We start from the raw sequence: 1,153,433 nt of genomic DNA, 5'->3' as shown, positions 1-1,153,433 counted from the left end.
AGGCAATCACCACATGTTTTTTTTGGGTGTCTTAACAGCCGCAAAACATGCAGAGTGGGTACTCGAGCATGTCACTCGAGCACCTGCAATACTTGGTGCATACCCGAGCACCCGATGTAAACTCAAGTAGCGAGCACTTGCGCTCAACACTAATGATGACGTATTCAATATGACGACCTAATGTTATCAAATTCTGTGTCGTACCTATGGCTTCAAAATGCTCACTATTCCCCTGAATAAAATAATATAAAATAAACTTCTTGAATGTGGTTTTGAGCACCTTGAGGGGTGCAGTTTTTCGAATGGTGTCACTTTTGGATATTTTCTGTTATATAGACCCCCCAAAGTCACTTCAAATGTGATGCGGTCCCTAAAAAAATGGTTTTATAAATTTTGCTGGAAAAATGAGAAATTGCTGATAAACTGATTAAAAAATGATGCTGATTTAAAGTACACAACTTTTAACCCTTCTAACTTCCTAACAAAAAAAAATGATGTTTCAAAAATTGTGCTGGGGTAAAGTAGACATGTAGTAAATTTTACTTAATTACCACTATCATGAAGTACAATATGTCACGAAAAAACATTCTCAGAATCAGGAGGATCTGTTCAAGCGTTCCAGAGTAATTACCTCATAAAGTGACACTAGTTGGAATTGTAAAATTTGGCTTGGTCATTAAGGTCAAAATTGGCTCCCTCACTAAGGGGTTAAAACTAAATCCTAGGCTGTATATACAACACACTGACATCCAGTGCAAATATAATTAACCTTCAACTGAGGCATGCACACATTGCACAAAATATACACATGGATCACATGCTGAAGTGGACAACAGTAGAGAAATGTTTATAAATGTACTTATATTGTTTATTTTCTTTAATTTGTGAACTTTTTAGCTCACAACAACAATACAAGAACAAATAAAACACCAATCCTTGGTTTCCAGTGTTCATGGGTTGGACTATGATGTTGTGTTAAATTATGCACTTATCTTCTGGATCACGCTTCACTGCAGAAAACCTAACTCCACTCAGCAAACCTCACTTGAAGTCTCTGGAAACCTGTAGTGCAGACATCAGCACATATCTGTGTGGCAGGAGCTTTGTGATACAGATTTCCATGGTCAAGCAGCTTGCACTGAGGCCTAGAGCCCCCGTCTCATATAGCGAGATCACTAGCGAGATCGCTGCTGTGTCACAGTTTTGGTGACGCAACAGCGACCTCACCAGCGATGTCGCTATGTGTGACACTTTGCAGCGATCAGGCCCCTGCTGTGAGGTCGCTGATCGCTGCAAAGTGTCCTGGACCATTTTTTGGTCTTTGCCCTCCCGCTGGTCAGCACACATCGCTGTGTGTGACCAGCGGGAGCAGCGATCAGGCTGGTAACCATGATAAACATCGGGTTACTAGGGGCACACGCGCACCTAGTAACCCGTTGTTTATCATGGTTACGAGCCTGCTAAAGTGAGCGGTAACCGCTCACCATAGCAGAGTGGTAACCATGGTAAACATCGGGTTACTAGGGGCACACGCGCACCTAGTAACCCGATGTTTATCATGGTTACCAGCCTGCTAAAGTGAGCGGTAACCTCCCGCTCAACGGGTTACTAGGTGCACGTGTGCCCCTAGTAACCCGATGTTTACCATGGTTACCAGCCTGCTCCTGCTTCAGCAGGCTGGTAACCAGGAGCAGGACATCGTGAAAAGATTCTTTCCACAATGTCGCTGCTCCCCTGATCGTTGGTGAGCCTGCCTGTTTGACAGCTCACCAGCGACCACATAGCGACGCAGAAACGATCCCTGACAGGTCGTATCGTTGTCGGGATCGTTGCAGCGTCGCTAAGTGTGACGGGGCCCTAAGATTACCATGCACAGTGCCAAGCTTCCGCCGGAGCCGCATAATGTATATCGCCACCACTAGTCTCTGAAGCAAAATGTGTTATTTGGAATAGTGCAAGACAGATCCTGGTTTTTCAGATGTCCAGAGAAAACTATTTACCTGCTATAAAAATGAGTGTAAAGAATGGGAGGTGATGTCATGGAGCTGGTTTTGTGTTTGGGCTAGATTGCGATTTCTAGTCAGGGGTAATGTTAATACAACAGCATACAAAGACATTTTAGACTTCCAAATGTGTTATATATTTTACTCACTTAAATAGCACCATTCATTTCACAGCAATTTACAGACTTCATCATCACTACCCCCACTTCCTGATCAGTATGTCTTTGGAGTGTGGGAGGAAACTGGAGAACCCAGGGGAAACCCACGCAAATGTAGCACCCTGAGGATTCGGCTGCTACAGGGGTATTGCACCTCAACCCAGAGGTGCGATATTCCACTCCCGGGTAAGGATGGAGTGTGGACCTGAGCTCGGTAGGCTGCATGCACTACACACATCCCATTTCCGAGGAGCAGACCGACGGTACTCCCACTTAGAAATGTGCAGGTACGACCGAGTCTGTTCCTGGCTGGAGTGGGAGGGGGGTGGTACATCCCAAGTAGTGTAGGGGCAGATAGGGGGAGCAGCCTGGGTAAAGATAGGAGCTCATTGGGTGCTGGTCGCCTGAGCTCACACATAGAGGGTGAATATAAGGTGGGCACCATCAGAGAACAGGGTCAGTCTGTCAGAGTCAGGAAGAGGAGCAGAGAAGTCCCAGAGAGAGAGAGAGGAGAAAGCAAGAAAGACCCAGAGGGGGAAACAGAAAAGGAACTCTGAGAACCCAAAGTCCATCAGCGGGTGAAGAGTTGGCATTAGGGTACCGGAACCCAAGCTGGTGGGGGCAAAAACACACCCTAGCCAGAGACCGGAGGCCGTGGGCAGCGTCTGCCACGGCCACCCACCACATCCACCCCGAAGGCATACCACGTGGAGGGTCAGGGAACCCAAGGCCAAGGGTCTCCCAACAGAAGGCCCGAGGGAGCTGGACCTGGGTGGATCACTAGTGGGGACGGCCAGAGAAAGGACAGAAGGAGAGCTCAGGGTCACGCTCCGGACTCGCTTGGGGGTTGGCTGGATCCAGGACCTGGTGGATGCAGCACGGCTCGGGAGGTCACTTGAAGCTGGAGTGACCGGAACATCAGCAGTGAGTAAATACCCTAAACTGCACAACCCGACTCTGTCTTCCTTTAACATCTATGCGGCACCACCACAACCCCCATCCTCTGCACCTGACCCCCTGAGGCTATACCCCACCCGTTGGGGGTTATACCACCAAAAGCTGCACCTACACCATCAGCCTCAGCGGACCCTGCTGCAGCGGCGGCCATAGTGACCGCAATACAACGGGTGGCGTAGTCGACAATAAAGAACTTAATAACATCTGTAGGACTGCCACATACAACTGAGTTTGACACCCTGGGCACGGACCGGGTCACAGCCACTCGGAAGACTACAACTCCCATCTGATCCGGCTCCGGATATTCCCCCTAAAGAATATGGCCCAGGGGGCGCGTCAACTTTGGCGTAGTCGGCAGGATTACGTGCCCGCAACACCAGGGTACTGCGTGCCTGAAGAAAAGAACGAGTTTACCTCAAAAAGAAGTCTCCTGCCGGTTCCGGAGGGTCCCCGCCATCGGACTCCATCACAGGTCGATTCCCGCCGGTTGTCCGCCATTAACAGCTTTTTCCCGCCATCTGCAGAGTTTCCCGCCACTGGGAAGCGATTCCCGCCATTTCCGAAGATTTCCCGCCTTGCCAGAGCGGACGCCATTATAGGCGTGCCAGAGGGTGGCGAGAGGCCACCTCCCATCGTGGGCCAGGACCGAAAATGGCGCCAAAAGTGGAAACCGCCCCCACCAACAGAGACTGTGATGCTGGAGGTGTCTGTCAGCGTGAAAGAACAGCCCCTGGAGCTGACAGTCACCAAGTGGTCCCGGGACCGCCCTCGAGGTGGGAGGAGACGAAAGGAGAGAGCAAAGATGGGTGTCGCTTGGAGCAGTCTGGAGCGAGCACACCCGGAGGCAAGAAGCCTGGAGAAGAGTTTCGGAGGAGCTTACCCGGAGATGGCGAGAAAGCAGAGCAGCACCGGCCCGTTGGCCAGGAGCCTGCTAGAAACAGAGGAGGGAGAGCAGAGCAGCACCGGCCCGCTGGCCAGGAGCCTGCTGGAGACAACTGAAGGAGAGCAGAGCAGCACCGACCCGCTGGTCAGGAGCCTGCTGGAAACAACGACCCCACTAGGCCTAGTGGAGGTCCTAGCACAGCTCCCCCGAGACCGGGAGTGTGCACAGACCGCTCTGGAGGGCCTCGCAAGGAGGATGGCCCGGGTGCAGCGAGAGACGTTGGCGGAGTGGAGCCGTGAGATGGCCCAGCAGACCGAGACCTGTCAGCGGAGCACGCCACCCAAGACGAGGAGACAGACCGCCTCTGAGGATGGCGCGGGAGGACTGAAGGCCGGAGACGGCGCCGAGAAGGGAGCCGAACGAGTGGAGGCAGGTAAAGGGGACGTCTATACCCCAAACCGGGAAACCGCGTACCTGCCCCAGCTCCCCGTCGCAGAGCCCGAAGTCTATCCTGCCGTGCCCGTCGCTGCAACGTCACCGCCGCAGACTAGGCCTCAAACGGGAGCCGCGACCCCTGTGACGTCACACGCCTCGACCCCGAGCGTGACCAAGCAGGAAGTACCACCAGCCTGGTCGCAAGGCCTAGTACCCCCGGGCGCCGCAATACCAACAGCGCCCCCTACCTCCGCGGAGCCCCCGGCCTGGTCGCAGGGCCAAGTAGCCCAGGGCGCCGCCGTCCTTACGGTGCCCTTCACCTTCCAGATACCCCAGGCCTGGCCGCAAGGCCCGGGCAACCCGGGCGCTAACACCACCGCGCCCATAAGACCAAGAGTGCCGCATCTGGGAGAGGACCTGTACGCCCAGCATACGTGCCCGGATGGGCAGCCATTTATATGGCCACCGGAGTTCCACCATCCCCGACTCCGGAGAGAGAGACCCCTGGATGAACCCCTGATCCCGGCTCCAAAGCCCGTAAAGAGGATCTCGCCCCCGCTAGCAGAAGCGCAGTTCGAGTGGGACCCCACCGGAGAAGATCTCATGGGGTTCACTCAAGAGACTCGGGCAGCTGCAGCGGAGCGTGCTGAGTGCTGCCGCCAACAGCTCGAGGACTTTGAGAGGGAGCGGAGAGAGAGGCGGGTCCGGGAACAGCAAGCTCAAATAAGGAGCGCGGAGCAGAAGAGCCGGGCCAGGAGAGACCCCCGTGCAGCGCATAGTCCCCGCACCACCGGGACTGTGATAAAGTTTAACATGCAGCATGGGTGGGGCTTCATCCGAGACCACCGCACCCTAGGCGACGTCTTCGTGACCAGGAGAGACGTTGAGTCCCACCTACCGGAGGGACACAGAGGTCGTGACCTTTACATCGGGGACGAGGTCACCTTCACCCGGCACAAGTGTGCCAAAGGACCCTACGCCCTCCATGTGCATCGTCTGACGGAGGAAGAGCTGCGGTGTGAGGAGGAAGAGCAAGAGGACCCGGACGGGTCTGAAACTAGAGTTAGAGGTAACCATAAAGAAAGAGCAGGAGGACGCCGTCGCTAAATACAGCGAAGCAGAAGCTGTATATAGTTGCCCGTCGGGGCACAGTGAACTGAAACTGAAACTGTTACTGTTGCTAAATATAGTCCCCGTTGGGACCAGCAAGTGTGAACTGTTACCCGTAATTCCCTAAATCCCACTGACCGAGGACTGAGAGCGGTCATTCCTCCCTAATATCTGGCCAAGGACTGAGAGCGGCCACTACCCCTGTAAATAGTTGCGCGTCCTAAAGCGCCCCCTACCGGTTTTATAGGAAAGCCACGAGTTCCAAAGACTGTCGCACTTTACCCGGTCACACGTTGTACAGTGACCGGAGGAGGAGCCAGAGGCGACGAGAATGTTTTATATGAAAAATGTTTTTGCTAATATATGTTGTTTTATATGTTTTATATGTTTATGCAAAAATTTGTATGTTTTTGGTGTTATGTCTTACAGCCCGAGGACGTGCTGTGATTTACCAGGGGGGAATGTAGCACCCTGAGGATTCGGCTGCTACAGGGGTATTGCACCTCAAAACAGAGGTGCGATATTCCACTCCCGGGTAAGGATGGAGTGTGGACCTGAGCTCGGTAGGCTGCATGCACTACACACATCCCATTTCCGAGGAGCAGACCGACGGTACTCCCACTTAGAAATGTGCAGGTACGACCGAGTCTGTTCCTGGCTGGAGTGGGAGGGGGGTGGTACATCCCAAGTAGTGTAGGGGCAGATAGGGGGAGCAGCCTGGGTAAAGATAGGAGCTCATTGGGTGCTGGTCGCCTGAGCTCACACATAGAGGGTGAATATAAGGTGGGCACCATCAGAGAACAGGGTCAGTCTGTCAGAGTCAGGAAGAGGAGCAGAGAAGTCCCAGAGAGAGAGAGAGGAGAAAGCAAGAAAGACCCAGAGGGGGAAACAGAAAAGGAACTCTGAGAACCCAAAGTCCATCAGCGGGTGAAGAGTTGGCATTAGGGTACCGGAACCCAAGCTGGTGGGGGCAAAAACACACCCTAGCCAGAGACCGGAGGCCGTGGGCAGCGTCTGCCACGGCCACCCACCACATCCACCCCGAAGGCATACCACGTGGAGGGTCAGGGAACCCAAGGCCAAGGGTCTCCCAACAGAAGGCCCGAGGGAGCTGGACCTGGGTGGATCACTAGTGGGGACGGCCAGAGAAAGGACAGAAGGAGAGCTCAGGGTCACGCTCCGGACTCGCTTGGGGGTTGGCTGGATCCAGGACCTGGTGGATGCAGCACGGCTCGGGAGGTCACTTGAAGCTGGAGTGACCGGAACATCAGCAGTGAGTAAATACCCTAAACTGCACAACCCGACTCTGTCTTCCTTTAACATCTATGCGGCACCACCACAACCCCCATCCTCTGCACCTGACCCCCTGAGGCTATACCCCACCCGTTGGGGGTTATACCACCAAAAGCTGCACCTACACCATCAGCCTCAGCGGACCCTGCTGCAGCGGCGGCCATAGTGACCGCAATACAACGGGTGGCGTAGTCGACAATAAAGAACTTAATAACATCTGTAGGACTGCCACATACAACTGAGTTTGACACCCTGGGCACGGACCGGGTCACAGCCACTCGGAAGACTACAACTCCCATCTGATCCGGCTCCGGATATTCCCCCTAAAGAATATGGCCCAGGGGGCGCGTCACAAACACAGGGAGAACATACAAACTCCTTGCAGATGTTGTACTTGGTGGGATTTGAACACAGGACCCACTGTGCTGCCCATTTTTATTGAAACAGAAAAAAACTCACAGGCACTCTATGTGTGACTCAGCTTGGAGGTGCAGAAACCCCAGAGGGATGGAATTGCTGACCTGGAATAGTTGTGATAATCATGCACAACACTGGATCAAATTTGGACTGGAAGCACCCAACGCTGCTGCACCGACTCCCTGTCCCATTTGCAAGGCAAGGAACCAAAAGATAATCCAAGGAGGAGAAAAAATGCGGTTTCTCCGGGCGAATACCTGATGAAGGGGACGGATCGTCTCAGAAACGTGTATTCTTGTTACCATTAGAAAATAATCAAAAAATCTTACTTACCATCTGGCTCGTCATCCTTTGTGGCAGCGCCCGGAGAAACCTCATTATTTCCTCTTTCTTGGATTGCCCATTTTTATTGGTAAGAGTTGAAGAAGTTCTAGTCCCATACATGCAAAGCGAGGTCCATAAAGACATGTAGAGGAATTTGAATGGTATGAATAACCTTGATTTCCTGACTAAACGGGCATAGTTTCCTAAAGACAAACTCCAAGATCTTGAAGAAAACCATTCCCAAAGATTGAAGGTTGATAATGCCAACACGGGTCCAATTCCATGCTCATGGTTTTAAAATGGAATAGCTGCCAAGCTGTTGTGGGTGTGACAATCAGTGTCCACATACTTTAGGCCATATAGTGGACAGATTTCTTGAGGTGCATTTACACTTAAAGATTATGGTGACCGACCGTTTCTAGGAATAGTTAGTTCACGATAATCCAGCAGTGTAAACAGTCTGCCCAATGAATGAGAAGAACACTCGTTTCATCTGGTGAAATGATTTTTAAACTCCTTAAAAATCATTGTTCTTGCTGTATAATCAGGACTCTTACTGTCGAGAACAATGGCAGCTTATGTGCACTGAACGATTTATTACCGATCATTCAGTGCACATTGTTTAGTGCGTTCTAAATGTGTAACAAGCTTCTAAACTACTGCCAGTCGGTCAATATTTAGTGCCACTGGTTGGTTCATGTAAACAGACCTTAATGTAACTCAGTTCGGCAGATGGTTCCATTATGGACTTCTCGGAGTTGCTTTGCGTGTTCCTATCATTGTTGTTACCACTCGGTCTTCTTGTCATGTTTTACTGCCGCAGCAGTCAGCAATTTTGTAGGAAGCACCTTTTTCCTGCACATATCAGCAGATCAGACTGGGTCTTCCTGGCAGTCGCATTATGTCTTTTGAGTTCTCCACACAAGATTGTTTCCTCTGGTCCTTCCAGTCTCCAGACCAATTAATGATCCAAAACTCACATCTTACCTCTAAAGAATACAAATTATGAAATCACAAAGAAAATAAATTGTGGTCTAAATATAGTTCCTGACAGTCAGCTGTCCGTGTAAGGAAATAAAATGCATGCACTGGATTATTTGGTGATTCAAGCGGACTTTAAGGAAAGCACAGGAAGTGTGTCACTCATCAGGAAGTGGCTGCCATCGTCATTGTGAGAGCGTTGTATTACCGGGTGCAGGGGGTGAATCACTGCTTGTGTCTCAGATAGTGAGGACAAATATAAGTACACTGTGTGCAGAATTATTAGGCAAGTGAGTATTTTGACCATATCATCATTTTTATGCAGATTTTCCAACTCCAAGCTGTATAACCTTGACTGCTTATTGGATGAAGCAGATCATGTGATGTGTATTTGTGTAATGAGTGAGTGTGCAGCCTTTACCAAGATGTGCAGAATTATTCGGCAGATTATTTTCCCCAAATAATGCTGCACACATAGTTATTCTCCTAAGAAAAAAGACAAATCCTCTCTTTTACTTTCTTAAATATTAAGATTTAGTAACTTTTTGGATTGGCCGACAGCACTGGAGTTGTTTCATAATAAAATGAATGATCACAAATAAAAATTGCATTGCCTAATAATTAAGCAAACAGTGTAGAGCATAAATGTCAGTAGTCAAACTGGGAAATGGGCAAATGCCTGTTTTAGGAAGAAGTTTTACATATGTACTGTGCTTTTCTCCCATTTAAAGATGACCTGTTACTTGCTTAATTTAATTTTGTTAAATGCCTTGTAAAAGTCCCAGAGCTCCCCTGATTCTGTTGCTCTTTACTTTTTTTGCACTATGTCACTCCATTGCAGAGATATTCACATTTATTGCTTCTGGAGCACAGTATGTGAAATCTCTGCTTAGAGAACAAGTGGGCGTTTCCTCAGAAGCTTCACTGGACAGGGTGGGCTTTACTCTCTCCCTTCCAAAAGCAGTTAATCACGGCTCAGAAGAGTCTAAGGCTATGTGCGCACGATGCATACTTGATGCAAAAATTTTCTGTGCGTTTCTGCTTCTCCTTGGCAGGGAAAACGCGTGCATTTTTACATGCATTTTTTATGCGTCTTTTGATGCATTTTTTATGCGTTTTTTTAAGCATTTTTGTACATCAATGAATGATTTTTGGAGTTAAAAATAAAGTTATTTGGTGGGACATTGTTTAAACCTTGGATTACCATCAGGACTGGGGTGAGTATATTGGTTAATTTGAATGATTAAAGAATGTGTCTGTTGTAATTCAAATAAAGTGCTTGCTCTGTGTGTGTGTTTATTTAACTCTTTACTTTACTTTAATTAAGTTTAGTCATGAAAAGGTCTGATTGACACCTTGTCATAACGAAACAAAAGAGCTAGGTGTCAGCTAGTCCCATTCACCCAATCTTCATTAGCATTTCTATTCACGTAATTTATGCGGCTGCTGTGAGCTGCTATTTTTAGCCTGGGACGTTGCCATTTGCAAACATGCTCCCTAGCCATTAATAACATCTCACAGCTGGTTCATTAGCCGCTAAGTCCCCCCGATCAGCACTCAGTAGTGCTTTGGACACAGCTTATTTTTTCTGCGTTAAAAATGCGGTGTTCTAATGCCGCACTTTTGTTGTCGGTAAAGGTGAATCCACCGCATATAATGACACTTCAATCGGTCAAAATCTGCAGTGGAGACTCGGTTGTCTGCTACAAAAATTGACATGCTGCCGGTGAGCTTGGGTACGTGGCCACGGTCGGGAGCCACTGCAGGTCTGACCCTGTGTGTTTATACAGCATCAAATCCCAGATGTTACAGCATAGTGGATGGGATCTCTAGAAATCTCATGTCCACTATGCGTGCATCAGAGGCTGCGAATCACCCATGGACACTGATATGCGGCGCATATTTCAGGACCACAGCATGTCAAATTCTCTTACGGAGTCGCTAGTGTCCGCAACAGAAATTTGACCACTAGAAAGTATTGAATGTTGTAAATCTGCATGGTTCCGTGAACACATGTAAATTTACCTGCATTCAATAGAATGCAACGTTTTGGATGCAGCAAAAATATGCGTCCAAAGCGCTGCTACGTCCGGATCGTGGGCACAGAGTTGAAAATTTTTTTAAAAAAAGGGCATGGCCTCCTACGTCATTTTTATAACCAGCAGGGGGAAAGCCGACTGCTGGAGGCTGATATTAGTAGTCTGGGAAGGGGCCATTAGCCAACAGTGTTCCCTGGCTATTAATAGCAGCCCACAGCTGTTTGTTTAGCCTTTACTTGTTAGATTCCAGGGGGACCCCAGAAAAAATTTGATATGGGGTCCCCTTATAAAAATCTAACCAGCAAAGGCTAAACTAGACAGCTGCGGGCTGATATTAATAGCCAGGGAAGGGGCCATGGATACTAACCCCCTCCACGGCTATTAATATCACCCCTCAGCAGTCCCAGAAATGGTGCATCCATAAGATGCGCCAAATCTGGCGCTTAGCCTTGCTCTTCCCACTGCCCTGTAGAGGTGGCAGTGGTGTAATGGGGTTGGGGTTCACATCAGCCTTGTATTGGCGGCTGACGTGAAGCCCAGGTTAGTAATGGAGGGCGTCTATAAGACACCCCCATTACTAACCGCATGATAACATAGTCGCTGCCTTTTCAATAAAAACATGGCCAGAATAAAGTATTTTAATGAAATAAAACACACACAGTTCTATATTTTTTTTTTATTAGCCCTCGATCTCCTGAAAAAACTTAAAAATATATATATATATATTCCTCACCTGTCCGCTGTCAACGACGTAGTCCACGATTATGCCGAGTGTCCGGCGACGATCTGGGTCATTTCTACAGCAGTGACATCAGCCATCACTGATGTCACTGCTGTGGAAGACAGCAATGTATGCTGATGGGTGTAAAATCACCCCCTATCAGTGTACATTGCTGCAGGAGATCACTGGGGTTGATCAGCTGAAAATCAGCTGATCAGCCCCAGTGAGCTCACGATCAGTTGATGGTCACCTGTGACCATCAGCTGAGCGGTGATGTCAGTATCAGCTTATGGTCACGTTACCGCTCAGCTGAGCGGTGACGTCAGTCTCAGCTGAGTGGTGACGTCAGTCTCAGCTGATGGTCAGGTGACCGCTCAGGTGGTGGTCAGGTGATACTGACGTCACCGCAGGTCCGATAAGTACAGTATACTACTGGGAGCGAGTCCGCTCCCAGTAGTATACCGCCGGCCACCGGGAGGAGAAGATTGCCGCCGGGGGCCGCCGGACAGGTGAGTATAGTGGTTTATATTTTGATTTTTACTCTTTTTTCTTTCTTTTTTTTACACCGGGTGGTAGACGGCTTGGATGGGAAGACTACGACTCCTTCCATCCACGCTGCTCCCGCTGCTATCAGCGGAAAGCGGTCGGGAGGAGAGGAGTTGTAGTCTCCTCTTCATCCCGGGTACCACAAGCAGCGCGTTTTCGCCACGAATTAACGACCATTGAATTTAATTGAAATGCAGCAAATCCACATTTACCTGCGGGTTTGCTGTTTTTCAATGTAACTCAATGGCCAAGAATTTGCGGCGTGATCACTCTAGAAATGGCCATGCTGCATTTTGCAACGTAATGTGCATTTGGCGCATTACACATCATATGCACAGCACATCTGAATTCACATTGCTATGCATGGCAGACCGATTAACAAGCGTTTTCACAGCTAGAAAAAAGCAGCAAAAACGCTTCAAAAACGCTACATGTGAACTTAAAATAAGACTGCTAGATCCGCTCCCGAGGTGTAATTGACAGCACCTAGGAGGGGTGAAAGTGTATACCCCCCCCAAAAAAACCATGAAGGTTATGTTGGTGCTCTGCCAATGACGTTAGTGAGGATGTGGTAGTTTAAAATTAAATACTTTTTATTAAAGATTCAAAATCACAAACTGGTTTTTGGCTTCAGATCAGAGCCTTCATTAACCCCAGAGAAGACTGAAGAAACGCCCAGGTGGTGTGCATGTACTGTGCTCCAAAAGCAACAAATGTGACTATCTCTGCAATGGAGCGACTCAGAGCAACAAGGAAAAGAGCAGCAAAATTAAGGGTACTAAGAGATAAGGTGTCAGGGATTCCAACACACACAGAGGGACGATACCAGGGAGATCACGCGATATCTCACCGTGCCGTCACGCTATCAGTATTTCGTCCGGAATCGTGAGCACGAGATCCAGACTACTCTCTACGTAGATATCGGCAAGCGACCAGTGAGTATATGGCAGAACACCCCTGGGTTCCAAAGCCTGGAATCCGTGGTTAACCCCCTCCGTACGGTCACTGTCAGCTTCACGATAGCCTAATTATTAATATTCTCTGCCACCACCGGCCGAGTTTGAATTATAATACAGGCCTGGCCGGACGCCTGCGTTTTGGTAGCTTCGGGGAAGGGAACGATTATAGAACAAGAGAAACAGGACTACTAAATTTTATATTTAATCCAAAAGGGGGCAGTGTTTAAGAAAAATATATTCAAGAGTGTTACAAAGGTGACATTAAAATACATAAGCAGTTACATAAAAACAGGATAAAAGAAGATAACTTACACTATACGATCGCGGAGACGATTCATTATAGGTGGAGGAGAGGCTCTCCAGTTGGATTATGCTGTTATCAAACAGGACCCGTTGCTTATAATTCTTATTTTCCCCTGGCAATGAGTGCTTCGGTTCTGTCCATGGGATCACTTATACCCAGGGTCGGACTGGGGTGTCTGGGGCCCACAGGGGGAATTGACTCTAGGGGCCCACCTACAGCAATATGCAAATATCAGTTATCCGCTATCCCTGTTATAGTGGAGCATTGACTGTCAGCTCCTGCATGTCTACTGTGCCCCATTATAACTGAGATGTACAATTGCTGTAGTTTGCATGAAAGAGCTTCTTCGGTTAAAACAAGTTATCACTGATTCATGGGCTTTACAGGATAAGTGATCACTTATTGATCGTTTGGGTCCAAACATTGGAAACCGTACCGATTGGAAGAATGGGGAAGTTTTATCCCTATCAGGACACTTATCCCCATTTTAAAATGCAGCGACAGGTGGGACATCTGACCCCAGCCTCATTCATTCTCTTGGGGACTTCCAAAAAAGAGCAGCGCTCGCAGTCACTGAGGGAATGAATGGATCAGTGGTTGAGTCGCACATGAGCTCCAGTCTAATGGGGAGAAAAGCTCCACATTCTGCTTATCGGTGCAGGTACCAGCAGTCAGACCCCCACCAATCAATAAGTTATCACTTATCCTGTGGAGAGGCAATTACTTGTTTTCACCGGAGAACCCCTGCAAGTGCATCTCTAACGCTCTGGTCCAAGTATTTAATCTCTAAGGCCACGGCCCCACTATCAGTATTTGGTCAGTATTCGGTCAGTATTTTTTCTCAGGAGTGGGAGCCAAAACCAGTTGCGGAACAATCAGAGAAAAGGTATAATAGAAACAAGTCACCAATTCTGTATTTATCACCACTCCTGGTTTTGGCTCCCACTCCTGAGGAAAAAATACTGACCAAATACTGATAGTGGGGCCGTGGCCTTATGGAAAAAAATCTTTTCCTAGTTAATATCAGCGAGAACAAATGACCGCCATACACAACATAATCCACTATACCAACACCAATAATACCACATACAAAATCGACAAATATCGCCACACCATGACCAGACCACATATTATTACCACATAGTGACCAAATAATACAATACTGATCATGAATACAAACCACAATACTAACAACACTGTCACTATACACATGAGCTCTGTATATATTGTCAGTATACAGGTAATACAGTGATCACCACTGACATTATAAACAGGAGCTCTGTATATAATGTCAGTGTACAGGTAATACAGTGATCACCGGTGACATTATACACAGGAGCTCTGCATATAGTGTACAGGTAATACAGTTATCACGGGTGACAATATACACAGGAGCTCTGTATATATTGTATAGGTAATACACTGGTCACCAGTGACATACACAGGAGCTCTGTATATACTATATAGTGTAAGTGTACATGTAATACACTGACTCACCAGTGATGTCTCTAGGTGAAGTTCTTCATCTTCACTTTTCTTCTTCATCTGGCACACTCCGCCATCTCTTCTTCCAGCCAGGAATCATCTCTGCAGAAAATGACACACAGTTATCAATAACTGATCTCTGTTAGAGCACATTCCCACTTTTCCCCGGGCTTCTACACTACACCAGTTGAAGAAATAAAGTGACATAGTGGCGCCCTGCACAGTAACAGGACCCCCCTTTTGTCCCCTCCCATGGAAAACACTTTCCTAAAAAGTAAATTATATTACAGAAGTAATAATGTCCCTAATTGGACTCTAAAGTAATAATGTTCCCCTCTTGCCACCATAAACTAAAAAAGATACTCAATCTGGCCCCCAAACAGTAATAAAGTCCCTTGTCCAGCATGTCCCCCCTCACCCCATGTATCCATCCTAGGCCCCATGTGTCCACCCTGCCCCCCTCACCACCATGTGTCCATTCAGGTCCCCATGTGTCCAACCTGCCCCCCTCACCCCCATGTATCCAGCCTGCACCCCCTCACCCCCATGTGTCTATCCAGGTCCCCATGTGTCCAGCCTGCCCCTCCTCACCCCTATGTATCCATCCAGGTCCCCATGTGTCCAGCCTGCCCCCCCTCACCCTCATGTGTCTATCCGGGTTCCCATGTGTCCAGCCTGTCCCCTCTCACCCCCATGTGTGATTCCAGGTCCCCATGTGTCCAGCCTGCTCCCCCTCACGCCCATGTGTCCATCCATGTCACCATGTGTCCAGCCTGCCCCCTCTCACCCCCATGTGTCCATCCAGGTCCCCATATGTCCAGCCTGCCTCCCCTCATCCCCATGTATCCATCCAGGTCCCCATGTGTCCAGCCTACCCCCCTCAACCCCATGTGTCCATCCAGGTCCCCATGTATACAGCCTGCCCCCCATCGCTCCCATGTGTCCATTCAGGTCCCCATGTGTCCAACCTGCCCCCCTCACCCACATGTATCCATCCACGTCTCCATGTGTCCAGTCTGCCCCCCTCACACCCATGTGTCCATCCAGGTCCCCATGTGTCCAGCCTGCCCCCCATCACCCCCATGTGTCCAACCTTCCCCCCTCACCCCCATGTATCCATCCAGGTCCCCCCATGTGTCCAGCCTGCCCCCCCTCACCCCCATGTATCCATCCAGGTCCCCATGTATCCTTCCAGGTCCCCATGTATCCAGCCTGCCCCCCTCACCCTCATGTGTCCATCCAGTTCCCCATGTGTCCAGCCTGCCCCCCCTCACCCTCATATGTCCATCCAGGTTGCCATGTGTCCAGCCTGCCCCTCATCACCCCCATGTGTCCAACCTGCCCCCTCACCCCCATGTATCCATCCAGGTCCCCATGTGTCCAGTCTGGCCCCCCTCACCCCCATGTATCCATCCAGGTCCCCATGTATCCAGCCTGCCCCCCTCACCCTCATGTATCCATCCAGGTCCTCATGTGTCCAGCCTGCCCCCTCACCCTCATGTGTCCATCCAGGGCCCTATGTGTCCAGCCTGCCCCCCATCACCCCCATGTTTCCAACCTTCCCCCTCACCCCCAGCCTGCCCCCCTCACCCTCATGTGAACATCCAGGACCCCATGTGTCCAGCCTGCCCCCCATCAACCCCATGTGTCCATCCAGGTCCCCATGTGTCCAGCCTGTCCCCCTCACCCCCATGTATCCTTCCAGGTCCCCATGTATCCAGCCTGCCCCCCTCACCCTCATGTGAACATCCAGGACCCCATGTGTCCAGCCTGCCCCCCATCAACCCCATGTGTCCATCCAGGTCCCCATGTGTCCAGCCTGTCCCCCTCACCCCCATGTATCCTTCCAGGTCCCCATGTGTCCAGCCTGCCCCCCATCACCCCCATGTTTCCAACCTTCCCCCTCACCCCCATGTATCCATCCAGGTCCCCATGTGTCGATCCTGCCCCCCCCTCCCCCCATGTATTCATCCAGGTCCCCATGTGTCCAGCCTGCCCCCATCACCCTCATGTGTTCATCCAGGTCCCCATGTGTCCAGCCTGCCCCCCTTACCCTCATGTGTCCATCCAGGTCCCCATGTGTCCAGCATGCGCCCCTCACCCTCATGTGTCTATCCAGGTCCCCATGTGTCCAGCCTGCCCCCCTCATCCTCATGTGTCCAGCCTGCCCCCCTCACCCTTATGTGTCCATCCAGGGTCCTATGTGTCCAGCCTGCCCCCCCCATATATGCATGATGGCCAATGCTGGGAACACTCACCCAGAAAAACGTGGATATTGCAATTGACTTGAAGTTGAAGCTGGGAGAGCTGTAGGCCTGCAGCCTTGTTTCGAGGGTGACAGAGCAGAGTGCAGGTCACCACATACTCAGCCCAGGAGCCGACGTTAAAAGGCCAAGAGAGCAGGAGAGAAGAGGGCGGTGCTCGGTGCTGGTGTGGTGTTACATACCCGGAGGGGAGCTGATGTTACAAGGCCAATTCCAAGGGAGCAGGAGGCGGGACTGGAGAGGAGAGCGCGTCGTCGTCGTGTCACCTGACACCACACCATTGCCAGCCACCAGCAGGAAAGCAGAGCGCGGTGCGTGTCACCGCCCACCAAGAACACGTCCTCTTGTCATGTGAGTATGCGCGTCACCCGCTGTCACCACTGAATAGTATGTGCGTCGCACGCAACACTGCATTTGCTTCTGCTGCACTTTTAAAGGGCCCCCGCTACCAATTCTCTCTCTCTTTGGGGCCCATCCGGAATTTTCCCGCTATCCCGCCAGGCCAGTCCGACCCTGCTTATACCTAAGGGGAGATCTGGCCACACGCCCCTTGTGTGTGACATCATGGGGGCCGGTCTCCAGCCTGTACATTTTTATTACATACGCTAACTTCTGCAATAAATCATAGCGCGTCTTTCTGTGCCTTAAAAATATCCCTATCATTCCGTTGCTGATTTTACCTCTAAAAATATGGGTCCCGTTATCGCCTGACGTATGGAACTCCCAATATTTCAAATTTCATATCGGAGTCGACCTGGCTATGCCTGGCTGTGGTCAGGAATTGTTTGTGAGTGCCTTTGAACTTAACAAACCATTTCTTCTTTCCTCCAAACTCTGTCCTGGGAGAAGGTGTCAATCTATCTCAGGTCTGTGTTAAGAGGAAATACATTTACATTTTAGTTAGCTTGTACCAGTTCTTGGCTGGCCTTTGTTTGTGTAAGGCCTCCCTCATGACTGTGCTAATTGGGGCTTTTGTGCTGAGCAGAAGGGGAATAAGGGAGGGGGGTGAACATCTATGTTAATTTTCCTGACATTAATATTTCCCTGACATAAGGTATTTAAAGTAATTTTTTAAAAGCAAGTGACAGGTTCTCTTTAAAGGGGTTGTCCGGAACTTTAACATTGACGGCCTTTCCTTTTGATAGATCTTCAATGTTTGATCAGTGGGGGTGCAACAGCAGGCACCCCTGTCGATCAGCTGTTCCTGGTGTCGGCGGTGGCTGGAACTGCTCAGTTACGGAGCTGTACAGCACAGTTACTTCATCTGTATAGCGGCAATGGACGAGTACTGCACATTTGCCACCTATTCAAATGAATAGGGGTGGATGTGCACTACCCGGCCACGGCCACCATTCCATTGACGGAGCAGTGCTGTGCAGTTCCGTAATTCAGCAGATCCAGCCACCGCCGATACCTGGAACCGCTGATCGGTGGGGGGGCCAGGTGTCGCACCTCCTTCCCTCCCCTGATCAGACGTTGATGACTTATTCTAAGGATAAACCATCAGTGTTAAAGTCCTGGACAACCCCTTTAAGCTATTGTAGGAGTCAGTTTCTTGTTAAATTTGGTGGTCTATCATTGTCGTAGTATTGAAGGAGTTATTCAATGTTAGATAATCATGGCTGCTGTCTACCAGACACAGTTCCACCTTTGTCTTTGGGTAGAGTCTGTAACTTCAGCTCACTTTCATTGATGTGAATACTGCTAAACTGCATTACCACATGCAACCTGTGTAACATAAAAAGTAGAATTAGATTATGTAAGAAGTAGTCCAAAATAAAAATTCAGGTAAAAGAACATCTCCTCTGAGATGCAATGTCATTGAAGCAGGGCCGGCGTCAGCACCCGGCGCACCCGGGCAAGTGCCGGGGCCCTGATCAGGCGGGAGAGCCCACTCGCCGTCGGGCACGCCGCCGCGCTATGGGACCTGTGAGCGGAGGAGAGCGGTGCCAGTGCCCGCTCCCCCCGCTTGCTCAGGGCCCCGGCACCCGGCGCAATACTAACCTCTCCCCGTGCCTCCGCAGCAGCTCCGGACTCTTCCGCGGCTGCTGCACTGTGACATCTCAGGTCAGAGGGCAAGGGACGTTTTTCCACCTCGCTCTCTCCTGAGCTGTCACAGCGCAGAGCGGGAAGACGCCGGTGCGTGTGAGGAGTCCTGAGCAGCGGCAGCAAATGAGGAGAAGAGAGGTAAGTATTTGATTTTTTTTATTTATTATTGTATGGGGTCATGGGGCATTATAAGGGAGGGAGGGGGGTGTGACATCCTGCATGGGGCATTATAAGGGAGGGGGGGTGTGACATTCTGCATGGGGCATTATAAGGGGGGGACATCCTACATGGGGCATTATATGGGGGGAACAGACTGCATGGGGCATTATATGGGGGGAACAGTCTGCATGGGGCATTATGGGGGGGGGGAACAGCCTGTGTGGGGCATTATGTGGGGTGGACAGCCTGCGTGGGGCACTATATGGGGGGGAACAGCCTGCATGGAGCGTTATATGGGGGCCAGTATTCTGTATGGAGCATTATATGGGGGCCAGTATCCTGTATGGAGCGTTATATGGGGGCCATTATCCTGTATGGAGCGTTATATGGGGGCCAGTATCCTGTATGGAGCGTTATATGGTGACCAGTATCATGTATGGAGCGTTATATGGGGGCTAGTATCCTGTATGGAGCATTTTATGGTGGCCAGTATACTGTATGGAGCAATTCGCCGTTATTGTGGAATTTACAATAGATATCACTCATGTAATGTAAGAAGTGAAATCTTTGCACTGTACTATATATATATTTTTCTGCGGTATCTGTGCATCATGAATCGTGGGGCATTATAGGGGGGGAGAACAGCCTGCATGAGGCATTATAGGGGGGAGAACAGCCTGCAATGGGGCATTATAGTGGGGAGAACAGCCTGCAATGTGGCATTATGAAGGGGGGAGAACAGCCTGCAATGGGGCATTATGTGGTGGGGGAAAGCAGCCTGCAATGGGGCGTTATAGGGTGTTATATGGGGGCCATCATTCTATATGGAGCGTTTTCTGGGGGCCAGTATTCTGTATGGAGCGTTTTATGGGGGCCAGTATTCTGTATGGAGCGTTATATGGGGGCCAGTATCCTGTATGGAGCGTTATATGGTGACCAGTATCATGTATTGAGCGTTATATGGGGGCTAGTATCCTGTATGGAGCATTTTATGGTGGCCAGTATACTGTATGGAGCAATTCGCCGTTATTGTGGAATTTACAATAGATATCACTCATGTAATGTAAGAAGTGAAATATTTGCACTGTACTATATATATATTTTTCTGCGGTATCTGTGCATCATGAATCGTGGTGTGTGTTAAAGGGGCCCACTGAGACTCTATCGCCCAGGGCCCACAAAAACCTGGAGCCGGCCCTGCATTGAAGAGGTTTATTGTTTAGATAAATAAAACGTATTTACTCTTCGCTTTCAGGAACATTTTTATTTACATTCAGCAAACTAATAAAGATCTGTTCCTGATCTCAGCTGAGAAATGGATACAATTGTATATAGTCTACTCCATGAGCCAAATACATAGTAGCAGTTATACAAGTCTTTCTGATGCTTTCATTGCTACAATGTCAAGCTTTTTGTCGGTTAAAGAGGTTGTCCAAGTTGAAATGAAAAGTCAGCAGTCACTCCAGGAGACTTCAGACTGGCGAATCCCTTGTATTCCCTGTGCTGGAGTGCGGTCACGGGACATCATGTATGTGACTTTGGTAATTGTCATGTGCTGATTAATCTAAACCAGCTTCTCCCACTTCTCTTATATTGGGAGAAACCGAGTGAGACTGGAAAACAAGTGCAAGCGCAAGCCGCAAACGTGCATTCATGTAACTGCCCACCCGCAAGGAGACTCATGGAAATACATTGTCACAATTCAGCTGTGTGCAGTCACATAGAGTCATTTCAGTCTGGACAACCCCTTTAAGCAAGGCACCTCAAGTCTTTAAAGGGGTTTTCCACTTTTGGCGAAGTGGTCCCCAAACGCTTGCAGGCATGTGTGGCGCCCCTGAGGGTTCAGTCGCCACAGGGGTACTGCACCTCAGTTGAGGTGTGGTATTTCCTCTTCCACATAAGAATGGAGCATCTCTCAGGACACCACTTCACCATTCAACACTACACCACTCCTGTCCTGAAGGGGGCCTAAATGCACCAGGGTGCTGCCCCGGCCCGCGATATAGGAGATGGGGGGAACCAAAGATAGGGGGAACCATGTAGTGGTTGAGGGTGGAGGACACACTTTTAGGGTACACTTTTTCTTTCATATTTAATCAACGGCCATCTTGGGTTCAAGGCCTTTGATTGTGATCTTCATCAGTGATTGTGGTCTCTGTCTCTGATTGTGGTCACCCATCAGAGTTCAGTAATAGGCCTCATCCGACTGAAGATACACGATCCTCGTTCTCTGGCCTTGAGGCGAGGAGCGGGTCAGAGTTAACCACTGTCTCTACCCGGTCAAGGTCCCTACCTAAGAAGGCCTGGAGGGGAGCAGAGGAGACTAGCTCCACAGGCAAAAGGATCCCAGGGGGATACGGACGGAGCGGCATACGCCACCTGTAACTCTCTACCTGCGTTCATCCAGTGGGACCCGGCCTTACACCTAGTTCTAACCACACATACGGTCAGAAGACTTAGTGGGAGAACTCACCAAGGAGAGGAACACACACCAGAGGGGTCTCGACAGGTGCTCCTGATCTACCTGGAAAGTGCTGGACCCCCTTCCCGGTGGCCGCAGTACGCCGCGAGGAGCTGAGGGAAGCTTTGCGGCTAAAGTCCATCTTAATGTGAGTAAAAATCCTGGATGACTTCACACCCCGCTTCAGCCTGTTATTTCCTGCGTGGCACTGCACCCACCATTCCTCATCACACTTGCCTGAGGCCTGCTCCGCTTGCGGGGAGCCGTCCCATCTAAGCTGCCCATAACACCGGCATCAGTGGACTGAAGCAGCGCTGGTGTTTATCACCGGAAACCGTATGTGGCGTAGTCGGAAAATACCACTCAACCCTGAAAGCCCATTAAATCTTTTATGTGACCGCACTAGGCACGGACCGGGTCCGGGCCATGACTGCAACCCCGAGACACCTACACTGACCCGGCTCCGAGTAACCCCATTTCCCAGGGAGGGCTGTGAGCATCACAAACTTGGCGTAGTCGGCAGGATTGCGTACCCGCAGCAACGGAAAAGAAAATCCCCATAGCCGCCGGGTACTGTGCGCCTTTCCACTAAAAGACTGTCGTTTTACACTTAGCGTGGCGCCGCCCAAGAAGAACGGACGCCGTTATGTGCCAAAACAACAGCGACCAAAGTCCTCCCATCGTGGGCCTGGCTGCCCAATGGCGCCAAAAGTGCAGACCGCCCCCTCCAGCAGAGACAATCCGCGTAGTGGTGTCCGTCAAAACGGATGGGACGTCCCTGGGAGTGCCCGTCAGCCAGCCGCCCTAAAAGAAGGAGAAGAAAGAGAACACACCTTGCAGCCAAGATGGACGCAGCAGAAGAGAAGTCCTCTGAGGCCTCCAACGCTGTTCCACGAGCTGCCACCTTCCTCGGCATGAAGGGAATACACCTGACCCCAGAGGAGGCCGAGTTCCTCCGAGGAGAAACCCAGGACCTGACCCGGAGGGTCGAAGAGGCCCAGCGATTGGTCGCCGTGGAGTGGAGAGAGGCGGTGCTACAAAGGATCCAGGCCTGCCGCCAGAGCTTGTCATGTTGGTCCATGGAGGTCGCAGCCCAGGCGGAGGAAGCCCAGGAGGCCGTGCACAACACAGGAGCGGGTAAGGCGGAAACCCTTATCCCGGGCGCGGGACGCACTGTACCGCTCCTAAGTATCCTGCCGGCACCCCTGTCCCCGGGCGCCATCATATGGGAGCAGCTATCGGGTCTGGAGGCCGAGGCCCAAGCCACTGCCGTCACCGGAGACCTGATATGCCTCCTGGCTCCTGGCCCAGAAAGTCCTGCGTTTCATGGGGAATCCACCTGCCCCAACACAGACTGGTCCGCATTAGTGGGGGGTCCGCAGCAGCTTCCGCTTTTGCCGCTCCCTGCACCTCCAGTCACCTGCCTGCCGGCAGACAAGTATGTCTGGGACAACCAGGGGGGCGACCTGATGGGCTTCCCCCAGGAGACCCGGGCTGAAGTGCGGAGGAGGGAGGAGATGCGCCGAAAGCAACTCCTCCAATTTGACAAGGAGCGACGCCAGAGGGAGGTCCGCTGCGAGCGCCTGGAGGTGCGTACCAAGGCCGCAAAATCGCGGGCCCGTCAGGCAGTGGTCACCCATCCAAGCCCCCGGGAGGAAGGTGTAATTGTGCAATTCCACCAGGAGGCCGGATGCGGCTTCATTCGCAGCCCACAGTTCCACCGAGATGTTTTTGTAAACCGTCGGGACGTCGAGCCGCGGCTGGAGCAAGGCCGCCCAGACCGGAACCTCTACCCGGATGACTTGGTGTCCTACACCCGCCACCACGGGGAGCGTGGGTGGTACGCCCTGGATGTCCACAGGGTGTTTAAGGAGGATACCCCCACTCACCTGCCCACAGAGGACCGGTCAGGCTCCACCAGCAAAAATGAGCATTTTCCCCGGTGGGGATACTGCTTCTAAGCAGCCCCGGGAGATGCATCTCCCTGTTGAGTGAACTGTTTTGGGTTTTCTTTTCTACACCCGGATTTCAGTTTGAAGAGACATTTGTCCCTGCGGACACTAGCAGTAGACAGACTCCCAATTGTACATAGTTTTGCATCTATTTAGGTGCTCCCTATTGGTTTTATGCAAAAACTGCTTCTACTTCTACCTCAGGCCTCAGAAGTAAAACCTGTCTGGAGTGGCTCTCCTGGAGGTCCAACCCAGGATCTCCATGCCCTGCAGCCACATGGCCTACGTTGAGGGTTTGGGACAGGTCCCTCATGCTGCTGAACTGACACTTTTCTACTGATCTGTCTACATGCATAATGTCTCTTTACTGTTTTTCTACATTTATACATATTATATATATATCATGCAACATTAAAGTGTCCTTACCTCCCATAAAGGGAAGATTGTTATTGTTATACAAAAATTTGAAATGTCTGTACCACTTTGTACTCTTTTGCAGCCCGCGGACGTGCTGTGTTTCACCAGGGGGGAATGTGGCGCCCCTGAGGGTTCAGTCGCCACAGGGGTACTGCACCTCAGTTGAGGTGCGGTATCTCCTCTTCCAGGTAAGGATGGAGCATCTCTCAGGACACCACTTCACCATTCAACACTACACCACTCCTGTCCTGAAGGGGGCCTAAATGCACCAGGGTGCTGCCCCGGCCCGGGATATAGGAGATGGGGGGAACCAAAGATAGGGGGAACCATGTAGTGGGTGAGGGTGGAGGACACACTTTTAGGGTACACTTATTCTTTCATATTTAATCAACGGCCATCTTGAGTTCAAGGTCTTTGATAGTTATCTTCATCAGTGATTGTGGTCTCCGTCTCTGATTGTGGTCACCCACCAGAGTTCAGTAATAGGCCTCATCCGACTGAAGATGCACGATCCTCGTTCTTTGGCCTTGAGGCGAGGAGCGGGTCAGAGTTAACCACTGTCTCTACCTAAGGTCTCTACCTAAGAAGGCCTGAAGGGGAGCAGAGGGGACAAGCTCCACAGGCAAAAGGATCCCAGGGGGATAAGGACGGAGCGGCATACGCCACCTGTATTTCTTACTCTGGCCTAGTCAGAGGGACTCCTGCTGCAAGAGGGGTGACAGCCCCCGATATCTGACTTTGTTACTTCATGTCCCAGTCAGAAAAGCCCAGAGGCTTAGTGGATCCCAGGAGGGATACGGACGGAGCGGCATACGCCAACTGTAACTCTCTACCTGCGTTCATCCAGTGGGACCCGGGATTACACCTAGTTCTAACCACACATACGGTCAGGAGAAGACTTAGTGGGAGAACTCACCAAGGAGAGGAACACGCACCAGAGGGGTCTCAACAGGTGCTCCTGATCTACCTGGAAAGTGCTGGACCCCCTTCCCGGTGGCTGCAGTACGCCGCGAGGAGCAGAGGGAAGCTTTGCGGCTAAAGTTCATCTTATTGTGAGTAAAAACCCTGGATGACTTCACACCCCGCTTCAGCCTGTTATTTCCTGCGTGGCACTGCACCCACCATTCCTCATCACACTGCCCTAAGGCCTGCTCCACCTGCGGAGGCAGTGTGGTGAGGCCTCAGTGGACTGAAGCAGCACTGGTGTCTATCACCGGAAACCGTAGGTGGCGTAGTCAGAAAATACCACTCAACCCTGAAAGCCCATTAAATCTTTTATGTGACCGCCCTTGGCACGGACCGTGTCTGGGCCACGACTGCAACCCCGAGACACCTACACTGACCCGGCTCTGAGTAACCCACTTCCCAGGGAGGGCTGTGAGCGTCACACATGTCAAAAAACAAATCCAGATGGTACTCACCCTCCTCTCTACAGCCCCAGATCACTGAGGCTGATCTGGTCTGTAGAAATTGGCTGCAGCAGTGATGCGTTCTGTCGAATTGATATCACCACTGCAGCCAAAATATGGAGCTGGAGCCGGGGAAGAGTAAGTACAATCTGAGTTTGTTATTTTATATGCCTGCAAGCATTTGAGGTCTACTTTGCTGAAAATAGGGAACCCCTTTAAGTAAATGGGCTTCAGCAGCAGAAGACCATACCAGGTTGGACTTCTGTCAGCTACTCTCTTATTCTTTTTACTTCTTGAAACAGTCTCCAGATCATTATTTGCTTTTTACTGTCTGCTCCTTCTGTCAGTTGTCTTTTCTACTGTGTGAACTCTAACTTGTTCTATCCTTACATGTATATATTTTGCCAATAAAGATATATTTTTTATGTACTACTTGGATACCTGCCACTTTTTCTGTAGCATTCGTGTCAGCTAAGAACAGGATGTTGGGGGCTGCAGTCGGCACATGCTCTACAAAGCATTGTTTGGTTTGAAAAGTCATCTGCATCAAAGCAGATAGCTGGGTCAGAATTTGTTATAAACTACATTAATCCACCCATCATAGACTCTCCTGGTACAGGTTGTTGGTGGAGTAATGGTGAGGATATTTTCTTGGCACATATTGGACCAAATTAACACCTTTTAAATTCCTATTGTCCACTTTAAGCATGACAACATAACACTCATGCCATCTCAAGCTGGTTCCATGAACGTTGAAACGGAATCTATGGCTATGTGCCCACGTAGCGAATTTCAAGCGGATATGCTGCGGAATTTCCGCAGAGTATATATGGCACCCCAGGGGTCTGGTTGCCACAGTGATAGAAATATTACGTCTGAGAGCAAGTGGGAGGTTCCCTGGTCAGGTGTTAGAACTCTCCTGTTAGTTTTTTTTTAGTTTGCTGGTCACATGACCATTTTTGCCTATTTAATCCGGCTCCGCCCTCCTGGCCTTGCTGGACTTCATGGTATTTACTACTCTTGAGCTAGCTTGGTGCTCTGTTGCCGTTCTCTGTTAGTTTTGCTAGGTCTTCTGACCTCTATGCTTGTTGTTGTGTGTTTGTCTTTGACTGCTACTATTTCTGCTAGGAGGTGTCCAACTTATCCCAGTCCCTAGTTCTTGTAGGGATCCCTCCCTCACATCTATAGGTCTTCGTACAGACTAGCCGAGGACTTTAGCGGGTCTGATCGCAGGATCAGGTTCCCCGTTACATCGTAGGGATCTAGTTTAGTTCTATTGTAGGGACAGATCTCCTGTCTTTCCTTAGTCCCTGTAGCAGATCATAACATCAGGAGCCTTGGAACATTCAACACCTCCTGTCCCAGACCAGATAGGGGAGGAACCTGCCCTATATAAACTGGATCTTGGGCGGGGTTAGAGCAGTGAGTCAGAGCCTGGAGTTTGTTCCAGACACAGGGAAAGTAACAGCGAGGAGCTCTGTAGGAGCAGGAGCTGAAGACCAGGGACTTGAGCTAAGCGGAGTTCGTCCTGGCAGATGACGCCAAGAACCAGACACAGGAGTCCGAGGTTGTGGGGACTTATATATACCCAGCAGCAGAAACCCGCCGGCAGGGGATTTCAGGTCCTCTGGCCATAGAAGCACGGAGGCTCAGTCACGAGCAAGGGACCAGCACCGCCATCGAGGAGCGGGGGCTATCAGAAGGCCCCAAGTCACCAGCCATACGGGTGAGCACCACACGGTACACTCAGGGACGTGGGCTACTTCCACTCGCTTACAGCAAGGTAGCCAGGAAGAGTGCAGATAGACGGGGAGGCCTACAACTCCACCTGGCCAGAGGAACTCCAGTTTGCTCACAGACTGACCAGGCCTCTTATGCTAGCCAGTACTCTCGGGAGGGTCTGCCTTATCATCATCAGTAAAGACCCTGAACTGCACTGCAAAGCCTTTGAGTCGTTCCTGCTGCGCCCGTACACCATTACTCCCATCATCCACACTCACTACCCTGAGGCTAAACTCCTCCCACGGGGAGTTATACTACACTCTGCTGCCCTCACAACATCAGCCTCAAAGGTCGGTCCAGCAGCGGCGGTTCTTATTGACCGCAATCCACGGGTGGCGTAGTCGGACATTGCATTATACTGATACAGAGGCTGCCAAAGCATTTAGTCTGACCACCCTGAGCCACGGGACCGGGTTGCCACTACTGCCCCCCAGCATCGTACAGAAGCCCGGTTCCGGGTGCCCCTCGACCCAGGGGGCGAGTCAAATACACCTCCCGAACTAACACAGTGGATTTGGCTTTATGTTACTCTGCTGTCATTTGGTGGTGATGAGAAGTCTGGCCCAATCCAACCCTTGTTCATTTTGATAAGGGTCAGCTTGTCAGCATTGTCAGTTGACAGGCGAGTGCGCTTATCAGTTAAAATTCCCCCAGAGGCACTAAAAACACGCTCCGATAACACGCTAGCGGCAGGGCAGGCCAGGACCTCCAGGGCGTACAAAGCAAGTTCATTCCAAGTGTCCAGCTTGGATACCCAATAATTAAAAGGCACAGAGGAATCACGGAGGACGCTGGTACGGTCGGCAAGGTACTCCCTCACCATCTTTTGAAACTTTCCACTCCTTGTGAGAGTACCCCGCACCTCAGGGCCTGTAAGCTGGGCGGGTCTCAGAAAACTGTCCCAGAATGATGACAGTGTTCCCCTGCCTCTGCTGGATTGGAGTTGTGTCTCTCTCGCCTGTACGCCTTGGTTGGGCAACGAACTGTGACCTCTGCTGCTAGCGTGCTCAGATGGTAATTTTTTTTAACAGTTCTGCAGCAAGCGCCTTCTGGTACTGCCCCATTTTTGTAGACCTCTCCACCTCAGGAATAAGAGAGTGAAAGTTCTCCTTGTAGCGGGGGTCTAAAAGTGTCACCAACCAGTAATGACTGTCACCCAACATTTTGACAATGCGAGGGTGACGGTTAAGGCAGCGTAACATAAAGTCAGCCATGCGTGCCAGACTGGTAACGGGCAAGACTTCCGTGTCCTCACCAAGATGACGACTGACCATGCTCTCCTCCTCCTCCTCCCCCTGTCCTCAGGCCACCCACACTGAACTGACGGTATGACAGTTGTACAGGTACTACCGTCTACAGCGCATGATACCAGCTGCTGTTCTTACTCCTCCTCTTCCTCTCCCTCATTCTCCCCCAATGCACGTTGGGATGAGATGAGGCTGGGCTGTGTGTAATCGCCCGCTACGGCTTCTTAATCCATCTCATCATACTCTGGCTGCAATGCCTCCTCTTTAATTCTCTGCAGAGAGCGTTGCAAATGACAGATAAGAGGGATGCTGACACTAATGATGGCGTCATTGCCACTCACCATCTTGGTGGACTCCTCAAAGTTTGTCAAGATGGTACATATGTCAGACATCCAGGTCCACTCCTGAGGTCTTATGTGTGGAGTCTGACCTGAATATCGACGGCCTTGTTGCAGCTGGTACTCCACAACTGCTCTCTTCTGCTCACAAATCCTTTGCAACATGTGGAGGGTAGAGTTTCAATGTGTGGGGACATCACACACCAGTCGGTGTGCCGGAAGCTGAAAACGCTGTTGCAACACAGCAAGGGCGGCAGAAGCTGTAGCAGGCTTCCGAAAATGAGCTGACAGGCGGCGTACTTTGACAAGCAGATCTGGCAACACGGGGTACGATTTAAGAAACCGTTGAACCACGAGGTTAAGCACATGAGCCAGGCATGGTATGTGTTTGATCTTGCCTAGCCTCAAAGCCGCCACCAGGTTTCGACCATTGTCACACACGACCATGCCTGGATGTAGGTTCAGCGGTCTCAGCCACAGATCTGTCTGCTCTTTCACAGCTGTCCACAACTCACAAGCAGTGTGAGGTTTATCACCTAAGCTTATGAGTTTCAGCACAGCCTGTTGCCGCTTGGCGGAGCCAGGACTGCAGTGCTTCCAGCTTGTACATGATGTGGTGATATCTGAGATGAAGGCTGAACATGAGGAGGAGGAGGATAATGCGCAGGAGCTGTACACTGTGGGGGCAACTCTGACTGACATAGGGCCCGCAATCCTCGGTGTGGGGAGGATGTGTTCCTTCCCAAGGTCCGACTGGGTCCCGGCTTCCACTATGTTTACCCAGTGTGCCATCAAGGAGATGTACCGTCCCTGACCACAAGCACTTGTCCACCTGTCCATTGTCAGGTGGACTCTCCCAGTAACTGCGTTGTTGAGGGCACGGCAGATGTTTTGGGACACGTGCTTGTGTAGTGCGGGGATGGCACACCGGGCAAAATAGTGTCGGCTGGGGACCGAGTACCGAGGGACGTACACCGACATAAGGTTGCGGAAGGATTCCGTCTCCACCAGCCTAAAAGGCAGCATTTCCAACGCAAGCAGTTGGGAAATGTGCGAATTTAGGACTGTGGCCTGTTGGCTGCGAATTTGCGCTTTCGTTCAAAGGTCTGGGATAAGGACAATTGAACGCTGCCATGGGACGTGGATGCTGGTTCTTGAGAAACTGCCATAACAAGTGAAGAGGAGGGGGCATCTTTGCATGCAGTATGGACAGGGGATTGCCTTGCACGCACAACAGGGGGTTCTCTTACACACAGAGCAGCGGAAAAAGCAGCGGTGACACCCGCTGACACTGGTCATGGACCCTGGGGTTCGCCCCACAAAGTCGGGTGCTTTGCTGACATGTGACTGATCATACTGGTAGTTTTGTCACCCCTGCTGATGCTGGCATGGCAGGTGGTACAAATGGCCTTTTTGGGGTTATCAGCAGAGTCTTTAAAAAAATTTCAGACTCTGGAAGACCTACCGGTTGTACTGGCAACATCCCTCGTGTTGGTGTTACAGGGAACGGTTGCCCGCCTTCTGTGTGCGGCCACCACACTGCTTCTTTCTGCCTGTTGGGGTACTCTGCCTCCCTCCCCCTGTGTGCTGCTGGCCTCGCTCTGCGTGTCCTCCTGATAAGTTGGGTCAGTTACTAGATCATCCACCACCTCCTCCTCTTTCACTTCCGCACCACGATCCTCCTCCTCACTTTGTGGCAATTGTGTCTCGTCATCGTCCACCTCTTGTGACAAATTGCCAGCATCGACTTCCTGTGGCCATGGCTGTTTAAATATTTGGGCATTGCTACATGGGATCTCCTCTTCCACCACTTCAAGCGGAGCAGGCGAGGGGCACAAATATGGAAATGGACCAGTGAACAGCTCTTCAGAGTGTCTAACTGTGGGATCAGTTGCTGTCTGACGACACTCGGCATGGTGGGAGGAAGGAGCTTCAGGGTGAGGAGGAGTATGCGGTCGAGACTCACGGCTACTAAAACTTGACCGCGTGGAAGACAGACCGGAGGTGGTGGTGCCCAGGTAACTGGAAGTATTATCTGCTATCCAATTAATAACCTGTTCACACTGATCAATTCGCAATACTGGTGTTGTTGTGTGCTTCTCTAGTAATTCGGTCAAGAAGTGGGAGCGAGAAGATGTGGCTGTTGGTTGTGGCACATTTTCACCTTGGCCACGGCCCCGTCCTCTGCACGCACCATCACCAGAACGTTCAGTTCCACGTCCCTTGCCACGCGCCTTGCCCATTGTAAATGAAGTAAAATAGCTTACACTCGCACTATCAATGGAAAAAGGGTAATAAAAAGATTAGAACCATGGAAGAGGAAAACCACAGTTCTATTTCTCTGGCCTACACAAGAATCGTTTAAACAGATATATTTATGTCTGAACAGACAGGGAGACACTATTACTATTTTTCTTTACGGAAAAAAGGCCAAAAGCTGGATAATACAGAGATTGAACCGTGGAACTGCAAAACGACAGTTATAGTTATGTGGCCTACACCAGAATCTTTTAAACAGATATATTTGTGTCTGAACACTCACAGACACACTCTTTTTTTTTGGGGGGGGAGGAGCGGGGGGGGACACCAAAAGATTAATAAGACTGGTATTTGTACAGTCTGAAGGAGGGGAAAAAATAAATAAATAAATAAAAAAAAGGATTTAGATGAGAAAAAAAAAAAAGGATTTTTCCTGGCCCCCGAGACCTTGAGCAGCAGGAGCACACAGGACTGTAATGCAGCGTTGGCTGGTATAACCACTGCGTTTCCTATACAGCCTGCCTGATATCTGGGATGGATATTAGTCCTGAGAAGGACTGTTTGTTTGATTTGGCAGGGTTTATTTATTTCTCCCTAAATCAGCAGCACTTTCCCTACATGGTCTGATCCCGGGCATCTGTGTCCAAGATGGCGGCGCCCGGTTTTAAATACTCGAGGTGACGCTGTGCGGCCAGCCAATCAATGTAATGCCCTCAACCAACATGGCTGCGGGATTACAGTGACTGGCTGGCAATCCCTGCATGTTCATTGGCTCTGTAAAGAGCCCCAAACATGCAGGGCAGAGACCCGAGCTCCCGCCCGAGTAACCCTGAAATGCTCGGTGCTCGCCGAACATCCCGAGTAGCGTGATGCTCGGGCGAGTACTGAGAAGTGTCGAGCATGCTCGCTCAACACTAATTCAGACCCCTTTAAATTTTTCACTCTGTTTTATTGCAGCCATTTGGTAAATTCTAAAAAGTTCATTTTTTTCTCATTAACCCCTTTAAAGCCCAAGACGTACTAATACGTATCTGCACCCTGGGCTTTAAGAACCTGATACGTATTAGTACGTCTTTGCGATCGCGCCCGCACACAGGCTGTGCGGGCTGCGATCGTTGCCGGGTGTCAGCTGATTGTCACAGCTGACACCCGGTGCTGTGTGCTGGGAGCGGTACCGCACCGCTCCCGGCACATTAACCCCCGCAATGCTTCGATCGAAGTCGATCGTAGCAATACGAGGGCAAGGGGAGGTGATCGGGATACTCACCTCTCCTGCTGGCGTCCAGCTATGTCTGCCGCGGCTTCCCGGATGTTGCCATGACTACCCGATGTCATCATGACAACATCCGGGTCACCAAACAGCAGGAAGTATCTTCTGCATCTGCAGCGCTGACAACCTGTATAGCACAGGGATGGTGCTCCATCCCTATGCTATACAGGTGATAACAGTAAAAAAAGTGAAAGTCCCATAGTGGGACAAACCATAAAAGTAAAAAAAGTGTCAGAAAGTGAAAAAAAAATAAAAAAATAATCCATTAAAAATAAAAATCTAAATGTACCAATAAATAAATATTATTATGAAAAAAACAAACAAACAAACAATAAAAGTACACATATTTGGTATCGCCGTGTCCGGAACGACCTGACCTATAAAACTGTCCTGCTAGTTAGCCCCTTCAGTGAACACGGTAAAAAAATAACTAAACGAAGCAAAAAACAATGCTTTATTATCATACCGCCAAACAAAAAATGGAACAACACGCGATCAAAAAGACGAATATAAATAAAAATGGTACCGCTGAAAACGTCATCTTGTTCCGCAAAAAACAAGCTGCCATACAGCTCCATCAGCCGAAAAATAAAAAAGTTATAGCTCTCAGAATAAAGTGATGCAAAAAAAAATTTTTTCTATAAAATAGCTTTTACTGTGTAAAAGCGCCAAAACATAGAAAAAAGATCTAAATGTGGTACCGCTGTAAACGTACTGACCCAAAGAATAAAGCTACCTTATCAATTTTACCACATACGGAACAGCATTAAAAAAAAACAAAAAAAAACACAATTCCTGAATTGTTGGTTTTTGTTTATTCTGTCTCCCAAAAATCGGAATAGAAAGCGATCAAAAAATGTCATGTGCCTGAAAATGGCACCAATAAAAACGTCAGCTCATCCCGCAAAAAACAAGCTGTCACATGACTGTCGGCCAAAATATGGAAAAATTATAGCTCTCAAAATATGGCGATGCAAAAACTAGATTTTACAAAAAAAATGTATCTTTTTGTGTGTGACAACTGTCAATCATAAAAACCTGATATGATTCTGGTATCACTGTAATTGCACCGACCTGAAGAATAAAGTCGTCTAGTCACATATACCGCACGAGGAAAGGCATAAAAAATAAACTCTCGGGCTAGGGTTGGGGATTAGAATTTTTTTAAAAAGTAAAAAAAAATAAAAATAGATGACGACATGGCGACTAGTGTTGATAGCAAGTGCTCGCTACTTGAGTTTGCATCGGGTATGCACTGAGTATCACGGGTGCTCGAGTGACATGCTCGAGTCCTCGCCCCATATGCTTCGCGGGGATTGCCTGCCATGCACGAGCGATCCCCGCATGTTTTTTTTTGGTGTCTAATAACCGTGAAACATGCGGGCGGGGACTCGAGCATGTCACTCGAGCACCCGTGATACATGGTACATACCCGAGTACCCGATGCAAACTCAAGTGCCGAGCACTTGCGCTCAAGACTAATGTCAACTTATTCAATATGATGACCTAATGTTATCAAATTCTGTGTAGTACCTCTGGGTTCAAAATGTTCACTATACCCCTTGATAAAATCCTTGAGGGGTGTAGTTTCCAAAATGTGGTCACCTGTGGGGGGTTTCCACTATTTAGGCACATCAGGGGCTCTCCAAACACGACATGGCATCCGCTCTCGATTCTAGCCAATTTTGCGCTCAAAAAGTCACACAGTGCTCCTTCCCTTCTGAACTTTGCTGTGCGCCCAAACACTGTATTTTCCCCACATATGGGGTGTTGGCGTACTCAGGAGAAATTACACAAAAGTTTTTGGGTCCATTTTCTCCTCTTACCCTTGTGAAAATTAAAAAAATGGGGCTAAAGTAACATTTTTGTGAAAAAAGTTAAATATTAATTTTTTTCTTCCACATTACAAAAATTCCTGTGAAGCACCTGAAGGGTTAATAAAGTTCTTGAATGTAGTTTTGAGCACCTTGAGGGGTGCAGTTTTTAGAATGGTGTCACTTTTGGGTATTATCTGTCATAAAGACCCCTTAAAGTAACTTCAAATGTGATGTAGTCCCTAAAAAAATGGTTTTGTAAATTTTGTTGGAAAAATTAGATATTGCTGGTCAACTTTTATCCGTTAGCGCCCTAATAAAAAACTTTTTGGTTCCAAAATTGTACTGATATAAAGTAGACATGTGGGAAATGTAATTTATTAACTATTTTGTGTGACATATCTCTCTGATTTAAGGGCATAAAAATTCAAATTTTGAAAATTGCAAAATTTTCGCCAAATTTCCGTTTTTTTTACAAATAAACGCAAGTGATATTGAAAATTTTTTACCACAATCATGAAGTACAATATGTCACGAAAAAACAGTCTCAGAATCAGGGGGGTCCGTTGAAGCATTCCAGAGTAATTACATCATAAAGTGACAGTGGTCAGAATTGTAAAAATTGGCCTGGTCATTAACATACAAACCACCTTGGGTTGTAGAGGGGTTAAAGTACACTCTGCACCCCATCTTGACTGCAAAAATTTTTACATTTCTGTTTTTTTTTTTTTCAAATTTATTAAAAAAGAAAAACTGAAATATCACATGGTCATAAGTATTCAGACCCTTTGCTCAGACACTCATATTTAAGTCACATGCTGTCCATTTCCTTGTGATCCTCCTTGAGATGGTTCTACTCCTTCATTGGAGTCCAGCTGTGTTTAATTAAACTGATAGGACTTGATTTGGAAAGGCACACACCTGGCTATATAAGACCTCACAGCTCACAGTGCATGTCAGACCAAATGATAATCATGAGCTCAAAGGAACTGCCCAAGGAGCTCAGAGACAGAATTGTGGCAAGGCACAGATCTGGCCAAGGTTACAAAAGAATTTCTGCATTACTCAAGGTTCCTAAGAGCACAGTGGCCTCCATAATCCTTAAATGGAAGAAGTTTGGGACCACCAGAAGTCTTCCTAGACCTGGCCGTCCAGCAAAACTGAGCAATCATGGGAGAAGAGCCTTGGTGAGAGAGGTAAAGAAGAACCCCAAGATCACTGTGGCTGAGCTCCAGAGATGCAGTAGGGAGATGGGAGAAAGTTCCACAAAGTCAACTATCACTGCAGCCCTCCACCAGTCAGGCCTTTATGGCAGAGTGGCCCGACGGAAGACTCCTTAGTGCAAAACATATGAAAGCCCGCATAGAGTTTGCACAAAAACACATGAAGTACTCCCAGACTATGAGAAATAAGATTATCTGGTTTGATGAGACGAAGATAGAACTTTTTGGTGATAATTCTAAGCGGTATGTGTGGAGAAAACCAGGTACTGCTCATCACCTGCCCAATAAAATCCCAACAGTGAAACATGGTGGTGGCAGCATCATGCTATGGGGGTGTTTTTCAGCTGCAGGGACAGGACGACTGGTTGCAATAGAAGGAAATATGAATGCGGCCAAGTACAGAGATATCCTGGATAAACACCTCTTCCAGAGTGCTCTGGACCTCAGACTTGGCCGAAGGTTCACCTTCCAACAAGACAATCAAGACCCTAAGCACACAGCTAAAATAACAAAGGAGTGGCTTCAGAACAACTCTGTGACCATTCTTGACTGGCCCAGTCAGAGCCCTGACCTAAACCCAATTGAGCATCTCTGGAGACCTGAAAATGGCTGTCCACCAACGTTCACCATCCAACCTGACGGAACTGGAGAGGATCTGCAAGTTAGAATGGCAGAAGATCCCCAAATCCAGGTGTGAAAAACTTGTTGCATCATTCCCAAGAAGACTCATGGCTGTACTAGCTCAAAAGGGTGCTTCTACTCAATACTGAGCAAAGAGTCTGAATACTTATAACCATGTGATATTTCAGTTTTTCTTTTTTAATAAATTTGCAAAAATTTCTACATTTCTTTTTTTTTTTAATCAAGATGGGGTGCAGAGTGTACTTTAATGAGAAAAAAAATGAACTTTTTAGAATTTACCAAATGGCTGCAATGAAACAGAGTGAAAAATTTAAAGGGGTCTGAATACTTTCCGTACCCACTGTAAAAAGACACATATGAATGTTTTTCTCAATATCTGACATGAAATCAGAATAAACCTTTCCAATTTTAGGTCAATTAGGATTACCATAATTTAAAATATTTGCAAAATGCCAGAATAATAAGAGAGAGAGAATGTTAAGGCATTTTTATTACTTACTGCAAAGTCAAAAGTTTACATACATTTCATTAGTATTTGGTATCATTGCTCTTAAACTGAATGACTTGGGTCAAATGTTTGGGATATCCTTCCACAAGCTTCTCACTATAGTTGGTAGGAATTTGGGCCCATTCCTCCAGACAAAACTGGTGTAACTGATCCAGGTTTGTAGGACGCCTTGCTCCTTCCTGCCTTTTCAGCTTTGCCCATAAATTTTCGATAGGCTTGAGATCAGGGCTTTGTGATGGCCAATCCAAAACATTGACTTTGTTATCCTTAAGCCACTTTGTTACCATTTTGGCAGTATGCTTCAGGTCATTGTCCATTTGGAAGATCCATTGCCACCCAAGCTTTAACTTCCTGGCTGATATCTTGAGATGTTGCTTCAGTATTGCCACATAATCTTCTTATCTCATGATGCCATCTATATTGTCAAGTGCACCTGTCCCTTCTGCAACAAAACAATCCCACAACATGATGCTGCCACCCCGGTGTTTCACAGTTGGGATGGTGTTCCAAGCTTCTCCCTTTTTCTTCCAAATGCAAAGATGATCATTATGTCCAAAAAGTTACATTTTAGTTTCATCATACCACAGCACATCTCCAAAAATTAAGGTCTTTGTTCCTCTGTGCATTTGCAAACATTAATCTGCCTTTTTTATGTTTCTTTTGGAGTAATGGCTTCTTTTTGGCAGAGTGGCCTTTCAGCACATGTTGATACAGTACTAGTTTCACTGTGGATATTGACACAATCTTACCAGATTCCGCCATCATCTTCACAAGGTCTTTTGCTTTTGTCCTTGGGTTGATATGCACATGTCGGACCAAAGCACGTTCATCTCCGGGACACAGAACCCGTCTCCTTCCTGAGCAGTATGATGGCTGGACATTCCCATCTTGTTTGTACTTGCGTATAATTGTTTGTACAGATGAACGATGCACCTTGAGGTATCTTGAAATTGTACCCAAGGATGAGCCAGACTTGTGGAAGTCCACAATTCTCTTCCTGATATCTTGGCTGATTTCTATAGATTTTCCCATGATGCTACACAAAGAAGCAGTGTGTTTCAGGTATGCATTAAAATACATCCATAGGTGTGTCTCTAATTAACTCAGATGTTGCCAAAAAACAAACAAACAGAAGCTTCCAAACACATGACATCATCATATGGGCAGTCCAGAATTGTTTAAAGGCATAGTAATCTTAGTGTATGTAAACTTTTGACTTTGCAGTAAGTAATAAAAATGCCTTAACACATTCTCTCTCTCTCATTATTCTGGCATTTGGCAAATATTAAACATTATGGTAATTCTAATTGACCTAAAACGAGATTTATTCTGATTTCATGTCAGATATTGAGAAAAACATGCATATGTGTCTTTTTATATAGTGTATGTAAATTTCCGGTTTCAACTGGTTTCAACTGTACATACAACATAATGGGGAAGGCTTTGTGATGTAATAAATGGAATGGAACCTGATGCCATGCTCGACTTCTCCATCATTGCACAGCGTGAACTTATGGCGTTGAGCACAACTGACGCCATTCAGGTACCGTCCACAAATGCTGTTTTTTGCTCATTGGGGGTCGTAGCGGGTCTCCTACACTGACTATACAAATACAGAACTAATAGCAAAAAGAAGCATTTTAAAAATGAAGTCTACAATACATGATTACGTAGAATCCCCCGCTTTCCATATAGACACTGCTGGACTCATTATATTTCTATCCATAAAGACCCATTAATTCACAAAGAACATTTGAAAGACCCATTGTAGTACAGTAGACCCCTGTATATGGCCTATACGAATAAATGTGCACTTACAGGATGCTGTATTGGGTCTTGCAGCCCACTGGGGTTAGCTTAGCCCTATACTCTTGACCTCATGATCATTTAAGAGGACCACTTAGTTAGTTAGTCATGTGGAAGACTGGCGGGTTCTGGAGCGTGTAGTAGTGCACACGTAGCTCTTCACAACAGTACAGAAAGTCCAATAATCTGGCAACCCTGACAGTAATGAAGAAGCCACATTATCAGAATTTTACTGTTTTTTTTTAGTCTACAATATGGCAACAACCACTTATACTGACGTGACCAACACAATGTGCATTCTGAAGAATACTCCTACATTGTCCGCATTCTCTATAATTGACTTCTTATGTATCATCATCTAAAGGGAATCTGTCAGCAGATTTTTGCTATGTAATCTGAAGACAGCAGGAGGTAGAGGCTGAAACACAGAATTCAGGGATGTGTCACTTGTCAGTGTGTGCTGTTTACTAACTGTGAAGGATTTATCTATAAAGCCCCCGTCACACTAAACGAGATCGCTAGCGAGATCGCTGCTGAGGCACAAGTTTTGTGACACAACAGCGACCTCAGCAGCGATCTCGCTACGTTTGACACGTAGCAGCGACCAGGCCCCTGCTGTGAGATCGCTGCTCGTGTCGGAATGCCCTGGACCTTTCTTTGATCGTTGAGGTCCCGCTGGGCAGCATGCATCGGTGAGTTTGACACCTTACCAACGACCTCGTTGACGACTCAGACACAGAGACACATAGGATTGCATTCTTATACAGGTCGCTACGGGTCGCCGCATCGCTGCTGCGTCGTTGGGAAGATCTGACTGTTTGACAGCTCACCAGCGACCACATAACGACGCAGCAACGATCCCTGACAGGTCGTATCGTTGTCGGGATCGCTGTAGCGTCGCTAAGTGTGACGGTATCTTAACAGATTAACAGTGCTGGACTAGTCCAGCAATACCCCCTTGTGTGATAAGCACCTCACTGTCTATAGACTTTATACATGGAGAGTCTGGCGTGGGCGGGGTTAGCTTTCTCAGCTCTGCTTCATTCTAAATCAAAAAGCTCTGATTGTGTGAGAACGGCGGCACCCAGTAATCTGAGTGATACATCGTTGGATTCAGCTTCTCTTTGCCTACATCAGGCTGCTTTCAGATGAGGCAGCAAAAACCTGCTGACAGATTCCCTTTAAGGTTAACCTGACACCGATAAAAACAGTATATTCAGTACACTAGGAGCACGGCTGTAATAACCTCAGCACTTAGTGACAGTCTGCCTGCAGTGTGTATAATGGGTGCTCTGCTTTAAGCCCACCCCGGCACTTTGAGTGACAGCACATGCCAAGCGAGCTGTCACTCAAAGTGCCAGAGTGGGCTTACAGCAGAGCACCCATTATACAGAGTGGTGACGTAATCACTCCCCTGCACTAATGACTTAGGGGGGGGGGGGGGAGCCATTACACGAAATTTACACTGCGATTAAAAATTCATTTTTGCCTGTAGCTGCACTTCAGGTCAACCGGATACACAGGGTTTAAAGGCAATTTACCAGCAGATTAACCCTATATCTACAGGTAAATAGAATCGCTAGTGATGACAGCTTCCCTTTAAAGCCTCGTCACAAATATTGCTATACATATTGCAATCATAACAGAACTAAAGGCCGACCTGCTGCTGGGAGACTCCATAATGCCCAACATTTTGCCTTTGATTTTCTTCTTCTGCTTCCTGATGGCAGATTTCATACCACACAACAAAAGACTGGGGATCCTCTCACCATTCAGCAGCTCCCTATGTAGCAAAAAGCAAAGGAAATCTGTTATCAGGAGACCAAAGTGCAACCTTCTAAAATATCTCTTCATATGGATGAAGCAAGTGCCAAACCAAGGATCGTTTCATGATGGCACACATTTGTACTGCACTCTCATTATCTGCATAACATGGCCACCTATTAACCCCTCAGCAACATCTGCAAAATATTTACAAACACATGTGCGCACTTACTGAATGGAGCTGACTCGGGATCTGAACTTGATCCTCACAGTGCAAGAGCCACTTATGTCACACAGCCAGAATCCCAAGAGAAACTGCTGCGATTGGAGTTCGCTCTAAACACAAGTTTAAAAGGAATCTGTCACTAGGATTTTGCCAGCTAATGTAGCATAATGTAGAGACAGAGACCCTGATTCCAGCGACATGTCACTTACTGGGCTCCTAGCTGTAGTTATATCAGCAGGAGATTATCAGATGATTAGTAAACCAGCTGCCATGTAGTCCTCCATATTCATGAAATATGTATAACCCCGCCCCCGACCACTGATTGGCAGCTTTCTGCCTATGCACAGTGAACATAAAGAGCTGCCAATCAGTGGTTATACAGAGGTCCGTATTCAGAGAACTTGCATATTAGCAGCAGCAGATAAAACAGTGATTTTTAAAAAAAACTACAAAAAACAGCCCAGTAAGTGACACATCGCAGGAATCAGGATCTCTGTATCTACATCATCCTGCTCTCTGATGGGGTAGCAAAACCTGGTGACAGATTCCCTTTAACCTCTTAGCTTCCGCTGTCAATAGCAGCAATTAAGATGTCAGGAATGGAAGGAGTTACTTCCAAAGTCCATCACCCGCTCTGCAAATATATTAAATATACACACACACATACAATCAAGTCAGAGAATCAGGTTCCCTAAGGGGACTAACTAAACGTGTAGAAAACATGAAAAAAGTCTAAACGCCCCCCCCCTTTCCTGAAATGTAAATTGTGAAATCTTTGAATAAAAGAAATTACCAAAAAATGCAAATACAATCAGTGGGCAATAGCAATAATGTCCATTTGGCACTTGCTACAACTGCAGCAATAAATGGGCAGCAGCAGACACAGTATGTTCACATACAGCCATAGCAAGAAGTCTGGTCACTTTTCTGCAATATTCTTTTTTTAAACATAAACATATTCTGGTGTCCTGTAATGAGAATGTTGCTATTCCCAGTAGTTCATTCAGCTTAATACGTTTCTTTTATAGTGACTATTGCAGGGAAATGTATTACTGTATATGCCGGACGTTCAGATAAATGGCCAACCACGTAACACATAAATAGGCTGGCACTCAGCGTCCCTCTAATATAGCGATACAGTACGGTGAATTCTCTACGGCTATGATATTAGCCATGGATCCCGAGAACATGGCTCCGTTCATTCTCCATTCTCCAGAGATAATCAAGTACAGCGCTGGGCCATCTCTGGCATTCCCATAGAGAATGAATGGAGAGCAGATTTATTATACAGGTGCAGGAATAAGTTACCTGTGGTAATACTGCAACTCCTCATTTACCAAGAACAGGTTTGTCTTCAGCTCATTCCTCTCCTGTACAATATGCTTCACATCTTCCTTGGTGAAAAACAGTTGGTTTGATGCTTTGTCCTTTCCATCTTCTTCTAGAGACTTACATTCAGGTGTGTTCTGAAAAAGTCACAATGTAAATATGAACTGTGATAAACGACCTATGAGCAGAGAACAGAGGCAGGAATATGCTTTTTCTTAACTTTTGTATGTTTTTTTTCTGACCAGTAGATGGCAATGGAGATTCATTCATATATAATGAGTCCTCACCTCAACGCTAACAGTACATGAGGCCACGGTATCCAGGACTGACATCCTCACCGCTAGACCACGGTATCCAGGACTGACATCCTCACCGCTAGACCACGGTATCCAGGAATGGCATCCTCACCGCTAGACCACGGTATCCAGGAATGGCATCCTCACCGCTAGACCACGATAGCCAGGAATGGCATCCTCATCGCTAGACCACGATAGCCAGGAATGGCATCCTCACCGCTAGACCCCGGTAGCCAGGAATGGCATCCTCACCGCTAGACCATGGTAGCCAGGAATGGCATCCTCACCGCTAGCCCACGGTATCTATGAATGGCATTCTTACCGATAGGCCTGAGGTATCCAGGACTCTCAGCCACACCGCTAGGCCACGGTATCCAGGGCTCTCAGCCTCACCGCTAGGCCACGGTATCCAGGGCTCTCAGCCTCACCGCTAGGCCACGGTATCCAGGGCTCTCAGCCTCACCGCTAGGCCACGGTATCCAGGGCTCTCAGCCTCACCACTAGGCCACGGTATCCAGGATTCTTAGCCTCACCGCTAGGCCACGGTATCCAGGATTCTCAGCCTCACCGCTAGACCACGGTATCCAGGACTAACATCATCACCGCTAGACCATGGTATCCAGGACTCTCAGCCTCACCACTAGACCACGGTATCCAGGAATGGCATCCTCACCGCTAGACCACGGTATCTATGAATGGCATCCTTACCGATAGGCCTGAGGTATCCAGGACTCTCAGCCACACCGCTAGGCCACGGTATCCAGGGCTCTCAGCCTCACCGCTAGGCCACGGTATCCAGGGCTCTCAGCCTCACCGCTAGGCCACGATATCCAGGGCTCTCAGCCTCACCGCTAGGCCACGGTATCCAGGGCTCTCAGCCTCACCACTAGGCCACGGTATCCAGGATTCTTAGCCTCACCGCTAGGCCACGGTATCCAGGATTCTCAGCCTCACCGCTAGACCACGGTATCCAGGACTAACATCATCACCGCTAGACCATGGTATCCAGGACTCTCAGCCTCACCACTAGACCACGGTATCCAGGAATGGCATCCTCACCGCTAGACCACAGTATCCAGGAATGGCATCCTCACCGCTAGACCATGGATTCCAGGACTGACATCCTCACCGCTAGACCACGGGTATCGAGGACTGACAGCCTCACAACTAGACCAGGTGTGTTATGAAAAAGTCACAATGTAAATATGAACAGAGGCAGGAATATGTTTTTTTCTCAACTTTTGTATGTTTTCTTCTGACCAGTAGATGGCAATGGAGATTTATTCATATATAATGAGTCCTCACCTCAACGCCAGCAGTACATGATATCCAGGACCGACATCCTCACCGCTAGACCACGGTATCCAGGACTCTCAGCCTCACCGCTAGACCACGGTATCCAGGAATGGCATCCTCACCGCTAGACCACGGTATCCAGGACTGACATCCTCGCCGCTAGACCACGGTATCCAGGACTGACATCCTCGCCGCTAGGCCACGGTATCCAGGACTGACATCCTCGCCGCTAGGCCACGGTATCCAGGACTGACATCCTCGCCGCTAGGCCACGGTATCCAGGACTGACATCCTCGCCGCTAGGCCACGGTATCCAGGACTGACATCCTCGCCGCTAGGCCACGGTATCCAGGACTGACATCCACGCCGCTAGGCCACAGTAGCCAGGACTGACATCCTCGCCGCTAGGCCACGGTATCCAGGACTGACATCCTCGCCGCTGGGCCACGGTATCCAGGACTGACATCCTCGCCGCTGGGCCACGGTATCCAGGACTGACAACCTCGCCGCTAGGCCACGGTATCCAGGACTGACAGCCTCGCCGCTAGGCCACGGTATCTAGGTCTGACAGCCTCGCCGCTAGGCCACGGTATCCAGGACTGACAGCCTCGCTGCTAGGCCACGGTATCCAGGGACTCGCATCCTCGCCGCTAGGCCACGGTATCCAGGGACTCGCATCCTCACCGCTAGACTATGGTGTCCGGGACTCGCATCCTCGCCGCTAGACTATGGTGTCCGGGAATCGCATCCTCGCCGCTAGACTATGGTGTCCGGGACTCGCATCCTCGCCGCTAGACTATGGTGTCCGGGACTCGCATCCTCGCCGCTAGACTATGGTGTCCGGGACTCGCATCCTCGCCGCTAGACTATGGTGTCCGGGACTCGCATCCTCGCCGCTAGACTATGGTGTCCGGGACTCGCATCCTCGCCGCTAGACTATGGTGTCCGGGACTCGCATCCTCGCCGCTAGACTATGGTGTCCGGGACTCGCATCCTCGCCGCTAGATTATGGTGTCCGGGACTCGCATCTTCGCCGCTAGACTATGGTGTCCGGGACTCGCATCCTCGCCGCTAGACTATGGTGTCCGGGACTCGCATCCTCGCCGCTAGACTATGGTGTCCGGGACTCGCATCCTCGCCACTAGACTATGGTGTCCGGGACTCGCATCCTCGCCGCTAGACTATGGTGTCCGGGACTCGCATCCTCGCCGCTAGACTATGGTGTCCGGGACTCGCATCCTCGCCGCTAGACTATGGTGTCCGGGACTCGCATCCTCGCCGCTAGACTATGGTGTCCGGGACTCGCATCCTCGTCGCTAGACTATGGTGTCGGGGACTCGCATCCTCGTCGCTAGACTATGGTGTCGGGGACTCGCATCCTCGCCGCTAGACTATGGTGTCCGGGACTCGCATCCTCGCCGCTAGACTATGGTGTCCGGGACTCGCATCCTCGCCGCTAGATTATGGTGTCCGGGACTCGCATCCTCGCCGCTAGACTATGGTGTCCGGGACTCGCATCCTCGCCGCTAGACTATGGTGTCCGGGACTCGCATCCTCGCCGCTAGACTGTGGTGTCCGGGACTCGCATCCTCGCCGCTAGACTATGGTGTCCGGGACTCGCATCCTCGCCGCTAGACTATGGTGTCCGGGACTCGCATCCTCGCCGCTAGACTATGGTGTCCGGGACTCGCATCCTCGCCGCTAGACTATGGTGTCCGGGACTCGCATCCTCACCGCTAGACTATGGTGTCCGGGACTCGCATCCTCTCCGCTAGACTATGGTGTCCGGGACTCGCATCCTCGCCGCTAGATTATGGTGTCCGGGACTCGCATCCTCGCCGCTAGGCTATGGTGTCCGGGACTCGCATCCTCGCCGCTAGACTATGGTGTCCGGGACTCGGATCCTCGCCGCTAGACTATGGTGTCCGGGACTCGCATCCTCGCCGCTAGACTATGGTGTCCGGGACTCGCATCCTCGCCGCTAGACTATGGTGTCCGGGACTCGCATCCTCGCCGCTAGACTATGGTGTCCGGGACTCGCATCCTCGCCGCTAGACTATGGTGTCCGGGACTCGCATCCTCGCCGCTAGACTATGGTGTTCGGGACTCGCATTCTCGCCGCTAGACTATGGTGTCCGGGACTCGCATCCTCGCCGCTAGACTATGGTGTCCGGGACTCGCATCCTCGCCGCTAGACTATGGTGTCCGGGACTCGCATCCTCGCCGCTAGACTATGGTGTCCGGTACTCGCATCCTCGCCGCTAGACTATGGTGTCCGGGACTCGCATCCTCGCCGCTAGACTATGGTGTCCGGGACTCGCATCCTCGCCGCTAGACTATGGTGTCCGGGACTCGCATCCTCGCCGCTAGACTATGGTGTCCGGGACTCGCATCCTCGCCGCTAGATTATGGTGTCCGGGACTCGCATCCTCGCCGCTAGACTATGGTGTCCGGGACTCGCATCCTCGCCGCTAGACTATGGTGTCCGGGACTCGCATCCTCGCCGCTAGACTATGGTGTCCGGGACTCGCATCCTCGCCGCTAGACTATGGTGTTCGGGACTCGCATTCTCGCCGCTAGACTATGGTGTCCGGGACTCGCATCCTCGCCGCTAGACTATGGTGTCCGGGACTCGCATCCTCGCCGCTAGACTATGGTGTCCGGGACTCGCATCCTCGCCGCTAGACTATGGTGTCCGGTACTCGCATCCTCGCCGCTAGACTATGGTGTCCGGGACTCGCATCCTCGCCGCTAGACTATGGTGTCCGGGACTCGCATCCTCGCCGCTAGACTATGGTGTCCGGGACTCGCATCCTCGCCGCTAGACTATGGTGTCCGGGACTCGCATCCTCGCCGCTAGATTATGGTGTCCGGGACTCGCATCCTCGCCGCTAGACTATGGTGTCCGGGACTCGCATCCTCGCCGCTAGACTATGGTGTCCGGGACTCGCATCCTCGCCGCTAGACTATGGTGTCCGGGACTCGCATCCTCGCCGCTAGACTATGGTGTCCGGGACTCGCATCCTCACCGCTAGACTATGGTGTCCGGGACTCTCAGCCTCACCACGGTATCCAGGACTCTCAGCCTCACCACGGTATCCGGTACTCTCAGCCTCACCACGGTATCTGGGACTCTCAGCCTCACCACGGTATCCTCACCGCTAGACTATGGTGTCCGGCACTCGCATCCTCACCGCTATACTATGGTGTCCGGCACTCGCATCCTCACCGCTAGAATATGGTGTCTGGGACTCGCATCCTCACTGCTAGACTATGGTGTCCGGCACTCGCATCCTCACCGCTAGACTATGGTGTCCGGCACTCGCATCCTCACCGCTAGACTATGGTGTCCGGGACTCGCATCCTCACCACTAGACTATGGTGTCCGGGACTCGCATCCTCACCGCTAGACTATGGTGTCCGGGACTCTCAGCCTCACCACGGTATCCAGGACTCTCAGCCTCACCACGGTATCGAGTACTCTCAGCCTCACCACGGTATCTGGGACTCTCAGCCTCACCACGGTATCCGGGACTCTCAGCCTCACCACGGTATCCAGGACTCTCAGCCTCACCACGGTATCCGGGACTCTAAGCCTCACCACGGTATCCGGGACTCTCAGCCTCACCACTAGACCACGGTATCCAGTACTCACAGCCTCGTTACTACACCACGGTATCCAGGACTCACAGCCTCATTACGTGTATTATATGTATCATAATAAAAACTATTTAAAAAAGAATTAAAACCGCGTAGAACTTAATTGCTGTCACAATGCTGGAATGATGTTGTAGCTTGGTATCTGGATCAGCTAATTATGCACGCAGTCAGCATAACGTAGATTTATTGGTAGGGAAGATAAACAAGACATGAGCTGTAAGTAGCAAGTGCTCACCTTAACTTCATTACTGCCCGAATCCTGAGGTGTGAGGGATATGGGCACGTAATCAGCTGTTCTGCCCAGATCTGGGGATATTCATCTACAGTACAGACCAAAACTTTGGACACACCTTCTCATTTAAAGATTTTTCTGTATTTTCATGACTATGAAAATTGTACATTCACACTGAAGGCATCAAAACTATGAATTAACACATGTGGAATTATATACTTAACAAAAAAGTATGAAACAACTGAAAATATGTTTTATATTCTAGGTTCTTCAAAGTAGCCACCTTTTGCTTTGATGACTGCTTTGCACACTCTTGGCATTCTCTTGATGAGCTTCAAGAGGTAGTCACTGGAAATGGTTTTCACTTCACAGGTGTGCCCTGTCAGGTTTAATAAGTGGGATTTCTTGCCTTATAAATGGGGTTGGGACCATCAGTTGTGTTGTGCACAAGTCTGGTGGATACACTGCTGATAATCCTACTGAATAGACTGTTAGAATTTGTATTATGGCAAGAAAAACGAGTGGCCATCATTACTTTAAGAAATGAAGGTCAGTCAGTCCGAAAAATTGGGAAAACTTTGAAAGTGTCCCCAAGTGCAGTTGCAAAAACCATCAAGCGCTTTAAAGAAACTGGCTCACATGAGGACCACCCGAGGAAAGGAAGACCAAGAGTCACCTCTGCTTCTGAGGATAAGTTTATCCGAGTCACCAGCCTCAGAAATCACAGGTTAACAGCAGCTCAGATTAGAGACCAGGTCAATGCCACACAGAGTTCTAGCAACAGAAACATCTCTTCAACAACTGTTAAGAGGAGACTTTGTGCAGCAGGCATTCATGGTAAAATAGCTGCTAGGAAACCACTGCTAAGGACAGGCAACAAGCAGAAGAGACTTGTTTGGGCTAAAGAGCACAAGGAATGGACATTAGACCAGAGGAAATCTGTACTTTGGTCTGATGAGTCCAAATTTGAGATCTTTGGTTCCAACCACCGTGTCTTTGTGCGACGCAGAAAAGGTGGACGGATGGACTCTACATGCCTGGTTCCCACCGTGAAGCATTGAGGAGGAGGTGTGATGGTGTGTGGGAGCTTTGCTGGTGACACTGTTGGGGATTTATTCAAAATTGAAGGCATACTGAACCAGCATGGCTACCACAGCATCTTGCAGCGGCATGCTATTCCATCCGGTTTGCGTTCAGTTGGACCATCATTTATTTTTCAACAGGACAATGACCCCAAACATACCTCCAGGCTGTGTAAGGGCTATTTGACCAAGATGTAGAGTGATGGGGTGCTACGCCAGATGAACTGGCCTCCACAGTCACCAGACCTGAACCCAATCGAGATGGTTTGGGGTGAGCTGGACCACAGAGTGAAGGCAAAAGGGCCAACAAGTGCTAAACATCTCTGGGAACTCCTTCAAGATTGTTGGAAGACCATTTCCGGTGACTACCACTTGAAGCTCATCAAGAAAATGCCAACAGTGTGCAAAGCAGTCATCAAAGCAAAAGGTGGCTACTTTGAAGAACTTAGAATATAAGACATATTTTCAGTTGTTTCACACTTTTTTGTTAAGTATATAATTCCACATGTGTTAATTCATAGTTTTGATGCCTTCAGTGTGAATGTACAATTTTCATAGTCATGAAAATACAGAAAAATCTTTAAATGAGAAGGTGTGTCCAAACTTTTGGTCTGTACTGTATATATTACTGTACTGTATATATAAAATGGGTGTTTCAACAAGATAACGACCCTAAACACACCAGTAAACGAGCAAAATATTGGTTCCAGTCCAAAAAATTAAGGTTATAGAGTGACCAGCCCAATCCCCGGACCTTAATCCGATAAAACACTTGTGGGGCAACTTCAAAAATGCAGTTTCTAAGGCAAAGCCAACAAATGCCAACAAAATTGAGAGATGTAGCCAAAGCATCCTGGGCTGGAATAACAGCTGACAGAAGTTGGTTGACTCTATGCAACATACATGGAAGCAGTTCTAAAAAACTGTGGGTATACAACTAAATATTAGGTTAGTGATTCACAGGAATGCTAAATTCTAGAAAAAAAAAGTACATATTGTGAGTTTGTAAAGACAACTGCAAACACTGCTATTTTTTAGAACAGCCCAATCGTCATTTTTTTAATTTTCTGTAAAATAGTTAAAAACTATATACATTTCTCTTCGTATTTTGAATTAGAAAACAGTGTGCAATGTTCCTTATGCATGGAAATAAAAACTAGTATAAAGATTTTGTGCTTAACTCATGTTTTTGAACACACTGCTATTATATTGAACATTACTGCTCATGTTACGATACGGCTTATTGTAATATGAATTCTTACCTGTAGCGGCTAATCAAGCCCATAAAATGTACTGCTTTTTAAATCATATTGCTCTTGTTATTCAGCTTTTGTACCTTGAAAAACTGCTCCCCCCACACAGTATGATGGGCATCACAGCTCCCCAAATACACACATTGTATGATGGACCCCACAGCCCCTCCGCACACAAACTAACTGCATAATGGACCTTACAACTCCTCCTCCCACACACATACACACTGTATGATGGATCCCACAGCCCCTTACACACACACACACACACACACACCATGAAGGCCCCCTTAGTAACCCTCCCCGCACACACAGTATAGTGGTCCACACAGCTTCCCTCTCTCCACACACAATATGATGGTCCCAGCAGCTCCCCTCCCCACACAGTATGATGGTCTTTATAAAGTGTCCACACGAACACACATACACACTATATGATGGATCCCACAGCCCCTTACACACACACACACACACACACACACACACACACACACACACACACCATGAAGGCCCCCTTAGTAACCTTCCCCGCACACACAGTATAGTGGTCCACACAGCTCCCCTCTCTCCACACACAATATGATGGTCCCAGCAGCTCCCCTCCCCACACAGTATGATGGTCTTTATAAAGTGTCCACACGAACACACATACACAGTAAGATGGCCCCCTCATGCCTTCCCCACACAGCATGAAGGCCCCATCAGCCCCACCCACACATACACAATATGATGGCCCCCTTAGCACGCTTCTCCCCCAGTATGGTGAACCAGTTTCCCTCTCTCCTCCAAAGAACTGACTTGTCAATTCAAAATATAAATAAAAAAAAAGAAATCTACTCACCTAACCGGTCTCCCCGATGCACTGTTGAGTGCAATGTGTGAATTGAGGCTCAGCACAGCAAGGGAAATCTTGTGACATCATTATGCCTGCTGCGCTGACACTCCGTCACACAGCACACAGGCTGAACAGTGGGGTCGAGAACTGATGGCTCCCTCCTCCACCACTGTAGTCACTAGTATCTGCATCCTGGCAGGTGGAGGGGCAGCTGATTGGTGTGGTATGCCACTATTTGCAGCTCCAGGCAGGAATGTCCAAAGAGCCAGATGTGGCCAGCGGGTCACACCTTGCCCAAGTTTGCTATAGCTAAAAGAGGAGGGAACACGTCAGCGCCAGTGAAAAGAAAATTTTTAAGAGATAATTCATTCCATATCTTGCATTCTGGCAATCATTGGCCAGTGGGTCACACCTTGATTTCCATACACTTGTGGCAATTTTTATATGTTGCCCAAGTGAGCTGCAAGTGCTGGCGGCAGGTATTACTAAGTGCAGCCACTCAGGCTGCTGCCGCCTTATGCTATTTATTTTTGGAAAATAAATACTTTATGTACTTTCTAAATACATCCACTTCTCTGGGCTGCCAGGCATATTATCATGTGAACACCCTTAATAAACAATATTTAATGCTGAAAGGCTCTTTATACCAAAGGCATCCATGAAATAGAATTGAATAGAAATGATAGTGGAATAATAATGCTAAGTGCTCAATAATATGTGGGTACTGTCATTTCTATGTCCTGCCCTGTGCACCTAATCTCCAGAGCTATTGGTTCTACAGTAGATCTTCCCATCTTGATAACATATGGAAGAAAAAAACTGGTATACTGGGCAACAATCCTGCCCTGCCAGGTGCCAGTCTGAGGACAGTACATGATTTGAGGAGTATAAAAAAGATCACACAATGCTAAGTATATAGTTTTGTTTTCCTCAGACTACCCCAAAGTGTGAGAATTCTAATCAGAGCAGGACACCAAGTGTATGATCACAGAGATATTATTCTGTGGACTTTCCAATGGATTCTAATCATTTTTGTGACAATGTATCAGTATAGACAGCAGACAACTCTTCTGCCCAACCTCCAGATCATTACATCTCTCAGACATAAGAAGTGTTGGTAGTTTGTTCAGCTTCTGTTTGTAAACAACATTGTTTCCACTGACTGGATTCAGTAAACATTGAGTAACTTTCTATTATACAATGATTAAGCTTTATTTTCATAAGGCTAAATAGAAACATACACATTGTTAATAGCAGCTTACTGACAGTTTCCAGGTAGTAGTTTTTCAGTGTGCTCACACTACAAAAAATGTGAAGGCAGCACAGACATGATAACTAGGGTCTTCCCTACCTATTTGGATGCCATACGTATACACTGCTCAAAAAAATAAAGGGAACACTCAAATAACACATCCTAGATCTGAATGAATGAAATATTCTCATTGAATACTTTGTTCTGTACAAACTTGAATGTGCTGACAACAAAATCACACAAAAATCATCAATGGAAATCAAATTTATCAACCATTGGAGGCCTGGATTTGGAGTCACCCCCAAAATTAAAGTGGAAAAACACACTACAGGCTGATCCAACTTTGATGTAATGTCCTTAAAACAAGTCAAAATGAGGCTCCGTATCGTGTGTGGCCTCCACGTGCCTGTATGACCTCCCTACAACGCCTGGGCATGCTCCTGATGAGGTTGCGGATGGTCTCCTGTGGGATCTCCTCCCAGACCTGGACTAAAGCATCCGCCAACTCCTGGACAGTCTTTGGTGCAACGTGACGTTGGTGGATGGAACGAGACATGATGTCCCAGATGTGCTCAATCAGATTCAGGACAGGGGAACGGGTGGGCCAGTCCATAGCTTCAATGCCTTCATCTTGCAGGAACTGCTGACACACTCCAGCCACATGAGGTCTGGCATTGTCCTGCATTAGGAGGAACCCAGGGCCAACCGCACCAGCATATGGTCTCACAAGGGGTTTGAGGATCTCATCTCGGTACCTAATGGCAGTCAAGCTACCTCTGACAAGCACATGGAGGGCTGTGCGGCCCTCCAAAGAAATGCCACCCCACACCATTACTGACCCACTGCCAAACCGGTCATGCTGAAGGATGCTGCAGCCAGCAGATCGCTCTCCATGGCGTCTCCAGATTGTCACGTCTGTCACATGTGCTCAGTGTGAACCTGCTTTCATCTGTGAAGAGCACAGGGCGCCAGTGGCGACTTTGCCAGTCCTGTTGTTCTGTGGCAAATGCCACGTGTCCTGCACGGTGTTGGGCTGTGAGCACAACCCCCATCTGTGGACGTTGGGCCCTCATACCACCCTCATGGAGTCGGTTTCTAACAGTTTGTGCAGACACATGCACATTTGTGGCCTGCTGGAGGTCATTTTGCAGGACTCTGGCAGTGCTCCTCCTGTTCCTCCTTGCACAAAGGTGGAGGTAGCGGTCCTGCTGCTTAGTTGGTGCCCATTTACGGCCCCCTCCACGTCTCCTGGTGTACTGGCCTGTCTCCTGGTAGCACCTCCAGCCTCTGGACACTAAGCTGACAGACACAGCAAACCTTCTTGCCACAGCTCGCATTGATGTGCCATCCTGGATGAGCTGCACTAACTGAGCAACTTCTGTGAGTTGAAGAGTCTGTCTCATGCTACCACGAGTGTTGCTTCCTAAGTGGACAGTTTGATTTCACAGAAGTTTGATTTACTTGGAGTTATATTCTGTTGTTTAAGTGTTCCCTTTATTTTTTTGAACCGTGTACAATGATCCAAAGTAGGGGACTTTCTGCGGTTCTAACTCTGATAGACTTGAAAAGTTGTCTATTTATTTTAAAGGGTGCCATGGAATAGAAACTACCAAATTTTTGCCCAGCAACTGTGGCAAGAAACTGGAGGTGTCAGCATTCGGGCCTGGGATGAGTAGCTGATAGCCATTGTGGCGATCCAATGGGTTGGATTTTAGACAGAAATTTCCCAATGAATTAGACAACGTGATTCTTGACAAAATGACTACTTGGAATGTGTCTTAAGCCCCGTCACACTAAGCGAGATCACTAGAAGTTTTGTGACGCAACAGCGACCTCAGCACCGAATCTTGCTACATTTGATAAGTAGCAGCGACCAGGCCCCTGCTGTGAGATCGCTGGTTGTGTCGAATGGCCTGGACCATTTTTTGATCGTTGAGGTCCCGCTGGGTAGCATGCATCGGTGTGTTTGACACCTAACCAACGACCTCGTTGGCGACTCAGAACTGAGACACATAGGCGTGCATTTGCGTTGCATCGTTATACAGGTCGCTACGGGTCGCCGTATCATTGCTGCGTCGTTGGGAAGATCTGACTGTTTGACATATTACCAGCGACCACATAGCGACGCATCAACGATCCCTGCCAGGTCGTATCGTTGTCGGGATCGCTGTAGCGTCGCTAAGTGTGACGGTACCTTTACATACTATACGAGATCAATGAAGTCTCTCACATTATTTGTTCATCTTTGGCCAGCTTGAGACAACCCTCACAAACCGTAGGGCAGACCTGGGCAAAGTGCGGCTCGCAAACCAAGAGAGCCAAAGGGCTGGATACAGTGGCGTCCCACACCAAGCAGTCGCCCCCTGCTCGGTGTCTGACTTTCCCCAGTATTTATATCTGGAGGAGAAAATGATGAAACAGGAAGCCACCGGCTCCTTGTTCAATCATGCAGTCTGTGCAACTTAGTCTCTGCTCAGTGGGTGCAATGACATCACCAGACCGCCATGACCCCAAAGATAAGAAGCACCCAGAAACTCCGACACCACAGCACTGCCTCACTACTGAGACTGTACATAAAGTGCAGCACATATTCATCTCAACTAAAAGCCTGAATGCTTAGATCAGGCATAAAACAGACAATTACAGCACATCCTGCATTGAACTACTGTACCCAATTTACTATATATTTTAGGAGTCTGAGCCGGTCCATTTTATACCGACTCCACCAAAATGGACACCGACTCCAACTCAACAACCCTGAATACAGCTTTCATTGCAAAATCTTCAGTTTTACTTAAATTAGTGGATGCAAATATGAATTTTAAAAGGACATGATTTTTAAGCACAGCACCAAGTCTTCTATGCATGGAATGAACATGTTGGCGACATATTGCAAAATATACAATTTTCCTTTCTACATGAACAATCTCTTTGAGAGCCTGGATGCTGAATGGAGAGTGATGCTCAGCTTGTCTCTCAGAATTCCCCATTGGTGCTCAATTTGTTTCAGATCAGGAGACATACAGAGGTGCCCAAAAGTGTCTTTTTTTAAAAGTGTGATTTCTTCTGTCTGGTTGCTGTGGTGCCATTTTCCTGGTGATTTTAGTAAACTAGAAGCAAATGGGTGTCAGCTATAAGGGTGAAAATTGTGTTTAACATTGTTTTATCCTTTTATGTCTTAGTTTTCAACATTTGTTGGGCCAAATGTTTTGTATATTTTATCATAGGTATTCGAATTTTGCCTATTTTTTTTTTATTTTTTGTGTGTGTGTGTGTGTGTGTGTCTTAGGTTAAAACATGGCAAAGACAAAGCCAAATTTATCACCAGATGTCAGAAAGCTTATTATTCTTAAGAGTGAAGTCAGGCAAAAGTCCAAGAACAATTGAGAACCAGATTACAAGAGCCACCAGAATATCAAGGAATCATCTCCTACATTACAAAACTAAACAAGAAAGCAACCGGGTGCCTCTAGTAGTCACCTACAATCCAAATCTGGTGGCGCTAAGAGGAGCTGCACGGAAACTACAACCCTTGCTACAAAAAGATGCCCGATTACAATCCATATTTCCAGACCCCCCACTTCTGTGTTTCAGGCAGCCCCCAAATCTAAGAAGCATCATTGTCAGAAGCTCCCTGTCATCTCCACCAGCTACAGGTACCTTTCCTTGCAACCAGAAAAAATGTAAAACCTGTCCATTTATAACGACCACAGACAAGATAAAGATCCCCAACTCACATCAGGACTATAAGATCCCAGGTACATTCAGCTGTATCACATCTAATGTAGTGTACTTAATTATATGTACCAAATGTCCAGCTGGGGGTCTTTATGTAGGGGAGACAGGGCAAAAACTTAGAACAAGGATGAATCATCATCGCCACACAACAAAAGAAAAAAGAATAGATCTGCCTGTAGACAAGCATTTTTGTTCCCCTGATCACAGCATAAAAGATATGAAATTACTAGTATTAAAAGGTAACTTCAAATCTCAGAGAGAAAGGAGAGTCTCAGAATATAAACTGATGATGACCTTTAACACTTTCAGAGCAGGAATGAATGTGTCGCATGGATTTATGTCATTCTACATCAACTAAGGAATGTGCTCCTCAGACCTGTGAGGCCATCACAACACTGGACACAGGACAATAAAACCTTCACACTCCTTATCTATTAACTGCTAAAATATTTATAGCCAGAACTGTTTTTCTCTTCCATAATAACTCTGCTTTTCGTCACCTGTCTTACCTATTGCATTTTTTTTCTTGTGTGTCTTATTGTGTATAAATATGTGACTCTTCAGATTTTGTGTTATACTATGCCTGATGAAGAGACCTGAGTAGTCTCGAAAGCTTGCAATTTGTTACCATCTTTTCAGTTAGCCATTAAAAGGTATAAACCACTGAGGACTCTCAAATCTAAATATTTTTCTGTCTACTGGCTAACACGGTACAAGAATATATATTTTCCCTAAGTCTAAAGTCAAAAAGAGATAAGTATGGAAGTCAGCTGCTCTCAGAGTCAAGTGTCACGTATATTAAGGAAAGAAAAAGAAGGTTATGGAACAGCTGACAACCCTAGAAGTGGACGACCACAACTTCATGCACTTTCAATTCATCACCAGGGAAATGGCATCACAACAACCAGACAGAAGAAATCACACTTTTAAAAAAAAAAATGCAAAACTTTTGGTCACCACTGTACTTGGCCACTGAATCACTTTCACCATATTCTTCAGAAATGCAACAGTGGCCTTAGATGGGGATCATGGTCATGTTGGAAAAGTGTACGTCTACCAAGGGCACGGCGTCATTGTAGCATCTTTCCTTTCAATATAGAGCAGTACATTGTCAATTCATGATATCATCAATGAATTGTAACTACCCATGCATTTCTCTAAATGCATAGTGACTACAGTGAAACATGGTGGTGGCAGTGTCCTTATCTGCGGCTGCATAAGTGCTGCTGGTAACTGGGAGCTACATTTCATTGATGGTATCATGTAGTCACAGATGTACTACTCTATATTGAAAGAGAAAATGTCACCATCACTCTGTGCCCTTGCTAGACATGCACTTTTCCAACATGAAAATGATCCAAAACACACATCTGTTGCGTTTCTGAAGAACAAGATGAAAGTGATTCAATGGTGGGAAATTCTGTATAGACAATTTGAGCGTCGATAATTTGAATAAAACTGATGATTTTTAAATGAATGTTATATTATTAATCTTACTTTCATGTTATATTTTTTAAAAATTCAATGAAACTCAGACTTGTCAAAATTGTTCATGTATTCACTGAGATATTGATTAAAAGTTACTTTTCATTTATACAGAGCACTGTATATACATGCACACAGATATGCTCGCAGCACCTCCAGTGTTTGAATGCCTGGGCAGCAGAGCGTCTCCTAACCACAACCATGGGAAGGTGTAAGTAGGTTTAACTATATAATCTACTACCTTCCACCCATTTTTATGCCTACACCTATGCCTAATGGCGGCTGCAGACGAAGACGAGCAAAGATAGGATGCCACTCAGATGGTCCATGTGGGTTTGTTGTTTTTTTTTTACGCACCCATAAACTTAACTGGGTGAGCCTCATCCGAGACTTGGAAGAAAGTAGTGCAAACTGCAAACTTTTTTCTCAAGGACAGTCGGACCTGTTTATCTGAACAGCCCTACTGCATAACATGGGTCAGTGTGCTGTTCATGGGATATTTGATTAAAAATCTGACAGTACACATCCTATATGTTTATGCTCGTCTGCATGAGCCCTAAATGTTATCAATTCACCTGCTCACATAAAAAGAGAGCTTCCAACAATACCATTATACGATTTGTGAAATTCCCTAATATAGCTGATAGAGTAGCACGGGAGCAGAACATCAGTACACTATAGTGTGGAAAACAATACTCCGACTGATGAAGTGAATTCAATAGTTATTTAACAATGAAGATCTCGCATACAGATTGGCAGAAAATAAAGGTGGGTTACAGTTTCATTTCCCACCTGTTCTCCAGCGAGTGGGAGCAGATCCCATGTACTGTACGTCACCATATTCAATGCCTCTGGCAGCATACTTCAGTTGGAAACAATCATGAAATAGTGAAAGGCATTTTTTTTCTTAGTATTAGTTATAGGACATTATTCCAAAAAATATACGGGCTGATGGGATAATGGTGCTGAAACAGAAGTCTTGCGTGCGATGTTTACTTCCTTTTACTTTCGGTCACAAAGCCTATTTTTGTCTGTGACCTCCCCTCCTCGTGTGACACTTCTATGATTTATTATATACTCAAATATAGCAGAGTAATGCCTGCCTATGGCGTTATAATTAAAGGGGATCTCCACACAGGAATAAAGGTTTACAAATCCACCGAAAATGCTAAAAAATGACAAAAGAACATATACTAATCTTCTTGGTCCGATATTTCCTGGGTTTCCCACCAAACTCCACTTCCTGCTCCCTCTCTACATGGACATGTTACTGCTGCCACCGATCACTGGCACCAGCAGTTACATGTCCGTTTAAAAAGGTCATCACTAGAGCAAGGAGTAAAGACAGGCAGTGGACCCAGGGATAAGAGGAGTAGAAGTTTATTTTTTATTTTCAAAATATTATATTTTCGCTTGACAACTCCTTGAAACTTTTCCTGAATCCATTACATAGTTTTTTGTTTGTTTTTTTAAAGCATATAGTTTTTTTATTATTATTATTTTTTTTTTAAACAAATACAAAATAATACAAAACAATAAATTTAACAACACTCTACGGTTTCCTCTACAGCACTGAAAGTGCGGCACCTGGGAGAAAAAAAAACAAAACTTCATTTCCCCCAGGAGCCGCCGGCTTTCAGTCAGGCAGGCGAGCCTGAAGCAATTACAGTCACGGCTCACAGCATCAATAGCATCGGCTGTAAGAAAGCCCAGGGGCACTAATGCACTGCACCACAAACTGTCAGTGCCGGGGTGTGCCAACAGCTGGCACTCTCAGTGCTGTGAGCGGTGACTGTGCCCACTATGCATTTTTTAAGTCATTTCCGCAGCATCAATTCCACTGCAGAAACGCTTAAAAAACGCTTGGTAGAAGGTCTGCCAAGTTCCCCAATGATAATCCGCATGTGCTGTGCAAATGCAGCGGAGATTTCCGCTGCGGATTATCATTGCGGAAAAATCCGCAGCACTATCAGTTATTTTGCGGAAGCGCAGCGTTTTCACCACCATTGACTTGCATTGGAACGCATGGAATCCGCATCACTGCATCTGTACATGCGGATTCCATGCTTTTCAATGTGCAGATGGTACCCGGGTTTGGAGAAGAGGAGACTCTCCTACAGACCCAGGTACCATAGAACCTGTGAAAAAAAAGAATAAAATAAAAAAAATACATTATACTTACCTTCTGATGGCCCCCGGTGTCTTTATACGATGCGTCCTGGCTTGCCGGCAGCTCGCGGTGGACTCAAGGACCTGCCATGACATCATTTAGTCATGTGACGGGTCACGCGACCGCTGACGTCGGCAGGTCCTTTAGTCTACCGCGAGCTGCCGGCAAGCCAGGACGCATCGTATAAAGACACCGGGGGCCATCATAAGGTGAGTATATATTTATTTTTTACCATTCTTTTGGTCACACTATATAAATCCATGCTGTTTGCATGGATTTATATAGTATGACCAAGTTGTCAAGCACTTTCCAAGTGATGCTAAAATTGCTTGGAAAGCGCTTGTCAACCCGCATGTGGAAATGCATGTGAAGAACGCTTCACATCCGCTTGTCCCTGGCAGGAAAAACGCATGTACAATCCGCATGTATAATCCGCATGTACAATCCGCATGCGTTTTTTCTGCCAGGGAGATGCAGAAATGCTCAGGAAAAAATCCGGAGCATTTCTGCATCATGGGCACATAGCCTAATTGCTCCTTGTACGCTTGTGACGCGCCCCTGGGCCTGTGTCGCGCTGCGTTGCGCACGCGGGAGCTTACCCGGAGCCGGATCTGTTGAGGGTTGTAGTCTCGTGGCGGTGACCCGGTCCGTGCCCAGGGAGTCAAACTGAGCGGCGATGTATCAGCGGTAGATGTTGGACGACTACGCCACCCGTTGAGTACAGCTAAGGAGCTGCTGCTGCAGGGCAGACCGCTGAGGCCGGTGGTAGGATTGTGCAGCGTGATAGTATAACCCCCAACGGGAGGGGTATGGCCTCAGGGCAGCCGACGTGGATGATGGGGGTAGCAGGAACCACTCGGAGACGGTACGGTGTAGTTCAGGGTCTTTACTGGTGACAAAGATAGACCCTCCCGGAGTACTGGCTAGCGATTGGGGCCTGGTCAGTCCTTGAGCAGATGGGATCTCCCCTGGCCAGGCGGAGTTGTAGGCCTCCCAAACTAACTGTACTCTTCTGGCTACCTTGCTAGAGGCGGGTATAAGTAGCCCACGTCCCTGAGTGTACCGTGTGGTGCTCACCCGTATGGCCGGTGACTCGGGGCCTTCTCGTAGCTTCCGCTCCACGACGGCGGTGCTGGTCCCATGCGTGTGACCGTGCCTTCGGGTTTCTTGGCCAGAGGACCTGGAATCCCCTGCCTGACGGATTCTGCTGCTGGGTAGGAGTTAGTCCCCACAGCCTCGGACTCCGGGTCCGGTAAGAAATCTTCTCAGTCAGGGCGAGCTCTACAGCTGCCAGCCCCTGACTCCTTGTAACACTGCTCCCACAGAGCTCCTGATGTTCTGTTCCTATATTTGCTTCTTTTCTCTGTCTCTACTTCTTCTCTACTCACTAACCCTGCCTCAGCCCTAGGTTTATATAGGGGAAGTTCTTCCCCTCCCAGGACTGGGCAGGAGGTGTGGCATGCATAGGATTCCTGACCAAGAGACCTCCCACCTGCTCTCAGACGTAATATCTCTATCACTGTGGCAACCAGACCCCTGGAGTGTCACATTCCCCCCTAGTGAAATGTAGTACTCCGGGACTAAACATATTTTAGAAAAACATAACAAGATATAACAATAACAATACAATAAAGAAACACATAAAGGTGGTCACGGCATGTCCGTAACCGGGTGCAGTCTTTGAAGAAAGCAAGGTGTCCATTTCACCAAAACAGGGAGACGTAACCAGGTAGGGGTCTGTCCTGCCCCGAGTCCTTAACAGTCTTTAGTCCGTCCTGGGTTACGCTCCAACTATGTACACAGGATTCCCGGTAAATCCACCAGAGACTCCTATAAACAACTAGAAACACATAATTATACACAAGCAACAAGAAAAACAGGTAACCACAAATAAAACAATTTATACACTTCAAATCCTGCAACGTGCGGGTAGCTGGCCTCTAGTGGCCCTAGTGGACCTACGGAGCTGACTGTCTGGCCCTGAACTACAGGGTGTAGGAGCTGTTAAGGGTAAACTGGGCAGCGGTCTATGGGCCCTTTGGCTCACTAGGGATATGGCAGGCTCACTGCAAGCAGAGGGTTGATCCTCCTGGTCTGCTGGTGTGGGGTCTGCTGCCTCCTGGACCGGCTGTTCTTCCAGCTCTACCTGTTGCTCCGTAGGTGCTTGGGATGCTGGTTGGAGGAAGGTGAGTACGGGTACCACAACTGCACCATTGACTTGAGTCCAAGACCGAGGGAAGTCTCCGAGCACAGTACTAACCATATCTTCCCTTTCCTCTACGGGTCGATGGTCTTCTTGTTCCTCTTCAGGGTTCCGTAGCTGTTCAGGACACTTCTTCAGGTGATCCCGGGATACAATGGCTGTGGTCTCCCCTCCGTCTTTACTGATGGTACAGACCTTCGGGTTCTCGTGGCTTGAGGGCAGTACGGTGTACGGGTCCTTCTCCCACTGGTCGTCCAACTTGTGGAGCCGTCTTTTCCTCTTCAAGACCTGCTCTCCGGGCACCAGGGGAACAGCGGGAGCATACTGGTTGTAAGTTTTCTCTTGTCTCTCCCTAGCCTGACAGAGACTTCGCTCCACGCTCTCCTGTACTTTCCGGTACTGCTGCTGCCTCTCTGTGTCCCAGTCTGCTTCTGGTGAAGTGTCCTCGGGTGTCAGGACTCCCATTTCCAGGTCAACAGGTAACTTACCAGGTCTCGCCCTCATTAGGTAAGCCGGGGTACAGTTGGTGGAACCTACCGGGATGTGGTTGTATAGGTCCACCAGATCGGGCAGCTTCTCAGGCCACAGACTGCGTTCTTCCAGGGGCAACGTTTTCAGAAGATCCATTACCACCTGGTTCATTTTCTCACAAAGTCCATTAGTTTGCGGATGATAGGGTGTCGTCCTTATCTTCCGGCAGCCATACAGATTGCAGAATTCCTGGAAGACCTCCGCTTCAAAGGCAGGTCCCTGGTCCGTCAGCACTTGGTCCGGGTACCCGTGTGGACGGCAGAAGTGCTGCTGGAAGGCTCTAGCTGCTGTTTGAGCCGTTAAGTCCTTGACGGGGACGACAACCAAGAACCGGGAGTAATGATCCACGATGGTTAACGCGTAGACGTAGCCACTTCTGCTTGGGGTCAGTTTTACATGATCCAAGGCTACCAGTTCCAACGGCTGCCGGGTGACGATGGACTGCAGGGGAGTCTTCTGGCTGGCACGGTCCTTCCTCCTCAGGTTGCACGGGCCACAGTCTCTGCACCACCTCTCGATGGTTCCCCTCATGCCTACCCAATGGAACCGCCCGCGCAGCAGGAACTCCAGCTTCTTCCATCCGAAATGCCCAGCTCCATCGTGGTATGCCTCCATCACCATGGCTGCGTCTCGTCGTGGCACCACTACTTGCCAGATTAGTTCATGCGTCCGGGAGTTAACCATCCTGCGGCACAACTTCCCCTTGTAAAGGAACAGTCTACTCTTTTCTGCCCACAGTTGCTTGGCTTCCTCCGGAGCGTCTGGGTCAAGGCGAGCCTCTGGCCGAGTCAGCATCTCCTTCACCAGCCGGACGGCAGGGTCACTGTCTTGCGTTTCCGCCCAGTTGTAGTGAGGTAAGGGGTTAAGCGTAGCGTCTTGCTTACTCCTTACCCGATGGGAATACTGGATAGTCCCATGACGGTGAAACGCGGGGAGTTCGACTTCTTCCAGTCCCTCTGGATCTTCTCCTACGTCCGGTAGGTTTGGCATCCTGGACAGGGCGTCCGCGTTGGTATTGGAGCGTCCTGCCCGGTATTTGATGGTGAACTCGTAGTTGGACAGGCGGGCCATCCATCTCTGCTCTAGGGCACCGAGTCTTGCCGTGTCCAGGTGTGTCAACGGGTTGTTATCCGTGTACACGACGAACCGGGAAGAAGCGAGGTAGTGCTTAAAGCGTTCGGTGACTGCCCACACCACTGCCAGGAACTCTAGCTTAAATGAGCTGTAATTCTCAGGGTTTCTTTCGGTGGGTCGCAGTTTTCGGCTGGCGTAAGCGATTACTCGCTCTTTCCCCTGCTGGATCTGGGACAGCACGGCTCCTAGCCCGATGTTACTTGCGTCGGTGTAGAGGATAAAGGGCTGGCTGTAATCCGGGTACACCAGGATTTCATCCCCCGTGAGGGCCATCTTCAGCTGGCGGAAGGACTCTTCTTCCAACTTCTCCCATCTGAAGGGCGGCTTCTGGTTCTTGGCCTTCCGGGACTGGCCTATCAGGAGGTCCTGCATAGGAGCTGCCTTTTTGGTGAAACCGGGGATGAACCTGCGGTAGTAGCCTACCAACCCGAGGAACTGCCGCACTTCCTTTACACTGGAGGGACTTGGCCATTCCTTAATTGCGGTGATCTTATCAGGGTCGGGAGTCACTCCGTCAGCGCTCACCACGTGTCCCAGGTACTGCACCTTTGGTTTCAGGAGGTGACACTTGGAGGGTTTCACCTTTAGGCCGTAGCTTGCCAGAGCTTCGAACACTTCCGCCAGGTGTTTCAGGTGGTCCTCATAAGTCTTAGAATATACGATGACATCGTCCAGGTACAACAGGACCGTCTCGAAATTTCTGTGGCCCAGACAGCACTCCATTAATCGTTGGAAGGTTCCTGGTGCGTTGCAGAGTCCGAACGGCATACAGGTAAACTCGCTAAGTCCCATCGGGGTGGTGAATGCGGTCTTCTCCCGGTCCGCCTCTGCTACAGGAACCTGCCAGTACCCACTAGTGAGATCCAAGGTAGAGAAGAAGTTAGCAGATCTTAAAGCAGCCAAAGACTCCTCTATCCTTGGTAAGGGGTACGCATCCTTGTGTGTGATACGGTTGATTTTCCGGTAATCTACACACATCCTCATGGTGTTGTCTTTCTTTTTGACTAAGACTAGTGGAGCTGCCCAGGGGCTACAGCTATCCCTGATCACCCCAGCCTCCTTCATGTCTCTAAGCATCCCCTTGGCGTGTTGGTAGTGTGCAGGGGGTACGGGTCGATACCTCTCTTTTATGGGAGGATGGTCTCCCGTGGGGATGTGGTGTTCTACCCCCTTGACTCGCCCGAAGTCTAACGGGTGTTTACTAAACACTCTCTCGTACTCTTGAACCACCCGATAGACTCCCTGTTTCTGATGTGAGGGAGTGGAGTCAGTACCCAAATGTAGTTGCTGACACCAGTCCTCCATTGTTGTCTTAGAGCCGTTACCTTCCTCCGGGTGAGATGGAGGCAAGGGTTCCACAGATTGTATAGCATTTTGGTTAATGGTATATAATTTGGCTAGCGTGGCATACCGGGGCAGGTACACTTCCCTCTTCCCGATATTGATTATGCGAACGGGCACCCTCCCATGGCGTACATTAACCACCCCCCGTGCTGTCAAGATGGTGGGCCTACTGTCTGAGTAAACTGGTTCTACCATTGCCTGGTAATCTCTACCTCTCAGACCAATAGCTGCCCGGCACCAAATCATCATTTCACTTTTTGGGGGCATGGCAATAGGGAAAGGGTCACACATTCTCACGCTACCAATCTCACCGCCGGAGAGTTCCACCTGTTGCCGTCGCATCAGTGCCCGGATCTCTTTTTGGAGCACTCGCTGCTCGCCGGAGCTGGCGTTCTTGGCAACCTGCTGTAAAAGGAAAATCACCTCTGCAAGACAATTTTCAATTACATTAGTTCCTAGAGTTATCTTTGGGTGACTCTCGTGTTTGTCAATGTCTACAATGATCAGTCCCTGTGCTGCCAGTTCAACTCTACCAATTTTAATGGTCACCTCTTTAAATCCGATCTGTGGCACGGGCTGACCATTGCTGGCGATGATACTCAAGTCGTCGTCAGGGTAGCGGGTAATATCCGAGTCATTCCAGTACTGCCTGAAGAGCACGTACTGGATGGTGGTGACCTGTGACCCGGTGTCCAGTAGGGCACTCATAGGAATGCCATCCAGTACCACAGGCAAGACTGGACGTCCTCCCACATATTTGTCGCGCCAGTTCGATGGGCCTGATGATCTTTTTCCTAGGGGTTGGCCCTCTACCCTAGGTTGTGCCAGTTTAAAGGACAGTACCTTGCCATATGTCCGGGTTGATTACAGCGGCGGCAGATGGGTCGTCCGTCCTCGTTGTATCAGTCGCTGGGTCTTCCTCTGGCCGGTGGGGTCCTCCTTGGTCGACGCCACGGGATGTCCTCCGGTCCGGATGCCAGCTGGATCTTCCCTGGAGTAGAAACCTGTAAAGACTGCACAGTTCGGGTTAGCGCAGCAACGCTTTTAGCTAGCTCTTGGACCTGATGGTGCAGGTCTGGAGCCGGGTCATTGCTCAAAGCCTGCGCATCAGCTCCCACAGGCCCTGCCGACAAGGGTGCCGCCTCCTGGTGGTAAGTGGTAGTGGGGCGTCTGTGGGTCACAACGCCACCTGGTGCCGGTTCTCGGAGCACCCGGATGGCTCTGTCCTTGAACTGTGCAAATCCCAGATGAGGGTCCTGTAAGGCCATTGCCCGCAACTGGGTTCGGTGGGCATTGCAATATAAACCCTCTATAAATTGTTCAGTCAACAGCCTGTCCTCGTCTCCCACGCCGTCAGGGTCGGTCTGCTTAATGGCTCTCAGGGCCTCTTGTAGGTTCAGGGCATAGTCCCTTATACTCTCGTGTGCTCGCTGCTTGCACCCGTAGAATCTAAGCTTGATCTCGGCTGAGGTGCGGGTATCAAAGGTGTCCCTCAGCCGGGTTAGTATCCCTGCGACAGTCCTCCCCCCAGGTGGCCAGGACTTTACCTCCCTTCGGGCTGCCCCAGTTAATTGGGCCACCAGGATGCTCACTTTTTGCTCTTCTGTGAGGGGGTACACCTGGAAGAGGCTATCCAGCTTTTCTCTAAAGTCATGCAGGGTATGTGACTCCCCTGAGTACTGGGGTAGCCAGGCCGCTCCCGGGATATAGGGCATGGTGAAAGGCATGACTGCAGCAGCGGTGGCGCTGGCGGGGGTTGAGGCAGTGAAGCTCTCCTCCGTATCCGACATCCTCCTCCCCCCTAGTGGACCGTGGCCTACCTTGCGATGATCCTCTTCCGTAGGCCGCGGCTCCGCAGTAGATCGTCAGGGTTGAGGACCTTCCGTCGCGCTCCTGTGACGTCGGCGTCTGCTGGGCTCCTTCCAGGACCTTACGCGACGTCCGGACGTGAGGCGGGGCTTCAGTTCTCGCGCGCTTTCGGAGTCCACGCCCCTCTTCTTCCCGCGCGACGTCTTCAAGATGGCGTCCAACGGCGGGAAAACTCCACGGAAGGCGGGAAGAAGGCTGAAGATGGCGCCGGATGGCGGGAATCTTCACCACAGGTAAGTTTGAACAGTCTTTTTCAGGCACGCAGTACCCGGTGGTTGCGGGCATGAAATCCTGCCGACTACGCCAAAAGTTGACGCGCCCCTGGGCCTGTGTCGCACTGCGTTGCGCACGCGGGAGCTTACCCGGAGCCGGATCTGTTGAGGGTTGTAGTCTCGTGGCGGTGACCCGGTCCGTGCCCAGGGAGTCAAACTGAGCGGCGATGTATCAGCGGTAGATGTTGGACGACTACGCCACCCGTTGAGTACAGCTAAGGAGCTGCTGCTGCAGGGCAGACCGCTGAGGCCGGTGGTAGGATTGTGCAGCGTGATAGTATAACCCCCAACGGGAGGGGTATGGCCTCAGGGCAGCCGACGTGGATGATGGGGGTAGCAGGAACCACTCGGAGACGGTACGGTGTAGTTCAGGGTCTTTACTGGTGACAAAGATAGACCCTCCCGGAGTACTGGCTAGCGATTGGGGCCTGGTCAGTCCTTGAGCAGATGGGATCTCCCCTGGCCAGGCGGAGTTGTAGGCCTCCCAAACTAACTGTACTCTTCTGGCTACCTTGCTAGAGGCGGGTATAAGTAGCCCACGTCCCTGAGTGTACCGTGTGGTGCTCACCCGTATGGCCGGTGACTCGGGGCCTTCTAGTAGCTTCCGCTCCACGATGGCGGTGCTGGTCCCATGCGTGTGACCGTGCCTTCGGGTTTCTTGGCCAGAGGACCTGGAATCCCCTGCCTGACGGATTCTGCTGCTGGGTAGGAGTTAGTCCCCACAGCCTCGGACTCCGGGTCCGGTAAGAAATCTTCTCAGTCAGGGCGAGCTCTACAGCTGCCAGCCCCTGACTCCTTGTAACACTGCTCCCACAGAGCTCCTGATGTTCTGTTCCTATATTTGCTTCTTTTCTCTGTCTCTACTTCTTCTCTACTCACTAACCCTGCCTCAGCCCTAGGTTTATATAGGGGAAGTTCTTCCCCTCCCAGGACTGGGCAGGAGGTGTGGCATGCATAGGATTCCTGACCAAGAGACCTCCCACCTGCTCTCAGACGTAATATCTCTATCACTGTGGCAACCAGACCCCTGGGGTGTCACACTTGCATGACTGAAAGCTGGCGGCTCCCGGGAGAAATAAAGTTCATTCTCTCAGGTGCCACACTTTCAATACGGCAGCGGGGCACCTTCATAACACTATTAACCTGCAGACTAACCTTACATCTGCAGGTTTATAGCGTTATTGGACCTGACAGGTTCCCTTTAAACACTCCGTCTAGCTGCACCTGAGACAGAAGATGAATACCTACCGAATCCTATGGCTAGAAGCCCTCCAATCTGAAGAACTGTGAGAGCTTCAGACTAAGTTAAAGAGGAGTGAATGGAGTGAAGCTCGAAACCCCCATAAGCTGTTTGCTTTTTCACCCCCACACTTTGACCATTAGGCCACGTTCACACGTTGAGTATTTGGTTAGTATTTTACATCAGTATTTGCAAGTCAAAACCAGGAGTGGGTGATAAATACAAAAGTGGTGACGTGTTTCTATTATACTTTTCCTCTGATTGTTCCACTCCTGGTTTTGGCTTACAAATACTGATGTAAAATACTGACCAAATACTGAATGTGTGAGCATGGCCTTAAGGAAACGGTAGGATGTTTTGCAGTGGAATTCTGTCTCCAGGGATAGCAATAGAGCCATACTATCCGTGTGTGCCAAAAGTAAGGGTTGGAAGCAGCTAATCCCCCTCTTCCCCAAAAATCAATAGGTGGTCCTTATATAAAGCCACTTTCTCCACCACTGACCCATAAATCAAACCCTTTATCCTTGGGTTAGTCCTTATGGCCTGCACAAGGGGTTCCACTGTCAATGCAAAAAGCAACGCACTGCAGTATTTTTAGATCACTTGTTTGCACGCAGGCAACAAATCCATTACATGGATCACTTAACATGTATAACATTTGCATAGAATGTAGAAAAGAGTATGAAATAAACATAAATATACTCAATACTTCAATCCCTGCCCCTGCAGTACAGGCTACTGCAGTGATCTGCCCTGGACTGTAGATGATGAGGTCTTATTGTCTTCTGACCTGTGAGGCCAGTAATTTGCTGCAGCAAACTAGGTGTCTGTGACGGGATGTGGTTGATTTTCGTCCAATTCCAGTCACCTGACCACTGCAGGCAATGACTGACCTCAGTCGGACAACCCCTTTAATGGTGTTGCACAGTACTGAAATGGGAAACCGTTTCACATGCACTTTCTTAAGTGTATCTGAGTGCTTTATGAAGTACTATTTGCAGACTCCTTGGAGAGGTTAAAGAGATGAAGAGTACAAGGACGTTGGGAAAGACAACAGAGAAATCTGCTGCCTCATAGACAACTTGTTCATCCAACCCTTCCAAGACCATCAGGGTTTAAATGTTTTTTTTTGTGGGGGGGCATCTACATTGCATGGGGGCCTTCTGACTGTCCCCAAACAGATTATGTCACGAGATATTAGGATCGACAACAGGAATTCAGTCACACAAACCTTTTGTTTGGCGGGAAATAAGACGCTACCAGATGATACTTGCAGTAAGTGTCTAATAGAGAACACAGGATTGCTTGGCCGAGTATGGGACTACTTAAAAAGGTTGTCCACTACTTTTACATTGATGGACTGTCCTTAGGATAGGTCACCAATGTCTGATCGAATGGGTTTCGACACCCGGCACCCCCGCCGATCAGCTGTTATCGGTGTCAGCGGCCGCCAGCCGGAAGTACTCGCTTGCAGAGCTAGCTGTCTACTTGTAATGGCCGAGGCTTGGTACTGCACATCCACCTCCTATTCAAATCAATACTTCAGGCCGGCGGCAGTCGTCATCGATAACAGCTAATCGGCGGGGGTGACGAGTGTCGGACCCTGGACGATCAGACATTGATGACCTATCGTAAAGACAGGCCATCAGTGAAAAAGTAGTGGACAATCTCAATAAAATATTTACCGATCGCCATCTTCCTTGGTTTCCAGCACCTCTCAGGTCCTCTTCCGGATCACAACTTTTCCGGCTCACACAGGAATCATTAACATCATGCTACTTCCTTCATTGTAAGCCTATGCAGCCTTAGAACAAGCCTCCATGGACTTACATTATGAAAAAGGCTTCTGGTCCATATAAACTCCTGTGTGATCAAGCTAGTCTGATTTGAAGTCACATAACAGAGAAGAGGACCAGCGCCTCGCTGCAAACCAGGGAAGACGGCGAAAGGTGAATATATTAATGCACCTACACTACATCACATACTTACTTAGAAAGGAGTAGGGGATACAATTTTTGCCTGGAGTGCTTCTTTAATAAATAAGCGCTGATGTGACCAGACCGTAATAATATCACCTACACTGACAATCCAATGCTTTCCAACTGACCTGTTCCAGCAGTAAATTTAAATGCCCTGTATTCACAATTGGCCACTTTATATCTGTGTGCATTTAATAGGGAGCGCGGCGTATGAACCGCTGACTGACATCCCTGGCAGCAGCTTCTCCCCAGCACAAACAGTTCATCCACAAGGAACAAAATCCACAACACTTGGTCCGGATTTTACTGTGGAAATGCCACAGATTTCACTCTCTTCTTCACTCAGGTTTTTGCTCACGTAAGTTCACACACAACAAATTTGTTATAGAATTTCTACAACGTTAAAACACACAAAATTATGCAGATAGCGAGCAAGTTATTATGTGTAAATAATGTGCGTACATTGCCGACTTCACCGTCTGCATAGTATCGGCTGATGCTCCGAGTGTCAGATCCACAGCGCTGGTGAAATTACTCTGCAAGTTTTTTCTGTAGCGCTAGGGTCCACTACGCTGTTAATGTAAAATGCAGCGGATCTGTCACCTGAACGTTGCAGAAGGTGAATCCGGTACTAATACGTCTGACGCGAACAGTCTATGCACGGCACTGAGGATCTCACGGGTCCCCTACTGCCCCCTACTACTAATGGCTCGTTGTCCCGTTCTGAATCAGTCACTGTGGAAGTGGATGGGGGCGTCACTGCATCCTGCGGGCAGCAGTTTGTAATTAGATGTCAGTTTGTGGGGACAGAGAAACCCTTTAATCTCTGACACATGGTCTGGGAAATAAATATGAAGCCTTTAGTTGCTGCAGTCCGATCCTCTGGTACCATTGATGTAATACTGGGATGGGAGTATTTTATGGGTCTCCCACTCCTTGGCCACCCTGTTCTTAACTGCCCGAGTCCCCTGAGTAAAATAAGAAGAGCTTATACTCACCTCACACAGCATCGCCGCCCCATCTATATCGATGGCTTTTCTCCCATTGCTCACGTGACATTTTTGTGGCCGCTATTATTTCCTCAGAGTGGACGTCCGCGCTAATGGAACATCGATGAGCAGCAGCCGCTGATTGGTTGCAGCGGTCACTTGACACAACAATGTCATGTGACTCATATGGCACTGCTATCGCTGGAATGGCACTACCGCATGCAAGTGTGACTTGTTTCATTTTCTAAGGGATCCTGGTTTGATAGAGCAGCGGTGGTCCTGTGGTGGACAACTCCTTTAGGCCACAGCTCCGCTATCAGTATTTGGTCAGTATTTTTTCTCAGGAGTGGGAGCCAAAACCAGGAGTGGTGATAAATGCAGAATTGGTGACTGGTTTCTATTATACCTTTACTCTGATTGTTCCTCACCTGGTTTTGGCTCCCACTCCTGAGAAAAAATTCTGACCGAACACTGACCAAATACTGATAGTGGGGCCATAGGGCACCACGGTGGCTCAGTGGTTAGCACTGCAGCCTTGCAGCACTGGGGTCCTGGGCTCAAATCCCACCAAGGACAACATCTGCAAGGATGTCCTACTTGTCTTTTCATGGGTTTCCTTCCACACTCCAAAGACATACTGATAGGGAATGTAGATTGTGAGCCCCATAATGTCTGTAAAGCGCTGTGGAACTAATGGTGCTATGTAAGTGAGTAAAAATAAATAAATGGCCTTAGGCTACGTTCCCACAATCAGTGTTTTTTGAGTTTTTGACGCAGCACAATTTCCGCACCTTAGCTTAATTGCGTTTTTTTCATTGCACCTTTTGATGATGCGCTTTCCGTCTCTGTTTGGTGTCATGCTTACATAAAGCTGCTTTGTTTTTGAAAACTTCCTGCTATTGACATTCTTAGGGTATGTGCCAAGGAGCCGCTGCGTGTTTGATGATGCGTGTTATGCAGCGTCAAACCCGCAGCGGCCAGATGTTACAGCATAGTGGATAGATTTCTAGAAATCCCCAGTCCACTATGAGTCTCTGTACATCTGCGGAAACTGACATGCGGCACATCTTTCAGATCCGCAGCATGTCAATCTCTCTTACGGGTCCGCTGGTGGACTTTCCCCATAGACTAACATCAATGAGGAAATTCTGCATGTGAAAAAGAAAATTGCGGCCGCTCATTAGCATAAAATGAGGGCGGAAGCCGTGCGGCTATTCTGCAGCGCGGAGGCCGCAGCAGCTCCTGTGCGCACATACCCTTAGGTGCGGAACTCATGCATTTTTATGCATTTACGCTGTGTAATCGCACGTGTGCTTTTTACCTGTGGATTTTCCGCATCTAATAGAAGTCTATGGGGAATTTCCGCACAGAAAACTCTCTAGTTACAAGAGAGATTGCCATCATGCGAACTGGAAAGTCGCACCGCAGGTGAATTTACGCAGCGTAAATAACAAGCACAGCGCCGGAGATTACTATAAATTCCATCCACTTGGCGTGAACTGTAAGATGCTGCAAAAACAACACAGCGTAAAAAACACCATAAAATCTCATGGTGCACACACAGCCCTAATGTCGCCTCACACCGATCTGTATTGTCGCAGGAGCTGTCAGACAGGCTGCAGTCACTGATCAGTCTGTCAGAAGATAGCGAGGACAACAACTCCCACAGGACAACACACAGCTGCCTGCTGCTTCTTGTAGTTCCACGTGTTACATAACACTATAAATGTCCAATGAACTCAGCTCACCTCATGCACGTCACTGACAACGTGGGAGAATTCTCCTGCCCATGCGGTGCCGGCAAATGACATCACCGCGTGAGCAGGAGAATTCTCCCACGCTGGGATGGCATTGAGATGGCAGGCTGGATGGTAGCAGAATGCTGCCATCCAGCTTATCATCCTTCAGAGACACTTTGGAGCGCGGGCATTGAGATGGCAGGCTGGATGGTAGCAGAATGCTGTCATCCAGCTTATCATCCTTCAGAGACACTGTGGAGAGCAGGCATTGAGATGACAGGCTGGATGGTAGCAGAACGCTGCCATCCAGCTTGTCATCCTTCAGAGACACTGAGGAGAGCAGGCATTGCGCTCCGCAGTGTCTCTGAAGGATGGCATGCTGGATGGCAGCGTTATGCTACCATCCAGCCTGCCATCTCAATGCCATCCCAGTGTGAGAGAATTCTCCTGCTCACGCGGTGACGTTATTTGCCGGCACCGCATGCGCAGGAGAATTCTCTCACGCTGTCAGTGATGTGCATGAGTTGAGCTGAGTTCATTGGTCACAGCCAGACACTGAGGAGCTTCTCAGTGTCTGCGAAATGGCAAGCTGGATGGAAGTGTTCTGCTGCGATCCAGCCTGTCATGTCAATGTAGCAGAGCTGAAGCCATCCTGGGAACCATGGAAAGGTAAGGATGAGGTTGGTTCATTATTTTACTTTTATTGCAAGAGATCGTTGGCTTCAGCTGGAATGGGCGATACGGTAAGTAGAGTTTAATTTAGAATATTAAAGTATTGTGTCTTTATTTCAATTAAAGGACTTTATTCTGGGTGTTTGTGTTTTTTTAACTTTCACTATGGAGTTATTAATGGGGGTGTCTTATAGACGCCTCTCCATTACTAACCTGGGCTTGATGTCAGCTAGCTGACATCAACCCCATGGCAGTGGGAAGAGCGAGGCTAAGTGCCAGAATTGCCACATCCTATGGATGCGCCATTTCTGGGGCGGCTGACGGCTGGTGTTTCTAGCCTGGGAGGGGGCCAATATTCATGGCACCCTTCCTGGGCTATTAATATCAGCCCCCAGCTGTTTGCCTAGCCTTTGCTAGCTATTAAAATAGGAGGGACCTCACGTCATTTTTTTGGGGGTCCTCCATTTTAATAGCTAGTAAAGGCTAGGTGTTCAGCTGGGGGCTGATATTAGTAGCCTAGGAGGATCCGTGGGTATTACCCCCTTCCCAGGCTTCAAACATCTGCCCCAGCCGTCTGCTTAACCTCCGCTAGAGACTAAAATTACGGGGGATCCCACGCCAATTTTTTTTTAAATAAATCCTTTATTTTAACACTAAATGACAAGTCCAGTAACCAACACTGTCACTGTACTTATTATATATGTGACTGACATGTTTCTATCTATCTAATCTATGTGTGATGCTCTTTTCTTTCTGCTCTAAATTGTGGGGTACCGATGTATGCCACTGATGAATTGCCGGCCGGCTTTTTTAAAGAGATGGGTGCATGAAAATCGGAGGGCATTAGTGTGTTCCAAGTGCCCTGCTATGTTTTTCATGCACCCTCCTATATACCCTGCCTGCCTGTTTGCCTATATATTCTGCCTGCCTGACGTTTAATTGAGCACTGTTCCCATCGATTTGGGCAATTTCTGACCTTCTGCAGACCGCTGGGGGGGACCGCCAGAAAAATGCTCGAGTTTCCCATAGACTTACATTGGGCTCGTTGCTTGGGTCGAGCACCCGAGTATTCCAGTGTGCTCGACCCGAGCAACGAGTACCTGAGCATTTTAGTGCTCGCTCATCACTACTAATAAGCCCTCTATTTCTATCAGTATGTAACTTCATATCACTGGGAGGCTCTTTTCCATCTCAGGCCTTATCTGCCCACATCACCGCTCCCCAAACCTGGAAAAGATTTATCATCATGCAGTAGTTATCGCCCCATTTCCCTGATAAACCTAGACATCAAAATGTATGCAAAAATGATTGCAAAAAGATTGTGTACTCTTCTCCCAAGACTGATAAATCAGGGCCAGGTGAGATTCATCCCGGGACGTGTGGAGAGAGACAACACCATAAGGACTATTTCGTTGCTAGATGGAGCGTAAAAGGGGGGATCCCATGTGTATCCTGTCAATTAACGCAGAAAAAGCGTTCGACAGGGTACACTGGGAACTCATATTTCAAGCTTTTGAGGGAATTGGACTGCGGGAGAATATGCGCCGTAGAATAACCGCACTATACACCTCTCCTATTGCACAAGTTAAAGTTAATGGTTCCAATATGGAATGGCACGAGGCAAGGTTGCTCCCAGGGCCGGCTCCAGGTTTTTCTGGGCCCCGGGCGAAAGATTCTCAGTGGCCCCTTTAACACATACACGATTCATGATGCACAGATACCGCAGAGAAATATATATATATAATATAGTACAATGCAAAGATTTCACTTCTTACATTACATGAGCGATATCTATTGTAAATTCCACAATAGCTCAGAAACCGGTGAATCGCTCCACACAGAATACTGGCCCCCATATAAGGCTCCATACGGAATACTGGCCCCCATATAAGGCTCCATACGGAATACTGGCCCCCATATAAGGCTCCATACGGAATACTGGCCCCCATATAAGGCTCCATACGGAATACTGGCCCCCATATAAGGCTCCATACGGAATACTGGCCCCCATATAAGGCTCCATACGGAATACTGGCCCCCATATAAGGCTCCATACGGAATACTGGCCCCCATATAAGGCTCCATACCGAATACTGGCCCCCATATAAGGCTCCATACCGAATACTGGCCCCCATATAACGCTTCATACGGAATACTGGCCCCCATATAAGGCTCCATATGGAATACTGGCCCCCATATAAGGCTCCATACGGAATACTGGCCCCCATATAACGCTTCATACGGAATACTGGCCCCCATATAAGGCCCCATACGGAATACTGGCCCCCATATAAGGCCCCATAAGGAATACTGGCCCCCATATAAGGCCCCATACGGAATACTGGCCCCCATATAAGGCCCCATACGGAATACTGGCCCCCATATAAGGCTCCATACGGAATACTGGCCCCCATATAACGCTTCATACGGAATACTGGCCCCCATATAAGGCCCCATACGGAATACTGGCCCCCATATAAGGCCCCATAAGGAATACTGGCCCCCATATAAGGCCCCATATGGAATACTGGCCCCCATATAAGGCCCCATACGGTATACTGGCCCCCATATAAGGCTCCATGTGGAATACTGGCCCCCATATAAGGCTCCATACGGAATACTGGCCCCCATATAAGGCTCCATACGGAATACTGCCCCCCATATAAGGCTCCATACAGAATACTGGCCCCCATATAACGCTCCATACAGGATACTGGTCCCCTTATAAAACTCCATACAGGATACTGGTCCCCTTATAACGCTGCATACAGGATACCGGTCCCCTTATAATGCTGCATGCAGGCTGTTACCCCCCACATAATGCCCCATACAGGCTGTCCCCCCCTTATAATGCTCCATGCAGGCTGTTACCCCCCACATAATGCCCCATACAGGCTGCCCCCCCTCCTTATAATGCTCCATACAGGCTGCCCCCCCTCCTTTATAATGCCCCATGCAGGCTGTTCCCCACCTTATAATGCCCCATGCAGGATGCCCCCCCTCTTTATAATGCCCCATGCAGGATGCCCCCCCCCTTCTCTACTGCCTCATGCCTCCATACATTAAAAAAAAAAATCAAATACTCACCTCCCTTCTCCTCACCTGCTACCTGCTGCCCGCTGCCCATTGCCCGGGTCCGAACTCCAGTGTTGTCGGCGTCTTCCCGCTCAGCGCTCCCTGTGACGGCTCAGGGGAGGGCGCGGTGTAAAGACATCACCGCACCCTCTGACCTGACACGTCACAGGAAGCGCAGAGCAGGAAGACAGCTGATCTGCGAAGGCACGGGGAGAGGTAAGTATCCTGCTGCCGGGGCCCTGAGCAAGCGGCGGAGAAAGGCGGGCGCTGACACCGCTCTCCTCCGCCCATAGCCCAGCGGGGTGCGCGACCGCCAGGGGGCCCCTCTGCCTGCTCAGGGCCCCGGCATTTGCCCGGGTGTGCCGGGTGCTGACGCTGGCCCTGGTTGCTCCTATACATACTAACCATGGAATACCTTGCAACTGCAATACGTGGTAACTCCTCGATCAAGGGAGTGAAGCTCCAATCGGAGGAACATAAATTAGCATTATTCGCGGATGATATCCTTTTGTATATTACATCCCCGATTATAGGTATACCAAATATCATTTTGGAATTACACAAATTTGGCTCCCTAAGTATTTTTAAAATGAACTCTCACAAATCTGAGATAATGAACATATCATTACAACCATCATTAGTGACCCAATTAGGTGCCGCCTTTCCCTTCAAATGGCTCTCTAATTCGATTACCTATTTAGGAATTAAAATAACATCCCAATTGTATGACGCTAACTTCAAGAATGCCTTATATAAAGCGGAGCTTGATCTAGAGAAATGGCACAAACTACAGCTGTCTTGGTTTGGCAGGGTGAATATAATAAAAATGGACCTTCTACCGTGCCTTCTATACTTCTTCCAAACAATCCCGCTGTATTTACCCGCTTCCTTTTTCTCCCGACTTAAGAAAGCGATCACCAGATTCATATGGTCCCATAACCGACCACGCCACTCTCTTACTTACCTATAAAGTAAATCCAAATTAGCCGGGGGAATTGTACTACCCAATTTCACTCTTTATAGCTATGCCTCACTCGGAACATGAGTATAGATCTATCCATAATAAAACAACAAAAAATGGGTTAACTTTGAAAAGGACCTCTCCTGCCGTGACCCGCGGGCGGTCCTGTGGTCTACAAGAGCTGTGGAGGGAAGAGGCGAGCCCCTCCCCTTCCTTACCAAAAATCTCACACTATTCTTTAGACAAAGGAATAGGTCTCTTCATATATCGCCCACACCCGGTCCATTAACTCCAGTTTATGATAACCCATCATTCCCAGCAGGCATCAACAAAATAATCTTCTTAAACAAACATAAAAACTCACAACCTATTATTTATGATTACATAAATCAAACCGGAATGAGATCATTACAAGAAATTTTTCTTGGTGAAGAACCTCCTGCAGGTACCTGGCTTCATGAACAACTAAAAAGCTTCATTAACGCAATGGCCAAACAAACCAATATCTTTAGACCACTTACTCCTTTCGAAACACTTTGCATAATAAAGAGCCCTCCAGATCACACCATCTCTTTAACCACTTCGCGCCAGAGCCTGTTTTTGCCTTCGTGACCGGGCCAATTTTTTCAATTCTGACCACTGTCACTTTATGAAGTAATTACTCTGGAACGCTTCAACGTATTCCCCTGATTCTGAGACTGTTTTTTCGTGACATATTGTACTTCATGATAGTGGTAAAATTTCTTCGATATAACTTGTGTTTATTTGTGAAAAAATCGGAAATTTAGCGAAAATTTTGAAAATTTTGCAATTTTCAAACTTTGAATTTTCATGCCCTTAAATCAGAGAGATATGTCACACAAAATAGTTAATACATAACATTTCCCACATGTTAGGGAGCTATAAGGGTTAAAAGTTGACCAGCGATTTCTCATTTTTCCAACAAAATTTACAAAAACATTTTTTTAGGGACCACATCATATTTGAAGTCACTTTGAGGGGTCTTTATGACAGAAAATACCCAAAAGTGACACCATTCTAAAAACTGCACCCCTCAAGGTGCTCAAAACCACATTCAAGAACTTTATTAACCCTTCAGGTGCTTCACAGGAATTTTTGGAATGTGGAAGAAACAAGAACTTTATTAACCCTTCAGGTGCTTCACAGGAATTTTTGGAATGTGGAAGAAAAAAATTAACATTTAACTTTTTTCACAAAAATGTTACTTTAGACCCAATTTTTTTATTTTCACAGGGGTAACATGAAAAAATGGACCCCAAATTTTTTTGTGCAATTTCTCTTGAGCGTGCTGATACCCCACATGTGAGGGAAAACCACTGTTTGGGCGCACGGCAGGGTTCGGAAGGGAAGGAGCGCCATTAGACTTTTTGAATGTAAAATTTGAATAATTAGCAGACGCTATGTTGCGTTTGGAGAGCTCCTGATGTGTGGTGAGCACCTTGAACCCCAAGGTGCTTCACAGAAGTTTATAATATTGAGCTGTAAAAATAAAATTTTCACATTTTTTCCACAAAACCGTTTTTCATCCCTTAATTTTGCATTATCATAAGGGTAATAGGATAAATTGCACCATGAAATTTGTTATGCAATTTCTCCTGAACACGCTGATACCCCATATGTGGAGGCAAATTACTGTTTGGGCACATGGCAGGGTTTGAAAGGGAAGGAGCGCCATTTGACTTTTTGAATGTAAAATTTGTTTGAATAATTAGCGGACGCCATGTCACATTTGGGGAGCCCCTAATGTGCCTAAACAGTGGAAACCCCCCACAAGTGCCACCATTTTGGAAACTAGACCCCTTAGGGAACTTATCTAGATGTGTGGTGAGCACCTTGCACCCCCAGCTGCTTCACAGAAGTTTATAATATTGAGCCGTAAAAATAAAATTTTCACATTTTTCCCTCAAAAAATGTTTTTCATTCCCTAATTTTGTATTATCATAAGGGTAACAGGATAAATTGCACCATGAAATTTGTTGTGCAATTTCTCCTGAACACGCCGATACCCCATATGTGGAGGCAAATTACTGTTTGGGCACATGGCAGGGTTTGAAAGGGAAGGAGCGCCATTTGACTTTTTGAATGTAAAATTTGTTTGAATAATTAGCGGACGCCATGTCACATTTGGGGAGCCCCTAATGTGCCTAAACAGTGGAAACCCCCCACAAGTGCCACCAATTTGGAAACTAGACCCCTTAGGGAACTTATCTAGATGTGTGGTGAGCACCTTGCACCCCCAGCTGCTTCACAGAAGTTTATAATATTGAGCCGTAAAAATAAAATTTTCACATTTTTCCCATAAAAAATGTTTTTCATTCCCTAATTTTGTATTATCATAAGGGTAACAGGATAAATTGCACCATGAAATTTGTTGTGCAATTTCTCCTGAACACGCCGATACCCCATATGTGGAGGCAAATTACTGTTTGGGCACATGGCAGGGTTTGAAAGGGAAGGAGCGCCATTTGACTTTTTGAATGTAAAATTTGTTTGAATAATTAGCGGACGCCATGTCACATTTGGGGAGCCCCTAATGTGCCTAAACAGTGGTAACCCCCCACAAGTGCCACCATTTTGGAAACTAGACCCCTTAGGGAACTTATCTAGATGTGTGGTGAGCACCTTGCACCCCCAGCTGCTTCACAGAAGTTTATAATATTGAGCCGTAAAAATAAAATTTTCACATTTTTCCCATAAAAAATGTTTTTCATTCCCTAATTTTGCATTATCATAAGGGTAACAGGATAAACTGCACCATGAAATTTGTTGTACAATTTCTCCTGAGTACGCCGATACCCCATATGTGGGGGAAAACCACTGCTTTGGTGTACGGCAGGGTTCGGAAGAGAAAGAAGCGCTATGTTGGCTGGGATAGGCAGCAGACACCATGTCACATTTGAAGAGTCGCTGACATGCCAAAACAGCAGAAACCCCCACAAGTGACCCCATTTTCTAAACTACACCTCTCAAGGAATTCATCTAGGGAAGTAGTGAGCATTTTTTAATTTTTAAATTTATACCATTGGGCAGTGAAAAAAGCATAATTATATTTTTACCACAAAAAAATGTTTTACCCTCAGATTTTACATTTTCACACAGGGCAATGGGTAAAAATGGTGCCGAAATGTGTCACACAATTTCTTCTAAAAGTGTCAATACCCCATATGTGGCTGTATCGTACCGCTTAGCCATACGGTGAGATCTGGGGGGGACGGAGTGCTATTTGACAATTGGAGAACAAATTATTGTAGAATAGGCATTTCTATTTGGGAGCACAAAATTTTCTGAATTTCTTTTGGGGGGCAAGGACCATTTTGCTTTTCCAGAGCCTTTCTGCTACCAGTAAGTTGGAAGTCCCTTATATTTTTAACAGATGATGGACCTGAGTGGGGACTTGCTTTTTTTGAGGACTGAGTTGAAGCTTTTATTGGGAACATTTTACGTAACATTTATCCGGCGCTCTAGGCTGAGCACTTACATCGGGGTTTCCATCTAAATTTCCAAGTGATGTAATTCAGATGAAACCCCTGCAGGATCCATTCACTATAATGAGGCAGCAGAGTTACTCTGGACTCCGTCTGGCCTCTGTTTAGTGGTGTCCTTTTTTTCAGAAGTGCACAAAACTGTGGCCAACCGCACTTTTATGCACGCCTAAAACAAATGACACCGTGGGATCCCAGGCTAGACGGCGTCCACAGTGGCCTATATCTGCCTCATTACAGGGAATCTTCCATCATGGGTTCTGGCTGAATCACGTATTTCAGAGATTTACACGGAAACTCTGGTGTAAGTGCTCAGCGCAGAATACAGGATAAATGTGAGCAGAGCCTTACTGGGATCTTTGGGAGACATAATAAACAAATCAGTAGCAGGTGAATAATATTTGTTTTATTTATTTTTTATGCCGTTCCTAGTGTGATATAACTGATTAGATTACTTTATTCTTCGGGTCGGTGCGATTACAGAGATACCAGATTTATATAGGGTTTTTATGAGTGACAGCTGTCACACACTAAAATACGCTTTTTTTGCAAAATCTAGTTTTTGCATCACCATATTTTGAGAGCTATAATTTTTCCATATTTTGGCCGATAGAGTCATGTGATGGCTTGTTTTTTGCGGGACGAGTTGACATTTTTATTGGAACCATTTTTGGGTACGTGACATTTTTTGATCGCTTTCTATTCCGTTTTTTGGGAGGTAAAGTTAACAAAAACAAACACTTCAGGAATTGTTTTTTGAGTTTTTTTTTATGCCGTTCTGCGTGTGGTAAAAGTGATCAGGCAGCGTTATTCTTCGGGTCAGTACGTTTACAGCGATACTACACTTACTGTATTTTTTTTATGTTTTGGCGCTTTTACACAATAAAACAATTTTATAGAAAAAAAAATATTTTTTTTGCATTGCTTTATTGTGAGCGCTATAACTTTTTTATTTTTCGGCTGATGGAGCTGTATGGCGGCTTTTTTTTGCGGAACAAGATGAAGTTTTCAGTGGTACCATTTTTATTTCTATTCTGCTTTTTGATCGCATTTTTTTCCACTTTTTGTTTGGCGATATGATGAAAAAGCATATTTTTTTGCTCCGTTTTTTATTTATTTTTATTACGGTGTGCACAGAAGGAGTTAATTAGTGTGACAGTTTTATAGCTCGGGTTGTTTCAGACGCGGCGATACCAAATATGTGTACTTTTTTTGGTTTTGTAATAATATACGGATTTATTGGTTTAATATTTTATTTATTTATTTTTATTTATTTTGTGATTTTTTTTTTAATAGTTTAAAAACTTTTTTTTTACTTTTTTTTTCATTTTTACTTAGTCCCTGTATGGGACATTAATTTTTATTTTTCTGATCACTGATCTCATGTAATGTAATAGACATATATTACATTACATGAGATCTTCACTGACTGTTTCAGTCAGTTTCCTGTCTGGCATCAGCTACATACAGGCTGAAGCCAGACAGGAAGGACACCATATATGGCAGAGCTGGAGGCGGTCATGTGACCTCCAGCTGCCATAGCAACCCCAGGTCCTCAAACGAAACGGAGGTCTTCGGAGGTAAGTAAGACGACCCCCTCTCTTCCTGCTGTCTCCTATATGCCGCGATCACTATAGATCGCAGCATATAGAAGACAGCAAAGGGTTAACATCACTGGGACCTGATCTAATCAGGTCCCGATGATGTACCCTGTCAGAGCTAACGCTCTGCACCGGAATCGCAGTGCTTGCAGGACCCTGGGGGTCCTCAGCACTGCGAGACCACCCACCGTTTTTAAACGTCGGCGCTGCACAGAGCCCAGGCAGCGCGGACGTTTATCTACAGTGGGCGGTCGGGAACCGGGAACCGGTTAATATATAAATTATACCAAGAAGATCAAACAACCACACATGATTTTCCTTTGTTCTTCTCAAAATGGGAGAATGAACTGGGAAGACCCCTATCATCCGAGGATCGATCGAAAATCCTCCTATTCACATTCAGGTCTTCGCTATGCTCGGTGTCACAAGAGAGGAGCTATAAGGTCCTATCACAGTGTCCCTCTGCCATCCACTCTATGTTCCCCACAACTTCAGACTCCTGGTGGAGATGTTTGGAAGACAAAGGCTCGTACATACATATATGGTGGGCATGCCCACCTATTAAGAAATTGTGCGTGGCAATATTTGAACTCTACAACAAACTCTCTATACACAATATCCAACCCTCAATGGAGTTAGCCTTATTATCTTTAAGTGACATTTCGATATCTAGATTTAAGAAGGGACTGCTCAGACACTTTCATATGGCTACCAGGAATCTGATCCCCCAGTACTGGAATCAAGAAAAATCGCCACCACGTTCTGAATTCATATCTGAACACAATAACATCTATAGAATGGAGCAATTGATAGGCCAAGTTGCCGGAAATTCTGACAAGATTTATAATACTTGGGCCCCCTGGATTGCGTTCAGGGAAACATCAGACTTGGATGCCTGGTTAACAGAACACTAATTCATACCTCAAAGGAGAATGCTCAACACCATTTTCCTGATATATTGAGCATCATAAATTGGTTACATCCTGCTCCAATCGACCTTGTCTTCTCACTAGGCTGAGGGCCCGGACTTGTCCGGAGGAGAGATCCAAGACCTAACTCCCTTCCCTTCTTCCCCCTCGCCTATGCTTTCTTCCTCTCTCCCTTAACCCATTCCTTTTTATTCACTCCGTTTCTTCTACATATCACTATACTTACATTATCATATTCTATTATGGAATATACTTGTTATCAATGATTACAATGTTCTACAATCTTTAAGTGTTATCTAATTACAAATGGCATTCTCTAAACAAGCCAATAAATTGCTATATTGCGATATGTCATATTCTACTTAATTCTCAAAGTTTGTATTTCTTGTAATGCATTATATTAATAAACCTGATTTACGAAAGATTTAAAATGAAAAATGAGAAAGTCCAAATAAACATATAAAATATTACATACAAGGGCGATGGTTTCACCATTTACTCTAATACAAGCAAAAGTCACAATATTTTTATTTTAAAGATTACACTACTGATGTAACAGTTGATAAGGTGATTTTGATATATCAACATTTAGGAAAATGAAATAAGCTTTGTATCATGTATTTATAGAATTGTTATATAATAGGTTGATTTCTGGAGGTTTTATATTTTATTAACACGTGCAGGGATTGTAGAGGTAATAACTATAATGTGCATATACATGGTCCAGTGAAATTATAGTCTATTGTAATTATGCTATTTTACTGTGCTGATTATATTATCTTGTAACTAGCCTCATTATGCTGTAATTTCCCTAATGTTACCTATATAAGCCCTTGAATGGATGCAACCCACATTATTGAAAAAAGCCCAGGAGGGGCTGAAATGTCTGACTTGTGTGTTGAGACCAGGGCCGGCTCCAGGTTTTCCTGGGCCCTGGGTGAAAGAATCTCAGTGGCCTCTTTAACACATACCACGATTCATGATGCACAGATAATGCAGAGAAATATACACTGCACAAAAAAATAAAGGGAACACTTAAACTACAGAATATAACTCCAAGTAATTCAAACTTCTGCGAAATCAAACTGTCCACTTAGGAAGAAACACTGATTGACAATCAATTTCACATGCTGTTGGGCAAATGGAATAGACAATTGATGTAAATTATTGGCAATTATCAAGACACCCTCAATAAAAGAGTGGTTCTGCAGGTGGGGACCACATACCACATCTCAGTACCAAAGCTTTCTGGCTGATGTTTTGGTCACTTTTGAATGTTGGTTGTGGTTTCACACTCGTAGTAGCATGAGATGGACTCTACAACCCACAGCAGTTGCTCAGGTAGTACAGCTCATCCATGATGGCACACCATTGTGAGCAGTGACAAGAAGGTTTGCTGTGTCTGTCAGCGAAGTGTCAAGAGGCTGGAGGCGCTACCAGGAGACAGGCCAGTACACCAGGAGACGTGGAGGGGGACGTAGGAGGGCAACAACCCAGCAGCAGGACCACTACCACCGCCTTTGTGCAAGGAGAAACAGGAGGAGCACAGACAGAGCCCTGCAAAATGACCTCCAGCAGGCCACAAATGTGCATGTGTCTGCACAAACGGTTAGAAACTGACTCCATGAGGGTGGTATGAGGGCCCGACGTCCACAGATGGGGATTGTGGTCACAGCCCAACACCGTGCATTTCGCTTGGCATTTGCCACAGAACACCGGGATTGGGAAAGTCGCCACTGGCGCCCTGTGCTCTTCACAGATTAAAGAAGGGCTCACACTGAGCACATGTGACAGACGTGACAGAGTCTGGAGACGCCGTGGAGAGCGATTTGCTGTTTGCTGTGTCTGTCAGTGTAGTGTCCAGAGGCTAAAGACGCTACCAGGAGACAGGCTAGTACACCAGGAGACGTGGAGGGGGCCGTAGGAGGGCAAAAACCCAGCAGCAGGACCGCTACCTCCACATTTGTGCAAGGAGGAACAGGAGCAGCCCTGCAAAATGACCTCTAGCAGGCCATAAATGTGCATGTGTCTGCACAAACTGTCAGGAACCGACTCCATGAGGGTGTTATGAGGGCCCGACATCCACAGATGGGGGTTGTGCTCACAGCCCAAAACTGTGCAGGACGCTTGGCATTTGCCACAGAACACCAGGATTGGCAAAGTCGCCACTGGCGCCCTGTGCTCTTCACAGATGAAAGCTGGTTCACACTGAGCACATGTGACAGACATAACAGTCTGGATACGCCGTGGAGAGCGATCTGCTGCCTGCAACATCCTTCAGCATGACCGGTTTGGCAGTGGGTCAGTAATGGTGTGGGGTGGCATTTCTTTTGACGGCCGCACAGCCCTCCATGTGCTCGCCAGAGGTAGCCTGACTGCCATTAGGTACCGAGATGAGATCCTCAGACCCCTTGCGAGACCATATGCTGGTGTGGTTGGCCCTGGGTTCCTCCTAATGCAGGACAATGCCAGACCTCATGTGGCTGGAGTGTGTGTGTCAGCAGTTCCTGCAAGATGAAGGCATTAAAGCTATGGACTAGCCCGCCCGTTCCTCAGACCTGAATCCGATTGAGCACATCTGGGACATCATGTCTCGCTCCATCCACCAACGTCACGTTGCACCACAGTCTGTCCAGGAGTTAGCGGATGCTTTAGTCCAGGTCTGGGAGGAGATCCCACAGGAGACTATCCGCAACCTCATCAAGAGCATGCCCAGGCATTGTAGGGAGGTCATACAGGCACGTGGAGGCCACATACAATGCTGAGCATCATTTTGACTTGTTTTAAGGACATTACATCAAAGTTGGATCAGCCTGTAATGTGTTTTTCCACTTTAATTTTGGGGGTGACTCCAAATCCAGGCCTCCATTGGTTAATAAATTTGATTTCCATTGATGATTTTTGTGTTATTTTATTGTCAGCACATTCAACTTTGTACAGAACAAAGTATTCAATGAGAATATTTCATTCATTCAGATCTAGGATGTGTTATTTGAGTGTTCCCTTTATTTTTTTGAGCAGTGTATATATAGTACAATGCCAAAAATTTCACTTCTTACATTACATGAGCGATATCTATTGTAAATTCGACAATTGCTCAGAAACCGGTGAATCCTCGCAGCGCACAGTGCGGACCGGACAGTATAATCCACCATACAGTATTATGGGCACCACATAGTCCTCCATACAGTATTATGGGCTCTACATAGTCCTCCATACAGAATAATGGACCCCAGAAAATTCTCCATGCAGAATAATGGACCCCATAAAACGCTCCATGCAGAATACTGGCCCCCATATAACGATCCATACAGGATACTGGCCCCCATATAACACTCCATACAGGATACTGGCCCCCATATAACGCTCCATACAGGATACTGGCCCCCATATAATGCTCCATACAGGATACTGGCCCCCATACAATGCTCCATACAGGATACTGGCCTCCATATAATGCTCCATGCAGGCTGTGCCCCCACATATTGCTCCATGCAGGCTGTTCCCCCCACATAATGCCCCATGCAGGCTGTTCCCCCCACATAATGCCCCATGCAGGCTGTCCACCCCCATACATAATGCCCCAAGCAGGCTGTCCCCTCCCCCACTTGATGTACCATGCAGGATGTCTCCCCCATATAATGCTCCATGCATAAAAAAAAAAAAGAAAATCAAAAACTCACCTCACTTCTCCTCACCGGCTGCCACTGCTCACGACTCCTCATCCGTGTCGCAGTCTTCCCTCTCTGTGCTGTGACTGCTTAGACGAGGGCATGGTGGAAAGACGTCATCACGCCCTCTGACTTGAGATGTCACAGTGCAGCAGCCGCGGAGGATACAGGATCTGCTGCAGAGGCACGGGGAGAGGTAAGTATTGTGCCAGAGCCCTGAGCAAGCAGGGGGTCGGGAGCTGGCACCACTCTCCTCCGTTCACGGGTCCAATAGCGTGCCGGAATGCCCGACAGCTAGTGGGCCCCCTGCCTGCTCAGGGCCCCGGCACTTGCCCGGGTGCTGACGCCGGACCTGGTTGAGACAACAATAAACGGCTAATTATTTCACATGTGAGTCCCAGGATCCTACTTGGTTGAGTCTAGAAGGGTGACCAAGCAGTAATTAGAGTTGGCCAAAAGGCATACAACATGAGGGGCACAAGAAAGGCAGCGGAATATAAACTCAGCTATGTGTGCCAGACTGCTAACAGACAAGACTTCCCTGTCACCACCAAAAGGACACCTGTCCATCTTCTCCACCTCATCTTCCTTCTCCTCCTCCTCTTCAGGCCATCCTTGCTGAACAAATGGGATGAAGGTGGTGTGGGTAGTACCATCTGTAGCGCAGGAAACCAGCTTCTGTTCCTCCTCCTCCTCATTATGTATTTGTCCCTCAATCCTGGTATACATGTCCCCCCCATCCTGGTGTATATGTCCCCCCCATCCTGGTATATATATCCCCCCAAATGGTATATATGTGCCCCCCATCTTGGTATATATGTTCCCCCATCCTGGTATATATGTCCCTCCCATCCTAGTATATATGTCCCCCCATCCTAGCATATATGGCTCCATATCCTGGTATATATGTCCCTCCATCCTGATATACATATTCCCCCTATCCTGATATATATCCCCCCACCCTGATATATATGTCCCCCCCATCCTGGTATATATGTGCCCCCATCCTGGAATATATGGCTCCCCCATCCTGGCATATATGTCCTCCCATCCTGGTATATATGCTCCCCCATTCTGGTATATATGATTTCAAATCCTGGTATATGTGGCCCTCCATCCTGGTATATATGCCCCCCCATCCTGGTATTTATGTTCCCCCCATCGTGGTATATATGGCCCTCCCATCCTGGTGTATATGGTCCTCCCGTCCTGGTGTATATGGTTCTCCCATCCTGGTATATATAATCTCCATCCTTGTATATGTGAACCTGAACTCCATTGAATCTCCCGCTGTCCCTCCCCCTTTGCATTTAGGCCGGCTGTCAGTCAGTGCCGGGGGCGCGGTTACAACCACCGCTCTGTATGGTTAGAGCGATGATTGAACCAGCGCCGACACCGTCCCCGTGATTGAAATCAAATGCTGCCGGGGAGAATAAAGTTAATTTTCTCCCCTCAGCGGGCGCTGGGCAGGTTAGTAATGCTATTATCCTATAGATTAACCCCATATCTGCAGGTTAATAGTGTTTTTCTAGTGAGAGGTTCCATTTAAAGTTAATTTTCTCCCAAGTGTTTTCTGTACAGCAGCCAGGCACTTTCATAACACTATTATCCTGTAAGATTAACCATCTATCTGCTCAACCTCTCATGTCTCTTTTAAGAGCTTCCCTGCCTCCTGCTCTCTCACTAGATAAGAACTGTTACCTCTGCAAACAATCTGACTAATCCACATGGCTTGGCCTTTTTTTGACTCACTCAGAGACATTCACTGAACTTGCACTTTTTGGACCTTTTAGGCTCCAGAGCCCGCGTGCGATTGTAACCCCTGCACCCATTGTAGTTACGCCCCTACCTATAACTGCTGGACCCTTTTCCAATAAGCCCACCCTCCTGACAGCGCTGGTCTTTGGCAGAAATCACATAGGCCCTGATTCATCATTGCTGTTTCTCCATTTTTCTGGAGTAATTTGCTCTTTATTAGTGGCTTTAGTATTTGTGCCTTATTTGCTATATGTTTTGTGCCACTTTTTAAGTTGTCTTTCTTTTTCAAGTCTTTTTTCATTTTCTTGGCAACTTTGCTTATCCAGATGTTTTAGATTAATAAATTGCGACTTTTACCAAATATCACATTTTTGGGGGCATTTCTCTCCAGTCCTAACTGGAGAAAGATTTCTGGAGGAATTTTCAATGTAGCACATTTCTGAGACTTTTTAAAAGATTTGCGAGTTTTGGTGCTGAAAAAGGGAAAAAACAATAAAAAGGATTTTTGCTTTTCCCCAAATTAATGGACTGCGTGTATCCGCATTGTCGTCACTGCATTCTTGGTCTTCTATCCTTTGGATTACGATATCGGAGAGAATGAAGACACAGGACAGGATGTTTGTGTCTAAACATACTCTAAACTTTATTACAAAACACAGGGCTAATATACACCCTGAAGGCAGGAAACGGATTTGCCATATATGGTTCGATTATACAGTTTAGCTGAACAAGCGAAAAAAGCTAGTTTCTGTATGCTTTAAAATATTTAATTAGACGTATCTGGTTAGCAAGGCCATTTTATCTTCTTGCAAGAACACACTATTGCTACAAGAAGAAACATCTGGCCAGGGAGGACACTTTATCTTCTTAGCAAGGACACGCTATTGATACAAGAAGGAACATTTCAGCTTGCTGTTATTTTGACCTAAAATAACTGTCCGACTTATATAGCATAGATGGGGCCTTTAAACTTGAGGGACTCCATCTTCTGCTATAACAGCATCATGAATGCCGATACAGTTGAAAACAATGATGGGAAAGGGAGCCGTCAGGTGTTGTTCCCTCTCCCATCAATTCCCTCTGCGTCTGAGCTCTGTGACGTGGCGTAGAAGGCACGAAGACATTACTACAGCGCACCGTCTGTGCTGAGCAGTGCAGGGGCTGGAGCTGCGAGGGATTAGGGAGAGGTGAGTATTTGTTTATTTATTTTAGATGTATGGAGGACTACATGATGCCCATACTACTGTATGGAGCACTATATGGGCTCATTATACCTTATGAAGGACTATATGGTGCCCACAAAACTATATGAAGGACTTTATGGGGCCTATAATTCTGTATGGAGGACTATATGTGGCCCATAACTGTATGAAGCACTATATGGTGCCCATTATACTGTATGAAGAACTATATGGGGCCCATTATGCTGTACCGATGACTATGTGGTGCCCATAATACTGTATGGAGTCCATTATACTGTATGAGGGACAATGTGGGGCCCATAAAATTGCATGGAAGACTATGTGGTGCCCATAACAGTGTATGGAGAACAGTATGAGGAGCATTATACTGTATGGAGCACTCTGTAGTGCCCATTATACTGTATGGAGCACTATATGGGGAACATTATACTGTATGGAGGACTATGTGGTGCCCATAATACTGTATGGAACACTATATGGGGAACAGTATACTGTATGGAGCACTATGTGATGCCCATAATCCTGTATGGAAAACTATATGGGGAACATTATTCTGTATGGAGGGCTATGTGGGGCCCATTATTCTGTATGAAGGACTTTGTAGTGCCCATAATACTGTATGGAATACTATATGGGGAACAGTATACTGTATAGAGCACTATGTGATGCCCATAATACTGTATGGAACACTATATGGGGAACATTATTCTGTATGGAGGGCTATGTGGGGCCCATTATTCTGTATGGAGGACTTTGTAGTGCCCATAATACTGTATGGAATACTATATGGGGAACATTGTACTGTGTGGAGGACTATGTGGTGCCCCTTATACTGTATAGAGCACTATAAGGGGCTCATTATACTTTATGAAGGACTATATGGTGCCAACAAAACTATATGAGGGACTTTATGGGGCCCATAATTCTGTATGGAGGACTATATGGGGCTCATAACTGTATGAAGCACTATATGGTGCCCTTTATACTGTATGAAGAAGTATATGGGGCCCATTATACTGTACTGAGGACTATATGGTGCCCATAATACTGTATGGAGGACTGTATAAGTCCATTATACTTTATGGAGGACTATGTGTTGCCCATAATACTGTATGGAGGACTGTATGGAGTCCATTATAATTGTATGGAGGACTATATGGAGTCCATTATACTTTATGGAGGACTATGTGTTGCCCATAATACTGTATGGAGCACTATATGAGGAACATTATACTGGATAGAGGACTATGTGGTGCCCATAATACTGTATGGAAAACTATGTGGTGCCCATAATACTGTATGGAGCACTATATGAGGAACATTATACTGTATGGAAGACTCTGTTGTGCCCATAATACTGTTTGGAGCACTATATGGGGAACATAATACTGTATGGAAGACTATGTGGTGCCCATAATACTGTATGGAGCACTATATGAGGAACATTATACTGTATGGAAGACTCTGTTGTGCCCATAATACTGTATGGAGCACTATATGGGGAACATAATACTGTATGGAGCAATATGTGATGCCCATAATACTGTATGGAATACTATATGGGGAACATTATTCTGTATGGAGGGCTATGTGGGGCCCATTATTCTGTATGGAGGACTTTGTAGTGCCCATAATACTGTATGGAATACTATATGGGGAACAGTATACTGTATGGAGCACTATGTGATGCCCATAATACTGTATGGAACACTATATAGGGAACATTATTCTGTATGGAGGGCTATGTGGGGCCCATTATTCTGTATGGAGGACTTTGTAGTGCCCATAATACTGTATGGAATACTATATGGGGAATATTGTACTGTGTGGAGGACTATGTGGTGTCCATTATACTGTATGGAGCACTATATGGAGAACATTATACTTGTATGGAGGACTATCTGGTACCCATAAAACTGAATGAGGAACCAGGAAGATCCAGCTGAACAATTCTTCTAAAATCCATACTTTATTGGGTCATGCAAAAAATATTAAAAGTCCACCTTGGAGAGGAACAGCAAACAGCATAGCCTATGCAATGATTAAGAACTTATAGTTCGAAACGCATTTGCTGTTCCTCTCCATGGTGGACTTTTAATATTTTTTGCATGACCCAATAAAGTATGGATTTTAGAAGATTTGTTCAGCTGGATCTTCCTGGTTCCTCATTGTTCGTCTGGTAGCACTCCTGGCTCCGTGCTGTTGATCTTCTAGGTGGGTGAGCTGATTTTTCCCTTTCTTTTTCTGCCATAAAACTGAATGTCCCAAAAAAAGACTCAGAAGCTCATGCAGGCAGAGTGTTTAGAAAATAAATCTCAGACTAAGGGCCCAGAAAGCAGCACACCGACATGAGAACGGCCAGTATTGATGAATTGGGGCTAAATCTTTACTTGAAAGTTTCAAATGTAATGGAGATGTGCTGGCTGCAGTGAGGAGGTCATGTGACTGCAGGTGATTGGCTGCAGTGAGGAGGTCATGTGACTGCAGGTGATTGGCTGCAGTGAGGAGGTCATGTGACTGCAGGTGATTGGCTGCAGTGAGGAGGTCATGTGACTGCAGGTGATTGGCAGTTACTGGTCATTCCTGGCTCCTGCAATGTTATTTGAATCTCAGGTGACAGTTGGGAGAGAGCGACGCAGCGACTTGTATACAAGGAGCATCTGGAGAGTTTTTAGCTTCAAAAGCACCGTGTTTTGGCATTTTTCCTTCCCTTCCCATTTGTACCCTCCCCCATTTCCCCTTTTTTCATTTTTGCAGGATTTACAGGATTCCATCATCCTTTACTGGTCATCGTGTGGCAAGTATCATTCTCTGTACCCCATATACAGTTCACAGAGCACAATACATTCACATTACACAATGTATACACAGAGGGAGGAACGGAGCTGTTCACATTATTTGGTTGGGAAGGAGCTGTATAACAGATTTATAGTTTTAGAGTTGTAAAATAAACATTAAAAGTGTGCATCATCCGTCAGAGGTATCTGTTTAGCTTATATGTCCCAGCGTATACATTAAATGGATGCCAAAATGTGATGTAAAAATAGTCTAACACTGGCCATAGAAAGAAAGGGGACAAGGGAGCAGGAGAACTCTATATGTGTATACACACAACAAGCTTTATAGGAAAGTAATGTGGAGTACTGAAATTACCTGTATAATAAGTGTGTGTTCTTATATCTCAGACATTAGCGCCAACAGACTAATTGGTAACAAAACTGGTATAAGGGACAAGAAAATAATAATTAAGTCAATATAGCGAGTCATGAATAAATGTCATAAAGGATGAACTTTATTGATGAAGTAATAAGGTGCAGTGGACATACAAAAAATAGGAAGACAGCGCAGATCACACATATAAATAGCAGAATGTAAAGGAGGCTCACTGCTTAGTATAAACTCACAAATATAGTATATTAGATATAACCCTCATCAGAAATATATATAAGCAAATATGTGTAAAAATACATATCTAATAATGATGATGCAATGAGAATATCTGGGGGTATGGTGACTAAATAATGGTCAAGTATACAAGATTGGGGTAAAAGGTAAATATATTCTCATACATGGCACGGTCAAATAGTCGACGTACACTCAGGATGGATGGGAAAAAATGAGTTTAGTACATACTTGGTTCACAGCAGGAGCTGCCTTACGATGTGCCCACCCCGACACATCACAGGAAGAGGGAGAATAAAAATGCAGCACTAGCCAAAAGGAGAGGGACGCAGAGCGTAATGACGCATGCGTGCACTGGTGAAGTCCGGGAACTTGCCTCGACCCGCGTCACATGACCGACCGTGACGCAAACTGGGTTGCGGCGCCGAAGGGCACAAAAGATACAGGAAGAGGAGAGCTGGCCGGACACCAGACAAGCCAATGTGCAAAAGAAGTCTAGCATTCATAGTTGAGAAACATCAACAACGTGCATAGTTGGAGAGTAATACTCACAAAAGGCCACAAGATGGTGCAAAAGAGCATAGAATTAACTGTATACAGCACAATGGAGAGAACACATTATGTCAGGGGTCTCAAACTCAGCTGGGTATATGGGCCGCATGCGTAAAAACATTTATTTTCGTGGGCTGCACTATTTGCATGACAAAGTGACATTTTTAGTGATACCATTTTATTTTCTATACACCTTTTTAACTGGTCCTCATCTTGCAGACATGGTCTCCCTTCCAGGTCCCCCATCTTGCAGACATGGTCCCCCATCCAGGTCTCCCATATTGCAGACATGGTCTCCCATCCAGGTCCCCCGTATTGCAGACATGGTCCCCCATCCAGGTCCCCCATATTGCAGACATGATCCCCCATCCAGGTCCCCCATATTGCAGACATGTTCCCCCATCCAGGTCCTCCATATTGCAGACATGGTCCCCCATCCAGGTCCCCCATATTGAAGACATGGTCTCCCATCCAGGTCCCCCATATTGCAGACATGGTCCCCATATTGCAGACATGGTCCCCCATCCAAGTCCCCAATATTGCAGACATGGTCCCCCATCCAGGTCCCCCATATTGCAGACATGGTCTCCCATCCAGGTCCCCCGTATTGCAGACATGGTCCCCCATCCAGGTCCCCCATATTGCAGACATGATCCCCCATCCAGGTCCCCCATATTGCAGACATGTTCCCCCATCCATGTCCTCCATATTGCAGACATGGTCCCCCATCCAGGTCCCCCATATTGAAGACATGGTCTCCCATCCAGGTCCCCCATATTGCAGACATGGTCCCCATATTGCAGACATGGTCCCCCATCCAAGTCCCCAATATTGCAGACATGGTCCCTCATCCAGGTCCCCCATATTGCAGACATGGTCCCCCATCCAGGTCCCCCATATTGCAGACATGGTCTCCCATCCAGGTCCACCATATTGCAGACATGGTCCCCCATCCAGGTCCCCCATATTGCAGACATGGTCCCCCATCCAGGTCCCCCATATTGCAAACATGGTACCCCATCCAGGTCCCCCATATTGCAGACATGGTCCCCCATCCAGGTCCCCCATATTGCAGACATGGTCCCTCATCCAGGTCCCCCATATTGCAGACATGGTCCCCCATCCAGGTTCCCCATATTGCAGACATGGTCCCCCATCCAGGTCCCCCATATTGCAGACAAGGACCGCCATCCAGGTCCCCCATATTGCAGACAAGGACCGCCATCCAGGTCCCCCATATTGCAGACATGGTCCGCCATCCAGGTCCCCCATATTGCAGACATGGTCCCCCACCCAGGTCCCCCATATTGCAGACATGGTCCCCCACCCAGGTCCCCCATATTGCAGACATGGTCCCCCACATTGCAGACATGGTCTCCCATCCAGTTCCCCCATATTGCAGACATGGTCCCCCATCCAGGTCCCCCATATTGCAGACATGGTCCCCCATCTAGGTCCCCCATATTGCAGATATGGTCTCCCATCCAGGTCCCCCATATTGCAGACATGGTCTCCCATCCAGGTCCCCCATATTGCAGACATGTCCCCCATCCAGGTCCCTCCCCATACTGCGCACAGGGCCCCCCCCCATACTGTGCACAGGGTCCCCTCCCCCCCCATACTGCGCACAGGGTCCCTTTCCCTCCATACTGCACACAGGGTCCCCGTCCCCCCATACTGCACACAGGGTCCCTGTGCTGTATTTCACATAGACAAGACAAAGAAAAAAGATTATTCTCACCTGTCCTCCGTTCCCTCGGCGTCCTTTCTGCACCTGTGGCACGCAGGCACATAGACCCCGTAACGATCTTGGCTTTCTCCAGCAGCCGCGGACATCAGCGCTGTAGTGCAGTGTATTGCTGCGCAGAGACCGGCTCTCTGCACAGCAATATCAGTGCCAGCCGCCGGCCTATCAGAGGCCAGCAGCTGACCTCTGCGCATGGCAGTGACATCATACGCCGCTGTGCTGGGACGCAGATATCAGCAGCTGACCTCTGCGCATGGCAGTGACATCATACGCCGCTGTGCTGGGACGCAGATATCAGCAGCTGACCTCTGCACATGGCAGTGACATCATACGCCGCTGTGCTGGGACGCAGATATCAGCAGCTGACCTCTGCACATGGCAGTGACATCATACACCGCTAAGCTGGGACGCAGATATCAGCTGCTGGCCTCTGATAGGCCGGCTGCTGGCACGGATATTGCTCTGCAGAGAGCCGGTCTCTGCGCGGCAATACACAGCACTACAGCGCTGATGTCTGCGGCTGCTGGAGAAAGCCAAGATCGTTACGGAGCCTATGTGCCTTCGGGCCGCAAGAAGCAGCCGGAGGGGCTGCATGCGGCCCGCGGGCCGCGTGTTTGAGACCCCTGCATTATGTGATGATATGACCAACATATTAATAATGCCATAAATAAGATACATATTATTGAAAATATTTATAGAGACCAATACAAAAAAACAATATGAAATGGAAAATAATGTAATTAAATATAATAAAAATATAATGTAACGTAATAAAAAAGTGTGTCATTTATAAATGCGTGTGATGACAGGTGAAGAGAGAAAAAGAATATATATAATATTTATATAGCCAAACAATCAATGATGGGTGAATGTGAATAAGGGAACACATAGATCAATGTTTATACCACTCAAAGTGACATGATTTCATTACATTAGATAAGAGTAAATACATGTATGTGAATCCACAATGTAAAATGTATACGGAAATAAAGGGGAGTAAGGGGGGTGGAAAGACGGGGGAATGGGAAAAAGGGAAGAAGGGATCGATAGATGGGGGAGAGGGGGAAAAGAACGTCTAAGTACCATATTTTGTGGACTATAAGATGCATCGGACCATTAGAGGCACCTAGGTTTTAGACGAGGTAAATAGAAAATAAAATTTGAAGCAAAAAATGTGGTCATGATGCACTTATGGGGGTTCTGCTGCTGCCACTGTTATGGAGATAATGTCCCCCAATTCTATATTTATGACCTCCATCTTGGTGTATATGTGGGCCATCCTTGTCCCATCTTGGTATATATGATCCCCATCCTGATATACAGTATATGATCCCCATCCTGGTATATATGATTCCCATACAGGTATACAGTATATGGCCCCAATCTTGGTATATATGGCCCCCATTCTGGTATATATGATCCACATCATGGTATATATTGCCCTTCTTCCTGTTATATATGGCCCTCCAGCCTGGTATATATGTCCCCCCATCCTGCTATACAGTGGGAAAAAGTAGTATTTGATACACTGCTGATTTTGCAAGTTTTCCCACCTACAAAGAATGGAGAGGTCTGTAATTTTTATCGTAGGTACACTTCAACTGTGAGAGACAGAATCTTAAAAAAAATACAGAAAATCACATTGTATGATTTTTAAATAATTAATCGGCATTTTATTTCATGAAATAAGTATTTGATACAATAGAAAAACAGAACTTAATATTTGGTACAGAAACCTTTGTTTGTAATTACAGAGGTCAAACTTTTACTGCAGCAGGGATTTTGGCCCACTCCTCCATACAGATCTTTCAGGTTTTGGGGCTGGCTCTGGGCAACATTGAGTTTCAGCTCCCTCCAAAGATTTTCTATTGGGTTCAGGTTTGGAGACTGGCTAGGCCACTCCAGGACGGTGACATTTCTTACGGAGCCACTCCTTAGTTGCCCTGGCAGTGTGTTTCAGGTCATTGTCATGCTGGAAGACCCAGCCACAACCCATCTTCAATGCTCTTACTGAGGAAAGAGGTTGTTGGTCAAAATCTCGCGATACATGACCCCATCCATCCTTACATAGTTACATAGTACATAGTTTATACCCCATCCATCCTCCCTCCCTTCAATACGGTGCAGTCGTCCAGTCCCCTTTGCAGAAAAGCACTCCAAAAATATGACATTTACCCCACCATGCTTCACAGTTGGGATGGTGTTCTTGGGGTTGTACTCATTCTTCTTCCTCCAAACACGGCGAGTGGAGTTGATGCCAAAAAGTTCTATTTTGGTCTCATCTGACCACATGACCTTTTCCCGTGCTTCCTCTGGATCATCCAGATGGTCATTGGCGAACTTAAAACGGGCCTGGAAATGTGCTGAAGTGAGCAGGGGGACCTTGCGTGCCCTGCAGGATTTTAATCCATGATGGCGTAGTGTGTTACTAATGGTAATGTTTGATACTCTGGTCCCAGCTCCCTTCAGGTCATTGACCAGGTCCTCCTCTGTAGTTCTGAGTTGATTCCTGACCTTTCTAAGAATCATCCTTACCCCATGAGGCGAGATCATACAATGTGATTTACAGGTTTTTATGTTTTGATTCTGTCTCTCACAGTTGCAGTGTACCTACGAAAAAATTACAGACCTCTCCATTCATTGTAGTGGGAGAACTTTCAATACCGGCAGTGTATCAAATACTTATTTTCCCCACTGTATATGTCTCCCCCCCCCATCCTGGTATATATGTCCCCACCCATCCTGGTATATCTCTATCCTGGTATACAGTGCTTACAAGTAGTATTCAACCCCCTGCAGATTTAGCTGGTTTGATAAGATGCAAATAAGTTAGAGCCTTCAAATTGCAAACGAGAGTAGGTTTTATGAACAGAAGCATAAATCTTACAAACCAAAAAGTTATGTTGCTCAGTTGAATTTTATTAAATTTTAAACATAAAAGTGTGGGTCATTTGTTATACAACCCCTATGTTTAATATTTTGTGGAATAACCCTTGTTTGCAATTACAGCTAATAATTGTCTTTTATAAGACCTGATCAGGCCGGCACAGGTCTGTGGAGTTATCTTGGCCCACTCCTCCATGCAGATCTTCTCCAAGTTATCTAGGTTCTTTGGGTGTCTCATGTGGACTTTATTATTAAGGTCAGGAGACTGACTAGGCCACTCCAACACCTTGACTTTTTCCCTCTTGAACCAGGCCTTGGTTTTCTTGGCTGTGTGCTTTGGGTCGTTGTCTTGTTGGAAGATGAAATTACGACCCATCTTAAGATCCTTGATGGAGGAGCGGAGGTTCTTGGCCAAAATCTCCAGGTAGGCCGTGCTATCCATCTTCCCATGGATGCGGACCAGATGGCCAGGCCCCTTGGCAGAGAAACAGCCCCACAGCATGATGCTGCCACCACCATGCTTGACTGTAGGGATGGTATTCTTGGGGTCGTATGCAGTGCCATCCAGTCTCCAAACGTCACGTGTGTGGTTGGCACCAAAGATCTCGATCTTGGTCTCATCAGACCATAGAACCTTGAACCAGTCTGTCTCAGAGTCCTCCAAGTGATCATGAGCAAACTGTAGACGAGCCTTGACATGATGCTTTGAAAGTAAAGGTACCTTACGGGCTCGTCTGGAACGGAGACCATTGCGGTGGAGTACGTTACTTATGGTATTGACTGAAACCAATGTCCCCACTGCCATGAGATCTTCCCGGAGCTCCTTCCTTGTTGTCCTTGGGTTAGCCTTGACTCTTCGGACAAGCCTGGCCTCGGCACGGGAGGACACTTTCAAAGGCTGTCCTGGCCGTGGAAGGCTAACAGTAGTTCCATAAGCCTTCCACTTACGGATGATGCTCCCAACAGTGGAGACAGGTAGGCCCAACTCCTTGGAAAGGGTTTTGTACCCCTTGCCAGCCTTGTGACCTTCCACGATCTTGTCTCTGATGGCCTTGGAATGCTCCTTTGTCTTTCCCATGTTGACCATGTCTGAGTGCTGTTCACAAGTTTGGGGAGGGTCTTAAATAGTCAGAAAAGGCTGGCAAAAGAGATCTTTAATCCACACATGTGAAGCTCATTATTCTTGGTGCCTGAACTACTTCTTAATACTTTTGGGGGACCAAACAGAATTCTTGTGGTTTGAGGGGTTGAATAATAAATGACACTCTGAATTAACTTTTAACGTTTTAAAAACAAAAACAAAAAAAAAACAAAAAACAAAATTTGCTGCAGTGCATTTCCCACTTCCAGGCTGATCTACAGTACAAATGTCACAATGCCAAGTTAATTCCGCATGTGTCAACCAGCTAAATCTGCAGGGGGTTGAATACTACTTGTAGGCACTGTATATGGCCCTCCATCCAGGTACATGTGTCGCCCATCCTGGTAGATATGCCCCCCCACCATCCTGGTATACATGTCCCGTCATCCTGGTATATGATCCCCATCAAGCTGCAACATAAAAAAAATAAACCATTCTACTCACCTTCCCTTCGCTTCCTCGCATAGCGGCGTCCTCTTCTGATGCTGGCAACTGACTTCAGCGTGTAAGCGGCGCAGCTCATGATGTCAATGCCATGTGCCCCCACATACCAACGTCACTGCCAGAATATTCACTGCTCCCCACCCCCGGGATTATAGGCATGGGGAGCAGTGAATATTAATTTTCCTTAATAGCGAACAGACGTGATCGCTCAGCCACAGCTGGAAGCCGGCGTCTGCGGCTAACACGTGCACCCCATATTGAAAAAAAAAAATGAATATGCACTGCTCCCCACTCCCACAGTCCCACCCACCTCTACGTCCTGGCTTCAGTGCAGAGAGGTGGGCGGTATTATTGGCGTGGGGAGCGATGCATATTCATTTTCTTTAATAGCAGGCACAGGTGGTAGCCCCAGCGCCGGCTCCTGCCTCCCGTGACTCGCTTCTTCGCCGCTGTCCACCCCCCAATTCCACAGCCAGGTACATCATGACTATAAGATGCACCCTCCTCCACTTTCCTCCAATTTTTTTGGGGGGAAAGAGCGTCTTTTAGTCTGCAAAATATGGTATAGGTAAAAAACCTATATGAAAATAAGTTAGTATAGAGGTCTCACATAAAGTGAAAGTAGAATAAATGGTGGAAGGTATAAAAACCAAAGAGGACACAGTAAAGCAACATTGTGCAGTAATATATAGAAATTGTATATCTACATAGATAGTAAAATTGCACACATCAGATGGTTCAGAGGGACAGTGAATGACGATGAAAATAATGTGGCGATACATCGCAGTCACTCCCAGAAACTAAGGGCACAGTCACAGTTGGCCAAAGTAATCATGAGGAAGTGAGCGGCCGCAGCTCTGACTTCCTCTTGATTACATGTACATTCAAGGAGGGGACGGTGACACCAGCGGTGTCATAACCTCACGTGGGCGAGTGCTGACACCGCTGGAATGGGAGCCAACACGAGAGGTGAGTATGGGAGTTTTTATTTTCATGGTGGTAAACATTCAGAATGAGAAGGGGTTGTCCTAATAATGGACACCCCCTTTAAGCTAATGATTAGTGAAAGCCACGCATATTTTTGAATAGCGGTATGTGGCATAATAAACGGCTTTTGTGGTACAAAATATTTGATTATTTATGTTAAAATGTTTCAGTGCGTTCAATATTAGGACAGGAAATGCATCTGCCAAAGGTGCACAACCCCGACGAGGGCGGACATTATACAAAAAGATGATTGGATCACTGTGGTAGTGACTTTCACCACATGATAACGGAGGTTTTTACTTTTTACTTCTCCGAAAGGTGATACTAGGTCTATTAGGTAAGTATTTGGAGTAAAATCCGCAGAAAAGGATGGGCCACGACTTTTCTAAATATTTCCTTTTCAAGGAGGCTTGGGAAAACTCTCGATTTTAGTTGTATTACAGTATTAACTATGGGCAATCAGACAGTCCCAGGTCCAAATCCCCCAAAAGGAGTAAAGAAAAAAGTAAAAAAAAAAGTTTAAAAAAAAAAAAAAATTATAAAAAGTCTAAAAAAGTCAATCACACTCCCTTACTTCCATTAAAAATAAAGATATTTAAAAAAATAGATAAACATATTTGATATCTCCACATTTGTAAAAGTACAATCTATCAAAAAATTAATTAACTGTAGAGCAATGGCCCCCAACATTTCTTACATTGAGAACCACATTCAGCTCTGAGAGAGGGTCACAAGCCACATCTAGACCCCAACCTGTCCCCTGAGAAGTGACATCTCGCTCCCGTTCCCCCTCGCAGTAGTGACACCTAGAGCTCCCATGACCAGTATGACGGCCAAGCTTTCACACAGAAATCACACTGAGGCCTCCTTCACACATCCTGGTAATTCCTGTATAGGAAAAAACATTACTGGCGAGATCCGTGGTCTGTGTCCGCATGACATCCATGTGCCATCTGTGTGTCCGTATGCAGCATCCATTTTTTCTCCAGGAAAAAAACGGATGCTATTTAAACTATTTATTTTTAAAGTTTAATTGCAAGAAATGTAACAACACAGGACTTGCAGGAGGGTGAACAGATGATAGATAGATAGATAGATAGATAGATAGATAGATAGATAGATAGATAAATGTGAGTGAGATAGATATTCAGTGCTTTGGAGTTGTAGCTTACTGTATATGTAATTTATTCATAAATTTACATTTAAAAAAAAATTGCTTGGGATCCCCCTACATTTTATTAACCAGCAGAGGGAAAGCGGAAAGCTGGGACTGATGTTTATAGCCTGGGAAGAGGGTACTACCCATGTAGCTTCCCAGGCTATTAATATCAGCTCACAGCTGTATACTTATTCTTTACAGGTTACTAAAATGGGGGACTCCCTAAAAATGATGTGGGGTCCCCCCTATTTTATCAACCGGCAAAGGCTAGGCACACAGCTGCAGGCTGATATTAATAACCTGGGAAGGGGCCATGGATTTTGGTCCCCTCCCTTATTAAAACATCAGCTCTCATCCGCCCCAGAAATTGCGCATTCATAAGATTCTGGCGCCTAGCCTCTGCTCTTCCCGCTTGCTCTGGTGCAGTGGCAAGTGGGGTAATAGGGTTGGGGTTGATGACAGCTTTGTATTGGCAACTGATATCAAGCCCAGTGGTTAGTAATGGAGAGGCGTCTATAAGACGCCTCCATTATTAACCCCAAAGTCAAATAGTTTAATAAAATACAAATACCCAGAATAAAGTGCTTTATTTGAAATAAAAGTGCACACTGTTTTATACATTTATTTAAAAATAAAAAACACATTTATACTCACCTTATGCCCATTCCTCTGAAGCCCCCCAAAAAATAAAAAAAAAATAAAAAGTAAAAACCAACCATATCCCTCATATTGTCCTTCACCGTAATCATCTCTGTGATATTTGGTTTAGAACTTGAATGATGCCAAGATGCGACCGTCCAGGCTGTAAATCAGGACACAATGAGCTGCTGCGATCGGCGTCATAGAGGTTACCGCCTGTCACTGAAGGTGCGTTCCCACGGGCAGTTCAGTGCAAGCCGGGACAATGAACTGCCGTGACCTCAGTGAGATCACCGTGAGCACCATGAGAAATTTCTCACAGTGTTGCGCTGAACTCACCGAGTTCACCGCTGTCAACTCAGTTCACAGTGAATTACGCTGAATTAAGTGAGCTCAGCGCAACAACGTGAAAAATGTCTCACGGTGCTAGCGGTGATCTCACTGAGGACACGGCAGTTTCTCGTCCCAGCTTGCAGTGAACTACCCGTGGGAATGCACCTTCAGTGACCGGCGGTAACCTCTAAGATGTCACCGTTTGTCACTGAAGCTGCGCTAACTGCAGCTCATTGTGTCCTGGCTTACAGCCTGGACGGTCACATCTTAGCACCGTTCATGTTGTAAACCAGTGATCATATACATTGATTACAGTTTGGGACAGTATGTCGGACAGGTGAGTATTATGGTTGTTTTTTATTTTAGTTTTTCTACCGGTGACACGGGCTTTGTTGCATTATGTGTAAGTTGAGTATGAGGTTTTTTTATTTTATTCTTTATTTTAAACCCGTTGTTGACAGCGGGGGCTGCCTACAACTCCTAACATTGTCTGTTGCTCGTGCTGATCTCAGAACGAGCAGGGGACAATGATGAGAGATGCTTCCAGCAGCGGCCGCCGCTGGGGATCAGCGCGAACTGTACCGCTGATTCCTAGGTGCCGATGTGTGCCACACTGATGACACATGGTTGTCATCTGTGTGTCATCAGTGTGCAGGATCTATTTAGTGCGTGCTGCGCAAAAAAAACCTGACATGTCTGCGGAATTTTTTATACGGACACAAGGTCAGCGTGAAAAACCTAACGTGTGCACACCCATTGAATACAATTGGTGTGCGTATGTCCGTATTTGTGGTCCTTTAAAAACGGGCTGCATAGAAAATGGGCGTGTGAAGGGGACCAGAAGCAGTATACCTAGACCCACCTTACCCCCATTCAGTATTGTCTCCTCAACCACCCCCACAACACTGTTACGTCCAGCTTCAAGCATCCCCTCTGACCATAAGTATCCTATCTCCAGCTTACAATACTTAAATTATCACTAAAGCCCCAAGGCCAGTATATGAGCATCCAGATCTGCTCTTCTGTACTGGGCTAATCACAGTAGTCACCATCTGGAAATGTACTGTTCATAGCAGTTTGCTAGGCTTGGTGCTAATGCACCATATTGGCAGACAGTCGTGAGCCACAGTTCATGGGTCCGCAAGCCACATGTGTGGCACCGAGCCACAGGTTGGGACACCTGCTGTAAAGAGAAAAAATCCAAAAGCCAGAACTGTGATTTTTTGGCTACAGCAACTCTGTAAAAAAAAATGCAATAAGCGATCAAAACTTGATATCTACCCCAAAAGGCATCAATAAACACGTCAGCTCGCCATGCAAAAATAAAGCCCTCACACAGCAATATCGATGGAAAAATGAAACTGTAACAAGGTCTTGGAAAATTAGGACACAATCACATTCTTTTTACAAATTTCCAATTTTTTTTTCTTTGAATAAAAAAATGCTCAGGTTTGGTTTTGCTGTAAAGTATACATATACAAATAGGGCATCACAAAAAAATCAAGACACCAGATGTGGACTTCTTATAAGGCTGGTTATTAGTGATGAGCGAGCGTGCTCGTATAACCCTTTAATCGAGCACGCTTGCCGAGTATTTGCGGCATGATTGGCATCTATTTTTATCCGCTGCGGCATTAAAAAAAAGGGGGGGGGGGAGACATCCTGCATGGGGCATCAAAGGGGGGGGGGAGGTGACATACTGAATGGGGCATTATAAGGGGGGTGACATACTACATGGGGTATTATAAGGGAGGTGACATAATGCATGGGGCATTATAAGGGGGTGACATCCTGCATGGGGCATTATATGGGGGGAAAAGTGACATCCTGCATGGGGCATTATAAGGGAGGGGGGGTGACATCCTGCATGGGGTATTATAAGGGAGGTGGCATAATGCATGGGGCATTATAAGGGGGGTGACATCCTGAATGGGGCATTATATGGGGGGAGGGACAGCCTGCATGGGGCATTATGTGGGGGGCACAGCCTGCATGGAGCATTATGTAGGGGGCACAGCCTGCATGGAGCATTATGTGGGGGGCACAGCCTGCATGGAGCATTATGTGGGGGGCACAGCCTGTATGGAGAGTTATATGGGGGCCAGTATTCTGTATGGAGCGTTATATGGGGGCCAGTATCCTGTATGGAGCGTTAGATATAGATATACATATCTCTATCTATCTGCGGTATCTGTGCATCATGAATCGTGTTATGTGTTAAAGGGGCCCACTGAGACTCTTTCGCCCAGGGCCCACAAAAACCTGGAGGCGGCCCTGCACACCGGCGCTGGGCCGCCCTGCCTCATGATGTCAGGCAGAGCAGGAATGGCCCGGCCTCCAGGATGTGTGAGCCGGGAGCGGGCGGTGTGCAGGGGGGAGACCCGCCAGAGGCTGGCGCCGTACAGTGCCCTGAGAGGTAGGTGTGCACTGTGATGTCAGCATGCTGCGGCTTGTAGTGCGCCCTGTCTTGAGATTTACACCTTCACTTCTTGTTTTTACTATGGTGTCACGTGACCTGAGGTGTCTGGGTCTCTTGTTGTGGGAAGGTAATGGAAGCAGTCATTAGTTGCACCTGAGTGCAGGTGGTGTCTATTCACTGGCAGCAGCAGAGGTCTCACACAATGGACGTGGCTGACACTGACAGGGGTGTACTTTATTATCTCTGCTCAATAAGAGAAAGTGTCATTTTTGCAATATTCTCACAATCCAATTTTTTTATCCTATTTTCGGTGCCGATTTCTTTGTCATTTGCAATGAAAATACAAAACTATTCCCACCTGTGTGCTGTGCCAGGAAGTGTTGTCATAGGGTCTGTACAGTGTATTGTATGGCCCGTGTGTGTATCTATCAGATCCAGCCTGCGCAGAGCAGCAGAGCGCACACACAGCCGCCGTGCACTGCCGGCGCCAGGAGATAGGAGAAGCAATCAGGCATTCTGGGGAGCGACATGTCCGAGCGATGGCTGTGTGTGTTCACTAAGGCTGGAGCTACACAGGGATGTGTAAGGTGTAGGTGCGACCCCAATCTCTCTCATCGCCCCCAGATCAGTCTCATGATCACAATTTTATTTATTTTATTTGCATGTTTTTAAAACACAAACAATTATTGTGCTACAGAATTAAAGGGATCCTGTCATCAGAAATAACGCTATTAACCTGCATATATAACGGTTACATGGCAGGTTAACAGCATTATTATGCTGCCCAGCAGCTGAATGCAGCAGGGAGAGAATTAACTTTCTTTTCCTCGCCAGTATTCAGTTTCAGTCATGGGGGCGGGGCGGTGCCGGTCCGGTCATCACTCTGAGTATACAGAGCGGCTGCTGTAACCGCGCCCCAGCACTGACTGACACTGGCTCTATATTGAGACCGGCTGTCAGTCAGGGCCGGGGTTACATCGGCTGCTCTGTATTCTCAAAGCAATGCCTTACCCGGCGCCGGATCAGACCCCATGACTGAAACCAAATGCTCCCCCATCCTGGTACATGCTCCCCCAAATTTGCACACAGTGTCTTCAACAAAATGGCGCCAGAGATATGCTGTCAGCTCTTACACATACCGCATCACAATCCTTTATCCTCGTCCTCCTCCCTCTCACCTGTAATGGCTGATGTGTTCTTCTGTCTCTGGCCAGACTGCGCAGGCACATTGCGTGCACAGTTTATAGAGGCTTCGGACAGACGGACGCATCTCTCATTATATTATAGATACCAGTCATGTATTCTCATATAGACTATACAGGGCCGTACCTAGGGGAAGAGGAGGGGCATGTAACCGGGGTACAGCCATCAGGGGGTGCCTTCGGGCCCCCTCATCTTGTGGTCAGAGGTGTCTCCCAGGCAGCTGCATGTTGCCGCCCCCAGAGTGGGATTCAACCAACCATTCTCTGAGCTGGCTGTGGAACCGACAGTCCATCAGAGAAGGGAGCTATGTGCGGGCTCATACTGTATATAGGGAGCTATGTGCGGGCTCATACTGTGTGTGTATATAGGAGGCTATGTGGGGGCTCATACTGTATGTAGGTGGCTATGTGGGGGCTCATACTGTATGTAGGTGGCAGAGTGTGGGCTCATACTGTATATAGGGAGCTATGCAGGGGCTCATACTGTATCTAGGGAGCTATATGGGGCTCATACTGTATATAGGGAGCTATGTGTGGGCTCATACTGTATATAGGGAGCTATGTGCGGGCTCATACTGTGTGTGTATATAGGAGGCTATGTGGGGGCTCATACTGTATGTAGGTGGCTATGTGGGGGCTCATACTGTATGTAGGTGGCAGAGTGTGGGCTCATACTGTATATAGGGAGCTATGCAGGGGCTCATACTGTATCTAGGGAGCTATATGGGGCTCATACTGTATATAGGGAGCTATGTGCGGGCTCATACTGTGTGTATATAGGAGGCTATGTAGGGGCTCATATTGTATGTACGTGGCAGTGTGTGGGCTCATACTGTATATAGGAGGCTATTTAGGGGCTCATACTGTATATAGGAGGCTAGTTAGGGGCTCATACTGTATATAGGAGGCTAGTTTGGGGCTGATACTGTATATACAGAGCTATGTGGGGCTCATACTGTATATAGGAGGCTATTTGGGGGCTCTTACTGTATATAGGAGGCTATGAAGGATTAAACTGCATAGGGAGCTATGTGGGGCTCATACTGTATATAGGAGGCTAGTTAGGGGCTCATACTGTATATAGGAGGCTATTTAGGGGCTCATACTGTATATAGGAGGCTATTTAGGGGCTCATACTGTATATACGGAGCTATGTGGGGCTCATACTTTATATACGGAGCTGTGTGGGGCTCATACTGTATATAGGAGGCTTAGGGGGCTCTTACTGTATATAGGAGGCTATGAAGGCTTATACTGTGCATAGGGAGATACAGTACAGACCAAAAGTTTGGACACACCTTCTCATTTAAAGAATTTTCTGTATTTTCATGACTATGAAAATTGTACATTCACACTGAAGGCATCAAAACTATGAATTAACACATGTGGAATTATATACTTAACAAAAAAGTGTGAAACAGCTGAAAATATGTCTTATATTCTAGGTTCTTCAAAGTAGCCACCTTTTGCTTTGATGACTGCTTTGCACACTCATGGCATTCTCTTGATGAGCTTCAAGAGGTAGTCACCGGAAATGGTCTTCCAACAATCTTGAAGGAGTTCCCAGAGATGCTTAGCACTTGTTGGTCCTTTTGCCTTCACTCTGCAGTCCAGCTCACCCCAAACCATCTCGATTGGGTTCAGGTCTGGTGACTGTGGAGGCCAGGTCATCTGGCGAAGCACCCCATCACTCTCCCTCTTGGTCAAATAGCCCTTACACAGCCTGGAGGCGTGTTTGGGGTCATTGTCCTGTTGAAAAATAAATGATGGTCCAACTAAACGCAAACCGGATGGAATAGCATGCTGCTGCAAGATGCTGTGGTAGCCATGCTGGTTCAGTATGCCTTCAATTTTGAATAAATCCCCAACAGTGTCACCAGCAAAGCACCCCCACACCATCACACCTCCTCCTCCATGCTTCGCGGTGGGAACCAGGCATGTAGAGTCCATCTGTTCACCTTTTCTGCGTCGCACAAAGACACGGTGGTTGGAACCAAAGATCTCAAATTTGGACTCATCAGACCAAAGCACAGATTTCCACTGGTCTAATGTCCATTCCTTGTGTTCTTTAGCCCAAACAAGTCTCTTCTGCTTGTTGCCTGTCCTTAGCAGTGGTTTCCTAGCAGCTATTTTACCATGAAGGCCTGCTGCACAAAGTCTCCTCTTAACAGTTGTTGAAGAGATGTGTCTGCTGCTAGAACTCTGTGTGGCATTGACCTGGTCTCTAATCTGAGCTGCTGTTAACCTGCGATTTCTGAGGCTGGTGACTCGGATAAGTTTATCCTCAGAAGCAGAGGTGACTTGGTCTTCCTTTCCTGGGGTGGCCTCATGTGAGCCAGTTTCTTTGTAGCGCTTGACGGTTTTTGCAACTGCACTTGGGGACACTTTCAAAGTTTTCCAAATTTTTCGGACTGACTGACCTTCATTTCTTAAAGTAATGATGGCCACTCATTTTTCTTTACTTAGAATTTGTATTATGGCAAGAAAAAAGCAGCTAACAGTCTATTTAGTAGGACTATCAGCTGTGTATCCACCAGACTTCTGCACAACACAACTCATGGTCCCAACCCCATTTATAAGGCAAAAAATACCACTTATTAAACCTGACAGGGCACAACTGTGAAGTGAAAACCATTTCCGGTGACTACCTCTTGAAGCTCATCAAGAGAATGCCAAGAGTGTGCAAAGCAGTCATCAAAGCAAAAGGTGGCTACTTTGAAGAATCTAGAATATAATAAATAATTTCAGTTGTTTCACACTTTTTTGTTAAGTATATAATTCCACATGTGTTAATTCATAGTTTTGATGCCTTCAGTGTGAATGTACAATTTTCATAGTCATGAAAATACAGAAAAATCTTTAAATGAGAAGGTGTGTCCAAACTTTTGGTCTGTACTGTATGTGGGGCTCATACTGTATATAGGAGGCTATTTGGGGGCTCTTACTGTATATAGGAGGCTATGAAGGCTTATACTGTGCATAGGGAGATATGTGGGGCTCATACTGTATATAGGAGGCTATTTGGGGGCTCATACTGTATATAGGAGGCTATGAAGGCTTATACTGTGCATAGGGAGATATGTGGGGCTCATACTGTATATAGGAGGCTATGTGGGGCTCATACTGTGCATAGGGAGTTATGTGGGGGCTCATACTGTATATAGGGGGATGTCAATATACTTAATTCTGCTCAATATTAAGTCATACAATTAATATAATTTTTTTTATTATTTTGTTAATATTAATATTGAGCAGAATTAATTTCAGCCTATTGGTTCGGCCTCCACAACAAGCATGGTCTCTCATGTGGCCCCTCGGGAAAATAATCTCCCACCCTGCTCTACTATATATAATGCTATGATAATAGATTTCCTAAAGGAGAAAAAACATGGCGCTATCTAAGCGTAGTAAGATTTGATCAATTAAAAGGGTGAGTATCTATAGGAAATTGCTCACCTGATGCGGTTGTGCAAGCAGAGGCACAGCTCCCTCTTGTAGTATGGATGAATTTGCAAAAGACTGCGGCCGACCTGGTGAGGTGGGATTGATTCCTGAGACAGGAGTATCCAACAACGAGGATAGCACAAGGGAGAACCAGGTGATGGCGCTGTTTTTGCCACTTGGTGGCAAAGACAGCGACATCACCTGGTTCTCCCTTTTGGCATATATAGTGCTATGTTATGTATAGGCTTGTACATAATGGAAAAAAAATTCCGTCATTTTCGGTCTATAGATGTGATTAGAACATCTATGTGTTACTCACATGACCTATCACGTGATCAATCAATGAGGATCATGTGACGTGACATGTCATGTGATACATCGGGTACCTGGGAAGGGGGGGGCCCACACCTTCTAAACTGCCCGGGGCCCTGGCTACTCTTAATCCACCCCTGCCTATGCTCATTTGCTTATTCTGTTTGGTATCTTGATTTTTTGTTTTGCCCTATTTGTGTACTTTCCCTGATTACTCCTGATCATTTCTGCATATACTTATAGGGGTCAGGGACTTAATAATTGATGCACACTTTGATGTATAACATCTTTGTCTTTTCAAACACAGACAGTGCATTGCTGTTTATTTACTGTATTTTTCAGACTATAAGACGCACCGGACCATAAGACGCACCTAGGCTTTAGAGGAGGAAAATAAAAAAAGAAATTTAAGCAAAAAATGTGGTCATGATGCACTTTTAAGGGGGTCTTCTGATGACACTGGTATAGGGGTAATGTCACCCAATTCTGACAATATCCCCCATCCTGGTATATATGCCCCCCCCCACTTCCTTTAATATGTGGTCACCATCCCCATCCTGGTATGCCTGGCACCCCTCCATCCTGGTATGCATGGCACCCCTCATCCCCAATCCTGGTGACGCGCCCCTGGGCCTGTGTCGCGCTGCGTTGCGCACGCGGGAGCTTACCCGGAGCCGGATCTGTTTAGGGTTGTAGTCTCGTGGCGGTGACCCGGTCCGTGCCCAGGGAGTCAAACTGGACGGCAGTCTGTTAGCGGTAGAAAATGGTTGATGACTACGCCACCCGTTGAATGCAGCCAGGGGGCTGCTGCTGCAGGGCAGACCGCTGAGGCCGGTGGAAGGATGGTGCAGCGTGATAGTATAACCCCCAACGGGAGGGGTATGGCCTCAGGGCAGCCGACGTGGATGATGGGGGTAGCAGGAACCACTCAGAGACGGTATGGTAGCGTTCAGGGTCTTTACTGGTAACAACGATAGACCCTCCCGGAGTACTTGCTAGCGAACGGGGCCTGGTCAGTCCTTGAGCAGATGGGATCTCCCCTGGCCAGGCGTAGTTGTAGGCCTCCCAAGCTGACTGTACTCTTCTGGCTACCTTGCTAGAAGCTGATGTAAGTAGCCCACGTCCCTGAGTGTACCGTGTGGTGCTCACCCGTATGGCCGGTGACTCGGGGCCTTCTAATGGCTTCCGCTCCACGATGGCGGTGCTGGTCCCACGCGTGTGACCGGGCCTTCGGGCTTCTGGGCCAGGGGACCTGAAATCCCCTGCCTGACGGATTCTGCTGCTGGGTAGAAGTTAGTCCCCACAGCCTCGGACTCCGGGTCCGGTAAAGAATCTTCTTAGTCAGGGCGAGCTCTTTAGCTGCCAGCCCCTGACTCCTTGTGACTCTGCTGCTTCCTATGCTGCTCTTGTCTCTACTCTTCCTGGACTCACTAACCCTGCCTCAGCCCCGGGTTTATACAGGGGAAGTTCTTCCCCTCCCAAGGCTGGGCAGGAGGTGTGGCATGCACAGGATCCCTGACCAAAGGACCTCCCACCTGCTCTCAGACGTAATATCTCTATCACTGTGACAACCAGACCCCTGGGGTGTCACACTCCCCCCTAGTGAAATTTAGTACTCCGGGACTAAACACTTTTTAGAAAAATATAACAAGGTATATCAAAGAACAATAAAATACAATAAGGAAACACAATAAGATGGTCACGGATGTCCGCAACCGGGTGCAGTCTTTGAAGAAAAGCAAAGGTGTCCATTTCACCAACACAGGGAGACGTAACCAGGTAGGGGTCTGTCCTACCCCGAGTCCTTAACAGTCTCTAGTCCATCCTGGGTTACGCTCCAACTATATACAAAGGATTCCCGGTAAATCCACCGAAGACTCCTAAAAACAACTAGAAACACAAAATTACACACAAGCAACAATAAACAGGTAAACATTGTAAAACAACTTAAACATTTAGATCCTCCAACGTGCGGGTAACTGGCCTCTAGTGGCCCTAGTGGACCTACGGAGCTGACTGTCTGGCCCTGAACTACAGGGTGTAGGAGCTGTCAAGGGTAAACTGGGCAGCTGTCTACCGGCTCTTTGTCTCACTAGGGGTACGGCAGGCTCACTATAAGCAGAGGGTGGATTCTCCTGTTCCGCTTGGGTGGAGTCTTCTGCCTCCTGGACCGGCTGCTCTTCCAGCTCTACCCGTTGCTCCGTAGGTTCTTGGGATGATGGTTGGAGGAAGGTGAGTACGGGTACCACAACTGCACCATTGACTTGAGTCCAAGACCGAGGGAAGTCCCCGAGCACGGTACTAACCATATCTTCCCTTTCTTCCACGGGTCGATGGTCTTCCTGTTCCTCCTCAGGGTTCCTCAGTTGTTCGGGGCACTTCTTCAGGTGGTCCCGGGATACAATGGCTGTGGTTTCCCCTCCGTCTTTACTGATGGTACAGACCTTCGGGTTCTCGTGGCTTGAGGGCAGTACGGTGTACGGGTCCTTCTCCCACTGGTCGTCCAACTTGTGGAGCCGTCTCTTCCTCTTCAAGACCTGCTCTCCGGGTACCAGGGGAACAGCGGGAGCATACTGGTTGTAAGTCTTCTCTTGTCTTTCCCTAGCCTGACAGAGACTTCGCTCCACGCTCTCCTGTACTTTCCGGTACTGCTGCTGCCTCTCTGTGTCCCAGTCCGTTTCTGGTGAAGTGTCCTCGGGCGTCAGGACTCCCATTTCCAGGTCAACAGGTAACTTACCAGGTCTTGCCCTCATTAGGTAAGCCGGGGTACAGTTGGTGGAACCTACCGGGATGTGGTTGTATAGGTCCACCAGATCGGGCAACTTCTCAGGCCACAGACTGCGTTCTTCCAGGGGCAACGTTTTTAGAAGATCCATTACCACCTGGTTCATTTTCTCACAAAGTCCATTAGTTTGCGGATGGTAGGGTGTCGTCCTTATCTTCCGGCAGCCATACAGATTGCAGAATTCCTGGAAGACCTCCGCTTCAAAGGCAGGTCCCTGGTCCGTCAGCACTTGGTCCGGGTACCCGTGTGGACGGCAAAAGTGCTGCTGGAAGGCTCTAGCTGCTGTTCGAGCCGTTAAGTCCTTGACGGGGACGACAACCAGAAACCGGGAGTAATGATCCACGATGGTTAACGCGTAGACGTAGCCACTTCTGCTGGGGGTCAGTTTTACATGATCCAAGGCTACCAGTTCCAACGGTTGCCGGGTGACGATGGACTGCAGGGGAGTCTTCTGGCTGGCCCGGTCCTTCCTTCTCAGATTGCACGGGCCACAGTCTCTGCACCACTTCTCGATGGTTCCCCTCATGCCTACCCAGTGGAACCGCTCGCGCAGCAGGAACTCCAGCTTTTTCCACCCGAAGTGTCCAGCTCCGTCGTGGTATGCCTCCATCACCATGGCTGCGTCTCTTCGTGGCACCACTACTTGCCAGAGTAGTTCATGCGTCCTGGAGTTAACCATTCTGCGGCACAACTTCCCCTTGTAAAGGAACAGTCGACTCTTCTCTGCCCATAGTTGTTTGGCTTCCTCTGGAGCGTCTGATTCCAGGCTAGCCTCCGGGCGAGTCAGCATCTCCTTCACCAGTCGGACGGCAGGGTCGCTGTCTTGCGTTTCCGCCCAGTTGTAGTGAGGTAAGGGGTTCAACGTAGCAGCCTGCTTACTCCTTACCCGGTGGGAATACTGGATAGTCCCATGACGGTGGAACGCAGGGAGTTCAACTTCTTCCAGTCCCTCCGGATCTTCTCCTCCGTCCGGCAGGTTGGGCATCCTGGACAGGGCGTCCGCGTTGGTATTGGAGCGCCCTGCCCGGTATTTAATTGTGAACTCGTAGTTGGACAGACGGGCCATCCACCTCTGCTCCAGGGCACCGAGTCTTGCCGTGTCCAGGTGTGTCAGCGGGTTGTTATCCGTGTATACGGTGAACCGGGAAGAAGCGAGGTAATGCCTAAAGCGCTCGGTGACTGCCCATACCACGGCCAGGAACTCTAGCTTAAATGAGCTGTAATTTTCGGGGTTCCTTTCGGTGGGTCGCAGTTTTCGGCTGGCATAGGAGATTACTCGTTCTCTCCCCTGCTGAATCTGGGACAGTACGGCTCCTAGCCCGATGTTACTGGCGTCGGTGTAGAGGATGAAGGGCTGGCTATAGTCCGGGTACGCCAAGATTTCATCCCCCGTGAGGGCCATCTTCAGCTGGCGGAAGGACTCTTCTTCTAGCTTTTCCCATTTGAAGGGCGGCTTCTGGTTCTTGGCCTTCCGGGACTGGCCTATCAGGAGGTCCTGCATAGGTGCTGCCTTTTTGGTGAAACCGGGAATAAACCTTCGGTAGTAGCCTACCAACCCTAGGAACTGCCGCACTTCTTTTACGCTGGAGGGGCTTGGCCATGCCTTAATTGCGGTGATCTTATCGGGGTCGGGAGCCACTCCGTCAGCGCTCACCACGTGTCCCAGGTATTGCACCTTTGGTTTCAGGAGGTGACACTTGGAGGGTTTCACCTTTAGGCCGTAACTCGCCAGAGCTTCGAACACCTCCGCCAGGTGTTTCAGGTGGTCCTCATAAGTTTTGGAGTATACGATGACATCGTCCAGGTACAACAGGACCGTCTCGAAGTTTCTGTGGCCCAGACAGCACTCCATTAATCGTTGGAAGGTTCCTGGGGCGTTGCAGAGTCCGAACGGCATGCAGGTGAACTCGCTAAGTCCCATCGGGGTGGTGAATGCGGTCTTCTCCCGGTCCGCCTCTGTTACAGGAACCTGCCAGTACCCGCTAGTGAGATCCAAGGTAGAGAAGAAGTTAGCAGATCTTAAAGCAGCCAATGACTCCTCTATCCTTGGTAAGGGGTACGCATCCTTGTGTGTGATACGGTTGATTTTCCGGTAATCTACACACATCCTCATGGTGTTGTCTTTCTTTTTGACTAAAACTAGTGGGGCTGCCCAGGGGCTACAGCTATCCCGGATTACCCCAGCCTCCTTCATGTCTCTAAGCATCCCCTTGGCGTGTTGGTAATGTGCAGGGGGTACGGGTCGATACCTCTCTTTTATGGGAGGATGATCTCCCGTGGGGATGCGGTGTTCTACCCCCTTGACTCGCCCGAAGTCTAACGGGTGTTTACTAAACACTCTCTCATACTCTTGAACCACCCGATAGACTCCTTGTTTCTGGTGTGAGGGAGTGGAGTCAGTACCCAGATGTAGTTGCTGACACCAGTCCTCCATGTCTTTCTTAGAGCCGTTACCTTCCTCCGGGTGAGATGGAGGCAAGGGTTCCACAGATTGTATAGAATTTTGATTAGTGGTATATAATTTGGCTAGCGTGGCATACCGGGGCAGGTACACTTCCCTCTCCCCGATATTTATTATGCGAACGGGCACCCTCCCATGGCGTACATTGACCACCCCCCGTGCTGTCAAAATGGTGGGCCTACTGTCTGAGTAAACTGGTTCTACCATTGCCTGGTAATCTCTACCTCTCAGACCAATAGCTGCCCGGCACCAAATCATCATTTCACTTTTTGGGGGCATGGCAATAGGAAAAGGGTCACACATTCTTACGCTACCAATCTCACCGCCGGAGAGTTCCACTTGTTGCCGTTGCATCAGTGCCCGGATCTCTTTCTGGAGCACCCGCTGCTCGCCGGAGCTGGCATTCTTGGCAACCTGCTGTAAAAGGAAAATCACCTCTGCAAGACAATTTTCAATTACATTAGTTCCTAGAGTTATTTTTGGGTGACTCTCATGTTTGTCAATATCTACAATGATCAGTCCCTGTGCGGCCAGTTCGACTCTACCAATTTTGATGGTCACCTCTTTAAATCCGATCTGTGGCACGGGCTGACCATTGCTGGCGATGATACTCAAGTCGTCGTCAGGGTAGCGGGTAATATCCGAGTCATTCCAGTACTGCTTGAAGAGCACGTACGGGATGGTGGTGACCTGTGACCCGGTGTCCAGTAGGGCACTCATGGAAATGCCATCCAGTACCACAGGCAAGACTGGACGTCCTCCCACATATCTGTCGCGCCAGTTCGATGGGCCTGGTGATCTTTTTCCTGGGGGTTGGCCCTCTACCCCAGGTTGTGCCCGTTTAAAGAACAGTACCTTTCCATATGTCCGGGTTGATTGCAGCGGCGGCAGATGGGTCGTCCGTCCTCGCTGTATCGGTCACTGGGTCTTCCTCTGGCCGGTGGGGTCCTCCTTGGTCGACGCCACGGGATGTCCTCCGGTCCGGATGCCAGCTGGATCTTCCCTGGAGTGGAAACCTGTAAAGACTGCACAGTTCGGGTTAGCGCAGCAACGCTTTTAGCTAGCTCTTGGACCTGATGGTGTAGGTCTGGAGCCGGGTCATTGTCCAAAGCCTGCGCATCAGCTCCCACAGGCCCTGCTGACAAGGGCGCCGCCTCCTGGTAGTAAGTGGTAGTGGGGCGTCTGTGGGTCACAACGCCACCTGGTGCCGGTTCTCGGAGCACCCGGATGGCTCTGTCCTTGAACTGTGCAAATTCTAGATGAGGGTCCTGTAAGGCCATTGCCCGCAACTGGGTGCGGTGGGCATTGCAATATAAACCCTCTATAAATTGTTCGGTCAACAGCCTGTCCTCGTTTCCCACTCCATTAGGGTCGGTCTGCTTAATGGCCCTCAGGGCCTCTTGTAGGTTGAGTGCATAGTCCCTTATACTCTCATGCGCTCGCTGCTTGCACCCGTAGAATCTAAGTTTAATCTCGGCTGAGGTGCGGGTATCAAAGGTGTCCTTCAGCCGGGTTAGTATCCCTGCGACAGTCTTCCTCCCAGGTGGCCAGGATTTTACTTCCCTTTTGGCTGCCCCAGTTAGTTGGGCCACCAGGATGCTCACTTTTTGCTCTTCTGTGAGGGGGTACACTTGGAAGAGGCTATCCAGCTTTTCTCTAAAGTCATGCAGGGTATGTGACTCCCCTGAGTACTGGGGTAGCCAAGCTGCTCCCGGGATATAGGGCATGGTGAAGGGCATAACTGCAACAGCGGTAGCGCTGGCGGGGGTTGAGGCAGTGGAGCTCTCCTCTGTATCCGACATCTTCCTCCCCCCTAGTGGACCGTGGCCTACCTTGCGATGATCCTGTTCCGTAGGCCGCGGCTCCGCAGTGGATCGTCAGGGTTGAGGACCTTCCGTCGCGCTCCTGTGACGTCGGCGTCTGCTGGGCTCCTTCCAGGACCTTACGCAACGTCCGGACGTGAGGCGGGGCTTCAGTTCTCGCGCGCTTTCGGAGTCCACGCCCCTCTTCTTCCCGCGCGGCGTCCTCAAGATGGCGTCCAATGGCGGGAAAACTCCACGGATGGCGGGAAGAAGGCTGAAGATGGCGCCGGATGGCGGGAATCTTCACCGATGGCGGGAAGAAGGCTGAAGATGGCGCCGGATGGCGGGAATCTTCACCGATGGCGGGAATCTTCACCACTGGTAAGTTTGAACAGTCTTTGCTTTTCAGGCACGCAGTACCCGGTGGTTGCGGGCACGTGATCCTGCCGACTACGCCAAAGTTGACGCGCCCCTGGGCCTGTGTCGCGCTGCGTTGCGCACGCGGGAGCTTACCCGGAGCCGGATCTGTTTAGGGTTGTAGTCTCGTGGCGGTGACCCGGTCCGTGCCCAGGGAGTCAAACTGGACGGCAGTCTGTTAGCGGTAGAAAATGGTTGATGACTACGCCACCCGTTGAATGCAGCCAGGGGGCTGCTGCTGCAGGGCAGACCGCTGAGGCCGGTGGAAGGATGGTGCAGCGTGATAGTATAACCCCCAACGGGAGGGGTATGGCCTCAGGGCAGCCGACGTGGATGATGGGGGTAGCAGGAACCACTCAGAGACGGTATGGTAGCGTTCAGGGTCTTTACTGGTAACAACGATAGACCCTCCCGGAGTACTTGCTAGCGAACGGGGCCTGGTCAGTCCTTGAGCAGATGGGATCTCCCCTGGCCAGGCGTAGTTGTAGGCCTCCCAAGCTGACTGTACTCTTCTGGCTACCTTGCTAGAAGCTGATGTAAGTAGCCCACGTCCCTGAGTGTACCGTGTGGTGCTCACCCGTATGGCCGGTGACTCGGGGCCTTCTAATGGCTTCCGCTCCACGATGGCGGTGCTGGTCCCACGCGTGTGACCGGGCCTTCGGGCTTCTGGGCCAGGGGACCTGAAATCCCCTGCCTGACGGATTCTGCTGCTGGGTAGAAGTTAGTCCCCACAGCCTCGGACTCCGGGTCCGGTAAAGAATCTTCTTAGTCAGGGCGAGCTCTTTAGCTGCCAGCCCCTGACTCCTTGTGACTCTGCTGCTTCCTATGCTGCTCTTGTCTCTACTCTTCCTGGACTCACTAACCCTGCCTCAGCCTCGGGTTTATACAGGGGAAGTTCTTCCCCTCCCAAGGCTGGGCAGGAGGTGTGGCATGCACAGGATCCCTGACCAAAGGACCTCCCACCTGCTCTCAGACGTAATATCTCTATCACTGTGACAACCAGACCCCTGGGGTGTCACACTGGTATGCATGGCACCCCTTATCCCTAATCCTGGTATGCATGGCTCCCTCATCCCCAATCATGGTATGCATGGCTCCCTCATCCCCAATCATGGTATGCATGGTACTCCTCATCCCAAATCCTGGTATGCATGGCACCCCTCACCCCAAATCATGGTATGCATGGCTCCCTCATCCCCAATCCTGGTATGCATGGCACCCCTCATCCCAAATCCTGGTATGCATGGCACCCCTCATCCCAAATCCTGGTATGCATGGCACCCCTCATCCCCATCCTGGTATGCAAGGCACCCATCATCCCCAATCCTGGTATGCATGGCACCCCTCATCCCCAATCCTGGTATGCATGGCACCCCTCATCCCCAATCCTGATATGCATGGCACCCCTCATCCCCAATCCTGGTATTCATGGCACCCCTCATCCCCATCCTGGTATGCATGGCACACCTCATCCCTATCCTGGTATGCATGGCACCCCTAATCCCTGTCCTGGTATGCATGGCACCCCTAATCCCTGTCCTGGTATGCATGGCACCCCTAATCCCTGTCCTGGTATGCATGGCACCCCTCATCCCTGTCCTGGTATGCATGGCACCCCTATTCCCTGTCCTGGTATGCATGGCCCCATCATCTTTATCCTGTTATGCATGGCACCCCTAATCCCTGTCATGGTATGCATGGCACCCCTAATCCCTGTCCTAGTATGCATGGCACCAATAATCCCTGTCCTGGTATTCATGGCCCCCTCATCTTTATCCTGTTATGCATGGCACCCCTCATCCCTGTCCTGGTATGCATGGCACCCCTAATCCCTGTCCTGGTATGCATGGCCCCCTCATCTTTATCCTGGTATGCATGGCACCCCTAATCCCTGTCCTGGTATGCATGGCACCCCTAATCCCTGTCCTAGTATGCATGGCACCAATAATCCCTGTCCTGGTATTCATGGCCCCCTCATCTTTATCCTGTTATGCATGGCACCCCTCATCCCTGTCCTGGTATGCATGGCACCCCTAATCCCTGTCCTGGTATACATGGCCCCCTCATCTTTATCCTGTTATGCATGGCACCCCTAATCCCTGTCCTGGTATGCATGGCCCCCTCAGCTTTATCCTAGTATGCATGGTCCCCCTAATCCCCATCAAGCTGCACATAAAAAAAAATAAACACTCATACTCACCTTTCTTCTCTCTCCTCCAGCGCTGCGTCCTGTCTGCATGCACTGATCTCTCCATGTGAGCAGCGCATGACATCACTGCCATGCATGGCTCACAATGAGAGAGATCAGCTGCCGGAAGTCACTGCTCCCCACGCTGGGACTGTGTGCGCGGGGAGCAGTGACCTCACTCTCCTTCATAGCCGGCACACAGCGGAGCCGCGCTGCGGCTCCTGCTGCTGCCGGCTATAGCGTGTGCCCGCTTATTAAAGGGCATGAATATTCACCTCTCTCCACTTCCATGGGCGTGGAGAGAGGTTGAATATTCATGCCCTTTAAGGCTGTGTGCCCACGTAGCGTTTTTCAAGCGTATATGCTGCGGAATTTCCGCAGCGTAAACGCTTGAAAAACGCATGTATATCCGCACCCCATGGTCCCCAATGGCATTCCGCAATGTCAATGCCCATGCTGCGGATTTTTCCGCAGCGTATATGCTGCGGTCAAAAATCCGCAGCATGTTCATTAATTTTGCGGAAGCGCAGCGGAATCAATGTGCGGATGGTACCCAAGTCTGGATGAGAGGAGACTCTCATCCAGACCTGGGTACCAAAGAACCTGTAAAAAAAAGAATAAAATAAAGTTTATACTTATCTTCTGATGTTTTCCCTCCGTCGCGCTGTTGTCTGAAGGACCTGCCACGTCATTGAGTCATGTGACCCACCACATGACTCAATGACGTCACCGCAGGTCCTGCACACAACAGCGTGAGCCGCTCAAGCCTCCGGACGGGGCAGAGAATGCATCAGAAGGTGAGTATAAACTTTATTTTTTTATTTTTTACCATTCTGAACAAGTTGTCAAGCACTTTTCCAAGTGATGCTTGGAGAAGTGCTTGATAACCGGCATGCGGAAATGCATGCAAAGACGCCTCACAAACGCTTCTACCTGGCGGGAAAACCGCATGTAATATCCGCATGCGATTTTCCCGCCAGGGAGAAGCGTAAAAAATATGCTTCAGGTCCGCAACGTGGGCACATAGCCTAACAGCGGGCACAGGCGATTCCGGCAACAGCAGGAGCTGCGCCGCGCTCCGCTGTGTGCCGCTATTAAGGAGCATGAATATTCAGTGCTCCTCACAGCCAATGGGTGTGGGGAGCAGTGAATATTAATTTTCTTTGGCAGCGGGGACAGTGTAGGCGGCAGCTGATAGCTGCTGCCTCCTGTGCCCCGCTCCTCCACCGCTACCGCTCCCCCCACACCCCGTATATATATACACCTCCCCAACATTCGGACTATAAGAAGCACCCCCCATTTTACTCCAAAATTTGAGGAAAAAAGTGCGTCTTATAGTCTGAAAAATACGGTAGTTACATTGACACACATCCAGGATTTTGTGATTACTACTACTTGTGCTGCACTTTAGATTAGGGGTGTAATAGGGTCCTATATATCATATCCTGTCAATATATTATAAATTTTTTGTGCACCCTTATATATGTTGGATGTTAAATGTGTAATTGGGTACACACCTTATAATATATATTTTTGAGAGTTTTTAGGTTATATTTTAGGGGTCTACTTTTTGGTGGTCAATGAATAAACATCATAAGTGGTGTAAAATGCTGGGATCAGATGAGTAATAAATACGTCATGTTCAGAAAGTGAACTAAGTCTGCACCTCTGACTGCATGGCGCAGGGGAATACAGATTTGTGCATTGATCCTGTATATTGTACTTATATGGTCGGGCTCTCATATTGTATTCTCTGTTATATATATTTACTCAGCACATTTCTAGTCTTATACAGTGGGGGAAAAAAGGATTTAGTCAGCCACCAATTGTGCAAGTTCTCCCACTTGAAAAGATGAGAGAGGCCTGTAATTGACATCATAGGTAGACCTGAACTATGAGAGACAAAATGAGAAAAAAAAATCCTGAAAATCACATTGTCTGATTTGGAAAGAATTTTTCTCAAAATTTTGGTGGAAAATAAGTATTTTGTCAATTAGAAAAATTCATCTCAATACTTTGTTATATATCCTTTGTTGGCAATGACAGAGGTCAAACGTTTTCTGTAAGTCTTCACAAGGTTGGCACACACTGTTGCTGGTATGTTGGCCCATTCCTCCATGCAGATCTCCTCTAGAGCAGTGATGTTTTGGGGCTGTAGCTGGGCAACACGGACTTTCAACTCCCTCCAAAGGTTTTCTATAGGGTTTAGATCTGGAGACTGGCTAGGCCACTCCAGGACCTTGAAATGATTCTTACGAAGCCACTCCTTCGTCGCCCTGGCAGTGTGCTTGTGATCATTGTCATGCTGAAAGACCCAGCCTTGTTTCATCTTCAATGCCCTAGCTGATGGAAGGAGGTTTGCACTCAAAATCTCACGATACATGGCCCCAATTATTCTTTCATGTACACGGATCACTCATCCTGGTCCCTTGGCAGAGAAACAGCCCCAAAAAATGATGTTGCCACCCCCATGCTTCACAGTAGGTATGGTGTTCTTTGGATGCAACTCAGCATTCTTTCTCCTCCAAACACGCCGAGTTGTGTTTCTACCAAACTGTTCTACTTTGGTTTCATCTGACCATATGACATTCTTTCAATACTCCTCTGGATAATCCAAATGCTGTCTAGCAAACTTCAAATGAGTCTGGACATTTAATGGCTTAAGCAGGGGGACACGTCTGGCACTTCAGGATCCGAATCCCTGGCGGCGTAGTGTGTTACTGATGGTAGCATGTGTAAAATTGGTCCCAGATCTCTGCAGGTCATTCACTAGGTCCCCCCATGTGGTTCTGGAATTTTTGCTCACCGTTCTGGAGATCATTTTGACCCCAAGGGGTGAGATCTTGTGTGGAGCCCCAGATAGAGAGAGATTATCAGTGAGCGGTCTTGTATATCTTCAATTTTCTAATTATTGCTCCCACAGTTGATTTCTTCACACCAAGCTTCTGGCCTATTGCAGATTCAGTCTTCCCAGCCTCGTGCAGGGCTACAATTTTGTTTCTGGTGTTCTTCGACAGCTCTTTGGTCTTCACCAAAGTGGAATTTGGAGGGGGACTGTTTGAGGTTGCGGATAGGTGTCTTTTATACTGATAACAAGTTCAAACATGTGCCAGTACTACAGGTAATGAGTGGAGGACAGAGGAGCCTCTTAAAGACGAAGTTACAGGTCTGTGAGAGCCAGAAATCTTGCTTGTTTGTTATTGACCAAATATTTATTTTCCACCAAAATTTGAAAAAAATTTCTTTCCAAATCAAACAATGTGATTTTCAGGATTTGTTTTCTCATTTTGTCTCTCATAGTTCAGGTCTAACTATAATGTCAATTACAGGCCTCTCTCATCTTTGTAAGTGGGAGAACTTGCACAATTGGTGACTGACTATATACTTTTTTTCCCCACTGTATTCTGGTCTCACTTTGTAACTTTATACTGGTGACTCTGGAATATGACATTCTTCCATGTTTAAACATATATTTCTAATATCTGCCCAGGAACCAGCGATGTCCGGATCTACATCCTCTGATAGCGAGATGGACGATGCCAAGAGCTACCTATCGATGATTTCTGACCTGCTGGACAGCTTTATAGACAGTGTCAGTGCCAGGCTCCTTCATCTATTAGATTGGCTGTGTACTGTATATGTTTGATTTCATTCAGAAAAACAGATGATTTTCATCTCCATTTTCATCCATATGGCATTTATATGACCAAATACAATTTCCTATGTTAAAGAATTGTTTGTATTCATAAAAATCTTACACTATGTAGTATTGTAAGATATATAGTACATACATAGTATGTATATAGATCCGTATTGGATCCAATTTTTTTGCCCTCTCATAGACTTAAATAGGCAGGTCTCATCTGACCTACAGAAGAAACTAATGCATGATAAGATGTGCTTTTGCAAACAGACTTGGTCCATTAACCCCTTCATGACTGAGCATTTTCCGTTTTTGCATTTTTGTTTTTTGCTTCCCTTGTTCCCAGAGCCATAACTATTTTTCAGTCAATATGGCCATATGAGGGATTATTTTTTGCGGGACGATTTGCACTTTTCAACAACATCATTGGTTTTACCATATCGTGTACTGAAAAATGGGAAAAAAATTCCAAGTGCGGTGAAATTTTTTTAAAAAAACTGTGGAATTGCACTTTTTTTGCACCATGTTCACTGAATGCTAAAACTGACCTGCCTATTGTTATTCTCCAAGTCATTACGAGTTCATAGACACCTAACATGTACAGGTTCTTTTTTATTTAATTGGTGAAAAAAAAATCCAAAGTTTGCAAAAAAAAAAAAAAAATGGCTCCATTTTCCGAGACCCATCGCGTCTGCATTTTTCATGATTTTCCACGCGGAGCTGACATTTTTATTGATACGAGTTTGGACCTAGATCCAATGGTTTTGTTGCCCGTTATAGCAATGTTGGGCGACCAAAAAAAAATAATTCTGGCATTTACATTTTTTTTCTCATTACGCCATTTGCCGATTGGATTAATTCTCTTTTTATATTGGTAGATTGGGCGATTCTGAACGCGGCGATACCAAATATGTGTTTGTGTGTTTTTTTTTTTATTGTTTTATTTTGAATGGGGCGAAAAGGGGGTGATTTAAAGGGAATCTGTCACCGCCCTGGGACCTATCAGACCTCTCATGTGGTTATACAGGTGATAGAAATGTGAATCTATACTTACCTGTATGGCCCATAGTAGAGGTTTGCTTGCTTTGAAATACATTTTAGTTTTGATAAGCTTCGCGTCCTGGGGACACAAAGAAATCCCCGCCTGTCAACTTAATTTCCATATTTCCCCCCTCCCCTCCACAGGGCCCTGTGACGTGCAGTTCCCGGCCGGATCCCGCGCCTGTGTAATTTACCTTGTATGGAAGGCGCAGTAATACCTCCAGTCTGTGTGTCCTTGTGGAGCAGGAAACTTGTGCGCAGGCGCCGGGAAGGCAGGGTGACTCACCGGCGCCTGCGCACACGTTTTCTGCTCCACAAGGACACACAGACTGCAGGGATTACTGCGCCTTTCGTACAAGGTAAATTGCACAGGCGCGGGATCCGGACGGGAACTGCACGTCACAGGGCCCTGTGTAGGGGAGTGGAGGGGGGAATATGGAGATTAAGTAGGTAGGGATTTCTTAGCGTCCCCTGGACGTGAAGCTTGTCAAAACTAAGTTAATAAAAATGTATTTCAAGGCAAGCAAACCGCTAATATGGAACATACAGGTAAGTATAGATTCACATTTCTATCACCTGTATGCCCATATTAGAGGTCTGATAGGTCCCAGAGGGGTGACAGATTCCCTTTAAAATTTTATACATATTTTTAAAAACATTTTTTTATTACTTTTTGCTTGCTTCAATTGTCTCCATGAGAGACTAGAAGCAGCACTTACCTGATCAGCTCTGCTACATACAGGTGATGAACAGATCGCCTGTATGTAGCAGAATTGCTTACTTGCTATGAGCGCTGACCACTGGGTGGCGCTCATAGCAATCTGGACATGACAACCACAGGGGTCTTCTGGCAACCCATCGGTGACCTGCGATCATGTGACGGAGTCGCAGATGGGCGGGGTAAGTGACTCGCTTCCGGCGTGGAGATGTTAAATGCCACTGTCAAAGATTGACAGCGGCATTTAACTAATTAACAGCTGCAGATGGATCGCGATTCCACCCGTGGCTGTTGCGGGCACATGTCAGTTGTATAGATCAGCTGACATGTGCCCAGTTTAGTGCGGGCTCAGCGTCGGAGGCCGCGCTGAACATGCGGTGATGACGTGGTGCATACTATTATGTACATAATGAAGGGGTTAAAAAAAATAAACACGCTCCTATCAACTAATCGAATTGCATTGGTCTTAGCGCCGTCCGTGTGATTCATGTTGTTTCATGCACAGACCAAAAATAAAATTGTGTGAACTTGGCCTTACGATCAGAGGCTGAGTCTGTTTTGCCAGAGTGCTCTGCTAGTTTTGCTATCAAAATGGCAGAAACTCTGCAGATCGGAACAAATCCTTAACCTGAATAAGAAAAGCAGTAATTTTCCAGATCCCACTGAGATTGTTTAGGAATTCAGCACAGATTATATTTGATAACGTGTGATGTGCATTGGGAAGGCAGATACATACAGCTCTGGCAAAAATTAAGAGACCACTGCACAGTTTTCTAAAAATCACCATCTCTACATGTCTGACAGCCATTCCATTCCAGTGTCAGTTGAATTCCAACCAAAGTACACCTCATTCTACTTAATGTGCTTCTAATTAGGTGATCACCTGAACCAAATCTTATGTAAAGAGGGAAAGTATAAAAAACACTGCTGTCGTCTTCACAATCCTCTTGCAACAGGACAAGCTGAATGGCAAAACAAGTGCTAGGAATAGCCCAAAAGTAATTTGAATGAAAAACTAACTTTTAACCATGCCAAAGGAGATGAAAAGAAAAGTCTTGAGTGAGGAAAAGAAGGGCTCAATTCTGGCTTTACTAGCAGAGGGATACAGTGAGCGTCATGTTGCCTCCATCCTTAAAATTTCGAAGACGGCAGTCCATTACAACAAGGTCAAGGAGCAGACATTGGGGACAACAAAGCTACAGACCGGCAGAGGGCGAAAGCGACTCTCCACTGACCGGAATGACCGTCATCTTATTCAAATGTCACTCAGCAACCGCAGGATGACATCAAGTGACCTACAAAAGGAATGGCAAATGGCAGCTGGGGTGAAGTAAATGGCAAGAACAGTTCGTAACGGGCTCCTAGAGACAGGCCTCAAGTCATGTAAAGCTAGAAAAAAGCCTTTCATCAATGAGAAGCAAAGAAGAGCCATGCTGAAGTTTGCCAGAGACCATAACGATTGGACCATAGAGGACTGGAGTAAGGTAATCTTCTCTGATGAGTCTAATTTTCAGCTTTGCCCAACACCTGGTAGTCTAATGGTTAGATGGAGAACTGGAGAGGCATATAAGCCATAGTGTCTTGCACCCACTGTGAAATTTGGTGGACATCGGTGATGATCTGGGGATGCTTCAGCATGACTGGAATTGGGCAGGTTAATCTTTGCGAAGGATGTATAAATCAAGCCGCATACAAGGTTATCCTTGAAAAACACTTGCTTCCTTCTGCTCAGATAATGTTCCCCAACTCTGAGGACTGTTTTTTTCCAGCAGCACAATACCCCATGCCACACAGCTAGGTCAATCAATGTGTGGATGAAGGAGCACCACATCAAGACCCTGTCATGGCCAGCCCAATCTCCAGACCTGAACCCCATTGAAAACCTCTGGAATGTAATCAAGAGGAAGATCAAAGAATAACTGCTTAAATTTTTGTGCCAGGAGTGGCATAAGGAAACCCAAAAGCAGTGTGAAAGACTGGTGGAAAGCATGCCAAGACGCATGAAAGCTGTGATTAAAAATCATGGTTATTCCACCAAATATTGATTTCTGAACGCTTCCTGAGTTAAACATGAGTATTGTTGTTTCTAAATGGTATTATTTGAGGTCTGAAAGCACGGTTTCTTTTTTATTATTTTGACGATTTCTCATTTGCTGCAAATAAATACAAAATTTTTAGCTTTGAATTTTGGAGACATGTTGTCAGTAGTTTATAGAATAAAACAACAATGTACATTTTACTCAAAAATATACCAATAAAGAGAAAAATCAGAGAAAATGAAAATTTTGCAGTGGTCTCTTAATTTTTGCCAGAGCTGTATAAAGGATGATCCGATTTGGCTATTGATAAAAATGTTTGTAACAGAAGCCACGTAAGTCGAGTTTTTAGATCTGTTACTAGAATACAGATAAGATAGTAATAATGTTTTTTTCTCTCATTGCAACAGATGAGAGACTCTGTGCTACAGATGACGGAATACTACGTAAGCAATACGAGCAGATCATATTATTAAAGTGTATTCCAACTGCACCATAGAAACTTTCACTAGCGCGTTTCACACAAACAAATTGTCCTTAGTCAAAGTTCACAGTAATTGAAGTCATAGTGTAATATATACTAATTGCTACCAATCACACACAAGGAGAAAAAACACACAAAATCACAGGAGAATAAGTGTGATGGCCGCGAGTAGAGTCAGATCTGCTGTGTTCAAGTCAGTCAGCGGAAATATTGTATATTTGGACAGTTAATGAGAGTTAAATCATTATAGTTCACCGAGGTCACTCCGCTCCGTGAGACATGTACACAAAGTAATATTCAGAAAAAAGCAAAATTGTAAGACTAGCAGTGTATTAAGCAACTGATTAAAAGGGCACAAAATTATATATATTTGTGTGTCTACAATTTTTGTTATATGAAGCATAAAACAACTGCATCAAAACTAGAATATAGAAAAAACACGAATACACAGAAAAACACCAATAATATCATAGTGCCGATCTGAGAGCACCCAAACATTTTCCCAATACAATTTGTAATTTTCCTCTTTTTTTCTATAAGGATCAGGATGTGGATGGTTATGACGACGATGACGGGGTAAGAGACTCATTGCCACCATGGTTTATATAAGTGCTCCCTTACCTATGGCCCTGCAGGCATCTCTAAGCTACAAATCCTAGTATGCAATAATATGAGGAATGTATAAAATGACTGAAATCAAAGGGGTTGTTCAGCCCTGGTGTAATTTACGACAGAATGCAAGCAGGATGTAATGTTCTACTGACATGACCACTTGTATGCAAATTGCATTCTTTTGGTCATACGACAACTGCTGACACCGACAGGCGAAGCAGAATCCTGACAGTGTGTTAGGGTACAATTCTTTATGAAAATTCCAGCAGGGCTACACAACTCCTTTATAATATTAAAAAAATAAATACTAACTAATTCTTACCTGTTGTATTGCAGCCCATCTACATGAAGCTGGATGATGGCATTAGGATCCCAGAGGATGAGGTAAGTGATGGTGGTGATGATCCAGGGTTTATCTTCATACTGAACTGAAAGGACATGATTTACATTAGCATCATGTAGAGGAAAAAAACTGGAATTGTCAATCTCTTTGGTTATAGTAGTTGTATACAGATCCCCATCACTATGCACAGCATTTATTCAGATACACAGTTGATTATATATATCAGTATCACCCCCATCTCTCAACCGATGCACTTTTTAGCTTCTCTGATTATTACACATAGGGAGCGGCTCCGGGTCACAGGCCCTGATTCATCATTGCCTTTGCGCCAGATTTTTTTCTAGTTTTGTGTGTTTAGCGCCTTTTTTTTTTACACCTATTTCATTATTTTATTTCCGCCTTTTTTAAGTCTAAACTATACGTGCTTGCCTGTTTTTTTTATTTTGTTTTCTGCTTTGTGGGTGGAGTCTAGTAATTCCAGATATTTTATCCTGATTCATCAATTGAAACCTTTTCAAAATGTAAAAATTTGACAAAGTTTACTCCAGTCCAACCCAGCTGCATTTTTCAGTAAGCCAGTATTAGGGGCAATTTTTGCAACTTTTGGTGCCAAAATTTACAAAAAATAGTTCAAGACAGAGAGATCATTTTTTACTTAATGCCAAATTCATAAATCTGGTGCACCAATTTGATAAATTTGACACCCAAAAACGCAACTAATACCACAAGACAAAAAAAGGAAAGGAACTTAAAAATGCATATGATGAATCAGGGCCACAATATTTAGCTTTACTTAATTGTGTTTATAGGAACCAGAGACTGAGAATATTCCAGAAGAAGACATCACTTCTACAGAGGAAGAACAACCTGTCCAAGAAAAAGGCAGCCAAAGAACAGAGGAGGAAACCACTTGCTGCGCCTGGCCCCGCATTAATGCAAGAAGGATGATGAGAAGAGGAAGGGCCAGGATTGCCTCCTTCATAAGTACTTTATTCCGATAAGTATAAATAAGAAAGGATAAGGATAAGTATAGGTAAGAAACGATAATTATATGTAAAAAAAAACAAAAAACAACAAAAAAAGGATAAATATAAGTAGGAAAGGTTAAGTATTGATAAAAAAGCATAATTATAGATAAATATAGGTAAAAAACAATAAATATATTTAAAATAAAAAAAAAATCTATAAGTAGGTAAAAACAATAAGAATACGAAATAAAGGATAAATATATTTCAATTCAATAAAAATAAGAAAAAAGGGTACGTATAGGTAGGTAAGGATAACTGTAAGTACGAGAGGATAAGTATAGGAAAAAAGAAGAAGTATAGGTAAGTACACTGCTCAAAAACATAAAGGGAACACTTAAACAACAGAATATAACTCCAAGTAAATCAAACTTCTGTGAAATCAAACTGTCCACTTAGGAAGCAACACTGATTGACAATCAATTTCACACGCTGCTGTGCAAATGGAATAGAGAGTAGATGGAAATTATTGGCAATGATCGAGACACCCTCAAGAAAGGAGTGATTCTGCAGGTGGGGGACACAGACCATATCTCAGTACCTATGCTTTCTGGCTGATGTTTTGGTCACTTTTGAATGTTGGTTGTGCTTTGACACTTGTGGTAGCATGAGACGGACTCTACAACCCACAGAAGTTGCTCAGGTAGTGTAGCTCATCCAGGATGGCACATCAATGCGAGCTGTGGCAAGAAGGTTTGCTGTGTCTGTCAGCGTAGTGTTCAGAGACTGGAGACGCTACCAGGAGACAGGCCAGTACACCAGGAGACGTGGAGGGGGCCGTAGGAGGGCAACAACCAAGCAGCAGGACCGCTACCTCCGCCTTTGTGCAAGGAGGAACAGGAGGAGCACTGCCAGAGCCCTGCAAAATGACCTCCAGCAGTGGTATGACGTCCACAGATGGGGGTTGTGCTCACAGCCCAACACCGTGCAGGACACTTGGCATTTGCCACAGAACACCAGAATTGGCAAAGTCGCCACTGGCGCCCTGTGCTCTTCGCAGATGAATGCAGGTTCACACTGAGCACATGTGACAGACGTGACAGAGTCTGGATACGCCATGGAGAGCGATCTGCTGCCTGCAACATCCTTCAGCATGACCGGTTTGGCAGTTGGTCAGTAATGGTGTGGGGTGGCATTTCTTTGGAGGGCCGCACAGCCCTCCATGTGCTCGCCAGAGATAGCCTGACTGCCATTAGGTACCGAGATGAGATTCTCAGACCCCTTGTGAGACCATATGCTGGTGCGGTTGGCCCTTGGATCCTCCTAATGCAGGACAATGCCAGACCTCATGTGGCTGGAGTGTGTCAGCAGTTCCTGCACGATGAAGGCATTGAAGCTATGGACTGGCCCGCCCATTCTTCAGACCTGAATCCGATTGAGCACATCTGGGACATCATGTCTCTCTCCATCCACCAACGTCACGCTGCACCACAGACTGTCCAGGAGTTGGCGGATGCTTTAGTCCAGGTCTGGGAGGAGATCCCACAGGAGACCATCCGCAACCTCATCAGGAGCAAGTCCAGGCATTGTAGGGAATTCATACAGGCACGTGGAGGCCACACACAATGCTGAGCCTCATTTTGACTTGTTTTAAGGACATTACATCAAAGCTGGATCAGCCTGTAGTGTGTTTTTCCACTTTAATTTTGGGGGTGACTCCAAATCCAGGCCTCCATTGGTTAATAAATGTGATTTCCATTGATGATTTGTGTGTGATTTTGTTGTCAGCACATTCAGCTTTGTACAGAACAAAGTATTCAATGAGAATATTTCCTTCATTCAGATCTAGGATGTGTTATTTGTGTGTTCCCTTTATTTTTTTGAGCAGTGTATTAGTAAGAAAAAATAAGTATGTTAAAAATTCAATTAAATTAAGAAAAAAAGGATAGGTATAGGTAAGGAAGGATATACACTGCTCAAAAAAATAAAGGGAACACTCAAATAACACATCCTAGATCTGAATGAATTAAATATTCTCAAGGAATACTTTGTTCTGTACAAAGTTGAATGTGCTGACAACAAAATCACATAAAAATAATCAATGGAAATCAAATTTAATAATCAATGGAGGCCTGGATTTGGAGTCACCCCCAAAATTAAAGTGGAAAAACACACTACAGGCTGATCCAACTTTGATGTAATGTCCTTAAAACAAGTCAAAATGAGGCTCAGCATTGTGTGTGTGTGTGGCCTCCACGTGTCTGTATGACCTCCCTACAACACCTGGGCATGCTCCTGACGAGGTTGCGGATGGTCTCCTTTGGGATCTCCTCTCAGACCAGGACTAAAGCATTCGCCAACTCCTGGACAATCTGTGGTGCAACGTGACGTTGGTGGATGGAGCGAGACATGATGTGCTCAATCGGATTCAGGTCTGGGGAACGGGCGAGCCAGTCTATAGATGCAGTGCCTTCATCTTGCAAGAACTGTTGACACACTCCAGCCACATGAGGTCTGGCATTGTCCTGCATTAGGAGGAACCCAGGGCCAACCGCACCAGCATATGGTCTCACAAGGGGTCTGAGAATCTCATCTCGGTACCTAATGGCAGTCAGGCTACCTCTGGCGAGCACATGGAGGGCTGCGCAACCCTCCAAAGAAATGCCACCCCACACCATTACTGACCTACTGCCAAACCGGTCATGCTGAAAGATGTTGCAGGCAGCAGATCGCTCTCCATGGCATATCCAGACTCTGTCACGTCTGTCACATGTGCTCAGTGTGAACCTGCTTTCATCTGTGAAGAGCACAGGGCGCCAGTGGCGACTTTGCCAATCCTGGTGTTCTGTAGCAAATGCCAAGCGTCCTGCACAGTGTTGGGCTGTGAGCACAACCCCCATCTGTGGATGTCGGGCCCTCATACCACCCTCATGGAGTCGGTTTCTAACAGTTTGTGCAGACACATGCACATTTATGGCCTGCTAGAGGTCATTTTGCAGGGCTGCTCCTGTTCCTCCTTGCAGAAAGGTGGAGGTAGCGGTTCTGCTGCTGGGTTGTTGCCCTCCTACGGCCCCCTCCACGTCTCCTAGTGTACTAGCCTGTCTCCTGGTAGCGTCTCCAGCCTATGGACACTACGCTGACAGACACAGCAAACCTTCTCGCTACAGCTCGCATTGATGTACCATCCTGGATGAGCTGTAGTACCTGAGCAACTTCTGTGGGTAGTAGCGTCCGTCTCATGCTACGACGAGTGTGAAAGCACAACCAACATTCAAAGTGACCAAAACATCAGCCAGAAAGCATTGGTACCGAGATGTGGTCTGTGGTCGCCACCTGCAGAACCACTCCTCTATTGAGGGTGTCTTGATAATTGCCAATAATTTCCATCTATTGTCTATTCCATTTGCACAACAGCATGTGAAATTGATTTTCAATCAGTGTTGCTTCCTAAGTGGAACATTTGATTTTATAGAAGTTTGATTTACTTGGAGTTATATTCTGTTTAAGTGTTCCCTTTATGTTTTTGAGCAGTGTATATAGGTGGGAAAGGATAAGTACAGATAAATAAAGATAAGTATATTTAAAATAAAAAAAATAAAAATAATACTTATAGATAAGGATAAGTATGTTTAGCATTCAATAAACATTTTTTTTTTAAAAAAGGGTAAGCATATGTAAGAAATTATACGTATAGGTAGCAAAGAATAAATAAAAGTAAGAAGGGATAAATGTAGTTACAAGAGGATAAGTATCGGTCAATATAGGAAAGGAAGAATCATTATAGGCAAGTAGTGATAAGTATAGGAAATAAAAGAAGTATGGGTAAGCTAGAATAAGTATAGGTAAGTATTGGTAAGAAAGTATAAGTAAAAGTAAAAATAAGTGTTGGTAAAAAAGAATAAATATAGGTATGAAAGATTAAGTATAGGTAAGTAAGGATAAGTAAAAAAGATAGGTATAGGTACAAAAATGATAAGTAGAAGTATATGTAAAAAAGGTAAGTTATCTAAGAAACATATACACATAGGATTTGGCATATATGAGTACACCCCCTTTGAAAAGTTAGATTTTAATCAATGTCTCACTGAATACAAGACTAATTTTCAACATTTTTACAAGACTGACTTTGATAGCATAAAAGTAAGGTTAATAATACAAATTTCATTACAAAATCTTCAGTTCTACTCAAATTAGTTGTTGCAAAAATGAATACACCCCACACAAAAAACTGCTACATCTAATATTTGTATGACCATGATTTTTAAGAATCGCAACAAGTCTTCAAGTCATGGAATGAAGAAGATGGCGACGTACTCCACCATCTATCTTTTTTCATTCTTCAACAATGACCTCTTTTTATAGCCTGGATGCCTGTAATGTTCAACTTGTCTCTTCAGAATTCCCCATAGGTCTTCGGTTGGGTTCAGATCAGGAGACATACTTGGCCTCTGAATCACGTTCACCCTGTTCTTCTACAAAAATGCAACAATAACCTTAAATGTGTGTTTTTGATTATTATCATGTTGCTAAATTACACATCTACCAAAGACACGGGGTGATGGTAGCATATTCTCTATCAATATAGAGCAGTATATCTGTAAATTTAGGATACCCTCAATGAATTGTAGCTCACCGACACCAGCAGCACTCAAATAACACCACATAAGGACACTGCTCCCACTATGTTTCACTGTAGACACCATGCATTTGGAAAAAAGTATTTATAAAAATGGCTGGAGACTAAAGTGAAACATGGTGGTGGAAGTGTCCTTATGTGGGGTTACATGGGTTCTGATGGTGTAGGGGAATCACAGTTCATGCAGGGTATTATAAATTCACAGATGTACTGCCACTATACAGCAGATGTACTATCTATATTGAAAGAGAAGATGCTACCCTCACTCCGTGCCTTTGATAGATGCGCTCTTTTCCAACATGACAATCCAAAACACACATCTGTTGCATTTCTGAAAAAGAACAGGGTGAACGTGATTCAGTGGCCAAGTGTCTCCCGATATGAACCCAATCAAACATCTATGGGGAATTCTGAAGAGACAAGTTGAGCATCACTCTCCATCCAGTGTCCAGGCTATAAAAGAGGTAAATTTTGAAGAATAAAAGTTAGAAGTTACACTATGTCGCCAACTTGTTCATTTCATGCCTAGAAGACTTGGTGTTGTTCTTAAAAAATCATAGAGGTCATACAAAATACTAGATGTAGCATTTTGATGTGGGTGTATTCATTTTTGCGTCAACTAATTTGAATAAAACTGAAGATTTTGTAATGAAGGTTATATTATTAACCTTACTTTCATGCTATGGGTTAATAAAATGTTATATGAAAATCAGCCTTGTAAAAATTGGAGACTGTTCTTGTATTAAGTGAGACATTGATTAAAATCTTATTTTTCAAAGCTTGTGTACTCATTTACGTGTGTGTATGTATGTATATTACGCCGAGCACTGTATATGTGTGTGCGTATGTATATTACGCCGAGCACTGTATATGTGTGTGTATATGTATTTTATGCCGAGCACTGTATGTGTGTGTACGTGTGTGTGTGTGTGTGTGTATAGACATATATATCAACACTAACAAAACGTCAGGGTGCCAGGCTTCCCAGGTAAAGATCAAGGCTTAAATAGAACAAGAAAAATGGAGGCAGCACACCAAATGAAAAAGTGAAAAAAGAGCTATTAGCCCATAATGGCGACGTTTCGGTTCTAAGTGAGAACCTTTCTCAAGCAGTACAGAAGTGCATGTGCATACCTTATGGAGAACATCAATTACAAAAAGTGTTTAACAATAATTACACAAGAAAGAGCATATCCCATCATATATAGTAAGATATACATACAGTGAATGACAATTCATAATGATGACATGGGACTAAAGTGCATTATGATGGCCAGAAAAGAAAAACAATAAAAATAATACATGAAAAAGATTAAATATAAATTAAGAAACAGCTGTATATGCCGTGACTCACCCTATTGTATTTTGAAAACCGCGCTCTTTCTTGTGTAATTATTGTTAAACACTTTTTGTAATTGACGTTCTCCATAAGGTATGCACATGCACTTCTGTACTGCTTGAGAAAGGTTCTCACTTAGAACCGAAACGTCGCCATTATGTGCTAATAGCTCTTTTTTCACTTTTTCATTTGGTGTGCTGTCTCCATTTTTCTTGTTTTATATATACATATGTAAATATATATATGTATTTACATGAATATGAAACAAACACATGTCCGTTTGTATCAATCTATGTTAATGTGTGTAAATCAGTCACTATGTGTATATATGAGCTACATAGTCTACATGTATGTATTTTGTGGGTGTGAATAAATGTATATGCATGTATGAATTTAAGTATGTATGGTGTCTCAGTGTAAGATATGTGAATGTATGTTTGTGAATGTCGCCGTGTGTATCTGCAGATATGTAAGCGTATATGTGTATGTGTCACAGCGTGTATATGTGTGAATGTATGTGTGACTGTGTGTTAATCATTTTTAAGCAGCCGACCTTTTGTTTGTTGGGTGATCGCCCGCCTGTTTACACTACACAATTATCGGAAAATGACGGTTCCTAAAAACACCAATTCCCGATAATTGACCAGTGTAAGTGCGCCCTTTGTTAGACATAAGCTATAAATAGTCTAGATATAAAGATAAGATAGAAATATATGTATTAGATATAAATATTCCATGTAGAGTTGTGATAGGGGCATCCAGAGCTGACACTGCAGTGAACCAGGGATTAGCCGATCGCCAGGACTTGGGGTCAGGAAGGAATTTTTCCCCACACATGGGGTTGTTTTGCCTTCCTCTGGTTCACATCCGTTTTATGCAGTAAATCTATAAATGGCACTGGATGATTAAATTATACTAAATTTCATAATAGATAAGAATAAAGATTAATAAACTCCATTCATTGTGTCTGTGTCTTCTTTATATGCTGTTCTCTCTGCTGAGACAATTATTTTAATTTTGGACTGCTGTAGTGAATGTTACAAATGGCCAAGGAATTAATAGTTAATCTGATTTTTTGTTTTTGCGGGTAGTTGGGTCATGTGATCTCGCTGCCGATTCTTTCCCACCATGACAGTGATGTACTGTCCATCTGTCATATGGCTTTCCCAGACTAATGTCACTGCCCCAATATGCAGCAGATCATCAATCACATGTTGTACATGGGATAGGGCTAACATCATCAGCGACTGCTCTTTACCCCAGTGTAGTCTCTCCACTAGTGTCCCCACATATCACAGATCATGTAGAGATCGGCCATATTCCATAGTCACTGTACTTACTCCGCAGTAGCTCCACACCGTGCACCATGTCAGGAGCCTCCAGTCCATCACATATGGAAAGGTGAACCTGGAGCAAGGGGATGTAATGGGAATAGCATATATTAGTGCAGCACAAGATGCATTGGGTGGATACAGATGGAGAAAGGTCTTACATAACACAGAGGTATAGTAGCAGGATAAAGATGGTGGGAACAGGATGCCACAATGTAAAGTTATAATTTTAGTAAGTTGAACTGGCACCACGACCATAAACCTGAAAGCAAACGAGTGGCATGTGCCCAGGATAATGGACCAGAAAAAAAAACACCAAAAGCAAGAAAAAATACATGGATATAATTTTCAACACAAAAACTTAATTTTCAAAGTCTAAGACAATGTATTCAGATTGTAATCTTGAATATTGGTGGTAGATCCACTTTAACTACTTTTATTTACTCCTTTTTCAAATATATTTATGTGAAATCTGATGCCAACACTTCCAAAAAAAAGTTATAAAAGCAACTACAAAAAAGCCCCATAAAACAAAATATTGTAGAATCACTTTTTGTGGATGCCAGAACAGGAGAGACGGAAAGTTTTATTTTTGCAAACCATTATGTATCCTACCCCCTGAAGAATATCACATCTGCTGTGAAATGAAGAAATAAAACAAGGACTTACCTTACTAAGGCTCGCTATGGACACGTTCCTGAAAGTTTTGCAGCTGAATATATTATTTATTCTGGTGTTCAGTGGTATCTGGAGGTTTGGTCCATGGTGGGTGGTAGATTTATGATGGGAACATAGAAGAAATGATAGAAATGTCTTATGAAAACAGTGAACAGATCACTTGTAAAATAAAAAAAAAACTGAAAAAAATACACTTCTTAACATTGAAATTACTACACCAATAAGGAAAAGTCCTAAAAGGTTATGGAAATCACAGGATGGATAGAAACAAAATTTCCATACATCGTGATTTATCCAGTACCGAGTATCAGCGTGAAGCGCAGAAATCTCCACACTTGGCCACTGTCAATGAGGTTATTAAAGAAGTTGTCCACTACTTTCACATTGATACCCTATCTATAGCATAACCGAGCAGCATAACCTGTGTGATTTTCCTTTGTGAAGACCTCTTCATTGACCTCACGCCACCACTCTCATAGTCTATGATGTGAAGAGTTCTGCCTTTTACTTGGATGCAGTGGTAGCCAGAGATTGCCATGTGGGCAATATCATGAAGCGGCTTGGTCTCTGCATTCTAGATTTTTTTTTTCATTTTTAAAAATCCACCATACAAAGGAGAACTAGAATAAAATGCAAGCAAACACTAGCCAATTAGGTCATTTTCTGATGACACATTCCCTTTTACTGCCATAATGAAATCTAACAGCTTATAAGTGTGCAGGAGAAAATATTCATGCAGATCATTGTCTGAAAGAATTTCCTTTTGGAAAGATGAATCTCAAGATACATATACCAGAGGAGAAGGGGATTTCGGGAGAGATTCTTTTTTTACTTTCTCTTACTTTTCCGGCTCTCAACATGCAACTCATATCTGTAGGCAGATAAAAGTAGAATTAAACTTACCGGTAATTCAGTTTCTAATAACCCACCACAACAGCACACTGGAGGATGTAACTGCACCCTAATAGGGACAGGAAACACAAAGAGTCAAATAGTGCCTCCCACATCCTCCCTCCAGTTTTATTACAAAGGACCACAAGAGTATGAATGCTTCAAATTATATTTATTATCACTTGATTCGAAAATATAAGAAATAATTGAGCAAAGGGAGGGAATTACCCATGCTGTGGTGGTGCGTTATTAGAAACCGGATTACGGAGTAAGTCTAATTCTATTTCTTCTAATAACCCCCCATGACAGCACACCGGAGGAATACCAAAGAGTAATGTCTAGGGAGGGACGATAGCCTGGAGAACTTTTCTCCCAAAGGACAAATCTCTAACAAGACGCTAAGTTAAGTCTGTAATGTTTGGAGAAGATATGGATCAAGGACCAGGTAGCAGCTCTGCAGACCTGCTCGATGGAAGCGCTGGCTTTCTCATCCCAGTAGACCGATACCGCTCTAGCGGAGTGAGCCGTGAGTTTCTTTGGAAGCAAGAGGTTCTGAATCTGATATGCTCCAGTAATTGCTCTTTTGATCCATATGACAATCGTAGCTTTGGAAGTCTTCTTCCCCTTATTTTGGCCATAAAGTTGGATAAACAGATTTTGGTCTTTCCTCCACATCTGTGTTTCTTAGAGGTAATGAAGGACCACTCTTCTTACGTCCAGAGTGTGGAATTCTTCCTTCCTCTTGTTTGCTGGATTTTGGCACAATGAGGGAAGAATTCTCTTGAGATTTGTGGAACTCTGAGACTACCTTAGGTAGAAATGATGGGTCGAGACGAAAAATAAGTCGGTCTTCCAGGATTTTCAAGTATGGCTTATTAATTAGGAGAGCCTGCAGTTCACTAACCCTTCTGGCTGTAGTGATTGCTACAACTAAGGCTTTCTTCCACAACAGTGTGTCTGGTTTTATTGATGATAAGGGCTCAAATGGTGAAAGTTTCAGCCTCTTATGCACGATATTAAGGTCCCACGAGGTGATTAGATTGAGCATTCTAGGATGAAAGTGGGAGGCTGCTGTAATGAATCTCTGCACCCATGATATTCAGCCAGGCTCTGATCAAAATAAGAACTTAATGCTGCCACCTTGACCTTGAGGGTACTGTGTTTGAGACCTTTTTCCAGGCCATCCTGCAAAAAAACAAGGATTTGGGCAATGTTTGGTTGCATCTGGATGTTCAGGCGCACACCATATATATAATATCTCTCCTGCTCAGGAAATCGGCCTGGATGTTGACAAAACCTTTTATATAGAGGGCTGATAAGGAGAGAAGATGCTCTTTGGCCCAGGAGAATATTCTTGCCGAGATAGTGTTCAGGCCTTCGTGTTCTTCCTTGATGACCTAGGTGTGTGACCGTAGTTTTGATGTCTGAGTAGATTTTTACATGGACATTCTGGATGAGAGATGTTGCTGATCTGAGTACTGCCTTCAGCTCCATGGAATTGGAAGACTGCTGACTGACCTTTTTTGACCAGAGTCCCTGGAAGGAGTTTTGGGAGATGATGGCTACCCATCCTCTTTTGCTGGCATCTACCTTTGTCATCAGAGGGTCCTGGATCCAGGGGACTTGCCTGTGTAGGTTCCTTGGGCTGAGCCACCAGGATAGAGAGGCTTTTACCAGGGCAGGTATTGGAATTTTCTTGTCCAGGGATTCTGGGGATCAATTCCAGTTTTCAAGAATATGGGTCTGGAGGGTTCTGGTGTGTGCTTCGGCCCAAGCTACCGTCTGGATGCAAGATGTCATGGAGCCGAGGACTGACATAGCAAACCTCACAGACATCAATATTTTGCTCCATAGTACACCAAGCCTTGATCTTAATTGATTCTGCTTTTGCTTGGGCAAAAAGGATGTCTGACTGGGAGAATCCAGTAGAACACCTAGGAATGTCTTTGCCGTGGATGGAACCTTGCTGGACTGTTGGTAGTTCACTAGCCATCCCAGAGATGTTAGGATATGGGTTGTTGTCTGTAAATGTTCCTGGAGTAACGGTATCGAGGGGACCACAAACAAGAAGTCATTGAGGTATGGTATTATGCAAATATTCTGACCTCTGATGTAAGCAATGTCTTCTGCCATAATCTTCGTGAAGATACATGGCGCCGATGTTATCCTGAACGGGAGGATATTGAATTGAAGTGCATTATCTGTTTTGCCTGGACCACCGCAAACCTTCCGACAAGTTGAGTGAATAGGAATGTGATAGTATGCGTCTATTCAGAGGCATAGCTAGGTGTTCAACTCGAGGGGGGGGGGATGTAAACATCTGAGTGGCCCACTAACCAGGTAACTGTGGGTACAACTACAGTGGTGAACCCTGACCTTGGGTATGGAGGAACCTCAGCAGATAATTTTCAGTAAACAGCGTGTTTAATTTCTATACAAAGACCAACACTGATCTTACCGCCATATGGTGACCATATAGTGGTAGATACCAGACCTGCAGACCATACAAGTAATTACAGTACAGGTATATATAGTAGCTTACAGCTGATGATCTTTCTGGTGGAGTAGTTCATTTTCCCATCTTTTCCATTTGACCCAGACCAACATGACAACTTCTTCCGGCCATGACTCATCTGCAGAGAATACAATGAAAACACATTTGACTTTTCAAATTTTCAGCCCCATCTCCATCTATTCCCAATCTATACAAACTCCTCATCCTGCTGATACCTCAATACTGTGCCTCTGCCGTGAATGTGTCTTTATTACAGCACCTGCTGTGTGGTAGAAAAACAGAGCTCCTCACATAATAGTGCCCACCACTGTGTCCCTTACAGAATAATAATGCCTCCTTTGTGCCCTTTAGATGGTAAAATTGCTTCTTGTGCAAATGCCCTAGATAAGTGTCCACATTTTGCCCTTTTGGTACCCTTATAACAATAATGCTTCTTAAGTGCCCACTTATTTATTTATTTTACTCACTTACATAGCACCATTAATTCCACAGCGCTTCACAGACAATATTGGCACTGTCCCCATCGGGGCTCACAATCTAAATTCCTTATCAGTATGTCTTTGGAATGTGGGAGGAAACCGGAGAAAACCCACGCAAACACTAGGAGAACATTCCAGCTCCTTGCAGATGTTGTCCTTGGTGGGATTTGAACCCAGAGCTGCAAGGCTGCAGTGCTAACTACTGAGCCACCATGCTGCCCACTTGAAATTTAATAACATCCACTGGGTCCCCCAATATATAGCTCCTCTATATACAGTATGGTGGACCCATAGCTCCCTTATACAGAGTATGATGTCCCCACAGCTCCCCTATTTACAGTATGATTAGCCCATAGCTCCCCTATACACAATATAATGCCCCACCGCTTTCCTATACACAGTATGGTGGGCCCACAACTCCCATATACACAGAACCACTGTCAGTACATGAATGTAGCACCAGAACCACTATACTGTAGGTAAATGAATGCAGTGCCAGAACTACCATCAATAGATGAATACAGCACTAGAACCACACTTTTCCTCCTCTGCATACTGCCCACAAGATACTGTGCCTTCCCATTAACATCCCTCATATACAATAAAAGTCCCTATAACCTTCTGCTCTTTAAGGCGCTTACCTTTCTCACTTCGTAGGGTGATGGCAGCAGCAGGCTGAAAGCCACTGTAGGGAACCAGAGGCAGAAAGGTGACAGCCTCAGCCAGGTGACGACCTCTGATCAGTTATGGATTGGTACATTTGTACACGATCAGTACCACGGTCAGTACATGAATCCATTACCAGATCCACTGTCAGTGCCTGAATCCATACTCCACCCTCACTTCTCCATATTGACCCCAAAGCTCTCACCTTTCCATACGGTCCCATCTCTACATATTGTGTCCCCAAAGCTCTCACCTTTCCATACTGTACCGCCGCGCTGCCATCTTTTCATACTGTTCCTCCACTTCTCCATACTGTGCCTGCACTTCTCCATATTTTCCCCCACGCTCTCAGCTGTCCATACTGTCCCCCCATGCTCCCATCTCCACATACTGTTCCCCTACTTCTCCATACAATCCCCTCACACTGCCACTTCTCCATATGGACCCCACACGCTTCCAATTCTCTATCCTGTAACCCTATTTCTCAATATTGTCCCCTGAGCTCCCACCTCTTCATATTGTACACCCATTTCTGCATACGTCCATCCACGCTCCCATTTCTCCATACGGTCGCCCCACACTCCCATCTCTCCATAGTGTCCACCACTTATCCGTATTGTCCCCAACTTCTCCATACAATCCCACCACACTCCCACTTCTCCATCCTGTTCCCCCATATTGTCCCTCATGCCCCCACCTCTACATACTGTCTCTCCACTTCTTCATATTGAAAACCCATTTCTCCATACGCCCCCCCCCACATCTCAATAATGTCCCCCACTTCTCCAAATGGTCCCCCCACTCCTCCTTATTGTCCCCCATGCTATCTCCTCTACATACTGTCCCAACACTTCTCAATATTGTCCACCCACCCCCACGCTGATCCCTCTCACAATTTTCCTCACTGCTCCAAAATATGCAAGTAATGACTCCATGCTTTGCTGTTCTGCGGCTCAATGATCTGACAGCAGCAGAGTGATGAGGTCCACTGCACATCGGGCTGGGGAGATGAGGAGCGCTCCCCTCCTCCCAGCGCTGCAGTGTTGCTCAGACTTATTCACGTCTAAGAGACGTGAATACATCTGAGCACAGGGAAAAGGGAGCCAGCAGCGAGCAACATGCTGTGCAGCCCTGGCTTAACCATATCGGAGCACTGTGCACTCCGATATAGTTAAGGGTAGCGTAGCTCCGGGTGGTTGCCATGGTGGGCCCCCTGAGCACGGGGTCTGGGGCGACCATACCCTCTGCCCCCCAGTAGTTACGCTACTGCGTCTTGTAGATCGATCGTAGCCCTGGAGAACGTTTGTCCTATCAGGGGAACTGTTGATTTAATAGACTCCATTTTGAACCTCCTGTATATAATGTGCTGGTTCAAGGGTTTCAGGTTTATTATAATTTGGTGGGGTCCACTTGGTTTCTTTATCAGAAAAACACAGGAATAATGTCCCCTGTTTTTTCCCTTTTCGGAACTAAGGAGAATACCCCCAAGGATAGTAGGTTTTTCAGACCGGATATTAGGGTGTGTTGAAGTTTTGGAGAGGAGAGTTGTGTTATTTTCATTCTCTGTGGGGGATAGGAGGCAAACTCTATTTTTACTCCTTCTTGGACTGATTTTAGGGTCCATGAGTTCGTATATAACCTGCACCGTTGGGGAAGGAATCCTGAGATGCGACTCCCTACGTTTGTCTTGGCGTCATGGTTTAATTTGACGCTGACCTTGGGAGAGAAATTTCTGCCTCGTCCACCTTTTGGATAGCTCCATATGCCTGACTTTCCTTTTCCTCTGTACTGAGGAGGCTCTGTCTTGGGAAGGCTGAAAGGATCTCTTTCTAGAGCTTTTAGGCTCAGGCAGGGATTTCTTCTTGTCTGAAGCCTTCTGTAGTTAGTCGTCAAGAGCTGGTCAGAACATGCATTTTCCCTTAAAGAGAATAGAGCACAACTTTATTTTTGAAGTCCGGGTCTTACTGAATTCGATAAGGCTGACGATCTTGCCGCCACTCTTACCGCCAATACGTCTGACAGAAATTCCATAGCTTTTTGGAGGAGAGGTAAAGACTCTAGAATGTCTTCTCTGGGAGTAACTGCAGAAAGATGTTCTAGTTGTATAAGCCGTACGGGTAGTCTTCTCCTCTTCTACCTCCATGGTTCTCCTTATTGACATAAGGAGCTCTTCCATGTTTTTAGACGAGAAATAATATTTCCTTTCTTGGAGAGCTTCCGGGCCTGGGCTTAGTTCACCTTCCTCTAGAAGTCCCTCCAGTATGGACATCTACTCTTGAGAGTCCAAGTCTCCCTCTTCTTCCTGGCTAATGTTCCTCATTTTAGCTGCTGAAGGTATACTGGGAGTGGCAGTGGGTGTAGACTGGGACAAAGAGGCCACCGAAGACTGGATTTCCTGGCAGACTATCCCTTTAATTTCCTCTATTAAGGAGGGTTGCTCCTCTTTGAGGATTTTCTCAGTGCAATCCTGACATAGGGATTTCCTATGGGTGGATGTCAACTTTTTTGCACAAATTGCACATTTGCAGCTTGATGCCTTAAATTTGCTTTTTGGTGCAGGTTCCTTGTCTTCCTGAAAGAGAGAGAAAAGGAATAAAGCTATCATACACCATACCAGCACCATGGAGAGTACTGCCAATGCCAGACTACTTACTGGGACTATAACAGCGCTGTGCTCTGCAGATGCGGAGCGGGAAGAACCTAAACCTTCCATGTTAACCACACAGGATTAGTCCTACCTTTAGGATGTTTTCTGTCCAGGGCTTTTATATGGGTGACTGGACCCAGCACCTTCCTCTTCATTACAGGGACTCCCACGCCCCCATCGTCTAGGTGTGAGAGAAGGAGATCCAGCCATCATATGCGGTCATTCCAGCCGCCATTATCCTTTCCCCGGTATTCTACGCCATTGCGTTCCAGCGTGGGACGCAAAAAACGAAAGTGAGATCATCAAATGACGCCCGGCGTCTGACGTCACTTCTGGCGAACGGCCTGCGTCACATGCGCTCCAGCGCGGGACAAGCCGGAAGTATCACAGCCCTGCATCCCACGCTTCCCAGGTCTGGCACGCAAGGATGGGGGAGGAGATGGGCTGGAGAGCTCAAGGAGGCCTCCAGCTTAGAGAACCCACAGACCTTACCCGAAGGCACAATTGGAGGGGAAGTCCTGAGTCCACATAGGAGACAGGAGCAGCGTTTGGAGAGGAGAGGTAAGCCCAATCTATACCCTGTTGCCCGGCTACTAATCTTCCCCAGTGCCTGCCACCAGCACAGAGCACCGTAGGATGATCTCTTCATCCCAATAGGGATAGGAAAAAACACTGGAGGGAGGATTTGGGAGGGACTATTTGACCTCTTTGTGTTTCCTGTCCCTATTAGGTGGGGTTACAACCTCTGGTGTGCTGCCATGGGGGTTATTGGAGAAAATATAGTTAAAATAATGACTGGAAAAAAGCATCAAAACCTTGTGAGTTAGACAAAGAAGAGATTTAGTGGAGCAAACTTTTGCAATGTTGATAAAAACACAACAGAGGGTATAAAATATAGATTTATACAACCAGAATATGTAGCCAGAAATAAGCAAAAGCACCCGCACACAAATACCTACAGAATAGGCGTATATAACACTTGTGATACTAAGCCCCATAATGACCAGAAGAGGGCAGTATATATAGTGAGGCTAATGCACAATGATGTGAGATCAGCAGAAGGCAGCAGCTTACAGTGAGCTTCATACACTACAGCTCTGTACAGGATCTCCCATACCTTACTGGCAGAGCAGTACAGTGTTCTGGCAGAGCTCACTGCCAGCATCTATAAACAGGGATTACTGACGTAGCAGTGTACCAGAGCTGAGAACCAGCACGCCACAACTGAATAGAACATGGCCTTAGGACAATTTGCAGATTGCTACCTTACCTGCTGTATAAAAAAAACATCAGGAGCAGGAGACGTAGGACGGGGTCACACTAGCATATTGCATTCGATGTGATATGCTAATGTCACTCTGCTCAAACCCTGCTGCAAGCGTGAGCCGAGTGTCAGTGCTCTGTGCTCTGATCCTCTTGCGTAAAAGAATCACAGCACAGGTAAGGAGGAGACGGAGAAAGTAATTTCTCCATTGCCTGCATCCACGGTAATCACACTGCACTTGATTGACATTGATGTTTCGCACACACCCATAGACTTGTATGGTAAAGTGTAAACCGATTCTCGGTCCGAATGTTATGGGATGTTTTATCACATAGCACTCGGCCATGTTATACGCTTGTGTGACCCCGGCCATAGGCTGTGCGCACATGTTAAGTATTTACAGCAGAAATTTCAGCCCCATTTCTGCCTCTCTTGGCAGAAAATAAGCTGCTGATAAAAAGCAAGTTTTGGTGCCTTTTTGCTACTTTTTTTTTTATTTACATGTGTCATTTGTCTACGGTACATGTTCAATAAAGTTATTTTTATTCACCAAAAATGCAACAAATGCGCAGGGTTGTGTTTTTTTCTCAGCTTTTTGCACTTTCTCATTACAGCACGGTGGCTCAGTGGTTAGCACTGCAGCCTTGCAGCGCTGGGGTCCTGTGTTCAAATCCCACCAATGATAACATCTGCAAGGAGTTTGTATGTTCTCCCCGTGTTTGTGTGGGTTTCCTCCAGGTTTCCTCCCACACTCCAAAGACATACTGATAGGGAATGTAGATTCTGAGCCCCAATGGGCACAGTGCCGATAATGTCTGTAAATTGTCTGAATTGTAAAGTAAATAGAAAAAAAAACTATGATTAAGAACCCCTGTTTGGTTCGAAACGCATAAGGTAGGCCTTGCATATGGTGCTTTTTTAATGCAACTAATAAAATGGACGTTTTAACTTTATATCTCATGTGATGGATATGGAGAAGGTGCTGGAGTTTTTCTAATTTACTTCTTACTGAATTGTAAAGCGCTGCGGAATTTGTTAATTTGTTGGTGCTGTAAAAAAAAAGAATATTATTTCTATGGTGAAAAAGCGCAGAATGAAGTGAAATGCTGCAGATTTCAAAACAGCAGCAGTTTTCCAATTCAGTCAGAAAAAAAGCAAGTATGTGCATGACATTTCTGATATCTCATAGCTTTTGCTTGTACTGTAAAAAACAGCTTTTAATTTGCATTAAAAAAAATACAGCAAAAACGCACCATGTGAACATTGCCTTAAAAGAGTTTTCTGAAGTTGTATCTTCAGGAGTGCACCACTCCCCTGACTCCCAGCTTCCTGGTGCGAGCAGGCCTTCAAGTATACAGCCTCCTTACCTAAGTAACTGGTCACTCTTAGGGCGCAGTCAGACGGCCGTATAAATGGAACAGAGATCATAACGCAATGCACAGACTGGCCGGAGGTTCTCCTGATCCGAAAGTGACAGCTTCATACAAATACATACAGCTATCATGGTTAGGTCGGGCAATTGCTGGCCAGTCCGTGCACTGCGGTCTGATCTCAGTCTGTTTGACTGTTACCCCGGTGGCAGGTAACCTAGGCAACAAGCTGTAAAGTGTAAAAGTAAAAATTCATTAATTCTTGAGAATATAAAGGATATTAAAAAAGGGTTAGGTGTCTAGCTGCTGAAGGAGAAGGACATCAAGCTGGGAGCTCCCTGAGTCTAACTCTCAATTTCAGGAATTAAAACAAGTTTCTCGGGTCCATCCACCATTCTAACATCTCAGGTGACAACCCAAGATCGGAAGGCATCCCGCGGAGAGCCTCCAAGAGTAGCGGTACCGATTTCTGAGGTCGGGCCTACCTGGATCCCTGAAGCCGCGGTCTTTCCTGCTAGGTAGTCCCAGGGCACGCCCAGGAGAGTGCCGGTGGTCCTGAGTGGGGAGGTCACACGGAGGCTCTGAGGATCGCTTAGGGCTCGGCTCCCTCCTGCAGCAAAGGACAAGACACGTTGACCGGAGAGAAGTCCTGCGACTGCTGAGTCGCTGTCCGGTAAGATCCGGAGCGGAGTTAGGGGAAGACCCTGACGCCGTGCGTCACAGAGTCCCGGACTCACGCTCATACAGGGGCCCGTGATGGCGATGTGATGGCCACATAGAGGAGAGGACACCGGAGCTGCTGACAGCCGCGGAGGCTTGCCCTCTGAGCTGTATCTGCCGCCTGAGGGGGTTTCCCACCACAGAAGCGCCCGCCATCTTGGGGAGAGTGGGACCCGAGGAGAAGCTGGTTATTAGCAGCACAGACTCTGAGGGAGAGTGAGACCCGAGGAGAAGCTGGTTATTAGCAGCATAGACTCTGAGGGAGAGTGAGACCCGAGGAGAAGCTGGTTATTAGCAGCACAGACTCTGACAGAGGCCACTCTGTGCAATCCAACAGAAGCGGGTTCTATATATGGCATCACTCTTCCACTATAAAACCTCTAAAAACACATAGATACTGCTCTGTAGGTGGAAATAAAAAAAAGCCTGTGCACATGAAAATCCTGCAGTGGGCTCCAATTCTCCATTTCCTAATATACAGAAGCACTCTAATATCATCGCAGAGTCTCTGGCGGCATCTTGTGGATATATGCAAAATAACACCATAACCAGTCTTAACCCGGTACTGCATCCAAGATTGATTACTGCTACCTTCTAATACCCAGCCACGGTGTGGCATAAAATCTATAAATGGACAATAGGTAGTTTACTCTGATGACCATGAAATAAGAACAACCTGCAAAATATGAATCTGTAAGTCTTCCGGTTCAGGCGCCGACCATGTGAATTCTAATTAACTGCTTATTTCCCATCTGATCCACACATTCAGAACCCTCAAGGTCTTTGTTGTCATCACCTAGCTGAAGGCTATCTTAAATACCAACTTGTGCTTATGGACCGCTACCTCCTTCGTAGTGGGCAAAAGCAGCCAACCTCTTCTCGCCATATTGACATTTCTAATCATAGAAAGATGGCCTCAACTCTTGATCGAGAGAAACAACTCTCCCAAATAGATGGTGACAAGGAGGCATGCCACTCCCTTAGACCACCCCGCACCTCTTCGGTAAGGAGAGGGGACACACAAATGGACCCATCGGAACTGGCAGCTGAGGTCACGGCTAAATTGCTACCCGGAAATTAAATCTATAAATCTACACTTAATTCTGCCCTGATGGACTTACAGGTTAGGCAAGATGAACAAGCCGAACAGCTGACTGATTTAGAATCGCGGGTATCGACCATTGAGGATGACTCAAAGGAGGACCAAGCAAAAGTGACAGCTAGTGCTCGTGAAAACATGATCCTGAGAGACCGTATTGATGACCTGGAGAATCGTTCCCGGCAGAGCAACTTGCGTCTGGTGGGACTACCGGAATCATATCCCCAAAGTGTAATGAAACCACTATGTGAAAATAGGAATTATTCCTACCGTTAATTACGTCTCCAGGAGTCCATCATAGCGGCATGACAGGAGTTAAGTCCTCTGTTCCTCTAGGGACAGGAAACACATGAGAGGTTAAAAGCCCCCCCTCCCCCCCCCCATCATACCCTCAGTGTTTGTACTAATCACCAAACCAGGATGGATGCAACTCTATTTTATTATATACATATACCAATGTTACATTCACATTGGTGTCAAGAGCAAGGGAGGGAAATATGGTGCCGTTATGATGGACTCCTGGAAACGTAATTAACGGTAGGAATAATTCCTATTTTACCAGTACGTCCATCATAACGGCACGACAGGAGACATACCAAATCAAAACAGGAACATTTAGGGCGCGACTACTGCCTGAAGGACTTTACGGCCATAGTCTAATTGTTGACTGGACAATACATCTAATTTATAATATTTAGTAAATGTGGATATATTAGACCAGGTTGCTGCCTGGCAAATTTGGCCCACTGATGCTCCCGCTTTCTCCGCCCAGGAAGCAGAGATTTCTCGAGTGGAATGAGCTTTAAGGGAAATTGGTGGATCCTTCCCCTCTGATTCATATGCGAGGGCGATAGTCCTTGTTAACCACCTCACTAGAGTCAGCTTAGAAGCTTTCTTGCCTTTATTCACACCCGAGAATTGCAGAAACAGGTTTGAGTCCTTCCTCCATGGGGCTGTGAATTCTGTATACCGAATAACTGCCCTCCTGACATCCAAGGTATGGAAGGATTTTTCCTTTTCATTTTTGGGAAACTGGCAGAAAGATGGCAGTATTATTTCTTGATTCAGGTTAGTATTGGACACCACCTTAGGATGACAGGAGGGATCCAGTTTAAGAACCAATCTGTCCTCCAGGATCTTAAGCTATGGGTCCAGAATTGAGAGAGCCTGGATCTCACCTACCCGCTTTGCTGTAGTAACTGCCACAAGAAAGGCTGATTTCATAGAAAGCAGGTCTACCGATGTTTCTTCCAGGGGTTCGAAGGGAGACTTACATAAAGCTCTCAACACAAGGTTGCAGATCCCACGGCGGTACCAGACTCCTTATCGTAGGTCTCAAACGAGAAGTTGCTTTTATGAACCTTGATATCCATGGGTGGTCTATCAAGGAGCAGTCCAAGAAAGTACTTAGGGCCGATATATGAACCTTTAACATATTTGGTCTCAGACCCTTATCAAACCCCTGTTGGAGGAAATCCAGTATCTTTGGAATATCGGGGCGAGAAGAATTTCCCACAGACTCACCTGCAAAGCTACAGAACTGTCTCCAGATTCTAGAATAGATGGCTGACGTTACTGGTTTCTTACAGGTTTGGAGAGTTGTAATCACTCGATGAGAAAGGCCCTTAGAGGCTAGGATCCGCCTCTCAGGTTCCATGCTCTCAGTTGGAGGAATTGGATGTTCGGATGTAATAGGGGACCCTGCGATAGAAGATCTTCCCTGGCTGGGAGTCTGAATGGGAGATCCACCGACATCCGGTGTTGCAGAGGAAACCAGCTCTTTTTGGGCCATTAAGGCGCTATCAGGATAAGTGCTCCCCTCTCCTGTTGGATTTTCCTTAGTACTCTTGAAATGAGAGGGACTGGAGGAAAGACGTACACCAGTTTTGTTCCCCATGATTGAGAAAGGGCATGTATTCCTTCTGGGCTGTCGGCCGGGTCCAAGGAGAAAAAGCGCTGTAGCTTCCTGTTTTTTTCTGGCCGCGAACAGGTCTATGGATGGGGTGCCCCATCGTTGAATGATCTGATGAAAAACATCCGGATTTAGTTCCCAGTCTGAGGGACCAACTCTTGCTCTGCTGAGAAAATCTGCTACCACGTTTTCGGACCCCTTTAGATGAGTGGCCGATATTGAAAGAACATTTCTCTCCGCCCAGTGGAAAATTTTTGCCGCCAAGGATTGTAACCATTTTCCTCTTGGACCTCCTTATCGATGAAGAAAAGAGATGGAGGTACCGTTGTCTGAGAAAACTTTTACGTGATTTCCTCTGAGCAAAAGTTGACATCTTTGAAGAGTTTCCCAGACTGCCATCAGCTCCCTGAAATTTGACGACCTGTGTTGTATCTCTTTGGGCCATATCCCTTGTAGATATCTGTTTCCTATGCTTGCTACCCAGCCTTTTTGGCTGGCATCTGTATGGATTTGGATCGAAGGAAGAAGGATCCAGTCTATTGAATTTTCTAAGTTCGAAGGGTCTGTCCACCAGGAAAGGGAGTTTTTTAGCTCCCTTGACAGTCTCATTTTTTTGTCTAATCCTGACGGTCGTCTGTTCCAAACTGACAGGATCGATTTCTGCAACGGTGTTGAACGGGCCTGTGCCTATTTCACGCTGGGAATGCATGAAGTCATTAAGCCTAAGATCCGCATGGTGTATCTGATTGAGGTGGTCTTTCGCTTCTCGAAGTTGTGAATTTCTAGTTTTATTTTTTCCCGTTTCTCCTGAGGCAAGGAGGACTGCTGAAGACTGGAATCTAAAAGTACCCCTAAGAATACCTTTATGGTACTTGGTTGGAGACTTGACTTTTCCCAATTGATGTTCAACCCCAGATATTCCAGGGTTTTGATCGTGTGATCTTGTTGACTGAGAAGAAGATACTCTGACTCGGCCACCAACAGTATATCGTCCAGGTAAGGAATGATTATAATCCCTTATGCTCTTAAGAAGGCCGCTACTTCTGTCATAACCTTTGTAAATATTCGGGGGGCCGAGGACAGACCGAATGGTAGGCAAGTGAATTGAAAGTGGTGTACTGTGTACTCTTGTTCTAGAGCGAACCTTAGGTATTGCTGGTGACTTGGGTGAATTGGAACATGGTAATATGCATCCTTGAGGTCTAGAGTGCACATTACCGATCCCTTCTCTATCAATGGAATGCTGGTTTTTATAGTCTCCATTTTGAATCTTTTGTATTCCACCCACTGGTTCAGGGGCTTGAGGTTTATAACCGTACGGCGTTTGCCTGAGGGTTTTAACACCGAGAAGAGGGAGGAATAATGGCCTAAGCCCTGCTCAGAAGGGGGGACCTATTTTACCACATGTAGGGATTGAAGGATTAATATATCCTGCCATAAACTTCTGAGATCTACGTGGGAGCAAGGACGAGTGATTTGGAAACGACGAGGGGGAGTATGGGAAAAGTCTATTTTGTAACCTTCCCCTAAGGAACGCAGGATCCATTGATTTTTTTGTTATGGACACCCACTTGTCCTGAAAGAAACGAAGCCTGCCCCCCACTCCAATGGCATCATGGTCTAGCTGGGGCCCCATAGGAGAACTGATCTGCTCTGTTCTTTCCTCCCTTCCTGCAAGACCATCTCCCTGTCTTACCCTTACCCCTGTAGTCATGTTTAGGGGAGTGACGGGTTCCACGAAAGGGACGGTATTTCTTAACCCTATCCTCGGGAAACTCTTTTTTCTTGTTGAACGCTCTCTCTAGGATCTCGTCCAACACTGGACCAAAGACCCGGCTACTCGAAAAGGGAATTGAGCACAGCTTATTTTTTGAGTGGCTATCACCTGACCATGTTTTTAGCCATATTGCCCTTCTAGCGGTATTAGTACACTACATCTAGCTGCGAATCTGACCGATTCGGCCGAGGCATCAGCCATGAATTGCGTTGTCAGCTTTAACACAGGAAGAGAGTCTGATAGCATTTCTACAGGGGAGTCGGACCTAATTTGATCTGACAGCTTGTCCAACTAAAGGCAGATGGACCTTGCCACTGAAGTGGCAGCGATATTAGATTTAATTATGGCTGCTGAGGCTTCCCAACTCCTCTTGAGCATGCTCTCTGCCTTCCTATCCATTGCGTCTTTGAGGCAAGACGAATCTTCAAAGGGGATGGACATTTTTTTAGCCACCTTCGCTATTGGGACATCTGCCTTAGGGATTTCCTCCCAAAGCTTGATGTCCTCTGGATTGAAAGGAAGACGGGATTTAAAGTCTCTTGGCACAATGAGTCTTTTCTCCACTTCCTCCCATTCTTCCATAATCATTGCTTTCAGATGCTCGTTTACTGGGAACACTCTATTTCTCTGAGTTCTTAGACCTGCGAACATCTCATCTTGTCTGGAGTGGGAGACCTGAGTGTTCTCCAAGTTCATAGTATGCCTAACGGATTTTAACAGCTCATCCGTATGTTCTGCAGAGACAATATATTTTTTCCTCTCTTGTGAGGGTAACTGAGAGAAGCGATCCTTGTCTTCTTCCAGACTGTGCTCTGATGCGGAGTCTAAATATTCTCCTTCCTCAGACAACTCTTCCATCTCCCACCTGGGTCTTTTCTGGCGAGGAGAGGGTTGAACAATTTAGTGTGACGGCTGTGTGTGGGAAGGTATGAGACTTGAGACTCTATTCTGGACCTCCTCACGGATCCGGACCTCTGGGCTCCCCTATCCTAATCCAGAAAAAAAAGGACACAGGAGATTTGCTAATGAAAGACCTGTCCTGGATTACAGGGTTCAAGACAAGGGTCTAAGACTGTACTCACACTGCCCAGGGACTCTGAAGGGGCTTCTGACCATGTAGGATTGGATTCCATGGTGTCAGAGTGTGTGTGCCTGCGGTGTACCCTTTTATAGGGTCTTACCTGATCCAGGTGGGTAGGCCACGCCCCCAACGACGACCACCATTCAGAATGTTACCTGGAGGCTCACCACTGCCTCCGGGCACCTGTGTGGTCTAGCCGCCGGAAGTTCCGCCTCCCTGCGTCGGATATGCATATGGCGCTCCATTAAGAATGTGCCCTGGAGGCTCACCACTGCCTCCGGGCACCTGTGCGGTCTGGCCGCTGGAAGATTTTGGCCGTTGGAGCTGAAAGGAGGACATTGGTGAACCAGGGGAGGAGTCCTGAGGAGATAATTTGCATATTCTCACTGCATATTGGGATAAGTGAAGAGTCTCCGCGAGCTCAAATAACACTTGATTTTGGCCGCTGGAGCTGAAAGGAGGACATCGGTGAACCAGGGGAGGAGTCCTGAGGAAACAATTTGCATATTCTCACTGCATTTTGGGACATTTGCATATTATTACTGCATTTTGGGTGAATTTGGGAGCGTTTTTCACTGTTTTCATAACATATCAACAATAAGAATGTGTCACCCTGGTCTGGATGCCACAAATATAATAAAGCTGTGTCTGAGAGCAAGGGGGAGGTTCTCTAGTCAAGGACCATTAGCATTCAGCACCTCCTGTCCCAGACCAGTAGGGGGAGCAGGTTGCCCCTATAAAAGCTGGAGCTGGGGGCAGGGTTAGGGAGAACTGGACAACCTGTCTCTGGATTGAGAGGTGTCCCAGAGCAGGGACAGACAGTTGTGTTGCAGCCTAAGAGGACGTGTGGCAGTAGGAGAGCCACGAGCCAGGGACAAGAGGCAAAGTGAGAGTGTCCTGGCAGATAAAGAAACTGATCTACCAGACTTTGGTGTCTGAGGCTGGGAGGATTCCAAGTCCTACAGCAGATAACCAGTCCGCAGGGGACGGTATGTTCCTTGGCCTAAGAAGCCTGGAGGCTCCGCCACAGCAGAAGGGACCAGAAAAGCCGTACCAGGCCGGGAGTAGAAAGGGACCCAAGCTGCAACCCATACGGGCGAGAGGACACGGTGAGCTTGGGAACGTGGGCTGTTACACTACAAGGAGGGAAATAGCCAGAAGGAGCACAGAGAGCACGGTAGGCCTACACCACCACCTTGACCAGGGCCAGCTTCCCACTTGTTCTCAGACATCCAGGCCCCCTCCTAGCCGGGCCTGTTTCCGGGTCATTTTACCTATTCTAATAAAGATCCTGAACTGTTTAAGAGGCCTCCGTTTCCTGGCTATCGCCGTCGGAATCATCCCCTCCATCATCCATTATATACTGCCCTGGGGCCATACTCCTCCCATGGGGAGTTGTACTATTCAGTGCTGCACATTTATATCAGCCCCAGCGGTCTGCACTGCAGCGGCGGTTAGCCCTGACCGCAATCCACAGGTGGCGTAGTCGGACATTACTTAAAACTTATAAAGGACTGCTACTGGTCTGACCACCCTGAGCCACGGACCGGGTTGCCACTACTACCCCCATCGTTTCCCTGTTGCCCGGCTCCGAGTGCCCCACAGCCCAGGGGGCGAGTCAGCTTTGGCGTAGTCGGCAGGATTGTGACCAATCCGCCACAAACGGGTATTGCGTGCCTGAAAAAGACTGTACACGTACCTGAAGAAGAGGTTTCCCGCCATCCGGAGCCGTTTCCCACCATTTTCAGCCGTCTACCGCCATCTTCAGCCGTTTTCCCGCCATCGGACGCCATCTTCAGGACGCCACGTGGGAAGAAGAGGGGCATGGACGTCCAAACCGCGTGAGACCTGAAGCTCCGCCCCACGCACCGACGCTGTGCAAGGTCCTGGAAGGGAGAGAGAACAACGCTGACGTCACCAGGACGCGACGCAAGGTCCTCGTCCGGAGCAGCACCAGCGGAGCCGCGGCCTACAGAAGAGGATCTTCGGAAAGTAGGCCACGCTTAACTAGGGGGGAGGGAGATGTCGGACACGGAGGCGCCCACTACCACCAACGCAGCTGCAGCAGCGGTGATGCCATTTTCCCTGCCCTACATCCCTGGAGCGGCCTGGCTGCCTAAGTATTCAGGGGAGCCCCATGCCCTAACTGACTTTAAGGAAAGGCTGTACAGTTTGTTCCAAGTTTACCCCCTGACAGAGGAACAGAGGATTAGCATACTGACAGGGCAGTTAACTGGCGCGGCCCAGTGGGAGGTAAAGTCATGGCCCGCTGAGGAGAAAAGGACCGTAAAGGACATTCTGGCCTGGCTGCGGGGTACCTTTGATACACGTACCTCCGCTGAAATTAAAATGCGGTTCTACGGATGTAAGCAGCGGGCACAGGACAGCATCAGGGACTATGCCCTAAATTTGCAGGAAGCCTTGAGAGCCATCAAACAAGCTGACCCTGGCAGCGTGCAGGATATGGATAAGCTACTAACAGAACAGTTCATAGAAGGTCTGCTGTCTAGCGCCCACAGGACCCAGCTGCGCCTCATGTTCTTTCAGAACCCTGATCTGACTTTTGCCCAGTTTAAGGACAGGGCCATAAGGGTGCTCTGCGAACCCGCAACAAGTGGCGCTATAAACCCCCGGCGCCCTACTCTCACCTATCACCAGGAGGCAGCGCCCTCCTCTATAGACTCTGTGGGGGCTGATGCACAGGCCCTGAACCAGGCCCCATCGAAAGATCTGCACCACCAAGTCCAGGAGCTGACCAGGAGCGTCACGGCGTTGACCAGGACCGTCCAGGCGTTGCAAGTGGACCCGTCAAGACCCATCGAGTTGGCCTCAAGTCCGGAGGATGTCCCGTGGCGTCAACAGAGGAGGATCCCGTCGTTCCGAGGGAGGCCCACAGACCGCTACGCAGAGGATGGACAGCCCATTTGCCGTTGATGCAACCAGCCCGGACACATCTCCAGGTACTGTAATTTAAACGGGTCCAACCTGGGGCAGAGGGCCAACCCCCAGGCATAAGATCACCAGGCCCTTATAATTGGCGTGATAAGTACGTTGGGGGGCGCCCGGTTTTACCCGTGGTGCTGGACGGTATCCTCATGAGCGCCTTGCTGGATACCGGGTCGCAAGTAACTACTATCCCTTATGTACTTTTTAAGCAGTATTGGACTTATGCTGATATAACACGGTATCCAGACACTGACTTGAGCATCATTGCCAGTAATGGCTTGCCCGTGCCACAGATGGGGTTCAAGGAGATGACCATTAAAATTGGTAAAGTTGAACTACCGGCACAGGGAGCGATTATTGTGGACATTGACCGTCGTGAAAGTCACCCTAAAATAACTGTGGGTACTAGCGTGATTGAAAATTGTCTTTCAGAGGTAATTGTAATTCTGCAACAGGTGGCGGTGAATGCTAGTTCCAGCCAACAGAGAGTCCTCAACAAGGAGATAAAAGCCCTGATGAGACGGCAGCAGGTAGAACTGTCTGGTGGTGAGATCGGTAGCGTAAGACTGAGTGACCCATTCCCCATTTCCATGCCTCCCAAAAGTGAAATGATGATCTGGTGTCGGACTGCAATCGGGTTGAGAGGTAGAGACTACCAAGCCATGGTAGAACCCGTGTACTCAGACAGCAGGCCCACCATTTTGACAGCCCGGGGGGTGGTTGATGTCCGTCATGGGAGGGTGCCCGTTCGCATTCTCAACATTGGGAAGAGGGAGGTACACTTACCCAGGTACGCTACAGTTGCCAAACTGTTTGCCGTCGAACACTAAGCTATAAGAGCCGTGGAGCCGTTGCCTCCATCTCCACAGGCAGAGCGTAATGGCTCCCAGAAACAAAAGGAGGACTGGTGCCAGAAAATCCATGTGGGTGCTGACTCCACTCCCCTGCACCAAAAACAAGGAGTCTACCGGGTGCTCCAGGAGTACGAGAGAATTTTTAGTAAGCACCCGCTAGACTTCGGCAGAGTAAAAGGGATAGAACACCATATCCCCACAAGGAGCTACCCACCAATAAAAGAGAGACACAGGCCTGTACCCCCTGCACATTATCAGAATTGGGAAATTTTTAAAAATGAGATTCTCAAAGCACAATCGTTAACAATCCCGAAAAGTAGGAAGAATGGGAAGCATTTAAGGAAACCAGGATGGATGAACACAGAACTTAAACACATGCTAAAAAGAAAGAAAGAAATGTTTATTAAATGGAAAGAGGGAGGCATATCTAAAGAAGATTATAATGGAGTCTGCAGATCCTGCAGGGCACGTATCAGGTTAGCTAAAGCTGACAATGAATTAAGGCTTGCAAGAGATGTCAAAAGCAATAAAAAAGGATTTTGGGGGTATGTCAAAAGTAAAAGAAAAGTCAAAGATGCTATAGGATTTTTACAGGATGAAAATGGAGAAATGGTAAGAGAGGATGTTGAGAAGGCCGAACTTTTTAATTCCTATTTTGCATCTGTTTTCTCTCAGAAAGAAAATGTAACATCAACTGATCTTCACTGTCCTTTTAAAGGAATAGAGGAATCCAAGTTATCTGTAAACAGAAAGATTGTGAGGGAATATTTAGCTAACATAAATGAGTTCAAGTCTCCAGGTCCAGATGAAATACACCCCAGAGTACTGAAGGAGATCGTAGAAGAAATTTTAGAACCACTCTCCATAATCTTTGAAAATTCTTGGAGAACAGGAGAAGTCCCAGAAGACTGGAGAAGAGCAAATGTTGTTCCTATCTTCAAAAAGGGGAAGAAGGTGGACCCAGGGAACTATAGGCCGGTGAGTCTGACTTCTATACCAGGAAAGATCTTTGAACAAATTATTAAACAACATGTATGTAAGTACATGGATAAGAATGAAGTGATTAACCAGAGTCAGCATGGGTTTGTAACTAACAAGTCATGTCAGACTAACTTAATTTCCTTCTATGACAGAATCACTGACTGGGTGGATCAGGGAAATGCTGTAGATATAGTATATCTTGACTTCAGCAAAGCATTTGACAAAGTATCTCACACCATCCTTATTGAAAAAATGACCAAGTATGCAATGGACCAGGCAACTGTTAGGTGTATTCATAACTGGCTTAGTGATCGGACTCAAAGGGTGGTTGTAAATGGCTTCACATCCAGCTGGATGAATGTCTCAAGTGGGGTACCACAGGGCTCCGTCCTGGGACCTGTATTGTTCAACATCTTTATCAATGATTTAGATGAAGGAATTTAGGGTAAACTGATTAAATTTGCTGATGACACAAAGCTAGGAGGGATAGCTAATACTAGAGAAGAGAGAGAGAGGATTCAAAAAGACCTAAATAAACTGGAGCAGTGGGCAGCAACCAACAGAATGGTTTTTAACAGGGAAAAATGCAAAGTACCATATCTGGGCAATAAAAATGAAAAAAGCATATACAGAATGGGAGGAATAGAGCTAAGCAACAGTACATGTGAAAAAGACTTAGGTATACTAATAGATCATAGACTGAACATGAGTCAACAGTGTGATGCAGCAGCAAAAAAGGCAAATACAATTCTGGGATGTATTAACAGAAGCATACAGTCTAGATCACGTGAAGTCATTATCGGTCTTTACTCCTCTTTGGTCAGACCTCATCTGGAATACTGTGTACAGTTTTGGGCACCACATTTTAAAAAAGACATAGACAAACTGGAGCAAGTTCAGAGAAGAGCGATCAGAATGGTGACTGGTCTGCAAACCATGTCCTATGAGGAACGGTTGCAGGATTTGGGAATGTTTAGCTTGCAAAAAAGAAGACTGAGAGGAGACTTAATAGCTGTCTACAAATATGTCAAGGGCTGTCACATTGTAGAAGGATCATCTTTATTCTCATTTGCACAAGGAAAGACTAGAAGCAATGGGATGAAACTAAATGGGAGGAGACACAGATTAGATATTAGAAAAAACTTTTTGACAGTTAGGGTGATTAATGAGTGGAACAGGCTGCCACGAGAGGTGGTGAGTTCCCCTTCAATGGACGTCTTCAAACAGAGGCTGGACAGACATCTGTCTGAGATGATCTAGTGAATCCTGCTTTGAGCAGGGGGTTGGACCAGATGACCCAGGAGGTCCCTTCCAACTCTACCATTCTATGATTCTATGATTCTATGAACGCCAAGGGTATGCTGAGGGAAATGAAAGAAGCTGGGGTCATTAGAGATAGCTGTAGCCCCTGGGCAGCCCCCTTGGTTCTGGTAAAAAAGAAAGACGGCACCATGAGAATGTGCGTGGACTATAGACAAATCAACCGTATCACCCACAAAGACGCATATCCGTAGCCTAGGATAGAGGAGTCTTTAGCCGCGCTAAAATCAGCTAACTTCTTTTCTACTTTGGACCTTACTAGCGGGTAATGGCAGGTTCCTGTGGCAGAGGCTGACAAGGAAAAGACCGCCTTCACCACCTCGATGGGACCGAGCGAGTTCAACGGTATGCCCTTCGGGCTCTGCGACGCACCAGGGACCTTCCAGAGGCTGATGGAATGCTGTCTAGGGCACCGAAACTTCGAGACGGTCCTCCTTTACCTGGACGACGTGATCGTCTATTCAAAGACTTACGAGGACCATCTAAAGCACCTGGCCGAGGTGTTCGAAGCCCTGGCAGGCTATGGCCTGAAGGTGAAACCATCAAAGTGTCACCTGTTGAAACCGAAGGTCCAGTACCTAGGGCACGTGGTAAGTGCGGAAGGAGTAGCCCCCGATCCTGACAAGGTCACAGCAATCAAGAGCTGGCCAAGCCCTTCAAACATCAAGGAAGTGAGGCAATTCCTCGGGTTGGTAGGCTACTACCGAAGGTTCATCCCCGGGTTCACTAAGATGGCAGCTCCTATGCAGGACCTCCTGATAGGACAGTCTAAGTCCAGAAGCCAAAAGCCACCCTTCAAGTGGGATAAACCGGAAGAGGAGTTCTTCCGCCAGTTGAAGATGGCCCTCACCGGGGATGAGATCCTGGCCTACCCTGTTTATGGCCAGCCTTTTATTCTCCACACAGACGCCAGTAATGTGGGACTGGGAGCCGTACTGTCACAAAACCAACAGGGCAGAGAGAGGGTGATCACATACGCCAGCCGGAAGCTGAGGCCCACCGAGAGGAACCCGGAGAATTACAGCTCCTTCAAGCTAGAATTCTTGGCGGTGGTGTGGGCCGTAACGGAACGCTTCAAGCATTACCTGGCCTCCGCAAAGTTCACTGTGTACACGGACAACAACCCATTAACACACCTAGACAGTGCAAGACTTGGTGCCCTGGAACAGCGGTGGATGGCCCGTCTTTCCAATTATGACTTCTTGATCATGTACCTGGCAGGCAAAACCAATGCCAACGCTGACGCCCTGTCGAGAATGCCTCACTTACCGGAAGGTGACGAAGACCCAGAAGAGCTGGAGGAGGTAGAACTTCCCGCGTTTCACCGGTATGGAGCCGCTCAATACTCCCACCGCGTGAAGGAGGAAGATTTAACAACCGTTATGATCAATCCCCTACCTCACCACAGCTGGGCCGAGACCCAAGATAGTGACCCTGCAATCCGCATGGTGAAAGATCTGCTGACCCAGGAAGACGCCCGCTTAGATCCGGATGCTCCAGAGGAAGCCAAGCAGCTATGGAAAGAAAAGAGCAAGCTGTTCCTCTACGATGGCAAGCTGTGCAGAAGACTTGTCAACCACCGGACACACGAGCTGACCTGGCAAGTCGTGGTGGTCCCAAGGCGGGATGCAGCTATGGTCCTGGGGGCTTACCATGACAGAGCGGGGCACTTCGGCTGGAAGAAACTGGAGTTCCTGCTAAGAGGACGGTTCTTTTGGGTCGGCATGAGAGGGGCTGTAGAGAAGTGGTGCAGGGACTGTGGCCCTTGTAACTTAAGGAGAAAAGACCGCACCAGCCAGAAGACACCCTTGAAGCCCATCGTCACCCAGCTCTGGACCACGTCAAATTGGCTCCAAGCCGGTCAGGATACATCTACGCCCTGACAATCGTGGACCACTATTCCCGTTTTCTAGTGGTGGTCCCGGTAAAAGACTTGACAGCCCAAACGGCGGCCAGAGCCTTCCAGCAATACTTCTGCCGTCCACACGGGTATCCGGAACAGGTTCTGACAGACCAGGGTCCAGCGTTCGAGGCCGAACTCTTCCAAGAGTTCTGCAACCTCTATGGCTGTAAGAAGATTCGGGCAACGCCTTACCACCCACAAACCAGTGGGATGTGTGAGAAAATGAACAATATAGTCATTGATCTCCTGAAGACGTTGCCCCTGGAGGAACGCAGCCTGTGGCCAGAAAAACTGCCGGACCTGATAGACTTATACAACCATATACCGTTGAATGCTACAAACTGCACCCCGGCTTACCTGATGCGAGCCAGACCAGGTAAGCTGCCCATAGACCTGGAGATGGGAGTCCTAACACCTGAGGACACCTCCCCGGATGCGGACTGGGATACGGAAAGGCGACTGCAGTACAAGAAGGTACAGGAGAGTGTGGAGAAGAGCCTGGCCCAGGTAAGAGGAAGGGAAGAAAGACTCTTCAACCAACACGCCCCTGCTGGTCCCCTAGAACCTGGCGAGCAGGTCCTGAAGTGAAAGAGAAGGCTACATAAGTTGGACGACCAGTGGGAAAGGGAACCCTACACCGTACTGCAGTCTGATCACGACAACCCGAAGGTGTGCGTGATCACCAAGGATGGAGGAGAAAACACTATTACTGTCTCCAGAGACCACCTAAAAAGGTGCCCCGAGCAACTCCGTAGTGCAGAAGAGGATCAAAGTGACCTTGAACCCGCAGAGGACAAGGAAGAAATGATCAGCACCATTCTCGGAGAGTTCCCTCAGTCCTGGACTAGAATAAACGATGCCATAGTGGTACCCGTCCTGCATTTCCTGCAACCGGCTCAGCAACAACCTACACCAGAGCCGGAAGGTGAAGAAGAGCAAGCAGGTCCAGAGGCAGAAGAGCCGGTACCAGCAGCCCAGGATAGTCAACCGTCTGCTGACAGTGAGCCTGCCATACCTGCGGTAAGCCAGAGGACCCGCAGACAGCTGCCTGCCCTGCCTGTAAGTTTAGCCAGTGACTGTACCCTAAATGGTAGTGAAGAAAGCCAGGTTAGACCACCACCAGACAGTGGGTTACGCAGGTCAACCAGGAGCACAAAGGGGCAGATACCGGCTTGCTGGAGAATATAGGGTGCACTAAAACTGTAAATAACCCTGTTGCCAAGTGTTGAAATGTTTGCAAAGTTACATGCATGATTGGTAATTGTGTATTTCAGTTTCTTACAGTTGCCGTACGGATTCAAAGGTTATGAACTTTTAATAACCGGAACTTTGTACGGACTGCGTTCGGAGCCTAACCCAGGAATGAACTAAGACTGTATAGGACTTGGGGCTAGAGCAGACCCCCACCTGGTTAAAGCTCCCCGTTGTGTTGGTGATATGGACACCCGGTCACAGATCACACTGTGACCTTAAGAACTCAACCTGTGCGTCGTTTGTCTACTAATGTTTTATGGTCATGCATATTATTCTTGCTTCTTGTTTAGTCCCGGAGTACTAAATTTTACTAGGGGGTAATGTGTCACCCTGGCCTGGATGCCACAAATATAATAAAGCTGTGTCTGAGAGCAAGGGGGAGGTTCTCTAGTCAAGGACCATTAGCATGCAGCACCTCCTGTCCCAGACCAGTAGGGGGAGCAGGCTGCCCCTATAAAAGCTGGAGCTGGGGGCAGGGTTAGGGAGAACTGGACAACCTGTCTCTGGATTGAGAGGTGTCCCAGAGCAGGGACAGACAGTTGTGTTACAGCCTAAGAGGACATGTGGCAGTAGGAGAGCCACGAGCCAGGGACAAGAGGCGAAGTGAGCCTGTCCTGGCAGATAAAGAAACTGATCTACCAGACTTTGGTGTCTGAGGCTGGAAGGATTCCAAGTCCTACAGCAGATAACCAGTCCGCAGGGGACTGTATGTTCCTTGGCCTAAGAAGCCTGGAGGCTCCGCCACAGCAGAAGGGACCAGCAAAGCCTTACCAGGCCGGGAGTAGAAAGGGACCCAAGTTGCAACCCATACGGGCGAGAGGACACGGTGAGCTCGGGAACGTGGGCTGTTACACTACAAGGATGGAAATAGCCAGAAGGAGCACAGAGAGTACGGTAGGCCTACACCCTCACCTTGACCAGGGCCAGCTTCCCACTTGTTCTCAGAAATCCAGGCCCCCTCCTAGCCGGGCCTTTTTCCGGGTCATTTTACCTGTTCTAATAAAGACCCTGAACTGTTTAAGAGGCCTCCATTTCCTGGCTATCGCGGTCGGAATCATCCCCTCCATCATCCATTATATACTGCCCTGGGGCCATACTCCTCCCGTGGGGAGTTGTACTATTCAGTGCTGCACATTTATATCAGCCCCAGCGGTCTGCACTGCAGCGGCGGTTAGCCCTGACCGCAATCCACGGGTGGCGTAGTCGGACATTACTTAAAACTTATAAAGGACTGCCACTGGTCTGACCACCCTGAGCCACGGACCGGGTTGCCACTACTACCCCCATCGTTTCCCTGTTGCCCGGCTCCGAGTGCCCCACGGCCCAGGAGTCAAGAACATGGAAGAATCCAGGAGCCATTTGGTCAGCTGCATATCCTGCTACATGTTCACAGACTTGCCAGTGGAAAAAGCCAAACTTCACATGCCAGAAATGCAAGCTTGTGTCCCTGTTGGAGGAAAAGTTGCGAAATCTAGAAGAGAGGTTAACTACCTTGAAAATCATTAAGGAAGGTGAAGAGTTCTTAGACAGAGCAGAAATATCTCTTCATGATACAGAAAGAGAAGAAATTCGAACTGCACCTGACGAAACAGAGGAATGGAAGCATGTGACCCAGAGAAGCAGGAGGATCGAGAGGCAGTCAGCACCTATACTGCTCAGGAACCAGTATCAGGCTCTCACGCAGGAGAACCACGAAGAAATACAGCAAGATAAGACTTTGCCCACAATGAAGAACCTTGTAAGCCCTCAAAATCCTCCTGGATGGAGAAATAAAAATGTTGTGAAGAAAAAACGGAGAGTGGTGGTCATGGGGGATTCCCTGTTGAAAGGAACAGAGGCCACTATCTGCAGACCAGACATAACCTCAAGAGAAATGTGCTGTCTTCCAGGAGCAAAAATTAAAGATGTGTCTGACAGGATATCAAGACTCTTCAGACCTACAGATCACTACCCATTCCTGCTAATACATGTAGGGACAAATGACACCGCAAGAAAGGACCTGGAAACTATCTGCAGTGACTTTGAAGACTTAGGCAATAAAGTGAAAGAATTGGGAGTGCAGGTGGTCTTCTCATCCATCCTCCCAGTGGATGGCCATGGAACAATGAGGTGGAATAAGATTCTACAGGTGAACAACTGGCTACGTCGATGGTGCCGTCAACAAGGATTTGGATTTCTGGATCACGGAATGAATTACCTATATGATGAACTACTTGCTAGAGATGGGGTGCACCTTACGAAGACTGGAAAACATGTATTTGGAAGTCGCCTTGCTACACTCATCAGGAGAGCTTTAAACTAGAACAATGTGGGAAGGGAAGCAAAAGGCCAGAAAAAGATATACAGCTGACAAATACTATTGAGATCTCTGCTACTGGAAGTGGAAAGGAAGAACAAAGGCAAAAAAAAATAAATAATAAAAATATGGGAGGAAGAGAAACCAATCACAAACTAAAATGTTTTTATACAAATGCACAAAGCATGGGCAACAAACAAGGAGAATTGGAACTACTAACGCAGGAAAAGGAATATGATGTCATTAGAATCACTGAAACTTGGTGGGACGATACACATGATTGGAATACAAGGCTAAAAGGATACAACTTATTTGAAAGAAACAGACTTGATAAACGAGGAGGAGGTGTCGCATTGTATGTTAGAAAAGCGTATATTTGCACAGAGATTGAAGCAGAGACTGGGAGTTCTGTGGAAACTGTTTGGGTAAGAATACAAGGAGAGAACAACGGAAAGGACACCATTGTAGGCATTTACTACAGGCCACCTGGGCAAGCTGAAGATATGGATGAACTCTTTCTGCATCAAATGACCAAGTTCTCCAAAAAATATGACGTAGTGGTCATGGGAGATTTCAACTATCCAGACATTTGTTGGGAATCTCTCTCAAGTAAAACTAACAGGTCAAGCAAATTCTTATCCTCTCTTGCTGACAACTTTATCTTCCAAAAGGTAGGGGAGAAAACAAGGGGATCTGCTACTTTGGATCTAATCCTAATAAACAGGGATGAAATGGTTGAGGAGGTTAAAGTGGCTGGGACCCTAGGAGGCAGCGATCATGCTATTATAGAATTTTGGATAACTAGATGTTAGCAGAGGATTAATCCGCGTGACATCCAGAGTTTAGAACACAGAATGTAGGTTTATTCATATCCAGCATAGGCACAGCATGGAGTCTGGTGTTACTGCAGCATGAGGAAATAAAAGACATATAACAACAATACAGGAAGAGAAGGAGGGGGCATCCTGTCTGTGTGAGTTTTTTTTATTTTTTAAACAACTTTGTTAACAACCTCACAATATGCACAACATATGAAACAGCACAGTAGTTGTTGCAATACACATACAGATTAATATGTATTATTCCAACACCCTCACTCAACAACTACTTATCCTCTTAGTCCCATTGTGGTTCTCAATTCTTGGAATCTAGCTCGTGGCAATGGCTTTGTCATAATGTCAGCTACCATCTTATCAGTTTCACAATAGACAAACTGAATTATGCCACTATCTATCAAATCACGTAGATGATGATGTCTGACGTCAATGTGCTTGGTTCTAGCACTGATCTTTTCACTGCATGCAAGATTAATGCATCCTTGGTTGTCCTCATAAATCACCGTCGGCTGAGTTGTCGGTTTGCCAAGATCGTCCATCAATTGTCTTAGCCAAACAACCTCCTGGCTTGCATAGGCTGTGGACACATACTCCGCTTCTGTAGATGACAAGGCAACAGACACTTGTTTCCTACTAGACCAGGAGATTGAACTTTCTCCAACTTTAAACAAGTATCCACTTGTGGATTTACGATCACGCGAATCACCCGCCCAATCCGCATCTACATAGCCGGTAAGTTCTATATCTCCTGCTGCAGATAGTTTTAAATTTACATCTTGCGTTTCTTTCAAATATCGGAGAAGTCTCTTAACAGCATTCCAGTCTCTTTGGCGCGGTTTTTCCACATATCTGCAAAGGATTCCAACTGTTGTTGTGATATCCGGTCGAGTCATAGTTGATATGTATAGAAGTGCCCCCACTGCCTGACGATATTTCTCATTGTTAGGCAACAGGTCATCTTCTCCTTCCAGCTTCAGGTAGGATGGTTCCATTGGGGTTGATATACCTTTGGCCTCTGACATTTTAAACTGATTCAGAATCAAATTAATTTTTGCACTTTGGTTTAGAAGAAAACTTCCATCTTCCTCTCTCTGGATTTAGATTCCTAGATAATATGTCACACTTCCAAGGTCTTTTGTTTCAAAGTGCTGATTCAGAATTTCAGTCATTTTTCCAATTTCTGCGTCGTCTTGATGAACAACAATCACGTCGTCCACATATAAGAGAATATACATCCACTTTCCATCTGTATATTTTGTATATACAGTGCCTACAAGTAGTATTCAACCCCCTGCAGATTTAGCTGGTTTGATAAGATGCAAATAAGTTAGAGCCTTCAAACTGCAAACGAGAGTAGGTTTTATGAACAGAAGCATAAATCTTACAAACCAAAAAGTTATGTTGCTCAGTTGAATTTTATTAAATTTTAAACATTGAAGTGTGGGTCAATTATTATACAACCCCTATGTTTAATATTTTGTGGAATAACCCTTGTTTGCAATTACAGCTAATAATCGTCTTTTATAAGACCTGATCAGGCCGGCACAGGTCTGTGGAGTTATCTTGGCCCACTCCTCCATGCAGATCTTCTCCAAGTTATCTAGGTTCTTTGGGTGTCTCATGTGGACTTTATTCTTGAGCTCCTTCCACAAGTTTTCAATTGGATTAAGGTCAGGAGACTGACTAGGCCACTCCAACACCTTGACTTTTTCCCTCTTGAACCAGGCCTTGGTTTTCTTGGCTGTGTGCTTTGGGTCGTTGTCTTGTTGGAAGATGAAATTACGACCCATCTTAAGATCCTTGATGGAGGAGCGGAGGTTCTTGGCCAAAATCTCCAGGTAGGCCGTGCTATCCATCTTCCCATGGATGCGGACCAGATGGCCAGGCCCCTTGGCTGAGAAACAGCCCCACAGCATGATGCTGCCACCACCATGCTTGACTGTAGGTATGGTATTCTTGGGGTCGTATGCAGTGCCATCCAGTCTCCAAACGTCACGTGTGTGGTTGGCACCAAAGATCTCGATCTTGGTCTCATCAGACCATAGAACCTTGAACCAGTCTGTCTCAGAGTCCTCCAAGTGATCATGAGCAAACTGTAGACGAGCCTTGACATGACGCTTTGAAAGTAAAGGTACCATACAGGCTCGTCTGGAACGGAGACGATTGCGGTGGAGTTCCTTACTTATGGTATTGACTGAAACCAATGTCCCCACTGCCATGAGATCTTCCCGGAGCTCCTTCCTTGTTGTCCTTGGGTTAGCCTTGACTCTTCGGACAAGCCTAGCCTCGGCACGGGAGGACACTTTCAAAGGCTGTCCAGGCCGTGGAAGGCTAACAGTAGTTCCATAAGCCTTCCACTTACGGATGATGCTCCCAACAGTGGAGACAGGTAGGCCCAACTCCTTGGAAAGGGTTTTGTACCCCTTGCCAGCCTTGTGACCCTCCACGATCTTGTCTCTGATGGCCTTGGAATGCTCTTTTGTCTTTCCCATGTTGACCATGTCTGAGTGCTGTTCACAAGTTTGGGGAGGGTCTTAAATAGTCAGAAAAGGCTGGCAAAAGAGATCTTTAATCCACACATGTGAAGCTCATTATTCTTGGTGCCTGAACTACTTCTTAATACTTTAGGGGGACCAAACAGAATTCTTGTGGTTTGAGGGGTGGAATAATAAATGACACTCTGAATTAACTTTTAACGTTTTTAAAAAAAAAAAACAAAAACAAAATTTGCTGCAGTGCATTTCCCACTTCCAGGCTGATCTACAGTACAAATGTCACAATGCCAAGTTAATTCCGCATGTGTCAACCAGCTAAATCTGCAGGGGGTTGAATACTACTTGTAGGCACTGTAAGCACGGATCTGCTTGACCTCTTTTAAATCCTTCTTCCAACAATACTTTATTCATTTTGGTGTTCCATGTTCTTGCTGATTGCTTAAGACCATAGAGAGATTTTTGTAGTTTGCAAACAAGATTCTCTTCACCTCTTTTTACATAACCTTCAGGTTGAGTCATGTATAAGTCCTCCTCAATGTCACCATTTAGAAAGGCAGTTTTTATATCCAAATGCCTGACATACATCTTTTGTACAGCAGCTACAGCTAACAAAGCTCTGAACGTGGTCTGTTTAGCGACTGGAGCAAATGTAGCATCGTAATCTTCGCCATACTTTTGAGAATATCCTTTTGCGACCAACCTGGCTTTGAATCTGTGGACTTTACCTTCAGAGTCATATTTGGTTTTGAAGACCCACTTGCACTTGATTGCCTTTTTGCCCTGTGGTAGCTTGGTGAGTTTCCAAGTTTGGAGTTGATGAAGCGATTTGATTTCCTCATTAGCGGCATCGATCCACTTTGTTCTTTCATGGACAGGTAGTGCTTGCATTTCATCCCGTGACTGCGGCTCTGATTCAGGTAGTGTCTTGACAATGTAGGATAGACGTTTAGCTGGTATACCTTTGTTTGATCTTGACGATCTCCTGATTTCAGATTCACCTGATTTTTCTATTGTTCCTTCATTAGTTGAAGAATCCAGCCAGACCTCTACATCCTCCTTGTTGCTTGTCTTGTCTGTATTGTGACTTCAGCTGGACTACTGGCGTGATGTCACAAAACTTGGGTGATACAAAAGTTCTCATCAATCACTACATCTCTACTTATTGTGATCTTGTTTGTTTCTGGGTGTAGAATCCTATAACCTTTCTGGGTTTCGCTGTAGCCTACCAGGATACCTTCCTTAGCGTGAGATTCCCACTTAGTTCGCTTTTCTTTGGGAACATGTACAAATGCTTTACTTCCGAATATTCTTATGTGATGTAGTTTTGGCTTTCTGCTATTCCATTGCTCAAATGGAGTTTTCTCTGTAGCTTTACCTGGTAGTCTGTTCTGAAGATAGCAAGCTGTCATGATTGCTTCACCCCAATATGCTGTGGGCAGATTTGCATTAAATAACATGCTTCTCCAACTTTCACATAGTGTTCGGTTCCTTCTTTCCGCGACACCGTTTTGCTCTGGGTTGTACGGTACAGTGGTCTGAAATATGATTCCATTTTTCTTTAAAATGCTCTGTGTCTCATTACTTGTATATTCAGTCCCATTATCTGCGCGTAGAATCTTTGGCATTCTTCCAAATTTATTATATACTTCAGCTAGGTATATTTCAAGTTTCTCTGGAACTTCCTTCTTGCTGTGAAGCAGGTGGACAACTGTATATCTTGAATGATCATCAATAAATGTGAGAAAATATCTCTTCTTCCCTGGAGTCAGAGTGCTCATTGGACCACAGACATCTGTGTGTATTAAATCTAGTGGCTGTTCTGTTGTTGTACTAATTCTCTTAGGAAAAGCTTTCCTAGACATTTTCCCTTTGATGCAGCTAGTACACTTCATTGTCTGGTTACATAGATCAATTGTAATATCCTCAGCTAGTTGCTTTTGGACTAACTTTCTCATTGCTTCTGGGTCTCTGTGTGCCAGACGCCTATGCCACACATGAATACAGTTTTTATGCTCTTCTTGTTGCGCTGTATACACACACTCTTTGCATCTCAGCTGATAAAGTTCATCTGTGATGTTTCCCTCTGCTAGTGTGTGACCTTCCTTTGAAATGATGCAGCTATCATGCTTAAATGTAACTTCATTTCCTTGTTTTGCGAGTTTCTTCACAGATAGTAGATTACATTCAAGACTAGGCACATACAGCACATCCTTTACTGGGATCTTCCTGCTTTGTTTTGGTGAGATTTGACAATCAATATAACCATCTCCTATGCCTTCTGAAGTCATGTACTGACCATTAGCCATAATCACTTTCTCTGATTTACTTTGGTCAAGCTTAGAAAAGAAGTCTCTGTTATTAGTCATGTGACTAGTTGCTCCAGAGTCTATACACCATGCATGCTTTGATGTATTTGCACTGACAGTAAATGCAGTTTCAGTATTCACAGAATCATTTTCTTCAGATACAGCACTTTTAACCAGACTCTGCAGTCAGCTTTCAAATGTCCTGATTTCTTGCAAACAAAACATTCACGTGTTTCTTTTATGTGCTTCCTGTTATCAGTTAGGTTTTGTGTCTGTAAAGCACATTCTGTGTTGCATGTCCTACTGTTCACACCTTCTGCCTTTCGCTTATATTCATCTATGAGCTTCCCCCTGACATACTCCAGTGTAAGCTCATCATCTGGACGCGCATCTAGTGCGGTTACAAGCATATCATAGCTCTCTGGAAGGCCACTAAGCAGTAATGCGGCCACATGAAAGTCCTTTAGATCTTCCCCAATGCCTCTCAGGCGTTCTACAACTTCCAGAACACTTCTTATGTAATCCTGCATATCCTGACCTTTCTGTAGCTTAGACTGGTACAGCTTTCTCATGAGATAGAGCTTATTGCTTAAATTTATCCTCTCATGTACCTTTTGCAACTGCTCCCACATTTCCTTTGCAGTATTACATTTACACGCATGCACAATCTGGTCATCATCTATACTGAGTGATATGGTACTTTGTGCTTTCTAATCCATCTCTGTCCACTCCTGTGGCACTGGGTCAGGTTTAAACTCCTGTGTGTATTTCCACGTACCTTCTCTTATCAGCAGCATTTTCACTTTGAATTTCCAGGATTGATAATTCTGGTTAGTGAGACTTGGCACTGTAAATTTCATGGAGCTGCTGGTGGTGGCCATCTTTGCTTCTTCTCAGTTTGCTGTCTTTCTTTCTTTTCTTTCCTCTGTGTTCTGGGGATCTGTGACTCTGGGACTCTGGGGACTCTGGTACATCTGGGACATCTGGGCCCATAACCTGTTAGCAGAGGATTAATCCGCGTGACATCCAGAGTTTAGAACACAGAATGTAGGTTTATTCATATCCAGCATAGGCACAGCATGGAGTCTGGTGTTACTGCAGCATGAGGAAATAAAAGACATATAACAACAATACAGGAAGAGAAGGAGGGGGCATCCTGTCTGTGTGAGTTTTTTTTTTTTAAAACAACTTTGTTAAAAACCTCACAATATGCACAACATATGAAACAGCACAGTAGTTGTTGCAATACACATACAGATTAATATGTATTATTCCAACACTAGAGGAGGAAGACATGTGAAGACTCAAACTTCAAGGTTAGATTTCAGAAAGGCTGATTTTAAGCGATTCAGAAAGAGAATAGGAGGGATCCAATGGCTGGATGTCCTTAAGGACAAAAATGTCCAGGAAGGATGGGAAATTTTTAAAAATGAGATTCTCAAAGCGCAATCGTTAACAATCTCGAAAAGTAGGAAGAATGGGAAGCATTAAGGAAACCAGGATGGATGAACACAGAACTTAAACACATGCTAAAAAGAAAGAAAGAAATGTTTATCAAATGGAAAGAGGGAGGCATATCTAAAGAAGATTATAATGCAGTCTGTAGATCCTGCAGGGCACGTATCAGGTTAGCTAAAGCTGACAATGAATTAAGGCTTGCAAGAGATGTCAAAAGCAATAAAAAAGGATTTTGGGGGTATGTCAAAAGTAAAAGAAAAGTCAAAGATGCTATAGGATTTTTACAGGATGAAAATGGTGAAATGGTAAGAAAGGATGTTGAGAAGGCCAAACTTTTTAATTCCTATTTTGCATCTGTTTTCTCTCAGAAAGAAAATGTAACATCAACTGATCTTCACTGTCCTATTAAAGGAATAGAAGAATCCAAGTTATCTGTAAACAGAGAGATTGTGAGTTAATATTTAGCTAACATAAATGAGTTCAAGTCTCCAGGTCCAGATGAATTACACCCCAGAGTACTGAAGGAGATCGTAGAAGAAATTTTAGAACCACTCTCCAATCTTTGAAAATTCATGGAGAACAGGAGAAGTCCTAGAAGACTGAAGAAGAGCAAATGTTGTTCCTATCTTCAAAAAGGGGAAGAAGGTGGACCCAGGGAACTATAGGCCGGTGAGTCTGACTTCTATACCAGGAAAGATCTTTGAACAAATTATTAAACAACATGTATGTAAGTACCTGGATAAGAATGAAGTGATTAACCAGAGTCAGCATGGGTTTGTAACTAACAAGTCATGTCAGACTAACTTAATTTCCTTCTATGACAGAATAACTGACTGGGTGGATCAGGGAAATGCTGTAGATATAGTATATCTTGACTTTAGCAAAGCATTTGACAAAGTATCTCACACCATCCTTATTGAAAAAATGGCCAAGTATGGAATAGACAAGGCAACTGTTAGGTGGATTCATAACTGGCTTAGTGATCGGACTCAAAGAGTGGTCGTAAATGGCTTCACATCCAGTTGGATGAATGTCTCAAGTGGGGTACCACAGGGCTCTGTCCTGGGACCTGTATTGTTCAACATCTTTATCAATGATTTAGATGAATGAATTGAGGGTAAACTGATTAAATTTGCTGATGACACAAAGCTAGGAGGGATAGCTAACACTAGAGAAGAGAGAGAGAGGATTCAAAAAGACCTAAATAAACTGGAGCAGTGGGCAGTAACTAACAGAATGGTTTTTAACAGGGTAAAAAGCAAAGTACTACATCTAGGCAATAAAAATGAAAAAAGCATATACAAAATGGGAGGAATAGAGCTAAGCAACAGTACATGTGAAAAAGACTTAGGTATACTAATAGATCATAGACTGAACATGAGTCAACAGTGTGATGCAGCAGCAAAAAAGGCAAATACAATTCTGGGATGTATTAACAGAAGCATACAGTCTAGATCACGTGAAGTCATTATCGGACTTTACTCCTCTTTGGTCAGACCTCATCTGGAATACTGCGTCCAGTTTTGGGCACCACATTTTAAAAAAGACATCGACAAACTGGAGCAAGTTCAGAGAAGATCGACCAGAATGGTGACCGGTCTGCAAACCATGTGCTATGAGGAACGGTTAAAGGATTTGGGAATGTTTAGCTTGCAAAAAAGAAGACTGAGAGGAGACGTAATAGCTGTCTACAAATATCTCAAGGGCTGTCACATTGAAGAAGGATCATCTTTATTGTCATTTGCACAAGGAAAGACTAGAAGCAATGGGATGAAACTGAATGGGAGGAGACACAGATTAGATATTAGAAAAAACTTTTTGACAGTTACGGTGATCAATGAGTGGAACAGGCTGCCACGAGAGGTGGTGAGTTCCCCTTCAATGGACGTCTTCAAACAGAGGCTGGACAGACATCTGTCTGAGATGATTTAGTGAATCCTGCTTGGAGCAGGGGGTTGGACCAGATGACCAAGGAGGTCCCCTCCAACTCTACCATTCTATGATTCTATGATTAAGGATTAGACCACGTGGAGTGCGTTCCACCCTGGAACGCACGCCGGCCCAAAGCGGATGTCCGCTTTCCTGGCTCCGCCCCCGGCCGGAAGTCCTTCTGTATACACTGCTCCTCCGTGGCGGGCAGCGCAACGCTCAGAACCCCCTGTCCGGCGGATACAGCGGTTGACTGTGGTCTTTTCCTGAGGGACCCCCGCCCAGTGGGGTATCAGCATGGAGCCTCTGGACCGAAGGAAGGGGAGAGTTTCAGACCCCCCCCGATCCCCCTGGCTCACAGGTATTCTTTAATCTTCTGAGAGAACCTCTCCACAGCGCCCTTTCTTGCTAGGGATAGGAAAAACACTGAGGGTGTGATGAGGGGGAAGGGGGGGGGCTTTTAACCTCATGTGTTTCCTGTCCCTATAGGAAAAGAGGACTTAACTCCTGTCGTGCCGTTATGATGGACGTACTGGTAAAACGATATCCCAAAGGCTCTAAAATTACCTGAGGGCAGAAAGGAGGAAAGAGTACACAGGATTGGCTCCCCACCCTCAACATCCACGAACCGGGACACATCCAGACCTAGACAGGTCATCATGAAATGCCTGGATTTTAATGATAAAGCAGAGATTATACGAGCCTATAAACAACTCAATCACCCGTTGGTCATTCAGGGTAATAAAATTTTGCTCTTTGAGGATTACTGCATTGAGGTGACCAGAAAATGCAAAGCATTTAGCTCCATCTGCACTAGACTCCATAAAGAAAAGGTCCACTTTCAACTCCGCTACCCAGCTACTCTACGATTGAAAGGCTCAAATTACTCTTATCGTGAATTCATATCTCTGGACAAAACCAAAACTTTTGTCAATAACCTGCTGTGCCAAGGGGTTAGCCCGGATCGGACCCCTCAAGAGGACAACGAGGCTTCATGTCCAAGAACCTCAGAGAGATTCGGAAGCCGAACAGGTAAAGGAGAACGGAGACCTAACAAACACGTGACAGAAAAAAGTTAATTATTCAGGAAATTATCCTCTCTTCAAATGGGAAGCCTCGATCTGAGTGGCCAATTGGAAATTGCTGCTCCCGCCCTTCCCTCTCTTTCTTTGGACTCCTAATACAGTAAATGACAAGTTTTACTAATTGGGGGAGGAGGGATAGAGCTGGGAGCAAATGAGGGGAAAAAGCAAAAAAAAAATGAAACAAGACAGCAGATTTTACTTGAAAATCTTATACACATGGTTGAACAGAAGTGAAGCCCAGGGGAAAGGTTCTCCTAGCGAGCTGGGACAAAATGCCTCAGCTCATGCTAGGACTAATATGTTCTACTGTTTTGAATGTCTGTTGTTCAATTTTAGTATATAATGTTGAGAATGATTTCCGCTTCTTTATTCCAGTTGAATGCCATCACTTCCATCATTATTTTACAAATACCAGACCAAGTCGATTTAACCATATTACTTCTATTTATGTATATTGTGTCATGGAACGTTAAGGGTTTGAGATCACCCCAAAAACGTATAAAAATCCTCAGACATCTAAAACGCTTAAAACCCGACATATCCCTCCTTCAGGAAACACATCTTCCAGAGACAGATTTCCCTTGGATGAAGAAGTTATGGGTGGGCGCCGTTTATGGTTCCTCCTCAGTGAATAGAAAGGCTGGGGTCCTAATTCTTATCAACAAACACTTCTCACACCAGATTATCAGCCAACAAATAGATAGTGAGGGTAGATTGGTTCACTTAACAATATCTTCGCCCTGCGGGGTTTTATCCATTTATAATGTATATGCACCTAATGTAGGAAATAAATCCTTTTTCAAACAGTTGGAAACTAGACTTTTGCTAGACCCCAACTCCAATAAAATAGTAGGGGGTGACTTCAATTCAGTCGTGTCGGTACATGAAGACAGGAAAAATACTACAGGCATCAGTCAACAACTACACAAGATAGGATGCTATCACCTCTCATGTCCACATGTCACTTACTCGACTCGTGGAGATTCCTTAAATAAAAACCACTGGTCGCAAAAACAAGTGGAATTCAATCAATACACAGACTTGAGGGAAAAATTTCACCTATCCAAATCTGAAGCTTATTTTTATAGATTCGGAAATAAATCAAGGCGGATGTTGGCTAATTTAGCTAAGGGGATGAGAAAACCAGAGGGAATTTTTCAATTAAAAAGCACCAACGGGGAAATCCACACCAACCCTAAAACAATAAACGAGATATTAGGTTCTTTTTATTAAGACCTATGCAAAAATTCAAATCAAACCCCTTCTTCCTCAATTACACTTTTAGATAAAGTTAAGCTACCCATCTTCTCAGAGGAACAAAAAGCAATTAAGAACCTAAAACCAAATAAAGCACCTGGCCCAGACGGTTACACATATTAATTTTTCAAATCTCTGAGAGAGGAAATTTCCCCATTATTAGGATCAATTTTTATTAAACTATTTCAAGGCAACCCCATTTTTCCTTCTGCAAACACAGCGTATATTAAATTACTAGTAAAACCAGATAAAGACCCACTATTCCCTAGCTCATACAGACCAATCTCTCTCATTAATACCGATATTAAGATCATATCTAAAATAATGGCCGACAGACAGGCCTCCATCTTACCCCATCTCATTTCTCCTGCCCAGGCGGGATTTGTAAGAGGTCGCTCGGCCACTCTAAATATCAGAAAAGTACTACTGGTACTAAATAAAATTCACTCCTTATCAGATTTAAAGGGCTCCCCAGCGATTGTTTCCTTGGATGTGGAAAAAGCTTTTGATAATATAAATTGGGAGTGGCTATATATGGTCTTAACAAAAATGTCACTAGCAGGCCCCTTCTTTAACTACATTCGTAATCTATAGTAATCTCCAAGGGCTCAGGTTTACACTCCGGGTTTCTTGTCCACTCCATTCCCCCTTGAGAAAGGAACGAGGCAAGGTTGTCCGTTGTCCCCCCTCCTCTTCAACTTAGCTCTGGAGCCCTTAGTCCGCATTTTGTCTGATCCAAGCACTTTCAGGCATTCAGTTTACTGGGAAATCAAATCAGGCGGCTTTCTTTGCTGACAATGTCATTTTATTTATGTCTGACCCCACCCAACATCTACCTATAGTATTAGACTTACTTAAAAATTTTGGCTCTTACTCAGGGTTTAAAATCAATGTTAAAAAATGTGAAATACTCCCATTAACCGAATAGGGAACAAAACTTTGCCCAGATGGGTCTTTAAATGGTATATCCCTAGCACCCTCACATATCACCTACCTGGGAATTAAAATAGGCCATTTGCCTTCATCTATATACACCTTAAACTACCCTCCTCTTATAAAAAAAATCGTCGATCAATTAAAGTCATGGCAAGATTTGCCTCTATCTTTTAGGAGTAGGGCCCATCTAGTAAAAATGATCAGTACAGCCAGGATTATGTATCAACTACAAACCTTATCATTACTCCTGAAACACACGGACGTAACTATACTTAATAGAGCCTTCAGTCACTTTATTTGGAAAGGAAAACGTCCCAGGATTAGTATGAGCAAACTTATGGCTTCCAAAGACGATGGAGGCATTAATTTCCCAAGCATCAGAAATTACAATTTTGCTTGCCTTTTCCGGTATATAATAGACTGGTTCCCTAAGAGACGTACATATTCTGACTACAGGTTGGAAGCAGATTATGCATACCCCCTTGACCTGGTTGCCCTCCTTCATTCTCCATTTACCTCCCTTCCCTTGTCAGTTAAAAAGTCAACAATCCTTAGGGACACTATTTCCGCATGGAAGGCAGTCAGAAAAAAATACGGTCTTTCTTTCAGGATTTCAAAGTACCTCCCCATATGGCAAAACCCAGAATTCCCCCAGGGTAATGAAAATAAACTATTTCTGAAATGGTGACAAGCAGGTGTAGACAACGCATCCCATCTTCTCCACTCAAGTGAGTAAAGATGGATGATATGTACCGAGTGTTTAGGCAGATGCAATCTACCTCCCCAACATTATTTCCAATATGAACAAATCAAACTATCCATTATGGCTAATTTAAAAGATGTGACCTTTGAGGTCTCCCAAAACGTCTTGGATGTCATTCTGTTGTCTCCAATGGGTACCCCTTCAATTTCTGTCCTTTATTCTGTAATGAGATCCAATCTACTAGCAGTTCATCCAGATACTTTCTTCCAATATTGGAGACAACAGTTGGAGGATGTGGAAATCTGACAAGATCAGGTCAGGCTGGAATTTAATAAGAAAACACATAAACGAAGCTTGGAGAGAAACACAACATAAAATCATGCATAGCACCATTTATGCATTTAACATACCTAAAAAAGATCCGCTTTCAAACAGGCTAACAGCTTGCCCTAAATACCACCTTCCACTCTCCGACCTCATGCACGACCTATGGACATGTCCGGCTTCAGTTTTTTTTTATATTGGGGACAAGTATCAGCTATGAGCAACACATTATGGGGTCTAGGTTATACGCTTTCCCCTTATCTAACCTTGTTACATTTTTGGAACACAGAAAACCCTGAAGGGAAACCCTCCGAAATTGCTCCACACCCTTCTTATCCTGGCAAAAAACAACTACTTAAATATTGGCTAGAACCCAACACCCCCCCATTGAAGAGTTAACAGCTCAAATGAAACATTTTGTGGGAATAGAGCAAGATGACACCCTTAGCAATAAGGAAACACAAGCTGGCAAATTTCTTCCACAATGGAAACAGTTTATTGTAAATTGCTGCTCATTAACAACTTCGTGCCAGAGCCTGTTTTTGCCTTCGTGACCGGGCCAATTTTTTCCATTCTGACTGTCACTTTATGAAGTAATTACTCTGGAATGCTTCAACGAATTCCCCTGATTCTGAGATTGTTTTTTCGTGACATATTGTACTTCATGATAGTGGTAAAATTTCTTCAATATCACTTGCGTTTATTTGTGAAAAAATCGGAAATTTGGTGGAAATTTTGAAAATTTTGCAATTTTCAAACTTTGAATTTTCATGTCCTTAAATCAGAGAGATATGTCACACAAAATAGTTAATAAATAACATTTCCCACATGTCTACTTTAAATCAGCACAATTTTGGAACCAACATTTTTTTTTGTTAGGGAGCTATAAGGGTTAAAAGTTGACCAGCGATTTCTCATTTTTACAACAAAATTTACAAAAACATTTTTTTAGGGACCACATCATATTTGAAGTCACTTTGAGGGGTCTTTATGACAGAAAATACCCAAAAGTGACACCATTCTAAAAACTGCACCCCTCAAGGTGCTCAAAACCACATTCAATAACTTTATTAACCCTTCAGGTGCTTCACAGGAATTTTTGGAATGTGGAAGAAAAAAATTAACATTTAACTTTTTTCACAAAAATGTTACTTTAGACCCAATTTTTTTTATTTTTGCAGGGGTAGCAGGAAAAAATGGACCCCAAAATTTTTTGTGCAATTTCTCTTGAGCGCGCTGATACCCCATATGTGAGGGAAAACCACTGTTTGGGCGCACTGCAGGGTTCGGAAGGGAAGGAGCGCCATTAGACTTTTTGAATGTAAAATTTGTTTGAATAATTAGCAGACGCCATGTTGCGTTTGGAGAGCCCCTGATGTGCCTAAACACTGGAAACCCCCCACAAGTGACACCATTTTGGAAACTAGACCCCTTAGGGAACTTATCTAGACGTGTTGTGAGCACCTTGAACCCCAAGGTGCTTCACAGAAGTTTATAATATTGAGCTGTAAAAATAAAATTTTCACATTTTTCCCACAAAAATGTTTTTCATCCCCTAATTTTGCATTATCATAAGGGTAATAGGATAAATTGCACCATGTAATTTGTTGTGCAATTTCTCCTGAACACGCCGATACCCCATATGTGGGGGAAAATCACTGTTTGGGCGCACAGCAGGGTTTGGAAGGGAAGGAGCGCCATTTGACTTTTTGAATGTAAAACTTGTTTGAATAATTAGCGGACGCCATGTCGCATTTGGGGAGCCCCTAATGTTCCTAAACAGTGGAAACCCCCCACAAGTGACACCATTTTGTAAACTAGACCCCTTAGGGAACTTATCTAGATGTGTGGTGAGCACATTGGGAGACATAATAAACAAATCAGTAGCAGGTGAAGAATTGGTTTTATTTATTTTTTACGCCGTTCCTCGTGCGGTATAAGTGATGAGATTACTTTATTCTTCGGGTCGGTCCGATTACAGAGATACCAGATTTATATCGGGTTTTTATGATTGACATCTATCACACACTAAAAGACGCTTTTTTTGTAAAATCTAGTTTTTGCGTCGCCATATTTTGAGAGCTATAATTTTTCCATATATCGGCTGACAGAGTCATGTGATGGTTTGTTTTTTGCGGGACGAGATGACATTTTTATTCGTACCATTTTTGGGTACGTGACATTTTTTGATCGGTTTCTATTCCATTTTTTGGGAGGTAAAATTAACAAAAACCAACAAGGAATTGTTTTTTGAGGTTTTTTTTTATGCCGTTCTGCGTGTGGTAAAAGTGATAAGGCAGCATTATTCTTCGGGTCAGTACGTTTACAGCGATACTACACTTACTCTATATTTTTTTATGTTTTGGCGCTTTTACACAATAAAACAATTTTATAGAAAAAATATGTTTTTTGCATTGCTTTATTCTGAGAGGTATAACTTTTTTATTTTTTGGCTGATGGAGCTGTATGGCGGCTTGTTTTTTGTGGAACAAGATGATGTTTTCAGCGGTACCATTTTTATTTCCATTTTGCTTTTTGATCGCATTTTTTTCCACTTTTTGTTTGGCAATATGAGGAAAAAGCATAGTTTTTTGCTCCGTTTTTTATTTATTTTTATTACGGTGTGCACAGAAGGAGTTAATTAGTGTGACAGTTTTATAGCTCGGGTTGTTTCGGACGCGGCGATACCAAATATGTGTACTTTTTTTGTTTTTGCATAAATATACGGATTTATCGGTTTAATATTTTATTTATTTATTTTTATTTATTTAGTGATTTTTTTAACAGTTTCAAAACATTTTTTTTTACTTTTTTTTACATTTTTACTTAGTCCCTGTATGGGACATTAATTTTTATTTTTCTGATCACTGATCTCATGTAATGTAATAGACATATATGACATTACATGAGATCTTTGCTGACTGTTTCACAGTCAGTGTCTCCTGCCAGGCTTCAGCTGCAGGCTGAGCCTGGCAGGACACCATATATGGCAGATCTGGACCTCCAGCTGCCATAGCAACGCCAGGTCCTGGAAGCTATCAGGGGGCCGTCGGAGAGGTAAGTTGACGACCCCCTCTCCTCCTGCTGTCTTCTATATGCCGCGATCACTATAGATTGCGGCATATAGAAGACAGCAAAGGGTTAATATCACTGGGACAGCTATCGCTCTGCACCGCACCCGCAGCACTTCCAGGACCCTGGGGGTCCTGAGCGCTGCGGGACCACCCACCGTTTTTAAACGTCCGCGCTGCACAGAGCCCAGGCAGCGTGGACGTTTATCTACAGTGGGCGGTCGCGAAGCGGTTAAATGAAAAAAAGAAAATGGTGGACCCCTTCACTTCCACAGCGTGGTACATTCTGGAGGATCTTGGGGATAAAAAACCTAGGTCCATTATGCCTGGATTTTTATGTATTAAAAAAAGGGTTAAATCGCAAAGTAGCTTATTTTTACAAACATTTTGCAGTAATATAATAAAGTTTGTAGATGCAGCTCGCACCATCCTATATACAGTTATATGAAAAAGTTTGGGCACCCCTATTAATCTTAAGCTTAATGTTTTATAAAAATTTGTGTTTTTTCAACAGCTATTTCAGTTTGATATATGTAATAACTGTTGGACACAGTAATGTTTCTGCCTTGAAATGAGGTTTATTGTACTAACAGAAAATGTGCAATCTGCATTCAAACAAAATTTGACAGGTGCATAAGTATGGGCACCCTTATCATTTTCTTGTTTTAAATACTCCTACCTACTTTTACTGACTTACTAAAGCACTTTTTTTGGTTTTGTAACCTCATTGAGCTTTTAGTTCCCTTGCTTTTGTATTGGACTTTGGACTACGTAACAAGTCCTCTTGTTATATATCATTTATATACATTTATGTTCCTTCTTTCTCCGCCGCCTGCTTATTTAATTGTTGCTTCTCTCCGCTCCGCTTTTGCTGTTGCGCACCTGCAAATCGGCGATCTCTGTTCTTTTTTGCCACGAGTCGGCTCGCTCATGCGTCGTAGCACATCTCACACCGGCTTCTATGTCACCGGATGTAAGCACCCCCACCCCTTCCTGGAGCACATATAGCACAGCGCGGACGCTGTCCAGCACGGTGGCATCTATCTTCACCGCACTAGTAGACGACGGGACCCTGCAACCACCAGGTAACTTCTTATTTCTTCACTCCCCCTTTTTTTTGTTTTCTGCTTTTCCGATACTTGGGCACACTGTTCTAGGACATAACTTCCCCTCTTTTCCGGACATCTGACTGGATTATACCACCATTTGCTCTATCCTGTTTATCTCGCCTTCATCTTTTTAGAGTAAAGTGTGGAGACACTAATATTATCTAGGACCACATTTTTGACATGAACCCCAATCCTATTTTATCCAGTATGTGAAATATATATCGAAAATGTACAATATACAGTATACAAAGAACATACAGTGGGTACGGAAAGTATTCAGACCTCTTTAAATTTTTCACTCTGTTTCATTGCAGCCATTTGGTAAATTCTAAAAAGTTAATTTTTTTCTCATTAAAGTACACTCTGCACCCCATCTTGGCTGAAAAAAAACAGAAATGTAGACATTTTTGCAAATTTATTATAAAAGAAAAACTGAAATATCACATGTCATAAGTATTCAGACCCTTTGCTCAATATTGAGTAGAAGCACCCTTTTGAGCTAGTACAGCCATGAGTCTACTTGGGAATGATGCAACAAGTTTTTCACACCTAGATTTTGGGATCCTCTGCCATTCTTCCTTGCAGATCCTCTCCAGTTCCGTCAGGTTGGATGGCGAACGTTGGTGGACAGCCAGTTTTCAGGTCTCTCCAGAGATTCTTAATTGGGTTTAGGTCAGGGCTCTGGCTAGGCCAGTCAAGAATGGTCACAGAGTTGTTCTGAAGCCACTCCTTTGTTATTTTAGCTGTGTGCTTAGGGTCATTGTCTTGTTGGAAGGTGAACCTTTGGCCAAGTCTGAGATAAAGAGCACTCTGGAAGAGGTTTTCATCCAGGATATCTCTGTACTTGGCCACATTCATGTTTCCCTCTATTGCAACCAGTCGTCCTGTCCCTGCTGCTGAAAAACACCCCCACAGCATGATGCTGCCACCACCACGTTTCACTGTTGGGATTGTATTGGGCAGGTGATGAGCAGTGCCTGGTTTTCTCCAGACATACCGCTTAGAATTATCACCAAAAAGTTCTATCTCCGTTTTATCAGACCAGAGAATCTTATTTCTCATAGTCTGGGAGTCCTTCATGTGTTTTTGAGCAAACTATGCAGGCTTTCATATGTCTTGCACTGAGGAGAGGCTTCCGTCGGGCCACTCTACCATAAAGGCCTGACTGGTGGAGGGCTGCAGTGATAGTTGACTTTGTGGAACTTTCCCCCATCTCCCTACTGCATCTCTGGAGCTCAGCCACAGTGATATTGGGGTTCTTCTTTACCTCTCTCACCAAGGCCCTTCTCCCATGATTGCTCAGTTTGGCTGGACAGCCAGGACTAAGAAGACTTCTGGTGGTCCCAAACTTCTTCCATTTAAGGATTATGGAGACAACTGTGCTCTTAGGAACCTTGAGTACTGCAGAAATTCTTTTGTAACTTTGGCGAGATCTGTGCCTTGCCACAATTCTGTCTCTGAGCTCCTTGGGCAGTTCCTTTGTGCTCATGATTCTCATTTGGTCTGACATGCACTGTAAGCTGTGAGGTCTTATTTAGACAGGTGTGTGCCTTTCCAAATCAAGTCCTATCAGTTTAATTAAACACAGCTGGACTCCGATGAAGGAGTAGAACCATCTCAAGGAGGATCACAAGGAAATGGACAGCATGTGACTTAAATATGAGTGTCTGATCAAGTATGTTATACCTTATGCATTTCCTGTGTCTAGAATTTTATGTACATTATGTTCACATACTGTATGGTCATCCATACCCTTATGGGGGGAGGTCTAAAAGACATATTTGGATACGAATAGTGATGAGCGAGCATGCTCGCTACTGCTCGGTGGTCGCCCGAGCATCTCACTGCTCTAGATGCTCGCCGAGTATTTCCGGGTTGCTCGGGCGGGAACTCGGGTCCCCTCCCTGCATGTTTGGCGCTCTTTAGAGAGCCAATGAATATGCAGGGATTGCCTGCCATGCACTGTAATGCCGTAGCCATGTTGGTTGTGGGCATTACAGTGATTGGCTGGCCGCGCAGCGTCATCAGGTCTATATCAGACCTGGCGTCGCCATGCTCGTCACAGTCACTCCGGAGCAGACAGTGTACGGAGAGCTACTGCTGTGTCAGGGAGAGATTTGATCGTGTATTAGGTAGTGTAGGGAGAAAAAAAGTACATTACACATATCCATCTTAACAAACAGTCCTTCTGAGGACTAATCCATCTGTAGAGATATCAGGCAGGCAGGGTGTATAGGCAGGCAGTGTATATAGCAGACTGCAGTGCATATAGCACAAGAGGCTCCATTCCAATTCTGCCTTCTGCTGCTGTTAGATATTTCTATACAAAGGCCCAGGTCTCAGGGGCCACTAATACTTTTCTTTGGATCTTAATCCTCATTATTTGCTTAAAAAGCAATCCAGAGAACACCATTTTTTCTGCGCCATTTGCTTGTTGGCACTCCAGAATACAGCCAGGTCCTTTCCATATTAGAGCACTAGAAATCCAGCTATTTAAAATTGTGTTTTCTCCATCAAACGGATCACATATACGTTGTCAGAAAATACTGCCATTTCTGGCCTCCATTAAAAATTTCCTTTAGTGTGTCATTGAAGCAATTCACCGCAGTTTGCTGTTCAAACTACTTACCTACAGGCCAGCTATTTAAAACTCTGTTTTCTCTATCACATGGATCACATATAAGTTCGCTCCAAACTCAATCATTTGTAGTGAGTGTGGAAGATACTGTCCTCCATTTAAAATGGGCAAGGCTCGTGGCAAGGGACGGGGAACTGGACGTGATGGTAATGGTGCAAGCAGAGGCCGAGGACAAGGCCGTGGGCAAGCCGAAATTGTGCCACAACAAACACCCACATCTTCTCGCCTGACCATCCTGTCCCAATTTCTAGGGGACCGCAGCACACCACTATTGAACCCAGAGCAGTGTCAAAAGGTTGTTGGTTGGATAGCGGATAATCCTTCCAGTCACTCAGCCACCACCACCACCCTGTCTTCCACATGGTCAAGTCTCAGTAGCCATGAGTCTGGACCACATATTCCTCACTCTGATCCTCCTTCCTCCCACCATGCCGACTATCCAGAGACAACTGATTCCACACTTGGACACTCCCAAGAGCTGTTCACTTTTCCATTTATAGATTCGGGCCTCTCGCCCAGTCCACTTGAAGCGAGGCAAGAGGAGATCGCGTGTAGAAATGCCCAAATATTTGAGCAGCCACGGTCATACGAAGGCGACAGTGGGAAAGTGTCACAAGAGGTGGACGATGATGAGACACAATTGCCAGAAAGTCAGGAGGAGGACCAGGGTGTGGAAGTGGAAGACGAGGTGGTGGATGATATAGTAACTGACCCAACTTGGCAGGAGGACATGAAGAGCGAGGACAGCAGCACACAGGGTGAGGGAGGCAGAGCACCCCAACAGACAGGATGAAGCCGTGTCGTGGCTGCAGACAGAAATCCGGCAACAGTTCCCCGTAACACCAACAGGAAGGAAGTTGCCAGTACAACTGTTAGGTCTTCCCGAGTCTGGTTGTTTTTTAAATACTCTGCCGATAACCCCAAAAAGGCCATTTGCAACACCAGCCAGGCCAGCATCAGCAGGGGTGGCAAAACGACCAGCCTGATCACCACCAGCATGATCAGGCACATGGCAGCAAAGCACCAGACTTTGTGGGCCGAACCCCAGGGTGCAGGAAAAAGTCTGCGGGTTGCACCATTGCTTCTTCCGCTGTTGTGCATGCAACCCAATCCCCTGTCAATGGTGCATGCGAAGACTCCTCCTGCCCTGCACCTGTCGTTGCACACTCTCAAGGAGCAGCATCAGGAAGCACGTTCATGTCCTTGTCCTAGCGCAGCGTTCAGTTGTCCGTACCCCAGTCCTTGGAACACAAGCGAAAATACGCAGCCAACGCCCCACAGGCCACACTACTAAATTCTCACATTTCACGACTGCTTGCGCTCAAAATGTTGCCTTTTAGGCTCGTGGAGACGGAAGTATTCCACAACTTGATGGCGGCGGCCATCCCTCGGTACTCGGTCCCCAGCCGCCACTATTTCTCCCGGTGTGCCATCCCCTCATTACACAAGCATGTGTCCCAAAACATTAGCCGTGCTCTCAACAACGCTGTTACCGGTAAAGTCCACCTAACCACGGACACATGGACAAGTGCTTGTGTGCAGGGACGGTACATCTCGCTGACAGCACACTGGGTTAACATAGTGGAAGTCGGGACCTGGTCGGACCTTGGGACGGAACACGTCCTCCCGACGCCAAGGATTGCAGGCCCTAGGTCAATCAGGGTTGCCCCCATGATCTACAGCTCCTGCACCTCCTCCTCCTCAGCCTCCTCCTCCTCTTCAGCCTCCATCTCCAAAATGACCACATCAGTCACAACCTGGAAGCACTGCCTCGGCCAAGCGGAATCTGGCTGTGCTGAAGCTAATATGCTTTGGTGAAAAACCGCACAATGCTGAAGAGTTGTGGACAGCTCTGAAAGAGCAGGCAGATCTGTGGCTCACACCTCTTAACCTACAGCCAGGCATGGTCGTGTGTGACAATGGCCGGAACCTGGTGGCGGCTCTGAGGCGAGGCGAGCTCACACACGTACCATGCCTGGCCCATGTGGTTAACCTCCTGGTTCAGAGGTTTCTCAAATCCTACCCAGAGCTGCCGGATCTGCTTGTTAAAGTACACCGCCTGTGTGCCCATTTTAGAAAGTCAGCTACAGCTTCCGCCGCCCTTGCAGTGTTTCAGCAGCGTTTGCAGCTTCCGGCTCACAGACTGGTCTGTGATGTCCCCACACATTGGAACTCTACACTGCAGATGTTGGGAAGGATTTGTGAGCAGAAGAGGGTAGTTGTTGAGTACCAGCATCAACAAGGCCGTCGGTATTCAGTTCAGACTCCACACATAAGACCTCAGGAGTGAACATGGATGTCAGATATATGTACCATCCTCCAAAACTTTGAGGACTCCACTAAGCGGATGGCCTCTGTTCAGCGTGGATGGCCAGAGGACAGAGAGGAGGAGTAGGAGAGCATGGTCAGTCATCCTCTTGGTGAGGACATGGTAGTCTTGCCTGTTAGTAGTCTGGCACGCATGGCTGATTTTGTGTTACGCTGCCTTTCCCATGACCCTTACGTTCTCAAAATTTTGGGTGACAGTCATTACTGGTTGGTGACACTTCTAGACCCACGCTACAAGGACAACTTTATATCTCTTATTCCTGAGGCGGGCAGGTGTACAAAAATGGGGCTGTACCAGAAGGCCCTTGTTGCGGAACTATTCAAAATATTCCCATCTGAAAACGCTGGCGGCAGAGGGCACACTTTGTTGGACAACCAAGGAGTACAGGCGAGAGAGACAACTTCAATCCAGCAGGGGCAGGGGAACACTGTCAAAGTTCTGGGAGAGTTTTCCAGACCCTCCCATTGCACAGGCCCTGAGGCGCGGGGTACTCTCACAAGGAGTGCAAAGTTTGGGAAGACGTTGAGAGAGTACCTTGCCGACCGTACCAATGTCCTCCGTGATTCCTCTGTGCCTTGTAATTATCGGGTATCCAAGCTGGATACGTGGAATGAACTGGCTCTCTATGCCTTGGAGGTCCTGGCCTGCCCTGCCGCCAGCGTTTTTCAGAGCGGGTTTTTAGTGCCGCTGGTGGAATTATAACTGATAAGCACATCCGCCTGTCAATTGAAAATGCTGACAGGCTGACTCTTATAAAAATGAACAAGGGCTGGATTGGGCTAGACTTATCAACACCACCGAATGATAGCAGTGTAACAAACTCAAATCCAGTGTCTTTTCTTGGGCGGTGTATTCCCATGCACCTTTTCACACCCACACATGGGTATACACTTCCTGATTTTGGCTATTTGCTCTTGTTCTCCTCATCCTCCACCACGTCACCTGGGTGACCGTGGTCCGTGATGCAACACCCACATAATTTTTTTAAAGGGTGTTTATGATGCCCATAAAAAAAATGTATGCAGTATGTTCATGTATACCCCCAGGGGTAAATGTTTGTCAGCCCATACACTTAGTGCATGGGCATTACAAGTATAGGAGGCCCACTCCTTTCTAATGGGAACATTTTTTTATGAGGCCCTCCTCTACGTCTCTTCCAAGGGTCATTGAAGTGCCTCCATATTTTTGGCAGCCCTTGCATTCACTGCATAGGCCACAACTATGGGAGACTCTCTCCTTTCTAATGGGAATTTGTCGTTACTGTGGCCCTGCTCTATGTGTCTTTAAATTCTTAGTGGGGTTTTTCCTAAAATTGGTCAGCCGTTGGACTCACTGCATACCTTATAACTGTATAGCAGACTCTCTCCTTTCTAATGGGAAGATGTCGTACCTTGTTACTGTGGCCCTGCTCCGTGTGTCTTTAAATTCTTAGTGGGGTTTTTCACAAATTTTGGCAGCCCTTGCAGTCACAGCATGGGCATTACCACTATAGGAGACCCACAACCTTTATAATGGGAACATTTTTTTTTACTCAGACCCTCCTCTATGTTTCTTCAAAGGGGTATTGGGTTGCGTCCAAAATTTTGGCAGCCCTTGCAGTCACTGGATACGCAATAACAGTATAGGAGACCCACTTGTTAATAATGGGAACAACAAAGCATAGCCGGCTGATGGCTCTCTAACAATAGCTAGGGCCGACTGCTGGCCTTTTAAGAATAGTAAGGGCCGTCTGATGTCTCTATAAAAATGGGCTTTATCACTTTCAGAGTCCCTCCATCATAAATAAAAAAGGATGTGTCTGATGATGTGTCACACACCACATTGCCAGATAAGGTTGTAAAATGTTAAAATGACATTTCCCTGTGGATGCATTTGTCTTAAAAAATAACGTAAAAAAACAAAAAACAATAGGATCTTTCTTTAGTATAAAAAACAGCATCACCAATTTAACCTCAATGTAATCACATTATTCAGCTCATGCACCTCCTCCTCCATCTCCGAAATGACCACATCAGTCACAAGCTGACAGCACTGCAGCACTGCCTTGGCCAAGCGGCAACAGGCTGTGCTGAATATAACATGCTTAATGCTTAATTGACAAACCGCCCAGCGCTGCAGAGCTGTTGAAAGCTGTAACACAGCAGCCTGATCTGTTGCTCTCACCGCTGAACATGCAGCGGGGCATGGTCGTGTGTGACAATGGGCGGAACCTGGTGACGGAGAAATGACAGCCGGGGTAGATACGGTTTCCCTCTATGCCAGTCCTTTCACCGAGCTAAAGAATATGGCTGTGGTGAAATACAACTCCCACTGAAAAGCTGTTTCAGATTGAAAAACATTGTGCCCACCAGAGGATTTGATTCTGAGGGCTAACCTTTCTCACCCACTCAAGAGCCCCATAGCAGCTGCAAAGTTAGCGCTATCATGAACTCTCCTGAGGTAGAAGCCAAGGCACACCAGAGGATTCTCTGGTTGGACCGTCCAACCCTTCCGAGAAGCAGTCCTGGCTAAGAAAAGTGTGTGATAAGGTTCCTGGACACTCTATAACTGCTTTTTTACTGAGGAGGAAACACACGCAAACACGGGGAGAACATACAAAGTCCTTGCTGGGATTTGAACCCAGGATCACAGAGCTGCAAAGCTTCAGTGCTAACCACTGATCCAATGTGCTGCCGTTCACCCTCTAATATCTAACAGGCTGGAGAAACTTGCACCTACTGCCACTCTATCTTTAGCTCCTTTGTGAGAAAATGTATTTGGGCAGCCACTCATTCTACCAAATAAAATTCCTGAGAAGGAAATTGGGGATGGCTTCGCTACTGGTACTGGGGCCAGTGCTAATACCATGGCATCGTACCATAGTTTGCTGTAAATATTCCAGGCCGGTAGGAGGCAAGCAAATTCCCACAAAAAAGTACCAGCAGCAATGTTCAGGCCACATTTCAAGTGCAAGCAGCTTTAGAGGACTTCCTGGGAGAAATGGCACGCATGGTACATACAGTTTCCCTCTATGCCAGTCCTTTAACCAAGCTAAATACAACTCTTAGCAAAAAAAGTTGTGGACTGGCTCCGTACCGCCCCTGGCCACATTCACCTGTCCACGTGTTTGTGGTTAGGCGGTCCTTCCCAGTAAGTGCACTGGGGAGGACACGGGTAATGTTGTGGGACCCGTGCTTGTGGAAGGCGGAGGCGATACCGGGAAATATAGTGGCAGGTAGGGACCGAATATGGACACCCGGCCGCCGCCGGCATGAGGTTGTGAAAAGCTTCCGCCTCCATGAGCTTAAAAGTCCATATATCAAGTGCAAAGAGCTGCCCAGAAATCTGACAGTTTAGTGTTGTGACCTGTGGATGGGTGGGTGGCTGACTGCATACTTGCACTTGCATTCCAAGTAACACAAAACTATCATCATCATGGCCTCACCTTGGCACTATGAACTCTCCTGAAGGAGAAGCCAGGACCTGCCGGAGGAGTCTCCAGTAGAGATGAGCGTTGTTCGACTCGAACTGTTCGCCAATCTCAAATTCGAGCTGTTTTGGGCGGTGTTCGAGCCGTTCGGCGAACACGAACGATTTGAGAAAAATTCGGCTGTTCGAGGTTATGTTCGATAACTGTTCGTGCACCAAAATCATAACTGGATTTTTTCTCAGTAATGATGAAAATTAATGTTAATACGCAGTTTGAGTGTACAGCGGGGTGGGGGGAGGGGCAGGGGATGGATCTCTGCAGGAATAATGAAGATCTCCATTTTTTTTTCTCTTTCCCGCATTTACAGTGGGGAGGTGCAATCTGTCAGCCTATCAGCAGCGCACACACGGAGCGAAGTGCTTTTTTTCACACAAGCAAGGGCATGTGTCATTGGCAGTGTATGTCACATGTCCTTGCCCTATAAGACCAAGCCATTTTCCCCGTCGCCACCATTTTCTCACTGCTGCAGCTGCGTGTTAGACGGCACCGCTGTTGCTGTGTGCGCTATACCTTGTTAATTTCAAGCCAATTTTCGCACAAATCTACAGATAGCTTGGGAGTAGGGAATAGTTGTGATTGCAGTCCTTTTAAGGACTAGGTTACAGCATTTCCTACGACTTTTATCAGGCAGGTCTGTGCTCTTAAATAGATAGATTGAGGGAGTAAAGACGAATTGTAATTGCAGTCCTTTTCAGGACTAGGTTACATCAGTTCCTATCAGTTTTTGCCAGGCAGGTCTGTGCCAGTGCTGTGCAAGTTTTTTTCACAGCATTTGGCTGAATCTAGCAAAGCTAATCCTTTTTGGCCTATTGCAGAGTGTGTTAGTCAGTGGAGTAGCCTATCTGTGTTGCAAGATATACCACCTGTGTATAGAATACCAATTTTTTTACTGCACCTAGTGAAGTAAAATCTTTTGGGCATAGCATCATTCTATTAGTCCATCTATACTGACCTCCATCAGGTTGCAAATTGAATATAATTTTTTTCTGCATCTAGCTCTGAAAAAATATTTGGGCTTCTAGCAGTGTGTGGGACTTGTTCTATTAGTCCATCTATACTGACCTCCATCAGGTTGCAAACTGAATATAATTTTTTTCTGCATCTAGCTCTGAAAAAATATTTGGCCTTCTAGCAGTGTGTGGGACTTGTTCTATTAGTCCATCTATACTGACCTCCATCACGCTGCAAATTCAAAATAATTTTTTGTCTGCATCTAGCTCTGAAAAAATATTTGGCCTTCTAGCAGTGTGTGGGACTTTCTCTATTAGTCCATCTATACTGACCTCCATCAGGTTGCAAATTAAAAATAATTTTTATCTGCATCTACCTCTGAAAAAATATTTGGGCTTCTAGCTGTGTGTGGGACTTGTTCTATTAGTCCATCTATACTGACCTCCATCAGGTTGCAAACTGAATATAATTTTTTTCTGCATCTAGCTCTGAAAAAATATTTGGCCTTTTAGCAGTGTGTGGGACTTTCTCTATTAGTCCATCTATACTGACCTCCATCAGGTTGCAAATTAAAAATAATTTTTATCTGCATCTAGCTCTGAAAAAATATTTGGCCTTCTAGCAGTGTGTGGGACTTTCTCTATTAGTCCATCTATACTGACCTCCATCAGGTTGCAAATTAAAAATAAATTTTTGTCTGCATCTAGCTCTGAAAAAATATTTGGCCTTCTAGCAGTGTGTGGGACTTTCTCTATTAGTCCATCTATACTGACCTCCATCAGGCTGCAAATTAAAAATAATTTTTATCTGCATCTACCTCTGAAAAATATTTGGGCTTCTAGCTGTGTGTGGGACTTGTTCTATTAGTCCATCTATACTGACCTCCATCAGGTTGCAAACTGAATATAATTTTTTTCTGCATCTAGCTCTGAAAAAATATTTGGCCTTCTAGCAGTGTGTGGGACTTTCTCTATTAGTCCATCTATACTGACCTCCATCAGGTTGCAAATTCAAAATAATTTATATCTGCATCTAGCTCTGAAAAAATATTTGGCCTTCTAGCAGTGTGTGGGACTTTCTCTATTAGTCCATCTATACTGACCTCCATCAGGTTGCAAATTAAAAATAATTTTTTGTCTGCATCTAGCTCTGAAAAAATATTTGGCCTTCTAGCAGTGTGTGGGACTTTCTCTATTAGTTCATCTATACTGACCTCCATCAGGTTGCAAATTCAAAATAATTTTTTGTCTGCATCTACCTCTGAAAAAATATTTGGCCTTCTAGCAGTGTGTGGGACTTTCTCTATTAGTCCATCTATACTGACCTCCATCAGGTTGCAAATTCAAAATATTTTTTTGTGTGCATCTAGCTCTGAAAAAATATTTGGCCTTCTAGCAGTGTGTGGGACTTTCTCTATTACTCCATCTATACTGACCTCCATCAGGTTGCAAATTAAAAATAATTTTTATCTGCATCTAGCTCTGAAAAAATATTTGGCCTTCTAGCTGTGTGTGGGACTTGTTCTATTAGTCCATCTATACTGACCTCCATCAGGTTGCAAATTGAATATAATTTTTTTCTGCATCTAGCTCTGAAAAAATATTTGGGCTTCTAGCAGTGTGTGGGACTTGGTCTATTAGTCCATCTATACTGACCTCCATCAGGTTGCAAATTAAAAATATTTTTTTTCTGCATCTACCTCTGAAAAAATATTTGGGCTTCTAGCTGTGTGTGGGACTTGTTCTATTAGTCCATCTATACTGACCTCCATCAGGTTGCAAACTGAATATAATTTTTTTCTGCATCTAGCTCTGAAAAAATATTTGGCCTTCTAGCAGTGTGTGGGACTTTCTCTATTAGTCCATCTATACTGACCTCCATCAGGTTGCAAACTGAATATATTTTTTTTCTGCATCTACCTCTGAAAAAATATTTGGGCTTCTAGCTGTGTGTAGGACTTGTTCTATTAGTCCATCTATACTGACCTCCATCAGGTTGCAAACTGAATACAATTTTTTTCTGCATCTACCTCTGAAAAAATATTTGGGCTTCTAGCTGTGTGTGGGACTTGTTCTATTAGCCCATCTATACTGACCTCCATCAGGTTGCAAATTGAATATAATTTTTTTCTGCATCTAACCCAGCCAATAGTTTTGGCCTAATACCACAGTTTGGCCACTCAGCTCTGCTCGGTTCCCATCCATTGTTTTTTTGTGCAAACAACTCCAGAGTTGTGAATTAGTTAACCACCAAAATGAGTGGAAAAAGGCCTGCTGCTGGTGGAAAGGGGAATAGGCGTGTTGGGAAGGGGAAAAAAGGTTGTGTCCATGGGGTAGGTGTTAAAGCAACAGTAACATCTGCAGAAGAAAGACCATCTTCCAGCCAAACTAAAATGTCTACTTCTTTTAGCGGACAATGTGATAAGATCCCTTTCTTACGGCCACGCCAATCGCTACAAATTCCAGATGAGGCACAAAAACAGCAGGTGCTTCAACGGATATCAAGTGCTCCTTTAAGTGGGCTCTCCTCCACATCAACTTCAACATCACAAATACTCCAGTCCTCAAAGGTGTCACCCCAATCGCACTTGCTTCCTCACAGCTCCCAAATCTCCAGCTGCCCGTCTGAGTATGAGGTAGAACAGATGGTTGAGTCTGCAGAGCTGTTTACTCATATTATAGCCTGGGAATCAGAGGTCGACTCCAGCGCTTCTGTGAATCCAGACGAGGAAATGATCTGCACTGATGCCCAGAATCTTTATGAGTCGGATCCAGGACCAGACGCAGAAGGTTCTGACCATAATGTAGACCCTCATTCCCAAACTGTAACTCCTGTTGGTGGAGACAATGAGGAAGACGATGATGAGACTCAAATACCTGATTGGAGCGACAACTTTAGTTTTTTGTCAGGGCAGGAACAGGTTGGCTCTGAGGACGACGGGTGTGATAACGCACAGGGTGATGATGATGAGGTTGGAGATCCCACTTACTGTCAACTAGAGATGAGCGTTGTTCTACTCGAACTGTTCGCCAATCTCAAATTCGAGCTGTTTTGGGCGGTGTTCGAGCCGTTCGGCGAACATGAACAATTTGAGAAAAATTCGGCTGTTCGAGGTTATGTTCGATAACTGTTCGTGCACCAAAATCATAACTGGATTTTTTCTCAGTAATGATGAAAATTAATGTTAATACGCAGTTTGAGTGTACAGCGGGGTGGGGGGAGGGGCAGGGGATGGATCTCTGCAGGAACAATGAAGATCTCCATTTTTTTTTTCTCTTTCCCGCATTTACAGTGGGGAGGTGCAATCTGTCAGCCTATCAGCAGCGCACACACGGAGCTGTAGCACCCCGAGGACTCGGCTGCTACAGGGGTATTGCACCTCGAACCAGAGGTGTGGTATTCCACTCCCGGGTAAGGATGGGGCGTGGAACTGAGCTCAGTTAGCTGCATGCACTACACTCGCCCCATTTCCGGGGGACAGACCAACGGTACTCCCACCAGATAGATGTGCAGGTACGACAGCTTCTGTCCCTGGCTGGAGTGGGGAGGGGGGAGGAACATCCCAGTGGTGTAGGAGCAGAGAGGGGAGGGACTCTGGGCATAGGCAGGAGCCCATTGGGTGCTAGTCACCTGGGCTCGGGTGTTAGAAGGAGGTATATAAGGTGGGCACCATCTTAGGACAGCGGTCAGTCTAGAGAGGAGCTCAGCCAGAGAGGGCTGACAGGGAGCGGTGGCTCAGTCTGGGCCCAGCTCCAGAGCCAGGCCTGAAGAGGAGGCCTGAGAGAGAGAGAGAGAGAGAAAGAAGAAGAAGGAGAAACAGGAACACCAAGAAAGGCCCAGAGACGCAAGAAGAGAGGGAACCCTGAGATCCCACGAGTTAACGGGTGAAGGGTTGGCAGAACAGGGTACCGGATCCCAAACTGGTGGAGGCCAATTATCCTTAGCCAGGAACCGGAGGTCGTGGTCAAGTTTTGGCGCGACCCCTCGCCACATCCACCAGGAAGGCAAACCATGTATAGGGTCAGGGAAGCCGGGAAAGGTTTCACCACCAGAAGGCCCGAGGGAGCCGGACAAAGGTGGATCCCTGGTGGGGACGGCCAGTAGGAAGGAGGAGAGGGGAGCTCAGGACCACGCTCTGGAACTGCCTGGGAGTTGGCCGAGTCCCGCACCTGGTGGACGCAGCACGGCTCGGGTGGTCACTCTTGGCCGAAGTGATCTGAACACCAACTGTGAGTAAAGCTTTAAACCTGCACTACAAGTCTCTGCGATTCCTTGTCACACCACCACTACCACTATCATCATTCCCTGCTTCACCAGCTGCCCTGAGGCTATACCCCTCCCGTTGGGGGTTATACCATCCACGCTGCACAACCATACCACCGGCCTCAGCGGTCTGCCCTGCAGCGGCGGTTTCATAGCCGCATTCAACGGGTGGCGTAGTCGGACACTAATACCATCATACCAATAACCGCCATTTGGTTTGACCACCCTGGGCACGCACCGGGTCCCCGCCACTCGGAGACTACAACCCCCATCGGATCCGGCTCCGGGTATTCCCCCGCGCACACGTGCGCCGCACTGCAACATGGCCCAGGGGGTGAGTCAGAGCGAAGTGCTTTTTTTCACACAAGCAAGGGCATGTGTCATTGGCAGTGTATGTCACATGTCCTTGACCTATAAGACCAAGCCATTTTCCCCGTCGCCACCATTTTCTCACTGCTGCAGCTGCGTGTTAGACGGCACCGCTGTTGCTGTGTGCGCTATACCTTGTTAATTTCAAGCCAATTTTCGCACAAATCTACAGATAGCTTGGGAGTAGGGAATAGTTGTGATTGCAGTCCTTTTAAGGACTAGGTTACAGCATTTCCTACGACTTTTATCAGGCAGGTCTGTGCTCTTAAATAGATAGATTGTGGGAGTAAAGACTAATTGTAATTGGAGTCCTTTTCAGGACTAGGTTACATCAGTTCCTATCAGTTTTTGCCAGGCAGGTCTGTGCCAGTGCTGTGCAAGTTTTTTTCACAGCATTTGGCTGAATCTAGCAAAGCTAATCCTTTTTGGCCTATTGCAGAGTGTGTTAGTCAGTGGAGTAGCCTATCTGTGTTGCAAGATATACCACCTGTGTATAGAATACCAATTTTTTTACTGCACCTAGTGAAGTAAAATCTTTTGGGCATAGCATCATTCTATTAGTCCATCTATACTGACCTCCATCAGGTTGCAAATTGAATATAATTTTTTTCTGCATCTAGCTCTGAAAAAATATTGGGCTTCTAGCTGTGTGTGGGACTTGTATTAGTCCATCTATACTGACCTCCATCAGGTTGCAAACTGAATATATTTTTTTCTGCATCTACCTCTGAAAAAATATTGGGCTTCTAGCTGTGTGTGGGACTTGTTCTATTAATCCATCTATACAGACCTCCATCAGGTTGCAAACTGAATATATTTTTTTCTGCATCTACCTCTGAAAAAATATTGGGCTTCTAGCTGTGTGTGGGACTTGTTGTATTAGTCCATCTATACTGACCTCCATCAGGTCGCAAACTGAATATATTTTTTTCTGCATCTACCTCTGAAAAAATATTGGGCTTCTAGCTGTGTGTGGGACTTGTTCTATTAATCCATCTATACAGACCTCCATCAGGTTGCAAACTGAATATATTTTTTTCTGCATCTACCTCTGAAAAAATATTGGGCTTCTAGCTGTGTGTGGGACTTGTTGTATTAGTCCATCTATACTGACCTCCATCAGGTTGCAAACTGAATATATTTTTTTCTGCATCTACCTCTGAAAAAATATTGGGCTTCTAGCTGTGTGTGGGACTTGTTGTATTAATCCATCTATACAGACCTCCATCAGGTTGCAAACTGAATATATTTTTTTCTGCATCTACCTCTGAAAAAATATGTGGCCTTCTAGCAGTGTGTGGGACTTTCTCTATTAGTCCATCTATACTGACCTCCATCAGGTTGCAAACTGAATATAATTTTTTTCTGCATCTAGCTCTGAAAAAATATTTGGCCTTCTAGCAGTGTGTGGGACTTTCTCTATTAGTCCATCTATACTGACCTCCATCAGGTTGCAAATTAAAAATAATTTTTATCTGCATCTACAGTACCTCTGAAAAAATATTTGGGCTTCTAGCTGTGTGTGGGACTTGTTCTATTAGTCCATCTATACTGACCTCCATCAGGTTGCAAATTGAATATAATTTTTATCTGCATCTAGCTCTGAAAAAATATTTGGCCTTCTAGCAGTGTGTGGGACTTTCTCTATTAGTCCATCTATACTGACCTCCATCAGGTTGCAAATTGAATATAATTTTTATCTGCATCTAGCTCTGAAAAAATATTTGGCCTTCTAGCAGTGTGTGGGACTTTCTCTATTAGTCCATCTATACTGACCTCCATCAGGTTGCAAATTAAAAATAATTTTTATCTGCATCTACCTCTGAAAAAATATTTGGGCTTCTAGCTGTGTGTGGGACTTGTTCTATTACTCCATCTATACTGACCTCCATCAGGTTGCAAACTGAATATATTTTTTTCTGCATCTACCTCTGAAAAAATATTGGGCTTCTAGCTGTGTGTGGGACTTGTTGTATTACTCCATCTATACTGACCTCCATCAGGTTGCAAATTAAAAATAATTTTTATCTGCATCTACAGTACCTCTGAAAAAATATTTGGGCTTCTAGCTGTGTGTGGGACTTGTTCTATTAGTCCATCTATACTGACCTCCATCAGGTTGCAAATTGAATATAATTTTTATCTGCATCTAGCTCTGAAAAAATATTTGGCCTTCTAGCAGTGTGTGGGACTTTCTCTATTAGTCCATCTATACTGACCTCCATCAGGTTGCAAACTGAATATATTTTTTTCTGCATCTACCTCTGAAAAAATATTGGGCTTCTAGCTGTGTGTGGGACTTGTTCTATTAATCCATCTATACAGACCTCCATCAGGTTGCAAACTGAATATAATTTTTTTCTGCATCTACCTCTGAAAAAATATTTGGGCTTCTAGCTGTGTGTGGGACTTGTTCTATTAATCCATCTATACAGACCTCCATCATTTTGCAAACTGAATATAATTTTTTTCTGCATCTACCTCTGAAAAAATATTTGGGCTTCTAGCTGTGTGTGGGACATGTTCTATTAGTCCATCTATACTGACCTCCATCAGGTTGCAAACTGAATATAATTTTTTTCTGCATCTAGCTCTGAAAAAATATTTGGCCTTCTAGCAGTGTGTGGGACTTTCTCTATTAGTCCATCTATACTGACCTCCATCAGGTTGCAAACTGAATATATTTTTTTTCTGCATCTACCTCTGAAAAAATATTTGGGCTTCTAGCTGTGTGTAGGACTTGTTCTATTAGTCCATCTATACTGACCTCCATCAGGTTGCAAACTGAATACAATTTTTTTCTGCATCTACCTCTGAAAAAATATTTGGGCTTCTAGCTGTGTGTGGGACTTGTTCTATTAGTCCATCTATACTGACCTCCATCAGGTTGCAAATTGAATATAATTTTTTTCTGCATCTAGCCCAGCCAATAGTTTTGGCCTAATACCACAGTTTGGCCACTCAGCTCTGCTCGGTTCCCATCCATTGTTTTTTTGTGCAAACAACTCCAGAGTTGTGAATTAGTTAACCACCAAAATGAGTGGAAAAAGGCCTGCTGCTGGTGGAAAGGGGAATAGGCGTGTTGGGAAGGGGAAAAAAGGTTGTGTCCGTGGGGTAGGTGTTAAAGCAACAGTAACATCTGCAGAAGAAAGACCATCTTCCAGCCAAACTAAAATGTCTACTTCTTTTAGCGGACAATGTGATAAGATCCCTTCCTTACGGCCACGCCAATCGCTACAAATTCCAGATGAGGCACAAAAACAGCAGGTGCTTCAACGGATATCAAGTGCTCCTTTAAGTGGGCTCTCCTCCACATCAACTTCAACATCACAAATACTCCAGTCCTCAAAGGTGTCACCCCAATCGCACTTGCTTCCTCACAGCTCCCAAATCTCCAGCTGCCCGTCTGAGTATGAGGTAGAACAGATGGTTGAGTCTGCAGAGCTGTTTACTCATATTATAGCCTGGGAATCAGAGGTCGACTCCAGCGCTTCTGTGAATCCAGACGAGGAAATGATCTGCACTGATGCCCAGAATCTTTATGAGTCGGATCCAGGACCAGACGCAGAAGGTTCTGACCATAATGTAGACCCTCATTCCCAAACTGTAACTCCTGTTGGTGGAGACAATGAGGAAGACGATGATGAGACTCAAATACCTGATTGGAGCGACAACTTTAGTTTTTTGTCAGGGCAGGAACAGGTTGGCTCTGAGGACGACGGGTGTGATAACGCACAGGGTGATGATGATGAGGTTGGAGATCCCACTTACTGTCAACTAGAGATGAGCATTGTTCTACTCGAACTGTTCGCCAATCTCAAATTCGAGCTGTTTTGGGCGGTGTTCGAGCCGTTCGGCGAACACGAACAATTTGAGAAAAATTCGGCTGTTCGAGGTTATGTTCGATAACTGTTCGTGCACCAAAATCATAACTGGATTTTTTCTCAGTAATGATGAAAATTAATGTTAATACGCAGTTTGAGTGTACAGCGGGGTGGGGGGAGGGGCAGGGGATGGATCTCTGCAGGAACAATGAAGATCTCCATTTTTTTTTTCTCTTTCCCGCATTTACAGTGGGGAGGTGCAATCTGTCAGCCTATCAGCAGCGCACACACGGAGCGAAGTGCTTTTTTTCACACAAGCAAGGGCATGTGTCATTGGCAGTGTATGTCACATGTCCTTGCCCTATAAGACCAAGCCATTTTCCCCGTCGCTACCATTTTCTCACTGCTGCAGCTGCGTGTTAGACGGCACCGCTGTTGCTGTGTGCGCTATACCTTGTTAATTTCAAGCCAATTTTCGCACAAATCTACAGATAGCTTGGGAGTAGGGAATAGTTGTGATTGCAGTCCTTTTAAGGACTAGGTTACAGCATTTCCTACGACTTTTATCAGGCAGGTCTGTGCTCTTAAATAGATAGATTGTGGGAGTAAAGACTAATTGTAATTGGAGTCCTTTTCAGGACTAGGTTACATCAGTTCCTATCAGTTTTTGCCAGGCAGGTCTGTGCCAGTGCTGTGCAAGTTTTTTTCACAGCATTTGGCTGAATCTAGCAAAGCTAATCCTTTTTGGCCTATTGCAGAGTGTGTTAGTCAGTGGAGTAGCCTATCTGTGTTGCAAGATATACCACCTGTGTATAGAATACCAATTTTTTTACTGCACCTAGTGAAGTAAAATCTTTTGGGCATAGCATCATTCTATTAGTCCATCTATACTGACCTCCATCAGGTTGCAAATTGAATATAATTTTTTTCTGCATCTAGCTCTGAAAAAATATTGGGCTTCTAGCTGTGTGTGGGACTTGTTGTATTAGTCCATCTATACTGACCTCCATCAGGTTGCAAACTGAATATATTTTTTTCTGCATCTACCTCTGAAAAAATATTGGGCTTCCAGCTGTGTGTGGGACTTGTTCTATTAATCCATCTATACAGACCTCCATCAGGTTGCAAACTGAATATATTTTTTTCTGCATCTACCTCTGAAAAAATATTGGGCTTCTAGCTGTGTGTGGGACTTGTTGTATTAGTCCATCTATACTGACCTCCATCAGGTTGAAAACTGAATATATTTTTTTCTGCATCTACCTCTGAAAAAATATTGGGCTTCTAGCTGTGTGTGGGACTTGTTCTATTAATCCATCTATACAGACCTCCATCAGGTTGCAAACTGAATATATTTTTTTCTGCATCTACCTCTGAAAAAATATGTGGCCTTCTAGCAGTGTGTGGGACTTTCTCTATTAGTCCATCTATACTGACCTCCATCAGGTTGCAAACTGAATATAATTTTTTTCTGCATCTAGCTCTGAAAAAATATTTGGCCTTCTAGCAGTGTGTGGGACTTTCTCTATTAGTCCATCTATACTGACCTCCATCAGGTTGCAAATTAAAAATAATTTTTATCTGCATCTACAGTACCTCTGAAAAAATATTTGGGCTTCTAGCTGTGTGTGGGACTTGTTCTATTAGTCCATCTATACTGACCTCCATCAGGTTGCAAATTGAATATAATTTTTATCTGCATCTAGCTCTGAAAAAATATTTGGCCTTCTAGCAGTGTGTGGGACTTTCTCTATTAGTCCATCTATACTGACCTCCATCAGGTTGCAAATTGAATATAATTTTTATCTGCATCTAGCTCTGAAAAAATATTTGGCCTTCTAGCAGTGTGTGGGACTTTCTCTATTAGTCCATCTATACTGACCTCCATCAGGTTGCAAATTAAAAATAATTTTTATCTGCATCTACCTCTGAAAAAATATTTGGGCTTCTAGCTGTTTGTGGGACTTGTTCTATTACTCCATCTATACTGACCTCCATCAGGTTGCAAACTGAATATATTTTTTTCTGCATCTACCTCTGAAAAAATATTGGGCTTCTAGCTGTGTGTGGGACTTGTTGTATTAGTCCATCTATACTGACCTCCATCAGGTTGCAAATTAAAAATAATTTTTATCTGTATCTACAGTACCTCTGAAAAAATATTTGGGCTTCTAGCTGTGTGTGGGACTTGTTCTATTAGTCCATCTATACTGACCTCCATCAGGTTGCAAATTGAATATAATTTTTATCTGCATCTAGCTCTGAAAAAATATTTGGCCTTCTAGCAGTGTGTGGGACTTTCTCTATTAGTCCATCTATACTGACCTCCATCAGGTTGCAAATTAAAAATAATTTTTATCTGCATCTAGCTCTGAAAAAATATTTGGCCTTCTAGCAGTGTGTGGGACTTTCTATATTAGTCCATCTATACTGACCTCCATCAGGTTGCAAATTAAAAATAATTTTTATCTGCATCTACAGTACCTCTGAAAAAATATTTGGGCTTCTAGCTGTGTGTGGGACTTGTTCTATTAGTCCATCTATACTGACCTCCATCAGGTTGCAAATTGAATATAATTTTTATCTGCATCTAGCTCTGAAAAAATATTTGGCCTTCTAGCAGTGTGTGGGACTTTCTCTATTAGTCCATCTATACTGACCTCCATCAGGTTGCAAATTGAATATAATTTTTATCTGCATCTAGCTCTGAAAAACTATTTGGCCTTCTAGCAGTGTGTGGGACTTTCTCTATTAGTCCATCTATACTGACCTCCATCAGGTTGCAAATTAAAAATAATTTTTATCTGCATCTACAGTACCTCTGAAAAAATATTTGGGCTTCTAGCTGTGTGTGGGACTTGTTCTATTAGTCCATCTATACTGACCTCCATCAGGTTGCAAATTAAAAATAATTTTTATCTGCATCTACCTCTGAAAAAATATTTGGGCTTCTAGCTGTGTGTGGGACTTGTTCTATTAATCCATCTATACAGACCTCCATCAGGTTGCAAACTGAATATAATTTTTTTCTGCATCTAGCTCTGAAAAAATATTTGGCCTTCTAGCAGTGTGTGGGACTTGTTCTATTAGTTCACCTATACTGACCTCCATCAGGTTGCAAATTCAAAATAATTTTTTGTCTGCATCTAGCTCTGAAAAAATATTTGGCCTTCTAGCAGTGTGTGGGACTTTCTCTATTAGTCCATCTATACTGACCTCCATCAGGTTGCAAACGGAATATATTTTTTTTCTGCATCTACCTCTGAAAAAATATTGGGCTTCTAGCTGTGTGTGGGACTTGTTCTATTAATCCATCTATACAGACCTCCATCAGGTTGCAAACTGAATAAAATTTTTTTCTGCATCTACCTCTGAAAAAATATTTGGGCTTCTAGCTGTGTGTGGGACTTGTTCTATTAGTCCATCTATACTGACCTCCATCAGGTTGCAAATTGAATATAATTTTTTTCTGCATCTAACCCAGCCAATAGTTTTGGCCTAATACCACAGTTTGGCCACTCAGCTCTGCTCAGTTCCCATCCATTGTTTTTTTGTGCAAACAACTCCAGAGTTGTGAATTAGTTAACCACCAAAATGAGTGGAAAAAGGCCTGCTGCTGGTGGAAAGGGGAATAGGCGTGTTGGGAAGGGGAAAAAAGGTTGTGTCCGTGGGGTAGGTGTTAAAGCAACAGTAACATCTGCAGACGAAAGACCATCTTCCAGCCAAACTAAAATGTCTACTTTTAGCGGACAATGTGATAAGATCCCTTTCTTACGGCCACGCCAATCGCTACAAATTCCAGATGAGGCACAAAAACAGCAGGTGCTTCAACGGATATCAAGTGCTCCTTTAAGTGGGCTCTCCTCCACATCAACTTCAACATCACAAATACTCCAGTCCTCAAAGGTGTCACCCCAATCGCACTTGCTTCCTCACAGCTCCCAAATCTCCAGCTGCCCGTCTGAGTATGAGGTAGAACAGATGGTTGAGTCTGCAGAGCTGTTTACTCATACTATAGCCTGGGAATCAGAGGTCGACTCCAGCGCTTCTGTGAATCCAGACGAGGAAATGATCTGCACTGATGCCCAGAATCTTTATGAGTCGGATCCAGGACCAGACGCAGAAGGTTCTGACCATAATGTAGACCCTCATTCCCAAACTGTAACTCCTGTTGGTGGAGACAATGAGGAAGACGATGATAAGACTCAAATACCTGATTGGAGTGACAACTTTAGTTTTTTGTCAGGGCAGGAACAGGTTGGCTCTGAGGACGACGGGTGTGATAACGCACAGGGTGATGATGATGAGGTTGGAGATCCCACTTACTGTCAATCCACAGTCAGCCAAGAGATGAGGTCAGCAGAGGAGGTGGAGGAAGATGCTAGTGACGACGAGGTCAGGATGCGCCTTCCTGGACAGAGACGTAGTACTGGAAGCACGTCAACAACTGCATCCTCAAACACAACTCTGCCTCTCACCACAAGTCGTGGTGGCTCTTCAGGTCGCATGGGTGCTAAGCCTTGCATAGCCTGGGCATTTTTTCAGATCGATAAAGATGACCCAACTCGTGTCATCTGTAACATTTGTCAGCAAAAGCTAAGTAGAGGCCAAAAAATACATAGTTTGAGTACTTCATGCATGAACCGGCACATGGACATGAAGCATAAGTTGCAGTGGGAAGCTCAGTGTGCTACAATGCGGCCTAGCCGGCCGGGCCAACCACCGTCTGCCATATCTTGTGCATCCGCGGCCTCTTCATCCTCTGTGACTGGGGGGACAGCAGTCACACCTGTTTTGGGGCGCAGACCTGCCACCTCTTTACCCGCAACAGCCAGCGTGATTGGCAGGTCATCATTTTCTTTGGAGGTGGTAACACCAGCTGGTGTTGAGCGCTGTCCGACATCGATAGCACCACCTTTGGATCAAGGCAACCTAACATGTCCGCCTGCATCTTCCTCACAGACCGGCAGTTTGCCGGGGACACCCTTATCAACCCCGTCTAAGCACAATAGCCAGTCCTCGGTCCCTCAGATGTGGACAAGTAGAAGACCATTTCCTCCTAGCCATGAGAAAGCTAAGAGGTTGAATTTCACCATCTGCAAGCTCTTGGCTACAGAAATGCTGCCTTTCCGCCTGGTGGACACAGAGGATTTTCGAGACCTTATGTCCGTCGCAGTGCCCCAGTACCAGATGCCCAGTCGGCACTGTAGCGTCGGCGTCCCTGCCCTCTGCTAGGCAGGGACGCTGTTCCCCTCACCTCTCTGCTCCGAGCCCGGCGTCCTCCTCCCGCTCTGCTGGCAGCGCGCGCTCCTTCCCGGCCACTGTGCTTAGGGCGCGCGCGCTCCCTCCCTCTTAAAGGGGCCGCGCGCGCCGTCCTAAGGAGTCCCCGGCCAATGGCTGGAGGACTTCACCATATATAAGGAAAATGGAGGTGCCCGAGCAATGTTGTTGCACTGTTCACTACTCTGCTTCAGCCCTCAGGTCCCGTTGCCAGTTACCTGCTAGATACCTGCCAGATTCCTGCTAGCCTGCTGTCTTATTCCTGCCTGATATTCTGCTACCTGCCTGCTAGCCTGAGGTCCGACAGTCTGCCTTACTACTCCTGTCAGTCTGTCTAAGGACCAGCTTGCCCGCTCACCTGGGAGCGCACATCAACTACCTGCCTGATTGCCTGAGGTCCGACGGTCTGCCTTCCAACTCTTGTCAGTCTGTCTATGGACCAGCTTGCCCGCTCACCTGGGAGCGCACATCTGCTACCTGCCTGCTAGCCTACCTGGAGGCTCTGCCGTCACGTGCTGTGACCACCTGCCTGTCCAGTGACTCCTGCCCGCTCACCTGGGAGCGCTCATCTGCTGCCTGCCTGCTAGCCTACCTGGAGGCTCTGCCGTCACGTGCTGTGACCACCCGCCTGTCCAGAGACTTCTGCCCGCTCACCTGGGAGCGCTCATCTGCCGCCTGTCTGTTGGTCTTCCTGGAGGCTCCGCCGTCACATGCTGTGACCACCTGTTTATCCAGAGACTCTCGCCTGCTCACCTGGGAGCTCACGTCTACCATCAGCCGCCACAGGTCGTACCAACCCTTTACCCAGAGACTGCCCCGGTCACTTGCCGTGACCATCTGCCCGTTCACCCAGAGACTGCCCCGGTCACTTGCCGTGACCATCTGCCCGTTCACCCAGAGACTGCCCCGGTCACTTGCCGTAACCATCTGCCCGTTCACCCAGAGACTGCCCCGGTCACTTGCCGTGACCATCTGCCCGTTCACCCAGAGACTGCCCCGGTCACTTGCCGTGACCATCTGCCCGTTCATCCAGAGACTGCCCCGGTCACTTGCCGTGACCTCCTACCCGTTCTTCCAGAGACTGTCCCGGTCACCTGCTGTGACTGCCTGCCTGGTCGCCACCCGCTCCCTTACAAGGACCGCCCCCTTGTATAGTAGCCCAGAGGTTCCGCCTCCCAGACCCGTTACAGTTTGCTCGGGCCATGGAACCCGGTGGCACCCAAGCTCCCTCGCTCTCGGACCTCTGTCATGAACTGTCCCGTCAGAGGTCCCAACAGGAGTCCATCCTGGGTCACCTGCGGAATGTCAATTCTCGCCTGGACACTCTGACTGCTCCACCAGCAACCACCGCCAGTGCCATGACTCGCAACCCGGCAGCTCCGCTGCCCACCAATATCATGGTATCCTACCCCGGACCCCGGCTTTCTGCACCTCCTCGCTTCGGAGGCGACTCCGCCCAGGCTCGGGGCTTCATAAATCAGTGCACCCTGCACTTTGAACTCCTGTCCCACCAGTTTAACTCCGACCGGGCCAAAATTGCCTTCATCATGTCCCATCTCACCGGGGAGGCCCTGGCCTGGCTAAATCCTCTATGGGAGAGAGGAGACCCCCTGGTGTCCGACTTGCCCGCCTTTCTCATGGCTTTCCGGAAAGTCTTCGACGAACCCGGACGGAAGACCTCATCCGCATCATCTCTGCTACGCCTCCGTCAGGGAAGTCTCACCGTGGGTCAATATGCCATACGGTTCCGTACCCTTGCCTCGGAGCTGGCCTGGGATAACGACGCTCTGGTATCCGTCTTCTGGGAGGGTCTGTCCGGCCGTATTAAAGATGAACTTGCCGGTCGGGACATTCCTACCACTCTCGATGACCTAATAACTCTTGCCACCCGGATTGACCTACGGTTCCAGGAGCGTGCCAAAGAGGTCACCCGTGAGAGGAGGTTTCCACGTCTAGCTCCTACTTTTCAGAAATCCGTCTCTCCCCAGGTACACTCTCCTGAGCCTATGCAGGTCGACCAGACCAAGATGGTCAAAACCCGTCAGGACTTACGCCGTGCTGAAGGGAGCTGCTTCTACTGTGGCAGTAAGGAGCACCGGATCCGTACCTGCCCGGAGAGGTCGGGAAACGCCTGTGTCTAGGTTCGCTCAGAGAGGTCAACCTAGACAAGAATAAATCCTCTCCATCTCTGCTACTGTCAGTCTCTATTATCTGCGGGGAGAATCGTTATTTCGAACTAGCCCAACTTGACTCTGGAGCGGCCGGGAATCTTATCTCACAGTCCCTGGTAGAAAAATACCGCATTCCCACCAAACCTCTGGCTGTACCAATATCTGTCGCTGCTGTGGATGGGGGCCTCTTACCACGTCCCATCCAACTCATCACCGAATCCGTAACTCTGCAGGTGGGAATGCTGCATTCTGAGAGCATCTCTTTTCATGTTCTGCCTGGACTCTCTCACGCCCTCTTACTAGCTCTACCTCGGCTCCAGAGACATGCACCCGTGCTTGACTGGCAGACCGGAGAAGTCCTTCGCTGGGGACAGGACTGTCATAAGACTTGTTTGGTTCCTGTTCATCCCGTCCGTCCTTCTCCTACCCCAACTAATCTACCTGGACTTCCGATTCCCTATTGGTCATTTGCTGATGTCTTTAATAAAAAGGAGGCAGAGACATTACCCCCTCATAGACCATACGACTGTCCTATCGACCTGTTACCCGGTACTACTCCTCCCCGTGGGCGTATTTACCCATTGTCCGCTGCTGAGACCCGGTCGATGTCCGAATATATTGAGGAGAATTTGGCCAGGGGATTCATCCGGAAATCTACCTCCCCGGCGGGAGCAGGCTTCTTCTTCGTAAAAAAGAAGGACGGCTCTCTCCGTCCCTGTATAGACTATAGAGGCCTTAACCAGATCACGGTGAAGAATAAGTACCCCCTTCCGCTCATTCCAGAATTATTTGATCGCCTGAGGGGGGCTAGAGTCTTCACCAAACTGGACCTCCGTGGGGCGTACAACCTGGTCCGTATCCGTCAAGGGGATGAATGGAAGACTGCATTCAACACCCGGGACGGCCACTATGAATATCTGGTAATGCCCTTTGGTCTCTGTAACGCTCCTGCCGTCTTTCAAGAGTTGGTCAATGACATCTTCCGGGACCTTCTCTACTCCTGCGCTGTGGTGTACCTGGACGACATCTTGGTCTTCTCTCCGGATCTCCAGACTCACCGGAGGGACGTTCGTCAGGTCCTGCTCAGGCTCAGGCAGAACCACCTCTTCGCTAAATATGAGAAGTGCCTCTTTGAGCAGACCTCGCTTCCGTTTTTGGGCTACATTATTTCTCAGACCGGCCTACGAATGGATCCAGAGAAACTGTCTGCCATCGAGAAATGGCCCCGACCGGAGGGGTTGAAGGCCATTCAGCGGTTCCTGGGCTTCGCCAACTACTACCGCCTCTTCATACCGCACTTCTCTTCCCGGACTGCCCCAATTTCCGCGCTCACCCATAAGGGTACTAATCCCAAAGAGTGGCCGCCCGAAGCAGAGGAGGCCTTTCTTTCCTTAAAACAGGCCTTCTCTTCCGCCCCGGTGCTGCATCGTCCGGACGGCAACAAGCAGTTCTTTCTGGAGGTTGACGCCTCCTCCTCTGGAGCCGGAGCTGTACTTACTCAAAAATCTTCTTCCGGGAGGATGGTAACTTGCGGCTTCTTCTCTAAACTCTTCTCCTCCTCAGAGCGCAATTATTCCATAGGAGACCGAGAGTTATTGGCCATGAAGCTGGCATTGGAGGAGTGGCGTTACCTACTCGAGGGGGCTCTTCATCCGGTAATAATTTACACTGACCACAAGAACTTGGCTTATCTCCAGCATGCCCAGAGACTTAATCCACGCCAAGCCCGGTGGTCCTTGTTTTTTGCTCGCTTTGATTTTGTTCTACATTTTCGCCCGGCTGACAAGAACATTAAAGCAGACGCCTTGTCCCGATCCTTTCTGGTATCTGATCTCGAGGAAGAACCTAAACATATCATCGATCCCACCAGAGTAATGCAGGTGGCTCCCGTGAGTCTAAATCGTCTCCCTCCCGGTAAGACGTTCGTATCGGTACCTGATCGGGAGAAGATCCTACACTGGGGTCATTCGTCTAAACTAGCTGGCCACGCCGGTCAGAAAAAGACCCTCCAGCTTATTTCCCGGCACTACTGGTGGCCTAACCTGCGCAAGGATGTAATAGACTTTGTTTCTGCCTGTGTGTCCTGTGCCCGCAACAAAGTTCCGAGACACCTGCCAGCCGGTCGCCTTCTTCCTCTGCCAGTACCTGCTGCCCCCTGGCAGCATATAGCGATGGACTTCATAACTGATCTTCCCGTCTCTGCCGGTTGTACGGTCATTTGGGTGGTCGCTGACCGCTTTTCCAAGATGGCTCACTTCATTCCCCTGCCAGGCCTCCCGTCTGCACCCGAGCTGGCTAAAGACTTTATCCGCCACATCTTCCGTCTTCATGGCCTGCCCCGTCACATCGTGTCGGATCGTGGGGTACAGTTCACTTCTCGTTTCTGGAGAGCCACTTGTAAATTGCTAGACGTCACCCTGGACTTCTCCTCCGCTTACCACCCACAGTCTAATGGTCAAGTGGAGCGGATCAATCAGATCCTGACCAGTTACCTCCGGCACTTCGTTAATGCCCACCATTCTGACTGGGTGGATCTCCTGCCATGGGCCGAATTCTCGTACAACAATCACGAGAGCGAATCTTCCTCCAAATCCCCGTTTTTTGTAGTCTTCGGTCAGCATCCTCGGATCCCGTTTCCCGTCTCCACCTCGGTGGACAATCCGGCTGCGGAATCTCTTGTTAACAAATTTTCTTCCACATGGGAGAGTACCCGGTCCGCACTCCTTCTGTCATCCGAGCGTATGAAAAGACATGCTGACAAAAAACGTCTGGATCCTCCTCAATTCCGTCCAGGAGATAAGGTCTGGCTCTCGTCCAAGTATGTCCGGCTCAAGATTCCTTCCTATAAGTTAGGGCCTCGGTTCATCGGTCCTCTGGAGGTCATCAGTCAGATCAACCCGGTGGCCTATAAATTGAAACTCCCGGCCAACTTGTGGATCCCTAACTCCTTCCATGTATCTCTCCTCAAACCTGTGGTACTTAACTCTTTTTCCAAGTCTACAGGCACGCCTCCTGCTCCGGTTTCCGCTGAAAACGAATTTGAGGTAGAGAACATTCTGGCCACAAAAAGGGTAAGAGGGAAGACCTTTTTTCTAGTAGATTGGAAGGGGTTTGGTCCTGAAGAGAGAACGTGGGAGCCCCGGGAGAACATCCATGCCCCTCTCATCCTTGCTAAATTTCTGTCTGGCCTAAAAAAGGGGGGGCCTAAAGGGGGGGGTACTGTAGCGTCGGCGTCCCTGCCCTCTGCTAGGCAGGGACGCTGTTCCCCTCACCTCTCTGCTCCGAGCCCGGCGTCCTCCTCCCGCTCTGCTGGCAGCGCGCGCTCCTTCCCGGCCACTGTGCTTAGGGCGCACGCGCGCGCGCTCCCTCCCTCTTAAAGGGGCCGCGCGTGCCGTCCTAAGGAGTCCCCGGTCAATGGCCGGAGGACTTCACCATATATAAGGCACCTCCTGCAAAATGGAGGTGCCCGAGCAATGTTGTTGCACTGTTCACTACTCTGCTTCAGCCCTCAGGTCCCGTTGCCAGTTACCTGCCAGATACCTGCCAGATTCCTGCCAGCCTGCTGTCTTATTCCTGCCTGATATTCTGCTACCTGCCTGCTAGCCTGAGGTCCGACGGTCTGCCTTACTACTCCTGTCAGTCTGTCTAAGGACCAGCTTGCCCGCTCACCTGGGAGCGCACATCAACTACCTGCCTGATTGCCTGAGGTCCGACGGTCTGCCTTCCAACTCTTGTCAGTCTGTCTATGGACCAGCTTGCCCGCTCACCTGGGAGCGCACATCTGCTACCTGCCTGCTAGCCTACCTGGAGGCTCTGCCGTCACGCGCTGTTACCACCTGCCTGTCCAGTGACTCCTGCCCGATCACCTGGGAGCGCTCATCTGCTGCCTGCCTGCTAGCCTACCTGGAGGCTCTGCCGTCACGTGCTGTGACCACCCGCCTGTCCAGAGACTTCTGCCCGCTCACCTGGGAGCGCTCATCTGCCGCCTGTCTGTTGGTCTTCCTGGAGGCTCCGCCGTCACATGCTGTGACCACCCGTTTATCCAGAGACTCTCGCCTGCTCACCTGGGAGCTCACGTCTACCATCAGCCGCCACAGGTCGTACCAACCCTTTACCCAGAGACTGCCCCGGTCACTTGCCGTGACCATTTGCCCGTTCACCCAGAGACTGCCCCGGTCACTTGCCGTGACCATCTGCCCGTTCACCCAGAGACTGCCCCGGTCACTTGCCGTGACCATCTGCCCGTTCACCCAGAGACTGCCCCGGTCACTTGCCGTGACCATCTGCCCGTTCACCCAGAGACTTCCCCGGTCACTTGCCGTGACCATCTGCCCGTTCATCCAGAGACTGCCCCGGTCACTTGCCGTGACCTCCTACCCGTTCTTCCAGAGACTGTCCCGGTCACCTGCTGTGACTGCCTGCCTGGTCGCCACCCGCTCCCTTACAAGGACCGCCCCCTTGTATAGTAGCCCAGAGGTTCCGCCTCCCAGACCCGTTACAGTTTGCTCGGGCCATGGAACCCGGTGGCACCCAAGCTCCCTCGCTCTCGGACCTCTGTCATGAACTGTCCCGTCAGAGGTCCCAACAGGAGTCCATCCTGGGTCACCTGCGGAATGTCAATTCTCGCCTGGACACTCTGACTGCTCCACCAGCAACCACCGCCAGTGCCATGACTCGCAACCCGGCAGCTCCGCTGCCCACCAATATCATGGTATCCTACCCCGGACCCCGGCTTTCTGCACCTCCTCGCTTCGGAGGCGACTCCGCCCAGGCTCGGGGCTTCATAAATCAGTGCACCCTGCACTTTGAACTCCTGTCCCACCAGTTTAACTCCGACCGGGCCAAAATTGCCTTCATCATGTCCCATCTCACCGGGGAGGCCCTGGCCTGGCTAAATCCTCTATGGGAGAGAGGAGACCCCCTGGTGTCCGACTTGCCCGCCTTTCTCATGGCTTTCCGGAAAGTCTTCGACGAACCCGGACGGAAGACCTCATCCGCATCATCTCTGCTATGCCTCCGTCAGGGAAGTCTCACCGTGGGTCAATATGCCATACGGTTCCGTACCCTTGCCTCGGAGCTGGCCTGGGATAACGACGCTCTGGTATCCGTCTTCTGGGAGGGTCTGTCCGGCCGTATTAAAGATGAACTTGCCGGTCGGGACATTCCTACCACTCTTGATGACCTAATAACTCTTGCCACCCGGATTGACCTACGGTTCCAGGAGCGTGCCAAAGAGGTCACCCGTGAGAGGAGGTTTCCACGTCTAGCTCCTACTTTTCAGAAATCCGTCTCTCCCCAGGTACACTCTCCTGAGCCTATGCAGGTCGACCAGACCAAGATGGTCAAAACCCGTCAGGACTTACGCCGTGCTGAAGGGAGCTGCTTCTACTGTGGCAGTAAGGAGCACCGGATCCGTACCTGCCCGGAGAGGTCGGGAAACGCCTGTGTCTAGGTTCGCTCAGAGAGGTCAACCTAGACAAGAATAAATCCTCTCCATCTCTGCTACTGTCAGTCTCTATTATCTGCGGGGAGAATCGTTATTTCGAACTAGCCCAACTTGACTCTGGAGCGGCCGGGAATCTTATCTCACAGTCCCTGGTAGAAAAATACCGCATTCCCACCAAACCTCTGGCTGTACCAATATCTGTCGCTGCTGTGGATGGGGGCCTCTTACCACGTCCCATCCAACTCATCACCGAATCCGTAACTCTGCAGGTGGGAATGCTGCATTCTGAGAGCATCTCTTTTCATGTTCTGCCTGGACTCTCTCACGCCCTCTTACTAGCTCTACCTCGGCTCCAGAGACATGCACCCGTGCTTGACTGGCAGACCGGAGAAGTCCTTCGCTGGGGACAGGACTGTCATAAGACTTGTTTGGTTCCTGTTCATCCCGTCCGTCCTTCTCCTACCCCAACTAATCTACCTGGACTTCCGATTCCCTATTGGTCATTTGCTGATGTCTTTAATAAAAAGGAGGCAGAGACATTACCCCCTCATAGACCATACGACTGTCCTATCGACCTGTTACCCGGTACTACTCCTCCCCGTGGGCGTATTTACCCATTGTCCGCTGCTGAGACCGGGTCGATGTCCGAATATATTGAGGAGAATTTGGCCAGGGGATTCATCCGGAAATCTACCTCCCCGGCGGGAGCAGGCTTCTTCTTCGTAAAAAAGAAGGACGGCTCTCTCCGTCCCTGTATAGACTATAGAGGCCTTAACCAGATCACGGTGAAGAATAAGTACCCCCTTCCGCTCATTCCAGAATTATTTGATCGCCTGAGGGGGGCTAGAGTCTTCACCAAACTGGACCTCCGTGGGGCGTACAACCTGGTCCGTATCCGTCAAGGGGATGAATGGAAGACTGCATTCAACACCCGGGACGGCCACTATGAATATCTGGTAATGCCCTTTGGTCTCTGTAACGCTCCTGCCGTCTTTCAAGAGTTGGTCAATGACATCTTCCGGGACCTTCTCTACTCCTGCGCTGTGGTGTACCTGGACGACATCTTGGTCTTCTCTCCGGATCTCCAGACTCACCGGAGGGACGTTCGTCAGGTCCTGCTCAGGCTCAGGCAGAACCACCTCTTCGCTAAATATGAGAAGTGCCTCTTTGAGCAGACCTCGCTTCCGTTTTTGGGCTACATTATTTCTCAGACCGGCCTACGAATGGATCCAGAGAAACTGTCTGCCATCGAGAAATGGCCCCGACCGGAGGGGTTGAAGGCCATTCAGCGGTTCCTGGGCTTCGCCAACTACTACCGCCTCTTCATACCGCACTTCTCTTCCCGGACTGCCCCAATTTCCGCGCTCACCCGTAAGGGTACTAATCCCAAAGAGTGGCCGCCCGAAGCAGAGGAGGCCTTTCTTTCCTTAAAACAGGCCTTCTCTTCCGCCCCGGTGCTGCATCGTCCGGACGGCAACAAGCAGTTCTTTCTGGAGGTTGACGCCTCCTGCTCTGGAGCCGGAGCTGTACTTACTCAAAAATCTTCTTCCGGGAGGATGGTAACTTGCGGCTTCTTCTCTAAACTCTTCTCCTCCTCAGAGCGCAATTATTCCATAGGAGACCGAGAGTTATTGGCCATGAAGCTGGCATTGGAGGAGTGGCGTTACCTACTCGAGGGGGCTCTTCATCCGGTAATAATTTACACTGACCACAAGAACTTGGCTTATCTCCAGCATGCCCAGAGACTTAATCCACGCCAAGCCCGGTGGTCCTTGTTTTTTGCTCGCTTTGATTTTGTTCTACATTTTCGCCCGGCTGACAAGAACATTAAAGCAGACGCCTTGTCCCGATCCTTTCTGGTATCTGATCTCGAGGAAGAACCTAAACATATCATCGATCCCACCAGAGTAATGCAGGTGGCTCCCGTGAGTCTAAATCGTCTCCCTCCCGGTAAGACGTTCGTATCGGTACCTGATCGGGAGAAGATCCTACACTGGGGTCATTCGTCTAAACTAGCTGGCCACGCCGGTCAGAAAAAGACCCTCCAGCTTATTTCCCGGCACTACTGGTGGCCTAACCTGCGCAAGGATGTAATAGACTTTGTTTCTGCCTGTGTGTCCTGTGCCCGCAACAAAGTTCCGAGACACCTGCCAGCCGGTCGCCTTCTTCCTCTGCCAGTACCTGCTGCCCCCTGGCAGCATATAGCGATGGACTTCATAACTGATCTTCCCGTCTCTGCCGGTTGTACGGTCATTTGGGTGGTCGCTGACCGCTTTTCCAAGATGGCTCACTTCATTCCCCTGCCAGGCCTCCCGTCTGCACCCGAGCTGGCTAAAGACTTTATCCGCCACATCTTCCGTCTTCATGGCCTGCCCCGTCACATCGTGTCGGATCGTGGGGTACAGTTCACTTCTCGTTTCTGGAGAGCCACTTGTAAATTGCTAGACGTCACCCTGGACTTCTCCTCCGCTTACCACCCACAGTCTAATGGTCAAGTGGAGCGGATCAATCAGATCCTGACCAGTTACCTCCGGCACTTCGTTAATGCCCACCATTCTGACTGGGTGGATCTCCTGCCATGGGCCGAATTCTCGTACAACAATCACGAGAGCGAATCTTCCTCCAAATCCCCGTTTTTTGTAGTCTTCGGTCAGCATCCTCGGATCCCGTTTCCCGTCTCCACCTCGGTGGACAATCCGGCTGCGGAATCTCTTGTTAACAAATTTTCTTCCACATGGGAGAGTACCCGGTCCGCACTCCTTCTGTCATCCGAGCGTATGAAAAGACATGCTGACAAAAAACGTCTGGATCCTCCTCAATTCCGTCCAGGAGATAAGGTCTGGCTCTCGTCCAAGTATGTCCGGCTCAAGATTCCTTCCTATAAGTTAGGGCCTCGGTTCATCGGTCCTCTGGAGGTCATCAGTCAGATCAACCCGGTGGCCTATAAATTGAAACTCCCGGCCAACTTGTGGATCCCTAACTCCTTCCATGTATCTCTCCTCAAACCTGTGGTACTTAACTCTTTTTCCAAGTCTACAGGCACGCCTCCTGCTCCGGTTTCCGCTGAAAACGAATTTGAGGTAGAGAACATTCTGGCCACAAAAAGGGTAAGAGGGAAGACCTTTTTTCTAGTAGATTGGAAGGGGTTTGGTCCTGAAGAGAGAACGTGGGAGCCCCGGGAGAACATCCATGCCCCTCTCATCCTTGCTAAATTTCTGTCTGGCCTAAAAAAGGGGGGGCCTAAAGGGGGGGGTACTGTAGCGTCGGCGTCCCTGCCCTCTGCTAGGCAGGGACGCTGTTCCCCTCACCTCTCTGCTCCGAGCCCGGCGTCCTCCTCCCGCTCTGCTGGCAGCGCGAGCTCCTTCCCGGCCACTGTGCTTAGGGCGCACGCGCGCGCGCTCCCTCCCTCTTAAAGGGGCCGCGCGTGCCGTCCTAAGGAGTCCCCGGTCAATGGCCGGAGGACTTCACCATATATAAGGCACCTCCTGCAAAATGGAGGTGCCCGAGCAATGTTGTTGCACTGTTCACTACTCTGCTTCAGCCCTCAGGTCCCGTTGCCAGTTACCTGCCAGATACCTGCCAGATTCCTGACAGCCTGCTGTCTTATTCCTGCCTGATATTCTGCTACCTGCCTGCTAGCCTGAGGTCCGACGGTCTGCCTTACTACTCCTGTCAGTCTGTCTAAGGACCAGCTTGCCCGCTCACCTGGGAGCGCACATCAACTACCTGCCTGATTGCCTGAGGTCCGACGGTCTGCCTTCCAACTCTTGTCAGTCTGTCTATGGACCAGCTTGCCCGCTCACCTGGGAGCGCACATCTGCTACCTGCCTGCTAGCCTACCTGGAGGCTCTGCCGTCACGCGCTGTTACCACCTGCCTGTCCAGTGACTCCTGCCCGATCACCTGGGAGCTCTCATCTGCTGCCTGCCTGCTAGCCTACCTGGAGGCTCTGCCGTCACGTGCTGTGACCACCCGCCTGTCCAGAGACTTCTGCCCGCTCACCTGGGAGCGCTCATCTGCCGCCTGTCTGTTGGTCTTCCTGGAGGCTCCGCCGTCACATGCTGTGACCACCCGTTTATCCAGAGACTCTCGCCTGCTCACCTGGGAGCTCACGTCTACCATCAGCCGCCACAGGTCGTACCAACCCTTTACCCAGAGACTGCCCCGGTCACTTGCCGTGACCATTTGCCCGTTCACCCAGAGACTGCCCCGGTCACTTGCCGTGACCATCTGCCCGTTCACCCAGAGACTGCCCCGGTCACTTGCCGTGACCATCTGCCCGTTCACCCAGAGACTGCCCCGGTCACTTGCCGTGACCATCTGCCCGTTCACCCAGAGACTGCCCCGGTCACTTGCCGTGACCATCTGCCCATTCATCCAGAGACTGCCCCGGTCACTTGCCGTGACCTCCTACCCGTTCTTCCAGAGACTGTCCCGGTCACCTGCTGTGACTGCCTGCCTGGTCGCCACCCGCTCCCTTACAAGGACCGCCCCCTTGTATAGTAGCCCAGAGGTTCCGCCTCCCAGACCCGTTACAGGCACTACTTCTCAAAGAAAGGTGTGCCTGCGCTCCACCAGCATGTCGCACACAACATCACCGCTTCTTTGAGAAACTCTGTGTGTGACAGGGTGCATTTCACCACAGACACTTGGACGAGTAGGCATGGACAGGGGCGTTACATGTCGCTGACTGGGCACTGGGTAACTATGGTGACAGCAGGACAAGGGGCTGCTGTCCAAGTCTTGCCGTCCCCACGAGTTGTGCGTCAATCCTCTTTATGTCAAAGTTCCTCCACTGCTTCTGCCTCCTCAACCTCCTCTCGGTCTTCCACCTGCACCCAAAGCCTGTCTGGTCATGCCACAAGCTTTCTAACTGCGCAGAAGGGATCCTGCACACCTCCTTACTATGCTGGCAGTAGGGCTCAATGTCATCAGGCGGTTTTTACTTTGAAATGTCTGGGAAATGTGAGTCACACAGCTGAGGAGTTGTGGTCAGCTCTGGAGAACCAATTTCATGAATGGTTGTCTCCACTGGACCTGAAACCAGGGAAGGCCGTGTGCGACAATGCTGCAAACCTGGGTGCGGCCCTTCGCCGGGGCAATGTCACACACGTGCCTTGTATGGCTCACGTGTTGAACCTGGTTGTCCAGCAATTTTTAGCCCACTATCCCAGACTAGATGGCCTTCTGCAGAGGGCACGGTCGCTGTGTGCTCACTTCCGCCGTTCGCATCCCACAGCTCAGCCAATTACATCTCTACAGAAGTCGTTGGGCCTGCCACTTCACCGGCTAAAATGCGATGTGCCTACCCGGTGGAATTCAACTCTGCACATGTTGCAGCGACTGTGGCAGCACCGACAAGCCCTGGTGCAATACGTTCTGATGTATAGCCTGGGCCAACGAGATCCAGAGGTGGGGCAAATCACGCTGGAGGAGTGGTCTCAGATCAGGGACCTATGCACCCTTCTGCACAGTTTTGAAATGGCGACGAAGATGTTTAGTGCTGACGATGCCATTATCAGCATGACTATTCCGGTGATTTACATGCTGGAGCACATGTTAAACAGAATTCGGAGTCAGGTGGTGGCACAAGAGGAGGTGGATGAAGTAGAGGAGGAGGAGTTGTATGCGGAAGGGCTAACATCTGCAAGGTCCAGACGGTCGGCAGCACCAAGGCGGCAGGCATGTGAGGGTGGGGGAGATGGTTTTACCAGGGCGCATGGTAGCAGCCAAACTAGTGAGGAAGGTGCAGGAGCCCAGGAAGAAGTGGAGGACGAACTGATGGAAGACTCATCAGATGAGGGAGACCTTGATCACATTTCTGTTGTGCGAGGTTGGGGGGAGAGGACAGAGGAAGGAAGCATGATTGTTACCTCGCCACCAACACAACAGGGACTTGGTGCTCCTGGATGCGCAACACACATGAGTGCCTTCTTGCTGCACTACCTGCAACATGACCCTCGAATTGTGAGAATTAGAAATAATCCTGACTACTGGGTTGCCACACTGTTAGATCCCCGGTACAAAAGTAAATTTGCAGAAATTATTCCTGCCATAGAAAGGGATGCACGCATGCAGGAGTATCAGCAGAGACTGTTGCAGAATCTTACATGTGCTTTTCCACAAAACACCAGTGGTGCACGTAGTGAATCTCACAGTTCCAACTTGCCAACCGTGGGACCGTCAAGTGTTCAGCACTCAAACCGTAACAGAACCACAGTATCTGCTGGTAACATCAATTTTGCGGAATCATTTCACCACTTTTTTAGCCCATCCTTTGCAAGGCCACAGGAGACAAGAAGTCTGACACATAGTCAACGCCTAGAGACGATGGTACAGGAGTATCTCCAAGTAAACACTGAAGCCATGACTGTGTCACTGGACCCTTGCTCTTTTTGGGCTTCCAATCTGGATAAATGGCCGGAGCTAGCCACTTACGCCTTGGAGATCTTGTCATGCCCCGCAGCCAGCGTTCTGTCTGAACGTGTGTTCAGCGCTGCTGGTGGTGTGCTGACAGATAAGCGCACGCGGCTCTCCACTGATAATGTAGACAGACTCACGTTCATAAAGATGAACAAATCATGGATCCGAAACGACTTTTCTACCCCTGTGTCATCCTGGGGAGAGTAAAAGCTTGATGATTGGTTAAAATCACCTCACCAACCGTTTTAAGCTTTCAAATTACTAATCATGTTTATCTGTATCTTGGCTGGAAAATAATTTGGGCTTTGTAGCAGTGTGCAGCACTGATTCTATTAGGCCATCTATAATAAGCTCCACCAGATTTAAAATTACTAATCATGTTTATCTGTATCTTGGCTGGAAAATAATTTGGGCTTTGTAGCAGTGTGCAGCACTGATCCTATTAGGCCATCTATACTAAGCTCCACCAGATTTAAAATTAATAATAATTTTTAGCTGCATCTAGCCCGGAAAATAATTTTGGGGCTCCGAGATGCGCAAGACACATAAGTGCCTTCTTGCTGCACTACCTGCAACATGACCCTCATATTGTCAGAATTCGAAGTAATCATGACTACTGGGTTGCCACACTCTTAGATCCCCCAAACTTTTCGATCAACCTTTTCATTTTAATAAAGACCAAAAAAATGGTCATTTTTGAAATTATAAGCATTAGCAGGTTATTAGAAACTGAAATCAAACAGTTTTCAACTCAAAACTTTATTCTAGGTGATGTTACATTTTCACATAGGACCCCTTGTTCGAAAGGAGCTTCTGAACTCTCTCGTCCATTGAATTTGTCAGGTTTTGGATGGTTTCTGCTTCAATTGTTTTGCATGAGGACAGAATACCCTCCCAGAGCTGTTGCTTAGATGTGAACTGCCTCCCGCCATCATAGACACTCCTTTTGATGATGCTCCAGAGGTTCTGAATGGGGTAGAGGTCAGGGGAGCATGGGGGTCACACCATAAGTTTGTCCCCTTTTATGCCCATATCAGCCAGAGATGCAGATGTTTTATGTGCAGCATGAGATGGTGCATTATCATGCATAAAAATGATCTTGCTGTGGAATACACGGTTCTTCTTTTTGAACCATGGCAGGAAGTGGTGTTTGAGAAAATCCACATACATTATGGAGTTCATCTTTACCCCTTCAGGAAACCTAAAGGGCCCGACAATCTCTCTCCCCATGATTCCAGCCCAAAACATTACTCCACCTCCTCCTTGTTGGCGCTGTAGCCGTGTTTGCGTGGGGTGTCCATCAACCAGCCATCCTCCACTCCATCCATCTGGACCATCGAGCGCTGCACGGCACTCATCCGTGAACAAAACAGTTTTGAAATCAGTCTTCATGTAATGTTTGGCCCACTGGAGCCGTTTCTGCTTGTGTGAAGTGGATAGAGGAGGTCGACAGGATGGCGTATGCACAGCTGCAAACCTCTGAAGGACCCTGCATCTTGTTGTTCAGGGGACGTTGGAGGCACCAGCAGCTTCAAAAACTTGTCTGCTGCTATGACAAGGCTTTTTTGCCGCTGCTTTTTTAACCTGACGTAATTGCCTGTAGGAAAGAGTCCTCAATTTGCCCTTATCACCACGCACACGTGTGTACTGTGAATCAGCTACATACTTCTTGATTGCCAAGACACTTCATCCTGATCATCGCACAATGTTGATTGTAGTCATGCCTTGACCTAAACACTCCACAATTTGTTGCTTCTCAGCAGCCGACACATCCTTTTTCTTTCCCATTTTGGCAGAAAATGTAGGCTGCTTAATAATGTGAGACAGCCTTCTTAAGTAGTCTTGCCTTTCATTGGACACACCTGCCAAACTAATTAGCACAGGTGTCTGCAATTGCTTACAGTGATATAAAGAGCCCTGACACACATCACCATCAATGAGTTTAACTGACAAACAAACAAATTCTTCCCTTATCACTCCTAAACACTTTTTGCATAATAATTTGGAACACAGTGTACATGTGCTTTTCCACAAAACACCAGTGGTTCACGTAGGGAATCTTACAGTTCTAACTTGCCAACCGTGGTCTGTATGGAGTTGTTCAATAAAGGGCCCACAATTAAGATAACATAGATGGGAGAGGTCTCTATGAATAGGAATTCCTAAGTATTTGATACCCTGTGAGGGCCAGGCAAAGGGAAAGTTGGACTGGATGGAATCCTGTATGGATTTGGGGAGGGAGACATCGAGGGCCTCAGACTTCGCTGCATTGATTTTAAAATTTGACCATGTAACAAAGTGATCTATTTCAGCCATAACAGCATGGATGGATATATGTGATTGAGTGATATATACTAGGACATCATCAGCAAATAGAGAGCACTTGTACTCGGTGCCTCCCACCTCAATCCACCTAATATTGGGGTTATGGCGAATTGATGAGAGCAGGTGCTCCGTCACTAGGATGTATAAGAGAGGGGACAGAGGACATCCCTGCCTTGTCCCATTGGTGATTGTGAAAGGTGATGAAAATGTTCTGATGCACCCCCTGGGCCTTGGGACACCCGGAGCCGGACCCTTTTTGGTGGATGCTGGTGGTTGTAGTCTCCGTGGCGGTGACCCGGTTCCGTGGCTCAGGGCGGTCAAACCAGTGGCGGAACTATTTATGTGGTTTTGATGTTTAAATGTCCGACTACGCCACCCGTGGATTGCGGTCAGAGTGAACCGCCGCTGCAGGGCAGACCGCTGAGGCTGGTGTTGTGGGTGCAGCAGAGCGTAGCATAACTCCCCACGGGAGGAGTATAGCCTCAGGGCAGTGTATGCGGAGGATGGGGGTGATGGTGCAGGGCAGCAGCAGTAACGACACGGAGTCAGTGATGCAGTCCAGGGCCTTTACTCACAGTTCTTATTATCCAGACCACGTCTGCAGGTAACGGCTGCCCACTTCATACTGTGCTCACCAGGTGAGGGGCTCAGACAACTCCCAGATAACTTTGGAGCGCTTCACAGGACCCCCTTTGTGTGTCCTTTGTCTGGCCTTTCTTACCAACCCTTCTGTCCGGCTGCCTCGGGCCTCCTCTTGGTAAACTTGGCGCCAGTTTCCCTGACCCTATGTGGTGCCTTCCTAGCGGGTGTAGCGAGGGGCTGCGCCACATAAAATGTCACAGCCTCCGGTTTCTAGCTGAGGGTCGTTTCCTGCCTCCACTAGTTTCGGGGACCGGTCTCCCCCTTTGGCCTGACCCCTCCACGCAGGTGGATTCGGGCGTGCGGTGGCGACTCGCCCGTCCGCACCCCTGGGATCCCTTCGCTCCTCGAGCCTTCTCCGCTCCTCTTCCTTCCTTCTCCCTCTTCCAGGCCTGGGCCTCTGTTACTAGGCCCGCCTCCGGAGCAGAGCTCATGCAGAGCCCCTGCTCCCTGCCACTTCTGCTCAGACTTCTCTGCACTGAACTAAGATGGTGCCCACCTTTTATACTCCCTTCTCAATGCACCCAGGAACTGCTTCCTCCCTGCTCCTGCACTACAGGGTTCCCCTTCCTCAGTGTTCCCTCCCCTCACTCCAGCCAGGGACAGGGACTGTCGTGCCCATCTTAGGGGCATATTGGTCGCCCTGCCCCACGGCAATGTGGTGTAATGCATGCAGGTGTCGGGTCCTGATCCACACTCCATCCTTACCTGAGAGTGAGATATCACACCTCTGGGTGAGGTGCAATACCTCTGTAGCAACCGAGCCCTCAGGGTGCTACAGTTCCATTTATCTTCAGCCTAGGTGACGTATTGCGATACAGGGCCGTGATTTTGGCTATAAAAGGGTCCCCTAGATCCCTATCCCAAGCTTTTTAAGAGAATCATATATGGCGTGCCAGGAGACTCTATGGAATGCTTTCTCAGCATCCAACGAGAGTATCTAATTACAAATTTTTAACTGCATCTAGCCCAGGAAATACTTTGCGCCTAGTAGCAGTGTCTGCTAGTCAGCGGATTATCCCGGCTGTTAAGCAAGCTACACCACCTGTAGTTTGGACACTTAATTTTTTCAAAGGAAATGCTTCGGGACCACGGGATACTCAGTGAAGAGCATCAGGAGGCACCCCAAGGCATAGGGGCTGGGACTGGCAGTAGGATGCCTTGCGGTGGACAGCCGAGCTCGATCCTTATAAAAACTTTTTAACTGCAGCAGCTTTAGTGGACGCTACTGGAGCTGGAATTACGCGGCTGCTGGCATGAGACTTGCCCTCCAATAGATCCTTGTAAATGGATTTAAAGTGTATTCATTCAAATTAGAGAGACAATTTAAATTAAAAAGCTTAGAGCTGCCTCCACCACAGGGGGGTTCGCTCGACCCACCAGCGGACAGGCACCAGTATTGGGAGAGGGGGGCTGGCCGTCAGGGTTCACCGTGGCTCTGGCACAAACCCGGCGACACGGAGGTGGCACGGGCAGGAGCGGACTGAACGTGTCGGCTTCTCACTTTTTGGATTTTAGAAGGGCATGACATGCCTATATCTGTGTCTCTCCCTCCTTTTACTCCTCCACCTCTTTTCTTTTCGCATGACTATATGTACTTGTCACTTTTCCATGTGTTAGTTGTGTCTTCTGAGCAGTTTGTCAGCTTTTGGACACCTTTGAAGGTGTTTTCTATGTGTTTCTATGTGTTTTTGTTTGCCTGCCATTGGTTTTAACGGTGTTCGAAGGTGTTCGACGAACAGTTCGGCGAACACACGGGTGTTCGACGAACCGAACCGAACTCGAACACTACGGGGGTGGCTCAACACTAGTCTCCAGTTCTCTGGTGAGCCCGTCCAACCCTGCTGAAAAGCAGCCCTGGCTAAGAAAAGTGTGGGGGAAGGTTCCCGGACACTCTATGGCTGCTTTTTTTAATGTGGATCGGCCATGCTTATGCATGTTATTTCTCAAAACGCATTACAGATCAGGCCATTGTCCAACTCTGTATTCAAGAAATTAAATGCGCAAAGATAGATGTGTGTGTCAAAGCACCACCGACAAGTACGAGTTGATGTTGGATGGGCTGCCATTGCTTCTGCAACAAGCTCAATTACAGGACTTCCTGGGAGAAATGACACGCAGGGTACATACAGTTTCCCTCTATGCCAGTTCTTTCACCAAGCTAAATACAACTCTTAGCAAAAAAAGTTGTGGACTGGCTCCGTACCGCCCCTGGCCACATTCACCTGTTCACGTGTTTGTGGTTAGGCGGTCCTTGCCAGTAAGTGCACTGGGGAGAGCACGGGTAATGTTGTGGGACCCGTGCTTGTGGAACGCGAAGGCGATACCGGGAAATATAGTGGCGGCTGGGGATTGAGTATGGACACCTGGCCGCCGCCGGCATGAGGTTGTGACAAGCTTGGGCCTCCATGAGCCTAAAAGGCCACATTTCAAGTGCAAGCAGCTGTCAAAAATTTGGCAGTATAGTATTGCAGCCTGTGGGTGGGTGGCTGCCTGCATACTTGTGTGGCGCCCCTGACGGTTCGGTCGCCACAGAGTTATTGCATCTCATCCAGAGATGTGGTACCTCACTCTCAGGTAAAGAAGGAGTATGGCTCAGGACCCTAACACTACATCCACTACACCACATTTCCGGGGAACAGGGCGAGATTGCTCCTACGGGAGAGCACAGTCCCTGATCCCTGGCTGGAGTGGGGATGAGCCACTTAGAGAGGGGGATCTATGTAGTGGATGAGTGGAGGACGTAGATACTGGGAGCACATGAGTAGGAGATATAAAAACAAGGAACCATCTTGAAAGTACAGATCAGTCTGAGGAGGAAGGTGACAGGAGCAGGGGCTCTGCATGAGCTCTGCTCCAGAGGCAGGCCTAGCACTGAGGCCCAAGTCTGAGAGGAGAGAAGAGAGGAGCAGGAAGGCTCCAGGAACCGAAGGGACCCTAGGGGTACGGGCCGTGCAGCAAGCCACACGTACGCCCGCCGCTACCAGAAAGTAGGGGCGTCAGGCCAGAACAAGGGAACCGGTCCCTCAACTAGCGCGGAGCTAAAAGGCCCAACTAGGAAACCGGAGGCTGCAGCACTTCAAGTACCGCAGGCCACAAGTCTACACCAGTACACTAAGAAGGTAGCCGCATAGGACCCAGGGGACGGAACACACGTCGCCTGCCAAGGCCCGAGGATACCGGATAGAAGTGCCACTGGGTGTGAGGTGCAGGGAGCAGGCCAGAGAGAGGACACACAGAAGGGGGTCCTGTAAAATGCTCTGGAGTTACCTGAGGGTCGGCAGAACCCCTCACTGCGTGAACACAGGACGCCGTGGGCCTTGCACTGGCGCCTGTAGCTGGAACTGCTATAACCGTGAGTAAAGGCCCTGGGACTGCACTATCTAACTCCGTGTTATTACTGACTATCTGCACCATAACCACCATCATCTACACACGCTGCCTTGGAGCTACACTCTTCCTGTGGGGAGTTACGCTACCTTAGCTGCTATACCACCGGCTTCAGAGGACTGTTCCGCAGCGGCAGTTCCTATTGACCGCATTCCACAGGTGGCGTAGTCGGACATTAAAACACCTTTACACATAGACTACCCCTGGATTGACCGCCCTGGGTCACGGACCGGGTCACCGCCACAGTGACTACAACCCCCAGCATCTACCGGCCCGGCTCCAGGTACCCCACGGCCCAGGGGGCGCGTCACTTGTGCTTGCATTCCAAGGAATGGGGTAGGGACAACTGAACGCTGCAGTGGGACAAGGATGTGGACGGTGATTGTTGCAATTCTGCAACGACAGGTGCATGGCGGGAGGCATCTTCGCATGCGCCAAGGATCACTTATGATGGGCACACTTTTAGGCAGTGACCTGGGAATCAGATGCTTCCAGAGGTCTTCCCCATGCTGTTCCCATGTCTTGTCAGCACTGTATGCATGTGTTAAAATGACATTTTCTGGTGAATGCATTTGTCTTGGTTGAAAGCAATTCAAAAGTGCAAAAACACTACATGTGAACATAGCCCAAGTTGTGGAGGAGTATTTTTGTTTTTGGTTATTTATTTTTCCTTATATACAAGTCATTACCCTGGAAAGGATGTTCCTTAACAGGAAAATCCATTTTGGTTTCGTTTTTGTATGTTTTATTGAGAGTCCGTAAAAGTGGCGTAATACTCTGACCACGTTGCTGACAGCAGTGATCTGGGAGTCAGATGCTTCCAGGGGTCTTCCCCATGCTGTTCCCATGTCATTTGAGCACTGTTCCCATCAATTTGGGCAATTTTTAGGCCCTCTGCAAACAGCCGGGGGGAGCCACCTGAAAAATGCTTGAGTTTCCCATAGACTTACATTGGGCTCGTTGCTCGGTTCGAGCACTCGAGTAATCCAATTTGCTTGACCCGAGCAACGAGTACCTGAGCATTTTAGTGCTCGCCCATCACTAGATGAATTGATTCATATGAATTGTTATACTGTAAATATTTATGCTTGGTTAGATATTGATTTTGTTCATTTATACATACTGATACCTTGAAAAAGGCCAGTTCAGGCCGAAACGTTGCGTTTATGTATCTGCTTCCACTTGGGTCTGGCTAATAAACTTTTGAATTTTCCAGAAATTTTGAGTGCCGGAGTTATTATCAGTTTTTGTATTCTCTGTATTTACTCCTGAGCACCACCTAAACAGTGAGCACCCAATCTTTCATACCGTAAAAAATATACTGTCGCGTTTCAAGTCTAGCCGACTCTTAATCGTAGATATAGTTCAAAAAGGACAAAACTAGTAGTATAAAAACATATAAAGTCACTAATTAGAACACATCACACATTGACAGCACCAAATAGCAAAGTATTAACCCTACAATGGGATGTTGTGGACATGCATATGTACCATAGACAACCATGTAACAACAAAAAGACCCTTACAATGTAATTAAGTCTTATACAAGCTGATAGAAGCGAACTCCTGTGATGCCACATCCATAGGAATCTATAGCTCAATATAATTATTAACTCCAGCTATTGAAAAGAAATTGTATTGTGTCAGTACAAACTGACATCCACCATCTTTTATAAATACTTTGTATTGTCATTAGCTTGTTGTGCATTAAGATTATTTATTAACGCTATTGCTGATTAAATATATGTGTTAGCATAAACTGAAATCAACCATCCCTTGTTAATACTTTGTATCAGTGTGAAGCCGTTACACATTACATTAGTTAATTGTAGCTAATGTACTAAAAAAAATGAATTGTGTCAGTATAAACTGACAAAATATATTCCTGCGAACTTTCCTCTTCAATACAGAAACACATTAATGCACCAAAACTGTCAACCATATCCCCTGCATCGTGTCAGTATAAACTGACATCATTAGTGATAGTTGGTCAGGTGATGTATCGTCCGTTCCAGCATTTACCTCTTACCTCAATTAGAACAATCTTAATCTTCGTTTTACAAGCAATGTACAATCACTTTCCATAAATGTCTTGGATATTACACTGACGGTTAATAGTGTGAGCCGCTCTGTAGATCCAGAATTGTATAGGAAAGACACAGCGGGTAACACATTGCTGCACGCCACCCCCTGTCACCCACCACCTACCATCAAATCCATTCCTGGGGGGGAACTCATCCGCACCAAAGAGCCTTCTCCAACACCTACCAATACAATAAACCTGCTGTAGATACAAGCCAGAGACTTAGAGGGACCCAAAATGGACTATAGAACGGGCTGCAGTCATAGCAGGGACTAGACCCACAGAGGCATTATTACTAAGTGAGGAGAAAAACCCATACAGCATGTTACCAACAGATTCACCTTTTCCATTGAATATAGTTGAGAATACAAGCAAGTCATCAACATCATTCAATCAAATTTGTTTATTCAAATGGAGATTGGCAAGAACAGAAAAAAGGATCAATAGGGTCAGGATTAAGGTGACCAGGGCCATATCAGCTTTAATGGTGCTTAATGTGGGAATTTATGTTAGACATCACGAGTTGGAATCTGGTGAGGGGAATTTCTGTTTGAATGATGTGAATGATGGCAGCACTTGAATGCAGTTGGGATAGATTTATGGACGCTCGCACTTCAGTAAGGGATAGGGCGAGCTTTGGTCTTGTTGGGTGGTCACAGCCCGGGTCTGAGGTTTCAGGACCGTTCGTTGTGGCTGGAGGCTGGGTCCTTCTAGTAGGTTATAGAATTTTTGGTGGGGGAATCATATGGATGGTTCCCTTCATTATCAAGTTGAATAGGGGCTCATCTGGCACCTGGCTTGGATGGGGTCTGACACTGGTAGCTTGTGGTGTGATTAATCTACCATGTACAATGGTAGTGTGGTGCCGTCAAGCTGAGGTTTGATAGCTGATGATAAAATGGTCAATGGAGAATTAAGTAATGTGGTGCCAGATCTGGTAGCTCCCAGAACCCCTCTCTTCACGGTATTATTATTGACTATTGGTTATTTGTTGTGTAATAAATATGTCCGTATTACACATAACCTAATTTATGGACATCTATAGTTTGATATCTTTGCCTGTTGATTGGGTGGCTTGTTCTCAACATCTGGTGACAATTTCATGTCAATAACACCTTTAGAAATATATTTACTTTGAAAATTGGTGACTTGTTCAATACTTATTTCACCCTCTGTATATCCTGGTTTACAGTAGTGTTCAAAATAATAGCAGTGTGGAGTTCCATTAGCGAGGTCAATCATTCTGTGAAGAAACAGCTGTGAATCAGGTGGCCCTTATTTAAGGGTGAAGCCAGCACATGTTGCATATGCATTTCTCGTTGAAAACCTGAGAAATATAGGTCGTTCGAGACATTGTTCAGAAGAACAGCATACTTTGATTAAAAAGTTGGTTGGAGAGGGTAAAACTTATAAAGAAGTGCAGACAATGACAGGCTGTTCAGCTAAAATGATCTCCAGTGCTTTAAAATGGAAAGCAAAACCAGACAGATGTAGAAGAAAATGGAAGACTACTATTCAAATGGATCAAAGAATAGCTAGAAAGGCTCAGCCAATGATCAGCTCCAGGATGATCAAAGACCGTGTCAAGTTACCTGTGAGTACTGTGACAGTTAGAAGACGCCTGTGTGAGGCTAATCTCTTAGCAAGAATTTCCCGCAAAGTCCCACTGTTAAAAAGAAGACATGTACTGGAGCAGATACAATTTGCCAAATAACACATCAACTGGCCTAAAGAGAAATTGAGAAACATTTTGTGGACTGATGAAAGTAAAATTGTTTTTTGGGGTCCAAGGGCCGCAGACAGTTTGTCAGACGAGCCCAAAACTCTGCATAGGCATAGTACACTCTAAATACAGTGGAGCATGGTGCAAGCATCATGATATGGACATGTTTCTCTTACTATGGTGCCGGACCTATTTACCGCATACCAGGGATCATGGACCAGTTTGCATATATTAAAATACTCAAAGAGGTCATGTTGCCTTACGCTGAAGAGGATATGCCCTTGAAATGGAAGTCTCAAGGGTATATCACCAGTAAATGAGCAAAATCTTGGTGACATCAAAAATGCAGTTTGAGGCAAAGCTAACAAGTGGCAAAAAATTGTGGGATGTAGTCAATAACAGTTGACAGATGCCAGAAGTTGGCTGACTCTATGCAACATAGATGTGAAGCAGTTCTAAAAACTGTGGTTATACAACTAAATATTGGGTTAGTGATTCACAGGAATGCTAAATCTTAAAAAAGAGAAGTACATATTGTGAGTTTGTAAAGACAAATGCAAACACTGCTATTTTTTTTGAACAGCCCAATGTTCATTTTTTGCTATTTTCTGTAAAGTCGTTAACAATTATATACATTCCTCTTCATGCTTTCAATTAGAAAACAGTGTGCAATGTTCCCAATGCATGGAAATAAAAACTAGCATTACGATGTTGTGCTTAACTCATGTTTTTGAACACACTGCTATTATTTTGAACACTACTGTATGAGGGATTCCAAAGTAAAATTTTTTGGCAATTGGAGAATTTCGTCCTTGAAACAAAATAAAAAGATTTACCAGATCCTCTTAGATTGATTCCCTACCTACAGCCTAGCTAACAATGCAGTCAGTCTGGATATAGTAGTCCGACACATGCCTTTCGCCACACAATAGCAAAATTAATGGGACCAACCAGGCTCTCATCAAGGCCCCCATATCACCTACATGAACTCATCTACCTATCTGTCTCTATGACATGTATGGCTTTTCAATGCGTATAACTCTGGTTTGGCCAATAACTATATCTCTCCACCCCCCTATACCCACTAACACTTTGTTTGGCCACTTTGGTGGCAGGTTATTTGCAGGGAACAATAAAGGGAATTGGAGTTCGAAATCAAACTACTTGAATTGGTGCATTTCCCAACCTTAATGAGCGTCTGGGCCTATATTCATGGACAGGTTTGTGCCACCACCTGGTGAACCCTGATAAGTGCCTGAGCCCTAGTGATCCCATTCAGCTCTGGGCACACTGCATGTATGGAACGGGCTCAGGAGGTGTTGCATCGCCAGCACATGAGTCTAACTGGTGCGATAAGGTATAGCAGTTTAAACCCTTAGATGCCGCTTTAATTGTGACAGAAGCATTAATAGGTTGGCAATTGAATGGAGATGGTGTTACAATGGGAGCCATGGACTAACTGAATGCCCCCCTACTTGCACATTTATATGTGGCGCCCCTGAGGGTTCAGTCACCACAGAGGTACTGCGTCTCACTCAGAGGTGTGGTGTCTCCTTCTCAGGTAAGGATGGAGTGCAGCCCGGGACCCTAACACCTGCATCCAACACCACAATACTCCAGACCGGCTGGAAGGGCAAGATGCACTGCTTTTATGCTGAGCCCTATCCCTGGCTGGAGTGGGGGAAACCAGAGTGAGGGGGAACCGTGTAGTGGGTGTGAGTGGAGGACATAGTTTAGGGGAGCACTTGTTAGGAGTATATAAAGGGAGGCCATCTTGGTAGGAGTAGGCAGTCAGTGAGTGAGAGTGCTGAGGAGCAGCCTGGGGAGCAGAGTCTCTTCAGGAACTCTGCTCCAGATTGGGGCCTAGTAAGAGAGGACAAGGAGAGAGAGGGGAGCGGAGGAGAAAGGCTCCAGGAACTAGAAGGGATCCCAGGGGTACGGACCGAGCTGGAGGCCACCCGTACGCCTGAATCTGCCAGGCGGTGGAGGGATCAGGCCACAAGAAGGGAAACGGTCCCTGGGCTAGTCGTGTTACTTCAGGTCTCGGCTAGAAACCGGAGACTTCTGTACTTTCAAGGTGCAGCTGCCACATCCGCACTCAAGTAGCCAAGAAAGGTAGCCATATAGGATCAGGGAACTCCAGGTTGCCCTGAAGGATCCGAGGATACCATCTAGGGACTTTGTTTGGCGAGGCGCAGGGCAGGAGGGAGAGACCCAGCACGGGAAGACGGCTGAGGAAGGAACATATAGAAAGGGGTCCCGTTAAGTACTCTTGAATTGCTTGAGGGATTGCTGAACCCCTGCTTGATGAACGCAGCGTGACATGGGAGGCTGTAACCTGTACAGTGTAACCTGAAGAACTTAAGAACTGTGAGTAAACTCGGAAGACTGCACCTCACTGTCTGTCAGTTATTGCTGCTGTGCTGTCACTCCTGCACTACAATGCCCAGCATCACTTCATACAACCCCTTCACTGCCCTGGAGCTAAGCTCTACCTGTGGAGAGACACACCAACACTGCTGCACTAATGTAGCACCCTGAGGATTCGGCTGCTACAGGAGTATTGCACCTCAACCCAGAGGTGTGATATTCCACTCCCGGGCAAGGATGGAGTGTGGATCTGAGCTCAGTCAGCTGCATGCACTACACACATCCCATTTCCGAGGAACAGGCCGACGGTACTCCCACTTAGAAATGTGCAGGTACGACCGAGTCTGTTCCTGGCTGGAGTGGGAGGGGGGTGGTACATCCCAAGTAGTGTAGGGGCAGATAGGGGGAGCAGCCTGGGTAAAGATAGGAGCTCATTGGGTGCTGGTCACCTGAGCTCACACATAGAGGGTGTATATAAGGTGGGCACCAACTAAGATCAGGGTCAGATGCAGAGAACAAGTCAGTTGGAGACAGCAAGACAGCTGCAGAGGAGCAGACAGCAAGCAGAGAGGAAGTCAGCCTGCAGCAAGAGAGAGACCCTGAGTGAGAGAGGAGCAAAGAAGGAGTACCCAGAGGGGAAAACAGAGAGGACCCAAGAACCCAAATTAAAGCACTGGGTGAGGAGTCGGCACAGGGTACCGGAACCCAAGCTGGCGGGGGCAGAAAACACACCCTAGCCAGAGACCGGAGACCGTGGGCAGCGTTTGTCACGGTCACCCATTACATCCACCCCGAAGGCACACCACATGAAGGGTCAGGGAACCCAAGGCCAAGGGTGTCCCAACAGAAGGCCCGAGGGAGCTGGACCTAGGTGGATCCCTGGTGGGGACGGCCAGAGAACGGGACAGAAGGAGAGCTCAGGGCCACGCTCCGGACTTGTTTGGGGGTTGGCTGGATCCAGGACCTGGTGGACGCAGCACGGCTCGGGTGGTCACTCGGAGCTGGAGTGACCAGTACAACATCTGCAGTAAGTAAACACCCTTAACTGCACAACCCGACTCTGTCTTCATTGCCGTCTGCACTGCACCACCACAACCCCCATCCTCTGCACCTGTCCTCCCTGAGGCTATACCCCTCCCGTTGGGGGTTATCCCACCAAGCTGCGCACCCACCATCAGCCTCAGCGGACCCTGCTGCAGCGGCGGCCACAGTGACCGCATCACAACGGGTGGCGTAGTCGACACAAAAGAACTCTTAATAACATCTGTAGGACTGCCACATAACACTGAGCTTGACGCCCTGGGCACGGGGCCGGGTCACAGCCGCTCGGAGACTACAAACCCCCATCTGATCCGGTGCCGGGTATTCCCCTCAAAAAGGAATATGTCCCAGGGGGCGCGTCACTAACATCAGCTCCAGAGGACCTGCTCCGCAGCGGCGGCTCCCTTTAGCCGCATACCACAGGTGACGTCACGAACTCTAAATAACAAAACCCATATAAATATCCCCTTTTTATTGACCACCCTGGGTCACGGACTGGGTCACCACCACTGTGACATCTCCCTTAACAGCGACCGGCCCGGCTACCGAGAACCCCACGGCCCAGGGGACGCGTCATATACACCTATGAAGCCCACATTGTGTCTGGGCTTCATAGAAAAATGCTAATTTTACAATACAGTGCAATATTGCTATATTGCATTGTATTGTGCAGGCAATTTCAGTAGAGATGAGCAAGCATGCTCGTCATTACTCGCCCGAGCATCACTGTGCTCGGGATGTTTGTTTCTCGAAGAGTATTTTCTTAAAAAGCTCGGGCGGGAGCTCGAGTCCCCGCCCTGCATGTTTGGTGCTTTTTAGACAGTCAATAAACAAGCTGGGATTGCCTGCCAGTCACTAATGCCGTAGCCATGTTGGTTGTGGCATTACTGTGATTGGCTGGCCGGATAGCGTCATCGGGTCTGTATAAGACCTGTGACCCTATGCTCGTCACAGTCTACCCCGGAATCAGGCAGAGTAGGGAGAGGTGAAATACAAGTCCCATAGGCATATTGAGATACAAATAATTAGATCATTAATGCATGTAAAGAAATCTAGAACACTCCTAAATGAATACTTGAAAAGAGGAGGAGCAAAGGGAGTGTGTATAAAATATACATTTATATTAAATTCTGGTTAAAAACATTCTTACAACTAACCAGGACAGGAAAAATAGCAACAATCAAAAACCCTGGGGTAGGGAAAACACATGCAAGCCCCCCAGGGAATGCACTAGCAGAAAGTGCAGAGCCCTACGTACACACGTTTCGCATGTTAACCACACGCTTTCTCAAGGGTAAGTAGAGGAATCCCATCTGTAGGACCTTTATACCATGTGATTTGGTCACATGGTCCTATCTCACCAACGAGAGTGGGTGGGCAGTGCATGCACAGATCACCGCACTCGCAGAACGCCCGCCCCCAGCTGTCAAGCTGAACCCCAGCATACCAGGAGGCACAAAGACTCCCAGTATGCCCAGACCACCATAAAGACACCGGGGCACAGCGCCCACGAGGCAGAGAAGAGGGCACGCGCTCACGATCCAGTGGTGAGTATAGGTAGAGATTAAAATAAAATGAGACTAATCTCCAAAAGGACACCATCATAATAGGAATGCAGAAGAATAGAAGGAAATAGAAAAAAAGAAGAAAGAAGACAAAACGCATTGTGTGTTTACATTATATATGCAATAAATATGTCATAAATGCAGCAACCACACAAAAATCATGATTATATAATTAATAAAATTACATTTTGACTAGATAAAAGTACAAGGAAATTGTTTTATGTCGATCCTTCACTCAAGCTGATCATTCCTAGAGCTGTATGATGGTATGCAGAAAGCACGGTAAGCATCTGTAGATATTATCCGCTTCCTCAGATTGCCGGAGGAATGTACATAGAATCAGTCTCAGGTAAAGGGAACCAGAAACTGCCGATGGATTCACAAAAGAAAATTAAATTAGCATAAAATTAAAAATAAAATTAAAAACAAGACACAAACTGCTTAGTGACAGTGGTGGTGTGGCACCCCAGGGGTCCGGTTGCCACAGTGGCATTGCCTCCCTCACAAGAGGTGATGCCATGCCTAGAAGCAAGCAGGGGTCCCCTAATCAGGTTTTGCTAAACATGCAACCCTTTCCTGGCTCCAGACCAGCAAAGGGAGCTCCTCCCCTTGGCAACTGGGATCTGGAGGCGGGGTTAGTTAGACTTAGTGTGAGGAGTTGAAGTGAGGAAGACGACGAGAGAGGAGCTGGGTACTGGAGCTGCGCGGCAGTTCACCCCAGAAGAAATCAGCACAGAGAACCGGACACTGGAGTCCGAGGCTGTGGGGCACTGAAGGCCCAGCTGTTAGAACCTTGCTGTTAGGTTTTTTTTCCTTTGCTGGTCACATGACCTTGTTGGCCTATTTAATCCTGCTCCGCCCTTCTGGCTTTGCTGGACTTCATTGTATATCTACTTTCTAGCTAGCCTGTGCTCTGTATCTAACTCTGTTAGTTTGCTTGGTCTACGGACCTCTAGGTTCTATCTATTTTGTTTGTTCGTCTGTCTGCTGCTATTTCTGTTAGGAGGTGTCCCATATTCCTCCCAGTCCTTAGTACTTGTAGGGATTCCCTCCCCAAATCTATAGGTCTCCGTACAGACTAGATTAGGACTTTAGCAGGTCTGATCGCAGGATCAGGTTCCCTGTTACATCGTAGGGATTCAGCTGAGTCTTATAGTAGGGACAGATCTCCTCTCTTTCCTTAGCTTTGGTAGCAGAACATAACAGTAAGTCCAGCCTGTAAATTCTCTAAGGAAAGATTTTTTTTTGTTCCATCATGGTGTCGGTTCAGGATTTGGCTAAACACCTGCAGGGACTCTCTCTGGAAGTGGCCGAGCTCCGTCAGCACGTGAGTAACTGTCCTGGAGCATATTTCTTGGAGCCTAAGGTATGTTTGCCGGATTTATTTTTTGGTGAACATCGAGAATTTTTTTCATTTAAAAATGCTTGCTTATTGTATTTTCGTTTGAGACCCAAGTCCTCTGGGGATGAATCCCAGCGCGTAGGGTTCATAATGTCACTTTTGCGCAAAGAGCCTCAGGAGTGGGCCTTTTCTTTGCAACCTAGTGATACATGCTTCAGATCAGTGGATAGTTTTTTTTCTGCTTTAGGACTATTATATGATGATCCTGACCGTGTGGCATCAGCTGAGACTGAGTTGAGACGTTTAAAACAAGGATCAGGTAATATGGAAAAATATTGTACACATTTTCGTCGTTGGTCCACTCAAACAGGGTGGAACGATTCTGCTCTGAAAAGTCTATTTCTTGCTGGGCTCAGTGAAAAGGTTAAAGACCTGCTAATTGCTTATCCTACACCTGAGGATTTGCAACAGGCTATGCAATTAGCTATACGGGTGGACAGAAGACTGCGTGCTAGGGTTAATGAGAGCAAATCCTCTGCTATGTCAGTTTCTGGTTATGATAATGTGTGTACTAACAGTGGTGAACCGATGGAGATTGGATCGGTGGCACCTCGCTCTCAAGAAAAACACCGTCGTTTTTCAGAAGGCTTGTGTTTCTATTGTGGAAAATCTGGTCATTTGATTAAAGGCTGTGAGCTTCGTATGAAGAAAGAAAAAAAAATGGTCAGTCACGCCCGTATTGCCTGTTTAAATTCCAAGGGTATATTTTTAGCTGCTTCCACGATTGCTCAGGAAAAATTAATGGAATTTCGGGTGTTTGTTGATTGCGGGTCTACACTGAATGTTATTGATGGGGGATTCGTGGAAAAACTCAATTTAAAACCTGAACCTTTATCATCCCCCATTGCTGTGGTTTCTGTGGATGGCTCCCCTTTGAAGAATATTACTCTCAAGGTCAGTGAATTTCCTCTCACTATTAATGGTGTTCACCATGAGAAATTGGATTTGGTAGTGTTGAATAACTTGCCTTCTCCAGTAATATTGGGTTTGCCCTGGTTAAAATTTCACAATCCTGTACTGGATTGGTCTACCAGTGAAATTAAATCCTGGAGCCATAAATGTTATGACAAGTGTTGTAACGGGCGTATTGCAGCTTTGGATAGGGGAGAATTGCCTGTTCCTATTCAGGATTTTTGGAGAGTTTTTTCTGAGAAAGAATCGCAGGTTTTGCCTCCCCATAGAGACTATGATTGTTCTATTGAATTTGTCCCTGGAGCGACTCTTCCTAAAAGTCGTTTATTTAACCTTACTATTCCTGAGAGGAAGGCTTTGGAGGAATACATACAGACAAGTTTGGCCGCCGGTCACATTAGGCCCTCTAAGTCTCCTGTGGCGGTTGGATTTTTTTTTGTAAAAAAAAAGGACGGCGGTTTACGTCCTTGTCTGGATTTTCGTGAGATTAACAAAATTACGGTACGCAATCCTTACCCACTGCCATTGATTCCTGATCTGTTTAACCAGTTATTGGGGGCCAAGTGGTTCTCTAAAATTGACCTTAAGGGGGCATACAATCTGTTGCGCATGAAGGAGGGTGATGAATGGAAGACTGCTTTTAACACTCCTGTGGGTCATTTTGAGAATCTGGTTATGCCTTTTGGTCTTACTAATGCTCCTGCATTTTTTCAGAATCTGATTAATGACATCCTTAGACCTTTGATCGGTAAAAATGTGGTTGTGTATTTGGATGACATTTTGATTTATTCGCCAGATCTGGAGTCTCATTGGCGGAGCGTGCGTGAGGTATTACAGTTATTAATGGACAATTCGCTTTTTGCTAAGCTGGAGAAATGTGAGTTCGCTGTACAGAGAATTAGTTTTTTGGGCTACATTATCTCCAGCAAAGGTTTTGAGATGGATCCGGTTAAGGTTCAGGCTGTGCAGGAATGGCCTAGGCCTATTGGTTTGAAATCAATACAGAGGTTTTTGGGTTTCGCCAATTACTATAGAAAATTCATAAAAAATTTTTCTAGTATTGTCAAACCTCTGACTGATCTCACCAGGAAAGGTGCTGATGCGGTTCAGTGGTCTTCTGAGGCCATTGAAGCTTTTGTGTATCTCAAGGAGAGGTTCACCTCTGCTCCCATCCTTATGCAGCCTGATGTTACTAGGCCGTTTTTGGTTGAGGTTGATGCTTCCTCTGTGGGGGTTGGCGCAGTATTGTCTCAGGATAACGGGGATGGATTACATCCCTGTGCATTTTTTTCAAAAAAATTTTCGGAGACTGAATTGAATTACGATATTGGTAATCGGGAATTATTGGCTATTAAACTCGCATTTGAACACTGGCGCCACTTCTTGGAAGGTGCGGAATTTCCCGTTCAGGTTCTTACGGATCATAAAAATCTGATATATCTTGACGCTGCCAAGCGCCTGAATGCCCGTCAGGCTAGGTGGGCACTGTTTTTCTCGCGGTTTAATTTCTCCGTTACTTACATCCCTGGTACTAAGAATGTTAAGGCGGATGCCTTGTCTCGCAGTTTTTCTCCCATAGTCGGTGCTGAGAAAGAGGAAAACATTTTACAAGAAGGTGTTGTGATAGCTGCTTTAGACTCCGTTTTGGAAGATGAGATTCTTAAAGCTCAGGAGAATGCCCCATCTAACACTCCTCATGGGAGGTTGTTTGTGCCTGGGACCTTTAGGAGAGATTTGTTTGTTGAGTGTCACGAATCTCGGTTGGCAGGTCATCCCGGAATCTCTGAGACCAAGAGACTGGTGGGTCGCAGTTTTTGGTGGCCTGGATGGCAGAAGGAAGTCATTAAGTGGGTGCGCCAATGTACTATATGTGCTAGATCTAAGTCCTCACATACTCCTGCTGCGGGGTTGCTTTGTCCTTTGGAGGTCCCCAGTGCTCCTTGGACACATTTGGCTATGGACTTTATAACTGACCTTCCCCCCTCTGAGGGTTTTACTGTCATCTGGGTGGTCGTGGACCGTTTTAGCAAGATGTGTCACTTGGTTCCCTTCGTCAAACTGCCCTGCGCTAAAACTCTCGCTAAGGCCTTTGTCAAGGAAATTGTCAGACTTCATGGCGTTCCTACTGACATTGTTTCTGATAGGGGTCCTCAGTTCGTGGCTCGTTTTTGGCGTGCCTTTTGTGACAGGTTGGGAATTCATTTGTCGTTTTCGTCCGGATATCATCCTGAATCTAATGGCCAGACAGAAAGGAAAAACCAGGATGTTGAGCAGTTCTTGCGTTGTTTTGTGGCAGACAATCAAGAGGGGTGGTCTGAGTTTCTGCCACTTGCCGAATTTGCTCTGAACAATCATACATCTTCTTCTGCTGGTTGTTCGCCTTTTTTTTGTTGTTCTGGGAGACATCCGTCGTTTGGGTCGTTCTCCAAGTTGGGATCTGCCGTGCCTGAGGAGGAGAATTTTTCCGGTGATTTGGAAAGAGTTTGGACGGATGTGCGTGGTAATCTTCAGGAGGCCAACAGAAAATCTAAAGACTACTTTGATAGGAAACGACAGGAGGTTTTGTTCGCTGTTGGTGACATGGTTTGGTTGTCCTCTAGGAATCTGCGGTTGAGGATTCCTTCTAAGAAATTGGGTCCCAAGTTTGTAGGGCCCTTTAAGGTGCTTCAGGTTGTCAACCAATCTGCTGTTAGGTTGGAGGTTCCTACCTCCTGGAGAATTAATCCGGTCTTTCATGTCTCTCTGTTAAAAAAAGCTGTTGTGTCGGATGGTGACGCCTCTGCCTCTGTTCCTCCGGTGGTGGAGGACGGGGAATATGAAATTTCTCGCATCCTTGACTCTAGACGGTATAGAGGTAGTTTGCAGTATCTTGTGGCCTGGAAAGGTTTCGGACCCGAGGATAACTCTTGGGTGAGGTCAGATGATGTTTCCGCGTCCAGACTTATCAGAGCGTTTCACAGGAGATTTCCTGATAAGCCTGGTCCTAGGGGATCCGGAGGATCCTCTTAGAAGGGGGGGTACTGTTAGAACCTTGCTGTTAGGTTTTTTTTCCTTTGCTGGTCACATGACCTTGTTGGCCTATTTAATCCTGCTCCGCCCTTCTGGCTTTGCTGGACTTCATTGTATATCTACTTTCTAGCTAGCCTGTGCTCTGTATCTAACTCTGTTAGTTTGCTTGGTCTACGGACCTCTAGGTTCTATCTATTTTGTTTGTTCGTCTGTCTGCTGCTATTTCTGTTAGGAGGTGTCCCATATTCCTCCCAGTCCTTAGTACTTGTAGGGATTCCCTCCCCAAATCTATAGGTCTCCGTACAGACTAGATTAGGACTTTAGCAGGTCTGATCGCAGGATCAGGTTCCCTGTTACATCGTAGGGATTCAGCTGAGTCTTATAGTAGGGACAGATCTCCTCTCTTTCCTTAGCTTTGGTAGCAGAACATAACACCAGCAGCAGAAACCGGAGGGCAGGAGACTGCAGGTCTCCTGGCCCAATCAGACGCCCGGAGGCTCAGCAGCACCGCAGGGACCAGCACCACCACGTGGGAGCAATGCACCAGCAAGGCCCGAGCTGCCTGCCATACGGGTGAGCACAAAGACATTGCACTCAGGGACGAGGGCTACCGCACCGCTACAAGCAGCAGGGCCAAAGAGTTTAGTGGAAAGGGAAGGCCTCCAACTTCACCTGGCAAGGAGGATTCTTTACTTGCTTCCAGGCTGCCCGGACTTCCACTTGTAGTCAGTACCCTAGTCCCGGCTTGTCTAATCACCACCAGTAAAGATAAGGGGAAACCGCCATTAAGTTGTGGACTGATTATTACTGCGCCATCACCCCCTGCACTACACTGCACAGCAACGTCTGTTACAGCACTACTTCCTGCCCTGGAGCTCAGCTCTACCTGTGGAGAGCCAAACCACCTCGGCTGCAGTAACACCAGCTCCAGAGGACCTGCACCGCAGCGGTGGCCCCACATAGCCGCATACCACAGGTGGCGTCACAAACTTTATACATTAAACTTTAGAAACGATAAAATTCCCTTTTATTGACCGCCCTGGCACACGGACCGGGTCACCACCACTGTGACATCTCCCCCAGCATCTACCGGCCCGGCACCGAGTACCCCACGGAGAGGGGGCGCGTCAGTGGCAAGTGTCAATAAAGTCATAACTTATAAAAAGGACGAGAAGCTGAGTGCTTCATTAAGACCACATGGAACTAGGGTCCCCATGGGTACAATCCATTTGGTCTCGCACTGCGCCAAACGTTTCCCTATATCTCCTCCTCGTATGCCAGAATGGATAAGGTCAATCCCCCACACTCTGAAGGACTTGGAGCTACAGTCATGGTGCATCTTAAAATGTTGGGGGGTAGTTTTAAATTGGGTAATATCAGCTGCTGTCCTGGCCGCAGCAATGTCTCTCACATGTTCCCGTACGCGTACCCGCAATTCTCGGGTTGGAAGTCCAATGTATATCTTTGAACATCCGCAAGTAGCATAATATACTACATTTGTACTAGTACAAGTGATATGATGTTTGATTGTAAATTAGCGTAGTCCATCAGCCGACGTGAAGGAAGAACTGCAAAGGACATTGCTGCAGGCGAGACAGCGGCCGCACCGAAAAAAATCCCAAATTAGGACCCCTATTTCCAAACAAATTTACCACAGATGATGTGTAGTGGCTTTTAACTAACAAATCTTTTCAATTTCTACAATGTCTAGATGTCATTAGAGGAGCGATTGGTAGACTTGATTGCAAAGACGATTCTGTCTTAAGAATAGGCCAATGTTTCTGACGCGCCCCCTGGGCCTGTGTTGTGGATGCACGTGTGCGGGAGTACCCGGAGCCGGATCGCTGGGGGTTGTAGTCTCCGTGGCGCTGACCCGGTCCGTGCCCAGGGTGGTCAAACCAGAGGCAGTCTTAGTGTAATAACAAATGTCCGACTACGCCACCCGTGGATTGCGGTCAGTGGGGACCGCCGCTGCGCTGCAGACCGCTGAGGCTGATGTTGCATGCGCAGCCAAGTATGGGATAACTCCCCATGGGAGAAGTATTGCCTCAGGGCAGCTAGTGTGGATGATGGGAGTGATGGTGTGAGCGTCCCAGTACTAATGGTGCTGGTGCGGCGATGAAACACAGAGACGCGTGGTTGCAGTTTCCAATGCTTTACTCACAGTTCTTTACTGGTCCTAGTCACCTCGGTACCGGCGGTGACTGCCCAAGCCGTGCTGCGTCCACCAGGCAAGGGGCTCGACCAACTCCCAGGCAATTCCAGAGCGTGGCACAGGGCTCCCTTCTCTTCCTTTCTCTGGCTGTCCCCACCAGTGACCCACCTTTGTCCAGCTTCCTCGGGCCTTCTCTTGGCGAAACCTATCTCCGGTTTCCCTGACCCTATGTGGTATGCTTTCCTGGTGGATGTAGTGAGGGGTCGCACCAAGATGTGGTCACAACCTCCGGTCTTTGGCTGAGGAATTTGTTGCCTCCACCAATTTGGGTTCCGGTACCCTGTTCTGCCAACCCGTCACCCGCAATCTCCTGGGCCTATGGGGTTCCTTCTTCTCTCGTGTCTCTGGGCCTTTCTTAATGTTCTGTTCCTTGTTTTTTCTGTTCCTCTCCTCTGGCTCTGGCCTCCTCTCCAGGCCTGCCTCGTGGAGCTGGGCCCAGACTGAGCCACAGCTCCCTGTCAGCCCTCTCTGTCTGAACTCCTCTCTGAACAGACTCCCCGGACTGAACACTGTTCTAAGATGGTGCCCACCTTATATACCTCCCTCTATGTGTGAGCCCAGGTGACTAGCAACCAATGGGCTCCTACCTATGCCCAGAGACCCACCCCTATCTGCTCCTACACCACTGGGTTTTCCTCCCCCTCCCCACTCCAGCCAGTGACAGAAGCTGTCGTGCCTGCACTTCTGTGGGAGCACCGTTGAGCTGTCCCTCGGAAATGGGGTGTGTGTGGTGCATGCAGCTAAACGAGCCCTAGTCCACACTCCATCCTTACCCGGGAGTGGAATATCACACCTCTGGTTTGAGGTGCAATACCCCTGTAGCAGCCGAGCCCTCGGGGTGCTACATTTCTTTAAAATTTTTCTCATATTATGCCATTCATGATTGAAAGTAGAGATGAATCGAATTCTCCCATCGCACCTCTGTCATTTAGAAGGAGTTTAAAGAAGTGAATTCCGTGAGGTATTCTTGGCCCGTCTATAGCCCGCCTTGATGCATCTCTGACTATAGCCCCTGTCCTCAAAGCGAGATCTCAAGTCCCTCACCTGCATATCAAACTTAGCCTCAGATGAACAAATCCATCTCATCCTGAGGAACTGACCAACTGGGACAGCACGAATAGTTGCTGCACTATGTGCGGATGACGCATGTAGCAGGGCGTTAACAGAGGTGGACTTTCTGAACACATCTGTCTGCATAAATGCATCATCATCTGCTTCCAGATTAATGTCCAAGAAGTCCAACCTCTTCTTATCTGCCCTGTATGTAAGTTTGATATTAAATGAATTTTTATTTAAACGACCCATGAACCACTCAAGCTCTCCACCGTCCCTTTCCAAAGAAAAAATAAATTATCTATATATCTATACCAGCACTGGATGGGTTCCATGGCATGTGCACCCTGCCTGCCAAATAGGGTCCTCTCCAAAAATCAAAGGAAAAGAGGTTAGCATACGAAGGCACACATGACGCGCCCATCGCAGTGCCGCGCATCTGTAAATAAAATGTATTTTTGAAAACAAAAAAGTTATGAGTAAGGATGGAATGGAGCAGCTCAAGTATCAGATCACAGGTCGTGCTGTCCGAGTTGCTGCCCCCCAGGAAGAAGCGGACCACCTCAAGTCCATCCTCGTGTCCGATGTGTAACATACCTGGCGGCGTCCTTGCATGGTGGTCCATCTCCCACTGTGCAAGAGGGCGCACTTGATCTCCTGTCCAGAATGTCTCTCTGGCTTCCCTCCATGCTGTCTGTTTGTGTCTGTTTCTGCTGCTTAAGGGCGGCGCCCGATCACTTCCTGCCTTTTGTACCTGCTGTGGGTCACACCCCTTGTGCGTCCTCAGCCTATTGCTGTCTGTCACTTGGTATATAGCTCAGCAGCTCCCTTCTATCCCTGCCTGAGCATAGTGTTTCCTTCAGTGTGTGCTTGCACTCTGAAGGTGCCAGGTCCCGTCTCTTGTCTCCTGCTTTTTGTATCAGTTCCCGTGTCTGAACTGAGTCCTGTATGTCTCCTGCTTTGCGGTATCAGCTCCCGTGTCTGAACTGAGTCCTGTATGTCTCCTGCTTTGCGGTATCAGCTCCCGTGTCTGAACTGACTCCTTTCTGTGTTCTCTTGTCTGTCCTGTCTGAACACGCTCCTAGCCTGTTCCTCTCGCCTTCTAGTGGCCGATTTCCTAGACCCGCTCCTGTGTCTGGTCTGTCCTGTCTGAACACGCTCCTTGCCTGTTCGTTCCGCCTCTCTGGGGGCCGTATTCCCAGACCCGCTCCTGTATCCCTCTGCAGTGTCGGTCTCCTCCGTACACTCAGTTCCAGTCTGAACTCTCTCCTGTCCTTTACCTGTTTTGCCTCTATGTCCGTTCCCTTCCTTTTTCTGCAGAGTCTGAACTCGTACCTAACTCCTGCTTGTTGTCTCTGCAAGTACTGTGTGAGTATCTGGCTCTGTCTTTCCCTTCCTGTCTGTTCCGTGTGAACAGAGCCCTGTCCTCCCTGCTCAGCCTTGTCTGCACTCTAGCTGTGCTTGCCTGTAACCCTCTGCCTGTATTGTTCCTGAGTCCCGGTGTGTACTGGGTCCTATCCCGCCTGTGTTCCTACCTGCTAGTGCCTCCCTGTCTGCACTCTAGCTGTGCTTGCCTTTACCCCCCTGCCTGCATACCCGCCTGCCTGCATACCAGTCGTGCCTGCCTATACCCTCCAGTCTGTGTGCCAGCCTACCAGCCTGTTCCTGTATTTCCCTGTGTGGGTCAACAGCCGTGTCCGGGGTCTGTCCTGGAGTAGCACCTGGTCCCTCTGCTCGGTTCCTCCTTGGTGCACTGGCGTCGTATGCCGTCGTGCGACCCTGGTCGGATCGGGCGAATACTTAGTCACGCCCCTCCAGGCATTCACTCTCCGGCACGGTCCAGTGGAATCACTACCAATCACACGCACACGCCGCTTAGCCCGGGCGTGTGCATAACAGCATGCTCAGGCCATGGTTCCCGTTGAGCCCCACGGCCTTCGCTCTTTGAGAAGTTTTTCCAGCGAATACATGCATTAAAATAAAATAAATAAATTTTTTTCCCCCTTTAGCTGAGTTCCAGGCGAGTTACGCACCCGTCCAGATGGATCTATCAGCCCTCATTCCTGCGGATCCGCCACGTTACTATGGGGATCCAAGACAGTGTCGTGCATTTGTGGAGCAATGCATGCTACACTTTAAGGCCTACCCTCTCTATTTTCCTTCCGATTGGGCTAAAGTGGCCTTTATGATTGACTACCTAGCGGGTGATGCCTTGAAATGGGTCACCCCCCTATGGGAAGCATGGGATCCTGTCATCCTTGACCTGCAGGCCTTCCTGGTGGCCTTTCGTATGGTCTTCGAGGACCCTAACTCTGAAGCCCCTGCTGAAGCTTCACTTCCCAATATCCCGGAGCAGCCCCGACGGGTAATGTGTGTGGGTAGCGCAATAGTCCTCCAGCCCAATGAGACTACTGCCCACCCAGAATCCTCACAGGGTGACTACGCTTTCCGGAATACTTCTCTCAACCTCAAGAGGCAGTCCAGACGTGCTAGACTTAGAGGCAAGCCGTCACGCCAGGGTCTGTCCTCCCTGAGACCTCCTGACCCCAGCCTTGGAGTCCCTACTGAAGCTTCATCTCCCTGTATCCCGGAGAAACCCCAATGGGTAATGTGCGTGGGTAGTGCACCAGTTCTCCTGGCCGAAGAGACTTCTGCCCATCCAGACTCCACACAGGAGAACTTCCTGCACCCGGCATCAGATGCTTCTTTCTCTTTAACCGGTGTGCATGTCCAAGGATGCTCCAAAGCTGTGGTTACCTCAGAGTCTGTGCACCTCTACTACCTGGCGGAGGATCCCCTGTTGCCTCCTGAACCCTCCGGGATACCACTCGATGACAAATGGAGAGAGACTTCTCTACACCCGGTACTCAATACTTTGTCCGCTTCGTCCTGTGAGCCTGACAATGGGTACCCCAAAGTGGTAGTTACCTCCGAGTCTCTACACCCCTCCGACCAGGCGGAGGATCTCCAGTTGTCTCCTGAACCCTTCGGGGTGCTACCTGGTAGCGAAAGGACAGAGACTCTCCTATACTCTGTACCTGATACCTCGCTCGCTTCGTCCAGTGAGTCCAACTTAGTGTACTCCGAAGCAGAGGTTACTCCTGAGTCTCTACACCCCTCCGACCAGGCGGAGGACCTCCAGTTGTGTTCAGAATCCTTCGGGGTGCCACCTGGTGGTGAATGGACAGAGACTTTCCTATATCCTGGATCTGATACCTCGCTTGCTTCGTCCAGTGAGTCCGACCTAGTGTACTCTGAAGCAGAGGTTACCCGTGAGTCTCTACACCCCTCTGACCAGGCGGAGGACCGCCAGCTGTCTCCAGAACCCTTCGGGGTGCCACCTGGTGGTGAATGGACAGAGACTTTCCTATACTCGGTACCCGATACCTCGCCTGCTTCCTCCAGTGAGTCCGACCTAGTGTACTCTGAAGCAGAGGTTACCCGTGAGTCTCTACACCCCTCTGACCAGGCGGAGGACCGCCAGCTGTCTCCAGAACCCTTCGGGGTGCCACCTGGTGGTGAATGGACAGAGACTTTCCTATACTCGGTACCCGATACCTCGCCTGCTTCCTCCAGTGAGTCCGACCTAGTGTACTCTGAAGCAGTTGTTTTCTCTGAGCCTCTGCACTCTTCTGACCCGGCGGAGGACCTCCAGTTGTTTCCTGAATCCTCCGGGATACCACCAGATAACAAAGAGACAGTGACTTTTCCTCATTATGTACGTGATAACCCGTCTATTTCTTCCTGTGAGCTTGACAAGATGTACCTCGAAGCAGAGATTACCCTTAAGTCTCTGTCCCCCTCCAACCCAGTGAACGACTGGCCCTCGAATTCCCTGCGGAAGATTCTGGCAGGCCTGAAGAAGAGGGGGCGTAAGGGGGGAGGTACTGTAACATACCTGGCGGCGTCCTTGCATGGTGGTCCATCTCCCACTGTGCAAGAGGGCGCACTTGATCTCCTGTCCAGAATGTCTCTCTGGCTTCCCTCCATGCTGTCTGTTTGTGTCTGTTTCTGCTGCTTAAGGGCGGCGCCCGATCACTTCCTGCCTTTTGTACCTGCTGTGGGTCACACCCCTTGTGCGTCCTCAGCCTATTGCTGTCTGTCACTTGGTATATAGCTCAGCAGCTCCCTTCTATCCCTGCCTGAGCATAGTGTTTCCTTCAGTGTGTGCTTGCACTCTGAAGGTGCCAGGTCCCGTCTCTTGTCTCCTGCTTTTTGTATCAGTTCCCGTGTCTGAACTGAGTCCTGTATGTCTCCTGCTTTGCGGTATCAGCTCCCGTGTCTGAACTGAGTCCTGTATGTCTCCTGCTTTGCGGTATCAGCTCCCGTGTCTGAACTGACTCCTTTCTGTGTTCTCTTGTCTGTCCTGTCTGAACACGCTCCTAGCCTGTTCCTCTCGCCTTCTAGTGGCCGATTTCCTAGACCCGCTCCTGTGTCTGGTCTGTCCTGTCTGAACACGCTCCTTGCCTGTTCGTTCCGCCTCTCTGGGGGCCGTATTCCCAGACCCGCTCCTGTATCCCTCTGCAGTGTCGGTCTCCTCCGTACACTCAGTTCCAGTCTGAACTCTCTCCTGTCCTTTACCTGTTTTGCCTCTATGTCCGTTCCCTTCCTTTTTCTGCAGAGTCTGAACTCGTACCTAACTCCTGCTTGTTGTCTCTGCAAGTACTGTGTGAGTATCTGGCTCTGTCTTTCCCTTCCTGTCTGTTCCGTGTGAACAGAGCCCTGTCCTCCCTGCTCAGCCTTGTCTGCACTCTAGCTGTGCTTGCCTGTAACCCTCTGCCTGTATTGTTCCTGAGTCCCGGTGTGTACTGGGTCCTATCCCGCCTGTGTTCCTACCTGCTAGTGCCTCCCTGTCTGCACTCTAGCTGTGCTTGCCTTTACCCCCCTGCCTGCATACCCGCCTGCCTGCATACCAGTCGTGCCTGCCTATACCCTCCAGTCTGTGTGCCAGCCTACCAGCCTGTTCCTGTATTTCCCTGTGTGGGTCAACAGCCGTGTCCGGGGTCTGTCCTGGAGTAGCACCTGGTCCCTCTGCTCGGTTCCTCCTTGGTGCACTGGCGTCGTATGCCGTCGTGCGACCCTGGTCGGATCGGGCGAATACTTAGTCACGCCCCTCCAGGCATTCACTCTCCGGCACGGTCCAGTGGAATCACTACCAATCACACGCACACGCCGCTTAGCCCGGGCGTGTGCATAACACGATGCAGGTATAAAGGGACCTTACATCTGCAGTTACAAGTAGAAAATCTGGCTCCACAAAAATCCCGTCAACCCTCCTCAACATATCGGTCGTGTCTCGTATATAAGACGGAAGGGTCTCGACCAAAGGCTTAAGGTAAAAGTCTGTAAATAAACAGACAGGATGGCATAATCCTTCAAGACCAGACACGATTGGGCGTCCAGGAGGGTTGTCGAGATACTTGTGGATTTTGGGGAGGAGATATAGGGTGTGAACTCTTGGAAAAGTAACTGTGAGACCCTTCAGAATTTTTTTGGTAATAATGGCCCTCATTCCCCCCCAGTCCAAAGTGAGCCCATCCCCCCTCAGTTTCATATCCCCCCCCAATCTATAGTGAGCCCCCCACCCCCCCAGTCTATAGAGAACCCCCCATACCCACCCAGTCCCTGTCCCCGGTCCCTGGGCTCGGCCTGCCGTGTAGTCCCCTTCGGGCAGCAGTGATGGCCGCACACATACGCGGCTCTTCTCCACGATGATCTCACTTCTCACTGCCCAGACAGGGGGTAACCGGCCACCAGCTCCTCACATAACGAAACCCCCTCCGGAGGGGAACTCTTGTCTGGCGCGGTCTCCACCTCCCTCCCTCCACTTCCATAGGTTCCGATTTATTAACGCCTCCAGCTCCCAATTTCACTGACACCCGCAGTCCCCGGACCGCCGCCATCTCCTCGGCTAGACCGACAAACGCAGACCGGCTCTCAGTGTTCTGCCCGGTGGTCATAGAGTGCTAGGTGCCCTGGCTAGACGTTACGCAGCACATGACCCTCAGGTGAAGGGGCGGCAGCCATCTTGGTTTTGGAACGTCGCCGGGATGTGGCTGCATGCGTGTCACGTGATGTCTGTCCGTCTGTGCCGGTGGGGAGTTTGCTGTCATCGCTGTTAACCCCTTGGAGTCAACCTTTCCTCTCAGAGCAGAGCAGCAGTGCTCCGGTGTGAGCAGATAAAGCTTCTTGTGTAATCATCAGAAATCTGTCGTGGGCAGGTGATGACATGACTGACGTGCAGGGACCTAAATAATGCCCCATACATCGCCAGCATAGAATGGGTTACTGATAGGATTCTGTAGAGGGGAGGAGCTAGAAGTAGAGCTCCTCCTCCTCCTATTGACATAGAATCTTATCAGCACCAACTGCCATCTCCTATCTCAGTAATGAAATAATCTGTCTTCACTGAATACAGATTTTATCAGAGAATTGAGAATTTTAAGAAGGAAAGATCAGTCCAGGAGGAGAAAGAAGCAGATTTCTCTCATAAGATATTACATAGTTCCTTATTTTCATGTGAACTATTGATTTATGAAATACAAATTACTATGACTCCATCAATTCATGTATTTGGAGCTACGATTCATTTTTGCAATTGTATTTCATTACAAATTTTTCACCGTTGTGCTTTTCCAGGCTCTCTTTCTCCCTGCACATTCAACATTGATGTGGTCTGATGTCAAAAATCAGCTGAAAGGAGCTCAAAAAGAGACGGATAAGAGTCACAAACTCTGCTGTTACACTGTCAGAAGAGCTCGCTGACATATTCTCAGTTAACTCATCCTGCAGCCAGCAGCAGACAGAGCAACAAAAAAGTTATAGAATTCTCAAAGTGAAACTGTTTTACTGAAACCCAACTGCAAAAATTATTTTTAGCCCAAATACTTGCATTTGATGGGAAGCTGTCAGCCGATTAATGCTACCCACACCCCGGGCACCAGGAAGCAAAGCCTGGGGGCATGATTGCAGTCAGGTATATTTTCTATTGCTATGAGACAGACCTGTCAATCACCTGCAATGGCGCTGGGAGAATCCACAAGGGGGCGGTGTTGGACTAGTTTCATATCTCCCTATAGGCTTCAGCTAGCTATTCTAACTCAATCCACCCGGGGGCGGTGTTGGACTAGTTTCATGTCTCCCTATAGGATCCGGCTAGCTCTTCTAACAGAATCCACCAGGGGGCGGTGTTGGACTAGTTTCATGTCTCCCTATAGGCTCCGGCTAGCTCTTCTAACAAAATCCACCAGGGGGCGGTGTTGGACTAGTTTCATATCTCCCTATAGGCTCCGGCTAGCTCTTCTAATAGAATCCACCAGGGGGCGGTGTTGGACTAGTTTCATATCTCCCTATAGGCTCCAGCTAGCTATTCTAACTGAATCCACCAGGGGGCGGTGTTGGACTAATTTCATGTCTCCCTATAGGCTCTGGCTAGCTCTTCTAACGGAATCCACCAGGGGGCGGTGTGGGACTAGTTTCATCTCTAACTATAGGCTCCGGCGAGCTCTTCTAATGGAATCCACCAGGGAGCAGTGTTGGACTAGTTTCATCTTTCTCTATAGGCTCCGGCTAGCTCTCATAACAGAATCCACCAGGCGGCGGTGTTGAACTAGTTTCATGTCTCCCTATAGGCTCCAGCTAGCTCTTCTAATGGAATCCACCAGGGGGCGGTGTTGGACTAGTTTCATGTCTCCCTATAGGCTCCGGCTAGCTCTTCTAACTGAATCCACTAGGGGGCGGTGTTGGACTAATTTCATGTCTCCCTATAGGCTCCGGCTAGCTCTTCTAATGGAATCCACCAGGGGGCGGTGTTGGACTAGTTTCATGTCTCCCTATAGGCTCCGGCTAGCTCTTCTAATATATACAGGGCAATTATAAAAGATTCATCGGGTTTCAAAGATTAGATTTCACAATGTATTACATGCAGGGGTGGATTAAGAGCAGCCAGGGCACTGGGCAGTTTAGAAGGTCTGGGGCCCCCCTCCCCCCGGTACCTGATGTATCACGTGACATGTCACATGATCCCTTTGATAAATCATGTGATAGTTTATGTGAGTAACACACAGGCGCTTTGTTGCATTTCTGTAAACAGAAAAAGATAGAGATAGCGGCGCGCAAATTTATCCCTTGTGTACAGCGCTATGCATAACATAGTGCTAAACAAAATAGAGCAGGATGGGAGATGAATTTTCCAAAGGGGCCATGTGAGAGATCGTGACTGTTGTGGAGGCCGAACCAATAGGCTGAAATTAATTCTGCTCAATATTAATATTAATTATAATTATTTTTTTACATTAATTGTCTGATTTAATATTGAGCACAATAAAATATGCTGATGACGCGCCCCCTGGGACTGTGTTGTGGGTGCACGTGTGTGCGGGGAATACCCGGAGCCGGATCGCTGGGGGTTGTAGTCTCCGTGGCGATGACCCGGTCCGTGCCCAGGGTGGTCAAATCAGTGGCAGCCTTATTAGTATGATAATAGTCCGACTACGCCACCCGTGGATTGCGGTCAGTGGGGACCGCCGCTGCAAGGCAGACCGCTGAGGCCGGTGTTGTGTGTGCAGCTAAGAATGGGATGACTCCCCAAGGGAGAAGTATAGCCTCAGGGCAGTTAGTGTGGATGATGGGAGTGATGGTGCATGAGCGCAGCAGGAATAACTCAGAGTCCGTGCAGTGCAGTTCAGGGTCTTTACTGGTGTTATAAAGCAGACCCTCCCGGGAGTACTGGTTAGCAGTAGAGGCCTGGTCAGTCTGCGAGCAAGCAGGATCTCCCCTGGCCAGGTGGAGTTGTAGGCCTCCCCGGCTATCTGTACTCTTCCTGGCTACCTTGCTGTATGCGGGTAGAAGTAGCCCACGTCCCTGAGTATACCGTGTGGTGCTCACCCATATGGCCGGTGACTTGGGGCCTTCTGTTAGCCTCCGCTCCACGATGGCGGTGCTGGTCCCTTGCTTGTGACCGTGCCTCCGGGCTTCTATGGCCAGAGGACCTGGAATCCCCTGCCGGTTGGATTCTGCTGCTGGACCTGGATGTCCCCACAGCCTCGGACTCCGTGTCCGGACTTAATGTCTTCAGCCAGGGCGAGCTATCTGGCTTCCAGCCCCTGGCACTCACTCCTGCTCCTACAGAGTTCCTGCTGTCACTTTCCCTCTCCAGGCTCTGACTGACCTAATCCCGCCCCAGACCCAGTTTATAAGGGCAGATTCCTCCCCTCCCAGGTCTGGGCGGGCTGTGTTGCATACTTAGGGCTCCTGACCAGAGAAACCCCCCACTTGCTCTCAGACGTAATATTTCTATTACTGTGGTAACCAGACCCCTGGGGTGCCACATTCCCCCCTAGTAAAATTTAGTACTCCGGGAATAAACATATTTTTAAAGAAACATAAATGCAGGGTATAACAATAATACAATAGCATATATACAAGTAGCTTTAGTCTGTAGAGGTCACGGCGTGTCCGTGACCGGGTGTCCATGTCACCCAACAAGGTGAAGTCTTGGCACAGAATAGGGGACCTGTCCAAAGCAAACCCCATGCGTTGGCCCTGGGCGTGGCTGCAAGGCTGAAGCTAGCTACTTTGGGCCGCAAGGAGGCCACGCCAGACAGGTTTTCTCTTCCGTGGCCGTCTTCGCAAGAGGCACAATGTGCAACTATCTACAAGAATTGTTCCGGTTATCCAGCGTCCATAACCTGTTAGTCCATAGAAATCTGCAGGGTAGCTGAGAAACATAATTAATAACGGGCAACAGCAAAAACCATAAACATTTTCAAGAAACAGGTAAATTTACAGTGCATTACTTTATATTCTCCAACGAGCGGGCATCAGGCCTCTAGTGACTCTAGTGGACCTACGGAGCTCACTAACTGGTCCTGCACTACAGGGTGTAGGAGGTGTTATGGGTAAGCTGGGCAGCTGTCTGCGTACTCTTTGGCTCACTAGGGGCACGGCAGGCTCACTACTAGCAGAGGGTTGATCCTCCTGCGCTGCTGGTGTGGACTCTTCTGCCTCCTGGGCCGGCTGCTCTTCTAGCTCTACCTGGTCTTCTGTAGGCACTTGAGGGGCTGGCTGGAGAAAGGTGAGGACGGGCACCACGATAGCGTTGTTTACTTCTGTCCAGGACCGGGGAAAGTCTCCGAGTACGGTGCTGATCATTTCCTCCTTTTCCTCTATGGGTTGAAGGTCTTCCTGATCTTCATCCGTGCTTTGCAACTTCTCGGGGCACTTTTTCAGGTGGTCTCTGGAGACAGTGGCTGTGGTCTCTCCTCCATCCTTGCTGATGACGTACACCTTTGGATTATTGTGGCTTGAGGGCAGTACGGTGTACGGGTCCTTTTCCCACTGGTCGTCCAACTTATGGAGCCGCCTTTTTCTTTTCAAGACCTGCTCTCCAGGTACCAGGGGAACAGCGGGAGCATGTTGGTTATAAGTCCTCTCCTGCCTTTCTCTTGATTGACAGAGACTTCGCTCGACGCTCTCCTGTACTTTCCGGTACTGCTGCTGCCGTTCTGTATCCCAGTCTGCCTCTGGCGAGGTGTCCTCGGGTGTCAGGACTCCCATATCCAGGTCAACAGGCAGCTTACCAGGTCTTGCTCGCATTAGGTAAGCCGGGGTACAGTTGGTGGAACCTACCAGGATGTGGTTATTCAAGTCCACCAGATCAGGCAGTTTTTCAGGCCACAGACTGCGTTCTTCCAGGGGCAATGTTTTTAGTAGATCTATCACCACCTGGTTCATTTTCTCGCAGAGTCCATTGGTTTGGGGGTGATAGGGCGTTGTTCTTATCTTCCAGCAGCCATACAGGTTGCAGAACTCCTGGAAGACCTCCGCTTCGAAGGCTGGTCCTTGGTCTGTCAACACCTGTTCCGGATACCCGTGTGGACGGCAGAAGTGCAGCTGGAAGGCTCTGGCTGCTGTCTGAGCTGTTAAGTCTTTGACAGGGACCACCACCAGGAATCGGGAGTAGTGATCCACGATGGTTAGGGCGTAGACATACCCGCTTCTGCTTGGGGCCAGTTTAACATGGTCCAGAGCGACCAGTTCCAGCGGCTGCCTGGTGATGATGGGCTGCAGGGGAGTCCTCTGGCTGGCACGGTCCCTTCTTGTTAGATTGCAAGGGCCACAGTCTCTACACCATCTCTCAATGGCTCCTCTCATGCCTATCCAGTAGAACCGTTCACGCAACAGGAACTCCAGCTTCTTCCATCCGAAGTGCCCTGCCCCATTGTGGTGGGCCTCCAACACCATAGCTGCATCCCGTCTCGGTACCACAACCTGCCAGATCAGTTCATGCGTCCGGGAATTGACCATTCTGCAGCACAACTTCTCCTTGTAGAGAAACAGTCTGCTTTTTTCCGTCCACAGTTGCTTGGTCTCTTCCGGAGCATCTGGGTCCAGGCAGGCGTCAGGCTGGGTCAGCATCTCCTTCACCCGACGGACTGCGGGGTCACTGTCTTGTGTCTCCGCCCAGTTGTAGTGGGGTAAGGGATTGAACGTAGCGGAACACTGGCCCCTCACACGGTGGGAATACTGGGTAATCCCATGACGGTGGAACGCAGGGAGTTCGACCTCTTCCAGTTCTTCTGGATCTTCCCCTCCGTCCGGTAGGTTTTTCATCCTGGACAGGGCGTCCGCGTTGGTATTGGAGCGTCCTGCCCGGTATTTGATCGTGAACTCATAATTGGACAGGCGGGCCATCCATCTCTGCTCCAGGGCACCCAGTCTTGCAGTGTCCAGGTGTGTCAATGGGTTGTTGTCCGTGTACACGGTGAACCTGGAAGAGGCAAGGTAATGCTTGAAACGTTCGGTTACTGCCCACACCACTGCCAGGAACTCGAGCTTAAATGAGCTGTAATTCTCAGGGTTCCTTTCCGTGGGTCGCAGTTTTCGGCTGGCGTAAGCAATTACTCGTTCTCTCCCCTGCTGGATCTTGGACAGTACGGCTCCTAGCCCGATGTTGCTTGCGTCCGTGTGGAGGACAAAGGGCTGGCTGTAATCAGGGTACACCAGGATTTCATCCCCCGTGAGGGCCATCTTCAGCTGGCGGAAGGACTCCTCTTCCAGCTTTTCCCATTTGAAGGGTGGCTTCTGGTTTTTGGCCTTCCTGGACTGGCCTATCAGGAGGTCCTGCATAGGAGCTGCCTTCTTGGTAAAACCGGGAATGAATCTTTCGGTAGTAGCCTACCAACCCGAGGAACTGCCGCACTTCCTTTATGCTGGATGGTCTTGGCCAGTCCTTAATCACAAATGATCTTGTCAGGGTCGGGAGCCACTCCGTCAGCACTCACCACGTGTCCCAGGTACTGTACCTTCGGCTTCAGTAGATGACACTTGGAGGGTTTTATCTTTAGGCCATAGTTTGCCAGGGCTTCAAACACTTCTGCCAGGTGTTCCAGATGGTCCTCATAGGTCTTGGAATAGACGATGACATCGTCCAGGTATAATAGGACCGTCTCGAAGTTCCGGTGTCCCAGACAGCATGCCATCAACCGTTGGAAGGTTCCTGGTGCGTTGCAGAGCCCGAACGGCATACAGTTAAATTTGCTGAGACCCATCGGGGTGGTGAATGCGGTCTTCTCCCGGTCCGCCTCTGCTACAGGAACCTGCCAGTACCCGCTAGTGAGATCCAAAGTAGAGAAGAAGTTAGCAGATTTTAATGCGGCTAAGGACTCTTCTATCCTTGGTAACGGGTACGCATCTTTGTGTGTGATACGGTTGACCTTCCTGTAGTCTACACACATTCTCATGGTGTTGTCTTTCTTTTTCACTAGGACTAGTGGAGCTGCCCAGGGGCTACAGCTGTCCCTAATTACCCCAGCCTCCTTCATGTCTTTTAGCATCCCCTTGGCGTGTTGATAGTGTGCAGGGGGTACGGGTCGGTATCTCTCCTTTATGGGAGGATGGTCTCCCGTGGGGATGTGATGTTCTACCCCCTTTACTCGCCTAAAGTCCACTAAACACTCTCTCGTACTCTTGAACCACCCTATAGACTCCCTGTTTTTGGTGTGAGGGAGTGGAGTCAGTACCCAAATGCAGTTGCTGACACCAGTCCTCCATTGGTTTCTTAGAGCCGTTACCTTCCTCTGGTTGAGATGGAGGCAAGGGTTCCACGGCCTGTACAGAGTTCTGGTTGATGGTGAACAATTTGGCTAGCGTGGCATACCGGGGCAGGTATACTTCTCTCTCCCCGATATTTATGATGCGGACGGGCACCCTCCCATGGCGTACATCGACCACCCCCCGTGCTGTCAAAATGGTGGGCCTACTGTCTGAGTAGACGGGTTCTACCATTGCTTGGTAGTCTCTACCTCTTAGACCAATAGCTGCCCGGCACCAAATCATCATCTCACTTTTCGGGGGAAGGCAATAGGGAACGGGTCACACATTCTCACGCTACCTATCTCACCACCAGATAGTTCCACTTGTTGCCGCTTCATCAGTGCCCGGATCTCTTTTTGGAGAACACGCTGCTGGCTGGAACTGGCGTTCTTGGCAACCTGTTGCAAAATAAGAATCACCTCTGCAAGACAGTTTTCGATTACGTTAGTACCTAGGGTTATTTTTGGGTGACTCTCGCGACGGTCAATGTCCACAATGATCAGTCCTTGTGCCGGCAGTTCAACTTTACCAACCTTGATGGTCACGTCTTTAAATCCTATCTGTGGCATGGGCTGACCATTGCTGGCGATAATGCTCAGGTCGTCATCTGGGTAGCGGGTTATGTCCGAGTCATTCCAGTACCGCTTGAAGAGCACGTACGGGATGGTAGTCACCTGTGACCCAGTGTCTAGTAGGGCACTCATAGGAATGCCATCCAGTACCACAGGCAAGACCGGACGTCCCCCTACGTATTTATTATGCCAGTTCGATGGGCCTGATGATCTTATGCCTGGGGGTTGGCCCTCTACCCCAGGTTGTGCCCGTTTAAATGACAGTACCTTGCCATATGTCCGGGTTGATTGCAGCGGCGGCAGATGGGTTGTCCGTCCTCGTTGTATCGGTCGCTGGGTCTTCCTCTGGCCGGTGGGGTCCTCCTCAGTCGGCACCACGGGACGTCCTCCGGTCCGGATGCCAGCTGGATCTTTCCTGGAGAAGAGACCTGTAAAGACTGCACAGTTCTGGTTAGCGCAGCAACGCTCTTAGTCAGCTCTTGGACCTGATGGTGCAGGTCTGTAGCCGGGTTATTGTTCAAAGCCTGCGCATCAGCTCCCACAGGCCCTGCAGACAAGGGCGCCGCGTCCTGGTGATAAGTGATAGCAGGGAGCCTGTGGGTCACAGCACCACCTGGTGCCGGTTCTCGGAGCACCCGGATGGCTCTGTCCTTGAACTGTGCAAAGTCCAGGTCAGTGTCCTGTAAGGCCATTGCCCGCAACTGGGTTCGGTGGGCATTGCACAGTAGACCCTCAATAAATTGTTCGGTCAACAGCTTGTCTTCATTCCCCATGCTGTCAGGGTCTGCCTGCTTAATGGCTCTCAGGGCCTCTTGTAGGTTTAGAGCATAATCTCTTATACTTTCGTGTGCCCGTTGTTTGCACCCGTAAAATCTGAGTTTTATTTCGGCTGAGGCTCGGGTGTCAAATGTGTCTTTCAGCCGGGCTAGTATTTCTCTGACAGTCCTCTTCTTCCTAGGTGGCCAGGACTTTACCTCCTTTTGGGCTGCCCCGATTAACTGGGCCACCAGGATGCTCACTTTTTGCTCTTCCGTGAGGGGGTATACCTGGAAGAGGCTATCCAGTCTTTCCCTAAAGTCACTTAGGGTATGTGACTCCCCTGAGTACTGGGGTAGCCAGGTTGCCCCCGGGATATAGGGCATGGTGAACGGCATGACCGCAGCAGCGGTTGCACTGGCGGTGGCTGTGGCGGTGGAGCTCCCCTCTGTATCCGACATCCTCCTTCCACCCTAGTGGACCGTGGCCTACCTTGCGATGATCTTCCTCCGTAGGCCGCAGCTCTGCAGTCGATCGTCGGGGTTGAGGACCTTGCGTCGCGCTCCTGTGACGTCAGCGTCGCTCCCTCTCCCTTCCAGGACCTTACGCAGCGTCAGTGCGTGGGGCGGAGCTTCGGATCTCGCGCGCTTTCGGCGTCCACGCCCCTCTTCTTCCCGCGCGGCGTCCCGAAGATGGCGTCCGATGGCGGGAAGCGGCTGCGGATGGCGGGAAGACGGCAGAAGATGGCGGGAAACGACCCAAGATGGCGTCCGATGGCGGGAAACGACTCCGGACGGCGGGAAACTTCTCTCAGGTAAGTGCAAAAGTCTTTTTTCAGGCACGCAATACCCGTTGGTGGCGGGTTGGTTTGAATCCTGCCGACTACGCCAAAGGTTGACGCGCCCCCTGGGCCTGTGTTGTGGGTGCACGTGTGTGCGGGGAATACCCGGAGCCGGATCGCTGGGGGTTGTAGTCTCCGTGGCGATGACCCAGTCCGTGCCCAGGATGGTCAAATCAGTGGCAGCCTTATTAGTATGATAATAGTCCGAGTACGCCACCCGTGGTTTGCGGTCAGTGGGGACCGCCGCTGCAAGGCAGACCGCTGAGGCCGGTGTTGTGTGTGCAGCTAAGAATGGGATGACTCCCCACGGGAGAAGTATAGCCTCAGGGCAGTTAGTGTGGATGATGGGAGTGATGGTGCACGAGCGCAGCAGGAATAACTCAGAGTCCGTGCAGTGCAGTTCAGGGTCTTTACTGGTGTTATAAAGCAGACCCTCCCGGGAGTACTGGTTAGCAGTAGAGGCCTGGTCAGTCTGCGAGCAAGCAGGATCTCCCCTGGCCAGGTGGAGTTGTAGGCCTCCCCGTCTATCTGTACTCTTCCTGACTACCTTGCTGTATGCGGGTAGAAGTAGCCCACGTCCCTGAGTATACCGTGTGGTGCTCACCCGTATGGCTGGTGACTTGGGGCCTTCTGTTAGCCTCCGCTCCACGATGGCGGTGCTGGTCCCTTGCTTGTGACCGTGCCTCCGGGCTTCTATGGCCAGAGGACCTGGAATCCCCTGCCGGTTGGATTCTGCTGCTGGACCTGGATGTCCCCACAGCCTCGGACTCTGTGTCCGGTCTTAATGTCTTCAGCCAGGGCGAGCTATCTGGCTTCCAGCCCCTGACACTCACTCCTGCTCCTACAGAGTTCCTGCTGTCACTTTCCCTCTCCAGGCTCTGACTGACCTAATCCCGCCCCAGACCCAGTTTATAAGGGCAGATTCCTCCCCTCCCAGGTCTGGGCAGGCGGTGTTGCATGCTTAGGGCTCCTGACCAGAGAAACCTCCCACTTGCTCTCAGATGTAATATTTCTATTACTGTGGTAACTAGACCCCTGGGGTGCCACACTGACATCCCCCTATATATAGTATGATACCTTACATACAATATGAGCTTTCACATAATCCCCCTATATAAAGTATAAGCCCCATATAGCTTCCTATATACAGCATGAGGCCGCATGTAGCCATCTATATACAGCATGAGGCCGCACATAGCCATCTATATACAGCATGAGGCCACACGTAGCCATCTATACACAGCATAAGGCCGCACGTAGCCATTTATATAGAGCATGAGGCCACACGTAGCTCCCCGTATCCAGCATGAGGCCACATGGCACTCCCCATGTCCAGCATGGGGCCGCACGGCGCTCCCCAGATACTGCATGAGGCCGCACAGTGCTCCCCATGTCCAGCATGGGGCTGCACGGCGCTCCCCAGATACTGCATGGAGCCGCACGGTGCTCACCAGATACTGTATGAGGCCGCACCGTGCCCCCGCAGATACAAAATGAGGCCGCACCGCGCCCCCAAAGATACAGCATGAGGCCGTACCGCGCCCCCACAGATACAGCATGAGGCCGCACGGTGCCCCCACAGATACAGCATGAGGCCGCACGGCGCCCCCCAGATACAGCATGAGGCCGCATGGCGCCCCCCAGATACAGCATGAGGCCGCACGACGCCCCCCAGATACAGCATGAGGCCGCACGGCTCTCCCCAGATACAGCATGAGGCCGCATGGCGCTCCCCAGATACAGCATGAGGCCGCACGGCGCTCCCCAGATACAGCATGAGGCCGCACCGCGCCCCCACAGATACAGCATGAGGCCGCACCGCGCCCCCACAGATACAGCATGAGGCCGCACGGCGCTCCCCAGATACAGCATGAGGCCGCACGGCGCTCCCCAGATACTGCATGAGGCTGCACAGTGCTCCCCATGTCCAGCATGGGGCCGCACGGCGCTCCCCAGATACTGCATGGGGCCGCACGGCGCTCCCCAGATACTGCATGAGGCCGCACCACGCCCCCACAGATACAAAATGAGGCCGCACCGCACCCCCACAGATACAGCATGAGGCCGCACCGCGCCCCCACAGATACAGCATGAGGCCGCACCGCGCCCCCACAGATACAGCATGAGGCCACACCGCGCCCCCACAGATACAGCATGAGGCCGCACCGCGCCCCCACAGATACAGCATGAGGCCGCACCGCGCCCCCACAGATACAGCATGAGGCCGCACCGCGCCCCCACAGATACAGCATGAGGCCGCACGGTGCCCCCACAGATACAGCATGAGGCCGCACGGCGCCCCCCAGATACAGCATGAGGCCGCATGGCGCCCCCCAGATACAGCATGAGGCCGCACGGCGCCCCCCAGATACAGCATGAGGCCGCACGGCTCTCCCCAGATACAGCATGAGGCCGCATGGCGCTCCCCAGATACAGCATGAGGCCGCACCACGCCCCCACAGATACAAAATGAGGCCGCACCGCACCCCCACAGATACAGCATGAGGCCGCACCGCGCCCCCACAGATACAGCATGAGGCCGCACCGCGCCCCCACAGATACAGCATGAGGCCACACCGCGCCCCCACAGATACAGCATGAGGCCGCACCGCGCCCCCACAGATACAGCATGAGGCCGCACCGCGCCCCCACAGATACAGCATGAGGCCGCACCGCGCCCCCACAGATACAGCATGAGGCCGCACCGCGCCCCCCAGATACAGTATGAGGCCGCACCGCTCCCCCCAGATACAGCATGAGGCTGCACCGCGCCCCCCAGATACAGCATGAGGCCGCACGGCGCCCCCCAGATACAGCATGAGGCCGCACGGCGCTCCCCAGATACAGCATGAGGCCGAACGGCGCTCCCCAGATACAGCATGAGGCCGCACGTAGCACCCTATATACAGTACGTACACACACACACACACACAGTCATTCACATGCAGATACGCACATGCACTCAAGTATACACATGCAGACTTGCACGTATACGGGTCGCAGAAATGTGTACACACACAAACATATGCAGACATATACAAGCAAACAACAACAAAAAATATGATCACAGGCCACAATACATATTAATTGAATTAATCTTTATTTATTAAAAAAAATAACAAGCCTACAACCTGCAGTAACCCTCGCTCCACGACATTGCTGCACGACCAGCTCTACCCTCACCTACTGTATCCTCACCCATCCCTTGTAGATTGTGAGCCCTCACGGGCATGGTCCTCTCTCCTCCTGTACTCGTTTTGCTAAGATTATTGTAAGTGTTTTTGCTATGTATAGCCCTTTCTCACATGTAAAGCACCATGGAATAAATGGCGCTATAATAATAAATAATAATAATAATAAACAGGAAATGGAAGAAAAAATGCACAGTGCAAATGGCTATGTGAATAAAGGATGCGCAGCCGTGGAGACAAAATTCAAGCTAATATCAATATAACAATATATACATATATGTGTTTGTCCCCTCCATATCATGAAATCATGCTAATACACAATAATGCAGCACATGTATACATATATCTGCATGTCACCACTATCAAAAATATAATGGCATTCCCTGATATAACCCTAGCCCTATGGGCATGGTGATGGGGAATACTATCTTACAATATTAATTACTCATTAGTATAAACAGCACATCAGTGCTTATGTCTTACTGATCGATAGATTAGGGGTAATCCAGAACTGTTCTGGACCCGCGAGTTATAAACTCTGAGATGTGACCTTTCTATACATTATTTTTACAACCGGTGAAATTAATATCTTTGCAGTAATATGAATGCAAAACCCGATGAATCTTTTATAATCACCCTGTACAGTGGGGAAAAAAAGTATTTAGTCAGCCACCAATTGTGTAAGTTCTCCCACTTAAAAAGATGAGAAAGGCCTGTAATTGACATCATAGAGACAAAATGAGAAAACAAATCCTGAAAATCACATTGTCTGATTTGGAAAGAAATTTTTTTCAAATTCTGATTTGTAACTTCTTCTTTAAGAGGCTCCTCTGTCCTCCACTCATTACCTGTAGTACTGGCACTTTTTTGAACTTGTTATCAGTATAAAAGACACCTGTCCGCAACCTCAAACAGCCACACTCCAAACTGCACTATAGTGAAGACCAAAGAGCTGTCGAAGGACATCAGAAACAAAATTGTAGCCCTGCACCAGGCTGGGAAGACTGAATCTGCAATAGGCAAGCAGCTTGGTGTGAAGAAATCAACTGAGGGAGCAATAATTAGAAAATGGAAGACTTACAAGACAACTGATAATCTCCCTCGATCTGGGGCTCCACAGAAGATCTCACCCCGTGGGGTCAAAATTATCTCAAGAACGTTGAGCAAAAATCCTAGAACCACACGAGGGGACCTAGTGAATGACCTGCAGAGAGCTGGGACCAACTTTACACAGTTTACCGTCAGTAACACACTACACCACCAGGGACTCAGATCCTGCAGTGCCAGACGTGTCACCTTGCTTAAGCCATTACATGTCCAGGCCCGTCTGAAGTTTGCTAGAGAGCATTTGGATGATCCAGAAGAGTATTGGGAGAATGTCATATAGTCAGATGAAACCAAAGTTGAACTGTTTGGTAGAAAACACAACTCGGCGTGTTTGGAGGAGAAAGAATGCTGAGTTGCATCCAAAGAACACCATACCTACTGTGAAGCATGGGGGTGGCAACATCATGCTCTGGGGCTGTTTCTCTGCCAAGGGACAAGGACGACTGATCCATGTACATGAAAGAATGAATGGGGCCATGTATCGTGAGATTTTGAGTGCAAACCTCCTTCCATCAGCAAGGGCATTGAAGATGAAACGTGGCTGGGTCTTTCAGCATGACAATGATCCCAAGCACACCACCAAGGCAACGAAGGAGTGGCTTCGTAAGAAGCATTTCAAGGTCCTGGAGTGGCCTAGCTAGTCTCCAGATCTAAACCCTATAGAAAACCTTTGAAGGGAGCTGAAAGTCCGTGTTGCCCAGCGAGAGCCCCAAAACATTACTGCTCTAGAGGAGATCTGCATGGAGGAATGGGCCAACATACTAGCAACAGTGTGTGCCAACCTTGTGAAGACTTACAGAAAACGTTTGACCTCTGACATTGCCAACAAAGGATATATACAGTCGGTACGGAAAGTATTCAGACCCCTTTAAATTTTTCCCTCTTTGTTTCATGCAGCCATTTGGTAAATTTTAAAAAGTAAATTTTTTTTTCATTAAAGTACACTCTGCACCCCATTTTGACTGAAAAAAAAACAGAAATGTAGAATTTTGTGCAAATTTATTAAAAAAGAAAAACTGAAATATCACATGGTCATAAGTATTCAGACCCTTTGCTCAGACACTCATATTTAAGTCACATGCTGTCCATTTCCATGTGATTCTCCTTGAGATGATTCTACTCCTTCATTGGAGTCCAGCTGTGTTTAATTAAACTGATAGGACTTGATTTGGAAAGGCCTCACAGCTCACAGTTCATGTCACACCAAATGAGAATCATGAGCTCAAAAGGAACTGCCTAAGGAGCTCAGAGGCAGAATTGTGGCAAGGCACAGATCTGGCCAAGGTTACAAAAGAATTTTTGCATTACTTAAGGTTCCTAAGAGCACAGTGGCTTCCATAATCCTTAAATGGAAGAAGTTTGGGACCACCATAAGTCTTCCTAGACCTGGCCGTCCAGCCAAACTGAACAATCGTGGGAGAAGAGCCTTGGTGAGGGAGGTAAAGAAAAACCCAAAGATCACTGTGGCTGAGCTCCAGAGATGCAGTAGGGAGATGGGAGAAAGTTCCACAAAGTCAACTATTACTGCAGCCCTCCATCAGTCGGGCAGAGTGGCCCGACGGAAGCCTCTCCTCAGTGCAAGACTATGTGTGGCACCCAAGGGGGTCTGGTTTCCACAGTGGTAGAAATACCTTGTCTGAGAGCGAGCATGGGTTTTCCTGGTCACGAGCACTATTGCGTGCAATGCCTCCTGCCCTAGTCCAGGGAGGGGAGGAACCTGCCCTTTATAAACTGGATCTGGGGTGGGGTTAGAGAGTCGAGTCGAGCAGTTCCAGAGAGAGGGACAGAGCAGCAAGGAGCTCTGTAGGAGACAGGAGCTGAAGGCCAGGGACTGGAGCTAGCAGAGCTCGTCCTGGCCGAAGACGCAGAGAACCGGACACCGGAGTCCGAGGCTGTGAGGATATCCACATCCAGCAGCAGAAACCACCTGGCAGGGGATTTCAGGTCTTCTGGCCATAGAAAGCCCAGAGGCTCAGTCACGCGCAAGGGACCGGCACCGCCATCGAGGAGCAGAAGGTACCAAAGGCCCCAAGTCACCAGCCATACGAGTGAGCAGCACACGGTACACTCAGGGACGTGGGCTACTACATGACTACAGCAGGGTAGCCAGGAAGAGTGCAGTCAGACGGGAAGGCCTACACCTCCACCTGGCCAGGGGGACTCTTTTACGCTCACAGACTGACCAGGCCTCTAATGTTAGCCAGTACTCCCGGCAGGGCCTTCTTCATTACCAACAGTAAAGACCCTGAACTGCACTGCACGGACTCTGAGTCATTTCTGCTGCGCCCATGCACCACAACCCTCACCATCTACATACGCTGCCCTGAGGCTATACTCCTCCTGTGGGGAGTTATACTACCCTCTGCTGCGCACCCAACATCAGCCTCAGCGGTCTGCCCCTCAGCGGCGGTTCTCAGTGACCGCAATGCACGGGTGGTGTAGTCGGACATTTAAACATTAAAAACCAAATAAACAGTTTCCCGCCATCCGCAGCCATTTTCCCGCCATTGGGCGCCATTTTTGGGACGCCGCGCGGGAAGAAGAGGGGCGTGGATGCCAAAAGCGCGCGAGAGCTGAAGCCCCGCCTTACGCACTACGCTGCGCATGGTCCTGGAAGGAGCCCAGCGGACGCCGACGTCACCAGCACGCGACGCAAGGTCCTCGACCCTGACGATCGCCTGCGGAGCCGCGGCCTACGGAGAAGAAGCAACGGAAGGTAGGCCACGGTTAACTAGGGGGGAGACAGACACCAGGAATGGAGGGAGCTCCCACCGCCAGCGCGGCTGCTGCCGTAGTGATGTCGTTCACGATGCTGTATATCCCCGGAGCGGCATGGTTACCCCAGTACTCAGGGGAGTCGCATACCCTGAGCGACTTTAAAGAAAGACTGTATAGCCTATTCAAAGTATACCCCCTGTCCGAGGAACAAAAAGTGAGCATGAAAGGCCAGTTAATTGGAGCAGCCCAAAGAGAAGTGAAGTCCTGGTCAGCCAGGGAAAAGGGCACTGTAAAGGAAATACTGGCCCGTCTAAAGGACACTTTTGATACCCGCACCTCAGCAGAGATTAAACTAAAATTCTATGGATGCAAACAGCGGGCACAAGACAGTATACGGGACTATGCTTTGAATTTGCAGGAGGCCCTGAGAGCCATTAAACAGGCAGACCCTGACAGCGTGCGGAATGAGGATAAGCTGTTGACTGAACAGTTCATTGAGGGTCTACAGTCCAGCGCCCACCGAACCCAGTTGCGTGTAATGGCCTTACAGAAACCTGATTTGGACTTTGCGCAGTTTAAAGACAGGGCCATCCGGGTGCTCCGAGAACCGGCACCAGGTGGCGCTGTAACCCACAGGCGCCCTGCTATCACCTATCACCAGGAGGCGGCGCCCTTGTCTGCAGAGCCTGTGGGAGCTGATGCACAGGCTTTGGACAAAGCCCCGGCTGCAGACATGCACCATCAGGTCCAAGAGCTGACCAAAAGCGTTGCCGCGCTAACCAGAACTGTGCAGTCTTTACAGGTGTCCCCTCCAGGAAAGATCCAGCTGGCTTCCAGTCCGGAGGACGTCCCTTGGTGCCGACAGAGGAGGATCCCATCGTCCAGAGGAAGGCCCAGCGACCGCTACGACCAGGACGGACAACCCATCTGCCGCCGCTGCAACCAACCAGGACATATGGCAAGGTACTGTCATTTAAACGGGCCCAACCTGGGGCAGAGGGCCGACCCCCAGGCATAAGACCATCAGGCCCATCGAGCTGGCGTGATAAGTACGTAGGGGGACGACCGGTCTTGCCTGTGGTGCTGGATGGCATTCCTATGAGTGCACTACTGGACACCAGGTCACAGGTTTCCACCATCCCCTATGTGCTCTATAAGCGGTACTGGAATGACTCAGATATTACCCGCTACCCAGATGGCGATTTGAGCATCATCGCAAGCAATGGTCAGCCTGTGCCGCAGGTGGGATTCAAGGAGGTGACCATAAAAATTGTTAAAGTTGAACTGCCAGCGCAAGGACTGATTATAGTGGACATTGACCGTCATGAAAGCCACCCTAAGATAACCTTGGGTACTAATGTTATTGAAAATTGTCTTGCAGAGATAATTGTAATATTACAGCAGGTTGCGGTGAACGCCAGCTTCAGCCAGCAGCGTGTCCTACAAAAAGAGATCAGAGCCCTGATGAAAAGGCAACAGGTAGAACTGTCTGGTGGTGAGATTGGTAGTGTTAGGATGAGTGACCCGTTCCCTATCGCCATGCCCCCAAAAAGTGAGATGATGATCTGGTGCCGGACTGCAATCGGGTTAAGAGGAAGGGACTACCAAGCCATGTTAGAACCCGTCTACTCAGACAGTAGGCCCACCATTTTGACAGCACGGGGGGTGGTTGATGTACACCATGGGAGGGTACCCGTCCGCATCCTAAACATTGGGGAAAGAGAAGTATACTTGCCCCGGTATGCCACTCTAGCCAAATTGTTCACTGTTAACCAAAACTCTGTAAAGGCCGTGGAACCCTTGCCTCCATCTCAACCAGAGGAAGGTAACGGCTCCAAGAAACAAATGGAGGACTGGTGTCAGAAGCTGCATGTGGGCACTGACTCCACTCCCTCACACCAAAAACAGGGAGTCTACCGGGTGGTGCAGGAGTACGAAAGAGTCTTTAGCAAACACCCGCTAGACTTTGGGCAACTAAAGGGGGTAGAACACCACATCACCACAGGAGACCATCCACCCATAAAGGAAAGATACTGACCTGTACGCTCTGCACACTATCAGAATGCCAAGGGAATGTTGCGAGAAATGAAGGAGGCTGGGGTAATCAGGGACAGCTCCACTAGTTCTTGTGAAAAAGAATGATGGCACCATGAGAATGTGTTTAGATTACAGAAAGGTCAACCGTGTCACACACAAAGATGCGTACCCATTACCTAGGATAGAGGAATCTTTAGCTGCATTAAAGTCTGCTAACTTCTTCTCCACTTTGGATCTTGCTAGCGGGTACTGGCAGGTTCCTGTAGCAGAGGCAGACAAGGAGAAGACCGCGTTCACCACCCCGATGGGTCTCAGCGAATACAACTGTATGCCGTTCGGGCTCTGCAACGCACCAGGAACCTTCCAGCGGTTGATGGAGTGCTGCCTGGGGCACAGGAATTTCGAGACGGTCCTGCTATACCTAGACGATGTCATTGTGTATTCCAAAACATATGAGGACCATCTGAAACACCTGGCAGAGGTGTTTGACGCCCTGGCAGGCTACGGCCTAAAGGTGAAACCCTCCAAGTGTCATCTACTGAAACCAAAGGTACAGTACCTGGGACACGTGGGGAGTGCTGACGGAGTAGCTCCAGACTCTGATAAGATCACAGTGATTAAAGACTGGCCAAGACCCTCCAGCATAAAGGAAGTGCGGCAGTTCCTCGGGTTGGTAGGCTACTACCGAAGATTCATCTCTGGGTTCACCAAAATGGCAGCCCCTATGCAAGACCTCCTGTTAGGTCAGTCGAAGACCAAGAATCAGAAGCCGACCTTCAGGTGGGACAAGCTGGAAGAGGAGTCACGGGGGATGAGGTCCTGGCTTACCCTGATTACGGCCAGCCTTTCATCCTCCACACAGACGCCAGTAACGTGGGGCTGGGAGCCGTACTATCCCAGATCCAGCAGGGCAGAGAGCGGGTAATTGCTTACGCCAGCCGAAAACTACGGCCCACAGAGAGAAACCCTGAGAATTATAGCTCCTTCAAGCTAGAGTTCCAGGCAGTGATGTGGGCAGTGACGGAACGTTTCAAACATTACCTTGCCTCTGCCAAGTTCACTGTGTACACGGACAACAACCCGTTGACACACCTGGACACTGCAAGACTTGGTGCCCTGGAGCAAAGATGGATGGCCCGGCTGTCCAACTATGAGTTTACCATCAAATACCGGGCGGGACGCACAAATGCCAATGCAGACGCCCTGTCCAGGATGCCGAACTTGCCGGATGGAGGGGAAGATCCAGAAGAACTGGAAGAGATTGAACTCCCTGCGTTCCACCGTCATGGGATTACCCAGTGTTCCCACTGTGTAAGGGACAAGCACTCTGCCACGTTCAATCCCTTACCCCACTACAGCTGGGCGGAGACGCACGACAGTGACCCTGCCATCTGCCTGGTAAAAGAGATGCTGACACAGGCTGATGCCCGCCTTGACCCAGATGCTCCGGAAGAGACAAAACAGCTGTGGAAGGAGAAGAGTAAACTGTTTCTCTACAAGGGGAAGCTGTGCCGGAGAATTGTCAACTCCCGGACACATGAGCTGACCTGGCAGGTAGTGGTCCCGAGACGAGATGCGGCTATGGTCCTGGAGGCATACCACGACGGAGCAGGGCACTTTGGATGGAAGAAGTTGGAGTTCCTGTTGTGTGAACGGTTCTTCTGGGTAGGCATGAGAGGGGCCATTGAGAGATGGTGCAGAAACTGCGGCCCGTGCAACCTGAGAAGAAAGGATCGTGCCAGTCAGAAGACTACCCTGCAGCCCATCATCACCAAGCAGCCACTAGAACTGGTAGCCCTGGACCACGTGAAGCTGGCTCCAAGTAGGTCCGGGTACGTCTACGCCATCACCATCGTAGACCACTACTCCCGGGTTCCTGGTGGTGGTCCGTGTCAAGGACTTAACAGCTCAGACAGCAGCTAGAGCCTTCCAGCAGCACTTCTGCCATCCACACGGGTATCCGGAGCAAGTGTTGACTGACCAAGGCCCAGCCTTCGAAGCGGAGGTCTTCCAGGAGTTCTGCAATCTGTATGGCTGCAAGAAGATAAGGACAATGCCCTATCACCCCCAAACCAACGGATTGTGCGAGAAGATGAACCAGGTGGTGATAGACTTGCTGAAAACGTTGCCCCTGGAAGAACGCAGTCTGTGGCCTGAAAAACTGCCTGATCTGGTGAACTTGTATAACCACATCCCAGTAAATTCCACCAACTGCACCCCGGCTTACCTAATGAGAGCAAGACCTGGTAAGCTGCCTATTGACCTGGATATGGGAGTCCTGACACCCGAGGACACCTCGCCAGAGGCAGACTGGGATACAGAACGGCAGCAGCAGTACCGGAATGTGCAGGAGAGTGTTGAGAGAAGTCTGTCTCAAGCAAGAGAAAGGCAAGAGAGGACTTACAACCAGCATGCTCCCGCTGTTCCCCTGGCACCTGGAGAGCAGGTCTTGAAGAGGAAGAGGCGGCTCCATAAGTTGGATGACCAGTGGGAGAAAGACCCGTACACAGTACTGCCCTCAAGTCATGAAAATCCGAAGGTATGCATTATCAGTAAGGATGGAGGAGAGACCACAGCCACTGTCTCCAGAGACCATCTGAAGAAGTGTCCCAAGTAGCTGCAAAGCACTGATGAAGACCAAGATAGCCCTCAACCCGCAGAGGAAAGGGAAGAAATGGTCAGTACAGTACTCGGAGAATTTCCCCGGTCCTGGACACAAATTAACAACGCTATTGTGGTACCCGTCCTTACCTTTCTCCAGCCAGCCCCTCAAGGGCCTACAGAAGAGCAAGTAGTGTTGGGAGAGCAACCGGCCCCGGAGGCAGAAGATTCCATACCAGCAGCCCAGGAGAATCAACCCTCTGCTAGTAGTGAGCCTGCCGTGCCCGTGGTAAGCCAAAGAGTATGCAGAAAGCTGCTCAACCTACCCATAACATCTCCAAACACCTGTAGTGCAGACACTAGCGAGCCCACTACACAAGGGGTGGAAACAGGGGACCCAGAAAGAACACCACCAGATAGTGTGTTACATAGGTCCACCAGGAGCACTAGAGGTCAGAAGCCCGCTCGCTGGAGAATCTAGAAAAAAAAAAAAAATTGATATACAGTGGTGGCCAAAAGTATTGGCACCCCTGCAATTCTGTCAGATAATACTCAGTTTCTTCCTGAAAATGATTGCAATCACAAATTCTTTGGTATTATGAAAAAACACAAAAGAGAATGAAGCAAAAATCAAATCATTGATCATTTCACACAAAACTCCAAAAAAGGGCCGGACAAAAGTATTGGCACCCTCAGCCTAATACTTGATTGCACAACCTTTAGCCAAAATAACTGCGAACAACTGCTTCCGGTAACCATCAATGAGTTTCTTACAATGCTCTGCTGGAATTGTAGACCATTCTTCTTTGGCAAACTGCTCCAGGTCCCTGATATTTGAAGGGCGCCTTCTCCAAACTGCCAATTTGAGATCTCTCCACAGGTGTTCTATGGGATTCAGGTCTGGACTCATTGCTGGCCACCTTAGAAGTCTCCAGTGCTTTCTCTCAAACCATTTTATAGTGCTTTTGGAAGTGTGTTTTGGGTCATTGTCCTGCTGGAAGACCCATGACCTCTGAGGGAGACCCAGCTTTCTCACACTGGGCCCTACATTATGCTGCAAAATTTGTTGGTAGTCTTCAGACTTCATAATGCCATGCACACTGTCAAGCAGTCCAGTGCCAGAGGCAGCAAAGCAACCCCAAAACATCAGGGAACCTCCGCCATGTTTGACTGTAGGGACCGTGTTCTTTGCTTTGAATGCCTCTTTTTTTTTCCTGTACACTCTATGTTGATGCTTTTTCCCAAAAAGCTCTACTTTTTTCTCATCTGACCAGAGAACATTCTTCCTAAACGTTTTAGGCTTTCTCAGGTAAGTTTTGGCAAACTCCAGCCTGGCTTTTTTATGTCTCGGGGTAAGAAGTGGGGTCTTCCTGGGTATCCTACCATACAGTCCCTTTTCATTCAGACGCCGACGGATAGTACGGGTTGACACTGTTGTACCCTCGGACTGCAGGGCAGCTTGAACTTGTTTGGATGTTAGTCGAGGTTCTTTATCCACCATCCGCACAATCTTGCGTTGAAATCTCTCGTCAATTTTTCTTTTCCATCCACATCTAGGGAGGTTAGCCACAGTGCCATGGGCTTTAAACTTCTTGATGACACTGCGCACGGAAGACACAGGAACATTCAGGTCTTTGGAGATGGACTTGTAGCCTTGAGATTGCTCATGCTTCCTCACAATTTGGTTTCTCAAGTCCTCAGACAGTTCTTTGGTCTTCTTTCTTTTCTCCATGCTCAATGTGGTACACACAAGGACACAGGACAGAGGTTGAGTCAACTTTAATCCATGTTAAGTGGCTGCAAGTGTGATTTAGTTATTGCCAACACCTGTTAGGTGCCATAGGTAAGTTACAGGTGCTGTTAATTACACGAATTAGAGAAGCATCACATGATTTTTCAAACAGTGACAATACTTTTGTCCACCCCCTTTTTAGGTTTGGTGTGGAAGTATATCCAATTTGGCTTTAGGACAATTCTTTTTGTGTTTTTTCATTGAAGACAAATTAAATGAAGAGAATAATACCAAAGAATTTGTGATTGCAATCATTTTCAGGAAGAAACTGAGTATTATCTGACAGAATTTCAGGGGTGCCAATACTTTTGGCCAGCACTGTAGGGGGGCTGTGTGCAGATGAGGCTATATAGAGGGACTGTGTGCAGATGGGGGCTATATAGAGTGACTACAGATGGGGGCTATATAGAGGGACTGTGTGTGCAGATGGGGCTATATAGGGGGACTGTGTGCAGATGGAGATATATAGAGGGACTGTGTGCAGATTGGGCTATATAGGGTGACTGTGTACAGATGGGGTTATACAGGGGGACTGTGTAAAAATGGGGCTATATAGGGGACTGTGTGCAGATGGGGGCTATATAGAGGTACTGTGTGCAGATGGGGGCTATATAGGGGACTGTGTGCAGATGGAGGCTATATAGAGGGACTGTGTGCAGATGGAGGCTATATAGAGGGACTGTGTGCAGAAGGGGGGCTATATAGGGTTACTGTGTGTAGATGGGGATATACAGGGGGACTGTGTAAAGATGGGGGCTATATAGGGGGACTGTGTGCAGATGGGGGCTATATAGAGGGACTGTGTGCAGATGGGGGCTATATAGGGGGACTGAGTGCAGATGGAGGCTATATAGAGGGACTGTGTGCAGATGTGGGCTATATAGGGGGACTGTGTGCAGAAGGGGCTATGTAGGGGGACTGTGTGCAGGTGGGGGCTATATAGAGGGACTGTGTGCAGATGGAGGCTATATAGGGGGACTGTGTGCAGATGGAGGCTATATAGGGGGACTGTGTGCAGATGGAGGCTATATAGGGGGACTGTGTGCAGATGGGGATATATAGGGGGACTGTGTGCAGATGGGGATATATAGGGGGACTGTGTGCAGATGGGGGATATATAGGGGGACTGTGTGCAGATGGGGCTATATAGGGGGACTGTGTGCAGATGGGGGCTATATAGAGGGACTGTGTGCAGATGGGGCTATATAGGGGGACTGTGTGCAGGTGGGGGCTATATAGAGGGACTTTGTGCAGATGGGGTCATATAGAGGGACTGTGTGCAGAAGGGGGGTTATATAGGGTTACCGTGTGTAGATGGGGATATATAGGGGAGTGTGTGAAGTTGGGGGATATATAGGGGGACTGTGCAGATGGGGGATATATAGAGGGACTGTGTGCAGATGGGGGCTACATAGGAAACTGTGTGCAGATGTGGGCTATATAGGGGGACTGTGTGCAGATGTGGGCTATATAGGGGGACTGTGTGCAGATGGAGGCTATATAGGGGGACTGTGTGTAGATGGGGATATATAGGGGGACTGTGTGCAGATGGCGGATATATAGGGGGACTGTGCAGATGCAGCAATAGTAGGGGGTCTCTATGGAGATGGGGCAGTATGGAGGGGCTCTATGGAAATGATCGCTATATTGGGAGATGGGGCAGTATAAGGGATCTCTGTATGGAGTGGGGTCAGCATAGAGGGGGCTCTATATGGAGATGGGGAAATGTTGAGATCTGTGTGTGGAGATGGGCCAGTATGGAGGGGCTCTCTATGGAGATGGGTCTGTAAATGGAGAAGGGCAGTATGGGGGATGTCTATGAATAAATGGCAGAATGGGAAAGACAGTGTGAAGAGGGAGCTCAATATGGAGTGGCGACACAGTTTGAAAAGGGGGCTCAATATGAAGTAGAGACATAGTGGGGGGTCAGCATGGGAATAACTATGTGGAGATCATAGCTCATAAAGGAGGAAGGTGTGGTGGGTATAACTCATATGGGAGGACAGTGTGGCAGTTGTATTTCGCCGGGGCATATAGTATGTTAGTGGTAACAGTATAAAAGGGGGACGGTGTGGTGGGAATATTTTATAGGAGAAGACAGTGTGGATACTATGTAACATAAGAGAAATAATGTAAGGGTTATTATTTGTGCAGGGAGCACAGTGATGGGCAATTATTTTTTTCTGGGGTTTCAATGTAGGGATTATTTAGAGCACAGCATGGGTGGTTATTTTTATTCAGGAGCATTATAAAGACACTGTTATTTTTAAGGCCACCGTGTTAGGATGTGCTGCAGAAGACTAGAGAAGAGGGTGTCAGGACCAGATGAAGAAAGAATGAGAAGAACCCCAATCAGAGAAGATGTCACCTATAAAGTACCTAGATTCATTGACCAATTTCTGCCTTTATATAATATAATAATAAAAATTATTATTTTTATAGCGCCAACATATTCCGCAGCACTTTACAATTTTTGGACTGGCCGTTAAACAACTGCTGATCTGCCATATGAATGTAAGCACCAGCGAGGTAGTGGTGGGCGAGCTGTAGACCATGCACGCTTTGACACCCTACAGACAAAGTGTGTCTTCCCTCTGATGTGCTGCGGTGTATGTGGTGTTTTCCACTTACTTCTGATCAGCCAGTCTCTTCTGTCTCCCGGGTCTTCTCTTCTGGAACCAGGGCAGCAATAAATTCAGGACACAAAGTTCATAACAATAACTGGGACTTTACTGTGTAACTTGGAATATTTACAATATTTACAGGTAGGTATAAAGGATAAGGCCCAACGGGTTGTTATCTTTCCCACAGGTACTTGATACAACTTCAGCCCTGGATCCCAATTTAGGTGAAGCATCTCTGTTGCTCTGTTCTCTAACCCTAGAGAATCTTCCTCACCAGTGACAGTATATCCAGATCTGAGTTCTCTTCACGCACTAGCCTTGAGTCCTAACTTCTTCTGGAGTCCTGCAGACAGAATACACCCCTAGATCCCAGATGACTCTTTTGAGGTCCTACTATGCTACTGGCAAACTTCACCTTTCCCCTACATTCTAGACAGTGGCATCTTGTGGCCGTTTGTTAATACTACAGCCCACAAGGAAACTTATCAGGAACAAAACATTATTCACATTCTATACCACAGCAGCATTGATATCTTCAGGGGGAACATGGCACCTGGTCATCCCCTTACATGAAGCCGACCAGCAGTTGTTTAATAGCCTGTTCAGACAGGCGGGCTATTAGACAGAACGATTGGTAACATGATTGTCCTGTGTGCATAAGAACAACATTGTTCTCGGCCCCATATGTTTATTTATGGATGATGTGCTGCAAAGAATGATGATGTTTAAGCAAGTGTAAAAATCATTTCACCCAACAAATAAATGTTTTGCTTGTGCATTGATGAATTGACAGCCTGTTTAGCGAGGCAGATGATCAGTTTCCGATTATCGGTCACAGTGTAAATGTGCCTAAGAGTAACTATATATATATTTTTTTTTAGGCTCTAGGCACATTAATTCTGAGCAGAATGGTGGGGGATGTAGTCCTGGGACCCCCACCAATCGCTCCAATGACCAGTTTGAAATGTGCACCTTGGGAGACATAAGAGCACACAACACAGAGAGGATGCAGTAGAAACTCTTAGTCCTTTCTCCTGAGATTCGTATTTCTAAGAGGTCTGTTGAGCAATTGATGAGCTACTCCGACCCGCACCAATTTGCTCAAAATTAATGGGCTTAAAACAAAAATAATCTCCCAAAAGTTAACTTTCTCTTGAATAATGTTTAATACCTCTGCTGCCTTCGTCTAATTAGTACTGTGGTTCCTGTATGTTCCGCAGTTTGATAATGGCTGGTAACAACTCCCAGTCTCTCCTTACCACTGTTAAGGGGATACTCGGTGTTGCAGTTTCATGCAATACAATTGTATATATGACATGACATTGCAGTGGATTACTGTGCTAAGTTTGGTACTCTATTTGTGTACTGATGATAGTTCTGTTGCTGAATTCAAGTACTGATTGTGTTTCTGGTGTAATCATGCACTGACGGTGGTTCTAGAGATGTAGTCATATACTGATGGTGGTTCTGGTGATGTAGTCATGTATTGTCGGTGGTTCTAGTGATGTAGTCATGTGCTGACGTGTTGTCGGTGGGTCTGGTGATGTAGTCATGTAGATGTTGTAATCTTTAAAGAGGTTGTCCACTACTTAAACATTGATGACCGAACCTTGGGATAGGTTATCAATGTCTGATCGGCCAGGGTCCGACACCTGGCACCCTGACCAAGCAGCTGTTTTCGGCGTCGGCAGCCTGAACTGCTCAGTTGCAGAGCTGCTCAGTCTACTGAAAGTGGCCGCGGCCAGGTACTGCACATCCGCCACCTATTCATATCAATAAGAGTCAGATGTGCAGTACCCAGCTGCAGCTATTATCACTGGACGGAGCAGCTCCAGAACTGAGCAGTTCAGGCCGCTTGCTGCCGGCACCGAGAACAACTGATGGGCGGGGTTGCCAGGTGTTGGACCCCCAGTGATGAGTAAGTATTATAATACACTACACACATACGGTATTTAGAAGGAAATAGCTACTTTAACATAAGATTGTCAGCAGATCCTGCTTAAACCAGCTGATTTGGTGATTGCTGTATCTATAGTGTATTGCCAGTTTAAAGGGTTATTCCCACAATCATATTATTTTTCACAAAGAAGAGTATAATGCTTATTTATTGTTAATATACACACTAAGACCATCATAATGTTTCTTTCTTGTACCCGTGTCTTTTTTTCATCTCTATCTGACCGTTATTATTAAGCTAATCTAAGTGGAGAATTCACCTTATGCTCATGTGCACTCTTTGCTCCTGTACAGTAACCTGCCTAATTTTATCCTCTGCCATCTACATTGGTAGAGCTGCAGTGTGGTTTTACATCATTACCTGCTTTTAGAAGAGCTCACCTGTCCTGCATGCCTCCACAACAGCAGTGCAGAGCTGTGTTTGCTGCCTGCTGTTCATAGATCAGTGATAAGTAATTGCAAATGCCACTCAACTGATGCATATAGAACAATATAATACTCAGCAATGTGCGTCAATAGAGCAGCATTTGCAGATTCACATCACTAATCTCTTAGCAGCAGGCAACAAACACAAGTTGACTCATCTCAGCCTCCCTACACAAAGCCCCGTGAAGCAATATATCTCACTTCTCAGCCCCTCTACACAGAGCACCACCCTGCAGTTTCTCTCTCCTCTCAGATCCTCCACCCCACCCTGGAGTGTATGCTACATTGGAAAATGTGGTATAATGCGCATATAGTCCCGGGTTTTGGCACCAAATTTCTGTGAGTAAAATGCACTCTCTTATATGCCTTATTTATTCCAAATATTAAGTATGTTTTGAGATCTCGAGGAAAGCAATAAAGAACAGCCTTGTACTAGATAGGATTTCGGATTTATTAGCACATGTAGACACTGAAAAAAAACAAAAAAGACAAAGACAAAAAAAAAAGTTCCCTCCGAAATATGAGCCAATAGGAACTTTTGAGACATGAATAGAAATGTGAAACTTTCCCGCACAGCAGTGTTAGTTGATCACCATGAAATAGAAGTTATAAGACAGGCTGGATACCACAGACACAAATGGAGTTTGTTTTCTCACACAAACAACCAAGCCAGAAACTCCTCAAAAGGAAAGATACTCATCTGTACCCCCTAAGCTGTATAGGAGGCATCTAATTCACCCAATCACCTTGCTGTGTTCTATTGAGAGGCAAGCACACCAACAGAATGCGGTCTGTGGATTCATTTATTTTCGTTCTGGAGGAGTTTCTGGCTCAGCATTGACTTTAGAACATAATTTACATTGAAATACAAAACATTTTGACTTGATTTTCCCTAGGGCTCATTTACAGGTCTGATTTTCCACGTACGAGAAAACGGCCCGATTATTCTGATCAGACTTTAATTAGAGTGTGGTCCAAGTCTCATCCGTTTTTCTAGTACACAAAGAAATAAAAAAAAAAGTTTCTCAGTTCTAACAGTCCATGAAAGATCGTACTCCGATGTCGTCATTTGAGAGAGGTCCGATTTTGTTTCACAGATCCATTGATTTGCATTGTCGATTTTGATCAAACACTGAGATCCAAATCGGTCATATCTTTGTCATTTTCTGCGGACCTCTTGCTCAGAGAAAAATCGAACATGTAAATGGCCCCATAGACTATCACAGGTACCAGTGCTATAAGCGAAAACATGGATAGCACTCATATGTGAAAATTGGACGTCTGAATGAGCCCTTAAACAGACATCTAAAAAAAACTGAATTGCATTCTGAGACATATGCAAATGGAAGCATTGACCTCCTTTATTATTTTTAAAGAGGCTTTTCGAAATGGATGTGAAAAATTAAAAACCTTGAAAATGGCATATATAAACTTATTCATAAAAGTGACCATTGTTTTGGAAGAAAAAAAATTCCAACAATCCTGATGCGCTTGTAAATAAACAAAGTTTATCAGTAGAGCTATGCTAGAATGAAAGAACCCCTTTAAAAGAGAATCATGGACCTTGATTCCAACGAGGTATCACTGGACTGCTGGCTGTAGTTTTAATAAAATCACTGCATGAGATTACTAGAGGACTAGTAAACTTGCTGCCATGTAGTCCTCCATATTCATGAGCTCTGTTTAACCCCGCCCCCACCACTGAATGGCAGCTTTCTGCCTATGCACAGTATACACAGAAAGCTGACAATCAGTGGTGTGGGCGGGGTTATACAAGCTCAGCATTCAGAAAAATGAAGGATCTTCAGCAGATAAATCAGCAACCCATTTAGTGACACATCAATTAAATCAGGGTCTGTGCCCCTACATGATGCAGCTTTCAGATGGGATAGCGAAAAAATGGTGACAGATTCCCTTTAAACAAATTACTTCAGTGCTTGTGAGGAGGACTATCATAATCAGCGCTCAGTTAGCAAACAATCGACCTCTTTTCTTCCTACCTTCTATCAGGGTTAACCTGGATATAAGGTTTCTTTTGATTTCCACATGTACACAGCAGTCATTGCTTTAGAATAAAATTGCTGGTTTGTTATACTAATCCACTAAAACCAAGGACCTCTAAATATTCCTAGCAGATTAAATGCTGATTATAGGTCCATTGTCTGTAAGGAAACATCAATATTATTGTAAGGCTCATATGAGCGTATAAAAAATCCTTCAGAGTTTCATCCAGAAAAGTGGGATGATCTTTATCTCACTTGTCATTTTTATCACCCTGTGCAGTCCATATGCATTGTTTTTTCACAGCAGCAGCTAATCATTTACATGACCATTACAGTTTCCTATGTTACAGAATTGCAATGTATCCATTAGGCTACGTTCACACACGTTGTGTTTTGCTGCATGTTTTGCAGCAGATTTTTAGGCAAATTTTAAGCTGCGTCTAGCAGTATCAGCAAAGTCTAAGAGAAACCAGAATTCTCTGTTCACACATGTCATGGAGATATTAAGAAAATATTAACAATTTCTCCCTGAAGTCCCTCTCACACCTCCCCTATAGTATTTGTCACAAGAGAAGAGCTGACAATCTAAAGAGCGATCTCTCTGCAAATTATCACCCACAGCAGAAGGGGCTTGTAAACAAATGTTGGCAAAAAAGAGGTGCTACCAACCCAATCAAAATGCAAGTGTATTTCCCCCTGGCAGAGGCAGGGGATAATTAGACAAAGACCCGCGACAATTTACATCCAGCTGTTGAGGCTTGATTCCTAGGACGTCAAAGAGAATTTTACCGAAACCTTGGTCTGGCCAGCACTGATACGAAATATCTCAAGTTCCATAATTCTGATAATAATAGGGCCCATATTTTTAGTGACAGGGTCGGCTAGGGAACAATATGCTTATTTTCCCAAAGCTGAAAGCCGCTCCGGGGGGGGCTATGGCGCAAAAGTACCAGAATAACGGATCGTAACTATGCATGTGTAGTCTCTACGGAAAGGTAAATTCATAATAAAAAATATGGCATCACTTTTGGGCTTCTGCGATAAACCAGAGAGGAGTTATCAAAGAAGTTAGAGTTTTTAATAAAAATATGAAGGGTGGAGCCCAGACCAAATGATGTCAGCACAAGGGGCAGGTGGGCAGGTCCCCCCTTCGGCATAAAAGATCCAACTGAAGATTGATCCATATTCATTGCCAGGGGGGTATAGAGACTATAGCAACGGATCCTGTTCGATAACAGTCAAATCAATAAGTGGGGAGCCCCCCTCCTGCTAAACGGAATAGTCTCTGCGATCTGTCTAGTACATAAGTCTTCTTTTATCCTGTTTATTTTGTGTAACTGTATATTCTGTATTGTAATGTCCCCTTTTGTAAAATTTTGTATATTTTTCATAACACTGCCTCCCTTTTGGATTAAATATAAAATTGAATAGTCTTGTTTCTTTTGCTCTGTAATGTTCCCTCCCCCGAATGCCATATACGTTACCAGAACGCGGGCATCCGGCCAGGCCTGTATTATATTTCAAACTTGGCCGGTAGTGGCAGCGAATAATAATAATTGGGCTATCGTGGAGTTGACCATGATCATACGGACCTATACACATGTTCCATGCGTTGGAACCCGGAGGTGTGACGCCATATGCTCACCGATACCTACATAGTGAGTAGTTGGGATCGTGTGCTCGCGCATCCCTGAAGAAATCCTGACAGAGTGACGGCAGCGGTGGGATATTGTGTGATCTCCCCAGTGTCGTCCCTGTGGAACCCTGACAAACAGGTAGCAAGCTGTGGGATATTACAGAACATCAGTGGCTGGATTGAGCAATCATTCCTGTCACGGAAAACTTGCACGGTTCTTGCGAGAATTCTGTGCAAAGTTTTAAGAAATCAGACTCAGTGTTTTAATATTTTTTTTATCTGGGACATTACTGTATGTGTAGCAGTTGCATCCCCTCCCTTCTCTTGTTTTTCTGTCCTCTTTTATTTGGCAATAATGGCTACACGTGGAGAGCCCTGGTATACCCAGCAGTCGAAGGTCACTCTCACTGCCCTCTGTGAGCTGAGACAGATTGACCCCACGGGCAAAAACAAGGCCCAAATGATTGCTGAACTGTTGCAATGTGGCGCAGAGCCAGTCCGACAGCAGAGCCGTAACAAACAGGTATTCCTCACATGTATTAAAACTGCCAGTCGCAAATCATGTACACGGAATGACTTAAACATAACATTCAAGCACACCGAAGATACTCGGAAAACACCCGAGCATGCTTGTAAATCTCGAGTAACGAGCATGCTCGCTCTTCACTAGTATGTATGTATGTATACCAGCATGGGGGACATATATACTGGGATGGGGGGGGGCGACTTGCGTGTCCTTATAGGATTTAAAATGCAATAAGGGCCCATACATACATCTGACCAACGTGTGTGTGTTTGTGTGTGTGTGTGTGTGTGTGTGTATGTGTGTGTGTGTGTGTGTGTGTGTGTGTCACGTCCAAATTTTGCATCTGGGCCCATCGGACTCTACTGACGCCACTGTCAGCCACATAGCATTGCAAACAGTATAATGGCCCCCACATAGCCCTGCACACAGTATTATGGCCCTCCATATAGTATAATGCGTCCCCTCCCCCCCAACATAGCCATCCAAGCAGCCCACACAATGTACTTAAGAAGAAGAAGAAGAAGAAGATGAAGATGAAGATGAAGAAGAAGAAGAAGAAGAAGAATTAATGGAATGGCACTGCATGCAGATTCAATCAGTGAAAAAAATCTCTTATCTGCACTGCCACGTTAAATAATAGTGGTCCGAGAGCTGTCCATTATTTTTCATGGACAGCACTCGGACTGAAAATACGGTTGTGTGAACGAGCCCCAAGCATGTCTTAGGCCGGGATCACATAGCCGTACTTAAACTTAGGCCAGTCACTTCCGCAGTCCCATGTGCTCGTCTGCATAGCATGAAGGAGCTGCCTGCTATTGACCTGCACTAGCCTGGCCTGGTCCGTAAATTGGACCAGATTAGTGCATGCTGTGATTTTTTTTTCTTTTGTGTGCACAGGCACACCGGTTATTATCGAGTTCAGATCAACATCCGTCTGAACGAGCCCTTAAACTCATGTTTCAGCTACCTTAGCACAATGTGTACATGAATTAATAGAAAAAAAAATAATAATATTTCACTGCTTTGAAATCTGAGACATATAGTAAAAAAATTACCATGAAAAATTTATTTTCCATTGCTTTAAGATTAATAAACGCAAAAATATCCAGATATACATTACAAAGAACTTACAGCTGAATAAAAACAAACACTCTGTATACAGACATATATTTAAAATTGCAATATATTATAAAAAGGATTTCCAATAAAATAGCGTTAGAAAAATAGATTGTGTTCCCTTTCATGGGATAATTAATATACATTTTGCCCAGGTTGTAGCCTGCTATGCTGCTCGGATACGCCTGCACCATCCCCTGACATCAGCCATTGGCATCAGGCGGTACAATGTGGTAGTGAACCAGATTTTTTCACAAGACATTTGTACATTATTTCAGACATTGTCTGCACTGCCATCTTCTTTCTCGCTGGTGTTGATTTCTTTCACATTGATGATTTCCCAGGGGCCTGGTTCAGCCTCCTGTTTCCCATACCACATCCCAAACCTGTGGAAGAAAAACTCTGTGACATTAGTCAGTTTGTGTCTAGTCATCTGGTACTTAACAACGAATGACCATTAAAATGAGACTGGTGGGATTCGGACTCCCAGCCCCGACACCGATCAGCTTAGATCTGCTCTGGCAGCAGCTGATATAAGCGATGTACGGGGTGAAGCATGGAGTCCCTGTACATTGCTTAATGACTGCTGCCAAGAACTGCACTTTATCTACCATTCACTTGACATGGATATAAACAGTAGCACCCATCACCGGGCCCTAAGCAATGTGCAGGACTGCCGTGCTCCACCCCACATATATAGCTTAGAGCAGATATCTTCTTAACAGTTGGGTTGCCTGAAGTCACAACCCCACCAATCTCATTTTCATAATCCTACCTAGAGTCATAGGACAAAAAGCAAAAGCCCACAGAGGCGTTGTGTGGTATATGCCCAGCTGGCTGCAGGGAAAATACGCAACTTTATTACTGGTGGGCATTACTTTGGCACACAAGGGGACAGAAAAAAATAAAGAAAAACTGTTCCAGAATTACATGGAGCAGCAGCAACGTCATAAGGCATTCAGTTTAAATTAAAGGATCCAATGAAAGGTTCTCTGTAAAGGGGCTATCCAGGACTTTAAATATTTTTACCTGCCTGTTAGTTCTTAGCCCCATACGCAAAAAATATTATAAGTCCCAGATAACCCCTTTAAGGCCAAATTCTTAGATAGCAGTTGTCGCACATGGCACCTCCTTATAAGCTTGGGAACAGATAAAAGTATAATATTTCTTTGCCCTTAACTTTTAAATCTGATCTCGGTGTGAAAACTAATCCATCCTACAATATCCCACGATCAATCACACTACAACTGACTACTCAAACGCCTCTCTGTCAATAGTAGCCTATATTCGGTCATCTGACTGTATATAGACACCATAAACTTGTAATCAGCTGAGAGCATTGGGAAGCACAGAGCAGGAAACTGTATATCCCTGCGAGTGCTCCCCCATATCATCCACATTCAGCCTGGGAAAGAACAGAATAAAGAATAAATCAGGAGCGGCACTGTTGGCTATTCTAGGAGCCTTGTGCAGCAAAGTCCAAATGAGCTGTGTAAGCATTTGTCCCATTATGTGGCTCGATATCTTCCTTCAAGATTTATCTTTTATTATAGATACAACAAACGATCAACCATATTGTATTTTTAATGGTCACATTTTAGAACCAGTGATGCATTGTACTTGGGTACTTCCAGACTTTGCATGGATGAAGCTTCAGCTTGAAGGGATATTGCCATCGAGGAAAAAAATGGCATAAAACTAAAGAAGTACCCTGTATTGTTTCATTAGTCCCCTGCTAGCTTCAGTGCCACCACTCCTCTGGCTCCTGTTGATCTGCTTACTTCCTGCACGTGACCGCTGCAGTCAAACACTGGTCTCAGTGGTTATATGGCAACCATCCTACAATCACCACTGAGGCCAGTGATTGGTGGGGAGCACTGGAGCAGTGGTGCTGAAGCTTGAAGGTGGATGAAAAAGGATTAAACATTAATCACCCTATTTTATACAATTTTTCCCCGTGGACAATTTTCTTCTCAGATTGGAAATACACATCATAAGGAATTATCTAGTTCTTTTTAATTGATTCAAGATTTGATTAGTAGGAGAGTCAACTCGCTTTCATTTAAATGGGACAAAGCTGCAATACACAGCTCAGCCGCCACAAACAGCAATGAGTAGACATGTATAAGTGATAAAATACTGAAAAGTGAAATGCAGTAGACCTGCTCCCAGCTGTACTGAATGGAGAGGATAGCAGCAATCCTGCTATTATCTCTGTATGCAAGTGTGAATCCAGCCTGGACTCGGACCACTCTCTTCTCAGTACTTGACTATTCCATGGGTGGAAGAACAAATAGAAGAAATTACTAAAAGAAGGAAACTTACAAACTCTTGATTTTAGAGTCTGGAGTCTTGGCGTCCACACAGTCTGTCGCTGTTGTCTGTGTCCATGTGCTCTCATCACCACTGCAACAATTAGAAACATACAAAGACAGTATTACTATTATATAGGGAAAAACCAGCAGGACAAATTTACCAGAGAAAGAAGACGAGAAAATCACCAGATTCCATTTCTTTTTTTCCTTCACAAGTAGCATATACACAGTTGAAACCAGAAGTTTACATACACTATATAAAAAGACACATATGATGTTTTTCTCTGTATCTGACATGAAATCAGAATAAACCTTTCCCGTTTTAGGTAAATTAGGATTACCATAATTTTTAATGTTTACAAAATGTGAGAATAATGAGAGATAGAATATTTTAAGGCATTTTTATTACTTACTGCAAAGTCAAAAGTTTACATACATTTCATTAGTATTTGGTACCATTGCCCTTAAACTGAACGACTTGGGTGAAACATTTGGGATATCCTTCCACAAGCTTCTCACAATAGTTGGTCGGAATTTGGGTCCATTCCTCCAGACAAAACTGGTGTAACTGATCCAGGTTTGTAGGTCGCCTTGCTCGCACCTGCCTTTTCAGCTTTGCCTATAAATTTTCAATAGGATTGAGATCAGGGCTTTGTGATGGCCACTCCAAAACATTGACTTTGTTATCCTCAAGCCAATTTGTTACCATTTTGGCAGTATGCTTCGGGTCACTGTCCATTTGGAAGACCCATTTCTGCCCAAGCTTTAACTTCCTGGCTGATGTCTTGAGATATTGCTTCAGTATTGCCACATAATCTTCTTTTCTCATGATGCCATCTATTTTGTCAAGTGCACCAGTCCCTCCTGCAGCAAAACAACCCCACAACATGATGCTGCCACCCCCGTGTTTCACAGTTGGGATGGTGTTATTAGGCTTCCAAGCTTCTCCTTTTTTCCCTCCAAATGTAATGATGGTCATTATGCCCAAAAAGTTCAATTTTAGTTTCATCAGACCACAGAACATGTCTCCAAAAATTAAGGTCTTTGTTCCTGTGTGCATTTGCAAACATTAATCTGGATTTTTTAAGTTTCGTTTGGAGTAATGGCTTCTTCCTGGCAGAGTGGCCTTTCAGCCCATGTTGATACAGTATCCGTTTCACTGTGGATATTGACACAATCTTACCAGATTCCGCCATCATCTTCACAAGGTCTTTTGCTTTTGTCCTTGGGTTGATATGCACATGTCGGACCAAAGCACGTTCATCTCTCGGACACAGAACCCGACTCCTTCCTGAACGATGGCTGGACATTCCCATCTTGTTTGTACTTGCGTATAATTGTTTGTATAGATGAACGATGCACCTTGAGGTATCTTGAAATTGTACCCAAGGATGAGCCAGACTTGTGGAAGTCCACAATTCTCTTCCTGATATCTTGGCTGATTTCTATAGATTTTCCCATGATGCTACACAAAGAAGCAGTGTGTTTCAGTTGTGCATTAAAATACATCCATAGGTGTGTCTCTAATTAACTCAGATGTTGCCAAAAAACAAACAAACAGAAGCTTCCAAACACATGACATCATCATATGGGCAGTCCAGAATTGTTTAAAGGCATAGTAATCTAAGTGTATGTAAACTTTGCAGTAAGTAATAAAAATGCCTTAACACATTCTCTCTCTCTCATTATTCTGCCACTTGGGAAATATTAAACATTATGGTAATTCTAATTGACCTAAAACAGGAATGGTTTATTCTGATTTCATGTCAGATATTGAGAAAAACATGCATATGTGTCTTTTTATACAGTGTATGTAAATTTCCGGTTTCAACTGGTTTCAACTGTACATACAACATAATGGGGAAGGCTTTGTGATGTAATAAACGGAATGGAACCTGATGCCATGCTCGACTTCTCCATCATTGCACAGCGTGAACTTATGGCGTTGAGCACAACTGACGCCATTCAGGTACCGTCCACAAATGCTGTTTTTTGCTCATTGGGGGTCGTAGCGGGTCTCCTACACTGACTATACAAATAAAGAACTAATAGCAAAAAGAAGCATTTTAAAAATGAAGTCTACAATACATGATTACGTAGAATCCCCCGCTTTCCATATAGACACTGCTGGACTCATTATATTTCTATCCATAAAGACCCATTAATTCACAAAGAACATTTGAAAGACCCATTGTAGTACAGTAGACCCCTGTATATGGCCTATACGAATAAATGTGCACTTACAGGATGCTGTATTGGGTCTTGCAGCCCACTGGGGTTAGCTTAGCCCTATACTCTTGACCTCATGATCATTTAAGAGGACCACTTAGTTAGTTAGTCATGTGGAAGACTGGCGGGTTCTGGAGCGTGTAGTAGTGCACACGTAGCTCTTCACAACAGTACAGAAAGTCCAATAATCTGGCAACCCTGACAGTAAAGAAGATGCCACATTATCAGAATTTTACTATTTTGTTTTAGTCCACAATATGGCAACAACCACTTATACTGAAGTGACCAACAATGTGCATTCTGAAGAATACTCCTACATTGTCCGCATTCTCTATAATTGATTTGTTATGTCATCCTCTAAAGGGAAACTGTCAGCAGATTTTTGCTATGTAATCTGAAGACAGCAGGAGAGAGAGGCTGAAACACAGAATTCAGGGATGTGTCACTTGTCAGTGTGTGCTGTTTACTAACTGTGAAGGATTTATCTATAAGAGATTAACATTGCGGGACTAGTCCAGCAATTCCCCCTCCTGTGATAAGCACCTCACTGTCTATAGACTTTACACATGGAGAGCCTGGTGTGGGCGAGGTTAGCTGTGGTGTGGGCGGGGTTAGCTTCCTCAGCTCTGCTTCATTCTAAATGTAAAAGGTCTGATTCTGTGAGAACCACTGCACCCAGTAATCTAAGTGATACATCGTTGGATTCAGCTTCTCTTTGCCTACATCAGGCTGCTTTCACATGAGGCAGCAAAAACCTGCTGACAGATTCCCTTTAAGGTTAACCTGACACCGATAAAAACAGTATATTCAGTACACTAGGAGCACGGCTGTAATAACAACCTCAGCACTTAGAGTGACAGTCTGCCTGCAACGTGTATGTGCCAAGCGAGCTGTCACTCAAAGTGCCATGGTGGGCTTTCAGCAGAGCACCCATTATACAGAGTGGTGACGTAATCACTCCCCTGCACTAATGACTTAGGGGGGGGGGGAGCCATTACACGAAATTTACACTGCGATTAAAAATTCATTTTTGCTTGTAGCTGCACTTCAAGTCAACCGGATACACAGGGTTTAAAGGCAATTTAACTCCTGCAGATTAACCCTATATCTACAGGTAAATAGAATCGCTAGTGATGACAGCTTCCCTTTAAAGCCTCGTCACAAATATTGCTATACATATTGCAATCATAACAGAACTAAAGGCCGACCTGCTGCTGGGAGACTCCATAATGCCCAACATTTTGGCTTTGATTTTCTTCTTCTGCTTCCTGATGGCAGATTTCATACCACACAACAAAAGACTGGGGATCCTCTCACCATTCAGCAGCTCCCTATGTAGCAAAAAGCAAAGGAAATCTGTTATCAGGAGACCAAAGTGCAACCTTCTAAAATATCTCTTCATATGGATGAAGCAAGTGCCAAACCAAGGATCGTTTCATGATGGCACACATTTGTACCGCACTCTCATTATCTGCATAACTTGGCCACCTATTAACCCCTCAGCAACATCTGCAAAATATTTACAAACACATGTGCGCACTTACTGAATGGAGCTGACTCGGGATCTGAACTTGATCCTCACAGTGCAAGAGCCACTTATGTCACACAGCCAGAATCCCAAGAGAAACTGCTGCGATTGGAGTTCGCTCTAAACACAAGTTTAAAAGGAATCTGTCACTAGGATTTTGCCAGCTAATGTAGCATAATGTAGAGACAGAGACCCTGATTCCAGCGACATGTCACTTACTGGGCTGCTTGCTGTAGTTATATCAGCAGGAGATTATCAGATGATTAGTAAACCTGCAGCCATGTAGTCCTCCATATTCATGAAATATGTATAACCCCGCCCCCGACCACTGATTGGCAGCTTTCTGCCTATGCACAGTGAACATAAAGAGCTGCCAATCAGTGGTTATACAGAGGTCCGTATTCAGAGAACTTGCATATTAGCAGCAGCAGATAAAACAGTGATTTTTTTAAAAAACTACAAAAAACAGCCCAGTAAGTGACACATCGCAGGAATCAGGGTCTCTGTATCTACATCATCCTGCTCTCTGATGGGGTAGCAAAAACCTGGTGACAGATTCCCTTTAACCTCTTAGCTTCCGCTGTCAATAGCAGCAATTAAGATGTCAGGAATGGAAGGAGTTACTTCTAAAGTCCATCACCCGCTCTGCAAATATATTAAATATACACACACACATACAATCGAGTCAGAGAATCAGGTTCCCTAAGGGGATTAATTAAAAGTGTAAAAAACATGAAAAAAGTCTAAACGCCCCCCCCCCTTTCCTGAAATGTAAATCGTGAAATCTTTGAATAGAAGAAATTACCAAAAAATACAAATACAATCAGTGGGCAATAGCAATAATGTCCATTTGGCACTTGCTACAACTGCAGCAATAAATGGGCAGCAGCAGACACAGTATGTTCACATACAGCCATAGCAAGAAGTCTGGTCACTTTTCTGCAATATTCTTTTTTTAAACATAAACATATTCTGGTGTCCTGTAATGAGAATGTTGCTATTCCCAGTAGTTCATTCAGCTTAATACGTTTCTTTTATAGTGACTATTGCAGGGAAATGTATTACTGTATATGCCGGACGTTCAGATAAATGGCCAACCACGTAACACATAAATAGGCTGGCACTCAGCGTCCCTCTAATATAGCGATACAATACGGTGAATTCTCTACGGCTATGATATTAGCCATGGATCCCGAGAACATGGCTCCGTTCATTCTCCATTCTCCAGAGATAATCAAGTACAGCGCTGGGCCATCTCTGGCATTCCCATAGAGAATGAATGGAGAGCAGATTTATTATACAGGTGCAGGAATAAGTTACCTGTGGTAATACTGCAACTCCTCATTTACCAAGAACAGGTTTGTCTTCAGCTCATTCCTCTCCTGTACAATATGCTTCACATCTTCCTTGGTGAAAAACAGTTGGTTTGATGCTTTGTCCTTTCCATCTTCTTCTAGAGACTTACATTCAGGTGTGTTCTGAAAAAGACAGAATGTAAATATGAACTGTGATAAACGACCTATGAGCAGAGAACAGAGGCAGGAATATGTTTTTTCTTAACTTTTGTATGTTTTTTTTCTGACCAGTACATGGCAATGGAGATTCATTCATATATAATGAGTCCTCACCTCAACGCTAACAGTACATGAGGCCACGGTATCCAGGACTGACATCCTCACCGCTAGACCACGGTATCCAGGACTGACATCCTCACCGGTAGACCACGGTATCCAGGAATGGCATCCTCACCGCTAGACCACGGTATCCAGGAATGGCATCCTCACCGCTAGACCACGGTATCCAGGAATGGCATCCTCACCGCTAGACCACGGTAGCCAGGAATGGCATCCTCACCGCTAGACCACGGTAGCCAGGAATGGCATCCTCACCGCTAGACCACGGTATCCAGGAATGGCATCCTCACCGCTAGACCACGGTAGCCAGGAATGGCATCCTCACCGCTAGACCACGGTATCCAGGAATGGCATCCTCACCGCTAGACCACGGTAGCCAGGAATGGCATCCTCACCGCTAGACCACGGTAGCCAGGGCTCTCAGCCTCACCGCTAGGCCACGGTAGCCAGGGCTCTCAGCCTCACCGCTAGGCCACGGTATCCAGGGCTCTCAGCCTCACCGCTAGGCCACGGTATCCAGGGCTCTCAGCCTCACCGCTAGGCCACGGTATCCAGGGCTCTCAGCCTCACCGCTAGGCCACGGTATCCAGGGCTCTCAGCCTCACAGCTAGGCCACGGTATCCAGGGCTCTCAGCCTCACCGCTAGGCCACGGTATCCAGGGCTCTCAGCCTCACCGCTAGGCCACGGTATCCAGGGCTCTCAGCCTCACCGCTAGGCCACGGTATCCAGGGCTCTCAGCCTCACCGCTAGGCCACGGTATCCAGGGCTCTCAGCCTCACCGCTAGGCCACGGTATCCAGGGCTCTCAGCCTCACCGCTAGGCCACGGTATCCAGGGCTCTCAGCCTCACAGCTAGGCCACGGTATCCAGGGCTCTCAGCCTCACCGCTAGGCCACGGTATCCAGGGCTCTCAGCCTCACCGCTAGGCCACGGTATCCAGGGCTCTCAGCCTCACCGCTAGGCCACGGTATCCAGGGCTCTCAGCCTCACCGCTAGGCCACGGTATCCAGGGCTCTCAGCCTCACCGCTAGGCCACGGTATCCAGGGCTCTCAGCCTCACCGCTAGGCCACGGTATCCAGGGCTCTCAGCCTCACCGCTAGGCCATGGTATCCGGGACTGACATCCTCACCGCTAGACCATGGTATGGAGAACTGACAGCCTCACAACTAGACCAGGTGTGTTATAAATCACAATATAAATATGAACTGTGATAAATGACATATGAGCAGAGAACAGAGGCAGGAATATGTTTTTTCTCAACTTTTGTATGTTTTTTTTCTGACCAGTAGATGGCAATGGAGATTCATTCATATATAATGAGTCCTCACCTCAATGCCAGCAGAACATGAGGCCACGGCATCCGGGCCTCTCAGCCTCACCGCTAGACCACGGCATCCGGGCCTCTCAGCCTCACCACGGCATCCGGGCCTCTCAGCCTCACCACGGCATCCGGGCCTCTCAGCCTCACCACGGCATCCGGGCCTCTCAGCCTCACCACGGCATCCGGGCCTCTCAGCCTCACCACTAGATCACAGTATCCAGTACTCACAGCCTCATTACTACACCACGGTATCCAGGACTCACAGCCTCATTACTACACCACGGTATCCAGGACTCACAGCCTCATTACGTGTACTATATGTATCATAATAAAAACTATTTAAAAAGAAATTAAAACCGCGCAGGACTTAATTGCTGTCACAATGCTGGAATGATGTTGTAGCTTGGTATCTGGATCAGTTTATTATGCACGCAGTCAGCATAATGTAGATTTATTGGTAGGGAAGATAAACAAGACATGAGCTGTAAGTAGAGAGTGCTCACCTTAACTTCATTACTGCCCGACTCCTGAGGTGTGAGGGATACGGGCACGTAATCAGCAGTGCTGCCCAGATCTGGGGATATTCATCTACAGTGCAGACCAAAAGTTTGGACACACCTTCTCATTTAAAGAAATTTCTGTATTTTCATGACTATGAAAATTGTACATTCACACTGAAGGCATCAAAACTATGCCCCCATCAGTCAGGGATAAAGGTGCAATGCTTTATCACCATTTTTATTTTAAGGCTTGGGCACATTTTCGACCAGATGTACGTGGCCTCGCTCAATTTATTTGAATTCACGAGAGGATTCGCACGTCTGCAGTCATATAGAGTGACTGCCGCAGTAGAGTAGGTGTCACAACGAGATCCCACTCACTTCTATAGCAAAGAGTTGTAGCAATGGCACCGAGCAAACTGTGCGCAACGGCTTTCGTGGCCAAAGTCACTGTATAGCCCTAGCCTTACTTTGTACCACTGTGTTCAATAAAAGCGCTGTCCAATATACTAAACTTTGGAGATCCTAACATGTTTTAGAGGTAAGTGGAAAGATAACGCGGTAAGTGGGGCAGATTTGGGTACTGTTCCACATTGAAGAGACCCAAATGGTTTTAGAGGCAATGTTGTATAGGAAAAAGTACGCAAGTCAGATCTGATCCAGAAGGAAGAAACCAGTCTCTTCAGGACCAACTATTAGAGGTAGCTATCCTGAGAACCTGTCCAGTCCACTGACTGTCCCCAACCGCTACTATAGAGGTGTGCAAGCAGATTTCTTTACTGTAAGAAAGTGTAGTATGTAACATGCTAATATTGCAATGTGTGAAGCTTTATTTTACAGCGTCGTATGCTACTAAGGCAGGACTAATCAGGTAGACATGAATGACGGTCTGCATACAATCCCCATTGGTAGGATCATTATGCAGGTGTCAATCATGCCGAGGGAGGAGTAATTAGAAACCCGGGTCAGGACTAGTCCAGGGGACAAGACAGCTAACCAGACTTGTCCTGCTTTATTAGCATATGCAACGCTTCAGGAAAAAACTACGTTCTTCAAAGATTACTCACTATATCAGACTCCGTATTCTAACAAGGAAATCTGCTCCCATACCGCTACTGTAGTGGTTGAGGACTGTCAGGAGACCTGACAGGTTCTCATTAATGTATGGCCCAAACAAAGATAAAGACGAGTAGTCTTTTTAAAGGGGTATTTCCCATCTCCAAGATCCTATCCCAATATATAGTAGATGTAATAATAATAATATTAGCAAATACCTCCAATTAGAAATGTAGTATAGTTCTTCTGATTTGTTATGTCTCTTCCCTCATGTGCCGGCATTGCAGGACCTTAGGTATCCATGGTTACGACCACTAGATGATTGGTCATACCAATGCAATGCCCTGCACTTGAAGAAAGACATAGTGAATCAAAAGTACTATACTACAATGCTTCGGCATTTCAGAAAAAAAACAAAGCTCAGCTGGGGCACAAGGCGACTAGTCCCGGAGGTGTGTCCCCCGTTGGCTTCTTCCCTCCTGCTCAGCCAGACTGACAGGTATCTCCCTGTGTGTATAATGAGTCTGGCTAAGCGGGTGGAAGAAGCCAGTGGGGGACACACCTCTTGGACTAGTCGCCTTGTCCCCAGCCGCACTTTTAACTATGTTTTTTCTCTGAAATGCTATGTATATGGTGACTGCAGATGCCGGTCTCTGATTCTCACGAGCCATGGTCTGGGAATAACTGCTTAAAGGGATCCTATCATAAGAAGAATAAGTAGAAGTAGTCTGTCTAGTCTACTCAGCACTGGATTTTTTTTTTATGAAATATACAGAACTTTCATTGTACTGATCAGACATGGTATTCGCTCCACCAAAAAAAAAAAAAAAAAAAATTAAAGAACAATGGTCAATGAATAGACCTCATGTCAGTATCTTGGCCACAGGCAGACAGATATGGAAGGGATTGGGGCATTAAGGTAATCAGGTCATAACCTCCCGAACCTTGGGAAAGGAAGATTTCGTTTGCGTAACAAATTTTTTTGTGCATTTCTGAAATAGTGAATTGCATTCTGGGAAATGTCTGCAGCGTGTGACGTATAGGAGACTGGAATCTGCACAGTTGAGGAGAGATTTCCTGTTTGCACTGTTTATCTCCTTCCAGCAATGAACATGACTTGGACGTGATCCAGTCTACCTTACTGTCTCCAGCAATATTGACTTTCTGCTTTTTGCTGTTTGGTAGCGTGATTTGTATTTCTGCATATGAAAGCAGATCAACACAAAGATTTACGTAAATTCCCTTTTTATCAAAGGGAATTTTTCATTGTGGCTTCACTATCAGCAGACGATATCTTATATCTGCCGCTCTACAGAAATAGTATAAAAAGTGGCAAACTCTCACTTTGGCTGATATGATCAGTATCTTCACAGTTGAAGATTGTAGTCTTCTTTTTCCCTGTAGCCACTGATGCTAAGGCCACATGGTGAGACACACATTTAAAGGGTTTGTCAACTGCTCGAACAACCCCTTCTAAATCTGTATGTTTCCCCAAGTAAAATAATAACACTTATACTCAACTCTGGTGCCGGGGCACTTCCAGAGCTGGCTCTCCTGGGAATCACGTGACATTATTATGTTACATGATCCCTGTGGCCAAACAGCGCTGGCTTCGCCCTCCCCTCCTCCGGATGGATCACATACATCTTCTCATCAATATCATGTATGCAATTTATCTGTAGGAGAAGAGAGTGAAGCCAGTGCAGATTAGCTGCAGAGATTGTGTGACAATTCACACAATCTCTGGGACATCCAGTGCTGACATCGCTGGAACAGAAGCGGCTTCGGAGATGAGTATAGGTGTTATTATTTTACAAGGAGCAACCATAGGCTGGAGGACACTTGGTCGTACACATGTCGCAATAAGATTGTGGAATTACTTCAAACCTAACGCAACCTTCAGACTCTACAACCCACAGAAGTTGCTCAGGTAGTGCAGCTCATCCAGGATGGCACATCAATGTGAGCTGTGGCAGGAAGGTTTGCTGTGTCTGTCAGCGTAGTGTCCAGAAGCTGGTGGCGCTATCAGGAGACGTGGAGGGGGCCGTAGGAGGGCAACAACCCAGCAGCAGGACCGCTACCTCCACCTTTGTGCAAGGAGGAACAGGAGGAGCGCTGCCAGAGTCCTGCAAAATGACCTCCAGCAGGCCACAAATGTGCATGTGTCTGCACAAGCGGTTAGAAACTGACTCCATGAGGGTGGTATGAGGGCCCGACGTTCACAGATGGGGGTTGTGCTCACAGCCCAACACCGTGCAGGACGCGTGGCATTTGCCACAGAACAACAGGACTGGCAAAGTCGCCACTGGCGCCCTGTGCTCTTCACAGATGAAAGCAGGTTCACACTGAGCACATGTGACAGACGTGACCGTCTGGAGACGCCGTGGAGAGCGATCTGCTGCCTGCAACATCCTTCAGCATGACTGGTTTGGCAGTGCGTCAGTAATGGTGTGGGGTGGCATTTCTTTGGAGGGCCGCACAGCCCTCCATGTGGTAGCCTGACTGCCATTAGGTACCGAGATGAGATAATCAGGCCCCTTGTGAGACCATATACTGGTGCGGTTGGTTCCTCCTAATGCAGGACAATGCCAGACCTCATGTGGCTGGAGTGTGTCAGCAGTTCCTGCAAGATGAAGGCATTGAAGCTATGGACTGGCCTGCCCATTCTCCAGACCTGAATCTGATTGAGCACATCTGGGACATCATGTCTCGCTCCATCCACCAACGTCACGTTGCACCACAGACTGTCCAGGAGTTGGCGGATGCTTTAGTCCATGTCTGGGAGGAGATCCCACAGGAGACCATCCGCAACCTCATCAGGAGCATGCCCAGGCATTGTAGGGAGGTCATACAGGCACGTGGAGGCCACACACAATACTGAGCCTTATTTTGACTTGTTTTAAGGACATTACATCAAAGTTGGATCAGCCTGTAGTGTGTTTTTCCACGTTAATTTTGTGGGTGACTCCAAATCCAGGCCTCCATTGGTTAATAAATTTGATTTTCACTGATGATTTTTGTGTGATTTTGTTGTCAGCACATTCAACTTTGTACAGAACAAAGTATTCAATGAGAATATTTCATTCATTCAGATCTAGGATGTGTTATTTGAGTGTTCCCTTTATTTTTTTGAGCAGTGTATGTTGAGACCATCGCAAAGAATCCAACTTGGATTAGAGGACAACCTCTTCAATCCAAACTGGATTCTTTGCCATTGTCTCACAACCTAGGGTGCAGTAACATCTTGGAGTTGATGTCATTTTTGGTAAAGATCATTCAACACCAAATCATTTCAATGATCCTTTAATGATTTAGTTATCCTAATCCTGAGGTAATCTTTACAGATCAATCCTGCATCTCAGCGCTGATACTCTATACAGGGGCAAGATCAGGTCTGCTAATTCCTTGTCCCTCTAACATTATCCTACTGGCCTTAGATGCAGCTCACTGGCACTGTATGCTCTAGCTTAGTCTATGATCTACAATAACACTCAGATTCTTCTCCATTAATGATTTTCTCAGCTTTACCCTATTCCGAAACATGTACAGCATGTCTAAAGCCGGCCATACACATTAGATAACCATCAGCAGAACGATCATTTGGCTGACAGCTCTCTGCCAACAACGCCATACACAGGAATGCTTAGCTGAGCGGTCCTGTGATCTCTAATGGGATATTCCATGGCCTGTATTACACTATATAGCTGAAATTAAAAATGGCTAACATTGAAAAAAAATTCAAAAAACATCACAGAATTAACAACACCAGGTCAGATTACCAATGCAAATTGAGGCATCTGTCTTGTGGGGTGCACTTCTATGGTGCTGGACAGCCCGCCTAATCTAATAGTATGGGTGGTATCAATAGGCTGTAAGCCAGACACTATGCATCACTCGTATCTGTGTGACTGTCGTCCTATGCAAGCCCCATCTGTGTGCATGTTTAATAGTAGACAGCCTCCCTCCATGAATAGGCATTTTGCACCTGTGCTGCTCCCGCCTTTATCATGGGGGGTCTTACACTATATAGCTGCTGTCATTTCTAAAGACAGAAACTAATTGTAAAATGCTTCAGAATATGTTATCGCTATATAAATAATATTTTTTTTATTAATCTGTTCTACTAATCCTATGATCCATATTATGTACAGACTACAGATTCGCTATGTCCTTCCATCAGAACCCCTCTGATCTTAGTCAACCTATAAGTTTGTCACTGCAATTAACCTGACTCTAAATATCACAGCACGTTATGATCTGTATAAGCAAGCACAGTATACACTATGACAAACGTGTGTGTGCTTATTAGCAAGAAATGTGCAGGATGACGGCTGTCACTGATTCACCGTGTGGGAAGGTCACTACAAAGCTAATTGAAAATAATTAGCCATAGTGTTCGCTCTCCCATAATGGAGCACACCCACAAAATGGTCACTCATGGGAAGATGAAAGAACTGCTTCTTGGCTCTTACCGCTTCGCTGTCCCTGTTCTTCTGCTGGATCTCATGTGTCAATGATCGGATTTCGTCCCTCTGTCTGTCGACAACTACCTTTAACTTCAGCATCAGATCTTGCTCTTCCCTTGCTGCACATTCTTAGTAAGGAAACACTATAAGTCAATCTAGACAGAATGCCTAATATTTATAGACAATAAAATGTGCAGATGCATATAGATCCTAGACATGGTGGTCATATATACAGTTAGGTCCATATATATTTGGACAGAGACAACATTTTTCTAATTTTGGTTCTAGACATTACCACAATTAATTTTAAACAAAACAATTCAGATGCAGTTGAAGTTCAGACTTTCAGCTTTCATTTGAGGGTATCCACATTAAAATTGGATTAAGGGTTTAGGAGTTTCAGCTCCTTAACATGTGCCACCCTGTTTTTAAAGGGACCAAAAGTAATTGGACAATTGACTCCAAGGCTATTTCATGAACAGGTGTGGGCAATCCCTTCATTATGTCATTCTCAATTAAGCAGATAAAAGGCCTGGAGTTGATGTGAGGTGTGGTGCTTGCATTTGGAAGTTTTTGCTGTGAAGTAAACATGCGGTCAAAGGAGCTCTCCATGCAGGTGAAACAAGCCATCCTTAAGCTGCAAAAACAGAAAAAACCCATCCGAGAAATTGCTACAATATTAGGAGTGCCAAAATCTACAGTTTGGTACATCCTGAGAAAGAAAGCACTGGTGAACTCATCAATGCAAAAAGACCTGGGCACCCACGGAAGACAACAGTGGTGGATGATCTAGAACCAAAATTAGAAAAATGTTGTTTCTGTCCAAATATATATGGATCTAACTGTATGTATGGTGAAGGTACAAATGTGGTCACAGGTGCGCTAGCTACATATGCTTCTATCACTATTATAGATGCAGTGGTGATTCTGAAAGAGGGGCTGGCAAACATTCTGCAGTGCTCATATGTGCTGACCCTTGGTCCCCTAGTACAGAGGTCCCCAACCGCCGGTCCGCGGACCAGGACCGGGCCGTTGGGGTTTTTCAGCCGGTCCGCGGCGCCGCTGACAGTTGTAGAGGATCAGCAGGGAGAAAGCCAGCATGTGATCAGTAGCCTATAAGAAAAGAGGAGGAGGGACTGGCAGTGAATAGATAATTAGCCATGCGGCCCTACTCACAGAATGTGCTCAGGCAGGAGCAGGGACAAGCAGGTCATGTGTGTCCAGCGCTCCTTCCCCTCCTGCTAGCTGCGAGTTGGAGGGGGAGGGGCTCTGGATGCTAATGGGCAGCTAGATATGACGTCAGGTGTCCCACCCTTATGACTCCTGTAGCTGTGTTCTGGTGTCGTGCGGCCCAGCAGCAGATTTTCTGGTTAAAGTGAAAAAAGCAAATAACAGTGAAAATTTATAGCAGCAGTGGCTGTGTCCAGTAGCAGCAGTAGTGGTCATCATCATCAGATGGGACCTAGATGGCACCGTCTTGTTGCAGGAAAACAAGCCCAGTGCTCCCACTGATCCAGGGAAACAAGCCTGGAGCTCCCACTCATTCTGAACCTATGGTAAGTTGAATCACATTCTCATTATAAATGTCATAATTATATGATAAGTATGCACTAAGCTCCACCCCTCCATAACCCCACCCACATATGGCCAAAGCCCCGCCCCCACCCCCACCGGGCCATTGAAAACTGGTCTTGCTTAAAGCCGGTCCCTGGTGCAAAAAAGTTTGCCGACCACTGCCCTAGTAGATCACCATATTCAGGTTTAATATAAAGTAGATCTGAGACTGATCATACTGATTAAGTTTGATCACTCCTAGCTTACAGCAAAACTTTAATGGAGTTTTCTGGGCTCAAAAGAAAAGTCTGTAGTTATTCTGTCACAGCAGACTGCAGAATCATAACAGTGTGCAATGTGTGCACAGTCACGATTTCCCAGTATTCATAGCACAAGTATGTGGCCATGTGACCACATATGTTATTTGCATGATCTGATCAAATGCCAAATGGATTCTCATTCACACCTCTCTCTACTCTATTGAGATTAGTGGATGAGAATCTAGTTGGCATGTGACCACAAACATGCTAATGGCATACATGTGCTCACATGACCACGCACTCGTGCTGCGAATATGGTGAAATTGTCACTGTGCGCGAATGGCACACTGTCATGATTCTGCAGTCTGCTGTGACAGAGTGACTGCAGACTTTTCTTTTCAGTTTGGAAAACCATTTAAATAAGTCAAATTTCTAGAGAATATTGTCTGATTGCTCCAGAACTATGATTAGCCTTTATAGTCAATTATAAAAATGCAATGTCAATGCATTCAGTAGAATTGTGAGAACAGATAAAAATATCCTACACAACAAAGAAAAGAACCTCCTGGCCAGGGCTGGGGAGTTGGTAAGCCAATCCTCAGACTCCTCAATTTCCACGACACAGACTCCACGACTCTGACTCCCTCATACATGGCTCATGTTTAAGTGAAATATTTACTGTAGGACATTTCATAACTTTCCCAAATTCTTATGAAAAGAAAATATTCCCCATAAACTGCATTCAACTACTGTACCCAATCTATTATATATTTTAGGAATTGGAGTCGGTCCATTTTATACCGACTCCACCAAAATGGACACCGACCCCACGACTCCGAAGCCCTGCTCCTGGCAGGAGACTGTCAATGTGTCACTGTCAACAGAACTGGGTTTCTTTAATAGGTGTAAGGGTATGTTCACACGTGGCATAATTGTAGCAAGTTTTTCTACACCAAAACACAAGGTTGTTGGCAGGAAAAAAAATGCTGCGTACAATACACACGTTTTACTAGTGTTTTTCCTCCCATTCATTTGAATGGGTGAAAAAACGCTGCAAAAACGCTAAAAGAATTGATATGCTGCAGAACTGAAAAAAAATAAAATAAAATGCTGCATATTTTATGCACCAAAAAACAGCAGCAATTATGCCATATTTGAACATGCCCTAACCTGGAATGGCAATGATTCGTGGATGTTACACTATGCCCTACATCCAAACTCATATACATGGGGATATATAAATGCATCAATCCTCCTTTTCTCCCCACCGGAATACCTAATACTCAGGACTACATTTCAATTTTCTGTTTTTTTTGGTCTACCCATCTTTCACCTTATTCTGATCCACAATTAACACTGTGCGCTTATGTATCGCCTTCTATTTTCATGAATTGGATTACACATTGTGACATACCTCCTATTGGTATCAACCTTTGTCATTGTCTTGCAATAAACATTTTAAATACCGAATATATTGTAAATGGCGTTTAACTGTAGAATATTAACTCCGATATTGCCTAATCTGCTCTCACCTCCTGGGACTTTGTCTCGGTCAGTTGTCCCAATAGTTTCTGGTTCTCTTCGGTAAGCTGGGAAAGCTGGTTCTGGAGGTCATGTTCTTTTCTTTGAGCATCAAGCAGCTTCTGCTCTAGATCCTGTGTAAAAATACAGAGGAACAAAATCAAAAGTTTATAGAAGACGTCTTATCATTTATTGTCAGGATTCGGCAGTGTATCCACATATGCAGCAAATTCTACAGCAAAGATAGCAATGTGTAAGAAAATTCTGAAACTATTATTAAAACCACTACCTAGTGAAGCATATAACATTCTCTGAATTAATTATTACATCTATTAAAGGAGAGAACATATGCAGCAAGTAATATTAGGCGGACAAATATCCTGTATAGCCAAGTGCAAAAATATACAGTAATATTTATATATTAAATTCTATATATTTTTTCATAAATATATTACCACAGCAGCTGAGTAATACTCTATGTAGCAAAATAAAGTTTTTAACTATTTTTACCTGTAGTAACTGATCCTTTAATTTTAATAAGCTATAAAATGTAAGATTTTTTTCGAATGAATGACACAAGGTGAATCTCAAGTAAAAGCTATAGAGAAGTTATGGAACAGTATCTCTATAACAGAATGCACAATTCAATGCTGGGTACATGCTGCTCTGTGAATAAACCGGGCTCCACAATTCTTCTAGGTATATTTGCACAAGGTTTTTGAAGGAACTCAGCAAAGAGGTTGTTCCTAAAATCTTGAAAAACTAACCACAGATCTTCTGCAGATGTAGGTATGTGCAAATATTTCCATCTCTTCTTTACAATGCCACACAAACTTGATGAGATCAGGGCTCTGGGGGCCATATCATCACTTCTGGGACTTCTTTACACTGAGGATAGTTCTTAATTACACTGTTTCTAAATCTATACTGCAGCAAGACAACAACCCAAACACACAACCAATCAGACGCCTCCCTGTTGGTACTGCATGATGGAAAAGTATCTGCCTGTATTTCTTTGCATTGAGGACAGCAAGAAATAGGCAACATTGAGGATCGTGGAAGCAGTGGTCAGCCATAGAAACTTTCATCTTTTGCAGTAAGACATCAACTGGAAATCACAAGATGTCCAGCAGTGCCATCAACCAGTGGGACCCAGCTAGATCCATCTACTGTTCACAGAAGTCTGGCCAGAAATGGTCTTCAAGGAAAAATTGTGACAAAAAGCCCATTCTTTCGACATGAAAACAAGGCCAAGGAACTCCACTATACACAAAAACATAAGACCTAAACTTCAGAAAAATGGCAGCAGGTGCTCTAGACTGATGAGTTAAAACTGGAAGTAATTGACTGTAACAGAAGGAAACAGTTTGTTTGACGAAGGGCTGAAGAGCGGTACAATAATAAGTGTCTATAGGCAACAGTGAAGCATGGTGGAGGGTCCTTGCAAGTTTGAGGCTGAATTTCAGCAAATGGAGTTGATCCTTTGTTGGGTGAAGAGAATGGGGCATCAGACTGCGCTGCTCGCCTGTCAGAATAATGTACCAGAGGAATCCAAGTCGATGTAATGATAAAATAGACTTTATTTCTACGTGTTTCGTGGTGATCACACCACTTCCTCAGGACAGTCTGGTACATAATTCTGACAGGCGAGCAGCGCAGTCTGATGCCCCATTCTCTTCACCCAACAAAGGATCATTGCTTCAGGGTTTGCAGCAGCCGCCAATGCTAAGTACAGTGGTTGTGTCTTACACAACCCTAATAGGTGAGTGAATTTGATTTATCTTTCACATATATTCCTTTTATCTCGGATAAGACCCTATGTGTGCTCTATATTCCTTCTAGTTACCTAGCAAATGGAGTTGGGGATTTGTTCAGGATTAGTGGTGTCTTCTATGTTGAGAAATACAGGAAGATACTTATCCATCATACAATCCCATCAGAGAGGTGTCAGATTGGTTCCTAATTTATTCTGCTGCAGGACGATGACCCCAAACATACAGTCAATGTTCTTTGAAACAATCTTCAGTGTAAAAGAACAAAGAGTCCTGGAAGTAATGATATGGAACCTATAGAGCCCTGAGCTTAACATTATCAAGTCTTTCTGGGATTTCATGAAGAGAAAGTACAAGCCTACATCCACAGATCTGTGGTTAGTATTCCAAGATGTTTGGAACTATCTCTTTGCAGAGTTCCTTCAAAAAACTAATGTACAAGTCTAACTAGAGGCAGTGTTGCTGTTTTAAAAGGCAAAAGAATGGTCACACCCAATATTGATGTGATTTAGATTTCTCTTTGGCATTTTGTTAAATGAAAAAGTAGTAAGTCTACTATTTTTTTAATCATTCTTACTTTTGCAGCATATTTTTCACATCTGTGTTAATCTTTTGCAAAGTACTCGGTATATATCCTGTATATATTATGTATATGTTTCTATTTATCTAATGATGGGGAAGAATGATTGAACAATCTTTGCTCATGTAAAAGGCCCTTAAACATTGAACTTTCATGCTGCCACGTTATATATATTTGTTCACTTGACTGCATATGAAGAAAAAGGAAAGTGAAACTGATAAAGGAAGAAGGAAAATTAGGAACAGTAAAATGTGACGATTGCTGTACACTGTGGGATATGAGGGGGAGGGGGACACTAAATATTTCCAACCAGACGCCCATTAGTAGAGCCAAAGATAGAACTACAATTCTGATGAATACTGCAAGAAGCTACTTGTGAGATATGCTTTACAGTGGAAAGCCAGACCAAAATATTTTTATATAATTTTACTAGAAGATCTAGAGACATTGACAAGTGGAAACCACAAATAAGGAAAACTTAAAAGTTCTAAGGTAGAATTCACATGTCCACGTTTGTAACAAGACAGCACACAGACTGCATCCATGTGCTGTGCATTCACGTCACGTGGACATTCATAGCGATCAATTGTAAGTCGTGTACCGGGAGTGTTCTTCAGGACACGGCGGAGCCAAGGGCGAGAAAACCAACTCTTACAAAGTTTGATCTCAAAAGAACTATTTTACTTATTTAAGTGTATATTTTCACCCAGACAATACAAAAACATTTAAATATTATGCAAACTTTAGTCAACAGCTGGAATCTGTGCAGTACAGCGTGGCACCTAAGCAATCTGTATTTACTATTTTTTTTATAGATTTGCCTGCTGGCATACCTGTCTAAACTGGCCGCCTATTACCGTTTTACACCTTAAAAATTGGATTAATTATATGCATGTAACGTACAGGTTAGCCTGCGGTACAACACTGAGGTTTTACAAATATTTCCTGTATTTCCCCAACCAAATTTCCCTTTCCCTTCCCGTAGTGTTTACAGAGGAACAGTCCGTCCTCAACTGTATCGTAAATACCCAAAACAAACTACGGAGACAGACGTTTAGCCGTAAATATAGTGGTACGCAGGTGAATAACTGACCAGTACTAAAATGCTGTGCAGAAACTTTCTCCTATAATAAAATGGAGATCTAGTATGGCCCGGAGTTCGTTGTGTGCCGTGTCGGCACCTCAAAGTGGATTGGGATTTTCTTAGTTATTAAACCAGAATAAAGCGTGGCAGTGAATCCGAAAGTTCTGGACGCAGATATTATCAACAAACGTTGTGTGAAGCAGTTAATATACCTAACTAACTACAGGCTATATCTTAGTCTTGAATATTTTGGCACCAAAATGTTATATTATGTGTGAACAGTTACTCACTGCGGGGCCCCTTCAACAGATGAGCAGTACCATTGAGTCCAACACCTCATCACTGTAGGTCACGTCCTTTATCATCTCTGGACCGCGTTTCGGACAGGAATCTCCTCAAACTTGGACAAGTTCCAGTTGTGAGCAAGCTTAGCTCCAATATGCTGTTTCTCTGGTGTTAATGGGGTGTTCTCAAAAGCAGATTCTGCTGAATTCCCTTCCAGCGCGTCATCTTCTGTTCAGGATATATTCCAGACTACCCCCAAGATGGCCGCTCCACTTATTCCGGTCACGTACTTTTCAACTGTTCACTGGGAATTCCCCTGAGCACAGTAACTAAGCCCCTCCCACACTGCAGCTAGACCAATCACCAACTGTCTCCATTATTTGCTGGGTAAACTTCACCTCTCTACTGCAGTCACTACCCCCTTAACAATGTGCACTGAACTTCTTATCATCAATACATTAACTGCTAATTCTCCTTATATAATCATGTAATACAATGCATATTAAATCATTCACAGAGTTAAAACCTTACATCAAAATATATATACAGTCTTTCAACAAGTACAATTATACTGGTGTGGATACAGATTTATACAATCATATCACTCTGGTGAACCGACACACATCTCACACAATAAATGCAAAGTGGACCAAACTCTGACATAGGTACACTTTTTTCTGAAAAAAAAATAAATAAAAGTGCGAAAATAGTCACAGGCTATGTTGTGTCTGTGTACAATTCGTTAAAAGTACTGATGGCACATGTACGAGAAAAACGGATGTGTGAATGGGGCCTTATAAAGAGATAGCTTAGAATTTTCATTTTAAGATTATTAGAGTATGTGCACATTAAGTATTTGCAGCAGAAAAATATTTGTGTTGGAAGGAGAACTGCTGAGCAAAAATACACACTTTTTGGGCTCATTTTCTTACTTCCTTTCCACCCCACGCAATTAAATATGTGACTAATGCTGTCAAAACTCTAAAAGAATTGAATTGCTGCAGATCTGAAACGGCTTCAAATCTGCAAGGAAAAAATAGGCAATGTGTGCATGAGACTTCAGGAATCTCATTCACTTTGCCGGCACTAGAAAAGCGACAAAACTGCACAAAAAAAACACAACAAAAATGCATCACATACTTAACGTGTGAATTGAACGCAAGTGTCATCAGATAAATCTTATCCAATGTATACAAATTTGTAATCTATTCTCTGTAATCAATGATTCGGCTTCCTTTCATCTTGTAGAAACCTTTATTGTTTACATCCAGCAGATAAATAGAGAAAAGTCATGTGATGGACACACGGGCTTGTAACATGACAGCGCTCAGACAACTAACACGCCATTGCTACCAGTCACTGTTCAGATCCCGATAACGAAGAAATAAAAAAGTCACTCTTGATTGATACTTAGTGATGTATTATTTTATCTACAATACAGGATTCAGTTACTGTAATGTTTCAATCTTTATGGGAACCTGTCATGGTAAAAGTGGTATCAGATCTCCAAGTCGAATCTTATGAAGACGAGCAGATCGATATACATTTTTAATTCAGGAAAAGTTTCATGACTGTGCAAGCAGAGATAGATGTCAATCACTGAGTAGGACCATCCACTGGACTCATATATATACATATTTCAATGAATAAAATGCAAGATATGAATCTTTTCCAAAAAACCTATATCATTATATTTATCTTTACTTCTCTATACCATGCTGTCCACAGGTCTGACTACATGGATAACATGACGGGTTCCTTTAAGTGCACCTTCATCAGAAAGGGCTCGTGTGCAAATAAGAGGCTATATTATGCTAAGCTCTTATCTGTTCAGGTCCCCCTCCCCCAACAAGTATGTTATTTTTGATTGGGGGTAAGAAACCATGAAAGTACACAAACAAGCAATCTCCATGACGTCTATGGCATATGCCATCATGCTGGCAGCAGACGCCCTTCTGATCTTAGGACCACGATCTGCCAGCAGGACAATCACTTGTAATAATGCAGCATAACAGGTGAATTTGCTTTCATGCTATCTCATTTTGAGGAACTTCTTACAATCATATCACGATTCTTTTCAGGAAAATCCCTAGTGGAAATCTTCAAGTAAATAAGGGAGGGGAGGAGGGTGGGGTTTCCCCGACATTTCTCTTATTCAGATGCAGGTTTCAGAAATACACTTTTTATTCTGCCTTTTTTCCTCCGCTCTTCACTATAGATCAAGGGGGAGCAATGTGGCGCCCCGGAGGGTTCAGTAGTCACAGAGGAACTGAACCTCACCCAGAGGTGAGTTATCTCCTCTTAGGTAAGGATGGAGTACTGCTCAGGACCCCAACACCTGCACTCAACACTACTTCAGGCCGGCTGGAAGGGCAAGATGCACTGTGATTTGCTGCCCCATCCCTGGCTGGAGAAGAGGGAACCAAAGATAGGGGGAACCATGTAGTGGGTGTGGGTGGAGGACGTAGTTCAGGGAAGCACTATAGCAAGATATATAAAAAGGGAGGCCATCTTGATAAGGAGGTCTTTTTGGTCTGTTGTCGGTGAGATGAGGAGAGGAGTAGTCGGGGAGCAGAGGCTCTTCAGGAGCTCTGCTCCAGAGCGGGGCCAAGCAAGGAAGGCCCAGGAGGGGAGCAGAGGAGAAAGGCTTCAGTAAGGAAAGGGATCCCAGGGGTACAGAAGGAGCAAGAAGCCACCTGTACACCCGAATCTGCCAAGTGTCAGAGGGATCAGGCCGCAAGAAGGGAACCGGTCCCTGGACTGGCGGAGTACTTCCATACTGCCATACTCTCACCTCAGTCACTGGAAAGGGCACCAAGTAGGTCCGGGAATTCCAAGTTACCCAGAGGGATCTCAGAGTACCCATTCGGGACTTTGCTGCGAGGCGCAGGGCAGGAGGGAGAAGACCCAGCGCGGGAAGTCGGTCAAGAAAGGAACATACAAAAGTGGGGTCCCGTTAAGTGCCTCTGATATACTGGAGAGAGTGCTGAACCCCTGTCTGGCAGATGCAGTGCGACGTGGGAGGCTGACACCCATACAGTGTATCTGAGGAACCTAAAAAGAACTGTGAGTAAACTCGGATGACTGCACTACACTGCCTCTGTCCGTTATTTCCGCTGCGCCATCTCTCCTGCACCACAAGCCCCAGCATCCCCATCCATCCTACATTGCCCTGGGGCCCGCTCCATCTGTGGGCAGCCGTTCCAACCCAGCTGCCCTATTAACTGCCCCAGAGGTCTGTAGCAGCGCTGGTACCTATTACCAGAAACCACTGGTGGTGTCACGAGACAAAACTGCTATTCGTCCCATCAAGTGACGAGCCCCCCTTTTCAAGAGAGACCCCAGAGTACCGGCCCGGGAGCCGACTGCCGTGACAACCTACAACGAAGGTAAAGGCCCGGGTACCGAGTCCCCCATATCTCCCCTGGGGCGACACAAGCAACTCATTTTCCACATGAGACACAGTGACTGTTGTGGATGGCCTAAGCAACAAGCCGTACTTAATTCTGCTCCATTATCATTACTATATTCATTTGTATCACCTAATATTGAGCAAAATTGAGTACAGTGACTAGTTGCTACTGATAATACAGTAGTGTTCTAAATAATAGCAGTCCAATATGACTAACCGGATTAATCACTGTTTTTGGCATCTATAATATAACCAGGGATGTGTCCGTCTGTCCAAAGCCTCTATAGGCTGCCTGCGCAGTCTGGCCAGAGACAGAACACCACATCAAACGCTACAGGTGAGAGGGAGGAGGACGAGTATGAAGGACTGTGGTGCCGTAGATCGCGGTATGCGTAAGCGCTGACCGCATACCGCCATCTCATAAGGACACATATCTCAATCTCTGGCAAGGCTGGGCTGGAGGAGTGTGGTGCAGGAGATCGCGCTATGCGGAGATGCGAACTCCGGCGCAATACTTCTCTTCCAGCCTTGTCAGAGATCGAGGATGCGCTGCAAGAGAGAGGGAAAAGGTGAGTAGGAGAGGTTTTTTTTTTGTTGTTTTTTTTGTATGGATGGAAGAAAAGCAGAGCAGCCAGGATGGAGGACCAGGATGGAGGAGCATATACCAGGATGGGGGCTTATATGCCAGGATGGGGGACCTGGATGGGAGAGCATTCACCAGGAAGGGGGACCCATATGGGGAAGCATTCACCAGGATGGGGGAGCATATACCAGGATGGGGGAAAAGGATGGGGGAGCCGGATAAGGGCACCATATACCAGGTTAGGGGTGAGCATATACCTGAATGTGGAACCAGGATGGCGCAGCATATGCCAGGATGGCAGACTTGGATAGGGGAGCATATACAAAATAAAGTTAATTTTCTCCCTGCTGCATTCGGCTGCGTGCAGGCACTGGGCAGCATAATAACTCTATTAACCACATATATGCAGGTTAATAGCGTTATTTTTGAGGACAGGATCCCTTTAATTTTGTAGCACAATACTTTAATAAAATGGCACTGGAGTCAGCGCATGCGCACGCTCTGGCGCCATTGTTTTTTTTTTTTTAAGATACTGTGTATGCAAATTCGCATATACAGTGTCTTCAATAAAATGGCTCCAGATAGCATGGCACGCGATGGCTCGGCGCCATTTTATTTAAGTAATGTGCTACAATGTCAACATAGCAGTGCATATACACCGCCCATCTCCATTACCCCTATGGCAGCCGCGTGCGTACTTCTGTGTTGACATTGTAGTACATTACTTAAATAAAATGGTGCCAGAGTCCCCACTTGTGCATACTACGCTACCCGGTGACACAGTGTCTTAAAAAAAAAATGGAGCCAGAAATGTACCAACAAAAATGCTCGCCACTTGGGCGTAGAACGGGTTCAATAGCTAGTAAATTATACTACCACATGTCAAACGATTTACCAGTTGGTGCAGTAGATTCTAAGAAAACCAAGAAACAAAATAATAGCAGTGTGAAGTTCAATTAGTGAGGTCAATCATTCTGTGAAGAAACAGGTGTGAATCAGGTGGCCCTTATTTAAGGGTGAAGCCAGCACATGTTGTACATGCATTTCTCCTTGAAAGCCTGAGAAATATGGGTCGTTCGAGACATTGTTCAGAAGAACAGCGTACTTTGATTAAAAAGTCGATAGGAGAAGGTAAAACTTATAAAGAAGTGCAGACAATGATAGGCTGTTCAGCTAAAATGATCTCCAATGCTTTAAAATGGAAACCAGAGAAATGTGGAAGAAAATGGAAGACTACCATTCGAATGGATCAAAGAATAGCCAAAAGGGCAAAGGCTCAGCCAATGATCAGCTCCAGGATGATCAAAGACAGTCTCAAGTTACCTGCGAGTACTGTGACAGTTAGAAAACACCTGTATGAAGCTAATCTCTTACCAAGAAGTTCCGCAAAGTCTCACTTTTAAAAAAAGACATGTACTGAAGCGGAAAACAATTTGCCAAAGAACACATCAACTGGCTTAAAGAGAAATGGAGAAACATTTTGTGGACTGATGAAAGTAAAATTGTTCTTTTTGGGTCCAAGGGTCGCAGACAGTTCAGATGACCCCCAAACTCTGCATTCAAGCCACAATACACTCTGAAGACAGTGAAGCATGGTGGTGCAAGCATCATGATATGGACATGTTTCTCTTACTATGGTGCCGGACCTATTTACCACATACATATATAATTTTATATCTATGTGTATGTATATATATATATATATATATATATATATATATATATATATATACATATATATATACACACACACACAGTTATATGAAAAAGTTTGGGCACCCCTATTAATCTTAAGCTTAATGTTTTATAAAAATTGGTGTTTTTGCAACAGCTATTTCAGTTTTATATATGTAATAACTGTTGGACACAGTAATGTTTCTGCCTTGAAATGAGATTTATTGTACTAACAGAAAATGTGCAATCTGCATTCAAACAAAATTTGACAGGTGCATAAGTATGGGCACCCTTATCATTTTCTTGTTTTAAATACTCCTACCTACTTTTTACTGACTTACTAAAGCACTTTTTTTGGTTTTGTAACCTCATTGAGCTTTGAACTTCATAGCCAGGTGTATGGAATCATGAGAAAAGCTACTTAAAGTGGCCACTTGCAAGTTGTTCTCCTGTTTGAATCTCCTCTGAAGAGTGGCATCGTGGGCTCCTCAAAACAACTGCCAAATGATCTGAAAACAAAGATTATTCAACATAGTTGTTCAGGGGAAGGATACAAAAAGCTGTCTCAGAGATTTAACCTGTCAGTTTCCACTGTGAGGAACATAGTACGGAAATGGAAGAACACAGGGACAGTTCTTGTTAAGGCCAGAAGTGGCAGGCCAAGAAAAACATCAGAAAGGCAGAGAAGAAGAATGGTGAGATCAGTCAAGGACAATCCTCAGACCACCTCCAGAGAGCTGCAGCATCAACTTGCTGCAGATGGTGTCACTGTGCATCGGTCAACTATACAACGCACTTTGCACAAGGAGAAGCTGTATGGGAGAGTGATGCGAAAGAAGCCGTTTCTGCAAGCACGCCACAAACAGAGTCGGCTGAGGCATGCAAAAGGACATTTGGAGAAGCCAATTTCTTTTTGGAAGAAGGTCCTGTGGACTGATGAAACCAAGATTGAGTTGTTTGGTCATACAAAAAGGCGTTATGCATGGCGGCAAAAAAACACAGCATTCCAAGAAAAACACTTGCTACCCACAGTAAAATTTGGTGGAGGTTCCATCATGCTTTGGGGCTGTGTGGCCAATGCCGGCACCGGGAATCTTGTTAAAGTTGAGGGACGCATGGATTCCACTCAGTATCAGCAGATTCTTGACAATAATGTTCAAGAATCAGTGATAAAGTTGAAGTTACGCAGGGGATGGATCTTTCAGCAAGACAATGATCCAAAACACCGCTCCAAATCTACTCAGGCATTCATGCAGAGGAACAATTACAATATTCTAGAATGGCCATCCCAGTCCCCAGACCTGCATATCATTGAACATCTGTGGGATCATTTGAAGAGGGCTGTCCATGCTCGGCGACCATCAAACTTAACTGAACTGGAATTGTTTTGTAAAGAGGAATGGTCAAAAATACCTTCATCCAGGAATTCATTAAAAGCTACAGGAAGCGACTAGAGGCTGTTATTTTTGCAAAAGGAGGATCTACTAAATATTAATGTCACTTTTCTGGTGAGGTGCCCATACTTATGCACCTGTCAAATTTTGTTTGAATGCAGATTGCACATTTTCTGTTAGTACAATAAACCTCATTTCAAGGCAGAAACATTACTGTGTCCAACAGTTATTACATATATCAAACTGAAATAGCTGTTGCAAAAACACCAATTTTTATAAAACATTAAGCGTAAGATTAATAGGGGTACCCAAACTTTTTCATATAACTGTATATATATATATATATATATATATATATATATATATATATATATATATATATATATTGTAATGCAGTGACTTGCGGCATTATGGTAATGGTTCAGGATGTGTTTTGGCTGACCATGTACCTCCCCCTCAGGTGACTGGTCACATGACTGACATAGCACAGGTCCTGTGCGCATTGGAAGATATATAATCCCTGGTAGTTTTGAGACAGGGTGTGTAAGGCGTGAGGCCTGTTCCCATGTGGGACACCGCTGGAGTGTGAGGCCTAGTGATGCCTATTGAAGCCTGGTGAAGCCTGAAAGGCGGAGGCTGGATCCTTAGGCGTAAGCGATACCAGTAGCCTTGGAGGGCCAGAGGCTTGGAAGATAAGAGTCCTGGAGGGCAAAAGGCTGGATCCTTGTGTGTAAGAGATGCCAGCAGCCTTGACCGACAAAAGGGCTGGAGACCACGATTGGTAAGCCTTAGAGCCACAGTGGTGGCAGAACAAAGTGGACTGAAGCAGCTACGACCCGGCAAAGGTAAAAACACTGCGTTGATGTGGACATTGATATAAGTGACTTTGCTGAGGGATGTAACTGGAGCCAAGAGGGCCTGTCTGCCATTTGAAAGGCTCCCGAATGTTATGTGTGTAATATGCCCGTGAGCCACTAAGATGGACTGTGTGATAAGCAGTTATGGAGTGCAATAAACTGCTGGATGGTGAAAACTGGAAAAAAGTGGCTGGCATGCTTTAATTGACATGGTGCAGCGAGTGTCCCCCAACATGATGACTAGTGGTGCCTTACAAATAAATAAATAAATATATATATATATATATATATATATATATATATATACACACAGTACAGAACAAAAGTTTGGACACACCTTCTAGTTTAAAGAAATTTCTGTATTTTCATGACTATGAAAATTGTACATTCACACTGAAGGCATCAAAACTATGAATTAACACATGTGGAATTATATACTTAACAAAAAAGTGTGAAACAACTGAAAATATGTCTTATATTCTAGGTTCTTCAAAGTAGCCACCTTTTGCTTTGATGACTGCTTTGCACACTCTTGGCATTCTCTTGATGAGCTTCAAGGGGTAGTTATCGGAAATGGTTTTCACTTCACAGGTGTGCCCTGACAGGTTTAATAAGTGGGATTTCTTGCCTTATAAATGGGGTTGGGACCATCAGTTGTGTTGTGCAGATGTCTGGTGGATACACAGCTGATAGTCCTACTGAATAGACTGTTAAAAATTGTATTATGGGAAGAAAAAATCAGCTAAGTAAAGAAAAACGAGTGGCCATCATTGCTTTAAGAAATGAAAGTCAGCCAGTGCGAAAAATTGGGAAAACTTTGAAAGCGTCCCCAAGCGCAGTTGCAAAAACCAACAAGCGCTACAAAGAAACTGGCTCACATGAGGACCGCCCCAGGAAAGGAAGACCAAGAGTCACCTCTGCTTCTGAGGATAAGTTTATCCAAGTCACCAGCCTCAGAAATCGCAGGTTAACAGCAGCTGAGATTAGAGACCAGGTCAATGCCGCACAGAGTTCTAGCAGCAGACATATCTCTTCAAGAACTGTTAAGAAGAGACTTTGTGCAGCAGGCCTTCATGGTAAAATAGCAGCTAGGAAACCACTGCTAAGGACAGGCAACAAGCAGAAGAGACTTGTTTGGGCTAAAGAGCACAAGGAATGGACATCAGACCAGTGGAAATCTGTGCTTTGGTCTGATGAGTCCAAATTTGAGATCTTTGGTTCCAACCACCGTGTCTTTGTGCGACACAGAAAAGGTAAACGGATGGACTCTACATACCTGGTTCCCACCGTGAAGCATGGAGGAGGAGGTGTGATGGTGTGGGAGTGCTTTGCTGGTGACACTGTTGGGGATTTATTCAAAATTGAAGGCATATTGAACCAGCATGGCTACCACAGCATCTTGCAGCGGCATGCTATTCCATCCGGTTTGCATTTAGTTGGACCATCATTTATTTTTCAACAGGACAATGACCCCAAACACACCTCCAGGCTGTGTAAGGGCTCTTTGACCAAGAGGGAGAGTGATGGGGTGCTACGCCAGATGACCTGGCCTCCACAGTAACCAGACCTGAACCCAATCGAGATGGTTTGGGGTGAGCTGGACCGCAGAGTGAAGGCAAAAGGGCCATCAAGTGCTAATCATCTCTGGGAACTCCTTCAAGATTGTTGGAAGACCATTTCCGGTGACTACCTCTTGAAGCTCATCAAGAGAATGCCAAGAGTGTGCAAAGCAGTCATCAAAGCAAAAAGGTGGCTACTTTGAAGAACCTAGAATATAAGACATATTTTCAGTTGTTTCACACTTTTTTGTTAAGTATATAATTCCACATGTGTTAATTCATAGTTTTGATGCCTTCAGTGTGAATGTACAATTTTCATAGTCATGAAAATACAGAAGAATCTTTAAATGAGAAGGTGTGTCCAAACTTTTGGTCTGTACTGTATATATTACTGTACTGTATATATAAAATGGGTGTTTCAACAGGATAACGACCCTAAATACACCAGTAAATGAGCAAAATATTGGTTCCAGTCCAAAAAATTAAGGTTATGGAGTGACCAGCCCAATCCCCGGACCTTAATCCGATAAAACACTTGTGGGGCGACTTCAAAAATGCAGCTTCTAAGGCAAAGCCAACAAATGCCAAAAAAATTGAGGGATGTAGCCAAAGCATCCTGGGCTGGAATAACAGCTGACAGAAGTTGGTTGACTCTATGCAACATATATGGAAGCAGTTCTAAAAAACTGTGGGTATACAACTAAATATTAGGTTAGTGATTCACAGGAATGCTAAATTCTAGAAAAAAAAGTACATATTGTGAGTTTGTAAAGACAACTGCAAACACTGCTGTTTTTTAGAACAGCCCAATCGTCATTTTTTTAATTTTCTGTAAAATAGTTAAAAACTATATACATTTCTCTTCGTATTTTGAATTAGAAAACAGTGTGCAATGCTCCCAATGCATGGAAATAACAACTAGTATAAAGATTTTGTGCTTAACTCATGTTTTTGAGCACACTGCTATTATATTGAACATTACTGCTCATGTTACGATACGGCTTATTGTAATATGAATTCTTACCTGTAGCGGGTAATCAGGCCCATAAAATTTACTGCTTTTTAAATCATACTGCTCTTGTTATTCAGCTTTTGTACCTTGAAAAACTGCTCCCCCCACACAGTATGATGGGCATCACAGCTCCCCAAATACACACATTGTATGATGGACCCCACAGCCCCTCCGCACACAAACTGACTGCATAATGGACCTTACAACTCCTCCCCCCACACACATACACACTGTATGATGGATCCCACAGCCCCTTACACACACACACACACACACCATGAAGGCCCCCTTAGTAACCTTCCCCGCACACACAGTATAGTGGTCCACACAGCTCCCCTCTCTCCACACACAATATGATGGTCCCAGCAGCTCCCCTCCCCACACAGTATGATGGTCTTTATAAAGTGTCCACACGAACACACATACACAGTAAGCTGGCCCCCTCATGCCTTCCCCACACAGCATGAAGGCCCCATCAGCCCCACCCACACATACACAATATGATGGCCCCCTTAGCACGCTTCTCCCCCAGTATGGTGAACCAGTTTCCCTCTCCCCTCCAAAGAACTGACTTGTCAATTCAAAATAAAAATAAAAAAAAGAAATCTACTCACCTAACCGGTCTCCCCGATGCACTGTTGAGTGCAATGTGTGAATTGAGGCTCTGCACAGCAAGGGAAATTTTGTGACATCATTATGCCTGCTGCGCTGACACTCCGTCACACAGCACACAGGCTGAACAGTGGGGCCGAGAACTGATGGCTCCCTCCTCCACCACTGTAGTCACTAGTATCTGCATCCTGGCAGGTGGAGGGGCAGCTGATTGGTGTGGTATGCCACTATTTGCAGCTCGAGGCAGGAATGTCCAAAGAGCCAGATGTGGCCAGCGGGTCACACCTTGCCCAAGTTTGCTATAGCTAAAAGAGGAGGGAACACGTCAGCTCCAGTGAAAATAAAATTTTTAAGAGTTAATTCATTCCATATCTTGCATTCTGGCAATCATTGGCCAGTGGGTCACACCTTGATTTGCACACACTTGTGGCGATTTTTATATGTTGCCCATGTGAGCTGCAAGTGCTGGCGGCAGGTATTACTAAGTGCAGCCACTCAGGCTGCTGCCGCCTTATGCTATTTATTTTTGGAAAATAAATACTTTATGTACTTTCTAAGTACATCCACTTCTCTGGGCTGCCAGGCATATTATCATGTGAACACCCTTAATAAACAATATTTAATGCTGAAAGGCTCTTTATACCAGAGGCATCCATGAAATAGAATTGAATAGAAATGATTGTGGAATAATAATGCTAAGTGCTCAATAATATGTGGGTGCTGTCATTTCTATGTCATGCCCTGTGCACCTAATCTCCATAGCTATTGGTACAGTAGATCTTCCCATCTTGATAACATATGGAAGAAAAAAACTGGTATACTGGGCAACAATCCTGCCCTGCCAGGTGCCAGTCTGAGGACAGTACATGATTTGAGGAGTATAAAAAAGATCACACAATACTAAGTATATAGTTTTGTTTTCCTCAGACTACCCCAAAGTGTGAGAATTCTAATCAGAGCAGGACACCAAGTGTATGATCACAGAGATATTATTCTGTGGACTTTCCAATGGATTCTAATCATTTTTTGTGACAATGTATCAGTATAGACTGCAGACAACTCTTCTGTCGGACCTCCAGATCATTACATCTCTCAGACATAAGAAGTGTTGGTAGTTTGTTCAGCTTCCGTTTGTAAACATTGTTTCCACTGACTGGATTCAGTAAACATTGAGTAACTTTCTATTATACAATGATTAAGCTTCCCGGGCACTGTGCTTAGGGCGCGCGCGCTCCCTCTCTCTTAAGGGGGCCGCGCGCGCCTTCCTAAGGAGTCCCCGGCCAATTGCCGGTGGAGCTCCCATATATAAGGCACCTCCTCCAAAATGGAGGTGCCCGAGCAAAGTCGTTGCAAAGCCTTTCACCTCTGCTTCAGCCCTCAGGTCCCGTTGCCAGTCTGTTCTCCAGCTCTGTCTACCTGCTTGCAGTCCCTGCGGTCCGACAGCCTGTCTACCAGCATCCGCCAGTCTGTGTATGGACCAGTCCGCCTGCGGATCAGAAAGCACCTGCCTGACACCTGCCCGATACCTGCCTGATACCCGCCTGATACCCGCCTGATACCTGCCTGAGACCACCTGACAGCTCACCTGGGAGCGCTCACCTGCTTCCCGCCAGCTAGCCTACCTGGAGGCTCCGCCGTCACTTGCCGTGACCACCTGCCAGCCAGCCGAGAGACTCTTACCCACTCACCTGGGAGCGCTTGCCTGCTGCCTGCCTGCTAGCCTACCTGGAGGTCCTGCCGTCACTTGCCGTGACCACCTGCCTGTCTAGAGACTCTTACCCTGCTGTCACTTGCCGTGACCACCTGCCTGTCTAGAGACTCTTACCCTGCTGTCACTTGCCGTGACCACCCGCCTGTCAAGAGACTGTCCCCGTCACTTGCCGTGACCTCCTACCCTTCTACCCAGAGACTGTTCCTGTCACTTGCCGTGTCTACCGGCCCGCCTTCCCTGGGAGCCACCCGCTTCCTTACAAGGACTGCCCCTTTGTATAGTAGCTCAGAGGTTCCACCTCGCAGACCCGTTACAGTTTGCTCGGGCCATGGAACCCGGTGGCACCCAAGCTCCCTCGCTCTCGGACCTATGCCATGAACTATCCCGTCAGAGGTCCCAACAGGAGTCCATCCTGAGCCACCTGCGTAATGTTAACTCCCGCCTGGACACACTGACTACCTCATCGGGACCTGCTTCCAGTCGCACGACTCCTACCCTGGCAGCGTCGCTGCCCATCAATACCATGGCATCCCTTCCCGGTCCCCGCCTTTCCGCCCCGCCTCATTTTAGTGGAGATCTACTGTGGCAGTAAGGAGCACCGGATCCGTTCCTGCCCGGAGAGGTCGGGAAATGCCTGTGTCTAGGATCGCTCAGAGAGGTCGTTCTAGACAAGAATAAACCCTCTCCATCTCTGATGCTGTCGGTCTCTATCATCTGCGGGGAGAACCGTTACTTTGAACTAGCTCAACTTGATTCTGGAGCTGCCGGAAATCTCATTTCTCAGTCCCTGGTAGAGAAATACCGCATTCCCACCAAACCTCTGGCTGAACCCTTATCTGTCACCTCCGTGGATGGGGGTCTCTTACCGCATCCCATCCAACTTATCACCGAACCCATAACTCTGCAGGTGGGAATGCTGCATTCTGAGAGCATCTCCTTTCATGTTCTGCCTGGACTCTCTCACGCCCTCTTACTAGGCCTACCTTGGCTTCAGAAACATGCACCCGTGCTTGATTGGCAGACCGGAGAAGTCCTTCGCTGGGGACAGGACTGCCATAAGACTTGTTTAGTTCCCGTTCGTCCTGCCCGTCCTTCTCCTCCCCCAGCCAATCTACCCGGCCTGCCAGTACCCTATTGGTCTTATGCTGATGTCTTTAATAAAAAGGAAGCAGAGACATTACCTCCTCATAGACCATACGATTGCCCTATCGACTTGGTACCTGGCGCTACTCCGCCCCGAGGGCGTATCTACCCTTTGCCCGCTGCTGAGACCCGGTCCATGTCTGAATATATCGAGGAGAACCTGGCCCGGGGATTTATCCGGAAATCTACCTCCCCGGCGGGAGCAGGCTTCTTCTTCGTTAAAAAGAAGGACGGCTCACTCCGTCCCTGCATAGACTATAGAGGCCTTAACCAGATCACGGTGAAGAATAAATACCCCCTTCCGCTCATTCCTGAATTATTTGATCGTCTGAGGGGTGCTAGAATCTTCACCAAGCTGGATCTCCGTGGGGCGTATAACCTGGTTCGTATCCGTCACGGGGATGAATGGAAGACTGCATTCAACACCCGGGACGGCCACTATGAATACCTCGTAATGCCCTTCGGTCTCTGTAATGATCCCGCCGTCTTTCAAGAGTTGGTCAATGATATCTTCCGTGACCTTCTCTACTCCTGCGTGGTGGTATACCTGGACGACATCTTGGTCTTCTCTGCGGATCTCCCCACACACCGGAGGGACGTTCGTCAGGTCCTGCTCAGGCTCAGGCAGAACCACCTCTACGCAAAATTTGAGAAGTGCCTCTATGAACAGACCTCGCTTCCATTTCTGGGCTACATCATCTCTCAGACCGGTGTACGAATGGATCCTGAGAAACTTTCTGCCATCCAGAAGTGGCCCCGACCGGAGGGGTTGAAGGCTATCCAGCGGTTCCTGGGCTTCGCCAACTACTACCGCCTCTTCATTCCGCACTTCTCTTCCCGGACTGCCCCTATCTCTGCACTCACCCATAAGGGCGCTAATCCCAAAGAATGGCCGCCCGAGGCAGAGGAGGCCTTCCTGTCTTTGAAACAAGCTTTCTCTTCCGCTCCTGTGCTGCACCGTCTGGACAGCAACAAACAATTCTTCTTAGAAGTAGACGCTTCCTCCTCCGAAGCCAGAGCGGTGCTCACCCAAAAGTCGTCTTCCGGAAGAATGGTAACCTGCGGCTTCTTCTCCAAACTCTTCTCCTCATCTGAGCGCAATTATTCTATAGGAGACCGAGAATTGTTAGCCATTAAGTTGGCACTGGAGGAGTGGCGTTACCTGCTCGAGGGGGCTCTTCACCCGGTAATAATCTACACGGATCACAAAAACTTGGCTTATCTCCAGAGTGCCCAAAGACTTAACCCGCGCCAAGCCCGGTGGTCCTTGTTCTTCGCCCGCTTTGATTTCATTCTTCATTTTCGCCCGGCAGACAAAAATATCAAAGCTGATGCCTTGTCCCGATCCTTTTTGTTCTCCGATCTAGAGAAGGAGCCAAAGCACATCATTGACCCCGCCAAGGTAATGCAGATGGCTCCCGTGGATCTAAATCGTCTTCCACCCAGTAAGACGTTTGTAGCAGTACCTGATCGTGAGAAGGTCCTACACTGGGGACATTTGTCTAAGCTAGCTGGCCATGCTGGCCAGAAAAAGACCCTCCTGCTTATTACCCGGCATTACTGGTGGCCTACACTGCACAAGGACGTAATAAACTTTGTCTCAGCCTGTGCGTCCTGCGCCCGCAACAAGGTTCCTAGACATCTGCCAGCCGGCCGCCTTCTGCCTCTTCCCATACCTGCTGCCCCGTGGCAGCATATAGCCATGGACTTTATAATGGATCTCCCTGTCTCTGCTGGTTGTACGGTCATTTGGGTGGTCGCTGACCGCTTCTCTAAGATGGCTCACTTCATTCCCCTGCCGGGTCTTCCGTCTGCATCTGAGTTGGCTAAAGACTTTATCCATCATATTTTCCGTCTCCATGGTCTCCCTCTCCACATCGTATCCGACCGAGGAGTTCAGTTCACCTCTCGCTTCTGGAGAGCCATGTGTAAACTGCTGGGGGTCACCTTGGACTTCTCCTCTGCTTATCAACCACAGTCCAATGGTCAAGTAGAGCGGATTAACCAAATTTAAAAAAAAAAAAAAAGGTACACATATTTGGTATCGCCGCATCCGGAACGACTTGACCTATAGAAACTGTCCCACTAGTTAACCCCTTTAGTGAACATGGTAAAAAAAAAAAAATGAAGCAAAAAACAATGCTTTATCATCATACCGCCAAACAAAAAATGGAATAACACGCAATCAAAAAGACGAATATAAATAAAAATTGTACCGCTGAAAACGTCATCTTGTTCCGCAAAAAACAAGCCGCCATACAGTAGCATCAGCCCCCCCCCCCAAAAAAAGTTAAAGCTCTCAGAATAAAGCGAGGCAAAAAAAATATAAATATAAATGTGGTACTGCTTTAAACGTACTGACCCGAAGAATAAAACTTCCTTATCAATCTTACCACACGCGGAACAGCATAAAAAAAAAGCAATTCCTGAATTGTTGGTTTTTGTTTCTTCTGCCTCCCAAAAATCGGAATAGAAAGCGATCAAAAAATGTCACGTGCCTGAAAGTGGCACCAATAAAAACGTCAACTCATCTCGTAAAAAACAAGCTGTCACATGACTGTCGGCCAAAATCTGGAAAAATTATAGCTCTCAAAATATGGCAATGCAATAACTAGATTTTACAAAGAAATGAGTCTTTTAGTGTGTGACTGCTGTCAATCATAAAAACCCGATATGATTCTGGTATCGCTGTAATCGCACTGACCCGAAGAATAAAGTCGTCTAATCACTTATACCGCACGAGGAACGGTGTAAAAACTAATCTCTAGGGTTAGGGTTAGGGTTGGGGTTAGGGTTGGGCTAGGTTTAGGGTTGGGGTTGGGGTTAGGGCTAGGATTAGGGCTAGGATTAGGGTTGGGGTTAGGGTTGGGATTAGGGTTGGGATTTAAAAAAAAAAAAAAAGATGACGATGTGGCGACTAGTGTTGAGCGCAAGTGCTCGCTACTTGAGTTTGCATCGGGTGCTCTGGTATGCACTGAGTATCGTGGGTGCTCAAGTGACATGCTCGAGTCTCCACCCCATATGCTTCGCGGTCAAAAAAAACCTCTCGGGGATTGCTTGCCATGCACGAGCGATCCCCGCATTTTTTTTGGGTGTCTAATAACCGTGAAACATGTGGGAGGAGACTCGAGCATTTCACTCGAGCACCCATGATACATGGTGCATACCTGAGTAGCGAGCACTTGCGCTCAAGACTAATGACAACTTATTCAATATGATGACCTAATGTTATCAAATTCTGTGTCATACCTCTGGGTTCAAAATGTTCACTATACCCCTTGATAAAATTCTGAAGGGGTGTAGTTTCCAAAATGGGGTCACTTGTGGGGTGGTTTCCACTATTTAGGCACATCAGCGGCTCTCCAAATGTGACATGGCATCCACTCTCAATTCCAACCAATTTTGCATTCAAAAAGTCAAACAGTGCTCTTTCACCTTCTGAACTCTGTTGTGCGCCCAAACACTGTATTTTGCCAAAATATGGGGTATTGGCGTACTCAGGAGAAATTGCTTAAAAGTTTTTGGGGACCATTTTCTCCTCTTACCCTTATGAAAATAAAAAAATTGGGGCTAAAACATCATTTTTGTGGAAAAAGTTTGATTTTTTTTATTTTCACGGCTCCATGCTATAAACTTCTGTAAAACACTTGGGGGTTCAGGATGCTCAACACACATCTAGGTAAGTTCCCTGAGGGGTCTAGTTTCCAAAATGTTGTCACTTGTGGGGGATTTCCACTGTTTAGGCACATCAGGGGCACATCCGCTAATTATTCAAGCAAATTTTACATTCAAAAAGTCAAATGGTGCTCCTTCCCTTCCGAACCCTGCCGTGCGCCCAAACAGTGGTTTTCCCCCACATATGGGGTATCTGCTTACTCAGGAGGAATTGCACAACAAACTGCATGGTACAATTTCTCCTGTTACCTTTTTGAAAATGCAAAATTCGGGATTGAAAAACATTTTTTGTGGAAATAATGTTAACATTTTATTTGCATGGCTCAATGTTATAAACTTCTGTGAAGCACCTGGGAGTTCAAGGTGCTCATTACACATCTAGATAAGTTCCCTGAGGGATCTAGTTTCCAAGATGTTGTCAATTGTGGGGGGTTTCCACTGTTTAGGCACATCAAGGGCTCCCCAAACGCAACATGGCATCCGCTAATTATTCAAGCAAATTTTACATTCAAAAAGTCAAATGGCTCTCCTTCCCTTCCGGACCCTGCCATGCGCCCAAACAATGTTTTTCCCCCACATATAGGGTATCTGCGTGCTAAGGGGAAATTGCACAACAAATTTTGTGGTCTATTTTTTCCTGTTACCCCTGCAAAAATAAAAAAAATTGGGTCTAAAGTAACATTTTTGTGAAAAAAAGTTAAATGTTAATTTTTTTCTTCCACATTCCAAAAAATCCTGTGAAGCACCTGAAGGGTTAATAAAGTTCTTGAATGTGGTTTTGAGCACCTTGAGGGATGCAGTTTTTAGAATGGTGTCACTTTTGGGTATTTTCTGTCATAAAGACCCCTCAAAGTGACTTCAAATGTGATGTGGTCTCTAAAAAAATGGTTTTGTAAATTTTGTTGGAAAAATGAGAAATCGCTGGTCAACTTTTAAGGCTGCGTGCCCACTATACGCTTTTCAAGCGTTTTTGCCGCGGAATTTCCGCAGCGAAAATGCTTAAAAAATGCTTGGTAATACGTGCCCCATGGTCCCCAATGATAATCTGCATGTGCTGTGCACATGCTGCAAAAAGTTCCGCTGCAGATTATTTGCGGAAAAATATGCAGCATGTTCATTAATTTTGGGGACACGCAGCGTAATTGCCGCCATTGACTTGCATTGAATCGCTTAATATCCGCATGACTACATGTGCACATGCGGATATTAAGCGATTCAATGTGCGGATGGTACCCGGGTCTGGAGAAGAGGAGACTCTCCTCCAGACCCGGGTACCATAGTACCTGTTAAAAAAAGAATTTAAAATAAAAAATAAACATTATACTCACCTTCCGATGGCCCCCGGACTCCTGTACGATGCGTCTGGTCTCTTGTATGGCTCGCGATGGTCTAAAAGGACCTGCTGTGACATCATTTAGTCATGTGACAGGTCACGCGACTACTGACGTCGGCGGTCGAGTGACCTGTCACATGACTAAATGACATCACAGCCTGTCCTTTTAGACCATCGCGAGCCATACAAGAGACCAGATGCATCGTACAGGAGACCGGGGGCCATCGGAAGGCAAGTATAATATTTATTTTTTACCATTTTTATTCTTTTTTTTAACTATTACTTGGTCACACTATATAAATTCATGCCGGTTGCATGGATTTATATAGTGTGACCAAGTTGTCAAGCACTTTTCCAAGTGATGCTAAAATCGCTTGGAAAAGCGCTTGATAACCCACATGCAGAAATGCATGCAAAAACGCTTGACAAACGCTTCTACCTGGCGGGAAAAATGCATATAAAATCCGCATGCGTTTTTCCTGCCAGGGAGATGCGGAAAAAATCTGCAGCATTTCTGCATCGTGGGCACTTAGTCTAACCCTTATAGCTCCCTAATAAAAAAAAATGTTGGTTCTAAAATTGTGCTGATGTAAAGTAGACATGTGGGAAATGTTATTTATTAACTATTTTGTGTGACATATCTCTCTGATTTAAGGGCATAAAAATTGAAATTTTTAAAATTGCCACCAAATTTCCATTTTTTTCACAAATAAAACGCAAGTGTTATTGAAGAAATGTTACCACAATCATGAAGTACAATATGTCACGAAAAAACAAACTCAGAATCAGGGGGATCTGTTGAAGCGTTCCAGAGTAATTACCTCATAAAGTGAAAGTGGTCAGAATTGTAAAAATTGGCCTGGTCATTAACGTGCAAACCACCTTGAGCTGTAAAGGGGTTAAGCAAATAACCAGGATGAAGATAAAAAAAAATTGCCTATGTTTAGAATTATCTGTAATTATTACAGCATCAGCAGACAGGATGTTCAATGGACCCTATTGTGCTGTATCATACACTGCAGTCTTCTACATACACTGCCTGCCTGCCTAACACTGATTATATGCAGCTGCATTAGTCCTCAGAAGGACTGTTAGTGCAGATGGATATAGATATATGTTGTGGAATACGTATACTAACTGTAAACAAGCAAATATCTCCCTGACGCAGGAGCAGCTCTCCCTACTCTGCCTGATTCCGGGGTAGACTGTGATGAGCATGGCGGCTCCTGGTCTTATATACACCTGATGATGCTGTGCGGCCAGTCAATCACTGTAATGCCCACAACCAACATGGCTACGGCATTACAGTCCGTGGCAGGCAATCCCTGCATGTTCAATGGCTCTCTAAAGAGCACCAAACATGCAGGGAGGGGACCCCAGTTCCCGCCCGAGCAACCCGGAAATACTCGCCAAGCGCCTAGCTCGTCGAGCACAGTGATGCTTGGGCGAGTATCGAGCAATGGCGAGCACGTTCGCTCATCACTAGCTGGCATGACAACCGGGGTTTTGCATAAGACCCCCGTACTTGTTGTTGCCGATCTGCTAACTGCCCAGTGGCCGGCATTCATAGCAGATCTATCCATCTATCATCAGATCGCAGCTTCAAGTCTCCCAAGGAGAATCGCCCGATCTATCAAAATATAAAAAATATTAATCCAATTGCGTAACGAGAAAAGAAAACAAAATGCAGGAATTACGTTTTTTTGGTGGCCGCAGCACAGCAATAAAATGCAATAACAGGAAATCAAAACAGCGTATCTACCCCAAAATGGTATAAATAAAAACATCAGCTCAGGGCACACAAAATAAGCCCTCACTCGGCTGAAGATCCTGAAGAATGGAGGCACTATGGGTCTTGGAAAATGGCACCATTTTTTTTTTTACAGATTTTGGATTTTTTTTTCACCACTTAAATAAAAAAGAACATATACATGTTTGGAATCTGCTAACTCGTAATAACCTGGATAATCATAATGGCCGGTCAGTTTTAGCAATTAGTGAACATAACTAAAAAAAAAAAGCAATTGTGGAATTGCACTTTTTTGCAATTTCACCGCACTTGGAATTTTTGTCCTGTTTTCCAATACACAATATGGGAAAAATCAATGGTGTTGTTCAAAAATACAACTCATCCCGAAAAAAAACAAGTGCTCACATAGCCATATCGATGGAAAAATAAAAAAGTTATAGGTCCGTGAAGCTATAGCAAAACACAAAAGCTGAAAATCTCGAGGTCTTGAAGGGGTTAAAAAGATCTATAATTTTAAGTTTTTCAGATACCATCCATAAGTTGCATCAATTTTTCAAATGTTGAAGGTTTAAAACTTAGTGAAGACAGATATTTTGCTTAACCCCTTTATGAACTTGGACGTATATGTAAGTCCAAGGTCGTCATCGCTTGGCAGGCAAAAAATGAGCCCTCAGTCAGCCCCAGATCCCGAAAAATGGAGACGATACTGGGAGAGATTCCAACAAACAAATTAGATAAAACATATAATTTTTATTGATTACAATTAAAACCAAGGACAAAAAACCCTCCAAAAACATACCATTAGCCTATTAGTATATAGCACAGAAATAAACTATTAGAATAATGAAATATTGTAAGAAAAAGTAGTCCAGACCTAAAGTTATAGGCAGTGTAGAAACTGAATTTGCTGATATAATAAATGTGCCAATATTGTGCAAGAGAGACAGTGATAAGGCTGCTATCACAGTAATATGCAAGTGCAATAGTATTGATGCCACCAAACACTATGCTCTATGGGGCTAATCCTAGGACATAATCGACACTATGAATAAGGATCACAAAATATAAGGTACATTACCTGGTAATTCGGTCGATCAAAGAGCCCTAGGAAGGCTGTGTATCTCCCCACACCCTAAAATGAGCCCTCACCCAGCCCCAGATCCCAAAAAATGGAGATAATACAGGTCTTGGAAAATGGCAACTTTTTCAAACTGGATTTTTTTTCACTACTTAACCGGTTCAGGACCGCCCACTGTACATAAACGTCGGCGCTGCCTGGGCTCTGTGCAGCGCCGACGTTTAAAAACGGTGGGTGGTCCCGCAGCGCTCAGGACCCCCAGGGTCCTGCTAGCGCTGCGGTACCGGTTCAGAGCGATAGCTCTGACATGTGGCATCATGGGGACCTGATTGGATCAGGTCCCCATGATGTTAACCTGTTCCTATCTTCTAGATGCCGCGATCCATAGCGATCGCGGCATTTAAAAGATAGGGACAGCCGGTGGTCAGCGATCAGGACCCCCCACATACCTGTCAGCGGCGGGGATCCCGGTGCTGTGACCTCTGACATCATCGAGACCTGATTGGCTCAGGTCTCGATGATGTCAGCGTCACACCAGCCAATCAGAGAGATCACCAGGGAAGTTTGTTTTAGCAACAAACTTTCCCGGGCGATCTGCCTGATAAATGCAGTTTCTCCTCCGATCTCAGTGAGAGAGCAGAGGAGAAACAGTGTGACAAGAGCTGTCAGCCTTGCCACTGTGAAAGTAAAAAAAAATAAAAAAAAAGAACTTCGGCACTCCATACATGAAAATATAAGAAATATTGTATCTAGACTAATGTCATTTTGGAGTGCCGAAGTTCTTTTTGCTATTGAGATTACTCTTTTCTTCAGAGCACCCGAATAGACCAGTGAGCGACCCCTCTCTTTTTTCTATTAATCATTTTTGGGATCCCGCTCCTGGAGCATTGCAGCAGGTACGTGTTCACACTATTAGAAGTTTGACAGCCTTTTTTCTGACCATGTGTCCCTCCCATTCAGTCACAGGTGGTTTTAACTAGCTCTACCAGCCCATACATTGTAGGTTAAAAGCCCAAGCAGAGACATATTGTCCATACAGGCTTACAGCCCAAGAGTGGCATATCCAGTGGTAGCATAGCGTAGTTTCCCATCATACGAAGGTGACCTTGTCGTGGTTGATGGGCACACATAAATTGGCCAAATTATGCGCAAAAAACCTTCATTTTTCAAAATGACATTAGTCTAGATACAATATTTCTTATATTTTCATGTATGGAGTGCCGAAGTTCTTTTTGCTATTGAGATTACTCTTTTCTTCAGAGCACCCGAATAGACCAGTGAGCGACCCCTCTCTTTTTTCTATTAATCATTTTTGGGATCCCGCTCCTGGAGCATTGCAGCAGGTACGTGTTCACACTATTAGAAGTTTGACAGCCTTTTTTCTGACCATGTGTCCCTCCCATTCAGTCACAGGTGGTTTTAACTAGCTCTACCAGCCCATACATTGTAGGTTAAAAGCCCAAGCAGAGACATATTGTCCATACAGGCTTACAGCCCAAGAGTGGCATATCCAGTGGTAGCATAGCGTAGTTTCCCATCATACGAAGGTGACCTTGTCGTGGTTGATGGGCACACATAAATTGGCCAAATTATGCGCAAAAAACCTTCATTTTTCAAAATGACATTAGTCTAGATACAATATTTCTTATATTTTCATGTATGGAGTGCCGAAGTTCTTTTTGCTATTGAGATTACTCTTTTCTTCAGAGCACCCGAATAGACCAGTGAGCGACCCCTCTCTTTTTTCTATTAATCATTTTTGGGATCCCGCTCCTGGAGCATTGCAGCAGGTACGTGTTCACACTATTAGAAGTTTGACAGCCTTTTTTCTGACCATGTGTCCCTCCCATTCAGTCACAGGTGGTTTTAACTAGCTCTACCAGCCCATACATTGTAGGTTAAAAGCCCAAGCAGAGACATATTGTCCATACAGGCTTACAGCCCAAGAGTGGCATATCCAGTGGTAGCATAGCGTAGTTTCCCATCATACGAAGGTGACCTTGTCGTGGTTGATGGGCACACATAAATTGGCCAAATTATGCGCAAAAAACCTTCATTTTTCAAAGTGATATTAGTCTAGATACAATATTTCTTATATTTTCATGTATGGAGTGCCGAAGTTCTTTTTGCTATTGAGATTACTCTTTTCTTCAGAGCACCCGAATAGACCAGTGAGCGACCCCTCTCTTTTTTCTATTAATCATTTTTGGGATCCCGCTCCTGGAGCATTGCAGCAGGTACGTGTTCACACTATTAGAAGTTTGACAGCCTTTTTTCTGACCATGTGTCCCTCCCATTCAGTCACAGGTGGTTTTAACTAGCTCTACCAGCCCATACATTGTAGGTTAAAAGCCCAAGCAGAGACATATTGTCCATACAGGCTTACAGCCCAAGAGTGGCATATCCAGTGGTAGCATAGCGTAGTTTCCCATCATACGAAGGTGACCTTGTCGTGGTTGATGGGCACACATAAATTGGCCAAATTATGCGCAAAAAACCTTCATTTTTCAAAGTGATATTAGTCTAGATACAATATTTCTTATATTTTCATGTATGGAGTGCCGAAGTTCTTTTTGCTATTGAGATTACTCTTTTCTTCAGAGCACCCGAATAGACCAGTGAGCGACCCCTCTCTTTTTTCTATTAATCATTTTTGGGATCCCGCTCCTGGAGCATTGCAGCAGGTACGTGTTCACACTATTAGAAGTTTGACAGCCTTTTTTCTGACCATGTGTCCCTCCAGGGGCGGACACAGACTGTAGTGGGCCCCTGTGCAAGAAATTTTTTGGGCCCCCCCCCCCTGCGCTTCATAAGGCAACAAAGTTATCTAAACATAACCCCCCCCATGTGCATCTCTCGCCCCCCCATGTGCAGCTCTCATCCCCCCCATGTGCAGCTCTCATCCGCCCCATGTGCAGCTCTTATCCCCCCCATGTGCAGCTCTCATCCCCCCCGTGCATCTCCCATCCCCCCCGTGCATCTCTCATCCCCCCATGTGCATCTCTCATCCCCCCCCATGTGCATCTCTCACCCCCCCATGTGCATCTCTCATCCCCCCCCATGTGCATCTCTCATCCCCCCCATGTGCATCTCTCATCCCCCCCATGTGCATCTCTCATCCCCCCCATGTGCATCTCTCATCCCCCCCATGTGCATCTCTCATCCCCCCCCATGTGCATCTCTCACCCCCCCATGTGCATCTCTCATCCCCCCCCATGTGCATCTCTCATCCCCCCCACTCCTAGTTAACTACTTGTATTTAAAACAAATAAAACTTGTTATACTTACCCCCATGCGATCCCTGCAGAATCCTGGCGCTCGTCCACGTCGCTGCCACCAGACGGTGCCACATACATAGCCATCAGCTTTTGTTTTGGCCAAAAGATTTTTAAAGCCGCCACCACGATAAGGTAGACTCTTCTGGCAGGGCCCTACTCTAACCTATTAAAATTTTCTTAAAATATCCAATACTCTTTTTAGATATATTTTTATTTAGTTTTCTTTAAGGGAATGTGTCATATACATTTTTTTTTAAAATGACCAATAATACCACATACAGGGAATACCGCCACACCATGACCAGACCACATATTACCACAACATAGTGACCGAATAATACCACACAGAAGGGGGAAAAACTGCCACACCATGACCAGACCACATATTACCACCACATTACTAATATTACCACCACATTACTAATATTACCATAAGTGTCATTATGCACGGGAGCTCTATACATGGTATGTATAATGTAAGTGTCCAGGTAATCTAGTGATCACCAGTGACATTATACACAGGAGCTCTGTATATAGTGTCAGTGTACAGGTAATACAGTGATCACCAGTGACATTATACACAGGAGCCCGGTACATAGTATATAGTGTAAGTGTACATGTAATACACTGACTCACTGGTGACGTCTCTAGGTGAAGTCCTTCAGCTACGCTTTTCTCCTTCATCCAGCACAGACCGCCATCACGTCTTCCAGCCAGGACTCGTCTCTGCATAAAATAACACAGTTATCTAGAGCACATTCCCCAACTTCTACATTACGCAGCTGAATACAGACGTGTATCCACCATCAATATATGGTTAGTTATTATACAACCTACCATTCCAAATATAAATTGTAATCCACCACGGTGCCCCCATTAACTGTAAATAGGCACTTAATATATAATTTAATTAGAACCTCTACTCTTTCCGCCAATTTGTTACCAGTTACACTCCTGCATCCGCAACGCCCCCTACTCTATACTTCCTGCTCCCCGCATTCATTATTTACATGCACCCCCTGCCCCAATTCATTATATCATGTCCTGCTCTCCCCACCCCATCCACCCCATCATCATTTATCATTTACTGTCCCCCACCCCACATTCATTATGTGCAGCTCATTATCCCCCTACTCCCAATTCCCCCATGTGCAGCTCATTTTCTCCCAATTCCCCCATGTGCAGCTCTCACCCCTCCCCCACATGTGCCCCTCTCTCATCCCCCTCCCCCACATGTGCACCTCTCTCATCCCCCTCCCCCACATGTGCACCTCTCTCATCCCCCTCCCCCACATGTGCACCTCTCTCATCCCCCTCCCCCACATGTTCACCTCTCTCATCCCCCTCCCCCACATGTGCACCTCTCTCATCCCCCTCCCCCACATGTGCACCTCTCTCATCCCCCTCCCCCACATGTGCACCTCTCTCATTCCCCCCATGTGCACATCTCTCATCCCCCTCCCCCACATGTGCACATCTCTCATCCCCCTCCCCCACATGTGCCCCTCTCTCATCCCCCTCCCCCACATGTGCACCTCTCTCATCCCCCTCCCCCACATGTGCACCTCTCTCATTCCCCTCCCCCACATGTGCACCTCTCTCATCCCCCTCCCCCACATGTGCACTTCTCTCATCCCCCTCCCCCACATGTGCACCTCTCTCATTCCCCTCCCCCACATGTGCACCTCTCTCATCCCCCTCCCCCACATGTGCACCTCTCTCATCCCCCTCCCCCACATGTGCACTTCTCTCATTCCCCTCCCCCACATGTGCACCTCTCTCATCCCCCTCCCCCACATGTGCACCTCTCTCATCCCCCTCCCCCACATGTGCACCTCTCTCATCCCCCTCCCCCACATGTGCACTTCTCTCATTCCCCTCCCCCACATGTGCACCTCTCTCATTCCCCTCCCCCACATGTGCACCTCTCTCATCCCCCTCCCCCACATGTGCACCTCTCTCATCCCCCTCCACCACATGTGCATCTCCCATTCCCCCCACTCCTAGTAAATTGTATTTAAAAAAAAAAAAAAAACTTGTTATACTTACCCCCATGCGATCCCTGCAGAATCCTGGCGCTCGTCCAAATCGCTGACACCAGGTTCTCCTGACTTCCGGTCATGTGACGGTGCCGTCACATGACCGGAAGTCAGGGGAATCATGAAAGCGCTGCCGCAGCAGCGCAGCGCTGAGATGTCCCGGACCCGGCGCTTAGCATGGGGCCGGGGGCCCCATGAGGAGAGAGACACACAAGAGGGGGGCCCCCAAGGGGGCCCCTACCGGCTGGGCCCCATACTGGAGTCAGGGCAGTCATGCCCTGATGGCGGCCCTGCTGGAGGCTGAAGGGGCCCCCTCTCCCTCGGGGCCCCCGTTCAATGAACCGGCTGCACGGGCGGTAGTTCCGCCCCTGTGTCCCTCCCATTCAGTCACAGGTGGTTTTAACTAGCTCTACCAGCCCATACATTGTAGGTTAAAAGCCCAAGCAGAGACATATTGTCCATACAGGCTTACAGCCCAAGAGTGGCATATCCAGTGGTAGCATAGCGTAGTTTCCCATCATACGAAGGTGACCTTGTCGTGGTTGATGGGCACACATAAATTGGCCAAATTATGCGCAAAAAACCTTCATTTTTCAAAATGACATTAGTCTAGATACAATATTTCTTATATTTTCATGTATGGAGTGCCGAAGTTCTTTTTGCTATTGAGATTACTCTTTTCTTCAGAGCACCCGAATAGACCAGTGAGCGACCCCTCTCTTTTTTCTATTAGTCCTGTCAGATCTGTCAGTCAGTCAGTCCTGTCAGATCTGTCAGTCCTGTCAGATCTGTCAGTCCTGTCAGATCTGTCAGTCCTGTCAGATCTGTCAGTCAGTCAGTCCTGTCAGATCTGTCAGTCAGTCAGTCCTGTCAGATCTGTCAGTCAGCCAGATCTGTCACATCAGTCAGTCAGTCCTGTCAGATCAGTCCGGTCAGTCCAGTCCGGTCCCGTCCTTTCAGTCCGGTCCGTTCAGTCCAGTCAAAAAATTTAAAAATAAAATGGCCTGTCAGACTTATACCGCAGAGGAGGTGTATGCCCTGCTGTGTTCTGACACTGATGACAGCGCAATCTCAGATGGCGATGTGGATTTTGAGGACTTTAGTAGCGGCGACACTGAGAGCCCAGAAATGAGCAGTGATTCTGGTCCATCCTCAAGCCCAAGGACCAGTACAACAATAGGGGCAAATAGCGCTACTGGAGAAACGTCTCCAAATCAGGGAACACTGCCCAGTACAAGCGCTGTCCCTGCTACTAGTGAATTGGCGCAAGCCAGTGTACAAGGGGCTTTGCCACATGATCTAGCATTTCCCAGATGGGAGGCTTCAGATTCGGCTGCTCCATTCAGCCCTGATTTCAACGCCATTCCTGGTATAAATGTGGAGGTGGAAGATTTTGGACCAATTCATTTTTTTTATTTGTTTTTTACAGACAGCTTGCTAGAGCATATTGTCGTGCAAACAAATTTATATGCATCCCAATTCCTAAGCCAGAATCCCCGATCTTACTATGCTAGGGCAAATTTATGGACACCAACTAATGTCCCGGAAATAAAAAAATTTTTAGGACTTACATTTGCCATGGGGCTTGTTAAAAAACCGAGCATTCGATCCTACTGGTCCAACCACCCTGTTCAAGCCACCCCTATGTTTTCAGTCATTCTGCCTAGGACCCGTTATGAAATGCTCATGCGGTTTTGGCATTTTAACGACAATAGTCAATGCCTGCCCAGAAATGCCCCAGAACATGACAGGTTATATAAAATTAGACCCATCATTGAAAATTTGTCAGAAAAATTCTTAAGCCTCTACACCCCAACACAAAATATTTCTATAGACGAGTCCCTTGTAAAATTCAAAGGAAGACTGCACCTCAAGCAATTTATCCCATCTAAAAGGGCAAGGTTTGGAATAAAGCTCTATAAAATGTGCAAAAGTTCAACCGGATACACATCCGCTTTTCGCATATATGAGGGGAAAGATAGCCAACTAAACCCACCAGGATGCCCTACTTATCTGGGGACATCTGGAAAAATTGTTTGGGAGCTGATAAGTCCATTTTTTCAAAAAGGCTACAATCTATATGTGGACAATTATTACACCAGCATACCCCTATTTAAAAGTCTGGTTGAACACAACATCGGGGCTTGTGGGACCATCCGTAAAAACCGTCAGGGGTTTCCACAACCATTGGTCAACCAAAAGTTTCAAAAGGGGCAGTCAGGGGCTGTACGCAACGGAGAGCTGCTTGCCCTGAAATATAGGGATAAGAGGGATATTTTTGTCCTCAGCTCGATCCACACAGATGCCACAAGGGCCACTGTAGAACTAGGATCCACCACTCCGAAGCAAAAACCTGTGTCAGTCATTGACTACAACAAACACATGGGGGGTGTGGACCTTGCAGACCAGGTTCTACAGCCATACCAGGTATCAAGAAAGTCCTATACCTGGTATAAAAAGTTGGTTATTTATTTGTTTCAGGTGGCCACATACAATTCTTTTGTGTTGTACAAAAAAGCAGGAAATTCAGATCCTTTTCTTGATTATCAAGAAAAGGTAATTGAAAATCTTGTCTTTCAAAGTGTTAGCCCCGCTCATCCATTAGAATCTGAGGATGTGAAAAGACTCACTGAGCGACATTTTATTGCACTTATTCCAGCAACGGAAACAAGAAGGAACCCCCAGAAAAGATGTCGTGTATGTACTAAGAGAGGAATGAGGCGTGATACCCGCTACTATTGCCCACAATGCCCATCATTGCCAGCCTTATGCGTCACTGACTGCTTTAAAGTCTTCCACACAGAACCACGTTTTTAAACTGTAAAAATGTATCCCAATTTGTCATTCAAACATTTGGTTCATTTAGTGAATGACACATTCGAGTAGAGCTCACTTAATTTCCAGGGGGGGTTCTCCAGAATCTAAACCTTCCATTGCGTGCTTGTTTCTGGAAATCATCCATTGAGTTAAAATGGTCACTAAACCCATAGATGAATTCCCAGAGGGGTTTCATTTCCAAAATGGGGTCACTTCAGGGGGGATTCTTTAGCTCTGGTACTCTGAAAAGTGCCAGAACAGCATAATCCCCCCTGAAGTGACCGCATTATAGAAATGACACCTCTGTGGGAATTCATCTATGGGTTTAGTGACCATTTACCTATCTACTTATTTTCCCACCACTAGATTAATTTATACAGAGGAGTAGATTGTAAAATTCGGTCACTTGTTGTGGGTTTCCTCTGTTTAGGCACCTCAGGGGCTCTCCAAATGCAACATGGCGTCCGCTATCCATTCCAGTCAAATTTCCATTCCAAAAGTCAAATGGAGCTCCTTACCTCCAAGCCATGCCGTGCGCCCAAACAGTGGCTTTGCACCACATATGGGGTATCAGCGTGCTCAGGAGAAATTGCTCAACACATTTTGGGGTCCATTTTTTCTGGCTGCCCTTTTGAAAATTAAAAATTTGAGGCTAAAGTAGCAGTTTTGTGTTAAAAATGTGTTTTTTTATTTTCACACTTCAACATTATAAAATTCTGTGAAGCCCCTGGGGGTTCAAGGTGCTCACCACACATCTAGATAAGTTCCTTGAGGGGTCTAGTTTCCAAAATGGGGTCACTTGTTGGGGGTTTCCTCTGTTTAGGCACCTCAGGGGCTCTCCAAATGCAACATGGCGTCCGCTATCCATTCCAGTCAAATTTCCATTCCAAAAGTCAAATGGCGCTCCTTACCTTCCAAGCCATGCCGTGCGCCCAAACAGTGGCTTTGCACCACATATGGGGTATCAGCGTGCTCAGGAGAAATTGCACAACACATTTTGGGGTCCATTTTTTTCTGGCTGCCCTTGTGAAAATTAAAAATTTGAGGCTAAAGTAGCAGTTTTGTGTTAAAAATGTGTTTTTTTATTTTCACACTTCAACATTATAAAATTCTGTGAAGCCCCTGGGGGTTCAAGGTGCTCACCACACATCTAGATAAGTTCCTTGAGGGGTCTAGTTTCCAAAATGGGGTCACTTGTTGGGGGTTTCCTCTGTTTAGACACCTCTGGGGCTCTCCAAATGCAACATGGCGTCCGCTATCCATTCCAGTCAAATTTCCATTCCAAAAGTCAAATGGCGCTCCTTACCTTCCAAGCCATGCCGTGCGCCCAAACAGTGGCTTTGCACCACATATGGGGTATCAGCGTGCTCAGGAGAAATTGCACAACACATTTTGGGGTCCATTTTTTCTGGCTGCCCTTGTGAAAATTAAAAATTTGAGGTTAAAGTAGCAGTTTTGTGAAAAAAAGTTAAATGTTCATTGTTTTCTTCCACATTCCAAAAATTCCTGTGAAGCACCTGAAGGGTTAATAAACTTCTTGAATGTGGTTTTGAGCACCTTGAGGGGTGCAGTTTTTAGAATGGTATCACTTTTGGGTATTTTCTGTCATAAAGGCTCCTCAAAGTCACTTCAAATAAGATGTGGTCCCTAAAAAAAATGTTTTTGTAAATTTTGTTGTAAAAATGAGAAATCGCTGGTCAACTTTTAACCCTTATAGCTTCCTAACAAAAAAAAATTTTGGTTCCAAAATTATGCTGATGTGAAGTAGACATGTGGGCAATGTTATTTATTAACTATTTTGTGTGATATATCTCTCTGATTAAAGGGCATGAAAATTCAAAGTTTGAAAATTGCAAAATTTTCAAAATTTTCGCCAAATTTCCGATTTTTTTCACAATCAAACGCAAGTGATATCAAAGAAATTTTACCACTATCATGAAGTACAATATGTCACAAAAAAACAATCTCAGAATCAGGGGGATCCGTTGAAGCGTTCCAGAGTAATTACCTCATAAAGTGACAGTGGTCAGAATTGAAAAAATTGGCCCGGTCACGAAGGCAAAAACAGGCTCTGGCGCGAAGTGGTTAAATAAAAAAGAACCTGTACATGTTTGGTATCTGTAGACTTGTATTGACCTGAGGAATGACACTGGCAGGTCAGTTTTAGCATTTAGTGAACATAGTAAATAAATGAAAAAAAAAAAAAACGATTGTGGAATTACACTTTAATTGCAATTTCACCGCACTTGGAATTTTCTTTCCTATTTTCCAGTACACTATCAATGGTGTCATTCAAAAGTACAATTGGTCCCGCAAAAAATAAGCCTTCATATGGCTATATCGATGGAAAAAATAAAAAAAGTTATGGCTCTGGGAAGAAGGGGAGCAAAAAACAAAAGCGCAAAAATGAAAAATCGCAAGGTGGTGAAGGAATTTAAAAGCAGATTTCCATATTGGCTGATGGAGAAGCGGGATTATCCAGCAGCCTCAGTTCCTTTGGTAAAGTAACCCAAACAGGAGGATCTCCAGGATGGACGTAAGTGGCCACAGGTGAGATGTTTTACCAGTCTCTCCTTTCTTTCTCCTATGTGGGTCTTGCTTTGGGGAATTTGGCTACGAGAGGTATTGCTGATCTCTCTTACAGGTGACTCTTAACTATCTTTTAATGAGTAACCATCTTTTAAAGAGTACACTGCCTGCCTGCAACAGACACAGTGTGTGAGGATTGTTCTATCTCCACACTTTGCAACCAGTTAGTAGAACACAAACACATACAATTGTACAAAAACTTAAAGTGTAACCAACATTTTAATTTTTATTTCATAAATCTACGTAAAAAATGGCAGTTGCTACTAATAAGAGTCTGTCTCAATAATGTAATAATTAGAGATGAGCGAATCTTTCAAGGTTCGGTACGCTTTTGATCGGTGAACTTCCCGATGTTTGCCGAACGGTACGGCGAATGGCTCGTCGAAAATATCCGAATCCTATTGAATTCAATGGGAGGCAAAACCAAATGCATAGAAAATACTTTCAAAGGGGCCCAAAAGCTGCCAAAGCAGCTCAAATTAGGGGCAGACACCAGTAAAAGTGGTATCAATTGACCCAGAGTACAAATAGTATAATTATTATTATTTATTATTATTATAGCACCACTTATTCCATGGAGCTTTACATGTGAAAAGGGGTATACATCGCAAACAACAAGTACAATAATCTTGAACAAAAACGAGTCAGCGACTGGTACAGGAGGAGAGAGGACCATGCCCGTGAGGGCTCACAATCTACGAGAGATGGGTGAGGATACACTAGGTGAGGGTAGAGCTGGTTATGCAGCGTTATTGTGGAGCAAGGATTACTGCAGATTGTATGCTTGTCGGAAGAGGTGGGTCTTCAGGTTCCTTTTGAAGGTTTCAAATGTAGATGAGAGTCTGATATGTTGGGGTACAGCGTTCCAGAGTAGGGGAGATGCACGGGAGAAATCTTGTATGTGATTGTGGGAAGAGGAGATAAGAGGGGAGTAGAGAAGAAGATCTCGTGAGGATTGGAGCTTGCGTGCAGGTAAGTACCGGGAGACTAGGTCACAGATGTATGGAGGAGACAGGTTTTGGATGGCTTTGTATGCTAAAGTTAGGGTTTTGAACTGGTGTCCCTGGCAATAGGGAGCCAGTGCAGGGATTGACAGAAGAGAGAAGCCGGAGAATAGTGGGGTGGATTAGTCGGGCACATAGGCGGATTATAATGAGGGCAATCCGGGCGACCGCCCGGGGCCCCGAGCCTGCAGGGGGCCCGCGGCTCCGGGCGGGGTGTCTAATGCCGGATTGCCCTCATTATATGTGCGGGCCGCCGCAGCACATACCGGTAGCAGTGGCGGGAGGGGGGGTCCCGGACCGCTCCCCCAGCAGCGGCCGCCGCTACTTCTTCATCGGCGGGGCCAGCACTGCAGCAGTTAACTTCCCTGTGCTGGCCCGGCCGCGTCACTGCTAGGAGACACGGCCCTGTGCGCGGCCGTGTCTCCTAGCTCTGACGTCACGCAGTGCGCGCCCGGCCTGCAGTGCTGCACCAGAGAAGAGAGAGAGCAGGCAGGAGGAATGGAGCCGGGGGATGGTGAGTGTGTGTGTGTGGGCAGATGTGTGTGTGTCTGTGTGGGCAGGTGTGTGTGTGGGCAGATGTGTGCGTGTGTGTGGGCAGATGTGTGTGTGGGCAGATGTTTGTGTGGGCAGGTGTGTGTGTGTGTGGGCAGGTGTGTGTGTGTGTGGGCAGGTGTGTGTGTGTGGGCAGGTGTGTGGGCAGGTGTTTCTGTGTGTCTGTGTGGGCAGGTGTGTGTGTGGGCAGGTGTGTGTGTGTGTGGGCAGGTGTGTGGGCAGGTGTGTTTGTGTGTGTGTCTGTGTGGGCAGGTGTGTGTGTGTGTGTGTGGGCAGGTGTGTGTGTGTCTGTGTGGGCAGGTGTGTGTGTGTGTCTGTGTGGGCAGGGGTGTGTATGTGTGTGTGTGTGTGTGGGGGCAGGTGTGTGTGGGCAGGTGTGTGTGTCTGTGTGGGCAGGTGTGTGTGTGTGTGTGGGCAGGTTAGAAAGTCTTGCCCTGTTGAACACTACACCTGACTTGAGGCCACCACCTCTTGGTTGTCCAATGTTCTTGTTTCTCTAGGGCTCTTCTCAGATATTCATTATACCAGCTCCCCAGAATACCAAAGCTAGGGTGGGTGACCGCGAGCCCTGGTGGTGGTCATAACTGCAGCCACCCAGGGGCAATACTCCATAACAACAATCCCCCGAGGTGGTGTAGGATGTAAGGACCTATTCACACTACATTCAGCGCTGCATTCAGGTCTTTACACAAGGCTTACAACTGAATCCCTGAAATTCAGGATTGTGCTGTCTGAAATGAGACATCTGAAAGCAGAGCAAATGGAGCCTAAGGCTATGTGCCCACGTTGCGGAACTGAAGCATATTTTTTACGCTTCTCCCTGGCGGGAAAATCGCATACGGATTTTACATGCGGTTTTCCCGCCAGGTGGAAGCGTTTGTGAGGTGTCTTTGCAGCGTCTTTGCATGCATTTCCGCATGCGGGTTATCAAGCACTTCTCCAAGTGATTTAAGCATCACTTGGAAAAGTGCTTGACAACTTGTTCACACTATATAAATCCATGCAACCGGCATGGATTTATATAGTGTGACCAAGTAATACTTAAAAAAAAATAATCAGAATGGTAAAAAATAAAAAAATAAAGTTTATACTCACCTTCTGATGCATTCTCTGCCCCGTCCGGAGTCTTGAGCTGCTCACGCTGTTGTGTGCAGGACCTGCGGTGACGTCATTGAGTCATGTGATGGGTCACATGACTCAATGACGTGGCAGGTCCTTCACACAACAGCGCGACAGAGGGAAAACATCAGAAGATAAGTATAAACTTTATTTTATTCTTTTTTTTACAGGTTCTTTGGTACCCAGGTCTGGATGAGAGTCTCCTCTCCTCCGACTTGGGTACCATCCGCACATTGATTCCGCATGCGGAAACGCAAAATTAATGAACATGCTGCGGATTTTTGACCGCAGCATATACGCTGCGGAAAAATCCGCAGCATGGGCATTGACATTGCGGAATGCCATTTGGGACCATGGGGTGCGGATATACATGCGTTTTACAAGCGTTTACGCTGCGGAAATTCCGCAGCATATACGCTTGTAATACACAACGTGGGCATGCAGCCTCAAGATTCAGACTTTAGCCTCGGTTTGCCTTTGTTCAAATCAATGGCTATGTCAAGGCACATCTGAATGCCATTTTTCAGGGATTTAGATAGAAGCCTGGAAAGAGGAGATGAATGCATTGCAAAATTCAGTGTGAATAGGCCCTTATATCTGGAGTCTTGATATTGATGCCACATGCATTTTACTTGTTTTTAACTTAAAAAAATATACACACACACAAATTATACACACACACACACACACTATACATACACACACACACACACTATACATACACACACACTATACATACACACACACAGATGTGTGTGTGTGCGCATGTGTGTGTGGGCAGGTGTGTGTGTGATGTCTGTCTGTCTGTTTGTGTGTGTGTGTGTGTGTGTGTGTGGGCAGATGTCATTGTGTGATTTCTGTTTGTATGTATTTTTGTGTTTCAAATGTGTTTATGCGTGTCTGTATATGTTCGTGTGTGTGCATGACTGCATGCGGCCACCTGCTGAGTATAGTTGGCGCCATGCGGCCTCCTGATGTCTCTGGGGGGGCGCCGTGCGGCCCCCCGCTGTGTATAGATGGCTATGTGCGGCCCCCCGCTGTGTATAGATGGCTACGTGCGGCCCCCCGCTGTGTATAGACGGTGCCGTGCGGCCCCCCGCTGTGTATAGATGGCTACGTGCGCCCCCCGCTGTGTATAGATGGCTACGTGCGGCCCCCCGCTGAGTATAGATGTTGCCGTGCGGCCTCCTGCTGTGTATAGATGGCTACGTGCGGCCTCCCACTGAGTATAGATGGCACTGTACGGCCTCCCACTGAGTATAGATGGCACTGTGCAGCCTCCTGCTGTCTCTGGGGGGAGCGCCGTGCGGCATCTATACTCAGCAGGAGGCCGCACGTAGCCATCTATACACGTATACTCTGCAGGAGGCCGCACGTAGCCATCTATACGGTGCCATCTATACACAGCGGGAGGGCGCACGGCGCCATCTATACACAGCGGGAGGCCGCACGGCGCCATCTATACACAGCGGGAGTCTCAGTGCTTTGCAAGAGCAGTCAATAAATTCTGCTTGACTAATTCTGAGCACCATAAAGTCTGGTTCGCTTCTAACCTTCTGCTTTCATTTTCAGCTTGCTGAATTCTAACTCATTTACTGTCATTCGAGACGATGCCTTTGCTGGTCTCGTTCACCTTGAATACCTGTAAGTGCTCCACTTAATGTCATATTTTTGATTCTGTTCTTCTTCATCTTTTGGCATGTGCAATTGTATGAGCAAGTATTCATATGAATTTATGACCTACTTAAACCTTCGAGGACCTTAAATTTTATTCAATCAAATTTTTTTCCAGTTTAAAACTATGGGATATATATGTGCCTTGGTCCTCAAAGGGTTTTTAAAGGGGCTGCAAACATAAATACGAAAAAAATAATTCAATTAGTGCTTTTTGTGTTCATTTAATTTTTATTTGAAGTCCGTTTTTTGTTATATACCTTGAAATTAAGCCCTACCCCATGGAATGAAGCCCTACCTACATGACATCTGAGAGCTACATGGATGCCGCTTGTGAGGTGCCTGTCCGTCACTACTATTCAGTTTTAGGGTCCACTCACTAAGCCATATATTCTCTCATGCAAGAGAATAGGGCCAATTATGCTAATGACACTCGGCTCAAACTCTGTCAGAGCTTCAACTGAGTGTGATCCGATTCTCTCGCAGCACAGATATGGAGAAGATGGAGAACTTAATTTCTCCATCTTCTCCATAGTCTCTGTGAGTGTTCATCAGACTGCACTTGGATGACATCCGAGTGCAGTCCAATGTTTTACGTGCACCCATAGACTTGTATGGGTGCACATGGTCCGAATATCGAAAGAGATTATTTTCTCATGCCAATAATCGCAGATCTGCACTGTCCCATAGTATAACATAGGGCCGAGTCCTATCCGATAAAACATCACATAGCATTCGGCCGTGTTATACGACAGTGTGAGCGAGCCCTTAGAGTCAAGGAATATTTACATGCAGATGATGATATTACTCTCCAAGTGTATATTTTTTTAGGCGAGTTCATAGTAAACGCTTTGCCTTTTTGACATGTGATCAACTAAAGAACAAGAAATATTTAGGACCTCCCCTATAGAGAAACGGAAAATAGTTTGGAGGACTTGCATGTCCTTTTTTATTTATTATGAGAAAATCATAAAAGATCCCGTTTTTTAACCATGCTTCTTCTGAGGGAGAGGGAGAGAGCTGCCCTATTCAGAGTCTGTAATAAGACCTGCTGACAAAAATGTTGAAGATACAGTCTAATGTGAATTAACAATGAAAAAAAGTTAATTTCACAAATGGCTTGTATTTTTTTAATACAAACTTTTTTGTGTTTACAGCTCCTTTAAAGGGAATCTGTCATCAGGTTTTTGCCACCTAATCTGAGAGCAGCATAATGTAGGGTTAGAGGCACTGATTCCAGTAATGTGTCACTTACTAGGCTGCTTAGTGTTGTTTTGATAAAATCATTGATTTGTCAGAAGGTAATTATCACTAGATGACTAGTAAGTTCTGTAGGACCCCACCCCCATCACTGATCAGTAGATTTCTGTGTACACTGAGCATGGGCAGAGAGCTGCCAATCAGTGGTGTGGGTGGGGCTATACAGAGCTCAGCATTCAGAGAGCTGCTAGATCTGCAGCAGATAAAACGGTGATTTTCTCAAAATGACAACAAGCAGCTGAAAAAGTGACACATCGCTGGAATCAGGGTATCTGCCCCAATATTGTGCTGCTCTCAGATGAGGCAGCACAATTAATATTGTGCCAAATTAATTTCCCGTGAACTATCACATGATCTATCACAGGGGATCATGTGACATGTCACGTGATAAATCAGGTGTGTGGGGGGGGGGGCCGCACCTTCTAAACTGCCCGGGGCCCTTGCTACTCTTAATCCACCCCTGGTCGGGCAGCAGAGTTTAGGATAAATTAGAGGGGTGCAGGAGTGTTAGAAGGGAGGCCAAAGAGCAGGTGGGAGATGATGAGGGCATGCACTAGTGTTTTTGCAGGTTCATGGTTAAGGAATGTGGGGACCCGGGAAATATTTTTGAGTTTGAGTCGGCAGGAAGTGGAAAGGGCTTGGATCTCTGGTTTGAAGGAGAGATCAGAGTCAACATGCATTGAGCCCAAAAAAAAAGAGAATGGACAGCACCTCCAAAAACATACGTTGATCTAATGCCTCTCGGCAAAAATATATAAAACTGAACATGAGGTTCTTAGTTTAACATTCTGATCAGACTGTATGAGGCCCACTGCCACGTCACGGCAAACCTCGTAGTGGGTCCTAACATTTCCTGCCTGAACGGGAGCGGAGCCGTGCGCCAACCACTGCCGCCGCGACGATGCTCCAGCAGGGCGGGCGGCCTGGTACCTCACAGCACCCGTGCTGCAAGACCGAGTCCCCATGACTCCAGGCCGCGCCGCCCCACGAGCACAAAGCCACAGCAACAATGGACGACACACTACACCAGCACCACATAAAAAGAGCATTGTGACTCACCTTACACAAGCTATCAAGTGAAAGCAAAAATAGGCTAGACCCTCTTTGCAGTCTCCTGCTAATTAAAATCGCCTGTGCCAAATGGGAGGAGTGCACATCTGAAAAAAAGGACAGATCATGCATTGAGCCCAAAAAAAAAGAGAATAAACAGCACCTCCAAAAACATACGTTAATCTAATGCCTCTCGGCAAAAATATATAAAACTGAACATGAGGTTCTTAGTTTAACATTCTGATCAGATAGGGCCAAGGCTTTGATGGCAAGAGATGAGAGAGTCTGTAGTAAGATGGAATGAGCCGCTGTGTCAAAGTCAGATGACATTATCAGGAGGAGGAGGACAAAGTAGTGTCGCTTGGATTTGGTGGTTAGTAGGTCATTGTTGACTCTAGTCAGTGCAGTTTCAGTGGAATAGTGCGGTCGGAAGCCCGATTGTAAAGGGTCAAAGAGGGAGCAGGAGGAGAGGTGGGAGGACAGTTCAAAATGGACGTGCTGTTTGAGGCATAGGAAAGAAGTGACATGGGCTGATAGCTAGCTACAGAGCACGGGTCAAGGGAGGGCTTTTGGAGGATGGGTGTGATCGAGGTATGCTTGAAGCATGAGGGGAAGACACCAGTTGTTAGTGACAGGTTGAAGAGGTGGGTTAGGGTTAGGATGAAGACTGTGGTAAGATTTGGAATGAGGTGGGATGGGATTGGGTCAAGTTCACAGGTAGTGAGATGTGATTTGGATAGTAAACAGGAGACTTGATCTTCTGTTATGGTGGAGAAGCTGGTTTTGTAGGAGGAGAGTTTAATTAGAAGGAGGGGTTGTGGGGACTGTAGGCAAAAGCTGTGCCTTATGTTGTCAATCTTCTGCTTGAAGAATGAGGCAAAGTCTTCAGGTGAGATGAGAGGAGAGGGAGGGGGAGCTGGAAGATGGATTCTTCAGAAATGGCAGCCCAATTACCCTTGTTTCACTCCGCGTCACAACTCTCCAACTGCCTAACTGACTGTGGAAAACCACAGATGTGGCGAGTCTGCAGAGCTGTTCACATATTCTATTTCATGGGCATCAGTGGTATGCTCCAAATAGGAGGAAAGCATCTGCCCCAATGCCCAATTTTTTTTTCAGTTGGATCCAGGGCCGGACGAAGTAGGGTCCAAGCAGAATCCAGACCCTAGTCACCAAACGTTAAACCCTGGGGGTGGAGGTGATCGTGATGAGACTCAGATACCTGAGGCGCACGCGGACAGTACTGTGCTGTCAGGGCAGAAAGAGGATGAGGGTGATTTTTAGTACGATGAGTTGGAGAACAGAGAGAATGACGACAAAGTTGTAGATCCCACTTGGTGTGAACCCAAAAGCACGTGTGGCACCCCAGAGGTCTGGTTGCCACAGTGGTAGAAATACCATGTCTGGGAGCGAGCATGGGTTTTCCTGGTCAGGAGCAAAATTGCCTGCCACATCTCCTGCCCCAGTCCAGGGAGGGGAGGAACCTGCCCTTTATAAACTGGATCTGGGGCGGGGTTAGCCAGTTAGTTCCAGAGAAGGGACAGAGCAGCAGCAAGAAGCTCTGTAGGAGCCAGGAGCTGAAGACCAGGGACTGGAGCAGAGCTCGTCCTGGCAGAAAGACGCAGAGAACCGGACACCGGAGTCCGAGGCTGTGGGGATATCTACATCCAGCAGCAGAAACCACCTGGCAGGGGATTTCTGGTCCTCTGGCCATAGAAAGCCCGGAGGCTCAGTCACAAGCAAGGGACCGGCACCGCCATTGAGGAGCGGAAGGAACCAAAGGCCCCAAGTCACCAGCCATACGGGTGAGCACCACACGGTACACTCAGGAACGTGGGCTACTACACGACTACAGCAGGGTAGCCAGGAAGAGTGCAGTCAGACGGGAAGGTCTATACCTCCACCTGGCCAGGGGGACTCTTGTTCGCTCACAGACTGACCAGGCCTCTAATGTTAGCCAGTACTCCTGGCAGGGTCTCCTTCATTACCAACAGTAAAGACCCTGAACTGCACTGCACGGACTTTGAGTCATTTCTGCTGCGCCTATGCACCACAACCCTCACCATCTACACACACAGCCCTGAAGCTATACTCCTCCCGTGGGGCGTTATACTACCCTCTACTGCGCACATAACATCAGCCTCAGCGGTCTGCCCTGCAGCGGCGGTTGTCAGTGACCGCAATCCACGAGTGGCGTAGTCGGACATTTAAACATTGCCAAACCAAATAAACAGATCCGCCACTGGTTTGACAACCCTGAGCCACGGAACCGGTTGACTACAACCCCCAGCATCACACAGAGACCCGGCTCCGGGTATTCCCCCACACACGGCCCAGGGGGCGCGTCACACGCAGCTGAGTAGCTCAGCAGAGTAGATGGAGGAGGAAGAAGACAAGGAGGTTATGTTGCAGCTTCCCACACAGACACGGAGTGATGCAACCATGACAAGCACTGCATCCTCAGCCAAAACTCTGGCTATGTTCAGCAGCGGTCGCGGTTCTGCAGTTCGCAGGGTCGGCAATCGTTATCTGCCAACTTTGTAAAAAACGACTCAGTAGAGGCAAAAAAATCCAATAATTTGACTACTACATGCATAAACCAGCACATGCGCTATCAACATGCAATGGTGCACCGGCCGAAAGGTATCCCCCTGGAACCAAGGCTCTGGCAGGTGGGTTCAGCACCTGATTCGGGGTCACTGGCAATAGGGGATTGTTTCCCTCCATGTTCCTGTCCATGGCGATAGCTGTATCCTGCCGACTACGCCGAGTTGTAGACAGTGTACCAGAGTGGTCTCTCCCAGAATACAGCGGGCCGAGGACAAAGAACACAACCAGGCAATTTGTTAAGAAACTACTTTTTACTAACAACGAAAACTGAGTTACCCCGACAATGCACGATAGAAACACAGTTAAGTTTCACACACACCTAGCCCAGGCTGGCTAGGACCCCTGCGGTGCACAACCAATAGGCCCAGTATGTTCTATAGCATACACCATAATTTGCCTAACCTGTGGTTCCGCCTAATGCGGTAACCGAGAGTTACTCAGAGCAAGGATGTAATTAGATGGGTGCAAGAGGCGCCCCTGCAGTGGTGCAGCGCAGAGATTCACAAACTTAACAATTCTCTAAGATTACAATTCTGTTATGCTATCTGTACACAAGCTCACCTACTGAGGGGAGTATCTAGCTAAGGTTTACACAGCCCTATTAGCAAACAATGTCTCTAACTAAGAATTTATGTTTGGCAGAAAACTCTCTCTAAAGTATGCGTGCATGCTCCCACTGGGAACCCTGTGGTGGGGCCTGAGCTCAGGACTTACCGGCCGTGACCTGATCGCTGAAGTGGCTGTCTGATCGGATGCTGCCTGATCAGCTGTTTAGCTGGGAGGGCGAGTGTTATGGATCTGGGTGGTGGAACCTCTGTGCTGCGGTGCAAGGAGGGGCTAGAGGGGCGTGACTAAGTATCAACTCGGTCTGACCAAGGTCGTATGGCGGCTCAGTCGACTCCATGAACCAGGGAGGAACCGAGCAGAGGGCCAGGTGCCACTCTGAGACCGACCTTGTATGAGAGCAGGTGACTCCCACGGGTCAGAAGGTAGGAACTGACCGATACAGCGAATGAGCTTCGGCTGGCAGGCTGAAGGGTGGTCTGGGTAGACAAGCAGGCTGATTAGGCAGATAGTCAGGCGGGTGTTCCGGATAGGCAAGCTGGCGGCACAACAGGTAGCTGGCAGGTGCCTCCAGGTAAGTGGGCAGGCACGGCAGGTAACAGGCAGGTGCTTGCAGGTAAGCGGGCTGGCAGGCACGGCAGGTAACAGGCAGGTGCTTCCAGGTTAGCAGGCAGGCACGGCAGTGTAACGGGTCTGGGAGGCGGAACCTCTGGGCTACTATACAAGGGAGCGGTCCTTGTAAGGGAGCGGGTGGCGACCAGGCAGGCAGTCACAGCAGGTGACCGGGACAGTCTCTGGGTGTACGGGCAGGAGGTCACAGCAAGTGATCAGGGCAGTCTCTGGAAGAACGGGCTGGAGGTCACGGCAAGTGACCGGGGCAGTCTCTGGAAGAACGGGCTGGAGGTCACGGCAAGTGACCGGGGCAGTCTCTAGGTAAAGGGTAGGTATGACCTGTGATGGCTGAACCTCCAGGTAGGCTAGCAAGGCAGATGGAGGATGTGTGCTCCCAGGTGAGCAAGCGAGAGTCTCTGGAATAGCAGGTGGTCACAGCACGTGACGGCGGAGCCTCCAGGTAGGCAAGCAGGCAGGTAGCGGAGAAGCGCTCCCAGGTGAGCGGGCAAGAGTCTGGAATAGCTGGTGGTCACAGCACGTGACAGCGGAGCCTCCGGGCTGGCAAGCAGGCAGGTAGCGGAGAAGCGCTCCCAGGTGAGCGGGCAAGAGTCTGGAATAGCTGGTGGTCACAGCACGTGACAGCGGAGCCTCCGGGCAGGCAAGCAGGCAGGTAGCGGAGAAGCGCTCCCAGGTGAGCGGGCAAGCTGGTCCATAGACAGACTGACCGGAGTTGTAAGGCAGACCGTCGGACCTCAGGCAAGCAGGCAGGTAGCTGATGTGCGCTCCCAGGTGAGCGGGCAAGTTGGTCCTTAGACAGACTGACCGGAGTTGTAAGGCAGACCGTCGGACCTCAGGCAGGCAGGCAGGTAACAGGAAATCAGGCAGGATTAGGACAGCAAGCTGGCAGGAATCTGGCAGGTAACTGGCAGGTAACTGGCAAGGGACCTGAGGGCTGAAGCAGAGGAGAACGGTGCAACAACATTGCTCGGGCACCTCCATTTTGGAGGAGGTGCCTTATATATGGTAAAGTCCTCCGGCCATTGGCCGGGGACTCCTTAGGATGGCGCGCGCGGCCCCTTTAAGAGGGAGGGAGGGCGCGCGCGCGCGCCCTAAGCAGAGTGGCCGGGAAGGAGCGCGCGCTGCCAGCAGAGCGGAAGAGGGACGCCGGGCACGGAGCAGAGCGGTGAGGGGAACAGCGTCCCTGCCTAGCAGAGGGCAGGGACGCCGGCACTACAGTACCCCCCCCTTTAGGCCCCCCCTTTTTTAGGCCAGATAGAAATTTAGCTAGGATGAGAGGGGCATGGATGTTCTCCCGGGGCTCCCACGTTCTCTCCTCAGGACCAAACCCCTTCCAATCTACCAGAAAAAAGGTCTTTCCTCTTACCCTTTTGGTGGCAAGAATGTTCTCTACCTCAAACTCGTCCTCAGCAGAAACCAGAGCAGGAGGCGTACCTGTAGACTTGGAAAAAGAGTTAAGCACCACGGGTTTGAGGAGAGATACATGAAAGGAGTTAGGGATCCGTAAGTTGGCCGGGAGTTTCAATTTATAGGCCACCGGGTTGATCTGACTGATGACCTCCAGAGGGCCGATGAACCGAGGTCCTAACTTGTAAGAAGGTATCTTGAGTCGAACATATTTAGATGAGAGCCAGACTTTATCTCCTGGACGAAATTGTGGAGGATCCAGGCATTTTTTGTCAGCGTGTCTTTTCATACGCTCGGATGACAGAAGGAGTGCGGACCGGGTACTCTCTCATATGGAGGAAAATTTGCTAACGAGAGATTCCGCAGCCGGGTTGTCCACAGAGGTGGAGACAGGAAAAGGAATCCGAGGATGCTGACCAAAGACTACAAAAAACGGGGATTTGGAGGAGGATTCGCTCTCGTGATTATTATAAGAGAACTCGGCCCATGGTAGGAGATCCACCCAGTCAGAATGGTGGGCATTAACGAAGTGCCGGAGGTAACTGGTCAGGTTCTGATTGATCCGCTCCACTTGACCATTGGACTGTGGGTGGTAAGCGGAAGAGAAGTCCAGGGTGACGTCTAGTAGTTTACAAGTGGCTCTCCAGAAACGTGAGGTGAACTGTACCCCACGATCCGACACGATGTGGAGGGGCAGGCCATGAAGACGGAAGATGTGGCGGATAAAGTCTTTAGCCAGCTCGGGTGCAGACGGAAGGCCTGGCAGGGGAATAAAGTGAGCCATCTTGGAAAAGCGGTCAGCGACCACCCAAATGACCGTACAACCGGCAGAGACGGGGAGATCAGTTATAAAGTCCATTGCTATATGCTGCCAGGGGGCAGCAGGTACAGGAAGCGGAAGGAGGCGTCCGGCTGGCAGATGTCTCGGGACTTTGCTGCGGGCGCAGGACACACAGGCAGAAACAAAGTCTATTATGTCCTTGTGCAGGGTAGGCCACCAATAGTGCCGGACAATAAGCTGGAGGGTCTTTTTCTGACCGGCGTGGCCAGCTAGTTTAGACGAATGGCCCCAGTGTAGGATCTTCTCCCGATCAGGTACTGAAATAAACGTCTTACCGGGAGGGAGACGATTTAGACTCACGGGAGCCACCTACATTACTCTGGCGGGATCGATGATATGTTTAGGTTCTTCCTCGAGATCGGACACCAGAAAGGATCGGGACAAGGCGTCTGCTTTGACGTTTTTGTCAGCCGGGCGAAAATGAAGAACAAAATCAAAGCGAGCAAAAAACAAGGACCACCGGGCTTGGCGCGGGTTAAGTCTCTGGGCATGCTGGAGGTAAGCCAAGTTCTTGTGGTCAGTGTAAATTATTACCGGATGAAGAGCCCCCTCGAGTAGGTAACGCCACTCCTCCAACGCCAGCTTGATGGCCAATAACTCTCGGTCTCCTATGGAATAGTTGCGCTCAGAAGAGGAGAAGAGTTTGGAGAAGAAGCCACAAGTTACCATTCTCCCGGAAGATGATTTTTGAGTAAGTACCGCTCCGGCTCCAGAGGAGGAGGCGTCAACTTCCAGGAAGAACTGCTTGTTGCCATCCGGGCGATGCAGCACCGGGGCGGAAGAGAAGGCCTGTTTTAGGGAAAGAAAGGCCTCCTCTGCTTCGGGCGGCCACTCTTTGGGATTAGTACCCTTACGGGTGAGCGCGGAAATTGGGGCAGTCCGGGAAGAGAAGTGCGGGATGAAGAGGCGGTAATAGTTGGCGAAGCCCAGGAACCGTTGAATAGCCTTCAACCCCTCTGGTCGGGGCCATTTCTCGATGGCAGACAGTTTCTCAGGATCCATTTGTAGGCCGGTCTGAGAGATAATGTAGCCCAGAAACGGAAGCGAGGTCTGCTCAAAGAGGCACTTCTCATATTTAGCGTAGAGATGGTTCTGCCTGAGCCTGAGCAGGACCTGACGAACATCCCTCTGGTGAGTCTGGAGATCCGGAGAGAAGACCAAGATGTCGTCCAGGTACACCACTACGCAGGAGTAGAGAAGGTCCCGGAAGATGTCATTGACCAACTCTTGAAAGACGGCAGGAGCGTTACAGAGGCCAAAGGGCATTACCAGATATTCATAGTGGCCGTCCCGGGTGTTGAATGCCGTCTTCCATTCATCCCCCTGACGGATACGAACCAGGTTGTACGCCCCACGGAGGTCCAGTTTGGTGAAGATTCTAGCCCCCCTCAGACGATCAAATAACTCCGGAATGAGCGGAAGGGGGTACTTATTCTTCACCGTGATCTGGTTAAGGCCTCTATAGTCTATACAGGGACGGAGAGAGCCGTCCTTCTTTTTGACGAAAAAGAAGCCTGCTCCCGCCGGGGAGGTAGATTTCCGGATGAATCCCCTGGCCAGATTCTCCTCAATATATTCGGACATCGACCGGGTCTCAGCAGCGGATAATGGATAAATACGCCCACGGGGAGGAGAAGTACCAGGTAACAGGTCGATAGGGCAGTCGTATGGTCTATGAGGGGGTAGTGTCTCTGCCTCCTTTTTATTAAAGACATCAGCATAAGACCAATAAGGAATCGGAAGTCCAGGTAGATTAGCTGGGGTAGGAGAAGGACGGACGGGATGAATGGGAACCAGACAGGTCTTATGGCAGCCCTGTCCCCAGCGAAGGACTTCTCCGGTCTGCCAGTCAAGAACGGGTGCATGTTTCTGGAGCCAAGGTAGGCCTAGCAAGAGGGCGTGAGAGAGTCCAGGCAGAACATGGAAGGAGATACTTTCAGAATGCAGCATTCCCACCTGCAGAGTAATGGATTCGGTGATGAGTTGGATGGGGCGTGGTAAGAGCCCCCCATCCACGGCAGCAACAGACAAGGGTACACCCAGAGGTTTGGTGGGGATGCGGTATTTCTCTACCAGGGACTGTGAAATAAGATTCCCGGCTGCTCCAGAGTCCAGTTGGGCTAGTTCGAAATAACGGTTCTCCCCGTAGACGATTGAAACTGACAACAGCAGGGATGGAGAGGATTTATTCTTGTCTAGGTGGACCTCTCTGAGCGAACCTAGACACAGGCGTTTCCCGACCTCTCCGGGCAGGCACGGATCCGGTGCTCCTTACTGCCACAGTAGAAGCAGGTCCCCTCGGCACGGCGTAAGTCCTGACGGGTCTTGACCATCTTGGTCTGGTCGACCTGCATAGGCTCAGGAGGGTGTACCTGGTTAGAGACAGAAGGAGTGACGGGTTTCTGAAAAGTAGGAGCTAGACGTGGTAACCTCCTCTCACGGGTGACCTCTCTGGCACGCTCCTGGAACCGTAGGTCAATCCGGGTGGCAAGAGTTATTAAGTCGTCGAGAGTGGTAGGAATGTCCCGACCGGCAAGTTCATCTTTAATACGGCCGGACAGACCCTCCCAGAAGACGGAAACCAGAGCGTCGTTATCCCAGGCCAGCTCCGAGGCAAGGGTACGGAACCGTATGGCATATTGGCCCACGGTGAGATTTTCCTGACGGAGGCGTAGCAACGATGATGCGGATGAGGTCTTCCGTCCGGGTTCGTCGAAGACTTTCCGGAAAGCCGTGAGAAAAGCAGGCAAGTTGGACACCAGGGGGTCTCCTCTCTCCCATAGAGGATTTAGGCAGGCCAGGGCCTCCCCGGTGAGATGGGACATGATGAATGCAATTTTGGCTCGGTCGGAGTTAAACTGGTGGGACAATAGTTCAAAGTGCAGGGTGCACTGATTTATGAAGCCCCGAGCCTGGGCTGAGTCGCCTCCGAAGCGAGGAGGTGCAGAAAGCCGAGGTCCGGGGTAGGATATCATGGTGTTAGTGGACAGCGGAGCTGCCGGATTGCGAGACATGGCACTGGCGGAGGTTGTTGGTGGAGCAGTCAGAGTGTCCAGGCGAGTATTGACATTCCGCAGGTGACCCAGGATGGACTCCTGTTGGGACCTCTGACGGGACAGTTCATGACACAGGTCCGAGAGCGAGGGAGCTTGGGTGCCACCGGGTTCCATGGCCCGAGCAAACTGTAACGGGTCTGGGAGGCGGAACCTCTGGGCTACTATACAAGGGAGCGGTCCTTGTAAGGGAGCGGGTGGCGACCAGGCAGGCAGTCACAGCAGGTGACCGGGACAGTCTCTGGGTGTACGGGCAGGAGGTCACGGCAAGTGATCAGGGCAGTCTCTGGAAGAACGGGCTGGAGGTCACGGCAAGTGACCTGGGCAGTCTCTGGAAGTACGGGCTGGAGGTCACGGCAAGTGACCGGGGCAGTCTCTAGGTAAAGGGTAGGTACGACCTGTGATGGCTGAACCTCCAGGTAGGCTAGCAAGGCAGATGGAGGATGTGTGCTCCCAGGTGAGCAAGCGAGAGTCTCTGGAATAGCAGGTGGTCACAGCACGTGACGGCGGAGCCTCCAGGTAGGCAAGCAGGCAGGTAGCAGAGAAGCGCTCCCAGGTGAGCGGGCAAGAGTCTGGAATAGCTGGTGGTCACAGCACGTGACAGCGGAGCCTCCGGGCTGGCAAGCAGGCAGGTAGCGGAGAAGCGCTCCCAGGTGAGCGGGCAAGAGTCTGGAATAGCTGGTGGTCACAGCACGTGACAGCGGAGCCTCCGGGCAGGCAAGCAGGCAGGTAGCGGAGAAGCGCTCCCAGGTGAGCGGGCAAGCTGGTCCATAGACAGACTGACCGGAGTTGTAAGGCAGACCGTCGGACCTCAGGCAAGCAGGCAGGTAGCTGATGTGCGCTCCCAGGTGAGCGGGCAAGTTGGTCCTTAGACAGACTGACCGGAGTTGTAAGGCAGACCGTCGGACCTCAGGCAGGCAGGCAGGTAACAGGAAATCAGGCAGGATTAGGACAGCAAGCTGGCAGGAATCTGGCAGGTAACTGGCAGGTAACTGGCAAGGGACCTGAGGGCTGAAGCAGAGGAGAACGGTGCAACAACATTGCTCGGGCACCTCCATTTTGGAGGAGGTGCCTTATATATGGTAAAGTCCTCCGGCCATTGGCCGGGGACTCCTTAGGACGGCGCGCGCGGCCCCCTTAAGAGGGAGGGGACGCGCGCGCGCCCTAAGCACAGTGGCCGGGAAGGAGCGCGCGCTGCCAGCAGAGCGGGAGAGGGACGCCGGGCACGGAGCAGAGCGGTGAGGGGAACAGCGTCCCTGCCTAGCAGAGGGCAGGGACGCCGGCACTACAGGCAGGTAACAGGCAGGTGCTTCCAGGTAAGCTGGCTGGCAGGCACAGCAGGTAACAGGCAGGTGCTTCCAGGTAAGCAGGCTGGCAGATACTACAGGTAACAGGCAGGTGCTTCCAGGTAAGCAGGCGGGCAGCGACCATAGACAGTCTGGTGGAGTGAAGCGTAGACAGACTGTCGGGCAGGAAAGTAGTCAGACTGGTGGGCTGGACTGAAGAACAGACTGGCGGACAGGACTGACTTGCAGAGGACCTGAGGGCTGAAGCAAAGTAAGAATCACAAAGGAACAACCTTGCACGGGCACCTCCATATTGGAGGAGGTGCCTTTTATAGGGGAAGTCCTCCGGCCATTGGCTGGGGACTTTTTGGAACAGCGCGCGCGGCCCCTTTAAGAGGGAGGGAGCGCGCGCACCCTAAGCACAGAGCAGGGGAAGCTGCGTATACCAGCAGCAGCTGCAAGGAGGCCGGAAGACGCCGGAGCAGGACCGCGGTGGCAAGGGGGACGGCGTCTCTGCCGGACAGGAGGCAGAGACGCCTATGCTACAACGAGGAGTGAATCCTGGACTTGTCACCTGGAGAGCAGTTTTAGCCTGATAGGCTAGCAGAAGGCCATTCATGTCACAGCAGATGCCTTGGGGGAAATCTAAGTCTGCATACAACCGTAGTCGTCCTCCCAAAGTAATTCTTCCTCTCTGACAGGAGTCACAAAAACAGTTACACCTTGCCTCCGTAATCTGATCAGCTCCTAGAACATTGCACACACTGAGCTTACAGGATGTCACAAGAGTGTCCTGCTCAGTCAGCTTTCAGTTCCAAGTAACTAAAACACTGTGAGATCTGCCATAAAGTCTGTTCCAGACGCAACAAAGTCCTCTTGTGGCTGGAGTCATAGAATCATAGAATCATAGAATCATAGAATGGTAGAGTTGGAAGGGACCTCCTGGGTCATCTGGTCCAACCCCCTGCTCAAAGCAGGATTCACTAGATCATCTCAGACAGATGTCTGTCCAGCCTCTGTTTGAAGACGTCCATTGAAGGGGAACTCACCACCTCTCGTGGCAGCCTGTTCCACTCATTAATCACCCTAACTGTCAAAAAGTTTTTTCTAATATCTAATCTGTGTCTCCTCCCATTTAGTTTCATCCCATTGCTTCTAGTCTTTCCTTGTGCAAATGAGAATAAAGATGATCCTTCTACAATGTGACAGCCCTTGACATATTTGTAGACAGCTATTAAGTCTCCTCTCAGTCTTCTTTTTTGCAAGCTAAACATTCCCAAATCCTGCAACCGTTCCTCATAGGACATGGTTTGCAGACCAGTCACCATTCTGGTCGCTCTTCTCTGAACTTGCTCCAGTTTGTCTATGTCTTTTTTAAAATGTGGTGCCCAAAACTGTACACAGTATTCCAGATGAGGTCTGACCACAGAGGAGTAAAGACCGATAATGACTTCACGTGATCTAGACTGTATGCTTCTGTTAATACATCCCAGAATTGTATTTGCCTTTTTTGCTGCTGCATCACACTGTTGACTCATGTTCAGTCTATGATCTATTAGTATACCTAAGTCTTTTTCACATGTACTGTTGCTTAGCTCTATTCCTCCCATTCTGTATATGCTTTTTTCATTTTTATTGCCCAGATGTAGTACTTTGCATTTTTCCCTGTTAAAAACCATTCTGTTGGTTGCTGCCCACTGCTCCAGTTTATTTAGGTCTTTTTGAATCCTCTCTCTCTCTTCTCTAGTATTAGCTATCCCTCCTAGCTTTGTGTCATCAGCAAATTTAATCAGTTTACCCTCAATTCCTTCATCTAAATCATTGATAAAGATGTTGAACAATACAGGTCCCAGGACGGAGCCCTGTGGTACCCCACTTGAGACATTCATCCAGCTGGATGTGAAGCCATTTACAACCACCCTTTGAGTCCGATCACTAAGCCAGTTATGAATGCACCTAACAGTTGCCTGGTCCATTGCATACTTGGTCATTTTTTCAATAAGGATGATGTGAGATACTTTGTCAAATGCTTTGCTGAAGTCAAGATATACTATATCTACAGCATTTCCCTGATCCACCCAGTCAGTGATTCTGTCATAGAAGGAAATTAAGTTAGTCTGACATGACTTGTTAGTTACAAACCCATGCTGACTCTGGTTAATCACTTCATTCTTATCCATGTACTTACATACAGTCCAATACTGCAACAATGTCTAATCATCCCCATCACACACGCTGACACTTAACCACCTCCCAAGCTAAAATGACAGAAGAGACTACAATGCCCCTGAGAAGAATTAAATCAGGTTCCGTAATTTCAGACTCACTGGGACAAAGACTCTGAGAGACAGCATCTGCCCGAACATTCTTGGTCAGGGACGAGTGGGAGAAGGGACTGATTACGTACAGCTATGCGATTGAGCTCACAAAAGTCAATACACGGTCGCAAACCACCATCTTTTTTGGCCACAAAAAAAGAACCCTGCTCCAACCGGGTTTGGAATATTTAGAAAGGCAAATAAACAAGTTCTTCAAATTTTCCTGAATATATTCACTCATGGCTTGCCTCTCGGGTTCTGACAGGTTAAAAATTGTGCCCTTAGGTAACTTTGCCCACTCAATGAGCTGGATGGAGCAGTCATAAGTTCTATGTGGAGGTAATTTCTGCGAGGCCTCTTCAGAGAACACGTGTGAGAACTCTGCCTCATTCCACGGGACCTGGGAGGTGGAACCTATTACGTTAGGAGTCTTGATAATACAAAGGGATTGGCAGTTGGAGGATCACTTAACAATATCCCCCTTTTGCCAGTCAATAATAGTGTTATGAGTGTGTAGCCAAGGGAGACCTAGCACCGCAGCAGTAGGAAGATCCTGTAAAATAAAAAAGCATGCCTCTTCCTAATGCAGATATCCTGTGGTGATAGATACTGTTTCGGAGGTGCGATACCCAATACTCTGGGCAAGGGGAGAATTATCAAGAGAAGATAATGTTATGACGCATCCAAGGAGATAAGCGGAAGCTCCAACTCCTTGGCCACAGCCACAGCGGCATTCAAAATACTTATCTCAGCCCCGCAATCAACAAAAGCATAACCCTTTACATGCTTACCGCTAATTGTGATAGCAATAGGTAAAAGTAATTTCTGTGCTAGGGGTACCTGAGCACCTAACTGGGGATCCACGAACCTAGTTAGGCGTGCTCGTTTCCTACCGGCTCCAGACGTGGACATTTACGAAACAGATGGCGCAAGGAACCACATAAAAGACACTGTCGCGGACGCCATCTTTGCTGCATTGACTCCCGAGAGGTACCAACTTCCGATCAAGTCATACAGCTAAAGTCTCGGCCAGTCTATGGCCAATCTTCGAAACTGAGAGCAATAGTCCTCCACAGTGAGGTCCCGCTGACACAATGCCTTAAGAAGGGATTCAGCTAAGGCGACCTGGTTCATCATAAATCTGCCCCATAGCCTTAAAAAACCCATCCACTGATGAGAGTATAGGTGAAACTGAGGGTAATGAAAATGCCCAAGACTGGGGATCCCCTCTAAGAAGGGAAATAACAAGACCCACCTGAGTACCTTCATTCTCAGAGGAAACAGGGCAAAGTTGGAAATATAATTTGCACCCCTCCTTAAGCTTATTAAATAGTTTCCGATCTCCCCCACAAAAATCTTAGGTTTTATGGGAATGGCCCCCACTGCAGGACTAGGGTTAGAACTTGCCTGTGTCTGGGGGACCCCCTAAGCCAGGGTCTGGCTGTGCTGGTCTACAGTGTCCGCCAAATCCTGGAACATTCCCAGAAAACCCTGCATCTGGTCAGTAAGCTGCCTGACTGGATCCATTTTTTAAAAATATATATATATATTGTGGTAGAGTAGCTAGCTCTGCTGCACTCGGAGGTAGATACAGGACACTGACTTGGTGGTTTTGTAGCACCCTGAGGATTCGGCTGCTACAGGGGTATTGCACCTCGACCCAGAGGTGTGATATTCCACTCCCGGGTAAGGATGGAGTGTGGAACTGAGCTCAGTTAGCTGCATGCACTACACACATCCCATTTCCGGGGAACAGACCGACGGTACTCCCACTAGAGAAATGTGCAGGTACAACAGAGTCTGTTCCTGGCTGGAGTGGGAGGGGGGTGGAACATCCCAGCAGTGTAGGGGCAGATAGGGGGAGCAGCCTGGGTAAAGCTAGGAGCTCATTGGGTGCTGGTCACCTGAGCTCACACATAGAGGGAGTATATAAGGTGGGCACCATCTTAGATCAGGGTCAGTCAGTGAGAGGTCAGTCTTTTGCAGAGTGAGGTCAGTCTGTCAGAGCAGAGGAGAAGAGCAGCTCCAAGGCCAAGAGAGAGAGAGAGGGGAAAGAAAGACCCAGAGGGGGAGAAAGAAGGAACTCCAAGAGCCCAAATTAGACCAGAGGGTGAAGAGTTGGCAACAGGGTACCGGATCCCAAGCTGGCAGAGGCTACAGCACACCTTAGCCAGGAACCGGAGGTCGTGGGCAGGATCGATCTGCCACGATCACCCACTAAATCCACCCAGAAGGCAGACCAGGAATAGGGTCAGGGAACCCAGAGACAAGGGTTTACCACCAAGAGGCCCGAGGGAGCCGGACATAGGTGGATCCCTGGTGGGGAAGGCCAGAGAAGAGGACAGGACAGAAAGGGAGCTCAGGACCACGCTCCAGAATTGCCTGGGGGTTGGCCGAGTCCAGGACCTGGTGGACGCAGCACGGCTCGGGTGGTCACTTAAGGCCGGAGTGACCAGAACAACTGCAGTAAGTAAACAAACCCTGAACTGCACAGCCCGACTCTGAGTCTCATTTCCATCCTCGCTGCACCACCCCAACCCCCATCCTCTGCAACTGACCCCCTGAGGCTATACCCCTCCCGTTGGGGGTTATACTACCTAAGCTGCACACACATCACCAGCCTCAGTGGACCCTGCTGCAGCGGCGGCCGTACTGACCGCAATTCAACGGGTGGCGTAGTCGACACAAAAGAACATCTAGTAACATCATAAGGACTGCCACACACTGAGCTTGACACCCTGGGCACGGACCGGGTCACAGCCACTCGGAGACTACAACCCCCATCTGATCCGGCTCCGGGTATCCCTAACAGCACTGGCCCAGGGGGCGCGTCAACTTTGGCGTAGTCGGCAGGATAACGTGTCCGCAACAACCGGGTACTGCGTGCCTGAAGAGAAGTTCACCGTTACCTTAAAAAGAAGTCTCCCGCCGGTTCCGGAGGGTCCCCGTCATCGGGCCCCATCACAGGTCGTTTCCCACCGGTTGCCCGCCATCTGCAGCTTTTTCCCGCCATCCATGGAGTTTCCCGCCACTGGGAGACGATTCCCGCCATTTCCGAAGATTTCCCGCCTTGGAAGAGCGGACGCCATTATGGGCGTGCCAGAGGGTGGCAAGAGGCCACCTCCCATCGTGGGCCAGGTCGAAGAATGGCGCCAAAAGCGGAAACCGCGCCCACCAACAGAGACTGTGATGCTGGAAGTGTCCATCAGCGTAAAAGAACTGCCCCTGGAACTGAAGTTGCCCCGGGACCACCCTCGATGTGGGCGGAGACAGAACAAGAGAACAAAGATGGGTGCAGCCTGGAGCAGTCTGGAGAGAGCGCACCCGGAGACAAGACGTCTGGAGGGAGAGTCAGGCAGCACCGACCCAGTGGTCAGGAGCCTGTTGCAGGTCGCCACTCCAGAAGGCCTGCTGGAGATCCTAGCACAGCTCCCCCGAGACCGGGAGTGTGCACAGACCGCGCTGGAGGGCCTCGCACGGAGGATGGCCCGGGTACAGCGAGAGACGTTGGCGGAGTGGAGCCGAGAGATGGCCCAGCAGACCGAAATCCGTCAGCGGAGCACGCCACCCGAGACGAGGAGACAGACCGCCTATGAGGATGGTGCAGGAGGAGTGAAGGCCGGAGACGGCGCCGAGAAGGGAGCTGAACGGACGGAGGCAGGTAAAGGGGACGTCTCTACCCCGAACCGGGAAACCGCGTGCCTGCCCCAGCTCCCCGTCGCAGAGCCCGAAATTCCCCCTGCCGTGCCCGTCGCTGCATCGTCACCGCCGCCAACTAGGCCTCAACCGGAAACCGCGGCCGCGACCCCTGTGACGTCACACGCCTCGACCTCGAGCGTGGCCAAGCAGGAAATACCACCGGCCTGGTCGCAAGGCCTAGTACCTCCGGGCGCCGCAATACCAACAGCGCCCCCTACCTCCGCGGAGCCACCGGCCTGGCCGCAGGGCCGATTAACCACGGGCACCGCCGTTCTTACGGTGCCCTTTTCCTTTAGGGTGCCCCAAGCCTGGTCGCAAGGCCTGGTTAACCCGGGCGCCGCTACCATCAACGCGCCCTCAGCATCTAGAGTGCCGCACCTGGGTGAAGATCTATTCGCCCAGCATACGTGCCCGGATGGGCAGCCCTTTGTATGGCCCCAGGAGTACATTCAGCTGGAACCCCAGAGAGCAAGGCCCATGTGCGAGCCCCTGATTCCGGCTCCGAAGCCTGTAAAGAGGACCTCACCCCCGCTGGAGGAGGCACAGTTTGAGTGGGACCCCACCGGAGAAGACTTCATGGGGTTCACTCAGGAGACTCGGGCGGCCGCAGCAGAGCGTGCAGAGTGCTGCCGGCAGCAGCTCGAGGTCTTCGAGAGGGAGCGGAGAGAGAGGCGGGTCCGGGAACAACAAGCGCAGATAAGGAGCGCGGAGCAGAAGAGCCGGACCAGGAGGAATCCCCGTGCAGCTCATGGTCCCCCTTCCACCGGGACTGTGATAAAATTCAACATGCAGCACGGATGGGGCTTTATTAGAGACTATCATACCCCCGGCGACGTCTTTGTGACCCGCAGAGACGTAGAAAGCCATCTGCCGGAGGGACACAGAGGTCGTGACCTGTACGTAGGGGACGAGGTCACCTTCACCCGGCACAAGTGTGCCAAAGGACCCTACGCCCTCCATGTGCATCGCCTGACGGAGGAGGAGCTGCGGTGTGAGGAGGAGCAAGAGGACCCGGACGGGTCTGAAACTGAAACTGTCTACAAAGAAAGAGCAGGAGGACGCCGTCGTTGAAGTACGGTAGTGAAGAGACTGTATAAAGTTACCCGTCGGGGTATAAGAACTGTTCTAGTTAAAATATAGTCCCCGTTGGGACCAGCCAAGAGTGAACTGTTAATCCCGTGTGTCCCTATTCCCATTACCTGGCCGAGGACTGAGAGCGGCCATATTCCCCTTGTATATAGTTGCGCTTCCTAAAGCGCCCCCTACCGGTTTTATAGGAAACTGTTTTCTTAAAGAGACTGTAGCACTTTACCCGGTCACAAGTTGCACCGTGACCGGAGGAACCAGAAACAAGAATGTTTATATGAAAAGTTTATTGCTGCTGATGATGTTTTATATGTTTATGTTTTATGAAAAAAAAATGTATGTTTGTGGATGTTTATATCTTACAGCCCGAGGACGTGCTGTGATTTACCAGGGGGGAATGTAGCACCCTGAGGATTTGGCTGCTACAGGGGTATTGCACCTCGACCCAGAGGTGTGATATTCCACTCCCGGGTAAGGATGGAGTGTGGAACTGAGCTCAGTTAGCTGCATGCACTACACACATCCCATTTCCGGGGAACAGACCGACGGTACTCCCACTAGAGAAATGTGCAGGTACAACAGAGTCTGTTCCTGGCTGGAGTGGGAGGGGGGTGGAACATCCCAGCAGTGTAGGGGCAGATAGGGGGAGCAGCCTGGGTAAAGCTAGGAGCTCATTGGGTGCTGGTCACCTGAGCTCACACATAGAGGGAGTATATAAGGTGGGCACCATCTTAGATCAGGGTCAGTCAGTGAGAGGTCAGTCTTTTGCAGAGTGAGGTCAGTCTGTCAGAGCAGAGGAGAAGAGCAGCTCCAAGGCCAAGAGAGAGAGAGAGGCGAAAGAAAGACCCAGAGGGGGAGAAAGAAGGAACTCCAAGAGCCCAAATTAGACCAGAGGGTGAAGAGTTGGCAACAGGGTACCGGATCCCAAGCTGGCAGAGGCTACAGCACACCTTAGCCAGGAACCGGAGGTCGTGGGCAGGATCGATCTGCCACGATCACCCACTAAATCCACCCAGAAGGCAGACCAGGAATAGGGTCAGGGAACCCAGAGACAAGGGTTTACCACCAAGAGGCCCGAGGGAGCCGGACATAGGTGGATCCCTGGTGGGGAAGGCCAGAGAAGAGGACATGACAGAAAGGGAGCTCAGGACCACGCTCCAGAATTGCCTGGGGGTTGGCCGAGTCCAGGACCTGGTGGACGCAGCACGGCTCGGGTGGTCACTTAAGGCCGGAGTGACCAGAACAACTGCAGTAAGTAAACAAACCCTGAACTGCACAGCCCGACTCTGAGTCTCATTTCCATCCTCGCTGCACCACCCCAACCCCCATCCTCTGCAACTGACCCCCTGAGGCTATACCCCTCCCGTTGGGGGTTATACTACCTAAGCTGCACACACATCACCAGCCTCAGTGGACCCTGCTGCAGCGGCGGCCGTACTGACCGCAATTCAACGGGTGGCGTAGTCGACACAAAAGAACATCTAGTAACATCATAAGGACTGCCACACACTGAGCTTGACACCCTGGGCACGGACCGGGTCACAGCCACTCGGAGACTACAACCCCCATCTGATCCGGCTCCGGGTATCCCTAACAGCACTGGCCCAGGGGGCGCGTCAGTTTATTATAAGAAACAGCATAAACCACGGCCAAGTGCATAACATAAACATGGCCTTTCTGGCATAACAGGAAACAAAAAGAAAAAAAATACAGAACAGTGCTTACTTCGGCCAAGGTCCGGCCACTCACAGTTAACAACAGCACACGTCCCAGTTTAGCACATAAACACAAGCTCCTCTCTCTCAGTAGCTAGCTTCCATGCACTGAACAACACCTGAGTGAAAATGCTGACTATTTGAAGCCCAGACTACACCCTGGGGTCTAGATATGGTGAATGACCTCCCGCCTGCATTATGGTCATTCACCTATAAAACATGCTCTTTTTAAATGGCTGATTAACCCTCTCTGCACCTACTATGCAGGAGAAGACTTCCACGTTCCACATCACTGAAGCTAACAGCCTCAGTGAAACATATCTCCCTTCCAGTATTCTACCAGTGACTTTGTCACATACACATATCCCCCCACTCTGCCCAAAGCCGGGGTTTTTATCATCTTCACTTGCTACACATGGAAGTCTGGACAGGGCATCTGCGTTACCATGTAGTTTTCCAAGCCTGTGCTCCACCGAAAAACCAAAGTCCTGGAGTACTAGAAACTGTTAGAACCCTCCTGTTAGTTTTTTTCTATTTTGTTGGTCACATGACTTTCTGCCTATATTATCCAGCTCTGCCCTTCTGGCCTTGCTGGACTTCAGTGTTACATTTACTCTTAAGCTAGCCAGGTGCCTTGTACCTTACTCTGTAGTTTGCTTGGTCTTTTGACCACTAGTACTTTTTGTTTGTTTGTCTTTGCTCTGCTACAATTTCTGCTAGGAGGTATCCAACTATATCCCAGTCCTTAGTTCTTGTAGGGATCCCTTCCTTATATCTATAGGTCTGCGTTCAGACTAGCCGAGGACTTAGGTGGGTCTGTTCACAAGGAACAGGTCCCCCGCTGCATCGTAGGGAATCAGCTTAGTCCTATTGTAGGGACAGTTTTCCTATCTTTCCTTAGTGCTTGTAGCAGTTCCTAACAGTAAGTCCAGCCCAAAATAAATAAAACACTCTAAGGAAAGAAATCCAGATATCAGCATGGTGTCGGTTCAGGAGTTGGCTCAACGCCTGCAGGGACTGTCTTTGGAGGTGGCTGAGCTCCAGCAACACGTGAGTAGCTGTCCTGGAGCGCATTTTGTCGAACCGAAGGTAGGACTGCCAGATGTTTTTATGGTAAACAGCAAGATTTTTTTTCCTTTAAAAATGCTTGTTTATTATATTTTCATTTAAGACCCAGATCCTCGGGGACTGAATCACAGTGCATTGGTTTATAATGTCACTTTTGCGCAAAGAACCACAAGGATGGGCATTTTCTCTACAACCTAATGATCCGTGTTTTAGATCTGTGGAAGATTTTTTTTCTGCTATGGGGTTGTTGTATGATTATCCTGATCGAGTCTCATCTGCTGAAACTGAATTAAGACGTTTGAAGCAGGGATCAGGTGATGTGGAAAATTATTGTACATACTTCAGAAGATGGTCGGCTGAAGTGGAATGGAATGACTCGGCATTAAAATGTCTGTTTCTTGCTGGTCTAGGTGAAAGGGTTAAGGATCTGCTGATTGCCTTCCCAAAACCTGGAACCTTGCAGGAGGCAATGCAATTAGCTATACGTGTGGACAGGAGACTGCGTGCTAGGATTAATGAAGAGAAATCTACTGCTATGGCAGCTCCTAGTTTTCAGAGGGTCTGCTCGGAAGGTGGAGAACCGATGGAGATTGGGGCGATGTCACCCCACTCTCAGGAAAAAGACCGCAGGTTTGCTAAGGGATTATGTTTTTATTGCAGTAAATCTGACCACTTTATTAAGAACTGTGTGCTTCGTTTGAACAAAGAAAAAAAAAAGGTCAGTTACGCCCGTATAGCTTGTTTAAACTCAAAAAGAGTATTTCTTTCTGGAAGCACCTCATTCCAGGAGGAGTTGATTGAATTTCGGGTATTTGTGGATTGTGGTTCTACACTCAATGTGATTGATGAGGGAGTTTTGGAAAAATTTAAATTAGAATCCAAACTTTTGTCATTTCCTATTTCTGTGGTTGCTGTTGATGGCTCTCCCTTGAAATGTATTACTCACAAGGGTTTTAAATTTCCCCTCACCATTAATGGTATTCACCAAGAGAATTTGGATTTGGCGGTATTAAATAATTTGCCTTCTCCAGTGGTTTTGGGGTTACCTTGGTTAAAATTGCAAAATCCTGTACTGGACTGGTCTACCAATGAAATTAAGTCTTGGAGTCCTAAGTGTTATGATAAATGTTGTAACGGTCGCATTGCTGCTGTGGAAAGAGGGGAATTACCTGTACCTATTCAGGATTTTTGGAAGGTTTTTTCTGAGGAGGAGTCGCAAGTTTTGCCTCCTCATAGGGACTATGATTGTACTATTGAGTTTGTTCCTGGAGCTACTCTTCCCAAGAGTCGCTTATTTAATCTTACTATCCCTGAGAGAAAGGCCTTGGAGGAATACATACAGACAAGCTTGGCCGCCGGTCACATTAGACCTTCTAAGTCACCTGTGGCTGTTGGATTTTTTTTTGTACAAAAAAAAGGACGGTGGTTTACGTCCATGTCTGGACGTTCGCAAAATTAATAAAATTACAGTACGCAATTCCTACCCACTGCCATTAATTCCTGACTTGTTCAACCAGTTAGTGGGGGCCAAGTGGTTCTCTAAAATTGATCTCCGGGAGGCATACAATTTGTTACGTATGAAGGAAGGTGATGAGTGGAAAACTGCTTTTAACACTCCGGTGGGTCATTTTGAGAATCTGGTTATGCCTTTTGGTCTTACCAACGCACCAGCGTTTTTTCAGAACCTTATTAATGACATCCTAAGACCGTTGATCGGTAAGAATGTGATGGTGTATTTGGATGACATTTTGATTTATTCGCTGGATCTGGAGTCTCATTGGCAGAGCGTACGTGAGGTATTGCAGTTGTTAAGTGACAATTCACTTTTTGCTAAGTTGGAGAAATGTGAGTTCGCTGTGCAGAGAATTAGTTTTTGGGCTACATTATCTCCAGCGAGGGCTTTGAGATGGACCCGGTGAAGATTCAGGCGGTGCAGGAATGGCCTAGGCCTATTGGTTTTTGGGTTTCGCCAATTATTACAGAAAATTCATTAAGAATTTTTCTATAATTGTTAAGCCGCCGACCGATCTCACCAGGAAAGGTGCGAATACTGTTAGAACCTTGCTCTTAGGTTTTTTCCTTTGCTGGTCACATGACCTTGTTGGCCTATTTAATCCTGCTCCGCCCTTCTGGCTTTGCTGGACTTCATTGTATAACTACTTTCTAGCTAGCCTGTGCTCTGTATCTAACTCTGTTAGTTTGCTTGGTCTACGGACCTCTATGTTCTATATATTTTGTTTGTTCGTCTGTCTGCTACTATTTCTGTTAGGAGGTGTCCCATTTTCCTCCCAGTCCTTAGTACTTGTAGGGATTCCTTCCCCACATCTATAGGTCTCCGTACAGACTAGCTTAGGACTTTAGCAGGTCTGATCGCAGGATCAGGTCCCCTGTTACATCGTAGGGATAAAGCTGAGTTCTATCGTAGGGACAGATCTCCTCTCTTTCCTTAACTCTAGACGGTATAGAGGTAGTTTGCAGTATCTTGTGGCCTGGAAAGGTTTCGGACCCGAGGATAACTCTTGGGTGAGGTCAGATGATGTTTCCGCGTCCAGACTTATCAGAGCGTTTCACAGGAGATTTCCTGATAAGCCTGGTCCTAGGGGATCCGGAGGATCCTCTTAGAAGGGGGGGTACTGTTAGAACCTTGCTCTTAGGTTTTTTCCTTTGCTGGTCACATGACCTTGTTGGCCTATTTAATCCTGCTCCGCCCTTATGGCTTTGCTGGACTTCATTGTATAACTACTTTCTAGCTAGCCTGTGCTCTGTATCTAACTCTGTTAGTTTGCTTGGTCTACGGACCTCTATGTTCTATATATTTTGTTTGTTCGTCTGTCTGCTACTATTTCTGTTAGGAGGTGTCCCATTTTCCTCCCAGTCCTTAGTACTTGTAGGGATTCCTTCCCCACATCTATAGGTCTCCGTACAGACTAGCTTAGGACTTTAGCAGGTCTGATCGCAGGATCAGGTCCCCTGTTACATCGTAGGGATAAAGCTGAGTTCTATCGTAGGGACAGATCTCCTCTCTTTCCTTAGCTCTGGTAGCAGAACATAACAAATACGGTCCAGTGGACTACTGAGGCCATTGAAGCTTTTGTGTATCTCAAGGAGAGGTTCAGTTCTGCCCCCATCCTTATGCAGCCTGATGAGACCAAGCCTTTTTTGGTCGAGGTTGATGCTTCTTCGGTGGGGGTCGATGCTGTTTTGTCTCAGGAAAACAAGAATGGAGTACATCCCTGTGCTTTTTTTTCAAAAAAATTTTCTGAGACTGAACTTAATTATGATGTCGGTAATTGGGAATTGCTGGCGATTAAACTCGCATTTAAACATTGGCGTCATCTCTTCGAAGGTGCTAAATTTCCCATTCAGGTTTTCAATGATCATAAGAATCTGATCTATCTTGATTCTGCAAGCGCTTGAATGCCCGTCAGGCTAGGTGGGCACTTTTTTTTTCGCGGTTTAATTTTTCTGTTACTTACATCCCAGGTACCAAGAATGTAAAAGCTGATGCTTTATCTCGCAATTTTTCTCCTATGGTTGGTACCGAGGAGGAGGAGAGCATTTTACAGGAAGGTGTTGTGATAGCAGCATTGGACTCCGTTTTGGAAGATGGGATTCTGAAAGCCCAGGAGGATGCCCCATCTAACACTCCCCATGGGAGGTTGTTTGTGCCTAGAAACTTTAGGAGAGATTTGTTTGTGGAGTGTCATGAGTCTCGGTTGGCAGGTCATCCAGGAATTTCAGAGACTAAGAGACTTGTAGCTTACAGTTTTTGGTGGCCTGGGTGGCAGAAGGAAGTCATTAAGTGGGTGCGTCAATGTACTGTGTGTGCTAGATCTAAGTCTTCACATGCTCCTGCTGCGGGGTTGCTTTGCCCTTTGGAGGTTCCTAGTGCACCTTGGACGCATCTTGCTATGGATTTTATTACTGACCTTCCTGCCTCTGAGGGTTTCACTGTCATCTGGGTGGTCGTGGACCGTTTTAGCAAGATGTGTCACTTGGTTCCTTTCATCAAACTGCCCTGCGCTAAGACACTCCTTAAGGCTTTTGTTAAGGAAATTGTCAGGCTCCATGGCGTTCCTACCGACATTGTTTCCGATAGGGGACCTCAGTTCGTGGCTCGTTTTTGGCGTGCCTTTTGTGACAAGTTGGGAGTTCATTTGTCATTTTCATCTGGATATCATCCTGAGTCTAATGGACAGACAGAAAGAAAGAACCAGGATGTTGAACAGTTTTTGCGTTGTTTTGTGGCTGACAATCAAGAGGGGTGGTCTGAGTTTCTGCCACTGGCTGAATTTGCTCTTAACAACCATACATCCTCTTCTGCTGGGTGTTCTCCTTTTTTTTGTTGTACTGGGAGACATATGTCGTTTGGGTCATTCTCTAAATTGGTATCGGCTGTGCCGGAGGAGGAGAATTTTTCTGGTGATTTGGAGAGAGTTTGGACTGATGTACTGTACGTTGTAACCTTCAAGAGGCTAACAAAAAATCCAAGAGATACTTTGACAGGAAACATCAAGAGGTTTTGTTTACGGTTGGTGACATGGTTTGGTTGTCCTCTAAGAATCTGCGGTTGAGGATTCCTTCTAAGAAATTGGGCCCGAAGTTTGTAGGGCCGTTTAAGGTGCTTCAGGTAGTTAACCAATCTGCTGTTAAGTTGGAGGTTCCTACCTCCTGGAAGATTAATCCGGTGTTTCATGTTTCCTTATTGAAAAAAGCTGATGTTTCTGATAGGGATGCCACTGTCTCTGTTCCTCCGGTGGTGGAAGACGGTGAATATGAAATTTCTAGCATTCTTAATTCTAGATTGCAGTATCTCGTCGCTTGGAAAGGTTTCGGTCCCGAGGATAACTCCTGGGTAGGGGCGGATGATGTCTCTGCTCCTAGACTTGTCGGAGCTTTTCACAGTAGGTTTCCTGATAGACCTGGGCCTGGAGGATCCGAAGGATCCTCCTAGAAGAGCTGGTACTGTTAGAACCTCCTGTTAGTTTTTTTCTATTTTGTTGGTCACATGACTTTCTGCCTATATAATCCAGCTCTGCCCTTCTGGCCTTGCTGAACTTCAGTGTTACATTTACTCTTAAGCTAGCCAGGTGCCTTGTACCTTACTCTGTAATTTGCTTGGTCTTTTGACCACTAGTACTTTTTGTTTGTTTGTCTTTGCTCTGCTACAATTTCTGCTAGGAGGTGTCCAACTCTATCCCAGTCCTTAGTTCTTGTAGGGACCCCTTCCTTATATCTATAGATCTGCGTTCAGACTAGCCGAGGACTTAGGCGGGTCTGTTCACAAGGAACAGGTCCCCCGCTGCATCGTAGGGAATCAACTTAGTCCTATTGTAGGGACAGTTTTCCTATCTTTCCTTAGTGCTTGTAGCAGTTCCTAACAGAAACCACCTAGTCTGGGCATTCTTCCCCATCCTCTCCCTCATCGATCTTAGGGGAGCATGATCTGACATTAGTCTGAACTTCTGGCCTAATAAGTAGTATCTCAGGGTGTCAATTGCCCACTTGATGGCCAGGCACTCTTTTTCCACAATAGCATAGTTCTTTTCGCACGCCTAGAGTTTTCTGCTTAGATAAAGAATCCTTCGTACCTTTATGCAGGTCGGTCAGGGGTGCCGCTATCATGGCAAAATTCGGGATAAATCACCGATAGTATTCTACTAGTGTTGAGCGAACATGCTCGACACTGCTCGGTACTCGCCCGAGCATCACGCTACTCGGGATGTTCGGCGAGCACCGAGCATTTCCGGGTTACTCGGGCGGGAGCTCGGGTTTCCGCCCTGCATGTTTGGCGCTCTTTACAGAGCCAATGAACATGCAGGGATTGCCAGCCAGTCACTGTAATGCCGCAGCCATGTTGTTTGTGGGCATTACAGTGATTGGCTGGCCGCACAGCGTCACCTCGAGTATTTAAAACGGGGCGCCGCCATCTTGGACACAGTCGCTCCGGATTAGACAGTGTAGGGACAGCGCTGCTGATTTAGGGAGAGATATAAACTGCGAAATAGTTAGTGTAGGGTCTGTAAAGGCTGCCAGAACAAACAAACAGTGCTTTTCAGGACTAATATCCATCCCAGATACCAGGCAGGCAGGCTGTATAGGAGACACATTGGTTATACCAGCAAACGCTGCATTACAGTCCTGTGTGCTCCTGTTGCTGAAATTGCTGGACTTAGCACCAGGTGTCGGGGGCCAGGAAAAATCCTTTTTTTTTCCATCTAAATCCTCCTTTTTTTTCCCTCCTTCACACTGTACAAATACCCGTCTTATTAACCTTTTGGTGTGTCCCCCCTCCCCCCCCCCAAAAAAAAGCATGTCTCTGATTTTTCAGACACAAATATAACTGTTGAAAATAGTCTGGTGTAGGCTAGAGAAACAGAAGTGTTGTTTTGCACTTCCACGGTTCAAACCTCTGTATTATCCATTTTGGGCCATTTGTATCTAAAAAAAAAAACTGTTTGAGTGTGTCGCTCACTGTTCAGCCGCAAATATCTCTATTTAAAAAAGTGTGGTATACCCCAGTAAACAATAACTGTGGTTTTGCCATCCCACGGTAAAAAATCTCTATTATTCAGGTTTTGGTAGTTTTTTCCGTAAAGAAAAACAGTAGTGTCTCCTGACTGTTGTGACACAAAAATATATCTGTTGAAAATAGTCTTGTGTAGGCCCGACATCCCAGTGTGGTTTCGCAGTTCCACGGGTCAAATCGCTGTACTATCCAGTTTTGGGCCTTTGGTATCTAAAAAAAAAGCAGTTTGAGTGTGTCGCTCACTGTTCAGCCGCAAATATCTCTATTTAAAAAAGTGTGGTATACCCCAGTAAACAATAACTGTGGTTTTCCTCTTCCACTGTTCTAATCTACTCTTTATTACCCTTTTTCCATTGATAGTGCAAGTGTAAGCTATTTTACTTCATTTACAATGGGCAAGGCGCGTGGCAAGGGACGTGGAAGTGGACGTTCTGGTGATGGTTCGTGCAGAGGACGGGGCCGTGGCCAAGGTGAAAATGTGCCACAACCAGCAGCCACATCTTCTCGCTCCCACTTCTTGACCGAATTACTAGGGAAGCACAGAACAACACCAGTATTGAGAACTAATCAGTGTGAACAGGTTATTAATTGGATAGCAGACAATACTTCCAGTTACCTGGGCACCACCACCTCCGGTCTGTCTTCCACACGGTCAACTCTTAGTAGCCGTGAGTCTCGACCGCATACTCCTCCTCACCCTGATGCTCCTTCCTCCCACCATGCCGAGTGTCGTCAGACAGCAAGTGATCCCACACTTGGACACTCTGAAGAGCTGTTGACTGGTCCATTTCCATATTTGGGCCCCTCGCCTGATACGCTTGAAGTGGTGGAAGAGAAGATCCCATGTTGCGATGCCCAAATATTTGAACAGCCACGGCCACAGGAATTCGACGTTGGCAATCTGTCACAAGAGGTGGACGATGACGAGACACAATTGCCAGGAAGTGAGGAGGAGGATCGTGGTGCGCAAGTGGAAGAGGAGGAGGTGGTGGATGATCTAGTAACTGACCCAACGTGGAAGGAGGACATGCAGAGTGAGGCCAGCAGCACACAGGGGGAGGGAGGCAGAGTACCCCAACAGGCAGGAAGAAGCAGTGTGGTGGCCGCAGACAGAAGGCAGGCAACCGTTCCCCGTAACACCAACACGAGGGACGTTGCCAGTACAAGTGGTAGGTCTTCCAGAGTCTGGAATTTTTTTAAAGACTCTGCTGATAACCCCAAAAAGGCCATATGTTCCACCTGCCATGCCAGCATCAGCAGGGGTGACAAAACTACCAGCCTGACCACCACCAGCATGATCAGGCACATGGCAGCAAAGCACCCGACCTTGTGGGGTGAAACCCAGGGTCCACGACCAGTGTCAGCGGGTGTCACCACTGCTTCTTCCACTGTTGTGCGTGCAATAGAACCCGCTGTTGTGTGTGCAAGGCAATCCCCTGTCCATACTGCATGTAAAGATGCCCCCTCCTCTCAGTCTTCACTTGTTATGGCAGTTTCTCAAGAAACAGCATCAACGTCCACGTCCACGTCCCACCGCAGCGTTCAATTGTCCATATCCCAGACCTTTGAACGAAAGCGGAAATTCGCAGCTAACGCCCCACAGGCCACAGTCCTAAATTCGCACATTTCACGACTGCTTGCATTGGAAATGCTGCCTTTTAGGCTGGTGGAGACGGAATCCTTCCGCAATCTTATGGCGGTGGCCGTCCCTCGGTACTCGGTCCCCAGCCGACACTATTTTGCCCGGTGTGCCATCCCCGCACTACACAAGCACGTGTCCCAAAGCATCTGCTGTGCCCTCAACAACGCAGTTACTGGGAGAGTCCACCTGACAACGGACACGTGGACAAGTGCTTGTGGCCAGGGACGGTACATCTCTCTGACGGCACACTGGGTAAACATAGTGGAAGCCGGGACCCAGTCGGACCTTGGGACGGAACACATCCTCCCCACACCGAGGAATGCGGGCCCTATGTCAGTCAGAGTTGCCCCCACAGTGTACAGCTCCTGCGCATCCTCCTACTCCTCCTTCTCCTCATGTTCAGCCTCCATCTCAAATATCACCACATCAGTTACAAGCTGGAAGCATTGCAGTACTGCCTCCGCCAAGCGGCAACAGGCTGTGCTGAAACTGATAAGCTTAGGTGATAAACCTCACACTGCTTGTGAGTTGTGGACAGCTGTGAAAGAGCAGGCAGATCTGTAGCTGAGACCGCTGAACCTACATCCCGGCATGGTCGTGTGTGACAATGGCAGTAACCTGGTGGCGGTTCTGAGGCGAGGTGAGATCACACACGTACCATGCCTGGCTCATGTGCTTAACCTTGTGGTTCAGCGGTTTCTTAAATCGTACCCCGAGTTGCCAGATCTGCTCGTGAAAGTACGCCGCCTGTCAGCTCATTTTCGCAAATCGGCTACAGCTTCCACCGCCCTTGCTGTGTTGCAGCAGTGTTTGCAGCTTTTGGCACACCGACTGGTGTGTGATGTACCCACACGTTGGAACTCTACCCTCCACATATTGCAAAGGATTTGTGAGCAGAAGAGAGCAGTTGTGGAGTACCAGCTGCAACAAGGCCGTCGATATTCAGGTCAGACTCCACACATAAGACCTCAGGAGTGGACCTGGATGTCTGACATATGTACCATCCTGACAAACTTTGAGGAGGCCACCAAGATGGTGAGTGGCGATGACGCCATCATTAGTGTCAGCATCCCACTTGTCTGTCTTTTGCAACGCTCTCTGCAGAGAATTAAAGAGGAGGCATTGCAGCCAGAGTATGATGAGATGGATCAAGAAGCCGTAGTGGGCGATTACACACAGCCCAGCCTCATCTCATCCCAACGTGCATTGGGGGACAATGAGGGAGAGGAGGAGGAGGAGGAGGAGGAGGAAGAACAGGAGCTGCTATCAGGCGTTTAGACGGTAGTACATGTACAAGTGTCATACCGTCGGTTCAGCGTGGGTGGCCTGAGGACAGGGGGGAGGAGGAAGAGGAGGAGGAGGAGGAGAGCATGGTCAGTCGTCATCTTGGTGAGGACACGCAAATCTTGCCCGTTACCAGTCTGGCATGCATGGCTGACTTTATGTTACGCTGACTTAACCGTGACCCTCGCGTTGTCAAAATGTTGGGTGACAGTCATTACTGGTTGGTGACACTTGTAGACCCCCGCTACAAGGAGAACTTTCACTCTCTTATTCCTGAGGTGGAGAGGTCTACAAAAATGGGGCAATACCAGAAGGCCCTTGCTGCAGAACTCTTAAAAAAATTCCCATCTGAACACGCTAGTGGCAGAGGTCACAGTTCGTTGCCCAACCAAGGTGTACAGGCGAGAGAGATGCAACTCCAATCCAGCAGAGGCAGGGGAACACTGTCAACGTTCTGGGACAGTTTTCTGACACCCGCCCAGCTTACAGGCCCTGAGGCGCGGGGTACTCTCACAAGGAGTGGAAAGTTTCAAAAGATGGTGAGGGAGTACCTTGCCGATCGTACCAGCGTCCTCCGTGATACCTCTGTGCCTTTTAATTATTGGGTATCCAAGCTGGACACTTAGAATAAACTCGCTCTGTACGCCTTGGAGGTCCTGGCCTGCCCTGCCGCTAGCGTGTTTTTAGTGCCGCTGGGGGAATTATAACTGATAAGCGCACTCGCCTGTCAACTGACAATGCTGACAAGCTGACCCTTATCAAAATGAACAAGGGCTGGATTGGGCCAGACTTCTCATCACCACCAAATGACAGCAGAGTAACATAAAGTCAAATCCACTGTGTTATTTCGGGAGGTGTATTCACATGCACCGCTTCACACCCACACATGGGTATACGCTTCCTCGTTTCGGCTGTTTAATCTTCTTCTCCTTATCCTCAGCCTCCACCACCACTATACAACCAGGGTGCCAGCATTGCAAGTTCCTCCGTCCTTATTTTTGGCAGCTTTTGCTTGCAAGGCATAAGCAAAAACTATGGGACACCCACTCCCCAATAATGGGACTTATGTTTGTAATATGCTGTACTGCATGGCTCTTGTAAGGGGCATTGCAAGTTGCTCCGTCCTAATTTTTGGCAGCTTTTGCTTGGAAAGCATAAGCAAATACTATGGGACACCCACTCCCCAATAATGGGACTTATGTTTGTAATATGCTGTACTGCATGGCTCTTGTAAGGGGCATTGCAAGTTGCTCCGTCCTAATTTTCGGCAGCTTTTGCTTGGAAAGCCTAAGCAAATACTATGGGACACCCACTCCCCAATAATGGGACTTATGTTTGGAATATGCTGTACTGCATGGCTCTTGTAAGGGGCATTGCAAGTTGCTCCGTCCTAATTTTTGGCAGCTTTTGCTGCGAAAGCATAAGCAAATACTATGGGACACCCACTCCCCAATAATGGGACTTATGTTTGTAATATGCTGTACTGCATGGCTCTTGTAAGGGGCATTGCAAGTTGCTCCGTCCTAATTTTTGGCAACTTTTGCTTGGAAAGCATAAGCAAATACCATGGGACACCCACTCCCCAATAATGGGACTTATGTTTGTAATATGCTGTACTGCATGTGACGCGCCCCCTGGGCCGTGTGTACACGTGTGTGGGATACCCGGTGCCGGGTCTCTGGGGTCTGTAGTCTCCGTGGCGGTGACCCGGTCCCGTGGCTCAGGCTGGTCAAACCAGTGGCAGTCTTTCTTAGGTTTTGAGGTTAATTGTCCGACTGCGCCACCCGTGGATTGCGGTCAGGGAGTACCACCGCTGCGAGGCAGACCGCTGAGGCTGGTGATGTGTGCGCAGCATAGAATGGGATAACTCCCCTGGGGAGGAGTATAGCCTCAGGGCAGTGAGTGTGGATGATGGGGGTGATGGTGCAAGAGCGCAGCAGGAATGACTCAGAGTCTTTGCAGTGCAGTTCAGGGTCTTTACTGATGATTATAAGGTAGACCCTCCCGGGAGTACTGGCTAGCATAAGAGGCCTGGTCAGTCTGTGAGCAAGCAGGAGTTCCCCTGGCCAGGTGGAGTTGTAGGCCTCCCCGTCTGTCTGCACTCTTCCTGGCTACCTTGCTGTAAGCGGGTAGAAGTAGTCCACGTCCCTGAGTGTACCGTGTAGTGCTCACCCGTATGGCTGGTGACTTGGGGCCTTCTGTTAGCCTCCGCTCCACGACGGCGGTGCTGGTCCCTTGCTTGTGACTGAGCCTCCAGGCTTCTATGGCCAGAGGACCTGAAGTCCCCTGCCGGCTGGTTTCTGCTGCTGGATATATAAGTCCTCACAGCTTCGGACTCCTGTGTCCGGTTCCTATTGTCTTCTGCCAGGGCGAGCTCTGCTCAGCTTCCAGCCCCTGGTCTTTAGCTCCTAGCTCCTACAGAGCTCCTTGCTGTTACTTTCCCTTGCTCTCACTCTGACTCTGACTGTTCTCTGACTCACTCAACCCCGCCCCAGATCCAGTTTATAAGGGCAGAATTCTCCCCTCCCAGGATGTTGCATGTTTAAGAGATCCTGACCAGGAAACCTCCCACTTGCTCTCCGACGTAATATCTCTATTACTGTGGTGACCAGACCCCTGGGGTGCCACACATGGCTCTTGTAAGGGGCATTGCAGTTCCTCATAATTTTTGGAAAGCCTTCCATTCACTGCTTAGGCCAACAGTGCACGGGAGACCCAGTTGCTATAAATGGAAAAAAAGGTTTCGTTAACGCTCTCTGACCTCCATGTCATTTCCAAGGGGCATTGGAGTGGCTCGAAATTTTTGGTAGGCATTGCACTCACTGTATGCCCTATAACTGTGTAGCCGAACCGCTCCTTTTGTTACAGAAACATATCCTACAAGACATATCTGGTTGACTGGCCTGATATTGATGTGAATGGTCCCTGTTCCTCCTGCTCTTTCTCCTTTGCCACTACCTCATCCATCATTTATCACCTGAAGCTTTGTTTTAACGGGAGTCATAGAACTTGGATAGTAGCAGGAAAACATCCAGCAATCCTCGGAGGAGGTAGGATATGCGCCAAAACGCTGACCACCTCAGGCCTAGCCGCTACTACATACATGCGCTTGCATTACAACAAAACAAAGCAGATGCTAACTTCTATCATCCTCATCATGCTCCTCACCTTGGCACTCTCAACTCCCCTGATGGAGAAGCCAGGGCCGACCGGAGCAGTCTGATAGTCCGGTGGGCTCGGCCAATGCTGCCCTAAAGCAGGCCAGGCTAAGAAAAGTGTGGGAAAGGTTACCGGGACAAATAGGGGTGGCTGGGGACCGAGTATGGACACCCGGCCACCCCCTGGAGGCTGGGGAGCAAGCGGGGACACCCGGCCACCAGGCGGCTGGGGACTGAGTATGGATACCAGGCCGCCGACACAGCCATGGCGTGGTGGCCAGATTCCGCCTCCACATGCCTAAAGGCCCAATTTCAAGTTCAAGCAAGCAAGCAGTATGGTATTGCAGCCTGGGGGTGGGTGGGTGGCAGGCTGCATACTTGAGCTTGTATTGCAAGGAATGGGGGAGGTACAAGTGAACACTGCCCTGGGACTAGAACTTGCATGGGGATAGTTGCAAGTCTGCATCTTCTGATGCGGTAAGGATCACTTATGATGGGCACACTTTTAGACAGCGACCTGGGAGTCAGGGATGCTTCCAGGGGTCTTCCCCATGCTGTTCCCTTGTCTTTTCAGCACTTTATGCATGTGTCACACAGCACATGGCCAGATAAGGTTGTAAAATGTTAAAATGACATTTCACGGTGAATGCATTTGTCATAGTTGAAAGCAATACAAAAGTGCAAAAACGCATAAAAAATGCTACTTGTGAACATAGCCGAAGGTGTGGAGGAGTATTTTTGTTTTTGGTCATTTATTTTAACTTATACACAAGTCTTTACCCTGGAAAGGATGTTCCTTAACATATTTCACAGGAAAAAAGTTTCACTTTCGTTTTTGAACGTTTTATTGTGAGCCTGTAAAAGTGGCTTAATACCTCTGACCACGTTGTTGACAGCAGTGACCTGGGGGTCAGAAATGCTTCCTGGGGCGATCCCCATGCTGTCCCCATGTCATTTGAGCACTGTCACTATCGTTTTGGGCACTTGTTAGGCTTTTAAAAGACTGTCGGGGGTGCCACCGCAAAAATGCTCGAGTCTCCCATAGACTAACATTGGGCTCATTGCTTTGGTCGAGCACTCGAGTATCACGGCGAGCTCGGCCCGAGCTTCGAGCACCCGAGCATTTTAGTGCTCGCTCAACACTATATTCTACGAGTACCAGAAACGCCCGAACCTGTTTCTTGGAGACCAGTTGCGGGCAATTCTGGATGGCTTCCACCTTGTTCACTTGCGGCTTTATTTCTCCCTTTCCAACGACATAGCCCAGGTATTTTGCCTCTTCTTTTCCTATGGTGCATTATTTGGGGTTTATGGTAAACTCGGCCTTTCTCAGTGCCCCAAGTACCACCTGGAGCTTCTGCAAGTGACTTCTCCAATCTGGGCTGAAGATCACGATGTTGTCCAGGTAAGCAGCGGTGTACTGCTTGTGCGAGGGTAGGATCCTGTCCATGGCCCTCTGGAAGGTAGCTGGGGCTCCCTGCAGACCAAACGACATCCTGGTGTACTAAAAATACCTGTCGGGTGTAGAGAAGACAGTTTTCTCCTTGGCACCTGGGGACAAGAGAATTGGCCAGTACCCCTATGTAAGTTCATCGACCAGCGGCATCGGATAGACGTCAAACTTAGACACTTTGTTTAGTTTTCTATAATCGCTACAGAATCGCCATTCTCCATCCGGCTTCGGTACAAGAACAATTTGGCTGGACCAGCTGCTCTTAGACTCCTCGATGACGTCCAGGCTCAACATTCTCGGCACCTCCTTGGAGATCACTTTGCTGCGGGCTTCAGGGATTCTCTATGGCCTCTGGTTCACCTGTACATGCGGTTCCGTCAAGAACTCATGCTCCACAACCTGCGTACATCCGGGCAACTCTGAGAACAGGTCTTGGATTCTCAGCAGCAGTTCTCCGCACTGTTGTTTTTGGGCCGGTAATAGTGTTTCTGCCACTGTGATATCCTCGACCCTGGCTTCAGAATTGGCCCCCAGACACGTAGTTTCCACCGGTTCCCTGTCCCGCCACGGCTTAAGCAAGTTGATGTGGTAGATTTGGTGCGGCTTTCTTCTTCCTGGCTGGTGGATTTTGTAATTGACTTCACTCAACTTCTCGACCACCTCATACGGCCCTTGATACTTGGCCAGAAATTTACTTTTAACCCTGGGTACTAATACTAATACCCGGTCTCCAGTGTTGAATTGTCTCAGCCTTGCCGCTGATTGTAGATCGTCGCCTGGGCTTCTTGTGCCTGTAGGGGGCTCTCCTTCACAATTGGCATCACCCTGCTGATCCGGTTCTGCATTTGGGCCACATGCTCGATGACGCTCCGGTGGGGTGTAATCTCTGCTTCCCAGGTCTCCTTCGCTATGTCCAGAAGTCCCTGAGGATGCCGTCTGTATAACAGCTCAAACAGTTAGAAGCTCGTAGAGCTCTGGGGAACTTCACTAATGGAGAACAGCAGGCATGGCAGTAGTCAATCCCAGTCTCGCCTATCCTTCTCCACGACCTTCTTCAGCATAGACTTCAAGTTTTTGTTGAATCTCTCCACCAGGCCGTCTGTCTGCGGATGGTATACAGACGTCCGGAGTTGTGTAATCTGGAGAGCCTTTCACAACTCCCTCATCAACTTAGACATAAACAGAGTTCCATGGTCCATCAGGATCTTTTTTGGCAAGTCCATCCGGAAGAAAATATGCATAGGCTCTCTGGCGATGCTCCTGGCGGAGGAGTTTCTCAATGGTACCTCCTCCGGATACCGAGTTGCATAGTCCAACACTACCAGGATGTATTTGTGCCCCTTGGTGGACTTGACCAGGGGCCTAAACAAGTTCAAGGTAATCTGGTCAAATGGGACCTCTATAGTGGGCAAGGGTGCTAGGGGGCTGTGGAAGTGGAATATAGGAGCAGTTACTCGACAGGTGGGGCAGGACCGGCAGTAATTCACAATCTCTCGGTGACATCCAGGCCAGTAGAACCTCTGCAGGACCCGCTCCCAAGTTTTGTCTACCCCTAGATGCCCACCCAAGATATGAGAATAGGCCAGGTCTAATACCTTACACTTATAGGACCCAGCACCGCCAACTGCTCTATCATTTCCCCTCTTGGCATAGTGACCCAATAAAGAAGTTCCTCAACCTGGAAACCTGGTGTCAGTCACCGGCTCTTGAGCAACCCCATGGATTACACACACATTATTAAATGCATTCTTCAAGGTAAGATCCTGCATTTGAGCAGTACCAAAATTCCCCCCAGAAACTCCCAATTCAGGAATCTCGGCCTCTTGGGTCACCGTCTCGTCCTCACCACCGGCAAAGGCACACAGGGGGAATTCATCTGGCACTGGCTGCATTGGGAATTCACCATGGTGTAAACGACTCCTTCCTGAGTCACATGGTATGTCTGCTTTCCGCCATAAGTCCCAGAACAGGCTAAAGTCCCACCCTATTATTACTGGATTTATCAGGTCCTTAACCACCTGACCTCATGGGACTCATCCCCACAGTTAGTTTGTATGGTCACTCTGGCTACAGGGTAATCTTTGGCATCCCCATGAATACATTGTACCCCCACGTGTTTCCCGGGGATTAACTGGTGGGGAAGTGTGGCCCTAACCAGAGTCACAAAACTCCCCGAGTCCAAGAGTACTGTTACCAACACCCCATTTATCGTCACAGGACATGACTGTGGCCCCTCAAAGGGCTGATCGTCCACACTGCAGGCGGGATAAGCATAGTAGGAACAGTGGCGTCCCAGGCTACAGTGAATTTGCTTGGAAGATAGGAGGCAGTGGGCAGTTATATGGCCTGGACTATGACACTTCCAAAATATAATCTCTCCCGCAGGGACCTTGGGCATTACCTCTCCCGCCGCTTTGGACCTTGGACTTCCTACCTCCTTTTGGGCCTCCGCCCCCAGGTTGGGACCTCCAATATGGAGTGGGCCGCTTTCCCAAGGAGCCCTCGACCTCCTGATACGCTTGACCAGTCCGACTTGTTCATCCGCATTCCGGGGATCACTCTGGGCAACCTAAGTCTGTATCAGCCTCGGCAGGTAATACACAAATCAGTCCATCACCACTCACTCTACGATCAGCGCCAGGGTAGAGGACTCTGGCTGCAGCCATTTTTGGACCAAATGAAACAGTTCAAACATTTGGGACCAACGGAGTTTCTAGCGGTAATAAGCTCAGCGGTGAATCCGCTGTGCCCTAGCAGTCATTGTTACCCCCAAGCGTGCTAAAATTTCAGTTTTTAACTTTCCATTCCTTGGCATCTTGCAAGGCCAAGTCATAATATGCCTTTTAGGGTTCCCCCATCAGGTATGGTGCTAGCACCTCTGCCCATTGTTCTGGTGGAAGTTTCTCCCTCTCGGCGACCCTTTCATAAACGGTCAGAAAGGCCTCTAAATCGTCACCACCTTCCGAACATGGGAGTCATCAGCCAGACCTGGCGGTGGGGTGGTCTGTTGGCCCTGGATGACGGTCGCCAAAAGCTGCATCTGCTGCTGCTGATCCTGCTGCTGTTGATGTATCTGCTGTAGCAGCAGCTTGTTTGTCTCCTGCTGCTGCTGTTGCATCAGAACCAGGTGTTTTATTTCGTCCTCCATGCTGCCAGACTTCACTTGCTGGCTGATGGCCTCTACCCAGGACATACAACATAGCGGCTACACGAATTCCTGGATCGTCGCCCGCACCCAAGACACCACTTGTGGTAGAGTTGCTCGCTCTGCTGCACTCGGAGGTAGATACAGGACACTGTCTCTTTAAATGGTTTAAATGGTGGTTTATTATAAGAAGCAGCATAAACCACGGCCAAGTGCATAACATAATCATGGTCTTTCTGTCATAACAGGAAGCAAAAAGGAAAAAGATACAGAACAGTCCTTAGTTCGGCCGAGGTCCGGCCACTCAGGGTTAGCAACAGCACAACGTCCAGTTTAGCACATAAACACAAGCTCCTCTCTCTCAGGAGCTAGCTTCCACACACTGAACAACAACTGAGCGAAAAAGGCTGGCTATATAAAGCCCAGACCACACCCTGGTTGGAGATATGTTAAATGACCTACCGCTCGCACTATGGTCATTCACCTCTAAAATATGCCCTTTTCAAATAGCTGAATAACCCTCTAAGCGCCTACTATGCAGGAGAAGACTTCCACGTTTCACATTACTGAAGCTAACAGCCTCAGTGAAAAATATCTCCCATCCAGAATTCTGCCAGTGACTTTGTCACTATATATATATACACAGTGCATTGTGAAAGTATTTGGCCCCTTGAACTTTTCTATCTTTTGTCACATTTCTGGCTTCAAACATAAAGATATAAAATTCTATTTTTTGGGGAAGAATCAACAACAAGTGGGACACAATTGTGAAGTGGAATATTTTAAACTTTTTTAACAGATTAAAAACTGAAAAGTGGGGCATGCATTATTATTCAGCCCCTTTACTTTCAGTGCAGCAAACTCACTCCAGAAGTTCAGTGAGGATCTCTGAATGATCCAATGTTGTCCTAAATGACTGGTAATGATAAATAGAATCCACCTGTGTTTAATCAAGTCTCCTTATAAATGCATCTGCTTTGTGATAGTCTCAGGGTTCTGTTTTAAGTGCAGAGAGCATCATGAAGACCAAGGAACACACCAGGCAGGTCCGAGATACTGTTGTGGCGAAGTTTAAAGCCGGATTTGGATATAAAAACATTTCCCAAGTTTTAAACATCTCAAGGAGCACTGTGCAAGCGATCATATTGAAATGGAAGGAGTATCAGACCACTGCAAATCTACCAAGACCCGGCCGTCCCTCTAAACTTTCATCTAAACTTTTCATCTCGAACAAGGAGAAGACTGATCAGAGATGCAGCCAAAAGGCCCATGATCACTCTGGATGAACTGCAGAGATCTACAGCTGAGGTGGGAGAGTCTTTCCATATGACAACAATCAGTCATTCACTTCACAAATCTGGCCTTTATGGAAGAGTGGCAAGAAGAAAGCCATTTCTCAAAGATATCCATAAAAAGTCTCGTTTGAAGTTTGCCACAAGCCACCTGGAAGATATACTAAACATGTGGAATAAGGTGCTCTAGTCAGATGAAACCAAAATCGAACTTTTTGGCCACAATGTAAAACTATATATTTGGTGTGACGCCTCTACTCGAATGCCCTTTTCTTTACCCTGGGAGATGGGGTACTCGGAGTCGGGTCCTGAGATGGAGAGATGGGTTGCAGCCGTGGCCCGGACCCGACCCGTGCTCAGGGCCGTCACATTAAAAGGATGGTGTGGGCTTATCCGGGTTGAGTGGCTGATTACGACTACGCCACCTGTGGTACCTGGTGAAGGACCACCAGCGCCGCTGCAGTCCGCTGAGGCATGGTTGTATGGCGGCCGACATTGTTACTACTCCCCACAGGCGGAGCAGGGCCTCAGGGCAGAGAGACAGGATGGAGGGGGTAGTAATAGAGGAGAACTGGTGCCGCGTAGTGCGGTGTAGCGCAGAATAAACAGTCTGGAGGCCATAGGGGTGAACTTCCAAGGCTTTACTCACATTAGAGATGGCAGAAGGAAGGCGACTCCCTGCTCCCCGTGGAGTCCTGCAGTCACCGGGGACGGGGATTCGACTACCTCCGAGCAAGTCCAGCGTTCAATCGGGACCCCGCACCAGAGTGTTCCTGAACTACAGACCGTATCCTTTCCTGTCTGTACGTGTAGATAGGCCAGGTCTCCTTCTGAACTCCTCTCAGAACAAGGGCACGGGTGGCAGCTCCGCTCCTTCCGATACCCGGTGGGATCCTCAGGGCCTACCGGGCTTTCCCGACCAGGACATGGAGTAGCAAGGTCGGGTGTCGGGGGCCGGTACCCCTCTTGCAGCCGGATTCCCTCTGAATATATCAGGTGGTGAGGACAGGTGGCTGCTCCATCTGCATCCTCCCTGGGATCCATTTGCTGTGGAGCTACACTCCTAAGCTCCGGGCCTTCTTGGTCCTGGTCCTCGACCGGGTTGAGACATTCCTTGTCTACAACCTGCCCCTCGTCCCTAGGACAAGGTACGAGGGCTGTGTCTCCATCCGCTGCACGCCCACACAGGATCCACTATCAGGGTGGGAGATCACAGTACTTGACCGCCAACAGTCTTGACTAACAAGGCTCGGCTCAAAAAAGGACCAAAAACCAAGATGGCTTTTTATTAAATATGAAATTTAAAGTGTCACTAAATTGTGAGTCCTCCACCCTCACCCACTAACTGGTTCCCCTAACTCTCGGTTCCCCAGTCTCCCTGTAACCAGGAGGGCAGCAACTAGTGCATTCTAGCCCCCTCTGGTGGAGAAATGTGGTGTTGTATGTAAGGGTTGGGTCCTGACCATCACGCTGTTCTTACCTCAGAGCAGAAACACTACACTCCATTAGAGAAGTGCAGCATCCCTGTGGCGGTCGAACCCTCATGGGCGCCACAAATCTACAGCTGAGGTGGGAGAGTCTGTCCATATGACAACAATCAGTCGTTCACTGCACAAATCTGCCCTTTATGGAAGAGTGGCAAGAAGAAAGCCATTTCTCAAAGATATCCATAAAAAGTCTCATTTGAAGTTTGCCACAAGCCACCTGGGAGACACACCAAACATGTGGTATAAGGTGCTCTAGTCAGATTAAACCAAAATCGAACTTTTTGGCCACAATGTAAAACGATATGTTTGGCGTAAAAGCAACACAGCTCATCACCCTCAAAACACCATCCCCACTGTCAAACATGGTGGTGGTAGCATGAAGGTTTGGGCCTGCTTTTCTTCAGCAGGGACAGGGAAGATGGTTAAAATTGATGGGAAGATGGATGGAGCCAAATACAGGACCATTCTGGAAGAATACCTGTTGGAGTCTGCAAAAGACCTGAGACTGGGACAGAGATTTATCTTCCAACAAAAAAATGATCCCAAACATAAAGCAAAATCTACAATGGAATTGTTCAAAATTAAATGTATCCAGATGTTAGAATGGCCAAGTCAAAGTCCAGACCTGAATCCAATCGAGAATCTGTGGAAAGAGCTGAAAACTGCTGTTCACAAACGCCCTCCATCCAACTTCAATGAGCTTGAGCTTTTTTGCAAGGAAGAATGGGCAAGAATTTCAACCTGTCGATGTGCAAAACTGATAGAGACATACCCCAAGCGACTTGCAGCTGTAATCGCAGCAAAAGGTGGCGCTACAAAGTATTAACTCAAGGGGGTCGAATAATATTGCACGTCCCACATTTCAGTTTTTAATTTGTTAAAAAAGTTTAAAATATCCAATAAATTTCGTTCCACTTCACAATTGTGTCCCACTTGTTGTTGATTCTTCCCAAAAAAATTAGAATTTTATATCTTTATGTTTGAAGCCAGAAATGTTGCAAAAGGTAGAAAAGTTCAAGGGGGCCAAATACTTTCACAATGCACTGTATATATAACCCTTCCCAGGCCCACTGTCACCGGACAGCTGGTGTCTGGTGACGTGTCTGGTGCCTAGTCAAGAACCAGGTGAGTACCTCTGCAAAAACCCCAGGAAGTAAAACCAGAAGAGGAAATGAGAAAACCCCTGAAAAGATAGCAAGCCTAATGCTACCACCACTCATTACCACAGCACATGGAACTGCAATAAACAGCAAAGCACTGAGCAGGGAGCAGGATTAAATAGCCTGCCTAATTATCATGCGTTGACTACCTCCCAATCATCCCCAGACAGCCACTCTCTGCTAGCCGGCACAGTAGAATGAACACAGGGCAGCACGGTGGCTCAGTGGTTAGCACTGCAGCATTGGTCCTCGGTTCAAATCCCACCAAGGAAAACATCTGCAAGGAGTTTGGATGTTCTCCACGTGTTTGCGTAAGTTTCCTTTAGGTTCTCCGGTTTCATTCCACACTCCGAAGACATACTGATAGGGAATATAGATTGTGAGCCCCAATAGGGACAGTGGCAAGATTGTCTGTGAAGTGCTGTGGAATTAATGGCGCTATATAAGTGAGTAAAATAAATAAAAATAAATAATTTCCAGACCTGCTCAGTACCAGACAAAGCAGCATCCTGCGTTGCCTGGCAAGCGGGGAAATCAGTGTCGTTACACATCCTAAAACACCAGAATGTGATGCTCCAAAAGATTGGCACTGTCTCCATGCACGCATAGTAGCTTCACCTCCAGGGTCAGGACAATGGCGGTGTCTGTGACCGGAGTAGCGTATCACCGAACCTGCTCCATTCCCAGGTGGGAGCACAGAAGCACGATTCCTAACAGCATCCCCATGAATGAAGCGAATGCCAATCTTCTTCCTAGGGATCAGCTGGAGAGGAAATGTGGCCCTCAGGAGGGTCATCAACCTGCTTGAGTCTAGCAGACCAGTCACAGGCCAACCATTTATCTTTACGGGACAAGCTTGTGGCACCTAACTGGGTGAATAGTTCACATGCGCATAGTATGAACAGCGGCTCGGAGCTTATATGGCCTGGGCCGTGACATTTCCAGCATATAATATCGCAGGCAGGGACTTTCAGCATTACCTCCCCCGTCCCTTTGGAGCCCCAGTATGGAGTGGGCTGCTTTCCCAGGGAACCCTCGACCCTCTGATAAACCTCGACCTGTCTGACCAGTTCATTGGCTCTCTGAGGATCACCCTGGGCAACCCAAATCTGTATTGGCTTCAGAAAGAAATGCAAGAACAGGTTAATCACCACTTGCTCTACCATCTGCGCAGGGGTAGAGGACTCTGGCTACAACCATTTTTGGAACAGGTGCAGTAGGTCAAACATGTGGGAGCGAGGGGGTTTGTCATGGTGATACTGATGCGCCCCCTGGGCCATGGAGTGCATGGTACCCGGGCCGGTCGTTGCTAGGGGAGATGTCACAATGGCGGTGACCCGGTCCGTGACACAGGGCGGTCAATAAAAGGGGTTTTAAAGAAAAGGGAATAGAATTTCTATATATAATGCAGCAGAGTTGGTTCAGCTCTCCACAGGTAGAGCTAAGCTCCAGGGCGGTGCGGTGATGGTAGATGATGAAGTAACTGTGGTTGTGCAGTGTGGTGCAGGGGATGATGGCGCAGCAATAATTCACAGAGACAGTGGGGTGCAGTCTTCAGGGTTTTACTCACGATTATCACGTTGCTCCTGGTTACAACTACAGTTCATAACCACCCATGTTGTCCGGTGTTTACTCAGGGAGGGGTTCAGTATACCCTCAGGTAATTCCAGAGCACTTAGCGGGACCCCTTTCTGTGTGTTCCTGCTGGCCGTCTTCCTGTGCTGGTTCTCACCCTCCTGCCCTGCGCCTCGCAAACTGTTTCCCAAGCCGGTAACCGAAGATCTTGGCGGGCAACCTGAAGTTCCCTGGATTTTGTGTGGCTACTTTTTTGGCGATTAATTGCAGCTGTGGCAACTACACCCTGGAAATGTAGAAGCCTCCGGTTTCTTGTTGAATATTGCAATTCTCACTAGTTAGGGGCTGGTCCCCTTTGCAGCCTGATCCTTCCACTCCTGGTAGATTCGGGCATACGGGTGGCCTCCAGCACTCCCCGCACCCCTAGGATCCACTCTTCCCTTCTGGAGCCTTTCTCCCTCCTGAGCAGAGCTCCTGCAGAGCTCCTGCTCCTTTCACTCTCCTCCCCTGACTGGACACCACTCCCAAGATGGCTTCCCCTTTTCACATCCTCCTTCTCAAGTGCTCCCCTGATATTCTTCCTCCACCCACACCCACTACATGGTTCCCCCTCTCTTAGTTCCCCCCACTCCAGCCAGGGACAGGGCTCAGCAGAGGAGCAGTGCATCTTGCCCCTCCTGCCGGTCTGGAGTAGTGTAGTGATGTATGCAGGTGTTTGGGTCCCGAACAGTACTCCATCCTTACCTGAGAGTGGGGTACCACACCTCTGGGTGAGATGCAGGACCGCTGTGGCGACTGAACCGTCAGGGGCGCCACAATTGTACTGTATGTATATATGTTAATGTAGAATACATAAAGTTCATAGGTATATACTGTATGACTGTAGAAAATTTATAGTATTAGTATAGTATATTTAAAGTGTAAGTGTATATGTTTGTGGCCTGTATATATAGTGAATGTGTAAATACATGAGTAGCATATATATGGTTTATGCTAGTGTCTAGCAGGTATGTAATGTACATAATGAGTGTTAGGCATATATATATATATATATATATATATATGTATATGTGCGCAGCATATATAAAGTGATTGTATTCATGCAGGCTGTAAAGTAAGTGTATTTGTGTATACACCGCGTGCAGAATTATTAGGCAAATGAGTATTTTGATCACTTCGATGCTTTTTATACAGTACAGACCAAAAGTTTGGACACACCTTCTCATTTAAAGATTTTTCTGTATTTTCATAACTATGAAAATTGTACATTCACACTGAAGGCATCAAAACTATGAATTAACACATGTGGAATTATATACTTAACAAAAAAGTGTGAAACATCTGAAAATATGTCTTATATTCTAGGTTCTTCAAAGTAGCCACCTTTTGCTTTGATGACTGCTTTGCACACTCTTGGCATTCTCTTGATGAGCTTCAAGAGGTAGTCACCGGAAATGGTCTTCCAACAATCTTGAAGGAGTTCCCAGAGATGCTTAGCACTTGTTGGCCCTTTTGCCTTCACTCTGCAGTCCAGCTCACCCCAAACCATCTCGATTGGGTTCAGGTCTGGTGACTGTGGAGGCCAGGTCATCTGGTGTAGCCCCCCATCACTCTCCTTCTTGGTCAAATAGCCCTTACACAGCCTGGAGGTGTGTTTGGGGTCATTGTCCAGTTGAAAAATAAATGATGGTCCAACTAAACGCAAACCGGATGAAATAGCATGCCGCTGCAAGATGCTGTGGTAGCCATGCTGGTTCAGTGTGCCTTCAATTTTGAATAAATCCCCAACAGTGTCACCAGCAAAGCACCCCCACACCATCACACCTCCTCCTCCATGCTTCACGGTGGGAACCAGGCATGTAGAGTCCATCCGTTCACCTTTTCTGCGTCACACAAAGACACGGTGGTTGTAACCAAAGATCTCAAATTTGGACTCATCAGACCAAAGCACAGATTTCCACTGGTTTAATGTCCATTCCTTGTGTTCTTTAGCCCAAACAAGTCTCTTCTGCTTGTTGCCTGTCCTTAGCAGTGGTTTCCTAGCAGCTATTTTACCATGAAGGCCTGCTGCACAAAGTCTCCTCTCAACAGTTGTTGAAGAGATGGGTCTGCTGCTAGAACTCTGTGTGGCATTGACCTGGTCTCTAATCTGAGCTGCTGTTAACCTGCGATTTCTGAGGCTGGTGACTCGGATAAACTTATCCTCAGAAGCAGAGGTGACTCTTGGTCTTCCTTTCCTGGGGCGGTCCTCCTGTGAGCCAGTTTCTTTGTAGCGCTTGATGGTTTTTTCAACTGCACTTGGGGGCACTTTCTAAGTTTTCCCAATTTTTCGGACTGACTGACCTTCATTTCTTAAAGTAATGATGGCCACTCGTTTTTCTTTACTTAGCAGTTTTTTTCTTGCCATAATACAAATTCTAACAGTCTATTCAGTAGGACTATCAGCTGTGTATCCACCTGACTTCTGCACAACACAACTGATGGTCCCAACCCCATTTATAAGGCAAGAAATCCCACATATTAAACCTGACAGGGCACACCTGTGAAGTGAAAACCATTTCCGGTGACTACCTCTTGAAGCTCATCAAGGGAATGCCAAGAGTGTGCAAAGCAGTCATCAAAGCAAAAGGTGGCTACTTTGAAGAACCTAGAATATAAGACATATTTTCAGTGGTTTCACACTTTTTTGTTAAGTATATAATTCCACATGTGATAATTCATAGTTTTGATGCCTTCAGTGTGAATGTACAATTTTCATAGTCATGAAAATACAGAAAAATCTTTAAATGAGAAGGTGTGTCCAAACTTTTGGTCTGTACTGTACATGTTGTCCTACTCCAAGCTGCATAGGCTTGAGAGCCAACTACCAATTAAGTAAATCTGGTGATGTGCATCTCTGTAATGAGGAGGGGTGTTGTCTAATGACATCAACACCCTATATAAGGTGTGCTTAATTATTAGGCAACTTCCTTTCCTTTGGCAAAATGGGTCAGAAGAGAGATTTGACAGGCTCTGAAAAGTCCAAAATTGTGAGATGTCTTGCAGAGGGATGCAGCAGTCTTGAAATTTCCAAACTTTTGAAGCGTGATCACCGAACAATCAAGCGTTTCATGGCAAATAGCCAAAGGGTCGCAAGAAGCGTGTTGGCCAAAAAAGGCGCAAAATAACTGCCGATGAATTGAGGAATATCAAGCGTGAAGCTACCAAGATGCCATTCGCCACCAGTTTTGCCATATATCAGAGCTGCAACGTTACTGGCGTATCAAAAAGCACAAGGTGTGCAATACTCAGGGACATGGCCAAGGTAAGGAAGGCTGAAAAACGACCACCTTTGAACAAGAAACATAAGATAAAATGTCAAGAATGGGCCAAGAAATATCTTAAGACTGATTTTTCAAAGGTTTTATGGACTGATGAAATGAGGGTGACTCTTGATGGGCCAGATGGATGGGCCAGAGGCTGGACCAATAAAGGGCAGAGAGCTCCACTCCAACTCAGACGCCAGCAAGGTGGAGGTGGGGTACTGGTATGGGCTGGTATCATCAAAGATGAACTTGTGGGACCTTTTCGGGTTGAAGATGGAGTGAAGCTCAACTCCCAGACCTACTGTCAGTTTCTGGAAGACAACTTCTTCAAGCAGTGGTACAGGAAGAAGTCGGTATCGTTCAAGAAAAACATGATTTTCATGCAGGACAATGCCCCATCACATGCATCCAACTACTCCACAGCGTGGCTGGCCAGTAAAGGTCTAAAAGAAGAAAAAATAATGATATGGCCCCCTTGTTCACCTGATCTGAACCCCATAGAGAACCTGTGGTCCATCATAAAATGTGAGATCTACAGGGAGGGAAAACAGTACACCTCTCCGAACAGTGTCAGGGAGGCTGTGGTGGCTGCTGTGTAAGGTGCCCCAGCGAGGTAGTCGTGGGTGAGCTGTAGCCCCTGCTCGCTCTGGCACCCTACAGACAATATGTGTCCTCTCTCTGATGTGTGGCTGTGTATGTGGTGCTCTCCACTTACTTCAAACCATCCGCTCATGGCTGTCTCCAGGCATTTCTCTTCTGGGACCAGGGCAGAAATAACTTCAGAGGACACGAGGTTCTTAACCAGAACTTGGACTTTACTTGGGGAAGAGGAATATGTACAATATTTACAGGCAGATATAATGGATAAGGCCCGACAGGTTATTATCTCCCTCACAGGCGCTGGCAACATCTTCAGCCCTGGTTCCGTCTTTAAGTGAAGCATCTCTGTGACTCTAATCTCTAGCCCAAGAGACTCTTCTGCAATACCAACAGTGTTCCGGATCCGATATCTCCCCCACGTCTTAGCCTGGAGTCCTATTTATCTTCCTCTGCTTCCTGCAGACTAGAAATGCCCCGGGTCCTCAATACCTCTGTTGAGTTTCTCCGGCCGGCTAACAGGACTCTTGCATAGGGAGACTTTTACACTGGTGATCCCACTGTCTGAGGGTATGGAGGTCCCGTCTTCCCTAGCAGCCACCATATAGTCAGGCTGCCTGCACAGTTCACTGTCCTATCTCTTACTACCCATCACTTCCTGCTTCTGGAAACTAAGCAGAGATTTTCCTAATGTGCCCACCCTCTGTGGACTGTCATCACATAGCATTAACCCCATCACTGTCTGTAACACTGCTAACAGACTCAACCTAACATCTGCACCCAGGACAGTGGCGTCTTGTGGCTGATTACAGGCACTGCAGCCCACAAGGCATTATGCCAGAACCAAGCTCTATAACACTCAAGGCTTGGACAGGGCACTAAGTTCCTCCTCTACTCTACTGACTGGACCACTGATGCTAACCTCTTAGCTTGGCCTACCAACAGTTCTGAGAGGTTTAACTACAGGAACACTCCCTTTAACTACTTCAGTGCCAAAAGGAAGGCTACGTCCTTCCCCACTATTACAGCTGCACGCAATGTTGATCGAAAACAAATCAAGCAACTGACAGAATCTATGCATGGAAGGCTGTTGAGTGTCATCATAAAGAAAGGTGGCTATACTGATCACTAATTTTTTTGGTTTTTGTTTTTGCATGTCAGAAATGTTTATTTCTAAATTTTGTGCACTGATATTGGTTTACCTGGTGAAAATAAACAAGTGAGATGGGATTATATTTGGTTTCTATTAAGTTGCCTAATAATTCTGCACGGTAATAGTTACCTGCACAAACAGATATCCTCCTAAGATAGCCAAATTTAAAAAGAAACCCACTCCAACTTCCAAAAATATTAAGCTTGGATATTTATGAGTCTTTTGGGTTGATTGATAACATAGTTGTTGATCAATAATAAAAACAATCCTCTAAAATACAACTTGCCTAATAATTCTGCACACAGTGTATCTGCAAGAATACATATATACGTATAGCGATTGTGTGATGTCTCTGCATATCTGCAAAAATCTACCAGATGAGGCCTGGAAATAAAACTCAGCTTCAATTACAATGCAAATCTAACTATAAGGTAAATGTTGCATTTCCAGGGATCTGATCTGCCCATTGTAGTTCTAGTTACTCTATATTATAGTTTTACGATTTCTATGTATTTAACGTGTGAATTGTGTTATCCTTCTGATAACTTATGTGTTTCTGGAAGTTATTTCTATATGTAATGTGGGCTAATTATTTTTTCCTCTTGACTTTCTAAAAGCTCACGTGTCACTGAGCATTATTTGCATATTTATTATGACATCATGGGCCTTTGTCACATAGTGATGTCATAAAGACACATTCCTTTAAGACAGTGTGTGAGGTTCTAAACTGTATCAGTGCTGTTGTCTTATTTCTGGGACATAGTTCTGTTTTCTCTGCGACCTTAGCGACTTGTGGCTACTGGAAGCGATTTGATTGATTTCGTTCAATATTTCTGGCTTTAACCAGACCAAAATGTGGCTTTTCCTGCTGATAACATCTTTCTTCGTTGGACCGTCTCTCTGCTGCATTGAATGTGACTCCAGAGGGGAAAAGGCTATGGAAAAGTTTAAGATCTTTATCAATAGCCAAGTCAATGAAGACTTAGATGACTTTGTGACCATCAAGCGGTTTGCCAAAACTGCTGAACAAGCAGTAGTGAAATATCTGGAAGATGAAGTTCTGATGCTGGGTAAGTCTCTCACTACTATTCGCTATATTTTCCTAAATCTCTCAATGCTAGATAGATATATATATATAAATAGATAGGTAGATAGATAGATACTGTACATACATGCATAGATAATAGATAATAAATAGAGGATGGATAATAGATAGATAGATAATAAATATATAATAGATAATAGACAGATAGATAATAAATAGATAGATAATAGAGAGAGAAATAGATAGATAATGGAAAATAGATAGATATGACACCGATAATGATTGTATTTATTTCATTCCAGATAATTTCGCAATATCAGAAATAGCGTCAGAATATAAGAAATGTATTGATCTGATTGAGGAATCTGACTTTACAGGTAAATTCAACATTTTCATGTAGATAAAAATTCAGTTTCTCCTACTAATGCAAAATTGATCGTAATGTTTTTGGGGGCTGGGGTGGGGGGCAAACACTAATAGATGAGTCGATTGTAATATCTGTCATTGTTTCTTCTCTTTGTATATTGCAGCCATCCAACTCCTTCAAACAGTTGGACTTCATTTCCAACGGCTGAAAGACAAAGTCCGGACTATTGTGGAGCAATCTAACACCAGTAAGTGAGATATTTCTTCTTGTGGAGCCGGCTGTGCATGGAATAGAAGCATTCCCCATGCTCCATGTACATATACACCTTCCAATATTGATGTGTTGGAGGTAATAGGATACATACAAAGACTTAGTATCCGGATATTTCTGTAGTCCAAGAAAGGAATACTTTTTATTTATACCTATTATATACTGTATTTCACTGCTCTGTTGCTTTTTAATTAATAATTCTGCTTTTCTTGAATTCTCTTTTTAAGGGAGATGCCCCAATAAACGAGGTAAGTTCTTCTACAATACTACAATCCTTTCACAGCCTCATGTAGAAATACTAGTACAGACACAAACTCTAGGTTCCCCCATAGCCCCCTGTAAGATCGTTCCTCTTATTTCCTCCCCTCACTACAAGTCTGTAATGTCGTCCAGTCCAGGACATTCCTGTTACTGTATGAGTCTGACAACCAAAACTTTCACTAATTTGTCATTTCTCATTTTTCAGGTGTGAACAGCTGTGGTAAGTACATTTTATACTTTATTTCAGCCTCTTCATTGATTTTATTATTGTCTATATTATTAGAAGGTTTTAATACTGTACTTGCATTTCCCCAGGTTTAATGGTGCAAACCTATACTCACTGTGATACCTGCCTCAAGGAGAATATCATCTGTGCCGGCGGTCCTCCAGAAAATCAAGGTACTTTAAAAGATTTATTTTCTTTGCTAGAGAAAACATATAGGACACAATTCATGATAGAAATCTTACCAGAGCTCTGGCAGCAATGGTTTAAAAAATTCACAACATTTTTGGGCAAGTCAAAGTTGCGCAAGAGTTTTGCGAATTTTGGCTTTTTAAACCCCAGTTCCTCACAGCTCTGCCAAAATAAATGGAGCTGGGGTGGGACCGGTGTGTGATCCCACAGCTCATCTAATTGATGACGAACTGTGGTGGTGTTCCTTACATCAGACATCTAACTCCAGTCAGGGACTGGAGTAAGATTTTTGGCAAGGCGCACAGAGGCATACACCATTCGTCACACGCTGCTCATTCATTAGGAGATATGCACCTCTTAATGTATTAGGAGCGTCCGACTCCTACAAGCACCCACCTTGATGAGTCGGAACCATTGTCATTTATTAAAATTATATTTGTAAAATATTTTCATTGTGATCTGCCAAGAGAAAGCTGTGACCGCTGACTGGTTGCTCACATATAAAGAGTATTACGTGTATGTTGGACACACATTGTGGTTGGCACTTTCTGGGGTCTCTGCGACTAGCACTGTAACACAGAGAGGCATATACATATATATACTGTGTATATATATATATTAGTGTAACACACCACATATAATGCCTGAGCTAATTAGAGTTTCTAATAATTATTATCTGGAGAGCTGATTAGATCCAGTAGCAGGATGGAGAGAATACTCCAATATATGACTCCCAGTAAAGCTCAGGTCATTGCCTATAAGCACAATCTTTCAGGGGAGGTTTGATATTATAATAATGTACTTATGAGAAGAAGAAATGACGACTTTCCTCTGACTGGATGATGGGATTTATTGTATGATGTCTCTTCTCTTCACAGAGTACTTTGATAGATGCAGCTGTTTGTGCATTGAAAACAAATGTACCGGTAAGTATCATCCTATGTTCCTATATATACATTAATAGACCGTCTGTGCACAAGTGTTAGGCAATTTTATTGTTAGAAATGTACAAAAATACATTTCTGACATTTAAAAAAAAATATCAGTGACCAATATAGCCCCTCTTCATTACAGTAACTGTCATAAGCCTTCCATCCAAGGAGTCTGTCAGTTTCTTAATCTGTTGATGATCAATTTTTGGGAAACATTAACCACAGCTCCTCAGATGCTATTCACAGAGGGTGTACTGTTTTCCTTTACCGTAAAAATCCGTAAATAATGTCCTCTATTCTGACCCCTTTATTCATCAATGTTTCAATGTTTTTTATTCTGAGCACCATCATATAACAATGTCCTCCATCCTGAGCCCCTTCCTGGTATAATGTTCCCATTCTGGGCCCTTTTAGTAACAATGTCCTGGATCCTGGGGCCCATCTTGGTCTAATATTCCCAATCTTGGGCCCCACCTAGTAATAATGTCTTCTCCTTTTCTCCTCTGCTCTTCTTTAATTTTTTTAAAAATAAACAATTCTCCTTACCTTCCTTTCACTTCACGACTTGCGTCATCCTCTTCTATGGCCAGCTCCGGCGTGTCTGCTCCGAGAGACGCATGACATCACTGCTAGGTGCTGCCCGTGACAGTGACACCGGCGTCTGCTGTCAGTCTCTGATTGGCCTGGATGTGTATTGCGGTGCAGGCAAGTCTTTATGCCATAATACATTTCAGTTGAATATGCATCTGAGGATGCACATCCAGATTAAGTAGAACATGGTGTCGGCAGACCCCCACGGTTGTGCCCCTGTTCAGACTATTCAAGTTTATACAACATGAGCTGGAAAATATTCAGAAAAAATGATGATATGATCAAAATACTCACTTGCCTAATAATTGTGCACACAGTGTAGTAACACACAAGACCCACAGTGCTCACTATATATTATAGTTTCTGAAGACTTCCAATAGGCCAGAGTTCATGGCTGAAAATCATGAAATGTATGAATATTATTCCGAATAATGAGATTCCTACAGGTTCTATAGGCAGAATATAAGGGACACTGGCAGTCGGTCTGTTGTCCATGTGCTGGTTACTGGGGGGAATATTACACATCCGGACATTATTATACTTATTTTAATATAATAAAACATGTTTAATGCTAAGTTCATATTTAATTTCTTTCTTTTTTTTTTCAGATTTGAAAACCGGATCTTCTTGTTCTCCCTGCAGAAACAATGAAGTCCATGTTTCTGAGACTTTACAGTGTGGAGGTGAGGAGATACTATAATGTGACCAGTTACTTTTAGCTATAGGCCCCGATTCATACAAGTATTTACGTCAGAAATCTAGTGTAAAACACTTTGAAAAGTCACAATTTGTTTGCACCACATGAGACTGTACAACAATTTTGCAGCTTTTGTCAGTTTCTTGCCAGTTTTGCCCAGCTCCTCCAAAGTAGACATACCTGGGTGGGATGGAGGCAGGACGGGGCATGAGATGCTTGATCATCCAATTCATGACAAGCTGTGGCGTACATTACACCACAAATCTTACTGAAGTCACTGACTAGAGTAAGATTTATGGCAAGACGCACGAAGGCGCACCCCACTTTTCAGATGCACCTGATACATTAAGATGCATGTGCCTCCTAATGAATTAGGCACCTCTTACTCCTTTACGCACTCTCATCAAAACTGATGGGAAGAACTCCGGTCTTGATGATTCGGAGTCATAGTGTAAAAGATTCATCTGCATATTCTCACTGAGCAGCAAACACCTGTGACACCAATATTCCCCAATGTTACATATGGTAGAAGTTGTGTTATTGAGATAATACCTTTAACCCCTTCACCTCCTTGGGTTTTTCCGTTTTCGTTTTTTGCTCCCCTTATTCTCAGAGCCATAACCTTTATATTTTTTCCGTCAATATGGCCATGTGAGGGCTTGTCTTTTGCGGGACACGTTGTACTTTGGAAAGACACCATTAGTTTTGCCATATCGTGTACTGGAAAACGAGAAAAAAATTCCAAGTGCGGTGAAATTGCAAAAAAGTGCAATTCGACAATTGTGTTTTTTGTTTTTTTTTACCATGTTCACTAATTGCTAAAACTGACCTGCCATTATGATTATCCAGGTATTAAGGGTTTGTAGATACCAAACATGTATAGGTTCTTTTTTATTTAAGTGGTGAAAAGAAAATCCAAAATTTGTAAAGAAAATAAAAATGGCACCATTTTCCAGGACCCGTAGCGTCTCCATTTTTTGTAATCTGGGGCTAGGTAAGGGCTAATTTTTTGCGTGCTGAGTGAATGTATTTATTGGTATTATTTTGGGGTAGATACAATGTTTTGGTCACCGGTTATTGCATTTTAAAGCAATGTTGCGGCAACCAAAAAAAGGTAATTCAGATTTTTTTTCTCGTTACGGCGTTTACCGATCGGATTAATTCTTTTTATTGGTAGATCAGGTGATTCTGAACGTGGCGATGACAACCGCAGGAGTCTCCTGCAGACGCCAGGTTGTCATGCCAGTCCATCGGCGACCTACAGTCATGTGACACGGTGCTGATGGGCGGGTCTTATGACACGCTTCCGGTGCGTGCATGTTAAATGCTGCTGTCAAAATTTGACAGTGGCGTTTAAAATGTTAACAGCCGCGGATGCATCGCGATTCCACCCCTGGCTGTTAGGGGCACATGACAGCTGATTAGATTAGCTGTAATGTCCCCAGATTGTTGTGGGCTCATCGCCGGAGACCTCACCAAAGAGGAGAATGTGACCTTGGACGTACTCCTACGTCCAAGGTTGGAAAGGGGTTAAACATGGAACTATACTTTCAACACAGTTTGTATAAATCAATAGTATAGGCAATTCTATGGAACATTGTAATATATCTTATCAGGGAAATCTGCTTCTTTCCTCTCCTATCAGACACTTCTTCATCTCCCAACTGCCCCCTAAACTTGTCATGCACTTTGGAAAAAACAGTTCAAATCCTTCTTGCGCAGACAAGACAGAGCACATGATCCCATACCATTATACTTTATGTAGATGGGAGGCGAAGGAAGAGTGAGGAGCAGGGAGAGAAAACGGGCAAAGGTAGACCCAGAACTATCGTGCTGAGCTTGATATCAAGTCTTTTACCTCACATCAGAGCTTGATTCTCATCTAGACAGTTCAGTATTGCAGTATACTTTCCTACATGCCCCTCTTGCTTCCTTCTGTGTGCTCAATAAAAAAGGAAGAACAGGAATCCATGTGTCTGTCTCTGTGTGCTTTGCTGTATACAGGAGAAATCACATCAACAAGTCTCCTCCCACCAGCTCAGAGTGGATAGCAGATTAAAAGAGAGCATGTAAAGGGGAAAATATGTGAAAATGTAGTTTACAAGTCATATAGTATCCAGGTACAATGTTATTCTTCATGTACACATGACAGCTTATTCTGAAAAGCTACTTGAAAGTATGGTTACCTTTTAAATGTTTTAAATGTAAGGAAATTATTTCTGTAAAAGTATTAATTACTTTTTTATCTAGAGAGAAACATAGAAGTTCCAGAGGATGAAGATCTAATCCTGGACTGTAGCTTTGAATGGCATGCCAGGCTGGAGCAGTCCTATCAAAACAAATTCACTAGGGTAAGTACAAGGCAGCTTATCTAAAGGATATGGTTAAATATCGTAGATGAGATAATAATAATTATCATTACTATAATTAACATTGTACATACGACCATAACATTTTGGTATTAATTGCCTCAGTGATAATGACAATGCTAGAAATAATCCCGATTATAAATCATTATGACATATAACGCTCTGACATTTATCTTTCCAGCTTATGACCGGCGGTTATCCATTTCCCCCATTGATTGAACTGGAAACAAAAGTCATCGAGGAGCCCTATCTAGAGATCAAGGGCATACAGATGATCGACTCCGGCATGTACATGTGTTCCACCACACTGAAGTCTGCAGTGCCAGTCAGTAAAATCATGTATCATGTGAAAGGTGAGGACATATTATCACTGACACTATGCTGAATGTTAATATTTAGATATATGGGATTTTGGTGCAACTTGAAGTTTCACTAAAATTTTGGGCCTTTTAATGTCTTCACATTAGTTTTCCTAGCTCTACCAAAATGGGTGGAGCTGGGGTGGGATGTGGGCAGGATGCCACAGCTTGTCTAATTCATGACCAGTTCCTGACTGGAGTAAGATTTCTGGGGTGGAGTATGGAAGCGCACACCACTGATCAGGCGCCCCAGATTTATGAAGAGGCGTGCACCTCTTCATGAATCAGGGCTCTCTGACTACACCACGATCTTCATCAAGACCAGAGAGAAAATCACCGGCCTTGATGAATCCGGGCCCTGGTATCTATTAGAAACTTGACAATATATTGGATTAATACTGGAGCCACCTATGGTATAAGACAAATTTTACCTATAGGCTCCAGCGGTGCAGTTATGTGGACTGCAATATGGATACATGGCTTCTGGTGATATGAGGCTGATTTGTTTCTGCGGTGTTTATTGTGCAGTAAAAATTACTCAGCAACATGATTTTTCAGGTTGGTATGATTATGGTGATACCAAACTTGAATTGTTTTTTTACTTAGGTGGTGAAAAGAAATGTGAAAGTTTGTAGAAATAAATTTTGGTTTGTGTTGTCGTTTTCTGAGACCCATAACATTATAATTTTTCAGTTGATGGAGCTGTGTCAGGGCTTTTTTGTGTGGCAAGCTGACATTTTTATTGATACTTATTTGTGGGCATCTCCCGGGGACGGTGCGGGTTCAGCTCCTGAACCCGCTACATACAGGGAGACCCAAAGTAGGAGGTGCAATTGCATCCTATGTCGGGAAAGGGTTAATGTCCTATAAGATATCATTCTTTTGATAGAATAAACTAATACAGATTTTTGTTATCTTAGTTCTCAGAGGATCTGGAAGGACGACTGAAAAATTCAAGCCTCGTCCTACACTGCCTAATGTACTTGACATCGCTGAGCCTGAGCCGACATTTATGAAGGAGATAACAACTAAGAAAAAATCCTTCAAAATATTATTGGCGGTCAGCGTCATCATCATCATACTGATTGCTGCAATATGGTATTTATCCTTTATAATCAACAAATAATTATGTACTTGTAGATGAGAATTTAGAGCTACATGTAAATAGCAGATATAACATAACGTATGTACTGTTTTTTTTCCAGCATTTTCATCTGCATAAAGCGCTGTAAAAAATGGAAACGGCAAAAGCCTCTGGAAGAAAACCCAGGACAGAAGGCAAAAGGTCAGGCACGACCTTATCAAACTGTCTGATCTGACAACAAATGACAAAAATATTCCCAAAACTCTTCATTCCATAACTACCCTAAAAAAACCTCCCCAATCCCTAAAAAAGAACTTCTCCCAATCCTGTCCTAGAAAAGCCCCAGTCTTTCCTCTCCCTATTCCTTTCATCCAAAATAAATTGATAATTGAACATATAATGACTGCGGCATGTCTTTTCCATTTGTTTCTGGACTATTTACACAGGCAGAAAAACAACGATGGGGATAGTACGATCTCTAATACAATTGTTCTGTCTCATATACAGTACATGCTAGCGGTAACACATGACCTGTTTACACGGGGCGATGTGCAGCAGATAATCATTTTTATGTACAGTACAGACCAAAAGTTTGGACACATCTTCTCATTAAAAGATTTTTCTGTATTTTCATGACTATGAAAATTGTACATTCACACTGAAGGCATCAAAACTATGAATTAACACATGTGGAATTATATACTTAACGAAAAAGTGTGAAACAACTGAAAATATGTCTTATATTCTAGGTTCTTCAAAGTAGCCACCTTTTTCTTTGATGACTGCTTTGCACACTCTTGGCATTCTCTTGATGAGCTTCAAGAGGTAGTCACCGGAAATGGTCTTCCAACAATCTTGAAGGAGTTCTTAGAGATGCTTAGCACTTGTTGGCCCTTTTGCTTTCACTCTGTGGTCCAGCTCACCCCAAACCATCTCAATTGGGTTCAGGTCTGGTGACTGTGGAGTCCAGGTCATCTGGCGTAGCACCCCATCACTCTCCTTCTTGGTCAAATAGCCCTTACACAGCCTGGAGGTGTGTTTGAGGTCATTGTCCTGTTGAAAAATAAATGATGGTCCAACTAAACGCAAACCGGATGGAATAGCATGCCTCTGCAAGATGCTGTGGTAGCCATGCTGGTTCAGTATGCCTTCAATTTTGAATAAATCCCCAACAGGGTCAACAGCAAAGCACCCCCACACAATCACACCTCCTCCTCCGTGCTTCATGGTGGGAACCAGGCATGTAGAGTCCATCCATTCACCTTTTCTGCGTCGCACGAAGACACGGTGGTTGGAACCAAAGATCTCAAATTTGGACTCCTCAGACCAAAGCACAGATTTCCACTGGTCTAATGTCCATTCCTTGTGTTCTTTAGCCCAAACAAGTCTCTTCTGCTTGTTGCCTGTCCTTAGCAGTGGTTTCATAGCAGCTATTTTACCACGTAGGAATGCTGCACAAAGTCTCCTCTTAACAGTTGTTGAAGAGTTGTATCTGCTGCTAGAACTCTGTGTGGCATTGACCTGGTCTCTAATTTGAGCTGCTGTTAACCTGCGATTTCTGAGGCTGGTGACTCGGATAAACTTATCCTCAGAAGCAGAGGTGACTCTTGGTCTTCCTTTCCTGGGGCGGTCCTCATGTGAGCCAGTTTCTTTGTAGTGCTTGATGGTTTTTGCAACTGCACTTGGGGACACTTTCAAAGTTTTCCCAATTTTTCGGACTGACTGGCTTTCATTTCTTAAAGTAATGATGGCTACTCATTTTTCTTTACTTAGAATTTGTATTACAGCAAAAAAGCAGCTAACAGTCTATTCACTAGGACTATCAGCTGTGTATCCACTTGACTTCTGCACAACACAACTGATGGTCCCAACCCCATTTATAAGGCAAGAAATCCCACTTATTAAACCTGACAGGGCACACCTGTGAAGTGAAAACCATTTCCGGTGACTACCTCTTGAAGCTCAACAAGAGAATGCCAGGAGTGTGCAAAGCAGTCATCAAAGCAAAAGGTGGCTACTTTGAAGAACCTAGATTATAAGACATATTTTCAGTTGTTTCACACTTTTTTGTTAAGTATATAATTCCACATGTGTTAATTCATAATTTTGATGCCTTCAGTGTGAATGTACAATTTTCATAGTCATAAAAATACAGAAAAATCTTTAAATGAGAAGGTGTGTCCAAACTTTTGGTCTGTACTGTATGCACAGAAATCCAATTAGTTGATGAACGAACATTGTGCTCATTTGTTTGGAGATTGCCGGCATGTTTGCATTGGCGATAATCGGGAATGAGTTTTCCCATGATCATATTCAAGGGCCTTTATAATGTTGAAAGCAAATAAGCGTAAAACAAATGTATGGAAGTTAGATTAACCCTTTCACGACCTATAGGTACGTCATAGGTCGCCTCCATTTTCAGGCGGGCTCTGGTTCTGAGCCCGCATCTTTTCAGGCACATGACAGCTCATCTGATCATCTGTAATGTGCCCCTAACAGCTACAGGTGGAATCGCGATCCACCTATGGATGTTAACATGTTAAATTCTCTGACAGCGGCATTTAGCATGTGTGCGCCAGAAGCGTGTCACTAACTCCACCCATTGGCGCCCTTGTCACATGATCGGTTCGCATGGTGGGTTGGCATGACAACCGGCATTTTGCAGAAGACCCCCGTACTTGTTGCTGCCGATCTGCTATCTGCCCAGAGGCCGGCATTCATAGCAGGTCTATCTATCTATCATCAGATCGCAACTTCAAGTCTCCCAAGGAGAAACGCACCATCTATGAAAATATAAAAATAGTTAATCCGATTGGTAAACTGTGGAACGAGAAAAAAAAAACAAAATGCAGGAATTACGTTTTTTTGGTCGCCGCAACTCAGCAATAAAATGCAATATTAGGTGATCAAAACATCATATCTACCCCAAAATGGTATAACTAAAAATATGACCTCATGGCACACAAAATAAGCCCTCACCCGACCGAAGATCCCGAAGAAAAAAGGCGCTACGGTCTTGGAAAATGGCGCCATTTTTTTTTTACACACTTTGCATTCTTTTTTTCACCACTTAAATAAAAAAGAGCATATACATATTTGGAATCTGCTAACTCGTAATGACCTGAGTAATCATAATGGCCGGTCAGTTTTAGCAATTAGTGAACATGATTAAAAAAAAAATTGTGGAATTGCACTTTTTTGCAATTTAACAAAGTTTGGAATTTTTGTCCTGTTTTCCAATACACAATATGGTAAAATCAATGGTGTTGTTCAAAAGTACAACTCATCGCAAAAAACAAGTCCTCACATGGCCATATTGACGGAAAAATAAAAAAGTTATAGCTTTGTGGCGCTATAGCAAAAAAGGAAAACGCAAAAACTGAAAATCTCGAGGTCCTGCTTGAAGGGGTTAAAAAGATCTAAAATTTTAAGTAACCACTTTTTCAGATACCATCCATAAGTTGCATCAATTTTTCAAATGTTGAAGGTTTAAAACTTAATGAAGACGAACTTGAAGTATATGTACGTCCAAGGTCGTCACCGTTTGGCACGCAAAAAATGAGCCCTCACCCAGCCCCAGATCCCGAAAAATGGAGACAATACAGGGAGAGATTCCAACAAACAAATGAGATAAAACATATAATTTTTATTGATTACAATTAAAACCAGGGACAAAAAAACAGGGCAAAAAAACCCTCCAAAAAACATAACATTAGCCCATTAGTATATAGCACAGAAATAAACTATTAGAATAATGAAATATTGTAAGAAAAAGTAGTCCAGACCTAAAGTTATAGGCAGTGTAGAACCTGAATTTGCTGATATAATAAATGTGCCAATATTGTGCAAGAGAGACAGTGATAAGGCTGCTATCACAGTAATATGCAAGTGCAATAGTATTGATGCCACCAAACACTATGCTCTATGGGGCTAATCCTAGGACATAATCGACACTATGAATAAGGATCACAAAATATAAGGTACATTACCTGGTAATTCGGTCGATCAAAGAGCCCTAGGAAGGCTGTGTATCTCCCCACACCCTAAAATGAGCCCTCACCCAGCCCCAGATCCCAAAAAATGGAGATAATACAGGTCTTGGAAAATGGCAACTTTTTGAAACTGGATTTTTTTCACTACTTAAATAAAAAAGAACCTGTACATGTTTGGTATCTGTAGACTTGTACTGACCTGAGGAATGACACTGGCAGGTCAGTTTTAGCATTTAGTGAACATAGTAAATAAATGAAAAAAAAAAAAAAAAACGATTGTGGAATTACACTTTAATTGCAATTTCACTGCACTTGGAATTTTCTTTCCTATTTTCCCGTACACTATATAGTAAAATCAATGGTGTCATTCAAAAGTACAATTCGTCCCGCAAAAAAATAAGCCTTCATACGGCTATATCGATGGAAAAAATAAAAAAGTTATGGCTCTGGGAAGAAGGGGAGCAAAAAACAAAAACGAAAAATCGCAAGGTGGTGAAGGGGTTAAAAACAGATTTCCATATTGGCTGACGGAGAAGCGGGATTATCCAGCCGCTTCAGTTCCTTTGGTAAAGTAACCCAAACAGGAGGATCTCCAGGATGGACGTAAGTGGCCACAGGTGAGATGTTTTACCAGTCTCTCCTTTCCTTCTCCTCTGTGGGTCTTGCTGTGGGGAATTTGGCTTCGAGAGGTATTGCTGATCTCTCTTACAGGTGACTCTTAACTATCTTTTAATGAGTAACCATCTTTTAAAGAGTACACTGCCTGCCTGCAACAGACACAGTGTGTGAGGATTGTTCTATCTCCACACTTTGCAACCAGTTAGTAGAACACAAACACATACAATTGTACAAAAACTTAAAGTGTAACCAACATTTTAATTTTTATTTCATAAATCTATGTAAAAAATGGCAGTTGCTACTGATAAGAGTCTGTCTCAATAATGTAATAATTAGAGATGAGCGAATCTTTCAAGGTTCGGTTCGCTTTTCATCGGTGAACTTCCCGATGTTTGCCGAATGGTACAGCGAATGGTTCGTCGAAAATATCCGAATCCCATTGAAATCAATGGGAGGCAAAACCTAATGCATAGAAAATATCTTCAAAAAGGCCCAAAAGCTGCCAAAACAGCTCAAATTAGGGGCAGACACCAGGAAAAGTGGTATCAATTGACCCAGAGTACAAATAGTATAATTATTATTATAGTGCCACTTATTCCATGGAGCTTTACATGTGAAAAGGGGTATACATCGCAACAACAAGTACAATAATCTTGAACAAAAACGAGTCACCCACTGGTACAGGAGGAGAGAGGACCATGCCCGTGAGGGCTCACAATCTACAAGAGATGGGTGAGGACACACTAGGTGAGGGTAGAGCTGGTTATGCAGCGTTATTGTGGAGCAAGGGTTACTGCAGTGTAATGGAGGCAAGAGAGCCTTTAAGAGAATTCTTACAGGATGCTTCAAAGATGAAGAGAGATTACCATCTGCTTGTCAGGCACAGTAAAGCGGAACCAAGATGTACAAGGGAAGTTGAAGGGGGTGCAGATTTAGATGCTCGACCCAGTCAGGTGACTTTCAGGAAGGAGTTCCTGGATATAAGAGGCCAGCGCGCCAATCCTGAGTGGGTTTTGGCGCCAAGCAGCAGAGAGGAGCAGACATGCTCCCTACGTGCTAAGAAGCACCGCGTGGCAGGCCTAAGCCAGAGGCCTGCGAGGAAGAAGCTAAACGTGATTTAATTGACCTTGTCCGGAAAAGACTTTCGGTGACCGCCGCTAGGGCCAAATACAGAGTTAAAGAACTGACGTGGTGACTCCCATGATTGGGTGCATCACACTACTTTGAGAGACTTCGTATTTTGTTAATATTTCAAATTACCGTTCATTACTCCTGTTGCCATTCCCTTGTTCAAAATACCTGTTATATCTATATATAAACTGTTTATATTCATCTCTGACTGTCCTCACCTTGTGTCTCTGTGTGTTGCATTCCGGCACCTGCATTACAGCAGACTGTATGCTTGTCGGAAGAGGTGGGTCTTCAGGTTCCTTTTGAAGGTTTCAACTGTAGGCGAGAGTCTGATATGTTAGGGTAGCGAGTAGTGTTGAGCGAGCATGCTCGACACTGCTCGGTACTCGCCCGAGCATCTCACTACTCGGGATGTTCGGCGAGCACCGAGCATTTCCGTGTTACTCGGGCGGGAGCTCGGGTCTCCGCCCTGCACGTTTGGCGCTCTTTACAGAGCCAATGAACATACAGGGATTGCCAGCCAGTCACTGTAATGCCGCAGCCATGTTGTTTGTGAGCATTCCAGTGATTTGCTGGCCGCACAGCGTCACCTCGAGTATTTAAAACCGGGCGGCGCCATCTTGGACACAGACGCTCTGGATCAGACAGTGTAGGGTCAGTGCTGCTGAGTTAGGGAGAGATATATATATAGTGCGAAATAGGTAATGTAAGGTCTCTAAAGCCTGTCAAATCAAACAAACAGTCCTTCTCAGGACTAATATCCATCCCAGATATCAGGCAGGCAGGCAGGCTGTATAGGAGACGTAGTGGTTATACCAACAAACACGGCATTACAGTCCTGTGTGCTGCTGCTGGTAAAATTGCTAGGCTTAGCTTCAGGTCTCAGGGGCCAGGAAAAATCCTTTTTTTTCATCTAAATCCTCTTTTTTTCTTTCCTCAGTGAGACTGTAGAAATACCCGACTTATTAACCTTTTGGTATTTTGTCCCCGAAAAAAAAAAAATTGAGTGTCTGTGAGTGTTCAGACACAAATATATCTGTTTAAAATGTCTGGTTTCGGCCAGATAACTAGAACTGTCGTTTTGCAGTTCCACGGTTTAAATCTCTGCATTATCCACCATTTTTGCCTTTTTTACATAAAAAAAAAACAGTTTGAGTGTCTCGCTGACTGTTTAGACACAAATATATCTATTTTGAAAAGTCTATTATACGCCAGGAAATAGAACTGTGGTTTTGCAGTTCCACGGTTCAAATCTCTGTATTATCCACTTTTTGGCCTTTTTTACATAAAAAAAAACAGTTTGAGTGTCTCGCTAACTGTTCATACACAAATATATCTATTTTAAGAAGTCTTTCATACGCCAGGAAATTAGAACTGTGATTTTCCTCTTCCACTGTTCAAATCTCTGTATTATCCACTTTTTGGCATTTTTTACATAAAAAAAAAACAGTTTGAGTGTCTCGCTGACTGTTCAGACACAAATATACAACCCCTGGCAAAAATTATGGAATAACCGGGCTCGGAGGATGTTCATTCAATTGTTTAATGTTGTTGAAAAAAAGCAGATCACAGACATGGCACAAAACTAAAGTCATTTCAAATGGCAACTTTAGTGCTTTAAGAAACACTAAAAGAAATCAAGATTAAAAATGTGGTACTCCGTAAGAGTAATTTTTTTCAGACCAAGCAGAGGGAAAAAAATATGGAATCACTCAATTCTGAGGAAAAAATGATGGAATCACTCTGTAAATGTTAATTTCCAAAACTAACACCTGCAACAAATTAGATCTGCTCGTTAGTCTGCATCTAAAAAGGAATGATCACACCTTGGAGAGCTGTTGCACCAAGTGGACTGACATGAATCAAGAAGGTAAATCATCACGCAATGTTGCAAAAGATGTTGGTTGTTCACAGTCAGCTGTGTCTAAAATCTGGACCAAATACAAACAACATGGGAAGGTTGTTAAATGCAAACATACTGGTAGACCAAGGAAGACATCAAAGCGTCAAGACCGGAAACTTAAAGCAATATCTCTCCTAAACAGGAAATGCACGACTAAACAAATGAGGAACGAATGGGAGGAAATTGGAGTCAATGTCTGTGATCGAACTGTAAGAAACCACCTAAAGGAAATGGGATTTACATACAGAAAAGATAAACATAAGCCATCATTAACACCTAAACAGAAAAAAAACAAGGTTACATTGGGCTAAGGAAAAGTAATCGTGGACTGTGGATGACTGGATGAAAGGCATATTCAGTGATGAATCGCGAATATGCATTGGGCAAGGTAATGATGCTAGAACTTTTGTTTGGTGCCGTTTCAATGAGATTTATAAAGATGACTGCATGAAGAGAACATGAAAATTTCCACAGTCATGATATGGGGCTACATGTCAGGTAAAGGCACTGAGGAGATGGCTGTCATTACATCTTCAATAAATGCCCAAGTTTACATTGATATTTTGGACAGTTTTCTTATCCCATCAATTGAAAGGATGTTTGGGGATGATGATATCATTTTTCAAGATGATAATGCATCCTGCCATAGAGCAAAAACTGTGAAAACATTCATTGAAAGAAGACACATAAGGTCAATGTCATGGCCTGAAAATAGTCCAGATCTCAATCCAATTGAAAATATTTGGTGGAAGTTGAATAAAATGGTCCATGACAAGGTTCCAACCTGCAAAGCTGATCTGGCAACAGCAATCAGAGAAAGTTGGAGCCAGATTGATGAAGAGTACTATTTGTCACTCATTAAGTCCATGCCTCAGAGACTGCAAGCTATTATTAAAGCCAGAGGTGGTGCAACAAAATACTAGTGATGTATTGAAGTATTCTTTTGTGTGTTTGTTTTTCATGATTCCATAATTTTTTCCCTCTGCTTGGTCTGAAAAAAATGACCCTTACTGAGTACCACATTTTTATCTTGATATCTTTTAGTGTTTCTTAAAGCCCAAAAGTTGCCATTTGAAATGACTTTAGTTTTGTGCCATGTCTGTGATCTGCTTTTTTTCAACAACATTAAACAACTGAATGAACATCCTCCGAGCCCGGTGATTCCATAATTTTTGCCAGGGGTTGTATCTATTTAAAAAGTCTGATGTACACCAGGAAATTAGAACTGTGGTTTTGCAGTTCCACGGTTCAAATCTCTGTATTATCCACCTTTTTGCCTTTTTTACATAAAAAAAAACAGTTTGAGTGTCTCGCTGACTGTTCAGACACAAATATATCTGTTTAAAAGATTCTGGTGTAGGCCAGAGAAATAGAACTGTGGTTTTCCTCTTCCACGGTTCAAATCTGGGTGTTATCCACCTTTTTGCCTTTTTTCCATAAAAAAAAACAGTTTGAGTGTCTCGCTGACAGTTCAGACACAAATATATCTATTTTAAAAAGTCTGGTATACACCAGGAAATTAAAACTGTGGTTTTGCAGTTCCACGGTTCTAATTTCTGTATTATCCACCTTTTTGACTTTTTTACATAAAAAAAAAACAGTTTGAGTGTCTCGCTGACTGTTCAGACACAAATATATCTGTTTAAAAGATTCTGGTGTAAGCCAGAGAAATAGAACTGTGGTTTTCCTCCTCCATGGTTCTAATCTTCTTTTTATTACCCTTTTGCCATTGATAGTACGAGTGTAAGTTATTTTACTTCATTTACAATGGGCAAGGCACGTGGCAAGGGACGTGGAACTGGACGTTCTGGTGATGGTGCGTGCAGAGGAAGGGGCCGTGGCCAAGGTGAAAATGTGCCACAACCAACAGCCACAACTTCTCACTCCCAGTTCTTGCCCGAATTAGTAGGGAAGCACACAACAACACCAGTATTGCAAACTGATCGGTGTGAACAGGTTATTAATTGGATAGCAGATAATACTTCCAGCCACTTGGGCACCACCACCTCCAGTCTGTCTTCCACACGGTCAAGTTTTAGTAGCCGTGAGTCTCGACTGCATACTCCTCCTCACCCTGATGCTCCTTCCTCCCACCATGCCGAGTGTCATCAGACAGCAACTGATCCCACAGTTGGACACTCTGAAGAGCTATTCACTGGTCCATTTCCATATTTGTGCCCCTCGCCTGCTCGGCTTGAAGTGGTGGAAGAGGAGATCCCATGTAGCGATGGCCAAATATTTAAAAAGCCACGGTGACAGGAAGACGACGTTGGGAATTTGTCACAAGAGGTGGACGATGACAAGACACAATTGCCAGGAAGTGAGGAGGAGGATCGAAGTGCAGAAGTGGAAGAGGAGGAGGTGGTGGATGATCTAGTAACTGACCCAACGTGGCAGGAGGACATGCAGAGCGAGGCCAGCAGCACACAGGGGGAGGGAGGCAGAGTACCCCAACAGGCAGGAAGAAGCAGTGTGGTGGCCGCAAACAGAAGGCGGGCAACCGTTCACCGTAACACCAGTACAACCGGTAGGTCTTCCAGAGTCTGGAATTTTTTTAAAGACTCTGCTGATAACCACAAAAAGGCCATTTGTACCACCTGCCAGGCCAGTATCAGCAAGGGTGACAAAACTACCAGCCTGACCACCACCAGCATGATCAGGCACATGTCAGCGGGTGTCACCACTGCTTCTTCGGCTGTTGTGCGTGTAAGAGAATCACCTGTTGTGCGTGCAAGGCAATCCCCTGTCCATACTGCATGCAAAGATGCCCCCTCCTCTCAATCTTCACTTGTTATGCCAGTTTCTCAAGAAACAGCATCAACGTCCACGTCCGCGTTCCAACGCAGCATTCAATTATCCATATCCCAGACCTTTGAACGAAAGCGCAAATTCGCAGCCCACGCCCCACAGGCCACCGTCCTAAATTTGCATATTTCACGACTGCTTGCATTGGAAATGCTGTCTTTTAGGCTGGTGGAGACCGAATCCTTCCTCAACCTTATGGTGGTGGCCGTCCCTCGGTACTCGGTCCCCAGCCGACACTATTTTGCCCGGTGTGCCATCCCCGCACTACACAAGCACGTGTCCCAAAACATCTGCAGTGCCCTCAACAACGCAGTTACTGGGAGAGTCCACCTGACAACGGACACGTGGACAAGTGCTTGTGGCCAGGGACGGTACATCGCCCTGACGGCACACTGGGTAAACATAGTGGAAGCCGGGACCCAGTCGGACCTTGAGACAGAACATATCCTCCCCACACCGAGGATTGTGGGCCCTATGTCAGTGAGAGTTGCCCCCACAGTGTACAGCTCCTGCGCATCATCCTCCTCCTCCTCATGTTCAGCCTCCATCTCAGATATCACCACATCAGTTACAAGCTGGAAGCACTGCAGTACTGCCTCAGCCAAGCGGCAACAAGCTGTGCTGAAACTCATAAGCTTAGGTGATAAACCTCACACTGCTTGTGAGTTGTGGACAGCTGTGAAAGAGCAGGCAGATCTGTGGCTGAGACCGCTGAACCTACATCCAGGCATGGTCGTGTGTGACAACGGCCGTAACCTGGTGGCGGCTCTGAGGCGAGGCGAGATCACACACGTACCATGCCTGGCTCATGTGCTTAACTTCGTGGTTCAGCGGTTTATTAAATCGTACCCCGAGTTGCCAGATCTGCTCGTCAAAGTACGCCGCCTGTCAGCTCATTTTCGGAAGTCGGCTACAGCTTCCGCCGCCCTTGCTGTGTTGCAGCAGCGTTTGCAGCTTCCGGCACACCGACTGGTGTGTGATGTCCCCACACATTGGAACTCTACCCTCCACATGTTGCAAAGGATTTGTGAGCAGAAGAGAGCAGTTGTGGAGTACTAGCTGCAACAAGGCCGTCGATATTCAGGTCAGACTCCACACATAAGACCTCATGAGTGGACCTGGATGTCTGACATATGTACCATCCTGACAAACTTTGAGGAGTCCACCAAGATGGTGAGTGGCAATGACGCCATCATTAGCATCAGCATCCCACTTGTCTGTCTTTTGCAATGCTCTCTGCAGAGAATTAAAGAGGAGGCATTGCAGCCAGAGTATGATGAGATGGATCAAGAAGCTGTAGCGGGCGATTACACACAGCCCTGTCTCATCTCATCCCAACGTACATTGGGGGACAATGAGGGAGAGGAGGAGGAAGAACAGGAGTTGGTATCATGCGCTGTAGACGGTAGTACCTGTACAACTGTCATACCGTCGGTTCAGCGTGGGTGGCCTGAGGACAGAGGGGAGGAGGAGGAGGAGAGCATGGTCAGTCGTCATCTTGGTGAGGATATGGAAGTCTTGCCCGTTACCAGTCTGGCACGCATGGCTGACTTTATGTTACGCTGCCTTAAACGTGACCCTCGCGTTGTCAAAATGTTGGGTGACAGTCATTACTGGTTGATGACACTTTTAGACCCCCGCTACAAGGAGAACTTTCACGCTTTTATTCCTGAGGTGGAGAGGTCTACAAAAATGGGGCAGTACCAGAAGGCCCTTGCTGCAGAACTGTTAAAAAAATTCCCATCTGAACACGCTAGCGGCAGAGGTCACAGTTCGTTGCCCAACCAAGGCATACAGGCGAGAGAAACACAACTCCAATCCAGCAGAGGCAGGGGAACACTGTCAACGTTCTGGGACAGTTTTCTGAGACCCGCCCAGCTTACAGGCCCTGAGGCGTGGGGTACTCTCACAAGGAGTGGAAAGTTTCAAAAGATGGTGAGGGAATACCTTGCCGACCGTACCAGCGTCCTCCGTGATTCCTCTGTACCTTTTAATTACTGGGTATCCAAGCTGGACACTTGGAATGAACTCGCTCTGTACGCCTTGGAGGTCCTGGCCTGCCCTGCCGCTAGCGGGCTATCGGAGCGTGTTTTTAATGCTGCTGGGGGAATTATAACTGATAAGCGCACTCGCCTGTCAACTGACAATGCTGACAAGCTGACCCTTATCAAAAAGGATTGGGCCAGACTTCTCATCACCACCAAATGACAGCAGAGTAACATAAAGTCAAATCCACTGTGTTATTTCGGGAGGTGTATTCCCATGCACAGCTTCACACCAACACATGGGTATACGCTTCCTTATTTCGGCTGTTTTTTGCTCTTCTCCTTATCCTGAGCCTCCACCACCACTATACCACCAGGGTGACCGTGGTCCATATTGCCAGCATTGCAAGTTCCTCCGTCCTAATTTTTGGCAGCTTTTGCTTGGAAGGCATAGGAAAAGACTATGGTAGACCCACTCCCCAATAATGGGAATAATGTTTTTAATATGCTGAACTGCATGGCTCTTGGAAGGGGCAATAAAACCGTCTTGTTAAGCTAATGTGACCTCCACGTCTCTTCCAAAGGGCATTAAAACCTTTTTGTTAAACCACTCTGAACTCCACAGCTCTTCCAAGGGGCATTAAAACCATCTTCTTAAACTACTGTGACCTCCACGTCTCTTCCAAGAGGCATGGATATTGTCTTTTTATTCAACTGCGACCTCCACCACTCTTCCAATGGGCATTAAAACCGTCTTGTTAAGTTACTGTGACCTCCACGTCTCTTCCACGGGGCATTGATATTGTGTTTTTATTCCACTGCGACCACCACCACTCTTCCAAGGGGCATTAAAACCGTCTTATTAAGCTACTGTGACCTCCACGTCTCTTCCACGGGGCATTGATATTGTGTTTTTATACCACTGCGACCTCCACCACTCTTCCAAGGAGCATTAAAACCATCTTGTTAAGCTACTGTGACCTCCACGTCTCTTCCACGGGGCATTGATATTGTCTTTTTATTCCACTGCGATCTCAACGTCTCTTCCAAGGGGCATTAAAACCGTCTTCTTAAGCTACTGTGACCTCCACGTCTCTTTCAAGATGCATTAAAACCATTTTGTTAAACCACTCTGAACTCCACAGCTCTTCCAAGGGGCATTAAAACCGTCTTGTTAAGCTACTATGACCTCCACTTCTCTTCCAAGGGGCATTGATATTGTCTTTTTATTCCACTGCGACCTCCACCACTCTTCCAAGGGGCTTTAAAACCGTCTTGTTAAGCTACTGTGAACTCCACGTCTCTTCCACTGGGCATTGATATTGTGTTTTTATTCCACTGTGACCTTCACCACTCTTCCAAGGGGCATGAAAACCATCTTGTTAAGCAACTGTGACCTCCACGTCTCTTTCAAGGGGCATTGATATTGTGTTTTTATTCCACTGCGACCTCCATCACTCTTCCAAGGGGCATTAAAACCGTCTTTTTAAGCTACTGTGACCTCCACGTCTCTTCCACGGGGCATTGATGTTGTTTTTTTATTCCACTGCGACCTCCACGTCTCTTCCAAGGGGCATTAAAACAGTCTTGGTAAGCTACTGTGACCTCCACGTCTCTTTCAAGACGCATTAAAACCATCTTGTTAAACCACTCTGAACTCCACAGCTCTTCCAAGGGACATTTAAACCGTCTTGTTAAGCTACTGTGACTTCCACATCTCTTCCAAGGGGCATTAAAACCGTCTTGTTAAGCTACTGTGACCTCCACGTCTCTTTCACGGGGCATTGATATTGTCTTTTTATTCCACTGCGACCTCCACCACTCTTCCAAGGGGCATTAAAACCATCTTGTTAAGCTACTGTGACCTCCACGTCTCTTCCAAAGGGCATTAAAGCCGTCTTGTTAAACCACTCTGAACTACACAGCTCTTCCAAGGGGAATTAAAAACGTCTTGTTAAGCTACTGTGACTTCCACATCTCTTCCAAGGGGCAATAAAACCGTCTTATTAAGCTACTGTGACCTCCATGTCTCTTCCAAGGGGCATTGATATTGTCTTTTTATTCCACTGCGACCTCCAGCACTCTTCCAAGGGGCATTAAAACCGTCTTGTTAAGCTACTGTGACCTCCACGTCTCTTTCACGGGGCATTGATATTGTCTTTTTATTCCACTGCGACCTCCACCACTCTTCCAAGGGGCATTAAAACCATCTTGTTAAGCTACTGTGACCTCCATGTCTCTTCCAAAGGGCATTAAAACCGTCTTGTTAAACCACTCTGAACTACACAGCTCTTCCAAGGGGAATTAAAAACGTCTTGTTAAGCTACTGTGACTTCCACATCTCTTCCAAGGGGCAATAAAACCGTCTTATTAAGCTACTGTGACCTCCATGTCTCTTCCAAGGGGCATTGATATTGTCTTTGTATTCCACTGCGACCTCCAGCACTCTTCCAAGGGGCATTAAAACCGTCTTGTTAAGCTACTGTGACCTTCACGTCTCTTTCACGGGGCATTGATATTGTCTTTTTATTCCACTGCGACCTCCACCACTCTTCCAAGGGGCATTAAAACCATCTTGTTAAGCTACTGTGACCTCCACGTCTCTTCCAAAGGGCATTAAAACCGTCTTGTTAAACCACTCTGAACTACACAGCTCTTCCAAGGGGAATTAAAAACGTCTTGTTAAGCTACTGTGACCTCCACGTCTCTTCCACGGGGCATTGATATTGTGTTTTTAGTCCACTGCGACCTCCATCACTCTTCCAAGGGGCATTAAAACCGTCTTTTTAAACCACTCTGAACTCCACAGCTCTTCCAAGGGGCATTGAAATGTTGTTTTTAATTACCTCTAACCTACAAGACTCTTCCAACGGGCATTGCATTTCCTCCTAATTTTAGTCAGTTTTGCTTTTCAATACATAGGCGAAAACTAAGGGAGACCCACTTCCCAATAATGGGTAGAAGGTTTTTAGAAAGCTGTAATCCACGTCTGTTTCAAGGGGCATTGCAGTTCCTCATAATTTTTGGAAAGCCTTCCATTCACTGCTTAGGCCAACAGTGTACAGGAGACCCAGTTGCTATAAATGGAAAAAACGGTTTCGTTAAGGTCCTCTGACCTCCATGTCACTTCCAAGGGGCATTGGAGTGCCTCGAAATTTTTGGTAGGGATTAGTGTTGAGCCACCCCCGTAGTGTTCGAGTTCGGTTCGGTTCGTCGAACACCCGTGTGTTCGCCGAACTGTTCGTCGAACTGTTCGTCGAACACCTTCGAACACCGTTAAAACCAATGGCAGGCAAACAAAAACACATAGAAACACATAGAAAACACCTTCAAAGGTGTCCAAAAGCTGACAAACTGCTCAGAAGACACAACTAACACATGGAAAAGTGACAAGTACATATAGTCATGCGAAAAGAAAAGAGGTGGAGGAGTAAAAGGAGGGGGAGACACAGATATAGGCATGTCATGCCCTTCTAAAATCCAAAAAGTGAGAAGCCGACACGTTCAGTCCGCTCCTGCCCGTGCCACCTCCGTGTCGCCGGGTTTGTGCCAGAGCCGCGGTGAACCCTGACGGCCAGCCCCCCTCTCCCAATACTGGTGCCTGTCCGCTGGTGGGTCGAGCGAGCCCCCCTGTGGTGGAGGCAGCTCTAAGCTTTTTAATTTAAATTGTCTCTCTAATTTGAATGAATACACTTTAAATCCATTTACAAGGATCTATTGGAGGGCAAGTCTCATGCCAGCAGCCGCGTAATTCCAGCTCCAGTAGCGTCCACTAAAGCTGCTGCAGTTAAAAAGCTTTTATAATGATCGAGCTCGGCTGTCCACCGCAAGGCATCCTACTGCCAGTCCCAGCCCCTATGCCTTGGGGTGCCTCCTGATGCTCTTCACTGAGTATCCCGTGGTCCCGAAGCATTTCCTTTGAAAAAATTAAGTGTCCAAACTACAGGTGGTGTAGCTTGCTTAACAGCCGGGATAATCCGCTGACTAGCAGACACTGCTACTAGGCACAAAGTATTTCCTGGGCTAGATGCAGTTAAAAATTTGTAATTAGATACTCTCGTTGGATGCTGAGAAAGCATTCCATAGAGTCTCCTGGCACGCCATATATGATTCTCTTAAAAAGCTTGGGGTAGGGGTCTAGGGGACCCTTTTATAGCCAAAATCACGGCCCTGTATCACAATACGTCACCTAGGCTGAAGATAAATGGAACTGTAGCACCCTGAGGGCTCGGTTGCTACAGAGGTATTGCACCTCACCCAGAGGTGTGATATCTCACTCTCAGGTAAGGATGGAGTGTGGATCAGGACCCGACACCTGCATGCATTACACCACATTGCCGTGGGGCAGGGCGACCAATATGCCTCTGAGATGGGCACGACAGTCCCTGTCCCTGGCTGGAGTGGGGGGAGGGAACACTGAGGAAGGGGAACCCTGTAGTGCAGGAGCAGGGAGGAAGCAGTTCCTGGGTGCATTGAGAAGGGAGTATAAAAGGTGGGCACCATCTTAGTTCAGTGCAGAGAAGTCTGAGCAGAAGTGGCAGGGAGCAGGGGCTCTGCATGAGCTCTGCTCCGGAGGCGGGCCTAGTAACAGAGGCCCAGGCCTGGAAGAGGGAGAAGGAAGGAAGAGGAGCGGAGAAGGCTCCAGGAACGATGAATGAAGGGATCCCAGGGGTGCGGACGGGCGAGTCGCCACCGCACGCCCGAATCCACCTGCGTGGAGGAGTCAGGCCAAAGGGGGAGACCGGTCCCCGAAACTAGTGGAGGCAGGAAACGACCCTCCGCTAGAAACCGGAGGCTGTGACATTTTATGTGGCGCAGCCCCTCGCTACACCCGCTAGGAAGGCACCACATAGGGTCAGGGAAACTGGCGCCAAGTTTACCAAGAGGAGGCCCGAGGCAGCCGGACAGAAGGGTTGGTAAGAAAGGCCAGACAAAGGACACACAAAGGGGGTCCTGTGAAGCGCACCAAAGTTATCTGGGAGTTGTCTGAGCCCCTCACCTGGTGAGCACAGTACGACGTGGGCAGCCGTTACCTGCAGACGTGGTCTGGATAATAAGAACTGTGAGTAAAGGCCCTGGACTGCATCACTGACTCCGTGTCGTTACTGCTGCTGCCCTGCACCATCACCCCCATCCTCCGCATACACTGCCCTGAGGCTATACTCCTACCGTGGGGAGTTATGCTACGCTCTGCTGCACCCACAACACCAGCCTCAGCGGTCTGCCCTGCAGCGGCGGTTCACTCTGACCGCAATCCACGGGTGGCGTAGTCGGACATTTAAACATCAAAACCACATAAATAGTTCCGCCACTGGTTTGACCACCCTGAGCCACGGAACCGGGTCGCCGCCACGAAGACTACAACCACCAGCATCCACCAAAAAGGGTCCGGCTCCGGGTGTCCCAAGGCCCAAGGGGTGCATCAGAACATTTTCATCACCTTTCACAATCACCAATGGGACAAGGCAGGGATGTCCTCTGTCCCCTCTCTTATACATCCTAGTGACGGAGCACCTGCTCTCATCAATTCGCCATAACCCCAATATTAGGTGGATTGAGGTGGGAGGCACCGAGTACAAGTGCTCTCTATTTGCTGATGATGTCCTAGTATATATCACTCAATCACATATATCCATCCATGCTGTTATGGCTGAAATAGATCACTTTGTTACATGGTCAAATTTTAAAATCAATGCAGCGAAGTCTGAGGCACTCGATGTCTCCCTCCCCAAATCCATATAGGATTCCATGCAGTCCAACTTTCCCTTTGCCTGGCCCTCACAGGGTATCAAATACTTAGGAATTCCTATTCATAGAGACCTCTCCCATCTATGTTATCCTAATTTTGGGCCCTTTATTGAACAACTCCATACAGACCACGGTTGGCAAGTTAGAACTGTAAGATTCACTACGTGAACCACTGGTGTTTTGTGGAAAAGCACATGTACACTGTGTTCCAAATTATTATGCAAAAAGTGTTTAGGAGTGATAAGGGAAGAATTTGTTTGTTTGTCAGTTAAACTCATTGATGGTGATGTGTGTCAGGGCTCTTTATATCACTGTAAGCAATTGCAGACACCTGTGCTAATTAGTTTGGCAGGTGTGTCCAATGAAAGGCAAGACTACTTAAGAAGGCTGTCCCACATTATTAAGCAGCCTACATTTTCTGCCAAAATGGGAAAGAAAAAGGATGTGTCGGCTGCTGAGAAGCAACAAATTGTGGAGTGTTTAGGTCAAGGCATGACTACAATCAACATTGTGCGATGATCAGGATGAAGTGTCTTGGCAATCAAGAAGTATGTAGCTGATTCACAGTACACACTTGTGCATGCTGATAAGGGCAAATTGAGGACTCTTTCCTACAGGCAATTACGTCAGGTTAAAAGAGCAGCGGCAAAAAAGCCTTGTCATAGCAGCAGACAAGTTTTTGAAGTTGCTGGTGCCTCCAACGTCCCCCGAACAACAAGATGCAGGGTCCTTCAGAGGTTTGCAGCTGTGCATACGCCATCCTGTCGACCTCCTCTATCCACTTCACACAAGCAGAAACGGCTCCAGTGGGCCAAACATTACATGAAGACTGATTTCAAAACTGTTTTGTTCACGGATGAGTGCCGTGCAGCGCTCGATGGTCCAGATGGATGGAGTGGAGGATGGCTGGTTGATGGACACCCCACGCAAACACGGCTACAGCGCCAACAAGGAGGAGGTGGAGTAATGTTTTGGGCTGGAATCATGGGGAGAGAGATTGTCGGCCCCTTTAGGATCGCTGAAGGCGCTAAAGATGAACTCCATAATGTATGTGGATTTTCTCAAACAGCACTTCCTGCCATGGTTCAAGAAGAAGAACCGTGTATTTCACAGCAAGATCATTTTTTTGCATGATAATGCACCATCTCATGCTGCACATAAAACATCTGCATCTCTGGCTGATATGGGCATAAAAGGGGACAAACTTATGGTGTGACCCCCATGCTCCCCTGACCTCTACCCCATTCAGAACCTCTGGAGCATCATCAAAAGGAGTGTCTATGATGGCGGGAGGCAGTTCACATCTAAGCAACAGATCTGGGAGGGTATTCTGTCCTCATGCAAAACAATTGAAGCAGAAACCATCCAAAACCTGACAAATTCAATGGACGAGAGAGTTCAGAAGCTCCTTTCGAACAAGGGGTCCTATGTGAAAATGTAACATCACCTAGAATAAAGTTTTGAGTTGAAAACTGTTTGATTTTAGTTTCTAATAACCTGCTAATGCTTATAATTTCAAAAATGACAATTTTTTTGGTCTTTATTAAAATGAAAAGGTTGATCGAAAAGTTTGGGGGATCTAAGAGTGTGGCAACCCAGTAGTCATGATTACTTCGAATTCTGACAATATGAGGGTCATGTTGCAGGTAGTGCAGCAAGAAGGCACTTATGTGTCTTGCGCATTTCGGAGCCCCAAAATTATTTTCCGGGCTAGATGCAGCTAAAAATTATTATTAATTTTAAATCTGGTGGAGCTTAGTATAGATGGCCTAATAGGATCAGTGCTGCACACGGCTACAAAGCCCAAATTATTTTCCAGTCAAGATACAGATAAACATGATTAGTAATTTTAAATCTGGTGGAGCTTATTATAGATGGCCTAATAGAATCAGTGCTGCACACTGCTACAAAGCCCAAATTATTTTCCAGCCAAGATACAGATAAACATGATTAGTAATTTGAAAGCTTAAAACGGTTGGTAGGGTGATTTTAACCAATCATCAAGCTTTTACTCTTCCCAGGATGACACAGGGGTAGAAAAGTCGTTTCGGATCCATGATTTGTTCATCTTTATGAACGTGAGTCTGTCTACATTATCAGTGGAGAGCCGCGTGCGCTTATCTGTCAGCACACCACCAGCAGCGCTGAACACACGTTCAGACAGAACGCTGGCTGCGGGGCATGACAAGATCTCCAAGGCGTAAGTGGCTAGCTCCGGCCATTTATCCAGATTGGAAGCCCAAAAAGAGCAAGGGTCCAGTGACACAGTCATGGCTTCATTGTTTACTTGGAGATACTCCTGTACCATCGTCTCTAGGCGTTGACTATGTGTCAGACTTCTTGTCTCCTGTGGCCTTGAAAAGGATGGGCTAAAAAAGTGGTGAAATGATTCCGCAAAATTGATGTTACCAGCAGATACTGTGGTTCTGTTACGGTTTGAGTGCTGAACACTTGACGGTCCCACGGTTGGCAAGTTGGAACTGTGAGATTCACTACGTGCACCACTGGTGTTTTGTGGAAAAGCACATGTAAGATTCTGCAACAGTCTCTGCTGATACTCCTGTATGCGTGCATCCCTTTCTATGGCAGGAATAATTTCTGCAAATTTACTTTTGTACCGGGGATCTAACAGTGTGGCAACCCAGTAGTCAGGATTATTTCTAATTCTCACAATTCGAGGGTTATGTTGCAGGTAGTGCAGCAAGAAGGCACTCATGTGTGTTGTGCATCCAGGAGCACCAAGTCCCTGTTGTGTTGGTGGCGAGGTAACAATCATGCTTCCTTCCTCTGTCCTCTCCCCCCAACCTCGCACAACAGAAATGTGATCAAGGTCTCCCTCATCTGATGAGTCTTCCATCAGTTCGTCCTCCACTTCTTCCTGGGCTCCTGCACCTTCCTCACTAGTTTGGCTGCTACCATGCGCCCTGGTAAAACCATCTCCCCCACCCTCACATGCCTGCCGCCTTGGTGCTGCCGACCGTCTGGACCTTGCAGATGTTAGCCCTTCTGCATACAACTCCTCCTCCTCTACTTCCTCCACCTCCTCTTGTGCCACCACCTGACTCCGAATTCTGTTTAACATGTGCTCCAGCATGTAAATCACCGGAATAGTCATGCTGATAATGGCATCGTCAGCACTAAACATCTTCGTCGCCATTTCAAAACTGTGCAGAAGGGTGCATAGGTCCCTTATCTGAGACCACTCCTCCAGCGTGATTTGCCCCACCTCTGGATCTCGTTGGCCCAGGCTATACGTCAGAACGTATTGCACCAGGGCTTGTCGGTGCTGCCACAGTCGCTGCAACATGTGCAGAGTTGAATTCCACCGGGTAGGCACATCGCATTTTAGCCGGTGAAATGGCAGGCCCAACGACTTCTGTAGAGATGTAAGTCGCTGAGCTGCGGGATGCGAACGGCAGAAGCGAGCACACAGCGACCGCGCCCTCTGCAGAAGGCCATCTAGTCTGGGATAGTGTCCTAAAAATTGCTGGACAACCAGGTTCAACACGTGAGCCATACAAGGCACGTGTGTGACATTGCCCCGGCGAAGGGCCGCACCCAGGTTTGCAGCATTGTCGCACACGGCCTTCCCTGGTTTCAGGTCCAGTGGAGACAACGATTCATGAAATTGGTTTTCCAGAGCTGACCACAACTCCTTAGCTGTGTGACTCACATTTCCCAGACATTTCAAAGTAAAAACCGCCTGATGACGTTGAGCCCTACTGCCAGCATAGTAAGGAGGTGTGCAGGATCCCTTCTGCGCAGTTAGAAAGCTTGTGGCATGACCAGACAGGCTTTGGGTGCAGGTGGAAGACCGAGAGGAGGTTGAGGAGGCAGAAGCAGTGGAGGAACTTTGACATAAAGAGGATTGACGCACAACTCGTGGGGACGGCAAGACTTGGACAGCAGCCCCTTGTCCTGCTGTCACCATAGTTACCCAGTGCCCAGTCAGTGACATGTAACGCCCCTGTCCATGCCTACTCGTCCAAGTGTCCGTGGTGAAATGCACCCTGTCACACACAGAGTTTCTCAAAGAAGCGGTGATGTTGTGTGCGACATGCTGGTGGAGCGCAGACACACCTTTCTTTGAGAAGTAGTGCCGACTGGGCATCTGGTACTGGGGCACTGCGACGGACATAAGGTCTCGAAAATCCTCTGTGTCCACCAGGTGGAAAGGCAGCATTTCTGTAGCCAAGAGCTTGCAGATGGTGAAATTCAACCTCTTAGCTTTCTCATGGCTAGGAGGAAATGGTCTTTTACTTGTCCACATCTGAGGGACCGAGGGCTGGCTATTGTGCTTAGACGGGGTTGATAAGGGTGTCCCCGGCAAACTGCCGGTCTGTGAGGAAGATGCAGGCGGACATGTTAGGTTGCCTTGATCCAAAGGTGGTGCTATCGATGTCGGACAGCGCTCAACACCAGCTGGTGTTACCACCTCCAAAGAAAATGATGACCTGCCAATCACGCTGGCTGTTGCGGGTAAAGAGGTGGCAGGTCTGCGCCCCAAAACAGGTGTGACTGCTGTCCCCCCAGTCACAGAGGATGAAGAGGCCGCGGATGCACAAGATATGGCAGACGGTGGTTGGCCCGGCCGGCTAGGCCGCATTGTAGCACACTGAGCTTCCCACTGCAACTTATGCTTCATGTCCATGTGCCGGTTCATGCATGAAGTACTCAAACTATGTATTTTTTTGCCTCTACTTAGCTTTTGCTGACAAATGTTACAGATAACACGAGTTGGGTCATCTTTATCGATCTGAAAAAATGCCCAGGCTATGCAAGGCTTAGCACCCATGCGACCTGAAGAGCCACCACGACTTGTGGTGAGAGGCAGAGTTGTGTTTGAGGATGCAGTTGTTGACGTGCTTCCAGTACTACGTCTCTGTCCAGGAAGGCGCAACCTGACCTCGTCGTCACTAGCATCTTCCTCCACCTCCTCTGCTGACCTCATCTCTTGGCTGACTGTGGGTTGACAGTAAGTGGGATCTCCAACCTCATCATCATCACCCTGTGCGTTATCACACCCGTCGTCCTCAGAGCCAACCTGTTCCTGCCCTGACAAAAAACTAAAGTTGTCGCTCCAATCAGGTATTTGAGTCTCATCATCGTCTTCCTCATTGTCTTCACCAACAGGAGTTACAGTTTGGGAATGAGGGTCTACATTATGGTCAGAACCTTCTGCGTCTGGTCCTGGATCCGACTCATAAAGATTCTGGGCATCAGTGCAGATCATTTCCTCGTCTGGATTCACAGAAGCGCTGGAGTCGACCTCTGATTCCCAGGCTATAGTATGAGTAAACAGCTCTGCAGACTCAACCATCTGTTCTACCTCATACTCAGACGGGCAGCTGGAGATTTGGGAGCTGTGAGGAAGCAAGTGCGATTGGGGTGACACCTTTGAGGACTGGAGTATTTGTGATGTTGAAGTTGATGTGGAGGAGAGCCCACTTAAAGGAGCACTTGATATCCGTTGAAGCACCTGCTGTTTTTGTGCCTCATCTGGAATTTGTAGCGATTGGCGTGGCCATAAGAAAGGGATCTTATCACATTGTCCGCTAAAAGAAGTAGACATTTTAGTTTGGCTGGAAGATGGTCTTTCTTCTGCAGATGTTACTGTTGCTTTAACACCTACCCCACGGACACAACCTTTTTTCCCCTTCCCAACACGCCTATTCCCCTTTCCACCAGCAGCAGGCCTTTTTCCACTCATTTTGGTGGTTAACTAATTCACAACTCTGGAGTTGTTTGCACAAAAAAACAATGGATGGGAACCGAGCAGAGCTGAGTGGCCAAACTGTGGTATTAGGCCAAAACTATTGGCTGGGTTAGATGCAGAAAAAAAGTATATTCAATTTGCAACCTGATGGAGGTCAGTATAGATGGACTAATAGAACAAGTCCCCCTCACAGCTAGAAGCCCAAATATTTTTTCAGAGGTAGATGCAGAAAAAAATTGTATTCAGTTTGCAACCTGATGGAGGTCAGTATAGATGGACTAATAGAACAAGTCCTACACACAGCTAGAAGCCCAAATATTTTTTCAGAGGTAGATGCAGAAAAAAAATATATTCAGTTTGCAACCTGATGGAGGTCAGTATAGATGGACTAATAGAGAAAGTCCCACACACTGCTAGAAGGCCAAATATTTTTTCAGAGCTAGATGCAGACAAAAAATTATTTTTAATTTGCAACCTGATGGAGGTCAGTATAGATGGACTAATAGAGAAAGTCCCACACACTGCTAGAAGGCCAAATATTTTTTCAGAGCTAGATGCAGACAAAAAATTATTTTTAATTTGCAACCTGATGGAGGTCAGTATAGATGGACTAATATAGAAAGTCCCACACACTGCTAGAAGGCCAAATATTTTTTCAGAGCTAGGTGCAGATAAAAATTATTTTTAATTTGCAACCTGATGGAGGTCAGTATAGATGGACTAATAGAGAAAGTCCCACACACTGCTAGAAGGCCAAATATTTTTTCAGAGCTAGATGCAGAAAAAAATTATATTCAGTTTGCAACCTGATGGAGGTCAGTATAGATGGACTAAAAGAACAAGTCCCACACACAGCTAGAAGCCCAAATATTTTTTCAGAGGTAGATGCAGAAAAAAATTATATTCAGTTTGCAACCTGATGGAGGTCTGTATAGATGGATTAATAGAACAAGTCCCACACACAGCTAGAAGCCCAAATATTTTTTCAGAGGTAGATGCAGAAAAAAATTATATTCAGTTTGCAACCTGATGGAGGTCTGTATAGATGGATTAATAGAACAAGTCCCACACACAGCTAGAAGCCCAATATTTTTTCAGAGGTAGATGCAGAAAAAAAATATATTCAGTTTGCAACCTGATGGAGGTCAGTATAGATGGACTAATAGAGAAAGTCCCACACACTGCTAGAAGGCCAAATATTTTTTCAGAGCTAGATGCAGACAAAAAATTATTTTTAATTTGCAACCTGATGGAGGTCAGTATAGATGGACTAATAGAACAAGTCCTACACACAGCTAGAAGCCCAAATATTTTTTCAGAGCTAGATGCAGAAAAAAAATATATTCAATTTGCAACCTGATGGAGGTTAGTATAGATGGACTAATAGAACAAGTCCCACACACTGCTAGAAGCCCAAATATTTTTTCAGAGCTAGATGCAGAAAAAAAATATTTTTAATTTGCAACCTGATGGAGGTCAGTATAGATGGACTAATAGACCAAGTCCCACACACAGCTAGAAGCCCAAATATTTTTTCAGAGGTAGATGCAGAAAAAAATTATATTCAGTTTGCAACCTGGTGGAGGTCTGTATAGATGGATTAATAGAACAAGTCCCACACACAGCTAGAAGCCCAATATTTTTTCAGAGGTAGATGCAGAAAAAAATATATTCAGTTTGCAACCTGATGGAGGTCAGTATAGATGGACTAATAGAGAAAGTCCCACACACTGCTAGAAGGCCAAATATTTTTTCAGAGCTAGATGCAGACAAAAAATTATTTTTAATTTGCAACCTGATGGAGGTCAGTATAGATGGACTAATAGAGAAAGTCCCACACACTGCTAGAAGGCCAAATATTTTTTCAGAGCTAGATGCAGATATAAATTATTTTTAATTTGCAACCTGATGGAGGTCAGTATAGATGGACTAATAGAGAAAGTCCCACACACTGCTAGAAGGCCAAATATTTTTTCAGAGCTAGATGCAGAAAAAAATTATATTCAGTTTGCAACCTGATGGAGGTCAATATAGATGGACTAATAGAACAAGTCCCACACACAGCTAGAAGCCCAAATATTTTTTCAGAGGTAGATGCAGATAAAAATTATTTTTAATTTGCAGCCTGATGGAGGTCAGTATAGATGGACTAATAGAGAAAGTCCCACACACTGCTAGAAGGCCAAATATTTTTTCAGAGCTAGATGCAGACAAAAAATTATTTTGAATTTGCAACCTGATGGAGGTCAGTATAGATGGACTAATAGAGAAAGTCCCACACACTGCTAGAAGGCCAAATATTTTTTCAGAGCTAGATGCAGACAAAAAATTATTTTTAATTTGCAACCTGATGGAGGTCAGTATAGATGGACTAATAGAGAAAGTCCCACACACTGCTAGAAGGCCAAATATTTTTTCAGAGCTAGATGCAGATAAAAATTATTTTTAATTTGCAACCTGATGGAGGTCAGTATAGATGGACTAATAGAGAAAGTCCCACACACTGCTAGAAGGCCAAATATTTTTTCAGAGCTAGATGCAGAAAAAAATTATATTCAGTTTGCAACCTGATGGAGGTCAGTATAGATGAACTAATAGAACAAGTCCCACACACAGCTAGAATCCCAAATATTTTTTAAGAGGTAGATGCAGATAAAAATTATTTTTAATTTGCAACCTGATGGAGGTCAGTATAGATGGACTAATAGAGAAAGTCCCACACACTGCTAGAAGGCCAAATATTTTTTCAGAGCTAGATGCAGACAAAAAATTATTTTGAATTTGCAGCGTGATGGAGGTCTGTATAGATGGACTAATAGAACAAGTCCCACACACTGCTAGAAGGCCAAATATTTTTTCAGAGCTAGATGCAGAAAAAATTTTTATTCAGTTTGCAACCTCATGGAGGTCAGTATAGATGGACTAATAGAACAAGTCCCACACACTGCTAGAAGCCCAAATATTTTTTCAGAGCTAGATGCAGAAAAAAATTATATTCAATTTGCAACCTGATGGAGGTCAGTATAGATGGACTAATAGAATGATGCTATGCCCAAAAGATTTTACTTCACTAGGTGCAGTAAAAAAAATGGTATTCTATACACAGGTGGTATATCTTGCAACACAGATAGGCTACTCCACTGACTAACACACTCTGCAATAGGCCAAAAAGGATTAGCTTTGCTAGATTCAGCCAAATGCTGTGAAAAAAACTTGCACAGCACTGGCACAGACCTGCCTGGCAAAAACTGATAGGAACTGATGTAACCTAGTCCTGAAAAGGACTGCAATTACAATTAGTCTTTACTCCCACAATCTATCTATTTAAGAGCACAGACCTGCCTGATAAAAGTCGTAGGAAATGCTGTAACCTAGTCCTTAAAAGGACTGCAATCACAACTATTCCCTACTCCCAAACTATCTGTAGATTTGTGCGAAAATTGGCTTGAAATTAACAAGGTATAGCGCACACAGCAACAGCGGTGCCGTCTAACACGCAGCTGCAGCAGTGAGAAAATGGTGGCGACGGGGAAAATGGCTTGGTCTTATAGGGCAAGGACATGTGACATACACTGCCAATGACACATGCCCTTGCTTGTGTGAAAAAAAGCACTTCGCTCCGTGTGTGCGCTGCTGATAGGCTGACAGATTGCACCTCCCCACTGTAAATGCGGGAAAGAGAAAAAAAATGGAGATCTTCATTATTCCTGCAGAGATCCATCCCCTGCCCCTCCCCCCACCCCGCTGTACACTCAAACTGCGTATTAACATTAATTTTCATCATTACTGAGAAAAAATCCAGTTATGATTTTGGTGCACGAACAGCCGAATTTTTCTCAAATCGTTCGTGTTCGCCGAACGGCTCGAACACCGCCCAAAACAGATCGAATTTGAGATTGGCGAACAGTTCGAGTCGAACAACGCTCATCTCTAGTAGGGATTGCACTCACTGTATGCCCTATAACTGTGTAGCCGAACTGCTCCTTTTGGTACAGAAACATATCCTACAAGACATGTGTGGTTGACTGGCCTGATATTGATGTGAATGGTCCCTGTTCCTCCTGCTCTTTCTCCTTTGCCACCACCTCATCCATCATTCATCACCTGAAGCTTTGTTTTAACGGGAGTCATAGAACTGGGATAGTAGCAGGAAAACATCCAGCAATCCTCGGAGGAGGAAGGATATGCGCCAAAATGCAGACCACCTCAGGCCTAGCCGCTACTACATACATGTGCTTACATTCCAAGGAACAGAAAGTTAAGGAGAAGGATGGCCTCATGAATGATCATGAATAATTTACTCGTTGTGTAGGAGGCCAAACACTGCTGCTGGCTACCTTCTGAAATTTGTGTTGAAGCCTGATTGACCCAGGACCCGCAATCCTCTATGTCTAGTGTTGCATCCCAGTGTCCAACTGTGTACCGGCTTCCACAATATTAACCCAGTGTGAAGGCGTCAGTGAGATGGACCATCCCTGGCCATATTCACTTGTCCATGTGTTTGTGGTTAGGCTGTCCTTTCCACTAAATGCACTGGGGAGGGCACATGTAATGTTTTGGTATGCGCGCTTGTGTATAAGGCGCACCGGGACAAATAGGGGCGGCTGGTGACCGAGTATGGCCTGGTGGCTGGGGACCAAGCGTGGACACCCGGCCACTGGGCGGCTGGGGACTGAGTATGGATGCCAGGCCGCCGACGCAGCCATGACGTGGTGGCCAGATTCCGCCTCCAGATGCCTAAAAGGCCCAATTTCTAGTGCAAGCAAGCAGTATGGTATTGCAGCCTGGGGGTGGGTGGGTGGCAGGCTGCATATTTGCGCTTGCATTGCACGGAATGGGGAGGTACAATTGAACACTGCCCTGGGACAAGGACTTGCACGGGGATAGTTGCAAGTCTGCATCTTCTGATGCGGCAAGGATCACTTCTGATGGGCACACTTTTAGGCAGTGACCTGGGTGTCAGAGATGCTTCCAGGGGTCTTTCCCATGCTGTTCCCATGTCGTTTCAGCACTGTATGCATGTGTCACACTGCGCATGGCCAGATAAGGTTGTAAAATGATAAAATGACATTTCCCGGTGAGTGCATTTGTCACGGTTGAAAGCAATACAAAAGTGCAAAAACGCATAAAAATTTTTACTTGTGAACATAGCCCAAGGTGTGGAGGAGTATTTTAGACTCTCCCAGAGGGATGGGGATGACTCGGTACCCGGGCCTTTGCCTGGCCTTTGGGGATGTCGCAGTGGTCGGCTCCCGGGCCCGTACCCTGGGGTCAGCTTTAAAAAGGGGATTATTTGTTAACTCTATGAAAGTTCGTTACGCCACCTGTGGTTTCTGGTGAGAATCACCAGCGATGCGGCAGTCCACAGAGGATGGTGAAAATACAGCTCGATGGTATAGCTCCCCACAGGTGGAGCTAGGCCTCAGGGCAGCGTACGGAGAGGGGGGATGCAGGACAGGCGAGACCCAGCTGGGTCAGAGCAAGAACGGGGACGGACACGGTAGTCACTTCAGTACCTTTTACTGGTGGTAGTTCAGGCACATCCCGGAGCACTGTAGGGTGAAGGGTGCATATCAGGATCCTCCCCAATGAGCGGGTGTAGGGCCTCCGGTTTCTTGCCTCTGCATAGTAAGTTTCTGACCTGCCTGAAGCTAGGCCTAACTTTATCTCTGTCCTGCAGCGGCTGACGTTGTGGTAGGGCCTTCTCTTGGAGTGCACACTCCCAGCTTACGGGGCCTATGTGTCTCCTGGCTCTGTTACGTATCAGCTCTCTGGTGAACCTGGGACCTGTAGTTCTCCAGGGATTCCGGCTATGCCTTACTGGGTCGTAGAGATCCCAGTAAGCTCGGACCCGGTGTCCGATATATGTTTCGGGGTGAGCTGGGTAAGCTCCCCTGCCCCCACTGCTACTCACTTTCCACTCGCCTTCGGCCACGCTCGGGCCCTCACTAGGCTACTCACACTAACGGCAGCTTGCCGCTCTTCACCGCTCTTACAGGCATCGGCACACCTTGAGCTCTAACTGAGCTACTACTGGGTCTGGACTGTGCTCCACTGCAGCTGACTCCTCTCAGGCACATCAACTGCAGGAACTCTCTCAACAGACTTGACTCTCTGTAGACTCCAGACTAGACTGAGCTCGACTCTGTATTCAGGTCTGTACTTGCTGAACTCTCCAGAGGAACTGCTGAATCACTCTCCTGCCTAGCTCCACCTTCCCTATTTATATCCCTAATGGGCTCCCTCGGCTGGTCTGAGGTGGAACGTGGAGATGTGTGAATGTTTATGGGGGCCTCTTGTGGAGGATTCCATCAATGCACTCCCCTAGGATCTGTGGCTCCAAGCACAGCTGGGCACCACATTTTTGTTTTTGGTTATTTATTTTAACTTATAAAAAAGTCTTTACCCTGGAAAGGATGTTCCTTAACATATTTCACAGGAAAACCATTTCAGTTTCGTTTTTGAACGTTTTATTGTGAGCCTGTAAAAGTGGCTTAATACCTCTGACCACGTTGTTGACAGCAGTGACCTGGGGGTCAGAAATGTTTCCTGGGGCGATCCCCATGCTGTCCCCATGTCATTTGAGCACTGTCACTATCGTTTTGGGCACTTTTCTACAGACTGCCGGGGGTGCCGCCGCAAAAATGCTCGGGTCTCCCATAGACTAACATTGGGCTCGTTGCTCGGGTCGAGCACCCGAGTATCACGGTGAGCTCGGCCCGAGCTTCGAGCACCCGAGCATTTTAGTGCTCGCTCAACACTAGTAGCGAGTTCAAGAGTAGGAGAGATGCACGGGAGAAATCTTGTATGTGATTGTGGGAAGAGGAGATAAGAGGGGAGTAGAGAAGGATATCTTGTGAGGATTGGAGGTTGCGTGCAGGTAAGTACCGGGAGACTAGGTCACAGATGTACGGAGGAGACAGGTTTTGGATGACTTTGTATGCCAAACTTACGATTTTGAACTGGAGTCCCTGGCCAAAGGGGAGCAAAGGGGAGCCAGTGCAGGGATTGACAGAGGGGAAAAGCCGGAGAATAGTGGGGTGACAGGTGGATTAGTCGGCCAGCAGAGTTTAGGATAAATTAGAGAGGTGCAGGAGTATTAGAAGGGAGGCCACAGAGCAGTAGACTGCAGTAGTCGAAGTGGGAGATGATGAGGGCATGCACTAGTGTTTTTGCAGGTTCATGGTTGAGGAATATGGGAGTTTGAGTCGGCAGGAAGTGGAAAGGGCTTGGATCTCTGGTTTATAGGAGAGATCAGAGTCAAGCTTATGGGATTGGGGAGAGTGGACAGCCATTCTCTTTGATGGATAGGTCAGATGGCAGGGTTGAATGAGATGATGATTTTATTCCTGTTAAGTTTTAGAAATTTAACAGTGAAGAAAGATGAAATAGTGGACAGGCATTGTAGTATTCTGTTTAGTAAGGAGGTGATATCAGGTCCAGAAAGGTAGATCTGTGTGTCATCAGTGTAGAGTTGTCTATGAGTTGTCTCAGGCCGAAGGTGTAGATGGAGAAGAGCAAGGGTCCTAGAACTAAACCTTGGGGGACACCGACAGATAGGGGGCAAGATGAGGAGGTGGTCTGTGAGTGGGAGACACTGAATGTCCTGTCTGTTAGGTTTGAGGAGATCCAAGATAAGGCCAAGGCTTTGATGCCAATAGATGAGAGAGTCCGTAGTAAGATGGAATGAGCCACTGTGTCGAAGTCAGATGACATTATCAGGAGGAGGAGGACAAAGTAGTGTCGCTTGGATATGGTGGTTAGTAGGTCGTTGTTGACTGTAATCAGGGCAGTTTCAGTGGAATAGTGCGGTAAGGGGTCAAAGAGGGAGCAGGAGGCGAGGTGGGAGGACAGTACAAAATGGACGTGCTGTTTAAGGCATAGGAAAGAAGTGATATGGGCTGATAGCTAGCTACAGAGCACGGGTCAAGGGAGGGCTTTTGGAGGATGGGTGTGATCGAGGTATGCTTGAAGCATGAGGGGAAGACACCAGTTGTTAGTGACAGGTTGAAAAGGTGGGTTAGGGTTAGGATGAAGACTGTGGTAAGATTTGGAATGAGGTGGGACGGGATTGGGTCAAGTTCACAGGTAGTGAAATGTGATTTGGATAGTAAACAGGAGACTTGATCTTCTGTTATGGCGGAGAAGCTGGTTTTGGAGGAGGAGAGTTTAATTAGGAGGGGCTGTGGGGACTGTAGGCAAAAGCTGTGCCTTATGTTGTCAATCTTCTGCTTGAACAATGAGGCAAAGTCTTCAGCTGAGATGAGAGGAGAGGGAGGGGGAGCTGGATGATGGATTCTTCAGAGATGGCACCCCAATTACCCTTGTTTCCCTCCGTGTCACAAGTCTCCAACTGCCTAACTGACTGTGGAAAACCATAGATGCAGAGCTGTTCACACATTTTATTTCATGGGCATCAGAGGTATGCTCCAAATAGGAGGAAAGCATCTGCCCTATGCCCGATTTTTTTTCAGTTGGACCCGGGGCCGGATGAAGTAGGGTCCGAGAAGAATCTAGACCCTAGTCACCAGACGTTAAACCCCGGGGGTGGAGGTGATCGTGATGAGACTCAGATACCTGAGGCACACGTGGACATTACTTTGCTCTCAGGGCAGAAAGAGGATGAGGGTGACTCTTAGTGCGATGAGTTAAAGAACAGAGAGGATGACGACAAAGTTGTAGATCCCACTGGTGTGAACCCAGAAGCACGCTGCTGAGTAGCTAGGACCCCTGCGGTGCACAACCAATAGGTCCAGTATGTTCTATAGCATACACTATAATTTGTCTAACCTGTGGTTCCGCCTAATGCGGTTACAGGTCGTGACCAGAAGAGGCTGTATGATCGGGCGCAGCCTGATTGGCCATTTTGCTGGGAGGACGAGGAGTGAATCCTGGACTTTTTAGCTTGATAGGCTAACAGAAGACCATTCATGTCACAGCAGATGCCTTGGGGGAAATCCAAGTCTGCATCCAACCGTAGTCATCCTCCCAAAGTAATTCTTCCTCTCTGACAGGAGTCACAAAAACAGTTACACCTTTCCTCCGTAATCTGATCAGCTCCTAGAACACTGAACACTCTGAGCTTCCAGGATGTCACAATATTGTCCTGCTCAGTTAGCTTCCTATTCCAACTAATTAAAACACTATGAAATCTGCCATAGAGTCTGTTCCAGATGCAACAATGTCCTCTTGTGGCTGGAGTCCGATACTGCAACAATGTCTAATCATCCCCATCTCACACGCCTACCCTTAACAACCTACTAAGCTAAATTGAAAGAAGAGACTACAATGCCCCTAGTAAGAATGAAATCAGGTTCCGTAATTTCAGACTCAGTGGGACAAAGACTCTGAGAGACAGCATCTTCCCGAACATTCTTGGTCAGGGACGAGTGGGAGAGGGGACTGATTACATACAGCTATGCGATTGAGCTCACAAAAGTCAATACACGGTCTCAAACCACCATCCTTTTGGCCACAAAAAAGAACCCTGCTCCAACCGGGTATTTAGAAGGGAGGATAAACCCATTCTTCAAATTTTCCTGAATATATACACTCATGTCTTGCCTCTCGGGCTCTGACAGGTTAAAAATTCTGCCCTTAGGTAACTTTGATCCCTCAATGAGCTGGATGGAACAGTCATAAGTTCTATGTGGAGGTAATTTCTGTGAGGTCTCTTCGCAGAACACCTGTAGGAAATCTGCCTCATACCACGGGACCTGGGAGGTGGAACCTATTACGTTAGGAGGCTTGATAATACAAAGGGATTGGCAGTTGGAGGATCACTTAACAATATCCCCCTTTTGCCAGTCAATAATAGGTTTATGAGTGCGAAGCCAAGGGAGACATAGCACCGCAGCATTAGGAAGATCCTGTAAAATAAAAAAGCATGCCTTTTCCTAATGCAGATTTCCTGTTGTGATAGCTACTGGTTTAGCGGAGCGATACCCAATACTCTGGGCAAGGGGAGAATTATCAAGAGAAGATAATGTTATGACGCATCCAAGGAGATAAGAGGAACCTCTAACTCCTTGGCCACAGCAACATTAAAAATACTTATCTCAGCCCCGCAATCAACAAAAGCATTACCCTCTACATGCTTACTGCTAATTGTGATAGCAAAAAGTAAAAGTAATTTCTGTGCTAGGGGTACCTGAGCACCTAACTGGGGATCCACGAACCTAGTTAGGCGTGATCGTTTCCTGCTGGCTCCAGACGTGGACATTTATGAAACAGATGGCGCGAGGAACCACATAAAAGACACTGTTGCCGACGCCATCTTTGCTGCCTTGACTCCCGAGAGATACCAACCTCCATCAAGTCATACAGCTAAAGTCTCGGCGGCCTCCAACAACCAGGGAGGAGAATGATGCACTAGCATATTTTAATATGTTTATTAATTCCAGACAGGAAAGTACTACGAAGAGCAGTATCATTCCACCCAGTCTATGGCCAGTCTATGGCCAATCTACAAAACTGAGAGCAATAGTCCTCCGCAGTGAGGTCCCGCTGACACAATGCCTTAAGATGGTATTCAGCTAAGGCCACCTGGCTCATCATAAATCTGCCCCAAAGCCTTAAAAAACTAATCCACTGATGAGAGTATGGGTGAACCTGAGGGTAATAAAAGAAGGGAAAGACCCACCCGAGTACCTTCATTCCCAGAGGAAGCAGGGCAAAGTTGGAAATATAATTTTTACCCCTCCTTAAACTTACTAAATAATTTCCGATCTCCCCCCCAAGAATCTTAGGTTCTATGGGAATGACCCCCGCTGCAGGACTAGGGTTAGAACTTGCCTGTGTCTGGGGGACCCCCTGAGCCAGGGTCTGGCTGTGCTGGTCCACGGTGTCTGCCAAATCCTGGAACATTCCCAGAAGACCCTGTGTCTGGTCAGTAAGCTGCTTGACCGGATCCATTTTTTAAAAAAAAAATATATATATTGTGGTAGAGTAGTTTGCTCTGCTGCACTCGGAGGTAGATACAGGATACTGTCTCTTTAAATGACTTGGTGGTTTATTATAAAAAACAGCATAAACTACAGCCAAGTGCATAACATAAACATGGCCTTTCTGGCATAACAGGATTCAAACAGGAAAAAAATACAGAACAGTCCTTACTTCGGCCAAGGTACGGCCACTCAGGGTTAGCAACAGCACACAGTCCTGTCTAGCACATAAACACAAGCTCCTCTCTCTCAGGAGCTAGCTTCCATACACTGAACAACACCTGAGTGAAAAGGCTGACTATTTAAAGCCCAGACCACACCCTGGCGTCTAGATATGGTGAATGACCTCCCGCCCGCACTATGGTCATTCACCTATAAAACATGCTTTTTTTAAAATGGCTGATTAACCCTCTCTGCGCCTACTATGCAGGAGAAGACTTCCACGTTTCACATCACTGAAGCTAACAGCCTCAGTGAAATATATCTCCCCTTCAGTATTCTGCCAGTATTTTTGTCACATATCCCCCCTCTCTGCCCAAAGCCGGGGGGGTTTTATCATCTTCACTTGCTAAACATGGAAGTCTGGACAAGGCATTTGCGTTACCATGTAGTTTTCCCGGCCTGTGCTCCACCGAAAAACCAAAGTCCTTGAGTGCCAGAAACCACCTAGTCACCTGGGCATTCGTCCCCATCCTCTCCCACATCCATTTTAGTAGCGCATGATCTGACATTAGCCTGAATTTCTGGCCTAATAAGTAGTATCTCAGGGTGTCAATTGCCCACTTGATGGCCAGGCACTCTTTTTCCACAATAGCATAGTTCTTTTTGCAGGCTAAGAGTTTTCTGCTTAGATAAAGAATGGGATGTTCCTCGCTGTCTTCGTACCTGCAGGTCGGTCAGGGGTGCCGCTATCATGGCAAAATTCGGGATAAATCACTGATAGTATCCCACGAGTCCCAGAAACGCCCAAAAATGTTTCTTGGAGACCAGTTGCGGGAAATTCTGGATGGCTTCCACCTTGTTCACTTGTGGCTTCATTTCTCCCTTTCTAATGACATAGCTCAGGTATTGTGCCTCGTCTTTTCCTATGGTGCATTATTTGGGGTTTATCGTAAACCCGGCCTTATTCCATACCCCCAGTACTGCCTGGAGCTTCTGTAGGTGACTTCTCCAGTCTGGGCTGAAGATCACAATGTTGTCCAGGTAAGCAGCGGTATACTGCTTGTATGAGGCTAGGATCCTGTCCATGGCCCTCTGGAAGGTAGCTGGGGCTCCCTGCAGACCGAACAGCATCCTGGTGTACTGAAAATACCCCTTGGATGTAGAGAAGACAGTTTTCTCCTTGGCACCTGGGGACAAGAGAATTGGCCAGTACCCCTTTATTAGGTCCAAGGTAGTGATGTACCTGGCAGGCCCCAGTCTATCAATAAGTTCATCGACCCTCGGCATCAAACATAGACACTTTGTTTAGTTTTCTGTAATCGTTACAGAATCGCCATTCTCCGTATTGCTTCGGTACAACAACAATTTGGCTGGACCAGCTACTCTTAAACTCCTCGATGACGCCCAGGCTCAACATTCTCCACACCTCCTTGGAGATCACCTTGCGGCGGGCTTCAGGGATTTTATACGGCCTCTGGTTCAGCCGTACATGCGGTTCTGTCAAGAACTCATGCTCTACAACCTTCGTACATCCGGTCAACTCTGAGAACAGGTCTCGGTTTCTCTTCAGCAGTTCTCCACACTGTTGTTTTTGGGCCGGTGATAGTGTCTCTGCCACTGTGATATCCTCGACCCTGGCTTCAGAATTGGCCCCCAGACACGTAGTTTCCACCGGTTCTCTGTCCCACCACGGCTTAAGCAAGTTGATGTGGTAGATTTGGTGAAGCTTTCTTCTTCCTGGCTGATGGATTTTGTAATTGACTTCACTCAACTTCTCGACCACCTCGTACGGCCCTTGACACTTGGCCAGAAATTTACTTTTAACCGTGGGTATTAATACTAATACCCGGTCTCCAGTGCTGAATTGTCTCAGCCTTGCCGTCGATTGTAGATCGTCACCGGGGCTTCTTGTGCCTGTAGGAGGCTCTCCTTCACAACTGGCATCACCCTCCTGATCTGGTTCTGCATTTGGGCCACATGCTTGATGACGCTCCGGTGGAGTGTAATCTCTGCTTCTCAGGTTTCCTTCGCTATGTCCAGAAGTCCCTGAGGATGCTGTCTGTATAGCAGCTCAAACAGTTAGAAGCTCGTAGAGCTCTGGGGAACTTCCCTAATGGAGAACAGCAGGCATGGCAGTAGGCAATCCCAGTCTCACCTATCATTCTACACGACCTTCAGCATTGACTTCAAGGTTTTGTTGAATCTCTCCACCAGGCCGTCTGTCTGTGGATGGCATACAGACATCCGGAGTTGTGTAATCTGGAATGCCTTACACAACTCCCTCATCATCTGAGACATAAAAGGAGTTCCCTGGTTCATCAGGATCTCCTTTGGCAGGTCCGTCCGGAAGAAAATATGCAAAAACTGTGGCGATACTCCTGGCGGAGAATTTTCTCAATGGTACCGCCTCCGGATACCGAGTTGCAACACTACCAGGATGTATTGGTGCCCCCTGGCGGACTTGATCAGGGGCCCGACAAGGTCCATGGCAATCTGGTCAAATGGGACCTCTATAGTAGGCAACAGTACTAGGGGACTGCGGAAGTGAGATATGGGAGCAGTTAGCAGACAGGTGGGGTAGGACCGGCAGTAATTCACAATCTCTCGGTGACATCCAGGCCAGTAGAACCTCTGCAGGACCCACTTCCAACTTTGGTCTACCCCTAGATGCCCACCGAACAAATATGAAAATGGGCAGAGTCTAAAACCTTACACCTATAGGGACCCGACACCACCAACTGCTCTATCATTTCCCCTCTTGGCTTAGTGACCCGATAAAGAAGTTCCTCAACCTGGGAACCTGGTGTCAGTCCCCGGCTCTTGAGCAACCCCATTGATTACACACACATTATGAAATGCATTCTTCAAGGTAAGATCCTGCATTTGAGCAGTACCAAAATTTCCCCCAGAAAGTCCCGATTCAGGAATCGTGGCCTCTTGGGTCACCGTCTCGTCCTCATCACCGGCAAAGACACACAGGGGGAATTCATCTGGCACTGACTGCATTGGGAGTTCACCATGGTGTAAACGGCTCCTTCCTGAGTCACATGGTATGTCTGCTTTCCGCCATAACTCCCAGAACAGGATAAAGTCCCGCCCTATTATTACTGGATGTAGCAAGTCCTTAACCACCTGACCTCATGGGACTCATCCTCACAGTTAGTTTGTATGGTCACTCTGGCCACAAGGTAATCCTTGGCATCCCCGTGAATACATCGTACCCACACGCGTTTCCTGGGGATCAACTGGTGGGGAAGTGTGGCCCTAACCAGAGTCACAAAACTCCCCGAGTCCAAGAGTCCTGTTACCAACACCCCATTTATGGTCACGAGACATGACTGCAGGCGGGATAAGCATAGAAGAAACAGCGGCATCCCAGGCTACAATGCATTTGCTTGGAGGATAAGGGGCAGTGGGCAGCTATCTGGCCTGGGCCGTGACAGCTCCAAAATATAATCTCTCCCGCAGAGACCTTGGGCATTATCTCTCCCGCCCTTTTGGACCTTGGACTCCCTACCTCCTTTTGGTCCTCCGCCCCCAGGTTGGGACCCCCAATATAGAGAGGCCTGCTTTCCCAAAGAACCCTTGACCCCCTGATACCATTTGACCAGCCTGACCAGTTCATCCGCATTCCGGGGATCACCCTGGGCAACCCAAGTCTATATCGGCCTCGGCAGGTAATGCACACATAGGTCCATCACCACTCACTCTACCATCTGCGCTGGGGTAGAGTACTCCGGCTGCAGCCATTTGTGGACCAAATGCAACAGGTCAACCATTTGGGACCAACGGAGTTTCTAGCGGTGATAAGCTCAGCAGTGAACTCGCTGTGCCCTAACAGTCATTGTTAGCCCCAAGCGTGCTAAAATTTCAGATTTTAACTTTCCATATTCCTTGGCATCTTGCAAAGCCAAGTCATAATATGCATTTTGGGGTGTGAATGTACAATTTCAGGTATGGTGCCAGCACCTCTGCCCATTGTTCTGGCGGGAGTTTCTCCCTCTCGGCGACCCTTTCATTAACTGTCAGAAAGGCCTCGTCACCCGGGGTCATTTTTTGCATCACACGTCTTACCGCCTTCTGGACATCGAAGTCATCAGCCGGACCTGACGGTGGAGTGGTCTGTTGGCCTTGGATGACGGTCGCCAAAAGCTGCATCTGCTGCTGCTGATCCTGCTGCTGTTGATGTATCTGCTGTAGCAGCAGCTTGTTTGTCTCCTGCTGCTGCTGTTGCATCAGAACCAGGTGTTTTATTACGTCCTCCATTCTGCCAGACATCACTTGCTGGCTGGTGTCCTCTACCCAGGACATACAACATAGCAGCTACACAAATTCCTGGATCGTTGCACGCATCCGAGACACCACTTGTGGTAGAGTAGCTCGCTCTGCTGCACTCAGAGGTAGATACAGGACAGTCTCTTTAAATGGTGTTTTTTTATAAGAAGCAGCATAAACCACGGCCAAGTGCATAACATAAACATGGCCTTTCTGGCATAACAACAAAACGGAAAAAGGTACAGAACAGTCCTTACTTCGGCCGAGGTCCGGCCACTCAGGGTTAGCAAAAGCACAACGTCCAGTTTAGTACATAAACACAAGCTCCTCTCTCTCAGGAGCTAGCTTCCACACACTGAACAACAACTGAGCAAAAAAGGTGGCTATTTAAAGCCCAGACCACACCCTGGTTGGAGATATGGTAAATGACCTACCACTCGGGCTATGATCATTCACCTATAAAACATGCCCTTTTTAAATAGCTGATTAACCCTCTCTGCACCTACTATGCATGAGAATACTTCCACGTTTCACATCACTGAAGCTAACAGCCTCAGTGAAAAATATCTCCCATCCAGTATTCTGCCAGTGACTTTGTCACTATATATACAGTACAGACCAAAAGTTTGGACACACCTTCTCATTTAAAGATTTTTCTGTATTTTCATGACTATGAAAATTTTACATTCACACTGAAGGCATCAAAACTATGAATTAACACATATGGAATTATATACTTAACAAAAAAGTGTGAAACAACTGAAAATATGTCTTATATTCTACGTTCTTTAAAGTAGCCACCTTTTGCTTTGATGACTGCTTTGCACACTCTTGGCATTCTCTTGATGAGCTTCAAGAGGTAGTCATCGGAAATGGTCTTCCAACAATCTTGAAGGAGTTCCCAGAGATGCTTAGCACTTGTTGACCCTTTTGCCTTCACTCTGCGGTCCAGCTCATCCAAAACCATCTCGATTGGGTTCAGGTCTGGTGACTGTGGAGGCCAGGTCATCTGGCGTAGCACCCCATCACTCTCCTTCTTGGTCAAATAGCCCTTACACAGCCTGGAGGTGTGTTTGGGGTCATTGTCCTGTTGAAAAATAAATGATGGTCCAACTAAACGCAAACCGGATGGAATAGCATGCCTCCGCAAGATGCTGTGGTAGCCATGCTGGTTCAGTATGCCTTCAACTTTGAATAAATCTCCAACAGTGTCACCAGCAAAGCACCCCCACACCATCACACCTCCTCCTCCAAGCTTCACGGTGGGAACCAGTCATGTAGAGTCCATCCGTTCACCTCTTCTGCGTCGCACAAAGATACTGTGATTGGAACCAAAGATCTCAAATTTGGACTCATCAGACCAAAGCACAGATTTCCACTGGTCTAATGTCCATTCCTTGTGTTCTTTAGCCCAAAAAAAGTCTCTTCTGCTTGTTGCCTGTCCTTAGCAGTGGTCTCCTAGCAGCTATTTTACCATAAAGGCCTGCTCCACAAAGTCTCCTCTTAACAGTTGTTGAAGAGATGTGTCTGCTGCTAAAACTCTGTGTGGCATTGACCTGGTCTCTAATCTGAGCTGCTGTTAACCTGCGATTTCTGAGGCTGGTGACTCGGATAAACTTATCCTCAGAAGCAGAGGTGACTCTTGGTCTTCCTTTCCTGGGGCGGTCCTCATGTGAGTCAGTTTCTTTGTAGCGCTTAATGGTTTTTGCAACTGCACTTGTGGACACTTTCAAAGTTTTCCCAATTTTTTGGACTGAATGACCTTCATTTCTTAAAGTAATGATGGTCAATCATTTTTCTTTACTTAGCTGCTTTTTTCTTGCCATAATACAAATTCTAACAGTCTATTCAGTAGGACTATCAGCTGTGTATCCACCAGACTTCTGCACAACACAACTGATGGTCCCAACCCCATTTATAAGGCAAGAAATCCCACTTACTAAACCGGACAGGGCACACCTGTGAAGTGAAAACCATTTCCGGTGACTACCTCTTGAAGCTCATCAAGAGAATGCCAAGAGTGTGCAAAGCAGTCATCAAAACAAAAGGTGGCTACTTTGAAGAACCTAGAATATAAGACATATTTTCAGTTGTTTCACACTTTTTTGTTAAGTGTATAATTCCACGTGTGTTAATTCATAGTTTTGATGCCTTCAGTGTGAATGTACAATTTTCATAGTCAAGAAAATACAGAAAAATCTTTAAATGAGAAGGTGTGTCCAAACTTTTGGTCTGTACTGTACATATAGCGTATGTGTGATGTTTCCACATATCTGCAAAAATCTACCAGATGAGGCCTGGAAATAAAACTCAGCTTCAATTACAATGCAAATCTAACTATAAGGTAAATGTTGCATTTCCAGGGATCTGATCTGCCCATTGTAGTTCTAGTTACTCTATATTATAGTTTTACGATTTCTATGTATTTAACGTGTGAATTGTGTTATCCTTCTGATAACTTATGTGTTTCTGGAAGTTATTTCTATATGTAATGTGGGCTAATTATTTTTTCCTCTTGACTTTCTAAAAGCTCACGTGTCACTGAGCATTATTTGCATATTTATTATGACATCATGGGCCTTTGTCACATAGTGATGTCATAAAGACACATTCCTTTAAGACAGTGTGTGAGGTTCTAAACTGTATCAGTGCTGTTGTCTTATTTCTGGGACATAGTTCTGTTTTCTCTGCGACCTTAGCGACTTGTGGCTACTGGAAGCGATTTGATTGATTTCGTTCAATATTTCTGGTTTTAACCAGACCAAAATGTGGCTTTTCCTGCTGATAACATCTTTCTTCGTTGGACCGTCTCTCTGCTGCATTGAATGTGACTCCAGAGGGGAAAAGGCTATGGAAAAGTTTAAGATCTTTATCAATAGCCAAGTCAATGAAGACTTAGATGACTTTGTGACCATCAAGCGGTTTGCCAAAACTGCTGAACAAGCAGTAGTGAAATATCTGGAAGATGAAGTTCTGATGCTGGGTAAGTCTCTCACTACTATTCGCTATATTTTCCTAAATCTCTCAATGCTAGATAGATATATATATATAAATAGATAGGTAGATAGATAGATACTGTACATACATGCATAGATAATAGATAATAAATAGAGGATGGATAATAGATAGATAGATAATAAATATATAATAGATAGATAATAGACAGATAGATAATAAATAGATAGATAATAGACAGATAGATAATAAATAAATAGATAATAGAGAAATAGATATATAATAGATAGATAATAAATAGAGGGTGCATAATAGATAGATACATAATAGACAGATAGATAATAAATAGATAGATAATGGAAAATAGATAGATATGACACCGATAATTATTGTATTTATTTCATTCCAGATAATTTCGCAATATCAGAAATAGCGTCAGAATATAAGAAATGTATTGATCTGATTGAGGAATCTGACTTTACAGGTAAATTCAACATTTTCATGTAGATAAAAATTCAGTTTCTCCTACTAATGCAAAATTGATCATAATGTTTTTGGGGGCTGGGGTGGGGGGCAAACACTAATAGATGAGTCGATTGTAATATCTGTCATTGTTCCTTCTCTTTGTATATTGCAGCCATCCAACTCCTTCAAACAGTTGGACTTCATTTCCAACGGCTGAAAGACAAAGTCCGGACTATTGTGGAGCAATCTAACACCAGTAAGTGAGATATTTCTTCTTGTGGAGCCGGCTGTGCATGGAATAGAAGCATTCCCCATGCTCCATGTACATATACACCTTCCAATATTGATGTATTGGAGGTAATAGGATACATACAAAGACTTAGTATCCAGATATTTCTGTAGTCCAAGAAAGGAATACTTTTTATTTATACCTATTATATACTGTATTTCACTGCTCTGTTGCTTTTTAATTAATAATTCTGCTTTTCTTGAATTCTCTTTTTAAGGGAGATGCCCCAATAAACGAGGTAAGTTCTTCTACAATACTACAATCCTTTCACAGCCTCATGTAGAAATACTAGTACAGACACAAACTCTAGGTTCCCCCATAGCCCCCTGTAAGATCGTTCCTCTTATTTCCTCCCCTCACTACAAGTCTGTAATGTCGTCCAGTCCAGGACATTCCTGTTACTGTATGAGTCTGACAACCAAAACTTTCACTAATTTGTCATTTCTCATTTTTCAGGTGTGAACAGCTGTGGTAAGTACATTTTATACTTTATTTCAGCCTCTTCATTGATTTTATTATTGTCTATATTATTAGAAGGTTTTAATACTGTACTTGCATTTCCCCAGGTTTAATGGTGCAAACCTATACTCACTGTGATACCTGCCTCAAGGAGAATATCATCTGTGCCGGCGGTCCTCCAGAAAATCAAGGTACTTTAAAAGATTTATTTTCTTAGCTAGAGAAAACATATAGGACACAATTCATGATAGAAATCTTTCCAGAGCTCTGGCAGCAATGGTTTAAAAAATTCACAAAATTTTTGGGCAAGTCGAAGTTGCGCAAGAGTTTTGCGAATTTTGGCTTTTTAAACCCCAGTTCCTCACAGCTCTGCCAAAATAAATGGAGCTGGGGTGGGACCGGTGTGTGATCCCACAGCTCATCTAATTGATGACGAAATGTGGTGGTGTTCCTTACATCAGACATCTAACTCCAGTCAGGGACTGGAGTAAGATTTTTGGCAAGGCGCACAGAGGCATACACCACTTGTCACACGCTCCTCATTCATTAGGAGATATGCACCTCTTAATGTATTAGGAGCGTCCGACTCCTACAAGCACCCACCTTGATGAGTCGGAACCATTGTCATTTATGTAAATTATATTTGTAAAATATTTTCATTGTGATCTGCCAAGAGAAATCTGTGACCGCTGACTGGTTGCTCACATATAAAGAGTATTACGTGTATGTTGGACACACATTGTGGTTGGCACTTTCTGGGGTCTCTGCGACTAGCACTGTAACACAGAGAGGCATATACATATATATACTGCGTATATATATATATATTAGTGTAACACACCACATATAATGCCTGAGCTAATTAGAGTTTCTAATAATTATTATCTGGAGAGCTGATTAGATCCAGTAGCAGGATGGAGAGAATACTCCAATATATGACTCCCAGTAAAGCTCAGGTCATTGCCTATAAGCACAATCTTTCAGGGGAGGTTTGATATTATAATAATGTACTTATGAGAAGAAGAAATGACGACTTTCCTCTGACTGGATGATGGGATTTATTGTATGATGTCTCTTCTCTTCACAGAGTACTTTGATAGATGCAGCTGTTTGTGCATTGAAAACAAATGTACCGGTAAGTATCATCCTATGTTCCTATATATACATTAATAGACCGTCTGTGCACAAGTGTTAGGCAATTTTATTGTTTGAAATGTACAAAAATACATTTCTGACATTTAAAAAAATATATCAGTGACCAATATAGCCCCTCTTCATTACAGTAACTGTCATAAGCCTTCCATCCAAGGAGTCTGTCAGTTTCTTAATCTGTTGGTGATCAATTTTTGGGAAACATTAACTACAGCTCCTCAGATGCTATTCACAGAGGGTGTACTGTTTTCCTTTACCGTAAAAATCCGTAAATAATGTCCTCTATTCTGACCCCTTTATTTATCAATGTTTTTTATTCTGAGCACCATCATATAACAATATCCTCCATCCTGAGACCCTTCCTGGTATAATGTTCCTCCAATCTGAGCCCCTTCCTGGTATAATGTTCCCATTCTAGGCCCCTTCCTGGTATAATGTTCCCCATTCTGAGCCCTTTCCTGGTATAATGTTCCCCATTCTGAGCCCCTTCCTGGTATAATGTTCCCCATTCTGAGCCCCTTCCTGGTATAATGTTCCCCATTCTGGGTCCCTTCCTGGTATAATGTTCCCCATTCTGGGTCCCTTCCTGGTATAATGTTCCCAATTCTGGGCCCTTTTAGTAACAATGTCCTGGATCCTGGGGCCCATCTTGGTCTAATATTCCCAATCTTGGGCCCCATCTAGTAATAATGTCTTCTCCTTTTCTCCTCTGCTCTTCTTTAATTTTTTTTAAAATAAACAATTCTCCTTACCTTCCTTTCACTTCACGACTTGCGTCATCCTCTTCTATGGCCAGCTCCGGCATGTCTGCTCCGAGAGACGCATGACATCACTGCTAGGTGCTGCCCGTGACAGTGACACCGGCGTCTGCTGTCAGTCTCTAATTGGCCTGGATGTGTATTGCGGTGCAGAGAGCCGGCAAGTCTTTATGCCGTAATACATTTCATCCGAGGATGCACATCCAGATTAAGTAGAACATGGTGTCGGCAGACCCCCACGGTCGTGCCCCTGTTCAGACTATTCAAGTTTATACAACATGAGTTGGAAAATACTCAGAAAAATGATGATATGATCAAAATACTCACTTGCCTAATAATTGTGCACACAGTGTAGTAACACACAAGACCCACAGTGCTCACTATATATTATAGTTTCTGAAGACTTCCAATAGGCCAGAGTTCATGGCTGACAATCTTGAAATGTATGAATATTATTCCGAATAATGAGATTCCTACAGGTTCTATAGGCAGAATATAAGGGACACTGGCAGTCGGTCTGTTGTCCATGTGCTGGTTACTGGGGGGAATATTACACATCCGGACATTATTATACTTATTTTAATATAATAAAACATGTTTAATGCTAAGTTAATATTTCATTATTTTTTTTTTTTCAGATTTGAAAACCGGATCTTCTTGTTCTCCCTGCAGAAACAATGAAGTCCATGTTTCTGAGACTTTACAGTGTGGAGGTGAGGAGATACTATAATGTGACCAGTTACTTTTAGCTATAGGCCCCGATTCATACAAGTATTTACGTCAGAAATCTAGTGTGAAACACTTTGAAAAGTCACAATTTTTTGCACCACATGAGACTGTACAACAATTTTGCAACTTTTGTCAGTTTTTTGCCAGTTTTGCCCAGCTCCTCCAAAGTAGACATACCTGGGTGGGATGGAGGCAGGACGGGGCATGAGATGCTTGATCGTCCAATTTATGACAAGCTGTGGCGTACATTACACCACAAATCTTACTGAAGTCACTGACTAGAGTAAGATTTATGGCAAGACGCACGAAGGCGCACCCCACTTTTCAGATGCACCTGATACATTAAGATGCATGTGCCTCCTAATGAATTAGGCACCTCTTACTCCTTTACGCACTCTCATCAAAACTGATGGGAAGAACTCCGGTCTTGATGATTCGGAGTCATAGTGTAAAAGATTCATCTGCATATTCTCACTGAGCAGCAAACACCTGTGACACCAATATTCCCCAATGTTACATATGGTATGAGTTGTGTTATTGTGATAATACCTTTAACCCCTTCACCTCCTTGGGTTTTTCTGTTTTCGTTTTTTGCTCCCCTTATTCTCAGAGCCATAACATTTATATTTTTCCGTCAATATGGCCATGTGAGGGCTTGTCTTTTGCGGGATAAGTTGTTCTTTGGAACGACACCATTAGTTTTGCCATATCGTGTACTGGAAAACGGGAAAAAAATTCCAAGTGCTGTTAAATTGCAAAAAAAGTGCAATTCGACAATTGTTTTTTTTTTTTACCTTGTTCAATAATTACTTAAACTGACCTGCCATTATGATTATCAGGGTCAATAAGGGTTTGCAGATACCAAACATGTATAGGTTCTTTTTTATTTAAGTGGTGAAAAGAAAATCCAAAATTTGGAAAGAAAAAAAATTGGTGCCATTTTCAGAGACCCGTAGCGTCTCCATTTTTTGTAATCTGGGGCTGGGTAAGGGCTTATATTTTGCGTGCTAAGTGAATTTATTTATTTGTACCATTTTGGGGTAGATATAATGTTTTGGTCGCCCGTTATTGCACTTTAAAGCAATGTTGCAGCGACCAAAAAATCGTAATTCAGATTTTTTTCTTGTTACGGCATTTAACGATCGGATTAATTATTTTTATTGATAAGTCGGGTGATTCTGAATGTGGCGATACCAAAACGTGTATTTTTTATTTTTTTTATTTGATTTTGAATGGGGCGAAGGTGGGGGGGGTGATTTGAACTTTTATGTTTTTAAAAATATTAAAATAAAAAATATATATTTTTTTCACTGTACACTTCCTTCAATAGTAACTATGGGAGACTACAAGCTGCGATCATCTGATCGCCTGTGTTCGCCAGGGCCTCAGTGCTGCTATGTGTAACCAAACCGCTCATCTGCTATGAGCGCCGAGCGCTGAGCGGTGCTCATAGCCTACCGGTAATGACAACCGCAGGGTTCTCCTGCAGACGCCGGGTTGTCATGCCAGTCCATCGGCGACCCACAGTTATGTGACACCGGTGCTGATGGGCGGGTCTTATGACACGCTTCCGGTGCGTGCATGTTAAATGCTGCTGTCAAAGTTTGACAGCGGCTTTTAAAATGTTAACAGCCGCGGATGCATCGCGATTCCACCCATGGCTGTTAGGGGCACATGACAGCTGATCAGATCAGCTGTAATGTCCACAGAAAGGTGTGGGCTCATCGCCGGAGACCTCACCAAAGAGGAGAATTTGACCTTGGATGTACTCATACTTCCAAGGTTGAAAAGGGGTTAAACATGGAACTATACTTTCAACACAGTTTGTATAAATCAATAGTATAGGCAATTATATGGAACATTGTAATATATCTTATCAGGGAAATCTGCTTCTCTCCTCTCCTATCAGACACTTCATCTCCCAACTGCCCCCTAAACTTGTCATGCACTTTAAAAAAAAACAGTTCAAATCCTTCTTGCGCAGACAAGACAGAGCACATGATCCCATACCATTATACTTTATGCAGATGGGAGGCGAAGGAAAAGTGAGAAGCAGGGAGAGAAAGCGGGCAAAGGTAGACTCAGAACTATCGTGCTGAGCTTGATATCAAGTCTTTTACCTCACATCAGAGCTTGATTCTCATCTATACAGTTCAGTATTGCAGTATACTTTCCTACATGCCCCTCCTGCTTCCTTCTGTGTGCTCAATAAAAAAGGAAGAACAGGAATCCATGTGTCTGTCTCTGTGTGCTTTGCTGTATACAGGAGAAATCACATCAACAAGTCTCCTCCCACCAGCTCAGAGTGGATAGCAGATTAAAAGATAGAGCATGTAAAGGGGAAAATATGTGAAAATGTAGTTTACAAGTCTTATAATATCCAGATACAATGTTATTCTTCATGTACACATGACAGCTTATTCTGAAAAGCTACTTGAAAGTATGGTTACCTTTTAAATGTTTTAAATGCAGGGAAATTATTTCTGTAAAAGTTTTTATTACTTTTTTATCTAGAGAGAAACATAGAAGTTCCAGAGGATGAAGATCTAATCCTGGACTGTAGCTTTGAATGGCATGCCAGGCTGGAGCAGTCCTATCAAAACAAATTCACTAGGGTAAGTACAAGGCAGCTTATCTAAAGGATATGGTTAAATATTGTAGATGAGATAATAATAATTATCATTATTATAATTAACATTGTACATACGACCATAACATTTTGGTATTAATTGCCAAAGTGATAATGACAATGCTAGAAATAATCCCGATTATAAATCATTATGACATATAACGCTCTGACATTTATCTTTCCAGCTTATGACCGGCGGTTATCCATTTCCCCCATTGATTGAACTGGAAACAAAAGTCATCGAGGAGCCCTATCTAGAGATCAAGGGCATACAGATGATCGACTCCGGCATGTACATGTGTTCCACCACACTGAAGTCTGCAGTGCCAGTCAGTAAAATCATGTATCATGTGAAAGGTGAGGACATATTATCACTGACACTATGCTGAATGTTAATATTTAGATATATGGGATTTTGGTGCAACTCAAAGTTTCACCAAAATTTTGGGCCTTTTAATGTCTTCACATCAGTTTTCCTAGCTCTACCAAAATGGGTGGAGCTGGGGTGGGATGTGGGCAGGATGCCACAGCTTGTCTAATTCATGACCAGTTCCTGACTGGAGTAAGATTTCTGGGGTGGAGTATGGAAGCGCACACCACTGATCAGGCGCCCCAGATTTATGAAGAGGCGTGCACCTCTTCATGAATCAGGGCTCTCTGACTACACCACGATCTTCATCAAGACCAGAGAGAAAATCACTGGCCTTGATGAATCCGGGTCCTGGTATCTATTAGAAACTTGACAATATATTGGATTAATACTGGAGTCACCTATGGTATAAATCAAATTTTACCTATAGGCTCCAGCGGTGCAGTTATGTGGACTGCAATATGGATACATGGCTTCTGGTGATATGAGGCTGATTTGTTTTTGCGGTGTTTATTGTGCAGTAAAAATTACTCAGCAACATAATTTTTCAGGTTGGTATGATTATGGTGATACCAAACTTACATTGTTTTTTTATTGAGGTGGTAAAAATTTTTTGAAAGTTTGCAGAAATAAATTTTGGTTTGTGTTGTCGTTTTCTGAGACCCATAACATTATAATTTTTCAGTTGATGGAGCTGTGTCAGGGCTTTTTTGTGTGGCAAGCTGACATTTTTATTGATACTTATTTGTGGGCATCTCCCGGGGACGGTGCGGGTTCAGCTCCTGAACCCGCTACATACAGGGAGACCCAAAGTAGGAGGTGCAATTGCATCCTATGTCGGGAAAGGGTTAATGTCCTATAAGATAACATTCTTTTGATAGAATAAACTAATACAGATTTTTGTTATCTTAGTTCTCAGAGGATCTGGAAGGACGACTGAAAAATTCAAGCCTCGTCCTACACTGCCTAATGTACTTGACATCGCTGAGCCGGAGCCGACATTTATGAAGGAGATAACAACTAAGAAAAAATCCTTCAAAATATTATTGGCAGTCAGCGTCATCATCATCATACTGATTGCTGCAATATGGTATTTATCCTTTATAATCAACAAATAATTATGTACTTGTAGATGAGAATTTAGAGCTACATGTAAATAGCAGATATAACATAACGTATGTACTGTTTTTTTTCAGCATTTTCATCTGCATAAAGCGCTGTAAAAAATGGAAACGGCAAAAGCCTCTGGAAGAAAACCCAGGACAGAAGGCAAAAGGTCAGGCACGACCTTATCAAACTGTCTGATCTGACAACAAATGACAAAAATATTCCCAAAACTCTGCATTCCATAACTACCCTAAAAAAACCTCCCCAATCCCTAAAAAAGAACTTCTCCCAATCCTATCCTAGAAAAGCCCCAGTCTTTCCTCTCCCTATTCCTTTCTTCCAAAATAAATTGATAATTGAACATATAATGACTGCAGCATTTCTTTTTCATTAGTTTCTGGACTATTTACACAGGCAGAAAAACAACGATAGGGATAGTACGATCTCTAATACAATTGTTCTGTCTCATATACAGCACATGTTAGCGGTAACACATGACCTGTTTACACGGGGAGATGTGCAGCTGATAACAATCATTTTTATGTATGCACAGAAATCCAATTAGTTCATGTTAGAACCCTCCTGTTTGTTTGTTTTTCTTTCCTGTGTTTTGCGGTCATGTGACCATTTGTCTTTATATTCTAGCTCCGCCCTTTTGGCTGTGCTGTACTTCAGTTTTTGACTGCTTCTCTAGCCAGGTGCTTCTGTGCCTATCTGGCAGCTCGCTTTGTCCTTCTGGGACCTTTAGTACCTTTTTGTCAGTTTGTATTTTTGTGTTCTGCAACTACTTCTCTGTTTAGGAGGTGTCCCATTTTTGTCCCAGTCCTTAGTTCTTTTAGGGACCCCTTCCCTAATACTATAGGTCTCCGTTCAGACTAGCCGAGGACTAAGGCGGGTCTGTTTGCTAGGAACAGGCAGACCGCTACATCGTAGGGATTCAGCTTAGTCTTATTGTAGGGACAGCGTTCCCCTATCTTTCCTTAGTTCATGTTACAGATCATAACAGTAAGTCCAGCCCAAAAAACTAAAAGGAAAGCAATCCGGGGATCAGTATGGTTTCCGTCCAAGATTTGGCTCAACGCCTGCAGGGATTATCTCTGGAGGTGGCCAAACTCCAGCAACACGTGAGTGGCTCTTCTGGAGCGCATTTTGTGGAACCAAAGGTAGGAGTGCCTGATGTTTTTTATGGTAAACAGCAAGATTATTTTTCCTTTATAAATGCTTGTTTGTTATATTTTCGTTTGAGACCAAGGTCCTCTCGGAATGAATCACAGCGCATTGGTTTTATTATGTCACTTTTTGCGCAAGGAACCACAAGGGTGGGCCTTTTCTCTCCAACCTAATGATCCGTGTTTTAGGTTGGTAGAAGAATTTTTTTCTGCTATGGGGCTATTATATGACGATCCTGATCGAATCTCATCTGCTGAGACAGAACTCAGGCGTTTGAATCAGGGGTCAGGTGATGTTGAAAATTATTGCACACACTTCAGAAGGTGGTCCTCAGAAGTTAAATGGAATGATGCGGCGCTTAAATGTTTATTTCTTGCTGGTCTAAGTGAAAGGGTTAAGGATCTGCTAATTGCATTCCCTGCACCTGAGACCTTGCAGGATGCCATGCAATTAGCTATACGTGTGGACAGGAGACTGAGGTCCAGGGTGAAGGATGTAAAAACTCCTGTAACGTCAGGTCCTAGTCCCCAGGAAATCTGCTCGGACGGCGGAAAACCGATGGAGGTTGGGGCGATGTCACTCTGCTCTCAGGAAAGAGACCGGAGGTTTGCCAAGGGATTGTGTCTTTATTGTGGTAAAGCTGACCATTTGATTAAGAATAGTGTTGAGCGAGCATGCTCGACACTGCTTGGTACTCACCCGAGCATCACGCTACTCGGGATGTTCGGCGAGCACTGAGCATTTCCGAGTTACTCGGGCGGGAGCTCGGGTCTCCGCCCTGCATGTTTGGCGCTCTTTACAGAGCCAATGAACATGCAGCGATTGCCAGCCAGTCACTGTAATCCTGCAGCCATGTTGTTTGTGGGCATTACAGTGATTGGCTGGCCACACAGCGTCACCTCGAGTGTTTAAAACCGGGCGCCGCCATCTTGGACACAGTCGCTCCGGATTAGACAGTGTAGGGACAGCGCTGCTGAGCTAGGGAGAGATTTTTCCTGCGAAATAGTTAGTGTAGGGTCTGTAAAGGCTGCCAGAACAAACAAACAGTCCTTCTCAGGACTAATATCCATCCCAGATATCAGGCAGGCAGGCTGTATAGGAGACGCAGTGGTTATACCAGCAAACGCTGCATTACAGTCCTGTGTGCTCCTGTTTCTGAAATTGCTGGACTTAGCTCCAGGTCTCGGGGGCCAGTAAAAATCCTTTTTTTTTCATCTAAATCCTCTTTTTTTTTTTCCTCCTTCACACTGTACAAATACCCGTCTTATTAACCTATTGGTGTCCGCCCCCCCCCCCCCCCAAAAAAAGTGTGTCTCTGATTATATCTGTTGAAAAGAGTCTGGTATAGGCCACAGAAACAGAAGTGTGGTTTTGCAGTTCCACGGGTCAAATCTCTGTAGTATCCAGCTTTGGGCCTTTTGTATATAAAAGAAAAACAGTTTGAGTGTGTCGCTCACTGTTCAGCCGCAAATCTATATATTTAAAAAAGTCTGGTATACACCAGTAAATTAAAACTGTGGTTTTGCTGTTCCACTGTAAAAAATCTCTATTATCCTGCTTTTCGCATTTTTTGCAGTAAAAAAAAAAAAAAATGTAATCGTGTCTCCCTGATTGTCCAGACACAAAAATATATCTGTTGAAAATAGTCTGTTGTAGGCCCGACAAATCCCAGTGTTGTTTTGCAGTTCCACGGGTCAAATCTCTGTAGTATCCAGTTTTGGGCCTTTTGTATGTAAAAAAAACAGTTTGAGTGTGTCGCTCACTGTTCAGCCGCAAATATATATATTTAAAATTTTATGGTATACCCCAGTAAACAATAACTGTGGTTTTGCCATTCCACTGTAAAAAATCTCTGTTATTCAGGTTTTGGTATTTTTTCCGTAAAGAAAAACAGTAATAGTTTATCCCTGATTGTTCTGATTGTTTAAAAGAGTCCGGTGTAGGCCAGAGAAATAGAACTGTGGTTTTCCTTTCCACGGTTCTAATCTCCTTTTTATTACCCTTTTTCCATTGATAGAGTGAGTGTAAACTATTTTACTTCCTTTACAATGGGCAAGGCGCGTGGCAAGGGACGTGGAAGTGGACGTTCTGGTGATGGTGCGTGCAGAGGACGGGGCCGTGGCCAAGGTGAAAATGTGCCACAACCAACAGCCACATCTTCTCGCTCCCACTTCTTGACCGAATTACTAGGGAAGCACAGAACAACACCAGTATTGCGAACTGATCCGCTTGAAGTGGTGGAAGAGGAGATCCCATGTAGCGATGCTCAAATATTTGAACAGCCACGGCCACAGGAAGTTGACGCTGGCAATTTGTCACAAGACGTGGACGATGACGAGACACAATTGCCAGGAAGTGAGGAGGAGGATCGTGGTGCGCAAGTGGAAGAGGAGGAGGTGGTGGATGATCTAGTAACTGACCCAACGTGGCAGGAGAACATGCAGAGTGAGGCCAGCAGCACACAGGGGGAGGGAGGCAGAGTACCCCAACAGGCATGAAGAAGCAGTGTGGTGGCCGCAGACAGAAGACGGTCTACCGTTCCCTGTAACACCAACACGAGGGACGTTGCCAGTACAAGCGGTAGGTCTTCCAGAGCCTGGAATTTTTTTAAAGACTCTGCTGATAACACCAAAAAGGCCAGTTGTACCACCTGCCATGCCAGCATCAGCAGGGGTGACAAAACTACCAGCCTGACCACCACCAGCATGATCAGGCACATGGCAGCAAAGCACCCGACTGTGTGGGGCGAACCCCAGGGTCCACTACCAGTGTCAGCGGGTGGCACCACTGCTTCTTCCGCTGTTGTGCATGCAATAGAACCCCCTGTTGTGTGCGCAAGGCAATCCCCTGTCCATACTGCATGTAAAGATGCCCCCTCCTCTCAGTCTTCACTTGTTATGGCAGTTTCTCAAGAAACAGCATCAACGTCCACATCCACGTCCCACCGCAGTGTTCATTTGTCCATATCCCAGACCTTTGAACAAAAGCGGAAATTCGCAGCTAACGCCCCACAGGCCACAGTCCTAAATTCGCACATTTCACGACTGCTTGCGTTGGAAATGCTGCCTTTTAGGCTGGTGGAGACGGAATCCTTCCGCAACCTTATGGAGGTGGCCGTCCCTTGGTACTCGGTCCCCATCTGACACTATTTTGCCCGGTGTGCCATCCCCGCACTACACAAGCACGTGTCCCAAAACATCTGCCGTGCCCTCAACAACGCAGTTACTGGGAGAGTCCACCTGACAACGGATGCGTGGACAAGTGCTTGTGGCCAGGGACGGTACATCTCCCTGACAGCACACTGGGTAAACATAGTGGAAGCCGGGACCCAGTCGGACTTTGGGACGGAACACATACTCCCCACACCGAGGATTGCGGGCCCTATGTCAGTCAGAGTTGCCCCCACAGTGTACAGCTCCTGCGCATCATCCTCCTCCTCCTCATGCTCAGCCTCCATCTCAGATATCATCACATCAGTTACAAGCTGGAAGCACTGCAGTACTGCCTCCGCCAAGCGGCAACAGGCTGTGCTCATAAGCTTAGGTGATAAACCTCACACTGCTTGTGAGTTGTGGACAGCTGTGAAAGAGCAGGCAGATCTGCGGCTGAGACCGCTGAACCTACATCCAGGCATGATCGTGTATGCCAATGGCCGTAACCTAGTGGCGGCTCTGAGGCGAGGCGAGATCACACACGTACCATGCCTGGCTCATGTGCTTAACCTCGTGGTTCAGCGGTTTCTTAAATCGTACCCCGAGTTGCCAGATCTGCTCGTGAAAGTACGCCGCCTGTGAGCTCATTTTCGGGAGTCGGTTACAGCTTCTGCCGCCCTTGCTGTGTTGCAGCAGCATTTGCAGCTTCCGGCACACCGACTGGTGTGTGATGTCCCCACACGTTGGAGCTCTACCCTCCACATGTTGCTAAGGATTTGTGAGCAGAAGAGAGCAGTTGTGGAGTACCAGCTGCAACAAGGCCATCGATATTCAGGTCAGACTTCACACATAAGACCTCAGGAGTGGACCTGGATGTCTGACATATATACAATCCTGACAAACTTTGAGGAGGCCACCAAGATGGTGAGTGGCGATGACGCCATCATTAGTGTCAACATCCCACTTGTCTGTTTTTTGCAACGCTCTCTGCAGAGAATTACAGAGGAGGCATTGCAGCACGTAGCGGGCGATTACACACAGCCCAGCCTCATCTCATCACAACGTGCATTGGGGGACAATGAGGGAGAGGAGGAGGAGGAGGAGGAGGAAGAACAGGAGCTGGTATCCTGCGTTGTAGACGGTAGTACCTCTACAACTGTCATACCGTCGGTTCAGCGTGGGTGGCCTGAGGACGGGGGGGGGATAGGAGGAGGAGGAGGAGAGCATGGTCAGTCGTCATCTTGGTGAGGACAAGGAAATCTTGCCCGTTACCAGTCTGGCACGCATGGCTGACTTTATGTTACGCTGCCTTAACCGTGACCCTCGTGTCGTCAAAATGTTGGGTGACAGTCATTACTGGTTGGTGACACTTGTAGACCCCCGCTACAAGGAGAACTTTCACTCTCTTATTCCTGACGTGGAGAGGTCTACAAAAATGGGGCAGTACCAGAAGGCCCTTGCTGCAGAACTGTTAAAAAAATTCCCATCTGAACACGCTAGCGGCAGAGGTCACAGTTAGTTGTTGCCCAACCAAGGCGTACATGCAAGAGAGACGCAACTCCAATCCGGCAGAGGCAGGGGAACACTGTCAATGTTCTGGGACAGTTTTCTCAGACCCTTCATTCGGACAGACCCTGATGCGCGGGGTACTCTCACAAGGAGTGGTAAATTTCCAAAAGATGGTGAGTGAGTACCTTGCCGACCGTACCAGCGTCCTCCGAGATTCCTCTGTGCCTTTTAATTATTGGGTATCCAAGCTAGACACTTAGAATGAACTCGCTCTGTACGCCTTGGAGGTCCTGGCCTGCCCTGCCGCTAGCGTGTTATCGGAGCATGTTTTTAGTGCCGCTGGGGGAATTATAACTGATAAGCGCACTCGCCTGTCAACTGACAATGCTGACAAGCTGACCCTTATCAAAATGAACAAGGGCTGGATTGGGCCAGACTTCTCATCACCACCAAATGACAGCAGAGTAACATAAAGTCAAATCCACTGTGTTATTTCGGGAGGTGTATTCACATGCACCGCTTCACACCCACACATGGGTATACGCTTCCTCATTTCGGCTGTTTTTGTTCTTCTCCTTATCCTCAGCCTCCACCACCACTATACCACCAGGGTGACCGTGGTCTGTGTTGCCATTATTGAAAGTTCCTCCATCCTGACTTTTGTCAGGTTTTGCTTGGAAGGCATAAGCAAAGACTGAGGGAGACCCACTCCCCAATAATGGGAATAATATTTTTAAGATGCTGTACTGTATGGCTCTTCCAAGGGGCATTAAAACTGTCTTGTTATACCACTCTGACCTCCACGTCTCTTCTGAGGGGCATTAAAAGCGTCTTGTTATACCACTCTGACCTCCACGTCTCTTCTGAGGGGCATTAAAAGCGTCTTGTTATACCACTCTGACCTCCACGTCTCTTGTAAGGGGCATTAAAACCGTCTTGATATACCACTCTGGCCTCCGCATCTCTTGTAAAGGACATTAAAACCATCTTGTTATACCACTCTGACCTCCACGTCTCTTGTAAGGGGCATTAAAAGCGTCTTGTTATACCACTCTGACCTCCACGTCTCTTCTGAGGGGCATTAAAATCATCTTGTTATACCACTCTGACCTCCACGTCTCTTCTGAGGGGCATTTAAAGCGTCTTAAGCTACTGGGACCTCCACGACTCTTCAAACGGGCATTGCATTTCCTCATAATTTTTGGAAGCTTTTGCTTGAAAGGCATAAGCAAATACTATGGGAGACCCACTCCCCAATAATGGGACTAATGTTTGTAATATGCTGTACTGCATGGCTCTTGTAAGAGGCATTGCAAGTTGCTCCATCCTAATTTTTGGAAGCTTTTGCTTGGAAGGCATAAGCAAATACTATGGGAGACCCACTCCCCAATAATGGGACTAATGTTTGTAATATTCTGTACTGCATGGTTCTTGTAAGAGGCATTGCAAGTTGCTACATCCTAATTTTTGGAAGCTTTTGCTTGGAAGGCATAAGCAAATACTATGGGAGACCCACTCCCCATTAATGGGACTAATGTTTGTAATATGCTGTACTGCATGGCTATTGTAAGAGGCATTGCAAGTTGCTCCGTCCTAATTTTTGGAAGCTTTTGCTTGGGAGGCATAAGCAAATACTATGGGAGACCCACTCCCCAATAATGTGACTTATTTTTGTAATATGCTGTACTGCATGGCTCTTGTAAGGGGCATTGCAAGTTGCTCCGTCCTAATTTTTGTAAGCTTTTGCTTGGAAGACATAAGCAAATACTATGGGAGACCCACTGCCCAATAATGGGACTAATGTTTGTAATATGCTGTACTGCATGGCTCTTGTAAGGGGCATTAAAACTGTCTTGTTAAGCTACTGTGACCTCAACGTCTCTTCCACGGTGTTAGAACCTTGCTGTTAGGTTTTTTTTCCTTTGCTGGTCACATGACCTTGTTGGCCTATTTAATCCTGCTCCGCCCTTCTGGCTTTGCTGGACTTCATTGTATATCTACTTTCTAGCTAGCCTGTGCTCTGTATCTAACTCTGTTAGTTTGCTTGGTCTACGGACCTCTAGGTTCTATCTATTTTGTTTGTTCGTCTGTCTGCTACTATTTCTGTTAGGAGGTGTCCCATATTCCTCCCAGTCCTTAGTACTTGTAGGGATTCCCTCCCCAAATCTATAGGTCTCCGTACAGACTAGATTAGGACTTTAGCAGGTCTGATCGCAGGATCAGGTTCCCTGTTACATCGTAGGGATTTAGCTGAGTCTTATAGTAGGGACAGATCTCCTCTCTTTCCTTAGCTTTGGTAGCAGAACATAACAGTAAGTCCAGCCTGTAAATTCTCTAAGGAAAGATTTTTTTTTGTTCCATCATGGTGTCGGTTCAGGATTTGGCTAAACACCTGCAGGGACTCTCTCTGGAAGTGGCCGAGCTCCGTCAGCACGTGAGTAACTGTCCTGGAGCATATTTCTTGGAGCCTAAGGTATGTTTGCCGGATTTATTTTTTGGTGAATATCGAGAATTTTTTTCATTTAAAAATGCTTGCTTATTGTATTTTCGTTTGAGACCCAAGTCCTCTGGGGATGAATCCCAGCGCGTAGGGTTCATAATGTCACTTTTGCGCAAAGAGCCTCAGGAGTGGGCCTTTTCTTTGCAACCTAGTGATACATGCTTCAGATCAGTGGATAGTTTTTTTTCTGCTTTAGGACTATTATATGATGATCCTGACCGTGTGGCATCAGCTGAGACTGAGTTGAGACGTTTAAAACAAGGATCAGGTAATATGGAAAAATATTGTACACATTTTCGTCGTTGGTCCACTCAAACAGGGTGGAACGATTCTGCTCTGAAAAGTCTATTTCTTGCTGGGCTCAGTGAAAAGGTTAAAGACCTGCTAATTGCTTATCCTACACCTGAGGATTTGCAACAGGCTATGCAATTAGCTATACGGGTGGACAGAAGACTGCGTGCTAGGGTTAATGAGAGCAAATCCTCTGCTATGTCAGTTTCTGGTTATGATAATGTGTGTACTAACAGTGGTGAACCGATGGAGATTGGATCGGTGGCACCTCGCTCTCAAGAAAAACACCGTCGTTTTTCAGAAGGCTTGTGTTTCTATTGCGGGAAATCTGGTCATTTGATTAAAGGCTGTGAGCTTCGCATGAAGAAAGAAAAAAAAATGGTCAGTCACGCCCGTATTGCCTGTTTAAATTCCAAGGGTATATTTTTAGATGCTTCCACGATTGCTCAGGAAAAATTAATGGAATTTCGGGTGTTTGTTGATTGCGGGTCTACACTGAATGTTATTGATGGGGGATTCGTGGAAAAACTCAATTTAAAACCTGAACCTTTATCATCCCCCATTGCTGTGGTTTCTGTGGATGGCTCCCTTTGAAGAATATTACTCTCAAGGTCAGTGAATTTCCTCTCACTATTAATGGTGTTCACCATGAGAAATTGGATTTGGTAGTGTTGAATAACTTGCCTTCTCCAGTAATATTGGGTTTGCCCTGGTTAAAATTTCACAATCCTGTACTGGATTGGTCTACCAGTGAAATTAAATCCTGGAGCCATAAATGTTATGACAAGTGTTGTAACGGGCGTATTGCAGCTTTGGATAGGGGAGAATTGCCTGTTCCTATTCAGGATTTTTGGAGAGTTTTTTCTGAGAAAGAATCGCAGGTTTTGCCTCCCCATAGAGACTATGATTGTTCTATTGAATTTGTCCCTGGAGCGACTCTTCCTAAAAGTCGTTTATTTAACCTTACTATTCCTGAGAGGAAGGCTTTGGAGGAATACATACAGACAAGTTTGGCCGCCGGTCACATTAGGCCCTCTAAGTCTCCTGTGGCGGTTGGATTTTTTTTTGTAAAAAAAAAGGACGGCGGTTTACGTCCTTGTCTGGATTTTCGTGAGATTAACAAAATTACGGTACGCAATCCTTACCCACTGCCATTGATTCCTGATCTGTTTAACCAGTTATTGGGGGCCAAGTGGTTCTCTAAAATTGACCTTAAGGGGGCATACAATCTGTTGCGCATGAAGGAGGGTGATGAATGGAAGACTGCTTTTAACACTCCTGTGGGTCATTTTGAGAATCTGGTTATGCCTTTTGGTCTTACTAATGCTCCTGCATTTTTTCAGAATCTGATTAATGACATCCTTAGACCTTTGATCGGTAAAAATGTGGTTGTGTATTTGGATGACATTTTGATTTATTCGCCAGATCTGGAGTCTCATTGGCGGAGCGTGCGTGAGGTATTACAGTTATTAATGGACAATTCGCTTTTTGCTAAGCTGGAGAAATGTGAGTTCGCTGTACAGAGAATTAGTTTTTTGGGCTACATTATCTCCAGCAAAGGTTTTGAGATGGATCCGGTTAAGGTTCAGGCTGTGCAGGAATGGCCTAGGCCTATTGGTTTGAAATCGATACAGAGGTTTTTGGGTTTCGCCAATTACTATAGAAAATTCATAAAAATTTTTTCTAGTATTGTCAAACCTCTGACTGATCTCACCAGGAAAGGTGCTGATGCGGTTCAGTGGTCTTCTGAGGCCATTGAAGCTTTTGTGTATCTCAAGGAGAGCTTCACCTCTGCTCCCATCCTTATGCAGCCTGATGTTACTAGGCCGTTTTTGGTTGAGGTTGATGCTTCCTCTGTGGGGGTTGACGCAGTATTGTCTCAGGATAACGGGGATGGATTACATCCCTGTGCATTTTTTTCAAAAAAATTTTCGGAGACTGAATTGAATTACGATATTGGTAATCGGGAATTATTGGCTATTAAACTCGCATTTGAACACTGGCGCCACTTCTTGGAAGGTGCGGAATTTCCCGTTCAGGTTCTTACGGATCATAAAAATCTGATATATCTTGACGCTGCCAAGCGCCTGAATGCCCGTCAGGCTAGGTGGGCACTGTTTTTCTCGCGGTTTAATTTCTCCGTTACTTACATCCCTGGTACTAAGAATGTTAAGGCGGATGCCTTGTCTCGCAGTTTTTCTCCCATAGTCGGTGCTGAGAAAGAGGAAAACATTTTACAAGAAGGTGTTGTGATAGCTGCTTTAGACTCCGTTTTGGAAGATGAGATTCTTAAAGCTCAGGAGAATGCCCCATCTAACACTCCTCATGGGAGGTTGTTTGTGCCTGGGACCTTTAGGAGAGATTTGTTTGTTGAGTGTCACGAATCTCGGTTGGCAGGTCATCCCGGAATCTCTGAGACCAAGAGACTGGTGGGTCGCAGTTTTTGGTGGCTTGGATGGCAGAAGGAAGTCATTAAGTGGGTGCGCCAATGTACTATATGTGCTAGATCTAAGTCCTCACATACTCCTGCTGCGGGGTTGCTTTGTCCTTTGGAGGTCCCCAGTGCTCCTTGGACACATTTGGCTATGGACTTTATAACTGACCTTCCCCCCTCTGAGGGTTTTACTGTCATCTGGGTGGTCGTGGACCGTTTTAGCAAGATGTGTCACTTGGTTCCCTTCGTCAAACTGCCCTGCGCTAAAACTCTCGCTAAGGCCTTTGTCAAGGAAATTGTCAGACTTCATGGCGTTCCTACTGACATTGTTTCTGATAGGGGTCCTCAGTTCGTGGCTCGTTTTTGGCGTGCCTTTTGTGACAGGTTGGGAATTCATTTGTCGTTTTCGTCCGGATATCATCCTGAATCTAATGGCCAGACAGAAAGGAAAAACCAGGATGTTGAGCAGTTCTTGCGTTGTTTTGTGGCAGACAATCAAGAGGGGTGGTCTGAGTTTCTGCCACTTGCCGAATTTGCTCTGAACAATCATACATCTTCTTCTGCTGGTTGTTCGCCTTTTTTTTGTTGTTCTGGGAGACATCCGTCGTTTGGGTCGTTCTCCAAGTTGGGATCTGCCGTGCCTGAGGAGGAGAATTTTTCCGGTGATTTGGAAAGAGTTTGGACGGATGTGCGTGGTAATCTTCAGGAGGCCAACAGAAAATCTAAAGACTACTTTGATAGGAAACGACAGGAGGTTTTGTTCGCTGTTGGTGACATGGTTTGGTTGTCCTCTAGGAATCTGCGGTTGAGGATTCCTTCTAAGAAATTGGGTCCCAAGTTTGTAGGGCCCTTTAAGGTGCTTCAGGTTGTCAACCAATCTGCTGTTAGGTTGGAGGTTCCTACCTCCTGGAGAATTAATCCGGTCTTTCATGTCTCTCTGTTAAAAAAAGCTGTTGTGTCGGATGGTGACGCCTCTGCCTCTGTTCCTCCGGTGGTGGAGGACGGGGAATATGAAATTTCTCGCATCCTTGACTCTAGACGGTATAGAGGTAGTTTGCAGTATCTTGTGGCCTGGAAAGGTTTCGGACCCGAGGATAACTCTTGGGTGAGGTCAGATGATGTTTCCGCGTCCAGACTTATCAGAGCGTTTCACAGGAGATTTCCTGATAAGCCTGGTCCTAGGGGATCCGGAGGATCCTCTTAGAAGGGGGGGTACTGTTAGAACCTTGCTGTTAGGTTTTTTTTCCTTTGCTGGTCACATGACCTTGTTGGCCTATTTAATCCTGCTCCGCCCTTCTGGCTTTGCTGGACTTCATTGTATATCTACTTTCTAGCTAGCCTGTGCTCTGTATCTAACTCTGTTAGTTTGCTTGGTCTACGGACCTCTAGGTTCTATCTATTTTGTTTGTTCGTCTGTCTGCTACTATTTCTGTTAGGAGGTGTCCCATATTCCTCCCAGTCCTTAGTACTTGTAGGGATTCCCTCCCCAAATCTATAGGTCTCCGTACAGACTAGATTAGGACTTTAGCAGGTCTGATCGCAGGATCAGGTTCCCTGTTACATCGTAGGGATTTAGCTGAGTCTTATAGTAGGGACAGATCTCCTCTCTTTCCTTAGCTTTGGTAGCAGAACATAACACACGGGGCATTAAAACCGTCTTATTAAGCTACTGTGACCTCCACGTCTCTTCCACGGGGCATTGATATTGTGTTTTTATTCCACTGCGACCTCCACCACTCTTCCAAGGAGCATAAAAACCATCTTGTTAAGCTACTGTGACCTCCACGTCTCTTCCACAGGGCATTGATATTGTCTTTTTATTCCACTGCGACCTCCACCACTCTTCCAAGGGGCATTAAAACCATCTTGTTAAGCTACTGTGAACTCCACGTCTCTTCCACGGGGTATTGATATTGTGTTTTTATTCCACTGCGACCTTCACCACTCTTCCAAGGGGCATGAAAACCATCTTGTTAAGCAACTGTGACTTCCACGTCTCTTTCAAGGGGCAATGATATTGTGTTTTTATTCCACTGCGACCTCCATCACTCTTCCAAGGGGCATTAAAACCGTCTTTTTAAGCTACTGTGACCTCCACGTCTCTTCCATGGGGCATTGATATTGTTTTTTTATTCCACTGCGACCTCCACGTCTCTTCCAAGGGGCATTAAAACAGTCTTGGTAAGCTACTGTGACCTCCACGTCTCTTTCAAGACGCATTAAAACCATCTTGTTAAACCACTCTGAACTCCACAGCTCTTCCAAGGGACATTTAAACCGTCTTGTTAAGCTACCATGACTTCCACATCTCTTCCAAGGGGCAATAAAACCGTCTTATTAAGCTACTGTGACCTCCATGTCTCTTCCAAAGGGCATTGATATTGTCTTTTTATTCCACTGCGACCTCCATCACTCTTCCAAGGGGCATTAAACCGTCTTGTTAAGCTACTGTGACCTCCACGTCTCTTCCACGGGGCATTGATATTGTCTTTTTATTCCACTGCGACCTCCACCACTCTTCCAAGGGGCATTAAAACCATCTTGTTAAGCTACTGTGACCTCCACGTCTCTTCCAAAGGGCATTAAAACAGTCTTGTTAAACCACTCTGAACTACACAGCTCTTCCAAGGGGAATTAAAAACGTCTTGTTAAGCTACTGTGATTTCAACATCTCTTCCAAGGGGCAATAAAACCGTCTTATTAAGCTACTGTGACCTCCATGTCTCTTCCAAGGCACATTGATATTGTCTTTTTATTCCACTGCGACCTCCAGCACTCTTCCAATGGGCATTAAAACCATCTTGTTAAGCTACTGTGACCTCCACGTCTCTTCCACGGGGCATTGATATTGTCTTTTTATTCCACTGCGACCTCCATCACTCTTCCAAGGGGCATTAAAACCATCTTGTTAAGCTACTGTGACCTCCACGTCTCTTCCACGGGGCATTAAAACCGTCTTGTTAAACCACTCTGAACTACACAGCTCTTCCAAGGGGAATTAAAAACGTCTTGTTAAGCTACTGTGACCTCCACGTCTCTTCCACGGGGCATTGATATTGTGTTTTTAGTCCACTGCGACCTCCATCAGTCTTCCAAGGGGCATTAAAACCGTCTTGTTAAGCTAATGTGACCTCCACGTCTCTTCCAAGGGGCATTAAAACCGTCTTTTTAAACCACTCTGAACTCCACAGCTCTTCCAAGGGGCATTGAAATGTTGTTTTTAATTACCTCTAACCTCCACGACTCTTCCAACGGGCATTGCATTTCCTCCTAATTTTAGTCTGTTTTGCTTTTCAATGCATAGGCGAAAACTAAGGGAGACCCACTCCCCAATAATGGGTAGAAGGTTTTTAGAAAGCTGTAATCCACGTCTGTTTCAAGGGGCATTGCAGTTCCTCATAATTTTTGGAAAGCCTTCCATTCACTGCTTAGGCCAACAGTGTACAGGAGACCCAGTTGCTATAAATGGAAAAAATGGTTTCGTTAAGGTCCTCTGACCTCCATGTCACTTCCAAGGGGCATTGGAGTGCCTCGAAATTTTTGGTAGGGATTGCACTCACTGTATGCCCTATAACTGTGTAGCTGAACTGCTCCTTTTGGTACAGAAACATATCCTACAAGAGATGTGTGGTTGACTGGCCTGATATTGATGTGAATGGTCCCTGTTCCTCCTGCTCTTTCTCCTTTGCCACCACCTCATCCATCATTCATCACCTGAAGCTTTGTTTTAACGGGAGTCATAGAACTGGGATAGTAGCAGGAAAACATCCAGCAATTCTCGGAGGAGGAAGGATATGCGCCAAAATGCAGACCACCTCAGGCCTAGCCGCTACTACATACATGTGCTTACATTCCAAGGAACAGAAAGTTAAGGAGATGGATGGCCTCATGAATGATCATGAATAATTTACTCGTTGTGTAGGAGGCCAAACACTGCTGCTGGCTACCTTCTGAAATTTGTGTTGAAGCCTGATTGACCCAGGACCCGCAATCCTCTATGTCTAGTGTTGCATCCCAGTGTCCAACTGTGTACCGGCTTCCACAATATTAACCCAGTGTGAAGGCGTCAGTGAGATGGACCATCCCTGGCCATATTCACTTGTCCATGTGTTTGTGGTTAGGCTGTCCTTTCCACTAAATGCACTGGGGAGGGCACATGTAATGTTTTGGTATGCGCGCTTGTGTATAAGGCGCACCGGGACAAATAGGGGCGGCTGGTGACCGAGTATGGACACCTGGCCGCCCCCTGGTGGCTGGGGACCAAGCGTGGACACCCAGCCACTGGGCGGCTGGGGACTGAGTATGGATGCCAGGCCGCCGACGCAGCCATGACGTGGTGGCCAGATTCCGCCTCCAGATGCCTAAAAGGCCCAATTTCTAGTGCAAGCAAGCAGTATGGTATTGCAGCCTGGGGGTGGGTGGGTGGCAGGCTGCATACTTGCGCTTGCATTGCAAGGAATGGGGAGGTACAATTGAACACTGCCCTGGGACAAGGACTTGCACGGGGATAGTTGCAAGTCTGCATCTTCTGATGCGGCAAGGATCACTTCTGATGGGCACACTTTTAGGCAGTGACCTGGGTGTCAGAGATGCTTCCAGGGGTCTTTCCCAAGCTGTTCCCATGTCTTTTCAGCACTGTATGCATGTGTCACACTGCGCATGGCCAGATAAGGTTGTAAAATGATAAAATGACATTTCACGGTGAATGCATTTGTCACGGTTGAAAGCAATACAAAAGTGCAAAAACGCATAAAAAATTTTACTTGTGAACATAGCCCAAGGTGTGGAGGAGTATTTTAGACTCTCCCAGAGGGATGGGGACGACTCGGTACCCGGGCCTTTGCCTGGCCTTTGGGGATGTCGCTGTGGTCGGCTCCCGGGCCCGTACCCTGGGGTCAGCTTTAAAAAGGGGATTATTTGTTAACTCTATGAAAGTTCGTTACGCCACCTGTGGTTTCTGGTGAGAATCACCAGCGATGCGGCAGTCCACTGAGGATGGTGAAAAGACAGCTCGATGGTATAGCTCCCCACAGGTGGAGCTAGGCCTCAGGGCAGCGTACGGAGAGGGGGGATGCAGGACAGGTGAGACCCAGCTGGGTCAGAGCAAGAACGGGGACGGACACGGTAGTCACTTCAGTACCTTTTACTGGTGGTAGTTCAGGCGCATCCCGGAGCACTGTAGGGTGAAGGGTGCATATCAGGATCCTCCCCAATGAGCGGGTGTAGGGCCTCCGGTTTCTTGCCTCTGCGTAGTAAGTTTCTGACCTGCCTGAAGCTAGGCCTAACTTTATCTCTGTCCTGCACCGGCTGACGTTGTGGTAGGGCCTTCTCTTGGAGTGCACACTCCCAGCTTACGGGGCCTATGTGTCTCCTGGCTCTGTTACGTATCAGCTCTCTGGTGAACCTGGGACCTGTAGTTCTCCAGGGATTCCGGTTATGACTTACTGGGTCGTAGAGATCCCAGTAAGCTCGGACCCAGTGTCCGATATATGTTTCGGGGTGAGCTGGGTAAGCTCCTCTGCCCCCACTGCTACTCACTTTCCACTCGCCTTCGGCCACGCTCGGGCCCTCACTAGGCTACTCACACTAACAGCAGCTTGCCGCTCTTCACCGCTCTTACAGGCGTCGGCACACCTTGAGCTCTAACTGAGCTACTACTGGGTCTGGACTGTGCTCCACTGCAGCTGACTCCTCTCAGGCACATCTACTGCAGGAACTCTCTCAACAGACTTGACTCTCTGTAGACTCCAGACTAGACTGAGCTTGACTCTGTATTCAGGTCTGTACTTGCTGAACTCTCCAGAGGAACTGCTGAATCACTCTCCTGCCTAGCTCCACCTTCCCTATTTATATCCCTAATGGGCTCCCTCGGCTGGTCTGAGGTGGAACGTGGAGATGTGTGAATGTTTATGGGGGCCTCTTGTGGAGGATTCCATCAATGCACTCCCCTAGGATCTGTGGCTCCAAGCACAGCTGGGCACCACATTTTTGTTTTTGGTTATTTATTTTACCTTATAAAAAAGTCTTTACCCTGGAAAGGATGTTCCTTAACATATTTCACAGGAAAACCATTTCAGTTTCGTTTTTGAACGTTTTATTGTGAGCCTGTAAAAGTGGCTTAATACCTCTGACCACGTTGTTGACAGCAGTGACCTGGGGGTCAGAAATGTTTCCTGGGGCGATCCCCATGCTGTCCCCATGTCATTTGAGCACTGTCACTATCGTTTTGGGCACTTTTCTACAGACTGCCGGGGGTGCCGCCGCAAAAATGCTCGGGTCTCCCATAGACTAACATTGGGCTCGTTGCTCGGGTCGAGCACCCGAGTATCACGGTGAGCTCGGCCCGAGCTTCGAGCACCCGAGTATTTTAGTGCTCGCTCAACACTAGTAGCGAGTTCAAGAGTAGGAGAGATGCACGGGAGAAATCTTGTATGTGATTGTGGGAAGAGGAGATAAGAGGGGAGTAGAGAAGGATATCTTGTGAGGATTGGAGGTTGCGTGCAGGTAAGTACCGGGAGACTAGGTCACAGATGTACGGAGGAGACAGGTTTTGGATGACTTTGTATGCCAAACTTACGATTTTGAACTGGAGTCCCTGGCCAAAGGGGAGCAAAGGGGAGCCAGTGCAGGGATTGACAGAGGGGAAAAGCCGGAGAATAGTGGGGTGACAGGTGGATTAGTCGGCCAGCAGAGTTTAGGATAAATTAGAGAGGTGCAGGTGTATTAGAAGGGAGGCCACAGAGCAGGAGACTGCAGTAGTCGAAGTGGGAGATGATGAGGGCATGCAATAGTGTTTTTGCAGGTTCATGGTTGAGGAATATGGGAGTTTGAGTCGGCAGGAAGTGGAAAGGGCTTGGATCTCTGGTTTATAGGAGAGATCAGAGTCAAGCTTATGGGATTGGGGAGAGTGGACAGCCATTCTCTTTGATGGATAGGTCAGATGGCAGGGTTGAATGAGATGATGATTTTATTCATGTTAAGTTTTAGAAATTTAACAGTGAAGAAAGATGAAATAGTGGACAGGCATTGTAGTATTCTGTTTAGTAAGGAGGTGATATCAGGTCCAGAAAGGTAGATCTGTTTGTCATCAGTATAGAGGTGATACTGAAAGCAGTGAGACTCTATGAGTTGTCTCAGGCCGAAGGTGTAGATGGAGAAGAGCAAGGGTCCTAGAACTAAACCTTGGGGGACACCGACAGATAGGGGGCAAGATGAGGAGGTGGTGTGTGAGTGGGAGACACTGAATGTCCTGTCTGTTAGGTTTGAGGAGATCCAAGATAAGGCCAAGGCTTTGATGCCAATAGATGAGAGAGTCCGTAGTAAGATGGAATGAGCCACTGTGTCGAAGTCAGATGACATTATCAGGAGGAGGAGGACAAAGTAGTGTCGCTTGGATTTGGTGGTTAGTAGGTCGTTGTTGACTCTAGTCAGGGCAGTTTCAGTGGAATAGTGCAGTAAGGGGTCAAAGAGGGAGCAGGAGGCGAGGTGGGAGGACAGTTCAAAATGGACGTGCTGTTTAAGGCATAGGAAAGAAGTGATATGGGCTGATAGCTAGCTACAGAGCACGGGTCAAGGGAGGGCTTTTGGAGGATGGGTGTGATCGAGGTATGCTTGAAGCATGATGGGAAGACACCAGTTGTTAGTGACAGGTTGAAAAGGTGGGTTAGGGTTAGGATGAAGACTGTGGTAAGATTTGGAATGAGGTGGGACGGGATTGGGTCAAGTTCACAGGTAGTGAAATGTGATTTGGATAGTAAACAGGAGACTTGATCTTCTGTTATGGCGGAGAAGCTGGTTTTGGAGGAGGAGAGTTTAATTAGGAGGGGCTGTGGGGACTATAGGCAAAAATTGTGCCTTATGTGGTCAATCTTCTGCTTGAACAATGAGGCAAAGTCTTCAGCTGAGATGAGAGGAGAGGGAGGGGGAGCTGGATGACGGATTCTTCAGAGATGGCACCCCAATTACCCTTGTTTCCGTCCGCGTCACAACTCTCCAACTGCCTAACTGACTGTGGAAAACCATAGATGCAGAGCTGTTCACACATTTTATTTCATGGGCATCAGAGGTATGCTCCAAATAGGACGAAAGCATCTGCCCCTATGCCCGATTTTTTTTCAGTTGGACCCGGGGCCGGATGAAGTAGGGTCCGAGAAGAATCTAGACCCTAGTCACCAGACGTTAAACCCCGGGGGTGGAGGTGATCGTGATGAGACTCAGATACCTGAGGCGCACGCGAACAGTACTGTGCTGTCAGGGCAGAAAGAGGATGAGGGTGACTCTTAGTGCGATGAGTTAAAGAACAGAGAGGATGACGACAAAGTTGTAGATCCCACTGGTGTGAACCCAGAAGCACGCTGCTGAGTAGCTAGGACCCCTGCGGTGCACAACCAATAGGTCCAGTATGTTCTATAGCATACACTATAATTTGTCTAACCTGTGGTTCCGCCTAATGTGGTTACAGGTCATGACCAGAAGAGGCTGTATGATCGGGTGCAGCCTGATTGGCCGTTTTGCTGGGAGGACGAGGAGTGAATCCTGGACTTTTTAGCTTGATAGGCTAGCAGAAGACCATTCATGTCACAGCAGATGCCTTGGGGGAAATCCAAGTCTGCATCCAACCATAGTCATCCTCCCAAAGTAATTCTTCCTCTCTGACAGGAGTCACAAAAACAGTTACACCTTTCCTCCGTAATCTGATCAGCTCCTAGAACACTGAACACTCTGAGCTTCCAGGATGTCACAATATTGTCCTGCTCAGTTAGCTTCCTATTCCAACTAATTAAAACACTATGAAATCTGCCATAGAGTCTGTTCCAGATGCAACAATGTCCTCTTGTGGCTGGAGTCCGATACTGCAACAATGTCTAATCATCCCCATCTCACACGCCTACCCTTAACAACCTCCTAAGCTAAATTGAAAGAATAGACTACAATGCCCCTAGGAAGAATGAAATCAGGTTCCGTAATTTCAGACTCAGTGGGACAAAGACTCTGAGAGACAGCATCTTCCCGAACATTCTTGGTCAGGGACGAGTGGGAGAGGGGACTGATTACATACAGCTATGCGATTGAGCTCACAAAAGTCAAAACACGGTCTCAAACCACCATCCTTTTGGCCACAAAAAAGAACCCTGCTCCAACCGGGTATTTAGAAGGGAGGATAAACCCATTCTTCAAATTTTCCTGAATATATACACTCATGTCTTGCCTCTCGGGCTCTGACAGGTTAAAAATTCTGCCCTGAGGTAACTTTGATCCCTCAATGAGCTGGATGGAACAGTCATAAGTTCTATGTGGAGGTAATTTCTGTGAGGTCTCTTCGGAGAACACCTGTAGGAAATCTGCCTCATACCACGGGACCTGGGAGGTGGAACCTATTACGTTAGGAGGCTTGATAATACAAAGGGATTGGCAGTTGGAGGATCACTTAACAATATCCCCCTTTTGCCAGTCAATAATAGGTTTATGAGTGCGAAGCCAAGGGAGACATAGCACCGCAGCATTAGGAAGATCCTGTAAAATAAAAAAGCATGCCTCTTCCTAATGCAGATATCCTGTTGTGATAGCTACTGGTTTAGCGGTGCGATACCGAATACTCTGGGCAAGGGGAGAATTATCAAGAGAAGATAATGTTATGACGCATCCAAGGAGATAAGAGGAACCTCTAACTCCTTGGCCACAGCAACATTAAAAATACTTATCTCAGCCCCGCAATCAACAAAAGCATTACCCTCTACATGCTTACTGCTAATTGTGATAGCAAAAAGTAAAAGTAATTTCTGTGCTAGGGGTACCTGAGCACCTAACTGGGGATCCACGAACCTAGTTAGGCGCAATCGTTTCCTGCCGGCTCCAGACGTGGACATTTATGAAACAGATGGCGCGAGGAACCACATAAAAGACACTGTTGCCGATGCCATCTTTGCTGCCTTGACTCCTGAGAGGTACCAACCTCCATCAAGTCATACAGCTAAAGTCTCGGCGGCCTCCAACAACCAGGGAGGAGAATGATGCACTAGCATATTTTAATATGTTTATTAATTCCAGACAGGAAAGTACTACGAAGAGCAGTATCATTCCACCCAGTCTATGGCCAGTCTATGGCCAATCTACAAAACTGAGAGCAATAGTCCTCCGCAGTGAGGTCCCGCTGACACAATGCCTTAAGATGGTATTCAGCTAAGGCCACCTGGCTCATCATAAATCTGCCCCATAGCCTTAAAAAACTAATCCACTGATGAGAGTATGGGTGAACCTGAGGGTAATAAAAATGCCCAAGACTGGGGATCCCCTCTAAGAAGTGAAAGACCCACCCGAGTACCTTCATTCCCAGAGGAAGCAGGGCAAAGTTGGAAATATAATTTTTACCCCTCCTTAAACTTACTAAATAATTTCCGATCTCCCCCCCAAGAATCTTAGGTTCTATGGGAATGACCCCCGCTGCAGGACTAGGGTTAGAACTTGCCTGTGTCTGGGGGACCCCCTGAGCCAGGGTCTGGCTGTGCTGGTCCACGGTGTCTGCCAAATCCTGGAACATTCCCAGAAGACCCTGTGTCTGGTCAGTAAGCTGCTTGACCGGATCCATTTTTTAAAAAAATATATATATATTGTGGTAGAGTAGTTTGCTCTGCTGCACTCGGAGGTAGATACAGGACACTGTCTCTTTAAATGACTTGGTGGTTTATTATAAAAAACAGCATAAACTACGGCCAAGTGCATAACATAAACATGGCCTTTCTGGCATAACAGGATTCAAACAGGAAAAAAATACAGAACAGTCCTTACTTCGGCCAAGGTCCGGCCACTCAGGGTTAGCAACAGCACACAGTCCTGTCTAGCACATAAACACAAGCTCCTCTCTCTCAGGAGCTAGCTTCCATACACTGAACAACACCTGAGTGAAAAGGCTGACTATTTAAAGCCCAGACCACACCCTGGGGTCTAGATATGGTGAATGACCTCCCGCCCGCACTATGGTCATTCACCTATAAAACATGCTTTTTTTTAAATGGCTGATTAACCCTCTCTGCGCCTACTATGCAGGAGAAGACTTCCACGTTTCACATCACTGAAGCTAACAGCCTCAGTGAAACATATCTCCCCTTCAGTATTCTGCCAGTGTTTTTGTCACATATCCCCCCTCTCTGCCCAAAGCCGGGGGGTTTTATCATCTTCACTTGCTAAACATGGAAGTCTGGACAAGGCATTTGCGTTACCATGTAGTTTTCCCGGCCTGTGCTCCACCGAAAAACCAAAGTCCTTGAGTGCTAGAAACCACCTAGTCACCTGGGCATTCGTCCCCATCCTCTCCCTCATCCATTTTAGTAGCGCATATTCTGACATTAGCCTGAATTTCTGGCCTAATAAGTAGTATCTCAGGGTGTCAATTGCCCACTTGATGGCCAGGCACTCTTTTTCCACAATAGCATAGTTCTTTTCGCAGGCCAAGAGTTTTCTGCTTAGATAAAGAATGGGATGTTCCTCGCTGTCTTCGTACCTGCAGGTCGGTCAGGGGTGCCGTATCATGGCAAAATTCGGGATAAATCACCGATAGTATCCCACGAGTCCCAGAAACGCCCGAATCTGTTTCTTGGAGACCAGTTGCGGGAAATTCTGGATGGCTTCCACCTTGTTCACTTGTGGCTTTATTTCTCCCTTTCTAATGACATAGCTCAGGTATTGTGCCTCGTCTTTTCCTATGGTGCATTATTTGGGGTTTATCGTAAACCCGGCCTTATTCCATACCCCCAGTACTGCCTGGAGCTTCTGTAGGTGACTTCTCCAGTCTGGGCTGAAGATCACAATGTTGTCCAGGTAAGCAGCGGTATACTGCTTGTATGAGGCTAGGATCCTGTCCATGGCCCTCTGGAAGGTAGCTGGGGCTCCCTGCAGACCGAACGGCATCCTGGTGTACTGAAAATACCCGTTGGATGTAGAGAAGACAGTTTTCTCCTTGGCACCTGGGGACAAGAGAATTGGCCAGTACCCCTTCATTAGGTCCAAGGTAGTGATGTACCTGGCAGGCCCCAGTCTATCAATAAGTTCATCGACCCTCGGCATCAAACATAGACACTTTGTTTAGTTTTCTGTAATCGTTACAGAATCGCCATTCTCCGTATTGCTTCGGTAAAACAACAATTTGGCTGGACCAGCTACTCTTAAACTCCTCGATGACGCCCAGGCTCAACATTCTCCACACCTCCTTGGAGATCACCTTGCGGCGGGCTTCAGGGAGTTTATACGGCCTCTGGTTCAGCCGTACATGCGGTTCTGTCAAGAACTCATGCTCCACAACCTTCGTACATCCGGGGAACTCTGAGAACAGGTCTCGGTTTCTCTTCAGCAGTTCTCCACACTGTTGTTTTTGGGCCGGTGATAGTGTCTCTGCCACTGTGATATCCTCGACCCTGGCTTCAGAATTGGCCCCCAGACACGTAGTTTCCACCGGTTCTCTGTCCCACCACGGCTTAAGCAAGTTGATGTGGTAGATTTGGTGAAGCTTTCTTCTTCCTGGCTGATGGATTTTGTAATTGACTTCACTCAACTTCTCGACCACCTCGTACGGCCCTTGACACTTGGCCAGAAATTTACTTTTAACCGTGGGTATTAATACTAATACCCGGTCTCCAGTGCTGAATTGTCTCAGCCTTGCCGCCGATTGTAGATCGTCGCCAGGGCTTCTTGTGCCTGTAGGAGGCTCTCCTTCACAACTGGCATCACCCTCCTGATCTGGTTCTGCATTTGGGCCACATGCTTGATGACGCTCTGGTGGAGTGTAATCTCTGCTTCTCAGGTTTCTTTCGCTATGTCCAGAAGTCCCTGAGGATGCTGTCTGTATAGCAGCTCAAACAGTTAGAAGCTTGTAGAGCTCTGGGGAACTTCCCTAATGGAGAACAGCAGGCATGGCAGTAGGCAATCCCAGTCTCACCTATCATTCTACACGACCTTCAGCATTGACTTCAAGGTTTTGTTGAATCTCTCCACCAGGCCGTCTGTCTGCGGATGGCATACAGACATCCGGAGTTGTGTAATCTGGAATGCCTTACACAACTCCCTCATCATCTGAGACATAAAAGGAGTTCCCTGGTTCATCAGGATCTCCTTTGGCAGGTCCGTCCGGAAGAAAATATGCAAAAACTCTGGCGATACTCCTGGCGGAGAATTTTCTCAATGGTACCGCCTCCGGATACCGAGTTGCAACACTACCAGGATGTATTGGTGCCCCCTGGTGGACTTGATCAGGGGCCCGACAAGGTCCATGGCAATCTGGTCAAATGGGACCTCTATAGTAGGCAACAGTACTAGGGGACTGCGGAAGTGAGATATGGGAGCAGTTAGCAGACAGGTGGGGTAGGACCGGCAGTAATTCACAATTTCTCGGTGACATCCAGGCCAGTAGAACCTCTGCAGGACCCACTCCCAACTTTGGTCTACCCCTAGATGCCCACCGAACAAATATGAAAATGGGCAGAGTCTAAAACCTTACACCTATAGGGACCCGACACCACCAACTGCTCTATCATTTCCCCTCTTGGCTTAGTGACCCGATAAAGAAGTTCCTCAACCTGGGAACCTGGTGTCAGTCCCCGGCTCTTGAGCAACCCCATTGATTACACACACATTATGAAATGCATTCTTCAAGGTAAGATCCTGCATTTGAGCAGTACCAAAATTTCCCCCAGAAACTCCCGATTCAGGAATCTTGGCCTCTTGGGTCACCGTCTCGTCCTCATCACCGGCAAAGACACACAGGGGGAATTCATCTGGCACTGACTGCATTGGGACTTCACCATGGTGTAAACGGCTCCTTCCTGAGTCACATGGTATGTCTGCTTTCCGCCATAACTCCCAGAACAGGCTAAAGTCCCGCCCTATTATTACTGGATGTAGCAAGTCCTTAACCACCTGACCTCATGGGACTCATCCTCACAGTTAGTTTGTATGGTCACTCTGGCCACAAGGTGATCCTTGGCATCCCCGTGAATACATCGTACTCACACGCGTTTCCTGGGGATCAACTGGTGGGGAAGTGTGGCCCTAACCAGAGTCACAAAACTCCACGAGTCCAAGAGTCCTGTTACCAACACCCCATTTATGGTCACGAGACATGACTGCAGGCGGGATAAGCATAGAAGAAACAGCGGTATCCCAGGCTACAATGCATTTGCTTGGAGGATAAGGGGTAGTGGGCAGCTATCTGGCCTGGGCCCTGACAGCTCCAAAATATAATCTCTCCCGCAGAGACCTTGGGCATTATCTCTCCCGCCCTTTTGGACCTTGGACTCCCTACCTCCTTTTGGTCCTCCGCCCCCAGGTTGGGACCCCCAATATGGAGAGGCCTGCTTTCCCAAGGAACCCTTGACCCCCTGATACCATTTGACCAGCCTGACCAGTTCATCCGCATTCCGGGGGTTAACCTGGGCAACCCAAGTCTATATCGGCCTCGGCAGGTAATGCACACATAGGTCCATCACCACTCACTCTACCATCTGCGCCGGGGTAGAGTACTCCGGCTGCAGCCATTTTTGGACCAAATGCAACAGGTCAACCATTTGGGACCAACGGAGTTTCTAGCGGTGATAAGCTCAGCAGTGAACTCGCTGTGCCCTAACAGTCATTGTTAGCCCCAAGCGTGCTAAAATTTCAGATTTTAACTTTCCATATTCCTTGGCATCTTGCAAGGCCATGTCATAATATGCATTTTGGGGTGTGAATGTACAATTTCAGGTAAGGTGCCAGCACCTCTGCCCATTGTTCTGGCGGGAGTTTCTCCCTCTCGGCGACCCTTTCATTAACTGTCAGAAAGGCCTCGTCACCCGGGGTCATTTTTTGCATCACACGTCTTACCGCCTTCTGGACATCGAAGTCATCAGCCGGACCTGACGGTGGAGTGGTCTGTTGGCCCTGGATGACGGTCGCCAAAAGCTGCATCTGCTGCTGCTGATCCTGCTGCTGTTGATGTATCTGCTGTAGCAGCAGCTTGTTTGTCTCCTGCTGCTGCTGTTGCATCAGAACCAGGTGTTTTATTACATCCTCCATGCTGCCAGACATCACTTGCTGGCTGGTGTCCTCTACCCAGGACATACAACATAGCAGCTACACAAATTCCTGGATCGTTGCACGCATCCGAGACACCACTTGTGGTAGAGTAGCTCGCTCTGCTGCACTCAGAGGTAGATACAGGACAGTCTCTTTAAATGGTTTAAATGGTGTTTTTTTATAAGAAGCAGCATAAACCACGGCCAAGTGCATAACATAAACATGGCCTTTCTGGCATAACAACAAAATGGAAAAAGGTACAGAACAGTCCTTACTTCGGCCGAGGTCCGGCCACTCAGGGTTAGCAAAAGCACAACGTCCAGTTTAGTACATAAACACAAGCTCCTCTCTCTCAGGAGCTAGCTTCCACACACTGAACAACAACTGAGCAAAAAAGGTGGCTATTTAAAGCCCAGACCACACCCTGGTTGGAGATATGGTAAATGACCTACCACTCGGGCTATGATCATTCACCTATAAAACATGCCCTTTTTAAATAGCTGATTAACCCTCTCTGCACCTACTATGCATGAGAATACTTCCACGTTTCACATCACTGAAGCTAACAGCCTCAGTGAAAAATATCTCCCATCCAGTATTCTGCCAGTGACTTTGTCACTATATATACAGTACAGACCAAAAGTTTGGACACACCTTCTCATTTAAAGATTTTTCTGTATTTTCATGACTATGAAAATTTTACATTCACACTGAAGGCATCAAAACTATGAATTAACACATATGGAATTATATACTTAACAAAAAAGTGTGAAACAACTGAAAATATGTCTTATATTCTACGTTCTTCAAAGTAGCCACCTTTTGCTTTGATGACTGCTTTGCACACTCTTGGCATTCTCTTGATGAGCTTCAAGAGGTAGTCATTGGAAATGGTCTTCTAACAATCTTGAAGGAGTTCCCAGAGATGCTTAGCACTTGTTGACCCTTTTGCCTTCACTCTGCGGTCCAGCTCATCCAAAACCATCTCGATTGGGTTCAGGTCTGGTGACTGTGGAGGCCAGGTCATCTGGCGTAGCACCCCATCACTCTCCTTCTTGGTCAAATAGCCCTTACACAGCCTGGAGGTGTGTTTGGGGTCATTGTCCTGTTGAAAAATAAATGATGGTCCAACTAAACGCAAACCGGATGGAATAGCATGCCTCTGCAAGATGCTGTGGTAGCCATGCTGGTTCAGTATGCCTTCAACTTTGAATAAATCTCCAACAGTGTCACCAGCAAAGCACCCCCACACCATCACACCTCCTCCTCCAAGCTTCACGGTGGGAACCAGTCATGTAGAGTCCATCCGTTCACCTTTTCTGCGTCGCACAAAGATACTGTGATTGGAACCAAAGATCTCAAATTTGGACTCATCAGACCAAAGCACAGATTTCCACTGGTCTAATGTCCATTCCTTGTGTTCTTTAGCCCAAACAAGTCTCTTCTGCTTGTTTCCTGTCCTTAGCAGTGGTTTCCTAGCAGCTATTTTACCATAAAGGCCTGCTCCACAAAGTCTCCTCTTAACAGTTGTTGAAGAGATGTGTCTGCTGCTAAAACTCTGTGTGGCATTGACCTGGTCTCTAATCTGAGCTGCTGTTAACCTGCGATTTCTGAGGCTGGTGACTCGGATAAACTTATCCTCAGAGGCAGAGGTGACTCTTGGTCTTCCTTTCCTGGGGCGGTCCTCATGTGAGTCAGTTTCTTTGTAGCGCTTAATGGTTTTTGCAACTGCACTTGGGGACACTTTCAAAGTTTTCCCAATTTTTCGGACTGACTGACCTTCATTTCTTAAAGTAATGATGGTCAATCATTTTTCTTTAGTTAGCTGCTTTTTTCTTGCCATAATACAAATTCTAACAGTCTATTCAGTAGAACTATCAGCTGTGTATCCACCAGACTTCTGCACAACACAACTGATGGTCCCAACCCCATTTATAAGGCTAGAAATCCCACTTACTAAACCGGACAGGTCACAGAGTGTGCAAAGCAGTCATCAAAACAAAAGGTGGCTACTTTGAAGAACCTAGAATATAAGACATATTTTCAGTTGTTTTACACTTTTTTGTTAAGTGTATAATTCCACGTGTGTTAATTCATAGTTTTGATGCCTTCAGTGTGAATGTACAATTTTCATAGTCAAGAAAATACAGAAAAATCTTTAAATGAGAAGGTGTGTCCAAACTTTTGGTCTGTACTGTACATATAGCGTATGTGTGATGTTTCCACATATCTGCAAAAATCTACCAGATGAGGCCTGGAAATAAAACTCAGCTTCAATTACAATGCAAATCTAACTATAAGGTAAATGTTGCATTTCCAGGGATCTGATCTGCCCATTGTAGTTCTAGTTACTCTATATTATAGTTTTACGATTTCTATGTATTTAATGTGTGAATTGTGTTATCCTTCTGATAACTTATGTGTTTCTGGAAGTTATTTCTATATGTAATGTGGGCTAATTATTTTTTCCTCTTGACTTTCTAAAAGCTCACGTGTCACTGAGCATTATTTGCATATTTATTATGACATCATGGGCCTTTGTCACATAGTGATGTCATAAAGACACATTCCTTTAAGACAGTGTGTGAGGTTCTAAACTGTATCAGTGCTGTTGTCTTATTTCTGGGACATAGTTCTGTTTTCTCTGTGACCTTAGCGACTTGTGGCTACTGGAAGCGATTTGATTGATTTCGTTCAATATTTCTGGCTTTAACCAGACCAAAATGTGGCTTTTCCTGCTGATAACATCTTTCTTCGTTGGACCGTCTCTCTGCTGCATTGAATGTGACTCCAGAGGGGAAAAGGCTATGGAAAAGTTTAAGATCTTTATCAATAGCCAAGTCAATGAAGACTTAGATGACTTTGTGACCATCAAGCGGTTTGCCAAAACTGCTGAACAAGCAGTAGTGAAATATCTGGAAGATGAAGTTCTGATGCTGGGTAAGTCTCTCACTACTATTCGCTATATTTTCCTAAATCTCTCAATGCTAGATAGATATATATATAAATAATAGATAGGTAGATAGATAGATACTGTACATACATGCATAGATAATAGATAATAAATAGAGGATGGATAATAGATAGATAAATAATAGAGAGATAGATAATAAATATATAATAGATAGATAATAGACAGATAGATAATAAATATATAATAGATACATAATAGACAGATAGATAATAAATAGATAGATAATAGAGAGAGAAATAGATAGATAATAAATAGATAGATAATAGAGAAATAGATATATAATAGATAGATAATAAATAGAGGATGGATAATTGATAGATACATAATAGACAGATAGATAATAAATAGATAGATAATGGAAAATAGATAGATATGACACCGATAATTATTGTATTTATTTCATTCCAGATAATTTCGCAATATCAGAAATAGCGTCAGAATATAAGAAATGTATTGATCTGATTGAGGAATCTGACTTTACAGGTAAATTCAACATTTTCATGTAGATAAAAATTCAGTTTCTCCTACTAATGCAAAATTGATCATAATGTTTTTGGGGGCTGGGGTGGGGGGCAAACACTAATAGATGAGTCGATTGTAATATCTGTCATTGTTCCTTCTCTTTGTATATTGCAGCCATCCAACTCCTTCAAACAGTTGGACTTCATTTCCAACGGCTCAAAGACAAAGTCCGGACTATTGTGGAGCAATCTAACACCAGTAAGTGAGATATTTCTTCTTGTGGAGCCGGCTGTGCATGGAATAGAAGCATTCCCCATGCTCCATGTACATATGCACCTTCCAATATTGATGTATTGGAGGTAATAGGATACATACAAAGACTTATTATCCAGATATTTCTGTAGTCCAAGAAAGGAATACTTTTTATTTATACCTATTATATACTGTATTTCACTGCTCTGTTGCTTTTTAATTAATAATTTTGCTTTTCTTGAATTCTCTTTTTAAGGGAGATGCCCCAATAAACGAGGTAAGTTCTTCTACAATACTACAATCCTTTCACAGCCTCATGTAGAAATACTAGTACAGACACAAACTCTAGGTTCCCCCATAGCCCCCTGTAAGATCGTTCCTCTTATTTCCTCCCCTCACTACAAGTCTGTAATGTCGTCCAGTCCAGGACATTCCTGTTACTGTATGAGTCTGACAACCAAAACTTTCACTAATTTGTCATTTCTCATTTTTCAGGTGTGAACAGCTGTGGTAAGTACATTTTATACTTTATTTCAGCCTCTTCATTGATTTTATTATTGTCTATATTATTAGAAGGTTTTAATACTGTACTTGCATTTCCCCAGGTTTAATGGTGCAAACCTATACTCACTGTGATACCTGCCTCAAGGAGAATATCATCTGTGCCGGCGGTCCTCCAGAAAATCAAGGTACTTTAAAAGATTTATTTTCTTAGCTAGAGAAAACATATAGGACACAATTCATGATAGAAATCTTACCAGAGCTCTGGCAGCAATGGTTTAAAAAATTCACAACATTTTTGGGCAAGTCGAAGTTGCGCAAAAGTTTTGCGAATTTTGGCTTTTTAAACCCCAGTTCCTCACAGCTCTGCCAAAATAAATGGAGCTGGGGTGGGACCGGTGTGTGATCCCACAGCTCATCTAATTGATGACGAACTGTGGTGGTGTTCCTTACATCAGACATCTAACTCCAGTCAGGGACTGGAGTAAGATTTTTGGCAAGGCGCACAGAGGCATACACCACTTGTCACACGCTCCTCATTCATTAGGAGATATGCACCTCTTAATGTATTAGGAGCGTCCGACTCCTACAAGCACCCACCTTGATAAGTCGGAACCATTGTCATTTATGTAAATTATATTTGTAAAATATTTTCATTGTGATCTGCCAAGAGAAAGCTGTGACCGCTGACTCGTTGCTCACATATAAAGAGTATTACGTGTATGTTGGACACACATTGTGGTTGGCACTTTCTGGGGTCTCTGCGACTAGCACTGTAACACAGAGAGGCATATACATATATATACTGCGTATATATATATATATATTAGTGTAACACACAACATATAATGCCTGAGCTAATTAGAGTTTCTAATAATTATTATCTGGAGAGCTGATTAGATCCAGTAGCAGGATGGAGAGAATACTCCAATATATGACTCCCAGTAAAGCTCAGGTCATTGCCTATAAGCACAATCTTCCAGGGGAGGTTTGATATTACAATAATGTACTTATGAGAAGAAGAAATGATGACTTTCCTCTGACTGGATGATGGGATTTATTGTATGATGTCTCTTCTCTTCACAGAGTACTTTGATAGATGCAGCTGTTTGTGCATTGAAAACAAATGTACCGGTAAGTATCATCCTATGTTCCTATATATACATTAATAGACCGTCTGTGCACAAGTGTTAGGCAATTTTATTGTTTGAAATGTACAAAAATACATTTCTGACATTTAGAAAAAAATATCAGTGACCAATATAGCCCCTCTTCATTACAGTAACTGTCATAAGCCTTCCATCCAAGGAGTCTGTCAGTTTCTTAATCTGTTGGTGATCAATTTTTGGGAAACATTAACTACAGCTCCTCAGATGCTATTCACAGAGGGTGTACTGTTTTCCTTTACCGTAAAAATCCGTAAATAATGTCCTCTATTCTGACCCCTTTATTTATCAATGTTTTTTATTCTGAGCACCATCATATAACAATATCCTCCATCCTGAGACCCTTCCTGGTATAATGTTCCTCCAATCTGAGCCCCTTCCTGGTATAATGTTCCCATTCTAGGCCCCTTCCTCGTATAATGTTCCCCATTCTGAGCCCTTTCCTGGTATAATGTTCCCCATTCTGAGCCCCTTCCTGATATAATGTTCCCCATTCTGAGCCCCTTCCTGGTATAATGTTCCCCATTCTGGGTCCCTTCCTGGAATAATGTTCCCCATTCTGGGTCCCTTCCTGGTATAATGTTCCCAATTCTGGGCCCTTTTAGTAAAAATGTCCTGGATCCTGGGGCCCATGTTGGTCTAATATTCCCAATCTTGGGCCCCACCTAGTAATAATGTCTTCTCCTTTTCTCCTCTGCTCTTCTTTAATTTTTTTTAAAATAAACAATTCTCCTTACCTTCCTTTCACTTCACGACTTGCGTCATCCTCTTCTATTGCCAGCTCCGGCATGTCTGCTCCGAGAGACGCATGACATCACTGCTAGGTGCTGCCCGTGACAGTGACACCGGCGTCTGCTGTCAGTCTATGATTGGCCTGGATGTGTATTGCGGTGCAGGGAGCCGGCAAGTCTTTATGCCGTAATACATTTCATCCGGGGATGCACATCCAGATTAAGTAGAACATGGTGTCGGCAGACCCCCACGGTCGTGCCCCTGTTCAGACTATTCAAGTTTATACAACATGAGTTGGAAAATACTCAGAAAAATGATGATATGATCAAAATACTCACTTGCCTAATAATTGTGCACACAGTGTAGTAACACACAAGACCCACAGTGCTCACTATATATTATAGTTTCTGAAGACTTCCAATAGGCCAGAGTTCATGGCTGACAATCTTGAAATGTATGAATATTATTCCGAATAATGAGATTCCTACAGGTTCTATAGGCAGAATATAAGGGACACTGGCAGTCGGTCTGTTGTCCATGTGCTGGTTACTGGGGGGAATATTACACATCCGGACATTATTATACTTATTTTAATATAATAAAACATGTTTAATGCTAAGTTAATATTTCATTATTTATTTATTTTTTCAGATTTGAAAACCGGATCTTCTTGTTCTCCCTGCAGAAACAATGAAGTCCATGTTTCTGAGACTTTACAGTGTGGAGGTGAGGAGATACTATAATGTGACCAGTTACTTTTAGCTATAGGCCCCGATTCATACAAGTATTTACGTCAGAAATCTAGTGTAAAACACTTTGAAAAGTCACAATTTTTTGCACCACATGAGACTGTACAACAATTTTGCAACTTTTGTCAGTTTTTTGCCAGTTTTGCCCAGCTCCTCCAAAGTAGACATACCTGGGTGGGATGGAGGCAGGACGGGGCATGAGATGCTTGATCGTCCAATTTATGACAAGCTGTGGCGTACATTACACCACAAATCTTACTGAAGTCACTGACTAGAGTAAGATTTATGGCAAGACGCACGAAGGCGCACCCCACTTTTCAGATGCACCTGATACATTAAGATGCATGTGCCTCCTAATGAATTAGGCACCTCTTACTCCTTTACGCACTCTCATCAAAACTGATGGGAAGAACTCCGGTCTTGATGATTCGGAGTTATAGTGTAAAAGATTCATCTGCATATTCTCACTGAGCAGCAAACACCTGTGACACCAATATTCCCCAATGTTACATATGGTATGAGTTGTGTTATTGAGATAATACCTTTAACCCCTTCACCTCCTTGGGTTTTTCTGTTTTCGTTTTTTGCTCCCCTTATTCTCAGAGCCATAACCTTTATATTTTTCCGTCAATATGGCCATGTGAGGGCTTGTCTTTTGCGGGACAAGTTGTTCTTTGGAACGACACCATTAGTTTTGCCATATCGTGTACTGGAAAACGGGAAAAAAATTCCAAGTGCTGTTAAATTGCAAAAAAAGTGCAGTTTGACAATTGTTTTTTTTTTTTACCTTGTTCAATAATTACTTAAACTGACCTGCCATTATGATTATCCAGGTCATTAAGGGTTTGCAGATACCAAACATGTATAGGTTCTTTTTTATTTAAGTGGTGAAAAGAAAATCCAAAATTTGGAAAGAAAAAAAATTGGTGCCATTTTCAGAGACCCGTAGCGTCTCCATTTTTTGTAATCTGGGGCTGGGTAAGGGCTTATATTTTGCGTGCTAAGTGAATTTATTTATTTGTACCATTTTGGGGTAGATATAATGTTTTGGTCGCCCGTTATTGCACTTTAAAGCAATGTTGCAGCGACCAAAAAATCGTAATTCAGATTTTTTTCTTGTTACGGCATTTAACGATCGGATTAATTATTTTTATTGATAAGTCGGGTGATTCTGAATGTGGCGATACCAAAACGTGTATTTTTTATTTTTTTTATTTGATTTTGAATGGGGCGAAGGTGGGGGGGGGTGATTTGAACTTTTATGTTTTTAAAAATATTAAAATAAAAAATATATATTTTTTTCACTGTACACTTCCTTCAATAGTAACTATGGGAGACTACAAGCTGCGATCATCTGATCGCCTGTGTTCGCCAGGGCCTCAGTGCTGCTATGTGTAACCAAACCGCTCATCTGCTATGAGCGCCGAGCGCTGAGCGGTGCTCATAGCCTACCGGTAATGACAACCGCAGGGTTCTCCTGCAGACGCCGGGTTGTCATGCCAGTCCATCGGCGACCCACAGTTATGTGACACCGGTGCTGATGGGCGGGTCTTATGACACGCTTCCGGTGCGTGCATGTTAAATGCTGCTGTCAAAGTTTAACAGCGGCTTTTAAAATGTTAACAGCCGCGGATGCATCGCGATTCCACCCATGGCTGTTAGGGGCACATGACAGCTGATCAGATCAGCTGTAATGTCCACAGAAAGGTGTGGGCTCATCGCCGGAGACCTCACCAAAGAGGAGAATTTGACCTTGGATGTACTCATACTTCCAAGGTTGAAAAGGGGTTAAACATGGAACTATACTTTCAACACAGTTTGTATAAATCAATAGTATAGGCAATTATATGGAACATTGTAATATATCTTATCAGGGAAATCTGCTTCTCTCCTCTCCTATCAGACACTTCATCTCCCAACTGCCCCCTAAACTTGTCATGCACTTTAAAAAAAAACAGTTCAAATCCTTCTTGCGCAGACAAGACAGAGCACATGATCCCATACCATTATACTTTATGCAGATGGGAGGCGAAGGAAAAGTGAGAAGCAGGGAGAGAAAGCGGGCAAAGGTAGACTCAGAACTATCGTGCTGAGCTTGATATCAAGTCTTTTACCTCACATCAGAGCTTGATTCTCATCTATACAGTTCAGTATTGCAGTATACTTTCCTACATGCCCCTCCTGCTTCCTTCTGTGTGCTCAATAAAAAAGGAAGAACAGGAATCCATGTGTCTGTCTCTGTGTGCTTTGCTGTATACAGGAGAAATCACATCAACAAGTCTCCTCCCACCAGCTCAGAGTGGATAGCAGATTAAAAGATAGAGCATGTAAAGGGGAAAATATGTGAAAATGTAGTTTACAAGTCTTATAATATCCAGATACAATGTTATTCTTCATGTACACATGACAGCTTATTCTGAAAAGCTACTTGAAAGTATGGTTACCTTTTAAATGTTTTAAATGCAGGGAAATTATTTCTGTAAAAGTTTTTATTACTTTTTTATCTAGAGAGAAACATAGAAGTTCCAGAGGATGAAGATCTAATCCTGGACTGTAGCTTTGAATGGCATGCCAGGCTGGAGCAGTCCTATCAAAACAAATTCACTAGGGTAAGTACAAGGCAGCTTATCTAAAGGATATGGTTAAATATTGTAGATGAGATAATAATAATTATCATTATTATAATTAACATTGTACATACGACCATAACATTTTGGTATTAATTGCCAAAGTGATAATGACAATGCTAGAAATAATCCCGATTATAAATCATTATGACATATAACGCTCTGACATTCATATTTCCAGCTTATGACCGGCGGTTATCCATTTCCCCCATTGATTGAACTGGAAACAAAAGTCATCGAGGAGCCCTATCTAGAGATCAAGGGCATACAGATGATCGACTCTGGCATGTACATGTGTTCCACCACACTGAAGTCTGCAGTGCCAGTCAGTAAAATCATGTATCATGTGAAAGGTGAGGACATATTATCACTGACACTATGCTGAATGTTAATATTTAGATATATGGGATTTTGGTGCAACTCAAAGTTTCACCAAAATTTTGGGCCTTTTAATGTCTTCACATCAGTTTTCCTAGCTCTACCAAAATGGGTGGAGCTGGGGTGGGATGTGGGCAGGATGCCACAGCTTGTCTAATTCATGACCAGTTCCTGACTGGAGTAAGATTTCTGGGGTGGAGTATGGAAGCGCACACCACTGATCAGGCGCCCCAGATGTATGAAGAGGCGTGCACCTCTTCATGAATCAGGGCTCTCTGACTACACCACGATCTTCATCAAGACCAGAGAGAAAATCACTGGCCTTGATGAATCCGGGTCCTGGTATCTATTAGAAACTTGACAATATATTGGATTAATACTGGAGTCACCTATGGTATAAATCAAATTTTACCTATAGGCTCCAGCGGTGCAGTTATGTGGACTGCAATATGGATACATGGCTTCTGGTGATATGAGGCTGATTTGTTTTTGCGGTGTTTATTGTGCAGTAAAAATTACTCAGCAACATAATTTTTCAGGTTGATATGATTATGGTGATACCAAACTTACATTGTTTTTTTATTTAGGTGGTAAAAATTTTTTGAAAGTTTGTAGAAATAAATTTTGGTTTGTGTTGTCGTTTTCTGAGACCCATAACATTATAATTTTTCAGTTGATGGAGCTGTGTCAGGGCTTTTTTGTGTGGCAAGCTGACATTTTTATTGATACTTATTTGTGGGCATCTCCCGGGGACGGTGCGGGTTCAGCTCCTGAACCCGCTACATACAGGGAGACCCAAAGTAGGAGGTGCAATTGCATCCTATGTCGGGAAAGGGTTAATGTCCTATAAGATAACATTCTTTTGATAGAATAAACTAATACAGATTTTTGTTATCATAGTTCTCAGAGGATCTGGAAGGACGACTGAAAAATTCAAGCCTCGTCCTACACTGCCTAATGTACTTGACATCGCTGAGCCGGAGCCGACATTTATGAAGGAGATAACAACTAAGAAAAAATCCTTCAAAATATTATTGGCAGTCAGCGTCATCATCATCATACTGATTGCTGCAATATGGTATTTATCCTTTATAATCAACAAATAATTATGTACTTGTAGATGAGAATTTAGAGCTACATGTAAATAGCAGATATAACATAACGTATGTACTGTTTTTTTTCAGCATTTTCATCTGCATAAAGCGCTGTAAAAAATGGAAACGGCAAAAGCCTCTGGAAGAAAACCCAGGACAGAAGGCAAAAGGTCAGGCACGACCTTATCAAACTGTCTGATCTGACAACAAATGACAAAAATATTCCCAAAACTCTGCATTCCATAACTACCCTAAAAAACCTCCCCAATCCCTAAAAAAGAACTTCTCCCAATCCTATCCTAGAAAAGCCCCAGTCTTTCCTCTCCCTATTCCTTTCTTCCAAAATAAATTGATAATTGAACATATAATGACTGCAGCATTTCTTTTTCATTAGTTTCTGGACTATTTACACAGGCAGAAAAACAACGATAGGGATAGTACGATCTCTAATACAATTGTTCTGTCTCATATACAGCACATGTTAGCGGTAACACATGACCTGTTTACACGGGGAGATGTGCAGCTGATAACAATCATTTTTATGTATGCACAGAAATCCAATTAGTTCATGTTAGAACCCTCCTGTTTGTTTGTTTTTCTTTCCTGTGTTTTGCGGTCATGTGACCATTTGTCTTTATATTCTAGCTCCGCCCTTTTGGCTGTGCTGTACTTCAGTTTTTGACTGCTTCTCTAGCCAGGTGCTTCTGTGCCTATCTGGCAGCTCGCTTTGTCCTTCTGGGACCTTTAGTACCTTTTTGTCAGTTTGTATTTTTGTGTTCTGCAACTACTTCTCTGTTTAGGAGGTGTCCCATTTTTGTCCCAGTCCTTAGTTCTTTTAGGGACCCCTTCCCTAATACTATAGGTCTCCGTTCAGACTAGCCGAGGACTAAGGCGGGTCTGTTCGCTAGGAACAGGCAGCCCGCTACATCGTAGGGATTCAGCTTAGTCTTATTGTAGGGACAGCGTTCCCCTATCTTTCCTTAGTTCATGTTACAGATCATAACAGTAAGTCCAGCCCAAAAAACTAAAAGGAAAGCAATCCGGGGATCAGTATGGTTTCCGTCCAAGATTTGGCTCAACGCCTGCAGGGATTATCTCTGGAGGTGGCCAAACTCCAGCAACACGTGAGTGGCTCTTCTGGAGCGCATTTTGTGGAACCAAAGGTAGGAGTGCCTGATGTTTTTTATGGTAAACAGCAAGATTATTTTTCCTTTATAAATGCTTGTTTGTTATATTTTCGTTTGAGACCAAGGTCCTCTCGGAATGAATCACAGCGCATTGGTTTTATTATGTCACTTTTTGCGCAAGGAACCACAAGGGTGGGCCTTTTCTCTCCAACCTAATGATCCGTGTTTTAGGTTGGTAGAAGAATTTTTTTCTGCTATGGGGCTATTATATGACGATCCTGATCGAATCTCATCTGCTGAGACAGAACTCAGGCGTTTGAATCAGGGGTCAGGTGATGTTGAAAATTATTGCACACACTTCAGAAGGTGGTCCTCAGAAGTTAAATGGAATGATGCGGCGCTTAAATGTTTATTTCTTGCTGGTCTAAGTGAAAGGGTTAAGGATCTGCTAATTGCATTCCCTGCACCTGAGACCTTGCAGGATGCCATGCAATTAGCTATACGTGTGGACAGGAGACTGAGGTCCAGGGTGAAGGATGTAAAAACTCCTGTAACGTCAGGTCCTAGTCCCCAGGAAATCTGCTGGGACGGCGGAAAACCGATGGAGGTTGGGGCGATGTCACTCTGCTCTCAGGAAAGAGACCGGAGGTTTGCCAAGGGATTGTGTCTTTATTGTGGTAAAGCTGACCATTTGATTAAGAATAGTGTTGAGCGAGCATGCTCGACACTGCTTGGTACTCACCCGAGCATCACGCTACTCGGGATGTTCGGCGAGCACTGAGCATTTCCGAGTTACTCGGGCGGGAGCTCGGGTCTCCGCCCTGCATGTTTGGCGCTCTTTACAGAGCCAATGAACATGCAGTGATTGCCAGCCAGTCACTGTAATCCTGCAGCCATGTTGGTTGTGGGCATTACAGTGATTGGCTGGCCACACAGCGTCACCTCGAGTGTTTAAAACCGGGCGCCGCCATCTTGGACACAGTCGCTCCGGATTAGACAGTGTAGGGACAGCGCTGCTGAGCTAGGGAGAGATTTTTCCTGCGAAATAGTTAGTGTAGGGTCTGTAAAGGCTGCCAGAACAAACAAACAGTCCTTCTCAGGACTAATATCCATCCCAGATATCAGGCAGGCAGGCTGTATAGGAGACGCAGTGGTTATACCAGCAAACGCTGCATTACAGTCCTGTGTGCTCCTGTTTCTGAAATTGCTGGACTTAGCTCCAGGTCTCGGGGGCCAGTAAAAATCCTTTTTTTTTCATCTAAATCCTCTTTTTTTTTTTCCTCCTTCACACTGTACAAATACCCGTCTTATTAACCTATTGGTGTCCGCCCCCCCCCCCAAAAAAAAAAAGTGTGTCTCTGATTATATCTGTTGAAAAGAGTCTGGTATAGGCCACAGAAACAGAAGTGTGGTTTTGCAGTTCCACGGGTCAAATCTCTGTAGTATCCAGCTTTGGGCCTTTTGTATATAAAAGAAAAACAGTTTGAGTGTGTCGCTCACTGTTCAGCCGCAAATCTATATATATAAAAAAGTCTGGTATACACCAGTAAATTAAAACTGTGGTTTTGCTGTTCCACTGTAAAAAATCTCTATTATCCTGCTTTTCGCATTTTTTGCAGTAAAAAAAAAAAAAAAAAATGTAATCGTGTCTCCCTGATTGTCCAGACACAAAAATATATCTGTTGAAAATAGTCTGTTGTAGGCCCGACAAATCCCAGTGTGGTTTTGCAGTTCCACGGGTCAAATCTCTGTAGTATCCAGTTTTGGGCCTTTTGTATGTAAAAAAAACAGTTTGAGTGTGTCGCTCACTGTTCAGCCGCAAATATATATATTTAAAATTTTATGGTATACCCCAGTAAACAATAACTGTGGTTTTGCCATTCCACTGTAAAAAATCTCTGTTATTCAGGTTTTGGTATTTTTTCCGTAAAGAAAAACAGTAATAGTTTATCCCTGATTGTTCTGATTGTTTAAAAGAGTCCGGTGTAGGCCAGAGAAATAGAACTGTGGTTTTCCTTTCCACGGTTCTAATCTCCTTTTTATTACCCTTTTTCCATTGATAGAGTGAGTGTAAACTATTTTACTTCCTTTACAATGGGCAAGGCGCGTGGCAAGGGACGTGGAAGTGGACGTTCTGGTGATGGTGCGTGCAGAGGACGGGGCCGTGGCCAAGGTGAAAATGTGCCACAACCAACAGCCACATCTTCTCGCTCCCACTTCTTGACCGAATTACTAGGGAAGCACAGAACAACACCAGTATTGCGAACTGATCCGCTTGAAGTGGTGGAAGAGGAGATCCCATGTAGCGATGCTCAAATATTTGAACAGCCACGGCCACAGGAAGTTGACGCTGGCAATTTGTCACAAGACGTGGACGATGACGAGACACAATTGCCAGGAAGTGAGGAGGAGGATCGTGGTGCGCAAGTGGAAGAGGAGGAGGTGGTGGATGATCTAGTAACTGACCCAACGTGGCAGGAGAACATGCAGAGTGAGGCCAGCAGCACACAGGGGGAGGGAGGCAGAGTACCCCAACAGGCATGAAGAAGCAGTGTGGTGGCCGCAGACAGAAGACGGTCTACCGTTCCCTGTAACACCAACACGAGGGACGTTGCCAGTACAAGCGGTAGGTCTTCCAGAGCCTGGAATTTTTTTAAAGACTCTGCTGATAACACCAAAAAGGCCAGTTGTACCACCTGCCATGCCAGCATCAGCAGGGGTGACAAAACTACCAGCCTGACCACCACCAGCATGATCAGGCACATGGCAGCAAAGCACCCGACTGTGTGGGGCGAACCCCAGGGTCCACGACCAGTGTCAGCGGGTGGCACCACTGCTTCTTCCGCTGTTGTGCATGCAATAGAACCCCCTGTTGTGTGCGCAAGGCAATCCCCTGTCCATACTGCATGTAAAGATGCCCCCTCCTCTCAGTCTTCACTTGTTATGGCAGTTTCTCAAGAAACAGCATCAACGTCCACATCCACGTCCCACCGCAGCGTTCATTTGTCCATATCCCAGACCTTTGAACGAAAGCGGAAATTCGCAGCTAACGCCCCACAGGCCACAGTCCTAAATTCGCACATTTCACGACTGCTTGCGTTGGAAATGCTGCCTTTTAGGCTGGTGGAGACGGAATCCTTCCGCAACCTTATGGAGGTGGCCGTCCCTTGGTACTCGGTCCCCATCCGACACTATTTTGCCCGGTGTGCCATCCCCGCACTACACAAGCACGTGTCCCAAAACATCTGCCGTGCCCTCAACAACGCAGTTACTGGGAGAGTCCACCTGACAACGGATGCGTGGACAAGTGCTTGTGGCCAGGGACGGTACATCTCCCTGACAGCACACTGGGTAAACATAGTGGAAGCCGGGACCCAGTCGGACCTTGGGACGGAACACATACTCCCCACACCGAGGATTGCGGGCCCTATGTCAGTCAGAGTTGCTCCCACAGTGTACAGCTCCTGCGCATCATCCTCCTCCTCCTCATGCTCAGCCTCCATCTCAGATATCATCACATCAGTTACAAGCTGGAAGCACTGCAGTACTGCCTCCGCCAAGCGGCAACAGGCTGTGCTCATAAGCTTAGGTGATAAACCTCACACTGCTTGTGAGTTGTGGACAGCTGTGAAAGAGCAGGCAGATCTGCGGCTGAGACCGCTGAACCTACATCCAGGCATGATCGTGTATGCCAATGGCCGTAACCTAGTGACGGCTCTGAGGCGAGGCGAGATCACACACGTACCATGCCTGGCTCATGTGCTTAACCTCGTGGTTCAGCGGTTTCTTAAATCGTACCCCGAGTTGCCAGATCTGCTCGTGAAAGTACGCCGCCTGTGAGCTCATTTTCGGAAGTCGGTTACAGCTTCTGCCGCCCTTGCTGTGTTGCAGCAGCATTTGCAGCTTCAGGCACACCGACTGGTGTGTGATGTCCCCACACGTTGGAGCTCTGCCCTCCACATGTTGCTAAGGATTTGTGAGCAGAAGAGAGCAGTTGTGGAGTACCAGCTGCAACAAGGCCATCGATATTCAGGTCAGACTTCACACATAAGACCTCAGGAGTGGACCTGGATGTCTGACATATATACAATCCTGACAAACTTTGAGGAGGCCACCAAGATGGTGAGTGGCGATGACGCCATCATTAGTGTCAACATCCCACTTGTCTGTTTTTTGCAACGCTCTCTGCAGAGAATTAAAGAGGAGGCATTGCAGCACGTAGCGGGCGATTACACACAGCCCAGCCTCATCTCATCACAACGTGCATTGGGGGACAATGAGGGAGAGGAGGAGGAGGAGGAGGAGGAAGAACAGGAGCTGGTATCATGCGTTGTAGACGGTAGTACCTCTACAACTGTCATACCGTTGGTTCAGCGTGGGTGGCCTGAGGACGGGGGGGGGGATAGGAGGAGGAGGAGGAGAGCATGGTCAGTCGTCATCTTGGTGAGGACAAGGAAATCTTGCCCGTTACCAGTCTGGCACGCATGGCTGACTTTATGTTACGCTGCCTTAACCGTGACCCTCGTGTCGTCAAAATGTTGGGTGACAGTCATTACTGGTTGGTGACACTTGTAGACCCCCGCTACAAGGAGAACTTTCACTCTCTTATTCCTGACGTGGAGAGGTCTACAAAAATGGGGCAGTACCAGAAGGCCCTTGCTGCAGAACTGTTAAAAAAATTCCCATCTGAACACGCTAGCGGCAGAGGTCACAGTTAGTTGTTGCCCAACCAAGGCGTACATGCAAGAGAGACGCAACTCCAATCCGGCAGAGGCAGGGGAACACTGTCAATGTTCTGGGACAGTTTTCTCAGACCCTTCATTCGGACAGACCCTGATGCGCGGGGTACTCTCACAAGGAGTGGTAAATTTCCAAAAGATGGTGAGTGAGTACCTTGCCGACCGTACCAGCGTCCTCCGAGATTCCTCTGTGCCTTTTAATTATTGGGTATCCAAGCTAGACACTGAGAATGAACTCGCTCTGTACGCCTTGGAGGTCCTGGCCTGCCTGCCACTAGCGTGTTATCGGAGCATGTTTTTAGTGCCGCTGGGGGAATTATAACTGATAAGCGCACTCGCCTGTCAACTGACAATGCTGACAAGCTGACCCTTATCAAAATGAACAAGGGCTGGATTGGGCCAGACTTCTCATCACCACCAAATGACAGCAGAGTAACATAAAGTCAAATCCACTGTGTTATTTCGGGAGGTGTATTCACATGCACCGCTTCACACCCACACATGGGTATACGCTTCCTCATTTCGGCTGTTTTTGTTCTTCTCCTTATCCTCAGCCTCCACCACCACTATACCACCAGGGTGACCGTGGTCCGTGTTGCCATTATTGAAAGTTCCTCCATCCTGACTTTTGTCAGGTTTTGCTTGGAAGGCATAAGCAAAGACTGAGGGAGACCCACTCCCCAATAATGGGAATAATATTTTTAAGATGCTGTACTGTATGGCTCTTCCAAGGGGCATTAAAACTGTCTTGTTATACCACTCTGACCTCCACGTCTCTTCTGAGGGGCATTAAAAGCGTCTTGTTATACCACTCTGACCTCCACGTCTCTTCTGAGGGGCATTAAAAGCGTCTTGTTATACCACTCTGACCTCCACGTCTCTTGTAAGGGGCATTAAAACCGTCTGGATATACCACTCTGGCCTCCGCATCTCTTGTAAAGGACATTAAAACCATCTTGTTATACCACTCTGACCTCCACGTCTCTTGTAAGGGGCATTAAAAGCGTCTTGTTATACCACTCTGACCTCCACGTCTCTTCTGAGGGGCATTAAAATCATCTTGTTATACCACTCTGACCTCCACGTCTCTTCTGAGGGGCATTTAAAGCGTCTTAAGCTACTGGGACCTCCACGACTCTTCAAACGGGCATTGCATTTCCTCATAATTTTTGGAAGCTTTTGCTTGAAAGGCATAAGCAAATACTATGGGAGACCCACTCCCCAATAATGGGACTAATGTTTGTAATATGCTGTACTGCATGGCTCTTGTAAGAGGCATTGCAAGTTGCTCCATCCTAATTTTTGGAAGCTTTTGCTTGGAAGGCATAAGCAAATACTATGGGAGACCCACTCCCCAATAATGGGACTAATGTTTGTAATATGCTGTACTGCATGGTTCTTGTAAGAGGCATTGCAAGTTGCTACATCCTAATTTTTGGAAGCTTTTGCTTGGAAGGCATAAGCAAATACTATGGGAGACCCACTCCCCATTAATGGGACTAATGTTTGTAATATGCTGTACTGCATGGCTATTGTAAGAGGCATTGCAAGTTGCTCCGTCCTAATTTTTGGAAGCTTTTGCTTGGGAGGCATAAGCAAATACTATGGGAGACCCACTCCCCAATAATGTGACTTATTTTTGTAATATGCTGTACTGCATGGCTCTTGTAAGGGGCATTGCAAGTTGCTCCGTCCTAATTTTTGTAAGCTTTTGCTTGGAAGACATAAGCAAATACTATGGGAGACCCACTGCCCAATAATGGGACTAATGTTTGTAATATGCTGTACTGCATGGCTCTTGTAAGGGGCATTAAAACTGTCTTGTTAAGCTACTGTGACCTCAACGTCTCTTCCACGGGGCATTAAAACCGTCTTATTAAGCTACTGTGACCTCCACGTCTCTTCCACGGGGCATTGATATTGTGTTTTTATTCCACTGCGACCTCCACCACTCTTCCAAGGAGCATAAAAACCATCTTGTTAAGCTACTGTGACCTCCACGTCTCTTCCACGGGGCATTGATATTGTCTTTTTATTCCACTGTGATCTCAACGTCCCTTCCAAGGGGCATTAAAACCGTCTTGTTAAGCTACTGTGACCTCCACGTCTCTTCCAAGGGGCATTGATATTGTCTTTTTATTCCACTGCGACCTCCACCACTCTTCCAAGGGGCATTAAAACCATCTTGTTAAGCTACTGTGAACTCCACGTCTCTTCCACGGGGCATTGATATTGTGTTTTTATTCCACTGCGACCTTCACCACTCTTCCAAGGGGCATGAAAACCATCTTGTTAAGCAACTGTGACTTCCATGTCTCTTTCAAGGGGCAATGATATTGTGTTTTTATTCCACTGCGACCTCCATCACTCTTCCAAGGGGCATTAAAACCGTCTTTTTAAGCTACTGTGACCTCCACGTCTCTTCCATGGGGCATTGATATTGTTTTTTTATTCCACTGCGACCTCCACGTCTCTTCCAAGGGGCATTAAAACAGTCTTGGTAAGCTACTGTGACCTCCACGTCTCTTTCAAGACGCATTAAAACCATCTTGTTAAACCACTCTGAACTCCACAGCTCTTCCAAGGGACATTTAAACCGTCTTGTTAAGCTACCATGACTTCCACATCTCTTCCAAGGGGCAATAAAACCGTCTTATTAAGCTACTGTGACCTCCATGTCTCTTCCAAAGGGCATTGATATTGTCTTTTTATTCCACTGCGACCTCCAGCACTCTTCCAAGGGGCATTAAAACCGTCTTGTTAAGCTACTGTGACCTCCACGTCTCTTCCACGGGGCATTGATATTGTCTTTTTATTCCACTGCGACCTCCACCACTCTTCCAAAGGGCATTAAAACCATCTTGTTAAGCTACTGTGACCTCCACGTCTCTTCCAAAGGGCATTAAAACAGTCTTGTTAAACCACTCTGAACTACACAGCTCTTCCAAGGGGAATTAAAAACGTCTTGTTAAGCTACTGTGATTTCAACATCTCTTCCAAGGGGCAATAAAACCGTCTTATTAAGCTACTGTGACCTCCATGTCTCTTCAAAGGCACATTGATATTGTCTTTTTATTCCACTGCGACCTCCAGCACTCTTCCAAGGGGCATTAAAACCATCTTGTTAAGCTACTGTGACCTCCACGTCTCTTCCACGGGGCATTGATATTGTCTTTTTATTCCACTGCGACCTCCATCACTCTTCCAAGGGGCATTAAAACCATCTTGTTAAGCTACTGTGACCTCCACGTCTCTTCCACGGGGCATTAAAACCGTCTTGTTAAACCACTCTGAACTACACAGCTCTTCCAAGGGGAATTAAAAACGTCTTGTTAAGCTACTGTGACCTCCACGTCTCTTCCACGGGGCATTGATATTGTCTTTTTATTCCACTGCGACCTCCATCACTCTTCCAAGGGGCATTAAAACCATCTTGTTAAGCTACTGTGACCTCCACGTCTCTTCCACGGGGCATTAAAACCGTCTTGTTAAACCACTCTGAACTACACAGCTCTTCCAAGGGGAATTAAAAACGTCTTGTTAAGCTACTGTGACCTCCACGTCTCTTCCACGGGGCATTGATATTGTGTTTTTAGTCCACTGCGACCTCCATCAGTCTTCCAAGGGGCATTAAAACCGTCTTGTTAAGCTAATGTGACCTCCACGTCTCTTCCAAGGGGCATTAAAACAGTCTTGTTAAACCACTCTGAACTCCACAGCTCTTCCAAGGGGCATTGAAATGTTGTTTTTAATTACCTCTAACCTCCACGACTCTTCCAACGGGCATTGCATTTCCTCCTAATTTTAGTCAGTTTTGCTTTTCAATGCATAGGCGAAAACTAAGGGAGACCCACTCCCCAATAATGGGTAGAAGGTTTTTAGAAAGCTGTAATCCACGTCTGTTTCAAGGGGCATTGCAGTTCCTCATAATTTTTGGAAAGCCTTCCATTCACTGCTTAGGCCAACAGTGTACAGGAGACCCAGTTGCTATAAATGGAAAAAACGGTTTCGTTAAGGTCCTCTGACCTCCATGTCACTTCCAAGGGGCATTGGAGTGCCTCGAAATTTTTGGTAGGGATTGCACTCACTGTATGCCCTATAACTGTGTAGCTGAACTGCTCCTTTTGGTACAGAAACATATCCTACAAGAGATGTGTGGTTGACTGGCCTGATATTGATGTGAATGGTCCCTGTTCCTCCTGCTCTTTCTCCTTTGCCACCACCTCATCCATCATTCATCACCTGAAGCTTTGTTTTAACGGGAGTCATAGAACTGGGATAGTAGCAGGAAAACATCCAGCAATCCTCGGAGGAGGAAGGATATGCGCCAAAATGCAGACCACCTCAGGCCTAGCCGCTACTACATACATGTGCTTACATTCCAAGGAACAGAAAGTTAAGGAGATGGATGGCCTCATGAATGATCATGAATAATTTACTCGTTGTGTAGGAGGCCAAACACTGCTGCTGGCTACCTTCTGAAATTTGTGTTGAAGCCTGATTGACCCAGGACCCGCAATCCTCTATGTCTAGTGTTGCATCCCAGTGTCCAACTGTGTACCGGCTTCCACAATATTAACCCAGTGTGATGGCCATATTCACTTGTCCATGTGTTTGTGGTTAGGCTGTCCTTTCCACTAAATGCACTGGGGAGGGCACATGTAATGTTTTGGTATGCGCGCTTGTGTATAAGGCGCACCGGGACAAATAGGGGCGGCTGGTGACCGAGTATGGACACCTGGCCGCCCCCTGGTGGCTGGGGACCAAGCGTGGACACCCAGCCACTGGGCGGCTGGGGACTGAGTATGGATGCCAGGCCGCCGACGCAGCCATGACGTGGTGGCCAGATTCCGCCTCAGATGCCTAAAAGGCCCAATTTCTAGTGCAAGCAAGCAGTATGGTATTGCAGCCTGGGGGTGGGTGGGTGGCAGGCTGCATACTTGCGCTTGCATTGCAAGGAATGGGGAGGTACAATTGAACACTGCCCTGGGACAAGGACTTGCACGGGGATAGTTGCAAGTCTGCATCTTCTGATGCGGCAAGGATCACTTCTGATGGGCACACTTTTAGGCAGTGACCTGGGTGTCAGAGATGCTTCCAGGGGTCTTTCCCAAGCTGCTCCCATGTCTTTTCAGCACTGTATGCATGTGTCACACTGCGCATGGCCAGATAAGGTTGTAAAATGATAAAATGACATTTCACGGTGAATGCATTTGTCACGGTTGAAAGCAATACAAAAGTGCAAAAACGCATAAAAAATTTTACTTGTGAACATAGCCCAAGGTGTGGAGGAGTATTTTAGACTCTCCCAGAGGGATGGGGACGACTCGGTACCCGGGCCTTTGCCTGGCCTTTGGGGATGTCGCTGTGGTCGGCTCCCGGGCCCGTACCCTGGGGTCAGCTTTAAAAAGGGGATTATTTGTTAACTCTATGAAAGTTCGTTACGTCACCTGTGGTTTCTGGTGAGAATCACCAGCGATGCGGCAGTCCACTGAGGATGGTGAAAAGACAGCTCGATGGTATAGCTCCCCACAGGTGGAGCTAGGCCTCAGGGCAGCGTACGGAGAGGGGGGATGCAGGAGAGGCGAGACCCAGCTGGGTCAGAGCAAGAACGGGGACGGACACGGTAGTCACTTCAGTACCTTTTACTGGTGGTAGTTCAGGCGCATCCCGGAGCACTGTAGGGTGAAGGGTGCATATCAGGATCCTCCCCAATGAGCGGGTGTAGGGCCTCCGGTTTCTTGTCTCTGCGTAGTAAGTTTCTGACCTGCCTGAAGCTAGGCCTAACTTTATCTCTGTCCTGCACCGGCTGACGTTGTGGTAGGGCCTTCTCTTGGAGTGCACACTCCCAGCTTACGGGGCCTATGTGTCTCCTGGCTCTGTTACGTATCAGCTCTCTGGTGAACCTGGGACCTGTAGTTCTCCAGGGATTCCGGTTATGACTTACTGGGTCGTAGAGATCCCAGTAAGCTTGGACCCAGTGTCCGATATATGTTTCGGGGTGAGCTGGGTAAGCTCCTCTGCCCCCACTGCTACTCACTTTCCACTCGCCTTCGGCCACGCTCGGGCCCTCACTAGGCTACTCACACTAACAGCAGCTTGCCGCTCTTCACCGCTCTTACAGGCGTCGGCACACCTTGAGCTCTAACTGAGCTACTACTGGGTCTGGACTGTGCTCCACTGCAGCTGACTCCTCTCAGGCACATCTACTGCAGGAACTCTCTCAACAGACTTGACTCTCTGTAGACTCCAGACTAGACTGAGCTTGACTCTGTATTCAGGTCTGTACTTGCTGAACTCTCCAGAGGAACTGCTGAATCACTCTCCTGCCTAGCTCCACCTTCCCTATTTATATCCCTAATGGGCTCCCTCGGCTGGTCTGAGGTGGAACGTGGAGATGTGTGAATGTTTATGGGGGCCTCTTGTGGAGGATTCCATCAATGCACTCCCCTGGGATCTGTGGCTCCAAGCACAGCTGGGCACCACATTTTTGTTTTTGGTTATTTATTTTACCTTATAAAAAAGTCTTTACCCTGGAAAGGATGTTCCTTAACATATTTCACAGGAAAACCATTTCAGTTTCGTTTTTGAACGTTTTATTGTGAGCCTGTAAAAGTGGCTTAATACCTCTGACCACGTTGTTGACAGCAGTGACCTGGGGGTCAGAAATGTTTCCTGGGGCGATCCCCATGCTGTCCCCATGTCATTTGAGCACTGTCACTATCGTTTTGGGCACTTTTCTACAGACTGCCGGGGGTGCCGCCGCAAAAATGCTCGGGTCTCCCATAGACTAACATTGGGCTCGTTGCTCGGGTCGAGCACTCGAGTATCACGGTGAGCTCGGCCCGAGCTTCGAGCACCCGAGTATTTTAGTGCTCGCTCAACACTAGTAGCGAGTTCAAGAGTAGGAGAGATGCACGGGAGAAATCTTGTATGTGATTGTGGGAAGAGGAGATAAGAGGGGAGTAGAGAAGGATATCTTGTGAGGATTGGAGGTTGCGTGCAGGTAAGTACCGGGAGACTAGGTCACAGATGTACGGAGGAGACAGGTTTTGGATGACTTTGTATGCCAAACTTACGATTTTGAACTGGAGTCCCTGGCCAAAGGGGAGCAAAGGGGAGCCAGTGCAGGGATTGACAGAGGGGAAAAGCCGGAGAATAGTGGGGTGACAGGTGGATTAGTCGGCCAGCAGAGTTTAGGATAAATTAGAGAGGTGCAGGTGTATTAGAAGGGAGGCCACAGAGCAGGAGACTGCAGTAGTCGAAGTGGGAGATGATGAGGGCATGCAATAGTGTTTTTGCAGGTTCATGGTTGAGGAATATGGGAGTTTGAGTCGGCAGGAAGTGGAAAGGGCTTGGATCTCTGGTTTATAGGAGAGATCAGAGTCAAGCTTATGGGATTGGGGAGAGTGGACAGCCATTCTCTTTGATGGATAGGTCAGATGGCAGGGTTGAATGAAATGATGATTTTATTCATGTTAAGTTTTAGAAATTTAACAGTGAAGAAAGATGAAATAGTGGACAGGCATTGTAGTATTCTGTTTAGTAAGGAGGTGATATCAGGTCCAGAAAGGTAGATCTGTTTGTCATCAGTATAGAGGTGATACTGAAAGCAGTGAGACTCTATGAGTTGTCTCAGGCCGAAGGTGTAGATGGAGAAGAGCAAGGGTCCTAGAACTAAACCTTGGGGGACACCGACAGATAGGGGGCAAGATGAGGAGGTGGTGTGTGAGTGGGAGACACTGAATGTCCTGTCTGTTAGGTTTGAGGAGATCCAAGATAAGGCCAAGGCTTTGATGCCAATAGATGAGAGAGTCCGTAGTAAGATGGAATGAGCCACTGTGTCGAAGTCAGATGACATTATCAGGAGGAGGAGGACAAAGTAGTGTCGCTTGGATTTGGTGGTTAGTAGGTCGTTGTTGACTCTAGTCAGGGCAGTTTCAGTGGAATAGTGCAGTAAGGGGTCAAAGAGGGAGCAGGAGGCGAGGTGGGAGGACAGTTCAAAATGGACGTGCTGTTTAAGGCATAGGAAAGAAGTGATATGGGCTGATAGCTAGCTACAGAGCACGGGTCAAGGGAGGGCTTTTGGAGGATGGGTGTGATCGAGGTATGCTTGAAGCATGAGGGGAAGACACCAGTTGTTAGTGACAGGTTGAAAAGGTGGGTTAGGGTTAGGATGAAGACTGTGGTAAGATTTGGAATGAGGTGGGACGGGATTGGGTCAAGTTCACAGGTAGTGAAATGTGATTTGGATAGTAAACAGGAGACTTGATCTTCTGTTATGGCGGAGAAGCTGGTTTTGGAGGAGGAGAGTTTAATTAGGAGGGGCTGTGGGGACTATAGGCAAAAATTGTGCCTTATGTGGTCAATCTTCTGCTTGAACAATGAGGCAAAGTCTTCAGCTGAGATGAGAGGAGAGGGAGGGGGAGCTGGATGACGGATTCTTCAGAGATGGCACCCCAATTACCCTTGTTTCCGTCCGCGTCACAACTCTCCAACTGCCTAACTGACTGTGGAAAACCATAGATGCAGAGCTGTTCACACATTTTATTTCATGGGCATCAGAGGTATGCTCCAAATAGGACGAAAGCATCTGCCCCTATGCCCGATTTTTTTTCAGTTGGACCCGGGGCCGGATGAAGTAGGGTCCGAGAAGAATCTAGACCCTAGTCACCAGACGTTAAACCCCGGGGGTGGAGGTGATCGTGATGAGACTCAGATACCTGAGGCGCACGCGAACAGTACTGTGCTGTCAGGGCAGAAAGAGGATGAGGGTGACTCTTAGTGCGATGAGTTAAAGAACAGAGAGGATGACGACAAAGTTGTAGATCCCACTGGTGTGAACCCAGAAGCACGCTGCTGAGTAGCTAGGACCCCTGCGGTGCACAACCAATAGGTCCAGTATGTTCTATAGCATACACTATAATTTGTCTAACCTGTGGTTCCGCCTAATGTGGTTACAGGTCATGACCAGAAGAGGCTGTATGATCGGGTGCAGCCTGATTGGCCGTTTTGCTGGGAGGACGAGGAGTGAATCCTGGACTTTTTAGCTTGATAGGCTAGCAGAAGACCATTCATGTCACAGCAGATGCCTTGGGGGAAATCCAAGTCTGCATCCAACCATAGTCATCCTCCCAAAGTAATTCTTCCTCTCTGACAGGAGTCACAAAAACAGTTACACCTTTCCTCCGTAATCTGATCAACTCCTAGAACACTGAACACTCTGAGCTTCCAGGATGTCACAATATTGTCCTGCTCAGTTAGCTTCCTATTCCAACTAATTAAAACACTATGAAATCTGCCATAGAGTCTGTTCCAGATGCAACAATTTCCTCTTGTGGCTGGAGTCCGATACTGCAACAATGTCTAATCATCCCCATCTCACACGCCTACCCTTAACAACCTCCTAAGCTAAATTGAAAGAATAGACTACAATGCCCCTAGGAAGAATGAAATCAGGTTCCGTAATTTCAGACTCAGTGGGACAAAGACTCTGAGAGACAGCATCTTCCCGAACATTCTTGGTCAGGGACGAGTGGGAGAGGGGACTGATTACATACAGCTATGCGATTGAGCTCACAAAAGTCAATACACGGTCTCAAACCACCATCCTTTTGGCCACAAAAAAGAACCCTGCTCCAACCGGGTATTTAGAAGGGAGGATAAACCCATTCTTCAAATTTTCCTGAATATATACACTCATGTCTTGCCTCTCGGGCTCTGACAGGTTAAAAATTCTGCCCTGAGGTAACTTTGATCCCTCAATGAGCTGGATGGAACAGTCATAAGTTCTATGTGGAGGTAATTTCTGTGAGGTCTCTTCGGAGAACACCTGTAGGAAATCTGCCTCATACCACGGGACCTGGGAGGTGGAACCTATTACGTTAGGAGGCTTGATAATACAAAGGGATTGGCAGTTGGAGGATCACTTAACAATATCCCCCTTTTGCCAGTCAATAATAGGTTTATGAGTGCGAAGCCAAGGGAGACATAGCACCGCAGCATTAGGAAGATCCTGTAAAATAAAAAAGCATGCCTCTTCCTAATGCAGATATCCTGTTGTGATAGCTACTGGTTTAGCGGTGCGATACCGAATACTCTGGGCAAGGGGAGAATTATCAAGAGAAGATAATGTTATGACGCATCCAAGGAGATAAGAGGAACCTCTAACTCCTTGGCCACAGCAACATTAAAAATACTTATCTCAGCCCCGCAATCAACAAAAGCATTACCCTCTACATGCTTACTGCTAATTGTGATAGCAAAAAGTAAAAGTAATTTCTGTGCTAGGGGTACCTGAGCACCTAACTGGGGATCCACGAACCTAGTTAGGCGCAATCGTTTCCTGCCGGCTCCAGACGTGGACATTTATGAAACAGATGGCGCGAGGAACCACATAAAAGACACTGTTGCCGATGCCATCTTTGCTGCCTTGACTCCTGAGAGGTACCAACCTCCATCAAGTCATACAGCTAAAGTCTCGGCGGCCTCCAACAACCAGGGAGGAGAATGATGCACTAGCATATTTTAATATGTTTATTAATTCCAGACAGGAAAGTACTACGAAGAGCAGTATCATTCCACCCAGTCTATGGCCAGTCTATGGCCAATCTACAAAACTGCGAGCAATAGTCCTCCGCAGTGAGGTCCCGCTGACACAATGCCTTAAGATGGTATTCAGCTAAGGCCACCTGGCTCATCATAAATCTGCCCCATAGCCTTAAAAAACTAATCCACTGATGAGAGTATGGGTGAACCTGAGGGTAATAAAAATGCCCAAGACTGGGGATCCCCTCTAAGAAGGGAAAGACCCACCCGAGTACCTTCATTCCCAGAGGAAGCAGGGCAAAGTTGGAAATATAATTTTTACCCCTCCTTAAACTTACTAAATAATTTCCGATCTCCCCCCCAAGAATCTTAGGTTCTATGGGAATGACCCCCGCTGCAGGACTAGGGTTAGAACTTGCCTGTGTCTGGGGGACCCCCTGAGCCAGGGTCTGGCTGTGCTGGTCCACGGTGTCTGCCAAATCCTGGAACATTCCCAGAAGACCCTGTGTCTGGTCAGTAAGCTGCTTGACCGGATCCATTTTTTAAAAAAATATATATATATTGTGGTAGAGTAGTTTGCTCTGCTGCACTCGGAGGTAGATACAGGACACTGTCTCTTTAAATGACTTGGTGGTTTATTATAAAAAACAGCATAAACTACGGCCAAGTGCATAACATAAACATGGCCTTTCTGGCATAACAGGATTCAAACAGGAAAAAAATACAGAACAGTCCTTACTTCGGCCAAGGTCCGGCCACTCAGGGTTAGCAACAGCACACAGTCCTGTCTAGCACATAAACACAAGCTCCTCTCTCTCAGGAGCTAGCTTCCATACACTGAACAACACCTGAGTGAAAAGGCTGACTATTTAAAGCCCAGACCACACCCTGGGGTCTAGATATGGTGAATGACCTCCCGCCCGCACTATGGTCATTCACCTATAAAACATGCTTTTTTTTAAATGGCTGATTAACCCTCTCTGCGCCTACTATGCAGGAGAAGACTTCCACGTTTCACATCACTGAAGCTAACAGCCTCAGTGAAACATATCTCCCCTTCAGTATTCTGCCAGTGTTTTTGTCACATATCCCCCCTCTCTGCCCAAAGCCGGGGGGTTTTATCATCTTCACTTGCTAAACATGGAAGTCTGGACAAGGCATTTGCGTTACCATGTAGTTTTCCCGGCCTGTGCTCCACCGAAAAACCAAAGTCCTTGAGTGCTAGAAACCACCTAGTCACCTGGGCATTCGTCCCCATCCTCTCCCTCATCCATTTTAGTAGCGCATATTCTGACATTAGCCTGAATTTCTGGCCTAATAAGTAGTATCTCAGGGTGTCAATTGCCCACTTGATGGCCAGGCACTCTTTTTCCACAATAGCATAGTTCTTTTCGCAGGCCAAGAGTTTTCTGCTTAGATAAAGAATGGGATGTTCCTCGCTGTCTTCGTACCTGCAGGTCGGTCAGGGGTGCCGTATCATGGCAAAATTCGGGATAAATCACCGATAGTATCCCACGAGTCCCAGAAACGCCCGAATCTGTTTCTTGGAGACCAGTTGCGGGAAATTCTGGATGGCTTCCACCTTGTTCACTTGTGGCTTTATTTCTCCCTTTCTAATGACATAGCTCAGGTATTGTGCCTCGTCTTTTCCTATGGTGCATTATTTGGGGTTTATCGTAAACCCGGCCTTATTCCATACCCCCAGTACTGCCTGGAGCTTCTGTAGGTGACTTCTCCAGTCTGGGCTGAAGATCACAATGTTGTCCAGGTAAGCAGCGGTATACTGCTTGTATGAGGCTAGGATCCTGTCCATGGCCCTCTGGAAGGTAGCTGGGGCTCCCTGCAGACCGAACGGCATCCTGGTGTACTGAAAATACCCGTTGGATGTAGAGAAGACAGTTTTCTCCTTGGCACCTGGGGACAAGAGAATTGGCCAGTACCCCTTCATTAGGTCCAAGGTAGTGATGTACCTGGCAGGCCCCAGTCTATCAATAAGTTCATCGACCCTCGGCATCAAACATAGACACTTTGTTTAGTTTTCTGTAATCGTTACAGAATCGCCATTCTCCGTATTGCTTCGGTAAAACAACAATTTGGCTGGACCAGCTACTCTTAAACTCCTCGATGACGCCCAGGCTCAACATTCTCCACACCTCCTTGGAGATCACCTTGCGGCGGGCTTCAGGGAGTTTATACGGCCTCTGGTTCAGCCGTACATGCGGTTCTGTCAAGAACTCATGCTCCACAACCTTCGTACATCCGGGGAACTCTGAGAACAGGTCTCGGTTTCTCTTCAGCAGTTCTCCACACTGTTGTTTTTGGGCCGGTGATAGTGTCTCTGCCACTGTGATATCCTCGACCCTGGCTTCAGAATTGGCCCCCAGACACGTAGTTTCCACCGGTTCTCTGTCCCACCACGGCTTAAGCAAGTTGATGTGGTAGATTTGGTGAAGCTTTCTTCTTCCTGGCTGATGGATTTTGTAATTGACTTCACTCAACTTCTCGACCACCTCGTACGGCCCTTGACACTTGGCCAGAAATTTACTTTTAACCGTGGGTATTAATACTAATACCCGGTCTCCAGTGCTGAATTGTCTCAGCCTTGCCGCCGATTGTAGATCGTCGCCAGGGCTTCTTGTGCCTGTAGGAGGCTCTCCTTCACAACTGGCATCACCCTCCTGATCTGGTTCTGCATTTGGGCCACATGCTTGATGACCAGGGGCGGACACAGACTGTAGTGGGCCCCTGTGCAAGAAATTTTTGGGGGCCCCCCCCCTGCGCTTCATAAGGCAACAAAGTTATGTAAACATAACCCCCCCATGTGCAGCTCTCATCCCCCCCATGTGCAGCTCACCCCCCCGATGCATCTCTCATCCCCCCCCGTGCATCTCTCATCCCCCATGTGCATCTCTCACCCCCCCATGTGCATCTCTCACCCCCCCATGTGCATCTCTCACCCCCCCATGTGCATCTCTCACCCCCCCATGTGCATCTCTCATCCCCCCCATGTGCATCTCTCATCCCCCCCATGTGCATCTCTCACCCCCCCCCATGTGCATCTCTCACCCCCCCCATGTGCATCTCTCACCCCCCCCCCATGTGCATCTCTCACCCCCCCCCATGTGCATCTCTCACCCCCCCCATGTGCATCTCTCACCCCCCCCATGTGCATCTCTCACCCCCCCCCCCATGTGCATCTCTCATCCCCCCCACTCCTAGTTAATTAATTGTATTTAAGAAAAATAAAACTTGTTATACTTACCCCCATGCGATCCCTGCAGAATCCTGGCGCTCGTCCACGTCGCTGCCACCAGGCTCTCCTGACGTTCGGCCATGTGACGGTGCCACATACATAGCCAACAGCTTTTGTTTTGGCCAAAAGATTTTTAAAGCTGCCACTACGATAAGGTAGCCTCTTCTGGCCGGGCCCTATTCTAACCTATTAAAATTTTCTTAAAATATCCAATACTCTTTTTAGATATATTTTTATTTAGTTTTCTTTAAGGGAATGTGTCATATACATTTTTTTTTAAATGACCAATAATACCACATACAGGGAATACCGCCACACCATGACCAGACCACATATTACCACAACATAGTGACCGAATAATACCACACAGAAGGGAGAAAAACTGCCACACCATGACCAGACCACATATTACCACCACATTACTAATATTACCACCACATTACTAATATTACCATAAGTGTCATTATACACAGGAGCTCTATACATGGTATGTATAATGTAAGTGTCCAGGTAATCTAGTGATCACCAGTGACATTATACACAGGAGCTCTGTATATAGTGTCAGTGTACAGGTAATACAGTGATCACCAGTGACATTATACACAGGAGCTCTGTATATAGTGTACAGGTAATACAGGGATCACCAGTGACATTATACACAGGAGCTCTGTATATAGTGTACAGGTAATACATGGATCACCAGTGACATTATACACAGGAGCTCTGTATATATTGTCAGTGTACAGGTAATACAGTGATCACCAGTGACATTATACACAGGAGCTCTGTATATAGTGTCAGTGTACAGGTAATACAGTGATCACCAGTGACATTATACACAGGAGCTCTGTATATAGTGTACAGGTAATACAGTGATCACCAGTGACATTATACACAGGAGCTCTGTATATAGTGTACAGGTAATACAGGGATCACCAGTGACATTATACACAGGAGCTCTGTATATAGTGTACAGGTAATACATGGATCACCAGTGACATTATACACAGGAGCTCTGTATATATTGTCAGTGTACAGGTAATACAGTGATCACCAGTGACATTATACACAGGAGCTCTGTATATAGTGTCAGTGTACAGGTAATACAGTGATCACCAGTGACATTATACACAGGAGCTCTGTATATAGTGTACAGGTAATACAGTGATCACCAGTGACATTATACACAGGAGCCCGGTACATAGTATATAGTGTAAGTGTACATGTAATGCACTGACTCACTGGTGACGTCTCTAGGTGAAGTCCTTCAGCTACGCTTTCCTCCTTCATCCAGCACAGACCGCCATCACGTCTTCCAGCCAGGACTCGTCTCTGCATAAAATAACACAGTTATCTAGAGCACATTCCCCAACTTCTACATTACGCAGCTGAATACAGACGTGCATCCACCATCAATATATGGTTAGTTATTATGCAACCTACCATTCCAAATATAAATTGTAATCCACCACGGTGCCCCCATTAACTGTAAATAGGCACTTAATATATAATTTAATTAGAACCTCTACTCTATACTTCCTGCTCCCCGCATTCATTATTTACATGCACCCCCTGCCCCAATTCATTATATCATGTCCGTGCTCTCCCCACCCCATCGTCATTTATCATTTACTCTCCCCCACCCCACATTCATTATGTGCAGCTCATTATCCCCCTACTCCTAATTCCCCCATGTGCAGCTCATTTTCTCCCAATTCCCCCATGTGCAGCTCTCACCCCCCCATGTGCACATCTCTCATCCCCCTCCCCCACATGTGCCCCTCTCTTATCCCCCCCATGTGCATCTCTTATCTCCCCCCCATGTGCATCTCTTATCTCCCCCCCATGTGCATCTCTTATCTCCCCCCCATGTGCATCTCTTATCTCCCCCCCATGTGCATCTCTTATCTCCCCCCCATGTGCATCTCTTATCTCCCCCCCATGTGCATCTCTTATCCCCCCCCCACATGTGCACCTCTCTCATCCCCCCCACCCCATGTGCATCTTTTATCATCTCCCCCCCCACGTGCACCTCTCTCATCCCCCTCCCCCCACATGTGCACCTCTCTCATCCCCCCCACCCCATGTGCATCTTTTATCATCTCCCCCCACCCCATGTGCATCTTTTATCATCCCCCCCCCATGTGCATCTCTTATCTCACACACACTCACACACACACACACACACACACACACACACACACACACACACACACCTCCCATTCCCCCCACTCCTAGTAAATTGTATTTTGAAAAAAACAAAACTTGTTATACTTACCCCCATGCGATCCCTGCAGAATCCTGGCGCTCGTCCAAATCGCTGACACTAGGTTCTCCTGACTTCCGGCCATGTGACGGCGCCGTCACATGACCGGAAATCAGGGGAATCATGAAGGCGCTGCCGCAGGAGCGCAGCGCAGCGCTGAGATGTCCCGGACCCGGCGCTTAGCATGGGGCCGGGGGCCCCATGAGGAGAGAGACTCACAAGAGGGGGCCCCCAACGGGGCTCCAAGGGGGCCCCTACCGGCTGGGCCCCACACTGGAGTCAGGGCAGACATGCCCTGATGGCGGCCCTGCTGGAGGCTGGAGGGGCCCCCTCTCCCTCGGGGCCCCCGTTCAATGAACCGGCTGCACGGGCGGTAGTTCCGCCCCTGTTGATGACGCTCTGGTGGAGTGTAATCTCTGCTTCTCAGGTTTCTTTCGCTATGTCCAGAAGTCCCTGAGGATGCTGTCTGTATAGCAGCTCAAACAGTTAGAAGCTTGTAGAGCTCTGGGGAACTTCCCTAATGGAGAACAGCAGGCATGGCAGTAGGCAATCCCAGTCTCACCTATCATTCTACACGACCTTCAGCATTGACTTCAAGGTTTTGTTGAATCTCTCCACCAGGCCGTCTGTCTGCGGATGGCATACAGACATCCGGAGTTGTGTAATCTGGAATGCCTTACACAACTCCCTCATCATCTGAGACATAAAAGGAGTTCCCTGGTTCATCAGGATCTCCTTTGGCAGGTCCGTCCGGAAGAAAATATGCAAAAACTCTGGCGATACTCCTGGCGGAGAATTTTCTCAATGGTACCGCCTCCGGATACCGAGTTGCAACACTACCAGGATGTATTGGTGCCCCCTGGTGGACTTGATCAGGGGCCCGACAAGGTCCATGGCAATCTGGTCAAATGGGACCTCTATAGTAGGCAACAGTACTAGGGGACTGCGGAAGTGAGATATGGGAGCAGTTAGCAGACAGGTGGGGTAGGACCGGCAGTAATTCACAATTTCTCGGTGACATCCAGGCCAGTAGAACCTCTGCAGGACCCACTCCCAACTTTGGTCTACCCCTAGATGCCCACCGAACAAATATGAAAATAGGCAGAGTCTAAAACCTTACACCTATAGGGACCCGACACCACCAACTGCTCTATCATTTCCCCTCTTGGCTTAGTGATCCGATAAAGAAGTTCCTCAACCTGGGAACCTGGTGTCAGTCCCCGGCTCTTGAACAACCCCATTGATTACACACACATTATGAAATGCATTCTTCAAGGTAAGATCCTGCATTTGAGCAGTACCAAAATTTCCCCCAGAAACTCCCGATTCAGGAATCTTGGCCTCTTGGGTCACCGTCTCGTCCTCATCACCGGCAAAGACACACAGGGGGAATTCATCTGGCACTGACTGCATTGGGACTTCACCATGGTGTAAACGGCTCCTTCCTGAGTCACATGGTATGTCTGCTTTCCGCCATAACTCCCAGAACAGGCTAAAGTCCCGCCCTATTATTACTGGATGTAGCAAGTCCTTAACCACCTGACCTCATGGGACTCATCCTCACAGTTAGTTTGTATGGTCACTCTGGCCACAAGGTGATCCTTGGCATCCCCGTGAATACATCGTACCCACACGCGTTTCCTGGGGATCAACTGGTGGGGAAGTGTGGCCCTAACCAGAGTCACAAAACTCCACGAGTCCAAGAGTCCTGTTACCAACACCCCATTTATGGTCACGAGACATGACTGCAGGCGGGATAAGCATAGAAGAAACAGCGGTATCCCAGGCTACAATGCATTTGCTTGGAGGATAAGGGGTAGTGGGCAGCTATCTGGCCTGGGCCCTGACAGCTCCAAAATATAATCTCTCCCGCAGAGACCTTGGGCATTATCTCTCCCGCCCTTTTGGACCTTGGACTCCCTACCTCCTTTTGGTCCTCCGCCCCCAGGTTGGGACCCCCAATATGGAGAGGCCTGCTTTCCCAAGGAACCCTTGACCCCCTGATACCATTTGACCAGCCTGACCAGTTCATCCGCATTCCGGGGGTTAACCTGGGCAACCCAAGTCTATATCGGCCTCGGCAGGTAATGCACACATAGGTCCATCACCACTCACTCTACCATCTGCGCCGGGGTAGAGTACTCCGGCTGCAGCCATTTTTGGACCAAATGCAACAGGTCAACCATTTGGGACCAACGGAGTTTCTAGCGGTGATAAGCTCAGCAGTGAACTCGCTGTGCCCTAACAGTCATTGTTAGCCCCAAGCGTGCTAAAATTTCAGATTTTAACTTTCCATATTCCTTGGCATCTTGCAAGGCCATGTCATAATATGCATTTTGGGGTGTGAATGTACAATTTCAGGTATGGTGCCAGCACCTCTGCCCATTGTTCTGGCGGGAGTTTCTCCCTCTCGGCGACCCTTTCATTAACTGTCAGAAAGGCCTCGTCACCCGGGGTCATTTTTTGCATCACACGTCTTACCGCCTTCTGGACATCGAAGTCATCAGCCGGACCTGACGGTGGAGTGGTCTGTTGGCCCTGGATGACGGTCGCCAAAAGCTGCATCTGCTGCTGCTGATCCTGCTGCTGTTGATGTATCTGCTGTAGCAGCAGCTTGTTTGTCTCCTGCTGCTGCTGTTGCATCAGAACCAGGTGTTTTATTACATCCTCCATGCTGCCAGACATCACTTGCTGGCTGGTGTCCTCTACCCAGGACATACAACATAGCAGCTACACAAATTCCTGGATCGTTGCACGCATCCGAGACACCACTTGTGGTAGAGTAGCTCGCTCTGCTGCACTCAGAGGTAGATACAGGACAGTCTCTTTAAATGGTTTAAATGGTGTTTTTTTATAAGAAGCAGCATAAACCACGGCCAAGTGCATAACATAAACATGGCCTTTCTGGCATAACAACAAAATGGAAAAAGGTACAGAACAGTCCTTACTTCGGCCGAGGTCCGGCCACTCAGGATTAGCAAAAGCACAACGTCCAGTTTAGTACATAAACACAAGCTCCTCTCTCTCAGGAGCTAGCTTCCACACACTGAACAACAACTGAGCAAAAAAGGTGGCTATTTAAAGCCCAGACCACACCCTGGTTGGAGATATGGTAAATACCTACCACTCGGGCTATGATCATTCACCTATAAAACATGCCCTTTTTAAATAGCTGATTAACCCTCTCTGCACCTACTATGCATGAGAATACTTCCACGTTTCACATCACTGAAGCTAACAGCCTCAGTGAAAAATATCTCCCATCCAGTATTCTGCCAGTGACTTTGTCACTATATATACAGTACAGACCAAAAGTTTGGACACACCTTCTCATTTAAAGATTTTTCTGTATTTTCATGACTATGAAAATTGTACATTCACACTGAAGGCATCAAAACTATGAATTAACACATATGGAATTATATACTTAACAAAAAAGTGTGAAACAACTGAAAATATGTCTTATATTCTACGTTCTTCAAAGTAGCCACCTTTTGCTTTGATGACTGCTTTGCACACTCTTGGCATTCTCTTGATGAGCTTCAAGAGGTAGTCATTGGAAATGGTCTTCTAACAATCTTGAAGGAGTTCCCAGAGATGCTTAGCACTTGTTGACCCTTTTGCCTTCACTCTGCGGTCCAGCTCATCCAAAACCATCTCGATTGGGTTCAGGTCTGGTGACTGTGGAGGCCAGGTCATCTGGCGTAGCACCCCATCACTCTCCTTCTTGGTCAAATAGCCCTTACACAGCCTGGAGGTGTGTTTGGGGTCATTGTCCTGTTGAAAAATAAATGATGGTCCAACTAAACGCAAACCGGATGGAATAGCATGCCTCTGCAAGATGCTGTGGTAGCCATGCTGGTTCAGTATGCCTTCAACTTTGAATAAATCTCCAACAGTGTCACCAGCAAAGCACCCCCACACCATCACACCTCCTCCTCCAAGCTTCACGGTGGGAACCAGTCATGTAGAGTCCATCCGTTCACCTTTTCTGCGTCGCACAAAGATACTGTGATTGGAACCAAAGATCTCAAATTTGGACTCATCAGACCAAAGCACAGATTTCCACTGGTCTAATGTCCATTCCTTGTGTTCTTTAGCCCAAACAAGTCTCTTCTGCTTGTTGCCTGTCCTTAGCAGTGGTCTCCTAGCAGCTATTTTACCATAAAGGCCTGCTCCACAAAGTCTCCTCTTAACAGTTGTTGAAGAGATGTGTCTGCTGCTAAAACTCTGTGTGGCATTGACCTGGTCTCTAATCTGAGCTGCTGTTAACCTGCGATTTCTGAGGCTGGTGACTCGGATAAACTTATCCTCAGAGGCAGAGGTGACTCTTGGTCTTCCTTTCCTGGGGCGGTCCTCATGTGAGTCAGTTTCTTTGTAGCGCTTAATGGTTTTTGCAACTGCACTTGGGGACACTTTCAAAGTTTTCCCAATTTTTCGGACTGACTGACCTTCATTTCTTAAAGTAATGATGGTCAATCATTTTTCTTTAGTTAGCTGCTTTTTTCTTGCCATAATACAAATTCTAACAGTCTATTCAGTAGAACTATCAGCTGTGTATCCACCAGACTTCTGCACAACACAACTGATGGTCCCAACCCCATTTATAAGGCTAGAAATCCCACTTACTAAACCGGACAGGTCACAGAGTGTGCAAAGCAGTCATCAAAACAAAAGGTGGCTACTTTGAAGAACCTAGAATATAAGACATATTTTCAGTTGTTTCACACTTTTTTATTAAGTGTATAATTCCACATGTGTTAATTCATAGTTTTGATGCCTTCAGTGTGAATGTACAATTTTCATAGTCAAGAAAATACAGAAAAATCTTTAAATGAGAAGGTGTGTCCAAACTTTTGGTCTGTACTGTACATATAGCGTATGTGTGATGTTTCCACATATCTGCAAAAATCTACCAGATGAGGCCTGGAAATAAAACTCAGCTTCAATTACAATGCAAATCTAACTATAAGGTAAATGTTGCATTTCCAGGGATCTGATCTGCCCATTGTAGTTCTAGTTACTCTATATTATAGTTTTACGATTTCTATGTATTTAATGTGTGAATTGTGTTATCCTTCTGATAACTTATGTGTTTCTGGAAGTTATTTCTATATGTAATGTGGGCTAATTATTTTTTCCTCTTGACTTTCTAAAAGCTCACGTGTCACTGAGCATTATTTGCATATTTATTATGACATCATGGGCCTTTGTCACATAGTGATGTCATAAAGACACATTCCTTTAAGACAGTGTGTGAGGTTCTAAACTGTATCAGTGCTGTTGTCTTATTTCTGGGACATAGTTCTGTTTTCTCTGCGACCTTAGCGACTTGTGGCTACTGGAAGCGATTTGATTGATTTCGTTCAATATTTCTGGCTTTAACCAGACCAAAATGTGGCTTTTCCTGCTGATAACATCTTTCTTCGTTGGACCGTCTCTCTGCTGCATTGAATGTGACTCCAGAGGGGAAAAGGCTATGGAAAAGTTTAAGATCTTTATCAATAGCCAAGTCAATGAAGACTTAGATGACTTTGTGACCATCAAGCGGTTTGCCAAAACTGCTGAACAAGCAGTAGTGAAATATCTGGAAGATGAAGTTCTGATGCTGGGTAAGTCTCTCACTACTATTCGCTATATTTTCCTAAATCTCTCAATGCTAGATAGATATATATATAAATAATAGATAGGTAGATAGATAGATACTGTACATACATGCATAGATAATAGATAATAAATAGAGGATGGATAATAGATAGATAAATAATAGACAGATAGATAATAAATATATAATAGATACATAATAGACAGATAGATAATAAATAGATAGATAATAGAGAGAGAAATAGATAGATAATAAATAGATAGATAATAGAGAAATAGATATATAATAGATAGATAATAAATAGAGGATGGATAATTGATAGATACATAATAGACAGATAGATAATAAATAGATAGATAATGGAAAATAGATAGATATGACACCGATAATTATTGTATTTATTTCATTCCAGATAATTTCGCAATATCAGAAATAGCGTCAGAATATAAGAAATGTATTGATCTGATTGAGGAATCTGACTTTACAGGTAAATTCAACATTTTCATGTAGATAAAAATTCAGTTTCTCCTACTAATGCAAAATTGATCATAATGTTTTTGGGGGCTGGGGTGGGGGGCAAACACTAATAGATGAGTCGATTGTAATATCTGTCATTGTTCCTTCTCTTTGTATATTGCAGCCATCCAACTCCTTCAAACAGTTGGACTTCATTTCCAACGGCTCAAAGACAAAGTCCGGACTATTGTGGAGCAATCTAACACCAGTAAGTGAGATATTTCTTCTTGTGGAGCCGGCTGCGCATGGAATAGAAGCATTCCCCATGCTCCATGTACATATACACCTTCCAATATTGATGTATTGGAGGTAATAGGATACATACAAAGACTTAGTATCCAGATATTTCTGTAGTCCAAGAAAGGAATACTTTTTATTTATACCTATTATATACTGTATTTCACTGCTCTGTTGCTTTTTAATTAATAATTTTGCTTTTCTTGAATTCTCTTTTTAAGGGAGATGCCCCAATAAACGAGGTAAGTTCTTCTACAATACTACAATCCTTTCACAGCCTCATGTAGAAATACTAGTACAGACACAAACTCTAGGTTCCCCCATAGCCCCCTGTAAGATCGTTCCTCTTATTTCCTCCCCTCACTACAAGTCTGTAATGTCGTCCAGTCCAGGACATTCCTGTTACTGTATGAGTCTGACAACCAAAACTTTCACTAATTTGTCATTTCTCATTTTTCAGGTGTGAACAGCTGTGGTAAGTACATTTTATACTTTATTTCAGCCTCTTCATTGATTTTATTATTGTCTATATTATTAGAAGGTTTTAATACTGTACTTGCATTTCCCCAGGTTTAATGGTGCAAACCTATACTCACTGTGATACCTGCCTCAAGGAGAATATCATCTGTGCCGGCGGTCCTCCAGAAAATCAAGGTACTTTAAAAGATTTATTTTCTTAGCTAGAGAAAACATATAGGACACAATTCATGATAGAAATCTTACCAGAGCTCTGGCAGCAATGGTTTAAAAAATTCACAACATTTTTGGGCAAGTCGAAGTTGCGCAAAAGTTTTGCGAATTTTGGCTTTTTAAACCCCAGTTCCTCACAGCTCTGCCAAAATAAATGGAGCTGGGGTGGGACCGGTGTGTGATTCCACAGCTCATCTAATTGATGACGAACTGTGGTGGTGTTCCTTACATCAGACATCTAACTCCAGTCAGGGACTGGAGTAAGATTTTTGGCAAGGCGCACAGAGGCATACACCACTTGTCACACGCTCCTCATTCATTAGGAGATATGCACCTCTTAATGTATTAGGAGCGTCCGACTCCTACAAGCACCCACCTTGATAAGTCGGAACCATTGTCATTTATGTAAATTATATTTGTAAAATATTTTCATTGTGATCTGCCAAGAGAAATCTGTGACCGCTGACTGGTTGCTCACATATAAAGAGTATTACGTGTATGTTGGACACACATTGTGGTTGGCACTTTCTGGGGTCTCTGCGACTAGCACTGTAACACAGAGAGGCATATACATATATATACTGCGTATATATATATATATTAGTGTAACACACAACATATAATGCCTGAGCTAATTAGAGTTTCTAATAATTATTATCTGGAGAGCTGATTAGATCCAGTAGCAGGATGGAGAGAATACTCCAATATATGACTCCCAGTAAAGCTCAGGTCATTGCCTATAAGCACAATCTTTCAGGGGAGGTTTGATATTATAATAATGTACTTATGAGAAGAAGAAATGACGACTTTCCTCTGACTGGATGATGGGATTTATTGTATGATGTCTCTTCTCTTCACAGAGTACTTTGATAGATGCAGCTGTTTGTGCATTGAAAACAAATGTACCGGTAAGTATCATCCTATGTTCCTATATATACATTAATAGACTGTGTGTGCACAAGTGTTAGGCAATTTTATTGTTTGAAATGTACAAAAATACATTTCTGACATTTAGAAAAAAATATCAGTGACCAATATAGCCCCTCTTCATTACAGTAACTGTCATAAGCCTTCCATCCAAGGAGTCTGTCAGTTTCTTAATCTGTTGGTGATCAATTTTTGGGAAACATTAACTACAGCTCCTCAGATGCTATTCACAGAGGGTGTACTGTTTTCCTTTACCGTAAAAATCCGTAAATAATGTCCTCTATTCTGACCCCTTTATTTATCAATGTTTTTTATTCTGAGCACCATCATATAACAATATCCTCCATCCTGAGACCCTTCCTGGTATAATGTTCCTCCAATCTGAGCCCCTTCCTGGTATAATGTTCCCATTCTAGGCCCCTTCCTCGTATAATGTTCCCCATTCTGAGCCCTTTCCTGGTATAATGTTCCCCATTCTGAGCCCCTTCCTGATATAATGTTCCCCATTCTGAGCCCCTTCCTGGTATAATGTTCCCCATTCTGGGTCCCTTCCTGGTATAATGTTCCCCATTCTGGGTCCCTTCCTGGTATAATGTTCCCAATTCTGGGCCCTTTTAGTAAAAATGTCCTGGATCCTGGGGCCCATGTTGGTCTAATATTCCCAATCTTGGGCCCCACCTAGTAATAATGTCTTCTCCTTTTCTCCTCTGCTCTTCTTTAATTTTTTTTAAAATAAACAATTCTCCTTACCTTCCTTTCACTTCACGACTTGCGTCATCCTCTTCTATTGCCAGCTCCGGCATGTCTGCTCCGAGAGACGCATGACATCACTGCTAGGTGCTGCCCGTGACAGTGACACCGGCGTCTGCTGTCAGTCTATGATTGGCCTGGATGTGTATTGCGGTGCAGGGAGCCGGCAAGTCTTTATGCCGTAATACATTTCATCCGGGGATGCACATCCAGATTAAGTAGAACATGGTGTCGGCAGACCCCCACGGTCGTGCCCCTGTTCAGACTATTCAAGTTTATACAACATGAGTTGGAAAATACTCAGAAAAATGATGATATGATCAAAATACTCACTTGCCTAATAATTGTGCACACAGTGTAGTAACACACAAAACCCACAGTGCTCACTATATATTATAGTTTCTGAAGACTTCCAATAGGCCAGAGTTCATGGCTGACAATCTTGAAATGTATGAATATTATTCCGAATAATGAGATTCCTACAGGTTCTATAGGCAGAATATAAGGGACACTGGCAGTCGGTCTGTTGTCCATGTGCTGGTTACTGGGGGGAATATTACACATCCGGACATTATTATACTTATTTTAATATAATAAAACATGTTTAATGCTAAGTTAATATTTCATTATTTATTTTTTTTTTCAGATTTGAAAACCGGATCTTCTTGTTCTCCCTGCAGAAACAATGAAGTCCATGTTTCTGAGACTTTACAGTGTGGAGGTGAGGAGATACTATAATGTGACCAGTTACTTTTAGCTATAGGCCCCGATTCATACAAGTATTTACGTCAGAAATCTAGTGTAAAACACTTTGAAAAGTCACAATTTTTTGCACCACATGAGACTGTACAACAATTTTGCAACTTTTGTCAGTTTTTTGCCAGTTTTGCCCAGCTCCTCCAAAGTAGACATACCTGGGTGGGATGGAGGCAGGACGGGGCATGAGATGCTTGATCGTCCAATTTATGACAAGCTGTGGCGTACATTACACCACAAATCTTACTGAAGTCACTGACTAGAGTAAGATTTATGGCAAGACGCACGAAGGCGCACCCCACTTTTCAGATGCACCTGATACATTAAGATGCATGTGCCTCCTAATGAATTAGGCACCTCTTACTCCTTTACGCACTCTCATCAAAACTGATGGGAAGAACTCCGGTCTTGATGATTCGGAGTTATAGTGTAAAAGATTCATCTGCATATTCTCACTGAGCAGCAAACACCTGTGACACCAATATTCCCCAATGTTACATATGGTATGAGTTGTGTTATTGAGATAATACCTTTAACCCCTTCACCTCCTTGGGTTTTTCTGTTTTCGTTTTTTGCTCCCCTTATTCTCAGAGCCATAACCTTTATATTTTTCCGTCAATATGGCCATGTGAGGGCTTGTCTTTTGCGGGACAAGTTGTTCTTTGGAACGACACCATTAGTTTTGCCATATCGTGTACTGGAAAACGGGAAAAAAATTCCAAGTGCTGTTAAATTGCAAAAAAAGTGCAATTCGACAATTGTTTTTTTTTTTTACCTTGTTCAATAATTACTTAAACTGACCTGCCATTATGATTATCCAGGTCATTAAGGGTTTGCAGATACCAAACATGTATAGGTTCTTTTTTATTTAAGTGGTGAAAAGAAAATCCAAAATTTGGAAAGAAAAAAAATTGGTGCCATTTTCAGAGACCCGTAGCGTCTCCATTTTTTGTAATCTGGGGCTGGGTAAGGGCTTATATTTTGCGTGCTAAGTGAATTTATTTATTTGTACCATTTTGGGGTAGATATAATGTTTTGGTCGCCCGTTATTGCACTTTAAAGCAATGTTGCAGCGACCAAAAAATCGTAATTCAGATTTTTTTCTTGTTACGGCATTTAACGATCGGATTAATTATTTTTATTGATAAGTCGGGTGATTCTGAATGTGGCGATACCAAAACGTGTATTTTTTATTTTTTTTATTTGATTTTGAATGGGGCGAAGGTGGGGGGGGTGATTTGAACTTTTATGTTTTTAAAAATATTAAAATAAAAAATATATATTTTTTTCACTGTACACTTCCTTCAATAGTAACTATGGGAGACTACAAGCTGCGATCATCTGATCGCCTGTGTTCGCCAGGGCCTCAGTGCTGCTATGTGTAACCAAACCGCTCATCTGCTATGAGCGCCGAGCGCTGAGCGGTGCTCATAGCCTACCGGTAATGACAACCGCAGGGTTCTCCTGCAGACGCCGGGTTGTCATGCCAGTCCATCGGCGACCCACAGTTATGTGACACCGGTGCTGATGGGCGGGTCTTATGACACGCTTCCGGTGCGTGCATGTTAAATGCTGCTGTCAAAGTTTAACAGCGGCTTTTAAAATGTTAACAGCCGCGGATGCATCGCGATTCCACCCATGGCTGTTAGGGGCACATGACAGCTGATCAGATCAGCTGTAATGTCCACAGAAAGGTGTGGGCTCATCGCCGGAGACCTCACCAAAGAGGAGAATTTGACCTTGGATGTACTCATACTTCCAAGGTTGAAAAGGGGTTAAACATGGAACTATACTTTCAACACAGTTTGTATAAATCAATAGTATAGGCAATTATATGGAACATTGTAATATATCTTATCAGGGAAATCTGCTTCTCTCCTCTCCTATCAGACACTTCATCTCCCAACTGCCCCCTAAACTTGTCATGCACTTTAAAAAAAAAACAGTTCAAATCCTTCTTGCGCAGACAAGACAGAGCACATGATCCCATACCATTATACTTTATGCAGATGGGAGGCGAAGGAAAAGTGAGAAGCAGGGAGAGAAAGCGGGCAAAGGTAGACTCAGAACTATCGTGCTGAGCTTGATATCAAGTCTTTTACCTCACATCAGAGCTTGATTCTCATCTATACAGTTCAGTATTGCAGTATACTTTCCTACATGCCCCTCCTGCTTCCTTCTGTGTGCTCAATAAAAAAGGAAGAACAGGAATCCATGTGTCTGTCTCTGTGTGCTTTGCTGTATACAGGAGAAATCACATCAACAAGTCTCCTCCCACCAGCTCAGAGTGGATAGCAGATTAAAAGATAGAGCATGTAAAGGGGAAAATATGTGAAAATGTAGTTTACAAGTCTTATAATATCCAGATACAATGTTATTCTTCATGTACACATGACAGCTTATTCTGAAAAGCTACTTGAAAGTATGGTTACCTTTTAAATGTTTTAAATGCAGGGAAATTATTTCTGTAAAAGTTTTTATTACTTTTTTATCTAGAGAGAAACATAGAAGTTCCAGAGGATGAAGATCTAATCCTGGACTGTAGCTTTGAATGGCATGCCAGGCTGGAGCAGTCCTATCAAAACAAATTCACTAGGGTAAGTACAAGGCAGCTTATCTAAAGGATATGGTTAAATATTGTAGATGAGATAATAATAATTATCATTATTATAATTAACATTGTACATACGACCATAACATTTTGGTATTAATTGCCAAAGTGATAATGACAATGCTAGAAATAATCCCGATTATAAATCATTATGACATATAACGCTCTGACATTCATATTTCCAGCTTATGACCGGCGGTTATCCATTTCCCCCATTGATTGAACTGGAAACAAAAGTCATCGAGGAGCCCTATCTAGAGATCAAGGGCATACAGATGATCGACTCCGGCATGTACATGTGTTCCACCACACTGAAGTCTGCAGTGCCAGTCAGTAAAATCATGTATCATGTGAAAGGTGAGGACATATTATCACTGACACTATGCTGAATGTTAATATTTAGATATATGGGATTTTGGTGCAACTCAAAGTTTCACCAAAATTTTGGGCCTTTTAATGTCTTCACATCAGTTTTCCTAGCTCTACCAAAATGGGTGGAGCTGGGGTGGGATGTGGGCAGGATGCCACAGCTTGTCTAATTCATGACCAGTTCCTGACTGGAGTAAGATTTCTGGGGTGGAGTATGGAAGCGCACACCACTGATCAGGCGCCCCAGATTTATGAAGAGGCGTGCACCTCTTCATGAATCAGGGCTCTCTGACTACACCACGATCTTCATCAAGACCAGAGAGAAAATCACTGGCCTTGATGAATCCGGGTCCTGGTATCTATTAGAAACTTGACAATATATTGGATTAATACTGGAGTCACCTATGGTATAAATCAAATTTTACCTATAGGCTCCAGCGGTGCAGTTATGTGGACTGCAATATGGATACATGGCTTCTGGTGATATGAGGCTGATTTGTTTTTGCGGTGTTTATTGTGCAGTAAAAATTACTCAGCAACATAATTTTTCAGGTTGATATGATTATGGTGATACCAAACTTACATTGTTTTTTTATTTAGGTGGTAAAAATTTTTTGAAAGTTTGTAGAAATAAATTTTGGTTTGTGTTGTCGTTTTCTGAGACCCATAACATTATAATTTTTCAGTTGATGGAGCTGTGTCAGGGCTTTTTTGTGTGGCAAGCTGACATTTTTATTGATACTTATTTGTGGGCATCTCCCGGGGACGGTGCGGGTTCAGCTCCTGAACCCGCTACATACAGGGAGACCCAAAGTAGGAGGTGCAATTGCATCCTATGTCGGGAAAGGGTTAATGTCCTATAAGATAACATTCTTTTGATAGAATAAACTAATACAGATTTTTGTTATCATAGTTCTCAGAGGATCTGGAAGGACGACTGAAAAATTCAAGCCTCGTCCTACACTGCCTAATGTACTTGACATCGCTGAGCCGGAGCCGACATTTATGAAGGAGATAACAACTAAGAAAAAATCCTTCAAAATATTATTGGCGGTCAGCGTCATCATCATCATACTGATTGCTGCAATATGGTATTTATCCTTTATAATCAACAAATAATTATGTACTTGTAGATGAGAATTTAGAGCTACATGTAAATAGCAGATATAACATAACGTATGTACTGTTTTTTTTCAGCATTTTCATCTGCATAAAGCGCTGTAAAAAATGGAAACGGCAAAAGCCTCTGGAAGAAAACCCAGGACAGAAGGCAAAAGGTCCGGCACGACCTTATCAAACTGTCTGATCTGACAACAAATGACAAAAATATTCCCAAAACTCTGCATTCCATAACTACCCTAAAAAACCTCCCCAATCCCTAAAAAAGAACTTCTCCCAATCCTATCCTAGAAAAGCCCCAGTCTTTCCTCTCCCTATTCCTTTCTTCCAAAATAAATTGATAATTGAACATATAATGACTGCAGCATTTCTTTTTCATTAGTTTCTGGACTATTTACACAGGCAGAAAAACAACGATAGGGATAGTACGATCTCTAATACAATTGTTCTGTCTCATATACAGCACATGTTAGCGGTAACACATGACCTGTTTACACGGGGAGATGTGCAGCTGATAACAATCATTTTTATGTATGCACAGAAATCCAATTAGTTCATGTTAGAACCCTCCTGTTTGTTTGTTTTTCTTTCCTGTGTTTTGCGGTCATGTGACCATTTGTCTTTATATTCTAGCTCCGCCCTTTTGGCTGTGCTGTACTTCAGTTTTTGACTGCTTCTCTAGCCAGGTGCTTCTGTGCCTATCTGGCAGCTCGCTTTGTCCTTCTGGGACCTTTAGTACCTTTTTGTCAGTTTGTATTTTTGTGTTCTGCAACTACTTCTCTGTTTAGGAGGTGTCCCATTTTTGTCCCAGTCCTTAGTTCTTTTAGGGACCCCTTCCCTAATACTATAGGTCTCCGTTCAGACTAGCCGAGGACTAAGGCGGGTCTGTTCGCTAGGAACAGGCAGCCCGCTACATCGTAGGGATTCAGCTTAGTCTTATTGTAGGGACAGCGTTCCCCTATCTTTCCTTAGTTCATGTTACAGATCATAACAGTAAGTCCAGCCCAAAAAACTAAAAGGAAAGCAATCCGGGGATCAGTATGGTTTCCGTCCAAGATTTGGCTCAACGCCTGCAGGGATTATCTCTGGAGGTGGCCAAACTCCAGCAACACGTGAGTGGCTCTTCTGGAGCGCATTTTGTGGAACCAAAGGTAGGAGTGCCTGATGTTTTTTATGGTAAACAGCAAGATTATTTTTCCTTTATAAATGCTTGTTTGTTATATTTTCGTTTGAGACCAAGGTCCTCTCGGAATGAATCACAGCGCATTGGTTTTATTATGTCACTTTTTGCGCAAGGAACCACAAGGGTGGGCCTTTTCTCTCCAACCTAATGATCCGTGTTTTAGGTTGGTAGAAGAATTTTTTTCTGCTATGGGGCTATTATATGACGATCCTGATCGAATCTCATCTGCTGAGACAGAACTCAGGCGTTTGAATCAGGGGTCAGGTGATGTTGAAAATTATTGCACACACTTCAGAAGGTGGTCCTCAGAAGTTAAATGGAATGATGCGGCGCTTAAATGTTTATTTCTTGCTGGTCTAAGTGAAAGGGTTAAGGATCTGCTAATTGCATTCCCTGCACCTGAGACCTTGCAGGATGCCATGCAATTAGCTATACGTGTGGACAGGAGACTGAGGTCCAGGGTGAAGGATGTAAAAACTCCTGTAACGTCAGGTCCTAGTCCCCAGGAAATCTGCTGGGACGGCGGAAAACCGATGGAGGTTGGGGCGATGTCACTCTGCTCTCAGGAAAGAGACCGGAGGTTTGCCAAGGGATTGTGTCTTTATTGTGGTAAAGCTGACCATTTGATTAAGAATAGTGTTGAGCGAGCATGCTCGACACTGCTTGGTACTCACCCGAGCATCACGCTACTCGGGATGTTCGGCGAGCACTGAGCATTTCCGAGTTACTCGGGCGGGAGCTCGGGTCTCCGCCCTGCATGTTTGGCGCTCTTTACAGAGCCAATGAACATGCAGTGATTGCCAGCCAGTCACTGTAATCCTGCAGCCATGTTGGTTGTGGGCATTACAGTGATTGGCTGGCCACACAGCGTCACCTCGAGTGTTTAAAACCGGGCGCCGCCATCTTGGACACAGTCGCTCCGGATTAGACAGTGTAGGGACAGCGCTGCTGAGCTAGGGAGAGATTTTTCCTGCGAAATAGTTAGTGTAGGGTCTGTAAAGGCTGCCAGAACAAACAAACAGTCCTTCTCAGGACTAATATCCATCCCAGATATCAGGCAGGCAGGCTGTATAGGAGACGCAGTGGTTATACCAGCAAACGCTGCATTACAGTCCTGTGTGCTCCTGTTTCTGAAATTGCTGGACTTAGCTCCAGGTCTCGGGGGCCAGTAAAAATCCTTTTTTTTTCATCTAAATCCTCTTTTTTTTTTTCCTCCTTCACACTGTACAAATACCCGTCTTATTAACCTATTGGTGTCCGCCCCCCCCCCCCAAAAAAAAAGTGTGTCTCTGATTATATCTGTTGAAAAGAGTCTGGTATAGGCCACAGAAACAGAAGTGTGGTTTTGCAGTTCCACGGGTCAAATCTCTGTAGTATCCAGCTTTGGGCCTTTTGTATATAAAAGAAAAACAGTTTGAGTGTGTCGCTCACTGTTCAGCCGCAAATCTATATATATAAAAAAGTCTGGTATACACCAGTAAATTAAAACTGTGGTTTTGCTGTTCCACTGTAAAAAATCTCTATTATCCTGCTTTTCGCATTTTTTGCAGTAAAAAAAAAAAAAAAATGTAATCGTGTCTCCCTGATTGTCCAGACACAAAAATATATCTGTTGAAAATAGTCTGTTGTAGGCCCGACAAATCCCAGTGTGGTTTTGCAGTTCCACGGGTCAAATCTCTGTAGTATCCAGTTTTGGGCCTTTTGTATGTAAAAAAAACAGTTTGAGTGTGTCGCTCACTGTTCAGCCGCAAATATATATATTTAAAATTTTATGGTATACCCCAGTAAACAATAACTGTGGTTTTGCCATTCCACTGTAAAAAATCTCTGTTATTCAGGTTTTGGTATTTTTTCCGTAAAGAAAAACAGTAATAGTTTATCCCTGATTGTTCTGATTGTTTAAAAGAGTCCGGTGTAGGCCAGAGAAATAGAACTGTGGTTTTCCTTTCCACGGTTCTAATCTCCTTTTTATTACCCTTTTTCCATTGATAGAGTGAGTGTAAACTATTTTACTTCCTTTACAATGGGCAAGGCGCGTGGCAAGGGACGTGGAAGTGGACGTTCTGGTGATGGTGCGTGCAGAGGACGGGGCCGTGGCCAAGGTGAAAATGTGCCACAACCAACAGCCACATCTTCTCGCTCCCACTTCTTGACCGAATTACTAGGGAAGCACAGAACAACACCAGTATTGCGAACTGATCCGCTTGAAGTGGTGGAAGAGGAGATCCCATGTAGCGATGCTCAAATATTTGAACAGCCACGGCCACAGGAAGTTGACGCTGGCAATTTGTCACAAGACGTGGACGATGACGAGACACAATTGCCAGGAAGTGAGGAGGAGGATCGTGGTGCGCAAGTGGAAGAGGAGGAGGTGGTGGATGATCTAGTAACTGACCCAACGTGGCAGGAGAACATGCAGAGTGAGGCCAGCAGCACACAGGGGGAGGGAGGCAGAGTACCCCAACAGGCATGAAGAAGCAGTGTGGTGGCCGCAGACAGAAGACGGTCTACCGTTCCCTGTAACACCAACACGAGGGACGTTGCCAGTACAAGCGGTAGGTCTTCCAGAGCCTGGAATTTTTTTAAAGACTCTGCTGATAACACCAAAAAGGCCAGTTGTACCACCTGCCATGCCAGCATCAGCAGGGGTGACAAAACTACCAGCCTGACCACCACCAGCATGATCAGGCACATGGCAGCAAAGCACCCGACTGTGTGGGGCGAACCCCAGGGTCCACGACCAGTGTCAGCGGGTGGCACCACTGCTTCTTCCGCTGTTGTGCATGCAATAGAACCCCCTGTTGTGTGCGCAAGGCAATCCCCTGTCCATACTGCATGTAAAGATGCCCCCTCCTCTCAGTCTTCACTTGTTATGGCAGTTTCTCAAGAAACAGCATCAACGTCCACATCCACGTCCCACCGCAGCGTTCATTTGTCCATATCCCAGACCTTTGAACGAAAGCGGAAATTCGCAGCTAACGCCCCACAGGCCACAGTCCTAAATTCGCACATTTCACGACTGCTTGCGTTGGAAATGCTGCCTTTTAGGCTGGTGGAGACGGAATCCTTCCGCAACCTTATGGAGGTGGCCGTCCCTTGGTACTCGGTCCCCATCCGACACTATTTTGCCCGGTGTGCCATCCCCGCACTACACAAGCACGTGTCCCAAAACATCTGCCGTGCCCTCAACAACGCAGTTACTGGGAGAGTCCACCTGACAACGGATGCGTGGACAAGTGCTTGTGGCCAGGGACGGTACATCTCCCTGACAGCACACTGGGTAAACATAGTGGAAGCCGGGACCCAGTCGGACCTTGGGACGGAACACATACTCCCCACACCGAGGATTGCGGGCCCTATGTCAGTCAGAGTTGCCCCCACAGTGTACAGCTCCTGCGCATCATCCTCCTCCTCCTCATGCTCAGCCTCCATCTCAGATATCATCACATCAGTTACAAGCTGGAAGCACTGCAGTACTGCCTCCGCCAAGCGGCAACAGGCTGTGCTCATAAGCTTAGGTGATAAACCTCACACTGCTTGTGAGTTGTGGACAGCTGTGAAAGAGCAGGCAGATCTGCGGCTGAGACCGCTGAACCTACATCCAGGCATGATCGTGTATGCCAATGGCCGTAACCTAGTGACGGCTCTGAGGCGAGGCGAGATCACACACGTACCATGCCTGGCTCATGTGCTTAACCTCGTGGTTCAGCGGTTTCTTAAATCGTACCCCGAGTTGCCAGATCTGCTCGTGAAAGTACGCCGCCTGTGAGCTCATTTTCGGAAGTCGGTTACAGCTTCTGCCGCCCTTGCTGTGTTGCAGCAGCATTTGCAGCTTCAGGCACACCGACTGGTGTGTGATGTCCCCACACGTTGGAGCTCTACCCTCCACATGTTGCTAAGGATTTGTGAGCAGAAGAGAGCAGTTGTGGAGTACCAGCTGCAACAAGGCCATCGATATTCAGGTCAGACTTCACACATAAGACCTCAGGAGTGGACCTGGATGTCTGACATATATACAATCCTGACAAACTTTGAGGAGGCCACCAAGATGGTGAGTGGCGATGACGCCATCATTAGTGTCAACATCCCACTTGTCTGTTTTTTGCAACGCTCTCTGCAGAGAATTAAAGAGGAGGCATTGCAGCACGTAGCGGGCGATTACACACAGCCCAGCCTCATCTCATCACAACGTGCATTGGGGGACAATGAGGGAGAGGAGGAGGAGGAGGAGGAGGAAGAACAGGAGCTGGTATCATGCGTTGTAGACGGTAGTACCTCTACAACTGTCATACCGTTGGTTCAGCGTGGGTGGCCTGAGGACGGGGGGGGGGGGATAGGAGGAGGAGGAGGAGAGCATGGTCAGTCGTCATCTTGGTGAGGACAAGGAAATCTTGCCCGTTACAAGTCTGGCACGCATGGCTGACTTTATGTTACGCTGCCTTAACCGTGACCCTCGTGTCGTCAAAATGTTGGGTGACAGTCATTACTGGTTGGTGACACTTGTAGACCCCCGCTACAAGGAGAACTTTCACTCTCTTATTCCTGACGTGGAGAGGTCTACAAAAATGGGGCAGTACCAGAAGGCCCTTGCTGCAGAACTGTTAAAAAAATTCCCATCTGAACACGCTAGCGGCAGAGGTCACAGTTAGTTGTTGCCCAACCAAGGCGTACATGCAAGAGAGACGCAACTCCAATCCGGCAGAGGCAGGGGAACACTGTCAATGTTCTGGGACAGTTTTCTCAGACCCTTCATTCGGACAGACCCTGATGCGCGGGGTACTCTCACAAGGAGTGGTAAATTTCCAAAAGATGGTGAGTGAGTACCTTGCCGACCGTACCAGCGTCCTCCGAGATTCCTCTGTGCCTTTTAATTATTGGGTATCCAAGCTAGACACTTAGAATGAACTCGCTCTGTACGCCTTGGAGGTCCTGGCCTGCCCTGCCGCTAGCGTGTTATCGGAGCATGTTTTTAGTGCCGCTGGGGGAATTATAACTGATAAGCGCACTCGCCTGTCAACTGACAATGCTGACAAGCTGACCCTTATCAAAATGAACAAGGGCTGGATTGGGCCAGACTTCTCATCACCACCAAATGACAGCAGAGTAACATAAAGTCAAATCCACTGTGTTATTTCGGGAGGTGTATTCACATGCACCGCTTCACACCCACACATGGGTATACGCTTCCTCATTTCGGCTGTTTTTGTTCTTCTCCTTATCCTCAGCCTCCACCACCACTATACCACCAGGGTGACCGTGGTCCGTGTTGCCATTATTGAAAGTTCCTCCATCCTGACTTTTGTCAGGTTTTGCTTGGAAGGCATAAGCAAAGACTGAGGGAGACCCACTCCCCAATAATGGGAATAATATTTTTAAGATGCTGTACTGTATGGCTCTTCCAAGGGGCATTAAAACTGTCTTGTTATACCACTCTGACCTCCACGTCTCTTCTGAGGGGCATTAAAAGCGTCTTGTTATACCACTCTGACCTCCACGTCTCTTCTGAGGGGCATTAAAAGCGTCTTGTTATACCACTCTGACCTCCACGTCTCTTGTAAGGGGCATTAAAACCGTCTGGATATACCACTCTGGCCTCCGCATCTCTTGTAAAGGACATTAAAACCATCTTGTTATACCACTCTGACCTCCACGTCTCTTGTAAGGGGCATTAAAAGCGTCTTGTTATACCACTCTGACCTCCACGTCTCTTCTGAGGGGCATTAAAATCATCTTGTTATACCACTCTGACCTCCACGTCTCTTCTGAGGGGCATTTAAAGCGTCTTAAGCTACTGGGACCTCCACGACTCTTCAAACGGGCATTGCATTTCCTCATAATTTTTGGAAGCTTTTGCTTGAAAGGCATAAGCAAATACTATGGGAGACCCACTCCCCAATAATGGGACTAATGTTTGTAATATGCTGTACTGCATGGCTCTTGTAAGAGGCATTGCAAGTTGCTCCATCCTAATTTTTGGAAGCTTTTGCTTGGAAGGCATAAGCAAATACTATGGGAGACCCACTCCCCAATAATGGGACTAATGTTTGTAATATGCTGTACTGCATGGTTCTTGTAAGAGGCATTGCAAGTTGCTACATCCTAATTTTTGGAAGCTTTTGCTTGGAAGGCATAAGCAAATACTATGGGAGACCCACTCCCCATTAATGGGACTAATGTTTGTAATATGCTGTACTGCATGGCTATTGTAAGAGGCATTGCAAGTTGCTCCGTCCTAATTTTTGGAAGCTTTTGCTTGGGAGGCATAAGCAAATACTATGGGAGACCCACTCCCCAATAATGTGACTTATTTTTGTAATATGCTGTACTGCATGGCTCTTGTAAGGGGCATTGCAAGTTGCTCCGTCCTAATTTTTGTAAGCTTTTGCTTGGAAGACATAAGCAAATACTATGGGAGACCCACTGCCCAATAATGGGACTAATGTTTGTAATATGCTGTACTGCATGGCTCTTGTAAGGGGCATTAAAACTGTCTTGTTAAGCTACTGTGACCTCAACGTCTCTTCCACGGGGCATTAAAACCGTCTTATTAAGCTACTGTGACCTCCACGTCTCTTCCACGGGGCATTGATATTGTGTTTTTATTCCACTGCGACCTCCACCACTCTTCCAAGGAGCATAAAAACCATCTTGTTAAGCTACTGTGACCTCCACGTCTCTTCCACGGGGCATTGATATTGTCTTTTTATTCCACTGTGATCTCAACGTCCCTTCCAAGGGGCATTAAAACCGTCTTGTTAAGCTACTGTGACCTCCACGTCTCTTCCAAGGGGCATTGATATTGTCTTTTTATTCCACTGCGACCTCCACCACTCTTCCAAGGGGCATTAAAACCATCTTGTTAAGCTACTGTGAACTCCACGTCTCTTCCACGGGGCATTGATATTGTGTTTTTATTCCACTGCGACCTTCACCACTCTTCCAAGGGGCATGAAAACCATCTTGTTAAGCAACTGTGACTTCCACGTCTCTTTCAAGGGGCAATGATATTGTGTTTTTATTCCACTGCGACCTCCATCACTCTTCCAAGGGGCATTAAAACCGTCTTTTTAAGCTACTGTGACCTCCACGTCTCTTCCATGGGGCATTGATATTGTTTTTTTATTCCACTGCGACCTCCACGTCTCTTCCAAGGGGCATTAAAACAGTCTTGGTAAGCTACTGTGACCTCCACGTCTCTTTCAAGACGCATTAAAACCATCTTGTTAAACCACTCTGAACTCCACAGCTCTTCCAAGGGACATTTAAACCGTCTTGTTAAGCTACCATGACTTCCACATCTCTTCCAAGGGGCAATAAAACCGTCTTATTAAGCTACTGTGACCTCCATGTCTCTTCCAAAGGGCATTGATATTGTCTTTTTATTCCACTGCGACCTCCAGCACTCTTCCAAGGGGCATTAAAACCGTCTTGTTAAGCTACTGTGACCTCCACGTCTCTTCCATGGGGCATTGATATTGTCTTTTTATTCCACTGCGACCTCCACCACTCTTCCAAGGGGCATTAAAACCATCTTGTTAAGCTACTGTGACCTCCACGTCTCTTCCAAAGGGCATTAAAACAGTCTTGTTAAACCACTCTGAACTACACAGCTCTTCCAAGGGGAATTAAAAACGTCTTGTTAAGCTACTGTGATTTCAACATCTCTTCCAAGGGGCAATAAAACCGTCTTATTAAGCTACTGTGACCTCCATGTCTCTTCAAAGGCACATTGATATTGTCTTTTTATTCCACTGCGACCTCCAGCACTCTTCCAAGGGGCATTAAAACCATCTTGTTAAGCTACTGTGACCTCCACGTCTCTTCCACGGGGCATTGATATTGTCTTTTTATTCCACTGCGACCTCCATCACTCTTCCAAGGGGCATTAAAACCATCTTGTTAAGCTACTGTGACCTCCACGTCTCTTCCACGGGGCATTAAAACCGTCTTGTTAAACCACTCTGAACTACACAGCTCTTCCAAGGGGAATTAAAAACGTCTTGTTAAGCTACTGTGACCTCCACGTCTCTTCCACGGGGCATTGATATTGTGTTTTTAGTCCACTGCGACCTCCATCAGTCTTCCAAGGGGCATTAAAACCGTCTTGTTAAGCTAATGTGACCTCCACGTCTCTTCCAAGGGGCATTAAAACCGTCTTTTTAAACCACTCTGAACTCCACAGCTCTTCCAAGGGGCATTGAAATGTTGTTTTAAATTACCTCTAACCTCCACGACTCTTCCAACGGGCATTGCATTTCCTCCTAATTTTAGTCAGTTTTGCTTTTCAATGCATAGGCGAAAACTAAGGGAGACCCACTCCCCAATAATGGGTAGAAGGTTTTTAGAAAGCTGTAATCCACGTCTGTTTCAAGGGGCATTGCAGTTCCTCATAATTTTTGGAAAGCCTTCCATTCACTGCTTAGGCCAACAGTGTACAGGAGACCCAGTTGCTATAAATGGAAAAAACGGTTTCGTTAAGGTCCTCTGACCTCCATGTCACTTCCAAGGGGCATTGGAGTGCCTCGAAATTTTTGGTAGGGATTGCACTCACTGTATGCCCTATAACTGTGTAGCTGAACTGCTCCTTTTGGTACAGAAACATATCCTACAAGAGATGTGTGGTTGACTGGCCTGATATTGATGTGAATGGTCCCTGTTCCTCCTGCTCTTTCTCCTTTGCCACCACCTCATCCATCATTCATCACCTGAAGCTTTGTTTTAACGGGAGTCATAGAACTGGGATAGTAGCAGGAAAACATCCAGCAATCCTCGGAGGAGGAAGGATATGCGCCAAAATGCAGACCACCTCAGGCCTAGCCGCTACTACATACATGTGCTTACATTCCAAGGAACAGAAAGTTAAGGAGATGGATGGCCTCATGAATGATCATGAATAATTTACTCGTTGTGTAGGAGGCCAAACACTGCTGCTGGCTACCTTCTGAAATTTGTGTTGAAGCCTGATTGACCCAGGACCCGCAATCCTCTATGTCTAGTGTTGCATCCCAGTGTCCAACTGTGTACCGGCTTCCACAATATTAACCCAGTGTGATGGCCATATTCACTTGTCCATGTGTTTGTGGTTAGGCTGTCCTTTCCACTAAATGCACTGGGGAGGGCACATGTAATGTTTTGGTATGCGCGCTTGTGTATAAGGCGCACCGGGACAAATAGGGGCGGCTGGTGACCGAGTATGGACACCTGGCCGCCCCCTGGTGGCTGGGGACCAAGCGTGGACACCCAGCCACTGGGCGGCTGGGGACTGAGTATGGATGCCAGGCCGCCGACGCAGCCATGACGTGGTGGCCAGATTCCGCCTCCAGATGCCTAAAAGGCCCAATTTCTAGTGCAAGCAAGCAGTATGGTATTGCAGCCTGGGGGTGGGTGGGTGGCAGGCTGCATACTTGCGCTTGCATTGCAAGGAATGGGGAGGTACAATTGAACACTGCCCTGGGACAAGGACTTGCACGGGGATAGTTGCAAGTCTGCATCTTCTGATGCGGCAAGGATCACTTCTGATGGGCACACTTTTAGGCAGTGACCTGGGTGTCAGAGATGCTTCCAGGGGTCTTTCCCAAGCTGCTCCCATGTCTTTTCAGCACTGTATGCATGTGTCACACTGCGCATGGCCAGATAAGGTTGTAAAATGATAAAATGACATTTCACGGTGAATGCATTTGTCACGGTTGAAAGCAATACAAAAGTGCAAAAACGCATAAAAAATTTTACTTGTGAACATAGCCCAAGGTGTGGAGGAGTATTTTAGACTCTCCCAGAGGGATGGGGACGACTCGATACCCGGGCCTTTGCCTGGCCTTTGGGGATGTCGCTGTGGTCGGCTCCCGGGCCCGTACCCTGGGGTCAGCTTTAAAAAGGGGATTATTTGTTAACTCTATGAAAGTTCGTTACGCCACCTGTGGTTTCTGGTGAGAATCACCAGCGATGCGGCAGTCCACTGAGGATGGTGAAAAGACAGCTCGATGGTATAGCTCCCCACAGGTGGAGCTAGGCCTCAGGGCAGCGTACGGAGAGGGGGGATGCAGGAGAGGCGAGACCCAGCTGGGTCAGAGCAAGAACGGGGACGGACACGGTAGTCACTTCAGTACCTTTTACTGGTGGTAGTTCAGGCGCATCCCGGAGCACTGTAGGGTGAAGGGTGCATATCAGGATCCTCCCCAATGAGCGGGTGTAGGGCCTCCGGTTTCTTGTCTCTGCGTAGTAAGTTTCTGACCTGCCTGAAGCTAGGCCTAACTTTATCTCTGTCCTGCACCGGCTGACGTTGTGGTAGGGCCTTCTCTTGGAGTGCACACTCCCAGCTTACGGGGCCTATGTGTCTCCTGGCTCTGTTACGTATCAGCTCTCTGGTGAACCTGGGACCTGTAGTTCTCCAGGGATTCCGGTTATGACTTACTGGGTCGTAGAGATCCCAGTAAGCTTGGACCCAGTGTCCGATATATGTTTCGGGGTGAGCTGGGTAAGCTCCTCTGCCCCCACTGCTACTCACTTTCCACTCGCCTTCGGCCACGCTCGGGCCCTCACTAGGCTACTCACACTAACAGCAGCTTGCCGCTCTTCACCGCTCTTACAGGCGTCGGCACACCTTGAGCTCTAACTGAGCTACTACTGGGTCTGGACTGTGCTCCACTGCAGCTGACTCCTCTCAGGCACATCTACTGCAGGAACTCTCTCAACAGACTTGACTCTCTGTAGACTCCAGACTAGACTGAGCTTGACTCTGTATTCAGGTCTGTACTTGCTGAACTCTCCAGAGGAACTGCTGAATCACTCTCCTGCCTAGCTCCACCTTCCCTATTTATATCCCTAATGGGCTCCCTCGGCTGGTCTGAGGTGGAACGTGGAGATGTGTGAATGTTTATGGGGGCCTCTTGTGGAGGATTCCATCAATGCACTCCCCTGGGATCTGTGGCTCCAAGCACAGCTGGGCACCACATTTTTGTTTTTGGTTATTTATTTTACCTTATAAAAAAGTCTTTACCCTGGAAAGGATGTTCCTTAACATATTTCACAGGAAAACCATTTCAGTTTCGTTTTTGAACGTTTTATTGTGAGCCTGTAAAAGTGGCTTAATACCTCTGACCACGTTGTTGACAGCAGTGACCTGGGGGTCAGAAATGTTTCCTGGGGCGATCCCCATGCTGTCCCCATGTCATTTGAGCACTGTCACTATCGTTTTGGGCACTTTTCTACAGACTGCCGGGGGTGCCGCCGCAAAAATGCTCGGGTCTCCCATAGACTAACATTGGGCTCGTTGCTCGGGTCGAGCACTCGAGTATCACGGTGAGCTCGGCCCGAGCTTCGAGCACCCGAGTATTTTAGTGCTCGCTCAACACTAGTAGCGAGTTCAAGAGTAGGAGAGATGCACGGGAGAAATCTTGTATGTGATTGTGGGAAGAGGAGATAAGAGGGGAGTAGAGAAGGATATCTTGTGAGGATTGGAGGTTGCGTGCAGGTAAGTACCGGGAGACTAGGTCACAGATGTACGGAGGAGACAGGTTTTGGATGACTTTGTATGCCAAACTTACGATTTTGAACTGGAGTCCCTGGCCAAAGGGGAGCAAAGGGGAGCCAGTGCAGGGATTGACAGAGGGGAAAAGCCGGAGAATAGTGGGGTGACAGGTGGATTAGTCGGCCAGCAGAGTTTAGGATAAATTAGAGAGGTGCAGGTGTATTAGAAGGGAGGCCACAGAGCAGGAGACTGCAGTAGTCGAAGTGGGAGATGATGAGGGCATGCAATAGTGTTTTTGCAGGTTCATGGTTGAGGAATATGGGAGTTTGAGTCGGCAGGAAGTGGAAAGGGCTTGGATCTCTGGTTTATAGGAGAGATCAGAGTCAAGCTTATGGGATTGGGGAGAGTGGACAGCCATTCTCTTTGATGGATAGGTCAGATGGCAGGGTTGAATGAGATGATGATTTTATTCATGTTAAGTTTTAGAAATTTAACAGTGAAGAAAGATGAAATAGTGGACAGGCATTGTAGTATTCTGTTTAGTAAGGAGGTGATATCAGGTCCAGAAAGGTAGATCTGTTTGTCATCAGTATAGAGGTGATACTGAAAGCAGTGAGACTCTATGAGTTGTCTCAGGCCGAAGGTGTAGATGGAGAAGAGCAAGGGTCCTAGAACTAAACCTTGGGGGACACCGACAGATAGGGGGCAAGATGAGGAGGTGGTGTGTGAGTGGGAGACACTGAATGTCCTGTCTGTTAGGTTTGAGGAGATCCAAGATAAGGCCAAGGCTTTGATGCCAATAGATGAGAGAGTCCGTAGTAAGATGGAATGAGCCACTGTGTCGAAGTCAGATGACATTATCAGGAGGAGGAGGACAAAGTAGTGTCGCTTGGATTTGGTGGTTAGTAGGTCGTTGTTGACTCTAGTCAGGGCAGTTTCAGTGGAATAGTGCAGTAAGGGGTCAAAGAGGGAGCAGGAGGCGAGGTGGGAGGACAGTTCAAAATGGACGTGCTGTTTAAGGCATAGGAAAGAAGTGATATGGGCTGATAGCTAGCTACAGAGCACGGGTCAAGGGAGGGCTTTTGGAGGATGGGTGTGATCGAGGTATGCTTGAAGCATGAGGGGAAGACACCAGTTGTTAGTGACAGGTTGAAAAGGTGGGTTAGGGTTAGGATGAAGACTGTGGTAAGATTTGGAATGAGGTGGGACGGGATTGGGTCAAGTTCACAGGTAGTGAAATGTGATTTGGATAGTAAACAGGAGACTTGATCTTCTGTTATGGCGGAGAAGCTGGTTTTGGAGGAGGAGAGTTTAATTAGGAGGGGCTGTGGGGACTATAGGCAAAAATTGTGCCTTATGTGGTCAATCTTCTGCTTGAACAATGAGGCAAAGTCTTCAGCTGAGATGAGAGGAGAGGGAGGGGGAGCTGGATGACGGATTCTTCAGAGATGGCACCCCAATTACCCTTGTTTCCGTCCGCGTCACAACTCTCCAACTGCCTAACTGACTGTGGAAAACCATAGATGCAGAGCTGTTCACACATTTTATTTCATGGGCATCAGAGGTATGCTCCAAATAGGACGAAAGCATCTGCCCCTATGCCCGATTTTTTTTCAGTTGGACCCGGGGCCGGATGAAGTAGGGTCCGAGAAGAATCTAGACCCTAGTCACCAGACGTTAAACCCCGGGGGTGGAGGTGATCGTGATGAGACTCAGATACCTGAGGCGCACGCGAACAGTACTGTGCTGTCAGGGCAGAAAGAGGATGAGGGTGACTCTTAGTGCGATGAGTTAAAGAACAGAGAGGATGACGACAAAGTTGTAGATCCCACTGGTGTGAACCCAGAAGCACGCTGCTGAGTAGCTAGGACCCCTGCGGTGCACAACCAATAGGTCCAGTATGTTCTATAGCATACACTATAATTTGTCTAACCTGTGGTTCCGCCTAATGTGGTTACAGGTCATGACCAGAAGAGGCTGTATGATCGGGTGCAGCCTGATTGGCCGTTTTGCTGGGAGGACGAGGAGTGAATCCTGGACTTTTTAGCTTGATAGGCTAGCAGAAGACCATTCATGTCACAGCAGATGCCTTGGGGGAAATCCAAGTCTGCATCCAACCATAGTCATCCTCCCAAAGTAATTCTTCCTCTCTGACAGGAGTCACAAAAACAGTTACACCTTTCCTCCGTAATCTGATCAACTCCTAGAACACTGAACACTCTGAGCTTCCAGGATGTCACAATATTGTCCTGCTCAGTTAGCTTCCTATTCCAACTAATTAAAACACTATGAAATCTGCCATAGAGTCTGTTCCAGATGCAACAATGTCCTCTTGTGGCTGGAGTCCGATACTGCAACAATGTCTAATCATCCCCATCTCACACGCCTACCCTTAACAACCTCCTAAGCTAAATTGAAAGAATAGACTACAATGCCCCTAGGAAGAATGAAATCAGGTTCCGTAATTTCAGACTCAGTGGGACAAAGACTCTGAGAGACAGCATCTTCCCGAACATTCTTGGTCAGGGACGAGTGGGAGAGGGGACTGATTACATACAGCTATGCGATTGAGCTCACAAAAGTCAATACACGGTCTCAAACCACCATCCTTTTGGCCACAAAAAAGAACCCTGCTCCAACCGGGTATTTAGAAGGGAGGATAAACCCATTCTTCAAATTTTCCTGAATATATACACTCATGTCTTGCCTCTCGGGCTCTGACAGGTTAAAAATTCTGCCCTGAGGTAACTTTGATCCCTCAATGAGCTGGATGGAACAGTCATAAGTTCTATGTGGAGGTAATTTCTGTGAGGTCTCTTCGGAGAACACCTGTAGGAAATCTGCCTCATACCACGGGACCTGGGAGGTGGAACCTATTACGTTAGGAGGCTTGATAATACAAAGGGATTGGCAGTTGGAGGATCACTTAACAATATCCTCCTTTTGCCAGTCAATAATAGGTTTATGAGTGCGAAGCCAAGGGAGACATAGCACCGCAGCATTAGGAAGATCCTGTAAAATAAAAAAGCATGCCTCTTCCTAATGCAGATATCCTGTTGTGATAGCTACTGGTTTAGCGGTGCGATACCGAATACTCTGGGCAAGGGGAGAATTATCAAGAGAAGATAATGTTATGACGCATCCAAGGAGATAAGAGGAACCTCTAACTCCTTGGCCACAGCAACATTAAAAATACTTATCTCAGCCCCGCAATCAACAAAAGCATTACCCTCTACATGCTTACTGCTAATTGTGATAGCAAAAAGTAAAAGTAATTTCTGTGCTAGGGGTACCTGAGCACCTAACTGGGGATCCACGAACCTAGTTAGGCGCAATCGTTTCCTGCCGGCTCCAGACGTGGACATTTATGAAACAGATGGCGCGAGGAACCACATAAAAGACACTGTTGCCGATGCCATCTTTGCTGCCTTGACTCCTGAGAGGTACCAACCTCCATCAAGTCATACAGCTAAAGTCTCGGCGGCCTCCAACAACCAGGGAGGAGAATGATGCACTAGCATATTTTAATATGTTTATTAATTCCAGACAGGAAAGTACTACGAAGAGCAGTATCATTCCACCCAGTCTATGGCCAGTCTATGGCCAATCTACAAAACTGCGAGCAATAGTCCTCCGCAGTGAGGTCCCGCTGACACAATGCCTTAAGATGGTATTCAGCTAAGGCCACCTGGCTCATCATAAATCTGCCCCATAGCCTTAAAAAACTAATCCACTGATGAGAGTATGGGTGAACCTGAGGGTAATAAAAATGCCCAAGACTGGGGATCCCCTCTAAGAAGGGAAAGACCCACCCGAGTACCTTCATTCCCAGAGGAAGCAGGGCAAAGTTGGAAATATAATTTTTACCCCTCCTTAAACTTACTAAATAATTTCCGATCTCCCCCCCAAGAATCTTAGGTTCTATGGGAATGACCCCCGCTGCAGGACTAGGGTTAGAACTTGCCTGTGTCTGGGGGACCCCCTGAGCCAGGGTCTGGCTGTGCTGGTCCACGGTGTCTGCCAAATCCTGGAACATTCCCAGAAGACCCTGTGTCTGGTCAGTAAGCTGCTTGACCGGATCCATTTTTTAAAAAAATATATATATATTGTGGTAGAGTAGTTTGCTCTGCTGCACTCGGAGGTAGATACAGGACACTGTCTCTTTAAATGACTTGGTGGTTTATTATAAAAAACAGCATAAACTACGGCCAAGTGCATAACATAAACATGGCCTTTCTGGCATAACAGGATTCAAACAGGAAAAAAATACAGAACAGTCCTTACTTCGGCCAAGGTCCGGCCACTCAGGGTTAGCAACAGCACACAGTCCTGTCTAGCACATAAACACAAGCTCCTCTCTCTCAGGAGCTAGCTTCCATACACTGAACAACACCTGAGTGAAAAGGCTGACTATTTAAAGCCCAGACCACACCCTGGGGTCTAGATATGGTGAATGACCTCCCGCCCGCACTATGGTCATTCACCTATAAAACATGCTTTTTTTTAAATGGCTGATTAACCCTCTCTGCGCCTACTATGCAGGAGAAGACTTCCACGTTTCACATCACTGAAGCTAACAGCCTCAGTGAAACATATCTCCCCTTCAGTATTCTGCCAGTGTTTTTGTCACATATCCCCCATCTCTGCCCAAAGCCGGGGGGTTTTATCATCTTCACTTGCTAAACATGGAAGTCTGGACAAGGCATTTGCGTTACCATGTAGTTTTCCCGGCCTGTGCTCCACCGAAAAACCAAAGTCCTTGAGTGCTAGAAACCACCTAGTCACCTGGGCATTCGTCCCCATCCTCTCCCTCATCCATTTTAGTAGCGCATATTCTGACATTAGCCTGAATTTCTGGCCTAATAAGTAGTATCTCAGGGTGTCAATTGCCCACTTGATGGCCAGGCACTCTTTTTCCACAATAGCATAGTTCTTTTCGCAGGCCAAGAGTTTTCTGCTTAGATAAAGAATGGGATGTTCCTCGCTGTCTTCGTACCTGCAGGTCGGTCAGGGGTGCCGTATCATGGCAAAATTCGGGATAAATCACCGATAGTATCCCACGAGTCCCAGAAACGCCCGAATCTGTTTCTTGGAGACCAGTTGCGGGAAATTCTGGATGGCTTCCACCTTGTTCACTTGTGGCTTTATTTCTCCCTTTCTAATGACATAGCTCAGGTATTGTGCCTCGTCTTTTCCTATGGTGCATTATTTGGGGTTTATCGTAAACCCGGCCTTATTCCATACCCCCAGTACTGCCTGGAGCTTCTGTAGGTGACTTCTCCAGTCTGGGCTGAAGATCACAATGTTGTCCAGGTAAGCAGCGGTATACTGCTTGTATGAGGCTAGGATCCTGTCCATGGCCCTCTGGAAGGTAGCTGGGGCTCCCTGCAGACCGAACGGCATCCTGGTGTACTGAAAATACCCGTTGGATGTAGAGAAGACAGTTTTCTCCTTGGCACCTGGGGACAAGAGAATTGGCCAGTACCCCTTCATTAGGTCCAAGGTAGTGATGTACCTGGCAGGCCCCAGTCTATCAATAAGTTCATCGACCCTCGGCATCAAACATAGACACTTTGTTTAGTTTTCTGTAATCGTTACAGAATCGCCATTCTCCGTATTGCTTCGGTAAAACAACAATTTGGCTGGACCAGCTACTCTTAAACTCCTCGATGACGCCCAGGCTCAACATTCTCCACACCTCCTTGGAGATCACCTTGCGGCGGGCTTCAGGGAGTTTATACGGCCTCTGGTTCAGCCGTACATGCGGTTCTGTCAAGAACTCATGCTCCACAACCTTCGTACATCCGGGGAACTCTGAGAACAGGTCTCGGTTTCTCTTCAGCAGTTCTCCACACTGTTGTTTTTGGGCCGGTGATAGTGTCTCTGCCACTGTGATATCCTCGACCCTGGCTTCAGAATTGGCCCCCAGACACGTAGTTTCCACCGGTTCTCTGTCCCACCACGGCTTAAGCAAGTTGATGTGGTAGATTTGGTGAAGCTTTCTTCTTCCTGGCTGATGGATTTTGTAATTGACTTCACTCAACTTCTCGACCACCTCGTACGGCCCTTGACACTTGGCCAGAAATTTACTTTTAACCGTGGGTATTAATACTAATACCCGGTCTCCAGTGCTGAATTGTCTCAGCCTTGCCGCCGATTGTAGATCGTCGCCAGGGCTTCTTGTGCCTGTAGGAGGCTCTCCTTCACAACTGGCATCACCCTCCTGATCTGGTTCTGCATTTGGGCCACATGCTTGATGACGCTCTGGTGGAGTGTAATCTCTGCTTCTCAGGTTTCTTTCGCTATGTCCAGAAGTCCCTGAGGATGCTGTCTGTATAGCAGCTCAAACAGTTAGAAGCTTGTAGAGCTCTGGGGAACTTCCCTAATGGAGAACAGCAGGCATGGCAGTAGGCAATCCCAGTCTCACCTATCATTCTACACGACCTTCAGCATTGAATTCAAGGTTTTGTTGAATCTCTCCACCAGGCCGTCTGTCTGCGGATGGCATACAGACATCCGGAGTTGTGTAATCTGGAATGCCTTACACAACTCCCTCATCATCTGAGACATAAAAGGAGTTCCCTGGTTCATCAGGATCTCCTTTGGCAGGTCCGTCCGGAAGAAAATATGCAAAAACTCTGGCGATACTCCTGGCGGAGAATTTTCTCAATGGTACCGCCTCCGGATACCGAGTTGCAACACTACCAGGATGTATTGGTGCCCCCTGGTGGACTTGATCAGGGGCCCGACAAGGTCCATGGCAATCTGGTCAAATGGGACCTCTATAGTAGGCAACAGTACTAGGGGACTGCGGAAGTGAGATATGGGAGCAGTTAGCAGACAGGTGGGGTAGGACCGGCAGTAATTCACAATTTCTCGGTGACATCCAGGCCAGTATAACCTCTGCAGGACCCACTCCCAACTTTGGTCTACCCCTAGATGCCCACCGAACAAATATGAAAATGGGCAGAGTCTAAAACCTTACACCTATAGGGACCCGACACCACCAACTGCTCTATCATTTCCCCTCTTGGCTTAGTGACCCGATAAAGAAGTTCCTCAACCTGGGAACCTGGTGTCAGTCCCCGGCTCTTGAGCAACCCCATTGATTACACACACATTATGAAATGCATTCTTCAAGGTAAGATCCTGCATTTGAGCAGTACCAAAATTTCCCCCAGAAACTCCCGATTCAGGAATCTTGGCCTCTTGGGTCACCGTCTCGTCCTCATCACCGGCAAAGACACACAGGGGGAATTCATCTGGCACTGACTGCATTGGGACTTCACCATGGTGTAAACGGCTCCTTCCTGAGTCACATGGTATGTCTGCTTTCCGCCATAACTCCCAGAACAGGCTAAAGTCCCGCCCTATTATTACTGGATGTAGCAAGTCCTTAACCACCTGACCTCATGGGATTCATCCTCACAGTTAGTTTGTATGGTCACTCTGGCCACAAGGTGATCCTTGGCATCCCCGTGAATACATCGTACCCACACGCGTTTCCTGGGGATCAACTGGTGGGGAAGTGTGGCCCTAACCAGAGTCACAAAACTCCACGAGTCCAAGAGTCCTGTTACCAACACCCCATTTATGGTCACGAGACATGACTGCAGGCGGGATAAGCATAGAAGAAACAGCGGCATCCCAGGCTACAATGCATTTGCTTGGAGGATAAGGGGCAGTGGGCAGCTATCTGGCCTGGGCCCTGACAGCTCCAAAATATAATCTCTCCCGCAGAGACCTTGGGCATTATCTCTCCCGCCCTTTTGGACCTTGGACTCCCTACCTCCTTTTGGTCCTCCGCCCCCAGGTTGGGACCACCAATATGGAGAGGCCTGCTTTCCCAAGGAACCCTTGACCCCCTGATACCATTTGACCAGCCTGACCAGTTCATCCGCATTCCGGGGGTTAACCTGGGCAACCCAAGTCTATATCGGCCTCGGCAGGTAATGCACACATAGGTCCATCACCACTCACTCTACCATCTGCGCCGGGGTAGAGTACTCCGGCTGCAGCCATTTTTGGACCAAATGCAACAGGTCAACCATTTGGGACCAACGGAGTTTCTAGCGGTGATAAGCTCAGCAGTGAACTCGCTGTGCCCTAACAGTCATTGTTAGCCCCAAGCGTGCTAAAATTTCAGATTTTAACTTTCCATATTCCTTGGCATCTTGCAAGGCCATGTCATAATATGCATTTTGGGGTGTGAATGTACAATTTCAGGTATGGTGCCAGCACCTCTGCCCATTGTTCTGGCGGGAGTTTCTCCCTCTCGGCGACCCTTTCATTAACTGTCAGAAAGGCCTCGTCACCCGGGGTCATTTTTTGCATCACACGTCTTACCGCCTTCTGGACATCGAAGTCATCAGCCGGACCTGACGGTGGAGTGGTCTGTTGGCCCTGGATGACGGTCGCCAAAAGCTGCATCTGCTGCTGCTGATCCTGCTGCTGTTGATGTATCTGCTGTAGCAGCAGCTTGTTTGTCTCCTGCTGCTGCTGTTGCATCAGGACCAGGTGTTTTATTACGTCCTCCATGCTGCCAGACATCACTTGCTGGCTGGTGTCCTCTACCCAGGACATACAACATAGCAGCTACACAAATTCCTGGATCGTTGCACGCATCCGAGACACCACTTGTGGTAGAGTAGCTCGCTCTGCTGCACTCAGAGGTAGATACAGGACAGTCTCTTTAAATGGTTTAAATGGTGTTTTTTTATAAGAAGCAGCATAAACCACGGCCAAGTGCATAACATAAACATGGCCTTTCTGGCATAACAACAAAATGGAAAAAGGTACAGAACAGTCCTTACTTCGGCCGAGGTCCGGCCACTCAGGGTTAGCAAAAGCACAACGTCCAGTTTAGTACATAAACACAAGCTCCTCTCTCTCAGGAGCTAGCTTCCACACACTGAACAACAACTGAGCAAAAAAGGTGGCTATTTAAAGCCCAGACCACACCCTGGTTGGAGATATGGTAAATGACCTACCACTCGGGCTATGATCATTCACCTATAAAACATGCCCTTTTTAAATAGCTGATTAACCCTCTCTGCACCTACTATGCATGAGAATACTTCCACGTTTCACATCACTGAAGCTAACAGCCTCAGTGAAAAATATCTCCCATCCAGTATTCTGCCAGTGACTTTGTCACTATATATACAGTACAGACCAAAAGTTTGGACACACCTTCTCATTTAAAGATTTTTCTGTATTTTCATGACTATGAAAATTTTACATTCACACTGAAGGCATCAAAACTATGAATTAACACATATGGAATTATATACTTAACAAAAAAGTGTGAAACAACTGAAAATATGTCTTATATTCTACGTTCTTCAAAGTAGCCACCTTTTGCTTTGATGACTGCTTTGCACACTCTTGGCATTCTCTTGATGAGCTTCAAGAGGTAGTCATTGGAAATGGTCTTCTAACAATCTTGAAGGAGTTCCCAGAGATGCTTAGCACTTGTTGACCCTTTTGCCTTCACTCTGCGGTCCAGCTCATCCAAAACCATCTCGATTGGGTTCAGGTCTGGTGACTGTGGAGGCCAGGTCATCTTGCGTAGCACCCCATCACTCTCCTTCTTGGTCAAATAGCCCTTACACAGCCTGGAGGTGTGTTTGGGGTCATTGTCCTGTTGAAAAATAAATGATGGTCCAACTAAACGCAAACCGGATGGAATAGCATGCCTCTGCAAGATGCTGTGGTAGCCATGCTGGTTCAGTATGCCTTCAACTTTGAATAAATCCCCAACAGTGTCACCAGCAAAGCACCCCCACTCCATCACACCTCCTCCTCCATGCTTCACGGTGGGAACCAGTCATGTAGAGTCCATCCGTTCACCTTTTCTGCGTCGCACAAAGATACTGTGATTGGAACCAAAGATCTCAAATTTGGACTCATCAGACCAAAGCACAGATTTCCACTGGTCTAATGTCCATTCCTTGTGTTGTTTAGCCCAAACAAGTCTCTTCTGCTTGTTGCCTGTCCTTAGCAGTGGTCTCCTAGCAGCTATTTTACCATAAAGGCCTGCTCCACAAAGTCTCCTCTTAACAGTTGTTGAAGAGATGTGTCTGCTGCTAAAACTCTGTGTGGCATTGACCTGGTCTCTAATCTGAGCTGCTGTTAACCTGCGATTTCTGAGGCTGGTGACTCGGATAAACTTATCCTCAGAGGCAGAGGTGACTCTTGGTCTTCCTTTCCTGGGGCGGTCCTCATGTGAGTCAGTTTCTTTGTAGCGCTTAATGGTTTTTGCAACTGCACTTGGGGACACTTTCAAAGTTTTCCCAATTTTTCGGACTGACTGACCTTCATTTCTTAAAGTAATGATGGTCAATCATTTTTCTTTAGTTAGCTGCTTTTTTCTTGCCATAATACAAATTCTAACAGTCTATTCAGTAGAACTATCAGCTGTGTATCCACCAGACTTCTGCACAACACAACTGATGGTCCCAACCCCATTTATAAGGCTAGAAATCCCACTTACTAAACCGGACAGGTCACAGAGTGTGCAAAGCAGTCATCAAAACAAAAGGTGGCTACTTTGAAGAACCTAGAATATAAGACATATTTTCAGTTGCTTCACACTTTTTTATTAAGTGTATAATTCCACATGTGTTAATTCATAGTTTTGATGCCTTCAGTGTGAATGTACAATTTTCATAGTCAAGAAAATACAGAAAAATCTTTAAATGAGAAGGTGTGTCCAAACTTTTGGTCTGTACTGTACATATAGCGTATGTGTGATGTTTCCACATATCTGCAAAAATCTACCAGATGAGGCCTGGAAATAAAACTCAGCTTCAATTACAATGCAAATCTAACTATAAGGTAAATGTTGCATTTCCAGGGATCTGATCTGCCCATTGTAGTTCTAGTTACTCTATATTATAGTTTTACGATTTCTATGTATTTAATGTGTGAATTGTGTTATCCTTCTGATAACTTATGTGTTTCTGGAAGTTATTTCTATATGTAATGTGGGCTAATTATTTTTTCCTCTTGACTTTCTAAAAGCTCACGTGTCACTGAGCATTATTTGCATATTTATTATGACATCATGGGCCTTTGTCACATAGTGATGTCATAAAGACACATTCCTTTAAGACAGTGTGTGAGGTTCTAAACTGTATCAGTGCTGTTGTCTTATTTCTGGGACATAGTTCTGTTTTCTCTGCGACCTTAGCGACTTGTGGCTACTGGAAGCGATTTGATTGATTTCGTTCAATATTTCTGGTTTTAACCAGACCAAAATGTGGCTTTTCCTGCTGATAACATCTTTCTTCGTTGGACCGTCTCTCTGCTGCATTGAATGTGACTCCAGAGGGGAAAAGGCTATGGAAAAGTTTAAGATCTTTATCAATAGCCAAGTCAATGAAGACTTAGATGACTTTGTGACCATCAAGCGGTTTGCCAAAACTGCTGAACAAGCAGTAGTGAAATATCTGGAAGATGAAGTTCTGATGCTGGGTAAGTCTCTCACTACTATTCGCTATATTTTCCTAAATCTCTCAATGCTAGATAGATATATATATATAAATAGATAGGTAGATAGATAGATACTGTACATACATGCATAGATAATAGATAATAAATAGAGGATGGATAATAGATAGATAAATAATAGACAGATAGATAATAAATATATAATAGATAGATAATAGACAGATAGATAATAAATAGATAGATAATGGAAAATAGATAGATATGACACCGATAATTATTGTATTTATTTCATTCCAGATAATTTCGCAATATCAGAAATAGCGTCAGAATATAAGAAATGTATTGATCTGATTGAGGAATCTGACTTTACAGGTAAATTCAACATTTTCATGTAGATAAAAATTCAGTTTCTCCTACTAATGCAAAATTGATCATAATGTTTTTGGGGGCTGGGGTGGGGGGCAAACACTAATAGATGAGTCGATTGTAATATCTGTCATTGTTCCTTCTCTTTGTATATTGCAGCCATCCAACTCCTTCAAACAGTTGGACTTCATTTCCAACGGCTGAAAGACAAAGTCCGGACTATTGTGGAGCAATCTAACACCAGTAAGTGAGATATTTCTTCTTGTGGAGCCGGCTGTCCATGGAATAGAAGCATTCCCCATGCTCCATGTACATATACACCTTCCAATATTGATGTATTGGAGGTAATAGGATACATACAAAGACTTAGTATCCAGATATTTCTGTAGTCCAAGAAAGGAATACTTTTTATTTATACCTATTATATACTGTATTTCACTGCTCTGTTGCTTTTTAATTAATAATTTTGCTTTTCTTGAATTCTCTTTTTAAGGGAGATGCCCCAATAAACGAGGTAAGTTCTTCTACAATACTACAATCCTTTCACAGCCTCATGTAGAAATACTAGTACAGACACAAACTCTAGGTTCCCCCATAGCCCCCTGTAAGATCGTTCCTCTTATTTCCTCCCCTCACTACAAGTCTGTAATGTCGTCCAGTCCAGGACATTCCTGTTACTGTATGAGTCTGACAACCAAAACTTTCACTAATTTGTCATTTCTCATTTTTCAGGTGTGAACAGCTGTGGTAAGTACATTTTATACTTTATTTCAGCCTCTTCATTGATTTTATTATTGTCTATATTATTAGAAGGTTTTAATACTGTACTTGCATTTCCCCAGGTTTAATGGTGCAAACCTATACTCACTGTGATACCTGCCTCAAGGAGAATATCATCTGTGCCGGCGGTCCTCCAGAAAATCAAGGTACTTTAAAAGATTTATTTTCTTAGCTAGAGAAAACATATAGGACACAATTCATGATAGAAATCTTACCAGAGCTCTGGCAGCAATGGTTTAAAAAATTCACAACATTTTTGGGCAAGTCGAAGTTGCGCAAATGTTTTGCGAATTTTGGCTTTTTAAACCCCAGTTCCTCACAGCTCTGCCAAAATAAATGGAGCTGGGGTGGGACCGGTGTGTGATCCCACAGCTCATCTAATTGATGACGAACTGTGGTGGTGTTCCTTACATCAGACATCTAACTCCAGTCAGGGACTGGAGTAAGATTTTTGGCAAGGCGCACAGAGGCATACACCACTTGTCACACGCTCCTCATTCATTAGGAGATATGCACCTCTTAATGTATTAGGAGCGTCCGACTCCTACAAGCACCCACCTTGATAAGTCGGAACCATTGTCATTTATGTAAATTATATTTGTAAAATATTTTCATTGTGATCTGCCAAGAGAAAGCTGTGACCGCTGACTGGTTGCTCACATATAAAGAGTATTACGTGTATGTTGGACACACATTGTGGTTGGCACTTTCTGGGGTCTCTGCGACTAGCACTGTAACACAGAGAGGCATATACATATATTTACTGCGTATATATATATATATATTAGTGTAACACACAACATATAATGCCTGAGCTAATTAGAGTTTCTAATAATTATTATCTGGAGAGCTGATTAGATCCAGTAGCAGGATGGAGAGAATACTCCAATATATGACTCCCAGTAAAGCTCAGGTCATTGCCTATAAGCACAATCTTTCAGGGGAGGTTTGATATTATAATAATGTACTTATGAGAAGAAGAAATGACGACTTTCCTCTGACTGGATGATGGGATTTATTGTATGATGTCTCTTCTCTTCACAGAGTACTTTGATAGATGCAGCTGTTTGTGCATTGAAAACAAATGTACCGGTAAGTATCATCCTATGTTCCTATATATACATTAATAGACTGTGTGTGCACAAGTGTTAGGCAATTTTATTGTTTGAAATGTACAAAAATACATTTCTGACATTTAAAAAAAAATATCAGTGACCAATATAGCCCCTCTTCATTACAGTAACTGTCATAAGCCTTCCATCCAAGGAGTCTGTCAGTTTCTTAATCTGTTGGTGATCAATTTTTGGGAAACATTAACTACAGCTCCTCAGATGCTATTCACAGAGGGTGTACTGTTTTCCTTTACCGTAAAAATCCGTAAATAATGTCCTCTATTCTGACCCCTTTATTTATCAATGTTTTTTATTCTGAGCACCATCATATAACAATATCCTCCATCCTGAGACCCTTCCTGGTATAATGTTCCTCCAATCTGAGCCCCTTCCTGGTATAATGTTCCCATTCTAGGCCCCTTCCTCGTATAATGTTCCCCATTCTGAGCCCTTTCCTGGTATAATGTTCCCCATTCTGAGCCCCTTCCTGATATAATGTTCCCCATTCTGAGCCCCTTCCTGGTATAATGTTCCCCATTCTGGTTCCCTTCCTGGTATAATGTTCCCCATTCTGGGTCCCTTCCTGGTATAATGTTCCCAATTCTGGGCCCTTTTAGTAAAAATGTCCTGAATCCTGGGGCCCATGTTGGTCTAATATTCCCAATCTTGGGCCCCACCTAGTAATAATGTCTTCTCCTTTTCTCCTCTGCTCTTCTTTAATTTTTTTTAAAATAAACAATTCTCCTTACCTTCCTTTCATTTCACGACTTGCGTCATCCTCTTCTATGGCCAGCTCCGGCATGTCTGCTCCGAGAGACGCATGACATCACTGCTAGGTGCTGCCCGTGACAGTGACACCGGCGTCTGCTGTCAGTCTCTAATTGGCCTGGATGTGTATTGCGGTGCAGGGAGCCGGCAAGTCTTTATGCCGTAATACATTTCATCCGAGGATGCACATCCAGATTAAGTAGAACATGGTGTCGGCAGACCCCCACGGTCGTGCCCCTGTTCAGACTATTCAAGTTTATACAACATGAGTTGGAAAATACTCAGAAAAATGATGATATGATCAAAATACTCACTTGCCTAATAATTGTGCACACAGTGTAGTAACACACAAGACCCACAGTGCTCACTATATATTATAGTTTCTGAAGACTTCCAATAGGCCAGAGTTCATGGCTGACAATCTTGAAATGTATGAATATTATTCCGAATAATGAGATTCCTACAGGTTCTATAGGCAGAATATAAGGGACACTGGCAGTCGGTCTGTTGTCCATGTGCTGGTTACTGGGGGGAATATTACACATCCGGACATTATTATACTTATTTTAATATAATAAAACATGTTTAATGCTAAGTTAATATTTCATTATTTTTTTTTTTTTTCAGATTTGAAAACCGGATCTTCTTGTTCTCCCTGCAGAAACAATGAAGTCCATGTTTCTGAGACTTTACAGTGTGGAGGTGAGGAGATACTATAATGTGACCAGTTACTTTTAGCTATAGGCCCCGATTCATACAAGTATTTACGTCAGAAATCTAGTGTGAAACACTTTGAAAAGTCACAATTTTTTGCACCACATGAGACTGTACAACAATTTTGCAACTTTTGTCAGTTTTTTGCCAGTTTTGCCCAGCTCCTCCAAAGTAGACATACCTGGGTGGGATGGAGGCAGGACGGGGCATGAGATGCTTGATCGTCCAATTTATGACAAGCTGTGGCGTACATTACACCACAAATCTTACTGAAGTCACTGACTAGAGTAAGATTTATGGCAAGACGCACGAAGGCGCACCCCACTTTTCAGATGCACCTGATACATTAAGATGCATGTGCCTCCTATGAATTAGGCACCTCTTACTCCTTTACGCACTCTCATCAAAACTGATGGGAAGAACTCCGGTCTTGATGATTCGGAGTCATAGTGTAAAAGATTCATCTGCATATTCTCACTGAGCAGCAAACACCTGTGACACCAATATTCCCCAATGTTACATATGGTATGAGTTGTGTTATTGAGATAATACCTTTAACCCCTTCACCTCCTTGGGTTTTTCTGTTTTCGTTTTTTGCTCCCCTTATTCTCAGAGCCATAACCTTTATATTTTTCCGTCAATATGGCCATGTGAGGGCTTGTCTTTTGCGGGACAAGTTGTTCTTTGGAACGACACCATTAGTTTTGCCATATCGTGTACTGGAAAACGGGAAAAAAATTCCAAGTGCTGTTAAATTGCAAAAAAAGTGCAATTCGACAATTGTTTTTTTTTTTAACTTGTTCAATAATTACTTAAACTGACCTGCCATTATGATTATCCAGGTCATTAAGGGTTTGCAGATACCAAACATGTATAGGTTCTTTTTTATTTAAGTGGTGAAAAGAAAATCCAAAATTTGGAAAGAAAAAAAATTGGTGCCATTTTCAGAGACCCGTAGCGTCTCCATTTTTTGTAATCTGGGGCTGGGTAAGGGCTTATATTTTGCGTGCTAAGTGAATTTATTTATTTGTACCATTTTGGGGTAGATATAATGTTTTGGTCGCCCGTTATTGCACTTTAAAGCAATGTTGCAGCGACCAAAAAAATCGTAATTCAGATTTTTTTCTTGTTACGACATTTACCGATCGGATTAATTATTTTTATTGATAAGTCGGGTGATTCTGAATGTGGCGATACCAAAACATGTGTATTTTTTATTTTTTTTATTTGATTTTGAATGGGGCGAAGGTGGGGTGGGGGTGATTTGAACTTTTATGTTTTTAAAAATATTAAAATAAAAAATATATATTTTTTTCACTGTACACTTCCTTCAATAGTAACTATGGGAGACTACAAGCTGCGATCATCTGATCGCCTGTGTTCGCCAGGGCCTCAGTGCTGCTATGTGTAACCAAACCGCTCATCTGCTATGAGCGCCGAGCGCTGAGCGGTGCTCATAGCCTACCGGTAATGACAACCGCAGGGGTCTCCTGCAGACGCCGGGTTGTCATGCCAGTCCATCGGCGACCCACAGTTATGTGACACCGGTGCTGATGGGCGGGTCTTATGACACGCTTCTGGTGCGTGCATGTTAAATGCTGCTGTCAAAGTTTGACAGCGGCTTTTAAAATGTTAACAGCCGCGGATGCATCGCGATTCCACCCATGGCTGTTAGGGGCACATGACAGCTGATCAGATCAGCTGTAATGTCCACAGAAAGGTGTGGGCTCATCGCCGGAGACCTCACCAAAGAGGAGAATCTGACCTTGGATGTACTCATACTTCCAAGGTTGAAAAGGGGTTAAACATGGAACTATACTTTCAACACAGTTTGTATAAATCAATAGTATAGGCAATTATATGGAACATTGTAATATATCTTATCAGGGAAATCTGCTTCTTTCCTCTCCTATCAGACACTTCATCTCCCAACTGCCCCCTAAACTTGTCATGCACTTTAAAAAAAAACAGTTCAAATCCTTCTTGCGCAGACAAGACAGAGCACATGATCCCATACCATTATACTTTATGCAGATGGGAGGCGAAGGAAGAGTGAGAAGCAGGGAGAGAAAGCGGGCAAAGGTAGACTCAGAACTATCGTGCTGAGCTTGATATCAAGTCTTTTACCTCACATCAGAGCTTGATTCTCATCTATACAGTTCAGTATTGCAGTATACTTTCCTACATGCCCCTCCTGCTTCCTTCTGTGTGCTCAATAAAAAAGGAAGAACAGGAATCCATGTGTCTGTCTCTGTGTGCTTTGCTGTATACAGGAGAAATCACATCAACAAGTCTCCTCCCACCAGCTCAGAGTGGATAGCAGATTAAAAGATAGAGCATGTAAAGGGGAAAATATGTGAAAATGTAGTTTACAAGTCTTATAATATCCAGATACAATGTTATTCTTCATGTACACATGACAGCTTATTCTGAAAAGCTACTTGAAAGTATGGTTACCTTTTAAATGTTTTAAATGCAGGGAAATTATTTCTGTAAAAGTTTTTATTACTTTTTTTATCTAGAGAGAAACATAGAAGTTCCAGAGGATGAAGATCTAATCCTGGACTGTAGCTTTGAATGGCATGCCAGGCTGGAGCAGTCCTATCAAAACAAATTCACTAGGGTAAGTACAAGGCAGCTTATCTAAAGGATATGGTTAAATATTGTAGATGAGATAATAATAATTATCATTATTATAATTAACATTGTACATACGACCATAACATTTTGGTATTAATTGCCAAAGTGATTGTTATGTTCTGCTACCAAAGCTAAGGAAAGAGAGGAGATCTGTCCCTACTATAGGACTCAGCTGAATCCCTACGATGTTACAGGGAACCTGATCCTGCGATCAGACCTGCTAAAGTCCTAATCTAGTCTGTACGGAGACCTATAGATGTGGGGAGGGAATCCCTACAAGTACTAAGGACTGGGAGGAATATGGGACACCTCCTAACAGAAATAGTAGCAGACAGACGAACAAACAAAATAGATAGAACATAGAGGTCCGTAGACCAAGCAAACTAACAGAGATAGATACAGAGCACAGGCTAGCTAGAAAGTAGATATACAATGAAGTCCAGCAAAGCCAGAAGGGCGGAGCAGGATTAAATAGGCCAACAAGGTCATGTGACCAGCAAAGGAAAAAAAAACTAACAGCAAGGTTCTAACAGTACCCCCCCTTCTAAGAGGATCCTCTGGATCCCCTAGGACCAGGCTTATCAGGAAATCTCCTGTGAAATGCTCTGATAAGTCTGGACGCGGAAACATCATCTGACCTCACCCAAGAGTTATCCTCGGGTCCGAAACCTTTCCAGGCCACAAGATACTGCAAACTACCTCTATACCGTCTAGAGTCAAGGATGCGAGAAATTTCATATTCCCCGTCCTCCACCACCGGAGGAACAGAGGCAGAGGCGTCACCATCCGACACAACAGCTTTTTTTAACAGAGAGACATGAAAGACCGGATTAATTCTCCAGGAGGTAGGAACCTCCAACCTAACAGCAGATTGGTTGACAACCTGAAGCACCTTAAAGGGCCCTACAAACTTGGGACCCAATTTCTTAGAAGGAATCCTCAACCGCAGATTCCTAGAGGACAACCAAACCATGTCACCAACAGCGAACAAAACCTCCTGTCGTTTCCTATCAAAGTAGTCTTTAGATTTTCTGTTGGCCTCCTGAAGATTACCACGCACATCCGTCCAAACTCTTTCCAAATCACCGGAAAAATTCTCCTCCTCAGGCACGGCAGATCCCAACTTGGAGAACGACCCAAACGACGGATGTCTCCCAGAACAACAAAAAAAAGGCGAACAACCAGCAGAAGAAGATGTATGATTGTTCAGAGCAAATTCGGCAAGTGGCAGAAACTCAGACCACCCCTCTTGATTGTCTGCCACAAAACAACGCAAGAACTGCTCAACATCCTGGTTTTTCCTTTCTGTCTGGCCATTAGATTCAGGATGATATCCGGACGAAAACGACAAATGAATTCCCAACCTGTCACAAAAGGCACGCCAAAAACGAGCCACGAACTGAGGACCCCTATCAGAAACAATGTCAGTAGGAACGCCATGAAGTCTGACAATTTCCTTGACAAAGGCCTTAGCGAGAGTTTTAGCGCAGGGCAGTTTGACGAAGGGAACCAAGTGACACATCTTGCTAAAACGGTCCACGACCACCCAGATGACAGTAAAACCCTCAGAGGGGGGAAGGTCAGTTATAAAGTCCATAGCCAAATATGTCCAAGGAGCACTGGGGACCTCCAAAGGACAAAGCAACCCCGCAGCAGGAGTATGTGAGGACTTAGATCTAGCACATATAGTACATTGGCGCACCCACTTAATGACTTCCTTCTGCCATCCAAGCCACCAAAAACTGCGACCCACCAGTCTCTTGGTCTCAGAGATTCCGGGATGACCTGCCAACCGAGATTCGTGACACTCAACAAACAAATCTCTCCTAAAGGTCCCAGGCACAAACAACCTCCCATGAGGAGTGTTAGATGGGGCATTCTCCTGAGCTTTAAGAATCTCATCTTCCAAAACGGAGTCTAAAGCAGCTATCACAACACCTTCTTGTAAAATGTTTTCCTCTTTCTCAGCACCGACTATGGGAGAAAAACTGCGAGACAAGGCATCCGCCTTAACATTCTTAGTACCAGGGATGTAAGTAACGGAGAAATTAAACCGCGAGAAAAACAGTGCCCACCTAGCCTGACGGGCATTCAGGCGCTTGGCAGCATCAAGATATATCAGATTTTTATGATCCGTAAGAACCTGAACGGGAAATTCCGCACCTTCCAAGAAGTGGCGCCAGTGTTCAAATGCGAGTTTAATAGCCAATAATTCCCGATTACCAATATCGTAATTCAGTTCAGTCTCCGAAAATTTTTTTGAAAAAAAGGCACAGGGATGTAATCCATCCCCGTTATCCTGAGACAATACTGCGCCAACCCCCACAGAGGAAGCATCAACCTCAACCAAAAACGGCCTAGTAACATCAGGCTGCATAAGGATGGGAGCAGAGGTGAACCTCTCCTTGAGATACACAAAAGCTTCAATGGCCTCAGAAGACCACTGAACCGCATCAGCACCTTTCCTGGTGAGATCAGTCAGAGGTTTGACAATACTAGAAAAAATTTTTATGAATTTTCTGTAGTAATTGGCGAAACCCAAAAACCTCTGTATCGATTTCAAACCAATAGGCCTAGGCCATTCCTGCACAGCCTGAACCTTAACCGGATCCATCTCAAAACCTTTGCTGGAGATAATGTAGCCCAAAAAACTAATTCTCTGTACAGCGAACTCACATTTCTCCAGCTTAGCAAAAAGCGAATTGTCCATTAATAACTGTAATACCTCACGCACGCTCCGCCAATGAGACTCCAGATCTGGCGAATAAATCAAAATGTCATCCAAATACACAACCACATTTTTACCGATCAAAGGTCTAAAGATGTCATTAATCAGATTCTGAAAAAATGCAGGAGCATTAGTAAGACCAAAAGGCATAACCAGATTCTCAAAATGACCCACAGGAGTGTTAAAAGCAGTCTTCCATTCATCACCCTCCTTCATGCGCAACAGATTGTATGCCCCCTTAAGGTCAATTTTAGAGAACCACTTGGCCCCCAATAACTGGTTAAACAGATCAGGAATCAATGGCAGTGGGTAAGGATTGCGTACCGTAATTTTGTTAATCTCACGAAAATCCAGACAAGGACGTAAACCGCCGTCCTTTTTTTTTACAAAAAAAAATCCAACCGCCACAGGAGACTTAGAGGGCCTAATGTGACCGGCGGCCAAACTTGTCTGTATGTATTCCTCCAAAGCCTTCCTCTCAGGAATAGTAAGGTTAAATAAACGACTTTTAGGAAGAGTCGCTCCAGGGACAAATTCAATAGAACAATCATAGTCTCTATGGGGAGGCAAAACCTGCGATTCCTTCTCAGAAAAAACTCTCCAAAAATCCTGAATAGGAACAGGCAATTCTCCCCTATCCAAAGCTGCAATACGCCCGTTACAACACTTGTCATAACATTTATGGCTCCAGGATTTAATTTCACTGGTAGACCAATCCAGTACAGGATTGTGAAATTTTAACCAGGGCAAACCCAATATTACTGGAGAAGGCAAGTTATTCAACACTACCAAATCCAATTTCTCATGGTGAACACCATTAATAGTGAGAGGAAATTCACTGACCTTGAGAGTAATATTCTTCAAAGGGGAGCCATCCACAGAAACCACAGCAATGGGGGATGATAAAGGTTCAGGTTTTAAATTGAGTTTTTCCACGAATCCCCCATCAATTACATTCAGTGTAGACCCGCAATCAACAAACACCCGAAATTCCATTAATTTTTCCTGAGCAATCGTGGAAGCAGCTAAAAATATACCCTTGGAATTTAAACAGGCAATACGGGCGTGACTGACCATTTTTTTTTCTTTCTTCATACGAAGCTCACAGCCTTTAATCAAATGACCAGATTTTCCGCAATAGAAACACAAGCCTTCCGAAAAACGACGGTCTTTTTCTTGAGAGCGAGGTGCCACCGATCCAATCTCCATCGGTTCACCACTGTTAGTACACACATTATCATAACCAGAAACTGACATAGCAGAGGATTTGCTCTCATTAACCCTAGCACGCAGTCTTCTATCCACCCGTATAGCTAATTGCATAGCCTGTTGCAAATCCTCAGGTGTAGGATAAGCAATTAGCAGGTCTTTAACCCTTTCACTGAGCCCAGCAAGAAATAGACTTTTCAGAGCAGAATCGTTCCACCCTGTTTGAGTGGACCAACGACGAAAATGAGTACAATATTTTTCGACATTACCTGATCCTTGTTTTAAACGTCTCAACTCAGTCTCAGCTGATGCCACACGGTCAGGATCATCATATAATAGTCCTAAAGCAGAAAAAAAACTATCCACTGATCTGAAGCATGTATCACTAGGTTGCAAAGAAAAGGCCCACTCCTGAGGCTCTTTGCGCAAAAGTGACATTATGAACCCTACGCGCTGGGATTCATCCCCAGAGGACTTGGGTCTCAAACGAAAATACAATAAGCAAGCATTTTTAAATGAAAAAAATTCTCGATGTTCACCAAAAAATAAATCCGGCAAACATACCTTAGGCTCCAAGAAATATGCTCCAGGACAGTTACTCACGTGCTGACGGAGCTCGGCCACTTCCAGAGAGAGTCCCTGCAGGTGTTTAGCCAAATCCTGAACCGACACCATGATGGAACAAAAAAAAAAGTCCTAATCTAGTCTGTACGGAGACCTATAGATGTGGGGAGGGAATCCCTACAAGTACTAAGGACTGGGAGGAATATGGGACACCTCCTAACAGAAATAGTAGCAGACAGACGAACAAACAAAATAGATAGAACATAGAGGTCCGTAGACCAAGCAAACTAACAGAGATAGATACAGAGCACAGGCTAGCTAGAAAGTAGATATACAATGAAGTCCAGCAAAGCCAGAAGGGCGGAGCAGGATTAAATAGGCCAACAAGGTCATGTGACCAGCAAAGGAAAAAAAAACTAACAGCAAGGTTCTAACAGTGATAATGACAATGCTAGAAATAATCCCGATTATAAATCATTCTGACATATAACGCTCTGACATTTATCTTTCCAGCTTATGACCGGCGGTTATCCATTTCCCCCATTGATTGAACTGGAAACAAAAGTCATCGAGGAGCCCTATCTAGAGATCAAGGGCATACAGATGATCGACTCCGGCATGTACATGTGTTCCACCACACTGAAGTCTGCAGTGCCAGTCAGTAAAATCATGTATCATGTGAAAGGTGAGGACATATTATCACTGACACTATGCTGAATGTTAATATTTAGATATATGGGATTTTGGTGCAACTCAAAGTTTCACCAAAATTTTGGGCCTTTTAATGTCTTCACATCAGTTTTCCTAGCTCTACCAAAATGGGTGGAGCTGGGGTGGGATGTGGGCAGGATGCCACAGCTTGTCTAATTCATGACCAGTTCCTGACTGGAGTAAGATTTCTGGGGTGGAGTATGGAAGCGCACACCACTGATCAGGCGCCCCAGATTTATGAAGAGGCGTGCACCTCTTCATGAATCAGGGCTCTCTGACTACACCACGATCTTCATCAAGACCAGAGAGAAAATCACCGGCCTTGATGAATCCGGGCCCTGGTATCTATTAGAAACTTAACAATATATTGGATTAATACTGGAGTCACCTATGGTATAAATCAAATTTTACCTATAGGCTCCAGCGGTGCAGTTATGTGGACTGCAATATGGATACATGGCTTCTGGTGATATGAGGCTGATTTGTTTTTGCGGTGTTTATTGTGCAGTAAAAATTACTCAGCAACATAATTTTTCAGGTTGGTATGATTATGGTGATACCAAACTTGCATTGTTTTTTTATTTAGGTGGTAAAAATTTTTTGAAAGTTTGTAGAAATAAATTTTGGTTTGTGTTGTCGTTTTCTGAGACCCATAACATTATAGTTTTTCAGTTGATGGAGCTGTGTCAGGGCTTTTTTGTGTGGCAAGCTGACATTTTTATTGATACTTATTTGTGGGCATCTCCCGGGGACGGTGCGGGTTCAGCTCCTGAACCCGCTACATACAGGGAGACCCAAAGTAGGAGGTGCAATTGCATCCTATGTCGGGAAAGGGTTAATGTCCTATAAGATATCATTCTTTTGATAGAATAAACTAATACAGATTTTTGTTATCTTAGTTCTCAGAGGATCTGGAAGGACGACTGAAAAATTCAAGCCTCGTCCTACACTGCCTAATGTACTTGACATCGCTGAGCCTGAGCCGACATTTATGAAGGAGATAACAACTAAGAAAAAATCCTTCAAAATATTATTGGCGGTCAGCGTCATCATCATCATACTGATTGCTGCAATATGGTATTTATCCTTTATAATCAACAAATAATTATGTACTTGTAGATGAGAATTTAGAGCTACATGTAAATAGCAGATATAACATAACGTATGTACTGTTTTTTTTCAGCATTTTCATCTGCATAAAGCGCTGTAAAAAATGGAAACATCAAAAGCCTCTGGAAGAAAACCCAGGACAGAAGGCAAAAGGTCAGGCACGACCTTATCAAACTGTCTGATCTGACAACAAATGACAAAAATATTCCCAAAACTCTGCATTCCATAACTACCCTAAATAACCTCCCCAATCCCTAAAAAAGAACTTCTCCCAATCCTATCCTAGAAAAGCCCCAGTCTTTCCTCTCCCTATTCCTTTCTTCCAAAATAAATTGATAATTGAACATATAATGACTGCAGCATTTCTTTTTCATTAGTTTCTGGACTATTTACACAGGCAGAAAAACAACGATAGGGATAGTACGATCTCTAATACAATTGTTCTGTCTCATATACAGCACATGTTAGCGGTAACACATGACCTGTTTACACGGGGAGATGTGCAGCTGATAACAATCATTTTTATGTATGCACAGAAATCCAATTAGTTCATGTTAGAACCCTCCTGTTTGTTTGTTTTTCTTTCCTGTGTTTTGCGGTCATGTGACCATTTGTCTTTATATTCTAGCTCCGCCCTTTTGGCTGTGCTGTACTTCAGTTTTTGACTGCTTCTCTAGCCAGGTGCTTCTGTGCCTATCTGGCAGCTCGCTTTGTCCTTCTGGGACCTTTAGTACCTTTTTGTCAGTTTGTATTTTTGTGTTCTGCAACTACTTCTCTGTTTAGGAGGTGTCCCATTTTTGTCCCAGTTCTTAGTTCTTTTAGGGACCCCTTCCCTAATACTATAGGTCTCCGTTCAGACTAACCGAGGACTAAGGCGGGTCTGTTCGCTAGGAACAGGCAGCCCGCTACATCGTAGGGATTCAGCTTAGTCTTATTGTAGGGACAGCCTTCCCCTATCTTTCCTTAGTTCATGTTACAGATCATAACAGTAAGTCCAGCCCAAAAAACTAAAAGGAAAGCAATCCGGGGATCAGTATGGTTTCCGTCCAAGATTTGGCTCAACGCCTGCAGGGATTATCTCTGGAGGTGGCCAAACTCCAGCAACACGTGAGTGGCTCTTCTGGAGCGCATTTTGTGGAACCAAAGGTAGGAGTGCCTGATGTTTTTTATGGTAAACAGCAAGATTATTTTTCCTTTATAAATGCTTGTTTGTTATATTTTCGTTTGAGACCAAGGTCCTCTCGGAATGAATCACAGCGCATTGGTTTTATTATGTCACTTTTTGCGCAAGGAACCACAAGGGTGGGCCTTTTCTCTCCAACCTAATGATCCGTGTTTTAGGTCGGTAGAAGAATTTTTTTCTGCTATGGGGCTATTATATGACGATCCTGATCGAATCTCATCTGCTGAGACAGAACTCAGGCGTTTGAATCAGGGGTCAGGTGATGTTGAAAATTATTGCACACACTTCAGAAGGTGGTCCTCAGAAGTTAAATGGAATGATGCGGCGCTTAAATGTTTATTTCTTGCTGGTCTAAGTGAAAGGGTTAAGGATCTGCTAATTGCATTCCCTGCACCTGAGACCTTGCAGGATGCCATGCAATTAGCTATACGTGTGGACAGGAGACTGAGGTCCAGGGTGAAGGATGTAAAAACTCCTGTAACGTCAGGTCCTAGTCCCCAGGAAATCTGATCGGACGGCGGAAAACCGATGGAGGTTGGGGCGATGTCACTCTGCTCTCAGGAAAGAGACCGGAGGTTTGCCAAGGGATTGTGTCTTTATTGTGGTAAAGCTGACCATTTGATTAAGAATAGTGTTGAGCGAGCATGCTCGACACTGCTTGGTACTCACCCGAGCATCACGCTACTCGGGATGTTCGGCGAGCACTGAGCATTTCCGAGTTACTCGGGCGGGAGCTCGGGTCTCCGCCCTGCATGTTTGGCGCTCTTTACAGAGCCAATGAACATGCAGCGATTGCCAGCCAGTCACTGTAATCCTGCAGCCATGTTGTTTGTGGGCATTACAGTGATTGGCTGGCCACACAGCGTCACCTCGAGTGTTTAAAACCGGGCGCCGCCATCTTGGACACAGTCGCTCCGGATTAGACAGTGTAGGGACAGCGCTGCTGAGCTAGGGAGAGATTTTTCCTGCGAAATAGTTAGTGTAGGGTCTGTAAAGGCTGCCAGAACAAACAAACAGTCCTTCTCAGGACTAATATCCATCCCAGATATAAGGCAGGTAGGCTGTATAGGAGACGCAGTGGTTATACCAGCAAACGCTGCATTACAGTCCTATGTGCTCCTGTTTCTGAAATTGCTGGACTTAGCTCCAGGTCTCGGGGGCCAGTAAAAATCCTTTTTTTTTCATCTAAATCCTCTTTTTTTTTTTCCTCCTTCACACTGTACAAATACCCGTCTTATTAACCTATTGGTGTCCGTCCCCCCCCCCCCCCAAAAAAAAGTGTGTCTCTGATTATATCTGTTAAAAAGAGTCTGGTATAGGCCACAGAAACAGAAGTGTGGTTTTACAGTTCCACGGGTCAAATCTCTGTAGTATCCAGCTTTGGGCCTTTTGTATATAAAAGAAAAACAGTTTGAGTGTGTCGCTCACTGTTCAGCCGCAAATCTATATATTTAAAAAAGTCTGGTATACACCAGTAAATTAAAACTGTGGTTTTGCTGTTCCACTGTAAAAAATCTCTATTATCCTGCTTTTCGCATTTTTTGCAGTAAAAAAAAAAAAAATGTAATCGTGTCTCCCTGATTGTCCAGACACAAAAATATATCTGTTGAAAATAGTCTGTTGTAGGCCCGACAAATCCCAGTGTGGTTTTGCAGTTCCACGGGTCAAATCTCTGTAGTATCCAGTTTTGGGCCTTTTGTATGTAAAAAAAACAGCTTGAGTGTGTCGCTCACTGTTCAGCCGCAAATATATATATTTAAAATTTTATGGTATACCCCAGTAAACAATAACTGTGGTTTTGCCATTCCACGGTAAAAAATCTCTGTTATTCAGGTTTTGGTATTTTTTCCGTAAAGAAAAACAGTAATAGTTTATCCCTGATTGTTCTGATTGTTTAAAAGAGTCCGGTGTAGGCCAGAGAAATAGAACTGTGGTTTTCCTTTCCACGGTTCTAATCTCCTTTTTATTACGATTTTTCCATTGATAGAGTGAGTGTAAACTATTTTACTTCCTTTACAATGGGCAAGGCGCGTGGCAAGGGACGTGGAAGTGGACGTTCTGGTGATGGTGCGTGCAGAGGACGGGGCCGTGGCCAAGGTGAAAATGTGCCACAACCAACAGCCACATCTTCTCGCTCCCACTTCTTGACCGAATTACTAGGGAAGCACAGAACAACACCAGTATTGCGAACTGATCCGCTTGAAGTGGTGGAAGAGGAGATCCCATGTAGCGATGCTCAAATATTTGAACAGCCACGGCCACAGGAAGTTGACGCTGGCAATTTGTCACAAGACGTGGATGATGACGAGACACAATTGCCAGGAAGTGAGGAGGAGGATCGTGGTGCGCAAGTGGAAGAGGAGGAGGTGGTGGATGATCTAGTAACTGACCCAACGTGGCAGGAGAACATGCAGAGTGAGGCCAGCAGCACACAGGGGGAGGGAGGCAGAGTACCCCAACAGGCATGAAGAAGCAGTGTGGTGGCCGCAGACAGAAGACGGTCTACCGTTCCCTGTAACACCAACACGAGGGACGTTGCCAGTACAAGCGGTAGGTCTTCCAGAGCCTGGAATTTTTTTAAAGACTCTGCTGATAACACCAAAAAGGCCATTTGTACCACCTACCATGCCAGCATCAGCAGGGGTGACAAAATTACCAGCCTGACCACCACCAGCATGATCAGGCACATGGCAGCAAAGCACCCGACTGTGTGGGGCGAACCCCAGGGTCCACGACCAGTGTCAGCGGGTGGCACCACTGCTTCTTCCGCTGTTGTGCATGCAATAGAACCCCCTGTTGTGTGCGCAAGGCAATCCCCTGTCCATACTGCATGTAAAGATGCCCCCTCCTCTCAGTCTTCACTTGTTATGGCAGTTTCTCAAGAAACAGCATCAACGTCCACATCCACGTCCCACCGCAGCGTTCATTTGTCCATATCCCAGACCTTTGAACGAAAGCGGAAATTCGCAGCTAACGCCCCACAGGCCACAGTCCTAAATTCGCACATTTCACGACTGCTTGCGTTGGAAATGCTGCCTTTTAGGCTGGTGGAGACGGAATCCTTCCGCAACCTTATGGAGGTGGCCGTCCCTTGGTACTCGGTCCCCATCCGACACTATTTTGCCCGGTGTGCCATCCCCGCACTACACAATCACGTGTCCCAAAACATCTGCCGTGCCCTCAACAACGCAGTTACTGGGAGAGTCCACCTGACAACGGATGCGTGGACAAGTGCTTGTGGCCAGGGACGGTACATCTCCCTGACAGCACACTGGGTAAACATAGTGGAAGCCGGGACCCAGTCGGACCTTGGGACGGAACACATACTCCCCACACCGAGGATTGCGGGCCCTATGTCAGTCAGAGTTGCCCCCACAGTGTACAGCTCCTGCGCATCATCCTCCTCCTCCTCATGCTCAGCCTCCATCTCAGATATCATCACATCAGTTACAAGCTGGAAGCACTGCAGTACTGCCTCCGCCAAGTGGCAACAGGCTGTGCTCATAAGCTTAGGTGATAAACCTCACACTGCTTGTGAGTTGTGGACAGCTGTGAAAGAGCAGGCAGATCTGCGGCTGAGACCGCTGAACCTACATCCAGGCATGATCGTGTGTGCCAATGGCCGTAACCTAGTGGCGGCTCTGAGGCGAGGCGAGATCACACACGTACCATGCCTGGCTCATGTGCTTAACCTCGTGGTTCAGCGGTTTCTTAAATCGTACCCCGAGTTGCCAGATCTGCTCGTGAAAGTACGCCGCCTGTGAGCTCATTTTCGGAAGTCGGTTACAGCTTCTGCCGCCCTTGCTGTGTTGCAGCAGCATTTGCAGCTTCCGGCACACCGACTGGTGTGTGATGTCCCCACACGTTGGAGCTCTACCCTCCACATGTTGCTAAGGTTTTGTGAGCAGAAGAGAGCAGTTGTGGAGTACCAGCTGCAACAAGGCCATCGATATTCAGGTCAGACTTCACACATAAGACCTCAGGAGTGGACCTGGATGTCTGACATATATACAATCCTGACAAACTTTGAGGAGGCCACCAAGATGGTGAGTGGCGATGACGCCATCATTAGTGTCAACATCCCACTTGTCTGTTTTTTGCAACGCTCTCTGCAGAGAATTAAAGAGGAGGCATTGCAGCACGTAGCGGGCGATTAAACACAGCCCAGCCTCATCTCATCACAACGTGCATTGGGGGACAATGAGGGAGAGGAGGAGGAGGAGGAGGAGGAAGAACAGGAGCTGGTATCATGCGCTGTAGACGGTAGTACCTCTACAACTGTCATACCGTCGGTTCAGCGTGGGTGGCCTGAGGACGGGGGGGGGGATAGGAGGAGGAGGAGGAGAGCATGGTCAGTCGTCATCTTGGTGAGGACAAGGAAATCTTGCCCGTTACCAGTCTGGCACGCATGGCTGACTTTATGTTACGCTGCCTTAACCGTGACCCTCGTGTCGTCAAAATGTTGGGTGACAGTCATTACTGGTTGGTGACACTTGTAGACCCCCGCTACAAGGAGAACTTTCACTCTCTTATTCCTGACGTGGAGAGGTCTACAAAAATGGGGCAGTACCAGAAGGCCCTTGCTGCAGAACTGTTAAAAAAATTCCCATCTGAACACGCTAGCGGCAGAGGTCACAGTTAGTTGTTGCCCAACCAAGGCGTACATGCAAGAGAGACGCAACTCCAATCCGGCAGAGGCAGGGGAACACTGTCAATGTTCTGGGACAGTTTTCTCAGACCCTCCATTCGGACAGACCCTGATGCGCGGGGTACTCTCACAAGGAGTGGTAAATTTCCAAAAGATGGTGAGTGAGTACCTTGCCGACCGTACCAGCGTCCTCCGAGATTCCTCTGTGCCTTTTAATTATTGGGTATCCAAGCTAGACACTTAGAATGAACTCGCTCTGTACGCCTTGGAGGTCCTGGCCTGCCCTGCCACTAGCGTGTTATCGGAGCATGTTTTTAGTGCCGCTGGGGGAATTATAACTGATAAGCGCACTCGCCTGTCAACTGACAATGCTGACAAGCTGACCCTTATCAAAATGAACAAGGGCTGGATTGGGCCAGACTTCTCATCACCACCAAATGACAGCAGAGTAACATAAAGTCAAATCCACTGTGTTATTTCGGGATGTGTATTCACATGCACCGCTTCACACCCACACATGGGTATACGCTGTAGCGCCGGCGTCCCTGCCCTCTGCTAGGCAGGGACGCTGTTCCCCTCACCTCCCTGCTCCGTGCCCGGCGTCCTCCTCCCGCTCTGCTGGCAGCGCGCGCTCCTTCCCGGCCACTGTGCTTAGGGCGCGCGCGCTCTCCCTCCCTCTTAAAGGGGCCGCGCGCGCCGTCCTAAGGAGTCCCCGGCCAATGGCCGGAGGACTTCACCATATATAAGGCACCTCCTCCAAAATGGAGGTGCCCGAGCAATGTTGTTGCACTGTTCACTACTCTGCTTCAGCCCTCAGGTCCCGTTGCCAGTTACCTGCCAGTTACCTACCAGTTACCTGCCAGATTCCTGCCTGATTATCTGCTACCTGCCTGCTAGTCTGAGGTCCGACGGTCTGCCTTACTACTCCTGTCAGTCTGTCTAAGGACCAGCCTGCCCACTCACCTGGGAGCGCACATCAGCCACCTGCCTGCTTGCCCAAGGTCCGACGGTCTGCCTTCCAACTCCTGTCAGTCTGTCTATGGACCAGCTTGCCCGCTCACCTGGGAGCACACACCTGCTACTTGCCTGCTAGTCTACCTGGAGGCTCCGCCGTCACGTGCTGTGACCACCTGCCTGTCCAGTGACTCCTGCTCGCTCACCTGGGAGCGCTCATCTGCCGCCTGTCTGTTGGTCTTCCTGGAGGCTCCGCCGTCACATGCTGTGACCACCCGTTCATCCAGAGACTCTCGCCTGCTCACCTGGGAGCTCACGTCTATCATCAGCCGCCACAGGTCGTACCAACCCTTTTCCTAGAGACTGCCCCGGTCACTTGCCGTGACCATCTGCCCGTTCATCCAGAGACTGCCCCGGTCACTTGCCGTGACCATCTGCCCGTTCATCCAGAGACTGCCCCGGTCACTTGCCGTGACCATCTGCCCGTTCATCCAGAGACTGCCCCAGTCACTTGCCGTGACCTCCAGCCCGTTCACCCAGAGACTGTCCCGGTCACCTGCTGTGACCTCCTGCCCGTCTTCCCTGGTCGCCACCCGCTCCCTTACAAGGACTGCCCCCTTGTATAGTAGCTCAGAGGTTCCGCCTCCCAAACCCGTTACAGTTTGCTCGGGCCATGGAACCCGGTGGCACCCAAGCTCCCTCGCTCTCGGACCTGTGTCATGAACTGTCCCGTCAAAGGTCCCAACAGGAGTCCATCCTGGGTCACCTGCGGAATGTCAATACTCGCCTGGACACTCTGACTGCTCCACCAGCAACCTCCGCCAGTGCCATGTCTCGCAATCCGGCAGCTCCGCTGCCCACTAATACCATGGTATCCTACCCCGGACCCCGGCTTTCTGCACCTCCTCGCTTCGGAGGCGACTCCGCCCAGGCTCGGGGCTTCATAAATCAGTGCACCCTGCACTTTGAACTATTGTCCCACCAGTTTAACTCCGACCGGGCCAAAATTGCCTTCATCATGTCCCATCTCACCGGGGAGGCCCTGGCCTGGCTAAATCCTCTATGGGAGAGAGGAGACCCCCTGGTGTCCAACTTGCCTGCTTTTCTCACGGCTTTCCGGAAAGTCTTCGACGAACCCGGACGGAAGACCTCATCCGCATCATCACTGCTACGCCTCCGTCAGGGAAGTCTCACCGTGGGCCAATATGCCATACGGTTCCGTACCCTTGCCTCGGAGCTGGCCTGGGATAACGACGCTCTGGTATCCGTCTTCTGGGAGGGTCTGTCCGGCCGTATTAAAGATGAACTTGCCGGATGGGACGTTCCTACCACTCTCGATGACCTAATAACTCTTGCCACCTGGATTGACCTACGGTTCCAGGAGCGTGCCAAAGAGGTCACCCGTGAGAGGAGGTTTCCACGTCTAGCTCCTACTTTTCAGAAACCCGTCACTCCCTCCGTCTCTCCCCAGGTACACTCTCCTGAGCCTATGCAGGTCGACCAGACCAAGATGGTCAAAACCCGTCAGGACTTACGCCGTGCCGAGGGGAGCTGCTTCTACTGTGGCAGTAAGGAGCACCGGATCCGTGCCTGCCCAGAGAGGTCGGGAAACGCCTGTGTCTAGGTTCGCTCAGAGAGGTCGACCTAGACAAGAATAAATCCTCTCCATCTCTGCTGCTGTCAGTTTCAATCGTCTGCGGGGAGAACCGTTATTTCCAACTAGCCCAACTGGACTCTGGAGCAGCCGGGAATCTTATTTCACAGTCCCTGGTAGAGAAATACCGCATCCCCACCAAACCTCTGGCTGTACCCTTGTCTGTTGCTGCCGTGGATGGGGGTCTCTTACCACGCCCGATCCAACTCATCACCGAATCCATTACTCTGCAGGTGGGAATGCTGCATTCTGAGAGTATCTCCTTTCATGTTCTGCCTGGACTCTCTCACGCCCTCCTGCTAGGTCTACCTTGGCTCCAGAGACATGCACCCGTGCTTGACTGGCAGACCGGAGAAGTCCTTCGCTGGGGACAGGACTGCCATAAGACCTGTCTGGTTCCCGTCCATCCCGTCCGTCCTTCTCCTACCCCAGCTAATCTACCTGGACTTCCGATTCCTTATTGGTCTTATGCTGATGTCTTTAATAAAAAGGAAGCAGAGACACTACCCCCTCATAGACCATACGACTGCCCTATCGACTTGTTACCCGGTACTACTCCTCCCCGTGGGCGTATTTATCCATTATCCGCTGCTGAGACCCGGTCGATGTCCGAATATATTGAGGAGAATCTGGCCAGGGGATTCATCCGGAAATCTACCTCCCCGGCGGGAGCAGGCTTCTTCTTCGTAAAAAAGAAGGACGGCTCTCTCCGTCCCTGTATAGACTATAGAGGCCTTAACCAGATCACGGTGAAGAATAAGTACCCCCTTCCGCTCATTCCGGAGTTATTTGATCGTCTGAGAGGGGCTAGAATCTTCACCAAACTGGACCTCCGTGGGGCGTACAACCTGGTTCGTATCCGTCAGGGGGATGAATGGAAGACGGCATTCAACACCCGGGACGGCCACTATGAATATCTGGTAATGCCCTTTGGTCTCTGTAACCCTCCTGCCGTCTTTCAAGAGTTGGTCAATGACATCTTCCGGGACCTTCTCTACTCCTGCGTAGTGGTGTACCTGGACGACATCTTGGTCTTCTCTCCGGATCTCCAGACTCACCGGAGGGACGTTCGTCAGGTCCTGCTCAGGCTCAGGCAGAATCACCTCTTCGCTAAATACGAGAAGTGCCTCTTTGAGCAGACCTCGCTTCCGTTTTTGGGCTACATTATTTCTCAGACCGGCCTACGAATGGATCCAGAGAAACTGTCTGCCATAGAGAAATGGCCTCGACCGGAGGGGTTGAAGGCCATTCAGCGGTTCCTGGGCTTCGCCAACTACTACCGCCTCTTCATACCACACTTCTCTTCCCGGACTGCCCCAATTTCCGCGCTCACCCGTAAGGGTACTAATCCCAAAGAGTGGCCACCCGAAGCAGAGGAGGCCTTTCTTTCCTTAAAACAGGCCTTCTCTTCCGCCCCGGTGCTGCATCGCCCGGACGGCAACAAGCAGTTCTTCCTGGAAGTTGACGCCTCCTCCTCTGGAGCCGGAGCGGTACTTACTCAAAAATCATCTTCCGGGAGGATGGTAACTTGCGGCTTCTTCTCTAAACTCTTCTCCTCCTCAGAGCGCAATTATTCCATAGGAGACCGAGAGTTATTGGCCATCAAACTGGCATTGGAGGAGTGGCGTTACCTGCTCGAGGGGGCTCTTCACCCGGTAATAATTTACACTGACCACAAGAACTTGGCTTACCTCCAGCATGCCCAGAGACTTAACCCGCGCCAAGCCCGGTGGTCCTTGTTTTTTGCTCGCTTTGATTTTGTTCTTCATTTTCGCCCGGCTGACAAAAACGTCAAGGCGGACGCCTTGTGTCGATCCTTTCTGGTGTCTGATCTCGAGGAAGATCCGAAACACATCATCGATCCCGCCAGAGTAATGCAGGTGGCTCCCGTGAGTCTAAATCGTCTCCCTCCCGGAAAGACGTTCATATCAGTACCTGATCGGGAGAAGATCCTTCACTGGGGTCACTCGTCTAAACTAGCTGGCCATGCCGGTCAGAAAAAGACCCTCCAGCTTATTACCCGGCACTACTGGTGGCCTACCCTGCACAAGGACGTAATAGACTTTGTTTCTGCCTGTGTGTCCTGCGCCCGCAACAAGGTTCCGAGACATCTGCCAGCCGGTCGCCTCCTTCCGCTCCCAGTACCTGCTGCCCCCTGGCAGCATATAGCAATGGACTTTATAACAGACCTCCCAGTCTCTGCCGGTTGTACGGTCATTTGGGTGGTCGCTGACCGCTTCTCCAAGATGGCTCATTTCGTTCCCCTGCCAGGCCTCCCGTCTGCACCCGAGCTAGCTAAAGACTTTATTCATCACATCTTTCGTCTTCATGGCCTGCCCCTCCACATCGTGTCGGATCATGGGGTACAGTTCACCTCACGCTTCTGGAGAGCCACTTGTAAACTGCTAGATGTCACCCTGGACTTCTCTTCCGCTTACCACCCACAGTCCAATGGTCAAGTGGAGCGGATCAATCAGAACCTGACCAGTTACCTCCGGCACTTCGTTAATGCCCATCATTCTGACTGGGTGGATCTCCTACCATGGGCCGAGTTCTCTTATAACAATCACGAGAGCGAATCCTCCTCCAAATCCCCGTTTTTTGTAGTCTTCGGTCAGCATCCTCGGATTCCTTTTCCTGTCTCCACCTCTGTGGACAACCCGGCTGCGGAATCTCTCGTTAGCAAATTTTCCTCCATTTGGGAGAGTACCCGATCCGCACTCCTTCAGTCGTCCGAACGGATGAAAAGACACGCTGACAAAAAACGCCTGGATCCTCCACAATTTCGTCCCGGAGATAAAGTCTGGCTCTCCTCTAAATATGTCCGACTCAAGATACCTTCTTACAAGTTAGGGCCTCGGTTCATCGGCCCCCTGGAGGTCATCAGTCAGATCAACCCGGTGGCCTATAAATTGAAACTCCCGGCCAACTTACGGATCCCTAACTCCTTCCATGTATCTCTCCTCAAACCTGTGGTACTTAACTTTTTTTCCAAGTCTACAGGTACGCCTCCTGCTCCGGTTTCTGCTGAGGACGAGTTTGAGGTAGAGAACATTCTTGCCACCAAAAGGGTAAGAGGAAAGACCTTTTTTCTAGTAGATTGGAAGGGGTTTGGTCCTGAGGAGAGAACGTGGGAGCCCCGGGAGAACATCCATGCCCCTCTTATCCTTGCTAAATTTCTGTCTAGCCTAAAAAAGGGGGGGCCTAAAGGGGGGGTACTGTAGCGCCGGCATCCCTGCCCTCTGCTAGGCAGGGACGCTGTTCCCCTCACCTCCCTGCTCCGTGCCCGGCGTCCTCCTCCCGCTCTGCTGGCAGCGCGCGCTCCTTCCCGGCCACTGTGCTTAGGGCGCGCGCGCTCTCCCTCCCTCTTAAAGGGGCCGCGCGCGCCGTCCTAAGGAGTCCCCGGCCAATGGCCGGAGGACCTCACCATATATAAGGCACCTCCTCCAAAATGGAGGTGCCCGGAGCAATGTTGTTGCACTGTTCACTACTCTGCTTCAGCCCTCAGGTCCCGTTGCCAGTTACCTGCCAGTTACCTACCAGTTACCTGCCAGATTCCTGCCTGATTATCTGCTACCTGCCTGCTAGTCTGAGGTCCGACGGTCTGCCTTACTACTCCTGTCAGTCTGTCTAAGGACCAGCCTGCCCGCTCACCTGGGAGCGCACATCAGCCACCTGCCTGTTTGCCCGAGGTCCGACGGTCTGCCTTCCAACTCCTGTCAGTCTGTCTATGGACCAGCTTGCCCGCTCACCTGGGAGCACACACCTGCTACTTGCCTGCTAGTCTACCTGGAGGCTCCGCCGTCACGTGCTGTGACCACCTGCCTGTCCAGTGACTCCTGCTCGCTCACCTGGGAGCGCTCATCTGCCGCCTGTCTGTTGGTCTTCCTGGAGGCTCCGCCGTCACATGCTGTGACCACCCGTTCATCCAGAGACTCTCGCCTGCTCACCTGGGAGCTCACGTCTATCATCAGCCGCCACAGGTCGTACCAACCCTTTTCCTAGAGACTGCCCCGGTCACTTGCCGTGACCATCTGCCCGTTCATCCAGAGACTGCCCCGGTCACTTGCCGTGACCATCTGCCCGTTCATCCAGAGACTGCCCCGGTCACTTGCCGTGACCATCTGCCCGTTCATCCAGAGACTGCCCCGGTCACTTGCCGTGACCTCCAGCCCGTTCACCCAGAGATTGTCCCGGTCACCTGCTGTGACCTCCTGCCTGTCTTCCCTGGTCGCCACCCGCTCCCTTACAAGGACTGCCCCCTTGTATAGTAGCTCAGAGGTTCCGCCTTCCAGACCCGTTACATACGCTTCCTCATTTCGGCTGTTTTTGTTCTTCTCCTTATCCTCAGCCTCCACCACCACTATACCACCAGGGTGACCGTGGTCCGTGTTGCCATTATTGAAAGTTCCTCCATCCTGACTTTTGTCAGGTTTTGCTTGGAAGGCATAAGCAAAGACTGAGGGAGACCCACTCCCCAATAATGGGAATAATATTTTTAAGATGCTGTACTGTATGGCTCTTCCAAGGGGCATTAAAACTGTCTTGTTATACCACTCTGACCTCCACGTCTCTTCTGAGGGGCATTAAAAGCGTCTTGTTATACCACTCTGACCTCCACGTCTCTTCTGAGGGGCATTAAAAGCGTCTTGTTATACCACTCTGACCTCCACGTCTCTTGTAAGGGGCATTAAAACCGTCTTGATATACCACTCTGGCCTCCGCATCTCTTGTAAAGGACATTAAAACCATCTTGTTATACCACTCTGACCTCCACGTCTCTTGTAAGGGGCATTAAAAGCGTCTTGTTATACCACTCTGACCTCCACGTCTCTTCTGAGGGGCTTTAAAATCGTCTTGTTATACCACTCTGACCTCCACGTCTCTTCTGAGGGGTATTTAAAGCGTCTTAAGCTACTGGGACCTCCACGACTCTTCAAACGGGCATTGCATTTCCTCATAATTTTTGGAAGCTTTTGCTTGGAAGGCATAAGCAAATACTATGGGAGACCCACTCCCCAATAATGGGACTAATGTTTGTAATATGCTGTACTGCATGGCTCTTGTAAGAGGCATTGCAAGTTGCTCCATCCTAATTTTTGGAAGCTTTTGCTTGGAAGGCATAAGCAAATACTATGGGAGACCCACTCCCCAATAATGGGACTAATGTTTGTAATATGCTGTACTGCATGGCTCTTGTAAGAGGCATTGCAAGTTGCTCCATCCTAATTTTTGGAAGCTTTTGCTTGGAAGGCATAAGCAAATACTATGGGAGACCCACTCCCCAATAATGGGACTAATGTTTGTAATATGCTGTACTGCATGGTTCTTGTAAGAGGCATTGCAAGTTGCTACATCCTAATTTTTGGAAGCTTTTGCTTGGAAGGCATAAGCAAATACTATGGGAGACCCACTCCCCATTAATGGGACTAATGTTTGTAATATGCTGTACTGCATGGCTCATGTAAGAGGCATTGCAAGTTGCTCCGTCCTAATTTTTGGAAGCTTTTGCTTGGGAGGCATAAGCAAATACTATGGGAGACCCACTCCCCAATAATGTGACTTATTTTTGTAATATGCTGTACTGCATGGCTCTTGTAAGGGGCATTGCAAGTTGCTCCGTCCTAATTTTTGTAAGCTTTTGCTTGGAAGACATAAGCAAATACTATGGGAGACCCACTGCCCAATAATGGGACTAATGTTTGTAATATGCTGTACTGCATGGCTCTTGTAAGGGGCATTAAAACTGTCTTGTTAAGCTACTGTGACCTCAACGTCTCTTCCACGGGGCATTAAAACCGTCTTATTAAGCTACTGTGACCTCCACGTCTCTTCCACGGGGCATTGATATTGTGTCTTTATTCCACTGCGACCTCCACCACTCTTCCAAGGAGCATAAAAACCATCTTGTTAAGCTACTGTGACCTCCACGTCTCTTCCACGGGGCATTGATATTGTCTTTTTATTCCACTGTGATCTCAACGTCCCTTCCAAGGGGCATTAAAACCGTCTTCTTAAGCTACTGTGACCTCCACGTCTCTTTCAAGACGCATTAAAACCATTTTGTTAAACCACTCTGAACTCCACAGCTCTTCCAAGGGCAATAAAACCGTCTTGTTAAGCTACTGTGACCTCCACGTCTCTTCCAAGGGGCATTGATATTGTCTTTTTATTCCACTGCGACCTTCACCACTCTTCCAAGGGGCATGAAAACCATCTTGTTAAGCAACTGTGACTTCCACATCTCTTTCAAGGGGCATTGATATTGTGTTTTTATTCCACTGCGACCTCCATCACTCTTCCAAGGGGCATTAAAACCGTCTTTTTAAGCTACTGTGACCTCCACGTCTCTTCCACGGGGCATTGATATTGTTTTTTTATTCCACTCCGACCTCCACGTCTCTTCCAAGGGGCATTAAAACAGTCTTGGTAAGCTACTGTGACCTCCACGTCTCTTTCAAGACGCATTAAAACCATCTTGTTAAACCACTCTGAACTCCACAGCTCTTCCAAGGGACATTTAAACCGTCTTGTTAAGCTACCGTGACTTCCACATCTCTTCCAAGGGGCAATAAAACCGTCTTATTAAGCTACTCTGACCTCCATGTCTCTTCCAAAGGGCATTGGTATTGTCTTTTTATTCCATTGCGACCTCCAGCACTCTTCCAAGGGGCATTAAAACCATCTTGTTAAGCTACTGTGACCTCCACGTCTCTTCCACGGGGCATTGATATTGTCTTTTTATTCCACTGCGACCTCCACCACTCTTCCAAGGGGCATTAAAACCATCTTGTTAAGCTACTGTGACCTCCACGTCTCTTCCAAAGGGCATTAAAACAGTCTTGTTAAACCACTCTGAACTACACAGCTCTTCCAAGGGGAATTAAAAACGTCTTGTTAAGCTACTGTGATTTCCACATCTCTTCCAAGGCGCAATAAAACCGTCTTATTAAGCTACTGTGACCTCCATGTCTCTTCCAAGGCACATTGATATTGTCTTTTTATTCCACTGCGACCTCCAGCACTCTTCCAAGGGGCATTAAAACCATCTTGTTAAGCTACTGTGACCTCCACGTCTCTTCCACGGGGCATTGATATTGTCTTTTTATTCCACTGCGACCTCCATCACTCTTCCAAGGGGCATTAAAACCATCATGTTAAGCTACTGTGACCTCCACGTCTCTTCCACGGGGCATTAAAACCGTCTTGTTAAACCACTCTGAACTACACAGCTCTTCCAAGGGGAATTAAAAACGTCTTGTTAAGCTACTGTGACCTCCACTTCTCTTCCACGGGGCATTGATATTGTGTTTTTAGTCCACTGCGACCTCCATCAGTCTTCCAAGGGGCATTAAAACCGTCTTGTTAAGCTAATGTGACCTCCACGTCTCTTCCAAGGGGCATTAAAACCGTCTTTTTAAACCACTCTGAACTCCACAGCTCTTCCAAGGGGCATTGAAATGTTGTTTTTAATTACCTCTAACCTCCACGACTCTTCCAACGGGCATTGCATTTCCTCCTAATTTTAGTCAGTTTTGCTTTTCAATGCATAGGCGAAAACTAAGGGAGACCCACTCCCCAATAATGGGTAGAAGGTTTTTAGAAAGCTGTAATCCACGTCTGTTTCAAGGGGCATTGCAGTTCCTCATAATTTTTGGAAAGCCTTCCATTCACTGCTTAGGCCAACAGTGTACAGGAGACCCAGTTGCTATAAATGGAAAAAACGGTTTCGTTAAGGTCCTCTGACCTCCATGTCACTTCCAAGGGGCATTGGAGTGCCTCGAAATTTTTGGTAGGGATTGCACTCACTGTATGCCCTATAACTGTGTAGCTGAACTGCTCCTTTTGGTACAGAAACATATCCTACAAGAGATGTGTGGTTGACTGGCCTGATATTGATGTGAATGGTCCCTGTTCCTCCTGCTCTTTCTCCTTTGCCACCACCTCATCCATCATTCATCACCTGAAGCTTTGTTTTAACGGGAGTCATAGAACTGGGATAGTAGCAGGAAAACATCCAGCAATCCTCGGAGGAGGAAGGATATGCGCCAAAATGCAGACCACCTCAGGCCTAGCCGCTACTACATACATGTGCTTACATTCCAAGGAACAGAAAGTTAAGGAGATGGATGGCCTCATGAATGATCATGAATAATTTACTCGTTGTGTAGGAGGCCAAACACTGCTGCTGGCTACCTTCTGAAATTTGTGTTGAAGCCTGATTGACCCAGGACCCGCAATCCTCTATGTCTAGTGTTGCATCCCAGTGTCCAACTGTGTACCGGCTTCCACAATATTAACCCAGTGTGAAGGCGTCAGTGAGATGGACCATCCCTGGCCACATTCACTTGTCCATGTGTTTGTGGTTAGGCTGTCCTTTCCACTAAATGCACTGGGGAGGGCACATGTAATGTTTTGGTATGCGCGCTTGTGTATAAGGCGCACCGGGACAAATAGGGGCGGCTGGTGACCGAGTATGGACACCTGGCCGCCCCCTGGTGGCTGGGGACCAAGCGTGGACACCCGGCCACTGGGCGGCTGGGGACTGAGTATGGATGCCAGGCCGCCGACGCAGCCATGACGTGGTGGCCAGATTCCGCCTCCAGATGCCTAAAAGGCCCAATTTCTAGTGCAAGCAAGCAGTATGGTATTGCAGCCTGGGGGTGGGTGGGTGGCAGGCTGCATACTTGCGCTTGCATTGCAAGGAATGGGGAGGTACAATTGAACACTGCCCTGGGACAAGGACTTGCACGGGGATAGTTGCAAGTCTGCATCTTCAGATGCGGCAAGGATCACTTCTGATGGGCACACTTTTAGGCAGTGACCTGGGTGTCAGAGATGCTTCCAGGGGTCTTTCCCAAGCTGTTCCCATGTCTTTTCAGCACTGTATGCATGTGTCACACTGCGCATGGCCAGATAAGGTTGTAAAATGATAAAATGACATTTCCCGGTGAATGCATTTGTCACGGTTGAAAGCAATACAAAAGTGCAAAAACGCATAAAAAATTTTACTTGTGAACATAGCCCAAGGTGTGGAGGAGTATTTTAGACTCTCCCAGAGGGATGGGGACGACTCGGTACCCGGGCCTTTGCCTGGCCTTTGGGGATGTCGCGGTGGTCGGCTCCCGGGCCCGTACCCTGGGGTCAGCTTTAAAAAGGGGATTATTTGTTAACTCTATGAAAGTTCGTTATGCCACCTGTGGTTTCTGGTGAGAATCACCAGCGATGCGGCAGTCCACTGAGGATGGTGAAAAGACAGTTTGATGGTATAGCTCCCCACAGGTGGAGCTAGGCCTCAGGGCAGCGTACGGAGAGGGGAAATGCAGGACAGGCGAGACCCAGCTGGGTCAGAGCAAGAACGGGAACGGACACGGTAGTCACTTCAGTACCTTTTACTGGTGGTAGTTCAGGCGCATCCCGGAGCACTGTAGGGTGAAGGGTGCATATCAGGATCCTCCCCAATGAGCGGGTGTAGGGCCTCCGGTTTCTTGCCTCTGCGTAGTAAGTTTCTGACCTGCCTGAAGCTAGGCCTAACTTTATCTCTGTCCTGCACCGGCTGACGTTGTGGTAGGGCCTTCTCTTGGAGTGCACACTCCCAGCTTACGGGGCCTATGTGTCTCCTGGCTCTGTTACGTATCAGCTCTCTGGTGAACCTGGGACCTGTAGTTCTCCAGGGATTCCGGTTATGCCTTACTGGGTCGTAGAGATCCCAGTAAGCTCGGACCCAGTGTCCGATATATGTTTCGGGGTGAGCTGGGTAAGCTCCTCTGCCCCCACTGCTACTCACTTTCCACTCGCCTTCGGCCACGCTCGGGCCCTCACTAGGCTACTCACACTAACGGCAGCTTGCCGCTCTTCACCGCTCTTACAGGCGTCGGCACACCTTGAGCTCTAACTGAGCTACTACTGGGTCTGGACTGTGCTCCACTGCAGCTGACTCCTCTCAGGCACATCTACTGCAGGAACTCTCTCAACAGACTTGACTCTCTGTAGACTCCAAACTAGACTGAGCTTGACTCTGTATTCAGGTCTGTACTTGCTGAACTCTCCAGAGGAACTGCTGAATCACTCTCCTGCCTAGCTCCACCTTCCCTATTTATATCCCTAATGGGCTCCCTCGGCTGGTCTGAGGTGGAACGTGGAGATGTGTGAATGTTTATGGGGGCCTCTTGTGGAGGATTCCATCAATGCACTCCCCTAGGATCTGTGGCTCCAAGCACAGCTGGGCACCACATTTTTGTTTTTGGTTATTTATTTTACCTTATAAAAAAGTCTTTACCCTGGAAAGGATGTTCCTTAACATATTTCACAGGAAAACCATTTCAGTTTCGTTTTTGAACGTTTTATTGTGAGCCTGTAAAAGTGGCTTAATACCTCTGACCACGTTGTTGACAGCAGTGACCTGGGGGTCAGAAATGTTTCCTGGGGTGATCCCCATGCTGTCCCCATGTCATTTGAGCACTGTCACTATCGTTTTGGGCACTTTTCTACAGACTGCCGGGGGTGCCGCCGCAAAAATGCTCGGGTCTCCCATAGACTAACATTGGGCTCGTTGCTCGGGTCGAGCACCCGAGTATCACGGTAAGCTCGGCCCGAGCTTCGAGCACCCGAGTATTTTAGTGCTCGCTCACCACTAGTAGCGAGTTCAAGAGTAGGAGATGCACGGGAGAAATCTTGTATGTGATTGTGGGAAGAGGAGATAAGAGGGGAGTAGAGAAGGATATCTTGTGAGGATTGGAGGTTGCGTGCAGGTAAGTACCGGGAGACTAGGTCACAGATGTACGGAGGAGACAGGTTTTGGATGACTTTGTATGCCAAACTTACGATTTTGAACTGGAGTCCCTGGCCAAAGGGGAGCAAAGGGGAGCCAGTGCAGGGATTGACAGAGGGGAAAAGCCGGAGAATAGTGGGGTGACAGGTGGATTAGTCGGCCAGCAGAGTTTAGGATAAATTAGAGAGGTGCAGGTGTATTAGAAGGGAGGCCACAGAGCAGGAGACTGCAGTAGTCGAAGTGGGAGATGATGAGGGCATGCAATAGTGTTTTTGCAGGTTCATGGTTGAGGAATATGGGAGTTTGAGTCGGCAGGAAGTGGAAAGGGCTTGGATCTCTGGTTTATAGGAGAGATCAGAGTCAAGCTTATGGGATTGGGGAGAGTGGACAGCCATTCTCTTTGATGGATAGGTCAGATGGCAGGGTTGAATGAGATGATGATTTTATTCATGTTAAGTTTTAGAAATTTAACAGTGAAGAAAGATGAAATAGTGGACAGGCATTGTAGTATTCTGTTTAGTAAGGAGGTGATATCAGGTCCAGAAAGGTAGATCTGTGTGTCATCAGTATAGAGGTGATACTGAAAGCAGTGAGACTCTATGAGTTGTCTCAGGCCGAAGGTGTAGATGGAGAAGAGCAAGGGTCCTAGAACTAAACCTTGGGGGACACCGACAGATAGGGGGCAAGATGAGGAGGTGGTGTGTGAGTGGGAGACACTGAATGTCCTGTCTGTTAGGTTTGAGGAGATCCAAGATAAGGCCAAGGCTTTGATGCCAATAGATGAGAGAGTCCATAGTAAGATGGAATGAGCCACTGTGTCGAAGTCAGATGACATTATCAGGAGGAGGAGGACAAAGTAGTGTCGCTTGGATTTGGTGGTTAGTAGGTCGTTGTTGACTCTAGTCAGGGCAGTTTCAGTGGAATAGTGCAGTAAGGGGTCAAAGAGGGAGCAGGAGGCGAGGTGGGAGGACAGTTCAAAATGGACGTGCTGTTTAAGGCATAGGAAAGAAGTGATATGGGCTGATAGCTAGCTACAGAGCACGGGTCAAGGGAGGGCTTTTGGAGGATGGGTGTGATCGAGGTATGCTTGAAGCATGAGGGGAAGACACCAGTTGTTAGTGACAGGTTGAAAAGGTGGGTTAGGGTTAGGATGAAGACTGTGGTAAGATTTGGAATGAGGTGGGACGGAATTGGGTCAAGTTCACAGGTAGTGAAATGTGATTTGGATAGTAAACAGGAGACTTGATCTTCTGTTATGGCGGAGAAGCTGGTTTTGGAGGAGGAGAGTTTAATTAGGAGGGGCTGTGGGGACTGTAGGCAAAAATTGTGCCTTATGTTGTCAATCTTCTGCTTGAACAATGAGGCAAAGTCTTCAGCTGAGATGAGAGGAGAGGGAGGGGGAGCTGGATGACGGATTCTTCAGAGATGGCACCCCAATTACCCTTGTTTCCGTCCGCGTCACAACTCTCCAACTGCCTAACTGACTGTGGAAAACCATAGATGCAGAGCTGTTCACACATTTTATTTCATGGGCATCAGAGGTATGCTCCAAATAGGACGAAAGCATCTGCCCCTATGCCCGATTTTTTTTCAGTTGGACCCGGGGCCGGATGAAGTAGGGTCCGAGAAGAATCTAGACCCTAGTCACCAGACGTTAAACCCCGGGGGTGGAGGTGATCGTGATGAGACTCAGATACCTGAGGCGCACGCGAACAGTACTGTGCTGTCAGGGCAGAAAGAGGATGAGGGTGCGATGAGTTAAAGAACAGAGAGGATGACGACAAAGTTGTAGATCCCACTGGTGTGAACCCAGAAGCACGCTGCTGAGTAGCTAGGACCCCTGCGGTGCACAACCAATAGGTCCAGTATGTTCTATAGCATACACTATAATTTGTCTAACCTGTGGTTCCGCCTAATGTGGTTACAGGTCATGACCAGAAGAGGCTGTATGATCGGTCGCAGCCTGATTGGCCGTTTTGCTGGGAGGACGAGGAGTGAATCCTGGACTTTTTAGCTTGATAGGCTAGCAGAAGACCATTCATGTCACAGCAGATGGCTTGGGGGAAATCCAAGTCTGCATCCAACCATAGTCATCCTCCCAAAGTAATTCTTCCTCTCTGACAGGAGTCACAAAAACAGTTACACCTTTCCTCCGTAATCTGATCAGCTCCTAGAACACTGAACACTCTGAGCTTCCAGGATGTCACAATATTGTCCTGTTCAGTTAGCTTCCTATTCCAACTAATTAAAACACTATGAAATCTGCCATAGAGTCTGTTCCAGATGCAACAATGTCCTCTTGTGGCTGGAGTCCGATACTGCAACAATGTCTAATCATCCCCATCTCACACGCCTACCCTTAACAACCTCCTAAGCTAAATTGAAAGAATAGACTACAATGCCCCTAGGAAGAATGAAATCAGGTTCCGTAATTTCAGACTCAGTGGGACAAAGACTCTGAGAGACAGCATCTTCCCGAACATTCTTGGTCAGGGACGAGTGGGAGAGGGGACTGATTACATACAGCTATGCGATTGAGCTCACAAAAGTCAATACACGGTCTCAAACCACCATCCTTTTGGCCACAAAAAAGAACCCTGCTCCAACCGGGTATTTAGAAGGGAGGATAAACCCATTCTTCAAATTTTCCTGAATATATACACTCATGTCTTGCCTCTCGGGCTCTGACAGGTTAAAAATTCTGCCCTGAGGTAACTTTGATCCCTCAATGAGCTGGATGGAACAGTCATAAGTTCTATGTGGAGGTAATTTCTGTGAGGTCTCTTCGGAGAACACCTGTAGGAAATCTGCCTCATACCACGGGACCTGGGAGGTGGAACCTATTACGTTAGGAGGCTTGATAATACAAAGGGATTGGCAGTTGGAGGATCACTTAACAATATCCCCCTTTTGCCAGTCAATAATAGGTTTATGAGTGCGAAGCCAAGGGAGACATAGCACCGCAGCATTAGGAAGATCCTGTAAAATAAAAAAGCATGCCTCTTCCTAATGCAGATATCCTGTTGTGATAGCTACTGGTTTAGCGGTGCGATACCGAATACTCTGGGCAAGGGGAGAATTATCAAGAGAAGATAATGTTATGACGCATCCAAGGAGATAAGAGGAACCTCTAACTCCTTGGCCACAGCAACATTAAAAATACTTATCTCAGCCCCGCAATCAACAAAAGCATTACCCTCTACATGCTTACTGCTAATTGTGATAGCAAAAAGTAAAAGTAATTTCTGTGCTAGGGGTACCTGAGCACCTAACTGGGGATCCACGAACCTAGTTAGGCGCAATCGTTTCCTGCCGGCTCCAGACGTGGACATTTATGAAACAGATGGCGCGAGGAACCACATAAAAGACACTGTTGCCGACGCCATCTTTGCTGCCTTGACTCCTGAGAGGTACCAACCTCCATCAAGTCATACAGCTAAAGTCTCGGCGGCCTCCAACAACCAGGGAGGAGAATGATGCACTAGCATATTTTAATATGTTTATTAATTCCAGACAGGAAAGTACTACGAAGAGCAGTATCATTCCACCCAGTCTATGGCCAGTCTATGGCCAATCTACAAAACTGAGAGCAATAGTCCTCCGCAGTGAGGTCCCGCTGACACAATGCCTTAAGATGGTATTCAGCTAAGGCCACCTGGCTCATCATAAATCTGCCCCATAGCCTTAAAAAACTAATCCACTGATGAGAGTATGGGTGAACCTGAGGGTAATAAAAATGCCCAAGACTGGGGATCCCCTCTAAGAAGGGAAAGACCCACCCGAGTACCTTCATTCCCAGAGGAAGCAGGGCAAAGTTGGAAATATAATTTTTACCCCTCCTTAAACTTACTAAATAATTTCCGATCTCCCCCCCAAGAATCTTAGGTTCTATGGGAATGACCCCCGCTGCAGGACTAGGGTTAGAACTTGCCTGTGTCTGGGGGACCCCCTGAGCCAGGGTCTGGCTGTGCTGGTCCACGGTGTCTGCCAAATCCTGGAACATTCCCAGAAGACCCTGTGTCTGGTCAGTAAGCTGCTTGACCGGATCCATTTTTTTAAAAAAAATATATATATATTGTGGTAGAGTAGTTTGCTCTGCTGCACTCGGAGGTAGATACAGGACACTGTCTCTTTAAATGACTTGGTGGTTTATTATAAAAAACAGCATAAACTACGGCCAAGTGCATAACATAAACATGGCCTTTCTGGCATAACAGGATTCAAACAGGAAAAAAATACAGAACAGTCCTTACTTCGGCCAAGGTCCGGCCACTCAGGGTTAGCAACAGCACACAGTCCTGTCTAGCACATAAACACAAGCTCCTCTCTCTCAGGAGCTAGCTTCCATACACTGAACAACACCTGAGTGAAAAGGCTGACTATTTAAAGCCCAGACCACACCCTGGGGTCTAGATATGGTGAATGACCTCCCGCCCGCACTATGGTCATTCACCTATAAAACATGCTTTTTTTTAAATGGCTGATTAACCCTCTCTGCGCCTACTATGCAGGAGAAGACTTCCACGTTTCACATCACTGAAGCTAACAGCCTCAGTGAAACATATCTCCCCTTCAGTATTCTGCCAGTGTTTTTGTCACATATCCCCCCTCTCTGCCCAAAGCCGGGGGGTTTTATCATCTTCACTTGCTAAACATGGAAGTCTGGACAAGGCATTTGCGTTACCATGTAGGTTTCCCGGCCTGTGCTCCACCGAAAAACCAAAGTCCTTGAGTGCTAGAAACCACCTAGTCACCTGGGCATTCGTCCCCATCCTCTCCCTCGTCCATTTTAGTAGCGCATATTCTGACATTAGCCTGAATTTCTGGCCTAATAAGTAGTATCTCAGGGTGTCAATTGCCCACTTGATGGCCAGGCACTCTTTTTCCACAATAGCATAGTTCTTTTCGCAGGCCAAGAGTTTTCTGCTTAGATAAAGAATGGGATGTTCCTCGCTGTCTTCGTACCTGCAGGTCGGTCAGGGGTGCCGTATCATGGCAAAATTCGGGATAAATCACCGATAGTATCCCACGAGTCCCAGAAACGCCTGAATCTGTTTCTTGGAGACCAGTTGCGGGAAATTCTGGATGGCTTCCACCTTGTTCACTTGTGGCTTTATTTCTCCCTTTCTAATGACATAGCTCAGGTATTGTGCCTCGTCTTTTCCTATGGTGCATTATTTGGGGTTTATCGTAAACCCGGCCTTATTCCATACCCCCAGTACTGCCTGGAGCTTCTGTAGGTGACTTCTCCAGTCTGGGCTGAAGATCACAATGTTGTCCAGGTAAGCAGCGGTATACTGCTTGTATGAGGCTAGGATCCTGTCCATGGCCCTCTGGAAGGTAGCTGGGGCTCCCTGCAGACCGAACGGCATCCTGGTGTACTGAAAATACCCGTTGGATGTAGAGAAGACAGTTTTCTCCTTGGCACCTGGGGACAAGAGAATTGGCCAGTACCCCTTCATTAGGTCCAAGGTAGTGATGTACCTGGCAGGCCCCAGTCTATCAATAAGTTCATCGACCCTCGGCATCAAACATAGACACTTTGTTTAGTTTTCTGTAATCGTTACAGAATCGCCATTCTCCGTATTGCTTCGGTAAAACAACAATTTGGCTGGACCAGCTACTCTTAAACTCCTCGATGACGCCCAGGCTCAACATTCTCCACACCTCCTTGGAGATCACCTTGCGGCGGGCTTCAGGGAGTTTATACGGCCTCTGGTTCAGCCGTACATGCGGTTCTGTCAAGAACTCATGCTCCACAACCTTCGTACATCTGGGGAACTCTGAGAAAGGTCTCGGTTTCTCTTCAGCAGTTCTCCACACTGTTGTTTTTGGGCCGGTGATAGTGTCTCTGCCACTGTGATATCCTCGACCCTGGCTTCAGAATTGGCCCCCAGACACGTAGTTTCCACCGGTTCTCTGTCCCACCACGGCTTAAGCAAGTTGATGTGGTAGATTTGGTGAAGCTTTCTTCTTCCTGGCTGATGGATTTTGTAATTGACTTCACTCAACTTCTCGACCACCTCGTACGGCCCTTGACACTTGGCCAGAAATTTACTTTTAACCGTGGGTATTAATACTAATACCCGGTCTCCAGTGCTGAATTGTCTCAGCCTTGCCGCCGATTGTAGATCGTCGCCAGGGCTTCTTGTGCCTGTAGGAGGCTCTCCTTCACAACTGGCATCACCCTCCTGATCTGGTTCTGCATTTGGGCCACATGCTTGATGACGCTCTGGTGGAGTGTAATCTCTGCTTCTCAGGTTTCTTTCGCTATGTCCAGAAGTCCCTGAGGATGCTGTCTGTATAGCAGCTCAAATAGTTAGAAGCTTGTAGAGCTCTGGGGAACTTCCCTAATGGAGAACAGCAGGCATGGCAGTAGGCAATCCCAGTCTCACCTATCATTCTACACGACCTTCAGCATTGACTTCAAGGTTTTGTTGAATCTCTCCACCAGGCCGTCTGTCTGCGGATGGCATACAGACATCCGGAGTTGTGTAATCTGGAATGCCTTACACAACTCCCTCATCATCTGAGACATAAAAGGAGTTCCCTGGTTCATCAGGATCTCCTTTGGCAGGTCCGTCCGGAAGAAAATATGCAAAAACTCTGGCGATACTCCTGGCGGAGAATTTTCTCAATGGTACCGCCTCCGGATACCGAGTTGCAACACTACCAGGATGTATTGGTGCCCCCTGGTGGACTTGATCAGGGGCCCGACAAGGTCCATGGCAATCTGGTCAAATGGGACCTCTATAGTAGGCAACAGTACTAGGGGACTGCGGAAGTGAGATATGGGAGCAGTTAGCAGACAGGTGGGGTAGGACCGGCAGTAATTCACAATCTCTCGGTGACATCCAGGCCAGTAGAACCTCTGCAGGACCCACTCCCAACTTTGGTCTACCCCTAGATGCCCACCGAACAAATATGAAAATGGGCAGAGTCTAAAACCTTACACCTATAGGGACCCGACACCACCAACTGCTCTATCATTTCCCCTCTTGGCTTAGTGACCCGATAAAGAAGTTCCTCAACCTGGGAACCTGGTGTCAGTCCCCGGCTCTTGAGCAACCCCATTGATTACACACACATTATGAAATGCATTCTTCAAGGTAAGATCCTGCATTTGAGCAGTACCAAAATTTCCCCCAGAAACTCCCGATTCAGGAATCTTGGCCTCTTGAGTCACCGTCTCGTCCTCATCACCGGCAAAGACACACAGGGGGAATTCATCTGGCACTGACTGCATTGGGACTTCACCATGGTGTAAACCGCTCCTTCCTGAGTCACATGGTATGTCTGCTTTCCGCCATAACTCCCAGAACAGGCTAAAGTCCCACCCTATTATTACTGGATGTAGCAAGTCCTTAACCACCTGACCTCATGGGACTCATCCTCACAGTTAGTTTGTATGGTCACTCTGGCCACAAGGTGATCCTTGGCATCCCCGTGAATACATCGTACCCACACGCGTTTCCTGGGGATCAACTGGTGGGGAAGTGTGGCCCTAACCAGAGTCACAAAACTCCACGAGTCCAAGAGTCCTGTTACCAACACCCCATTTATGGTCACGAGACATGACTGCAGGCGGGATAAGCATAGAAGAAACAGCGGCATCCCAGGCTACAATGCATTTGCTTGGAGGATAAGGGGCAGTGGGCAGCTATCTGGCCTGGGCCCTGACAGCTCCAAAATATAATCTCTCCCGCAGAGACCTTGGGCATTATCTCTCCCGCCCTTTTGGACCTTGGACTCCATACCTCCTTTTGGTCCTCCGCCCCAGGTTGGGACCCCCAATATGGAGAGGCCTGCTTTCCCAAGGAACCCTTGACCCCCTGATACCATTTGACCAGCCTGACCAGTTCATCCGCATTCCGGGGGTTAACCTGGGCAACCCAAGTCTATATCGGCCTCGGCAGGTAATGCACACATAGGTCCATCACCACTCACTCTACCATCTGCGCCGGGGTAGAGTACTCCGGCTGCAGCCATTTTTGGACCAAATGCAACAGGTCAACCATTTGGGACCAACGGAGTTTCTAGCGGTGATAAGCTCAGCAGTGAACTCGCTGTGCCCTAATAGTCATTGTTAGCCCCAAGCGTGCTAAAATTTCAGATTTTAACTTTCCATATTCCTTGGCATCTTGCAAGGCCATGTCATAATATGCATTTTGGGGTGTGAATGTACAATTTCAGTTATGGTGCCAGCACCTCTGCCCATTGTTCTGGCGGGAGTTTCTCCCTCTCGGCGACCCTTTCATTAACTGTCAGAAAGGCCTCGTCACCCGGGGTCATTTTTTGCATCACACGTCTTACCGCCTTCTGGACATCGAAGTCATCAGCCGGACCTGACGGTGGAGTGGTCTGTTGGCCCTGGATGACGGTCGCCAAAAGCTGCATCTGCTGCTGCTGATCCTGCTGCTGTTGATGCATCTGCTGTAGCAGCAGCTTGTTTGTCTCCTGCTGCTGCTGTTGCATCAGAACCAGGTGTTTTATTACATCCTCCATGCTGCCAGACATCACTTGCTGGCTGGTGTCCTCTACCCAGGACATACAACATAGCAGCTACACAAATTCCTGGATCGTTGCACGCATCCGAGACACCACTTGTGGTAGAGTAGCTCGCTCTGCTGCACTCAGAGGTAGATACAGGACAGTCTCTTTAAATAGTTTAAATGGTGTTTTTTTATAAGAAGCAGCATAAACCATGGCCAAGTGCATAACATAAACATGGCCTTTCTGGCATAACAACAAAATGGAAAAAGGTACAGAACAGTCCTTACTTCGGCCGAGGTCCGGCCACTCAGGGTTAGCAAAAGCACAACGTCCAGTTTAGTACATAAACACAAGCTCCTCTCTCTCAGGAGCTAGCTTCCACACACTGAACAACAACTGAGCAAAAAAGGTGGCTATTTAAAGCCCAGACCACACCCTGGTTGGAGATATGGTAAATGACCTACCACTCGGGCTATGATCATTCACCTATAAAACATGCCCTTTTTAAATAGCTGATTAACCCTCTCTGCACCTACTATGCATGAGAATACTTCCACGTTTCACATCACTGAAGCTAACAGCCTCAGTGAAAAATATCTCCCATCCAGTATTCTGCCAGTGACTTTGTCACTATATATACAGTACAGACCAAAAGTTTGGACACACCTTCTCATTTAAAGATTTTTCTGTATTTTCATGACTATGAAAATTTTACATTCACACTGAAGGCATCAAAACTATGAATTAACACATATGGAATTATATACTTAACAAAAAAGTGTGAAACAACTGAAAATATGTCTTATATTCTACGTTCTTCAAAGTAGCCACCTTTTGCTTTGATGACTGCTTTGCACACTCTTGGCATTCTCTTGATGAGCTTCAAGAGGTAGTCATCGGAAATGGTCTTCTAACAATCTTGAAGGAGTTCCCAGAGATGCTTAGCACTTGTTGACCCTTTTGCCTTCACTCTGCGGTCCACCTCATCCAAAACCATCTCGATTGGGTTCAGGTCTGGTGACTGTGGAGGCCAGGTCATCTGGCGTAGCACCCCATCACTCTCCTTCTTGGTCAAATAGCCCTTACACAGCCTGGAGGTGTGTTTGGGGTCATTGTCCTGTTGAAAAATAAATGATGGTCCAACTAAACGCAAACCGGATGGAATAGCATGCCTCTGCAAGATGCTGTGGTAGCCATGCTGGTTCAGTATGCCTTCAACTTTGAATAAATCTCCAACAGTGTCACCAGCAAAGCACCCCCACACCATCACACCTCCTCCTCCAAGCTTCACGGTGGAACCAGTCATGTAGAGTCCATCCGTTCACCTTTTCTGCGTCGCACAAAGATACTGTGATTGGAACCAAAGATCTCAAATTTGGACTCATCAGACCAAAGCACAGATTTCCACTGGTCTAATGTCCATTCCTTGTGTTCTTTAGCCCAAACAAGTCTCTTCTGCTTGTTGCCTGTCCTTAGCAGTGGTCTCCTAGCAGCTATTTTACCATAAAGGCCTGCTCCACAAAGTCTCCTCTTAACAGTTGTTGAAGAGATGTGTCTGCTGCTAAAACTCTGTGTGGCATTGACCTGGTCTCTAATCTGAGCTGCTGTTAACCTGCGATTTCTGAGGCTGGTGACTCGGATAAACTTATCCTCAGAGGCAGAGGTGACTCTTGGTCTTCCTTTCCTGGGGCGGTCCTCATGTGAGTCAGTTTCTTTGTAGCGCTTAATGGTTTTTGCAACTGCACTTGGGGACACTTTCAAAGTTTTCCCAATTTTTCGGACTGACTGACCTTCATTTCTTAAAGTAATGTTGGTCAATCATTTTTCTTTACTTAGCTGCTTTTTTCTTGCCATAATACAAATTCTAACAGTCTATTCAGTAGAACTATCAGCTGTGTATCCACCAGACTTCTGCACAACACAACTGATGGTCCCAACCCCATTTATAAGGCTAGAAATCCCACTTACTAAACTGGACAGGGCACAGAGTGTGCAAAGCAGTCATCAAAACAAAAGGTGGCTACTTTGAAGAACCTAGAATATAAGACATATTTTCAGTTGTTTTACACTTTTTTATTAAGTGTATACTTCCACATGTGTTAATTCATAGTTTTGATGCCTTCAGTGTGAATGTACAATTTTCATAGTCAAGAAAATACAGAAAAATCTTTAAATGAGAAGGTGTGTCCAAACTTTTGGTCTGTACTGTACATATAGCGTATGTGTGATGTTTCCACATATCTGCAAAAATCTACCAGATGAGGCCTGGAAATAAAACTCAGCTTCAATTACAATGCAAATCTAACTATAAGGTAAATGTTGCATTTCCAGGGATCTGATCTGCCCATTGTAGTTCTAGTTACTCTATATTATAGTTTTACGATTTCTATGTATTTAACGTGTGAATTGTGTTATCCTTCTGATAACTTATGTGTTTCTGGAAGTTATTTCTATATGTAATGTGGGCTAATTATTTTTTCCTCTTGACTTTCTAAAAGCTCATGTGTCACTGAGCATTATTTGCATATTTATTATGACATCATGGGCCTTTGTCACATAGTGATGTCATAAAGACACATTCCTTTAAGACAGTGTGTGAGGTTCTAAACTGTATCAGTGCTGTTGTCTTATTTCTGGGACATAGTTCTGTTTTCTCTGCGACCTTAGCGACTTGTGGCTACTGGAAGCGATTTGATTGATTTCGTTCAATATTTCTGGCTTTAACCAGACCAAAATGTGGCTTTTCCTGCTGATAACATCTTTCTTCGTTGGACCGTCTCTCTGCTGCATTGAATGTGACTCCAGAGGGGAAAAGGCTATGGAAAAGTTTAAGATCTTTATCAATAGCCAAGTCAATGAAGACTTAGATGACTTTGTGACCATCAAGCGGTTTGCCAAAACTGCTGAACAAGCAGTAGTGAAATATCTGGAAGATGAAGTTCTGATGCTGGGTAAGTCTCTCACTACTATTCGCTATATTTTCCTAAATCTCTCAATGCTAGATAGATATATATATAAATAATAGATAGGTAGATAGATAGATACTGTACATACATGCATAGATAATAGATAATAAATAGAGGATGGATAATAGATAGATAGATAATAGACAGATAGATAATAAATATATAATAGATAGATAATAGACAGATAGATAATAAATAGATAGATAATAGAGAGAGAAATAGATAGATAATAAATAGATAGATAATAGAGAAATAGATATTTAATAGATAGATAATAAATAGAGGATGGATAATTGATAGATACATAATAGACAGATAGATAATAAATAGATAGATAATGGAAAATAGATAGATATGACACCGATAATTATTGTATTTATTTCATTCCAGATAATTTCGCAATATCAGAAATAGCGTCAGAATATAAGAAATGTATTGATCTGATTGAGGAATCTGACTTTACAGGTAAATTCAACATTTTCATGTAGATAAAAATTCAGTTTCTCCTACTAATGCAAAATTGATCATAATGTTTTTGGGGGCTGGGGTGGGGGGCAAACACTAATAGATGAGTCGATTGTAATATCTGTCATTGTTCCTTCTCTTTGTATATTGCAGCCATCCAACTCCTTCAAACAGTTGGACTTCATTTCCAACGGCTGAAAGACAAAGTCCGGACTATTGTGGAGCAATCTAACACCAGTAAGTGAGATATTTCTTCTTGTGGAGCCGGCTGTGCATGGAATAGAAGCATTCCCCATGCTCCATGTACATATACACCTTCCAATATTGATGTATTGGAGGTAATAGGATACATACAAAGACTTAGTATCCAGATATTTCTGTAGTCCAAGAAAGGAATACTTTTTATTTATACCTATTATATACTGTATTTCACTGCTCTGTTGCTTTTTAATTAATAATTTTGCTTTTCTTGAATTCTCTTTTTAAGGGAGATGCCCCAATAAACGAGGTAAGTTCTTCTACAATACTACAATCCTTTCACAGCCTCATGTAGAAATACTAGTACAGACACAAACTCTAGGTTCCCCCATAGCCCCCTGTAAGATCGTTCCTCTTATTTCCTCCCCTCACTACAAGTCTGTAATGTCGTCCAGTCCAGGACATTCCTGTTACTGTATGAGTCTGACAACCAAAACTTTCACTAATTTGTCATTTCTCATTTTTCAGGTGTGAACAGCTGTGGTAAGTACATTTTATACTTTATTTCAGCCTCTTCATTGATTTTATTATTGTCTATATTATTAGAAGGTTTTAATACTGTACTTGCATTTCCCCAGGTTTAATGGTGCAAACCTATACTCACTGTGATACCTGCCTCAAGGAGAATATCATCTGTGCCGGCGGTCCTCCAGAAAATCAAGGTACTTTAAAAGATTTATTTTCTTAGCTAGAGAAAACATATAGGCCCCAATTCATGATAGAAATCTTACCAGAGCTCTGGCAGCAATGGTTTAAAAAATTCACAACATTTTTGGGCAAGTCGAAGTTGCGCAAAAGTTTTGCGAATTTTGGCTTTTTAAACCCCAGTTCCTCACAGCTCTGCCAAAATAAATGGAGCTGGGGTGGGACCGGTGTGTGATCCCACAGCTCATCTAATTGATGACAAACTGTGGTGGTGTTCCTTACATCAGACATCTAACTCCAGTCAGGGACTGGAGTAAGATTTTTGGCAAGGCGCACAGAGGCATACACCACTTGTCACACGCTCCTCATTCATTAGGAGATATGCACCTCTTAATGTATTAGGAGCGTCCGACTCCTACAAGCTCCCACCTTGATGAGTCGGAACCATTGTCATTTATGTAAATTATATTTGTAAAATATTTTCATTGTGATCTGCCAAGAGAAATCTGTGACCGCTGACTGGTTACTCACATATAAAGAGTATTACGTGTATGTTGGACACACATTGTGGTTGGCACTTTCTGGGGTCTCTGCGACTAGCACTGTAACACAGAGAGGCATATACATATATATACTGCGTATATATATATATATTAGTGTAACACACAACATATAATGCCTGAGCTAATTAGAGTTTCTAATAATTATTATCTGGAGAGCTGATTAGATCCAGTAGCAGGATGGAGAGAATACTCCAATATATGACTCCCAGTAAAGCTCAGGTCATTGCCTATAAGAACAATCTTTCAGGGGAGGTTTGATATTATAATAATGTACTTATGAGAAGAAGAAATGACGACTTTCCTCTGACTGGATGATGGGATTTATTGTATGATGTCTCTTCTCTTCACAGAGTACTTTGATAGATGCAGCTGTTTGTGCATTGAAAACAAATGTACCGGTAAGTATCATCCTATGTTCCTATATATACATTAATAGACCGTCTGTGCACAAGTGTTAGGCAATTTTATTGTTTGAAATGTACAAAAATACATTTCTGACATTTAGAAAAAAATATCAGTGACCAATATAGCCCCTCTTCATTACAGTAACTGTCATAAGCCTTCCATCCAAGGAGTCTGTCAGTTTCTTAATCTGTTGGTGATCAATTTTTGGGAAACATTAACTACAGCTCCTCAGATGCTATTCACAGAGGGTGTACTGTTTTCCTTTACCGTAAAAATCCGTAAATAATGTCCTCTATTCTGACCCCTTTATTTATCAATGTTTTTTATTCTGAGCACCATCATATAACAATATCCTCCATCCTGAGACCCTTCCTGGTATAATGTTCCTCCAATCTGAGCCCCTTCCTGGTATAATGTTCCCATTCTAGGCCCCTTCCTCGTATAATGTTCCCCATTCTGAGCCCTTTCCTGGTATAATGTTCCCCATTCTGAGCCCCTTCCTGATATAATGTTCCCCATTCTGAGCCCCTTCCTGGTATAATGTTCCCCATTCTGGGTCCCTTCCTGGTATAATGTTCCCCATTCTGGGTCCCTTCCTGGTATAATGTTCCCAATTCTGGGCCCTTTTAGTAACAATGTCCTGGATCCTGGGGCCGATCTTGGTCTAATATTCCCAATCTTGGGCCCCATCTAGTAATAATATCGTCTCCTTTTCTCCTCTGCTCTTCTTTAATTTTTTTTAAAATAAACAATTCTCCTTACCTTCCTTTCACTTCACGACTTGCGTCATCCTCTTCTATGGCCAGCTCCGGCGTGTCTGCTCCGAGAGACGCATGACATCACTGCTAGGTGCTGCCCGTGACAGTGACACCGGCGTCTGCTGTCAGTCTCTAATTGGCCTGGATGTGTATTGCGGTGCAGGGAGCCGGCAAGTCTTTATGCCGTAATACATTTCATCCGAGGATGCACATCCAGATTAAGTAGAACACGGTCGTGCCCCTGTTCAGACTATTCAAGTTTATACAACATGAGTTGGAAAATACTCAGAAAAATGATGATATGATCAAAATACTCACTTGCCTAATAATTGTGCACACAGTGTAGTAACACACAAGACCCACAGTGCTCACTATATATTATAGTTTCTGAAGACTTCCAATAGGCCAGAGTTCATGGCTGACAATCTTGAAATGTATGAATATTATTCCGAATAATGAGATTCCTACAGGTTCTATAGGCAGAATATAAGGGACACTGGCAGTCGGTCTGTTGTCCATGTGCTGGTTACTGGGGGGAATATTACACATCCGGACATTATTATACTTATTTTAATATAATAAAACATGTTTAATGCTAAGTTAATATTTCATTATTTATTTTTTTTTTCAGATTTGAAAACCGGATCTTCTTGTTCTCCCTGCAGAAACAATGAAGTCCATGTTTCTGAGACTTTACAGTGTGGAGGTGAGGAGATACTATAATGTGACCAGTTACTTTTAGCTATAGGCCCCGATTCATACAAGTATTTACGTCAGAAATCTAGTGTAAAACACTTTGAAAAGTCACAATTTTTTGCACCACATTAGACTGTACAAAAATTTTGCAACTTTTGTCAGTTTTTTGCCAGTTTTGCCCAGCTCCTCCAAAGTAGACATACCTGGGTGGGATGGAGGCAGGACGGGGCATGAGATGCTTGATCGTCCAATTTATGACAAGCTGTGGCGTACATTACACCACAAATCTTACTGAAGTCACTGACTAGAGTAAGATTTATGGCAAGACGCACGAAGGCGCACCCCACTTTTCAGGTGCACCTGATACATTAAGATGCATGTGCCTCCTATGAATTAGGCACCTCTTACTCCTTTACGCACTCTCATCAAAACTGATGGGAAGAACTCCGGTCTTGATGATTCGGAGTTATAGTGTAAAAGATTCATCTGCATATTCTCACTGAGCAGCAAACACCTGTGACACCAATATTCCCCAATGTTACATATGGTATGAGTTGTGTTATTGTGATAATACCTTTAACCCCTTCACCTCCTTGGGTTTTTCTGTTTTCGTTTTTTGCTCCCCTTATTCTCAGAGCCATAACCTTTATATTTTTCCGTCAATATGGCCATGTGAGGGCTTGTCTTTTGCGGGACAAGTTGTTCTTTGGAACAACACCATTAGTTTTGCCATATCGTGTACTGGAAAACGGGAAAAAAATTCCAAGTGCTGTTAAATTGCAAAAAAAGTGCAGTTTGACAATTGTTTTTTTTTTTTACCTTGTTCAATAATTACTTAAACTGACCTGCCATTATGATTATCCAGGTCATTAAGGGTTTGCAGATACCAAACATGTATAGGTTCTTTTTTATTTAAGTGGTGAAAAGAAAATCCAAAATTTGGAAAGAAAAAAAATTGGTGCCATTTTCAGAGACCCGTAGCGTCTCCATTTTTTGTAATCTGGGGCTGGGTAAGGGCTTATATTTTGCGTGCTAAGTGAATTTATTTATTTGTACCATTTTGGGGTAGATATAATGTTTTGGTCGCCCGTTATTGCACTTTAAAGCAATGTTGCAGCGACCAAAAAAATCGTAATTCAGATTTTTTTCTTGTTACGGCATTTACCGATCGGATTAATTATTTTTATTGATAAATAGGGTGATTCTGAATGTGGCGATACCAAAACATGTGTATTTTTTATTTTTTTTATTTGATTTTGAATGGGGCGAAGGTGGGGTGGGGGTGATTTGAACTTTTATGTTTTTAAAAATATTAAAATAAAAAATATATTTTTTTTTCACTGTACACTTCCTTCAATAGTAACTATGGGAGACTACAAGCTGCGATCATCTGATCGCCTGTGTTCGTCAGGGCCTCAGTGCTGCTATGTGTAACCAAACCGCTCATCTGCTATGAGCGCCGACCGCTGAGCGGTGCTCATAGCCTACCGGTAATGACAACCGCAGGGGTCTCCTGCAGATGCCTGGTTGTCATGCCAGTCCATCGGCGACCCACAGTTATGTGACACCGGTGCTGATGGGCGGGTCTTATGACACGCTTCCGGTGCGTGCATGTTAAATGCTGCTGTCAAAGTTTGACAGCGGCGTTTAAAATGTTAACAGCCGCGGATGCATCGCGATTCCACCCGTGGCTGTTAGTGGCACATGACAGCTGATCAGATCAGCTGTAATGTCCACAGAAAGGTGTGGGCTCATCGCCGGAGACCTCACCAAAGAGGAGAATCTGACCTTGGATGTACTCATACTTCCAAGGTTGAAAAGGGGTTAAACATGGAACTATACTTTCAACACAGTTTGTATAAATCAATAGTATAGGCAATTCTATGGAACATTGTAATATATCTTATCAGGGAAATCTGCTTCTTTCCTCTCCTATCAGACACTTAATCTCCCAACTGCCCCCTAAACTTGTCATGCACTTTAAAAAAAACAGTTCAAATCCTTCTTGCGCAGACAAGACAGAGCACATGATCCCATACCATTATACTTTATGCACATGGGACGCGAAGGAAGAGTGAGAAGCAGGGAGAGAAAACGGGCAAAGGTAGACCCAGAACTATCGTGCTGAGCTTGATATCAAGTCTTTTACCTCACATCAGAGCTTGATTCTCATCTATACAGTTCAGTATTGCAGTATACTTTCCTACATGCCCCTCCTGCTTCCTTCTGTGTGCGCAATAAAAAAGGAAGAACAGGAATCCATGTGTCTGTCTCTGTGTGCTTTGCTGTATACAGGAGAAATCACATCAACAAGTCTCCAGATTTAAAGAGAGCATGTAAAGGGGAAAATATGTGAAAATGTAGTTTACAAGTCATATAATATCCAGATACAATGTTATTCTTCATGTACACATGACAGCTTATTCTGAAAAGCTACTTGAAAGTATGGTTACCTTTTAAATGTTTTAAATGCAGGGAAATTATTTCTGTAAAAGTTTTTATTACTTTTTTATCTAGAGAGAAACATAGAAGTTCCAGAGGATGAAGATCTAATCCTGGACTGTAGCTTTGAATGGCATGCCAGGCTGGAGCAGTCCTATCAAAACAAATTCACTAGGGTAAGTACAAGGCAGCTTATCTAAAGGATATGGTTAAATATAGTAGATGAGATAATAATAATTATCATTATTATAATTAACATTGTACATACGACCATAACATTTTGGTATTAATTGCCACAGTGATAATGACAATGCTAGAAATAATCCCGATTATAAATCATTATGACATATAACGCTCTGACATTTATATTTCCAGCTTATGACCGGCGGTTATCCATTTCCCCCATTGATTGAACTGGAAACAAAAGTCATCGAGGAGCCCTATCTAGAGATCAAGGGCATACAGATGATCGACTCCGGCATGTACATGTGTTCCACCACACTGAAGTCTGCAGTGCCAGTCAGTAAAATCATGTATCATGTGAAAGGTGAGGACATATTATCACTGACACTATGCTGAATGTTAATATTTAGATATATGGGATTTTGGTGCAACTCAAAGTTTCACCAAAATTTTGGGCCTTTTAATGTCTTCACATCAGTTTTCCTAGCTCTACCAAAATGGGTGGAGCTGGGGTGGGATGTGGGCAGGATGCCACAGCTTGTCTAATTCATGACCAGTTCCTGACTGGAGTAAGATTTCTGGGGTGGAGTATGGAAGCGCACACCACTGATCAGGCGCCCCAGATTTATGAAGAGGCGTGCACCTCTTCATGAATCAGGGCTCTCTGACTACACCACGATCTTCATCAAGACCAGAGAGAAAATCACTGGCCTTGATGAATCCGGGCCCTGGTATCTATTACAAACTTGACAATATATTGGATTAATACTGGAGCCACCTATGGTATAAATCAAATTTTACCTATAGGCTCCAGCGGTGCAGTTATGTGGACTGCAATATGGATACATGGCTTCTGGTGATATGAGGCTGATTTGTTTTTGCGGTGTTTATTGTGCAGTAAAAATTACTCAGCAACATAATTTTTCAGGTTGGTATGATTATGGTGATACCAAACTTGCATTGTTTTTTTATTTAGGTGGTAAAAATTTTTTGAAAGTTTGTAGAAATAAATTTTGGTTTGTGTTGTCGTTTTCTGAGACCCATAACATTATAATTTTTCAGTTGATGGAGCTGTGTCAGGGCTTTTTTGTGTGGCAAGCTGACATTTTTATTGATACTTATTTGTGGGCATCTCCCGGGGACGGTGCGGGTTCAGCTCCTGAACCCGCTACATACAGGGAGACCCAAAGTAGGAGGTGCAATTGCATCCTATGTCGGGAAAGGGTTAATGTCCTATAAGATATCATTCTTTTGATAGAATAAACTAATACAGATTTTTGTTATCTTAGTTCTCAGAGGATCTGGAAGGACGACTGAAAAATTCAAGCCTCGTCCTACACTGCCTAATGTACTTGACATCGCTGAGCCTGAGCCGACATTTATGAAGGAGATAACAACTAAGAAAAAATCCTTCAAAATATTATTGGCAGTCAGCGTCATCATCATCATACTGATTGCTGCAATATGGTATTTATCCTTTATAATCAACAAATAATTATGTACTTGTAGATGAGAATTTAGAGCTACATGTAAATAGCAGATATAACATAACGTATGTACTGTTTTTTTTCAGCATTTTCATCTGCATAAAGCGCTGTAAAAAATGGAAACGGCAAAAGCCTCTGGAAGAAAACCCAGGACAGAAGGCAAAAGGTCAGGCACGACCTTATCAAACTGTCTGATCTGACAACAAATGACAAAAATATTCCCAAAACTCTTCATTCCATAACTACCCTAAAAAAACCTCCCCAATCCCTAAAAAAGAACTTCTCCCAATCCTATCCTAGAAAAGCCCCAGTCTTTCCTCTCCCTATTCCTTTCTTCCAAAATAAATTGATAATTGAACATATAATGACTGCAGCATTTCTTTTTCATTAGTTTCTGGACTATTTACACAGGCAGAAAAACAACGATGGGGACAGTACGATCTCTAATACAATTGTTCTGTCTCATATACAGCACATGTTAGCGGTAACACATGACCTGTTTACACGGGGCGATATGCAGCTGATAACAATCATTTTTATGTATGCACAGAAATCCAATTAGTTCATGTTAGAACCCTCCTGTTTGTTTGTTTTTCTTTCCTGTGTTTTGCGGTCATGTGACCATTTGCCTTTATATTCTAGCTCCGCCCTTTTGGCTGTGCTGGACTTCAGTTTTTGACTGCTTCTCTAGCCAGGTGCTTCTGTGCCTATCTGGCAGCTCGCTTTGTCCTTCTGGGCCCTTTAGTACCTTTTTGTCAGTTTGTATTTTTGTGTTCTGCAACTACTTCTCTGTTTAGGAGGTGTCCCATTTTTGTCCCAGTCCTTAGTTCTTTTAGGGACCCCTTCCCTAATGCTATAGGTCTCCGTTTAGACTAGCCGAGGACTAAGGCGGGTCTGTTCGCTAGGAACAGGCAGCCCGCTACATCGTAGGGATTCAGCTTAGTCTTATTGTAGGAACAGCCTTCCCCTATCTTTCCTTAGTTCATGTTACAGATCATAACAGTAAGTCCAGCCCAAAAAACTAAAAGGAAAGCAATCCGGGGATCAGTATGGTTTCCGTCCAAGATTTGGCTCAACGCCTGCAGGGATTATCTCTGGAGGTGGCCAAACTCCAGCAACACATGAGTGGCTCTTCTGGAGCGCATTTTGTGGAACCAAAGGTAGGACTGCCTGATGTTTTTTATGGTAAACAGCAAGATTATTTTTCCTTTATAAATGCTTGTTTGTTATATTTTCGTTTGAGACCAAGGTCCTCTGGGAATGAATCACAGCGCATTGGTTTTATTATGTCACTTTTTGCGCAAGGAACCACAAGGGTGGGCCTTTTCTCTCCAACCTAATGATCCGTGTTTTAGGTTGGTAGAAGAATTTTTTTCTGCTATGGGGCTATTATATGATGATCCTGATCGAATCTCATCTGCTGAGACAGAACTCAGGCGTTTGAATCAGGGGTCAGGTGATGTTGAAAATTATTGCACACACTTCAGAAGGTGGTCCTCAGAAGTTAAATGGAATGATGCGGCGCTTAAATGTTTATTTCTTGCTGGTCTAAGTGAAAGGGTTAAGGATCTGCTAATTGCATTCCCTGCACCTGAGACCTTGCAGGATGCCATGCAATTAGCTATACGTGTGGACAGGAGACTGAGGTCCAGGGTGAAGGATGTAAAAACTCCTGTAACGTCAGGTCCTAGTCCCCAGGAAATCTGCTCGGACGGCGGAAAACCAATGGAGGTTGGGGCGATGTCACTCTGCTCTCAGGAAAGAGACCGGAGGTTTGCCAAGGGATTGTGTCTTTATTGTGGTAAAGCTGACCATTTGATTAAGAATAGTGTTGAGCGAGCATGCTCGACACTGCTTGGTACTCACCCGAGCATCACGCTACTCGGGTTGTTCAGCGAGCACTGAGCATTTCCGAGTTACTCGGGCGGGAGCTCGGGTCTCCGCCCTGCATGTTTGGCGCTCTTTACAGAGCCAATGAACATGCAGCGATTGCCCGCCAGTCACTGTAATGCCGCAGCCATGTTGTTTGTGGGAATTACAGTGATTGGCTGGCCACACAGCGTCACATCGAGTGTTTAAAACCGGGCGCCGCCATCTTGGACACAGTCGCTCCGGATTAGACAGTGTAGGGACAGCGCTGCTGAGCTAGGGAGAGATTTTTCCTGCGAAATAGTTAGTGTAGGGTCTGTAAAGGCTGCCAGAACAAACAAACAGTCCTTCTCAGGACTAATATCCATCCCAGATATCAGGCAGGCAGGCTGTATAGGAGACGCAGTGGTTATACCAGCAAACGCTGCATTACAGTCCTGTGTGCTCCTGTTTCTGAAATTGCTGGACTTAGCTCCAGGTCTCGGGGGCCAGTAAAAATCCTTTTTTTTTCATCTAAATCCTCTTTTTTTTTTTCCTCCTTCACACTGTACAAATACCCGTCTTATTAACCTATTGGTGTCCGTCCCCCCCCCCCCCCAAAAAAAAGTGTGTCTCTGTTTATATCTGTTGAAAAGAGTCTGGTATAGGCCACAGAAACAGAAGTGTGGTTTTGCAGTTCCACGGGTCAAATCTCTGTAGTATCCAGCTTTGGGCCTTTTGTATATAAAAGAAAAACTGTTTGAGTGTGTCGCTCACTGTTGAGCCGCAAATCTATATATTTAAAAAAGTCTGGTATACACCAGTAAATTAAAACTGTGGTTTTGCTGTTCCACTGTAAAAAATCTCTATTATCCTGCTTTTCGCATTTTTTGCAGTAAAAAAAAAAAAAAATTGCAATCGTGTCTCCCTGATTGTCCAGACACAAAAATATATCTGTTGAAAATAGTCTGTTGTAGGCCCGACAAATCCCAGTGTGGTTTTGCAGTTCCACGGGTCAAATCTCTGTAGTATCCAGTTTTGGGCCTTTTGTATGTAAAAAAAACAGTTTGAGTGTGTCGCTCACTGTTCAGCCGCAAATATATATATTTAAAATTTTATGGTATACCCCAGTAAACAATAACTGTGGTTTTGCCATTCCACGGTAAAAAATCTCTGTTATTCAGATTTTGGTATTTTTTCCGTAAAGAAAAACAGTAATAGTTTATCCCTGATTGTTCTGATTGTTTAAAAGAGTCCGGTGTAGGCCAGAGAAATAGACCTGTGGTTTTCCTCTTCCACGGTTCTAATCTCCTTTTTATTACCCTTTTTCCATTGATAGAGTGAGTGTAACCTATTTTACTTCCTTTACAATGGGCAAGGCGCGTGGCAAGGGACGTGGAAGTGGACGTTCTGGTGATGGTGCGTGCAGAGGACGGGGCCGTGGCCAAGGTGAAAATGTGCCACAACCAACAGCCACATCTTCTCGCTCCCACTTCTTGACCGAATTACTAGGGAAGCACAGAACAACACCAGTATTGCGAACTGATCCACTTGAAGTGGTGGAAGAGGAGATCCCATGTAGCCATGCTCAAATATTTGAACAGCCACGGCCACAGGAAGTCGACGCTGGCAATTTGTCACAAGACGTGGACGATGACGAGACACAATTGCCAGGAAGTGAGGAGGAGGACCGTGGTGCGCAAGTGGAAGAGGAGGAGGTGGTGGATGATCTAGTAACTGACCCAACGTGGCAGGAGAACATGCAGAGTGAGGCCAGCAGCACACAGGGGGAGGGAGTCAGAGTACCCCAACAGGCAGGAAGAAGCAGTGTGGTGGCCGCAGACAGAAGACGGCCTACCGTTCCCTGTAACACCAACACGAGGGACATTGCCAGTACAAGCGGTAGGTCTTCCAGAGTCTGGAATTTTTTTAAAGACTCTGCTGATAACACCAAAAAGGCCATTTGTACCACCTGCCATGCCAGCATCAGCAGGGGTGACAAAACTACCAGCCTGACCACCACCAGCATGATCAGGCACATGGCAGCAAAGCACCCGACTGTGTGGGGTGAACCCCAGGGTCCACGACCAGTGTCAGCGGGTGGCACCACTGCTTCTTCCGCTGTTGTGCATGCAATAGAAACCCCTGTTGTGTGCGCAAGGCAATCCCCTGTCCATACTGCATGTAAAGATGCCCCCTCCTCTCAGTCTTCACTTGTTATGGCAGTTTCTCAAGAAACAGCATCAACGTCCACATCCACGTCCCACCGCAGCGTTCATTTGTCCATATCCCAGACCTTTGAACGAAAGCGGAAATTCGCAGCTAACGCCCCACAGGCCACAGTCCTAAATTCGCACATTTCACGACTGCTTGCGTTGGAAATGCTGCCTTTTAGGCTGGTGGAGACGGAATCCTTCCGCAACCTTATGGAGGTGGCCGTCCCTTGGTACTCGGTCCCCATCCGACACTATTTTGCCCGGTGTGCCATCCCCGCACTACACAAGCACGTGACCCCAAACATCTGCCGTGCCCTCAACAACGCAGTTACTGGGAGAGTCCACCTGACAACGGATGCGTGGACAAGTGCTTGTGGCCAGGGACGGTACATCTCCCTGACGGCACACTGGGTAAAGATAGTGGAAGCCGGGACCCAGTCGGACCTTGGGACGGAACACATACTCCCCACACCGAGGATTGCGGGCCCTATGTCAGTCAGCGTTGCCCCCACAGTGTACAGCTCCTGCGCATCATCCTCCTCATGCTCAGCCTCCATCTCAGATATCATCACATCAGTTACAAGCTGGAAGCACTGCAGTACTGCCTCCGCCAAGCGGCAACAGGCTGTGCTCATAAGCTTAGGTGATAAACCTCACACTGCTTGTGAGTTGTGGACAGCTGTGAAAGAGCAGGCAGATCTGTGGCTGAGACCGCTGAACCTACATCCAGGCATGATCGTGTGTGCCAAGGGCCGTAACCTAGTGGCGGCTCTGAGGCGAGGCGAGATCACACACGTACCATGCCTAGCTCATGTGCTTAACCTCGTGGTTCAGCGGTTTATTAAATCGTACACCGAGTTGCCAGATCTGCTCGTGAAAGTACGCCGCCTGTAAGCTCATTTTCGCAAGTCGGTTACAGCTTCCGCCGCCCTTGCTGTGTTGCAGCAGCATTTGCAGCTTCCGGCACACCGACTGGTGTGTGATGTCCCCACACGTTGGAACTCTACCCTCCACATGTTGCTAAGGATTTGTGAGCAGAAGAGAGCAGTTGTGGAGTACCAGTTGCAACTAGGCCATTGATATTCAGGTCAGACTTCACACATAAGACCTCAGGAGTGGACCTGGATGTCTGACATATATACAATCCTGACAAACTTTGAGGAGGCCACCAAGATGGTGAGTGGCGATGACGCCATCATTAGTGTCAGCATCCCACTTGTCTGTTTTTTGCAACGCTCTCTGCAGAGAATTAAAGAGGAGGCATTGCAGCACGTAGCGGCGATTACACACAGCCCAGCCTCATCTCATCACAACGTGCATTGGGGGACAATGAGGGAGAGGAGGAGGAGGAGGAAGAACAGGAGCTGGTATCATGCGCTGTAGACGGTAGTACCTCTGCAACTGTCATACCGTCGGTTCAGCGTGGGTGGCCTGAGGACAGGGGGGGGTAGGAGGAGGAGGAGGAGAGCATGGTCAGTCGTCATCTTGGTGAGGACAAGGAAATCTTGCCCGTTACCAGTCTGGCACGCATGGCTGACTTTATGTTACGCTGCCTTAACCGTGACCCTCGCGTCGTCAAAATGTTGGTTGACAGTCATTACTGGTTGGTGACACTTGTAGACCCCCCCTACAAGGAGAACTTTCACTCTCTTATTCCTGACGTGGAGAGGTCTACAAAAATGGGGCAGTACCAGAAGGCCCTTGCTGCAGAACTGTTAAATAAATTCCCATCTGAACACGCTAGCGGCAGAGGTCACAGTTAGTTGTTGCCCAACCAAGGCGTACATGCAAGAGAGACGCAACTCCAATCCAGCAGAGGCAGGGGAACACTGTCAATGTTCTGGGACAGTTTGCTCAGACCCTCCATTCGGACAGACCCTGATGCGCGGGGTACTCTCACAAGGAGTGGTAAATTTCCAAAAGATGGTGAGTGAGTACCTTGCCGACCGTACCGGCGTCCTCCGAGATTCCTCTGTGCCTTTTAATTATTGGGTATCCAAGCTGGACACTTGGAATGAACTCGCTCTGTACGCCTTGGAGGTCCTGGCCTGCCCTGCCGCTGGCGTGTTATCGGAGCATGTTTTTAGTGCCGCTGGGGGAATTATAACTGATAAGCGCACTCGCCTGTCAACTGACAATGCTGACAAGCTGACCCTTATCAAAATGAACAAGGGCTGGATTGGGCCAGACTTCTCATCACCACCAAATGACAGCAGAGTAACATAAAGTCAAATCCACTGTGTTATTTCGGGAGGTGTATTCACATGCACCGCTTCACACCCACACATGGGTATACGCTTCCTCATTTCGGCTGTTTTTTGTTCTTCTCCTTATCCTCAGTCTCCACCACCACTATACCACCAGGGTGACCGTGGTCCGTGTTGCCATTATTGAAAGTTCCTCCATCCTGGCTTTTGTCAGGTTTTGCTTGGAAGGCATAAGCAAAGACTGAGGGAGACCCACTCCCCAATAATGGGAATAATATTTTTAAGATGCTGTACTGTATGGCTCTTCCAAGGGGCATTAAAACTGTCTTGTTATACCACTCTGACCTCCACGTCTCTTCTGAGGGGCATTAAAAGCGTCTTGTTATACCACTCTGACCTCCACGTCTCTTCTGAGGGGCATTAAAAGCGTCTTGTTATACCACTCTGACCTCCACGTCTCTTGTAAGGGGCATTAAAACCGTCTTGATATACCACTCTGGCCTCCACATCTCTTGTAAAGGACATTAAAACCATCTTGTTATACCACTCTGACCTCCACGTCTCTTGTAAGGGGCATTAAAAGCGTCTTGTTATACCACTCTGACCTCCACGTCTCTTCTGAGGGGCATTAAAAGCGTCTTGTTATACACTTTGACCTCCACGTCTCTTCTGAGGGGCATTAAAAGCGTCTTAAGCTACAGGGACCTCCACGACTCTTCAAACGGGCATTGCATTTCCTCATAATTTTTGGAAGCTTTTGCTTGGAAGGCATAAGCAAATACTATGGGAGACCCACTCCCCAATAATGGGACTAATGTTTGTAATATGCTGTACTGCATGGCTCTTGTAAGAGGCATTGCAAGTTGCTCCATCCTAATTTTTGGAAGCTTTTGCTTGGAAGGCATAAGCAAATACTATGGGAGACCCACTCCCCAATAATGGGACTAATGTTTGTAATATGCTGCACTGCATGGCTCTTGTAAGAGGCATTGCAAGTTTCTACATCCTAATTTTTGGAAGCTTTTGCTTGGAAGGCATAAGCAAATACTATGGGAGACCCACTCCCCATTAATGAGACTAATGTTTGTAATATGCTGTACTGCATGGCTCTTGTAAGAGGCATTGCAAGTTGCTCCGTCTTAATTTTTGGAAGCTTTTGCTTGTAAGGCATAAGCAAATACTATGGGAGACCCACTCCCCAATAATGTGACTTATTTTTGTAATATGCTGTACTGCATGGCTCTTGTAAGGGGCATTGCAAGTTGCTCCGTCCTAATTTTTGTAAGCTTTTGCTTGGAAGACATAAGCAAATACTATGGGAGACCCACTGCCCAATAATGGGACTAATGTTTGTAATATGCTGTACTGCATGGCTCTTGTAAGGGGCATTAAAACTGTCTTGTTAAGCTACTGTGACCTCAACGTCTCTTCCACGGGGCATTAAAACCGTCTTATTAAGCTACTGTGACCTCCACGTCTCTTCCACGGGGCATTGATATTGTGTTTTTATTCCACTGCGACCTCCACCACTCTTCCAAGGAGCATTAAAACCATCTTGTTAAGCTACTGTGACCTCCACGTCTCTTCCACGGGGCATTGATATTGTCTTTTTATTCCACTGCGATCTCAACGTCTCTTCCAAGGGGCATTAAAACCGTCTTCTTAAGCTACTGTGACCTCCACGTCTCTTTCAAGACGCATTAAAACCATTTTGTTAAACCACTCTGAACTCCACAGCTCTTCCAAGGGGCATTAAAACCGTCTTGTTAAGCTACTGTGAACTCCACGTCTCTTCCACGGGGCATTGATATTGTGTTTTTATTCCACTGCGACCTTCACCACTCTTCCAAGTGGCATGAAAACCATCTTGTTAAGCAACTGTGACCTCCACGTCTCTTTCACGGGGCATTGATATTGTGTTTTTAGTCCACTGCGACCTCCATCACTCTTCCAAGGGGCATTAAAACCGTCTTTTTAAGCTACTGTGACCTCCACGTCACTTCCACGGGGCATTGATATTGTTTTTTTATTCCACTGCGACCTCCACATCTCTTCCAAGGGGCATTAAAACAGTCTTGGTAAGCTACTGTAGGAAAAGAAAATCCCGGCACTCACGTGTTGATAATCAGTTGATTTATTCCACAACTCATACAAGACGTTTCAGCCTGTCCAAGGCTTTTTTCAATTGTGGTTAAATACATTCAGTCAAGACATTTATATACAGATCCACGGAAATGACATAATTCTCATTAACATAAAAAAGAGTAGACCAACAAGACAAAATATATACTGTATAACAAAACTTTACAACAACATACAAAAATTAAGCAATAATACACTTGAATTCCACAATAAAAAAGAACAAGTGAATTCATATATTTAAATAATCCCCAACTAAGTATAAGAACATATAGATCGCAGATTATAAAATTTATTGCATGAATGTACCACATTTCAATATCTATATTTCTCCATATTCTTTTTGCTAAATATATGTAACATTTCATAGTTTTTCCAGAAAAAAATTCCTTAATATTTTAAGATTTTTTAGTATTTCCCATAGAATCCAATATATCAATAACAAATAAATACATATATCTAAATAGTCTCCAACTAAATATAAGAATATACATCCTGAGATATGGATTCCATTTCATAAATATATCATAAATGTTCTAATCTAAATTTCTCAATGTTCTTTTTGTTAAACATATCCAACATTATATAATTTTTTTGGAAAAAATTCTTTCATATTTTAAGATTTTTTCAAAATATTTATTAGAACAAAACTGCTTGTTACATTAATATATACAACTGATTCCTCATGAACAGCCTGCATCAAGTGACTGAATCTATCCTTTATTTTCTTCTCCCTTGTAATCATATTAGTAAATACCTTATAAAGAGATCAATATACTGCCATATTCCCATAAATCCTAATTTACATCATAGAAAAAATTCATCATATTATTCCTATATCACTCCATATCTCATTATAAATTATAACTACATATAAAGCTACTGCTAAAGGAATAATCACAGACTTACGGGAATAGAGAACATCTGTATTGTAAGTGATTCTCACCTCCCCCAGATCGTTATCTGAGATAAGAGAGACTTTTTAAATTCATCCTTTGTTATCATCTATCCCCTAAACAAGACTTTATTTATTTCGTTAAAGGTGACAGTATAATTCATTGTCTCTCCATCATTCCTAGAGTTATCGTAACTACATAGGGAAACCGTCCATCTTACATCATGTCTTATCTCAGTTCTCAATCTCATTTAACCCAACAAAATATGGCAAGTATAATATGCATCCCATTTGTTCCCATGCAGATACTTCAGAAATTCATCGCATCTGGAATGTCTAAAAAGAGAAATAGGATGCATATATTACTCATTATCCTGGTCACATAATACCACTAACATCATATTCTCGATTCAGGCCATTTGGATATAAAGTTCCCAAAGTATATATCCAAAAGGCTTCTCTACGTAAAAGGATTTTTTTGATACTACCTCCTCTTCTCGGTTTATCTATTTGTTCTAAAACCTGATATTTCAATTGGGCTATTGAATGCCCTTTTTCCTTAAAATGTAATGGAAGGGGAAGCGAAGTATCACCACACCTGATAGTAGATTTATGTTTATTGACCCGTGTTCCCACTGACTGCATGGTTTCTCCAATATATGAAAAGCCGCACGGACATTTTATCTGGTAGAACTGAGATAAGACATGATGTAAGATGGACGGTTTCCCTATGTATTTACGATAACTCTAGGAATGATGGAGAGACAATGAATTATACTGTCACCTTTAACGAAATAAATAAAGTCTTGTTTAGGGGATAGATGATAACAAAGGATGAATTTAAAAAGTCTCTCTTATCTCAGATAACGATCTGGGGGAGGTGAGAATCACTTACAATACAGATGTTCTCTATTCCCATAAGTCTGTGATTATTCCTTTAGCAGTAACTTTATATGTAGTTATAATTTATAATGAGATATGGAGTGATATAGGAATAATATGATGAATTTTTTCTATGATGTAAATTAGGATTTATGGGAATATGGCAGTATATTGATCTCTTTATAAGGTATTTACTAATATGATTACAAGGGAGAAGAAAATAAAGGATAGATTCAGTCACTTGATGCAGGCTGTTCATGAGGAATCAGTTGTATATATTAATGTAACAAGCAGTTTTGTTCTAATAAATATTTTGAAAAAATCTTAAAATATGAAAGAATTTTTTCCAAAAAAATTATATAATGTTGGATATGTTTAACAAAAAGAACATTGAGAAATTTAGATTAGAACATTTATGATATATTTATGAAATGGAATCCATATCTCAGGATGTATATTCTTATATTTAGTTGGAGACTATTTAGATATATGTATTTATTTGTTATTGATATATTGGATTCTATGGGAAATATTAAAAAATCTTAAAATATTAAGGAATTTTTTTCTGGAAAAACTATGAAATGTTACATATATTTAGCAAAAAGAATATGGAGAAATATAGATATTGAAATGTGGTACATTCATGCAATAAATTTTATAATCTGCGATCTATATGTTCTTATACTTAGTTGGGGATTATTTAAATATATGAATTCACTTGTTCTTTTTTATTTTGGAATTCAAGTGTATTATTGCTTAATTTTTGTATGTTGTAAAGTTTTGTTATATATATTTTGTCTTGTTGGTCTACTCTTTTTTTATGTTAATGAGAATTATGTCATTTCCGTGGATCTGTATATAAATGTCTTGACTGAATGTATGTAACAACAATTGAAAAAAGCCTTGGACAGGCTGAAACGTCTTGTATGAGTTGTGGAATAAATCAACTGATTATCAACACGTGAGTGCCGGGATTTTCTTTTCCTACAGACATTGTCTTCCACGTGCACCACCCTAGCTATACGGAGTGCCGACTATTCCTTTTTGACATTGGTAAGCTACTGTGACCTCCACGTCTCTTTCAAGATGCATTAAAAACATCTTGTTAAACCACTCTGAACTCCACAGCTCTTCCAAGGGATATTTAAACCGTCTTGTTAAGCTACTGTGACTTCCACATCTCTTCCAAGGGGCAATAAAACCGTCTTATTAAGCTACTGTGACCTCCATGTCTCTTCCAAGGGGCATTGATATTGTCTTTTTATTCCACTGCGACCTCCAGCACTCTTCCAAGGGGCATTAAAACCATCTTGTTAAGCTACTGTGACCTCCACGTCTCTTCCACGGGGCATTGATATTGTCTTTTTATTCCACTGAGACCTCCATCACTCTTCCAAGGGGCATTAAAACCATCTTGTTAAGCTACTGTGACCTCCACGTCTCTTCCAAGGGGCATTAAAACCGTCTTGTTAAACCACTCTGAACTACACAGCTCTTCCGAGGGGAATTTAAAACGTCTTGTTAAGCTACTGTGACCTCCACGTCTCTTCCACGGGGCATTGATATTGTGTTTTTAGTCCACTGCGACCTCCATCACTCTTCCAAGGGGCATTAAAACCGTCTTGTTAAGCTAATGTGACCTCCACGTCTCTTCCAATGGGCAATAAAACCGTCTTTTTAAACCACTCTGAACTCCACAGCTCTTCCAAGGGGCATTGAAATGTTGTTTTTAATTACCTCTAACCTCCACGACTCTTCCAACGGGCATTGCATTTCCTCCTAATTTTAGTCAGTTTTGCTTTTCAATGCATAGGCGAAAACTAAGGGAGATCCACTCCCCAATAATGGGTAGAAGGTTTTTAGAAAGCTGTAATCCAAGTCTGTTTCAAGGGGCATTGCAGTTCCTCATAATTTTTGGAAAGCCTTCCATTCACTGCTTAGGCCAACAGTGTACAGGAGACCCAGTTGCTATAAATGGAAAAAACGGTTTCGTTAAGGTCCTCTGACCTCCATGTCACTTCCAAGGGGCATTGGAGTGCCTCGAAATTTTTGGTAGGGATTGCACTCACTGTATGCCCTATAACTGTGTAGCCGAACTGCTCCTTTTGGTACAGAAACATATCCTACAAGACATGTGTGGTTGACTGGCCTGATATTGATGTGAATGGTCCCTGTTCCTCCTGCTCTTTCTCCTTTGCCACCACCTCATCCATCATTCATCACCTGAAGCTTTGTTTTAACGGGAGTCATAGAACTGGGATAGTAGCAGGAAAACATCCAGCAATCCTCGGAGGAGGAAGGATATGCGCCAAAATGCAGACCACCTCAGGCCTAGCCGCTACTACATACATGTGCTTACATTCCAAGGAACAGAAAGTTAAGGAGATGGATGGCCTCATGAATGATCATGAATAATTTACTCGTTGTGTAGGAGGCCAAACACTGCTGCTGGCTACCTTCTGAAATTTGTGTTGAAGCCTGATTGACCCAGGACCCGCAATCCTCTATGTCTAGTGTTGCATCCCAGTGTCCAACTGTGTACCGGCTTCCACAATATTAACCCAGTGTGAAGGCGTCAGTGAGATGGACCATCCCTGGCCACATTCACTTGTCCACATGTTTGTGGTTAGGCTATCCTTTCCACTAAATGCACTGGGGAGGGCACATGTAATGTTTCGGCATGCGCGCTTGTGTATAAGGCGCACCGGGACAAATAGGGGCGGCTGGTGACCGAGTATGGACACCTGGCCGCCCCCTGGTGGCTGGGAACCAAGCGTGGACACCCGGCCACTGGGCGGCTGGGGACTGAGTATGGATGCCAGGCCGCCGACGCAGCCATGACGTGGTGGCCAGATTCCGCCTCCAGATGCCTAAAAGGCCCAATTTCTAGTGCAAGCAAGCAGTATGGTATTGCAGCCTGGGGGTGGGTGGGTGGCAGGCTGCATACTTGCGCTTGCATTGCAAGGAATGGGGAGGTACAATTGAACACTGCCCTGGGACAAGGACTTGCACGGGGATAGTTGCAAGTCTGCATCTTCTGATGCGGCAAGGATCACTTCTGATGGGAACACTTTTAGGCAGTGACCTGGGTGTCAGAGATGCTTCCAGGGGTCTTTCCCATGCTGTTCCCATGTCTTTTCAGCACTGTATGCATGTGTCACACTGCGCATGGCCAGACAAGGTTGTAAAATGATAAAATGACATTTCCCGGTGAATGCATTTGTCACGGTTGAAAGCAATACAAAAGTGCAAAAACGCATTAAAAATGTTACTTGTGAACATAGCCCAAGGTGTGGAGGAGTATTTTAGACTCTCCCAGAGGGATGGGGACGACTCAGTACCCGGGCCTTTGCCTGGCCTTTGGGGATGTCGCGGTGGTCGGCTCCCGGGCCCGTACCCTGGGGTCAGCTTTAAAAAGTGGATTATTTGTTAACTCTATGAAAGTTCGTTATGCCACCTGTGGTTTCTGGTGAGAATCACCAGCGATGTGGCAGTCCACTGAGGATGGTGAAAAGACAGCTCGATGGTATAGCTCCCCACAGGTGGAGCTAGGCCTCAGGGCAGCGTACGGAGAGGGGGGATGCAGGACAGGCGAGACCCAGCTGGGTCAGAGCAAGAACGGGGACGGACACGGTAGTCACTTCAGTATCTTTTACTGCTGGTAGTTCAGGCGCATCCCGGAGCACTGTAGGGTGAAGGGTGCATATCAGGATCCTCCCCAATGAGCGGGTGTAGGGCCTCCAGTTTCTTGCCTCTGCGTAGTAAGTTTCTGACCTGCCTGAAGCTAGGCCTAACTTTATCTCTGTCCTGCACCGGCTGACGTTGTGGTAGGGCCTTCTCTTGGAGTGCACACTCCCAGCTTACGGGGCCTATGTGTCTCCTGGCTCTGTTACGTATCAGCTCTCTGGTGAACCTGGGACCTGTAGTTCTCCAGGGATTCCGGTTATGCCTTACTGGGTCGTAGAGATCCCAGTAAGCTCGGACCCGGTGTCCGATATATGTTTCGGGGTGAGCTGGGTAAGCTCCTCTGCCCCCACTGCTACTCACTTTCCACTCGCCTTCGGCCACGCTCGGGCCCTCACTAGGCTACTCACACTAACGGCAGCTTGCCGCTCTTCACCGCTCTTACAGGCGTCGGCACAACTTGAGCTCTAACTGAGCTACTACTGGGTCTGGACTGTGCTCCACTGCAGCTGACTCCTCTCAGGCACATCTACTGCAGGAACTCTCTCAACAGACTTGACTCTCTGTAGACTCCAGACTAGACTGAGCTCGACTCTGTATTCAGGTCTGTACTTGCTGAACTCTCCAGAGGAACTTCTGAATCACTCTCTTGCCTAGCTCCACCTTCCCTATTTATATCCCTAATGGGCTCCCTCGGCTGGTCTGAGGTGGAACGTGGAGATGTGTGAATGTTTATGGGGGCCTCTTGTGGAGGATTCCATCAATGCACTCCCCTAGGATCTATGGCTCCAAGCACAGCTGGGCACCACATTTTTGTTTTTGGTTATTTATTTTACCTTATAAAAAAGTCTTTACCCTGGAAAGGATGTTCCTTAACATATTTCACAGGAAAACCATTTCAGTTTCATTTTTGAACGTTTTATTGTGAGCCTGTAAAAGTGGCTTAATACCTCTGACCACGTTGTTGACAGCAGTGACCTGGGGATCAGAAATGTTTCCTGGGGCAATCCCCATGCTGTCCCCATGTCATTTGAGCACTGTCACTATCGTTTTGGGCACTTTTCTACAGACTGCCGGGGGTGCCGCCGCAAAAATGCTCGGGTCTCCCATAGACTAACATTGGGCTCGTTGCTCGGGTCGAGCACCCGAGTATCACAGTGAGCTCGGCCTGAGCTTCGAGCACCCGAGCATTTTAGTGCTCACTCAACACTAGTAGCGAGTTCAAGAGTAGGAGAGATGCACGGGAGAAATCTTGTATGTGATTGTGGGAAGAGGAGATAAGAGGGGAGTAGAGAAGGATATCTTGTGAGGATTGGAGGTTGCGTGCAGGTAAGTACTGGGAGACTAGGTCACAGATGTACGGAGGAGACAGGTTTTGGATGACTTTGTATGCCAAACTTACGATTTTGAACTGGAGTCCGTGGCCAAAGGGGAGCAAAGGGGAGCCAGTGCAGGGATTGACAGAGGGGAAAAGCCGGAGAATAGTGGGGTGACAGGTGGATTAGTCGGCCAGCAGAGTTTAGGATAAATTAGAGAGGTGCAGGTGTATTAGAAGGGAGGCCACAGAGCAGGAGACTGCAGTAGTCGAAGTGGGAGATGATGAGGGCATGCACTAGTGTTTTTGCAGGTTCATGGTTGAGGAATATGGGAGTTTGAGTCAGCAGGAAGTGGAAAGGGCTTGGATCTCTGGTTTATAGGAGAGATCAGAGTCAAGCTTATGGGATTGGAGAGAGTGGACAGCCATTCTCTTTGATGGATAGGTCAGATGGCAGGGTTGAATGAGATGATGATTTTATTCATGTTAAGTTTTAGAAATTTAACAGTGAAGAAAGATGAAATAGTGGACAGGCATTGTAGTATTCTGTTTAGTAAGGAGGTGATATCAGGTCCAGAAAGGTAGATCTGTGTGTCATCAGTGTAGAGGTGATACTGAAAGCAGTGAGACTCTATGAGTTGTCTCAGGCCGAAGGTGTAGATGGAGAAGAGCAAGGGTCCTAGAACTAAACCTTGGGGGACACCGACAGATAGGGGGCAAGATGAGGAGGTGGTGTGTGAGTGGGAGACACTGAATGTCCTGTCTGTTAGGTTTGAGGAGATCCAAGATAAGGCCAAGGCTTTGATGCCAATAGATGAGAGAGTCCGTAGTAAGATGGAATGAGCCACTGTGTCGAAGTCAGATGACATTATCAGGAGGAGGAGGACAAAGTAGTGTCGTTTGGATTTGGTGGTTAGTAGGTCGTTGTTGACTCTAGTCAGGGCAGTTTCAGTGGAATAGTGCGGTAAGGGGTCAAAGAGGGAGCAGGAGGCGAGGTGGGAGGACAGTTCAAAATGGACGTGCTGTTTAAGGCATAGGAAAGAAGTGATATGGGCTGATAGCTAGCTACAGAGCACGGGTCAAGGGATGGCTTTTGGAGGATGGGTGTGATCGAAATATGCTTGAAGCATGAGGGGAAGACACCAGTTGTTAGTGACAGGTTGAAAAGGTGGGTTAGGGTTAGGATGAAGACTGTGGTAAGATTTGGAATGAGGTGGGACGGGATTGGGTCAAGTTCACAGGTAGTGAAATGTGATTTGGATAGTAAACAGGAGACTTGATCTTCTGTTATGGCGGAGAAGCTGGTTTTGGAGGAGGAGAGTTTAATTAGGAGGGGCTGTGGGGACTGTAGGCAAAAGCTGTGCCTTATGTTGTCAATCTTCTGCTTGAACAATGAGGCAAAGTCTTCAGCTGAGATGAGAGGAGAGGGAGGGGGAGCTGGATGACGGATTCTTCAGAGATGGCACCCCAATTACCCTTGTTTCCGTCCGCGTCACAACACTCCAACTGCCTAACTGACTGTGGAAAACCATAGATGCAGAGCTGTTCACACATTTTATTTCATGGGCATCAGAGGTATGCTCCAAATAGGAGGAAAGCATCTGCCCCATGCCCGATTTTTTTTCAGTTGGACCCGGGGCCGGATGAAGTAGGGTCCGAGAAGAATCTAGACCCTAGTCACCAGACGTTAAACCCCGGGGGTGGAGGTGATCGTGATGAGACTCAGATACCTGAGGCGCACGCAGACATTACTGTGCTGTCAGGGCAGAAAGAGGATGAGGGTGACTCTTAGTGCGATGAGTTAAAGAACAGAGAGGATGACGACAAAGTTGTAGATCCCACTGGTGTGAACCCAGAAGCACGCTGCTGAGTAGCTAGGACCCCTGCGGTGCACAACCAATAGGTCCAGTATGTTCTATAGCATACACTATAATTTGTCTAACCTGTGGTTCCGCCTAATGCGGTTACAGGTCGTGACCAGAAGAGGCTGTATGATCAGGCACAGCCTGATTGGCCGTTTTGCTGGGAGGACGAGGAGTGAATCCTGGACTTTTTAGCTTGATAGGCTAGCAGAAGACAATTCATGTCACAGCAGATGCCTTGGGGGAAATCCAAGTCTGCATCCAACCGTAGTCATCCTCCCAAAGTAATTCTTCCTCTCTGACAGGAGTCACAAAAACAGTTACACCTTTCCTCCGTAATCTGATCAGCTCCAAGAACACTGAACACTCTGAGCTTCCAGGATGTCACAATATTGTCCTGCTCAGTTAGCTTCCTATTCCAACTAATTAAAACACTATGAAATCTGCCATAGAGTCTGTTCCAGATGCAACAATGTCCTCTTGTGGCTGGAGTCCGATACTGCAACAATGTCTAATCATCCCCATCTCACACGCCTACCCTTAACAACCTCCTAAGCTAAATTGAAAGAAGAGACTACAATGCCCCTAGGAAGAATGAAATCAGGTTCCGTAATTTCAGACTCAGTGGGACAAAGACTCTGAGAGACAGCATCTTCCCGAACATTCTTGGTCAGGGACGAGTGGGAGAGGGGATTACATACAGCTATGCGATTGAGCTCACAAAAGTCAATACACGGTCTCAAACCACCATCCTTTTGGCCACAAAAAAGAACCCTGCTCCAACCGGGTATTTACAAGGGAGGATAAACCCATTCTTCAAATTTTCCTGAATATATACACTCATGTCTTGACTCTTGGGCTCTGACAGGTTAAAAATTCTGCCCTTAGGTAACTTTGATCCCTCAATGAGCTGGATGGAACAGTCATAAGTTCTATGTGGAGGTAATTTCTGTGAGGTCTCTTCGGAGAACACATGTAGGAAATCTGCCTCATACCACGGGACCTGGGAGGTGGAACCTATTACGTTAGGAGGCTTGATAATACAAAGTGATTGGCAGTTGGAGGATCACTTAACAATATCCCCCTTTTGCCAGTCAATAATAGGTTTATGAGTGCGAAGCCAAGGGAGACCTAGCACCGCAGCATTAGGAAGATCCTGTAAAATAAAAAAGCATGCCTCTTCCTAATGCAGCTATCCTGTTGTGATAGCTACTGGTTTAGCGGTGCGATACCCAATACTCTGGGCAAGGGGAGAATTTTCAAGAGAAGATAATGTTATGACGCATCCAAGGAGATAAGAGGAACCTCTAACTCCTTGGCCACAGCAACATTAAAAATACTTATCTCAGCCAAGAAATCAACAAAAGCATTACCCTCTACATGCTTACTGCTAATTGTGATAGCAAAAAGTAAAAGTAATTTCTGTGCTAGGGGTACCTGAGCACCTAACTGGGGATCCACGAACCTAGTTAGGCGCGATCGTTTCCTGCCGGCTCCAGACGTGGACATTTATGAAACAGATGGCGCGAAGAACCACATAAAAGACACTGTTGCCGACGCCATCTTTGCTGCCTTGACTCCCGAGAGGTACCAACCTCCATCAAGTCATACAGCTAAAGTCTCGGCGGCCTCCAACAACCAGGGAGGAGAATGATGCACTAGCATATTTTAATATGTTTATTAATTCCAGACAGGAAAGTACTACGAAGAGCAGTATCATTCCACTCAGTCTATGGCCAGTCTATGGCCAATCTACAAAACTGAGTGCAATAGTCCTCCGCAGTGAGGTCCCGCTGACACAATGCCTTAAGATGGTATTCAGCTAAGGCCACCTGGCTCATCATAAATCTGCCCCATAGCCTTAAAAAACTAATCCACTGATGAGAGTATGGGTGATCCTGAGGGTAATAAAAATGCCCAAGACTGGGGATGCCCTCTAAGAAGGGAAAGACCCACCCGAGTACCTTCATTCCCAGAGGAAGCAGGGCAAAGTTGGAAATATAATTTTTACCCCTCCTTAAACTTACTAAATAATTTCCGATCTCCCCCCCAAGAATCTTAGGTTCTATGGGAATGACCCCCGCTGCAGGACTAGGGTTAGAGCTTGCCTGTGTCTGGGGGACCCCCTGAGCCAGGGTCTGGCTGTGCTGGTCCACGGTGTCTGCCAAATCCTGGAACATTCCCAGAAGACCCTGTGCCTGGTCAGTAAGCTGTGACCGGATCCATTTTTTTAAAAAAATATATATATATTGTGGTAGAGTAGTTTGCTCTGCTGCACTCGGAGGTAGATACAGGACACTGTCTCTTTAAATGACTTGGTGGTTTATTATAAAAAACAGCATAAACTACGGCCAAGTGCATAACATAAACATGGCCTTTCTGGCATAACAGGATTCAAACAGGAAAAAAATACAGAACAGTCCTTACTTCGGCCAAGGTCCGGCCACTCAGGGTTAGCAACAGCACACAGTCCTGTCTAGCACATAAACACAAGCTCCTCTCTCTCAGGAGCTAGCTTCCATACACTGAACAACACCTGAGTGAAAAGGCTGACTATTTAAAGCCCAGACCACACCCTGGGGTCTAGATATGGTGAATGACCTCCCGCCCGCACTATGGTCATTCACCTATAAAACATGCTTTTTTTTAAATGGCTGATTAACCCTCTCTGCGCCTACTATGCAGGAGAAGACTTCCACGTTTCACATTACTGAAGCTAACAGCCTCAGTGAAACATATCTCCCCTTCAGTATTCTGCCAGTGTTTTTGTCACATATCCCCCCTCTCTGCCCAAAGTCGGGGGGTTTTATCATCTTCACTTGCTAAACATGGAAGTCTGGACAAGGCATTTGCGTTACCATGTAGTTTTCCCGGCCTGTGCTCCACCGAAAAATCAAAGTCCTTGAATGCTAGAAACCACCTAGTCACCTGGGCATTCGTCCCCATCCTCTCCCTCATCCATTTTAGAAGCGCATGATCTGACATTAGCCTGAATTTCTGGCCTAATAAGTAGTATCTCAGGGTGTCAATTGCCCACTTGATGGCCAGGCACTCTTTTTCCACAAAAGCATAGTTCTTTTCGCAGGCCAAGAGTTTTCTGCTTAGATAAAGAATGGGATGTTCCTCGCTGTCTTTGTACCTGCAGGTCGGTCAGGGGTGCCGCTATCATGGCAAAATTCGGGATAAATCACCGATAGTATCCCACGAGTCCCAGAAACGCCCGAACCTGTTTCTTGGAGACCAGTTGCGGGAAATTCTGGATGGCTTCCACCTTGTTCACTTGCGGCTTTATTTCTCCCTATCTAATGACATAGCTCAGGTATTGTGCCTCGTCTTTTCCTATGGTGCATTATTTGGGGTTTATGGTAAACCCGGCCTTATTCCATACCCCCAGTACTGCCTGGAGCTTCTGTAGGTGACTTCTCCAGTCTGGGCTGAAGATCACAATGTTGTCCAGGTAAGCAGCGGTATACTGCTTGTATGAGGCTAGGATCCTGTCCATGGCCCTCTGGAAGGTAGCTGGGGCTCCCTGCAGACCGAATGGCATCCTGGTGTACTGAAAATACCCGTTGGATGTAGAGAAGACAGTTTTCTCCTTGGCACCTGGGGACAAGAGAATTGGCCAGTACCCCTTTATTAGGTCCAAGGTAGTGATGTACCTGGCAGGCCCCAGTCTATCAATAAGTTCATCGACCCTCGGCATCAAATATAGACACTTTGTTTAGTTTTCTGTAATTGTTACAGAATCGCCATTCTCCGTATTGCTTCGGTACAACAACAATTTGGCTGGACCAGCTACTCTTAAACTCCTCGATGACGCCCAGGCTCAACATTCTCCACACCTCCTTGGAGATTACCTTGCGGCGGGCTTCAGGGATTTTATATGGCCTCTGGCTCAGCCGTACATGCGGTTCTGTCAAGAACTCATGCTCCACAACCTTCGTACATCCGGGCAACTCTGAGAACAGGTCTCGGTTTCTCTTCAGCAGTTCTTCACACTGTTGTTTTTGGGCCGGTGATAGTGTCTCTGCCACTGTGATATCCTCGACCCTGGCTTCAGAATTGGCCCCCAGACACGTAGTTTCCACCGGTTCTCTGTCCCACCACGGCTTAAGCAAGTTGATGTGGTAGATTTGGTGAAGCTTTCTTCTTCCTGGCTGATGGATTTTGTAATTGACTTCACTCAACTTCTCGACCACCTCGTACGGCCCTTGACACTTGGCCAGAAATTTACTTTTAACCGTGGGTATTAATACTAATACCCGGTCTCCAGTGCTGAATTGTCTCAGCCTTGCCGCCGATTGTAGATCGTCGCCGGGGCTTCTTGTGCCTGTAGGAGGCTCTCCTTCACAACTGGCATCACCGTCCTGATCTGGTTCTGCATTTGGGCCACATGCTTGATGACGCTCCGGTGGAGTGTAATCTCTGCTTCTCAGGTTTCCTTCGCTATGTCCAGAAGTCCCTGAGGATGCTGTCTGTATAGCAGCTCAAACAGTTAGAAGCTCGTAGAGCTCTGGGGAACTTCCCTAATGGAGAACAGCAGGCATGGCAGTAGGCAATCCCAGTCTCACCTATCATTCTACACGACCTTCAGCATTGACTTCAAGGTTTTGTTGAATCTCTCCACCAGGCCTTCTGTCTGCGGATGGCATACAGACATCCGGAGTTGTGTAATCTGGAATGCCTTACACAACTCCCTCATCATCTGAGACATAAAAGGAGTTCCCTGGTTCATCAGGATCTCCTTTGGCAGGTCCGTCCGGAAGAAAATATGCAAAAACTCTGGCGATACTCCTGGCGGAGAATTTTCTCAATGGTACCGCCTCCGGATACCGAGTTGCAACACTACCAGGATGTATTGGTGTCCCCTGGCGGACTTGATCAGGGGCCCGACAAGGTCCATGTCAATCTGGTCAAATGGGACCTCTATAGTAGGCAACAGTACTAGGGGACTGCGGAAGTGAGATATGGGAGCAGTTAGCAGACAGGTGGGGTAGGACCGGCAGTAATTCACAATCTCTCGGTGACATCCAGGCCAGTAGAACCTGTGCAGGACCCATTCCCAACTTTGGTCTACCCCTAGATGCCCACCGAACAAATATGAAAATGGGCAGAGTCTAAAACCTTACACCTATAGGGACCCGACACCACCAACTGCTCTATCATTTCCCCTCTTGGCTTAGTGACACGATAAAGAAGTTTCTCAACCTGGGAACCTGGTGTCAGTCCCCGGCTCTTGAGCAACCCAATTGATTACACACACATTATGAAATGCATTCTTCAAGGTAAGATCCTGCATTTGAGCAGTACCAAAATTTCCCCCAGAAACTCCCGATTCAGGAATCTTGGCCTCTTGGGTCACCGTCTCGTCCTCATCACCGGCAAAGACACAAAGGGGGAATTCATCTGGCACTGACTGCATTGGGACTTCACCATGGTGTAAACGGCTCCTTCCTGAGTCACATGGTATGTCTGCTTTCCGCCATAACTCCCAGAACAGGCTAAAGTCCCGCCCTATTATTACTGGATGTAGCAAGTCCTTAACCACCTGACCTCATGGGACTCATCCTCACAGTTAGTTTGTATGGTCACTCTGGCCACAAGGTAATCCTTGGCATCCCCGTGAATACATCGTACCCACACGCGTTTCCTGGGGATCAACTGGTGGGGAAGTGTGGCCCTAACCAGAGTCACAAAACTCCCCGAGTCCAAGAGTCCTGTTACCAACACCCCATTTATGGTCACGAGACATGACTGCAGGCGGGATAAGCATAGAAGAAACAGCGGCATCCCAGGCTACAATGCATTTGCTTGGAGGATAAGGGGCAGTGGGCAGCTATCTGGCCTGGGCCGTGACAGCTCCAAAATATAGGAGAGGCCTGCTTTCCCAAGGAACCCTTGACCCCCTGATACCATTTGACCAGCCTGACCAGTTCATCCGCATTCCGGGGATCACCCTGGGCAACCCAAGTCTATATCGGCCTCGGCAGGTAATGCACACATAGGTCCATCACCACTCACTCTACCATCTGCGCCGGGGTAGAGTACTCCGGCTGCAGCCATTTTTGGACCAAATGCAACAGGTCAACCATTTGGGACCAACGGAGTTATTAGCGGTGATAAGCTCAGCAGTGAACTCGCTGTGCCCTAACAGTCATTGTTAGCCCCAAGCGTGCTAAAATTTTAGATTTTAACTTTCCATATTCCTTGGCATCTTGCAAGGCCATGTCATAATATGCATTTTGGGGTGTGAATGTACAATTTCAGGTATGGTGCCAGCACCTCAGCCCATTGTTCTGGCGGGAGTTTCTCCCTCTCGGCGACCCTTTCATTAACTGTCAGAAAGGCCTCGTCACCCGGGGTCATTTTTTGCATCACACGTCTTACTGTCTTCTGGACATCGAAGTCATCAGCCGGACCTGACGGTGGAGTGGTCTGTTGGCCCTGGATGACGGTCGCCAAAAGCTGCATCTGCTGCTGCTGATCCTGCTGCTGTTGATGCATCTGCTGTAGCAGCAGCTTGTTTGTCTCTTGCTGCTGCTGTTGCATCAGAACCAGGTGTTTTATTACGTCCTCCATGCTGCCAGACATCACTTGCTGGCTGGTGTCCTCTACCCAGGACATACAACATAGCAGCTACACAAATTCCTGGATCGTTGCACGCATCCGAGACACCACTTGTGGTAGAGTAGCTCGCTCTGCTGCACTCAGAGGTAGATACAGGACAGTCTATTTAAATGGTTTAAATGGTGTTTTTTTATAAGAAGCAGCATAAACGACGGCCAAGTGCATAACATAAACATGGCCTTTCTGGCATAACAACAAAACGGAAAAAGGTACAGAACAGTCCTTACTTCGGCCGAGGTCCGGCCACTCAGGGTTAGCAAAAGCACAACGTCCAGTTTAGTACATAAACACAAGCTCCTCTCTCTCAGGAGCTAGCTTCCACACACTGAACAACAACTGAGCAAAAAAGGTGGCTATTTAAAGCCCAGACCACACCCTGGTTGGAGATATGGCAAATGACCTACCACTCGGGCTATGATCATTCACCTATAAAACATGCCCTTTTTAAATAGCTGATTAACCCTCTCTGCACCTACTATGCATGAGAATACTTCCACGTTTCACATCACTGAAGCTAACAGCCTCAGTGAAAAATATCTCCCATCCAGTATTCTGCCAGTGACTTTGTCACTATATATACAGTACAGACCAAAAGTTTGGACACACCTTCTCATTTAAAGATTATTCTGTATTTTCATGACTATGAAAATTGTACATTCACACTGAAGGCATCAAAACTATGAATTAACACATATGGAATTATATACTTAACAAAAAAGTGTGAAACAACTGAAAATATGTCTTATATTCTACGTTCTTCAACGTAGCCACCTTTTGCTTTGATGACTGCTTTGCACACTCTTGGCATTATCTTGATGAGCTTCAAGAGGTAGTCATCGGAAATGGTCTTCCAACAATCTTGAAGGAGTTCCCAGAGATGCTTAGCACTTGTTGACCCTTTTGCCTTCACTCTGCGGTCCAGCTCATCCAAAACCATCTCGATTGGGTTCAGGTCTGGTGACTGTGGAGGCCAGGTCATCTGGGGTAGCACCCCATCACTCTCCTTCTTGGTCAAATAGCCCTTACACAGCCTGGAGGTGTGTTTGGGGTCATTGTCCTGTTGAAAAATAAATGATGGTCCAACTAAACGCAAACCGGATGGAATAGCATGCCTCTGCAAGATGCTGTGGTAGCCATGCTGGTTCAGTATGCCTTCAACTTTGAATAAATCTCCAACAGTGTCACCAGCAAAGCACCCCCACACCATCACACCTCCTCCTCCAAGCTTCACGGTGGGAACCAGTCATGTAGAGTCCATCCGTTCACCTTTTCTGCGTCGCACAAAGATACGTGATTGGAACCAAAGATCTCAAATTTGAACTCATCAGACCAAAGCACAAATTTCCACTGGTCTAATGTCCATTCCTTGTGTTCTTTAGCCCAAACAAGTCTCTTCTGCTTGTTGCCTGTCCTTAGCAGTGGTCTCCTAGCAGCTATTTTACCATGAAGGCCTGCTCCACAAAGTCTCCTCTTAACAGTTGTTGAAGAGATGTGTCTGCTGCTAAAACTCTGTGTGGCATTGACCTGGTCTCTAATCTGAGCTGCTGTTAACCTGCGATTTCTGAGGCTGGTGACTCGGATAAACTTATCCTCAGAAGCAGAGGTGACTCTTGGTCTTCCTTTCCTGGGGCGGTCCTCATGTGAGTCAGTTTCTTTGTAGCGCTTAATGGTTTTTGCAACTGCACTTGGGGACACTTTCAAAGTTTTCCCAATTTTTCGGACTCACTGACCTTCATTTCTTAAAGTAATGATGGTCAATCATTTTTCTTTACTTAGCTGCTTTTTTCTTGCCATAATACAAATTCTAACAGTCTATTCAGTAGGACTATCAGCTGTGTATCCACCAGACTTCTGTACAACACAACTGATGGTCCCAACCCCATTTATAAGGCAAGAAATCCCACTTACTAAACCGGACAGGGCACACCTGTGAAGTGAAAACCATTTCCGGTGACTACCTCTTGAAGCTCATCAAGAGAATGCCAAGAGTGTGCAAAGCAGTCATCAAAACAAAAGGTGGCTACTTTGAAGAACCTAGAATATAAGACATATTTTCAGTTGTTTTACACTTTTTTATTAAGTGTATAATTCCACATGTGTTAATTCATAGTTTTGATGCCTTCAGTGTGAATGTACAATTTTCATAGTCAAGAAAATACAGAAAAATCTTTAAATGAGAAGGTGTGTCCAAACTTTTGGTCTGTACTGTACATATAGCGTATGTGTGATGTTTCCACATATCTGCAAAAATCTACCAGATGAGGCCTGGAAATAAAACTCAGCTTCAATTACAATGCAAATCTAACTATAAGGTAAATGTTGCATTTCCAGGGATCTGATCTGCCCATTGTAGTTCTAGTTACTCTATATTATAGTTTTACGATTTCTATGTATTTAACGTGTGAATTGTGTTATCCTTCTGATAACTTATGTGTTTCTGGAAGTTATTTCTATATGTAATGTGGGCTAATTATTTTTTCCTTTTGACTTTCTAAAAGCTCACGTGTCACTGAGCATTATTTGCATATTTATTATGACATCATGGGCCTTTGTCACATAGTGATGTCATAAAGACACATTCCTTTAAGACAGTGTGTGAGGTTCTAAACTGTATCAGTGCTGTTGTCTTATTTCTGCGACATAGTTCTGTTTTCTCTGCGACCTTAGCGACTTGTGGCTACTGGAAGCGATTTGATTGATTTCGTTCAATATTTCTGGTTTTAACCAGACCAAAATGTGGCTTTTCCTGCTGATAACATCTTTCTTCGTTGGACCGTCTCTCTGCTGCATTGAATGTGACTCCAGAGGGGAAAAGGCTATGGAAAAGTTTAAGATCTTTATCAATAGCCAAGTCAATGAAGACTTAGATGACTTTGTGACCATCAAGCGGTTTGCCAAAACTGCTGAACAAGCAGTAGTGAAATATCTGGAAGATGAAGTTCTGATGCTGGGTAAGTCTCTCACTACTATTCGCTATATTTTCCTAAATCTCTCAATGCTAGATAGATATATATATATAAATAGATAGGTAGATAGATAGATACTGTACATACATGCATAGATAATAGATAATAAATAGAGGATGGATAATAGATAGATAGATAATAGACAGATAGATAATAAATATATAATAGATAGATAATAGACAGATAGATAATAAATAGATAGATAATAGAGAGAGAAATAGATAGATAATAAATAGATAGATAATAGAGAAATAGATATATAATAGATAGATAATAAATAGAGGATGGATAATTGATAGATACATAATAGACAGATAGATAATAAATAGATAGATAATGGAAAATAGATAGATATGACACCGATAATTATTGTATTTATTTCATTCCAGATAATTTCGCAATATCAGAAATAGCGTCAGAATATAAGAAATGTATTGATCTGATTGAGGAATCTGACTTTACAGGTAAATTCAACATTTTCATGTAGATAAAAATTCAGTTTCTCCTACTAATGCAAAATTGATCATAATGTTTTTGGGGGCTGGGGTGGGGGGCAAACACTAATAGATGAGTCGATTGTAATATCTGTCATTGTTCCTTCTCTTTGTATATTGCAGCCATCCAACTCCTTCAAACAGTTGGACTTCATTTCCAACGGCTGAAAGACAAAGTCCGGACTATTGTGGAGCAATCTAACACCAGTAAGTGAGATATTTCTTCTTGTGGAGCCGGCTGTGCATGGAATAGAAGCATTCCCCATGCTCCATGTACATATACACCTTCCAATATTGATGTATTGGAGGTAATAGGATACATACAAAGACTTAGTATCCAGATATTTCTGTAGTCCAAGAAAGGAATACTTTTTATTTATACCTATTATATACTGTATTTCACTGCTCTGTTGCTTTTTAATTAATAATTCTGCTTTTCTTGAATTCTCTTTTTAAGGGAGATGCCCCAATAAACGAGGTAAGTTCTTCTACAATACTACAATCCTTTCACAGCCTCATGTAGAAATACTAGTACAGACACAAACTCTAGGTTCCCCCATAGCCCCCTGTAAGATCGTTCCTCTTATTTCCTCCCCTCACTACAAGTCTGTAATGTCGTCCAGTCCAGGACATTCCTGTTACTGTATGAGTCTGACAACCAAAACTTTCACTAATTTGTCATTTCTCATTTTTCAGGTGTGAACAGCTGTGGTAAGTACATTTTATACTTTATTTCAGCCTCTTCATTGATTTTATTATTGTCTATATTATTAGAAGGTTTTAATACTGTACTTGCATTTCCCCAGGTTTAATGGTGCAAACCTATACTCACTGTGATACCTGCCTCAAGGAGAATATCATCTGTGCCGGCGGTCCTCCAGAAAATCAAGGTACTTTAAAAGATTTATTTTCTTAGCTAGAGAAAACATATAGGCCCCAATTCATGATTGAAATCTTACCAGAGCTCTGGCAGCAATGGTTTAAAAAATTCACAACATTTTTGGGCAAGTCGAAGTTGCGCAAGAGTTTTGCGAATTTTGGCTTTTTAAACCCCAGTTCCTCACAGCTCTGCCAAAATAAATGGAGCTGGGGTGGGACCGGTGTGTGATCCCACAGCTCATCTAATTGATGTCGAACTGTGGTGGTGTTCCTTACATCAGACATCTAACTCCAGTCAGGGACTGGAGTAAGATTTTTGGCAAGGCGCACAGAGGCATACACCACTTGTCACACGCTCCTCATTCATTAGGAGATATGCACCTCTTAATGTATTAGGAGCGTCCGACTCCTACAAGCACCCACCTTGATGAGTCGGAACCATTGTCATTTATGTAAATTATATTTGTAAAATATTTTCATTGTGATCTGCCAAGAGAAAGCTGTGACCGCTGACTGGTTGCTCACATATAAAGAGTATTACGTGTATGTTGGACACACATTGTGGTTGGCACTTTCTGGGGTCTCTGCGACTAGCACTGTAACACAGAGAGGCATATACATATATATACTGCGTATATATATATATTAGTGTAACACACAACATATAATGCCTGAGCTAATTAGAGTTTCTAATAATTATTATCTGGAGAGCTGATTAGATCCAGTAGCAGGATGGAGAGAATACTCCAATATATGACTCCCAGTAAAGCTCAGGTCATTGCCTATAAGCACAATCTTTCAGGGGAGGTTTGATATTACAATAATGTACTTATGAGAAGACGAAATGACGACTTTCCTCTGACTGGATGATGGGATTTATTGTATGATGTCTCTTCTCTTCACAGAGTACTTTGATAGATGCAGCTGTTTGTGCATTGAAAACAAATGTACCGGTAAGTATCATCCTATGTTCCTATATATACATTAATAGACTGTGTGTGCACAAGTGTTAGGCAATTTTATTGTTTGAAATGTACAAAAATACATTTCTGACATTTAAAAATATATATCAGTGACCAATATAGCCCCTCTTCATTACAGTAACTGTCATAAGCCTTCCATCCAAGGAGTCTGTCAGTTTCTTAATCTGTTGATGATCAATTTTTGGGAAACATTAACCACAGCTCCTCAGATGCTATTCACAGAGGGTGTACTGTTTTCCTTTACCGTAAAAATCCGTAAATAATGTCCTCTATTCTGACCCCTTTATTTATCAATGTTTTTTATTCTGAGCACCATCATATAACAATATCCTCCATCCTGAGCCCCTTCCTGGTATAATGTTCCTCCAATCTGAGCCCCTTCCTGGTATAATGTTCCCATTCTAGGCCCCTTCCTGGTATAATGTTCCCCATTCTGAGCCCTTTCCTGGTATAATGTTCCCCATTCTGAGCCCCTTCCTGGTATAATGTTCCCCATTCTGAGTCCCTTCCTGGTATAATATTCCCTATTCTGGGTCCCTTCCTGGTATAATGTTCCCCATTCTGGGTCCCTTCCTGGTATAATGTTCCCAATTCTGGGCCCTTTTAGTAACAATGTCCTGGATCCTGGGGCCCATCTTGGTCTAATATTCCCAATCTTGGGCCCCATCTAGTAATAATGTCTTCTCCTTTTCTCCTCTGCCTTTCTTTAATTTTTTTTTAAATAAACAATTCTCCTTACCTTCCTTTCACTTCACGACTTGCGTCATCCTCTTCTATGGCCAGCTCCGGCATGTCTGCTCCGAGAGACGCATGACATCACTGCTAGGTGCTGCCCGTGACAGTGACACCGGCGTCTGCTGTCAGTCTCTAATTGGCCTGGATGTGTATTGCGGTGCAGGGAGCCGGCAAGTCTTTATGCCGTAATACATTTCATCCGAGGATGCACATCCAGATTAAGTAGAACATGGTGTCGGCAGACCCCCACGGTCGTGCCCCTGTTCAGACTATTCAAGTTTATACAACATGAGTTGGAAAATACTCAGAAAAATGATGATATGATCAAAATACTCACTTGCCTAATAATTGTGCACACAGTGTAGTAACACACAAGACCCACAGTGCTCACTATATATTATAGTTTCTGAAGACTTCCAATAGGCCAGAGTTCATGGCTGACAATCTTGAAATGTATGAACATTATTCCGAATAATGAGATTCCTACAGGTTCTATAGGCAGAATATAAGGGACACTGGCAGTCGGTCTGTTGTCCATGTGCTGGTTACTGGGGGGAATATTACACATCCCGACATTATTATACTTATTTTAATATAATAAAACATGTTTAATGCTAAGTTAATATTTCATTATTTTTTTTTTTTTTCAGATTTGAAAACCGGATCTTCTTGTTCTCCCTGCAGAAACAATGAAGTCCATGTTTCTGAGACTTTACAGTGTGGAGGTGAGGAGATACTATAATGTGACCAGTTACTTTTAGCTATAGGCCCTGTTAGGATCATTCAGCCATGGAGGGTCCTTGTTGGAGTCGGGGTATCCCCGTAACAAGAAATACACAGACACATAGTGTATAATCAAGTACTGGGAAGCCCCTGAGCGCGTCTGCCTCTATAGGTGCTGTCCCTTTATTTATACTAATAATCATAGTTTTTTTGTCACACATGCGCAGTAAAATGCCTTTGTTTCACAAGCAGTGAAGTGATGATTCATAACAGTGGAATGTTGATAAGAAAGTTTCATAAGCAGAAAAGTGATAATTCATAGCAGTAGAAGGTTGCTGAGACAGCTAAAAACAAGTTACAATCTAATTTCTGGGCGTCAGTCCAAATGTCCAGATAAGGGAAGAATAACTTCATCTGTGTCTTACATCGTAGTCTTGGGTGAAGTATAACTCCTATCATCCTCTCAGTCCCCCCTTTGATTCTTCCTTATGGACTTTTGGTAGAAAACCTGGTCCGGGAGTTCTTTTCTTTCATATTCTTGAGTCCGTATTACAAAGCTTATTTATGCATATTAAAATAATTTTTAATCCTATTTTAAACACTACATATATGACTACTATAATTAGCACAATCTGTAATATACCTTGCAGAATTCCAGCCACCCAACCTCCAATACCCTTAAACCAGTTCTTTGGGTTGAGAAAGGAGAAGGTGTCTGACCACCAGCTATCTTTATTTTGGTCATTGTGTCTGTCATATTCATCCCGTAATCGTTGTATATCTGCCAGCTTGAACCTCATACTCATTGTACTGTTTGGATCTATGTAATGACAACAGGTTGGACCAATAATTTGACACATTCCTCCCTGGGCCGCAGTTAGGTAGTCTAACACTACAGTATGTTGATTAGTAACAATTATAAGTTGATTTTGGACAGCTATACTAGTATTAAGTATATCCATAATATCCCATATCTGATCATCTAGATAGTCGGTGGCCTGAACTAATTTATCCCACATCTGCATCAACATTGGATACACAAAGAAAGTGCTGAATATTTTATTAGGAATTCCCATTTGGACCACATGTGGCCTACCTGAAGGTCTAGGCGAGTTGTCGGCTGCTCTTTTGTATAGTGTGTGTTTAGGTACTGCTTGCATATCTACCTGCTGATTCTGAACTATAAATGTGGCCGGTGTTAAGCGTCCTAGAGTACATGCACCTTTTATTCCTACTGGGAGCCATTTGTATGCTCCATTTCCACAAATCCAGAAGGTTCCTTCAGGCAGATCCCATATTGCAGAGTGTTGGAGCACCAACCTATGTACCAAATCTAAAAATTTAGATACATTCTGAAGTATACACCAAGGGGGTTTTTGACCTAATGGACTACAGTATCCTGCATCTGGATTTTCACAAGTCGGTGTACCTGGGTCATATGCACTTGACTCATTACATAATATATTACCTGGTATCTTTGAACATGTATCATTGTTTCCATCGGGGAATAATTGTGAATATTTCCAACCATTATTGTGTATGTATTTTTCTACTATATCAGGTTTAAAAGGTTGAGAAGAAGATACTGTGCTACTAAAACTGAGTTGTATATTTTCTGTAGGAATTAACCCTAAGTCTGTTAGTCCCGTCTTATTTCTAGGAACCCATACACCTCCTTTAAACGCTAAATATTGTAAGTTGTTTATTTTTCCGGTCATATTACCTTGCCACCAGGGAAATCCCACCCACCCCACAACTGGGATGGCAACAGTGGTGTTCCATAATCTAGAATTAACGGTTTGGTTATTTGCTAATTTGTCTGAGCAATTAGTCCATGTAAACACTTCCTCAGGGGTCATGGGTACGGCCAGGAAGGGTATGCTCGTGGCTGATATTGGAGAATGCGTACAAATCCAACAGTCTGCTATTTTCTGTCCGCCATCGAGCAGCCCGTTTACCAATGTCTCATGATGTTTTATAAATTTATTATCTGCAGGTTTTGGGGAACTTAGTTTATCCCACAGGTCTCCCTGATCTATCGTTATAGCTAACACAAGTACAATCACCACTATTTCTTTTTGCAATGGCTTGCATGTACCCATGCTGATTTTCCTTCCAATTTTACTGCAGTTGGAGTTGTCAATAACACCTGATATGGACCCTCAAATCTGGGTTCTAGCGTTCTTCTGTTATGTCTTTTTACGTAAACTTCGTCTCCTGGTTGCAGCTTGTGCGTTCCCTCAATGGAATCAGGATCTGGAATGGAAGAGAACACTAAAGAGTGTATTTTAGACACATGCTTACATAAATTTTGTACATAAGCAGTTAAGCTTTCAGTTTCTAACATTAAAGTCTGTAGGAAATACAATCCTGTATTGGCAACTCTACCAAACAATATTTCATGGGGGGTGAGTTTGCTCTTTCCCTGGGGGGTGTTTCTGACTGAATACAATGCTATTGGGAGACACTCAGTCCATGGTTTCTGTGTTTCTGCCATGGCTTTCTGTATTTTTAACTTAAGTGTTCCATTCATTCTCTCAACCTTACCAGAACTCTGTGGGTGGTAAGGGGTGTGTAGTTCACTTTTTATACACAACATTTTCATTACATTCTGAAAGATCTCTCCAGTAAAATGTGTACCTCTATCTGACTCGATCACTTCTGGGATACCATAACGGGGTACCAGTTCATGTGCTATTTTTACTGCAGTGACTTTAGCCGTGGCTGTATGAACTGGATAAGCCTCTGGCCACCCCGAAAACATGTCCACACATACCAGTACATACTCATAGTGTCCATGCTTAGGCATCTGGATGTAATCGATCTGAAGTCTCTGGAACGGATATAGTGGTCTTACATGGTGCTTCTGGGGGGTCTTAACAGTCTGTCCTGGATTGTGGGCTAAACAGATTTCACAAGAACCACATTTTGCTCGAGCTACCTGGCCGAACCCTGGGGCTAACCACTTCTGTCTGACCCTCTGTATCATACCGTTTGCAGACACATGTGTAGGTCCGTGGGCTTCACTGACCACAACAGGGTACCACGCTCGGGGGAGACAAAGCTCATCTCCTTTTCTCCATAGTCCTTCTTTTTCTTCTGCCCCCTGTTTCTGCCACTCTTCTTTTTCTTCTCTACTCACCTGCTGGTGGGCTTCTTTGAGCCGTGTAATTAAGTCAAATTCTGATACTGCACTAATAGTGTGGTCAGTTGTCAGAGGTTTTACTGCAGCTCGCTTAGCAGCCTTGTCGGCTCGGTCATTACCCCTAGCTATCTCGGTGTCGAGTCTTACATGTGCAGGTACTTTTATTACTGCTACTTGTTTGGTTGAGGCAGCTGATTCTAGGATTTGTCTAATCATTTGTCCATGTTTTACTGGTTGACCTGAAGCTGTCATGTAACCTCTAGCTCTCCATATACATCCAAAATCATGTACAATACCATATGCATATCTAGAATCAGTAAAAATATTAGCGGTTTTTTCTTTTGCTAACTGTAATGCTCGTATTAGAGCTAATAGTTCAGCTTCCTGGGCTGAACAGCTGGCCTGCATTGGCTCAGCTTCAATAACATCATGATCTGATACAATGGCATAACCTGTGTGAAAGTTACCAGTTTCATCTGCATACCTACTACCATCTATATACATATGTAGGTCTGGATTGTCAAGAGGGGTGTCCTGTACATTAGGTAGCCCTTGTGTTTCTTGTTCTATACACTGTAAGCAATCATGTATTATATTGTCTTGTTCGTGGTATTGTAAAAAATTTTCATCTTCGTCTTCCTGACCTCCTTCCACTCCCCCCTTTGTCTCTAGTGGTAACAGAGTGGCTAAATTTAGAGACAATATGCGGCGAAAAGTGAGGTTTGGTGGCATTAGTAAGGAGCATTGTAATCTAAGATGTCTAGCCATTGAAATGTGTTTTGGCAATACCTGATTCAGTATGCCATGTACATCATGTGTAGTTTGTACTATTAAGGCATGGTCTAGTACTATTTCTGAGGCTTTTTCTACCAAAAGAGAGACAGCTGCTACTACTCTGACACATGATGGTGCAGCTTTGGTAACATTATCTAATTGAGCAGAATAGTATGCGACAGGTCTTTGTTTATTTTCATGTTTCTGTGTTAGTACTCCTGTAGCATGATTAGACATTTCCGCAGCCATTAATTGGAATGGTTTGGCGTAGTCTGGGATTCCCAAGGCCGGGGCTGACATGAGACCTTTCTTGAGGTCTTGAAAGGCTATGAGCGCTGATTCAGTTAACTGAAAAGGCTCGATTTTTAAACAATCATATAGAGGTTGCATAAGCTGACTAGCATGTATAACCCATTGTCTGCAGTGTGATACTATTCCCAAAAATGCTCTTAATGTTTTGTAGTTCTTGGGAGGAACAAGATCTCTAATGATTTTTAGTCTGTCGGCGGTGAGGTGCCGAATACCTTGTGAAATGCAGTGTCCTAGAAATACTACCGTAGTCATACAAAGTTGTACTTTTTTCTTGTTAACTTTACAGCCCATGTCTGCTAGAAATATTAACAATCTTATTGTGTTGCTGTTTGCGGACTCTTGAGCAGGGGCACATAATAATAGGTCATCAACATATTGAAAAATTACAACCTCATCCGTAGGTTTGAAATTTTGAAGAACTGATCTCATAGCTTCTGAGTACAAGGTAGGTGAATGTATCATACCCTGTGGTAATCTTGTCCATGCTAATTGTCTATTCTTAAATGTAAATGCAAACAGTTTGTAACAGTCTGGGTGTAATGGTACTGAAAAAAATGCATTTGATAAGTCTATGACAGAAAATACTCGTGCTGTTGCTGGGATCTGTGATAGCAACGTGTGTGGATTTGGCACAACAGGAGTAATAGGTTCCAAAATTTTATTTATCTCTCTTAAATCATGTACCATCCGGTATCTAGCAGCTGACCCCTCAGTAGATTTCTTTTTTAACGGGGTACAACGGTGTATTGGCTGGTGACTTTACTTCTATCAGTACTCCAGTTTTTAGATAATCTTTTATCTGTTCTCCTATGGCGTGTTCTTGTTGGGCACTAATAGGATACTGTCTCAATTGGGGTAGTGTCACACCTGGAACAGGAGTGACTTTTACTGGAGCTATTGGCATTAGTCCTACATCGGTGTCATGTTGTGCCCATAATTTTTCTGGTACCTCAGAAAGATCTAAAATAATTTGGGTAGGGGCAGGATCTTTCTCATCCTCTAAGGCTTGGACTTTTACAATGTTTTCTAGAGACTCTTGGTCATCAGGCACCAAAATTTGGACTCTACCATCCTCCAAAAATTGGATATTCATTTCTGTCTGCTTTAATAGGTCTGTACCTAGAAGACAAGTAGGTGCCCCTTTGACAAAAAGAAATTTAGATAAAAATATTTTAGATCCTATCTTTGTTTCAAGGGGAATACTATATGGGAGTGGCCTGATTCCTCCATCATACCCTTCGGTATAGGTTACATCATCTGATAAACAATCAGCATTTGGTAAGGCGTCTTCATTGAGGACGGAGGAAGTTGCTCCGGTATCTATTAGAAAAGGGCATTGTTTTCCTGCTACTTTTACCTGAATTATTGGGCGCCTTCCAGTCAAAGTGGTTTGCATCACGTCTAGTCACTCGCTTGCTGCAGGAGCAGAAGCCTGTACTGTCTTTTCTTGTGATTCTCTTGGGACATAGGTACCATCTTCTATATCCCTGGCTTTTTTCCTGCATTCTCTAATCCAATGTCCTGGTTTCTTACAGTAGTGACATGGATTAGTTTTCTTATCCAAGTTCCCTTTGTCATAGGTCTGATTTGATCTGTTGTTTTTATTGACCAGACTATTATTTGCTGCTACTCTGACGGGTTTGGATGCTGCCTCACGCATATCCATTTCTATCCCTAATAGTTTTTGTCTGACTATCTGGGGATCATCTAAGGTTCTCCAATCAGGAGTTGCAGCCTTGAACTTTTCCCTAAGTTTTGGGTTAAGATTCTCTATAAAAGTTTTTGTCATCAGTCGAATGACTCCTTCATTGGTAAGGTCCATTCCCTCGTCTCTGTAACTGTTTTCTACCGCTAAGTAGTATTCATCTACAGGCTGTCCTGACTTCTGGGAGACAGTTCCTGAAGTCCCTCTCATTCGTTGTTTAGTTCTCATAAACTCCATAAGTCTGATCATAAAATTCTGTCCTGACAGTGCGGTATTTGGATCCTCACCATCTACTGGTTGAGGTCTATGAGGTTCTATAACTGTCATCAATTCCTGATACAACCCTGGTGTCATTTTCATTCTACATAATTCTGTCCCATCTGACCATGTTCCATTATGGGTGTGTATTATCTGCTGTATGTACGTAGCAAATCTTAGTGGGCATTGTATTGGATCTGGTGCATTCTGAAGTAGGGACATTCCCTCAGCGGGGGTCCATGGAAAATATTGTCTAGTCTGATGGTATCTAGTTACTCTACGCGGTGGATTGCCACCATCTTCTTCTCTGTATGGTCGACTGAGGATACGCACTGGTGCCAACATATCATGTGGTCGTGGTGCTCCACATCCTGCACATGTGTCTCTCCAGTCTGGATTCTGGAGTCCACAGTTTGTACATGTCCATCCACCCGGACCCCGAAAATCAGGATACAGTGTGGGTTCTGACCTGGGCTGATATGGTGGTGCCAATGGGTTCATTTGTTTACTGTTTTCTGTTTGTACAATGGGACCCTGTCTGACTGGAGTTCTCCATAATCCATTGTCTTTATTAAAAGTCCAATGGTCTGTCTCTGCTGTTTTTGATAGTTCGACCATGGCCTCTACTTGTTCCTGCCATCCTTTGTCTCTTATCACTCCTGCTTTTCTAACCCGAATGTCCTCCCATAGTTTCCTGTTAAACCTGTCATGCCTTGCTACCTGAAAAGTTTTGCAAACTTTCCCTAAATTCTTAGTTGCTTCTACACCACACCTTTCTTTCACGATTGTATAGACATCTTGTTCATCATTTGTGGTCTTAGTCTGTTTGTTGCCCATTTTTCCTGACTATTCCTACCTTAGGAGGCTTTTTGGGTTAGATAAAATATATTCTATATTTTACCTTTCCTCGTTACCTATTCTGTCCTAAGGAGCCAGTATCTGAAACGGTTTCTCTGGACCGTTTTGTCTGAAGTGTAGAGTAATTCTAACACATATATATGGCAACAAGGGCAAGACCAACAATACATAAAATGAACCATACAGTCTCCATTATATATCGTGTCCCTGGAGTATTATCATTACTTCCATGGGCTCATTCTGTCAATCTCTTATCCGTCAAAAAGGAGGACAAAGGTTCGGGAGTTAAGCGTGAGCGAAGGTTTCCCCGAAAGGACACAACCTTATGACTCAGTTAGGCAATCTCCGTAATACTTATGTCATCTACCTTAGTGCGGCTTATGAGGCTATTCCCGACATCCACATCTCTTTCATACCATCCGTTTCATAACCTTCTCTGACCTCTCCTTCGGCAGATCCTACAGTATATACATGAATGACCCGAGCTATAGGTATCCTTCTCTACTAGTTCCTCAATCCCAACACAAGATATGCATGAAATTTACGGACTATCGCAGAGCAGATGTAAGAGAACTAACAGTGTCTCTTACCTGGCCAGGTTTGTCATCTGCTGTTCCGATGTCCCAATCTCAGCGGTTACTCGTGCCGGTCGATGAACTTGAAGGAATACGCAGACCTCGGGTCCCTGTTCGGGCGCCAGGAATTGTTAGGATCATTCAGCCATGGAGGGTCCTTGTTGGAGTCGGGGTATCCCCGTAACAAGAAATACACAGACACGTAGTGTATAATCAAGTACTGGGAAGCCCCTGAGCGCGTCTGCCTCTATAGGTGCTGTCCCTTTATTTATACTAATAATCATAGTTTTTTTGTCACACATGCGCAGTAAAATGCCTTTGTTTCACAAGCAGTGAAGTGATGATTCATAACAGTGGAATGTTGATAAGAAAGTTTCATAAGCAGAAAAGTGATAATTCATAGCAGTAGGAGGTTGCTGAGACAGCTAAAAACAAGTTACAATCTAATTTCTGGGCGTCAGTCCAAATGTCCAGATAAGGGAAGAATAACTTCATCTGTGTCTTACATCGTAGTCTTGGGTGAAGTATAACTCCTATCATCCTCTCAGCCCCGATTCATACAAGTATTTACGTCAGAAATCTAGTGTAAAACACTTTGAAAAGTCACAATTTTTTGCACCACATGAGACTGTACAACAATTTTGCAACTTTTGTCAGTTTTTTGCCAGTTTTGCCCAGCTCCTCCAAAGTAGACATACCTGGGTGGGATGGAGGCAGGACGGGGCATGAGATGCTTGATCGTCCAATTTATGACAAGCTGTGGCGTACATTACACCACAAATCTTACTGAAGTCACTGACTAGAGTAAGATTTATGGCAAGACGCACGAAGGCGCACCCCACTTTTCAGATGCACCTGATACATTAAGATGCATGTGCCTCCTATGAATTAGGCACCTCTTACTCCTTTACGCACTCTCATCAAAACTGATGGGAAGAACTCCGGTCTTGATAATTCGGAGTTATAGTGTAAAAGATTCATCTGCATATTCTCACTGAGCAGCAAACACCTGTGACACCAATATTCCCCAATGTTACATATGGTATGAGTTGTGTTATTGAGATAATACCTTTAACCCCTTCACCTCCTTGGGTTTTTCTGTTTTCGTTTTTTGCTCCCCTTATTCTCAGAGCCATAACCTTTATATTTTTCCGTCAATATGGCCATGTGAGGGCTTGTCTTTTGCGGGACAAGTTGTTCTTTGGAACGACACCATTAGTTTTGCCATATCGTGTACTGGAAAACGGGAAAAAAATTCCAAGTGCTGTTAAATTGCAAAAAAAGTGCAATTCGACAATTGTTTTTTTTTTTTTACCTTGTTCAATAATTACTTAAACTGACCTGCCATTATGATTATCCAGGTCATTAAGGGTTTGCAGATACCAAACATGTATAGGTTCTTTTTTATTTAAGTGGTGAAAAGAAAATCCAAAATTTGTAAAGAAAAAAAATTGGTGCCATTTTCAGAGACCCGTAGCGTATCCATTTTTTGTAATCTGGGGCTGGGTAAGGGCTTATATTTTGCGTGCTAAGTGAATTTATTTATTTGTACCATTTTGGGGTAGATATAATGTTTTGGTCGCCCGTTATTGCACTTTAAAGCAATGTTGCAGCGACCAAAAAATCGTAATTCAGATTTTTTTCTTGTTACGGCATTTACCGATCGGATTAATTATTTTTATTGATAAGTCGGGTGATTCTGAATGTGGCGATACCAAAACATGTGTATTTTTTATTTTTTTTATTTGATTTTGAATGGGGCGAAGGTGGGGGGGTGATTTGAACTTTTATGTTTTTAAAAATATTAAAATAAAAAATATATTTTTTTTTCACTGTACACTTCCTTCAATAGTAACTATGGGAGACTACAAGCTGCGATCATCTGATCGCCTGTGTTCGCCAGGGCCTCAGTGCTGCTATGTGTAACCAAACCGCTCATCTGCTATGAGCGCCGAGCGCTGAGCGGTGCTCATAGCCTACCGGTAATGACAACCGCAGGGGTCTCCTGCAGACGCCGGGTTGTCATGCCAGTCCATCGGCGACCCTCAGTTATGTGACACCGGTGCTGATGGGCGGGTCTTATGACACGCTTCTGGTGCGTGCATGTTAAATGCTGCTGTCAAAGTTTGACAGCGGCTTTTAAAATGTTAACAGCCGCGGATGCATCGCGATTCCACCCATGGCTGTTAGGGGCACATGACAGCTGATCAGATCAGCTGTAATGTCCACAGAAAGGTGTGGGCTCATCGCCGGAGACCTCACCAAAGAGGAGAATCTGACCTTGGATGTACTCATACTTCCAAGGTTGAAAAGGGGTTAAACATGGAACTATACTTTCAACACAGTTTGTATAAATCAATAGTATAGGCAATTATATGGAACATTGTAATATATCTTATCAGGGAAATCTGCTTCTTTCCTCTCCTATCAGACACTTCATCTCCCAACTGCCCCCTAAAGTTGTCATGCACTTTAAAAAAAAACAGTTCAAATCCTTCTTGCGCAGACAAGACAGAGCACATGATCCCATACCATTATACTTTATGCAGATGGGAGGCGAAGGAAGAGTGAGAAGCAGGGAGAGAAAGCGGGCAAAGGTAGACTCAGAACTATCGTGCTGAGCTTGATATCAAGTCTTTTACCTCACATCAGAGCTTGATTCTCATCTATACAGTTCAGTATTGCAGTATACTTTCCTACATGCCCCTCCTGCTTCCTTCTGTGTGCTCAATAAAAAAGGAAGAACAGGAATCCATGTGTCTGTCTCTGTGTGCTTTGCTGTATACAGGAGAAATCACATCAACAAGTCTCCTCCCACCAGCTCAGAGTGGATAGCAGATTAAAAGATAGAGCATGTAAAGGGGAAAATATGTGAAAATGTAGTTTACAAGTCTTATAATATCCAGATACAATGTTATTCTTCATGTACACATGACAGCTTATTCTGAAAAGCTACTTGAAAGTATGGTTACCTTTTAAATGTTTTAAATGCAGGGAAATTATTTCTGTAAAAGTTTTTATTACTTTTTTATCTAGAGAGAAACATAGAAGTTCCAGAGGATGAAGATCTAATCCTGGACTGTAGCTTTGAATGGCATGCCAGGCTGGAGCAGTCCTATCAAAACAAATTCACTAGGGTAAGTACAAGGCAGCTTATCTAAAGGATATGGTTAAATATTGTAGATGAGATAATAATAATTATCATTATTATAATTAACATTGTACATACGACCATAACATTTTGGTATTAATTGCCAAAGTGATAATGACAATGCTAGAAATAATCCCGATTATAAATCATTATGACATATAACGCTCTGACATTTATCTTTCCAGCTTATGACCGGCGGTTATCCATTTCCCCCATTGATTGAACTGGAAACAAAAGTCATCGAGGAGCCCTATCTAGAGATCAAGGGCATACAGATGATCGACTCCGGCATGTACATGTGTTCCACCACACTGAAGTCTGCAGTGCCAGTCAGTAAAATCATGTATCATGTGAAAGGTGAGGACATATTATCACTGACACTATGCTGAATGTTAATATTTAGATATATGGGATTTTGGTGCAACTCAAAGTTTCACCAAAATTTTGGGCCTTTTAATGTCTTCACATCAGTTTTCCTAGCTCTACCAAAATGGGTGGAGCTGGGGTGGGATGTGGGCAGGATGCCACAGCTTGTCTAATTCATGACCAGTTCCTGACTGGAGTAAGATTTCTGGGGTGGAGTATGGAAGCGCACACCACTGATCAGGCGCCCCAGATTTATGAAGAGGCGTGCACCTCTTCATGAATCAGGGCTCTCTGACTACACCACGATCTTCATCAAGACCAGAGAGAAAATCACCGGCCTTGATGAATCCGGGCCCTGGTATCTATTAGAAACTTGACAATATATTGGATTAATACTGGAGTCACCTATGGTATAAATCAAATTTTACCTATAGGCTCCAGCGGTGCAGTTATGTGGACTGCAATATGGATACATGGCTTCTGGTGATATGAGGCTGATTTGTTTTTGCGGTGTTTATTGTGCAGTAAAAATTACTCAGCAACATAATTTTTCAGGTTGGTATGATTATGGTGATACCAAACTTGCATTGTTTTTTTATTTAGGTGGTAAAAATTTTTTGAAAGTTTGTAGAAATAAATTTTGGTTTGTGTTGTCGTTTTCTGAGACCCATAACATTATAGTTTTTCAGTTGATGGAGCTGTGTCAGGGCTTTTTTGTGTGGCAAGCTGACATTTTTATTGATACTTATTTGTGGGCATCTCCCGGGGACGGTGCGGGTTCAGCTCCTGAACCCGCTACATACAGGGAGACCCAAAGTAGGAGGTGCAATTGCATCCTATGTTGGGAAAGGGTTAATGTCCTATAAGATATCATTCTTTTGATAGAATAAACTAATACAGATTTTTGTTATCTTAGTTCTCAGAGGATCTGGAAGGACGACTGAAAAATTCAAGCCTCGTCCTACACTGCCTAATGTACTTGACATCGCTGAGCCTGAGCCGACATTTATGAAGGAGATAACAACTAAGAAAAAATCCTTCAAAATATTATTGGAGGTCAGTGTCATCATCATCATACTGATTGCTGCAATATGGTATTTATCCTTTATAATCAACAAATAATTATGTACTTGTAGATGAGAATTTAGAGCTACATGTAAATAGCAGATATAACATAACGTATGTACTGTTTTTTTTCAGCATTTTCATCTGCATAAAGCGCTGTAAAAAATGGAAACGGCAAAAGCCTCTGGAAGAAAACCCAGGACAGAAGGCAAAAGGTCAGGCACGACCTTATCAAACTGTCTGATCTGACAACAAATGACAAAAATATTCCCAAAACTCTGCATTCCATAACTACCCTAAAAAACCTCCCCAATCCCTAAAAAAGAACTTCTCCCAATCCTATCCTAGAAAAGCCCCAGTCTTTCCTCTCCCTATTCCTTTCTTCCAAAATAAATTGATAATTGAACATATAATGACTGCAGCATTTCTTTTTCATTAGTTTCTGGACTATTTACACAGGCAGAAAAACAACGATAGGGATAGTACGATCTCTAATACAATTGTTCTGTCTCATATACAGCACATGTTAGCGGTAACACATGACCTGTTTACACGGGGAGATGTGCAGCTGATAACAATCATTTTTATGTATGCACAGAAATCCAATTAGTTCATGTTAGAACCCTCCTGTTTGTTTGTTTTTCTTTCCTGTGTTTTGCGGTCATGTGACCATTTGTCTTTATATTCTAGCTCCGCCCTTTTGGCTGTGCTGTACTTCAGTTTTTGACTGCTTCTCTAGCCAGGTGCTTCTGTGCCTATCTGGCAGCTCGCTTTGTCCTTCTGGGACCTTTAGTACCTTTTTGTCAGTTTGTATTTTTGTGTTCTGCAACTACTTCTCTGTTTAGGAGGTGTCCCATTTTTGTCCCAGTCCTTAGTTCTTTTAGGGACCCCTTCCCTAATACTATAGGTCTCCGTTCAGACTAGCCGAGGACTAAGGCGGGTCTGTTCGCTAGGAACAGGCAGCCCGCTACATCGTAGGGATTCAGCTTAGTCTTATTGTAGGGACAGCCTTCCCCTATCTTTCCTTAGTTCATGTTACAGATCATAACAGTAAGTCCAGCCCAAAAAACTAAAAGGAAAGCAATCCGGGGATCAGTATGGTTTCCGTCCAAGATTTGGCTCAACGCCTGCAGGGATTATCTCTGGAGGTGGCCAAACTCCAGAAACACGTGAGTGGCTCTTCTGGAGCGCATTTTGTGGAACCAAAGGTAGGAGTGCCTGATGTTTTTTATGGTAAACAGCAAGATTATTTTTCCTTTATAAATGCTTGTTTGTTATATTTTCGTTTGAGACCAAGGTCCTCTCGGAATGAATCACAGCGCATTGGTTTTATTATGTCACTTTTTGCGCAAGGAACCACAAGGGTGGGCCTTTTCTCTCCAACCTAATGATCCGTGTTTTAGGTCGGTAGAAGAATTTTTTTCTGCTATGGGGCTATTATATGACGATCCTGATCGAATCTCATCTGCTGAGACAGAACTCAGGCGTTTGAATCAGGGGTCAGGTGATGTTGAAAATTATTGCACACACTTCAGAAGGTGGTCCTCAGAAGTTAAATGGAATGATGCGGCGCTTAAATGTTTATTTCTTGCTGGTCTAAGTGAAAGGGTTAAGGATCTGCTAATTGCATTCCCTGCACCTGAGACCTTGCAGGATGCCATGCAATTAGCTATACGTGTGGACAGGAGACTGAGGTCCAGGGTGAAGGATGTAAAAACTCCTGTAACGTCAGGTCCTAGTCCCCAGGAAATCTGCTCGGACGGCGGAAAACCGATGGAGGTTGGGGCGATGTCACTCTGCTCTCAGGAAAGAGACCGGAGGTTTGCCAAGGGATTGTGTCTTTATTGTGGTAAAGATGACCATTTGATTAAGAATAGTGTTGAGCGAGCATGCTCGACACTGCTTGGTACTCACCCGAGCATCACGCTACTCGGGATGTTCGGCGAGCACTGAGCATTTCCGAGTTACTCGGGCGGGAGCTCGGGTCTCCGCCCTGCATGTTTGGCGCTCTTTACAGAGCCAATGAACATGCAGCGATTGCCAGCCAGTCACTGTAATCCTGCAGCCATGTTGTTTGTGGGCATTACAGTGATTGGCTGGCCACACAGCGTCACCTCGAGTGTTTAAAACAGGGCGCCGCCATCTTGGACACAGTCGCTCCGGATTAGACAGTGTAGGGACAGCGCTGCTGAGCTAGGGAGAGATTTTTCCTGCGAAATAGTTAGTGTAGGGTCTGTAAAGGCTGCCAGAACAAACAAACAGTCCTTCTCAGGACTAATATCCATCCCAGATATCAGGCAGGTAGGCTGTATAGGAGACGCAGTGGTTATACCAGCAAACACTGCATTACAGTCCTGTGTGCTCCTGTTTCTGAAATTGCTGGACTTAGCTCCAGGTCTCGGGGGCCAGTAAAAATCCTTTTTTTTTCATCTAAATCCTCTTTTTTTTTTTCCTCCTTCACACTGTACAAATACCCGTCTTATTAACCTATTGGTGTCCGTCCCCCCCCCCCACAAAAAAAAGTGTGTCTCTGATTATATCTGTTAAAAAGAGTCTGGTATAGGCCACAGAAACAGAAGTGTGGTTTTGCAGTTCCACGGGTCAAATCTCTGTAGTATCCAGCTTTGGGCCTTTTGTATATAAAAGAAAAACAGTTTGAGTGTGTCGCTCACTGTTCAGCCGCAAATCTATATATTTAAAAAAGTCTGGTATACACCAGTAAATTAAAACTGTGGTTTTGCTGTTCCACTGTAAAAAATCTCTATTATCCTGCTTTTCGCATTTTTTGCAGTAAAAAAAAAAAAAAAAAATGTAATCGTGTCTCCCTGATTGTCCAGACACAAAAATATATCTGTTGAAAATAGTCTGTTGTAGGCCCGACAAATCCCAGTGTGGTTTTGCAGTTCCACGGGTCAAATCTCTGTAGTATCCAGTTTTGGGCCTTTTGTATGTAAAAAAAACAGTTTGAGTGTGTCGCTCACTGTTCAGCCGCAAATATATATATTTAAAATTTTATGGTATACCCCAGTAAACAATAACTGTGGTTTTGCCATTCCACGGTAAAAAATCTCTGTTATTCAGGTTTTGGTATTTTTTCCGTAAAGAAAAACAGTAATAGTTTATCCCTGATTGTTCTGATTGTTTAAAAGAGTCCGGTGTAGGCCAGAGAAATAGAACTGTGGTTTTCCTTTCCACGGTTCTAATCTCCTTTTTATTACGATTTTTCCATTGATAGAGTGAGTGTAAACTATTTTACTTCCTTTACAATGGGCAAGGCGCGTGGCAAGGGACGTGGAAGTGGACGTTCTGGTGATGGTGCGTGCAGAGGACGGGGCCGTGGCCAAGGTGAAAATGTGCCACAACCAACAGCCACATCTTCTCGCTCCCACTTCTTGACCGAATTACTAGGGAAGCACAGAACAACACCAGTATTGCGAACTGATCCGCTTGAAGTGGTGGAAGAGGAGATCCCATGTAGCGATGCTCAAATATTTGAACAGCCACGGCCACAGGAAGTTGACGCTGGCAATTTGTCACAAGACGTGGATGATGACGAGACACAATTGCCAGGAAGTGAGGAGGAGGATCGTGGTGCGCAAGTGGAAGAGGAGGAGGTGGTGGATGATCTAGTAACTGACCAAACGTGGCAGGAGAACATGCAGAGTGAGGCCAGCAGCACACAGGGGGAGGGAGGCAGAGTACCCCAACAGGCATGAAGAAGCAGTGTGGTGGCCGCAGACAGAAGACGGTCTACCGTTCCCTGTAACACCAACACGAGGGACGTTGCCAGTACAAGCGGTAGGTCTTCCAGAGCCTGGAATTTTTTTAAAGACTCTGCTGATAACACCAAAAAGGCCATTTGTACCACCTGCCATGCCAGCATCAGCAGGGGTGACAAAACTACCAGCCTGACCACCACCAGCATGATCAGGCACATGGCAGCAAAGCACCCGACTGTGTGGGGCGAACCCCAGGGTCCACGACCAGTGTCAGTGGGTGGCACCACTGCTTCTTCCGCTGTTGTGCATGCAATAGAACCCCCTGTTGTGTGCGCAAGGCAATCCCCTGTCCATACTGCATGTAAAGATGCCCCCTCCTCTCAGTCTTCACTTGTTATGGCAGTTTCTCAAGAAACAGCATCAACGTCCACATCCACGTCCCACCGCAGCGTTTATTTGTCCATATCCCAGACCTTTGAACGAAAGCGGAAATTCGCAGCTAACGCCCCACAGGCCACAGTCCTAAATTCGCACATTTCACGACTGCTTGCGTTGGAAATGCTGCCTTTTAGGCTGGTGGAGACGGAATCCTTCCGCAACCTTATGGAGGTGGCCGTCCCTTGGTACTCGGTCCCCATCCGACACTATTTTGCCCGGTGTGCCATCCCCGCACTACACAATCACGTGTCCCAAAACATCTGCCGTGCCCTCAACAACGCAGTTACTGGGAGAGTCCACCTGACAACGGATGCGTGGACAAGTGCTTGTGGCCAGGGACGGTACATCTCCCTGACAGCACACTGGGTAAACATAGTGGAAGCCGGGACCCAGTCGGACCTTGGGACGGAACACATACTCCCCACACCGAGGATTGCGGGCCCTATGTCAGTCAGAGTTGCCCCCACAGTGTACAGCTCCTGCGCATCATCCTCCTCCTCCTCATGCTCAGCCTCCATCTCAGATATCATCACATCAGTTACAAGCTGGAAGCACTGCAGTACTGCCTCCGCCAAGTGGCAACAGGCTGTGCTCATAAGCTTAGGTGATAAACCTCACACTGCTTGTGAGTTGTGGACAGCTGTGAAAGAGCAGACAGATCTGCGGCTGAGACCGCTGAACCTACATCCAGGCATGATCGTGTGTGCCAATGGCCGTAACCTAGTGGCGGCTCTGAGGCGAGGCGAGATCACACACGTACCATGCCTGGCTCATGTGCTTAACCTCGTGGTTCAGCGGTTTCTTAAATCGTACCCCGAGTTGCCAGATCTGCTCGTGAAAGTACGCCGCCTGTGAGCTCATTTTCGGAAGTCGGTTACAGCTTCTGCCGCCCTTGCTGTGTTGCAGCAGCATTTGCAGCTTCCGGCACACCGACTGGTGTGTGATGTCCCCACACGTTGGAGCTCTACCCTCCACATGTTGCTAAGGTTTTGTGAGCAGAAGAGAGCAGTTGTGGAGTACCAGCTGCAACAAGGCCATCGATATTCAGGTCAGACTTCACACATAAGACCTCAGGAGTGGACCTGGATGTCTGACATATATACAATCCTGACAAACTTTGAGGAGGCCACCAAGATGGTGAGTGGCGATGACGCCATCATTAGTGTCAACATCCCACTTGTCTGTTTTTTGCAACGCTCTCTGCAGAGAATTAAAGAGGAGGCATTGCAGCACGTAGCGGGCGATTAAACACAGCCCAGCCTCATCTCATCACAACGTGCATTGGGGGACAATGAGGGAGAGGAGGAGGAGGAGGAGGAGGAAGAACAGGAGCTGGTATCATGCGCTGTAGACGGTAGTACCTCTACAACTGTCATACCGTCGGTTCAGCGTGGGTGGCCTGAGGACGGGGGGGGGGGGGGATAGGAGGAGGAGGAGAAGAGCATGGTCAGTCGTCATCTTGATGAGGACAAGGAAATCTTGCCCGTTACCAGTCTGGCACGCATGGCTGACTTTATGTTACGCTGCCTTAACCGTGACCCTCGTGTCGTCAAAATGTTGGGTGACAGTCATTACTGGTTGGTGACACTTGTAGACCCCCGCTACAAGGAGAACTTTCACTCTCTTATTCCTGACGTGGAGAGGTCTACAAAAATGGGGCAGTACCAGAAGGCCCTTGCTGCAGAACTGTTAAAAAAATTCCCATCTGAACACGCTAGCGGCAGAGGTCACAGTTAGTTGTTGCCCAACCAAGGCGTACATGCAAGAGAGACGCAACTCCAATCCGGCAGAGGCAGGGGAACACTGTCAATGTTCTGGGACAGTTTTCTCAGACCCTCCATTCGGACAGACCCTGATGCGCGGGGTACTCTCACAAGGAGTGGTAAATTTCCAAAAGATGGTGAGTGAGTACCTTGCCGACCGTACCAGCGTCCTCCGAGATTCCTCTGTGCCTTTTAATTATTGGGTATCCAAGCTAGACACTTAGAATGAACTCGCTCTGTACGCCTTGGAGGTCCTGGCCTGCCCTGCCACTAGCGTGTTATCGGAGCATGTTTTTAGTGCCGCTGGGGGAATTATAACTGATAAGCGCACTCGCCTGTCAACTGACAATGCTGACAAGCTGACCCTTATCAAAATGAACAAGGGCTGGATTGGGCCAGACTTCTCATCACCACCATATGACAGCAGAGTAACATAAAGTCAAATCCACTGTGTTATTTCGGGATGTGTATTCACATGCACCGCTTCACACCCACACATGGGTATACGCTGTAGCGCCGGCGTCCCTGCCCTCTGCTAGGCAGGGACGCTGTTCCCCTCACCTCCCTGCTCCGTGCCCGGCGTCCTCCTCCCGCTCTGCTGGCAGCGCGCGCTCCTTCCCGGCCACTGTGCTTAGGGCGCGCGCGCTCTCCCTCCCTCTTAAAGGGGCCGCGCGCGCCGTCCTAAGGAGTCCCCGGCCAATGGCCGGAGGACTTCACCATATATAAGGCACCTCCTCCAAAATGGAGGTGCCCGAGCAATGTTGTTGCACTGTTCACTACTCTGCTTCAGCCCTCAGGTCCCGTTGCCAGTTACCTGCCAGTTACCTACCAGTTACCTGCCAGATTCCTGCCTGATTATCTGCTACCTGCCTGCTAGTCTGAGGTCCGACGGTCTGCCTTACTACTCCTGTCAGTCTGTCTAAGGACCAGCCTGCCCACTCACCTGGGAGCGCACATCAGCCACCTGCCTGCTTGCCCAAGGTCCGACGGTCTGCCTTCCAACTCCTGTCAGTCTGTCTATGGACCAGCTTGCCCGCTCACCTGGGAGCACACACCTGCTACTTGCCTGCTAGTCTACCTGGAGGCTCCGCCGTCACGTGCTGTGACCACCTGCCTGTCCAGTGACTCCTGCTCGCTCACCTGGGAGCGCTCATCTGCCGCCTGTCTGTTGGTCTTCCTGGAGGCTCCGCCGTCACATGCTGTGACCACCCGTTCATCCAGAGACTCTCGCCTGCTCACCTGGGAGCTCACGTCTATCATCAGCCGCCACAGGTCGTACCAACCCTTTTCCTAGAGACTGCCCCGGTCACTTGCCGTGACCATCTGCCCGTTCATCCAGAGACTGCCCCGGTCACTTGCCGTGACCATCTGCCCGTTCATCCAGAGACTGCCCCGGTCACTTGCCGTGACCATCTGCCCGTTCATCCAGAGACTGCCCCGGTCACTTGCCGTGACCTCCAGCCCGTTCACCCAGAGACTGTCCCGGTCACCTGCTGTGACCTCCTGCCCGTCTTCCCTGGTCGCCACCCGCTCCCTTACAAGGACTGCCCCCTTGTATAGTAGCTCAGAGGTTCCGCCTCCCAGACCCGTTACAGTTTGTTCGGGCCATGGAACCCGGTGGCACCCAAGCTCCCTCGCTCTCGGACCTGTGTCATGAACTGTCCCGTCAAAGGTCCCAACAGGAGTCCATCCTGGGTCACCTGCGGAATGTCAATACTCGCCTGGACACTCTGACTGCTCCACCAGCAACCTCCGCCAGTGCCATGTCTCGCAATCCGGCAGCTCCGCTGCCCACTAATACCATGGTATCCTACCCCGGACCCCGGCTTTCTGCACCTCCTCGCTTCGGAGGCGACTCCGCCCAGGCTCGGGGCTTCATAAATCAGTGCACCCTGCACTTTGAACTATTGTCCCACCAGTTTAACTCCGACCGGGCCAAAATTGCCTTCATCATGTCCCATCTCACCGGGGAGGCCCTGGCCTGGCTAAATCCTCTATGGGAGAGAGGAGACCCCCTGGTGTCCAACTTGCCTGCTTTTCTCACGGCTTTCCGGAAAGTCTTCGACGAACCCGGACGGAAGACCTCATCCGCATCATCACTGCTACGCCTCCGTCAGGGAAGTCTCACCGTGGGCCAATATGCCATACGGTTCCGTACCCTTGCCTCGGAGCTGGCCTGGGATAACGACGCTCTGGTATCCGTCTTCTGGGAGGGTCTGTCCGGCCGTATTAAAGATGAACTTGCCGGATGGGACGTTCCTACCACTCTCGATGACCTAATAACTCTTGCCACCTGGATTGACCTACGGTTCCAGGAGCGTGCCAAAGAGGTCACCCGTGAGAGGAGGTTTCCACGTCTAGCTCCTACTTTTCAGAAACCCGTCACTCCCTCCGTCTCTCCCCAGGTACACTCTCCTGAGCCTATGCAGGTCGACCAGACCAAGATGGTCAAAACCCGTCAGGACTTACGCCGTGCCGAGGGGAGCTGCTTCTACTGTGGCAGTAAGGAGCACCGGATCCGTGCCTGCCCAGAGAGGTCGGGAAACGCCTGTGTCTAGGTTTGCTCAGAGAGGTCGACCTAGACAAGAATAAATCCTCTCCATCTCTGCTGCTGTCAGTTTCAATCGTCTGCGGGGAGAACCGTTATTTCCAACTAGCCCAACTGGACTCTGGAGCAGCCGGGAATCTTATTTCACAGTCCCTGGTAGAGAAATACCGCATCCCCACCAAACCTCTGGCTGTACCCTTGTCTGTTGCTGCCGTGGATGGGGGTCTCTTACCACGCCCGATCCAACTCATCACCGAATCCATTACTCTGCAGGTGGGAATGCTGCATTCTGAGAGTATCTCCTTTCATGTTCTGCCTGGACTCTCTCACGCCCTCCTGCTAGGTCTACCTTGGCTCCAGAGACATGCACCCGTGCTTGACTGGCAGACCGGAGAAGTCCTTCGCTGGGGACAGGACTGCCATAAGACCTGTCTGGTTCCCGTCCATCCCGTCCGTCCTTCTCCTACCCCAGCTAATCTACCTGGACTTCCGATTCCTTATTGGTCTTATGCTGATGTCTTTAATAAAAAGGAAGCAGAGACACTACCCCCTCATAGACCATACGACTGCCCTATCGACTTGTTACCCGGTACTACTCCTCCCCGTGGGCGTATTTATCCATTATCCGCTGCTGAGACCCGGTCGATGTCCGAATATATTGAGGAGAATCTGGCCAGGGGATTCATCCGGAAATCTACCTCCCCGGCGGGAGCAGGCTTCTTCTTCGTAAAAAAGAAGGACGGCTCTCTCCGTCCCTGTATAGACTATAGAGGCCTTAACCAGATCACGGTGAAGAATAAGTACCCCCTTCCGCTCATTCCGGAGTTATTTGATCGTCTGAGAGGGGCTAGAATCTTCACCAAACTGGACCTCCGTGGGGCGTACAACCTGGTTCGTATCCGTCAGGGGGATGAATGGAAGACGGCATTCAACACCCGGGACGGCCACTATGAATATCTGGTAATGCCCTTTGGTCTCTGTAACGCTCCTGCCGTCTTTCAAGAGTTGGTCAATGACATCTTCCAGGACCTTCTCTACTCCTGCGTAGTGGTGTACCTGGACGACATCTTGGTCTTCTCTCCGGATCTCCAGACTCACCGGAGGGACGTTCGTCAGGTCCTGCTCAGGCTCAGGCAGAATCACCTCTTCGCTAAATACGAGAAGTGCCTCTTTGAGCAGACCTCGCTTCCGTTTTTGGGCTACATTATTTCTCAGACCGGCCTACGAATGGATCCAGAGAAACTGTCTGCCATCGAGAAATGGCCTCGACCGGAGGGGTTGAAGGCCATTCAGCGGTTCCTGGGCTTCGCCAACTACTACCGCCTCTTCATACCACACTTCTCTTCCCGGACTGCCCCAATTTCCGCGCTCACCCGTAAGGGTACTAATCCCAAAGAGTGGCCACCCGAAGCAGAGGAGGCCTTTCTTTCCTTAAAACAGGCCTTCTCTTCCGCCCCGGTGCTGCATCGCCCGGACGGCAACAAGCAGTTCTTCCTGGAAGTTGACGCCTCCTCCTCTGGAGCCGGAGCGGTACTTACTCAAAAATCATCTTCCGGGAGGATGGTAACTTGCGGCTTCTTCTCTAAACTCTTCTCCTCCTCAGAGCGCAATTATTCCATAGGAGACCGAGAGTTATTGGCCATAAAACTGGCATTGGAGGAGTGGCGTTACCTGCTCGAGGGGGCTCTTCACCCGGTAATAATTTACACTGACCACAAGAACTTGGCTTACCTCCAGCATGCCCAGAGACTTAACCCGCGCCAAGCCCGGTGGTCCTTGTTTTTTGCTCGCTTTGATTTTGTTCTTCATTTTCGCCCGGCTGACAAAAACGTCAAGGCGGACGCCTTGTCTCGATCCTTTCTGGTGTCTGATCTCGAGGAAGATCCGAAACACATCATCGATCCCGCCAGAGTAATGCAGGTGGCTCCCGTGAGTCTAAATCGTCTCCCTCCCGGAAAGACGTTCATATCAGTACCTGATCGGGAGAAGATCCTTCACTGGGGTCACTCGTCTAAACTAGCTGGCCATGCCGGTCAGAAAAAGACCCTCCAGCTTATTACCCGGCACTACTGGTGGCCTACCCTGCACAAGGACGTAATAGACTTTGTTTCTGCCTGTGTGTCCTGCGCCCGCAACAAGGTTCCGAGACATCTGCCAGCCGGTCGCCTCCTTCCGCTCCCAGTACCTGCTGCCCCCTGGCAGCATATAGCAATGGACTTTATAACAGACCTCCCAGTCTCTGCCGGTTGTACGGTCATTTGGGTGGTCGCTGACCGCTTCTCCAAGATGGCTCATTTCGTTCCCCTGCCAGGCCTCCCGTCTGCACCCGAGCTAGCTAAAGACTTTATTCATCACATCTTTCGTCTTCATGGCCTGCCCCTCCACATCGTGTCGGATCGTGGGGTACAGTTCACCTCACGCTTCTGGAGAGCCACTTGTAAACTGCTAGATGTCACCCTGGACTTCTCTTCCGCTTACCACCCACAGTCCAATGGTCAAGTGGAGCGGATCAATCAGAACCTGACCAGTTACCTCCGGCACTTCGTTAATGCCCATCATTCTGACTGGGTGGATCTCCTACCATGGGCCGAGTTCTCTTATAACAATCACGAGAGCGAATCCTCCTCCAAATCCCCGTTTTTTGCAGTCTTCGGTCAGCATCCTCGGATTCCTTTTCCTGTCTCCACCTCTGTGGACAACCCGGCTGCGGAATCTCTCGTTAGCAAATTTTCCTCCATTTGGGAGAGTACCCGATCCGCACTCCTTCAGTCGTCCGAACGGATGAAAAGACACGCTGACAAAAAACGCCTGGATCCTCCACAATTTCGTCCCGGAGATAAAGTCTGGCTCTCCTCTAAATATGTCCGACTCAAGATACCTTCTTACAAGTTAGGGCCTCGGTTCATCGGCCCCCTGGAGGTCATCAGTCAGATCAACCCTGTGGCCTATAAATTGAAACTCCCGGCCAACTTACGGATCCCTAACTCCTTCCATGTATCTCTCCTCAAACCTGTGGTACTTAACTCTTTTTCCAAGTCTACAGGTACGCCTCCTGCTCCGGTTTCTGCTGAGGACGAGTTTGAGGTAGAGAACATTCTTGCCACCAAAAGGGTAAGAGGAAAGACCTTTTTTCTAGTAGATTGGAAGGGGTTTGGTCCTGAGGAGAGAACGTGGGAGCCCCGGGAGAACATCCATGCCCCTCTTATCCTTGCTAAATTTCTGTCTAGCCTAAAAAAGGGGGGGCCTAAAGGGGGGGGCACTGTAGCGCCGGCATCCCTGCCCTCTGCTAGGCAGGGACGCTGTTCCCCTCACCTCCCTGCTCCGTGCCCGGCGTCCTCCTCCCGCTCTGCTGGCAGCGCGCGCTCCTTCCCGGCCACTGTGCTTAGGGCGCGCGCGCGCGCTCTCCCTCCCTCTTAAAGGGGCCGCGCGCGCCGTCCTAAGGAGTCCCCGGCCAATGGCCGGAGGACTTCACCATATATAAGGCACCTCCTCCAAAATGGAGGTGCCCGAGCAATGTTGTTGCACTGTTCACTACTCTGCTTCAGCCCTCAGGTCCCGTTGCCAGTTACCTGCCAGTTACCTACCAGTTACCTGCCAGATTCCTGCCTGATTATCTGCTACCTGCCTGCTAGTCTGAGGTCCGACGGTCTGCCTTACTACTCCTGTCAGTCTGTCTAAGGACCAGCCTGCCCGCTCACCTGGGAGCGCACATCAGCCACCTGCCTGTTTGCCCGAGGTCCGACGGTCTGCCTTCCAACTCCTGTCAGTCTGTCTATGGACCAGCTTGCCCGCTCACCTGGGAGCACACACCTGCTACTTGCCTGCTAGTCTACCTGGAGGCTCCGCCGTCACGTGCTGTGACCACCTGCCTGTCCAGTGACTCCTGCTCGCTCACCTGGGAGCGCTCATCTGCCGCCTGTCTGTTGGTCTTCCTGGAGGCTCCGCCGTCACATGCTGTGACCACCCGTTCATCCAGAGACTCTCGCCTGCTCACCTGGGAGCTCATGTCTATCATCAGCCGCCACAGGTCGTACCAACCCTTTTCCTAGAGACTGCCCCGGTCACTTGCCGTGACCATCTGCCCGTTCATCCAGAGACTGCCCCGGTCACTTGCCGTGACCATCTGCCCGTTCATCCAGAGACTGCCCCGGTCACTTGCCGTGACCATCTGCCCGTTCATCCAGAGACTGCCCCGGTCACTTGCCGTGACCTCCAGCCCGTTCACCCAGAGATTGTCCCGGTCACCTGCTGTGACCTCCTGCCCGTCTTCCCTGGTCGCCACCCGCTCCCTTACAAGGACTGCCCCCTTGTATAGTAGCTCAGAGGTTCCGCCTTCCAGACCCGTTACATACGCTTCCTTATTTCGGCTGTTTTTGTTCTTCTCCTTATCCTCAGCCTCCACCACCACTATACCACCAGGGTGACCGTGGTCCGTGTTGCCATTATTGAAAGTTCCTCCATCCTGACTTTTGTCAGGTTTTGCTTGGAAGGCATAAGCAAAGACTGAGGGAGACCCACTCCCCAATAATGGGAATAATATTTTTAAGATGCTGTACTGTATGGCTCTTCCAAGGGGCATTAAAACTGTCTTGTTATACCACTCTGACCTCCACGTCTCTTCTGAGGGGCATTAAAAGCGTCTTGTTATACCACTCTGACCTCCACGTCTCTTCTGAGGGGCATTAAAAGCGTCTTGTTATACCACTCTGACCTCCACGTCTCTTGTAAGGGGCATTAAAACCGTCTTGATATACCACTCTGGCCTCCGCATCTCTTGTAAAGGACATTAAAACCATCTTGTTATACCACTCTGACCTCCACGTCTCTTGTAAGGGGCATTAAAAGCGTCTTGTTATACCACTCTGACCTCCACGTCTCTTCTGAGGGGCTTTAAAATCGTCTTGTTATACCACTCTGACCTCCACGTCTCTTCTGAGGGGCATTAAAAGCGTCTTAAGCTACTGGGACCTCCACGACTCTTCAAACGGGCATTGCATTTCCTCATAATTTTTGGAAGCTTTTGCTTGGAAGGCATAAGCAAATACTATGGGAGACCCACTCCCCAATAATGGGACTAATGTTTGTAATATGCTGTACTGCATGGCTCTTGTAAGAGGCATTGCAAGTTGCTCCATCCTAATTTTTGGAAGCTTTTGCTTGGAAGGCATAAGCAAATACTATGGGAGACCCACTCCCCAATAATGGGACTAATGTTTGTAATATGCTGTACTGCATGGTTCTTGTAAGAGGCATTGCAAGTTGCTACATCCTAATTTTTGGAAGCTTTTGCTTGGAAGGCATAAGCAAATACTATGGGAGACCCACTCCCCATTAATGGGACTAATGTTTGTAATATGCTGCACTGCATGGCTCTTGTAAGAGGCATTGCAAGTTGCTCCGTCCTAATTTTTGGAAGCTTTTGCTTGGGAGGCATAAGCAAATACTATGGGAGACCCACTCCCCAATAATGTGACTTATTTTTGTAATATGCTGTACTGCATGGCTCTTGTAAGGGGCATTGCAAGTTGCTCCGTCCTAATTTTTGTAAGCTTTTGCTTGGAAGACATAAGCAAATACTATGGGAGACCCACTGCCCAATAATGGGACTAATGTTTGTAATATGCTGTACTGCATGGCTCTTGTAAGGGGCATTAAAACTGTCTTGTTAAGCTACTGTGACCTCAACGTCTCTTCCACGGGGCATTAAAACCGTCTTATTAAGCTACTGTGACCTCCACGTCTCTTCCACGGGGCATTGATATTGTGTTTTTATTCCACTGCGACCTCCACCACTCTTCCAAGGAGCATAAAAACCATCTTGTTAAGCTACTGTGACCTCCACGTCTCTTCCACGGGGCATTGATATTGTCTTTTTATTCCACTGTGATCTCAACGTCCCTTCCAAGGGGTATTAAAACCGTCTTCTTAAGCTACTGTGACCTCCACGTCTCTTTCAAGACGCATTAAAACCATTTTGTTAAACCACTCTGAACTCCACAGCTCTTCCAAGGGCAATAAAACCGTCTTGTTAAGCTACTGTGACCTCCACGTCTCTTCCAAGGGGCATTGATATTGTCTTTTTATTCCACTGCGACCTCCACCACTCTTCCAAGGGGCATTAAAACCATCTTGTTAAGCTACTGTGAACTCCACGTCTCTTCCACGGGGCATTGATATTGTGTTTTTATTCCACTGCGACCTTCACCACTCTTCCAAGGGGCATGAAAACCATCTTGTTAAGCAACTGTGACTTCCACGTCTCTTTCAAGGGGCATTGATATTGTGTTTTTATTCCACTGCGACCTCCATCACTCTTCCAAGGGGCATTAAAACCGTCTTTTTAAGCTACTGTGACCTCCACGTCTCTTCCACGGGGCATTGATATTGTTTTTTTATTCCACTGCGACCTCCACGTCTCTTCCAAGGGGCATTAAAACAGTCTTGGTAAGCTACTGTGCCCTACACGTCTCTTTCAAGACGCATTAAAACCATCTTGTTAAACCACTCTGAACTCCACAGCTCTTCCAAGGGACATTTAAACCGTCTTGTTAAGCTACCGTGACTTCCACATCTCTTCCAAGGGGCAATAAAACCGTCTTATTAAGCTACTCTGACCTCCATGTCTCTTCCAAAGGGCATTGATATTGTCTTTTTATTCCATTGCGACCTCCAGCACTTTTCCAAGGGGCATTAAAACCATCTTGTTAAGCTACTGTGACCTCCACGTCTCTTCCACGGGGCATTGATATTGTCTTTTTATTCCACTGCGACCTCCACCACTCTTCCAAGGGGCATTAAAACCATCTTGTTAAGCTACTGTGACCTCCACGTCTCTTCCAAAGGGCATTAAAACAGTCTTGTTAAACCACTCTGAACTACACAGCTCTTCCAAGGGGAATTAAAAACGTCTTGTTAAGCTACTGTGATTTCCACATCTCTTCCAAGGGGCAATAAAACCGTCTTATTAAGCTACTGTGACCTCCATGTCTCTTCCAAGGCACATTGATATTGTCTTTTTATTCCACTGCGACCTCCAGCACTCTTCCAAGGGGCATTAAAACCATCTTGTTAAGCTACTGTGACCTCCACGTCTCTTCCACGGGGCATTGATATTGTCTTTTTATTCCACTGCGACCTCCATCACTCTTCCAAGGGGCATTAAAACCATCATGTTAAGCTACTGTGACCTCCACGTCTCTTCCACGGGGCATTAAAACCGTCTTGTTAAACCACTCTGAACTACACAGCTCTTCCAAGGGGAATTAAAAACGTCTTGTTAAGCTACTGTGACCTCCACGTCTCTTCCACGGGGCATTGATATTGTGTTTTTAGTCCACTGCGACCTCCATCAGTCTTCCAAGGGGCATTAAAACCGTCTTGTTAAGCTAATGTGACCTCCACGTCTCTTCCAAGGGGCATTAAAACCGTCTTTTTAAACCACTCTGAACTCCACAGCTCTTCCAAGGGGCATTGAAATGTTGTTTTTAATTACCTCTAACCTCCACGACTCTTCCAACGGGCATTGCATTTCCTCCTAATTTTAGTCAGTTTTGCTTTTCAATGCATAGGCGAAAACTAAGGGAGACCCACTCCCCAATAATGGGTAGAAGTTTTTTAGAAAGCTGTAATCCACGTCTGTTTCAAGGGGCATTGCAGTTCCTCATAATTTTTGGAAAGCCTTCCATTCACTGCTTAGGCCAACAGTGTACAGGAGACCCAGTTGCTATAAATGGAAAAAACGGTTTCGTTAAGGTCCTCTGACCTCCATGTCACTTCCAAGGGGCATTGGAGTGCCTCGAAATTTTTGGTAGGGATTGCACTCACTGTATGCCCTATAACTGTGTAGCTGAACTGCTCCTTTTGGTACAGAAACATATCCTACAAGAGATGTGTGGTTGACTGGCCTGATATTGATGTGAATGGTCCCTGTTCCTCCTGCTCTTTCTCCTTTGCCACCACCTCATCCATCATTCATCACCTGAAGCTTTGTTTTAACGGGAGTCATAGAACTGGGATAGTAGCAGGAAAACATCCAGCAATCCTCGGAGGAGGAAGGATATGCGCCAAAATGCAGACCACCTCAGGCCTAGCCGCTACTACATACATGTGCTTACATTCCAAGGAACAGAAAGTTAAGGAGATGGATGGCCTCATGAATGATCATGAATAATTTACTCGTTGTGTAGGAGGCCAAACACTGCTGCTGGCTACCTTCTGAAATTTGTGTTGAAGCCTGATTGACCCAGGACCCGCAATCCTCTATGTCTAGTGTTGCATCCCAGTGTCCAACTGTGTACCGGCTTCCACAATATTAACCCAGTGTGAAGGCGTCAGTGAGATGGACCATCCCTGGCCACATTCACTTGTCCATGTGTTTGTGGTTAGGCTGTCCTTTCCACTAAATGCACTGGGGAGGGCACATGTAATGTTTTGGTATGCGCGCTTGTGTATAAGGCGCACCGGGACAAATAGGGGCGGCTGGTGACCGAGTATGGACACCTGGCCGCCCCCTGGTGGCTGGGGACCAAGCGTGGACACCCGGCCACTGGGCGGCTGGGGACTGAGTATGGATGCCAGGCCGCCGACGCAGCCATGACGTGGTGGCCAGATTCCGCCTCCAGATGCCTAAAAGGCCCAATTTCTAGTGCAAGCAAGCAGTATGGTATTGCAGCCTGGGGTGGGTGGGTGGCAGGCTGCATACTTGCGCTTGCATTGCAAGGAATGGGGAGGTACAATTGAACACTGCCCTGGGACAAGGACTTGCACGGGGATAGTTGCAAGTCTGCATCTTCTGATGCGGCAAGGATCACTTCTGATGGGCACACTTTTAGGCAGTGACCTGGGTGTCAGAGATGCTTCCAGGGGTCTTTCCCAAGCTGTTCCCATGTCTTTTCAGCACTGTATGCATGTGTCACACTGCGCATGGCCAGATAAGGTTGTAAAATGATAAAATGACATTTCCCGGTGAATGCATTTGTCACGGTTGAAAGCAATACAAAAGTGCAAAAACGCATAAAAAATTTTACTTGTGAACATAGCCCAAGGTGTGGAGGAGTATTTTAGACTCTCCCAGAGGGATGGGGACGACTCGGTACCCGGGCCTTTGCCTGGCCTTTGGGGATGTCGCGGTGGTCGGCTCCCGGGCCCGTACCCTGGGGTCAGCTTTAAAAAGGGGATTATTTGTTAACTCTATGAAAGTTCGTTATGCCACCTGTGGTTTCTGGTGAGAATCACCAGCGATGCGGCAGTCCACTGAGGATGGTGAAAAGACAGTTTGATGGTATAGCTACACACAGGTGGAGCTAGGCCTCAGGGCAGCGTACGGAGAGGGGGGATGCAGGACAAGCGAGACCCAGCTGGGTCAGAGCAAGAACGGGGACGGACACGGTAGTCACTTCAGTACCTTTTACTGGTGGTAGTTCAGGCGCATCCCGGAGCACTGTAGGGTGAAGGGTGCATATCAGGATCCTCCCCAATGAGCGGGTGTAGGGCCTCCGGTTTCTTGCCTCTGCGTAGTAAGTTTCTGACCTGCCTGAAGCTAGGCCTAACTTTATCTCTGTCCTGCACCGGCTGACGTTGTGGTAGGGCCTTCTCTTGGAGTGCACACTCCCAGCTTACGGGGCCTATGTGTCTCCTGGCTCTGTTACGTATCAGCTCTCTGGTGAACCTGGGACCTGTAGTTCTCCAGGGATTCCGGTTATGCCTTACTGGGTCGTAGAGATCCCAGTAAGCTCGGACCCAGTGTCCGATATATGTTTCGGGGTGAGCTGGGTAAGCTCATCTGCCCCCACTGCTACTCACTTTCCACTCGCCTTCGGCCACGCTCGGGCCCTCACTAGGCTACTCACACTAACAGCAGCTTGCCGCTCTTCACCGCTCTTACAGGCGTCGGCACACCTTGAGCTCTAACTGAGCTACTACTGGGTCTGGACTGTGCTCCACTGCAGCTGACTCCTCTCAGGCACATCTACTGCAGGAACTCTCTCAACAGACTTGACTCTCTGTAGACTCCAGACTAGACTGAGCTTGACTCTGTATTCAGGTCTGTACTTGCTGAACTCTCCAGAGGAACTGCTGAATCACTCTCCTGCCTAGCTCCACCTTCCCTATTTATATCCCTAATGGGCTCCCTCGGCTGGTCTGAGGTGGAACGTGGAGATGTGTGAATGTTTATGGGGGCCTCTTGTGGAGGATTCCATCAATGCACTCCCCTAGGATCTGTGGCTCCAAGCACAGCTGGGCACCACATTTTTGTTTTTGGTTATTTATTTTACCTTATAAAAAAGTCTTTACCCTGGAAAGGATGTTCCTTAACATATTTCACAGGAAAACCATTTCAGTTTCGTTTTTGAACGTTTTATTGTGAGCCTGTAAAAGTGGCTTAATACCTCTGACCACGTTGTTGACAGCAGTGACCTGGGGGTCAGAAATGTTTCCTGGGGTGATCCCCATGCTGTCCCCATGTCATTTGAGCACTGTCACTATCGTTTTGGGCACTTTTCTACAGACTGCCGGGGGTGCCGCCGCAAAAATGCTCGGGTCTCCCATAGACTAACATTGGGCTCGTAACCTAGCGGCGGCTCTGAGGCGAGGCGAGATCACACACGTACCATGCCTGGCTCATGTGCTTAACCTCGTGGTTCAGCGGTTTCTTAAATCGTACCCCGAGTTGCCAGATCTGCTCGTGAAAGTACGCCGCCTGTGAGCTCATTTTCGGAAGTCGGTTACAGCTTCTGCCGCCCTTGCTGTGTTGCAGCAGCATTTGCAGCTTCCGGCACACCGACTGGTGTGTGATGTCCCCACACGTTGGAGCTCTACCCTCCACATGTTGCTAAGGTTTTGTGAGCAGAAGAGAGCAGTTGTGGAGTACCAGCTGCAACAAGGCCATCGATATTCAGGTCAGACTTCACACATAAGACCTCAGGAGTGGACCTGGATGTCTGACATATATACAATCCTGACAAACTTTGAGGAGGCCACCAAGATGGTGAGTGGCGATGACGCCATCATTAGTGTCAACATCCCACTTGTCTGTTTTTTGCAACGCTCTCTGCAGAGAATTAAAGAGGAGGCATTGCAGCACGTAGCGGGCGATTAAACACAGCCCAGCCTCATCTCATCACAACGTGCATTGGGGGACAATGAGGGAGAGGAGGAGGAGGAGGAGGAGGAAGAACAGGAGCTGGTATCATGCGCTGTAGACGGTAGTACCTCTACAACTGTCATACCGTCGGTTCAGCGTGGGTGGCCTGAGGACGGGGGGGGGGGGAATAGGAGGAGGAAGAGAAGAGCATGGTCAGTCGTCATCTTGATGAGGACAAGGAAATCTTGCCCGTTACCAGTCTGGCACGCATGGCTGACTTTATGTTACGCTGCCTTAACCGTGACCCTCGTGTCGTCAAAATGTTGGGTGACAGTCATTACTGGTTGGTGACACTTGTAGACCCCCGCTACAAGGAGAACTTTCACTCTCTTATTCCTGACGTGGAGAGGTCTACAAAAATGGGGCAGTACCAGAAGGCCCTTGCTGCAGAACTGTTAAAAAAATTCCCATCTGAACACGCTAGCGGCAGAGGTCACAGTTAGTTGTTGCCCAACCAAGGCGTACATGCAAGAGAGACGCAACTCCAATCCGGCAGAGGCAGGGGAACACTGTCAATGTTCTGGGACAGTTTTCTCAGACCCTCCATTCGGACAGACCCTGATGCGCGGGGTACTCTCACAAGGAGTGGTAAATTTCCAAAAGATGGTGAGTGAGTACCTTGCCGACCGTACCAGCGTCCTCCGAGATTCCTCTGTGCCTTTTAATTATTGGGTATCCAAGCTAGACACTTAGAATGAACTCGCTCTGTACGCCTTGGAGGTCCTGGCCTGCCTGCCACTAGCGTGTTATCGGAACATGTTTTTAGTGCCGCTGGGGGAATTATAACTGATAAGCGCACTCGCCTGTCAACTGACAATGCTGACAAGCTGACCCTTATCAAAATGAACAAGGGCTGGATTGGGCCAGACTTCTCATCACCACCAAATGACAGCAGAGTAACATAAAGTCAAATCCACTGTGTTATTTCGGGATGTGTATTCACATGCACCGCTTCACACCCACACATGGGTATACGCTGTAGCGCCGGCGTCCCTGCCCTCTGCTAGGCAGGGACGCTGTTCCCCTCACCTCCCTGCTCCGTGCCCGGCGTCCTCCTCCCGCTCTGCTGGCAGCGCGCGCTCCTTCCCGGCCACTGTGCTTAGGGCGCGCGCACTCTCCCTCCCTCTTAAAGGGGCCGCGCGCGCCGTCCTAAGGAGTCCCCGGCCAATGGCCGGAGGACTTCACCATATATAAGGCACCTCCTCCAAAATGGAGGTGCCCGAGCAATGTTGTTGCACTGTTCACTACTCTGCTTCAGCCCTCAGGTCCCGTTGCCAGTTACTTGCCAGTTACCTACCAGTTACCTGCCAGATTCCTGCCTGATTATCTGCTACCTGCCTGCTAGTCTGAGGTCCGACGGTCTGCCTTACTACTCCTGTCAGTCTGTCTAAGGACCAGCCTGCCCACTCACCTGGGAGCGCACATCAGCCACCTGCCTGCTTGCCCAAGGTCCGACGGTCTGCCTTCCAACTCCTGTCAGTCTGTCTATGGACCAGCTTGCCCGCTCACCTGGGAGCACACACCTGCTACTTGCCTGCTAGTCTACCTGGAGGCTCCGCCGTCACGTGCTGTGACCACCTGCCTGTCCAGTGACTCCTGCTCGCTCACCTGGGAGCGCTCATCTGCCGCCTGTCTGTTGGTCTTCCTGGAGGCTCCGCCGTCACATGCTGTGACCACCCGTTCATCCAGAGACTCTCGCCTGCTCACCTGGGAGCTCACGTCTATCATCAGCCGCCACAGGTCGTACCAACCCTTTTCCTAGAGACTGCCCCGGTCACTTGCCGTGACCATCTGCCCGTTCATCCAGAGACTGCCCCGGTCACTTGCCGTGACCATCTGCCCGTTCATCCAGAGACTGCCCCGGTCACTTGCCGTGACCATCTGCCCGTTCATCCAGAGACTGCCCCGGTCACTTGCCGTGACCTCCAGCCCGTTCACCCAGAGACTGTCCCGGTCACCTGCTGTGACCTCCTGCCCGTCTTCCCTGGTCGCCACCCGCTCCCTTACAAGGACTGCCCCCTTGTATAGTAGCTCAGAGGTTCCGCCTCCCAGACCCGTTACAGTTTGTTCGGGCCATGGAACCCGGTGGCACCCAAGCTCCCTCGCTCTCGGACCTGTGTCATGAACTGTCCCGTCAAAGGTCCCAACAGGAGTCCATCCTGGGTCACCTGCGGAATGTCAATACTCGCCTGGACACTCTGACTGCTCCACCAGCAACCTCCGCCAGTGCCATGTCTCGCAATCCGGCAGCTCCGCTGCCCACTAATACCATGGTATCCTACCCCGGACCCCGGCTTTCTGCACCTCCTCGCTTCGGAGGCGACTCCGCCCAGGCTCGGGGCTTCATAAATCAGTGCACCCTGCACTTTGAACTATTGTCCCACCAGTTTAACTCCGACCGGGCCAAAATTGCCTTCATCATGTCCCATCTCACCGGGGAGGCCCTGGCCTGGCTAAATCCTCTATGGGAGAGAGGAGACCCCCTGGTGTCCAACTTGCCTGCTTTTCTCACGGCTTTCCGGAAAGTCTTCGACGAACCCGGACGGAAGACCTCATCCGCATCATCACTGCTACGCCTCCGTCAGGGAAGTCTCACCGTGGGCCAATATGCCATACGGTTCCGTACCCTTGCCTCGGAGCTGGCCTGGGATAACGACGCTCTGGTATCCGTCTTCTGGGAGGGTCTGTCCGGCCGTATTAAAGATGAACTTGCCGGATGGGACGTTCCTACCACTCTCGATGACCTAATAACTCTTGCCACCTGGATTGACCTACGGTTCCAGGAGCGTGCCAAAGAGGTCACCCGTGAGAGGAGGTTTCCACGTCTAGCTCCTACTTTTCAGAAACCCGTCACTCCCTCCGTCTCTCCCCAGGTACACTCTCCTGAGCCTATGCAGGTCGACCAGACCAAGATGGTCAAAACCCGTCAGGACTTACGCCGTGCCGAGGGGAGCTGCTTCTACTGTGGCAGTAAGGAGCACCGGATCCGTGCCTGCCCAGAGAGGTCGGGAAACGCCTGTGTCTAGGTTCGCTCAGAGAGGTCGACCTAGACAAGAATAAATCCTCTCCATCTCTGCTGCTGTCAGTTTCAATCGTCTGCGGGGAGAACCGTTATTTCCAACTAGCCCAACTGGACTCTGGAGCAGCCGGGAATCTTATTTCACAGTCCCTGGTAGAGAAATACCGCATCCCCACCAAACCTCTGGCTGTACCCTTGTCTGTTGCTGCCGTGGATGGGGGTCTCTTACCACGCCCGATCCAACTCATCACCGAATCCATTACTCTGCAGGTGGGAATGCTGCATTCTGAGAGTATCTCCTTTCATGTTCTGCCTGGACTCTCTCACGCCCTCCTGCTAGGTCTACCTTGGCTCCAGAGACATGCACCCGTGCTTGACTGGCAGACCGGAGAAGTCCTTCGCTGGGGACAGGACTGCCATAAGACCTGTCTGGTTCCCGTCCATCCCGTCCGTCCTTCTCCTACCCCAGCTAATCTACCTGGACTTCCGATTCCTTATTGGTCTTATGCTGATGTCTTTAATAAAAAGGAAGCAGAGACACTACCCCCTCATAGACCATACGACTGCCCTATCGACTTGTTACCCGGTACTACTCCTCCCCGTGGGCGTATTTATCCATTATCCGCTGCTGAGACCCGGTCGATGTCCGAATATATTGAGGAGAATCTGGCCAGGGGATTCATCCGGAAATCTACCTCCCCGGCGGGAGCAGGCTTCTTCTTCGTAAAAAAGAAGGACGGCTCTCTCCGTCCCTGTATAGACTATAGAGGCCTTAACCAGATCACGGTGAAGAATAAGTACCCCCTTCCGCTCATTCCGGAGTTATTTGATCGTCTGAGAGGGGCTAGAATCTTCACCAAACTGGACCTCCGTGGGGCGTACAACCTGGTTCGTATCCGTCAGGGGGATGAATGGAAGACGGCATTCAACACCCGGGACGGCCACTATGAATATCTGGTAATGCCCTTTGGTCTCTGTAACGCTCCTGCCGTCTTTCAAGAGTTGGTCAATGACATCTTCCAGGACCTTCTCTACTCCTGCGTAGTGGTGTACCTGGACGACATCTTGGTCTTCTCTCCGGATCTCCAGACTCACCGGAGGGACGTTCGTCAGGTCCTGCTCAGGCTCAGGCAGAATCACCTCTTCGCTAAATACGAGAAGTGCCTCTTTGAGCAGACCTCGCTTCCGTTTTTGGGCTACATTATTTCTCAGACCGGCCTACGAATGGATCCAGAGAAACTGTCTGCCATCGAGAAATGGCCTCGACCGGAGGGGTTGAAGGCCATTCAGCGGTTCCTGGGCTTCGCCAACTACTACCGCCTCTTCATACCACACTTCTCTTCCCGGACTGCCCCAATTTCCGCGCTCACCCGTAAGGGTACTAATCCCAAAGAGTGGCCACCCGAAGCAGAGGAGGCCTTTCTTTCCTTAAAACAGGCCTTCTCTTCCGCCCCGGTGCTGCATCGCCCGGACGGCAACAAGCAGTTCTTCCTGGAAGTTGACGCCTCCTCCTCTGGAGCCGGAGCGGTACTTACTCAAAAATCATCTTCCGGGAGGATGGTAACTTGCGGCTTCTTCTCTAAACTCTTCTCCTCCTCAGAGCGCAATTATTCCATAGGAGACCGAGAGTTATTGGCCATCAAACTGGCATTGGAGGAGTGGCGTTACCTGCTCGAGGGGGCTCTTCACCCGGTAATAATTTACACTGACCACAAGAACTTGGCTTACCTCCAGCATGCCCAGAGACTTAACCCGCGCCAAGCCCGGTGGTCCTTGTTTTTTGCTCGCTTTGATTTTGTTCTTCATTTTCGCCCGGCTGACAAAAACGTCAAGGCGGACGCCTTGTCTCGATCCTTTCTGGTGTCTGATCTCGAGGAAGATCCGAAACACATCATCGATCCCGCCAGAGTAATGCAGGTGGCTCCCGTGAGTCTAAATCGTCTCCCTCCCGGAAAGACGTTCATATCAGTACCTGATCGGGAGAAGATCCTTCACTGGGGTCACTCGTCTAAACTAGCTGGCCATGCCGGTCAGAAAAAGACCCTCCAGCTTATTACCCGGCACTACTGGTGGCCTACCCTGCACAAGGACGTAATAGACTTTGTTTCTGCCTGTGTGTCCTGCGCCCGCAACAAGGTTCCGAGACATCTGCCAGCCGGTCGCCTCCTTCCGCTCCCAGTACCTGCTGCCCCCTGGCAGCATATAGCAATGGACTTTATAACAGACCTCCCAGTCTCTGCCGGTTGTACGGTCATTTGGGTGGTCGCTGACCGCTTCTCCAAGATGGCTCATTTCGTTCCCCTGCCAGGCCTCCCGTCTGCATCCGAGCTAGCTAAAGACTTTATTCATCACATCTTTCGTCTTCATGGCCTGCCCCTCCACATCGTGTCAGATCGTGGGGTACAGTTCACCTCACGCTTCTGGAGAGCCACTTGTAAACTGCTAGATGTCACCCTGGACTTCTCTTCCGCTTACCACCCACAGTCCAATGGTCAAGTGGAGCGGATCAATCAGAACCTGACCAGTTACCTCCGGCACTTCGTTAATGCCCATCATTCTGACTGGGTGGATCTCCTACCATGGGCCGAGTTCTCTTATAACAATCACGAGAGCGAATCCTCCTCCAAATCCCCGTTTTTTGCAGTCTTCGGTCAGCATCCTCGGATTCCTTTTCCTGTCTCCACCTCTGTGGACAACCCGGCTGCGGAATCTCTCGTTAGCAAATTTTCCTCCATTTGGGAGAGTACCCGATCCGCACTCCTTCAGTCGTCCGAACGGATGAAAAGACACGCTGACAAAAAACGCCTGGATCCTCCACAATTTCGTCCCGGAGATAAAGTCTGGCTCTCCTCTAAATATGTCCGACTCAAGATACCTTCTTACAAGTTAGGGCCTCGGTTCATCGGCCCCCTGGAGGTCATCAGTCAGATCAACCCTGTGGCCTATAAATTGAAACTCCCGGCCAACTTACGGATCCCTAACTCCTTCCATGTATCTCTCCTCAAACCTGTGGTACTTAACTCTTTTTCCAAGTCTACAGGTACGCCTCCTGCTCCGGTTTCTGCTGAGGACGAGTTTGAGGTAGAGAACATTCTTGCCACCAAAAGGGTAAGAGGAAAGACCTTTTTTCTAGTAGATTGGAAGGGGTTTGGTCCTGAGGAGAGAACGTGGGAGCCCCGGGAGAACATCCATGCCCCTCTTATCCTTGCTAAATTTCTGTCTAGCCTAAAAAAGGGGGGGCCTAAAGGGGGGGGTACTGTAGCGCCGGCATCCCTGCCCTCTGCTAGGCAGGGATGCTGTTCCCCTCACCTCCCTGCTCCGTGCCCGGCGTCCTCCTCCCGCTCTGCTGGCAGCGCGCGCTCCTTCCCGGCCACTGTGCTTAGGGCGCGCACGCACGCTCTCCCTCCCTCTTAAAGGGGCCGCGCGCGCCGTCCTAAGGAGTCCCCGGCCAATGGCCGGAGGACTTCACCATATATAAGGCACCTCCTCCAAAATGGAGGTGCCCGAGCAATGTTGTTGCACTGTTCACTACTCTGCTTCAGCCCTCAGGTCCCGTTGCCAGTTACCTGCCAGTTACCTACCAGTTACCTGCCAGATTCCTGCCTGATTATCTGCTACCTGCCTGCTAGTCTGAGGTCCGACGGTCTGCCTTACTACTCCTGTCAGTCTGTCTAAGGACCAGCCTGCCCGCTCACCTGGGAGCGCACATCAGCCACCTGCCTGTTTGCCCGAGGTCCGACGGTCTGCCTTCCAACTCCTGTCAGTCTGTCTATGGACCAGCTTGCCCGCTCACCTGGGAGCACACACCTGCTACTTGCCTGCTAGTCTACCTGGAGGCTCCGCCGTCACGTGCTGTGACCACCTGCCTGTCCAGTGACTCCTGCTCGCTCACCTGGGAGCGCTCATCTGCCGCCTGTCTGTTGGTCTTCCTGGAGGCTCCGCCGTCACATGCTGTGACCACCCGTTCATCCAGAGACTCTCGCCTGCTCACCTGGGAGCTCATGTCTATCATCAGCCGCCACAGGTCGTACCAACCCTTTTCCTAGAGACTGCCCCGGTCACTTGCCGTGACCATCTGCCCGTTCATCCAGAGACTGCCCCGGTCACTTGCCGTGACCATCTGCCCGTTCATCCAGAGACTGCCCCGGTCACTTGCCGTGACCATCTGCCCGTTCATCCAGAGACTGCCCCGGTCACTTGCCGTGACCTCCAGCCCGTTCACCCAGAGATTGTCCCGGTCACCTGCTGTGACCTCCTGCCCGTCTTCCCTGGTCGCCACCCGCTCCCTTACAAGGACTGCCCCCTTGTATAGTAGCTCAGAGGTTCCGCCTTCCAGACCCGTTACATACGCTTCCTTATTTCGGCTGTTTTTGTTCTTCTCCTTATCCTCAGCCTCCACCACCACTATACCACCAGGGTGACCGTGGTCCGTGTTGCCATTATTGAAAGTTCCTCCATCCTGACTTTTGTCAGGTTTTGCTTGGAAGGCATAAGCAAAGACTGAGGGAGACCCACTCCCCAATAATGGGAATAATATTTTTAAGATGCTGTACTGTATGGCTCTTCCAAGGGGCATTAAAACTGTCTTGTTATACCACTCTGACCTCCACGTCTCTTCTGAGGGGCATTAAAAGCGTCTTGTTATACCACTCTGACCTCCACGTCTCTTCTGAGGGGCATTAAAAGCGTCTTGTTATACCACTCTGACCTCCACGTCTCTTGTAAGGGGCATTAAAACCGTCTTGATATACCACTCTGGCCTCCGCATCTCTTGTAAAGGACATTAAAACCATCTTGTTATACCACTCTGACCTCCACGTCTCTTGTAAGGGGCATTAAAAGCGTCTTGTTATACCACTCTGACCTCCACGTCTCTTCTGAGGGGCTTTAAAATCGTCTTGTTATACCACTCTGACCTCCACGTCTCTTCTGAGGGGCATTAAAAGCGTCTTAAGCTACTGGGACCTCCACGACTCTTCAAACGGGCATTGCATTTCCTCATAATTTTTGGAAGCTTTTGCTTGGAAGGCATAAGCAAATACTATGGGAGACCCACTCCCCAATAATGGGACTAATGTTTGTAATATGCTGTACTGCATGGCTCTTGTAAGAGGCATTGCAAGTTGCTCCATCCTAATTTTTGGAAGCTTTTGCTTGGAAGGCATAAGCAAATACTATGGGAGACCCACTCCCCAATAATGGGACTAATGTTTGTAATATGCTGTACTGCATGGTTCTTGTAAGAGGCATTGCAAGTTGCTACATCCTAATTTTTGGAAGCTTTTGCTTGGAAGGCATAAGCAAATACTATGGGAGACCCACTCCCCATTAATGGGACTAATGTTTGTAATATGCTGTACTGCATGGCTCTTGTAAGAGGCATTGCAAGTTGCTCCGTCCTAATTTTTGGAAGCTTTTGCTTGGGAGGCATAAGCAAATACTATGGGAGACCCACTCCCCAATAATGTGACTTATTTTTGTAATATGCTGTACTGCATGGCTCTTGTAAGGGGCATTAAAACTGTCTTGTTAAGCTACTGTGACCTCAACGTCTCTTCCACGGGGCATTAAAACCGTCTTATTAAGCTACTGTGACCTCCACGTCTCTTCCACGGGGCATTGATATTGTGTTTTTATTCCACTGCGACCTCCACCACTCTTCCAAGGAGCATAAAAACCATCTTGTTAAGCTACTGTGACCTCCACGTCTCTTCCACGGGGCATTGATATTGTCTTTTTATTCCACTGTGATCTCAACGTCCCTTCCAAGGGGTATTAAAACCGTCTTCTTAAGCTACTGTGACCTCCACGTCTCTTTCAAGACGCATTAAAACCATTTTGTTAAACCACTCTGAACTCCACAGCTCTTCCAAGGGCAATAAAACCGTCTTGTTAAGCTACTGTGACCTCCACGTCTCTTCCAAGGGGCATTGATATTGTCTTTTTATTCCACTGCGACCTCCACCACTCTTCCAAGGGGCATTAAAACCATCTTGTTAAGCTACTGTGAACTCCACGTCTCTTCCACGGGGCATTGATATTGTGTTTTTATTCCACTGCGACCTTCACCACTCTTCCAAGGGGCATGAAAACCATCTTGTTAAGCAACTGTGACTTCCACGTCTCTTTCAAGGGGCATTGATATTGTGTTTTTATTCCACTGCGACCTCCATCACTCTTCCAAGGGGCATTAAAACCGTCTTTTTAAGCTACTGTGACCTCCACGTCTCTTCCACGGGGCATTGATATTGTTTTTTTATTCCACTGCGACCTCCACGTCTCTTCCAAGGGGCATTAAAACAGTCTTGGTAAGCTACTGTGCCCTACACGTCTCTTTCAAGACGCATTAAAACCATCTTGTTAAACCACTCTGAACTCCACAGCTCTTCCAAGGGACATTTAAACCGTCTTGTTAAGCTACCGTGACTTCCACATCTCTTCCAAGGGGCAATAAAACCGTCTTATTAAGCTACTCTGACCTCCATGTCTCTTCCAAAGGGCATTGATATTGTCTTTTTATTCCATTGCGACCTCCAGCACTTTTCCAAGGGGCATTAAAACCATCTTGTTAAGCTACTGTGACCTCCACGTCTCTTCCACGGGGCATTGATATTGTCTTTTTATTCCACTGCGACCTCCACCACTCTTCCAAGGGGCATTAAAACCATCTTGTTAAGCTACTGTGACCTCCACGTCTCTTCCAAAGGGCATTAAAACAGTCTTGTTAAACCACTCTGAACTACACAGCTCTTCCAAGGGGAATTAAAAACGTCTTGTTAAGCTACTGTGATTTCCACATCTCTTCCAAGGGGCAATAAAACCGTCTTATTAAGCTACTGTGACCTCCATGTCTCTTCCAAGGCACATTGATATTGTCTTTTTATTCCACTGCGACCTCCAGCACTCTTCCAAGGGGCATTAAAACCATCTTGTTAAGCTACTGTGACCTCCACGTCTCTTCCACGGGGCATTGATATTGTCTTTTTATTCCACTGCGACCTCCATCACTCTTCCAAGGGGCATTAAAACCATCATGTTAAGCTACTGTGACCTCCACGTCTCTTCCACGGGGCATTAAAACCGTCTTGTTAAACCACTCTGAACTACACAGCTCTTCCAAGGGGAATTAAAAACGTCTTGTTAAGCTACTGTGACCTCCACGTCTCTTCCACGGGGCATTGATATTGTGTTTTTAGTCCACTGCGACCTCCATCAGTCTTCCAAGGGGCATTAAAACCGTCTTGTTAAGCTAATGTGACCTCCACGTCTCTTCCAAGGGGCATTAAAACCGTCTTTTTAAACCACTCTGAACTCCACAGCTCTTCCAAGGGGCATTGAAATGTTGTTTTTAATTACCTCTAACCTCCACGACTCTTCCAACGGGCATTGCATTTCCTCCTAATTTTAGTCAGTTTTGCTTTTCAATGCATAGGCGAAAACTAAGGGAGACCCACTCCCCAATAATGGGTAGAAGTTTTTTAGAAAGCTGTAATCCACGTCTGTTTCAAGGGGCATTGCAGTTCCTCATAATTTTTGGAAAGCCTTCCATTCACTGCTTAGGCCAACAGTGTACAGGAGACCCAGTTGCTATAAATGGAAAAAACGGTTTCGTTAAGGTCCTCTGACCTCCATGTCACTTCCAAGGGGCATTGGAGTGCCTCGAAATTTTTGGTAGGGATTGCACTCACTGTATGCCCTATAACTGTGTAGCTGAACTGCTCCTTTTGGTACAGAAACATATCCTACAAGAGATGTGTGGTTGACTGGCCTGATATTGATGTGAATGGTCCCTGTTCCTCCTGCTCTTTCTCCTTTGCCACCACCTCATCCATCATTCATCACCTGAAGCTTTGTTTTAACGGGAGTCATAGAACTGGGATAGTAGCAGGAAAACATCCAGCAATCCTCGGAGGAGGAAGGATATGCGCCAAAATGCAGACCACCTCAGGCCTAGCCGCTACTACATACATGTGCTTACATTCCAAGGAACAGAAAGTTAAGGAGATGGATGGCCTCATGAATGATCATGAATAATTTACTCGTTGTGTAGGAGGCCAAACACTGCTGCTGGCTACCTTCTGAAATTTGTGTTGAAGCCTGATTGACCCAGGACCCGCAATCCTCTATGTCTAGTGTTGCATCCCAGTGTCCAACTGTGTACCGGCTTCCACAATATTAACCCAGTGTGAAGGCGTCAGTGAGATGGACCATCCCTGGCCACATTCACTTGTCCATGTGTTTGTGGTTAGGCTGTCCTTTCCACTAAATGCACTGGGGAGGGCACATGTAATGTTTTGGTATGCGCGCTTGTGTATAAGGCGCACCGGGACAAATAGGGGCGGCTGGTGACCGAGTATGGACACCTGGCCGCCCCCTGGTGGCTGGGGACCAAGCGTGGACACCCGGCCACTGGGCGGCTGGGGACTGAGTATGGATGCCAGGCCGCCGACGCAGCCATGACGTGGTGGCCAGATTCCGCCTCCAGATGCCTAAAAGGCCCAATTTCTAGTGCAAGCAAGCAGTATGGTATTGCAGCCTGGGGTGGGTGGGTGGCAGGCTGCATACTTGCGCTTGCATTGCAAGGAATGGGGAGGTACAATTGAACACTGCCCTGGGACAAGGACTTGCACGGGGATAGTTGCAAGTCTGCATCTTCTGATGCGGCAAGGATCACTTCTGATGGGCACACTTTTAGGCAGTGACCTGGGTGTCAGAGATGCTTCCAGGGGTCTTTCCCAAGCTGTTCCCATGTCTTTTCAGCACTGTATGCATGTGTCACACTGCGCATGGCCAGATAAGGTTGTAAAATGATAAAATGACATTTCCCGGTGAATGCATTTGTCACGGTTGAAAGCAATACAAAAGTGCAAAAACGCATAAAAAATTTTACTTGTGAACATAGCCCAAGGTGTGGAGGAGTATTTTAGACTCTCCCAGAGGGATGGGGACGACTCGGTACCCGGGCCTTTGCCTGGCCTTTGGGGATGTCGCGGTGGTCGGCTCCCGGGCCCGTACCCTGGGGTCAGCTTTAAAAAGGGGATTATTTGTTAACTCTATGAAAGTTCGTTATGCCACCTGTGGTTTCTGGTGAGAATCACCAGCGATGCGGCAGTCCACTGAGGATGGTGAAAAGACAGTTTGATGGTATAGCTACACACAGGTGGAGCTAGGCCTCAGGGCAGCGTACGGAGAGGGGGGATGCAGGACAAGCGAGACCCAGCTGGGTCAGAGCAAGAACGGGGACGGACACGGTAGTCACTTCAGTACCTTTTACTGGTGGTAGTTCAGGCGCATCCCGGAGCACTGTAGGGTGAAGGGTGCATATCAGGATCCTCCCCAATGAGCGGGTGTAGGGCCTCCGGTTTCTTGCCTCTGCGTAGTAAGTTTCTGACCTGCCTGAAGCTAGGCCTAACTTTATCTCTGTCCTGCACCGGCTGACGTTGTGGTAGGGCCTTCTCTTGGAGTGCACACTCCCAGCTTACGGGGCCTATGTGTCTCCTGGCTCTGTTACGTATCAGCTCTCTGGTGAACCTGGGACCTGTAGTTCTCCAGGGATTCCGGTTATGCCTTACTGGGTCGTAGAGATCCCAGTAAGCTCGGACCCAGTGTCCGATATATGTTTCGGGGTGAGCTGGGTAAGCTCATCTGCCCCCACTGCTACTCACTTTCCACTCGCCTTCGGCCACGCTCGGGCCCTCACTAGGCTACTCACACTAACAGCAGCTTGCCGCTCTTCACCGCTCTTACAGGCGTCGGCACACCTTGAGCTCTAACTGAGCTACTACTGGGTCTGGACTGTGCTCCACTGCAGCTGACTCCTCTCAGGCACATCTACTGCAGGAACTCTCTCAACAGACTTGACTCTCTGTAGACTCCAGACTAGACTGAGCTTGACTCTGTATTCAGGTCTGTACTTGCTGAACTCTCCAGAGGAACTGCTGAATCACTCTCCTGCCTAGCTCCACCTTCCCTATTTATATCCCTAATGGGCTCCCTCGGCTGGTCTGAGGTGGAACGTGGAGATGTGTGAATGTTTATGGGGGCCTCTTGTGGAGGATTCCATCAATGCACTCCCCTAGGATCTGTGGCTCCAAGCACAGCTGGGCACCACATTTTTGTTTTTGGTTATTTATTTTACCTTATAAAAAAGTCTTTACCCTGGAAAGGATGTTCCTTAACATATTTCACAGGAAAACCATTTCAGTTTCGTTTTTGAACGTTTTATTGTGAGCCTGTAAAAGTGGCTTAATACCTCTGACCACGTTGTTGACAGCAGTGACCTGGGGGTCAGAAATGTTTCCTGGGGTGATCCCCATGCTGTCCCCATGTCATTTGAGCACTGTCACTATCGTTTTGGGCACTTTTCTACAGACTGCCGGGGGTGCCGCCGCAAAAATGCTCGGGTCTCCCATAGACTAACATTGGGCTCGTTGCTCGGGTCGAGCACCCGAGTATCACGGTGAGCTCGGCCCGAGCTTCGAGCACCCGAGTATTTTAGTGCTCGCTCAACACTAGTAGCGAGTTCAAGAGTAGGAGAGATGCACGGGAGAAATCTTGTATGTGATTGTGGGAAGAGGAGATAAGAGGGGAGTAGAGAAGGATATCTTGTGAGGATTGGAGGTTGCGTGCAGGTAAGTACCGGGAGACTAGGTCACAGATGTACGGAGGAGACAGGTTTTGGATGACTTTGTATGCCAAACTTACGATTTTGAACTGGAGTCCCTGGCCAAAGGGGAGCAAAGGGGAGCCAGTGCAGGGATTGACAGAGGGGAAAATCCGGAGAATAGTGGGGTGACAGGTGGATTAGTCGGCCAGCAGAGTTTAGGATAAATTAGAGAGGTGCAGGTGTATTAGAAGGGAGGCCACAGAGCAGGAGACTGCAGTAGTCGAAGTGGGAGATGATGAGGGCATGCAATAGTGTTTTTGCAGGTTCATGGTTGAGGAATATGGGAGTTTGAGTCGGCAGGAAGTGGAAAGGGCTTGGATCTCTGGTTTATAGGAGAGATCAGAGTCAAGCTTATGGGATTGGGGAGAGTGGACAGCCATTCTCTTTGATGGATAGGTCAGATGGCAGGGTTGAATGAGATGATGATTTTATTCATGTAAAGTTTTAGAAATTTAACAGTGAAGAAAGATGAAATAGTGGACAGTCATTGTAGTATTCTGTTTAGTAAGGAGGTGATATCAGGTCCAGAAAGGTAGATCTGTGTGTCATCAGTATAGAGGTGATACTGAAAGCAGTGAGACTCTATGAGTTGTCTCAGGCCGAAGGTGTAGATGAAGAAGAGCAAGGGTCCTAGAACTAAACCTTGGGGGACACCGACAGATAGGGGGCAAGATGAGGAGGTGGTGTGTGAGTGGGAGACACTGAATGTCCTGTCTGTTAGGTTTGAGGAGATCCAAGATAAGGCCAAGGCTTTGATGCCAATAGATGAGAGAGTCCGTAGTAAGATGGAATGAGCCACTGTGTCGAAGTCAGATGACATTATCAGGAGGAGGAGGACAAAGTAGTGTCGCTTGGATTTGGTGGTTAGTAGGTCGTTGTTGACTCTAGTCAGGGCAGTTTCAGTGGAATAGTGCAGTAAGGGGTCAAAGAGGGAGCAGGAGGCGAGGTGGGAGGACAGTTCAAAATGGACGTGCTGTTTAAGGCATAGGAAAGAAGTGATATGGGCTGATAGCTAGCTACAGAGCACGGGTCAAGGGAGGGCTTTTGGAGGATGGGTGTGATCGAGGTATGCTTGAAGCATGAGGGGAAGACACCAGTTGTTAGTGACAGGTTGAAAAGGTGGGTTAGGGTTAGGATGAAGACTGTGGTAAGATTTGGAATGAGGTGGGACGGAATTGGGTCAAGTTCACAGGTAGTGAAATGTGATTTGGATAGTAAACAGGAGACTTGATCTTCTGTTATGGTGGAGAAGCTGGTTTTGGAGGAGGAGAGTTTAATTAGGAGGGGCTGTGGGGACTGTAGGCAAAAATTGTGCCTTATGTTGTCAATCTTCTGCTTGAACAATGAGGCAAAGTCTTCAGCTGAGATGAGAGGAGAGGGAGGGGGAGCTGGATGACGGATTCTTCAGAGATGGCACCCCAATTACCCTTGTTTCCGTCCGCGTCACAACTCTCCAACTGCCTAACTGACTGTGGAAAACCATAGATGCAGAGCTGTTCACACATTTTATTTCATGGGCATCAGAGGTATGCTCCAAATAGGACGAAAGCATCTGCCCCTATGCCCGATTTTTTTTCAGTTGGACCCGGGGCCGGATGAAGTAGGGTCCGAGAAGAATCTAGACCCTAGTCACCAGACGTTAAACCCCGGGGGTGGAGGTGATCGTGATGAGACTCAGATACCTGAGGCGCACGCGAACAGTACTGTGCTGTCAGGGCAGAAAGAGGATGAGGGTGACTCTTAGTGCGATGAGTTAAAGAACAGAGAGGATGACGACAAAGTTGTAGATCCCACTGGTGTGAACCCAGAAGCACGCTGCTGAGTAGCTAGGACCCCTGCGGTGCACAACCAATAGGTCCAGTATGTTCTATAGCATACACTATAATTTGTCTAACCTGTGGTTCCGCCTAATGTGGTTACAGGTCATGACCAGAAGAGGCTGTATGATCGGGCGCAGCCTGATTGGCCGTTTTGCTGGGAGGACGAGGAGTGAATCCTGGACTTTTTAGCTTGATAGGCTAGCAGAAGACCATTCATGTCACAGCAGATGGCTTGGGGGAAATCCAAGTCTGCATCCAACCATAGTCATCCTCCCAAAGTAATTCTTCCTCTCTGACAGGAGTCACAAAAACAGTTACACCTTTCCTCCGTAATCTGATCAGCTCCTAGAACACTGAACACTCTGAGCTTCCAGGATGTCACAATATTGTCCTGCTCAGTTAGCTTCCTATTCCAACTAATTAAAACACTATGAAATCTGCCATAGAGTCTGTTCCAGATGCAACAATGTCCTCTTGTGGCTGGAGTCCGATACTGCAACAATGTCTAATCATCCCCATCTCACACGCCTACCCTTAACAACTAGAGATGAGCGTTGTTCTACTCGAACTGTTCGCCAATCTCAAATTCGAGCTGTTTTGGGCGGTGTTCGAGCCGGTCGGCGAACACGAACAATTTGAGAAAAATTCGGCTGTTCGAGGTTATGTTCGATAACTGTTCGTGCACCAAAATCATAACTGGATTTTTTCTCAGTAATGATGAAAATTAATGTTAATACGCAGTTTGAGTGTACAGCGGGGCGGGGGGAGGGGCAGGGGATGGATCTCTGCAGGAACAATGAAGATCTCCATTTTTTTTTCTCTTTCCCGCATTTGCAGTGGGGAGGTGCAATCTGTCAGCCTATCAGCAGCGCACACACGGAGCGAAGTGCTTTTTTTCACACAAGCAAGGGCATGTGTGATTGGCAGTGTATGTCACATGTCCTTGCCCTATAAGACCAAGCCATTTTCCCCGTCGCCACCATTTTCTCACTGCTGCAGCTGCGTGTTAGACGGCACCGCTGTTGCTGTGTGCGCTATACCTTGTTAATTTCAAGCCAATTTTCGCACAAATATACAGATAGCTTGGGAGTAGGGAATAGTTGTGATTGCAGTCCTTTTAAGGACTAGGTTACAGCATTTCCTACGACTTTTATCAGGCAGGTCTGTGCTCTTAAATAGATAGATTGTGGGAGTAAAGACTAATTGTAATTGGAGTCCTTTTCAGGACTAGGTTACATCAGTTCCTATCAGTTTTTGCCAGGCAGGTCTGTGCCAGTGCTGTGCAAGTTTTTTTCACAGCATTTGGCTGAATCTAGCAAAGCTAATCCTTTTTGGCCTATTGCAGAGTGTGTTAGTCAGTGGAGTAGCCTATCTGTGTTGCAAGATATACCACCTGTGTATAGAATACCAATTTTTTTACTGCACCTAGTGAAGTAAAATCTTTTGGGCATAGCATCATTCTATTAGTCCATCTATACTGACCTCCATCAGGTTGCAAACTGAATATAATTTTTTTCTGCATCTAGCTCTGAAAAAATATTTGGGCTTCTAGCAGTGTGTGGGACTTGGTCTATTAGTCCATCTATACTGACCTCCATCAGGTTGCAAATTAAAAATAATTTTTTTCTTCATTTAGCTCTGAAAAAATATTTGGGCTTCTAGCAGTGTGTGGGACTTGTTCTATTAGTCCTTCTATACTGACCTCCAGCAGGTTGCAAATTGAATATAATTTTTTTCTGCATCTAGCTCTGAAAAAATATTTGGGCTTCTAGCGGTGTGTGGGACTTGGTCTATTAGTCCATCTATACTGACCTCCATCAGGTTGCAAATTAAAAATAATTTTTTTCTGCATCTAGCTCTGAAAAAATATTTGGGCTTCTAGCAGTGTGTGGGACTTGGTCTATTAGTCCATCTATACTGACCTCCATCAGGTTGCAAATTAAAAATAATTTTTTTCTTCATTTATCTCTGAAAAAATATTTGGGCTTCTAGCAGCGTGTGGGACTTGTTCTATTAGTCCATCTATACTGACCTCCATCAGGTTGCAAATTAAAAATAATTTTTTTCTGCATCTAGCTCTGAAAAAATATTTGGGCTTCTAGCAGTGTGTGGGACTTGGTCTATTAGTCCATCTATACTGACCTCCATCAGGTTGCAAATTAAAAATAATTTTTTTCTGCATCTAGCTCTGAAAAAATATTTGGGCTTCTAGCAGTGTGTGGGACTTGGTCTATTAGTCCATCTATACTGACCTCCATCAGGTTGCAAATTGAATAAAAAAATTTTCTGCATCTAGCTCTGAAAAAATATTTGGGCTTCTAGCGGTGTGTGGGACTTGGTCTATTAGTCCATCTATACTGACCTCCATCAGGTTGCAAATTAAAAATAATTTTTTTCTGCATCTAGCTCTGAAAAAATATTTGGGCTTCTAGCAGTGTGTGGGACTTGGTCTATTAGTCCATCTATACTGACCTCCATCAGGTTGCAAATTAAAAATAATTTTTTTCTGCATCTAGCTCTGAAAAAATATTTGGGCTTCTAGCAGTGTGTGGGACTTGGTCTATTAGTCCATCTATACTGACCTCCATCAGGTTGCAAATTAAAAATAATTTTTTTCTTCATTTAGCTCTGAAAAAATATTTGGGCTTCTAGCAGTGTGTGGGACTTGTTCTATTAGTCCTTCTATACTGACCTCCAGCAGGTTGCAAATTGAATATAATTTTTTTCTGCATCTAGCTCTGAAAAAATATTTGGGCTTCTAGCGGTGTGTGGGACTTGGTCTATTAGTCCATCTATACTGACCTCCATCAGGTTGCAAATTAAAAATAATTTTTTTCTGCATCTAGCTCTGAAAAAATATTTGGGCTTCTAGCGGTGTGTGGGACTTGGTCTATTAGTCCATCTATACTGACCTCCATCAGGTTGCAAATTAAAAATAATTTTTTTCTGCATCTAGCTCTGAAAAAATATTTGGGCTTCTAGCAGTGTGTGGGACTTGGTCTATTAGTCCATCTATACTGACCTCCATCAGGTTGCAAATTGAATAAAAAAAATTTCTGCATCTAGCTCTGAAAAAATATTTGGGCTTCTAGCGGTGTGTGGGACTTGGTCTATTAGTCCATCTATACTGACCTCCATCAGGTTGCAAATTAAAAATATTTTTTTTCTTCATTTAGCTCTGAAAAAATATTTGGGCTTCTAGCAGTGTGTGGGACTTGTTCTATTAGTCCTTCTATACTGACCTCCAGCAGGTTGCAAATTGAATATAATTTTTTTCTGCCTCTAGCTCTGAAAAAATATTTGGGCTTCTAGCGGTGTGTGGGACTTGGTCTATTAGTCCATCTATACTGACCTCCATCAGGTTGCAAATTAAAAATAATTTTTTTCTGCATCTAGCTCTGAAAAAATATTTGGGCTTCTAGCGGTGTGTGGGACTTGGTCTATTAGTCCATCTATACTGACCTCCATCAGGTTGCAAATTAAAAATAATTTTTTTCTGCATCTAGCTCTGAAAAAATATTTGGGCTTCTAGCAGTGTGTGGGACTTGGTCTATTAGTCCATCTATACTGACCTCCATCAGGTTGCAAATTGAATAAAAAAAATTTCTGCATCTAGCTCTGAAAAAATATTTGGGCTTCTAGCGGTGTGTGGGACTTGGTCTATTAGTCCATCTATACTGACCTCCATCAGGTTGCAAATTAAAAATAATTTTTTTCTGCATCTAACCCAGCCAATAGTTTTGGCCTAATACCACAGTTTGGCCACTCAGCTCTGCTCGGTTACCATCCATTGTTTTTTTGTGCAAACAACTCCAGAGTTGTGAATTAGTTAACCACCAAAATGAGTGGAAAAAGGCCTGCTGCTGGTGGAAAGGGGAATAGGCGTGTTGGGAAGGGGAAAAAAGGTTGTGTCCGTGGGGTAGGTGCAGAAGAAAGACCATCTTCCAGCCAAACTAAAATGTCTACTTCTTTTAGCGGACAATGTGATAAGATCCCTTTCTTACGGCCACGCCAATCGCTACAAATTCCAGATGAGGCACAAAAACAGCAGGTGCTTCAACGGATATCAAGTGCTCCTTTAAGTGGGCTCTCCTCCACATCAACTTCAACATCACAAATACTCCAGTCCTCAAAGGTGTCACCCAAATCGCACTTGCTTCCTCACAGCTCCCAAATCTCCAGCTGCCCGTCTGAGTATGAGGTAGAACAGATGGTTGAGTCTGCAGAGCTGTTTACTCATACTATAGCCTGGGAATCAGAGGTCGACTCCAGCGCTTCTGTGAATCCAGACGAGGAAATGATCTGCACTGATGCCCAGAATCTTTATGAGTCGGATCCAGGACCAGACGCAGAAGGTTCTGACCATAATGTAGACCCTCATTCCCAAACTGTAACTCCTGTTGGTGGAGACAATGAGGAAGACGATGATAAGACTCAAATACCTGATTGGAGCGACAACTTTAGTTTTTTGTCAGGGCAGGAACAGGTTGGCTCTGAGGACGACGGGTGTGATAACGCACAGGGTGATGATGATGAGGTCGGAGATCCCACTTACTGTCAACCCACAGTCAGCCAAGAGATGAGGTCAGCAGAGGAGGTGGAGGAAGATGCTAGTGACGACGAGGTCAGGTTGCGCCTTCCTGGACAGAGACGTAGTACTGGAAGCACGTCAACAACTGCATCCTCAAACACAACTCTGCCTCTCACCACAAGTCGTGGTGGCTCTTCAGGTCGCATGGGTGCTAAGCCTTGCATAGCCTGGGCATTTTTTCAGATCGATAAAGATGACCCAACTCGTGTTATCTGTAACATTTGTCAGCAAAAGCTATGTAGAGGCCAAAAAATACATAGTTTGAGTACTTCATGCATGAACCGGCACATGGACATGAAGCATAAGTTGCAGTGGGAAGCTCAGTGTGCTACAATGCGGTCTAGCCGGCCGGGCCAACCACCGTCTGCCATATCTTGTGCATCCGCGGCCTCTTCATCCTCTGTGACTGGGGGGACAGCAGTCACACCTGTTTTGGGGCGCAGACCTGCCACCTCTTTACCCGCAACAGCCAGCGTGATTGGCAGGTCATCATTTTCTTTGGAGGTGGTAACACCAGCTGGTCTTGAGCGCTGTCCGACATCGATAGCACCACCTTTGGATCAAGGCAACCTAACATGTCCGCCTGCATCTTCCTCACAGACCGGCAGTTTGCCGGGGACACCCTTATCAACCCCGTCTAAGCACAATAGCCAGCCCTTGGTCCCTCAGATGTGGACAAGTAAAAGACCATTTCCTCCTAGCCATGAGAAAGCTAAGAGGTTGAATTTCACCATCTGCAAGCTCTTGGCTACAGAAATGCTGCCTTTCCGCCTGGTGGACACAGAGGATTTTCGAGACCTTATGTCCGTCACAGTGCCCCAGTACCAGATGCCCAGTCGGCACTACTTCTCAAAGAAAGGTGTGCCTGCGCTCCACCAGCATGTCGCACACAACATCACCGCTTCTTTGAGAAACTCTGTGTGTGACAGGGTGCATTTCACCACAGACACTTGGACGAGTAGGCATGGACAGGGGCGTTACATGTCGCTGACTGGGCACTGGGTAACTATGGTGACAACAGGACAAGGGTCTGCTGTCCAAGTCTTGCCGTCCCCACGAGTTGTGCGTCAATCCTCTTTATGTCATTTTTCCTCCACTGCTTCTGCCTCCTCAACCTCCTCTCGGTCTTCCACCTGCACCCAAAGCCTGTCTGGTCATGCCACAAGCTTTCTAACTGCGCAGAAGGGATCCTGCACACCTCCTTACTATGCTGGCAGTAGGGCTCAACGTCATCAGGCGGTTTTTACATTGAAATGTCTGGGAAATGTGAGTCACACAGCTGAGGAGTTGTGGTCAGCTCTGGAGAACCAATTTCTTGAATGGTTGTCTCCACTGGACCTGAAACCAGGGAAGGCCGTGTGCGACAATGCTGCAAATCTGGGTGCGGCCCTTCGCCGGGGCAATGCCACACACGTGCCTTGTATGGCTCACGTGTTGAACCTGGTTGTCCAGCAATTTTTAGCCCACTATCCCAGACTAGATGGCCTTCTGCAGAGGGCACGGTCGCTGTGTGCTCACTTCCGCCGTTCGCATCCCGCAGCTCAGCGACTTACATCTCTACAGAAGTCGTTGGGCCTGCCACTTCACCGGCTAAAATGCGATGTGCCTACCCGGTGGAATTCAACTCTGCACATGTTGCAGCGACTGTGGCAGCACCGACAAGCCCTGGTGCAATACGTTCTGACGTATAGCCTGGGCCAACGAGATTCAGAGGTGGGGCAAATCACGCTGGAGGAGTGGTCTCAGATCAGGGACCTATGCACCCTTCTGCACAGTTTTGAAATGGCGACGAAGATGTTTAGTGCTGACGATGCCATTATCAGCATGACTATTCCGGTGATTTACATGCTGGAGCACATGTTAAACAGAATTCGGAGTCAGGTGGTGGCACAAGAGGAGGTGGAGGAAGTAGAGGAGGAGGAGTTGTATGCGGAAGGGCTAACATCTGCAAGGTCCAGACGGTCGGCAGCACCAGGGCGGCAGGCATGTGAGGGTGGGGGAGATGATTTTACCAGGGCGCATGGTAGCAGCCAAACTAGTGAGGAAGGTGCAGGAGCCCAGGAAGAAGTGGAGGACGAACTGATGGAAGACTCATCAGATGAGGGAGACCTTGATCACATTTCTGTTGTGCGAGGTTGGGGGGAGAGGACAGAGGAAGGAAGCATGATTGTTACCTCGCCACCAACACAACAGGGACTTGGTGCTCCTGGATGCGCAACACACATGAGTGCCTTCTTGCTGCACTACCTGCAACATGACCCTCGAATTGTGAGAATTAGAAATAATCCTGACTACTGGGTTGCCACACTGTTAGATCCCCGGTACAAAAGTAAATTTGCAGAAATTATTCCTGCCATAGAAAGGGATGCACGCATGCAGGAGTATCAGCAGAGACTGTTGCAGAATCTTACATGTGCTTTTCCACAAAATACCAGTGGTGCACGTAGTGAATCTCACAGTTCCAACTTGCCAACCGTGGTCTGTATGGAATTGTTCAATAAAGGGCCCAAAATTAAGATAACATAGATGGGAGAGGTCTCTATGAATAGGAATTCCTAAGTATTTGATACCCTGTGAGGGCCAGGCAAAGGGAAAGTTGGACTGGATGGAATCCTATATGGATTTAGGGAGGGAGACATCGAGGGCCTCAGACTTCGCTGCATTGATTTTAAAATTTTACCATGTAACAAAGTGATCTATTTCAGCCATAACAGCAGGGATGGATATATGTGATTGAGTGATATATACTAGGACATCATCAGCAAATAGAGAGCACTTGTACTCGGTGCCTCCCACCTCAATCCACCTAATATTGGGGTTATGGCGAATTGATGAGAGCAGGTGCTCCGTCACTAGGATGTATAAGAGAGGGGACAGAGGACATCCCTGCCTTGTCCCATTGGTGATTGTGAAAGGTGATGAAAATGTTCTGACGCACCCCCTGGGCCTTGGGACACCCGGAGCCGGACCCTTTTTGGTGGATGCTGGTGGTTGTAGTCTTTGTGGCGGCGATCCGGTTCCGTGGCTCAGGGCGGTCAAACCAGTGGCGGAACTATTTATGTGGTTTTGATGTTTAAATGTCCGACTACGCCACCCGTGGATTGCGGTCAGAGTGAACCGCCGCTACAGGGCAGACCGCTAAGGCTGGTGTTGTGGGTGCAGCAGAGCGTAGCATAACTCCCCACGGGAGGAGTATAGCCTCAGGGCAGTGTATGCGGAGGATGGGGGTGATGGTGCAGGGCAGCAGCAGTAACGACACGGAGTCAGTGATGCAGTTCAGGGCCTTTACTCACAGTTCTTATTATCCAGACCACGTCTGCAGGTAACGGCTGCCCACGTCGTACTGTGCTCACCAGGTGAGGGGCTCAGACAACTCCCAGATAACTTTGGAGCGCTTCACAGGACCCCCTTTGTGTGTCCTTTGTCTGGCCTTTCTTACCAACACTTCTGTCCGGCTGCCTCGGGCCTCCTCTTGGTAAACTTGGCGCCAGTTTCCCTGACCCTATGTGGTGCCTTCCTAGCGGGTGGAGCAAGGGGCTGCGCCACATAAAATGTCAGAGCCTCCGGTTTCTAGCTGAGGGTCGTTTCCTGCCTCCACTAGTTCGGGGACCGGTCTCCCCCTTTGGCCTGACCCCTCCACGCAGGTGGATTCGGGCGTGCGGTGGCGACTCGCCCGTCCGCACCCCTGGGATCCCTTCATTCCTCGTTCCTGGAGCCTTCTCCGCTCCTCTTCCTTCCTTCTCCCTCTTGCAGGCCTGGGCCTCTGTTACTAGGCCCGCCTCCGGAGCAGAGCTCATGCAGAGCCCCTGCTCCCTGCCACTTCTGCTCAGACTTCTCTGCACTGAACTAAGATGGTGCCCACCTTTTATACTCCCTTCTCAATGCACCCAGGAACTGCTTCCTCCCTGCTCCTGCACTGCAGGGTTCCCCTTCCTCAGTGTTCCCTCCCCCCACTCCAGCCAGGGACAGGGACTGTCGTGCCCATCTCAGGGGCATATTGGTCGCCCTGCCCCACGGCAATGTGGTGTAATGCATGCAGGTGTCGGGTCCTGATCCACACTCCATCCTTATCTGAGAGTGAGATATCACACCTCTGGGTGAGGTGCAATACGTCTGTAGCAACCGAGCCCTCGGTGCTACAGTTCCATTTATCTTCAGCCTAGGTGACGTATTGTGATACAGGGCCGTGATTTTGGCTATAAAAGGGTCCCCTAGACCCCTACCCCAAGCTTTTTAAGAGAATCATATATGGCGTGCCAGGAGACTCTATGGAATGCTTTCTCAGCATCCAACGAGAGTATCTACTTACAAATTTTTAACTGCATCTAGCCCAGGAAATACTTTGTGCCTAGTAGCAGTGTCTGCTAGTCAGCGGATTATCCCGGCTGTTAAGCAAGCTACACCACCTGTAGTTTGGACACTTAATTTTTTCAAAGGAAATGCTTCGGGACCACGGGATACTTAGTGAAGAGCATCAGGAGGCACCCCAAGGCATAGGGGCTGGGACTGGCACTAGGATGCCTTGCGGTGGACAGCCGAGCTCGATCCTTATAAAAGCTTTTTAACTGCAGCAGCTTTAGTGGACGCTACTGGAGCTGGAATTACGCGGCTGCTGGCATGAGACTTGCCCTCCAATAGATCCTTGTAAATGGATTTAAAGTGTATTCATTCAAATTAGAGGGACAATTTAAATTAAAAAGCTTAGAGCTGCCTCCACCACAGGGGGGCTCTCTCGACCCACCAGCGGACAGGCACCAGTATTGGGAGAGGGGGGCTGGCCGTCAGGGTTCACCGCGGCTCTGGCACAAACCCGGCGACACGGAGGTGGCACTGGCAGGAGCGGACTGGCCGTCTCGGCTTCTCACTTTTTGGATTTTAGAAGGGCATGACATGCCTATATCTGTGTCTCCCCCTCCTTTTACTCCTCCACCTCTTTTCTTTTCGCATGACTATATGTACTTGTCACTTTTCCATGTGTTAGTTGTGTCTTCTGAGCAGTTTGTCAGCTTTTGGACACCTTTGAAGGTGTTTTCTATGTGTTTCTATGTGTTTTTGTTTGCCTGCCATTGGTTTTAACGGTGTTCGAAGGTGTTCGACGAACAGTTCGACGAACAGTTCGGCGAACACACGGGTGTTCGACGAACCGAACCGAACTCGAACACTACGGGGGTGGCTCAACACTATTAACAACCTCCTAAGCTAAATTGAAAGAATAGACTACAATGCCCCTAGGAAGAATGAAATCAGGTTCCGTAATTTCAGACTCAGTGGGACAAAGACTCTGAGAGACAGCATCTTCCCGAACATTCTTGGTCAGGGACGAGTGGGAGAGGGGACTGATTACATACAGCTATGCGATTGAGCTCACAAAAGTCAATACACGGTCTCAAACCACCATCCTTTAGGCCACAAAAAAGAACCCTGCTCCAACCGGGTATTTAGAAGGGAGGATAAACCCATTCTTCAAATTTTCCTGAATATATACACTCATGTCTTGCCTCTCGGGCTCTGACAGGTTAAAAATTCTGCCCTGAGGTAACTTTGATCCCTCAATGAGCTGGATGGAACAGTCATAAGTTCTATGTGGAGGTAATTTCTGTGAGGTCTCTTCGGAGAACACCTGTAGGAAATCTGCCTCATACCACGGGACCTGGGAGGTGGAACCTATTACGTTAGGAGGCTTGATAATACAAAGGGATTGGCAGTTGGAGGATCACTTAACAATATCCCCCTTTTGCCAGTCAATAATAGGTTTATGAGTGCGAAGCCAAGGGAGACATAGCACCGCAGCATTAGGAAGATCCTGTAAAATAAAAAAGCATGCCTCTTCCTAATGCAGATATCCTGTTGTGATAGCTACTGGTTTAGCGGTGCGATACCGAATACTCTGGGCAAGGGGAGAATTATCAAGAGAAGATAATGTTATGACGCATCCAAGGAGATAAGAGGAACCTCTAACTCCTTGGCCACAGCAACATTAAAAATACTTATCTCAGCCCCGCAATCAACAAAAGCATTACCCTCTACATGCTTACTGCTAATTGTGATAGCAAAAAGTAAAAGTAATTTCTGTGCTAGGGGTACCTGAGCACCTAACTGGGGATCCACGAACCTAGTTAGGCGCAATCGTTTCCTGCCGGCTCCAGACGTGGACATTTATGAAACAGATGGCGCGAGGAACCACATAAAAGACACTGTTGCCGACGCCATCTTTGCTGCCTTGACTCCTGAGAGGTACCAACCTCCATCAAGTCATACAGCTAAAGTCTCGGCGGCCTCCAACAACCAGGGAGGAGAATGATGCACTAGCATATTTTAATATGTTTATTAATTCCAGACAGGAAAGTACTACGAAGAGCAGTATCATTCCACCCAGTCTATGGCCAGTCTATGGCCAATCTACAAAACTGAGAGCAATAGTCCTCCGCAGTGAGGTCCCGCTGACACAATGCCTTAAGATGGTATTCAGCTAAGGCCACCTGGCTCATCATAAATCTGCCCCATAGCCTTAAAAAACTAATCCACTGATGAGAGTATGGGTGAACCTGAGGGTAATAAAAATGCCCAAGACTGGGGATCCCCTCTAAGAAGGGAAAGACCCACCCGAGTACCTTCATTCCCAGAGGAAGCAGGGCAAAGTTGGAAATATAATTTTTACCCCTCCTTAAACTTACTAAATAATTTCCGATCTCCCCCCCAAGAATCTTAGGTTCTATGGGAATGACCCCCGCTGCAGGACTAGGGTTAGAACTTGCCTGTGTCTGGGGGACCCCCTGAGCCAGGGTCTGGCTGTGCTGGTCCACGGTGTCTGCCAAATCCTGGAACATTCCCAGAAGACCCTGTGTCTGGTCAGTAAGCTGCTTGACCGGATCCATTTTTTTTAAAAAAATATATATATATTGTGGTAGAGTAGTTTGCTCTGCTGCACTCGGAGGTAGATACAGGACACTGTCTCTTTAAATGACTTGGTGGTTTATTATAAAAAACAGCATAAACTACGGCCAAGTGCATAACATAAACATGGCCTTTCTGGCATAACAGGATTCAAACAGGAAAAAAATACAGAACAGTCCTTACTTCGGCCAAGGTCCGGCCACTCAGGGTTAGCAACAGCACACAGTCCTGTCTAGCACATAAACACAAGCTCCTCTCTCTCAGGAGCTAGCTTCCATACACTGAACAACACCTGAGTGAAAAGGCTGACTATTTAAAGCCCAGACCACACCCTGGGGTCTAGATATGGTGAATGACCTCCCGCCCGCACTATGGTCATTCACCTATAAAACATGCTTTTTTTTAAATGGCTGATTAACCCTCTCTGCGCCTACTATGCAGGAGAAGACTTCCACGTTTCACATCACTGAAGCTAACAGCCTCAGTGAAACATATCTCCCCTTCAGTATTCTGCCAGTGTTTTTGTCACATATCCCCCCTCTCTGCCCAAAGCCGGGGGGTTTTATCATCTTCACTTGCTAAACATGGAAGTCTGGACAAGGCATTTGCGTTACCATGTAGTTTTCCCGGCCTGTGCTCCACCGAAAAACCAAAGTCCTTGAGTGCTAGAAACCACCTAGTCACCTGGGCATTCGTCCCCATCCTCTCCCTCATCCATTTTAGTAGCGCATATTCTGACATTAGCCTGAATTTCTGGCCTAATAAGTAGTATCTCAGGGTGTCAATTGCCCACTTGATGGCCAGGCACTCTTTTTCCACAATAGCATAGTTCTTTTCGCAGGCCAAGAGTTTTCTGCTTAGATAAAGAATGGGATGTTCCTCGCTGTCTTCGTACCTGCAGGTTGGTCAGGGGTGCCGTATCATGGCAAAATTCGGGATAAATCACCGATAGTATCCCACGAGTCCCAGAAACGCCTGAATCTGTTTCTTGGAGACCAGTTGCGGGAAATTCTGGATGGCTTCCACCTTGTTCACTTGTGGCTTTATTTCTCCCTTTCTAATGACATAGCTCAGGTATTGTGCCTCGTCTTTTCCTATGGTGCATTATTTGGGGTTTATCGTAAACCCGGCCTTATTCCATACCACCAGTACTGCCTGGAGCTTCTGTAGGTGACTTCTCCAGTCTGGGCTGAAGATCACAATGTTGTCCAGGTAAGCAGCGGTATACTGCTTGTATGAGGCTAGGATCCTGTCCATGGCCCTCTGGAAGGTAGCTGGGGCTCCCTGCAGACCGAACGGAATCCTGGTGTACTGAAAATACCCGTTGGATGTAGAGAAGACAGTTTTCTCCTTGGCACCTGGGGACAAGAGAATTGGCCAGTACCCCTTCATTAGGTCCAAGGTAGTGATGTACCTGGCAGGCCCCAGTCTATCAATAAGTTCATCGACCCTCGGCATCAAACATAGACACTTTGTTTAGTTTTCTGTAATCGTTACAGAATCGCCATTCTCCGTATTGCTTCGGTAAAACAACAATTTGGCTGGACCAGCTACTCTTAAACTCCTCGATGACGCCCAGGCTCAACATTCTCCACACCTCCTTGGAGATCACCTTGCGGCGGGCTTCAGGGAGTTTATACGGCCTCTGGTTCAGCCGTACATGCGGTTCTGTCAAGAACTCATGCTCCACAACCTTCGTACATCTGGGGAACTCTGAGAAAGGTCTCGGTTTCTCTTCAGCAGTTCTCCACACTGTTGTTTTTGGGCCGGTGATAGTGTCTCTGCCACTGTGATATCCTCGACCCTGGCTTCAGAATTGGCCCCCAGACACGTAGTTTCCACCGGTTCTCTGTCCCACCACGGCTTAAGCAAGTTGATGTGGTAGATTTGGTGAAGCTTTCTTCTTCCTGGCTGATGGATTTTGTAATTGACTTCACTCAACTTCTCGACCACCTCGTACGGCCCTTGACACTTGGCCAGAAATTAACTTTTAACCATGGGTATTAATACTAATACCCGGTCTCCAGTGCTGAATTGTCTCAGCCTTGCCGCCGATTGTAGATCGTCGCCAGGGCTTCTTGTGCCTGTAGGAGGCTCTCCTTCACAACTGGCATCACCCTCCTGATCTGGTTCTGCATTTGGGCCACATGCTTGATGACGCTCTGGTGGAGTGTAATCTCTGCTTCTCAGGTTTCTTTCGCTATGTCCAGAAGTCCCTGAGGATGCTGTCTGTATAGCAGCTCAAACAGTTAGAAGCTTGTAGAGCTCTGGGGAACTTCCCTAATGGAGAACAGCAGGCATGGCAGTAGGCAATCCCAGTCTCACCTATCATTCTACACGACCTTCAGCATTGACTTCAAGGTTTTGTTGAATCTCTCCACCAGGCCGTCTGTCTGCGGATGGCATACAGACATCCGGAGTTGTGTAATCTGGAATGCCTTACACAACTCCCTCATCATCTGAGACATAAAAGGAGTTCCCTGGTTCATCAGGATCTCCTTTGGCAGGTCCGTCCGGAAGAAAATATGCAAAAACTCTGGCGATACTCCTGGCGGAGAATTTTCTCAATGGTACCGCCTCCGGATACCGAGTTGCAACACTACCAGGATGTATTGGTGCCCCCTGGTGGACTTGATCAGGGGCCCGACAAGGTCCATGGCAATCTGGTCAAATGGGACCTCTATAGTAGGCAACAGTACTAGGGGACTGCGGAAGTGAGATATGGGAGCAGTTAGCAGACAGGTGGGGTAGGACCGGCAGTAATTCACAATCTCTCGGTGACATCCAGGCCAGTAGAACCTCTGCAGGACCCACTCCCAACTTTGGTCTACCCCTAGATGCCCACCGAACAAATATGAAAATGGGCAGAGTCTAAAACCTTACACCTATAGGGACCCGACACCACCAACTGCTCTATCATTTCCCCTCTTGGCTTAGTGACCCGATAAAGAAGTTCCTCAACCTGGGAACCTGGTGTCAGTCCCCGGCTCTTGAGCAACCCCATTGATTACACACACATTATGAAATGCATTCTTCAAGGTAAGATCCTGCATTTGAGCAGTACCAAAATTTCCCCCAGAAACTCCCGATTCAGGAATCTTGGCCTCTTGGGTCACCGTCTCGTCCTCATCACCGGCAAAGACACACAGGGGGAATTCATCTGGCACTGACTGCATTGGGACTTCACCATGGTGTAAACGGCTCCTTCCTGAGTCACATGGTATGTCTGCTTTCCGCCATAACTCCCAGAACAGGCTAAAGTCCCGCCCTATTATTACTGGATGTAGCAAGTCCTTAACCACCTGACCTCATGGGACTCATCCTCACAGTTAGTTTGTATGGTCACTCTGGCCACAAGGTGATCCTTGGCATCCCCGTGAATACATCGTACCCACACGCGTTTCCTGGGGATCAACTGGTGGGGAAGTGTGGCCCTAACCAGAGTCACAAAACTCCACGAGTCCAAGAGTCCTGTTACCAACACCCCATTTATGGTCACGAGACATGACTGCAGGCGGGATAAGCATAGAAGAAACAGCGGCATCCCAGGCTACAATGCATTTGCTTGGAGGATAAGGGGCAGTGGGCAGCTATCTGGCCTGGGCCCTGACAGCTCCAAAATATAATCTCTCCCGCAGAGACCTTGGGCATTATCTCTCCCGCCCTTTTGGACCTTGGACTCCCTACCTCCTTTTGGTCCTCCGCCCCCAGGTTGGGACCCCCAATATGGAGAGGCCTGCTTTCCCAAGGAACCCTTGACCCCCTGATACCATTTGACCAGCCTGACCAGTTCATCCGCATTCCGGGGGTTAACCTGGGCAACCCAAGTCTATATCGGCCTCGGCAGGTAATGCACACATAGGTCCATCACCACTCACTCTACCATCTGCGCCGGGGTAGAGTACTCCGGCTGCAGCCATTTTTGGACCAAATGCAACAGGTCAACCATTTGGGACCAACGGAGTTTCTAGCAGTGATAAGCTCAGCAGTGAACTCGCTGTGCCCTAACAGTCATTGTTAGCCCCAAGCGTGCTAAAATTTCAGATTTTAACTTTCCATATTCCTTGGCATCTTGCAAGGCCATGTCATAATATGCATTTTGGGGTGTGAATGTATAATTTCAGGTATGGTGCCAGCACCTCTGCCCATTGTTCTGGCGGGAGTTTCTCCCTCTCGGCGACCCTTTCATTAACTGTCAGAAAGGCCTCGTCACCCGGGGTCATTTTTTGCATCACACGTCTTACCGCCTTCTGGACATCGAAGTCATCAGCCGGACCTGACGGTGGAGTGGTCTGTTGGCCCTGGATGACGGTCGCCAAAAGCTGCATCTGCTGCTGCTGATCCTGCTGCTGTTGATGCATCTGCTGTAGCAGCAGCTTGTTTGTCTCCTGCTGCTGCTGTTGCATCAGAACCAGGTGTTTTATTACGTCCTCCATGCTGCCAGACATCACTTGCTGGCTGGTGTCCTCTACCCAGGACATACAACATAGCAGCTACACAAATTCCTGGATCGTTGCACGCATCCGAGACACCACTTGTGGTAGAGTAGCTCGCTCTGCTGCACTCAGAGGTAGATACAGGACAGTCTCTTTAAATGGTTTAAATGGTGTTTTTTTATAAGAAGCAGCATAAACCATGGCCAAGTGCATAACATAAACATGGCCTTTCTGGCATAACAACAAAATGGAAAAAGGTACAGAACAGTCCTTACTTCGGCCGAGGTCCGGCCACTCAGGGTTAGCAAAAGCACAACGTCCAGTTTAGTACATAAACACAAGCTCCTCTCTCTCAGGAGCTAGCTTCCACACACTGAACAACAACTGAGCAAAAAAGGTGGCTATTTAAAGCCCAGACCACACCCTGGTTGGAGATATGGTAAATGACCTACCACTCGGGCTATGATCATTCACCTATAAAACATGCCCTTTTTAAATAGCTGATTAACCCTCTCTGCACCTACTATGCATGAGAATACTTCCACGTTTCACATCACTGAAGCTAACAGCCTCAGTGAAAAATATCTCCCATCCAGTATTCTGCCAGTGACTTTGTCACTATATATACAGTACAGACCAAAAGTTTGGACACACCTTCTCATTTAAAGATTTTTCTGTATTTTCATGACTATGAAAATTTTACATTCACACTGAAGGCATCAAAACTATGAATTAACACATATGGAATTATATACTTAACAAAAAAGTGTGAAACAACTGAAAATATGTCTTATATTCTACGTTCTTCAAAGTAGCCACCTTTTGCTTTGATGACTGCTTTGCACACTCTTGGCATTCTCTTGATGAGCTTCAAGAGGTAGTCATCGGAAATGGTCTTCTAACAATCTTGAAGGAGTTCCCAGAGATGCTTAGCACTTGTTGACCCTTTTGCCTTCACTCTGCGGTCCACCTCATCCAAAACCATCTCGATTGGGTTCAGGTCTGGTGACTGTGGAGGCCAGGTCATCTGGCGTAGCACCCCATCACTCTCCTTCTTGGTCAAATAGCCCTTACACAGCCTGGAGGTGTGTTTGGGGTCATTGTCCTGTTGAAAAATAAATGATGGTCCAACTAAACGCAAACCGGATGGAATAGCATGCCTCTGCAAGATGCTGTGGTAGCCATGCTGGTTCAGTATGCCTTCAACTTTGAATAAATCTCCAACAGTGTCACCAGCAAAGCACCCCCACACCATCACACCTCCTCCTCCAAGCTTCACGGTGGAACCAGTCATGTAGAGTCCATCCGTTCACCTTTTCTGCGTCGCACAAAGATACTGTGATTGGAACCAAAGATCTCAAATTTGGACTCATCAGACCAAAGCACAGATTTCCACTGGTCTAATGTCCATTCCTTGTGTTCTTTAGCCCAAACAAGTCTCTTCTGCTTGTTGCCTGTCCTTAGCAGTGGTCTCCTAGCAGCTATTTTACCATAAAGGCCTGCTCCACAAAGTCTCCTCTTAACAGTTGTTGAAGAGATGTGTCTGCTGCTAAAACTCTGTGTGGCATTGACCTGGTCTCTAATCTGAGCTGCTGTTAACCTGCGATTTCTGAGGCTGGTGACTCGGATAAACTTATCCTCAGAGGCAGAGGTGACTCTTGGTCTTCCTTTCCTGGGGCGGTCCTCATGTGAGTCAGTTTCTTTGTAGCGCTTAATGGCTTTTGCAACTGCACTTGGGGACACTTTCAAAGTTTTCCCAATTTTTCGGACTGACTGACCTTCATTTCTTAAAGTAATGTTGGTCAATCATTTTTCTTTACTTAGCTGCTTTTTTCTTGCCATAATACAAATTCTAACAGTCTATTCAGTAGAACTATCAGCTGTGTATCCACCAGACTTCTGCACAACACAACTGATGGTCCCAACCCCATTTATAAGGTTAGAAATCCCACTTACTAAACTGGACAGGGCACAGAGTGTGCAAAGCAGTAATCAAAACAAAAGGTGGCTACTTTGAAGAACCTAGAATATAAGACATATTTTCAGTTGTTTTACACTTTTTTATTAAGTGTATACTTCCACATGTGTTAATTCATAGTTTTGATGCCTTCAGTGTGAATGTACAATTTTCATAGTCAAGAAAATACAGAAAAATCTTTAAATGAGAAGGTGTGTCCAAACTTTTGGTCTGTACTGTACATATAGCGTATGTGTGATGTTTCCACATATCTGCAAAAATCTACCAGATGAGGCCTGGAAATAAAACTCAGCTTCAATTACAATGCAAATCTAACTATAAGGTAAATGTTGCATTTCCAGGGATCTGATCTGCCCATTGTAGTTCTAGTTACTCTATATTATAGTTTTACGATTTCTATGTATGTAACGTGTGAATTGTGTTATCCTTCTGATAACTTATGTGTTTCTGGAAGTTATTTCTATATGTAATGTGGGCTAATTATTTTTTCCTTTTGACTTTCTAAAAGCTCACGTGTCACTGAGCATTATTTGCATATTTATTATGACATCATGGGCCTTTGTCACATAGTGATGTCATAAAGACACATTCCTTTAAGACAGTGTGTGAGGTTCTAAACTGTATCAGTGCTGTTGTCTTATTTCTGGGACATAGTTCTGTTTTCTCTGCGACCTTAGCGACTTGTGGCTACTGGAAGCGATTTGATTGATTTCGTTCAATATTTCTGGTTTTAACCAGACCAAAATGTGGCTTTTCCTGCTGATAACATCTTTCTTCGTTGGACCGTCTCTCTGCTGCATTGAATGTGACTCCAGAGGGGAAAAGGCTATGGAAAAGTTTAAGATCTTTATCAATAGCCAAGTCAATGAAGACTTAGATGACTTTGTGACCATCAAGCGGTTTGCCAAAACTGCTGAACAAGCAGTAGTGAAATATCTGGAAGATGAAGTTCTGATGCTGGGTAAGTCTCTCACTACTATTCGCTATATTTTCCTAAATCTCTCAATGCTAGATAGATATATATATATAAATAGATAGGTAGATAGATAGATACTGTACATACATGCATAGATAATAGATAATAAATAGAGGATGGATAATAGATAGATAGATAATAGACAGATAGATAATAAATATATAATAGATAGATAATAGACAGATAGATAATAAATAGATAGATAATAGAGAGAGAAATAGATAGATAATAAATAGATAGATAATAGAGAAATAGATATATAATAGATAGATAATAAATAGAGGATGGATAATTGATAGATACATAATAGACAGATAGATAATAAATAGATAGATAATGGAAAATAGATAGATATGACACCGATAATTATTGTATTTATTTCATTCCAGATAATTTCGCAATATCAGAAATAGCGTCAGAATATAAGAAATGTATTGATCTGATTGAGGAATCTGACTTTACAGGTAAATTCAACATTTTCATGTAGATAAAAATTCAGTTTCTCCTACTAATGCAAAATTGATCATAATGTTTTTGGGGGCTGGGGTGGGGGGCAAACACTAATAGATGAGTCGATTGTAATATCTGTCATTGTTCCTTCTCTTTGTATATTGTAGCCATCCAACTCCTTCAAACAGTTGGACTTCATTTCCAACGGCTGAAAGACAAAGTCCGGACTATTGTGGAGCAATCTAACACCAGTAAGTGAGATATTTCTTCTTGTGGAGCCGGCTGTGCATGGAATAGAAGCATTCCCCATGCTCCATGTACATATACACCTTCCAATATTGATGTATTGGAGGTAATAGGATACATACAAAGACTTAGTATCCAGATATTTCTGTAGTCCAAGAAAGGAATACTTTTTATTTATACCTATTATATACTGTATTTCACTGCTCTGTTGCTTTTTAATTAATAATTCTGCTTTTCTTGAATTCTCTTTTTAAGGGAGATGCCCCAATAAACGAGGTAAGTTCTTCTACAATACTACAATCCTTTCACAGCCTCATGTAGAAATACTAGTACAGACACAAACTCTAGGTTCCCCCATAGCCCCCTGTAAGATCGTTCCTCTTATTTCCTCCCCTCACTACAAGTCTGTAATGTCGTCCAGTCCAGGACATTCCTGTTACTGTATGAGTCTGACAACCAAAACTTTCACTAATTTGTCATTTCTCATTTTTCAGGTGTGAACAGCTGTGGTAAGTACATTTTATACTTTATTTCAGCCTCTTCATTGATTTTATTATTGTCTATATTATTAGAAGGTTTTAATACTGTACTTGCATTTCCCCAGGTTTAATGGTGCAAACCTATACTCACTGTGATACCTGCCTCAAGGAGAATATCATCTGTGCCGGCGGTCCTCCAGAAAATCAAGGTACTTTAAAAGATTTATTTTCTTAGCTAGAGAAAACATATAGGACACAATTCATGATAGATATCTTACCAGAGCTCTGGCAGCAATGGTTTAAAAAATTCACAACATTTTTGGGCAAGTCGAAGTTGCGCAAAAGTTTTGCGAATTTTGGCTTTTTAAACCCCAGTTCCTCACAGCTCTGCCAAAATAAATGGAGCTGGGGTGGGACCGGTGTGTGATCCCACAGCTCATCTAATTGATGACAAACTGTGGTGGTGTTCCTTACATCAGACATCTAACTCCAGTCAGGGACTGGAGTAAGATTTTTGGCAAGGCGCACAGAGGCATACACCACTTGTCACACGCTCCTCATTCATTAGGAGATATGCACCTCTTAATGTATTAGGAGCGTCCGACTCCTACAAGCTCCCACCTTGATGAGTCGGAACCATTGTCATTTATGTAAATTATATTTGTAAAATATTTTCATTGTGATCTGCCAAGAGAAAGCTGTGACCGCTGACTGGTTGCTCACATATAAAGAGTATTACGTGTATGTTGGACACACATTGTGGTTGGCACTTTCTGGGGTCTCTGCGACTAGCACTGTAACACAGAGAGGCATATACATATATATACTGCGTATATATATATATATTAGTGTAACACACAACATATAATGCCTGAGCTAATTAGAGTTTCTAATAATTATTATCTGGAGAGCTGATTAGATCCAGTAGCAGGATGGAGAGAATACTCCAATATATGACTCCCAGTAAAGCTCAGGTCATTGCCTATAAGCACAATCTTTCAGGGGAGGTTTGATATTATAATAATGTACTTATGAGAAGAAGAAATGACGACTTTCCTCTGACTGGATGATGGGATTTATTGTATGATGTCTCTTCTCTTCACAGAGTACTTTGATAGATGCAGCTGTTTGTGCATTGAAAACAAATGTACCGGTAAGTATCATCCTATGTTCCTATATATACATTAATAGACTGTCTGTGCACAAGTGTTAGGCAATTTTATTGTTTGAAATGTACAAAAATACATTTCTGACATTTAAAAAAAAATATCAGTGACCAATATAGCCCCTCTTCATTACAGTAACTGTCATAAGCCTTCCATCCAAGGAGTCTGTCAGTTTCTTAATCTGTTGGTGATCAATTTTTGGGAAACATTAACTACAGCTCCTCAGATGCTATTCACAGAGGGTGTACTGTTTTCCTTTACCGTAAAAATCCGTAAATAATGTCCTCTATTCTGACCCCTTTATTTATCAATGTTTTTTATTCTGAGCACCATCATATAACAATATCCTCCATCCTGAGACCCTTCCTGGTATAATGTTCCTCCAATCTGAGCCCCTTCCTGGTATAATGTTCCCATTCTAGGCCCCTTCCTCGTATAATGTTCCCCATTCTGAGCCCTTTCCTGGTATAATGTTCCCCATTCTGAGCCCCTTCCTGATATAATGTTCCCCATTCTGAGCCCCTTCCTGGTATAATGTTCCCTATTCTGGGTCCCTTCCTGGTATAATGTTCCCCATTCTGGGTCCCTTCCTGGTATAATGTTCCCAATTCTGGGCCCTTTTAGTAACAATGTCCTGGATCCTGGGGCCGATCTTGGTCTAATATTCCCAATCTTGGGCCCCATCTAGTAATAATATCGTCTCCTTTTCTCCTCTGCTCTTCTTTAATTTTTTTTAAAATAAACAATTCTCCTTACCTTCCTTTCACTTCACGACTTGCGTCATCCTCTTCTATGGCCAGCTCCGGCGTGTCTGCTCCGAGAGACGCATGACATCACTGCTAGGTGCTGCCCGTGACAGTGACACCGGCGTCTGCTGTCAGTCTCTAATTGGCCTGGATGTGTATTGCGGTGCAGGGAGCCGGCAAGTCTTTATGCCGTAATACATTTCATCCGAGGATGCACATCCAGATTAAGTAGAACATGGTGTCGGCAGACCCCCACGGTCGTGCCCCTGTTCAGACTATTCAAGTTTATACAACATGAGTTGGAAAATACTCAGAAAAATGATGATATGATCAAAATACTCACTTGCCTAATAATTGTGCACACAGTGTAGTAACACACAAGACCCACAGTGCTCACTATATATTATAGTTTCTGAAGACTTCCAATAGGCCAGAGTTCATGGCTGACAATCTTGAAATGTATGAATATTATTCCGAATAATGAGATTCCTACAGGTTCTATAGGCAGAATATAAGGGACACTGGCAGTCGGTCTGTTGTCCATGTGCTGGTTACTGGGGGGAATATTACACATCCGGACATTATTATACTTATTTTAATATAATAAAACATGTTTAATGCTAAGTTAATATTTCATTTTTTTTTTTTTTTTTCAGATTTGAAAACCGGATCTTCTTGTTCTCCCTGCAGAAACAATGAAGTCCATGTTTCTGAGACTTTACAGTGTGGAGGTGAGGAGATACTATAATGTGACCAGTTACTTTTAGCTATAGGCCCCGATTCATACAAGTATTTACGTCAGAAATCTAGTGTAAAACACTTTGAAAAGTCACAATTTTTTGCACCACATGAGACTGTACAACAATTTTGCAACTTTTGTCAGTTTTTTGCCAGTTTTGCCCAGCTCCTCCAAAGTAGACATACCTGGGTGGGATGGAGGCAGGACGGGGCATGAGATGCTTGATCGTCCAATTTATGACAAGCTGTGGCGTACATTACACCACAAATCTTACTGAAGTCACTGACTAGAGTAAGATTTATGGCAAGACGCACGAAGGCGCACCCCACTTTTCAGGTGCACCTGATACATTAAGATGCATGTGCCTCCTAATGAATTAGGCACCTCTTACTCCTTTACGCACTCTCATCAAAACTGATGGGAAGAACTCCGGTCTTGATGATTCGGAGTTATAGTGTAAAAGATTCATCTGCATATTCTCACTGAGCAGCAAACACCTGTGACACCAATATTCCCCAATGTTACATATGGTAGAAGTTGTGTTATTGAGATAATACCTTTAACCCCTTCACCTCCTTGGGTTTTTCCGTTTTCGTTTTTTGCTCCCCTTATTCTCAGAGCCATAACCTTTATATTTTTCCGTCAATATGGCCATGTGAGGGCTTGTCTTTTGCGGGATAAGTTGTTCTTTGGAACGACACCATTAGTTTTGCCATATCGTGTACTGGAAAACGGGAAAAAAATTCCAAGTGCTGTTAAATTGCAAAAAAAGTGCAATTCGACAATTGTTTTTTTTTTTTTACCTTGTTCAATAATTACTTAAACTGACCTGCCATTATGATTATCAGGGTCATTAAGGGTTTGCAGATACCAAACATGTATAGGTTCTTTTTTATTTAAGTGGTGAAAAGAAAATCCAAAATTTGGAAAGAAAAATAATTGGTGCCATTTTCAGAGACCCGTAGCGTCTCCATTTTTTGTAATCTGGGGCTGGGTAAGGGCTTATATTTTGCGTGCTAAGTGAATTTATTTATTTGTACCATTTTGGGGTAGATATAATGTTTTGGTCGCCCGTTATTGCATTTTAAAGCAATGTTGCAGCGACCAAAAAATCGTAATTCAGATTTTTTTCTTCTTACGGCATTTACCGATCGGATTAATTATTTTTATTGATAAGTCGGGTGATTCTGAATGTGGCGATACCAAAACATGTGTATTTTTTATTTTTTTTATTTGATTTTGAATGGGGCGAAGGTGGGGGGGGTGATTTGAACTTTTATGTTTTTAAAAATATTAAAATAAAAAATATATTTTTTTTTCACTGTACACTTCCTTCAATAGTAACTATGGGAGACTACAAGCTGCGATCATCTGATCGCCTGTGTTCGCCAGGGCCTCAGTGCTGCTATGTGTAACCAAACCGCTCATCTGCTATGAGCGCCGAGCGCTGAGCGGTGCTCATAGCCTACCGGTAATGACAACCGCAGGGTTCTCCTGCAGACGCCGGGTTGTCATGCCAGTCCATCGGCGACCCACAGTTATGTGACACCGGTGCTGATGGGCGGGTCTTATGACACGCTTCCGGTGCGTGCATGTTAAATGCTGCTGTCAAAGTTTGACAGCGGCTTTAAAAATGTTAACAGCCGCGGATGCATCGCGATTCCACCCGTGGCTGTTAGTGGCACATGACAGCTGATCAGATCAGCTGTAATGTCCACAGAAAGGTGTGGGCTCATCGCCGGAGACCTCACCAAAGAGGAGAATCTGACCTTGGATGTACTCATACTTCCAAGGTTGAAAAGGGGTTAAACATGGAACTATACTTTCAACACAGTTTGTATAAATCAATAGTATAGGCAATTATATGGAACATTGTAATATATCTTATCAGGGAAATCTGCTTCTCTCCTCTCCTATCAGACACTTCATCTCCCAACTGCCCCCTAAACTTGTCATGCACTTTAAAAAAAAACAGTTCAAATCCTTCTTGCGCAGACAAGACAGAGCACATGATCCCATACCATTATACTTTATGTAGATGGGAGGCGAAGGAAGAGTGAGAAGCAGGGAGAGAAAGCGGGCAAAGGTAGACTCAGAACTATCGTGCTGAGCTTGATATCAAGTCTTTTACCTCACATCAGAGCTTGATTCTCATCTATACAGTTCAGTATTGCAGTATACTTTCCTACATGCCCCTCCTGCTTCCTTCTGTGTGCTCAATAAAAAAGGAAGAACAGGAATCCATGTGTCTGTCTCTGTGTGCTTTGCTGTATACAGGAGAAATCACATCAACAAGTCTCCTCCCACCAGCTCAGAGTGGATAGCAGATTAAAAGATAGAGCATGTAAAGGGGAAAATATGTGAAAATGTAGTTTACAAGTCTTATAATATCCAGATACAATGTTATTCTTCATGTACACATGACAGCTTATTCTGAAAAGCTACTTGAAAGTATGGTTACCTTTTAAATGTTTTAAATGCAGGGAAATTATTTCTGTAAAAGTTTTTATTACTTTTTTATCTAGAGAGAAACATAGAAGTTCCAGAGGATGAAGATCTAATCCTGGACTGTAGCTTTGAATGGCATGCCAGGCTGGAGCAGTCCTATCAAAACAAATTCACTAGGGTAAGTACAAGGCAGCTTATCTAAAGGATATGGTTAAATATTGTAGATGAGATAATAATAATTATCATTATTATAATTAACATTGTACATACGACCATAACATTTTGGTATTAATTGCCAAAGTGATAATGACAATGCTAGAAATAATCCCGATTATAAATCATTATGACATATAACGCTCTGACATTTATCTTTCCAGCTTATGACCGGCGGTTATCCATTTCCCCCATTGATTGAACTGGAAACAAAAGTCATCGAGGAGCCCTATCTAGAGATCAAGGGCATACAGATGATCGACTCCGGCATGTACATGTGTTCCACCACACTGAAGTCTGCAGTGCCAGTCAGTAAAATCATGTATCATGTGAAAGGTGAGGACATATTATCACTGACACTATGCTGAATGTTAATATTTAGATATATGGGATTTTGGTGCAACTCAAAGTTTCACCAAAATTTTGGGCCTTTTAATGTCTTCACATCAGTTTTCCTAGCTCTACCAAAATGGGTGGAGCTGGGGTGGGATGTGGGCAGGATGCCACAGCTTGTCTAATTCATGACCAGTTCCTGACTGGAGTAAGATTTCTGGGGTGGAGTATGGAAGCGCACACCACTGATCAGGCGCCCCAGATTTATGAAGAGGCGTGCACCTCTTCATGAATCAGGGCTCTCTGACTACACCACGATCTTCATCAAGACCAGAGAGAAAATCACTGGCCTTGATGAATCCGGGCCCTGGTATCTATTAGAAACTTGACAATATATTGGATTAATACTGGAGTCACCTATGGTATAAATCAAATTTTACCTATAGGCTCCAGCGGTGCAGTTATGTGGACTGCAATATGGATACATGGCTTCTGGTGATATGAGGCTGATTTGTTTTTGCGGTGTTTATTGTGCAGTAAAAATTACTCAGCAACATAATTTTTCAGGTTGGTATGATTATGGTGATACCAAACTTACATTGTTTTTTTATTTAGGTGGTAAAAATTTTTGAAAGTTTGTAGAAATAAATTTTGGTTTGTGTTGTCGTTTTCTGAGACCCATAACATTATAGTTTTTCAGTTGATGGAGCTGTGTCAGGGCTTTTTTGTGTGGCAAGCTGACATTTTTATTGATACTTATTTGTGGGCATCTCCCGGGGACGGTGCGGGTTCAGCTCCTGAACCCGCTACATACAGGGAGACCCAAAGTAGGAGGTGCAATTGCATCCTATGTCGGGAAAGGGTTAATGTCCTATAAGATATCATTCTTTTGATAGAATAAACTAACACAGATTTTTGTTATCTTAGTTCTCAGAGGATCTGGAAGGACGACTGAAAAATTCAAGCCTCGTCCTACACTGCCTAATGTACTTGACATCGCTGAGCCGGAGCCGACATTTATGAAGGAGATAACAACTAAGAAAAAATCCTTCAAAATATTATTGGCAGTCAGCGTCATCATCATCATACTGATTGCTGCAATATGGTATTTATCCTTTATAATCAACAAATAATTATGTACTTGTAGATGAGAATTTAGAGCTACATGTAAATAGCAGATATAACATAACGTATGTACTGTTTTTTTTCAGCATTTTCATCTGCATAAAGCGCTGTAAAAACTGGAAACGGCAAAAGCCTCTGGAAGAAAACCCAGGACAGAAGGCAAAAGGTCAGGCACGACCTTATCAAACTGTCTGATCTGACAACAAATGACAAAAATATTCCCAAAACTCTGCATTCCATAACTACCCTAAAAAACCTCCCCAATCCCTAAAAAAGAACTTCTCCCAATCCTATCCTAGAAAAGCCCCAGTCTTTCCTCTCCCTATTCCTTTCTTCCAAAATAAATTGATAATTGAACATATAATGACTGCAGCATTTCTTTTTCATTAGTTTCTGGACTATTTACACAGGCAGAAAAACAACGATAGGGATAGTACGATCTCTAATACAATTGTTCTGTCTCATATACAGCACATGTTAGCGGTAACACATGACCTGTTTACACGGGGAGATGTGCAGCTGATAACAATCATTTTTATGTATGCACAGAAATCCAATTAGTTCATGTTAGAACCCTCCTGTTTGTTTGTTTTTCTTTCCTGTGTTTTGCGGTCATGTGACCATTTGTCTTTATATTCTAGCTCCGCCCTTTTGGCTGTGCTGTACTTCAGTTTTTGACTGCTTCTCTAGCCAGGTGCTTCTGTGCCTATCTGGCAGCTCGCTTTGTCCTTCTGGGACCTTTAGTACCTTTTTGTCAGTTTGTATTTTTGTGTTCTGCAACTACTTCTCTGTTTAGGAGGTGTCCCATTTTTGTCCCAGTCCTTAGTTCTTTTAGGGACCCCTTCCCTAATACTATAGGTCTCCGTTCAGACTAGCCAAGGACTAAGGCGGGTCTGTTCGCTAGGAACAGGCAGCCCGCTACATCGTAGGGATTCAGCTTAGTCTTATTGTAGGGACAGCGTTCCCCTATCTTTCCTTAGTTCATGTTACAGATCATAACAGTAAGTCCAGCCCAAAAAACTAAAAGGAAAGCAATCCGGGGATCAGTATGGTTTCCGTCCAAGATTTGGCTCAACGCCTGCAGGGATTATCTCTGGAGGTGGCCAAACTCCAGCAACACGTGAGTGGCTCTTCTGGAGCGCATTTTGTGGAACCAAAGGTAGGAGTGCCTGATGTTTTTTATGGTAAACAGCAAGATTATTTTTCCTTTATAAATGCTTGTTTGTTATATTTTCGTTTGAGACCAAGGTCCTCTCGGAATGAATCACAGCGCATTGGTTTTATTATGTCACTTTTTGCGCAAGGAACCACAAGGGTGGGCCTTTTCTCTCCAACCTAATGATCCGTGTTTTAGGTAGGTAGAAGAATTTTTTTCTGCTATGGGGCTATTATATGACGATCCTGATCGAATCTCATCTGCTGAGACAGAACTCAGGCGTTTGAATCAGGGGTCAGGTGATGTTGAAAATTATTGCACACACTTCAGAAGGTGGTCCTCAGAAGTTAAATGGAATGATGCGGCGCTTAAATGTTTATTTCTTGCTGGTCTAAGTGAAAGGGTTAAGGATCTGCTAATTGCATTCCCTGCACCTGAGACCTTGCAGGATGCCATGCAATTAGCTATACGTGTGGACAGGAGACTGAGGTCCAGGGTGAAGGATGTAAAAACTCCTGTAACGTCAGGTCCTAGTCCCCAGGAAATCTGCTCGGACGGCGGAAAACCGATGGAGGTTGGGGCGATGTCACTCTGCTCTCAGGAAAGAGACCGGAGGTTTGCCAAGGGATTGTGTCTTTATTGTGGTAAAGCTGACCATTTGATTAAGAATAGTGTTGAGCGAGCATGCTCGACACTGCTTGGTACTCACCCGAGCATCACGCTACTCGGGATGTTCGGCGAGCACTGAGCATTTCCGAGTTACTCAGGCGGGAGCTCGGGTCTCCGCCCTGCATGTTTGGCGCTCTTTACAGAGCCAATGAACATGCAGCGATTGCCAGCCAGTCACTGTAATCCTGCAGCCATGTTGTTTGTGGGCATTACAGTGATTGGCTGGCCGCACAGCGTCACCTCGAGTGTTTAAAACCGGGCGCCGCCATCTTGGACACAGTCGCTCCGGATTAGACAGTGTAGGGACAGCGCTGCTGAGCTAGGGAGAGATTTTTCCTGCGAAATAGTTAGTGTAGGGTCTGTAAAGGCTGCCAGAACAAACAAACAGTCCTTCTCAGGACTAATATCCATCCCAGATATCAGGCAGGCAGGCTGTATAGGAGACGCAGTGGTTATACCAGCAAACGCTGCATTACAGTCCTGTGTGCTCCTGTTTCTGAAATTGCTGGACTTAGCTCCAGGTCTCGGGGGCCAGTAAAAATCCTTTTTTTTTCATCTAAATCCTCTTTTTTTTTTTCCTCCTTCACACTGTACAAATACCCGTCTTATTAACCTATTGGTGTCCGCCCCCCCCCCCCCCCAAAAAAAAAGTGTGTCTCTGATTATATCTGTTGAAAAGAGTCTGGTATAGGCCACAGAAACAGAAGTGTGGTTTTGCAGTTCCACGGGTCAAATCTCTGTAGTATCCAGCTTTGGGCCTTTTGTATATAAAAGAAAAACAGTTTGAGTGTGTCGCTCACTGTTCAGCCGCAAATCTATATATTTAAAAAAGTCTGGTATACACCAGTAAATTAAAACTGTGGTTTTGCTGTTCCACTGTAAAAAATCTCTATTATCCTGCTTTTCGCATTTTTTGCAGTAAAAAAAAAAAAAAAATGTAATCGTGTCTCCCTGATTGTCCAGACACAAAAATATATCTGTTGAAAATAGTCTGTTGTAGGCCCGACAAATCCCAGTGTGGTTTTGCAGTTCCACGGGTCAAATCTCTGTAGTATCCAGTTTTGGGCCTTTTGTATGTAAAAAAAACAGTTTGAGTGTGTCGCTCACTGTTCAGCCGCAAATATATATATTTAAAATTTTATGGTATACCCCAGTAAACAATAACTGTGGTTTTGCCATTCCACTGTAAAAAATCTCTGTTATTCAGGTTTTGGTATTTTTTCCGTAAAGAAAAACAGTAATAGTTTATCCCTGATTGTTCTGATTGTTTAAAAGAGTCCGGTGTAGGCCAGAGAAATAGAACTGTGGTTTTCCTTTCCACGGTTCTAATCTCCTTTTTATTACCCTTTTTCCATTGATAGAGTGAGTGTAAACTATTTTACTTCCTTTACAATGGGCAAGGCGCGTGGCAAGGGACGTGGAAGTGGACGTTCTGGTGATGGTGCGTGCAGAGGACGGGGCCGTGGCCAAGGTGAAAATGTGCCACAACCAACAGCCACATCTTCTCGCTCCCACTTCTTGACCGAATTACTAGGGAAGCACAGAACAACACCAGTATTGCGAACTGATCCGCTTGAAGTGGTGGAAGAGGAGATCCCATGTAGCGATGCTCAAATATTTGAACAGCCACGGCCACAGGAAGTTGACGCTGGCAATTTGTCACAAGACGTGGACGATGACGAGACACAATTGCCAGGAAGTGAGGAGGAGGATCGTGGTGCGCAAGTGGAAGAGGAGGAGGTGGTGGATGATCTAGTAACTGACCCAACGTGGCAGGAGAACATGCAGAGTGAGGCCAGCAGCACACAGGGGGAGGGAGGCAGAGTACCCCAACAGGCATGAAGAAGCAGTGTGGTGGCCGCAGACAGAAGACGGTCTACCGTTCCCTGTAACACCAACACGAGGGACGTTGCCAGTACAAGCGGTAGGTCTTCCAGAGCCTGGAATTTTTTTAAAGACTCTGCTGATAACACCAAAAAGGCCAGTTGTACCACCTGCCATGCCAGCATCAGCAGGGGTGACAAAACTACCAGCCTGACCACCACCAGCATGATCAGGCACATGGCAGCAAAGCACCCGACTGTGTGGGGCGAACCCCAGGGTCCACGACCAGTGTCAGCGGGTGGCACCACTGCTTCTTCCGCTGTTCTGCATGCAATAGAACCCCCTGTTGAGTGCGCAAGGCAATCCCCTGTCCATACTGCATGTAAAGATGACCCCTCCTCTCAGTCTTCACTTGTTATGGCAGTTTCTCAAGAAACAGCATCAACGTCCACATCCACGTCCCACCGCAGCGTTCATTTGTCCATATCCCAGACCTTTGAACGAAAGCGAAAATTCGCAGCTAACGCCCCACAGGCCACAGTCCTAAATTCGCACATTTCACGACTGCTTGCGTTGGAAATGCTGCCTTTTAGGCTGGTGGAGACGGAATCCTTCCGCAACCTTATGGAGGTGGCCGTCCCTTGGTACTCGGTCCCCATCCGACACTATTTTGCCCGGTGTGCCATCCCCGCACTACACAAGCACGTGTCCCAAAACATCTGCCGTGCCCTCAACAACGCAGTTACTGGGAGAGTCCACCTGACAACGGATGCGTGGACAAGTGCTTGTGGCCAGGGACGGTACATCTCCCTGACAGCACACTGGGTAAACATAGTGGAAGCCGGGACCCAGTCGGACCTTGGGACGGAACACATACTCCCCACACCGAGGATTGCGGGCCCTATGTCAGTCAGAGTTGCCCCCACAGTGTACAGCTCCTGCGCATCATCCTCCTCCTCCTCATGCTCAGCCTCCATCTCAGATATCATCACATCAGTTACAAGCTGGAAGCACTGCAGTACTGCCTCCGCCAAGCGGCAACAGGCTGTGCTCATAAGCTTAGGTGATAAACCTCACACTGCTTGTGAGTTGTGGACAGCTGTGAAAGAGCAGGCAGATCTGCGGCTGAGACCGCTGAACCTACATCCAGGCATGATCGTGTATGCCAATGTCCGTAACCTAGTGGCGGCTCTGAGGCGAGGCGAGATCACACACGTACCATGCCTGGCTCATGTGCTTAACCTCGTGGTTCAGCGGTTTCTTAAATCGTACCCCGAGTTGCCAGATCTGCTCGTGAAAGTACGCCGCCTGTGAGCTCATTTTCGGAAGTCGGTTACAGCTTCTGCCGCCTTTGCTGTGTTGCAGCAGCATTTGCAGCTTCCGGCACACCGACTGGTGTGTGATGTCCCCACACGTTGGAGCTCTACCCTCCACATGTTGCTAAGGATTTGTGAGCAGAAGAGAGCAGTTGTGGAGTACCAGCTGCAACAAGGCCATCGATATTCAGGTCAGACTTCACACATAAGACCTCAGGAGTGGACCTGGATGTCTGACATATATACAATCCTGACAAACTTTGAGGAGGCCACCAAGATGGTGAGTGGCGATGACGCCATCATTAGTGTCAACATCCCACTTGTCTGTTTTTTGCAACGCTCTCTGCAGAGAATTAAAGAGGAGGCATTGCAGCACGTAGCGGGCGATTACACACAGCCCAGCCTCATCTCATCACAACGTGCATTGGGGGACAATGAGGGAGAGGAGGAGGAGGAGGAGGAGGAAGAACAGGAGCTGGTATCATGCGTTGTAGACGGTAGTACCTCTACAACTGTCATACCGTCGGTTCAGCGTGGGTGGCCTGAGGACGGGGGGGGGGATAGGAGGAGGAGGAGGAGAGCATGGTCAGTCGTCATCTTGGTGAGGACAAGGAAATCTTGCCCGTTACCAGTCTGGCACGCATGGCTGACTTTATGTTACGCTGCCTTAACCGTGACCCTCGTGTCGTCAGAATGTTGGGTGACAGTCATTACTGGTTGGTGACATTTGTAGACCCCCGCTACAAGGAGAACTTTCACTCTCTTATTCCTGACGTGGAGAGGTCTACAAAAATGGGGCAGTACCAGAAGGCCCTTGCTGCAGAACTGTTAAAAAAATTCCCATCTGAACACGCTAGCGGCAGAGGTCACAGTTAGTTGTTGCCCAACCAAGGCGTACATGCAAGAGAGACGCAACTCCAATCCGGCAGAGGCAGGGGAACACTGTCAATGTTCTGGGACAGTTTTCTCAGACCCTTCATTCGGACAGACCCTGATGCGCGGGGTACTCTCAAAAGGAGTGGTAAATTTCCAAAAGATGGTGAGTGAGTACCTTGCCGACCGTACCAGCGTCCTCCGAGATTCCTCTGTGCCTTTTAATTATTGGGTATCCAAGCTAGACACTTAGAATGAACTCGCTCTGTACGCCTTGGAGGTCCTGGCCTGCCCTGCCGCTAGCGTGTTATCGGAGCATGTTTTTAGTGCCGCTGGGGGAATTATAACTGATAAGCGCACTCGCCTGTCAACTGACAATGCTGACAAGCTGACCCTTATCAAAATGAACAAGGGCTGGATTGGGCCAGACTTCTCATCACCACCAAATGACAGCAGAGTAACATAAAGTCAAATCCACTGTGTTATTTCGGGAGGTGTATTCACATGCACCGCTTCACACCCACACATGGGTATACGCTTCCTCATTTCGGCTGTTTTTGTTCTTCTCCTTATCCTCAGCCTCCACCACCACTATACCACCAGGGTGACCGTGGTCCGTGTTGCCATTATTGAAAGTTCCTCCATCCTGACTTTTGTCAGGTTTTGCTTGGAAGGCATAAGCAAAGACTGAGGGAGACCCACTCCCCAATAATGGGAATAATATTTTTAAGATGCTGTACTGTATGGCTCTTCCAAGGGGCATTAAAACTGTCTTGTTATACCACTCTGACCTCCACGTCTCTTCTGAGGGGCATTAAAAGCGTCTTGTTATACCACTCTGACCTCCACGTCTCTTCTGAGGGGCATTAAAAGCGTCTTGTTATACCACTCTGACCTCCACGTCTCTTGTAAGGGGCATTAAAACCGTCTTGATATACCACTCTGGCCTCCGCATCTCTTGTAAAGGACATTAAAACCATCTTGTTATACCACTCTGACCTCCACGTCTCTTGTAAGGGGCATTAAAAGCGTCTTGTTATACCACTCTGACCTCCACGTCTCTTCTGAGGGGCATTAAAATCATCTTGTTATACCACTCTGACCTCCACGTCTCTTCTGAGGGGCATTTAAAGCGTCTTAAGCTACTGGGACCTCCACGACTCTTCAAACGGGCATTGCATTTCCTCATAATTTTTGGAAGCTTTTGCTTGAAAGGCATAAGCAAATACTATGGGAGACCCACTCCCCAATAATGGGACTAATGTTTGTAATATGCTGTACTGCATGGCTCTTGTAAGAGGCATTGCAAGTTGCTCCATCCTAATTTTTGGAAGCTTTTGCTTGGAAGGCATAAGCAAATACTATGGGAGACCCACTCCCCAATAATGGGACTAATGTTTGTAATATTCTGTACTGCATGGTTCTTGTAAGAGGCATTGCAAGTTGCTACATCCTAATTTTTGGAAGCTTTTGCTTGGAAGGCATAAGCAAATACTATGGGAGACCCACTCCCCATTAATGGGACTAATGTTTGTAATATGCTGTACTGCATGGCTATTGTAAGAGGCATTGCAAGTGGCTCCGTCATAATTTTTGGAAGCTTTTGCTTGGGAGGCATAAGCAAATACTATGGGAGACCCACTCCCCAATAATGTGACTTATTTTTGTAATATGCTGTACTGCATGGCTCTTGTAAGGGGCATTGCAAGTTGCTCCATCCTAATTTTTGTAAGCTTTTGCTTGGAAGACATAAGCAAATACTATGGGAGACCCACTCCCCATTAATGGGACTAATGTTTGTAATATGCTGTACTGCATGGCTATTGTAAGAGGCATTGCAAGTTGCTCCGTCCTAATTTTTGGAAGCTTTTGCTTGGGAGGCATAAGCAAATACTATGGGAGACCCACTCCCCAATAATGTGACTTATTTTTGTAATATGCTGTACTGCATGGCTCTTGTAAGGGGCATTGCAAGTTGCTCCGTCCTAATTTTTGTAAGCTTTTGCTTGGAAGACATAAGCAAATACTATGGGAGACCCACTGCCCAATAATGGGACTAATGTTTGTAATATGCTGTACTGCATGGCTCTTGTAAGGGGCATTAAAACTGTCTTATTAAGCTACTGTGACCTCCACGTCTCTTCCACGGGGCATTGATATTGTGTTTTTATTCCACTGCGACCTCCACCACTCTTCCAAGGAGCATAAAAACCATCTTGTTAAGCTACTGTGACCTCCACGTCTCTTCCACGGGGCATTGATATTGTCTTTTTATTCCACTGTGATCTCAACGTCCCTTCCAAGGGGCATTAAAACCGTCTTGTTAAGCTACTGTGACCTCCACGTCTCTTCCAAGGGGCATTGATATTGTCTTTTTATTCCACTGCGACCTCCACCACTCTTCCAAGGGGCATTAAAACCATCTTGTTAAGCTACTGTGAACTCCACGTCTCTTCCACGGGGCATTGATATTGTGTTTTTATTCCACTGCGACCTTCACCACTCTTCCAAGGGGCATGAAAACCATCTTGTTAAGCAACTGTGACTTCCACGTCTCTTTCAAGGGGCAATGATATTGTGTTTTTATTCCACTGCGCCCTCCATCACTCTTCCAAGGGGCATTAAAACCGTCTTTTTAAGCTACTGTGACCTCCACGTCTCTTCCATGGGGCATTGATATTGTTTTTTCATTCCACTGCGACCTCCACGTCTCTTCCAAGGGGCATTAAAACAGTCTTGGTAAGCTACTGTGACCTCCACGTCTCTTTCAAGACGCATTAAAACCATCTTGTTAAACCACTCTGAACTCCACAGCTCTTCCAAGGGACATTTAAACCGTCTTGTTAAGCTACCATGACTTCCACATCTCTTCCAAGGGGCAATAAAACCGTCTTATTAAGCTACTGTGACCTCCATGTCTCTTCCAAAGGGCATTGATATTGTCTTTTTATTCCACTGCGACCTCCAGCACTCTTCCAAGGGGCATTAAAACCGTCTTGTTAAGCTACTGTGACCTCCACGTCTCTTCCACGGGGCATTGATATTGTCTTTTTATTCCACTGCGACCTCCACCACTCTTCCAAGGGGCATTAAAACCATCTTGTTAAGCTACTGTGACCTCCACGTCTCTTCCAAAGGGCATTAAAACAGTCTTGTTAAACCACTCTGAACTACACAGCTCTTCCAAGGGGAATTAAAAACGTCTTGTTAAGCTACTGTGATTTCAACATCTCTTCCAAGGGGCAATAAAACCGTCTTATTAAGCTACTGTGACCTCCATGTCTCTTCCAAGGCACATTGATATTGTCTTTTTATTCCACTGCGACCTCCAGCACTCTTCCAAGGGGCATTAAAACCATCTTGTTAAGCTACTGTGACCTCCACGTCTCTTCCACGGGGCATTGATATTGTCTTTTTATTCCACTGCGACCTCCATCACTCTTCCAAGGGGCATTAAAACCATCTTGTTAAGCTACTGTGACCTCCACGTCTCTTCCACGGGGCATTAAAACCGTCTTGTTAAACCACTCTGAACTACACAGCTCTTCCAAGGGGAATTAAAAACGTCTTGTTAAGCTACTGTGACCTCCACGTCTCTTCCACGGGGCATTGATATTGTGTTTTTATTCCACTGCGACCTCCACCACTCTTCCAAGGAGCATAAAAACCATCTTGTTAAGCTACTGTGACCTCCACGTCTCTTCCACGGGGCATTGATATTGTCTTTTTATTCCACTGTGATCTCAACGTCCCTTCCAAGGGGCATTAAAACCGTCTTGTTAAGCTACTGTAACCTCCACGTCTCTTCCAAGGGGCATTGATATTGTCTTTTTATTCCACTGCGACCTCCACCACTCTTCCAAGGGGCATTAAAACCATCTTGTTAAGCTACTGTGAACTCCACGTCTCTTCCACGGGGCATTGATATTGTGTTTTTATTCCACTGCGACCTTCACCACTCTTCCAAGGGGCATGAAAACCATCTTGTTAAGCAACTGTGACTTCCACGTCTCTTTCAAGGGGCAATGATATTGTGTTTTTATTCCACTGCGCCCTCCATCACTCTTCCAAGGGGCATTAAAACCGTCTTTTTAAGCTACTGTGACCTCCACGTCTCTTCCATGGGGCATTGATATTGTTTTTTTATTCCACTGCGACCTCCACGTCTCTTCCAAGGGGCATTAAAACAGTCTTGGTAAGCTACTGTGACCTCCACGTCTCTTTCAAGACGCATTAAAACCATCTTGTTAAACCACTCTGAACTCCACAGCTCTTCCAAGGGACATTTAAACCGTCTTGTTAAGCTACCATGACTTCCACATCTCTTCCAAGGGGCAATAAAACCGTCTTATTAAGCTACTGTGACCTCCATGTCTCTTCCAAAGGGCATTGATATTGTCTTTTTATTCCACTGCGACCTCCAGCACTCTTCCAAGGGGCATTAAAACCGTCTTGTTAAGCTACTGTGACCTCCACGTCTCTTCCACGGGGCATTGATATTGTCTTTTTATTCCACTGCGACCTCCACCACTCTTCCAAGGGGCATTAAAACCATCTTGTTAAGCTACTGTGACCTCCACGTCTCTTCCAAAGGGCATTAAAACAGTCTTGTTAAACCACTCTGAACTACACAGCTCTTCCAAGGGGAATTAAAAACGTCTTGTTAAGCTACTGTGATTTCAACATCTCTTCCAAGGGGCAATAAAACCGTCTTATTAAGCTACTGTGACCTCCATGTCTCTTCCAAGGCACATTGATATTGTCTTTTTATTCCACTGCGACCTCCAGCACTCTTCCAAGGGGCATTAAAACCATCTTGTTAAGCTACTGTGACCTCCACGTCTCTTCCACGGGGCATTGATATTGTCTTTTTATTCCACTGCGACCTCCATCACTCTTCCAAGGGGCATTAAAACCATCTTGTTAAGCTACTGTGACCTCCACGTCTCTTCCACGGGGCATTAAAACCGTCTTGTTAAACCACTCTGAACTACACAGCTCTTCCAAGGGGAATTAAAAACGTCTTGTTAAGCTACTGTGACCTCCACGTCTCTTCCACGGGGCATTGATATTGTGTTTTTAGTCCACTGCGACCTCCATCAGTCTTCCAAGGGGCATTAAAACCGTCTTGTTAAGCTAATGTGACCTCCACGTCTCTTCCAAGGGGCATTAAAACCGTCTTTTTAAACCACTCTGAACTCCACAGCTCTTCCAAGGGGCATTGAAATGTTGTTTTTAATTACCTCTAACCTCCACGACTCTTCCAACGGGCATTGCATTTCCTCCTAATTTTAGTCAGTTTTGCTTTTCAATGCATAGGCGAAAACTAAGGGAGACCCACTCCCCAATAATGGGTAGAAGGTTTTTAGAAAGCTGTAATCCACGTCTGTTTCAAGGGGCATTGCAGTTCCTCATAATTTTTGGAAAGCCTTCCATTCACTGCTTAGGCCAACAGTGTACAGGAGACCCAGTTGCTATAAATGGAAAAAACGGTTTCGTTAAGGTCCTCTGACCTCCATGTCACTTCCAAGGGGCATTGGAGTGCCTCGAAATTTTTGGTAGGGATTGCACTCACTGTATGCCCTATAACTGTGTAGCTGAACTGCTCCTTTTGGTACAGAAACATATCCTACAAGAGATGTGTGGTTGACTGGCCTGATATTGATGTGAATGGTCCCTGTTCCTCCTGCTCTTTCTCCTTTGCCACCACCTCATCCATCATTCATCACCTGAAGCTTTGTTTTAACGGGAGTCATAGAACTGGGATAGTAGCAGGAAAACATCCAGCAATCCTCGGAGGAGGAAGGATATGCGCCAACATGTGCTTACATTCCAAGGAACAGAAAGTTAAGGAGATGGATGGCCTCATGAATGATCATGAATAATTTACTCGTTGTGTAGGAGGCCAAACACTGCTGCTGGCTACCTTCTGAAATTTGTGTTGAAGCCTGATTGACCCAGGACCCGCAATCCTCTATGTCTAGTGTTGCATCCCAGTGTCCAACTGTGTACCGGCTTCCACAATATTAACCCAGTGTGAAGGCGTCAGTGAGATGGACCATCCCTGGCCATATTCACTTGTCCATGTGTTTGTGGTTAGGCTGTCCTTTCCACTAAATGCACTGGGGAGGGCACATGTAATGTTTTGGTATGCGCGCTTGTGTATAAGGCGCACCGGGACAAATAGGGGCGGCTGGTGACCGAGTATGGACACCTGGCCGCCCCCTGGTGGCTGGGGACCAAGCGTGGACACCCAGCCACTGGGCGGCTGGGGACTGAGTATGGATGCCAGGCCGCCGACGCAGCCATGACGTGGTGGCCAGATTCCGCCTCCAGATGCCTAAAAGGCCCAATTTCTAGTGCAAGCAAGCAGTATGGTATTGCAGCCTGGGGGTGGGTGGGTGGCAGGCTGCATACTTGCGCTTGCATTGCAAGGAATGGGGAGGTACAATTGAACACTGCCCTGGGACAAGGACTTGCACGGGGATAGTTGCAAGTCTGCATCTTCTGATGCGGCAAGGATCACTTCTGATGGGCACACTTTTAGGCAGTGACCTGGGTGTCAGAGATGCTTCCAGGGGTCTTTCCCAAGCTGTTCCCATGTCTTTTCAGCACTGTATGCATGTGTCACACTGCGCATGGCCAGATAAGGTTGTAAAATGATAAAATGACATTTCACGGTGAATGCATTTGTCACGGTTGAAAGCAATACAAAAGTGCAAAAACGCATAAAAAATTTTACTTGTGAACATAGCCCAAGGTGTGGAGGAGTATTTTAGACTCTCCCAGAGGGATGGGGACGACTCGGTACCCGGGCCTTTGCCTGGCCTTTGGGGATGTCGCTGTGGTCGGCTCCTGGGCCCGTACCCTGGGGTCAGCTTTAAAAAGGGGATTATTTGTTAACTCTATGAAAGTTCGTTACGCCACCTGTGGTTTCTGGTGAGAATCACCAGCGATGCGGCAGTCCACTGAGGATGGTGAAAAGACAGCTCGATGGTATAGCTCCCCACAGGTGGAGCTAGGCCTCAGGGCAGCGTACGGAGAGGGGGGATGCAGGACAGGCGAGACCCAGCTGGGTCAGAGCAAGAACGGGGACGGACACGGTAGTCACTTCAGTACCTTTTACTGGTGGTTCAGGCGCATCCCGGAGCACTGTAGGGTGAAGGGTGCATATCAGGATCCTCCCCAATGAGCGGGTGTAGGGCCTCCGGTTTCTTGCCTCTGCGTAGTAAGTTTCTGACCTGCCTGAAGCTAGGCCTAACTTTATCTCTGTCCTGCACCGGCTGACGTTGTGGTAGGGCCTTCTCTTGGAGTGCACACTCTCAGCTTACGGGGCCTATGTGTCTCCTGGCTCTGTTACGTATCAGCTCTCTGGTGAACCTGGGACCTGTAGTTCTCCAGGGATTCCGGTTATGACTTACTGGGTCGTAGAGATCCCAGTAAGCTCGGACCCAGTGTCCGATATATGTTTCGGGGTGAGCTGGGTAAGCTCCTCTGCCCCCACTGCTACTCACTTTCCACTCGCCTTCGGCCACGCTCGGGCCCTCACTAGGCTACTCACACTAACAGCAGCTTGCCGCTCTTCACCGCTCTTACAGGCGTCGGCACACCTTGAGCTCTAACTGAGCTACTACTGGGTCTGGACTGTGCTCCACTGCAGCTGACTCCTCTCAGGCACATCTACTGCAGGAACTCTCTCAACAGACTTGACTCTCTGTAGACTCCAGACTAGACTGAGCTTGACTTTGTATTCAGGTCTGTACTTGCTGAACTCTCCAGAGGAACTGCTGAATCACTCTCCTGCCTAGCTCCACCTTCCCTATTTATATCCCTAATGGGCTCCCTCGGCTGGTCTGAGGTGGAACGTGGAGATGTGTGAATGTTTATGGGGGCCTCTTGTGGAGGATTCCATCAATGCACTCCCCTAGGATCTGTGGCTCCAAGCACAGCTGGGCACCACATTTTTGTTTTTGGTTATTTATTTTACCTTATAAAAAAGTCTTTACCCTGGAAAGGATGTTCCTTAACATATTTCACAGGAAAACCATTTCAGTTTCGTTTTTGAACGTTTTATTGTGAGCCTGTAAAAGTGGCTTAATACCTCTGACCACGTTGTTGACAGCAGTGACCTGGGGGTCAGAAATGTTTCCTGGGGCGATCCCCATGCTGTCCCCATGTCATTTGAGCACTGTCACTATCGTTTTGGGCACTTTTCTACAGACTGCCGGGGGTGCCGCCGCAAAAATGCTCGGGTCTCCCATACACTAACATTGGGCTCGTTGCTCGGGTCGAGCACCCGAGTATCACGGTGAGCTCGGCCCGAGCTTCGAGCACCCGAGTATTTTAGTGCTCGCTCAACACTAGTAGCGAGTTCAAGAGTAGGAGAGATGCACGGGAGAAATCTTGTATGTGATTGTGGGAAGAGGAGATAAGAGGGGAGTAGAGAAGGATATCTTGTGAGGATTGGAGGTTGCGTGCAGGTAAGTACCGGGAGACTAGGTCACAGATGTACGGAGGAGACAGGTTTTGGATGACTTTGTATGCCAAACTTAAGATTTTGAACTGGAGTCCCTGGCCAAAGGGGAGCAAAGGGGAGCCAGTGCAGGGATTGACAGAGGGGAAAAGCCGGAGAATAGTGGGGTGACAGGTGGATTAGTCGGCCAGCAGAGTTTAGGATAAATTAGAGAGGTGCAGGTGTATTAGAAGGGAGGCCACAGAGCAGGAGACTGCAGTAGTCGAAGTGGGAGATGATGAGGGCATGCAATAGTGTTTTTGCAGGTTCATGGTTGAGGAATATGGGAGTTTGAGTCGGCAGGAAGTGGAAAGGGCTTGGATCTCTGGTTTATAGGAGAGATCAGAGTCAAGCTTATGGGATTGGGGAGAGTGGACAGCCATTCTCTTTGATGGATAGGTCAGATGGCAGGGTTGAATGAGATGATGATTTTATTCATGTTAAGTTTTAGAAATTTAACAGTGAAGAAAGATGAAATAGTGGACAGGCATTGTAGTATTCTGTTTAGTAAGGAGGTGATATCAGGTCCAGAAAGGTAGATCTGTTTGTCATCAGTATAGAGGTGATACTGAAAGCAGTGAGACTCTATGAGTTGTCTCAGGCCGAAGGTGTAGATGGAGAAGAGCAAGGGTCCTAGAACTAAACCTTGGGGGACACCGACAGATAGGGGGCAAGATGAGGAGGTGGTGTGTGAGTGGGAGACACTGAATGTCCTGTCTGTTAGGTTTGAGGAGATCCAAGATAAGGCCAAGGCTTTGATGCCAATAGATGAGAGAGTCCGTAGTAAGATGGAATGAGCCACTGTGTCGAAGTCAGATGACATTATCAGGAGGAGGAGGACAAAGTAGTGTCGCTTGGATTTGGTGGTTAGTAGGTCGTTGTTGACTCTAGTCAGGGCAGTTTCAGTGGAATAGTGCAGTAAGGGGTCAAAGAGGGAGCAGGAGGCGAGGTGGGAGGACAGTTCAAAATGGACGTGCTGTTTAAGGCATAGGAAAGAAGTGATATGGGCTGATAGCTAGCTACAGAGCACGGGTCAAGGGAGGGCTTTTGGAGGATGGGTGTGATCGAGGTATGCTTGAAGCATGAGGGGAAGACACCAGTTGTTAGTGACAGGTTGAAAAGGTGGGTTAGGGTTAGGATGAAGACTGTGGTAAGATTTGGAATGAGGTGGGACGGGATTGGGTCAAGTTCACAGGTAGTGAAATGTGATTTGGATAGTAAACAGGAGACTTGATCTTCTGTTATGGCGGAGAAGCTGGTTTTGGAGATGGAGAGTTTAATTAGGAGGGGCTGTGGGGACTATAGGCAAAAATTGTGCCTTATGTGGTCAATCTTCTGCTTGAACAATGAGGCAAAGTCTTCAGCTGAGATGAGAGGAGAGGGAGGGGGAGCTGGATGACGGATTCTTCAGAGATGGCACCCCAATTACCCTTGTTTCCGTCCGCGTCACAACTCTCCAACTGCCTAACTGACTGTGGAAAACCATAGATGCAGAGCTGTTCACACATTTTATTTCATGGGCATCAGAGGTATGCTCCAAATAGGATGAAAGCATCTGCCCCTATGCCCGATTTTTTTTCAGTTGGACCCGGGGCCGGATGAAGTAGGGTCCGAGAAGAATCTAGACCCTAGTCACCAGACGTTAAACCCCGGGGGTGGAGGTGATCGTGATGAGACTCAGATACCTGAGGCGCACGCGAACAGTACTGTGCTGTCAGGGCAGAAAGAGGATGAGGGTGACTCTTAGTGCGATGAGTTAAAGAACAGAGAGGATGACGACAAAGTTGTAGATCCCACTGGTGTGAACCCAGAAGCACGCTGCTGAGTAGCTAGGACCCCTGCGGTGCACAACCAATAGGTCCAGTATGTTCTATAGCATACACTATAATTTGTCTAACCTGTGGTTCCGCCTAATGTGGTTACAGGTCATGACCAGAAGAGGCTGTATGATCGGGCGCAGCCTGATTGGCCGTTTTGCTGGGAGGACGAGGAGTGAATCCTGGACTTTTTAGCTTGATAGGCTAGCAGAAGACCATTTATGTCACAGCAGATGCCTTGGGGGAAATCCAAGTCTGCATCCAACCATAGTCATCCTCCCAAAGTAATTCTTCCTCTCTGACAGGAGTCACAAAAACAGTTACACCTTTCCTCCGTAATCTGATCAGCTCCTAGAACACTGAACACTCTGAGCTTCCAGGATGTCACAATATTGTCCTGCTCAGTTAGCTTCCTATTCCAACTAATTAAAACACTATGAAATCTGCCATAGAGTCTGTTCCAGATGCAACAATGTCCTCTTGTGGCTGGAGTCCGATACTGCAACAATGTCTAATCATCCCCATCTCACACGCCTACCCTTAACAACCTCCTAAGCTAAATTGAAAGAATAGACTACAATGCCCCTAGGAAGAATGAAATCAGGTTCCGTAATTTCAGACTCAGTGGGACAAAGACTCTGAGAGACAGCATCTTCCCGAACATTCTTGGTCAGGGACGAGTGGGAGAGGGGACTGATTACATACAGCTATGCGATTGAGCTCACAAAAGTCAATACACGGTCTCAAACCACCATCCTTTTGGCCACAAAAAAGAACCCTGCTCCAACCGGGTATTTAGAAGGGAGGATAAACCCATTCTTCAAATTTTCCTGAATATATACACTCATGTCTTGCCTCTCGGGCTCTGACAGGTTAAAAATTCTGCCCTGAGGTAACTTTGATCCCTCAATGAGCTGGATGGAACAGTCATAAGTTCTATGTGGAGGTAATTTCTGTGAGGTCTCTTCGGAGAACACCTGTAGGAAATCTGCCTCATACCACGGGACCTGGGAGGTGGAACCTATTACGTTAGGAGGCTTGATAATACAAAGGGATTGGCAGTTGGAGGATCACTTAACAATATCCCCCTTTTGCCAGTCAATAATAGGTTTATGAGTGCGAAGCCAAGGGAGACATAGCACCGCAGCATTAGGAAGATCCTGTAAAATAAAAAAGCATGCCTCTTCCTAATGCAGATATCCTGTTGTGATAGCTACTGGTTTAGCGGTGCGATACCGAATACTCTGGGCAAGGGGAGAATTTTCAAGAGAAGATAATGTTATGACGCATCCAAGGAGATAAGAGGAACCTCTAACTCCTTGGCCACAGCAACATTAAAAATACTTATCTTAGCCCCGCAATCAACAAAAGCATTACCCTCTACATGCTTACTGCTAATTGTGATAGCAAAAAGTAAAAGTAATTTCTGTGCTAGGGGTACCTGAGCACCTAACTGGGGATCCACGAACCTAGTTAGGCGCAATCGTTTCCTGCCGGCTCCAGACGTGGACATTTATGAAACAGATGGCGCGAGGAACCACATAAAAGACACTGTTGCCGATGCCATCTTTGCTGCCTTGACTCCTGAGAGGTACCAACCTCCATCAAGTCATACAGCTAAAGTCTCGGCGGCCTCCAACAACCAGGGAGGAGAATGATGCACTAGCATATTTTAATATGTTTATTAATTCCAGACAGGAAAGTACTACGAAGAGCAGTATCATTCCATCCAGTCTATGGCCAGTCTATGGCCAATCTACAAAACTGAGAGCAATAGTCCTCCGCAGTGAGGTCCCGCTGACACAATGCCTTAAGATGGTATTCAGCTAAGGCCACCTGGCTCATCATAAATCTGCCCCATAGCCTTAAAAAACTAATCCACTGATGAGAGTATGGGTGAACCTGAGGGTAATAAAAATGCCCAAGACTGGGGATCCCCTCTAAGAAGGGAAGGACCCACCCGAGTACCTTCATTCCCAGAGGAAGCAGGGCAAAGTTGGAAATATAATTTTTACCCCTCCTTAAACTTACTAAATAATTTCCGATCTCCCCCCCAAGAATCTTAGGTTCTATGGGAATGACCCCCGCTGCAGGACTAGGGTTAGAACTTGCCTGTGTCTGGGGGACCCCCTGAGCCAGGGTCTGGCTGTGCTGGTCCACGGTGTCTGCCAAATCCTGGAACATTCCCAGAAGACCCTGTGTCTGGTCAGTAAGCTGCTTGACCGGATCCATTTTTTAAAAAAATATATATATATTGTGGTAGAGTAGTTTGCTCTGCTGCACTCGGAGGTAGATACAGGACACTGTCTCTTTAAATGACTTGGTGGTTTATTATAAAAAACAGCATAAACTACGGCCAAGTGCATAACATAAACATGGCCTTTCTGGCATAACAGGATTCAAACAGGAAAAAAATACAGAACAGTCCTTACTTCGGCCAAGGTCCGGCCACTCAGGGTTAGCAACAGCACACAGTCCTGTCTAGCACATAAACACAAGCTCCTCTCTCTCAGGAGCTAGCTTCCATACACTGAACAACACCTGAGTGAAAAGGCTGACTATTTAAAGCCCAGACCACACCCTGGGGTCTAGATATGGTGAATGACCTCCCGCCCGCACTATGGTCATTCACCTATAAAACATGCTTTTTTTTAAATGGCTGATTAACCCTCTCTGCGCCTACTATGCAGGAGAAGACTTCCACGTTTCACATCACTGAAGCTAACAGCCTCAGTGAAACATATCTCCCCTTCAGTATTCTGCCAGTGTTTTTGTCACATATCCCCCCTCTCTGCCCAAAGCCGGGGGGTTTTATCATCTTCACTTGCTAAACATGGAAGTCTGGACAAGGCATTTGCGTTACCATGTAGTTTTCCCGGCCTGTGCTCCACCGAAAAACCAAAGTCCTTGAGTGCTAGAAACCACCTAGTCACCTGGGCATTCGTCCCCATCCTCTCCCTCATCCATTTTAGTAGCGCATATTCTGACATTAGCCTGAATTTCTGGCCTAATAAGTAGTATCTCAGGGTGTCAATTGCCCACTTGATGGCCAGGCACTCTTTTTCCACAATAGCATAGTTCTTTTCGCAGGCCAAGAGTTTTCTGCTTAGATAAAGAATGGGATGTTCCTCGCTGTCTTCGTACCTGCAGGTCGGTCAGGGGTGCCGTATCATGGCAAAATTCGGGATAAATCACCGATAGTATCCCACGAGTCCCAGAAACGCCCGAATCTGTTTCTTGGAGACCAGTTGCGGGAAATTCTGGATGGCTTCCACCTTGTTCACTTGTGGCTTTATTTCTCCCTTTCTAATGACATAGCTCAGGTATTGTGCCTCGTCTTTTCCTATGGTGCATTATTTGGGGTTTATCGTAAACCCGGCCTTATTCCATACCCCCAGTACTGCCTGGAGCTTCTGTAGGTGACTTCTCCAGTCTGGGCTGAAGATCACAATGTTGTCCAGGTAAGCAGCGGTATACTGCTTGTATGAGGCTAGGATCCTGTCCATGGCCCTCTGGAAGGTAGCTGGGGCTCCCTGCAGACCGAACGGCATCCTGGTGTACTGAAAATACCCGTTGGATGTAGAGAAGACAGTTTTCTCCTTGGCACCTGGGGACAAGAGAATTGGCCAGTACCCCTTCATTAGGTCCAAGGTAGTGATGTACCTGGCAGGCCCCAGTCTATCAATAAGTTCATCGACCCTCGGCATCAAACATAGACACTTTGTTTAGTTTTCTGTAATCGTTACAGAATCGCCATTCTCCGTATTGCTTCGGTAAAACAACAATTTGGCTGGACCAGCTACTCTTAAACTCCTCGATGACGCCCAGGCTCAACATTCTCCACACCTCCTTGGAGATCACCTTGCGGCGGGCTTCAGGGAGTTTATACGGCCTCTGGTTCAGCCGTACATGCGGTTCTGTCAAGAACTCATGCTCCACAACCTTCGTACATCCGGGGAACTCTGAGAACAGGTCTCGGTTTCTCTTCAGCAGTTCTCCACACTGTTGTTTTTGGGCCGGTGATAGTGTCTCTGCCACTGTGATATCCTCGACCCTGGCTTCAGAATTGGTCCCCAGACACGTAGTTTCCACCGGTTCTCTGTCCCACCACGGCTTAAGCAAGTTGATGTGGTAGATTTGGTGAAGCTTTCTTCTTCCTGGCTGATGGATTTTGTAATTGACTTCACTCAACTTCTCGACCACCTCGTACGGCCCTTGACACTTGGCCAGAAATTTACTTTTAACCGTGGGTATTAATACTAATACCCGGTCTCCAGTGCTGAATTGTCTCAGCCTTGCCGCCGATTGTAGATCGTCGCCAGGGCTTCTTGTGCCTGTAGGAGGCTCTCCTTCACAACTGGCATCACCCTCCTGATCTGGTTCTACATTTGGGCCACATGCTTGATGACGCTCTGGTGGAGTGTAATCTCTGCTTCTCAGGTTTCTTTCGCTATGTCCAGAAGTCCCTGAGGATGCTGTCTGTATAGCAGCTCAAACAGTTAGAAGCTTGTAGAGCTCTGGGGAACTTCCCTAATGGAGAACAGCAGGCATGGCAGTAGGCAATCCCAGTCTCACCTATCATTCTACACGACCTTCAGCATTGACTTCAAGGTTTTGTTGAATCTCTCCACCAGGCCGTCTGTCTGCGGATGGCATACAGACATCCGGAGTTGTGTAATCTGGAATGCCTTACATAACTCCCTCATCATCTGAGACATAAAAGGAGTTCCCTGGTTCATCAGGATCTCCTTTGGCAGGTCCGTCCGGAAGAAAATATGCAAAAACTGTGGCGATACTCCTGGCGGAGAATTTTCTCAATGGTACCGCCTCCGGATACCGAGTTGCAACACTACCAGGATGTATTGGTGCCCCCTGGTGGACTTGATCAGGGGCCCGACAAGGTCCATGGCAATCTGGTCAAATGGGACCTCTATAGTAGGCAACAGTACTAGGGGACTGCGGAAGTGAGATATGGGAGCAGTTAGCAAACAGGTGGGGTAGGACCGGCAGTAATTCACAATTTCTCGGTGACATCCAGGCCAGTAGAACCTCTGCAGGACCCACTCCCAACTTTGGTCTACCCCTAGATGCCCACCGAACAAATATGAAAATGGGCAGAGTCTAAAACCTTACACCTATAGGGACCCGACACCACCAACTGCTCTATCATTTCCCCTCTTGGCTTAGTGACCCGATAAAGAAGTTCCTCAACCTGGGAACCTGGTGTCAGTCCCCGGCTCTTGAGCAACCCCATTGATTACACACACATTATGAAATGCATTCTTCAAGGTAAGATCCTGCATTTGAGCAGTACCAAAATTTCCCCCAGAAACTCCCGATTCAGGAATCTTGGCCTCTTGGGTCACCGTCTCGTCCTCATCACCGGCAAAGACACACAGGGGGAATTCATCTGGCACTGACTGCATTGGGACTTCACCATGGTGTAAACGGCTCCTTCCTGAGTCACATGGTATGTCTGCTTTCCGCCATAACTCCCAGAACAGGCTAAAGTCCCGCCCTATTATTACTGGATGTAGCAAGTCCTTAACCACCTGACCTCATGGGACTCATCCTCACAGTTAGTTTGTATGGTCACTCTGGCCACAAGGTGATCCTTGGCATCCCCGTGAATACATCGTACCCACACGCGTTTCCTGGGGATCAACTGGTGGGGAAGTGTGGCCCTAACCAGAGTCACAAAACTCCACGAGTCCAAGAGTCCTGTTACCAACACCCCATTTATGGTCACGAGACATGACTGCAGGCGGGATAAGCATAGAAGAAACAGCGGCATCCCAGGCTACAATGCATTTGCTTGGAGGATAAGGGGCAGTGGGCAGCTATCTGGCCTGGGCCCTGACAGCTCCAAAATATAATCTCTCCCGCAGAGACCTTGGGCATTATCTCTCCCGCCCTTTTGGACCTTGGACTCCCTACCTCCTTTTGGTCCTCCGCCCCCAGGTTGGGACCCCCAATATGGAGAGGCCTGCTTTCCCAAGGAACCCTTGACCCCCTGATACCATTTGACCAGCCTGACCAGTTCATCCGCATTCCGGGGGTTAACCTGGGCAACCCAAGTCTATATCGGCCTCGGCAGGTAATGCACACATAGGTCCATCACCACTCACTCTACCATCTGCGCCGGGGTAGAGTACTCCGGCTGCAGCCATTTTTGGACCAAATGCAACAGGTCAACCATTTGGGACCAACGGAGTTTCTAGCGGTGATAAGCTCAGCAGTGAACTCGCTGTGCCCTAACAGTCATTGTTAGCCCCAAGCGTGCTAAAATTTCAGATTTTAACTTTCCATATTCCTTGGCATCTTGCAAGGCCATGTCATAATATGCATTTTGGGGTGTGAATGTACAATTTCAGGTATGGTGCCAGCACCTCTGCCCATTGTTCTGGCGGGAGTTTCTCCCTCTCGGCGACCCTTTCATTAACTGTCAGAAAGGCCTCGTCACCCGGGGTCATTTTTTGCATCACACTTCTTACCGCCTTCTGGACATCGAAGTCATCAGCCGGACCTGACGGTGGAGTGGTCTGTTGGCCCTGGATGACGGTCGCCAAAAGCTGCATCTGCTGCTGCTGATCCTGCTGCTGTTGATGTATCTGCTGTAGCAGCAGCTTGTTTGTCTCCTGCTGCTGCTGTTGCATCAGAACCAGGTGTTTTATTACATCCTCCATGCTGCCAGACATCACTTGCTGGCTGGTGTCCTCTACCCAGGACATACAACATAGCAGCTACACAAATTCCTGGATCGTTGCACGCATCCGAGACACCACTTGTGGTAGAGTAGCTCGCTCTGCTGCACTCAGAGGTAGATACAGGACAGTCTCTTTAAATGGTTTAAATGGTGTTTTTTTATAAGAAGCAGCATAAACCACGGCCAAGTGCATAACATAAACATGGCCTTTCTGGCATAACAACAAAATGGAAAAAGGTACAGAACAGTCCTTACTTCGGCCGAGGTCCGGCCACTCAGGGTTAGCAAAAGCACAACGTCCAGTTTAGTACATAAACACAAGCTCCTCTCTCTCAGGAGCTAGCTTCCACACACTGAACAACAACTGAGCAAAAAAGGTGGCTATTTAAAGCCCAGACCACACCCTGGTTGGAGATATGGTAAATGACCTACCACTCGGGCTATGATCATTCACCTATAAAACATGCCCTTTTTAAATAGCTGATTAACCCTCTCTGCACCTACTATGCATGAGAATACTTCCACGTTTCACATCACTGAAGCTAACAGCCTCAGTGAAAAATATCTCCCATCCAGTATTCTGCCAGTGACTTTGTCACTATATATACAGTACAGACCAAAAGTTTGGACACACCTTCTCATTTAAAGATTTTTCTGTATTTTCATGACTATGAAAATTTTACATTCACACTGAAGGCATCAAAACTATGAATTAACACATATGGAATTATATACTTAACAAAAAAGTGTGAAACAACTGAAAATATGTCTTATATTCTACGTTCTTCAAAGTAGCCACCTTTTGCTTTGATGACTGCTTTGCACACTCTTGGCATTCTCTTGATGAGCTTCAAGAGGTAGTCATTGGAAATGGTCTTCTAACAATCTTGAAGGAGTTCCCAGAGATGCTTAGCACTTGTTGACCCTTTTGCCTTCACTCTGCGGTCCAGCTCATCCAAAACCATCTCGATTGGGTTCAGGTCTGGTGACTGTGGAGGCCAGGTCATCTGGCGTAGCACCCCATCACTCTCCTTCTTGGTCAAATAGCCCTTACACAGCCTGGAGGTGTGTTTGGGGTCATTGTCCTGTTGAAAAATAAATGATGGTCCAACTAAACGCAAACCGGATGGAATAGCATGCCTCTGCAAGATGCTGTGGTAGCCATGCTGGTTCAGTATGCCTTCAACTTTGAATAAATCTTCAACAGTGTCACCAGCAAAGCACCCCCACACCATCACACCTCCTCCTCCAAGCTTCACGGTGGGAACCAGTCATGTAGAGTCCATCCGTTCACCTTTTCTGCGTCGCACAAAGATACTGTGATTGGAACCAAAGATCTCAAATTTGGACTCATCAGACCAAAGCACAGATTTCCACTGGTCTAATGTCCATTCCTTGTGTTCTTTAGCCCAAACAAGTCTCTTCTGCTTGTTGCCTGTCCTTAGCAGTGGTTTCCTAGCAGATATTTTACCATAAAGGCCTGCTCCACAAAGTCTCCTCTTAACAGTTGTTGAAGAGATGTGTCTGCTGCTAAAACTCTGTGTGGCATTGACCTGGTCTCTAATCTGAGCTGCTGTTAACCTGCGATTTCTGAGGCTGGTGACTCGGATAAACTTATCCTCAGAGGCAGAGGTGACTCTTGCTCTTCCTTTCCTGGGGCGGTCCTCATGTGAGTCAGTTTCTTTGTAGCGCTTAATGGTTTTTGCAACTGCACTTGGGGACACTTTCAAAGTTTTCCCAATTTTTCGGACTGACTGACCTTCATTTCTTAAAGTAATGATGGTCAATCATTTTTCTTTAGTTAGCTGCTTTTTTCTTGCCATAATACAAATTCTAACAGTCTATTCAGTAGAACTATCAGCTGTGTATCCACCAGACTTCTGCACAACACAACTGATGGTCCCAACCCCATTTATAAGGCTAGAAATCCCACTTACTAAACCGGACAGGTCACAGAGTGTGCAAAGCAGTCATCAAAACAAAAGGTGGCTACTTTGAAGAACCTAGAATATAAGACATATTTTCAGTTGTTTCACACTTTTTTATTAAGTGTATAATTCCACATGTGTTAATTCATAGTTTTGATGCCTTCAGTGTGAATGTACAATTTTCATAGTCAAGAAAATACAGAAAAATCTTTAAATGAGAAGGTGTGTCCAAACTTTTGGTCTGTACTGTACATATAGCGTATGTGTGATGTTTCCACATATCTGCAAAAATCTACCAGATGAGGCCTGGAAATAAAACTCAGCTTCAATTACAATGCAAATCTAACTATAAGGTAAATGTTGCATTTCCAGGGATCTGATCTGCCCATTGTAGTTCTAGTTACTCTATATTATAGTTTTACGATTTCTATGTATTTAATGTGTGAATTGTGTTATCCTTCTGATAACTTATGTGTTTCTGGAAGTTATTTCTATATGTAATGTGGGCTAATTATTTTTTCCTCTTGACTTTCTAAAAGCTCACGTGTCACTGAGCATTATTTGCATATTTATTATGACATCATGGGCCTTTGTCACATAGTGATGTCATAAAGACACATTCCTTTAAGACAGTGTGTGAGGTTCTAAACTGTATCAGTGCTGTTGTCTTATTTCTGGGACATAGTTCTGTTTTCTCTGCGACCTTAGCGACTTGTGGCTACTGGAAGCGATTTGATTGATTTCGTTCAATATTTCTGGCTTTAACCAGACCAAAATGTGGCTTTTCCTGCTGATAACATCTTTCTTCGTTGGACCGTCTCTCTGCTGCATTGAATGTGACTCCAGAGGGGAAAAGGCTATGGAAAAGTTTAAGATCTTTATCAATAGCCAAGTCAATGAAGACTTAGATGACTTTGTGACCATCAAGCGGTTTGCCAAAACTGCTGAACAAGCAGTAGTGAAATATCTGGAAGATGAAGTTCTGATGCTGGGTAAGTCTCTCACTACTATTCGCTATATTTTCCTAAATCTCTCAATGCTAGATAGATATATATATATAAATAGATAGGTAGATAGATAGATACTGTACATACATGCATAGATAATAGATAATAAATAGAGGATGGATAATAGATAGATAAATAATAGACAGATAGATAATAAATATATAATAGATAGATAATAGACAGATAGATAATAAATATATAATAGATACATAATAGACAGATAGATAATAAATAGATAGATAATAGAGAGAGAAATAGATAGATAATAAATAGATAGATAATAGAGAAATAGATATATAATAGATAGATAATAAATAGAGGATGGATAATTGATAGATACATAATAGACAGATAGATAATAAATAGATAGATAATGGAAAATAGATAGATATGACACCGATAATTATTGTATTTATTTCATTCCAGATAATTTCGCAATATCAGAAATAGCGTCAGAATATAAGAAATGTATTGATCTGATTGAGGAATCTGACTTTACAGGTAAATTCAACATTTTCATGTAGATAAAAATTCAGTTTCTCCTACTAATGCAAAATTGATCATAATGTTTTTGGGGGCTGGGGTGGGGGGCAAACACTAATAGATGAGTCGATTGTAATATCTGTCATTGTTCCTTCTCTTTGTATATTGTAGCCATCCAACTCCTTCAAACAGTTGGACTTCATTTCCAACGGCTGAAAGACAAAGTCCGGACTATTGTGGAGCAATCTAACACCAGTAAGTGAGATATTTCTTCTTGTGGAGCCGGCTGTGCATGGAATAGAAGCATTCCCCATGCTCCATGTACATATACACCTTCCAATATTGATGTATTGGAGGTAATAGGATACATACAAAGACTTAGTATCCAGATATTTCTGTAGTCCAAGAAAGGAATACTTTTTATTTATACCTATTATATACTGTATTTCACTGCTCTGTTGCTTTTTAATTAATAATTTTGCTTTTCTTGAATTCTCTTTTTAAGGGAGATGCCCCAATAAACGAGGTAAGTTCTTCTACAATACTACAATTCTTTCACAGCCTCATGTAGAAATACTAGTACAGACACAAACTCTAGGTTCCCCCATAGCCCCCTGTAAGATCGTTCCTCTTATTTCCTCCCCTCACTACAAGTCTGTAATGTCGTCCAGTCCAGGACATTCCTGTTACTGTATGAGTCTGACAACCAAAACTTTCACTAATTTGTCATTTCTCATTTTTCAGGTGTGAACAGCTGTGGTAAGTACATTTTATACTTTATTTCAGCCTCTTCATTGATTTTATTATTGTCTATATTATTAGAAGGTTTTAATACTGTACTTGCATTTCCCCAGGTTTAATGGTGCAAACCTATACTCACTGTGATACCTGCCTCAAGGAGAATATCATCTGTGCCGGCGGTCCTCCAGAAAATCAAGGTACTTTAAAAGATTTATTTTCTTAGCTAGAGAAAACATATAGGACACAATTCATGATAGAAATCTTACCAGAGCTCTGGCAGCAATGGTTTAAAAAATTCACAACATTTTTGGGCAAGTCGAAGTTGCGCAAAAGTTTTGCGAATTTTGGCTTTTTAAACCCCAGTTCCTCACAGCTCTGCCAAAATAAATGGAGCTGGGGTGGGACCGGTGTGTGATCCCACAGCTCATCTAATTGATGACGAACTGTGGTGGTGTTCCTTACATCAGACATCTAACTCCAGTCAGGGACTGGAGTAAGATTTTTGGCAAGGCGCACAGAGGCATACACCACTTGTCACACGCTCCTCATTCATTAGGAGATATGCACCTCTTAATGTATTAGGAGCGTCCGACTCCTACAAGCACCCACCTTGATAAGTCGGAACCATTGTCATTTATGTAAATTATATTTGTAAAATATTTTCATTGTGATCTGCCAAGAGAAAGCTGTGACCGCTGACTGATTGCTCACATATAAAGAGTATTACGTGTATGTTGGACACACATTGTGGTTGGCACTTTCTGGGGTCTCTGCGACTAGCACTGTAACACAGAGAGGCATATACATATATATACTGCGTATATATATATATTAGTGTAACACACAACATATAATGCCTGAGCTAATTAGAGTTTCTAATAATTATTATCTGGAGAGCTGATTAGATCCAGTAGCAGGATGGAGAGAATACTCCAATATATGACTCCCAGTAAAGCTCAGGTCATTGCCTATAAGCACAATCTTTCAGGGGAGGTTTGATATTACAATAATGTACTTATGAGAAGAAGAAATGATGACTTTCCTCTGACTGGATGATGGGATTTATTGTATGATGTCTCTTCTCTTCACAGAGTACTTTGATAGATGCAGCTGTTTGTGCATTGAAAACAAATGTACCGGTAAGTATCATCCTATGTTCCTATATATACATTAATAGACCGTCTGTGCACAAGTGTTAGGCAATTTTATTGTTTGAAATGTACAAAAATACATTTCTGACATTTAAAAAAAAATATCAGTGACCAATATAGCCCCTCTTCATTACAGTAACTGTCATAAGCCTTCCATCCAAGGAGTCTGTCAGTTTCTTAATCTGTTGGTGATCAATTTTTGGAAAACATTAACTACAGCTCCTCAGATGCTATTCACAGAGGGTGTACTGTTTTCCTTTACCGTAAAAATCCGTAAATAATGTCCTCTATTCTGACCCCTTTATTTATCAATGTTTTTTATTCTGAGCACCATCATATAACAATATCCTCCATCCTGAGACCCTTCCTGGTATAATGTTCCTCCAATCTGAGCCCCTTCCTGGTATAATGTTCCCATTCTAGGCCCCTTCCTCGTATAATGTTCCCCATTCTGAGCCCTTTCCTGGTATAATGTTCCCCATTCTGAGCCCCTTCCTGATATAATGTTCCCCATTCTGAGCCCCTTCCTGGTATAATATTCCCCATTCTGGGTCCCTTCCTGGTATAATGTTCCCCATTCTGGGTCCCTTCCTGGTATAATGTTCCCAATTCTGGGCCCTTTTAGTAACAATGTCCTGGATCCTGGGGCCCATGTTGGTCTAATATTCCCAATCTTGGGCCCCACCTAGTAATAATGTCTTCTCCTTTTCTCCTCTGCTCTTCTTTAATTTTTTTTAAAATAAACAATTCTCCTTACCTTCCTTTCACTTCACGACTTGCGTCATCCTCTTCTATGGCCAGCTCCGGCATGTCTGCTCCGAGAGACGCATGACATCACTGCTAGGTGCTGCCCGTGACAGTGACACCGGCGTCTGCTGTCAGTCTATGATTGGCCTGGATGTGTATTGCGGTGCAGGGAGCCGGCAAGTCTTTATGCCGTAATACATTTCATCCGAGGATGCACATCCAGATTAAGTAGAACATGGTGTCGGCAGACCCCCACGGTCGTGCCCCTGTTCAGACTATTCAAGTTTATACAACATGAGTTGGAAAATACTCAGAAAAATGATGATATGATCAAAATACTCACTTGCCTAATAATTGTGCACACAGTGTAGTAACACACAAGACCCACAGTGCTCACTATATATTATAGTTTCTGAAGACTTCCAATAGGCCAGAGTTCATGGCTGACAATCTTAAAATGTATGAATATTATTCCGAATAATGAGATTCCTACAGGTTCTATAGGCAGAATATAAGGGACACTGGCAGTCGGTCTGTTGTCCATGTGCTGGTTACTGGGGGGAATATTACACATCCGGACATTATTATACTTATTTTAATATAATAAAACATGTTTAATGCTAAGTTAATATTTCATTTTTTTTTTTTTTTTTCAGATTTGAAAACCGGATCTTCTTGTTCTCCCTGCAGAAACAATGAAGTCCATGTTTCTGAGACTTTACAGTGTGGAGGTGAGGAGATACTATAATGTGACCAGTTACTTTTAGCTATAGGCCCCGATTCATACAAGTATTTACGTCAGAAATCTAGTGTAAAACACTTTGAAAAGTCACAATTTTTTGCACCACATGAGACTGTACAACAATTTTGCAACTTTTGTCAGTTTTTTGCCAGTTTTGCCCAGCTCCTCCAAAGTAGACATACCTGGGTGGGATGGAGGCAGGACGGGGCATGAGATGCTTGATCGTCCAATTTATGACAAGCTGTGGCGTACATTACACCACAAATCTTACTGAAGTCACTGACTAGAGTAAGATTTATGGCAAGACGCACGAAGGCGCACCCCACTTTTCAGATGCACCTGATACATTAAGATGCATGTGCCTCCTAATGAATTAGGCACCTCTTACTCCTTTACGCACTCTCATCAAAACTGATGGGAAGAACTCCGGTCTTGATGATTCGGAGTCATAGTGTAAAAGATTCATCGGCATATTCTCACTGAGCAGCAAACACCTGTGACACCAATATTCCCCAATGTTACATATGGTATGAGTTGTGTTATTGAGATAATACCTTTAACCCCTTCACCTCCTTGGGTTTTTCTGTTTTCGTTTTTTGCTCCCCTTATTCTCAGAGCCATAACCTTTATATTTTTCCGTCAATATGGCCATGTGAGGGCTTGTCTTTTGCGGGACAAGTTGTTCTTTGGAACGACACCATTAGTTTTGCCATATCGTGTACTGGAAAACGGGAAAAAAATTCCAAGTGCTGTTAAATTGCAAAAAAAGTGCAATTCGACAATTGTTTTTTTTTTTTTACCTTGTTCAATAATTACTTAAACTGACCTGCCATTATGATTATCCAGGTCATTAAGGGTTTGCAGATACCAAACATGTATAGGTTCTTTTTTATTTAAGTGGTGAAAAGAAAATCCAAAATTTGGAAAGAAAAAAAATTGGTGCCATTTTCAGAGACCCGTAGCGTCTCCATTTTTTGTAATCTGGGGCTGGGTAAGGGCTTATATTTTGCGTGCTAAGTGAATTTATTTATTTGTACCATTTTGGGGTAGATATAATGTTTTGGTCGCCCGTTATTGCACTTTAAAGCAATGTTGCAGCGACCAAAAAATCGTAATTCAGATTTTTTTCTTGTTACGGCATTTACCGATCGGATTAATTATTTTTATTGATAAGTCGGGTGATTCTGAATGTGGCGATACCAAAACATGTGTATTTTTTATTTTTTTTATTTGATTTTGAATGGGGCGAAGGTGGGGTGGGGTGATTTGAACTTTTATGTTTTTAAAAATATTAAAATAAAAAATATATTTTTTTTTCACTGTACACTTCCTTCAATAGTAACTATGGGAGACTACAAGCTGCGATCATCTGATCGCCTGTGTTCGCCAGGGCCTCAGTGCTGCTATGTGTAACCAAACCGCTCATCTGCTATGAGCGCCGAGCGCTGAGCGGTGCTCATAGCCTACCGGTAATGACAACCGCAGGGGTCTCCTGCAGACGCTGGGTTGTCATGCCAGTCCATCGGCGACCCACAGTTATGTGACACCGGTGCTGATGGGCGGGTCTTATGACACGCTTCTGGTGCGTGCATGTTAAATGCTGCTGTCAAAGTTTGACAGCGGCTTTTAAAATGTTAACAGCCGCGGATGCATCGCGATTCCACCCATGGCTGTTAGGGGCACATGACAGCTGATCAGATCAGCTGTAATGTCCACAGAAAGGTGTGGGCTCATCGCCGGAGACCTCACCAAAGAGGAGAATCTGACCTTGGATGTACTCATACTTCCAAGGTTGAAAAGGGGTTAAACATGGAACTATACTTTCAACACAGTTTGTATAAATCAATAGTATAGGCAATTATATGGAACATTGTAATATATCTTATCAGGGAAATCTGCTTCTTTCCTCTCCTATCAGACACTTCATCTCCCAACTGCCCCCTAAACTTGTCATGCACTTTAAAAAAAAACAGTTCAAATCCTTCTTGCGCAGACAAGACAGAGCACATGATCCCATACCATTATACTTTATGCAGATGGGAGGCGAAGGAAGAGTGAGAAGCAGGGAGAGAAAGCGGGCAAAGGTAGACTCAGAACTATCGTGCTGAGCTTGATATCAAGTCTTTTACCTCACATCAGAGCTTGATTCTCATCTATACAGTTCAGTATTGCAGTATACTTTCCTACATGCCCCTCCTGCTTCCTTCTGTGTGCTCAATAAAAAAGGAAGAACAGGAATCCATGTGTCTGTCTCTGTGTGCTTTGCTGTATACAGGAGAAATCACATCAACAAGTCTCCTCCCACCAGCTCAGAGTGGATAGCAGATTAAAAGATAGAGCATGTAAAGGGGAAAATATGTGAAAATGTAGTTTACAAGTCTTATAATATCCAGATACAATGTTATTCTTCATGTACACATGACAGCTTATTCTGAAAAGCTACTTGAAAGTATGGTTACCTTTTAAATGTTTTAAATGCAGGGAAATTATTTCTGTAAAAGTTTTTATTACTTTTTTATCTAGAGAGAAACATAGAAGTTCCAGAGGATGAAGATCTAATCCTGGACTGTAGCTTTGAATGGCATGCCAGGCTGGAGCAGTCCTATCAAAACAAATTCACTAGGGTAAGTACAAGGCAGCTTATCTAAAGGATATGGTTAAATATTGTAGATGAGATAATAATAATTATCATTATTATAATTAACATTGTACATACGACCATAACATTTTGGTATTAATTGCCAAATTGATAATGACAATGCTAGAAATAATCCCGATTATAAATCATTATGACATATAACGCTCTGACATTTATCTTTCCAGCTTATGACCGGCGGTTATCCATTTCCCCCATTGATTGAACTGGAAACAAAAGTCATCGAGGAGCCCTATCTAGAGATCAAGGGCATACAGATGATCGACTCCGGCATGTACATGTGTTCCACCACACTGAAGTCTGCAGTGCCAGTCAGTAAAATCATGTATCATGTGAAAGGTGAGGACATATTATCACTGACACTATGCTGAATGTTAATATTTAGATATATGGGATTTTGGTGCAACTCAAAGTTTCACCAAAATTTTGGGCCTTTTAATGTCTTCACATCAGTTTTCCTAGCTCTACCAAAATGGGTGGAGCTGGGGTGGGATGTGGGCAGGATGCCACAGCTTGTCTAATTCATGACCAGTTCCTGACTGGAGTAAGATTTCTGGGGTGGAGTATGGAAGCGCACACCACTGATCAGGCGCCCCAGATTTATGAAGAGGCGTGCACCTCTTCATGAATCAGGGCTCTCTGACTACACCACGATCTTCATCAAGACCAGAGAGAAAATCACCGGCCTTGATGAATCCGGGCCCTGGTATCTATTAGAAACTTGACAATATATTGGATTAATACTGGAGTCACCTATGGTATAAATCAAATTTTACCTATAGGCTCCAGCGGTGCAGTTATGTGGACTGCAATATGGATACATGGCTTCTGGTGATATGAGGCTGATTTGTTTTTGCGGTGTTTATTGTGCAGTAAAAATTACTCAGCAACATAATTTTTCAGGTTGGTATGATTATGGTGATACCAAACTTGCATTGTTTTTTTATTTAGGTGGTAAAAAATTTTTGAAAGTTTGTAGAAATAAATTTTGGTTTGTGTTGTCGTTTTCTGAGACCCATAACATTATAGTTTTTCAGTTGATGGAGCTGTGTCAGGGCTTTTTTGTGTGGCAAGCTGACATTTTTATTGATACTTATTTGTGGGCATCTCCCGGGGACGGTGCGGGTTCAGCTCCTGAACCCGCTACATACAGGGAGACACAAAGTAGGAGGTGCAATTGCATCCTATGTCGGGAAAGGGTTAATGTCCTATAAGATATCATTCTTTTGATAGAATAAACTAATACAGATTTTTGTTATCTTAGTTCTCAGAGGATCTGGAAGGACGACTGAAAAATTCAAGCCTCGTCCTACACTGCCTAATGTACTTGACATCGCTGAGCCTGAGCCGACATTTATGAAGGAGATAACAACTAAGAAAAAATCCTTCAAAATATTATTGGCGGTCAGCGTCATCATCATCATACTGATTGCTGCAATATGGTATTTATCCTTTATAATCAACAAATAATTATGTACTTGTAGATGAGAATTTAGAGCTACATGTAAATAGCAGATATAACATAACGTATGTACTGTTTTTTTTCAGCATTTTCATCTGCATAAAGCGCTGTAAAAACTGGAAACGGCAAAAGCCTCTGGAAGAAAACCCAGGACAGAAGGCAAAAGGTCAGGCACGACCTTATCAAACTGTCTGATCTGACAACAAATGACAAAAATATTCCCAAAACTCTGCATTCCATAACTACCCTAAAAAACCTCCCCAATCCCTAAAAAAGAACTTCTCCCAATCCTATCCTAGAAAAGCCCCAGTCTTTCCTCTCCCTATTCCTTTCTTCCAAAATAAATTGATAATTGAACATATAATGACTGCAGCATTTCTTTTTCATTAGTTTCTGGACTATTTACACAGGCAGAAAAACAACGATAGGGATAGTACGATCTCTAATACAATTGTTCTGTCTCATATACAGCACATGTTAGCGGTAACACATGACCTGTTTACACGGGGAGATGTGCAGCTGATAACAATCATTTTTATGTATGCACAGAAATCCAATCAGTTCATGTTAGAACCCTCCTGTTTGTTTGTTTTTCTTTCCTGTGTTTTGCGGTCATGTGACCATTTGTCTTTATATTCTAGCTCCGCCCTTTTGGTTGTGCTGTACTTCAGTTTTTGACTGCTTCTCTAGCCAGGTGCTTCTGTGCCTATCTGGCAGCACGCTTTGTCCTTCTGGGACCTTTAGTACCTTTTTGTCAGTTTGTATTTTTGTGTTCTGCAACTACTTCTCTGTTTAGGAGGTGTCCCATTTTTGTCCCAGTCCTTAGTTCTTTTAGGGACCCCTTCCCTAATACTATAGGTCTCCGTTCAGACTAGCCGAGGACTAAGGCGGGTCTGTTCGCTAGGAACAGGCAGCCCGCTACATCGTAGGGATTCAGCTTAGTCTTATTGTAGGGACAGCCTTCCCCTATCTTTCCTTAGTTCATGTTACAGATCATAACAGTAAGTCCAGCCCAAAAAACTAAAAGGAAAGCAATCCGGGGATCAGTATGGTTTCCGTCCAAGATTTGGCTCAACGCCTGCAGGGATTATCTCTGGAGGTGGCCAAACTCCAGCAACACGTGAGTGGCTCTTCTGGAGCGCATTTTGTGGAACCAAAGGTAGGAGTGCCTGATGTTTTTTATGGTAAACAGCAAGATTATTTTTCCTTTATAAATGCTTGTTTGTTATATTTTCGTTTGAGACCAAGGTCCTCTCGGAATGAATCACAGCGCATTGGTTTTATTATGTCACTTTTTGCGCAAGGAACCACAAGGGTGGGCCTTTTCTCTCCAACCTAATGATCCGTGTTTTAGGTAGGTAGAAGAATTTTTTTCTGCTATGGGGCTATTATATGACGATCCTGATCGAATCTCATCTGCTGAGACAGAACTCAGGCGTTTGAATCAGGGGTCAGGTGATGTTGAAAATTATTGCACACACTTCAGAAGGTGGTCCTCAGAAGTTAAATGGAATGATGCGGCGCTTAAATGTTTATTTCTTGCTGGTCTAAGTGAAAGGGTTAAGGATCTGCTAATTGCATTCCCTGCACCTGAGACCTTGCAGGATGCCATGCAATTAGCTATACGTGTGGACAGGAGACTGAGGTCCAGGGTGAAGGATGTAAAAACTCCTGTAACGTCAGGTCCTAGTCCCCAGGAAATCTGCTCGGACGGCGGAAAACCGATGGAGGTTGGGGCGATGTCACTCTGCTCTCAGGAAAGAGACCGGAGGTTTGCCAAGGGATTGTGTCTTTATTGTGGTAAAGCTGACCATTTGATTAAGAATAGTGTTGAGCGAGCATGCTCGACACTGCTTGGTACTCACCCGAGCATCACGCTACTCGGGATGTTCGGCGAGCACTGAGCATTTCCGAGTTACTCGGGCGGGAGCTCGGGTCTCCGCCCTGCATGTTTGGCGCTCTTTACAGAGCCAATGAACATGCAGCGATTGCCAGCCAGTCACTGTAATCCTGCAGCCATGTTGTTTGTGGGCATTACAGTGATTGGCTGGCCACACAGCATCACCTCGAGTGTTTAAAACCGGGCGCCGCCATCTTGGACACAGTCGCTCCGGATTAGACAGTGTAGGGACAGCGCTGCTGAGCTAGGGAGAGATTTTTCCTGCGAAATAGTTAGTGTAGGGTCTGTAAAGGCTGCCAGAACAAACAAACAGTCCTTCTCAGGACTAATATCCATCCCAGATATCAGGCAGGTAGGCTGTATAGGAGACGCAGTGGTTATACCAGCAAACGCTGCATTACAGTCCTGTGTGCTCCTGTTTCTGAAATTGCTGGACTTAGCTCCAGGTCTCGGGGGCCAGTAAAAATCCTTTTTTTTTCATCTAAATCCTCTTTTTTTTTTTCCTCCTTCACACTGTACAAATACCCGTCTTATTAACCTATTGGTGTCCGTCCCCCCCCCCCCCAAAAAAAAGTGTGTCTCTGATTATATCTGTTAAAAAGAGTCTGGTATAGGCCACAGAAACAGAAGTGTGGTTTTGCAGTTCCACGGGTCAAATCTCTGTAGTATCCAGCTTTGGGCCTTTTGTATATAAAAGAAAAACAGTTTGAGTGTGTCGCTCACTGTTCAGCCGCAAATCTATATATTTAAAAAAGTCTGGTATACACCAGTAAATTAAAACTGTGGTTTTGCTGTTCCACTGTAAAAAATCTCTATTATCCTGCTTTTCGCATTTTTTGCAGTAAAAAAAAAATAAAAATGTAATCGTGTCTCCCTGATTGTCCAGACACAAAAATATATCTGTTGAAAATAGTCTGTTGTAGGCCCGACAAATCCCAGTGTGGTTTTGCAGTTCCACGGGTCAAATCTCTGTAGTATCCAGTTTTGGGCCTTTTGTATGTAAAAAAAACAGTTTGAGTGTGTCGCTCACTGTTCAGCCGCAAATATATATATTTAAAATTTTATGGTATACCCCAGTAAACAATAACTGTGGTTTTGCCATTCCACTGTAAAAAATCTCTGTTATTCAGGTTTTGGTATTTTTTCCGTAAAGAAAAACAGTAATAGTTTATCCCTGATTGTTCTGATTGTTTAAAAGAGTCCGGTGTAGGCCAGAGAAATAGAACTGTGGTTTTCCTTTCCACGGTTCTAATCTCCTTTTTATTACCCTTTTTCCATTGATAGAGTGAGTGTAAACTATTTTACTTCCTTTACAATGGGCAAGGCGCGTGGCAAGGGACGTGGAAGTGGACGTTCTGGTGATGGTGCGTGCAGAGGACGGGGCCGTGGCCAAGGTGAAAATGTGCCACAACCAACAGCCACATCTTCTCGCTCCCACTTCTTGACCGAATTACTAGGGAAGCACAGAACAACACCAGTATTGCGAACTGATCCGCTTGAAGTGGTGGAAGAGGAGATCCCATGTAGCGATGCTCAAATATTTGAACAGCCACGGCCACAGGAAGTTGACGCTGGCAATTTGTCACAAGACGTGGATGATGACGAGACACAATTGCCAGGAAGTGAGGAGGAGGATCGTGGTGCGCAAGTGGAAGAGGAGGAGGTGGTGGATGATCTAGTAACTGACCCAACGTGGCAGGAGAACATGCAGAGTGAGGCCAGCAGCACACAGGGGGAGGGAGGCAGAGTACCCCAACAGGCATGAAGAAGCAGTGTGGTGGCCGCAGACAGAAGACGGTCTACCGTTCCCTGTAACACCAACACGAGGGACGTTGCCAGTACAAGCGGTAGGTCTTCCAGAGCCTGGAATTTTTTTAAAGACTCTGCTGATAACACCAAAAAGGCCATTTGTACCACCTGCCATGCCAGCATCAGCAGGGGTGACAAAACTACCAGCCTGACCACCACCAGCATGATCAGGCACATGGCAGCAAAGCACCCGACTGTGTGGGGCGAACCCCAGGGTCCACGACCAGTGTCAGCGGGTGGCACCACTGCTTCTTCCGCTGTTGTGCATGCAATAGAACCCCCTGTTGTGTGCGCAAGGCAATCCCCTGTCCATACTGCATGTAAAGATGCCCCCTCCTCTCAGTCTTCACTTGTTATGGCAGTTTCTCAAGAAACAGCATCAACGTCCACATCCACGTCCCACCGCAGCGTTCATTTGTCCATATCCCAGACCTTTGAACGAAAGCGGAAATTCGCAGCTAACGCCCCACAGGCCACAGTCCTAAATTCGCACATTTCACGACTGCTTGCGTTGGAAATGCTGCCTTTTAGGCTGGTGGAGACGGAATCCTTCCGCAACCTTATGGAGGTGGCCGTCCCTTGGTACTCGGTCCCCATCCGACACTATTTTGCCCGGTGTGCCATCCCCGCACTACACAAGCACGTGTCCCAAAACATCTGCCGTGCCCTCAACAACACAGTTACTGGGAGAGTCCACCTGACAACGGATGCGTGGACAAGTGCTTGTGGCCAGGGACGGTACATCTCCCTGACAGCACACTGGGTAAACATAGTGGAAGCCGGGACCCAGTCGGACCTTGGGACGGAACACATACTCCCCACACCGAGGATTGCGGGCCCTATGTCAGTCAGAGTTGCCCCCACAGTGTACAGCTCCTGCGCATCATCCTCCTCCTCCTCATGCTCAGCCTCCATCTCAGATATCATCACATCAGTTACAAGCTGGAAGCACTGCAGTACTGCCTCCGCCAAGTGGCAACAGGCTGTGCTCATAAGCTTAGGTGATAAACCTCACACTGCTTGTGAGTTGTGGACAGCTGTGAAAGAGCAGACAGATCTGCGGCTGAGACCGCTGAACCTACATCCAGGCATGATCGTGTGTGCCAATGGCCGTAACCTAGTGGCGGCTCTGAGGCGAGGCGAGATCACACACGTACCATGCCTGGCTCATGTGCTTAACCTCGTGGTTCAGCGGTTTCTTAAATCGTACCCCGAGTTGCCAGATCTGCTCGTGAAAGTACGCCGCCTGTGAGCTCATTTTCGGAAGTCGGTTACAGCTTCTGCCGCCCTTGCTGTGTTGCAGCAGCATTTGCAGCTTCCGGCACACCGACTGGTGTGTGATGTCCCCACACGTTGGAGCTCTACCCTCCACATGTTGCTAAGGTTTTGTGAGCAGAAGAGAGCAGTTGTGGAGTACCAGCTGCAACAAGGCCATCGATATTCAGGTCAGACTTCACACATAAGACCTCAGGAGTGGACCTGGATGTCTGACATATATACAATCCTGACAAACTTTGAAGAGGCCACCAAGATGGTGAGTGGCGATGACGCCATCATTAGTGTCAACATCCCACTTGTCTGTTTTTTGCAACGCTCTCTGCAGAGAATTAAAGAGGAGGCATTGCAGCACGTAGCGGGCGATTAAACACAGCCCAGCCTCATCTCATCACAACGTGCATTGGGGGACAATGAGGGAGAGGAGGAGGAGGAGGAGGAGGAAGAACAGGAGCTGGTATCATGCGCTGTAGACGGTAGTACCTCTACAACTGTCATACCGTCGGTTCAGCGTGGGTGGCCTGAGGACGGAGGGGGGGGATAGGAGGAGGAGGAGGAGAGCATGGTCAGTCGTCATCTTGGTGAGGACAAGGAAATCTTGCCCGTTACCAGTCTGGCACGCATGGCTGACTTTATGTTACGCTGCCTTAACCGTGACCCTCGTGTCGTCAAAATGTTGGGTGACAGTCATTACTGGTTGGTGACACTTGTAGACCCCCGCTACAAGGAGAACTTTCACTCTCTTATTCCTGACGTGGAGAGGTCTACAAAAATGGGGCAGTACCAGAAGGCCCTTGCTGCAGAACTGTTAAAAAAATTCCCATCTGAACACGCTAGCGGCAGAGGTCACAGTTAGTTGTTGCCCAACCAAGGCGTACATGCAAGAGAGACGCAACTCCAATCCGGCAGAGGCAGGGGAACACTGTCAATGTTCTGGGACAGTTTTCTCAGACCCTCCATTCGGACAGACCCTGATGCGCGGGGTACTCTCACAAGGAGTGGTAAATTTCCAAAAGATGGTGAGTGAGTACCTTGCCGACCGTACCAGCGTCCTCCGAGATTCCTCTGTGCCTTTTAATTATTGGGTATCCAAGCTAGACACTTAGAATGAACTCGCTCTGTACGCCTTGGAGGTCCTGGCCTGCCCTGCCACTAGCGTGTTATCGGAGCATGTTTTTAGTGCCGCTGGGGGAATTATAACTGATAAGCGCACTCGCCTGTCAACTGACAATGCTGACAAGCTGACCCTTATCAAAATGAACAAGGGCTGGATTGGGCCAGACTTCTCATCACCACCAAATGACAGCAGAGTAACATAAAGTCAAATCCACTGTGTTATTTCGGGATGTGTATTCACATGCACCGCTTCACACCCACACATGGGTATACGCTGTAGCGCCGGCGTCCCTGCCCTCTGTTAGGCAGGGACGCTGTTCCCCTCACCTCCCTGCTCCGTGCCCGGCGTCCTCCTCCCGCTCTGCTGGCAGCGCGCGCTCCTTCCCGGCCACTGTGCTTAGGGCGCGCGCGCTCTCCCTCCCTCTTAAAGGGGCCGCGCGCGCCGTCCTAAGGAGTCCCCGGCCAATGGCCGTAGGACTTCACCATATATAAGGCACCTCCTCCAAAATGGAGGTGCCCGAGCAATGTTGTTGCACTGTTCACTACTCTGCTTCAGCCCTCAGGTCCCGTTGCCAGTTACCTGCCAGTTACCTACCAGTTACCTGCCAGATTCCTGCCTGATTATCTGCTACCTGCCTGCTAGTCTGAGGTCCGACGGTCTGCCTTACTACTCCTGTCAGTCTGTCTAAGGACCAGCCTGCCCACTCACCTGGGAGCGCACATCAGCCACCTGCCTGCTTGCCCAAGGTCCGACGGTCTGCCTTCCAACTCCTGTCAGTCTGTCTATGGACCAGCTTGCCCGCTCACCTGGGAGCACACACCTGCTACTTGCCTGCTAGTCTACCTGGAGGCTCCGCCGTCACGTGCTGTGACCACCTGCCTGTCCAGTGACTCCTGCTCGCTCACCTGGGAGCGCTCATCTGCCGCCTGTCTGTTGGTCTTCCTGGAGGCTCCGCCGTCACATGCTGTGACCACCCGTTCATCCAGAGACTCTCGCCTGCTCACCTGGGAGCTCACGTCTATCATCAGCCGCCACAGGTCGTACCAACCCTTTTCCTAGAGACTGCCCCGGTCACTTGCCGTGACCATCTGCCCGTTCATCCAGAGACTGCCCCGGTCACTTGCCGTGACCATCTGCCCGTTCATCCAGAGACTGCCCCGGTCACTTGCCGTGACCATCTGCCCGTTCATCCAGAGACTGCCCCGGTCACTTGCCGTGACCTCCAGCCCGTTCACCCAGAGACTGTCCCGGTCACCTGCTGTGACCTCCTGCCCGTCTTCCCTGGTCGCCACCCGCTCCCTTACAAGGACTGCCCCCTTGTATAGTAGCTCAGAGGTTCCGCCTCCCAGACCCGTTACAGTTTGCTCGGGCCATGGAACCCGGTGGCACCCAAGCTCCCTCGCTCTCGGACCTGTGTCATGAACTGTCCCGTCAAAGGTCCCAACAGGAGTCCATCCTGGGTCACCTGCGGAATGTCAATACTCGCCTGGACACTCTGACTGCTCCACCAGCAACCTCCGCCAGTGCCATGTCTCGCAATCCGGCAGCTCCGCTGCCCACTAATACCATGGTATCCTACCCCGGACCCCGGCTTTCTGCACCTCCTCGCTTCGGAGGCGACTCCGCCCAGGCTCGGGGCTTCATAAATCAGTGCACCCTGCACTTTGAACTATTGTCCCACCAGTTTAACTCCGACCGGGCCAAAATTGCCTTCATCATGTCCCATCTCACCGGGGAGGCCCTGGCCTGGCTAAATCCTCTATGGGAGAGAGGAGACCCCCTGGTGTCCAACTTGCCTGCTTTTCTCACGGCTTTCCGGAAAGTCTTCGACGAACCCGGACGGAAGACCTCATCCGCATCATCACTGCTACGCCTCCGTCAGGGAAGTCTCACCATGGGCCAATATGCCATACGGTTCCGTACCCTTGCCTCGGAGCTGGCCTGGGATAACGACGCTCTGGTATCCGTCTTCTGGGAGGGTCTGTCCGGCCGTATTAAAGATGAACTTGCCGGATGGGACGTTCCTACCACTCTCGATGACCTAATAACTCTTGCCACCTGGATTGACCTACGGTTCCAGGAGAGTGCCAAAGAGGTCACCCGTGAGAGGAGGTTTCCACGTCTAGCTCCTACTTTTCAGAAACCCGTCACTCCCTCCGTCTCTCCCCAGGTACACTCTCCTGAGCCTATGCAGGTCGACCAGACCAAGATGGTCAAAACCCGTCAGGACTTACGCCGTGCCGAGGGGAGCTGCTTCTACTGTGGCAGTAAGGAGCACCGGATCCGTGCCTGCCCAGAGAGGTCGGGAAACGCCTGTGTCTAGGTTCGCTCAGAGAGGTCGACCTAGACAAGAATAAATCCTCTCCATCTCTGCTGCTGTCAGTTTCAATCGTCTGCGGGGAGAACCGTTATTTCCAACTAGCCCAACTGGACTCTGGAGCAGCCGGGAATCTTATTTCACAGTCCCTGGTAGAGAAATACCGCATCCCCACCAAACCTCTGGCTGTACCCTTGTCTGTTGCTGCCGTGGATGGGGGTCTCTTACCACGCCCGATCCAACTCATCACCGAATCCATTACTCTGCAGGTGGGAATGCTGCATTCTGAGAGTATCTCCTTTCATGTTCTGCCTGGACTCTCTCACGCCCTCCTGCTAGGTCTACCTTGGCTCCAGAGACATGCACCCGTGCTTGACTGGCAGACCGGAGAAGTCCTTCGCTGGGGACAGGACTGCCATAAGACCTGTCTGGTTCCCGTCCATCCCGTCCGTCCTTCTCCTACCCCAGCTAATCTACCTGGACTTCCGATTCCTTATTGGTCTTATGCTGATGTCTTTAATAAAAAGGAAGCAGAGACACTACCCCCTCATAGACCATACGACTGCCCTATCGACTTGTTACCCGGTACTACTCCTCCCCGTGGGCGTATTTATCCATTATCCGCTGCTGAGACCCGGTCGATGTCCGAATATATTGAGGAGAATCTGGCCAGGGGATTCATCCGGAAATCTACCTCCCCGGCGGGAGCAGGCTTCTTCTTCGTAAAAAAGAAGGACGGCTCTCTCCGTCCCTGTATAGACTATAGAGGCCTTAACCAGATCACGGTGAAGAATAAGTACCCCCTTCCGCTCATTCCGGAGTTATTTGATCGTCTGAGAGGGGCTAGAATCTTCACCAAACTGGACCTCCGTGGGGCGTACAACCTGGTTCGTATCCGTCAGGGGGATGAATGGAAGACGGCATTCAACACCCGGGACGGCCACTATGAATATCTGGTAATGCCCTTTGGTCTCTGTAACGCTCCTGCCGTCTTTCAAGAGTTGGTCAATGACATCTTCCGGGACCTTCTCTACTCCTGCGTAGTGGTGTACCTGGACGACATCTTGGTCTTCTCTCCGGATCTCCAGACTCACCGGAGGGACGTTCGTCAGGTCCTGCTCAGGCTCAGGCAGAATCACCTCTTCGCTAAATACGAGAAGTGCCTCTTTGAGCAGACCTCGCTTCCGTTTTTGGGCTACATTATTTCTCAGACCGGCCTACGAATGGATCCAGAGAAACTGTCTGCCATCGAGAAATGGCCTCGACCGGAGGGGTTGAAGGCCATTCAGCGGTTCCTGGGCTTCGCCAACTACTACCGCCTCTTCATACCACACTTCTCTTCCCGGACTGCCCCAATTTCCGCGCTCACCCGTAAGGGTACTAATCCCAAAGAGTGGCCACCCGAAGCAGAGGAGGCCTTTCTTTCCTTAAAACAGGCCTTCTCTTCCGCCCCGGTGCTGCATCGCCCGGACGGCAACAAGCAGTTCTTCCTGGAAGTTGACGCCTCCTCCTCTGGAGCCGGAGCGGTACTTACTCAAAAATCATCTTCCGGGAGGATGGTAACTTGCGGCTTCTTCTCTAAACTCTTCTCCTCCTCAGAGCGCAATTATTCCATAGGAGACCGAGAGTTATTGGCCATCAAACTGGCATTGGAGGAGTGGCGTTACCTGCTCGAGGGGGCTCTTCACCCGGTAATAATTTACACTGACCACAAGAACTTGGCTTACCTCCAGCATGCCCAGAGACTTAACCCGCGCCAAGCCCGGTGGTCCTTGTTTTTTGCTCGCTTTGATTTTGTTCTTCATTTTCGTCCGGCTGACAAAAACGTCAAGGCGGACGCCTTGTCTCGATCCTTTCTGGTGTCTGATCTCGAGGAAGATCCGAAACACATCATCGATCCCGCCAGAGTAATGCAGGTGGCTCCCGTGAGTCTAAATCGTCTCCCTCCCGGAAAGACGTTCATATCAGTACCTGATCGGGAGAAGATCCTTCACTGGGGTCACTCGTCTAAACTAGCTGGCCATGCCGGTCAGAAAAAGACCCTCCAGCTTATTACCCGGCACTACTGGTGGCCTACCCTGCACAAGGACGTAATAGACTTTGTTTCTGCCTGTGTGTCCTGCGCCCGCAACAAGGTTCCGAGACATCTGCCAGCCGGTCGCCTCCTTCCGCTCCCAGTACCTGCTGCCCCCTGGCAGCATATAGCAATGGACTTTATAACAGACCTCCCAGTCTCTGCCGGTTGTACGGTCATTTGGGTGGTCGCTGACCGCTTCTCCAAGATGGCTCATTTCGTTCCCCTGCCAGGCCTCCCGTCTGCACCCGAGCTAGCTAAAGACTTTATTCATCACATCTTTCGTCTTCATGGCCTGCCCCTCCACATCGTGTCGGATCGTGGGGTACAGTTCACCTCACGCTTCTGGAGAGCCACTTGTAAACTGCTAGATGTCACCCTGGACTTCTCTTCCGCTTACCACCCACAGTCCAATGGTCAAGTGGAGCGGATCAATCAGAACCTGACCAGTTACCTCCGGCACTTCGTTAATGCCCATCATTCTGACTGGGTGGATCTCCTACCATGGGCCGAGTTCTCTTATAACAATCACGAGAGCGAATCCTCCTCCAAATCCCCGTTTTTTGTAGTCTTCGGTCAGCATCCTCGGATTCCTTTTCCTGTCTCCACCTCTGTGGACAACCCGGCTGCGGAATCTCTCGTTAGCAAATTTTCCTCCATTTGGGAGAGTACCCGATCCGCACTCCTTCAGTCGTCCGAACGGATGAAAAGACACGCTGACAAAAAACGCCTGGATCCTCCACAATTTCGTCCCGGAGATAAAGTCTGGCTCTCCTCTAAATATGTCCGACTCAAGATACCTTCTTACAAGTTAGGGCCTCGGTTCATTGGCCCCCTGGAGGTCATCAGTCAGATCAACCCGGTGGCCTATAAATTGAAACTCCCGGCCAACTTACGGATCCCTAACTCCTTCCATGTATCTCTCCTCAAACCTGTGGTACTTAACTCTTTTTCCAAGTCTACAGGTACGCCTCCTGCTCCGGTTTCTGCTGAGGACGAGTTTGAGGTAGAGAACATTCTTGCCACCAAAAGGGTAAGAGGAAAGACCTTTTTTCTAGTAGATTGGAAGGGGTTTGGTCCTGAGGAGAGAACGTGGGAGCCCCGGGAGAACATCCATGCCCCTCTTATCCTTGCTAAATTTCTGTCTAGCCTAAAAAAGGGGGGGCCTAAAGGGGGGGGTACTGTAGCGCCGGCATCCCTGCCCTCTGCTAGGCAGGGACGCTGTTCCCCTCACCTCCCTGCTCCGTGCCCGGCGTCCTCCTCCCGCTCTGCTGGCAGCGCGCGCTCCTTCCCGGCCACTGTGCTTAGGGCGCGCGCGCGCGCTCTCCCTCCCTCTTAAAGGGGCCGCGCGCGCCGTCCTAAGGAGTCCCCGGCCAATGGCCGGAGGACTTCACCATATATAAGGCACCTCCTCCAAAATGGAGGTGCCCGAGCAATGTTGTTGCACTGTTCACTACTCTGCTTCAGCCCTCAGGTCCCGTTGCCAGTTACCTGCCAGTTACCTACCAGTTACCTGCCAGATTCCTGCCTGATTATCTGCTACCTGCCTGCTAGTCTGAGGTCCGACGGTCTGCCTTACTACTCCTGTCAGTCTGTCTAAGGACCAGCCTGCCCGCTCACCTGGGAGCGCACATCAGCCACCTGCCTGTTTGCCCGAGGTCCGACGGTCTGCCTTCCAACTCCTGTCAGTCTGTCTATGGACCAGCTTGCCCGCTCACCTGGGAGCACACACCTGCTACTTGCCTGCTAGTCTACCTGGAGGCTCCGCCGTCACGTGCTGTGACCACCTGCCTGTCCAGTGACTCCTGCTCGCTCACCTGGGAGCGCTCATCTGCCGCCTGTCTGTTGGTCTTCCTGGAGGCTCCGCCGTCACATGCTGTGACCACCCGTTCATCCAGAGACTCTCGCCTGCTCACCTGGGAGCTCACGTCTATCATCAGCCGCCACAGGTCGTACCAACCCTTTTCCTAGAGACTGCCCCGGTCACTTGCCGTGACCATCTGCCCGTTCATCCAGAGACTGCCCCGGTCACTTGCCGTGACCATCTGCCCGTTCATCCAGAGACTGCCCCGGTCACTTGCCGTGACCATCTGCCCGTTCATCCAGAGACTGCCCCGGTCACTTGCCGTGACCTCCAGCCCGTTCACCCAGAGATTGTCCCGGTCACCTGCTGTGACCTCCTGCCCGTCTTCCCTGGTCGCCACCCGCTCCCTTACAAGGACTGCCCCCTTGTATAGTAGCTCAGAGGTTCCGCCTTCCAGACCCGTTACATACGCTTCCTCATTTCGGCTGTTTTTGTTCTTCTCCTTATCCTCAGCCTCCACCACCACTATACCACCAGGGTGACCGTGGTCCGTGTTGCCATTATTGAAAGTTCCTCCATCCTGACTTTTGTCAGGTTTTGCTTGGAAGGCATAAGCAAAGACTGAGGGAGACCCACTCCCCAATAATGGGAATAATATTTTTAAGATGCTGTACTGTATGGCTCTTCCAAGGGGCATTAAAACTGTCTTGTTATACCACTCTGACCTCCACGTCTCTTCTGAGGGGCATTAAAAGTGTCTTGTTATACCACTCTGACCTCCACGTCTCTTCTGAGGGGCATTAAAAGCGTCTTGTTATACCACTCTGACCTCCACGTCTCTTGTAAGGGGCATTAAAACCGTCTTGATATACCACTCTGGCCTCCGCATCTCTTGTAAAGGACATTAAAACCATCTTGTTATACCACTCTGACCTCCACGTCTCTTGTAAGGGGCATTAAAAGCGTCTTGTTATACCACTCTGACCTCCACGTCTCTTCTGAGGGGCTTTAAAATCGTCTTGTTATACCACTCTGACCTCCACGTCTCTTCTGAGGGGCATTTAAAGCGTCTTAAGCTACTGGGACCTCCACGACTCTTCAAACGGGCATTGCATTTCCTCATAATTTTTGGAAGCTTTTGCTTGGAAGGCATAAGCAAATACTATGGGAGACCCACTCCCCAATAATGGGACTAATGTTTGTAATATGCTGTACTGCATGGCTCTTGTAAGAGGCATTGCAAGTTGCTCCATCCTAATTTTTGGAAGCTTTTGCTTGGAAGGCATAAGCAAATACTATGGGAGACCCACTCCCCAATAATGGGACTAATGTTTGTAATATGCTGTACTGCATGGTTCTTGTAAGAGGCATTGCAAGTTGCTACATCCTAATTTTTGGAAGCTTTTGCTTGGAAGGCATAAGCAAATACTATGGGAGACCCACTCCCCATTAATGGGACTAATGTTTGTAATATGCTGTACTGCATGGCTCTTGTAAGAGGCATTGCAAGTTGCTCCGTCTTAATTTTTGGAAGCTTTTGCTTGGGAGGCATAAGCAAATACTATGGGAGACCCACTCCACAATAATGTGACTTATTTTTGTAATATGCTGTACTGCATGGCTCTTGTAAGGGGCATTGCAAGTTGCTCCGTCCTAATTTTTGTAAGCTTTTGCTTGGAAGACATAAGCAAATACTATGGGAGACCCACTGCCCAATAATGGGACTAATGTTTGTAATATGCTGTACTGCATGGCTCTTGTAAGGGGCATTAAAACTGTCTTGTTAAGCTACTGTGACCTCAACGTCTCTTCCACGGGGCATTAAAACCGTCTTATTAAGCTACTGTGACCTCCACGTCTCTTCCACGGGGCATTGATATTGTGTTTTTATTCCACTGCGACCTCCACCACTCTTCCAAGGAGCATAAAAACCATCTTGTTAAGCTACTGTGACCTCCACGTCTCTTCCGCGGGGCATTGATATTGTCTTTTTATTCCACTGTGATCTCAACGTCCCTTCCAAGGGGCATTAAAACCGTCTTCTTAAGCTACTGTGACCTCCACGTCTCTTTCAAGACGCATTAAAACCATTTTGTTAAACCACTCTGAACTCCACAGCTCTTCCAAGGGCAATAAAACCGTCTTGTTAAGCTACTGTGACCTCCACGTCTCTTCCAAGGGGCATTGATATTGTCTTTTTATTCCACTGCGACCTCCACCACTCTTCCAAGGGGCATTAAAACCATCTTGTTAAGCTACTGTGAACTCCACGTCTCTTCCACGGGGCATTGATATTGTGTTTTTATTCCACTGCGACCTTCACCACTTTTCCAAGGGGCATGAAAACCATCTTGTTAAGCAACTGTGACTTCCACGTCTCTTTCAAGGGGCATTGATATTGTGTTTTTATTCCACTGCGACCTCCATCACTCTTCCAAGGGGCATTAAAACCGTCTTTTTAAGCTACTGTGACCTCCACGTCTCTTCCATGGGGCATTGATATTGTTTTTTTATTCCACTGCGACCTCCACGTCTCTTCCAAGGGGCATTAAAACAGTCTTGGTAAGCTACTGTGACCTCCACGTCTCTTTCAAGACGCATTAAAACCATCTTGTTAAACCACTCTGAACTCCACAGCTCTTCCAAGGGACATTTAAACCGTCTTGTTAAGCTACCGTGACTTCCACATCTCTTCCAAGGGGCAATAAAACCGTCTTATTAAGCTACTCTGACCTCCATGTCTCTTCCAAAGGGCATTGATATTGTCTTTTTATTCCATTGCGACCTCCAGCACTCTTCCAAGGGGCATTAAAACCATCTTGTTAAGCTACTGTGACCTCCACGTCTCTTCCACGGGGCATTGATATTGTCTTTTTATTCCACTGCGACCTCCACCACTCTTCCAAGGGGCATTAAAACCATCTTGTTAAGCTACTGTGACCTCCACGTCTCTTCCAAAGGGCATTAAAACAGTCTTGTTAAACCACTCTGAACTACACAGCTCTTCCAAGGGGAATTAAAAACGTCTTGTTAAGCTACTGTGATTTCCACATCTCTTCCAAGGGGCAATAAAACCGTCTTATTAAGCTACTGTGACCTCCATGTCTCTTCCAAGGCACATTGATATTGTCTTTTTATTCCACTGCGACCTCCAGCACTCTTCCAAGGGGCATTAAAACCATCTTGTTAAGCTACTGTGACCTCCACGTCTCTTCCACGGGGCATTGATATTGTCTTTTTATTCCACTGCGACCTCCATCACTCTTCCAAGGGGCATTAAAACCATCATGTTAAGCTACTGTGACCTCCACGTCTCTTCCACGGGGCATTAAAACCGTCTTGTTAAACCACTCTGAACTACACAGCTCTTCCAAGGGGAATTAAAAACGTCTTGTTAAGCTACTGTGACCTCCACGTCTCTTCCACGGGGCATTGATATTGTGTTTTTAGTCCACTGCGACCTCCATCAGTCTTCCAAGGGGTATTAAAACCGTCTTGTTAAGCTAATGTGACCTCCACGTCTCTTCCAAGGGGCATTAAAACCGTCTTTTTAAACCACTCTGAACTCCACAGCTCTTCCAAGGGGCATTGAAATGTTGTTTTTAATTACCTCTAACCTCCACGACTCTTCCAACGGGCATTGCATTTCCTCCTAATTTTAGTCAGTTTTGCTTTTCAATGCATAGGCGAAAACTAAGGGAGGCCCACTCCCCAATAATGGGTAGAAGGTTTTTAGAAAGCTGTAATCCACGTCTGTTTCAAGGGGCATTGCAGTTCCTCATAATTTTTGGAAAGCCTTCCATTCACTGCTTAGGCCAACAGTGTACAGGAGACCCAGTTGCTATAAATGGAAAAAACGGTTTCGTTAAGGTCCTCTGACCTCCATGTCACTTACAAGGGGCATTGGAGTGCCTCGAAATTTTTGGTAGGGATTGCACTCACTGTATGCCCTATAACTGTGTAGCTGAACTGCTCCTTTTGGTACAGAAACATATCCTACAAGAGATGTGTGGTTGACTGGTGTGATATTGATGTGAATGGTCCCTGTTCCTCCTGCTCTTTCTCCTTTGCCACCACCTCATCCATCATTCATCACCTGAAGCTTTGTTTTAACGGGAGTCATAGAACTGGGATAGTAGCAGGAAAACATCCAGCAATCCTCGGAGGAGGAAGGATATGCGCCAAAATGCAGACCACCTCAGGCCTAGCCGCTACTACATACATGTGCTTACATTCCAAGGAACAGAAAGTTAAGGAGATGGATGGCCTCATGAATGATCATGAATAATTTACTCGTTGTGTAGGAGGCCAAACACTGCTGCTGGCTACCTTCTGAAATTTGTGTTGAAGCCTGATTGACCCAGGACCCGCAATCCTCTATGTCTAGTGTTGCATCCCAGTGTCCAACTGTGTACCGGCTTCCACAATATTAACCCAGTGTGAAGGCGTCAGTGAGATGGACCATCCCTGGCCACATTCACTTGTCCATGTGTTTGTGGTTAGGCTGTCCTTTCCACTAAATGCACTGGGGAGGGCACATGTAATGTTTTGGTATGCGCGCTTGTGTATAAGGCGCACCGGGACAAATAGGGGCGGCTGGTGACCGAGTATGGACACCTGGCCGCCCCCTGGTGGCTGGGGACCAAGCGTGGACACCCGGCCACTGGGCGGCTGGGGACTGAGTATGGATGCCAGGCCGCCGACGCAGCCATGACGTGGTGGCCAGATTCCGCCTCCAGATGCCTAAAAGGCCCAATTTCTAGTGCAAGCAAGCAGTATGGTATTGCAGCCTGGGGGTGGGTGGGTGGCAGGCTGCATACTTGCGCTTGCATTGCAAGGAATGGGGAGGTACAATTGAACACTGCCCTGGGACAAGGACTTGCACGGGGATAGTTGCAAGTCTGCATCTTCTGATGCGGCAAGGATCACTTCTGATGGGCACACTTTTAGGCAGTGACCTGGGTGTCAGAGATGCTTCCAGGGGTCTTTCCCAAGCTGTTCCCATGTCTTTTCAGCACTGTATGCATGTGTCACACTGCGCATGGCCAGATAAGGTTGTAAAATGATAAAATGACATTTCCCGGTGAATGCATTTGTCACGGTTGAAAGCAATACAAAAGTGCAAAAACGCATAAAAAATTATTCTTGTGAACATAGCCCAAGGTGTGGAGGAGTATTTTAGACTCTCCCAGAGGGATGGGGACGACTCGGTACCCGGGCCTTTGCCTGGCCTTTGGGGATGTCGCGATGGTCGGCTCCCGGGCCCGTACCCTGGGGTCAGCTTTAAAAAGGGGATTATTTGTTAACTCTATGAAAGTTCGTTATGCCACCTGTGGTTTCTGGTGAGAATCACCAGCGATGCGGCAGTCCACTGAGGATGGTGAAAAGACAGTTTGATGGTATAGCTCCCCACAGGTGGAGCTAGGCCTCAGGGCAGCGTACGGAGAGGGGGGATGCAGGACAGGCGAGACCCAGCTGGGTCAGAGCAAGAACGGGGACGGACACGGTAGTCACTTCAGTACCTTTTACTGGTGGTAGTTCAGGCGCATCCCGGAGCACTGTAGGGTGAAGGGTGCATATCAGGATCCTCCCCAATGAGCGGGTGTAGGGCCTCCGGTTTCTTGCCTCTGCGTAGTAAGTTTCTGACCTGCCTGAAGCTAGGCCTAACTTTATCTCTGTCCTGCACCGGCTGACGTTGTGGTAGGGCCTTCTCTTGGAGTGCACACTCCCAGCTTACGGGGCCTATGTGTCTCCTGGCTCTGTTACGTATCAGCTCTCTGGTGAACCTGGGACCTGTAGTTCTCCAGGGATTCCGGTTATGCCTTACTGGGTCGTAGAGATCCCAGTAAGCTCGGACCCAGTGTCCGATATATGTTTCGGGGTGAGCTGGGTAAGCTCCTCTGCCCCCACTGCTACTCACTTTCCACTCGCCTTCGGCCACGCTCGGGCCCTCACTAGGCTACTCACACTAACAGCAGCTTGCCGCTCTTCACCGCTCTTACAGGCGTCGGCACACCTTGAGCTCTAACTGAGCTACTACTGGGTCTGGACTGTGCTCCACTGCAGCTGACTCCTCTCAGGCACATCTACTGCAGGAACTCTCTCAACAGACTTGACTCTCTGTAGACTCCAGACTAGACTGAGCTTGACTCTGTATTCAGGTCTGTACTTGCTGAACTCTCCAGAGGAACTGCTGAATCACTCTCCTACCTAGCTCCACCTTCCCTATTTATATCCCTAATGGGCTCCCTCGGCTGGTCTGAGGTGGAACGTGGAGATGTGTGAATGTTTATGGGGGCCTCTTGTGGAGGATTCCATCAATGCACTCCCCTAGGATCTGTGGCTCCAAGCACAGCTGGGCACCACATTTTTGTTTTTGGTTATTAATTTTACCTTATAAAAAAGTCTTTACCCTGGAAAGGATGTTCCTTAACATATTTCACAGGAAAACCATTTCAGTTTCGTTTTTGAACGTTTTATTGTGAGCCTGTAAAAGTGGCTTAATACCTCTGACCACGTTGTTGACAGCAGTGACCTGGGGGTCAGAAATGTTTCCTGGGGTGATCCCCATGCTGTCCCCATGTCATTTGAGCACTGTCACTATCGTTTTGGGCACTTTTCTACAGACTGCCGGGGGTGCCGCCGCAAAAATGCTCGGGTCTCCCATAGACTAACATTGGGCTCGTTGCTCGGGTCGAGCACCCGAGTATCACGGTGAGCTCGGCCCGAGCTTCGAGCACCCGAGTATTTTAGTGCTCGCTCAACACTAGTAGCGAGTTCAAGAGTACGAGAGATGCACGGGAGAAATCTTGTATGTGATTGTGGGAAGAGGAGATAAGAGGGGAGTAGAGAAGGATATCTTGTGAGGATTGGAGGTTGCGTGCAGGTAAGTACCGGGAGACTAGGTCACAGATGTACGGAGGAGACAGGTTTTGGATGACTTTGTATGCCAAACTTACGATTTTGAACTGGAGTCCCTGGCCAAAGGGGAGCAAAGGGGAGCCAGTGCAGGGATTGACAGAGGGGAAAAGCCGGAGAATAGTGGGGTGACAGGTGGATTAGTCGGCCAGCAGAGTTTAGGATAAATTAGAGAGGTGCAGGTGTATTAGAAGGGAGGCCACAGAGCAGGAGACTGCAGTAGTCGAAGTGGGAGATGATGAGGGCATGCAATAGTGTTTTTGCAGGTTCATGGTTGAGGAATATGGGAGTTTGAGTCGGCAGGAAGTGGAAAGGGCTTGGATCTCTGGTTTATAGGAGAGATCAGAGTCAAGCTTATGGGATTGGGGAGAGTGGACAGCCATTCTCTTTGATGGATAGGTCAGATGGCAGGGTTGAATGAGATGATGATTTTATTCATGTTAAGTTTTAGAAATTTAACAGTGAAGAAAGATGAAATAGTGGACAGGCATTGTAGTATTCTGTTTAGTAAGGAGGTGATATCAGGTCCAGAAAGGTAGATCTGTGTGTCATCAGTATAGAGGTGATACTGAAAGCAGTGAGACTCTATGAGTTGTCTCAGGCCGAAGGTGTAGATGGAGAAGAGCAAGGGTCCTAGAATTAAACCTTGGGGGACACCGACAGATAGGGGGCAAGATGAGGAGGTGGTGTGTGAGTGGGAGACACTGAATGTCCTGTCTGTTAGGTTTGAGGAGATCCAAGATAAGGCCAAGGCTTTGATGCCAATAGATGAGAGAGTCCGTAGTAAGATGGAATGAGCCACTGTGTCGAAGTCAGATGACATTATCAGGAGGAGGAGGACAAAGTAGTGTCGCTTGGATTTGGTGGTTAGTAGGTCGTTGTTGACTCTAGTCAGGGCAGTTTCAGTGGAATAGTGCAGTAAGGGGTCAAAGAGGGAGCAGGAGGCGAGGTGGGAGGACAGTTCAAAATGGACGTGCTGTTTAAGGCATAGGAAAGAAGTGATATGGGCTGATAGCTAGCTACAGAGCACGGGTCAAGGGAGGGCTTTTGGAGGATGGGTGTGATCGAGGTATGCTTGAAGCATGAGGGGAAGACACCAGTTGTTAGTGACAGGTTGAAAAGGTGGGTTAGGGTTAGGATGAAGACTGTGGTAAGATTTGGAATGAGGTGGGACGGAATTGGGTCAAGTTCACAGGTAGTGAAATGTGATTTGGATAGTAAACAGGAGACTTGATCTTCTGTTATGGCGGAGAAGCTGGTTTTGGAGGAGGAGAGTTTAATTAGGAGGGGCTGTGGGGACTGTAGGCAAAAATTGTGCCTTATGTTGTCAATCTTCTGCTTGAACAATGAGGCAAAGTCTTCAGCTGAGATGAGAGGAGAGGGAGGGGGAGCTGGATGACGGATTCTTCAGAGATGGCACCCCAATTACCCTTGTTTCCGTCCGCGTCACAACTCTCCAACTGCCTAACTGACTGTGGAAAACCATAGATGCAGAGCTGTTCACACATTTTATTTCATGGGCATCAGAGGCATGCTCCAAATAGGACGAAAGCATCTGCCCCTATGCCCGATTTTTTTTCAGTTGGACCCGGGGCCGGATGAAGTAGGGTCCGAGAAGAATCTAGACCCTAGTCACCAGACGTTAAACCCCGGGGGTGGAGGTGATCGTGATGAGACTCAGATACCTGAGGCGCACGCGAACAGTACTGTGCTGTCAGGGCAGAAAGAGGATGAGGGTGACTCTTAGTGCGATGAGTTAAAGAACAGAGAGGATGACGACAAAGTTGTAGATCCCACTGGTGTGAACCCAGAAGCACGCTGCTGAGTAGCTAGGACCCCTGCGGTGCACAACCAATAGGTCCAGTATGTTCTATAGCATACACTATAATTTGTCTAACCTGTGGTTCCGCCTAATGTGGTTACAGGTCATGACCAGAAGAGGCTGTATGATCGGGCGCAGCCTGATTGGCCGTTTTGCTGGGAGGACGAGGAGTGAATCCTGGACTTTTTAGCTTGATAGGCTAGCAGAAGACCATTCATGTCACAGCAGATGGCTTGGGGGAAATCCAAGTCTGCATCCAACCATAGTCATCCTCCCAAAGTAATTCTTCCTCTCTGACAGGAGTCACAAAAACAGTTACACCTTTCCTCCGTAATCTGATCAGCTCCAAGAACACTGAACACTCTGAGCTTCCAGGATGTCACAATATTGTCCTGCTCAGTTAGCTTCCTATTCCAACTAATTAAAACACTATGAAATCTGCCATAGAGTCTGTTCCAGATGCAACAATGTCCTCTTGTGGCTGGAGTCCGATACTGCAACAATGTCTAATCATCCCCATCTCACACGCCTACCCTTAACAACCTCCTAAGCTAATTTGAAAGAATAGACTACAATGCCCCTAGGAAGAATGAAATCAGGTTCCGTAATTTCAGACTCCGTGGGACAAAGACTCTGAGAGACAGCATCTTCCCGAACATTCTTGGTCAGGGACGAGTGGGAGAGGGGACTGATTACATACAGCTATGCGATTGAGCTCACAAAAGTCAATACACGGTCTCAAACCACCATCCTTTTGGCCACAAAAAAGAACCCTGCTCCAACCGGGTATTTAGAAGGGAGGATAAACCCATTCTTCAAATTTTCCTGAATATATACACTCATGTCTTGCCTCTCGGGCTCTGACAGGTTAAAAATTCTGCCCTGAGGTAACTTTGATCCCTCAATGAGCTGGATGGAACAGTCATAAGTTCTATGTGGAGGTAATTTCTGTGAGGTCTCTTCGGAGAACACCTGTAGGAAATCTGCCTCATACCACGGGACCTGGGAGGTGGAACCTATTACGTTAGGAGGCTTGATAATACAAAGGGATTGGCAGTTGGAGGATCACTTAACAATATCCCCCTTTTGCCAGTCAATAATAGGTTTATGAGTGCGAAGCCAAGGGAGACATAGCACCGCAGCATTAGGAAGATCCTGTAAAATAAAAAAGCATGCCTCTTCCTAATGCAGCTATCCTGTTGTGATAGCTACTGGTTTAGCGGTGCGATACCCAATACTCTGGGCAAGGGGAGAATTTTCAAGAGAAGATAATGTTATGACGCATCCAAGGAGATAAGAGGAACCTCTAACTCCTTGGCCACAGCAACATTAAAAATACTTATCTCAGCCAAGAAATCAACAAAAGCATTACCCTCTACATGCTTACTGCTAATTGTGATAGCAAAAAGTAAAAGTAATTTCTGTGCTAGGGGTACCTGAGCACCTAACTGGGGATCCACGAACCTAGTTAGGCGCGATCGTTTCCTGCCGGCTCCAGACGTGGACATTTATGAAACAGATGGCGCGAAGAACCACATAAAAGACACTGTTGCCGACGCCATCTTTGCTGCCTTGACTCCCGAGAGGTACCAACCTCCATCAAGTCATACAGCTAAAGTCTCGGCGGCCTCCAACAACCAGGGAGGAGAATGATGCACTAGCATATTTTAATATGTTTATTAATTCCAGACAGGAAAGTACTACGAAGAGCAGTATCATTAGACTCAGTCTATGGCCAGTCTATGGCCAATCTACAAAACTGAGTGCAATAGTCCTCCGCAGTGAGGTCCCGCTGACACAATGCCTTAAGATGGTATTCAGCTAAGGCCACCTGGCTCATCATAAATCTGCCCCATAGCCTTAAAAAACTAATCCACTGATGAGAGTATGGATGAACCTGAGGGTAATAAAAATGCCCAAGACTGGGTATCCCCTCTAAGAAGGGAAAGACCCACCCGAGTACCTTCATTCCCAGAGGAAGCAGGGCAAAGTTGGAAATATAATTTTTACCCCTTAAACTTACTAAATAATTTCCGATCTCCCCCCCAAGAATCTTAGGTTCTATGGGAATGACCCCCGCTGCAGGACTAGGGTTAGAACTTGCCTGTGTCTGGGGGACCCCCTGAGCCAGGGTCTGGCTGTGCTGGTCCACGGTGTCTGCCAAATCCTGGAACATTCCCAGAAGACCCTGTGTCTGGTCAGTAAGCTGCTTGACCGGATCCATTTTTTTTTAAAAAATATATATATATTGTGGTAGAGTAGTTTGCTCTGCTGCACTCGGAGGTAGATACAGGACACTGTCTCTTTAAATGACTTGGTGGTTTATTATAAAAAACAGCATAAACTACGGCCAAGTGCATAACATAAACATGGCCTTTCTGGCATAACAGGATTCAAACAGGAAAAAAATACAGAACAGTCCTTACTTCGGCCAAGGTCCGGCCACTCAGGGTTAGCAACAGCACACAGTCCTGTCTAGCACATAAACACAAGCTCCTCTCTCTCAGGAGCTAGCTTCCATACACTGAACAACACCTGAGTGAAAAGGCTGACTATTTAAAGCCCAGACCACACCCTGGGGTCTAGATATGGTGAATGACCTCCCGCCCGCACTATGGTCATTCACCTATAAAACATGCTTTTTTTTAAATGGCTGATTAACCCTCTCTGCGCCTACTATGCAGGAGAAGACTTCCACGTTTCACATCACTGAAGCTAACAGCCTCAGTGAAACATATCTCCCCTTCAGTATTCTGCCAGTGTTTTTGTCACATATCCCCCCTCTCTGCCCAAAGCCGGGGGGTTTTATCATCTTCACTTGCTAAACATGGAAGTCTGGACAAGGCATTTGAGTTACCATGTAGTTTTCCCGGCCTGTGCTCCACCGAAAAACCAAAGTCCTTGAGTGCTAGAAACCACCTAGTCACCTGGGCATTCGTCCCCATCCTCTCCCTCATCCATTTTAGTAGCGCATATTCTGACATTAGCCTGAATTTCTGGCCTAATAAGTAGTATCTCAGGGTGTCAATTGCCCACTTGATGGCCAGGCACTCTTTTTCCACAATAGCATAGTTCTTTTCGCAGGCCAAGAGTTTTCTGCTTAGATAAAGAATGGGATGTTCCTCGCTGTCTTCGTACCTGCAGGTCGGTCAGGGGTGCCGTATCATGGCAAAATTCGGGATAAATCACCGATAGTATCCCACGAGTCCCAGAAACGCCTGAATCTGTTTCTTGGAGACCAGTTGCGGGAAATTCTGGATGGCTTCCACCTTGTTCACTTGTGGCTTTATTTCTCCCTTTCTAATGACATAGCTCAGGTATTGTGCCTCGTCTTTTCCTATGGTGCATTATTTGAGGTTTATCGTAAACCCGGCCTTATTCCATACCCCCAGTACTGCCTGGAGCTTCTGTAGGTGACTTCTCCAGTCTGGGCTGAAGATCACAATGTTGTCCAGGTAAGCAGCGGTATACTGCTTGTATGAGGCTAGGATCCTGTCCATGGCCCTCTGGAAGGTAGCTGGGGCTCCCTGCAGACCGAACGGCATCCTGGTGTACTGAAAATACCCGTTGGATGTAGAGAAGACAGTTTTCTCCTTGGCACCTGGGGACAAGAGAATTGGCCAGTACCCCTTCATTAGGTCCAAGGTAGTGATGTACCTGGCAGGCCCCAGTCTATCAATAAGTTCATCGACCCTCGGCATCAAACATAGACACTTTGTTTAGTTTTCTGTAATCGTTACAGAATCGCCATTCTCCGTATTGCTTCGGTAAAACAACAATTTGGCTGGACCAGCTACTCTTAAACTCCTCGATGACGCCCAGGCTCAACATTCTCCACACCTCCTTGGAGATCACCTTGCGGCGGGCTTCAGGGAGTTTATACGGCCTCTGGTTCAGCCGTACATGCGGTTCTGTCAAGAACTCATGCTCCACAACCTTCGTACATCTGGGGAACTCTGAGAAAGGTCTCGGTTTCTCTTCAGCAGTTCTCCACACTGTTGTTTTTGGGCCGGTGATAGTGTCTCTGCCACTGTGATATCCTCGACCCTGGCTTCAGAATTGGCCCCCAGACACGTAGTTTCCACCGGTTCTCTGTCCCACCACGGCTTAAGCAAGTTGATGTGGTAGATTTGGTGAAGCTTTCTTCTTCCTGGCTGATGGATTTTGTAATTGACTTCACTCAACTTCTCGACCACCTCGTACGGCCCTTGACACTTGGCCAGAAATTAACTTTTAACCGTGGGTATTAATACTAATACCCGGTCTCCAGTGCTGAATTGTCTCAGCCTTGCCGCCGATTGTAGATCGTCGCCAGGGCTTCTTGTGCCTGTAGGAGGCTCTCCTTCACAACTGGCATCACCCTCCTGATCTGGTTCTGCATTTGGGCCACATGCTTGATGACGCTCTGGTGGAGTGTAATCTCTGCTTCTCAGGTTTCTTTCGCTATGTCCAGAAGTCCCTGAGGATGCTGTCTGTATAGCAGCTCAAACAGTTAGAAGCTTGTAGAGCTCTGGGGAACTTCCCTAATGGAGAACAGCAGGCATGGCAGTAGGCAATCCCAGTCTCACCTATCATTCTACACGACCTTCAGCATTGACTTCAAGATTTTGTTGAATCTCTCCACCAGGCCGTCTGTCTGCGGATGGCATACAGACATCCGGAGTTGTGTAATCTGGAATGCCTTACACAACTCCCTCATCATCTGAGACATAAAAGGAGTTCCCTGGTTCATCAGGATCTCCTTTGGCAGGTCCGTCCAGAAGAAAATATGCAAAAACTCTGGCGATACTCCTGGCGGAGAATTTTCTCAATGGTACCGCCTCCGGATACCGAGTTGCAACACTACCAGGATGTATTGGTGCCCCCTGGTGGACTTGATCAGGGGCCCGACAAGGTCCATGGCAATCTGGTCAAATGGGACCTCTATAGTAGGCAACAGTACTAGGGGACTGCGGAAGTGAGATATGGGAGCAGTTAGCAGACAGGTGGGGTAGGACCGGCAGTAATTCACAATCTCTCGGTGACATCCAGGCCAGTAGAACCTCTGCAGGACCCACTCCCAACTTTGGTCTACCCCTAGATGCCCACCGAACAAATATGAAAATGGGCAGAGTCTAAAACCTTACACCTATAGGGACCCGACACCACCAACTGCTCTATCATTTCCCCTCTTGGCTTAGTGACCCGATAAAGAAGTTCCTCAACCTGGGAACCTGGTGTCAGTCCCCGGCTCTTGAGCAACCCCATTGATTACACACACATTATGAAATGCATTCTTCAAGGTAAGATCCTGCATTTGAGCAGTACCAAAATTTCCCCCAGAAACTCCCGATTCAGGAATCTTGGCCTCTTGGGTCACCGTCTCGTCCTCATCACCGGCAAAGACACACAGGGGGAATTCATCTGGCACTGACTGCATTGGGACTTCACCATGGTGTAAACGGCTCCTTCCTGAGTCACATGGTATGTCTGCTTTCCGCCATAACTCCCAGAACAGGCTAAAGTCCCGCCCTATTATTACTGGATGTAGCAAGTCCTTAACCACCTGACCTCATGGGACTCATCCTCACAGTTAGTTTGTATGGTCACTCTGGCCACAAGGTGATCCTTGGCATCCCCGTGAATACATCGTACCCACACGCGTTTCCTGGGGATCAACTGGTGGGGAAGTGTGGCCCTAACCAGAGTCACAAAACTCCACGAGTCCAAGAGTCCTGTTACCAACACCCCATTTATGGTCACGAGACATGACTGCAGGCGGGATAAGCATAGAAGAAACAGCGGCATCCCAGGCTACAATGCATTTGCTTGGAGGATAAGGGGCAGTGGGCAGCTATCTGGCCTGGGCCCTGACAGCTCCAAAATATAATCTCTCCCGCAGAGACCTTGGGCATTATCTCTCCCGCCCTTTTGGACCTTGGACTCCCTACCTCCTTTTGGTCCTCCGCCCCCAGGTTGGGACCCCCAATATGGAGAGGCCTGCTTTCCCAAGGAACCCTTGACCCCCTGATACCATTTGACCAGCCTGACCAGTTCATCCGCATTCCGGGGGTTAACCTGGGCAACCCAAGTCTATATCGGCCTCGGCAGGTAATGCACACATAGGTCCATCACCACTCACTCTACCATCTGCGCCGGGGTAGAGTACTCCGGCTGCAGCCATTTTTGGACCAAATGCAACAGGTCAACCATTTGGGACCAACGGAGTTTCTAGCGGTGATAAGCTCAGCAGTGAACTCGCTGTGCCCTAACAGTCATTGTTAGCCCCAAGCGTGCTAAAATTTCAGATTTTAACTTTCCATATTCCTTGGCATCTTGCAAGGCCATGTCATAATATGCATTTTGGGGTGTGAATGTACAATTTCAGGTATGGTGCCAGCACCTCTGCCCATTGTTCTGGCGGGAGTTTCTCCCTCTCGGCGACCCTTTCATTAACTGTCAGAAAGGCCTCGTCACCCGGGGTCATTTTTTGCATCACACGTCTTACCGCCTTCTGGACATCGAAGTCATCAGCCGGACCTGACGGTGGAGTGGTCTGTTGGCCCTGGATGACGGTCGCCAAAAGCTGCATCTGCTGCTGCTGATCCTGCTGCTGTTGATGCATCTGCTGTAGCAGCAGCTTGTTTGTCTCCTGCTGCTGCTGTTGCATCAGAACCAGGTGTTTTATTACATCCTCCATGCTGCCAGACATCACTTGCTGGCTGGTGTCCTCTACCCAGGACATACAACATAGCAGCTACACAAATTCCTGGATCGTTGCACGCATCCGAGACACCACTTGTGTTAGAGTAGCTCGCTCTGCTGCACTCAGAGGTAGATACAGGACAGTCTCTTTAAATGGTTTAAATGGTGTTTTTTTATAAGAAGCAGCATAAACCATGGCCAAGTGCATAACATAAACATGGCCTTTCTGGCATAACAACAAAATGGAAAAAGGTACAGAACAGTCCTTACTTCGGCCGAGGTCCGGCCACTCAGGGTTAGCAAAAGCACAACGTCCAGTTTAGTACATAAACACAAGCTCCTCTCTCTCAGGAGCTAGCTTCCACACACTGAACAACAACTGAGCAAAAAAGGTGGCTATTTAAAGCCCAGACCACACCCTGGTTGGAGATATGGTAAATGACCTACCACTCGGGCTATGATCATTCACCTATAAAACATGCCCTTTTTAAATAGCTGATTAACCCTCTCTGCACCTACTATGCATGAGAATACTTCCACGTTTCACATCACTGAAGCTAACAGCCTCAGTGAAAAATATCTCCCATCCAGTATTCTGCCAGTGACTTTGTCACTATATATACAGTACAGACCAAAAGTTTGGACACACCTTCTCATTTAAAGATTTTTCTGTATTTTCATGACTATGAAAATTTTACATTCACACTGAAGGCATCAAAACTATGAATTAACACATATGGAATTATATACTTAACAAAAAAGTGTGAAACAACTGAAAATATGTCTTATATTCTACGTTCTTCAAAGTAGCCACCTTTTGCTTTGATGACTGCTTTGCACACTCTTGGCATTCTCTTGATGAGCTTCAAGAGGTAGTCATCGGAAATGGTCTTCTAACAATCTTGAAGGAGTTCCCAGAGATGCTTAGCACTTGTTGACCCTTTTGCCTTCACTCTGCGGTCCACCTCATCCAAAACCATCTCGATTGGGTTCAGGTCTGGTGACTGTGGAGGCCAGGTCATCTGGCGTAGCACCCCATCACTCTCCTTCTTGGTCAAATAGCCCTTACACAGCCTGGAGGTGTGTTTGGGGTCATTGTCCTGTTGAAAAATAAATGATGGTCCAACTAAACGCAAACCGGATGGAATAGCATGCCTCTGCAAGATGCTGTGGTAGCCATGCTGGTTCAGTATGCCTTCAACTTTGAATAAATCTCCAACAGTGTCACCAGCAAAGCACCCCCACACCATCACACCTCCTCCTCCAAGCTTCACGGTGGAACCAGTCATGTAGAGTCCATCCGTTCACCTTTTCTGCGTCGCACAAAGATACTGTGATTGGAACCAAAGATCTCAAATTTGGACTCATCAGACCAAAGCACAGATTTCCACTGGTCTAATGTCCATTCCTTGTGTTCTTTAGCCCAAACAAGTCTCTTCTGCTTGTTGCCTGTCCTTAGCAGTGGTCTCCTAGCAGCTATTTTACCATAAAGGCCTGCTCCACAAAGTCTCCTCTTAACAGTTGTTGAAGAGATGTGTCTGCTGCTAAAACTCTGTGTGGCATTGACCTGGTCTCTAATCTGAGCTGCTGTTAACCTGCGATTTCTGAGGCTGGTGACTCGGATAAACTTATCCTCAGAGGCAGAGGTGACTCTTGGTCTTCCTTTCCTGGGGCGGTCCTCATGTGAGTCAGTTTCTTTGTAGCGCTTAATGGTTTTTGCAACTGCACTTGGGGACACTTTCAAAGTTTTCCCAATTTTTCGGACTGACTGACCTTAGGTGGTAAAAATTTTTTGAAAGTTTGTAGAAATAAATTTTGGTTTGTGTTGTCGTTTTCTGAGACCCATAACATTATAATTTTTCAGTTGATGGAGCTGTGTCAGGGCTTTTTTGTGTGGCAAGCTAACATTTTTATTGATACTTATTTGTGGGCATCTCCCGGGGACGGTGCGGGTTCAGCTCCTGAACCCGCTACATACAGGGAGACCCAAAGTAGGAGGTGCAATTGCATCCTATGTCGGGAAAGGGTTAATGTCCTATAAGATATCATTCTTTTGATAGAATAAACTAATACAGATTTTTGTTATCTTAGTTCTCAGAGGATCTGGAAGGACGACTGAAAAATTCAAGCCTCGTCCTACACTGCCTAATGTACTTGACATCGCTGAGCCTGAGCCGACATTTATGAAGGAGATAACAACTAAGAAAAAATCCTTCAAAATATTATTGGCAGTCAGCGTCATCATCATCATACTGATTGCTGCAATATGGTATTTATCCTTTATAATCAACAAATAATTATGTACTTGTAGATGAGAATTTAGAGCTACATGTAAATAGCAGATATAACATAACGTATGTACTGTTTTTTTCCAGCATTTTCATCTGCATAAAGCGCTGTAAAAAATGGAAACGGCAAAAGCCTCTGGAAGAAAACCCAGGACAGAAGGCAAAAGGTCAGGCACGACCTTATCAAACTGTCTGATCTGACAACAAATGACAAAAATATTCCCAAAACTCTTCATTCCATAACTACCCTAAAAAAACCTCCCCAATCCCTAAAAAAGAACTTCTCCCAATCCTATCCTAGAAAAGCCCCAGTCTTTCCTCTCCCTATTCCTTTCTTCCAAAATAAATTGATAATTGAACATATAATGACTGCAGCATTTCTTTTTCATTAGTTTCTGGACTATTTACACAGGCAGAAAAACAACGATGGGGACAGTACGATCTCTAATACAATTGTTCTGTCTCATATACAGCACATGTTAGCGGTAACACATGACCTGTTTACACGGGGCGATATGCAGCTGATAACAATCATTTTTATGTATGCACAGAAATCCAATTAGTTCATGTTAGAACCCTCCTGTTTGTTTGTTTTTCTTTCCTGTGTTTTGCGGTCATGTGACCATTTGCCTTTATATTCTAGCTCCGCCCTTTTGGCTGTGCTGGACTTCAGTTTTTGACTGCTTCTCTAGCCAGGTGCTTCTGTGCCTATCTGGCAGCTCGCTTTGTCCTTCTGGGCCCTTTAGTACCTTTTTGTCAGTTTGTATTTTTGTGTTCTGCAACTACTTCTCTGTTTAGGAGGTGTCCCATTTTTGTCCCAGTCCTTAGTTCTTTTAGGGACCCCTTCCCTAATGCTATAGGTCTCCGTTTAGACTAGCCGAGGACTAAGGCGGGTCTGTTCGCTAGGAACAGGCAGCCCGCTACATCGTAGGGATTCAGCTTAGTCTTATTGTAGGAAAAGCCTTCCCCTATCTTTCCTTAGTTCATGTTACAGATCATAACAGTAAGTCCAGCCCAAAAAACTAAAAGGAAAGCAATCCGGGGATCAGTATGGTTTCCGTCCAAGATTTGGCTCAACGCCTGCAGGGATTATCTCTGGAGGTGGCCAAACTCCAGCAACACATGAGTGGCTCTTCTGGAGCGCATTTTGTGGAACCAAAGGTAGGACTGCCTGATGTTTTTTATGGTAAACAGCAAGATTATTTTTCCTTTATAAATGCTTGTTTGTTATATTTTCGTTTGAGACCAAGGTCCTCTGGGAATGAATCACAGCGCATTGGTTTTATTATGTCACTTTTTGCGCAAGCAACCACAAGGGTGGGCCTTTTCTCTCCAACCTAATGATCCGTGTTTTAGGTTGGTAGAAGAATTTTTTTCTGCTATGGGGCTATTATATGATGATCCTGATCGAATCTCATCTGCTGAGACAGAACTCAGGCGTTTGAATCAGGGGTCAGGTGATGTTGAAAATTATTGCACACACTTCAGAAGGTGGTCCTCAGAAGTTAAATGGAATGATGCGGCGCTTAAATGTTTATTTCTTGCTGGTCTAAGTGAAAGGGTTAAGGATCTGCTAATTGCATTCCCTGCACCTGAGACCTTGCAGGATGCCATGCAATTAGCTATACGTGTGGACAGGAGACTGAGGTCCAGGGTGAAGGATGTAAAAACTCCTGTAACGTCAGGTCCTAGTCCCCAGGAAATCTGCTCGGACGGCGGAAAACCAATGGAGGTTGGGGCGATGTCACTCTGCTCTCAGGAAAGAGACCGGAGGTTTGCCAAGGGATTGTGTCTTTATTGTGGTAAAGCTGACCATTTGATTAAGAATAGTGTTGAGCGAGCATGCTCGACACTGCTTGGTACTCACCCGAGCATCACGCTACTCGGGATGTTCAGCGAGCACTGAGCATTTCCGAGTTACTCGGGCGGGAGCTCGGGTCTCCGCCCTGCATGTTTGGCGCTCTTTACAGAGCCAATGAACATGCAGCGATTGCCCGCCAGTCACTGTAATGCCGCAGCCATGTTGTTTGTGGGAATTACAGTGATTGGCTGGCCACACAGCGTCACCTCGAGTGTTTAAAACCGGGCGCCGCCATCTTGGACACAGTCGCTCCGGATTAGACAGTGTAGGGACAGCGCTGCTGAGCTAGGGAGAGATTTTTCCTGCGAAATAGTTAGTGTAGGGTCTGTAAAGGCTGCCAGAACAAACAAACAGTCCTTCTCAGGACTAATATCCATCCCAGATATCAGGCAGGCAGGCTGTATAGGAGACGCAGTGGTTATACCAGCAAACGCTGCATTACAGTCCTGTGTGCTCCTGTTTCTGAAATTGCTGGACTTAGCTCCAGGTCTCGGGGGCCAGTAAAAATCCTTTTTTTTTCATCTAAATCCTCTTTTTTTTTTTCCTCCTTCACACTGTACAAATACCCGTCTTATTAACCTATTGGTGTCCGTCCCCCCCCCCCCCCAAAAAAAAAAGTGTGTCTCTGTTTATATCTGTTGAAAAGAGTCTGGTATAGGCCACAGAAACAGAAGTGTGGTTTTGCAGTTCCACGGGTCAAATCTCTGTAGTATCCAGCTTTGGGCCTTTTGTATATAAAAGAAAAACTGTTTGAGTGTGTCGCTCACTGTTGAGCCGCAAATCTATATATTTAAAAAAGTCTGGTATACACCAGTAAATTAAAACTGTGGTTTTGCTGTTCCACTGTAAAAAATCTCTATTATCCTGCTTTTCGCATTTTTTGCAGTAAAAAAAAAAAAAAAATGCAATCGTGTCTCCCTGATTGTCCAGACACAAAAATATATCTGTTGAAAATAGTCTGTTGTAGGCCCGACAAATCCCAGTGTGGTTTTGCAGTTCCACGGGTCAAATCTCTGTAGTATCCAGTTTTGGGCCTTTTGTATGTAAAAAAAACAGTTTGAGTGTGTCGCTCACTGTTCAGCCGCAAATATATATATTTAAAATTTTATGGTATACCCCAGTAAACAATAACTGTGGTTTTGCCATTCCACGGTAAAAAATCTCTGTTATTCAGATTTTGGTATTTTTTCCGTAAAGAAAAACAGTAATAGTTTATCCCTGATTGTTCTGATTGTTTAAAAGAGTCCGGTGTAGGCCAGAGAAATAGACCTGTGGTTTTCCTCTTCCACGGTTCTAATCTCCTTTTTATTACCCTTTTTCCATTGATAGAGTGAGTGTAACCTATTTTACTTCCTTTACAATGGGCAAGGCGCGTGGCAAGGGACGTGGAAGTGGACGTTCTGGTGATGGTGCGTGCAGAGGACGGGGCCGTGGCCAAGGTGAAAATGTGCCACAACCAACAGCCACATCTTCTCGCTCCCACTTCTTGACCGAATTACTAGGGAAGCACAGAACAACACCAGTATTGCGAACTGATCCGCTTGAAGTGGTGGAAGAGGAGATCCCATGTAGCCATGCTCAAGTATTTGAACAGCCACGGCCACAGGAAGTCGACGCTGGCAATTTGTCACAAGACGTGGACGATGACGAGACACAATTGCCAGGAAGTGAGGAGGAGGATCGTGGTGCGCAAGTGGAAGAGGAGGAGGTGGTGGATGATCTAGTAACTGACCCAATGTGGCAGGAGAACATGCAGAGTGAGGCCAGCAGCACACAGGGGGAGGGAGTCAGAGTACCCCAACAGGCAGGAAGAAGCAGTGTGGTGGCCGCAGACAGAAGACGGCCTACCGTTCCCTGTAACACCAACACGAGGGACGTTGCCAGTACAAGCGGTAGGTCTTCCAGAGTCTGGAATTTTTTTAAAGACTCTGCTGATAACACCAAAAAGGCCATTTGTACCACCTGCCATGCCAGCATCAGCAGGGGTGACAAAACTACCAGCCTGACCACCACCAGCATGATCAGGCACATGGCAGCAAAGCACCCGACTGTGTGGGGTGAACCCCAGGGTCCACGACCAGTGTCAGCGGGTGGCACCACTGCTTCTTCCGCTGTTGTGCATGCAATAGAAACCCCTGTTGTGTGCGCAAGGCAATCCCCTGTCCATACTGCATGTAAAGATGCCCCCTCCTCTCAGTCTTCACTTGTTATGGCAGTTTCTCAAGAAACAGCATCAACGTCCACATCCACGTCCCACCGCAGCGTTCATTTGTCCATATCCCAGACCTTTGAACGAAAGCGGAAATTCGCAGCTAACGCCCCACAGGCCACAGTCAGAAATTCGCACATTTCACGACTGCTTGCGTTGGAAATGCTGCCTTTTAGGCTGGTGGAGACGGAATCCTTCCGCAACCTTATGGAGGTGGCCGTCCCTTGGTACTCGGTCCCCATCCGACACTATTTTGCCCGGTGTGCCACCCCCGCACTACACAAGCACGTGACCCAAAACATCTGCCGTGCCCTCAACAACGCAGTTACTGGGAGAGTCCACCTGACAACGGATGCGTGGACAAGTGCTTGTGGCCAGGGACGGTACATCTCCCTGACGGCACACTGGGTAAACATAGTGGAAGCCGGGACCCAGTCGGACCTTGGGACGGAACACATACTCCCCACACCGAGGATTGCGGGCCCTATGTCAGTCAGCGTTGCCCCCACAGTGTACAGCTCCTGCGCATCATCCTCCTCCTCCTCATGCTCAGCCTCCATCTCAGATATCATCACATCAGTTACAAGCTGGAAGCACTGCAGTACTGCCTCCGCCAAGCGGCAACAGGCTGTGCTCATAAGCTTAGGTGATAAACCTCACACTGCTTGTGAGTTGTGGACAGCTGTGAAAGAGCAGGCAGATCTGTGGCTGAGACCGCTGAACCTACATCCAGGCATGATCGTGTGTGCCAAGGGCCGTAACCTAGTGGCGGCTCTGAGGCGAGGCGAGATCACACACGTACCATGCCTAGCTCATGTGCTTAACCTCGTGGTTCAGCGGTTTATTAAATCGTACACCGAGTTGCCAGATCTGCTCGTGAAAGTACGCCGCCTGTAAGCTCATTTTCGCAAGTCGGTTACAGCTTCCGCCGCCCTTGCTGTGTTGCAGCAGCATTTGCAGCTTCCGGCACACCGACTGGTGTGTGATGTCCCCACACGTTGGAACTCTACCCTCCACATGTTGCTAAGGATTTGTGAGCAGAAGAGAGCAGTTGTGGAGTACCAGTTGCAACAAGGCCATCGAAATTCAGGTCAGACTTCACACATAAGACCTCAGGAGTGGACCTGGATGTCTGACATATATACAATCCTGACAAACTTTGAGGAGGCCACCAAGATGGTGAGTGGCGATGACGCCATCATTAGTGTCAGCATCCCACTTGTCTGTTTTTTGCAACGCTCTCTGCAGAGAATTAAAGAGGAGGCATTGCAGCACGTAGCGGCGATTACACACAGCCCAGCCTCATCTCATCACAACGTGCATTGGGGGACAATGAGGGAGAGGAGGAAGAACAGGAGCTGGTATCATGCGCTGTAGACGGTAGTACCTCTGCAACTGTCATACCGTCGGTTCAGCGTGGGTGGCCTGAGGACAGGGGGGGTAGGAGGAGGAGGAGGAGAGCATGGTCAGTCGTCATCTTGGTGAGGACAAGGAAATCTTGCCCGTTACCAGTCTGGCACGCATGGCTGACTTTATGTTACGCTGCCTTAACCGTGACCCTCGCGTCGTCAAAATGTTGGTTGACAGTCATTACTGGTTGGTGACACTTGTAGACCCCCCCTACAAGGAGAACTTTCACTCTCTTATTCCTGACGTGGAGAGGTCTACAAAAATGGGGCAGTACCAGAAGGCCCTTGCTGCAGAACTGTTAAAAAAATTCCCATCTGAACACGCTAGCGGCAGAGGTCACAGTTAGTTGTTGCCCAACCAAGGCGTACATGCAAGAGAGACGCAACTCCAATCCAGCAGAGGCAGGGGAACACTGTCAATGTTCTGGGACAGTTTTCTCAGACCCTCCATTCGGACAGACCCTGATGCGCGGGGTACTCTCACAAGGAGTGGTAAATTTCCAAAAGATGGTGAGTGAGTACCTTGCCGACCGTACCGGCGTCCTCCGAGATTCCTCTGTGCCTTTTAATTATTGGGTATCCAAGCTGGACACTTGGAATGAACTCGCTCTGTACGCCTTGGAGGTCCTGGCCTGCCCTGCCGCTGGCGTGTTATCGGAGCATGTTTTTAGTGCCGCTGGGGGAATTATAACTGATAAGCGCACTCGCCTGTCAACTGACAATGCTGACAAGCTGACCCTTATCAAAATGAACAAGGGCTGGATTGGGCCAGACTTCTCATCACCACCAAATGACAGCAGAGTAACATAAAGTCAAATCCACTGTGTTATTTCGGGAGGTGTATTCACATGCACCGCTTCACACCCACACATGGGTATACGCTTCCTCATTTCGGCTGTTTTTTGTTCTTCTCCTTATCCTCAGTCTCCACCACCACTATTCCACCAGGGTGACCGTGGTCCGTGTTGCCATTATTGAAAGTTCCTCCATCCTGGCTTTTGTCAGGTTTTGCTTGGAAGGCATAAGCAAAGACTGAGGGAGACCCACTCCCCAATAATGGGAATAATATTTTTAAGATGCTGTACTGTATGGCTCTTCCAAGGGGCATTAAAACTGTCATGTTATACCACTCTGACCTCCACGTCTCTTCTGAGGGGCATTAAAAGCGTCTTGTTATACCACTCTGACCTACACGTCTCTTCTGAGGGGCATTAAAAGCGTCTTGTTATACCACTCTGACCTCCACGTCTCTTGTAAGGGGCATTAAAACCGTCTTGATATACCACTCTGGCCTCCACATCTCTTGTAAAGGACATTAAAACCATCTTGTTATACCACTCTGACCTCCACGTCTCTTGTAAGGGGCATTAAAAGCGTCTTGTTATACCACTCTGACCTCCACGTCTCTTCTGAGGGGCATTAAAAGCGTCTTGTTATACACTTTGACCTCCACGTCTCTTCTGAGGGGCATTAAAAGCGTCTTAAGGTACAGGGACCTCCACGACTCTTCAAACGGGCATTGCATTTCCTCATAATTTTTGGAAGCTTTTGCTTGGAAGGCATAAGCAAATACTATGGGAGACCCACTCCCCAATAATGGGACTAATGTTTGTAATATGCTGTACTGCATGGCTCTTGTAAGAGGCATTGCAAGTTGCTCCATCCTAATTTTTGGAAGCTTTTGCTTGGAAGGCATAAGCAAATACTATGGGAGACCCACTCCCCAATAATGGGACTAATGTTTGTAATATGCTGCACTGCATGGCTCTTGTAAGAGGCATTGCAAGTTTCTACATCCTAATTTTTGGAAGCTTTTGCTTGGAAGGCATAAGCAAATGCTATGGGAGACCCACTCCCCATTAATGGGACTAATGTTTGTAATATGCTGTACTGCATGGCTCTTGTAAGAGGCATTGCAAGTTGCTCCGTCTTAATTTTTGGAAGCTTTTGCATGTAAGGCATAAGCAAATACTATGGGAGACCCACTCCCCAATAATGTGACTTATTTTTGTAATATGCTGTACTGCATGGCTCTTGTAAGGGGCATTGCAAGTTGCTCCGTCCTAATTTTTGTTAGCTTTTGCTTGGAAGACATAAGCAAATACTATGGGAGACCCACTGCCCAATAATGGGACTAATGTTTGTAATATGCTGTACTGCATGGCTCTTGTAAGGGGCACTAAAACTGTCTTGTTAAGCTACTGTGACCTCAACGTCTCTTCCACGGGGCATTAAAACCGTCTTATTAAGCTACTGTGACCTCCACGTCTCTTCCACGGGGCATTGATATTGTGTTTTTATTCCACTGCGACCTCCACCACTCTTCCAAGGAGCATTAAAACCATCTTGTTAAGCTACTGTGACCTCCACGTCTCTTCCACGGGGCATTGATATTGTCTTTTTATTCCACTGCGATCTCAACGTCTCTTCCAAGGGGCATTAAAACCGTCTTCTTAAGCTACTGTGACCTCCACGTCTCTTTCAAGACGCATTAAAACCATTTTGTTAAACCACTCTGAACTCCACAGCTCTTCCAAGGGGCATTAAAACCGTCTTGTTAAGCTACTGTGAACTCCACGTCTCTTCCACGGGGCATTGATATTGTGTTTTTATTCCACTGCGACCTTCACCACTCTTCCAAGTGGCATGAAAACCATCTTGTTAAGCAACTGTGACCTCCACGTCTCTTTCAAGGGGCATTGATATTGTGTTTTTATTCCACTGCGACCTCCATCACTCTTCCAAGGGGCATTAAAACCGTCTTTTTAAGCTACTGTGACCTCCACGTCACTTCCACGGGGCATTGATATTGTTTTTTTATTCCACTGCGACCTCCACATCTCTTCCAAGGGGCATTAAAACAGTCTTGGTAAGCTACTGTAGGAAAAGAAAATCCCGGCACTCACGTGTTGATAATCAGTTGATTTATTCCACAACTCATACAAGACGTTTCAGCCTGTCCAAGGCTTTTTTCAATTGTGGTTAAATACATTCAGTCAAGACATTTATATACAGATCCACGGAAATGACATAATTCTCATTAACATAAAAAAAGAGTAGACCAACAAGACAAAATATATACTGTATAACAAAACTTTACAACAACATACAAAAATTAAGCAATAATACACTTGAATTCCACAATAAAAAAGAACAAGTGAATTCATATATTTAAATAATCCCCAACTAAGTATAAGAACATATAGATCGCAGATTATAAAATTTATTGCATGAATGTAACACATTTCAATATCTATATTTCTCCATATTCTTTTTGCTAAATATATGTAACATTTCATAGTTTTTCCAGAAAAAAATTCCTTAATATTTTAAGATTTTTTAGTATTTCCCATAGAATCCAATATATCAATAACAAATAAATACATATATCTAAATAGTCTCCAACTAAATATAAGAATATACATCCTGAGATATGGATTCCATTTCATAAATATATCATAAATGTTCTAATCTAAATTTCTCAGTGTTCTTTTTGTTAAACATATCCAACATTATATAATTTTTTTGGAAAAAATTCTTTCATATTTTAAGATTTTTTCAAAATATTTATTAGAACAAAACTGCTTGTTACATTAATATATACAACTGATTCCTCATGAACAGCCTGCATCAAGTGACTGAATCTATCCTTTATTTTCTTCTCCCTTGTAATCATATTAGTAAATACCTTATAAAGAGATCAATATACTGCCATATTCCCATAAATCCTAATTTACATCATAGAAAAAATTCATCATATTATTCCTATATCACTCCATATCTCATTATAAATTATAACTACATATAAAGCTACTGCTAAAGGAATAATCACAGACTTACGGGAATAGAGAACATCTGTATTGTAAGTGATTCTCACCTCCCCCAGATCGTTATCTGAGATAAGAGAGACTTTTTAAATTCATCCTTTGTTATCATCTATCCCCTAAACAAGACTTTATTTATTTCGTTAAAGGTGACAGTATAATTCATTGTCTCTCCATCATTCCTAGATTTATCGTAAATACATAGGGAAACCGTCCATCTTACATCATGTCTTATCTCAGTTCTCAATCTCATTTAACCCAACAAAATATGGCAAGTATAATATGCATCCCATTTGTTCCCATGCAGATACTTCAGGAATTCATCGCATCTGGAATGTCTAAAAAGAGAAATAGGATGCATATATTACTCATTATCCTGGTCACATAATACCACTAACATCATATTCTCGATTCAGGCCATTTGGATATAAAGTTCCCAAAGTATATATCCAAAAGGCTTCTCTACGTAAAAGGATTTTTTTGATACTACCTCCTCTTCTCGGTTTATCTATTTGTTCTAAAACCTGATATTTCAATTGGGCTATTGAATGCCCTTTTTCCTTAAAATGTAATGGAAGGGGAAGCGAAGTATCACCACACCTGATAGTAGATTTATGTTTATTGACCCGTGTTCCCACTGACTGCATGGTTTCTCCAATATATGAAAAGCCGCACGGACATTTTATCTGGTAGAACTGAGATAAGACATGATGTAAGATGGACGGTTTCCCTATGTATTTACGATAACTCTAGGAATGATGGAGAGACAATGAATTATACTGTCACCTTTAACGAAATAAATAAAGTCTTGTTTAGGGGATAGATGATAACAAAGGATGAATTTAAAAAGTCTCTCTTATCTCAGATAACGATCTGGGGGAGGTGAGAATCACTTACAATACAGATGTTCTCTATTCCCGTAAGTCTGTGATTATTCCTTTAGCAGTAGCTTTATATGTAGTTATAATTTATAATGAGATATGGAGTGATATAGGAATAATATGATGAATTTTTTCTATGATGTAAATTAGGATTTATGGGAATATGGCAGTATATTGATCTCTTTATAAGGTATTTACTAATATGATTACAAGGGAGAAGAAAATAAAGGATAGATTCAGTCACTTGATGCAGGCTGTTCATGAGGAATCAGTTGTATATATTAATGTAACAAGCAGTTTTGTTCTAATAAATATTTTGAAAAAATCTTAAAATATGAAAGAATTTTTTCCAAAAAAATTATATAATGTTGGATATGTTTAACAAAAAGAACATTGAGAAATTTAGATTAGAACATTTATGATATATTTATGAAATGGAATCCATATCTCAAGATGTATATTCTTATATTTAGTTGGAGACTATTTAGATATATGTATTTATTTGTTATTGATATATTGGATTCTATGGGAAATATTAAAAAATCTTAAAATATTAAGGATTTTTTTTCTGGAAAAACTATGAAATGTTACATATATTTATCAAAAAGAATATGGAGAAATATAGATATTGAAATGTGGTACATTCATGCAATAAATTTTATAATCTGCGATCTATATGTTCTTATACTTAGTTGGGGATTATTTAAATATATGAATTCACTTGTTCTTTTTTATTGTGGAATTCAAGTGTATTATTGCTTAATTTTTGTATGTTGTAAAGTTTTGTTATATATATTTTGTCTTGTTGGTCTACTCTTTTTTTATGTTAATGAGAATTATGTCATTTCCGTGGATCTGTATATAAATGTCTTGACTGAATGTATTTAACCACAATTGAAAAAAGCCTTGGACAGGCTGAAACGTCTTGTATGAGTTGTGGAATAAATCAACTGATTATCAACACGTGAGTGCCGGGATTTTCTTTTCCTACAGACATTGTCTTCCACGTGCACCATACGTATACGGAGTGCCGACTATTCCTTTTTGACATTGGTAAGCTACTGTGACCTCCACGTCTCTTTCAAGATGCATTAAAAACATCTTGTTAAACCACTCTGAACTCCACAGCTCTTCCAAGGGATATTTAAACCGTCTTGTTAAGCTACTGTGACTTCCACATCTCTTCCAAGGGGCAATAAAACCGTCTTATTAAGCTACTGTGACCTCCATGTCTCTTTCAAGGGGCATTGATATTGTCTTTTTATTCCACTGCGACCTCCAGCACTCTTCCAAGGGGCATTAAAACCATCTTGTTAAGCTACTGTGACCTCCACGTCTCTTCCACGGGGCATTGATATTGTCTTTTTATTCCACTGAGACCTCCATCACTCTTCCAAGGGGCATTAAAACCATCTTGTTAAGCTACTGTGACCTCCACGTATCTTCCAAGGGGCATAAAAACCGTCTTGTTAAACCACTCTGAACTACACAGCTCTTCCGAGGGGAATTTAAAACGTCTTGTTAAGCTACTGTGACCTCCACGTCTCTTCCACGGGGCATTGATATTGTGTTTTTAGTCCACTGCGACCTCCATCACTCTTCCAAGGGGCATTAAAACCGTCTTGTTAAGCTAATGTGACCTCCACGTCTCTTCCAAGGGGCAATAAAACCGTCTTTTTAAACCACTCTGAACTCCACAGCTCTTCCAAGGGGCATTGAAATGTTGTTTTTAATTACCTCTAACCTCCACGACTCTTCCAACGGGCATTGCATTTCCTCCTAATTTTAGTCAGTTTTGCTTTTCAATGCATAGGCGAAAACTAAGGGAGATCCACTCCCCAATAATGGGTAGAAGGTTTTTAGAAAGCTGTAATCCAAGTCTGTTTCAAGGGGCATTGCAGTTCCTCATAATTTTTGGAAAGCCTTCCATTCACTGCTTAGGCCAACAGTGTACAGGAGACCCAGTTGCTATAAATGGAAAAAACGGTTTCGTTAAGGTCCTCTGACCTCCATGTCACTTCCAAAGGGCATTGGAGTGCCTCGAAATTTTTGGTAGGGATTGCACTCACTGTATGCCCTATAACTGTGTAGCCGAACTGCTCCTTTTGGTACAGAAACATATCCTACAAGACATGTGTGGTTGACTGGCCTGATATTGATGTGAATGGTCCCTGTTCCTCCTGCTCTTTCTCCTTTGCCACCACCTCATCCATCATTCATCACCTGAAGCTTTGTTTTAACGGGAGTCATAGAACTGGGATAGTAGCAGGAAAACATCCAGCAATCCTCGGAGGAGGAAGGATATGCGCCAAAATGCAGACCACCTCAGGCCTAGCCGCTACTACATACATGTGCTTACATTCCAAGGAACAGAAAGTTAAGGAGATGGATGGCCTCATGAATGATCATGAATAATTTACTCGTTGTGTAGGAGGCCAAACACTGCTGCTGGCTACCTTCTGAAATTTGTGTTGAAGCCTGATTGACCCAGGACCCGCAATCCTCTATGTCTAGTGTTGCATCCCAGTGTCCAACTGTGTACCGGCTTCCACAATATTAACCCAGTGTGAAGGCGTCAGTGAGATGGACCATCCCTGGCCACATTCACTTGTCCACATGTTTGTGGTTAGGCTGTCCTTTCCACTAAATGCACTGGGGAGGGCACATGTAATGTTTTGGCATGCGTGCTTGTGTATAAGGTGCACCGGGACAAATAGGGGCGGCTGGTGACCGAGTATGGACACCTGGCCGCCCCCTGGTGGCTGGGAACCAAGCGTGGACACCCGGCCACTGGGCGGCTGGGGACTGAGTATGGATGCCAGGCCGCCGACGCAGCCATGACGTGGTGGCCAGATTCTGCCTCCAGATGCCTAAAAGGCCCAATTTCTAGTGCAAGCAAGCAGTATGGTATTGCAGCCTGGGGGTGGGTGGGTGGCAGGCTGCATACTTGCGCTTGCATTGCAAGGAATGGGGAGGTACAATTGAACACTGCCCTGGGACAAGGACTTGCACGGGGATAGTTGCAAGTCTGCATCTTCTGATGCGGCAAGGATCACTTCTGATGGGAACACTTTTAGGCAGTGACCTGGGTGTCAGAGATGCTTCCAGGGGTCTTTCCCATGCTGTTCCCATGTCTTTTCAGCACTGTATGCATGTGTCACACTACGCATGGCCAGATAAGGTTGTAAAATGATAAAATGACATTTCCCGGTGAATGCATTTGTCACGGTTGAAAGCAATACAAAAGTGCAAAAACGCATAAAAAATGTTACTTGTGAACATAGCCCAAGGTGTGGAGGAGTATTTTAGACTCTCCCAGAGGGATGGGGACGACTCAGTACCCGGGCCTATGCCTGGCCTTTGGGGATGTCGCGGTGGTCGGCTCCCGGGCCCGTACCCTGGGGTCAGCTTTAAAAAGGGGATTATTTGTTAACTCTATGAAAGTTCGTTACGCCACCTGTGGTTTCTGGTGAGAATCACCAGCGATGCGGCAGTCCACTGAGGATGGTGAAAAGACAGCTCGATGGTATAGCTCCCCACAGGTGGAGCTAGGCCTCAGGGCAGCGTACGGAGAGGGGGGATGCAGGACAGGCGAGACCCAGCTGGGTCAGAGCAAGAACGGGGATGGACACGGTAGTCACTTCAGTACCATTTACTGGTGGTAGTTCAGGCGCATCCCGGAGCACTGTAGGGTGAAGGGTGCATATCAGGATCCTCCCCAATGAGCGGGTGTAGGGCCTCCAGTTTCTTGCCTCTGCGTAGTAAGTTTCTGACCTGCCTGAAGCTAGGCCTAACTTTATCTCTGTCCTGCACCGGCTGACGTTGTGGTAGGGCCTTCTCTTGGAGTGCACACTCCCAGCTTACGGGGCCTATGTGTCTCCTGGCTCTGTTACGTATCAGCTCTCTGGTGAACCTGGGACCTGTAGTTCTCCAGGGATTCCGGTTATGCCTTACTGGGTCGTAGAGATCCCAGTAAGCTCGGACCCGGTGTCCGATATATGTTTCGGGGTGAGCTGGGTAAGCTCCTCTGCCCCCACTGCTACTCACTTTCCACTCGCCTTCGGCCACACTCGGGCCCTCACTAGGCTACTCACACTAACGGCAGCTTGCCGCTCTTCACCGCTCTTACAGGCGTCGGCACAACTTGAGCTCTAACTGAGCTACTACTGGGTCTGGACTGTGCTCCACTGCAGCTGACTCCTCTCAGGCACATCTACTGCAGGAACTCTCTCAACAGACTTGACTCTCTGTAGACTCCAGACTAGACTGAGCTCGACTCTGTATTCAGGTCTGTACTTGCTGAACTCTCCAGAGGAACTGCTGAATCACTCTCCTGCCTAGCTCCACCTTCCCTATTTATATCCCTAATGGGCTCCCTCGGCTGGTCTGAGGTGGAACGTGGAGATGTGTGAATGTTTATGGGGGCCTCTTGTGGAGGATTCCATCAATGCACTCCCCTAGGATATATGGCTCCAAGCACAGCTGGGCACCACATTTTTGTTTTTGGTTATTTATTTTACCTTATAAAAAAGTCTTTACCCTGGAAAGGATGTTCCTTAACATATTTCACAGGAAAACCATTTCAGTTTCATTTTTGAACGTTTTATTGTGAGCCTGTAAAAGTGGCTTAATACCTCTGACCACGTTGTTGACAGCAGTGACCTGGGGGTCAGAAATGTTTCCTGGGGCAATCCCCATGCTGTCCCCATGTCATTTGAGCACTGTCACTATCGTTTTGGGCACTTTTCTACAGACTGCCGGGGGTGCCACCGCAAAAATGCTCGGGTCTCCCATAGACTAACATTGGGCTCGTTGCTCGGGTCTAGCACCCGAGTATCACAGTGAGCTCGGCCCGAGCTTCGAGCACCTGAGCATTTTAGTGCTCACTCAACACTAGTAGCGAGTTCAAGAGTAGGAGAGATGCACGGGAGAAATCTTGTATGTGATTGTGGGAAGAGGAGATAAGAGGGGAGTAGAGAAGGATATCTTGTGAGGATTGGAGGTTGCGTGCAGGTAAGTACTGGGAGACTAGGTCACAGATGTATGGAGGAGACAGGTTTTGGATGACTTTGTATGCCAAACTTACGATTTTGAACTGGAGTCCGTCGCCAAAGGGGAGCAAAGGGGAGCCAGTGCAGGGATTGACAGAGGGGAAAAGCCGGAGAATAGTGGGGTGACAGGTGGATTAGTCGGCCAGCAGAGTTTAGGATAAATTAGAGAGGTGCAGGTGTATTAGAAGGGAGGCCACAGAGCAGGAGACTGCAGTAGTCGAAGTGGGAGATGATGAGGGCATGCACTAGTGTTTTTGCAGGTTCATGGTTGAGGAATATGGGAGTTTGAGTCAGCAGGAAGTGGAAAGGGCTTGGATCTCTGGTTTATAGGAGAGATCAGAGTCAAGCTTATGGGATTGGAGAGAGTGGACAGCCATTCTCTTTGATGGATAGGTCAGATGGCAGGGTTGAATGAGATGATGATTTTATTCATGTTAAGTTTTAGAAATTTAACAGTGAAGAAAGATGAAATAGTGGACAGGCATTGTAGTATTCTGTTTAGTAAGGAGGTGATATCAGGTCCAGAAAGGTAGATCTGTGTGTCATCAGTGTAGAGGTGATACTGAAAGCAGTGAGACTCTATGAGTTGTCTTAGGCCGAAGGTGTAGATGGAGAAGATCAAGGGTCCTAGAACTAAACCTTGGGGGACACCGACAGATAGGGGGCAAGATGAGGAGGTGGTGTGTGAGTGGGAGACACTGAATGTCCTGTCTGTTAGGTTTGAGGAGATCCAAGATAAGGCCAAGGCTTTGATGCCAATAGATGAGAGAGTCCGTAGTAAGATGGAATGAGCCACTGTGTCGAAGTCAGATGACATTATCAGGAGGAGGAGGACAAAGTAGTGTCGCTTGGATTTGGTGGTTAGTAGGTCGTTGTTGACTCTAGTCAGGGCAGTTTCAGTGGAATAGTGCAGTAAGGGGTCAAAGAGGGAGCAGGAGGCGAGGTGGGAGGACAGTTCAAAATGGACGTGCTGTTTAAGGCATAGGAAAGAAGTGATATGGGCTGATAGCTAGCTACAGAGCACGGGTCAAGGGAGGGCTTTTGGAGGATGGGTGTGATCGAGATATGCTTGAAGCATGAGGGGAAGACACCAGTTGTTAGTGACAGGTTGAAAAGGTGGGTTAGGGTTAGGATGAAGACTGTGGTAAGATTTGGAATGAGGTGGGACGGGATTGGGTCAAGTTCACAGGTAGTGAAATGTGATTTGGATAGTAAACAGGAGACTTGATCTTCTGTTATGGCGGAGAAGCTGGTTTTGGAGGAGGAGAGTTTAATTAGGAGGGGCTGTGGGGACTGTAGGCAAAAGCTGTGCCTTATGTTGTCAATCTTCTGCTTGAACAATGAGGCAAAGTCTTCAGCTGAGATGAGAGGAGAGGGAGGGGGAGCTGGATGACGGATTCTTCAGAGATGGCACCCCAATTACCCTTGTTTCCCTACGCGTCACAACTCTCCAACTGCCTAACTGACTGTGGAAAACCATAGATGCAGAGCTGTTCACACATTTTATTTCATGGGCATCAGAGGTATGCTCCAAATAGGAGGAAAGCATCTGCCCCTATGCTCGATTTTTTTTCAGTTGGACCCGGGGCCGGATGAAGTAGGGTCCGAGAAGAATCTAGACCCTAGTCACCAGACGTTAAACCCCGGGGGTGGAGGTGATCGTGATGAGACTCAGATACCTGAGGCGCACGCAGACATTACTGTGCTGTCAGGGCAGAAAGAGGATGAGGGTGACTATTAGTGCGATGAATTAAAGAACAGAGAGGATGACGACAAAGTTGTAGATCCCACTGGTGTGAACCCAGAAGCACGCTGCTGAGTAGCTAGGACTCCTGCGGTGCACAACCAATAGGTCCAGTATGTTCTATAGCATACACTATAATTTGTCTAACCTGTGGTTCCGCCTAATGCGGTTACAGGTCGTGACCAGAAGAGGCTGTATGATCGGGCGCAGCCTGATTGGCCATTTTGCTGGGAGGACGAGGAGTGAATCCTGGACTTTTTAGCTTGATAGGCTAGCAGAAGACAATTCATGTCACAGCAGATGCCTTGGGGGAAATCCAAGTCTGCATCTGTAGCACCCTGAGGACTCGGCTGCTACAGGGGTATTACACCTCAAGCCAGAGGTGTGGTATTCCACTCCCGGGTAAGGATGGAGTGTGGAACTGAGCTTAGTAGGCTGCATGCACTACATACATCCCATTTCCGGGGGACAGAACAACGGTACTCCCACCAGTATATGTGCAGGTACGACAGCGTCTGTCCCTGGCTGGAGTGGGAGGGGGGTGGAACATCCCAGTAGTGTAGGGGCAGATAGGGGGAGTAGTCTGGGTAAAGCTAGGAGCTCATTGGGTGCTGGTCACCTGGGCTCACACATAGAGGGAGTATATAAGGTGGGCACCATCTTAGATCAGGGTTCAGTTCAGGCAGGAGGAGAAGAGCAGAGGAGCTCAGCCAGGAGGGCTGACAGGGAGCTGTGGCTCCGGCTGGGCCCAGCTCCAGAACAGAGCCTGCTGAGAGAGAGAGAGAGAGGAGTAAGAAGGACCCAGAGAGGAAACAAGAAGAGAACCCCAAGATCCCAGAATAAGGACAGAAGGGTGAAGGGTTGGCGGACACGGGTACCGGATCCCAAGCTGGCAGAGACCAAAACAAACCTTAGCCAGGAACCGGAGGTCGTGGTCAGGATCTGCCACGATCCTCACCAAATCCACTAGAAAGGCACACCAAGTATAGGGTCAGGGAGCCCAGAGGAGGCTTGACCACCAAGAGACCCGAGGGAGCCGGTCAAAAGTGGATCCCTGGTGGGAACGGCCAGAGGAAGGGAGAGTCAGAAAGGAGCTCAGGACCACGCTCCGGAATTGCCTGGGGGTTGGCCGAGTCCAGGACCTGGTGGACGCAGCACGGCTCGGGTGGTCACTCAAGGCCAGAGTGACTAAAAGGACACCAGTAAGTAAAAACCCTGAACTGCATCTCCCGACTCTGAGTCTTCTTACTGCACCGTCACAACCCCCACCATCTACACCTGCTGCCCTGAGGCCATACCCCTCCCGTTGGGGGTTATACCATCACTGCTGCACATATACCATCGGCCTCAGCGGACTGCTCTGCAGCGGCGGCTTCAAAGCTGCACTCAACGGGTGGCGTAGTCGACACATTAAATTAACATCTACTGCCATAGACTGCCACTTAGTTTGACACCCTGGGCACGGACCGGGTCACCGCCACAAGGACTACTACCCCCATACAGATCCGGCTCCGGGTATCCCTTGAACATGGCCCAGGGGGCGCATCAGCTTTTGGCGTAGTCGGCAGGATAACGTGCCCGCAACCACCGGGTACTGCGTGCCTGAAGAAAAGTTCACATTTACCTCAAAAAGAAGTCTCCCGCCAATTCCGGAGGGTCCCCGCCATCGGACGCCGTCACAGATCGTTTCCCGTCGGTTGCCCGCCATCTGCAGCTTTTTCCCGCCATCCACGGAGTTTCCCGCCACTGGGAGACGATTCCCGCCATTTCAGAAGATTTCCCGCCCTGGCAGAGCGGACGCCATTATGGGCGTGCCAGAGGGTGGCAAGAGGCCACCTCCCATCGTGGGCCAGGTCAAGGAATGGCGCCAAAAGCGGGAACCGCCCCCACCAGCAGAGACTGTGATGTTAGAGATGTCCATCAGCGTGGGGGGACTGCCCCTGGAACTGACAATCACTAAGTTGCCCCGGGACCACCCTCAATGTGGGCGGATACTGAACAAAACAGAGAAGATGGGAGCAGCTTGGAGGAGTCTGGAGAGGAGTCCGGAGAAGTCGCACCCGGAGATGGAGGGAGAGTCAGGCAGCACCGACCCTGTGGTCAGGAGCCTGCTGCAAGCGACAACCCCACTAGGCCTGGTGGAGATCCTGGCACAGCTCCCCCGAGACCGGGAGTGTGCGCAGACCGAGCTGGAGCGCCTCGCACGGAGGATGGCCCAGGTGCAGCGAGAAACGCTGACGGAGTGGAGCAGAGAGATGGCCCTGCAGGCTGGAACCCGCCAACGGAGCACGCCACCCGAGACGAGGAGTCAGACCGCCTCTGAGGATGGCGCAGGAGGAATCAAGGCCGGAGACGCCGCCGAGGAAGGAGCTAAAGAAACGGAGGCAGGTAAAGGGGACGTCACTACCCCGAGCCGAGAAGCCGTGAGCCTGCCCCAGCTCCCCGTCGCAGAGCCCGAAATTTCCCCTGCCGTGCCCGTCGTTGCACCGTCACCGCTCCCGACTAGGCCTCAAACAGAAGCCGCGGCCACGCCCCCTGTGACGTCACGCGCCTCAGCCTTGAGCGCGGCCAAGCAGGAGACGCCACCGGCCTGGTCGCAAGGCCAAGTGCCCCCGGGCGCCGCAGTGCCAACAGCGCCCTCTACCTCCACTGAGCCACCGGCCTGGTCGCTGGGCCAAGTAACCCCGGGCGCCGCCGTCTTCACGGTGCCCTTTACATTCAGGGTGCCCCAAGCCTGGTCGCAAGGCCTGGTAAACCCGGGCGCCGCTACCACCACCGCGCCCTCAACGTCCACAGCGCCACACCTGGGTGAAGACCTATTTGCCCAGCACACTTGCCCGGATGGGCAGCCCTTTGTGTGGCCACCGGAGTACCACCATCCCCGACTCCGGAAAGAAAGACCCCTGGATGAGCCCCTGATCCCGGCTCCGGCGCCCGTCAAGATGACCCCGCTCTCGTTAGAGGAGGCGCAGTTCGAGTGGGACCCCGCAGGAGGAGACCTCATCGGGTTCACTCAGGAGACCCGGGCGGCCGCAGCTGAGCGTGCGGAGTGCTGTCGCCAGCAGTTGGACGTCTTTGACCGAGAACGAAGAGAGAGGCGGGTCCGTGAGCAGCGGCTGCAAATAAAAAGTGCAGAGCAGAAAAGCCGGACCCGAAGGAACCCCCGTGCAGCCCACGGTCCCCGTGCCACCGGGACTGTAATTAAATTCCAGTTGCAGCACGGTTGGGGTTTCATCAGAGATCATCACACCCCCGGCGACGTCTTCGTGACCAGAAGAGATGTCGAGTCCCACCTACCGGAGGGACACTGAGGTCGTGACCTGTACCTGGGTGACGAGGTCACCTTTACCCGGCACCAGTGTGCCAAAGGACCCTATGCACTTCATGTACATCGCCTGACGGAAGAGGAGTTGCGGTGTGAGGAAGGTCAAGAGGACCCGGACGGGTCTGAAGCCTACCCTCAGGAAGGAGCAGGAGGGCATCGTCACCATTAAGAGGTGAACTGAAACTGTATATAGTTACCCGTAAGGGTATATGCCATGCTGCTAATTTAAATATGTTCCCCGTTGGGACAAGTGTGAACTGTTCCAGTGTGTCCCATCTTCCCACTGACCGAGGACTGAGAGCGGTCATTCTTTCCTTAATCCCACTGGCCGAGGACTGAGAGCGGCCATACCTCCCCTTGTATATAGTTGCGCTTTTTAAGGCGCCCCCTACTGGTTTTATAAGGAACTGTGTTTTTTCCAGAAGAGACTGTTGCACTTTGCCCGGTCACAATTTGCACCGTGGCCGGAGGAACAAGAATGTTTACTATGAAAAGTTTTATATGAAAAGTTTTATGCTGATGATATATATAATGTTTTATATGTTTATGATGTTTTTGAAAAAAATTTGTATGTTTGTGGATGTTTTTATTCTTTTACAGCCCGAGGACGTGCTGTGGTTTACCAGGGGGGAATGTAGCACCCTGAGGACTCGGCTGCTACAGGGGTATTACACCTCAAGCCAGAGGTGTGGTATTCCACTCCCGGGTAAGGATGGAGTGTGGAACTGAGCTTAGTAGGCTGCATGCACTACATACATCCCATTTCCGGGGGACAGAACAACGGTACTCCCACCAGTATATGTGCAGGTACGACAGCGTCTGTCCCTGGCTGGAGTGGGAGGGGGGTGGAACATCCCAGTAGTGTAGGGGCAGATAGGGGGAGTAGTCTGGGTAAAGCTAGGAGCTCATTGGGTGCTGGTCACCTGGGCTCACACATAGAGGGAGTATATAAGGTGGGCACCATCTTAGATCAGGGTTCAGTTCAGGCAGGAGGAGAAGAGCAGAGGAGCTCAGCCAGGAGGGCTGACAGGGAGCTGTGGCTCCGGCTGGGCCCAGCTCCAGAACAGAGCCTGCTGAGAGAGAGAGAGAGAGGAGTAAGAAGGACCCAGAGAGGAAACAAGAAGAGAACCCCAAGATCCCAGAATAAGGACAGAAGGGTGAAGGGTTGGCGGACACGGGTACCGATCCCAAGCTGGCAGAGACCAAAACAAACCTTAGCCAGGAACCGGAGGTCGTGGTCAGGATCTGCTACGATCCTCACCAAATCCACTAGAAAGGCACACCAAGTATAGGGTCAGGGAGCCCAGAGGAGGCTTGACCACCAAGAGACCCGAGGGAGCCGGCCAAAAGTGGATCCCTGGTGGGAACGGCCAGAGGAAGGGAGAGTCAGAAAGGAGCTCAGGACCACGCTCCGGAATTGCCTGGGGGTTGGCCGAGTCCAGGACCTGGTGGACGCAGCACGGCTCGGGTGGTCACTCAAGGCCAGAGTGACTAAAAGGACACCAGTAAGTAAAAACCCTGAACTGCATCTCCCGACTCTGAGTCTTCTTACTGCACCGTCACAACCCCCACCATCTACACCTGCTGCCCTGAGGCCATACCCCTCCCGTTGGGGGTTATACCATCACTGCTGCACATATACCATCGGCCTCAGCGGACTGCTCTGCAGCGGCGGCTTCAAAGCCGCACTCAACGGGTGGCGTAGTCGACACATTAAATTAACATCTACTGCCATAGACTGCCACTTAGTTTGACACCCTGGGCACGGACCGGGTCACCGCCACAAGGACTACTACCACCATACAGATCCGGCTCCGGGTATCCCTTGAACATGGCCCAGGGGGCGCGTCACATCCAACCGTAGTCATCCTCCCAAAGTAATTCTTCCTCTCTGACAGGAGTCACAAAAACAGTTACACCTTTCCTCCGTAATCTGATCAGCTCCAAGAACACTGAACACTCTGAGCTTCCAGGATGTCACAATATTGTCCTGCTCAGTTAGCTTCCTATTCCAACTAATTAAAACACTATGAAATCTGCCATAGAGTCTGTTCCAGATGCAACAATGTCCTCTTGTGGCTGGAGTCCGATACTGCAACAATGTCTAATCATCCCCATCTCACACGCCTACCCTTAACAACCTCCTAAGCTAAATTGAAAGAAGAGACTACAATGCCCCTAGGAAGAATGAAATCAGGTTCCGTAATTTCAGACTCAGTGGGACAAAGACTCTGAGAGACAGCATCTTCCCGAACATTCTTGGTCAGGGACGAGTGGGAGAGGGGACTGATTACATACAGCTATGCGATTGAGCTCACAAAAGTCAATACACGGTCTCAAACCACCATCCTTTTGGCCACAAAAAAGAACCCTGCTCCAACCGGGTATTTACAAGGGAGGATAAACCCATTCTTCAAATTTTCCTGAATATATACACTCATGTCTTGACTCTCGGGCTCTGACAGGTTAAAAATTCTGCCCTTAGGTAACTTTGATCCCTCAATGAGCTGGATGGAACAGTCATAAGTTCTATGTGGAGGTAATTTCTGTGAGGTCTCTTCGGAGAACACATGTAGGAAATCTGCCTCATACCACGGGACCTGGGAGGTGGAACCTATTACGTTAGGAGGCTTGATAATACAAAGGGATTGGCAGTTGGAGGATCACTTTACAATATCCCCCTTTTGCCAGTCAATAATAGGTTTATGAGTGCGAAGCCAAGGGAGACCTAGCACCGCAGCATTAGGAAGATCCTGTAAAATAAAAAAGCATGCCTCTTCCTAATGCAGCTATCCTGTTGTGATAGCTACTGGTTTAGCGGTGCGATACCCAATACTCTGGGCAAGGGGAGAATTTTCAAGAGAAGATAATGTTATGACGCATCCAAGGAGATAAGAGGAACCTCTAACTCCTTGGCCACAGCAACATTAAAAATACTTATCTCAGCCAAGAAATCAACAAAAGCATTACCCTCTACATGCTTACTGCTAATTGTTATAGCAAAAAGTAAAAGTAATTTCTGTGCTAGGGGTACCTGAGCACCTAACTGGGGATCCACGAACCTAGTTAGGCGCGATCGTTTCCTGCCGACTCCAGACGTGGACATTTATGAAACAGATGGCGCGAGGAACCACATAAAAGACACTGTTGCCGACGCCATCTTTGCTGCCTTGACTCCCGAGAGGTACCAACCTCCATCAAGTCATACAGCTAAAGTCTCGGCGGCCTCCAACAACCAGGGAGGAGAATGATGCACTAGCATATTTTAATATGTTTATTAATTCCAGACAGGAAAGTACTACGAAGAGCAGTATCATTCCACTCAGTCTATGGCCAGTCTATGGCCAATCTACAAAACTGAGAGCAATAGTCCTCCGCAGTGAGGTCCCGCTGACACAATGCCTTAAGATGGTATTCAGCTAAGGCCACCTGGCTCATCATAAATCTGCCCCATAGCCTTAAAAAACTAATCCACTGATGAGAGTATGGGTGAACCTGAGGGTAATAAAAATGCCCAAGACTGGGGATGCCCTCTAAGAAGGGAAAGACCCACCCGAGTACCTTCATTCCCAGAGGAAGCAGGGCAAAGTTGGAAATATAATTTTTACCCCTCCTTAAACTTACTAAATAATTTCCGATCTCCCCCCCAAGAATCTTAGGTTCTATGGGAATGACCCCCGCTGCAGGACTGGGGTTAGAACTTGCCTGTGTCTGGGGGACCCCCTGAGCCAGGGTCTGGCTGTGCTGGTCCACGGTGTCTGCCAAATCCTGGAACATTCCCAGAAGACCCTGTGTCTGGTCAGTAAGCTGCTTGATCGGATCCATTTTTTTAAAAAAATATATATATATTGTGGTAGAGTAGTTTGCTCTGCTGCACTCGGAGGTAGATACAGGACACTGTCTCTTTAAATGACTTGGTGGTTTATTATAAAAAACAGCATAAACTACGGCCAAGTGCATAACATAAACATGGCCTTTCTGGCATAACAGGATTCAAACAGGAAAAAAATACAGAACAGTCCTTACTTCGGCCAAGGTCCGGCCACTCAGGGTTAGCAACAGCACACAGTCCTGTCTAGCACATAAACACAAGCTCCTCTCTCTCAGGAGCTAGCTTCCATACACTGAACAACACCTGAGTGAAAAGGCTGACTATTTAAAGCCCAGACCACACCCTGGGGTCTAGATATGGTGAATGACCTCCCGCCCGCACTATGGTCATTCACCTATAAAACATGCTTTTTTTTAAATGGCTGATTAACCCTCTCTGCGCCTACTATGCAGGAGAAGACTTCCACGTTTCACATTACTGAAGCTAACAGCCTCAGTGAAACATATCTCCCCTTCAGTATTCTGCCAGTGATTTTGTCACATATCCCCCCTCTCTGCCCAAAGCCGGGGGGTTTTATCATCTTCACTTGCTAAACATGGAAGTCTGGACAAGGCATTTGCGTTACCATGTAGTTTTCCCGGCCTGTGCTCCACCGAAAAACCAAAGTCCTTGAGTGCTAGAAACCACCTAGTCACCTGGGCATTCGTCCCCATCCTCTCCCTCATCCATTTTAGAAGCGCATGATCTGACATTAGCCTGAATTTCTGGTCTAATAAGTAGTATCTCAGGGTGTCAATTGCCCACTTGATGGCCAGGCACTCTTTTTCCACAAAAACATATTTCTTTTCGCAGGCCAACAGTTTTCTGCTTAGATAAAGAATGGGATGTTCCTCGCTGTCTTCGTACCTGCAGGTCGGTCAGGGGTGCCGCTATCATGGCAAAATTCGGGATAAATCACCGATAGTATCCCACGAGTCCCAGAAACGCCCGAACCTGTTTCTTGGAGACCAGTTGCGGGAAATTCTGGATGGCTTCCACCTTGTTCACTTGTGGCTTTATTTCTCCCTATCTAATGACATAGCTCAGGTATTGTGCCTCGTCTTTTCCTATGGTGCATTATTTGGGGTTTATGGTAAACCAGGCCTTATTCCATACCCCCAGTACTGCCTGGAGCTTCTGTAGGTGACTTCTCCAGTCTGGGCTGAAGATCACAATGTTGTCCAGGTAAGCAGCGGTATACTGCTTGTATGAGGCTAGGATCCTGTTCATGGCCCTCTGGAAGGTAGCTGGGGCTCCCTGCAGACCGAATGGCATCCTGGTGTACTGAAAATACCCGTTGGATGTAGAGAAGACAGTTTTCTCCTTGGCACCTGGGGACAAGAGAATTGGCCAGTACCCCTTTATTAGGTCCAAGGTAGTGATGTACCTGGCAGGCCCCAGTCTATCAATAAGTTAATCGACCCTCGGCATCAAATATAGACACTTTGTTTAGTTTTCTGTAATTGTTACAGAATCGCCATTCTCCGTATTGCTTCGGTACAACAACAATTTGGCTGGACCAGCTACTCTTAAACTCCTCGATGACGCCCAGGCTCAACATTCTCCACACCTCCTTGGAGATCACCTTGCGGCGGGCTTCAGGGATTTTATATGGCCTCTGGCTCAGCCGTACATGCGGTTCTGTCAAGAACTCATGCTCCACAACCTTCGTACATCCGGGCAACTCTGAGAACAGGTCTCGGTTTCTCTTCAGCAGTTCTCCACACTGTTGTTTTTGGGCCGGTGATAGTGTCTCTGCCACTGTGATATCCTCGACCCTGGCTTCAGAATTGGCCCCCAGACACGTAGTTTCCACCAGTTCTCTGTCCCACCACGGCTTAAGCAAGTTGATGTGGTAGATTTGGTGAAGCTTTCTTCTTCCTGGCTGATGGATTTTGTAATTGACTTCACTCAACTTCTCGACCACCTCGTACGGCCCTTGACACTTGGCCAGAAATTTACTTTTAACCGTGGGTATTAATACTAATACCCGGTCTCCAGTGCTGAATTGTCTCAGCCTTGCCGCCGATTGTAGATCGTCGCCGGGGCTTCTTGTGCCTGTAGGAGGCTCTCCTTCACAACTGGCATCACCGTCCTGATCTGGTTCTGCATTTGGGCCACATGCTTGATGACGCTCCGGTGGAGTGTAATCTCTGCTTCTCAGGTTTCCTTCGCTATGTCCAGAAGTCCCTGAGGATGCTGTCTGTATAGCAGCTCAAACAGTTAGAAGCTCGTAGAGCTCTGGGGAACTTCCCTAATGGAGAACAGCAGGCATGGCAGTAGGCAATCCCAGTCTCACCTATCATTCTACACGACCTTCAGCATTGACTTCAAGGTTTTGTTGAATCTCTCCACCAGGCCTTCTGTCTGCGGATGGCATACAGACATCCGGAGCTGTGTAATCTGGAATGCCTTACACAACTCCCTCATCATCTGAGACATAAAAGGAGTTCCCTGGTTCATCAGGATCTCCTTTGGCAGGTCCGTCCGGAAGAAAATATGCAAAAACTCTGGCGATACTCCTGGCGGAGAATTTTCTCAATGGTACCGCCTCCGGATACTGAGTTGCAACACTACCAGGATGTATTGGTGCCCCCTGGCGGACTTGATCAGGGGCCCGACAAGGTCCATGTCAATCTGGTCAAATGGGACCTCTATAGTAGGCAACAGTACTAGGGGACTGCGGAAGTGAGATATGGGAGCAGTTAGCAGACAGGTGGGGTAGGACCGGCAGTAATTCACAATCTCTCGGTGACATCCAGGCCAGTAGAACCTGTGCAGGACCCACTCCCAACTTTGGTCTACCCCTAGATGCCCACCGAACAAATATGAAAATGGGCAGAGTCTAAAACCTTACACCTATAGGGACCCGACACCACCAACTGCTCTATAATTTCCCCTCTTGGCTTAGTGACACGATAAAGAAGTTCCTCAACCTGGGAACCTGGTGTCAGTCCCCGGCTCTTGAGCAACCCCATTGATTACACACACATTATGAAATGCATTCTTCAAGGTAAGATCCTGCATTTGAGCAGTACCAAAATTTCCCCCAGAAACTCCCGATTCAGGAATCTTGGCCTCTTGGGTCACCGTCTCGTCCTCATCACCGGCAAAGACACACAGGGGGAATTCATCTGGCACTGACTGCATTGGGACTTCACCATGGTGTAAACGGCTCCTTCCTGAGTCACATGGTATGTCTGCTTTCCGCCATAACTCCCAGAACAGGCTAAAGTCCCGCCCTATTATTACTGGATGTAGCAAGTCCTTAACCACCTGACCTCATGGGACTCATCCTCACAGTTAGTTTGTATGGTCACTCTGGCCACAAGGTAATCCTTGGCATCCCCGTGAATACATCGTACCCACACGCGTTTCCTGGGGATCAACTGGTGGGGAAGTGTGGCCCTAACCAGAGTCACAAAACTCCCCGAGTCCAAGAGTCCTGTTACCAACACCCCATTTATGGTCACGAGACATGACTGCAGGCGGGATAAGCATAGAAGAAACAGCAGCATCCCAGGCTACAATGCATTTGCTTGGAGGATAAGGGGCAGTGGGCAGCTATCTGGCCTGGGCCGTGACAGCTCCAAAATATAGGAGAGGCCTGCTTTCCCAAGGAACCCTTGACCCCCTGATACCATTTGACCAGCCTGACCAGTTCATCCGCATTCCGGGGATCACCCTGGGCAACCCAAGTCTATATCGGCCTCGGCAGGTAATGCAGACATAGGTCCATCACCACTCACTCTACCATCTGCGCCGGGGTAGAGTACTCCGGCTGCAGCCATTTTTGGACCAAATGCAACAGGTCAACCATTTGGGACCAACGGAGTTTCTAGCGGTGATAAGCTCAGCAGTGAACTCGCTGTGCCCTAACAGTCATTGTTAGCCCCAAGCGTGCTAAAATTTCAGATTTTAACTTTCCATATTCCTTGGCATCTTGCAAGGCCATGTCATAATATGCATTTTGGGGTGTGAATGTACAATTTCAGGTATGGTGCCAGCACCTCAGCCCATTGTTCTGGCGGGAGTTTCTCCCTCTCGGCGACCCTTTCATTAACTGTCAGAAAGGCCTCGTCACCCGGGGTCATTTTTTGCATCACACGTCTTACTGTCTTCTGGACATCGAAGTCATCAGCCGGACCTGACGGTGGAGTGGTCTGTTGGCCCTGGATGACGGTCGCCAAAAGCTGCATCTGCTGCTGCTGATCCTGCTGCTGTTGATGCATCTGCTGTAGCAGCAGCTTGTTTGTCTCCTGCTGCTGCTGTTGCATCAGAACCAGGTGTTTTATTACGTCCTCCATGCTGCCAGACATCACTTGCTGGCTGGTGTCCTCTACCCAGGACATACAACATAGCAGCTACACAAATTCCTGGATCGTTGCACGCATCCGAGACACCACTTGTGGTAGAGTAGCTCGCTCTGCTGCACTCAGAGGTAGATACAGGACAGTCTATTTAAATGGTTTAAATGGTGTTTTTTTTATAAGAAGCAGCATAAACCACGGCCAAGTGCATAACATAAACATGGCCTTTCTGGCATAACAACAAAACGGAAAAAGGTACAGAACAGTCCTTACTTCGGCCGAGGTCCGGCCACTCAGGGTTTGCAAAAGCACAACGTCCAGTTTAGTACATAAACACAAGCTCCTCTCTCTCAGGAGCTAGCTTCCACACACTGAACAACAACTGAGCAAAAAAGGTGGCTATTTAAAGCCCAGACCACACCCTGGTTGGAGATATGGCAAATGACCTACCACTCGGGCTATGATCATTCACCTATAAAACATGCCCTTTTTAAATAGCTGATTAACCCTCTCTGCACCTACTATGCATGAGAATACTTCCACGTTTCACATCACTGAAGCTAACAGCCTCAGTGAAAAATATCTCCCATCCAGTATTCTGCCAGTGACTTTGTCACTATATATACAGTACAGACCAAAAGTTTGGACACACCTTCTCATTTAAAGATTTTTCTGTATTTTCATGACTATGAAAATTGTACATTCACACTGAAGGCATCAAAACTATGAATTAACACATATGGAATTATATACTTAACAAAAAAGTGTGAAACAACTGAAAATATGTCTTATATTCTACGTTCTTCAAAGTAGCCACCTTTTGCTTTGATGACTGCTTTGCACACTCTTGGCATTCTCTTGATGAGCTTCAAGAGGTAGTCATCGGAAATGGTCTTCCAACAATCTTGAAGGAGTTCCCAGAGATGCTTAGCACTTGTTGACCCTTTTGCCTTCACTCTGCGGTCCAGCTCATCCAAAACCATCTCGATTGGGTTCAGGTCTGGTGACTGTGGAGGCCAGGTCATCTGGCGTAGCACCCCATCACTCTCCTTCTTGGTCAAATAGCCCTTACACAGCCTGGAGGTGTGTTTGGGGTCATTGTCCTGTTGAAAAATAAATGATGGTACAACTAAACGCAAACCGGATGGAATAGCATGCCTCTGCAAGATGCTGTGGTAGCCATGCTGGTTCAGTATGCCTTCAACTTTGAATAAATCTCCAACAGTGTCACCAGCAAAGCACCCCCACACCATCACACCTCCTCCTCCAAGCTTCACGGTGGGAACCAGTCATGTAGAGTCCATCCGTTCACCTTTTCTGCGTCGCACAAAGATACGTGATTGGAACCAAAGATCTCAAATTTGGACTCATCAGACCAAAGCACAAATTTCCACTGGTCTAATGTCCATTCCTTGTGTTCTTTAGCCCAAACAAGTCTCTTCTGCTTGTTGCCTGTCCTTAGCAGTGGTCTCCTAGCAGCTATTTTACCATGAAGGCCTGCTCCACAAAGTCTCCTCTTAACAGTTGTTGAAGAGATGTGTCTGCTGCTAAAACTCTGTGTGGCATTGACCTGGTCTCTAATCTGAGCTGCTGTTAACCTGCGATTTCTGAGGCTGGTGACTCGGATAAACTTATCCTCAGAAGCAGAGGTGACTCTTGGTCTTCCTTTCCTGGGGCGGTCCTCATGTGAGTCAGTTTCTTTGTAGCGCTTAATGGTTTTTGCAACTGCACTTGGGGACACTTTCAAAGTTTTCCCAATTTTTCGGACTCACTGACCTTCATTTCTTAAAGTAATGATAGTCAATCATTTTTCTTTACTTAGCTGCTTTTTTCTTGCCATAATACAAATTCTAACAGTCTATTCAGTAGGACTATCAGCTGTGTATCCACCAGACTTCTGTACAACACAACTGATGGTCCCAACCCCATTTATAAGGCAAGAAATCCCACTTACTAAACCGGACAGGGCACACCTGTGAAGTGAAAACCATTTCCGGTGACTACCTCTTGAAGCTCATCAAGAGAATGCCAAGAGTGTGCAAAGCAGTCATCAAAACAAAAGGTGGCTACTTTGAAGAACTTAGAATATAAGACATCTTTTCAGTTGTTTCACACTTTTTTGTTAAGTGTATAATTCCACGTGTGTTAATTCATAGTTTTGATGCCTTCAGTGTGAATGTACAATTTTCATAGTCAAGAAAATACAGAAAAATCTGTAAATGAGAAGGTGTGTCCAAACTTTTGGTCTGTACTGTACATATAGCATATGTGTGATGTTTCCACATATCTGCAAAAATCTACCAGATGAGGCCTGGAAATAAAACTCAGCTTCAATTACAATGCAAATCTAACTATAAGGTAAATGTTGCATTTCCAGGGATCTGATCTGCCCATTGTAGTTCTAGTTACTCTATATTATAGTTTGACGATTTCTATGTATTTAACGTGTGAATTGTGTTATCCTTCTGATAACTTATGTGTTTCTGGAAGTTATTTCTATATGTAATGTGGGCTAATTATTTTTTCCTCTTGACTTTCTAAAAGCTCACGTGTCACTGAGCATTATTTGCATATTTATTATGACATCATGGGCCTTTGTCACATAGTGATGTCATAAAGACACATTCCTTTAAGACAGTGTGTGAGGTTCTAAACTGTATCAGTGCTGTTGTCTTATTTCTGGGACATAGTTCTGTTTTCTCTGTGACCTTAGCGACTTGTGGCTACTGGAAGCGATTTGATTGATTTCGTTGAATATTTCTGGCTTTAACCAGACCAAAATGTGGCTTTTCCTGCTGATAACATCTTTCTTCGTTGGACCGTCTCTCTGCTGCATTGAATGTGACTCCAGAGGGGAAAAGGCTATGGAAAAGTTTAAGATCTTTATCAATAGCCAAGTCAATGAAGACTTAGATGACTTTGTGACCATCAAGCGGTTTGCCAAAACTGCTGAACAAGCAGTAGTGAAATATCTGGAAGATGAAGTTCTGATGCTGGGTAAGTCTCTCACTACTATTCGCTATATTTTCCTAAATCTCTCAATGCTAGATAGATATATATATATAAATAGATAGGTAGATAGATAGATACTGTACATACATGCATAGATAATAGATAATAAATAGAGGATGGATAATAGATAGATAGATAATAGACAGATAGATAATAAATATATAATAGATAGATAATAGACAGATAGATAATAAATAGATAGATAATAGACAGATAGATAATAAATAAATAGATAATAGAGAAATAGATATGTAATAAATAGATAGATAATAAATAGAGGATGGATAATTGATAGATACATAATAGACAGATAGATAATAAATAGATAGATAATGGAAAATAGATAGATATGACACCGATAATTATTGTATTTATTTCATTCCAGATAATTTCGCAATATCAGAAATAGCGTCAGAATATAAGAAATGTATTGATCTGATTGAGGAATCTGACTTTACAGGTAAATTCAACATTTTCATGTAGATAAAAATTCAGTTTCTCCTACTAATGCAAAATTGATCATAATGTTTTTGGGGGCTGGGGTGGGGGGCAAACACTAATAGATGAGTCGATTGTAATATCTGTCATTGTTCCTTCTCTTTGTATATTGTAGCCATCCAACTCCTTCAAACAGTTGGACTTCATTTCCAACGGCTGAAAGACAAAGTCCGGACTATTGTGGAGCAATCTAACACCAGTAAGTGAGATATTTCTTCTTGTGGAGCCGGCTGTGCATGGAATAGAAGCATTCCCCATGCTCCATGTACATATGCACCTTCCAATATTGATGTATTGGAGGTAATAGGATACATACAAAGACTTATTATCCAGATATTTCTGTAGTCCAAGAAAGGAATACTTTTTATTTATACCTATTATATACTGTATTTCACTGCTCTGTTGCTTTTTAATTAATAATTCTGCTTTTCTTGAATTCTCTTTTTAAGGGAGATGCCCCAATAAACGAGGTAAGTTCTTCTACAATACTACAATCCTTTCACAGCCTCATGTAGAAATACTAGTACAGACACAAACTCTAGGTTCCCCCATAGCCCCCTGTAAGATCGTTCCTCTTATTTCCTCCCCTCACTACAAGTCTGTAATGTCGTCCAGTCCAGGACATTCCTGTTACTGTATGAGTCTGACAACCAAAACTTTCACTAATTTGTCATTTCTCATTTTTCAGGTGTGAACAGCTGTGGTAAGTACATTTTATACTTTATTTCAGCCTCTTCATTGATTTTATTATTGTCTATATTATTAGAAGGTTTTAATACTGTACTTGCATTTCCCCAGGTTTAATGGTGCAAACCTATACTCACTGTGATACCTGCCTCAAGGAGAATATCATCTGTGCCGGCGGTCCTCCAGAAAATCAAGGTACTTTAAAAGATTTATTTTCTTAGCTAGAGAAAACATATAGGACACAATTCATGATAGAAATCTTACCAGAGCTCTGGCAGCAATGGTTTAAAAAATTCACAAAATTTTTGGGCAAGTCGAAGTTGCGCAAGAGTTTTTCGAATTTTGGCTTTTTAAACCCCAGTTCCTCACAGCTCTGCCAAAATAAATGGAGCTGGGGTGGGACCGGTGTGTGATCCCACAGCTCATCTAATTGATGACGAACTGTGGTGGTGTTCCTTACATCAAACATCTAACTTCAGTCAGGGACTGGAGTAAGATTTTTGGCAAGGCGCACGGAGGCATACACCACTTGTCACACGCTCCTCATTCATTAGGAGATATGCACCTCTTAATGGATTAGGAGCGTCCGACTCCTACAAGCACCCACCTTGATAAGTCGGAACCATTGTCATTTATGTAAATTATATTTGTAAAATATTTTCATTGTGATCTGCCAAGAGAAAGCTGTGACCGCTGACTGATTGCTCACATATAAAGAGTATTACGTGTATGTTGGACACACATTGTGGTTGGCACTTTCTGGGGTCTCTGCGACTAGCACTGTAACACAGAGAGGCATATACATATATATACTGCGTATATATATATATATATTAGTGTAACACACAACATATAATGCCTGAGCTAATTAGAGTTTCTAATAATTATTATCTGGAGAGCTGATTAGATCCAGTAGCAGGATGGAGAGAATACTCCAATATATGACTCCCAGTAAAGCTCAGGTCATTGCCTATAAGCACAATCTTTCAGGGGAGGTTTGATATTATAATAATGTACTTATGAGAAGAAGAAATGACGACTTTCCTCTGACTGGATGATGGGATTTATTGTATGATGTCTCTTCTCTTCACAGAGTACTTTGATAGATGCAGCTGTTTGTGCATTGAAAACAAATGTACCGGTAAGTATCATCCTATGTTCCTATATATACATTAATAGACCGTGTGTGCACAAGTGTTAGGCAATTTTATTGTTTGAAATGTACAAAAATACATTTCTGACATTTAAAAATATATATCAGTGACCAATATAGCCCCTCTTCATTACAGTAACTGTCATAAGCCTTCCATCCAAGGAGTCTGTCAGTTTCTTAATCTGTTGATGATCAATTTTTGGGAAACATTAACCACAGCTCCTCAGATGCTATTCACAGAGGGTGTACTGTTTTCCTTTACCGTAAAAATCCGTAAATAATGTCCTCTATTCTGACCCCTTTATTTATCAATGTTTTTTATTCTGAGCACCATCATATAACAATATCCTCCATCCTGAGCCCCTTCCTGGTATAATGTTCCTCCAATCTGAGCCCCTTCCTGGTATAATGTTGCCCATTCTGAGCCCTTTCCTGGTATAATGTTCCCCATTCTGAGCCCCTTCCTGGTATAATGTTCCCCATTCTGAGCCCCTTCCTGGTATAATGTTCCCCATTCTGAGCCCCTTCCTGGTATAATATTCCCTATTCTGGGTCCGTTCCTGGTATAATGTTCCCCATTCTGGGTCCCTTCCTGGTATAATGTTCCCAATTCTGGGCCCTTTTAGTAACAATGTCCTGGATCCTGGGGCCCATCTTGGTCTAATATTCCCAATCATGGGCCCCATCTAGTAATAATGTCTTCTCCTTTTCTCCTCTGCCTTTCTTTAATTTTTTTTTAAATAAACAATTCTCCTTACCTTCCTTTCACTTCACGACTTGCGTCATCCTCTTCTATGGCCAGCTCCGGCATGTCTGCTCCGAGAGACGCATGACATCACTGCTAGGTGCTGCCCGTGACAGTGACACCGGCGTCTGCTGTCAGTCTCTAATTGGCCTGGATGTGTATTGCGGTGCAGGGAGCCGGCAAGTCTTTATGCCGTAATACATTTCATCCGAGGATGCACATCCAGATTAAGTAGAACACGGTCGTGCCCCTGTTCAGACTATTCAAGTTTATACAACATGAGTTGGAAAATACTCAGAAAAATGATGATATGATCAAAATACTCACTTGCCTAATAATTGTGCACACAGTGTAGTAACACACAAGACCCACAGTGCTCACTATATATTATAGTTTCTGAAGACTTCCAATAGGCCAGAGTTCATGGCTGACAATCTTGAAATGTATGAATATTATTCCGAATAATGAGATTCCTACAGGTTCTATAGGCAGAATATAAGGGACACTGGCAGTCCGTCTGTTGTCCATGTGCTGGTTACTGGGGGGAATATTACACATCCGGACATTATTATACTTATTTTAATATAATAAAACATGTTTAATGCTAAGTTAATATTTCATTATTTATTTATTTTTTCAGATTTGAAAACCGGATCTTCTTGTTCTCCCTGCAGAAACAATGAAGTCCATGTTTCTGAGACTTTACAGTGTGGAGGTGAGGAGATACTATAATGTGACCAGTTACTTTTAGCTATAGGCCCCGATTCATACAAGTATTTACGTCAGAAATCTAGTGTAAAACACTTTGAAAAGTCACAATTTTTTGCACCACATGAGACTGTACAACAATTTTGCAACTTTTGTCAGTTTTTTGCCAGTTTTGCCCAGCTCCTCCAAAGTAGACATACCTGGGTGGGATGGGGGCAGGACGGGGCATGAGATGCTTGATCGTCCAATTTATGACAAGCTGTGGCGTACATTACACCACAAATCTTACTGAAGTCACTGACTAGAGTAAGATTTATGGCAAGACGCGCGAAGGCGCACCCCACTTTTCAGGTGCACCTGATACATTAAGATGCATGTGCCTCCTATGAATTAGGCACCTCTTACTCCTTTACGCACTCTCATCAAAACTGATGGGAAGAACTCCAGTCTTGATGATTCGGAGTCATAGTGTAAAAGATTCATCTGCATATTCTCACTGAGCAGCAAACACCTGTGACACCAATATTCCCCAATGTTACATATGGTATGAGTTGTGTTATTGAGATAATACCTTTAACCCCTTCACCACCTTGGGTTTTTCTGTTTTCGTTTTTTGCTCCCCTTATTCTCAGAGCCATAATCTTTATATTTTTCCGTCAATATGGCCATGTGAGGGCTTGTCTTTTGCGGGACAAGTTGTTCTTTGGAACGACACCATTAGTTTTGCCATATCTTGTACTGGAAAACGGGAAAAAAATTCCAAGTGCTGTTAAATTGCAAAAAAAGTGCAATTCGACAATTGTTTTTTTTTTTTACCTTGTTCAATAATTACTTAAACTGACCTGCCATTATGATTATCAGGGTCATTAAGGGTTTGCAGATACCAAACATGTATAGGTTCTTTTTTATTTAAGTGGTGAAAAGAAAATCCAAAATTTGGAAAGAAAAAAAATTGGTGCCATTTTCAGAGACCCGTAGCGTCTCCATTTTTTGTAATCTGGGGCTGGGTAAGGGCTTATATTTTGCGTGCTAAGTGAATTTATTTATTTGTACCATTTTGGGGTAGATATAATGTTTTGGTCGCCCGTTATTGCATTTTAAAGCAATGTTGCAGCGACCAAAAAATCGTAATTCAGATTTTTTTCTTCTTACGGCATTTACCGATCGGATTAATTATTTTTATTGATAAATCGGGTGATTCTGAATGTGGCGATACCAAAACATGTGTATTTTTTTTTTTATTTGATTTTGAATGGGGCGAAGGTGGGGGGGGGGTGATTTGAACTTTTATGTTTTTAAAAATATTAAAATAAAAAATATATTTTTTTTTTCACTGTACACTTCCTTCAGTAGTAACTATGGGAGACTACAAGCTGCGATCATCTGATCGCCTGTGTTCGCCAGGGCCTCAGTGCTGCTATGTGTAACCAAACCGCTCATCTGCTATGAGCGCCGACCGCTGAGCGGTGCTCATAGCCTACCGGTCATGACAACCGCAGGGGTCTCCTGCAGACGCCGGGATGTCATGCCAGTCCATCGGCGACCCACAGTTATGTGACACCGATGCTGATGGGCGGGTCTTATGACACGCTTCCGGTGCGTGCATGTTAAATGCTGCTGTCAAAGTTTGACAGCGGCGTTTAAAATGTTAACAGCCGCGGATGCATCGCGATTCCACCCATGGCTGTTAAGGGCACATGACAGCTGATCAGATCAGCTGTAATGTCCACAGAAAGGTGTGGGCTCACCGCCGGAGACCTCACCAAAGAGGAGAATCTGACCTTGGATGTACTCATACTTCCAAGGTTGAAAAGGGGTTAAACATGGAACTATACTTTCAACACAGTTTGTATAAATCAATAGTATAGGCAATTCTATGGAACATTGTAATATATCTTATCAGGGAAATCTGCTTCTTTCCTCTCCTATCAGACACTTCATCTCCCAACTGCCCCCTAAACTTGTCATGCACTTTAAAAAAAACTGTTCAAATCCTTCTTGCGCAGACAAGACAGAGCACATGATCCCATACCATTATACTTTATGCAGATGGGAGGCGAAGGAAGAGTGAGAAGCAGGGAGAGAAAACGGGAAAAGGTAGACCCAGAACTATCGTGCTGAGCTTGATATCAAGTCTTTTACCTCACATCAGAGCTTGATTCTCATCTATACAGTTCAGTATTGCAGTATACTTTCCTACATGCCCCTCCTGCTTCCTTTTGTGTGCTCAATAAAAAAGGAAGAACAGGAATCCATGTGTCTGTCTCTGTATGCTTTGCTGTATACAGGAGAAATCACATCAACAAGTCTCCTCCCACCAGCTCAGAGTGGATAGCAGATTTAAAGAGAGCATGTAAAGGGGAAAATATGTGAAAATGTAGTTTACAAGTCTTATAATATCCAGATACAATGTTATTCTTCATGTACACATGACAGCTTATTCTGAAAAGCTACTTGAAAGTATGGTTACCTTTTAAATGTTTTAAATGCAGGGAAATTATTTCTGTAAAAGTTTTTATTACTTTTTTATCTAGAGAGAAGCATAGAAGTTCCAGAGGATGAAGATCTAATCCTGGACTGTAGCTTTGAATGGCATGCCAGGCTGGAGCAGTCCTATCAAAACAAATTCACTAGGGTAAGTACAAGGCAGCTTATCTAAAGGATATGGTTAAATATCGTAGATGAGATAATAATAATTATCATTATTATAATTAACATTGTACATACGACCATAACATTTTGGTATTAATTGCCACAGTGATAATGAAAATGCTAGAAATAATCCCGATTATAAATCATTATGACATATAACGCTCTGACATTTATCTTTCCAGCTTATGACCGGCGGTTATCCATTTCCCCCATTGATTGAACTGGAAACAAAAGTCATCGAGGAGCCCTATCTAGAGATCAAGGGCATACAGATGATCGACTCCGGCATGTACATGTGTTCCACCACACTGAAGTCTGCAGTGCCAGTCAGTAAAATCATGTATCATGTGAAAGGTGAGGACATATTATCACTGACACTATGCTGAATGTTAATATTTAGATATATGGGATTTTGGTGCAACTCGAAGTTTCACCAAAATTTTGGGCCTTTTAATGTCTTCACATCAGTTTTCCTAGCTCTACCAAAATGGGTGGAGCTGGGGTGGGATGTGGGCAGGATGCCACAGCTTGTCTAATTCATGACCAGTTCCTGACTGGAGTAAGATTTCTGGGGTGGAGTATGGAAGCGCACACCACTGATCAGGCGCCCCAGATTTATGAAGAGGCGTGCACCTCTTCATGAATCAGGGCTCTCTGACTACACCACGATCTTCATCAAGACCAGAGAGAAAATCACCGGCCTTGATGAATCCGGGCCCTGGTATCTATTAGAAACTTGACAATATATTGGATTAATACTGGAGCCACCTATGGTATAAATCAAATTTTACCTATAAGCTCCAGCGGTGCAGTTATGTGGACTGCAATATGGATACATGGCTTCTGGTGATATGAGGCTGATTTGTTTTTGCGGTGTTTATTGTGCAGTAAAAATTACTCAGCAACATAATTTTTCAGGTTGGTATGATTATGATGATACCAAACTTGCATTGTTTTTTTATTTAGGTGGTAAAAATTTTTTGAAAGTTTGTAGAAATACATTTTGGTTTGTGTTGTCGTTTTCTGAGACCCATAACATTATAATTTTTCAGTTGATGGAGCTGTGTCAGGGCTTTTTTGTGTGGCAAGCTGACATTTTTATTGATACTTATTTGTGGGCATCTCCCGGGGACGGTGCGGGTTCAGCTCCTGAAACCGCTACATACAGGGAGACCCAAAGTAGGAGGTGCAATTGCATCCTATGTCGGGAAAGGGTTAATGTCCTATAAGATATCATTCTTTTGATAGAATAAACTAACACAGATTTTTGTTATCTTAGTTCTCAGAGGATCTGGAAGGACGACTGAAAAATTCAAGCCTCGTCCTACACTGCCTAATGTACTTGACATCGCTGAGCCTGAGCCGACATTTATGAAGGAGATAACAACTAAGAAAAAATCCTTCAAAATATTATTGGCGGTCAGCGTCATCATCATCATACTGATTGCTGCAATATGGTATTTATCCTTTATAATCAACAAATAATTATGTACTTGTAGATGAGAATTTAGAGCTACATGTAAATAGCAGATATAACATAACGTATGTACTGTTTTTTTTCAGCATTTTCATCTGCATAAAGCGCTGTAAAAAATGGAAACGGCAAAAGCCTCTGGAAGAAAACCCAGGACAGAAGGCAAAAGGTCAGGCACGACCTTATCAAACTGTCTGATCTGACAACAAATGACAAAAATATTCCCAAAACTCTGCATTCCATAACTACCCTAAAAAACCTCCCCAATCCCTAAAAAAGAACTTCTCCCAATCCTATCCTAGAAAAGCCCCAGTCTTTCCTCTCCCTATTCCTTTCTTCCAAAATAAATTGATAATTGAACATATAATGACTGCGGCATTTCTTTTTCATTAGTTTCTGGACTATTTACACAGGCAGAAAAACAACGATAGGGATAGTACGATCTCTAATACAATTGTTCTGTCTCATATACAGCACATGTTAGCGGTAACACATGACCTGTTTACACGGGGCGATATGCAGCTGATAACAATTATTTTTATGTATGCACAAAAATCCAATTAGTTCATGTTAGAACCCTCCTGTTTGTTTGTTTTTCTTTCCTGTGTTTTGCAGTCATGTGACCATTTGCCTTTATATTCTAGCTCCGCCCTTTTGGCTGTGCTGGACTTCAGTTTTTGACTGCTTCTCTAGCCAGGTGCTTCTGTGCCTATCTGGCAGCTCGCTTTGTCCTTCTGGGACCTTTAGTACCTTTTTGTCAGTTTGTATTTTTGTGTTCTGCAACTACTTCTCTGTTTAGGAGGTGTCCCATTTTTGTCCCAGTCCTTAGTTCTTTTAGGGACCCCTTCCCTAATGCTATAGGTCTCCGGTCAGACTAGCCGAGGACTAAGGCGGGTCTGTTCGCTAGGAACAGGCAGCCCGCTACATCGTAGGGATTCAGCTTAGTCTTATTGTAGGGACAGCCTTCCCCTATCTTTCCTTAGTTCATGTTACAGATCATAACAGTAAGTCCAGCCCAAAAAACTAAAAGGAAAGCAATCCGGGGATCAGTATGGTTTCCGTCCAAGATTTGGCTCAACGCCTGCAGGGATTATCTCTGGAGGTGGCCAAACTCCAGCAACACGTGAGTGGCTCTTCTGGAGCGCATTTTGTGGAACCAAAGGTAGGACTGCCTTATGTATTTTATGGTAAACAGCAAGATTATTTTTCCTTTATAAATGCTTGTTTGTTATATTTTCGTTTGAGACCAAGGTCCTCTGGGAATGAATCACAGCGCATTGGTTTTATTATGTCACTTTTTGCGCAAGGAACCACAAGGGTGGGCCTTTTCTCTCCAACCTAATGATCCGTGTTTTAGGTCGGTAGAAGAATTTTTTTCTGCTATGGGGCTATTATATGACGATTCTGATCGAATCTCATCTGCTGAGACAGAACTCAGGCGTTTGAATCAGGGGTCAGATGATGTTGAAAATTATTGCACACACTTCAGAAGGTGGTCCTCAGAAGTTAAATGGAATGATGCGGCGCTTAAATGTTTATTTCTTGCTGGTCTAAGTGAAAGGGTTAAGGATCTGCTAATTGCATTCCCTGCACCTGAGACCTTGCAGGATGCCATGCAGTTAGCTATACGTGTGGACAGGAGACTGAGGTCCAGGGTGAAGGATGTAAAAACTCCTGTAACGTCAGGTCCTAGTCCCCAGGAAATCTGCTCGGACAGCGGAAAACTGATGGAGGTTGGGGCGATGTCACTCTGCTCTCAGGAAAGAGACCGGAGGTTTGCCAAGGGATTGTGTCTTTATTGTGGTAAAGCTGACCATTTGATTAAGAATAGTGTTGAGCGCGCATGCTCGACACTGCTTGGTACTCACCCGAGCATCACGCTACTCAGGATGTTCGGCGAGCACTGAGCATTTCCGAGTTACTCGGGCGGGAGCTCGGGTCTCCGCCCTGCATGTTTGGCGCTCTTTACAGAGCCAATGAACATGCAGCGATTGCCAGCCAGTCACTGTAATGCCGCAGCCATGTTGTTTGTGGGCATTACAGTGATTAGCTGGCCACACAGCGTCACCTCGAGTGTTTAAAACCGGGCGCTGCCATCTTGGACACAGTCGCTCCGGATTAGACAGTGTAGGGACAGCGCTGCTGAGCTAGGGAGAGATTTTTCCTGCAAAATAGTTAGTGTAGGGTCTGTAAAGGCTGCCAGAACAAACAAACAGTCCTTCTCAGGACTAATATCCATCCCAGATATCAGGCAGGCAGGCTGTATAGGAGACGCAGTGGTTATACCAGCAAACGCTGCATTACAGTCCTGTGTGCTCCTGTTTCTGAAATTGCTGGACTTAGCTCCAGGTCTCGGGGGCCAGTAAAAATCCTTTTTTTTTCATCTAAATCCTCTTTTTTTTTTTCCTCCTTCACACTGTACAAATACCCGTCTTATTAACTTATTGGTGTCCACCCCCCCTCCCAATAAAAGTGTGTCTCTGATTATATCTGTTGAAAAGAGTCTGGTATAGGCCACAGAAACAGAAGTGTGGTTTTGCAGTTCCACGGGTCAAATCTCTGTAGTATCCAGTTTTGGGCCTTTTGTATGTAAAAAAAACAGTTTGAGTGTGTCACTCACTGTTCAGCCGCAAATATATATATTTAAAATTTTATGGTATACCCCAGTAAACAATAACTGTGGTTTTGCCATTCCACAATAAAAAATCTCTGTTATTCAGGTTTTGGTATTTTTTCCGTAAAGAAAAACAGTAATAGTTTATCCCTGATTGTTCTGATTGTTTAAAAGAGTCCGGTGTAGGCCAGAGAAATAGAACTGTGGTTTTCCTCTTCCACGGTTCTAATCTCCTTCATATTACCCTTTTTCCATTGATAGAGTGAGTGTAACTTATTTTACTTCCTTTCAATGGGCAAGGCGCGTGGCAAGGGACGTGGAAGTGGACGTTCTGGTGATGGTGCGTGCAGAGGACGGGGCCGTGGCCAAGGTGAAAATGTGCCACAACCAACAGCCACATCTTCTCGCTCCCACTTCTTGACCGAATTACTAGGGAAGCACAGAACAACACCAATATTGCGAACTGATCCGCTTGAAGTGGTGGAAGAGGAGATCCCATGTAGCGATGCTCAAATATTTGAACAGCCACGGCCACAGGAAGTCGACGTTGGCAATTTGTCACAAGAGGTAGACGATGACGAGACACAATTGCCAGGAAGTGAGGAGGAGGATCGTGGTGCGCAAGTGGAAGAGGAGGAGGTGGTGGATGATCTAGTAACTGACCCAACGTGGCAGGAGAACATGCAGAGTGAGGCCAGCAGCACAGAGGGGGAGGGAGGCAGAGTACCCCAACAGGCAGGAAGAAGCAGTGTGGTGGCCGCAGACAGAAGACGGCCTACCGTTCCCTGTAACACCAACACGAGGGACGTTGCCAGTACAAGCGGTAGGTCTTCCAGAGTCTGGAATTTTTTTAAAGACTCTGCTGATAACACCAAAAAGGCCATTTGTACCACCTGCCATGCCAGCATCAGCAGGGGTGACAAAACTACCAGCCTGACCACCACCAGCATGATCAGGCACATGGCATCAAAGCACCCGACTCAGGGTCCACGACCAGTGTCAGCGGGTGGCACCACTGCTTCTTCCGCTGTTGTGCATGCAATAGAAACCCCTGTTGTGTGCACAAGGCAATCCCCTGTCCATACTGCATGTAAAGATGCCCCCTCCTCTCAGTCTTCACTTGTTATGGCAGTTTCTCAAGAAACAGCATCAACGTCCACATCCACGTCCCACCGCAGCATTCATTTGTCCATATCCCAGACCTTTGAACGAAAGCAGAAATTCGCAGATAACGCCCCACAGGCCACAGTCCTAAATTCGCACATTTCACGACTGCTTGCATTGGAAATGCTGCCTTTTAGGCTGGTGGAGACGGAATCCTTCCGCAACCTTATGGAGGTGGCCGTCCCTTGGTACTCGGTCCCCATCCGACACTATTTTGCCCGGTGTGCCATCCCCGCACTACACAAGCACGTGTCCCAAAACATCTGCCGTGCCCTCAACAACGCAGTTACTGGGAGAGTCCACCTGACAACGGATGCGTGGACAAGTGCTTGTGGCCAGGGACGGTACATCTCCCTGACGGTACACTGGGTAAACATAGTGGAAGCCGGGACCCAGTCGGACCTTGGGACGGAACACATACTCCCCACACCGAGGATTGCGGGCCCTATGTCAGTCAGAGTTGCCCCCACAGTGTACAGCTCCTGCGCATCATCCTCCTCCTCCTCATGCTCAGCCTCCATCTCAGATATCATCACATCAGTTACAAGCTGGAAGCACTGCAGTACTGCCTCCGCCAAGCGGCAACAGGCTGTGCTCATAAGCTTAGGTGGTAAACCTCACACTGCTTGTGAGTTGTGGACAGCTGTGAAAGAGCAGGCAGATCTGTGGCTGAGACCGCTGAACCTACATCCAGGCATGATCGTGTGTGCCAATGGCCGTAACCTAGTGGCGGCTCTGAGGCGAGGCGAGATCACACACGTACCATGCCTGGCTCATGTGCTTAACCTCGTGGTTCAGCGGTTTCTTAAATCGTACACCGAGTTGCCAGATCTGCTCGTGAAAGTACGCCGCCTGTAAGCTCATTTTCGCAAGTCGGTTACAGCTTCCGCCGCCCTTGCTGTGTTGCAGCAGCATTTGCAGCTTCCGGCACACCGACTGGTGTGTGATGTCCCCACACGTTGGAACTCTACCCTCCACATGTTGCTAAGGATTTGTGAGCAGAAGAGAGCAGTTGTGGAGTACCAGCTGCAACAAGGCCATCGATATTCAGGTCAGACTTCACACATAAGACCTCAGGAGTGGACCTGGATGTCTGACATATATACAATCCTGCCAAACTTTGAGGAGGCCACCAAGATGGTGAGTGGCGATGACGCCATCATTAGTGTCAGCATCCCACTTGTCTGTTTTTTGCAACGCTCTCTGCAGAGAATTAAAGAGGAGGCATTTCAGCACGTAGCGGGCGATTACACACAGCCCAGCCTCATCTCATCACAACGTGCATTGGGGGACAATGAGGGAGAGGAGGAGGAGGAGGAAGAACAGGAGCTGGTATCATGCGCTGTAGACGGTAGTACCTCTACAACTGTCATACCGTCGGTTCAGCGTGTGTGGCCTGAGGACGGGGGGGGGGTAGGAGGAGGAGGAGGAGAGCATGGTCAGTCGTCATCTTGGTGAGGACAAGGAAATCTTGCCCGTTACCAGTCTGGCACGCATGGCTGACTTTATGTTACGCTGCCTTAACCGTGACCCTCGCGTCGTCAAAATGTTGGGTGACAGTCATTACTGGTTGGTGACACTTGTAGACCCCCGCTACAAGGAGAACTTTCACTCTCTTATTCCTGACGTGGAGAGGTCCACAAAAATGGGGCAGTACCAGAAGGCCCTTGCTGCAGAACTGTTAAAAAAATTCCCATCTGAACACGCTAGCGGCAGAGGTCACAGTTAGTTGTTGCCCAACCAAGGCATACATGCAAGAGAGACGCAACTCCAATCCAGCAGAGGCAGGGGAACACTGTCAATGTTCTGGGACAGTTTTCTCAGACCCTCCATTCGGACAGACCCTGATGCGCAGGGTACTCTCACAAGGAGTGGTAAATTTCCAAAAGATGGTGAGTGAGTACCTTGCCGACCGTACCAGCGTCCTCCGAGATTCCTCTGTGCCTTTTAATTATTGGGTATCCAAGCTGGACACTTGGAATGAACTCGCTCTGTATGCCTTGGAGGTCCTGGCCTGCCCTGCCGCTAGCGTGTTATAGGAGCATGTTTTTAGTGCCACTGGGGGAATTATAACTGATAAGCGCACTCGCCTGTCAACTGACAATGCTGACAAGCTGACCCTTATCAAAATGAACAAGGGCTGGATTGGGCCAGACTTCTTATCACCACCAAATGACAGCAGAGTAACATAAAGTCAAATCCACTGTGTTATTTCTGGAGGTGTATTCACATGCACCGCTTCACACCCACACATGGGTATACGCTTCCTCATTTCGGCTGTTTTTTGTTCTTCTCCTTATCCTCAGCCTCCACCACCACTATACCACCAGGGTGACCGTGGTCCATGTTGCCATTATTGAAAGTTCCTCCATCCTGACTTTTGTCAGGTTTTGCTTGGAAGGCATAAGCAAAGACTGAGGGAGACCCACTCCCCAATAATAGGAATAATATTTTTAAGATGCTGTACTGTATGGCTCTTCCAAGGGGCATTAAAAGCGTCTTGTTATACCACTCTGACCTCCACGTCTCTTCTGAGGGGCATTAAAAGCATCTTGTTATACCACTCTGACCTCCACGTCTCTTCTGAGGGGCATTAAAAGCGTCTTGTTATACCACTCTGACCTCCACGTCTCTTGTAAGGGGCATTAAAACCGTCTTGATATACCACTCTGGCCTCCACATCTCTTGTAAAGGACATTAAAACCATCTTGTTATACCACTCTGACCTCCACGTCTCTTGTAAGGGGCATTAAAAGCGTCTTGTTATACCACTCTGACCTCCACGTCTCTTCTGAGGGGCATTAAAAGCGTCTTAAGCTACTGGGACCTCCACGACTCTTCAAACGGGCATTGCATTTCCTCATAATTTTTGGAAGCTTTTGCTTGGAAGGCATAAGCAAATACTATGGGAGACCCACTCCCCAATAATGGGACTAATGTTTGTAATATGCTGTACTGCATGGCTCTTGTAAGAGGCATTGCAAGTTGCTCCATCCTAATTTTTGGAAGCTTTTGCTTGGAAGGCATAAGCAAATACTATGGGAGACCCACTCCCCAATAATGGGACTAATGTTTGTAATATGCTGCACTGCATGGCTCTTGTAAGAGGCATTGCAAGTTGCTACATCCTAATTTTTGGAAGCTTTTGCTTGGAAGGCATAAGCAAATACTATGGGAGACCCACTCCCCATTAATGGGACTAATGTTTGTAATATGCTGTACTGCATAGCTCTTGTAAGAGGCATTGCAAGTTGCTCCGTCCTAATTTTTGGAAGCTTTTGCTTGGAAGGCATAAGCAAATACTATGGGAGACCCACTCCCCAATAATGGGACTTATTTTTGTAATATGCTGTACTGCATGGCTCTTGTAAGGGGCATTGCAAGTTGCTCCGTCCTAATTTTTGTAAGCTTTTGCTTGGAAGACATAAGCAAATACTATGGGAGATCCACTGCCCAATAATGGGACTAATGTTTGTAATATGCTGTACTGCATGGCTCTTGTAAGGGGCATTAAAACCGTCTTGTTAAGCTACTGTGACCTCAACATCTCTTCCACGGGGCATTAAAACTGTCTTGTTAAACCACTCTGAACTCCACAGCTTTTCCAAGGGGCATTAAAACTGTCTTGATAAGCTACTGTGACCTCAACGTCTATTCCACCGGGCATTGATATTGTCTTTTTATTCCACTGTAACTTCCACCACTCTTCCAAGGGGCATTAAAACCGTCTTGTTAAGCTACTGTGAACTCCACATCTCTTCCAAGGGGCATTAAACCTTCTTGTTAAACCACTCTGAACTCCACAGCTCTTCCAAGGGGCATTAAAACCATCTTGCTAAGCTACTGTGACCTCCACGTCTCTTCCGAGGGGCATTAAAACCGTCTTGTTAAGCTACTGTGACCACAACGTCTATTCCACGGGGCATTGATATTGTCTTTTTATTCCACTGTAACTTCCACCACTCTTCCAAAGGCCATTAAAACCGTCTTGTTAAACCACTCTGAACTCCACAGCTCTTCCAAGGGGCATTAAAACCGTCTTGTTAAGCTACTGTGACCTCCACGTCTCTTCCACGGGGCATTGATATTGTCTTTTTATTCCACTGCGACCTCCACAACTCTTCCAAGGGGCATTAAAACCATCTTGTTAAGCTACTGTGACCTCCACGTCTCTTCAAAGGGGCATTAAAAGCCTTTTCTTAAGCCACTCTGAATTCCACAGCTCTTCCGAGGGGCATTGAAATGTTGTTTTTAATTACCTTACCTTTAATCTCCACGACTCTTCCAACGGGCATTGCATTTCCTCCTAATTTTAGTCAGATTTTGCTTTTCAATGCAAAGGTGAAAACTAAGGGAGACCCACTCCCCAATAATGGGTAGATGGTTTTTAGTACGCTGTAATCCATGTCTGTTTCAAGGGGCATTGCAGTTTCTCCTAATTTTTGGAAAGCCTTCCATTCACTGCTTAGGCCAACAGTGCACAGGAGACCCAGTTGCTATAAATGGAAAAAAAGGTTTAGTAAAGGCCCTCTGACCTCCATGTCATTTCCAAGGGGCATTGGAGTGCCTCAAAATTTTTGGTAGTCAATACATTTTCAGATTGGGTGCTCACTATCTTATAGACGGTGCCAGGAGTAACAAAGTATCCAAAGAAATTAATAATAACTCCGGCACTCAATAATTTTTGATTTGTAAAGAATTTTTTCAATTTAGAATTTTTTATTATTCATATGAAACGACCCATGAATGCAGATACATAGAATCAACGTTTCGGCCTACAATGGCCTTTTTCAAGGTATCTGGTGGTAGTAGGGTCCCGTAGCATAAGTGTGTGATCCAAAGAATGCCGCTGCGGCATTCTTTGGATCGCACACTTATGCTACGGGACCCTACTACCACCAGATACCTTGAAAAAGGCCATTGTAGGCCGAAACGTTGATTCTATGTATCTGCATTCATGGGTCGTTTAATATGAATAATAAAAAATTCTAAATTGAAAAAATTTTTGTTAGGCATTGCACTCACTGTATGCCCTATAACTGTGTAGCAGAACCACTCCTTTTGCTACAGAAACAAATCCTACAAGATATATGTGGTTGACTGGCCTGATATTGATGTGAATGGTCCCTGTTCCTCCTGCTCTTTCTCCTTTGCCACTACCTCATCCATCATTTATCACGTGAAGCTTTGTTTTAACGGGAGTCATAGAACTTGGATAGTAGCAGGAAAACATCCAGCAATCCTCGGAGGAGGTAGGATATGCGCCAAAACGCTGACCACCTCAGGCCTAGCCGCTACTACATACATGCGCTTGCATTCCTTGCAAACAAAGCAGATGCTAACTTCTATCATCCTCATCATGCTCCTCACCTTGGCACTCTCAACTCCCCTGATGGAGAAGCCAGGGCCCACTGGAAGAGTCGGGTTCTCTGGTGGGCTCGTCCAAAGCTGGCCAGTCTAAGAAAAGTGTGTGGGGATGTTCTGCAGAGAAATCGGGGCGGCTGGGGACCGTGTGTGTTCACACGGCCGAGGGGCGGCTGGGGACTGAGTATGGATAAAAGGGCCGCCAACGCAGCCATGACATGGTGGCCGGCGTCTGCCTCCACATGCCTAAAAGGCCCAATTTCAAGTGCAAGCAAGCTAGCAGTATGGTATTGCAGCCTGGGGGCGGGTGGGTGGCAGGTTGCACACTTACGCTTGCATTCCAACAAAACAAAGCAGATGCTAACTTCTATCATCATCATGCTCCTCACCTTGGCACAAACAACTCCCCTGATGGAGAAGTCAGGGCCCACCGGAGGAGTCGGGTTCTCTGGTGGGCTCGTCCAATGTTGCCCTAAAGCAGGCCAGTCTAAGAAAAGTGTGTGGGGATGTTCCGCGGAGAAATCGGTGTGGCTGGGGACCGTTTATGGACACCCGGCCGCCCCCAGGAGGATGAGGACCGTGTGTGGACACACGGCCGTGTGGTGGCTGGGGACCGAGTGTGGACAACCAGCCGCCCCCTGGCGGCTGGGGACCGAGCGTGGACACCCGGCCGACGGGCGGCTGGGGACTGAGTATGGATAAAAGGGCTGCCGACGCAGCCATGATATGGTGGCCGGCGTCTGCCTCCACATACCTAAAAGGCCCAATTTCAAGTGCAAGCAAGCTAGCAGTATGGTGTTGCAACCTGGGGGTGGGTGGGTGGCAGGTTGCACACTTACGCTTGCATTCCAACAAAACAAAGCAGATGCTAACTTCTATCATCATCATGCTCCTCACTGTTATGAACTGCTACAAACACTAAGGAAAGAAAGGAAAACTGTCCCTACAATAGGACTAAGCTGATTCCCTACGATGCAGTGGGGGACCTGTTCCTTGTGAACAGACCCGCCTAAGTCCTCGGCTAGTCTGAACGCAGACCTATAGATATAAGGGAGGGGTCCCTACAAGGACTAAGGACTGGGATATAGTTGGATACCTCCTAGCAGAAAATGTAGCAGAGCAAAGACAAACAAACAAACAGAAGTACAAGTGGTCAAAAGACCAAGCAAACTACAGAGTTAGGTACAAGGCACCTGGCTAGCTTAAGAGTAAAAGTAACACTGAAGTCCAGCAAGGCCAGGAGGGCGGAGCTGGATTATATAGGCAAAAAGTCATGTGACCAGCAAAATAGAAAAAACTAACAGGAGGGTTCTAACAGTACCCCCTCTTCTATGAGGGTCCTCCAGATCCTCCAGGCCCAGGTCTATCAGGAAACCTCCTGTGAAATGCTCTGACAAGTCTAGGAGCAGAGACATCATCCGCCCTTACCCAGGAGTTATCCTCGGGAACGAAACCTTTCCAAGCGACGAGATACTGCAATCTCCTTCTATGCCATCTAGAATTAAGAATGCGAGAAATTTCATATTCACCGTCATCCTCCACCGGAGGAACAGAGACAGTGGCGTCCCTATCAGAAACATCAGCTTTTTTCAATAAGGAAACATGAAACACCGGATTAATCTTCCAGGAGGTAGGAACTAGTGTTGAGCCACCCCCGTAGTGTTCGAGTTCGGTTCGGTTCGTCGAACACCCGTGTGTTCGCCGAACTGTTCGTCGAACTGTTCGTCGAACACCTTCGAACACCGTTAAAACCAATGGCAGGCAAACAAAAACACATAGAAACACATAGAAAACACCTTCAAAGGTGTCCAAAAGCTGACAAACTGCTCAGAAGACATAACTAACACATGGAAAAGTGACAAGTACATATAGTCATGCGAAAATAAAAGAGGTGGAGGAGTAAAAGGAGGGGGAGACACAGATATAGGCATGTCATGCCCTTCTAAAATCCAAAAAGTGAGAAGCCGACACAGCCAAGTCCGCTCCTGCCCGTGCCACCTCCGTGTCGCCGGGTTTGTGCCAGAGCCGCGGTGAACCCTGATGGCCAGCCCCCCTCTCCCAATACTGGTGCCTGTCCGCTGGTGGGTCGAGCGAGCCCCCCTGTGGTGGAGGCAGCTCTAAGCTTTTTAATTTAAATTGTCTCTCTAATTTGAATGAATACACTTTAAATCCATTTACAAGGATCTATTGGAGGGCAAGTCTCATGCCAGCAGCCGCGGTAATTCCAGCTCCAGTAGCGTCCACTAAAGCTGCTGCAGTTAAAAAGCTTTTATAAGGATCGAGCTCGGCTGTCCACCGCAAGGCATCCTACTGCCAGTCCCAGCCCCTATGCCTTGGGGTGCCTCCTGATGCTCTTCACTAAGTATCCCATGGTCCCGAAGCATTTCCTTTGAAAAAATTAAGTGTCTAAACTACAGGTGGTGCAGCTTGCTTAACAGCCGGGATAATCCGCTGACTAGCAGACACTGCTACTAGGCACAAAGTATTTCCTGGGCTAGATGCAGTTAAAAATTTGTAATTAGATACTCTCGTTGGATGCTGAGAAAGCATTCCATAGAGTCTCCTGGCACGCCATATATGATTCTCTTAAAAAGCTTGGGGTAGGGGTCTAGGGGACCCTTTTATAGCCAAAATCACGGCCCTGTATCGCAATACGTCACCTAGGCTGAAGATAAATGGAACTGTAGCACCCTGAGGGCTCGGTTGCTACAGACGTATTGCACCTCACCCAGAGGTGTGATATCTCACTCTCAGGTAAGGATGGAGTGTGGATCAGGACCCGACACCTGCATGCATTACACCACATTGCCGTGGGGCAGGGCGACCAATATGCCCCTGAGATGGGCACGACAGTCCCTGTCCCTGGCTGGAGTGGGGGGAGGGAACACTGAGGAAGGGGAACCCTGTAGTGCAGGAGCAGGGAGGAAGCAGTTCCCGGGTGCATTGAGAAGGGAGTATAAAAGGTGGGCACCATCTTAGTTCAGTGCAGAGAAGTCTGAGCAGAAGTGGCAGGGAGCAGGGGCTCTGCATGAGCTCTGCTCCGGAGGCGGGCCTAGTAACAGAGGCCCAGGCCTGGAAGAGGGAGAAGGAAGGAAGAGGAGCGGAGAAGGCTCCAGGAACGAGGAATGAAGGGATCCCAGGGGTGCGGATGGGCGAGTCGCCACCGCACGCCCGAATCCACCTGCGTGGAGGGGTCAGGCCAAAGGGGGAGACCGGTCCCCGAACTAGTGGAGGCAGGAAACGACCCTCAGCTAGAAACCGGAGGCTCTGACATTTTATGTGGCGCAGCCCCTCGCTACACCCGCTAGGAAGGCACCACATAGGGTCAGGGAAACTGGCGCCAAGTTTACCAAGAGGAGGCCCGAGGCAGCCGGACAGAAGTGTTGGTAAGAAAGGCCAGACAAAGGACACACAAAGGGGGTCCTGTGAAGTGCTCCAAAGTTATCTGGGAGTTGTCTGAGCCCCTCACCTGGTGAGCACAGTACGACGTGGGCAGCCGTTACCTGCAGACGTGGTCTGGATAATAAGAACTGTGAGTAAAGGCCCTGAACTGCATCACTGACTCCGTGTCGTTACTGCTGCTGCCCTGCACCATCACCCCCATCCTCCGCATACACTGCCCTGAGGCTATACTCCTCCCGTGGGGAGTTATGCTACGCTCTGCTGCACCCACAACACCAGCCTCAGCGGTCTGCCCTGTAGCGGCGGTTCACTCTGACCGCAATCCACGGGTGGCGTAGTCGGACATTTAAACATCAAAACCACATAAATAGTTCCGCCACTGGTTTGACCGCCCTGAGCCACGGAACCGGGTCGCCGCCACGAAGACTACAACCACCAGCATCCACCAAAAAGGGTCCGGCTCCGAGTGTCCCAAGGCCCAGGGGGTGCGTCAGAACATTTTCATCACCTTTCACAATCACCAATGGGACAAGGCAGTGATGTCCTCTGTCCCCTCTCTTATACATCCTAGTGACGGAGCACCTGCTCTCATCAATTCGCCATAACCCCAATATTAGGTGGATTGAGGTGGGAGGCACCGAGTACAAGTGCTCTCTATTTGCTGATGATGTCCTAGTATATATCACTCAATCACATATATCCATCCATGCTGTTATGGCTGAAATAGATCACTTTGTTACATGGTAAAATTTTAAAATCAATGCAGCGAAGTCTGAGGCCCTCGATGTCTCCCTCCCCAAATCCATATAGGATTCCATCAAGTCCAACTTTCCCTTTGCCTGGCCCTCACAGGGTATCAAATACTTAGGAATTCCTATTCATAGAGACCTCTCCCATCTATGTTATCTTAATTTTGGGCCCTTTATTGAACAACTCCATACAGACCACGGTTGGCAAGTTAGAACTGTAAGATTCACTACGTGAACCACTGGTGTTTTGTGGAAAAGCACATGTACACTGCGTTCCAAATTATTATGCAAAAAGTGTTTAGGAGTGATAAGGGAAGAATTTGTTTGTTTGTCAGTTAAACTCATTGATGGTGATGTGTGTCAGGGCTCTTTATATCACTGTAAGCAATTGCAGACACCTGTGCTAATTAGTTTGGCAGGTGTGTCCAATGAAAGGCAAGACTACTGAAGAAGGCTCTCTCACATTATTAAGCAGCCTACATTTTCTGCCAAAATGGGAAAGAAAAAGGATGTGTCGGCTGCTGAGAAGCAACAAATTGTGGAGTGTTTAGGTCAAGGCATGACTACAATCAACATTGTGCGATGATCAGGATGAAGTGTCTTGGCAATCAAGAAGTATGTAGCTGATTCACAGTACACACGTGTGCGTGCTGATAAGGGCAAATTGAGGACTCTTTCCTACAGGCAATTACGTCAGGTTGAAAGAGCAGCGGCAAAAAAGCCTTGTCATAGCAGCAGACAAGTTTTTGAAGCTGCTTGTGCCTCCAACGTCCCCCGAACAACAAGATGCAGGGTCCTTCAGAGGTTTGCAGCTGTGCATGCGCCATCCTGTCGACCTCCTCTATCCACTTCACACAAGCAGAAACGGCTCCAGTGGGCCAAACATTACATGAAGACTGATTTCAAAACTGTTTTGTTCACGGATGAGTGCCGTGCAGCGCTCGATGGTCCAGATGGATGGAGTGGAGGATGGCTGGTTGATGGACACCCCACGCAAACACGGCTACAGCGCCAACAAGGAGGAGGTGGAGTAATATTTTGGGCTGGAATCATGGGGAGAGAGATTGTCGGCCCCTTTAGGATCCCTGAAGGGGTAAAGATGAACTCCATAATGTATGTGGATTTTCTCAAACACCACTTCCTGCCATGGTTCAAAAAGAAGAACCGTGTATTCCACAGCAAGATCATTTTTATGCATGATAATGCACCATCTCATGCTGCACATAAAACATCTGCATCTCTGGCTGATATGGGCATAAAAGGGGACAAACTTATGGTGTGACCCCCATGCTCCCCTGACCTCTACCCCATTCAGAACCTCTGGAGCATCATCAAAAGGAGTGTCTATGATGGCGGGAGGCAGTTCACATCTAAGCAACAGCTCTGGGAGGGTATTCTGTCCTCATGCAAAACAATTGAAGCAGAAACCATCCAAAACCTGACAAATTCAATGGACGAGAGAGTTCAGAAGCTCCTTTCGAACAAGGGGTCCTATGTGAAAATGTAACATCACCTAGAATAAAGTTTTGAGTTGAAAACTGTTTGATTTCAGTTTCTAATAACCTGCTAATGCTTATAATTTCAAAAATGACCATTTTTTTGGTCTTTATTAAAATGAAAAGGTTGATCGAAAAGTTTGGGGGATCTAAGAGTGTGGCAACCCAGTAGTCATGATTACTTCGAATTCTGACAATATGAGGGTCATGTTGCAGGTAGTGCAGCAAGAAGGCACTTATGTGCCTTGCGCATCTCGGAGCCCCAAAATTATTTTCCGGGCTAGATGCAGCTAAAAATTATTTTTAATTTTAAATCTGGTGAAGCTTTAGTATAGATGGCCTAATAGGATCAGTGCTGCACACTGCTACAAAGCCCAAATTATTTTCCAGTCAAGATACAGATAAACATGATTAGTAATTTGAAAGCTTAAAACGGTTGGTAGGGTGATTTTAACCAATCATCAAGCTTTTACTCTCCCCAGGATGACACAGGGGTAGAAAAGTCGTTTCGGATCCATGATTTGTTCATCTTTATGAACGTGAGTCTGTCTACATTATCAGTGGAGAGCCGCGTGCGCTTATCTGTCAGCACACCACCAGCAGCGCTGAACACACGTTCAGACAGAACGCTGGCTGCGGGGCATGACAAGATCTCCAAGGCGTAAGTGGCTAGCTCCGGCCATTTATCCAGATTGGAAGCCCAAAAAGAGCAAGGGTCCAGTGACACAGTCGTGGCTTCAATGTTTACTTGGAGATACTCCTGTACCATCGTCTCTAGGCGTTGACTATGTGTCAGACTTCTTGTCTCCTGTGGCCTTGCAAAGGATGGGCTAAAAAAGTGGTGAAATGATTCCGCAAAATTGATGTTACCAGCAGATACTGTGGTTCTGTTACGGTTTGAGTGCTGAACACTTGACGGTCCCACGGTTGGCAAGTTGGAACTGTGAGATTCACTACGTGCACCACTGGTATTTTGTGGAAAAGCACATGTAAGATTCTGCAACAGTCTCTGCTGATACTCCTGCATGCGTGCATCCCTTTCTATGGCAGGAATAATTTCTGCAAATTTACTTTTGTACCGGGGATCTAACAGTGTGGCAACCCAGTAGTCAGGATTATTTCTAATTCTCACAATTCGAGGGTCATGTTGCAGGTAGTGCAGCAAGAAGGCACTCATGTGTGTTGCGCATCCAGGAGCACCAAGTCCCTGTTGTGTTGGTGGCGAGGTAACAATCATGCTTCCTTCCTCTGTCCTCTCCCCCCAACCTCGCACAACAGAAATGTGATCAAGGTCTCCCTCATCTGATGAGTCTTCCATCAGTTCGTCCTCCACTTCTTCCTGGGCTACTGCACCTTCCTCACTAGTTTGGCTGCTACCATGCGCCCTGGTAAAACCATCTCCCCCACCCTCACATGCCTGCCGCCTTGGTGCTGCCGACCGTCTGGACCTTGCAGATGTTAGCCCTTCCGCATACAACTCCTCCTCCTCTACTTCCTCCACCTCCTCTTGTGCCACCACCTGACTCCGAATTCTGTTTAACATGTGCTCCAGCATGTAAATCACCGGAATAGTCATGCTGATAATGGCATCGTCAGCACTAAACATCTTCGTCGCCATTTCAAAACTGTGCAGAAGGGTGCATAGGTCCCTGATCTGAGACCACTCCTCCAGCGTGATTTGCCCCACCTCTGAATCTCGTTGGCCCAGGCTATACGTCAGAACGTATTGCACCAGGGCTTGTCGGTGCTGCCACAGTCGCTGCAACATGTGCAGAGTTGAATTCCACCGGGTAGGCACATCGCATTTTAGCCGGTGAAGTGGCAGGCCCAACGACTTCTGTAGAGATGTAAGTCGCTGAGCTGCGGGATGCGAACGGCGGAAGTGAGCACACAGCGACCGTGCCCTCTGCAGAAGGCCATCTAGTCTGGGATAGTGGGCTAAAAATTGCTGGACAACCAGGTTCAACACGTGAGCCATACAAGGCACGTGTGTGACATTGCCCCGGCGAAGGGCCGCACCCAGGTTTGCAGCATTGTCGCACACGGCCTTCCCTGGTTTCAGGTCCAGTGGAGACAACCATTCATGAAATTGGTTCTCCAGAGCTGACCACAACTCCTCAGCTGTGTGACTCACATTTCCCAGACATTTCAATGTAAAAACCGCCTGATGACGTTGAGCCCTACTGCCAGCATAGTAAGGAGGTGTGCAGGATCCCTTCTGCGCAGTTAGAAAGCTTGTGGCATGACCAGACAGGCTTTGGGTGCAGGTGGAAGACCGAGAGGAGTTTGAGGAGGCAGAAGCAGTGGAGGAACTTTGACATAAAGAGGATTGACGCACAACTCGTGGGGACGGCAAGACTTGGACAGCAGCCCCTTGTCCTGCTGTCACCATAGTTACCCAGTGCCCAGTCAGCGACATGTAACGCCCCTGTCCATGCCTACTCGTCCAAGTGTCTGTGGTGAAATGCACCCTGTCACACACAGAGTTTCTCAAAGAAGCGGTGATGTTATGTGCGACATGCTGGTGGAGCGCAGGCACACCTTTCTTTGAGAAGTAGTGCCGACTGGGCATCTGGTACTGGGGCACTGCGACGGACATAAGGTCTCGAAAATCCTCTGTGTCCACCAGGCGGAAAGGCAGCATTTCTGTAGCCAAGAGCTTGCAGATGGTGAAATTCAACCTCTTAGCTTTCTCATGGCTAGGAGGAAATGGTCTTTTACTTGTCCACATCTGAGGGACCGAGGGCTGGCTATTGTGCTTAGACGGGGTTGATAAGGGTGTCCCCGGCAAACTGCCGGTCTGTGAGGAAGATGCAGGCGGACATGTTAGGTTGCCTTCATCCAAAGGTGGTGCTATCGATGTCGGACAGCGCTCAACACCAGCTGGTGTTACCACCTCCAAAGAAAATGATGACCTGCCAATCACGCTGGCTGTTGCGGGTAAAGAGGTGGCAGGTCTGCGCCCCAAAACAGGTGTGACTGCTGTCCCCCCAGTCACAGAGGATGAAGAGGCCGCGGATGCACAAGATATGGCAGACGGTGGTTGGCCCGGCCGGCTAGGCCGCATTGTAGCACACTGAGCTTCCCACTGCAACTTATGCTTCATGTCCATGTGCCGGTTCATGCATGAAGTACTCAAACTATGTATTTTTTGGCCTCTACTTAGCTTTTGCTGACAAATGTTACAGATAACACGAGTTGGGTCATCTTTATCGATCTGAAAAAATGCCCAGGCTATGCAAGGCTTAGCACCCATGCGACCTGAAGAGCCACCACGACTTGTGGTGAGAGGCAGAGTTGTGTTTGAGGATGCAGTTGTTGACGTGCTTCCAGTACTACGTCTCTGTCCAGGAAGGCGCAACCTGACCTCGTCGTCACTAGCATCTTCCTCCACCTCCTCTGCTGACCTCATCTCTTGGCTGACTGTGGGTTGACAGTAAGTGGGATCTCCGACCTCATCATCATCACCCTGTGCGTTATCATACCCGTCGTCCTCAGAGCCAACCTGTTCCTGCCCTGACAAAAAACTAAAGTTGTCGCTCCAATCAGGTATTTGAGTCTTATCATCGTCTTCCTCATTGTCTCCACCAACAGGAGTTACAGTTTGGGAATGAGGGTCTACATTATGGTCAGAACCTTCTGCGTCTGGTCCTGGATCCGACTCATAAAGATTCTGGGCATCAGTGCAGATCATTTCCTCGTCTGGATTCACAGAAGCGCTGGAGTCGACCTCTGATTCCCAGGCTATAGTATGAGTAAACAGCTCTGCAGACTCAACCATCTGTTCTACCTCATACTCAGACGGGCAGCTGGAGATTTGGGAGCTGTGAGGAAGCAAGTGCGATTTGGGTGACACCTTTGAGGACTGGAGTATTTGTGATGTTGAAGTTGATGTGGAGGAGAGCCCACTTAAAGGAGCACTTGATATCCATTGAAGCACCTGCTGTTTTTGTGCCTCATCTGGAATTTGTAGCGATTGGCGTGGCCGTAAGAAAGGGATCTTATCACATTGTCCGCTAAAAGAAGTAGACATTTTAGTTTGGCTGGAAGATGGTCTTTCTTCTGCAGATGTTACTGTTGCTTTAACACCTACCCCACGGACACAACCTTTTTTCCCCTTCCCAACACGCCTATTCCCCTTTCCACCAGCAGCAGGCCTTTTTCCACTCATTTTGGTGGTTAACTAATTCACAACTCTGGAGTTGTTTGCACAAAAAAACAATGGATGGTAACCGAGCAGAGCTGAGTGGCCAAACTGTGGTATTAGGCCAAAACTATTGGCTGGGTTAGATGCAGAAAAAAATTATTTTTAATTTGCAACCTGATGGAGGTCAGTATAGATGGACTAATAGACCAAGTCCCACACACCGCTAGAAGGCCAAATATTTTTTCAGAGGTAGATGCAGAAAAAAATTATATTCAGTTTGCAACCTGATGGAGGTCAGTATAGATGGATTAATAGAACAAGACCCACACACAGCTAGAAGCCCAATATTTTTTCAGAGGTAGATGCAGAAAAAAATATATTCAGTTTGCAACCTGATGGAGGTCAGTATAGATGGACTAATACAACAAGTCCCACACACAGCTAGAAGCCCAATATTTTTTCAGAGGTAGATGCAGAAAAAAATATATTCAGTTTGCAACCTGATGGAGGTCAGTATAGATGGACTAATACAACAAGTCCCACACACAGCTAGAAGCCCAAATATTTTTTCAGAGGTACTGTAGATGCAGATAAAAATTAGTTTTAATTTGCAACCTGATGGAGGTCAGTATAGATGGACTAATAGAGAAAGTCCGACACACTACTAGAAGGCCAAATATTTTTTCAGAGCTAGATGCAGAAAAAAATTATATTCAGTTTGCAACCTGATGGAGGTCAGTATAGATGGACTAATAGAGAAAGTCCGACACACTACTAGAAGGCCAAATATTTTTTCAGAGCTAGATGCAGAAAAAAATTATATTCAGTTTGCAACCTGATGGAGGTCAGTATAGATGGATTAATAGAACAAGACCCACACACAGCTAGAAGCCCAATATTTTTTCAGAGGTAGATGCAGGAAAAAAATATATTCAGTTTGCAACCTGATGGAGGTCAGTATAGATGGACTAATACAACAAGTCCCACACACAGGTAGAAGCCCAAATATTTTTTCAGAGGTACTGTAGATGCAGATAAAAATTAGTTTTAATTTGCAACCTGATGGAGGTCAGTATAGATGGACTAATAGAATGATGCTATGCCCAAAAGATTTTACTTCACTAGGTGCAGTAAAAAAATTGGTATTCTATACACAGGTGGTAACACAGATAGGCTACTCCACTGACTAACACACTCTGCAATAGGCCAAAAAGGATTAGCTTTGCTAGATTCAGCCAAATGCTGTGAAAAAAACTTGCACAGCACTGGCACAGACCTGCCTGGCAAAAACTGATAGGAACTGATGTAACCTAGTCCTGAAAAGGACTCCAATTACAATTAGTCTTTACTCCCACAACCTATCTATTTAAGAGCACAGACCTCCCTGATAAAAGTCGTAGGAAATGCTGTAACCTAGGCCTTAAAAGGACTGCAATCACAACTATTCCCTACTCCCAAGCTATCTGTATATTTGTGCGAAAATTGGCTTGAAATTAACAAGGTATAGCGCACACAGCAACAGCGGTGCCGTCTAACACGCAGCTGCAGCAGTGAGAAAATGGTGGCGACGGGGAAAATGGCTTGGTCTTATAGGGCAAGGACATGTGACATACACTGCCAATGACACATGCCCTTGCTTGTGTGATAAAAAGCACTTCGCTCCGTGTGTGCGCTGCTGATAGGCTGACAGATTGCACCTCCCCACTGCAAATGCGGGAAAGAGAAAAAAAAATGGAGATCTTCATTGTTCCTGCAGAGATCCATCCCCTGCCCCTCCCCCCACCCCGCTGTACACTCAAACTGCGTATTAACATTAATTTTCATCATTACTGAGAAAAAATCCAGTTATGATTTTGGTGCACGAACAGTTATCGAACATAACCTCGAACAGCCGAATTTTTCTCAAATTGTTCGTGTTCGCCGAACGGCTCGAACACCGCCCAAAACAGCTCGAATTTGAGATTGGCGAACAGTTCGAGTAGAACAACGCTCATCTCTAGTAGGAACCTCCAACCTAACAGCACATTGGTTAACTACCTGAAGCACCTTAAACGGACCTACAAACTTCGGGCCCAATTTCTTAGAAGGAATCCTCCACCGCAGATTCCTAGAGGACAACCAAACCATGTCACCAACAATAAACAAAACCTCTTGACGTTTCCTGTCAAAGTACCTCTTGGATTTTTTGTTAGCCTCTTGAAGGTTACGACGTACATCAGTCCAAACTCTCTCCAAATCACCGGAAAAATTCTCCTCCTCCGGCACAGCCAATACCAATTTGGAGAATGACCCAAACGACGGATGTCTCCCAGTACAGCAAAAAAAATGAGAACACCCAGCAGAAGAGGATGTATGGTTGTTAAGAGCAAATTCAGCCAGTGGCAGAAACTCAGACCACCCCTCTTGATTGTCAGCCACAAAACAACGCAAAAGCTGTTCAACATCCTGGTTCTTTCTTTCTGTCTGTCCATTAGACTCAGGATGATAACCAGACAAAAATGACAAATGGACTCCCAACCTGTCACAAAAGGCACGCCAAAAACGAACCATGAACTGAGGTCCCCTATCGGAAACAATGTCGGTAGGAACGCCATGGAGCCTGACAATTTCTTTAACAAAAGCCTTAGTGAGTGTCCTGGCGCAGGGCAGTTTGATGAAGGGAACCAAGTGACACATCTTGCTAAAACGGTCCACGACCACCCAGATAACAGTGAAACCCTCAGAGGCAGGAAGGTCAGTAATAAAATCCATAGCAAGATGCGTCCAAGGAGCACTAGGAACCTCCAGAGTGCAAAGCAACCCCACAGCAGGAGCATGTGAAGACTTAGATCTAGCACACACAGTACATTGACGCACCCACTTATTGACTTCCTTCTGCCACCCAGGCCACCAAAAACTGCGACCTACAAGTCTCTTAGTCTCCGAAATTCCTGGATGACCTGCCAACCGAGACTCATGACACTCCACAAACAAATCTCTCCTAAAGTTCCTAGGCACAAACAACCTCCCATGAGGAGTGTTAGATGAGGCATCCTCCTGGGATTTCAGAATCCCATCTTCCAAAAAGGAGTCCAATGCTGTTATCACAACACCTTCCTGTAAAATGTACTCCTCCTCCTCGGTACCAACCATGGGAGAAAAACTGCGAGATAAAGCATCAGCTTTTACATTCTTGGTACCCGGGATGTAAGTAACAGAAAAATTAAACCGCGAAAAAAAAAGTGCCCACCTAGCTTGACGGGCATTCAAGCGCTTGGCAGCATCAAGATAGATCAGATTCTTATGATCAGTAAAAACCTGAATGGGAAATTTAGCACCTTCCAAGAGATGACGCCAATGTTCAAATGTGAGTTTAATCGCCAGCAATTCCCAATTACCGACATCGTAATTAAGTTCGGTCTCAGAAATTTTTTTTTAAAAAAAAGCACAGGAATGTACTCCATCCTTGTTTTCCTGAGACAAAACAGCACCGACCCCCACCGAAGAAGCATCAACCTTGACCAAAAAAGGCTTGCTCTCATCAGGCTGCATAAGGATGGGGGCAGAACTGAACCTCTCCTTGAGATACACAAAAGCTTCAATGGCCTCAGTAGTCCACTGAACCGTATTCGCACCTTTCCTGGTGAGATCGGTCAGCGGCTTAACAATTATAGAAAAATTCTTAATGAATTTTCTGTAATAATTGGCGAAACCCAAAAATCTCTGTATTGGTTTCAAACCAATAGGCCTAGGCCATTCCTGCACCGCCTGAACCTTCACCAGGTCCATCTCAAAGTCCTCGCTGGAGATAATGTAGCCCAAAAAACTAATTCTCTGCACAGCGAACTCACATTTCTCCAGCTTAGCAAAAAGTGAATTGTCGCTTAACAACTGCAATTACTCACGTACGCTCTGCCAATGAGACTCCAGATCCGGCGCAAAAATCAAAATGTCATCCAAATACACCACCACATTCTTACCGATCAACGGTCTTAGGATGTCATTAATAAGGTTCTGAAAAAACGCTGGTGCGTTGGTAAGACCAAAGGGCATAACCAGATTCTCAAAATGACCCACTGGAGTGTTAAAAGCAGTTTTCCACTCATCACCTTCCTTCATACGTAACAAATTGTATGCCCCCCGGAGATCAATCTTGGAGAACCACTTGGCCCCCACTAACTGGTTGAACAAGTTAGGAATTAATGGCAGTGGGTAGGAATTGCGTACGGTAATCTTATTAATTTCATGAAAGTCCAGACATGGACGTAAACGGCCGTCCTTTTTTTTTTACAAAAAAAAATCCAACAGCCACAGGTGACTTAGAAGGTCTAATGTGACCGGCGGCCAAGCTTGTCTGTATGTATTCCTCCAAGGCCTTTCTCTCAGGGATAGTAAGATTAAATAAGCGACTCTTGGGAAGAGTAGCTCCAGGGACAAACTCAATGGTGCAATCATAGTCCCTATGAGGAGGCAAAACTTGCGACTCCTCCTCAGAAAAAAACTTCCAAAAATCCTGAATAGGTACAGGTAATTCCCCTCTTTCCACAGTAGCAATGCGACCGTTACAACATTTATCATAACACTTAGGACTCCAAGACTTAATTTCATTGGTAGACCAGTCCAGTACAGGATTGTGCAATTTTAACCAAGATAACCCCAAAACCACTGGAGAAGGCAAATTATTTAATACCGCCAAATCCAAATTCTCTTGGTGGATACCATTAATGGTGAGGGGAAATTCAAAAACCTTGTGAGTAATACCTTTCAAGGGAGAACCATCAACAGCAACCACAGAAATAGGAGATGACAAAAGTTTGGATTCTAATTTAAATTTTTCCAAAAAACCCTCATCAATCACATTGAGTGTAGAACCATAATCCACAAATACCCGAAATTCAATCAACTCCTCCTGGAATGAGGTGCTTTCAGAAAGAAATACTCCTTTTGAGTTTAAACACGCTATGGGGGCGTAACTGACCTCTTTTTTTTTTTTCTTTGTTCAAACGAAGCACACAGTTCTTAATAAAGTGGTCAGATTTACCGCAATAAAAACACAATCCTTTAGCAAACCTGCGGTCTTTTTCCTGAGAGTGGGGTGACATCGCCCCAATCTCCATCGGTTCTCCACCCTCCGAACAGACCCTCTGAAAACTAGGAGCTGCCATAGCAGTAGATTTCTCTTCATTACTCCTACCACGCAGTCTCCTGTCCACACGTATGGCTAATTGCATTGCCTCCTGCAAGGTTCCAGGTTTTGGGAAGGCAATCAGCAGATCCTTAACCCTTTCACCTAGACCATCAAGAAACAAACATTTTAATGCTGAGTCATTCCATTCCACTTCAGCCGACCATCTTCTGAAGTATGTACAATAATTTTCCACATCACCTGATCCCTGCTTCAAACGTCTTAAATCAGTTTCAGCAGATGAGACTCGATCAGGATCATCATACAACAACCCCATAGCAGAAAAAAAATCTTCCACAGATCTAAAACACGGATCATTAGGTTGAAGAGAAAAGGCCCGTCCCTGTGGTTCTTTGCGCAAAAGTGACATTATAAACCCAATGCGCTGTGATTCATTCCCCGAGGATCTGGGTCTTAAACGAAAATATAATAAACAAGCATTTTTAAAGGAAAAAAAATCTTGCCGTTTACCATAAAAAAAATCTGGAAGTCCTACCTTCGGTTCGACAAAATGCGCTTCAGGACAGCTACTCACGTGTTGCTGGAGCTCGGCCACCTCCAAAGACAGTCCCTGCAGGCGTTGAGCCAACTCCTGAACCGACACCAAGCTGAAATCAGGATTTTTTTTTCCTTAGAGTGTTTTATTTTTGGGCTGGATTTACTGTTATGAACTGCTACAAACACTAAGGAAAGAAAGGAAAACTGTCCCTACAATAGGACTAAGCTGATTCCCTACGATGCAACGGGGGACCTGTTCCTTGTGAACAGACCCGCCTAAGTCCTCGGCTAGTCTGAACGCAGACCTATAGATATAAGGGAGGGGTCCCTACAAGAACTAAGGACTGGGATATAGTTGGACACCTCCTAGCAGAAAATGTAGCAGAGCAAAGACAAACAAACAAACAGAAGTACAAGTGGTCAAAAGACCAAGCAAACTACAGAGTTAGGTACAAGGCACCTGGCTAGCTTAAGAGTAAAAGTAAGACTGAAGTCCAGCAAGGCCAGGAGGGCGGAGCTGGATTATATAGGCAAAAAGTCATGTGACCAGCAAAATAGAAAAAACTAACAGGAGGGTTCTAACACTCACCTTGGCACAAACAACTCCCCTGATGGAGAAGCCAGGGCCCACCGGAGGAGTCGGGTTCTCTGGTGGGCTCGTCCAATGCTGCCCTAAAGCAGGCCAGTCTAAGAAAAGTGTGTGAGGATGTTCCGCGGAGAAATCGGGGCGGCTGGGGACCGAGTGTGGACAGTGGGCCGCTGGGCGGCTGGGGACCGAGTATGGATACCTCGCTGCCGAAGCAGCCATAAGGTAGTGGCCAGCTTTGGCCTCCTCAAAACTAAAAGGCCCCAATTCAAGTGCAAGCTAGCAGTATGGTATTGCAGCCTGGGGGTGGGTGGGTGGGTGGCAGGTTGCACACTTACGCTTGCATTCCAAGAAAACAAAGCAGATGCTAACTTCTATCATTATCATGCTCCTTACCTTGGCACAAACAACTCCCCTGATGGAGAAGTCAGGGCCCACCGGAGGAGTCTGGTTCTCTGGTGGGCTCGTCCAATGTTGCCCTAAAGTAGGCCGGGCTAAGAAAAGTCTGTGTGGATGTTCCGCGGAGAAATCGGGGCGGCTGGGGACCGTTTATGGACACCCGGCCGCCCCCAGGCGGCTAGGGACCGTGTGTGCACACCCGGCCGCGGGACAGCTGGGGACCGAGTGTGGACACCCGGCCGCCGCCTGGCGGCTGGGGACCGAGCGTGGACACCCGACCGCTGGGCGGCTGGGGACTGACTATGGATACCTCGCTGCCGAAGCAGCCATGAGGTAGTGGCCAGCTTTGGCCTCCTCAAAACTAAAAGGCCCCATTTCAAGTGCAAGCTAGCAGTATGTTATTGCAGCCTGGGGGTGGGTGGGTGGTTGGCTGCATATTTGCGCTTGCATTGCAAGGAATGGGGGAGGTACAATTGAACACTGCCCTGGGGCAAGGACTTGCACGGGGATAGTTGCAAGTCTGCATCTTCTGATGCGGCAAGGATCACTTCTGATGGGCACATTTTTAGGCAGTGACCTGGGAGTCAGAGATGCTTCCAGGGGTCCAGCACATGGCCAGATAAGGTTGTAAAATGTTAAAATGACATTTCCCGGTGAATGCATTTGTCACAGTTGAAAGCAATACAAAAGTGCAAAAACGCATAAAAAATGCTACTTGTGAACATAGCTCAAGGTGTGGAGGAGGATTTTTGTTTTTGGTTATTTATTTTACCTTATACACAAGTCTTTACCCTGGAAACGAAATTACTAAACATATTTCACAGGAAAAAAGTTTCACTTTCGTTTTTGAACGTTTTATTATGAGCCTGTAAAAGTGGCTTAATACCTCTGAACACGTTGTTGACAACAGTGACCTGGGGGTCAGAAATGCTTCCTGGGGCAATCCCTATGCTGTCCCCATGTCATTTGAGCACTGTCACTATCGTTTTGGGCACTTTTTAGGCTTTCTACAGATTGCCGGGGGTGCCGTCGCAAAAATGTTCGGGGCTCCCATAGACTAACATTGGGCTCGTTGCTCGGGTCGAGCACCCGAGTATCACGGTGAGCTCGGGCCGAGCTTCGAGCACCCGAGCATTTTAGTGCTCGCTCAACACTAATTAAGAACTGTGAGCATATAGTGTGTTTACGCTCTGCAGGAGTGTTTCTTTCAGGGAGCACTACTCTGCAGGAAGATTTGATTGAATTTCAGGTATTTGTGGATTGTGGTTCAACACTTGATGTGATTGATAAGGGTTTTTTGGAAAACCTTAAATTGGAATTCAAACCTTTGTCATCACCTATTTCTGTGATTGCTATTGATAACACTCCTTTGAAATGTATTACTCACAAGGTTGCTGCATTTCCCCTCACTGTCAATGGAATTCACCAAGAAATATTGGACTTGGTTGTATTAGATAATTTACCCTCTCCGGTTGTTTTAGGTTTGCCTTGGTTAAAGCTGCACAATCCTTTACTGGACTGGTCTACTAATGTGATTAAGTCTTGGAGTCCAAAGTGCTATGATAAATGTTGCAATGGTCGCATTGCGGCTGTGGAAAAAGGGGAATTACATGTACCTATTCAGGATTTTTGGAAGTTTTTTTCAGAGGAGTCGCAAGTTTTACCTCCTCATAGGGACTATGATTGTGCCATTGAGTTTGTTCCTGGAGCTACTCTTCCCAAGAGTCGCTTATTTAATCTGACTATCCCTGAAAGAAAGGCTTTGGAGGAGTACATACAGACTAGCCTAGCTGCTGGTCACATTAGACCTTCTAAGTCGCCTGTGGCCGTTGGATTTTTGTTTGTTAAAAAAAGGACGGGGGTTTACATTCATGCCTGGATTTTCGTGAAATTAATAAGATTACCGTACGCAATTATAGGAAAGGCAGCGTAACATTAACTCAGCCATGTGTGCCAGACTGCAAAGAGGCAATACTTCCATGTCCTCACCAAGAGGACGACTGACCATGCTCTCCTCCTTATCCTCCTCCTCTTCCTCCTCCTCCCTGTCCTCAGGCCATCCACGCTGAACAGACGGCATGACAGTTGTGCAGGTAGTACCGTCTATAGCGCAGGAAACTAGCTCCTGTTCTTCCTCCTCCTCCTCTTCCTCATTGTCACTGAATCCACATTGAGATGAGATGAGACTGGGCTGTGTGTAATCACCCTGTATGGTTCCTTCCTCCATCTCATCATATTCCGCCTGCAATGCATCCTCTTTAATTGTGAGCAGAGAGCGTTTCAGAAGACAGAGAAGTGGGATGGTGACGCTAATTATGGCGTCATCACTGCTCTCCACCTTGGTGGAGTCCTCAAAAGTTTTGGAGGATGGTACATATGTCTGACATCCATGTCCACTCCTGAGGTCTTATGTGTGGAGTCTGACCTGAATACTGATGGCCTTGTTGATGCTGCTAGTCAACAAGTGCCCTCTTCTGCTCACAACATCTTTCCAAACATCTGCAATGTAGAGTTCCAACGCGTGGGGCCATCGCAGATCAGTCGGTGAGCTGGAAGCTGCAAACGCTGCTGAAGCACGGCAAGGGCGGCGGAAGCTGTTACTGACTTTCTAAAATGGGCACACAGGTGGCATACTTTGACAAGCAGATCCGACAGATTCAGGTAGGTTTTGATAAACCGCTGAACCATGAGGTTAAGCACATAGGCCAGGCATAATAGGTGTGAGATCGCCTTGCCTAAGAGCCACCACCAGGTTCAGGCCATTGTCACACACGACCATGCCTGGCTGTAGGTTCAGCGGTATCAGCCACAGATCTGCCTGCTGTTTCAGAGCTGTCCACAACTCTTCAGCATTGCGTGGTTTGTCACCTAAGCATATTAGCTTCTGCACAGCCTGTTGCCGCTTGGCCGAGGCAGTGCTGCAGTTCTTCAAGCTTGTGACTGATGGCGTCATTTCGGAGATGAAGGGTGAAGAGGAGGAGGAGGTGCAGGAGCTGTAGAATGTGAGGGCAACACTGATTGACCCAGGGCCCGCAATCCTCGGCGTCGAGAGGACGTGTTTCATCCCAAGGTCGGACTGGGTCCTGGCTTCTACTATATTAACCCAGTGTGCCGTCAATGAGATGTACAGTCCCTGCCCACAAGCACTTGTCCATGTGTCCGTGGTTAGGTAGACTTTCCCAGCAACTGAGTTGTTGAGGGCACGTCTAATGTTGTGGGACACGTGCTCATGTAATGCGGCGACGGCACACCAGGAGAAATAGCGGCGCTGGGGAACGAGTGCCGAGGGACGGCTGCTGCCATCAGGCTGCAGAAAGCTTCTGTCTCCTCTAGCACAAGCACTCATAAAAAGGGGTGAATTTAGTAGTGTGGCTTGTGGGGCATTGGCTGCGTATTTGCGCTTGCGTTCCTAGGACTGGGGTAGGGACAACTGAACGCTGCGCTGGGACAAGGACTTGCTTGCTGATGGTGCTAGTTGAGAATGTGCAACGACAAATGCAGGGCAGGAGGCATCTTGGCATGCGCCATGGACAGGGGATTGGCATGCATGCACAACAGCGGAACAAGCAGTGATGTCACCCGCAGACACTGTTGCAGGACCCTGGGGTTCGGCCCACTTAGTCGGGGTCTTTGCTGCCATGTTCCTGATCATGCTGGTGGTGGTCAGGCTGATAGTTTTGCTTCCCCAGCTGATGCTGGCCTGGCAGGTGGTGCAAATGGCCTTTTTGGGGTTATCTGCAGAGTCTTTAAAAAATAACCAGATTCGGGAAGAACAGTTGTACTGGCAACTTCCGTTGTGTTGGCGTTACGAGGAACGCTATCCCGCCTTGTGTCTGCGACCACCATGCTGCTTCTTCCTGCCTGCTGTGGTGCTATTGCTCCCTCCCCCCTGTGTGCTGCTGTCCTCGCTCTGTATGTCCCCCTGCCAGGTTGAGTCAGTTACTATATTATCCACCACTTTGTCTTCCACTTCCGCACCCTGGCCCTCCTCCTGACTTTCTGGCAATTGTGTCTCATCATCATCATCATCCACCTCTTGCGACAGTAATTGCACTTTCCCACTGTCACCTTCGTGTGACTGTGGCTGCTCCAATATTTGGGCATCGCTACACGCGTTCTCCTCTTGACTCGCTTGAAGCTGGCCGGGCGAGAGGCCCGAATCTATAAATGGAAAACTAAAAAGCTCTTCTGAGTGTCCAAGTGTGGGATCAGTTGTCTCCGGGCACTCAGCATGGTGGGAGGAAGGAGGATCAGGGTGAGGAATATGCGGTCCAGACTCACGGCTACTGAGACTTGACCGTGTGGAAGACAGCGTGGTGGTGGTGGCTAAGTGACTGGAAGCATTATCTGCTATCCAACCAATAACTTTTTGACGCTGCTCTGTGTACAATAGTGGGGTTCTGTGGTCCCCTATTAATTGGGCAGGAAGGTCGAGCGACAAGATGTGGGTGTTTGTTGTGGCACAATTTCAGCTTGTCCACGGCCACGTCCTCGGCATGCACCATCACCATCACGTCCACTTCCCCATCCCTTGCCACTTACCTTGCCCATTTTTAATGGAGGACAATATTTTCCACGTTCATGAGAAATGGATGATTTTGGAACACAATTATATGTGATACGTCTGACAGAGAACCACAATTTTAAACAGCAGGCCTGTAATTTGCTAATACTATTCTTCACAGAAACCTAGTGTGAATAGCTTGACCGACACACTGTAACAAAATGAAAATGGAAGAAATGTCTGATTTTTGAAGAGTCTTATAGGCGATATATCTGACAGAGAACCACAGTTTTAAATAGTAGGCCTGTATTTACTAATATTATTCTACACAGAGACTTACTGTGAATAGCTTCACCGACACACTGCAACAGAATGGAAAAGGAGGCCAATATTTTCCATGTTCATTTCAAATTTCTGGATTTTTATCGCTGAAATATGGAACAGATCTGGCTTTATTCTGCAGTGAGAACAAGCAAATGGAGCAGAATAATGGTTTACTCTGCATTGCTTTTTAACCCCTTCAAAGCCCAAGACGTTCTAATACGTATCTGCGCCCTGGGACTGAAAAGAGCCTGATACGTATTAGTACGTCATGGCGATTTTGCCCGCACACATGTTGTGCGGGCGCGATCGCCGCCGGGTGTCAGCTGATTGTCACAGCTGACACCCAGTGCTATGTGCAGGGAGTGGTCTCTCACCGCTCCCGGCACATTAACCTCCGCAATGCTGCGATCAAAGTTGATCACGGCAAGGGGAGGTGATTGGGATTCTCACCTCTCCTGCCGGCGTCCAACGTTGTCTGCCGCGGCTTCCTGGATGTTGCCATGACGACCTGATGTCATCATGACAACATCCAGGTCACCAGACAGCAGGAAGATACTTTGACCATGCACAGTGCATGACCAAAGTATCTTCTGCATCTGCAGCGCTGACAGCCTGTATAGCACAGAGATGGAGCTCCATCCCTATGCTATACAGGCGATCAGAATAAAAAAAGTGAAAGTCCCATAGTGGGACAAAGAATAAAAGTAAAAAAAGTGTTTAAAAATGAAAAGAAAAAAATGTAAAAAAATAATCCACCAAAAATAAAAATGTACCCATCAATAAATATTCTTATGAAAAAAAACAAAAAAACAATAAAGGTACACATATTTGGTATCGCCGCATCCAGAAAAAACAAGCCACCAGACAGCTCCAGCAGCAGAAAAATATAAAAGTTAAAGCTCTCAGAATAAAGCGATGCAAAAAAATAATTTTTTCTATAAAATAGCTTTTATTGTGTAAAAGCGCCAAAACATAGAAAAACGATATAAATGTGGTACCGCTTTAAACGTACTGACCCGAAGAATAAAACTTCCTTACCAATCTTACCACACGCGGAACAGCTTAAAAAAAGCAATTCCTGAATTGTTGGATTTTGTTTCTTCTGCCTCCCAAAAATCGGAATAGAAAGCGATCAAATAATGTCACGTGGCTGAAAGTGGCACCAATAAAAACGTCAACTCATCTCGTAAAAAACAAGCTGTCACATGACTGTCGGCCAAAATGACTGTCGGCCATGCTGTTTGCATGGATTTATACAGTGTGACCTAGTTGTCAAGCACTTTCCAAGTGATGCTATCGCCTGGAAAGTGCTTGTCAATCTGCATGCGGAAACGCATGTGGATCCGCATGTATTCTGCAGGAAAAACGCATGCACAATCTGCATGCGTTTTTTTCTGCCAGGGAGATGCAGAAATGCTGCAGAAATTTTCTGCTTCATTTCTGCATCGTGGGCACATAGCCTTACTCCTTTACGCACTCTCTTCAAAACTGATGGGAAGAACTCCGGTCTTGATGATTCGGAGTTATAGTGTAAAAGATTCATCTGCATATTCTCACTGAGCAGCAAACACCTGTGACACCAATATTCCCCAATGTTACATATGGTATGAGTTGTGTTATTGAGATAATACCTTTAACCACTTCACCTCCTTGGGTTTTTCTGTTTTCGTTTTTTGCTCCCCTTATTCTCAGAGCCATAACCTTTATATTTTTCCGTCAAAATGGCCATGTGAGGGCTTTTCTTTTGCGGGACAAGTTGTTCTTTGGAACGACACCATTAGTTTTGCCATATCGTGAACTGGAAAACGAGAAAAAAATTCCAAGTGCGGTTAAATTGCAAAAAAAAGTGCAATTCGACAATTGTTTTTTTTGTTTTTTTTTTTACCATGCTCACTAATTTCTTAAACTGACCTGCCATTATGATTATCAGGGTCATTAAGGGTTTGCAGATACCAAACATGTATAGGTTCTTTTTTATTTAAGTGGAGAAAAGAAAATCCAAAATTTGTAAAGAAAAAAAATTGCCGCCATTTTCAGAGACCCGTAGCGTTTCCATTTTTTGTAATCTGGGGCTGGGTAAGGGCTTATTTTTTGCGCACTAAGTAAATTTATTTTTTGGTACCATTTTGGGGTAGATAGAATGTTTTGGTCGCCCGTTATTGCACTTTAAAGCAATGTTGCAGCGACCAAAAAATCGTAATTCAGATTTTTTTCTTGTTACGGCATTTACCGATCGGATTAATTATTTTTATTGATAAATCGGGTGATTCTGAATGTGGCGATACCAAAACATGTGTATTTTTTTTTTTTTTATTTGATTTTGAATGGGGCGAAGGTGGGGGGGGGGGTGATTTGAACCTTTATGTTTTTAAAAATATTAAAATAAAAAATTTTTTTTTTTTTCACTGTACACTTCCTTCAATAGTAACCATGGGAGACTACAAGATGCGATCATCTGATCGCCTGTGTTCACCAGGGCCTCAGTGCTGCTATGTGTAACCAAACCGCTCATCTGCTATGAGCGCCGACCGTTGAGCGGTGCTCATAGCCTACCGGCAATGACAACCGCAGGGGTCTCCTGCAGATGCCGGGTTGTCATGCCAGTCCATCGGCGACCCACAGTTATGTGACACCGGTGCTGATGGGCGGGTCTTATGACACGCTTCCGGTGCGTGCATGTTAAATGCTGCTGTCAAAGTTTGACAGTGGCGTTTAAACTGTTAACAGCCGCGGATGCATCGCGATTCCACCCGTGGCTGTTAGGGGCACATGACAGCTGATCAGATCAGCTGTCAAGTCCCCAGATAGGTGTGGGCTCATCGCCGGAGACCTCACCAAAGAGGAGAATGTGACCTTGGACGTACTCATACGTTCAAGGTTGGAAAGGGGTTAAACATGGAACTATACTTTCAACACAGTTTGTATAAATCAATAGTATAGGCAATTCTATGAAACATTATAATATATCTTATCAGGGAATTCTGCTTCTTTCCTTTCCTATTAGACACTTCATCTCCCAACTGCCCCCTAAACTTGTCATGCACTTTAAAAAAAAAACAGTTCAAATCCTTCTTGCACACACAAGACAGAGCACATGATCCCATACCATTATACTTTATGTAGATGGGAGGCGAAGGAAGAGTGAGAAGCAGGGAGAGAAATCGGGCAAAGGTAGACCCAGAACTATCGTGCTGAACTTGATATCAAGTCTTTTACCTCACATCAGAGCTTGATTCTCACCTAGACAGTTCAGTATTGCAGTATACTTTCCTACATGCCCCACCTGCTTCCTTCTGTGTGCTCAATAAAAAAGGAAGAACAGGAATCCATGTGACGCGCCCCTGGGCCTGTGTCGCGCTGCGTTGCGTACGCGGGAGCTTACCCGGAGCCGGATCTGTTGAGGGTTGTAGTCTCGTGGCGGTGACCCGGTCCGTGCCCAGGGTGTCAAACTAAGTGGCAGTCTATGGCAGTAGATGTTAACTTGATCGACTACGCCACCCGTTGAGTGCGGCTTTGAAGCCGCCGCTGCAGAACAGTCCACTGAGGCCAGGTGTATAAGGATGTGCAGCGTCGTGGTATAACCCCCAACGGGAGGGGTATGGCCTCAGGGCAGCAGGGATAGATGATGGGGGTGATGGTGGTACACGAGCGCAACAAAGACAACTCGGAGTCTTGGTGGTGCAGTTCAGGGTCTTTACTCACGGTTACTTGGTTACTGCTCCAGGCCACCGCTGCAGAGGTGGCCGCCTGCGTCGCGCTGTGCTCACCAGGTGAGGGGCTCGGTTAACTCCCAGGTCTTTCTGGAGTGCTTTGCAGGACCCCCTTTATGTCCCCTGTTTCTGGTCTTCAACCCCACTAGTGACCACGCTTATGTCCAGCTGCCTCGGACCTTCTTGGTGGGCAAACGTTGGCCTGCGTTTCCCAGGTCCTATGTGGTGCCTTTCTAGCGGGTGTGGCGAGGGGCTGCTCCACATGTAATGTCGCAGCCTCCGGTTCTTAGTTGAGGGTAGTTTCTCTCCTCCACTAATTTGGGATCCGGTTCCCATCGTCTTGACCTGACCCCCCTACTCAGGTAGCGGCGGGCGTGTGGTGGCTACCAGCCAGTCCACACCCCTGGGGTCCCCTCTGTCCTTCCTGGAGCCCAGTCTGCTCCTCTTCCTCCTTCTTCCCTCCTCCAGGCTCAGGCCTCCTGACAGGGCCTGCCTGTGGAGCAGAGCCCATAAAGCAGCTCTGCTCCCTGTCTTCTCCTCTCTCAACTCACTCCCTTTCCAAGATGGTGCCTCCCTTTATACTCCTGTACAGAGTGCACCCAGGATCTACTTCCCCCACGCACACACTACCGGGTTCCCTTCTCTAGGTGTTCCCTCCCCCCACTCCAGCCAGGGACATGCTCACTCGTGCCTGCATAACTAATGGGAGCACCGTCGAGCTGTCCCCCGGAAATGTGGTGTAGTGCATGTGGGTGTTAGGGTCCTGAGCCACACTCCATCCTTACCTGGAAGTGAGATATCGCACATCTGGGTGAGATGCAATACCTCTGTAGCAACCGAACCCTCGGGGTGCTACATTCCCCCCTGGCAAAACCCAGCACGTCCGCAGGCTGGAACTGAGCAAAAGACAGGGTATACATTAGAACATGCAAATTTTTCATAAACAACAAGTACAACAGGTATCAACATTCAGTTTCCCTTTATGGGAATGGCTCTCTCTTAAACGGTATAAGTGCATATGTACTGTTCTGGAACTCTTTTTCATAGTAACACATTCTAGCATATAAATTTTTCATATAAAACATTTCTAGCAGCAGATCCACGAAGAAGTCTCTTTATAACAGGTCACAGTTTATTCTGCAACCAGGTGTCCATTTTCCTAAAACAGGGAGACGTAACCAGGTAGGGGTCTGTCCTGCCCCGAGTCCTTAACAGTCTTTAGTCCGTCCTGGGTTACGCTCCAACTATGTACACAGGATTCCCGGTAAATCCACCAAGGACTCCTATACATTACTAGAAACACATAATTATTTACAGGATATGGCCGCTCTCAGTCCTCGGCCAGGTAGGGGTGGCTGTTCTCAGTCCCCAGCCAGATAGGGGATAAGGGAAACAGTTCTCTTTCTGTCCCAACGGGGACCACACTCTTAGTGGAAACAGTCCCACAACAGTCCTTATACCCAGTCAGGTAACTATTCACATCTCCTCTTTTACCGTTTACGATTAACGGTGTGCTCCACACGCTCCTTTCTCTTTCTCAGGTTCAGACCCGTCCGGGCCCTCTTGGTACTCGGGGTCTGAGTGGTACTATTAATGACGCCCGGGGTCAGGGGGTGCGACTTTGGGCCTGGGCGCGGGCTGGTGGTGGCAGTGCCCAGGTCTGGAGCAGGTCTGCGTTTGCAGCGCCCGGGATCGGCGGCTCCACCGGGTGGCCCGGGAGCAGGCTGACGCTGGCAGCGTCCGGGACAGGAAGACTCCTCTTACCTGCTCCCGCGACCGCTCCTGCGTCACGCGTCTTCTCCTTGTGCTGGTCGGGGCCCGCGATGGCTGGGGCGCTGCCGATGCTGGGCAGCTTAGTCTGCTGCCGGTCCGCCATCTTGCTGTCCGTTCCTGGTGTCCTCCTCCCCCCTGGTGGACCGTGGCCTACCTGGCGATGATCCTCTTCCGTAGGCCGCGGCTCCGCAGTTGATCATCAGGGTCGAGGACCTTCCGTCGCGCTCCTGTGACGTCGGCGTCTGCTGGGCTCCTTCCAGGACCTTACGCAACGTCCGGACGTGAGGCGGGACTTCAATTCTCGCGCGCTTTCGGAGTCCACGCCCCTCTTCTTCCCGCGCGACGTCTTCAAGATGGCGTCCAACGGCGGGAAAACTCCACGGAAGGCGGGAAGAAGGCTGGAAATGGCGCCGGATGGCGGGAATCTTCACCGATGGCGGGAAGAAGGCTGAAGATGGCGCCGGATGGCGGGAATCTTCACCACAGGTAAGTTTGAACAGTCTTTTTCAGGCACGCAGTACCCGGTGGTTGCGGGCACGAGATCCTGCCGACTACGCCAAAAGTTGACGCGCCCCTGGGCCTGTGTCGCGCTGCGTTGCGCACGCGGGAGCTTACCCGGAGCCAGATCTGTTGAGGGTTGTAGTCTCGTGGCGGTGACCCGGTCCGTGCCCAGGGTGTCAAACTAAGTGGCAGTCTATGGCAGTAGATGTTAACTTGATCGACTACGCCACCCGTTGAGTGCGGCTTTGAAGCCGCCGCTGCAGAACAGTCCACTGAGGCCAGGTGTATAAGGATGTGCAGCGTGGTGGTATAACCCCCAACGGGAGGGGTATGGCCTCAGGGCAGCAGGGATTGATGATGGGGGTGATGGTGGTACACGAGCGCAACAAAGACAACTCGGAGTCTTGGTGGTGCAGTTCAGGGTCTTTACTCACGGTTACTTGGTTACTGCTCCAGGCCACCGCTGCAGAGGTGGCCGCCTGCGTCGCGCTGTGCTCACCAGGTGAGGGGCTCGGTTAACTCCCAGGTCTTTCTGGAGTGCTTTGCAGGACCCCCTTTATGTCCCCTGTTTCTGGTCTTCAACCCCACTAGTGACCACGCTTATGTCCAGCTGCCTCGGACCTTCTTGGTGGGCAAACGTTGGCCTGCGTTTCCCAGGTCCTATGTGGTGCCTTTCTAGCGGGTGTGGCGAGGGGCTGCTCCACATGTAATGTCGCAGCCTCCGGTTCTTAGTTGAGGGTAGTTTCTCTCCTCCACTAATTTGGGATCCGGTTCCCATCTTCTTGACCTGACCCCCCTACTCAGGTAGCGGCGGGCGTGTGGTGGCTACCAGCCAGTCCACACCCCTGGGGTCCCCTCTGTCCTTCCTGGAGCCCAGTCTGCTCCTCTTCCTCCTTCTTCCCTCCTCCAGGCTCAGGCCTCCTGACAGGGCCTGCCTGTGGAGCAGAGCCCATAAAGCAGCTCTGCTCCCTGTCTTCTCCTCTCTCAACTCACTCCCTTTCCAAGATGGTGCCTCCCTTTATACTCCTGTACAGAGTGCACCCAGGATCTACTTCCCCCACGCACACACTACCGGGTTCCCTTCTCTAGGTGTTCCCTCCCCCCACTCCAGCCAGGGACATGCTCACTCGTGCCTGCATAACTAATGGGAGCACCGTCGAGCTGTCCCCCGGAAATGTGGTGTAGTGCATGTGGGTGTTAGGGTCCTGAGCCACACTCCATCCTTACCTGGAAGTGAGATATCGCACAACTGGGTGAGATGCAATACCTCTGTAGCAACCGAACCCTCGGGGTGCTACACATGTGTCTGTCTCTGTGTGCTTTGCTGTATACAGGAGAAATCACATCAACAAGTCTCCTCCCACCAGCTCAGAGTGGATAGCAGATTAAAAGATAGAGCATGTTAAGGGGAAAATATGTGAAAATGTTGTTTATAAGTCATATAATATCCAGATATAATGTTATTCTTCATGTACACATGACAGCTTATTCTGAAAAGCTACTTGAAAGTATGGTTACCTTTTAAATGTTTTAAATGCAGGGAAACTATTTCTGTAAAAGTTTTTATTACTTTTTTATCTAGAGAGAAACATAGAAGTCCCAGAGGATGAAGATCTAATCCTGGACTGTAGCTTTGAATGGCATGCCAGGCTGGAGCAGTCCTATCAAAACAAATTCACTAGGGTAAGTACAAGGCAGCTTATCTAAAGGATATGGTTAAATATCGTAGATGAGATAATAATAATTATCATTATTTTAATTAACATTGTACATACGACCATAACATTTTGGTATTAATTGCCACAGTGATAATGACAATGCTAGAAATAATCCCGATTATAAATCATTATGACATATAACGCTCTGACATTTATATTTCCAGCTTATGACCGGCGGTTATCCATTTCCCCCGTTGATTGAACTGGAAACAAAAGTCATCGAGGAGCCCTATCTAGAGATCAAGGGCATACAGATGATCGACTCCGGCATGTACATGTGTTCCACCACACTGAAGTCTGCAGTGCCAGTCAGTAAAATCATGTATCATGTGAAAGGTGAGGACATATTATCACTGACACTATGCTGAATGTTAATACTTAGCTATATGGGATTTTGGTGCAACTTGAAGTTTCACCAAAATTTTGGGCCTTTTAATGTCTTCACATTAGTTTTCCTAGCTCTACCAAAATGGGTGGAGCTGGGGTGGGATGTGGGCAGGATGCCACAGCTTGTCTAATTCATGACCAGTTCCTGACTGGAGTAAGATTTCTGGGGTGGAGTATGGAAGCGCACACCACTGATCAGGCGCCCCAGATTTATGAAGAGGCGTGCACCTCTTCATGAATCAGGGCTCTCTGACTACACCACGATCTTCATCAAGACCAGAGAGAAAATCACCGGCCTTGATGAATCCGGGTCCTGGTATCTATTAGAAACTTGACAATATATTGGATTAATACTGGAGCCACCTATGGTATAAGACAAATTTTACCTATAGGCTCCAGCGGTGCAGTTATGTGGACTGCAATATGGATACATGGCTTCTGGTGATATGAGGCTGATTTGTTTTTGCGTTGTTTATTGTGCAGTAAAAATTACTCAGCAACATAATTTTTCAGGTTGGTATGATTATGGTGATACCAAACTTGCATTGTTTATATATTTAGGTGGTGAAAAAAAATGTGAAAGTTTGTAGAAATAAATTTTGGTTTGTGTTGTCGTTTTCTGAGACCCATAACATTATAATTTTTCAGTTGATGGAGCTGTGTCAGGGCTTTTTTGTGTGGCAAGCTGACATTTTTATTGATACTTATTTGTGGGCATCTCCCGGGGACGGTGCGGGTTCAGCTCCTGAACCCGCTACATACAGGGAGACCCAAAGTAGGAGGTGCAATTGCATCCTATGTCGGGAAAGGGTTAATGACGCGCCCCCTGGGACATATTCCTTTTTTTGAGGGGAATACCCGGCACCGGATCAGATGGGGGGTTGTAGTCTCCGAGCGGCTGTGACCCGGCCCCGTGCCCAGGGCGTCAAGCTCAGTGTATGTGGCAGTCCTACAGATGTTATTAAGTTCTTAATGTCGACTACGCCACCCGTTGTGTTGCGGTCACTGTGGCCGCCGCTGCAGCAGGGTCCGCTGAGGCTGATGGTGGGTGCGCAGCTTGATGAAATTACCCCCAACGGGAGGGGTATAGCCTCAGGGGGGACAGGTGCAGAGGATGGGGGTTGTAGTGGTGCAGCATAGATGTTAAAGGAAGACAGAGTCGGGTTGTGCAGTTTAGGGTATTTACTCACTGCTGATGTTCCGGTCACTCCAGCTGCTAGTGACCACCCGAGCCGTGCTGCGTCCACCAGGTCCTGGATCCAGCCAACCCCCAAACAAGTCCGGAGCGTGGCCCTGAGCTCTCTTTCTGTCCCGTTCTCTGGCCGTCCCCACCAGTAATCCACCTAGGTCCAGCTCCCTCGGGCCTTCTGTTGGGACACCCTTGGCCCTGGGTTCCCTGACCCTTCATGTGGTGTGCCTTCGGGGTGGATGTGATGGGTGGCCGTGGCAGATGCTGCCCACGGCCTCCGGTCTCTGGCTAGGGTGTGTTTTCTGCCCCCACCAGCTTGGGTTCCGGTACCCTGTGCCGACTCCTCACCCAGTGCTTTAATTTGGGTTCTTGGGTCCTCTCTGTTTTCCCCTCTGGGTACTCCTTCTTTGCTCCTCTCTCACTCAGGGTCTCTCTCTTGCTGCAGGCTGACTTCCTCTCTGCTTGCTGTCTGCTCCTCTGCAGCTGTCTTGCTGTCTCCAACTGACTTGTTCTCTGCATCTGACTTGTTCTCTGCATCTGACCCTGATCTTAGTTGGTGCCCACCTTATATACACCCTCTATGTGTGAGCTCAGGTGACCAGCACCCAATGAGCTCCTAACTTTACCCAGGCTGCTCCCCCTATCTGCCCCTACACTACATGGGATGTACCACCCCCCTCCCACTCCAGCCAGGAACAGACTCGGTCGTACCTGCACATTTCTAAGTGGGAGTACCGTCGGCCTGTTCCTCGGAAATGGGATGTGTGTAGTGCATGCAGCTGACCGAGCTCAGTTCCACACTCCATCCTTACCCGGGAGTGGAATATCACACCTCTGGGTTGAGGTGCAATACCCCTGTAGCAGCCGAATCCTCAGGGTGCTACATTCCCCCCTGGTAAATCACAGCACGTCCTCGGGCTGTAAGACATAAACACCAAAACATACAAATTTTTATAAACATATAAAACATATATAAATAACATATCTTAGCAGATAAAACTTTCTCGTCGTCTCTTGTTTCAGGTTCCTCCTCCGGACACTGTGCAACGTGTGTCCGGGAAAAGTGCGACAGTCTCTTAGAAAAATTGGTTTTCCTATAAAACCGGTAGGGGGCGCTTTAGGAAGCGCAACTATATACAGGGAAAGTTGGCCGCTCTTAGTCCTCGGCCAGGTAGAGGGAAGGGAATGGCTGCTCACAGTCCTCAGCCTGTGGGATTAAGGGGTTAACGGGTAAACAGTTCACTCAGCTGGTCCCAACGGGGACTATATATATGTATCAACAGTTTCTTTGGTACCCGGTCGGGTAACTATTTACATCACTTGCTCTGCCGCACTCAACGGCGTCTTCCTCCTGCTCTTTGCTTACAGCTGGTTGTTACTTCAGACCCGTCCGGGTCCTCTTGCTCCTCCTCCTCGCACCGCAACTCCTCCTCCGTCAGGCGGTGTACGTGGAGGGCGTAAGGTCCTTTGGCACACTTGTGCCGGGTAAAGGTGACCTCATCTCCGATGTAGAGGTCACGACCTCTGTGCCCCTCCGGCAGATGGGACTCCACGTCTCTGCGCATGACAAAGACGTCGCCGGGGGTGTTGTTGTCTCGAATGAAGCCCCACCCGTGCTGCTGGTTAAACTTGATTACAGTCCCGGTGGTACGGGGACTGTGCGCTGCACGGGGGTCCCTCCTGGTCCGGCTCTTTTGCTCGGCGCTCCTTATTTGGGCCTGTTGTTCCCGGACCCACCTCTCTCTCCGCTCCCTCGCAAACTCCTCGAGCTGTTGGCGGCAGCACTCCGCACGCTCTGCTGCAGCTGCCCTAGTTTCCTGAGTGAACCCCATTAGATCTTCTCCGGTGGGGTCCCACTCAAACTGTGCTTCCGCTAGCGGGGGCGAGATCCTTATTACGGGCTTCGGAGCCGGAATCAGGGGTGCACACATAGCCCCAACCCTCCTCTGGTGCTCCAGTTCGTAATACTTCTGGGGCCAGACGAAAGGCTGCCCGTCCGGCCACGTGTGCTGGGCAAACAAGTCCTCTCCCAGACGCGGCACCCTTGGTTTTACGGGTGCGGGCGCGGTGGTGGTGGCGCCCGGGTTGCCCAGGCCTTGCGGCCAGGCCTGGGGCACCTGGAAGGTGAAGGGCACCGTTAGGACGGCGGCGCCCTGGGCTACCTGGCCTTGCGGCCAGGCCGGAGGCTCCGCGGAGGTAGGGGGCGCTGTTGGTGATGCGGCGCCCGGGGGTACTAGGCCTTGCGACCAGGCTGGTGGTATTTCCTGCTTTGTCACGCTCCGGGTCGAGGCGCGTGACGTCACAGGGGTCGCTGCGGCGGCTTCCGGTCGGGGCCTAGTCCATAGCGGTGACATGGCGGCTACGGGCACAGCAGGGGGACTTTCGGGCTCTGCGACGGGGAGCTGGGGCAGGTAAGCGGTGTCACGGCTTGGGGTATAGGCGTCCCCTTTACCTGCCTCCCTGCGTTCGGCTCCCTTCTCGGCGCCGTCTCCGGCCTTGGGTCCTCCCGCGCCATCCTCAGAGGCGGTCTCCTTCCTCATCTCGGCTGGCGTGCTCCGGGTCTTGGTTTCAGCTTGCGTCTTGGTTTCAGCTTGCTGGGCCATCTCCCGGCTCCACTCCACCAATATCTCGCGCTGTACCCGGGCCATCCTCCGTGCGAGGCCCTCCAGGGCAGTCTGTGCACACTCCCGGTCTCGGGGGAGCTGTGCAAGGACCTCCACTAGGCCTAGTGGGGTCGTGGTGTCTAGCAGGCTCCTGACCAACGGGTCGGTGCTGCTCTGCTCTTCTTCCAGCAGGCTCCTGGCCAGCGGGCCGGTGCTGCTCTGCTCTCCTTCCTCGGTCTTTAGCAGACTCCTGGCCAGCGGGCCGGTGCTGTTCTGCTTTCTCTCCATATCCGGGTAAGCTTCTCCGCTACTCCTCGTTAGACTTCTTGCCTCCGGGTGCGCTCGCTCCAGACTCCTCCAGGCGGCACCCATCTTCGCTCTTTTCTTTCGTCTCCTCCCACTTCGAGGGCGGTCCCGGGGCAACTCGGTGACTGTCAGCTCCAGGGGTAGTTCTTTCACGCTGACAGACACCTCCAGCATCACAGTCTCTGTTGGTGGGGGCGGTTTCCACTTTTGGCGCCATTTTCTGTCCCGGCCCACGATGGGAGGCGGCCTCTTGCCCTCCTTTGGCACGCCCATAATGGCGTCCGCTGCTCTTCCAAGGCGGGAAATCTGCGGTTTTGGCGGGAAGCGTCGCCCAGTGGCGGGAAACTCTGCAGATGGCGGGAACAAGTTGGAAATGGCGGACAATCGGCGGGAAACGACTGGTGATGGAGTCCGATGGCGTGGACCCTCCGGAACCGGCGGGAGACTTCTTTCTGAGGTAAACTTGCACTTTTCTTCAGGCACGCAGTACCCGGGTGTTGCGGGCACGTAATCCTGCCGACTACGCCAAAGTTGACGCGCCCCCTGGGACATATTCCTTTTTTTGAGGGGAATACCCGGCACCGGATCAGATGGGGGGGTTGTAGTCTCCGAGCGGCTGTGACCCGGCCCCGTGCCCAGGGCGTCAAGCTCAGTGTATGTGGCAGTCCTACAGATGTTATTAAGTTCTTAATGTCGACTACGCCACCCGTTGTGTTGCGGTCACTGTGGCCGCCGCTGCAGCAGGGTCCGCTGAGGCTGATGGTGGGTGCGCAGCTTGATGAAATTACCCCCAACGGGAGGGGTATAGCCTCAGGGGGGACAGGTGCAGAGGATGGGGGTTGTAGTGGTGCAGCATAGATGTTAAAGGAAGACAGAGTCGGGTTGTGCAGTTTAGGGTATTTACTCACTGCTGATGTTCCGGTCACTCCAGCTGCTAGTGACCACCCGAGCCGTGCTGCGTCCACCAGGTCCTGGATCCAGCCAACCCCCAAACAAGTCCGGAGCGTGGCCCTGAGCTCTCTTTCTGTCCCGTTCTCTGGCCGTCCCCACCAGTAATCCACCTAGGTCCAGCTCCCTCGGGCCTTCTGTTGGGACACCCTTGGCCCTGGGTTCCCTGACCCTTCATGTGGTGTGCCTTCGGGGTGGATGTGATGGGTGGCCGTGGCAGATGCTGCCCACGGCCTCCGGTCTCTGGCTAGGGTGTGTTTTCTGCCCCCACCAGCTTGGGTTCCGGTACCCTGTGCCGACTCCTCACCCAGTGCTTTAATTTGGGTTCTTGGGTCCTCTCTGTTTTCCCCTCTGGGTACTCCTTCTTTGCTCCTCTCTCACTCAGGGTCTCTCTCTTGCTGCAGGCTGACTTCCTCTCTGCTTGCTGTCTGCTCCTCTGCAGCTGTCTTGCTGTCTCCAACTGACTTGTTCTCTGCATCTGACTTGTTCTCTGCATCTGACCCTGATCTTAGTTGGTGCCCACCTTATATACACCCTCTATGTGTGAGCTCAGGTGACCAGCACCCAATGAGCTCCTAACTTTACCCAGGCTGCTCCCCCTATCTGCCCCTACACTACATGGGATGTACCACCCCCCTCCCACTCCAGCCAGGAACAGACTCGGTCGTACCTGCACATTTCTAAGTGGGAGTACCGTCGGCCTGTTCCTCGGAAATGGGATGTGTGTAGTGCATGCAGCTGACCGAGCTCAGTTCCACACTCCATCCTTACCCGGGAGTGGAATATCACACCTCTGGGTTGAGGTGCAATACCCCTGTAGCAGCCGAATCCTCAGGGTGCTACAGTTAATGTCCTATAAGATATCATTCTTTTGATAGAATAAACTAATACAGATTTTTGTTATCTTAGTTCTCAGAGGATCTGGAAGGACGACTGAAAAATTCAAGCCTCGTCCTACACTGCCTAATGTACTTGACATCGCTGAGCCTGAGCCGACATTTATGAAGGAGATAACAACTAAGAAAAAATCCTTCAAAATATTATTGGCGGTCAGCGTCATCATCATCATACTGATTGCTGCAATATGGTATTTATCCTTTATAATCAACAAATAATTATGTACTTGTAGATGAGAATTTAGAGCTACATGTAAATAGCAGATATAACATAACATATGTACTGTTTTTTTTCAGCATTTTCATCTGCATAAAGCGCTGTAAAAAATGGAAACATCAAAAGCCTCTGGAAGAAAACCCAGGACAGAAGGCAAAAGGTCAGGCACGACCTTATCAAACTGTCTGATCTGACAACAAATGACAAAAATATTCCCAAAACTCTGCATTCCGTAACTACCCTAAAAAACCTCCCCAATCCCTAAAAAGAACTTTTCCCAATCCTGTCCTAGAAAAGCCCCAGTCTTTTCTCTCCCTATTCCTTTCTTCCAAAATAAATTGATAATTGAACATATAATGACTGCAGCATTTCTTTTTCATTAGTTTCTGGACTATTTACACAGGCAGAAAAACAACGATGGGGACAGTACGATCTCTAATACAATTGTTCTGTCTCATATACAGCACATGTTAGCGGTAACACATGACCTGTTTACACGTGGCGATGTGCAGCTGATAACAATCATTTTTATGTATGCACAGAAATCCAATTAGTTCATGTTAGAACCCTCCTGTTTGGTTTTTTTTCCTTCCTGTGTTTTGCGGTCATGTGACCATTTGCCTTTATATTCCAGCTCCGCCCTTTTGGCTGTGCTGGACTTCAGTTTTTGACTGCTTCTCTAGCCAGGTGCTTCTGTGCCTATCTGGCAACTCGCTTAGTCCTTCTGGGACCTTTAGTACCCTTTTGTCAGTTCGTATTTTTGTGTTCTGCAACTACTTCTCTGTTTAGGAGGTGTCCCATTTTTGTCCCAGTCCTTAGTTCTTTTAGGGACCCCTTCCCTAATGCTATAGGTCTCTGTTCAGACTAACCGAGGACTAAGGCGGGTCTGTTCGCTAGGAACAGGCAGCCCGCTACATCGTAAGGATTCAGCTTAGTCTTATTGTAGGGACAGCCTTCCCCTATCTTTCCTTAGTTCATGTTGCAGATCATAACAGTTGATGAACGAACGTTGTGCTCATTTCTTTGGAGATTGCTGGCATGTTTGCATTGGCGATAATCGGGAATGAGTTTTCCCATGATCATATACAAGGGCCTTTATAATGTTGAAAGCAAATAAGCGTAAAAGAAATGTATGGAAGTTAGATTAACCCCTTCACGACCTATACGTTCGTCATAGGTCGCCTCCATTTTCGGGCATGCTCTGTATCTGAGCCCGCATCTTTTCAGGCACATGACAGCTGATATCATCATCTGTCATGTGCCCCTAACAGTCACTTGTGGAATCACGATCCACTTAAGAATGTTAACATGTTAAATTCTCTAAAAACAGCATTTAGTATGTGTGCGCCAGAAGGGTGTCACTAACCCCACATATCGGCGCCCTTGTCACATGATCGATCATGGGGCGCCAATGGGTTGGCATTAGTGATGAGCGAACACTAAAATGCTCATGTACTCGTTGCTCCAATGCCCCTTGCAAGAGATGTAGAGGTCGGAGGGCTTCCTGAAAATAATGTTCCCATTATTAGGAAGTTGGTCTCCTATACTGTTTGTCTATACAGTGAAGCAACAGCTGCCCAAAATTTGAAGGAACTCCAATGTCCCTTGCAAGAGATGTAGATATGTTGATATGGTACATATGGTGGTGATATGGTGGTCGAGGATGAGGATGCGGAGAAGGAGGAGGACAAGAGCAAATAGACAAAATCAGGAAGCATATACCCATGTCTGGGTGTGAAGACAGAGGTGCATGGGAATAGGGTTAGACTTTCCCAAAAAAAAGACACTGTATTTGAGTTTATGTTACGCTGCTATCATTCGGTGGTGTTGAGAAGTCTGGCCCAATCCAGCCCTTGTTCATTTTTATAAGAGTCAACATGTCAGCATTTTCAGTTGACAGGCGGATGCGCCTATTGGTTATAATGCCACCGGCGGCACTAAAAACCCGCTCTGACAAAACGCTAGCGGCAGGGCAGGCCAGGACCTCCAAGGCATAGAGAGCCAGTTCATGCCACGTGTCCAGCTTGGATACCCAATAATTATAAGGCACAGAGGAATCACGGAGGACGTTGGTACGATCGGCAAGGTACTCACTCACCATATTCCGAAACGTTTCATTCCTTGAGAGAGTACCCCACGCATCAGGGCTTGTGCGATGGGAGGGTCTGATAGAACTGTCCTAAAACTTTGACAGTGTTCCTCTGCCTCTGCTCGATTGCATTTGTGTCTCTCTCGCCTCTACTCCTTGGTTGTCCAACGAACTGTGACCTCTGCCGCCAGCGTATTCAGATGGGAATTTTTTGAATAATTCCGCATCAAGGGCCTTCTCGTACTGCACAATTTTATTAGGCCTGTCCTGCAAGGGAATAAGAGACAGAAAGTTCTCCTTGTAGCGTGGGTCTAGAAGTGTCACGAAACAATAATGACTGTCACCCAAAATTTGGACAACGCGAGGGTCACAGGAAAGGCAGCGTAACATAAACTCAGTCATGTGTGCCAGACTGCAAAGAGGCAATACTTCCGTGTCCTCACCAATAGGACGACTGACCATGCTCTCCTTCCTGTTCTCAGCCCATCCATGCTGAACAGACGGTATGACAGTTGTACAGGTAGTACCGTCGATAGCGCAGGAAACTAGCTCCTGTTCTTCCTCCTCCTCTCTTCCTCATTGTCACTGAATCCACATTGGGATGAGATGAGACTGGGCTGTGTGTAATCACCCTGTATGGTTCCTTCCTCCATCTCATCGTGCTCCGCCTGCAATGCATCCTCTTTAATTGTGAGCAGAGAGCGTTTCAGAAGACAGAGAAGTGGGATGGTGATGCTAATTATGGCGTCATCACTGCTCTCCATCTTGGTGGAGTCCTCGAAAGTTTTGGAGGATGGTACATATGTGTCACCCTGGCCTGGATGCCACAAAATATATTAAAGCTGTGTCTGAGAGCAAGGGGGAGGTTCTCTAGTCAGGGGAACATTAGCATGCAATGCCTCCTGTCTCAGGCCAGTAGGGGGAGCAGGCTGCCCCGATAAAAGCTGGTGCTGGGGGCAGGGTTAGGGAGAACTGGACGACCTATCTGAGGATTCAGGTCCCAGAGCAGAGCAGGGACAGAAAGTTGTATTGCACCTAAGAGGAAGTGTGGCAGGAGGAGAGCCACAAGCCAGAGACAAGAGGCGAAGAGAGCCTGTCTTGGCAGAGAAAAGACTTAATTTTACCAGACTTTGGTGTCTGAGGCTGGAAGGATTCCACATCCCCCAGCAGAGAACCTGTCCGCAAGGGACTGTACATTCCTTGGCCTAAGAAGCCTGGAGGCCCTGCCACAACCGAAGGGACCAGTAAAGCCGTACAAGGCTGGGAGCAGAAAGGAACCCACGTCGCAGGCCATGCAGGCGAGAATACACGGAAAGCTCGGAAACGTGGGCTGTTACTCTATAAGGAGGGGATAGCCAGAAGGAGCGCAGAAAGCACGGTAGGCCTACACCCTCACCCTGACCAGGGCCAATTTCCCCGTTGCTCTCAGACATCCAGGTCCCCTCCTAGCTGGGACTGTTTATGGGTCAGTTTACCTGTTTCAGTAAAGACCCTGGACTGCAACCTATTGTCTGTGTGCTCCTTTGCGCCTCCAGCACTACCGGTACTGGGACTCTCACCACCATCACTCCCACCATCCACTACACTGCCCTGGGGCCGCACTCTTCCCGTGGGGAGTCACACCATCCCAGCTGCACACCTCATCAGCCCCAGCGGTCTGCCTTGCAGCGGCGGTACCTAATGACCGCAAATCCACGGGTGGCGTAGTCGGACATTATCAATAGGACATAACGGACTACCACTGGCCTGACCACCCTGAGCCACGGAACCGGGTTGCCACTACTACCCCCATCGTTCCCTATTGCCCGGATCCGAGTGCCCCACGGCCCAGGGGGCGAGTCACATATGTCTGACATCCATGTCCACTCCTGAGGTCTTATGTGAGGAGTCTGACCTGAATACTGATGGCCTTGTTGATGCTGCTAGTCAACAAGTGCCCTCTTCTGCTCACAACATCTTTCCCAACATCTGCAATGTAGAGTTCCAACGCGTGGGGCCATCGCAGATCAGTCGGTGAGCTGGAAGATGCAAACGCTGCTGAAGCATGGCAAGGGCGGCGGAAGCTGTAACTGACTTTCTAAAATGGGCACACAGGTGGCGTACTTTGACAAGCAGATCCGACAGATTTGGGTAGGTTTTGATATACCGCTGAACCATGAGGTTAAGCACATGGGCCAGGCATAATAGGTGTGAGCTCGCCTCGCCTCAGAGCCGCCACCAGGTTCCGGCCATTGTCACACACGACCATGCCTGGCTGTAGTTCAGCGGTATCAGCCACAGGTCTGCCTGCTGTTTCAGAGCTGTCCACAACTCTTCAGCGTTGCGTGGTTTGTCACCTAAGCATATTAGCTTCAGCACAGCCTGTTGCTGCTTGACCGAGGCAGTGCTTCAAGCTTGCGACTGATGGCGTCATTTCGGAGATGGAGGCTGAAGAGGAGGAGGAGGTGCAGGAGCTGTAGAATGTGGGGGCAACCCTGATTGACCCAGGGCCCGCAATCCTCGGCGTCGAGGATGTCTTCCGTCCCAAGGTCCGACTGGGTCCTGGCTTCTACTATATTAACCCAGTGTGCCGTCAGTGAGATGTACAGTCCCTGCCTACAAGCACTTGTCCATGTGTCCGTGGTTAGGTAGACTTTCCCAGTAACTGCGTTGTTGAGGGCACGTCTAATGTTGTGGGACACGTGCTCATGTAATGCGGGGACGGCACACCAGGAGAAATAGCAGCGGCTGGGGACCGAGTACCGAGGGATGGCCGCCGCCATCAGGCTGCAGAAAGCTTCTGTCTCCTCGAGCCTAAAAGGCAACATTTCGAGCGCAAGCATGCACAAAATGTGTGAATTTAGTAGTGTAGCCTGTGGGGCATTGACTGCGTATTTGCGCTTGCGTTCCAAGGACTGGGGTAGGGACAACTGAACGCTGCGCTGGGACAAGGACTTGCTTGCTGATGGTGCTAGTTGAGAATGTGCAACGAAAAATGCAGGGCAGGAGGCATCTTGGCATGCGCCATGGACAGGGGATTGGCGTGCACGCACAACAGCGGAACAAGCAATGGTGTCACCCGCAGACACTGTTGCAGGACCCTGGGGTTTGGCCCACTTAGTCGGGGTCTTTGCTGCCATGTTCCTAATCATGCTGGTGGTGGTTAGGCTGCTAGATTTGCTACCCCAGCTGATGCTGGCCCGGCAGGTGGTGCAAATGGCCTTTTTGGGGTTATCTGCAGAGTCTTTAAAAAATAACCAGACTCGGGAAGAACAGTTCTACTGACAACTTCTGTTGTGTTGGCGTTACGAGGAACGCTATCCCGCCTTGTGTCTGCGGCCACCACGCTGCTTCTTCATGCCTGTTGTGGTGCTACGCCTCCCTGCCCCTGTGTGCTGCTGTCCTCGCTCTGTATGTCCCCCTGCCAGGTTGAGTCAGTTACTATATTATCCACCACTTTGTCTTCCACTTCCACACCCTGGTCCTCCTCCTGACTTTCTGGCAATTCTGTCTCATCATCATCATCATCATCCACCTCTTGCGACAGTAATTGCACTTTCCCACTGTCACCTTCTTGTGACTGTGGCTGCTCCAATATTTGGGCATCGCTACATGCGTTCTCCTCTTGACTCGCTTGAAGCTGGCCGGGCGAGAGGCCCGAATCTATAAATGGAAAACTAAAAAGCTCTTCTGAATGTCCAAGTGTGGGATCAGTTGTCTCCGGGCACTCAGCATGGTGGGAGGAAGGAAGATCAGGGTGAGGAATATGCGGTCCAGACTCACGGCTACTGAGACTTGACCGTGTGGCAGACAGAGTAATGGTGGTGTTGGTGGCTAAGTAACTGGAAGCATTATCTGCTATCCAACCAAAAACCTTTTGACGATGCTCTGTGTATAATAGTGGGGTTCTGTGGTCCCCTATTAATTGGGCAGGAAGGTCGAGCGACAAGATGTGGGTGTTTGTTGTGGCACAATTTCAGCTTGTCCACGGCCACGTCCTCGGCATGAACCATCACCATCACGTCCACTTCCCCATCCCTTGCCACTTACCTTGCCCATTTTTAATGGAGGACAATATTTTCCACGTTCATGAGAAATGGATGATTTTGGAACACAGTTATAAGTGATACGTCTGACAGACAACCACAATTTTAAACAGCAGGCCTGTAATTTGCTAATACAGTTATATGAAAAAGTTTGGGCACCCCTATTAATCTTAAGCTTAATGTTTTATAAAAATTGGTGTTTTTGCAACAGCTATTTCAGTTTGATATATGTAATAACTGTTGGACACAGTAATGTTTCTGCCTTGAAATGAGGTTTATTGTACTAACAGAAAATGTGCAATCTGCATTCAAACAAAATTTGACAGGTGCATAAGTATGGGCACCCTTATCATTTTCTTGTTTTAAATAATCCTACCTACTTTTTACTGACTTACTAAAGCACTTTTTTTGGTTTTGTAACCTCATTGAGCTTTGAACTTCATAGCCAGGTGTATGCAATCATGAGAAAAGCTACTTAAAGTGGCCACTTGCAAGTAGCTCTCCTGTTTGAATCTCCTCTGAAGAGTGGCATCATGGGCTCCTCAAAACAACTGTCAAATGATCTGAAAACAAAGATTATTCAACATAGTTGTTCAGGGGAAGGATACAAAAAGCTGTCTCAGAGATTTAACCTGTCAGGAGGAGCATAGTAAGGAAATGGAAGAACACAGGGACAGTTCTTGTTAAGGCCAGAAGTGGCAGGCCAAGAAAAACATCAGAAAGGCGGAGAAGAAGAATGGTGAGATCAGTCAAGGACAATCCTCAGACCACCTCCAGAGAGCTTTTAACCTACAGAGAACCTGGAGTACATTCCCACTCAAACAACAGAGTATTAATAATTAAAAACACATATTTATTCCATCATTTAAAATATACATACAAAAGCGACAAAAATACATATACAAATAGTAAGTCATTCGGGGTGGAAGTCACACAACAGAGCCACAAAAATACTCAATCTTTATGCCCATCATATAATAATGTATATAGAATAGATAGGGTGATATCCAGCAATAAATGGAAGAGTAGTAAGGTGTCTAAGATTTAGTAAGGAATATCACACAAACACCCATAGAGTAATACCTATAGGTAATTGGTTACCTGATAGGATCCCCCCAACGTACAGGATCTAATGGGTTAAGAATACCATCGTATTTAAATCAGAGGGGCTTACCCATATGAGCAATAAAGATTAGCATGCGACTCTGAGAAGCCCCGACGCGCGTTTCGCGTTAGCTTCTTCGGGGGGCTGCTGTGGTTGTGGTCAGCTATTTGGCATACCTAAATACAATCCCGGAATTGGTGGCAGGTGGTGCCGCTGATTGAAGGCGGCGCATGAGCGGCAAGCAGAATCACCTCCAGAGAGCTGCAGCATCAACTTGCTGCAGATGGTGTCACTGTGCATCGGTCAACTATACAACGCAGTTTGCACAAGGAGAAGCTGTATGGGAGAGTGATGCGAAAGAAGCCGTTTCTGCAAGCACGCCACAAACACAGAGTCGGCTGAGGTATGCAAAAGCACATTTGGAGAAGCCAATTTCTTTTTGGAAGAAGGTCCTATGGACTGATGAAACCAAGATTGAGTTGTTTGGTCATACAAAAAGGCGTTATGCATGGCGGCAAAAAAACACAGCATTCCAAGAAAAACACTTGCTACCCACAGTAAGATTTGGTGGAGGTTCCATCATGCTTTGGGGCTGTATGGCCAATGCCGGCACCGGGAATCTTGTTAAAGTTGAGGGACGCATGGATTCCACTCAGTATCAGCAAATTCTTGACAATAATGTTCAAGAATCAGTGACAAAGTTGAAGTTACGCAGGGGATGGATCTTTCAGCAAGACAATGATCCAAAACACCGCTCCAAATCTACTCAGGCATTCATGCAGAGGAACAATTACAATGTTCTGGAATGGCCATCCCAGTCGCCAGACCTGAATATCATTGAACATCTGTGGGATCATTTGAAGAGGGCTGTCCATGCTCGGCGAGCATCAAACTTAACTGAACTGGAATTGTTTTGTAAAGAGGAATGGTCAAAAATACCTTCATCCAGGATCCAGGAAATCATTAAAAGCTACAGGAAGCGACTAGAGGCTGTTATTTTTGCAAAAGGAGGATCTACTAAATATTAATGTCACTTTTCTGGTGAGGTGCCCATACTTATGCACCTGTCAAATTTTGTTTGAATGCATATTGCACATTTTCTGTTAGTACAATAAACCTCATTTCAAGGCAGAAGCATTACTGTGTCCAACAGTTATTACATATATCAAACTGAAATAGCTGTTGCAAAAACACCAATTTTTATAAAACATTAAGCTTAAGATTAATAGGGGTGCCCAAACTTTTTCATATAACTGTACTATTCTTCACAGAAACCTAGTGTGAATAGCTTGACCGACACACTGCAACAAAATGAAAATGGAAGAAATGTCTGATTTTTGAACAGTCTTATAGGTGATATGTCTGACAGAGAACCACAGTTTTAAATAGTAGGCCTGTAATTTACTAATATTATTCTACGCAGAGACCTAGTGTGAATAGCTTCACCGACCCACTGTAACGGAATGAAAATGGAAGAAATGTCTGATTTTTGAACAGTCTTATAGGTGACATGTCTGACAGAGAACGACTGTTTTAAATAGTAGGCCTGTAATTTGCTAATATTATTCTACACAGAGACCTATTGTGAATAGCTTCACCGACACACTGCAACAGAATGGAAAAGGAGGCCAATATTTTCCACGTTCTGTTCAAATTTCTGGATTTTTATCGCTGAAATATGGAACAGATCTGGCTATATTCTGCAGTGAAAACAAGCAAATGGAGCAGAAAAATGGTTTACTCTGGATTGCTTTTTAACCCCTTTAAAGCCCAAGACGTTCTAATACGTATCTGCGCCCTGGGACTTAAGAGCCTGATACGTATTAGTACGTCATGGCGATCGCGCCCGCACAAATGTTGTGCGGGCGCGATCGCCGCCGGTTGTCAGCTGATTGTCACAGCTGACACCCGGTGCTATGTGCAGGGAGTGGTCTCTCACCGCTCCCGGCACATTAACCTCTGCAAAGCTGCGATCAAAGTTGATCACGGCAAGGGGAGGTGATCGGGATACTCACCTCTAATGCCGGCGTCCAACGTTGTCTGCCGCGGCTTCCCGGATGTTGCCATGACGACCTGATGTCGTCATGACAACATCCGGGTCACCAGACAGCAGAAAGATACTTTGGTCATGCGCAGTGCATGACCAAAGTATCTGTTGCATCTGCAGCGCTGACAGCCTGTATAGCACAGAGATGGTGCTCCATCCCTATGCTATAAAGGCGATCAGAATAAAAAAAGTGAAAGTTCCATAGTGGGACAAAGAACAAAAGTAAAAAAAGTGTTTAAAAATGAAAAAAAAAATTTAATTTTTTTTAAAAAAAATAATCCACCAAAAATAAAAATGTACCTATCAATAAATATTCTTATGAAAAAAAAACAACAAAAATATAAAGGTACACATATTTGGTATCGCTTCATCCGGAACGACTTGACCTATAGAAACTGTGCCACTAGTTAACCCCTTTAGTGAACACGGTAAAAAAAAAAAAACAAAGCAAAAAACAATGCTTTATCATCATACCGCCAAACAAAAAATGGAATAACACGCGATTAAAAAGACGAATATAAATAATAATTGTACCGCTGAAAACGTCATCTTGTTCCGCAAAAAACAAGCCGCCATATAGCTCCATCAGCTGAAAAATAAAAAAGTTAAAGCTCTCAGAATAAAGCGATGCAAGAAAATAATTTCTTCTATAAAATAGCTTTTATTGTGTAAAAGCGCCAAAACATAGAAAAACAATATAAATGTGGTACCGCTTTAAACGTACTGACCCGAAGAATAAAACTTCCTTATCAATCTTACCACACAGGGAACAGCATAAAAAAAAGCAATTGCTGAATTGTTGTTTTTTGTTTCTTCTGCCTCCCAAAAATCGGAATAGAAACCGATCAAAAAATGTCACGTGCCTGAAAGTGGCACCAATAAAAACATCAACTCATTTCGTAAAAATCAAGCTGTCACATGACTGTCGGCCAAAATCTGGAAAAATTATAGCTCTCAAAATATGGCGATGCAAAAACTAGATTTTACAAAAAAATGCGTCTTTTAGTGTGTGACAGCTTTCAATCATAAAAACTAGTGTTGAGAGAGCACTAAAATGCTCGGGTGCTCGAAGCTCGGGCCGAGCTCGCCGTGATACTCGAGCCCAATGTTAGTCTATGGGAGACTCGAGCATTTTTGCGGTGGCACCCCCGGCAGTCTTTTAAAAGCCTAACAAGTGCCCAAAACGATAGTGACAGTGCTCAAATGACATGGGGACAGCATGGGGATCGCCCCAGGAAGCATTTCTGACCCCCAGGTCACTGCTGTCAACAACGTGGTCAGAGGTATTAAGACACTTTTACAGGCTCACAATAAAACGTTCAAAAACGAAAGTGAAACTTTTTTCCTGTGAAATATGTTAAGGAACATCCTTTCCAGGGTAAAGACTTGTGTATAAGTTAAAATAAATGACCAAAAACAAAAATACTCCTCCACACCTTCGGCTATGTTCACAAGTAGCATTTTTTATGCGTTTTTGCACTTTTGTATTGCTTTCAACTATGACAAATGCATTCACCGTGAAATGTCATTTTAACATTTTACAACCTTATCTGGCCATGTGCTGTGTGACACATGCATAAAGTGCTGAAAAGACAAGGGAACAGCATGGGGAAGACCCCTGGAAGCATCTCTGACTCCCAGGTCACTGTCTAAAAGTGTGCCCATCATAAGTGATCCTTACCGCATCAGAAGATGCAGACTTGCAACTATCCCCATGCAAGTTCTAGTCCCAGGGCAGTGTTCAATTGTACCTCCCCCATTCCTTGCAATACAAGCTCAAGTATGCAGCCTGCCACCCACCCACCCCCAGGCTGCAATACCATACTGCTTGCTTGCTTGAACTTGAAATTGGGCCTTTTAGGCATGTGGAGGCGGAATCTGGCCACCACGTCATGGCTGTGTTGGCGGCCTGGAATCCATACTCAGTCCCCAGTCGCCCGGCGGCCGGGTGTCCATACTCGGTCCCCAGCCGCCTGGGGGCAGCCGGGTGTCCATAAACGGTCCCCAGCCGCCCCTATTTCTCCTTGGAACATCCCCCCACACACTTTTCTTAGCCCGGCCTGCTTTATGCAGCATTGGACGAGCCCACCAGAGAACCAGACTCCTCCGGTGGGCCCTGACTTCTCCATCGGTGGAGTTGAGAGTGCCAAGGTGAGGAGCATGATGATGATGACAGAAGTTAGCATTTGCTATGTTTTCTTTTAATGCAAGTGTAAGTGTGCAGCCTACCACCCACCCACCCCCAGACTGCAATTCCATACTGCTAGCTTGCACTTGAAATGGGGCCTTTTAGTTTGGAGGAGGCCGAAGCTGGCCACTACCTCATGGCTGCTTCGGCAGCGAGGTATCCATACTCAGTCTCCAGCCGCCCATATTTGTCCTGGTGTGCCTTATAGATAAGATTAAGCGCGTATGCCAAAACATTACCTGTGCCCTCCCCAGTGCATTTAGTGGGAAGGAGAGCCTATTCCGCTGTAGTGTGTGCATGCCAAACCCCTGTTCATGGTACATGCGAAGATGCCTCCCACCTTGCACCTGTCGTTGCAGACTTGCAACTATCCCCATTCAAGTCCTTGTCCCAGGGCAGTGTTCAATTGTACCTCTCCCATTCCTTGCAATGCAAGCGCAAGTATGCAGCCTGCCACCCACCCACCCCCAGGCTGCAATACCATACTGCTTGCTTGCTTGCACTTTAAATTGGGCCTTTTAGGCATGTGGAGGCGGAATCTGGCCACCACGCCATGGCTGTGTCGGCGGCCTGGTATCCATACTCAGTCCCCAGCCGCCTGGTGGCCGGGTGTCCCCACTTGCTCCCCAGCCTCCAGGGGGTGGCCGCGTGTCCATACTCGGTCCCCAGCCACCCCTATTTGTCCCGGTAACCTTTCCCACACTTTTCTTAGCCTGGCCTGCTTTAGGGCAGCATTGGCCGAGCCCACCGGACTATCAGACTCCTCCGGTGGGCCCTGGCTTCTCCATCAGGGGAGTTGAGAGTGCCAAGGTGAGGAGCATGATGAGGATGATAGAAGTTAGTGACGCGCCCCCTGGGACATATTCCTTTTTGAGGGGAATACCCGGCACCGGATCAGATGGGGGGTTGTAGTCTCCGAGCGGCTGTGACCCGGCCCCGTGCCCAGGGCGTCAAGCTCAGTGTTATGTGGCAGCTTTACAGATGTTACTAAAGTTCTTTTGTGTCGACTACGCCACCCGTTGTGATGCGGTCACTGTGGCCGCCGCTGCAGCAGGGTCCGCTGAGGCTGATGGTGGATGCGCAGCTTGGTGGGATAACCCCCAACGGGAGGGGTATAGCCTCAGAGGGGACAGGCGCAGAGGATGGGGGTTGTGGTGGTGCGGTGCAGACGGCAGTGAAGACAGAGTCGGGTTGTGCAGTTAAGGGTGTTTACTTACTGCAGATGTTGTACTGGTCACTCCAGCTGCTAGTGACCACCCGAGCCGTGCTGCGTCCACCAGGTCCTGGATCCAGCCAACCCCCAAACAAGTCCGGAGCGTGGCCCTGAGCTCTCCCTCTGTCCTTTCTTCAGCCGTCCCCACCAGTGATTCACCTAGGTCCAGCTCCCTCGGGCCTTCTGTTGGGACACCCTTGGCCCTGGGTTCCCTGACCCTTCATGTGGTGTGCCTTCGGGGTGAATATGGTGGGTGACCGTGGCAAACGCTGCCCACGATCTCCGGTCTCTGGCTGGGGATTGTTTTTACCCCCACCAGCTTGGGTTCCGGTACCCTGATGCTGACTCCTCACCCGGTGCTCTAATTTGGGTTCTTGGGTCCCTTCAGTCTTCCCCCTCTGGGTCTTTCTCTTTCTTTCTCCTCTCTCTCTCTCCAGGGCTGCTGTTTCCTTCTCTCTCCTCTCCAACTCACTTTCTGCGTCTGAACTTGTCCTCTGCAGCTGACTGACCCTGATCTAAGTTGGTGCCCTCCTTATATATCCCTCTATGTGTGAGCTCAGGTGACCAGCACCCAATGAGCTCCTATCACTACCCAGACTGCTCCCCCTATCTGCCCCTACACTACATGGGATGTACCACCCCCCTCCCACTCCAGCCAGGAACAGGCTCGGTTGTACCTGCACATTTCTAAGTGGGAGTACCGTCGGCCTGCCCCTCTGGAATGGGATGTATGTAGTGCATGCAGTCTATCTGAGCTCAGTTCCACACTCCTTCCTTACCCGGGAGTGGAATATCACACCTCTGGATTGAGGTGCAATACCCCTGTAGCAGCCGAATCCTCAGGGTGCTACATTCCCCCCTGGTAAATCACAGCACGTCCTCGGGCTGTAAGACATAAAACACCAAAACATACAAAATTTTTCATATAAACATAATAAAACATATAAAACATTATATATATAACATATCTTATCAGATAAAACTTTCTCGTAGACTTCTCTTGTCTCTGGTTCCTCCTCCGGACACTGTGCAACGTGTGTCCGGGAAAAGTGCGACAGTCTCTTAGAAAATCTGGTTTTCTATAAAACCGGTAGGGGGCGCTTTAGGACGCGCAACTATATACAGGGAAGTTGGAAGTTGGCCGCTCTCAGTCCTCGGCCAGGTAGAGGGAAGGGAATGGCTGCTCACAGTCCTCAGCCTGTAGGATGAAGGGGTTAACGGGTAAACAGTTCACTGGTCCCCACGGGGACTATTTTAGCAGCAGCAACAGTTCCAGTTTCAGTTCCTTTATACCCCGATTGGGTAACTATTTACATCACTTCTTGGCCGCACTCAACGGCGTCTTCCTCCTGCTCTTTCTTGATATGGTGTTGCTTCAGACCCGTCCGGGTCCTCTGGCTCCTCCTCTCCGTACCGCAACTCCTCCTCCGTCAAGCGGTGTACGTGGAGGGCGTAAGGTCCTTTGGCACACTTGTGCCGGGTGAAAGTGACCTCATCTCCGACGTAGAGGTCACGGCCTTTGTGACCTTCCGGCAGGTGGGACTCGACGTCTCTGCGGGTCACAAAAACGTCACCGCGGTTGTTACGGTCCCGAATAAAGCCCCACCCATGCTGCGGGTTGAACTTTATCACTGTCCCGATGGTGCGGGGACAATGCGCTGCACGGGGGTTCCTCCTAGTCCGGCTCTTCTGCTCCGCGCTCCGGATTTGGGCCTGTTGTTCTCTGGCCCGCCTCTCCTCCCGTTCTCTCGTAAACTCTGCTAGCTGCTGACGACAACACTCAGTCCGCTCAGCGGCGACTGCCCGAGTTTCCTGAGTGAACCCCATTAGATCTTCTCCGGTGGGGTCCCACTCAAACTGTGCGTCTTCCAAAGGAGGCGAGACCCGAGTCACGGGCTTCGGAGCCGGGATCAGGGGCTCACACAAGGGCCCTCGTCTCTGTTGCCTCCCCAGCTCATGGTATCCTTCGGGCCAGATGAAGGGCTGCCCGTCCGGCCATGTGAGCTGGCTGAAGAGGTCCTCCCCCAGGTGTGGCACCCTTGGTATTGCGGGCGCGGGCGCGGTGGTGATGGCGCCCGGGTTGCCCAGGCCTTGCGGCCAGGCCTGGGGCACCTGGAGGGTGAAGGGCACCGTTAGGACGGCGGCGCCCTGGGCTACCTGGCCTTGCGGCCAGGCCGGAGGCTCCGCGGAGGTAGGGGGCGCTGTTGGTGGTGCGGCGCCCGGGGGTACTAGGCCTTGCGACCAGGCTGGTGGTAATTCCTGCTTTGTCACGCTCCGGGTCGGTGCGTGTGACGTCACAGGGGTCGCGGCGGCGGCTTCCGGTCGGGGCCTAGTCCATGGCGGTGACCTGGCGGCTACGGGCACAGCAGGGGGACTTTCGGGCTCTGCGACGGGGAGCTGGGGCAGGTAAGCGGTGTCACGGCTTGGGGTATAGGCGTCCCCTTTACCTGCCTCCATGCGTTCGGCTCCCTCCTCGGCGCCGTCTCCGGCCTTGGGTCCTCCCGCGCCATCCTCAGAGGCGGTCTGCTTCCTCTTCCAGGGTAGCGTGCTCCGTTGACTGGTCTCTGGTTGCTGGGCCATCTCCCGGCTCCACTCCGCCAGTATCTCGCGCTGTACCCGGGCCATCCTCCTTGCGAGGCCCTCCAGGGCAGTTTGTGCACACTCCCGGTCTCGGGGGAGCTGCGCTAGGATCTCCGCTAGACCTAGCGGGGTTGTGGACTCTAGCAGGCTCCTGACCATCGGGTCGGTGCTGCTCTGCTCGGCTTCCGGCAGGCTCCTGGCCAGCGGGCCGGTGCTGCTCTGCCCTCCTTCCTCGGTCTCTAGCAGACTCCTGGCCAGCGGGCCGGTGCTGTTCTGCTTTCTCTCCATCTCCGGGTGAGCTCCTCCGCTACTCCTTGTTAGACCTCTTGCCTCCGGGTGCGCTCGCTCCAGACCGCTCCAAGCGACACCCATCTTTTCTCTTCTCTTTCGTCTCCTCCCACTTCGAGGGCGGTCCCGGGGCAACTCGGTGACTGTCAGCTCCAGGGGGAGTTCTTTCACGCTGACAGACACCTCCAGCATCACAGTCTCTGTTGGTGGGGGCGGTTTCCACTTTTGGCGCCATTTTCTGTCCTGGCCCACGATGGGAGGTGGCCTCCTGCCCTCCTTTGGCACGCCCATAATGGCGTCCGCTGCTCTTCCAAGGCGGGAAATCTGCGGTTTTGGCGGGAATCGCTTCCCAGTGGCGGGAAACTCGGCAGATGGCGGGAACAAGCTGGAAATGGCGGACAATCGGCGGGAAACGACTGGTGATGGAGTCCGATGGCGTGGACCCTCCGGAACCGGCGGGAGACTTCTTTCTGAGGTAAACTTGCACTTTTCTTCAGGCACGCAGTACCCGGGTGTTGCGGGCACGTAATCCTACCGACTACGCCAAAGTTGACGCGCCCCCTGGGACATATTCCTTTTTGAGGGGAATACCCGGCACCGGATCAGATGGGGGGTTGTAGTCTCCGAGCGGCTGTGACCCGGCCCCGTGCCCAGGGCGTCAAGCTCAGTGTTATGTGGCAGCTTTACAGATGTTACTAAAGTTCTTTTGTGTCGACTACGCCACCCGTTGTGATGCGGTCACTGTGGCCGCCGCTGCAGCAGGGTCCGCTGAGGCTGATGGTGGATGCGCAGCTTGGTGGGATAACCCCCAACGGGAGGGGTATAGCCTCAGAGGGGACAGGCGCAGAGGATGGGGGTTGTGGTGGTGCGGTGCAGACGGCAGTGAAGACAGAGTCGGGTTGTGCAGTTAAGGGTGTTTACTTACTGCAGATGTTGTACTGGTCACTCCAGCTGCTAGTGACCACCCGAGCCGTGCTGCGTCCACCAGGTCCTGGATCCAGCCAACCCCCAAACAAGTCCGGAGCGTGGCCCTGAGCTCTCCCTCTGTCCTTTCTTCAGCCGTCCCCACCAGTGATTCACCTAGGTCCAGCTCCCTCGGGCCTTCTGTTGGGACACCCTTGGCCCTGGGTTCCCTGACCCTTCATGTGGTGTGCCTTCGGGGTGAATATGGTGGGTGACCGTGGCAAACGCTGCCCACGATCTCCGGTCTCTGGCTGGGGATTGTTTTTACCCCCACCAGCTTGGGTTCCGGTACCCTGATGCTGACTCCTCACCCGGTGCTCTAATTTGGGTTCTTGGGTCCCTTCAGTCTTCCCCCTCTGGGTCTTTCTCTTTCTTTCTCCTCTCTCTCTCTCCAGGGCTGCTGTTTCCTTCTCTCTCCTCTCCAACTCACTTTCTGCGTCTGAACTTGTCCTCTGCAGCTGACTGACCCTGATCTAAGTTGGTGCCCTCCTTATATATCCCTCTATGTGTGAGCTCAGGTGACCAGCACCCAATGAGCTCCTATCACTACCCAGACTGCTCCCCCTATCTGCCCCTACACTACATGGGATGTACCACCCCCCTCCCACTCCAGCCAGGAACAGGCTCGGTTGTACCTGCACATTTCTAAGTGGGAGTACCGTCGGCCTGCCCCTCTGGAATGGGATGTATGTAGTGCATGCAGTCTATCTGAGCTCAGTTCCACACTCCTTCCTTACCCGGGAGTGGAATATCACACCTCTGGGTTGAGGTGCAATACCCCTGTAGCAGCCGAATCCTCAGGGTGCTACATTAGCATCTGCTTTGTTTTGTTGTAATGCAAGCGCATGTATGTAGTAGCGGCTAGGCCTGAGGTGGTCAGCGTTTTGGCGCATATCCTACCACCTCTGAGGATTGCTGGATGTTTTCCTGCTACTATCCAAGTTCTATGACTCCCGTTAAAACAAAGCTTCAGGTGATAAATGATGGATGAGGTAGTGGCAAAGGAGAAAGAGCAGGAGGAACAGGGACCATTCACATCAATATCAGGCCAGTCAACCAGATATGTCTTGTAGGATATGTTTCTGTAACAAAAGGAGCGGTTCGGCTACACAGTTATAGGGCATACAGTGAGTGCAATGCCTACCAAAAATTTCGAGCCACTCCAATGCCCCTTGGAAATGACATGGAAGTCAGAGGGCGTTAACTAAACCTTTTTTTCCATTTATAGCAGCTGGGTCTCCCGTGCACTGTTGGCCTAAGCAGTGAATGGAAGGCTTTCCAAAAATTATGAGGAACTGCAATGCCCCTTACAAGAGCCATGTGTGGCACCCCAGGGGTCTGGTCACCACAGTAATAGAGATATTACGTCGGAGAGCAAGTGGGAGGTTTCCTGGTCAGGATCCCTTAAACATGCAGCATCCTCCTGCCCCAATCCTGGGAGGGGAGAATTCTGCCCTTATAAACTGGATCTGGGGCGGGGTTGAGTGAGTCAGAGAACAGTCAGAGTCAGAGTGAGAGCAAGGGAAAGTAACAGCAAGGAGCTCTGTAGGAGCTAGGAGCTAAAGACCAGGGGCGGGAAGCTGAGCAGAGCTTTCCCTCGCAGAAGACAATAGGAACCGGACACAGGAGTCCGAAGCTGTGAGGACTTATATATCCAGCAGCAGAAACCAGCCGGCAGGGGATTTCAGGTCCTCTGGCCATAGAAGCCCGGAGGCTCAGTCACAAGCAAGGGACCAGCACCGCCGTCGTGGAGCGGAGGCTAACAGAAGGCCCCAAGTCATCAGCCATACGGGTGAGCACTACACGGTACACTCAGGGACGTGGGCTACTTCTACCCGCTTACAGCAAGGTAGCCAGGAAGAGTGCAGACAGACGGGGAGGCCTACAACTCCACCTGGCCAGGGGAACTCCTGCTTGCTCACAGACTGACCAGGCCTCTTATGCTAGCCAGTACTCCCGGGAGGGTCTACCTTATAATCATCAGTAAAGACCCTGAACTGCACTGCAAAGACTCTGAGTCATTCCTGCTGCACCATCACCCCCATCATCCACACTCACTGCCCTGAGGCTATACTCCTCCCGAGGGGAGTTATCCCATTCTATGCTGCGCACACAACACCAGCCTCAGCGGTCTGCCTCGCAGCGGTGGTACTCCCTGACCGCAATCCACGGGTGGCGCAGTCGGACAATTAACCTCAAAACCTAAGAAAGACTGCCACTGGTTTGACCAGCCTGAGCCACGGGACCGGGTCACCGCCACGGAGACTATGGACCCCAGAGACCCGGCACCGGGTATCCCACACACGTGTACACACGGCCCAGGGGGCGCGTCACATGCAGTACAGCATATTACAAACATAAGTCCCATTATTGGGGAGTGGGTGTCCCATAGTATTTGCTTATGCTTTCCCAGCAAAAGCTGCCAAAATTTAGGACGGAGCAACTTGCAATGCCCCTTACAAGAGCCATGCAGTACAGCATATTACAAACATAAGTCCCATTATTGGGGAGTGGGTGTCCCATTGTATTTGCTTATGCCTTGCAAGCAAAAGCTGCCAAAAATAAGGACGGAGGAACTTGCAATGCTGGCACCCTGGTGGTATAGTGGTGGTGGAGGCTGAGGATAAGGAGAAGAAGATTAAACAGCCGAAACGAGGAAGCGTATACCCATGTGTGGGTGTGAAGCGGTGCATGTGAATACACCTCCCGAAATAACACAGTGGATTTGACTTTATGTTACTCTGCTGTTATTTGGTGGTGATGAGAAGTCTGGCCCAATCCAGCCCTTGTTCATTTTGATAAGGGTCAGCTTGTCAGCATTGTCAGTTGACAGGCGAGTGCGCTTATCAGTTATAATTCCCCCAGCGGCACTAAAAACACGCTCCGATAACACGCTAGAGGCAGGGCAGGCCAGGACCTCCAAGGCGTACAGAGCGAGTTCATTCCAAGTGTCCAGCTTGGATACCCAATAATTAAAAGGCACAGAGGAATCACGGAGGACGCTGGTATGATCGGCAAGGTACTCCCTCACCATCTTTTGAAACTTTCCACTCCTTGTGAGAGTATCCCGCGCCTCAGGGCCTGTAAGCTGGGCGGGTGTCAGAAAACTGTCCCAGAACGTTGACAGTGTTCCCCTGCCTCTGCTGGATTGGATCTCTCTCGCCTGTACGCCTTGGTTGGGCAACGAACTGTGACCTCTGCCGCTAGCGTGTTCAGATGGGAATTTTTTTAAGAGTTCTGCAGCAAGGGCCTTCTGGTATTGCCCCATTTTTGTAGACCTCTCCACCTCAGGAATAAGAGAGTGAAAGTTCTCCTTGTAGCTGGGGTCTACAAGTGTCACCAACCAGTAATGACTGTCACCCAACATTTTGACAACGCGAGGGTCACGGTTAAGGCAGCGTAACATAAAGTCAGCCATGCGTGCCAGACTGGTAACGGGCAAGATTTCCGTGTCCTCACCAAGATGACAACTGACCATGCTCTCCTCCTCCTCCTCCTCTTCCTCCTCCCCCCTGTCCTCAGGCCACCCACGCTGAACTGACGGTATGACACTTGTACAGGTACTACCGTCTACAACGCATGATAGCAGCTCCTGTTCTTCCTCCTCCTCCACCTCTCCCTCATTGTCCCCCAATGCACGTTGGGATGAGATGAGGCTGGGCTGTGTGTAATCGCCCGCTACGGCTTCTTGATCCATCTCATCATACTCTGGCTGCAATGCCTCCTCTTTAATTCTCTGCAGAGAGCGTTGCAAAAGACAGACAAGTGGGATGCTGACACTAATGATGGCGTCATCGCCACTCACCATCTTGGTGGCCTCCTCAAAGTTTGTCAGGATGGTACATATGTCAGACATCCAGGTCCACTCCTGAGGTCTTATGTGTGGAGTCTGACCTGAATATCGACGGCCTTGTTGCAGCTGGTACTCCACAACTGCTCTCTTCTGCTCACAAATCCTTTGCAACATGTGGAGGGTAGAGTTCCAACGTGTGGGGACATCACACACCAGTCGGTGTGCCGGAAGCTGCAAACGCTGCTGCAACACAGCAAGGGCGGCGGAAGCTGTAGCCGATTTGCGAAAATGAGCTGACAGGCGGCGTACTTTCACGAGCAGATCTGGCAACTTGGGGTACGATTTAAGAAACCGCTGAACCACGAGGTTAAGCACATGAGCCAGGCATGGTACGTGTGTGATCTCACCTCGCCTCAGAGCCGCCACCAGGTTACGGCCATTGTCACACACGACCATGCCGGGATGTAGGTTCAGCGGTCTCAGCCACAGATTTGCCTGCTCTTTCACAGCTGTCCACAACTCACAAGCAGTGTGAGGTTTATCACCTAAGCTTATGAGTTTCAGCACAGCCTGTTGCCGCTTGGCAGAGGCAGTACTGCAATGCTTACAACTTGTAACTGATGTGGTGATATCTGAGATGGAGGCTGAACATGAGGAGAAGGAGGAGGAGGAGGATGCGCAGGAGCTGTACACTGTGGGGGCAACTCTGACTGACATAGGGCCCGCAATCCTCGGTGTGGGGAGAATGTGTTCGGTCCCAAGGTCCGACTGGGTCCCGGCTTCCACTATGTTTACCCAGTGTGCCGTCAGAGAGATGTACCATCCCTGGCCACAAGCACTTGTCCACGTGTCCGTTGTCAGGTGGACTCTTCCAGTAACTGCGTTGTTGAGGGCACGGCAGATGCTTTAGGACACGTGCTTGTGTAGTGCGGGGATGGCACACCGGGCAAAATAGTGTCGGCTGGGGACCGAGTACCGAGGGACGGCCACCGCCATAAGATTGCGGAAGGATTCCGTCTCCACCAGCCTAAAAGGCAGCATTTCCAATGCAAGCAGTCGTGAAATGTGCGAATTTAGGACTGTGGCCTGTGGGGCGTTAGCTGCGAAGTCTGAAGCTATTGAGCGATTAAAGTGCCTGTTAAAACCGCAGCAGGAATTTGAGAAACGTCTAATGGACATGGTGCTGGAACTGCAGGAGCGGTGGGCACCGTATAGAATGGCGGCAGTAGACCATTCCGTGAACTCTCTGGGGGCGCCATTGTTGTCCCAGAGTGCCCGGGGAGGTGGTAAGAGCTGTTGTGAACTGAGTCCTAAGACTATTGTTGATTTTTCTTGTAAAAATTCCCCTGCCGGTGTGGTTGTTAAAAAGGGGGCGGGGTCTAAAAAAGGGGCGGTTGTTCAAAACAGCGTGGAGTATAGAAAATTCAAAAAATTTACTGGCGGTGGGTTGGTACCGCCTAAAAATGACAATGTGACCGTTGATAATGGAGTAGCTCCAGTAGAAGGGGGTGACGTCAAGGTGGGAGGTGACTTGTTGGTCCACGACACCATAGGGAGTGACGCAGACCCCACAACTGACGGTGACACTACAAAAGTAGAAAGAGAGTTCAGTCAGGAGGAGCTAGACAAGGGGAGAGAGTCCCTCTCTCGTCGTAGACGGCGCAAGGGCCACAAAAAGGTTGCTCCTGTAGTCTTTGCTGCAAATAAAGAAAATGTAGTTCTGTGTGCCTTTGTTTAAAGTGTGGATCCTCCTTTAGAAGCAGAAGAGGAGTTGACGTTGCCAATAGCAACCTCCGGTACAGTACTGAGTCAGAAGGATCTGACAGCCCTGAAAGAGGAGGCGGCCAGTCCTGACCAAGAGCTGGAGCCTATCAGGTTGCAGTATCAGAGTGACGTGCAGCAACTAAGGGAAAACCTGGGAAACGTGTCCTCAGACCAGCGGAGCCTGGAGTCTGAACAGCAGAAAATATACCAGTTTGTGAGGAACTTACAGTGAGACCTGGAGGGAAGCAACGAGGAAATTAATCATTGGAAGGAAATGTTCCAGGAAATTAAGGAGGACCGCCGCAAAACCAAGGAGGAGGTTTTTCAATTGGAGATTGACAAAGCGGAGTGTAAAGATGAGTTGTGCGAGGTGAAAGGTCGCTTCTCTCTGGTACAGTTAGAGCTGTCTGCCCTCAAGGAGGCGCTGCAGGATGAAGTTTCTGGGCGTGAACAAAACCTAGAACGACTGCGCGAACAGTTCAACCGGGAGCTGTGTGACTCCAAGAAGGAATATGGTGAACTCATGAGGGAGATGCAGCAATTCCAGGACCAAGTAAAGCCTCTAATGCAGGAGAAGGAGCGGCTGGTGGATTCTCTGTACCAGCGAGACCGGGAGCTATCCGCCCTGAAAGAGGCAATAAAAGATGAAGTGTCTGGACACGATCGTGAGGCAGAAAAGAGGCATGAAAAGTTCAATAGGGAACTGCAACAAATCAAGAGAGACTATGAGGATCTCCTCAAGGTTAAGGAAAAACTAGAGGATGATAAAACTGAGGCAGAGCACATGCGCCAAGTGGTTGAGACCACTCTGCAGGACACCCGTGATGAAAATGGTGATCTGCGCAGAAAAAACCCTAGGTCTGGAAGCTCAGGTGAAGGAGCTGCAGACATTCTATGTTAATTTCCAGAGGGCAGAGACGTGCCTTAAGGAAAGAGTCAGCAAGATGGAAGCTGAGTGGAAAAAGTTGGAGTTTATCAGAGAAGCCACAGACCAGGGCCAAGAGTTGGCCACTGGAGATGGGAGGTATGAAACAGATGCCTTCTCGAATAATGCGAGCTCGGACGATTCGGTGGATGTGAGTGCCGAGATCAAGGAGCTCCTACAAGCCCATTTGAAGCAAGAGAAGCTTGAGAGACGGGCTGCTGAGAGGCGAATAGCAGAGCTAGCGGAAGACGTTTTCAAGCTCAAAGGTCGCCTGGCAAAGTATCACTCAGTGAACGAGGCCTCCTTGGAGAAGGAGAAGGATCAAAAAGTTGCACTCACTCCCTTATACCATGAAAAGGTGGACCTGAGGAGAGCTAAGAGAGTCGTAACAGAAGATAAAGGTGAAATGAAAGAGGTCAAGACGAAAATTTGTGAATTTGTAGCTGTGAGTCAGCTAAGGGGAAGCATACAGGGTGAAGAAGCTGAAAGTCAGTTGCCCCTGAAACCTGAGCTAGATGACCTTTTGAAGACCACTGGTGAGACAGAAACCTTTCAGTACAAGTGCCTCATAGATGTACCCGAGGATTTGAAAGAAGAATGCGCCAGTGAGTCCGTACATGACAAGTTTAAGAAGGCCGTGGGTGCCTGTAAGGTGTACTTGACCTCAGAAGCTAAACAGCTGGTGGTCCTATCCATGACCGAAGTTACAGTGAAGAGGGTGGCTATCCTAAGTGACATGCACTGGCGATGTATTCGCACGAAGCGGGTTCTCTGGTTGAAGACGGAACAAGCCGTTAGACAACTGGAGCTTATGAGAAAAGCTCACAGTCTGCAGGAAGAGGTCATCCGGGTGCCTCATGGTCTGGTGAGAAAGCTCCTTGGGAGAAATGGTCGAGCCATGCAGATGATGGTCAAGAAGTTGGGTGTGGTGAAAGTAAGCAGTCCACGTGATCATCAGGACTGGATACCAGACGAAGACGGCATGGTGTCATTCTCCACTGTAGGAACGGAAGAAAGTCTTGCATATATGAGCATGCTGATAGAGTACCGAGTGACCTACCTGCGAGAGGTAGAACAGTTGAATCTCGCTAGACTGTGAGTGGATAGACAGCAACATCTGAGCAGCAGAAGAGGGCAGCCGTCTAGAAATTGTGAGACCAGACAGAGGAAGGGCCCCCTAAATAACAGAACAGCTATAGCTGGAGTTAGGGACCTTTCAAGATGTCCTGAGAGTAGTGGGCGTGGGTTTAGAGGTAGTGAGACCTCCAGTAACTCAGGTTTGAGAGGCCCATACAAACGACCCAAGAGAGTACAGGACAGTACGGAGTCTAACCGGACCTTAGATACCAGGGCATGTGAGTCACACTGCTGTATGACTAACCGCTGGGAGCGGGGGAGACCTGACAAGGTTACGACTGACCGCTGGGAGCGGGGGAGACCTGACAAGGTTACGACTGACCGCTAGGAGCAGGGAAGCTCTGACAAGGTTACGACCCGGAAAGGTGACCTGACGAAGTCAGTGACATTGACAGATGGTAGGTCCCTAAGGAATGGGCTAATGTCAAAGACTAATGTTCCAGGGGCTGGACAATGCAAATGGCAAGTACATGGTCTCGGTGTGAACTGTGGGTTATAGTGGTTTGTGTATGTTATGTGTTCAACCCCACAAGTTTGAACAGAGGGGGGGGGAGGATATGTAATGCAGCGCCTTGCTGTCACGCTGTCTCGGCGTTCAGGAGGTCAGGAGCCTATGCTGACCCTACACTGAGGCCCTGCCTAATCCCTCTACCTGGAGGTACTGTTGATGGTACAGAGGTCCAGGCCGCCAGCGTAAACCTACCTCCTGAGAATCGCTGAACCTCAGTAATCTAGTCCTGAGAAGGACCCCAATCACAACAATTGGGGACAGGTCCGTAAATGCAAAACACAGTACAAGACGAACGAGACAGTACAAGGGGCAAACCAAAAACCACCTCGCATACAAAAACTTACACCACTACAACGGAGGGAACACCAACGGGTAAGGGGATAAAGAATAAAGCGAGGAAGGGAAAAAAACACACCGAGTACACTTCGCTCCAAACTCCACAATACCACGTATCGCTCTGATAGTCTGCATGAGAAGCTTTCACCGACAACTACCCTATCAGAACGGCAGGTATTTGAAGGAGTCCCAATACTGCAGAATTAACTGCAGCTGGGCGAGGCTGGGCCTCGTCTAGCACAGAGAGAGAGAATTAACTCCCTCCCTGCCGAAAAACACCAAGCACCAAAAACTCAGCTGCGAGAGGTCAGACTGTGTAATCGCGACGATCTTCGTGGCGACACACCCGTGACAGTACCCCCCCTTCTACGAGGGGCCTCCGGACCCTCAGGGCCAGGTTTATCCGGGTGAGTCGTGTGGAAGGCCCGAATTAATCGGTCTGCGTTAATATCCGACGCAGGAACCCACATCCTCTCCTCAGGACCATACCCCTTCCAATGAACCAGGTACTGAAGGGACCGGCGATTAAAACGTGAATCGATGACTTTCGATACCTGAAACTCCAAGTTACCATTGACCACCACAGGAGGAGGAGGTAAAGGTGACGGTATCACCGGCGCCACATACCTTTTAAGCAAAGATCTGTGGAACACGTTGTGAATTTTAAAAGTAGAGGGGAGGTCAAGACGAAATGCCACCGGATTAATTATAGAGCAGATCCTATACGGCCCGATGAACCTGGGACCCAGTTTCCAGGAGGGAACCTTAAGTTTTATATTCTTGGTAGACAACCATACCCGATCGTTCACACTTAGGTCCGGACCAGACACTCTCTTCCTATCAGCCATACGTTTGTATCGGTTCCCCATAGTACTTAGATTATACAGCACCCCTTTCCATATCGAAGCGAGTGATGACGAAAATCGTTCCTCCTCAGGAACCCCCGAAGAGCCCCCCCTATTGAAAGTACAAAACTGGGGGTGAAAACCATATGCCCCAAAAAAAGGGGACTTACCAGTGGACTCACTCCGCCTATTATTAAGAGCAAACTCCGCCAGAGGTAAGAAAGAAGCCCAGTCCTCCTGGTTCTCTGACACAAAACACCGGAGATATGTCTCCAAACTCTGGTTCAGACGTTCCGTCTGACCATTGGTCTGAGGATGAAAAGCCAAAGAAAATGATAAATGCATCCCCCGCCGTGTACAAAATGCCCTCCAGAATTTGGACACAAACTGAGACCCCCGATCTGACACCACATCAGAGGGTACACCGTGAAGCCTTACAATCTCCCCAATGAACACCTGCGCAAGAGTTTTAGCATTAGGAAGAGCAGGAAGAGCGATAAAATGTGCCATCTTGCTGAATCTGTCCACTACAACGAGTATGACCGTTTTACCCGAAGATGGCGGGAGATCCGTAATAAAGTCCATAGACAGATGAGTCCAAGGACGCTCCGGGATCTTCAAAGGTAAGAGAGCCCCAGACGGACGGGTACGTGGGGTCTTAGGGCGCGCACAAACCCCACAGGACGCAACAAAAGTTCCCACCTCCCTGTGTAAATTAGGCCACCAAAACCGACGCGAAAGGAGATCCACAGTTGCTTTACTCCCTGGGTGTCCTGCCAAAGCTGAGTTATGGTGTGCCTCGATCACCTTTTGTCGCAACTGAACTGGAAGAAACAGTCTCCCAGGAGGTCCAACAGGGGCGTCCCCCTGAGCCTCCAATACTTCCTCCTCAAGCTCAGAGCATACTGCCGACACCACCACCCCCTCCTGAAGGATAGGAACCGGGTCATCCGTATTCCCGGCCCCAGGGAAACTACGAGATAAGGCATCCGCCTTTACATTTTTTGATCCAGGACGATATGTGACGACAAAATTAAACCTGGTAAAAAACAATGACCACCTAGCTTGTCTGGGATTCAGACGTTTTGCGGACTCCAGATATAGCAGGTTCTTGTGATCGGTGATGACGGTGACCAGATGGATAGCCCCCTCCAGAAAATGGCGCCACTCCTCAAAAGCTAACTTAATGGCCAAGAGTTCCCTATTGCCGACATCGTAATTCCTCTCAGCGGACGACAATTTTTTAGAGAAAAAAGCGCACGGACGCCATTTACCAGGAGACGAACCTTGTGATAATACTGCCCCTACCCCTACCTCAGAAGCGTCTACCTCTACAATGAATGGCTGTGATGCATCAGGTTGAATGAGTATGGGTGCCGAGGCAAAACATTTTTTCAAGGAGGAGAAAGCTTGACAAGCCTTGTCAGACCACCTAGAAAAATCCGTCCCTTTTTTTGTCATGTCTGTGAGAGGTTTAACCATGGACGAGAAATTACGAATGAATTTCCGGTAATAATTAGCAAACCCCAGAAAACGCTGTAGTGCCTTAAGATTCTCTGGCAGATCCCACTCAAGAACTGCCCGCACTTTCCCAGGGTCCATACGAAAACCAGACGCTGACACCAGGAAGCCTAGAAACTGGAGTTCCTGAACGGCGAACACACACTTTTCCTACTTGGCGTACAGTTTATTATCCCGCAAGACCTGTAACACCTGCCTAACAAGCTCCTGATGAGACACAAGATCAGGCGAGTAAATTAAGATGTCATCCAGATAAATAACAACAAACTGACCCACCAGGCAGCGAAAAATGTCATTAACAAAGTGTTGGAACACCGCCAGGGCATTAGTCAGACCAAATGGCATGACAAGGTTCTCATAATGTCCCTCCGGAGTGTTAAAAGCCGTCTTCCACTCATCCCCCTCCTTCATCCTAATCAGATTGTACGCCCCCCTGAGATCCAATTTAGAGAACCATTTGGCGCCCACGATCTGATTGAAGAGATCGGGGATAAGTGGGAGCGGATACGGATCTCGGACCGTAATCCGATTAAGTTCACGGAAATCCAGGCAAGGGCGTAGGCCTCCATCTTTCTTCTTCACAAAGAAGAACCCCGCGGCCACCGGGGAAGATGAAGATCTAATATGCCCCTTAGCCAGACTCTCTGAAATATAATCCTTCATGGCCTGCCTCTCCGGACCAGACAAATTATTCAACCTAGATTTAGGTAACTTGGCCCCAGGAAGCAGTTTTACCGAACAGTCATACACGCGATTGTTATGCACACGCCCGGGCTGAGCGGCGTGTGCGTGTGATTGTAGTGATTCCACTGGACCATGAACCGGAGAGTGCCTGGAGGGGCGTGACTAAGTATCTGGCCGATCCGACCAAGATGGCACGACGGCATACGACGCCAGTGCACCAGGGAGAAACCGGGCAGAGGGACCAGGTGCTACTCCAGGTCAAACTCCGGACACGGGTGTTGACCCACACAGGGATTACTGGATCAGGCTGGTTAGGCTGGCGCACAGACTGGAGGGTATAGGCAGGCACGACTGGTATGCAGGCAGGCGGGTAAAGGCAAGCGCAGCTAGAGTGCAGACAGGAAGGCACTAGCAGGTAGGAACACAGGCGGGATAGGACCCAGTACACACTGGGACTCAGGAACAATACAGGTAGAGGGGTACAGGCAAGCACAGCTAGAGTGCAGACAGGGAGGCACTAGCAGGTAGGAACACAGGCGGGATAGGACCCAGTACACACTGGGACTCAGGAACAGGCAGGTTAGGCTGGCACAGACTGGTGGATATAAGCAAACACGGCAGGTATGCAGATGGGTGGATACAGGCGAGTATGCAGGCAGGGAGGTACTGGCCGAAAGGACGGGCTGGAGCACAGAAAGGTTAAGACCCAGTACAGACTGGGTCACAGAACCGCAGATGCGGTAGACAACCACAGCAGAGAGGGAACGCCCGAAGCGGTGGGCAAGAACAGAGCAGGACGGGGCTGCAGGAGCAGCGAGCACAAGCAGGGCAGGACAGGACTGCCGGAGCAGCGGGCAGAAGCAGGGCAGGACAGGACTGCCGGAGCAGCGGGCAGAAGCAGGACAGGACTGCCGGAGCAGCGGGCAGAAGCAGGGCAGGACAGGACTGCCGGAGCAGCGGGCAGAAGCAGGGCAGGACAGGACTGCCGGAGCAGCGGGCAGAAGCAGGGCAGGACAGGACTGCCGGAGCAGCGGGCAGAAGCAGGGCAGGACAGGACTGCCGGAGCAGCGGGCAGAAGCAGGGCAGGACAGGACTGCCGGAGCAGCGGGCAGAAGCAGGGCAGACTAGAACCGCCGGAGCGGTGAGCAAAGGAGTCAGAGCAGGCTAGAACCGCCGGAGCGGTGAGCAAAGGAGTCAGAGCAGGCTAGAACCGCCGGAGCGGTGAGCAAAGGAGTCAGAGCAGGCAAGGCTGAGTAGGGGGGACAGGGCTCTGTTCACACGGAACAGACAGGAAGGGAAAGGCAGAGCCAGACACCCACAGGGTACTAGCAGAGAAGTAGCGAGTGGACCACAAACTCACAAACGGGAGTACAGAGACAACAAGCAGGAGTTAGGTACGAGTTCAGACTCTGCAGAAAAAGGAAGGGAACGGACATAGAGGCAAAACAGGTAAAGGATAGGAGAGAGTTCAGACTGGAACTGAGTGTACGGAGGAGACCGACACTGCAGCGGAATACAGGAGCGGGTCTGGGAATACGGCCCCCAGAGAGGCAGGACGAACAGGCAAGGAGCGTGTTCAGACAGGACAGACAAGATACAGGAGCGGGTCTAGGTAATCAGCCCCTAGAAGGCGGGAGGAACAGGCTAGGAGCGTGTTCAGACAGGTCAGACAAGATACAGGAACAGGTCTAGGTAATCGGCCCCTAGAAGGCAGGAGGAACAGGCTAGGAGCGTGTTCAGACAGGCCTGGAAATACAGCCTCCAGGATAGGCAGACAAGAGAACACAGAACGGGACCTGGCACCTTCAGAGTGCAAGCACACACTGAATGAAACACTATGCTCAGGCAGGGATAGATGGGAGCAGCTGAGCTATATACCAGGTGACAGACAGCAATAGGCTGAGGACGCACAAGGGGTGTGACCCACAGCAGGTACAAAAAGCAGGAAGTGATCGGGCGCCGCCCTTAAGCAGCAGAAACAGACACAAACAGACAGCATGGAGGGAAGCCAGAGAGACATTCTGGACAGGAGATCAAGTGCGCGCTCTTGCACAGTGGGAGATGGACCACTATGCAAGGACGCCGCCAGGTATGTTACAGCGATGAGGAGGTAGTTCCTGACACCCTCTTTCCGAGAACACATCCTCAAAGTCAGCCAGAAATGGGGGTAAGACCCTAGGAGCGACCGTACCGATGACCGTATTCATGCAGTTTTTTTTACAGAATTCACTCCATTGGCTTATCTCTCTAGATTGCCAATTAATAACCGGGTTATGCTTAGTTAACCAAGGAAGGCCCAACACAATAGGAGTGGGAAGACCCTCCAACACGTAACAAGGCAACAGTTCTTTATGTATCGCCCCCACTTGAAGATTTATGTTATGCACCGCTTGCGAAAAACTTCCCTGACCGAGAGGCCTGGCGTCGATCGAGAATATGGGGATGGGTTTAGCCAACACACTCAATCGCATACCTTGAACCCGAGCAAACCGAGCGTCCACCAGATTAGCCCCGGCCCCACTATCCAGAAGAACAGATAACCTCTCGGTTCTCGTACCCACCATCACCTCCGCCGGTACAAGAAACTGAGACGAACCTAGGGACGAAATACCTACTCCCAGATTGCCGTCCACCACGCAACCTGGGATCAATAGTTTTCCGACGACTCTTTACTCTGCAAAGGACGGGAAAGACACCCCCCAATAAAATGTCCCTTTCTCCCGCAGAAGAAACACCTTCCTGTCTTGTGGCGCACCGCCGGTCCCCTCCTCTGAAAGGATGTCCCTCCTAACTGCATAGGCTCCTCTGGACTGACCAGGGGAACCTCCATATAAGGGACTCTTGTAGAAGGTGGAGTCATCACAGGGGGTGGAGTTATCCCGCACCTCTCCCGAAGCCGTCTGTCAATGCGAATAGCAAGGGCCATAGCGGCTTCCAGCGACACGGGAGAGTCATACTGTGCCAACATATCCTTTAATTTGTCAGATAAACCTTGACAAAACTGGCTCCAAAGAGCCGGGTCATTCCACTGGGTGTCCGTGGCCCACCTTCGGAACTCTGAACAGAATTCCTCCGCTGGACGATCTCCCTGCTGGATCCTACGTAACTTAGATTCAGCAAGGGAGATCCGATCCGGGTCATCATATACAAGACCCAGAGCAGAGAAAAACCCATCCACTGACCGGAGAGCCGGAGAGCCCGGGGGAAGAGAGAACGCCCAAGATTGGGGGTCCCCTTGAAGGAGTGAGATAACTATTCCCACCCTTTGTTCTTCACTCCCCGATGACCGAGGCCGCAGCCGAAAGTACAACTTACATGCCTCCCGGAAAACAAAAAACTTGTCCCGCCCCCCCGTGAACCTGTCAGGGAGAGCTACTTTGGGTTCTGATCCGGCTTGCTCCAGGGGATACAAAACCTTGGACTTCACCAGCTCCAAGGACAAACTCTGCAACTGCCGCGCTATATTGGCTACTGGATCCATGGTGGCTGGAGAGAATCTTTTAGTGGGTCAGTGAAAATGTCACGCTGTCTCGGCGTTCAGGAGGTCAGGAGCCTATGCTGACCCTACACTGAGGCCCTGCCTAATCCCTCTACCTGGAGGTACTGTTGATGGTACAGAGGTCCAGGCCGCCAGCGTAAACCTACCTCCTGAGAATCCCTGAACCTCAGTAATCTAGTCCTGAGAAGGACCCCGATCACAACAATTGGGGACAGGTCCGTAAATGCAAAACACAGTACAAGACGAACGAGACAGTACAAGGGGCAAACCAAAAACCACCTCGCATACAAAAACTTACACCACTACAACAGAGGGAACACCAACGGGTAAGGGGATAAAGAATAAAGCGAGGAAGGGAAAAAACCACACCGAGTACACTTCGCTCCAAACTCCACAATACCACGTATCGCTCTGATAGTCTGCATGAGAAGCTTTCACCGACAACTACCCTATCAGAACGGCAGGTATTTGAAGGAGTCCCAATACTGCAGAATTAACTGCAGCTGGGCGAGGCTGGGCCTCGTCTAGCACAGAGAGAGAGAATTAACTCCCTCCCTGCCGAAAAACACCAAGCCCCAAAAACTCAGCTGCGAGAAGTCAGACTGTGTAATCGCGACGATCTTCGAGGCGACACACCCGTGACACTTGCTTGGCATTACTGTATGGTCCAGGGTATGTTTTGGCCGACCAGGTAACTCCCCCTCAGCTGACTGGTCACATGACTGTGACATCACACAGGTCCTTTTGCACACAGAAGGTCTGAACACATGACTGTGACATCAGCTAAGGTCCTGTCTGTGCATGTGTGTGTGTGCTACAGGATATATAAACCCTGATAGACTTGACACAGGTGTGTGTGTGTTAGGCGTGAAGCCTGTTCCCATGTGGGACACCGTGATACAGTGAAGCCTGGCAGCCTGAAAGGTCGAGGCTGGATCCTGTGTGTAGATGCCAGTGGCCTTGGGGGGAAAGCCGACTTGGAAGGCAAGAGTCCTCGAAGGCGAAAGCTGGATGTTGTGTGTGTGAAACATACCAGTAGCCTTGGACGGGACGACGGCTACAGACCCCCATCTGGGAAGCCGCAAAGCCACAGTGGTGGCGAACCAAAGGGACTGAAGCAGCTGTAACCCTTCAAAGGTAAAGACACTGCTTATTGTGGACATTTAAGTTAGTACCTTGCTGAAGGCTGTAACTTGGGCCAATTGGGCCTGTCTGCTACTTGAGAGACTCCCGGATGTTAAGTGTGTAAACATGCCGGTGATAAACTAAGATGGACTGTGTGATAAGCCATTTATGAAGAGTAATAAACGGCAGCATTGTGAAATACCGGAAAGACATTGCACGTGTGCTTAATTTACCCGGTGCAGCGAGTATCCCCCCAGTATGATGACTAGCGCTGCCTTACAGCCAATATTGTGCAAGAGAGACAGTGATAAGGCTGCTATCACAGTAATATGCAAGTGCAATAGTATTGATGCCACCAAACACTATGCTCTTTGGGGCTAATCCTAGGACATAATCGACACTATGAATAAGGATCACAAAATATAAGGTATATTACCTGGTAATTCGGTCGATCAAAGAGCCCTAGGAAGGCTGTGTATCTCCCAACACCCAGCCCCAGATCCCAAAAAATGGAGATAATACAGGTCTTGGAAAAATGGCAACTTTTTCAAACTGGACTTTTTTTTTCACTACTTAAATAAAAAAGAACCTGTACATGTTTGGTACCTGTAGACTTGTACTGACCTGAGGAATGACACTGGCAGGTCAGTTTTAGCATTTAGTGAACATAGTAAATAAATGAAAAAAAACAAAACAAAAAAAAAACGATTGTGGAATTACACTTTAATTGCAATTTCACCGCACTTGGAATTTTCTTTCCTATTTTCCAGTACACTATATAGTAAAATCAATGGTGTCATTCAAAAGTACAATTCGTCCCGCAAAAAACAAGCCTTCATACGATGGAAAAAATAAAAAAGTTATGGCTCTGGGAAGAAGGGGAGCAAAAAACAAAAGCGCAAAAATGAAAAATCGCAAGGTGGTGAAGGAATTTAAAAACATATTTCCATATTGGCTGATGGAGAAGCGGGATTATCCAGCAGCTTCAGTTCCTTTGGTAAAGTAACCCAAACAGGAGGATCTCCAGGATGGACGTAAGTGGCCACAGGTGAGATGTTTTACCAGTCTCTCCTTTCCTTCTCCTCTGTGGGTCTTGCTTTGGGGAATTTGGCTACGAGAGGTATTGCTGATCTCTTTTACAGATGACTCTTAACTATCTTTTAATGAGTAACCATCTTTTAAAGAGTACACTGCCTATCTCCACACTTTGCAACCAGTTAGTAGAACACAAACACATACAATTCTACAAAAACTTAAAGTGTAACCAACATTTTAATTTTTATTTCAGAAATCTACGTAAAAAATGGCAGTTGCTACTGATAAGAGTCTATCTCAATAATGTAACAATTAGAGATGAGCGAATCTTTCAAGGTTCGGTACGCTTTTGATCGGTGAACTTCCCGATGTTTGCCGAATGGTACAGCGAATGCTTCGTCGAAAATATCCGAATCCTATTGAATTCAATGGGAGGCAAAACCAAATGCATAGAAAACACTTTCAAAGGGGCTACAAGCTGCCCAAACAGCTCAAATTAGGGGCAGACACCAGTAAAAGTGGTATCAATTGACCCAGAGTACAAATAGTATAATTATTATTATTTATTATTATTATAGCACCACTTATTCCATGGAGCTTTACATGTGAAAAGGGGTATACATCGCAAACAACAAGTACAATAATCTTGAACAAAAAGGAGTCAGCGCCTGGTACAGGAGGAGAGAGGACCATGCCCATGAGGGCTCACAATCTACAAGGGATGAGTGAGGATACACTAGGTTAGGATAGAGCTGGTCATGCAGCGTTATTGTGGAGAAAGGATTACTGCAGATTGTATGCTTGTCGGAAGAGGTGGGTCTTCAGGTTCCTTTTGAAGGTTTCAAATGTACATGGGAGTCTGATATGTTGGGGTAGAGAGTTCCAAAGTAGGGGAGATGCACGGGAGAAATCTTATATGTGATTGTGGGAAGAGGAGATAAGAGGGGAGACGAGAAGAAGATCTTGTGAGGATTGGAGCTTGCGTGCAGGTAAGTACTGGGAGACTAGGTCACAGATGTATGCAGGAGACAGGTTTTGGATGGCTTTGTATGCTAAAGTTAAGGTTTTGAACTGGAGTCCCTGGGCAATAGGGAGCCAGTGCAGGGATTGACAGAGGAGAGAAGCCGGAGAATAGTGGGATGGATTAGTCGGGCAGCAGAGTTTAGGATAAATTAGAGGGGTGCAGGAGTGTTAGAAGGGAGGTCAAAGAGCAGGACACTGCAGTAGTCGAGGTGGGAGATGATGAGGGCATGCACTAGTGTTTTTGCGGGTGCATGGTTAAGGAATGTGGGGACCCGGGAAATATTTTTGAGCTTGAGTTGGCAGGAAGTGGAAAGGGCTTGGATCTCCGGTTTGAAGGAGAGATCAGAGTCAACATGCATTGAGCCCAAAAAAAAGAGAATGAACAGCACCTCCAAAAACATACGTTGATCTAATGCCTCTCGGCAAAAATATATAAAACTGAACATGAGGTTCTTAGTTTAACATTCTGATCAGACTGTATGAGGCCCACTGCCACGTCACAGCAAACCTCGTAGTGGGTCCTAACATTTCCTGCCTGAACGGGAGCGGAGTCGTGCACCAACCACTGCCACCGCGATGATGCACCAGCAGGGCGGGCGGCCTGGTGCCTCACAGCACCCATGCTGCAAGACCGAGTCCCCATGACTCCAGGCTGCGCCGCACCACGAGCACAAAGCCACAGCAACAATGGAAGACACACTACACGAGCACCACATGAAAGGAGCATTGTGACTCACCTTCCACAAGCTATCAAGTGAGAGCAAAAATAGGCTAGACCCTCTTTGCAGTCTCCTGCTAATTAAAATCGCCTGTGCCAAATGGGAGGAGTGCACATCCGAAAAAAAAGGACAGATCATGCATTGAGGCCAAGAAAAAGAGAATGGACAGCACCTCCAAAAACATACATTGATCTAATGCCTCTCGGGAAAAATATATAAAACTGAACATGAGGTTCTTAGTTTAACATTCTGATCAGACTTTGATGGATAGGTCAGTTGGCAGGGTTGAATGAGATGATGATTTTATCCATGTTAAGTTTTTAGAAATCTAGCAGAGAAGAAAGATGAAATAGCAGACAGGCATTGTAGGATTCTGTTTAGTAAGGAGGTGATATCAGGTCCAGAAAGGTAGATCTGTGTGTCATCAGTGTAGAGGTGATACTGAAAGCAGTGAGACTCTATGAGCTGTCTCAGGCCGAAGGTGTAAATGGAGAAGAGCAGGGGTCCTAGAACTAAACCTTGGGGGACACCGACAGATAGGGGGCAAGATGAGGAGGTGGTGTGTGAGTGGGAAACACTGAATGTCCTGTGTTGTAGATATGAGGAGATCCAAGATAGGGCCAAGGCTTTGATGGCAAGAGATGAGAGAGTCTGTAGTAAGATGGAATGAGCCACTGTGTCAAAGTCAGATGACAGGATCAGGAGGAGGAGGACAAAATAGCGTCGCTTGGATTTGGTGGTTAGTAGGTCATTGTTGACTCTAGTCAGGGCAGTTTCAGTGGAATAGTGCGGAAGCCCAATTGTAAGGGGTCAAAGAGGGAGCAGAAGGAGAGGTGGGAGGACAGTTCAAAATGGACGTGCTGTTTGAGGCATAGGAAAGAAGTGACATGGGCCGATAGCTAGCTACAGAGCACGGGTCAAGGGAGGGCTTTTGGAGGATGGGTGTGATCGAGGTATGCTTGAAGCATGAGGGGAAGACACCAGTTGTTAGTGACAGGTTGAAGAGGTGGGTTAGGGTTAGGATGAAGACTGTGGTAAGATTTGGAATGAGGTGGGACAGAATTGGGTCAAGTTCACAGGTAGTGAGATGTGATTTGGATAGTAATGTTGTTATGGCGGAAAAGCTGGTTTTGTAGGAGGAGAGTTTAATGAGGAGGAGGGGCTGTGGGGACTAGGCAAAAGCTGTGCCTTATGTTGTCAATCTTCTGCTTGAAGAATGAGGCAAAGTCTTCAGGTGAGATGAGAGGAGAGGGAGGGGGAGCTGGAAGACGGATTCTTCAGAAATGGCAGCCCAATTACACTTGTTTCCCTCCGCGTCACAACTCTCCAACTGCATAACTGACTGTGGAAAACCACAGATGTTGCGAGTCTGCAAAGCCGTTCACATATTCTATTTCATGAGCATCAGAGGTATGCTCCAGATAGGAGGAAAGCATCTGCCCCAATGCCCATTTTTTTTTTCAGTTGGATCCGGGGCCGGACGAAGTAGGGTCCAAGCAGAATCCAGACCCTAGTCACCAAACGTTAAACCCCGGGGGTGGAGGTGATCGTGATGAGACTCAGATACCTGAGGCGCACGCGGACAGTACTGTGCTGTCAGGGCAGAAAGAGGATGAGGGTGACTCTTAGTACGATGAGTTGGAGAACAGAGAGGATGACGACAAAGTTGTAGATCCCACTTGGTGTGAACCCAAAAGCACACAGCTGAGTAGCTCAGCAGAGTAGATGGAGGAGGAAGAAGACAAGGAGGTTACTTTGCAGCTTCCCACACAGACACGGAGTGATGCAACCATGACAAGTACTGCATCCTCAGCCAAAACTCTGGCTATGTTCAGCAGCGGTCGCGGTTCTGCAGTTCGCAGGGTCGGCAAGCGTTATCTGCCAACTTTGTAAAAAACGACTCAGTAGAGGCAAAAAAAATCCAATAATTTGACTACTACATGCATAAACCGGCACATGCGCTATCAACATGCAATGGTGCACCAGCCGAAAGGTATCCCCCTGGAACCAAGACTCTGGCAGGTGGGTTCAGCACCTGATTTGGGGTCACTGGCAATAAGGGATTTTTTCCCTCCATGTTCCTGTCCATGGCGATAGCTGTATCCTGCCGACTACGCCGAGTTGTAGACAGTATACCAAAGTGGTCGCTGCCAGAATACAGCGGGCTGAGGACAAAGAACACAACCAGGCAATTTGTTAAGGAACTACTTTTTACTAACAACGAAAACTGAGTTACCCCGACAATGCACGATAGAAACACAGTTAAGTTTCACACACACCTAGCAAGGGCTGGCTAGGACCCCTGCGGTGCACAACCAATAGGCCCAGTATGTTCTATAGCATACACCATAATTTGCCTAACCTGTGGTTCCGCCTAATGCGGTAACTGAGAGTTACTCAGAGCAAGGATGTAATTAGATGGGTGCAAGAGGCGCCCCTGCAGTGGTGCAACGCAGAGATTCACAAACTTAACAATTCTCTAAGATTACAATTCTGTTATGCTATCTGTACACAAGCTCACCCACTGAGGAGAGTATCTAGCTAAGGTTTACACAGCCTTATTAGCAAACAATGTTTCTTACTAAGAATTTATGTTTGGCAGAAAACTCTCTAAAGTATGCGTGCATGCTCCCACTGGGAACCCTGTGGTGGGGCCTGAGCTCAGGACTTACTGGCCGTGACCTGATCGCTGAAGTGGCTGTCTGATCGGACGCTGCCTGATCAGCTGTTAAGCTCGGAGGACGAGTGTTACGGATCCGGGTGGTGGAACCTCTGTGCTGCGGTGCAAGGAGGGGCCAGAGGGGCGTGACTAAGTATCAACTCGGTCCGACCAAGGTCGCATGACGGCTCAGTCGACTCCGTGAACCAGGGAGGAACCGAGCAGAGGGACCAGGTGCCACTCTGAGACCGACCTTGTATGAGAGCAGGTGACTCCCACAGGTCAGAAGGTAGGAACTGACTGATACAGCGGATGAGCTTCGGCTGGCAGGCTGAAGGGTGGTCTGGGTAGACAAGCAGGCGGATTAGGCAGATAGTCAGGGGAGTGTTCCGGGTAGGCAAGCTGGTGGCACAACAGGTAGCTGGCAGGTGCTTCCAGGTAAGCAGGCTGGCAGGCACGGCAGGTAACAGGCAGGTGCTTCCAGGTAAGTGGGCTGGCAGGCACGGCAGGTAACAGGCAAGTGCTTCCAGGTAAGCGGGCTGGCAGGCACGGCAGGTAACAGGCAGGTGCTTCCAGGTAAGCTGGCTGGCAGGCACGGCAGGTAACAGGCAGGTGCTTCCAGGTAAGCGGGCTGGCAGGTACGGCAGGTAACAGGCAGGTTCTTCCAGGTAAGCAGGCGGGCAGCGCCCATAGACAGTCTGGCGGAGTGAAGTGTAGACAGACTGTCGGGCAGAAAAGTAGTCAGACTGGCAGGCTGGACTTAAGAACAGACTGGCGGACAGGACTGACTTGCAGACCACCTGAGGGCTGAAGCAAAGTAAGAATCACAAAGCAACAACCTTGCACGGGCACCTCCATATTGGAGGAGGTGCCTTTTATAGGGGAAGTCCTCCAACCATTGGCCAGGGACTTTTTGGGACAGCGCGTGCGGCCCCTTTAAGAGGGAGGGAGCGCGCGCGCCCTAAGCACAGAGCCGGGGAAGCTGCGTGCACCAGCAGCAGCTGCAGGGAGGCCAGAAGACGCCGGAGCAGGACCGCGGCGGTAAGGGGGACGGCATCTCTGCCGGGCAGGAGGCAGAGACGCCTATGCTACAACGAGGAGTGAATCCTGGACTTGTCACCTGGAGAGCAGTTTTAACCTGATAGGCTAGCAGAAGGTCATTCCTGTCACAGCAGATGCCTTGGGGGAAATCTAAGTCTGCATACAACCATAGTCGTCCTCCCAAAGTAATTCTTCTCCTCTCTGACAGGAGTCACAAAAACAGTTACACCTTGCCTCCGTAATCTGATCAGCTCCTAGAACATTGCACACACTGAGCTTCCAGGATGTCACAAGATTGTCCTGCTCAGTCAGCTTTCTGTTCCAAGTAACTAAAACACCATGAGATCTGCCATAAAGTCTGTTCCAGACGCAACAATGTCCTCTTGTGGCTGGAGTCCGATACTGCAACAATGTCTAATCATCCCCATCTCATACGCTGAACCTTAACCACCTCCCAAGCTAAAACGACAGAAAAGACTTCAATGCCCCTGGGAAGAATGAAATCAGGTTCCCTAATTTCAGACTTACTGGGACAAAAACTCTGAGAGACAGCATCTGCCCGAACATTCTTGGTCAGGGACAAGTGGGAGAAGGGACTGATTACGTACACCTATGCGATTGAGCTCACAAAAGTCAATACACGGTCTCAAACCACCATCTTTTTTGGCCACAAAAAAGAACCCTGCTCCAACCGGGTTTGGAACATTTAAAAAGGCGAATAAACCCATTCTTCAAATTTTCCTGAATATATTCACTCATGGCTTGCCTCTCGGGTTCTGACAGGTTAAAAATTCTGCCCTTAGGTAACTTTGCCCACTCAATGAGCTGGATGGAACAGTCATAAGTTCTATGTGCAGGTAATTTCTGCGAGGCCTTTTCAGAGAACACCTGTGGGAACTCTGCCTCATACCACGGGACCTGGGAGGTGGAACCTATTACGTTAGGAGACTTGATAATACAAAGGGATTGGCAGTTGGAGGACTACTTAACAATATCCCCCTTTTGCCAGTCAATAATAGTGTTATGAGTGTGTAGCCAAGGGAGACCTAGCAAAGCAGCAGTAGGAAGATCCTGTAAAATAAAAAAGCATGCCTCTTCCTAATGCAGATATCCTGTGGTGATAGCTACTGGTTCAGAGGTGCGATACCCAATACTCTGGGCAAGGGGAGAATTATCAAGAGAAGATAATGTTATGATGCATCCAAGGAGATAAGCGGAAGCTCCAACTCCTTGGCCACAGCCACAGCAGCATTTAAAATACTTATTTCAGCCCCGCAATCAACAAAAGCATAACCCTTTACATGCTTACCGCTAATTGTGATAGCAATAGGTAAAAGTAATTTCTGTGCTAGGGGTACCTGAGCACCTAACTGGGGATCCACGAACCTAGTTAGGCGCGATCGTTTCCTGCCGGCTCCAGACGTGGACATTTACGAAACAGATGGCGCAAGGAACCACATAAAAAACACTGTCGCGAACGCCATCTTTACTGCCTTGACTCCCGAGAGGTACCAACTTCCGATCAAGTCATACAGCTAAAGTCTCGGCCAGTCTATGGCCAATCTACGAAACTCAGAGCAATAGTCCTCCACAGTGAGGTCCCACTGACACAATGCCTTAAGATGGGATTCAGCTAAGGCCACCTGGTTCATCATAAATCTGCCCCATAGCCTTAAAAAAAACATCCACTGATGAGAGTATGGGTGAAACTGAGGGTAATGAAAATTCCCAAGACTGGGGATCCCCTCTAAGAAGGGAAATAACAAGACCCACCTGAGTACCTTCATTCTCAGAGGAAACAGGGCAAAGTTGGAAATATAATTTGCACCCCTCCTTAAACTTACTAAATAGTTTACGATCTCCCCCGCAAAAATCTTAGGTTTTATGGGAATGGCCCCCACTGCAGGACTAGGGTTAGAACTTGCCTGTGTCTGGGGGACCCCCTAAGCCAGGGTCTGGCTGTGCTAGTCTACAGTGTCCGCCAAATCCTGGAACATTCCCAGAAAACCCTGCATCTGGTCAGTAAGCTGCTTGACTGGATCCATTTTTAAAAATATATATATATATATATATATTGTGGTAGAGTAGCTCGCTCTGCTGCACTTGGAGGTAGATACAGGACACGGTCTTTTTAAATGACTTGGTGGTTTATTATAAGAAACAGCATAAACCACGGCCAAGTGCATAACATAAACATGGCCTTTCTGGCATAACAGGAAACAAAAAGTAAAAAAATACAGAACAGTCCTTACTTCGGCCAAGGTCCGGCCACTCACGGTTAGCAACAGCACACGTCCCAGTTAACACATAAACACAAGCTCCTCTCTCTCAGTAGCTAGCTTCCATGTACTGAACAACACCTGAGTGAAAATGCTGACTATTTAAAGCCCAGACTACACCCTGGGGTCTAGATATGGTGAATGACCTCCCGCCCGCACTATGGTCATTCACCTATAAAACATGCTCTTTTTAAATGGCTGATTAACCCTCTCTGCACCTACTATGCAGGAGAAGACTTCCACGTTCCACATCACTGAAGCTAACAGCCTCAGTGAAACATATCTCCCTTCCAGTATTCTACCAGTAACTTTGTCACATACACATATCCCCCCTCTCTGCCCAAAGCCAGGGTTTTTATCATCTTCACTTGCTAAACATGGAAGTCTGGACATGGCATCTGCATTACCATGTAGTTTTCCGAGCCTGTGCTCCACCGAAAAACCAAAGTCCTTGAGTGCTAGAAACCACCTAGTCTGGGCATTCTTCCCCATCCTCTCCCTCATCCATCTTAGGGGAGGATGATCTGACATTAGCCTGAACTTCTGGCCCAATAAGTAGTATCTCAGGGTGTCAATTGCCCACTTGATGGCCAGGCACTCTTTTTCCACAATAGCATAGTTCTTTTCGCACGCCGAGAGTTTTCTGCTTAGATAAAGAATCCTTCGTACCTTTATGCAGGTCGGTCAGGGGTGCTGCTATCATGGCAAAATTCAGGATAAATCACCGATAGTATCACACGAGTACCAGAAACGCCCGAACCTGTTTCTTGGAGACCAGTTGCAGGCAATTATGGATGGCTTCCACCTTGTTCACTTGCGGCTTTATTTCTCCCTTTCCAATGACATAGCCCAGGTATTTTGCCTCTTCTTTTCTTATGGTGCATTATTTGGGGTTTATGGTGAACTCGGCCTTTCTCAGTGCCCCAAGTACCACCTGGAGCTTCTGCAGGTGACTTCTCCAATCTGAGCTGAAGATCACGATGTTGTCCAGGTAAGCAGCGGTGTACTGCTTGTGCGAGGGTAGGATCCTGTCCATGGCCCTCTGGAAGGTAGCTGGGGCTCCCTACAGACCAAACAACATCCTGGTGTACTGAAAATACCCGTCGGATGTAGAGAAGACAGTTTTCTCCTTGGCACCTGGGGACAAGAGAATTGGCCAGTACCCCTTTGTAAGTTCATCGACCAGCGGCATTGGATAGGTGTCAAACTTAGACACTTTGTTTAGTTTTCTGTAATCACTACAGAATCACCATTCTCCGTCTGACTTCGGTACAGGAACAATTTGGCTGGACCAGCTGCTCTTAGACTCCTCGATGACACCCAGGCTGAACATTCTCCGCACCTCCTTGGAGATAACTTTGCGGCGGGCTTCAGGGATTCTCTATGGCCTCTGGTTCACCTGTACATGCGGTTCCGTCAAGAACTCATGCTCCACAACCTGCGTACATCCGGGCAACTCTGAGAACAGGTCTTGGTTTCTCTGCAGCAGTCCTCCGCACTGTTGTTTTTGGGCCAGTGATAGTGTCTCTGCCACTGTGATATCCTCTACCCTGGTTTCAGAATTGGTCCCGAGACACGTAGTTTCCACCGGTTCCCTGTCCGGTTCCCTGTCCCGCCACGGCTTAAGCAAGTAGATGTGGTAGATTTGGTGGGGCTTTCTTCTTCCTGGCTGGTGGATTTTGTAATTGACTTCACTCAACTTCTCAACCACCTCTTACGGCCCTTGACACTTGGCCAAAAGTTTACTTTTAACCGTGGGTACTAATGCTAATACCCGGTCTCCAGTGTTGAATTGTCTCAGCCTTGCCGCCGATTGTAGATCGTCACCTGGGCTTCTTGTGCCTGTAGGAGGCTCTCCTTCACAATTGGCATCACCCTGCTGATCCGGTTCTGCATTTGGGCCACATGCTCGATGACGCTCCGGTGGGGTGTAATCTCTGCTTCCCAGGTCTCCTTCACTATGTCCAGAAGTCCCTGAGGATGCCGTCTGTATAGCAGCTCAAACAGTTAGAAGCTCGTAGAGCTCTGGGTAACTTCCCTAATGGAGAACAGCAGGCATGGCAGTAGGCAATCCCAGTCTTACCTATCCTTCTCCACGACCTTCTTCAGCATAGACTTCAAGGCTTTGTTGAATCTCTCCACCAGGCCGTCTGTCTGCGGATGGTATACAGATTTTCGGAGTTGTGTAATCTGGAGAGCCTTTCACAACTCCCTCATCAACTTAGACATAAATGGAGTTCCATGGTTCATCAGGATCTCCTTTGGCAGGTCCATCCGAAAGAAAATATGCACAGGCTATCTGGCGATACGATACTCCTGGCGGAGGAGTTTCTCCGGATACCGAGTTGCATAGTCCAACACTACCAGGATGTCTTTGTGCCCCTTGGTGGACTTGACCATGGGCCTAAACAAGTCCATAGCAATCTGGTCAAATGGGACCTCTATAGTGGGCAAGGTTACTAGGGGGCTGCGGAAGTGGAATATAGGAGCAGTTATCTGATAGGTGGGGCAGGACCGGCAGTAATTCACAATCTCTCGGTGACATTCAGGCCAGTAGAACCTCTGCAGGACCTGCTCCAAAGTTTTGTCTACCCCTAGATGCCCACCCAAGATATGAGACTGGGCCTTACACCTATAGGGACCCGGCACCACTAACTGCTCTATCATTTCCCCTCTTGACTTAGTGACCCAATAAAGAAGTTCCTCAACCTGGAAACCTGGTGTCAGTCCTCGGCTCTTGAGCAACCCCATTGATTACACACACATTATTAAATGCATTCTTCAAGGTAAGATCCTGCATTTGAGCAGTACAAAAATTCCCCCCAGAAACTCCCAATTCAGGAATCTCGGCCTCTTGGGTCACCATCTCTTCCTCATCACCGGCAAAGGCACACAGGGGGAATTCATCTGGCACTGACTGCATTGGGAATTCACCATGGTGTAAACGACTCCTTCCTGAGTCACATGGTACATCTGCTTTCCGCCATAAGTCCCAGAACAGGCTAAAGTCCCGCCCTATTATTACTGGATTTATCAGGTCCTTAACCACCTGATCTCATGGGACTCATCCCCACAGTTAGTTTGTATGGTCACTCTGGCTACAGGGTAATCCTTGGCATCCCCGTGAATACATCGTACCCCCACGTGTTTCCCGGGGATTAACTGGTGGGGAAGTGTGGCCCTAACCAGAGTCACAAAACTCCCCGAGTCCAAGAGTACTGTTACCAACACCCCATTTATGGTCACGGGACATGACTGTAGCCCCTCACTGGGCTGATCGTCCACACGGCAGACGGGATAAGCATAGTAGGAACAGTGGAATCCCAGCTTACAGTCATGGCCAAAAGTTTTGAGAATGACACAAAAATTCTATTTTCACATGATCTGCTGGCCTCTGGTTTTTATTAGTGTTTGTCTGATATTTATATCACATACAGAAATATAATTGCAATCATATTATGAGTACCAATAGGTTATATTGACAGTTAGAATGAGTTAATGCAGCAAGTCAATATTTGCAGTGTTGCCCCTTCTTCTTGAAGACCTCTGTAATTCTCCCTGGCATGCTCTCAATCAACTTTTGGACCAAATCCTGACTGATAGCAGTCCATTCTTGCATAATCAATGCTTGCATTTTGCCAGAATTTGTTGGTTTTTGTTTGTCCACCCGTCTCTTGATGATTGACCACAAGTTCTCAATGGGATTAAGATCTGGGGAGTTTCCAGGCCATGGACCCAAAATCTCTATGTTTTGTTCCATGAGCCATTTAGTTATCACCTTTGCTTTATGGCAAGGTGCTCCATCATGCTGGAAAAGGCATTGTTGGGCGCCAAAATGCTCTTGGACGGTTGGGAGAAGTTGCTCTTGGAGGACATTCTGGTACCATTCTTTATTCATGGCTGTGTTTTTAGGCAAGACTGTGAGTGAGCCGATTCCCTTGGCTGAGAAGCAACCCCACACATGAATGGTTTCAGGATGCTTTACAGTTGGCATGAGACAAGACTGGTGGTAGCGCTCACCTCTTCATCTCCGAATAAGCTGTTTTCCAGATGTCCCAAACAATCGAACAGGGGATTCATCAGAGAAAATGACTTTGCCCCAGTCCTCAGCAGTCCACTCCCTGTACCTTTTGCAGAATATCAGTCGGTCCCTGATGTTTTATCTGGAGAGAAGTGGCTTCTTTGCTGCCCTCCTTGAAACCAGCCCTTGCTCAAAGAGTCTCCGCCTCACTGTGCGTGCAGAAGCACTCACACCAGCCTGCTGCCATTCCTGAGCAAGCTCGGCACTGCTGGTAGTCCGATCCCGCAGCTGAAACAGTTTTAAGATACGGTCCTGGCGCTTGCTGGTCTTTCTTGGGCGCCCTGGAGCCTTTTTGACAACAATGGAAGCTCTCTCCTTGAAGTTCTTGATGATGCGATAGATTGTTGACTGAGGTGCAATCTTTGTAGCTGCGATACTCTTACCTGTTAGGCCATTTTTGTGCAGTGCAATGATGGCTGCACGTGTTTCTTTAGAGATAACCATGGTTAACTGAAGAGAAACAATGATACCAAGAACCAGTCTCCTTTTAAAGTGTCCAGTGATGTCATTCTTACTTAATCATGACTGACTGATCACCAGCCCTGTCCTCATCAACACCCACACCTGTGTTAATGGATCAATCACTAAAACGATGTTAGCTGCTCCTTTTAAGGCAGGACTGCAATGATGTTGAAATGTGTTTTGGGGGTTAAAATTCATTTTCTGGGCAAATATTGACTTTGCAAGTACAGTAATTGCTGTTAAGCTGATCACTCTTTGACATTCAGGAGTATATGCAAATTGCCATTACAAAAAATGAAGCAGTAAACTTTGGAAAAATTACTATTTGTCTCATTCTCAATACTTTTGGCCATGACTGTACAGTGAATTTTCTTGAAAGATAGGAGGCAGTGGGCAGCTATATGGCCTGGGCTGTGACACCTCCAAAATATAACTTCTCCCCCAGGGACCTTGGGCATTACCTCTCCCGCCCCTTTGGACCTTGGACTTCCTACCTCCTTTTGGGCCTCTGTCCCCAGGTTGGGACCCCCAATATGGAGTGAGCCGCTTTACCAAGGAGCCCTCGACCCCCTGATACCGCTTGACCAGTCCGACTAGTTCATCCGCATTCCGGGGATCACTCTGGGCAACCCAGCCATTTTTGGACCAAATGAAACAGGTCAAACATTTGGGACCAACGGAGTTTCTAGCGGTGATAAGCTCAGCGGTGAACCCGCTGTGCCCTAGCAGTCATTGTTACCCCCAAGCGAGCTAAACTTTCAGTTTTTAACTTTCCATATTCCTTGGCATCTTGCAAGGCCAAGTCATAATATGCCTTTTGGGGTTCCCCCATCAATTATGGTGCTAGCACCTCTGCCCATTGCTCTAGTGGAAGTTTCTCCCTCTCGGTGACCCTTTCATAAACGGTCAGAAAGGCATCTATATCGTCACCCGGGGTAATTTTTAGCTTCACACGTTTTACTGCCTTCCGAACATGGGAGTCATCAGCCGTACCTGGCGGTGGGGTGGTCTGTTGGCCCTGGATGGCGGTCGCCAAAAGCTGCATCTGCTGCTGCTGATCCTGCTGCTGTTGATGTATCTGCTGTAGCAGCAGGTTGTTTGTCTCCTGCTGCTGCTGTTGCATCAGGACCAGGTGTTTTATTACGTCCTCCATGCTGCCAGACATCACTAGCTGGCTGGTGGCCTCTACCCAGGACATACAACATAGCGGCTACACGGATTCCTGGATCGTTGCCCACACCCGAGACACCACTTGTGGTAGAGTAGCTTGCTCTGCTGCACTCGGAGGTAGATACAGGACAGTCTCTTTAAATGGTTTAAATGGTGGTTTATTATAAGAAGCAGCATAAACCATGGCCAAGTGCATGACATAATCATGGCCTTTCTGGCATAACAGGAAACAAAAAGGAAAAAGATACAGAACAGTCCTTACTTCGGCAGAGGTCCGGCCACTCAGGGTTAACAACAGCACAACGTCCAGTTTAGCACATAAACACAAGCTCCTCTCTCTCAGGAGCTAGCTTCCACACACTGAACAACAACTGAGCAAAAAAGGTGGCTATATAATGCCCAGACCACACCCTGGTTGGAGATATGGTAAATGACCTACCGCTCGCACTATGGTCATTCACCTCTAAAATATGCCCTTTTTAAATAGCTGATTAACCCTCTCTGCACCTACTATGCAGGAGAAGACTTCCACGTTTCACATCACTGAAGCTAACAGCCTCAGTGAAAAATATCTCCCATCCAGTATTCTGCCAGTGACTTTGTCACTATATATATACGGTACATACAGTGCATTGTGAAAGTATTTGGCCCCCTTGAACTTTTCTATCTTTTGTCACATTTCTGGCTTCAAATATAAAGATATAAAATTCTATTTTTTGGGGGAAGAATCAACAACAAGTTGGACACAGTCGTGAAGTGGAACGAAATTTTTTGGATATTTTAAACTTTTTTAACAGATTAAAAACTGAAAAGTGGGGCATGCATTATTATTCAGCTCCTTTACTTTCAGTGCAGCAAACTCACTCCAGAAGTTCAGTGAGGATCTCTGAATGATCCAATGTTGTCCTAAATGACTGGTAATGATAAATAGAATCCACCTGTGTGTAATCAAGTCGTATAAATGCACCTGCTCTGTGATAGTCTCAGGGTTCTGTTTTAAGTGCAGAGAGCATCATGAAGACCAAGGAACACACCAGGCAGGTCCGAGATACTGTTGTGGCGAAGTTTAAAGCCGGATTTGGATACAAAAACATTTCCCAAGTTTTAAACATCTCAAGGAGCACTGTGCAAGCGATGATATTGAAATGGAAGGAGTATCAGACCACTGCAAATCTACCAAGACCCCGCCGTCCCTCTAAACTTTCATCTCGAACAAGGAGAAGACTGATCAGAGATGCAGCCAAAAGGCCCATGATCACTTTGGATGAACTGCAGAGATCTACAGCTGAGGTGGGAGAGTCTGTCCATATGACAACAATCAGTCGTACACTGCACAAATCTGGCCTTTATGGAAGAGTGGCAAGAAGAAAGCCATTTCTCAAAGATATCCATAAAAAGTCTTGTTTGAAGTTTGCCACAAGCCACCTGGGAGACACACTAAACATGTGGAATAAGGTGCTCTAGTCAGATGAAACCAAAATCGAACATTTTGGCCCCAATGCAAAACGATGTGTTTGGCGTAAAAGCAATACAGCTCATCACCCTTAAAACACCATCCCCACTGTCAAACATGGTGGTGGTAGCATCATGGTTTGGGCCTGCTTTTCTTCAGCAGGGACAGGAAAGATGGTTAAAATTGATGGGAAGATGGATGGGGCCAAATACAGGACCATTCTGGAAGAAAAGCTGTTGGAGTCTGCAAAAGACCTGAGACTGGGACGGAGATTTATCTTCCAACAAGACAATGATCCCAAACATAAAGTAAAATCTACAATGGAATTGTTCAAAAATAAATGTATCCAGGTGATAGAATGGCCAAGTCAAAGTCCAGACCTGAATCCTATCGAGAATCTGTGAAAAGAGCTGAAAACTGCTGTTCCCAAATGCCCTCCACCCAACCTCAATGAGCTCGAGCTGTTTTGCAAGGAAGAATGGGCAAGAATTTCAACCTCTCGATGTGCAAAACGGATAGAGACCTACCCCAAGCGACTTGCAGCTGTAATCGCAGCAAAAGGTGGTGCTACAAAGTATTAACTCAAGGAGGCCGAATATTATTGCACGCCCCACATTTCAGTTTTTCATTTGTTAAAAAAGTTTAAAATATCCAATAAATTTCGTTCCACTTCACAATTGTGTCCCATTTGTTGTTGATTCTTCCCAAAAAAATTAGAATTTTATATCTTTATGTTTGAAGCCAGAAATGTGGCAAGAGGTAGAAAAGTTCAAGGGAGCCAAATACTTTCACAATGCACTGTATATATATATATGTCTGTTTATTCTGTTATGCGCTTAGCAGAGGGATGCAGCAAGACTGGCACCAAATCAGCAAAGGAGCAGACACAGAATCACTTGGCACAAGCTGCTCAGCTAGGTGGGCCCTTGAGGGCCGGGAATACTCTTCACCCAACAACCGGAAAACGGAAGGGGGACTTTGGCAGCTGGTGTCTGGTGACGTGGCTGGTGCCTAGTCAAGAACCAGGTGAGTACCTCTGCAAAAACCCCAGGAAGTAAAACCAGAAGAGGAAATGAGAAAACCCCTGAAAAGATAGCAAGCCTAATGCTAGCACCACTCATCACCACAGCACATGGAACTGCAATAAACAGCAAAGCACTGAGCAGGGAGCAGGATTATATAGACTGCCTAATTATCATGCGTTGACTACCTCCCAATCATCCCCAGACAGCCACTCTCTGCTAGCCGGCACAGTAGAATGAACACAGGGAAGCACGGTGGCTCAGTGGTTAGCACTGCAGCCTTGCAGCGCTATGGTCCTGGGTTCAAATCACACCAAGGAAAACATCTGCAAGGAGTTTGGATGCTCTCCGCGTGTTTGCGTAAGTTTCCTTCAGGTTCTCCGGTTTCATTCCACACTCCGAAGACATACTGATAGGGAATTTAGATTGTGAGCACCAATAGGGACAGTGGCGAGATTGTCTGTGAAGCACTGTGGAATTAATGGCGCTATATAAGTGAGTAAAATAAATAAAAATAAATAATTTCCAGACCTGCTCAGTACCAGACAAAGCAGCGTCCTGCGTTGCCTGGCAACCGGGGAAATCAGTGTAGTTACACATCCTACCACACCAGAATGTGATGCTCCAAAAGATTGGGACTGTCTCCATGCACGCATAGTAGCTCCACCTCCAGGGTCAGGACAATGGCAGTGCCTGTGACCGGAGTAGCGTATCACTGGACCTGCTCCATTCCCAGGTGGGAGCACAGAAGCATGATTCCTAACAGTATCCCCATGAATGAAGCGAATGCCAATCTTCTTCCTAGTGATCAGCTGGAGAGGAAATGTGGCCCTCAGGAGGGTCATCAACCTGCTTGAGCCTAGCAGACCAGTCACTGGCCAACCATTTACCTTTACGGGACAAGCTTGTGGCACCTCACTGGGTGGATAGTTCACATGCGCATAGTATGAACAGCGGCTCAGAGTTTATATGGCCTGGGCCGTGACATTTCCAGCATATAATATCGCAGGCAGGGACTTTCGGCATTACCTCCCCCGTCCCTTTGGACCCCTAGTATGGAGTGGGCTGCTTTCCCAGGGAACCCTCGACCCTCTGATAAACCGCGACCAGTCTGACCAGTTCTTCGGCTCTCTGAGGATCACCCTGGGCAACCCAAATCTGTATTGGCTTCAGAAAGAAATGCAAGAACAGGTTCATCACCACTTGCTCTACCATCTGCGCAGGAGTAGAGGACTCTGGCTGCAACTATTTATGGGACAGGTGCAGTAGGTCAAACATGTGGGAGCGAGGGGGTTTGTCATGGTGATACTGACGCGCCCCCTGGGCCGTGGGGTACTCGGTAGCCGGGCCGGTCGATGATGGGGGATGTCACAGTGGCGGTGACCTGGTCCTTGACCCAGGGCGGTCAATAAAAGGGGATTATAGTTTTTATAGTTTAATGTTCGTGATGCCACCTGTGGTATTTGGGTATATGGAGCTGCCGCTGCGGTGCAGTTCCTCTGGAGCTGATGATGACGCAGCAGAGTTGGTTCAGCTCTCCACAGGCAGAGCTTAGCTCCAGGGCAGTAAGTGATGGTTAAAGAGGTAGAATTTGCTGTGCAGTGAAGTGCAGGTGATGGCGCAGATAATAATTCTAGGACACAGTGGGGTGCAGTCTTCAAGGTTTACTCACAGTTGCTGAACTCCAGGTTACCAGGACCAGGGTAACCTCCCATGTCATCCTGTGTTTACCAAGACAGGGGTTCAGCAAACTCCCAGGTGTTTCAGGAGTACTTAACGGGACCCCAGTCTGTGTGCCTTCCTCGGTCGTCTTCCTGCGCTGGCTCTCACCCTCCTGCCCTGCGCCGCGCAACCATTGTCCCAAGCCAGTAGTCTCGAATCTTGGCGGGCAATGTGCAGTCCCCTGGACTCTATGCGGCTACCTTTTTGGCGATTTAGTTGCGGTTGTGAGCAACTGCACCCTGAAAGTACAGAAGCCTCCGGTTTCTAGCTGAGCCTTGTAGTTCTCCACTAGTTAGGGGCCGGTCCCTTTTGCGGCCTGATCCCTCCACGCTCTGGTAGATTCGGGTGCACGGTTGGCTTCTGCACTCGCCGTAACCCTGGGGTCCCCTCACTTCTGGAGCCTTCCCTCTGCTCTCTTCCTCGTCCAGCCAGTCCTCCTAGGCCTCTCAATCTAGGCCCTCTTCTCTGAGCAGAGCTCCTACAGAGCTCCTGCTACTACTCCTTCTCCTCAGACTGTCTTGTCTCCCTCCCAAGATGGTTACCTTTTGTACTCCTACTGAAGTGCTCCCCTGTTCTTCCTCCACCCACACCCACTACTTGGTTCCCCCTCACTCGCCCCCCCCCACTTCCTACCAGGGACAGGGCTCAGCATAAGCCAGTGCATCTTGCCCCGCCTGCTGGTCTGGAAGGGTGTAGTGTTGGATGCAAGTGGGTGGGTCCTGGGCAGTACCCTATCCTTACCTGAGAGTGGGATACCACACCTCTGGGTGAGATGCAGTACCTCTGTGGCGACTGAACCCGCAGGGGTGCCACAATACCCCCAGCAGTGGACCCTCTTGAAGCAATGACTCCAGCAGCAGTCCACTCCTTGTGAATCTCCCCCAAATTTTTGAATGGCCTTTTCTTAACAATACTTTCAAGGCTGCGGTTATCCCGGTTGCTTGTGCACCTTTTTCTACCTCACTTTTTCCTTCCACTCAACTATCCATTCATATGCTTGAATACAGCACTCTGTGAACAGCCAGCTTCTTTAGCAATTACCTTTTGTGACTTACCCTTCTTGTGGAGTGTGCCAATGACTGCCTTCTGGACATCTGTCAAGTCAGCAGTGTTCCTCATGATTGTGAAGCCTACTGAAACAGGCTAAGGGACCTTTTAAAGCACTATGGAAGCCTTTGCATGTGTTTTTTGTTAATTATTGTAATTTAGTGAGATAATGACTTTTGTGTTTTCATTGTCTGTAAGCCATAATCATCAACATTAACAGAAATAAACACTTGAAATAAATCACTCTGTTAGTAATGATTCTATCTAATATATGATTTTCACTTTTTGTATTGAAGAACTGAAATAAATTCATTTTTTGATGATATTCAAATCTAGTGTATGTCTGTTTATGTGCATAATTATGACGCGCCCCCTGGGCCGTGGGGTATACGGTAGCCGGGCCAGTCGTTGCTAGTGGAGATGTCACAGTGGCGGTGACCCGGTCCGTGACCCAGGGCGGTCAATAAAAGGGGTTTTAAAGAAAAGGGAATAGAGTTTCTATATATAATGCAGCAGAGTTGGTTCAGCTCTCTACAGTAGAGCTAAGCTCCAGGGCGGTGCGGTGATGGTAGATGATGAAGTAACTGTGGTTGTGCAGTGTGGTGCAGGGGATGATGGCGCAGCAATAATTCACAGAGACAGTGGGGTGCAGTCTTCAGGGTTTTACTCACGATTATCACGTTGCTCCTGGTTACAACTGCAGTTCATAACCACCCACGTCATCCGGTGTTTACTCAGGGAGGGGTTCAGCAAACCCTCAGGTAATTCCAGAGCACTTAGCGGGACCCCTTTCTGTGTGTTCCTCCTGGTCGTCTTCCTGTGCTGGTTCTCACCCTCCTGCCCTGCGCCTCACAAACAGTGTCCCAAGCCGGTAACCGAAGATTTTGGCGGGCAACCTGGAGTTCCCTGGATCTTGTGTGGCTACTTTTTTGGCGATTAATTGCGGCTGTGGCAACTACACCCTGGAAATGTAGAAGCCTCCGGTTTCTAGTTGAATATTGAGATTCTCACTAGTTAGGGGCCGGTCCCCTTTGCAGCCTGATCCTTCCACTCCTGGTAGATTCTGGCGTACGGGTGACCTCCAGCACTCCCCGCACCCCTAGGATCCACTCTTTCCTTCTGGAGCCTTTCTACCTCCTGAGCAGAGCTCCTGCTCCTTTCACTCTCCTCCTCTGACTGGACACCACTCCCAAGATGGCTTCCCCTTTTCATATCCTCCTTCTCAAGTGCTCCTCTGATATTCGTCCTCCACCCACACCCACTACATGGTTCCCCCTCTCTTGGTTCCCCCCACTCCAGCCAGGGACAGGGCTCAGCAGAGGAGCAGTGCATCTTGCCCCTCCTGCCGGTCTGGAGTAGTGTAGTGATGTATGCAGGTGTTTGGGTCCCGGACAGTACTCCATCCTTACCTGAGAGTGGGGTACCACACCTCTGGGTGAGCTGCAGGACCTCTGTGGTGACTGAACCCTCAGGGGCGCCACAATTGTACTGTATGTATATATGTTAATGTAGAATACATAAAGTTCATAGGTATATACTGTAGAAAATTTATTGTATTAGTATAGTATATTTAAAGTGTAAATGTATATGTTTGTGGCCTGTATATATAGTGAATGTGTAAATACGTGAGTAGCATATATATGGTTTATGCTTGAGTCTAACAGGTATGTAATGTACATAATGAGTGTTTGGCATATATATATATATATATACAGTACAGACCAAAGGTTTGGACACACCTTCTCATTTAAAGATTTTTCTGTATTTTCATGACTATGAAAATTGTACATTCACACTGAAGGCATCAAAACTATGAATTAACACATGTGGAATTATATACTTAACAAAAAAGTGTGAAACAACTGAAAATATGTCTTATATTCTAGGTTCTTCAAAGTAGCCACCTTTTGCTTTGATGACTGCTTTGCACACTCTTGGCATTCTCTTGATGAGCTTCAAGAGATAGTCACCGGAAATAGATTTCACTTCACAGGTGTGCCCTGTCAGGTTTAATAAGTGGGATTTCTTGCCTTATAAATGGGGTTGGGACCATCAGTTGTGTTGTGCAGAAGTCTGGTGGATACACAGCTGATAGTCCTACTGAATAGACTGTTAGAATTTGTATTATGGCAAGAAAAAAGCAGCTAAGTAAAGAAAAAACGAGTAGCCATCATTACTTTAAGAAATGAAGGTCAGTCAGTCCGAAAAATTGGGAAAACTTTGAAAGTGTCCCCAAGTGCAGTTGCAAAAACCATCAAGCGCTACAAAGAAACTGGCTCACATGAGGACCGCCCCAGGAAAGGAAGACCAAGAGTCACCTCTGCTTCTGAGGATAAGTTTATCCGAGTCACCAGCCTCAGAAATCGCAGGTTAACAGCAGCTCAGATTAGAGACCAGGTCAATGCCACACAGCAGACACATCTCTTCAACAACTGTTAAGAGGAGACTTTGTGCAGCAGGCCTTCATGGTAAAAGAGCTGCTAGGAAACCACTGCTAAGGACAGGCAACACGCAGAAGAGACTTGTTTGGGCTAAAGAACACAAGGAATGGACATTAGACCAGTGGAAATCTGTGCTTTGGTCTGATGAATCCAAATTTGAGATCTTTGGTTCGAACCACCGTGTTTTTGTGCGATGCAGAAAAGGTGAACGGATGGACTCTACATGCCTGGTTCCCACCCTGAAGCATGGAGGAGGAGGTGTGATGGTGTGGGGGTGCTTTGCTGGTGACACTGTTGGGGATTTATTCAAAATTGAAGACATACTGAACCAGCAAGTGTGGCGCCCCTGGGGGTTCGACCGCCACAGAGATGCTGCACCTCTTTAATGGGGTGTGGTATCTCTCCTTCGAGGTAAGAACGGTGCAATTGTCAGGACCCCACCTCTACATCCAACACCACACTTCTCCCACCAGGGGGGGCCAATAGGCACCAGCGTGCTGCCCTTGCTGGGATAATGGGAGATTGGGGAACCAAAAGATAGGGGGAACCATGTAGTGGGTGAAGGTGGAGGACGCACATATAGGTTACACTTAATAATTCATATTTAATAAACAGCCATCTTGGGCTTATGGTCTTTTGATTGTGATCTTCATCACTGAACGTGGCTTTCTGTGTGAACCTGCAGCTGATGGGGACACGGTCCTCGTACTCTGGCCTTGAGTCGAGGAGCGGGTCTGAGTTAACGGATGTCTCAACCCGGTCAAAGTCCCTACCCAAGAAGGCCTGGAGCTTAGGAGTCTAGCTCCACCGCAAAAGGATCCCAGGGGGATGCAGACGGAGCGGTGTACGCCACCTGTCCTTCGCTATTCTGGCCTAGTCAGAGGGATTCCGGCTGTAAGAGGGGTACCGGCCCCTGACATCTGACTTTGCTACTCTATGTCCTAGTCAGGGAAGCCCGGAAGGCACAGTGGATCCCACCGGGTAACGGACGGAGCGGAGTCGCCACCCGTACCCTTGTTCTGCGCGTAGTCCAGAGGGAGATCTGGCATTTCTACACACACACAGACAGGAGAGGACTCAGTCTGAAGTCTAGGAACACTCTGGTGCGGGGTCCTGACTAAGCACTTGAATTACTTGGAGGTTGTCGGACCCCCGGTCCTGGTGACCGCAGAACCCCGTGAGGAGCAGGGAGAAGCCTTGCAGCTGCACGCTCTACCGTGAGTAAAAACTCTGGAAGTCAACCTCTATGGCCTCCGGACTCTTTATTTCTGCACCGCACAGCACCAGACCTCCTCCACTACGATTCCCTCCATCTGCGTCTCTGCCCTGAGGCCCTGCTCCGCCTGTGGGGAGTAGTATCAACGTCGGCTGCCACAACATCCCGCCTCAGAGGACTGCAGCAGCGCTGGTGGCCTTCACCAAGTACCACAGGTGGCGTAGTCGATAGCAACCACTCAACCCTGATAGCCCATCCTTTTTGTAATGTGATGGCCCTGGGCACGGAACGGGTCCAGGCCACGGCTACAACCCACCAAACATCTGACCCGGCTCCGAGTACCCCCATCTTCCCAGGGTAGGGCTGCGAGCGTCACACAAGACTACCACAGCTTCTTGCAGTGGCATGCTATTCCATCCGGTTTGCGTTTAGTTGGACCATCATTTATTTTTCAACAGGACAATGGCCCAAACACACCTCCAGGCTGTGTAAGGGCTATTTGACCAAGAAGGAGAGTGATGGCGTGCTACGTCAGATGACCTGGCCTCCACAGTCACCAGACCTGAACCCAATCGAGATGGTTTGGGGTGAACTGGACCGCAGAGTGAAGGCAAAAGGGCCAACAAGTGCTAAGCATCTTTGGGAACTCCTTCCAGATTGTTGGAAGACCATTTCCAGTGACTACCTCTTGAAGCTCATCAAGAGAATGCCAAGAGTGTGCAAAGCAGTCATCAAAGCAAAAGGTGGCTACTTTGAAGAACCTAGAATGTAAGACATATTTTCAGTTGTTTCACACTTTTTTGTTAAGTATATAATTCCACATGTGTTAATTCATAGTTTTGATGCCTTCAGTGTGAATGTACAATTTTCATAGTCATGTATATGTAACACACCACATATAATGTCTGAACTAATTAGAGTTACTAATAATTATTGTCTGTAGAGCTGATTAGATCCAGTAGCAGGATGGAGAGAATACTCCAGTATATGACTCCCAGTAAAGCTCAGGTCATTGCCTCTAAACACAATCTTTCAGGGGAGGTTTGATATTATAATAATGTACTTATGAGAAGAAGAAATGACGACTTTCCTCTGACTGGATGATGGGATTTATTGTATGATGTCTCTTCTCTTCACAGAGTACTTTGATAGATGCAGCTGTTTGTGCATTGAAAACAAATGTACCGGTAAGTATCATCCTATGTTCCTATATATACATTAATAGACTGTGTGTGCACAAGTGTTAGGCAATTTTATTGTTTGAAATGTACAAAAATACATTTCTGACATTTAAAAAAATATATCAGTGACCAATATAGCCCCTCTTCTTTACAGTAACTGTCATAAGCCTTCCATCCAAGGAGTCTGTCAGTTTCTTAATCTGTTGATAATCAATTTTTGCTATTCACAGAGGGTGTACTGTTTTCCTTTACCATAAAAATCCGTAAATAATATCTTCTATTCTGACCACTTTATTTATCAATGTTTTTTATTCTGAGCACCATCATATAACAATGTCCTCCATCCTGAGCCCCTTCCTGGTATAATGTTCCTTCATCCTGAGCCTCTTCCTGGTATAATGTTTCCATTCTGGGCCCCTTCCTGGTATAATGTTCCCCATTTTGAGCCCCTTCCTGGTATAATGTTCCCCATTCTGGGTCCCTTCCTGGTATAATGTTCCCCATTCTGGGTCCCTTCCTGGTATAATGTTCCCCATTCTGGGTCCCTTCCTGGTATAATGTTCCTGACGCGCCCCTGGGCCTGTGTCGCGCTGCGTTGCGCACGCGGGAGCTTACCCGGAGCCGGATCTCTTGAGGGTTGTAGTCTCGTGGCGGTGACCCGGTCCGTGCCCAGGGAGTCAAACTGAGCGGCGATGTAACAGCGGTAGATGCAGGACGACTACGCCACCCGTTGAATGCAGCTATGGAGCTGCCGCTGCAGGACAGTCCGCTGAGGCCGGTTGATGGATGGTGCAGCGTAGATGGTATAACCCCCAACGGGAGGGGTATGGCCTCAGGGCAGCAGATGTGGATGATGGGGGTAGCAGGAACCACTCAGAGACGGTGCGGTGTAATTCAGGGTCTTTACTGGTAACAACGATAGACCCTCCCGGAGTACTTGCTAGTGAACGGGGCCTGGTCAGTCCTTGAGCAGATGGGATCTCCCCTGGCCAGGCGGAGTTGTAGGCCTCCCAAACTGACTGTACTCTTCTGGCTACCTTGCTAGAAGCGGATATAAGTAGCCCACGTCCCTGAGTGTACCGTGTGGTGCTCACCCGTATGGCCGGTGACTCGAGGCCTTCTAATGGCTTCCGCTCCACGATGGCGGTGCTGGTCCCACGCGTGTGACCGTGCCTTCGGGCTTCTTGGGCCTGAGGACCTGAAATCCCCTGCCGGTCGGCTTCTGCTGCTGGGTAAGAGTTAGTCCCCACAGCCTCGGACGCCGGGTCCGGTAAGAAAGCTTCTCAGTCAGGGCGAGCTCTGCAGCTGCCAGCCCCTGACTCGTAGTAGTATTGCTTCTGCTGTTTCTTGTCTCTACTCTCCTTGACTGACTAACCCTGCCTCAGCCCAGGGTTTATACAGGGGAAGTTCTTCCCCTCCCAAGACTGGGCAGGAGGTGTGGCATGCACAGGATCCCTGACCAAGAGACCTCCCACCTGCTCTCAGACATAACATTACATTACTGTGGAAAACCAGACCCCTGGGGTGCCACATTCCCCCCTAGTGAAATTTAGTACTCCGGGACTAAACATATTTTAGAAAAACATAACAAGATAAAAACAATAATAATACAATAAGAAAAACATATAAAGATGGTTACGGCATGTCCGTAACCGGGTGCAGTCTTTGAAGAAAAGCAAGGTGTCCATTTCACCAAAACAGGGCGACGTAACCAGGTAGGGGTTTGTCCTACCCCGAGTCCTTAACAGTCTTTAGTCCATCCTGGGTTACGCTCCAACTATGTACAAGGATTCCCGGTAAATCCACCAAGGATTCCTAAAAATAACTGGAAACACAAAATTATACACAAGCAACAATACACAGATAAACATAAATAAAACAATTTATACACTTCAAATCCTCCAGCGTGCGGGTAACTGGCCTCTAGTGGCCCTAGTGGACCTACGGAGCTGACTGTCTGGCCCTGAACTACAGGGTGTAGGAGCTGTCAAGGGTAAACTGGGCAGCTGTCTACCGGCTCTTTGTCTCACTAGGGGTACGGCAGGCTCACTATAAGCAGAGGGTTGATCCTCCTGTTCTGCTTGTGTGGAGTCTTCTGCCTCCTGGACCGGTTGTTCTTCCAGCTCTACCTGTTGCTCCGTAGGTGCTTGGGATGCTGGTTGGAGGAAGGTGAGTACGGGTACCACAACTGCACCATTGACTTGAGTCCAAGACCGAGGGAAGTCCCCGAGCACAGTACTAACCATATAGTCCCTTTCCTCTACGGGTCGATGGTCTTCTTGTTCCTCTTCAGGGTTCCTCAGTTGTTCGGGACACTTCTTCAGGTGGTCCCGGGATACAATGGCTGTGGTTTCCCCTCCGTCTTTACTGATGGTACAAACCTTCGGGTTCTCGTGGCTTGAGGGCAGTACGGTGTACGGGTCCTTCTCCCACTGGTCATCCAACTTGTGGAGCCGTCTCTTCCTCTTCAAGACCTGCTCTCCGGGTACCAGGGGAACAGCGGGAGCATACTGGTTGTAAGTTTTCTCTTGTCTTTCCCTAGCCTGACAGAGACTTCGCTCCACGCTCTCCTGTACTCTCCAGTACTGCTGCTGCCTCTCTGTGTCCCAGTCTGTTTCTGGTGAAGTGTCCTCGGGTGTCAGGACTCCCATTTCCAGGTCAACAGGTAACTTACCAGGTCTTGCCCTCATTAGGTAAGCCGGGGTACAGTTGGTGGAACCTACCGGGATGTGGTTGTATAGGTCCACCAGATCGGGCAACTTCTCAGGCCACAGACTGCGTTCTTCCAGGGGCAACGTTTTTAGAAGATCCATTACCACCTGGTTCATTTTCTCACAAAGTCCATTAGTTTGCGGATGGTAGGGTGTCGTCCTTATCTTCCGGCAGCCATACAGATTGCAGAATTCCTGGAAGACCTCCGCTTCAAAGGCAGGTCCCTGGTCCGTCAGCACTTGGTCCGGGTACCCGTGTGGACGGCAAAAGTGCTGCTGGAAGGCTCTAGCTGCTGTTTGAGCCGTTAAGTCCTTGACGGGGACGACAACCAGAAACCGGGAGTAATGATCCACGATGGTTAACGCGTAGACGTAGCCACTTCTGCTTGGGGTCAGTTTTACATGATCCAAGGCTACCAGTTCCAACGGTTGCCGGGTGACGATGGACTGCAGGGGAGTCTTCTGGCTGGCACGGTCCTTCCTTCTCAGGTTGCACGGGCCACAGTCTCTGCACCACTTCTCGATGGTTCCCCTCATGCCTACCCAGTGGAACCGCTCGCGCAGCAGGAACTCCAGCTTCTTCCACCCGAAGTGTCCAGCTCCGTCGTGGTATGCCTCCATCACCATGGCTGCGTCTCTTCGTGGCACCACTACTTGCCAGAGTAATTCATGCATCCGGGAGTTAACCATTCTGCGGCACAACTTCCCTTTGTAAAGGAACAGTCGACTCTTCTCTGCCCATAGTTGTTTGGCTTCCTCCGGAGCGTCTGGTTCAAGGCGAGCCTCCGGCCGAGTCAGCATCTCCTTCACCAGTCGGACGGCAGGGTCGCTGTCTTGCGTTTCCGCCCAGTTGTAGTGGGGTAAGGGGTTCAACGTAGCAGCCTGCTTACTCCTTATCCGGTGGGAATACTGGATAGTCCCATGACGGTGGAATGCAGGGAGTTCAACTTCTTCCAGTCCCTCCGGATCTTCTCCTCCGTCCGGCAGGTTGGGCATCCTGGACAGGGCGTCCGCGTTGGTATTGGAGCGTCCTGCCCGGTATTTGATTGTGAACTCGTAGTTGGACAGACGGGCCATCCACCTCTGCTCCAGGGCACCGAGTCTTGCCGTGTCCAGGTGTGTCAACGGGTTGTTATCCGTGTACACGGTGAACCGGGAAGAAGCGAGGTAATGCTTAAAGCGCTCGGTGACTGCCCATACTACGGCCAGGAACTCTAACTTAAATGAGCTGTAATTCTCGGGGTTCCTTTCGGTGGGTCGCAGTTTTCGGCTGGCGTAGGCAATTACTCGTTCCTTCCCCTGCTGGATCTGGGACAGTACGGCTCCTAGCCCGATGTTACTGGCGTCGGTGTAGAGGATAAAGGGCTGGCTATAATCCGGGTACGCCAGGATTTCGTCCCCCGTGAGGGCCATCTTCAGCTGGCGGAAGGACTCTTCTTCCAGCTCCTCCCATTTGAAGGGCGGCTTCTGGTTCTTGGCCTTCCGGGACTGGCCTATCAGGAGGTCCTGCATAGGTGCTGCCTTTTTGGTGAAACCGGGAATAAACCTTCGGTAGTAGCCTACCAACCCGAGGAACTGCCGCACTTCTTTTACGCTGGAGGGGCTTGGCCATTCCTTAATTGCGGTGATCTTATCAGGGTCGGGAGCCACTCCGTCAGCGCTCACCACGTGTCCCAGGTACTGCACCTTTGGTTTCAGGAGGTGACACTTGGAGGGTTTCACCTTTAGGCCGTAACTTGCCAGAGCTTCGAACACTTCCGCCAGGTGTTTCAGGTGGTCCTCATACGTCTTGGAATATACGATGACATCGTCCAGGTACAACAGGACCGTCTCGAAGTTTCTGTGGCCCAGACAACACTCCATTAGTCGTTGGAAGGTTCCCGGTGCGTTGCAGAGTCCGAACGGCATGCAGGTGAACTCGCTAAGTCCCATCGGGGTGGTGAATGCGGTCTTCTCCCGGTCCGCCTCTGCTACAGGAACCTGCCAGTACCCGCTAGTGAGATCCAAGGTAGAGAAGAAGTTAGCAGATCTTAAAGCAGCCAATGACTCCTCTATCCTTGGTAAGGGGTACGCATCCTTGTGTGTGATACGATTGATTTTCCGGTAATCTACACACATCCTCATGGTGTTGTCTTTCTTTCGGACTAAGACTAGTGGAGCTGCCCAGGGGCTACAGCTATCCCTGATCACCCCAGCCTCCTTCATGTCTCTAAGCATCCCCTTGGCGTGTTGGTAGTGGGCAGGGGGTACGGGTCGATACCTCTCTTTTATAGGAGGATGGTCTCCCGTGGGGATGTGGTGTTCTACCCCCTTGACTCGCCCGAAGTCTAACGGGTGTTTACTGAACACTCTCTCGTACTCCTGAACCACCCGATAGACTCCTTGTTTCTGGTGTGCGGGAGTGGAGTCAGTACCCAGATGTAGTTGCTGACACCAGTCCTCCATGTTTTTCTTAGAGCCGTTACCTTCCTCCGGGTGAGATGGAGGCAAGGGTTCCACAGATTGTATAGAATTTTGGTTAATGGTATATAATTTGGCTAGCGTGGCATACCGGGGCAGGTACACTTCCCTCTCCCCGATATTTATTATGCGAACGGGCACCCTCCCATGGCGTACATCAACCACCCCCCGTGCTGTCAAAATGGTGGGCCTACTGTCCGAGTAAACTGGTTCTACCATTGCCTGGTAATCTCTACCTCTCAGACCAATAGCTGCCCGGCACCAAATCATCATTTCACTTTTTGGGGGCATGGCAATAGGAAAAGGGTCACACATTCTTACGCTACCAATCTCACCGCCGGAGAGTTCCACCTGTTGCCGTCGCATCAGTGCCCGGATCTCTTTCTGGAGCACCCGCTGCTCGCCAGAGCTGGCGTTCTTGGCAACCTGCTGTAAAAGGAAAATCACCTCTGCAAGACAATTTTCAATTACATTAGTTCCTAGAGTTATTTTTGGGTGACTCTCATGTTTGTCAATATCTACAATGATCAGTCCCTGTGCTGCCAGTTCGACTCTACCGATTTTGATGGTCACCTCTTTAAATCCGATCTGTGGCACGGGCTGGCCATTGCTGGCGATGATACTCAAGTCGTCGTCAGGGTAGCGGGTAATATCCGAGTCATTCCAGTACTGCTTAAAGAGCACGTACGGGATGGTGGTGACCTGTGACCCGGTGTCCAGTAGGGCACTCATGGGAATGCCATCCAGTACCACAGGCAAGACTGGACGTCCTCCCACATATCTGTCGCGCCAGTTCGATGGGCCTGGTGATCTTTTTCCTGGGGGTTGGCCCTCTACCCCAGGTTGTGCCCGTTTAAAGAACAGTACCTTGCCATATGTCCAGGTTGATTGCAGCAGCGGCAGATGGGTCGTCCGTCCTCGCTGTATCGGTCACTGGGTCTTCCTCTGGCCGGTGGGGTCCTCCTTGGTCGACGCCACGGGATGTCCTCCGGTCCGGATGCCAGCTGGATCTTCCCTGGGGTGGAAGCCTGTAAAGACTGCACAGTTCGGGTTAGCGCAGCAACGCTCTTAGCTAGCTCTTGGACCTGATGGTGTAGGTCTGGAGCCGGGTCATTGTCCAAAGCCTGCGCATCAGCTCCCACAGGCCCTGCCGACAAGGGCGCCGCCTCCTGGTGGTAAGTGATAGCAGGGCGCTTGTGGGTCACAACGCCACCCGGTGCCGGTTCTCGGAGCACCCGGATGGCTCTGTCCTTGAACTGTGCAAAGCCCAGATGGGGATCCTGTAAGGCCATTGCCCGCAACTGGGTTCGGTGGGTATTACAATACAGTCCCTCTATAAACTGTTCGGTCAACAGCCTGTCCTCGTTTCCCACTCCATCAGGGTCGGTCTGCTTAATGGCCCTCAGGGCCTCTTGTAGGTTTAGTGCATAGTCCCTTATACTCTCATGCGCTCGCTGCTTGCACCCGTAGAATCTAAGCTTAATCTCGGCTGAGGTGCGGGTATCAAAGGTGTCCTTCAGCTGGGTTAGTATCCCTGCGACAGTCTTCCTCCCAGGTGGCCAGGATTTTACTTCCCTTTTGGCTGCCCCGGTTAGTTGGGCCACCAGGATGCTCACTTTTTGCTCTTCTGTGAGGGGGTACACCTGGAAGAGGCTATCCAGCTTTTCTCTAAAGTCATGCAGGGTATGTGACTCCCCTGAGTACTGGGGTAGCCAAGCTGCTCCCGGGATATAGGGCATGGTGAAGGGCATAACTGCAGCAGCGGTAGCGCTGGCGGGGGTTGAGGCAGTGAAGCTCTCCTCCGTATCCGACATCTTCCTCCCCCCTAGTGGACCGTGGCCTACCTTGCGATGATCCTGTTCCGTAGGCCGCGGCTCCGCAGTGGATCGTCAGGGTTGAGGACCTTCCGTCGCGCTCCTGTGACGTCGGCGTCTGCTGGGCTCCTTCCAGGACCTTACGCAACGTCCGGACGTGAGGCGGGGCTTCAGTTCTCGCGCGCTTTCGGAGTCCACGCCCCTCTTCTTCCCGCGCGGCGTCCTCAAGATGGCGTCCAATGGCGGGAAAACTCCACGGATGGCGGGAAGAAGGCAGAAGATGGCGCCGGATGGCGGGAAACTTCACCGATGGCGGGAAGAAGGCTGAAGATGGCGCCGGATGGCGGTAATCTTCACCACAGGTAAGTTTGAAAAGTCTCTTTTTCAGGCACGCAGTACCCGGTGGTTGCGGGCACGAAATCCTGCCGACTACGCCAAAGTTGACGCGCCCCTGGGCCTGTGTCGCGCTGCGTTGCGCACGCGGGAGCTTACCCGGAGCCGGATCTCTTGAGGGTTGTAGTCTCGTGGCGGTGACCCGGTCCGTGCCCAGGGAGTCAAACTGAGCGGCGATGTAACAGCTGTAGATGCAGGACGACTACGCCACCCGTTGAATGCAGCTATGGAGCTGCCGCTGCAGGACAGTCCGCTGAGGCCGGTGGATGGATGGTGCAGCGTAGATGGTATAACCCCCAACGGGAGGGGTATGGCCTCAGGGCAGCAGATGTGGATGATGGGGGTAGCAGGAACCACTCAGAGACGGTGCGGTGTAATTCAGGGTCTTTACTGGTAACAACGATAGACCCTCCCGGAGTACTTGCTAGTGAACGGGGCCTGGTCAGTCCTTGAGCAGATGGGATCTCCCCTGGCCAGGCGGAGTTGTAGGCCTCCCAAACTGACTGTACTCTTCTGGCTACCTTGCTAGAAGCGGATATAAGTAGCCCACGTCCCTGAGTGTACCGTGTGGTGCTCACCCGTATGGCCGGTGACTCGAGGCCTTCTAATGGCTTCCGCTCCACGATGGCGGTGCTGGTCCCACGCGTGTGACCGTGCCTTCGGGCTTCTTGGGCCTGAGGACCTGAAATCCCCTGCCGGTCGGCTTCTGCTGCTGGGTAAGAGTTAGTCCCCACAGCCTCGGACGCCGGGTCCGGTAAGAAAGCTTCTCAGTCAGGGCGAGCTCTGCAGCTGCCAGCCCCTGACTCGTAGTAGTATTGCTTCTGCTGTTTCTTGTCTCTACTCTCCTTGACTGACTAACCCTGCCTCAGCCCAGGGTTTATACAGGTGAAGTTCTTCCCCTCCCAAGACTGGGCAGGAGGTGTGGCATGCACAGGATCCCTGACCAAGAGACCTCCCACCTGCTCTCAGACATAACATTACATTACTGTGGAAAACCAGACCCCTGGGGTGCCACATTCCCAATTCTGGGCCCCTTTTAGTAACAATGTCCTGGATCCTGGGGCCCATCTTGGTATAATATTCCCAATCTTGGGCCCCATCTAGTAATAATGTCTTCTGCTTTTCTTCTCTGCTCTTTTTTCATTTTTTTTAAATAAACAATTCTCCTTACCTTCCTTTCGCTTCCATGACGTGCGTCATCCTCTTCTATTGCCAGCTCCGGCATGTCTGCTCCGAGAGATGCATGACATCACTGCTATGTGCTGCCCGTGACAGTGACACCGGCATCTGCTGTCAGTCTATGATTGGCCTGGATGTGTATTGCGGTGCAGGGAGTCGGCAAGTCTTTATGCCGTAATACATTTCAGCCAAGGATGCACATCCAGATTAAGTAGAATATGGTGTCGGCATACCCCACGGTTGTGCCCCTGTTCAGACTATTAAGCATTCAAGTTTATACAACATGAGTTGGAAAATATTCAGAAAAATAATGATATGATCAAAATACTCACTTGCCTAATAATTGTGCACACAGTGTAGTAACACACAAGACCCACAGTGCTCACTATATATTATAGTTTCTGAAGACTTCCAATAGGCCAGAGTTCATGGCTGACAATCTTGAAATGTATGAATATTATTCCGAATAATGAGATTCCTACAGGTTCTATAGGCAGAATATAAGGGACACTGGCAGTCGGTCTGTTGTCCATGTGTTGGTTACTGGGGGGAATATTACACATCCCGACATTATTATACTTATTTTAATATAATAAAACATGTTTAATGCTAAGTTCATATTTAATTTCTTTCTTTTTTTTTTCAGATTTGAAAACCGGATCTTCTTGTTCTCCCTGCAGAAACAATGAAGTCCATGTTTCTGAGACTTTACAGTGTGGAGGTGAGGAGATACTATAATGTGACCAGTTACTTTTAGCTATAGGCCCCGATTCATACAAGTATTTACGTCAGAAATCTAGTGTAAAACACTTTGAAAAGTCACAATTTTTTTGCACCACATGAGACTGTACAACAATTTTGCAACTTTTGTCAGTTTCTTGCCAGTTTTGCCCAGCTCCTCCAAAGTAGACATACCTGGGTGGCAGGGGCGTACATAGAAGTCATGGGGCCCCATAGCAGAAGCTCTAATTGCCCCCCCCCCCCCTACAAAAAAAGAAATATTTGTCAGTGTCACAGAAGAGCAGATCTCAGAACTTTCCAGCCTTTACATAGTAATTTACCTCCTTCTGAAGTCGCAGATTCCTCTTTCATTGCCTCCATAAAGTATGATGCCAACAAAAGTGCCCCCCAAACAGTATGATACCCCTATGGTGCATTCCTCCACATGCTCAGTATAATGACACTATTGTACCCCACTTCAACTCCCACAGCAAAGTATGGTGACCTTAACACAGTATAATCCCCCAACTGTGAACCCCACAGAGCCCTCTATACACTCTCATGGCCCTACACTGCCCTCCAAACAGTATAATGGCCCCCACACAGCCCTCCAAACAGTATAATGACCCCACACAAACATTCACACTGTATAATTGCTTTCATACAGTATAATGGCCCCCCATATAGCCCTCAAAATATTATAATGGCCCCACATAGCCTTCCATATAGTATAATGCACCACCAATAATCTTCCATATAGTAAAATGCGCCCCCATAATCCTCCATATAGTATAATGCTCCCCCCATAAACCTCCATATAGTATAATGCGCCCCCCATAAACCTCCATATAGTATAATGAACTTCCCATGGTCCTCCATAGAATATAATGCACTCCCCATAGTCCTCCATACAGTATATTACACACCCCATAGGGTAAAATGCAGCCCCCATATAGTATAATGCACGCCACAGTCCTCCATTATTATGGGCACCATGTACTCACTGATTTTAAAATACCGTATATTTTAAATAAGCCGACCCGAATATAAGCCGAGGCCCCTAATTTTACCACATAAAAATGGGAAAACCTATTGACTTGAGTATAAGCCTAGGGTGGGAAATGCAGCAGCTACTGGTAAATTTCCCCATCCTCGTATGTGTGGCCCCCTCAATCCCACAATCCCTGATATGTGTGGCCCCCACAATCCCTGGTATGTGTGGCCCCCGCAATCCCTGGTATGTGTGGCCCCCACAATCCCTGGTATGTGTAGCCTCCTCAATCCCCAAATCCTGGTATGTGTGGCCTCCTCAATCTCCCAATTCTGGTATGTGTGGCCTCCTCAATCCCCCATTCCTGGTATGTGTGGCCTCCTCAATCCCCCATTCCTGGTATGTGTGGCCTCCTCAATCCCCCATTCCTGGTATGTGTGGCCTCCTCAATCCAAGTATCCTGGTATGTGTGGCCTCCTCAATCCCCTAATCCCTGGTATGTGTGGCCTCCTCAATCCCCAAATCCTGGTAAGTGTGGCCTCCTCAATCCCCCATTCCTGGTATGTGTGGCCTCCTCAATCCCCCATTCCTGGTATGTGTGGCCTCCTCAATCCAAGTATCCTGGTATGTGTGGCCTCCTCAATCCCCCAATCCTGGTATGTGTGGCCTCCTCAATCCCCCAATCCTGGTATGTGTGGCCTCCTCAGTCCCCCAATCCTGGTATGTGTGGCCTCCTCAATCCCCCATTCCTGGTATGTGTGGCCTCCTCAACCCCCCAATCCTGGTATGTGTGGCCTCCTCAACCTCCCAATCCTGGTATGTGTGGCCTCCTCAATCCCCCATTCCTGGTATGTGTGGCCTCCTCAATCCAAGTATTCTGGTATGTGTGGCCTCCTCAACCCCCCAATCACTGCACACAAAACAATAAACACTTATACTCACCTTCCTTCCTCACCTCTGCTCCAGTGCTGCGTCCTGTCTGCTGCAGCTCATGTCGGCATCTGAGCAGCGCGCGCTCTCAGACACAGAGGTGAGCGGCTGCCGACACATTCACTCCTCTGCACTGACAGCAGGAGCCGGGGCTCATCGCTCCTCCGTGTCCGCTACTAAAGAGAATGAATATTCCGTCTTCTCCACGCCCATGGGAGTGGAGAAGAGTGAATATTCATGTGCCTTTAGCAGCGGGGACACGTGGTGGCTGCAGCAGCCGGCTACTGCATGTGCACCGCTCCTCCACTGCGCAACCCGCTCCTCTGCCGCCGCAACCTCCTACTCACCTATCCTCCTCGTTCCCACGCTGCTTGGGGCTCTCACGGGCCCCCTCCAGCCACGGGCCCCATAGCAGTGGCGTGGTCTGCCGCCATTGGCGGTACGCCACTGCTGGGTCGGATGGGGGCAGGACGGGGCATGAGATGCTTGATCGTCCAATTCATGACAAGCTGTGGAGTACATTACACCACACATCTTACTGAAGTCACTGACTAGAGTAAGATTGATGGCAAGACGCACGGAGGCGCACCCCACTTTTCAGATGCACCTGATACATTAAGATGCATGTGCCTCCTAATGAATTAGGCACCTCTTACTCCTTTACGCACTCTCATCAAAACTGATGGGAAGAACTCCACTCTTGATGATTCGGAGTCATAGTGTAAAAGATTCATCTGCATATTCTCACTGAGCAGCAAACACCTGTGACACCAATATTCCCCAGTGTTACATATGGTATGAGTTGTGTTATTGAGATAACACCTTTAACCCCTTCACCGCCTTGGGTTTTTCTGTTTTCGTTTTTTGCTTCCCTTATTCTCAGAGCCATAACCTTTATATTTTTCCGTCAATATGGCCATGTGAGGGCTTTTCTTTTGCGGGACAAGTTGTTCTTTGGAACGACACCATTAGTTTTGCCATATCGTGTACTGGAAAACGAGAAAAAAATTCCAAGTGTGGTGAAATTGCAAAAAAGTGCAATTCGACAATTGTTTTTTTTTACCATGCTCACTAATTGCTAAACCGACCTGCCATTGTGATTATCCAGGTCATTAAGGGTTTGCAGATACCAAACATGTATAGGTTCTTTTTTATTTAAGTGGTGAAAAGAAAATTCAAAATTTGTAAAGAAAAAAAAAGTGGCACCATTTTCCAAGACCCGTAGTGTCTCCACTTTTTGTAATCTGGAGCTAGGTAAGGGCTCATTTTTTGCGTGCTGAGTCAATATATTTATTGGTACCATTTTGGGGTAGATATAATGTTTTGGTCGCCCGTTATTGCATTTTAAAGCAATGTTGCGGCAACCAAAAAAACGCAATTCAGATTTTTTTCTCTTTACGGCGTTTACCGATCGGATTAATTCTTTTTATTGGTAGATCAGGTGATTCTGAATGTGGCGATGACAACCGCAGGAGTCTCCTGCAGACGCAAGGTTGCCTTGTCAGTCCATCGGCGACCCACAGTCATGTGACACCGGTGCTGATAGGCGGGTCTTATGACGCGCTACCGGTGCGTGCATGTTAAATGCTGCTGTCAAAGTTTGACAGTGGCGTTTAAAATGTTAACAGCAGCGGATGCATCGCATTTCCACCCGTGGCTGTTAGGGGCACATGACAGCTGATCAGATCAGCTGTCATGTCCCCAGAAAGGTGTGGGCTCATCGCCGGAGACCTCACCAAAGAGGAGAATGTGACCTTGGACGTACTCATATGTCCAAGGTTGGAAAGGGGTTGAACATGTTTGTATAAATCAATAGTATAGGCAATTCTATGAAACATTATAATATATCTTATCAGGGAAGTCAGCTTTTTTCCTTTCCTATTAGACACTTCATCTCCCAACTGCCCCGTAAACTTGTCATGCACTTTAAAAAAAAAAACAGTTCAAATTCTTCTTGCACAGACAAGACAGAGCACATGATCCCATACCATTATACTTTATGTAGATGGGAGGCGAAGGAAGAGTGAGAAGCAGGGAGAGAAAACGGGCAAAGCTAGACCTAGAACTATCGTGCTGAGCTTGATATCAAGTCTTTTACCTCACATCAGAGCTTGATTCTCATCTAGACAGTTCAGTATTGCAGTATACTTTTCCCTCCTGCTTCCTTCTGTGTGCTCAATAAAAAAGGAAGAACAGGAATCCATGTGTCTGTCTCTGTGTGCTTTGCTGTATACAGGAGAAATCACATCAACAAGTCTCCTCCCACCAGCTCAGAGTGAATAGCAGATTAAAAGATAGAGCATGTTAAGGGGAAAATATGTGAAAATGTAGTTTACAAGTCATATAATATCCACATACAATGTTATTCTTCATGTACACATGACAGCTTATTCTGAAAAGCTACTTAAAAGTATGGTTACCTTTTAAATGTTTTAAATGCAGGGAAATTATTTCTGTAAAAGTTTTTATTACTTTTTTATCGAGAGAGAAATATAGAAGTTCCAGAGGATGAAGATCTAATCCTGGACTGTAGCTTTGAATGGCATGCCAGGCTGGAGCAGTCCTATCAAAACAAATTCACTAGGGTATGTACAAGGCAGCTTATCTAAAGGATATGGTTAAATATCGTAGATGAGATAATAATAATTATCATTATTATAATTAGCATTGTACATACGACCATAACATTTTGGTCTTAATTGCCACAGTGATAATGACAATGCTAGAAATAATCCCGATTATAAATCATTATGACATATAACGCTCTGACATTTATCTTTCCAGCTTATGACCGGCGGTTATCCATTTTCCCCGTTGATTGAACTGGAAACAAAAGTACATGTACATGTGTTCCACCACACTGAAGTCTGCAGTGCCAGTCAGTAAAATCATGTATCATGTGAAAGGTGAGGACATATTATCACTGACACTATGCTGAATGTTAATATTTAGATATATGGGATTTTGGTGCAACTCGAAGTTTCAACAAAATTTTGGTCCTTTTAACCGCTTCCTGACCGCCCACTGTAGATAAACGTCCGCGCTGCCTGGGCTCTGTGCAGCGCGGACGTTTAAAAACGGTGGGTGGTCCCGCAGCGCTCAGGACCCCGAGGGTCCTGCAAGCGCTGCGAGTGAAGTGCAGAGCGATAGCTCTGACAAGGAACATCATCGGGACCTGATTAGATCAGGTCCCAGTGATGTTAACATAGTTACATAGTTACATAGTTTATAAGGCCGAAAAAAGACAAGCGTCCATCCAGTTCAGCCTATTTCTTGTGCACTGCAGCTATTCCGCAGCGTTGATCCAGGGGAACGCAAAAAAAAAAAAAAAAAAAAAAAAACATGCGGTATAGGCCAATTGACATCATTGAGGAAAAAATTCACTTCCCGACACCAATCTGGATTAATTAACTATCACTAAGCATAAGATGTAATTTTATTGTTCTCAAGAAGGCGTCCAGGCCTCTCTTGAACTCATTAAGTGAGTTGGACATCACCACTTCCTCTCCCAGAGAGTTCCAGAGTCTCACGGCTCTGACCGTAAAGAATCCCCTTCTATGCTGGTGCAGGAACCTCCTTTCCTCCAGACGCATAGTGTGCCCCCTCGTCTTTGTCACCATCCTTGGTATAAACAGGTCATGGGAGAGATCTCTGTACTGCCCCCTGATGTATTTATACATGTTTATGAGGTCTCCCCTAAGCCTTCTCTTTTCCAACGTAAATAGGCCTAATTTTGACAACCTCTCTGGGTATTCTAGTCCCTCCATTCCCTTTATTACCTTAGTCGCCCTCCTTTGTACCCTCTCTAGCTCCAATATGTCTTTCCTGAGCACCGGAGCCCAGAACTGTGCACAATATTCTAAGTGCGGCCTTACCAGCGCTTTATACAGAGGAAGAACAATGTTCTCATCATATGCCCCTATTCCTCTTCTGATGCATGCCATGACTCTATTTGCCTTCGCAGCTGCTGCCTGACACTGGGCACTCCAATTTAATTTGCTATTAACCAAGACGCCCAGGTCCTTCTCCATGTCACATTTCCCCAACGTTTTCCCATTTAATATGTATGGGTGACTGCTGTTTTTCTTTCCCTTTGCTGTCTTCTATATGCCGCGATCTATAGTGATCGCGGCATATAGAAGACAGCAGGAGGAGAGGGGGTCATCTACTTACTTCTCCGACGACCCCTGATACCTTCCAGGACCTGGCGTCGCTATGGCAGCTGGAGGTCACATGACCGCCTCCAGATCTGCGATATATGGTGTCCTGCCAGGCTCAGCCTGCAGCTGAAGACAGGCAGGAGACACTGACTGTGAAACAGTCAGCAAAAATCTCATGTAATATAATATATGTCTATTACATTACATGAGATCAGTGATCAGAAAAATAAAAATTAATGTCCCATACAGGGACTAAGTAAAAATGTAAAAAAAAAGTAAAAAAAATGTTTTCAAACTACTAAAAAAAAAATCACAAAATATATAAAAATAAATAAATAAAATATTAAACCGATAAATCCGTATATTTATGCAAAAACAAAAAAAGTACACATATTTGGTATCGCCGCGTCCGAAACAACCCGAGCTATAAAACGGTCACACTAATTAACTCCTCCTGTGCACACCGTAATAAAAATAAATAAAAAACAGAGCAAAAAACTATGCTTTTTCCTCATATCGCCAAACAAAAAGTGGAAAAAAATGCGATCAAAAAGCAAAATGGAAATAAAATTGGTATACAGCCATACAGCTCCATCAACCGAAAAATAAAAAAGTTATACCTCTCAGAATAAAGCAATGCAAAAAAATATTTTTTATATAAAATTGTTTTATTGTGTAAAAGCGCCAAAACATAAAAAAATATACAGTAAGTGTAGTATCGCTGTAAACGTACTGACCCGAAGAATAATGCTGCCTTATCACTTTTACCACACGCAGAACGGCATAAAAAAAACCTCAAAAAACAATTCCTGAATTGTTGGTTTTTGTTAATTTTACCTCCCAAAAAGCGGAATATAAAGCGAACAAAAAACGTCACGTACCCAAAAATGGTACGATTAAAAATGTCAACTCGTCCCGCAAAAAACAAGCCATCACATGACTCTGTCGGCCGAAATATGGAAAAATTATAGCTCTCAAAATATGGCGACGCAAAAACTAGATTTTACAAAAAAAAAGCGTCTTTTAGTGTGTGACAGCTGTCAATCATAAAAACCCGATATAAATCTGGTATCTCTGTCATCGCACTGACCTGAAGAATAAAGTAATCTCATCATTATACCGCACGAGGAACGGCGTAAAAAATAAATAAAACCAATTCTTCACCTGCTACTGATTTGTTTATTATGTCTCCCAATGTGCTCACCACACATCTAGATAAGTTCCCTAAGGGGTCTAGTTTACAAAATGGTGTCACTTGTGGGGGGTTCCACTGTTTAGGCACATTAGGGGCTCCCCAAATGCAACATGGCGTCTGCTAATTATTCAAACAAATTTTACATTCAAAAAGTCTAATGGCGCTCCTTCCCTTCCGAACCCTGCAGTGCGCCCAAACAGTGGTTTTCCCTCACATATGGGGTATCAGCGCGCTCAAGAGAAATTGCACAAAAAATTTTGGGGTCCAATTTTTCCTGTTACCCCTGCAAAAATAAAGAAAATTGGGTCTAAAGTAACATTTTTGTGAAAAAAGTTAAATGTTAATTTTTTTCTTCCACATTCCAAAAATTCCTGTGAAGCACCTGAAGGGTTAATAGAGTTCTTGAATGTGATTTTGAGCACCTTGAGGGGTGCAGTTTTTAGAATGGTGTCTGTTTTGGGTATTTTCTGTCATAAAGACCCCTCAAAGTGAATTCAAATATGATGAGGTCCCTAAAAAAATGTTTTTGTAAATTTTGTTGTAAAAATGAGAAATCGCTGGTCAACTTTTAACCCTTATAGCTCCCTAATAAAAAAAAATTTTGGTTCCAAAATTGTGCTGATGTAAAGTAGACATGTGGGAAATGTTATTTATTAACTATTTTGTGTGACATATCTCTCTGATTTAAGGGCATGAAAATTCAAAGTTTGAAAATTGCAAAATTTTCAAAATTTTTGCCAAATTTCCGATTTTTTCACAAATAAACGCAAGTGATATCGAAGAAATTTTACCACTATCATGAAGTACAATATGTTACGAAAAAACAATCTCAGAATCAGGGGAATCCGTTGACGCGTTCCAGAGTAATTACTTCATAAAATGACAGTGGTCAGAATTGAAAAAATTGGCCCGGTCACAAAGGCAAAAACAGGCTCTGGCGCGAAGTGGTTAATGTCTTCACATCAGTTTTCCTAGCTCTACCAAAATGGGTGGAGCTGGGGTGGGATGTGGGCAGGATGCCACAGCTTGTCTAATTCATGAACCGTTCCTGACTGGAGTAAGATTTCTGGGGTGGAGTATGGAAGCGCACACCACTGATCAGACGCCCCAGATTTATGAAGAGGCGTGCACCTCATCATGAATCAGGGCTCTCTGACTACACCACGATCTTCATCAAGACCAGAGAGAAAATCACCGGCCTTGATGAATCCGGGCCCTGGTATCTATTAGAAACTTGACAATATATTGGATTAATACTGGAGCCACCTATGGTATAAGTCAAATTTTACCTATAGGCTCCAGAGGTGCAGTTATGTGGACTGCAATATGGATACATGGCTTCTGGTGATATGAGGCTGATTTGTTTTTGCGGTGTTTATTGTGCAGTAAAAATTACTCAGCAACATGATTTTTCAGGTTGGTATGATTATGGCGATACCAAACTTGCATTGTTCTTTTACTTAGGTGGTGAAAAGAAATGTGAAAGTTTGTAGAAATAAATTTTGATTTGTGTCGTCGTTTTCTGAGACCCATACCATTATAATTTTTCAGTTGCTGGAGCTGTGTCTGGCAAGCTGACATTTTTATTGGTACCAATTTGTGGGCATCTCCCGGGTGCGGTGTGTGGTGCCCCTGAAGGTTCAGTCACCACAGAGGTACTGCACCTCACCCAGAGGTGTGGTATCTCCTTCTCTCAGGTAAGGATGGAGTACTACCTGGGACCCCAACACCTGCACTCAACACTACACTACTCCAGGCCGGCTGGAAGGGCAAGATGCACTGTGATTTGCTGCCCCGTCCCTGGCTGGAGAAGGGGGAACCAAAGAGAGGGGGAAACCATGTAGTGGGTGTGGGTGGAGGACGTAGTTCAGGGGAGCACTATAGGAAAATATATAAAAAGGGAGGCCATCTTGATAAGAGGGTCTTTTTGGTCAGTCAGCCAGTGAGATGAGGAGAGGAGTAGTTGGGGAGCGGAGTCTCTTTAGGAGCTCTTCTTCAGAGTGGGGCCTAGCCAGGAAGGCCCAGGAGGGGAGCAGAGGAGTAAGGCTCCAATGAGGAAAGGGATCCCAGGGGTACGGAAGGAGCAGGAAGCCACCCGTATGCCCGAATCTGCCAAGCGTCAGAGGGATCAGGCCGCAAGAGGGGAACCGGTCCCCGGACTGGCCGAGTACTTCTCGTCTCAGCCGGAAAACCGGAGGCTTCTGGACTTCCAGGGTGCAGTTGCCGTACTCTCACACCTAAGTCACCGAAAAAGGGCACCAAGTAGGTCCGGGAACTCCAAGTTGCCCAGAGGGATCACGGAGTACCCGTTCAGGACTTTACTGGGAGGCGCAGGGAAGGAGGGAGAAGACCCAGCGCGGGAAGTCAGTCTAGAAAGGAGCACATAAAAACGGGGTCCCGTCAAGCGCTCCTAATATACTTGAGAAAGTGCTGAACCCCTGTCTGGCAGACGCAGTGAAATGCGGGAGGCTGACACCCGTACAGTGTACCTGAGGAACTTGAACAGAACTGTGAGTAAACTCGGATGACTGCACTCCACTGCCTCTGTCACTTATTTCCTCTGCGCCATCTCTCCTGCACTACAAGCCCCAGCATCACCACCTTCCATCCTACACTGCCCTGGGGCCCGCTCCACCTGTGGGGAGCTGTTCTAACCCAGCTGCCCTATCAACTGCCCCAGAGGTCTGCAGCAGCGCTGGTACCTATTACAAGAAACCACAGGTGACGTCATGAACGCTTCATAAAAACTATAAATTCCATATAAATATTCCCCCTTTTTGTTGACCGCCCTGGGCCACGGACCGGGCAGCCGCCACTGTGACATATCTCCCCAAGCATCTGTAGGCCCGATACCGAGCACCCCACGGCCCTGGGGGCGCGTCATCTCTGGCGTCACAAACAGGATTTCGTGCCCATTGCCACTGGGTACTGTGTGCCATAACTGAACTGTGTTTAAACTGTGGTGAACATCGCAGCCATTACAGCGCCGCCGCGCGGGAAGAAGAGGGGCGTAACCGCGGGAACAAGAGAGGCTTGACTGTTGGTAGCGCGCGAAGCCCAGGCCCCGCCTCGTGCCCTGACGCCGAACCAGGAAGTGTCAGGTCCTGGAAGGAGACAGTCGTCAAGCGCACGCTCTGACGTCAGCCACGAGGAAGACGCAAGGTCCTGGAAGGAGATAGTCGTCTGCGGAGTTGCGGCCTACCTGAACAAAGCAGAGAAGGTAGGCTACGGTTCACTAGGGGGGCGCAACCATGGCCGACGACCAGCAGAACGCCGGAGCACCGGTTAACGCTCCTGATGCCCAACTCGCCCCCGGCGCTGAACAGGCCGGAGCAGCCGCCCCACCAGCAGGGGTCACGATTCCAATCATACCCATGGCCCTGCCGTACATCCCTGGAGCAAAGTGGCTTCCCCAGTATGATGGTAAACCAGATACCCTGTCTGGGTTCAAAAGGAAAATATGCGGTGAACTGGACATGTACTCAATGACTGGCAAACAGAGATCCGCTGTTGTGCTGGGACAATTGACTGGTGCTGCAGAGCGGGAAGTTGAAACTTGGCCAGCCACAGACCAGGAATCAGTATCCGTTATATTTAAAAGACTGCAAACTGTCTTTGAAAACCGCACTGAGACAGATCTCCGGATGAGGTTCTACCACTGTACCCAGAAACCTGAGGACAGTATCCGGGACTATGCCTGGCACTTACAAGAGGCCCTGCGGGCCCTGAAACAGATCAGTCCGGCCAGCATACATGATGAGGACAAAATGCTGACAGAACAATTCATCCGGGGGTTGAGGTCCCAGGAGGAGAGCAGAACTGTATGGTGGTGGGCCCTAGATCATCCAAATGCCACTTTTGAAGGCCTTAAGGACATGGCTATTAAGGGTCTGCAGCCCCTGGAAACATCAGATACTGCTATCCAGCGTTACCCGGGTGGGGCCACCCCAGTGCCCGCAGCATCCACTGCTCCTTCATTAGCGGCTGAAGCAAAAGTGCAAACAGCGCCCCCTAGTGAGCTGGACAGTCTGTGCTCTGAAGTGTGTCAGCTAAGTAAAACTCTGACCACTGTCCTGAGCGCCTTGCAGCTACAGACGGAGCCCAAGACGGATGGAAGGATCCTACTCGCCGACAGTCCTGAGGATGTCCCCTCGATGAGGAGAAGAAGGAGGACAACGCCACCCCGTGGGAGGACCAACGACCAACATTGCCCTCCAAGAGAATTTGTCTGCTACCGTTGCCGCAAGGCAGGCCACACTGCACGGACCTGTCCTTTAAACGGGCAAACCCTGGAGCCGAGGGCCGACACCCAGAAGTAAACCAACCAGGTCCATCAAGCTGGTACAACCGGTTTGTAGGAGGAAGGCCTTTCCTGTCCATCATGCTGTACGGCATCGCAACACCTGCCCTACTGGACACCAGATCGCAGGTAACCATTATACCTGATGTCCTCTACAAAAGGTACTGGTCCATAGATAAACTCCGCCCGCCAAACCCAAACCTCTCAGTGTATGCCTCTAATGGCCTTCCTCTTAACCTAGTCGGGGTTAAGGACGTGACAGTGAAGGTGGGAAGAGCGGAACTAAAGGACCAAGGACTGATTGTAGTAGAGTCTAACCCTGGTGATACAGACTTATATATGATACTTGGCACAAATATTGTTGGTAACTGTTTGGGAGAAGTGTTGTTCTTACTCCAACAGATGGCTGACACTGCCAGACCAGGGCAGAGGAAGGTGCTCCAGAAAGAAATTCAAGCCCTCCTGTACCAGCAACAGGTAAAACTAACAGGTGGTGAAATTGGTAATGTACGGGTGACAGACCCGATACCCATTGTGATTCCCCCAATGAGTGAAATGCTGATTTGGTGTAGGGCAGTAATAGGTCTCAGGGGACAGAACTACCAGGCGGTAGTAGAGCCCCTCAACTCAGAGCACAGACCTACACTCCTAACTGCTAGAGGGGTAGTTGATGTGCGCAACGGAAGGGTACCTGTACGTCTCCTAAACTGTGGGGAGGAGAAAGTCAAATTGCCACGATACGCCACTGTTGCCAGGTTGTATACTGTGAATAATGATGCCATACACACAGTAGAACCCTTGACCCCACTGGACACGGTGGAAGATAGTGACTCCAAAGCTCAGCTTGAGGAATGGTGTCAGCAGCTCCATGTTGGAACGGACGCCACTCCTGTCCATCAAAAACACGGTGTCTACAGGGTGGTTCAGGAATATGAACAGGTGTTTACTAAACACTCACTTGATTTTGGAAAGGTCAAAGGTGTACAACACCACATACCCACAGGTAACCATCCACCCATTAAGGAGCGTTACAGACCCATACCACCAGCACATTACCAGAAAGCGAAAGAAATGTTGCATAACATGAAAAAGGCAGGGGTAGTAAGGGATAGCTGTAGCCCCTGGGCAGCTCCCCTGGTATTGGTCAGAAAGAAGGATGGTAGCATGAGAATGTGTGTAGATTACAGACAAATTAATCGAATAACACATAAAGATGCTTACCCTATGCCCCGTACAGAGGAATCCCTGGCTGCACTAAAATCTGCCAATTACTTTTCCACATTGGATCTCACTAGTGGGTACTGGCAAGTCTCTGTTGCTGAGGAAGACCAGGAGAAGACAGCCTTCACCACCCCGATGGGATTATGTGAGTTCAACAGTATGCCATTTGGACTCTGCAACGCCCCCGGAACGTTCCAGAGGTTGATGGAGTGTTGCTTAGGACACCGGAACTTCGAGACAGTGCTGCTATATCTGGATGACGTTATTGTGTACTCCAGGTCGTATGAAGACCATCTGAAGCACCTGGCGGAGGTATTTGAAGCGTTGTCCTGGTATGGGATGAAACTAAAGCCTTCCAAGTGCCACCTGTTCAAACAGAAGGTTCAGTACCTGGGACACATAGTCAGCTCAGAGGGAGTAGCACCAGACCCGGAGAAGGTCACTGCCATCCAGAAGTGGCCTAAACCGAGGAACATTAAGGAAGTACGTCAATTTCTGGGACTGGTCGGGTACTACAGGAGGTTCATAAAGGACTACACCAAAAAGGCAGCACCTCTACAAGATCTCCTGGTAGGACAGTCCAAGAGAGGTAAAAGTCCCCCATTCCAGTGGGGCAAGGAACAGGCTGAGTCCTTTGCAGTAATGAAGGAAGTCCTAACCGGTGAAGAAATCCTGGCTTACCCCGTCTACAGTCAACCTTTCCTGTTGTACACAGATGCCAGCAACGAGGGACTGGGAGATGTGTGGTCCCAGAAGCAAAACGGCAGAGAAAAGGTAATTGCCTATGACAGTAGAAAGCTTCGACCTACTGAGAGGAACCCGGAGAATTACACTTCCTTCAAGCTGGAGTTCCTGGCCTTGGTCTGGGCTATCACTGAGAGATTCAAGCATTACCTAGCCTCAACTAAATTTACAGCCTTTACTGATAACAACCCCTTGACACACCTGGAGACCGCCAGGTTGGGAGCCATAGAACAGCGTTGGGTGGCCAGATTGTCGAATTATAAGTTCACAATCAAGTACCGGGCAGGTCACAAGAATACCAATGCTGATGCCCTGTCAAGAATGCCCCACCAGTCGGACACCGAGGATGGAGTGGACGATCTCGAAGAAATTGAACTACCTTCTTTCCACAGAAATGGAATGGTCCACGAGCAGCGCGCCTCCAGAAGATGTCGTGGTAAGACACTAAACCCTTTACCTCATCACAGCTGGAAGGAGACCAAGGATAGTGATCCGGTTGTCAGCCTCAAAGGACTGATAACCCAAGAAGGTTCTCACCTGGAGAAGGATGCTCCTCCACAAGCCAAACAACTGTGGAATGAGAGAAGCCGGCTGTTCATCTATAGAGAAAAGCTGTGCAGAAGGTATGTCAACCCCAGAACCCATGAAATGGTGTGGCAGATTGTAGTACCCAGGACAGACAACCAGATGGTGTTAGAGGCCTACCATGATCAAGCAGGTCTCTTTGGCTGGAAGAAGCTGGAAACCCTGCTGAAGGACCGTTTCTATTGGGTTGGAATGCGGAGCTCCATAGAAATGTGGTGCCGGAATTGTGGGCCCTGTAGCCTCAGAAGGAAAGACTACGGCAGCCAGAAAGAAACCTTGCAGCCCATCAAAACAACTCGACCCTTGGAGATTGTTGCTCTGGATCACGTTAAACTATCACGCAGCAGATCAGGCTATTCCTATGCACTGACCATGGTGGATCACTATTCCCGGTTCCTGGTGGTAGCCCCTGTCAAGGATCTGACAGCAGAGACTGCAGCAAGAACGTTCCAAGCTTACTTCTGCAGACCCCATGGGTATCCGGACAAGGTGATAACAGATCAAGGTCCTGCCTTTGAACCTGAATTGTTTAAAGAATTCTGTCACCTGTATGGATGCAAGAAGATCCGGGCTACGCCGTATCACCCTCAAACCAACGGTATGTGCGAGAAAGTGAATAAAATCGTCATAGACTTGTTGAAGACCTTACCTTTGGAAGAGAGGAACCAGTGGCCAGACAAACTACATGACCTGGTAGACCTGTATAACCACATACCCGTGAGTTCTACTAACTGTACCCCAGCGTACCTCATGAGAGCAAGACCTGGAAAATTGCCCATGGACCTGGAACTCGGAGTGGTAGAACCTGATGCAGATATGTCCACTGAAGACTGGGACACAAATCGGCAAGAGCAGTACAGGAGAGTACAGGCCTGTGTCGAAGACAGTCTAAACAAAGTAAGGGAAAGGCAAGAAGAACAGTGTAATAAGCATGCACCAGCAGAACCCTTGGCACCTGGAGAAATAGTGCTAAAGCGGAAGAGAAGAGGTCACAAGCTCGATGACCAGTGGGAAAGAGAGCCCTACACCATGTTAAATTCTAGATTTGACAACAACAAAACCTGCCTGATCAGCAAGGATGGAGGTAAGACAACCGCAACAGTCTCAAGAGACCACTTGAAATTATGCCCAGGTCTACTGAATACACAGGAGGAAGAAGTGCCTCTTATAGTGCCAGAAAAACCCAAAGAAGATGTAATTCATACAGTTCTAGGAGACTTCCCCGCAGACTGGCCTCAACTCGATGGAGCAGTTATCATACCAGTGATACACTTCTGTCAGCCACCAGAAGAACCTCCACTGCAAGAAGAACCTGTGAGCGCCCTGGAAGAACCTGCTCAGGAACAGGAAGAGTCCCAGTAAGAGGAGGATCACCAGTTGAAGCAGAGCCAGAGATCCCAGTAAACAGTGCACTTGCCAGTCCTATAGAGAGATTGAGGCAGTTCTATAACTTACCCGCACGTCGATCTGACAGGTTAGCGGATAGTGCACGCACAGACACCGGTATCACCCCAGTGCTACGTAGGTCTACACGCAGCACACAAGTCCAAATCCCTGCCAGGTATAGGGAATAAATATAAAAATACCTACAGTGTAAATAGTTACCCAGTTGGGTATTGCCTACTGTTATTAATTATGTGAACTGAAAAAGTTATACGTGTGCATTTAGTTACCCGTAAGGGTATAAAGACTTGTAGGCTGAGGACTGTGCGCAGCCAAAAATTTTATATGTGAATAGTTGCACTTCTTAAAGTGCCCCTCATTGGTTCTATATATACAAGATGACCTCAGAACAAAAACCCATTTGGCGTGGCCGAAGACGTGGTCCAACACCTGGATCACCTATGCCCTGCAGCCACGCCCAGGGCCTACGTTGAGGGTTTTCAGACGGGTCCCTCATGCTGCTCAAATTGCACCATCACCAGTGAGATGGATACCTGTTAATGGGACTCACTGTAACTTTGAAAATTTTCTATGTTATTATAATTGTTATTGTTGTTGTTACCTGTTTAAAATGCTTCAGTCCAGGAGTACTGAGTTGTACTAGGGGGGAATGTGGCACCCTGCTGTTCACAGGTACCACAGAACCCAAAAGGGTGCATGGACGGACTTCTCCACAAGAGGCCCTCACTACACACAGACACATCCACCCTTCTACCTCATACCACCAGAAGGAGCCTGTTAGGGATATATATATAAACTGGAGGGTGGAGTCAGTCAGGCAGTCTGCAGGAAAGTCTGTAGCAGAGAGTGTGCTGAAGCTAGGAGATCAGTGAAGTAGCAGCACGCTGGCTGCTGTGCTGAGGCAAGCCAAGGCCTACAGCGCGTGCTGAAGCCCGAGGGGCCCCGAGTGTGGCCGGAGGCAAGCAGAGAGGCGTTAAGGGGGCAGAGGAGCATCATAGGCTCACCACAGAACATAAATCGGACACCGGGTCCGCACCTACAGGGTCCTCTACACCCAGTAGGGATTACCGGCATACCAGGAGGACTACAAGTCCCTGGTCAACCTGAAGCCAAACCCATTTACAGGACTAGAAACCACGAAGGCCCCAGTGTCCAGGGATCGTGGTAGCCAGAGAAAAGTCCTACTACCAATCCGCCAGGTGAGACAGTGAAACAGCGTAGAAGCTAGGCCTAGCCCAGGCAGGTCAGAAGCATCGGAGAAAGGAAGAAACGGACCAGGAGGCCTAATACCCGCTCACTGGGGAGAGTCCAGAAGTGCACCCTTCCTACCGAGTACCCTGGACCGTACCTGCTATCCACACCAGTAAAGGTACTGAAGTGAATCTCCTGTGTGCGTGTCCGTCATTCCCCCTGATCCGACCTGGCCACCTCTCACCTGCATCCCTTCCATCCACACTGCCCTGGGGCTGTGCTCTACCTGTGGAGAGCTGTTCCAACCCAGCTGCCCTATCAACTGCCCCAGAGGTCTGCAGCAGCGCTGGTACCGATTACCAGAAACCACAGGTGGCGTCACGAGACAAAACCGTTATCCGTCCCATCAAGTGACAAGCCCCCTTTTCAAGAGAGACCCCAGAGTACGGGCCGGGGAGCCGACTGCCGAGACAACCTACAACGAAGGTGAAGGCCTGGGTACCGAGTTCCCCCATAATCTCCACTGGGGCAACACAATGGCCCGCATCCCCCCCTCAGTTTCATATCCCCCCCAATCTATAGTGAGCCCACCATCCCCCCCAATCTATAGTGAGCCCCCCATACCCACCCAGTCCCTGTCCCCGGTCCCTCTGGGCTCGGCCTGCCGTGAAGTCCCCTCCGGGCAGGAGTGATGGCCGCACACATACGAGGCTCTTCTCCATGATGATCTCACTTCTCACTGCCAAGACAGGATGTAACCGGCCACCAGCTTCTCACATACCGAAACCCCCACCGGAGGGGAACTGTTGTCTGGCGCGGTCTCCACATCCCCTTCCTCCACTTCCATAGGTTCTGATTTATTAACGCCTCCAGCTCCCGATTTCACCGACACCCGCAGTCCCCGGACCGCCGCCATCTCCTCGGCTAAACCGACAAACGCAGACCGGCTCTCAGTGTTCCGCCCGGTGGTCATAGAGTGCTAGGTGCCCTGTCTAGACGTTACGCAGCACATGACCCTCAGGTAAAGGGGCGGCAGCCATCTTGGTTGTGGAACGTCGCCGGGATGTGGCTGCATGCGTGTCATGTGATGTCTGTCCGTCTGTGCCGGTGGGGAGTTTGCTGTCATCGCTGTTAACCCCTTGGAGTCAGCCTTTCCAGTCAGAGCAGAGCAGCAGTGCTCTGGTGTGAGCAGATAAAGCTTCTTGTGTAATCATCAGAAATCTGTCGTGGGTTGGTGATGACATGACTGACGTGCAGGGACCTAAATAATGCCCCATACATCGCCAGCATAGAATGGGTTACTGATAGGATTTTGTAGAGGGGAGGAGCTATAGGGAGAGCTCCTCCTCCTCCTATTGACATAGAATCTTATCAGCACCAACTGCCATCTCCTATCTCAGTAATGAAATAATCTGTCTTCACTGAATACAGATTTTATCAGAGAATTGAGAATTTTAAGAAGGAAAGATCAGTCCAGGAAGAGAAAGAAGCAGATTTCTCTCATAAGATATTACATAGTTCCTTATTTTCATGTGAACTATTGATTTATGAAATGCAAATTACGATGTCGCCATCAATTCATGTATTTGGAGCTACGATTCATTTTTGCAATTGTATTTCATTACAAATTTTTCACCGTTGTGCTTTTCCAGGCTCTCTTTCTCCCTGCACATTCAACTTTGATGTGGTCTGATGTCAAAAATCAGCTGAAAGGAGCTCAGAAAGAGACGGATAAGAGTCACAAACTCTCCTGTTACACTGTCAGAAGAGCTCACTGACATATTCTCAGTTAACTCATCCTGCAGCCAGCAGCAGACAGAGCAACAAAGAGGTTATAGAATTCTCAAAGTGAAACAGTTTTACTGAAATCCAACTGCAAAAATTATTTTTAGCCCAAATACTTGCATTTGATTGGAAGCTGTCAGCCGATTAATGCTACCCAAACCTCGGGCACCAAGAAGCAAAGCCTGGGGGCACGATTGCAGTCAGGTATATTTTCTCTTGCTATTAGACAGACCTGTCAATCACCTGCAATGGCTCTGGGAGAATCAACAAGGGGGCGGTGTTGGACAAGTTTCATCTCTCCCTATAGGATCCGGCTAGCTCTTCTAACGGAATCCACCCGGGGCAGTGTTGGACTAGTTTTATGTCTCACTATAGGCTCCGGCTAGCTCTTCTAACGGAATCCACCCGGGGGCGGTGTTGGACTAGATTGATCTCTCCCTATAGGCTCCGGCTAGCAATTCTAATGGAATACACGAGGGGGTGGTGTTGAACTAGTTTCATGTCTCCCTATAGGCTCCGGCTAGCTCTACTAACTGAATCCATCCGGGGCGGTGTTGGACTAGTTTCATGTCTCTCTATAGGCTCCGGCAAGCTCTTCTAACGGAATCCACCCGAGGGCGGCGTTGGACTAGTTTCATGTCTCCCTATAGGCTCCGGCAAGCTCTTCTAACGGAATCCACCCGAGGGCGGTGTTGGACTAGTTTAATGTCTCCCTATAGGCTCCAGCTAGCTCTTCTAACGGAATCCACCCGAGGCCGGCTTTGGAATAGTTTCACGTCTCCCTATAGGCTCCAGCAAGCTCTTCTAACGGAATCCACCCGAGGGCAGTGTTGGACTAGTTTAATGTCTCCCTATAGGCTTCGGCAAGCTCTTCTAATGGAATCCACCAGGGGGCAGTGTTGGACAAGTTTCAAGTCTCCATATAGGCTCCGACTAGCTCTTCTAACGGAATAAACCCAGGGTTGGTGTGGAACTAGTTTCATGTCTCCATATAGGCTCCGGCTAGCTCTTCTAACGAAATCCACCCGGGGCGGTGTAGGACTAGTTTCATGTCTTCCTATAGGCTTCGGCTAGCTCTTCTAACAGAATCCACCAGGGGGCGGTGTTGGACTAGTTTCATGTCTCCTTATAGGCTCCGGCTAGCTCTTCTAACGGAATCCACCAGGGGGCGGTGTGGGACTAGTTTCATCTCTCACTATAGGCTCTGACAAGCTCTTCTAATGGAATCCACCCGGGGGCGGTGTTGGACTAGTTTCATGTCTCCCTATAGTCTCTGGCTAGCTCTTCTAACAGAATCCACCAGGGAGCGGTGTTAGACTAGTTTCATGTCTCCCTGTAGGCTCTGGCAAGCTCTTCTAACGGAATCCACCCGGGGGGCGGCTTTGGACTAGTTTCATGCCTCCCTATAGGCTCCGACAAGCTCTTCTAACGGAATCCACCCTGAGCGGTGTTGGACTAGTTTCATGTCTCCCTATAGGCTCCGGCTAGCTCTTCTAACGGAATCCACCCGGAGCGGTGTTGGATTAGTTTCATGTCTCTCTATAGGCTCCGGCTAGCTCTTCTAATGGAATCCACCCGGGGGCGGCGTTGGACTAGTTTTATGTCTCCCTATAGGCTCCAGCTAGCTCTTCTAACGGAATCCACCCGAGGCCAGCTTTGGAATAGTTTCATGTCTCCCTATAGGCTCCGGCAAGCTCTTCTAACAGAATCCACCCGGGGGCGGTGTTGGACTAGTTTAATGTCTCCCTATAGGCTCCAGCTAGCTCTTCTAACGGAATCCACCCGAGGCCAGCTTTGGAATAGTTTCATGTCTCCCTATAGGCTCTGGCAAGCTCTTCTAATGGAATCCACCCGAGGGCGGTGTTGGACTAGTTTAGTATCTCCCTATAGGCTCTGGCAAGCTCTTCTAATGGAATCCACCCGGGGGCGGTGTTGGACTAGTTTCATGTCTCCCTATAGTCTCTGGCTAGCTCTTCTAACAGAATCCACCAGGGGGCGGTGTTAGACTAGTTTCATGTCTCCCTATAGGCTCTGGCAAGCTTTTCTAACGGAATCCACCCGGGGGCGGCTTTGGACTAGTTTCATGTCTCCCTATAGGCTCCGACAATCTCTGCTAACGGAATCCACCCTGAGCGGTGTGGGACTAGTTTCATGTCTCCTTATAGGCTCCGGCTAGCTCTTCTAACAGAATCCACCAGGGGGCGGTGTTAGACTAGTTTCATGTCTCCCTATAGGCTACTACTAGGTATTCTAACTGAATCCACTAGGGGGCGGTGTTGGACTAGTTTCATGTCTCCCTATAGGCTCTGGCTAGCTCTTCTAACGGAATCCACCCGAGGGCAGTGTTGGACTAGTTTAATGTCTCCCTATAGGCTTCGGCAAGCTCTTCTAATGGAATCCACCAGGGGGCGGTGTTGGACAAGTTTCAAGTCTCCATATAGGCTCCGACTAGCTCTTCTAACGGAATAAACCCAGGGTTGGTGTGGAACTAGTTTCATGTCTCCATATAGGCTCCGGCTAGCTCTTCTAACGAAATCCACCCGGGGCGGTGTAGGACTAGTTTCATGTCTTCCTATAGGCTTCGGCTAGCTCTTCTAACAGAATCCACCAGGGGGCGGTGTTGGACTAGTTTCATGTCTCCTTATAGGCTCCGGCTAGCTCTTCTAACGGAATCCACCCGGAGCGGTGTTGGATTAGTTTCATATCTCTCTATAGGCTTCGGCTAGCTCTTCTAATGGAATCCACCCGGGGGCAGCGTTGGACTAGTTTCATGTCTCCCTATAGGCTCCAGCTAGCTCTTGTAACGGAATCCACCCGAGGCCAGCTTTGGAATAGTTTCATGTCTCCCTATAGGCTCCGGCAAGCTCTTGTAACGGAATCCACCCGAGGCCAGCTTTGGAATAGTTTCATGTCTCCCTATAGGCTCCGGCAAGCTCTTCTAACGGAATCCACCAGGGGGCGGTGTTGGACAAGTTTCATGTCTCCCTATAGGCTCCGGCTAGCTCTTCTAACGAAATCCACCCGGGGCTGTGTTGGACTAGTTTCATGTCTCCCTATAGGCTTCAGCTAGCTCTTCTAACGGAATCCACCAGGGGGCGGTGTTGGACTAGTTTCATGTCTCCTTATAGGCTCCGGCTAGCTCTTCTAACAGAATCCACCAGGGGGCGGTGTTAGACTAGTTTCATGTCTCCCTATAGGCTACTACTAGGTATTCTAACTGAATCCACTAGGGGGCGGTGTTGGACTAGTTTCATGTCTCCCTATAGGCTCTGGCTAGCTCTTCTAACGGAATCCACCAGGGGGCGGTGTGGGACTAGTTTCATCTCTCACAATAGGCTCTGTGGCAAGCTCTTCTAATGGAATCCACCCGGGGGCGGTGTTAGACTAGTTTCATGTCTCCCTATAGGCTCCGGCTAGCTCTACTAACGGAATCCATCAGGGGCGGTGTTGGACTAGTTTCATGTCTCTCTATAGGCTCCGGCAAGCTCTTCTAACGGAATCCACCCGAGGGCGGCGTTGGACTAGTTTCATGTCTCCCTATAGGCTCCGGCAAGCTCTTCTAACGGAATCCACCCGAGGGCGGTGTTGGACTAGTTTAATGTCTCCCTATAGGCTCCAGCTAGCTCTTCTAACGGAATCCACCCGAGGCCGGCTTTGGAATAGTTTCACGTCTCCCTATAGGCTCCAGCAAGCTCTTCTAACGGAATCCACCCGAGGGCAGTGTTGGACTAGTTTAATGTCTCCCTATAGGCTTCGGCAAGCTCTTCTAATGGAATCCACCAGGGGGCGGTGTTGGACAAGTTTCAAGTCTCCATATAGGCTCCGACTAGCTCTTCTAACGGAATAAACCCAGGGTTGGTTTGGAACTAGTTTCATGTCTCCATATAGGCTCCGGCTAGCTCTTCTAACGAAATCCACCCGGGGCAGTGTAGGACTAGTTTCATGTCTTCCTATAGGCTTCGGCTAGCTCTTCTAACAGAATCCACCAGGGGGCGGTGTTGGACTAGTTTCATGTCTCCTTATAGGCTCCGGCTAGCTCTTCTAACGGAATTCACCAGGGGGCGGTGTGGGACTAGTTTCATCTCTCACTATAGGCTCTGGCAAGCTCTTCTAATGGAATCCACCCGGGGGCGGTGTTGGACTAGTTTCATGTCTCCCTATAGTCTCTGGCTAGCTCTTCTAACAGAATCCACCAGGGAGCGGTGTTAGACTAGTTTCATGTCTCCCTATAGGCTCTGGCAAGCTCTTCTAACGGAATCCACCCTGAGCGGCTTTGGACTAGTTTCATGCCTCCCTATAGGCTCCGACAAGCTCTTCTAACGGAATCCACCCTGAGCGGTGTTGGACTAGTTTCATGTCTCCCTATAGGCTCCGGCTAGCTCTTCTAACGGAATCCACCCGGAGCGGTGTTGGATTAGTTTCATGTCTCTCTATAGGCTCCGGCTAGCTCTTCTAATGGAATCCACCCGGGGGCGGCGTTGGACTAGTTTTATGTCTCCCTATAGGCTCCAGCTAGCTCTTCTAACGGAATCCACCCGAGGCCAGCTTTGGAATAGTTTCATGTCTCCCTATAGGCTCCGGCAAGCTCTTCTAACAGAATCCACCCGGGGGCGGTGTTGGACTAGTTTAATGTCTCCCTATAGGCTCCAGCTAGCTCGTCTAACGGAATCCACCCGAGGCCAGCTTTGGAATAGTTTCATGTCTCCCTATAGGCTCCGGCAAGCTCTTCTAATGGAATCCACCCGAGGGCGGTGTTGGACTAGTTTAGTATCTCCCTATAGGCTCTGGCAAGCTCTTCTAATGGAATCCACCCGGGGGCGGTGTTGGACTAGTTTCATGTCTCCCTATAGTCTCTGGCTAGCTCTTCTAACAGAATCCACCAGGGGGCGGTGTTAGACTAGTTTCATGTCTCCCTATAGGCTCTGGCAAGCTTTTCTAACGGAATCCACCCTGAGCGGTGTGGGACTAGTTTCATGTCTCCCTATAGGCTCTGGCTAGCTCTTCTAACAGAATCCACCCGGGGGCGGCTTTGGAATAGTTTCATGCCTCCCTATAGGCTCCGGCAAGCTCTTGTAACGGAATCCACCCGAGGCCAGCTTTGGAATAGTTTCATGTCTCCCTATAGGCTCCGGCAAGCTCTTCTAACGGAATCCACCAGGGGGCGGTGTTGGAAAAGTTTCATGTCTCCCTATAGGCTCCGACAAGCTCTTCTAACGGAATCCACCCAGAGCAGTGTGGGACTAGTTTCATGTCTCCCTATAGGCTCCAGCTAGCTCTTCTAACGGAATCCACCCGGAGCGGTGTTGGACTAGTTTCATGTCTCCCTATAGGCTTCGGCTAGCTCTTCTAACGGAATCCACCCGGGGTTGGTGTTGGACTAGTTTCATGTCTCCCTATAGGCTCTGGCTAGCTCTTCTAACGGAATCCACCAGGGGGCGGTGTTGGACTAGTTTCATGTCTCCCTATAGGCTCCGGCTAGCTCTTCTAACGGAATCCACCCGGGGGCGGCTTTGGACTAGTTTCATGTCTCCCTGTAGGCTCCGAGAAGCTCTTCTAACGGAATCCACCCGGGGGTGGTGTTGGACTAGTTTCATGTCTCCCTATAGGCTCCGGCTAGCTCTTCTAACGGAATCCACCCGGAGCGGTGTTGGACTAGTTTCATGTGTCCCTATAGGCTTCGGCTAGCTCTTCTAACGGAATCCACCCGGGGTTGGTGTTGGACTAGTTTCATGTCTTCCTATAGGCTCTGGCTAGCTCTTCTAAAGGAATCCACCAGGTGGCGGTGTGGGACTAGTTTCACGTCTCCCTATAGGCTCCGGCTAGCTCTTCTAACGGAATCCACCCGGTGGCGGCGTTGGACTAGTTTAATGTCTCCCTATAGGCTCCGGCTAGCTCTTCTAATGGAATCCACCAGGGTGAGGTGTTGGACTAGTTTCATGTCTCACTATAGGCTCCAGCTACCTCTTCTAACGGAATCCACCAGGGGGCGGTGTTGGACAAGTTTCATGTCTCCCTATAGGCTCCGACTAGCTCTTCTAACGGAATCCAGCCGGGGCGGTGTTGGACTAGTTTCATGTCTCCCTATAGGCTCCGGCTAGCTCTTCTAACGGAATCCACCCGGGGATGGTGTTGGACTTGTTTCATGTCTCTCTATAGGCTCCGGCTAGCTCTTCTAACAGAATCCACCAGGGGGGCGGTGTTGAATTGGTTTCATGTCTCTCTATAGGCTCCAGCTAGGTATTCTAACTGACTCCACCAAGGGGCGGTGTTGGACTAGTTTCAGGTCTCCCTTTAGGCTCTGGCTAGCTCTAAAGGAATCCACTAGGGGGCGGTGTGGGACTAGTTTCATCTTTCCATATAGTCTCTGGCTAGTTCTTCTAACAGAATCCACCAGAGGGCGGTGTTGGACTAGTTTCATGTCTCCCTATAGGCTCCTGCTAGCTCTTCTAACGAAATCCACCAGGGGGCGGAGTTGGACTAGTTTTATGTCTCCCTATAGGCTCCGGCTAGCTTTTCTAATATATACAGGGCAATTATAAAAGATTCATCGGGTTTCAAAGATTAGATTTCACAATGTATTACATGCAGGGGTGGATTAAGAGCAGCCAGGGCACTGGGCAGTTTAGAATGTCTGGGCCCCCCTCCCGCCGGTACCTGATGTATCACGTGACATGTCACATGATCCCTTTGATAAATCATGTGATAGTTTATGTGAGTAACACATAGGCGCTTTTTTGTATTTCTGTAAATAGAAAAAGATAGAGATCGCGGCGCGCAAATTTATCCCTTGTGCACAGCGCTATGCATAACATAGTGCTAAACAAAATAGAGCAGGATGGGAGATGAATTTTTCAAAAGGGCCATGTGAGAGATCGTGACTGTTGTGGAGGCCGAACCAATAGGCTGAAATTAATTCTGCTCAATATTAATATTAATTATAATTATTTTTTTACATTAATTGTATGACTTAATATTGAGCACAATAAAATATGCTGACATCCCCCTATATACAGTATGATACCTTACATACAATATGAGCTTTCACATAATCCCCCTATATAAAGTATAAGCCCCACATAGCTTCCTATATACAGCATGAGGCCGCACGTAGCCATCTATATACAGCATGAGGCCGCACATAGCCATCTATATACAGCATGATGCCGCACTTAGCCATCTATATACAGCATGAGGCCGCACGTAGCCATCTATACACAGCATGAGGCCGCACGTAGCCATCTATACACAGCATGAGGCCACACGTAGCCATCTATATACAGCATGCGGCCACATGTAGCCATCTATATACAGCATGAGGCCGCACTTAGCCATCTATATACAGCATGAGGCAGCACGTAGCCATCTATATACAGCATGAGGCCGCACGTAGCCATCTATATACAGCATGAGGCCACACGTAGCCATCAATACACAGCATGAGGCCGCACGTTGTCATCTACAGTTATATGAAAAAGTTTGGGCACCCCTATTAATCTTAAGCTTAATGTTTTATAAAAAATTGGTGTTTTTACAACAGCTATTTCAGTTTGATATATGTAATAACTGTTGGACACAGTAATGTTTCTGCCTTGAAATGAGGTTTATTGTACTAACAAAAAATGTGCAATCTGCATTCAAACAAAATTTGACAGGTGCATAAGTATGGGCACCCTTATCATTTTCTTGTTTTAAATACTCCTACCTACTTTTTACTGACTTACTAAAGCACTTTTTTTGGTTTTGTAACCTCATTGAGCTTTGAACTTCATAGCCAGGTGTATGCAATCATGAGAAAAGCTACTTAAAGTGGCCACTTGCAAGTTGTTCTCCTGTTTGAATCTCCTGTGAAGAGTGGCATCATGGGCTCCTCAAAACAACTGTCAAATGATCTGAAAACAAAGATTATTCAACATAGTTGTTCAGGGGAAGGATACAAAAAGCTGTCTCAGAGATTTAACCTGTCAGTTTCCACTGAGAGGAACATAGTAAGGAAATGGAAGAACACAGGGACAGTTCTTGTTAAGGCCAGAAGTGGCAGGCCAAGAAAAACATCAGAAATGCAGAGAAGAAGAATGGTGAGATCAGTCAAGGACAATCCTCAGACCACCTCCAGAGAGCTGCAGCATCAACTTGCTGCAGATGGTGTCACTGTGCATCGGTCAACTATACAACGCACTTTGCACAAGGAGAAGCTGTATGGGAGAGTGATGCGAAAGAAGCCTTTTCTGCAAGCACGCCACAAACAGAGTCGGCTGAGGTATGCAAAAGCACATTTGGGGAAGCCAATTTATTTTTGGAAGAAGGTCCTGTGGACTGATGAAACCAAGATTGAGTTGTTTGGTCATACAAAAAGGTGTTATGCATGGCGGCAAAAAAACACAGCATTCCAAGAAAAACACTTGCTACCCACAGTAAAATTTGGTGGAGGTTCCATCATGCTTTGGGGCTGTGTGGCCAATGCCGGCACCGGGAATTTTGTTAAAGTTGAGGGACGCATGCATTCCACTCAGTATCAGCAGATTCTTGACAATAATGTTCAAGAATCAGTGATAAAGTTGAAGTTACACAGGGGATGGACCTTTCAGCAAGACAATGATCCAAAACACCGCTCCAAATCTACTCAGGCGTTCATGCAGAGGAACAATTACAATTTTCTGGAATGGCCATCCCAGTCCCCAGACCTGAATATCATTGAACATCTGTGGGATCATTTGAAGAAGGCTGTCCATGCTCGGCAACCATCAAACTTAACTGAACTGGAATTGTTTTGTAAAGAGGAATGGTCAAAAATACCTTCATCCAGGATCCAGGAACTCATTAAAAGCTACAGGAAGCGACTAGAGGCAGTTATTTTTGCAAAAGGAGGATCTACTAAATATTAATGTCATTTTTCTGGTGAGGTGCCCATACTTATGCACCTGTCAAATTTTGTTTGAATGCAGATTGCACATTTTCTGTTAGTACAATAAACCTCATTTCAAGGCAGAAACATTACTGTGTCCAACAGTTATTACATATATCAAACTGAAATAGCTGTTGCAAAAACACCAATTTTTATAAAACATTAAGCTTAAGATTAATAGGGGTACCCAAACTTTTTCATATAACTGTATATACAGCATGAGGCCGCACGTAGTCATCTATACACAGCATGAGGCCGTACAGCGCCATCTATACACAGCATGAGGCTGCACGTAGCCATCTATATAAAGCAGCTGGCCGCACGCTGTCATCTATATACAGCATGAGGCCGCACGTAGCCATCTATGCACAGCATGAGGCCCCACGTAGCCATTTATATAGAACATGAGGCCGCACGTAGCTCCCCGTGTCCAGCATGAGGACACACGGCGCTCCCCATGTCCAGCATGGGGCCGCACGGCGCTTCCCATGTCCAGCATGGGGCTGCACAACGCTCCCCAGATACTGCATGAGACGCACGGCGCACTCCAGATACAGCATGAGGCCGCACGGCGCTCCCCATGTCCAGCATGGGGCCGCACGACGCTCCCCAGATACAGCATGGGGCTGCACGGCGCTCCCCAGATACAGCATGAGGCCGCACGGCGCTCCCCAGATACAGCATGAGGCCGCACGGCGCTCCCCAGATACAGCATGAGGCCGCACGGCGCTCCCCAGATACAGCATGAGGCCGAACGGCGCTCCCCAGCTACTGCATGAGGCCGCACGGCGCTCCCCAGATACTGCATGAGGCCACACGGCGCTCCCCAGATACTACATGAGGCCGCACGGTGCTCCCCAGATACTGCATGAGGCTGCACGGCGCTACCCAGATATTGCATGAGGCCGCACCGCGCCCCCCAGATGCAGCATGAGGCCGCATCGCGCCCCCCAGATACAGCATGAGGCCGCACCGTGCCCCCCAAATATAGCATGAGGCCACACCGCGCCCCCCAGATACAGCATGAGGCCGCACCGCGCCCCCCAGATACAGCATGAGGCCGCACAGCACCCCCCAGATACAGCATGAGGCCGCATCGCGCCCCCCAGATACAGCATGAGGCCGCACCGTGCCCCCCAAATATAGCATGAGGCCGCACCGCGCCCCCCAGATACAGCATGAGGCCGCAAGGCACTTCCCAGATACACCATGAGGCTGCACGGCGCTCCCCAGATACAGCATGAGGCCGCATGGCGCTCCCCAGATACAGCATGAGGCCCCACGGCGCTCCTCAGATACTGTATGGGGCCGCACGGCGCTCCCCAGATTCTGCATGAGGCCGCACCGTGCCCCCCAGATACAGCATGAGGCCGCAAGGCGCTCCCCAGATACAGCATGAGGCCGCACGTAGCACCCTATATACAGTACGTACACATGCACACACGGTCATTCACATGCAGATACGCACATGCACTCACGTATACACATGCAGACTTGCACGTATAAGGGTCGCAGAAATGTGTACGCACACAAACATATGCATATATATACAAAGCAAACAAAAACAAAAAAAATTATCACAGGCCACAATACATATTAATTAAATTAATCTTTATTAAAAAAAAAATAACAAGCCTACAACCTGCAGTAACCCTCGCTCCACGACATTGCTGCATGACCAGCTCTACCCTCACCTACTGTATCCTCACCCATCCCTTGTAGATTGTGAGCCCTCACGGGCAGGGTCCTCGCTCCTCCTGTACCAGTCGCTGACTCGTTTTGTTAAGATTATTGTGTGTTTTTGCTATGTATAGCCCTTTCTCACATGTAAAGCGCCATGAAATAAATGGCGCTGTAATAATAAATAATAATAATAATAAACAGGAAATGGAAGAAAAAATGCACAGTGCAAATGGCTATGTGAATAAAGGACGCGCAGCCGTGGAGACATAATTCAAGGTAATATCAATATAACAATATATACATATATGTGTTTGTCCCCTCCATATCATGGAATCATAACTATGCTAATACACAATAATGCAGCACATGTATACATATATCTGCATGTCACCACTATCAAAAATATAATGGCATTCCCTGATATAACCCTAGCCCTATGGGCATGGTAATGGGGAATACTATCTTACAATATTAATTACTCATTAGTATAAACAGCACATCAGTGCTTATGTCTTACCGATCGATATATTAGGGGTAATCCAGAACTGTTCTGGACCCGCGAATTATAAACTCTGAGATGTGACCTTTCTATACGTTATTTTTACAACCGGTGAAACTAATATCTTTGCAGTAATATGAATGAAAAACCCGATGAATCTTTTATAATCACCCTGTACAGTGGGGAAAAAAAGTATTTAGTCAGCCACCAATTGTGTAAGTTCTCCCACTTAAAAAGATGAGAGAGGCCTGTAATTGACATCATAGAGACAAAATGAGAAAACAAATCCTGAAAATCACATTGTCTGATTTGGAAAGAAATTTTTTTCAAATTCTGATTTGTAGCTTCTTCTTTAAGAGGCTCCTCTGTCCTCCACTCATTACCTGTAGTACTGGCACTTGTTTGAACTTGTTATCAGTATAAAAGACGCCTGTCCGCAACCTCAAACAGTCACACTCCAAACTCCACTATAGTGAAGACCAAAGAGCTGTCGAAGGACACCAGAAACAAAATTGTAGCCCTGCACCAGGCTGGGAAGACTGAATCTTCAATAGGCAAGCAGCTTGGTGTGAAGAAATCAACTGAGGGAGCAATAATTGGAAAATGAAAGACTTACAAGACCACTGTTAATCTCCCTCGATCTGGGGCTCCACAGAAGATCTCACCCCGTGGGGTCAAAATGATCTCAAGAACGGTGAGCAAAAATCCCAGAACCACATGAGGGGACCTAGTGAATGACCTGCAGAGAGCTGGGACCAACTTTACACAGGCTACCGTCAGTAACACACTACGCCACCAGGGACTCAGATCCTGCAGTGCCAGACGTGTCACCTTGCTTAAGCCATTACATGTCCAGGCCCATCTGAAGTTTGTTAGAGAGCTTTTGGATGATCCAGAAGAGTATTGGGAGAATGTCATACAGTCAGATGAAACCAAAGTTGAACTGTTTGGTAGAAACACAACTTGGCGTGTTTGGAGGAGAGAGAATGCTGAGTTGCATCCAAAGAACACCATACCTACTGTGAAGCATGGGGGTTGCAACATCATGCTTTGGGGCTGTTTCTCTGCCAAGGGACCAGGATGACTGATCCATGTACATGAAAGAATGAATGGGGCCATGTATCGTGAGATTTTGAGTGCAAACCTCCTTCCATCAGCAAGGGCATTGAAGATGAAACGTGGCTGGGTGTTTCAGCATGACAATGATCCCAAGCATACCACCAAGGCAATGAAGGAGTGGCTTCGTAAGATGCATTTCAAGGTCCTGGAGTGGTCTAGCTAGTCTCCAGATCTAAACCCTATAGAAAACCTTTGGAGGGAGTTGAAAGTCTGTGTTGCCCAGCAACAGCCCCAAAACATTACTGCTCTAGAGGAGATGTGCATGGAGGAATGGGCCAACATACCAGCACCAGTGTGTGCCAACCTTGTGAAGGCTTACAGAAAACGTTTGACCTCTGACATTGCCAACAAAGGATATATACAGTCGGTACGGAAAGTATTCAGACCCCTTTAAATTTTTCACTCTTTGTTTCATTGCAGCCATTTGCTAAATTTTAAAAAGTTATTTTTTTTGCTCATTAAAGTACACTCTGCACCCCATCTTGACTGAAAAAAAACAGAAATGTAGAATTATTTGCAAATTTATTAAAAAAGAAAAAATTGAAATATCACATGGTCATAAGTATTCAGACCCTTTGCTCAGACACTCATATTTAAGTCACATGCTGTCCATTTCCTTGTGATTCTCCTTGAGATGGTTCTACTCCTTCATTGGAGTCCAGCTGTGCTTAATTAAACTGATAAGACTTGATTTGGAAAGGCCTCACAGCTCACAGTTCATGTCAGACCAAATGAGAATCATGATCTCAAAGGAACTGCCCAAGGAGCTCAGAGACAGAACTGTGGCAAGGCACAGATCTGGCCAAGGTTAAAAAAGAATTTCTGCATTATTCAAGGTTCGTAAGAGCACAGTGGCCTCCATAATCCTTAAATGGAAGAAGTTTGGGACCACCAGAAGTCTTCCTAGACCTGGCCGTCCAGCCAAAATGAACAATCGTGGGAGAAGAGCATTGGTGAGAGAGGTAAAGAAAAAAAACAAGATCACTGTGGCTGAGCTCCAGAGATGCAGTAGGGAGATGGGAGAAAGTTCCACAAAGTCAACGATCACGGCAGCCCTCCATCAGTTGGGCAGAGTGGCCCGACGGAAGCCTCTCCTCAGTGCAAGACATATGCAAGCCTGCATAGAATTTGCTCAAAAACATATGAAGGACTCCCAGACTATGAGAAATAAGATTATCTTGTCTGATGAGATGAAGATAGAATTATCACCAAAAATTCTAAGTATTTGTGGAGAAAGCCAGGCACTGCTCATCACCTGCCCAATACAATCCCAACAATGAAACATGGTGGCAGCATCATGCTATGGAGGTGTTTTTCAGCTGCAGGGACAGGACGACTGGTTGCAACTGAAGGAAACATGAATGCGGCCAAGTACAGAGATACAATCTTAATACATTCCAAATTGAGTTGGATATGCAGAGATTTTTCTGCAACATTAGGCTAAAAGCGCATTTTTCTGTGGTGTCTGCCCCTCATGATGCTTTAACTGTACAACAATCTGAGTGTGTTCACCTATCTGACTTAGGTATAAGATTAAAAACCAGATAAATCTATCGAAATAAAGCCTGAGGAAAAGGTGGAACGATTGTTATAATGGACTGATCACAGTATTAAAAAGAGATTTTAAGACAATTGTCAGATATGGATACATATGCCACCCTAAATCATAATCCACTTACAAAAGAAAATTTCTATAATAGAGAAACATAAAAATTTGAGAACCATTGATGACAAACTGGCTCGATATTCAATAAAAGACGATCCTCTCACACCTTTGTTTTATATAGTACCAAAGGTATGTAAAACCCTCATAGATCCACCGGGGAGACCGATAGTGGCATTGACCAATTCTGTATTATTGCCACTATCAATAACCCTAGAGAAAATTCTAACACCTTTGATTAAAAAAACGAGAGCTTTTTACCAACAATTTCTTGAATAAAAGGTATCAACCACTGAGGTCTCTCAAATCTAAATATTTTTGAATAAAATGAAATGTATTGATAACATCACTCCGAACACCATCTTGGTTACTATAGATGTAGTGAGTCTTTACATCTCAATAGAACATTCAAAAGGACTTGAGGCAGTGAACTGGATACTAAACCAGAACAGCTTCCCTCAATTGCAAACTTGATCTGGTTATGGATCTTCTCACATTGGTTTTAGGCTTCTTTCACACGTCAGTGTCTCCTGTACAAGTGGTGACAGTTTCCACACATACCGGAGACAGGGACACACACAGACCCATTCAAATGAATGGGACTGTGCATATCTCAGTGTGCTCCACACAGAGACAAGTCAATTTTTTTTGCGGATACACGATCCGCAAAACGAACCACACGGATGACATCCGTGTGTCATCCGTGTGGCATGCACCGGCGCCTGGGAATGGCCCATGAATGACCCTGAACCATGATGAGTGCAGTGTTCAGCACCCGCGCTAAGGAACAGCGCTACCTGTAGCGCTGATTCCCAGGCACCGTTCTCATGATCCTGATGCAGATGCAACACGTAAAACACACGGGACACGGATATCTCCGGTAACAGTTTTTTCAGTACCGGAGATATACACAGAAGTGTGAAACCAGACTTAAATGAAAACTATTTTCTCTTCCAGGACAGATACTATAGCCAGAAGAGGGGTTCTGCAATGGAATTGAATGTGGCCTCCCCATACGCAAATGCATACATGGCTTTCTTTGAAAATGAATTTTTATTTGACCATATGTTATTTCACAACCATGTTAGAACATGGTACAGATTTATTGAGGATATCATTTGCATATGGGATGGGCCACTCGAGTCGCTCCTAACCTTTTTTGATGTCATGAACAGTATCTGGCCAGAACTTAAATTTACAATGTCACACAGTTTCTGGGAAATTAATTTTCTGGATACTAAGTTAATTAAAAACACAAGAGGAGGCTTTGACATTGGTCTTTTTAGGAAGGATGCAGACAAAAATAGTATCTTACATTTTGAAAGTGCACATGCCTATACGCTAAAAAGAGCGATTCCTAAATCATCGTTCAAGAGAATTAGGAGAATTGTATCAGAACCATCTGTGTGTGAGAATAGATTGAGAGAAATGAAGACCAATTTTTTGAAGAGGGGTTATCCCTTACATTTGTTAAATAAAGTGGGAGAGACTCATTAGAGATAATTAAACCTTTGGGAGAAAACCAAATGAGAATCCCCTTTGGCAGAGAATATCACCCACCAACCTGAAAGTTGATCAATTAATAAGCAAACACTGGCATACCTTACATCAAGCCTACACAGATATACTTGAGTTTAAAGACTGTACATTGATTTCTAATAAGAGGTTACCCAACATTAAAAACAAATTAGTCCATGCAGATATGGGTAGTGAAATCAAGGTATCAAAACAGACTTGTATGTCAGCTAAAAGGAATGGAACATATCCCTGTCTGAACTGCGCACAATGTGACAATGTGACCAGAGGAGAAACCTTTACCCACCCACGGACGGGACAGTCCTATAAAATTGATGGATATTTTACATGTATGTCCAGTAATGTAATCTATTTAATTAACTGTCCTTGCGGATACATTTAAGTTGGGGAGACAATGCAGCAAGTGGACACTCGTATCAATAGACATAAATCGACAATTCGATGTGTGGATATGTTACTGCCTCTTCCAAAACACTTCAAGGATAATAATCACACAACTGCACAGCTAAAATATCAGGTGATTGAAGAAGTAACTTCCTCTAGGAGAGGGGGTTATAGTAAAAAAGCTCTCCTTAAGAGAGAAGCATTTTGGATCCACAAATTAAATTATCCTATCCCCCAACGGATTGACTAAAGGAGTATGACATAAGTCGGATTACACAAGATTAGTTAACATGTTTTTCTTCATCCTTTTTTCAGTTAATTAAATGTATTTCTTTTTTTTTTTTTCCAACATCGGTCACACGTTGATCTGGAAACTTTTTCTACAAAAGTTTATGGGAATACTATTTCTGGATAAAGAGCTGAAATATCTGTATGTCTATAGATAACTTGAAACCACATGTTCTATACCGTTGATAATATGGAATGTAAAGAATATGCAAATTATAAATTTGAAATACAGAATAGCAATAGAAAAAAATTATAAGATTTTTTTTTCCAAAGTTTTTTTTAAAAAAAAATAACAAAAAACAACTAAGATTTAAAACGAAATACTACAAATATCTTTACAATATAACTAAGCATTTTAATAACCTCCCAGTGCAGTCACTCCGCAAAAAAATCAAATCATATCTGCAGCAGAATAAATTACCCCCAGTCCCAGAGGAAGCACTATTAGATTTAGAAAAAGACTTTTCGCCTGAAGAAGTCACTACAACCATGAAAGAATTAAAGCAAGGGAAAAGCCCTGGCCCAAATGGATATTCCACTGGTTTCTATAAACAGTTTTCTGAGCTAATAAGTAGTGATGAGCGAACATGCTCGCCACTGCTCGGTACTCACTCGAGATGCTCGGAGCTTGCCGAGTACTTTCAGGAAGCTCGGGCGGGAGCTCGGGTCCTTGTCCTGCATGTTTGGCGCCATTTAGAGCATCAAACATGCAGGGATTGTCTGCCACTCACTGTAATGCCGCAGCCATTGTGGTTGTGGCATTACAGTGATTGCCCAAATCGATGGGAACAGTGCTCACAGTGAAACATGAAAAGCCAGCAATTCAGCAGCGGCATACACCGGTACCCGACAATTTAGAACAGAAAGAATAGAGCATCACACATAGATTAGATAGATAGAAACATGTCAGTCACATATATAATAAGTACAGTGACAGTGTTGGTTACTGTATGTAACATACCTGGCAGCGTACTTGCATAGTGCACCATCTCCCACTATGCAAGATCGCAAACTTAATCTTCAGTCCAGTCTGCCAGCCTGGCTTCTGTTCTTGCTGTCTGCTTGTCCCTGTCCTGACTGCTTAGGGCGGCGGCCCGGATACTTCCTGTTTCTTGTAGCTGCTGTGGGCACACCCCTAATGCGTCTCCAGCCTATTGCTGTCTGTCACTGGATATTTAAACCAGCTCCACCCTGAAGCTGGTGCCTGAGCAACTCTTACCTTCAGAGGGCTCCTTGCCTCTGATGGGCCAGGTCCCGTTCTGTTCTTGCCTGTCCGCCAACCTGGGGGCTGTATTCCCAGGCCTGTCTGAACTATCTCTTAGCCTGTTTGTCCGCCTCTCTGGGCCGTATACCCAGACACGCTCCTGTATCTTGTTGCAGTGTCAGTTCCTGTCTGAACACTCTCCTAGCCTGTTTGTCCGCCTCTCTGGGGGCTGTATACCCAGACTCACTCCTGTATCTTGTTTCAGTGTCAGTTTCTGTCTGTACACTCTCCTAGCCTGTTTGTTTCTGTGCCTGTACCTTCCCTTTTCCTGCAGTCTCAGAACCTGTACCTAACTCCTACTCGTTGTCTCTGTACTTCTGTTGTGAGTTTATAGTCCACTCGCTAATTCATTGCAAGTACGTTGTGTGTATCTGGTTCTGCTTGTCCCTTCCAGTCTGTTCAGTGTGAACAGAGCCCTGTCCTCTCTGCTCTGCCTTGTTTACCGCTCTGGCGGTTTCGCTCTGCTCTGCCTTGCTCACCGCTCCGGCGGTTCCTTCCTGCTCTGCATTGCTCACAGCTCCGGCGGTTCCTTCCTGCTCTGCCTTGCTCACCGCTCCGGCAGTTCCTTCCTGCTCTGCCTTGCTCACCGCTCCGGCGGTTCCTTCCTGCTCTGCCTTGCTCACCGCTCCGGCGGTTCCTTCCTGCTCTGCCTTGCTCACCGCTCCGGCGGTTTCTCCCTGCTCTGCTTGCTCACCGCTCCGGCGGTACCTCTCTGCTCCGCCTTGCCCACCTGCTAGTACCTCCCCGTCTGCACGCCAGCCGTACTTGTCAGTACCCTCCTGTCTGCATACCAGCCGTGCCTGCCAGTATCCTCCTGTCTGCACTCCAGCCGTGCCTGCCAGTGCCCACCTGTCTGCATGCCAGCCGTGCCTGCCAATACCCACCTGTCTGTGTGCCAGCCTAATCTGCCTGTTCCTGTATTCCCCGGTGTGGGTCAACAGCTGTGTCCGGGGTCTGGCCTGGAGTAGCACCTGGTCCCTCTGCTCGGTTCCTCCCTGGTGCATGGTGTCGTTAGCCATCGTGCGACCTTGGTCGGATCGGGTTGATACTTAGTTACGCCCCTCCAGGCACTCTCCGGTTCATGGCACAGTGGAATCACTAAATCACGCACACGCCAGTCAGCCCGGGTGTGTGCATAACACTGTACTTGGCATTTAGTGTTAAAATAAAGGATTTATTTAAAAAAAAAATTGGCATGGGTTTCCCTGTAATTTTAGTTTCTAGCGGAGGTTAAGCAGACGGCTGGGGCAGATGTTTGAAGCCTGAGAAGGGGGTAATACCCACGGAGCTTCCCAGGCTGCTAATATCAGCCCCCAGCTGAATACCTAGCCTTTACTAGCTATTAAAATGGGGGACCCAAAAAAAATGATGTGGGGCCCCCCCTATTTTAATAGCTAGCAAAGGCTAGGCAGACAGCTGGGGGCTTATATTAATAGCCCAGGAAGGGTGCCATGAATATTGCCCCCCTCCCAGGCTAGAAACACTAGTCGTCAGCCACCCCAGAAATGGCGCATCCAAAGGATATGCCAATTCTGGCACTTAGCCTCGCTCTTCCCACTGCCCTGTAGCGGTGGCAGTTGGGTAATAGGGCTGGGGTTGATGTCAGCTTATAATGCCAGCTGACATCAAGCCCAGGTTAGTAATGGAGAGGCGTCTATAAGACACCCCCATTACTAACCCCATAGTGAAAGTTAAAAAAACACAAACACCCAGAATAAAGTCCTTTAATTGAAATAAAGACACAATACTTTAATGTTCTAAATTAAACTTTACTTACCGTATCGCCCATTCCAGCTGAAGCCAACGATCTCCTGCAATAAAAGTAAAATAATGAACCAACCTCATCCTTACCTTTCCATGGTTCCCAGGACAGCTTCAGCTCTGCTACATTGACATGACAGGCTGGATCGCAGCAGAAAGCTGCCATGCAGCTTTCCATGCCGTAGACACTGAGAAGCTCCTCAGTGAAGCTCCTCAGTGTCTGGCTGTGACCGAATCCAGATGAGCCGAGTTCATGTCCAATGAACTCAGCTCACCTCATGCACGTCACTGACAGCGTGGGAGAATTCTCCTGCGCATGCGGTGTCGGCAAATGACGTCACCGCATGAGCAGGAGAATTCTCCCACGCTGGGATGGCATTGAGATGGGAGGCTGCATGGTAGCAGAACGCTGCCATCCAGCTTTTCATCCTTCAGAGACACTGCGGAGCACAGGCATTGAGATGACAGGCTGGATGGTAGCAGAACGCTGCCATCCAGCTTGTCATCCTTCAGAGACACTGCGCAGCGGAGGCATTGAGATGACAGGCTAGATGGTAGCAGAACGCTGCCATCCAGCTTGTCATCCTTCAGAGACACTGAGGAGAGCAGGCATTGCGCTCCGCAGTGTCTCTGAAGGATGGCATTCTGGATGGCAGCATTCTGCTGACATCTAGCCTGTCATCTCAAGCTGACATCAACCCCAACCCTACTACCCCACTGCCACCGCTACAGGGCAGTGGGAAGAGCGAGGCTAAGTGCCAGAATTGGCACATCCTATGGATGCGCCATTTCTGGGGCGGCTGACGGCTGGTGTTTCTAGCCTGGGAGGGGGCCAATATTCATGGCACCCTTCCTTGGCTATTAATATAAGCCCCCAGCTGTCTGCCTAGCCTTTGCTAGCTATTAAAATAGGGGGGACCCCACGTCATTTTTTTTGGAGTCCCCCATTTTAATAGCTAGTAAAAGCTAGGTGTTCAGCTGGGGGCTGATATTAGTAGCCTGGGAAGCTCCGTGGGTATTACCCCCTTCCCAGGCTTCAAATATCTGCCCCAGCCGTCTGCTTAACCTCTACTAGAGACTAAAATTACGGGGGATCCCACGTCAATTTTTTTTAAAATAAATCCTTTATTTTAACATTAAATGCCAAGTACAGTAACCAACACTGTCACTGTACTTATTATATATGTGACTGACATGTTTCTATCTATCTAATCTATGTGTGATGCTCTTTTCTTTCTGTTCTAAATTGTCGGGTACCGATGTATGCCGCTGATGAATTGCCAGACGGCTTTTTTAAAGAGACGGGTGCATGAAAATCGGAGGGCACTAGTGTGTTCCAAATGCCCTGCTATGTTTTTCATGCACCCTCCTATATTCCCTGCCTGCCTGTTTTCCTATATATTTTGCCTGCCTGACGTTTAATTGAGCACTGTTCCCATCGATTTGGGCAATTTTTGACCTTCTGCAGACCACCGGGGGGGACCACCAGAAAAATGCTCGAGTTTCCCATAGACTTACATTGGGCTCGTTGCTTGGGTCTAGCACCCGAGTATTCCAGCGTGCTCGACCCGAGCAACAAGTACTCGAGAATTTTAGTGCTCGCTCATCACTACTAATAAGCCCTCTATTCCTATCAGTATGTAACTTCATATCACTGGGAGGCTCTTTTCCATCTCAGGCCTTATCTGCCCACATCACAGTTCTCCCCAAACCTGGAAAAGATTTATCACCGTGTAGTAGTTATCGCCCCATTTCCCTGGTAAACCTAGACATCAAAATTTATGCAAAAATGATTTCAAAAAGATTGTGTCCTCTTCTGCCAAGACTGATAAATCAGGACCAGGTGAGATTCATCCCGTGACGTGTGGCGAGACACAACACCATAAGGACTATTTTGTTGATAGATGGAGCGGAAAAGGGGGGAGATCATATGTGTATCCTGTCAATTAACGCAGAAAAAGCGTTCAACAGGGTACACTGGGAACTCATATTTCAAGCTTTCGAGGGAATTGGATTGCGGGAGAATATGTGCCGTAGAATAACCGCACTATACACCTCTCCTATTGCACAAGTTAAAGTTAATGGTTCCATTTCAAGCCCGTTCCCAATATGGAATGGTACGAGGCAAGGTTGCCCCCTTTCACCCCTCCTATACATACTAACCATGGAATACCTTGCAACTGCAATACGTGGTAACTCCTCGATCAAGGGAGTGAAGCTCCAATCGGAGGAACATAAATTAGCATTATTCGCGGATGATATCCTTTTATATATTACATCCCCGATCATAGGTATACCAAATATCATTTTGGAATTACACAAATTTGGCTCCCGAAGTAATTTTAAAATGAACTCCCACAAATCTAAGATAATGAACATATCATTACAACCATCATTAGTGACCCAATTGACTTGTCCGGAGGAGAGATCCAAGACCTAACTCCCTTCCCTTCTTCCCCCTCACCTATGCTTTCTTCCTCTCTCCCTTAACCCATTCCTTTTTATTCACTCTGTTTCTTCTACATATCACTATACTTACATTATCATATTCTATTATGGAATATACTTGTTATCAATGATTACAATGTTCTACAATCTTTAAGTGTTATCTAATTACAAATGGCATTCTCTAAACAAGCTATAAAATTGCGATATGTCATATTCTACTTAATTCTCAAAGTTTGTATTTCTTGCAATGCATTATATTAATAAACCTGATTTACAAAAGATTTAAAATGAAAAATGAGAAAGTCCATATAAACATTGTAGCATCGGCGTCTCTGCCCCTTACTAGGCAGAGACGCCGTCCCTCTCACCACCCCGCTCCTGGCGCGGCGTCCTCCAGCGCTTCTCTCCCCGCTGCTACCGGCGCGCGCTCCTTCCCCGGCAGTGTGCTTAGGGCACGCGCGCGCGCTCCCCTCTCTTAAAGGGACCGCGCACGCTGTCCTAAGGAGTCCCCGGCCAATTGCCGGAGGACCTCCCATATATAAGGCACCTCCTCCAAAATGGAGGTGCCCGAGCAAAGTTGTTTGCACTGTGTCTGATCTGTGCTTCAGCCCTCAGGTCCCGCTGCTAGCCTGACTCCTTGTCCTGCCTGCCAGCCTGTTATCTGCCCGTTTCCTGCCGAGCCTGCCAGCCTGCTCACCTGGAGCGCTCACCTGTTACCTGCCTGTTACCTGCCTTGGCTATCAGTCCGCTCACCTGGGAGCATCCCCCTGCCCTGTCTGTCAGACCGCTCACCTGGGAGCGCACACCAGTTACCTGCCTGTTACCTGCCTCGTCTGTCAGACCGCTCACCTGGGAGCACCCGCCTGTTACCTGCTGTGTCCGTCAGCCCGCTCACCTGAGAGCACCCACCAGTTACCTGCCAGTTACCTGCCTCGTCTGTCTGCCCGCTCACCTGGGAGCACCCGCCTGTTTCCTGCCAGCCTGCCTGGAGACCCTGCCGTCACTTGCTGTGACCACCTTCCTGGTAAACCTAAAGACTGCTACTTGCCCTGCTTTCTCGAACTGTGACCACCTGTCAGCTACCAGACTCTTCCGCCTGCTTGCCGTGTCCATCCGCCATACCGGTCAGTCCCAGCCATCTGACCCGTGGGAGCCACCTGCTCTCTTACAAGGTCGTCCCCAGAGTAGCACCTGGTCCCTCAGCCCGGATCCTCCCTGGTCACGGTGTCGTTTGCTGCCGTACGACCAGGGTCGGTTCGGGTGGATACTTAGTCACGCCCCTCTGGGTCCCTCCTTGCACCTCGGCACAGAGGTTCCACCACCCGGACCCGTAACAAACATATAAAATATTACATATAAAGGGCGATGGTTTCACCATTTAGTTTAATAGAAGCAAAAGTCACAATATTTTTGCTTTAAAGATTACACTACTGATGTAACAGTTGATAAGGTGAATTTGATATATCAACATTTAGGCAAATGAAATAAGCTTTGTATCATGTATTTGTAGAAATGTTATATAATAAGTTGATTTCTGGAGGTTTTATATTTTATTAACAGGTGCAGGGATTGTAGAGGTAATAACTATAATGAGCATATACATGAACCAGTGAAATTATAGTCTATTGTAATTATGCTATTTTACTGTGCTGATTATATTATCTTGTAACTAGCCTCATTATGCTGTAATTTCCCTAATGTTACCTATATAAGCCCTTGAATGGATTCAACCCACATTATTGAAAAAAGCCCAGGAGGGGCTGAAATGTCTGACTTGTGTGTTGAGACCAGGGCCGGCTCCAGGTTTTTGTGGGCCCTGGGCGAAAGAGTCTCAGTGGCCTCTTTAACACATACCACGATTCAAGATGCACAGATAATGCAGAGAAATATACACTGCTCAAAAAAATAAAGGGAACGCTTAAACAACAGAATATAACTCCAAGTAAATCAAACTTCTGTGAAATCAAACTGTCCACTTAGGAAGCAACACTGATTGACAATCAATTTCACATGCTGTTGTGCAAATGGAATAGACAATAGATGTAAATTATTGGCAATTATCATGACACCCTCAATAAAGGAGTGGTTCTGCAGGTGGGGACCACATACCACATCTCAGTACCAAAGCTTTCTGGCTGATGTTTTGGTCACTTTTGAATGTTGGTTGTGGTTTCACACTCCTAGTAGCATGAGACGGACTCTACAACCCACAGAAGTTGCTCAGGTAGTGCAGCTCATCCATGATGGCACACCAGTGTGAGCTGTGACAAGAAGGTTTGCTGTGTCTGTCAGCGCAGTGTCAAAAGGCTGGAGGCGCTACCAGGAGAAAGGCCAGCACACCAGGAGACATGGAGGGGGCCGTAGGAGGGCAACAACCCAGCAGCAGGACCACTACCTCTGCCTTTGTGCAAGGAGGAACAGGAGGAGCACTGACAGAGCCCTGCAAAATGACCTCCAGCAGGCCACAAATGTGCATGTGTCTGCACAAACGGTTAGAAACTGACTCCATCAGGGTGGTATGAGGGCTCGATGTCCACATATGGGGGTTGTGTTCACAGCCCAACACCGTGCAGGTCGCTTGGTATTTGCCACAGAACACCAGGATTGGCAAAGTCGCCACTGGTGCCCTGTGCTCTTCACAGATTAAAGAAGGCTCACACTGAGCACATGTGACAGACGTGACAGAATCTGGAGACGCCGTGGAGAGCCATCTGCTGCCTGCAACATCCTTCAGCATGACTGGTTTGGCAGTGGTTCAGTAATGGTGTGGCATTTCTTTTGACGGCCGCACAGACCTCCATGTGCTCGCCAGAGGTAGCCTGACTGCCATTAGGTACCGAGATGAGATCCTCAGACCCCTTGTGAGACCATATGCTGGTGCAGTTGGCCCTGGGTTCCAGCTAATGCAGGACAATGCCAGACCTCATGTGGCTGGAGTGTGTGTGTCAGCAGTTCCTGCAAGATTAAGGCATTGAAGCTGTGGACTGGCCCGCCCGTTCCCCAGACCTGAATCCGATTGAGCACATCTGGGACATCATGTCTCGCTCCATCCACCAACGTCACGTTGCACCACAGACTGTCCAGGAGTTGGCGGATGCTTTAGTCCATGTCTGGGAGGAAATCCCACAGGACATCATCCACAACCTCATCAGGAGCATGCCCAGGCATTGTAGGGAGGTCATACAGGCACGTGGAGGCCACATACAATGCTGAGCATTATTTTGACTTGTTTAAAGGACATTACATCAAAGTTGGATCAGCCTGCAGTGTTTTTTCCACTTTATTTTTGGGGGTGACTCCAAATCCAGGCCTCCATTGGTTAATAAATTTGATTTCCATTGATTATTTTTGTGTGATTTTATTGTCAGCACATTCAATTTTGTACAGAGCAAAGTATTCAATCAGAATATTTCATTCATTCAGATCTAAGATGTGTTAATTGAGTGTTCCTTTTATTTTTTTAAGCAGTGTATATATAGTACAATGCCAAAAATTTCACTTCTTACATTACATGAGCGATATCTATTGTAAATTCGACAATAGCTCAGAAACCGGTGAATCCTCGCAGCGCACAGTGCAGACCGGACAGTATAATCCTCCATACAGTATTATGGGCACCACATAGTCGTCCATACAGTATTATTGGCTCTACATAGTCCTCCATACAGAATAATGGACCCCAGAAAATGCTCCATACAGAATACTGGTCCCCATATAACGCTCCATGCAGAATACTGGTCCCCATATAACGCTCCATACAGGATATTGGCCCCCATATAACGCTCCATACAGGATACTGGCCCCCATATAACGCTCCATACAGGATACTGGCCCCCATATAACTCTCCATACAGGATACTGGCCTCCATATAACGCTCCATACAGGATACTGGCCCCCATATAACGCTCCATACAGGATACTGGCCCCCATATAATGCTCCATACAGGATACTGAACCCCATATAATGCTCCATACAGGATACTGGCCCCCTTATAACGCTCCATACAGGATATTGGCCCCCATATAATAATCCATACAGGATACTGGCCTCCATATAATGCTCCATGCAGGCTGTGCCCCCACATATTGCTCCATGCAGGCTGTTCCCCCCACATAATGCCCCATGCAGGCTGTTCCCCCAAGATAATGCCCCATACAGGATGTCCCTCCCCACATAATGCCCGGTGCAGACTGTCCCCCCCCCCACATAATGCCCCATTCAGGCTGTCCACTCCCATACATAATGCCCCAAGCAGGCTGTCCCCCTCCCAACTGATGCCCCATGCAGGATGTCTCCCCCATATAATGCTCCATGCCTCCATGCATAAAAAAAAACAAACTCACCTCACTTCTCCTCACCTGCTGCCACTGCTCTCATCGCTGCCGCTGCTCCCGACTCCTCATCCGTGTCGCAGTCTTCCCTCTCTGTGCTGTGACTGCTCAGGCGAGGGCACGGTGGAAAGACGTCATCGCGCCCTCTGACTTGAGACGTCACAGTGCAGTAGCCGCGGAGGATACAAGACCTGCTGCAGAGGCACGGGGAGAGGTAAGTATTGTGCCAGAGCCCTGAGCAAGCGGGGGCCGGGCGCTGGCACCACTCTCCTCCACTCACGGGTCCAATAGCGTGCTGGGATGCCCGACAGCGAGTGGGCCCCCTGCATGCTCAGGGCCCCGGCACTTGCCCGGGTGCTGATGCTGGACCTGGTTGAGACAACAATAAACGGCTAATTATTTCACATGTGAGTCCCGAGATCCTACTTGGTTGAGTCTAGAAGGGTGACCAAGCAGTAATTAGAGTTGGCCAAAATGCATACAACGTGAGGGGCATGAGAAAGGCAGTGGAATATAAACTCAGCTATGTGTGCCAGACTGCCAACAGCCAAGACTTCCCTGTCACCACCAAGAGGACACTTGTCCATCTTCTCCACCTCATCTTCCCTCTCCTCCTCCTCTTCAGGCCATCCTTGCTGAACAAATGGGATGAAGGTGGTGTGGGTAGTACCATCTGTAGCGCAGGAAACCAGCTTCTGTTCCTCCTCCTCCTCATTATGTATTTGTCCCTCAATCCTGGTATATATGTCCCCCCCATCCTGGTATATATATCCCCCCATCCTGGTATATATGTGCCCCCATCTTGGTATATATGTTCCCCCATCCTGGTATAAATGTCCCTCCCATCCTGGTATATATGTCCCCCATCCTAGTATATATGGCCCCATATCCTGGAATAAATGTCCCTCTGTAAAGGACATATTGATACTCATGCTAGAGCAACTCCATTTTGTCTGCTTGCTTTAAAATCATGTTATTATCACTCCTTGCATAACATACATTCTTTCTTTCTCTTTCCATGAAACTTCTCTCACACTAACTTTTTCTCAAGAGAACATTTTGTCAGACACTCTGCTATCTAACTTGTTTAGGCCAGGTTTGACCTTGTAAAATTTCCATAGTGCTTCGAATTAACGATGATAATATGACCATATATGTGTTTCCATAATAATTGTACTAACATTAGTTAGCCTATAGTACTGTAGTATGGCTGCAGAGATGATTGGCTATTAAAATACTCAAAACACTATAAAATGCTAAGCAAAATAAACAGGATCAAAGATTCTTTGAATCCTCCCAATACAGAACATTGTTTCCGTTTGGTTTTCTGTGGATTGCAATCAACATAGTAATTTGACACTCACTTGGTCAACCGTGAAGGGTTATTGCCCTCCCTTAACAGTTGGTGCCGTGACTCGGATCCCTAACTCGGACGCCCCTCCACCTCTGGATGTCCACAAAGAGAGACTTGCTTTCAGCCTCCCCCACTGGAATTGGGACTGATCATCCCCCACAAAAAGCCACAGTAAGTGCACCAGTTCTTTACTGATGATACTGACCGTTTGGCGTGGTTTCCACGTGGTGTGTGGTTGTTTACAGTGTCTTCGGACGTCCTGGTTGGATATAGTCAAAGGTGAGACTATAAGGGGTGTAGTCCCATTAGGGGTCTGATATTATTTAACTTCCAAGCAGTATCACCTCGGATTGACAAGTGAAGGTTGCCATACCCTCAGGCCTGGAGATTATGTGTATGTGAAGAGGCATGTTCGGAAACACGGACTAGAACCATTGTATGACGGACTAAAACCAAGTGCTCCTGACAATCCCAACAGCTGAGATGTTTTATGATAATATGTATGGTTAAACTAGTCAATACCTGGAATAGCCTACAACAGAGTACTTTAATAGTAAGTTCATTACTCACCATCAGATTTTGGTACAAGAATTAAGACAATTAGAAAACAACCAGATCAGTGACTGTTGGATATGTACTCACTCACCAGTTTCAGCCGCTAGTATGCCCTTTCTGGCGGTCCCGTCATTATTGGAGAGATACATTCATAATCACTCATGGGTACATGCAAATCTGTTTATAAAAAGCACCAATGACACGTTATAAAATATCTGGTAACGTCCCTTGTAATGAATTTTCTGAATATAAGCCTAGTAATCCAACATGTGGCAATCCAAATATTGGATATTGTAGCCCCCTGGGACAAATGCCTTCATGGTGTATGTTATCAAATAACACCGTTTTTATTGATTTGGTGCATAAATTAGTATTACAGCATTCTGCTTTATGGGATTTACCATCAGCCACATATTGGGTCTGTGGGAATAATGCGTACAAATGGCTCCCAGTCAGAGTAGGGGGGACTTGTACATTGGCCCGGCTAACTTCAGCCACTTATCTTATTCCCCATAGTAAAGTAGATATGAGAGCCATCCCTCTTTATACCATTTTTAAACATGTCAAAGACAACACCCCACGCCCATCAGGAAGACCTCATTTAGTACAAATGAGTATACCCAATAAGATAGCCAGTATTGTCTTCCTCTACCCTATGGTAATACAAATGTGGGACAAATTAGTGGAGGTCACTGATTACTTAGATGACCAGATTTGGAGTGTATTGGAAGTAATTAATACTGCTGTTGTGGTGCAGAATCAACTTATTATAGTGGCTAATCAAAATACTTTAGTGCTGGACTATTTGACAGCAGCTCAAGAAGGGATGTGTCAGGTTATTGGCCCAGCCTGTTGTCACTATATTGATCCAGACTCTACCATACGGTTAAAGACTAAAATGGAAGACATTAGGAAACTCAGGGAAGAGTAAAACAAACATAACGAATTGACCAAAGAGTGTTGCATATTGTTGCTTGCTTGTTAATATATGTTTTACTAAAACTAGTCTTTTATTGTATCCCATTTTGCATGAGGAAAACCTGTCAGTCAATAGAGAGCAAGGAGGTCGCTGTTAACCGACATCCAGTGCTACTATACACGGACATGTAACCAGCATTGAGGAGGACCTGGATGACAAGGGAATGATGACCTTTACCCGTTTGCCCCAACCAACCTCAGATCTGAGCTTATGATTATATTAAGTAACAAGGGGGGATGGACATGCCGCGACAGCCCCAATTGGTAACAAGGGCACTAATTGGGTGAAGACCAATGTCCCTCAGGCTCAAAACATGACCCTGGGAAAGCACAATAACAATTTTTAGGGAGGAATGTAAAGGACATTGATACTCATGCTAGAGCAACTCCATTTTGTCTGCTTGCTTTAAAATCATGTTATTATCACTCCTTGCATAACATACATTCTTTCTTTTTCTTTCCATGGAACTTCTCTCACACTAACTTTTTCTCAAGAGAACATTTTGTCAGACACTCTGTTATCTAACTTGTTTAGGCCAGGTTTGACCTTGTAAAATTTCCATAGTGCTTCGAACTAACGATGATAATATGACCATATATGTGTTTCCGTAATAATTGTACTAACATTAGTTAGCCTATAGTACTGTAGTATGGCTGCAGAGATGATTGGCTATTAAAATACTCAAAATATAAAATGCTAAGCAAAATAAACAGGATCAGAGATTCTTTGAATCCTCCCAATACAGAACATTGTTTCCGTTTGGTTTTCTGTGGATTGCAATCAACATAGTAATTTGACACTCACTTGGTTAACCGTGAAGGGTTATTGCCCTCCCTTAACACCTCCATCCTGATATATATATTCCCCCCATCCTGATATACATCCCCCCACCCTGATATATATGTCCCCCCATCCTGGTATATATGTCCCCCCATCCTAGTATATATGGCCCCATATCCTGGTATATATGTCCCTCCATCCTGATATACATATTCCCCCCATCCTGATATATATCCCCCCACCCTGATATATATGTTCCCCCATCCTGGTATATATGTCCCCCCATCCTGGAATATATGGCTCCCCCATCCTGGAATATATTTCCTCCCATCCTGGCATATATGCTCCCCCATTCTGGTATATATGATTTCAAATCCTGGTATATGTGGCCCTCGATCCTGGAATATATGCCCCCCCATGCTGGTATTTATGTTTCCCCCATCGTGGTATATATGGCCCTCCCATCCTGGTGTATATGGTTCTCCCATCCAGGTATATATAATCTCCATCCTTGAATATGTGAACCTTTACTCCATTGAAACTCCCGCTGTCCCTCCCCCTTTGCATTTAGGCCGGCTGTCAGTCAGTGCCGGGGCGCGGGCACAACCACCACTCTGTATGGTTAGAGCAATGATTGAACCAGCACCGACACCGTCCCCGTGACTGAAATCAAATGCTGCCGGGGAGAATAAAGTTAATTTTCTCCCCACAGCGGGCACTGGGCAGGTTAGTAATGCTATTATCCTGTAGATTAACCCCATATTTGCAGGTTAATAGTGTTTTTCTAGTGTTTTCTGTACAGCAGCCGGGCACTTTCATAACACTATTATCCTGCAGATTAACCATCTATCTGCTCAACCTCTCAGGTCTCCTTTAAGAGCTTCCCTGCCGCCTGCTCTCTCACTAGATATGAACTGTTACCTCTGCAAACAATCTGACTGATCCACATGGCTTGACCTTTTTTTGACTCACTCAGAGACCTTCACTGAACTTGCACTTTTTGGGCCTTTTAGGCTCCAGAGCCCACGTGCGATTGCAACCCCTGCACCCATTGTAGTTACGCTCCTGCCTATAACTGCTGGACACTTTTCCAATAAGCGCCCCTCCTGACAGCACATAGGCCCTGATTCATCATTGCTGTTTCTCCATTTTTCTGGAGTAATTTGCTCTTTATTAGTGGCTTTAGTATTTGCGCCTTATTTGCTATATGTTTTGTGCCACTTTTTAAGTTGTCTTTCTTTTTCAAGTCTTTTTTCATTTTCTTGGCAACTTTGCTTATCCAGATGTTTTAGATTAATAAATTGCGACTTTTACCAAATATCACATTTTTGGGGGCATTTCTCTCCAGTCCTAACTGGAGAAAGATTTCTGGAGGAATTTTCAATGTAGGACATTTCTGAGACTTTTTAAAAGATTTGCGAGTTTTGGTGCTGAAAAAGAGAAAAAACAATAAAAAGGATTTTTGCTTTTCCTCAAATTAATGGACTGCGTGTATCCGTATCATGAATGCCGATACAGTTGAAAACAATGAAGGGAAAGGGAGCCGTCAGGTGTTGTTCCCTCTCCCATCAATCCCCTCTGCGTCTGAGCTCTGTGACGTGGCGTAAAAGGCACGAAGACATTACTACAGCGCACCGTCTGTGCTGAGCAGTGCAGGGACTGGAGCTGCGAGGGATTAGGGAGAGGTGAGTATTTGTTTATTTATTTTATAAGTATGGAGGACTACATGGGGTTCATACTACTGTATGGAGCACTATATGGTGCCCATAATACTGTATGGAGCACTATATGGGCTCATTATACTTTATGAAGGACTATATGGTGCCCACAAAACTATATGAAGGACTTTAAGGGGCCCATAATTCTGTATGGAGGACTATATGGGGCCCATAACTGTATGAAGCACTATATGGTGCCCATTATACTGTATGAAGAACTATATGGGGCCCATTATGCTGTACCGAGGACTATGCGGTGCCCATAATACTGTATGGAGGACTGTATGAGGAACATTATACTGTATGGAGCACTCTGTAGTGCCCATTATACTGCATGGGGCACTACATGGGGAACATGATACTGTATGGAGCACTATGTGGTGCCCATAATACTGTATAGAGCTCTATGTGGTGTCCATAATACTGTATGGAGCACTATATGGGGCTCATTATACTTTATGAAGGACTATATGGTGCCCACAAAACTATATGAGGGACTTTATGGGGCCATAATTCTGTATGGAGGACTATATGGGGCCCATAACTGTATGAAGCACTATATGGTGCCCTTTATACTGTATGAAGAACTATATGGTGCCCATTATACTGTACTGAGGACTATATGGTGCCCATAATACTGTATGGAGGACTGTATGGAGTCCATTATACTGTATGGAGGACTATATGGAGTCCATTATACTGTATGGAGGACTATGTGTTGCCCATTATACTGTATGGAGGACTATATGGAGTCCATTATACTTTATGGAGGACTATGTGTTGCCCATAATACTGTATGGAGCACTATATGAGGAACATCATATTGTATGGAAGACTATGTGGTGCCCATAATACTGTATGGAGCACTATATGGGGAACATTATACTGTATGGAGAACTATGTGGTGCCCATAATACTGTATAGAAGGCTATGTGGTGCCCATAATACTGTATGGAGCACTATATGAGAAACATTATATTGTATGGAAGACTATGTGGTGCCCATAATACTGTATGGAGCACTATATGGGGAACATTATACTGTATGGAGGACTATGTGGTGCCCATAATACTGTATGGAACACTATATGGGGAACATTATTCTGTATGAAGGGCTATGTGGGGCCCATTATTCTGAATGGAGGACTTTGTAGTGCCCATAATACTGTATGGAACACTATATGGGGAATATTGTACTGTGTGGAGGACTATGTGGTGTCCATTATACTGTATGGAGCACTATATGGGGAACATTATACTTGTATGGAGGACTATCTGGTACCCATAAAACTGAATGTCCCAAAAAAAGACTCAGGAGCTCATGCAGGCAGAGTGTTTAGAAAATAAATCTCAGACTAAGGGCCCAGAAACCAGCACATTCTGACATGAGAACGGCCAGTCTGGATGAATTGGGGCTAAATCGTTACTTGAAAGTTTCAAATGTAATGGAGATGTGCTGGCTGCAGTGAGGAGGTCATGTGACTGCAGGTGATTGGCTGCAGTGAGGAGGTCATGTGACTGCAGGTGATTGGCTGCAGTGAGGAGGTCATGTGACTGCAGGTGATTGGCTGCAGTGAGGAGGTCATGTGACTGCAGGTGATTGGCAGTTACTGGTCATTCCTGGCTCCTGCAATGTTATTTGAATCTCAGGTGACAGTTTGGAGAGAGCGACGCAGCGACTTGTATACAAGGAGAATCCGGAGAGTTTTTAGCTTCAAAAGCACTGTGTTTTGGCATTTTTCCTTCCCTTCCCATTTGTACCCTCCCCCATTTCCCCTTTTTTCATTTTTGCAGGATTTACAGGATTCCATCATCCTTTACTGGTCATCGTGTGGCAAGTATCATTCTCTGTACCCCATATACAGTTCACAGAGCACAATACATTCACATTACACAATGTATACACAGAGGGAGGAGCGGAGCTGGTCACATTATTTGGTTGGGAAGGAGCTGTATAACAGATTTATAGTTTTAGAGTTGTAAAATAAACATTAAAAGTGTGCATCATCCGTCAGAGGTATCTGTTTAGCTTATATGTCCCAGCGTATACATTAAATGGATGCCAAAATGTGATGTAAAAATAGTCTAACACTGGCCATAGAAAGAAAGGGGACAAGGGAGCAGGAGAACTCTATATGTGTATACACACAACAAGCTTTATAGGAAAGTAATGTGGAGTACTGAAATTACCTGTATAATAAGTGTGTGTTCTTATATCTCAGACATTAGCGTCAACAGACTAATTGGTAACAAAACTGGTATAAGGGACAAGAAAATAATAATTTATTACGAGTCATAAATAAGTCATAAATAAATGTCATAAAAGATTAACTTTATTGATGAAATAAAAAAGTGCAGTGGACATACAAAAAATAGGAAGACAGCGCAGATCACACATATAAATAGCAAAATGTAAAGGAGGCTCACTGCTTAGTATAAAATCACAAATATAGTATATTAGATGTAACCCTCATCAGAAATAGATATAAGCAAATATGTGTAAAAATACATATCTAATATTTATGATGCAATGAGAATATCTGGGGGTATGGTGACTAAATAATGGTCAAGTATACGAGATTGGGGTAAAAGGTAAATATATTCCCATACATGGCACGGTCAAATAGTCGACGTACACTCAGGATGGATGGGAAAAAATGAATTTAGTACATACTTGGTTCACAGCAGGAGCTGCCTTACAATGTGCCCACCCCGACACATCACAGGAAGAGGGGGAATAAAAATGCAGCACTAGCCAAAAGGAGAGGGACGCAGAGCGTAATGACGCATGCGTGCACTGGTGAAGTCCGGGAGCTTGCCTCGACCCACGTCACATGACCGACCGTGACGCAAACTGGGTTGCGGCACCGAAGGGCACGAAAGATACAGGAAGAGGAGAGCTGGCCGGGCACCAGACAAGCCAATGTGCAAAAAAAGTCTAGCATTCATAGTTGAGAAACATCAACAACGTGCATAGTTGGAGAGTAATACTCACAAAAGGCCACAAGATGGTGCAAAAGAGCATAGAATTAACTGTATACAGCACAATGGAGAGAACACATTATGTCAGGGGTCTCAAACTCAGCTGGGTATATGGGCTGCATGCGGAAAAACATTTAATTTGGGGGGCTGCACTATTTGCATGACAAAGTGACATTTTTAGTGATACCATTTTATTTTCTATACACCTTTTGAACTGGTCCTCATCTTGCAGACATGATCCCCCATCCAGGTCCCCCATATTGCAGACATGGTCCCCCATCCAAGTCCCCCATATTGCAGACATGGTCCCCCATCCAGGTCCCCCGTATTGCAGACATGGTCCCCCATCAAGGTCCCCCATATTGCAGACATGGTCCCCCATCCAGGTCCCCCATATTGCAGACATGGTCTCCCATCCAGGTCCCTCCCCATACTGCACACAGATTCGCCCCCCATACTGCGCACAGGGTCTCCGCCCCCCCCCCCCATACTGCACACAGGGTCCCTTTCCCTCCATACTGCACACATGGTCCCCGTCCCCCCATACTGCGCATAGGGTCCCCGTCCCCCGATACTGCGCACAGGGTCCCCGTCCCCCCATACAGCGCACAGAGTCCCCGCCCCCCCATACTGCGCACAGGGTCCCAGCCCCCCCCCCATACTGCGCACAGGGTCCCTTTCCCTCCATACTGCACACATGGTCCCCGTCCCCCCATACTGCACACAGGTTCCCCTTGCCCCCATACTGCACACACTGTCCCCTGTGTTGTATTTCACATAGACAAGACAGAGAAAAAAGATTATTCTCACCTGTCCTCCGTTCCCTCGGCGTCCTTTCTGCACCTGTGGCCCGCAGGCACATAGACCCCGTAACGATCTTGGCTTTCTCCAGCAGCCGCGGACATCAGCGCTGTAGTGCAGTGTATTGCTGCGCAGAGACCGGCTCTCTGCACAGCAATATCAGTGCCAGCCGCCGGCCTATCAGAGGCCAGCAGCTGACCTCTGCACATGGCAGTGACATCATACGCCGCTGCGCTGGGACGCAGATATCAGCTGCTGGCCTCTGATAGGCCGGCGGCTGGCACTGATATTGCTGTGCAGAGAGCCGGTCTCTGCGCGGCAATACACTGCACTACAGCGCTGATGTCCGCGGCTGCTGGAGAAAGCCAAGATCGTTACGGGGTCTATGTGCCTGCGGGCCGCAAGAAGCAGCCGGAGGGGCTGCATGCAGCCCGCGTGTTTGAGACCCCTGCATTATGTGATGATATGACAAAGATATTAATAATGCCATAAATAAGATGCATATTATTGAAAATATCTATAGTGACAAATACAAAAAAACAATATGAAATGGAAAATAATGTAATTAAATATAATAAAAATATAATGTGATGTAATAAAAAAGTGTGTCATTTATAAATGCGTGTGATGACAGGTGAAGAGAGAAAAAGAATATATATAATATTTATATAGCCAAACAAGCAATGATGGGTGAATGTGAATAAGGGAACACATAGATCAATGTTTATACCACTCAAAGTGACATGATTTCATTACATTAGATAAGAGTAAATACATGTATGTGAATCCACAATGTAAAATGTATACGGAAATAAAGGGGAGTAAGGGGGGTGGAAAGACGGGGGAATGGGAAAAAGGGAAGAAGGGATCGATAGATGGGGGAGAGGGGGAAAAGAACGTCTAAGTACCATATTTTGTGGACTATAAGACGCATTGGACCATTAGAGGCACCCAGGTTTTAGAGGAGGTAAATAGAAAATAAAATTTGAAGCAAAAAATGTGGTCATGATGCACTTATGGGGGTTCTGCTGCTGCCACTGTTATGGAGATAATGTCCCCCAATTCTATATTCATGACCTCCATCTTGGTGTATATGTGGGCCATCCTTGTCCCATCCTGGTATATATGATCCCCATCCTGATATACAGTATATGGCCCCCATTCTGGTATATATGATTCCCATCCAGGTATACAGTACATGGCCCCAATCTTGGTATATATGGCCCCCATCCTGGTATATATGATCCACATCATGGTATATTTTGCCCTTTTTCCTGTTATATATGGCCCTCCAGCCTGGTATACATGTCCCCCCATCCTGCTATACAGTGGGAAAAAGTAGTATTTGATACACTGCTGATTTTGCAAGTTTTCCCACCTACAAAGAATGGAGAGGTCTGTAATTTTTATCGTAGGTACACTTCAACTTTGAGAGACAGAATCTTAAAAAAAATCCAGAAAATCACATTGTATGATTTTTAAATAATTAATTTGCATTTTATTTCATGAAGTAAGTATTTGATACAATAGAAAAACAGAACTTAATATTTGGTACAGAAACCTTTGATTGTAATTACAGTGGTCAGAAGTTTACTGCAGCAGGGATTTTGGCCCACTCCTCCATACAGATCTTTCAGGTTTTGGGGCTGGCTCTGGGCAACATTGAGTTTCAGCTCCCTCCAAAGATTTTCTATTGGGTTTAGGTTTGGAGACTGGCTAGGCCACTCCAGGACAGTGACATTTCTTACAGAGCCACTCCTTAGTTGCCCTGGCAGTGTGTTTCAGGTCATTGTCATGCTGGAAGACCCAGCCACAACCCATCTTCAATGCTCTTACTGAGGAAAGAGGTTGTTGGCCAAAATCTCGCGATACATGATCCCATCCATCCTCCCTCCCTTCAATACGGTGCAGTCATCCAGTCCACTTTGCAGAAAAGCACTCCCAAAATATGATGTTTACCCCACCATGCTTCACAGTTGGGACAGTGTTCTTGGGGTTGTACTCATCCTTCTTACTCCAAACATGCCAAGTGGAGTTGATGCCAAAAAGTTCTATTTTGGTCTTATCTGACCACATGACCTTTTCCCGTGCTTCCTCTGGATCATCCAGATGGTCATTGGCGAACTTAAAACAGGCCTGGAAATGTGCTGAAGTGAGCAGGGGGACATTGCGTGCCCTGCAGGATTTTAATCCATGACGGCGTAGTGTGTTACTAATAGTAATGTTTGATACTCTGGTCCCAGCTCCCTTCAGGTCATTGACCAGGTCCTCCTCTGTAGTTCTGAGTTGATTCCTGACCTTTCTAAGAATCATCCTTACCCCATGAGGCGAGATCATACAATGTGATTTACAGGTTTTTAGGTTTCGATTCTGTCTCTCACAGTTGCAGTGTATCTATGATAAAATTACAGACCTCTCCATTCTTTGTAGTGGGAGAACTTGCAATACCGGCAGTGTATCAAATACTTATTTTCCCCACTGTATATGTCTCCCCCCATCCTGGTATACATGTCCCGTCATCCTGGTATATGATCCCCATCACGCCGCAACATAAAAAAAAATAAACCATTCTACTCACCTTCCCTTCGCTTCCTCGCATAGCGGTGTCCTCTTCTGATGCTGGCAACTGACTTTAGCGTGTAAGCGGCGCAGCTCATGACGTCAATGCCATGTGCCCCCACATACCAACGTCAGCTGCCAGAATATTCACTGCTCTCCACCACCGGGATTATGGGCATGGGGAGCAGTGAATATTAATTTTCCTTAATAGCGAACACACATGATCACCCAGCCACAGCTGGAAGCCGGCGTCTGCGGCTAACACATGCACCTCATATTGAAAAAAAAAATGAATATGCACTGCTCCCCACTCCTACAGTCCCACCCACCTCTACGTCCTGGCTTCAGTGCAGAGAGGTGGGCGGTATTATTGGCATGGGAAGCAAAGCATATTCATTTTCTTTAATAGCAGGCACAGGTGGTAGCCCCAGCGCCGGCTCCTGTCTCCTGTGACCTTGCTCCTGCCTCCCGTGACTCGCTTCTTCGCTGCTGTCCACTGCCCAATTCCACAGCCACAACCAGGTACATCAAGACTATAAGATGCACCCTCCTCCACTTTCCTCCAATTTTTTGGGGTGGAAAGAGCGTCTTTTAGTCTGCAAAATACGGTATATGTAAAAAACCTATATGAAAATAAATGGTGGAAGGTATAAAAACCAAACAGGACACAGTAAAGCAACATTGTGCAGTAATATATAGAAATTGTATATCTACATAGATGGTAAAATTGCACACATCAGATGGTTCAGAGGGACAGTAAATGACGATGAGAATGATGTGGCGATACATCGCAGTCACTCCCAGAAACTAAGGGCACAGTCACAGTTGGCCAAAGTAATCATGAGGAAGTGAGCGGCCGCAGCTCTGACTTCCTCTTGATTACATGTACATTCAAGGAGGGGACGGTGACACCAGCGGTGTCATAACCTCACGTGGGCGAGTGCTGACACCGCTGGAATGGGAGCCAACACGAGAGGTGAGTATGGGAGTTTTTATTTTCATGGTGGTAAACATTCAGAATGAGAAGGGGTTGTCCTAATAATGGACACCCCCTTTAAGCTAATGATTAGTGAAAGCCACGTATATTTTTGAATAGCGGTATGTGGCATAATAAACGGCTTTTGTGGTACAAAATATTTGATTATTGATGTTAAAATGTTTCAGTGCGTTCAATATTAGGACAGGAAATGCATCTGCCAAAGGTGCACAACCCCGACGAGGGCGGACATTATACAAAAAGATGACTGGATCACTGTGGTAGTGACTTTCACCACATGATAACGGAGGTTTTTACTTTTTACTTCTCCGAAAGGTGATACTAGGTCTATTAGGTAAGTATTTGGAGTAAAATCCGCAGAAAAGGATAGGCCACGACTTTTCTAAATATTTCTTTTTCAAGGAGGCTTGAGAAAACTCTCAATTTTAGTTGTATTACAGTATTAACTATGGGCAATCAGACAGTCCCAGGTCCAAATCCCCCAAAAGGAGTAAAGAAAAAAGTAAAAAAAAAAAAAGTTAAAAAAAATCAAAAAAAATTGTAAAAAGTCTAAAAAAGTCAATCACACTCCCTTACTTCCATTAAAAATAAAGATATTTAAAAAATAGATAAACATATTTGATATCTCCACATTTCTAAAAGTACAATCTATCAAAAAATTAATTAACTGTAGAGCAATGGCCCCCAACATTTCTTACATTGAGAACCACATTCAGCTCTGAGAGAGGGTCACAAGCCACATCTAGACCCCAACCTGTCCCCCCGAGTAGTGACATCTCGCTCCCGTTCCCCCTCGCAGTAGTGACACCTAGAGCTCCCATGACCAGTATGACGGCCAAGCTTTCACACAGAAATCACACTGAGGCCTCCTTCACACATCCTGGTAATTCCTGTATAGGAAAAAACATTACTGGCGAGATCCGTGGTCTGTGTCCGTGTGACATCCATGTGCCATCTGTGTGTCCGTATACAGCATCCATTTTTTCTCCAGGAAAAAAACGGATTCTATTTAAACAATTTATTCTTAAAGCTTAATTGCAAGAAATTTAACACCACAGGACTTGCAGGAGGGTGAACAGATGATAGATAGATAGATAGATAGATAGATAGATAGATAGATAGATAGATAGATAGATAGATAGATAGATATTCAGTGCTTTGGAGTTGTAGCTTACTGTATATGTAATTTATTCATAAATTACTAAATTAAAAAAAAATTGCTTGGGATCCCCCTACATTTTATTAACCAGCAGAGGGAAAGTGGAAAGCTGGGGCTGATGTTTATAGCCTGGGAAGAGGGTACTACCCATGTAGCTTCCCAGGCTATTAATATCAGCTCACAGCTGTATACTTATTCTTTACAGGTTACTAAAATGGGGGACTCCCTAAAAATGATGTGGGGTCCCCCCTATTTTATCAACCGGCAAAGGCTAGGCACACAGCTGCAGGCTGATATTAATAACCTGGGAAGGGGCCATGGATTTTGGTCCCCTCCCTTATTAAAACATCAGCTCTCATCCACCCCAGAAATTGCGCATTCATAAGATTCTGGCGCTTAGCCTCCGCTCTTCCCACTTGCTCTGGTGCAGTGGCAAGTGGGGTAATAGGGTTGGGATTGATGACAGCTTAGTATCGACAGCTGATATCAAGCCCAGAGGTTAGTAATGGAGAGGCGTCTATAAGACGCCTCTATTATTAACCCCAAAGTCAAATAGTTGAATAAAATACAAATACCCAGAATAAAGTACTTTATTTGAAATAAAAGTGCACACTGTTTTACACATTTATTTAAAAATAAAAAACACATTTATATTCACCTTATGCCCATTCATCTGAAGCCCCAAAAAAATAAAAATAAAAAATAAAAACCAACCATATCCCTCATATTGTCCCTCACCATAATCCATCTCTGTGATATTTGGTTTAAAACTTGAATGATGCCAAGATGCGACCGTCCAGGCTGTAAATCAGGACACAATGAGCTGCTGCGACCGGCATCATAGAGGTTACCGCCTGTTACTGAAGGTGCGTTCCCACGGGCAGTTCAGTGCAAGCCGGGACAATGAACTGCAGTGACCTCAGTGAGATCACCGTGAGCACCATGAGAAATTTCTCACAGTGTAGCGCTGAGCTCACCGAGTTCACCGCTGTCAACTCAGTTCATAGTGAATTACGCTGAATTATGTGAGCTCAGCGCAACAACGTGAAAAATTTCTCATGGTGCTAGCGGTGATCTCACTGAGGACACGGCAGTTTCTCGTCCCAGCTTGCAGTGAACTACCCGTGGGAATGCACCTTCAGTGACCAGCGGTAACCTCTATGATGTCACCGTTTGTCACTGAAGCTGCGCTAACTGCAGCTCATTGTGTCATGGCTTACAGCCTGGACGGTCGCATCTTACCACCGTTCAGGTTGTAAACCAGTGATCATAGACATTGATTACAGTTTGGGACAGTATGTCGGACAGGTGAGTATTATGGTTGTTTTTTATTTTAGTTTTTCTACCGGTGACACGGGCTTCATGGCATTATGTGTAAGGTGAGTATAAGATTTTTTTATTTTATTCTTTATTTTAAACTCGTTGTTGACAGCGGGGGCTGCCTACAACTCCTAACATTGTCTGTTGCTCGTGCTGATCTCAGAACGAGCAGGGGACAATGATGAGAGATGCTTCCAGCAGCGGCCGCCGCTGGGGATTCGCGCGAACTGTACCGCTGATTCCTAGGTGCCGATGTGTGCCACACTGATGACACATGGTTGTCATCTGTGTGTCATCAGTGTGCAGGATCTATTCAGTGCGTGCTGCGCAAAAAAAACCTGACATGTCTGCGGATTTTTTTATACGGACGCAAGGTCAGTGTGAAAAACCTAACGTGTGCACACCCATTGAATATAATTGGTGTGCGTATGTCCGTATTTGTGGTCCTTTAAAAACGGGCTGCATATGGACATAGAAAATGGGCGTGTGAAGGGGGCCTGAAGCAGTATACCTAGGCCCACCTTAACCCCATTCAGTATTGTCTCCTCAACCACCCCCACAACACTGTTACGTCCAGCTTCAAGCATCCCCTCTGACTATAAGTATCCTATCTCCAGCTTACAATACTTAAATTATCACTAAACCCCCAAGGCCAGTATATGAGCATCCAGATCTGCTCTTCTGTACTGGGCTAATCACAGTAGTCACCATCTGGAAATGTACTGTTCATAGCAGTTTGCTAGGCTTGGTGCTAATGCACCATATTGGCAGACAGTCGTGAGCCACAGTTCATGGGTCCGCAAGCCACATGTGTGGCACCGAGCCACAGGTTGGGACACCTGCTGTAAAGAGAAAAAATCCAAAAGCCAGACCTGTGATTTTTTGGTTACAGCAACTCTGTAAAAAATATGCAATAAGCGATCAAAACGTGATATCTACCCCAAAAGGCATCAATAAACACGTCAGCTCGCCATGCAAAAATAAAGCCCTCACAGCAATATTGATGAAAAAATTAAACTGTAACAAGGTCTTGGAAAATTGGGACACAATCACATTCTTTTTACAAATTTCCATTTTTTTTCTCTTTGAATAAAAAAATGCTCAGGTTTGGTTTTGCTGTAAAGTATACATATACAAATAGGGCATCACAAAAAAATCAAGACACCAGATGTGGACTTCTTATAAGGCTGGTTATTAGTGATGAGCGAGCGTGCTCGTTTAACCCTTTAATCGAGCACGCTTGCCGAGTATTTGCGGCATGCTCGGCATCTATTTTTATCCACTGCGGCAATAAAAAAAGGGGGGGGGGGTGACATCCTGCTTGAGGCATCAAGGGGGGGGTGACATAATGCATGGGGCATTATAAGGGGGGGGGACATCCTGCATGGGGCATTATATGGGGGGAAAATTGACATCCTGCATGGGGCATCAAGGGGGGGGTGACATCCTGCATGGGGCATCAAGGGGGGGGGGTGACATAATGCATGGGGCATTATAAGGGGGGGACATCCTGCATGGGGCATTATATGGGGGGGAAAAGTGACATCCTGCATAGAGCATTATAAGGGGGGGGGGGTTGACATCCTGCATGGGGTATTATAAGGGAGGTGGCATAATGCATGGGGCATTATATGGGGGGGCAGCCTGCATGGGGCATTATGGGGGGGGCACAGCCTGCATGGAGCATTATGTGGGGGCACAGCCTGTATGGAGAGTTATATGGGGGCCAGTATCCAGTATGGAGCGTTATATGGGGGCCAGAATCCTGTATGGAGCATTTTATGGAGGCCAGTATTCTGTATGGAACGATTTGCGGATTCTAAGCTATTGTAGAATTTGCAATAGATATCACTCATGTAATGTAAGAAGTGAAATCTTTGGCATTGTACTATATATATATATATATATATATATATATATATATATATATATATATATATATATATATATATCTGCGCATCATGAATCGTGGTATGTGTTAAAGGGGCCCACTGAGACTCTTTCGCCCAGGGCCCACAAAAACCTGGAGGCGGCACTGCACACCGGCGCTGGGCCGCCCTGCCTCATGATGTCAGGCAGAGCAGGAATGGCCCGGCCTCCAGGATGTGTGAGCCGGGAGCGGGCGGTGTGCAGGGGGGAGACCCACCAGAGGCTGGCGCCGTACAGTGCCCTGAGAGGTAGGTGTGCACTGTGATGTCAGCATGCTGCGGCTTGTAGTGCGCCCTGTCTTGTGATTTACACCTTCACTTCTTGTTTTTACTATGGTGTCACGTGACCTGAGGTGTCTGGGTCTCTTGTTGTGGGAAGGTAATGGAAGCAGTCATTAGTTGCACCTGAGTGCAGGTGGTGTCTATTCACTGGCAGCAGCAGAGGTCTCACACAATGGACGTGGCTGACACTGACAGGGGTGTACTTTATTATCTCTGCTCAATAAGAGAAAGTGTCATTTTTGCAAGAATCTCACAATCCGATTTTTTTATCCTATTTTCGGTGCCGATTTCTTTGTCATTTGCAATGAAAATACAAAACTATTCCCACCTGTGTGCTGTGCCAGGAAGTGTTGTCATAGGGTCTGTACAGTGTATTGTATGGCCCGTGTGTGTATCTATCAGATCCAGCCTGCGCAGAGCAGCAGAGCGCACACACAGCCGCCGTGCACTGCCGGCGCCAGGAGATAGGAGAAGCAATCAGGCATTCTGGGGAGCGACATGTCCGAGCGATGGCTGTGTGTGTTCACTAAGGCTGGAGCTACACAGGGATGTGTAAGGTGTAGGTGCGACCCCAATCTCTCTCATCGCCCCCAGATCAGTCTCATGATCACAATTTTATTTATTTTATTTGCATGTTTTTAAAACACAAACAATTATTGTGCTACAGAATTAAAGGGATCCTGTCATCAGAAATAACGCTATTAACCTGCATATATAACGGTTACATGGCAGGTTAACAGCATTATTATGCTGCCCAGCAGCTGAATGCAGCAGGGAGAGAATTAACTTTCTTTTCCTCGCCAGTATTCAGTTTCAGTCATGGGGGCGGGGCGGTGCCGGTCCGGTCATCACTCTGAGTATACAGAGCGGCTGCTGTAACCGCGCCCCAGCACTGACTGACACTGGCTCTATATTGAGACCGGCTGTCAGTCAGGGCCGGGGTTACAGCGGCTGCTGTGTATTCTCAAAGCAATGCCTTACCCGGCGCCGGATCAGACCCCATGACTGAAACCAAATGCTCCCCCATCCTGGTACATGCTCCCCCATTCTGCCTGTGCTGCTGTTCTTCCGGCGAGGCTGGAGGAGTGTGGCGCCAGAGTTCACGCCTGAGCATAGCGCGATCTCTGGCACCATTTTGTTGAAGACAAATTTGCACACAGTGTCTTCAACAAAATGGCGCCAGAGATCGAGGTATGCTGTCAGCTCTTACGCATACCGCATCACAATCCTTTATCCTCGTCCTCCTCCCTCTCACCTGTAATGGCTGATGTGTTCTTCTGTCTCTGGCCAGACTGCGCAGGCACATTGCGTGCACAGTTTATAGAGGCTTCGGACAGACGGACGCATCTCTCATTATATTATAGATACCAGTCATGTATTCTCATATAGACTATACAGGGCCGTACCTAGGGGAAGAGGAGGGGCATGTAACCGGGGTACAGCCATCAGGGGGTGCCTTCGGGCCCCCTCATCTTGTGGTCAGAGGTGTCTCCCAGGCAGCTGCATGTTGCCGCCCCCAGAGTGGGACTCAACCAACCATTCTCTGAGCTGGCTGTGGAACGACAGTCCATCAGAGAAGGGAGCTATGTGCGGGCTCATACTGTATATAGGGAGCTATGTGCGGGCTCATACTGTGTGTGTATATAGGAGGCTATGTGGGGGCTCATACTGTATGTAGGTGGCTATGTGGGGGCTCATACTGTATGTAGGTGGCGGTGTGTGGGCTCATACTGTATATAGGGAGCTATGCAGGGGCTCATACTGTATCTAGGGAGCTATGTGGGGCTCATACTGTATATAGGAGGCTAGTTAGGGGCTCATACTGTATATAGGAGGCTATTTGGGGGCTCTTACTGTATATAGGAGGCTATGAAGGATTAAACTGCATAGGGAGATATGTGGGGCTCATACTGTATATAGGGAGCTATGTGCGGGCTCATACTGTGTGTGTATATAGCAGGCTATGTGGGGGCTCATACTGTATGTAGGTGGCTATGTGGGGGCTCATACTGTATGTAGGTGGCGGTGTGTGGGCTCATACTGTATCTAGGGAGCTATGCAGGGGCTCATACTGTATCTAGGGAGCTATGTGGGGTTCATACTGTATCTAGGAGGCTATTTAGGGGCTCATACTGTATATAAGAGGCTAGTTAGGGGTTCATACTGTATATACAGAGCTATGTGGGGCTCATACTGTATATAGGAGGCTATTTGGGGGCTCTTACTGTATATAGGAGGCTATGAAGGATTAAACTGCATAGGGAGATATGTGGGGCTCATACTGTATATAGGGAGCTATGTGCGGGCTCATACTGTGTGAATATAGGAGGCTATGTGGGGGCTCATACTGTATGTAGGTGGCAGTGTGTGGGCTCATACTGTATATATGAGGTTATGCAGGGGCTCATAAGGTATATAGGAGGCTATTTAGGGGCTCATACTGTATATAGGAGGCTAGTTAGTGGCTCATACTGTATATACGGAGCTATGTGGGGCTCATACTGTATATATGAGGCTATTTAGGGGCTCATACTGTATATAGGAGGCTATTTAGGGGCTCATACTGAATATATGAGGCTATTTAGGGGCTCATACTGTATATACGGAGCTATGTGGGGCTCATACTGTATATACGGAGCTATGTGGGGCTCATACTGTATATAGGAGGCTTAGGGGGCTCTTACTGTATATAGGAGGCTATGAAGTCTTATACTGTGCATAGGGAGATATGTGGGGCTCATACTGTATATAGGAGGCTATTTGGGGGCTCATACTGTATATAGGAGGCTATGAAGGCTTATACTGTGCATAGGGAGATATGTGGGGCTCATACTGTATATAGGAGGCTATGTGGGGCTCATACTGTGCATAGGGAGTTATGTGGGGGCTCATACTGTATATAGGGGGGATGTCAATATACTCAATTCTGCTCAATATTAAGTCATACAATTATTATAATTTTTTTATTATTTTGTTAATATTAATATTGAGCAGAATTAATTTCAGCCTATTGGTTCGGCCTCCAAAACAAGCATGGTCTCTCATGTGTCCCCTCGGGAAAATAATGTCCCACCCTGCTCTACAATATATAGTGCTATGATAATAGATTTCCTAAAGGAGAAAAAACATGGCGCTATCTAAGCATAGTAAGATTTGATCAATTAAAAGGGTGAGTATCTATAGGAAATTGCTCACCTGATGCGGTTGTGCAAGCAGAGGCACAGCTCCCTCTTGTAGTATGGATGAATTTGCAAAAGACTGCGGCCGACCTGGTGAGGTGGGATTGACTCCTGAGACAGGAGTATCCAACAACGAGGATAGCAAAAGGGAGAACCAGGTGATGGCGCTGTTTTGCCACTTGGTGGCAAAGACAGCGACATCACCTGGTTCTCCCTTTTGGCATATATAGTGCTATGTTATGTATAGGGTTGTACATAATGGAAAAAAAATTCCTTAAGTTTCGGTCTATAGATGTGATCAGAACATCTATGTGTTACTCACATGACCTATCACGTGATCAATCAATGAGGATCATGTGACATGTCATGTGATACATCGGGTACCTGGGAAGGGGGGGCCCACGCCTTCTAAACTGCCCGGGGCCCTGGCTACTCTTAATCCACCCCTGCCTATGCTCATTTGCTTATTTTGTTTGGTGTCTTGATTTTTTGTTTTGCCCTATTTGTGTACTTTCCCTGATTACTCTTGATCATTTCTGCATATACTTATAGGGGTCAGGGACTTAATAAATGATGCACACTTTGATGTATAACATCTTTGTTTTTCAAACACGGACAGTGCATTGCTGTTTATTTACTGTATTTTTCGGACCATAAGACGCACCGGACCATAGGACGCACCTAGGTTTTAGAGGAGGAAAATAAAAAAAAAATGTAAGCAAAAAATGTGGTCATGATGCACTTTTAAGGGGGTCTTCTGATGACACTGGTATAGGGGTAATGTCCCCCAATTCTGACAATATCCCCCATCCTGGTATATATGCCCCCCACTTCCTTTAATATGTGGTCCCCATCCCCATCCTGGTAGGCCTGGCACCCCTCCATTGTGGTATGCATGGCACCCCTCATCCCCAATCCTGGTATGCATGGCACCCCTCATCCCCAATCCTGGTATGCATGGCACCCCTCATCCCCAATCCTGGTATGCATGGCTCCCTCATCCCCAATCCTGGTATGCATGGCACCCCTCATCCCAAATCCTGGTATGCATGGCACCCCTCATCCCCATCCTGGTATGCATGGCACCCCTCATCCCCAATCCTGGTATGCATGGCACCCCTCATCCCCAATCCTGGTATGCATGGCACCCCTCATCCCCAATCCTGGTATGCATGGCACCCCTCCTCCCTATCCTGGTATGCATGGCACCCCTCCTCCCTATCCTGGTATGCATGGCACCCCTCATCCCAAATCCTGGTATGCATGGCACCCCTCATCCCAAATCCTGGTATGCATGGCACCCCTCATCCCCATCCTGGTATGCATGGCACCCCTCATCCCCAATCCTGGTATGCATGGCACCCCTCATCCCCAATCCTGGTATGCATGGCACCCCTCATCCCCAATCCTGGTATGCATGGCACCCCTAATCCCTGTCCTGGTAGGCATGGCACCCCTAATCCCTGTCCTGGTATGCATGGCACCCCTAATCCCTGTCCTGGTATGCATGGCCCCCTCATCTTTATCCTGTTATGCATGGCATCCCTAATCCTTGTCCTGGTATGCATGGCCCCCTCAGCTTTATCCTAGTATGCATGGTCCCCCTAATCCCCATCAAGCTGCACAAAAAAATAAATAAATAAACACTCATACTCACCTTTCTTCTCTCTCCTCCAGCGCTGCGTACTGTCTGCATGCACTGATCTCTCCATGTGATCCGCGCATGACATCATTGCCATGCGCGGCTCACAATGAGAGAGATCAGCTGCCGAAAGTCACTGCTCCCCACGCTGGGACTGTGTGCGCGGGGAGCAGTGACCTCACTCTCCTTCATAGCCGGCACGCTGCGGCTCCTGCTTCTGCGGGCAATCACGTGTGCCCGCTTATTAAAGGAATAATTAAAAGACTGAAGAACCAAATCAATAAACAGGGTTGAAATACATACAATCCATGTGGACCCATGTTATTGCATATAAGACTTTAAATCAGAACGGACCATCATATAATACACAAGAAAGTCCTGCCAGGCAGAGAAAAAATGGTCACTCAAGTTCCATCAAAAAAATATATATCTTTACTGAAATATAAATACCACATCAAAAAAATTCATATCTGTACACAAACAAATCACATCATGGGAACACGATGCTGGAGACCAAAAAACCATAACATAAAATAACACCATAAAACCATGTGACGCAGCGGCCACAATTGTTAAGCCTATAGCTAATGTAGATGAATGAAAGGAGGCAAATAGTTCTATCACCAATCCATGTGTCCAATTATATGTAGATTTATAACTGTAAATATTTGATCCTCACAATCAATTTAAAGCTAACTGTGACATACAGAGTACTAACAAATGATAACTGTTAAAGAACATACACTATAGTAATATAATTGGCATTGCTCAAAAATATATGCAAAAAATATATGTAAAAACCTTTTCAAAAAGGTTCTTTACCGAAACGTGCGTCGGGGTGACACCAACAGCGGTTCATTTGGTGGCCAAGTGACTATCCAGGTACATATATTTTTGAGCAATGCCAATTATATTACTATGGTGTATGTTCTTTAAAAGTTATCATTTGTTAGTACTCTGTATGTCACAGTTAGCTTTAAATTGATTGTGAGGATCAAATATTTACAGTTATAAATCTACATATAATTGGACACATGGATTGGTGATAGAACTATTTGCCTCCTTTCATTCATCTACATTAGATATAGGCTTACCAATTGTGGCTGCTGTGTCATATGGTTTTATAGTGTTATTTTTATCTTATGGTTTTTTGGTCTCCAGCATCGTGTTCCCATGATGTGATTCGTTTGTGTACAGATATGAATTTTTTTGATGTGGTATTTATATTTCAATAAAGATATATATTTTTTTGCTGGAACTTGAGTGACCATTTTTTCTCTGCCAAGCAGGGACTTTCTTGCCGCTTATTAAAGGGCATGAATTTTCACCTCTCTCCACTCCCATGGGCATGGAGAGAGGTTGAATATTCATGCCCATTAACAGCGGGCACAGGCGATTCCGGCAACAGCAGGAGCCGAGCTGCACTCCACTGTGTGCCGCTATTAAGGAGCATGAATATTCAGTGCTCCCCACGCCCAATGGGTGTGGGGAGCAGTGAATATTAATTTTCTTTGGCAGCGGGGACAGTGTAGGCTGCAGCTGATAGCTGCTGCCTCCTGTGCCCCGCTCCTCCACCGCTACCGCTCCCCCAACACCCCGTATATATATATACCCCCCCAACATTCGGACTATAAGACGCACTCCCCCATTTTCCTCCAAAATTTTGGAGGAAAAAAGTGCGTCTTATAATCCGAAAAATACGGTAGTTACATTGACACACATCCAGGATTTTGTGATTACTACTACTTGTGCTGCACTTTAGATTAGGGGTGTAATAGGTTCCTATATATCATATCCTGTCAATATATTATATATTTTTTGTGGACCGATATATGTTGGATGTTAAATGTGTAATTGGGTACACACCTTATAATATATATTTTTGAGAGTTTTTAGGGGTCATTTTTTTGGTGGTTACTGAATAAACGTCATAAGTGGTGTAAAATGCTGGGATCAGATGAGTAATAAATACGTCATGTTCAGAAAGTGAACTAAGTCTGCACCTCTGACTGCATGGCGCAGGGGAATACACATTTGTGCATTGATCCTGTATATTGTACTTATATGGTCGGGCTCTCATATTGTATTCTCTGTTATATATATTTACTCAGCACATTTCTAGTCTTATACAGTGGGGGAAAAAAGGATTTAGTCAGCCACCAATTGTGCAAGTTCTCCCACTTGAAAAGATGAGCGAGGCCTGTAATTGACATCATAGGTAGACCTCAACTATGAGACAAAATGAGAAAAAAAAATCCTGAAAATCATTGTCTGATTTGGAAAGAATTTTTCTCAAAATTTTGGTGGAAAATAAGCATTTCGTCAATTAGAAAAATTAATCTCAATACTTTGTTATATATCCTTTGTTGGCAATGACAGAGGTCAAACGTTTTCTGTAAGTCTTCACAAGGTTGGCACACACTGTTGCTGGTATGTTGGCCCATTCCTCCATGCAGATCTCCTCTAGAGCAGTGATGTTTTGGGGCTGTAGCTGGGCAACACGGACTTTCAACTCCCTCCAAAGGTTTTCTATAGGGTTTAGATCTGGAGACTGGCTAGGCCACTCCAGGACCTTGAAATGATTCTTACGAAGCCACTCCTTCGTTGGCCTGGCGGTGTGCTTGGGATCATTGCTATGCTGAAAGACCCAGCCTCGTTTCATCTTCAATGCCCTAGCTGATGGAAGGAGGTTTGCACTCAAAATCTCACGATACATGGCCCCAATTATTCTTTCATGTACACGGATCACTCATCCTGGTCCCTTGGCAGAGAAACAGCCCCAAAGCATGATGTTGCCACCCCCATGCTTCACAGTAGGTATGGTGTTCTTTGGATGCAACTCAGCATTCTTTCTCCTCCAAACACGACGAGTTGTGTTTCTACCAAACAGTTCTACTTTGGTTTCATCTGACCATATGACATTCTTTCAATACTCCTCTGGATAATCCAAATGCTGTCTAGCAAACTTCAAATGAGTCTGGACATTTAATGGCTTAAGCAGGGGGACACGTCTGGCACTGCAGGATCCGAGTCCCTGGCGGCGTAGCGTGTTACTGTAACGGGTCTGGGAGGCGGAACCTCTGAGCAACTTATACAAGGGGGCGGTCCTTGTAAGGAAGCGGGTGGCGACCAGGGAAGACAGGCAGGCAGTCACAGCAGGTGACCGGGACAGTCTCTGGGTAAACGGGCAGGAGGCCACGGCAAGTGACCGGGACAGTCTCTGGGTAAACGGGCAGGAGGTCACAGCAAGTGACCGGGACAGTCTCTGGGTAAATGGGCAGGAGGTCACAGCAAGTGACCTGGACAGTCTCTGGGTAAACGGGCAGGTACGACCTGTGACGGCTGAGCCTCCAGGTAGGCTAGCAGGCAGATGGCAGATGAGTGCTCCCAGGTGAGCAGGCGAGAGTCTCTGGATAAGCAGGTGGTCACAGCATGTGACGGCGGAGCCTCCAGGTAGGCTAACAGGCAGGTAGCAGATGAGCGCTCCCAGGTGAGCGGGCAAGAGTCTCTGGACTGGCAGGTGGTCACGGCACGTGACGGCGGAGCCTCCAGGTAGGCTAACAGGCAGGTAGCAGATGAGCGCTCCCAGGTGAGTGGGCAAGAGTCTCTGGACTGGCAGGTGGTCACAGCACGTGATGGCGGAGCCTCCAGGTAGGCTAACAGGCAGGTAGCAGATGAGCGCTCCCAGGTGAGCGGGCAAGAGTCTCTGGACTGGCAGGTGGTCACAGCACGTGACGGCGGAGCCTCCAGGTAGGCTAACAGGCAGGTAGCAGATGAGCGCTCCCAGGTGAGCGGGTTAGCTGGTCCATAGACAGACTGACAGGAGTCGGAAGGCAGACCGTCGGACCTCAGGCTAGCAAACGGGTAAGCGGATAACAGGCAGGAATCAGACAGCAAACTGGCAGGAAACTGGCAGGTAACTGGAAACGGGACCTGAGGGCTGAAGCAGAGTAGTGAACAGTGCAACAACATTGCTCGGGCACCTCCATTTTGGAGGAGGTGCCTTATATATGGAGGGATCCTCCGGCATTGGCCGGGGACTCCTTAGGGCGACGCGCGCGGCCCCTTTAAGAGAGGGGGAGCGCGCGCGCGCCCTAAGCACAGTTACCGGGGGAGAGCGGGCGCTGCAAGCAGAGCGGGAGGAAGCCGCTGGGCACGGAGCAGAGAGGTGAGGGGAACAGCGTCCCTGCCTAGCAGGAGGCAGGGACGCCGACGCTACAGTTACTGATGGTAGCCTGTGTAAAATTGGTCCCAGCTCTCTGCAGGTCATTCACTAGGTCCCCCCATGTGGTTCTGGGATTTTTGCTCACCGTTCTGGAGATCATTTTGACCCCACGGGGTGAGATCTTGTGTGGAGCCCCAGATCGAGAGAGATTATCAGTGAGCGGTCTTGTGTGTCTTCCATTTTCTAATTATTGCTCCCTCAGTTGATTTCTTCACACCAAGCTGCTTGCCTATTGCAGATTCAGTCTTCCCAGCCTGGTGCAGGGCTACAATTTTGTTTCTGGTGTTCTTCGACAGCTCTTTGGTCTTCACCATAGTGGAGTTTGGAGTGTGACTGTTTGAGGTTGCGGACAGGCATCTTTTATACTGATAACAAGTTCAAACATGTGCCAGTACTACAGGTAATGAGTGGAGGACAGAGGAGCCTCTTAAAGAAGAAGTTACAGGTCTGTGAGAGACAGAAATCTTGCTTGTTTGTTATTGACCAAATACTTATTTTCCACCAAAATTTGAAAAAAATTTCTTTCCAAATCAGACAATGTGATTTTCAGGATTTGTTTTCTCATTTTGTCTCTCATAGTTCAGGTCTAACTATGATGTCAATTACAGGCCTCTCTCATCTTTGTAAGTGGGAGAACTTGCACAATTGGTGACTGACTATATACTTTTTTTCCCCACTGTATTCTAGTCTCACTTTGTAACTTTATACTGGTGACTCTGGAATATGACATTCTTACATGTTTAAACATATATTTCTAATATTTGCCCAGGAACCAGCGATGTCCGGATCTACATCCTCTGATAGCGAGATGGACGATGCTAAGAGCTACCTGTCGATGATCTCTGACCTGCTGGACAGCTTTATAGACAGTGTCAGTGCCAGGCTCCTTCATCTATTAGATTGGCTGTGTACTGTATATATTTGATTCCATTCAGAAAAACAGATAATTTTCATCTCCATTTTCATCCATATGGCATTTATATGACCAAATACAATTTCCTATGTTAAAGAATTGTTTGTGTCCATAAAAATCTTACACTATGTAGTAGTGTAAGATATATAGTACATACATAGTATGTAAATAGATCCGTATTGGATCCAATTTTTTTGCCCTCTCATAGACTTAAATAGGCAAGTCTCATCTGACCTACAGAAGAAACTAATGCATGATAAGATGTGCTTTTGCAAGCAGACTTCGTCCATTAACCCCTTCATGACTGAGCATTTTCCGTTTTTGCATTTTTGTTTTTTGCTTCCCTTGTTCCCAGAGCCATAACTATTTTTCAGTCAATATGGCCGTATGAGGAACTATTTTTTGCGGGACAATTTGCACTTTTCAACAACATCATTGGTTTTACCATATCGTGTATTGAAAAATGGGAAAAAAATTCCAAGCGCGGTGAAATTGCAAAAAAAGTGCAATTCCACAGTTTTTTTTTTTTAACCACGTTCACCAAATGCTAAAACTGACCTGCCTTTGTTATTCTCTAAGTCATTACAAGTTCATAGACACCTAACATGTACAGGTTCTTTTTTTATTTAATTGGTGAAAAAAAAATCCAAAGTTTGCTTAAAAGAAAAAACAATGGCTCCATTTTCCGAGACCCGTAGCGTCTGCATTTTTCATGATCTGGGGCCGGATGAGGGCTTATTTTTTCCATGCGGAGCTGACATTTTTATCGATACCAGTTTGGACCTAGATCCAATGGTTTTGTTGACCGTTATGGCAATGTTGGGCGACCAAAAAAAAGTAATTCTGGCATTTACATTTTTTTTCTCATTACGCCATTTGCCAGTTGGATTAATTCTCTTTTTATATTGGTAGATTGGGCGATTTTGAACGCGGCGTTACCAAATATGTGTTTGTGTGGTTTTATTTATTGTTTTATTTTGAATGGGGCGAAAAGGGGGTGATTTAAAGGGAATCTGTCACCCCCCTGGGACCTATCAGACCTCTCATGTGGTTATACAGGTGATAGAAATGTGAATCTATACTAACCAGTATGGCCCATAGTAGAGGTTTGCTTGCTTTGAAATACATTTTAGTTTTGATAAGCTTCGCGTCCGGGGGACACAAAGAAATCCCCGCCTGTCAACTTAATTTCCATATTTCCCCCCTCCCCTGCACAGGGCCCTGAGACGTGCAGTTCCTGGTCGGATCCCGCGCCTGTGTAATTTACCTTGTATGGAAGGCGCAGTAATCCCTCCAGTCTGTGTATCCTTGTGGAGCAGGAAACTTGTGCGCAGGCGCCGGGAAGGCAGAGTGACTCACCGGCGCCTGCGCACAAGTTTTCTGCTCCACAAGGATACACAGACTGCAGGGATTACTGCGCCTTTCGTACAAGGTAAATTGCACAGGCGCGGGATCCGGACGGGAACTGTACATCACAGGGCCCTGTGCAGGGGAGGGGGGGGGGATATAGAAATTAAGTAGGTAGTCAGGGATTTCTTAGCGTCCCCTGGATGCGAAGCTTGTCAAAATGAAGTTAATAAAAATGTATTTCAAGGCAAGCAAACCGCTAATATGGAACATACAGGTAAGTATAGATTCACATTTCTATCACCTGTATGCCCATATTAGAGGTCTGATAGGTCCCAGAGGGGTGACAGATTCCCTTTAAACTTTTATATATATTTTTAAAAACATTTTTTTATTACTTTTTGCTTGCTTCAGTAGTCTCCATGAGAGACTAGAAGCAGCACTTACCTGATCGGCTCTGCTACAAACAGGTGATGAACAGATCGCCTGTATGTAGCAGAAATGCTTACTTACTATGAGCGCCGACCACTGGGCAGCGCTCATAGCAATCAAGACATGACAACCACGGGGGTCTTCTGGCAACCCATCGGTGACCTGCGATCATGTGACAGAGTCGCAGATGGGCGGGGTAAGTGACTCGCTTCCGGCGTGGAGATGTTAAATGCCACTGTCAGAGATTGACAGCGGCATTTAACTAATTAACAGCCGCAGATGGATCGCGATTCCACCCGTGGCTGTTGCGGGCACATGTCAGCTGTATAGATCAGCTGACATGTGCCCAGTTTAGCGTGGCCTCAGCGTCGGAGCCCACGCTTAACAGGCGGTGATGACGTGGTGCATACTATTATGTATATAATGAAGGGGTTAAAAAAAAAAACACGCTCCTATCAACTAATCGAATTGCATTGGTCCTAGCGCCGTCCGTGTGATTCATGTTTTTTCATGCACAGACCAAAAATAAAATTGTGTGAACTTGGCCTTACGATCAGAGGCCGAGTCTGTTTTGCCAGAGTACTCTGCTAGTTTTGCTATCAAAATGGCAGAAACTCTGCAGATCGGAACAAATCCTTAACCTGAATAAGAAATGCAGTAATTTTCCAGATGCCACTGAGATTGTTGAGGAATTCAGCACAGATTATATTTGATAACGTGTGATGTGCATTGGGAAGGCAGATATATACATACAGCTCTGGCAAAAATTAAAGAGACCACTGCACAGTTTTCTAAAAATCACCATCTCTACATGTCTGACAGGCATTCCATTCCATTGTCAGTTGAATTCCAACCAAAGTACACCTCATTCTACTTAATGTGCTTCTGATTAGGTGATCACCTGAACCAAATCTTATTTAACGAGGGAAAGTATAAAAAACACTGCTGTGGTCTTCACAATCCTCTTGCAACAGGACAAGTTGGATGGCAAAACAAGTGCTAGGAATAGCCCAAAAGTAATTTGAAAGAAAAACTAACTTTTAACCATGCCAAAAGGAGATGAAAAGAAAAGTCTTGAGTGAGGAAAAGAAGGACTCAATTCTGGCTTTACTAGCAGAGGGATACAGTGAGCGTCATGTTGCCTCCATCCTTAAAATTTAGAAGACGGCAGTCCATTACAACGAGGTCAAGCAGCAGACATTGGGGACAACAAAGCTACAGACCGGCAGAGGGCGAAAGCGACTCTCCACTGACCGGGATGACCGTCATCTTATTCGAATGTCACTCAGCAACCGCAGGATGAAGTCAAGTGACCTACAAAAGAAATGGCAAATGGCAGTTGGGGTAAAGTGCACGGCAAGAACAGTTCGTAACGGGCTCCTAGAGACAGGCCTCAAGTCATGTAAAGCTAGAAAAAAGCCTTTCATCAATGAGAAGCAAAGAAGAGCCAGGCTGAAGTTTGCCAGAGACCATAAGTATTGGACCATAGAGGACTGGAGTAAGGTAATCTTCTCTGATGAGTCTAATTTTCAGCTTTTCCCAACACCTGGTCGTCTAATGGTTAGTTGGAGAGCTGGAGAGGCATACAACCCATAGTGTCTTGAACCCACTGTGAAATTTGGTGGAGGATCGGTGATGATCTGGGGATGCTTCAGCATGACTGGAATTGGGCAGGTTAATCTTTGCGAAGGACGTAGAAATCAAGCCACATACAAGGTTATCCTTGAAAAACACTTGCATCCTTCTGCTCAGACAATGTTCCCCAAATCTGAGGACTGTTTTTTCCAGCAGCACAATGCCCCATGCCACACAGCTAGGTCAATCATTGTGTGGATGAAGGAGCACCACATCAAGACCCTGTCGTCATGGACAGCCCAATCTCCAGACCTGAACCCCATTGAAAACCTCGGTAATGTAATCAAGAGGAAGATGGATAGTCACAAGCCATCAAAGAAGAACTGCTTAAATTTTTGTGCCAGGAGTGGCATAAGGTCACCCAAAAGCAGTGTGAAAGACTGGTGGAAAGCATGCCAAGACGCATGAAAGCTGTGATTAAAAATCATGGTTATTCCACCAAATATTGATTTCTGAACGCTTCCTGAGTTAAAACATGAGTATTGTTGCTTCTAAATGAATAAGAACTTGTTTTCTTGGTATTATTTGAGGTCTGAAAGCACGGTTTCTTTTTTATTATTTTGACGATTTCTCATTTGCTGCAAATAAATACAAAATCTTTAGCTTTGAATTTTGGAGACATGTTGTCAGTAGTTTATAGAATAAAACAACAATGTACATTTTACTCAAAAATATACCTATAAAGAGAAAAATCAGAGAAAATGAAAATTTTGCAGTGGTCTCTTAATTTTTGCCAGAGCTGTATAAAGGATGATCCGATTTGGCTATTGATAAAAATGCTTGTAATAGAAGCCACGTAAGTCGAGTTTTTTAGATCTGTTACTAGAATACAGATAAGATACTAATAATGTTTTTTTCTCATTGCAACAGATGAGAGACTCTGTGCTACAGATGACAGAATACTACGTAAGTGATACGAGCAGATCATATTATTAAAGTGTATTCCAACTGCACCATAGAAACTTTCACTAGCGCGTTTCACACAAACAAATTGTCCTTAGTCAAAGTTCACAGTAACTAAAGTCACAGTGCAATATATACTGCTACCAATCACACACAAGGAGAAAAAACACACAAAATCACAGTAGAATAAGTGTGATGGCCGCGAGTAGAGTCAGATCTGCTGTGTTTAAGTCAGCCAGTGGAAATATTGTATATTTGGACAGTTAATGAGAGTTAAATTATTATAGTTCACCGAGGTCACTCCGCTCCGTGAGACATGTACACAAAGTAATATTCAGAAAAAAGCAAAATTGTAAGACTAGCAGCATATTAAGCAACTGATTAAAAGGGCACAAAATTATATATATTTGTGTGTCTACAATTTTTGTTATATGAAGCATAAAGCAACTGCATCAAAACTAGAATATAGAAAAAACACGAATACACAGAAAAACACCAATAATATCATAGTGCCGATCTGAGAGCACCCAAACATTTTCCCAATACAATTTGTAATTTTCCTCTTTTCTTCTATAAGGATCAGGATGTGGATGGTTATGACGACGATGACGGGGTAAGAGACTCATTGCCACCATGGTTTATATAAGTGCACCCTTACCTATGGCCCTGCAGGCATCTCTAAGCTACAAATCCTAGTATGCAATAATATGAGGAATGTATAAAATGACTGAAATCAAAGGGGTTGTTCAGCCCTGGTGTAATTTACGACAGAATGCAGCAGTATGTAATGTTCTACTGACATGACCACTTGTATGCAAATTACATACTTTTGGTTATACGACAACTGCTGACACCGACAGGCGAAGCAGAATCCTGAGAGTGTGTTAGGGTACAATTCTTTATGAAAATTCCACCAGGGCTACACAACTCCTTTATAATAGTAAAAAAATAAATACTAACTAATTCTTACCTGTTGTATTTCAGCCCATCTACATGAAGCTGGATGATGGCATTAGGATCCCAGAGGATGAGGTAAGTGATGGTGGTGATGATCCAGGGTTTATCTTCATACTGAACTGAAAGGACATGATTTACATTAGCATCATGTAGAGGAAAAAAACTGGAATTGTCAATCTCTTTGGTTATAGTAGTTGTATACAGATCCCCATCACTATGCACAGCATTTATTCAGATACACAGTTGATTATATATATCAGTATCACCCGCATCTCTCAGCCAATGCACTTTTTAGCTTCTCTGATTATTACACATAGGGAGCGGCTCCGGGTCACAGGCCCTGATTCATCATTGCCTTTGCGCCAGATTTTTTTCTAGTTTTGTGTGTTTAGCGCATTTTTTTTACACCTATTTCATTATTTTATTTCCGCCTTTTTTAAGTCTAAACTATACGTGCTTGCCTGTTTTTTTTATTTTGTTTTCTGCTTTGTGGGTGGAGTCTAGTAGTTCCAGATATTTTATCCTGATTCATCAATTGAAACCTTTTCAAAATGTAAAAATTTGACAAAGTTTACTCCAGTCCAACCCGGCTGCATTTTTCAGTAAGCCAGTATTAGGAGCAATTTTTGCAACTTTTGGTGCCAAAATTTACAAAAAATAGTTCAAGACAGAGAGATCATTTTTTACTTAATGCCAAATTCATAAATCTGGTGCACCAATTTGATAAATTTGACACCCAAAAACGCAACTAATACGACAAGACAAAAAAAGGAAAGGAACTTAAAAATGCATATGATGAATCAGGGCCACGATATTTAGCTTTACTTAATTGTGTTTATAGGAACCAGAGACAGAGAATATTCCAGAAGAAGACATCACTTCTACAGAGGAAGAACAACCTGTCCAAGAAAAAGGCAGCCAAAGTACAGAGGAGGAAACCACTTGCTGCACCTGGCCCCACATTAATGCAAGAAGGATGATGAGAAGAGGAAGGGCCAGGATTGCCTCCTTCATAAGTACTTTATTCAGATAAGTATAAATAAGAAAGGATAAGGATAAGTATAGGTAAGAAACGATAATTATATGTAAAAAAAATAAAAAACAACAAAAAAAATGGATAAGTATAGGTAGGAAAGGTTAAGTATTGATAAAAAAGCATAATTATAGATAAATATAGGTAAAAAACAATAAATATATTTAAAATAAAAAAAACTTTAAGTAGGTAAAAAAAATAAGAATACGAAATAAAGGATAAATATATTTCAATTCAATAAAAATAAGAAAAAAGGGTACGTATAGGTAGGTAAGGATAGCTGTAGGTACGAGAGGATAAGTATAGGAAAAAAGAAGAAGTATAGGTAAGTACACTGCTCAAAAACATAAAGGGAACACTTAAACAACAGAATATAACTCCAAGTAAATCAAACTTCTGTGAAATCAAACTGTCCACTTAGGAAGCAACACTGATTGACAATCAATTTCTCATGCTGCTGTGCAAATGGAATAGAGAGTAGATGGAAATTATTGGCAATTATCGAGACACCCTCAATAAAGGAGTGATTCTGCAGGTGGGGGCCACAGACCACATCTCAGTACCTTTGCTTTCAGGCTGATGTTTTGGTCACTTTTGAATGTTGGTTGTGCTTTCACACTTGTGGTAGCATGAGACGGACTCTACAACCCACAGAAGTTGCTCAGGTAGTGTAGCTCATCCAGGATGGCACATCAATGCGAGCTGTGGCAAGAAGGTTTGCTGTGTCTGTCAGCGTAGTGTCCAGAGACTGGAGACGCTACCAGGAGACAGGCCAGTACACCAGGAGACGTGGAGGGGGCCGTAGGAGGGCAACAACCCAGCAGCAGGACCGCTACCTCCACCTTTGTGCAAGGAGGACCAGGAGGAGAACTGCCAGAGCCCTTCAAAATGACCTCCAGCAGTGGTATGACGTCCACAGATGGGGGTTGTGCTCATAGCCCAACACCGTGCAGGACGCTTGCCATTTGTCACAGAACACCAGAATTGGCAAAGTCGCCACTGGCGCCCTGTGCTCTTCGCAGATGAATGCAGGTTCACACTGAGCACATGTGACAGACGTGACAGAGTCTGGATACGCCGTGGAGAGTGATCTGCTGCCTGCAACATCCTTCAGCATAACCGGTTTGGCAGTTGGTCAGTAATGGTGTGGGGTGGCATTTCTTTGGAGGGCCGCACAGCCCTCCATGTGCTCGCCAGAGGTAGCCTGACTGCCATTAGGTACCGAGATGAGATTCTCAGACCCCTTGTGAGACCATATGCTGGTGCGGTTGGCCCTGGGATCCTCCTAATGCAGGACAATGCCAGATCTCATGTGGCTGGAGTGTGTCAGCAGTTCCTGCACGATGAAGGCATGGAAGCTATGGACTGGCCCGCCCATTCTTCAGACCTGAATCCGATTGAGCACATCTGGGACATCATGTCTCTCTCCATCCACCAACGTCACGCTGCACCACAGACTGCCCAGGAGTTGGCAGATGCTTTAGTCCAGGTCTGGGAGGAGATTCCACAGGAGACCATCCGCAACCTCATCAGGAGCATGTCCAGGCATTGTAGAGAAGTCATACAGGCACGTGGAGGCCACACACAATACTGAGCCTCATTTTGACTTGTTTTAAGGACATTACATAAAAGCTGGATCAGCCTGTAGTGTGTTTTTCCACTTTAATTTTGGGGGTGACTCCAAATCCAGGCCTCCATTGGTTAATAAATTTGATTTCCATTGATGATTTGTGTGTGATTTTGTTGTCAGCACATTCAGCTTTGTACAGAATAAAGTATTCAATGAAAATATTTCCTTCATTCAGATCTAGGATGTGTTATTTGTGTGTTCCCTTTATTTTTTTGAGCAGTGTATTAGTAAGAAAAAATAAGTGTTAAAAATTCAATTAAATTAAGAAAAAAAAGGATAGGTATAGGTAAGAAAGGATATACACTGCTCAAAAAAATAAAGGGAACACTCAAATAACACATCCTAGATCTGAATGAACGAAATATTCTCAAGGAATACTTTGTTCTGTACAAAGTTGAATGTGCTGACAACAAAATCACACAAAATCATCAATGGAAATCAAATTTAATAATCAATGGAGGCCTGGATTTGGAGTCACCCCCAAAATTAAAGTGGAAAAACACACTACAGGCTGATCCAACTTTGATGTAATGTCCTTAAAACAAGTTAAAATGAGGCTCAGTATTGTGTGTGTGTGTGTCCTCCACGTGTCTGTATGACTTCCCTACAACACCTGGGCATACTCCTGACGAGGTTGCGGATGGTCTCCTTTGGGATCTCCTCCCAGACCAGGACTAAAGCATTCGCCAACTCCTGGACAGTCTGTGGTGCAACGTGACGTTGGTGGATGGAGCGAGACATGAGGTACTAAATCGGATTGAGGTCTGGGGAACGGGCGGGCCAGTCTATAGATTCAGTGCCTTCATCTTGCAAGAACTGTTGACACACTCCAGCCACATGAGGTCTGGCATTGTCCTGCATTAGGAGGAACCCAGGGCCAACCGCACCAGCATATGGTCTCACAAGGGGTTTGAGAATCTCATCTCGGTACCTAATGGCAGTCAGGCTACCTCTGGCGAGCACATGGAGGGCTGTGCGGCCCTCCAAAGAAATGCCACCCCACACCATTACTGACCCACTGCCAAACCGGTCATGCTGAAGGATGTTGCAGGCAGCAGATCGCTCTCCACGGCGTCTCCAGACTCTGTCACATCTGTCACATGTGCTCAGTGTGAACCTGCTTTCATCTGTAAAGAGCACAGGGCGCCAGTGGCGACTTTGCCAATCCTGGTGTTCTGTGGCAAATGCCAAGCGTCCTGCACAGTCTTGGGCTGTGAGCACAACCCCCATCTGTGGATGTCGGGCCCTCATACCACCCTCATGGAGTCGGTTTCTAACAGTTTGTGCAGACACATGCACATTTATGGCCTGCTAGAGGTCATTTTGCAGGGCTGCTCCTGTTCCTCCTTGCACAAAGGCAGAGGTAGCGGTCGTGCTGCTGGGTTGTTGCCCTCCTACGGCCCCCTCCACGTCTCCTGGTGTACTAGCCTGTCTCCTGGTAGCGTCTCCAGCCTCTGGACACTACGCTGACAGAGACAGCAAACCTTCTCGCTACAGCTCGCATTGATGTACCATCCTGGATGAGCTGCACTACCTGAGCAACTTCTGTGGGTAGTAGCGTCCATCTCATGCTACCAAGAGTGTGAAAGCACAACCAACATTCAAAAGTGACCAAAACATCAGCCAAAAAGCATTGGTACCGAGATGTGGTCTGTGGTCCCCACCTGCAGAACCACTCCTCTATTGAGGGTGTCTTGATAATTGCCAATAATTTCCATCTATAGTCTATTCCATTTGCACAACAGCATGTGAAATTGATTTTCAATCAGTGTTGCTTCCTAAGTGGACAGTTTGATTTTACAGAAATTTGATTTACTTGGAGTTATATTCTGTTTAAATGTTCGCTATTTATTCTTTGCTACCTATACGTATAAGTAAGAAGGGATAAATGTAGTTACAAGAGGATAAGTATCGGTAAATATAGGAAAGGAAGAATCATTATAGGCAAGTAGTGATAAGTATAGGAAATAAAAGAAGTATAGGTAAGCTAGAATAAGTATAGGTAAGTATTGGTAAGAAAGTATAAGTAAAAGTAAAAATAAGTGTTGGTAAAAAAGAATAAATATAGGTATGAAAGATTAAGTATAGGTAAGTAAGGATAAGTAAAAAAGATAGGTATAGGTACAAAAATGATAAGTAGAAGTATATGTAAAAAAGGTAAGTAATGTAAGAAACATATACACATAGGATTTGGCATACATGAGTACATCCCCTTTGAAAAGTTAGATTTTAATCAATGTCTCACTGAATACAAGACTAATTTCCAACATTTTTACAAGACTGACTTTGATAGCATAAAAGTAAGGTTAATAATACAAATTTCATTACAAAATCTTCAGTTCTACTCAAATTAGTTGATGCAAAAATGAATACACCCCACACAAAAAACTGCTACATCTAATATTTGTATGACCATGATTTTTAAGAATCGCAACAAGTCTTCAAGGCATGGAATAAAGAAGATGGCGATGTATTCCACCATCTATCTTTTTTCATTCTTCAACAATGACCTCTTTTTATAGCCTGGATGCCTGTAATGTTCAACTTGTCTCTCCAGAATTCCCCATAGGTCTTCGGTTGGGTTCAGATCAGGAGACATACTTGGCCTCTGAATCACGTTCACCCTGTTCTTCTACAAAAATGCAACAATAACCTTAAATGTGTGTTTTTGATTATTATCATGTTGCTAAATTACACATCTACCAAGGACAAGGGGTGATGGTAGCATAGTCTCTATCAATATAGAGCAGTACATCTGTAAATTTAGGATACCCTCAATGAATTGTAGCTCACCGACACCAGCAGCACTCAAATAACACCACATGAGGACACTGCTACCACTATGTTTCACTGTAGGCACCATGCATTTGGAAAAAAGTATTTATAAAAATGCCTGGAGACTAAAGTGAAACATGGTGGTGGAAGTGTCCTTATGTGGGGTTACATGGGTTCTGATGGTGTAGGGGAATCACAGTTCATGCAGGGTATTATAAATTCACAGATATACTGCCACTATACAGTAGATGTACTATCTATATTGAAAGAGAAGATGCTACCCTCACTCCATGCCTTTGATAGATGCGCTCTTTTCCAACATGACAATCCAAAACACACATCTGTTGCATTTCTGAAAAAGAACAGGGTGAACGTGATTCAGTGGCCAAGTGTCTCCCGATATGAACCCAATCAAACATCTATGGGGAATTCTGAAGAGACAAGTTGAGCATCACTCTCCATCCAGTGTCCAGGCCATAAAAGAGGTAAATTTTGAAGAATAAAAGTTAGAAGTTACACTATGTCGCCGACTTGTTCATTTCATGCCTAGAAGACTTGGTGTTGTTCTTAAAAAATCATAGAGGTCATACAAAATACTAGATGTAGCATTTTGATGTGGGTGTATTCATTTTTGCGTCAACTAATTTGAATAAAACTGAAGATTTTGTAATGAAGGTTATATTATTAACCTTACTTTCATGCTATGGGTTAATAAAATGTTATATGAAAATCAGCCTTGTAAAAATTGGAGACTGTTCTTGTATTAAGTGAGACATTGATTAAAATCTTATTTTTCAAAGCTTGTGTACTCATTTACGTGTGTGTATGTATGTATATTACGCCGAGCACTGTATATGTGTGTGCGTATGTATATTACGCCGAGCACTGTATATGTGTGTGTATATGTATTTTATGTCGAGCACTGTATGTGTGTGTGTGTGTGTGTGTGTGTGTGTGTGCGTGTGTGCGTGCGTGTGTGCGTGCGTGTGTGCGTGCGTGTGTGCGTGTGTGCGTGCGTATATAGACATATATATATAAACACTAACAAAACGTCAGGGTGCCAGGCTTCCCAGGTAAAGATCAAGGCTTAAATAGAACATGAAAAATGGAGGCAGCACACCAAATGAAAAAGTGAAAAAAGAGCTATTAGCCCATAATGGCGACGTTTCGGTTCTAAGTGAGAACCTTTCTCAAGCAGTACAGAAGTGCATGTGCATACCTTATGAAGCACGTCAATTACAAAAATTGTTTAACAATAATTACACAAGAAAGAGCATATCCCATCATATATAGTAAGATATACATACAGTGAATGACAATTCATAATGATGACATGGGACTAAAGTGCATTATGATGGCCAGAAAAGAAAAACAATGTAAATAATACATGAAAAAGATTAAATATAAATTAAGAAACAGCTGTCTATGCCGTGACTCACCCTATTGTATTTTGAAAACCGCGCTCTTTATTGTGTAATAATCGTTAAACACTTTTTGTAATTGATGTTCTCCATAAGGTATGCACATGCACTTCTGTACTGCTTGAGAAAGGTTCTCACTCAGAACCGAAACTTCGCCATTATGGGCTAATAAATAGCACTTTTTTCACTTTTTCATCTGGTGTGCTGCCTCCATTTTTCTTGTTTTATATATACCTATGTAAATATATATATGTATTTACATGAATATGAAACAAACACATGTCCGTTTGTATCAATCTATGTTAATGTGTGTAAATCAGTCACTATGTGTATATATGAGCTACATAGTCTACATGTTTGTATTTTGTGGGTGTGAATAAATGTATGTTTGTATGAATTTAAGTATGTATGGTGTCTCAGTGTAAGATATGTGAATGTATGTTTGCAAGTGTCGCCGTGTGTATCTGCAGATATGTAAGCGTATATGTGTATGTGTCACAGTGTGTATATGTGTGAATGTATGTGTGACTGTGTGTTAATCATTTTTAAGCAGCCGACCTTTTGTTTGTTGGGTGATCGCCCGCCTGTTTACACTACACAATTATCGGAAAATGACGGTTCCTAAAAACACCAATTCCCGATAATTGACTAGTGTAAGTGCGCCCTTTGTTAGACATAAGCTATAAATAGTCTAGGTATAAAGATAAAATAGAAATATATGTATTATATATAAATATTCCATGTAGAGTTGTGATAGGGGCATCCAGAGCTGACACTGCAGTGAACCAGGGATTAGCCGATCGCCAGTACTTGGGGTCAGGAAGGAATTTTTCCCCACACATGGGGTTGTTTTGCCTTCCTCTGGTTCACATCCGTTTTATGCAGTAAATCTATAAATGGCACTGGATGATTAAATTATACTAAATTTCATAATAGATAAGAATAAAGATTAATAAACTCCATTCATTGTGTCTGTGTCTTCTTTATATGCTGTTCTCTCTGCTGAGACAATTATTTTAATTTTGGACTGCTGTTGTGAATGTTACAAATGGCCAAGGAATTAATAGTTAATTTTTTTGTTTTTGCGGGGAGTTGGGTCATTTGATCTCGCTGCCGATTCTTTCCCACCATGACAGTGATGTACTGTCCATCTGTCATATGGCTTTCCCAGACTAATGTCACTGCCCCAATATGCAGCAGATCATCAATCACATGTTGTATATGGCATAGGGCTAACATCATCAGCGACTGCTCTTTACCCCAGTGTAGTCTCTCCACTAGTGTCCCCACATATCACAGATCATGTAGAGATCGGCCATATTCCATAGTCACTGTACTTACCCCGCAGTAGCTCCACACCGTGCACCATGTCAGGAGCCTCCAGTCCATCACATATGGAAAGGTGAACCTGGAGCAAGGGGATGTAATGGGAATAGAATATATTAGTGCAGCACGAGATGTATTGGGTGGATACAGATGGAGAAAGGTCTTACATAACACGGAGGTATAGTAGCAGGATAAAGATGGTGGGAACAGGATGCCACAATGTAAAGTTATAATTTTAGTAAGCTGACCTGGCACCACGACCATAAACCTGAAAGCAAAAGAGTGGCATGTGCCCAGGATAATGGACCAGAAAAAAAAACACCAAAAGCAAGAAAAAATGCATGGATATAATTTTCAACACAAAAACTTAATTTTCAAAGTCTAAGATAATGTATTCAGATTGTAATCTTGAATATTGGTGGTAGACCCACTTTAACTACTTTTATTTACTCCTAATATATTTATGTGAAATCAGATGCCAACACTTCCAAAAAAAAGTTATAAAAGCAACTCCAAAAAAGCCCCATAAAACAAAATATTGTAGAATCACTTTTTGTGGATGCCAGAACAGGAGAGACGGAAAGTTTTACTTTTGCAAACCATTATGTATCCTACCCCCTGGATAATATCACATCTGCTGTGAAATGGAGAAATAACACAAGGACTAACCTTACTAAGGCTCGCTATGGACCCGTTCCTGAAAGTTTTGCAGCTGAATATATTATTTATTCTGGTGTTCAGTGGTATCTGGAGGTTTGGTCCATGGTGGGTGGTAGATTTATGATGGGAACATAGAAGAAATGATAGAAATGTCTTATGAAAACAGTGAACAGATCACTTGTAAAATAAAAAATAAAAAAACTGAAAAAAATACACTCCTTAACATTGAAATTACTACACCAATAAGGAAAAGTCCTAAAAAGTTATGGAAATCACAGGATGGATAGAAACAAAATTTCAATACATCGTGATTTATCCAGTACCGAGTATCAGCGCGAAGCGCAGAAATCCCCACACTTATACACCTTGGCCACTGTCAATGAGGTTATTAAAGAAGTTGTCCACTACTTTCACATTGATACCCTATCTATAGCATAACCGAGCAGCATAACCTGTGTGATTTTCCTTTGTGAAGACCTCTTCATTGACCTCACGCCACCACTCTCATAGTCTATGATGTGAAGAGTTCTGCCTTTTACTTGGACGCAGTGGTAGCCAGAGATTGCCATGTGGGCAATATCATGAAGCGGCTTGGTCTCTGCATTCTAGATTTTTTTTTAATTTTTAAAAATCCACCATACAAAGGAGAACTAGAATAAAATGCAAGCAAACACTAGCCAATTAGGTCATTTTCTGATGACACATTCCCTTTTACTGCCATAATGAAATCTAACAGCTTATAAGTGTGCAGGAGAAAATATTCATGCAGATCATTTGAATCAGAATCGTCTGAAAGAATTTCCTTCGGAAAGATGAATCTCAAGATACATATACCAGAGGAGAAGGGGATTTCGGGAGAGAATTTTTTTTTAACTTTCTCTTACTTTTCCGGCTCTCAACATGCAACTCATATCTGGAGGCAAATAAAAGTAGAATTACACTTACCGGTAATTCAATTTCTAATAACCCACCACAACAGCACACTGGAGGATGTAACTGCACCCTAATAGGGACAGGAAACACAAAGAGTCAAATAGTGCCTCCCACATCCTCCCTCCAGTTTTTTTACAAAGGACCACAAGACTATGAATGCTTCAAATTATATTTATTATCACTTGATTCGAAAATATAAGAAATAATTGAGCAAAGGGAGGGAATTACCCATGCTGTCGTGGTGGGTTATTAGAAACCGGATTACGGAGTAAGTCTAATTCTATTTTTTCTAATAACCCCCCATGACAGCACACCGAAGGAATACCAAAGAGTAATATCTAGGGAGGGACAATAGCCTGGAGAGCTTTTCTGTCAAAGGACAAATCTCTAACAGACGCTAAGTTAAGTCTGTAATGTTTGGAGAAGATATGGATCAAGGACCAGGTAGCAGCTCTGCAGACCTGCTCGATGGAAGCGCTGGCTTTCTCATCCCAGTAGACCGATACCGCTCTAGCGGAGTGAGCCGTGAGTTTCTTTGGAAGCAAGAGGTTCTGAATCTGATATGCTCCAGTAATCGCTCTTTTGATCCATATGACAATCGTAGCTTTGCAAGTCTTCTTCCCCTTATTTTGGCCATAAAGTTGGATAAACAGATTTTGGTCTTTCCTCCACATCTGTGTTTCTTGGAGGTAATGAAGGACCACTCTTCTTACGTCCAGAGTGTGGAAATCTTCCTTCCTCTTGTTTGCTGGATTTTGGCACAATGAGGGAAGTATTCTCTTGAGATTTGTGGAACTCTGAGACTACCTTAGGTAGAAATGATGGGTCAAGAAGAAAAATAAGTCGGTCTTCTAGGATTTTCAAGTATGGCTTATTAATTAGGAGAGCCTGCAGTTCACTAACCCTTCTGGCTGTAGTGATTGCTACAACTAAGGCTTTCTTCCACAACAGTCTGTCTGGTTTTATTGATGATAAGGGCTCAAATGGTGGAAGTTTCAGCCTCTTATGCACGATATTAAGGTCCCACGAGGTGATTAGATTGAGCATTCTAGGATGAAAGTGGGAGGCTGCTGTAATGAATCTCTTCACCCAACGATATTCAGCCAGTCTCTGATCAAAATAAGAACTTAATGCTGCCACCTTGACCTTGAGGGTACTGTATTTGAGACCTTTTTCCAGGCCATCCTGCAAAAAAACAAGGATTTGGGCAATGTTTGGTTGCCAAAGATCTGGATGTTCAGGCGCACACCATAATATCTCTCCTGCTCAGGAAATCGGCCTGGATGTTGACAAAACCTTTTATATGGAGGGCTGATAAGGAGAGAAGATGCTCTTTGGCCCAGGAGAATATTCTTGCCGAGATAGTGTTCAGGCCTTTGTGTCCTTACTTGATGACCTAGGTGTGTGACCGTAGTTTTGATATCTGAGTAGATTTTTACATGGACATTCTGGATGAGAGATGTTGCTGATCTGAGTACTGCCTTCAGCTCCATGGAATTGGAAGACTGCTGACTGACCTTTTTTGACCAGAGTCCCTGGAAGGAGTTTTGGGAGACGATGGCTACCCATCCTCTTTTGCTGGCATCTACCTTTGTCACCAGAGGGTCCTGGATCCAGGGGACTTGCCTGTGTAGGTTCCTTGGGCTGAGCCACCAGGATAGAGAGGCTTTTACCAGGGCAGGTATTGGAATTTTCTTGTCCAGGGATTCTGGGGATCAATTCCAGTTTTCAAGAATATGGGTCTGGAGGGTTCTGGTGTGTGCTTCGGCCCAAGCTACCGTCTGGATGCAAGATGTCATGGAGCCGAGGACTGACATAGCAAACCCCACAGACATCAATATTTTGCTCCATAGTACACCAAGCCTTGATCTTAATTGATTCTGCTTTTGCTTGGGCAAAAAGGATGTCTGACTGGGAGAATCCAGTAGAACACCTAGGAATGTCTTTGCCGTGGATGGAACCTTGCTGGACTGTTGGTAGTTCACTAGCCATCCCAGAGATGTTAGGATATGGGTTGTTGTCTGTAAATGTTCCTGGAGTAACGGTATGGAGGGGACCACAAACAAGAAGTCATTGAGGTATGGTATTATGCAAATATTCTGACCTCTGATGTAAGCAATGACTTCTGCCATAATCTTCGTGAAGATACATGGCGCCGATATTATCCTGAACGGGAGGATATTGATTTGAAGTGCATTATCTGTTTTGCCTGGACCACCGCAAACCTTCCGACAAGTTGAGTGAATAGGAATGTGATAGTATGCGTCTATTCAGAGGCATAGCTAGGTGTTCAACTCGGGGGGGGGGGGGGCGGTGGGGATGTAAACACCTGAGTGGGCCACTAACCAGGTAACTGTGGGTACAACTACAGTGGTGAACCCTGACCTTTGGTATAGAGGAACCTCAGCAGATAATTTTCAGTAAACAGCGTGTTTAATTTCTATACAAAGACCAACACTGATCTTACCGCCATATGGTGACCATATAGTGGTAGATACCAGACCTGCAACCATGCAAGTAATTACAGTACAGGTATATATAGTAACTTACAGCTTATGATCTTTCTGGTGGAGCAGTTCATTTTCCCATCTTTTCCATTTGACCCAGACCAACATGACAACTTCTTCCGGCCATGACTCATCTGCAGAGAATACAATGAAAACACATTTGACTTTTCAAATTTTCAGCCCCATCCCCATCTATTTCCAATCTATACAAACGCCTCATCCTGCTGATACCTCAATACTGTGCCTCTGCCGTGAATGTGTCTTTATTACAGCACCTGCTGTGTGGTAGAAAAACAGAGCTCCTCACATAATAGTGCCCACCACTGTGTCCCTTGCAGAATAATAATGCCTCCTTTGTGCCCTTTAGATGGTAAAATTGCTTCTTGAGCAAATGCCCTAGATAAGTGTCCACATTTTGCCCTTTTGGTGCCCTTATAACAATAATGCTTCTTAAGTGCCCACTTATTTATTTATTTTACTCACTTATATAGCACCATTAATTCCACAGAGCTTCACAGACAATATTGGCACTGTCACCATCGGGGCTCACAATCTAAATTCCTTATCAGTATGTCTTTGGAATGTGGGAGGAAACCGGAGAAAACCCACGCAAACACTAGGAGAACATTCCAGTTCCTTGCAGATGTTGTCCTTGGTGGGATTTGAACCCAGAGCTGCAGGGCTGCAGTGCTAACTACTGAGTCACCATGCTGCCCACTTGAAATTTAATAATATCCACTGAGTCCCCCAATATATAGCTCCTCTATATACAGTATGGTGGACCCATAACTCCCTTATACAGAGTATGATGTCCCCACAGCTCCCCTATTTACAGTATGATTAGCCCATAGCTCCCCTATACACAATATAATGCCCCACCGCTTTCCTATACACAGTATGGTGGGCCCACAACTCCCATATACACAGAACCACCGTCAGTACATGAATGTAGCACCAGAACCACTATACTGTAGGTAAATAAATGCAGTGCCAGAACCACCATCAGTAGATGAATACAGCACTAGAACCACACTTTTCCTCCTCTGCATACTGCCCACAAGATACTGTGACTTCCCATTAATATCCCTCATATACAATAAAAGTCCCTATAACCTTCTGCTCTTTAAGGCGCTTACCTTTCTCACTTCGTTAGCAGGGTGATGGCAGCAACAGGCTGAAAGCCACTGTAGGGAGCCAGAGGCAGAAAGGTGACAGCCTCAGCCAGGTGATGACCTCTGATCAGTTATGGATTGGTACATTTGTACACGATCAGTACCACGGTCAGTACATGAATCCATTACCAGATCCACTATCAGTACCTGAATCCATACTCCACCCTCACTTCTCTATATTGACCCCAAATCTCTCACCTTTCCATACGGTCCCATCTCTACATATTGTGTCCCCAAAGCTCTCACCTCTCCATACTGTACCGCCGCGCTGCCATCTTTTCATACTGTTCCTCCACTTCTCCATACTGTGCCTGCACTTCTCCATATTTTCCCCCACGCTCTCAGCTGTCCATACTGTCCCCCCATGCTCCCATCTCCACATACTGTTCCCCTACTTCTCCATACAATCCCCTCACACTGCCACTTCTCCATATGGACCCCACACGCTTCCAATTCTCTATCCTGTAACCCTATTTCTCAATATTGTCCCCTGAGCTCCCACCTCTTCATATTGTACACCCATTTCTGCATACGGTCCATCCACGCTCCCATTTCTCCATACGGTCGCCCCACACTCCCATCTCTCCATAATGTTCCCCACTTTTCCATATTGTCCCCAACTTCTCCATACAATACCACCACACTCCCACTTCTCTATCCTGTTCCCCTATATTGTCCCTCATGCCCCCACCTCTACATACTGTCTCCCCACTTCTTCATATTGAAAACCCATTTCTCCATACGCCCCCCCCACATCTCAATAATGTCCCCCACTTCTCCAAATGGTCCCCCCACTCCTCCTTATTGCCCCCCATGCTCCCTCCTCTACATACTGTCCCAACACTTCTCAATATTGTCCACCCACCCCCACGCTGATCCCTCTCACAATTTTCCTCACTGCCCCAAAATATGCAAGTAATGACTCCATGCTTTGCTGTTCTGCGGCTCAATGATCTGACAGCAGCGCTCCCCTCCTCCCAGCGCTGCAGTGCTGCTCAGACTTATTCACGTCTAAGAGACGTGAATACATCTGAGCACAGGGAAAAGGGAGCCAGCAGCGAGCAACATGCTGTGCAGCCCTGGCTTAACCATATCGGAGCGCTGTGCACTCCGATATAGTTAAGGGTAGCGTAGCTCCGGGTGGTTGCCGTGGTGGGCCCCCTGAGCACGGGGCCTGGGGCGACCATACCCTCTGCCCCCCAGTAGTTACGCTACTGCGTCTTGTAGATCGATCGTAGCCCTGGAGAACGTTTGTCCTATCAGGGGAACTGTTGATCTAATAGACTCCATTTTGAACCTCCTGTATATAATGTGCTGGTTCAAGGGTTTCAGGTTTATTATAATTTGGTGGGGTCCACTTGGTTTCTTTATCAGAAAAACACAGGAATAATGTCCCCTGTTTTTTCCCTTTCCGGAACTAAGGAGAATACCCCCAAGGATAGTAGGTTTTTCAGACCGGATATTAGGGTGTGTTGAAGTTTTGGAGAGGAGAGTTGTGTTATTTTCATTCTCTGTGGGGGATAGGAGGCAAACTCTATTTTTACTCCTTCTTGGACTGATTTTAGGGTCCATGAGTTCGTATATAACCTGCACCGTTGGGGAAGGAATCCTGAGATCCGACTCCCTACGTTTGTCTTGGCGTCATGGTTTAATTTGACGCTGACCTTGGGAGAGAAATTTCTGACTCGTCCACCTTTTGGATAGCTCCATATGCCTGACTTTCCTTTTCGTCTGTAGTGAAGAGGCTCTTTCTTGGGAAGGCCGAAAGGATCTCTTTCTAGAGCTTTTAAGCTCAGGCAGGGATTTCTTCTTGTCTGAAGCCTTCTGTAGTTAGTCGTCAAGAGCTGGTCAGAACATGTATTTTCCCTTAAAGAGAATAGAACACAACTTTATTTTTGAAGTCCAGGTCTTACTGAATTCGATAAGGCTGACGATCTTGCCACCACTCTTACCGTCAATACGTCTGACAGAAATTCCATAGCTTTTTGGAGGAGAGGTAAAGACTCTAGAATGTCTTCTCTGGGAGCAACTGCAGAAAGATGTTCTAGTTGTATAAGCCGTACGGGTAGTCTTCTCCTCTTCTACCTCCATAGTTCTCCTTATTGACATAAGGAGCTCTTCCATGTTTTCAGACGAGAAATAGTATTTCCTTTCTTGGAGAGCTTCCGGGCCTGGGCTTACTTCGCCTTCCTCTAGAAGTCCCTCTGGTATGGACATCTACTCTTGAGAGTCCAAGTCTCCCTCTTCTTCCTGGCTAATCTTCCTCATTTTAGCTGCTGAAGGTATACTGGGAGTGGGAGTGGGTGTAGACTGGGACAAAGAGGCCACCGAAGACTGGATTTCCTGGCAGACTATCCCTTTAATTTCCTCTATTAAGGAGGGTTGCTCCTCTTTGAGGATTTTCTCAGTGCAATCCTGACATAGGGATTTCCTATGGGTGGATGTCAACTTTTTTGCACAAATTGCACATTTGCAGCTTGATGCCTTAAATTTGCTTTTTGGTGCAGGTTCCTTGTCTTCCTGAAAGAGAGAGATGCGGAGCGGGAAGAACCTAAACCTTCCATGTTAACCACACAGGATTGATCCTACCTTAGGATGTTTTCTGTCCAGGGCTTTTATATGGGTGACTGGACCCAGCACCTTCCTCTTCATTACAGGGACTCCCACGCCCCCATCGTCTAGGTGTGAGAGAAGGAGATCCAGTCATCATATGCGGTCATTCCAGCCGCCATTATCCTTTCCCCGGTATTCTGCGCCATTGCGTTCCAGAGTGGGACGCAAAAAACGAAAGTGAGATCTTCAAATGACGCCCGGCATCTGACGTCACTTCTGGCGAACGGCCTGCGTCACATGAGGTCCAGCACGGGACAAGCTGTAAGTATCAGAGCCCGGCATCCCACGCTTCCCAGGTCTGGCACGCGAGGACAGGGGAGGAGATGGGCTGGAGAGCTCAGGGAGGCCTCCAGCTTAAAGAACCCCCATACCTTACCCGAAGGCACGATTGGAGGGGAAGTCCTGAGTCCACATAGGAGACAAGAGCAGCGTCTGGAGAGGAGAGGTAAGCCCAATCTATACCCTGCTGCCCGGCTACTAATCTTCCCCAGTGCCTGCCACCAGCTCAGAGCACTGTAGGATGATCTCTTCATTCCATTAGGGATAGGAAAAAACACTGGAGGGAGGATTTGGGAGGCACTATTTGACCTCTTTGTGTTGCCTGTCCCTATTAGGTGGGGTTACAACCTCTGGCGTGCTGCCGTGGGGGTTATTGGAGAAAATATAGTTAAAATAATGACTGGAAAAAAGCATCAAAACCTTGTGAGTTAGACAAAGAAGAGATTTAGTGGAGCAAACTTTTGCAATGTTGATAAAAACACAACAGAGGGTATACAATATAGATTTATACAACCAGAATATGTAGCCAGAAATAAGCAAAAGCACCCACACAAATACCTACAGAATAGGCGTATATAACACTTGTGATACTAAGCCCCATAATGACCAGAAGAGGGCAGTATATATAGTGAGGCTAATGCACAATGATGTGAGATCAGCAGAAGGCAGCAGCTTACAGTGAGCTTCATAGACTACAGCTCCGTACAGGATCTCCCATACCTTACTGGCAGAGCAGTACAGTGTTCTGGCAGAGTGCACTGCCAGCATCTATAAACAGGGATTACTGACGTAGCAGTGTACCAGAGCTGAGAACCAGCACGCCACAACTGAATAGAACATGGCCTTAGGACAATTTGCAGATTGCTCCCTTACCTGCTGTATAAAACATCAGGAGCACGAGACGTAGGATGGGGGTCACACTAGCATATTGCATTCGATGTGATATGCTAATGTCACTCTGCTCAAACCCTGCTGCAAGCGTGAGCCGAGTGTCAGTGCTCTGTGCTCCTATCCTCTTGCGTAAAAGAATCACAGCACAGGTAAGGAGGAGACGGAGAAAGTAATTTCTCCATTGCCGGCATCCACGGTAATCACACTGCACTTGATTGACATTGATGTTTCGCACACACCCATAGACTTGTATGGTAAAGTGTAAACCGATTCTCGGTCCGAATGTTATGGGATGTTTTATCACATAGCACTCGGCCATGTTATACGCTTGTGTGACCCCGGCCATAGGCTGTGCGCACATGTTAAGTATTTACAGCAGAAATTTCAGCCCCATTTCTGCCTCTCTTGGCAGAAAAGAAGCTGCTGATAAAAAGCAAGTTTGGTGCCTTTTTGCTACTTTTTTTTTTATTTACATGTGTCATTTGTCTACAGTTCATGTTCAATAAAGTTATTTTTATTCACCAAAAATGCAACAAATGCGCAGGGTTGTGTTTTTTTCTCAGCTTTTTGCACTCTCTCATTACAGCATGGTGGCTCAGTGGTTAGCACTGCAGCTTTGCAGTGCTGGGGTCCTGGGTTCAAATCCCACCAATGATAACATCAGCAAGGAGTTTGTATGTTCTCCCCATGTTTGTGTGGGTTTCCTTCAGGTTCTCGGGTTTCCTCCCACACTCCAAAGACATACTGATAGGGAATGTAGATTCTGAGCCCCAATGGGCACAGTGCTGATAATGTCTGTAAATTGTCTGAATTGTAAAGCAAATAGAAAAAAAAACTATGATTAAGAACCCCTGTTTGGTTCGAAACGCGTAAGGTAGGCCTTGCATATGGCGCTTTTTTAATGCAACTAATAAAATGGACGTTTTAACTTTATATCTCATGTGATGGATATGGGGAAGGTGCTGGAGTTTTTCTAATTTACTTCTTACTGAATTGTAAAGCGCTGCGGAATTTGTTAATTTGTTGGTGCTGTAAAAAAAAAAAGAATATTATTTCTATGGTGAAAAAGCGCAGAATGAAGTGAAATGCTGCAGATTTCAAAACAGCAGCAGTTTTCCAATTCAGTCAGAAAAAAAGCAAGTATGTGCATGATATTTCTGATATCTCATAGCTTTTGCTTGTACTGTAAAAAACAGCTTTTAATTTGCATTAAAAAAATACAGCAAAAACGCACCATGTGAACATTGCCTTAAAAGAGTTTTCTGAAGTTGTATCTTCAGGAGTGCGCCACTCCCCTGACTCCCAGCTTCCTGGTGCGAGCAGGCCTTCAAGTACGAGCAGCCTCCTTACCTAAGTAACTGGTCACTCTTAGGGCGCAGTCAGACGGCCGTATAAATGGAACAGAGATCATAACGCAATGCACAGACTGGTCGAAGGTTCTCCTGATCCGAAAGTGACAGCTTCATACAAATATATAAAGCTGTCATGGTTAGGTCGGGCAATTGCTGGCCAGTCCGTGCACTGCGGTCTGATCTCAGTCTGTTTGACTGTTACCCCGGTGGCGGGTAACCTAGGCAACAAGCTGTAAAGTGTAAAAGTAAAAATTCATTAATTCTTGAGAATATAAAGGATATTAAAAAAGGGTTAGGTGTCTAGCTGCTGAAGGAGAAGGACATCAAGCTGGGAGCTCCCTGAGTCTAACTCTCAATTTCAGGAATTAAAACAAGTTTCTCGGGTCCATCCACCATTCTAACATCTCAGGTGACAACCCAAGATCGGAAGGCATCCCGCGGAGAGCCTCCAAGAGCAGCGGTACCGATTTCTGAGGTCGGGCCTACCTGGATCCCTGAAGCCGCGGTCTTTCCTGCTAGGTAGTCCCAGGGCACGCCCAGGAGAGTGCCGGTGGTCCTGAGTGGGGAGGTCACGCGGAGGCTCTGAGGATCTCTTGGGGCTCGGCTCCCTCCTGCAGCAAAGGACAAGAGACGTTGACCGGAGAGAAGTCCTGCGACTGCTGAGTCGCTGTCCGGTAAGATCCGGAGCGGAGTTAGGGGAAGACCCTGACGCCGTGCGTCACAGAGTCCCGGACTCACGCTCATACAGGGGCCCGTGATGGCGATGTGATGGCCACATAGAGGAGAGGACACCGGAGCTGCTGACAGCCGCGGAGGCTTGCCCTCTGAGCTGTATCTGCCGCCTGAGGGGGTTTCCCACCACAGAAGCGCCCGCCATCTTGGGGAGAGTGGGACCCGAGGAGAAGCTGGTTATTAGTGTGACACCCCAGGGGTCTGGTTGTCACAGTGATAGAGATATTACGTCTGAGAGCAGGTGGGAGGTCCTTTGGTCAGGGATCCTGTGCATGCCACACCTCCTGCCCAGCCTTGGGAGGGGAAGAACTTCCCCTGTATAAACCCGGGGCTGAGGCAGGGTTAGTGAGTCCAGGAAGAGTAGAGACAAGAGCAGCATAGGAAGCAGCAGAGTCACAAGGAGTCAGGGGCTGGCAGCTAAAGAGCTCGCCCTGACTAAGAAGATTCTTTACCGGACCCGGAGTCCGAGGCTGTGGGGACTAACTTCTACCCAGCAGCAGAATCCGTCAGGCAGGGGATTTCAGGTCCCCTGGCCCAGAAGCCCGAAGGCCCGGTCACACGCGTGGGACCAGCACCGCCATCGTGGAGCGGAAGCCATTAGAAGGCCCCGAGTCACCGGCCATACGGGTGAGCACCACACGGTACACTCAGGGACGTGGGCTACTTACATCAGCTTCTAGCAAGGTAGCCAGAAGAGTACAGTCAGCTTGGGAGGCCTACAACTACGCCTGGCCAGGGGAGATCCCATCTGCTCAAGGACAGACCAGGCCCCGTTCGCTAGCAAGTACTCCGGGAGGGTCTATCGTTGTTACCAGTAAAGACCCTGAACGCTACCATACCGTCTCTGAGTGGTTCCTGCTACCCCCATCATCCACGTCGGCTGCCCTGAGGCCATACCCCTCCCGTTGGGGGTTATACTATCACGCTGCACCATCCTTCCACCGGCCTCAGCGGTCTGCCCTGCAGCAGCAGCCCCCTGGCTGCATTCAACGGGTGGCGTAGTCATCAACCATTTTCTACCGCTAACAGACTGCCGTTCAGTTTGACTCCCTGGGCACGGACCGGGTCACCGCCACGAGACTACAACCCTAAACAGATCCGGCTCCGGGTAAGCTCCCGCGTGCGCAACGCAGCGCGACACAGGCCCAGGGGCGCGTCAACTTTGGCGTAGTCGGCAGGATCACGTGCCCGCAACCACCGGGTACTGCGTGCCTGAAAAGCAAAGACTGTTCAAACTTACCAGTGGTGAAGATTCCCGCCATCGGTGAAGATTCCCGCCATCCGGCGCCATCTTCAGCCTTCTTCCCGCCATCCGTGGAGTTTTCCCGCCATTGGACGCCATCTTGAGGACGCCGCGCGGGAAGAAGAGGGGCGTGTACTCCGAAAGCGCGCGAGAACTGAAGCCCCGCCTCACGTCCGGACGTTGCATAAGGTCCTGGAAGGAGCCCAGCAGACGCCGACGTCACAGGAGCGCGACGGAAGGTCCTCAACCCTGACGATCCACTGCGGAGCCGCGGCCTACGGAACAGGATCATCGCAAGGTAGGCCACGGTCCACTAGGGGGGAGGAAGATGTCGGATACGGAGGAGAGCTCCACTGCCTCAACCCCCGCCAGCGCTACCGCTGTTGCAGTTATGCCCTTCACCATGCCCTATATCCCGGGAGCAGCTTGGCTACCCCAGTACTCAGGGGAGTCACATACCCTGCATGACTTTAGAGAAAAGCTGGATAGCCTCTTCCAGGTGTACCCCCTCACAGAAGAGCAAAAAGTGAGCATCCTGGTGGCCCAACTAACTGGGGCAGCCAAAAGGGAAGTAAAATCCTGGCCACCTGGGAGGAAGACTGTCGCAGGGATACTAACCCGGCTGAAGGACACCTTTGATACCCGCACCTCAGCCGAGATTAAACTTAGATTCTACGGGTGCAAGCAGCGAGCGCATGAGAGTATAAGGGACTATGCACTCAACCTACAAGAGGCCCTGAGGGCCATTAAGCAGACCGACCCTAATGGAGTGGGAAACGAGGACAGGCTGTTGACCGAACAATTTATAGAGGGTTTATATTGCAATGCCCACCGCACCCAGTTGCGGGCAATGGCCTTACAGGACCCTCATCTAGAATTTGCACAGTTCAAGGACAGAGCCATCCGGGTGCTCCGAGAACCGGCACCAGGTGGCGTTGTGACCCACAGACGCCCCACTACCACTTACTACCAGGAGGCGGCGCCCTTGTCAGCAGGGCCTGTGGGAGCTGATGCGCAGGCTTTGGACAATGACCCGGCTCCAGACCTACACCATCAGGTCCAAGAGCTAGCTAAAAGCGTTGCTGCGCTAACCCGAACTGTGCAGTCTTTACAGGTTTCCACTCCAGGGAAGATCCAGCTGGCATCCGGACCGGAGGACATCCCGTGGCGTCGACCAAGGAGGACCCCACCGGCCAGAGGAAGACCCAGTGACCGATACAGCGAGGACGGACGACCCATCTGCCGCCGCTGCAATCAACCCGGACATATGGAAAGGTACTGTTCTTTAAACGGGCACAACCTGGGGTAGAGGGCCAACCCCCAGGAAAAAGATCACCAGGCCCATCGAACTGGCGCGACAGATATGTGGGAGGACGTCCAGTCTTGCCTGTGGTACTGGATGGCATTCCCATGAGTGCCCTACTGGACACCGGGTCACAGGTCACCACCATCCCGTACGTGCTCTTCAAGCAGTACTGGAATGACTCGGATATTACCCGCTACCCTGACGACGACTTGAGTATCATCGCCAGCAATGGTCAGCCCGTGCCACAGATCGGATTTAAAGAGGTGACCATCAAAATTGGTAGAGTCGAACTGGCCGCACAGGGACTGATCATTGTAGATATTGACAAACATGAGAGTCACCCAAAAATAACTCTAGGAACTAATGTAATTGAAAATTGTCTTGCAGAGGTGATTTTCCTTTTACAGCAGGTTGCCAAGAATGCCAGCTCCGGCGAGCAGCGGGTGCTCCAGAAAGAGATCCGGGCACTGATGCAACGGCAACAAGTGGAACTCTCCGGCGGTGAGATTGGTAGCGTAAGAATGTGTGACCCTTTTCCTATTGCCATGCCCCCAAAAAGTGAAATGATGATTTGGTGCCGGGCAGCTATTGGTCTGAGAGGTAGAGATTACCAGGCAATGGTAGAACCAGTTTACTCAGACAGTAGGCCCAAAATTTTGACAGCACGGGGGGTGGTCAATGTACGCCATGGGAGGGTGCCCGTTCGCATAATAAATATCGGGGAGAGGGAAGTGTACCTGCCCCGGTATGCCACGCTAGCCAAATTATATACCACTAATCAAAATTCTATACAATCTGTGGAACCCTTGCCTCCATCTCACCCGGAGGAAGGTAACGGCTCTAAGAAAGACATGGAGGACTGGTGTCAGCAACTACATCTGGGTACTGACTCCACTCCCTCACACCAGAAACAAGGAGTCTATCGGGTGGTTCAAGAGTATGAGAGAGTGTTTAGTAAACACCCGTTAGACTTCGGGCGAGTCAAGGGGGTAGAACACCGCATCCCCACGGGAGATCATCCTCCCATAAAAGAGAGGTATCGACCCGTACCCCCTGCACATTACCAACACGCCAAGGGGATGCTTAGAGACATGAAGGAGGCTGGGGTAATCCGGGATAGCTGTAGCCCCTGGGCAGCCCCACTAGTTTTAGTCAAAAAGAAAGACAACACCATGAGGATGTGTGTAGATTACCGGAAAATCAACCGTATCACACACAAGGATGCGTACCCCTTACCAAGGATAGAGGAGTCATTGGCTGCTTTAAGATCTGCTAACTTCTTCTCTACCTTGGATCTCACTAGCGGGTACTGGCAGGTTCCTGTAGCAGAGGCGGACCGGGAGAAGACCGCATTCACCACCCCGATGGGACTTAGCGAGTTCACCTGCATGCCGTTCGGACTCTGCAACGCCCCAGGAACCTTCCAACGATTAATGGAGTGCTGTCTGGGCCACAGAAACTTCGAGACGGTCCTGTTGTACCTGGACGATGTCATCGTATACTCCAAAACTTATGAGGACCACCTGAAACACCTGGCGGAGGTGTTCGAAGCTCTGGCGAGTTACGGCCTAAAGGTGAAACCCTCCAAGTGTCACCTCCTGAAACCAAAGGTGCAATACCTGGGACACGTGGTGAGCGCTGACGGAGTGGCTCCCGACCCCGATAAGATAACCGCAATCAAAGGATGGCCAAGCCCTTCCAGCGTAAAAGAAGTGCGGCAGTTCCTAGGGTTGGTAGGCTACTACCGAAGGTTTATTCCCGGTTTCACCAAAAAGGCGGCGCCTATGCAGGACCTCCTGATAGGCCAGTCCCGGAAGGCCAAGAACCAGAAGCCGCCCTTCAAATGGGAAGAGCTAGAGGAAGAGTCCTTCCGCCAGCTGAAGATGGCCCTCACGGGGGATGAAATCTTGGCGTATCCGGACTATAGCCAGCCCTTCATCCTCTACACCGACGCCAGTAACGTCGGGCTAGGAGCCGTACTGTCCCAGATTCAGCAGGGGAAAGAGCGAGTAATCGCCTATGCCAGCCGAAAACTGCGACCCACCGAAAGGAATCCCGAGAATTATAGCTCATTTAAGCTAGAGTTCCTGGCCGTGGTATGGGCAGTCACCGAGCGCTTTAAGCATTACCTCGCTTCTTCCCGGTTCACCGTATACACGGATAACAACCCGCTGACACACCTGGACACGGCAAGACTCGGTGCCCTGGAGCAGAGGTGGATGGCCCGTCTGTCCAACTACGAGTTCACAATTAAATACCGGGCAGGGCGCTCCAATACCAACGCGGACGCCCTGTCCAGGATGCCCAACCTGCCGGACGGAGGAGAAGATCCGGAGGGACTGGAAGAAGTTGAACTCCCTGCGTTCCACCGTCATGGGACTATCCAGTATTCCCACCGGGTAAGGAGTAAGCAGGTTGCTACGTTGAACCCCTTACCTCACTACAACTGGGCGGAAACGCAAGACAGCGACCCTGCCGTCCGACTGGTGAAGGAGATGCTGACTCGCCCGGAGGCTAGCCTGGAATCAGACGCTCCAGAGGAAGCCAAACAACTATGGGCAGAGAAGAGTCGACTGTTCCTTTACAAGGGGAAGTTGTGCCGCAGAATGGTTAACTCCAGGACGCATGAACTACTCTGGCAAGTAGTGGTGCCACGAAGAGACGCAGCCATGGTGATGGAGGCATACCACGACGGAGCTGGACACTTCGGGTGGAAAAAGCTGGAGTTCCTGCTGCGCGAGCGGTTCCACTGGGTAGGCATGAGGGGAACCATCGAGAAGTGGTGCAGAGACTGTGGCCCGTGCAATCTGAGAAGGAAGGACCGGGCCAGCCAGAAGACTCCCCTGCAGTCCATCGTCACCCGGCAACCGTTGGAACTGGTAGCCTTGGATCATGTAAAACTGACCCCCAGCAGAAGTGGCTACGTCTACGCGTTAACCATCGTGGATCATTACTCCCGGTTTCTGGTTGTCGTCCCCGTCAAGGACTTAACGGCTCGAACAGCAGCTAGAGCCTTCCAGCAGCACTTTTGCCGTCCACACGGGTACCCGGACCAAGTGCTGACGGACCAGGGACCTGCCTTTGAAGCGGAGGTCTTCCAGGAATTCTGCAATCTGTATGGCTGCCGGAAGATAAGGACGACACCCTACCATCCGCAAACTAATGGACTTTGTGAGAAAATGAACCAGGTGGTAATGGATCTTCTAAAAACGTTGCCCCTGGAAGAACGCAGTCTGTGGCCTGAGAAGTTGCCCGATCTGGTGGACCTATACAACCACATCCCGGTAGGTTCCACCAACTGTACCCCGGCTTACCTAATGAGGGCAAGACCTGGTAAGTTACCTGTTGACCTGGAAATGGGAGTCCTGACGCCCGAGGACACTTCACCAGAAACAGACTGGGACACAGAGAGGCAGCAGCAGTACCGGAAAGTACAGGAGAGCGTGGAGCGAAGTCTCTGTCAGGCTAGGGAAAGACAAGAGAAGACTTACAACCAGTATGCTCCCGCTGTTCCCCTGGTACCCGGAGAGCAGGTCTTGAAGAGGAAGAGACGGCTCCACAAGTTGGACGACCAGTGGGAGAAGGACCCGTACACCGTACTGCCCTCAAGCCACGAGAACCCGAAGGTCTGTACCATCAGTAAAGACGGAGGGGAAACCACAGCCATTGTATCCCGGGACCACCTGAAGAAGTGCCCCGAACAACTGAGGAACCCTGAGGAGGAACAGGAAGACCATCGACCCGTGGAAGAAAGGGAAGATATGGTTAGTACCGTGCTCGGGGACTTCCCTCGGTCTTGGACTCAAGTCAATGGTGCAGTTGTGGTACCCGTACTCACCTTCCTCCAACCATCATCCCAAGAACCTACGGAGCAACGGGTAGAGCTGGAAGAGCAGCCGGTCCAGGAGGCAGAAGACTCCACCCAAGCGGAACAGGAGAATCCACCCTCTGCTTATAGTGAGCCTGCCGTACCCCTAGTGAGACAAAGAGCCGGTAGACAGCTGCCCAGTTTACCCTTGACAGCTCCTACACCCTGTAGTTCAGGGCCAGACAGTCAGCTCCGTAGGTCCACTAGGGCCACTAGAGGCCAGTTACCCGCACGTTGGAGGATCTAAATGTTTAAGTTGTTTTACAATGTTTACCTGTTTATTGTTGCTTGTGTGTAATTTTGTGTTTCTAGTTGTTTTTAGGAGTCTTCGGTGGATTTACCGGGAATCCTTTGTATATAGTTGGAGCGTAACCCAGGATGGACTAGAGACTGTTAAGGACTCGGGGTAGGACAGACCCCTACCTGGTTACGTCTCCCTGTGTTGGTGAAATGGACACCTTTGCTTTTCTTCAAAGACTGCACCCGGTTGCGGACATCCGTGACCATCTTATTGTGTTTCCTTATTGTATTTTATTGTTCTTTGATATACCTTGTTATATTTTTCTAAAAAGTGTTTAGTCCCGGAGTACTAAATTTCACTAGGGGGGAGTGTGACACCCCAGGGGTCTGGTTGTCACAGTGATAGAGATATTACGTCTGAGAGCAGGTGGGAGGTCCTTTGGTCAGGGATCCTGTGCATGCCACACCTCCTGCCCAGCCTTGGGAGGGGAAGAACTTCCCCTGTATAAACCCGGGGCTGAGGCAGGGTTAGTGAGTCCAGGAAGAGTAGAGACAAGAGCAGCATAGGAAGCAGCAGAGTCACAAGGAGTCAGGGGCTGGCAGCTAAAGAGCTCGCCCTGACTAAGAAGATTCTTTACCGGACCCGGAGTCCGAGGCTGTGGGGACTAACTTCTACCCAGCAGCAGAATCCGTCAGGCAGGGGATTTCAGGTCCCCTGGCCCAGAAGCCCGAAGGCCCGGTCACACGCGTGGGACCAGCACCGCCATCGTGGAGCGGAAGCCATTAGAAGGCCCCGAGTCACCGGCCATACGGGTGAGCACCACACAGTACACTCAGGGACGTGGGCTACTTACATCAGCTTCTAGCAAGGTAGCCAGAAGAGTACAGTCAGCTTGGGAGGCCTACAACTACGCCTGGCCAGGGGAGATCCCATCTGCTCAAGGACTGACCAGGCCCCGTTCGCTAGCAAGTACTCCGGGAGGGTCTATCGTTGTTACCAGTAAAGACCCTGAACGCTACCATACCGTCTCTGAGTGGTTCCTGCTACCCCCATCATCCACGTCGGCTGCCCTGAGGCCATACCCCTCCCGTTGGGGGTTATACTATCACGCTGCACCATCCTTCCACCGGCCTCAGCGGTCTGCCCTGCAGCAGCAGCCCCCTGGCTGCATTCAACGGGTGGCATAGTCATCAACCATTTTCTACCGCTAACAGACTGCCGTTCAGTTTGACTCCCTGGGCACGGACCGGGTCACCGCCACGAGACTACAACCCTAAACAGATCCGGCTCCGGGTAAGCTCCCGCGTGCGCAACGCAGCGCGACACAGGCCCAGGGGCGCGTCATTAGCAGCACAGACTCTGAGGGAGAGTGAGACCTGAGGAGAAGCTGGTTATTAGCAGCACAGACTCTGACAGAGGCCACACTGTGCAATCCAATAGAAGCGGGTTCTATATGTGGCATCACCCTTTCACTATAAAACCTCTAAAAACACATAGATACTGCTGTATAGGTGGAAATAAAAAAAAGCCTGTGCACATGAAAATCCTGCAGTGGGCTCCAATTCTCCGTTTCCTAATATACAGAAGCACTCTAATATCATCGCAGTCTCTGACGGCATCTTGTGGATATATGCAAAATAACACCATAACCAGTCTTAACCTGGTACTGCATCCAAGATTTATTACTGCTACCTTCTAATACCCAGCCACGGTGTGGCATAAAATCTATAAATGGACAATAGGCAGTTTACTCTGATGACCATGAAATAAGAAAAACCTGCAAAATATGAATCTGTAAGTCTTCCGGTTCAGGCGCCGACCATGTGAATTCTAATTAACCGCTTATTTCCCATTTAACCATCTGAACCACACATTCAGAACCCTCAAGGTCTTTGTTGTCATCACCTAGCTGAAGGCTATCTTAAATACCAACTTGTGCTTATGGACCGCTACCTCCTTCGTAGTGGGCAAAAGCAGCCCACCTCTTCTCGTCATATTGACATTTCTAATCATAGAAAGATGGCCTCAACTCTTGATCAAGAGAAACAACTCTCCCAAATAGATGGTAACAAGGAGGCATGCCATTCCCTTAGACCACCCCGCACCTCTTCGGTAAGGAAGGGGACACACAAATGGACTCATCGGAACTGGCAGCTGAGGTCACTGCTAAATTGCTACCGGAAATTAAATCTATCAATCTACACTTAATTCTGCCCTGATGGACTTACAGGTTAGGCAAGATGAACAAGCCAAACAGCTGACTGATTTAGAATCGCGGGTATCGACCATTGAGTATGACTCAAAGGAGGACCAAGCAAAAGTGACAGCTAGTGCTCGTGAAAACATGATCCTGAGAGACCGTATTGATGACCTGGAGAATCGCTCCCAACGGAGCAACTTGCGTCTACTGGGACTACCAGAATCATATCCCCAAAGTGTACTGAAACCACTATGTGAAAATAGGAATTATTCCTACCGTTAATTACGTCTCCAGGAGTCCATCATAACGGCATGACAGGAGTTAAGTCCTCTGTTCCTCTAGGGACAGGAAACACATGAGAGGTTAAAAGCCCCCCCCCCCATCATCATACCCTCAGTGTTTGTACTAATCACCAAACCAGGATGGATGCAACTCTATTTTATTATATACATATACCAATGTTACATTCACATTGGTGTCAAGAGCAAGGGAGGGAAATATGGTGCCGTTATGATGGACTCCTGGAAACATAATTAACGGTAGGAATAATTCCTATTTTACCAGTACGTCCATCATAATGGCACGACAGGAGACATACCAAATCAAAACTGGAACATTTAGGGCACGACTACTGCCTGAAGGACTTTACGGCCATAGTCTAATTGTTGACTGGACAATACATCTAATTTATAATATTTAGTAAATGTGGATATATTAGATCAGGTTGCTGCCTGGCAAATTTGGCCCACTGATGCTCCCGCTTTCTCCGCCCAGGAAGCAGAGATTTCTCGAGTGGAATGAGCTTTAAGGGAAATTGGTGGATCCTTCCCCTCTGATTCATATGCGAGGGCGATAGTCCTTGTTAACCACCTCGCTAGAGTCGGCTTAGAAGCTTTCTTGCCTTTATTCACACCCGAGAATTGCAGAAACAGGTTTGAGTCCTTCCTCCATGGGGCTGTGACTTCTGTATACCGAATAACTGCCCTCCTGACATCCAAGGTATGGAAGGATTTTTCCTTTTCATTTTTGGGAAACTGGCAGAAAGATGGCAGTATTATTTCTTGATTCAGGTTAGTACTGGACACCACCTTAGGATGAAAGGAGGGATCCAGTTTATGAACCAATCTGTCCTCCAGGATCTTAAGGTATGGGTCCAGAATTGAGAGAGCCTGGATCTCACCTACCAGCTTTGCTGTAGTAACTGCCACAAGAAAGGCTGATTTCATAGAAAGCAGGTCTACCGATGTTTCTTCCAGGGGTTCGAAGGGAGACTTACATAAAGCTCTCAACACAAGGTTCAGATCCCATGGCGGTACCAGACTCCTTATCGTAGGTCTCAAACGAGAAGTTGCTTTTATGAACCTAGATATCCATGGGTGGTCTATCAAAGAGCAGTCCAAGAAAGTACTTACGGCCGAGATATGAACCTTTAACATATTTGGTCTCAGACCCTTATCAAACCCCTGTTGGAGGAAATCCAGTATCTTTGGAATATCGGGGCGAGAAGAATTTCCCACAGACTCACCTGCAAAGCTACAGAACTGTCTCCAGATTCTAGAATAGATGGCTGATGTTACTGGTTTCCTACAGGCTTGGAGAGTTGTAATCACTCGATGAGAAAGGCCCTTAGAGGCTAGGATCCGCCTCTCAGGTTCCATGCTCTCAGTTGGAGGAATTGGATGTTCGGATGTAATAGGGGACCCTGCGATAGAAGATCTTCCCTGGCTGGGAGTCTGAATGGGAGATCCACCGACATCCGGTGTAGCAGAGGAAACCAGCTCTTTTTGGGCCATTAAGGCGCTATCAGGATAAGAGCTCCCCTCTCCTGTTGGATTTTCCTTAGTACTCTTGAGATGAGAGGGACTGGAGGAAAGACGTACACCAGTTTTGTTCCCCATGATTGAGAAAGGGCATCTATTCCTTCTGGGCTGTCGGCCGGGTCCAAGGAGAAAAAGCGCTGTAGCTTCCTGTTTTTTTCTAGTCGCGAACAGGTCTATGGACGGGGTGCCCCATCGTTGAATGATCTGATGAAAAACACCGGATTTAGTTCCCAGTCTGAGGGACCAACTCTTGCTCTGCTGAGAAAATCTGCTACCACGTTTTCAGACCCCTTTAGATGAGTGGCCGATATTGAAAGAACATTTCTCTCCGCTCAGTGGAAAATTCTTGCCGCCAAGGATTGTAACCATTTTCCTCTTGGACCTCCTTGTCGACAAAGAAAAGAGATGGGGGTACCGTTGTCTGAGAAAGCTTTTACGTGATTTCCTCTGAGCAAAAGTTGACATCTTTGAAGAGTTTCCCAGACTGCCATCAGCTCCCTGAAATTTGACGACCTGTGTTGTATCTCTTTGGGCCATATCCCTTGTAGATATCTGTTTCCTATGCTTGCTACCCAGCCTTTTTGGCTGGCATCCGTATGGATTTGGATCGAAGGAAGAAGGATCCAGTCTATTGAATTTTCTAAGTTTGAAGGGTCTGTCCACCAGGAAAGGGAGTTTTTTAGCTCCCTTGACAGTCTCATTTTTTTGTCTAATCCTGACGGTCGTCTGTTCCAAACTGACAGGATCGATTTCTGCAACGGTGTTGAACGGGCCTGTGCCCATTTCACGCTGGGAATGCATGAAGTCATTAAGCCTAAGATCCACATGGCGTATCTGATTGAGGTGGTCTTTCGCTTCTCGAAGTTGTGAATTTCTAGTTTTATTTTTTCCCGTTTCTCCTGAGGCAAGGAGGACTTCTGAAGACTGGAAACTAAAAGTACCCCTAAGAATACCTTTATGGTACTTGGTTGGAGACTTGACTTTTCCCAATTGATGTTCCACCCCAGATATTCCAGGGTTTTGATCGTGTGATCTTGTTGACTGAGAAGAAGATACTCTGACTCGGCCACCAACAGTATATCGTCCAGGTAAGGAATGATTATAATCCCTTATGTTCTTAAGAAGGCCGCTACTTCTGTCATAACCTTTGTAAATATTCGGGGGGCCGAGGACAGACCAAATGGTAGGCAAGTGAATTGAAAGTGCTGTACTCTTGTTCTAGAGCGAACCTTAGGTATTGCTGGTGACTTGGGTGAATTGGAACATGGTAATATGCATCCTTGAGGTCTAGTGTGCACATTACCGATCCCTTCTCTATCAATGGAATGCTCGTTTTTATAGTCTCCATTTTGAATCTTTTGTATTCCACCCACTGGTTCAGGGGCTTGAGGTTTATAACCGTACGGCGTTTGCCTGAGGGTTTTAACACCGAGAAGAGGGAGGAATAATGGCCTAAGCCCTGCTCAGAAGGGGGGGACCTGTTTTACCACATGTAGGGATTGAAGGATTAATATATCCTGCCATAAACTTCTGAGATCTACAGGGGAGCGAGGACGAGTGATTTGGAAACGACGAGGGGGAGTATGGGAAAAGTCTATTTTGCAACCTTCCCCTAAGGAACGCAGGATACATTGATTTTTTGTTATGGACGCCCACTTGTCCTGAAAGAAATGAAGCCTGCCCCCCACTCCAATGGCGTCATGGTCTAGCTGGGGCCCCATAGGAGAACTGATCTGCTCTGTTCTTTCCTCCCTTCCTGTAAGACCATCTCCCTGTCTTACCCTTACCCCTGTAATCATGTTTAGGGGAGTGACGGGTTCCACGAAAGGGACGGTATTTCTTAACCCTATCCTCGGGAAACCCTTTTTTCTTGTCAGACACTCTCTCTAGGATCTCGTCCAACACTGGACCAAAGACCCGGGTACTCGAAAAGGGAATTGAGCACAGCTTATTTTTTGAGTGGCTATCACTCGACCATGTTTTTAGCCATATTGCTCTTCTAGCGGTATTAGATAGTACACTACATCTAGCTGCGAATCTGACCGATTCGGCCGAGGCATCAGCCATGAATTGCGTTGCTAGCTTTAACACAGGAAGAGAGTCTGATAGCATTTCTACAGGGGAGTCGGACCTAATTTGATCTGACAGCTCGTCCAACTAAAGGCAGATGGACCTTGCCACTGAAGTGGCAGCGATATTAGATTTAATTATGGCTGCTGAGGCTTCCCAACTCCTCTTGAGCATGCTCTCCGCCTTCCTATCCATTGCGTCTTTGAGGCAAGACGAATCTTCAAAGGGGATGGACATTTTTTTAGCCACCTTCGCTATTGGGACATCTGCCTTAGGGATTTCCTCCCAAAGTTTGATGTCCTCTGGATTGAAAGGAAAACGGGATTTAAAGTCTCTTGGCACAATGAGTCTTTTCTCCACTTCCTCCCATTCTTCCATAATCATTGCTTTCAGATGCTCGTTTACTGGGAACACTCTATTTCTCTGAGTTTTTAGACCTGCGAACATCTCATCTTGTCTGGAGTGGGAGACCTGAGTGTTCTCCAAGTTCATAGCATGCCTAACGGATTTTAATAGCTCATTCGTATGTTCTGCAGAGAAGATATATTTTTTCCTCTCTTGTGAGGGTAACTGAGAGAAGCGATCCTTGTCTTCTTCCAGACTGTGCTCTGATGCGGAGTCTAAATATTCTCCTTCCTCAGACAACTCTTCCATCTCCCACCTGGGTCTTTTCTGGCGAGGAGAGGGTTGAACTATTTGGTGTGACGGCTGTGTGTGGGAAGGTATGAGGCTCGAGACTCTATTCTGGACCTCCTCACGGATCCGGACCTCTGGGCTCCCCTATCTTAATCCAGAAAAAAAAGGACACAGGAGATTTGCTAATGAAAGACCTGTCCTGGATTACAGGGTTCAAGACAAGGGTCTAAGACTGTACTCACACGGCCCAGGGACTCTGAAGGGGCTTCTGACCGTGTAGGATTGGATTCCATGGTGTCAGAGTGTGTGTGCCTGCGGTGTACCCTTTTATAGGGTCTTACCTGATCCAGGTGGGTAGGCCACGCCCCCAATGACGACCACCATTCAGAATGTGACCTGGAGACTCACCACTGCCTCGGGCACCTGTGTGGTCTAGCCGCCAGAAGTTCCGCCTCCCGGCGTCGGATATGCATATGGCGCTCCATTAAGAATGTGCCCTGGAGGCTCACCACTGCCTCCAGGCACCTGTGCGGTCTGGCCACCGGAAGATTTTGGCCGTTGGAGCTGAAAGGAGGACATTGGTGAACCAGGGGAGGAGTCCTGAGGAGACAATTTACATATTCTTACTGCATATTGGGATAAGTGAAGAGTCTCCGCGAGCTCAAATAACACTGGATTTTGGCCGCTGGAGCTGAAAGGAGGACATCGGTGAACCAGGGGAGGTGAATTTGGGAGCGTTTTTCACTGTTTTCATAACATATCAACAATAAGAACATGGAAGAGTCCAGGAGCCATTTGGTCAGCTGCATATCCTGCTACATGTTCACAGACTTGCCAGTGGAAAAAGCCAAACTTCACATGCCAGAAATGCAAGCTTGTGTCCCTGTTGGAGGAAAAGTTGCGAAGGTGAAGAGTTCTTAGACAGAGCAGAATTATCTCTTCATGATACAGAAAGAGAAGAAATTCGAACTGCACCTGACGAAACAGAGGAATGGAAGCATGTGACCCAGAGAAGCAGGAGGATCGAGAGGCAGTCAGCACCTATACTGCTCAGGAACCAGTATCAGGCTCTCACGCAGGAGAACCACAAAGAAATACAGCAAGATAAGACTTTGCCCACAATGAAGAACCTTGTAAGCCCTCAAAATCCCCCTGGATGGAGAAAGAAAAATGTTGTGAAGAAAAAACGGAGAGTGGTGGTCATGGGGGATTCCCTGTTGAAAGGAACAGAGGCCGCTATCTGCAGACCAGACATAACCTCAAGAGAAATGTGCTGTCTTCCAGGAGCAAAAATTAAAGATGTGTCTGACAGGATATCAAGACTCTTCAGACCTACAGATCACTACCCATTCCTGCTAATACATGTGGGGACAAATGACACCGCAAGAAAGGAGTGCAGATGGTCTTCTCATCCATCCTCCCAGTGGATGGCCATGGAACAATGAGGTGGAATAAGATTCTACAGGTGAACAACTGGCTACGTCGATGGTGCCGTCAACAAGGATTTGGATTTCTGGATCACGGAATGAATTACCTATACGATGGACTACTTGCTAGAGATGGGGTGCACCTTACGAAGACTGGAAAACATGTATTTGGAAGTCGCCTTGCTACACTCATCAGGAGACCTTTAAACTAGAACAATGTGGGAAGGGAAGCAAAAGGCCAGAAAAAGATATACAGCTGACAAATACTATTGAGATCTCTGCTACTGGAAGTGGAAAGGAAGAACAAAGGCAAAAAAAATTAAATAATAAAAATATGGGAGGAAGAGAAACCAATCACAAACTAAAATGTTTTTATACAAATGCACAAAGCATGGGCAACAAACAAGGAGAATTGGAACTACTAACGCAGGAAAAGGAATATGATGTCATTGGCATCACTGAAACTTGGTGGGACGACACACATGATTGGAATACAAGGCTAAACGGATACAACTTATTTGCAAGAAACAGACTTGATAAACGAGGAGGAGGTGTCGCATTGTATGTTAGAAAAGCGTATATTTGCACAGAGATTGAAGCAGAGACTGGGAGTTCTGTGGAAACTGTTTGGGTAAGAATACAAGGAGAGAACAACGGAAAGGACACCATTGTAGGCATTTACTACAGGCCACCTGGGCAAGCTGAAGATATGGATGAACTCTTTATGCATCAAATGACCAAGTTCTCCAAAAAATATGACGTAGTGGTCATGGGAGATTTCAACTATCCAGACATTTGTTGGGAATCTCTATCAAGTAAAACTAACAGGTCAAGCAAATTCTTATCTTCTCTTGCTGACAACTTTATCTTCCAAAAGGTAGGGGAGAAAACAAGGGGATCTGATACTTTGGATCTAATCCTTATAAACAGGGATGAAATGGTTGAGGAGGTAAAAGTGGCTGGGACCCTAGGAGGCAGCGATCATGCTATTATAGAATTTTGGATAACTAAAGGAGGAAGACATGTGAAGACTCAAACTTCAAGGTTAGATTTCAGAAAGGCAGATTTTAAGAGACTCAGAAAGAGAATAGGAGGGATCCAATGGCTGGATGTCCTTAAGGACAAAAATGTCCAGGAAGGATGGGAAATTTTTAAAAATGAGATTCTCAAAGCGCAATCGTTAACAATCTCGAAAAGTAGGAAGAATGGGAAGCATTTAAGGAAACCAGGATGGATGAACACAGAACTTAAACACATGCTAAAAAGAAAGAAAGAAATGTTTATCAAATGGAAAGAGGGAGGCATATTTAAAGAAGATTATAATGCAGTCTGCAGATCCTGTAGGGCACGTATCAGGTTAGCTAAAGCTGACAATGAATTAAGGCTTGCAAGAGATGTCAAAAGCAATAAAAATGAAAAAAGCATATACAAAATGGGAGGAATAGAGCTAAGCAACAGTACATGTGAAAAAGACTTAGGTATACTAATAGATCATAGACTGAACATGAGTCAACAGTGTGATGCAGCAGCAAAAAAGGCAAATACAATTCTGGGATGTATTAACAGAAGCATACAGTCTAGATCACGTGAAGTCATTATCGGACTTTACTCCTCTTTGGTCAGACCTCATCTGGAATACTGCATCCAGTTTTGGGCACCACATTTTAAAAAAGACATCGACAAACTGGAGCAAGTTCAGAGAAGAGCGACCAGAATGGTGACCGGTCTGCAAACCATGTGCTATGAGGAACGGTTAAAGGATTTGGGAATGTTTAGCTTGCAAAAAAGAAGACTGAGAGGAGACTTAATAGCTGTCTACAAATATCTCAAGGGCTGTCACACTGAAGAAGGATCATCTTTATTCTCATTTTCACAAGGAAAGACTAGAAGCAATGGGATGAAACTGAATGGGAGGAGACACAGATTAGATATTAGAAAAAACTTTTTGATAGTTAGGGTGATCAATGAGTGGAACAGGCTGCCACAAGAGGTGGTGAGTTCCCCTTCAATGGACGTCTTCAAACAGAGGCTGGACAGACATCTGTCTGAGATGATTTAGTGAATCCTGCTTTGAGCAGGGGGTTGGTCCAGATGACCAAAGAGGTCCCCTCCAACTCTACCATTCTATGATTCTATGATTAAGGATTAGACCACGTGGAGTGCGTTCCACCCTGGAACGTACGCCGGCCCAAAGCGGATGTCCGCTTTCCTGGCTCCGCCCCCGGCCGGAAGTCCTTCTGTATACACTGCTCCTCCGTGGCGGGCAGCGCAACGCTCAAAACTCCCTGTCTGGGGGATACATCGGTTGACACTGGTCTTTGGCTGAGGGACCCCCGCCCAGTGGGGTATCAGCATGGAGCCTCTGGACCGAAGGAAGGGGAGAGTTTCAGACCCCCCCCCCGATCCCCCTGGCTCACAGGTATTCTTTAATCTTCTGAGAGAACCTCTCCACAGTGCCCTTTCCTGCTAGGGATAGGAAAAACACTGAGGGTGTGATGAGGGGGGGGCTTTTAACCTCATGTGTTTCCTGTCCCTAGAGGAACAGAGGACTTAACTCCTGTCATGACGTTATGATGGACGTACTGGTAAAACGCTATCCCAAAGGCTCTAAAATTACCTGAGGGCAGAAAGGAGGAAAGAGTACACAGGATTGGCTCCCCAACCTCAACATCCACGAACCGGGACACATCCAGACCTAGACAGGTCATCATGAAATGCCTGGATTTTAATGATAAAGCAGACATTATACGAGCCTATAAACAACTCAATCACCCGTTGGTCATTCAGGGTAATAAAATTTTGCTCTTTGAGGATTACTGCATTGAGGTGACCAGAAAATGAAAAGCATTTAGCTCCATCTGCACTAGACACCATAAAGAAAAGGTCCGCTTTCAACTCCGCTACCCAGCTACTCTACGATTGAAAGGCTCAAATTATTCTTTTCGTGAATTCATATCTCTGGACAAAGCCGAAACTTTTGTTAATAACCTGCTGTGCCAAGGGGTCAGCCCGGATTGGACCCCTCAAGAGGACAACGAGGCTTCATGTCCAAGAACCTCAGAGAGATTCGGAAGCCGAACAGGTAAAGGAGAACGGAGACCTAACAAAAACGTGACAGAAAAAAGTTAATTATTCAGGAAATTATCCTCTCTTCAAATGGGACGCCTCGATCTGAGAGGCCAATTGGAAATTGCTGCTCCCGCCCTTCCCTCTCTTTCTTTGGACTCCTAATACAGTAAATGACAAGTTTTACTAATTGGGGGAGGAGGGATAGAGCTGGGAGCAAATGAGGGGAAAAAGCAAAAAAAAAATGAAACAAGACAGCAGATTTTACTTGAAAATCTTATACACATGGTCGAACAGAAGTGAAGCCCAGGGGAAAGGTTCTCCTAGCGAGCTGGGACAAAATGCCTCAGCTCATGCTAGGACTAATATGTTCTACTGTTTTGAATGTCTGTTGTTGAATTTTAGTATATAATGTTGAGTGTTATGCACACGCCCGGGCTAGAGCGGCGTGTGCATGTGATTGGTAGTGATTCCACTGGACCGTGCCGGAGAGTGTATGCCTGGAGGGGCGTAACTAAGTATCTACCCGATCCGACCAAGGTGGCACGACGGCATACGACGCCAGTGCACCAAGGAGGAACCGAGCAGAGGGACCAGGTGCTACTCCAGGACAGACCCCGGACACGGCTGTTGACCCACACAGGGAAATACAGGAACAGACTGGTATGCAGGCAGGCGGGTATGCAGGCAGGCGGGTATGCAGGCAGGCGGGTATGCAGGCAGGCGGGTATGCAGGCAGGCGGGTAAAGGCAAGCACAGCTAGAGTGCAGACGGGGAGGCACTAGCAGGTAGGAACACAGGCGGGATAGAGCCCAGTACACACCGGGACTCAGGAACAATACAGGCAGGATAGGGCCCAGTACACACTGGGACTCAGGAACAATACAGGCAGGATAGGGCCCAGTACACACTGGGACTCAGGAACAATACAGGCAGGATAGGGTACAGGCAGGGCAGGACAGGACTGCCGGAGCAGCGGGCAGAAGCAGGGCAGGACAGGACTGCAGGAGCAGCGGGCAGAAGCAGGGCAGGACAGGACTCTGTTCACACGGAACAGACAGGAAGGGAAAGACAGAGCCAGACACCCACAGGGTACTTGCAGTGAAGTAGCGAGTGGACCAAAAACTCACAAACGGGAGTACAGAGACAACAAGCAGGAGTTAGGTACGAGTACAGACTCTGCAGGAAAAGGAAGGGAATGGACATAGACAAAACAGGTAAAGGATAGGAGAGAGTTCAGACTGGAACTGAGTGTACGGAGGAGACCGACACTGCAGCGGGATACAGGAGCGGGTCTGGGAATACTGCCCCCAGAGAGGCGGGACGAACAGGCAAGGAGCGTGTTCAGACAGGACAGACAAGATACAGGACACAGTTCAGACACGGGAGCTGACACCGCAAGGCAGGAGACATACAGGACTTAGTTCAGACACGGGAACTAATACCGTAAAGCAGGAGACATACAGGACACAGTTCAGACACGGGAGCTGACACCGCCAGGCAGGAGACATACAGGACTTAGTTCAGACACGGGAACTAATACCGAAAAGCAGGAGACATACAGGACACAGTTCAGACACGGGAGCTGACACCGCAAGGCAGGAAACATACAGGACTTAGTTCAGACAGGCCTGGAAACAAGCCTCCAGGAAAGGCGGACAGGGAAACAAAGACGGGACCTGGCACCTTCAGAGTGCAAGCACACACTGAAAGAAACACATATGCTCAGGCAGGGATAGAAGGGAGCTGCTGAGCTATATACCAAGAGACAGACAGCGATAGGCTGAGGACGCACAAGGGGTGTGACCCACAGCAGGTACAAAAGGCAGGAAGTGATCGGGCGCCGCCCTTAAGCAGCAGAAACAGACACAGACACAAACAAGACAGCATGGAGGGAAGCCAGAGAGACATTCTGGACAGGAGATCAAGTGCGCGCTCCTGCACAGTGGGAGATGGACCACTATGCAAGGACGCCGCCAGGTATGTTACAGTACCTCCCCCCTTACGCCCCCTCTTCTTCAGGCCTGCCAGAATCTTCCGCAGGGAATTCGAGGACCAGTCGTTCACTGGGTTGGAGGGGGACAGAGACTTGAGGGTAATCTCTGCTTCGAGGTACATCTTGTCAAGCTCACAGGAAGAAATAGACGGGTTATCAGGTACATAATGAGGAAAAGTCACTGTCTCTTTGTTATCTGGTGGTACCCCGGAGGATTCAGGAAACAACTGGAGGTCCTCCGCCGGGTCAGAAGAGTACTGAGGCTCAGAGAAAACATCTGCTTCAGAGTACACTAGGTCGGACTCACTGGAGGAAGCAGGCGAGGTATCAGGTACAGGAAATAGGAAAGTCTCTGTCCATTCACCACCAGGTGGCACCCCGAAGGGTTCTAAACACAACTGGAGGTCCTCCGCCTGGTCGGAGGGGTGTAGAGACTCGGGAGTAACTTCTGCTTCGGAGAACACTAGGTCGGACTCACTGGAGGAAGCAGGCGAGGTATCAGGTACAGGAAATAGGAAAGTCTCTGTCCATTCACCACCAGGTGGCACCCCGAAGGGTTCTAAACACAACTGGAGGTCCTCCGCCTGGTCGGAGGGGTGTAGAGACTCGGGAGTAACTTCTGCTTCGGAGAACACTAGGTCGGACTCACTGGAGGAAGCAGGCGAGGTATCGGGTACCGAGTATAGGAAAGTCTCTGTCCATTCACCACCAGGTGGCACCCCGAAGGGTTCTAAACACAACTGGAGGTCCTCCGCCTGGTCGGAGGGGTGTAGAGACTCGGGAGTAACTTCTGCTTCGGAGAACACTAGGTCGGACTCACTGGAGGAAGCAGGCGAGGTATCAGGTACAGGAAATAGGAAAGTCTCTGTCCATTCACCACCAGGTGGCACCCCGAAGGGTTCTAAACACAACTGGAGGTCCTCCGCCTGGTCGGAGGGGTGTAGAGACTCGGGAGTAACTTCTGCTTCGGAGAACACTAGGTCGGACTCACTGGAGGAAGCAGGCGAGGTATCGGGTACCGAGTATAGGAAAGTCTCTGTCCATTCACCACCAGGTGGCACCCCGAAGGGTTCTAAACACAACTGGAGGTCCTCCGCCTGGTCGGAGGGGTGTAGAGACTCGGGAGTAACCTCTGCTTCGGAGTACACCAGGTTGGACTCACTGGACGAAGCGAGCGAGGTATCAGGTACAGAGTATAGGAGAGTCTCTGTCCTTTCGTTACCAGGTAGCACCCCGAAGGGTTCAGGAGGTCTCAGGGAGGACAGACCCAGGCGTGACTGCTTGCCTCTAAGTCTAGCACGTCTGGACTGCCTCTTGAGGTTGGAAGAAGTATTCCGGAAAGCGTAGTCACCCTGTGAGGATTCTGGGTGGGCAGTAGTCTCATTGGGCTGGAGAACTATTACGCTACCCACACACATTACCCATTGGGGCTGCTCCGGGATATTGGGAAGTGAAGCTTCAGCAGGAGCCTCCGGGTTAGGATCATCGAAGACCATTAGAAAGGCCACCAGGAAGGCCATTAGGTCCCGGAGGATCGGATCCTGTGTCTCATATAGGGGGTTGATCCATTCCAAGGCATCCCCCGCCAGGTAAGACATAATAAAGGCCACTTTAGCCCAATCGGAAGGAAAATAAAGAGGGTAGGCCTTAAAGTGTAGCATGCATTGCTCCACAAATGCACGACACTGTCTTGGATCCCCATAGTAACGTGGCGGATCCGCAGGAACGAGAGCTGATAGATCCATCTGGACGGTGCGTAATTCGCCTGGAACTCAGCTAAGGGAAAAAAAATTTATTTATTTATTTTAATGCAAGTCTTCGCTGGAAACTTCTCAGAGAGCGAAGGCCGTGGGGCTCAACGGGAACCATGGCCTGAGCATGCTGTTATGCACACGCCCGGGCTAGAGCGGCGTGTGCATGTGATTGGTAGTGATTCCACTGGACCGTGCCGGAGAGTGTATGCCTGGAGGGGCGTAACTAAGTATCTACCCGATCCGACCAAGGTGGCACGACGGCATACGACGCCAGTGCACCAAGGAGGAACCGAGCAGAGGGACCAGGTGCTACTCCAGGACAGACCCCGGACACGGCTGTTGACCCACACAGGGAAATACAGGAACAGACTGGTATGCAGGCAGGCGGGTATGCAGGCAGGCGGGTATGCAGGCAGGCGGGTATGCAGGCAGGCGGGTATGCAGGCAGGCGGGTAAAGGCAAGCACAGCTAGAGTGCAGACGGGGAGGCACTAGCAGGTAGGAACACAGGCGGGATAGAGCCCAGTACACACCGGGACTCAGGAACAATACAGGCAGGATAGGGCCCAGTACACACTGGGACTCAGGAACAATACAGGCAGGATAGGGCCCAGTACACACTGGGACTCAGGAACAATACAGGCAGGATAGGGTACAGGCAGGGCAGGACAGGACTGCCGGAGCAGCGGGCAGAAGCAGGGCAGGACAGGACTGCAGGAGCAGCGGGCAGAAGCAGGGCAGGACAGGACTCTGTTCACACGGAACAGACAGGAAGGGAAAGACAGAGCCAGACACCCACAGGGTACTTGCAGTGAAGTAGCGAGTGGACCAAAAACTCACAAACGGGAGTACAGAGACAACAAGCAGGAGTTAGGTACGAGTACAGACTCTGCAGGAAAAGGAAGGGAATGGACATAGACAAAACAGGTAAAGGATAGGAGAGAGTTCAGACTGGAACTGAGTGTACGGAGGAGACCGACACTGCAGCGGGATACAGGAGCGGGTCTGGGAATACTGCCCCCAGAGAGGCGGGACGAACAGGCAAGGAGCGTGTTCAGACAGGACAGACAAGATACAGGACACAGTTCAGACACGGGAGCTGACACCGCAAGGCAGGAGACATACAGGACTTAGTTCAGACACGGGAACTAATACCGTAAAGCAGGAGACATACAGGACACAGTTCAGACACGGGAGCTGACACCGCCAGGCAGGAGACATACAGGACTTAGTTCAGACACGGGAACTAATACCGAAAAGCAGGAGACATACAGGACACAGTTCAGACACGGGAGCTGACACCGCAAGGCAGGAAACATACAGGACTTAGTTCAGACAGGCCTGGAAATACAGCCTCCAGGAAAGGCGGACAGGGAAACAAAGACGGGACCTGGCACCTTCAGAGTGCAAGCACACACTGAAAGAAACACATATGCTCAGGCAGGGATAGAAGGGAGCTGCTGAGCTATATACCAAGAGACAGACAGCGATAGGCTGAGGACGCACAAGGGGTGTGACCCACAGCAGGTACAAAAGGCAGGAAGTGATCGGGCGCCGCCCTTAAGCAGCAGAAACTGACACAGACACAAACAAGACAGCATGGAGGGAAGCCAGAGAGACATTCTGGACAGGAGATCAAGTGCGCGCTCCTGCACAGTGGGAGATGGACCACTATGCAAGGACGCCGCCAGGTATGTTACATTGAGAATGATTTCCGCTTCTTTATTCCAGTTGAATGCCATCACTTCCATCATTATTTTACAAATACCCCACCAAGTCGATTTAACCATATTACTTCTATTTGTGTATATTGTGTCATGGAACGTTAAGGGTTTGAGATCACCCCAAAAACGTATAAAAATCCTCAGACATCTAAAACGCTTAAAACCCGACATATCCCTCCTTCAGGAAACACATCTTTCAGAGACAGATTTCCCTTGGATGAAGAAGTTATGGGTGGGCGCCGTTTATGGTTCCTCCTCAGTGAATAGAAAGGCTGGGGTCCTAATTCTTATCAACAAACACTTCTCACACCAGATTATCAGCCAACAAATAGATAGTGAGGGTAGATTGGTTCACTTAACAATATCTACGCCCTGCGGGGTTTTATCCATTTATAATGTATATGCACCTAATATAGGAAATAAATCCTTTTTCAAACAGTTGGAAACTAGACTTTTGCTAGACCCCAACTCCAATAAAATAGTAGGGGGTGACTTCAATTCAGTCGTGTCGGTACATGAAGACAGCAAAAATACTACAGGCATCAGTCAACAACTACACAAGATAGGATGCTATCACCTCTCATGTCCACATGTCACTTACTCGACTCGTGGAGATTCCTTAAATAAAAACCACTGGTCACAAAAACAAGTGGAATTCAATCAATACACAGACTTGAGGGAAAAATTTCACCTATCCAAATCTGAAGCTTATTTTTATAGATTCGGAAATAAATCAAGGCGGATGTTGGCTAATTTAGCTAAGGGGATGAGAAAACCAGATCGAATTTTTCAATTAAAAAGTACCAACGGGGAAATCCACACCAACCCTAAAACAATAAGCGAGATATTAGGTTCTTTTTATTAAGACCTATGCAAAAATTCAAATCAAACCCCTTCCTCCTCAATTACACTTTTAGATAAAGTTAAGCTACCCATCTTCTCAGAGGAACAAAAAGCAATTAAGAACCTAAAACCAAACAAAGCACCTGGCCCAGACGGTTACACATATTAATTTTTCAAATCTCTGAGAGAGGAAATTTCCCCATTATTAGGATCAATTTTTATTAAACTATTTCAAGGCAACCCCATTTTTCCTTCTGCAAACACAGCGTATATTAAATTACTACTAAAACCAGATAAAGACCCACTATTCCCTAGCTCATACAGACCAATCTCTCTCATTAATACCGATATTAAGATCATATCTAAAATAATGGCCGACAGACTGGCCTCCATCTTACCCCATCTCATTTCTCCTGCCCAGGCGGGCTTTGTAAAAGGTCGCTCGGCCACTCTAAATATCAGAAAGGTACTACTGGTACTAGATAAAATTCACTCCTTATCAGATTTAAAGGGCTCCCCAGCGATTGTTTCCTTGGATGTGGAAAAAGCTTTTAATAATATAAATTGGGAGTGGCTGTATATGGTCTTAACAAAAATGTCACTAGCAGGCCCCTTCTTTAACTACATTCGTAATCTATAGTAATCTCCAAGGGCTAGGTTTACACTCCGGGTTTCTTGTCCACTCCATTCCCCCTTGAGAAAGGAACGAGGCAAGGTTGTCCGTTGTGCCCCCTCCTCTTCAACTTAGCTCTGGAGCCCTTAGTCCGCATTTTGTCTGATCCAAGCACTTTCAGGCATTCAGTTTACTAGGAAATCAATTCAGGCGGCTTTCTTTGCTGACAATGTCATTTTATTTATGTCTGACCCCACCCAACATCTACCTATAGTATTAGACTTACTTAAAAAATTTGGCTCTTACTCAGGGTTTAAAATCAATGTTAAAAAATGTGAAATACTCCCATTAACCAAATAGGGAACAAAACTTTGCCCAGATGGGTCTGTAAATGGTATATCCCTAGCACCCTCACATATCACCTACCTGGGAATTAAAATAGGCCATTTGCCTTCATCTATATACACCTTAAACTACCCTCCTCTTATAAAAAAATCGTCAATCAATTAAAGTCATGGCAAGATTTGCCGCTATATTTTAGGATCAGGGCCCATCTAGTAAAAATGATCAGTACAGCCAGGATTATGCATCAACTACAAACCTTACCATTACTCCTGAAACACACGGACGTAACTATACTTAATAGAGCCTTCAGTCACTTTATTTGGAAAGGAAAACGTCCCAGGATTAGTATGAGCAAACTTAAGATAAGATAAGATAAGATAAGATATACTTTATTTATCCCGTAGGAAATTGCGGTATCACAGCAGCAGAACACAGATCTCGAACATGACACATATGATAACATAACATTTGGAATACTTTAGACATTGCTTTTCAGACATTTGTTAAACACCCCCATAGCTGTTGGAACAAACGATCTCCTGTATTTTTCCTTTTTACACCTTAGTTGTATTAGGCGATTGCTGAATGTGCTCTTCTGTTTCGCAAACAGTTCATAAAGCGGGTGTGTGTTGTTGCCCATTATAGCTCTGCACTTCTTCTTAATCCTTTCCTCTACCACCTCTTCAAAAGTCCCAAGCTGTAGGCCCACCGTCGCGCTAGCCTTCTTTATAAGTTTGTTGAGCTTGTTGGCGTCAGCAACACGCACACTGTTACCCCAGCAAATTATTGCCGCAAAGGTGGCACTAGCCACAATGGATTGGTAGAACACCTCAAGCATTTTGCCACACACATTAAAAGACCTTAACTTCCTTAGGAAGTACAATCTACTCATCCCCTTCTTGTAGACCTTCTCCACGTGGCACTTCCAGTCTAGCTTGCTATCCAGGTAAACCCCCAAATATTTGAAACTGTCCACCATCTCCACATCCTGACCGTCAATGGTAACAGGTAGGCATACCTTCTTGCACCTTCCATAGCTCATCACCAACTCCCTGGTTTTCTTAACATTTAGTTCTAGATGGTTAGCCTGGCACCATACTACAAAGTCCGCAACCACCCTTCTATATTCCTCTTCATCCTGGTCCTTCCCAATACCGCCAACTATCACAGAGTCATCCGAGTACTTCTGGAGGTAACAACGGTCTGATTTATACTGAAAGTCAGCTGTGTACAATGTAAAGAGGAATGGCGACAGCACTGTTCCCTGCGGGGCTCCGACACTGCTCAGTACACTATCTGATGTAGCCGTCCCCCACCTAACAAACTGTGGCCTATCCGACAGGTAGTCAATTATCCAATTCACAAGTCCCTCATCCACCGCCATTTTAATCAACTTTCCACGCAGTAAGAGTGGCTGTAATGTGTTGAACGCACTAGAGAAATCAAAGAACAAAGCACGCACTGTGGTTCCATCATTGTCCAAAAAGGAATGTACTGTTTGTAGCAGAGACGCTACAGCATCGTCCACCCCCAGTCCCTGCCGGTACGCAAACTGAAGAGCATCAGTATGCGCCATCACCCTCGGACACAAGTGAGCAAGTACTATTCTCTCCAAGGACTTCATCGCATGCGATGTTAAGGCCACCGGTCTATAGTCCCCCGGGGAAGTAGGGAAGGTAGTCTTGGGAACCGGCACCAGGCAGGAAGTCTTCCATAGCACTGGTACTCTCTTTGATTGTAAGCTCTGGTTAAAGAGATGCTGGAAGACAGTACACAACTCATTTGCACACACTCTGAGGACACGTGGACTGAGACCGTCAGGCCCTGCTGCTTTGCCAATGGCCAGCTTACTAAACTGGTCCCTCACGTCATTTTTGGAGACCGAGAAATGATCTATTTCCCCCCCTGTTAATTTAGCTAGTTGTTCCCCGGCCTCCTCCCCCTTCCCTGCTGCTACCGCACCTTTATTGCTGAATCTATTGAAGAACTCATTCATTTCATTAGCCATTCTAAGTCCACCACCCACCTGCTCCGACCTTGCCTTAAACCCAGTCACTAGCTTCATTCCAGCCCACACCTCTCTGGAGCTTTTTCGTGCAAATTGATTTTCTAATTTAACTCTGAATGCCTCACGGGCAATCTTAATTTTCCCCTTTAGGTCTCGCTGTATAATTTTCAATGCCTCCTTGTCCTTCCTTTTAAAAGCCAGTTTTTTCATGTTTAGTAAATGTTTCAACTCTTTTGTAATCCATGGCTTATTGTTTGCATAACACCGAATCTCTTGAACAGGTACTACAATGTCCATACAGAAGTTGATGTAATCAGTAACTCTGCCAGTAATCTCATTAACATCACAATTCTCTTTCATGGTACACAACACCTCCCAGTCTGTACAATCAAAGCAGTCTTGTAACGCCTCCTCTGCTGCTGGACACCACTTCCTTATCTTTTTAATTGTCACTGGTTGTTTGCGGACGTCTGGTTGGTAAGCAGGAGACAATAGTATGAGGTTGTGGTCAGATTTCCCCAGGGGGGGTAATGCAGCCGATGAATAAGCATTCTTAACATTAGCAAAGAGGAGATCCAGTGTGTTGTTGTCCCGTGTAGGACATTTGACATATTGATAGAACTTTGGTATTGCAGATGAGATCTTTACTCGATTGAAATCCCCAGAAATTATCCCCAGAAATTAAAAAATTAAAAAATTAAATAAGAAAACTTATGGCTTCCAAAGACGACGGAGGCATTAATTTCCCAAGCATCAGAAATTACAATTTGGCTTGCCTTTTCCAGTATATAATAGACTGGTTCCCTAAGAGACGTACATATTCTGACTACAGGTTGGAAGCAGATTATGCATACCCCCTTGACCTGGTTGCCCTCCTTCATTCTCCATTTTCCTCCCTTCCCTTGGCAGTTAAAAAGTCAACAATCCTTAGGGACACTATTTCCGCATAGAAGGCAGTCAGAAAAAAATACGGTCTTTCTTTCAGGATTTCAAAGTACCTCCCCATATGGCAAAATCCAGAATTCCCCCAGGGTAATGAAAATAAACTATTTCTGAAATGGTGACAAGCTTGTGTAGACAACGCATCCCATCTTCTCCACTCAAGTGAGCAAAGATGGATGATATGTACCGAGTGTTTAGACAGATGCAATCTACCTCCCCAACATTATTTCCAATATGAACAAATCAAACTATCCATTATGGCTAATTTAAAAGATGTGACCTTTGAGGTCTGCCAAAACGTCTTGGATGTCATTCTGTTGTCTCCAATGGGTACCCCTTCAATTTCTGTCCTTTATTCTGTAATGAGATCCAATCTACTAGGAGTTCATCCAGATACTTTCTTCCAATATTGGAGACAACAGTTGGAGGATGTGGAAATCTGACAAGATCAGGTCAGGCTGGAATTTAATAAGAAAACACATAAACGAAGCTTGGAGAGAAACACAACATAAAATCATGCATGGCACCATTTATGCATTTAACATACCTAAAAAAAGAGGCTAACAGCTTGCCCTAAATGCCACCTTCCACTCTCCGACCTCATGCACGACCTATGGACATGTCCGGCTTCAGTTTTTTTTATATTGGGGACAAGTATCAGCTATGAGCAACACATTATGGGGTCTAGGTTTTACGCTTTCCCCTTATCTAGCCTTGTTACATTTTTGGAACACAGAAAACCCTGAAGGGAAACCCTCCGAAATTGCTCCACACCCTACTTATCCTGGCAAAAAACAATTACTTAAATATTGGCTAGAACCCAACACCCCCCCATTGAAGAGTTAACAGCTCAAATGAAACATTTTGTGGGAATAGAGCAAGACGACGCCCTTAGCAATAAGGAAATGCAAGCTGGCAAATTTCTTCCACAATGGAAACAGTTTATTGTAAATTGCTGCTCATTAACCACTTCGTGCCAGAGCCTGTTTTTGCCTTCGTGACCTGGCCAATTTTTTCAATTCTGACCACTATCACTTTATGAAGTAATTACTCTGGAATGCTTCAATGGATTCCCCTGATTCTGAGAATGTTTTTTCGTTACATATTGGACTTCATGATAGTGGTAACATTTCTTCAATATCAGTTGCGTTTATTTGTGAAAAAATCGGAAATTTGGCAAAAATTTTGAAAATTTTGCAATTTTCAAACTTTGAATTTTCATGCCCTTAAATAAGAGAGATATGTCACACAAAATAGTTAATAAATAACATTTCCCACATGTCTACTTTACATCAGCACAATTTTGGAACCCAAATTTTTTTTTGTTAGGGAGCTATAAGGGTTAAAAGTTGACTAGCGATTTCTCATTTTTACAACAAAATTTACAAAAACATTTTTTTAGGGACCACATCATATTTGAAGTCACTTTGAGGGGTCTTTATGACAGAAAATACCCAAAAGTGACACCATTCTAAAAACTGCACCCCTCAAGGTGCTCAAAACCACATTCAAGAACCTTATTAACCCTTCAGGTGCTTCACAGGAATTTTTGGAATGTGGAAGAAAAAAATTAACCTTTAACTTTTTTCACAAAAATGTTACTTTAAACCCAATTTTTTTTATTTTCGCTGGGGTAACAGGAAAAAATGGACCCCAAAATTTTTTGTGCAATTTCTCTTGAACGCGCTGATACCCCATATGTGAGGGAAAACCACTGTTTGGGCGCACTGCAGGGTTCGGAAGGGAAGGAGCGCCATTAGACTTTTTGAATGTAAAATTTGTTTGAATAATTAGCAGACGCCATGTTGCGTTTGGAGAGCCCCTGATGTGCCTAAACAGTGGAAACCCCCCACAAGTGACACCATTTTGGAAACTAGACCCCTTAGGGACCTTATCTAGATGTGTGGTGAGCACATTGGGAGACATAATAAACAAATCAGTAGCAGGTGAAGAATTGGTTTTATTTATTTTTTACGCCGTTCCTCGTGCGGTATAAGTGATGAGATTACTTTATTCTTCGGGTCGGTGCGATTACAGAGATACCAGATTTATATCGGGTTTTTATGACTGACATCTGTCACACACTAAAAGATGCTTTTTTTTGTAAAATCTAGTTTTTGCGTCGCCATATTTTGAGAGCTATAATTTTTCCATATTTCGGCCGACAGTCATGTGATGGCTTGTTTTTTGCAGGACGAGTTGAAATTTTTATTCGTACCATTTTTGGGTACGTGACATGTTTTGATCGCTTTCTATTCCATTTTTTGGGAGGTAAAATTAACAAAAACCAACAAGGAATTGTTTTTTGAGGTTTTTTCTTTATGCCGTTCTGTGTGTGGTAAAAGTGATAAGGCAGCATTATTCTTCGGGTCGGTACGTTTACAGCGATACTACACTTACTGTATATTTTTTTATGTTTTGGCGCTTTTACACAATAAAACAATTTTATAGAAAAAATATTTTTTTGCATTGCTTTATTCTGAGATGTATAACTTTTATTTTTCGGCTGATGGAGCTGTATGGCGGCTTGTTTTTTGTGGAACAAGATGACGTTTTCAGTGGTACCATTTTTATTTCCATTTTGCTTTTTGATCGCATTTTTTTCCACTTTTTGTTTGGCGATATGAGGAAAAAGCATAGTTTTTTGCTCCGTTTTTTATTTATTTTTATTACGGTGTGCACAGAAGGAGGTAATTAGTGTGACAGTTTTATAGCTCGGGTGGTTTCGGACGCGGCAATGCCAAATATGTGTACTTTTTTTGTATTTGCATAAATATACGGATTTATCGGTTTAATATTTTATTTATTTATTTTTATTTATTTTGTGATTTTTTTTTAACAGTTTCAAAACTTTTTTTTACTTTTTTTTTACATTTTTACTTAGTCCCTGTATGGGACATTAATTTTTATTTTTCTGATCACTGATCTCATGTAATGTAATAGACATATATGACATTACATGAGATCTTTGCTGACTGTTTCACAGTCAGTGTCTCCTGCCAGGCTTCAGCTGCAGGCTGAGCCTGGCAGGACACCATATATGGCAGATCTGGAGGTGGTCATGTGACCTCCAGCTGCCATAGCAACGCCAGGTCCTGGAAGCTATCAGGGGGCCATCGGAGAGGTAAGTTGACGACCCCCTCTCCTCCTGTTGTCTTCTATATGCCGCGATCACTACAGATCGCGGCATATAAAAGACAGCAAAGGGTTAACATCACTGGGACCTGATCCAATCAGGTCCCGATGATGTCCCCTGTCAGAGCTATCGCTCTGCACCGCACCCGCAGCGCTTCCAGGACCCTGGGGGTCCTGAGCGCTGCGGGACCACCCACCGCTTTTAAACATCCGCGCTGCACAGAGCCCAAGCAGCGCGGACGTTTATCTACAGTGGGCGGTCGCGAAGCGGTTAAATGAAAAAAAGAAAATGGTGGACCCCTTCACCTCCACAGCGTGGTACATTCTGGAGGATCTTGGGGATAAAAAACCTAGGTCCATTATGCCTGGATTTTTATGTATTAAAAAAGGGTTAAATCGCAAAGTAGCTTGTTTTTACAAACATTTTGCAGTAAAATAATAAAGTTTGTAGATGCAGCTCGCCCCATCCTATATACAGTTATATGAAAAAGTTTAGGCACCCCTATTAATCTTAAGCTTAATGTTTTATAAAAATTGGTGTTTTTGCAACAGCTATTTCAGTTTGATATATGTAATAACTGTTGGACACAGTAATGTTTCTGCCTTGAAATGAGGTTTATTGTACTAACAGAAAATGTGCAATCTGCATTCAAACAAAATTTGACAGGTGCATAAGTATGGGCACCCTTATCATTTTCTTGTTTTAAATACTCCTACCTACTTTTACTGACTTACTAAAGCACTTTTTTTGGTTTTGTAACCTCATTGAGCTTTTAGTTCCCTTGCTTTTGTATTGGACTTTGGACTACGTAACAAGTCCTCCTGTTATATATCATTTATATACATTTATGTTCCTTCTTTCTCCGCCGCCTGCTTATTTAATTGTTGCTTCTCTCCGCTCCGCTTTTGCTATTGCGCACCTGCAAATCGGCGATCTCCGTTCTTTTTTGCCGCGAGTCGGCTCGCTCATGCGTCGTAGCACATCTCACACCGGCTTCTATGTCACCGGATGTAAGCACACCCACCCCTTCCTGGAGCACATATAGGACAGCGCGGCCGCTGTCCAGCATGGTGGCATCTATCTTCACCGCACTAGTAGACGACGGGACCCTGCAACCACCAGGTAACTTCTTATTTCTTTGCTTCCCCTTTTTTTTGTTTTCTGCTTTTCTGATACTTGGGCACACTGTTCTAGGACATAACTTCCCCTCTTTTCCGGACATCTGACTGGATTATACCACCATTTGCTCTATCCTGTTTATCTCGCCTTCATCTTTTTAGAGTAAAGTGTGGAGACACTAATATTATCTAGGACCACATTTTTGACATGAACCCCAATTCTATTTTATCCAGTATGTGAAATATATATCGAAAATGTACAATATACAGTATATAAAGAACATACAGTGGGTACGGAAAGTATTCAGACCCCTTTACATTTTTCACTCTGTTTCATTGCAGCCATTTGGTAAATTCTAAAAAGTTCATTTTTTTTCTCATTAAAGTACACTCTGCACCCCATCTTGGCTGAAACAAAAACAGAAATGTAGATGACGCGCCCCCTGGGCCTGTGCTGCTGCTGCTGTGCAGGGGGAATACCCGGAGCCGGATCGCTGGGGGTTGTAGTTCTCCGTGGCGGTGACCCGGTCCGTGCCCAGGGCGGTCAAACCAGTGGCAGTCTAAACGTTCTAATAAGTGTCCGACTACGCCACCCGTGGATTGCGGTCAGTGGGGACCGCCGCTGCGCTGCCGACCGCTGAGGCTGATGTTGGTTGCGCAGCCGAGTATGGGATAACTCCCCACGGGAGGAGTATTGCCTCAGGGCAGCTAATGTGGATGATGGGAGTGATGGTGTGAGGGTCCCAGTGCTGATGGTGCTGGTGCGACAAGGAATCACAGAGACGTGTGGTGCAGTTCAGGATCTTTACTGATGGTACAAGGCAGACCCTCCCGGGAGTACTGGCTAGTATAAGGGGCCTGGTCAGTCTGCGAGCAAGCAGGAGTTCCCCTGGCCAGGTGGAGTTGTAGGCCTCCCCGTTAATCTGCACTCTTCCTGGCTACCTTGCTGTCAGCGGTTACAAGTAGCCCACGTCCCTGAGTATACCGTGTGGTGCTCACCCGTATGGCTGGTGACTTGGGGCCTTCTGTTAGCCTCCGCTCCTGGATGGCGGCGCTGGTCCCTTCTTTGTGACTGAGCCTCCGGGCTTCTATGGCCAGAGGACCTGGAATCCCCTGCCGGCTGGTTTCTGCTGCTGGGTATAGATCAGTCCCCACAGCCTCGGACTCCTGTGTCCGGCTTTAGTATCTTCGTCCAGGGCGAACTCTGCTCAGCTCCAGCCCCTGGACTTCTGCTGCTGCTCCTACAGAGCTCCTAGTTCTTCCTTTCCCTCTCCAGGCTCTGACTGCTCTAATCCCGCCCCAGACCCAGTTTATAAGGGCAGATTCCTCCCCTCCCAGGTCTGGGCGGACCGTGTTGCATGTTTAGGGCTCCTGACCAGAGAAACCTCCCACTTGCTCTCAGACATAATATCTCTATTACTGTGGCAACCAGACCCCTGGGGTGTCACATTCCCCCCTAGTAAATTTTAGTACTCCGGGACTAAACACATTTTTAAAGAAACATAAATACAAGGTATAACAATAACAAGACAACATATTTACAAGAAGCTTTAGTCTGTAGAGGTCACGGCGTTTCCGTGACCGGGTGTCCATATCACCCAAGGTGAAGTTTATGAAAACAAAGGGGGTGTCCATGTCACCCAACAAGGCGAAGTCTTGGCACAGAATAGGGGACCTGTCCAAAGCAAACCCCTTGCGTTGTCCTTGGGCGTGGCTGCAAGGGTAGAGCTAGCTACTTTGGGCCGCAAGTAGGCCACGCCAGACAGGTTTTCTCTTCCGCGGCCGTCTTCGCAAGAGGCACCAAGGTGCAACTATCTACAAAACTGTTCCGGTTATCCAGTGTCCATAACCTGTTAGTCCAAATAAATCTGCAGGGTAACTGAGAAACATAATTAGTAACAGGCAACAAACATAAACCATAAACATTTTTCAATAAACAGTCAACTTTACAGTGCATTGGTTTAGATTCTCCAGCGAGCGGGCATCTGACCTCTAGTGACTCTAGTGGACCTACGGAGCTCACTAACTGGTTCTGCACTACAGGGTGTAGGAGGTGTTATGGGCAAGCTGGGCAGCTTTCTGCGCACTCTTTGGCTCACTAGGGGCACAGCAGGCTCACTACTAGCAGAGGGTTGATCCTCCTGTACTGCTGGTGTGGACTCTTCTGCCCCTTGGGCCGGCTGCTCTTCCAGCTCTACCGGTTCCTCTGTAGGCACTTGCGGGGCTGGCTGGAGAAAGGTGAGGACGGGTACCACGACAGCGCCGTTTACTTGTGTCCAAGACCGGGGGAAGTCTCCGAGTACGGTACTGATCATTTCTTCCCTTTCCTCTGCGGGTTGAGGGTTTTCTTGATCTTCTTCAGGGCTTTGCAGCTGCTCGGGACACTTCTTCAGGTGGTCTCTGGAGACAATGACTGTGGTTTCTCCTCCATCCTTACTGATTACGCAGATTTTTGGGTTCTCATGGCTTGATGGCAGTACGGTGTACGGGTCCTTCTCCCACTGGTCGTCCAACTTGTGGAGCCGCCTCTTCCTCTTCAAGACCTGCTCTCCGGGTACCAGGGGAACAGCGGGAGCATACTGGTTATAAGCCTTCTCTTGCCTTTCTCTAGCTTGAGACAGACTTCGCTCGACGCTCTCCTGTACTTTCCGATACTGCTGCTGCCGTTCTGTATCCCAGTCTGCCTCTGGCGAGGTGTCCTCAGGCGTCAGGACTCCCATATCCAGGTCAATAGGCAGCTTACCAGGTCTTGCTCTCATTAGGTAAGCCGGGGTACAGTTGGTGGAACCTACAGGGATGTGGTTATACAGATCCACCAGATCGGGCAGTTTCTCAGGCCACAGACTGCGTTCTTCCAGGGGCAGTGTTTTTAGCAGATCTATCACCACCTGGTTCATCTTCTCGCAGAGTCCATTGGTTTGAGGGTGATAGGGCGTTGTTCTTATCTTCTTGCAGCCATACAGGTTGCAGAACTCCTGGAAGACCTCCGCTTCGAAGGCTGGTCCTTGGTCTGTCAACACTTCGTCCGGGTACCCGTGTGGACGGCAGAAGTGCTGCTGGAAGGCTCTAGCTGCTGTTTGAGCCGTTAAGTCCTTGACCGGGACAACCACCAGGAACCGGGAGTAATGATCTACGATTGTGAGGGCGTAGACATACCCAGATCTGCTTGGAGCCAGTTTCAAATGGTCCAGGGCTACCAGTTTCAGTGGCTGTCTGGTGATGATGGGCTGCAGGGGAGTCTTCTGGCTGGCACGGTCTTTTCTTCTCAGGTGGCACGGGCCACAGTCTCTGCACCACCTCTCGATGGCTCCTCTCATGCCTACCCAGTAGAACCGTTCACGCAACAAGAACTCCAGCTTCTTCCATCCGAAATGCCCCTCTCCGTTGTGGTATGCCTCCAGAATCATAGCCGCGTCTCGTCTTGGGACCACTACCTGCCAGGTCAACTCATGTGTTCGAGAGTTAACCATTCTCCGGCACAGCTTCTCCCTGTAGAGGAACAGCTTACTTTTCTCCTTCCACAGTTGCTTGGTCTCCTCCGGAGCGTCTGGGTCAAGACTGGCATCGGCTTGGGTCAGCATTTCCTTCACCAAATGGACTGCGGGATCACTGTCTTGCGTCTCCGCCCAGTTGTAGTGGGGCAAGGGATTGAACGTCACGGAGCGCCTGTCCTTCACACGGTGGGAATACAGGGTAATCCCATGACGGTGGAACGCAGGGAGCTCAACTTCTTCCAGATCTTCTGGATCTTCCCCTACGTCCGGTAAGTTCGGCATTCTAGACAGGGCATCCGCGTTGGCATTTGAGCGTCCTGCCCGGTATTTGATGGTGAATTCAAAGTTGGACAGGCGGGCCATCCATCTCTGTTCCAGGGCACCGAGCCTTGCAGTGTCCAGGTGTGTCAACGGGTTGTTATCCGTGTACACGGTGAATTTGGAGGAGGCAAGGTAATGCTTGAAACGTTCGGTCACTGCCCACACTACTGCCAGAAACTCCAGCTTGAATGAGCTATAATTCTCAGGGTTCCTCTCCGTGGGCCGTAGCTTTCGGCTAGCGTAAGCGATTACCCGTTCTTTCCCTTGCTGGATCTGGGACAGTACGGCTCCTAGCCCGATGTTGCTTGCGTCCGTGTGGAGGATAAAGGGCTGGCTGTAGTCTGGATATGCCAGGATTTCATCCCCCGTGAGGGCCATCTTCAGCTGGCAAAAGGACTCCTCTTCCAGCTTTTCCCACCTGAAGGGCGGCTTCTGGTTTTTGGCTTTCCGAGATTGACCTATCAGGAGGTCCTGCATAGGGGCTGCCATTTTGGTGAAACCGGGAATGAATCTTCGGTAGTAGCCTACCAACCCGAGGAACTGCCGCACTTCCTTTATGCTGGAGGGTCTTGGCCAGTCCTTAATTACGGTGATCTTATCAGGGTCGGGAGCCACTCCGTCAGCACTCACCACGTGTCCCAGGTACTGCACCTTTGGTTTCAGGAGGTGACACTTGGAGGGTTTCACCTTTAGGCCGTAATTTGCCAGAGCTTCAAACACTTCTGCCAGGTGTTTCAGGTGGTCCTCGTAGGTCTTGGAATAGACGATGACATCGTCCAGGTATAACAGGACCGTCTCGAAGTTCTGGTGTCCCAGACAGCATTCCATCAACCGTTGGAAGGTTCCTGGTGCGTTGCAGAGCCCGAACGGCATGCAGTTAAATTCACTGAGACCCATCGGGGTGGTGAATGCGGTCTTCTCCCGGTCCGCCTCTGCTACAGGAACCTGCCAGTACCCGCTAGTGAGATCCAAAGTAGAGAAGAAGTTAGCAGATTTTAATGCAGCTAAGGACTCTTCTATCCTTGGTAACGGGTACGCATCTTTGTGTGTGATACGGTTGACCTTCCTGTAGTCTACACACATTCTCATGGTGTTGTCTTTCTTTTTCACTAAGACTAGTGGAGCTGCCCAGGGGCTACAGCTGTCCCTGATTACCCCAGCCTCCTTCATGTCTCTAAGCATCTCCTTGGCGTGTTGGTAGTGTGCCGGGGGATACGGGTTGGTATCTCTCCTTTATGGGAGGATGGTCTCCCGTGGGGATGTGGTGTTCTACCCCCTTTACTCGCCCGAAGTCTAACGGGTGTTTACTAAACACTCTCTCGTACTCTTGAACCACCCGATAGACTCCCTGTTTCTGGTGTGAGGGAGTGGAGTCAGTACCCAAATGTAGTTGCTGACACCAGTCCTCCATTGGTTTCTTAGAGCCGTTACCTTCCTCTGGTTGAGATGGAGGCAAGGGTTCCACGGCCTGTACAGAATTCTGGTTTATGGTGAACAATTTGGCTAGCGTGGCATACCGGGGCAGGTGTACTTCTCTCTCCCCAATATTTATGATGCGAACGGGCACCCTCCCATGGCGTACATCGACCACCCCCCGTGCTGTCAAAATGGTGGGCCTACTGTCTGAGTAGACGGGTTCTACCATTGCTTGGTAGTCTCTACCTCTTAGACCAATAGCTGCCCGGCACCAAATCATCATCTCACTTTTTGGGGGCATGGCAATAGGGAACGGGTCACACATTCTCACGCTACCTATCTCACCACCAGATAGTTCCACCTGTTGCCGCTTCATCAGTGCCCGGATCTCTTTTTGGAGCACACGCTACTGGCCGGAACTGGCGTTCTTGGCAACCTGCTGTAAAATGAGAATCACCTCTGCAAGACAATTTTCAATCACATTAGTTCCCAAGGTTATTCTAGGGTGACTCTCATGACGGTCTATGTCCACTATTATCAGTCCTTGTGCCGCCAGTTCGACTTTACCGATCTTAATGGTCACCTCTATGAATCCCGCCTGCGGCACGGGCTGACCATTGCTGGCGATGATACTTAGGTCGTCATCTGGGTAGCGGGTTATGTCCGAGTCATTCCAGTACTGCTTGAAGAGCACGTACGGGATGGTGGTGACCTGTGACCCGGTGTCTAGTAGGGCACTCATAGGAATGCCATCCAGTACCACAGGCAAGATTGGACGTCCCCCTACGTATTTATCACGCCAGTTTGATGGGCCTGATGGTCTTATGCCTGGGGGTTGGCCCTTTACCCCAGGTTGTGCCCGTTTAAATGACAGTACCTTGCCACATGTCCGGGTTGATTGCAGCGGCGGCAGATGGGTCGTCCGTCCTCGTTGTATCTGTCGCTGGGTCTTCCTCTGGCCGGTGGGGTCCTCCTCAGTCGGCGCCACGGGACGTCCTCCGGTCCGGAGGCCAGCTGGATCTTTCCTGGAGAAGAGACCTGTAAAGACTGCACAGTTCTGGTTAGCGCGGCAACGCTCTTAGTCAGCTCTTGGACCTGATGGTGCAGGTCTGTAGCCCGGTCACTGTTTAAAGCCTGCGCATCAGCTCCCACAGGCCCTGCAGACAAGGGCTCCGTCTCCTGGTGGTAAGTGATAGCAGGGGGCCAGTGGGTCACAGCGCCACCTGGTGCCGGTTCTCGGAGCACCCGGATGGCTCTGTCCTTGAACTGTGCAAAGTCCAGGTCAGGGTCCTGTAAGGCCATTGCCCGCAACTGGGTTCGGTGGGCATTGCACAGTAGACCCTCAATAAATTGTTCAGTCAACAGCTTATCTTCATTTCCCACGCTGTCAGGGTCTGCCTGCTTAATGGCTCTCAGGGCCTCTTGTAGGTTTAGAGCATAGTCTCTTATACTCTCATGTGCCCGCTGTTTACACCCGTAAAATCTGAGCTTTATTTCGGCTGAGGTGCGGGTATCAAATGTGTCTTTCAGCCGGGCTAGTATTTCTCTGACAGTCCTCTTCCTCCCAGGTGGCCAGGACTTTACCTCCCTTTGGGCTGCCCCGATTAATTGGGCCACCAGGATGCTCACTTTTTGCTCTTCTGTGAGGGGGTACACCTGGAAGAGGCTATCCAGTCTTTCTCTAAAGTCATTTAGAGTATGTGACTCCCCTGAGTACTGGGGTAGCCAGGTTGCCCCCGGGATATAGGGCATGGTGAATGGCATGACTGCTGCAGCGGTTGCGCTGGCGGTGGCTGTGGCAGTGGAGCTCCCCTCGGTATTCGGCATCCTCCTCCCCCCTAGTGGACCGTGGCCTACCTTGCAATGCTCTTCTTCCGTAGGCCGCGGCTCCGCAGTCGATCGTCGGGGTTGAGGACCTGGCGTCGCGCTCCGATGACGTCAGCGTCGCTCTTCCTTCCTTCCAGGACCTTACGCAGCGTCGGAGCGTGGGGCGGAGCTTCGGATTTGCGCGCTTTTGGCGTCCACGCCCCTCTTCTTCCCGTGCGGCGTCCCGAAGACGGGAAGCAACTGCGGATGGCGGGAAGAAGGCAGAAGACGGCGGGAAACGGTCCAAGATGGCGTCTGATGGCGGGAATCGGCTCCGGATGGCGGGAAACGACTCCGGACGGCGGGAAACTTCACCACAGGTAAGTATAAAAGTCTCTTTTTCAGGCACGCAGTACCCGGTGGTTGCGGGCACGAAATCCTGCCGACTATGCCAAAGTTGACGCGCCCCCTGGGCCTGTGCTGCTGCTGCTGTGCAGGGGGAATACCCGGAGCCGGATCGCTGGGGGTTGTAGTTCTCCGTGGCGGTGACCCGGTCCGTGCCCAGGGCGGTCAAACCAGTGGCAGTCTAAACGTTCTAATAAGTGTCCGAGGATTGCGGTCAGTGGGGACCGCCGCTGCGCTGCCGACCGCTGAGGCTGATGTTGGTTGCGCAGCCGAGTATGGGATAACTCCCCACGGGAGGAGTATTGCCTCAGGGCAGCTAATGTGGATGATGGGAGTGATAGTGTGAGGGTCCCAGTGCTGATGGTGCTGGTGCGACAAGGAATCACAGAGATATGTGGTGCAGTTCAGGGTCTTTACTGATGGTACAAGGCAGACCCTCCCGGGAGTACTGGCTAGTATAAGGGGCCTGGTCAGTCTGCGAGCAAGCAGGAGTTCCCCTGGCCAGGTGGAGTTGTAGGCCTCCCCGTTAATCTGCACTCTTCCTGGCTACCTTGCTGTCGGCGGTTACAAGTAGCCCACGTCCCTGAGTATACCGTGTGGTGCTCACCCGTATGGCTGGTGACTTGGGGCCTTCTGTTAGCCTCCGCTCCTGGATGGCGGCGCTGGTCCCTTCTTTGTGACTGAGCCTCCGGGCTTCTATGGCCAGAGGACCTGGAATCCCCTGCCGGCTGGTTTCTGCTGCTGGGTATAGATCAGTCCCCACAGCCTCGGACTCCTGTGTCCGGCTAGTATCTTCGTCCAGGGCGAACTCTGCTCAGCTCCAGCCCCTGGACTTCTGCTGCTGCTCCTACAGAGCTCCTAGTTCTTCCTTTCCCTCTCCAGGCTCTGACTGCTCTAATCCCGCCCCAGACCCAGTTTATAAGGGCAGATTCCTCCCCTCCCAGGTCTGGGCGGACCGTGTTGCATGTTTAGGGCTCCTGACCAGAGAAACCTCCCACTTGCTCTCAGACATAATATCTCTATTACTGTGGCAACCAGACCCCTGGGGTGTCACATAGACATTTTTGCAAATTTATTAAAAAAGAAAAACTGAAATATCACATGTCATAAGTATTCAGACCCTTTGCTCAATATTGAGTAGAAGCACCCTTTTGAGCTAGTACAGCCATGAGTCTTTTTGGGAATGATGCAACTAGTTTTTCACACCTAGATTTTGGGATCCTCTGCCATTCTTCCTTGCAGATCCTCTCCAGTTCCGTCAGGTTGGATGGCGAACGTTGGTGGACAGCCAGTTTTCAGGTCCCTCCAGAGATTCTTAATTGGGTTTAGGTCAGGGCTCTGGCTAGGCCAGTCAAGAATGATCACAGAGTTGTTCTGAAGCCACTCCTTTGTTATTTTAGCTGTGTGCTTAGGGTCATTGTCTTGTTGGAAGGTGAACCTTTGGCCAAGTCTGAGATAAAGAGCACTCTGGAAGAGGTTTTCATCCAGGATATCTCTGTACTTGTCCACATTCATGTTTCCCTCAATTGCAACCAGTCATCCTGTCCCTGCAGCTGAAAAACACCTGCACAGCATGATGCTGCCCACACCACGTTTCACTGTTGGGATTGTATTGGGCAGGTGATGAGCAGTGCCTGGTTTTCTCCAGACATACCGCTTAGAATTATCACCAAAAAGTTCTATCTCCTTCTTATCAGACCAGAGAATCTTATTTCTCATAGTCTGGGAGTCCTTCATGTGTTTTTGAGCAAACTATGCAGGCTTTCATATGTCTTGCACTGAGGAGAGGCTTCCGTCGGGCCACTCTACCATAAAGGCCTGACTGGTGGAGGGCTGCAGTGACTTTGTGGAACTTTCCCCCATCTCCCTACTGCATCTCTGGAGCTCAGCCACAGTGATCTTGGGGTTCTTCTTTACCTTTCTCACCAAGGCCCTTCTCCCACGATTGCTCAGTTTAGCTGGACGGCCAGGTCTAAGAAGACTTCTGATGGTCCCAAACTTCTTCCATTTAAGGATTATGGAGACAACTGTACTCTTAGGAACCTTTAGTAATGCAGAAATTCTTTTGTAACCTTGGCCAGATCTGTGCCTTGCCACAATTCTGTCTGAGCTCCTTGGGCAGTTCCTTTGTGCTCATGATTCTCATTTGGTCTGACATGCACTGTAAGCTGTGAGGTCTTATTTAGACAGGTGTGTGCCTTTCCAAATCAAGTCCTATCAGTTTAATTAAACACAGCTGGACTCTGATGAAGGAGTAGAACCATCTCAAGGAGGATCACAAGGAAATGGACAGCATGTGACTTAAATATGAGTGTCTGATCAAGTATGTTATACCTTATGCATTTCCTGTGTCTAGAATTTTATGTACATTATGTTCACATACTGTATGGTCATCCATATCCTTATGGGGGGAGGTCTAAAAGACATATTTGGATATGAATAGTGATGAGCGAGCATGCTCGCTACTGCTCGGTGCTCGCCCGAGCATCTCACTGCTCTAGATGCTCGCCGAGTATTTCCGGGTTGCTCGGGCGGGAACTCGGGTCCCCTCCCTGCATGTTTGGCGCTCTTTAGAGAGCCAATGAATATGCAGGGATTGCCTGCCATGCACTGTAATGCCTTAGCCATGTTGGTTGTGGGCATTACAGTGATTGGCTGGCCACACAGCGTCATCAGGTCTATATCAGACCCGGCGTCGCCATGCTCGTCACAGTCACTCCGGAGCAGACAGTGTACGGAGAGCTACTGCTGTGTCAGGGAGAGATTTGATCGTGTATTAGGTAGTGTAGGGAGAAAAAACGTACATTACACATATCCATCTTAACAAACAGTCCTTCTGAGGACTAATCCATCTGCAGAGATATCAGGCAGGCAGTGTATATGACGCGCCCCTGGGCCTGTGTCGCGCTGCGGTGCGCACGCGGGAGCTTACCCGGAGCCGGATCCGTGGAGGGTTGTAATCTCGTGGCGGTGACCCGGTCCGTGCCCAGGGAGTCAAACTAGACGGCAGTCTATTAGTAGTAAATAGTTGATGACTACGCCACCCGTTGAGTGCAGCCAGGAAGCTGCTGCTGCAGGGCAGACCGCTGAGGCCGGTGGTAGGATTGTGCAGCGTGATAGTATAACCCCCAACGGGAGGGGTATGGCCTCAGGGCAGCCGACGTGGATGATGGGGGTAGCAGGAACCACTCAGAGACGGTACGGTGTAGTTCAGGGTCTTTACTGGTAACAACGACAGACCCTCCCGGAGTACTTGCTAGCAAACGGGGCCTGGTCAGTCTTTGAGCAGATGGGATCTCCCCTGGCCAGGCGTAGTTGTAGGCCTCCCAAACTGATTGTACTCTTCTGGCTACCTTGCTAGAAGCTGATGTAAGTAGCCCACGTCCCTGAGTGTACCGTGTGGTGCTCACCCGTATGGCCGGTGACTCGGGGCCTTCTAATGGCTTCCGCTCCACGATGGCGGTGCTGGTCCCACGCGTGTGACCGTGCCTTCGGGCTTCTGGGCCAGAGGACCTGAAATCCCCTGCCCGACGGATTCTGCTGCTGGGTAGGAGTTAGTCCCCACAGCCTCGGACTCCGGGTCCGGTAAAGAATCTTCTTAGTCAGGGCGAGCTCTGTAGCTGCCAGCCCCTGACTCCTTGTAACTCTGCTGTTTCCTATGCTGCTTCTCTTCTCCACTCTCCTTGTCTGACTCACCCTGCCTCAGCCCCGGGTTTATACAGGGGAAGTTCTTCCCCTCCCAAGACTAGGCAGGAGATGTGGCATGCACAGGATCCCTGACCAAAGGACCTCCCACCTGCTCTCAGACATAATATCTCTATCACTGTGGCAACCAGACCCCTGGGGTGTCACATTCCCCCCTAGTGAAATTTAGTACTCCGGGACTAAACACATTTAGAAAAACATAACAAAGTATAACAATAACAATACTATAAGAAAAACACATAAGATGGTTACGGCGTGTCCGCAACCGGATGCAGTCTTTGAAGAAAAGCAAAGGTGTCCATTTCACCAACACAGGGAGACGTAACCAGGTAGGGGTCTGTCCTACCCCGAGTCCTTAACAGTCTCTAGTCCATCCTGGGTTACGCTCCAACTATATACAAGGATTCCCGGTAAATCCACCAAGGTTTCCTAAAAATAACTAGAAACACAAAATTATACACAAGCAACAAGACACAGAAAAACATAAATAAAACAATTTATACACTTTAAATTCTCCAGCGTGCAGGTAACTGGCCTCTAGTGGCCCGAGTGGACCTACGGAGCTGACTGTCTGGCCCTGAACTACAGGGTGTAGGAGCTGTCAAGGGTAAACTGGGCAGCTGTCTACCGGCTCTTTGTCTCACTAGGGGTACGGCAGGCTCACTATAAGCAGAGGGTTGATTCTCCTGTTCTGCTTGTGTGGAGTCTTCTGCCTCCTGGACCGGCTGTTCTTCCAGCTCTACCCGTTGCTCCGTAGGTTCTTGGGATGATGGTTGGAGGAAGGTGAGTACGGGTACCACAACTGCACCATTGACTTGAGTCCAAGACTGAGGAAAGTCCCCGAGCACGGTACTAACCATATCTTCCCTTTCTTCCACGGGTCGATGGTCTTCTTGTTCTTCTTCAGGGTTCCTCAGTTGTTCGGGACACTTCTTCAGGTGGTCCCGGGATACAATGGCTGTGGTTTCCCCTCCGTCTTTACTGATGGTACAGACCTTCGGGTTCTCGTGGCTTGAGGGCAGTACGGTGTACGGGTCCTTCTCCCACTGGTCGTCCAACTTGTGGAGCCGTCTCTTCCTCTTCAAGACCTGCTCTCCGGGTACCAGGGGAACAGCGGGAGCATACTGGTTGTAAGTTTTCTCTTGTCTTTCCCTAGCCTGACAGAGACTTCGCTCCACGCTCTCCTGTACTCTCCGGTACTGCTGCTGCCTCTCTGTGTCCCAGTCTGTTTCTGGTGAAGTGTCCTCGGGGGTCAGGACTCCCATTTCCAGGTCAACAGGTAACTTACCAGGTCTTGCCCTCATTAGGTAAGCCGGGGTACAGTTGGTGGAACCTACCGGGATGTGGTTGTATAGGTCCACCAGATCGGGCAACTTTACAGGCCACAGACTGCGTTCTTCCAGGGGCAACGTTTTTAGAAGATCCATTACCACCTGGTTCATTTTTTCACAAAGTCCATTAGTCTGCGGATGGTAGGGTGTCGTCCTTATCTTCCGGCAGCCATACAGATTGCAGAATTCCTGAAAGACCTCCGCTTCAAAGGCAGGTCCCTGGTCCGTCAGCACTTGGTCCGGGTACCCGTGTGGACGGCAGAAGTGCTGCTGGAAGGCTCTAGCTGCTGTTTGAGCCGTTAAGTCCTTGACGGGGACGACAACCAAGAACCGGGAGTAATGATCCACGATGGTTAACGCGTAGACGTAGCCACTTCTGCTTGGGGTCAGTTTTACATGATCCAAGGCTACCAGTTCCAACGGTTGCCGGGTGACGATGGACTGCAGGGGAGTCTTCTGGCTGGCTCGGTCCTTCCTTCTCAGGTTGCACGGGCCACAATCTCTGCACCACTTCTCGATGGTTCCCCTCATGCCTACCCAGTGGAACCGCTCGCGCAGCAGGAACTCCAGCTTTTTTCCACCCAAAGTGTCCAGCTCCGTCGTGGTATGCCTCCATCACCATGGCTGCGTCTCTTCGTGGCACCACTACTTGCCAGAGTAATTCATGCGTCCGGGAGTTAACCATTCTGCGGCACAACTTCCCTTTGTAAAGGAACAGTCGACTCTTCTCTGCCCATAGTTGTTTGGCTTCCTCCGGAGCGTCTGGTTCAAGGCGAGCCTCCGGCCGAGTCAGCATCTCCTTCACCAGTCGGACGGCAGGGTCGCTGTCTTGCGTTTCCGCCCAGTTGTAGTGGGGTAAGGGGTTCAACGTAGCAGCCTGCTTACTCCTTACCCGGTGGGAATACTGAATAGTCCCATGACGGTGGAACGCAGGGAGTTCAACTTCTTCCAGTCCCTCCGGATCTTCTCCTCCGTCCGGCAGGTTGGGCATCCTGGACAGGGCGTCCGCGTTGGTATTGGAGCGTCCTGCCCGGTATTTAATTGTGAACTCGTAGTTGGACAGACGGGCCATCCACCTCTGCTCCAGGGCACCGAGTCTTGCCGTGTCCAGGTGTGTCAGCGGGTTGTTATCCGTGTACACGGTGAACCGGGAAGAAGCGAGGTAATGCTTAAAGCGCTCAGTGATTGCCCATACTACGGCCAGGAACTCTAACTTAAATGAGCTGTAATTCTCGGGGTTCCTTTCGGTGGGTCGCAGTTTTCGGCTGGCGTAGGCGATTACTCGTTCCTTCCCCTGCTGGATCTGGGACAGTACGGCTCCTAGCCCGATGTTACTGGCGTCGGTGTAGAGGATAAAGGGCTGGCTATAATCCGGGTACGCCAGGATTTCGTCCCCCGTGAGGGCCATCTTCAGCTGGCGGAAGGACTCTTCTTCCAGCTCTTCCCATTTGAAGGGCGGCTTCTGGTTCTTGGCCTTCCGGGACTGGCCTATCAGGAGGTCCTGCATAGGTGCTGCCTTTTTGGTGAAACCGGGAATAAACCTTCGGTAGTAGCCTACCAACCCGAGGAACTGCCGCACTTCTTTTACGCTGGAGGGGCTTGGCCATTCCTTAATTGCGGTGATTTTATCAGGGTCGGGAGCCACTCCGTCAGCGCTCACTACGTGTCCCAGGTACTGCACCTTTGGTTTCAGGAGGTGACACTTGGAGGGTTTCACCTTTAGGCCGTAACTCGCCAGAGCCTCGAACACTTCCGCCAGGTGTTTCAGGTGGTCCTCATACGTCTTGGAATATACGATGACATCGTCCAGGTACAACAGGACCGTCTCGAAGTTTCTGTGGCCCAGACAACACTCCATTAGGCGTTGGAAGGTTCCTGGTGCGTTGCAGAGTCCGAACGGCATGCAGGTGAACTCGCTAAGTCCCATCGGGGTGGTGAATGCGGTCTTCTCCCGGTCTGCCTCTGCTACAGGAACCTGCCAGTACCCGCTAGTGAGATCCAAGGTAGAGAAGAAGTTAGCAGATCTTAACGCAGCCAATGACTCCTCTATCCTTGGTAAGGGGTACGCATCCTTGTGTGTGATACGGTTGATTTTCCGGTAATCTACACACATCCTCATGGTGTTGTCTTTCTTTTTGACTAAAACTAATGGGGCTGCCCAGGGGCTACAACTATCCCGGATTACCCCAGCCTCCTTCATGTCTCTAAGCATCCCCTTGGCGTGTTGGTAATGGGCAGGGGGTACGGGTCGATACCTCTCTTTTATGGGAGGATGATCTCCCGTGGGGATGCGATGTTCTACCCCCTTGACTCGCCCGAAGTCTAACGGGTGTTTACTAAACACTCTCTCATACTCTTGAACCACCCGATAGACTCCTTGTTTCTGATGTGAGGGAGTGGAGTCAGTACCCAGATGTAGTTGCTGACACCAGTCCTCCATGTCTTTCTTAGAGCCGTTACCTTCCTCCGGGTGAGATGGAGGCAAGGGTTCCACAGATTGTATAGAATTTTGATTAGTGATATATAATTTGGCTAGCGTGGCATACCGGGGCAGGTACACTTCCCTCTCCCCGATATTTATTATGCGAATGGGCACCCTCCCATGGCGTACATTGACCACCCCCCGTGCTGTCAAAATGGTGGGCCTACCGTCTGAGTAAACTGGTTCTACCAATGCCTGGTAATCTCTACCTCTCAGACCAATAGCTGCCCGGCACCAAATCATCATTTCACTTTTTGGGGGCATGGCAATAGGAAAAGGGTCACACATTCTTACGCTACCAATCTCACCGCCGGAGAGTTCCACTTGTTGCCGTTGCATCAGTGCCCGGATCTCTTTCTGGAGCACCCGCTGCTCGCCGGAGCTGGCATTCTTGGCAACCTGCTGTAAAAGGAAAATCACCTCTGCAAGACAATTTTCAATTACATTAGTTCCTAGAGTTATTTTTGGGTGACTCTCATGTTTATCGATATCTACAATGATCAGTCCCTGTGCGGCCAGTTCGACTCTACCAATTTTGATGGTCACCTCTTTAAATCCGATCTGTGGCACGGGCTGACCATTGCTGGCGATGATACTCAAGTCGTCGTCGGGGTAGCGGGTAATATCCGAGTCATTCCAGTACTGCTTGAAGAGCACGTACGGGATGGTGGTGACCTGTGACCCGGTGTCCAGTAGGGCACTCATGGGAATGCCATCCAGTACCACAGGCAAGACTGGACGTCCTCCCACATATCTGTCGCGCCAGTTCGATGGGCCTGGTGATCTTTTTCCTGGGGGTTGGCCCTCTACCCCAGGTTGTGCCCGTTTAAAGAACAGTACCTTGCCATATGTCCGGGTTGATTGCAGCGGCGGCAGATGGGTCGTCCGTCCTCACTGTATCGGTCACTGGGTCTTCCTCTGGCCGGTGGGGTCCTCCTTGGTCGACGCCACGGGATGTCCTCCGGTCCGGATGCCAGCTGGATCTTCCCTGGGGTGGAAACCTGTAAAGACTGCACAGTTCGGGTTAGCGCAGCAACGCTCTTAGCTAGCTCTTGGACATGATGGTGTAGGTCTGGAGCCGGGTCATTGTCCAGAGCCTGCGCATCAGCTCCCACAGGCCCTGCTGACAAGGGCGCCGCCTCCTGGTAGTAAGTGGTAGTGGGGCGTCTGTGGGTCACAACGCCACCTGGTGCCGGTTCTCGGAGCACCCGGATGGCTCTGTCCTTGAACTGTGCAAAGTCCAGATGGGGATCCTGTAAGGCCATTGCCCGCAACTGGGTTCGGTGGGCATTGCAATATAAACCCTCTATAAATTGTTCAGTCAACAGCCTGTCCTCGTTTCCCACCCCATCAGGGTCGGTCTGCTTAATGGCCCTCAGGGCCTCTTGTAGGTTTAGTGCATAGTCCCTTATACTCTCATGCGCTCGCTGCTTGCACCCGTAGAATCTAAGCTTAATCTCGGCTGAGGTGCGGGTATCAAAGGTGTCCTTCAGCCGGGTTAGTATCCCTGCGACAGTCTTCCTCCCAGGTGGCCAGGATTTTACTTCCCTTTTGGCTGCCCCAGTTAGTTGGGCCACCAGGATGCTCACTTTTTGCTCTTCTGTGAGGGGGTACACCTGGAAGAGGCTATCCAGCTTTTCTCTAAAGTCATGCAGGGTATGTGACTCCCCTGAGTACTGGGGTAGCCAAGCTGCTCCCGGGATATAGGGCATGGTGAAGGGCATAACTGCAGCAGCGGTGGCGCTGGCGGGGGTTGAGGCAGCGAAGCTCTCTTCCGTATCCGACATCTTCCTCCCCCCTAGTGGACCGTGGCCTACCTTGCGATGATCCTCTTCCGTAGGCCGCGGCTCCGCAGTGGATCGTCAGGGTTGAGGACCTTCCGTCGCGCTCCTGTGACGTCGGCGTCTGCTGGGCTCCTTCCAGGACCTTACGCAACGTCCGGACGTGAGGCGGGGCTTCAGTTCTCGCGCGCTTTCGGAGTCCACGCCCCTCTTCTTCCCGCGCGGCGTCCTCAAGATGGCGTCCAATGGCGGGAAAACTCCACGGATGGCGGGAAGAAGGTCGAAGATGGCGCCGGATGGCGGGAAAACTTCGCGGATGGCGGGAATCTTCACCACTGGTAAGTTTGAACAGTCTTTGCTTTTCAGGCACGCAGTACCCGGTGGTTGCGGGCACGAAATCCTGCCGACTACGCCAAAGTTGACGCGCCCCTGGGCCTGTGTCGCGCTGCGGTGCGCACGCGGGAGCTTACCCGGAGCCGGATCCGTGGAGGGTTGTAATCTCGTGGCGGTGACCCGGTCCGTGCCCAGGGAGTCAAACTAGACGGCAGTCTATTAGTAGTAAATAGTTGATGACTACGCCACCCGTTGAGTGCAGCCAGGAAGCTGCTGCTGCAGGGCAGACCGCTGAGGCCGGTGGTAGGATTGTGCAGCGTGATAGTATAACCCCCAACGGGAGGGGTATGGCCTCAGGGCAGCCGACATGGATGATGGGGGTAGCAGGAACCACTCAGAGACGGTACGGTGTAGTTCAGGGTCTTTACTGGTAACAACGACAGACCCTCCCGGAGTACTTGCTAGCAAACGGGGCCTGGTCAGTCTTTGAGCAGATGGGATCTCCCCTGGCCAGGCGTAGTTGTAGGCCTCCCAAACTGACTGTACTCTTCTGGCTACCTTGCTAGAAGCTGATGTAAGTAGCCCACGTCCCTGAGTGTACCGTGTGGTGCTCACCCGTATGGCCGGTGACTCGGGGCCTTCTAATGGCTTCCGCTCCACGATGGCGGTGCTGGTCCCACGCGTGTGACCGTGCCTTCGGGCTTCTGGGCCAGAGGACCTGAAATCCCCTGCCCGACGGATTCTGCTGCTGGGTAGGAGTTAGTCCCCACAGCCTCGGACTCCGGGTCCGGTAAAGAATCTTCTTAGTCAGGGCGAGCTCTGTAGCTGCCAGCCCCTGACTCCTTGTAACTCTGCTGTTTCCTATGCTGCTTCTCTTCTCCACTCTCCTTGTCTGACTCACCCTGCCTCAGCCCCGGGTTTATACAGGGGAAGTTCTTCCCCTCCCAAGACTGGGCAGGAGGTGTGGCATGCACAGGATCCCTGACCAAAGGACCTCCCACCTGCTCTCAGACATAATATCTCTATCACTGTGGCAACCAGACCCCTGGGGTGTCACATATATAGCAGACTGCAGTGCATATAGCACAAGAGGCTCCATTCCAATTCTGCCTTCTGCTGCTGTTAGATATTTCTATACAAAGGCCCAGGTCTCAGGGGCCAGTAATACTTTTCTTTGGATCTTAATCCTCATTATTTGCTTAAAAAGCAATCCAGAGAACACCATTTTTTCTGCGCCATTTGCTTGTTGGCACTGCAGAATACAGCCAGGTCCTTTCCATATTAGAGCGCTAGAAATCCAGCTATTTAAAATAGTGTTTTCTCCATCAAACGGATCACATATACGTTGTCAGAAAATACTGCCATTTCTGGCCTCCATTAAAAATTTCCTTTAGTGTGTCATTGAAGCAATTCACCGCAGTTTGCTGTTCAAACTACTTACCTACAGGCCAGCTATTTAAAACTCTGTTTTCTCTATCACACGGATCACATATAAGTTCGCTCCAAGCTCAATCATTTGTAGTGAGTGTGGAAGATACTGTCCTCCATTTAAAATGGGCTCGTGGCAAGGGATGGGGAACTGGACGTGATGGTAATGGTGCATGCAGAGGCCGAGGACAAGGCCGTGGGCAAGCCGAAATTGTGCCACAACAAAAACCCACATCTTCTCACCTGACCGTCCTGTCCCAATTTATAGGGGACCGCAGCACACCACTATTGAACCCAGAGCAGTGTCAAAAGGTTGTTGGTTGGATAGCGGATAATCCTTCCAGTCACTCAGCCACCACCACCACCCTGTCTTCCACATGGTCAAGTCTCAGTAGCCATGAGTCTGGACCACATATTCCTCACCCTGATCCTCCTTCCTCCCACCATGCTGACTATCCAGAGACAACTGATTCCACACTTGGACACTCCCAAGAGCTGTTCACTTTTCCATTAATAGATTCGGGCCTCTCGCCCAGTCCACTTGAAGCGAGGCAAGAGGAGATCGCGTGTAGAAATGCCCAAATATTTGAGCAGCCAGGGTCATACGAAGGCGACGGTGGGAAAGTGTCACAAGAGGTGGACGATGATGAGACACAATTGCCAGAAAGTCAGGAGGAGGACCAGGGTGTGGAAGTGGAAGACGAGGTGGTGGATGATATAGTAACTGACCCAACTTGGCAGGAGGACATGAAGAGCGAGGACAGCAGCACACAGGGTGAGGGAGGCAGAGCACCCCAACAGACAGGATGAAGCCGTGTGGTGGCTGCAGACAGAAATCTGGCAACCGTTCCCCGTAACACCAACAGGAAGGAAGTCGCCAGCACAACTGTTAGGTCTTCCCGAGTCTGGTTGTTTTTTAAATACTCTGCCGATAATCCTAAAAAGGCCATTTGCACCACCTGCCAGGCCAGCATCAGCAGGGGTGGCAAAACGACCAGCCTGACCACCACCAGCATAATCAGGCACATGGCAGCAAAGCACCAGACTTTGTGGTCCGAACCCCAGGGTGCAGGAAAAAGTCTGCGGGTTGCACCATTGCTTCTTCCGCTGTTGTGCATGCAACCCAATCCCCTGTCAATGGTGCATGCGAAGACGCCTCCTGCCCTGCAGCTGTCGTTGCACACTCTCAAGTAGCAGCATCAGGAAGCACGTTCATGTCCTTGTCCTAGCGCAGCGTTCAGTTGTCCATACCCCAGTCCTTGGAACACAAGCGCAAATATGCAGCCAACGCCCCACAGGCCACACTACTAAATTCTCACATTTCACGACTGCTTGCGCTCGAAATGTTGCCTTTTAGGCTCGTGGAGACGGAAGTATTCCACAACCTGATGGCGGCGGCCGTCCCTCGGTACTTGGTCCCCAGCCGCCACTATTTCTCCCGGTGTGCCGTCCCCTCATTACACAAGCATGTGTCCCAAAACATTAGCCGTGCTCTCAACAACGCTGTAACCGGTAAAGTCCACCTAACCATGGACACATGGACAAGTGCTTGTGTGCAGGGACGGTACATCTCGCTGACAGCACACTGAGTTAACATAGTGGAAGCCGGGACCCGGTCGGACCTTGGGACGGAACACGTCCTCCCGACGCCAAGGATTGCGGGCCCTAGGTCAATCAGGGTTGCCCCCATGATCTACAGCTCCTACACCTCCTCTTCCTCAGCCTCCTCCTCCTCTTCAGCCTCCATCTCCAAAATGACCACATCAGTCACAAACTGGAAGCACTGCCTCGGCCAAGCGGAAACTGGCTGTGCTGAATCTAATATGCTTAGGTGAAAAACCGCACAATGCTGAAGAGTTGTGGACAGCTCTGAAAGAGCAGGCAGATCTGTGGCTCACACTGCTGAACCTACAGCCAGGCATGGTCGTGTGTGACAATGGTCGGAACCTGATGGCGGCTCTGAGGCGAGGCGAGCTCACACACGTACCATGCCTGGCCCATGTGCTTAACCTCCTGGTTCAGAGGTTTCTCAAATCCTACCCAGAGCTGCCGGATCTGCTTGTTAAAGTACGCCGCCTGTGTGCCCATTTTAGAAAGTCAGCTACAGCTTCCGCCGCCCTTGCAGTGTTTCAGCAGCGTTTGCAGTTTCCAGCTCACAGACTGGTGTGTGATGTCCCCACGCATTGGAACTCTACACTGCAGATGTTGGGAAGGATTTGTGAGCAGAAGAGGGTAGTTGTTGAGTACCAGCATCAACAAGGCCGTCGGTATTCAGTTCAGACTCCACACATAAGACCTCAGGAGTGAACATGGATGTCAGACATATGTCCAATCCTCCAAAACTTTGAGGACTCCACTAAGATGGTGAGCGGCGATGACTCCATAATTAGCATCACCATCCCGATTCTCTGTCTTCTGAAACGCTCTCTGCTCACAATCAAAGAGGATGCATTGCAGGCGGAGCAAGGAACCATACAGGGTGATTACACACAGCCAAGCCTCATCTCATCCTAATGTGGATTGGGTGACAATGAGGAAGAGGCGGAGGAGGAGGAAGGACAGGAGTTAGTTTAATGCACTATAGATGGTACTACCTGCACAGCTGTCATACCGTCTGTTCAGCGTGGATGGCCAGAGGACAGAGAGGAGGAGTAGGAGAGCATGGTCAGTCATCCTCTTGGTGAGGACACGGCAGTCTTGCCTGTTAGTAGTCTGGCACGCATGGCTGATTTTGTGTTAGGCTGCCTTTCCCATGACCCTCACTTTCTCAAATTTTTGGGTGACAGTCATTACTGGTTGGTGACACTTCTAGACCCACGCTACAAGGACAATTTTATATCTCTTATTCCTGAGGTGGGCAGGTGTACAATAATGTGGCTGTACCAGAAGGCCCTTGTTACGGAACTATTCAAAAAATTCCCATCTGAAAACGCTGGCGGCAGAGGGCACACTTTGTTGGACAACCAAGGAGTACAGGCGAGAGAGACAACTTCAATCCAGCAGGGGCAGGGGAACACTGTCAAAGTTCTGGGAGAGTTTTCCAGACCCTCCCATTGCACAGGCACTGAGGCGCGGGGTACTCTCACAAGGAGTGCAAAGTTTGGGAAGACATTGAGGGTGTAACGGGTCTGGGAGGCGGAACCTCTGGGCTACTATACAAGGGAGCGGTCCTTGTAAGGGAGCGGGTGGCGACCAGGCAGGCAGTCACAGCAGGTGACCGGGACAGTCTCTGGGTGTACGGGCAGGAGGTCACGGCAAGTGATCAGGGCAGTCTCTGGAAGAACGGGCTGGAGGTCACGGCAAGTGACCGGGGCAGTCTCTGGAAGAACGGGCTGGAGGTCACGGCAAGTGATCAGGGCAGTCTCTGGGTAAAGGGTAGGTACGACCTGTGATGGCTGAACCTCCAGGTAGGCTAGCAAGGCAGATGGAGGATGTGTGCTCCCAGGTGAGCAAGCGAGAGTCTCTGGAATAGCAGGTGGTCACAGCACGTGACGGCGGAGCCTCCAGGTAGGCAAGCAGGCAGGTAGCGGAGAAGCGCTCCCAGGTGAGCGGGCAAGAGTCTGGAATAGCTGGTGGTCACAGCACGTGACAGCGGAGCCTCCGGGCTGGCAAGCAGGCAGGTAGCGGAGAAGCGCTCCCAGGTGAGCGGGCAAGAGTCTGGAATAGCTGGTGGTCACAGCACGTGACAGCGGAGCCTCCGGGCAGGCAAGCAGGCAGGTAGCGGAGAAGCGCTCCCAGGTGAGCGGGCAAGCTGGTCCATAGACAGACTGACCGGAGTTGTAAGGCAGACCGTCGGACCTCAGGCAAGCAGGCAGGTAGCTGATGTGCGCTCCCAGGTGAGCGGGCAAGTTGGTCCTTAGACAGACTGACTGGAGTTGTAAGGCAGACCGTCGGACCTCAGGCAGGCAGGCAGGTAACAGGAAATCAGGCAGGATTAGGACAGCAAGCTGGCAGGAATCTGGCAGGTAACTGGCAGGTAACTGGCAAGGGACCTGAGGGCTGAAGCAGAGTAGAACGGTGCAACAACATTGCTCGGGCACCTCCATTTTGGAGGAGGTGCCTTATATATGGTGAAGTCCTCCGGCCATTGGCCGGGGACTCCTTAGGACGGCGCGCGCGGCCCCTTTAAGAGGGAGGGAGAGCGCGCGCGCGCGCCCTAAGCACAGTGGCCGGGAAGGAGCGCGCGCTGCCAGCAGAGCGGGAGAGGGACGCCGGGCACGGAGCAGAGCGGTGAGGGGAACAGCGTCCCTGCCTAGCAGAGGGCAGGGACGCCGGCACTACAGTACCCCCCCCTTTAGGCCCCCCCTTTTTTAGGCCAGATAGAAATTTAGCTAGGATGAGAGGGGCATGGATGTTCTCCCGGGGCTCCCACGTTCTCTCCTCAGGACCAAACCCCTTCCAATCTACCAGAAAAAAGGTCTTTCCTCTTACCCTTTTGGTGGCAAGAATGTTCTCTACCTCAAACTCGTCCTCAGCAGAAACCGGAGCAGGAGGCGTACCTGTAGACTTGGAAAAAGAGTTAAGCACCACGGGTTTGAGGAGAGATACATGGAAGGAGTTAGGGATCCGTAAGTTGGCCGGGAGTTTCAATTTATAGGCCACCGGGTTGATCTGACTGATGACCTCCAGAGGGCCGATGAACCGAGGTCCTAACTTGTAAGAAGGTATCTTGAGTCAAACATATTTAGATGAGAGCCAGACTTTATCTCCTGGACGAAATTGTGGAGGATCCAGACGTTTTTTGTCAGCGTGTCTTTTCATACGCTCGGATGACAGAAGGAGTGCGGACCGGGTACTCTCCCATATGGAGGAAAATTTGCTAACGAGAGATTCCGCAGCCGGGTTGTCCACAGAGGTGGAGACAGGAAAAGGAATCCGAGGATGCTGACCAAAGACTACAAAAAACGGGGGAGGAGGATTCGCTCTCGTGATTATTATAAGAGAACTCGGCCCATGGTAGGAGATCCACCCAGTCAGAATGGTGGGCATTAACGAAGTGCCGGAGGTAACTGGTCAGGTTCTGATTGATCCGCTCCACTTGACCATTGGACTGTGGGTGGTAAGCGGAAGAGAAGTCCAGGGTGACGTCTAGTAGTTTACAAGTGGCTCTCCAGAAACGTGAGGTGAACTGTACCCCACGATTCGACACGATGTGGAGGGGCAGGCCATGAAGACGGAAGATGTGGCGGATAAAGTCTTTAGCCAGCTCGGGTGCAGACGGAAGGCCTGGCAGGGGAATAAAGTGAGCCATCTTGGAAAAGCGGTCAGCGACCACCCAAATGACCGTACAACCGGCAGAGACGGGGAGATCAGTTATAAAGTCCATTGCTATATGCTGCCAGGGGGCAGCAGGTACAGGAAGCGGAAGGAGGCGTCCGGCTGGCAGATGTCTCGGGACTTTGTTGCGGGCGCAGGACACACAGGCAGAAACAAAGTCTATTATGTCCTTGTGCAGGGTAGGCCACCAATAGTGCCGGGCAATAAGCTGGAGGGTCTTTTTCTGACCGGCGTGGCCAGCTAGTTTAGACGAATGGCCCCAGTGTAGGATCTTCTCCCGATCAGGTACTGAAACAAACGTCTTACCGGGAGGGAGACGATTTAGACTCACGGGAGCCACCTGCATTACTCTGGCGGGATCGATGATATGTTTAGGTTCTTCCTCGAGATCGGACACCAGAAAGGATCGGGACAAGGCGTCCGCTTTGACGTTTTTGTCAGCCGGGCGAAAATGAAGAACAAAATCAAAGCGAGCAAAAAACAAGGACCACCGGGCTTGGCGCGGGTTAAGTCTCTGGGCATGCTGGAGGTAAGCCAAGTTCTTGTGGTCAGTGTAAATTATTACCGGATGAAGAGCCCCCTCGAGTAGGTAACGCCACTCCTCCAACGCCAGCTTGATGGCCAATAACTCTCGGTCTCCTATGGAATAGTTGCGCTCAGAAGAGGAGAAGAGTTTGGAGAAGAAGCCACAAGTTACCATTCTCCCGGAAGATGATTTTTGAGTAAGTACCGCTCCGGCTCCAGAGGAGGAGGCGTCAACTTCCAGGAAGAACTGCTTGTTGCCGTCCGGGCGATGCAGCACCGGGGCGGAAGAGAAGGCCTGTTTTAGGGAAAGAAAGGCCTCCTCTGCTTCGGGCGGCCACTCTTTGGGATTAGTACCCTTACGGGTGAGCGCGGAAATTGGGGCTGTCCGGGAAGAGAAGTGCGGGATGAAGAGGCGGTAATAGTTGGCGAAGCCCAGGAACCGTTGAATAGCCTTCAACCCCTCTGGTCGGGGCCATTTCTCGATGGCAGACAGTTTCTCAGGATCCATTTGTAGGCCGGTCTGAGAGATAATGTAGCCCAGAAACGGAAGCGAGGTCTGCTCAAAGAGGCACTTCTCATATTTAGCGTAGAGATGGTTCTGCCTGAGCCTGAGCAGGACCTGACGAACATCCCTCCGGTGAGTCTGGAGATCCGGAGAGAAGACCAAGATGTCGTCCAGGTACACCACTACGCAGGAGTAGAGAAGGTCCCGGAAGATGTCATTGACCAACTCTTGAAAGACGGCAGGAGCGTTACAGAGGCCAAAGGGCATTACCAGATATTCATAGTGGCCGTCCCGGGTGTTGAATGCCGTCTTCCATTCATCCCCCTGACGGATACGAACCAGGTTGTACGCCCCACGGAGGTCCAGTTTGGTGAAGATTCTAGCCCCCCTCAGACGTACCTTGGAGTACCTTGCCGACCGTACCAATGTCCTCCGTGATTCCTCTGTGCCTTGTAATTATCAGGTATCCAAGCTGGATACGTGGAATGAACTGGCTCTCTATGGCTTGGAGGTCTTGGCCTGCCCTGCCACCAGCGTTTTATCAGAGCGGGTTTTTAGTGCCGCTGGTGGAATTATAACTGATAAGCGCATCCGCCTGTCAATTGAAAATGCTGACAGGCTGACTCTTATAAAAATGAACAAGGGCTGGATTGGGTTAGACTTATCAACACCACCGAATGATAGCAGTGTAACAAACTCAAATCCAGTGTCTTTTCTTGTGAGGTATATTCCCATGCACTTTTTCACACCCACACATGGGTATATGTGACACCCCAGGGGTCTGGTTGCCACAGTGATAGAGATATTACGTCTGAGAGCAGGTGGGAGGTCTCTTGGTCAGGAATCCTATGCATGCCACACCTCCTGCCCAGTCCTGGGAGGGGAAGAACTTCCCCTATATAAACCTAGGGCTGAGGCAGGGTTAGTGAGTAGAGAAGTAGAGACAGAGAAAAGAAGCAAATATAGGAACAGAACATCAGGAGCTCTGTGGGAGCAGTGTTACAAGGAGTCAGGGGCTGGCAGCTGCAGAGCTCGCCCTGACTGAGAAGATTTCTTACCGGACCCGGAGTCCGAGGCTGTGGGGACTAACTCCTACCCAGCAGCAGAATCCGTCAGGCAGGGGATTCCAGGTCCTCTGGCCAAGAAACCCGAAGGCACGGTCACACGCATGGGACCAGCACCGCCGTCGTGGAGCGGAAGCTACTAGAAGGCCCCGAGTCACCGGCCATACGGGTGAGCACCACACGGTACACTCAGGGACGTGGGCTACTTATACCCGCCTCTAGCAAGGTAGCCAGAAGAGTACAGTTAGTTTGGGAGGCCTACAACTCCGCCTGGCCAGGGGAGATCCCATCTGCTCAAGGACTGACCAGGCCCCAATCGCTAGCCAGTACTCCGGGAGGGTCTATCTTGGTCACCAGTAAAGACCCTGAACTACACCGTACCGTCTCCGAGTGGTTCCTGCTACCCCCATCATCCACGTCGGCTGCCCTGAGGCCATACCCCTCACGTTGGGGGTTATACTATCACGCTGCACAATCCTACCACCGGCCTCAGCGGTCTGCCCTGCAGCAGCAGCTCCTTAGCTGTACTCAACGGGTGGCGTAGTCGTCCAACATCTACCGCTGATACATCGCCGCTCAGTTTGACTCCCTGGGCACGGACCGGGTCACCGCCACGAGACTACAACCCTCAACAGATCCGGCTCCGGGTAAGCTCCCGCGTGCGCAACGCAGCGCGACACAGGCCCAGGGGCGCGTCAACTTTTGGCGTAGTCGGCAGGATTTCGTGCCCGCAACCACCGGGTACTGCGTGCCTGAAAAAGACTGTTCAAACTTACCTGTGGTGAAGATTCCCGCCATCCGGCGCCATCTTCCGCTTCCTTCCCGCCATCGGTGGAGTTTTCCCGCCATCCGGCGCCATCTTCAGCCTTCTTCCCGCCATACGTGGAGTTTTCCCGCCATTGGACGCCATCTTGAGGACGCCGCGCGGGAAGAAGAGGGGCGTGGACTCCGAAAGCGCGCGAGAACTGAAGCCCCGCCTCACGTCCGGACGTTGCGTAAGGTCCTGGAAGGAGCCCAGCAGACGCCGACGTCACAGGAGCGCGACGGAAGGTCCTCAACCCTGACGATCCACTGCGGAGCCGCGGCCTACGGAAGAGGATCATCGCAAGGTAGGCCACGGTCCACTAGGGGGGAGAAGGATGTCTGATACGGAGGAGAGCTTCACCGCTTCAACCCCCGCCAGCGCCACCGCTGTTGCGGTCATGCCTTTCACCATGCCCTATATCCCGGGGGCAGCCTGGCTACCCCAGTACTCAGGGGAATCGCATACCCTGCATGACTTTAGAGAAAAGCTGGATAGCCTCTTCCAGGTGTACCCCCTTACAGAAGAGCAAAAAGTGAGCATCCTGGTGGCCCAATTAACCGGGGCAGCCCAAAGGGAGGTAAAGTCCTGGCCACCTGGGGGGAGGACTGTCGCAGGGATACTGGCCCGGCTGAGGGACACCTTTGATACCCGCACCTCAGCCGAGATCAAGCTTAGATTCTACGGGTGCAAACAGCGGGCACATGAGAGTATAAGGGACTATGCATTAAACCTACAAGAAGCCCTGAGAGCCATTAAGCAGACCGACCCTGACGGCGTGGGAGACGAGGACAGGCTGTTGACTGAACAATTTATAGAGGGTTTATATTGCAATGCCCACCGAACCCAGTTGCGGGCAATGGCCTTACAGGACCCTCATCTGGGATTTGCACAGTTCAAGGACAGAGCCATCCGGGTGCTCCGAGAACCGGCACCAGGTGGCGTTGTGACCCACAGACGCCCCACTACTACTTACCACCAGGAGGCGGCGCCCTTGTCGGCAGGGCCTGTGGGAGCTGATGCGCAGGCTTTGAGCAATGACCCGGCTCCAGACCTGCACCATCAGGTCCAAGAGCTAGCTAAAAGCGTTGCTGCGCTAACCCGAACTGTGCAGTCTTTACAGGTTTCTACTCCAGGGAAGATCCAGCTGGCATCCGGACCGGAGGACATCCCGTGGCGTCGACCAAGGAGGACCCCACCGGCCAGAGGAAGACCCAGCGACCGATACAACGAGGACGGACAACCCATCTGCCGCCGCTGTAATCAACCCGGACATATGGCAAGGTACTGTCCTTTAAACTGGCACAACCTAGGGTAGAGGGCCAACCCCTAGGAAAAAGATCATCAGGCCCATCGAACTGGCGCGACAAATATGTGGGAGGACGTCCAGTCTTGCCTGTGGTACTGGATGGCATTCCTATGAGTGCCCTACTGGACACCGGGTCACAGGTCACCACCATCCCGTACGTGCTCTTCAAGCAGTACTGGAATGACTCGGATATTACCCGCTACCCTGACGACGACTTGAGTATCATCGCCAGCAATGGTCAGCCCGTGCCACAGATCGGATTTAAAGAGGTGACCATTAAAATTGGTAGAGTTGAACTGGCAGCACAGGGACTGATCATTGTAGACATTGACAAACACGAGAGTCACCCAAAGATAACTCTAGGAACTAATGTAATTGAAAATTGTCTTGCAGAGGTGATTTTCCTTTTACAGCAGGTTGCCAAGAACGCCAGCTCCGGCGAGCAGCGAGTGCTCCAAAAAGAGATCCGGGCACTGATGCGACGGCAACAGGTGGAACTCTCCGGCGGTGAGATTGGTAGCGTGAGAATGTGTGACCCTTTCCCTATTGCCATGCCCCCAAAAAGTGAAATGATGATTTGGTGCCGGGCAGCTATTGGTCTGAGAGGTAGAGATTACCAGGCAATGGTAGAACCAGTTTACTCAGACAGTAGGCCCACCATCTTGACAGCACGGGGGGTGGTTAATGTACGCCATGGGAGGGTGCTCGTTCGCATAATCAATATCGGGAAGAGGGAAGTGTACCTGCCCCGGTATGCCACGCTAGCCAAATTATATACCATTAACCAAAATGCTATACAATCTGTGGAACCCTTGCCTCCATCTCACCCAGAGGAAGGTAACGGCTCTAAGAAAACAATGGAGGACTGGTGTCAGCAACTACATTTGGGTACTGACTCCACTCCCTCACACCAGAAACAGGGAGTCTATCGGGTGGTTCAAGAGTACGAGAGAGTGTTTAGTAAACACCCGTTAGACTTCGGGCGAGTCAAGGGGGTAGAACACCACATCCCCACGGGAGACCATCCTCCCATAAAAGAGAGGTATCGACCCGTACCCCCTGCACACTACCAACACGCCAAGGGGATGCTTAGAGACATGAAGGAGGCTGGGGTGATCAGGGATAGCTGTAGCCCCTGGGCAGCTCCACTAGTCTTAGTCAAAAAGAAAGACAACACCATGAGGATGTGTGTAGATTACCGGAAAATCAACCGTATCACACACAAGGATGCGTACCCCTTACCAAGGATAGAGGAGTCTTTGGCTGCTTTAAGATCTGCTAACTTCTTCTCTACCTTGGATCTCACTAGTGGGTACTGGCAGGTTCCTGTAGCAGAGGCGGACCGGGAGAAGACCGCATTCACCACCCCGATGGGACTTAGCGAGTTTACCTGTATGCCGTTCGGACTCTGCAACGCACCAGGAACCTTCCAACGATTAATGGAGTGCTGTCTGGGCCACAGAAACTTCGAGACGGTCCTGTTGTACCTGGACGATGTCATCGTATATTCTAAGACTTATGAGGACCACCTGAAACACCTGGCGGAAGTGTTCGAAGCTCTGGCAAGCTACGGCCTAAAGGTGAAACCCTCCAAGTGTCACCTCCTGAAACCAAAGGTGCAGTACCTGGGACACGTGGTGAGCGCTGACGGAGTGGCTCCCGACCCTGATAAGATCACCGCAATTAAGGAATGGCCAAGTCCCTCCAGTGTAAAGGAAGTGCGGCAGTTCCTCGGGTTGGTAGGCTACTACCGCAGGTTCATCCCCGGTTTCACCAAAAAGGCAGCTCCTATGCAGGACCTCCTGATAGGCCAGTCCCGGAAGGCCAAGAACCAGAAGCCGCCCTTCAGATGGGAGAAGTTGGAAGAAGAGTCCTTCCGCCAGCTGAAGATGGCCCTCACGGGGGATGAAATCCTGGCGTACCCTGATTACAGCCAGCCCTTTATCCTCTACACCGACGCAAGTAACATCGGGCTAGGAGCCGTGCTGTCCCAGATCCAGCAGGGGAAAGAGCGAGTAATCGCTTACGCCAGCCGAAAACTGCGACCCACCGAAAGAAACCCTGAGAATTACAGCTCATTTAAGCTAGAGTTCCTGGCAGTGGTGTGGGCAGTCACCGAACGCTTTAAGCACTACCTCGCTTCTTCCCGGTTCGTCGTGTACACGGATAACAACCCGTTGACACACCTGGACACGGCAAGACTCGGTGCCCTAGAGCAGAGATGGATGGCCCGCCTGTCCAACTACGAGTTCACCATCAAATACCGGGCAGGACGCTCCAATACCAACGCGGACGCCCTGTCCAGGATGCCAAACCTACCGGACGTAGGAGAAGATCCAGAGGGACTGGAAGAAGTCGAACTCCCCGCGTTTCACCGTCATGGGACTATCCAGTATTCCCATTGGGTAAGGAGTAAGCAAGGCGCTACGCTTAACCCCTTACCTCACTACAACTGGGCGGAAACGCAAGACAGTGACCCTGCCGTCCGGCTGGTGAAGGAGATGCTGACTCGGCCAGAGGCTCGCCTTGACCCAGACGCTCCGGAGGAAGCCAAGCAACTGTGGGCAGAAAAGAGTAGACTGTTCCTTTACAAGGGGAAGTTGTGCCGCAGGATGGTTAACTCCCGGACGCATGAACTAATCTGGCAAGTAGTGGTGCCACGACGAGACGCAGCCATGGTGATGGAGGCATACCACGATGGAGCTGGGCATTTCGGATGGAAGAAGCTGGAGTTCCTGCTGCGCGGGCGGTTCCATTGGGTAGGCATGAGGGGAACCATCGAGAGGTGGTGCAGAGACTGTGGCCCGTGCAACCTGAGGAGGAAGGACCGTGCCAGCCAGAAGACTCCCCTGCAGTCCATCGTCACCCGGCAGCCGTTGGAACTGGTAGCCTTGGATCATGTAAAACTGACCCCAAGCAGAAGTGGCTACGTCTACGCGTTAACCATCGTCGATCATTACTCCCGGTTCTTGGTTGTCGTCCCCGTCAAGGACTTAACGGCTCAAACAGCAGCTAGAGCCTTCCAGCAGCACTTCTGCCGTCCACACGGGTACCCGGACCAAGTGCTGACGGACCAGGGACCTGCCTTTGAAGCGGAGGTCTTCCAGGAATTCTGCAATCTGTATGGCTGCCGGAAGATAAGGACGACACCCTATCATCCGCAAACTAATGGACTTTGTGAGAAAATGAACCAGGTGGTAATGGATCTTCTGAAAACGTTGCCCCTGGAAGAACGCAGTCTGTGGCCTGAGAAGCTGCCCGATCTGGTGGACCTATACAACCACATCCCGGTAGGTTCCACCAACTGTACCCCGGCTTACCTAATGAGGGCGAGACCTGGTAAGTTACCTGTTGACCTGGAAATGGGAGTCCTGACACCCGAGGACACTTCACCAGAAGCAGACTGGGACACAGAGAGGCAGCAGCAGTACCGGAAAGTACAGGAGAGCGTGGAGCGAAGTCTCTGTCAGGCTAGGGAGAGACAAGAGAAAACTTACAACCAGTATGCTCCCGCTGTTCCCCTGGTGCCCGGAGAGCAGGTCTTGAAGAGGAAAAGACGGCTCCACAAGTTGGACGACCAGTGGGAGAAGGACCCGTACACCGTACTGCCCTCAAGCCACGAGAACCCGAAGGTCTGTACCATCAGTAAAGACGGAGGGGAGACCACAGCCATTGTATCCCGGGATCACCTGAAGAAGTGTCCTGAACAGCTACGGAACCCTGAAGAGGAACAAGAAGACCATCGACCCGTAGAGGAAAGGGAAGATATGGTTAGTACTGTGCTCGGAGACTTCCCTCGGTCTTGGACTCAAGTCAATGGTGCAGTTGTGGTACCCGTACTCACCTTCCTCCAACCAGCATCCCAAGCACCTACGGAGCAACAGGTAGAGCTGGAAGAACAGCCGGTCCAGGAGGCAGAAGACCCCACACCAGCAGATCAGGAGGATCAACCCTCTGCTTGCAGTGAGCCTGCCATATCCCTAGTGAGCCAAAGGGCCCGTAGACAGCTGCCCAATTTACCCTTGACAGCTCCTACACCCTGTAGTTCAGGGCCAGACAGTCAGCTCCGTAGGTCCACTAGGTCCACTAGAGGCCAGTTACCCGCACGTTGGAGGATTTGAAGTGTATAAATTGTTTTATTTGTGGTTACCTGTTTTTCTTGTTGCTTGTGTATAATTATGTGTTTCTAGTTGTTTATAGGAGTCTTTGGTGGATTTACCGGGAATCCTGTGTACATAGTTGGAGCGTAACCCAGGACGGACTAAAGACTGTTAAGGACTCGGGGCAGGACAGACCCCTACCTGGTTACGTCTCCCTGTTTTGGTGAAATGGACACCTTGCTTTCTTCAAAGACTGCACCCGGTTACGGACATGCCGTGACCACCTTTATGTGTTTCTTTATTGTATTGTTATTGTTATATCTTGTTATGTTTTTCTAAAATATGTTTAGTCCCGGAGTACTAAATTTCACTAGGGGGGAATGTGACACCCCAGGGGTCTGGTTGCCACAGTGATAGAGATATTACGTCTGAGAGCAGGTGGGAGGTCTCTTGGTCAGGAATCCTATGCATGCCACACCTCCTGCCCAGTCCTGGGAGGGGAAGAACTTCCCCTATATAAACCTAGGGCTGAGGCAGGGTTAGTGAGTAGAGAAGAAGTAGAGACAGAGAAAAGAAGCAAATATAGGAACAGAACATCAGGAGCTCTGTGGGAGCAGTGTTACAAGGAGTCAGGGGCTGGCAGCTGCAGAGCTCGCCCTGACTGAGAAGATTTCTTACCGGACCCGGAGTCCGAGGCTGTGGGGACTAACTCCTACCCAGCAGCAGAATCCGTCAGGCAGGGGATTCCAGGTCCTCTGGCCAAGAAACCCGAAGGCACGGTCACACGCATGGGACCAGCACCGCTGTCGTGGAGCGGAAGCTACTAGAAGGCCCCGAGTCACCGGCCATACGGGTGAGCACCACACGGTACACTCAGGGACGTGGGCTACTTATACCCGCCTCTAGCAAGGTAGCCAGAAGAGTACAGTTAGTTTGGGAGGCCTACAACTCCGCCTGGCCAGGGGAGATCCCATCTGCTCAAGGACTGACCAGGCCCCAATCGCTAGCCAGTACTCCGGGAGGGTCTATCTTGGTCACCAGTAAAGACCCTGAACTACACCGTACCGTCTCCGAGTGGTTCCTGCTACCCCCATCATCCACGTCGGCTGCCCTGAGGCCATACCCCTCCCGTTGGGGGTTATACTATCACGCTGCACAATCCTACCACCGGCCTCAGCGGTCTGCCCTGCAGCAGCAGCTCCTTAGCTGTACTCAACGGGTGGCGTAGTCGTCCAACATCTACCGCTGATACATCGCCGCTCAGTTTGACTCCCTGGGCACGGACCGGGTCACCGCCACGAGACTACAACCCTCAACAGATCCGGCTCCGGGTAAGCTCCCGCGTGCGCAACGCAGCGCGACACAGGCCCAGGGGCGCGTCATATACACTTCCTGATTTTGGCTATTTGCTCTTGTTCTCCTCATCCTCCACCACCATGTCACCTGGGTGACCGTGGTCCGTGATGCAACACCCACATAATTTTTTTAAAGGGTGTTTATGATGCCCATAAAAAAAATGTATGCAGTATGTTCATGTATACCCCCAGGGGTAAATGTTTCTCAGCCCATACACTTAGTGCATGGGCATTACAAGTATAGGAGGCCCGCTCCTCTCTAATGGGAACATTTTTTTATGAGGCCCTCCTCCACGTCTCTTCCAAGGGTCATTGAAGTGCCTCCATATTTTTGGCAGCCCTTGCATTCACTGCATAGGCCAACACTATGGGAGACTCTCTCCTTTCTAATGGGAATTTGTCGTTACTGTGGCCCTGCTCTATGTGTCTTTAAATTCTTAGTGGGGTTTTTCCTAAAATTGGTCAGCCGTTGGACTCACTGCATACCCTATAACTGTATAGCAGACTCTCTCCTTTCTAATGGGAAGATGTCATACCTTGTTACTGTGGCCCTGCTCCGTGTGTCTTTAAATTCTTAGTGGGGTTTTTCACAAATTTTGGCAGCCCTTGCAGTCACAGCATGGGCATTACCACTATAGGAGACCCGCAACCTTTATAATGGGAACATTTTTTTTACTGAGACCCTCCTCTATGTTTCTTCAAAGGGGTATTGGGTTGCGTCCAAAATGTTGGCAGCCCTTGCAGTCACTGGATATGCAATAACAGTATAGGAGACCCACTTGTTAATAATGGGAACAACAAAGCATAGCCGGCTGATGGCTCTCTAACAATAGCTAGGGCCGACTGCTGGCCTTTTAAAAATAGTAAGGGCCGTCTGATGCCCCTATAAAAATGGGCTTTATCACTTTCAGAGTCCCTCCATCATAAATAAAAAAGGATGTGTCTGATGATGTGTCACACACCACATTGCCAGATAAGATTGTAAAATGTTAAAATGACATTTCCCTGTGAATGCATTTGTCTTAAAGAATAACGTAAAAAAACAAAAAACAATAGGATCTTTCTTTAGTATAAAAAACAGCGTCACCAATTTAACCTCAATGTAATCACATTATTCAGCTCATGCACCTCCTCCTCCATCTCCGAAATGACCACATCAGTCACAAGCTGACAGCACTGCAGCACTGCCTTGGCCAAGCGGCAACAGGCTGTGCTGAAGATAACATGCTTAATGCTTAATTGACAAACCGCTCAGCGCTGCAGAGCTGTTGAAAGCTGTAACACAGCAGCCTGATCTGTTGCTCTCACCGCTGAACATGCAGCCGGACATGGTCGTGTGTGACAATGGGCGGAACCTGGTGATGGAGAAATGACAGCCGGGGTAGATACGGTTTCCCTCGATGCCAGTCTTTTCACCGAGCTAAAGAATATGGCTGTGGTGAAATACAACTCCCACTGAGAAGCTGTTTCAGATTGAAAAACATTGTGCCCACCAGAGGATTTGATTCTGAGGGCTAACCTTTCTCACCCACTCAAGAGCCCCATAGCAGCTGCAAAGTTAGCGCTATCATGAACTCTCCTGAGGTAGAAGCCAAGGCACACCAGATGATTCTCTGGTGGGACCGTCCAACCCTGCCGAGAAGCAGTCCTGGCTAAGAAAAGTGTGTGATAAGATTCCCGGACACTCTATGACTGCTTTTTTACTGAGGAGGAAACACACGCAAACACGGGGAGAACATACAAAGTCCTTGCTGGGATTTGAACCCAGGATCACAGCGCTGCAAGGCTTCAGTGCTAACCACTGATCCAATGTGCTGCCGTTCACCCTCTAATATCTAACAGGCTGGAGAAACTTGCACCTACTGCCACTCTATCTTTAGCTCCTTTGTGAGAAAATTTATTTGGGCAGCCACTCAGTCTACCAAATAAAATTCCTGAGAAGGAAATTGGGGATGGCTTCGCTACTGGTACTGGGGGCAGTGCTAATACCATGGCATCGTACCATAGTTTGCTGGAAATATTCCAGGCCGGTAGGAGGCAAGCAAATTCCCACAAAAAAGTACCAGCAGCAATGTTCAGGCCACATTTCAAGTGCAAGCAGCTTTAGAGGACTTCCTGGGAGAAATGACACGCATGGTACATACAGTTTCCCTCTATGCCAGTCCTTTAACCAAGCTAAATACAACTCTTAGCAAAAAAAGTTGTGGACTGGCTCCGTACCGCCCCTGGCCATATTCACCTGTCCACGTGTTTGTGGTTAGGCGGTCCTTCCCAGTAAGTGCACTGGGGAGGACACGGGTAATGTTGTGGGACCCGTGCTTGTGGAAGGCGGAGGCGATACTGGGAAATATAGTGGCGGTTGGGGACCAAATATGGACACCCGGCCGCCGCCGGCATAAGGTTGTGAAAAGCTTCCGCCTCCATGAGCTTAAAAGTCCATATATCAAGTGCAAAGAGCTGCCCAGAAATCTGGCAGTTTAGTGTTGCGGCCTGTGGATGGGTGGGTGGCTGACTGCATACTTGCACTTGCATTCCAAGTAACAGAAAACTAAGCAGTTGGTGTCCTCTATCATCATCATGGCCTCACCTTGGCACTATGAACTCTCCTGAAGGAGAAGCCAGGACCCGCCGGAGGAGTCTCCAGTTCTCTGGTGAGCCCGTCCAACCCTGCTGAAAAGCAGCCCTGGCTAAGAAAAGTGTGGGGGAAGGTTCCCAGACACTCTATGGCTGCTTTTTTTAATGTGGATCGGCCATGCTTATGCATGTTATTTCTCAAAACGCATTACAGATCAGGCCATTGTCCAACTCTGTATTCAAGAAATTAAATGCGCAAAGATAGATGTGTGTGTCAAAGCACCACCGACAAGTGCGAGTTGATGTTGGATGGGCTGCCATTGCTTCTGCAACAAGCTCAATTACAGGACTTCCTGGGAGAAATGACACGCAGGGTACATACAGTTTCCCTCTATGCCAGTTCTTTCACCAAGCTAAATACAACTCTTAGCAAAAAAAGTTGTGGACTGGCTCCCTACCGCCCCTGGCCACATTCACCTGTCCACGTGTTTGTGGTTAGGCGGTCCTTGCCAGTAAGTGCACTGGGGAGGGCACAGGTAATGTTGTGGGACCCGTGCTTGTGGAAGGCGAAGGCGATACCGGGAAATATAGTGGCGGCTGGGGATTGAGTATGGACACCTGACCGCCGCCGGCATGAGGTTGTGACAAGCTTGGGCCTCCACGAGCCTAAAAGGCCACATTTCAAGTGCAAGCAGCTGTCAAAAATTTGGCAGTATAGTATTGCAGCCTGTGGGCGGGTGGCTGCCTGCATACTTGTGTGGCGCCCCTGAGGGTTCGGTCGCCACAGAGTTATTGCATCTCATCCAGAGATGTGGTACCTCACTCTCAGGTAAAGAAGGAGTATGGCTCAGGACCCTAACACTACATCCACTACACCACATTTCCGGGGAACAGGGCGAGATTGCTCCTACAGGAGAGCACAGTCCCTGATCCCTGGCTGGAGTGGGGATGAACCACTTAGAGAGGGGGAACTATGTAGTGGATGAGTGGAGGACGTAGATCCTGGGAGCACATGAGTAGGAGATATAAAAACAAGGAACCATCTTGAAAGTACAGATCAGTCTGAGGAGGAAGGTGACAGGAGCAGAGGCTCTGCATGAGCTCTGCTCCGGAGGCGGGCCTAGCACTGAGGCCCAAGTCTGAGAGGAGAGAAGAGAGGAGCAGGAAGGCTGCAGGGACCAAAGGGACCCTAGGGGTACGGGCCGTGCAGCAAGCCACCCGTACACCCGACGCTACCAGAAAGTAGGGGGGTCAGGCCAGAACAAGGGAACCGGTCCCTCAACTAGCGCGGAGCTACCAGGCCCATCTAGGAAACTGGAGGCTGCAGCACTTCAAGTACCACAGGCCACAAGTCCACACCAGTACACTAAGAAGGTAGCCGCATAGGACCCAGGGGACGAAACACACGTCGCCCGCCAAGGCCCGAGGATACCAGATAGAAGTGCCACTGGGGGTGAGGTGCAGGGAGCAGGCCAGAGAGAGGACACACAGAAGGGGGTCCTGTAAAATGCTCTGGAGTTACCTGAGGGTCAGCTGAACCCCTCACTGCGTGAACACAGGACGCCGTGGGCCTTGCACTGGCGCCTGTAGCTGGAACTGCTATAACCGTGAGTAAAGGCCCTGGGACTGCACTATCTGACTCCGTGTTATTACTGACTATCTGCACCATAATCACCATCATCTACACACGCTGCCTTGGAGCTACACTCTTCCTGTGGGGAGTTACGCTACCTTAGCTGCTATACCACCGACTTCAGAGGACTGTTCCGCAGCGGCAGTTCCTATTGACCGCATTCCACAGGTGGCGTAGTCGGACATTAAAACACCTTTACACATAGACTACCCCTGGATTGACCGCCCTGGGTCACGGACCGGGTCACCGCCACAGTGACTACAACCCCCAGCATCTACCGGCCCGGCTCCGGGTACCCCACGGCCCAGGGGGCGCGTCACTTGCGCTTGCATTCCAAGGAATGGGGTAGGGACAACTGAACGCTGCAGTGGGACAAGGACGTGGACGGTGATTGTTGCAATTCTGCAACGACAGGTGCATGGTGGGAGGCATCTTCGCATGCGCCAAGGATCACTTATGATGGGCACACTTTTAGGCAGTGACATTGGAATCAGATGCTTCCACAGGTCTTCCCCATGCTGCTCCCATGTCTTGTCAGCACTGTATGCATGTGTTAAAATGACATTTCCTGGTGAATGCATTTGTCTTGGTTGAAAGCAATTCAAAAGTGCAAAAACGCTACATGTGAACATAGCCCAAGTTGTGGAGGAGTATTTTTGTTTTTGGTTATTTATTTTGCCTTATATACAAGTTATTACCCTGGAAAGGATGTTCCTTAACAGGAAAATCCATTTTGGTTTCGTTTTTGTATGTTTTATTGAGAGTCCGTAAAAGTGGCTTAATACTCTGACCACGTTGCTGACAGCAGTGATCAGGGAGTCAGATACTTCCAGGGGTCTTCCCCATGCTGTTCCCATGTCATTTGAGCACTGTTCTCATCAATTTGGGCAATTTTTAGGCCCTCTACAGACCGCCGGGGGGAGCCACCTGAAAAATGCTCGCGTTTCCCATAGACTTACATTGGGCTCGTTGCTCGGTTCGAGCACTCGAGTAATCCAATTTGCTTGACCCGAGCAACGAGTACCTGAGCATTTTAGTGCTCGCTCATCACTAGATATGAATTGATTCATATGAATTGTTATACTGTAAATATTTATGCTTGGTTAGATATTGATTTTGTTCATTTATACATACAGATACCTTGAAAAAGGCCAGTTCAGGCCGAAACGTTGCATTTATGTATCTGCTTCCACTTGGGTCTGGCTAATAAACTTTTGAATTTTCCAAAAATTTTGAGTGCCGGAGTTATCAGTTTTGGTATTCTCTGTACTTACTCCTGAGCACCACCTAAACAGTGAGCACCCAATCTTTCATACCATAAAAAATATACTGTCGCGTTTCAAGTCTAGCCGACTCTTAATCGTAGACATAGTTCAAAAAGGACAAAACTAGTAGTATAAAAACATATAAAGTCACTAATTAGAACACATCACACATTGACAGCACCAAATAACAAAGTATTAACCCTACAATGGGATGTTGTGGACATGCATATGTACCATAGACAACCATGTAACAACAAAAAGACCCTTATAATGTAGTTAAGTCTTATACAAGCTGATAGAAGCAAACTCCTGTGATGCCACATCCATAGGAATCTATAGCTCATTATAATTATTAATTCCAGCTATTGAAAAGAAATTGTATCAGTACAAACTGACATCCACCATCTTTTATAAATACTTTGTATTGTCATTAGCTTGTTGTGCATTAAGATTATTTATTATAGCTATTGCTGATTAAATATATGAGTTAGCATAAACTGAAATCAACCATCCCTTGTTAATACTTTGTATCAGTGTGAAGCCATTACACATTACATTAATTAATTGTAGCTAATGTACTAAAAAAAAATGTATCGTGTCAGTATAAACTGACAAAATATTTTCCTGCAAACATTCCTCTTCAATACAGAAACACATTAATGCACCAAAACTGTCAACCATATCCCCTGCATCGTGTCAGTATAAACTGACATCATTAGTGATAGTTGGTCAGGTGATGTATCGTCCGTTCCAGCATTTACCTCTTACCTCAATCAGAACAATCTTAATCTTCGTTTTACAAGCAATGTACAATCACTTTCCATAAATGTCTTGGATATTACACTGACGGTTAATAGTGTGAGCCTCTCTGTAGATCCAGAATTGTATAGGAAAGACACAGCGGGTAACACATTGCTGCACGCCACCCCCTGTCACCCACCACCTACCATCAAATCCATTCCTGGGGGGGAACTCATCCGCACCAAAGAGCCTTCTCCAACACCTACCAATACAATAAACCTGCTGTAGATACAAGCCAGAGACTTAGAGGGACCCAAATGGACTATAGAACGGGCTGCAGTCATAGCAGGGACTAGACCCACAGAGGCATTATTACTAAGTGAGGAGAAAAACCCATACAGCATGTTACCAACAGATTCACCTTTTCCATTGAATATAGTTGAGAATACAAACAAGTCATCAACATCATTGAATCAAATTTGTTTATTCAAATGGAGATTGGCAAGAACATAAAAAGGGATCAATAGGGTCAGGATTAAGGTGATCAGGACCATATCAGCTTTAATGGTGCTTAATGTGGGAATTTATGTTAGACATCACGAGTTGGAATCTGGTGAGGGGAATTTCTGATTGAATGATGTGAATGATGGCAGCACTTGAATGCAGTTGGGATAGATTTATGGGCGCTCGCCCTTCAGTAAGGGATAGGGCGAGCTTTGGTCTTGTTGGGTGGTCACGGCTCGGGTCTGAGGTTTCAGGACCGTTCGTTGTGGCTGGAGGCTGGGTCCTTCTAGTAGGTTATAGAATTTTTGGTGGGGGAATCATATGGATGGTTCCCTTCATTATCAAGTTGAATAGGGGCTCATCTGGCACCTGGCTTGGATGGGGTCTGACACTGGTAGCTTGTGATGTGATTAACCCACCATGTACAATGGTAGTGTGGTGCCGTCAAGCTGAGGTTTGATAGCTGATGATAAAATGGTCAATGGAGAATTAAGTAATGTGGTGCCAGATCTGGTAGCTCCCAGAACCCCTCTCTTCACGGTATTATTATTGACTATTGGTTATTTGTTGTGTAATAAATATGTCAGTATTACACATAACCTAATTTATGGACATCTATGGTTTGATATCTTTGCCTGTTGATTGGGTGGCTTGTTCTCAACATCTGGTGACAATTTCATGTCAATAACACCGTTAGAAATATATTTACTTTGAAAATTGGTGACTTGTTCAATACTTATTTCACCCTCTGTATATCCTGGTTTACAGTAGTGTTCAAAATAATAGCAGTGTGGAGTTCAATTAGCGAGGTCAATCATTCTGTGAAGAAACAGCTGTGAATCAGGTGGTCCTTATTTAACCCCTTTACAACCCATGCCGTATTAGTACGCACATTTGCGTACCCCCCGTTCAGTGAGGGCTGCTGCGCTGAGCCCTCACTGAACCGAGCACATGTCAGCTGATTCTTACAGCTGACATGTGCCCGCAACAGCCGCGGGTGGAATCGCGATCCACCCGTGGCTGTTAACCAGTTAAATGCTGCTGTCAATCTCCGACAGCGGCATTTAACGAGCGCTTCCGGGTTGCGCGTCATAAGCCCCGCCCATCGACGACCCCGTCACGTGATCGCGGGTGGCCGATTGGCGGGCATGACAACCCAGGGTCTGCAGCAGACGCCTGTGGTTGTCATGATCTGGTCGCTATGAGCGCCACCTAGTGGTCGGTGCTCATAGCACAGGACCATTTCTACTGCATGCAGGGGATCTGCTGGTCCCCTGTATGTAGCAGAGCCGATCAGACAACTGCTGCTTCTAGTCTCCTATGGAGACTATTGAAGCATGCAGTAAGTGAAAAAAAATGTTTTTAAAAATATAAAAAATATATAAAAGTTTAAATCAATCAATCAATCAATCCCTTTCACCCCATTCAAAATAAAACATAAAAAAATAAAACCTACATAGACATATTTGGTATCGCCGCGTTCAGAATCGCCCCATCTATCAATATAAAAAAAGAATTAATCCGATTGGTAAACGGTGTAACGAGAAAAAAATTCTAAACACCAGAATTACGTTTTTTGGTCGCCGCAAAATTGCAATAAAATGCAATAACGGGCGATCAAAACATCGGATCTACCCCAAAATGTTATCAATAAAAATGTCAGCCCGGCGCGCAAAAAAATAAGCCCTCACCCAGCCCCAGATCACGAAAAATGGAGACGCTACAGGTCTCGGAAAATGGCGCTATTTTTTTTTAACAAATTTTGGAATTTTTTTTCACCACTTAAATATAAAATAACCTATACATGTTTGGTGTCTACGAACTCATAATGACCTGGAGAATAAGAATGGCAGGTCAGTTTTAGCATTCAGTGAACGTGGTAAAAAAATAAATAAAAAACAACTGTGATATTGCACTTTTTTTGCAATTTTACCGCACTTGGAATTTTTTCCCATTGGCGTTCAAAAGTACAACTTGTCCCGCAAAAAATAAGCCCTCACACGGCCATATTGTCCAAAAAATAAAAACGCTATGGCTCTGGGAACAAGGGGAGCAAAAAACGAAAAAGCAAAAACGACAAAACCCAAGGTTGCGAAAGGGTTAAGGATGAAGCCAGCACTTGTTGTACATGCGTTTCTCCTTGAAAACCTGAGAAATATGGGTCGTTCGAGAAATTGTTCAGAAGAACAGCGTACTTTGATTAAAAAGTTGGTTGGAGAGGGTAAAACTTATAAAGAAGTGCAGACAATGACAGGCTGTTAAGCTAAAATGATCTCTAGTGTTTTAAAATGGAAAGCAAAAATCAGACAGATGTAGAAGAAAACGGAAGACTACCATTCAAATGGATCAAAGTATAGCTAGAAGGGCAAAGGCTCAGCCAATGATCAGCTCCAGGATGATCAAAGACAGTCTCAAGTTACCTGTGAGTACTGCGACAGTTGGAAGACGCCTGTGTGAAGCTAATCTCTTAGCAAGAATTTCCCGCAAAGTCCCACTGTTAAAAAGAAGACATGTACTGGAGCAGATACAATTTGCCAAAGAACACATCAACTGGCCTAAAGAGAAATTGAGAAACATTTTGTGGACTGATGAAAGTAAAATTGTTCTTTGGGGTCCAAGGGCCGCAGACAGTTTGTCAGACGACCCCCAAACTCTGCATAGGCATAGTACACTCTGAATACAGTGGAGCATGGTGCAAGCATCATGATATGGACATGTTTCTCTTACTATGGTGCCGGACCTATTTACCGCATACCAGGGATCATGGACCAGTTTGCATATATTAAAATACTCAAAGAGGTCATGTTGCCTTACGCTGAAGAGGATATGCCCTTGAAATGGAAGTTTCAAGGGCATATCACCAGTAAATGAGCAAAATCTTGGTGACATCAAAAATGCAGTTTGAGGCAAAGCTAACAAGTGGCAAAAAATTGTGGGATGTAGTCAATAACAGTTGACAGATGCCAGAAGTTGGTTGACTATGCAACATAGATGTGAAGCAGTTGTAAAAAACTGTGGTTATACAACTAAATATTGGGTTAGTGATTCACAGGAATGCTAAATCTTTAAAAAAAAGGAGTACAATTGTGAGTTTGTAAAGACAAATGCAAACACTGCTATTTTTTTTGAACAGCCCAATATTCATTTTTTGCTATTTTCTGTAAAGTCGTTAACAATTATATACATTCCTCTTCATGTTTTCAATTAGAAAACAGTGTGCAATGTTCCCAATGCATGGAAATAAAAGCTAGTATTACGATGTTGTGCTTAACTCATGTTTTTGAACACACTGCTATTATTTTGAACACTACTGTATGAGGGATTCCAATGTAACATTTTTGGCAATTGGAGAATTTCGTCCTTGAAACAAAATAAAAAGATTTACCAGATCCTCCTAGATTGATTCCCTACCTACAGCCTAGCTAACAATGCAGTCAGTCTGGATATAGTAGTCCGACACATGCCTTTCGCCACACAATAGCAAAATTAATGGGACCAACCAGGCTCTCATCAAGGCCCCCATATCACCTACATGAACTCATCTACCTATCTGCCTCTATGACATGTATGGCTTTGTAATGCGTATAACTCTGGTTTGGCCAATAACTATATCTCTCCACCCCCCTATACCCACTAACACTTTGTTTGGCCACTTTGGTGGCAGGTTATTTGCAGGGAACAATAAAGGCAATTGGAGTTCGAAATCAAACTACTTGAATTGGTGGATTTCCCAACCTTAATGAGCGTCTGGGCCTATATTCATGGACAGGTTTGTGCCACCACCTGGTGAACACTGATAAGTGCCTGAGCCCTAGTGATCCCATTCAGCTCTGGGCACACTGCATGTATGGAACGGGCTCAGGAGGTGTTGCACCGCCTGCACATGAGTCTAACTGGTGCGATAAGGTATAGCAGTTTAAACCCTTAGATGCCGCTCTAATTGTGACAGAAGCATTAATAGGTTGGCAATTGAATGGAGATGGTGTTACAATGGGAGCCATGGACTAACTGAATGCCCCCTTACATGTGGCGCCCCTCAGGGTTCAGTCGCCACAGAGGTATTGCGTCTCAATCAGAGGTGTGGTGTCTCCCTCTCAGGTAAGGATGGAGTACAGCCCGGGACCCTAACACCTGCATCCAACGCCACACAACTCCAGACCGGCTGGAAGGGCAAGATACACTGCTTTTCTGCTGAGCCCTATCCCTGGCTAGAGTGGGGGGAACCAGAGTGAGGGGGAGTGGGTGTAGGACGTAGTTTAGGGGAGCACTTGTTAGGAGTATATAAAAGGGGGCCATCTTGGTAGGAGTAGGCAGTCAGTGAGTGAGAGTGCTGAGGAGCAGTCTGGGGAGCAGAGTCTCTTCAGGAGCTCTGCTCCAGATTGGGGCCTAGTAAGAGAGGCCCAGGAGAGAAAGAGGTTAGTGGAGGAGAAAGGCTCCAGGAACTAGAAGGGATCCCAGGGGTACGGACCGAGCTGGAGGCCACCCGTACACCCGAATTTGCCAGGCGGTGGAGGGATCAGGCCGCAAGAAGGGAACCGGTCCCTGGGCTAGTCGTGTTACTTCAGGTCTCTTCTAGAAACCGGAGGCTTCTGTACTTTCAAGGTGCAGCTGCCACATCCGCACTCAAGTAGCCAAGAAAGGTAGCCATATAGGATCAGGGCACTCCAGATTGCCCTGAAGGATCCGAGGATACCATTTTGGAGCTTTGTTTGGCGAGGCGCAGGGCAGGAGGGAGAGACCCATCGCGGGAAGAGGGAGGAACATATAGAAAGGGCTCCCGTTAAGTACTCTTGAATTGCTTGAGGGATTGCTGAACCCCTGCTTGATGAACGCAGCGCGACGTGGGAGGCTGTAACCTGTACAGTGCAACCTGAGGAACTTAAGAACTGTGAGTAAACTCAGAAGACTGCACCCCACTGTCTGTCAGTTATTGCTGCTGCGCTATCACTCCTGCACTACAATGCCCAGCATCACTTCATACAACCCCTACACTGCCCTGGAGCTAAGCTCTACCTGTGGAGAGACACACCAACACTGCTGCACTAACATCAGCTCCAGAGGACCTGCTCCGCAGCGGCGGCTCCCTTTAGCTGCATACCACAGGTGGCGTCACGAACTCTAAATAACAAAACCCATATAAAATATCCCCTTTTTATTGACCACCCTGGGTCACGGACCGGGTCACCACCACTGTGACATCTCCCTTAGCAACGACCGGCCCGGCTACCGAGTACCCCACGGCCCAGGGGGCGCATCATATACACCTATGAAGCCCACATTGTGTCTGGGGTTCATAGAAAATGCTAATTTTACAATACAGTGCAATATTGCTATATTGCATTGTATTGTGCAGGCAATTTCAGTAGAGATGAGCAAGCATGCTCGTCATTACTCGCCCGAGCATCACTGTGCTCGGGATGTTTGTTTCTCGACGAGTATTTTCTTAAAAAGCTCGGGCGGGAGCTCGAGTCCCCGCCCTGCATGTTTGGTGCTTTTTAGACAGTCAATAAACAAGCAGGGATTGCCTGCCAGTCACTAATGCCGTAGCCATGTTGGTTGTGGCATTATTATTATTATTATATATTTATATAGCGCCATTAGGTTCCATGGCACTTTATAAGTGTAGGTGCAAACAGGGACACGAACATGAAACATCAAACGAGGCGCACTGGTACAGTAGGGCAGGGGGTCATTACTGTGATTGGCTGGCCGGATAGCGTCATCGGGTCTGTATAAGACCTGGGACCCTATGCTCATCACAGTCTACCCCAGAATCAGGCAGAGTAGGGAGAGGTGAAATCCAAGTCCCATAGGCATATTGAGATACAAGTAATTAGATCATCATAGATCATTAATGCATGTAAAGAAATCTAGAACACTCCTAAATGAATGCTTGAAAAGAGGAGGAGCAAAGGGAGTGTGTATAAAATATACATTTATATTAAATTCTGGATAAAAACTTTCTTACAACTAACCAGGACAGGCAAAATAGCAACAAGCAAAAACCCTGGGGTAGGGAAACCACATGCAAGTATAGAAGGTATTATATTACGACTGATAGGTGGAATCCTGACATGAGTACAATCAATGATAAATCACACATGTGTAAATGAAAGTATGTCAGAAAAACCACCATCAAATAATTCAATAAAAAGAAACCTTACCCATGTGGCAGGTGAAGCCTCCCAGGGAATGCACAAGCAGAAAGTGCAGAGCCCTACGTACGCACGTTTCGCATGTTAACCACACGCTTTCTCAAGGGTAAGTAGAGGAATCCCATCTGTAGGACCTTTATACCATGTGATTTGGTCACATGGTCCTATCTCACCAACGAGAGTGCGTGGGAGGTGCATGCACAGATCACCGCACTCGCAGAACTCCCGCCCCCAGCTGTCAAGCTGAACCCCAGCATACCAGGAGGCACAAAGACTCCCAGCATGCCCAGACCACCATAAAGACACCGGGGTACAGCGCCCATGAGGCAGAGAAGAGGGCACGTGCTCACGATCCAGTGGTGAGTATAGGTAGAGATTAAAATAAAATGAGACTAATCTCCAAAAGGACACCATCATAATAGGAATGCAGAAGAATAGAAGGAAATAGAAAAAAAGAAGAAAGAAGACAAAACGCATTGTGTGTTTACATTATATATGCAATAAATATGTCATAAATGCAGCAACCACACAAAAGTCATTATTATATAATTAATAAAATTACATTTTGACTAGATAAAAGTACAAGGAAATTGTTTTATATTGATCCTTCACTCAAGCTGATCATTCCTAGAGCTGTATGTTGGTATGCAGAAAGCATGGTAAGCATCTGTAGATATTATTCGCTGCCTCAGATTGCTGGAGGAATGTTAAATTAGCATAAAATTAAAAATAAAAGGAAAATTAAAAACAAGACACAAACTGCTTAGTGACAGTGGTGGTGTGGCACCCCAGGGGTCCCGTTGCCACAGTGGCATTGCCTCCCTCACAAGAGGTGATGCCATGCCTGGAAGCAAGTAGGGGTCCCCTAATCAGGTTTTGATAAGCATGCAACACTTTCCTGGCTCCAGACCAGCAAGGGGAACTCCTCCCCTTGGCAACTGGGATCTGGAGGCGGGGTTAATTAGACTTAGTGTGAGGAGTTGAAGTGAGGACGTCGACGAGAGAGGAGCTGGGTACTGGAGCTGCGCGGCAGTTCACCCCAGAAGAAATCAGCACAGAGAACCGGACACTGGAGTCCGAGGCTGTGGGGCACTGAAGGCCCAGCAGCAGAAACCGGAGAGCAGGAGACTGCAGGTCTCCTGGCCCCATCAGACGCCCGGAGGCTCAGCAGCACCGCAGGGCCCAGCACCGCCACGTGGGAGCGACGCACCAGCAAGGCCTGAGCTGCCTGCCATACGGGTGAACACAAAGATGTTGCACTCAGGGACGAGGGCCACCGCACCGCTACAAGCAGCAGGGCCAAAGAGTTTAGTGGAAAGGGAAGGCCTCCAACTTCACCTGGCAAGGAGGATTCTTTACTTGCTTCCAGGCGGCCCGGACTTCCACTTCTAGCCAGTACCCTAGTCCCGGCTTGTCTAATCACCACCAGTAAAGATAAGAGGAAACCGCCATTAAGTTGTGAACTGATTATTACTGCGCCATCACCCCCTGCACTACACTGCACAGCAACGTCTGTTACAGCATTACTTCCTGCCCTGGAGCTCAGCTCTACCTGTGGAGAGCCAAACCACCTCGGCTGCAGTAACACCAGCTCCAGAGGACCTGCACCGCAGCAGCGGCCCCACATAGCCGCATACCACAGGTGGCGTCACAAACTTTATACATTAAACTTTAAAAACAATAAAATTCCCTTTCATTGACCGCCCTGGGTCACAGACCGGGTCATCGCCACTGTGACATCTCCCCCAGCATCTACCGGCCCGGCACCGAGTACCCCACGGCCCAGGGGGCGCGTCAACTTGGCGTCACGAACAGGATTCACGAAGCCCGGTATAACCGGGTCCTGTGCGCCATAGACTTTACTGAACTGTGTTATCACGTGGTTTGTCGTCCACCGAGGGAAAGCAAGAGGCCCCGATCCCGAACCGCCAGGTAAGAGATTCTTCCGCCTGCAGAGCAGCATACTGGTACGTCAGCAGACACCCAGGACCTGGCTGAGGTTCACTAGGGGGGAGGAAGATGCCCATGTGGCGCCCTGTTGCGCATTAGTGCCACAGATCCTAGAGTGGTGCATGGACGGATTCCTCCACAAGAGGCCCTCGTAACATTCACACACCTCCACCTTCCACCTCAGACCACCACAGGGAGCCCGGATAGGGATATAAAAAGGGAAGGTGGAGCTAGGCAGTTCAGTCTGGAGTCTAGTCTGTGAGGAGGTCAGTCTGCTGCAGCCAGAGAAGTTGCCAGTCCAGCCTAGACTCAGGGAGCTCAGGTTAGTGAGCCTAAGGCGTGCCGACGCCATAAGAGCGGTGAAGAGTAGCGAGGCCTACTGCCAGTGTAAAGCCTAGCGAGGGCCCCAAGCGGCCGAAGGCAAGTGGAGTAGTGAGCTACATAGGGGGCAGAGGAGCTTAACCAGCTCACCCCACAAGCATCTACCGGACACCGGGTCCGCGTCTGCAGGGATCCCTAAGAGCCAGCAGAAACTACCGGAACCCCTGGCGAACTATATGTCCCAGGAACACCAAAAGCTGACTAATATACCTGGGTCAGGAGTCACTGAGGCCCAAGAAACCAGGGAGTGTGAACTCCATCAGAAGGCCCTACCACCAGGTCAGCAGGTGCAAGACAGAGACCAAGTTAGGCCTAGCTCCAGGCAGGTCACAAACTTATCAGGAAAAGGCAAGAAACAGGAGGCCTCACACTCGCTCACTGGGGAGAGTCCTGAAATGCACCCTTCACCCTACAGTGCCCTGGATCGTGCCTGAAACACCACCAGTAAAGGTACTGAAGTGAACTGGTGTGTGTGTGCCTATTCTTCCTCCGTCCCGGCTGGGTCCCCTCTATCCTGCATCCCCCTCTCCTACGCTGCCCTGAGGCTTTGTTCCACCTGTGGGGAGCCACACCATCTAAGTTGCCTCATCACCGGCCTCAGAGGACTGTAGCAGCGCTGGTGACCCTCACCAGACACCACGGGTGGCGTCACGAACTATCCACTATCCCATACACCTTTTCCCCATTCTTCCCTTGCCTTTTTAAGAGTGACTCCAGGGTACGGGCCCGGGAGCTGGCCACCGCGGCATCCCCCAGCACCGTCAGCTAGGCCCGGGCGCTGAGTCGCCCCAATTTCCTGGACGCGTCATCTCTTCCTAGCGTCACGAACAGGATTCCTTGCCCGCTGCAACGACGGAGTGTTGTGCCCATTGCCACCGGGTACTGTGCGCCTTTAATCAGAACTGTGTATTTAACTGTGGCGAAGATCGCCGCCATTGTTGTGCCGCTGAGCGGGAAGAAGGGTGTAACCGCAGGAAACTGAGAGGCGTACCTGCTGAAGCGCGCGAAGCCCCGGACACGCCCCATGCTGAAGGAATGCGACGCCCCCCCTGGGCGATGGGGGTCACTCGGAGCCGGGTCGGTTGTAGGGGAGGGGGGATGCAGTCATGGCCGCGACCCGTTCCGTGCTCAGGGTTGTCGCATGAAAATAGTGGGCTTTGTTCTTAGGATGAGTGGTATCTCGACTACGCCACCTGTGGTTTATGGTGATTACCACCAGCGCTGCGGCAGTCCACTGAGGTTGATGTTAGGGGGCAGCCAGGTTGGTACTACTCCCCACAGGCGGAGCAGGCCTCAGGGCAGTGAGAGAAAGTATAGTTTTGGAGGTTTGAGGTGTGTGCAGGGCCGCGCAAGAAAGGATAACAAAGGCCAGGGGTGAAGTCATCCAAGCTTTACTCATGTTAGTTTAGTAGCAGGTGCAAAGCTTCCCTCTGCTTCTCACAGCACGCTGCGGCCACTAGGAAGGGGTTCAGCACACTCCGGGTAGTTCAGGTGCACTTGACAGGACCCCTGCACCAGAGTGTTTCTCTCTCTCTCATTAAACTTGAAAAGCCTTGTGTTCCCCACTGAGTCCCATACGGGTACTGCGATGTCCTATAAAGGTAGCTTGTAGCTCCCGTACTGACTGGGTCCCTTATTGGTAGTGTGAACGTAGTGTTAGGCCGGGTCCCTCTGGATAAACGCAGATTAAGAGATACAGGTGGCGTACGCCGCTCCGTCCATATCCCCCTGGGATCCACTTCAGCCTCCGGAATTCTCTGACAGGGACGTGAAGTGCAAAGTCAGATAATCGGGGACCGGTACCCCCTCTTGCGGCAGGGTCTCTCTGCCGGGGCCAGAATTAGGGTAGCAGGTGGCGACTCCGCTCCGTCCGCACCCTCTGAGATCCTTTCGCCTGTGGAGCTTTTCTCCTCTGCTCCCCTCCTTGGCCTTCTGAAATGGACTAAGATTTAGAACAGAGCTGGCTATAACTCAACTCTGCCCCAATCCCCAGTCTCGAGGCCTGAGACTGGGAATCACGGAATCCTAGAACAGCTGCAGCATGTACTGACTAACCACTCCAGGGAACTGCGACCAAAAACATGGTTATTAAAATGGCCTCCATATTTATATGAATCTATTAAGTGCTTAGTAAAGCGCTTCCTCCACCCTCACTCACTGCAAGGTTCCCCCTTTCTTTGGTTCCCCCCTACTTCTCCATTCAGGACCGGGGCAGCACATTGTGCTTTAAACCCCCTTCAGAACGGGAGTAGTGTGGTGTTGAGTGGGTAGTGGGGTCCTGTGTGGTGCTCCATCCTTACCTCAGAGAGGAAATACCACACCTCGGTCTGAGGTGCAGTACCCCTGTGGCGACTGAACCCTCAGGGGTGCCACAGGAACAGTTTATCCGGGGACTGAGGTCCCAAGAGGAGAGCAGGACTGTGCGTTGGTGGTCCCTGAATCATCCAGATGCCACCTTTGACACCCTTAAGGACATGGCTATAAAAGGACTGCAGCCCCTGGAAACAACTGCTATCCAATGTTACCAGGGTGGGGCCACCCCAGTGCCTGTAGTGTCCACCTTTTCCCCAGTGGCTGCTGAAGCCAAAGTTCCAGCAACATCCCCTAGTGAGCTGGACAGCCTGCGCTCTGAAGTGAGTCAGTTGAGCAAAACCCTGACCACTGTTCTGAGTGCCCTGCAGCTGAGGACGGAGCTCGAGGCAGAAGGGAGGATCCTGCTAGCTGACAGCCCTGAGGATGTCCCCTGGATGAGAAGGAGGAGGAGGACAATGCCACCCCGTGGGAGGATCAGCGACTAACGCGTCCACCGAGGGACCCTGTCTGCCACCGCTGCCACAAGACAGGTCACACCATCCAGAGCTGTCCTTTAAACGAGAAAACCCTGGGGCCGAGGGCCGACACCCAGGAGTAGACCCCCCAGGCCCATCAGACTGGTATAGCAGGTTCGTGGGAGGAAGACCTTTCCTGTCCGTTGCGCTGGACGGCATCGCGACATCCGCTCTGCTGGACACAGGATCTCAGGTAACCATCATGCCTGACGTCCTCTACAAAAGGTTCTGGTCCATGGATGACCTAAGCCCACCAGCTCCAAACCTTTCCGTTTATGCCTCAAACGACCTCCCCCTTAACCTAGTCGGGGTTAAGGATGTGGCAGTAAAGGTGGGAAGAGTGGAACTGAAGGACCAGGGACTAATTGTAGTAGAGACTAATCCTGATGATACCAACTTGTATATGGTACTTGGCACTAATATTGTTAGTAACTGTTTGGGAGAAGTGGTGTTCTTGCTCCAACAGATAGCTGACACTGCCAGACCAGGGCAGAGAAGGGCGCTGCAGAAAGAAATCCGAGCCCTTATGTACCAGCAACAGGTAAAGCTAACAGGCGGTGAAATTGGTAATGTATGGGTGACAGACCCGGTACCCATTGTGATTCCCCCGATGAGTGAAATGCTGATTTGGTGTAGAGCAGCAATAGGTCTCAAAGGACGGAGCTACCAGGCGGTAGTAGAGCCCCTTAGCTCGGAACATAGGCCTACACTCTTGACTGCTAGAGGGGTAGTGGATGTACGCAATGGGAGGGTGCCCGTACGCCTCCTAAACTATGGGGAGGACGAGGTTAGATTACCACGCTATGCCACTGTTGCCAAACTGTACACAGTAAATAACAATTCCATACACACGGCGGAGTCCTTAACCTCACCAGACGAAGTGGAGGATAATGACCCGGCAACCCAGGTGTAGGATTGGTGTCAACAGCTCCATGTTGGGACAGACACTACTCCTGCCCATCAGAAACAGGGTGTACACCGGGTGGTTCAGGAATACGAGCAGGTATTCAGTAAGCACCCACTTGACTTTGGGAGGATTAAGGGGGTTCAACACCATATCCCCACAGGTGACCATCCACACATCAAAGAACGTTACAGGCCTATACCACCAGCACACTACCAGAAGGCGAAGGAGATGTTGCACGACATGAAGAAGGCAGGGGTAGTAAGGGATAGTTGTAGTCCCTGGGCAGCTCTCCTAGTTCTAGTCAGGAAAAAGGACGGAAGCATGAGAATGTGTGTAGATTACAGACAAGTAAATCGCATTACACATAAAGATGCATACCCTTTACCACGTATAGAGGAATCCCTGGCTGCCTTAAAGTCTGCAAATTACTTCTCCACCCTTGACCTCACTAGTGGGTACTGGCAAGTGGCTGTTGCTGAGGAGGATCGGGAGAAGACGGCCTTCACCACCCCGATGGGACTCTGCGAGTTCAATAGTATGCCGTTTGGACTCTCCAATGCCCCCGGAACGTTCCAGAGATTGATGGAGTGCTGCCTGGGACACCGCAACTTCGAGACTGTACTACTATACCTGGACGACGTGATAGTGTACTCCAAAACGTATGAGGACCACTTGAAGCACCTGGCAGAGGTATTTGAGTCGCTGTCCCGGTATGGGATGAAGCTGAAGCCCTCGAAGTGCCACCTGCTCAAGAGAAAGGTACAGTACCTGGGGCACATTGTTAGGCTAGAGGGAGTAGCACCAGACCCGGAGAAGGTCACTGCCATCCAGAAATGGCCGGAGCCGAAGAGCCTCAAGGAGGTACGTCAGTTCCTGGGACTAGTCGGGTATTACCGGAGGTTTGTGAAGGACTATGCTAAGAAAGCGGCGCCTCTGCAAGACCTCCTGGTAGGACAGTCCCCCAGAGGCAGAAATCCCCCGTTCCAGTGGGGTAAGGAGCAAGCTGAATCCTTTAAGGTGATGAAGGAGATCCTGACTGGCGAAGAGATCCTAGCCTACCCTGACTACAGCCAACCGTTCCTGCTGTACACTGATGCCAGCAACGAAGGATTAGGAGCTGTACTGAGTCAGAAGCAGAATGGCCGAGAAAAGGTGATCGCCTATGCAAGCAGGAAGCTCCGCCCGACCGAGAGGAATCCGGAGAACTATAGCAGCTTCAAGTTAGAGTTCCTGGCCCTGGTCTGGGCCATCACCGAGCGGTTCAAGCACTACCTAGCCTCCAGTAAGTTCACTGCCTTCACTGATAACAACCCCTTGACTCATCTGGAGACAGCCAAGCTAGAAGCCATGGAACAACGATGAATGGCTAGGCTGTCAAACTACCAATTCACTCTTAAGTACCGGGCAGGCGGCAAGAACGCCAACGCCGATGCCCTGTCCAGGATGCCTCACCAGTCGGACACTGAAGAAGAAGTGGATGACTTGGAAGAGATTGAACTACCTGCCTTTCATCGGAATGGGATGGTCCACGAGCAACGAGCCTCCAGGAGGCAACGTGGTAAGACGTTAAACCCCCTGCCTCACCACAGCTGGAAGGAGACCCAGGACAGCGACCCGGTTGTCAGCCGTATCAAGGAACTGATAACCCAGGAAGGTTCCTCCCTGGAGAAGGAAGCGTCTCTCCAAGCCAAGCAGCTGTGGAGTGAGAAGAGCCGGCTGTTCATCTATCGAGAGAAGCTGTGCCGGAGGTACGTCAACCCCAAAACCCATGAGATGGTATGGCAGATAGTGGTGCCCAAGACAGACATCCAGATGGTGTTGGAGGCCTACCACGATCAGGCGGGGCACTTTGGCTGGAAGAAGCTAGAAACCCTGCTGAAGTGTCGGTTTTATTGGGTAGGAATGCGCAGTTCCATTGAGAGGTGGTGCCGGAATTGTGGACCCTGTAGCCTCAGAAGAAAAGACTAAAGCAGCCAGAAGGCACCCCTGCAACCCATCAAGACAACTCGACCACTGGAGATCGTGGCCCTGGATCATGTCAAGCTGTCACCCAGCAGGTCAGGATATTCCTATGCCCTGACCATGGTGGATCACTACTCCCGGTTCCTGGTGGTCGCCCCCGTCAAGGACCTGATGGCAGAAACTGTGGCGAAGACGTTTCAGGCGTACTTCTGCAGGCCCCATGGATACCCGGAGCAGGTGCTGACAGATCAAGGCTCAGCCTTTGAAGCCGAACTGTTCAAGGAGTTCTGACATTTGTATGGGTGTAAAAAGATCATGACTACACCGTACCACCCACAAACCAACAGTCTCTGTGAAAAGATGAATAACATTGTCATCGACCTGCTAAAGACCTTACCACTAGAGGAGAGAAATCAGTGGCCAGACCTACTACCTGACCTGGTAGATCTGTACAACCACATACTGTTATGTTCTGCTACCAGAGCTAAGGAAAGAGAGGAGATCTGTCCCTACGATAGAACTCAGCTTAATCCCTACGATGTAACAGGGAACCTGATCCTGCGATCAGACCTGCTAAAGTCCTAAGCTAGTCTGTACGGAGACCTATAGATGTGGGGAAGGAATCCCTACAAGTACTAAGGACTGGGAGGAATATGGGACACCTCCTAACAGAAATAGTAGCAGACAGACGAACAAACAAAATATATAGAACATAGAGGTCAGTAGACCAAGCAAACTAACAGAGCAAGACACAGAGCACAGGCTAGCTAGAAAGTAGATATACAATGAAGTCCAGCAAAGCCAGAAGGGCGGAGCAGGATTAAATAGGCCATCAAGGTCATGTGACCAGCAAAGGAAAAAAAACCTAAGAGCAAGGTTCTAACAGTACCCCCCCTTCTAAGAGGATCCTCCGGATCCCCTAGGACCAGGCTTATCAGGAAATCTCCTGTGAAACGCTCTGATAAGTCTGGACGCGGAAACATCATCCGACCTCACCCAAGAGTTATCCTCGGGACCGAAACCTTTCCAGGCCACAAGATACTGCAAACTACCTCTATACCGTCTAGAGTTAAGGATGCGAGAAATTTCATATTCCCCGTCCTCCACCACCGGAAGAACAGAGGCAGAGGCGTCACAATCCGATACAACAGCTTTTTTCAACAGAGAGACATGAAATACCGGATTAATTCTCCAGGAGGTAGGAACCTCCAACCTAACAGCAGATTGGTTGACAACCTGAAGCACCTTAAAGGGCCCTACAAACTTGGGACCCAATTTCTTTGAAGGAATCCTCAACCGCAGATTCCTAGAGGACAACCAAACCATGTCACCAACAGCGAACAAAACCTCCTGTCGTTTCCTATCAAAGTAGTCTTTAGATTTTCTGTTGGCCTCCTGAAGATTACCACGCACATCCGTCCAAACTCTCTCCAAATCACCGGAAAAATTCTCCTCCTCAGGCACGGCAGATCCCAACTTGGAGAACGACCCAAACAACGGATGTCTCCCAGAACAACAAAAAAAAGGCGAACAACCAGCAGAAGAAGATGTATGATTGTTCAGAGCAAATTCAGCAAGTGGCAGAAACTCAGACCACCCCTCTTGATTGTCTGCCACAAAACAACGCAAGAACTGCTCAACATCCTGGTTTTTCCTTTCTGTCTGGCCATTAGATTCAGGATGATATCCGGACGAGAACGACAAATGAACTCCCAACCTATCACAAAAGGCACGCCAAAAATGAGCCACGAACTGAGGACCCCTATCAGAAACAATGTCAGTAGGAACGCCATGAAGTCTGACAATTTCCTTGACAAAGGCCTTAGCGAGAGTTTTAGCGCAGGGCAGTTTGACGAAAGGAACTAAGTGACACATCTTGCTAAAACGGTCCACGACCACCCAGATGACAGTAAAACCCTCAGAGGGGGGAAGGTCAGTTATAAAGTCCATAGCCAAATGTGTCCAAGGAGCACTGGGAACCTCCAAAGGACAAAGCAACCCCGCAGCAGGAGTATGTGAGGACTTAGATCTAGCACATATAGTACATTGACGCACCCACTTAATGACTTCCTTCTGCCATCCAGGCCACCAAAAACTGCGACCCACCAGTCTCTTGGTCTCAGAGATTCCGGGATGACCTGCCAACCGAGATTCGTGACACTCAACAAACAAATCTCTCCTAAAGGTCCCAGGCACAAACAACCTCCCATGAGGAGTGTTAGAAGGGGCATTCTCCTGTGCTTTAAGAATCTCATTTTCCAAAACGGAGTCCAAAGCAGCTATCACAACACCTTCTTGTAAAATGTTCTCCTCTTTCTCAGCACCGACTATGGGAGAAAAACTGCGAGACAAGGCATCCGCCTTAACATTCTTAGTACCAGGGATGTAAGTAACGGAGAAATTAAACCGCGAGAAAAACAGTGCCCACCTAGCCTGACGGGCATTCAGGCGCTTGGCAGCATCAAGATATATCAGATTTTTATGATCCGTAAGAACCTGAACGGGAAATTCCGCACCTTCCAAGAAGTGGCGCCAGTGTTCAAATGCGAGTTTAATAGCCAATAATTCCCGATTACCAATATCGTAATTCAGTTCAGTCTCCGAAAAAATTTTTGAAAAAAAGGCACAGGGATGTAATCCATCCCCGTTATCCTGAGACAATACTGCACCAACCCCCACAGAGGAAGCATCAACCTCAACCAAAAACGGCCTAGTAACATCAGGCTGCATAAGGATGGGAGCAGAGGTGAACCTCTCCTTGAGATACACAAAAGCTTCAATGGCCTCAGAAGACCACTGAACCGCATCAGCACCTTTCCTGGTGAGATCAGTCAGAGGTTTGACAATACTAGAAATTTTTTTTATGAATTTTCTATAGTAATTGGCGAAACCCAAAAACCTCTGTATCGATTTCAAACCAATAGGCCTAGGCCATTCCTGCACAGCCTGAACCTTAACCGGATCCATCTCAAAACCTTTGCTGGAGATAATGTAGCCCAAAAAACTAATTCTCTGTACAGCGAACTCACATTTCTCCAGCTTAGCAAAAAGCGAATTGTCCATTAATAACTGTAATACCTCACGCACGCTCCGCCAATGAGACTCCAGATCCGGCGAATAAATCAAAATGTCATCCAAATACACAACCACATTTTTACCGATCAAAGGTCTAAGGATGTCATTAATCAGATTCTGAAAAAATGCAGGAGCATTAGTAAGACCAAAAGGCATAACCAGATTCTCAAAATGACCCACAGGAGTGTTAAAAGCAGTCTTCCATTCATCACCCTCCTTCATGCGCAACAGATTGTATGCCCCCTTAAGGTCAATTTTAGAGAACCACTTGGCCCCCATTAACTGGTTAAACAGATCAGGAATCAATGGCAGTGGGTAAGGATTGCGTACAGTAATTTTGTTAATCTCACGAAAATCCAGACAAGGACGTAAACCGCCGTCCTTTTTTTTTACAAAAAAAAATCCAACCGCCACAGGAGACTTAGAGGGCCTAATGTGACCGGCGGCCAAACTTGTCTGTATGTATTCCTCCAAAGCCTTCCTCTCAGGAATAGTAAGGTTAAATAAACGACTTTTAGGAAGAGTCGCTCCAGGGACAAATTCAATAGAACAATCATAGTCTCTATGGGGAGGCAAAACCTGCGATTCCTTCTCAGAAAAAACTCTCCAAAAATCCTGAATAGAAACAGGCAATTCTCCCCTATCCAAAGCTGCAATACGCCCATTACAACACTTGTCATAACATTTATGGCTCCAGGATTTAATTTCACTGGTAGACCAATCCAGTACAGGATTGTGAAATTTTAACCAGGGCAATCCCAATATTACTGGAGAAGGCAAGTTATTCAACACTACCAAATCCAATTTCTCATGGTGAACACCATTAATAGTGAGAGGAAATTCACAGACCTTGAGAGTAATATTCTTCAAAGGGGAACCATCCACAGAAACCACAGCAATGGGGGATGATAAAGGTTCAGGTTTTAAATTGAGTCTTTCCACGAATCCCCCATCAATAACATTCAGAGTAGACCCACAATCGACAAACACCCGAAATTCCATTAATTTTTCCTGAGCAATCGTGGAAGCAGCTAAAAATACACCCTTGGAATTTAAACAGGCAATACGGGCATGACTGACCATTTTTTTTTCTTTCTTCATACGAAGCTCACAGCCTTTAATCAAATGACCAGATTTTCCGCAATAGAAACACAAGCCCTCAAAAAATCGACGGTCTTTTTCTTGAGAGCGAGGTGCCACCGATCCAATCTCCATCGGTTCACCACTGTTAGTACACACATTCCCATAACCAGAAACTGACATAGCAGAGGATTTGCTCTCATTAACCCTTGCACGCAGTCTTCTATCCACCCGTATAGCTAATTGCATAGCCTGTTGCAAATCTTCAGGTGTAGGATAAGCAATTAGCAGGTCTTTAACCCTTTCACTGAGCCCAGCAAGAAATAGACTTTTCAGAGCAGAATCGTTCCACCCTGTTTGAGTAGACCAACGACGGAAATGAGTACAATATTTTTCCACATTACCTGATCCTTGTTTTAAACGTCTCAACTCAGTCTGAGCTGATGCGACACGGTCAGGATCATCATATAATAGTCCCAAAGCAGAAAAAAAACTATCCACTGATCTGAAGCATGTATCACTAGGTTGCAAAGAAAAGGCCCACTCCTGAGGCTCTTTGCGCAAAAGTGACATTATGAACCCTACGCGCTGGGATTCATCCCCAGAGGACTTAGGTCTCAAACGAAAATACAATAAGCAAGCATTTTTGAATGAAAAAAATTCTCGGTGTTCACCAAAAAATAAATCCGGCAAACATACCTTAGGCTCCAAGAAATGTGCTCCAGGACAGTTACTCACGTGCTGACGGAGCTCGGCCACCTCCAGAGAAAGTCCCTGCAGGCGATGAACCAAATCCTGAACCGACACCATGATGGAACAGAAAAATCTTTCCTTAGAGAATTTGCTGGCTGGACTTACTGTTATGTTCTGCTACCAGAGCTAAGGAAAGAGAGGAGATCTGTCCCTACGATAGAACTCAGCTTAATCCCTACGATGTAACAGGGAACCTGATCCTGCGATCAGACCTGCTAAAGTCCTAAGCTAGTCTGTACGGAGACCTATAGATGTGGGGAAGGAATCCCTACAAGTACTAAGGACTGGGAGGAATATGGGACACCTCCTAACAGAAATAGTAGCAGACAGACGAACAAACAAAATATATAGAACATAGAGGTCAGTAGACCAAGCAAACTAACAGAGCAAGACACAGAGCACAGGCTAGCTAGAAAGTAGATATACAATGAAGTCCAGCAAAGCCAGAAGGGCGGAGCAGGATTAAATAGGCCAACAAGGTCATGTGACCAGCAAAGGAAAAAAAACCTAAGAGCAAGGTTCTAACACATACCTGTGAGTTCCACCAATTGCACTCCAGCATATCTCATGCGAGCCAGACCCGGGAAGTTGCCCATGGACCTGGAGCTTGGTGTAGTAGAACCGGAAGCAGATTTGTCCACTGAGGACTGGGACATGACCAGACAGGAGCAGTACAGAAGAGTACAGGACTGCGTCGAAGACAGTCTCACTCGGGTGAGGGACAAGCAGGAAGCCCACTACAATAAAAGTGCGCCCGCAGAACCCTTCACACCAGGAGAAGTGGTGTTAAAAAGGAAGAGGAGAAACCACAAACTTGATGACCAGTGGGAGAGAGAACCCTACACTGTGTTAAACTCAAGATTTGATAACAAAAAGACCTGTTTGATCAGCAAAGACGGAGGAAGAACGACTGCAACGGTATCTAGGGACCATCTGAAGTTGTGTCCAGACCTGCTAAAGCCCCAAGAAGAAGTGCCTCTCACCGTACCGGAGGAGCCTAAAGAAGCAGTACTCCATACTGACTTAGGAGATTTCCCGGCAGATTGGCCTCAACTAGGAGGAGCAGTAATAATCCCTGTGATCCACTTCTTTCAACAGCCAGAAGACCCTCCACAGCAAGTAGAGCCTGTAAGTGCTTCAGAAGAGCCTGCTCAAGAAGAAGGATCCCCGGTTGGAGCAGAGCAAGAAGGCCCAGTCAATGGTACACTTGCCAGTCCCATAGAGCGGTTAAGGCAGTTTTACAATCTACCCACACGTAGAACTGACAGGATAGCAGACGGTACAGACACAGATACCATCCATACTCCCGTACTACGCAGATCGACACGTAGCACACGAGGTCAGACCCCTGTCAGATACAGAGAGTAAGAAGGAAACTCTGACAGTGTAAATAGTTGCCCCTGGGGTATTATATTGTGTATTTTCATATATGTATTTATTAACTTGTGTTTTGCCTTATAATGGACAATATAAGTGAAATGGACTTCTCTTATTGCCCTTTATTACCCATCAGGGTACATATAGAACTTTGTGGCTGAGGACTATTTTTGTAAATAATTGCACTCCCTGGAGTGCCCCTTTAGGTGACCTCAGAAGAAAAACCTGTCTGGTGTGGCACTAACGGAGGTCCAACTCAGGATCGCCATGCTCTGCAGCCACCCCAGGGCCTATGACTCACCCCCTGGGCCAGTGCTGTAGTGCGGCGCGCGTGCGCGCGGGGGATACCCGGAGCCGGATCCGATGGGGGTAGTAGTCTTCGTGTGGCGGTGACCCGGTCCGCGCCCAGGGTGGTCAAACTAAGTGGCAGTTATTGGTATGATGGTATTAGTGTCCGACTACGCCACCCGTTGAATGCGGTTATGAAACCGCCGCTGCAGGGCAGACCGCTGAGGCCGGTGGTATAGGTATGCAGCAATGTTGATATAACCCCCAACGGGAGAGGTATGGTCTCAGGGCAGCGGATGTGGGTGATGTTGGGTGTGATGGTGTGGATGTCCCAGCACTAACGGTGCGACAAGGAAGCACGGAGACGCGAGGGTACAGTTCAGGGCCTTTACTGATGGTACAAGGCAAATTCCCCCGGGAGTACTGGCTAGTAGTTGGGGCCTGGTTAGTCTGCGAGTAAGCCGGAGTTCCCCTGGCCAGGTGGAGTTGTAGGCCTTCCCGTTAGTCTGTACCCTTCCTGGCTACCCTGCTTTCGGCGGTTACAAGTAGCCCACGTCCCTGGGTATACCGTGTGGTGCTCACCCGTATGGCTGGTGACCTGGGGCCTCCTGTTAGCCTCCGCTCCGGGATGGCGGTGCTGGTCCCTTCGTTGTGACTGAGCCTCCGGGCTTTTATGGCCAGAGGACCTGGAATCCCCTGCCGGATGGATTCTGCTGCTGGGTATATCTTAGTCCCCACAGCCTCGGACTCCTGTGTCCGGTTTTAGTACCTTCTCCCAGGGCGAACTCTGCTCAGCTCCAGCCCCTGGCGCTTCTCCTTGGCTCCTACAGAGCTCCTGATGTCTATCTGTCCCTGTTTCTGCGTGTCCAGACCAGACTCCGTCTCTGTCTGGAACTCCTCTCCCTAACCCTGCCTCAGCCCCAGTTTATGTAGGGGAAGTTCTTCCCCTCCCAGGACTGGGCAGGAGGTGTGGCATGCTTAGGATTCCTGCCCAGGAGACCTCCCACCTGCTCACAGACGTAATGCTGCTATTACTGTGGAAACCAGACCCCTGGGGTGCCACACCTACGTGGAGGGTTTGCTTTGGACAGGTCCCTCAAGCTACCAAGTACTCTACCCTGTGAGATGGACATCCTGTCGGGGAACCTCACCGCAAGAGACTTGAATTCTGGGGTTGCTTATTGAACTGTATATACCTATTTATTATTTATAATGTTTTATATGTAACGTTTAAGCAAAGTGCTTCCCAAAAAGGGAAGAGTTATTGTTATTGTTGTTATAAAAAGTACTTCAGTCCGGGAGTACTGAGCTTTGCTAGGGGGGAATGTGGCGCCCTGCTGCGCATTAGTGCTACAGATCCTAGAGGGGTGCATGGACGGATTCCTCTACAAGAGGCCCTCGCAACATTCACACACCTCCACCTTCCACCTCAGACCACCAGAGGGAGCCCGGATAGGGATATAAAAAGGGAAGGTGGAGCTAGGCAGTTCAGTCTGGAGTCTAGTCTGTGAGGAGGTCAGTCTGCTGCAGCCAGAGAAGTTGCCAGTCCAGCCTAGACTCAGGGAGCTCAGGTTAGTGAGCCTAAGGCGTGCCGACGCCATAAGAGCGGTGAAGAGTAGCGAGGCCTACTGCCAGTGTAAAGCCTAGCGAGGGCCCCGAGCGGCCGAAGGCAAGTGGAGAAGCAAGCTACATAGGGGGCAGAGGAGCTTAACCAGCTCACCCCACAAGCATCTACCGGACACCGGGTCCGCGTCTGCAGGGATCCCTAAGAACCAGCAGAAACTACCGGAACCCCGGGCGAACTATATGTCCCAGGAACACCAAAAGCTGACTAATATACCTGGGTCAGGAGTCACTGAGGCCCAAGAGACCAGGGAGTGTGAACTCCATCAGAAGGCCCTACCACCAGGTCAGCAGGTGCAAGACAGAGACCAAGTTAGGCCTAGCTCCAGGCAGGTCATAAACTTATCAGGAAAAGGCAAGAAACAGGAGACCCCACACCTGCTCACTGGGGAGAGTCCTGAAATGCACCCTTCACCCTACAGTGCCCTGGATCGTGCCTGAAACACCACCAGTAAAGGTACTGAAGTGAAGTGTCGTGTGTGTGCCTATTCTTCCTCCGACCAGGCTGGGTCCCCTCTGTCCTGCATCCCCCTCTCCTATGCTGCCCTGAGGCCCTGTTGCACCTGTGGGGAGCCGCACCATCTAAGTTGCCTCATCACCGGCCTCAGAGGACTGTAGCAGTGCTGGTGACACTCACCAGACACCACGGGTGGCGTCACGAACTATCCCCTATCCCATACACCTTTTCCCCATTCCTCCTTTGCCTTTTTAAGAGTGACCCCAGGGTATGGGCCCGGGAGCCGGCCACCGCGGCATCCCCCAGCACCGCCAACTAGACCCGGGCGCCGAGTCGCCTCCATCCCCTGGGCGCGTCACCCAACATGGGAAAGGATTCAGCCGCAGGCGCGGCTGCCGCCACTGTAATACCATTATCAATGCCATATATACCAGTGGCGGCTTGGTTGCCCCAGTACTCAGGGGAGTCGCACACCCTAAACGACTTTGAGGAGAGACTGCGCAGTTTGTTTAAAGTGTACCTCCTGTCTGAGGAGCAGAAAGTCAGCATCCTCATAGGCCAGCTAATCGGTGCAGCCCAGAGAGAGATGAAGCCCTGGCCGAGCAGGGACAAAGGCACTGTAAAAGAAATACTGGCCCGGTTGAAGGATACCTTTGACTCCCGCACTGCAGCAGAAATTAAAATGAAGTTTTACGGGTGCAAACAAAGGGTGCAGGACAGTGTACGTGACTATGCTCTAAACCGGCAGGAGGCACTGCGGGCCATCAAACAGGTAGACCCCGACAGTGTGCGAGATGAGGACAGATTGCTAACTGAGCAGTTTATTGAGGGGCTCCTGTCTAACAGTCACCGGACACAGCTGCACATTATGGCTCTGCAAAACCCTGATCTGGACTTTGCGCAATTTAAAGACCGAGCCATCCGAGTGCTGCGAGAATCAACACCAGGCGGCGCTGTATCCCACCGGCGCTCAGCTATCACGTACCACCAGGAGGTGGCGTCCTTTTCCCCAGAACCTATGGAGGCTGACGCGCAGACTCTAGACAATGACCCATCTGTGGACCTACGCCTTCAGGTCCAGGAGCTCACCAAAAGTGTGGCTGCGTTAACCAAAACAGTGCAGGCCATTCAAGTGTCTCCCAAGGAAGAGATCCAGCTGGCTTCCAGTCCAGATGATGTCCCGTGGTGACGACAGAGAAGAATTCCACCGACCAGAGGGAGGAACAGCAATCGCTACGTCCAGGACGGCCAACCCATCTGCCGCCACTGTCAGAAGGCGGGGCACTACTCAAGATTCTGCAATTTAAATGAGCAACCCCTGGGGCAGAGGGCTGACCCCCAGGAGTAAGACGACCAGGCCCATAAAGCTGGCGAAACAAGTACGTGGGAGGATGGCCGGTCCTACCTGTCGTGCTTGATGGCATCCCAATGAACGCGTTGCTGGACACTGGGTCCCAGGTGACCACAATGCCATATATCCTTTATAAACAATACTGGACTGATTCAGACATTACCTGCCGTCCAGATGAACATCTTAGTATCTATGCCAGCAATGGCCAGCCCTTGCCTCAGGTGGGGTATAAATAGGTGATCATAAAAGTTGGCAAAGTAGAATTGCCATCACAAGGAATGATTATTGTTGATATTGATCGCCGAGAAAGTCATCCCATGATAATGTGATAGAAAATTGTCTTGGAGAAATTATTGTTTTGTTGCAACAGGTCGCAGAGACTGCCAGTTCCAGTCAGCAGCGGTTTCTGCAGATAGAAATCAAAGCCCTGATGAAAAGACAACAGGTAGAACTGTCTGGTGGTGAAGTTGGCAGAGTCAGGATGAGTGAACCGTTCCCCACTGCAATGCCCCCTAGGAGTGAGAAGTTAATATGGTGTCGAGCAGCAATTGGTCTCAGGGGTCAAGATTATCAGGCCCTGGTAGAACCCGTGTACTCTGACAGTAGGCCCACCATCTTGACAGCCAGGGGGGTAGTCGATGTCTGCAAGGGGAGAGTACCAATACGCATCCTGAATTGTGGGGAGAAAGAGGTCCATGTACCCTGGTATGCTACCCTTGCTAAGCTCTTCACTGTCAGTAACAACGCAGTAAAGACAGTGGAACCCTTGCCTCCATCCAAACCAGCGGAGGATAATGGCTCCAAGGGGCAGATGGAGGATTGGTGTCAGAAGCTACAAGTGGGCACTGACTCCACCCCTTTGCACCAATAGATCATCCGCCCATTAAAGAGAGGTACCGGCCTGTACCCCCAGCTCACTATCAATGTGCCAAAGGAATGTTAAGGGAGATGAAGGAGGCTGAGGTGATCAGAGATAGTGTAGCCCCTGGGCAGCTCCATTAGTTCTCGTTAGGAAGAAAGAGGGTACTATGAGGATGTGTGTTGATTACAGGCAGATTAACCGCATTACACATAAGAATGCCTACCCATTACCCAGAATTGAGGAGTCATTAGCTGCACTAAGATCTGCTAATTATTTCTCCACTTTGGAACTCACCAGTGGGTACTGGCAGGTTCCTGTGGCAGAGGCGGACAAATAAAAAACCGCGTTTACAACACCAATGGGCCTCAGCAAGTTCAACTGCATGCCCTTCGGTCTCTGCAACGCCCCAGGAACCCTTTATACTTCATACAGATGCCAGCAACGTGGGATTGGGAGCGGTGCTGTCCCAGGTACAGCAAGGCAGAGAGCGAGTGATTGCTTACGCCAGCCGGTGTTATGATCTGCAACATGAACTAATGAAAGATAGGGGAAGGCTGTCCCTACAATAAAACTAAGCTGAATCCCTTACGATGTAGCGGGCTGCCTGTTCCTAGCGAACAGACCCGCCTTAGTCCTCGGCTAATCTGAACGGTGACCTATAGCATTAGGGAAGGGGTCCCTAAAAGAACTAAGGACTGGGACAAAAATGGGACACCTCCTAAACAGAGAAGTAGTTGCAGAACACAAAAATACAAACTGAAAAAAGGTACTAAAGGTCCCAGAAGGACCAAGCGAGCTGCCAGATAGGCACAGAAGAACCTGACTAGAGAAGCAGTCAAAAACTGAAGTCCAGCACAGCCAAAAGGGCGGAGCTGGAATATAAAGGCAAATGGTCACATGTCCGCAAAACACAGGAAGGAAAAAAACAAACAAACAGGAGGGTTCTAACAGCCTTAAACTCCGGCCCACAGAAAGGAACTCAACTTGCCTGATGGGGGAGAAGACCCGGAAGAGCTGGAGGAGATAGAGATCCCCGCTTTCCATCGTCATGGGGTGACCCAGTGCTCCCACTGTATGAGGGACAAGTGCTCCGCCAACAAAAAGGCCACGTTCAATCCATTTCCCCCCCAAGGTTGGGCAGAAACGCAGGATAGTGACCCGGCTGTCCGCCTAGTCAAGGAGTTGCTGATACAAGCTGACTCGCACCTTGATCCAGATGCTCCACAGGAGACCCAACAGTTGTGGAAGGAGAAGGGCAAACTGTTCATTTACGAAGGAAAGTTGTGTCGAAGAAGTATCAATCCCCGGACACACGAACTGGTCTGGCAGGTGGTAGTTCCGAGGCGGGATGCACCAATGGTCTTAGAAGCGTACCACGATGGAGCAGGACACTTCAGGTGGAAGAAGTTGGAAGTCCTGCTACGTGAGCGATTCTACTGGGTTGGCATGAGGAGAGCAATCGAGAGATGGTGTCGAGAATGTGGTCCATGCAACCTGAGACGGAAAGACCGTGACAGCCAGAGAGCTCCCCTGCAGCCCATAATCACCAAACAACCACTTGAACTGGTAGCCTTGGACCACGTGAAGCTAGCCCCAAGCCGGTCAGGCTATGTCTATGCTCTCACCATAGTAGACCACTACTCCAGGTTCTTGGTAGTAGTGCCAGTGAAAGACCAGACGGCTCAGACGGCAGCCAAAGCATTCCAACAGCACTTTTGTCGCCCGCACGGTTATCCTGAACGCGTGCTTACCGAACAAGGTCCAGCCTTTGAAGCAGAGGTGTTCCAGGAATTCTGTAACTTGTACGGCTGAAAGAAAATCAGGACGACCCCGTATCATCCCCAGACCAACGGGTTGTGTGAGAAGATGAACCAGGTGGTAATAGACCTGTTGAAGACATTGCCCCTTGAGGAACGCAGCCTGTGGCCAGAGAAGTTACCAGATTTGGTGGACCTATATAACCACATCCCGGTGAACTCCACCAACTGTACACCCGCTTACCTGACGAGAGCAAATCCTGGTAAGCTACCCATTGACTTAGACATGGGAGTCTTAACACCTGAGACAACATCACCAGATGCAGATTGGGATACCGAGTGGCAGCAACAATACCGCAAAGTGCAAGAGTGTGTTGAGAAAAGTTTGTCCCAGGCAAGACAGAAGCAAGAGAAAACTTATAATCAGCATGCACCAGCCGGTCCCTTATCACCTGGAGAACAGGTACTTAAGAGAAAGAGACGAGTCCACAAATTAGATGACCAGTGAGAAGTTGAGCCATACACCATCCTACCCTCGAATTACGATAACACCAAAGTGTGCCTCATCACTAAGGATGGAGGGGAAACTTCAGTGGCAGTCTCAAGAGACCACTTGAAGATCTGTCCTGAACAGTTGAAACACAAAGAAGAAGATCCAGACAGCCCTCAGCTGACAGAAGAGGTGGAGGAAACGGTCCAGACAGTCCTTGGAGTATTTCCCCGGTCGTGGACGCAGGTGAACAGAGCAATTGTGGTACCAGTCCTAACCTTTCTCCAAGCGGCCTCACCGGAAACTGCAGAAGCTCCAGAACATCTAGAAGACCAGTCGGCCCCAGAGACAGATGCTTCATCATCAGCAGATCAGGAGAATCTACCCTCTGCTACCAGTGAACCTGTCGTACCCAGGGTGAGTCAAAGAGTTCGCAGGAGATTACCAGCCTACCGGTGTTACCTCGAACTACCCATAGTGTAGTTCACACTGAAACCACCACACCAGGGGTAGACACTAGGGACCAGGGTAGGGCAGTGACAACTAACGTACTACGTAGATCGACCCGGAGTACAACAGGTCAGCTCCCAGCCCGCTGGAGAAACTAAAGTATAAGAGAATTAAAGTGTATGTTGTATATAGTTGTATCCGTTAAATATTCTTGGAAAAGTATATTTGTTAAACTGATGGACAATTGGACCACAGGACTAGGTGTGGTCAGGACAATATTGGATATAGTTGCTAATAGGCCTAGAAAATAAACCGCAGGCGTGGCTGAAGACCAGGCCCAACGAAAGAGTGCCCTTAAGCCACGCCCAGGGACGATCCACAAAGTGAGTTGATGCGTTTCCCACCAGCCAAATTTCAGTTACCCGGATTGTGGCGTAAAGACTATGTGCCGCAGTGACTGCTATACGTTTTTGGTTGGGTTTTTGTATTTTTTGACTTTGTAACCTGTTTGTAATGTGAATTGTTAATTTTAAAAGGTATCCTCAGTCCGGGAGTACTGTAGTTAACTAGGGGGGAATGTGCCACCCCACGGGTCCGGTTGCCACAGTGGCATTGCCTCCCTCACAAGAGTTGATGCCATGCCTGGAAGCAAGCAGGGGTTTTGCTAAGCATGCAACACTTTCCTGACTCCACACCAGCAACGGGAGCTCCTCCTCTTGGCAACTGGGATCTGGAGGCGGGGTTAGTTAGACTTAGTGTGAGGAGTTGAAGTGAGGACGTCGACGAGAGAGGAGCTGGGGACTGGAGCTGCGCGGCAGTTCACCCCAGAAGAAATCAGCACAGAGAACCAGACACCGGAGTCCGAGGCTGTGGGGCACTGAAGGCCCAGCAGCAGAAACCGGAGAGCAGGAGACTGCAGGTCTCCTGGCCCCATCAGACGCCCGGAGGCTCAGCAGCACCGCAGGGCCCAGCACCGCCACGTGGGAGCGACGCACCAGCAAGGCCCGAGTTGCCTGCCATACGGGTGAGCACAAAGATGTTGCACTCAGGGACGAGGGCCACCGCACCGCTACAAGTAGCAGGGCCAAAGAGTTTAGTGGAAAGGGAAGGCCTCCAACTTCATCTGGCAAGGAGGATTCTTTACTTGCTTCCATGCTGCCCGGACTTCCACTTCTAGCCAGTACCCTAGTCCCGGCTTGTCGAATTGTGACGCGCCTCCTCGCTCACTATCCCACCCTGAGAGATGGGGGTACTCGGAACCGGGCCTCCAGGTGGAGGGTGGATGCTGTCGTGGCCTAGGCCCGGCCCGTGCCCAGGGTCGTCACATCAAAATAAGGGCTAGGAGGGACGGTGGTAATCGAGTGGATTCAATGACTACGCTACCTGTGGTGCCTGGTGATTCGCCACCAGCGCTGCGGCTGTCCTCTGAGGCGGGATGTCGTGGCAGCAGCAGATGGTACTACTCCCCACAGGTGGAGCAGGGCCTCAGGGCAGAGAGAGGCAGATCAGGGGAGTCATAGTGGGTGGTGTGGTGTGGTGCCGCGCTGAAATAAGGGACCGGAGGCAATGGATGCAGTCTTCCAAGCTTTACTCACGTTGTTAAGCATCAGCTGCAAGGCTTCTCCTTGCTCCTCACGGCGCGCTGCGGCCACCAGGAAGGGGGTTCAACACACTCCGGGTAGCTCGGGTGCAAGAATCAGGACCCCCGCACCAGAGTGTTCCTAGATTTTCCCACTAGGTCCTCTCCTGTCAGTATGTGGTGCGTGTTGTAAGGTTGGGTCTCCCTCTGGCTATGCACAGAACAAGGGTACGGGTGGCGACTCTGCTCCTTGCGTTACCCGGTGGGATCCACTAAGCATCCGGAGCTTCTCCGACTAAGACTTTAAGTAACAGAGTCAGATATCGGGGGCCGGTCCCCTCTTGCAGCAGGAGTCCCTCTGGCCTGGCCAGAATAAAGAGTACAGGTGGCGTATGCAGGTCCGTCTGTATCCCCCTGGGATCCTTTTGCCTCTGGAGCTTTTCTCCTCTACTCCCCTCCAGGCCTTCTTAGGTAGGGACCTTGACCGGGTAGAGACATCCGTTAACTCTAGCCCGCTCCTCGCCTCAAGGCCAGAGTACGAGGACCGTGTATCTTCAGTCAGCTGCAGGTTCTTACAGAAAGCAACGTTCAGTGATGAAAATCACAATCAAACACCTTGAACCTAAGATGGCTGTAGATTAAATATGAAATACTAAGTGTAAACTAAAAGTGTGTCCTCCACCCTCACCCACTACATGGTTCCCCCTATCTTTGGTTCCCCCCATCTCCTCTATCCCGGACCGGGGCAGCACCCTGGTGCATATAGGCCCCCTACAGGACGGGAGTGGTGTAGTGTTGAGTGATGAGGTGGGGTCCTGAGAGGTGCTCCATCCTTACCTCGGAGAGGAGATATCACACCTCATCTGAGGTGCAGTACCCCTGTGGCGACTGAACCCTCAGGGGCGCCACATAATCACCACCAGTAAAGATAAGAGGAAACCGCCATTAAGTTGTGGACTGATTATTACTGTGCCATCACCCCCTGCACTACACTGCACAGCAACGTCTGTTACAGCACTACTTCCTGCCCTGGAGCTCAGCTCTAGCTGTGGAGAGCCAAACCACCTCGGCTGCAGTAACACCAGCTCCAGAAGACCTGCACCGCAGCGGCGGCCACACATAGCCGCATACCACAGGTGGCGTCACGAACTTTATACATTAATCTTTAAAAACAATAAAATTCCCTTTTATTGACCGCCCTGGGTCACGGACCGGGTCACCGCCACTGTGACAACTCCCCCAGCATCTACCGGTCCGGCACCGAGTACCCCACGGCCCAGGGGGCGCGTCAGTGGCAAGTGTCAATAAAGTCATAACTTATAAAAAGGACGAGAAGCTGAGTGCTTCATTAAGACCACATGGAACTAGGGTCCACAGGGTGACAATCCATTTGGTCTCGCACTGCGCCAAACGTTTCCCTATATCTCCTCCTCGTAAGCCAGCATGGATAAGGTCAATCCCCCTAACCTTGAAGGACTTGGGGCTACAGTTATGGTGCATCTTAAAATGTTGGGGGATAGTTTTTAATTGAGTAATATCAGCTGCTGTCTTGGCCGCAGCAATGTCTCTCACATGTTCCCGTATGCGTACCCGCAATTCTCGGGTTGTAAGTCCGATGTATATCTTTGAACATCCGCAAGTAGCATAATAAACTACATTTGTCCTAGTACAAGTGATATGATGTTTGATTGTAAATTAGCATAGTCCATCAGCCGACGTGAAGGAAGAACTGCAAAGGACATTGCTGCAGGCGAGACAGCGGCCGCACGGAAAAAATCCCAAATTAGGACCCCTATTTCCAAACAAATTTGCCACAGGTGGTGTGTAGTGGCTTTTAACTAACAAATCTTTTCAATTTCTACAACGTCTAGATGTCATTAGAGGGGCGATTGGTAGACTTGATTGCAAAGACGATTCTGTCTTAAGAATAGGCCAGTGTTTCTTTAAAATTTTTCTCATATTATGCCATTCATGATTGTAAGTAGAGATGAATCGAATTCTCCCATCGCACCTCTGTCATTTAGAAGGAGTGTAAAGAAGTGAATTCCGTGAGGTATTCTTGGCCCGTCTATAGCCCGCCTTGATGCATCTCTGACTATAGCCCCTGTCCTCAAAGCGAGATCTCAAGACCCTCACCTGCATATCGAACTTAGCCTCGGATGAACAAATCCATCTCATCTTGAGGAACTGACCAACTGGGACAGCACGAATAGTTGCCGCACTATGTGCGGATGACGCATGTAGCAGGGCGTTAACAGAGGTGGACTTTCTGAACACATCTGTCTGCATAAATGCATCATCATCCACTTCCAGCTTAATGTCCAAGAAGTTCAACCTCTTGTTATCTGCCCTGTATGTAAGTTTGATATTAAATAAATTTTTATTTAAACGACCCATGAACCACTCAAGCTGCTCCACCGTCCCTTTCCAAAGAAAAAATAAATTACCTATATATCTATACCAGCACTGGATGGGTTCCATGGCATGTGCGCCCTCGCTGCCAAATAGGGTCCTCTCCCAAAATCCAAGGAAGAAGAGGTTATCATACGAAGGCACACATGCCGCGCCCATCGCAGTGCCGCGCATCTGTAAATAAAATGTATTTTTGAAAACAAAAAAGTTATGAGTAAGGACGAAATGGAGCAGCTCAAGTATCAGATCACAGGTCGTGCTGTCCCAGTTGCTGCTCCCCAGGAAGAAGCGGACCACCTCAAGTCCATCCTCGTGTCCGATGCAGGTATAAAGGGACCTTACATCTGCAGTTACAAGTAGAAAATCTGGCTCCACAAAAATCCCGTCAACCCTCCTCAACATATCGGTCGTGTCTCATATATAAGACGGAAGGGTCTCGACCAAAAGCTTAAGGTAAAAGTCTGTAAATAAACAGAGAGGATGGCATAATCCTTCGAGACCAGACACGATTGGGCGTCCAGGAGGGTTGTCGGGATCCTTGTGGATTTTGGGAGGAGATATAGGGTGTGAACTCTTGGAAACGTAACTGTAAGACCCTCCAGAATTTTTTGGGTAATAATGGGCCGCATTCCCCCCCAGTCCAAAGTGAGCCCATCCTCCCTCAGTTTCATATCCCCCCCAATCTATAGTGAGCCCCCCACCCCCCCCCAGTCTATAGAGAGCCCCCCATACCCACCCAGTCCCTGTCCCCGGTCCCTGGGCTCGGCCTGCCGTGTAGTCCCCTCCAGGCAGCAGTGATGGCCGCACACATACGCGGCTCTTCTCACTGCCCAGACAGGGGGTAACCGGCCACCAGCTCCTCACATACCGAAACCCCCTCCGGAGGGGAACTCTTGTCTGGCGCGGTCTCCACCTCCCTCCCTCCACTTCCATAGGTTCCGATTTATTAACACCTCCAGCTCCCGATTTCACCGACACCCGCAGTCCCCGGACCGCCGCCATCTCCTCGGCTAGACCGACAAACGCAGACAGGCTCTCAGTGTTCCGCCCGGTGGTCATAGAGTGCTAGGTGCCCTGGCTAGACGTTACGCAGCACATGACCCTCAGGTGAAGGGGCGGCTGCCATCTTGGTTGTGGAACGCCGCCGGGATGTGGCTACGTGCATGTCACGTGATGTCTGTCCGTCTGTGCCGGTGGGGAGTTTGCTGTCATCGCTGTTAACCCCTTGGCGTCAGCCTTTCCAGTCAGAGCAGAGCAGCAGTGCTCCGGTGTGAGCAGATAAAGCTTCTTGTGTAATCATCAGAAATCTGTCGTGGCAGGTGATGACATGACTGACGTGCTGGGACCTAAATAATGCCGCATACATCGCCAGCATAGAATGGGTTACTGATAGGATTCTGTAGAGGGGAGGAGCTAGAGGCAGAGCTCCTCCTCCTATTGACATAGAATCTTATCAGCACCAACTGCCGTCTCCTATCTCAGTAATGAAATAATCTGTCTTCACTGAATACAGATTTTATCAGAGAATTGAGAATTTTAAGAAGGAAAGATCAGTCCAGAAGGAGAAAGAAGTAGTTTTCTCTCATAAGATATTACATAGTTGCTTATTTTCATGTGAACTGTTGATTTATGAAATACAAATTATTATGACGCCATCAATTCATGTATTTGGAGCTATGATTCATTTTTGCAATTGTATTTCATTACAAATTTTTCACCGTTGTGCTTTTCCAGGCTCTCTTTCTCCCTCCACATTCAACTTTGATGTGGTCTGATGTCAAAAATCAGCTGAAAGGAGCTCAGAAAGAGTCTAAGAGTCACAAACTCTCCTGTTACACTGTCAGAAGAGCTCACTGACATATTCTCAGTTAACTCATCCTGCAGCCAGCAGCAGACAGAGCAACAAAGAAGTTATAGAATTCTCAAAGTGAAACAGTTTTACTGAAATCCAACTGCAAAAATTATTTTTAGCCCAAATACTTGCATTTGATTGGAAGCTGTCAGCCGATTAATGCTACCCACACCCCGGGCACCAAGAAGCAAAGCCTGGGGGCACGATTGCAGTCAGGTATATTTTCTATTGCTATGAGACAGACCTGTCAATCACCTGCAATGGCACTGGGAGAATCCACAAGGGGGCAGTGTTGGACAAGTTTCATCTCTCCCTATAGGATTCGGCTAGCTCTTCTAACGGAATCCACCCGGGGCAGTGTTGGACTAGTTTTATGTCTCCCTATAGGCTCCAGCTAGCTCTTCTAACGGAATCCACCAGGGGGCGGTGTTGAACTAGTTTCATGTCTCCCTATAGGCTCCGGCTAGCTCTTCTAACGGAATCCACCCGGGGCAGTGTTGGACTAGTTTTATGTCTCCCTATAGGCTCCAGCCTACTCTTCTAACGGAATCCACCAGGGGGCGGTGTTGAACTAGTTTCATATCTCCCTATAGGCTCCAGCTAGCTCTTCTAACGGAATCCACCCGGGGCAGTGTTGGACTAGTTTTATGTCTCCCTATAGGCTCCAGCTAGCTCTTCTAATGGAATCCACCAGGGGGCGGTGTTGAACTAGTTTCATGTCTCCCTATAGGCTCCGGCTAGCTCTTCTAACGGAATCCATCAGGGGGCGGTGTTGGACTAGTTTCATGTCTCCCTATAGGCTCCGGCTAGCTCTTCTAACGGAATCCACCAGGGGGAGGTGTTGGACTAGTTTCATGTCTCTCTATAGGCTCCGGCTAGCTCTTCTAACGGAATCCACTCGGCGGCGGCGTTGGACTAGTTTCATGTCTCCCTATAGGCTCCGGCTAGCTCTTCTAACGGAATCCACCAGGGGGCGGTGTTGGACTAGTTTCATGTCTCCCTACAGGCTCCGGCTAGCTCTTCTAACGGAATCCACCAGGGGGAGGTGTTGGACTAGTTTCATCTCTCCCTATAGGCCCCGGCTAGCTCTTCTAACGGAATCCACTCGGCGGCCGCGTTGGACTAGTTTCATGTCTCCCTATAGGCTCCAGCTAGCTCTTCTAACGGAATACACGAGGGGGCGGTGTTGGACTAGTGTCATGTCTCCCTATAGGCTCCGGCTAGCTCTTCTAACGAAATCCACCAGGGGGAGGTGTTGCACTAGTGTATTGTCTCCCTATAGGCTCCGGCTAGCTCTTCTAACGAAATCCACCAGGGGGCGGTGTTGGACTAGTTTCATGTCTCCCTATAGGCTCCGGCTAGCTCTTCTAATATATACAGGGCAATTATAAAAGATTCATCGGGTTTCAAAGATTAGATTTCACGATGTATTACATGCAGGGGTGGATTAATAGCAGCCAGAGCACTGGGCAGTTTAGAATGTCTGGGCCCCCCTCCCCCCGGTACCTGATGTATCACGTGACATGTCACATGATCCCTTTCATAAATCATGTGATAGTTTATGTGAGTAACACATAGGCGCTTTGTTGCATTTCTGTAAACAGAAAAAGGTAGAGATAGCGGTGCGCAAATTTATCCCTTGTGTACAGCGCTCTGCATAGCATAGTGCTAAACAAAATAGAGCAGGATGGGAGATGAATTTTCCAAAGGGGCCATGTGAGAGATCGTGACTGTTGTGGAGGCCGAACCAATAGGCTGAAATTAATTCTGCTCAATATTAATATTAATTATATTTATTTTTTTACATTAATTGTATGACAATATTGAGCACAATAAAATATGCTGACATCCCCCTATATACAGTATGATACCTTACATGCAATATGAGCTTTCACATAATCCCCTTATATAAAGTATAAGCACCACATAACTCCCTATATACAGCATGAGGCCGCACGTAGCCTTCTATATACAGCATGAGGCCACACGTAGCCATCTATATACAGCATAAGGCCGCACTTAGCCATTTATATAGAGCATGAGGCCACACGTAGCCATCTATATACAGCATGGGGCCGCACGGCGCTCCCCAGATACTACATGGGGCCGCACGGCGCTCCCCAGATACTGCATGGGGCCGCACGGTGCTCCCCAGATACTGCATGGGGCCGCACGGTGCTCCCCAGATACTGCATGGGGCTGCACGGCGCTCCCCAGATACTGCATGGGGCCGCACGGCGCTCCACAGATACTGCATGGGGCCGCACGGTGCTCCCCAGATACTGCATGGGGCCGCACGGTGCCCCCCAGATACAGCATGAGGCCGCACGGCGCTCCCCAGATACAGCATGAGGCCGCACGGCGCTCCTCAGATACAGCATGAGGCCGCACGGCGCTCCCCAGATACTGCATGGGGCCGCACGGCGCTCCCCAGATACTGCATGGGGCCGCACGGCGCTCCTCAGATACTGCATGGGGCCGCACGGCGCTCCCCAGATACTGCATGGGGCCGCACGGCGCTCCCCAGATACTGCATGGGGCCGCATGGTGCTCCCCACATACTGCATGGGGCCGCACGGCGCTCCCCAGATACTGCATGGGGCCGCACAGCGCTCCCCAGATACTGCATGGGGCCGTACGGCGCTCCCCAGATACTGCATGTGGCCGCACGGTGCTCCCCACATACTGCATGGGGCCGCACGGCGCTCCCCAGATACTGCATGGGGCCGTACGGCACTCCCCAGATACTGCATGGGGCCGCACGGCGCTCCCCTGAAACTGCATGGGGCCGCACGGCGCTCCCCAGATACTGCATGGGGCCGCACGGCGCTCCCCAGATACTGCATGAGGCTGCACGGCGCTCCCCAGATACTGCATGGGGCCGCAAGGCGCTCCCCAGATACTGCATGAGGCCGCACGGCGCTCCCCAGATACTGCATGAAGCCGCACGGCGCTCCCCAGATACTGCAAGAGGCCGCACGGTGCTCCCCAGATACTGCATGAGGCCGCACGGCGCTCCCCACATACTGCATGAGGCCGAACAGCGCTCCCCAGATACTTCATGAGGCCGCACCGCGCCCCCACAGATACAGCATGAGGCTGCACCGCGCCCCCACAGATACAGCATGAGGCCGCACCGCGCCCCCACAGATACAGCATGAGGCCACACCGCGCCCCCCAGATACAGCGTGAGGCCGCACGGCGCCCCCCAGATACAGCATGAGGCCGCATGGCGCCCCCCAGATACAGCATGAGGCCACACGGCGCCCCCCAGATACAGCTTGAGGCCGCACGGCGCCCCCCAGATACAGCATGAGGCCTCAGGGCGCTCCCCAGATACAGCATGAGGCCGCACGGCTCTCCCCAGATACAGCATGAGGCCGCACGGCGCCCCCCAGATACAGCATGAGGCCGCACGGCGCCCCCCAGATACAGCATGAGGCCGCACAGCGCTCCTCAGATACAGCATGAGGCCGCACGGCGCCCCCAGATACGGCATGAGGCCGCACGGCTCCCCCCAGATACAGCATGAGGCCGCACGGCGCTCCCCAGATATAGCATGAGGCCGCACGGCGCTCCCCAGATACAGCATGAGGCCGCATGTAGCACCCTGTATACAGTACGTACACACGCATACACAGTCATTCACATGCAGATACGCACATGCACTCACGTATACACATGCAGACTTGCACGTATACGGGTCGCAGAAATGTGTACACACACAAACATATGCATATATATACAAAGCAAACAAGAACAAAAAAAATTATCACAGGCCACAATACATATTAATTAAATTATTCTTTATTTCTTAAAAAAAAATAACAAGCCTACAACCTGCAGTAACCCTCGCTCCACCATACTGCTGCATGACCAGCTCTACCCTCACCTACTGTATCCTCACCCATCCCTTGAAGATTGTGAGCCCTCGGGGGCAGGGCCCTCGCTCCTCCTGTACCAGTCGCTGACTTGTTTTGTTAAGATTATTGTAAGTGTTTTTGCTATGTATAGCCCTTTCTCACAAGTAAAGCGCCATGGAATAAATGGCGCTATAATAATAAATAATAATAATAAATAATAATAATAAACAGGAAATGGAAGAAAAAATGCACAGTGCAAATGGCTATGTGAATAAAGGACGCGCAGCCGTGGAGACAAAATTCATGGTAATATCAATGTAACAATATATACATATATGTGTTTGTCCCCTCCATATCATGAAATCATAACCATGCTAATACACAATAATGCAGCACATGTATACATATATATGCATGTCACCACAATCAAAAATATAATGGCATTCCCTGATATAACCCTAGCCCTATGGGCATGGTGATGGGGAATACTATCTTACAATATTAATTACTCATTAGTATAAACAGCACATCAGTGCTTATGTTTTACCGATAGATAGATAGGGGTAATCCAGAACTGTTCTGGACCCGCGAGTTATAAACTCTGAGATGTGACCTTTCTATACGTTATTTTTACAACCGGTGAAATTTATATCTTTGCAGTAATATAAATGCAAAACCCGATGAATCTTTTATAATCACCCTGTACAGTGGGGAAAAAAAGTATTTAGTCAGCCACCAATTGTGTAAGTTCTCCCACTTAAAAAGATGAGAGAGACCTGTAATTGACATCATAGGTAGACCTCAACTATGAGACAAAATGAGAAAACAAATCCTGAAAATCACATTGTCTGATTTGGAAAGAAGTTTTTTTCAAATTCTGATTTGTAGCTTCTTCTTTAACCACTTCGCGCCAGAGCCTGTTTTTGCCTTCGTGACCGGGCCAATTTTTTCAATTCTGACCACTGTCACTTTATGAAGTAATTACTCTGGAACGCTTCAACGTATTCCCCTGATTCTGAGATTGTTTTTTCATGACATATTGCACTTCATGATAGTGGTAAAATTTATTCGATATAACTTACGTTTATTTGTGAAAAAATCGGAAATTTGGCAAAAATTTTGAAAATTTTGCAATTTTCAAACTTTGAATTTTCATGCCCTTAAATCAAAGAGATATGTCACACAAAATAGTTAATAAATAACATTTCCCACATGTCTACTTTACATCAGCACAATTTTGGAACCAAAATTTTTTTTTGTTAGGAAGCTATAAGGGTTAAAATTGACCAGTGATTTCTCATTTTTCCAACAAAATTTACAAAAACATTTTTTTAGGGACCACATCATATTTGAAGTCACTTTGAGGGGTCTTTATGACAGAAAATACCCAAAAGTGACACCATTCTAAAAACTGCACCCCTCAAGGTGCTCAAAACCACATTCAAGAACTTTATTAACCCTTCAGGTGCTTCACATGAATTTTTGGAATGTGGAAGAAAAAAATTAACATTTAACTTTTTTCACAAACATGTTACTTTAGACCCAAATTTTTTTTATTTTCACAGGGGTAACAGGAAAAAATGGACCCCAAATTTTTTTGTGCAATTTCTCTTGAGCGTGCTGATACCCCATATGTGAGGGAAAACCATTGTTTGGGCGCACTGCAGGGTTCGGAAGGGAAGGAGCGCCATTAGACTTTTTGAATGTAAAATTTGTCTGAATAATTAGCAGACGCCATGTTGCGTTTGGAGAGCTCCTGATGTGCCTAAACAGTGGAAACCCCCCACAAGTGACACCATTTTGGAAACTAGACCCCTTAGGGAACTTATCTAGATGTGTGATGAGCACCTTGAACCCCAAGGTGCTTCACAGAAGTTTATAATATTGAGCTGAAAAAATAAAATTTTCACATTTTTCCCACAAAAACGTTTTTCATCCCTTCATTTTGCATTATCATAAGGGTAATAGGAAAAATTGCACCATGAAGTTTGTTGTGCAATGTCTCCTGAACACGCTGATACCCCATATGTGGAGGCAAACCACTGTTTGGGCGCACGGCAGCGTTTGAAAGGGAAGGAGCGCCATTTGACTTTTTGAATGTAAAATTTGTTTGAATAATTAGCGGACGCCATGTTGCATTTGGGGAGCCCCTGATGTGCCTAAACAGTGGAAACCCCCCACAAGTGACACCATTTTGGAAACTAGATCCCTTACGTAACTTATCTAGATGTGTGGTGAGCACCTTGAACCCCAAGGTGCTTCACAGAAGATTATAATATTGAGCTGTAAAAATAAAATTTTCACATTTTTCCCACAAAACCATTTTCATCCCTTAATTTTGCATTATCATAAGGGTAATAGGATAAATTGCACCATGAAATTTGTTGTGCAATTTCTCCTGAACACGCCGATACCCCATATGTGGAGGCAAAATACTGTTTGGGCGCACGGCAGGGTTTGAAAGGGAAGGAGCGCCATTTGACTTTTTGAATGTAAAATTTGTTGAATAATTAGCAGACGCCATGTCGCATTTGGGGAGACCCTAATGTGCCTAAACAGTGGAAACCCCCCACAAGTGCCACCATTTTGGAAACTAGACCCCTTAGGGAACTTATCTAGATGTGTGGTGAGCACCTTGCACCCCCAGCTGCTTCACAGAAGTTTATAATATTGAGCCGTAAAAATAAAATTTTCACATTTTTCCCACAAAAAATGTTTTTCATTCCCTAATTTTGTATTATCATAAGGGTAACAGGATAAACTGCACCATGAAATTTGTTGTACAATTTCTCCTGAGTACGCCGATACCCCATATGTGGGGGAAAACCACTGCTTTGGTGTACGGCAGGGTTCGGAAGAGAAAGGAGCGCTATGTTGGTTGGGATAGGCAGCAGACACCATGTCACATTTGAAGAGTCGCTGACATGCCGAAACAGCAGAAACCCCGACAAGTGACCCCATTTTGTAAACTACACCTCTCAAGGAATTCATCTACGGAAGTAGTGAGTATTTTTAAATTTTTAAATTTATACCATTGGGCAGTGAAAAAAGCATAATTATATTTTTACCACAAAAAAATGTTTTACCCTCAGATTTTACATTTTCACACAGGGCAATGGGTAAAAATGGTGCCGAAATGTGTCACACAATTTCTTCTAAAAGTGGCAATACCCCATATGTGGCTGTATCGTACCGCTCAGCCATACGGCGAGGTCTGGGGGGGACGGAGTGCTATTTGACAATTGGAGAACAAATTATTGTAGAATAGGCATTTGGATTTGGGAGCACAAAATTTTCGGAATTTCTTTTGGGGGGCAAGGACCATTTCGCTTTTCCAGAGCCTTTCTGCTACCAGTAACTTGGAAGTCCCTTATATTTTTAACAGATGACGGACCTGAGTGGGGACTAGCTTTTTTTGAGGACTGAGTTGAAGCTTTTATTGGGAACATTTTACGTAACATTTATCCGGCGCTCTAGGCTGAGCACTTACATCGGGGTTTCCATCTAAATTTCCAAGTGATGTAATTCAGATGAAACCCCTGCGGGATCCATTCAATGTAATGAGGCAGCAGAGTTACTCTGGACTCCGTCTGGCCTCTGTTTAGCGGTGTCCTTTTTTTCAGAAGTACACAAAACTGTGGCCAACCGCACTTTTATGCACGTCTAAAACAAATGACACCGTGGGATCACAGGCCACATGGCATCCACAGTGGCCTATATCTGCCTCATTACAGGGAATCTTCCGTCATGGGTTCCGGCTGAATCACGTATTTCAGAGATTTACACGGAAACTCTGGTGTAAGCGCTCAGCGCAGAGCGCAGGATAAATGTGAGCAGAGCCTTACTGCGATCTTTGTGAGACATAATAAACAAATCAGTAGCAGGTGAAGAATTGGTTTTATTTATTTTTTACGCCTTTCCTCGTGCGGTATAAGTGATGAGATTACTTTATTCTTCGGGTTGGTGCGATTACAGAGATACCAGATTTATATCGGGTTTTTATGACTGACAGCTGTCACACACTAAAAGACGCTTTTTTTTGCAAAATCTAGTTTTTGCATCACCATATTTTGAGAGCTATAATTTTTCCATATTTCGGCCGACAGAGTCATGTGACGGCTTGTTTTTTGCGGGACAAGTTGACATTTTTATTGGTACCATTTTTGGGTACGTGACATTTTTTGATCGCTTTCTATTCCGTTTTTTGGGAGGTAAAATTAACAAAAACAAACAATTCAGGAATTGTTTTTTGAGGTTTTTTTTTATGCCGTTCTGCGTGTGGTAAAAGTGATCAGGCAGCGTTATTCTTCGGGTCAGTACGTTTACAGCGATACTACACTTACTGTATTTTTTTTTATGTTTTGGCGCTTTTACACAATAAAATAATTTTATAGAAAAAATATTTTTTTTGCATTGCTTTATTCTGAGCGCTATAACTTTTTTATTTTTCGGCTGATGGAGCTGTATGGCAGCTTTTTTTTTGCGGAACAAGATGACGTTTTCAGCGGTACCATTTTTATTTCTATTTTGTTTTTTGATCGCATTTTTTTCCACTTTTTGTTGGGCAATATGATGAAAAAGCATTGTTTTGCTCCGTTTTTTATTTATTTTTATTACAGTGTGCACAGAAGGAGTTAATTAGTGTGACAGTTTTATAGCTCGGGTTGTTTCGGATGCGGCGATACCAAATATGTGTACTTTTTTTGGTTTTGTAAAAATATATGGATTTATTGGTTTAATATTTTATTTCTTTATTTTTATTTATTTTGTGATTTTTTTTTTAACAGTTTAAAAACTTTTTTTTTACTTTTTTTTACATTTTTACTTAGTCCCTGTATGGGACATTAATTTTTATTTTTCTGATCACTGATCTCATGTAATGTAATAGACATGTATTACATTACATGAGATCTTCGCTGACTGTTTCACAGTCAGTCTCCTGCCTGGCTTCTGCTGCAGGCTGAGCCAGGCAGGACACCATATATGGCAGATCTGGAGGCGGTCATGTGACCTCCAGCTACCATAGCAACCCCAGGTCCTGGAAGCTATCAGGGGTCGTCGGAGAGGTATGTAAGACGACCCCCTCTCCTCCTTCTATCTTCTATATGCCGCGATCACTATAGATCGCGGCATATAGAACATAGCAAAGGGTTAACATCATTGGGACCTGATCCAATCAGGTCCCGATGATGTCCCCTGTCAGAGCTAACGCTCTGCACCGGAATCTCAGCGCTTGCAAGACCCTGGGGTCCCGAGCGCTGCGAGACCACCCACCGTTTTTAAACATCGGTGCTGCACAGAGCCCAGCAAGCGCCGACGTTTATCTACAGTGGGAGGTCGGGAACCGGTTAAGAGGCTCCTCTGTCCTCCACTTATTGCCTGTAGTACTGGCACTTTTTTGAACTTGTTATCAGTATAAAATACACCTGTCCGCAACCTCAAACAGTCACACTCCAAACTCCACTATAGTGAAGACCAAAGAGCTGTCGAAGGACACCAGAAACAAAATTGTAGCCCTGCACCAGGCTGGGAAGACTGAATCTGCAATAGGCAAGCAGCTTGGTGTGAAGAAATCAACTGAGGGAGCAATAATTAGAAAATGGAAGATTTACAAGACCACTGATAATCTCCCTCGATCTGGGGCTCCACAGAAGATCTCACCCTGTGGGGTCAAAATCATCTCAAGAACGGTGAGCAAAAATCCCAGAACCACACGAGGGGACCTAGTGAATGACCTGCAGAGAGCTGGGACCAACTTTACACAGGCTACCGTCTGTAACACACTACGCCACCAGGGACTCAGATCCTGCAGTGCCAGACGTGTCACCCTGCTTAAGCCATTACATGTCCAGGCCCGTCTGAAGTTTGCTAGAGAGCCTTTGGATGATCCAGAAGAGTATTGGGAGAATGTCATATAGTCAGATGAAACCAAAGTTGAACTGTTTGGTAGAAAACACAACTCGACGTGTTTGGAGGAGAAAGAATGCTGAGTTGCATCCAAAGAACACCATACCTACTGTAAAGCATGGGGGTGGCAACATCATGCTTTGGGGCTGCTTTTCTGCCAAGGGACAAGGACGACTGATCCATGTACATGGAAGAATGAATGGGGCCATGTATCGTGAGATTTTGAGTGCAAACCTCCTTCCATCAGCAAGGGCATTGAAGATGAAGGACTTGATCTTTCAGCATGATAAATAGCATTTCAAGGTCCTGGAGTGGCCTAGCTAGTCTCCAGATCTAAACCCTATAGAAAACCTTTGGAGGGAGCTGAAAGTCCGTGTTGCCCAGTGACAGCCCCAAAACATTACTGCTCTAGAGGAGATCTGCATGGAGGAATGGGCCAACATACCAGCAACAGTGTGTGCCAACCTTGTGAAGACTTACAGAAAACGTTTGACCTCTAACATTGCCAACAAAGGATATATACAGTCGGTACGGAAAGTATTCAGACCCCTTTAAATTTTTCACTCTTTGTTTCATTGCAGCCATTTGGTAAATTTTAAAAAGTTATTTTTTTTTCTCATTAAAGTACACTCTGCACCCCATCTTGACTGAAAAAAACAGAAATGTAGAATTTTTTGCAAATTTATTAAAAAAGAAAAACTGAAATATCACAAATCATAAGTATTCAGACCCTTTGCTCAGACACTCATATTTAAGTCACACGCTGTCCATTTCCTTGTGATTCTCCTTGAGATGATTCTACTCCTTAATTGGAGTCCAGCTGTGTTTAATTAAACTGATAGGACTTGATTTGGAAAGGCCTCACAGCTCATAGTTCATGTCAGACCAAATGAGAATCATGAGCTCAAAGGAACTGCCCAAGGAGCTCAGAGGCAGAATTGTGGCAAGGCACAGATCTCGCCAAGGTTACAAAAGAATTTCTGCATTACTCAAGGTTCCTAAGAGCACAGTGGCCTCCATAATCCTTAAATGGAAGAAGTTTGGGACCACCAGAAGTCTTCCTAGACCTGGCCGTCCAGCCAAACTGAACAATCGTGGGAGAAGAGCCTTGGTGAGAGAGGTAAAGAAAAACCCAAAGATCACTGTGGCTGAGCTCCAGAGATGCAGTAGGGAGATGGGAGAAAGTTCCACAAAGTCAACTATCACTGCAGCCCTCCATCAGTCGAGCAGAGTGGCCCGACGGAAGCCTCTCCTCAGTGCAAGACATATGCAAGCCTGCATAGAATTTGTTCAAAAACATATGAAGGACTCCCAGACTATGGAAATAAGATTGTCTGGTCTAATGAGATGAAGATAGAATTTTTTGGTGATAATTCTAAGTATGTGTGGAGAAAGCCAGGCACTGCTCATCACCTGCCCAATACAATCCCAACAATGAAACATGGTGGTGGCAGCATCATGCTATGGGGGTGTTTTTCAGCTGCAGGGACAGGACGACTGGTTGCAATTGAAGGAAACATGAATGTGGCCAAGTACAGAGGTACAATCTTAATACATTCCAACTTGAGTTGGTCATGCAGAGATTTTTCCGCAACATTAGGCTAAAAACGCATTTTTCTGTGGTGTCTGCCCCTCATGATGCTTTAACTGTACAGCAATCTGAGTGTGTTCACCTATCTGACTTAGGTATAAGATTAAAAACCAGATAAATCTATCGAAATAAAGCCTGAGGAAAAGGTGGAACGATTGTTATAATGGACCGATCACAGTATAAAAAAGAGATTTTAAGACAATTGTCAGATATGGATACATATGCCCCCCTAAATCATAATCCACTTGCAGATATACAAAAGAAAATTTCTATAATAATAGAGAAACATAAAAATTTGAGGACCATTGATGACAAACTGGCTCGATATTCAATAAAAGACAATCCACTCACACCTTTGTTTAATATAGTACCAGAGGTATATAAAACCCTCATAGATCCACCGGGGAGACCGATAGTGACATTGACTAATTCTGTATTATTGCCACTATCAATAACCCTGGAGAAAATTCTAACACCTTTGATTAAAAAAACGAGAGCTTTTTACCAACAATTTCTTGAATAAAAGGTATGAACCACTGAGGTCTCTCAAATCTAAATATTTTTGAATAAAATGAAATGTATTGATAACATCACTCCGAACACCATCTTGGTTACTATTAGTGTTGAGCAAGCATGCTCGACACTGCTCGGTTCTCGCCCGAACATCACGCTACTCGGGATGTTCGGCGAGCACCGAGCATTTCCGGGTTACTCGGGCGGGAGCTCGGGTCTCCGCCCTGCATGTTTGGCGCTCTTTACAGAGCCAATGAACATGCAGGGACTGCCAGCCAGTCACTGTAATGTCGCAGCCATGTTGGTTGTGGGCATTACATTGATTGGCTGGCCGCACAGCGTCACCTCGAGTATTTAAAACCGGGCGCCGCCATCTTGGACACAGCCGGCCGGGATCAGACAGTGTAGAGAAAGTGCTGCTGAGCTAGGGAGAGATTTATAGTGCGAAATAGGTAGTGTAGGGTCTCTAAAGCCTGCAAAATCAAACAAACAGTCCTTCTCAGGACTAATATCCATCCCAGATATCAGGCAGGCAGGCAGGCAGGCTGTATAGGAGACGCAGTGGTTATACCAGCAAACGCAGCATTACAGTCCTGTGTGCTGCTCCTGTTGCTGAAATTGCTGGACTTAGCTGCAGGTCTCGGGGGCCAGGAAAAATCCTTTTTTTTTTCAACTAAATCCTCTTTTTTTTTTTTCCTCCTTCAGACTGTACTGATACCAATCTTATTAATCTTTTGGTGTCCCCCCCCCAAAAAAAAAAAGTGTGTCTGTGACAGTTCAGACACAAATATATCTGTTTAAAAGAGGCTGGTGTAGGCCAGAGAAATAGAAGTGTGGTTTTGCAGTTCCACGGTTCAAACCTCTGTATTATCCACTTTTGGGCCATTTTTGCCTAAAAAAAAACAGTTTGAGTGTGTCGCTCACTTTTCAGCCACAAATATATCTATTTAAAAAAGTCTGGTATACCTCAGTAAATTATAACTGTGGTTTTGCCGTTCCACGGTAAAAAATCTCTATTATCCTGCTTTTGGCATTTTTTGCCGTAAAGACAAACAGTAATAGTGTCTTCCTGATTGTTCAGACACAAATATATCTGTTTAAAAGAGTCTGGTGTAGGCCAGAGAAATAGAAGTGTGGTTTTGCAGTTCCACGGTTCAAACCTCTGTATTATCCACTTTTGGGCCACTTTTACCTAAAAAAAAACAGTTTGAGTGTGTCGCTCACTGTTCAGCTGCAAATATATCTAATTAAAAAAGTCTGGTATACCAAAGTAAATTATAACTGTGGTTTTGCCGTTCCACAGTAAAAAATCTCTATTATCCTGCTTTTGGCATTTTTTGCCGTAAAGAAAAACAGTAATAGTGTCTCCCTGATTGTTCAGACACAAATATATCTGTTTAAAAGAGTCTGGTGTAGGCCAGAGAAATAGAAGTGTGGTTTTGCAGTTCCACGGTTCAAACCTCTGTATTATCCACTTTTGGGCCACTTTTACCTAAAAAAAACAGTTTGAGTGTGTCGCTCACTGTTCAGCCGCAAATATATCTATTTAAAAAAGTCTGCTATACCCAAGTAAATTATAACTTTGGTTTTGCCGTTCCACGGTAAAAAATCTCTATTACCCTGCTTTTGGCATTTTTTCCCGTAAAGAAAAACAGTAATAGTGTCTCCCTGATTGTTCAGACACAAATATATCTGTTTAAAAGAGTCTGGTGTAGGCCAGAGAAATAGAAGTGTGGTTTTGCAGTTCCACTGTTCAAACCTCTGTATTATCCACTTTTGGGCCATTTTTACCTAAAAAAATAGTTTGAGTGTGTCGCTCACTGTTCAGCAGCAAATATATCTATTTAAAAAAGTCTGGTATGCCCCAATAAATTATAACTGTGGTTTTGTCGTTCCACAGTAAAAAATCTCTATTATCCTGCTTTTGGCATTTTTTGCCGTAAAGAAAAACAGTAATAGTGTCTCCCTGATTGTTCAGATGCAAATATACCTGTTTAAAAGAGTCTGGTGTAGGCCAGAGAAATAGAAGTGTGGTTTTGCAGTTCCACGGTTCAAACCTCTGTATTATCCACTTTTGGACCATTTTTACCTAAAAAAAACAGTTTGAGTGTGTCGCTCACTGTTCAGCCGCAAATATATCTATTTAAAAAAGTCTGGTATACCCCAGTAAATTATAACTGTGGTTTTGCCGTTCCACGGTAAAAAATCTCTATTATCCTGCTTTTGGCATTTTTTGCCATAAAGAAAAACACAAATAGTGTCTCCCTGATTGTTCAGACACAAATATATCTGTTTAAAAGAGTCTGGTGTAGGCCAGAGAAATAGAAGTGTGGTTTTGCAGTTCCACGGTTCAAACCTCTGTATTATCCACTTTTGGGCCATTTTTACCTAAAAAAAACAGTTTGAGTGGGTCGCTCACTGTTCAGCCGCAAATATATCTATTTAAAAAAGTCTGGTATACCCCAGTAAATTATAACTGTGGTTTTGCCGTTCCACGGTAAAAAATCTCTATTATCCTGCTTTTGGCATTTGTTGCCGTAAAGAAAAACACTAATAGTGTCTCCCTGATTGTTCAGACACAAATATATCTGTTTAAAAGAGTCTGGTGTAGGCCAGAGAAATAGAACTGTGGTTTCGCATTTCCATGGTTCAAACCTCTGTATTATCCACTTTTGGGCCATTTTTACCTAAAAAAAACAGTTTGAGTGTGTCGCTCACTGTTCAGCCGCAAATATATCTATTTAAAATTGTCTGGTATACCCCAGTAAACAATAACTGTGGTTTTGCCATTCCACGGTAAAAAAATCTCTATTATTCAGCTTTTGGTATTTTTTCCGTAAAGAAAAACAGTAATAGTTTCTCCCTAATTGTTCAGATTGTTTAATAGAGTCGGGTGTAGGCCAGAGAAATAGAACTGTGGTTTTCCTCTTCCATGGTTCTAATCTCCTTTTTATTACCCTTTTTCCATTGATAGTGCGAGTGTAAGCTATTTTACTTCATTTACAATGGGCAAGGCGCGTGGCAAGGGACGTGGAACTGGACGTTCTGGTGATGGTGCGTGCAGAGGACGGGGCCGTGGCCAAGGTGAAAATGTGCCACAACCAACAGCCACATCTTCTCACTCCCAGTTCTTGAACAAATTAATAGGGAAGCACAGAACAACACCAGTATTGCGAACTGATCAGTGTGAACAGGTTATTAATTGGATAGCAGATAATACTTCCAGTTACCTGGGAACCACCACCTCCGGTCTGTCTTCCACATGGTCAAATCTTAGTAGCCGTGAGTCTCGACCGCATACTCCTCCTCACCCTGATGCTCCTTCCTCCCACCATGCCGAGTATCGTCAGACAGCAACTGATACCACACTTGGACACTCTGAAGAGCTGTTCACTGGTCCATTTCCAGATTTGTGCCCCTCGCCTTCTTCGCTTGAAGTGGTGGAAGAGGAGATCCCATGTAGCGATACCCAAATATTTGAACAGCCACGGCCACAGGAAGTCGACGCTGGCAATTTGTCACAAGAGGCGGATGATGATGAGACACAATTGCCAGGAAGTGAGGAGGAGGATCGTGGTGGGTAAGTGGAAGAGGAGGAGGTGGTGGATGATCTAGTAACTCACCCAACGTGGCAGGAGGACATGCAGAGCGAGGCCAGCAGCACACAGGGTGAGGGAGGCAGAGTACCCCAACAGGCAGGAAGAAGCAGTGTGGTGGCCACACACAGAAGACAGGCAACAGTTCCCCGTAACACCAACACGAGGGATGTTGCCAGTACAACCTGTAGGTCTTCCAGAGTCTGGAATTTTTTTAAAGACTCTGCTGATAACCCCAAAAAGGCCATTTGTACCACCTGCCATGCCAGCATCAGCAGGGGTGCCAAAACTACCAGCCTGACCACCACCAGCATGATCAGGCACATGGCAGCAAAGCACCCGACTTTGTGGGGTGAACCCCAGGGTCCACGACCAGTGTCAGCGGGTGTCACCACTGCTTTCTCTGCTGTTGCGCATGCAATAGAACCCCCTGTTGTGTGTGCAAGGCAATCCCCTGTACATACTGCATGCAAAGATGCCCCCTCCTCTCAGTCTTCACTTGTTATGGCAGTTTCTCAAGAAACAGCATCCACGTCCCACGGCAGCGTTCAATTGTCCTTATCCCAGACCTTTGAACGAAAGCGCAAATTCGCAGCCAACGCCCCACAAGCCACAGTTCTAAATTCGCACATTTCCCGACTGCTTGCGTTGGAAATGCTGCCTTTTAGGCTGGTGGAGACGGAATCATTCCTCAACCTTAAGGCGTTGGCCGTCCCTCGGTACTCGGTCCCCAGCCGACACTATTTTGCCCAGTGTGCCATCCCTGCACTAAACAAGCACGTGTCCCAAAACATCGTCCGTGCCCTCAACAACGCAGTTACTGGGAGAGTCCACCTGACAATGGACACGTGGACAAGTGCTTGTGGCCAGGTACGGTACATCTCCCTGATGGCACACTGGGTAAACCTAGTGGAAGCCGGGACCCAGTTGGACCTTGGGACGGAACACATCCTCCCCACACCGAGGATTGCGGGCCCTATGTCAGTCAGAGTTGCCCCCACAGTGTACAGCTCCTGCGCAGCATCCTCCTCCTCATGTTCAGCCTCCATCTCAGATATCACCACATCAGTTACAAGCTGGAAGCACTGCAGTGCTGCCTCCGCCAAGCGGCAACAGGCTGTGCTGAAACTCATAAGCTTAGGTGAGAAACCTCACACTGCTTTTGAGTTGTGGACAGCTGTGAAAGAGCAGGCAGATCTGTGGCTGAGACCGCTGAACCTACATCCAGGCATGGTCGTGTGTGACAATGGCCGTGACCTGGTGGCGACTCTGAGGCGAGGCGAGATCACACACGTACCATGCCTGGCTCATGTGCTTAACCTCGTGGTTCAGCAGTTTCTTAAATCGTACCCCGAGTTGCCAGATCTGCTCGTCAAAGTACGCCGCCTGTCAACTCATTTTTGCAAGTCGGCTACAGCTTCCGCTGCCCTTGCTGTGTTGCAGCAGTGTTTGCAGCTTCCGTCACACCGACTGGTGTGTGATGTCCCCACACGTTGGAACTCCACCCTCCACATGTTGCAAAGGATTTGTGAGCAGAAGAGAGCAGTTGTGGAGTACCAGCTGCAACAAGGCCGTCGATATTCAGCTCAGACTCCACACATAAGATCTCAGGAGTGGACCTGGATGTCTGACATATGTACCATCTTGACAAACTTTGAGGAGTCCACCAAGATGGTGAGTGGCAATGACGCCATCATTAGCGTCAGCATTCCACTTGTCTGTCTTTTGCAACACTCTCTGCAGAGAATTAAAGAGGAGGCATTGCAGCCAGAGTATGATGAGATGGATCAAGAAGCCGTAGCGGGCGATTACACACAGCCCAGCCTCATCTCATCCCAACGTGCATTGGGGGACAATAAGGGAGAGGAGGAGGAGGAGGAAGAACAGGAGCTGGTATCATAAGCTTTAGACGATAGTACCTGTACAACTGTCATACCATCGGTTCAGCGTGGGTGGCCTGAGGACAGGGGGGAGGAGGAGGAGGAGGAGGAGAGCATGGTCAGTCGTCATCTTGGGGAAGACACAGAAGTCTTGCGCGTTACCAGTCTAGCACGCATGGCTGACTTTATGTTACGCTGCCTTAACCGTGACCCTCGCGTTGTCAAAATGTTGGGTGACAGTCATTACTGGTTGGTGACACTTTTAGACCCCTGCTACAAGGAGAACTTTCACTCTCTTATTCCTGAGGTGGAGAGGTCTACAAAAATGGGGCAGTACCAGAAGGCCCTTGCTGCAGAACTGTTAAAAAAATTCCCATCTGAACACGCTAGCGGCAGAGGTCACAGTTCATTGCCCAACCAAGGCATGCAGGCGAGAGAGACGCAACTCCAATCCAGCAGAGGCAGGGGAACACTGTCAACGTTCTGGGACAGTCTTCTGAGACCCGCCCAGCTTACAGGCCCTGAGGCGCGGGGTACTCTCAAAAGGAGTGGAAAGTTTCAAAAGATGGTGAGGCAGTACTTTGCCGACCGTACCAGCATCCTCCATGATTCCTCTGTGCCTTTTAATTATTGGGTATCCAAGCTGGACACTTGGAATGAACTCGCTCTGTACGCCTTGGAGGTCCTGGCCTGCCCTGCCGCTAGCGTGTTATCGGAGCGTGTTTTTAGTGCCGCTGGGGGAATTATAACTGATAAGCGCACTCGCCTGTCAACTGACAATGCTGACAAGCTGACCCTTATCAAAATGAACAAGGGCTGGATTGGGCCAGACTTCTCATCACCACCAAATGACAGCAGAGTAACATAAAGTCAAATCCACTGTGTTATTTTGGGAGGTGTATTCACATGCACCGCTTCACACCCACACATGGGTATACGCTTCCTCATTTCGGCTGTTTTATGCTCTTCTCCTTATCCTCAGCCTCCACCACCACTATACCACCAGGGTGACCGTGGTCCGTGTTGCCAGCATTGCAAGTTCCTCCGTCCTAATTTTTGGCAGTTTTTGCTTGGAAGGCATAAACAAAGACTATGGGAGACCCACTCCCCAATAATGGGAATATTGTTTGTAATATGCTGTACTGCATGGCTCTTGTAAGGGGCATTGCAAGTTCCTCCATCCTAATTTTTGGCAGCTTTTGCTTGGAAGGCATAAGCAAAGACTATGGGAGACCCACTCCCCAATAATGGGAATAATGTTTTTAAGATGCTGTACTGTATGGCTCTTTTAAGGGCCATTAAAACCGTCTTGTTAAACCTCTCTGAACTCCACAGCTCTTCCAAGGGGCTTTAAAACCGTCTTGTTAAGCTACTGCGACCTCCACCACTTTTCCAAGGGGCATTAAAACCGTCTTGTTAAGCTATTGCGACCTCCGCCACTTTTCCAAGGGTCATTAAAACCGTCTTGTTAAGCTACTGCGACCTCCACTACTTTTCCAAGGGGCATTAAAACCATCTTGTTAAGTTACTGCGACCTCAACCACTTTTCCAAGGGGAATTAAAACCATCTTGTTAAGCTACTGCGACCTCCACCACTTTAACAAGGGGCATTAAAACCGTCTTGTTAAGCTACTGCGACCTCCACAACTTTTCCAAGGGGCATTAAAACCGTATTGTTAAGCTACTGTGACCTCCACGTCTCTTCCAAGGGGCATTAAAACCGTCTTGTTAAGCTACTCCAACCTCCACGTCTCTTCCAAGGGGCATTATAACCGTCTTGTTAAGCTACTGCGACCTCCACCACTTTTCCAAGGGGCATTAAAACCGTCTTGTTAAGCTATTGTGACCTCCACGTCTCTTCCAAGGGGCATTAAAACCATCTTGTTAAGCTACTGCGACCTCCACCACTTTTCCAAGTGGCATTAAAAACATCTTGTTAAGCTACTCTGACCTCCACGTCTCTTCCAATGGGCATTAAAACTGTCTTGTTAAGCTACTGCGACCTCCACCACTTTTCCAAGGGGCATTAAAACAATCTTGTTACGCTACTGCGACCTCCACCACTTTTCCAAGGGGCATTAAAACCATCTTGTTAAGCTACTGTGACCTCCACGTCTCTTCCAAGGGGCATTAAAACCGTCTTGTTAAGCTACTGCGACCTCCACCACTTTTCCAAGGGGCATTAAAACCGTCTTGTTAAGCTACTGCGACCTCCACCACTTTTCCATGGGGCATTAAAACCATCTTGTTAAGCTAATGCGACCTCCACCATTTTCCCAAGGGGCATTAAAACCATCTTGTTAAGCTACTGTGACCTCCACGTCTCTTCCAAGGGGCATTAAAACCGTCTTGTTAAGCTACTGCGACCTTCATCACTTTTCCAAGGGGCATTAAAACCATCTTGTTAAGCTACTGCGACCTCCACCACTTTTCCAAGGGGCATTAAAACCGTCTTGCTAAGCTACTGTGACCTCCACGTCTCTTCCAAGGGGCATTAAAACCGACTTGTTAAGCTACTGTGACCTCCTCGTCTCTTCAAAGGGGCATTAAAAATGTCTTGTTAAACCTTTCTGAACTCAACAGCTCTTCCAAGGGGCATTAAAACCATCTTGTTAAGTTACTGTGACCTCCACGTCTCTTCCATGGGGCATTGATATTGTCTTTTTATTCCACTGCGACCTCCACCACTCTTCCAAGGGGCATTAAAACCGTCTTGTTAAACCACTCTGAACTCCACAGCTCTTCCAAGGGGCATTGAAATGTTGTTTTTAATTACCTCTAACCTCCACGACTCTTCCAATGGACATTGCATTTCCTCCTAATTTTAGTCAGCTTTTACTTTTCAATGCAAAGGCGAAAACTAAGGGAGACCTACTCCCCAATAATGGGTAGAAGGTTTTTAGTACGCTGTAATCCACATCTGTTTCAAGGGGCATTGCAGTTCCTCATCATTTTTGGAAAGCCTTCCATTCACTGCTTAGGCCAACAGTGTACAGGAGACCCAGTTGCTATAAATGGAAAAAACGGTTTAGTTAAGGCCCTCTGACCTCCATGTCACTTCCAAGGGGCATTGGAGGCCTCAAAATTTTTGGTACACCGGCTCTTTATATTATATATGGAATTTAAACAGCATCATACCGAATAAAAATACCGATAATATTGATTGTGATGCTTCAAAATGTTTTGCCTCCTCCTGACTGTTTCTTTTTCATTCACAGATGTTGCCTATCCCTAGAGTCTTTCCCCTTATCCTCCAATGGGGTCCCAGAGCCACTGAGCACCTCCTTGTACTGTTACTCTCAGTCACAGATCCAGCGCAGACACTTCCTGCACATTGGAACGCAAGCGCACCTCCCTTGGACCGCACACGTGATCTTGAAACGTCACTTCCGGTATAGTGTGGACATCACTTCCGGTTTCGCGCAAACCGCATCCTGAATACTGCAGCAGTGATTGGTTTATCCTGCTATCCCCTCCTCTATTTAAGGTTTCCCCCCCATAGTCAGATGGTCAGCATAACCAGCGGTGGATACCGCGGTGCCACTAGAACACTGTCCATCCTACCTGAACCAGGTAATTGTGCCTTCTACCTTTACAAGGTACCTTTTTGCCTTCACTTATAAATTCATTTTACTATTTTTTCACTCCCAGGCAGTCCTTTATGGACCCTCTTAAGATACTTGCTTTTGTCCATTAATCCTACCACAGTCTATATACTGGTAGGTAATTTTCTCCATATATTTTTCTCCATATAACCACAAATGGATAGAGATAGCTTTATTCACATGTAGGAACTCCTCAGATCCTTTTCCTCTTCCCTTGTTCCTGAATCCCCATCAATTATTGATACATGTATGTATATTGACATTATGTTAGATTTATATATTATTGTGAAAAAGTTTTTTGATATTATTTACTCACAGTATTTTGCATTCTCTGCAGTCAACTGAAGAAGGTCCTAAGTGACCGAAACGTTTTGTCATTGTTTATAATGGACTGCAATAAATTTTCATTACTGGAACATACTCTTGAGTGCCAAGGTTAGTCCCACTCAAAATTTTTGGTAGGCATTGCACTCACTGTATGCCCTATAACTGTGTAGCCGAACCGCTCCTTTTGGTACAGAAACATATCCTACAAGACATGTGTGGTTGACTGGCCTGATATTGATGTGAGTGGTCCCTGTTCCTCCTGCTCTTTCTCCTTTGCCACCACCTCATCCATCATTTTTCACCTGAAGCTTTGTTTTAACGGGAGTCATAGAACTGGGATAGTAGCAGGAAAACATCCAGAAATCCTCGGAAGAGGTAGGATATGCGCCAAAACGCTGACCACCTCAGGCCTAGCCGCTACTACATACATGCGCTTGCATTCCAAGAAAACAAAGCAGATGCTAACTTCTATCATCATCATCATACTCCTCACCTTGGCACTCTCAACTCCCCTGATGGAGAAGCCAGGGCCCACCGGAGGAGTCTGGTTCTCTGGTGGGCTCGTCCAATGCTGCCCTAAAGCAGGCCAGGCTAAGAAAAGTGTGGGGGAAGGTCCCAGGAGAAATAGGGGTGGCTGGGGACCGTTTATGGACACCCGGCCGCCCCCAGGTGGCTGGGGACCATGTGTGGGCACCCAGCCGCGTGGCGGCTGGGGACTGAGTATGGATACAAGGCCGCCGACGCAGCTATGACGTGGTGGCCAGATTCCGCCTCCACATGTCCTAAAAGGCCCAATTTCAAGTGCAAGCAGTATGGTATAGCAGCCTGGTGGTGGGTGGGTGGCAGGCTGCATACTTGCGCTTGCATTGCAAGGAATGGGAGAGGTACAATTGAACACTGGCCTGGGACAAGGACTTGAACGGGGATAGTTGCAAGTCTGCAACAACAGGTGCAGGGCGGGAGGCATCTTCGCATGTGCCATGAACAGGGTGTTGGCATGCACACACTACAGCAGAATAGGCTGTCCTTCCCAATAAATGCACTGGGGTGAGCACAGGTAATGTTTTGGTATGCGCGCTTAATCTTATGTATAAGGCGCACCGGGACAAATAGTGGCGGCCGGGGACCAAGTGTGGACACCCGGCCGCCGGGCGACTGGGGACTGAGTATGGATACCAGGCCGCCGACGCAGCCATGACATGGTGGCTGGCGTCTGCCTCCACAAGCCTAACAGGCCTCATTTCAAGTGCAAGCAAGCTAGCAGTATGGTATTGCAGCCTGGGGGTGGGTGGGTGGCAGGTTGCACACTTGTACTTGCATTCCAAGAAAACAAAGCAGATGCTAACTTCTATCATCATCATCATGCTCCTCACCTTGGCACTCTCAACTCCCTTGATGGAGAAGCCAGGGCCCAGCGGAGGAGTCTGGTTCTCTGGTGGGCTCGTCCAATGCTGCCCTAAAGCAGGCCAGGCTAAGAAAAGTGTGGGGGAAGGTCACAGGAGAAATAGGGGTGGCTGGGGACCGTTTATGGACTCCTGGCCGCCCCCAGGCGGCTGGGGACTGTATGTGGACACCTGGCCACGGCGCGTCTGGGGACCGAGTATGGACACCCAGCCGCCCCCTGGTGGCTGGGGACCGAGCGTGGACACCCGGCCGCTGGGCGGCTGGGGACTGAGTATGGATACCTCGCTGCCGAAGCAGCCATGAGGTAGTGGCCAGCGTCGGCCTCCTCCAAACTAAAAGGCCCCATTTCAAGTGCAAGCTAGCAGTATGGTATTGCAGCCTGCTTGTGGGTGGGTGGTTAGCTGCATATTTGCACTTGCATTGCAAGGAATGGGGGAGGTACAATTGAACACTGCCCTGGGACAAGGACTTGCACGGGGATAGTTGCAAGTCTGCATCTTCTGATGCGGCAAGGATCACTTCTGATGGGCACACTTTTAGGCAGTGACCCGGGAGTCAGATGCTTCCAGGGGTCTTCCCCATGCTGTTCCCATGTCTTTTCAGCACCGTATGCATGTGTCACACAGCACATGGCCAGAAAATGTTAAAATGACATTTCCCGATGAATGCATTTGTCACGGTTGAAAGCAATACAAAAGTGCAAAAACGCATAAAAAAAAGATTCCACAGACAGCACTATGTTGGTGTGCTTGCCTCTCAATAGAACACAGCAAGGTGATTGGGTGAATTAGATGCCTCCTATACAGCTTAGGGGGTACAGATGAGCATCTCTTTCCTTTTTGAGGAGTTTCTGGCTTGGTTGTTTGTGTGAGAGATCAAACTCCATTTTGTGTCTGTGGCATCCAGATTATCTTATAACTTCTGTGTCATGGTGATCAACTAACACTGCTGAGCGGGAAAGTTTCACATTTCTATTCATGTCGCAAAAGTCCCTATTGGTTCATATTTCGGAGGGAACTTTTTTTTTTTAGTCTGTGACACTGTTTAAGTGTCTACATGTGCTAATAAAGCAGAAATCCTATCTAGTACAACGCTGTTCTTTATTGCTTTTCCTCGAGATCTCTAAACATACTTAATATTTGGAATGCAAAAGGCATAGAAGAGAGTGAATTGTGCTCACAGAAATTTGGTGCCAAAACCCGGGACTACACCCGCATTATACCACATTTTCCAAAGTAGCATATACTGCAGGGTGGGGTGGAGGATCTGAGAGGAGAGAAAAACTGCAGGGTGGGGGCTCTATGTAGAGGGGCTGAGAAGTGAGATATATTGCATCACGGGGATCTGTGTAGAGAGACTGAGATGAGTCAACCTGTGTTGTCTGCTGCTAAGAGATTAGTTCTGCGAATCTGCAAATGCTGCTCTATTGATGCACATTGCTGAGTATTATATTGTTCTATATGCATCAGTTGAGTGGCATTTGCAATTACTTATCACTGATCAATGAACAGCAGGCAGCAAACACAGCTCTGCACTGCTGTTGTGGAGGCGTGCAGGACAGGTGAGCTCTTCTAAAAGGTGAACGTTGGTGGACAGCCATTTTCAGGTCTCTCCAGAGATGCTCAATTGGGTTTAGGTCAGGGCTCTGGCTGGGCCAGTCAAGAATGGTCACAGAGTTGCTCTGAAGCCACTCCTTTTTTATTTTAGCTCTGTGCTTAGTGTCATTGTCTTGTTGGAAAGTGAACCTTTGGCCAAGTCTGAGGTCCAGAGCACTCTGGAAGAGGTTTTCATCCAGGATATCTCTGTACTTGGCCGCATTCATGTTTCCTTCAATTGCAACCAGTCGTCCTGTCCCTGCAGCTGAAAAACACCCCCATAGGATGATGCTGCCACCACCATGTTTAACTGTTGGGATTGTATTGGGCAGGTGATGAGCAGTGTCTGGTTTTCTCCACACATACCACTTAGAATTATCACCAAAAGTTCTATCTTCGTCTCATCAGACCAAAGAATCTTATTTCTTATAGTCTGGGAGTCTTTCATGTGTTTTTGAGCAAACTCGATGCGGGCTTTCATATGTCTTGCACTGAGGAGAGGCTTCTGTTGGGCCACTCTGCCATAAAGGCCCGACTGGTGGAGGGCTGCAGTAAGGCGGCGTGGCCATGAAGCATTTTCCAAGCGTTTATGCTGCGGAATTTACGCAGCGTAAACGCTTGGGAAACGCTTGGTAATCCGTCCCCCATGGTCCCCAATGACAAGCCGCAATGTCAATGCCCATGCTGCGGATTTTTCCACAGTGTTTATGCTGCGCTCAAAAATCCGCAGCACGTCCATTAATTTTGCGGACACGCAACGTAATCGCCGCCATTGGCTTGCATTGGAACGCTTGGATTCCGCATCACTGCATCTGTACATGCGGAATCCAAACGTTTCAATGTGCGGATGGTACCCAGGTGTGGAGGAGAAGAGACTCTCCTCCGGACCCAGGTACCATAGAACCTGTTAAAAAAAGAATAAAATAAAAAATAAATAGCATATTCACCTTCTGACGGCCCCCGCTGCGCTTGTCCTCCCTTGCTGGCAGATCGCGGTGGACTGAAGGACCTGCGCTGACGTCATAGTCATGTGATGGCAGGTCTTTCAGTGTACCGCGAACTACCGACAGCCAGGACGGAGTGAAGCAAGACTGCTGGAGCCATCAGAAGGTAAGTATAGATTTATTTTTTTATTTTTTACCATTCTTTCGGTCACAGTATATAAATCCATGCCGTTTTCATGGATTTATATAGTGTGACCAAGTTGTCAAGCACTTTCCAAGTGATGCTAAAAACGCTTGGAAAGCGCTTGTCAACCCGCATGCGGAAATGCATGTGAAGAACGCTTCACATCCGCATGTCCCTGGCAGGAAAAACGCATGTACAATCTGCATGCGTTTTTCCTGCCAGGGAGATGCAGAAACGCTCAGGAAAAAATCCTGAGCATTTCTGCATCGTGGGCACATAGCCTAATAGTTGACTTTGTGGAACTTTCTCCCATCTCCCTACTGCATCTCTGGAGCTAAGCCACAGTGATCTTGGTATTCTTCTTTACCTCTCTCACCAAGGCTCTTCTCCCATGATTGCTCAGTTTGGCTGGACGGCCAGCTCTAGGAAGACTTCTGGTGGTCCCAAACTTCTTCCATTTAAGAATTATTGAGGCCACTGTGCTCTTAGGAACCTTGAGTAATGCAGAAATTCTTTTGGAACCTTGGCCAGATCTGTGTCTTGCCACAATTCTGTCTCTGAGCTCCTTGGGCAGTTCCTTTGAGCTCATGATTCTCATTTGGTCTGACATGCACTGTGAGCTGTGAGGTCATCACAAGGAAATGGACAGCATGTGACTTAAATATGAGTGTCTGAGAAAAGGGTCTGAATACTTATGACCATGTGATATTTCGGTTTTTCTTTTTTAATAAATTTGCAAAAATTTCTACATTTCTGTTTTTTTTTTCAGTCAAGATGGGATGCAGAGTGTACTTTAATGAGAAAAAAAAGTCCCTCTATAAAGCCCCCATCTGCACACAGTCCCCCTATATAGCCTCTATCTGCACACAATCTCCCTATATAGCCCCCATCTGCACACAGTCCCTCTATATAGTCCCCATCTGCACACAGTCCCTCTATATAGCCTCCCATCTGCACACAGTCCCTCTATATAGCCTCCCATCGGCACACAGTCCTCCTATATATCCCCATCTTCACAGTCCCCCTATATATCCCCATCTACACACAGTAACCCTATATAGCCCCCTTCTGCACACAGTCCCTCTATATAGCCCCCATCAGCACACAGTCCCCCTATATAGCCCCATCGGCACATAGTCCCTCTATATAGCCCCATCTGCACACACTCCCCCTATATAGCCTCCATCTGCACACAGTCCCCCTATATAGCCCCATCTGCACAATTGCCCTATATAGCCCCCATCTGCACACAGTCCCCCTATATAGCCCCATCTGCACAATCGCCCTATATAGCCCCCATCTGCACACAGTCCCTCTATATAGCCTACATCTGCACACAGTCCCCCTATATAGCCCCCATCTGCACACGGTCCCTCGATATAGCCTATATCTGCACACGGTTCCCCTATATAGCCCCATCTGCACACAGTCACCCTATATAGCCCCCATCTGCACGTAGTCCCCCCTATATAGCCCCCATCTGCACACAGTCACTCTATATAGCCCCCATCTACACATAGCCCTCCTATATAGCCCCCATCTGCACACAGCCCCCCTATATAGCCCCCATCTGCACACAGTCCTTCTATATAGCCCCCATTTGCACACAGTCCCACTATATTGTCCCCATCTGCACAATCACCCTATATAGCCCCATCTGCACACAGTCCATCTATATAGCCTCCATTTGCACACAGTCCCTCTATATAGCCCCCATCTGCACACAGTCACCCTATATAGCCCCCATCTGCAAGCAGTCCCCCTATATAGCTCCCATCTGCATGCAGTCCCCCTATATAGCCCTCATCTGCACACAGTCCCTCTATATAGCCCCCATCTGCACACAGTCCCCCTATATAGCCCCATCGGCACATAGTCCCTCTATATAGCCCCATCTGCACACACTCCCCCTATATAGCCTCCATCTGCACACAGTCCCCCTATATAGCCCCATCTGCACAATCGCCCTATATAGCCCCCATCTGCACACAGTCCCCCTATATAGCCCCATCTGCACAATCGCCCTATATAGCCCCCATCTGCACACAGTCCCTCTATATAGCCTACATCTGCACACAGTCCCCCTATATAGCCCCCATCTGCACACGGTCCCTCGATATAGCCTATATCTGCACACCGTTCCCCTATATAGCCCCATCTGCACACAGTCACCCTATATAGCCCCCATCTGCACGTAGTCCCCCCTATATAGCCCCCATCTGCACACAGTCACTCTATATAGCCCCCATCTACACATAGCCCTCCTATATAGCCCCCATCTGCACACAGCCCCCCTATATAGCCCCCATCTGCATACAGTCCCCCTATATAGCCCCATCTGCACACAATCCTTCTATATAGCCCCCATTTGCACACAGTCCCACTATATAGTCCCCATCTGCACAATCACCCTATATAGCCCCATCTGCACACAGTCCATCTATATAGCCTCCATTTGCACACAGTCCCTCTATATAGCCCCCATCTGCACACAGTCACCCTATATAGCCCCCATCTGCAAGCAGTCCCCCTATATAGCTCCCATCTGCATGCAGTCCCTATATATAGCCCCATCTGCACGCAGTCCCCCTATATAGCCCTCATCTGCACACAGTCCCTCTATATAGCCCCCATCTGCACACAGTCACCCTATATAGCCCCCATCTGCACACAGTCCCTCTATATATCCCCATCTGCATACAGTCACCCTATATAGCCCCCATCTGCACACAATCCATCTATATAGCCCCCATCTGCACCCAGTCCCCCTATATAGCCCCCATCTGCACAGAGTCACCCTATATAGCCCCCATCTGCGCGCAGTCCCCCTATGTAGCCCCATCTGCATGCAGTCACCCTATATAGCGATCATCTCCATTTGGAGCCCCCCATAATACCCCATCTCCATTGAGACCCTCTTATATTGCCCCATCTCAATAGAGTCCCTCTAGACCCCATCTCCACATAGTCCCCCTACACAGTCCCATGTCCATACAGAGCCCCACCCCTTCATTTATTCTCCCTTCTTATTAAAGAGCCACCCCAAACCCAGCTAAATTGCCCCATCTCCATACTAGACCACCTCCCCCATGAGGGTTGTCTCCATTTTAAGAACCTCAGGCTATAATATGCCCATATCTTCAGCTTACCAAGTGCCTACCGTCTCCCGGCTCCAGTTCCAGCGTTCTCCCATCCTCTGCGGCGCTCTGATAGCGTCTGCAGCGTGATGAGATTTCCTAACAGGAAAATAAAAACATTACGTATGGCACATGGGAGTCCACCTGCTTCAGGAACAATCAACACAAGGTCCAGCTTTCCTCAACATAAACACCACAGCTCCAGAGCTTTCACCTCCAGGCCCACTCACACACACTGCTCTAGAAACCTGGGTATTTATCTCCTGGACTCCTTCCGCTCTAAAGCTGCTGCTAGCACTAAACATGGCTGATTAACCCCTCTCATCACTTAGTGTGCTGGATAACTTTTCCTAGGTTTATATTACTGAAGTTAACAACCTCAGTGCTACATATCTCCCCTCTAATACTTTGCCAGTGATTTTGTCACTATATATATATATATATATATATATATATATATATATATACACACACACATAAGTATGCACAATATTATGGGTAACAGTAGCAAGGTCAATACAGTATGTTATCACACTATCAGAACACAGTGATGCAACGGAGTGTTATATCAATGCAACGTTGTATTATATATACTGTTCTTAATGTTCTTATTATCTAGCAGTTAAACGACTATTAAAGCCTTTATAGCTCAGCTTAACAGGCGTCACTCTCAGTACTAGACCCATCCCCATTGTAGTGTCTCTAGCATTAAAACCTTACCATATGTTAAGTGATGTAATTTGAATAAGGGCTGAGAAGGACTGAGACTCTTGGAAACCAAGCTAGAGGATAGGACCATCCTGAATAGGGTCACTTTGACGTTGTGGGATGACTTTTAAATTTTTTTAATCAAAATTATGTTAACTAAGCACCCTATATTATTTTCATGCACTTTTCATGAATTTAAAAGGTGTTAATTTGGTCCAATATGTGCCAAGAAAACATCCTCACCATTACTCCACCAACAACCTGTACCAGGAGAGTCTATGATGGGTGGATTAATGTAGTTTATAACAAATTCTGACCCAGCTATCTGCTTTGATGCAGATGACTTTTCAAACCAAACAATGCTTTGCAGAGCATGCGCCGACTGCAGCCCCCAACATCCTGTTCTTAGCTGACACGAATGCTACAGAAAAAGTGGCAGGTAGCCAAGTAGTACATAAAAAATATATCTTTATTGGCAAAATATATACATGTAAGGATGGATCAAGTTAGAGGAAAATGAGTTCACACAGTAGAAAAGACAATAGACAGCAGGAGCAGACAGTAAAAAGCAAATAATGGTCTGGAGACTGTTTTAAGAAGTAAAAATAATAAAAGAGTAGCTGACAGAAGTCCAACCTGGTATGGTCTTCTGCTGCTGAAGCCCATTTACTTAAAGGGGTTCCCCACTTTCAGCAAAGTAGACTTCAAATGCTTGCAGGTATGTAAAATAACAAACTCAGATTGTACTTACTCTTCCCCGGCTCCAGCTCCATATTTTGGCTGCAGTGGTGATATCAATTCGACAGAACGCATCACTGATGCAGCGAATTTCTACAGACCAGATCAGCCTCAGTGATTCGGGGCTGTAGAGAAGAGGGTGAGTACCATCTGGATTTGTTATTTGACATGCCTGCACACGTTTGGGGACCACTTTGCCAAAAGTGGAAAACCCCTTTAAAGACTTGAGGTGCCTTGCTTAAAGGGGTTGTCCATGCTGAAATGACTCTATGTGACTGCACACAGCTGAATTGTGACAATGTATTTCCATGAGTCTCCTTGCGGGTGGACAGTTACATGAATGCACGTTTGCGGCTTGCGCTTGCACTTCTGTTCAAGTCTCACTCGGTTTCTCCCAATATAAGAGAAGTGGGAGAAGCTGGTTTAGATTAATCAGCACATGACAATTACCAAAGTCACATACATGATGTCCCGTGACCGCACTCCAGCACAGGGAATACAAGGGATTCGCCAGTCTGAAGTCTCCTGGAGCGACTGCTGACTTTTCATTTCAACTTGGACAACCTCTTTAACCGACAAAAAGCTTGACATTGTAGCAATGAAAGCATCAGAAAGACTTGTATAACTGCTACTATGTATTTGGCTCATGGAGTAGACTATATACAATTGTATCCATTTCTCAGCTGAGATCAGGACCAGATCTTTATTAGTTTGCTGAATGTAAATAAAAATGTTCTAAATAAAAATGTTCTAAAAAGCGGAGAGTAAATACATTTTATTACCTGAATTTGTATTTTGGACTACTTCTTACATAATCTAATTCTTCTTTTTATGTTACACAGGTTGCATGTGGTAATGCAGTTTATCCGTATTCACGTCAATGAAAGCGAGCTGAAGTTACAGACTCTACCCAAAGACAAAGGTGGAACTGTGTCTGGCAGACAGCAGCCATGATTATCTAACACTTCAATACTACGACAATGATAGACCACCAAATTTAACAAGAAACTGACTCATACAATAGCTTAATTAAAGGGGTTGCCCAGGACTTTAACACTGATGGCTTATCCTTAGGATAAGCCATGCATGTCTCATCAGGGGAGGGAGAGAGGTGCGACACCTGGCACCCCCGCCGATCAGTGGTTCCAGGTGTCGGCGGTGGCTGGATCTGCTGAATTACGGAACTGCACAGCACTGCTCTGTCAATGGAATGGTGGCGTGGCCGGGTACTGCACATCCACCTCTATTCATTTGAATAGGTGGCGAATGTGCAGTACCCGGCCGTGGCCACTTTACAGATGAAGTAACTGTGCTGTTCCAGCCACCGCCGACACCAGGAACAGCTGATCGACCGGGGTGCCTGGTGTCGCACTCCCACTTATCAAACATTGAAGACCTATTATAAGGATAGGCCATCAGTGTTAAAGTTCCGGACAACCCCTTTAAAGAGGATCTGTCACTTGCATTTAAAAAATTACTTAAATACTGTATCTCTTAGTTCCCCTGATTTTGCTGCTCTTTTCCTTTCTGCTCTGAGTGGCTCCATTGCAGAGATAATCACATTTGTTGCTTTTGGAGCACAGTACATGCACACCACCTGGGCGATTCTTCAGTCTTCTCTGGGGCTGATGAAGGCTCTGATCTGGAGCCAAAAACCGGTTTGTGATTTTGAATCCTAAATAAAAAGTATTTAATTTTAAACTACCGCATCCTGACTAACGTCATTGGCAGAGCATCAACATAACCTTCATGTTTTTTTTCTCTGGGGGGTATACACTTTCACCCCTCCCAGGTGCTGTCAATTACACCTTGGGAGCTGATCTAGCAGTCTTAGACTCTTCTAAGCCATGATTAACTGCTTTTGGAAGGGAGAGATTAAAGCCCACCCTCTCTAGTGAAGCTTCTGAGGAAACGCCCAGTTGTTCTCTAAGCAGAGATTTCACATACTGTGCTCCAGAAGCAATAAATGTGAATATATCTGCAATGGAGTGACGTAGTACAAAAAGGTAAAGAGCAGTAGAATCAGGGGAGCTCTGGGACTTTTACAAGGCATTTAACAACATTTTATTGAGCAAGTAACAGGTCATCTTTAAATGAGAGAAAAGCACAATACACATGTAGATTTTCTTCCTCAGACAGGCATTTGCACATTTCCAAGCTTGACTACTGACATTTACGCTCTACATTGTTTGTACAATTAATAGGCAATGCAATTTTTATTTTTGATCATTCATTTTATTATTAAACAACTCCAGTGCTGTCGGCCAATCCAAAAGGTTACTAAATCTTAATATTTAAGAAAGTAAAAGAGAGGATTTGTCTTTCTTAGGAGAATAACTATGTGTGCAGCATTATTTGGGGAAAATAATCTGCCGAATAATTCTGCACATCTTGATAAAGGGTGCTGTATCCTTAGGCCTCACCCTCCCTCATTACTCAAATACACATCACATGATCTGCTTCATCCAATAAGCAGTCAAGGTTATACAGCTTGGAGTTGGAAAATCTGCATAAAAATGATGATATGGTGAAAATACTCACTTGTACGTATATATTTGTCCTCATTGTCTGTGGCACAAGCAGTGATTCACCCCCTGCACGCGGTAATACAACGCTCTCACAATGACGATGGCAGCCACTTCCTGATGAGTGACACACTTCCTGTGCTTTCCTTAAAGTCCGCTTGAATCACCAAATAATCCAGTGCATGCGTTTTATTTCCTTACACGGACAGCTGACTGTCAGGAACTATATTTAGACCACAATTTATTTTCTTTGTGATTTCATAATTTGTATTCTTTAGAGGTAAGATGTGAGTTTTGGATCATTCATTGGTCTGAAGACTGGAAGGACCAGAGGAAACAATCTTGTGTGGAGAACTCAAAAGACTTAATGTGACTTCCAGGAAGACCCAGTATGATCTGCTGATATGTGCAGGAAAAAGGTGCTACCTACAAAATTGCTGACTGCTGCGGCAGTAAAACATGACAAGGAGATCGAGTGGTAATGTGGCGCCCGTGAGGGTTCGGTCGCCACAGAGGTATTGCATCTCATCCAGAGGTGTGGTACCTCACTCTCAGGTAAGGAAGGAGTAAGGCTCAGGACCCTAACACCTGCATTCCATACACCACATTTCCGGGGGACAGGGCGAGATTGCTCCTACGGGAGAGCACAGTCCCTGGTCCCTG

Source organism: Phyllobates terribilis, unplaced genomic scaffold, assembly GCF_046119375.1.
Source record: "Phyllobates terribilis strain yellow unplaced genomic scaffold, ASM4611937v1 Scaffold_2__4_contigs__length_985480577, whole genome shotgun sequence".
Classification (NCBI taxonomy): domain Eukaryota; kingdom Metazoa; phylum Chordata; class Amphibia; order Anura; family Dendrobatidae; genus Phyllobates; species Phyllobates terribilis.
The sequence above is the reverse complement of the archived record's forward strand: the minus strand, read 5'-3'. Positions refer to the sequence as shown.